Raw genomic sequence first — 1153433 nt, 5'->3', positions numbered from 1 at the left:
CAGAAGGAAAGTTGCTTTAATAGCAGGGAGACTAAACTGTTATGCTGCTGCCCTGGTGTTGACAAGTGTTGGTTTGTACTGCCAGGCTCGAGACTGTCCCAGTGCTGTGACAAGGGGTATAAAACAATGAGGCTGCTCTTGGGGCACCCAGTGAACTCCTGTTTCATTTTGCCTGTCTGACACTGCTGAATCTCTACCTTCCATCTGTCAAAGTGGGGATACTGCTCTTCTCTGAACTCTCAACCACGCAGCCAGTATGTTGCTGAGGCCACAGGTTGGGTGCCTCCTTGCCCATGAGAATCCAGAGCCCTGTGCTTCCTAAATGCCAATGCCTGCTGAGGGCTGCTGCTCTTCCTGCTATGGCAATACCCACATTGGAGCCAAGGCAACTCAAACCATACCAAAGAGCAGTAATGGAGCACCCAGAGGTGCTATTTGCAGGGAAACCTCAAATCCATCTTGTCTGACCTCCTCTGGAAGTGGCCATCTTCACTAGGAATCTGCAGGTACACCTTTCCAAGGCAGAGAAATCTGGGAATCTGAAGCCATCGCCTCAGTTTTCATACCCCACTTTTTTTTCCATCGTGAATTAAGTTCTACTTATGTCCTTCTGAGAGACATTGATAGTTTTGCAACACCAAACAGCCCAATCCAAACTCCCACTGACATCCATGGAAGCAATCTATCTTGTGTTAATGTCAGCTCCGGGCCAGGCTTCAGTCTCCAAAGGACAATCACAGCTGAAGATAAGCAAACAAGCTACACAGTTCTGTTTGGTTTTGCCTTTTAAGTATAATTTTTCATCTCTGCAACCAGAACTGTTCCTTCACAAATAAGGCCGGATCATATGGCACGCTGCATTTGATAGCATGAGCACCAAACCGTTGCATTTATTTAGCTAGCAGATTTCTTTTGCCTTTTATGAAGGAAAAAAATCAAAGCCTCCAACAAAATATCAGCATATTGAGTCTCATCATAAAGAACACTGCTTTCTGATATCCTGAACAGCTGAGGCCCCTCAAAGAAGATACTTACATAAAAAAAAGTAATAAGGATGTACAATGCATAAAGCCTCATTCTTGCTTTAGGACCAGGTGTCAATACTGAAAACATCCAGATTTGATGTCAAGCACTGGATGTTCTGTGATCCTGATCATACCTACACCACCTACACCACAAGCAGCTGGAAGAAGACAACATTTTCAGGAGGCAGATAATGCTTTCTTTGAAGCAGGAGCTCATGTAAACCATACAAGGGAAAGCTATTTGCTTGTGAGCATATTCCTAACCTCCTGGTTTTTAAATAGCTCCAGCTTTGGATGATTCCAGGCGGCTGAAGCTGCCCTTCTTGATGCCAGCCTAGTGCAAGCGAGGCAGCTGCTCAAACACAGCCACAGAGCCGAGCCCGGTGTGTACGGAGCCACCAGGGAGATGACTGAATTCGCTGGCGCTCAGCACTGGGCTCCAGGTCCTTACAAACAGAACGAGGAATGTGTTGAATTTCAACCTCCCCAAGCAACGCGGTTTTGCTGAGGTCGTTTTCAGCGTCTTTACAAAGCCAGGTTGGGAAGCAGCATCAGTCCATGTGCCAGTTGGCGTGTCAGGCAATCCCACAGCTCTCTGCTAACACCTCAAGAACAACGTGAAGGTTTAATGCTGAAGATGCATTCCCAACAGCCATGGGGAGAAAACACTGCAGAGGTACAATATACAAGGCTGTTGCTCTGCCCTATTCAGACAAGAGTCACGCTCACACCTTGCTCTCAAGCATTTGTAGCAGAGGGGCAGGAGGGGCTACGAAGCAGCAAAATGTGATGTTACATGTGTTAGTTCTATCCAGGAGGGGATAGGGAGCAGCAAGATGCGATGTTACATGTGTTAGTTCTATCCAGGAGGGGATAGGGAGCAGCAAGATGTGATGTTACATGTGTTAGTTCTATCCAGGAGGGGATAGGGAGCAGCAAGATGCGATGTTACATGTGTTAGTTCTATCCAGGAGGGGATAGGGAGCAGCAAGATGCGATGTTACACGTGCTGGTTCCAATGCTGAAACCGTGTCACTGTCTGTGGTACCCCCCTGTGGCCAGGTCTGACATAGCAATCTCCGTGCCACCTGCCACGCTTCTTCCACAGCATCTCCTCGAGTTTGTTCACCCATATCACTCATCACCCGCAATACTTCTTCACCCCCAGCGGTCTCAATGCCCCATGGCCATGCATAGCAACCTCAGCGCCACCCGCAGCACTTCTTCATCCCTCACTGTCTCTGTCACACGTTCATCCATAGCAACCCCAAAGCCACCCCCAGCAAGCTCTGTGCTGCCCCCTCGTTTCTAAGCACTCGGTGAGAACAGAGCCCCCATGGACCCAGGCCTGCCTCGGGCCCAGGGCACAGCAGCCCCTGGCTCTGCTGCTCATTGAAGGCTGCCCAGAGGAATGGAGCTGCTCTTTCCCAGCTGGGCAGCTTGGTAGCGATGGCTCCTGCCTCTTTCCACATGTTTTAACCCAGCAGGGCCCAAAAGCCCTGCACTGTCACTCCACACCGCCAGTCACCTCCATCCCTTCCATGTTCAGCACACACAGACCCTGACAGCCCTTGGCAATGCAAGTCTGGGCTGGGCAATTGAAAGGACATGGTGTGAGGACACAAGGCACACAGGGCTTTCTTCCTTACCTCTGCCCACATCTGCAGCGTGCTCAGCACACACTTGGCACTCCTGATTTTGGAGGATGCTGAAGACACAGGGGAGCCCAGGGATGCAGGAGGCTTACCCAGCGGGTTTCAGAGGCAGGTGGCTGGTGCACCAGGCCCCACGGCCATCATTTCTCTTCCCAGTCCAAGCAGAAAGGTTATTCCAGTTGCTGCTGGGGCTTGGGGGGATGGATTTTTGTATTTTAGCCTTTTTTGTCCTTTTGATATGGCAACGCGGTGCCAACAGATGGAGCTGTTCAGAGCAGAGAGCGCTCACTTTGGCAGAGCACGGCGGAAGCAGCAGGCAAGCATGGACTTCTAATTATTAAACATAATGAGAGATGAATCACGTCCAAGCAGGAGACGAGCTCTGTTTACTGTGCTAAAGTGAAAAATAACTCTGTCAACAAAGCTATAGCCCGGAATGGGGGAATCCCAGGATTTCTCCATCTCCGCATGTGAGGATGTCCTGTCCCAGGAGAGAGGAAGGGCTCATCACACCCATTCAGCAGAGGGTTGAACCCTCACAGTCCTGCCCTGGACTCACATCATCACTCACCAGAGCTTCAAATCAAAGGATGTATCATGCAGGACTTCTTCCTTCCCCCCAGGCTAATCCCAGACTTCAAAGCCAGGACACACTGGTAAATCACAGAGCTTCCCCCATCATCTCCTTGGAGTTGGATCAAAATCCTCAACCCTTTCCGCTAAAAACTGGGGCCGCAAGCACTGCGGGCAGCCTCCAGAGCTCACCAGCAGACAGGGATGTGTTACAGGCTATGAGGAGGACAGGAAAGAGTAAACAACAGGTGACCCTTCTTGGGCTTGTGCTCACGTTATGGACAGTGAGCTTGCGGGCTGCGTTGCTACACCAGGGAGCAAATGGAGAGGAAAAGGTTTCAGCAAAGTAGAAGATTACATGGGTTTTTGTTGCAAGCCCTGTTCTAAAAAGCAGCTGTATCTAACTTTATATAATGGATACAGGATTTTTGATGGCAAAATTACACCTGAACATTGTACTGTTAGAATCGTAGAATCATAGAATAGTTAGGGTTGGAAAGGACCTTATGATCATCTAGTTCCAACCCCCCTGCCATGGCCAGGGACACCTCACACTAAACCATGTCACCCAAGGCTTCATCCAACCTGGCCTTGAACACTGCCAGGGATGGAGCATTCACAACCTTCCTGGGCAACCCATTCCAGTGCCTCACCACCCTCTCAGTAAAGAATTTCTTCCTTAGATCCAATCTAAACTTCCCCTGTTTAAGTTTGAACCCGTTACCCCTTGTCCTGTCACTACAGTCCCTGATGAAGAGTCCCAGCATCCTTGTAGGGCCCCTTCAGACACTGGAAGGCTGCTCTGAGGTCTCCACGCAGCCTTCTCTTCTCCAGGCTAAACAGCCCCAACTTTCTCAGCCTGTCTTCATATGGGAGGTGCTCCAGTCCCCTGAGCATCCTCGTGGCCTCCTCTGGACTTGTTCCAACAGTTCCATGTCCTTTTTATGTTGAGGACACCAGAACTGCACACAATGCTCCCAGTGAGGTCTCCCGAGAGCAGAGTAGAGGGGCAGGATCACCTCCTTCGACCTGCTGGTCACGCTCCTCTTGATGCAGCCCAGGATACGGTTGCTTTCTGGCCTGCAAGCGCACACTGAAGCCGGCTCATGTTCATTTTCTCATCGACCAACACCCCCAAGTCCTTCTCTGCAGGGCTGCTCTCAATCTCTTCTCTGCCCAACCTGTAGCTGTGCCAGGGATTGCTCCGACCCAGGTGTAGGACCTTGCACTTGGCATGGTTAAACTTCATCAGGTTGGCATCAGCCCACCTCACAAGCGTGTCGAGGTCCCTCTGGATGGCATCCCTTCCCTCCGGCGTATCAACCGAACCACACAGCTTGGTGTCATCGGCAAACTGTTCTTAGCAAAAGGACTGCATGAGCACTAATGGAGGGGCATCTGTGATGGAGAATTTATGGGACAGCTTAACTGCATCAGTACAGGCAGCAGATACGGATCGTCTGTCACCCTCACCAGCTCCCCTGTTGCCAGCAGGGATGCGCTGGTTTCTGCAGCTCATATTCAGCGTAAGCCTAGCACTACACTGTTGTGCAGGTGATTTTTACCAGTTGTGAAAAAATCTGAGAAAGGCAAATAAACTGGAGGGAAACCAAAACAAACCAACTTTTGCATGGACCTAAAAGTACTTAAGTGTGAATCAAGCTGTTCTGTAATCACTGGAACAAACAACGCCTGGTTTCTTCCAGATTCGTGACAACTGAAACTCACAGCAACCTAGATTTTAGCCCTAACTAGGGAAAAAACCCTTTGTAATAGGCTTTCTCTTGCATGAATCCTCAAGGGACTCGTCCGTCTCTTCAGTTCAGAAACTTATTGTAGTTCTTCATTATTTGTAGCCACATACATTAATTAAACTGAGGAAACTTCACTGTTTTCCTAGTATTGTACAAGTGATGCTGTTAGGGGAAGAGAGAAGAAAGATGAACATACAACAGAGACAGCACATGCACGTTAAAACCTCATTTACAGGAGCACGCTAGCCTGGAAAAACCCTCACCTAGGATTTCCTAGGATTTGCCAGGTAATCACACTGGCCAACCTGGACCCATTATAACTAAAACATCATTAAAATGTAGTTTATGGACAATATTCTGAATTATTTAAAATGGGGGCTTCAAGGGTTTTCTCAGGCATCAAATTATTCTGCTGATCCTTGACAGCAGCTCACTGCTAGAAGGGGCAACAGCATCTGGGTGTTAGAAACAGGCTCTAGTGCTCTGTGTACTGTGCCTGCAAATCACCACTGTAACATTCAGAAAGCACCCTGGAGAAATTCTGACGTCCTCAGGGCAGGGTTTAGGCCAGGTGAGTGATACAGTTCAGTTTTGGGGGACAAAAACTCAACAAGTCTTGTGTTCTTCATTATCTCTTAGGAGGAGTAAAAAGAAGCCTTTTACCTCTGTGTGTCATTTATGAGACCACCTGACTTGTCTATGGCTTGCTCTATTTCATGGAATCATAGAATAGTTAGGGTTGGAAAGGACATTAAGATCATCTGTTTTGGTTAAATAGATGAAGAATTAGAATTTCAACTAAGTTGAAGACAAAGAACAAGGGAGTGCTGAAAACCCACCCCATTTCCTCAGACACCTGAATGCTTTTGGGTGCCACTTCCCCTTAGGGTTACTCCCTACTTACTACTCATCTACACTGAAGTGAAAACATCTTTGTTTTAAATGAGTTTATGGAGTTTAGAGATACCTGAAGTGAAAATACTTTAACAAGGAGAAAAAAAAAGCATCTTAGATTTGAAATTGAAAACAAATAAAATAGCACCAAAAGAAGAAAACAGCATTAGCTCATACCTGAACTTAAACCTCTGTCTGAGTCACAGTTTGGACAGCAGGATGATTCAGTGACCTTCTGTCCCTTGTATATTCTTTTTTAACAGTGAACTTTATCCTGGGTCTCTGTTCATCATTCACAGTTGGGAGTTTCCTTATTTTTGAGTTTTCTTCTAATTTAGGCACCTCCCTTCTGTTGAGATTCTGGAAACCTATCTGGGAATAACTAACGTTTTAATATGCAAAGAAGACACTCGAAATGATGATTTTTCTATCCATCCTTCCTTTTCCCTGGGGAATGAACTGCACCACAGCTCTCACACTCCAGCATTTTGCAAATCATGTATCATAAAGCACTTTCTGCTGTGCCATGGCATTGTCCTTTGGTTTGCTAATATCTTTTCATGGACGTTACGTGATGCATTAATACACTAAACATGGGGTTTGAAACACTCCCCCCTCCTCAGCACACACAGTATTAGTTTCAAAGGCCATCATGTCACAACATTGTTAATTACCTCAAGCCTTGGCATGCTCTTATCTCCCCAGAGGAGCTCGCTGCGTTTCAAAAGGGCTGGCCTCCAAACTTCAGAATCTGTTTCTTCATCGGATTGAGAACTGCACTTAACTAGAGCTTATTCCTGTGAAATTAGACACAAATGCAACTTTATATACACAGTGAATTATTCCTAACAACATCCATTTCGGCTTGCATTGTAGCAGTGATTTCCAGAGATAGACTGGAAGCAATAAGGGCAACACCCAACAAGATGAATAATCATAGTAAGTGCAATGAGACGGCAGTTTCATTTTATAGCTAACGTGATCTAACATCAGCCAGAAGAAGGCTATCCCACCCTCCCCATCTCTCTTCCAGCTGTGTGCTCCCGTGTTTCTTTTACATTAGCTCTAACAAACACGCAGCTGCAGAGCACAAAATATCAATTCACTGGCCCAAGAGAAAATGAACCTACCAAAACAATACCTCCTGCAACGCTTTACTTTAGTCCTGAAGAGAGTTCTTGGTGCAATTGTAATTGATATCTTTGGTGGCCGCCAGCACCCACCCAGTCACTCTCTTCCTTCCCCTCCTCAAAAGGACAGCAAGGGGAGAAGTTAAGATGAAAAAGTTAATGGTTGAGGCACTTGCCACGTGCTATCATGGGCAAACCAGACCCACGAATCACAGAATCATTAGGGTTGGAAGGGACCTCTGGAGATCATCCAGTTCAACACGCCTGCAAAGGCAAGGACACCCAGAGCAGGTTACACAGGAACACATCCAGCTGGGTTTAAAAGTCTTCAGAGGGGGAGACTCCACAACCCCCCTGGGCAGCCTGTTCCAGTGCTCTGACACCCCCAACGTAAAGTTCTTCCTCATATTGAGATAAAACTTCTTGTGTTTTAGTTTATGGCCATTGCTCTTCACTCTGTTGCTGGGCATCACTGAAAAGTCTGGCATCATCCTCCTGGCACCCCAGTTTGAGATATTTATATGCATTAATGAGATCCCCTCTCAGTCTTCTCTTCTTTAGACCAAACAGGCCCAGTTCCTGCAATCTCTCCTCATAAGAGAGATGCTCCAGACCCCTGATCATCCTCTGCTGGACCCTCTCCAGTAGCTCTTTGTCTTTCTTGTACTGAGGTGCCCAGAACTGGACACGGTGCTCCAGATGTGGCCTGAACATGGGAAAAATGAATTTAATTGCTTGCTAACTAAACATGGTTTGGATGGTAAGAGACAAAGGCAGATTAAAACAACTCAAATATGGACAATTTGATCTCCTCTGGCACACAGGCAATGGGGGAAGCAGATTTCCAGCACAGCATCAAAATGCCCAGCTGTATCAGTCGCATACAACTCATGTTCTAAGGAAACAATCCGAAAAAATACATTCAATAGGAGTTCTACCACAGGTACAAGTACATGCAGGTGTAACAATCCAGGCCAGTATCACGGTTTGTTGGCACTTAACATCAAACACAGTGGTTTTGACACAGGTATCCTCGCTGACATTTATGCTGTGGTGGTATGTGGTCTATACCATGCAAACACATGCACCCAAAGTGAAACCAGAGCTGTAAAAAATGATCACCTTTAGGAAAACTGTTTGAATTACAAAATGAATGCCAAGAGCCCTTGGCTAGCAGAGCGCTCATTGCCTGGCTGCATCAGATTATTTGCCCGGAGGAGTCTGTGGTTTGGTTCTTCCACTTGGCTTTTTGAGCCCTGCACACCCACCAAAAAATAAGCATGAGTCATCAAAACATCTCACACCACCTCATTTCCGACGTCTCCAGTGTTGACATTGAAGGACTCATAATGCTCAATCCTCCAAAAGAAATGCCTCCAAGGGTGATGTCCTGGCTCTGACAAAGCCGAGGGCTGAGCTCCAAGTGGCCTTGCTGGTGAGAGGATCTCACCTCAAACTCTTGCCTTCTTGTGGTGCTTTCTGACAAACTGCATTTTAACAACTTTGAAGGGCTTTTTGGTTCAGAAAGATGAGTTTAGTTGATCTCTTTCTGTATGTCTATGTGATCATTCACAGCAATATAATGGAGTATAATAAACGGGGCAAATCCAGCCTAAATATCTATGATGATATTGTAGCTGATATAAGCTCTAAGAGAGATAATGAGAGAAGCTATGGGGACTCCTTCTCTGTGAGTCCACCTGGATGTCTGACTTATACCTGCATACAACAGCCATGCGTGTCCAAAGGTGCAGTGTCTAGTGGGGGTTAACCATGCAAGGATGTGACACCCATATTCCTTAGCAGGCTCGTACAAACTCCAGGATGAGCACTGACACATAACTTCACAGCTCTTTTCTCTCTGGGATGATTACACTACAAGCAGGTCGAAGCCTGCCAGCTTTACCTCTTTTACACCCCACCATCACCCTTGAGGGACTGTAGAACATACAGCTCAATGTGTCTCTCAGATGCTGTTTAAGAAACAAGGAAAAGCAGCTGCTTCAAACTCCCTAAGGAAATCATGCTTGCACATTCACACCGTCTATCTGTACAACTTCAGCAATTCTTGCACCCGTTAGCCAATTTCTACACAACTAAGAGGATTACAGCCTGCCAGATGCTCACTTGTGGATGACTTTCTGGCAAAGAAAGGCCATGTACCCAGATCAGCAAGTGCCTACGTGGAGTTCGACATGAACCAAGGAACAACAAAAGGTGAAGGAGGATGGGAGGGAGGCGCTGGGAGTGAGAATCCCAGCAAGATAAGGAGCTGGAATTTACTGAGTTGCTAAATTGAGGACTGTTGGAAAACTTCGAAGGTCAGCTTCTCACACCTGTGCTTAACCAATTATATGTTAGTTGTTAAGGGCCTCAAAGCTATGTATCCAATCACAATGGGCCAAGTTAGTGCAAACTTTAAGATATAGTATATAAAGAGTTAGTTTTCTATAATAAATGGCTTTGTCTGATCACATTGATCTCCGACTGAGTCCATTCGCGACACTCACCGGCACAGAAAGCTTGAACAAAGTACAGCCTAGGGGCTACAGACAACACAAAACCAGCAGCCAAGAAGTAGGAGTCACACAGACACCACTCCTGTGTGCTGTCTCTTGTGTAACAGACATATGTGGACACTGGGAACATGAGGTTGGCTATAACTCTTGCAGTGGATGGAGGCAGAGGAGCTGGGGCAGCTGACACTTCAGTTCTGGGATAGGGAACATGCGAGGAGGAACAGGATATTACCTGGCAAGGAACTGTGAACTCAAGAGTTAGTAGAGAAGCATAGGACATAAAGAAAGTGTATCATGTTACCATGACACTGGAGAATCCTAAGGTGAGGGCATTATGCTTAAGGCACAAAGCCATAGGAAAGCAGGTCTTACTGTGCTCATGTGTTCGCTAATATATTTTACTGGGTTCATTAGGCAGACAGGAATGGGTGACAAGACAGACGTTTATTGTGTTCATATCACCATTAAGTGATGCTAATGATCCTTATGAGAATTTATTGCCCAGATTATGGGGCAGATAAATGCTGTGTCACTGTAGGATCTAAAACTATAAAAGTCAGTGTACAAGTCCTCCTTATCTCTGTGTTATCTCATAATGGAGTGAATAATCAAGCACAGGGCTATTAGAGCAGAACAACCCCCCATAAGCTTTCTGTAAAAAATCAGGAAAGGTTAAGTTGTATTAATCGATAGCGCTGTCTCTAGACCCACAATCTTTCCTTTACCATAAGCTATCGGTGATGTCAGCTTCCATATAAAATCTCAACAGAATTTCCTTCAAGCTATAGGTTCTCTGCATTTCTTGGAAGATTTAAACTCTGATACAAGGCAGTGGCACTTTCTCAACACCCCTGCAAGGCATCTACCAAAACCTCTACTGACAATCCATGCTAAAAGCCACAGAAATTCTGTTTGTCCTCACTTTGCCTTAAATCAAAATAAGTCTATCACATGAAAATGAAAAAAATGAAAAGAGGGACCTCGACACACTTGTGAGGTGGGCTGATGCCAACCTGGTGAAGTTTAACCATGCCAAGTGCAAGGTCCTACACCTGGGTCGGAGCAATCCCAGGCACAGCTACAGGTTGGGCAGAGAAGAGATTCAGAGCAGCCCTGCAGAGAAGGACTTGGGGGTGTTGGTCGATGAGAAAATGAACATGAGCCGGCTTCAGTGTGCGCTCACAGCCCAGAAAGCAACTGTATCCTGGGCTGCATCAAGAGGAGCGTGACCAGCAGGTCGAAGGAGGTGATCCTGCCCCTCTACTCTGCTCTCGGGAGACCTCACTGGGAGCATTGTGTGCAGTTCTGGTGTCCTCAACATAAAAAGGACATGGAACTGTTGGAACAAGTCCAGAGGAGGCCACGAGGATGATCAGGGGAGTGGAGCACCTCCTGTATGAAGACAGGCTGAGAAAGTTGGGGCCGTTCAGCCTGGAGAAGAGAAGGCTGCGTGGAGATCTCATAGCAGCCTTCCAGTATCTGAAGGGGGCCTACAAGGATGCTGGGGATGGACTCTTCATCAGGGACTGTAGTGACAGGACAAGGGGTAACGGGTTCAAACTTAAACAGGGGAAGTTTAGATTGGATCTAAGGAAGAAATTCTTTACTGTGAGGGTGGTGAGGCACTGGAATGGGTTGTCCAGGGAGGTTGTGAATGCTCCATCCTTGGCAGTGTTCAAGGCCAGGTTGGATGAGGCCTTGGGTGACATGGTTTAGTGTGAGGTGTCCCTGCCCATGGCAGGGGCGTTGGAACCAGATGATCTTAGGGTCCTTTCCAACCCTAACTATTCTATGATTCTATGAAAATCCTGGCCAGGCATAAGGTAACAGTTCATACTCCTTCACGCCCTGGAAGATGAGCCTTATTAGCACTGTGAAAGATAAATCAATCCTTACCCAGGTTTCCTGGAAATTCTCACGACTGTTTCCTCTTATTCTTTCTCTCCTTCAAAACAATTTTGTTTTCCCTGTACACACTTTATATTGATTCCTGTTTTCCCCTGTTAGAAAAGTTTCTTTGTATACTTTGCTTTCTAACAAGAGCATTTATTTCCTTACCTAGCCACATTATAAACTTTCCCTTCAACTCTCCATTCTCTTCTAAGCCTTCTCCTGATAATAATAGTAAGCCTTTGTCACCTGAAAACCAGATTCTTTCTTAAGTTGTATTTTAACCTGAAAGTTGCCTCTGGAATTAAGAGGATGGGATTTCAGTCACCTAGAATTACTTAAGTCCAAATACTGTAAGAGTGGCAAACCTTTTGGGGTTCAGGAGATGCTTTTAAAATAGGGCTGCATGCAGACTGCAGATGGCATTCAGTTATTCACAAACATAGCAATATGAAAACTTCCCATGCACTTCAATGCCTTTGAACAAATTAATCCAGACAGCTCTGAATGACTAGAATTCTTAGTGTATCTTGTACATTCCAAGTCACTCCCAAAACAACCAGAAATTATGGTGGAACTCCAAATTTTCATTTTTAGACTGTGTAGATATATAGTTTGATTCTGCATCATTCTGCTCAAAACTGAGCTCTACAGACTGTCCAGTTGCACCACTGCCACAAGCCACTGTGAAATGTTGCACCTGCAACCTGGTCATAAGCAATAGTTTTGCCTCCTTTTTCTAGACTCTGCTGTTAACTTACATTTTAAGTCACAAAAGCTGTTACCGTAGCCTTGCTAACACCCTCGGATTAATTACCAGCTGTGCTTCCTCTTAGGCCTCTTTCTCCTTTCACGTATCGTCCTTTACAGGTGAAGAGCTCCCATTTCCCTAAATGAGGACCCCTCTTCCTCCTGTATTTCACAGCTTTTCCAGAGGTTCATTCACAAGCAGAGGAGCATACTCTTCACATCGATAGAATCCCCAGAATGGAATTCAAGTAACTTCTCTATACTTTTTGGTGTACCAGGCCTCTCCTCCATGACTTGCTCAACTGCAGCTCTCTGAACTCACTCCTTGCAGGGCCATGCTGTTAAGACACAGAGGCAAAGATAAAGGCACAAGAGCAAAGGAAGATGAAAAAAAAACAGGCTGTATGTTAATTTGGTTTAGGCTATTACAAGCTTTTAGCAGTGAAATTTACTATGGCAGAAGACTGACTACTCTGGCACCAAACTGTCTACTACAAAATACTCTGGGACACGTAATTGTGTGTTTGAGTACAAAATCAACAGTATCCAAATTGTTTGTATTTATATGCATTTCATCTGGTTGCCCTTCCTTTATAATTTTAGCCAGCTATTGCTGTCAACTATGTAATTTCCTCTTGGACTGTATCTGCTTATGCCAGTGGCAATGGTTACTCATCACGTACAAGAGTTTACAGACCACGTCATTGCAAAGTGTGTCTGTCCTCACCATTCATTTTTCATAAGCCCCTTTCAAGTTCAAAATAGAACTAGCAGTAGAATTAGACCCATGATTAAAGTAGTGTAAGATCTTTCACTGGCTTCAGTGGGAGTCAGATGATAGGAAATTCTGCTCCTGCCAGTCTTCACAAATACTGACACAGACATTCATGTGTGCCAACAGTTTTCTTCTCACAAGTAACTTATGAGAAGCCCTGTACCTGGTTTGTGCTCTGGACCTTGCTTGTGATTCTCAAGGCAAGAGAATCCCTTTTTTTATTCACTTTTCCTCTCCCTAGGCAGAAGGAGGAAAAGTCAGACAATGAAAAGGCACACTGCTCCACTTCAAACAGTGATTCCTATGCAGCTTCCTCAAGAAGCCTGGCTTATTTGAGCAAAATAAGTTAAAAAATATAGTGGAGTATTATATAGACACAAAACCAAAGTAGAAGCAGAACATGTTACCTGCTGTTTGAGTTATGATTTTGTATCTATGTATCTATATACACACACAAACAAAATATTGAGAGAGTGTGGGGGAAAAAAATAGCTGCTGGAATCCAAATCTCCATATTAAGCAAGTAAGGAGAAGAAACAATGGATTGATTTACATTTTACAAGCCATTTTGATTCCATGAAAGAGTGAATTTATGCCAAAGTTACTATGACATTGACACTGAAAAGTACTTTCAGAATGAAAGCAGGCTAACACTGTTACCTTAGCTTTTCCCAAAACAATGCCATTTTCAAATGTGGGTATGTATAAACCAATTTTTCACTCACTACATAGCAAAGCATCCACACAATCACTTAATGCTGCATGTTAGAGCACTGTGAATGGCTGTGACAACACAGCTTCTTGGTTGCGACATATCTGAAGTGTCGTGGTACAGTTCTTCATTTCATCAGACTGAAGGATCCACTCTGGTATCTCAGCACAAAGTATTTCAAGACAGATCATAGAATTATGCCTGCAACATGGAAAGCTCCTGTTTCATATGATTTACAGAACTGCATAGAAATATCTTCAACTATAGGACTACGTTGATATCACAGTTAAAAAACCCACAAAGATGACAATATCTCAATGTATGCTGTAACATAATAGTGAAAAATGACCTCAGGCTATTACAAAAAAATTTATTAAGATTCTTTTTTTCCATGAAAGATTGGTACTACAATCAATGTAACCATTTAATCAGTCAAGTATGTGTGTTATAGGCAGGCACAACGTTACAAAACAGGCAAGTACAATGCCCGATTAAGCGAATACAGTCTGAATATCTATTCATCCACTATTTGTGAAAACAGAGTTATCAAATATCCACCAGGGAAAAAGATGAACTATTTTAGTTTCTCTTTGGCATACTTATCAGGACAATGAATTAATTGCAAGTGTCTTCCATTGCTGCCAGTGCTGTGAAGAAAAAAAGTACTGAATGGAAGATTGTATGTCAGAACTCAGTTTTAGGACTCGGGCGAACCAGCTAATGCATCAGAACTGGTGACAAACGACCATTCAGCTGCCAATGCTTCACAAGGCAGACAAGGACTATATTGTTTCATAATGCAGTTTTGTGGAAGGTATAAAAAGAATTACAGTAAATTTATGCACAGTACATACATATTACACACAGTTATATAAATACCCATGCTGTGGTTGGACTTCAGGAAGTTGATTTATCAATAAGAAAGCTAGTATCAGACCTCCCAGCATCCATTTAATACACATTGCACTTCGCATCCAGTAATATGTTCATTTCTGTACCTCTCTTAAAAATAGATTTTAAACAGAAGCGAAGAATAATATCGAATCTTTCCATAAACTTTGTTTTCTTATTTACATTGTAATATTCCATTATACATAAAGACTGCATTACGATACATTATCTTCATATAGCTTTTTGTGATACATACAGCTTGAAGCTATTAACATCTTGGTTTGGGAACAGAGATATGACCTATAAGACTATTTAACAACAATTCTAGCCTTAATTTTGCTTTAGTTTGTTTCACTGAAACCATTCTTTGACAAAAAAACCAGTCCTCCTTATTGGGGAGGAAAAAACCAACCCATGTTGAAACCACTTCTGGATTTCCTTAAACCGCTGAGAAACTTAGAAACCATAATAACTTTTGCATAATGATATAGCCACATAAAAGGCCCGTTACTTTTAAATTTAGAACATGAATGACAATTGTGACCGTATCTTTAAATTAATTTCATTTTTTTTAAGCTTTCAGTTATTTTGCAAACATTAAACAATGAAAATGCAAACATTAATCATACATAACCTTTGCACAACTGGGAAGAGTTCCTATTTCATTTGGGAAAAAATGAACATGCACACACCCCCATTCACAGAGTGAGAACATAAACTACAGCAGCACTTGCCTCAAGTTATGGTGCACATGGTTGCAATACCAGGTATAAAACAAAGAGTAGAATTTCCAACATCTGTTAAAACACAAAAAACTTATTGTACAAAAAAAGTCATTCACATTCTTTGCAATGAAGGGAGGAATCAGCTGTTCAGCTTTCTGGACTCTCCAGACGGCAAACTCCTCCTTCTATTGCCACGGACTGTCCTGCCACAGCTCCAGGAGGAAGTCTTGAAATGTGAGTCTGGAAAAGTCGAGAGAGTATTACTGAGTGAAAAGAGAGGGAAAATTACGCAGGACACAAAGCAAGCTTCAAAGTATTGACCAATTACAATACAAAGGATTGAACAATGTTCCATCACTGAAGTCTGAGGGCAAAATACAAAGCAAGTTGAAAAGCTGAAAACAACCAGGATTCTTTTTTTCTTTGCATTAATGTTTACCACATGAAGAGAAGGACCATGACAGACGCATAGAAAAGATAAACTGGATGACCCAGTGCACTGAAAGTAGAAGAAAGGAATGTCCAGCATGAAGACAGAAGAAAACGGTGGTATTCCATGGTTTGTAAGTCTGTTTCTTAAGGAGATATGAAAAAATTTAGTACTGTATAGAAAAATATACCTTACAGAAATCTTTGACACAATGATCTACTTGACAGAGATAAACTAACACTTCAAGGCATAAGGCAACTGCAATGATCAGGATGCAAAGAAGAACTTTCTCTGCATAAAATACCTACTCCTCCACCTAAAAGACCCCAGAGACTTACTCTAAAACATTTGTTGCTGACTGTCAAATAAATGGACCCAAAGAACAATTGTGTTTCTGTCAACAGGCACCTTTTCCATCAAGAAGTTTTAAAAGCAGGCCTTTCAGATGGCTGTGTAATATTCCAGCCAGAACATAAAAGCCAGAAAGTAAAAGCCAAAACGTGGGCATGTGTGTTTGTGGACACTAAAATTCAGCTTATAACTATTGCAACTCAGCGACACAAAAGAATCTGTTAAAGATCCTGTATATTCCTAGCTGCATTTATTACTGATGGGCAAAGGCATCCACTGATTAAAAGATACTCTGAATTACTTAGAAGTAATGACTTTTTTCTCCCCATGCACATGCTTTTATACTGTGAAAACTGTTTATGTTTTCATCCACACTGCTGATTTTTGAGCTACAGCAAAAGCCACTTACAGATATATCGATTGCTTTCATATAGGCCAACTGGCTAAAGCAGTGTTAAATCAGAACAACAAAAGGAGTCAGAAGTTCTACAAACTTTACCATTTCCTATTTTCAGAGCCTCGATGGAACTCCAAAATGCAACAGGGCTGATAACAGCATTTCTACAGGCTTGAGGCAGAATATGGCAATGGCAGGGACCCACCAGCTCTTGCTACGCTCCAGCCACCACTCCCAGCAAAGCAGGAGTGCTGGCCGTCATTCTCCTCATGACTTCCAAGCTTCAAGTGATTCATTAATGCTCAGAAAATTGAACGTTTAAGCAATTATTAAATTAGGAACTACGGTTTATTCCTGCTAAAATATAAAGCTCACAACATAGAATTTGCTGGCATTTAGAAATCACAGCTTCCTGTAAGCGCAGTCAGTAAGTTTCTGTACGTACATTATCCCATTTAAAAGATTTAAGTGCTGCAAAATGTATAACTTGCAATGAGGCCATGGGTTGTGAGAAAAAGTAGAGATGTAAAAGTTCGGTAAAAATAAGTTGCATCAATTGAGCAGAAAGTGATTTGAGACAGTAACCACAATTCATTGCATTGAAGAGACATTTTGTATCTTGGAGGCAGCTCCTTTTAGTTCTTGATAAGGGTATCTTGGTGTCTACTCTTAGGTGTTCTTGTTTCCAGTTACATTACAGAGTGGCATTTAATTGAAAATGTTTAAAGGTTTTCATTTGACTGCTAAAACTTTGACCTCTGGCCTTCCTGCTTGATACAGGAACATCTTCCTACTTTCAGATCAATTTTAATTATAGCTGTGATTGACCACTTCAAGAAGAAAAGTTTCTTTTCAAATCTGTTACAGTTTCCCCCAAAATGTCACCGACAATGTTTTGGAGATGTTATTTTGTAAGTTTAAAGAAAAAACAATAAAAAAAAAGGAAGAAAAACAAGTGGAAGGAAGGTATTTTTTTATTTTATGACCAACAGACCCAAGAGGTTTTTCCAGGTCTGCAAAAATTTCTAAATGAGAAGTGGGATAGGATGACAATGTAAAAGCAGCGTTGTTCAATGACACTGATTTTCTAGTGAGACGCTGCAACTAAAACAAACCAGTGGTCCACTCTAAGGCAGGTATCAGTTGTGAGATTGCTTATTTACTGTGATCAGCCAGAATTATTAGCACATGATTGTAGCAATACAAGAAAAAGCATAAAAGGCCCCAAGATGCTGCCAAGAGGCATAAGAAACTTGTTACTGAAACAAGAAATATTGTTATGATTGTCATCATCAGATTTTTTCATCACAGCTACAACAGACCTGACCTGTGTAAATTAGTTTTCTGACCCAAGTTACGAACTGACCTTCTGCATAGGCTTGACTTACTCCCAGCCCAAAGTTAAATGCCTAATAGACCCTTATGTAATTGCAGGAGCAAAATGTGAGGCTTCATTGAACCCATATGAAATTCACAGATCCTGTTATTTTAAAAACTTAGGTAACCATCATATTCTAATAAGGTTTTGAGCAATGAAAGTAAAATATGCAAGAGGGATAAGCAGATAGTTGATATCTATCAATACATTATCAAGTAGCTATGCTTAAATAGGCTGTCCAAAACACATTTCCTCTACAAAAACTCATTTCCTGTAAAAGGAAAACCATGTTTCCCATACAAAGACCCCAAACCACTATACACTGCCACCTGTAAATTTCCACTTACAGAAACACCCAACCTACATAAAACAAAACCTTTCCTAAAGCCTTTACGTGCATCCTGGTCATCTGCATACTTTACATGATGAAGCAAATAAGGATGCTGTTTTACACTGACTACTTCTCACCATTTTCACCAACGGCTGCCTTATGCAGAACAACAACAAGACAGATCTAAGATGATAGTGTTTAAAATATGCCACCTAATCAGTAAGACAAAAGGATAACATTGCCATGTCAAGACAACTTCAGATACACTCCCAAATGAACTCCTACAGCTATATCCTCCATGTTCTTAGCCCTAAGAACAATCTCCAGTAAATAAAAAGACCAAAGAACATGAATTATTTTTAAACACAACCACAGAACTTATTTGTAGAGTCTGCCACATTTTTATATCCCAACATCATACTTTACATTAAGTCCAGATTGTGGATTAGGTTTAGATTTTTAAAGTATAACAATAAAACCCAAACAAATACCAAACAACAATGGAAAACTTTGAATTGAATTTTAATTGATCAGTCTCTCAGCTTTACAAGTTGAATGAATCCACACCTGGGGGAAATTGTGCCTGAGAGCACAAAAACAGGGAAAGAGTTTTCCTGTATTAATCCTGTTCTCAGCTTCATGGAAGTTTCTCTGAGGAAACCATATGCCAAGGAAAGGTAGATTAAGAATGACAGGGCTATCTGCATCTTCAGCTCCATACACAGAAATCTCACCATCCCTGAGAATATTCTGATTTAATTTGCTTTCCTGGAGAACAGTGAGGTTCGTGAGGGCCTAATACGAGCAGATGTTCTGACAGGTAGGAAACCAGTTAATCACCACAGATCTGTGTCTGCAGCTTAAAGGAGGAACCTTATGCCCACAGTCCAAAAGGAAAAAAGTCAAGATGCAATACTTGATTTTGCTTCCCATAAAGGAAAAACAAGCTAACCAACCTCAGACACTGATTCTTGCTCCATGCACTTGTCATCCAAACACACGTTTCCTTCTTTCCCTCCTAACCAAAACCATTGAGCAACCAACTCCCTCAACCCCAGTGCTGCAGACACTGCCCACGGAAATGTTACTATCTCTCAGCCCCTTTTGATGCATACTGGAAAGTTTCCCATTTCCCCTCAAGTCCAAAACTAACAGGTCTTTCTGCCCTGGAATAAGCGTTAACTGCTATAGGGACAATACAGGGTTTCATCTTTTTGTCAGGAACATTTGATCTACCTTTTCAGTTACGTATTTTTAACATACCTTTAAAAAACCCCAGCAAAACAAATACAAGTTATGCCACGACTTACTTCATGTCTCACAGACAAAGATTCTGGAATAACCTTGAGGACAACTAATATCAAAAAGATTTCATTTTTTAAGTCTTTAAAGAGCCAGCCTCCTTCTTTTATTCACATAAAAGTATCAGTTTGTCACAACAGCTTTGTTTTTTCATTAAAACATAAATACCTTGTAAATTGAGTATAAAGTGTAAGCCAAAAGACAGACAGTGCTGCATGAGAAAACTGAAGTCAATTAAATGCTGCCAAGAGGACAAAGTACAACTATCAGATGGCAGCACGTTCAGTTCTTGGGCAAATCTAGTGAGTATTTCATGTGTTTAGCTTTCTTATTACATGCTCAGGATGTGCTTTAGAAAGAGTAATTTATAAAACAAACTTTTTCCATCCATTACACTTTTGAGATGAAATATAATGAAAGACCAAGGACATCATACAGTCAATGAAATTGCTTTTTGCAACTTCACCAAATCCATATCAAAATTTGGAGCATTCTAACTGGGTACACGCTTCCACCATGAGAACCACCTGGCCACACTATCTCATTTATTTTCTAGGTGGTAATAGCCCATTCTGGCAGCAACAGCCATCTTCTGCTGCTCTGTCTCCTGGGAAGCTGTCCTCCAACATGGTTTGAATGTACGCCTGCTACATGACAGGAGACAGTGCTCTGCACAATACTGGTAACGCTGCTATCAGAATACCCCATGTGCAACTTGTTTGGTGAAATCTTAATAAAGAACAAAAAGAAGAAAATAAAAAGGGGGGTTGGGGAGGCAGGGGTGGAAATGAGAGAGAAGATGGGAAGAGAAAAAGAGGAGCTCCAGAATGATTGTCCTTGTTGGCAAAAGACAGAAGGATACATGTACCGACAGCTTCTGTCTCTCAGGCACTGAAAATACTGATTCTATGTAAAGGTTGCTCAGGAATCTAACAGTTTTCCAAGCTCAAATTCATTTTATGGGTTAAGGTTATTACTATATACTATTACATATCTAAAAATAACAATATAAAGCATTATAAAAATACAGATTTTTTAAAAAGGTGAAAACTAAAGCATTTTCACCTCTCTAAATCATTCATACATGTATTGAGACAGCCAAAAGCCATATACCAACCAATCACCTATTCAACTCAGTGTCCCAAGCTTTTGTAGAGGTATTCTAAAACACTGCCACATGTCTTAAAATGGAATTTCTACCATTCTGAATTGCAGGTGCTGGGTGAGGTTATCTCATTGATATTTGCATGCCTTGGATACACAACCCGATTTTCTCTGCTCCATTTTAAATGTTGGCCAAAAATGAGGGGAGCTCCAGAACTACTGGCTTTATGCAAGAACTCAACTCAAAAAACTAAACTTATCTGCCCATCTCAGAGCCCATAATTTCCATGAAGGTCTACGAGCCAAATATTTTAACTGGTATCTTAGCACTGAAGTTTATTTCCAACAAATATAAATACCTTATTTTTATGAGGGAGCTGGATGCTTTACTGTATGCAGAGTTCTTTTCAAGTGAAAATTTGAATGACTCCCCAGTCTCCAGACAAGAGTCCAATTAAAGAAACAACAAAAAAAAAAGTATAACAGTGACATATATTTTTCCTGTCTCATGAAGTTAAAAGACTGTCTCTGTAGTCTGAAATGAAAGACTGAATTATTTGACTTAGTATTTCTGTTAACTAAACAGGCTCAGTAAATTTTTCCAGTAATTTTCAAATTAGAATTAGGATTCTTCCAAGATGTGTTTCTTCACCCAATAAGCACTGGATAACTGCCCTTATCCTGACAAAGGGCTTTCATAGACCTTTAACTCACAAAGTAAAACACAGAAGCCCATCATCAGAATACCAGCAATAATCACTACAATCTGTGTTTGTCACATGTATCACTTCAACCATAGAAGGAAGTAATTTTGCTACTGTTAGCAAAGCATTTTGCAGCGTTCGTAAAGGTGAATAAATCTGATTACAACACATCTCAACAGGAAAAGTGAACTGAAAATGGTCTCCCTGTCCACTGTTTCTTCATATTGGAAAATGAAATTAACCCTCAAAGATAAGTCTCTGCATCTTGCAACCACAGCATTTGGTGCAGACAGCAGTTGTTGCTGATGGATGTTTTCAAGCACAGCAATATGCAACACTCTTCACTACTGTTACCCCATATCTTACAAAGCAACCTGAATTTGGTTCATTAGAAAATGGAAAGAATGGCATATGTAGCTTTGAAGCATTAAAACCTGTCATAACATAAAGATTAGTAATTTGTAAGAACCAAGTATCTGCCAAAAGAGAGATTTAAACTGGCAACTGAATTGGATCACATTCAGTATTACAAATAGATTTTTAGAGATGTGTTGTCTAGGTCATGTAGCTGTTACAAAAAACTAAAACCTATGAAGCTGAACTACAAGGATATCTCAAAAGTACTGCAACATTTACAATAATTGCAAAAGTTAGAACATGTATACACAGATCATATAGTACATTTATACATACTAAGAATCATAGTGAGCTGAAAAACATTTCAAATACCTACACGTAACACAGGACCAAACCTGCACATTGCTGGTATTTAGATTGGGTCTTTCCCTGCAAAGAAAGCACTCTGACTTCAAACACTAGGGAAAACACAGTGAGGAAGTACCTATTTTCAAGCCAAAACATCATCCACCAACTACTCTAAATCACTAAGATAATGCAAGACATGTGGGAGATCCAGGAAAAAGAAGTTCTTTGGCACATCCTGCCTACTTAGACTTTTGCACACAAAATACTGTGGGCCTTGATTGAACAAATACTCTGCAGACCCTGTCTGAGATAAAAGGGCTCCTGCTTGATTATGCACAGATATATAACATTAAATCAAAGAAAAGCTGCCTACCCATAACCAGAACCTTCAAGAGATGCAGTTGGTATGTGAATTCACATTGCAGGCATACACTGAACTGTCACTTGAGATGGAGGAACTTCTTTTCCTTTGCAGCATCCTCCACTGAGCAAGCAGACAAGGAACAAGAAGATACGAAGACTATTTAACTAAGAGGAGTCAGTTAATTTTTAACCTACCTACTAACCTCCTTTCCTTCCCATTCTCCATTTATATCTAAAATCACATTATGGGTGAATTTCTCCCCCTCCCAAATTATATGGTGGAAGGTCTCAAATCCCTTCATGCAAACTGTTCTACCAAACGCTATATCAACCTTTAAGGCCTCAAGTATTGCACATCACCCACGGCAGTATGGACAGAGCTCCAAGAAGCAACACTGTAGTCATCAGAATACAGATGTTTTCCCAGCAGTGACAATAAAAATGCTTCAGCTCTCAGAATGTAGCGTCATCAGTTCAGGAAAATAGGAACTGATTATCTGAAAGCTGCCAGAGTATCTTTAAAGAGGTCAGAGCTCTGACTACAGGATGACCTACTTAGCCAATGCTACGATCAGCTGTTGGATCTATTACGGATCAATAAAAAAAAACATCTGGAAGGTTACTCTGAGGACTAGTGTCTCAGAAACAGGAGATAGTTTGGACAGGGAATCTAAAAGAGTGAACTGCTTATCAAAGATCTGGAATTCATACCAAGTAATTAATGAGTCAATACCAAAATACCATAAAAGAAGAAAACATACCTCCCCAGTTCATGAAGTTATTTAAACTCCCAGTCCTTCAATCTAGAAGTCTTGACCTTTGCTGATGCAGCAGTTACTGCTACAAAAGGAGCTGGGTAAGTGCAGAGGAAGTCCACAGACTAGAATTTCCTATGCATTCTCATGGTCACAGCCAGAAACTTCCACAGCAGCTTAGAATAGTTTAACAGCCTCACTAACAGCTACAAAGAGCTGAGCATCACCTTACATGACAATTGTACCATCATATACATGGCAATGCAGGAACTTGCTCCAGATCTTGGGAAGCCCGTTGATCTCCCAAAGACCAAGGCTAATCTTGAAACAGTCTGTCACGGTATTGCTTCAGGAAGACTGGGATAGGCAACTTCTAAAACAGAGAGCATCTGTTCCTTAAGCTCAACATAGCTGAGGCTCCAGTCTCCAGCCTGGGTAAGCTGCAGCAATAGGCAGTGCGGGTTAGTTCCAAGAAGTACATAAAACCATCAAAGCTGCTCAGACAACAGGTTTGTTTCTTTCCGTATGCAACATGTGACAAACATTGGCACTGAATGATTATGAAACTGCTTATGTCACGAGGGATGAAGACTACAGTTGAACCAGCAAGGTTATACCTTGATTACTTGCTTATGGCAGCGATGTAAGGGTTCAAGGACGTAAGAATCAGAGGGAAGTACATGAGCTATCCATTGTGCAGGTAGTGAAGATGACATTGCCAGTGCTATCAGTGGTGGAGGAGCTGAAACATTTCCAGCTTTGAGAGCGAGCTCAAGGCAAGTAATAAGACACACCACCAGAGATGACTTGTCAGCATTAAGGTGTGAACTTAGTTCATCTGGCAAGCTTCCGTGGTATTTTTAAAGTAATGTTCAACCAAACATTTTAAACCAACATTCAACAGGAAACGGTGACTTTTCCAGGCATCTGGCTTTCCAAAAAAAGACTGGACACCTTTCCAGAAAGTATGCTTAAAATCAAGCAATTATTAGTCACAGTGCAGAACTGTTCCACAGCTCTTGCAGGCTCAGCCATTTTATGCTGGTGAGTTAGCATTCAGGCAGTCTAGTTTGGAGGTGAGCGGCCGGCTGCAAAACTCAACCTTTCCCAGAACTGGGAGGAAATAAACCTCTGCTGCAAGGATACTTCCAAATCAGTACTTGGAGAGCTCACAGTGCTACAAGCCAGAAGCACTGGCAGGTCAGGATATACAAACCACTTCAAGTCTCCAATTCCACCTTCCTGTCCCACTGTTCTTTTTAAGGAGTTGCTGATATTTAATTGATTATGTTTCCACCTCTCAAGCATACCCGTGTCAGCAAGTAAGCTGGTATCCAGCTTGTAAGTGTCTAAGAAAGGCCTCCTGTATCTCCACAACCTTCATCTGGGGTTCAGAACCACCATTTGCTAGGTCCTATTATGAAATACATTAACCTCCAACACACGAAGAACCACACTACAATTGAAATGCAGGATCCTTTTCCTTAGTATGTACCACTTCATATAATTATGATTCTAATATTAGTCCAATTTGTAACAGTAGACATTTAACCTTCTCACTTTCTAAAAGTCTTGCTATAAAAATATGTTTTCATGTTCATCAAATTAAAGCAGCCCAAAATCACCCACTGTGACAACCCCTTGGTTTGAGAATAAAACTTGAGTCCTTGACTGATGAAAGAAATAAAAACTGAAGCTCTTTACCACCCTAGGAAAACAGGAAAGCAAGATGTTTCCTTACAAGCTGCTGCCTGATCATTTTGCTATGAACTCATAAACAAGTTATATTTTATACTTACACGGATTCTTATACCATTATTTCATGGCAAGCACTCAAAATTAACTGTACTGAAGCAGTTACACTGTTAAAGAAAAGGGATTTTCTTTTTTTTTTTACTTGCAATACATTGTGTTCTATTTCAAGCCCAGTTTTCCATCTATAACTTAGTCTTAGCTGTAGCAGAATAAAATTCCAGCTTTTATGACAGAAGACTTTTTTGATCAATAGAAGTCAGCAGCAAAAGCGTTTGCGGTTTTTCTCTGGAAAGCATTTGTGGCCACAGACTCAAAGGAGGAAGAAAGGGAGGGGGATTAACTCTTCAATGAAGGTCAAAAACATAATTTAAAAGTGAACCAAGAAGAGCAGCTGTGTCTGTCAGCGCAATCAAGATTACCAGCTGGAGAATTTACCAGCAGTACGAAAACAATGCACATCAGATGTCAAGTGTTGCAACTGCGAGTAGGAAAACATCTCTGGGCACTGTCAGGCTAGTACTCATTAGCAGACAGATTTCATATTTAGCATTTAGTTATTAATTAGATAATACAGGAAGAAACAATGACATTTGAGCCTTCAGTGTAAGTCAGAAGCAGGTGTGTACACAGGAATAATTTAACATTGTGCATTCTAGGAATCCTTTCACTGCGAACAGAAGATAATGATTTTAAAGCTAACTAGTGAGTACTAGAACATCTGCAGCTGAGCTTGCTTTAGTTCCATTCAGTCCAGTCTGTACTTTTAACTTGAGTTTGGATTCTTTTCTAATAAACCTGAAATAAATATTAAGAAAAGAAGTGAAACCACATTCTATTCCATGGATAATTAACTGGAAAGAATTCTATGTAAGCCATGAAAGTGAGTACTTGACTAGCACCTCTACCAGCACTTCCTTCACCAGCTGCTTTTTATCTTCCTCTTCCTTCTGGAGCATTCTTGTCTTTTTTTTCTACACATTTTACTCTTAGAGAATGAACTCATCCATTCCCAAGGCTTTAACCAGCATGTTACACCATCCTTGCTGTCTGAAATATCTGATGTCAATTTCCTTCTTTCGTAAGTTTTCTTATTATCTTGCTCACATCCTCCTTCAGACTTAGAGCAAATGGGATACAGGAAAAAGGAAAAAAGGAAAGAATTGAATTTTGTAGTCTGCTGATGACTAAACTTTCTCCTTCAGCACACATAAGGAGCCATTTCTGAAGAAAGTCAACAAATCCAGGCCCTCAAATCCCTTCCTTTTCCAGGCTTTAATATTCATCTTTCCATCAAAATGCTGGGTGTGTGTCTTGGGCTTATCTCCTGGTATAAACTTGCTTGCTGGCATCTTCTCAAGGCGTGCAAGCATTCCAGTAAATACCTCCACTTCCCCCATTACTTTAACCATATTGGGGAGCTGCCTTCTTATTCCCCCACTTTTATCAGTTCCTTTAAGTAGCTCTGATTGTCCACTCTCAGTCTTGAATATTTACAGCTGTACATATATAAACAGCTACAGAAACTATGATCCTGTTTCTGCTTGCAGCTTCTCCCATGTTCACCCTCATTGTCCAAACACCTCCCCAAAATGCTTTCATTGTTACACTGCAATACAAGCCTTTTTCTCCCTTCAATGCTATGTGCCTAAGAAGAGGTGGCTCATCCTCTTGGTTAATCCCTACTCTTTCATCTTGACATTAAGGACTTCTCCAGGTTTCCATTGCCAAGCCCAATTTTGACATATTATTTTTCTCATTAAAAAAAATAAAATTATTAGGCTCCAAGAGACTGTAAACATGGACATCAATATCCAAAATATTTATCACAGAGGCTATTTTAGGAACCTGCTTTAAGTTTGTTTTATATCCTCTCCATTTTTCCTTGATGGTGCAATAGCTTTATCTGAAGGAAGACACGCCCACAGAAAAATATCACAGCACCCTAAATAACCAGTATCACTGAATCAAGCTGGATAAAGTTACTCTAATACTTGTTAGCAGAGGAAATGGACATGTGTTTGTGGCACCTTTTTTTGACATAACACGTATGTTAGCATAGGTTTGTTAACTGCTGCAATTAAAAAGAGTAATTAGAAATGCCCAATCAATACACTTATCTGCTTATGCCACCATTACTTTTTCCATTCTCTTAAAGATAGAAATTTCTTATATATTTCATATTCTCATTAGCTTCTGCCCTCACTCTACTGCATTACAACCTATTCCTCACGGCTTACCTTAGCTTTGCCATCCTGTGCAGACATGTATCCTACACACATGCTCTCTGTTGTATGGCTCCACAGAAATTCCACTGTAAAGGAAGTCACAAAAAATGCATTGGTTAAATATATAAGATGTAGTTTAACAAAACTGGAATCTTGAGATACATGTATAGCTTAAAACAGCTTGGGAAAGGACAAAAAATAAACTTAAAGAACAAAACCTACATACCAGATTCATTTAATCTCAAAAGAAACATCTATCAAATAAACAAGACTTTCCTGCACCATTTGCAGTCACACACTGCAGAACAAGAATATCCAGAATAAGAATGTTTCTTCAACAATATGGAGCCTCCAAGATGAGAAATACATCAACTACGACTACATTTAAAAGATGGGACTAACACTTAAAGCAGAGGCCTGTTCCACCCATTAAGTAAAAGCAGATATAATTTGCGTTTGCTTGCCTTGAACACAGACAAGAGCACACTACAGTAGCATAAACGCAGGCAGTGCACAAGGACTCTGTAGAATAACCAGTAACAAACATTTTTCACAGAACTGAGCATAAATATATACATAACATATAACTAACTACCAGTGGGTAAATGGAGGTTTGTGATTTAGCTGCACAAGTAGGACACAGGAAAACACGTAGAACTAGTAAAAGTCTGCAAGATGAGAATTGAAGATACAGAGCAGGCAGGAAAGACATCTGGTGAAAGTAAACTAATCCTGTGGAAAAAGCAGGAGAGACGACTGATGGAAGCAGAGTAACACTGCACAATAAGCAAGGGAGATACCTGGCAAAATTAGAGCAAGACTTGGTCCCAACAGTACGCTAAATAACATCAAGACCATATGCAATCACCCACTTTCTTTGGGGAGAGGGTAAAGAGCACCAAAATTAAGAGAGGAAAGAAAGATGGAGAAGAAATGGGACCATTTTGATTTTGGCTTCCCTATCAAAGCACTCTCAGAAGTCCTCACTTTTGCTTATAGCACTAGCTACACACAATCTGGTACTCTATACTTAGAGATAATTTAGGACACAAACGTAGGATGTTTCATATATCCGACATTAGGATATATGCCCTATATATCCTAATGTATCCTAATGTATCCATTAGGATATCTATATCCTGTATTAGGATATAAATACAGGATAATTAGAATATGAAAACACAACCAAGTGTTGTGTTTGTACTGATAATCATTAAGAAAACTAACCATTGCTAACATGTATTGTTAGTGCATGTCATTCCAGCAAGGCGTTCTGAAGTTTGAAAGTGTCCCAATTTATCAACTGCTTAAGCAGCCCATCACATTGAGCTTTAACTCCCTGATATATACATAAGCATCTTTATATATGCACACACACTCCTACTCAGCTGCAACACAAAATTCAGGCAATGAGCACATTATTCACATGTTAGGCTTCCATCCAGTGGAGCTTTATAAACGCCACGCTGTATTCTTCCTGTTCCGTGTCACAGCCAGCGTTCTTTATGTCCATTAAGTACATAATTGAGAAGGGAGGAAAGACAAACAGTAGCTGATCAGAATTCAGGGTGTTTCATAGAACACTGTAAGAGGTTTAAAAAATTGCACTGGAGGTATAAATTTTTCCCCTGGGTTTCAGGAGCAGTTTTACATGACTACACAAGATGCCATGAAAAGCTATTTCCACATATTTCTTTACAAAGACATTTTCACATACTGCAAAAAGCATCATGAGATGGTTTTAAAATAAAATTTATTCATTCCTATTCCTCACATTCCTTTAATATGGTTGATGAAGGTCACAACATGCTGAGTGTGCTTATCCTTTGAACCATTTATCCTTGCATAGCAATTAACCCGGAGCAGAAGATCAAAGTTTAGACAGTCCCGGCAAGACTTGAAGATTCTGACAGATATGTAGATATCATCATAAAAGAAAAATGATCCTCATTCAGGTATGTGCTTTGCTCCCCCGTAATAGATTCATGACTGATATTGCCAAAGGTTAGTCAAAGCTTTCAGAGAGTGAAACGTATTTAGCGCAACGTAGCTGTGGTCGATGAGGCCGACCTCTCCCTAACACCCTAAAGGTTCAACTGTCAGTGAAAGCATTTATTTTTTGGAGACAACCTTATCTATTTCGAGAAGTTGGCCAAATACTCTCAAAATACTATTTCTTTGCCTTCTGTAACTCCAGGCATAGGCTTTTAACAACTTTTTCCTTCTAAATTGTACACAACGTGGCATGTTCTAGCATGAAACATGGTTATTGCTACCTATTACAAGTAGTGGAATTTCAATGAAAATCCTAAATTACATACTTATCTGAAGACATTTCACATATTTTCAACCATTTCATAAATCACTTTCCTGCAATTTGTTTCATTACTTTAAAATAACCCACAAAACATCCCTGCAACAAAGACATGAGATTTCATTATTCTACACGCCATGTTCTTCGGTATTACACAACTTATTTTGAGTCCAAACACCACAAATACTACATATGTTTAATTATATGTTAACTCAGCATGCACTATAAGGCAGGAAATTTCTGTGGTACAGAAAAAATATCTTTAGAATAAGCTGTCCTATATGAATCGCATTTCAGTGGAAAGAAAACCAAAGATCAATGGACAAAGAGTCTTTATTTATGTTGTACAATATATCAGGGTTTTCTTAATTTTTGAGGAAAAGGTACTGAAACTTCCTCAATAGGAACATGTTTTCTTACATGAATAACAAACATTAAATGAGTAGAAATAATTCTCTCACTTCCAAACATCAGAAATTGAAGCTTAAGTTGATCTTGTTTGTTCTTATTCAATCAAGCTTGTATTTCAGTTATTTAACTCTTGTTTAGGGATAGAATTGATATTGAAGGATGCTTTTCCACTAGATTAATGTCACAATTATTCCATTCTTCAATCTGAAAACTGTAAATTCAACTTGCAACATTTTCTGTATGTTTAGAAACCCATGTCCTGATTCTGGAGTCTGGATTAGACAGTCTTGGCTTTCAAATAGTTGAAAGATGACTGACAAAGTTTATTTGATAGTCTACTTCTTCATAAAGACAAGCCATTCAAGTAATAAGTCCAAAAAATGTAACATACAAAAGCTATTCCTAAAACCTTTCCCATCCAAAGCCTTCCAAAATTCTTGTGCTGTCCATCAGGATAATCTCAAACCCATCAAAACTGTAAGGATTCACCTCTCAAATCTCTGGTTCTTTGGAACAGCAAAATATGTAAATGAAACTCTTCCGGGTAACACGAGATTTTGACCAAAAGCTTAAACAACACATAAATTTCAACTGTTAGGTAGAGAAACATGAATGTTATTAACTGGATTGAGCTAAATTACTTATTAAACAACTGGAAAACGGGAATACAATCAGGCTCAAGTTGACTAACACTAAGTAGCTTATGATATTTAAAGATTCTTGTAATGCAAACCAGCAAGGTCTAATATGAACAAAGACCTGAAATATAACATACACCTCATCCTGTACAACTGTTATAACTTGACCCTAACATCCTGGAAGTCACTGAACAGCCAGCCATAAATACTGGATTATGAAGACTATATCCACCAGCTCACCTTTAGCACACACTCTGTCTGCTACTCCAAGCTGGCTGTAAGCAGACAAACACCGGTGACAAAATACTAGGATATAGTGGGACTAAAGTAGTAATAAATTAACATAAAGGTGGTGAGGTGTCATTCTAAATAATAGCCTGTAAATTAAAAAGAAATTATGCAATTTAAGAATTACCAGGTAAGACGCTATAACCATGCCTTAATACAAAAAGTTAAGGTAGGTGATCAGATTTGTCATCTCAGATCTTAAAAGACATGAAAGCTACTTTCAATCTGTAATTCATACTTGGAATTTAAGATGACAGTAGTTCATGAAACACTTGGGGAAACAATCATAAAGCAGATGATTATACAAAGGAATACCTTTAAATCTCATAGCATAACATATATTAGACAGGTCCATGTGACCCACTACATAAGCACGACAAGACACATATGCCCACATCTGAGGAGCACCACACAAAAGGAGATGGTACAAGTGTCATGCTGAAGCAATTCATATGCCCCCAGTCCCAAATCCCTGCCTTCAAAGAGGAACACGGGCCTTACTGTCTCTGGGTTGTATTTCCACCAACCTCTGCTAGTGGTCTACAGCCTTTGGTTTCCTAGATGCTTCTCTAAGATAAACCACATGATGGTTTCCTATAATACACTTGCTTTGCTGTAAGCAGCAAGCCATATGAGGATCTTATTTCTAGGACATAAACAGGGTTGAAGAGCTGCAGAGTTCAGAGCCTTTTTAACCAGTCAGCTACTGATGGAGGTGAAATAGGAGGTGAAGTAGTTTTCTGCTGATCTCAATATAAACAGCAAGTATTCCTGTTGTCTGCATATGCAAACAGGAACTGTGCCTTAATTTGAACAGATTTTTCTGGGCGTAACAAAAAGTTTCTAGCCACAAAACAACTTCCCCTCCACATTTTAAATGTATCCTCCAAATTTTCACATTTTGTCCTGCAATAAGGAGGAACAAATAACTTTTTAGATAGCATGTTTAGCATATAAACCACTGAGAAGCAGTAAATAGTCATATGCATTGCCCCAAAGTAAAAATGAAATGGTTTTCCTCTGAGGAACATACCCTGCCTTGCCACAGGCAGCCATTATTTCTCTGTCTTGGTTTTAGAAAGATCCCACACAACCCTCTGAATCACAGTTCTGCTTAGAAATAATGAGTCAGAAAGAATGCTCTTTTCCACAGTTTTAGAGAACAAACAAAGCAAATACTATTTCACTTTCTAGTTTTATTATCTCAAACAATTTCAATTGTGTGTGTTTTCTCTGTGGCTTCTGAACAATGATAAACATGCACAGACAGTTCTTATTTCATCTTTCACTCTGATTTAGCACCTAGCTCAAGTTAAAAATGAGTAAGAATTTCTTACCTAGTAAAGTTGGCTTTTCCTGTGACGATTCAGCCTCTGCTGAACACCTGCATGACCGAAGAACTATCACACCTCCGAGTACACCATCTTCATTGGCAAGAAAAGGTGAACCTAGGTAAAAATTGTTGGGGAGAATTATATGGAATAGGAATGGGGGGGTTTTGTTTTGTTTGTTTTTTAATTGACTTTCCTGTCTTTCCCCTTTAATCTTGTCACCAAGGGTTGAAAAGACTGTCAGGTCAACCAATGCTTCTACAAAAGCATCAGCTTTATTTTTTCTAGAGTTTCTAATGAGTAACTTTCTAAATAGATATCTACTGATTTATCAGTAATCACAAAAAGGAAAAGATCTACAGAGAATAAGATAAACATACTGGAAATTACATTTGTGAGAGCAAAGCCATTTGTTCGTGGATCAGTGAAGGTATAATAATGAAAAAATGGAGTGTTAAGTTGAAAAAACATCATGACTCATTTTGTTCTTGCTGTACTATAATTAATATAATAATGGTTGCATATGAAAACAATCAAGAAACTCTGGGTCACTTTTACAGTTTATTCATTTGCCCAATTTAAAGCACTTTGTACAGAGACATCACCAAACTGCTACAGACCGTCCTCCTTGCTGTTTTATGAATATTAGCAGAAAAGCCAAGAGACATCCTCCTTTTTACAGTGGCTTTTCTGTTGTTAATTTAAGACATATGGTATAAAATGTCTTCTATCAGAAGCTGGAAAAGATTTAAAGTTAGTTGAATGAAGTCTAAGTATTCTGTTTTCTGGTTTGTAATTTGAAATGAGGCTCCTATAGTTTCAAATGTGGAAACAATGGTATGATTTTTATACAACATAAAACATCTTCAGCCACAAAACTAACCAAGTTCTTACATTCCAGCCCAAGGAGACTCTAGTCACACATTTGCAATACACTGTGATTTAAAGCTGAATGTACCACTGCAACAGGCATTTCATGTACTTCTTCTTAATGATTTTTCTTTGAAATAAATTAGTATATTATGTCTAGTATTACAGACACTGTAAAAGACTGGCTGCCCAGAAGAACTTTAGAGCAGATCAGCCTCCTTCAAATCACCCACAGCTATTTGTATGATTAAAATTACTTCTTTTATGCAAATAACAACAAAACAATAAGAACCAACTTGAAGGAAAAAGAAAAGCTTTACCACGTTTTCTCTTGATGTAAGAGCAGCCATATTTAGAAGTGACACAACGTGGTCATTACAACAGAAGTCCACATTGTAGGAAAGCAATGTGTGGCATGTTCAATAAACAGTAATATCTTATTTGATCTAATAAAAACAGTATCTTTAAAGCACCACTTACTTGCTTTGTATAAGAACTACTACTAGGTACCAATTACACCTACGCTATTACACATTGACTGTGGCCAAATCCCTGTGAATGAAGAATTCAGCCAAGAATAACATAACAGATAATAAAACAGGAAAATATGCCTGGTTAAAATAGAAATGCAAGGCCTGGGAAGTTGCAAAGACCTTTACTACCCAAATCAAAATCCTTTACTCCAAGACGCTAAGTATCTCTCACACTTTCACTGCATTAACCAAGTGCTGGCTAAGCATCTGATGTGATTTCTGCAATCAAATGAATGAAAACAAGTGGGTTTCTTCAGGGGGGGACATGCATCCTTTAATCACAGAATCATAGAATAGTTAGGGTTGGAAAGGACCTTAAGATCATCCAGTTCCAACCCCCCTGCCATGGGCAGGGACACCCCACACTAAACCATGTCACCCAAGGCCTCATCCAACCTGGCCTTGAACACCACCAGGGATGGAGCACTCACAACCTCCCTGGGCAACCCATTCCAGTGCCTCACCACCCACACATCAAAGAATTTCTTCCTTAGATCCAATCTAAACTTCCCCTGTTTAGGTTTGAACCCGTTACCCCTTGTCCTGTCACTACAGTCCCTGATGAAGAGTCCATCCCCAGCATCCTTGTAGGCCCCCTTCAGATACTGGAAGGCTGCTCTGAGGTCTCCACGCAGCCTTCTCTTCTCCAGGCTGAACGGCCCCAACTTTCTCAGCCTGTCTCCATCCAGGAGGTGCTCCAGTCCCCTGATCATCCTCGTGGCCTCCTCTGCACTTGTTCCAACAGTTCCATGTCCTTTTTATGTTGAGGACACCAGAACTGCACACAATGCTCCAAGTGAGGTCTCACCAGAGCAGAGGGGCAGGATCACCTCCTTCGACCTGCTGGTCACGCTCCTCTTGATGCAGCCCAGGATACAGTTGCTTTCTGGGCTGCGAGCGCACACTGAAGCCGGCTCATGTTCATTTTCTCATCGACCAACACCCCCAAGTCCTTCTCTGCAGGGCTGCTCTGAATCTCTTCTCTGCCCAACCTGTAGCCGTGCCTGGGATTGCTCCGACCCAGGTGTAGGACCTTGCACTTGGCATGGTTAAACTTCATAAGGTTGGCATCAGCCCACCTCACAAGTGTGTCAAGATCCCTCTGGGTGCCATTCCTTCCCTCCAGCGTATCAACCGAACCACACAGCAGAAACTCAAGTACTTCAAAGACAATGTCTTCATCTGAACTTGGTCTGCAGACCTAATCTTATACTCGGCTGCATTAATTGTTCAGGCTATAAGCCATGATGTGGTGAAAAGTCACTGCAGACAGAAAATGTTTTGGTTTGTTTTTTAAAAAGCAACATTTCTCCTCTTTCAAGGCCTGTTAAAGCTTCTTTCAAGGTTCTAGTGAAAATTAACAATAATCTCTTCAATTAGAATTGTTAAAAATGTTCTACTTCAGCATAACACTGCCAGCAACCAGTTTAAAGCAGATAGCATATTTAAGGCCATACCAAAATACTAAGACTGCACAAGTGCCCATAAGAACAGCCAGCCACTACCGCTTATAGACTCAATGCCACTAAGTCTTGTTTTAGAAATGCTCACATTGAGTTAATTAATCCCATATGCAATTCCAGGCCCAGATACATGTTGGGCTTATGCGGATGGACTCTTCATTAGGGACTGTAGTGTAATGGGTTACAACTTAAACAGGGGAAGTTTAGATTGGATCTAAGAAGTTCTTTACTGTAAGGGTGGTGAGGCACTGGAATGGGTTGCCCAAGGAAGCTGTGAATGCTCCATTCCTGGCAGTGTTCAAGGCCAGGTTGGACAGAGCCTTGGGTGGCATGGTTTAGTGTGAGGTGTCCCTGCCCATGGCAGGGGGTTGGAACTGGATGATCTTGGGGTCCTTTCCAACCCTAACTATTCTATGATTCTATGAGTCTAATTACTTTTTCTTTTCATGTTTTTCTTTTTCCCACAGTCAGGAAACAGTAGATGAAAGAAAAGTGTGTAAATAAACCAATCACATACTTCTTCAGTTTCCCAGTATTTGTGTCAACTATGTGTCATCATCACTGATCAAATTTTCAGTTATCATAGAATCATAGAATCATAGTTATCTGGATAACTTGCATATGGCTAGGTTCTCTCTTGTTAAACATTAGGAGAAGACTTGGCAATATATTTCTCTCCCTGTAAAGAATCTGCAGCAAAACAGAACACTAATTCTCATGAGAATTCTTTGATTTTTTTCACCTCCAAACACATGCAGCAAATAGACACCAACACACAGACACCTGCAAACCCCTGCAATGGTTCCTGATCTTCTCCACATGCCATTTCCATGGTCACCTGTTTTGTCACTTCTTCTGAAGGCTGTGATCCACAGAGCCACCAGAAGTGAATTGTGTGACTACACCATCATCTATTCCCGTCAGTGGCTTTCACCACCAACTTCAGGTAAACCATTTCAGTGCAAAATCAGCAAGAATATAGTACATTCCTCCAGTTCTCTGCTCTGGCTGAGTTGTGGGGAATCAACCCCTTAAATAGTAGCAGTAAAAACCAGTTGTCTATTACAGTATTCTACATTACAGTAAATTCAGACTGTTTCTCTTCTCAAAAAACAGACTCTAAGCCAAATTAAATACACACTGAACAGCAAATTCCTTAAAAGAGAAAATGTATTTTATTTTCCAAATAAAGCAATTAAAACCCCATAAAGTTAGAAGATGAATTAATTTTTTTTAAACACAGGTATTTCTGGATATACAAACTTATTATTGAGGACTGCAGCTATGCTGAAGAGTGTACTTTAACACAGCAATACAGTGCAAAGGAGTATGTTAAGCATGATTCTGGATAGCTGAACACTATACATCCATCATTAGATCTGTAAAAATAATGGTACAGAAGGAGTATTATACTTTATTTCTAAACAGAATCCACTCACTGCACACAGGAATTAATGTGAGTGTTCTCAAAACGCTGAATTCAAAGGCTAGGAACACATTTCATTAATTTAGTTCTAAAAATACTTTTGCTACAGCCAAGCTATTGAGAAATAATAATGCAGTCTTCTGTAAAAATAACCATGTAGGTAACAACAGTTTTTCATACACACTATTTAATTACTATTTAAACAGGAAAAGGTGCAAGTGAAATACTGTCATGTATATTAAGGTCATAACGCTTTCTCATCAGAAGGAGAAAGTAATCTGGCTCCCACATTCTTTCTCTCTCCACTCTTGAGAACGAATGATCTTGCTGTACATTTAAAAATTCAGTTAAAATAAACCAAAATATGCTTGCTACCTCAAAATTATTTTTTTCTAGTGCAATAAAACAGGATTGCTAGGCAAATCTTTGATCCAGTACCTTGCTAATGACAAAACTACAAAAACCTGGGGCTTTAAACACCATTTTGAAGCTTCATGAAGCTCATGGTTCCTTCCCAGTTACACTGGCATAGCACAGAAGACTTTGGCATGAAGAGTCCAAAGTAAAACTTCAGCTACAGCATTAACTAATAATGTTAGCACTGGCTGGCCACACCAGAGAGAAAGGGTAGGAAAAAACAAACAGAAACCATCTTTCAATAGTTTTGGTTTAATCCTCACCTCCCCCAGTCACAAAATTAATACTTTACAAAACACATTTCCCTTCTTCAAAGCTCCTCTGTTCTGTTACAGCTATCTGGCATATAGAAAGCATTACCAAGTTTTTATTTATATATTTTGTATGTTATTAGTTTGCAGTAATGGTGTTTTAAAAATAAGCAAACAGGTCTTTGGAGCAACTCCACATTCACTAATCCGATCAGTTCTGTAAGAGCAACCATAACTGAACATGAGGACCCAGGTTCAGCCTCAGACCATGGATAGAACATGCAGATCTTTTAACTGTATAGATAGTGTTAAAGCAAGTAATAGCCTCAATATTCAGCCTTGTTCTGAGGAACTAGAGCTACAGTTGAAGACTTGTCTCTTCTATGCCCCTTGTAAATTAAACCTCCTCATGCTGAAGATTCCTTCCTCCAGAACATGTGATCTTACTCCAGAGATGTGATTGATACGAGTTGTTCATTTCTATTCTGTACTTTTTTCCCATTTGCAGCTACTGGACAGATCCATTCTAGCACAGACTCAAAACTAAGCTGTATAAGAAGTGTTTTATTTACACTAATCCAGCTGAAGGACCAGCCAGCTGTTCATCGGATGTTTTACATTCATACTCTGCCACAGTAGAGAAAGCTTCATTGTTTGCATTAGCTTTCAAAGTCTTCAGAACTTTGGTCTAAACATTTGACTGTGGCGTGGTGTAACCAATTAAGTGCTTCAGCATCTCCCAGTTTTAAAGGAGTGCTGCTAAACAGTTCTAAACCTTCTTGTACTGTGATGTGAGTGAAATTCAGACTTTTTCAGGTCCACATCACCTATACCACTGGACTTAGTCAGCTTGTGTACACACCATGTTTAAAGTGAAGCTGTTTGCCACTATGCTTTTGCTACATATCCCACTAAACTTCAAGCTAACAATTTAAATAAACATTAGAGGACTATATAAGCACTAAATGAAGCCTGCTTTTAATTTCATGCACCATTATTTGTTAAATGTTTAAGCGCACACTGTCTGAAACCAGAGATCTTTGTATTTCACGCTAAGTAAGTTAAAACATCTGGTTAGAATTTGTAAAGAAGCTGCAAGGAAAAGCACCTGCGCTGTCAAGCTTCACAGATTTTAAGAAGTTAGGTAACTAAGGGTACCACTGTCCAGTAAAATCCCAATGCTTTTGACAAGGAGAAGCACAGGCACCCAGACAAGCCCTCATGTAGCATCACCATGTTGTGTTAGTTTTTCCAGCTGGTTTTCTTGCACAGATAACAGAGGCTGCCTATTCATCTTTGTCCACCATCAAACATGAACTTGCAAAATCATAAACTTGCAGTGGATAAAACAGATTATCTGAAACTTCAGGATCACTCCCTGCTCAAATCTTTTCCTCTGTGTCACTCAGAAGACACAATAATGCTTCCATAGCATGATTCCTTTGTTACAAAACCATGAATAATACTGCAAAGTTTAGAGTGATGCAGCTCCAAAATATAAAGTATCAATAACACTGTGCAATGACAGTCACTGGCAGTCTTGTAATTGTTTTAAGTATGAGGCTTTTTCTCCCCTCAAGAAGCGTAACTTGTAATGGGGAAACTCATATCTTCTGACTCCTAATTGTCCAGACCCCTGCTCCCAGGAGGGGTATCTGACACAAAATTCCTGAAAGAGAATGTGTCAGCGCTATCCTTCTGCAGACACTGCTCATTTGTGAACTGAAGCACAACTTAAAAATACAGGAATAGACAAACATATTCCCGCTAAGGAAAGAACAAATATCAGATTCCAACGCTGTCTTTCAGCTTATTAATTTCTAATACTTTATAAGAAGCTTTAAAAGTACAATTCAAAAGATTGCCATTGTTAAAACCCAGATTTCCTGCCAGTGAGATGACACAAACATTTACTTTAAGTCTACATTCCACAAACTTGGCCACATTTGAAACGAATGATGAGTAACAAATCCCTCTGTTCTTCTGTTTGGAAGGTATTTGTCTACAAAACACCATTCTTCAACTGTGTACCAAGTCTTCAATGCTCTTCAACTAAAGATACCAAGCCAGCTGGATCTACAAATAAATCTAAATTTCATTTCTCTCACCTCCAATTCAACCACCAATTGTACATTATCCATAGTAAGCTGGCTCTGAGAAAAGATGAGCAAAGCACATCTGCCATTAGTTTACTCATCACCTGCTGTTTAAACAGCACTCACTGTTTAAGCCAGGCATTCCCTAGCTGGAAGGATTCCCAGGGCTCTGTGGAGAACTCGAAGAGTTCTGTAAACAGGAAGCACTGATCTGATGGCAACTGCCAAAATCAGCTGTTCACCCCTCCAATACAAGGAACGCTCATTTTGACTTCTGACAAAACCTTCTAGATCTGCTTTGTTAAAGCTATTTGAAAAGAATATTTTTTTGGCCTTGTTCTATTATAATTCTGGCAAAGTTTGAGAAGCCCACAAAATAGGGCTTAAAGAAAGGCTAGCAAGGAAAGAATCCATGCCATCACCAAGTAGTCTGGTAGCCCCAGTATCCTATTGCTTCACAACAGTAAGAAACCCCGCATCACGCCAAACATCTTGAGATATCAACTAGCACATCATCTATGAAAACTCACAGGAAAACCCCCCTATTTAATATAAGCCTTCTGGTTTAAGTGTATGTTTAAGTTATGTTTTCAAATGTTGCGCTACACTAGCAAGACATAACTTTGCATTCCACCTGCAGAATTGCCAGGATCTTTTAAATTACACTACTAGCTGCAAACTTGGTACTATGCCACGGGTCAACAGCAAGATGAATCTAGGTTTTGAGGTTTTCCTCAATCAGTCTTCATTCTGGATTTTATCCTTTCTCACCAAATACAGAATCCAAGCACTTCACCTGCACATGCACAAAGAGGTGGCTTTACTGATTTTTTCCCATGTCAGCACTGCCCCAAAGTACAACTGAGAAGATAACACACATAGCTGCTGTCAGGCAACACAAACTTGAAGTGGTAAGTTTGTGAAAACACAAGACAGACCTATCCCTAACTAAAACATGAAGCTTTAGAAGGGAATTATAACCTTTTTTTTCACATTTTCCTATCATGTAAAGCATTACTTGGATCCTGTTTCTCATTCTTTTCACTTTCCCTTGTTCGTTTTTGTTTTAAACTGTTTTCCCAAAGCAATGATGTCACACTGCTAGCCTGGTATCTCTGTCTGCACAGCTCCTCTCTCTCTGCAATTGGTAATTTCAGGTACGAAACAAGCTTTAGCAACATTAACTATGTTTTTAAGCCCAATACAAACACTTTCACATTTCAGTAAAGAATACAATGCATGTATCACAGACTAGCAAGTTACCATTTAAAATAAAAACAGCTGCTATGCAAACTGGTGGCAAAATACATCTGGACTAAGAGAAGAATTGTATTTCTGCTAGCAGGTACCAAAGAGGAAAAAGAAAACCCAGAAAACTCAGAGCAACTTAAAGCAGGTATGTCAACTAAAACATTCCTGCATTTTTTGGTCTTTTATCAGACAGTTTCTATGAATTACTCGGCAGTAGCTTTCTACTTTCTGTGTGTGTGTGTGTGTGTGTGTGTGTGCATGCACTGACATGAAACTGCACAAAGATACGTAAAATTTGTACTTGCTGTCAGTACTCCTAGCACAATAAATTTTGAGAGTATGGACTACAGATTTGACCTTCCTGAAGTTAGGTCACTTCCATACAGCACCTTCAGAGTAGTGTTACAAATTAGTAAAGATATTGTGAGTATCCTCCCTAAAGGCTTGCTTTGGGTAAATAAATCCCAAATTTTGTGACTCAGTGCACTGGAATCATAATCATAGAATATTAGGGTTGGAAAGGACCTTAAGATCATCCAGCTCCAACCACCTTGCCATGGGCAGGGACACCTCACACTAAACCATGTCACCCAAGGCTCTGTCCAACGGCCTTGAACATCACCAGGAATGGAGCATTCACAACTTCCCTGGGTAATCCATTCCAGTGCCTCACCACCCTCACAGTAAAGAATTTCCTCCTTATATCCAATCTAAACTTCCCCTGTTTAAGTTTTAATCCATTACCCCTTGTCCTATTGCTGCAGTCCCTAATGAAGAGTCCCTCTCCACCATCCCTATAGCCCCCCTTCAGATACTGGAAGGCTGCTCTGAGGTCTCCACGCAGCCTTCTCTTCTCCAGGCTGAACAGCCCCAACTTTCTCAGCCTGTCTCCATACGGGAGGTGCTCCACTCCCCTGATCATCCTCGTGGCCTCCTCTGCACTTGTTCCAACAGTTCCATGTCCTTTTTATGTTGAGGACACCAGAACTGCACACAATACTCCAAGTGAGGTCTCACGAGAGCAGAGCAGAGGGGCAGGATCACCTCCTTCGACCTGCTGGTCATGCTCCTCTTGATGCAGCCCAGGATACAGTTGGCTTTCTGGGCTGCGAGCGCACACTGAAGCCGGCTCATGTTCATTTTTCCATCGACCAACACCCCCAAGCCCTTCTCTGCAGGGCTGCCCTGAATCTCTTCTCTGCCCAACCTGTAGCTGTGCCTCGGATTTGTCCGATCCAGGTGTAGAACTGAATGAAGTCTACATCACTTTCTCAAGAAATTAATTTCATCATGTAAATAGCAAAACAGAATCTGTTTGTCCGAAGCATTTAATTAGAACACGCAGTGGTTTCAAGGTTTATTATATAAGGGTTAACATGACGGATAATTTGTATTAATGTTCCTAAACGACGAATTTTAAAGTATGCAATTGTACACCACAGGCAGTGATTCAGGCAGGAAATTCTTTCTTCAGACCTCTCCGGGTATTCTGTGACTCACATAACAATTGAGATATTTCCAAGGGTTTTCCTTTAGATTTCCTAAAATATTCTTCTGTAGTTTGATTTAACATTTTTCAGATGTAACACAACATGAATCTGAAGCCAACTGCAACATAAGGCTTCAACAGAAATCACTATAATAAGTACCTAAATTTTATTTCATAGGCTTAATTGCATTTTAAACCACGTTATGCAATGGTTAGGCAATTAGCATCACATACTTACCAATAAACTTGTTTTGCATAGTCTCTAGGAGAGCTTGGTGGGCATCTTCTGTTTGCAAAGCACATGAACATTCTCTGGCCAGTATGGTTCGGACAAGGTGCTCTCCACAACCTAAAGAAATATCAAGATTGGGAACAATCAACATACAGGCATCGTTATGAGGAAACACTGTAATTATTTTATGTCATCACAGCCAAATACAAATTAAAGGGGGGGGAGGGAAAGGAGAAAGGTCAGCATGACAGGTTTCTGCCATCTTTTTTTATTCTTTAAAGAGAGTGATGCTGAGCCACACAAAAATTCAACAATGTCAGCAGTTTTTCTCTCAGCTTTCCTGGAGTTTCTACTGCACAAAGTCATAAACCAAAAAAAGTTAAGTACAGGAAGAAGAAACAGAACTAGTGAGCATAAACAGAAATAGTGAGAAGAAATAGCCAGACTGTCTCTGATTTGTCATCTTTATCCAGATCCTGCAATCCTCTCTCAAAGAATCCACTTACTAATCATTCTCACAGGAATGATACTTGGAGGCAACTCTTTCCAAACCAAGAACATCTTTAGCGAAAGCCACTAACTCCTCTATGTGATGCAATCTTCTGCTTAGCCTTTCTGATTTAGCCTTTTGTCAGCAGAGGAATACATGAATTTACCTGTGGTTTTTTTTTGACAGGATGGCTGCTCATTGGACTCCTAATAAAAATTCCTGTATTTTTTTGAATGTTTGAGAAACTAAAAAGCTCCAGCAAAAAAGAAAACATTGCCCCAGTGCTTCCTGTAACTACCTGCTGAAACCTGCTGGTGACAAAGACAAGCCGGCCATTAGTGCTACTCTTAACTATCAGACCGCTTCCACATCTGCTGCTTTTCTCCCTTGCTCTTTTCCATTCCTGTACTGTGCTTTGGCACATACAGCTATGGCTGAATGGCACAGTGTGTGTTTATTGGATCAGCATTTTCTCGGACAGGGAAACACTCTGGTGACACTTTCTGCATGTATACAAAACTCATAACGCTGCCTCCCATTTGCTGACATTTTTCCTCAATGGCAGCAAAGCAGGTGAAGCAGCTACAAGAGGTCTAACCATGTGCTGATTAAGCTGAAATGTGTTACCCAGTTGAGAAAAAAGGAAAACACACAGCTAACTTACAGCTGTAATATTACAATGATTTCAAATTATCTAAATTTAGATGATTACCATTTGATCAGACTTATAAGTTCAGAGTATATCACGGCCTAAAAGTGCAATGAAACTACAATATACATAGAGAAGTCAAATATATTCAATTCCCAATTATCTATATGCATATTTCTAGCAAATTTCTCATGACAAGATGAAGCCAGCACTGCACTAGCTCCATAAAAAAACCTGTTATTATCCAGTTGGATCTATTAGCTCAGGTGCAGAACTACATAAATACATCTACGCAGCTTCCAGAGACAACTGATGGCTGGAAATGATCTAGCTGCTTTCTCGTGGCAGAGAGCTGGAGCTGGTAAGAAATCCGATCTAAGCTGCCTTGAGACAAAGACAGCACAGTCTCCATGGGTAAAACTCACTTTACTGGAAGCACTAACAAGCCCAAAACAGAGGAAACTGAGCAACTCCAGCTGAAGGCAGCCTAGATCTGGCACAAAAAGAGAACTAATAAACAAACCCAATCCAAACCGGCTCCATTGCAGCCTGCTGAGTTGCACAGCATATTGCTATGCTTCCCAATGTGCTGAGTTTAGAGCACTGACTAGTATGGGCACAATGTTGCACAAACCCATAACACATAAGCAGGTCTAGTGCTGTCTTGGAGCTATTTGCAGACTGGCTTCTTGCTCTTCCCATCACTTGGAAGCAACATAGTGCAACCATCTCTCTTGTTGGGTTACCTGTCACACAATTATACCCTTCCCCTTAAGGCAAAGTGAGCTTAGAAACACTGTTCTTCAAACATTGCTAACACAGAAGGGAAAGAAAAAAAGGACCCCCAACCTCCCCATTTCCACTGCTAATGGGCAGTGTCTTCTGATTAATACAATTCAGTTAAACTGAACTGTTTGAAGTGGGGTACTTTCGCGTTGAATCTACATACAATTAGTTCATCAGAAAGACAAAAAAAATCCTTCATATAGCAAACAGATTGAGTATAAACCAGCTATAAATTTAAAAGAAAACTTACGAGCTGAAATACTACAACAATTACATAGCAGAGGGAGGAAGTTCTTGAGAGCACAGAAGTGTTTTCATTGAGGTTAGCTCTCAATAGCTCTTGAGCTATTGAGAAAAGCATCCTAGTTAGGACAGTATCAAGAGACTCACACAATACAGTGTCCTCAACAGGAGGGTTTGTCTATTCATTACCTCATTACTTCCATGCTCAAAAGCTTTTGTCCATGATAGAATTATCTAATATTTATTCCAGACTAAGTAATGTAGGAAGAACACACAAAAACCTGCAAGCGCATTTTACCCATGGCTCTCACTGAATCATTATAAAGTTTTACAGTTTAGAACAAAACTTCATAATGCTCCAGCAAAAGCTTAGCAAGTTGACTTGTTTCTTGAAAAGAACCTGTTAATACCTTTAAATATGTTTAAATATAACGCTGTGTGGTAAGAACCATGGGACTTAGAATGTGAATCAAGCAAATGAGAGACAAAAATCAGACTGAGTCTATGCATTACCTATGCATCGAGTAATAAAACCAGATGTTAGTACTTCACAACTTCTGAGTAATTCCGAGTAAACTGGTGTCAGAAAGACAATAGCCATTTTTTAGCATGATGTATAATGTTATTTTCCTCCCAAGACAATGCCCTTATTGAAGAGTTCCCATAACATTAAGTCTAATTTAATATGGGTTAAGAACAGCTGCAGCCCACTGATGTGATCCAGGATCAACCACAACGAAAGCAGCCCTGCAATTCAACTAACACATCACACATCTCTACATCCCCACAGACAAAGTCATTTCTTTCTGTTACATTTATGTCAACCTATAAGGCAGCAATCATATAGACTGCTGCGGGCAGCGTACGTAAGAAAATCTTTCAATACATCACATGCCAGCAATCTGCAGGGACAGATAACTAAGGAAAATAATCCCCCATTTTGAAAAGAAAGATTGGTTACTGACTGCAGTTTTTGATGTAGGAACATCTATTTTGAACAAGAAAAATAGCTAAGCAGTGATTCACATATTTTAACCAGAAAAAGAATTACCCCAATTATTCCAATAGAATTGTCTATTATCTCAAGTTAGAACCAAATACTGGAGTCTGAACTGTCTTGCAGGTTTAGCAGACCTATATGTCTCTACAGTCTCAAACTGGGAAAACACTGTAGATAATACTAGGACTAGACACAAAATAAATGTTCAGAGAACTACAGCCATTGAAAACTTATTTATAACATACAATATAAAGCTGTGGGCTTAAGTTTATAGTTCCATTCACTTGTAATCTAACTGCCAGCATTAGCCAACTTCAGAAAAACTTGTATTAACATGACTCAAAACAGCAACTACAGTCAAAGCTACTTAACACATTACCATATCAGGCACATAAGCTGATCAAAATGTAAATCTAGTTCATTTGCTTAACTATCAGACAGTATAGTACATTTAACTGCATGTATTATTATACTTTGTGGTTTTTTCCACTAAATAATAACAATTTTTCACTTCTACATGAAAGTCTCAAATCCATGTGTTTTAGTAAACTTCCTGTAAACAGAGTTCAAATCAATTTATTATCTTTTCCCAGTTAAGATGATGACTTCTTTGGTAAACTGAAGCTCATAATATCTCAGAGGCAAATACTTCACAATAACAGACCAAATCTTCCATAGGACTGACTCAAATGGAGATGACTATCTGGAAAAATTTACTGGATTAAATTAATGCTTCTCACTAAAATAACTGTTTCCTATAGCAAACAAATTATTTCCTTAACAGTAATACTGTGCAAAAGCAATGTTGCCTGCTCATAAACCCTCTGCTGACAAAAATACTACTGTTGTTCATGTCTGCAGGGCTAAGTAAAATTAGATTCCCTCCTCAAGGATCTCTATGGTCAAAGTGAGCAATGTTTGTACAGGAAATGTATTGTCTATTTAGATAAACTCTGCCTGACAAATTTGGTGGCCTTCTATGATGGGGCTACAGCATTGTTGAGTAAGGGAAGAGTAATCAATGTCATCTACCTAGACTTGTGCAAAGCATTTAACACTGCCCTGCACATCACCCTTCTCTCTAAATTAGAGAGGCCTGGATTTGATGTGTACCTGGTCATATTAGTAATGAACAAAGCTTAGCAAAGTCAAGTTTTATGAGCTTATGAACCCACTGGCCATTATGCTGTAAAGTCAGGCCCAGCCTTTGCATTTCAAGTATTGTTTATCTATACACATATAATGTTTATCTATACACATATAATGTTTTTTAAGCTCTAAGGCTTTTCAAACATTTTGTTTTGCTTGGCCTGTCAGTAAATGAAACCGATGTCATTCAATGGCATACCACTGGATAGGTGCATGCTGCAGCACGATAACTATGGAGACAATCCAGATGCTGTCTCTGAACTTGTCAGCTGTTGAACTGAGAAAACAGACAAGGCAGTAACACTGAAGACAGAGCTTAAAATTACGTATTTTTCCTTCCTAAGTGATCTTTAATAGTTAAAAGCTCTATTCTGTAGGAATATGCTAGTTAGCCTATGCACAACTTTCACAACAACCATGTTACATGGGCTTCTTGTGGCTTTGTTTGGGTTTTTTAAGCTCATTAACATCTCTTATTTTCAGCTATTGGATACAATTTTACACTGCATATTATTTTGAAGAAAAGCTAAGAAATCTGACCTGCAATACTTGAATTTTAATCTACACTTCTGCACCAAACAGTAACTAATACTCCACTTAATCCAGAGGTTATACAAACCTTAACTTGCTATAGACTTTGGTCCTTAATTTGAGCTTTATGCAAGAAATTAAGGATTAAATTAATGTTTTTTCCTCAGCACAGTGACTTCTCAAGTAGATTGCTAATGCTTGAAATAACCACAACAAGAGGAGAAGGATCCCAGCACAATATAAGCTGAACATCCCATACAATACATGCTCTGCATCTTATAATGTTCACCCAATGGAACCAAGATGGCAAACGAAGAGAAGGCCTTCTGCAGCGCAAGGGCCTCCGAGCAGCGTGTCAGAATGAAATTGTTTTTCTGCTTCTTTTGATGGGAGATGCTTTCAAGTCAGGAAATTAGAAGCAGGTGTGCCAGAGGGCACACACACATCCATGCACCACACTGAAAAACACACGTTTTCAATTTTCAGACATGAAAGAGACTCCAGTTGAATGGAAGGAGAAATGAAAATCTAGCTTGCTTTCTGCAAGCCATAAGCAGAGAGCTTATGAGCTTTGACAAGCTGCCGGGGCCTGCCTTGCTATTGAAACATACTGTACCTCAACACGAAAGTGTTGGAACTTGTTTTAAAGGAGTACAAAATGGAAACTTGCATTACTCACATTCATTCGAGAATGGAAAAAATCATCCAGTTTACTGGACTGCCAAACTATGACTCTTCTCTTTTCAGAAGCTTAAGATAGAAGTTACAGGTTATCTATATTTTACTATCTATTCCTTACAGCAGAGCCTGCATCTAGTCTTGTTGTTTTAACTTTCACTTTGTTACTTTCAGTCAAATAATAGTACCTAGAAGTGCCAGTTAACAAGTCAAAAAATGACTATTTCTGCCTTATTTCCTGAGCAACTTCTGGTTATGCCTAATGGGAATACAGTGAAAACTGTATTTTAGTAAGCTCTGGTTGTCACTACCAGCATCTCTAGAAAGAGCTGACTAAAAACTTGCAAGCCAGTGATTTTAAAGAACAAAATCCAGTACATTAAAAATACCTGGTGAGATATCGATAAATTTTGTTACATATTAATATAAAAATTGAAAGTGTAATTCTGAAAAGACATAAAATGCTACAGTCCAGCAGAATGCATTGCAGTGCTAAACTAAAGTTGAGTAACTTTCAGCTTTCTGTGTTCCTATCAGCTGCTGCATCTTGCCTGAGTACTAGCTGGGGAATTTTTAACTTACTGACCTGCTGCCAGGAAGAACACCTGCAAACAAAGTCCTGTCCAATTCCTAAAGCATTGATCCTAGAGGGATCAATGGAGCACATTCTTGTTGCAGACAGAAAATCCTTAGATGATTTAACTTCCAAAGTAATGAACACCTACTAAGAATATGCAAATGGAAATCTTCCAAAAGGCAGTCGCTTCAGTAAATTTGGGTAGGTTTCAAAGATAACAAAACCCAAATTCAACATCCAGACAAACTGTGTCTAAAGTATCTTCTCTCAGAAAAGGTGGAAAACCACCTTCTATAGCTTTAAGCTTTTAATGTGGGCAAAATAAACTAAAACCACTCTGAAAAACAACTCATCCAGCTTTTCTGCAATTTTACAGATAAGGAGGGAAAAGAGCTAAAGGATTAAAATATGCCAAATGCATGAATCCTTCACTTCTAAATAGTAGGAAATGCCAGATAACTTGAACTTTTTTAAGAAAGATATATTGGTTTCAATTAGCAAGAACAAGAAGAACTTCAGATATACCTACAAGAGAGGTTAGAATGAAGAAAAAATGTAGTTCCATTAAAGAGGATGTGGATTTTACATTCTTCTTTACATTGAATATATTTTAAAAGAGTAATTTCAGCTATACTGTAAAACAAAAAGCAAACTCTTTTTTGCCTAGGCCTTCATCAGAAGCTTTATTGCTAGATCTCCTTGTAAAAATACTACACCTTTCCAAACTATGTCACTTTTGCCATATAAAACTCAGAGGAAAGGAAAGAAAATATTAGATTATGTATTAGCTAACTAAATATATGCAACTATTTTCTCCCTATCACAGAAAAATGTTTAAGACATAAAATGAGAGTTCCATTTGCCGCTATATCCATTTCACTTTATATTCTTGCATCCATTTCAAGCCATTTGGGCAAGACACAGCAAACAGGAACCAGTGTTCAGAGTTCAGGTAACAGTGCTCAGAAGAGAAGACAATGCTACACATTTGGCTGCTGCTCCAGGTTATGAACACGTTGCTCTGTGAGAGGTGGCTCTTCCGCAGGAGACTACCACTTCTAAAAAGCCCATGCAGCCTCATGCTTACAACAGATTATTACATTAAGCCCAATTAAAATTTCAAGAGGCAATAAGCACTCTGATTATTCGCATCCATCCACTTCTGCTTCAAAACAACCCTTCCAAAGGCAATTCAAACAAGCATTCTGATTATTTTGTGGACAAAACCCTCAGCTTCGAACACTGTGGTACTGTGTTTAATTGACTGCTTCTTAATGCTACCATTCCCACAAATCATCTCTGCCTGTTGCTTCCTCTCTCTTCACACAGCCTTGTGGTGGTAGTGAGTTAGTTCAGACACCACATGTTACAGCACTGAAGCCTCCAAACAGCATCTGGAAGCAAAGATGAACTCTTGACAGAAGCATTTACTTCAGAGGTAAATACTGATCTGTCTGGAGATAGACTTCTTTCTTCCTCTACCCTTTGGTTCACTGAAACAATGACATAACTCTTCTCCATATGGAGTTGCTCCATCTGTGATGCATTAAATTACCTATTATTCCCAAAATCTTACAGGACCAGACTGTTTTTGTGAGATAACACATTTTTCTACAAAGGGATTAACTGTATCATAATATCTATCTCACATAGCTTAGCTCAAACCTATACAGGATGCAAGATTTGCATGTGAAATTCCACTGAACGTTTGGAGCACGGACTGAGATAGATGCAGGCCAGACAGACAAATGGCACCTGCCAAGGATCAGCAGTCACTGGGTCCCAGCACAGCCACCACTATTCTCAATGTATGGGGATTACAAAGCCAAAGTCCCAAATCACAAGTCAATTTATCAGCAGTAAAGCTTCCTTGAAAAACACTCTACAGATCTGCACATTACTGTTGTTCTTGTTGAAAATGAGTTTTCAAGAAAGAATCTATAGTTCAGTGGCTTCCATAAGGAGAGACCAAAATGCTAGCTGGGGGCATAGCTCAACAATCAACTTAACAAGCACAAGTCATCTCCCCAAAGGTGTCATTTCCCAATTCACATTACCTGTTCCATTTTGTTAGCAAAAGCATTCATGAGGCACACGATGGACTGGAAAGAAGAACAGATACAAACAAAAAAGAGCAGTAAAAGGCAGAGGGAGGAGGAGTGGATTTCCTTACTCACTTACTGCCTTATTGATAAGGATTTCAAAAAACAAGAGAGCCCTTTTTGAGCATGGGGCTGGATTAGACGATCTCCAGAGGTTCCTTCAAGCTACGCAATTCTGTAATTCATCACAATACAAAATGTGCTATTTTCCACTTCATGGAATGATGCATCCTATGTCTATGTATGCCCAGATTTTAAAGTATTTTGATGTAATCCCTAAAACATCTTTACCAGAACAGAAGCCATTGCTTTTGACCAGAACCTTAACAGCCAGTCCTCTAGTGTCCTGGTGAATTCATCAACACAGTAAGTTGTTAAGGAAATAAGGCACATTCTGCTTATTTACACAGAAAACACAGTCTGTGCATGTATTCCTAAAACATTGCTGTTATCTGTATCTAATTTCCAGTCAGGAACAGGGGAGAAGCACAAGAGACATCACTGAAAGACTTTTTCCAGACTGAATTCTCAACTCTATGGCAGTTTGGGTCCGTAAGTCTGATGTTCCTGCTATTTTCTCAACAAAATAAAAAATGATTTGTCAAAAAATGCTTAGTAGATTTACAGCAGCTACTGGTTTTCTTTAGGATTATAAACCATAATTAAGTCCCATTTAAATTCTCCCTAGGACATCTCATCACTGTACCTTTCTTGTATCAAATATTCTTCTCAAATGGATTTTAGTGGAAGCTGGAGCCTTTGCAGCTTTGTGTTACAGCACTTCTGCATTGTGTAAATAATGTAAGACCTTCTGTCCATCTTCAGAAATGCAGTATTAAAAGGTCTGCTGGCTTCAATGGCTGACACACATACACAAAGCACATCACCCATGCATGAAGAAGAGTAAGTATGCTTTCTACTACCTACTGGTGTAAAGATGTATAAGGGAATGTAACACATAATTCTCAGTCTACACTTCTACTCAAAATATATTTTATATTTAAGGTTCTGTGTATCCAAAGAGAATTAACACTTTTCAACTTATCTCCCATAAAAAACACAGCCTGCCTCTTACCCCGGTAGTATTACTTCTGGTAGAGTTAGTAGACGAATGTTCACAATCAGCATGGATGTTCCAACTGGGGAGAAGATTCAATGTCACAGATGATATCATTTTGAATTAGATGAATATACACAAAGTCTTTGATTCCTATTATGTGCAGGAAAAACTAGGAAATGTTTTCTTAAAGTACAGCCAAAAATACACGCTATTGTTTCTCCTGCATTCGGGTTTTGTTCATAAGGTTTTCCCTCCAAATAATACCCATCTTCCTGGGCTTACATTCATATACCAACAAAAAACATCCACTAAAGAGTTTCAAGGGGTCTCACAAGTGTGGTTTTGGCCTCTTTTTTTGAAGGAGTACTTAAAGGGAAGGCTGTTCTGCTTGTTTCTGTGTGCGTGTGCAAATGTGTGCACATGTGCAGGCATGAGCTTGTAAAGACCAAACTGGCTTCTACTATGTCGAGTAAAAAATATAGTTTAGCTGTTACTTACACTTATACTAAATAAAGGCCACTGGTAATGATCATGTAATTTAACAAGATCTCACTCAGTCTCTACCATCACTCTTGCAGGGAATGGCACTTGCGTTGCGTTGTTACATGTCATAGTTAAGGTTGCTCAGGCATCTTAGCTATGCAACTGCAACATTTTCTGAATTTCTTGAGTTTTAACACTGGTTTTGAGACACCTACAGAATTTCTGTGATGTTTATCCTTCAGTTCAAATAAATTATCACAACCATATTGAAAAAAAGGAAACCAAAACCGAAATACTTCAGAGTTCATACGTTGAAATGGTTCCAAAAATTGATACAAACTCTGAATTTTAGACCAAGAGTTACAGATTAAACCTTAATTAAGTCATTCCTGAGCTCCATCGTCTCCCCCATCCTGTCTTTAGAAAGTCTTCAGCTTTTGGTTTCAGTTGTCCTACCCCGCGTGAAACTATAGCTATAAAATACGAGTTCTGCAATAGCCTCTATTTTATAAACCACAAAGTAACTTTTGAAAATCCCCGAAAAATAAAACCACAGAAATCTGGCTAAACAAGGCCAACAGACTGTTGGAGGTAAGAAAATACCGTTTAAGAAGTTGAAGTCATACGCAAACAAGTTCAGAACCAGCACCACTGGCAGATTCTATATAAAAATCACAATTACAATGATCAAGAATATTTGAGAAACAACTTGCTAAAGGCATAAGAACTAATACCAGATCCTCCCTGAACATGCAAAAGCAGGAAGCCTGCCACCATCCGCAGGGAAAACAGAAGATGTAAACGCATGTCTTCAAATGAGAAATGACCATTGGAAGAAAGCAACATGAATTTGGAAGCACTTTTAATGAAGTGATGCCTCTTCCCCCCTGCCTCCCTTTTTTTTAATGGGAAGGTATTGAAAGCTGTGTCTCAAATCAAAGCTTAAATAGAAGGATTTTAGAATTAAATTAATAAAAAGCCAAGAATAAAACCTACTGTGTAACTAACTGTGGCATTGAAACTAACACTTTTCTTTGCCCAAGAAAGCTTCTACAAAGGTAAACCACAGAATATGAAATACATGCCAAGCAAAACTTAAGTAACTGGTCTTCTAAGTACAAGAAGAAATGAGAAATCTCAAGAAAGTCATCCTGACCTATTAAAAAAAAAGATATTTCCAGCTTATAAAGCCCCAATATCACAAATTGCTACAAGCTTGGATAACAGTGGAAGCGTTTTTCCTGGTCACATATTTTAACTTCGAAACCTGCAAACACCCTCTCTCTGAACACAGGACACCAAACTATCTGGAGCTCTGTTTTGACCCAGAGTGTCCATTCTTACGTTCCTGTCAATTCTGCAATGATTTCAATGTGCAAGAGTTTGTATTCTGTATACTTGGAATTACTATTCCAAACTCTCCTCATCGCAGAGGTTCTCCCCAGCCTGTTCAATCTCTTGCTGATCATAGCCTCCAAATCCCAAAGACATGAGCAATTTCCTAAGTATGGAATCAAAATGGTTTACAAAACCTGGCCCTTAAAAATTACTGGTAGGAAACTAATGCCAATGAACATCCTTTTCCAAGACTAAATATATAGCCAGATATAACAATTCTCAAGACTTGAATTTTTAGCTATCACTAAAAAAAAGTTACAAAGTCTAAACCCACACAAATGTGAAACCTTTTATTTCCCAAAGAATCACGAAGTTAAAATTATTTGGTTTAACATATACTAATACCTAATGATTTTGAGCATAATTTCAATAAAGCTTTATGGGAATCAAAGTTAAACTTTTCATTCAAGTCTGAGGTTTTTCTAATCCTAAATGCGCTTTGATGAACCAGCAACTCTGAGAAGTCATTTAACAATAAACACTAAGTCTGCACTCACAGTACTCAATACACACAGCAACCATAAGCTAATTTTCTTCTTTTTTCCCTTGCTATAGAAAATATTCCCTGTAAAAAATGTGAAGCTAAATTTTGCCAAATTTACCACTTAAAGGCAAATTAAAGAGACATGAAATTAAAACAACAAAATGTTATATTGTGAAAACCATGAAAACCTAAACTGACTTTAAATTTCAGTTCTGTACATATTTTAAGTGCTTTTACATACAGTGTATAATGAAACATGAAATGAATGTGCATACACACACAGTGTTTATTTATATGTGACATGGTTTAGTGTGGGGTGTCCCTGCCCATGGCAGGGGGGTTGGAACTAGATGATCTCAAGGTCCTTTCCAACCCTAACTATTCTATGATTCTATGACATGCAAGTTTCATTTGTTGCTGGTTTTTTAAATGTATGTTCACACAAAACCAGTTCGGAAACCTACAAGAAGGGGGTATAATCACTATTACAGATATAGTCTAGCCTGATTTTAGGTACAGCAAGTGACAACGCTTATGTTCTCTTAGAGCTTTCCAAATTTTAGGCAGCACCTTTATTTTCTAAAGATATATGTTAACATATTATTTTCTGGCTCAGCCTTGGCAATTTCACCTTTTGAATATTTGCAGATGTTTATGCCCCCATTCCCATCTCCTGTTGTCATCCAGCCAAGTTGTAAGTTTCCTTCTTTCAACCTTTCCTATAATTTAATTTTTCCATCCCTCTACCCCTTAATTAACTTCATGGTCCACATTGTTGGACGCTCGTATTTTAAACAAAAGTCAGGCATCAATATATTTTAAAACGGCACTAAACATAAATTACATTATAAAATAAAACATTATGAGCTTCTGAAAATGGAAAAAAGAATGGTATTGATTACAGAAGAGTTCTCACTTCCTGTAAACATTTCTATCTTGCACTCTCTCCCTCTCTCACACACACACACACATACTCACTCACTTTAAAGGAAAACCAGAAACAAGAGTTTAATTAAACACCACGAGTCTGAATTTCAAATCACTGAATAAACAGATGGCCATGCTTCATAGACCGCCAGCAGTCTATTCCAATTAACTGGGATTGGTATTAATGTAATGCCATGGAAGCTAGAGGATTTGAACCAAAGTAACATACACAAATATATATGGGCAATAGTTATAAATAGTATAATGTAATTACCACTATATAAAATTGGTAGCAGCTAAAGGAGGCTTCTATTTAAGGCCATCATTAAACCCAGACATCTCCTTTAAGTGTATCAGGGTCCTTCCTGGTACTTGCATAGACTTCAAATCCAGCTGACTTTGTAAAGAATGGTTTTAAAAGATTAAATAAAGGCGCCCTCAGCTTTTCTACTAACAATCTCTAATATCGCACTTATACTCAGTATTATTATGGTCCCTAATATGGCAATATTTAAGTATATTGGCATACATAGGTAAGCAATTATTAAACTAAAATTAATATGGTGTTCCTTGAGTAGAAAGATCTCCAACATCTCTGCATTCAGTAGAACTTTCCTTTGCCTAAGTACTAAAATGGACACTTGCACTACTAACACTGAACTTAAGAGTAAGCATCTACACAAGTTTTCAACAGTGTGAGACAGACTTAAATATATGGGAAATTAGACACATATAGGACTTCAAAAACAACACAGGCTATTTCTGATGCTCTTCAGTCTCTGTCAAATTTTAGTTCTACACCCTCTTACCTTGCTCCTCCCACTATTTCTGTAACAGGACTCTAACTTTACAGTACTTGGGATATAATTTACATTACCTAAGTCTGAACTCTGCAAATTATTTTCACCTCTCCCTATACTGACCGCTGTTAACTCTGACTATTGTGTTTAACACAGTATTAGGCTTGTGACAGCACTTCTTTACAAGAGACCAGGTTCCTTAATGCATAACAAATGCAGTACATCCCTTCAGTGCAATACAAGATGAAAACTCACATGGCTGTTATTTAAGCCAAAAGACCAAAATAAGCAACCAACAGGGATCAAATCATGGATTTAAAGACAGTACTGACACATACATAGATTTATATGCAAATAAATCATACAAATGTATAATGTAGTCTGGAAATAATGTTAGCATTTTAATTCACCATTAATAGAAATACCTTAGTTGGAAATTGTAAACTAATTATTGAGAAAGATAGCAACATTTTGAAATATTTATAAAAGTAGTAAATACCTGAAGTACTCACAGCAGTGGAGTAAGGGGTATGAGCTCCTGTATTTTCAGCCCAGCAGCCACAACCATAAAGAGCTGCCTAAGGAAAGAAGGGCATCTTTCATAAGTTTAAGTATTCAAAGCTTTTTGTTTGCTCCCTCCCCTGAAAAAGAAAATTAAGCAAGCCCCCCAAAAAACCAAACCAACCTAAACCCAAAAATCCCAACAAAAAACACCAAACCAACATCAACAAAAAAAAACCCTCCAAGAAAAATCCAAGTATTAATAGAAAAGATATATAAAAAATCGCAACAGTCAATTACGATCCACCTTTCTTTCACTATTCTTCAAAACTGAGTGATTATCATAGATGTATGGTAGTCTAACCTAACTTTACAGAAAATGAGGGTACAGTATCAAAAGACAAAATAATTCCATCTCTTCCCTGATTACATAAAGTCCTTTCCACTCTGCTATTCCAAAAGAAAAGCTTAAATGCATTTCCAAACTACTTTTAGGACAGTGGCAAAAGTCAGCCAAGAATACAGCTGTACACCCATGGAGCATGACATTTCCTATGTACCTCAGAATTTTTTTACCTGAGAACTAAGAATGCCTCTACCTGATGTGTTCTTTCAATACCTCTGTCACCTCTACCAATTCACAAGATCATTTAAAAATTAATTAGGACAGCTTTCCTAAATATTGATGAAAATTATATTTAAAAACCACTCTAATTATTTAAGAGACTTTTAGTGGTATTAAGAAGGTATATTTCTTGGGTAAGCCCAAGAAATTAATACTTATGAATACCTCTGACAAAAGGTAACTAACTGCAGGACAAGTTCTTACCTATTAATGTTTTATAACACTGATGGAGGACCCTGAAAACAAAACTTGCATTCCAATGCAGTGATAATGCCTTCAGAGTTTAATGGGAAGGAAGGGAGAACATCACTTTGCTCCTTCAGCTCTTAATACCACAATTGCTTGTGACACTGAAGAGTCATAGAATCATAGAATCATAGAATAGTTAGGGTTGGAAAGGACCCTAAGATCATCTAGTTCCAACCCCCCTGCCATGGGCAGGGACACCTCACACTGAACCATGTCACCCAAGGCCTCATCCAACCTGGCCTTGAACACTGCCAAGGATGGAGCATTCACAACCTCCCTGGACAACCCATTCCAGTGCCTCACCACCCACACATCAAAGAATTTCTTCCTTAGATCCAATCTAAACTTCCCCTGTTGAAGTTTGAACCCGTTACCCCTTGTCCTGTCACTACAGTGCCTAATGAGAGTCCCTCCCCAGCATCCTTGTAGCCCCCCTTCAGATACTGGAAGGCTGCTCTGAGGTCTCCACGCAGCCTTCTCTTCTCCAGGCTGAACAGCCCCAACTTTCTCAGCCTATCTTCATACGGGAGGTGCTCCACTCCCCTGATCGTCCTCGTGGCCTCCTCTGCACTTGTTCCAACAGTTCCGTGTCCTTTTTATGTTGAGGACACCAGAACTGCACACAATGCTCCAAGTGAGGTCTCACGAGAGCAGAGTAGAGGGGCAGGATCACCTCCTTTGACCTGCTGGTCACACTCCTTTTGATGCAGCCCAGGATACGGTTGCTTTCTGGCCTGCAAGCGCACACTGAAGCCGGCTCATGTTCATTTTCTCATCGACCAACACCCCCAAGTCCTTCTCTGCAGCGCTGCTCTGAATCTCTTCTCTGCCCAACCTGTAGCTGTGCCTGGGATTGCTGCGACCCAGGTGTAGGACCTTGCACTTGGCATGGTTAAACTTCATTCCCAACTGAAAACTTATAATCACCTGACCAACTCTTCCAGGATGCTTTAGTGCTAAACCTCCACTGGAGACAGCAGCAGCAACATTTCCTTCTTGGTCCACAACAACTGCACCAACTGTATCCAATGTTCCTGAGTCATTCTCCTGCAGGACACACAAACAGAAACAACCAGTAAAAATAGTATATTAAAGTCAGCTTATACCCCTTGGGAGTATGCAAACCTACATGCACAAAACCAAGTGACAGGCCTACCAACAAAATAGATTTTTTATCATGCATATTGTGCTGCCATAAATCTTCAAAAAATGCATTCATGCCTCAGGCAGGACCTGAAGAAAACTTCTCTGAAAACAAGAAGGTAATAAAATATCTCAGAATTCAGAATTAAATTACTAGATTACCTGCATTTACTCACAAAAGTGCCAAAAATGCTTTTTCCTTAGTGGAAACTAAGGAAACTTGTCCACTAAGAAATTAGTTAGCTACCTATTCCAAAGATGTTGTATCAAAAGGCCTTTTTCAAAAGCTTCGAGATGGAATTTTCAGAGACCCTGATCTTTAAAGCTATGTAAGAAAAAAAGAATCCATAAATTCAAAAAGAATCCGAAGCAGCCGCTTACCACGGAAAAAGAAAATTCTGATATTCTAAGCAAGATGCTGTGATTTCTATATAGGGAAGAACTACCAATGTGATGAAGGTTTTGTTGTTCATCCCCTGCCCCCTTTTATCAAAGGAAACTATACCCACAACAAAAAAACTTGATTAATAGACAACTAGAGATATGAAAATCAAGCCCATCAAAGTTAGGAAATGCCAGAATTAAGGCCACCTGTTTAATCTTACTTCATATTAAATCAAACACTTGGAGCTCCCATAATGAACAGGAATACATTTGAGAAGGATGAGGCTTAGAATGATCAGTATGTTTTCCATATCATCTGACAGCAAAGAAGAAATGCTTGCAGCCTTCTTTGCAGCATCTGTAAAACTATTCGCTCAATCTGCCATCCATCTTCTACTTTGGCTCTCACATGCATAAAATATTTGCCTTCTGTAGCTATATTACTAATTTCTCTTTTTAAAAGATATTTTAATCAAAAACACCCACAAACATTTACAAGTATAAGTTGCATAGAAATTTTCTTCACTTCCTTTAAAAGAACCATTTCCTATCAGTAGTTGCTGTCAATTCGGTTGTATAGTTTGCTTGCTCTGGCTCACTTTATTTTTAGATGCTGTAATTTAGGAGGCTGGAAATCTTTACCAAGGGAAGCATTTTTTTTAACCTGGCCCACACAACCTTCTGAAGGAAACCTGTATCACCGAAGCAAAGGAATTCCGTATTTTCCTTCTCAGTAATATAAGTCGGGGGGAAACAGGGTGTGTTTGTGATCAGAAAAAGAATCGCTGTTAATGCTGTATATATTCTTACTCCACAAACTGAAAACCAGCAAGGACCAGTTCTATTCCATATCCAATGGGAAAAATATGTTGTCAGATCTTTCTAGACCTATTTTTATGTTTCCTCTCATTTCAACATTACTGACTGACACATTTAGAAGTGACACCATGAATCAATTCTGTAGTTCAGTACAAAGTCTTCTACATTTGTAAACTGAACTGACAACCCTGCAATTTCTGAATCAGTAAATAAAGAGCTCATCACAATTTTACAAAGGAAAAACTTTACTTCTCCATACAAAAAGGCATTTTGTGCCTCAGGAGTTCCAGGAAGAATGCAGCTGGCAAGACTTTCAATGTCTCACATTTCAACTCTTCAAACCATATGAAAGTTGAAAAACCCAGGATCCCATCAAGCTAGTATCAAGATAATCAGAAGAAATACGTTAAACAGTACAATTCATGAAGTCTAAAATAAGTCCAAATTCTACATGGGTACAACAAGGACTAACCAAGGTCCAGCTTGTTTGCCATTACTTTTATGCATTTGATTCATTAATTTATCATCTTATGTTTAAAAACAATTGCAAATTCCAAAGGGAACTTGATTATTACTTGGTGAACAAATCTGACTTCAGCTAGAAATTTATACTAACATATCCACTGCAAAAGCAGTTTGGGGGTTTTGACAATATAGTATTGCAACCTAAAAATATCTATGATGCATATAATATTTTACATGGAAAGAACTGAAGGTCAATGTGAAAACTGAGACCTCATAGAATCATAGAATAGTTAGGGCTGGAAAGGACCTTAGGATCATCTAGTTCCAACCCCCCTGCCATGGGTAGGGACACATCCCACTAAACCATGCCACCCAAGGCTTTGTTCAGCCTGGCCTTGAACACTGCCAGGGAGAGAGCGTCATATTACTTACTTAGCACCTTGCACAGGAAAGGAAGTTAATTTCATGAAATCATGGACCAAATATTCAAACTTGGCTAAGAACACACACACAAAGCAGGAAGATGCTCATCTGCACAAATGCAGAGCTCTATCAAGTGTTTTTTAAATCTCACCCTTACTTTCTTCTCTACATAACACAATAAATAGTCCTCATTTTACAAGCCCCTAAGGAAGGAATTAACAGTTTAGGAGAGCTCTACCCAGTGCCCACTGAAAGATAACTACACACTGGACTTCTTTCCCTTCTTGACTTGAGACTGTTCTGAAATTCCATAAAAAGTAATTACTGCTGAAGCAATTAACGTCTATGTACTGTTACCCAACTATCCAAACAAATAAACGGGATTTTGTATTTGATGACAATTAGATCAAGACTGCCGTAAAAATACAAGGTTTCACAGTATCTTCCTACTCAAAACAGGGCAATACATAAATCTTCTATTATGTCCCACACGGCCCTTTTCAGATCAAGTGGAAACAGAGAAGCACAGTAGTGGATAGTGCTGTTATAAAATATCAACTATTAATATAGTTTGGTCTTTTAAAATCTCAGCTTTAAGGTGTTCTTGATGGAGCACTTGTGTTAGTCACAGCAGCATTTAATAAGGCAAAAGGCAATCTTTTAAGTAGCATTTTATTTATTAAAGTATTTTAAAGAAATACTTCTAAATCCATCTAAGAAAAGGGAAAATGTCACTGTTCTGTGAGCACTGGGACCAATTCATAGATACCAATTTCTGGAAACATTTTCCTCTAGGAAAACTGACAGTATAATGTACTCTCATAGCAATCTAATCTTGACAGTCGATGCATGACTGGTACAATATCCATATGCTTGAAAAGGGGCAGTTAAGATCTAATGGTACAAAGCTTAATAAACAAGCCTAGCCGTTCCAGTTTAATGGTTGCTTGGTATGTAAATAGAATATTTGGTCTGACCTCTGTGTTCAGGCTGAGGGAATTATTTCACACTGAATTCCACAGATTAGTTTTGTTTTGTCTTTATTTTAACTGGAATGGATCAAGTCTTTATCTTTTTTTTCCCATATTTTAAAGTATACTTTTGAAGTCTAAACAGCATTATCGTCATGAAAGACCATTTCAGTATGGATGTGGGACAGAAAATTTATTTCTTTAAGGGAAATGAAATGCATAAAATTCAAACTCCTGTTCAAAGTGCAAGAATAAGTAAGTCTGACACAAGGACTGCAACAGCCGGCTGCTATTCTTACAACTACCTTCAAACTGCTTTAAAAAATTGATTTGAAGCAAAATTTAAGTGATTAAAATTCACCATATATAATGGGAATGATATATAATGCTATGCACAGACTGTTGCTCACTCGAAGTGTTCAAGCTGGAACTGGCTAAAAGTTCACACGATATATTCAAGATGATCAATGACAAAAAATGAAATGCACTAAATATTGAAAGAAAATAATGTTTTTCTGTTGGACAGATGTATTTTTCTTTTCTAAATATGTTCATTGTTATTGACCCAACACAGTAGCTGAAGAATATGAAATTGAATTCAAACTGTTGTACACATATTTGAGTACATATGTTAAGCTAGGCAAAAAAGGAAGCAGTTTCAATAAAACTTACAGAAAATAATGTTATTTATGGCAACAAATAACTAGCTTATAAAAAGTAACTTGTAAACACTAACCTATATAAAAGAAATTACACGCACTGGAAGTTCTTAGTGCCACTTATTCAAATCAAGGAGAGGACAACTCCTCTTACAGCTTCAGCAGAGCTATAAAAAAAAAATCTTGTAATAGCAGAAGACAAATTAAAAATAGGGCTTTTGGCCAAACTCTGCTAAGCTTTTTTCAATGACAACTACCTCTGGTAAAAGACAGGCTGACAGTAAGACAACAAACATTTACTTCTGATGTTTACTGGTGCTTGAAGTGGGAACTTCAGAATGGCACAGTTCTGGTGTCCTCACCATAACGAGGAAATGGAAGTGTTGGAACAAGTCCAGAGGAGGCCACGAGGATGATCAGGGGACTGGAGCACCTCCTGTATGAAGACAGGCTGAGAAAGTTGGGGCTGTTCAGCCTGGAGAAGAGAAGGCTGCGTGGAGACCTCAGAGCAGCCTTCCAGTATCTGAAAGCGGGCTATAGGGATGCTGGGGATGGACTCTTCATCAGGGACTGTAGTGACAGGACAAGGGATAATGGATTCAAACTTAAACAGGGGAAGTTTAGATTGGATCTGAGGAAGAAATTCTTTACTGTTAGAGTGGTGAGGCACTGGAATGGGTTGCCCAGGGAGGTTGTGAATGCTCCATCCTTGGCGTTGTTTAAGGCCAGGTTGGATGAGGCCTTGGGTGCCATGGTTTAGTGTGAGATGTCCCTGCCCATGGCAGGGGGTTTGGAACTGGATGATCTTAAGGTCCTTTCCAACCCTAACTATTCTATGATTCTATGATTCTATGAATGGTATCTGGCTGAATTAACACATCATACAGTCACCCTATGAATGTGTTTACTCAGTTCACACACAAACAAAAACGATTTCTTAACTACGTAAATCAATATCGAGGTCACTACAACTTTCTACACCTTCACAATTTGTTGAAGTCATAAACGGACTGTGTGCAGACTCATAACCCTCTACAAATCCCACATTGGGAAAAGAATTAAAAACACAGCAAAGAGAAATTCTGATTACTTGGGAAGTAAAAGTCCTTTAGTAAGTTACACTGCCAAGTACTTTCTATATAATCTTTATTAAATTTTAACAGCCTTTCATTCTTTTTGAGGTTGGTATAATTTAACTGTTACTGGAAAGTGTTTTTTAAAACAGTACGTTTCGTTTTAGCTGGTGAAATTTATCAAAAGCTAAAACTTCCAAGTACCTTCAGCCTTTTTTGGTCTGAAATATATCTCTTCACATAGGCCTTTTAGTTATGATTCCCATTCAACTTTAACATCCTTTCTACCTTGCTCTTCTCCCAACTTCTAAAATTTCATAGGTGAAAAAACAACCAGAATTCATAACAACTGTGCAGTAGAGGCAGCAGAAGCACATAAGCTAAGCTTCAGCATAGGGCTGAAGCAGGTGAGGCAAACCAGAAATGAAACAGCTGCTAATGGGGTCTGCTGGAAGGGACAGGTCTGCAGCTCCAGAGAGGCATAGCAAACTAAAAAACTGAAGTAAATACTTAACTTTGACAGGATTAACTTTTAATTATTCAAATATTTAAATGGCTTTTAAACAGTTCTTTTTAAACCTTATATGGGAGTTCAGCTTTGACAGTGGAAATTTTGGAATGATTCATCCTTGCTAAATGACCATTTCCTAATAGCTCAGAGAGAATTATTCTATTTTTGGGGGTGTTTTTGGGTTTTTTTTTTTAGAATTTGCTCTTGTAGAATTTGATTTTTCGTTTCCACTTCATTTTGAAAAACTAAACTTCATGTAAGGCTGCAACTGTCTCACACGCTGGGGATAATGTAAGCAGTCTACATTGATAGTATGGTTTGGTTTTCATTCCCCCTTCATGGATAGGAAGTTGACAAGACCAGTGCGTTGTTACTGGATTACTTACCGGTGAGTAGAGCTCTATTTGATCACCTCCTTTACCTACCACCACTGGCCTTTGGGGTTCTCCCACAAGCGCTGCACATGACTCTGGAGCCCTTGAAATTTCAAATTGCAGGTTGGTAAGCTCATGCATTGGCATATGTTTCAAGCATTGACTTGCCCCTTATTACATGAACATCAATACTGTAGAGAGATCCCTCCTCCCTCAAGTTACATTTTAATTTTAGTTTCACATGGAAGTATGTGAAGTCCTGTAAATAGGGAAAGTTCCAAAACTAATGACTAACTTCCTCCCCCCTCTGTCCTTACAGAACATAAGGTCTCGCGTCCTTGAAAAGAGAAATATTAGCACCCTGATCGGGGAAACTTCTTATCTAAGAACACAGAAGATAACTACCTCATTTATCACTGGCTTGCATTTGCAGACTACAGGCGATAAACTTTTTTGTCAATTCTCTGGGATTTATATGTTATTTATATCAACATATGCAACTACGTAAGGCAGTGGTCAGTCAGCTTACCAAAGCAAAGAGAAATGGTGAATCTGAAAACCCACAGGCCCCAACTAACGCATAGGCATTTAGTGAAAGAGGCATATTTTAATAGTCAACAGTAAACACAAATACTGTGATGGACATTTGAGAATGTTAACAAAAGCTGTAAATTCAAACTAATAGTGAGGAGAACAGAGGGAATCCTAACAGTTTTGTAGTACAAGTAATATGGGCCATGTCAATGCTAGATGCATGCACAGATGCACATGTTTACCTACCTGATATTTCAAATTTCATCAATTCCAGCTCCATAATGCAGTGTGCTCAGGGAACATTAAAAAGTGGGAAACAGTGACAGAGATCCCAAGCTGAAGAAAATGTTTCAGTAAATAATTATCTGTTCGTGTTTACATTTGTCATACTTCCAGTTCAAAATGAGCAAAAGATTTTTCATAGCACAAACAAGATACAAAGTGACAGTTTGGTTTTCAAATAGCAAGGCAGAAAGTTTTAGTTGCACTAAGTTATGATTATATCTGTCATTATACCATTAGGATGGCCAATGAGAAGTGGCTTCTAATTCTACATTAGTCTCATCATATACAACATGAAATGCATTAGCAATCTGCCATAAATTTAGGATGACACAAGAAAATTTTAAGCAGGAACTAACCTTTTCATTTGATTGTCTTCTTTTCTTTAGATGAATAAGATCTGTTTCCACCTTTTCAGCCAACTCCAACTTCCTCTTGTTCCTCTTAAAAGCTGCTAAACTAAACCCTACAAAAATAGTTCAAAAGCATTTAAATAATTACAATTTACTTAATTTAAACAAATATTGATAAGTTGACATTTTGGAAGTCTCATCCCCCACATTTTTACTGATGCAAAACACACCAATAAAAATGCCAACAACTAAGTATTTAAGTTTCAGTACAAGATGTTTACATTTTTTCCTAAGTTAAAAAGTTCTACTATTGTTCAGCAACAGTGATGGGTAAAGTATCTGCTAGAAACAACTTGCTGAACACATATGGAAGCTATGTTGGTCTAAATGTCTCTCTGTTTGGCACAGAAGCAGCACTGCACAGAAGAGAACAGAATAAGTGGCTTGTGTTAAAATTATTGTTTTTGACTGCTGACAAGTAAATAGATACCATGTGAGCTCATTCTGATATCCATAAAATTAGGCTACTATTTTATTACCTTAATTGCATATGTGTATGTTTACCCATATATTTAAAGCCACACAATAGTCTAGCAATATTTTTACGTTCCATAATCCAACACAGTCTAAAGACCACCTAGTTCTTGAAAAGACAAACATGTATTTTCCACATCTAAGTCCCACATTCAGAAAGGAAGTGCTCTCTAAAGTGAAGTATAAAAAAAATTGTTATGCTTAAGAGACCAAAATGACATGTTCCCATTTTAGAAGTTTCAGTTCACGAAACAAAAAATTGCAGATATTGACAGATTTAGTTCAAATCATTTTTGACTTAGCATTATCCACAGGTTGTTTTAACATCCCTTTTGAAAGGCAGAGAAAACGGGGCAGGGGAGAACAGAGAGAAATGTCTTTTGTCAATTGTTTAATCATGCAAAATCAAGCAATTAGGAGGGCAGAGGTATACACAGGTATGTCACAAATTCAATAGAAGTTAGAAAGCACAGGTTTCCTATCTAACCTATAAGCCTAAAAAACTGTCATTTTAAATGAAATTCTAACCATAGCTACATCACTATTTTTCAGAAGACTGGAACAGCTGCAAGAACAGTCTATGAATAAAATCAATATTGCACAGCCAACAGAACACACAGCTTGCATTTACAATTCTCACAAACTACACAGACAGTGAGCATTTTACTTATTTGAAAGTTCCACACACAGGTGTCAAAATCACCTACTGAACTCTCCTTTAAACTTGTTTTTAAGTACATAAAACTAGACCTTAAACTACCACAGTTATTCACTTATATAACCTAAAAGTAATGAGAAATCTGCCATTTCTCTCCAAAAACCTAATGAATACCAGTTTCTTTAAACTGTAAATATGTATTAATCTGCCATCACCAAGAAAGGAAGTGTCTGGCATACAGAGCTGGTTAATGCAGGTACTTTGGACAACACATTCATGTTTGAAATGAGCTCCAAAAGGCAAAATACAAACACTTGATAAGGGAGAGCAGACAAAGAATCATTTTAGTCTACTACTAACAGGGGGAAGAGGAGGAGGAACAAACAAAAACCCTCACAAGGATCAAGAATTTGTAAACACAAGTACCCCAAAATAAGCCAGCCCATTGTTTTTAACAGATCTTTTCTACCAGGAAAGCTTACAGGTTGACACGTCTTCAGTAAATACAGCAAATACCTACAAGCAAAGCCACAATATGGGTAAGAACGATGCCTGGCCTTGGCACTCATCCAAAGTAGGTATGACACAGGGATAAATATGCCTAAACCTATTATCCACCGCTGCCATTGCCTCCTGCCAATTCAGAAAAAAGGTGCACCTAGAGAAAAAAACCACAAGGGTGCAGGAGCCCATAAATGAAAACCTGAACACACCAAGTTTTAAGTTGTCCTTGTACTCCAAAGCCTAATGCTAACAGTGCCCTAAAACCGTCTGCAGTATTCGCATGCTCACCAGTTCAAATATATGCACAAAGATCACATCAAAACTAGAGAACATGGGCTAGTTCCAAGCTGCCCGGCCAGCTACAGAGTGCTGCTGTATGGCCACTCAGAACCATCACTCCAACTATATCCTAGTTGTCACTTATCCTGCCATTTTTTCCACAGCATAAGAAATTCTCCAAGCTTGAGAGATGTTTCATTCATGTAAGTGCTCAGTCTCTGGCTAAGCAATTGAACAATTGTCAGAGTTTACCTTCTGCTTTAAGATTCCGTTTGTCTTCAAAACAAGAAAAAATCTGAAGATTTACTTTGAAGGATCTAACTGTTAAGCAGTTACTTCTTATCTGCATTGTTAATTCAAAGTGGTACCAGTAAGCTTGGAAATACAGGGCACAAAAATCATTATTAACAAAGTAGGACATATTTTACAAGGCAGTAAGAAACACTATGTAAGACATTAGGCTAGTAGGTCTGGAACTAGACAATCTTAAGGTCCTTTCCAACCCTAACCATCCTATGATTCTATGATTGTCCATGTTTACAGAATGGCTGACTCTATCCTCCAAGGTAGTAATTCTGGCTGACAAAAAATTGTGCTTAGTCCCCATGTGTTAGAAACATCTTCAGTTCCTGGGTACTCTTACTGGATAATCAGACACCCAGAGCCTCAGAAGATGCTGTGACCTGTATTTTTTGCCTATCTTGGACCATGTCAGACAGGCAGATTAAGAAAGTTTTCTACTAACATACAATGATGTAGGTTTGAAAGGATCTTAAGAGGTCACGTAGTCCAACCTCCTAGGAAAAAGCAAGTCTAATTCAAAAAAGCTCCACAGGAACTTGGTCAAGTTCTGAATATCTTCAAGGATGGAGATTTCAAAACTTCTCTTGGCCTCTGTTCCAATTCAATCAAAAGCTCACAGATTCTAATTTAGATCAGTCATCTACGATCCTATCCCTGTGCATCATACATCACCATTACTTAAGTAATATACCTTAAGTATATTAGTATACTTATAATTAATATACTTATAATTAAGTATATTAAAAGTATACTTAAGTAATATACCTTAAGTAATAAATGCACAGAACAGTGTAGGTTAGGGAAGGTAGCATGTTTGCCTAGTAAAATACACAAACTGTCCCAGCTCCTCCATCATAATATCTACACAATCTAATCAGCAGCTCCTATGGTGACAAATACTGCAACGCTTGTCACATTGGAAAGTTCATAGTGCTATACTAGAGAGAGATAATAGGTGCCAGTCATGGTTCTGTACTTCCAGATGACATTCATTTTGATCAGAAACAGCTGAGTTTCTTCTTTGAGGGGGGGCCTTATTTTAGGGAAGTTCTTTTGCAGGGTTTAATATCGTGCCTCCCTTCTCAGAGTTATTTATATGAATTAGTGCACTAATTCAATCACTTTAACATTTTATTCGCTTTAGCATGAAATGTCATATCTTTCCATATTGTGAGGGGAAAAAAAGTCTATTCAGACTTCTCCGAGGGTGGAAATTCTTGAGCTGAGGCTACATTTAACTTCAGAATAGTTATTAAGATTAGCTTTCATCTGAAAGTTGAAGACTTTGTTTCAGCAAGGACTGAGGAATAACTGCCTTTCATTATTTAAGGCAAATACTTATTATCAGTGATTACCAATTTTCTTAGCAAGATGAAACAGCTAATGCCTCCAAAGTGGCCAAAGAATTGTGAAACAAAGGGCCAGTTTGTAAAATAAACCCTAGTAATTTCTCTTTTTTTCCTCTGGCATAGATTTACACCCAGCTTCAGATGATCAGTTCAAAATCACATGCATTGAATCTCAAATTTTATTTTTCCCCTAGAATAAGGGGATGAAGGCTAACAGCAAATGAAAGGCTCTCTGCCCTCAGTTTATTCCTGCCTTCGCAATGTTCTATCTATGTAAAACCACTATAAATGCCATTAAACTGGCTAGTACTCTGGTTGTTTTATCTCCTACTAATGACAAAAGAAACACAAGTGAGCTTCACACTAAACAAATGAATGATACAATTCAAGTTTTCTGAAAACATCCTGTAAGTTTGGTCCTTGACAAAGAATATATTATGCAGTTTAAAATACAATAACATTTTATAAGCTAAAAAAAAAATCTGGGATTCAAATGTGCTTGGTTAATGATGCACCAGAACAGGGAAAAATAACCCACTGAACACCTACTTTGAAAAGAAGTGCTATACAGAGAAGGAAAAAGCCTACAAAGAGTTTAAGTTCATAATTCACATTACTTCTAAACCTTAACTTTGTGGTGCAAGGAAGCTGAGAAATTTCATTTGTCCTAAATGACAATACAAAACCTACTCTCACCTTCTCCAACAAGATAGCACATTCCAAGCTTGAGAAGAGGAAAGGGACACAACACAATGCTGAAGACAGGAATGTTTTCCTAAAACAAATACAATATAGCTACATCAGCATGATGTTGCTGGGGCTAAGGAGAAAGGGAAGCAAGAGAGGTAGAGCTTATTGACTGGGAGAGAGTAAACTAAAGAAAGAGAAGGTAGATGGCATTTTAGTTTGAAAACTTCTTGGATCACAGTCCAGAGGTATTGTTGTTGGAATCTACGGAAAACTATTTTGGAAAACATCCTTTGATTTTGCTCAAGAATTTGAAAGTTTAGATGAAAATCAAGTATGTGCTCTCAGATAAAAGTCCCTGACAATCACTACCCTACACAGTAATAGCATGTGGACTCACTCATTTAAGTGAACTGTGTCTCGGAAGCCACAGAGTACAACCAGCCGCTCTGTTTGCTTTCTTTACATTTATGTACATACTATAATAAATAAAACTACTTCAGAGCTGCTGGGAGAGGAAGTAAAAAAAAAAAAAAAGAACAAAACCCCTCAGAGCTTTACAAAATGATTGTCTGTTAGTGTTTAAATGCCATGTTCAGGCCTCATCCAGATTAAAGACATATAAGAACTGACAACAGAAGCATATCGGAACTTGAGTATCATTAAAAGCTCAGGACTTCAGTCTCACATTTGCAATATCTATCACATGTCCCTGCAATGCAGCATGGAGCTGCCTCTTGAAGAATGAATAATCTCTAAGGGCCTGAAAACATCTTCCCAGTTTTCCACACTCTTCCTTCAAGCCCACAAGGTACTAACAGGAGCTACCCACAGGTACTCTGCAGTTACACACACTGCATTTTGTGCTAGATAGTGGGAGAGCTGGGCAAAACACTTGGTCACAGCAGAGTTGTAGAAGAGAAGTGTAGGGGTTTGCCGTGGAGAAGGCTCAGTGGCTGAACATAGAACAGGTAGAAGCAGCTCGTACTCAACACCATTTGTCTGCATGAGAGATTGGTATTAGCATGGTATCAGACATGGACATGGTATCAGAACCTGTGCTTGATAACATGATGTACTATCTACAAATGAAGAAGAAAAATCTTGCAGCCACATCTTGCTCAAAGTTAAGACTATTTTCAAGTTAAGACTATTTTCAAAGGTTCCAGTGTTACTGGATACTCTCATGAGAATGGACCACAAGATATGCATTACGTAATTCATTAGAACAAGATCCATCTCCTACATTCTCATGGCTGGACAAAAAATACAGCTTTTACACAGGCGTTTTATATCTCTATCACCCCTTCACAGAAAGAGATGAGAGTAGTTTTCAGCAATCAGGTCAGTGAAAGAAAAAGAAAGAGTTCAGTGATCTCCGAGTTCAGAGATGTCATCTGTGTGCCACTTGTTCGCCATAAAACTTCCACAACATTTACTCATCTCTTGTACTAATCCTGTTGGCACTTTGGCAGCCTGATCAGTCCCATAACTCCTTTTACCATTATACTACATACAAGTAAGGATTTAACAAAAAATATTGACAGTTCTATTAAATAATGATACAATGAATAATCATAGAATCATAGAATAGTTAGGGTTGGAAAGGACCTTGAGATCATCCAGTTCCAACCCCCCTGCCATGGGCAGGGACACCTCACACTAAACCATGCCACCCAAGGCCTCATCCAACCTGGCCTTGAACACCACCAAGGATGGAGCATTCACAACCTCCCTGGGCAACCCATTCCAGTGCCTCACCACCCTCACAATAAAGAATTTCTTCCTTAGATCCAATCTAAACTTCCCCTGTTTAAGTTTGAACCCGTTACCCCTTGTCCTGTCACTACAGTCCCTGACAAATAGCCCCTCCCCTGCATCCTTGTAGGCCCCCTTCAGATACTGGAAGGCTGCTCTGAGGTCTCCACGCAGCCTTCTCTTCTCCAGGCTGAACAGCCCCAACTTTCTCAGCCTGTCTCCATACGGGAGGTGCTCCAGTCCCCTGATCATCCTCGTGGCCCTCCTCTGGACTTGTTCCAACAGATGAATATGTGATATATATGATATACATGATATATATGAATATATGATATATATGAATAAATAATGATACAGTGAAAGACAACTGTATTCCCCATTCTACACAACTCTTCAGAACTTTTTCTTAGTCACCTTTCAGAGCGCTTAGAAATGATCCAGGGCAAAATTAGAATTGTCCTATTCATGGAGTCCTTGAACCTACTGAATTGTACATACAGGACAAAATGCAAGACTGAGGCACTTTTTTTAAGTATGGTAAAATTGATGCATCTCTACTTGTTAATTCTAGCCCTGTGTACTTTAAATAGGCCTGTAGCTGACAGGCTGGTTATTACACTACACTAAATTTCTTGCCCAAAGTTAATGCAAAGCATTTTTAGTGACAAGTCCGTTTCCTTAAAATTCCCATGCTTTTACAACCCACATCTATTCCCTTATGCATTTTCAGGCTAGGCTGAAAATTCAGAAGATATTTAAGTGAAAAATTACATTTTCAAATAGAAGTAACAAATACAAGTTTCTAGCACCACTATATCACAAATCAAGGACAATACTCAAACCTTTCTATTCACCATGGTGGAGCAGCAAGCTAGGAACACAAACACTAACTCCCATGTTTCTATTACAGGCATAACAAATTATTCACAACAAACCATTCTGCAACCTGTAAGCGTTCAACAATCCTTGTTTAGAATCAAGCCATAAATTGAAAATACTAAGGAAAGTCTAAGAATATATTTAAATCTTCGAAGTACAGCTTGAGCTCTGACCAATCATACAGCACCCCCTGGCAGACAGTTCTTAAGAGTCAATTGAAAGAACCAGAAAGGAGAACTTTCTGCATTTTATCTTTCTATGCCATATTAAGAGAGAATACAGCTATTGAAGAGAAGCAAATTAAAAGGGAATATACGAGCAAATTACTTAACCCACAGGAATTAAAATGATCCAGTGAAGAATTCTGTTGAGCAGTTGCTAAAATAAATGGCACAAATGAAAACAGACAGATGAAAATAAATTTAATTTTAACAAAGCTATTTTAAATGACAAATTAACACCACTTACGCTCATGTTGGGACCAAAGACTACTCGAGCTACTTTCCATGTTGCCACACTTTTAACACACAGCAACATGAATAGGGAAAACAAATGCACTTGGCATCAAAAGCATAGAAAAAGTCCCACCACTCTTTCTCAGGGAACTACTATAGAGATCTGTTCCTTCCTAACAAGAGCTCAGGGTAAACTGTTGCTGAACATACCATTTCTTACTACTTCCGGGAAGAAATTTCTTATTTCCACCAAGCAGCTTTTCCTGTTCCCTGGAAGACTTTAATTTCAAAGCATCTTCTGGGTACTTCAACCCAACCTTTTTTCCCGGCTAATTTACAGCCATCGTATTGGCTGCACTTCGCTGTTCAGATTTCAGAACTGCAAATGAACTTACAATATTATGTCCAACTCTAGGGAGCATTTACATCATGTCTGGCTTTTTTTTCTCTCCTCCTTTTTTATTGCCAGTGAAAAACATGCACTTAGGAGAGCTCATTCACTTTGCATATTATGGAATGGAGGTGGCAACTTTCACTGCTAAGACACTCTTTTATCTGAGAAATACTTCTTTGTTTCCTAAAACCAGGTATGTATTCAGATTAACCAAGCTTCCTAATGAAATCCTCCAAACCCTTGAGTTTCTCTCCAGATCTCCTCCATTCTCACCCTAAATACAAAGGAACAAAACAGGCCACTGCCCTGAGCCACTGACTGAACCTCATAGCACACTTCCAGCAATATGGAAAATGTTTTGCTTAATGCAATAATAGTTAAGTGGAGGAGAGAACTGGGAGTGGGATGAGGCTTGGTGGTTTGGAGGAGAGGCAGGCTAAATAGGAGACATACAGCGTCACCAGAAGTATGACAATCTGCATGGCACTTATCTAGAAAAGGCACTCCTTCATTAAAGAATCCAAGCAGCCATAAGGTAAAAGGGAATTTCCTTGCATACAAAAAACTAGTTAAAAAATGCAAAACCAAGTATAAGTAAATAAATGGCCTGTTACAAGAGGAATGACAAATCAAACTATATTTGCACTTTGTTCAATAAGATGCGACTTTACCACTAACGCTAAGTTATTCAAGGTAGTAAAAGGACCTGACTGAAGAAGAATTATGAGTAGTGACCTGACAATAAGCCAGCAGATTTTATTCAGCAAATCTCAAAATAATGAAAAACAGGTAGTTCTTCAAACACCTTATAGTTGTAAGGGTTTTGCAGATGCTGGAAATGAAGATGGGCTCAAGAGGAAACAACAATTTCATGGCAGGAAATGCCACTCATAACCTCCATGTATGCAGGAACTAGTCATGAGTCAGGAATTTAGTCTGGGATAGCAAATAGGGTAAGGAAAGAGAAGTATCTATTTGCTCTGTTCTTCTAGTCTTCCTGAAGCATCATTTGTGGCTACTCCTGGATTCCAGTCATCAAGCTATGTGGACTCACAGCAGCTACTTCTGTTCTTGGGCAGTATGAATTACTGAAGTACTTGTATTCACTTCCACATTGTTAAGAGCTAGAGGTACAAGCTTGCTGCATGATTTAACATTGTAAGTAAGACGCTGTCTTACACCACATTGTCTTTATCAAATCAACTATAGGCTGAATTGAAAAATTCAGATAAAAGTATTTTGGTTATTACTAGTGCAGGCACAGATATTGACAGTTGAAGATGTACCTCAAATTTACATTGTTTATTTAAAGTATACTTTTAACATTGATAAAGGGATGCATGATAGAGTAAATCAGCATTTCTAAACTGTAATTACACTCTTAATACTTTGATCACACTTTCGAAGTGTGCACAGATAACAAAGCTCTAACATAAGCCAGTATGGGCTCTAGCATTGGCATGAATTCAGCTCTAGTATAGGTAGGAATTAATAAATTCAGCTTTCTTGCAGACTATAAGCAATACAGGCAGATCACATTTCATGCTTTAAAAAACCCACTCACTACACTGGAAAGCCACCAGATTTCTACAAACGGTAGAAATCCCATTTCCTCACACACTTGGCAAACCAAAGACAAAGCAGGTGAGCCCTGACATAACATTTATGCAGTTCAACGAGCAACATGGTTTAAAACATCATTTCAGTTTGGTGCTCAGATACTTTGATAGTTCTAAGAGAATTATGGAGTGTGACCACAAAGCTGATCGTGCAACTTTCTTTGTTACAGATCATACAGAGCTCTGTCCATGCAAAACCAACCACACCATCCCACAGCCTCAGAGCGCGTATAACGTGATTCTTGCCATCTCAGGTCCAGGAAAAGGGAGACAGAATAATGTGACTTTATTTTCCATGTGCAGCACAGAGAAGCCAAAACGTATGTCTGTATGTTCTCCTGCTAATATTTATTGCAAGTACATGTCTAAGATTTGGATTAGGGGTTTTGGGGGGTCGGGTTTGGGGTTTTGTAATTATGTTACTAAACATATTTTCCTGATGTTTGCAATTACTCCAATTTTACAGAGCTATTCACCAGTCATTAATTTCTAGTTATTCTTCCCCCGATTTTCCATGCAAACTCTACTATAGCAATTGTAGCAAGCACAATCAAAAAGTCTCCCTTTGGTTTTGAAGTTCGTTACATTATTTAATGCAATAGATCACTTCAGATGAATCCGTCTGTGGCTGCTTGGAAACAACATTCTCTTTAGTTGTTTCTTAAGCACATCCAACTTTCCCTCCCCAATAACACCGGAAAAAATCTATTTTGTCTTTCTCATATGTTACCTCTAAGACAGTTCCCAGTTTCTTTTCAGCTATAGCAATCCTCTGTTGTCACACGCAGTGTTAAGGGTTAATTTTCAGCGCTGCTGACCTTGCCAGCTCATCCGTGTGTTACAAGACTAGCTTTGCTAAGGACTGCTATGGAAATCAGCTTAACATTTTCTGGAACTGAGTTTTCATGTTTTTCTTTGCTCTTTCTTGCTGTTGCAACTGGTTTTCAAAAAAGAAAAACCCCAGATATACCTCCATTAATGATTATGCTGCAAACCTGAGAGCATCTTAGGAAAAATTACAACTTTGAAGCAATATTTTCCAAGACACCTCTTAGAATCACTAATAATGCTGTCTTAACATAATCTAGTATTGTTTTCCCCTGTGTCCATTTTAGGCCTCAAAATAGCAGACACCACCATCTCATCTTTTTTGAAAGGGAAACTGAAGCACAAGACTGTAAAAGTCATACCTCCTTTCTGTAAATCCAGTTATACACAGACTATCATTTACACTAAGTTAAAGCAACATAATTAGACAACATCTGTGAAAGATTCAGTTTTAAGTAATTCCCTCAGTATGACAAAGAATATCTGATTGAATCTCAGTGTCTGCCACTGATTTTTTCAGCATACCCTTCAGTTACTCTCATCTGAAATCATTCTTCCAGCTAAACATTCACATAGACTCATAGAATGGTTTGGGTTGGAAGGGACCTTAAAGATCATTTAGTTCCAACCGCCCATGGGCAGGGACACTCTCCACTAGACCAGGTTGCTTAAAGCCTTGTCCAACCTGGTCTTGAACACTTCCAGCTTCTCCGGGCAACCTCTTCCAATACCTCTCCAACATCACAGTAAAGAACTTTATCCTTACATCTAGTCTTAATCTCTCCTCTTTCAGTTTAAAATCATTCCCTCTTGTCCACTCACTACATGCCCTTGCCAAAAGCCCTTCTCCAGATTTCTTGTAGGCCCGCTTTAGGCAGTGTAAGGCCACTAAAAGGTCTCTGTACAGGAGCCTTCTCTTCTCCAGGCCGAATCACCCCAGTTCTATCAGCCTGTCTTAACAGTCACAGCCTGCTTCATAGCATCAGTTCATTCCTAGAGCAGGTTCATCCTGTGCAATGGCTCAAACATATAATTATATAGATGTGTGTTCCAGCCCTGGTGAAAGCAGAGGGTATGTGGAGCTGAGGGAGGTTGCAACTTTAATGCCAATACTTTTTCCCATCTACATTGCAACAGCAAATGACATTTCTGCACTGATTTTGCAATAGGATTAACTCCCCAATCCTGGTTGTGGTAACCGCTCTAAAACAAACTGGTTTGTTAAATAGAAGCATGCTGAATGTACTGAGGAGACAATGACTGGTGTTTAGGAGAAGGTTTGTGAAAATATATTGGCTGGGATTGTTCTTCTCATGCAATTTCAAAGCCTGGGTAAAGTCAAATTTATGTAAATTCAAAGCCTGGGTCAGGTAAACCAAACTAGCAGTGGTCATCATTATTTTTAAGCCATAATATGTAGATTTGCTCTGACCAAGATACACTTTAGTTGGTAAAATATCATCTAGCAATTAATGTTACAACATAAGCATCCCTGTCACAACACACTGATACTAGGAACAATGAAAACTCAAGCATGCAAACAGATTTAGACAAGAAACCTTCCTTCTGGACTACTTCTCTATTTCCTACACATAAGCTGCAACTATTTCCTTAAAAACAAAACACAAAACCAAACCACACACACAAAAAAAACCCCAAAGCTTTAAATGTTTTTACTCTTTCTGTGACTTTCCCTAGGGTCACAGAAATAAAGGTTTTCTGCTTAACTGAGCCCAAAACTTGTTCTCCAAATGCTGTTTTGGACAGCAGATGGATATAGCAAAGTTTCAGTCCATATGGAACTGGAAATCAAAACTTTCTGTTCAAAATGAAATGTAGCATGAATATGTATGAAAATTGGCATCATCAAGTAAAATGTTGCCACTGTTTCAGGACATTTAAGCATGGAGTACTGGCAACTTTGAACTGCAGTGTCTGGATATTCATCTACATTCAGAACTAAACCAAATAAAATGGTTAATGGGAGCCCTGGGTTTCAATCTCTGGTTTAGGAAATACTCATATATTTTATTCTGTAATACTGAAAGTAACATTATGTAATCTTCCGTGTTCTCCTTCTTTGGGTAACGACCTGTGATTTCTTTCCTGCATAACATAACATCCGCAAGAAGCGTAGCACATGCACTTCTCACCTATAGCAAACTACAGACTAGCAGTAATTGCACTTTCCAAATGGGAAGGCACTGAAGAAGATAAGGAAGGGGAACCACATCCTCCTTTTCACAGGTAAGTGCACTAATTTTTAGTCTATCTTATAGATGGTGTATCAATAAAACGTAATCACTTCCTTAAGAAAAAAAAGGGTTTTGTGAGAGACTACTGCTAGAACACAGGATAGTCCAAGTCTTTTTTCAAATCAGGTTATCCCACCGTATTACATGAAGCAAAGCCTACCCAGGTTAAGGAAAAAAAAAAGGTAAATTAATTTGACAACCTATTTAGACCAGAGCAGTCCTAGACAAAGACTCAGAGATGGATGTAACTATAGAATATGAGAGTCAAACTGGCACCTGCTGAATTTAGATAGGTGGCTAGCTGGTGCTTTTAGGATTCAAGATGGATTACATCTGGAGACCTGCAGGCCAGTGCTGTTACAGAGTCTGCCAAAAAAAGTCCTTCATTGGATTTAATCCTAGAATCACAAGTTCGCTTGAATTAGATGTTGCTAAATTGCAGCTAAAGTAGTAGTCTGTAATTTTTTTCTATTTATTTAATAGAAAATTAGTAAACTTAAACCATCCTTACATACCATAATATCATCAGCTAGTTGAACGTTAAGAACAGTGAAGTGATGTACCCCTCAAAATAGGAGGTACCATTTAAAATTACTCTGTCCTGTTCTTCCTACTGACACCACCAGTTTACTCACTTGTAGCCATGATACCTGGAGGACATGCTGGTATCCCGTGATCAACTGCCCATCTGTAAGCTCCTTCACCAACTAAAAAGCTAGGAGACACAGAAGAGGGAGTTTAAACAAAACCATATAACAAATCCCCCTTTTCTTGCAATTACTTTTTTCTATTTGGCTTGGTCATTTTAATATTGTAAGCTGTCTACATTTCACAGAAATGTCAGCTATAATTACATTTGGCAACCTTATGTAGTTTCATTTAGAGACTATGCAGCTCTGACAGTAAGGTTAGTATTGGATAAAAACAAGTGCTATTAAATTTGAAATTAATTACCAAATAGCACCAGCTTTTAATTGCAGCTAAAAAAAGGAAAAAACAGTCTAAAGTCTTGTTCTCTGTAACAACTTAGTGAGATCCTGAAGACCAACAACATGGGATGGATGAGGCAAGAATGGTTAAGGTATTGCCAGTAAGATAGCCAATGCCACAGGAATATCGAGAAGTATTTTGAGAAGCACAACACAAGCTAAAAATAAGCCTTATTTGGAAGGCTGAAGGTCTATCTCATGGAGTTTTATTAAGCAGCTGCAAATAGGACAAGTTGCTGAATTTTTCATGTACTTGCTAAAAAACCCCGAACAATCTCAGAAGTTGTTTTTCAGGCAGTAGTGAACACTTTGCAGTAGTGAGACAGTACACACTACCATGACAATGAATGACAGCAAAAAACATAGATAGACATGTAGCTTCTATGGAGAGGAAAAAACAAAACAAACAAACAAGCCCCAGTTATCTAAGCTTCCCTGTAAGGAAATTCATCTGATTCCATGAAAACGGGACTGTAATATACAGAAATCATATACTTTCAGAAAGCTGCTGCACAACAGTACTGACAACAGCAACAGAATAAAGGACAACTACTTCCAATCTTAACTTCATATCCCACTTTTGAAATAAAAATAACACAACTGCCTAATGGACACGAGAAGTAAAGACTGTTACAGAAATACCAGACTTATGAATATGAGGCTATAGAAGACATTTCAGATACAGAGTAGTCCCTGGGGCCACCTAGTACTACAATTTCTGAGAACATTATTGATATAACAGATTTGATAGCATTAATGCTGTTGGAAGTTTTCTTGACAGTGCTATATTTGACACCTGCAGCTTTCACTACGTAGTATTTTGAAGTGGTACTTTCTATCTGACCACACAAAATCACAGAATGGTTTGGGTTGGAAGGGACCCTAAAGATCATCTATTTCCAACCCCCCTGCCACAGGCAGGGACACCTTCCACCAGAGCAGGTTGCTCAAAGCCCTGTGGTCTTGCACACTTCCAGAGAAGTATTCCAGGAATCTTCTCTATGACTTAACCAATACAAGAGGGGTGTCCAGTCTTCCCTTACAAAACTCTCCAAAAATAAAGTTTATCTAGATGAGAATTCGAACTGTTAAATATGTATTTCTTACCATCGTTTGTGCAGCTCCAGATAAATATTGTTCACGTTGCAAGACACTGTAGAATAGTTACTGGGTACTTTAGGAGAACTCAAGTGCCTCCTATTAGGTAAGCTAGTGCTCAAGAAACAACCTGTCACTTTCATTAACCTAAGAGAGAAATGCAAACCGTGGCCAAACCTAATTAAGCAGTATTCTCTACTGACTAAAAGAAGAAGGTTTGGTAAAACAATTTATATTGAGAGGAAGGGTAGGTGGAGGAAGTATCAAGCTTAAGCATTAGGAGATTTATATATGGTCACTAGAATAGCACAGATCAGTCAGAAATACTGTAGTTTACAAGGAACATCATATTTGCCTTTTTAATACTTAAAACCACAGTCACTAGTATTTATGAAGACTGCAAGAAAACCACACAAGAACATCTCAAAGTGATGAGATTTTTTCTTTGCTCACGCTTTAATTCCTAGATTCTTCTCCTTCTTATACAATGGGCACAGATAGAGTATTTTACAGCTCTGGTCCCAAAGAACAGTTAGATTACATGAAGCAGACATTTAATTGAGGCCCTGTAACACCACAGAGATCATCCACCTTTTTCAAACTTTTCAGTTCAGATTTCTGGAAAGGACAGCAGAATAAGTTAAAATATACAGTTCACCAAAAAAAATTAAATAAATCAGGATACTACCTAGACTGTATCTCCTATAAATTGAGAGAGAATTATTTGGTAAGACTGCTACAGGACATAGAACATGACCTCAGTTTTGCAGGTAACCAAATAGGTTTAATTTAAACAAGACTAAACAGTCTTTACACCATCCCAGAAAGCAAGTTCTGTGATCACACAGCCACACACAGCTGTACCAGCCACAGATGACAGGCTGGCAGGAGGGTGGGAGCCAACAGTCTGGCACTAGGGAACTGCTTTAGTTGCCATGAGAAGCATCCATGTAGCCATGTAGAAAAGCTGCAGCAGGCACGAATGAGTAGGGAATACTATAAACTGACATAAAACCAAAACTACCTTTAAACAGCTACCATTAACCTTGATATACTGGGGGAGACGAAAAATAGGGAACAAAGCCATTGGGCTACAGAAAGCATCCAAAATCTCATCAAGTTTCAGAAGCCATTAGGGTAATCCAAAAGAAAATTTTCCAAAAAAGGGGGGGGAACCCAAAACCAAAAGATGAACGAGTTTGTGCTCTGCCACTCTGATAGCTGGTTTTGCACAAACAAGATAAAAAGACCTCTTTTGCAATTATAGCAAGTTAAGAGTACTCTACAGTTGTTACAAGATCAGAATATATAGAAAATGAAAACATCCTCTCAGCAAGGAGTCAATGCTTGGACGCTTTCAGTTCCAGGCAAGCTAGGCCATATTAATGGAAAATACAACTAAAGATCTCTAAAAATGGTCCTTTTTGGCAATTTTCTCCCAGATGATTATCCTTGTTCTATTTGCTCCAAAGAGGACCATTTAATATGGGCTGTAGGGAGACAAGCCACAGCAAGCTAAACAGAAGGTGAGATTCATTAAAGATGCTCAAGGCAATCCTGCATGTAACAAACTCACTTTGTAGTGTTTACTACAAAATGCAGCAATGGCTCTGAAATCACTACTACAAAGAAGAAATTGTTTGATTAACTATAGAACAGAAATGAAAGGTGGTCTAAGTCTTCACTCTAGACACTTTATCGACTATACATTGCCCTGAAAGCTACACAAAGCACATAACCTACCTACAGTACTGTAAAACTGTGAATTAATTATAAAACCCTGTATACACAAAGCAGGGAACAAAACCCTAAGAAGGGATTCTTTCCCATATGGGTTACTACTACTACTATTAATACTGAAAAAGAGATACAGGCATGAACTTAGGTATCAGTAGTACTAAGGAGTTCTAAGAAAGGAGACATTTGTACCATCCTGCAATTCTTATGTATTTACACTTCATAGTAAACAGATGTAAGTAAGCCTTTTCCCTCAGGAAGGTCAAAGTTTCAGTATAAAAAATAGAAAATCTTCAAACATACTACTACAAAACATCTAATCCACTATTCCTGTGACCAAAGGTCAATTCCAAAGATCCATTCAGTTTGTAACTGTGCACTCAGAACAGTGCCTTCTTTTGTAAAATCATACAATGAACAGGACACATATCATCATCTATGATAATACTTAACATTTACAAGGTCAGCATTTTCTGTTCCTGCATACATAGGGAGAGAAAATCCTGACATTGAGCCAAATAAAACATGGCAGAAAGATGTAACTTGGACCTTAGAAGTTTCAACAATTGCACTCATGCATTCATGGATTCTCTACTTTCAACTTTTTAAGTTTTAGTTTGGACAGTGGGATTCTGTGTTTTAAAGAAGACAAGATGTTGATCCAGAATGACACATTCTACAGATCAATTTACAGCAAACTGCATACATCAATTAGGATGCTTGATCACTCCTTCCCAATAAGCTTACCACTTGGAACAAATTCATTTACACTCATTAGAATTTCTTCTCCATGTCTTCATTTATAGACAAGAGTCTCCAGAATGCCACTTTTACTAATCTCACAGTTACTGAATTTTTTTTTGTGGGTTCATGTGTCAAACATTCTGGCCAGGACACATTAAGTTAGTTTAAATTATGCTATAGTAACAGTGTCTACCACCAGGCTTCTTTAACAACGCAGGTTCTTAGGGTAAGCAGTATCTGGAAAACTCCCCAATACATTATTTGCCCATGAAGAACACGATGAAATTTGGCTATCTTTACAAATAAAAATCAGTTACTAAAATCCTGACACTTGGTAGGAATGCCAAAATACAGCTGCTCTCTTGTCACTTGACTATATACATTCCCAGCTTCTGCGGGTATATATTTCAGTCCCAAAACAACGTGTCATGCCAAACCCTGCCAAAAACGCAAGGCAATGGAATTGTCAATATTCATTACCTACAATGAACATTATCTATCTATTATTATCTATTATTATCTACACTATTATCTATATGATCTATCCTTCTGAACTTGGGATACCCCATATGTACAGGAGCATCTATCACAGTAAGTCTATAGCGTAACCCATCATATCCTGCTAGTACAGATTGTTTCCAGGATAACTAAATTGCTCTAATAAAATATACATTCAAAATCCAGAATGGGAAAAAGGAAATGAAAATATGTATTGGGTAACCGAAGTCCCCAACATTTGCACAGTAAACTGTATGTGTTGGCTCTGAAGACAGTTCACCTCTCGCCTCAAGAGTTCAAGCTCCCTTGTCTTTAAAAACATCTGCTAGCCAAGACTTTGCACAGTGTTTTAAAAGATTTAGTCTTGTCCTTTGAGGGTAAGAGGATATAGTTTCCTTTCCATTCAGGTTTTGTTTTTTTAAATAACAGCAGCACAAAATAGGTCATGAGGTTACAGCAAACATGCTAAGACGCCCAAGTATTCTTCCTTACAACAGTCTGAGAGAACACTGTGATGATTCAGACAAAAGTAAATCACAAGTGCATGTTCCTGTAGCTGACTTCAGTTCTAGTTCTGGAATACCAAAAAAACCGCCTCATTTCATAATCTCTTTAATGTAACCCAGCTAAGCCCCACTTTCTCCTAAGATCTGAAGAAATGAGCTACTAACAGTGACAGAAATTCAAGTTCTTATTCCTTCTGAATACTTCTCTGAAAAAAGAGTAAGTTCTCTTACTAACTACAGTTACTCTTTTCTTTCTTCATTAAAGAGTTTTAAATGCACAATCTGCTTGTTGGTGGTTTGGTTTCAGGGTGGCTTTTTTTTTGATCTATGAACTTCCTTTGCAGCATGACAGAACACTGAAACAGTGCTTTTTCTCACTGTTTAAATTGGAATACTAAACCACCCAGCTACAGACTACTTGGCTGATTTTACAGAATAACATAGGAAGGAGAGTAAAGTTTGTAAATCTAAATATACATATTTTAAACTACATAAATCATGGTTCAATACATCTGCAAATACTGTAGTCCATTAGTTAGCAATTGGTAGCAAATCTGCCACAGGGATGATAACTGAATATAGCAGTATATTAATATGAATCGCTCCAGTTCTCTACTTGTCAATTTAAGTTGCTAATGAAAATAAGATGGTTTTAAGAGCAATCAATTCTGACACATCTCTTGGATTCTTTCCAAATGATGCATAATATTCCATCTAAGAATTAAACCCATCTTAATAAAGGAATGCACTTGCTGTTGTAAATACTATGAAATCTACCTTTAAGATAACTTCCCATTTTGGCTAAGAGGAAGTTACTAAACACGGCACATTTCCATGCTATACCTACCAAATAAAGCCACAAAAACAGGCAGTAATGCAGAAACAAAGCAGTACTCTTTTATATAGTTGTTAAGAATTATGTTGCTTTTTGTAAAGGTAGATGGAAGCAAAGGCAGAATTTCATTTTAATCTTCACATACTCAGTGATTTCTCAAAATGCTACAGTAACAAATGTAAGAATTCAGTATGACATAACTGGAAATAACCACACAGACAGAAATTATCACAAAATGATGTTGCCATCTATTCACAATACTTCATTCTAACCACAGCGTCATCAAGTGCACAAGATGTTTCAAGATCAGAGAAAAAAATCTTATCTTTTTTTTAAGGGCTGGTATGTAAACCAGCACCAGCCTTCTTGGGATAGGATATAACCTTCAAACATTGCATGCAGTAGAGACAAAAGACCAAAGTAAAGTCAAGCAGAACAAAGCAATTACCAAGGTGGAATTCTGCCAGCAGAGAGTTTTCCCTTCTGCCCTTCAGACAACAATCTATTTGCAACTGAAACTGGATTCTTGATTCCTGAAAAGAAAAATTAGCAAAAAATGGGAACAGAACATTAAAATATTTTTCCACACAGCATTGTAGTGCTCATTTTGGCAATGGAAGTCAACTTCCTTTAATTTCCAGAGCTTTGCCAAGTCAGTAAGAGACACCTTATGTTATATTTCAATTTAAAATCAACTTCGTTACTTTGTCCTTCACGTATCAGTAGTGACAAGCCCTTCTTCTAATCAACACACACACACTTTCTCTTTTTTCATGAAAGAATCATATTGAAATATTAGGAGTGACCTCCTACCACAGAAATCTTAAATTCAATCTATAGTATTCTACAAGCCAAAGATGTTTTTTATGAGCATTAATTTTTCAAGATGGAAACAGCTTTCATTTGGGTCGATCTGGCCAAAATAGGGATTATAGGATTCAGGCTTAGCTTTCTCTCACTCCTTCATTTCCTCCTTCCCCATGGCTGGAAGGATACATTTTGTAACAACCAATCCCTGAAACACTTCATTTTACTATTTATTTAAGATTTATATCTACATGAGGAAGTTATTACCAAGGTTTAGAACTATTCTAGGATAAAGAACAAAGCTTGAATTCTTGTCAGAAATGCTATTAAATAGGAGAAATTAAGGCTGTTTAACATACTTGAGAAAAACCTCAACAACCCCTATTTGGGATGTATTACCTGTATTTGTTTTGTACTGAAAGCTAGAACTGGACACAGAAAAACCTCCAAAACAAGAAGACAGAGAACCACATCAGTTCCCAGACTAAGCCCCCTATTCAAATGTATCTAATCTTGTAACAGTAACACACAAAATAAAGCCAAATGTACCTGGATCATGTGAAAGGAATTACAATGAAAAAAAATCTACAGTTCAGAGAAATGTTATGTCCCAAGAAAACAGCTTGACACGTGAGCAGCTGTGCCCATTCTCACCAATACATGAGAAGCTTCAGTCTGGAGGCTGGCACCCTGCATGGCCTTCTGACACTATAAAGGAAACTTTGGCCCCGCAGGATCCTATTCTGACCAACCGAACTGAGAGATCAAAACACCAAGCAACCTTATGATTGAATTACATATCACTAAGTTCTTCACGAAGGTAGAGAACAAAAACTAATATAAAGCTAATTTTAATATGTTTTAAGATAATCCCATTTTATTATAAAGTTATCATTCTACAAATTCATCTGAGCAAACTCTTCTCCATTGTGAATACTGTCTAGTATTGTACAATTGTTCTGCATCAAAGGTTTATCAGTGAACTAATAAGACAATATTTTACACAAAGCAAATGAACACAAAACAGTGTTGCAGGGAGCGGGAATGCTTCTCCCTTTTTTAAAGGGGGCAGGTTTTATTTAAACAGGGCAGTATTTACAATGCGTCCCTCCCAAAAAGAAAAAAGTAACAAAAAATAACAAAATTGATCTTTGCACTTAAACCAGTAGTTAGCTTTATAATATGGAGTTAACATACCACTCAGTGCTCCAACTGCTCCAAAATTCAATGACTTCCCATCCATTATACTGGCATCACATTCTATCTCACCCAGAAGGTTTAGGTTAGATCCCAATCCTGCATTTGTAAAAGGAGAATCCTAAAAATAAGAACAAAACACTGTAAGGCCACATCCATAACAGATTCAATCAAAACCTTGCTGTAACTGGTAAAATGTAACTGGTAAAACTGGTAAAAAAATCACTGATCTTGGTGCAGTGCACTTTCCTATTCTAGTAGTTTAATCTTCCGCGACAAAAACAGCAGTGTGAACAGGATATCTCAAATTACTATAATGAGACCTTACACCCTCTACAAGGTGTGATGTATCTCAAGTGTAATGATGCGCTAATACAAAAATAAACAATTACTCAACAATTTAAGATCACCATTTATATGCAAGGAAAAGCCTGACAACACAAGTGAAAATCTCTTCTTCCACCCCTCAAAATACACACTTCATTTGGTCCCTAACCCACCAAGTAACATTTAAGTAGTATCTAATAACCACCGTACAGAACACAGCCTACCATTGAAACTCACTGAAACTGTGACATAGCAGTAAAACAGAACTGTACCTTTTCTTAACATTCTAAGCCTATGACTGCAGCTGGCATGCAGAAATCAAGAATCAGCACCATTAACAATTCACTTTGTAAGATCTCTGTGATCACTAGCATAAGGACAATCATTATTGTGGTCTAGAAGCTTCTTGAATAAAAACCAAAATGTATTCCATAGCAAATATGGAACAACATCTAACAGATTAGTTTTAAACTTAACTCCTCTTGTATTAGTACCTTCTTGTAGCTCTTTGCAAAATCAAAGTTCTCAAACAAAACGCTTTGCATGCTAGAATTAAAACCACTCATTTCGGTCCTTCCCATTTCATCAGAGCATCCCCACAATTTTAAATCCACAGAATGTCTAAGCAGCACCAGTTAAGGTGTCTCACTGCCAGCTCAATATAATTCCCTTTCTAGGTGAAAGAACAAAACAAATAAGAAAAGAAAGGTAACAGCCCAGACCAGGCAAACGTTAAAATTTCAGAGATGCCGCTTTCAGAGTTTTGTATCTGTTTTTATTACATAAAACAACCTATGATGTTACTTATGCAACTTTATTTCCCGATTTACTGATGCAACTACAACAACCTGATGCAACAAAGAAAAATGACTGTCTAGACCACATGTGAATATGTCAATGAAATTGGATGGTCATGCTTTTACAGTATATGTAATCAAAGCTGAATCAGGAAACAAGCTACTGGAAACAGCTCATAGTTCTGTCTTAAATGTTAAGCAAACTGGTTCTTTTTTGTACATATTACTGTGTAATGAATACAAGGAATGAAAGAGCACACAAGTGAAAGATAAATTTGATATATGTCAGTTAGCTTTTGTTAACTTTAAAATTAACATAAATTCAAAACCTGTTTTGCAAGATGTTGATTCTAATTTACAAAGATATTTGAAGTGTTCTTAGTGTTTGAGTCAAGAAAACACTATCTTCTTGGAGAATCATGAATATATAATACATGATTAATACATAATCATGAAACAGACTGTAATCTCTCCATGTTCATTTTCTACTACTCATCCTTATTTTCTGCTTTTTTCTTCTGCATCCAAGAAATAACACAAGATTTTTCCCGATTTATTGATCCTATTTTATCCCACACTGCAACAGATCTTCAGACTCACTGTGTATATTCACTCTGGTGTTCATTTTGATAGCTATGCCACACAGCAAATAAGTAAATTTGAAAAGATTTTAGGATAATAAAATATTTGCAGTTTAGCACACAGCGAATAACTTTCAGGGGTTGGGGTGGGATATGATTAAAAAAAGGCTACCAAGACGATGGCCTTGAAAAGGTGGAAGACTGCAGAGCAGCTGCTGGCTGAACCAACTTCCTTGCTCCCCGGGCTCTATAAGTATGAAGAAAAGTAATCACTGAAGTTTACAACAAAAGGAGCAGAGAAGTGAAGAAAGGAATCCGAACACGAACAGTGAAAGGTACTTGGAGGATAAAGGAAAAACAGGCATGTGTTAGGATGAACAACACTTACTCCTAGTGCTGTCCAAGTTCCTTGCCCATGGGTAATCAAGACAGCATAGACCTGCAAGCCTGGAGACAGCTTTCTAATGCTCTGTTCCAAAAACATTCACTCAGCACATTAAACTCAAAAGCATTAACAAAGAGGAAGAATTTTATGCTGTACAGATTTGTCACTGCCACAAAGCAAACACAGCTGTTACCTTAAGAGCAGATGCCATGGCCAAATAAACGGAGTGAGAAGGACCCATCAGAACAGAAGTCCTAGTAACACTGTCCAGAGCCCTTCTGCAGCCAAGACACAAAGCTCTCTATCCTCTCATAAACATAATAATCAATAGAGGGAAAGTAGATAGGGAAAAAATACAGGATAGAGTGTCACTGGTTCACTTTATTTCTAAAAATCGAGATACATTCAACGCTTTGGCATAGCACCTTCACTGCCACAACATCAAGGATGGCCCAAGGGACAACTTATTCAAATGATCTTAAGATAAAGAGAATGCCTATGGAATATTTATCAGAATACCACAGAATGTTGCATAAGTAAGAACTCTACATCAACAAATCTGTAGATGCCTCTTTGGTGGCTTAACAATTTCACTTTAGGACTCAGAAGGAATCTGACCAGTACAATCAGTCACAGCAGGAGCAACTTCTCCAGTAAAAGAAAGAAAGACCAAGCACCTGTTCAAAATTTCTGTGGAGCTTTACAACCAGACTGAAATTATGAAGATGGTCTCAGAATTGCCAAGAAGATGGTCTACTCTATCTTTACAGATGTGAAAGGTGATCTGGCAACAGCTTTAGATGGTGCAAACACACGGAAATTTCGATACCTACCTGACTGTCTCTGAGATGAGATACAAAGCCTTTGAAATCAGACAGGGGAAAACCATTATAAAACAAGGAAACAGAAGTTCACACCTTCTTCAATGAACAGGCAAAGACATGAAATACACCACACAAATACATCCCTTTTTGAAAATACGAATCTCTGTAAAGCCTGACCAAAAGATTTCAAGATTCTGATATACAAACGGAGGAATACAGCTTATGACAATGAAAGTGTATTTTGACATGAAAATTCAAAATCTCCAAGGAATGCAGAAGTATTACTAAAACAGAAGTGTGCCTGTTTTCAATGGGGGAAGAAAACAGTTAACTGAGGCAGTCCCTTCATAGACTCAGACAGAAAAATGCAGTACTGCAAGAACTATATGACTACCATGGGATGGGGAAGAACCCAATCAAAGCATGTATCCAATAAGAGGGAAGAAGGAAAACAAAGAAAAAGGTTTATTCTATCATTCTATTAGAATAAAAAAGGTATCTTCAGGAATATACTTTTATGTGTTTCTGAAGACATAAGGAACGCAAGCAGAGATCGGTCTTGATATTACTAAGGAGACTGAAAAGAAAGACAAGAAAGCAAACCAAGCATGAGCTTTGCATGTTAACAGCAAGCCCTATCACCATAGAAAAGTAAAAAAGAAGAGGGAAAAGACAAACAAATGGCTATTCAAAGCATTTTAACGAAACATAAGCTTTTAATTAAGCAAAAAATTCCAGACTACCTGGCAACTACTCCACCACTGAAGTATCTCTAACTTACAATGCAAACCTGTAGCAAAGGAGATAAAAAAGATGTGAAACAAGTTTCATTTTCCCAAGTCACCCATCTTGTAAAATCTCTCAAGCTACTGAGGGTATCATTTCTATGTTTAGAATCCTTTTTACTGCCAGATGTATTTATATATCTTCCAGCAGCAAACACAGCCATGCTAAAGTTTCTAGCCACGGTCAAAGTTGGAATGCTTGAAGAAGTTACTCAACACTATTACACTAATACTCCTGAATTACACCTAGGCAAACAGTTAACAGAGCTCTATTTTCAACATGCACTACAGAGCATTCCATCCATCTTTGATACAGTTTTGGCCATGGTTTATTTGCAACTTTAGAAAGGGTTCAAAGCCTACAGGCATTTCCTTTTACACATTCTAATTTTAAAATTTATTTTTTGAGGAAGTTTAGTGACAAGAAGTAATAATCTATGAGGATGAGTCATGTCCCTTTCAATGACACCAGCTAAAATGTTTTCAAAGAACACTTTAGTCGCAGATTACTGTTAGCCACTCTGCTGCAGAACATCATCCTATTGCTTTTAACTAGAATTAACAACTTCCAGTTCATTACCCATTAAAAGTTCATCTATGGTGACTGCCTTAATACAACAAGGCAGCTGGCATTGTGTTTTCATCTTTGAAGACAAGTCCTTGGGTCTGACATTGTATACTCAAAAATCTCAATTACTATAAATTTAAACCAAAATAAAGAAAAATAAACAGTAAGTTATTTCAGTGCAAACTTTTGCTAACAGCTACACAAACCTTGAGTAAATCCACAGGTTTTACTGCGGAGTTACCCATTGCACTGCTCCACAGGAAAAAAAACTAAAAAAGATATACACAAACAAAAAGTTAAATTGAGCAATTTCAGTAGCAAGGAGATCAAAACCCAAAGTGTGACCTCCATCTCCTCATCAATCATAGTAATTTTCCATTTAAAAAACGTTCATAAAGAACATTCCACTGAAGTCAGATTAAAGAAACAAGTGATGTACACACAGTATTAATAAAATTAGACTAAATTTAGAAGTCTGAGGTCTTCGTCATTCTTTACAACCAACTTGGGTTCCTGTCTCCACTAGCTGAACAGCAGACTTCCTAAGCGCTCAACAGTTGAAGAAGAGCTTGAAATTGTACATCATCCTCATAGCCAGCCATAAATGCAACCAGCATGTAGTTTTGTTGAAAAGTGTAAGTTCTAAGGAAGATGCATAGAGGAGGACCTTCCCCCCCCCCAAAAAAAAAAAAAAGCCCAAATCCCTTTGTATCAAGAAAAATTCAGACATCGTACGGTGGCTGATAACAAGAGTGCAAAAAGAAATGTTACTGCAATACTGTCTTTGTAAATGATGAGTCTTATGAAGCACCTTGTCCAGAAACAATTTATTAATAAAAGCTGAAAGAAGTAACATGTTCATTTGTTTCTCTGCAACGACAGGAGTTCACAAACTGAAAACATAACTGCCTTTAATCAACTTGTCAAATACAGCTGACGCTTATGAAGACCAGCAGAGTTATTTTAACAGTATTCTGGGTCAGCTGCTCTTGTTACTTCACAGAAGGAATCTACCTTTTCTCTAGTAATTATTATTTTAATCACAGAAGACGAGATTTACATACTCCAACAAAGAAAGGCCGGTCTTTCTCCATTTAGAGCCTGCACAAATAAAACAAAAAAACAGAAAGCATACCACAAGCAAACTGTCATCTTGCTCATAAAAGATCAAGAGGAAGTCTTGCGCCTCAACAAGTCTTTGAAATGATGCCTCTTGGATTAGCTGAAATACCATGTAATGGGAGTTGTGTAATTGAGTGGAACTGAGGAATAAAATTAATCTTTTGTGACACTTCCATGAAAAAATATTTGTCCTGTGCAAAGGCTACAGATTTTTGGAATAGAGCATTGAAAGTCCTACAGAACTGTAAAGGTGATTAAATATTTGAGATAAACTCACTGCAATGTGTCCTACAGCAACCAAAATATCAAGTAATTACATACAGTGCTCCACAATGGAATTTGTTATCACATGTTATACAACCTTTTGTTGTTCTGTATCTTAATCTGTATTAGTGATATGTGCAGACGTCGTTTTCATACAGATTTTCACTATAGATTTGCCAATTCAAAATACTGAAGTACTTTGAAAAAACAAAGTCAGGTTTTTTCCTGCATAAACAGAAGTGAGTGTCAGCTCATTAGAGAGACAGACATCATAACAAACTCACATTTTTACCAATTAAATGTTGTAATTGATGAGAAAAACTATTTTGTTTGCTCCGCTGACTTGCCACGTACAGTTTCTATTTTCCATAGAGCAACAGGAAAAACAGCAGAATTAAAACAGATGATGCAGCTCCAGAAACGCCTGAAGGTGGTGTTCAGAATGAGATATGAGTAGATACAAACCTTTCAACATCTTGAAATCTGAATTTGGATTTTGGAATTTCTCATACCAGATCCAAAAAAAATGCCACTGCAATCCACACCATTTTCCATTTTGAGTGTACTTTCGATTTTTCTCAATGTAACTGCATAGCTCCGTACCTTAATTTAAAAGAAGCCCAAATCCCAAACCAAAAATTCTTTATCCCAGTAACAGAGAACAACTCACAATTAAGAGGTTATATAAACCACTTAATGGATAATGAAAGCCAGTAATTACATTAATGGCAGCAGTACAACCTAAATAAATTGATATTTAATCTGAAAAAACAGGGAAAAGTGGGGGGGAAAGTAGGTTTTGTGCAACAGTACACACAAAAATACTACCCAAGACACTTCTTAAACCAGAAAGTGTAATGATGGTACACATCATCACAATAGCAGCACAACAGACAAGCAAAAAAAAAAAAAAAGGTTTCTGACTAGAGTAATTTCATTAAAAGGTTTTAATTTCATCTTAAAGCCGTAACTTCTTACACAGAAGCCACTTAAGAGAATTTACATCTACTAAACTCAAAGAAAAGTCTCTTGGGGACAACAGAAACAGATAAAATATTTACCCCAGGTGCAGCTCCAAAAAGATATGTAACTGTTAAGTTCAGCTTCTTAAAGCATGTTTTCTTCTGTGTAGCTCAGTAAAAAAAATCACAACACAAAGCAGATCTTTTTTTTTTGCCCAACTGAGGAGCGAACTGACACACAAAACAATCTTGTGAAGTAGCAGCAGCCTCAGTTAGCTTATGGAAGTGCATTATAAATAATTCCATTAGAGAGAGATTGTTTGTTTTCACCTAGCTGTATTCTGATGTTTAAGATAACACATGAAAGCATATTTGAACAGCTCAGTGGAGACCAAAACTACTGTTTAAATCCAAGAAGCTTGCCAAGTTAAGAGTATGACTGAAGTCTTGGCTCCTAGTCAGCATGTCTAACACATATTAAAGTACATACTGCCTGCCTTACACTAACCCTATCAAGTATGTTAATTTACACTTTCCCAACGTATGTGTAAGCAAATCCACTGCTAATCCTCTTAGAATACTACCATAAATTCCAAACCCAGCACAACACTTACATTGCCTTCCATCTTTCCTAATAAAGTTGGAGAGGAAGAAGCAATTACTCCTTGTAGGAGAAGAGGAATACCTGTGTCAATCATTACTGCCATGAGAGATTAGCTGACCTGGGACAATAACCAAACTGCCTCATTTAGATTTCAAAAATTCTTGTAGTTTTACTCTCTTCTACATTATTTCATAGTACCCTTTTATATTATATTATTTCATAGGACCCTTTACTAAAGTTAGATGCTATAAAAACTTCACCACTCCAAAAAGAAGTTTCCAGAAAGCTCATAAACAGCTGCCCATCTCTTTGTAATTATCAAGACTTTATCTTAACTAACAAGTACCATTTTGAAATAAAAGCAGTACTTATCCTTCTACACATATTTTATCATAAAAATCAGGAAAAAAACCCATTATATTACACTGAAGTCATATTTCTCTGTCCAGCCTGCTTCAAGTCTCTAATTCTATCAGAGATCACACAGACAGAAAGTGAAAATGGAAGGAAAAATGCCTTTGGAACTGTACTAATTTAAGCTCATAGCAAAAGTATGTTGTGGTATAAATGAGAACTTAACTCCTACTTCATTTTCACAGAGTCCTTTAATTGGATAGAGAGACTACCAGCATTACATTTCTACAATAACTTTTGTAGAATTATCCTGAAGAACTGTAAAAGTTACGAATAACACAACCCAAGAAAGCACCCTCAGAAACAGCGACCTCACTCTAATTACTACCTGAGTGTTAATAGAACTGCTAAAGATTAACTACATCTAAATTCCTTGCATCATAATTTCAAGATATGACAACATAGCTCAGTGTGAGATACTAATGCAAACAAAAACAATAAGGACTTCTAATTTCTAGTCAACATATATGACCAGTAACATGATTTTCTTTCCTGTCTAAGAAGCAGAGCCAGTACAGTCTGCCTGAGCTCGGTAATTCAGAAATAAAGTTCCCCCCAAAGCGTTCAGTAAGTCTTTAATAACTATTTATTCTTGAAGGTTAAAGACAATCTGACAAGGTATCCCTAAGATGACAACCAAATGGCACCAACTAGACAACTTCTATCCAGTTTGCATTTTTTAAAGTCTTTAAATACATTTACTCCAAAATACAGTGGAAAAACAAAAGATAAAATTCGTGTAGCACAAAACTGGAAATCTCAGTAGACTTCCCACTTGAATTAATATCTTCCTACAGAAAAATCTGGCAGCTGAAGGGACATACTTACACCTAGTCAGAAATTCATACCTCTAATTCTATAAGTGCTGCAGTCACTGCATCTGTTGCAAGAGCACCAGCCTGTAGCTTTTCAATTGCCTGTAAAAACAGAAGTATTAGTTGATGATTAGGAAATTCTAATATTATGTGACTAAGCCCTACATTTTCCTAGTCCTGTACAAAATAAAATCTTCACCAATTAGTCTGAAATGTAAGATCTTCAGATTATATACACACACAAAAATGAACTTCTGGAGCCAAATACTACTTTTTAGATCCATACTGGACAAGACTTTACAGTCAAGCTCTCTCAGGGAACGCCAGCAAACAACTACGTCTGCAACTTCAGTTGCAGGACAAAATGCAACTGTTTGTTCTTCAGACAAGTTATTTATGTTGGATACCAAGCTTAAGGAACCAAATTGAATCTCAAATTAAACTTAAATACAACAGCAAACAACCTTTTTTTCACAGATAATCAGCTGGAAAATTGATATTACCAGGACTAATGCATAATTTTAATGAAGATAGTGTTAAATTTGGATGATTTTTGAGGCTTTTCATTACAAAATTAGATAGGTATTAGGATTGAGCAACACAACTGCAAGATGAAGTGATAATTATCAGAGGCCAACTCTGAGACTCTTCTAAAAAGCCTGCCAACCTCCCTAGCTCCTTCTCCCTGGAGAAAGCAAAAGGCAACAGAAATTTTGGAGGCAGGTCTTCCAGCTTCTTGTTCAAGACACAGCAGACAGGACTTGCCAGTTCCAAAGCTAAGTTCTTAGGGGAGATACAAAACATTAATTTTGATGGAAATTCAAGTCTTGCCATTACTCCCTTTCCAGGGTTCAGATTTTTTGTTTTGTTTTTCCTGTTTCTACCCCCCCTCCTATTAAGAAGTTAAACAAATTATTGTTTAATAGTTGGAAACAAATTATAGAAATCTTTGCATTCACAGCGCAATCTGGATGCTAAAGTACATTCCAAAAAGAGTGGACATCGATAAAAGAAAAATACAGATGCCATATTTAGCTCCAGAAATCCTACAGCCTCAGGAACAGTGCAGGAAGCTGTAGGAACACTCCATGCAGGTACCAATGTTCCCTCTCCTGCTCCCCCACTGTTCCTTTGGTGTCTGCTATTTGCACCACTGATAAGAATGTTGCTGCACCTCATGGCCATGACTTGGTATCATGTTAACTGCTCCATTTTCCCTCTAGAAATGCATACACCCTGTGCAGCTAAACCCAAATATGCCCATTCATACTGAAGGGACAGTGCTAGCGAATACCTTTCTTGTATACCCACTAAAGGGCTGTGGAGGCAGTAAGACATACCTTCTGACAGGCTCTTTTGCACACATGCTTGTATTCTCTAGCTTTGGACTCGGAATGATAACCTGCACCTACAATTAATGCAAAAGGAAAAGAGATTATGCTACCTATCAAAAGCCTATAGTTCGCATAAAGATTTAAGATACATGCAGATACAGCCTTCCTGACTCCAGATTACACTGGCATTTCCTTTTTATACCAATGACTGACAATTTTATGCACTCCAACATTGATTCAAATACACTCAGTAAAATACAGGATACATAGCATATATGCAGAAGCACGCAGGTATAAAACTCAGCATCATACAATCTCTTATGAAGTTCTTTACTGTAAGGGTGGTGAGGCACTGGAATAGGTTGCCCAAGGAAGCTGTGAATGCTCCATCCCTGGCAGTGTTCAAGGCCAGGCTGGATGGAGTCTTGGGTGACATGGCTTACTGCAAGGTGTTCCTGCCGATGGCAGGGGGGTTGGAACCAGATGATCTTAAGGTCCTTTCCAATCCTATTACATTCTATGATTCTAAAAGCATTGTCCAACAGATTCCAGTTTTGCTTGTTCTTGGGGGCCTACAAGGATGCTGGAGAGGGACTCTTTACCACGGTCTGTAGTAACAGGACAAAGGGTGATGGGTTTAAACTTAAAAAGAGAAAGTTCAAGTTAGATATAAGGAGGAAGTTCTTTACTGTGAGGGTGGTGAGGCACTGGAACAGGCTGCCCAAAGAAGTGATAAATGCTCTATCCATGGCAGTGTTCAAGGCCAGGCTGGACAGAGCCTTGGGTGACATGGTCAAGGGGGTGAGAAGTCCCTGCCCATGTCAGGGGGTTGGAACTGGATGATCTTAAGATTTTGAGGTCCTTTCCAACACAAACGATTCTATGATTCTATATTTTCAAGATTAATAGTACTTAACAAAGAACCTACTAGAAAAGAATTAATGTATAAGACACACATAACACATTATTTGTGTATCACATCTGAGTAGATGATCTTCTTATTAGATGTGGAAAGAATACATAGTAATTCACTAAAATACGGACATGATAAAAAAGTCAAAAGTTGGAGGAAAGCTTTCAAAAGGGTAAAAAAATGTGAGGTTCTAGGACAAACAGTCTAAAGAGCTTTCAGGAAGACTTGACTAGACTGTCCTTACAGACAACTTAGAGAAGAAACTGCCAGCAGTGAAACAGCTATGTTTCATCTAGCCTTCTGCAGGATAAAGAAATAGACTGAAAGACCTCTCACATTTTGTAGGTCTCCCAAGCTTAGCAGATAACTCCAGAATTTGACATTTTATAACCATTTAAACTTAGGGGGTTTCTTTGTCAAAGAGAAAAACAAAATACCATTCAGATCATCCCAAAACTTACATTTTTATTAACAGTTTTCAACATCCTCCAGCCAGTGCAACTTCCAATCAAGCTCTCCACTCCCAGATTTACACCCAAAGTTAATGTCATTTCATTAACTTACTAGCAGTCCAAAATCCATATAAGATTTTGATATTTAGTTTGCATATGCACTATTCTATTCCAGCTGTTATGCTTCTGCATCTTACCTGCATGGACAAGCACAAATCCCACTCGTTTCCCTCTTTGGGTTTGCTTTGTTTCGGGCTCTTTGACCATCACTTTTACAGCTGTAACCTGAGATGATTCGGAAGGTAACACTTCTACTGAACTTAACCCCTTCTCCATGATCATACATTAGGATCACCATCTTCTACTGGAAAAGAGCACCCTTCCATTCAGAAATAAACTCTGAAGAGGAATCATCCTAAAACCAAACCACATGCATATGTTAGATACTGATTTCAAGAGACTAATTTCATATAAATAACTTCAGAAAGAACTTTTGGAAGAGAGGTTTGAAACAAGATTATGCCTCTTGAAAGAAGGGCTTGTAAATTCTGCCTCTTCCCTAGCTGACAGTATTAATGAGACTTAAAGTAACCAAAGTCCACGGCACAAGTTGAAAGCAGCCTTTTTTTATGACTTACCTTGAATCTAATAACCCTTCTAGACATTGGAGGGAATTGTTGATAAAAGGCCTGCCCGTGGCTGACGGAAGGCTGCTTTCCATGGTCTCCTTTTATTCATCAGTACAACTTATTTCTCTGTTCACCATGCTTTACTAGCTTTTAATGTGATGATGCTCCATAGCCACAATCTTTACTTCTTAAAAGTGTCATTCCCTGCTTGCCTGTAAAGTCCTAAGCAACACTTGTAACAATGCTGGCAAAGCTGAGAGAGACATTCTATCTGCTGAATGAATCCAGGAAATGAAAAAGCATGCAGTGTTAATGCATACATGGAGAAATTCTTTATAGCATTTTGAGATATTCCAATATGATGCCTATCACTCCTACTACCTCGAAAGGGTCTCCTTGTAACCTAAGAAGAACAGAGAGTGAATACAAGTGCAAAAAGAGATGTTTAATACATGGGATTTAAACCACAGATTTTGCAAACACTATACGGCTTACTCCAGTAACTAAATACCACTCCATTCAAACAACCAAAACAATGCAAATTATGTTTAGCAAGATTCAGTACTGGCACAGAACAAACTTCCTGGTTTACCACAACTATCCTTTCAATAATGAAAACTAGCACAGCTTTCTAGGAAGTTATTTCTTTCCATTCATTTTTTTCTTAGGTGCTAAACATACATAGGTATCTTCATATATTTAAAAGTTAATATTTCAAAATTAAATATGGACTTCTTATTATAATTATAACTACGTATATTGATACAAAATGAGACCACTACAATGTGCAGACTCTACAGACAGAAAAAGCACTTACAGACTACATCTAATGGTAACGGTCTCCTGTATAAACTTCAGAGCTAAAATTTAAGTCCTGATCACTGCATTTATTTCCTTTTTGCTGATAAAAATGAAGAAAGCTCCAGCAGCCAGTAGTACAGGCAATAAGCTGAAACAAAGTCAGTTTTGTACAGACTCCGCTTTGCTACATTGTATTACACCACACAGTATGTCATTACAGCAACTAGGGCATGACAAGACTTACGTAAACAGACAGAGGAACAAGTGAGGAATCTATACTCTTGCAGAAATGGAAGAAATAGTGTGGTGGTAGGGAAAGTAATAATGATGGTAGTTAAATCAGTTTTGAAAATCAAAATACAGATGCCACAAAGACTAAATAATAGCATAAGTCCAGACTGAAAACCATAATTAGGCCTTTGCACACACTTGGGTCTGAGTATATATGGTTATTTTTACCAGATCAGTCAAACCCACCTCAATAATTTTTGTAACACTTACTCCACATCAACTCAATTTTGTCAATCCCCTTCTATCTCAAACCATTCTTCAATTCCTTTCAAATTTCATTCACAAAACTGCTGGACCCAATCTATCCGTTTGTATCTTCTTCTAGAATTCAGCTGTTCTCCTTCCTGGCTGTCACAAATTCATCCCTCATGATCTCATCCCTCCATTTTACACAGTTCACTGTTCTATACCTGTGCAGCCACAGGAACACTGGAGGAATATACTCGGCTTTGATTCCTGATGAACACAGAATGGTTTGGGTTGGAAGGGGCCTTAAAGATCATCAGTTCCAACCCTCTGCCACGGGCAGGGACACCTTCCACTAGAGCAGGTTACTCCAAGCCCCGTCCAACCTGGCCTTGAACACTGCCAGGGATGGGGCAGCCACAGCTTCTCTGGGCATCCTGTGCCAGCGCCTCAGCACCCTCACAGGGAAGAATTTCTTACTACTATCTAATTAAATCCATTCTCTTTTAGTTTAAGGCATTCCCCCTTATCATATCACTACATGCCCTTGTGATACATCATAAATGATAATGTCATGAACCAAAACACAAAACAAAATGATTTCAAACTGCATTGAAAATGTAGCTCTGAGCCCTACACAGGCACTCAGAAAAAAGAAAGCAGATGTGGCACACCTAATGTAGAAAGAGTTGCTTAGGCTTTCACAGGGCACTCGCCATAAGAACCAGAGCTAATCCGCCATTCCTCCCAGATTTAAAGCTCTACCTAATGCTCACTGCACAGAGAACATCCCAACAGAGCAAACACAAACTCAGAAGAGGGATGAAGAGAGAGACGTACACACCAGTGTCTCCATCTCAATACTGGGAATGTGGCAACTTCTAAGAGCTTTTAGGTTTTACAGTAGGAAGCCCGAGAGCGGCAGAACGAAGAGCAACAGGGCGAGAGAGAAACGCTTGACCCCACGACCGAGCAGCCGTGGAACGCTTCGATAACCGGGATGGAACAACAGCAACCGCGACGGTGGCAAGGAACCGGACAACCACCAACCACAGAACCAACCGGGGAAGAAACTTTTATTTGGATAACATCCCCTGCGGAACCGATCGCGGCCGCTGCCAACCCCCGGAAACCGCCTGGGCCAAGCCGGGCCCGGCCGGCTGGCGGGAAAGAAGCAGAGGGTCGCGGCCCGATTCCCCCCCGCCCCGTGACCACCGCCAGGGCCCCGCCAGCCCCGGTGTCCCCATGGCAACCGCCAAGGGGGACACCCCCACCCCGCGCATCAGCCCCCCGGGAGGTGGGGCCGCAGCGGCGGGGGTGACATCACCCGGGAAGCCCGCGCGGCCGCCTCGCGGCGCGGCCGTTACGCCCCTCAGGCGCCCGCGGAGCCCCGGGAGCGGCGGAGAAGCGATACGCGGGAGCGGGGAGGTGGGAGAGGACGGGCCGGGGAGAGGCGGGACCGGCGCGGTAAGGCGGGGCAGGGCGGAACCAGGCGCGAAGCACTCACCCTCCGCCGCCGCCAGCCCCGCGCACACCCGGAACCGCCCGCCCGCCTGTTGCCTCGGTGAGGATGAGGCGTCCCGCCCACCGCCTCGCTCCGATTGGACGAGGCAGGCCAGGCGAACGGAAATAGCGTCACGCTGATTGGCGTTCCGATAGGCGGGTGGCGCGCCAGCTGCTGCGGGAAACACCAATCGCAGCGGGGGGGGTGGGTCTCAGCATGGCGAGGGCGCCGCCATTTACCTCGGGACGGAGGGGTCGATCTGTTCGTTCCGTTACCATTTGCGCGGCGGCCGGTGCTGGCGGGAGGGCTCGGGAGGCGCCGGTTAGAGAGCGGCCAGGCCCCGGCGGCTCCATCGGCTTCCCCGAGGGGTGGGGAAGCAGCGTCCAAGTTCTCCCCGAGGGGAAGGCGGCGCTGCGAGGGGCGAGCCGGGGCTTACCCGGGACTATGGGGAGCGAGGTGGGAAGCGGGCACGGCTCTGGGCTGCCGACCCGCTCCCGGGCGGCTGGGCCTTCGCGCCGCCTCTCTCCCTGTCCTTCCTCGCTTCCTGGCAAACGGCTCTTTCCATCGTTCCTCATGAAGACCGAGTCCCACCTCTGAGATGTGTTCTGTGTGAGGAGTTCGACAGTGGCTTCGCGTTTCATTACCTCACTCCGGCAGACATGGGTTGAGACAGCTGCCCAGAGCAAAACACTGTACACTGATTACAGATGAATCCATTTTCAGTCATGTCAGAGAATTCTCACAACGGCTGGATATTTTACATCTTTCTGCTTCAGTTGGCACTTGAGTCTGATGTAGTGTTGCAGGAATACTCGGTCCCCATTAATTCCTGCCTGCTTTGCTGTAAAGGAGATGTCACCCAGGAGCAAAGGTGGCCATCTCTAAATCCTATTTCCTTGATACCTTCTCAGATGAACATTACCATCAGCCGTGAGATCCAGCTGTGTACTGGTTCATTGCCTCAGTCCTCCCATTGTGTACAGTTCCCAAAGTGCCTGTGCACTTAAAGGCCCTGCTCCTCTTCGGTGCAGGACAATGAAACAAGACTAGATGGCTTTACTATAGAATAGAATGGTTTTGGTTGGAAGGGACCTGAAAGCTCATCCACTTCCCTCCCACCGGCAGGGACACCTTCCACTGAAGCAGGTTGCTCCAAGCCCTGTCCAACCTGGCCTTGAACACTGCCAGGGATGGAGAATTGCCTGTGTTGTAGAGTACACTACACTGACGCTAAGATAAATGTACTCATATTTAGGTAATATATTTAGATATAAATGTACCTCAAATTTGCATTTGCAAATGCCAGCCTTTTCCAGTTGAAATTGTAAAATTTGCATAAGATCAAGGCAGGGTTGTTCTTTTTGCAGGATTCACTTAAGAGGTTTCCCTTTTGCTCAGGCTCCAAAGTGAGAAGCGATAGGAAACATCTTCTTTAAAGGATATATTTCTATAAAAGATGCATAATGCATATATTAATATATATCTATTTAAAAGATCTATAAAAGATTTCAACTCCTCCCCGTTTTTCTTTCCCTCTACCCTAGCACAACATGCAGCTTTTGCAGCGGTTTCTGCCACAATGGATAGGATCATTCATTCTCTGCAGATGTGCTGTCAGGAAATCACCCACTTCAGCCAAACTACAACTACATCTTTAAAGGGAAGTTTTACACATCGAGTTTCTGCAGTACTTCCTCTGACACCTATTTCACTTGGTGGCCAAAACACATTTCAAAGCAAATAAATAAAGTAGTAGATTACTTTACACTTCTTATCATGTAAGACAACCATAATTTGGTCTTCCTTTTATAGTGAATGTGCTTTAGCCTGTGGCCACCGTGTTGCACGCAAGTTGTATTGTATATTAAACATTAACAAAAATTTGAGCACTGAATTGTTGAGAACCAAACAAGAAATCTGGAAACTAACCTTTTTACCTCCAGATTTTATTCTACCTCCACTGTGTCCTGACCTTCCTACAGTGGATCTTAGGCATTGAGGAGGCTCCTTCCTGGCCTGTCTTACAATCACAGAAACCCCTTTTATGGATTTTTCCCCAATAAATAACTGTGCTGCCATTAATTTTTGTATTATTGATGTTTCTTTTTCCAAAGACCAGCCTTAAATTTTTTTAATGATGCAAAAAATGTCAAGAACAAATGCAAGTCTCTTTTTTCAACACATGCTCTTGGCACACAAAACTACGTGGCTTACAGGGATCAGCTCTGGTCTTCCACGTTACCAGGTGCTTCCTCTTCTGTTGGATAAAACTACAAGGAAATAACATGAAGTCCTCAAACCCTTAGAAAATCTTTGGCATCCTTTCACAGAGGTCCAAATCCCAGTTGTGAGTTGCTCTGTTGCCAAATGATTTTTTTTCAAAGTCCTCATTATTCTTCACAGCTATGATAAAAGCGAACCAAGAAGATTCCACAAAGTGCTTTTTTTGCCTCGCATAGTACGCTTAAGGTAGGACAATGTAATCTGGCAGGAAAGGAAAGGTGTAACACACTTGCCTTCTGACTGCATCCTTTCTTTGACACACAGCAGTAACCACGACCAAAGCAGCTTTGATTTGACCATGTGCCTTCATCTCTTACATGCTGCATAAGGTCCTACACCCCATCTGCCCCCCATTTTCCCTTTCTCTGTTCACTTGTGTGTTAGCTAAGAAAGAGGCAGCACATGTGGCTGACTGAGCTACGCATATTTGGACTTGACCCTTCTGTCAGATCTCCTTGAAGTTGGCCAGGAGGTTCAAATTAATGAAGGTAGGCTGACAGACTGATGGATGGACAGCGCGATCACAGAGCCCTGCTTTCTTTAGGGAGGGAAGCTAAAAGCATGGGCAATGTTTGGTCCTACCCTGTTCTCCAGAACAGTATTTCAAATCCAAATGTCTGTTTTCACTTGGGTTTTTTTGATGCTTTTACTTAACTTGTCCCGTGCTGCTGGTGACAGTTTCCAAACTGTCCAAATATTTCTTGGTTTTTTCTCATTTTCTAGTCCTTGCTCTTCTCTAGATTTGTGGTGCTGCTCCAATAAAAAGGTGATCTCATTCCATATATCATTCCCTGGCATACAGGTTTGAAATGAAAGGCTTCCTTTATTCCTTTTACAAAGTTCCCAGCTGTGTTTTAATGCCTGGTTTTGGTTTTGTTCTATTTCTTGTTGATTATCTTAGATTTCTTCGTACACTTTTTCTGTTTTTAAGCAGACTCTGCTGGTTTTACTTCCTAATTTGATAAAGAGCTTATCCGCTGCTTTAATTTATTCTTAATAGAAGTGACTGTTTAAGCCCAGAGGCTTCAGTGAGGCTTCCTCTCACGTGCAGCACCATAATGAAACCATTAATTAATTAAAATATGAGATAAGAATGCAGACACACATGGCACCCCTTAATTACTACTTAGAACTTGAAGTATTGTTTTAATACCAATACCCTCCATTTCCTGAAGGAAAAGCTCAGAGAATGGATTCTTTTGGGGGTTTTTGACCAAATATTGAGGGGGGTGATCCCATTCGCTCAATAAGAAGAATTTAAATGTGTTTACAGACACACACACCCATGGATATTCAGGCAGGTACAAGCACATCCCTACAAGAAGCACTTAAATGCAACACAGCTGGAAACTGCTCCTTTGATCAGGATTTTGAGCGGCATTTTGCTAAAGAGATGTGAGCAATGCTCAGGTAGGAGCCACATGCAAGGGGTTCACATCTGCTGTTTTACTTGGTGAGCTGCTTACCACCATGCCAAGCAGAATAATCTCCCTCAGCTCAAGGAAACAAGATGAAGTCCAACCTCTCTCTACTATCTCATATCTCCCATTTCAGACTCTTGTCAAACAGGGTTAGGGTGGATGCTCTATACGTGTCCTATAGTTCCTCCACTTCCTCCACTGAGGAAATTACTTGCGAGAAATTTTGGAGCTTCTTTGAGCAAGCCTGGGCAACATGGTATGCATGTATGAAGTTTTCTCAAATCAGGCCCATGTGTCTGACAGTATACATTCAGATATCATACTGGATTGTTACAATGATGTGGACGAAGTACTAAGAAAAGGGAGAAACTGTCTGATACTTCCACTAGTTAACAACCCATCTGAGACTGGGTTTGGTCTGTAAGATGACATAACTTCATTAAGAAACCTATAGCAAAGTAATTCTGCTATGTCAAGTCAGACTAGAATTTGGAGTTGGAGATGATAAACTGGGGCCTTCAGGTGCAGTGACAGAATATTCAATTTAACAGTAGAAGACAAGAAAGGCAGGATTTTCACCACAGTTTAGACGTTCTTTCTAACAATTCTTTAGCCTTTTTTGTGGGTCATCAGGAGAGCTGCTTTGAATAAAGAGATGATGACCTTACAAAACCGCTTCATCCCTGCTTCACAAAAAGAGACATTCCAGGCAACACAGACAGCTGAACCTGGGAGGTTTCAGTGGTTTTGGGCACCTGTTAAAGGATAGAGAAAAGGCAGTAGAAGAGAAGACATCCCTCTCCTATATCTTTTGACCCAGATGAGAGGACAATTGTAACCAATCGAGTCAAGACTACTTTAGCACAAAGTGTTTATCAGTGAAGTGGCCATGAGGGGCAGGAGGGAAGTAGGCAAGCACCTGGAAATACAGCCCATTCCAGTTTAGGTTAGGAACTTTGCAACTCATTTCTGCAGTCAACAGAAAAAGCTGAATTTCATCAACAAATGCGAACAGGAATTGTTATCTGAATGACTGCATGTAAAAGGAGAATAGCACATGAAACGCATTGTAAAGGTTGGAATCAGTCCACATGGATACCACATTGTTAATCTCCATGAAAGACCGGCTGATCTTTGCAGGTAGCATAAATAAGCCCTGCAGTCTTCTCCAGGCATGTTGTTTCCTCTGCCTATTGAAGAGGCCCCTTCTTTGACTTGCAGCCAGTAAAATAATGTTTTTTCCAGATAATGAGCCACTTCACATGAGGAAAACACTCTAGCATCCTGGACCTGTCTAAACAGCATTCCATGTACTCCCGGCTGCTCAACACCCACACATGGTCACTTCCAACACTCGTTCCATGAGATCTCAGAAAACTCTTAACTCGGTGTGACTGCAGCCTTCTTTCAGCCAGCTTTCACAGTTGTAACTAGATGGGGGCCAAATCATAAGACACAGGACTTTTGAGAAATGAAACTTCAAATATGCATTTGTCAGCTGTTGCCAAAATAATCACTCGTAGTAAATCCCTGTGAGGTTTTGTCTTTATTCCTTAAAGATGGGAAGTGAGTTATATGTGTAGTGGGTACATACTGGCCTTTGTAGCAGGATAGTCATCTCCCCATCAACCGCTATGGGAAATCAGGAAGCCAGGACTCACAGAACGGTGGTTTTCAGAGTCACAGATCATTTCAATTCACACCCACACAAAGCATGGTGCAGATTTAAATTTGACAATTTAAAAGTACGTATTTTGGCAAAACAGGTCAAGTTGGTGACTAAATAAGTCCTGGATTAGGTTTTCAGCCCAGGCTTTATCATCTCATTATTTTTATGGGTTTTGACCTGCACGGTTGCTTTCTGCAGCTCTCCATGGGTAGTGGTACAAACCAAAGCTGGTTTATTGCACTCAAGGTATGATACAATTCCAGTAGGGCAGTCTTCACAACATTCTCCTCTTTGGATTCTGTGAGACTGACCCAATTGCAACAAAGAGAGTTCAGGATACTTAAGTTCACTGTGAAGCTTTAAGAATAACTGTCAGAATCATTCTCTCTTTGGGGAAGGTTGGATCTTCAGGATGTAAAATGAGAAGAAAAAAAATCCCTTATCATCTCTCAGACTAGCTCACAAGTTCTATCAGCAAACTCGTGTTTTGGAGAGGTTGCAATTGGTACAAAAATCGATGCAGGTTTATTTTAGGACAGTATTTGCACTTTCAAACTACATCTCTTTTAATATGTGAATTAAAGTTCATTATTGTTACCCTTCTTCTTATACAGAAGAACCTTTTTTTGTACCTTTTGCCTTTCCAAAAGCTTGACTTACAGCAAAGTAAGGCAGCCATCCTGTGACTAATGCATCTTTGCTTACCAAGGCAACTTGGTTTGCTGTCAAATGTAATTTGGGGCCTCTCAAGTGATGGATTTACATTACTTCGAGGTGCCACTGGTCTGCTACACCTGTTTTGATAGTAACACAAGAGTGTTGTAAGTAGCTCTAAGACATCCCCTTGTGTAGCATCCCTTTGACTCTGTAAACTTCACAAAGGGCCATACACAGTACACTACCTACTAACAGGACGTTCCTTGAAGTGGTCAGTCTGGTCTTCTGGTTTGAGAAGGTAATGATCCATCCATGAGGCAGATGGACTTACACAGAGCATAAGGGTTACAGTATCACACAGTATCACAGTATGTTAGAGATTGGAAGGGACCTCAAAAGATCATCTAGTCCAATCCCCCTGCTGGAGCAGGAACACCTAGATAAGGTTACACAGGAATGTGTCCAGGAGGGTTTTGAATGTCTCCAGAGAAGGAGACTCCACAACCCCCCTGGGCAGTCTGTTCCAGTGTTCCGTCACCCTCACTGAGAAGAAGTTTCTTCTCAAGTTTAAGTGGAACCTCTTGTGTTCCAGTTTATACCCATTACCCCTTGCCCTATCATTGTTTGCCATTGAGAAGAGCCTGGCTCCATCCTCATGACACCCCCCTTTATATATTTATATACACTAATAAGGTCCCCCCGCAGTCTCCTCTTCTCCAAACTATAGAGACCCAGCTCCCTCAGCCTTTCCTCATAAGGGAGATGCTCCACTCCCTTAATCATCTTAGTTGCCCTGCGCTGGACTCTCTCCAGCAGGTCCCTGTCCTTCTTGAACTGAGGGGCCCAGAACTGGACACAATATTCCAGATGCGGTCTCACCAGGGCAGAGTAGAGGGGAAGGAGGACCTCTCTCAACCTACTGACCACCCCCCTTCTAATACACCCCAGGATGCCATTGGCCTTCTTGGCCACAAGGGCACAGTGTTGGCTCATGGTCATCCTGCCGTCCACTAGGACCCCCAGGTCCCTCTCCCCTACACTACTCTCTAACAGGTCGTTCCCCAACCTATACTGGAACCTGGGGTTGTTCCTGCCCAGATGCAGGACTCTACACTTTCCCTTGTTATATTTCATCAAGTTTCTCCCTGCCCAACTCTCCAGCCTGTCCAGGTCTCGCTGGATGGCAGTACAGCCTTCTGGCGTGTCAGCCACTCCTCCCAGCTTGGTGTCATCAGCAAACTTGCTGACAGTACACTCAATTCCCTCATCTAAATCATTGATGAATATATTAAATAATACTGGTCCCAGTATTGACCCTTGAGGCACTCCACTAGATACAGGCCTCCAACTGGACTCCACCCCATAGACTACAACTCTCTGGCTTCTGTCCTTCAGCCAGTTCGCAGTCCACCTCACTACCTGATCATTCAGACCACACTTCCTCAGTTTAGCTATGAGGATGCTGTGGGAGACTGTATCAGTTTGTGGGGTTTATTATAATAAATTAAAACTAAAACCCTGCTACAAAACAGGTCATTGTGCAAAGTCAAGCACTTGGACACCAAAATACAGAATAATGTAATCCCCTCATGGCATTTTCATGTCAGACTACAGGTTAAAGAAAAGCATCCATTTACATAACTGCAACAAATGCCAGAGCTGATTTCAGTTGCACCATGCTTGATGTTCTCTCTGACATGGTTTTGGTTCCTAGGAACTTGTATTTATCTTCCTCATACGAAGATCTAAAATTTACTAAATGAGAAACATGCAAGAAAAATAGAAGTATAACTTGTGTTTGGTTTGGGAATTACTGACCTTCTTTCCCACCTCTGGCTGTAAGGATGCACTTCGGAACAGCTCTTGGTCACCACCAGAGGCATCGTTCATCAACCCACATCTTCTTGGGCTCTCTTCCTGCTGTTGCTGCTCAGTCGTTACTTTTGCAGAACTCTGTAAGTAAAAGGACTGACAGCTCAGGCTGGCCTGTCCTGCCCCAAAACCCTCCTAAAGCCCAAGGCATCCATTCTTGAGGCAGCTCACAAACCCACTCCCTCGACAAGTGCCCAGGCATTAACCTGAGGGGAAAAGCAGACAGGGGAACAAGGAAGCAGCTTATGTCTAGGGGCTTTTGCACTCCACAGCAATGTTTTAACTCCTAATCACCTGTAGAAGTCAAAGCCATCCAAAACCAGCCACTTTGCTATTTTAGTCCTTCGGTAACCACTTCTGTTCAGACTTACATTTTCCATGGACAAACTGCCAAGCCATTTGAGGAGTGGTTCAGCCACACACGTTGCTGACTGCAAGAGGCAGTTACAATGTCCGTCCTTGACTCATGCTGTCGGAAGTCAACGCAAACCCCATCTACCTCAGTTGTCCTTTCCCTCCTTCTTTGCCCCAGAAACACAAAGAGAGGAAGGTCTAAGTGCACTGGGCAGGATTTCAGTGCAAAGCCAAGGGATTTGTGCGGTGCCGAGGAGCACAAGGGACGCAGTCCAAGAGCATTTGCCCATGAAAACGTGGCAACCAGCCTTTGGATTGGGTGTCTCCAAGAATGGGATGGGGTGAGGTTTGCCAGCACACTCACTGGAGGCTAGAAGTGATGTTTGAAACTTGCACAGTCTGGCATGGCTGAAACACAGAGCTGGAACAGTGCTGAGTAGGGATTACTCATATGCTAGTGATGAAGAGGATATAAAGTAATAATGACCTTAGGTGACATTAATCTAGATTGCATCCAGAACCCTGACAAAAATCTTCCCATTTGTAACACCATATGTAAAGAACAGGAAAAACACACAAGACATAGATCTTCCTGTCACCTTGTCTTGCTTTACAGGAATAGAGCAACCTAATCCTGTGTGTGAAAAGGTACTTTTTAAGATTAGGAAGGTTGCAATACTGAAGTATTCTATGAAATAATGAAAATTACTGTGCTATCTGAACTACTTCTTGCTCTTACCATAGCTACAAAGCTGAGGTTGAAGCATTTAGCTCATCATGATTTAAGACAAGTACAAAATAACCTAATTACTGTAGTAGTTTTAAATATATATCAGACATAAGCTTTTTGTTTAAAACCACCCACAGTATCTTGGTTGGTTGTTTTGTTCGCTATAAAAGTATGTGACAGCACAACTTACTGTTATTTTTGGACACTACCGAAATATGAAAAGAACAAAAAGCCAACTTTTGCTATTAATTGGAAATAATACACTTAATTTTAAGAAGGAAGGAATAATACAAAACATACGTGGCTCTTCATCTCTGCTTGTCTGATCTTTCCTGGGTTTTAAATAAATCAAACCCTCTTGTGATTTCCACTTGTAATGTTAGATCTTTAAATGCCTGGCTTGCACTCTGGCTCTGATGGCTGCCAACTTGGAGCCAAACTACTTTCTACCAGACCTCCATATAAGTTGCTAGAAAAATTAGTTCTGTCTCATTTTTAACAGGCCTGGTTTGTAATGTGTTATTTTACTTCATTGCCATCACTTTTGCTGGTTCCATGACATTTAGTGAAAGGGAAAAATAATAATATTTTAAAAGTTCAGAGGTTAGAACTTCTAGATCCTATTTTCATGTTTAAAAGGACAAACTGGTCAAAAACATCCTTTGTTTTGTTTATAGAAAGGGCAATGAAACGCAAGGAATTCTAAATGAGGCACGACCCCTTCTTACCACGCTGCCAAGATACGATTCTGCTGAAAACAGTGAAAGAAATCACTTCAGATTTGGCTAGCATTGCTCTGGAATCCTGGCTATTAGATGATGGGATTTGAGCTATTAGCAATTAGTAATTAATAACTTGATTTTTAAAAAGGAAAAAATCCATTTTAAATTCATTAAAAATAGAGTCTACACCTAATAGTTTTATAAACAGACCAAATATTATCCATTGAAGATGCATGCTGGGACAGATCCTGCAGTTCTTCCCAGCCAAGATGTCACCCTGGGATTTAGCAGCTTGAGCACAACAACAAAAGAATGTCTGATTAGGTAAAATTATCACACATTAAGCATTTACATGCTACCCAATACACGTTATCACACAGCAAAAGAACTGCTTTCAACCAGTAGTTAAAGTCACTGTCAAGTCTGCCTTCATATTTTTGTGCATTTTGTCTTCCTGTGACTTTCAAATACAGGCGAGGCTTCTTAACAGGAAGAGAGAAGGAGCCAGCACATGTACACGTGAAGAAAAGACTTAGACCATCTAATTTCGTTAAGAAATCATCCCTGTTGGTGACTTTTTAATTGTAAAACCATTTTTGTAAATCAGTCCTCCAGCAAAGTTACTGTAAAGGACAGAGGAAGGGGCACAGAAGTGCTGTTGGAGAGTTTTGTACCTGTGCATCGTTCAGCCTATCCGGGCATTCCAGAGGAGCAGAGATTCACCAGTGCCACACATTGTTGTCCAGTAAAGTTATAAAAGCATGGAGCTCAGAAGAAAAGCACTGATTCAAATGAGTCTACCCAACTACTGCCAGGAAGTCAAACACGGCAGGCTGTGCCGACTGCTAGTGCACAAGCAAGGAGCGCTCCTTTGTAAAAGGACGCACATCAAATGAATAAAAACACAAGTATTTGATAGGAGTTGGCAGAGTTAGATGATCCAAGAGAATGCAGTCAGTTGCCTTTTATGTCTCACCAAGTTGGCTTTTCCATACAAATTATTAAATGAAGTTATGGGAGACTGACTGGGAAGCTGGTATTAAAAAAGAATTTGTAAGCACCCTGACACAGAATGAAACTGTGTGGTTCCTACAGCTATAAAAGGGTATTTTAACAAAGTATCTACAACAATTAGTCCTACCAAAGCTGTATTTCTGAAAACAAAAAAACTCAAACCAAACAGTTAAACACAATCATGAGCTTACCCCACTTCCCCATTGGCAAGGTGTAATATTTTAAGTGCACCATTAGTACCTCCTGTTACTGGCCACTGTCAGAGACCAAGCACCATGCGGGGTGGATCCCTTCACTTAAGTATCTCTTCTGACCTTGTGCTTTCATTCTCACTTACCCAATTTTCCACAGACTTTACACCTAAACATAAATACTTGCCCTTCCATCACCACTAAGGTTAGAGTATCTCTAAACCTCATTCTATCCAAGCTACTGTCCCTAGTGCATTTCATATGGCTACAATATATATAGGCCACACGATCTATCACATTGGGAAAGGATCGGTATTAATACATGGTATGTCTAATATTTTCTTAGGTAGCAACAATTCATTCTCCTGTTTGATGCAGGACACTTCCATTGGTGAAATAGTCTGTTTCCCAAAGCATCTTTCTTTACTCTCATTCTTTATAAATTCATGTCTCACCGAGTATCACTGTGCTGCTCTCCACTGTACATCCATGTTCAAAAGCTTCCTGCTACTTACAGTGGACAAGCTTTCCTTGTTCTCCATCACAGCTGGTCAGTTCAAGCTACAAACCGTGGTTTTGCTGGGTCCTGCCACATTGCTGGAAAGGCTAAGAAGCTGGATCAAATAGATGCACAAGACTCTAGTATCCCCTCGACTTTTTCCATTATCTGCGTGAAAATCAACCTGAAGATGTTCAAGTATCTATGAAGAACAATTACATTTAAAATGTTTGAGGTCAGCAAATATTCCTCAGGGACATCACTGCAAAGCAGTCTTGCAAAAACCATCTCCTCCTGTGTTGGTAGATTGTGTCCCTGGATTACTGGGTCCATTTGGCCATTAGATGTACAGCCTCTCGTGCCAAATCTGCTTGTGTAATCCCTTTTACTTATTTACTTCATATAAACACTACTTTTGATTATCTGTAGTATCTAACCTCTAGTTTAACAGAATCCTTGGATTAAATTAATAGAGTGTCTTAGAAATTAAACAACCTGTTTAGAATTACGAATTACCTTTCAGCTCCTTGTTTCTAAACTTTTCTTTTCCTTTGGATAAATGTTGTATTTACATTACAGCTGATACAGCAAACAGTTCAAAAAAACCCCAAACCAAACCTGAAGACAAATCAGTCCCCTCACTCTAAGGAAGAAAGCTAATTTTCTAACTACTGCATTTTCCCCACACCAGCAATACCTTCACCAATACCAACAGATACCTGATCTTCATCAGATACTGACACCAGCAGTAACGGCCAAACAACAGGGGTTTGCAAATTGTATAGTCTAGACCTGCCTTTGACTTCTTTATTTAACACTTGCAATGCTGGAAGACTGTATAAGTGTAATTGCATTAATGGGAATGCAATATCAATGGCAAAACAGTTAACTTTGACTTAATTTCATTTAGGCACAGAAGAAGAAAACACAACTAACCACAACCAAGTGTCCACAATTGCTTCAGGCCAATTTAAACCATTTATTTCCAATATATATTCATGAAATACTTCTAATTGGCAACATTTCCGTTAATTAGTTATTATCCAGGTTAATTATCCAGGAAGTCTTCAAGTATTTAAAGAAGAAACTAGTGAAGCACATACGTAATCTTTTAAAAACATATAAAAAACTGTATGCAAAATTTCTTTAATTTGTACTTATATTACTACCTTCTTTATCAACAGAGATATGTTTTACATACTTCTGTGGAATTAAAATCATTAACAGCACTTCGTCTCAGCAATAAACCTCTGCAGAAGTGTTTTTCTTATAAGTACAACCATAATTCTGACTACTTTTTGTGGCCACCTGCAGCATTTCTATTTTCTTTAGAGACAGCATGATACAAAACAAACCACCCCAAACCCATCAATTCCGTACTTACATGTTTTCAATGTGTAGGTTTTTATTAATAGTACAAACCAGTGTTTGTGATGGCAGAAGTGTGTTTACTCCTCCAGTTACTTCAAAACTCACCATTGTAATTATGTGGGTTTGAGGGAAATGTTAGGTGGGCAGGAATCAGAGCAGGCTGTACTAACAGCTAGAAGAACTGAGACTGAAGTCAAGTCTGAGTAAAATCAAAGTTCAGTTATTTCAATTTCTGCTTTTTCCTTGCCTGAAACTCTTGGGTTTTATTTTTAACAGATTTTATCAGCATTGATAGGGCAGGATCTATGGCTTTCTTGGCAACCTCTCCTTTCTTTGCCATCTTGTTCTCCTGCTCCTTGCTTGCCTCCTTAACATCTTGCTCCTTTTCTTCTCTTCGTCGAGCTTTCTCTTCCAAGATCTTTTCTACTGCTTTTGTCTTCTTGAAATTTGGATCCGAAGGATCCAGGTTAAACAGAGGAGAAGTAAACATGGCTTGGAATCTTGCATCAGCAACATTCACCTGAAGGCAGAAGAGGAGTATTTATTTTAGGTAACTTTTACTCACATTAGCAAAGCTTTTAAACACAATAAAATACAAGCTGCTTAAGCAGTCATAGCTCATGAGACTGTTCACCATTCCTGGAACTGCTCCAGTTACAAAATCCCAGCAAATGTGAAGTAGAGAGCCAAAAGGTACTACTGGTAAAACAGGCACATGAATGCTTGTGCAAATCCTGTATATGCCACTCTCAGCAGACCAAGGAAAGGTTTGCTGTTGAGAACTGACCAGGACTGCATTTGGAACAACCAGTTGCCATGCCAATGAAGAGGATAACTACTACTGCATCCAGGAAAGAGCGGCGGGTCCTAGTAGTAGGTGACTCTACTTTGAAAGGCACAGAGGCACCCATCTGTCAGCCTGACCCAATCTCAAAAGAGGTGTGGTGCCTATGAGGGGCTCAGATTGGAGATGTTTCTGAGAGGCTGCCTGGTCTAGTAAGTCCTGCTGACTCTTACATACTCCTAATGGTCCATACGGTTGCCAGTGATACTGACAGCAGTAGTAGGATGAAAGCAGCAGTGGATAACAATAAGAAGATGCGAATACATATTTTAGGCAACAAATTGTACAGGGCCTTGCATAAATAGTGTCTTGTTGTTTTGTACAGAGTTTGGGTCTGTTCCCTTCAACACTGTATCAAAGTATTTCTTGCATTTTGAAAACAGCCTGTAACTCTTTAAAGATGTAGATGTAGTTCTCCTCCTTCAGACAGAGTAAGGGAGGAGAAAGATATGAAACCACCAAATTTGTCCTGAAAATAATCAACAAAGGTTCTATCTGAGCCTCAACATCAAAGAGTACACCCTTACCTGGAAGTCATCTTCCACCAATTCTTTCTTTTTCATTAAAAGTTTCTTTTTCTTCTTGCTCAAATTCTGTTGTTCTACAATCTTTTTATAATTAAAATGTTTTCTGGCATCATCCTCATCATCCATCATAAGTAGGGCCATTTCAGCCTGGTGCAAAATAAAGTATACAAAGAAATTAAGTTTCCTATGAAAAACACAGCATCTTGTTAGTAAAGTCTGTATAAATCTCCGTACAAATAAATGAGTTGGAATAGGGTTGTCAGGGCAGTATTTTTTAATCCATAACAATATTCTTCTAACATTGAGGTGTAACAGAATCATAGAATAGTTAGGGTTGGAAAGGACCTTAAGATCATCCAGTTCCAACCCCCCTGCCATGAGCAGGGACACCTCACACTAAACCATGTCACCCAAGGCTCTGTCCAACCTGGCCTTGAACACTGCCAGGGATGGAGCATTCACAACTTCCCTGGGCAACCCATTCCAGTGCCTCACCACCCTCACAGTAAAGAATTTCTTCCTTATATCCAATCTAAACTTCCCCTGTTGAAGTTTGAACCCGTTACCCCTTGTCCTGTCACTACAGTCCCTGATGAAGAGTCCCTCCCCAGCATCCTTGTAGGCCCCCTTCAGATACTGGAAGGCTGCTCTGAGGTCTCCACGCAGCCTTCTCTTCTCCAGGCTGAACAGCCCCAACTTTCTCAGCCTGTCTCCATACGGGAGGTGCTCCAGTCCCCTGATCATCCTCGTGGCCTCCTCTGGACTTGTTCCAACAGTTCCATGTCCTTTTTATGTTCAGGACACCAGAACTGCACACAATGCTCCAAGTGAGGTCTCACGAGCGCAGAGTAGAGGAACAGGATCACCTCCTTTGACCTGCTGGTCACACTGCTTTTGATGCAGCCCAGGGTACGGTTGGCTTTCTGGGCTGTGAGCGCACACTGATGGCTCATGTAATGTTAAATAAAACTGTTGATTTCCCTTGTATGAGATATAAAATAAATGCAAATACCCACATGCAACTTTCACACATATCATTAATCTAACCTGAAAACTGTACACCATAATCAGGAATAGACACAATTTTATATTGATATTTATATAGCAAAATAAAAATCAACATACATGAATTTAATATATTTATTTAGTTAAGTTGTTCTGAGAAAGAATGAAAAGCAAACATGCACTAGCAAACAATTCAATCTTCAAGGTCAAAAGTCTAGAGGACAAGGTTTGAACACTGAAATGTTTCATACAGTGCTGATGTTAAAAGTAAGTGATCAGCAGAGGGACTATCAGCTCAACCAGTATGGCTTCTGTGCCCTTACATTTCAGTGTTACCTAACTCTTGAGTTGTGTTCAACTATAATCTTCCAGAAAAATATCCTGGCATCATCTTAAGACATCAAGGCATGGACGAGCTTCCATTCTTCTTGGGTAGCTTTTGTCCCAAAAGCTCTTGCTATTAAAATTATCCACTGTCCCATGGAATTGAGTAGTTCCACTCACAAACACATAACACATATCTGCAGAATTCAGGCAATGCAACATCTGTAATTCTCAACATTTTAATCCACGTTACCTTCTGTTTTTCAACTTCATCTTCATCCTCTGAGGCACTTGCAACCGATTCTGGCTTCTTCTTTAAACCTACGTGCAAACATAGGACATGCACACATTTACTCAATCTGATGCATGACAGCATAATTCACCTATTAATAGAACCTGTATGTGCAGCTTGTTTTCTTGTAATCAACACTTGAATGTTAGATGTGGAAAAAGGCGAAAAGTTAAGAAAAACCAGCTAAAGTAATAAAAATCTGCTAATATTTGTTCAATTTAAGAAGGCAGCAATATCCAAATGTCATAAATAAGTCAACAAAAAAGAACAGTTAGAGAAAACATGTTTACTGTATTTTTCATAGAGCAGAAGAGAGAAGCATCACAACAGAGCAGGCAAACATACGACATTACACCGCTCCCAGGGCCTTTTAGAAGAGAATCAGTTTATAGACTGATATATATATAGTCTGTATATAGACTATATAGACTATAATAGACTGATATATATATAGACTGTATATAGGCCTTTTAGAAGAGAATCAGTTTATATACTCATAAATGTAATTGAAGTGCCCTGCAGTTCTCAGTCTGTTCACTCCTTCTCCTTGAGTAGGCAATGTAGTAAATACTTCAGAATAAATAACAAATGTGCATCTCTTCTCTGTATCCAGAGCAGAATTCTGCCAGCTGAATATGAGTTCATGAGTGAAAAAAGAGGAACCAGTTTTGATACTGTCTAGGCAAGGCTAAAAGACCACCTTGTGCTGGTAGCCATGTAGCACAAAAACTCTTACAAAAAAGACCTGAACAAGATCACTGGATTGAAAATATGATTGTCTGTCGAGATTGAATATTCTTCTGATGAAGCTCTGCTAGAATTGACTTGAGCTACACAGTGTGGATTAGACATAACGAATCTTAACAGCTTAAGACATTAGTCAAACATAACTTTAATGAAAATAGACCTGTTTATAAATCCAGCAAAATCAGATTATTCTCTTTGGAATGCCTGCAGACCTCGATCAAGAAGGAGCAGGAAAAGGAGAAGGTTTTCTGACCTGAACCACATACTCTGACCCTTGAGCTTGGAATTACATTCCCAGGCAATTTATTACAGTCCACTGGGGGTACTCTTAAGGAAGATATTTGGCTCCATTTTGTGAAGAAAGATTTGTAGTTAGACCAGAAATACAAACATGCCAGAAAAACATCAAGTTATATCACTAAATATACCCTGGAACAGGAACACTTCTTGAAGAACAGTTTTCTCTCCCTTGACTATTCTGACTGTTTCTAAAAGGATTCCAAGCTGGAAATGGACTTCTAGAAGAAACAAACCACCAGCATCAAAAAATAAACTCTCCAGATGCGCAATGTCATCAGCTCAAGAACTAAACTGTTGATTTAGGAGTTCCATAAAATGTGCAGGAAAATCAGATTCAGATATGATATTATTTCCTAACCTACACAATTAATGGGTAGAAGGGAGAAATACATGTCTATGTGAGACTTCAACAACTATGAAATCTTTTGTGTCTTCCCAGAACTGGCTAAACTACACAAGAGGAAACAGGGCACAGATACACCAATTGGAGACAATGATTCTAGAAGTTAAATCAGTAAATCCCTCAGCCTTTCCACCCGTTCCCCAAAGAAGGGCCCCTCGAGTCACCTTCCCTCCTCTTTCACTGTGTGTAATCACAGAAGATAACTTATCTTCCTGCCTTCAAAGATTTCTGTTGCTGCAGATGGGGGTGAACCCGGAGCTAGTATCAAACTAAGCTCTTTTCCATGAATACAGACATAAACCAAACTTTATTACTTACTATGATACCTACAGCTGATAAACCAGCTTGGGACCTAAAAATCACTCTTAGCACTAAACATTTTGCATCATACTGAAAACACTTTGGTTTCAGGATTCATAAATGCATCATTTTTTGTCTTTTTAATACACTCCTGACCCTGTCCCACATACCTTCTGGAGGAAACTTCCCCACACGCTTTTTGCACACTTACAGATGTAAAAGGGGGCCTACAAGGATGCTGGGGAGGGACTCTTCATCAGGGACTGTAGTGACAGGACAATGGGTAACGGGTTCAAACTTAAACAGGGGAAGTTTAGATTGGATCTAAGGAAGAAATTCTTTACTGAGAGGGTGGTGAGGCACTGGAATGGGTTGCCCAGGAAGGTTGTGAATGCTCCATCCTTGGTGGTGTTCAAGGCCAGGTTGGATGAGGCCTTGGGTGACATGGTTTAGTGTGAGGTGTCCCTGCCCATGGCAAAGGGGTTGGAACTTGATGATCTTAAGGTCCTTTCCAACCCTAACTATTCTATGATTCTATGATTCTATGATTCTATGAAACTATAGTTAAGAGTCTTTCCCAAATTGATTGCAAACCCTTGTATTTTTCCTAGCACCTAATCCCCATTGCTATCTTTTAATCATATTTCTTCCACCCTACAGCAGCAGATACTTGTCTTCAATGCTATGCAGAACTGATGGGTGCCACCAGCCAGTGAGAGAAGCTTCTAGTCTCTGCTGCAATCCCCTCCTGAAGCTGCCATTCGGCTGTTTGTCAGCTCAAGAATTTAGTTTACAACATTCACTTTGCATGCCAAGAACTTTCCAGTGCTAACAGTAAAAGCTAATCATCATTTTGAGACTTCAAATACAGAGACCGACCACAGACCAAAATCTCCTCTCACAAGACCTCTTATCTCTTTTACTCAGAAGCTTCAAAGTCAGCCTCAAAAGCCTTGCAAAGACACAGTAAATGAATCAGTAATACAGCTAAGACCTTTATCTTCCAAGTACAGGTTCTACAACTATACTCAGATATTGCTGTTAACATCTTATGTCCCCGCAGTCGCGCTGTTATCTTCCAGCATTAAAAAACCATCAATTCCTACATACATCATAAATTAGATTATGAGAAGACATCAAATGGTTTGGAACCTATAGGAGTTACAATAATGTGCAAGGACATGTAGTCTTTTTTCTCAGTAAAGGATCAATAGAAGCTATGTTAATAGGCTAAAGCATTCTGAAGCTATTCAGTGATCTCCAAAAGCAGAACACTGCTCTCATGTTAATAAGCAATTCACTATTCGGCTATTAATCTTCCAACAGGATAAGCTACAAAAGTCATTCTGCCTTACATGAACCTTTTCTGAGAGAAGGGAAACAGATGCAGTAAAACTGACACTGGCCAAGCTAAATGAAAGGTTTTGAAACAATACGTGCATCAAAGTAAAACAGAAGTGACAGATGATTTTTTTCCTTAACAATATCAAACTAGAATCAAGCTTCTGAAATGCAGCATCAAGGGTCATACGTGTGCAGCATTTTACATTTTAGCCTGTGGTTCTTTTGAAAAGCCACACAGGGATTACACACATGTGCAAAGCAAGCACTAAGAATATGCTGTACCTTGCCTCTCCCAAGATGAAGCATCCATTGTGTAAGAATCACTGCTTGCTTTACAAAGTTTCCAGGAACAAGACAAACCTGATGAGTATACACTCAAGTAGACTTCCCACAATTTCCAGGTGGCCTTTTGTCTAATAGCTCTTGCTTCAACTGCTTCAGCTTGTGAACAAGTAACTTACACATGACCCGTATGCATGACAGTCAAAAAGTGAATTGAGGATGGGTTCAAATTCAGCACTAACAGCACTACTGCATCCTCACAGTTTCTGCACTGGTCCATGTGAATCTATATCCTGTCATGTGCTTGTCAGCATAATTTGAGATCATCTGACAGTCAGTATAAGGGCAAAATTTCAGTCTTTCAGGGGAATTGCGGAAGGCTTATGAAAAATTATCATCATTCCTGTTACTGTTGTACCCTAGATATGAAATTGGCAGAGTTACAGCCTTGTTCAAAGCAGATTATAACCCATTTTCCCCAACTGGAGAAGCCAGCTGCTCTTAAAAACAAACCCAGCTGTAAGACAAGAGGCTGTTCTGGGTAGACTTGGTGAAAGCCAAACAGAATTGTGCTGCGTAATCATGGTTAACATGTCAGCTGCCTTGCAGCCAACCACTCTGTTCTTCCTTTGAAACTCCTCCAGGGCTGGCCACATTCTGGTTTTCAGTAGGTTATCAGTAAACTTCCAGACAAAAGCTTCACTTTCTTATCTTTTATGTGTATTAGTAAAATCCTCAAAGACTCCACGAGCACTAAAAGTCTATTCTCTTCATTATGGACAAGAATGTTTAAGAACCTGCAGATACAACCAATCCCTGCTGAGCACCTCCATGACACAAAGAACTTCTTATATAATGCAAAAGAAATAATTTTTCTAGGGATTTCACCTACAATGTTGAAACATGAATCATTAGTCTGAGAGTACCTACATAATCTTGCTATTAAAGAGAAATAAAGTGGTAGAAGGAATGGCATCTTTACAATAGATTCTGAAATAACCTATATACAATTCACCAGGAAAGCATGGCAGAAAACATGCTTTCCTTAAATCATGGTATTTTCTATAACACATGGATAAGTATTAGACTAAGAGAAAAATGATTTCTTCTGAAAGACAACTTTATGATGCAAATCCATTCGGCATTTTTGTAATTGACCCAAACTTCAAAGGATCCTGTACAAAACTGGCTCCTCCTATAAAAAAGGGAACAGGCTTTGAAGACAATTAAGTTATTTTCCATGGAATATTTAGGGGAGCAGACGGCCACCTTGTTTTCAACAGCCACCCCCAGAAATTGTCTACATAATGATCTCTAGTGAAAGCTAAGAGAACTATGCTCCCTACCATTCCATGTATCACAATATGCATCATTTTACAAGAACAGCACCTGCAGTTTTAGGCTGATGATACCTACTCTATTTTGTTCTGAACATGCTACCTCTGCATTTACTCTAGCCTGACTTTGTTTTGAAAGCTCATTATCTAAAGGAAGGACAAATTTATTCCTGAAGTCATCTGTCTTGACCCACCTGTCTTCTCAAGTTCTTCAGCAAAATATGGGTCGTTGAGATCAACATCAGATGGAACCTCATCCTCACTCTGTTCTTTCTCAGCAGTAGCCTGTAAAAAAGCACAAACATCATTTCAATCAACATAAACTACTAAAGTTTCACTGGAATTAGATGTTCCTTCTGTTAGTAACCATGAAGATGAAAACTGAAATACTTTATGCTGAACATCATAAAACTAGAACACACTAAAAATTGTTAGTAAAGAGAAATCAACTATTTCAAATCCGTTCCACAGATTGAGAGCTTTTTATGTACCTGAAGAAGGGCTATTGGAAGGGCTCCAAGGATCTTTCTTAGCTGTACCCACTGTGATGCACTAGTTAACCATACCAACAAATGACAGGATCACAGCATTGTCACATCCTTACTTTATGTGCCGCAAAAGCTCTAAAGGGGAAAAAACTGTAGCAAGGGGCTTCATTTTGTGCTCCAGAATTCAAAAAGCCTGAGTTTGAACTGGTAGTATTGTGTTGTACACTTTGCCCTTTGACTTAATTTATCAGACTGAATAAGGATATTATGGTAGCAGAAGTTGCTCTGCTACCTAACAGGGCTACTTACTCCAGTCAGAGCACTCGAAGGTTTAAGAAGTTACTCATCAAATGCCACATAAAACTAACTGGAATCAAGTTGTTTTTAAGAGTAATCTCTGCATTATCTACAACATGGATTACATTCATAGTAATTTAAGAATTTAGATTCTCTATACCACATGGTTTCTTTTCCTAACATATGCGTAAACATTTATCTGCCTATTTCTGCACATCAGTGCCACAGGAGTCATCACACTTTCTGCATGTGGAAAGATGAAGCAGCAATGATTTTCACATTACTATAGGGCCATTTTGTTATTCATAAACAGAACTAAATCACAAATTTGCTATTGCAACTTGAAATAGTTCTTTGTCACTATTAATTCTTTGTTGTTACAGCTCTGGGAAACTGTATGACTTTAGGCCAAAAATTAGCAAAACTACAACTATCATTATCATAACAACTTTGATATACATCCAGTAGCAAAAAGACCCTTCCTAATGCATTCAGAAACATAAATCGAAAACCAACGTTACTATAACTCATTTATTTTTAAAGCACCACAAGTAGATAAACGGAACTGTGTTAAGTATGTTTACGATCAGTAATATCCTGAATATGCTTTTGCTCTGTAAATTCAATGAGAAACTCTCCATCTTTCCACATGAGTGACCACTGCACATTCTAACTTTAGAATAGTACTGGAAGCTATCCAACTTTTTGTTTATCCAAAACAAACAATAGCAGCAACTTAAGAAACCAGACCAACAACAACTCCCCCCAAGTGGCCAAAGCAATCATTACCTTTCTCTTTTTCTTAAGGATTCTTTTTTCTTTCTTCTTCTCTAGGAATTTTTCCCATGGAGTTAGGTTATTCTTTCCTTCCAACCTGTTCTTGACCATTTCTTCAGCACTTTCTTTGAGGCCTAGAACAAAACAATAGTAAATTAAAGAAACAAGATGAATCTGATTCTTTTTTCAATCAACTGCTTTCTCCTTTGCGAAAGGATAACCCACTTTTTCTTTAACAAGCCTGTGAAAACAACAAGAATATTGCTTAAAACAACATCTTTATAAACAAGAGACATGATGGGTTTTTCCAAATAAAACATTCCTTCAGTAATAAATTATACAAGAGTCAGAAGAGCCTGCTTATGTGACATCTGAGTCCCAGGGTTCTTGCTATTCCTCAGAAAGGTCTCCTCTCCAGACATTAGACTGTGCAATCTACAGATGCCGCTCTCAAGGACGAGAAGTAACACAATAAAAATAACAAGAGACATACACAGAGCCCTCGTATTTAATGTGCCTTACTATAATTAGTTAAGATTCACAAAAACACTTTGAATACAGTCCAGATATTCCCTTTACTGTGAGGGTGGTGAGGCACTGGAACAGGTTGCCCAAAGAAGTGGTAAATGCTCCACCCCTGGCAGTGTTCAAGACTAGGTTGGATGGGGCTTGGAGTGACCTGGTCTAGTGGAAGGTGTCCCTGCCCATTAGAGGGGGGTTGGAACAGGATGATCTTAAGGTCCCTTCCAACCCAAACCATTCTATGGCTCTATGATTCTACCAGAATATAGGGTCATCTCACAGCTGGCTTGAACCTCCTTAGCTAGTGCTCTCCATTCCACACAGATATTATCTGGTAACTGCTGTATCAGTATGCCTGGCTCACATGATAGAGTTGCTATAGCATCTTCATTGCTGAAACTTTTCACCTGTGATATTACTATGACAATGCTGCAGCATCTCTGATGACCCATGTATTTTTTTGTCTGTCATTGTTAAAAGAGAACAATAAGCTAGTATTTGAATGAATTTAAAGTAAAAATAAAACCACAGCTAGAAAGCAAAGGACAACATAAAGAAAAACCCCAAATAATTTCTTGCATTAAGTACTAATTTCACAACATGACATGCATGAAGTTAAGCCAGACAAGTCAGCTATCTAGTTTTTTTACAGCTACTTTGTACCAGCCTGCTTTAACAACAGAAAACTATCTGCAGTTAAAACTGACTTGCCTTGCAACACACAGAAGCAGAGTTCAGTGGCAGAAAGACAGAATCCTCTTCCCTGGCAGGAGGTTACAGCCTGAGCAGTGAGTTATTTTTCTCCTACCTGTAACTCCTTGCTTCATTCACTAGACACTGTAGTTTTGAAACGTCTGTAACAAATGAGTCAGATATCCTATAGTCCACATCCTCTTTAATGACAGCATATAGGAATCGTTCCTGCTTCCCCCTCCAAGGCTGGTATCTGCTGTCTCTTCCCCAATTCTACTTGTCCTAATGGTCTCTCTTCAGCACTCCTTTCCAGCCCAGCCCTCACGTTACCAAATCCTACCCCTCTCACCCTTCATACCAGTTTTATTGCTTGGAAATCATATTTGGACCTCTTCAGATGTCCTAGACTAGATCCCATTCTTTCTCTCAACTCCGAGGTTTCTCAGTTGGCCAGTTCCTGGTCCTCATCATTCCTTCCAGCTCTCCACAGTAATGAGGAAATGAAAACAGAGTTCATAATGGAAAAAGTGGGCAACTTTCATGGACAGTCCTACCCGTCCTCTGAAAAGCAAAACTGCAAACACCAATTCCTGCTCTTGTGTTTTTCGACACTCCAAAAATAATTCAAAGGCTGAAGAGCTGGTTACAACATGTCTGAAACACAAAGTGTGGACAAGATCTAAAGCCGTGCCTCATAGGAAGAAAAGAGCGGAGTGAAAGAGATAAAGCATCCTTCTGCTTTCCTGGAACAAAGCCAGAGTTAACAGCAAGTGACAAACTGTTACAGCCACAAAAATCAGGTATAAAAGCAGAAAACAAATGCATGATCAAGGAAGGATATTGCATAGGTTCCCTAGAACTGTGCCACTAAGAAACCCTCTGGTACAACAAGAACAAATATTTAGTTATTCCTAATTGTACACCTCTTCATTTCCAAAGTCAATGAAAGCAGTCATCAGCTTCCCAGAAACTGAACTACTATTACTTTGGGTATTATTTTGCCGTACTTTTGTGGAAAGAATTACTGGTCAGGTTAGCAACCTTGCAGATTCCCAATGAAGACGGTAAATACTGGACTAAAAAACGTATGTCACATCTCCAGAAAGAGACAGACCCAAAATCTCAAAGGAGGTTACAAGATTTCTGATTTATTTGCCTGGAAAATAGAATCATTTGATCCATCTGGCACAGAAGGACTTGGAAGAAAATACAACCCTTTCTTGTGGTATTTGGCAGTCTCATGAAAGACATTAGAGTTTCTCCACAGATTAGAATGGCTCACAAACTACTGTCCAGACCACTTCCCGAGAATCAGAGTGTATTTAAGTGGTCAAAAGGCTTTTGATTGCAGAAGGGGGAAAGCAATTGTCTACTTTAGGTAGGATTATTAACCACCCATAGAAACAGCTAATTTATATCCTTACTGACATCATTTTTTTTTTAGAATAAATGAATCACACTCATTTTATTTAATCTTCACAAATACAGGCAAAGAAAAGAGGATGGGAAAGGTCATAGTCACAGAATGGTTTGGGTTGGAAGGGGCCTTAAAGATCATCCAGTTCCAACCCCCTGCCATGGGCAGGGATGCCTCACACTAGACCAGGTTGCTCCAAGCCCTGTCCAGCCTGGCCCTGATGGGCCAGGGGTAGCCACAGCTTCTCTAGGCAACCTGTGCCAGTTTTAACCTTTAGCCTTACCTGAGCTACAGTATTAGAAGCGTGATAAATACTACTCCAAACCTAAGTATATTGCTTCTCACACTGGTGGGAGAGTAAGGGTGGGCAGGCCAAAATTTGTACTACTCTAACCACTAAGTTTTGAAAACGTTCGTAAGTTTAACAGCATTCAATTGTCACAATTATTAGAAGCTAAGAAGATATTTCTTAGGTCTGTTCTTCAGAACTCTGAATGAGCAAGTTCGTCTTGCATGTAACGTCTTACCAGAAGAAAGAAACACCTTGTTGCAGGTAGCTTAAAAGAACGACAGACAAAAATATTCTGATAATATTAGAATTTGTCAGCCTTGAAGATAAGCCATCTCAAGTCAAGACAGCTTTCCTAACATAGTATAACTGCCTGAAAAAAAACCAGCACACTTAGCAGCTAAGATATCAAGTGGGAAGAACTGCAGTGCTGAGCACTTCATGCTGCAAGAGGTCAGACTGCTTCAGAGGACATACTAAGCAATGATATAGATTAAGATATATATTCCATATCAGCACTCTTCAGGTCCGTATCATCTGTAACAACATACAGTTGGGTGTTACTATGCACTTTACAGACGTGCGATTGCCTGCTATTCTGCTTCTGATGACAACAGGTTTTAAGTTTTCCTTTAAGCCTAGCTAAATATTTACATCTCATTCTTCCCAAAGGAAGAATGTTTAAGTCCAATAAGAAGAAAAAAAAAGTATGAAAACCTGGCTGCATATCAGCAAGAAATGCAGTTGTGGTCTTCTCCCTCTTCACCTTCTAAAGGGAGTTTTGGGAGCTGCAGAAGGATGGATAGTAATAGTTGCTCAAATCAGTTATGATTAAGAAAACAGATGGATGCTTAAATATAACACTGATTTTGTGCCTAAAAGAAACAGACCAACGAGAGTTGGAACTACATCTGATTTATTTTTGCTGGCACTGTGGTTTATTTAAGACTATTATGATTCAAGAATAACTGAATCATTCACAAAGTATGCTTTCTATAACCACGCATGCCAAAACTCAAGTTCTCAAATTGATTCAAATCTCTGCCTTTCAATTGAAAAGCTTCCTAGATTTAACTGTTGTAACCCTCTGTATATTCAACATTTGGGCAGCAGATTAAGGCAAAGCTTGATAATAAAAGTATTTCAACACACAAACTAGCTGTGAAAAAATTAAGGAGCCTTAAGAGATTATAACCAAAACTATTCTTGAATTCCCAGAATGCTCCAAGTGAACATAATTAAATTGTTTTGGAATTTCAATAAGCACATTTGTTCAAGAAAAACACAACATCATAACTAATGTACTTCTCTCCCATGAGAGGGAACAGTCTCAACTGCGTCTGTATTGCCAGAGCTATAAACTACTGTTCAGCATGTGCTAACTATGCTCCACAGTAAAAAAATAATATATATATATAGAAGAAAAATAAATCTCCTTTTCAGGTGTGCAGGACTTCCTCTCCAACTGCAGCCTGAAATCAGTAATGACTAAAGTGTTGCCACACATTAGACTGGAAACCCAAGTTAAAATACTCGACTTCACTCCCAGGACTTGGACAAAAACATATTCCAGGGATTAACAGTGGTATTGACAGACCTCCTGGAGGGGAATAGTCTAACTAGCAAAGGCAAGTGAACACTTCTGTGGTTCCAGAACCCCTGTTTTTTGATAATGCCCTAACTTCTTCAGGGTAAGCTAACATACATTGCAAAATCATAGCTGCTAAACTGAGATCAAATACTACAAATTACCACTGGAAACTTCACTGGGTGCACATACGCATTCAACCCATCATTATATGAACAAACCTGACCCAGTGCACAGGCATCCAACTGACTCGTGACAAAGTCAGCCATATTTATCAGGATACGGTGTTTTGTTTGCTTCTTTCTTTTGGGTTTGTTTATTGGCTTGTTGGGGTTATTTCCCTCCTTTCTATCCTTCTCTCAACATAGATGACGATATAGCAAAAATCCTGGGAGCCCCTCAAGAAGGTGCAGTAATGAAGGGTTTGGACTAGACAGAATACAGAACAAACCCGATTCTCTAAAGTCAAGATCCATTGTGAAGAAACAGGGAGCCCATGTATTAGGAAATTGGATTCCATCTCCACTATATTTCCTAAATGTTAACAATTTACTTGTGACATGCAAAGGCACAGTTTTAAGAGATGGAGCCTTTCAGAAAACTTTTTGCTCAACCTGTGCAAGAGAGACTAAAGAGAGCTTCCTTTAGTCTCTCTTAAAACAATATTCCATCTACTCCTATAAGTATGAATGGTTTGCCCTAGATTTCTAACTATGTCACCACATTGTGTTGCTTAGCCTTTTTTATTTCACAGGACTTCATTCATACAGTTCTCGAGATTCTTTGGAAGACAGACTGTATAACAAACAAACAAACGTTTCCCAAATTAACACCAAAAAAGGGAGCTTTTCTTACTGTCCAAACAATGCCTGGTCTATATACATACACAACACATTCCCAGCAGCAAGTGTTTTTACTATGGTTTCCACCTTCAGTCTGAAAGGTGACAACAAAAAAACTATGTAAAAATCTTATGAGAGCTACCTATCTATGAAGCTCATTCGCCGGGACTGCTCAGTGGCACAACGAAGTGAGTAGCATCGAGAAAGCAAATAGTGCCACAGTGTGGACAGATGAAGTAAAACAGCTATATTAGCAAGCTTTGCCTATTGCACGATACATGTTTTCTCGAACAAGTTTTGGTAGAACTCATGCCAGAAATGACTGGAATTATATAAGCACAACTGAAAACACACAACTGGCTTTAACAGGAATATAGATCTTACCAAGAACTAGGAATAAAACTATTCCATTCAGTTCAGTGACTCAGTACAGACCAGAGTAAGATTTAAGAAGTGAGCATTTATGTTCAACAAAAGTTACCTGAGCGAACTCAGAATAATATTAGTGTATATATCATATAATTAGGTATGGCATTCCTACCTGGAAATAACCCACCACTGGTGAAGGAGCTGGATTCTAGTATATCTCTGGTCTCAGTATTTACAGTAACACATCAGGCTGTGTCCTTAGGTAGCCTGCAGTGCTACACCTACTGAGCCAACACAGCACCTTGCTGCCCCTGAAAAAGATGGTTTTCAGATCCTAGGGTGAGTTCTGCTGGGATGCTGTATGGTGAAGTTACCTGCTTTTAATTTCCAGATGAAAATCTGGATGTCACTAACCCCCAACTTCTCTTCCTGGCAGCTTTCTCTCCCAAAGAGCAGTCTCACTGGAAGCTCAGACTTCTCCCTTCTCTGTTCCCCTAGATCTTCAGCATTAGGCAAGCAAGATTTTCAAAGCGTTCTCCTCTAATTTTATGCTGTTTCCAAATCACACTGGTGTGCATTTTTAAGAGTGCAGGTATGTTTTATAGCTCTATGGCAAACACACAAATGCTTTTCAAGAAAATCTATGAAGCAATGAATGAAAAAACAAGCTCACTAAAAAAACTGTCAAAACCCAAACTACAAAGAGAAGCTTATTGAAGAACTGAGCTGAGTCATTGTTTCTTCTATTTCCCTCATTGTAATCCATTTGGACTTTAATTTATGGGGATAAAAGGTCAGTTTCTACTACTATAAATCCAACACCTTACAATATATCCCTGTTAACAGGCCAACACTGCAGATCCTCCAAGGAAGTAAAAGAAAAATATAAAGCTTACCTGGAACCCATTTAACCTCCATTCCTATATCCTTTTCTTCCTGTTTTTTCTCTTTTTCTTGGATACTTTGCAGAAGTTGTCTGTACTTGGCAATTTGCTCTTCATCATCTTTTTGGCTTTTCCTGGGTTTCTCATCTTCCACTTCACAAGCTACACCACCATCTAGAAATGGAGAGTAAAGCTATCGCAGCCAGTCTCAAGAAAGTGATCAACTGAAGTTAATCTTTAGGGAACACAACCAAGGCACCCACATGGTGCCATTCTGCTTTGAATTCCGAAAATAAAAATAAGCCATTTTGTTGTTTCTTCTTCCTAGTGTCATGTGAAATGAGAAGTAAAGCTACACTGGATGGGAACTGAAGAAATCCTTAAGCTAAGAAAGGTTCTCTTGAAACTGGATCAGGGGCTACCAATTTGTATTTATCACTGGTTTTGCTGGTTTTGACAGGAGAAATTCAAGTGACAATGTATATTGTCATACCTTCCCATTTTAGATAACACATGCATTTCTTAGTTTTAAAACAAACATTCAACATCACCTTCATAAAAACCCTTAAGAGCCTTTTCGTTCTGTAAGCAAATAAAGAACACTTGACAACAGCTGCAAGACAGGAAAGTGAGCTGAATATATTGTCAAAGGTTGTTCAGAGTTCAAATAACCTTGTCACTAGATTTCAAGTATCATGCTGCATTGCACAACACAAGGAACCGCTTTCCGATGGATATTAAGGCAGCAATGTTTTCTGCCAGTAGCTTGTTCAAAGACTTGGAACAAAATACACAAAAAGCCCAGAAAGCCAACCGTATCCTGGGCTGCATCAAAAGCAGCGTGACCAGCAGGTCGAAGGAGGTGATCCTGCCCCTCTACTCTGCTCTCATGAGACCTCACTTGGAGCATTGTGTGCAGTTCTGGTGTCCTCAACATAAAAAGGACATGGAACTGTTGGAACAAGTCCAGAGGAGGCCACAAGGATGATCAGGGGAGTGGAGCACCTCCCGTATGGAGACAGGCTGAGAAAGTTGGGGCTGTTCAGCCTGGAGAAGAGAAGGCTGCGTGGAGACCTCAGAGCAGCCTTCCAGTATCTGAAGGGGGCCTATAAGGATGCTGGGGATGGACTCTTCATCAGGGACTGTAGTGACAGGACAAGGGATAATGGGTTTAAACTTTGGGGTAGGTAATCAAAATAAGCTTATTCAAAGCATATCACAGAAGACATCTTTTTGTAAGACATTTTTCAGGGAGGCAAGGCTCTACACAAAGTTCCCTACAAGCTGGACAGTGTTCAACAAGTGCTTGAACAACCTTTAGATATATGGTTGAACTTTCAGGTTTTCCCGTGCAGAGTCCAGAGTTGGACTCAATGATCCTTACGGGTCCTTCCTACTCAGGATATTCTATGATTATACCATCAGGAACAACTAATTACAAATACACTGATAAAAGAATTTTGTCATATGGCCTATGCCGGTATTCCATGTGTTGTGCAAAGCAGAGCAGCAGAAAAGATGTTGCTCTGCAAAGATTAAAATAACCCAAACTAAAATCAGAACCAAATCTTAGGCATAAACTCCATAATGCTTAATTTGAAGCATCATTTAAAATGCCATACACTAAGTCACTGGTGCTCATGGTCAAAATAGCATTTATGGACTTGATGGACACCACAAACACTTCCTCACTTGAACAAACAGTAACAGAAAATCCAGAGGCAGTGTAAAGGATACTATGTGCCATGAACCACAGCCTACCAGGCCACTGAAATACTTGACATTACAGAAGTGCTCTATAGTGGTAACACTAACGTTCATGTTGCACATATTTTAAGTTAAAAAATTCCGTTAAAAAAAACGTTAGAATGGGCCAGCAAAACCCTGTTTATAAATAAAACATTTTAATAAGTTAAAAAAATGTGAATAAAAGTCCAGGACATTTTTTTGCTTCTTATCACACTCCTACATTCCCGTTCAAGCAGCTGACATTGATTTTTCCCATTCGTGCACAGTGCCACATAATTCTGCTGGCTGAAACACTGTCAGATGGAATCCTGCTTTGTATCATGTAACTGAAGGGATAATAAGGTCAGGAACAAGCTCAAGACATGAACATAATGAGGACATTAGAGGAACATAATTCCTCTATGAATAACTTACTTTTCAGAACCAGCAGAATCTAGACATTTCCAGGTTTGAGATTTATGAGTGTGGTAAGATTACTCAAGGTCAGTTTCTTTTCCTTCCCAGCAATGTTAGTTTACTTTTTAAGATTTCTGAAGTGTTGCTCACTTCCAGACATTTGCTTTCATCACCACCCTATTACAGATGCTATTCTTTAACTTAGTGGTAGCCTTGGACATAATAGAAGTCGGAAATACTTTCCTCTGCATCTGCTGCTCCCATTTAAATACTTTACTGAGCATTGCTTGAGAAACTAAAGCTCATGGAGCAGTTGATAAGTGTGTATTTATGTAAGATGAGAAACAAATGGACACTAACCCTGACAAGATATTGCCAAACTGAGTTTGCTGCCAGATTTCCCAACTCTATAACCAGAAAAATCTGCGATGTCCTTTGCATGCTCCAAACTCATCTCTGATTGCAGCTACCTGCTTTCCTGCAGTATAGATCAATTTTAACATCTGTTTGAAAGACCTGATTAAGGCTTAATGAAATTTTCTTTGCCTTGTAATTTTGGTTATACATATCATATACATATACATATACATACATAAATTAAGAGCAGATTGAATTTTAGAGTGAAAACAAGCAAGGTAATTCAGGAATTTACATGTTGGTGCACCATACAGAGATTTACATACCTTATGAAGTTAGATGTCATTCTGTTTACATTCTTAAGTACATGAGACAAAAGCACTTGAAAGACATCACTACTAGACTCCAAAGTTCCCTTAAATATCTTCTGCTGCTTACATCTTCCCTTGCTATTTAAGACCTATAGCTTAGGCATACCAGAAGGCCTGCAGCACAGCTCTTCTACACTATTCACATTCCCCCTAGTTACCCAAGAGCTACTGCTGGAGTGAAGAAGCTCTGTACATCCACATCTCCCTCTGGACCTCCTAGGGTCTGGAGCACATTCAACACACTGTCTAGGCTGTTCCAACAAGCACAGTCTTAGGACAGCTACTGCAGTATCTCCTTGCCCTGCGGAGACTTTAGTATATGTAGAGAGGACCACGAAGAGGACAAACAGTATATTAACCTATAAACAGATTTCTGCAGTGAGCACTGTTATCTAATTCATTAGTCATTAACCACTTCACGTTTCAAACCAGGACTTTTCCTTTGAAAAGAAAGCTCCTCCAGTTCTATTGAAAATAATTTTGTCTCAGAAATGAAGAGATTAAAGTAGAGACTGATGAATCTGACAAAGAAATTATAAGGTACCCTGAAGAAAAGAAAGAGGAGTAGGAGGGGAAAAAAAGGGGAAGAAAATGATTTTACACTCAAGAGGTGCAAGCTCCTACTCAGAAAGCAGCTATTCAGGGGCTCAAGCACTAGGATAACTCCTAACCCCCACCATTTGGCAATTTTTGGTCAGTGTTACTCAGACTTCAGTGAAAGGCAGCAGATCTTCATTCAGCACTGAATGAAGAGAATAGCTACCACATTCTCTACATAAATCATTCAAATGTACGATGAAAAGCAGCTTTTCTTTAACAGATTTATCATGTCAGCAATAGAGAAAATATGCCATAATTGATGCTACTTGAATCACTGAAATTATCATCATTAAGCTTGGTTTAATGACACATTAACTGCACTATGTAGAGATTCTGCAGTCCAAAAAATGAAAACCAGGGAGCTTTTTCAAAGCTAAGGTGAAGATATAACTAAAGTTAAATTCTAATTCTCACTAACAATTATTAACTATTAAACTTGGAGTAAGTTAACTCCAAATTCAACTAACATACTTCGACTTCGAAAAGAATGCAGTAACTTTGGGGTCACACTAGTGATTATTACTTGAAATGAATCTCAACTGTGGCTTTAGAGATACTAATTTAACAACTTGTATGTGTGTTTTCTTACCATGCATAAAGAACACCAGAAAAATGTATTTTACTCAAACACACAAAACAGGCAATAAAAAAGGACTGTCAAGTTCCACTAAATTTAAAGAACTCTACAGCTTTCATGTTAACATGTCCAACTCACAAGTATTGTCAATCTGTTCATGTTCTGCCATCGATCCTTTCATTTCCTAATTGAAAAGAGTGGGGACAAAAATCCCCAATGTGCTCACCAGAAATTTGTCTCCACCTTTAAGTCACCCACAGAGAAAGTAAGTGTATGTCATTTCCAGAGATGTTTAGCTCTGGAGGGAAGGCAGGTTATTTTCATAGCAGAACCTGACCACAGCTTTTATACAATGAGCATAATATTGTCCCTATGAAAGACAACAATATTCAAAGCCTTTTCTAAAGACAGGGAATTTACATATGTAAATAACTTGTGTTCCAAACACTGCAGCTAATGATTTTGTGGACAACATTAAAGTACCTTGCTGCTCTTCCTCCTCCTCTTCACTAGACGAAGCCAAATAAGCTTGAAAATCCATGTCAAGAAGTTCCTCCTTGTTAAAAGTCCTGCTAAGTGACGTTACTCTTTCATGATCTGTCTCATCCCATGTGATATCTACCTTAAAAATAAGAATGCCACTTGTAGAAGCTGAAACACTGAAATCAAACATTGTAACTCTCTTTTTAGGGAAAATTATTTGAAGCTTTCCATTTAAGAAGCAATGCAAACCTGTTACTGATGTTCTCTAAAACAATGAGGTATAACAACAATGTACTAAAATAAATTCAATTGCACCTTTTTGGAGTATGTTCTACGATTGAGTTTCAAGGAGTTTTAACTACATGAAAGAATGAAGAAGTCTCCTCATGCACTGAAGGGCTCTGTAACAATAGGTCACAAAACGCAACATCTCTGTGCGCCAAATCTCCTTTGTGGCAGCAGATACTGATATTGACGCAGCATCAACTCCTTTCCTTTTCCAGCAGTAACTCATTCCTGGAATCACGCATGGATTGCAGTGTGGATAACAAAAGTGTTTGTGCAACTGTACCCTCAACCAGGAGGTGAAACAAACCTGACTGAAAAATGATACAGCAGAAACTACTTATTTCTCAACCAATCGCTTCTCCAATTCGGTTCACTTCACGGCCACGTGGAAGTTTTGGCTGTCACATAAGAGAGCAGGAATGAACAGCTACAAGGAGAGGAGGCAATTGTTTCAGCCTGGCACTACCACCAAAAAAGCTCTTGTTGAGCTACACATAAATAGCAAATTGGAAGATTTAACTATGAACAAAGTAATTCCATGTGGAACTTGTAAAGGAGGTATAATGAGGTCAAAGTATAGCATTTAATTTGTAACAAAGAAGCCAAATCTCTTTTAAAATCCAAACCTTGAGCTTATTTATGGGGTTGCAACTTGAGGCTCTGTATCATGCTTACATCTTTTCATGTTTGATGTCCTTATTTTGAAATCCTGAAGATAATCAGGAATCTTTTCCCCACGACTTATTTATAAGCTGACAATAAAACTAAACAAATTAGAACAACATTACAAAAACATTGTAAAGATACCTTTGATGTTCCCATAGCAGCAGATGTGAAGTACTTTGGTTTATACATAGCTACGTTCACTTCAGAGGCTTCATCTTTTGGCTTATCATCAAATGTAACGTTATCTGGAATAAATCTTGAAGGCAAATAAAACGTGTTATTATTCAAATACAGAGAAATGTCACAGTATAAACAGTCTAAGCTTTTCATGAGTACGGTACATAAGCACAAAAGAATCTGCTAAAAGAAAAAGCTGGTAAGCCTGAAAAAGAAACATGAGAAATGGACAAATACTCCACACATGTAAGATTAACTGGCTGGCTTCTGCACAGCTATTCCACAGGCTTTCAGTGTGTAACTCCAGCACGTTGGGGAAATAAACTAAACAACATTCAGCATGGTATTAGCAGGGTCAGGGGTGGGTTTTGGGGGTGGTTTTCTTTGTTTTAAGAACCATCTTTTCAGGAAGCTCAGTCTTAAAAATTCAAAAGAAAAAAGTGAATAAAGTAGAATGTGGAAACAGAGAAAAAAAAATCAAAACATTTTAGGAAAGTCTTGTGTTACAATTAGTAGGAAAAAAAACTTGTTAAAAAGACCCAAGGCATGTGTAACAACAGAAGTAGCAGATTTTTGTACACCAGCCCTTTGTACACTACATGAGAAATTACTTGGGCTCTTTTTTGTTCTTTAAATCATTGCAAATGTAATGTGATCAATGCTACTCAACATTAAAATACAGGAAAGTACAAAATTAGAATTCTCCAATGCTTTTCCTGAACAGCCATGTCTGTTGCAAACCATTATGTTCAAAAGCATGAAAAGTTACACACTCATTTGGCAGAGATAATCTTCTCCAAAATGGTTCAAAGGAAATGAATTAAGTTCCTCTAGAAACTTATTCGAAGAAAAAAAAACATCTCTGACTTCCAAAAGTGCCCATAACACAGGCCCCAGCAAACAGAGCCAGCTCCTGTGGAAAGTTACTATAATTTAGTAACCTCTCTTCTGCTCAGACTGGAAGTCTTTTTCTGGACAAAAGGAAATACTAACAATAAAGCACAACCATAAGTTAAAATTCTTTCCTTCCCGAACATGACTTTTGAAATACTAGAGCTTCCAGCTCATTCATAGGGGTTAGCATAGTAATCCATTGCAGCTTCATGGCAACAGCAGCAATGTTCTTCCTCTGTGGTAAGCAAACCTGAAAAAGACACTTCTGGACCCTTGGGGAAAGAAAAGGAGTGTGGCGGAAACCCAAGCAAACCACAAGCAGGATGTTGTTTTGCTTTCTAAATCCTACCACTTTACTTCCTTGTACCAAAAGGTTGAAGATGAAACCAGTGTTTTACCTGACTTCTCTGAGAAGAATCTCTCTATACAGAGATCCTCTCAAAATTTCTGTGTTCCAGTAAAAATGCTCAGGAAGAACTAAAAAAAACTCCAAAAGAATCAAAGGGAAAGCTGACACCCCCCTGGATGCCCAAGTGATTTACATCTCATTTTGGTTACAGAATAAAGGCAACAGAATTTACTCTTCTGAGTATTTAATTAAAATAAATAATAGTATATAATAAATATAATAATAAACTAATAAATAAATAATAAAATAAATATAATAATAAAATAATTCTTTATTTTAAATTGGCTTTAATTCTCCCAACCCAACATGTAAAAAGGCACTGCTGGAGTTACCTCAGGTCTATAAAAGAACAGCTACTTTCAAATTCCAGGCCGTCACATTCCTCATAAATTTTATTGGCTGTTTCAGGAGAATCACATTCTACCACTGCATAGAAGTATTTCAGTCGCTTAAATTGATACTCCCGCAGTTTTTCCCTGTAAAGCCTGTAAAAGCAGGAAACACAATCAATTGAGCTGGCTTTAGTTTTTCATTTGCAAAATATTTTATTTTAACTCATTAAAAATATGCACCATTCAAACACTCTCCTAATCTTATAAGAAGATTAGATGTTAAACAGCATGAAGTTTCACCAGTATCTGTTCAGTTTTACTCAAGTAAAAAGACTAATTCACTCAGTGTTATTAAGTGTACATTTTATGTATCTGACTCTGCTTCCCACAGGTTACAGTCCCTGTGCAGGGCATAGAGTAGCATCTCCATAAGCATTTAAGGTAACATTTAATAGTTCCTATCAAGTTGTTTGCAAGTATCTTGTCTTTTAACAAGCTGATAAAAAGGGTGTTCCTACATAAGTAAAGATATTTGTTAAGAACATTAACAGAAGCTGAGTCTGTATGGACAGGACTGCAGATCCTCATGCTAGAGAGACAGTGTAGGAGTAATAAGTCATAAAGCAGTATTGGTAAGGAAAGGAATTGCAAAACTAGCTTGGGTAGCACAGGTAGTGGTGTCACACAAGATGACAGCAAGAGAGAAAGCAAAGCAGAAGAAATTGAGAAGTGGATGAATTGGTGGAAGGATGCAGGAGAGAGATTGCAGGGGTGAGGACCTGTCCCATGAATGTGAATGGTATGTGCACAGGTATCACTTAGGTATCTATGGACTTCCGTTTGTTGTATTCCAAGTGCTCTAGAGCCCACTGAGCAGTAAACCTAACACTTCAGGATGCGCCATGATGCACACAGTGAAGCTGACTTCAGAATTCACTGCAAGTTCATCATATACCTCCCTGATGCACTAGAGACATTCTTCAAGAGAGATCTGCGCTTATTTCAGAAGCATCCACATTTTCCAAATATAGGGCAGTCCAACAGGATGTATTATACAAAAAATGGCACTGGTCAGGCTGCCAAACATCTGGAAAATCTGGGAAAAAATATAAAAGCAAAACCTCTCAAGTTCCACCAGAAAAGACCTTCAAGCAGAATAAAAGGAAAAACAAAAAGATATGACTGAAGAAGCCTGGACAATGGTAGGCCTGATGAGCTCAGCCTAGTAAGCCAGAGCTGCTGCTGGTGGCATTCAAGAAATCTCAATCTGGGAATTTTCTTGCCCTAAGTTAAGATCCCTGTTGATTACGCAGATAAGAATTATGACAGTAAGCAAAGGGAGGTCACTGCATGAATGGCAGTCTGTAGAGAAGATATGCTATGTTAAGCTCTACACGCATTTGTTCCATTTATTAGTCCAATGAGCTACATAATCAAAATGTTGAATCACTTATCAACAAGCAAAAATTCTGAAGTTTGATCATAATGCATTTATCCAATGTACTGATAATGAATCAGGGCCAGTTATAAAACACTCCTTGAAAAAAGCTATAAAATTAAGGTATCCACAGGAGATGTCCACATACATACTTTTGGAAATTGAATTTGATTGGGATTTTCACTGAGAATTACACACATTGTAACTCTCAATTGAAGATAAAATTAATACCCATCATTCTCTGTGGTATTCTCTGGAAGATCAAACAGTTCCACAGGTCCTTTTTGTTCTTCCTCTTTCAATCTCTTTTTTCCAAACTCCGAAGGATAAATCTACAAATACAACAACACAGAAGTAAATTTTTAACTACAGCAGCATGATGTACACCAGCTAAGAAAAAAAATCTCACCAAGCCTTTTAGACTTAATGTTTTTAATCTAGAATCAGTAATGGGTTCAACTCCATAAACTTTAATACCCTCTTAATTTTAATTTACAGAAAAGATACTAGATTAAACAAACTGCCTGTTAGGAATGTGAATATTTTGAGACAGATGAAGAGCAAGAGCCCTAACTTCACTGTGGCCCTTTGTCAGAAAAGGGGATCTGACTAACATTTCTCAGAAAGCTAGAGGCAGACACTAAAAATGGGAAAATACAATTTAACTGATCAGAATTTGACCAATTTATTAATAACTCAAAGGTGGTGAGAAACAAGAAGTGCAATGATAAAAGGGGCTGGGCATTTAGAAATAGCCAGATTTAAGGCAGTTATGTACCACAAAGACCACTAAAAATGGAACTAGCCAAGGAAATGTAGTCTCCTCCTACCAGAGTTTGAGAATTTCACTGTTAATCTCAGAAAAACAGCACTTAAGAGACAACCTCATAAACATGAGAGGTTAACAGCTTCAGGTTCCAATTCTTGCTAAATACATGCCTGCTGCTGAAAAGCAGCACATTTATTAGATGGCAGGTTAAATTGCAACACAATTTCTAATTTATCATGTTAACATCTCATGTGGTTCTTCACAGAACTGTCTTACTTTGTTCTTAACTTGCTGTCTTTATCTTTTTTAAAACAGTAAAAGCCAGTTCTCCTTTTAGAAAGCAGGTCTTACCTTAACAGAAAATACTGTTCCTCCTTTGGGGGTGAAAGAATTAAATAGAGCCAGCAAATCCTTTGCCTTCAACCTATCCCAAACCATATTACAAACTGCCAATCTACTCGTAATCTGAACAGAGAAAAAAAAGGCATAAAATTCATAGGTTTAATTCCCGATTGCTATGGGGAATACACAGTCACAATTCCTCGGTAAAAATCAAAGTCAGCAACAAACTCCACTGAAAAAATAAAAGTAGCATTTTCCCGAAGACTTTTTTCACTTAAACAAGCGAAAACCAGAAGCAGCAATCACCAGGGCAGATAAAAAGGACATAAATAGCAAAGCATTGCAGAATGGACTGCTCCAATCTCAAATTTAGGAGTGCAGTTACATCAGCACTCAGAATTTTGTTATCATCATATGACTAGTCACAACAGCAACTAGGATTACAGCACTGTAACAGTACTAGAGCATTGTGATTTCTTGTACACTAATAGTGCTCAGTATTAAAGTCCTACTTCACTGTCTCATGATTCTTCAACTTTTTAAAGCTGAAGTTAAAAAATCAAAAATTAAAAAAATAAATAAATAAAAAAAAATCAGTACTGAACAAAAGCAGTACTATTTAAACTCCGGGATTTCCAAAAAGCTCAGTTCTGTTTGTTCTTTCACTTTCAGACAGCCATGGCTTAGAAGAGAGGGGAAACACCAGTGAAATCTGCAAGTCCCATTCTCAGCCAATTTCATCATCTCTTTCATTCTGTAACTAAAAGGCTGAAAAACCTTTACAAAAGATACTTTCATGGTTTCCTAGGTGAAAGCCTATAATGCAGCATACATTTCTGATGTCTATAACTCATAACAGCATACATTACTGAGTTTGTCATGTAGCAATTTGTCACGCAGCAATTTGTCATGCACGAAGTATTGTTACCTCATCTCCACGAAGGGCATCTTTGTCTAGCTCACGCCATGAATGCTCTATCTCTGGCTCCTTTGGAAAGAGGTCATTTAAATCCTCATCATCCTCTGAGCTCGTCTCAATGTTCCCTATCCCTCTAGCTAGATCAGGCCCACTATCGCTTTCTTCATCATCTTCTGAATCACTGTCTTCTTCCCCTGTCTCCCCATCATCTTCTGGCTCCTCTTCCTCGCCTGTTTCTCCATTATCTTCTGGCTCCTCCTCTTCCCCTGTTTCCTCATCATCTTCTGGCTTCTCTTCCTCCGATTCTGCATACTCAAAACCATCACTTGCAGAAATATCTTCCTCTAATTGTCTTTTACTAATGTCACTTTGATTGCAGGTATCTGTGTATGCAGTCACTGAGAGAGAACAAGACATCTATTTTTATGTTGGAATTACACATAATCCTTTACAAAGAGGAAAAAAAGAACCTCTTTTTTTACCACAAAGATTTACAGAACCCCTGAAATGTGTAACAATGCAATAACAAATTATATCAGGGAAGTGTTAACAACATAAATCATCAATATCAGTTCTTCAGCTTGCCTGTTCTAATCACTGTATTATCCATAGCAAGCTCTAGTGAAATATTATTCTGTTATTTTATTTAAATGTATAGAATCAACAGGCAGAAATGCGATTTCAATAACATAAGCTACATGAATGCACAAGCAATATAAAGAAAGTTTCTTTAAGTTACCTGTTCTTGTAATACCCTTTTATATTAATGGCTTGATGTTGCCATCTTTATGCCTTCGGTCTTCAAGACTTGATACGCTTAAGACCTTATACCCATAGTATAAGACCTTATATTTGCTATTCAGTTTGACAAATACAGCAGTCTATATACTACTATACATTTTGCTTTTTCAACTAACCAACAACTTCAGCTCCAGAAATCAGAAGAACACGGAAGTTCACAACCTTACTGAAGAGTCAGCACTGACAAAGAGCTGACCAACTCCGATTCTCCAGCAACACTGAATCCGAGTCAGTCAGCTATTTTATGACTGATCTTGCAAAAGTTCTTCCATGGATAAAACAAAGGCAACAACACCCAAGTAAATATGTCATTTGAACAACTAACCTGGTTCTTTGCTTTTTCCTCCTACAGAATGGTCTTTCTGGAGAGCTTTAGATGATTTAGTACCACTTGATTGTGAAGAGTTTTGCTTGTTTTGAATCGAAATTGATCTTCCTCCTGATGCATCTCCTTGCTTGTTTTCCCCTTTGTGTAAAAAGCCCTTGTTTCCATGACAGTCACCAATTTCTGTTGCAGTTTTCTTAAAGTCCTCTTTCAAGTTTAGTTTAGCTGTCTTTTTTTGTCTTTCATCTTTAAGATTATTTAGCTTTGTCTCTGCTTCACACGTTTGGTCCACCCCTTGTTTGTCTGCTTGACCATCACCAAGTAGCTTTGCAGAATCTGCTTCTCCTTGACGTTTAGGCTTTTTTTTCTTTAGTTTCTTTTTAGCACGTTCTTTGCCATCACTTTCTGAAAGATCAGAGTCAGATTCTGACAGGGCATAAAATTTCCTGAGGTTCTCTGTAGAAGTATAGTTAACAGGACGCCCTCTTTTATCCACTGTATACTTCAGCTTAAACTTCTTGTCATGAAACATCGCTCTGAATCGCTTGTCAATCTTGATTTTACGCTCTTTTTCAGGCATTTCCCAAAACCTGGGATCCCTGGTAACACAGCTGAAGCGCCCATCACTCAGTATTTCCTGCTGGGATGACATTTTTGGTGCTGTTGTAGACTTGGACATCTACAGTATGTAAACAAAATGAAACAGTTATGATTAAAAACTTGTTTAACATAGATTTAGACACACAATGAAAAAAAAAATTAACTAAGCAAACTTAGATTTCTAACCTATACCTAAAAAGCTCTTTACATAAAAAAAAAATATTGGTAACTTAAGAGACTCGCAAATAATCCTGTAACTACCACAGTCTTGGCCACAAACAAATCTTAGCTTCCTCAGACAATGGGTACACAACTAAAAAGACTACATTTGCTGCAGATAGAGCCTGAAGTGATTCCCCACCAATCCCGAACCAGACCTCATGCAGTTTCACTGTAAGCCAGACCTCTGCCTTTTACTTCCCACAGGACTTGGGTACACAGAATCACAATAGTATCAGCTAGGTTGGAAGACCCTTAACATCATCAAGTCCAACCATTAATCCAGTACTGCCAAGTCCACCGCTAAACCATATCACTCCTCATCCACATGGATTCTGAACACTTCCAGGGACGGTGACTCCACCACTGCCCTGGGCAGCCTGTTCCAATGCCTGAGCACCCTCTCGGGGAAGAAATTGTTCCTAAAAGCCAACCTAAATCTCCCCTGGTGCAGCTTGAGGCCGTTTCCTCTTGTCCTATCACTTGTTCCTCGGGAGAAGAGACTGACCCTACTTCATACAACCTCCTGTCAAGCAGTTATAGAGAGCGATAAGGTCCCCCCTGAGCCTTCTCTTCTCCAGACTAAATCCCCCAGGTCCCTCAGCCGTTCCCCATCACACTTGTGCTCCAGGCCCTTCACAAGCTCCGTTGCCCTTCTCTGGCCCCGCTCCAGCCCCTCAATGTGTCTCTTGTAGTGAAGGACCCAGAACTGAACACAGGATTCGAGGTGCAGCCTCACCAGTGCCCAGTACAGGGGGACAATCACTGCCCTGGCCCTGCTGCCACACTGGCACTAATACAGGCCAGGATGCCGTTGGCCTTCTTGGCTGCTTGGGCAAACTGCAAGCTCGTTACCAGTTAAAGCGCCGTTCAGGAACGCACAAGAGTTTCGGCGAGCTCAGGCCATTTTCACCAGCAGCTCCGGCGCACGCAGAGGCCCGGCCCGGCAGCAGCGCGGCACCACCGGGGCCTTCCCTGAGGGGCCCGCTGCCCCGCGCCAAGCCGGCTATAGCATCCTGCTCCCTCCCCAAGCCCAGCAGCGGAGAAGGCCCCACAGACACTCCCCGCAGCGCCCAGCCCGAGCCCACCGACCGTTAACGATCGCTGCCACCGCTGCCTTCTGCTCACAGCCCGGCTCCACGCTCCCACAGAGACCCACAATGCCCCGCGGCCCGCTTCCTACGGCGCTACGATGGCCGCAGCAGGACAAACGACTCCCAACCGATCAACCGGCGGTGAGGTCCCTGCGCTCGTGCGCATGCGCAGAGGAGAGAGGCGAGGCGAGGCGAGGAGCTGCGTCGGTTCCCGCGCATGTGCTGGCCGAGCGCCTGAGGTGATGGCGGCTGTGGCAGTAGGGACGCGGGCGTTGGTGGGGTCTGGTCTCCCGGGCCTCTGGGGTAGTGGCTGCCGGTGGCTCTGGGTGCTGCCAGCAGGACTCGCCGCTGCCGCTCCTCCTCCCGCCGGTGCTTCGTCGGGCTCGGGCGCGCTGAGCCCCTTCGACCGGCGGCTGAAGCGGAAGCAGAAGAACTGGGCGGCGCTGCAGGCCGAGCCCGGCAAGTGCGACTACCTGCGGGAGGAGGTACCGGGGCGGCCTCTCGGCGTGGAGCGGGAGGCGGTGGCGGGGCGCGGAGGGGGCTGCCCTAGAGCGCTGACAGGCGGGTTTCCCCCTAGGTCGGCGGGAGGATAGCGGACAGGGTGTTTGACATCCCCAGGTAAGCCGCGCCGCGGGGTGAGGCGGGCACCGCTCCGTGTCCCTCACACGCAGGCCGAGGGAAGAGGCGTTTCTTGTGAGCGCCTTTCCCTGCGCTTCCTCGCAGCGGTGACCACGGGAGGGCGCTCAATGTGTTCAATTCGGAAGGACGTTTGGAAATGGGCAGACGAAACTTAATATAGTCTAAAACTTTTAAGTAGTTTTAACTCTTGATTTTATGTTGTTAAACTTATACTTTAGAACGTTTCCGCTTGCTTTGGATGTTGGCTCTGGAAGAGGTTACATAGCTCAACATTTAACCAAGGTACTGGCTCTTCATATTGAAAAGTGTTTAAAATAAGTATGTATTTATTCCTTTGTTTACTAATAGGTCTCTTTTATAATTTAAAGCAATCCGCTGAATTTTGATGTGGTAAATCTACTCATATTTCAGATACAGTTCAAAGATGTGCCTCATGCAGGCTGTTATTCTATTTATTGTCATTGAAGACTAGACAAATGGTAGTGCAAGAGAAGCTGTCAGTTGTGTACCTTTAGTCTTGAGTATGGATACGTATGCTTTTTTATCAATCTGTTGGATGCACTTAGTTGTTAAAGAGAAGTATCATTACTGAGGTATTAAGCAGTGAACAATTTACCCTTTGTGAGCTGCACTGTAGGTAAAGGCACTTCATTGGTTGCTAATCCATGGTTTATATTGACAGAACTTAGACCTAAAAACACAGAATGTGTTTTTTGTTACTATTTCTATCTCAGCTATTAGTAAATGGGAAAAATTACTAAGTACTACGTTAGGGGGCAAAATGCTTTCTACTTTTATATAGAGTTTTTAACAAGTGTTGAAGAGATTCCTTATAACTCATTAAAAACTTGTGTAAGCATTCAGAAACATTGCTAATGTCAATTTATAAACAATTTAAATATTTTATACACTTGTTAAATTTTCTTTCAGGACACAGTTGAAAAACTTATTCAAGTTGATATTGCAGAGAATGCTTTAGTAAGTAGCTTTCTGAATGTTGATGTGCTTCAATTCCATAATACAGGAAAGCGGAAGTAGCGAGTTTCTGATGTTGTTTTTCTTGTAACCCAACATTAGAAGAATGCTGTGAAATCTGAAGTCCCTACGATCAGCGTTGTAGCTGACGAAGAATCCCTTCCTTTCAAAGAAGATACATTTGATCTTGTTGTAAGTAGCTTAAGGTAAGTGTTAATTTCTTTATAATTAATTTCCTGGTTCGAGATGTTAAATAATGTTCTTTTCAGAGTAAGTTTAAGGAAAAAACAAGAGAAAGATGAATAGTCCATTACTGCAGTAAGGAATGTACTTGCATAGTTAATAGGGACATACATTAGGAAAAAATGCTATCCCTATGGTTCTTACTGGATTTTTTGTTTGATTTCAAGACTCTCAGAATCATAGACTAGTTAGGGTTGGAAAGGACCTTAAGATCATCTAGTTCCAACCCCCCTGCCATGGGCAGGGACACCTCACACTAAACCATGCCACCCAAGGCTCTGTCCAACCTGGCCTTGAACACGACCAAGGATGGAGCATTCACAACTTCCCTGGGCAACCCATTCCAGTGCCTCACCACCCTCACAGTAAAGAATTTCTTCCTTATATCCAATCTAAACTTCCCCTGTTGAAGTTTTAACCCATCACCCCTTGTCCTGTCACTACAATCCTTAATGAAGAGTCCCTCCCCTTATAGGCCTCCTTCAGATACTAGAAGGCTGCTCTGAGGTCTCCACGCAGCCTTCTCTTCTCCAGGCTGAACAGCCCCAACTTTCTCAGCCTGTCTTCATATGGGAGGTGCTCCAGCCCCTGCTCATCCTCATGGCCCTCCTCTGGGCTTGTTCCAACAGTTCCATGTCCCTTTTATGTTGAGGACACCAGAACTGTACCCAATGCTCCAAGTGAGGTCTCATGAGAGCAGAGTAGAGGGGCAGGATCACCACCTTTGACCTGCTGGTCAGGCTCCTTTTGATGCAGCCCAGGATACACATAGCTTCTCTCTCCCCTGCATTTTGACAGTCTTACTCCAGGACTTGCATCTTCCCAGTTTCCAAAACTATTTGTATGAATTTTCAGAACTTGAACAGCTTAAGGGATTGCTTTGTTGCTTTGGATTTTGAGGCATACTGAGATAATGTAACAACTATTAAAATGCAATTATAAAATGTATGTGTCTCTTGTTTCAGTTTACACTGGGTGAATGACCTTCCCAAAGCTTTTAGAGAGGTAAGAAACTGGTTTTTAATACTAAAAGTATTTTTTTTCAGAGCATTCCATATTTCCACGTTTTCTTTAAATAAAAAGCACAGAAATAGCTCCTGTTGTACACAACTGATTTTTTTTTCCCAACATTTTTAGCAGTTTGGGGAGCATCAGTTGATATTTCTAGTTATTTAGTGTCTGAAATTAATTTGGAATAAGTAACTGTGAGGCAATATGTGTGTATAATGTTTTATAGTCTCAACAGCTGAGATCATGGTAACTAATGTAAGCTGATTTAATGCTATTGATGTTCAGCATGTGTTAGCTCTTACTAGTTGCCATATAAGAGTTGTTTAAGTCTTAACTTCTCCAGAACTGATATATGGAATTTGTATTATTTTTATGTCTCATTTATTTTGAAATACAACTTAAATAAAGGCTTTTTGATTTTTGAAATGAACAAAATACTCATTGAGAGCAGAAAATGGAAACTGTTTCTGAAAGAATCTGATTTTTTGATTATTTCAGCTCCTTCTTGCAGGTGAAAACTTGTTTCAAATCAGCTAACTTTGGAGCAAGAGCAAGGGGTATTTTAGCCAGCTTGCTCTTTCTTTTCCTTTCTTTTATGTTGGTTAGTCATTACATTGCTATTCTGTCTCCTGTTAAGAATAGGAGTACCTTACCATTATGAAAATAATAGAAATCAGAATGCCTTCAGTACTTTAAAAAAATATAAGAACTTGGAAAGAAAAGAAATATACCATTTTCTCTGGAATTTAAGTGTTCTCTGGAGTGTCAAATATATTTACCCCCACAGTAAAAATAACTGACACATTACAATGTCTCACAAATGGGAGGGAACTGGGTTTTTTGGCCAACTTTCAGCAGGAATGTTCATTTCTTACTTTGGGACCACTAGTTTTAACTGAAGGAGACTGCCTTCAAATGCTTAACTTTCTTACCTTGTAATTACTGGCTTCTTTACTAGTATAGAAAAGGTAGCTTGATTAATACTTAATTGAAAGCCGGTGTAAGAGGATTTTTGTTTTAAATCAGTAAGGTAAGCTGTTGGAAACTTTTGCTCTCTTGTTAGCCTGATCATGTAATATGGCTCTTCTGGATATCTAAACCAGGGATCATTGCCAATTCTTAAAGAAACAAGAAGGCATGAATTTAATTGGCCTTCTCAGTAGGAAGGAGGCTGGGACTTATAGACAAGAAAGCAGCTTGTCAACCTTGGTGTTTGAGTCCTGATGTTAAAAATAGACCTAACATTTATTGACCTTTATAGTAGACATAATATTAGGCATAATTAGACCATATTAGACATAATACAATGTCCTTTCCTGTGGCAGGGGGGTTAGAACTAGATGATCTTAAAAGTCACTTCCAACCCAAACCATTCTATGGTATTAAGAATTGCATTGCTCTGTTGTGCGTTCAGAAATGCGAAAATCACTACTGGAAACTAAGGCCTCTGTTTCTCCTAAGCCATTAGAAAGTATTTTTGTTGCCCTCATCTGAGAAAGTAAAAGTAAGCAGAAGCTATCTTGATCTGCCTTATTTTCAGAAGGAAACTAATTGAGGATATTGTTTCAGAGTATCCTACTGAAAATAGTTTTACCCTAAATTTCCACGGTACATTTAATGGCTCCTGACTGCAAGAGTGATTTCTGTAGAGTCAGTCTTTCCTAAGAACAAATAGTCTCTTTTCAGACAGATTATTTATCTCACAGTGTTACCAAAAGTGCCTTGTGGGATACAGTCAATGTTAAAAGTCTGTTACAATTAATATAATAACTAATTTTAAGTTAGTTAAAAAACCCCAAAACCTAAGAATGCTTTATTTACGTAGGCTTAGTAGCAAAAAACATTCTGTATTTTGTTCTTTGTGGTAGATTCACCAAGTTCTTAAGCCAGATGGAGTATTCATTGGTGCAATGTTTGGAGGAGACACTCTGTATGAGCTTCGTTGCTCTTTGCAGCTAGCAGAACTGGAAAGAGAAGGAGGATTTTCTCCTCATGTATCACCATTCACTGCTGTCTCTGATTTGGGACATCTGCTGTCGAGAGCTGGCTTTAACACACTGACTGTGGTAATTATGTATGAGAGCTGCTATTTACTTATGTCTTAGTAATGTACTGATTCCTTCTCTATGTCATGTACCTTGCTCAATAAGTCTCTGAAATAGCCTGGACTGCCTCTGTTCTCAGCTTCACTGTGATTAATGAAACCAACTGAAGTGGATCATTGGCTAGTGGCCCAGTAGTATTTGGATGATGATCTTGGAGAAATGTCAGTGAATGTTAGGCCTGCTTGAAAAGCCTTTGGACACTTTTGCTGTTTCCTCTAAAACCAAGAAGAAAATAATGGCATTTTAATTAAAAAATTGATTGCATTTGGGCTACTAAACAACTTTTAGAAACGTTAAGACTGTATTCTTCTGAGAAATACATGGTTTGAGCAGAAGTGGCAGATAGCAGCACTGAAGGGTAACATAATGCAACTGTTTTAGCTTGACATGCTCTAAAACGAAGCTTCTTAATTCTTATAGGATACTGATGAAATTCAAGTCAACTACCCAGGGTTGTTTGAGGTTATGGAAGACTTGCAAGGCAAGTATATTCTTTGTGAAAACGAAAATGTTTTCTTTACCAGTGATGCAGACACAGAAGAGTTTCACTGTATGTTTCTTAAGTCCAAATCGTAGAATAGATTCTCTAAATAAGGGTCATCTGATCCTCAGCCCCCCACCATGAGCAGGGACATCTTCAACTAGATCAGGTTGCTCAGAGCCCTGTCCAGCCTGACCTTGAATACTGCCAGGGATGGGGCATCCACAGCTTCTCTGAGCAACCTGTGCCAGTGTTTCACCACCCTCATTGTAAGAAACTTCTTCCTTAAAGAAAAATATAAAAGCTTGTTGTTACAGTGAAAGCATTACTTTTTTTTCCTGATATCCAGTGAGTCAGGAGATTATCCCTATCAGCACATTTGTGTTGGGAAGCAGAAGTCAAAAGATCTGCTACTTCACGGTCTGCTACAAATTTACTGCTTCTCTTGTATTCCCATTCTTTGAGAGCCTGTTCAGTGCGTAAGTTGCCGAAAAGCCCTGCAAGGGAGACAGAAGCATATATCCCACATACTAACTTTTCCTATGAGCCTTCCTAATTATCAGGACATTCAGGAAAGTGCTCTGAAATGAGAATAAATAGACCTTAAATTGGAGTCTGCTGGCGAACAGAAATTGAGGTGCTTAACAATTGAGTTACTTTTGTGATTGCATTTGTCATGGATTGTAAAGTAGTCATTCATATGCAGTTAGTTGTTACTTCCAGGACAGTTTCAGGCATCTTCTTACTCTGGATCAACTGCTATTTAGAGTAGTTCCTTAATGAAAATAAAACTTTCTTTCTCTTCAGAAACATTCAGATGCAGGAAGTGATTAAGGAGATTAGAATTACGGTTATTTCATTTGTTATTGAAAATCTTATGGGCTGGTAATTTTGATGCTTATCTGTTAAAAGGTGTGAAGGTGGTGTCTGAATAACACTTGTGCTTAAAATATATAAATATACTAGAATATATAAATTTATACTAGAAAACCATAGAAAACCTATGATTGAAGATTTGGGCTGAAGAAGTCATAATCTGGAATAATTCCTAACAATGCAAACTGTAAATTGCAAAGCATTGGCATTAAAATGTTTGGATTCTTACAGGTAAGAAACTAACCTAATTATTTGCAGTATGTTCTCTCTTACAGTGATATTCAGAGGATTCTATACTTATTCTGGCTTAGTATAAGTCTGTCATAGGTGCATGACACTTAACTCATGGCATATACTGTATCTTCTTTTTCTTAAAGCTAACACATATTTTTAGGTATGGGGGAGAGTAATTGCTCTTGGAATAGAAAACCTCTGCTACACAGGGACACAATGTTAGCAGCTGCTGCAATATACCAAGGTAAGTGTTTGAGAGGTAATGAAATTACTTTAAGAACATATTTTTTTTGTCTCTTTTTCTGACCTCTCTGTAGGGGGAAAAAAAAAAGGCAAAGGCAACAGCATTTTGGAGTAGAACAAAATGCCATAATTGTACAGGTATTTTTAACCTAAATTATCATGACAGGATTTGAACTATGTGGTGCACCAGTATGAGATATTTTTATTGTCCCAAATCTTTCACTGAGAGTCATTATGATGAATATGTCATACTTGGTTCTAATGTTCTGAGAACTAAGGATTTCTTAGAACTAATACTCTGTGTCCCTGTGTCCCTTTTCTTAACTCCCTCCTTTCCTGCCCTAACAGAAATGTATGGAAATAGTGATGGCTCAGTACCTGCCACGTTTCAGATCTTCTACATGATTGGCTGGAAATTCCATGAATCACAGGTAGTGTGATGCTGAACTATTCTTTATTTGAAGGTACTTTTTAAATTACTGATGCTTTAAAAGCTTTTTGTAAAATATTTTAATTTAAAATCAGCCTTATTTTTTTTTTTTCTTCTCTTTTCCTTAGGCAAAACCAGCCAAGAGAGGTTCTGCAACAGTTTCATTTGGAGATCTGTCAAAATTAGGTGGATATGTATCAAGAGAAAAAAAATGATTTTCATCAGAAATAATAGTTGTCTTGAAACTGCTATAAAACTTCTCATTGCAGATAGTCTTCGCTTGAGTTTATTTTGTAACAACATTCTGAAGTGATGATTATTTGCACACAGCAGGAGTTTTTTGGTTTTTACTGTCTATGCTACAACATCAGCTGTGTAAAATTATGTTAATTTCTTGTTTCTAGAGGAATATTTGAGCAGTATTCAAAGAATAAATGCTCTCCTGACTTTCAATTAAATTACTGTTCTCAAATGTAATGCCTGTTCCAGCATTTCAGTATCACAGACTGCGCCAGGTATGATTTGCAAGTCTTGAGTGTATTTCACCCTGCATGTTTTTAATTATTCCTAAACGATGGTAGATCATAATGAAGAGTTGTACTTATAAGACATCCTGTAAGAGAAAGTACCTGCAAATACACAAATCTAAATTATTACGGGCTTTATGGGTTGGAAATTATGGGTAAGAAGTTGCTATCAGTTACTGTTTGAAATTTGAATGTTTGAGTTGTGTATAAGGAAGTGGTTAAGTAAGCTCTGTATGACAAAAATATCTTGGGTTGCTACCCATCACCTACAGCCCTCAAATCCAGGACCTTTTCACCCCCAAAGATAGAAATGTTTCTGTGCATGAATAGTAGAGCTTAGCCATAAAGAAACTTGGATGCTGCATTCTAGCTCTAACAGAATGTACATACCATGATTTACTGGAGAGAGTAGCAAGCAGAAGAGTCATCCAGCACTCGGATGGGTAGGTATCACATTATTTGACTGGCTTGGAATTGGCATTCTCAGGAGTTGATACACTTCTTGGAGTTCCATGGCTTTTTTTTGTCCTTTTATCTCACAGCATTTGAAAAATTAAAAGTGATATTTTAAATGTGAGTTTAAAATTCCATTTACGCATTACTTTCTGCTTTTCTACTATCAGAGGCTGAAAAACATGAATATACTTTATACTTCTTGTTTTCTCCTTACCTGTGACATGGAGTTCTGACTCTCCCCATATACAACTGCATTACCAGAAACTGATACTAGTTATAAATGTGGCCCATTAACCTGAGGTGTTCGAAAAAATACCTGGGGATTTCATCTGATTGTAGTACTAATAGAGAATGTCAGAAACAAAAAGCATGGAAAATAGATTATCAGATATACTGTTTAGTCAGTTTTATTGTTGCATCTAGGTGTTGCATCAATCCTCGTGAAACCAAAGCTTCTGTAGGCTTGCTTTAAGATTATCCAGCAGGTGGAGTTTGACAGAATGATGTGGCACAGACCAGACAGAAAAGGTAGGCAGAAGCCTTCATGTTCTGTCAAGGGCTACTGAATTATGATTCAAAGACTAGTACAGATACTAAAGTTACCTCTTGCTGCTCTAACCAGTATTCAGTTTTCAAGCTACAGAAATGCTGTTTAAAAGGAAACCATTCATGCACTATTCAGCTGGTTAGAGAATCAATTTAAGGGCCCAATTTGAGGGTTTATTTTGTCTATCAGTCTTTCCATTTTAACTTGAAGTTAGAAATGGGCAGAGAAGGGACAAAACATCATAAGGAAGGTAGGAATATTCTGCCCTGGTTTTGCTTATAAGCTGATCCCATAATTATTCAAGAGGAATGAGTTCATCTTGCATTTTCCTTTGAAAAGAGTGGAAGAAGGGGGAGAGTCTGAAAGTGGTCTGATAAACTTTGCAGCCCTTTTTCTTAAGACTAAATCTAACCCAATACATGAATTGTCTTAATACAACATACTGCATTTCTCTGCAGATCTTCTCTGCCTTTAAATAAAAGTCATTTACTTCAAGGAGGAGCTCTCCAGTTTCTCACATGTAGGTTTTGATGAAGTTGCATGTCAAATTACTGTGACTTATGCATTTTTGCTATAGTAGGTTAATTTCCAGTCACCTGAGCTGGTAGTCATGACTCAGATACGTTAAGGGGATGAGGGGGTGGAATGTGCTGAGTAAATGTTAATTGTCAAAGTGCTTCTACTGTACTTGTTTGAAGGACTCTAACTAAGGGACAAAAGGATTTCCAGTTCTTTGATTCCATGTTCCACAAATGGAATACATAAACAGTAAAGTAAGTGAGAATGTGGTTTGCTAATGGGGAAATGTACCTTGTCAACAGGGAGAAATAGAAGAGTAGTTTTCCTAGCACTCAGGAGTAGGAGGGGGGAAATTTAGATGCTCCATTCACTTGGAAATGGCCGGGGATTAGAAGTGAGGAGAAATAAATACGGTGTTGAGGCAGTGTTGGTTGAAATTAGGGGACATGCAACTGGCAGGTCAGATGTTCATTTCCCTGGTTGACTACATTTTGGTAACTGCCTTACATGTGTGTCTGTTAACTGCAGGTATTTTTTTTTCCTCTAGTATTTCTTCTTGGAATTCTAGGTTACTCTGATCTCCAGTAGACTCTTTCTTTGTGTAGCACTTGAATGAATAGCTTTGGAAACAGTTTACTATGAACAGATGTTTTTGTCACATAAGACTGTTATATTTTATTTCTCTCTTTCAGATTTAAGTCTTTTTGGCTTTCTAAAATTATAATGAAGAATGTGGTTGCCAGTTGCTAGTCTAGAAATCATTTTAAACCCTGAAGTACATGTTAAAAATCAGCTTTTGCAGAGTAAGTAACTTCTAAAAAGTAGTTGCTAAGGTGACATAATGTCTCTTGTAAGCTTAGTTTTAAAAATCTTTATGCATAATATAGGATGTTTTTCTTCTGATTACAAAAGAATGGAAAAATAATTTTGGGAGATAATTATTTTGACTAATGAAAAATTAGGAGCCCATATTTAAAATAAAGTTTAAAAGAAATATGTTTACATTTAATGGACATTACTATTTTTGACCCTCCAAAAAGATCAATGAGTATGCTTCTTCAGTGTCTTTCATTGCAAGATCTGTCAATGTATATTTTTATGCAAGTCTGCTTAGGATATAGAGATAATAACAAGGCCCTACATTTTGGAACCCAAGCGTTAGATTTTGCAGACCTTATGCTTTCAAAAGGCTGAGAATATGTGAAGTTAAAATGTGGGAAAAGCTTTTTGATTACCTCTAATTTATAAAAATGTCATCAGCAGAAGTGCAGAAGTGAACCATAGCAAATGAAATTAAACTTTTTTACCCTGCCTAAACAAGAAATAGCCACTTCTTTTCAGTGTTTTCTAGAAGAGTAGCCTAAGTTTTGTCAGTTGAAAAACACACCAGTCTTTTAGTGGTGTTCAATTAGAACTTCCTGATGCAAAGATCTGTTCTAGTGGATTAAATTCATTAGAGCACAAGAAGCCACATTAAGAAAGTTAGCATGTATATTGAACCGCTTGAATTTTCACTTCTCTAATCCAAGAACTTAATATTCACTTTACAAAGACCTGATCTATTTTGGTGCTGGTTTTGGAGCTGTTTTGGGGGGGGAAGTACAGTTATTGTAGTAGTTTGATTGGGTTAGAAGTACTGAAGCAAATATGCCATGTATAGCTAGTTGATTGATTTCCTGATCTTAGGTGAGCTCAGGTGAAGGAAAAGGAAAAAGAGAAGAAAAAGAAAAACCTGAAACAGTAAAGTTTTAGCCAGAGGTTGCTTATCAGTGTGAAGTAGAAAGCATGGAAGAGAGTACATGTGCTTGTTGCAGGGGAAAGTGACTTATGGCTTAAGTCATTTTGTTGATTTGTTAATAGTTTGTAATTGAATGTTAGTCCTTGAACTATGCATACACAATCAATAGCAGCAGTGTAACAGATGGATGACTGGACTAGAGCTTTACAAAACCTTAGTAAACAGCTTGAAATATCTAAACACCCTTCTATAGCAATCTCCCACAAGTTTACGGTTAAGTGCTCCCCTCTGTTCCTTTAACAGGAGGTTTGGGTTAAAGAGCCAAACCCTGTTTACATCCATCTTCTTTGGAGGTGTGGACACTGTAAACTGTGCTGTTCCCTACACTCCAGTAACCCCCCTCCTGCTGGCATGGCAGCCCAAAAGGTGAGGTGCAAAAACACCTTTGTGTTTTTGGAGCGGCCAGTGCTGGGTGCACCCTGTACTGTGGGCCCATGGCAGTCATGTAGGCTATTCCTGGCTGCTGGGCAGGGTCCTCCACATAGCTTGCAATGCAGGAGGGCATCTTTTTGGTGGCAGACCAGATTTTTGACTGCTTCTCTCTTCTCCCTGCTGGAAATGTTACTGCCTTTTATGCTTGATTTTAAGCTGACTTCCTTGCCCCCACAGGTCTCTTGGTAGCTGCCTGGTTACTGTTTAATGTGGCTGATGGTTGTCTTCATTTTCAGCCTTACCAGATTTTGAGCAAACACCCTCTGAGCTTTGGGTATTCTGTTCACAAACATTTCTCTGTTAGCAGCTAATGTCCAGGCTTTACTTTTGTGCCAAGAGAAGGCTATGTGGATTTCCCCCAATTTCCCCCACAATTTGAAGCTGTTCCTTTGGGTACAAAGTACATTGATAAAGTAAGAGACGAAGTCCTTCTCAGAAATAATGTTTCTGTTTGAAACTTTATGTTGAAGGAGTGATGACAAATACCAGGGAATCTTACTTGTCCTCAAAGTGTTCATTATAGTCCAGAATGTATCACAAAAAAGCAGTTTTCTAATGATAATGCATGAAATAAAGAGGCCACACTTTTCCAGCACTAATGAATCCAAATTAATGCATTTTCTTCCTGCATTTTGTAGGGATTCCTTATGCTTTGTAGAAGTGCAACTTAAAGTTGGGATCTGCACATGCATTGTGTGACTTCTCATCATTGACTTGTTCTTTTAATACTGCACCCAGAGTTTGTGTGAGAACATGAAGAAAACGAGGAATAAAACTACCCTTGTGAATAAATGTGTTTACCATGAAGAATTCCATATTTCTGATCAAATTTCTGGTTTCATGGATGGCAAAACTACAAGGACAGAAACACATTGGATACACATAATACCACCTTTTTTAGCTAGTGACCAACCTGAAAAGTGGCTGGTTTAACATGTATAATTCAAATGGTTTGAAGCTCTACTCTTGAACTTCTAAGGTGAAGTACCCCGATATTAAAAAATTACTTGCTCTGTGGAAATACAGTCCAAAACAAAGAATTTACTAACGGAATCTAATGAGTAACAGGTTTAATAAGTAGTAACTTCAGTTTTTTGTTGATCCTGGAATTGCTGTATACTGTATTCTCCCTGAACAGAGCCACTGACTGGTCTATGTTATGCCCCTCCTTTAGCTCTTGATCATCTCATCTCTACAAAGTATATACTGCTTTAGCACCTAAATGGCAGGAGCATCCATTCTTACCAAAAGCTACGGGTTTCCCACTTCATTTCTACTATGTATTCTATTTTTCTGTTTGTGAAGATTTATTAAGTGCTAGAATTATCCTCCGCTTTAATTTGAATTTACTGACAATTGATAATGTGACTTCTAATGATATTCCCTAATATCAGCATTGCTTTCACTTTTGTAATTAAAAATGTAATTCCCATAAAGCACCACTTTAAATTTGATGATTTTATTCCTGACTCAACAGCAGAATGCCCAGCCAATCTGAGAGCAGTATTGCTGTTCCAGGCAATGACTGTAGCAAGATTTAGTTGGTAAATTAATGTTGAATTTCATAGATAGCCAGGTTTAAAATATAAACCTGTCATGATTTAAGCCCAGCCAGTAACTCAGAACCACACAGCCACTCGCTCACTCCTCCCCTTCCTCCCCCTGCTCCTGGAGGGATGGGGAGGAGAATTGGAAGAATTTAACTCCCACAGGTTGAGATAGGAACAGTCCAGTAACTAAGGTATAATACAAATCATTGCTGCTGCCACCAATAATAATAAGGGAAATAACAAGGGAAGAGAATACAACCGCTCACCACCTGCCAACCGATACCCAGCTTGACCCAAGCAGTTATCTAGCTGTTCTGGGTAACTGCCCCCAGTTTATATAGTGGGCATGACGTGCTGTGGTATGGAATACCCCTTTGGCTAGTTTGGGTCAAGTGTCCTGTCTCTGCCTCCTCCCGGCTTCCCCTCCTCCCTGGCAGAGCATGAGACTCACAAAGTCCTTGGTCAGACTAAGCATTACTGAGGAATAACTAAAAACATGGGTGTTATCAGCGCTGTACCCAGGCTGAAAGTCAAAAACACAGCGCTGCACCAGCTACTAAGAAGGAGAAAATGACTGCTACTGCTGAACCCAGGACAAAACCGAAGTCATAATTTAGTATCTGTGTAACGTGCATTTGGGTAGCATCCTATCTGTGCCTGATTTTCTTGCCTGTGAATTTCTTTAGTTGCCTATAGTTATTTCTGGAATTACAAAAAATAGCAGACGTAGCTACTGCCCAAGGGGTTTTGTTAGTCACACCTCCAACAAAGCATTCCTTAGGTGATTTTGCCTACAGGACTCAACTTAGAAGGTGTTCTCAGGAGGAGCTGTGGTGCTGTCACAGCACTGTTCAGTCAACAGACATAGAGCCCTTTTTTGATGCTTGGGTGATTGATCTTCAATTCCCACCTTCCACAAAACAAACTAAACTCTTGTTTTATTTAGACATGAGCTTTCCAAATAGTTGCTTAGAATTTGTGTGCGTATGGTTTTGTCTTCCGACTCAGTGAATCTTTATTGTATGGAAAGTGGAACTTTGAACACTGAATGGATTGGGTGATTGTATCTGTTCGGGATGTTTTACAGCATGGTGGCTGGTACTTTTTGGTAGCTAGGAATTAATTATCCCTTACTCAGAAGATAGCATTTAATTGATAGCTTCTCTAACTCTCTGGTTAGCTGTCTTAAAGATACGGAATTAAAAGTTAATAGTATGGTTATTTATAAGCCTCCGAGGTATGTTTGGAGTAGACTTAGTTGTTTTACTTAGGGGAAAGGATTCAGTTTTATGAACCCAGAAGCTTCATAAGTGCAGGGAAGTTTTACTGTAGAGAGTTCATATATCTTCACAAATATAAAATTACTCTGTGTCTGCACTCCTTTCTGGTATTTTCTGCTAGGCTGCTTGGCTTTGTTAGACTGGGTTTCTAGATCTCTGAACAGTCACACAGAGACTGGGCATCATTTCAGAGATCTTGAGTATGGAAGTCAGAGTCCCTTAGCTGTAAAATGATCTCAGTCGGATGTAAGAGTGCTGATTACTGCAGCATACAAATGGTCTGTACATCTACCTTTTCATATTCTGCTTTTGGATAACATGCTCCATTTAACTGTATTGTAAATATTATTTGTTTTTGAGCAGTTAACCATCTTGAAAAACACATCAACATGACCTAGTAAGTATAACACTTGAAATGAGTTTACAAATGAATCTTGGCATAAGACAAATGTATTTTAACAATGTAGTTTGTATGCCTGCTCCCTGCATATTTATTTTCAACCTCCAGTTGATTAGCTGCTTTGTCTTGTGTAGAGAAATGGCCTGTTTAATGCAGTGGGAAGTTGAGTAGCGTTTGTTAATGGATGCTTAGAACAGGCACAGTCAGACATTTTAAATTATTCTAACTAAGCAGTAATTCTAATTTATTTCTAAAGATAGAAGTCTAACAGCCCAATTACCTAGTTTCCTCACAGACTGTAATGAGTACAGTTAGCATAAATTGGTCTGTAAATTTAATGGGCAGTTTCTTGTCATGTGGACATTGAAAACACTAGCAGAAATGTGGCAAGCTATGTTAGAGCCCATATAGTAATTGCTGCCATTGGATGCTGCCTTGACAAAATGCATTACTGTAAAATATGAATTCAATCTGTTCAGTACAAGGAGATTTTAAAGTGTTGGCTCAAACAAGGATGACAATAGAGTTGAAAGTTCCTTCAAGAAAGAATCTGCCTTTTTTGCCTGAGTTAGCAGTAGGGTTTTGTCCTTTTTTGACATGGTATTATGACTATATTGTAATATATGTCAGGATATAGCTCGTATCAGGCCAGTTCTCTATGTGCAGCCTCATAAGTATAGTTGTATCAGTTTTTCTCAATGTAGTACGTACATTAATAAAGATAAAGATTATACACATACGTGATAAAGATAAGCATTTTAATATCTTACTTAGAAGACAAAGGGGTGCCAAGTCCTACAGCCGATAGATTCTCAAACCATGATTCAGACAGCTGCTGCTGCGCAGAGTTGCTAGTAGTTGTACAGTTCATTGGATGTAACCAGGTGTGGGGCGCTTGAGAATTTCTAGCTGATAGAATCCAAAAGACATTTTTGCCCTTATTTCTACAGCTGAATTGTTTGATGTGAAATTCTCTTTGTGACTGTTTTCATGCAGTACAGTAAAGAAAACTGAGAAAGACCTAGCTAAGTTGCAGTGACCTCCCCAAGACTGAAGTGGTAAAAATTATGGGCCATGAGAACACATCCTTAGTGTTTCATGAAGTTTCTTCTGCTTTGCCTGTTCCCTAGAGAGTGAATAAACAAACAAAAAACCCTGAGGCTTGAAGATTAGAACCAAGTTGTTTGAAGTATGTTTTTGTGATGGACTCTTTCACCTCTCCTACAGAAGCAGGCATTAGTGGAAAAAGAGATGAATGTGAAGGATTTCTCTGTCGGAGGCTTCTCGATCGTGGAAATGCTTTAATTACTTAAGCAGTGAATCCATTTTAAAAGTACTCCTATTACATCATTCTGTTAAGTAGAATGAATAAAATTAGAGCTGCAACTGTGGAAGTAGCAAGTTAGTTCTTGTGCAGTAGAACACCAGCTTAGTGTGGCACTGCCTTTGCTAAGGATTTATGCTCTACCACACCTTGTCCCACCTCACAGTTTTCCACAACACACTTGCCTGCCTTCCTCTTTTGCTGTATAATGCTAACTGAGCAAATGGAATTGTGTGGCTGATCCTGCCTTTGTGGCCTGGTGGGCTGCTATGTGTACTCTCTGTCTATCAGCCTGCCAAATAAAACAAGCAGTTTACTTGTTTGTAGGTCCATTAAAAGATGTATCTTTACATTTCTAGGATTTAACCCAGGGCAATGTAAAATACTTTATTAAAATGTATTAGTTGCATACATTATAGAAAGAAATATCTTTCAGTTTCATAAGTATATAATGTTGGATTTGTATATTGGTCCCAGTTTAACAATTGCATTCCTGGTTAGACTCCATTTATTTTGTGGGTCTTCTAACTTTAGCTTATTTAAGAAATAGTATGTAAAGCGGGTATTAAAGTTTTTTAAAGTGTATTTTTTTAGTCCCTGAACTGAGTGTGAACCTCTCAGCAAGAGGAGAAAAGCATGAGGCAAACCATTGCTGGTTTGCTCCATCAGACTGAGCTGTACTCTTCTAAAATAGAAGTTCTTACGCAGACAAGTGTACTCAGGTCTTTTGTTCAGAGATAGTGACTATAAAGGCAGGTCAGAGTTTTAAATACATCTCTTTAGAGTGTATTCATATCTAGTAAATCAGTGCATCTCTCTTCAGTAGTAGCTAAACAGTAAAGATCTTACAGTGGAAATTAAAATATGTATTTCTTATGTAAAATGCTTTGGGACTGACTAAATAGATGTAAGCACAAAGCACAAAGCCCAGTTTCCTCAAGAAGTTTCTAAAACTGGACACGGGTAAGTTTGGAAGCTGGCTGCAAGGTCAGGTAAGTAAAGCAACATTATAGTTTGGAAGAATATTTCTGCTGCAGTCCAGTACTTGTTTTTTTGTTTCCTCTTCTATAGTTTCTTTTTAGCTCAGGTTTTCACCATCCATTAGAAGTAGAATACTTGTGCTCTCTAGTGAATGTAAATATCTGTTGAAATAGCACTTACACAGCACAGACGTGTGCTGAATATGTTTCCCACTAGCTTTCTGTTGCGTAACAGAGAAATTGGAACTAAAGGGGTGGAAAGTAATTAAATCCTATACACAAACTTCTAAGTGGAAATAAGAATGGGATGTGAAGGAGATAACCGCTTAAGAAAGATGCTTTAGTGTTGCAATGATGAGAACAGTAAATAATCTATGCTCATACATCTTTCTTAGGTCAGAGCTTTTCTGTAGAGTCTTTCTCATGGTTTTTTCTTTGCACACAAGTTACAGCTCAAGATTTGCAGTGCAAACCCTGGCACGCTGCAGTACATGTGTACAGCAGTCAGTGTTCAGAATAGGGACCTACCATGACCCCCATCAGCCACCCATTGGAAGTCCTACATCAGTCTGATGTTAGTGATTTCCTAGCAATCATGTTTTCAGCCGTGTACTTGTGGAACAGACTTCCTGAGCATACTTCATTTAAAAAGTAATTTAAACTTCAGTACAGTGCCATTAACTGACAATATTGTTATTAATGGTACACATGAGTAGAAAATAATTGAACAGTAATGAGGACATTAATATCAGTATTGTGAGCCATATACAGTTTATATTTTACTAAAACATGTATCTTTCATCTTTTATAATGTACTTTGCAGAAATATAGAATGCGATTGTGCTTTTTTAGTGTCTAGATTTGCAGTTATTGTTGCATTAAGTTGTTTTGCAGCTTGTCCTGCTCTGTTTAATACAGCTGACTATATTACTATATAAGTTTTTTCTCAAAAGGCATAAAAAGCACAATTATTTATAAAACAAAGTATGAAAATCTCTGTTCTGCTAAACTTTACTCAGCGGTGCAGTATAAAGTTGCTACAGGAGAATGAAGCTTATGATAGAAGAGTAATGTAACTTCTGCACAGCTGTAGTAGATGAACAAGTGTCAAGATCTGCCTCTTTAACCAAGGACTCGAGAAGGAAGCTAAGGGAAGAAAGATGGCTCACAACTTGTATATTAAAGCTCACATTCAAAACTAATGACAAAGATTTAAAGGTATTATCAACTCAAGGTTAAAATACAAGTAAAAAGTCCTATTTTTCCTTAACCTTATTTAATAATTTAGGTTTCCCTATGTATTTTTTCATTTCACCTTTTCATGCCCTGCTTTCCCTTTATATACTGTAGACAACTCTTGGCTAGTTTTTCATTTTCAAGCTGTGTTTCTTGGAGGTACTCGATAATAAATCACAACGGTGTGTTTCTTTCCATTTACTGCATGAAAGAGGGCACATCATTTCCGAGTTGAATGATAAGTCAGGTTGCCACAAATGCTTTGGCGTAAGACCTTGACTTTCATTCCTTCTCGACACGTATTTATGTCAGGGAAACTCATTTATTTGAGCTCTCATGGAAAGTAAATACAAGAAGTGTCCCAGTATGACTAAGGCAAATTCACTGAAAATATAAGAAGAAAAAAGGTACAAAGGGAAGATGTGTGACTACAGAACTAGAACATGGTTAGTCATTGAAACCTTGTAGCTGGGTTGAGCTCAGGTAGTTTTATTACTTATGCAGAAATTAGTTGCACAATTGCATGTATAATCTGACAGTAGGTCACACGTGAGCCTGGCTGGAACAGGTCTGGAACTTTGATCTCCAGATTACCGAGTTAGAATCATAGGATGGTTTGGTTTGGAAAGGACCTTAAGATGATCTAGTTGCAACCCCCTGCCATGGGCAGTATGTGTTTTCCTTTGTTGCATGAAATTGTTGTGGTATTTTAAAGCTGGTGATGATTACAATATTCTACTCTGAAAAGGATTAAAAGCTATAGCTACAGTGAAGCTGGCATTTATGGCCAGTATATAAAGAATGTCATTGTTCTAAGCAGTCCCAGATAGTTACGCAGCTGGACATCCCAGTATAAGACAGCAGGCTCCTCATGAGTGTGCCTCTGCAAAGGAAGAGCAGGAGGCACAAAGAATTCAGCAGTAAGTCTTACTCATAGTTTCTCTTTGCCCTTTGTTACTCAGGCCCTGAAGTGCAAAGCTTGCGGAGTGATTTAGAAGTTTCTGCTCTCTTCCCCCCTGCAGATGGAATGAAAGCTGTCCAGGGCGGCTTATTTGTTACAGTTGTGTATTCAGTTTGAAAGCAGAAGGACTTCTAAGGGCAAAGCCTTTGTCTTGTGACTTGACTCAAGGTAGCATTTTTGCTTCCTCTTGTCACCAAAAATGAAAGTATTATAAAACTAGTAGTGTTTGCAGCTGTGCCAGGGAAGCTGTATTGCCTTCATCGGATTGCCTATGTGTAACTACTTAAAACTTTGGGGGGGGAAGAACTAAAAGTGGATGGAATCCCATCTCATTTGTCATAGTTACATTAGCTCCACAAGACTAACTGGAGTGGGGAATCAGAATTTCCTTTCATCACAGAATGGTAGGTAGACCCAGAATTCTATAAATGGTACCCAGAGCATGACTCTGAATTCACATTTTTGGGGGTTATATTTGTGTTTTAAAATGACTTTTCCATCCTTGCAAACAGGTCTTAGAGGTGGACTAATACAAAGTGTGAGGGGACAGATGGTTGAGACACACTAAAGGTGTGTCTTATTTTCCCCGTGTTCTCAGAGGAAGGCAGCTATTCTAGATCTTACTTTGTTGATGGTACAGGGGCTATTCTGAAACCATCCAATCCCCTCTTGGCTCAATTTATTTAATACTGACTCTACAGGGATTAGCTCATTCCTTAGGGAAATGCTAAGTGAGAATTGTCGAAGGAAGAGGGTAGTCCATGGAGCACCAGAGAACCAAAGAGCCGAAAGTCTGGCACAACTGACTTTCCTTATGACATGTATTTCTGTGTGTACCTATCTGTTGTAGCCTCTTCATCCTCCCCTTTTAATTTTCAATTAATTTGAATATCAATTGCTGCTTCTTTCCTTTTTTAATTTATGTATGTTCAGCTTCACCATGGTCCCATCATACTCATGGAAGGACCTAAACTGCATTCGTTGATGCGTACCAAATTGAATGTGGGTTGAGTCCTGCTGTGATGAGCTATAATCTAATCTGTTCTGCAAATATAGGAGTGATAATTGCTGATTTCAAATTTAGACAGTATTTCTGAGGAAAAAAAGTTTTAAACTATCTTTTTGTGCAGAACTTTCCAAAGTTTTCTTCCTTTTATCTGGTGATAAAATGAAGGTACATAAAGAATTACACATTCTGTGATAAGAATCCTATGATTTATAGTCAATAGAAGAGACATGAAGAAAGAAAAAACATCTTAACATAAAATCTATAGAGGTTATTCCAAACAGAAGGTTATTATTGGAAAAAGGTGTCAAAGTACTGACAGCGAACACTATGAAAAGGACTCAGAAGCAGGGTATTTGGAGTGGAGAACTCAGACAGCACCATAGGCTAAACTGAAGCCTGAGATGTCAGTTTAGGTGAGAGCTGGAGAGTTCTGAAGCTGAAAATGAAAAGCCTGAAGATGTGAAAGATAAAGGAATGATAAAACCAGATGCCAAGGGCAGGGGGTCTTTAGCAGCTGAATTCCCAAGAAACCAGAGAACACAGGGGGACAAGCAGGAAAAGGGGTAATGTCAAATGTATCGACTATGGCTTCAGGATCAGAGAGAGTGGAAAAGGGCTTCAGTGAGCAACGTGAAAGGCAAACAGATAGGATTTAGTAATAGCTTAGCTGAAGGAGAAATAGGTTTGAGTGCTCTGGTGATGGAAGAAAATAAGTTTGACAAAAGGGAGAGAGATCTAACAAACTTGAAACATTTTTTTGTTGTTGTTAGCTGGAGGTGACAAGGCACATGTCCGATTCTACTGCTAAAAATGGGAGCTGGGAGTACAGCCAGGAGAGATTTAGATCACTCAAAGGCAAAAATGACTTCTGGAAATGCTGAGAATAGGTGATGTCGTTTAGGTGAAATAGACACAGTGCACCAAAAGAGCTCTTCTCAAGGCTCTGCAGGGAAAGGAAATTTGTCTTTTATCAGTTTAGTCAATGAGATTAAGGTGGAGGAGGAGGAGTTATTACTTCTTTCTTCGTTGACATTATATAGATTGATAAGTGCAATCATCAAAAAGATTAAAAAATGTTATGAAGATAAGATTTGGACTTTGTCAGTGTCTTCCTAGTCACCTGGATAAGTCAGACTTCAGCGAAGGAAAGTGAAGCGAATGCTGTAGATTCAAAAAGTTTAGAGCTAGTTAAAGAACAGGAATTACTTTGCTATACAAAACACTGGAAAAGTTTTGGAGAGAGGTTCACAGGAACAGGTTCTGTATGAGGCTGAAAATGAGAGAAGAGTCAGTGTGATGAGGGCTGTAGGGTAACTCCACTGTATGTGAGATTCAGGGTAAGCTCAGTATTTCTCAGCATTGTGAACGAGGTTGAGTTTTGATGCCCAAAAGCTGAGGGGACAATAAATTTCCTCTCCCAGAGAGGATGAAAAGTGACTTCTGTGGCTGCTTGTACCTGCCTGAGAGAGAGCAAGTCTGCAGCCATTGTAGACAAGAAGTCAGACACAGTACCATGGCAACTGCTACGAGACCTGGCAAGTCTGTCTCTTGTTGCCTTCTTATGTTAGGTTTTTTCTATCCCATTGGTCTGAAAGGTTATTTGCTTTTCTTCCACACCTCCTGTAATTGATTGCTTTGCTAAAAATATAGTAAAAATGAGAAACTTGACACGAAAATTGTTAGACAAAGGTAAGAACACACAGAGAGATTAAATACTTGAGAAGGCATCAGGAGCAAAACTGTCTGGTTTTAATGGGCAGATGAGAAGTCATGTTTCTGTCTTCCATGTAGATATTTCACTATCTAGAAGAAGAATTTAAGCCCAGGAGTAGGAGTTGTTATTACAGATTGATTTAAAGATACAGGTGAGGAAGTACTGAAGGATTATCTGTCTGCTTCATATGTTGGCAGCTTCATATAATACAGTCCATTAGTTTTTGAAGGCTGCAGTGGAGTCCTGTTTGCTTGAGTTTTTCTTGGAGTTTTTCATGTTGATTGGTAAAGATTTTTGTGCCTAGGCCTTGACTACTTCAGGGGCTTGACATCCATCTTTATGACCTTGCCTGCTTCATAGGGGCATCATTCATAATACCAAAGCAGCCTGAATGACTTCAGTAAAGGACCCCAAAGATATTTAATCCTGATCTAAGAGCTCAAATACCAAAGAACCTACCACAGATCTTATTTGCAATGATTAGTTATTTCCTCTTTTTAAAAAGGGGAACCTTACTTTCAGCCTTAAATGTGGAGCTTCCACTGTTGACTTGATTAAGGATTGCTTCGTAAGATTATAGCCCTTCAGAGTCAAAACTTGTCAAAGAGTGGATGGAGATGGAATTATAACACACTTGGATAAAGAATCAAGTAGATGTTTATAGAACTGTTTATTCTTGAGATAGTTTTTAATTGAACTGCATACTGTATATTTAAGGAACCTATTTCCCTCAAATTTTAGGCTTGATTTCCTTCAGTTCTTTGAGATAACAAAATGACATTTCTTCTGCAAGATTCATTGAGCTAAAGACAACTTTTAGTCTTTTCTTTTACAGTTTTACTGGCTGTAAATATACACATTGTACATAATAGATAATTTGTGATGCAGAGAATATTCATGTATGATGATTACATAAATGACGAGTATGGTAGTACAACCCAAAGATGTGAAAACCTACTGTCTGCCCTTTGTTTTTAATATGCTTCAGGCTTTATAGTGTATCTTATTTTGTGAACTGATGCAAGAATAAATCCTTTGATGACAGAATAACTGCAGGTCACAGTACCAAACCAAATGTGGATTGATCTCGCCAATTTGAGAAAGAAAATATGCAGTACAGGAAGTTCTTAGAGCAGCTTTCCAGTTCAAAAACACTTTGGTAAAGCTGGACAGGAAACTATGAGTAGAACTAAGTGAGATTTTACACTTCGGCAGCACATCTGAGCAATCAGCCAGACCTTAGTGTTTTAATATGCATAAAGTATTCTGTGGTTTAATGAGATCTGGAGCTATTGGCTCTGAAGATCGTTAGTACCCTGGTGAATAGTGCTTCAGACTTAAGGCATACAGTGGGAATTTGCTTCCTCTTTCAATCTTCAACTTCTTCGATGGAATATACTGTTTCCCTAAATATAAGCAGCTGCCAAAAATCATTATATATTATAGCACCTCTTTCTTCTGTAACTCTGCTCGTTAAGTGGATTACATGGTTTCCTTGCATAATTAACTGCAGATCAAATATTATATTGGAATATTATGTTAAAAACATAAGAAATGACACCTTTTCAGCAGCTCTTCTGAAATTCTTTAGGACAGAAGAGCTGCTCTGACGCTGATGTTTTCTTCCAGAAACATCTGGTCAATATACGAACTGGATCTTTTCCTTAGAGATGTGATAGGAAAGTCAGAAATATCACAGATGAAATGTGCTCTGTTCTTTCCCACTTGAATCCCATTTAAAGAGAATTCTTTCTTTTTACCTCTTTTATCCTTTCAGTCTCTGGGTAATAATGACTTCCTTCAGAGATTTCTGTTGGATGTGGTTTATCTGGACACCAGCAAACTTAAATATCAGTAGACCTCAGGGAACAGAGGAAAAATACGTAAATCTAGGCAGGGGCTTATGTATTGATTCAGTGAGGATTTGTTTTATTTGGTAACAAAATAACATTTCTATTTATTTCACTAACTACTTAAATCCATCTATGAGAGTTACTTAAAACCAGGTCTCTTGCATGTTTCAAAGTTTGATCAAGACAAGCACTGTGGACCCAAACCTTTCTTCATATGAACTTGCAGAGTCCTAGATCTAAAGTGAACCCATTTAACATAAATCACATAACGAAGGTTCTTCAATTAAGACTAGTTAAGATTAGTTGTTCTAGAGATTTGACCCCCACCTAAGACCTGCATCACCCTCGATAGTACCTCTCTCCGTTTGCTGACCATAAGGCAATGCAGGGCAGCCACGCTCGTGATCTAGGTGCCCCTGTTAATGCCTAAAGTAGGGGGATATAAGCTAAGTGGTCTCACAACCAAAAAGCTCAGTGTAACTTGGTCTTGGTCCTGTATCTTTGGAGTTAAGTAGTAGGCAAATATACAGCATTTCTGAGTTTTGTTCAAGTATGATTTCAGTATAAACTGAGTGTATGTTAATAGTTATCTTAATCTGTACCTGAGACAGAGGATAAACTCCAGTTTAACTGGTTTCAAACTGAGTTATTATGTGATTTCTAAGAGCTGAATTCATTTCCCAGCTCTAAGGGTAGCTAGAGGTGAGAAGGCAGCTAGTTTACTACTGCATGTATAAGAAAACACTTTCCGTTATGCATGTGTGCTGGCTCTTCAGCTCTCCCCTTAACTCTTTTGTGCCTTTTTCCATCCTACATGGTGTGATGTAGTGGCAGTCAAACCATTCTGTCACCCGTCCTTGAGTCGAGCTACAGCATTTGCTCAGAATAAAGAGCAGGCATCATACTACTCTGATTTACTTGAGCAGCTGCGCTAGACCAAGCCATTATGAAGTCCTTAATTATAGCTATTTATCAAATCAGCCTTAAAATAATACATACCTTTTCCCAAATGCCATATTATTATCATGCCCTATTTTGGCTGTCTTTATGAAATAATAGGAAGTTTTCTTTAAAATGAGATGGTCTTCCCACCCACCCCCAAAAGCTGAAACAGTCTTGATAATATTGTACATTTTCACTTTGTTTTATGTGGATTGAAAAGTAGTAGTAAAATGCACAAAACTCGTGAGGTTCTTCGTCTGTAATTTCTTACAAAAAAAGAAAGAAGTGATTATTGCACATGCAGCCCCACTCAACAGAGGTTTATGATGACTAAATAGCCATAGTTTAGCGTGGGAGGTGGTAAGTGGCCAACTTTGAGGTCATATGAAAGCAGTTACATATTTCAGCTGTAAAGACTTATCTCTAAAGAACAAGGTCAGGTTAACTCTGCTAGAACCACACAAAGCAGCAACCTGATATGCTTGTTGCAGTGAATTGGTATATGGGGGAGATGCATTACTTTTTGTGAAAACATGCCTTAGTGTCCGTAAGGATTATCGCTTAAAATTCATTCCCTGCTCTGTGTAGCTGATGATAGTATTTCCAAAAGTGCTCAGCAAAGTATAAAATGCAATCAATATATATGTGTGTATGATTTATACTTATGTCTTTTTGAGAGGGCAAACCTTAGGCATAACAAAGTACTTGCATCTTTGTTACTTTGCAAAGCCTTGCAAACTATGCTGACCTAGTAATTCAGTTGTTCCATCTTCTTTTCTTGAAGTAGGAATAGAAAGAGAATCATACAATCATAGAATAGTTAGGGCTGGAAAGGACCTTAAGATCATCCAGTTCCAACCCCCCCGCCATGGGCAGGGACACCTCACACTAAACCATGGTCACCCAAGGCCTCATCCAACCTGGCCTTGAACACCACCAAGGATGGAGCATTCACAACCTCCCTGGGCAACCCATTCCAGTGCCTCACCACCCTCTCAGTAAAGAATTTCTTCCTTAGATCCAATCTAAACTTCCCCTGTTTCAGTTTGAACCCGTTACCCCTTGTCCTGTCACTACAGTCCCTGATGAAGAGTCCCTCCCCAGCATCCTTATAGGCCCCCTTCAGATACTGGAAGGCTGCTATGAGGTCTCCACGCAGCCTTCTCTTCTCCAGGCTGAACAGCCCCAACTTTCTCAGCCTGTCTTCATGCAGGAGAGGAGACTCACCTTCTGATTTTAATTGCTTTTTCTACACCACTGAAGTGGGAAGGAAAAGCAATTCCTTTCATTCTGTCTGGCAGCCTCAGTCCCCCTTTAGTTGGAGACTTAGAACCTACTTTGATTCCAGATTTGGAGTTTATCTTTTTGCCGTATTTCTAGGGTTTATGGTTATTGCAATACTAGAAATTCTTGGCATTTATATTGGAGTCTTATTATTCTGGGCAAAGTGAAACAAGTACAAGAACTATCTTGCACTCCAAGAAATCTCAAAATACAGTCTGTTGTTCTGTGAGCTTTTCAGTTCTGTGCTTGTGTTAGCAAATAGTGTGGAGCAGTAGATGTGGATCTGCAGAAACAAACAAGTGGTGTGGCACACTGAAGAATCTCACTGTATGTGTTCTGAAGGTGAAGACTCCATGAACTAAATACCCCTTAATGATTGATGTGCAGTTCCAATTTAGTTTTGCCTTAAACTAGTCTAGTTAGTGCACACCAAAAATGGTCCACGATGTGAACGAAAGCAGGTAAATGGGGATAATCAGATTTACTTTGGAAGTACATTATTGAGCAAAGTTAGCACACTCATGACTTTTTGTGTAAAACGTGCTGTTGTAATAGTGTAAACACCTTATTTGTGTCCAACAAGTTCATATCCTGAGTGCATAATGAACCCATGTATCTGAATGGAATCCAGTTGAAACCAATAGCCTAATACCTCCCAATGAATCCTAATGACTTACAAAACACCTAAACGTTCTTTGTGCAGGACAGTGAGGATCTTGAGCAAAACTCAGGAACCACTGTTAGAGTAGAGGGCTGAAACACATTCACATACACACGCAAGCCACTGATTCCTTTTGTACTGCTCCCTTTTTGCCCCACAACCCCAAAGAATTCTAACAAGATACTTGAGAGTATCCCTCAAAGCCGCTGTTAGCCAATACATTGGTTAGTGGTTAAAGGCTCAACTTTTTTAACTGGTGTATCTTCAATCTTTTTAACCTAACAGCAGTTGTTAATAAAATAAAAGACCTAAACTTGAGATGAAGTAGCAGTATAAATTAAAACAAAGACATCAAAACAGCCATCCTCGGTTAAACATAACAAAACTGCGCATAAATGTGTTGGGTAACTAGAATAAACTTGCACAAGAAAATATTTCCAATGCTCCTAATTTCTTCTTTTAGTAATTATTGGATGGTTCAGGAAAACAAGAATAGTATCTTTGTGTAAGATCACTTCTTACTAATGGCAAAATTCCTGAACAAGTCAGCACAGAGTGGGTTGTGCTGGGGGGATGGAGGAAAATACGCAGATAGATTTCTTTGTAAGGAAATAATGCCTTGCCTCTGCTATTATTGTTGTAGCATGATTCGGCATAACTGGCCTGCCTCCTGGTCCTGTGTACCCGAGTATATTGGTGACATGTGAAAAGCTACAAGATACCTCTAATAAATCATCATAAAGACTGCTTTGCTGATGGTGCAACGGGAGCTGGATCTAAAACTAAGAGAAGCAGACAGAGCCTCTACTGTTTTGCCCTCTTTGAGGCAAAAGGTAAGAATGAAAAGTTGGAAAGGGTCAGATCCAGGGTTCACACTGGAAATGACCAAGTTTACCCTTCACAGATATAAGGCCAAAAAGAAGCGAAAATAATGATCATATTTACCAAAATGTTGGGTGTTTCTATGAGCTCCGTGTTTACTACACCGCATGGAACTATTTCAAGACTGTTGGTTTGCAAAATAAGATATTTTCATTTTACCATCATTCATGTAAACTTGACATTCTACTGATGATGCGTTTATCTTCTGCAGGAACAGAATGATATAAGAAAACTGAAATTGATTATATAAACTACAACTGGTAAAATATGGTTTCAGCCATTACAAATACAGTTTCTTCCAAAGCTCACTATAGTTTAGAAACAAAGTTAAAAGTAAAAACATATGACATAAGGTACAACACAGCTACTGCTTTAAGTACAGTATAATCTTGTGGATTAGGGAAACTTCTGGGTAACACTTTAGCATCAGGGTCAGCATTACTCCTATCTCTACCTACCTGCCACTTGCAGAGCAGAGCTCATCACCAGTTCCCACAGGAAGCTTAGTCAGCTCCTAAATAAATTGCAGTAGTATGGTTTTAAATTGTATGATAAAACTTAACACCTACTCTCACTGTTAATGTAGGGTACAGTCATTTGTACAGAAAAAATTATTGGGGGAACTCGTAACTCAAATGGCTGAGCAGATTGGGCTTATAACCTCAGTGAAGCAGTACAGGTCTCATGAGCTATGGCTTTGCTGCCTGAGCTTGATTTCTATGAAATCTTAAATGTAGTTCTGTCGTGCTTTGCAAGACCAGATGAGGTATAAGTATAATCAAATGTGAAGCCATTAAAGCTGCAGAGTTCTACAGTCAGATTCATTTCTTGGCTGAAAGCACGAGTGCACAGTTGAAACTTGAGATGCAAGTCTACAGTGGCACAAAATGCATCAAACTTTATCTGGTGGAAGCTCTGGAAGTTTTTGTCTTAGGATATGCCACTACTCAAACCAGAATGATTTTTCAGGAAGAAGTATACCCATTTGATCTACTGAAGATTTCATAGGCACAGTTGGAAATTCTGATGAAGAATGGGAAGAGAGTTAGTTGACTGGTGGTGAAATCCAAGTGCCCTCTCTATGTAAGTCATCTGTTTCATTAAAAAATCAAGAAAGCAAACAAAAAACCACATCAAACCCTCAAGTTTTGGGTTGAGTCTAGAATAAAAATGTTCTTTATCTCAAAAACATTGGCATTATTTCCAGTGTGGGCTACTGAAAACTGGACATGGAACTGGAGGCAATGGCTCATAAATGCACATGGTCACAGTACTGTGAAGGTTGGGAAGCCAAAAATCAAGGCTGTGATGGAAACTGGTATGAAACGCAGAGTACCTAATTTTTCTGTGTATTCCAAGTTTTTTGGTAGCTACTATCTGGAATTAAAAACATTAAGGATGATTGTGAGACTAGAAGGATAAGAATTTACAGCAGCTCCTGCAGATACTATAGCAAAGCTCCTTCCATGTACCTAAGGAAATAGTGCTGTACCATATGTAAAACATTCCTGGAGATAAATTTAATTGATTTTCGTTTTATCTATGTAATGAATTCTTTTGTAAGGAAGAAACAGTTCTGCAGAGCCTTTAAAATGGATGAAGAGGGAAGTTGAATGCATAATTCGTGTACCATTTGCAGCCCATCATCCTGCAGGAGAGGGAAGGTTCAGAAGGAGGAAGAGCCAACAACTGTGCAGTTTAAAAGAAGGTGCTGGGATGTTAAATGAGGAAGAAACAGAACTTCTTTTCCACAGCTTCAACTCTGAAATATTGGTTAAGTATAAAGGAAAAACATGCTGAAGCACTTGAGGGGCTCTTGACCAAGGCAGTGGAAGCTTCATAGTTGAGTGACAATATCTAAGTACAACTGCAACGTGGCACGCTGTTTCTTGCAGAGCTGTAACAAACTGCCATCCTAACATTTTATTGTACAATGCAGCCTAAATTGTTGCCTAGTACAGAACTCCTTGTTGGTGATGACGTTTTGTTTCTTTTTAATCTTGTCTACTGTAAAACTACAGGAAATGTTGCAAAAGAGTTACAGGACAATAAATGGGTTTTTCAGGTTCTCTGCAGGAGACTGGAGCAGGCTGCCAGGCAGAGGTTTCACAAGAAGCCTTGCTACATGAGATGCTATGGGAGTGTGGAGCAGCTGAGGGAACAGGGAGTTGCCATTGTACAAACTCTCCAGTTCCTGGCTGAACAAGACAGATTTGTTGTAGAAACTGAAGTTCTGAGCTAATCCAATTCCTTGATATGTATGACAAAGGAGTGCCACAGAGAAGTGGGAAAAGGCATCCGGTGTCAGAGCTCTGGCAGGAAGAACCCAAGAGGAGCAGCTGCCGCAGGTGTCTGTTTGTGGGATGCATCACATGAAATGTAGGTGAGTGAAATTGTTTTACTGACAAAAAAGTTGGCACACAGAAAGCAGATTGAGAAGATCTGACTTGTAAGAACAAGGGAAGGAGGCGAATGGTGCAGGGCCAACATGTGCTTTCTCTCTACCTGGTGCCATCCAAGTTTCCATCAATTCCTCTGTAGTGGGATGCAGTCACTGGGTGGGTACCAAACTGTGCCAGGTGTGGTATCCCACTCCTTTGGAATGCAAACTTCATGGGGAAGAGCAAACAGATGCTGCCAGGGTACTCTGTGGATGCAGTTCAGCCTCAAATACTTGTTCCTTTTGTCTTAAGAAGGAAGAAAAAAAGGCAAAATGAGTGGAGAGAGAGCACTCACTTTGGAAAAGAAATTCTTTCTCTATCCAAAGTGTGTTTGATATGTGGAGTGGGCAAAGTTGATACGAATCTTGGTTTGATTAGTATGGACATGAATCATTTATAGACATTTATCTGCTTTTCCCTCGGTGCTTTTGTCCTAAACTTGTTGTTTTGCTCTGCAAAAGTGAGACAATGATCAGCTGCTTTTCTGTTATCCTCCGAGGAAAGAGTTCTGCTGGTGCTGAATTGCACTCATAACAGCAGAGAATGATCACCATGATTTCAAGGAGGCTTCAGGTCAATACCCTGCTGAGGAAGAGAAGGAGCCGGTTGTGATCAGAGAAAGATAACTCCTTCTGCCTGAAAGTTAAACAGGTGCCCTTGAGGGACCACACAGATTTCACATGTTCAATCAGCTCCAGAGATGTGGTAATCACTAAATGGGTCATTTACCTGCTAGTCTGGAGGTAGCAATAACTATTCATTACTGCAGAGCTATCAAAATGATGATTCTGGTTTCTTCTTTTCATGGGTTTCCTTCCCTTCCCTGAGAATAAGAGAGAGCAAAACAGGAAAGCCATTATATTAAATAGCTCTTAAATAAGGTGGAACAATGAGCTTGGTTATAAGTAGTGTTTATAAATGGTACTGGAGAAAAAAAGAATCCACATGGGACAGTCTACAGCTATTAACACAAATGATTTCCACTCATGGATTTGGAAAGTTTTTAGTCCAAATTAACTTAACTTCTTACATTTGGGTGAATAATATCACAAGAGATTGATAGTCACTTTTTGAGTACAGAAGTAAAAGAAGAAAAATGGGCATTCAAATCTGTGTCATCCAATGAAGGGTAGATTCATGCTGAAGAAATCTGGGAGTTCAAACTGCCTGAGGCACAGCCAAACAAGTTATTCAAAGCTGTGTGGTTGAAGAGGATAGGTTAAAGAGGCCAGACAGTTGATACCCATTAAAGAGAGGTCTGTTCCTGTGTTGATAAGACTAATGTTTGCTTTGACATTCAGCTGGGAAGCAGAAGATTTGTATTCAGTTTCAGCTACTATAAAGACAGCCCATATTCCCTGGACAGTTTTTGATTTGACTTCTTCTGTGGCTCTTATATGGGAAATTGGTGTCATAGTTCTCTTGTTCAAGGTCATGTGCTGGTAACCAACAGGAAAGATCACTGCCGAGGTGCTCTTAACTCCATGCTCCATCCACTAAGAGATAGCTCAGAGAAACAAGAATGTATGTTTTCTTTCTGCAAGCTTTGCTTATTAAATATGTTCTCACTGAAACCCATTAATCAAAAGATAGTTTGATGCATGGTTATTTGCTTGATCCAAAGTTTACTGAAGTAAAATCAGCAGAAATCTTTCACTGAGTGTTTAATGTCTTCCCCTCACTGTCTTGCTGTGATACTTTATGGTCAGTGAACCAGCTGAGGAAAAGCGTCTGAGTAAAAACCCTTGGGATGGGTACTGAGGCAACAAGGATCCAGAAACTTGTAGTTTAAAAGTAGTCATAGCCCTACAGTTAGACAGTGTAAGTACTGTTGTGGGCATGATGGTTCAAAGGTATAAGGGAATTAAGGTTGTTTAACTCAAGTTCTAAATCAACTTTAAATCCATTTATTCCTACTTTTATTACATTTGTCCCTATAGTCTGAACTGCAGAACAGAGTGCCCAAGAAGCTGAACACTGACCCAATAAGTCTTTGTATTTCATCAGGTAAAGCAGTTGAATTTTGAAGCTGTACATGCCATTGTTTGGACTTCTGGAATTCTCTGCTAAAGACATAACCTTCATTAGATAACACTGCTTGAATGTGGTTTATTTCCCCACAAAGACTGATTAGAATACCTAGAATACAGTCTGCAGGTAAAGAACAGAAGCAGGAGGAGCATGTGATACAATAAAGGCCTTGTCTAGCCACGGATGGGCAATGGGCAGTGCCAAAGGCAGCCAGAGAGGCAGGTCCTGAAATGGCAGAATTTTGTGTTGATGTGAGTGAGGAGGATTTCAGTTTTTGCCTCTCCTGGAAAAGGTAAAATTTTAGTGTAATCTCCCTTCTCTCCCACTCCTGTTCTGTGATTCACGTATCCTGACTTATTTTACTATAAATAAGAGCTACAGCATGAACTTCTCTAGTCATCATTTTGGTGTATTCAGCCTCTTTTCACATCAAATGCTTATTTAGTAAAAACCTGGAGCACAATTTCTAATGACTGGGTCAAATTCAGTATGTCCGCAGCATGTTTTAAAGGGATTTATTACCATGTACTTGCTTTATCTTTCCGCTATTATTTTCCAGAGTTATTTTTATGCCTCTAAGACAAATTAACTGATGAACCTGGATTGAAAAGTAGGATTTAGACCTAAAGTGCGGAATTCTTAAAAGGTCTTCAAATTCTGCAGCTACGGGATTTTTATGAATGGAAGTAAGGAGAAGCGCACAAGAAGTCTTCAGGTAAGACACTTGCCATAGGATGTCTACTAAGTGCAAATAAGTCTTGCAAATACTTGCAAATACCTCACTTTGTATCTATTCTACTATCCATTATGCATTGTCTTATACACTGTATTTTCTATACCGTATTATTGCATGGTTCAACAAAATACAATGAAAATTGGGAATGAGATTGTGTACTTATGCTACAACTTGTCTGGTTTGTACAGATGAGGGTCTACATGAAATAATGTTATCAGTTTAATCTCTATTGCCATACCTATAGTTCATTAACAGTAACGGTTTTGCTATGTAGGTTTTGTACTAGCTAAGTTGCTTAGCAACCTTAACTCCAAGATAATGATGTCTTGCTGCCTGTGATTAAAGGATGTTTTTTCCTGTATTCTGTATTCTGTTGATGATAGATCTACCTTACTTATTTTCTTGTTTGCAAACTCTGTTCCTCATTTTTCATTCCAAATTTAGCAAGGTATATATACATCCCCTGGATAATTTTCTGTTCAAAATTCACCACAGTCACCTACTCAAGCGAATAATAGGCACAATAGTATTATGAAAAAACCCACAGTGTACAGGAATGCAAAGAACATAAAATGGAGAAGCAGTCTGTAGAACTACCACTGATAGTGCTGAATAAATCCTTAAATCCTTTTCAGCGGAGGTGCATTCCTAATAACCGTGGCTAATGCTCCAGTTCTATGCTTTAATTCTCCTCTTAAATAAGTAAACAGAAAGCTTTGGGACTTGCCCCTATGCGATGCTATACTTTGGAACTGATCCAGAAAAGTGAAATACTATATTTTAAGTGGTAGCAAATGTCTCTTGATACCATTAGTAGCTGGATCAATTAGTTTAATAGTATTTACGGAAGTGCATTGCATCTCAACACTAACACTATTCTGAGCTAACATCTAAAGGATGGCACACATTAAAATGGATATTGGGTGACATTATCTATTTAATATAATTTCAAATGACTCCGTTAATTCCTGCAGAGCTTATCTCCATGGTTACCATGACAGGAAATTAAACAAACAGGAAAAAATTGATATTAATCCATCCTGAATAAGACTCCAGTAGAGTCTCACTGAAGTATTGGATGCCACAGTGAAGAGTGACAGCTCTTTAGCTAATAGGATAACCCGTGCCTGCTGGAAGGAAGGGTTCTGTCCCAGGATTTGGTGTCTGTGTCATAAATTACTATCCAGATTGTAGGAAGTGCTGGGTTTGGGATGGAGGCCCAGATAGGAGCTACTGTTGTAAACCATCTGCTTACAGTTGACTGGAATTAGATCAATGATACTTCATGGTGTACAGATTTGTAACTGAAGTACTAATATTGGTATGGGTGCAATATAAATGGAAATATGTACATGTGACAGCACCAGAAGTTACAGCAAAGTAAGTGTTTCAAGGCTGGGACTTGTATTGAACTCTGAGGATACTGTACTCTGAGCTACAGTGGAGGAATATGCAGTTTAAATCCAAATGAGAAACCTTGTGCTCTGATAACAGCACTGATGCTTCTTCAGTGCAAGACTCTCTATCCTAAACCCAGGAGAATGGCATCAAGTTGCAGCATATTGCATATGTCAATCCCTTCCTGTTTTCCCCAATGGGTAAACAAACAGTTCAAACAAGAGAAAAAGTAAAACTAGGCAATGCACAGCAAGCTTAGCTAAGGCTTATGGAGCTACTGGAGTCAAAATCAAAGCACCAGCTGCCAGAATGACTTGTCTTTGTGATATTTCAACTGTCTTCATCCAGAGGAGGGCACAAAGATCAGAGGGCTGGAGCACCTCTCCTATGAAGATAGGCTGAGGCAGTTGGGGTTGTTCAACCTGGAGAAGAGAAGGCTCTGGGGAGACCTTAGAGCAGCTTCCAGTGCCTAAAGGGGGCCAACAAGAAATCTGGAGAGAGGCTTTGGACAAGGGCCTGTAGGGACAGGACAAGGGGGAGTGACTTTAAACTGACAGAGGGGAGACTGAGATGAGCTCTTAGGCAGAAGTTCTTCCCTATGATGCTGGTGAGGCACTCGCACAGGGTGCCCAGAGAAGCTGTGGCTGCCCCATCCCTGGCAGTGTTCAGTGCCAGGTTGGACACAGGGGCTTGGAGCAGCCAGAACAAGTGGAAGGCTAACCCCTTAGCCAGGGGCGTTGGAACCTGATGATCTTTAAGGTCCGTGCTAGCCCAAACCATTTTATGATTCTATGAAAAGATGTAAACAACTCCTGTAATATGGCATTTACCTACTATTTTGAAGGGTTTCTAATGTATCAAGTTGCTTACAGTTCCTAAGGGTTTCTTTTTAACAATTATCATTACTTAGAAATACAGAAGTTCTGCTCTAACCAAACATTTGGGGTAGGTTTTTAGTTACTGAACTTGACTGACTTTCACTGCATTGCTGAGTATGAGAGGATGCTATGGAAAACAGGAGGGGAAGGTATGTGTAATATGCAATTACATTGATGTCTATAGTGAACTTCCTGTTACAGTGGTTTCTTTAGACTGACGGTGTAAAATCTCAGCATTTGTGCAGTGAATTCCTGCTGCATCAGTCTGGTGTTTCTTGTATATTTTTATAAAGAATCCTTTAAAATAACTTCTGTTTTACCTCAATAGAAGTTCGAAGTTGTCCCATGTAGGTTATAGTTTCTCTGCGTGAAGGATTTGTTTCAAATGTCTGCCTTCCAGATGTGTGTTTGAGATTGTGTTTGGTGCATAATTTGAACTGGAAACCCTGCCTGCTCGTCCTATTGTTGCCATGGGATTTGAAGCAAATAAAAAAGCAATCTTCACAAGAAAATTCATACAACCAAAACATAAACCTTGTAAGAGAAATGCCAGGGCATAACAGGGAGATGATAAGGTCGATTAAAATACCCTCTTGAGCGATAGGGAAATTTGCTAAGTGTAGTTCACATTTACTTTACTCTGTATCTTACATCACATAGGCATGCTTATAGAAGTAAATCCTGGGCATCTGGAAGTCCCCCTTAACTTGAAATTGGGCATCAATTAAAGCACCTTAGCTTATGCTGGACTAAATATTAGTCTGTACAAAACAATACCATGAGGAACATCCAGGAAGCTGTTAACAGACAGAGGCTGAGGATCTCATCCACTGATAGTTATGAATGAAATTAATAAAATCTGGAGCACCTGATTTCTTTTCCTAATGAGATCCCCATTGGGTGGCTCCCAGTGGTGATGCTGGCTCTGGAGTTGAAGGCACACTAAATGGTACTGAGTCGTAATGGGAAGTGAATCTAGTATGAGTCATCAGGAAACAGCAGCTGGGAATAACACAGTATTTTGAAGGAAAGCCCTATAATCCATGTAGTTAATGCATATGTAGTCACAAAGGGGTTATACTCAGCCCAAAATTCTTCTAAACTACATCTGATATTTAAGAACTGAGCAACACAGAGAGGTTGCTTTGTGATAAGTTAAAATATTTCCTGGTTTTTAAATATAACTAATGTTTTTCCACAGGGGAACATTTCAACCTTGATAGCATTTAAAGAAAAACCTGTAACTCCAACAGCTGAATATAGATTTCAGCAGTAGTGTAAGAACATCTGAAGTAAAATAGTCAAAACATCTCTCACATTTATACACTCAGTCAAAATTCAGGTTTAAAACCTTCATGAGGAATCATATTTAATATTTAGTTAAACATTGCCAATTATCTTTGGAACCACAGACTGAAACAGAACTCTACTACTTGTCACAGAAAGTGACATGGAACAGCCTATTCCAAGATGAGTGAAGCTCTGAACATAAGTAATCCCTTTAAAGAATAAAAAGGAAGTACATTAAAAGTTCAGTGGCTCTCATTAAAAAGAGCTATTCCCAACACTGATTGGGAAATGTGATCCTCTTAAAATGGTCTCAAAGAGGATACTGTCATTTTGATAATTACGTGTGACCCCAATTTATGCTAAGAGACACGTAAAAGTAAACTCCATCTTACTGCTACTCCAATATTTATAAGCTTTCCAGCTGAGTAGTGCTAATTAAAGCTTTATACACTTAAAAAGAAAATATAAAATAGTGCTTTTTAGCTTGGCTTTTACAAAATCCCTTTTTCCCCTTAAGCTGTCACACAGCAGCGCAGCTGCAGTGGCACTATGTGCTCAAAGCCATCATAAGTGAGGAGTAAATTAGGAGCTACTGTTTCCATTGCATTCAGATTTCCTATGGCTGTGGGTTTGTTGGCATTGGTAGACTGTAATTGAGAATTGAGGGGTTTGATTTAATTATTTGGTTTAAATGTTTCCCAAGGCCTTTAAGAGTAGTTGTAGAGAGTGCAGAGCACTGCTGTGAGCACCAATAGCTGTTATTGCACTGTCTGCAAGCTGACTACAATACACTTTTTTTTGGCAACAGAGATCTTTCAGGTTCTGTTTCTGCTCCCACACTCTCAGAGCAGTAGTTTCAACTTGCTGTGACTATTACTTGGCAACATCAATATTAGCATCACGTTAGGGTTAATAGAATCATAGAATCATAACATTAAAGGAGTAGATGAACTGGAAGCTAACTTTTAGAGATAAAACGATAGCTAGTTCAGGCTTACATAAAGCTTCTGGTGAGAGAGAGGACTCCTAAATCCTTTTGTATTTATTTATTAAAGCTAGAGCTGGGTTTATGCTGAAAGCTCCAGAAGCCTAAAGGAAGACACCAGGAGAAGGACCAGTAAAATACTGCCCAGATCAGTTTCTTCACCCGGATCAACCCTTGTGGAAGGGAAGGATGGCATGGGGTAACAACAGGAGACCAAGGTAGAGATGATTCTTTCTTTTGGCACCAGTGCACTGTCAACTTCAACTTCATGTGGAACTGTAAGATGGTTGTATTTGGTGTAAAGGAAATTGTACTCTGAGGATTAAGCAGAAGAGAAAAAACACATTTTCCTCTGTTCTACGTAAAGTGATCACCAGTAATTCCTCCGGTCAGAAATGTCTTGTTCTGAAGTCTGATTTCTGGGTAGAAAGTATGTGTTTTTGAAGACTTTGTTTCAATAGAGGTTTTTCCTTTAAGGAGAAAGAAGGGGAACAGAGTATATACACACGTGTGCACGTGCATCTGTGTGTGCTGCACAACCACTTTGCACCTTGGTAGTCAGTTGGGCTGTTCTGGGGAACAAATGGGGAAATGCTCTCTTAAAAAAGCAAAACACATGCCCTGAAATGGGTGGTTTCAAATGTTTGTCACTAGCTAAAATAAAACTGCTCAGTGGTGTTTGACTTGATAAGGGTTACATTAGACAACAGTCCTGCCAAAGTTTAAGTGGAAGAGTATTCTCTGTCTTGTAGGGTGCTACAGCCATGAGTACTCTCCTTGTAGAGTGCTATGCATCAGACAATAGCCCTTTATAGGAAGGTGCCTTCGCTACTACAACCTTTCAGTGCACATTTCTTATGTTCTTACTGAGCATGCTGGATGCTTGTTTTTCCATAATAAAACTGAGTGCGAGTATGCCACCACAAGTCATTTCTTGAATTGTTTATTAGATGTTTGGGCTGTGAATGGCTGCTAGAGAAGTAAAAATTGCTGCCTTGTTATGAAGAACACGCTTCTCAAACTACCTTCCCTCATCTTCAACTTCCGAGATTTTCAGCTATTTTTGTGTGTGTTTTTAAGGATTAAAAGTTAACTTTATCTTGCATATTTCTTCCTTTGGTTTTGTCATGTTAAAACCTACAACTACTTTATATCAAAAATTAGAATCCTAGAATACTGGGTTGGAAGGGACCTCGAGGATCATCCGGTCCAACTCTTCTAGGCAAAGCATGACCTGCCCAGCCAAATGTTACAAGTGTCCTTATAGTACTTTTAAGGTGTCCTTGTAGTACTTACAAACTCTATTACAGCTACATGTAATATTTTATTCAGGTATTACTGTGCGTGTTTTTTGGCTAAGCTGCATTTTAATTGAATGTCACCATTTTTTAAAAGCTTTATTTCAACACATAATGTCCTTGACATATGTAATATCTTATTTTTATGGAGCTATTTAACTTGTAATAGTAATGCATTGATATGATACAAATTAATAGCAGTATTTATAATTTAGACAATCACATTAATATAACTGCACTAAGTTACATTATCTTATTGCAATAATGTTGTAAAATGATACCTCTTATTATCACATTTACTCTTCAGTTTATACTATGTTTGACATTTCACAATGGTCAATGGACATTTGACAATGGTCATACAGATCAGACCACTGCCCAGTGTTCACAAGATCATGTGTACTTGAAGACAGTGGTGAGTGCTGTCAGGGGTGCTCTGGATCTCTTCCAGTTCCCATGTTTTAACCTTCACCTCCCACCCTTCCCTTTACTTTTTAATCTTCCCCTCCACCTCTTCTGTTTTCAGTCATTATTTGTTCCTTCCTGTGTTGCTTAGAGAGGACACTTCAGCCTTGGGAGCGGGCTTCTGTTTGTCCTGAAGAGGAGACTCAAAGGAACAGTGGCCAAATAAGAATGTTTCTGAAAGATTGAAAAACAGGGTAAGTACATGGGATACTTTCTAGCCTCTATCTACCAAGTAGCTCAGAGACTTCTTGACCTAGATATAGTGCCTGAGTATTAAGTAGCCCTCAGTGGTCTTATTTTGTATGAAGTTGTCCAGTCTCTCCTAGTGCTCCTGCAAGCTTTTGGCACTCGCCATACATTTTGGCAAGTGGTTCCTTAAATCTAGTCTGTGCTACATGAACAAAACTCTTTCATTTGTTTCCAGCATAGCTCCCAATAGCTTAATTTGATCCCCCATGGTTTTTGTTTTGGAAGAGGCGATGAATATTTGGTCTCTGTCCAACTTCCCTGTAGCACTCATGATTTTGCAGATCTTTGTCATGCCCTTTTTTAGTCCTCCCTTTTCCAGACTAGAGAACAGTATGTATTGACAAGTTTAAAGGTAAAAAAAAAAGCTTATAAAACTGTTTTAAGACTCTCAGAATACACTCCTGCATCTGAAAGACATCATTCATTCTGTAGAATGATTGGCAGTATTCTGCTTTGCTTTGTGCTTAATAGATGGTTGAGCTATCTGCTTTTATGTTTGGTGTGCCTTTATCATCACTAGCAGGGAACTGTCCCTTTACTATAGTCATCCTTACTATAACGAGGTCTGCCAGGCTGTTCTGCAGGCAAACAGAAACACTCAAAACACAGCACCAATAATAGGTAGAGATTTTCTTCTTCCCTATCTAATATCTTACTGAAACAGCTTCAGGAATAAACATTTAACAGAAACAGACTTTTCAGTGTATTTAAAAATGACTGCCAATGGAAGCAATATAATTCTATCTGCTATCTGTAGTTACTATTCAGAAAATGACATGTTCATTGCATCTTCTTGTAGACACAAAATCAGAGTCTTTGCTGACCTTGGAAAGAAACTACAATCTCAGCACACGACAGTAAGAAATGAGCAAACCGACAACATCAACTTGATATAATAAAAATTGCACTGGCAGTGCATTACTTGGAAAACTCCAGCAGTTAATTTAAATAAGAGATTCTTTTGGGGTACTTTGGTATAGATTAGATTATATTGAGGGGAAAGTACTGTGCTCATGGCTTTCCTCTTTTCTAATAGAAGCATTTGGCTTTCTTTGCTTAATTTTATCATAGAATAACAGAACGAATGAGGTTGCGTGGCACCTGTGGAGATCACATAGTCCAACACCCCTGCTCAGCCGCAGTCACCCAGAGCAGGTTGCCCAGGACCCTGTCCCATCAGGTTTTGAATATCCCCAAGGAGAGAGCCTCCACAACCTCTCCAAGCAACCTTTGTTCAAACAGCTTCACACAAGAAGAGCATTTTCTTATATTTAGCCAGAGTTTCCTATACTTTAATATGCCTCTTGTCCTGCTTGGATACCACTGAGAAGAGTGTGGCATTTTTCTTTACTGAAGGTCAGTTGTAACAGGAAAGACTGACAAGAAGGCGGCATTGAGCACCTTGGTCTGTTCTGTGTTCTTTGTCAACCGGCCGACATTTTCCCTAGACTTGTTTTGGCTGCTGATCTACTTGTAGAAGCCCCTTGTTTGCACTTGGCATCCCTCAATAGTTTCAATCCCAGATGGGCGTTGGTTTAAATGTAACGGATAATTTTAGATAGATTTAGCTAATTCCAAAGCCTCTTAGCAAATTAGTCTGGCTCTAGCAGAGGTTTCCAGACAGAGTTGTATAGATGCTACTTGTTACTTGAAAAAACAGGAATTTAAGTAAATTGCAATTCCCAAACCAACACAACTGTTGCTTTGGATCTCAGTTCCCTGAAGTGTAGATCTTACTTTCAAATTAATTTTTGCCAGCAAAGCAAATCCAACTCTTCTGGACCTGGGATAGCTGACAAAGCACTTAGAAATGGAATAACCCCTATGAAAACTGAAGTAACTGCTTACATTGTGCAAACTGTCTGCCTCTGGGTTTTGCTCTTCTCTGCGATTTGTCCTTAAACTCATGCATAATACTTCCTGAGGAGACAAAATGTCATTGCTGCTCAACTTAGCTGGAGCTTATGTTACACAGGTAGCTTCTTAGAATTAGCTTGTAATTAATAGAAACTTTGCTAACTATAAATGTTTAATTGATTTCTGACTGGCAGTAAAAAAAATCAATATAGATGGTTCAGTGCTCTAAAAGCACTAGGTCAGAAAACTCTTTTGCCTCACAAATCCCTCTGACACATACTATAGCACTGAAAGTTACTGTTGACCACAATATAGATCTAAAGTCTGTGGTTAGAATCATAGAATAGTTAGGGTTGGAAAGGACCTTAAGATCATCCAGTTCCAACCCCCCTGCCAACACCTCACACTAAACCATGTCACTCAAGGCTCTGTCCAACCTGGCCTTGAACATTGCCAAGGATGGAGCATTCACAGCTTCCTTGGGCAACCCATTCCAGTGCCTCACCACCCTCACAGTAAAGAATTTCTTCCTTATATCCAATCTAAACTTCCCCTGTTTAAGTTTGAACCCGTTACCCCTTGTCCTGTCACTACAGTCCCTGATGAAGAGTCCGTCCCCAGCATCCCTGTAGGCCCCCTTCAGATACTGGAAGGCTGCTCTGAGGTCTCCACGCAGCCTTCTCTTCTCCCGGCTGAACAGCCCCAACTTTCTCAGCCTATCTTCATACGGGAGGTGCTCCAGTCCCCTGATCATCCTCGTGGCCTCCTCTGGACTTGTTCCAACAGTTCCGTGTCCTTTTTATGTTGAGGACACCAGAACTGTACACAATGCTGCAAGTGAGGTCTCCCGAGAGCAGAGTAGAGGGGCAGGATTTTGCAGTTAAAATACATGGAACATGTAAAATTTCAAGTACTCTTTATGGTTTTTCCTTAAGGGTAACTCTTTCTTCATTTCGATGTGCTGACTGCACACTTTCCCCAACTGAATCACTTGTATCATGAAACAATGTGTGATCTGTGTTTTACAGAAAGGTTAAAACAAATAATAACCTACTCCCAAATGCCAAATCAAGTGATGGATTGGGCCCATATTCAATTAAAAGTTTTAGCAAATGCTCAAAGATTTTGCCATATGGAAATACCTCAGGGCATGAAATCAAAATTAACCCTGTGTGGGATTAACATGATGCGCTGGGAAAGCACGTCACGTTTGTAAGACAAAAATGTGCGGATGCAGAAGGCAAGTGTAACACTTCTGTTTACTGACTGATTCATTGTTCTCTTTTATAGCCGTAGTAAGGAAGATGAGACTGGGGAACACAGTTCTGCCTGATCTGCACGCAAAGAGGTATTCCCACTTGTACATCTGCTTCACTTGCAACTTGTAGCTTTTTGATGCATGCATAAAAAATTTTTGTACCATACATGTGAAGTGAGAGGCAGAAGTGACCTTTTACTATGATTTCCATGGTGACAATCCCCATTAAACTGGTCATTAATATTGAATTATCTATAGGGGACATCTGGAGTGGACATGATGTAACACGTAAAAGTAGAAGAAAGTGAAACTGTTAAAGATTGTGCTTTAGATTGTTTAGAGACATCTCTTTTAGAAAAGCTTTGCAATTCCGTTGTCTTACATTGTCAGTGTGCTTTATACAAGGCAAAGGGCATGTGGGGAAAACAAGCACTTACAGCCAAGGCTGTTAACTTGCGGAGAGGTTATGTCTTACATTCTTAATCCTTGAATTGCATTCAGTGTGCCCTGCATATGAGAAGAAAATAAATTATGCACCATTTCTTTCAAAACCATTTTTATTTTTAAGGTATTCATCTATTTATATGTATTTCTAGATATCTTGCAGCACTCACGTTAGCAATGGCTGAAATAGCATGTCAGTTCTCTACCTTTATTCTTAATATATAGCGTATAAATTAAACAATCCTGTTATGCTGCTGTGTGAGCTACTGAGCTGTATTTGCAACATTTGTTAAGACTGAAATCCCATAAATAAAACATCTAAGAACTCATCTGCTTTTGAGATGGCACAAACACATTCACATATTGTATGTGCTGAAGGAATCTGGGCTTCTTAGATTGAAGAAAAATAGGTTATAATTGGTACCAGCAAATAATGTGATCAGCAAGAAAAATGTACACTGCATGTATTGACTTCTAATAAACGCAAGTAATGGCCCACTCTCTGTTTAGCAGAAGACACTTCAATAAGTATTCAACGATTCTGCTTTATTAGCACTAGGAATTTGGTAATAACAGGTATGAGGACTCCAGTGTTACATGTGAAATCTCATACTGAATGATATTTAATATTTGTTAGATTCTGCAGCAAACAAAAAGCAAAAGGAACGATTCTGTAGGAAACATTTACATCTTCCCTTTGTTACTGTTAATAATTTTGCATCTCTGGGGTTTTTTGCCTCTTTTTTTCCCTTGAATTGCATTCATTCCAGGAGCCTGCTCTTTTCCAGACTGATGTATTTGCTTAAAATTATGCATCACAATTATTTTACCCAAACTAACATGTTTCTTGCATTTGCAAACCTAGAACCAAAGCATGTGTCTCAATAAGTAAGTAGATCTGATAGACTCTTTCCAAGTATAATATCTGCTAAATGTAATGCAAATACAATTGGGTGCGTGTTTCTCTGAGGGGGTAGGCTACTCTGAGTTTACTGCTTAGCGATGTGTTGTGAAATGTTACCATCTCTCCACCTCAGTTCTAAGCCTCAAGGTGAAGCTGTTCCCCTTCTTGTCACAGCTGGGCCACTGTCAATGTTCACAGCCCAGCCCACCGGCAGCAAACCAGGCTTCTAGCCCAGGCAGTTGTGGTTAATGTTTGCAGATCTCGAGGACTTTGCTGTTGACCACTCAGCTAAACATATGATGTGAAACACCCTCACTTCAGAGCAAGAGTTTGTTTTGGAGTAGTGTCCAGGATTTCTTTGGCAATTATGAATATTGCAAAATATGATATCAAAATATTTAAAAGATTACTTTTGTTATGAGATATTTTCTTCTTAAAAACACCATGTACCTTCTCTTCAGTATTGTCAGGAGCCTCTGACTTAAAGCTGAAGAGATCTTATTTTGAGCCAACATATGGCTGTGAATTAAAATTTCTTAGGTTGGTGATTTTTAAAGACAGAATAACTGAGGTCTGGTCTACTGTCACTGACTCGTATCAGTCCTTGCAAGCATGACAGGCGTAGCGTGAAAGCTGGCTTTTCTTAGGGATGATTGTTCCATCTTAAGCTAACGTTGCCCACATTTTGGTGACATCCTTCACTCTATACTTTGAAGAAACATTCCTGATTAAAGCTCACAGAAGTTCACTGAAATTCTCTCCAGCTATTGTAAGTGTAAGTATAAGTGCCATGGGCATCACAATCACTTAGAAGATTTTATTGTCAATGTCTGCCTGATTGTATTTCCCATTAGGCTGACCAAACTTACCCACATCTGAAAGGTCATGTCAGGTTTCATTCACTGCATGTCAGTATAGCCTCTACTGACAGCCCAGGGATAAATACAGATCTAGTGAAAGTAGCTACATGCCTTGTTTTATCATCGCTGGAATTTGTCCTATAAAAAGAAAAACCTTGCTTCAGCTTTTATTCTGCAGAAGCTGTTTCTTAAGCCAGGGAACCCAAATTCTGGTTTTCCCTATAGTTATTTTCTTATATATGAGCCAACTACTGAAATATTTGTGTGGTTTCTGAAAAGCATACTGATGTTTCCTTATTTAAGAACAAAACAGACATACCATTTCTCACCCCCAACCCCCTCCACCCACTGAAATACTGTCCGTGACTACTGATACAAATCTCATTAATGCCCCTCATTGTTTGGAGCTATTCTTGATCTACTTTTGCTTCCAGAAGGAAACTCTTATAAAGATATTTTCTATAAAGGGAAAACCCTGTAATTCTTTGAAGAGATACAATTTCAGCATCCTCATTTATCATTTGATCGGAATTTGGAGTGCAAGGTGTTACGTTCAGGTAGTTCCCTATCCCATTTTAGCCTCCTCTTGCAAGGTGTTACTTTTTCAATTGGAACTTGACATCACTTTTGAAATGGCATCTGTGACCATGGATGATACTAAACAGTTATTAAAGGCAGCAAGCACTTCTGTCTGCAGCCACTACCCTTTGGGACTAGAAACCTATTCAGACTTTCTAATCCTGCTCAGATGCAGGAACACGCCATGAGAATCCAACAAGACTCTAACATCATACCAATTTTGACAGTTCTATAAAGTTTACTTACATTAGGCAAGCCAATATATCATATATATTTATATTAGGCTATACCAAAGAAGTCAAGTTAATGCAAATGTTATAAACCTGTAGATATCACTGCTCAATCACCGCAGTATTTCACTTGAATAACATAATGTGAAACTGCAAATAGAAGCTGGTGGCAAATTAAGCAGAGAAAGAAAGGTAGAGACAGATCTTGCATGAGGCTGGATAATACACGTGAAAAAGTCTGCTGGCAGAGCTATATTGCTAAAAACATTTTGGCAAGAATTGCTGTTCTTGGTTCATCAAGCAAAGTCAGTTGTACTAACAAAAGCACTTTCATATCAGCCTTATTTTGTCTATACTGGCTGGATAGTGGTGGAGAATTAGTAAAAAACCAATACAATGAAAATTCAGCTGTGTTTCCAAAATTGGATCTTCTTCTTTGTTAGAGTAGGCTTAAATTGATTTTTTTCCTAAATAACTACAGCTATGATTTCTGTTTTCTGGGGTTTAATTTCCTCCTCTTAGTCCTGATTTGCATTCTGCAGGCATCCTTAATCTAGGTTTTAAATTATTTCTATCAAACTAAGATCAAAATATCTCCTCTTGGTATAATAATATTAATATGCTTTGTTGTTTTCAGCTTGGCAGACTTGTTCAAGAATATACATCATTTATATTCAGGTAAGACTTTATTTGCATGAAGAAATTCAAGTGCAGCAGCTTTTCTATTTTCCCTGGAACGTTTTAAACATGTAATCATTCTAGATCACCTTTACCATAGCTTGTGTAAGTCTATTAAAATCAAATTTGCTCTAGGCAATAAACCAGCCTAAAGCTGAATTACTGACTGTGACCCCTTTGGAAAGACGTAAAGAATTTATCAGGAGAAGTGTTGTGTCCCTTTGGCAATGTCACAATTAATTATTCTTGTGACATTGTATCTCCAGCATGTATATTGCCATCGAATGGCTAGGGTGAGCTAAAATGCCTTCTGGTATTTCGTATTTCACATAGGAACTGTTTTAAAGTTAAGGTCTTAGTCTTATTATAGGAACGGGAAAATTGTGAAAACTCACTGCAAAACTCTGCTAAGGGAGATGTAGTCATAGATTTCAAAGTCCGCTATTAATCCAGCATTTTACATTCTTGTAAATGTTATGGTGCATACCTTCTGGTGCTATCTTCAGCTGTATGTTTAACTAGCAAAACGGAAGCAGAGAACACTCTATAGCTAAATTGTAGCTGTTCTTATGATAATTTTAATCTCAAATTTTACCTGCTGCATCTCGATATATGGCTTAGTGTTGGGGGACTGATAGAGAGTTGTTCTGTCAGCTCTACTTGAACTAACCTCATTACTCTTGGATTCTTCCCTAAGGCTGTTTCTACCCCATTTTGTACAACTAGAGCAACATGAAGAGACTGAAGTTTTGCAGAGACTTGCCTCTATGACATGAACTGCTAATTTATCTTTGTGTGTGTGTTTAAGTAGCTGCTTTCCTTGTACAACAAACTCACTGAGTTGTTTAATTAGATTGTCAGAAGGAGCATTTTATTATTAAGGTCTGAGAAGGCATGTTTGAGGTGTTTCCTTGGTGTGTATAAATCTGTCTTGATTAAATAAGATTTTTGGTAACATTTCACGTTACTTAATTTTTAGGGTGAAGTTGAATGCGGGAAATGATGAACAAATGAGTGTCATAAAGAGAAATCTTCATGAAAAGTGATTTGCTTCCTTTGTGGAGGCAGTCTATAAACATCTTTGAAAACTTGAACAGTATTTCATACACAGAAAGCTGTTACTATTCCAGGAATTACAGAAGTCCTTCAGTATGAATACAGAATTCCTCTTTCTGTTTCCCATGCTATTTACCTATTCAGAAAAGTTAATACTGTTTTCAAGTCCAACTTAAGCAACCTCCAAGGAACTGAATTATTTAATAAGTACACACTGGTTTCAGGTGGATTGTGTATTGATAAACCTGTTTATTACTCTGCATGCAAAGTATCAGCAAAAAAAGGTTCAGTCTAACATACACAGAAGTCTCCAGCAGCAAAAGATTAGCAATAAAAAGCTTTTGGAGAGCAGCCTATGATAATATCGTTCATTGATAAGAACCTTCTTTGATATAGCATCTGATTTCAAATAAAAACATTGAAATGCAACTGGGTTTAGGCATAAAATGGGATAATATTTGCAAAATTTATTACTGAAATAATTACATCTGGAAGCAAATGTCTGATAAATATTTCTTACCTACATCACAGCTACAGCTGAACACCTTAACTCATTTAATAAGTAGTCTTCACAAATCACATCTATGGGATATTGATTTGGATACTAAAAACGAGCAGCTCCAACATTAATGACTGCTTTGCAAAATGCAGTTGTACTCAAACACTGTGGGGCAGCTTTTGCTGTATTTGGTAAATTTCCATTTCCATCCAATTCCTAGTTTAAGAACTTGGACTGATTTATCAGTCTTGGAAGTACTTTTCAGTTTCTTCTCCTATCAGCAGCAAGGTACAAGGCACTGATACTATATGCTATTATATATAATAGTAGCTAATTGCCATTTAATTTCTCCAATAATAATGATGCATTTCACCACAATAATGATATTATATCATAATATTAAGAATTTTACTGAAAACCCACAGTTTTTACCTATTGCATGAAAGAACACTTACTGTAAGAAAGAGTTTTTAAGACTCAGGACTTAAAAATCAGCTCTCATTTGTTCTACCCATTTCAGATGCTCTGTGTTCAAATGTATTTCACTGACTACTTATGTATGGTGATCAGCTACCAGAAAGGCAGCAGAAGATGAGAGACATTTGTGGCTCATCTAATTACTAGTAAGTCCATCTGTAGTAAGATGTGTGGTGCTTGGAGGGAACATGACTTCCATGAGGTAGTGGCTATTTGCTGATTTATTGCTGGGGTCCTGGGGACGAATCGTAGAATGTTTAGGCTTGGAAAGGACCTTAAGATCACCTAGTTCCAGGCAACGTATTCCAGTGACAGTCCTGTTCCCCCTGACGTACATTACACATTGGCTGGGCTTTGCTGCTGTGTGAAGTGCAGACCTGACACCTCCTGATTATTCTGGTGACAAGTCACTTGGAAACACATGGCCCTCAACATCTGTGGTGGTCAGGGTTGGACAGCCAAACTGTGAACACAGGTGGCTGCACTCTTAAGTGCATCGGCTTATTTCTTCAGCATCTTCTGCACATGCAAAGTTCTCTGTGGAAGCTGCCCTCAGGAGACTTGCTTAAATTGCCTCCACTACTCTAGTCATTTGTAACAGCTGTCTGTGTCTCCAAGGCTATCATCCGACCTCTCTCTTGTTCCTGTCTACTGTATCCCCAAGATTCATCTCCATGTCCAGATGGAATGATAGCCCTCCAAGTCAGGGCTCAACAAGAAACGCAGGTCCCTACAGCGTGCTCTGTAGAATTATTGTCATAACAATCTTCCAGCCCTGGAAGTTTCTGCATGTTGTTCCTACAATCAAATATCAATCACACTATTTGAAGTACACCCACATCCAGGAAACTTGGGATGCACACAATGACTGACTCTGGCTTCCTGTTACTGCTCAGTGATGTGAATGGTTGTCCTGCTACTGCTAAACCAGGACAATGGTGTACGCTCAACCTCATTACCATGGCACCCAGTGGACAATTAAACCAGGTTCTCAGCTCCTGCTGGCCTCCACAGCATTGCTTTGGATTGCTCCAGATACCACCACAGCCTGCCTTGAGCCCCCTTGGCTGCTTCCCAGGTAGGTGCTTAATGCTCCAGCCCTGAAGGTTCCCTAGACAGCAAATGCATGGGACTGCTTGTGTATTATAGAATCACAGAATGGTTTGGTTGGAAGGGACCTTAAAGCTCATCCAGTTCCAACCCTGCTGCCATGGGCAGGGATGCCTCACACTAGACCATGTTGCTGAAAGCTCTCTCCAACCTGGCCCTGACCACTGCCAGGGATGGAGCATTCCAAACTTTAACTGGGTGGATGCAGTCTGGGTGTTAATAAAAAATAATGGTATTTAAGACAATTTTTCACATTTATTGAGAGATAATGTCCTCATGTATAATGACTATGCACCACAGTTCATGACTGTTGAAGGGACTAGACCTTCATCTTGATAAATTATGCTTTGAAAAGCATTTACTTGTTTTGAAACACTATTTCTGTGAGGTTTTTAAAAAGAAGCTTTCTGCTGCTGAAAATAAGTTATCAGGAAGAGGGTACATTTTGTTATCAAACTGGTTTGTTTCTATTCGAACAGAATGCATTTGGGAGATGAATTTTCTTAATTTGCTAACTAATAATGTCATTTTTTTTTAAAGTGATAATTCTAACAACTTAATAACCCTGTAGGATACTTATTAAAATATAAGAGATTAAATTGTAATGAGCACACCATAGACCTCTTCTTGAAAGGGCTTCATTTACAACCTATAACAAAAGGCAGCATGTAGTACATAGCTATAATCACCTACATGAAGAAACATAAACTAAGTGGTGTTTCACTGGTTATCCAGCCATTTATTCCTTGGGTTGCTATGCATGAGCAGGCAGAAAGTCTTCATTTCCCCCCCAATGGATGATTTGGAGACTTTGCTATGTGTCAGCCTTAATTGTACTGCTTGTACGTAAGCACTGATGGATTTACTGTAAAGAGGATACCAGGACCTTTGTCAAGCTTGAGATAAACCATGGAAGTGGATATACAACGCAAATGCCTTCTGCATTACTATACAGCCAGGAGACGGCCTGTGAGGAAGACAGCATTGTAGAGCCATGGTGACAAGGCTGCCAGATCACTGGGATCCTCATTATGGTCCTACCCAGCTCACACCAGGAGTGTTTTCCTCCCACTTTTCTTTAATACTGTTAGCACAAAAGGCTTCGGATTCACTGTAGTAAATGAAATTCTGTTTCCACAGTAAATAATTCATTCTCAGTCAAAATAAGAAGAGTGTTTCCTGGTAAGTTCAGTATGAGCAGAATAGAGCTCATGAAACCAGCTGTTGACCAGCTTGAGAAGAGGGAATAAAACCAAACCTGATTTCTACAGATTAAGAAATACTTATGGGTCATGGATAGTAATAAAAAGATTTGCACTGATTAGAGCACAGTAGGAAAAGCCATTAATATACTAGCAACAAAAAATATTGTAACAAGGTAAACATATATTAAAGCTAAAAGCGGTGAGTACTATAAAAAAGGAAAGAGTTAAAACTTCTTCTAAGAATTAAGATGTAACTATCCTACTTTGCTAATATATACTATAATGTCAATGATACAGTAACATACTATTTAGTAACACAAAGCAATAAAATACAATCGATGGGGAGGACATTTTAATTACCAGCGTGGCGGCTGAGTATTAGTGTGAATCTCCCATAAAACCTGTACTCACAAATTATGAACTAATTTCTGCCAAGTGATATAACATCATTAAAGTGTTATGATACCCAGCTGATCAAAGGTAAAGCAGTTATTTATATTGCATTACAGTTCTCCTCTCACACCAAACAAGTCATTTAGAACAATTTAGTTGAGAGGGAAGTAGCAAAGTGGGTATGGGGTATATTGCATTAAGATGAAAGAAAATATAAAGAAAATGTAGATATGCTTTTGGAGTGCTAAGAAGCATTATAAGAAAAGGAGCAGGAGCATGTGTTGTATTTACAGGGGATAAAAATAGTGTACAACTAATGCAAAGGTGAGCAATAAACGACGTGAAATGTTAAGCAAAGCAAACAAAATGCAAGAGAAGACAAGAGAGTGAAGTAAAATTAGAAAGCAAAATAACCTTGCCATTGTTTCGGCCAAGTCGAAAGACACCTTCCACACTGCCCCTTTTTTCCTTTGTTGTACTCCATACAAGTAAAAAGATTTTTTTTGCCTAAACAAATAGTTATTTGCCTAAACACTGAGTAATTCAGTGTGAAGTCCAAGGCAACAGTCAAAATGAACGTAGTGCAAGAAAGGTATAGAGTAATGGTGATTCACTCCTACACTTTTATGTATTGTGGTACATCAGTCGATTGAGCTGAAACTCTTTAAGCTATTTTTTTAACTTTACAGGAAAATGTGCACCGGTATCTGCTAGAGCCTTATACTCCCATGAGACTGATGTGCCAGGCCATCTGATTCACACAGTCCAGTAAACCTGATTGTCCCTCTTCTCCACCTGGCTGGAGGCAGGGCCCCTCTAATAGTGACCATAAGATTCTCCACTTACATCTTGTAGAAAGGGATTTCAGGCTAAAGTCAAAAACACAGCACTGCACCAGCTACTAAGAAAGAGAAGAATGACTGCTACTGCTGAACTCAGGACAAAGAAGGATGGTGATAAACTTCAGCAAATCAGCAGAGGCTGGGACACGTTTCCCAGAGAGGCTGCGACACGTTTCCCAGAGAGGCTGCAGCTCTGCTATCGCTGGAGGTTTTCAGCACCCAGCTTGTAAAAGCCCTGAGCACCCTGATGTGAATTCAATGCAGCTTTGGACTGGATCTGCAGTGAGCCCTCCAGCCATGGTGAGTGTGTGATTCCTTAGTTTTGTACAAGCTATGGTTCTATATGTATCACAAGCACTATCTCACTAACGCTGACAAGCAGATGCACTTTGTAACTTGAAATGGGCCTCGGTAAAAGATTTGCCTCCAGTCTACAAAAGGTGCATAGGAATTGATGTATTTAAACTGACAGAATCAATTAGAAATGGTGACAATAAACAGCCATGAATAGATGGCATCATTTGGAGGGGAAAAAAGCCAAACCAAACAAAATAATCAAAGTAGAGATGGAAAAGCAGAGTTGAAAAAGGAATTCAGTTTTCTTGTTGCGTATGAATTAAACATACATTTATAGTGATATAATTCCACTGATTTTGATGATGTGTGATAGCTGTTAAAATGAAAACAGCAAGATGTAGGATATTTACATCCAAAATAGCCTGTTTTTTCATCAATATCAATATTTTGTACTAGCTTTGCACTATATATAATTGTGAAATTTTGACTTATCTTACCAAACCTTCCATCCTTTCCTCTCTGTGCTCATTCTTTCACCTCTCAACCATATCTCTTAGGGCTTGGGGGTTTTTTATGGTTTTTCCTTTTTTTTTTCCTGTCTGGCTACAAAGTTGTTGTAAAAGACAAAGGAGATAAAATAGCAGAATAATGAAAGTGGATGTCCCCTCTAGTGAGATCTAGCTTTCCTCAGTGGAGAATATATGACCTTCTTTCATTTTTGACACTTGAAAGCTTTCTTTAATAATGCCATTTCAGCCTAGTTTTATGCAGTCAGCACGTTAGATGCCTTTTAAAAGTACTCCCATCTTTTATTGTTTTTAGCAACCAATTAGTTCCCAGCCCAACCAGTCCCGGTTCCTCAGTTGTATTCTGAGGACACATACATAGCACACTGGAATAATCACTCGCCTTCTGCCCCTTGCAGCCTTAAGGTACAAATCAAAACATGGATGTAGATGTGTGCAGTGACAATGGAAGAACCAAACCAACAAAATGCATCTGTTTACCTCTTCTTATAGTCACCTCACATCAACTTTTCTAAGGCCAGAATGTTGTTTTTCTGGAAAGAAAAGAAGCAATTGTTTAAGGAATTTTATAATTAGGAAGTATTTCTACTACTACTGCTACTGTAGATTATCTTTGTGCTTTCCTCTGATAGATCTGATCATACTTAATTACCTTCTGTCCTTCCAAAGCCACTTGATGCTGTGACTCTTGATTATAAGAAGGTTGTACACAGCCAGCAAAGGTCAAGTTCCCAACGGTCGTATAATACATCAGCAGTGCCAGCTGAAGTCAATAGAATTACTTTCATATACTTTAAGTATGTGGTTTAAGCCCTGCTTTTTTCTTTTTACTCTGTTCTTCTATATTGAGGTTACTTCCCCTGTTTCATTCCATTTGTTCTTTGAATCTCCATTTTTTCACTGAGGACACTGAAGACTGAGGAGGAATTCCATATTTTCAGGTGGCATACTGGAAAGCGATGTCATGCTTAAGTTTTCCTCTTTATGAAGTGCTTTCTGAACTACATCTTAGTTTGCACTGATACAGAATGACTGAAACTAAAAGGTAGTTCTGTTTCCAGTAGCTGCTGGCAGAGGCCTGAAAAGGCTTGTGTGAGCGCATGACAACTATGAACATCTGACCTGTGGCAAACCCTTTGTTAGTTGCAACCAGGGTGCTGGTTAGGCATTCCAGTCCCTGCACTGCTGAGTCAGTTCCAAGGTGGGAGGGATGCTTCCCTTTCCTTCCTCTTTTCATCTCCAAGTCAGTAACAGTTCCAGGAGCAGAGGACAGTTTCAGCCTGGATCAACTGCTGGGCTTTTTTTTACCTTGTATTTTACTTTCTTTCATGTGATGCTGATCCCAGACATGAGACCAAGTTAAACATTCCTGTCTTTTTTTTTTTTCCTGCTTCACATAAAAGATTCAGGTCTGTGAGGTTCTTCTGAAAACTCTGAAGTTCCTTCTCCTTTTGGCTTTGCAAACATGGATTTCAATCATAGGATATGGCTGGTGTGAACAGTAGCATTCACCCTACTGCAGAATTCAGGTATAGCCATGGCAATAATTAAAACACATGTTGGTCTTGCATGGTAAACAAAATCACACCTGATATTTCTGATCTGTAATTCAATTTTGGGACTTCGGCAAAGGTGGAAATGTGCTCTACCCATTTAAATGACAAGACTGAACTACATTAGGATACTATTATGATGGAACAATGTTTTCCACAACAGTTGACTTAAAATAGGTCTGTCTTCAAAGGATTGACAAATTTATTTTCTAAGTTAGTGATGCTCTAACAAATCAAATAAAGACAAGTGTATATCTAAATACTAGAAAATAAGTCTTTATTGTCATACTTAATAATGTGCATATATTAGATTATTTGAACAATTATCTCAAACTATTTGGTTTATGTGCTTATTATTTTATTTCTTTACTATTAAAAATAACCATTTCTAGATACAAGTATGACCTTAGTGGTTAAACTGAAATACTATGCATCTGACTGCTCATGAAATAGTACCTCTAGTAAATCATATTAATGAACATATCAACAGTACAGAAACATTCTTTTTCTCTCTATTTGAATAGTTTAGTCACCAAATTATTTGATGGACCAAAATGTATTTCTGTGACAAAATGGATTAAACTCATAAACTGTAAGAAACGCGTGAGTAGCTTGCTTTTCATCTCTCTCCGGTCACCCAGTTGGACAAATGGGGCTCATAGATACTTGCCTCCTCTCTATCTCATTTGCCCAAGGCAGTAAACCAGAGAAACTACAGGTAACAGTTTATACATCACTTACCTCCCTCTCTGCCTGTCACAAGGTGTCATTTTATAGCAGAACCTTGACTCAGGTGTCCTAATAGCTTGAAAGTTCAGAAGGTAGGATGCAACTGTCTAATAAAAGATGCATGATGTGCATTTTATGTTTTAAATGCACAGTAATGTATCTGAGAGTGAATGTGCTAATGAAAAGTGACATTTTATCAGTGATGCTGTGGAAGCTGTAACAAAAGAACTCAGAACAGTTTTAGCATGTGATGTGAATGGACAGGAGGAGAGACTTCATAGTTAATGGGCAGGGGCTCCATTGTTCAGCAATAGAAGTGTGCATCAGCACAGGATTTAATCAAAGTCAACACGCCCATGTGTAAACACTGCAAGCTTTGGTAAGAATAATGACTGTTGAAATAAATTTTTACTAAATCATTTATAAACTCATTTTAGATTTTTATATTGCTCTGTTATTGGGATAATCAATTTTGTTTAATGGCTATGGAAATTACACATTTAAAAATGTACCTGGAGACCGGTAACGAGTGGTGTCCCTCAGGGATCAGTGTTGGGATCTGTCTTGTTCAACATCTTTGTCGGTGACATGGACAGTGGGATTGAGTGCGCCCTCAGCAAGTTTGCCGATGACACCAAGCTGTGTGGTTCGGTTGATACGCCGGAGGGAAGGGATGCCATCCAGAGGGACCTCGACACGCTTGTGAGGTGGGCTGATGCCAACCTGATGAAGTTTAACCATGCCAAGTGCAAGGTCCTACACCTGGGTCGGAGCAATCCCAGGCACAGCTACAGGTTGGGCAGAGAAGAGATTCAGAGCAGCCCTGCAGAGAAGGACTTGGGGGTGTTGGTCGATGAAAAAATGAACATGAGCCGGCTTCAGTGTGCGCTCGCAGCCCACAAAGCCAACTGTATCCTGGGCTGCATCAAGAGGAGCGTGACCAGCAGGTCGAAGGAGGTGATCCTGCCCCTCTGCTCTGCTCTCGTGAGACCTCACTTGGAGTATTGTGTGCAGTTCTGGTGTCCTCAACATAAAAAGGACATGGAACTGTTGGAACAAGTCCAGAGGAGGCCACGAGGATGATCAGGGGAGTGGAGCACCTCCTGTATGAAGATAGGCTGAGAAAGTTGGGGCTGTTCAGCCTGGAGAAGAGAAGGCTGCGTGGAGACCTCATAGCAGCCTTCCAGTATCTGAAGGGGGTCTACAAGGATGCTGGGGAGGGACTCTTCATTAGGGACTGTAGTGACAGGACAAGGGGTAACGGGGTTCAAACTTAAACAGGGGAAGTTTAGATTGGATCTAAGGAAGAAATTCTTTACTGAGAGGGTGGTGAGGCACTGGAATGGGTTGCCCAGGGAGGTTGTGAATGCTCCATCCTTGGCGGTGTTCAAGGCCAGGTTGGCTGAGGCCTTGGGTGACATGGTTTAGTGTGGGGTGTCCCTGCCCATGGCAGGGGGGTTGGAACTGGATGATCTTAAGGTCCTTTCCAACCCTAACTATTCTATGATTCTATGATATACCATTCAGATGGATGCTGGAGAGGGGCTCTTCATCTGGGGCTGTAGCAATAGGACAAGGGGTGACGGGTTTAAACTTAAACAGAAGTTCAGGTTAGATATAAGGAAGAAGTTCTTCCCTGTGAGGGTGGTGAGGCACTGGAACGGGTTGCCCAAAAGAAGTGGTGAATGGTCCATCCCTCGCAGTGCTGAAGACCAGGCTGGACAGAGCCTTGGGTAGCATGGTCTAGTGTGAGGTGTCTCTGCCCATGTCAGGGGGTTGGAACTGGATGATCTTAAGGTCCTTTTCCAACCTGAACTATTCTATGATTCTATACATGAGGAAAGAATTTTCTCTTAACATGTGAAGCTATACATAATGTGTTGCTTGTTTTCAGTGAGGTAGAAATTGAGGAAATAATCTTAATTTAAATTTGCCTTTTTTTTTTAATTAATTAAAATAATATCTTAAAAAATTTCAAAAACATTTAAGTTTTTTTGCATCTTTCATCTTTACCTTTTTTCTTTATATTCAGTGAAAAACTGAATAAACAGTGTAAATACCAATGAAATAAAGGTCTAATTCCCATTGTAAACAATGACAAGGGCTGATAACTGTCATTTTCATTTCTCTTTATGTAATTTTTTCTTTTTTCATGCCCCAGCATTTAACTTTGTAGCAGTACAAGAAGCTTTTGAAATCAATGGATAACCAAGACCGTTTCTAGTTAAAAAAAGAAAGAAGGGAGAATAAAAACTCAAATCCTTTGATAAAAACATACCTTAAAATGATTGAAAACTGAGTTTAGCTCTGGATTCTGTTTGCAGTTTGTGTACTATTGATTCAGATCTTTATAAAATAATAAAAGTATAATATCTGAAAAATGAGGTAAACATGGCTGTGCAATCATTGCTGCGCATTATTAAAACCCAACCAGCCAACCAAAAACCTCCCAAGATCAATCAAAGAAGCAAGCATACTTTTTTTTTTTAACAGCATTGACTGCAACTGGAGGAGTTTTATTATGTGCATAAATGTGCTTTCTGAAACAAAGTATAAGGAAGTAAAGATTGATTCCAGGTAACTCATGTTACATGACCTTTGAAATGAACATACCTACTTCACAGGTTAAGTGCAGTTCACAGGCATATTTTAAACTGCTTTATGGGGCAGCAGCTTCTGAAGGTTGCGTCTGTGATGAAGAAGATAGAAAATTCCTTGTTAAACACTGAGGCTTTTCTCACATAACTGCTCAGTTTTGCTGCCCTCAGTTCAAAGTCTGCAAATACAGGCCGTGCTGTGTTCATGAAGGTGGCATCAGTTTGCCACATCCAAGTGTCTTTCCCTCTTTTGCACAGAATTTTTCAGATTTCTTTAAAACTATCAAGGTCTGGAACAGCCAACTGACCTTCCCGTCCTCTCCATTGACTGGTATTTTTATCCTTCCTTTAAGACCTGCGTCTCAGACCAACCCTCTCCCTCCTCTGTTGTGGTGTGCTGTGTATACCATACACCACAGCTGACCCATGTGGAGCTGCTGCTCGTCCAGCAGCTACAACCTGCATCCTCCGGGGACCTAAAACTGCGCAAATCATCTCTGTTATAGGCTCAGCAGTGTGGGATCTGATATGACACTGCCTTTATTTGGGTCAAGATGGTTGGTGGCAACTGTAATGCTGAGTGGATGTACCTGAGTGCTGAGTACCTTAATGCTTGGGTGGATGATTGAGCAGCTTGAATTGAAGCTCCAGCTTTCCTTTGGTATGTTTATTCACATATTTAGTGTAGTATTCACACTCATATTAATTTAGATTTCTTATTATATCTCTAATAGGAACTATCTATGTAATCATTACTTTATCCGTATGTTAAACGCTCATTTTACAGCTATTAGTATCCTGCTCAGGCTATGTAGCTCTTAAATGCTATTTTATGACATTTCTCAGTTTCCCTGTCCTCCTCTTTAGAACATCACCAGTGTGTTCACTAGGCTTTGAATGTACTAAACACACCCAGATCGTTAGACAAATACCAATTTCCTATCAGTCTTATTTTCATGCTCATTGTTTCAACAGAACATTTCTAAGCCATCAGAGCATTGCTTTGGCCTACCATGTGTGCATCTCACTGCAGCCTTCTCAGGAAAAAATAATCTGCTATTTTGCAGCACGATTGGTTTTCATCCAGGTACTGAAATGCTGCTTTTTAGATCAATTTTCCTGCCATGTGTGATGCTGCCGATCATTTGTCTGGTTTAAGGCCTCCAGAATCAACAAGTGGAAGAAGCAGACTCAATACTGAAGTCGGGGACATAATTTCTTACTGCTTCAGTGGAATCAATTGTACTACCAGTAACTGAGGGGGAGAAAAAACAGAGGAAAGAACTGATGTAATAGTAATTTTCTTGCTAGAAATGGCATATTTGAACGTTTCTATTTTTAAGTTGAAAAGTTTTATTCCCATCTTTTATCTGGTCTTCCATATGGGTGCTGGTGCAAGCATCAGGCTTCACGACTTTGTTGGCTTTTTATATTATGTACATACTTTCTTAAGTCCCGAAATTATGGCTACTGTAGCTGCTTTTACAAATGTAAGCTGAAGAATGCGTGCAGATGCCCTTTACAGGAAGAGAATTTTCTGTTTCTCCCCTTCTGGTCCAATAAACATTGATTTAAAAAATGTGGAACAGATCCCACAGGACACTAGAATATTCAGTAGCTTGGTAAATATGCAGTGATCTGGGATATGGGTTCAAATATTTGCTCCACACCACAGAAGCAAGTGGAATTTAAACTAAGATCTCTCTCTTTTTTTCTTTTAAATGCCTGTTTATCTGTTGGCTTCTCTCTCACTTTTAGTATCAAGATGGGAAAACTGGGCTTGGGCTACCAAAGCACATCCATCACCTGAGCAAAGTGAAGAAATCAAGTACAGATAGAAGGTAACATACCCTTGGGAGGTGATCTAATGCAAATAATTAAGTCTGCTTTGTAAAGAAGAATCTTAGTCTGATTTTTAAGTGGTTAAAAGATAAACTCTGACTGCTCCCTCCCATCAGTGTGCGAAGAGGAAGGATTTTACTGTACCATGACCTAAGATGAATGGTAACAGTGGAGGTGCTAATGTGTTTATCAGAAACTACTAGAAAAGAAGTTGAAATTACATTGTGCCTCACCCTTCTTTGTTGCAGGTTAAGAAAAGAGCCTATCACCAAACAAAAGCCTGTTCTTGACCAGAAGGTGTATATAAGACACTCTCTTAGATGAAAGAGTACATTTTGCACTTGAACACATGTGGATACCTTTATATGCCACTTCAATCAGACAGCTACGTCCCACCATTTACTACTCTTTCTCCGCAAAGCTGTGTTGGTTCGTGAGCAATACGATGCAGATGAAGGCCATGAGGATGCCCTGTGTCACCCTCATCGTTCCAGGTCCAAATCCCTTCGCCTGGCATTTACCTCCGCATGGACATGACTGAAGCCAAGAGGATCTGCACAGCTGCAGGGGAGCTTTGTAATTATTTAGTCTACAGGAGCCTGCGTGTTTGTTTAGACAAGGAGAAAACGAACCTCAGTAAGAGAAGGGATGAGAGAGGAGGAGGTGGACTCTGCTCTCCCTCACCGTGCGGGCCCGCGACAAGGGGGGACATCTCGGCGTTGTGCCCACGGCAGAGCCCTGCTCCCGGCACCTCACCGCGCAGCTCCCGCGTGTAAACCGGCCGCAGGCGCCGTTTCCCCGTGTCCCGGGGCCGCCGGACACGTTGTGCCAGGCCCGTTCCGCAGGCCGCGGCCCCGCCGGCCCGCGACGCCGTCGCTTAGCAACGGCTCCCGCCCTCCCGGCCAATCGGCGGCGCGCTCGGTACCGGCCGGCAACCCGGAAGCAAAGGGCGCTGTGCCCGCCCGCACGGAGGAGGCGGGGCGGGGGGCGGTGGCGGCGGGCGGCACCGGTCCGGGGGGCTCCCGCCCGCCCCCGCCCCGCGGGGATACCGAGCGCGCCGCCGCGCACAGCGGCCGCTGTCTCACCCAAGCACCCACCACACCCGCCGGCCCCCCCCCCGCAACACCCTCCCTGTTACACACACGCAACCCAGCGCCGCCGTCCGCCCCGCCGCCGCGCTCAGGCTCCTCCTGTCCGGTGCGTCCGCCGGGCCCGGTGCGGCGGCGGCGGGCGGAGGAGGGGGCTGCTGAGCGGCGTCTGCCGGAGCCAACGGGCGGCGGGGAGGGGGGCGGGCGCTGCGGGGGTGTCGGGTTAGAGCGAGGCGTGACCCAGCTGACGGGCGCCGTGCGGAGCCGGGCGGCGGGCACGGAGCTGAGGCGGGAGCTAGCAGCAGCAGCGGTATCAAGCAGCGACGCGCGGCGTCGGTAGCGCTCGGCTCTGGCGCGGCGTCTTCTCCACCCCCTCGTGAGCCTGGGGAACCTGCAGCTTAAAGCCGCTGCCAGCCACACCACCATGTACCCCGGCAACAAGCGGAAAAAGCTCTGGCGGGAGGAGAAAGGTATTACCGACCTTCACAGCGCGTCCGGGGCCCGCTTTTACCTCACGTCGAGCCGTGTGGGAGGCAGAGGGGGGTCCCGTCCCCTCAGAGCCGCCGCCTCGCTGGCGGTGTCCGGCGGCGCTTCCCGCCGCCCGGCGCTGAGGTGACGGGGTGGGGGAGGGGGTGCTCCGTGCTGTTGTCCCTGGGGTCTCCCGCTTAAACCCCCCCAAAATCCCGCGTGCTCGAGGTCCCCCCCCCGCCGCCTCTGGAGGGATTTTTGGGGTATTTTCCCTCACCTCGGTTATTTCGGACTGAACTTTGCTGTGAGGAGAGGAGCGGGCTGGAAACGTGCCCCTCTTCTGAGGGCTTCCCGCCCCCAAGTCACCTTGTGGAAGTGTTTTCGGGTCAAAAAGTTAGGCACATGCCGCCGAAACGTGCTTTTCCTTCTTTTTAACCCGTATGTTCGCCGCGGAAAAGACGGTGTATTGTTACCGCGGGTGTAATGCGCTTGAGTTTAGCTTCTAGTATCGGTCTGCCGGGGTGGAACGTTTGGGGTATGGGGCTCTCAAAGCTTCCCCCTCCCCCCATTATTTATCCTTTTTTATTAAGGCCCCCCCCTCTACACACACACCCTGCATTACCTCAGTTTATCAGACCCCAATGTCAGACTCCGGAGCATGAAAACCATGGGACAAGCAGTTATGCAGATCTTGCCATTTTGATGCTTTATGTTGATCACGTGTAAAGCAATGTAAGAATTAAGGTAAATTTATACAGTGGAATTAAAATATTTACGTGGGGTAAGAGGAAAGCTTCTTGCCTGGTGGGTTTATGAAAAAAACCCTAGAATTACGCAAGGAGTAGGGGAATTAAAACCACACCATCAGGTCATAGTTTAAGCTTTCTTTTCTTCCAGCATCCCTATTACTGTATGTTCTGAGCTAAGAAGGCAGGCGACCAGTTTGAAGGATGGGTTTCATCCTCTGTTGCAGAAATCAAGTGCGTGTGTCTAAGGACAAACTGTTAAAACACAGATAAACTGATCTCTGTAGATTAGCTGCTTCTGTCACTCTTCAGTGAATAGAGTTTTGTGACATAGTTTTCTCCTTGAAAACTCTTATAAAGCGTGGCAGGGGGGTTGGAACTGGATTATCTTAAGGTCCTTTCCAAGCCTAACTATTCAATGATTCTATGTTCCGTAGTTAAGGGAAGGAAACAAATTTCTATCAGATGCTTAAATAAAGTTTGTTATCAACAGAAAAGAATAGAGTTAAATCTCAGGCACTGCTCGTGTGTGATCAACTCTGACTTTTCCCTGTGTAAGTCCCTAATGCTGTGTGTTGTGATGTCAGAAATGCTGGTTTTGTGCTGGGGCAGGCAGGGAAACGTTTCTGGTATGCTCTGATGAGTTGTTCCCATTACTCCCACTTGTCTCTTCCAGCTCTGCTGCTGTCTGTGTAAATTCATAGCCTGGCATGTGAACTTGAACTCTCAGTGAGGAGGGTCAAGTTGAGGGGTTGGAGGGTAAGCTGAAAGCCTGAGCTGCAGGCATGCTTTTGTTGTCTTAGTCAGCTGTGAGGATGGTGATCTCCATCGGTGCAGTGATGTTACGGAAAGCAAACCGAAGCTCAGGACTGCTGGTGAGGTTTTTCTACCCAGGGAGGCATGTTTATGGAGTGCTTGCCAGAACTCTGTGTCTCTTTGGCTAGTGAGAACAAACAGTGTTTGCCTGTCTTCTGCTCCAGTAACTGCTTTGCAGCACCGTGGTGGTGATGCTGGGCCTGGGTATTGAGAATGAAAAAACTTCTTTGTTCATTGTTGGCACTGCTCTTCAGATTGGCTGTTCTCTCCAAGTACCTTCTTCACTAGAGAGGAAAACTATAGAAGCTCAGCTTCTTTCTTTCCTCCCCAGATTGCACTTCTGAAATCCAATCTTTTGTTAGGTCTGCTTTTGCCTTTCCCAGGTACTCCTGAACTCCTGTAAAGTTGGCTGTGATCCCTTGTTCTGCTCTTCCCACAAGCTTGAAGTGCAATTGTTCTCAGCCTGTTACACTCTACACTCTGAAGGACTTCTTAAAGAGAAAAAGCACTGATTGCTAAATATTGAGTTCAAACCCACTGACAATACGCTTGCTTTTCTTAATTACTTTCTTGGTAATTAAGGGTTGGTCCATTTTCTCCCAGGAGGGATTTTACTTGAGGACAGCAGAAACAGAGTAGGAGCAGAACTGGAGTTGATTTCAGTCCTAGCCTGGTCTGCCCACAACCTTTCAAAGGCACTTCATAAAGGTACAGGGAGAAAACCATGCTTGCGGCTAGGGCTGCTGGAAGCATCTTCTGGGAGGTTTGTATATAATTAAGACTCAGTTTAAGTTCTTGCTGCTGCCTCTCAAGAGCAAAGTTTTATAAAGCCTTATTAAGAGAAGCTTGTGTTTTGAAGGCACAGAACTGGCTCTGTAACTTCTTGAGCAAAAGGCAGTTAAACTTCCTCTGCTTTGGTCCTTCAGACCTGACAGCTTTCTCAGGTTTGCCTTTCTATATTGCTTGTAATGTGTTGTTAAATACTTGGTGTTTTGTATGCTTGACGATCAAGTAATGGAGTTAAGTGCATGTGTGTTATGCATAATGGTGATCCTAATCACATTACATTTACTTTTGCAATTGTAAATATCCAATTAAGATACCAGGCCTGAATAATGGGAGAGAAATGGTTTTTGTCAACTGAAGAAATGGTAATACTGTCAAAAATACCAAAATAGGTTTATTGTGATGAGGGAGTATGTGCTTAAAACCTGCCTCTGGTTGTTAGATTGCTGATTGCAGCCTGCATAATTAGGAAACTTTAATTTGTAAGGGAAAAAACCCAGCCCAAAACCCAGTGAAAGCTACTTTTTTATAAGGTTTGATCTGAGAAGCAGTTTCCATGTTGAGCTCGCTCACTGCTCTTTCAACTTGAGATTAAAATATTCTTTTCATGTCCATCTAGTCCTTTATGCCAGAGGCAAATAATATGGGTCTAGCCCTCCCCTAATAACTCTTGAATCATCAAAGAGCATTTATTACTGATTAATGTGTCAAGAAAAACTATTACTATGGTAATAGTAGTACAGTGCCACTGGTAAAAATGGACTCAAACTTGATTAGTGCATGGACATCCTGATATGTTCTAAAACTTACCTTCCTTCCCCCATCCCTCCCTCCCCTTTTGGGACGGGAGAAGCTGTGGATCTTATGCTGAGCTAATATTATGTATTGAGGTGAGGAGGGAGCAGAAGATGTGGCTGCAAAAATCAGGTACAGGGTCTTGCTGAAGCACTGGGGTTGTTTGCAGTATTGGGTCATTTAGATGTGTTTGTTCTAATCTTAGAACTCAGTCCATTTATAGCCAGGTCTGAAGAAGAGTGTGGTTGGCAGTAGCCGTCATAAATGTACAGTCTTCGAGGCTTCGCTTTTCACTAAATGTCTGAAAAAAAGACGTGGTGGCTTTCTCAGGAGAAAACAGCCATCCGTCTGTGTTTGACTGCTGTAACTAAGTGTGTCATGTTAATGTTCAAATTAAAATCAGTAAAGCTTAACCTGTGCTGCTCACTTTAAACCCAGGTTCTGTTTTGCAGCACTTTAAACCCAGCAGATGCAGCTTATTGCTGGTCCTGGTCTGCTTCTTAGAAACATGTTTAGCTAGTGGATGGCAATGGTCTGCCCTAACACTTGGGGTTATGTTCAGCCAAGGTTTGTCACACTTGCATACTTGTGTTGCTTACTCTTGGGTATTTAACAGATACTCTACTATTTTCTGCAGCTACTGATTTTTGGCTCAAAATGGGTTTAAATGCCACTGGATGTTTTTAAAAAAAATGACAGCAGTTTTCTCATGCTGAGAATTACAATATGTGCAGAACAGAAAAAACCCAACCAAATGAAACCACCTTTCTTATTACCCCAGCCATCTACAAAGTGACAGAACATTTGCTCAAGCTCTGATTTCTTTTGTAATGTAGTAGCACTTTGTTAGTTTTGTACTATGCCTTTACTTGCTGGCATTGAAACATTTTTAACTTAAATGCTACCAATTTAGATCTTCCTACCTTTTTTGTTTTAAAGTTCTAGCTTGTATCTGCAAAAACTGAAGCATAAAATTTAGTACCTGAAAATGCTCTGTAAAACAACTTAATAAACTTGCTGTTCTGTTACCCTTGAACTAGTGTCTGGAAGTAGAGGTATAAGAGTGATGTGAGGAGGAAGTCTGGACAGCTGAGAGTGTAGTGAAAAGACATTTTTTTTGCTGAACTGGGATATCCAGAAATAGGTGTATGCAGTTGTTCACATGCACTGTGTTTAGCTTAGTTGTAACTCATTGAATCACCCATGCTTGATTCTCTCAAGTGGTATTTAATTGCATCAGGGATGCTGAATTGGTCGATACTTGGCTAATGTGCAAGAATGTATGAAAGCTTGCAAAACTTTTTTTCTTTCTCTTTTCCCTAAACAGAGCGCCTGCTGAAGATGACCTTGGAAGAAAGACGCAAAGAGTACTTAAGGGAATATGTTGCACTGAAAAATATTCCAACATGGATGGAAGACTTAAAAAGTAAGAGTGAAGGTGATGGTGAGTAAACCAGGAGAATCTTTTTAAATATAAACTATTCTGTTTTCTCAAGCTGAAGTTGCTTTTTGGGGGGGCAAGGCTTAGCACCTGTCTTGCTACTAACAGTGTCAGCCTAACACGAGGAAAAGAGCACTTCAGGGACAAGGGAGAAACCCCCCCCCAAAATTTCTTAAAGCCTCACTAGTATCCCCTAGTTCTTCAGGTATCCCAAGAAAGAGTCACAGCACCACCTCAATGTTACCCTTATATGTGTAAGATTAGCTATGCTGGACATGGGTCTTACTTCCCAGATAGTCCAGCAGTCAGCCATGCCTGATGAACTTTGTCTTTGAAACTTAGCAAGTGTAATAATATGGGGAATCCAGGCAAAATAGTGGTGTTCTTGTAGGTGGCTGAAAAGCAGAGGGGTAGTGTGCAGGTTGTGCTGTTTTCTGAAAATGTGGAAGTGGGAGAAGATTGGATTTGAAGCCTGTCTTACTTATGGTCCTGTCAGCTTTCTTGGGCTGAGGAACATGAGCCAAGTCTGGATTAACTACCCTTCTCTTAGCATGTGCAGCATTATCGTGGTTATGATCACCAGTAGAGTTGTCTAACTACTTCAGTGAAGGCTGACCCAAAAATGGGAATCTGATTCACTTAGGGAATTCTGGATTCTGTAGCAGTGCCTTGTTCTTAGTCTAGTTGCCTTTAATTGACGTAAGGATGTGAAAGAAGAGAGATGACTTTTGACTTTTGAGCTGGTTAACTCTTTTTTTTTTTTATTTATATTTTATTTTTTTTATTTCTGTGTCTTGATATCCCACTTGGCTGAAGCTTGTGTGTTTTGGAGGAGGATCTGACTATGAGAACTAAAGTGTTTCCTGCTTCTGCAGATACAGGAGTAGTTTTCTAACCCTTTTGATATCATTAAGGGCAAATAGTGGCCTGTGTGAACAGGTGTGTAGGGTAATCATGGGGCTGCAGGTGAATGTGGTCTTTATGGTAACACTTCAGGTGAAGTGAGGCCTGGAACTCATCAGCTGTTACTAATAAAATGGGAAAGCTGTAGCACTTCTTAGCACAATCTGGAGGAGGTGAGAGATTTGCAGATGTCATAAACAACTAATGTTATCGTCTACTCTTAAAAAGGATATTGAATGACTTTTGAAGTGTAAATGTCAGAGGTTGATGAACTTTTCAGCACTGATTAGTAGTTGTATTCTAACAGTATCCATAAATCTTTCTCCTATTAGAGTAGCTCTTTTATATCTTAGAATACTATGAAACCTGTCCATCTATTAAAAAAGGCTGCATAAAAATAAAACAGATTACCTGACTTTTCCAAGTGATATATGGAGAGATGCAGTATGTCATGTGGTTTAACTGGGAGACTCTTTAGCCATTCTAACCTAGGCTGCCTGTATTTGAACTACTCTTGGATTCTGTATAATGTGCTGAAATTTCATAGATCTTATATTACTTGGGCTGCTGAATGTGACAAGGTGTGGATTCACATTGCAATTGCTGTTACACTTCACATAAGCCAAATGTCAGTGTCTAATATGCAGGTATTGAATCATGGCACTGGTGAATTCATTTTCTCGTAGCTTCTCCTGCACTTTTTCTGTTAGTACCAGTACACTGCAAAAAAAAAAAAAAAAAATGCTGGGAGGCAAAAGTTGTGCTAAAACACTGCTACTTGAAGCTTTTGTTACACGGTACATTCCAGAGAGAAATATCTGCAATCACTTGTTATCTTTGGTGTGTTTGTTGTAGGTAAGCCATGTGGAATAGTGGACCTCTAGAAGGACAGACTGCTGAAATGCTTCTGCATTTCAACTGATCAGTACAATTAAATATGTGTATTAATGTGACTGTTACTGCATGCGTTTCACACTCTATTTCACTTAAATGTTGCCCTCACTTTGGAGGTATCAGGGCTAAGAACTGTCTGAGCTAAAACAGTGAAAAATTTGGAGTTTAAGTCTTGTTGTGGGTGAGAACTTTTACTCTGCATACTGGGACATGTGGAGGGCAACTGGTACAACCTAAATGAGACTCTGGAGAGAGCAAGTGAAGGCCCAGGTAGGAGGAAATTGGTCATGACTTAGCAGTGCCATGCACAAGTTCTGATATTTTATTCAAGTGAAAAACTACTTTTTGCAGTGACAAACTAAAGAGGTCTAAAGGGTGTGTGTGGGAAATCATCTGTATGCCTGTCAAGCCAAACCAGCAACTGATGGTTCTTTACCATTTACTTCTAACACTGTATACAGTGGCAAAAATGATGGATTGATTAGTAAAGTGTGGAGTGGCTGTTCAGGAAGACTGATGAGGAGAAATCAAGAAAGCAACCAAGAACAGCTAAAGTGAAGCGGATGCAATCAATCAGCTGCTGGAGTAAGAAGCTGTAGGAGAAGGGCTGGCAGTAGTCCCTGTAGATACTCAACTGGAGATTAAGGGTGTTCAGGACTGCACACTTTTTTGTACTGACTGTTAGGAAAACTGCATGAAAACCACAAAAGCTTGATGGTACCTATTTATAAATGCAAATTTAAATGAACATCTCCCCACATTGGGAGATTCCAGTCTGGAAAACTAACAGAAGGTTGAAGAGTCTGTGAGGAGCTGCTGGAACTGAAATGACCTAAAAAGTTCATATTGGGAAAGAACCAATCTAATTGCCATGATATCTCTGTGTGTTCTTTATTGACAAATTTGGAGAACATACCTCAGATTGCAGATGAAAGCATTTCTTCCCCATCCCTCCTCCTCTACCCTTTGATATGAGGTTGTGTTTAGAACTAAATTCTGAAGAAAACGGATAAAGCTTGGAGTAAGTTGGTGTTAAGGTAAATTTTGGCAAGGCTGGCAGTCTTTATAACAGAGGGATGTAAACAATGTAAAGGCATTGAGGAGTAAAGTCAGGGAATTCTTAATGTCAGCTGACAAGGGCTATGTCTCTTGTAACAGCAAAGTCTTCGCAAACATTTGGCAGTTGAAAGCAGCTGTGTTTAGTTCTTATCTTTGGTTTGCTCTTCTGTGACTAAACCAAAAGCCTACAATTTTTGCAGGTTTACTCATGTGGACATGACTAGCTGTAAGAAATCAGGTTGGTGTGAATTTTGCTATGGAATTTGGTCAGTATTTCTGATACTTTTTGATATGGGTAGTGTATGCAATGTGGAATGCAGGGACTAAGCCCAGAGCCCACTGCTCTGAACTGATGAAAGCCAGCTGAGGTGGGTATGTGTTTGCAGAAGGACTACATTGTCAGCACCCCAGGTTTTGTGTACAAGTTGCCAGGCTGTACAAGTGAACCTTGGAGATCAAGTATGTAATGCTGTCCCTTCTTCCATTGCTGTCATTGGCAAGTGGCCCTCTTTAATGTAGAAGGAGATGGTAGGAGGGGAAAAATTTTTGGTTTTGAAGTAGTTCTGTAAATATAATGTTTGCTTTAACTGCATGTATTAACAAAATAAGGAGTTGTGCACTGTGGAAATGAAGAATGAGCTTGTCATGAAGGGCTGGCTAGTACCTTTATACTGTAACCCATTGTTCCTCCTGCTTCTTATCCTTCAGATGCACCAAAGGCAGACACATCTCATCTGTTCAGTTATGTACTTTGAAGCAGAGTTCCTTCCTCACAATATGCTAATAATGGACTTGTATTTTGAAGCTCTGGAATTTGTATACCTCTGTTTCAATGCTGTTTATCATATACTACTTGATGCTAGGCTTTCATCCTGTAGAGCAGTGGTTGCTTATGTTTTGTTATGCTTGGTGAATAAAATGTCACCCTATAGATGAATAGAATGTTTTTTGAAATCAAATATATATATATATATATTAGCTCTTTCTTAGGTGCATACTTATTCCTTTGTTGTCTTTGCTCTTCAGTGGGGAATGTGAGACCTGACTTCAGAAAATGTTCTTGAAAGCTTTTTGAAAAATCAGGGTCTTGGGAATTCTGTTGTCACTGAGTTTTGTGTGTCACTGGTAGAAAAATGTTTTGTTGCATTAATGGGCTAATTCAGAAAATAGAATAAGTTACATAGTTTAACTCGAAGTAGCTGTCAGTCAGGCTGAGTCTCCCAGCCTCTGGGATTCATGGCCCTGGGATTCATAGCAGCAGTGCCAAGAAAACAGCAAATTCAGGTGATGGTTTGAAGATCTTTGCTAATGGTGACAACTACTTTTGATTGGATGAAGTTAAAATGGAAGGACATAGTCACTGTAAAGTTTATATTCATTTAAGATTAAATGACATAAAAGGTCTGCAGGTTTGGTTTTGTTTTTTTTTTTTTTTTTTTAAGTCTTGAAGTATGTTTAGATGTTTGGCAGCCTCTGGATTTTCTTAGAAAATTATATGGTTCAAACTGTATTCAAATTAATCTACTTTAACATTGAGGGTTTTATATATAATAGTAAGGTTTGGATTGAATGAAAGCATCTTTGAACTCTGAATCTGTAGCTTTCTTAATAGTCAAAGTGAGTTGACACAAGATTAGAGAGACAAAGCATCTAGATGAGCCACTCAAAATGCTTCATGCTGAAAAGAAATTGTATGGTAACACTGAGCTCCGTTGACCAGCATCTCTTGAGCTAGTTAACTAACCACAGGCAGTGCTGCATTCTTCAGAGCTTCAGGCCCCTGTGGCCCTGTTTGATATGAATATCTGTTCTGCGGGAACTAGGAATCAAGGTGATGATCATCAAACAGCCTTTGGAAAGTAATGCTGCTACTAAGCTGCAGTGAAATTCAGCCAGAGAAGTGAGAAATAGCATCTCTCTCCACCACTCAGTTTTCAGTGAGTTATACAGGAAAAAGAAATTACGTTCTGCTAGAACATTGATTGTCAAAAGTTGCCTGATGAGCAACAAGTTCTGTCTGTAATGGCTGTGTGAAATGAGTATGCTTCAAGACTGCCCCCCCTCACCAAACCAAGTCCATCAGCTTTCACTGTTTTTTTTCATACAGTGACTTTAACAACTGTCTTTTAGAACTGATTTCTAGTTGAGTGACAAAGATGAAAGTAAATCGAGATATGTTAGCTCAGTGTGATGCTTGCTATCTGTCAGTCAAAGAAAATGGTACTTTTGCTACTGAAACTCTTTCGTTAAGTTCACAGTACAGCAGGTTTTCTGCAGAATTCACATAGAAAACTGCATTAACTTGGGTGCCACAGTTCAGGATCTCCTGCTATTAGCTGTGGCCTTGAATGTGAATTCCAGCTTTGCGTAAACTCTTGCTGTATTTGGTTTTGTCCTTACTTCTATATTGGCATGCCACTCGGTTACTCAAGCTAAACATTTTATCATGAGGTCTCTTGAGGACTATTGTGTTTAAGGTTGGAAAGCTGTGTCATTTGAATGCATGCTGAGATCACTGCTTATTAATTGTCTGTAATAGCTGGGGAAGCTCAGCTAAGAGTCTGCCATCTGTAGCTTCTATGGACTGTGTGAAGATCATGGTAATGAAGCCTTTTGAATACTTAAGAAATGACGTGCTTTTTGTGAAAGAGGCTATAAACCTGTTTGTGCATATCTGTTATCTGTCTGTTACTCCTTTGCCACTTCAATATATGCCTAAGTGTGGTAACATCAAAAAAACATGTCTGCAGCTTATAAGTCTGTTCTAAAGGTGTCCAGGACTCTGTGCCCATGGCATAGTGTGGAGTGACTTTAAGGCTGAGGTGGTTTACATTTGGAAAATATGGAAGGCTGCCAGAGTGATGGGGAGTAACCAGAGTCCTGTGTGCTCTAATTCTCCCAGGCTCTCAGCTGCCCTTTGGGAATCTGTCCTGGACAGACACAAAGTTGTGGAGTGGTACAAATTTGACCATCTGATCTACTGACCTCCCCACTCTTCTCCTTTCCATATCATACACCTGAGCTATTCTTTTCCAAAGATACAGCCTTGTACAGTACAGAGAAGGGGGGAAAAAAGCTCCAGGTGCAAGTTTACTTGAGTGTAAACTGAGAAATAACCTGGGGGGAATGGTGGTTTGTTTTTCGAGGCAAGTATTCTTACCTAGTTAGTGATCCCCTGATACAGGGGGATAGATTGGAGTGTTTAGTATAGTGGGGAAATGCAGTATACCAAAAGAACCAATATGTATTCAGTTGACCTTATAATTCCCTGGTGAGCGGCATGCATATAACCTTTATAGGATGGATTAGCTGTCAAAGAAATGACACTTGCAGTACAGTTATCTGTAAAGTGCTTTTGGGGAAAACCAAAAAAAATATTTTCCTTTCAGCAAGTGTGAGAGATGATTATTAAAAAGCAAAAACAAAAAATCAGCCCTTTTTATATAGATTAAGTACATATAATCCAGTGTGGCTAATCTTTCCTCTAAGAAAATGAATCACTTGTCTTTGATGTAATTAAGATGATGACTTCTTTTTAAGCTGCTGTTCCATGATTGTTTTCTTTTTTTAACAAGTTAAGTTCCACACAGTGTTAAGCTTATACAGGTCCTTGATAGAGCTATTGTTTTTTGACCTTTTGCATACAGCTGAGAGAACTCTTACTTCCAGGGGCAGCCAACTCCTCGCAGGACAAGAGTTAACCCCAGGAAAGGATGCTGCTTTCAAGAGTAAATTAGTATCTTTACTGAAGTTCCACAAGCTCTCAATGTGTTTTTGAGAGTAATAGAAGATGGAAATGCAAAGCATGTCTGTGCCAGAAAGAATATTTCTAATGTGTAAGTGCTGGTGACATGAGTCTTGACCGGATTAACAAGTCCCAAGCTTCTGTTCCACATGCAGTATGAGAAACAATCCTTTTTTTGTAGCTGTTGAACATCACTGTGCACTGAAGTTTTGTACAGAGGTCCCTAAGGCAGTGCTAACCAGTGTTAGAAAGTCTAGATGATGTACTGTGCTGTCAGCTGGTAGGCTTGCTCAGAGTGTGAGGAAGGGTGGCTTTAGCAGCAGTGATGCTGTGTGTAAATCAGTATGTGCCATTCCTGAGAAAGTGCTGAGAGAAGCCCAGGGTTTCTCAAGTTCCAGCCTGGAGTTTCTCAGTGGCTGACTTGTCCCATATTCAAGACTAAAGGAAAGAAGCATAGTAACTTCCTGAGATATTTTAATATGTGCAGGGGGAAAGAATAGGTTATACAACTTGGTTTCTAGTAGTTTGTGTTTATATGCATGTCTGTCTTTTCTCCTTTGATTATTGTTTCTTTCTGTTACCTTTTATTGTGTATAAAGGATGAGCTTTTGAGCATGGCAGGCTGCAAGATCAAGTCCCAAAATTAATTTCTTGCTCTACAAAGGCAGTTTGAGAAAGTCATGTAGTTTTGCTCAGTATGGTAGCTTGGCTAAACTCCTGATATATAATTTATGATGGATTGTGGCATATGTCCTCAGAGTCTTTTGCAGACAGATGTGAGCCAATGTACCAGCCTCACTAGAAGCCATGTGTCTTCAATGAGGCTGAGGCCAAGATCAAGCTGTTATATTTACCCTTGTCATTGCTTACTAATGTAGACCTTTTGCCCTGCCAACTGCCTATGTGACTTCTGCGTATCTTCAAGTATAGGTGGAAAAAGCTGATGGTTCCCCTGCAGAAGACTGGGACCCTCTTTTGATAAGGTAGTAAGAGACTGGTGTGGCTTGTCTTAATTGACTGTAGCTTAGATATGACAGACATTTATGAAGGTGTTGAACTATTGCTTCAAGTAGGATTTGCTGCGTGTGGCTAACAATAATTAGTGATCACACAGGGTAGGCCTGTCGACTGCTGCTGTCTGGATCTGGGAGGCTTAATCAAGCCTGAAAATTCACTGCCACGTATGAATAGTGGTTTAACTCCTTTGATAAGGTGGTGGGATCACTGATGCAGTTGAAGCTCACTGAGCTCCCTGTTTGGACCATATTAACCAACTTTCATGCACAGCTGCATTTGCTTCATGCACAATTAAACAGTTGATTACACATGTGTTAAAAACCCAATCACTGGAAAGTAGATAAACTTGGTTTCCCTTTTCCAGTTCACTAGAGCTGAACTGCTCACCACTTAGAAATGTTTCCAACAAATCAACGAAGTTGTTGTACTACTAACTGTGTGAAGTGATATGTGGCTTTCTCTGTGTGAGGGCACCTAGCTGATGTGCCGTTGGAAAATCCGGTTGACATGGAATTCCTCATCCATTTAGGAAGTGCTGTGTACAGATGTGTTACGATGCACAGAAAATTCTCTTCTGTGCTGGAGAGAAGGCTCAACAACCCAGTTTAAATACCAACTTGTATTTCGCACAGCTTTGAAAACCACTGAAATTACAATTGTATGTGTGGCTTCATTTCACTAAGAAATAACTCTTACTTAAATGGGGAGGCAGGAGGAAGCTACTCAGACTTGCAGCTGTTGCACGTTGACTTGGCATGTTTGCAGAAATGTGTCAGGTGTCTCTACCAAAGTTTCCAGATGTGTTTTTTATTTTGTGGACAGGATGCTATAGAATGGACATCTTGCAAAACTAAACCTCTCAGCCTTCTGCTGCTGTAGCAAGTACATTTCTTTCTGAAAGTGGAAGTAGTTCCCTACATGCAGCTTTGCACTAATAGCATCTCTAGAGGTTCATGGTCAAATGCTGAGTTAGAAAAGACTGCTTTGTAGTTTAAGAGGATTCAGTCTGAAGACTTTGATCATTTGTAATGCCTATATGAAGAAAGTGTAGAACTGGTTGCACGTCTATGTTGCTTTAAAACATTTACCTTCCTTATCCTGCCCTTTGTTTTTTCACAGAAGCTTTTTTTGTGTGCAGATAGGGGCCTTTTTGATTGTCTCCTTCGTACTGATGGTTAGTCTAAAGGTGTTGTAGATACATGTTTCTCATTTGCTGCACAAATATGACTGGTGGCTGAAGTTCAGCCTGTATTGGATTTATTCCTGTATTGTTAATCTTTTCTGTGTGAATAAGGTACACTTTAAAAAAGACACTGCTCTCTTCACTGGCAAAGGCTCTGACCGCACCACCCAAGTCTTAGTAGGCAAACGCAGGGTCTGTGAGAATGAAGACCCTAGGCCCACTGTAGGAGAGGATCTGGTTTGAGACCATCTTAAAAACCTAAATGTACACAAGTCCATGGGACCTGACGAAATCCATCCATGGGTCCTGAAGGAGCTGGCGAATGAAATTGCTGAGCCACTGGCCATCATATTTGAAAAATCATGGCAGTCAGGTGAAGTTCCCGACGATTGGAAAAAGGGAAATATAACCCCCATTTTCAAGAAGGGGAAAATGGATGACCCAGGGAATTACAGACCAGTCAGTCTCACCTCTGTGCCTGGCAAAATCTTGGAGCAGATTCTCTTGGAAGAAATGCTAAGGCACATGAAAAACAAGGAGGTGGTTGGTGACAGCCAGCATGGCTTCACTAAGGGGAAATCCTACCTGACCAATTTGGTGGCCTTCTATGATGGGGCTACGAAACTGATCGACAGGGGCAGAGCAGTTGACATCATCTACCTGGATTTGTGCAAAGTGTTTGACACTGTCCCACATGACATCCTTGTCTCTAAATTGGAGAGACATCAATTTAATGGGTGGACCACTTGGTGGATAAAGAACTGGCTGGATGGCCGCACGCAAAGAGTTGTGGTCAATGGCTCGATGTCCGGCTGGAGACCGGTAACGAGTGGTGTCCCTCAGGGATCGGTGTTGGGACCTGTCTTGTTCAACATCTTTGTCGGTGACATGAACAGTGGGATTGAGTGCGCCCTCAGCAAGTTTGCCGATGACACCAAGCTGTGTGGTTCGGTTGATACGCCGGAGGGAAGGGATGCCATCCAGAGGGACCTTGACACGCTTGTGAGGTGGGCTGATGCCAACCTGATGAAGTTTAACCATGCCAAGTGCAAGGTCCTACACCTGGGTCAGAGCAATCCGAGGCACAGCTACAGGTTGGGCAGAGAAGGGATTCAGAGCAGCCCTGCAGAGAAGGACTTGGGGGTGTTGGTTGATGAGAAAACGAACATGAGCCGGCTTCAGTGTGCGCTCGCAGCCCACAAAGCCAACTGTATCCTGGGCTGCATCAAGAGGAGCGTGACCAGCAGGTCGAAGGAGGTGATCCTGACCCTCTGCTCTGCTCTCGTGAGACCTCACTTGGAGTATTGTGTGCAGTTCTGGTGTCCTCAACATAAAAAGGACATGGAACTGTTGGAACAAGTCCAGAGGAGGCCACGAGGATGATCAGGGGAGTGGAGCACCTCCCGTATGGAGACAGGCTGAGAAAGTTGGGGCTGTTCAGCCGGGAGAAGAGAAGGCTGCGTGGAGACCTCATAGCAGCCTTCCAGTATCTGAAGGGGGCCTACAAGGATGCTGGGGATGGACTCTTCATCAGGGACTGTAGTGACAGGACAAGGGGTAACGGGTTCAAACTTGAACAGGGGAAGTTTGGATTGGATCTAAGGAAGAAATTCTTTACTGAGAGGGTGGTGAGGCACTGGAATGGGTTGCCCATGGAAGTTGTGAATGCTCCATCCTTGGCGGTGTTCAAGGCCGGGTTGGACAGAGCCTTGGGTGACATGGTTTAGTGTGAGGTGTCCCTGCTCATGGCAGGGGGGTTGGAACTGGATGATCTTAAGGTCCTTTCCAACCCTAACTATTCTATGATTCTATACAAATGTACTGTGTGCTTCAGTGCTGCCAGTTTGTGGTAATACTTAATGAGCTTGTGTCAACTGAAAGCAAACCCCAGACTTTATGCAACTGTCACTGAGGGGCTGGACCAGTTATATTTCAAGGAAAACTTAGAGTTCCATTTTCTTTTCCTCCCCCTTTGCTCAGTTACCAGAGTTCTTATGGGGGAAGGGTTTTTAAGTGTATTGCAAATACCTAAATCCAGACAGAATAGGTGGTGCACACCAACATACACCTATATTGACTTAACAGCTTCGAGGTTAGGCATGCAGATGAAGATAAAGCTAAATCTTCCTACTAACAGCTAGTGAGCTTGTAGCTAACTGCTTGTGAGTTTGCTTTTCAAGTCCTTAAAGCAAGCAAGTATGACTCACAACACTAGTGGGTCTTAACAGAGTTCTCTTCAAATACTGAAGATGTTCCGGTACATCTTGCTGTTTGGATTAAAGCCCTAGTCTGTCTTAGGCTAGCAAATTACATGTGGTAGCTTGGGGAGTAGGGGAGGGGGAATGCTCCAAGGTAAGCACTACCTAATGTCTTCATGCAGAAAACATTATCTTCTGTACTTGCGTAAAAGCTCACCTACCTGCCCCCGGTACTAGAAAACTGAAGTTTCTACTCCCTGCTGGTAAGCAGTTGTCACTATATCTCATGCTGAGAGGTTCTTGAGTGACAATGCTGTGAAATGTTTGCTGGCAGTTTTGCAGAACTTTCATAGTTTGCTGGTAGTAACTTTTTACTTCTAAGCTCCAACAGTAAGTACTATGAAAGGCTGTAATGCTCAGCTGGAGAAGCTGTTGCTTAGCAATGGTACAGGGAATTCAGAAACCAGAGAACATGGAATAAAAGTTGTCTGACTGCTTAGTAAGCTAATGAATTTGTTTTCCTGCTATAAACTTAGTATATATATTTCTACTTGATGCTATGTGTGCTGTTTGCACCTATTAAAAATGAGTTTTCACTTCTTGGCTAATAATATAGATGCTGCTGAAGTCTGAATGCCTGGTTGGTCATGAAAAGGCTTTTCTGCATGAGTGAAGGAGTATGTGCTGCTGATAGTGGTAGTTCTGGATGGAGGCTCATATTTATCACAGGAGGTACTGGATTGATTTGAGCATACCAGGCAGTTGTATGCATCCTGTGATACTACCAAGACGCAGCTCTTGTAGTGAAGGTGATCTGCTTTGTCTTTAAAGGGATCTAGTGAAGCAGCATTATATGTAGTCTTTTAGCTTGATAGAAAAATATGAAGCCATTTCTGTGACACAATGAACAGTGGTCTAAAGGAATGCAATATGTTTTTCTCTCAGTTTTTGAACTTCTACTGTTACTTACAGATTGATTGTAGTAGAGGATGAAGCAGTATGAGCTGCATATGATGCAGTGTAGTTCTTGCCTTCGTGTGACCTAGGTTGACCATTTAACATATTTCAGTACAACTCATGCTGCTGTTCTGAAGAAGGATCTGTGTATCAAAAGGCTCGATATCCCTCAGGTTGAGATACTGATATTCAGGCTTAGGCAAGAACTTGGTAAATACACAAACAACATTTTAATTCCAATATGTTGTCACAGGGTCCTGAATCCCTCTGAAGACTCACATTAAAAAAACAACTAAGGATGACAGTGATTGAATGAGTTTCTTCAAATGCACAGAGCACAGCTCCTTCTGGGTCACAGCTAAACCAGCAGCCTGTGGACCCTAAATCATGAAGTCTCAAGCCAGCAGAAGCAAGCATGGCAGATGAATGCTGACTCTCCAAGCAAACACACAAATACCCAAGGGCCTCAGCCTACTTATGTCGTGTCTTTGCTGTCACTTGTACATGCTGCTGAAGTGAGAAGACTTTGATTTAGAAATTGACAATTGCTTGTCCCTGCAGACCAGGTTGCATCACAAATAGGAATGGAGAATGTGTTCCTTTCCTTGTCCTCATTGTTTGTTATTACTGATTTCTCAAACTTGGGTCCTCAGTTCTACACTCTGTACCAAGTCTTCCCTTGTTTTATAGAAACTTCAGAAAAAGGACAAGCTTCTCCATTCTCTCTCCTCACTCTTCTCGCAGACTTAAAGGGTGTTCTTGTGTCTCAATTTTGTTTTGTGGGGAACATACAGAGCTGTGTAGGATAGACTGAGGGAAAAGTTGGAACATAACTCTAAGAGTTTGGGTTGGAAGGGACTTTAAAGCTTATCCACTTCCAACCCACTGCCATGGACAGGCACACCTTCCACTACACCAGTTTTCTCAAAGCCCTGTCCAGCCTAGCCTTGAATGCCACCAGGGATGGGGCAATACTGTGACTGTAAATACGAGCCTATACTTGTCAATCTTGTTTATGGGCTACTGATAGCGATAGCATCATATTTAACTTGGATCAAGTGAATTAATTCTGGGCTCTTTCCAGTAGCTTTAGAGGGGTGTGTTACAGCGCTGTTGACTGGATGACAGCATGTGGTACATTGAATGTGGGCTCCAGTGGACATCAAGTGATGTACTTTTCCTCAGGTGGGGATATTTCATACCTCCTGAAACACCTTGAATGGGAGATTGCCACATCTTCCAGGTCAGGAGATCATGCTGAGTGCTACATCAGCAAATTTGTCAGTGTTACAGAAGTGGGAAGTTTAGTTGATGCACCACATGAGCCACGAAGATGACTGAAGGACTATAGCATCCCTTCTGCAAGGAGAGGCTGAGGTTTAGCCTGTAGAAAAGATGCCCCAGATGGGATCTGATCTATGTTTATAAACACATGATGGGAGCTCCATACTCTTCTCAGTGGTACATAGTGACTGAACAAGAGGCAATGGGCACAAATTAAAGCAAGAAATTCTAAGCATAAGAAAACATACTGTGAGGGTGGCTGGACACTGGAACAGTTGCTCAGAGAGCTTGTGGGGTCTCTTTGGAGATACCAGAAATCTAACTGAGATAGGGTCCTAGACAACTTGGTTTGGGTGACCCTGCTTTGAGCCAGGGAGGTTGGACTTGACCCATCGCTAGAGGTCCCACCCAACCTCATGGTGTCTGTATGCCTCAGTCTTTGTGCTTGGCTATAGTCTTTGGCTAATCCAATTATGCCATTTGGTAATTAGCTGAAGCAGTGTGTATTGGCAGAGTGTGCAGCAGCCAGGGAGAAGGTGTTTGTGTTCATCATCAAGTGCCTTTGACTTGAGCGTTGTGCTGAATTTTTGGCTAGGTAGGAAGTGATTTGTCTGCAACAGATGTTCCTTCTTGTGCTTGGGTTCTGATCTCATTTAAGTCCAAGCAGTGATAGAGCAAATCTGTACTACAAATCTGAAGTACTAGAGTGCATCTGTGAATGCTTTCCCCCTGGTGATGGAACATATGGAAGTAATGCTTATCTTGATTTAGATAAGCAATTGCCTTTCCGTACAATCATCCATGGTTAGTAGGAGTAGAAGCAGGCACGTAATGTAACAGATCTCACAATCTCTTTTCTAACATTCCGTAAGCCGATGCAGAAACAAATGGGATGGAAAGCTGTGTTGTAAGTGGAGTTTGTAATTGCTAATAGTGTGTCATTTTTAATCTGTACAAGACACTTGTAAAAACAAAGCATTAGAAAGGAGGCACTGAGGGGTAGAGCGTGCAGGGTGCGCAGCAGAATGGTTGCTGCACATCTCTCTGTAGTCAGATGCACTCTTAAAGCTCGCTCAGCTCCTTTGTGTTTTCAGCAGCTGAAGGAAAGCGGATGAATGTCCCAGTTCAGACTTTGCTGAGGATTCTCCTAGGAGTGGAAGGGCTGGCTCTTGGTTGGGGTTGATGTTGGGGCTCATATCCCTTGCTCAGTTTCTTTTCCCAGCACTGTTTCCAGATCAAGTTACAGAGTGCTGTTGGCGAAGCCTTCCTTGTGGGGGTACGTGTTTCCATCAGTAGCTGTTGTAGTTGGGTTGAGATAGAGGGCAGGCTTATAATTTGTTTTTAACTTGGAATTAATTTACTTCCTTCAGCTGTGAATCCTAAAACTGACTATGAATAATGAAAATCTCCCATTTCCAGCTTTGTTTCTTGCAATTCAGTCAGTTACTCCTGTCTTTATGAACTAGATGAAGAAAACCATGAAGTTGTCTGACTGGTTAAACAGAATTTAATTTTAATACTGTAAGCCTGTGAGCTGAGCTGCCGTAAATCCTCTTCACTTGTTTTTTCTTTGATTCTTTTTCTCTTATCTGCTCTTACTTATGAAGTGCCAACAGCCTTTTTCTTTGCCATAGATGTCGCTTTATACTATGGAGCTTCAGTAATTGGTTTTACTACTTTGTGTACTCTACTCTCTCATTATCAAGTAGTTTTAAAATGGAAAAGGTGGTTTGCTTGTTTTTACAAAAGCTCTTTCAGCTGTAGGCTTTTCTCCTCCCTTTGGTTGCAAATACTTTGATATTGTTGAATGGTTTTATGCAACTGGATGTATGAGATCTGTTTCAAAAATGAAGATACTTTAAAGTGTACTAGACTTTAAAATCCTGGCTATTTTTGCAGTGACTGGGGCTGAGTTGGTGTTACAATGATATTAGGTTGGGGCCATCCTTCCTAATCGCACCAGTCGAGCAGATTCATGCCCTTTATGGGGGCTCCCTCTAGTGAGCTGTTCTGGAAGACCTTTTTCCTCCCAGTTTTGAATAACTTAGACATGTTCTTTCCAAGCACAGTTTTTGGTCACTAAATCTAATGTGCTTTTCTGCACATGTGTAAGATGTAAAAGACCTTTTCCTTTGGTGTGAGCTGGAAGGAGTTGTAAGTAAAGCTGAGGGACAGGACTTCATACTTAATGATGTGGCTCTGTGGACTCACAAATGTTGGGAGCATGGTTAAAGGCCTGATGGGTGTGTCGTAGGAGGAAAAGCTCAAGGAAGTTGGGTTGTATAGACACAGATGGAAGATGATGGCATGGATCTGGGGGGAAAAATGGTGATGGGACATAAATTTTCAACTGCTTATGGTGAAGTTTTTGTGCTCTTAATATATTCCTGAGGCTGGGGCAGAGAGGGAAAGAGGAGGACGTAGAACACTTGATGTCTCCACTGTTGCGTCTCTTTAAAAACAAGTTACACACCAGATCTTTGAGGAATGATGTAACAGGATGAACTCTGTCATGTGTGGGTGCAAAGATGATTTAGTGACCACTGACTTTGCTTTGATAGGAGCTACAATAAACTTGTTAGCAGTACCAAAGCTAATTGTCTTTTTTGCTTTGTTTCTGTATTGGCTTTTTTGCAGTGTATTGCTACATTTTCCTGGCAGATGTTGTTTCTTGATATTCTGTCCCCACCCCTGGTCAAAATCACCCCAGAGAAGGGATGGATAAGACCTGGATTAAGGATGATTAGTAGGCAGAGGAGAAAAGTTTGAGATTTCTTTAGGTCAGAGAAATGTCAGAAAGGCTGAGAATGCACTTTGGGAAAAAATTCCAAGCCTGTAATGCTTACGAATTGCATTGATGTTGGGTGTTGTGTATCAGTTTTGACTTTGTTAGGAAATGCTGTCTGCCAGCCCCAGAGATCGAACAGATGGCGAAAGAAAAGCAGTTGTCTCTCCCACAACTATTTGTATGATGTTGGGATTACTTTTGTAATTATTGGCATATTAGTAGTCTTGTTGAGTGTCTTTATGAACAAGCCTTGGCTCTCCAGGACTTCCATCAGCATTGAGCATTCTTCTGTAACAACCAGAATGAAATAAAGTAAGTGCAAGTACAATTCCTCCATTAAATCAGACTTTTATTGAAAGAAATGAGGGTAATCTATCAAAGGTGTACAAGGCAGCACATGCTTTTATTGCTGTGTTGTATTAAAGGCAGGAGTCATCTGGGCTCTTCCTAGAACAGGTAAGGGACTTGCTGGAGAGGACATGGTAGATTGTATAGGAGTATTGTAGAGTGGTTTTGTGTGGTTTTTGTTTTCTCATGAGGCAGTGAATTTACTGAGAAGTAAAGGACAAACCTGTGATGGCTGTGGAGGACAGAAAATCATGAGGTAGTGTTGATGTAGCTGCCTATAGAAAGAGTTAGATGAACTTACAGGCCTGTAAGAAATCTAGAGAAGGACTTTTTACAAGGACATGTAGGGATAGGACAAGGCGGAATGGTTTTAAATTAAAAGAAGGGGGATTTAAATTAGATACTGGAGAGAAATTCTTCTCTGCGAGGGTGATGAGGCCCTGGCAGAGGTTGCCCGGAGAAGCTGTGGCTGCCCCATCGCTGGCAGTGTGCAAGGCCAGGTTGGATGGGGTTGGAGCAACCTGCTCTAGTGGAAGGAGTCCCTGCCTGTGGCAAGGGGGGGCTGGAACTGTGTGATCTTTAAGGTCCCTTCCAACTCAAACCACTCTATGTTGACCTTGCTGGTGAACTGACTAAGGGACATCTCTGCTTCTCCTCTGAATCTGAAAGTAGTGATAATGAGAATTAGCTTTTTCTTATTGTGCGGTATCTGTTGTCTTCATGGCTCTTCCTGGTTGATTTCTTTTATTTGTTTTTGTATCCTATTGGCACAAATACTGTAGTATCCAAACTGTAGTTTCTATTTAAAACTAACTGGTTTTACTGTGGAGAATTCGGTGTGTTTTGATTTGATGTAACTAGTGTTGCAGTAACTTGGGTGGGAAGTGGAGGGGGAGGATGATCGGATGTACTTTAAATTGGCAGAGTTCCACTATGATGCTCACTGGAGAGGGAGGGGGAAAGCAACTGTCTTACTTGCAGGCAGAATGCGGTTAGCATGAAAACAGATAATAAATCAGACTCTCTAAATTGGTCACAGAAGCTGATTTGTATTTTAATACAACTCAGCATCTAACTGCAGTGGGTATCTTCTGTTGAAAAATAGATGAACAGTATAACTTTTAGGTTAGAGTGACACAAGGTTCTTATGATAATGAGAACTTGGTACCTTTCCACAGAACTGCTCTTTGCTTTGGTTAAGACACTGAGGGCCATCTGGTGGCAATGGGATAGTTGCTTTTGGAGCCAAGTAGAAGAATTAAACCCCTGAATAGACACACTTGAATACAAAACTACCTTTATGCTAAACTCACAGTGACAACATCTGTCTTGCTGGAGGTGGCATGGGTTTTGCATGAGGCATGTGATAGCTAATCTAAAGTAGAATAGAGTGGGGCGGGTTATTTTGGAGTGGATGAGATAAATGATGATTTCTGATAGCAGTCATTGGTGCTGAAGTCAGAAGAGCAAGATCTAAAGTAAATGTTCTTATTTCTACTTATGGGTGCTTATGATGCTGACAGATCTGAGCAGATATACTAAAATAGGTGGAAATTGATTAAAGTGAAGGTTGATGTAAAAACTAAAGAGCCACGTTTGTTTGTACTGCTTATACCTTCTCACTGTACCTTCCCTTGAGGTGTTTTTTTACTTAGAAATAGATTTTACTTCTCAAGATTGGAACTATTTCCCACTTAAGCTGTCACTTTAGCAATTTAGTTTTATTTCTGGCCAATATATGAACTTGAGCCTCTTGAGTCATTTGGTTTCTGTCAGAAAGAATGAATTTAAAAACATAATCTAAAATTCAATGAAGCAATTTTTCCTTCTCTCGTTAGTTCTTTAAGTGGAGATCTCACAATGCATGACTAGGTCAAGCTTTTGGCCAGTATGTGTTTGAGGTAATCAGACTGTTACATATATTGAGTATGATGCAAATGAAGTGAATTGGTGATGTTAAAATTAAGAGTTTACTGGAATAAGGGACCTATTGTAACATTGTTCAGTCATCTTTTGAAAGCTGATTTACATTGTGTCTTCTCTCTCACACCCTTTTCTGACCTGGTCTAGTTGATCTATTTAAGGTGGCAAAGCTCCAAGTGTTAAACGTGCTGGTGTTTTCATTCAGGCTTTTCTTCTCTGCACTACCTGCTGCCAGGGCTGTTGGCAAGTGGAGTTCCTGTGTGGTGTTTGCATTTGGAATAATTCTGTGTTGGATGAATTGCTGCTTCAGTAGCAGGATTATCTTAACTAATTCCAGAGAAAAGTATTGGATCTAGCTTCAAAAAATGTGGATGTACATTCAGTTTTTTAATCTATGTTGGTAAGGAATCAGTGCTTCATAGTAGCTCATATTTGGAAACAAATACAAGGCAAGTCGCGTGGTTTTTTTTTGTGGGAAATGCTATGATCTTTGTGGGTTACCGGTGCCCTCTCGAGGCGAAACGGAAGGATGCTGCAGTCTGACAGAAACAGTATAACGGAAACTGCTGAGATCTGCTCTGGACTTGTAAATACCAGTCTCTGAACCACGTTTGTAATCTGCTTTTGATGCTTTCTTGGTTTGTAGGTGAAACTGCCAAAGAAGATCTTCAAGGGAAGAGAAGTCTGAGTGAGAAAGTTTCTCTCTACAGAGGTGACATTACACTGCTTGAGGTCGATGCCATCGTTAATGCTGGTAGGTGGTTAAATGTTTTGGATTATGTCATGAATGTCCTTTATAATGCCACATTACAAGTTTGAACTTTTCAGAGTTGCATAAAATTGGTGTGTTCTGTGGAAATTGGTTGAAAACTGTGGGTTTTAGCTTCATTTCTCTGTATTGTGTATCTGTTCATCCTGTGCACCTTTTGTGACAAGGATTGTTGGGAAACTTTAATAGCATGGAAAGGAAAAAATAGTGATCTTCTATGCATCTCTTGAGTAGCTGAGACTTCACACTTGATATTGTAGAAGGCTGAATTTGATTTCTATTGCAGTACATTCTGGTGTGTTTTTATAACTCAAGCCATTTATGGGCTAGGTAATGTGAAAAACCTTACCAATTAGGTGATAGGAAAACTGAATTTTTTTTATGTGGTTTGAATATTTGCTGTCTTTTAGGGAGATCATATTTGTCCTACAAAGTTCTGAATGTTTTGGTATCTCTTCTTGCTTAGTGGCTGTGCCTCCATGAATGCAACATAAAGAGCTATGTGTAGCATCTTGTGACAAAAAGGGGGGGGGGGAGGTGTGACTCTGCAATTAGCTTGTATTTGCATGAGGTTATAATAAGCTAATTTGTCTGGTTGGGAAGGACTATGGGGAAGGTTTACTTTTACACATATGTTCACCCAAATCTTGCGTGTACTCCCCACCCCAAAAAGAATACAGCCTGTGCGTCTTCAGGCTGGAAGTTTTTCCCTCCCTAGTATTTGACTGGCATTGTCCTTAGCTCTTAGGAGCATGGATTTGTTTTCAAGTGGTTTTGGTGTTATTAATCTATCGGAAGGAAACATACTGCAATATCTTCTCTGTCGTAGAATTAAGTGTAGGGGTTGGCCAAAATTGTTATGCTTGTGTGGAGCTACTTGACTCATTTCCGTAAAGAGTAGAGAAATGTTGACTTGTACAGTGTAGAAGTTATTAAACAGATTCTCTTGGATTGCTTGATGTTGTTCTCTCTGCATGGCTCCCTAACTTTACAGTGGAGACAAGCTAGTAGGTTTTGTGAAGTATAGGTAGAATCCTTAGTTATCTCAAAATGCATTTTGCACTCCAGCAAGTAATGAGGGTGGTATATCCATGCAAAGGTTTTTAATCTTATAGTTAACTGAGGCACAAAAGCCTTTCTAAATTACAGACAAAACAACATGGTAACATGACCCTCTCCTCACTGGGATAGTGAGGCCTCTGAAGCTTTAATCCTCTAATTTCCCTTCTCCATATTCTGTCAAGATGACATTCCCAGTAGTGCTTTCACTGACTTCCTTACTTGATTACTCTACAGTAACTCATTATTGGCATACTTCTCTCAATTTATGTTTAGATTCGTGGTTCATAGGCCTGCCCTGAAATACAGGCCAGAAGTAGTTGCAGATTAGCTCTAGAACAGGAATACTTTGATTTTTCTTGATTTAGAGGGGCTTTCTCCCATTCTCTTGAAATGTCCAGAAACATATATCCTGGACTGCCTATGACTTTTATCTACATTTGGCAAAAAGGAAGAAGTTGTTTCTACTGATGTCTTCCCTAAGTAGGCTAAAGAGAAGTTGGATCTGGGCTGAATGAGAGATTCAGATTAGATGTTGGTAGAACTACTCATTGGAAGGGCCAGTGATGCTTCAGTGCATTGGGCTGATAAATAGCAGCAGTCTTAGGTCAGGGCATTAGGTATGGGAGGCTTTTTGAGTTTCTTCTGTCCCTCTTCTGTAATCTTTTATATTTCCTAAAGGGCATAATACGTTAACTATTATGAGTTGTTAATATCCTCAGATTAAAATGCTAACCTTTAGTTACCTTTAAAAATGAAATGTTATCTGTATGTCAGTGCAGTAATTAAATTTAAAGTGTAAGCATTTGATTTGCTCATAGTTTCAGTGTTAACTTTTTATTTTGAAGTTAAACCTAGACATATTGAGGGATAGCTGGAAAGCTGAGTGAGGAGGAGGATGTTTTGGTTCAAGTTCCCTATTATGCAAAAAACTCAAGTTGGTGCACTGAAACACTGAGGTTTTTTTTTTAATCAAAGTTTAAGTGAAATTGTAGCATCTCTTGGATGGTATCTCAAAACACATTTGTGCACTCTGATGCTTTTGCAAAGAACTCCTTTGTTTTTCCTTCTGTAACTAAAATTTATCCAAGCCTTAAGGAGAGAAAGCAAAAGCTAGTTGCAGTACTAGCTTCTGTGTGTAAGTTGAATAAAATGCAGCTCATCAAACATGGAATCTGAGACAGACTTTTTGGAGGTAAATCTGTGCAAGTTCTTTTCATGCTTAAAGCCTTTTGACTAACTTGAATGTTAATGACCAACCCTAACCTGGGGCTTGCAACTGGCAGAAGGAAGGAAGAGACCCTCTTTAGGCTTCCTCTCTGAATTTAGGAATTCCATTAACTATTTCGTGTAATAAATAATTTAACATAGAGCAAGTCATATGCAAGTTAAAGCCCCAGGAAGGTATTTAGTTTGAATGTTTTCATTTACATTGACTTACGTAAACAAAAACATGCTGTAAATAAAGGGGATAGTATAGCAAATTCTGGGGCTGTGGAAGGGTTCCAGGTGGTTCAGATTGTCTCCAGATTTGGATACAAATATATTGGCAGTTATATTTTTGAATGCCTGCCTGAGGGGTAAGCGAGACATCAGTGGATTTACTTGATCACACAGGGTGTGAGACTGTGTGGTAACTTGCCTGTGGCACTGACTTTTACTGTCATGTCCTCCTTTGGGCTTCCAGATAAACAGTGTGACTCTTCAGAGTATGGCCCAATTTATTTCTGAGCTGTACTACACAAACACTTCTGCTAAATTTAGTAGCTTGCCTTATGCTCTGAATCCTGTTTCATATTAAATTTCTCATATGCAAGTGGGACAGTTAAATTGATCACTGAATTTCTTTTGTTGGGCTAACAAGGTGTTAATGATGACCTTACATAGCTAAATACCAAGGTATCACTGCTGAGCCCTGATACAAAAGGTTCCCCTTTTTCCCTGGGCTGTAATAGGCAAACTGAATGTTACTTTCCAAAAATGTCTTACAAGTACCTTATGCTAGAAGAAGACAACTATGGAAACAGTGGAAATAAAAACTTCTTTGTTCACTGTCAAAACCACCATGTCAAAACAGCCACTGTGAAATTGTGTGTGATCAGAACGCGGATCTATTTTTCTAGCTTCTGAAGAGAGTGAGAGTTAACATGAGATGCAGTCTGATGGAGCAGGTAGCTGCAAAAAGGGGGCTGATGTGCCATTTTGCTGAAATCTGTGTCAATTATCTATCCCTGTAAATCTGTTACCCTTACAGGAAGGCTTCCCTAAAACATCCTTGCTGGTGACTGCATTGCAAACAGTTATTAGTTTAACTTGATGTCTTGCCTAAGGTGTCCTGTTGGGATAACTTTCTTCCCCCCATTTTTTTTAAGGATTCAGGTAAAATTTGTATAAAAATCTCTACTTCTACTCCTGTTTTCTTTTTCTCTCTTTTGGTATTACACTCTAAGAATGTGAACAGGCTCTCCTTGAGGCATGTACTTCATAAATCGATGATAACTGGCCTTTTGAACGGATTAAATATTCCTGGATGTTACTTCATTCTGATGCCAAAAGTGCTTCAAGCACCTGGAAGCCAGATAACCTCTCCCTCTCCTAAACACCCCCCAGCCCCCCAAGCTCAGTTCCTAGGAGTTACATAGAAGTAGGCTAACAGTGGTTATTTAATTGCTCTGCTCCTTTCAACTCTTTTAACAGAAGTTGTATTCATAGTGCAGGCATTTCCTGATAGAAGGCATTTCTGTGCAGCAAATGGGCTATATGAGGAAAAATAGTTTCAGATAATACTGGACGTAATACTGGAATGCTAAAGCCACAATCTGTAATACCCATCCTACTGCTGTGCCTGCTCCCTCTACCTTAATGTTGTTGAATTGCTTTCTCCAAGGTATGATGTGGTTTAGGGAGTGAATCTTTCTGCTGGTGGTTAATGTAGCGGTAGTCCAAAGTCAGTCATGAATGTTCCAAGTTGTGACTCAAAACCAATTAATTCCCTTTGAGTTTGCTTGTCTGCTGCCTCTGCTGATTTAAATCTGGGCAGTATGACATGATGGTCTCATGGCTTGGTGGGGCTAATGTGTTAACACTGGTCCTGACTGAAGGTTTCAGGGCCTATTTGGAAAAAGCATTAGTCCATCATTCATGGAATTCATTGTGCTCGCTTTTAGGCTTCTTCAGGTATGTTTTCTTCATATAGTTGCCAATCCCAAATACAGAAATAAACAGTAAAAGTCACAGCAAGGTTTGAAAAATAAATTGTGCTATACTTACAGTATCAGCTAAGCTGCGCATAGTTAATTGCCTCTGCATTTTTAATAAATATAGGAGGGAAATATTACTTACATCATATGCAGCAGCTTTTAAACCTGAAATAGATCAAGTTGCATTTTCAGAGTGGGTGAGATGTATATCTGGTATACTTCAAGCAGCAGTTCAGCACTACTGACCTTGGGTATTCATTCACTTCTCTGTTAGTAACTTAGAACTGAGCCAGTAAGATTTAAAGCATGTACTAATGTGTTGTGAGTTTTTACTAGGAGCAAGATCGAGGGGAAGTGATTATGTGGGGGTAAAAGAAGATGATCCTTATTTTTATTTGATTGTGGGGAATAGGGTGCCTTGCAGAACACAAGAAGAAATGTTATTTCTTCTTAGCTTTGAAAAATATTGGATATCAGTTCAGAAGTATGGTACTGGTAATGGAAACCCTTAATCCATGGGAAAAAGGAAGGTGATCAGTTTTATCCAAATAGATATTTCCAGTAGTAACCTATAGTGTTGCTTCTGAATTAGCAATCAGATGATTGCTACAGTTATAGCAACTGGGTGGCTCCCCTTAAACTGCACGGGGGTGCTGGAATCATCTCTAATCCTCCCAGATTTGGGGAGAGACTGTCACTTTCTAAAGGGAATATTTTTTCTATATAAGAAAACAAGTGAAGTAAGCTCTTACTCTGATAAATAGTGAAAAGAGCTGGTGAAGAAAATAAGTCAACAACTTATGACCCTTTTTTACTAACCCCTGATGCTGGAATTCAGTGATTGAACCACCTACTGCTGCAGAATAGGTTTCCTCTGTGGGAACCTATCCACACATCTGCAGTGAGTCACCTCAGCTGGTGATGCTGGTTTGGCAGACACAGGCTGCACAGGTTTCTTGCATTCCTTGGCATGTTCCAGCTGAGCAACAGAACAGAGTGGAGGATGTCTTGGTTAGCTTCAGAGGCAAGGGTGTTTGTAGGGGGTGAATTACAGCTTAGTCTCTAACACATTTGTAAGAGTTTGTCCTGCTGTACCTACCTGTCCCAGTGCAGGAACTGTATTGAATTGGAAAATGGTTTGGTTTTAAATATGTCCTGTTTGCTTTGCTTGCTGCAGGGCTGGTTTTAAATGGAGTCTCTGCATGATTCGACTTAGAGGATGAAATACCTGTTTTCATATTAAATCTTAACTTTCCCTGATGAAATACACCTTTCTTGCCTCAGGCTTCTGACTTCACAACTGTGTTTAAGTATTTTAGTGTAACAGCAATCTCATTCTCCAGTTTTCTTAACTAGAGATAGCAACAGATGTTATTCTGGTCTCTTCTTTTCCTGGCCTTGACCTTGAAGCACAATCTGTTTAATTTCATGACACATCCCATTTCTCTGAAGTCCAAAATTACGCATCAAGGTAGAAGTACTATGTATTGAAACTGGGAACTGAATATATTATCAGTGAATTATGCTTAAACGAGTGTGTAAGTATAGATAGTGGCTGAACTATGCCTTTCCACATAAACAGCTTGTTAATGTGCAATCAGTCATTGCAGTTGCCTTGAACTTGGTGCTTAATGAACAGGTGGGGAAAAAGGATGGATTCTAATCTGGAACAGATCTGACACCAGGCAATTTCACTGATTGCTAATCCATTTCATTTGGCAACTTAATTTATCACACAAAACTTTCATCTTGTAGCTTCTGATGTAGAAATTACTTCAGAAGTGGCCTGGCTGAATGTTATTAAGGTGTTTGAGACAGTTGCTGGGCCTGAGATAGTGTATACATAGTCTTGCCCTTTTTATTTTACCGTGACCAGTAGTTCTTACACTGTAGTTTACTTGAAATTGTTATTTAATTCTTCATTCACTGTAACAATAAATACCTTAATTCAAATGTTCCTAGTATTGAAAGCGGAATCAACAAAAGGTACAATCTACCCTTAAGTTGCTTGTAAGATTTTTGTATAGGATGTTTGCATTCATTAACATTGATTTTGTGAGGTTTTGTTTGTTTTCCCAACTGAGCTAAACATAAATGGTTGCTTGTGCTGGGAGCTTTTTACTGAGTTTGATGTCCAGTAGCATGTTTTGTAACCATGTTTTAAATGTTTTATTTCATGTGTACAGATACAACTTTTCAGTTTCTCTATTAATCTCTTGCGTGGAGTCATCTGGCATCTGCCTATGTAACTTACACTGTTATAATTTCCTCTAGGAATAGAACCAATAATGCTAATGAATTGTTGCTAATTTGGTTTTCATCTTTAGTGTGAACAGACTATGGTGTTAATCAAAGGTTCCTCAAGTTAATTTACAGTTGGTACAATTACACTTGTGCATAAAGCCCCAGGCTAATTTATGTGTAGTCCTTACTTTTTCATCAACAAAGTCAAAGTCAATAGTTGAGGGAATGGGTCATTCTCAATCACAACATATGTGAGTGAGTTTATTTCTGCTTTCTTTGGAAAATATTTTAAGTGTGGCTGGTGAATATAGGCATGGTTAAACTTCCTCTGCTTTTGGTCTGATTTCAGTGTAGTTCTTAAGTGTAATAATCATTTGGATGACAACTAAAAATCTGGGTAAAGTGACAGTGATCAAGAGGATGAAAACAAAGAAGTACAGCTTCTCTGTGTTAAACAGGTGCTGTTTAATTTAGGTGGGTTACTTTAGCTGTTGTCTTGATCAAGCACCATCTTCTCTAAGGATGTGGTAAAAGCTTAAGATTGAGAAGACTAACACAGAATTATACAGCAGCAAATATAGTATGCTTTGAAAATATCCCAGGTATAATTAGTGTAACTCAGAACTTAAGAACAGAGAAAGGCTTTGCAGTGCTGCACATGCGTGTCAGGAATGAACTTTTTTTTCATAGGTATGATGTGCTTTGGAAAGGGGAATTAATTTTGGGGGAAATATTTTCATTATGCCAGTATATTGTACCAGTGTACTCACAGCTGGGTGCTTCAGCTAACAGAGATGGATTCTTGGTGGGTCTGTGTCTCAGACATGGTCCTAGGTGTTATCCTGATGAATCACATGTGGTACCTGTGAGCAGAGAGTCTCAGGTGATGGAATGAAGACCTAAACCTTGCATGCCTACAAGGAAGGCTTTGCTGATCAGACTGCCATATGGCTAGATACAGATAGGCACTTCATGTTAATGATAATCAAGTAATGGTTTCAAGCAGTGGGATGTAAGTGTTCAATGACTTACTGAGAAGCCTATTAAAAAAAAAAAAATGGCAATAGAGAAGAAAATACATTTTCCATTGGAACAGTGCACTCAAAAAGCTCCTTAAACTAACAGATTGTTGACTCGGGCACCTGACCTGCAGCAAGCTGAGGTTCAGAGCTATGCTATTTGACTTTTCATGTTACTCCATGCTGGTGCAGAATTCTGAGTAGAATGAGATGAGGGTGCAGGATACCTAAGTATCTAGTATCTAAAATAGGTTGTCCAGAGTAGCTGTGGCTGCCTCACCGCTAGCAATATTCAAGGCCAGGTTGAACAGGGCTTTGAGCAACCTGGTCTAGTGGAAGGTGTCGCTGACCATGGCAGGGAATCGGAACTAGATCATCGTAAGGTCCCTTCCAACCCAAACTATTCTGTGATTCTATAAAATACCCTGGCATGAAGTTAGATGGCCAGCTATCTCCTCTGACTGGATTCAGCATAGTCTGTTAATCTTTTGAGAATCTAACATAGAACAGGCAAGGTAGGTATTCCAGTAGTCTAATCTAACCTGATGGTCTATAGTATGTGAATTTATTTAACAATCTGGTCTTCAGTGTTGATGCTCTCGGGTCAGTGTTTTACCTACACCTGTATGTTCTTACTGCTTTGTGTGTCTATTGTTGAACCTATTTGTTGTCTCTTATTTCTGGGCTGCCTGGAGATAATAGTGGTCTGTATAAACCTTGTGTTGCTGATAGTCTTTTCATTTAAAAAAAAAAACAGAAAGGCAAACAAACCAAATATCTTAGGAGCGTTATGAATGCTGAATAAAAAAATTCAAGTAACTGACTCTGGAATAGAGAAAGAATGGGTGGGAGTAGAGGAAGCTGCTTGTATAATTTGAGAGTTGTCAGGTTTAGAAGTAGCTCATGGTAGTGTTTGTGCTTTTACTTGATCGCTTTTCTTCTCGGGTTTGTGTTTGGCCACTTGAACTTAACACATTTTATCCCTTTACAACCCCAGGGACTCTGTTGCAAGCAGGGCACTTGGAGCTATGTGGGCTCTGCTGAGGATCTGGGTACTAACAGTGTTCAGTAATTAAGAGGAAGAGTAGCAATGTGAAATGTCATGACTTTCACTGCATCATCTTCTCTTTTAGCTTTATTATATCCTTCATGGTTTGAGGGGGTGGTAACTTAAAATCATTGCTTCTGTTGGTAGAACTTTCCCTGTATTCCAGGATTGTAACGTAGACTTTGCTCACCATCAAACTACTGTGTTTATTGATCGTTAATGCCATAGTTACGCTGGACCTTTCTTGTGTGTCCTTTCTACAGAAAAATAGCAACATACAAGCAAAACCCCTGAAAAGCTGTATTTCTGAAGTCTTTAACTTCCTGCGGTTGGGAAGTGCAAGGTGGTGTGGGATGCCATAAATGCTTTCTGACAGCAGGTGGCAATAGCGTCACTGTTATCGTGAAACCACTTTTTGCTTATATGCCTTAATTTTCTTGGACATAAAAATCAGTAATGACTTAAGCAGAGGAAAGAAAATGCATGTATTCTAGGACTGCTTGTTGGATAGGCCATCGATGCAGCTTGTACCTATTAAATGTCTACTCCATTTCATTATGTATGTCTAGTGTGTGTTTGAAACAGAACAGGAGACAGACATGGTTTGGAAGAACTGTGAGCATCTGTTTTACTTCACAGAGGAAAATATTTAGGAAGGACCTTGCTATCAGCCTGTCTCATCATACATTTGACAATGCAACTGTCATCTTGAGAGCACTGATGGAGCAGTGTGGTGTAAGAAACTACTCAAGGTCGTCTTGAACAATTATGCTTCGTTTCATAATATTAAATCCACTTTTAATCAGGACTTGTGGGGGATTATCTAAAGGATTGTGGGCTTTTTAAGCCGATAGTTGCAACAGTCTGTGTTCAGTCAAGATGGGCATGTAATATGGTGTTTTTTTCAAACTTTTGCACATAAAAAAGCCTCAAACCAGTCAAGCTTTTAGTAATTGCAATGTGTTAGGACACAAAAGAGAAGACTTCTTTGAAGTCTTCTGTCTCTGCAATACCTACAAAATCTTGGCAGCGGGTGGTCAGCGGTAGGCTGAGGTTATCCATGTCGTGTTAATATTGCCTCCTCTCAGTTCTCTGTTTGGGGGTATGTTTGCTCTTTCCTATCTTTGTAACTATAAACACATTGGGGTGGACTTGGTTGTTCTGGGTTGGTACAGGTATTGGCTCAACATGATCTCAATGATTTAAGGAATACAGTCAGGTTAACATGGGAATTAATATATATATAGTATTAGAATTATATCTGTAACATCCTGTTAAATATATGTAGTTAAGTATTGACTAACTTTGCTGGGAGCAAGGAAGCTTTAGGTTTATCTCCTCTAACTTACAGACACTGAAAGCAGGATACCTACTCACCAGAGTGGTAATGAGAGTTGATGTTCAAAGATGCTGTTGTGTAGCAGCCTGGCTAACCCTGTCTGTCTCCTCTTCCTTCTCCTTTGGCAGGAGGCACTGCTTTTGCTTAATTCTCTTGGGTGTTGAGTAGAAGATGAGTGTCTTCCACCCTTTATTATGATTTCTGATTTGCCTACCCTGTTGCCATTTAGTGCAGATTTTGGGGAAGCTTTTCTGAAATGTTAGTAATTTGAAAGAGTTTCACTTACTTGTTATATAAATAATTATGGTCTGTGAAATCAGTTCAAATTTTGGTTTGACCTATGGTTGTTAAAAACTGGCTTTTCTGACAAAAGGAAAACATTTCTACTGCAAATCCAGAAGTTGCTTTCTTTATGCATTTGGATTACATCTTCCTTAACAATTGATATTAAGGATATAGTTTGGCTTTAAAAGTCTGGGCTCCAAACCCCTTTTTGTGACCTGCTGTCACAGTCATAAAAACTGGTAATGGCAGCTAACTACACATCAAAGCAGAGTGGAAGCTTGCGAAAGCAGGATTTGCTTGTTAATCCCATCACAATGGCAAGTGTTGTTTGCATCATGTACAAGTAATAGACACTTGTATGTTTATATGCCATTGTTCAGAGTGGTTTCTGAAACATGCTGTGTTGTTTGGATGTATGTGGGAATTATTTTTAATTATAGCACTGAAGATGCTGCAGAGCCCTGTGCTTTCCTCATGCCAGCAGGGTGATGAGCTGCTCCCATATGTCTCTGACTCACTTGGAGATGACAAGAGCATTCAAGGTTCATTTTAGTATCTCCTTCTTGGATTGTCACATGCACAACATGCTCATATGGCCAAGAGGGGACATGAGTGGTACTGTTCTTTCCTCCTTAGGGCTACCCTATCCCAAACACTGGCCTCCTGGCTGCAGAGAAGCTATTCAGAGCTTTGCAACTTCTGCCCTGAGATGACTTGGTTCTTGGAGGAGCTATGTTGTAATGGCCCTTGTTCTCAGATTGCTTCAGCAGTGATGCCTTGAAGCCTCAAGCTTTTATTGCCTTTTGTGTTTGAGTAGTTGAAATCTGTGGAAAAACACTGATTCAGAAAACTTTAGGCCTACTGCTGCTTCTCTCTTTTGTCACTTGCATGTCTACTCTGCAGTAAGTTTCATCTGGTGTACAACATGAATCACTTAAGTAGGTCTCTGTAGCTCTGTAGCACCTTAGTTTTATGCTTTAAAGTTAGTTTCTGTAGAGTAATAAATAGAAATAGTTAATATCAGTATGCCTGGTTGTAGGCTGTCTCAAAAAGATGGTTCTGACAGCTATATTTGATTTGTATTTAAAATGTTTTGCATTGCAAATCCATGTTAGAAATGCTTTTAAATTTAAAGTGTGAACCATATTGCTTTTTCAGGAGAAGTGTACTCTTGTGTCATGTGAAATAACTTTTTATTTAAGAAAGAGATGGTATTGCTTTCAAATCCATCACGCCAGGTTATAGAGGAATGTAAGTCTTCCCAGTGACTTGACTCACTAGATAATATCAATTGGCAACCTGTTTCCCTTACCTTGCTAAGAGTTTGTGTTGTATAGCCTATTTCAGAGAAACTCTGGAGGTTTTATCCTGTTGGTTTTAGCCCACTCTAAGCAATTACATTGAGTTGTGTGGTCCAAGTTGCTATTTGAGTAGTTCTGAATTTCTGCACATCTGAATCCTGATATTACTCCTTCTGAAACTAAGATCCAATCTTATAATGACTTCCAGAATATTGGGGGGGAAAAATGCATTTTACCTGCAGTGTTCACTAAACTATATTGAATAAAGTTACAGAGAATTTATGCACAACCTCTTATTTCAGAGATTCTGCAACAATTTTCACTTTTTGTTAAAGTAATGGCCAACCTACATTGAAACAACTGAATCTGCCCTGGGGAAAGGGTGGACTAGGACAAATACAGCAGTTTTTAGTTGTCCTTTGATTCCTTGGATGAAGGCATCTGCAAGTGCTGGAGGGCAGATGATTTTTGCCTTGTGTTACAGCAGAGCTTTGCCTACTAGCAGTTCTAACCTTGGCCATGACCCAGCTAATTACAGTTTCTTTTTATTTGGCTTGGTTTGTTTTTCCACTACTAGATGACAAACCCAGCATTTAGGGGAGTGGAGCATCTCCCTTATGAGGAAAGGCTGAGGGAGCTGGGTCTCTATAGTTTGGAGAAGAGGAGACTGAAGGGGGACCTTATTAGTGTATATAAATATATAAAGGGGGAGTGTCACGAGGTTGGAGCCAGGCTCTTCTCAGTGGCAAACAATGATAGGACAAGGGGTAATGGGTACAAACTGGAACACAAGAGGTTCCACTTAAACTTGAGAAGAAACTTCTTCTCAGTGAGGGTGACGGAACACTGGAACAGGCTGCCCAGGGGGGTTGTGGAGTCTCCTTCTCTGGAGACATTCAAAACCCACCTGGACACATTCCTGTGTAACCTTATCTAGGTGTTCCTACTCTGGCAGGGGGATTGGACTAGGTGATCTTTTGAGGTCCCTTCCAATCTCTAGCATACTGTGATACTGTGATTTCAGAGAGCTGAGTGATCAATTTTAGGGCTGCTTCAAAACAAAGAGTGATATATCTGCCTTGCATCTCCTTTTAGGCAAAATTGAACCTGCTTAAGATGTCCCAACTCGGTGTTTTGGTACGGTTTAGAGCTGAAAGGCTCCTGAGGTCAGAAGTTGACAGTTTCAGAGGCTGCAGCTCTGGTTCAGACTAGTCCCCAACACCAGTAATAGATCAGATTAAAATAAAGCTGTTCCTTAATTTCAAAGTGAATCCCCTGACAGCACACAGGTGTTCTCAGGTGGGACTATTTCTCTCTATTATATATTCAGAGACACAGTGGAAGGTTTTGGTTCCCTATACTTCTTTCTTAGTGCCCATGTCCCAGGATTGAGTTACATCTGCCTTTTCTTCCTTCATACAAGGATGCTGGGGAGGGACTCTTCATTAGGGACTGTAGTGACAGGACAAGGGGTAACGGGTTCAAACTTAAACAGGGGAAGTTTAGATTGGATCTAAGGAAGAAATTCTTTACTGAGAGGGTGGTGAGGCTGGCATCATCAGACTCAAAAAAGGATTTGAGTTAGAAAGTATAGTTTAGCAGTATTTCTGCTCCCATCCTCTAGTGCTAGCACCCAGCAGAGCAGCTAGTGTTGACTGTAGCTTCCCTTTCTACCCTCTCTGCCCTCTGGGGGAGTAGGATGTAGGAGGGGAAAGATACAGTGTTGCCCTTTCTCTTTAGGAAGTCCCCTATAAGCTCTAATCTGATGTAGCCTTATAACTGCAATTGGGTGTTTCAAATCACAACCTTCTACCTTTGATTTCAGCAGCCGTGAGCACCAGAAGTCAGGGAAGCTGTACTGATGTGTTTAAAACCACTTCTTATTTGGGCCAGTGCTAAATCATCGTGGAAAGCTGAGTTTTGGTCTTGTTTCTTGTCGGCTTCTTTTAGAGATCCGAGGCTGTTGTGCTTTGCCTGGAGGTGAGTGAGATGGATGGCTCCTCCGAGTCTTTGCTATAGACACCATGCCTTGGGAGCCTCCCCTGAGCACTGCTGGAGTCACTTCGTATTTTGTAATCCCCTGCTGACAATTAAGTCAATTTGCTGGTGCAGGCATGATGGAGCTAAGCTAGGACATGTTCCCTTTTCAGCCAACATAGGGAGTGAAAAGCTTTTTCTTCTGCTTTGATCAAATAGAAAACTGAAGCATATCATTACCTGTTCTTGCCTTGGAACGTGGATCAGATTTATTAGTGGCATTGCTACCCTTATTGCACTTCTTACTTAGGAATTCATTTTCCTTTTGTTTAAGGGAGGAGGGATCAAGGCAAGCATGCATTGAGTTTGGTGCAAAAAATGGTAAAGCATCACGTTAGGGAAGGACCAGCTGTGAGCTGGGGAGCCTGGACCTCTACCTAAGGACCTGCTTATGGGAGTGGGGGGGCAACATGGCCTTGAGCTCCGGGCCTTTAGGAAAAGGGTCAGGCACTTTGAATCTGTGCAATTTGGGCAGTCTCTTGCCCAGCATGGCCTCTAACTGGATCCTGGGATTATTCTTTATATTTCCCTGGCCAAATGCAATCTTTCTAGGTGATATTTATGCCCTTTTAGCGTAATACTTTCCATTCTCAGTGCCTGTACTGCAATATGTAATATATGTGTATATTTGCACTCTCTGTATTTTTATTATTTTTAAATTTAGCTGCACTTTTAAGTGTTTCCTCCAGACTAGCAAAGTAAATAGTCTGCACCATGGGCAGGCTGCTTGGCATTGTACAAATACTGAAGATAAATCCTATATAATTAGAGAGACTAGGGAGTTTTAAGTTATGATTCCGAATTCTGTTCCCTTGCAATATACCTCTTGTGGGTGCATGTAATGAATCTGTGAATTAGGTAAGAAAGAAAGTGTACATATAGCTGGAAGCAAAATCGGTTGCTGAACAGCCCTAGGCTTTTAACTCAACTTCTATGCCAACTGGTCCAAGTATCCCTCAGTGGGCTAATTCATAGCAAGATGGCAGTAAAGGTATTAATACAACTTCAGTGGTGTGCATATGACAGTACTGATTTTGTATTACAGTGGTTTCTTTCAATGAAATAATCCTTTAATCTTTTAAATGCTTTTTTTCTTTTCCTGTAGAATATTATAATTGAATTTCTTTCCATGTACATGTATCCATGTGTGAAGAGAGCTGATGGAAGAAGGAATGGAAAGAAAGATGTGGTTTGAAGAGATTGTTTATTTGTATATGGATCATTTTTTGTATACTGATACCTGTAGTGGCTGACTTCTGAAGTCCTCACTGGGAAAAGCTACTGTTAATAGCTGTAGGATTTCCATTCTTAAGTTATGTGAATTATTTCATCTGAAGTATCAGAAATCTCAATCTGGTACTTCCAAAGCATCTTTCTTCCCCTTTGTCTGGAAACATTTGGTTTTCAGAGTGCATGGGTGGCTCCTTTTGGTACTAACACGTTATTCTTCTGAACCTTAAGACCAGCATCATATCCAATGGCTTGCAAATTATATGAAAATACTGATTTTTGAATAAGGCAGTAGGCTCTGGATAGATTTAAGCCTTGAACCTGGAAAAAGCTGCACAAGTTCTTAAATTCTAGTGTGGGCACAGTCATATTCACTTTGGTAGAATTGTTCACACGTAATTAAAGGACACATACAAGTCTTGAAAAATGATGTGTTAAAGGGCTCTTTCTCATAGAAGCTTTCTTTTTTTCTTCCCCCCGTGATATTTAATAAAAAGGCACTAAGTTTTGTTCCCTTCAAAAGCTGCTCTCTAATCACTGTAGTTCATTATTTCAACTTCAAAGTGTAGCATGTACAGAGAGGCAATGAGGTGTATCCACATCTAGAAATTAAGCAATAATCGTGTAGTTTAGTGTTTCAACAGGCTTTGTTCATTAGTAAGTACAATGATCCATTGTAAGTACTTGCTGTAGTCATGATGTTCTTAACAGTCTGAAACTTAAACTCTCCAGAATGATTATTAGTTTTTTAAAATACATACTCCTGCCTGCAGCAGTGCTATGAGGTGTACCAAATGCACTTCTATGTGTGCCAGGTGTAGTAGTAACTGTTCTGCAGAGTCATTATGAGAAGAATATCAGAAACTGTGTTTGTGTGTAATGTGTACGTGGCTTTGGGTTTACCAGTGATTCATGCTTGTGCTAAGAGCAAGAACAATTACAGACATGGCAGAATGATTGAAAAGCTTCTTTGAAACACATTTGGAAAAATTTAAAGCAAAAGAAGGAGAAACAAAGGCATAGCAAGCACTGAGGAAAATGGAGAAAGGGGAGAAATAAAACCCAAGTGCTGAAAATTAGCTGCAGAAGGAAGGTGTCAGTGAAATACAGGTGGACGCACACAGGAGAAATTGACAGTGATTTGATGGGTCTGAATAATTGAAGCTTATCTTGCAACTCCATGGACCCAAATCTTAATGATGGAAATGGTGCTTACGATTTGATCAGTAAGGCTCTAGGATATGCTTTTAATTTAGGAGAAGATGAGAGACTATTTAGATGTGAGTGGGAGAGGGTCACCTGAGCAGGGTGCTGTGGGTTAAGGCTGTAATTATACAGCAGTGTGGAAGTTTGTCAGCCATAAAAACCATTAACACCTTACTCTGAATGAGTGGGGTCTGTCTGTGCCCTTGAACTCTTCTCCTGGGAACTGCCAGCCCAAGACTGTCCTGGGCAAGTGCACGAAAATGTACAAGTCAGCCATTCAGTGGAATGTCTTTCACCTTCCAACCTTAGTGAAGCAATTGAGTTTGTGACTGTATGTAAATGGTATTTCTTGATGATGTGTGTAAGGTAATTGTGAAAGTCTTGCATAAGGAGAGGGAGAGAAGTAGCCTGTGGCTTTAGTTATTTTCGGTATTGCAAATGGGCTGTTTCTTACAGTAACTGAACCACCTGTTAAAGCTGCTGATTGTCAGGTATGGTTTACAGTGCAAGACTACTTAGAAACTGTGCAGGAATGTGCCACGGTATGCGAAGACCTCTTAAATCTGATGTGTTTGATGGGTTCTGCTTCTGCACGCAGATATAATGCTGTTGTCTGCTGCACATAAGTTCTCAGCCAGTGAGACCAAGTGCAAAGCCACAGCTCCTAAATGATTAGCTATCAATGTTTAAATCTGAGCTAAAGTGTCAAGCTGGAGAATAACCCCAGTTGCCTTCACTTTATATTGAGAGCAAAAGGTTGGTGGTCCCAGACCAACGCTGGTCTGTCCTTTGCCTTCTAGCAAGCAAATGATGCTCTTAACAGTGTGAAAGTTACACTCCAGAATGATTATTAATTTTTTAAACTACACATTTCTGACTTGAAGCAGTGCTATGAGGTGTACCAAATGCACTTCCATGTGTCCAGGCAGAGTTCAAATCGCTGCTCTTTGGGTTTTCGGTTGGTTTTTTTGTGGTCAGCACAGCGCTGAATTTATCCAGCTTTACTTGTGGAGACATCAGGTCACTAGAGTGTGCTGCTGGCCCAGCCCTGCGTGGCCTCAGCTGTGCTTTCCCTGCTGCTGGGCGACAGGGAATATTTCATCATGTTGCTTTGCTGTCGCCTGGGCAACTTGAGTGAATACCCCTGCTATTTCCTTTGTGTTACACCCTGCTTCCCTGCCAGTGAATGACCTGGTGGCTTGTTAGCCTGATACCTGGGTGCCCCAGGAGGGCATCGTGTTGTTAAGCGTTAGAACGTCCCTACGGCCGCCTTTATTTTGCCAAATAATGAGTCCATGCGAGGTTGCCATGCTGGTGGCTTACGAAGAGTTGGTATCAGCAGCGTTTAATTAAACTGTTTATAGGTGTTGTGTAGTAATGTTTATGGGATTGGGCTTTTGAGCTTTGTCGTGATGAATGTGGGGATGAAAATGCAGACCTGCTGCAAGGGGCTGTGTATGGCAGAAAGCACATGGTGTTTCCAGTGCTTGGAAATGCATTCATTTTCTTTTATCAGCAGGTCTTAGTTGTGCCTTTTTAGAATAAACGTGGTCTATTCTCCATGTTCCTGCAAGTTATTATTTGATAGAGATGTGCAAATTGAAAGTAGTAATTTTTTTGACATTCAATGCGCTTATGCTTGGTCAGGAAAACTTTGCCCAGTTGAATTCTTCTCATATTTTTGGTGTAGGCTGAGGCAGGCTGGATGTGTAGCTTGGGGACAAATCCCAAACTGTAGAAATGTAATTAGAGGATTTTTTTATTACTTCTGCTGTCCTGTCTTATTTTAATTAATTTCACCCTCTGATGAAAATTGCACTCTGAAATACAGTGGGAAATCCATAATGTCTTCTCTTCTTTTTGGATGAAGATCAGTGTTGACAGTTCTCCTCTACAGGCGTGCTTTGAGTTTCTGCTGTGAGACTGAAAATCTCAGCTGTGTAGGGAGCAGTTTTCATAGGGATAAGGCTAAAGTTGTGAGGCTTCATACAGAAGTAAAGGACCATTGCCTTCCATCTGAAGTGGGAGAATGACCCTGTCTTGCATGTAAGTTAACGTGTATTTTGGTTGTGTTGAAACCAAAAGCCTCCTAAGAAAAAGCACTGTTATGTAGATGTTTCTGAACTTAAGCATTATGTAAAGAATGAAACAAACTGTTAAATGCTCTAGTGGAAGGCAACCTAACACAAGGGCACCTTGATATACACAACACTATTACTAGTAGTTACTAACATGAGGTTGCTGTCAAGGCAACTGCATGTGCTGTTGTGTGCTCCAGTCTTAATGTGATAACTCATTCCTCAAAAGGCAGGCCATGTTGGACAATTTAACAGAAAACTCTGGGAAATATGAGGGTGGATTAGGACACAAAGTTAAAAATACTCCGCTGAAGGGGTCTCCTTTCCTTCCTCCTATGATAACTTTGATTTTATGCATAGATAAGTTGTCCACCTATTTTCTCTCTGTTAAGCATGTGGATGAAGTGGCCAAATCAGACAGGCAGAATCTTTAAGTGGTATTAGTGTTTTATGGCAACATGATAACATTATTTAATCTGGAAATAGTTACAGCTTCTAATATGTCTGGAATGTGTGCCAGATGGTCTGTTTCTTGTCTGGAATGATTGAAGCTGAACCTGAAAAAACCCCAACAACCTTACAAACAGGTTTAGCAGCTTCACTGTTCATACAGTGCATGGAGCTGTTCTGTCTGGTGTCTTAATGGCATGAGATGAATGCAGGTTTGGCACACTGACTTTGGAAAAGTACAGATTCTCTTGTCAGGCCAGAGAGGGATGGATGCCTCTTGTTAAGTTTTCGTTTGGCTCATGTGCGAAATACATTTTTGTATTATTATTTTTGAACTATATGTTAAAGTTGTAAATTTCCTTGGAAAGTTAGCAAATGGAACATGCCTGTGAAGAGATTACAGTAATTATACTGCAATGCTCCACTAGCAACAGAGAGCAGTCTGGGAGAAAATTATTTGGAGAGATGCCAAAGCCAAGTTTGGTTCAATTTTAAGCTAAAACTAATTAAAGTTGTCAGGTCTTAGTGGTCAAAGGTTGCTTAGCTGCTACTAGAAATAAATGAATCTTTTCCTCAATCAGTAATGCTCACAGCTATGTGTTTGCAGCTGTCTTCAGAAAAAGAGCTCCAAGAACCTTCTCTGTGTACCTTCACCTTGGTGTATGTCTATTTTAGCAGGTTAAGTGATATGTTCTGGCCACAATATGGAGTTACCTGTCTCGCCAGCTCTACCTACTGGTCTTTGTCTATGCCCGCACTCTCCTTTGTTATTTGATTTTATTTATGGGGAAGAACTCTTTAAGAAACTTCATCAAAAGGCTGGTTTAAGACTTTTGGTTTCAGAGAAGCTGCTTTGGGTCATTCTGTGTATCTTAAACAGCTGTACAAGATTCAGGGGAACAAATACAGGTTCCTAGAATGTAAAGACTGATAGAATATTAGTTTTTCTAAAATACTCCTAACTTTTCATCTGCCAAATACAGTTGACCTCAAATTCTGCAGGACGAGCTGTTGGTCATGAAGATAATCTGGAGTTTGTCAGTTTTAAGTGGTGTAACCATCCTGAAACTCTCTAGATTTTATTTTATTTATTGTTATAAATGTATTCCTCAAGCAAATACTCATACCTGTAATCATTCGAAATATTCTTATGGCACTGTTAAGAATGGACATCCTGTACTCTGTGTCAGTAGTTGACTTCTCTGAGAATGTATGGATGATAACTGTATATAATAAGGATACATTATCCAGGTGTTCCTGAAGATCTGAAATGGTTTACAAGGGCGGTATTTGGGTTATTGCGGTTTGTCGCTATCCTGTGTGTTGATGTGGAGGTAGGTGTGTATACAGTCAGAAAAGTCAAGCCATCACATCGTCAGGTGTGTATACAGTCAAAGTTTGGTCTCAGTGTGTTAGAACTGTGTTCTTGCAATTTTGTATGTTGTAGTTTGAGGTGGAAAGCTTGAAAAGGGTGTTTTTCAGTCTCCAATGTACTGCATTAACTTATGCAGTTCTGGCTTTCTGTGGCAAACAAAAACATCGACCTTGGGAAGGAGTTTGTGCTTGCATGTGTCTTATAAAAGCATAGGCAGGCAGGTCATTCCTCCATTGACTTCTTACGGTTGACATGTAAAATTCAGGCACTGCTTTTTTGTTTTAATCATTAGTAGGGTTTGGGAATGGCACTGGGCCAGTATCTGGGTGAAACTTACGGTTTTGCCTGAAGAACTATGTAGAAATACATCTGTTTGCATTACTTATTAGTCCAAAGAAAAATCATTTTTAAAAACTCAGTTAAAGTTTTGCTATTAAATTTATCTGGATCAGTTTCTACATGGAGAAGGAAAAGATCTGAGAAGACATGGGATGAAGAGGCTGAGATCACCCAGAGCTACTTGCAGAAACACTGGATGTATTTCACTTGTAGATACCACTTCTAATAAATTTTTACCTCTAAAGTTTCACCTAGCTCTACTGGAGACTTGGCATGAAATTTAGATGTCAGGCTTGACTGGCTAAATTCCAACTGGGGTAATTAATAATAAGCCCTTGCAAATTCACTTGGGGGTTTTTAGTCCTTTTTCTTGATCTGAGCCTCATTGAAGTGGTGTTTCTAGGTATATCCTCTGTGTGTGTATTTTACTATGTAATATCTATTGTGCATGAATATAATGAGGAACATTGAGGAGACAAGCCTCAAAGCATGATTTGGGGTTGAATGTCAGTTGACTTTCTGTGTTTCTGGATGTCTCAACCCTGATATTTCATTAAAGGTATTGGGTTAAATTGACTTAGGGATATCATGGGTTGCAGAGAGGCACTTTTCTGCCTATTAACTATGTTGCCAAGGTATTTTTCATATATGAAAATTGTAAACATACGAGATCAAACAGGTTGTGTAAGACTTTGCTTTGACTTCATAGCGTCTATGTATAAATTATGTAATAATGTTTAAGCACAATTATGAAATAATACTGTTTCCTTTCCTGTGAATTTTTGTTGTTGTAGAGCATAGCCTTACAGCAAGTTCTTACATCTGTAACTGTTCACAACAAGCTTTCAACAGCAACTGCACAGAGGAGACTTACTTAACTGGGCTGGAATGGCAGTTGAAAGTGATGCTAATGAACCCCGCAGGATGGGGATAACTCATAGTCGTAGCAGGTGTTCACTGAGCTGGGGTTTAGCAATTTGTTGCCTCAAACTGTGAAGAAGGCAACCAGTTTGACCAGAATGTCAGTTTAGGAAAGCTCCCTGGATGACTCCAGAGTGGTCAATGTGTAATGTTAAAAACTAACAAAACCTTTTTATTAAAAAGGGAAAAATACATTTGTGCTGAGTGAATGGAGAAGAATGAGAAAATGCAGTTGCTTTACTTAATAATTTTGGTGAATAGAAGCATTAGCAATTAAAAAAGTTACAAGTATATTAGACTGATGCTGCCTTTCTGTGTTACCCTACTGAGGTACTATTACTACTGAGAGAGTTACCTGCTGCCCAGCTGTGGCAGTTCCTCGGTGTACGTTTGTGCTCCCCTTGCCTTTGCAGAGAAAGGCACCATGTGAGTGTCAGGGTGATGGAGCTAGGCTTTTCTGAGTGATGTCCAGTGATAGGACAAGGGGTAATAGGTGTAAACTGGAGCATAAGAGGTTCCATGTGAACATCAGGAAAAACTTCTTTACTGTGAGAGTGACAGAGCACTGGAACAGGTTGCCCAGGGGGGTTGTGGAGTCTCCTACATTGGAGATATTCAAGGCCCGGCTGGACAAGTTCCTGTGTGATGTACTCTAGGTTACCCTGCTCTTGCAGGGGGGTTGGACTAGATGATCTTTTGAGGTCACTTCCAACCCTCAGGATTCTGTGGTTCTGTGCTGGGTCCATGTTTATAGATCTGGGGAACTTGGGCTTTAGCACTGAGCAGCAGCCTCTAAATCCCAACTTTACTGCAAAAACGTGTTGAATTGTTTATTGCTATTGCTGTAAAATTCCTGGGCCGACTTTTTACTGAACTTCTCTGTTTTGGCCATCTTGCTCCCTTACAGGAGGGAGGGCTGGTTGTCTCTAGCCTTTCAGAATAACAGAGGTAGCTTCAGTGTTAAACTTTTCAACCTCTAAATCTTCTTATTACAAAAATGATTAGACAGATTCATAGTCAACGGGCCATAACTGAATAGTAAAAGGACTGGACATGAATTTATGCTCTAGCATCCTTAATGGAGCTGTTATGGATGCAGGAGGAATACAAGAGGAAGGGACCACAGGCAGTTGCCAGGCTGACATGTTCTCCCTGAACATCGTCTTCGTCCCCTGTTGCTTCCATCAGGGAGAAAATCCTGAGTTAGACAGACCATTAGTCTTACCTGGTAAGGTATTTCTTTCTCTTAATGGTATTACAGAGTAGATATCTCTTGCTTTTAAAAGCTAAACTGCTCTGGCTCTTCAGGATGGACCCATTTCCCCTCACTGCCCCTGTCATCAGAAATAAGTTTCAATTTGCATAAAATATGGAGGAAATGCTTCTGCATTCATTTCCAGTAGCACTGACCTCTGGAACTCTTCTTCCTATGTAAGAATAAATGTTGTAAGCCAAGTCCACCTCTAAATGATTTTCTTTCCCTCCTTTCATGTTCACAAGTTGCCTTGTAGTGATTGACAGTTCAATTACTGCAGCAACATGTACTTATTTGGGATGTCATGGGGTGGCATGTATGTGTTTTTATATACATGGACTCTAGTATTAAAGGCAACCAAGGCAGTGATGTAAGGCAGTATGATGTATTCCTAGAAACAGGAATATCCAAGTGACTGTAATTAAGTGATCTGAATGTGGTGTCTAGTGGGGATTTGCTGTTGGGTGCATTAATAAGCAATAACTATTCAAATAGAGATGTGCATCCACACGTGTTTGGGGTTTTCTTTACCACAGCATTTTAATCAAGTACAGAGTATGTAGGAGAAAGCATTATCTTGTTTTTGAGTACATAGCACATTTAAGAATCATTTATTGTGAAGTTCACAGTGGATTGCTGGATTTTTCTTTCAAATTCACTTTCAAAACTCTACCCCATGGCAGACTGCACTTGCCAGTCTGAGTTGCTAATGATATCTAGAAACCTTATGTTAATCACTAAAACCCACAAGCCCCTGAACAAGCAAACAAATCAAAAAAGTCATGGATTAGCTTGTTATGCTGTCCTGGATGACTTGTTTTTCAGTATGCTGATGGGGATTGGTTTCTACTGCCCACCCTGGCTTTTAACACAGAAATTTGGTGGGAAAAGCAACTAAATCTCTTTTTCTAAAACAGATCTTTATTGTTTGCGATGGAACAACTAAAATGGATGTATTGGCTTATGAAAGCACTAAGGCTTGTAATAGCCTTCTTGTTGGATTTGGGGTTTATTTAGGGGGGTTGAGGGCTACCAATGCCAGGTAGGAAACAAAAGTTTGAAACAGAAGCTGCATGCTGAGGGGTTTTTTTGTTTGCTTTGTTATAATTTTAGTATTAGATTATGATTATCAAGGAGACACACCTTCAAACAGTGCCAGAAGAGTAACTATAGTGGTTTAAGTGACGTCTTGTTTAGTCAGTAAATTCTTGAGCTTCAGTACTTGTATGTCAAAAGATAATTCTTGGGTGATATCATGTATATATGCATGATGGTTTTTATCACCAAGTAGCTCAGTTTAAGTATTGAGTATTTCACATCAAGAATTACTGGTAACAGTAAATATGCTCTTCATGTTTCATACCAGCACTTGAACAAATAAGTATCTACTATTTTACAGTGGAAACCCCCCCAAAGCTTCCACATTGCAGTGGTAAGAGGGGTCATGTTTGTGATTAATCTGTTTTCAGATACAGCTGCAGCTCTGCTATTACCCATTGGCTCATCAATACCATGTAAATAGGGAGAAAACCCAACAGGTCAAGGCAGAAGTGAAACTCTGCTTTTCCTGGTCAGCCTTAACTGGAGTGGCTGCTGCCCCTCTCAGAAAGAAAAGCTTTTGCTTTCATCTGTGGTCTGCAGTGGAAGGACAAAAGGGGAGACTTTCAAAAGCGATAATGAGAATCAGGAGCTGAAGTCCCATTGACTTTTAATGAAGGTTAGGGGCAGCCACTTTCGTTGTGCATCAGAAACTTCCCTCCTCTTTCTCAATTGATCAGGTTGCTGATGGTGGGTGAGATGTGCTTGTGCTACCTTCTGGACTCCTTTAGGATCAAAAGTTCTCTCATTATTTTCTTTGCTGTCTTGCCTGAGCTGAGACACAGTCCCTTTTACTTGTCTCCATGAAGAGCAGCCTGTAATCACACACACAACTCCATCCCTCTCCTCTATGTGCTGCAGAGCTAAGTCTCTCTACAGTCATGCCACTTGAAAGATAAAAGTACTGAGAACTTACTGCTTGATTACTTTGTGCTGGAGCACTGGGCTCCATGAGAAAATAGTTAAGATTTTTCTCAAGGTATCTTGTTCTGTTGTATGGGAGCAGCTCAGCCTGGTGACCTGCAAAATATGTTGCAGTGGTCTCTTTCAAGCAGTGCTGGAAATACCTTCACATGGCTGTGCTTAGAGGAAAGGTAGTTTAATAACTTTAAAATACTTACTTAGTCCCTTGATAATATGTGAAGATGCTGTCATAATTTATACATTTTTAAATAGCCAGGTTGGATGGAGCTTTGAGCAAGTGGTCTGGTGGAAGGTGTCCCTGTTGATGGCAGGGATTGGAACTAGGTGGACTTTAAGGTCCCTTCCAACCGAAACCATTCTGTGACTTTATGCTTGTACAATATTGCCAGTCATAACCTTGGAGGGAAAAAAAGCATGTTTGTTTTTTTAACATTTGGATCTCCTTTCTAGGAGGAGCTATTCCCATGCTGTTGGGAAGCTGCTCCTTTGACAAGGACTGGCTGCTGCATGCACACTTGCATAATTCACCACCAAGTGCCCAGGCAGCTTTCTGACTGTCTTCCACTGTGAAGGAGTGAGGAGGGAGGAGAAATGTTGGTTTGGGCAGAATACGAGAAACGCAGAAACTGATTATTTTAAGACTTTGAGGTATTCCTGGAAATAGCCTGAAATGAAGCCTGGTTTTAAATCCTGGTGTTTGTGCTCTCCTAATTGTCAGCTGGTTCCTCTCTCTCTGTCAACACAGAATTGTAGAATGGCTGTATATACATATATTGTGTATTGTGTGCTATGATCTCTGAGAATTTAGGACTTACCTAATTTCTAGATACTGCTGCTAAAATTCTGGACCACTCCTGTGTTTGAAGATCTTTGTGTTTTGTGTGGTTATTAGAAGTGCAGCATTTGGTTTTAAGACATGAAACTACATGAAAGTAATTTAATTATGGCTAGTCTGCAGCAAGTACCTCTATTTTCTGTGTTACTTTAGGAGCTGAGAAGGAGATTCATCTGCATGTAACCCTCACTGCTTCTGAAAAAGGTCTTTGGATGCATTATGGATGAAGCTAGAGATAAAGTGCTTTTTAAAAAGTTTATCTTGCATAGTCATATATGAATGTACAATCTATGCTACTTATAATGACTAGATTGTTGTCCACCTTTATGCTTGTGGCTTTCTTCCACAATCCAATAATCATCATCTTTATTATGCATATATGCAATGATGAATAACAGCTTTATGTAAGTCAGCCAAAACAGCATTGGAAAGTATTGGAAGCAATGAGGGTTTGTCATTTGTCTTGAGTTGGGTTTCATGGATACCTATTTCTTGCCTCAGCTGGGATTTGCTGAAGCTGCTCTTCCACGTGGGATATATGAAGAAAAATCATGTTCTTGCTAATGCATCTCCTTGCTTCCATGTGTGTTGTATTTGGATTTAATTTACCATACTATATCAGGAACCAGTATCAGAAGAAGCTAACATCCTTTATCTTATAGCATTATGAATTAATCAGCATTCTTTGTTATTGGTTGTTCTTTAATGTTAGGATATATTTTTACAACCTGAACAGTTACTACTGAAAAACTAAGCTGAGATCTCTTGATTTTGACTATTGATACTATACCCTTCAGCTGTTCTGTCTGCATCTTTGTGTTTATGTAACTTCATTTCTGGTTTCATCTCTTCATTATATAAACTTTTGTCAGTTTTAAGAACAGTTTATGAAAGCACAAATCGGAAGAAACTAGTTGTGGGTGCTTCTGGAGAAAACAGAACATAAGGACAGAAGTATGGTAATAGCTTTATCACTGATTTAAAACAACAGACAAAGAAAGGGCTTTAAGAGAGGAGGCAGGGAACAGTTTCAGCCACCTGAACAATGTTTTCTTGGCTGTAACCAGTAGTGTCCTTATGCTGAAAATGGAAACAGTGATCTTATGCGCTATCTTAGGTACCTGTGTCTTACGTAATGTTTGCCCAAAAGCGAAGCTGTTTGAGTGTTTTGATAACAGAATGTCACAGAAGGTTGTTAAGAAGCAGGTATCTTGAAAGTTTCTGGAATAATTAAAATGCATAAACCAAGAGCAAATAGCAGATAGCAAGCAAGTGGTTGAATTAAACCCATAACTCTTTAAATACATAACCTTCACAGCAAATATACTGACACGGCAGGCTGTACTATAATTCCTACCAGCAATATTTTAATGATGGCAAGAGCTAAAATGCAGTTTTAGAATCTATATTAAATAGAAAAAGTATTAGCTTAGTGAGCTTTAGGTTTGGTTTCATCCTCCTTCTCCCTATTTATATGGATTTTGTTCTTCAGGCTGGTGTTCTGCAAACTTACATGGGCTGAAGGCTGGAGAGGGAAGAGTTAGCACCTCTCACTTGTTGGTATTTAAAGAAATAAAACAAAAGTACTTTTGTCTTGAATTTCAGTAAATACTGTCAAGGTTTAAATAACATTTATTGCTTTGTGAGGGGAAGAAGAGTTATTTAGGAGGCTTTGGGGTGAGTTTAGCTTAGAAAGTGATTCTTGCATGTTTTGTGAACTTTGAACATCATCTCTATCATTTGCTTTCTGTTAACTGGTGAAATTTAGACTTGGCAGAGTGAGTCCTGAAGTGGCTTTAGAGTGAGGCTTTATTTGCTGCTTTTATGCCCACCTAGTTATAGTGCCTGTGTTCTTACATCTTTGTAAATTGTTTTTTTTTTTTCTTTTGACGTGAGAAAGCAATGAAATAACATTCACTTTTTGCTGCTATGGTGTGTTATTTTAGGGTTTATTTTGATTTTGGAGTTTGCACAGTAGTGTTACCAGCTCAAAGATGTTGTTCATATTTCTGTTCTTTGTAAGATTGGTCTGAGGATCTGCTTCTAGCAGCAGTATCTGGTGGATTAATCGACTGCTATGACAGCACAAGGGTGTAATAGCTGTTCCCTGCCTCCCCACCGATGAACATGCAGACTTAGCTGTGCTGTACATGTACCTGTGAGTAGGAGAAACAGGGTTTGTCGCTAATTCTTCAGTTTAAACTACAGAAGAAACAGTTTAATGGTATTAGTCATTACCTGTGTATGTATATTGTCATGGTAACAAGGACACCTGAGATAAGACTTGTCTAAAGTGATTTTTGAAGAGAAATGGTTTAGTGGAGTATTACCTACTTCTTATTTACTTCCATAGCTTATTTACCTATTCTGTGAGGAAGTGCATTTGCTCAGCCCACCCTCCAAGTCCCCTTTCTTTCCAGCCTTGTAAGCTCCTTTCGGTGTCCATGTCAGGCTGTGCTGTGCTCTTCATCAGTCCTGTGCCAGGCTTCCGGACAGATGCTGCACTCATTTTCATGTATGTAACTTCCAGCATGGGAGGAAAAAGGGGAAGGAGTAAAGGGTTGTACCTAACCATGTGTGAATTTGTTTGTATGTGTGCATGGGAGCATGAACTTTCTCATCTTTGCTCCTTTCAATAACTTCATTTAAAAATTAAATAAAAGAGCAGTGTAGGTTTTCCTGAAGGCCCTTTTCTGGTGTTTTTTTTTGGTTTTTTTTTTCTTTTGTGGTGGTGGTAAATTTAGCTCAGTAGAATTCCTTGGAATGATTCCTTGGTGGTGTTGAATGTCATAATTAATGGGATTTTTCTGGAAGTGAGACAGGTAGCCGGGGTTTTGGAAGCAGAAATCCTTTGTAGGGGAGAAGTTAATGGGACAGAGACAAGGAGAAATGTAGAAGCGGAAGCATCCGCTGTAGTTCTTGGCAGTTTTCTTTGTGCTAGGGCTGCTCCCTGCTTCCCTGCCAGTGCTGCTGCTCTTAAAGGAAGGAAAAATAAGGTTTAAACCTCAGCTCCTCTCGTATTTCTGCCTTTTCTTGGGGAAAGTGGGAAGCTGAGTCTGTTCGTTTATTCTGGAGAAGGACAACCTTAAACTTGTTTTCTGTCTAAACAATGCAGTTTCATCAACCCAGAGACAGTTTGGTGGAATGACAATTTTGAAGACTTTCTTTTGGTTTTTTTGAAGTTTCATATGACTTAGTAAGAAATCTAGTATTTCCAAATGAGAAAAGGGTTTGTGAATTCACATGCTCGGGTTTTTTTTTAGTCAAATCTTATCTTTTCAAATTCAGACTTCTCAGTGCTTTTGCAAGCAATCAACAGCAGAAATGCCTGAATAATTTAAAGGCATCTTTAAAGCAATACATGTTATGACAATTTCCTGTCAAAATTCCTATAGCAAGGCAAGATCGTTCTCTCGGAACCATAATGCATAAGTTCAGTAGTATATCAAGATGCTGTCTATAGCGTACATTAACAGAAAAGTAGCACCAGGTGGTGCTTTTGTTATGACACTAATAAAAGTTACATACATATTCCCTGTTCTCTCCAATGGAAACTCTTATTTTTCCTTGCCTCTCAATAGTAATGCTCCAGTAGTCAGAAGAATATCATTGCCAGGTATTTTGAATAAATTGTTTTCCTTGAGAATGAAACATTTATAAGCAGTTTCTAGAGCGTTCGATTCTGCCAGATGTACAAGTAAGAAATGTGAATATGCAGAAATCAGTGCCCTTGGATCACTATGAAGTTGACAGCAGACCAAACAAATGGCATGCATTTTTAGTCATGGAAACTCATTATTTAATTGAAGAATTAGTTAAAACTTATTTCTTATACAATGACTCTTGAACCTTAGCTTTGAATCAGGCTTTCCTTAATTCCTTTTAATTCCCTGTAACTCTTTTCCCCACCCCCCAGCCTTCTCAAGTGTTGTACATGATCTGACTGCAGACGTGTGGGATCTGAGTAATGCTGAATCTGTTCTTCTGGTGTTCTCTATGGTTTTGGCCATATGGGCCTCTTTGTCTCTTTTCTGCAATTCTCCTGAAAAGCCTTACTGCAAACAGAAACACTTGCTTTTTCCTTAATGTGTTTGTTCTAATATAAAGTTAAAAACATTTAAGATACGAAAATCCAGGCAAAGGGAGAAAAAAAGATGGTTTTTATGAAGTAGGTTGGAATGAGGTTACATTCCATTGAAAGCCTAGTAGTCCTAGGTGCCTGTCTTGGGCAACCTTGGAAATTCCCTCTTGGAGTTAGGAAAGAAATTAAATAGTTTATTTTAACTTAATGTACTTAAGGAAATGATCTGTTGGCATTTCAAATATAAATACCTTGATATAACAGCATTTTATTGAGCTTGCTTGACAGCTGTATACAGACCAGGTTTTCTCCATTTATAGTTTTCATTTTGTTCTTCTTGGTGCAGAAATGATACATGTATATATGGCCAACATCGCACTGAAATAGAAATACAAAGGAAGAAAATCCTTTAAGGATGAATTTAGGTTTGAGACTGCAGCGTAATGAAGAGGGATGGGAAGGATGGTAGAACTTGGTCTCTTTGTGATGACATGAATTTTTCTTGGAGCTGCTTTCTGCTGAACCGTTTCAGCTTGATGAAAATAAAGCTAAAGGTGCTCCTTGATTCTCCTTGAAAGCCCCTATTGGGTTCCTCGAAAGCTTTTTGTCAACTAACGTTTGGTTAGCTGATAACAGCAAAACTGTGGCCTTCAGGTGTGTGTGAGGCTCTTAATTGGATCTTGGAGCTTGGTGATCTGCATCAGTAGTAAGCCTCAGGAGGAGGTTCTCTGTGGCCTTGGCAGTGATAAATTTCCCTCTGTCAGGTTGCTTACCTCTTTGTATCTTAACTATTTCATACAAGTAACCAAACTCCTTAGAAATACTTGTGTGTTGAATTCCAAGTGTTTGGAAATCACTGCAGCAGTTTTACTCCTAAAATATGCGGTTGTCTGGGTGACAGCCTGGAATAGGCATCCCCTTGGCGAGAGGTGGAGGTTGAAGGTGTGCTGCGGGTGTAATGGAGCCAGGGTGTACATCGACTTATTTGAGGAGCCTGCCTGCAAGGAGTATCTCTGATTTGGAAACTGGAATAAATCGGAGAGCAAAAAAAGTCAACTGGATCATAGGGAAGACATTGGGGCTTTCTCCTACGCAAAACAGCTGTAGCAGCTGAGCTCAGTAACACAAAACAAGAATGCAGCATGCTGCCTGCCCCAGCTCTGAGCTGAGGCATGGCCCAACCTTGCACAGCTTCTGCCTCTGAAGCAGCCAGGAAGCTGAGGATGTCTGCAGTTTCTGCCTTGAATAGCAAGTCATTCAACACACAGGTTTATAATTTTGGAGCACTTAATAGTGATGGAGTTGAAACTACTTCATGGAATGAAATTTGCAATGAAGTGCTGCTGTTCTGAGGAAGGAAACTGGAATGCAAGACTTTGGATTCATACATCAGTTAACCTGTTAAAGAATTAAGCTCTTGCTTGATTCAACAGATGAGCTGTTCATTAGTCAGGTCTTCATGAAGCATGAAGGCATGCAAAGTTTTGTGTATTGTAAGCAGGAATAGTATCTCTTTGCAGGTAACTTGCAAGACCTTGTTGGGTTGCCAGGGTTTTTAAATGAGTCTTGAAACAGGGCAGTGTTGAAGGAATTTATGGGCTGGCTTTATAATCAACTGATAATTTAATTAATGCAGCATTTAACTACCTGTCTTCAATTTAATTTTTTTCCAGATGTTTAGTTTTAATGAAAGTCTCTTTAGAGAGTCATGAGGAAGGTAACATCTGGGCAGAGCATTTAGGGGAAGATTGCATGGAACTGAAGTGCTCCCTTAGTTGTTACTTTCCATGTCAACTCAGACAGTCCTCAGATTTGAACAGGTTATATGTGTTTTGACATACATATGTGTATATACACACACATATATAAAAGGATAAAAAATCCCAACTTTGTTCATCTTTAAAACAAAGCAAAACCCCCCACAACTGTCACGAGGCAAGTGGTAATCACAGTTTATACTGGCAAGCCTTTAGGGGACGTGGACAAAAGTGTGGTGGTTGTAATAAGTGACGTGTACAGGTCAACTTCCAAGTCAGGCAGCTTGGCCTAAACAGAGCTAAGCTTGCTCCTGCATTATGGTGAGACTTAGTCTGTAAAGCAGGAGAGCTCATCTGTAACACTGGAAATAGGATGCAAATGAAAACAGGAGCTGTTGAGTTTCCTTTTGCTGATAACTTTTATTTAATGTGCTTTTAAGGTTCCTGTGCTAGAGGGATGAGAATAGACAGCAAGTGGGGCAGCTGATGTGGTTGCGAGATGCTTGGCCTGCATCCTTATTTTTGCATTTGTTGTCTTGACTCTCTTTTCACATGGAAGATGGAAAAGCAGAGTCTTTATGTCAATACCTCAGCATGCTTTTCCTTTTATAGTACAGTACACTATAGAATTATAGGACAAGTGATCTTTGTTTTCTCTCCATACGCAAATACGTTAAAAGAAATCATCCCTTGCAATATTGATTCAGTCTCGGATGATCTAGCTGCTGTTCCTTTAGTTTGCATGGCTAAGGGGGAGTAGCAATTAGGACTTGTAAATGGTAGTGCCCTAAACCCAGTAAGTAATAGGAAATGCTGTCCTGAAGGCCTGTCCCATTTGGACAAGCAAAGCACTTTGAGATGCATTTAAAGGGTTAATTAAACAAAAAAAGCCTTTCAAAAAGCTTTACGTTGAACAGCATATTTGTCCATATGTTTTAGGTAGGCTATCTATATTTTTGTAGAAAACTGATATTAAATGGAAATTCAAGCCTTGGTGGGTTTCTTAACAAAAGACACTTGTGGTCTGGAGCTCTGAGGTCCCAGGACGGTTCCATTACTGTAATTCCACAGCGTGAGCTTTAAATGTATCTGGAGATTTTAATGGATCACATGGGAAGTAAATCTCTTTGTACCTGCCTTAAGCCATATGTTACTGATACAAGATGTTGAGCTGCCTATCTCTTTCACTCCGACGCAGCTGTGTGCTTCCATAAGGATTGGGGTTTTGAACTGTAAAGGGAAGTTTCAGATTTCATTCTTTTTCTCCATTATGGGCAATCTCAAGCTTTGTCATTTCAATTGTGTAATTTTATAGATTTTTCCAGAAAGGGATTTTTTTTTTTTTTTTGCTACCTTTCTACATCTAATGATGCTTTTAAAAACGCTTCATGACTTCTGATGTAGTCACTTCATTCTTTTGTTTCTGTATGCCTTTCCTGTTGTTGATCAAGTTTCTTTGTTCTTGCTATTTAAATAGCACGCACAAAACCTATTTGCTCCCAATTGGTATTGCTGAATATCGATGCAAAGCAATATTGAACATTAGGTTTAAATAATGGACTTGGTTTCCATACTCCTTCTTTTATTGTTTTCTAATATAACTGTAATCAGTGAATATTGTAAACAATTCATGTAACTGTGAGACAAATAAAACAGGATTGAAATTTTATGCATGATAGGACACACAAACTGTTAATGTCTAAGATGCAATTTATTTTTAATAAACTAACAATTCCCATTTGCTGCTCTACCCACTCTTCTGAATGCTGCTTGTCTTCTATTTGTTTTTCAGAAGTCATACTAGTTAGGTGCCAGTACTTTCAGGGATACCTTAAATCTCTGGTTGAACTCCCCACCCTGGAAACTGGAGACTGGTGTTCTCCCTTAATAACCAGAACTTTCTCTGCTGCAATTCCTGGAAAAAAATATTTACAGCCAGTAATTTGCAAATCTTCAATAGTGAAGGAAAGTTTATTCTATCCAGAGTGTCTTGGCAGTAGTTGTAAACTCAGTCTTTCTCTCATATACAAGTGGAATGGGAGTTAAGGCAGTTATCACTCATTTTATGCTCTTCTTTCGCTGTCAGAGGAAGAGTGTATTAAGAAATGAAAAATGGGGGTGGAGAGGAAGTACTGTGGGAAGTGCTTAGAAACACAGTCCACGCAGAGCTGCAGGTAGGAGGCAGCTCCTTTCTCAAAAGTGTATTTTAAGTAACAGAGAGAAGAAACCTGTATAGCTACATTTTGGAATGGAGGGAGAGTAGTGTGATGGCAGCAGAGAGGGATTTCTTTTTTTTAGTGCTTTTTCTCTTGGTAAGGAGAAGATAGTATTGTTGAGAAAATATAAGTGAACTGGGGGGAAAACCACCCTACAAACAGTGGTGGGGTGGTGGTGGGTATGCTGAGGTGAAATGGTGAAGGTGGAAATTAGCAGAACCAAAGGGAGCAGATAACTTGTGAAGGTTTAGAGAAGAAACGGAGATGATGAACTTTACCTGATTCTTCAGGATGGGGCTACTCCAGCCAAAGGTGTAAAAGCCCATTTTTGGTATTAATTCTTTTTCAAGGAATAATGGCTAGAAACATTAATTTCTGTAGAAATCTACATTTCTTTTAGCATTAAACAATATGAAGCTTATCCTTTTAAAAAGAAAACTGCTGCAGTTATTGCTGCTTTCAGCAAGATGCAAATTATATGCAGTATTGCCAATAAAGTTTATACAAGATGCTCTGTACTCGTTGTCGTAGGTTTAATGAGCACGGCTAATTATACTATGCCATAACTAACCAAGTAATAACAAAACTGATTTTTGTCTATTCTACAAGATGCTCTGGGCTTGTAGTTCTCAGAGTGAATATACCCATGTAATTGTGCAATGTTGCAGTTAAAAGTCATTTGGATTGTAAGTAGTGTTGCAGTGGTGTGCAACTTCTTGTCCACTTTGTTGACACTTAACAAGTCTGCACTTCTGAGGAAAAACCTTGTTGATGTAAAATAAAGAATTTTCTGCATGCAGGGAAGGAATGTTCCTCAATTTCCCGCAATTTCCATTTTCTCTTTTAAATAAATGAGCCACAAGCATGATGTTTCTGTAATAATGTTTCTCCTGTAGACACAATCGTGTGGATGAGATTTGTTTCGACTTCAACTTTTGATCCAAGTTCTCTGTCTGCTGCTTCTGTGGGCAGTGGAGCAAAAGTGCATCTCTGAAAAGCAATCCAACCTCTCCCAAAATAGGTGCCCCACAGCTGAGGTAGGGTTTTTTTTTTGGAGTTATTGATGTCTCTCCATTCCCTGTAGACAGAGATGGAAAGTGTTAAACTTAAGAAAAATATCTAATTTAGACCTTTGTCTTAGTCTTGAATATGTTGAAAGTATGTTCTTTCTCTTCTTTATCACCTTCAGTGGAAGCCTGTTTCATGCTGTTTCCATTTGTTGAACTGGGCTTTAGTGGATGTTACTGTTTACATTGAGATAAGTGGCTTCTTTTTCAGGAACATGGGCAGCCTTTGATCTGGGACACCTTAGCAAGGTGCTTCCCAGCACATTCTCAGCATATTGGAGCCAGGGAGACTTGGCTGAGCAGACACAGAAGGGTGACAGAGGAGGTCAACCAAAGATGTGGCGGTTGGTAGGCAGGAAAACTGACATGGCAAGATTTTGGAGAACTTGAGTCCATGCGGTCATGAGGTTTGTGGCTTTTTGGTTTTAATCTGGAAGTCATTGTTAGTTGATGTGCCTTGCGCTATAGCATTTGAGACAAACGTGTGCCGCTCAGTCCTGGCAATGTGCTGTTTTGGAGTAGTTTTGCTGTTAGCTCTGTGTTAGCCAACTTAGCTCTTGTGATTGTGAACATAAAAGTCTCTTTTTTTTCTGTGGTTTAATGATTTTATCTTTTCTGTTACCTTCCTTTAAGCAGCAAGTAAAAAAAGCAGTACCCTGTAAAAGAACATCTCTCTTTCCTTTTAAATAAGAGAGCTCATGGAGCAGCCAAGGCTATTTAAATTATATCCTGCAGGAAGAAAAGCCACCAAGTAAGTGGATTTAGAACCATAATTTGACTAGCAGTGGGTTCATTTTGAATGTTGACTGGTTAACATCAGTTTGAAGTGTTAGAGCAAAAATTGCTTCCTTTTTCATATTTTGTGTAAAGTGTTTTAGGTTTAGATTTTTGAACCCACTGTATTCCTTCTTGGAGGAGATAAAACTGTTGAGCCAAAGGGCAGGTTGGCTATTTCATTTGTCTTTTTAATCAGCTGAAGAAGGCTTGATTTTACCAGCAGTATAATTTGTTTGGTTTTGAGTTTTTTCCCCTCTGCTTTCTTGAAGAGTCGGCAGAATATAAATGACAGATATTCTGCAAGTAGGTATCTGGTATTTCACATCTTATAACTAATGCTGCTGTAGCCATAATGTTACAAAAATGCCTTTAACGCATCTCTTTTCCCAGGCCTGAATTCCAGATGTTAATTTACAGTCTGCCATCTGCTTGGTTTTGGTGCTTTTCTCAAGTTGCAGGTCAAAATTATGGCTTGTTTTCTGTCAAGAGAATGTCAGCATTTGCAAACCCCATCTCTTATGCTGAATGCTTGTCTGTAATTGCAGTCTGACTTGTGTTTTCGCCTTAACTTGCTAGACGAAATGAATACATAGCATGCATCTGCTAGAATTGTACGTGACCCTTTTGTGTTTGCTCTTTGGTTTCTGGTGTGCAAAACTTACAGGCTGTGCAGCTTTGTATCTTATTTTGGAGCTTGTAGAGTAAGTATGGCAATGCTGGGAAGCAGGCGATGACCTTCTCATCTTGCAGAAATGTTGAATATCCTCCTTGACTCAGCGATCAAAAGCTGAGTGTAATCTTGATTCTACGACTGTAGTAAATGTTGGGTTTATTGCTAAGTGAAAACATTTTCAGCTGTTAACTATGGAATTGTAAACTACACCTCTGTGAAAGCAAAAATAAATGTCAGCCTCTTGCTTTGAAACATGGCAGGAAGATGTGTGTAAACAAATAAACTAGTAGAGTTTTTTCCTGTTTTCCTGAACTCCTGTGTTTGAATTAATGTGGAATTAGTGACATGCAGCCTTACTTGGAAACATATTATAGTTCCAGTCCTTGTCTAACACTCCAAAATAGAAGTACACTCAATCCCCTTTCTGACCTATGTTGATAGTTGTTTCCCCCTCCTCTTCCCCCCACCCTGGTCACATGAAAAAATAGTGAAGAAAGGGGATGGATGGTTGGAGACCCAGAAACCTCTTTGCTGCCATTTTTGCCGTGAGGACACTGTAGGAGTTTGTGCCGCTCCAAAAGCGGTAAGTCCTGAGGTTAACTACAGCAGATGCGTACAAATGAGTAAAGCAGTGCATATGCATAACTAATGGAAGTAGTAACAGTTCCTTTAATTTAGCTTCTGGGCAAGTCTTTGCTGTAATTCATCGTGCTTGCATTGCAGTAATTCCTGTTGCTGAAATTCTTTAAAGCTGTAAAGCAGCAGCTGAGGATGTTCAGTGCTGGCAGGTGAGTACCTGTGTTGTCTGCTGTGTTTTGCACTTGGTAAGAGCATTGTGCTGCGCACTCTTTAAATAACTGACTTTACTTTTGGCAAGATTTGCTTTTAAATGAAGTTTATTTTTGTAATAAAACGTTGCACATCGAATTTCAAGAGTATTGGCTTATAAACTTTACAGGTAGTAAAAAATACTTTAGTTCTTCATTTAGCTTCCAGTAACTTAAATTTATGACAGGTCTTTTATGCATTTTCTTTTCTTTTTTTCCTGGCCAGAAATCTGTTCTGATACTTTTAAGTTACCAACTTTCATTTAAGAGGGAAGCTATTTGGGACACTCTTCTGAAATGAACAGTGGCCTCACTTAAACCCCACAAGTAATCAGTTCTGGTGGGCACTTTTAATGCATCTTTCTGCCGTTGAGTTAATTTATAGATACTGGTGCTGTGAATGGTTGTGTACAAATTTTTTTCTTTCCATTAAAACACTTCCTGCTTAGTGTTACCATGCAAATGAAATAATGTGGGAGACAGTTTAATGCATGTAAAGTTTTAAAAGGGGGAAAAAAGCGATAGAGCAGTAACACGTCTCTAATGTATTAGAGAACGAACGGTTGGGATGCAACGACTTCTCAAAAGGCAACAAAAAACTTGGGCATCTCTGCTTTTATAACCCAAACCCTGGGTAAGTGAATGTTCAGAACAGGAAAGCACTTACAGTAATTAATGTTTACCCTTTTTGTTTCTATATAGGAAACTAAAACTTGTCTTGATGTAGTTAAAGCACTGAGAAAATAGGACCTTGTTTTCCTTGACTTAGCTTCTATCCTTCAACTTCAGCTTGCTTGAATTTTGCTATTCTTGCTGTTACTCCTGTTATTAGGAAACTACTTAAAACTGCTGTAACCACTGGCAGCTCAAAATCAAAACTCTCAGCAGTCTGGCTTGAGGGCTATTGGATCTGCCTCCAGATTTGCTGCTGGTGTTTGTCACGGGTGGCCCATGCTCCCTCTTGCCAGGCAGCCGTGGTTTGATGCTCCAGGTCTGTATCCCTTGATGGGGATGGTTCCTGCTTATTGAAGGTTCAAGCTCTGCTTCTGGCTTCTAGTGCTCTGTGGTGCTGTCAACACCATGTGTAACCTTGATGGTCCTAGTTTTCCCCTGTTACATGTGTAACACTTGCCATCAGCTTTGCTCTGTTGCATCTCCATGCAGTGTCATCCTGCTAAAAATGCCTGTAGGTAACTAATGGTTTCATGTTAAAAACTCAGCAATGAGGCAGAGGAGTCTTAACCTGCTGTGGCTTTTTGTGTCCCATGAAACAGGTCAGGGTGATTTAAAACTTTGTATAAACTATGATTGTATATGGATAGTGACATGAAATTCAGTCTTCTTGTTGCATATAATGGTTTATCCAGATGAATAATTTAGGACTGTCAATTACAAGCATGTAATGGCCATTTCCAGAGTATTAAGAACTAAAATCCACCTGTAATTCTTACTTATGATAGCTGGGATTAAATTGTGGCTGAGGGTTATCAGGTGTGTGGAGGGGAATCTTCTGTAAGTTTTTGGTTACCTTTCTTAAATGGTATGTGCTTGCAACCTTAAATAGGATGAATAAATTCTCCATGTAACTTGCATTTTCTTTCAGTGATGCAAAAGAATGTGAGGTTTCCAGTGTGGTGTTTATTTTTCTCTCCTACCAAGTGCTCGCTGTATATTGCATTAAGTGTAAGCAACGCTTGTTTAAAGAACTGAAACCCCTCAAATCCTGGTGCTGGAAAAGATTATGCGAAGAAATGAGAAGCTTGCTGCAGGCAGTATGTTTCTCAGCCAGTTTAGCTCTATTCTGGAACATAAGTATTCAGTGCTGGGTGGCAGTGTGCTTTTATTGCTCAGGGTTTTAGAGTGGGGATGGTGATGGTGAGAATTCCAAGACAATGGAGAAGACAGGTTTCCTTGGCTCTGCTTCCACTTGCTTCAGTTGTTTAAATTTTCCCCCGTGGATCCTAATACCTTAATCCTGATGGTTTCTGCCAGTGTACGTGTGCATTGGCAGACCTGGTATTTGTAACCTTTTCCATACATTTTCTTGGCCAAATTCTTGTAATAAAATCTGATAAAGGAAGCTTGTGTAAGCTTTAATTACATTCATCCAGAAGCAGGCATTTGTTCCAAGAAATCAAAAACCATAGGAATATTTTTTCTCTGCTTCTTCTCCTGAACTTACTCTTGCTTGTTTTCAACAACTACCAAACATGGTATTACAAAGCAAACCACAGAACTTGGAGAACACCAGGAATCAGAGCTTCAGGATTATTGTGGAAGCCCTTTGCCACGTGTCTGTACCCACCACTTATTTATATGGGATCTGGTTTCAGAAGTGATACAGGAATTTGTTAGGCTCTTGTTTTTTTGTTTTGGTCCCCTTGACGGCATTTTACTTAGTCACGGTAAATTTTACAGATTGAATTCAGCTTTGTTTGGGTATTTTGTTTCCATGAGCTATAATGAAACCAAGTTCTCCTCTTGTGTGTCTTGTTATATTGCCAAGTAAGCATAGCAGTAAATGACTTCTGGAGCAGACAGCTTTTCTTTAGGTGAGCATGAGCAGAAGCTGTCATCAGGAGCTGCTGGAGCTTTTCGGTGGTGATTGGGACACTTATAAGACTTCAAAGTTTTATAATGAATTAAACCCCCCTACTTTTCTGAGAACTCTTACTAATGTCCCCACCAGAGCTGCTGCCAGCCAGGGAGTTGTGTAATAATCCTCTTTGAACTTCCTTCGGATGGAATTTGCATTAGAAACACTTGTTTGCTGCTTGTAGTGCATTGTAGTCTGTTAGTTTGTAGGAATTGGATACATGCTCCTGTCAGTGATTGAGCACAGAAGAAGAGGAACATCCCAGATACTTAATATTTAGACTTTAATTAGGGTATATGAGTGTTTTCTTTTTCTTAACAGAAATCATGAGGGATTGAAGAAACTTAAAGTACTGGTGACTGAATCATATTTGTTATGAAAATGTTTGGTATGTATATTAATAGAAATACAAAAGTAGTCATTGTTTCTGCATAAAGGCAGCTGGTACCACTTGATGCCAGAGCTTGGTGCCAAAGAGAAGTTCCAGCAAATCTTACTGAACAAAAGCAGTAGGAGAGAGAGAGGATGATTCATAGCAATCAAGAAGTTACAATAATAAGGAAAGCCACTCTCCCAAACTTGGGTGAGGACATTTTCAGGCAGGGATGTTCCTTGTCATGATGCTGATCATGGAACCCATGATGCTGATCATGGAACCCATAGGGAATCCATGTAATGCCCATGCATTGGTGCATGCAGTATTTGTCTTTGAAGGGAATAAGACTATGCAGGATTAAGAATTCCTTAGCCAAGCTGAGCTTCAGGGACACAGTTCATGTGTGGTGATGTAAAATACTATTATATGTATACAGGACTTGTTGTCTGTTAAGAAACATGTTGTTTGAGTTAAAGTTTCTTAGAGTGTTCAGAGACAAGTACAAGAAAGGCTGAAGGTAGTGGGTGTCTATGGGGTGGGCAGGGAGGGAAGGTAGTGGGTGTCTATGGGGTGGGCAGGGAGGGGACTGAGGTTGGAATTGAGTTTTGTCAAAATCCCTGAAGACTCAGCAAAGGATTCATAAGATTTGACAGAATAATCCCACATAGGGCAGGCGCCAGCAAATCCCTGAAGTGCCACATCCAGACTATGTGACAAAACATGGCAGATTCCTACTGGTCTGTAAGAATAGAGCCTGAGAGGAGGCATGTGCTGGTGGCTGGATCAGTGCAGTTCTCCTCCCTTAATAACAGTGCCCTGAAGGCACCATTCAGCTCAGTTTCAAAAGGGTTGTGATCATTAAAAGCAACAAGCTGCTTCAAAAGTGTATTGAAATTTAGGATGCTCTATTTCAAAAAAAGCAAAGAAATTACAAGGCTGGCGCTAACAAGCCAGGATGTGTTGGAACTTCTCCCTTATGATGCAGTCCTTGCTGCAGCATTTCAGATGCAGCCTAGCAGCACACGATTTCACGTAAAGCGTCAGTCAATAGAGGGATCGTTGACAATAATTTCATTATTAACTTTCTACAGTTGAAAAACACGTGAGGAAAAGCTACTTTCTGAAAGAAATTGAATTAGGAAAAACAATTTCATGTGTTGAGCAATAGGTGATGTTGCACTTGGAGTACAAGTGCTTACATACTGAATTCAGCATGAAATGATTGTATAAAACAGATGAGTCGAATGAAATGAAACTCTTGGAGGGAAAGTATGTTAAATCAGTGACACAAATGACAGCTTATGGAGTGTTTAGCTTAGAATTAATTATTCATGTATGTATGTACAGATAAAATATATAACCCAATAGTTACAATAACCAGAAATGTCATGATGGGTATGAATCTCAGTTAATTGCTATTATCGCTTTTGCAGTACAGATTTATAAATGTAAAGCGATTTAAACAGTCACTGGAATGTTCATTTCCCACATGCACAAAGTGCACCAGTACTAATTACAAAGCAAACTTGCAGCAAGTTATTCCTGTGATGTCAGGATTCTTGTTTAACATAAGACATAAATCTGTAATTGCTGTTTTCTTTGTAAGCCAAATTACTACATGGGCTTGCATCATTTAAAGAGCAGTAGCCTCTTCTACCACGTGTAACTTCAGTTTCAGTTCTAATTAGCAATAACAATAGATGTGTATCAGCCTTTATTTTTATTTGCATTTCGTTCAGAAGATACTGTTTCCTTTGATATGGATGTTAGAACTTTCTTTGACTGCATAATGAATTAGAGACAGTGCAGGTTTGGTTTAGAGTTTATTAATTAGGTAAATAAGAATCATTTGACGAGTCAGAACTGTTGCCTGTTATATCTGTAGGGTACCAAGATCACACCAGCAGCTTGGTGCAGTGCTTCCCCTCTGTGGGAGCACTCACTGATGATCTCAATTAAGTGAGGCATTTTGATAACACTTAGATAATAAGGGTTGTCAAGGCTATGTGTGCAACAATTCATCTTCACTGTGGTGTCTGTTACTGTTCTACATTAACACATTCTCTGAAGGAAATTTCTTACCTCCAAGTAATGTGTGTCGGTCATGTCTGGTAGGACATGAAAAGGACATGGAGCTGTTGGAGCAAGTCCAGAGGAGGCCACGAGGATGATCAGGGGACTGGAGCACCTCCCGTATGAAGATAGGCTGAAAAAGTTGGGGCTGTTCAGCCTGGAGAAGAGAAGGCTGCGTGGAGACCTCATAGCAGCCTTCCAGTATCTGAAGGGGGTCTACAAGGATGCTGGAGAGGGACTCTACATCAGGGACTGTAGCAATAGGACAAGGAGCAATGGGTTTAAACTTACACAGGGGAAGTTCAGGTTGGATATAAGGAAGAAGTTCTTTACTGAGAGGGTGGTGAGGCACTGGAACAGGTTGCCCAAAGTAGCTGTGAATGCTCCATGCCTGGAAGTGTTCAAGGCCAGGTTGGACGGAATCTTGAGTGACGCGTTCTAAGGTGAGATGTCCCTGATTCTATGACACTGCTCCTGCAGCACTGCTATTGCATCCTTACACAGGGAATAGTACTTGTAGGCACTGTTCAAAGATTGAATAAAAATCAGTTATCTCATGAAAAATAATGTTTAAACTCCTAAAACCCATCCTAGAAACCTGTGATGGTTTAACTCTCAGAGATTTTGTTGGAGCTGGTATTTTATTTGTCTTAGAGCATCCTTGGTAGTAGCACCTTGAGTTTATGCTCATTTGATGTATCCTGGACTCTAAACCACAAGAGAGATGTTGACTGTGTGTATTAGTTTAGTTTTCAAACATTTTAGAGTTTGTATATACAAGGTCAGCTTGTTCTATAAACATTTAAACTTGGTCAGTCAACAGTTTGCAGTGTGTAAAAGCATGGTAAAATCGGGGTATAATGGGTCATACAAAATGCTTCTTTACTGGGAGAAAGAAAATAGTAGTTGATTGACAGGGTTTTTTTAACTCTTGCTCCTGTATTTACTAAGCTTGGATTGAGCAGTAAATGGCCAAACTTGAAATGAATTGGTACTCATGATTCTTTATATGAAAACTTAGTCAAAACTTTGTGAAATCTGGATCTTGATTAGAAGAAAAATAAATTCAAGAATGATCTTGTCTAAATTGTTGGAACCTGTTTAAAGCTTTTGTTTTACTATTCACTTGAGGGGAAGAATCCTTTAAGCATGAACTATAGTCTTTTATCCAGTTTCATTGTGTTACAGAAGAGGAGGAAACCTGTGTATTTTGTGCTTTATATGGCACATACAGGGCACTAGTTTGTTGGTTTTTGGTTTTTTTTTACTGGCTGCTTTTCATCCCCTTCAATGGGCACTGACCAAGAGGAATAAAACAAATTGCTGTCGTGAGCAAAGCCCGTAGAAGTATGTCTTGGCCTTACAAATTCAGTCCTTGCATTGCTGGAAGAGTAAAAACAGTTTTCTGATTGCTAATGGTCTGAGATGTCTAGGAATTTCTCTGGAGTGGCCATGCAGATGTGCATTAAGGTAAATATGTTCTAATGGAAGGTGTCCCTGCCTTCCAGAGTCAAGGAACAAGTCCTGTGTACGTGTAATAGTATTTTACATCATCACATATGAAGGGAGGTTGGAACTGAATGATCTTAAGGTCCTTTCCAACCCTAACCATTGTAGGATTCTATGTCAGAGTGAGTGTTTAGCTCTGTCAGGTAAAGGGACCTGTAAAGGTCCCCGGATGCCACCTTTACAGCTTTCTTTCTTTCTTTTTCTTTTCTTTTTGCCTTTTTCCTCTGGCTGTTGTCTAGACAAGAGGTCTCTGCCCTGGCTGATGCTGTGTGTATATGCTGCTTTGTAAGACAGGCAAGATGTTACCTAGGTCTCCGTAATCTGCACTAACTCACTGGTTTGTTGCCAAACGTATAACTAAATACCTTTAATCTCTGCTCCTGAAGTTGCTTGACAAGCTTGAAAGTTAGTACAGGGAGGAATGAACACAGAAGTTCCTTTCTGTAGGAAAAAAAAGCAAGCACTGGCAACAGTTTTGTCTGTTCTATGATCTAATACATTCCATCAATCATCATGTAACTATTTGCTGTTGCTTATAAAATATTATAGCTCACTTGATGATGTTATTTACCACCTTGATTTTAGTTTCATGGATCACTATGCTGTTCAAATACTCTTTTTCTGCTCTCTTTGACCCTCGTTGCAACTGAACTTCTGAATGCCACAGCTTGTTTCAGTTCAGACTAATACTGATGGCTACTGCTCTTGTGGGTTGTATTTGTTCCCAAACTGAATAAAATAAAGAGGGTTCTTTCTTAGGCCTGGCTTATATCTCTTCATACAGCCATTTCTGAGACCATGATGAAAACCAGCTGTTCTGAGCTCCCGAGCTGCCTTGGCCGGTATCTTACCTTGGAGTAACTTTAGAGGATGGGGCTCCTCAAGACTGTCAGGAACTAGAGTTCTAGAAAATGCAAAAATAGTATGGATTTCATACTTCTTAAAATAAGGTCATTATTAATAGTTGTTCATCAAGAACATGTTTGCTTTTTGCACAAACGATTTCTGGAGGAAAAACTCATCACAGTTGTAGTATGCAATATGTATTATTTAAAATCAACTGAATACTTGATTGTGTGTGGTTTGCAGGAAGATGAGACTTTAAAAAGCTTAATGCTGCAAGTTCATGATCTGGCCTCCTGCTTTCCAGGCTCTTTCACTCATACATTTTGTCATTCATCAGAATTTCTCATTTCTCTCTAATGTTCTCTAATTCCGGCGGGAATAGGGGACACGGCACTAGCTGTGGCCCTGGGTCTCATTCCTGCTCATGCATAGGAATTTCCATTTCCCTCTCTGAGGGCAAAGTTTATCAGACATTTTCTGTATTCATTTAGGTAAATTTCTGATCCTTTGTACACCAGGTTGTTCTCTCTGATACCATAAAATTTTATGGAATCTTCTCAGATATTCCTGAGGCGGATCTGTGGGGGTGTTTTTAAAAAGCTCTGTCAATTTGTATATCTCAACCTTGTATCCCTCAAGTTTCCTTGGCTTTCGTAGTCATGCCAGTGCATTTCTCGAGATAGTTAAGGAATGATTTAGTTCTTTTCCCCTTCAGAGTTAACTTGTATTCTTCTGGGGGAGAAGCTAGAAGAAACAAAGCAGAGGAGAATTGACAGTATTACACAAACCACTGAATATAAAACAGCTGCAGCATGTTCATGTGTTATGGGATGTCTTAGCTTTATGAATTAACTCCTTTACTGAACTGTTGAAGCTGATTTATTACCTATGAGAAGTACTGACTGAGTAAAAATCTGAGGTCTCATATCTGTAATGCAGTAAATTAGGTGGTTATGAATAAGATAGATGGTTATGAATAAGTTTATGAATTTACCCCTTTTTATTTTCTTCCCTGAGGGAATTCAAAGGTAACAGCATGTCTAATTTCTCTGGGTAGCTTTGTCTGTCAGGAGCTGAAATACTTAATTTGTAGGCTGTGAGATGTATATAATACCTAGTTTGTAGAAATGGGCTTGTCAATTTAGCAGAAATGGATCCAAGTTCATCAGTTTTATTCCCTCCCATCTGTTAACCTGGCTTCTTTGTTTACCATGCTATGTCTAGGAAATACAAATGTAAAAAGCTGGGACGCTGGTAGAAATCTCAGTCTGAAACAAATCAAAGTAACTTAATTCTGTTGCTGCATAGCAAATGTAAAGCTTAAATCCTGGTATTCCTAATGGGCCAGTGCAAATACATATATCCAGGAGCCTCCACTGTAGCAGCAGTAGTGTGTTCTAGTGAAGATGGGTCAATTCCTCCCTCGAGTCAGGGTTTTTCTGGACATATGGTGGGACATATGGCTCTCGCAGGACTCGATGCCTGGATGTGATCTGGTCATAGGTGGTGAGCTCTAGATGTGCAAGGGGGAGGTGCAAACCACACCTCTGATGGCTTTCTCTGTCCCCACACTGTCATGGGAAAGTCTTTAATTGAATTCCTTACTTGCTCTGATTTTTGGCAAGGAAAGAGAGAAGATTGCACAAAGGGAGCCAAGACCGTCTCTGACCCCATGTTGCAGACTACCCGTGACAGCAAGCTCTGGGGTCCTGTGCCTGCTGGGCAAAACATTATTTGACCTGTTTTAAATGGACTTTTTTCCTAGTTTTAAACTCCTTTCAGTTTTGTGTTACATTTTCAGCCTCTCCACAACTGCTTTATAAACCTGGATTGTGTCTCACCTCCACCTTTTCCTTCTTGGTCTGGAGGGTCCCAGCCTTCCCAGTTCCTCCTCCTAAGGTGGCTGTGTAAGTGGATGCTTTCAGCCATGTATTTTCTGAAGTATAACTTGCTGTTTGATGTTGAGGGTGGGAAACCCCCAACAATCTCAAATTCATCTAAGTGGTTTGGTTTGACATTAAACTACGGGGTGTCTCTGATCATTTTCCCCACCCCAGCTTTGCCATACAAGCATTATGTCCCTCAGATATCAGACAGTGCATTATGAAGTGCACAGGAGAAGCCAGGAGGACCTCACAGCTGTGTTCTCACAGTCTGCCGAAGGCAGACAGCTTGTGCAAGCGTGTCTCTGATTCACAGCCAGTTGCACAACTGGGGTTTATGCAGTTAGTTTTATTTCAGTCTGAAACATGCCTCCCTTTTGGACAGGTTTACATCAATTCTTCCCACTAGGTTTTTTTCTGAGAATTGCACTTTTTTTCCCTTCTCTTGTAAAAATGACTTCGAATTTTTTTTATTCTTTGTTAAAGTTCTCTCCCTTATATCCTAATAACCCAGTGACCAATGACTGTAACTGGGTAGGCTGCATGAAGAGAGTTGGCAGGTTAGTGGGACAAGGGTCTTGGCTATTTTGAGTGAGGCTTGTGCGTCATCTAAGTCGGTACCTTCTCAACTTTTGGCAGAGCTGTGACTCTGGGCTTAGGGGTTACCATTATAGTCCATTAGTTTTTACAGTAATCATAGAATCATAGGATGGTTTAGCTTGGAAGGGGCCTTAATCTAATTCCAACCCCTTAGCTATGGGCAAGGATACCTTCCACTAGAGCAGGTTGCTCCAAGCCATGTCCAACCTGTCCTTGAACACTGCCAGGGATGGGGCAGCCACAGCTTCTCTGGGCAGCCTGTGCCGGAGTGTCACTCACGGGAGTGAAGCTGCTTTCTCCTAATACCTAATGTAAATCTCCCCTTTGTCAGGTTAAAGCCATTGTCCTGTCACTACAGGCCTTTGTAAAAAGTCCTTATCCAGCTTTTGTGTAGGGCCCCTGAACAGATTAAGAACCATACTTTGTATTTCTTGTATCCAGTCTTTTTTTCCATCTTGTGCCATCTTCTATGTGTCTCTTTACTCTCCCTTATCTTGCTGTGTACTTTTCCCTTTTTCATGGTCTTTTGCTCTGTCAGTGACTTCTTCCATTTTCCTGCCTCCAAGTTATTTTAATCAGACTTTTCATTCTCTGTTCCTTCATAATCTGGCAATTTATACTTCACAATCTAAACTTTACTAAAATACATGTCTGCTAAACCTTTTCCCATCACCTGTGCTCCTTTCACTGTTCATCAGGCTTGCACAGAGTTACATCCTCTCATGTATATCGATAGTGCTTTCGATTTTCTAGCTCCAAATAATCAGTTTCGCTCTGGTTCTCTGCTGCTCTGCTCTACTTCTCTCTAATCTTATGGAAGAGTGATGTTAGATTGGCTTTCTGTGCAAGCTTCTTCAGATTTCTTCCCAAGAGAGGTGGGGAAGAGCAGAAATGGAATCCAGCTTTTCCAGGAACTTCTGCAACTGTGGAAACACCAGCTCAGCATTGGGACTTTGTTATGAAGATGCTGCTGATTCCCCAGATGGAGAACCTTTCCCTCTACGTCATTAGGTCCCTCAGGTGAAGCCTTCTCCAAACCTGCTTGACATAGGAGAATGTGATATGCTCTTCCATGAAGACTTATTTTACGTAATAGGATATGAAGGTAGGTTCTAGATGATTTGCATAAAAGTAAAAAACTTGAGAAGAAGAAATCTGCTACTTTGTAGCATCCCTTTTTTAAGATGGGGTAGAAATTACCTGCAGATGTAGATAAATTCTGTGTGCTTATTGCCCAGTAATCAAGTTTTAAAGTTTTTTTTTTTCCCTTTTCCTGTCATTTTCCTTATGGTGTTCCATCGTAATTTTCACTCATGAAAATCAACCCTTTAGGTTTTGGGAGGCAGTGAGACTGAGGGACAGGCTGGGTTGTACTCAGCAGAAAATGTGCAACTAACATGCATTTTCTTCTTCCGGAAAACCTATTGAAGGTGTGATGATACATTTAATGTTTGATTTCCATTGGTTTTGTTGTTGTTTGAGAGTGTTTTGGTTTTGGCTAAACAGTCTGTAGGCTTGTTGGTTTTAGAAGCAGGTTTTAGGGTCCTGCTGCCAGGTGGAGCTTCCAGGTGGGCCTGCACACACTCCAGTGCATGTTGGAAGGCTTTGAAATCGGGGAGGGGGGAAGGCAGTTTTATTATAAACCAGAATAAAAGACTGATCATACAAAAGTGAAATAATGTAGGAAGGTGTAAAAGAAATTAGGAGGTTCACATACAAATCCTTCCTTGACCATTATGTCCTGGTGAGTGGATTCATTCTCCCAGTCTTGATTTCAGTTGCTTGCTGACTTTTTGGTGGCAAGACCTTACCTTGAGCTACAGTGTTCACTTGGTTTACTTGCCTAGTTTTTAATATTGACATGAGAAGGGTTATAGTGGTCTATCTATGACTGACTGCAGTGGGATGCTGAGCAGTGAGCACGCAGTAATAGATTTTCCTGGGATACTCTTTCAGCCTCTTCTGACAGGTAGCACAGACTGCTTGGGTGCAGGTGGTCTCTCTGGTATTAGTATGTGTCATTTTTCTGCTGTAAATTTATCCAGTTACTTCTTAAGCCTGCTCAGACTATACTGTAGCATAACTAGATACTCAGTGGTTTCTTTTGAGCTTGCTTCTTGCTAGTTTCATTGAATTTTGCCTGATGGTTGTATAGGAAAAGATGGGGGAAAGCAGTCCCTAGCAACCTCCTTTGTGCCAGTCTCGCCTGTAAGACCTTCACCTTTGCAGGTGGAAGATTTGTAAGTGCTGCATGCTGAAAACAGTCAATGAGCTTCATCACCTCCCTGTTTTACCTCCTCCCCAGGTCACCCATGAATGGTGAAGAACACAAGCCTTAGCTCTCACACCTGTGGGATTTCACTGATGATACTTCTTTGGCCTTGAGAACTGGCCATGTGCTCTGTACTTCTGTCTGTGGTCCATCTTTGTGACTACTTGAATACACATGTGAGGACCTTGTACATCCCACAGCCACCTCTTTGAGATCAGTTAATAAACCAGGATATATATGTGTTCTATGATTCTATGATTGTGGTATCTAGAAACAGAGTTCTTTCTTTATACCAGTTTTTGCTGATCAGCTGAGAAAAGATCAAATATTAGTAGACATATCTAATTGTGTTCCTTTTGGGGCTGCAGTTTACTTTCTTCTGATCTTTATTTGCTTAGCTCTTCAGCTCTTGAAAGGTGCTTTAAGTATGTGTTTAACATCAGCTGATCAGGAAATGCAGCCATTTTACAAGGACTGAAAATGGAGAAAACATTGAGACAGAAAGGAGGATGAAATTGTTTCTTCTCTTTTACTCAGCTTTCTACTTCAGTAGCAAATAGCAAGAACAATGTATAAGTAGGGCAGCAGCACTAGAAAGCAGTAAAACTAATTGGTGAAAATTATTATATTAATTATAAATAATTACATCAAAGTCCAATTCCAAGTGGGAAAGGCATCTGGCATCACAGCAGCAATGCAAATGGCATCAGTCTAATCAGAAGTTACAAGACTTCTCTGAGGGACTCGATCCTTGTCAAATCAGGCTGCTGTATGTATTTGCATTGGAGTATTTTATTCTTATTAAAATAATTGTGTGTTTAGCACTTTTTTCTTGGTGAAATGGCAGCCTTAGAGGCAGCTTTGCAATTACAGATCAACAGTGTCCATATTCTGAAAGAGTTCTGTTTCTTGCTTTTACTGGAGAGACAATACTGTAATGTGTCTTTTTGTCCAAAGCACTCTGAGAAGTGCTTAATTATATAATTGGTGTATTCAAAGGATAACTGTAGTGCTGAGTAAAGAATTTATTAAATGCACATTATTTTAAACTCTATCAAAAGGGGTTTCGTGAATATTGGAATCTTAAAATGCGAGGGAAAAGAAATGTCTTTCTCTGATTAAATTGCTATTTATTCCTCTTAAATTTGGGAGGGAATAACTCTGCTTTTTACATGGCAAATATATTGTCATCATAAATATAAACGCAGCCTTTCCCACTCTGAAATGGGCTTACTGACTTTGGCACTTTAAATGCATGCTTTGTATCTCCCATGCACCTGGAGAGAAAGGTTTGTGTTTTCAAGTAAAATGATATATTTTAGAAGGACAACAGATAATGTCTTGGTTTTCCTTTAAAAGAAATAACAACAGAACCTCCCATCTGTAGACGTTGGTTTCTCTCTCTGATTCACGTTTGGGAAAGGGGAGGAAAAGCCCACTGGTATCATCAATATATCAGCATATCTGATCACAATGTATCAGATGCATTGAAGCAGAATGAGAGGTCATCTGTGGTTTAGCCAGTTTCTGCCACTCTTTGCTCGTTTAAATATGTGAATGTGACAAAAAACTCTGTTGTTGACATGTGCTTTAAAAATCTTCATCTGGAGGCCTGTTCTTATTAATTTCCCTTAAATAATGGAGCCTAATTATGAGCTACATTAAAGCTTATATAAAAGAGGAAAGATCTAATGCAGATAAAATCACATTTTCTTTTCATTTTGTAGGCTTTCTGGGGGCTACTTTTGCATTGGAATAACAGGAACGACAATCAAAAAAGATTGCTCTGACTTCAAGGGTCTTTTTGAACCACAGGAGCTGGACAAATTGGTGTTGAAAGGGCCTCTCCAATTAGCATATCTTCTGCTCATGTGTCGGACAACACACTGGATAGCAATTAATTACAGATGTTCCAGCTTGCGTGGTTTTAGGTCGGCTCACAGACATGGCTCAGGCCTCTTGGTAGTTTTTTCTCCTCTAATAGTGTAATGAGAAAATAAGCACTCCAGTGAGAATGGGAGCAAGCTAGGAAAAGGGCCTGGACTTAAATGTCACTTTTGCAGCATTGGACTAAACTAGGCCTATTATGTATGGTAGGGGTTTGCTATACAGTGACTTCTTTGCAATGACCTTGTTTCTCATCTGGACAGAGGTTTGAAAAGCAAATTGGGTGGCACTGAGGGAATTGTGATGGGTAAAAAGCTGCATATTTAAGCAGTCTTTAGAAAATACTGCAGAGGGTAATTGCTGTTATTTCTCTTCATTGAGAACGTTACAATTTTGACCCTTTTTTTTTTTTTTAGTATAAAACCCTTAACTCTTGAATGAAAGAGTTGCTGAACAGATGTAGCAGTTATAATGCCCTGCCTCTTTTCAACCTCAAAAAGTAGCTTAGGATACTTAGGACAAGGGGTAATGGGTACAAACTGGAACACAAGAGGTTCCACTTAAACTTGAGAAGAAACTTCTTCTCAGTGAGGGTGACGGAACACTGGAACAGGCTGCCCAGGGGGGTTGTGGAGTCTCCTTCTCTGGAGACATTCAAAACCCGCCTGGACACATTCCTGTGTAACCTTATCTAGGTGTTCCTGCTCCGGCAGGGGGATTGGACTGGATGATCTTTTGAGGTCCCTTCCAATCTCTAGCATACTGTGATACTGTGAACTTCGGATAATGTTATCTACAGATTTAGAGAAAAATCCCCGTTTCTTTCGACGTATGGAGTTTACTGTCAGCTGTTTCAGCCTGGGTTTGTATATGAAGTAGAAAATAACATGAATGAAAGTGGTAAGAAAGTAGGCTGAATAATCAAAAAGCTTTCTATGTCTCCCTGGCGTCCTTTCAGAAACTGTTGTCCTCCCAAACCGTCTGGGAGCCCAAAATAAAGGCTATTAATCTTTATTTTATGCCCTACCTCACCCAGAGACTGTCTCAGGGGACACGCTTGACTTTTTTCTGCCGCAAGGCTATTTGCAAGGCCAGCAGTTCACTGGGTGCTGACTATAGTTTTCACTTGGCCTATAAACTATATTTTGCACCCACAGAGCTGAAATCTGTGCACCTTCTGCACCTAGATACTGCTTCCAGCTTTCAGCAGCAAAGACATTGGCTTAAAGAACCATGCAGCCATAAGATAGAAGTTGTGATTTTTCTACCTTTTAGTGCATAATACTCTCCTCTACCCTTCAAACTTGGAGGAAAGTCTCTAGTTGGTGACAGATGGCTAATTAGGTAGAAAATGTGTGCCTGAGCCATATTAATAGAAATGTTTGTGACTGAAGCACATTAGTCCTAACCTCGCTGCTTGTGATCCTGGGAGAGGTTGATAATGCTTGTTATGAAATGCTGAAGTGACAAATTAGCCATTAGGTTTTTATAGCTGACTTTTTTATTAAATGCTTGTTGTTGCAGGGTGTTTTGGCCTCAGAAATCAATGTGCTGAAGGTATAATGTTCCTGTTGCCTTTGGCCACCTGAGAATGTTATTTTTGAGGGATTGGAGGAAGGAATAGGTGATCATTGAATTACATGCAACATGGTAGAAGTGGTGCTCAGGATATTGATGTATACTTCTAATTTTGCTCAGTTTGAGGAGAAGTTGCTGCGTGTATCCTGAAGAGGCAGCTGGGTTTGTTCAGGAGACAGAGGTGGAGGACTACTTGTCTCTTTTCTTGCAGGATCAAGCTAAAGGACTGTTAGGCCATGGAATCCTGGAATCATAGAATAGTTTGGGCTGGAAAGGACCTTAAGATCATCCAGTTCCACCCCCCTGCCATGGGCAGGGACACCTCACACTAGACCATGTTGCCTAAGGCTCTGTCCAACCTGGCCTTGAACACTACCAGGGATGGAGCATTTACACCTTCTTTGGGCAGCCTGTTCCAGTGCCTCACTATCCTCATACCAGAGAACTTCTTCCTAATATCTAACCTGAACTTCCCCTGCTTTAAGGATGAGGATGTTGAGTGCTGGCTCTGTGGCTGAGCCAGGAAAAACGTGTGTCAGAGCTTTTTTTCCCTTCTGTTTCATCCCATGGGCTGGAAAGGGACGGCAGTAGATGGCTACGTAATGTTTTGCTGACCACTGAAAGCAAAACTATATGGATATTTAAAGCTGCTGTGCTCGACAGTGGTCACAAACACATGGGCTCCATGCAGTGCTGTTGGAGAACTGTGGTAACTTTAGGACTTTCTCAGTTCCTTTTAGTGTGTGAGGAGCTGGATCTGACAGTTGTGGCTACTGGAAAAAGCTTGAAGTTCCCAGGTACTAAATAACATCTCTCCTTGTAATGGAAAGGCAGGGTAAAGGGCTCAAGAGTGATTCTGGATCTCTAAAACTGTATTGGAATAAATGAAGTGCCTCTCAAGTGCAAAATGAATAGGTACATATTGATGTCACCTACTGTTAAGCTAATATGTCTGCTGCTCAAACCCCGTTTCATTTTCTTATATTTGCACCTTCTAAATAGGTCTGGCTTCAGTTCATTTTGTTGGCTAAAAAGGGAAAAAGAGGAATTGTTTATTTGGACATTAAAAATTGAATTGTCAATTCGATTATCCTCCTCCTGCACTTCAATTTCAGGCTTATCTGCATCGATGAAGAAGTGTTCCAGGAAACTCTTTTCCCTTTTTTTTAATTGGAAAAGATCTATTAGTACTTGCAAAGCCCGTATAGAAAGTTGCACAGTTGCTAATAATCTGGGATTTCCCCAGTGTATGTTTTTTGCTTGCTTAGAGTATTTGCAATTAGAAGTCTCCATCTCAATGGGATAATTAAGAAATAATTTACCACTTGGAAGGAATGGGTCTCTTTGGGCAATGTGCACTGCTATTGGTTAATTATTACTAATTTTTGGTTCTCTGATACAGTTCTTCCTGACCTGACATCTGCATAATGTAGAAGCTAATGAGAACACATAGCTGATGGGTCCTCTGCTCAATCAGAGAGTGTAAGGTGGGAAGAGATTAAAAATAAAATGGCCAAAATGGGACTTGAGCATTAGTGGAAACATTGTTATGCCCAGAATTTCTATATAGGCAGATGTATATGTAGAGGGAGAAAGACACTCATGTGATGTAGCAATCCTTCAGTTGGTTTTTGTCATACTAGCTGAAATACCGACTACAAAATCTGAGCATTACAGTGTGCTCTGAATAAACTTCATACCCACTTGCTGCAGGACTTGCTGTAAAATCAAAGCTTTCCTTGTTCTTTGCAATAAATAAAGTTTTTACTTTCAGAGTTGCAGATATTTCCATTGCATGGTATGCAATGGTTTTTGTTTCTACTAGTATATATCTGAATAACATCTCAATTTATGAACTATGACAGACTTTCCCCTTTGCTATACGTGAGAACATGAGATCCTGTTGCAGGTCCTATGGGTTGCTCTTGTTGTACTATGCTGGTTCCTGCCTGGTGTTCACACATGGTGGGGTTCTACACCTCTTCTGGCCCCAAACTGTTTATCATTGATTAAGTTTATTTTCATCAAAGTTAAAGCTGTTCATGCAGTTTGTATTTGTTCAGCCTGGAAAAGAGCAGGCTCAGGGATCACCAGTAGCCTTCCAACACCTGAAGAGGGGCCTACAGGAAATCTGGAGAGGGACTTTTTACAAGGCCATGTAGGGATAGGAGAAGGGGGAATGGCTTTAAATTGACAGAGTGTAGATTTAGATTAGATCTTAGGCAGCTCTTCCCTGTGAGGGTGCTGAGGCACTGGCGCAGGGTGCCCAGAGAAGCTGTGGCTGCCCCATCCCTGGCAGGGTTCAAGGCCAGGTTGGACAGGGCTTGGAACAACCTGCTCTAGTGAAAGGTGTCCCTGCCCGTGGCAGGGGATTGGAACTGGATGAGTTTTATGGTCCCTTCCAACCCAAACCATGCTGTGATTCTGTGATGTGGCGGTAAGCAATGGTAAAGATGGAGAAATTGTCTAGATATTTCCATCATATATCTCCTAGCAAACTCGATGTCCAGACACCATGTCAGCAAGAGCTACTGGAGAGGGAAATCAGTTCCCTGGCATAGCACAGGGTAAGAAAAGAAGTAGAGTTTTGGCTCCCGAAAAGTAAATTGCAGTTCACTGCAGTTCTGGTAGCCAAAGGGAGCATCCTGCCTGGTACGGAATGATGTGCAAATGGTGCAGCTTTGCTGAGGGAGCCCACAGGATTGCCCTGGCTCAGTGGATGGGTGTAAGGGCAGGAAAGAGGCTTGCAGAAACTTTGTTATGGTTTCTTTACAAGGAACTTATCTGCTTGAAGCTGATAGCAAAACTCTTCCTACTATTTAATTTCTGGGTTGGTCTTCTAGTTAAACTTTTGTTTCTAAGAAGAGTCTTCAATGCCTCATGGGCACATGGAGACCAATGATATAAGTGGAGTGCATGTGCAAAATGAACAGTATGTGATTATTTTAAAGCAGCTAATGGTCAGATACATGACAAGACCATTGCAGGAAATACTAATCTGATGTTCAGCTTGAGTCTTGCAGCCCTTATACAGTGGTAAAAGGTTGTTTTATTTGACTGAGACCAGGTTATTCCAATTAGCTGTGGACATGGACAGGTTTATTCAGAGACGAAAGGCCACTGAGCACATTTTAGAGGTAGTTTACCTGTGTAGCTGTGACCTTTATGGATCTAGAGGCATTATTCCATTTTTAAAGAATGCTCCATTTTGCCTTTGTTGACTGCAGAGCAATAAAATCATGTTACACTTCAAATTTTTCTTAATGAGAAAATAGCTGTATCCCAATTGAGAGGATTATTATGATAAATGGGCAAAATCTGCTCCCATCTTGAAAGCTAAACATTTTTTTCTTCTTCAGCAGCCACAGAGCTCAAAAAATATGACAACAGATGCAAACAAGCAAGTCAAAATCCCATACAATAAGATGGCAGCAGAACTTTTTAAACAAGGGGGAGTGCAGCTTATGAAACGGAGCCATCTGTCTCTGTTACAAAGCATTCCCACCCTTCAAAAGTGTAATTATGGGTCTGGTTTTTCTGTTGCTGGGTTTTTATCCACCATTTGTCCTTAAGAAAAACAGAATTGATTCAGAATAATGTAAAATAACTTGTGCTATGGTAAATTCACTTGAGTCTGGCCACAGAGCTGTAAATTCCATTGCTATTCTCCATCTCTCCAATGGCATTAGGTGCAGTGGTGGTATCTATGGTAGCAGTTTGCTGACCTTAAGGTTTATCATTATAAAAGCTCTTTCATGCGTTATCAAGGAAAGAATTTAGTATGTTGGAACAGTTATTTTTGGGACAACAGGTAAAATCTCAGTCCTATTGCTTTAAGGGATAAATTGCTTTTTGGACTTGCTAAAAGTAGTTATAACTTCTACATAAAACTGAAAGAGCAACTGAATTGTATTTTTACAGGGGGGAAATTGAGCAAATGTCAGTATTTAGCTTGGAATTCTGCATTATAATTTGTAACCTATTTTTACATAATATATTACTATTTTGATTAATACATGTAAGTTTATGTGAATCATTCAGATTGGCAGTCTCTCATTCCACTTAGCCTTAAATGACATTAAAAAGACAAAATTAAGTTATAAGACTTAGTAGGACTGAATCAGGGCATTCTTACTTGGACCATGGCTGAATTATAGCCCTCTCCTGAAGACAGAGAAGGTGGTGGTCAAGAATTTAGCACTGCTCTGTGTTAAACTATTCTATTGTTTATCTATTCACACATTTAAAAATGAGGCTTCTAAAACAAATACAGCGTATGATGATCTTAAAGGGTTTTTTTTTTCTTAGAGAGCTTGGGAGCATTCAGCATGTTATTAAACAATAAAGAAGTTGGTTTACATTTTGTATGTTCCTGTTCAATCCCCAGAATAATTTTCTCATTGGTGTTACAGAGGCACATCACTCTCCTGCTGCCAGTGTCCAGGCTGCACCCTGTCGTGGGTTTCTATTCCTAAAGTTTAATGGGTATCCCTGAGAATCCTGCTGCTTGAAACAATAATATTTATCTTCTTAAGTTCTTGCCAAGCGGTTTAGCAAGGTCAGATTTGCCATCAGTTAGCTTAGCAGCTTTTTGTCAGCTTACGGTCGTGTACTCTTTGCGCATGTGTTTGCTACTTTTGCTACTGGGCTAGAGGAGGTGATGGACGAGGGAGAATGGGAGACCCTTAAAATACCAATTAATTCTCATCTGGCTCCAACTCCAGTATCCACTGCTGACTGATGCCCAAGCATCTTTTGTTTAGTGGTAAGAAGGAAGATCTCTCTTTTCTCCCTGTACACTCAGAATCTGCTATGTAATCAGGAGTTGGCTTCAATCTGTGTTTTAAATACTTGCCCACAAGTTTGGCTCCAAAACAATTTCCAAACTGTGTTTAGTCCCAATCATTTGTGAAAGGCCTTTCCTTTGGTCTTGCCTCATGAGGTTCAGTTTTAATGTCCTTGTTATCGTACAGTGATGGACAAATACTGGTGACCTGGAGCCTTCCTTTTCCTGAACTATCGTGTTACTTTGGGTAGCATCAGCTTTTATGTTCTCTTCCAGTCTTCCTGTAGCAGATGCTTATTTTAAAAACAAATATTAATACATTAGTATGCAAGGCTCAGAGCGGCAATTTGCGAACACAGTTAATGTAATTTTCCTGTTCTGTAACACTTGTTTTCCTTGTATGCAAACTCTGGTGGAGCAACTGTGACAATCTTCTCACTCAAAGTTTGAATATTAATCTTGCACTGGCTATAGGAGCCAGTACCAATGTAGACTTTAATGAGGCTGGCACTCAAAAGCATTGATGCATAACTGGCGCTGTCTTGAGAAAAGATGAGAACTGTCTCACGTCAGCGAGGGGCAGCTGGAGTCGAGAAGAAGCTTGCCAGCTTTTATTATCTCCATGACAGTCTCCTAGTTGGTTTTGTTTGGCTTCATCGATCTTCTTTGAGAATATGCAGGCTTCTTGCAGTCTGTATTCAAGATTTTCTCATTAATTTACCATTTTGCCTTTTTTGAAGAGGCAAAACCCAAACACCCTTTGTGAATCGAGTGGAAAGCAGTCCCCTGACATCAGAGAATTGTAGATGCTACAGGGAACAGACAGCAATTGTTATGTAGCTTCTGTTTGCTGACAGAATACAAGATCTTCTGTACCTGAGACATGTCAATGAGAATGTTTGGACACGGGACCCCATCCCATGCTGGGAAAGGACTCGTTTGAGATGACAGCTATTGTGGCTTTGCACTAGTTTATCTCAATACCTTATTTCTGTGCAGCAGAGCTCATGTTCCAGTTAACTTAGCAGATAAATTGATGCTTAACAGTAAGTTTTGTCCTTTGGTGTGAATTTTCCCTTTTCTTTTTTCTTAAGGTATACAGTTAAGATTCAAAACTGTTCTTAAAAAAGCTCCAAAACAAACCCCAAACCATACACTCCTGCTAGTAAAGTGCCTCCCCACGGCAGCCCAGAGTAACAAAACCCAAACCCCCAGTACTGTTCTTCGAAGGATCTTTTGCAGTCTGGCTGGGAGGTTTTCAGTGCTTCATGCAATAGAACTATAATTTTCAGTGCAGTGTAGGCATTTTTAAAAGGGGATTAATTGGATAGATTTCAGTTCAGACACTTAAGGAATCGGGTGAGGAATTCTTCCTTTTACCCTCAGTAATTCTTGCAGTGACTGGAGCTGGTTCTCTGGAGAAAACTTGAGCAGATTTTTGTCTATTCCAGATAACCACTAAAAAATAAAATGACTGAGTCTTAGCAAAGCGTGTGTGCTCTGTAGACAAGTACAGTGAAAGCTGTTGGATGGAGATTTGGGTGGGAAAGGGATGGTATTTACATGATGTTGTCAACACATTTCCTATGGGGCATTTGGGATGAGTTGATTCTTATTCTGCTGAAGCTTTTGCGATGCTGTGATTTGTTACAGCGATGCTTGGGAGAAAACTGAAGACTTGAATTCTTGAGAGATCTCTGAAAGGATTCTCAATTTGAGTTGAATATAGTCAGGCCAAAGAATTTTCTGCACTCTCTGCAGCGGGTGTTGGTTTCCAGCTCCTTACCTAAAATACGAAATCTGCGGTCATTTCTTAGTTACATGGGGTATTTGAATGAATTCAGAGGACTGATGAGTGACAGTGGAGCAGAGCTTCTAATGTGTGCAGCATGGGGCAAATCACTTCAACTCAGGGGGAAATACTGTTTCCATTAAATCAAAGCTAAACTTCTCGTGGTTTTATTGAGTCATAGAATGGTTTAGGTTGGAAGGGACCTTAAAGATTATACAATTCCAACCCCCTGCCACCGGCAGGGACACTTTCCACTAGAGCAGGTTGCTGCAAGCCATGTCCGGTCTGGCCTTGAACACTGCCAAGGGATGGGGCAGCCACAGCTTCCCTGAGCACCCCGTGCCAGTGTCTCAGCACCCTCTGCCTGATATCTCGTCTAAATCTCATTTCTGTCAATTTAAAGCCATTCCTCCTTTAGGCAAAGAGTCCCTCTCAAGACTTTTTTGTCCAGTTCCTTTGGGCACTGGAAGCTGCTCTAAGGTCTCCTATGAGCCTTTTCTTCTCCAGGCTGAACAACCCCAACTCTCTCAGCCTGTGTTCAGTGTCTTTCAATGGCACGTGGTTTCATCCTCTGCAGTGTTGTTTGTTTTCAGGTATGGTACATAGGTTAAAAAGAATTATTTAATATTGAACATCATCACCATTATTACAATGCTACCAGCAAAGAAACAAGCAAATACAATCTATTGTGGCTGCATGTATCAAGCCTTTCCTTACGCTGATGCTTTCCTTGGTTATTGAACAATTTTGCATTTTCTCATTTACATTTCTTACATCTGTTGTTTTAATGACATTTTATTCACTGGTTACATTTTAAAACATTTGTTTTCTGACAGACTTGCCTGCGGTATTTGTGCATACAACATCGTTGAACTTGTGTGGAGCTCATTGGCAAAATTACCCCAAGAAACTACTGAAACACTTTTTTAGGGAATGCATGTATTAGATTAGATAATGATGTACATAATTGGTCTTAACAGCTATCAGACAAAAGTCCTCATTAATACATTCTAATCTCTGGGCAAACATTTACAGAATATATAAAGTTTGGTTATTCCAGCTAAGGCGCATCTAATAAATGGCTGGTGGTGAAGGGTGGAGGTTTGCTTTAGGTTAATCTTACAGTAGCTTGTACAGACTTAGAAATAAACCCCATCTTTTCCTTCCCTGCTTTCCTCCAAGCCTGCACTGCAGCATATGCAAGTCCAACTGGTCTTTCTCCTGCTGTCACATGTCTGATTCTAGGTTCTAGCTAGATTTTACAGTATGCAAAAAGTGCTTTTTCTTACTCTGGATCAGAAGATCAGGTAGGGAGGAGAGGCTTGCAGGCAGCAATCTCCAGGTTTTTAGAGTGAAAAGATGTTAATCATTATGTCATTTAATATCCCATAGTCTGATAGCTTTTATTTACTGCTAACTTTGGCCTGATTTGAACAAGCCACACAAGTGAACAATTATGTATAGGATTATTCATTATATGCAAAACAGCAGTTGTCATATTCAGAATGAAACAGCCGCATCATTGCTGGCATGCCAGGGAAGGATGCCAGCAGTTTGTATTTCGGCATGATAATACGTTGGGAATCAGTCCATTGCTAATGAAAGAAGCAGGCAGGATTCTAGTTCTATTAAAAGGCTGCTAAGGCAGCCTACTTGCACTTGATTTTTAAACTTTGCTTAAAAACTGCCTTGCTAAGAGTATTTCTTTGATCCTACTCCGTCTTTGTTCTTAATGTAATAAAAATAACACTGCCAACACAGTTGTAGTATAAGGCAGAATATAGTGTTGTTACATGTTTTGTTGTAAGTATTTTGAAGGAGTGAAATGTCTGTTTACTTCAGAGACTTGAGTATGTGACAAGGAGGAAAAATAGTGGCAGAGAAACTTCTTAGTAGGCAGAAAAGGTCTCGGCTCCAGACCCTTTTTCAGCTACGTTTTATATGGTTCGTTTAAGGCAGCTGCTTTCCTCTAATCACTGCTGCATAGAAAACCAGGAGAAGCTTCAGATGTGTCTGGATAAAAGCAGAGCTGTGAAGCCTGTAGATTGACACCCATAGCTAACAACTACTGCAGAACTACAATTTTCTCACTTTGCTTAATGGCTTCACTGGTTGCAGATGATAGAAAGAATAAATACATGTTTTAATTTGCCTCTTTGGGTGTTATGTATGTGACTTACAAGCTACACTCTCTGCTAAAGAGCTTAGTGGGGCTGACTGTTGCAAAGACACCTCTACCACATGTGGTACAACTTGCATCTGGATTCAGAGGTGAGGTTTCTGTAGAGGTATTTCCTTTTGAAGTGCCTCTTGGGATAGTATCTCCCGAAGAGGACCAAGCTGAAAACCTTGTGTGGCTGCTGTAACTCTTACCTTGGGATAAACGTTTAATGGATTCTCCCCTCCCTTGGGGTGTTTAATCAGTTTTGCCTTTAACATCAACTGGTTATAAAATATGTATGAATGCATCTTACTAGTCTTGGTGACAAACAGCAGATTAAAAGTAAACCCTACTCACGTAAGGCTTTGCTACATCTTGGTTGTAGAGGAACTAAAAGAGAAGAAAACCATGAATAAAATTAGCATTTTTTGTCCTTTTTTCTAATTTAAAGGCTAATCTGTCTGAATTGACAACTTGCTGCCTCAGTGAGAAGAGCTGAGTCTTTTTAAATCCAAGTCCTTATTCTTGGATATGTGTTTTATATAAATATTTTTCATTTTAAACTATGACTGGAACATTAAATAAGCTACCTAGAAACCAATCCTGGTGAAAATACTTGGGTTTATAAAGATACCTGATATGACCACATATTGGACTTTGAGTTCTTGGATATGTAGTGTTTAAGGATAAGAGAGCAACCTCTCTCCCTAGTAGACAAAGAGTTGTTATTTTTCATCTTTTTATGGGCCTTAATCCAAAAGTCATCAGACTCTATGGAATCCATCTTATTTTCTTGAATTGAATGAGGAACATGATTTCTGTGGTCCAGTGTTTAAAAACCCAAAACTGAACAAAAGCTTTTGCAGTAAAGTCATAATTGCATCCAGATGAGTTTCTCTAAGTGGTTGTGAAGCAGCTGGTGGAAACACCTTGATCTGACCAAATTCAGCAGGCCACTTGTTTCTGAATGTGGGAAAACCAGACACAATCTGGAAATAATTAGTCTGGAACCAACAGCCACCCTTGAGCAGTCAAATAAAATTCCAGTAAAAAGGCTAGAAAATCCTTAATATAAGGTGTATCGTCCTCAGTGTGCTTTTTTTGCATGCATCATGCTGTATGTACAATGTGTTGTACAATCACAGAATGGCTTGGGGTTGGAAGGGACCTTAAAGACCATCCAACTCCAAACCGCTGCCACGGGCTGGGACAGCTTCCACCAGAGCAGGTTGCTCCAAACCCCGTCCAACCTGGCCTTGAACACTGCCAGGAATGGGGCAGCCACAGCTTCTCTGGGCACTCTGTGCCAGCACCTCAGCACCCTCACAGGAAAGAATTTCTTCCTGATGGCTAATCTAAATCTTCCTATAATTGTTTTATTCTGTTCTTCTGCACTTAATATGCATTAGTCTCTTCTGGGCTGTCTACTGTGACAAAACTTCTTTTTATGTTAATATATGGGATACCAGGCTTGAACTTCTAAGCAAGGCTACTTTTTGGTGATCTGGACATGGGCAGCTTTTGCTCTGGGCAATATTCTGGACCCCAGCGTGGCCCTTTTGGGTGTTGCTGCTGAGGAACTAAGAAATACAAAGGAAACACTCATGAATAAAACAAGGTAAAAAGATCATTTAAACAGTGAAATAGAGAGAAACGTGTATGTAATGTTCAACAGCAGGTTTATTCCTTGTGGTGTTTCTCTCCGCAGTGGGCACGTGGTGATTCATTCCCAAGCACAGCAGTCTTGAGGCAGAGCATCATCCTGCCTCTGACAGTGTTCAGTAGCAGCTGTTTAAGGAAGACAATAAAAGATAAAAAGCTGGTAATAGCTCACCAGAATTATGTCCCTATCTTCAAAAATGGGCCATAAAAGTATCTTGCCAATTTAAGTGGAATCATTTGAGCTGTTCCGAGTAAGGGAAATATGGAGGCAGTGGTCCTCTGTCTTTCTTCCATGAGGTCAGTGCTGAATTGCTGAGCCTATTACTGCTTGACCAGAGATCCTGACAAAATAGGTTGGAGCAAAAGAGAATTGGCTACAAAATTTAAAGCTATGATGTTTTGAGAGGTAGTGCACACAAGAACGAGAGCGTTCCTGGGTGCCCTGTTTAAAATAGCGCTAGTATGTAAGACACGTCTATCTTAATGTAAAATGGGAAGAGGGAAGGAAAGAGGAATACCAGGAAACTGCACTGATGGAAAACCAGCAAGAAGGGGTGTACTCTTCAGCTTCTGAAACAGAGAAACAAAATCAACCTTTTAAAATTCTCTTCTGACTAGCTGAGCTGTAACATGGTACAGTAAATCTCCCTGTACTATGCAGTAAAATTAGTCAAAAGATGACAAAAGCAGAAACAATGCACTAATGAATGAACAAGCCTTGCAGAACTCATGTTTAAATTGGGTTGTGCCTGTTTGATTTATGCTGGTAAGTACACTTGGTTCAAGTGTTTGTGGGAGCACGGACAGTATCCTCCTGTTCAGTGTCTGCTGTTCCTTTTCTGTATTTTATTTTTTTTTTTAAGGTTTGGAAATACATGACTAAATATTGTAACAGCATTGTCAATTATAGGGTCTTGGGAATAGATAAGTCTGTTGTGCAGTCTGAGAATATAATTAGGAACAAGCAAAAAGCTGTGTTTTATTGTGAGATGGTAAATGATGGAACTGCTAGATTGTGTTAAGCTCGCTTGGCTCAGCTTAGATGCACATAAAACCCATCAGCACAAAACTTCTCACTTGAGCAGAATCAATGCATTTTAAGAGGAAGCATTCCCCCAGTGTTATGTAGATTGCAGGCCAGAGCTCGGCATGAGATGATACTTCACAAAACAAAATACATACAAATATCCTTTTTTAAGACATCATTTCTGATAGTACCGCTGATGTTGCTGTGGTTCTAATGATGGTGGCGACTGCTTTGTTCATGCATAATATGCATAAACCTGCACACCATGCAAACCCTGTTAACTGCTTTAAAATGACCCCCAAAACCAGTTATATACCTGAATATGTAATTTATACCTGTGAAAAATAAGAGGAAGCAGAAGTGCCTTATCGAGTTTTGTACCAGTTCTTTTCCTTCTGTCTAAACCTTATTTCTGCTCACTGTGTCTGCTGATAGAAATAGCCTATGGTGCTTCTGCAGTGTATTGTTTTCAGCTATAACGTGCAAATACTGTCAGTGTTTTAGTATCTCAAGACACTAGAGCCTGGCTCCTTCCAATTTAATGCAACATGACAGATATATTTGAAACCTCTGTCTGGGACAGAAGTGCATGGATGTTGGAAGCTGTTCCCTAATGCAGCTTATCAAGAAAGTAGCATAATGCAGTGAGAAAGATTAAAGAAGAAATGTATTAAACTTGAGTACTTTTTTTAAACTGTTATCAGTTTAATTGAGGAAATAAAGAGGATTGAATATAAGCAAATATAATGCCACCTGCTCCAAGATGAAGTAAGATGGAGTGAGGGCTCAGATGTGTTCTTGCTTTCAAAATCCTGTTAGCTTCCATAACTGTTCTTCAATTTATTTATGCCTTGCTCTTCAGACAGGCCAGGAAACTCTGTGGGACAGCAGCAGAGCAATTAGATCCGGGCCCTTGGTCCTAGTGATGTAGTATGTCTGTAATCCCATGGCTTGCTGCAGAAGGCACATCTGTACTGTCTGTTTAGGGCTGTATTTTAAATTGTAGGATCACAGAATGGTTTGGGTTGGAAGGGACCTTAAAGCTCATCCAGTTCCAACCCCTGCCATGAAGGGCCACCTTCCACTGGAGCAGGTTGCTCCAAACCCTGTCTGACCTGGCCTTGAACACTGCCAGGGATGGGGCAGCCACAGCTTCTCTGGACACCCTGTGCCAGTCCCTCAGCACCCTCATAAGTGACAAAATTTTTCTTAATATCTAATCTCAATCTCCCCTCTGTCAGTTTAAAGCCATTCCACCTTGTTCCGTCACCACATGCCCTTGTAAAAAGTCCCTCTCCAGATTTCTTGTCAGTCCCTTTAAGTATTGGAAGGCTGTTACAAATCTCACCAGAGCCTTCTTCAGACTGAACAAGCCCAGCTCTCAGGCTGTCTTCATAGAAGTGCTCCAGCCCACTGGAGCAAGGGCTCTGAGCAATGGAGCAAGTATCAGACTCCATTCAGTGCTAGCCACTCCGTGGAGGTATGGATCTCGTGCCCCAGCACGCTGGGACTGGTGCTGTGTTGGTGCTGTGCTGATGTGCCCTGGCACAGCCCATCCTCGTGTCGCCTGCAAGGCGGTTACCTGAGTGGGACTGGGTGGGAGGCAGTGTCTGTCTGAAGCTGCCTTCTCGAGCGATGTAGGGATGAGGTAACTTTGTAGGATTTAATGGAGTCCATGTGACTTGAGCTGCTGATACTGATACACTGATTTATGTACCGATGTATGTGTCAAGCGCCTGGTCTCCTTTGAACCCTCCACCCTGGCCTGCGTTACAGAGATGCAGCGAGGGTAACACTCGTCCCTTTGGGATCTCAGTCCACCCCCGTGCACCATATGCATAATTTTTCCATAAGGGATGCCTGTCAGGATGTATGTGAGCTGAATTTCAGGCAGTTGCATGTACTCTGATTTTTCACATGCAACTCTTAGCTCTGCAACAGATCTATCCAAAGAATGAGGTTATTTGCTGTGTTTTGAGGATGCATCGCGTGATGCTTTTTATAAAGAGGGTCCTAATAGGTAGTATCTTACTTTTCTACTGCACGATTTCACTGGGTATCTTATTTCTTACTATAAATGCTCTTATGGGAATTTTTATGAAGTCTGGCAATATTGTTTGCATAACAAGTTACAGCTAAATGGTCAGCTTTTCACAAGTGCTTATTCTTGGGTGAATCTCATCTCATTTAAATCAGTGGTAAATCCTTCATCTGTATGAAAACTAGTACAGTTAAGGCCAACACAAGCACTTTTGGAAATGATGGGCTAAGGTGTCTGCTTGCAGGACTGACAGGATAACAAGCTCAATGCTTCTGTTGCAATGCTAGAATTCGGCTATTTGCATAATATAGAGCAGTAACACTTTAATTTACAATTCATGAATAAGCCTTTCAGACAGTGGTTTCAGACATGACTGAAATTTGTGAATGCTTCTCAAGGAAATTGCTGGTTTTGAGCACATTTTGTTATTTACCAGGAAGCCAAAATTATACTCAGATGCCCAAGCCTGAAAACAGAATGTAATTTGGCGTTTGTGCACAAATGGTTCCTGAGCAAGGATGATGGGGAAGTACTGAAATGATGCAGTTGTGCGTGTAATGGGTAAACCTGGTTATTCTGTGCTCGCATTGTAAACTTCGTGGGTTTGTTAATTAGGTGGCTGTAAAAAGAAGAGGCTGCAGTTAAGAAGAGTGAATCAAGATAAACTTTCTTCTTTTTAATTAATATTTAAAGGCAGTGCTAGTATTGGAGAAGAGCTGCTTGTTTTAGAGCTGTAAGAAACTCTGCCAGGTTTAAAAAGGACTCTAGTGTGTACCCCAAGCAACAAGATACTGCTGAAGCATTTCCTGTGGTTGCTGTGCTGGTCTTCTGGTTTTAAAGTAAGATAAAGCATGAGGTGGGGCTTGGGAAGTGGTTGGTGGTGGTGTTCATGGGCTGCATGAACCTGTCTCCCAACAGCGGGATCGTGGTGCTCCTCAATGCCAGGAAAGTTGTAAAGACAAATGTAGGAGTAGTTGCAAGATGTGCTGACTGAAGAGTTGCATCAGGAGATGAAGAGCTGAAATACAGATAGAAGGTAGAGACATGTATGATGCCTGTGATAAACACGATAAAAACTTGCTGAGGAGCAGCTTGGAACGTTTTGCCTCTTTCACGTCTCATGATAATTAAATGGACCATTTTTATTCCATGTCTTTCAAATGGGGTTCTAATTAAGCAATAGCGAATGAAATATGAGATTAAGCATCAGCAAATCTCTGGTGGTCAGGAATGTACCCAGTACTAAGTCCAAAACAGTTCTGTAAAACTTGTGTTTGAAACGAAGCAAAAACAGCTCTTACAGAAACTGGAGATTCTGTGAGTGCAAGTACAGGCTGAGTTAATTTTCGTGGCATTCTGCTGAACTGAAAGAAATGTGAAATTAAATATGCATCCCTTTTAATGTGGTTGCTCTATCACCACCACCAATTTTAAGAACTGCATCTGTAACCAGATAAGAAGATGCTATCAGGCACTTTTAATTTTAATTAAGGCTTAACCTATTGGAGGAATATATATTTAAAGAATTAATTAAAATGCTGTTCACTGTATAAGAGATTTCAGTCTAGGAAATGAGTTAATTGCGGTATCATAGGGGATCTGTGCTTTGCAAGCTGTTTTGTGGTGCTAAAAAAGCATCTTCTTGTGAATGATAGGGACCTCTTGGGAGAACCAGAAGATGATGATGTCCTCCTTTTTGGTTTAGTTCGAATAAAAAGGAATTGCTGGTCTTGCTGCATCTGTGTGTGTCAGTCTTGCTTCAGTTTCTGTTTTTCTTCAGGGTGGGTAGCTGGCACAGATGCTCAAAATACTTGAGATAAGTGGGCATAATTTGATTGCATCATGGTAGTCCTGTATCCTGCAAGAAGGGGTTTTAAGGTGGTTAAAGCACCTTTAAAGACTGAAGTCTATCACCACTGTTGTTCCTGATAACCTTGCATTGCCACAAGATTATTTGCTTTGTTCTGCTGAATATACCAAGTTACGGCTGGAGTTCCTCAAGGATCAAATCATGCCTTATTTAATATTTTCATTAGCAGCCTTTACGGAAGAATTAGAAGCATGATAAATAAATTTGCCAGCTCCAAAGCTGAGAGACGTCGGCAAGGCGGGGGAGGACGGGATCATTATGTGAGAGGAGCCGCTTTCCTCTGCAGTTAATTGGGTTTGGGAGGATGTCATGTGCTTAAGGATGGAGGATATTAATTTATTCTATATGCTCAGCCTCATCATTTGGGAGCAGCAAAGAATGAAGGTGTCCTACTTGTATTTAGGAAGATGAGTTTAAACTGCCACAGGTTGAGGAAGGGTAATTAGGGTGATGGTGGAAGGATTGACCGGTCTTTTTATGAGTAGCTTGGAAGAGCTTAGCTTCAGCCTAGAAAAATAAAACCTGAGAGGAGATGGAATTACTCTCCATATATATATGGAAGGGGGGAAAGAAAGGAGAAAAGCACAGTTATTTAAGCTAAAGGATGGTTTTAAGAGGAGTCATTGGGTGTAAATTCGGAATCCACTTAGAATGGCAGGCAGGTTATTTCTCACCCTATTTGGTACTTCCCCATGGGCACAGTGCCTTGAATGTTGACTAGTCTTGGCAAACCATAAGGTCAAGCGTTGGAAGTAACTCCCTTCAGAACACATTGACTGGGGAGCTCGCTTGAAATGAGTTCTTTGGGGAGAAAAAAAGGAAAACAGAAGAAATCTTTCAGAGGAGAAGTATTCTGAAGGCAAATGTAGCACATAGGCAGCCCTGTCTTCCTTAAGGATTTACTGCTGCTCTTGGTGGTTGTGTGGACGCGCCAGACTTCTTCCAACACCTCTGAATAGGTGCCAGTCTGTCAGATTAGCTCAACTAAAATAAACCTTTCTCCCACTCCCTGCCTGCTATCGGCCCTTTGAGAGAGAATTGCCTTTTAAAATGTACTGGCATGTTGGCTGGGCTTTTATTGTGCCTTTTTAAACTAGCTTTTAAATGAGCAGAGAGGAGGTGAAAAATGTTGGCCACTTTTAATACTGTCATTTTAATAATCTCATCCTTTGAGCCGGTGTTTGTGGAGAGATGGCTTATCTTGAGCCGTTCTCTCCTTTCCTTGCCTGTTTTTCACGAGAGTGTCTCCTATTGTGTTAAGCCAATAACCCTTTTTATATAGGCCAGGGTATAGTATTAATGAGCTTTTATACCGTGGTTATAAATGTCACACACATTTCTTTGAGTAAGAGTGGGGAGGAGAAAATATTGCCTGGATTTGTTCTGTTCTTTCCAAGGGTAGATGTGTGAAACAGTTGATCTTCTGATAGGGGAAAAAATAATCTTTGATTAATCAGAGCCTTTTAGCTTTTGCCATTTCAAATGCACTCCTAAAGGCCAAGTGTTGTGGTGCTTGCCTTGAAAAGCATCTGTTTTAGGAAAGCTGATTAAAATGAAGTTGCTGTGAGATAGGGGTACCTCTAATGAGAGAATTACACAGGACAACCTGTGAGTAAAAGTCGAGAGCTTTTATTTGTCTTAAGAACCCACAGTGTATTCAGCACTGCTCAGCTGTGGTGAACCTCTGCTTGCAGAGAGCAACTTGACTTATTACTGCCACAAAAGGCAGCAGAATTAGTGCTGATAGGAATATATATCTGGCTAGCTTGATTATACCAAGAGTAGCCAGTATGTTTGACTTGGTGGAATGTTTCCAGGTCTCCATATGGATGGCAGGTATAAGAAAACATAATGCATAGCCCAGACAACAAAGTAGTGGGAAAGGTATAGACAAGTGGCTTATAGAAAGGAGGTGGTAGTGGCTCTCCGAGGATCTCCCTCCTGCCTTCTTGAGGGTCTGATTGCAGAGCACCCCAGCAGTGTCATCCTTCAGAGTTCCTCCTATTTAATTTCCTCCAGCAGCGGCCACTCCAGCACAGCCTTAGTCCTGGTAAGAGTGTGAGATGTCCCTGCCCATGGCAGGGGGTTGGAACTAGATGATCTTAAGGTCCTTTCCAACCCAAACCATTCTGTGATTCTGTGAGGTAACCCTGGTCCTGTCACTTCCGTTTTGTTTTCAGCCACAGTTACCTTGGTAAACAAAGGGTTGAACATCTGCAATTTTGCTTTATAAACGGTTCCATAAAGCTGCAAAGAAAGAAAAGGGGAAGCTGAACACATTTGCAAGTAGCTTAATAAATTAGCATTAGTGTTGTAATTTGCTCAGTCTTTACTTTTGGATTTTGGCTAGTTAGCAAAAGCTGCTTGGAAGAGTTATTAATTTTACCATAAGAATAATGATGCTGTACACGGAAAAATATCTGACCATATGTTTGTATCTTTAGTTTAAAGGACAATGACTGATGAAATTTAATTTAAAGGGGAAAAGAAATTATTACTGTACGTTATGCTTTCGAAGAAAATGGAAAATAGATGGATTTAGAAGCCCTCATTCTTATTCGTGCTATGCCTGTGCATAATACATGCTTTTAGGAGTTCAGGGTGTCATCTGAAGAGCATTCTTGAATGGAAAAGTAAATATCACAGATTTTGCAGTGTTAAACAGATGATTTGCTATGGCAGTTGGATTTCAGTGTTTTATAGCTGTTTTCATGTCTGCTTAGTACAGCTTCTACTCCTCTTGTATACTATGCTGATTCTTTCTATTGCTGCTACAGTTGAGCTAGGAATTACTGGTCTCTTTCACGCTGATTACAAGAGCTTTTTAAAATCATTAGTGAATATTACAGAAAGGCCTTAAAGGATATTTTTAAGATTTTTCTGACAGAATATTTCCAGGTTTTTAAAATCAAGTTGGAATATGGAATTTGGTCCCTATGGTGGGCAGGAGTGGTTTTTTTCCTTTTTTTAATTTCCTGCTAGTTTTATTCTAATACAAACCAGCTGCAATTATCGTCATTGCCTTTCACATATGGGGGTCTTTTCCTAGGCAGGTACAATGATTACTCCTGCAATAGTGTTCCTATAAGAACAAACTCCCCCCAGAACTTTGCAGCATTCAAGGAACCTGCATCATCAACATATAATCATGTATCAAAGGTACTAAGTAGCAAGCAGTTCTTTGACCATTGGAGAAATAGTCAAATCTGGGTTAGCTCCCGGGAGAATGAGAGTTGAGAAACAAGTCCAGAGGAGGCCACGAGGGTGATCAGGGGACTGGAGCACCTCCTGTATGAAGATAGGCTGAGAAAGTTGGGGCTGTTCAGCCTGGAGAAGAGAAGGCTGCGTGAGACCTCAGAGCAGCCTTCCAGTATCTGAAGGGGGCCTACAAGGATGCTGGGGAGGGACTCTTCATCAGGGACTGTAGTGACAGGACAAGGGGTAACGGGTTCAAACTGAAACAGGGGAAGTTTAGATTGGATCTAAGGAAGAAATTCTTTACTGTGAGGGTGGTGAGGCACTGGAATGGGTTGCCCAGGGAGGTTGTGAATGCTCCATCCCTGACGGTGTTCAAGGCCAGGTTGGATGAGGCCTTGGGTGCCATGGTTTAGTGTGGGGTGTCCCTGCCCATGGCAGGGGGGTTGGAACTGGATGATCTTAAGGCCCTTTCCAACCTTAACTATTCTATGATTCTAAGGGTCTTGGATAACTTCCTAGCACTTGTGTGTCAATCACCCTGCTCCGTGTTGTGCTTCAGTGGTTCAGGGAAGTGCTGGCACCATCTCATGTGCTGAAGTCACTCACCTGTGGGCTTACAATGCTGCTGTCCTCTTCCAAAATACAGAGGTGTTTCAGGTCAGCGTGTGGTGTCTTGGGATTGATGACGGGGCTGCTCTTCGGATGGTTGTCCTGCACCTGAACAGGTGACGCACCATGAATTTATACCATTACTCATATTAGGTCATTGGGATGCTTAATGCCCTTAGCTAACCTTGGTGCTCCTCTTAATTTTTCTGATAACAGACCCAAAAGAAATAAAAATGAAGTCTTGCAGAAGTTGGGTTTTTTATCTTCTCTGTGTGTGAAGATTGTTGGAGAAGCTGAGGACCACTCCTTGCCTTCCTGTTCTCACTGCCATTGAGCCTGTGGTCCTTTTAATGCAGCACTAACCTGCTCAGCCAAATGGTAAATGTCATGGAGATAGCTTCGTGTTTGTTTGGCCTTTTTTATGTGAGGTGAAACAAACTTCAGTTATCCCTCATCTGATCATGGAGAATATATTTGATGTTGCTTTCAGGCATACTTATTCCATATCCTCTTCCGTAGTTGTTTTCAGGACATAAGTGACACTAATTTGCACTTGCACAGTTCTTCTCTCTTGATTACAGAGCGGGCTGGGTGATGTGAAGATTAGAGATGACATTTTGAAAGACCAGACGCTTGCCAGTGTCTTTAAAATTCTCTACTTTTCCTTCCTTGTCTGATCAAGCCCCAGGGTGAGACATCAGAGGCAGCTTCCTACAGACGCAAAAGCAGTAGAAAACGTGATCCCTGGCTTGTTCATCAGATGAAGTCCATCCTAATTCTTATTTCTTACAAAGGAAGCAGTTCATGTGGCTGCCTATTGACCAGACTGAGCTCAGGTAACAGCTTCTGCTAGAGCTGCTTCTGGGTAGGAGAGAAAACTTTTCCCCCCTTCATGCCTGCGTTTGAGCAGGTTGTGAGACATCTGAGCACATGCCTTGGCGGGTCTCCAGCACCCGTTGGTGCCCAGTGTGGGTATTTCCCTGTCTTCAGCAATGCCGCTTCATCCCTGGGAAGGCTTGAGCACATCCTAGATGGGTTCTTCAGTTGATGGTGCTGGATCCGAGCATACTCAGACACAGGCTGCATCTATTTTAAGACATTTTCCTATTTATTGTCTTTAAGCACCAGTTCATGGCAACGCTGTAGAGATTTTCTGTGAATGACTCAGAGACTGCATATTTTATTCACAGATTGACTTAGAAACCTTAGAAAGAGGTCAATGACGAGGGGACCTGACCTAATATCTCGCTAGAACTAGTGAGCAAAACAGAGTAAGAAATATTTTTAACAGCCAGATTTATTTAGCTTCTTTTGCAAGTATTTTGCCACTGGAATCCTTGTGTCAGCCAATTGATGCAGAAGTTCTGCATAATCCAAACCAGCCTTTTGTTAACGCTTCACTAGTATCCTTTCAACCTGCTTGAATGCGTTTTAATTGCTTTGGAGGGATTATACTGAAGGGGGGGATAAAGTTAGTCTTTATTAGCAGGAGGAGAACAATAGGTAACTTTAATTTTTGTTGTTGTTTTGGGGTCTTTTAAATAAACCAACAGTGTTTGATGTGGCAGCCAGTGCTTTCAGTAGCGTTAGGTATTCTCTGGAGGAAAAATGAAATACCTGTCAAAAATGTGCTGATTACAGCAACTTGCCTGGAGCTAAACTCATTGTAATAAAACCTCCCAGACCAGAACGAGGTGCCGTTCACTCTCATCACCTCCTGAGTTGTTTTTGCAGTGTGTAAACCCAATGCCAGCAGCTGTCAGGTCCCAAATGCATGATAAGGCACTGGAAGAGGTGTCAGCCAGGCCCTGGCAACGGTGGCTGGAGCCTGGAGGAGTTGAAAGCGTGGAATTAGAAGTGTTTACATCCTTTGACTTTGTCCCGCATCACTGCATTGAAAGCACTTTGATAGGTGCTTTGTGAGGATTTTGCAGGGTTGGTTGTTTTCTGTTTGGCTTTGAGGGCTGTTTCTGAAGTCTCTGGAGCTACATGCTCGGTTGCTCACCCTTGAGTTTTGCAGTATTGAGTTTAAAGTGGACATTAAGACAAGCCTGTAGCTACCGTAACAGCAGGGTGCTCCTTCATGGGACACAGGATATAACCTTCAAATCAGTATCAAAGAAACGGCTTCCCTTCCCAACCTCATGCAGTTGCTTTGGGAACAAGATGCTTTTTTTTTTGTGTAAGCAGCTCTAAAGGTCCTTTTGTCAATATAGCTGGGTTTGGGAAAGTTTCTTTCTTTTTTCTCCCCATCAGTAAAACAAGGAATCTACCTGCAGAATATTATAGCATACTTTTTCCCTTAATTTGCACCCTGGTGTAATCCATCTCCTTCCTTTCCCTCTCCCATCTTCAATACCCTAAAAACTAAATTGAACCACTTCTTATGCTTTTAATAGTTAATGACCAAAATGATTCAAATGTTAAAAAATAACAATTGGTAACACAGGGAAAATGGGAAGATGCTGATGAACTTCGCTGCACAAACTTCCATTTACTTCTATGCAGAATATATATTGCAAAAACTGGGGGGAATTAACATCCTTAATCAAAATGTGCTCATGATAGTGAGCATTGGGTATGAATTCACATAGACCAAACCTCTAGGATTTATTTCACAGGTAAAACTGGCCATTGCATCAAATCATCCATGCATGGAAGCTGTGTCATTTGTTCTTTGGTGTTAGTTGGACAAAACCAGTCCTCATTACTGTTGTTTGGATGCATTTGGCTCCTCTTAATTCCTCTGCAGCCAAGGAATGCACCAGTAGGTGCAGCCCCATCACCTGTTAAGTCCCCAGGCCAGCTGGTAATGAGGAAGACCTGAGCACTTACTGACACAGATAAGCTATGATAAACCAAGCAGTTATTATTTTCAGTACAATTCAGTTTTCAGTACTAGAAATTTTAACTTTGTGGTGTTACATCTCTTCCCCCAAATTCTCTTTAGTTGACCTTGTTTATTTGGACTTCCTAAATTCAAGTATGGGCCAGAGGAAAGTAGCAGGTTGAGAGCAGCTTCTTAGGAATATATGATACTTTCTTTCCTCTCCTCCCTACCTTAACTCCATGCATTTGTAAGTTCAGGTAATAGTGGAGATCTTCAGGGTAAATATTTTGTGATCTGTCTACCTCGGATTTAATTGCAAGCTCTTTAAGGAGGGTTTAATGCTATTCCACTACATGTCAACAGCGGCAGTTAACAGCGAAGGAGGATTTTACATACAAATCTGTCATGTTTACTGAATAAACTCTCTCAATGAGGTTTATTTACAGAAAGAAGAAGGCTAGAAAGAAGAGCGTAGAGGTAGGCCCTGCTAGTGCTCAACTTTGTTGACTCTTCATTTTCTTGTGGTCAAAAGCAGCAAGATACATATCTAGGATTGCTGAGGGGTCCATCTGAGACAGCTGTGGTTGAGCTGCTGATGTCCTCCATTGCTGCCTTTTCTCATTTATCTAAGTAAATTGTATGGAGCAATTTAGCTCCCCCAGCCGTGTTCTCCTGTACTTTTCACTTCACTTGGCCGCCAAGTGCCCTATTTCAGCGAACAAAATGACTTCCAAGACCTGGGAATACCGTGGGGGTTTTGCTTAATTTTTGTTTTAGTATGTCATTTCCATATCGGAGAAATGAAAAGGTTCTTAGTGGAGGAAGTAGGTAACATGCCATTAAGGAGTTCTTAGAGTAAAATAATTGCTTTAAAGACATTAAGGCACATAAGTTCTGCATTATCAGCTAATGCCCTAAAATCATGTTTACTCACTGGGTTAGCATTTTCCCTGTATATGTTTTGCTTTCTGTTAATGAACTCGTGTTCCTTCTGAGCACTGGAGAATTCTGTCAGGCTTCAGAAATAAGGGTCTTTGTCATTTCTTGGGAAGATCATTGAAGCCAGGTAAACACACATATAGATTCTGTAGTTGTCCACATTCTTGTGTTGGTGTTCAAACTGCGTAGAAAATGAAAATAGACTTTCTAGTTTATTTCCCTCTAATAGAGGAGTGCAATGCAAATAACTTGTTTTCTGATTAATGTACCTTAAATAGAGGCTGGGCATATAAAAAAGGTGCGTAGGTTTTACACAGGTTGGGTTTTGCATGTACTTGTGGAGTAAGAGCTACAGTGTGACTTCTTAACTCCATGGCTTCGTCGGAACAGCAGAATTCCTGGGCAGAAGGGTTTACCTTTTAAGAAAAGTCTATTTAATTTACCACTGAATCCATGAAAAACACCACTCAAGTTTAAGGAAGCTAAATTAACTCTACCCATACTAAGCAGTAGCCTAAGATGCTGCGTAAGGTAAGGATGCTTTTTCTCTTACTCTGAGCTGCTAATGATTGTTCTAGTAATTTAAGGAATTACATTATAGTAGGCTCAGAGTTGGGCAAAGGCTTTGATTTAACGTGGCCTGCTCTGAGTTACCCAGCCTGAAAGATTTCTGCTTTTAGTCCATAAACACGTAAGTACAGCTGCTTGTGTGCATCTCAAAATTAAGAAGTCCCAACTTGTGACTAGGGTCTTACAGCGGTGACAACTGATCCCATTGTCCTCGTGCAGTTCTTGAAATAATAGTCAAGGCTTCAAGTTAAAATCCTGGAAAGCGTTATTGTGAGGAGAGATGGGAAAGGGAGACGGTCTGCCTCACCTACATCTGCCTTAGACATGTCTTAAGGCGAGATAGGTGTCCACTTGAAATCATCAACCAATTCACTTTTGTATCCGATGAAAAGATTTGGAATAGAATTATTTATCCTTCTTAAAAAAACCCCAGGAACCCCCCCATAAACTTAATAAAACCAATTCCCCCACCCCCAGAAGACATCCATCTTCCTATGGAAAGCCACTTGCCCAGTAGGCATCTAAGAGGGACTTGAGGCCACAGGAGGACATCAGGACTGCATTACTCAGATGTGCATTTCTGTTCTAAATATTTTAGAAATATTTTGCACAAATGAAAGAAGCTCAATTATGCAAAACGTGTGCATAATGGCACCCTTTGTAAATGATGTTCCTGCAGTTAATGATTAAAGAACATCGTGCAGTCCCTTGATTTTGACCAATTAAACCTTCCTTGGCTGTGTCTATAAATAAGGTATTCCTGAAGCGCAGTAAGAGGACAGGAGCATGTGCCAGCTCTTGGCCAGGATCCGCTCCCTGGTTTTGATTACTTAAGAGGGCTGTTCAGGACAGGGCATCAGCCTGTATGAATACTATCACCCAGCTTGAACAAGTCAGATTATTTAATTAGCCCTATTAAGATGCTTCTATTTTTATAAGTTATTTATGAGTTTTTTGCTAAGCTTAGAAGGTCCAGCTTCAGATTTCAAAAAGTGTTTTCAGGTCATGTTGTTAATCTTGAGGGGGTTTATACGGTGACTCCACAATGTTTTCATCCTATGAAAACCCAAAGGGGCTTTGAACAGCAGCTGAAGTTGGGCATACACTTCTGAGCTCCTGGCCTGCACGTTTCAGGTGTTGGATATTGACAGTGACCATGCATGATGGACATGGGCTCAGCTTTCAGAATGTGTGTTGTGCACATTTGCCTTAGACCATCAATAATCCAGAGGATGGTTATTTCTTGTGATACCCATTTTGTTGAAGTCTTTTGGTTTCCTCCAGGGAAGGAGTGTTCCTCAGCCATCACTCAGAGATGACCATAAAATGAGTATCTCTACTGTATGATGCGCTGTCATCATTTTAGTGAGATCCACATTCTTCATGTGGTTTTTATGTAGACTTTTTTAGAGGAGCAGGAAATGATTTGATAAAATAAGTATTAAAATTAAATCAAACACACATGCTTACGAAAAGAAAAAGCTTTTAAAGCAACTGTCCCCCGAATCTGATACCTGAGTCATGGTTGTATCTTCAGAGTGTTTGAAAGGGCTCTCATTTCATCACAAGGGTGGAACTCCCACTCTGTCACCCACAAAATTAAATTCATTTGCAAAGAAAAGGAAGAAATCACAAAATTTCCATGTCTGATTTCACTCAATGGGCTTTTCCTTTCTAGCTAAACCACTCTGGGCTAGTTTGGAACAAGAAACTCCAGTTACGGAGTAACATCATGCTTTATAAAGAAAGCTTCACTGCTGGCAAGGGCTGGCTTGTGGCTTGACGCTTTTGGTTTTGTTCTGGTAAAGGTGAAGAAACAGTTAAAGATCAGTACCAAGGTGATACTGAAACAAGGTATGGATTTGGAAGCAAGGTTAAGGTGTTTTGAAAGCAGAGGGTATCTGTGCAAATTATGGTTCCATTCAAAACCATCCCAAAGAAATGTGGTTTGGATAAATCCAGGCAGATGATATCTGCCAGCTCACGTTTGAAGATCTTATCCAACTTTAGCTGGAGGTGAGTATGCAAAATTGCATCCTCTTACAGAGCAGAGAAGTCTCTATACATGCGTTAGTGCATTATGTCATCAGTAAATTATTTTAATAGCAAAAAAGGCTTTATTACTTTTGCTCTTGGTTTATTGCATTTGCTGCTCTACATTCAATATGTACAGCATTGGCACAATATAGCTTGCATGCTAGCTAGTGCATTAGCAGAAATGGTAACTGTGTTCCAAGACCATAATACTTTGAATTTGGTACTGTTAAAGCCAGGAGGAAAAAATAAAAATCCCCAACAGTTCTTGTATTTCAGGCTGTTGTACAAAGCTGGTAAAATAATGGCTTATAAATGAAGCAGATTTAGTTCTGGAAGGTACCGAGATGAGGCAGAGTTCATATGGTTTCCAAAGTACCCGGGTGTTTTTGGAGGCAGCTTTCAGGTTCAAACAGAACTGTGAGCAATTCAGGAGAGCAGGATAAATTTAAGAATAAAGAGGGATGATGATGAAGAGTGTAAAAGATACTTGGCAAAGTATTTTAATACAGAGGATGCTGATTCAATTAACTCTGCACATAAATTTAGGCAACGCTGAAATGAAAGTCACTCCTTGCTCCACAATTAAATATTGAACAGTACATTGAAAATTATTTGAGATAAATTTAATGTGGATTAATGTTATTTTGGTAAACGTGTGCAGTAAACTGCTCAATGTAGTAATCCGATTTGCCTATGTCTATAACTGTCTAATAGAAGGGATTTACACATGGTGCTAGAGCGTTGCATGCTGGAACTGCAGCACTACGGTAAGTAGAAGAGTCTTGAAGAGATGGGCTTGACATGGAGCAGAATAGGAATTTGTATAAATATCCAGGGAAAAATATTACAGTTTAGTTTGAAATCAATCTTCCACTTGCCAAATTAGTCTTAATACTGTGCACGTTGCATAAAGGTTGCTGTAGAACCTAAGGAAGATCTTGTATGCTGGATGGGCCATCTTTCCCGCTGACAGCATATGTGGTAGGAGGACACCAGCTCTCCCTGCAGCCCTGGCCTGGTTCTTTGCAGAGGACAGAATCACTTGTCCAGGTTTTCACTCTGGTGGAGGTAAAGCAGGAACAGCTGGGCCAACCTGTTGAAGCTGTCCTGCATTTGTATACTGCTGCCTCACAGTACATATATTGCACATGAAAAGTACTTGTGTATAAGATTCACATGCAATTATCTCCTCCTCAAATGGCAATTTTCTTATACCCTATTTGCATGGCATCACTGAGATGTGTAGTAGATGCCAAGTACCATTACCAGGTTACCTCTGGCCAGAGGTGCTTCAGGAGAGACATGGGAGAGTACCCATTGAGTGTTACCTTACTCTTTTCACAGCACAAATTTAGTCAACTAGGAGAGAGGTTTTCACGTAAATTGCTTGAAAATGCAGGAAAACCTATTTAATTTTGAGAGCTGATGGCAAAGAACCAGTAATCTATTGCCAGTGACCCAGCTGTTATATTTATCTCTGCTATAGAGGTCCCCATGTGCTAGCTTAGATGAAAACCAGGTCTGTCTTCTCCATCCATGTTGGGTTTTCTTTTCCACTTACTACTTGGGAAGCCTTTTGCACAGGAATAAAATGAGGCTCCATGTGCTTACTCGTGGCTTTTCCCCCTTGCCTAGATTTGTACCTGATGGGAAAATAAGGCAAATTAGTCTCATTTAGTACATAATACTGAGCTGAGCTCACTGCTGTTCAGAATAACATGCCTCTTTGTTACTTTTGGGATCCTGGGTCCACTCAGTGCTCCGTGTGAAGGAGAAGACATGATTTGTGTAAGGTCAGCAGGGAGGCATGGTGCTGCTCCTCCGTTGCTTGGGAACCACAGCAGGCATTCTTGAAGGTGAGGTTGAGGAACCAGTAACCATGGCACAGGGAGTCTGGAGAGGAACTTCCCTGGGCACATCTGGAAAATGAGGATGAAAAGAGCTGTGTGTTACTGGAAGTTTTGGGTCTGTGCAGTAGGGTGGGTCCCTGGCAGGAGAATCATTTGGAGGCTGCTGAAACCATCACTCTGTTTGTCACTGTTTTTTCTTGTCATTGTCCATCTTTTACCACTTTGAAGGATACAAACAGGCCAAGCACTGCTAAAATTCTCAAAATTGAATGGCATTTGGTAAACATTCTTTCTCATTTGAGATATTGTCCAAAATACTTTTCTATTTGCTGTTTCAGTTGGGAAAAACTCATATCTCAAAGGGTCGGTAACTCCGTGCCTTCCCTCCCTGTCATCGTTCACACACTTGAAAGTTGTGAAAACCTGTTTCCCAAGTAATCAATACTAAAGAAGCCCTGCAAGTGTAATACTGTCAAGCTGAACAAAGCAAAAGGTGAAGCCCATGACCTGAAAAGTGGTAGCTTCTGAGCGGGTTTCCTTCCAGTGCGCTGCAGAGATGCAGCATTCTTTCAACCTGCTTTTCCAGCTTTATTCATCAATAAGACCAGTATTTTTCATAGTGAAGTTACATATGAAAAAATGGGTATTTTATTTTTTTTGTCCTTTTTTTAAAAGTTTTTAAAAGCTTGATACATGTAGCGTTGGATCAAGGCACACACAAGACTGGCCAAAGGGCGTACAAAGCGCTTTGGTTTTTAGTTGAAGAAACAAATGATTATGGCAACAGAGAGTGGCTTGGGGTTTAAACATGAAATAGCTCATCGTTCAGTAGGAAGGCAGAAAGAAACATGTTACCCTTACAGATTTATCCAGGAATTTCTGGAAAACTGTGACAGTAATGGGCAGTATTCCTGACTGTAATGGCAGTATACTGAACACATACCTGTATACTGTTTATTCACTGTATTCCCCAATTGTCTGCTTACCTATGTGACTAAAGTTTTTGAGACCTTGTTACATTGCCTGTCCTTTTTGTCCCCCTCTTTCCTTACAAAACTGCACTTTCAGCCCTTTCTCTGTTCAAAGCATTTTCCAAGTGTTGTCTCTGTCCTCCTGCCCTTGCCTCCCAAATGCCTGTGATCATCCATCACTGTTATCTCTGTAATAAGCAGCCCACTGGCTTTGATAACCAGAAACCTATCCGTAAGCCCTATCTACCCCCTTGGTTTGTAGAACCTAGTACATATATCTGAATTCCTTGTTAGGGCTTTGATTGGGCTTTTTTCCAGGGATCAATTCTTTTTTTGACACACGTCAAAAGCTTCAGTCTCATGGATGTCATCGATTTGCTTATTTTCTTTTAAATTGGATGTCACCATTGTTGAATGGATATATCCAGACAGCTGATATTGCCCATTACTACACACATTTTTGTTTATTGAATATTGTTGTGGTTTACAGATTGAGATAGACCCAGCATTGAAAGTTCTGTGAGTTTTTGCAACCACTTCTTGATGTTCCTGATTTGCCAGGTTCAACATTGTTTTATTGATACCAAAGTGAAAAATGGCCTGTGCTTACACTTACAAGGATCTCAGATGAATGTTCTGACTGCGCAACACGGCAAGAAAATTCACTTTCACAGTCAACAAGTCATCTTACTCAGTAGAACACAAAAGTTAAATGGTCTGTAACTTCAATATTAGCAAGGAAAATACAGTACAAATTACTAAAAAATACTAAAATATAGAATTGTGGTCAGGTATCCCCACTACATTAATCGCAGCAGTAGCCTGAAATTTGAAACTTTTAATAAAAAGTTCTTAAATATAAATTATATGGCAAATGTACAGTACATTGCTTTGTCAGTCTTTTAATCCAGTGTTTTGCAGTAGAACAGCAACTGTTATGTCAGTCTTTTCTCGTTTTCTTTAAAAAACAAAACCAAAAAAAACCCAACCAAACCCAAACCAGTCTTTCATGTCCTTCAGTATCATGAGTGCGAATGATCTGAATCTGGAATACCACTGTCTCTGTAGCTCCTGTTACTACTGCTTTCACTGTGGCTGTTCTTGTACAGATTCATGCCGTTAGGTGGGAAAATGGTGTGTATTACAAACTCCTCCTTGGACACTTGGTCATTGGTTATTGGTATCATCTGGAAAGAAGTCTCCCTGATTTCTAGGATGGAGTTATCCTTCTTGGTTCCCGCTTCAGCGTAGTCATCCTTTCTCCGGCGTCCCTTGCTGTAGGCGCAGTTCCGGGAGAACAGGGACCCGTTTCTGTGGACGTACCAGCAGACCAGGGCCAGCAGTGCGATGGCCACCAGCGCCACCGCCCCGCCGATGATGGCGGCCAAGGGCAAGCTGGAGTTTTTGTAAGGTTCTTTCTCCTGCTCCCGGTTGAGGGTCGTGGTGGGGTTGTACATCTTCAGAGGGGCCGTCTCGGTCTCGATGCATTCAGGCGTTTCATCGGAGAGATAGATGTTGCTGGTTTCCATGGGAACCATGCACACGCGGTACGGCGATTCCGGTTCGAGAGCCGTGAGCAAATAGTCATTTCTGTCGCCTGTAACGATTGTTTCAGTTATAGATCCAAAGGCAGGGCTGTGACCCATCTTGAGCCAGCTCAGTCTTAAAGCAGTCATTGGCAGTGCAACTTTCCAGGAGATGTGGATAGTCTCCGTGCTTACGGATTTCACAAATATTGTAATGATTTTGCGCACTGGGCTTGCTGTGGTTCTGTAGTTTTTGTTTAAGTTGGGAGTCTTGATGTCTGGTTGTTTGGTCACAGAAACCGGCCAGTGGCCCTGGGCCGGGTATAAGGTGTTTGGTACTGCGGTGGTGATTTGGATGGTGCTCATCATGCCATCGTCCTTACAATCAAATAGTTCCACGCTGAGGTCTTTGATAGCCATTCCACGGACTTTCTCTGGTGCCTGACACATCAGTCCACGCACATTAACTTTTAAAGGCAATGACTGTAACCAGTCGCGTACCCATTTCATTTTGCACCCGCAGTTCCAAGGGTTGTTGCGAAGGAAAAGTTGAGTTATGTTGTCCAGATCATCGAAGACACCCTGAGGTAAATTGCTAAGATTGTTGTTGGACATATCTAGTCGATACAACTGCCTTAAGTAAGAGAAAGCATTGGGTGGCACACGGTTGATGTGGTTTTCTTGAAGGTAAAGCTTTCTTAGGTTTGTTCCTGGCAAATTCACCGGTGCGGCTGTGAGCGAATTGCGGACCAGCGAGAGTTCTGTGAGATTGACTAGATTCATGAAGACTTTGTCTCCTAATCCATGATTATTTAGAAGATTCCCATCTAAAACGAGGCGTTTTAGATTTGTAAGGTCTTGAAGGGACGGCTCTGAAATCGTGGAAATACGATTATCATCCAAGCGTAGCTCTTCTATGGTTTTAGGCAAACCCCAGGGAATGGTGCTAAGGTGATTTCGAGAGAGAAAAAGAAGTCTGAGATAGATGTTGTCCCGGAAAGCTCCATCCTCAATGCTAACAGCGGAAACAGAATTATCATCCAAATGCAGTTCTTCCAGATAAGGAATTTGTGAAAGTGAATCATAAGTAATGGTCCTTATATTGTTCTCCTGCAAATGCAGTTCCTTAACGTACTTAGGGAGGTTAGTGGGGAATTCATCTAGGCTGTTGTGGTATAAATATATTCTTTCCACCCTAAGCAAGTTCTTCAGTTCTGAAGGAATCCCAGCATTATTTATTTGATTGTTCTGAAGGAAGAGGGTAGTAGCATCCTCTGGGATTCCTGTAGGAATAGACGTCAAATCGCGATCATTACAATATATGAAACCCATATCACAGCGACATACTGAAGGGCATGGTTTGGCACTAACAGAACAAGGTGCCATGTCAAGTAACAGCCCTATTTTAGTCCAAACTAGGAAGATGCTCCAGGTTACACTAATCATGGTCAGGAATGATGAGATTTGTATACAGTTCTGATCTTCAACAATCTAAAAAAACCAAACAAACAAAATTATCCAGATCATTAGCGAAGAAACTGCAGTGACAATTCAACTTCAACATTACAGAAGACATCTGAAACACACATATTAAACCAGAATTCAAGCTCTTAGACACGTTTTACTTTCCTTACATCAATAATTGTACTACTTCTTGTACTAATTCAATTACGTTAATAGGTTATTCTGCATAGCAGTTGAAAGGAACATAATCAGGTATGTCTGATCTGTGAATTGTTTTGCTTAAGCATAAAGGCTCTTTCTAAGAATCCCTTCACATTTCATGTGCAGACAGTCTTGTTCACAAATACCAGGTAAGTACAGAGCTGAAGTCATACCAGAGTTCAAGTAAATCATTCTATATCTGAAAGTTAAGCAGTAGTTCCTTAGCCAGCTAACTAGCCCAGGCACTCTTCAATTAACTATAAACCCCTCACCAAACCCACAAGTTTAGTGGTAGCTGTTCTAGAGGTCCATGAAAGTCCTAACAGCAAAGCACAACATGCAAAAGAGTAAGGGCCAGCTAAAGACTTTTTTCCAAGGTTTTCCAAAGTGCTCAACGTCATGTTGAGCATCTCTTGGATACTGCAGCCTACCTACTTGAGTTGGTTTTTGAGCTGGAATGTTAAGAAAGGTGAATGTTACAACTGGTAGGTAGCTAACAACCTGACGTGGCTGGTAGAGCTATGGCTTTCTAGTTGACTGGACAGAAGACTTCATTACATGCTTAATTTCATGTTTAAATATTAGTCATTCTCAAAAGTCTTTTACTAAGCAGTACACTAATAAGAGACTATTTGGAAGGTTTAACCACATTTTCCCATCTTATTAGTTCAAATTGTGCATGGTAGGATAATATAAATTAACTCTTGAGACTGAAATTGTACTTTGCATCGGTAGTGTGTTTGTACATTGAGCTCAGGTCATTAGCATTTTTATAGCTTTTAAGACAACATAATTCAATTACCATTGTAATTAGGGTTGTGAGAACTTCTGCAAGATGACCTATGCATTAAGCGGTGTCATGACCTTTTCTCTTGTGGGTTCATAAATTAATTGAACTTTATTCTCTGAGGCACAAAAAGGAAAATAAATTAATATTGATCCTACCGTATTTAAAGGTATGAGTAAAGTTTGTGCTTGAAGATATCCAGTAAAGGAATGTCTTTCTCACGAGTCACTCTTACGGTTTACTCCATGGAGCTGTGTTTTTCCTCAGTGGTGTTTACTCAGATGGCCCTCCTCGGTGCTGTGTGTTTCCTGGCTCCTGGCACGACACTCAATGAGCATTCCAACCAAGATTTATCATGGTACATAAGCACACCAGGCTGGGGCGTAGAAAAGCTTCAGCTTCCCTCTATTTCTGTCCTCATGTAAAGTCTGTGAATGAAGAGCCTCTTTTGTTTGGTTTAATGCCTTTAGCAGGAATTACTTTCTTTGTAACTCTTACAAACTCTTCTGTGCAGTGTAGTAGTCAGAGGTGGTAACTTCAGCGCCACATGATGGAAACTATTCATTATGCTGAGGCTTGAAGGATGGTAGCCTCTTCAGGAGGTCAGGAATGGAGCTGCTTTTTCCTGTCCAGAATTATCCAAGTATAAATGTTGTACAGTAGCTACATCCTGATACATCCATGCCTCTCAGAGAACCATTTTCCGACTCTCAGTTTAACACTTCTTCCCAATTTGTAATGCAGGAAAGAATTCCTCCTGCGCTGCGAGAACGCAAGTGACTGTACTGTAGAAATGTCAGGCAATTCAGATGGTTTTCTTCATTTAAAAAAAACCCACAAAAATATGATGTCCTTCAAAGAAAACTCCTCTTTTAAAGCTTTCCTTGAACTCTTAATTTCCTGCAAAAGGAGAAACAAAAGAAATTGGAATTAATAACAACTGGTGGACACTAATATGAGTTGTGTTGCACCCCCTATATAAATCATACCGTGCTTATCGCATCCATGACTTGCATACATCTTGTTTGCCCAAAATAGCTGTATTTCAGCAAAGTACAGAGCTCTTTAAGAAAACATTGTTGCTGTTTGGTCTCATGTTACTGCGGTTTTGCTGGAACTACATCTTCCTTTCCTTCAGCACAAAATTAAGTCATCCTGAATTGACAGGCAGTAACAAAGTATTTGTAAGTGATGTTTCCCACCTGATTACAAACGCCAGTCCTAACTCCTCGGAGGAGGCCAAAATGTTTGCTTGCTTTGTGTTCTTGGTACGCTGAGATAAATGATGATCCTCTCCTTGGTTTTAAATGTAAAGGGAGCCAATTCAGCAGTTACTGGATGAAAGGGGAAATGTTCTTCTCAAATCCTGTATTAATATTTGACATCTGCAACATGCTGAATCTGAGCTAGGGACTAGCCAGGCATCTGTGTCAACTCGTTGACAACAGAGATACATACGTGGGTTTTGTCCATTAAATGGGCTTGATCTGTTGTATTTGTCACTTTGCACAGCGGAATTGGTGCTTAGATTAGCATTTTATCCAATTTTCCTCATTTCAGGAAAAACCACTGTTTTCAGTCTTGGCTCTTCCTATTTCTCGAAGAACTCTAATTATTTGGTTATTTTTTGAATGGTGTTATTAACTTGGGCTACTTCATATCACTATTACAGCAAGTATCCAGTGACATATCGAGTTTCTGTCCCCTCAGAGCATGTAGGTATAGAAGTGGTGAAATCTGAAATGAGAGAAACCTTTAATGTTTACTTACTTCTCCCTTTCATGGCTGCATGTTGTCCAGAGAACTAAGCACAAGCCTCGGAACTGAAATGCTAGGAAGAAACAGCATGCTGAGTAATGCTTGCTTAGCTGCCTTCCTACCAGGTTAACTAGAGTAGCTTCTGGTCCTTTAGAAAATATTAGGCCTAAACAGAAACAATCTCTGTTTTAAACCTCTTGTCTTGCGATTCGAAACAATCCATCAAAAAATAATCTGTAATATTCCTATAGCAACAAGGAATATGAAATGACACAAAATTATTGACATAGATAACAATTACGCTGCGCTTTTTTTTTCCTTGGGAAAATATTGACCTTAAAAAAAACCCTCGACAAACAACCAAAACCCCCCCAAAACTCCATTTTAGTAGAAGGTGAAACTCTTTAGTGAGGGAATGGTAAAAAGCCTTTTCTCTCCTGATGCTGCTTTCATGCTCATCTGAGCTTTGTTTCTGCACCTTGTTTTTCAGCAGTATAATGAAAATAGTAACTCAAACTGAGACACCCCCCCACGGTGGCATAAATAAATATTTTATCATATGCTTTATTTAAGGCCAAAACTCAATGGGAGTGGCCACATTTTAGAATGTAAGGAAATACATGTTTTTTTGGTAACTTATGTAATGAGGGTAAATTATGCAATCGTTATAAAATGGAACAGAAAAAGCTCCACAGTCTTCCAGTGTCCAGTTTTCTTGTGCTGTATTACTGATGTGTTTGGGGATAGAAATCCAGGCTCTATTCCTGAAACTCTGAAATAAAGAGGTGCTTAACAGCTGTAGAAAAAAAGGAATCTCTTAGGAACTAATGAGAAGTTGTGACAGAGGGTATTTTCTGGACATATACTGTGACGTAGGAATATACATTTCTTAAACAGGCCTTTGAAGGTTATAATAACTTTTAATTACTTTAGGAAACCCCCCATGTTTTCCTTAGAGCTGTAAAAAACCAGTTAGTATTAAGCAAACCAGAGGTTCTAGCATGCATATATTAGATATACATACACGAGAAAGTAAGTTCATTTGTTTTACTTTCCTAGCATATAAACTGTTTCCTCTTTGCTCCAGTTGATAGTCATCCCTTCATTTATTGCCTCTATTATAACAGCAGTAATGTGTAGGATTAAAATGAAAGCACTAAAGCTCATTAAATTCTTGGAATTTTTCTAGCCCTTCTCTCCAAATTACAAGAAAACAAGAGTGAGAAAAATAAAAGCAGGTCTCTTTGGAGAAGAGACACTGTTTCAAAAATGTGGATTAAGACCCTACCCCCTACTCCTTTTTCTCAACTTAGAATAGTTTTCTTCAGGTCTTGATTGTTTGATATCTCGCACTTCCCTTTTATATCTCAAGCCATAGCTGAAAACAATGTTTTTGCATATCAAAGGCTCCAGTGATCTGTCTACAGAGAAGAAGGGAATCCTGCTGCCATGCTCCCACTTTCCCCTTCTTGAGCTGTCTCTAAATATTCCCTGACATCAAGTCATTATAGCTGATCCGGCAGCATGAAAAGAAAAGTGACCCCCACTGGTACAGACACTGTGTCCAGGTTTCTGCAACATCAGACTGGGAGGCTTCATGGCCACATGGGTTTGAAAGAAGCCATTACTTTTGAACAGAGCCAATTTTCACAAAGTATGTGCTAAAATTCTTTTTTAAAATGCAAAAATGACTTTTCTTTGGTAACAAAAGTAACGTCGGAACAACCCAACAGCAGCTTTTCTGCTTATCTTTATTCTGAGCTGAATGTTTTCATGAACTTCACTGAACTGCATGCTTCAATTACTTTTTCTGGGACACTGTAAAGCAAGTGAATTACTACAGATAGTGGTAATGCTTGAGCCTCGCGTGTGTACTTATCACTGGAGCACAGCTAAGCAGGGGGACATCTTATTTTAAAATGGTAAAAGTAATTTGCACTACACAAGAAAAATGTATCAAAGAATATTTACTCTAAGGTATGACTCCAGCTGTACTCTCTGTCCCTGCAGGCAGCAAGGAGAAGAAAAGAAATAGTTTGGGTATATTTGAAAAGTGGGGGGTTTACCCTCAAAAATGGTGCCAAAGAGCTCTTTTCTTCCCAAGCTGTGATAAAATGTGAATAAAATCAAGACCTCCTGACTCGAGGTCACACAATGCTTATTTGAATTTCTAATCTACCTCTGTGTTCGCCGGCAGGAACTCTGGTAGTTCAGGGACTTCTTTCTAGCCATCAAAGTAACAGGGGGAAGGGAAACAACTCCGGATTTTCATATTATAAATGACAAGAGTATCATTTGAAGTTAATATATGTACATGATAAACCCAATTCTGCTTCATCATCAGTGCAGTTACATTCCAGAATTATCTCTCTTATTTGTTTAGATTCTGAAATGGATCTGAAGCACAAAATGTGCTCCTTTTTAAAAATATTTGTGAAATCTACTGCATATACATCCATTTCAGCTTCCAAAGGTCATGCTGCCTCCTAAATAGCTTCACCGAGTTGGTTCGTTTTATTGAAAGCAAACAAAAAGAAGTTCCACAGTGCTAATCTACCCTTAAAACAATGCCCATACTTTGTTTTCTTTAAGGGTATTACTCAGGGTTAGTTGATAGTGACAGCAAAATGCTTTCTAAGCACCCTGTCTAGGAGCTGCAATTTCCACGATCATCATATTTCAGGAAGGTGCCCCAGTCTTTTGTTTGGTGCTGGGCGAGCAGAAGGTCCTCTAGCTGTCTTTCCAAGGGGTAAAGAATGTAAAGTGGATCCTTAAAGTGAGAGTGAGCCCTTCAGTCAGGTTTTATCTCTGTGTTTTGGTGAAATTTGGGCTTTTTGTTTTTGCTCTTTTGTTGCAGCTTTTACTTGTAGAAATTTGCTCCCCCCCATGTGTAGCAGTTGAATATAAAATACTGCTTTTGTCTTATTAGTTCCAACTCAAGTGCCTTAAAAAAATGCAAATTTTCATGTGATCTTCCCTCAAATGCAAGCGAATCTGACTTAGAAAGGGATTCTGAGTAAAAGCCTGACTCCACGCCTAAGATCAGCCAAACCAGTATTTGCTGCAGAGGATGGAAATGAGCTACGAGTTGTTCCCTTCTGAAGTTTACTTCTAAAAACCTCTCCTCGTTTTGAAGAAGCGAGGTTGAAAAGATCCAGACTATTACGTGATTCCTACTCACTCTCTTGTTTTGACTACTCTGCTTCTGCAGAGGTTGCACGTTGAAAGAGCACTTTGAGGGGGAGTGTTTTGCAATGGCTTTTTGGTTTGTGTTTTAGTGCTGTTTGAGTTTAGCCAATTATGGCTTCTAGATTTTCTTTTGAGAGCTGCTGCTGAGGTAACTCACCCCTGCTTGAAAGAATAGAGAACAAACGCTGCCATTGTTTCAAGGTAAAAATCTATACCCCCCCCCCAACAGGTTTTTGGTGGAATTATACATGATAGGGAATTCGTGGCACAAAATAATGAGGCATGTAAAAATATTACTTAAACACTTGATAAAGTCTCTGTAGTTTTCTTTCCTTCCATTTTAAAACAGTCGTTTGTGCATCTCCAGAGCACTAAATTTGCTCCTCAAAAAATAAGCTTTAAAGAAGTCAAGCTGTAAGATTGCTTGAATCCTTCCAGCTCACAAAAGGAAGAGTTTGTGATGATATATTTACTGAACACTGCTCCAGATGCCTGCCCTGAGTGATAGTTGGTGACTTATTAAAAATAAATGTAAGCAATCCCATATTAATTCTTCTGTGCATTCCTGTGCTTTGAAGTGATTAAGGAAAACACTCCAGAAATAACTAGCCATTGGCATCCATGCTTCCTGCGAGAAGCAGACAAAGATGGCCATCTACCAACCGGGGCCACTTCAAATAATTGCAGTGCAAAGTTTGCAAACTCCAGCAATTGCTTTGATTAGTCACCACCGCCTTCCACAATCTCCTTCAGCTTTGAGCTACGGGTGACAAAGGGAAAATGAGTAAAAAAGAAGGAAAAATACCCCCCAAACCAACCCAGAAACGCTGTTTTATTTTGTTCTTGTAAAAGGCATCTACTTCATTTCTGCAGATTAAAGCTTGCTCTGAGTTTACTACAGAGTTTTTTTGCCCACTGGGGGGTGGTACATGCTACAAAAACTGCTTTAAAGAGCCACAAGTCAGATGGGTTTTGCTGCTGTCCAGTTTTCTCGGCTTTAATTACAACAGAGCCTCCTGTTCAGAAAAACAGAGGCAGCCTCCAAAGGAGGGAATTAAAATCAGTTAAAAAAGAACTCTTTTTAGGGAGTTTACAGACTCTTATTTCCCAGCTGATTGTATTAACTCCAGTATTTATCTGGTCTTTCTCCAGTTACAATAAAACTGCATGAATATACAGGAAAAAGAGAATTAGCATTTTAAATCTATGCCAAGGGTTGTCACTGTTTCTGGTATATAGGAGCGCAGAAGGCAGGAAGAAAATAAATACAGCTTTTAGAAGTGATTAAATGGGGATGGAAAAATAGAGAAGCTTGATAGCAGCATGAATAGGAGGATTAGAATAACCTCAGTATATTTAAAGATAATTGGCTTTCTCTAGACCCAGGTATACCTTTTGTTTATGAAATATTTGAAAACCGATCTTAAACCAGGGCTGTATTGGATGGGTTTGGAATAAATGAAAGGAAACTTGAGGGTGGTTTTTAGGGGGGTGGCGGGGGGGGAGAGGGAAGGGCACTGAAACCTCTTCAGTATGACCTAACGTGTGGCATCTATCGACAAGGAAAACACACACTGATCTTTGTTTTATAGCAAATCATTCGTGTCTTTGCACACTTGAATTGACAAATGCATTTTTCACTCTAATTCAAAGAAATGTTCATTAAGACGCTGTATCCCCAGGCAGTAGATGGTGAGCATAATTGATGCTTCTGTCTTTTTGGGCAGTATATTTTAGGCAAGGAAATTGGGGTCAGGATAATGATTGAATTTTGTTAAAGTCTGAACATTTTCAGATTTACATCGAAAAAAGAAGATTCAGGGTTTGCATTTCCAAGTGGCAATAAGAAAATGCATCCAGCTGACATGCTCTTTTGCAGGAATACGATTTAATAGTGAAGTAATCCTGCGTTTCGGCAGGGATCTGGCGTACAAAATACTCTGCTGCACTCTTTAACCGGCAAGAATTGATCCCTTGAAGAAGGGAAGAGACTTGCCTTCAGTCCAAATTAGTAACCCATGGCTAACAGCACTCCACGAATTAATTACATGCACTCGTTGTGGCATTTGCAACACTCCTCACAACTTGGGCTGGCTGCTGCACCAGGGCTGCACCCAAACCCCTCTGCGGTCAGGGAGAGGAGAATTTAGGCTACCTCAAACAGAAGCACTGAGCCAGAAAGGCAGCTGGCTGGGCAAGAGCTCAGCTTTAATCCACCAAGGGAGAGGGGGGTGGATCTTGGAAACTAAAGAGGTGCTCAAAACCTCCAAACCAACCCCAAAATCAGAGCTGTGCCTAGTGCCGTATGCTGTGGCAGATGCCAGGCTGGGATCTGCAGGGATGCTCGGGCTTTCCCTCCACAACTAAGTTGCAGCTCCTAATGCTGTTGGAGGAAATGGGTGAAACAAAAGGCTCTGGCACATCTGGCAGCCGTGAAACGGGTTTTGGGGAGAGAAGAAGGTAGAGATGAGGTGTGCAAAGGAACAAGTGGATGAAATGTTTATTTGCAAGCCGTTTCTGAATGGTGTTTGCCGTGCTTGTAGGAGGGCAGACAATCGCTTAATAAACTGAAAACACCACCAAAGTTGATTAAAACTAGGCAAGGGCCTTTCGGATGCCGGGGGGATTATCAGCTAGCTCTTCTTCCTCCAATAAGGGGGGCGGTTTGAAGGGAATTTGGGCCTGTTGCATTCCTCCTCAACGTACGTGCAACCATTTTGTTCCCCAGCTTCTCGCCCGCAGAATTTGCGCGCCCGCGGAGACACCGCGGGGTTGGGGGGGGGGGGAGGGGACATGATACAGACGCGCCCGCCTTCCCTAAAAATGTATCTACAGAGGGGGCAAACCAGGGCAGAAACGCGGGGTATGGGCAGCAAGATCCCCCCGCCCCGCTCCATCAAGGGGCTGGGGTCCCAGCGCAGGAGGGGCGCGGGGAGCCGGCCCGCCGCTGCTGCTGCGCGGTTCCCTGCGCTCCGGCGGAACCCCCGTTTTATGCTCTTTCTCCCGAGGCTGGTGCGACGCCGGTACCGCACTGGCAGTTTCGCGAGCGCCCCGAGTATGCGGCGGGTGACGGGGATGGCAAAGGCCGGCTGTAGGCGCCGCTGTGCCCGCGGGGGTGTCCGCCGCGTTCCGCGCCCTGCCGCGCAGACAGCGGGGAGCTCCCCGTCGCAGCCCCAATTCCCGCACCCCGGGACTTGGGGAGATGGGGGAAAAGAAGAGGGAAAGGGGGGCGCCCAAACTTCCCGCCTCGTCCTCGTCGTCCTCCTCTTCTTCTATCGCCGCACTCTCCTCATACCCCAGCCCGCGCAACTCCCGCGGAGAAAGCGCTTATCCCGCACTTACCTGCGGGGCGCGGAAAGAAGCGATCCCGGCTACAGCGCGGCGGACACCGCCGTAATTCCACTCATGGCCGGGTCCCGGCGCGGGGAGCGGTGCGGTGCGGAGCTGTACGCGGAGCGCGGGGCAGCCGCGGAGCTCGGCGCGCGCCCTCAAGTCGCGGCGGCAGCGGCGAAGCCGTGGGGGGCGTGGCCATACGTCACCGGGAGGGGGGCGGGGCCGGCGGGAGGGGCGGGGCGGGGCGCGGCACGCGGCGGGCGCGGACGCTAGGGGGAGCAGCAGGCGGCGCCATGGCGCGGGCGCCCGGGGGAGGGGAGGCCGCGATTCGGCCCTGTGGAGAGTGTGTGAGAGTTACACACGGCACATGGGTTTTTAGGGTGTTTTTTGGGTTTTTCCACCAGTTTTTTTGGTAGGAAGAATATCAGCGGTGCCGCTGATGGCTGTGCGGGGGGAGGTGGTGCACCTTCGTCCCCTAAGTGCTGCAAGTTAAACCCCCCAGAGACCATTTTTGTGTGGTTGATGCTGGGATGTTAACCCAGGTTGTCGACTTCCCCTTGGTGTTTGGCCTGAGGAGCAGGAATGGTTACGAGTCGCACAAGCGCTTCCAAACTAATTATAAATAGGTGTTATTTTCTTCACTCCGTTAAATAAGTGGCCATGAGTGGTGTCGCTCTCCTGGTGTCGTCCACTGACAGCAGTGGCCTGGCCATAGCACCTCGCTTGAGGCACTGCAGGCAACAGCGGCAGCATCAGGAGCAGTTTAAGGGTTTTCTCGAGGTATTAGTGCTTAATGAGTCTGAAATCAGCGAGTGGATAAGAGCTGCCTGGTTTTCCTGCTCCACCCAGGGCAGCGCTCGCTCGGAGATAACACAGGTACCTTATCGTGCCCCAGCGAGACCAAGGTTGAGGGTGTGTGGGGCCCGGTTGCTCTGCAGTCTTCAGAGGGGTTTCATCAGAAAACAAACTTTCTACTCTTGTAACAGACACCAGAGTTTATGGTTATCATAGGGCAAGCTAGAAAACGTATTCTCTGGATGTTTTTTCATTAAACATCTCTTTATTCCCTTTATTCATAGTTTACTGAAGTAGTGTTGGATTTGATAGGTGCAGTTGATGTTTCCAATGTCATTGTCTTATGTTTTCCATCAAAGTGGGAGGTTTCAAGCCACTGCTTTCATGAGTGTCCTGTTCTTTTGTTAGTGGTGCACAGGTGATCTTGTCCATCTCCTGCAGCGCTCTGACCATGCATGTTCGCCAGCACAAAGAGCTGATGGCTGGGGGAAGGTAGGCGCCTGAAAGCTGTCTCTGCTGATCCCAGCTCTCCTGCTTTTTGTGGTTGTTCTTTCTGCTGGTGTCAGAAGATGGCAAGGCCAACTCTGTTAAAGTGAGCTTGGTTTCTTTAAGACTTAAGGAAACTGCCGAGTAGTTGCACTTTCTGTATAAAGTTTGAATACCTAAATTCCTGTTGTTTAAATCTTGGCAAAAACAAATACAGAGAACCCAGAAAGTGTCAAACCTCATCTTTTCTTGAGAGGGATTTTAGTAAATTTTTTAAATGCTGCTTGATGTATTTGGTATTCAGATGTTTGAAATGTTATATACCTGCTGTATTTATTCAACTAATTAAAGAAAAAAATCCAGATTGATTTTCCTTGACAATGAGGGAAAAGGATTTTTCTCTCTATATCGCTTCAATTCCCATTCTTCCCTGAGGAGAGTAAAAACTAATAATGAATTGACTACAAGTTAAGATACAATTGTCTGTTTTGATAGTCCTGGCAGGGTGAGCTGTGCTCTAAGCAGCTCAGTATATACAACTGTATCATGTGTACACCTTCATATGACACATTATATTCATGCCTGTATGGATGTATATGTACACATAATATATACACATAGCTATTCCTGGTGTTAGAGTGTGTCCATGTCTCATCATCTGGAACAGAGCAGTGGGCTATGGTAATGCAAAAGGTGTTTTGAGATGCTGTGAATATCCTGTACTTATTTTCTTTAAACTGAGATTCTTCTGTTATTACAGTAGCATTTCTCTTTGGTATTTCTCATGCCTGCCTTTGTTGTGTTAGTTAACAGATCCTGGCGTTACGTTGCTGTGCCATGTTGCTAAACCTTAACATGTATCTGTAGGATCCTCATGAAAGATGTATAGGGTACACGTTCAGCTATCTTTCAGTTTTATTCCAAGGTCAGCCCAGTGCTTATGGCACCAGTTAGAAATTACAGTAAATATTCCTGGAGAATTCCAAAGGGCATGTTAGAAATAATTAGATTTTATCAGGTCACAGCTGCTCTGGAGTACTGAAAAGTCTTTAATGTGCTGTTGCAAGCAGATTTTTGACTGTGTTCTTCGATGTAAACTCCATAAATATACTTCTTAAAAATACGGGTAACCTGTAAAATATTCTCCACAAAATAACTGTTGTATGTGGAGAGCTCAACCATGTTCTCCATCATCTTAAAATACAGAAATTCAAGGCCTCTTGAATTCCAGGAGAATGGAGGAACACTGCTAATACCAATGGAGTTACTTATATGTAGGGAATAAAAATATGAATATTTAATACAGATATATCAAACCCAAGGAATATAATGAGATATTTTAATTGAATTTCTAAGTTAAAATAGTCTTTAACCTGTATTTTGTTTATAGAATTAATTAATGCTGTGGATATGGAGATTAAAGTTCTTGTCAGACCTACGGGGAAATCACCTTCGGAAGACCTGGCAATCTTGTTAAACCTTGCTGGGCTCAGAGTTTAAAAGGTGGCAGATGGGAAATTCAGAGCGCTTGCACTACATAACATGTTTCAAAGGACTTCAATGTAAGTTTATAACACAGGCTTGTAAGGTGCTGTTAGGTCAATGTGATAATGATGATGGTTGTTGGTTTTTTTCTGAGCACCCTGATGGTATGATAAGAATCACAGTTCTGGGAACTCCCTCAGCCAAAGGTTGACCTGAATGACTCTTGCTATGATTTGACAAGCATTTGGATCTACTTTGCCCTGCTGTAGATCAGATTCCAGTCATAAACATTTCTGGGCAGGACATTTATGAAATGTTAAGAAACCAAACACATTGATGGGGAAGTGAAATTGAATCTGAGATCACTCATCCTCATTGCAGAGGAGAAAGCTGTCTCAAGCATTGAAATGGAACCGTTGCTTCTTCAAGCTTTCCAAGGACAGATTTCTTTTAGATAAAGCTGAGAGTAATAGTTTGATATTCAATGAAATACACTGAAATGAATGTTAGTGGTTTTTAGCTCCAAGCTTTTATCAGGTTATATTGATCTTTCAAAGCAGACTGTTCTAAGTCCGAGGTAGGCATTGGTTGATTTGTAGAGACATCTAAGAAAAGAAACCACTGTAATATATGAACTTTTGTATGATACATGTCCTATAAGGTTTTCTGATATTGACTAAGTACAGCAAATATCTGTTGCAGTTTGTATTAGAGTTTAATCTTTAAATGATCTCAACCATGTCAAAATTAGAATCCAATTTTGGATACATTCCTTTAAAAAATAAATGCCTGTCAACCCCAGCTTTCAGTATTGTGTGTGTACATAAAGTACCTTGGCAAAGTTCGTGCAGCAGCTCTGTATCAAATGCAACAAAAATGAGAATGTAATCATGCAAGACGGTCCACAATAAAGCTAAAAAGGTATGAAGAGTCGAAAACTAAATACTGGTTTAAAATTAGGTGGCCTCAGGAGTGCTCCTTTTTTTCTTTTCCCTGCCAAAGGAATGTTTGAGAGATAATAGCTGTAATTGTAATTATTCTTTTGTCTGTCTGCAAAGGCCAGGAGATTAAACCACTGCACCTGTGTTTTCTGCCATTCCTCTCCCTTCTCTCCATGCTTTCTCCCTGTTCTTCTTTCCAGCTGTCCTAAACAGGCCCAGGGAAATGCCCTGTCAAGTCGGAAACACCCCTGATGCCACTGCATCGCTATTTTACCTAAGGCAAATAAAGAGTTTTGCTTAGAAGATCATGTGCTCTTGATAGCAAAATCAAGTAACTTAATAGGGTACTCGAAATTGCAAAGCCTATGAGTAAGGTATTTATTTTTTTGATTTACAGAACATACAGAAATGGGTAAAGAAAGCTGACTGGGTAAAGTCCTTACCAAGAAAGTTTGCTCCTAACACTTACGGCCTATTGATTTTGTATTTAGAAGGCCATTTTCTCTGTTTGCTATACTGTCAAACCATCAAGTCACCACAACAAAATTTTTGGGAGAAACAAGAGCTAATTCCTTCACAGCTATGAAGAATATGGAGCCTTTGCTTGCAAATGTAACATAAGCAGTGCTGTCAGAACCCAATAGGCTTTCCCTGTGCTTGATGAGGTGTTGAGAATGTGTTAGGAGGAAAAATAGTGTCCTCCCAAAACAACCTGGAAAACTTGAACTGAGATTGTCAGTACAACTAGTTTGTGTGAGGAAGAATCCTGCAGAGGACAATGCTGTTCTTCCCTGAGGGTATTCCTTACATTTGCGAACTCAGGTTTTTATGGATGCAGCCTAGACTGAGCTGAGCAAAGCAGTAAATGCGTTTTTACGCTGCCTCTATATAAAGAGACCCACTAGCAGAAATACTTAAAAAAAAAAAGCCAAAAATAAACCTTCTGAAATGGCAGAAAAATATTTTTCTGGTGCAGTCTTCATCTTGGATTCTACTTCTTGGAGCTTTAATTGCTGCTTATGTGACAGCTGCCCAAAGCTGGCCTTCTAGAGTAGAGAGATCATAGAATCACAGAATGGTGTGGGTTGGAAAGGACCTCAAAGCTCATCCAGTTCCAACCCCTGCCACGGGCAGGGACACCTTCCACTAGAGCAGCTTGCTCCAAGCCCTGTCCAGCCTGGCCAAACACTGCCAGGGATGGGGCAGCCACAGCTTCTCTGGGCACCCTGCGCCAGCGCCTCACAGGGAACGGTTTCTTACTAAAAAGTCTAATACATTAGATATTCAAGGCAGTGGTGATCTGTGGCTTGGTAAGAAGAAGCTGGGAATGGATGACTCCTTTCTTGTTCCTGTTTTGCTTGTTGGTGTTTGAACTCTGCTGCTCCCGCTGTTGGCTATTTAAATACTAAACAGACATCCTTTTGGTGAAAATTCCCTTTTCTTGTTGCATTTCCATATACACTTTTCATTAACCTTAGTTCTTCATAGTTACATACTGAAAACTTGAAAGTCACATTCTTTCTTATAAGTGTATTTTCAGGCTACAAAAATGGTTCTTCTCTGCGTCCTTTCTGTTTTGTTTTACTCCCTGCTGGCCCCAGTTTTTGCCACCTCTTTCTTCTCGCCATTGCAATGCTCTCTCTGCCAGGCTTTCTGCATACACCCTGCCTCCTACCCACCTCCTCTCCTCCTCCTGCAATGCCCAGTAGCTGTTCTTCTGCACATCAAACCCACACAGGAGCATTTACATTCAAGATCTTTGTGCATTGATCTTCTGCCATGAGAAGCTGCTTCTGCTGAACTTTCTTCTCTCCTTCATTGGCCTTCTTCTCTGGCCTCCTTTTAAAGAGTTTCCTGTTTTCTTTCCCTCTCCTGTTGGTCCCAAATTGGGTGAGCAGCTTCACATAGGACTAACCTTGTAAAATTACAGTGGCCAAGTTCTGTGCAGATCTATAATGTTTTAGTTACCCAATGTGAATATTTGGTATTCCTTCTAAACTTAAGGCAATTGTGTGGATATAGCGCTGTGGAAGGCTTTCTCTCTAAATAATGTACACCTCCTGCTTTGCATGTAAACCAAATCAAAGCATTAGTATGCTATTTTGGCCCAGTGCATCACCCTGGTTGTTTGCGTTGCTTGTGTCTAGTCTCTGTTAACATCTTAACATCCAGCAATGAGCTGGAGTCTGTGCATTTGCTGATTTGCTTGTGTAATACCTGGTTTTGAAATTACAGAAGGCTATGTGCCAGCGTGGAATATATGAATAACTCAAAAGTGTTTATTCTCAGGAAGGCCTGAGTTTACATTGTCTGAACAGATTTGTTTAGTTGTAAGTAGGGGTGATTACGCTGCCTTTGTCTCTTCAGCAGGAGAGGCCATTTCAGAAATGGCTTTGCACAACAGCAGTCAGAAAGCTGCAAGTTGATGTGGTGGTTAAAAATGTGTTACCAGGAATTATGCAATTTCCCTGGCCATGAGGAGTGTACTTACATTTGATGAGATCCTGACTCAGAAAAAGGATATATATGCAGGAACTTTATCTCAGTTGAGAAGACAAGCCGCTCTTGTACGAGAATCAACCCCACCAGCGCCATCTGTGTGAGTCAGTGTGGAAGCTGGCTTGTCTTCAGCATCTGCTGGCTGAGCGCACTGTGGAAAGCTCCTTGAAGCTAAACAGAAAATAAGAAAAGTAGTTTTAGGGCATATGTATGTTCCTCCACATTTACTTTTCCTCGTTATGCATTATTAATGCTGATTTTACTTTTTACCACTGAAATTTGGACTAGAATGTATCTCGAATGTAAAAGAGATCTCATTTCTAAAGCGTTGGCATGCTCAGCAGAGGCATGCTGTTTCCTTCAAGCCTCAGAAGCACATTCATGTTGGAGGCTTTCCTGGATATTCCTAGAGCAATCCCTCTTCACCTGTGTCCCAGTTGCAACACCTGGAGAGAATGATTGGAATGATGAGTGGAGAGGAGCTCCCCTCTGGTGGGTGTCTGCCCAGAGCTGGCTGGTAAGCAGGGAAGTGAGGAGAGGGCCTGAGACCTGGGAATTACTTTGAACAGGTGATGGGAATGCATTATTTAGTTGGTATGCCTTGCTGCTGTTGAGGATGAAGTTCCTTGAAGTGGTAAGAGACTGAAGTTCTATGGGAAACGGGATCTGAAAGTCATTTCAAGCTTAGTATCTGGAGCGGCATTCTAGTTTTTCTTTTCTTCCTTAATCCATCTTTAATCTCCTTCCTCAAGGTTTTTGTTCTTTTCCCTTTTGTGAGTGTGCACTAATTGCTGCTGCCCATCCCAAGGCCTCGGAGGAAACGTTGGGGATCCTGGAGAGAAGCAAGCTATATAAACCCAAAAGAGACCTTCAGATCTGTGATTCAGGGAAACGAAGGCATTCTGGCTGAGCTCAGGATGGATGTGGCCCTGCACCATCTGCAGCATCTAAGACAGATGTCTTCTGTGAGAAGGTGACAACAGTGGCTTTGTTACTGAAGAACAGGGTCTGTCTTTCTCTGAGTGGTTCAGAGAAGTAGGAGATTGCAGAAGGCAGGATGGGAATTTTGAGGTATGTCAACTATGTGTTAGATGAACACTTTCATCAAGGTCTTGTATTTGAGCTCCTTGTTTTTCTTCTCACCTTGGAAAAACAAACTCCTACCTTCTACATACATAGTTGAGCATGTGTTTGTCTCCCCTAAGAGTGGTCTATGCTATAGGAGCTGTTTATGAAAGTCCTTAATGGGGAAAAAGATTTTCAAAGCTGCTTCACAGTCACTCTCCCACCTGCTCCTCCACCCTAAAACCCACAGCTCTCCACTGGAGGCTTGTGCATCAGTGCCAGAGGCTTCATCTTTGTTCCCTTTGGAAAGGAGGTCAAAGGCAGGTCTAGGTCTGCCAACCCAGCCAAGTAAGGTGAAAGGCCTGTTGTACAGTCACTACAGTATAAGTGATGCAGTGGAATAGAGAGATCAGTGATACACTCTCATAGGTGATTTGGCTTTTCATTTCTTTGCTTGGCAGCCTGGATGGGTTATAAAACTAGACTATAAATCAATTTCCAATTTTCAGGTTTTATAACAAAACTTGTAGGTGTAAAAGTTTTGCATGTTGCTACGGAAGCAAAAACCTACTTGGTGGTGTGACAGGGCTAGTTGGACCTATCATCAGAATCAAATACGGTATGTCCATGGTCCTCATTAAAGCATTAATCTGATTCCAGGTAAGCAGGCTTTCAGATACAGTAACATGTGTGACAAATATTTAATCTCTACTTCTTGATGGAAAAAGTAAGTCTTCATTTGAATGAGGGAAACAGAGCAGGTCCCCTCATTAAAACTGGGGTAGTTCTTGACCTTAGCAATAGTTCTTTATAGTCATGCCTTGCTAAAATCACCAGCAGTGCCCGAACTAGCACCTTGTTTATAGTTGCTGTTCACCTGATACATATCTCAGTATGTCTTTGGCTAGATTAAAACCCACGCAAGGTACTTGTTAGAAGAGCAGTGTAGTTTTATACAGAAAACTTCAAACCTTTTACAAATCAAATGACCATAGGATCCCCTGAGATGGAAAGTATAGTTTTTGGAAGTAACGCTCGAAACATTTGCTTTTGTAGTTTTAAAGCACTAAAACCAGAAGTTTGCCTTGCAAATGCCAGCAGATGCAACACCCAAACTCCAAGAGAAGCTCAGGAAGAGCTGTTAACAGCTGCACTGGGAAATTACCTTCATATTTAAATATGAACACATCTAAAAATAACCCCAGTGAGAAATGAAAACTCAATTTGTTGTTAGCTTGCCTAGCATTTGTCTTTATTTCTAGTTTATGTTGTTGTACGTTATTGTTCGTGGATATAACAAAGCCTATTTCATTTCTTCTTGATCATTTTTCCCAGGGGATGTAGAGAGGCTGTGATTGCAATTGTAAATTCTTTAGCGAACAAGTCATGATTGCTATGGATTGTTCAACCACAATCATTTCAGGCCTGTGCCGGGTCAGCTCTGTGCTCTGTGCACACAGTGGAGCCTAAAAGCATAAAACAGAAGGGATTCAGGTTATTGAGTTCAGTTCACTGATACTCCAGGCAAGAGCATCTAAAAATGGGTTTTAACAATACAGCTGGCTGGCTGCTACCACAGAGGGCAGCCCTATCTCCGCTTTTGCATCAGTGCTTGTGTTTGGCCAACCCTTTCATTAGCTCAGCTGCTAGAAAATCAGACTTTCTCCCAAAATAAAATAGGTTGTGGCAGTGCTGCTTTTCCATCCAGCTCATGGTAGAGCCAGACAAGTGCCACGGCAAAAAGGGAGCGGGCCATCCTCTTCTGCTGTGGTTTGGTGGTGAGGTCAGGCATGCCACGCTGAGTACCTGCAGTTGGCTTTTGTGGTCAGCTCTAACCGTGCTGCAGGTATGCCTTTCAGAAGGACAAAAAGTCAACTTTTAAGCCTCTGTAAGGGCTCAGTTTAGTATTCACCACTTTAGTGGTACCTCTCTTTGAATGCGTGCGTGGAATGGTTTCAAGTAGAATCCATCAGCTGAGAGAGCAGATGATCCAGCTCGGTATGACAGCCAGTGACAGCGCACATCACAAATTGCTGCTGGCTCAGTTTCGCTTATTTGTTTATTTACTTCACCGTTCTGTGCTGCCTGCAAAACAACTGCAAAGCCCTTCTGCCTGCTAGTTAGCTGCGGTCTTCCACCCCCCCTCACCATTCAAAACTGTCTTCAGTGCTGCATCTGTGAACTTCTGCCTTAGAGGTCTCCTAGAAACTTGTTCCTGGTAAACGTGTTAGTTTGGCATATGCAGCTGTCAGATTTCTTACGGTTTATGTCGCCTGTCATATTACTACAAAAACAGTTTTCTTCTTCGCTTTTTAATTCCCGAAATGAGAAAATATTCAGCTCTTTCTGTAACCTGTAACGCTACATCCGCTGTGTTTTTAAAAGCAATGGAGCCTATAACATGCTGGGGCTGTTACTCTGTTGTTTTCCCAATGGTCTTAAAGATTTTTATATGTTGGCAAAATGCCTCATTGAAGGGATTGTGGCATTGGCATGGAAACTGGCACTTTTGTCACATTGTGTGGCAGCTGCTCATGACTTGCAACCCTTTGCTCCCCTGCAGTGTGGTGCTTGCGTTACTTGAGAGTTCAGATAGAAACAGCCTCTTAAAATTACTGATGAAGTGTGCAGAGATTATTCTGGTAGTCACCTGAGCAGTGGGACTGCTGCTTTGTGGCTGCCAAAGGCACTGCAGTTCATTCATCCTGTGTGGCCAACTATGAGATCCACCCGCCTTCTCATCCAAAGGTGGTTTGGGTTCTTTGCCCTCCTGTAGACGAAGAGAAGTTGTTAATGTTGACCATTAGTTACTTTTGGAGTGACTGCTGAAAAAATATCACTGGGAATGATATGGAGAAGTGCAGGGAACTTGGGATGCCCCATCCCTGGAAGTGTTTAAGGCCAGGTTTGAGTAACCTATCCTAGTGGAAGGTGTCTCTGCCATGGCAGGGGGGTTGGAACTAGATAAGGTCCCTTCCAACCCAAACCATTCTGTAACTCTGTGATTCCAGGAACTGGCGGTTTGTCTTTTGCTGTGAAATCCCAATCAATAGAAGACTCTGTACTAGTAAAACCTATTCCTACGTGTTGGGCAAGAGAGCCAGGAGGTCCTGGTATGGTTTTATATTTTCATCTCAGCCAGCAAACATGTTGCTGTGTTGTGTTTGCGGCAAAAAGCAGAGGTAGATGAGAGCGAAGGCAGCCGCGGCAGCCAAACCATAAGTCATTTTGCAAGAATAATGATGAGGCATTGCTGAAACAGGCACTGACCTGTTGCTGGCCTGCGAAGGATTGTACCTTTCCTCTTTGAAGCTATCCAAGTGTAATGTTTTCACCTGAAAACTTTCTAATTCTGTTGGATATCCTTAGAATGCTGTGGGTAGATTTACATTTACATTTCATCTCGCGGCAGGAATCTTTGCCTGGATTATAGGCATCTTCTTGAAATCACAAATTAAGGTTCCTTTAATGTTTTTCTGATTTTCAGGCAGGCAGAGCTAAGGCTTTTCGGGATTGTTTCAAACGTGGGTGTTTCACGTTTTGCAAGCATTAGTTTGTTGTTTAGAAAACAGATGTTATATGATATCTCCAAATCATTGACTTCTTCTGGGTTAGGAGGGAGAACGCTGCAGACAAAGAGGACTTTTAAACCCTCTGCTCTCAATTTGTGTGTCCCATTGCCCGCCAGCTCCTTTACCTCTTTCTGGGTGGCTTAGTCATCCACATGGTTAGTGGTGTGTCTAGTTTAACGCAAGGACCTGAGGCCTGTGTTTTGGGTCTGTTATTTGAAATGGAGTTAATAGAATATGCCTTTTAAATTTTAAAAACAATTAACTTTGAAATAGTATATTACAGTGGTCTGCAGCACAGAAAACAAATTGGTTAGGAGCAGAGGAGTAAATAATCTGCTAGAATAAGGGGGGAAAAAAGCCCATTTAGAACAATAAAGGAAATATTTTATGGTTTCTAGAACTCTTTTTTCTAATCAAATGTGACTGCTTTCCTGCCTCTCTGTGCTCTGCACACACGTGCGCATTCATATTTTCCTTACATTCCAAATGTTTCTGATCAGAGCAGCTAGTTTCAGGCAAAAATGTTGTTAGGGAAATATCAGTCCTGGCAATGGCAGCTATTGAAAGATTAGAAGTGACTGAAAACAAAATCTTGTAAAAGAATTTCTAATGTAATTGTAACATAATTTGTTGCTGCTCTTGCTCGGCTATGGCATGATTAAGTACTGAATTTGAATCAGCTTTTAAAAGAAAATGCTTAGTTTCATTCCACAGCACAATTGGCAACTAAATAAAAGTTCAGCCTGGATTTTCTACCCCCCCTCCCCAGCCCTCTTTTCACAGAGAAAGAAAAATGTACATAGAGTCTTTTGTATTTTGCAGAGAGGAAGTGTAGCACAATAGAGCGTTGGAGGAAAGCAATTCCGATAATCAGTTTTCTGTACTACTTATTACAACTGGTCAGGACTGGGATTTAATTAAATTTTAGGGATAAAGGACAATAGTGTGTGCTAAGGATGGCGAGTCAGCTTAAACCTAGAATTTCCTGGCTTTTATCCATTTCTGTGCCAACTCAGTAGTACTTCAGCGTGTGACTTCAGCTGGGATTCAGTTGTATAGAAAGTAATAACTATTGAGGGTTTAGGGGTTTTTCAAGGAGTCTCTTTTGACTTCCAGAGCAGGTATTTGTTCATGAGTGGGTAATAGGAGCGTGGCACCTGGTAATGCCTCCCTTCAGTGCCAAGCTTTGGCACCCTGTGTTGCACAAGAAGCTGGCAAGTTTGCTAGTTTGTCATTATTTTACAAATTAACTTAAAATAGAGTGATTTCAAGAGGATAGTTTATTAAGAGCTGATGCTTTTTGACTCTTACATATTCTGTGTCAAGTTCAGAGAGGATGAAAGTAAGCCAGTGTGCCTTTGTGACATTTAGCATGACCTTCTGTATAATGGAGCCCAAATAACCTTTCAACAATATTTTTTTTGGTATCAGCGCTGTCACAAGCACAACTTCAAAAAGCATCCGATCTTCCAAGGTGAAATGAAGAATCTACTGCGTATCTTAAAAATGAACTGTTGCATGATTTCCCTCCAAAGCGCCCTCGCTGTTAAAGCCTGTTCTCTAGTTTGTGATTTGACTTTGGTGGCTTTGGACATTCTCTGCCAGATGAGTAATTTACCTGATAAGAGTTATCATGCATTCCGGGTTTTAATGGCTGCAGGTAAATCTCTCTTGTATACGTATAGTGATTACATTCTTCCGCTTGCTCACATGAAAGCAAAATTTCTATGTTTTTGTTTTCTTCTTACAGAGCTTTTCTTGTGCTTTTCTAGAGCCATTAACATTGTTGTTCCCAGGGTGGTACAGCTGCAGCAGTGATAGCTTCAGACTGTGCTCTACCAACAGATCATTTGAATTCTTTACTTATCAGTAAAGGATCCTCACTTTGGTGTAATTTTGGCCATGCTTTCTTGTCAGGCTGACAGTCTGTAAACTTTCTTAAACCAGTTTTGTGGAATTCTGTGTCTCAGACACTGCTGGAGTATTAAAAAAGTGGGAAGCAAAAAGGGCTGGCTTACAGGCTGCATGGAATTTTGCTTTTGTATTCTTTACGAATCACAAGAATATCTTAGAAGCTTGAAATGCTTCGTTATTAATGAACAAGCTCCACTGATTCAGCATCTACTTTATGGGGTATGATATTTATTAGATAATTGAATAAAATATGCTAATTTTGGAGAACCCCAGAACACTGTATTGATAGATATTGATATACATTTAGTTATCTGCTGTAAAAGAGGACATTGCGTCACAAACTTTCCCTTTGTACCTCTGTGGGTAACGCTCTCAGCTAAACTGGCGTGTTATGTACATTCTGTGCTGTACATAGGTATCACTGTAGTTTTTCAGCAGTGATACTGAGAAATTAAAGAAGAAGGCAACAACATGATAAGTCAATCCCCAGCAACTTAGATCTTTTGTATCTGTCATGTTTTTAACCTGTATCATAGTTACATTTGTGGTCCTACATTGTATCGGTTGGGATATCTGTACTTTGAAAAGCTTTTAGGCTTTAAAAAAAGATACGATTGTAAATTAGTTAATTTTAACGTAGGATTAATTTCATTGACTACGTTCTAAACCACTTTGAAGATGAAGGTACCTATGACTTTTGCTGACACATCCTTATAGTGAACACTGCTTCATAGTCCAGAATTGTGTAAGCATTGTTAACAAGCCTAATTTATTAAGGCTATTAATATTTCGATTGATGTTTGTGAGAGCATGTTGTTAGGGCAGGTTCCTTTACTGGATTTATTCTAAGGCATACGCTGCTTTTACACAGATGTTCACATTTGGTATATTCAGGCTGCTTATTCCCACTTACTTTCATGAATCATTTGAGAAGGGAGGATGGAAAACAGTGACAATTTGATCAAATGCACTCTCAGAAACACATTAATAAACACTTTCCTCACGCCCCCAAAAGCCTGAATTAACAATAAACCCGAGGTGAGAATATGAAATTGATACCTGCTACCCATTTTCCCCCATGTGTTTGTGCTGTTAATGCAACAGGGAAGGCTATTGAGTAATTTTGCTCTATGATGGGTTATGTATTGCTCTTACAGAGATCAATTTTCTGCTTTGGACAACGAAAAGCTGTAGTATTTTTTTTTTTTATTTGTTCTAATAGCTGAAAAATTATTTCACCGAATCTTGCTTATCATATAACAATACAGCTTTAGGGCAATTGACCTGCTGACCTTAATTCCCAGGAAACTGTCACATTTCTTCTTTATTCCTTTGTTCGGCCTAACAATGTGACCCAAAATACTATGGAGCTTTCAAGTTTCTCAGCGTTGTAAGGTCAAGCTGTGGTCGCCATAGCTACAGTTCAGCTCCGTGGGTCAGAGGGCAAATAGATTAATGATGTCAGACACATCTTTAAATGGTTCTTACACTGCTTCGCCATGCGGTAAGCAGCTGAGCATATTTGGTATGACAAAGGCCTTCTTAAGTCTTGCTAATAGGAGGATCTGTGGGGACATCTGATGGAAAAGGTCCTTTCCGCTGCGTGCCGGCATTCCATATCGAGCGGCGGTGGGCATCGGCAGCGGGCTGCTTCGCTTCACACTGTCAGAAGAATATTGCAAAGAGTGGATAAATAGCCCCTGCTCCCCTGCGCTTTTCTTTCTGGGCATCCGATTCCTTTGTTCAGGATTCAGTCCAGTGGTTAAAAGCCTCAGAGAGGATGTAAAATAGTAAGCTGGAAGAATATATTAGCATTCTTGATGAAAGACGTGCTCTCTCCTTCACAGCGGTGAGGTGAGGCACAAGCCAAGAGTAATGTAGTTTATGTGTCTGCTTTCTGTTAGTTATTCATAAAAGACCTTCTTCATACATGTAGTAGTTAGATGTATATTAAAAACATACCCACGTATATTAGAAACATGCCGAGGCTCTTCCTCTGGATAATGAGACTTTTTAAATTAAAAAAGGAAATATGGCTAGCTTGATGAATTATATGTGTTCCTTGTGGGATAGGCCTTGGTGATTTGGTCTAACGTGGTGCATTTGTTTCAGAATTCAACAGGACTGAGCATATGATCATTTTAATTTACAAGCAAAAAGCCTTTTCCTTTATAAGCTCTTATTACTCGCACACCTGCACTATTGTGCTTTTGCAGAGAATGATGCATGTTGCACAGAAATGAGAAGCTGTGGACGACGTTAAGTCATGGCTAGGGTAGTACTTAAATAACCCATAAAGAAAAGAACACCCCAAAACCAAGCAAAGTCCTTTCACATGCACTGTATCCAAGTATCTTCAGCAACTCCCTGATTGTACAACACTGTCTCTGTGAACCATGAATTTAGGATCATAGAATCATAGAATAGTTAGGGTTGGAAAGGACCTTAAGAATTTATTCGTGGATTGGAAATCCAACTAAAAGCATGTGTAAGTCACCAAAATGACTGAAAGGAATAAAAAAGTTTTATCATGAAGTATGTAAGCCAGATCAATATTTTTCATTACATATATATTCTACTCTCATCAAAATGCATTATCGATTCATCGTCGGGATAGCTGACAGCAGAAAAGTAGGAACTGTTGATATAAAACTAATTTAGCTGGAGAGTGGGGTCAGAGCCTCCCCTCGACTGCGTATGCTGATGCTGGTGGATGGAAGAGTAATTCTGGGCCTGGGAGAGCCTGGGTTACCTGGGGCTGTTTCACAGCCTTCTCTTGTGATTGGCAGGACCATGTACTATTTCCTTTTCAATCCACTGGAATTAAGTATACCAGAAGAATTTGGAAACCTGACAATCAGCAACGTAAGTGCTGATCTCTCCAGGTTTATTCTATTGTGCCATATTAGGGGAATACCAAACAAGTATGTATTTTCTTTAAAATTAGTCATTAATACATTATTTCTACCTCTGAAAGGTGTATTGTTAACTTTTTGGGTAGTTTTTCTAACAGTTTTTAGTCTTAATATTTGATGTTTAACAGATTCTGTTCCTTTCAGTTTGAAGTCCCATGAATGCGAAATTGCCTTTATTCTAATACTGGTAAAGAATAGACCACTCTAATCAGGTTTAAATATTTTCTTCTTGTTGCTGTAAGGGGAAAGAAAGGGTAGTACTTTACTTTTCCAGCCCTGTAGGCTACATTGGGTACAGCCTCTTTCTTTATAGCTCTCTCATTGACTTGCACCAGGACAGTTTCCTGTTCTTCCACAGAACAGTACCATAGTACTCGAGAAGCAAGTGCTGTCCCTCATTTCTTGTGTTCACAGTGCCCTTCTGCCCCAGCCCAAGTTGTTTCTCTCGCATCTTCCCCTGTGAAAGCATTCTGGTTTAGCACCTATTTTCTTTCATCTGAAGTTAGCTTTGATGCCTTCAATTCTTCTGTTGTATAAATTCTTGCAATCTTATTAGTGTTTTGGAGACTTTCATAACATCGAATACCAGGTTGGAAGGGACCTTAAGGATCATCTGGTCCAACATTTCTAGGCAGAGCACGACCTGGACAGATGTCCCAGTGGGAGAGGATATCTCAGTGCAATAGACCAGGGACAGCACTGCCAACATAGAAAACCAGTTTGCATCAATAGTAAATTGTTGATAATAAATTGTTGTTCTTCCCCATGAGGGTGCTGAGGTGCTGGCACAGGGTGCCCAGGGAAGCTGTGGCTGCCCCATCCCTGGCAGTGTTCAAGGCCAGGATGGATGGGGCTTGGAGCAATCTGGTCTAGTGGAAGGTGTCCCTGCCTGTGGCAGGGGGTTGGAACTGGATGACCTTAAAGTCCTTTCCAACCCAAACCATTCTGTGATTCTGTGATAGAACCTTAAATACTAAATGAGTGAGACACTGCTGGTCCTTGTACCAGTGCCATCCTGGGACAGGAAGAATTGTTTTCAGTGATGACCTTTAATGCAGAGGTATTCTCTTGCAAGATGAAGAAGAAGCAGCAGCTGCAAACTCTTGCACTTGTTGCCCTGCAGCTCTGTGAACCTTTCAGTGCTTTATCCATAGAACAGCTCAACTATGGTATTTCGTAACGTGGCAAGTACTGAGCTCACAGCTCAGTGTCCTCTGGGAGCTGTCAAATAGTGTTGCTGGAGTTTGATTCAGCTGTGAGCATTTGATGGTCAGTAATGAGGTTATTCTTAATGGCCATTATTTTGAATCAATTTTATGTGATTGACAGAATCACATAATTAGAAGAAAAAAACCCCAAACTACCCAAAATTTAAGCACTAGCCAGCTACTGTAATATGCCTGTGATGTGGGAAAATGTAAGTGCTGCATTCTTTTGTATATGGATTGATTTAGACATTGAGAATGTAACCTGAGATCCCTTGAGTTCTAGATTTCTTAACATATGTGCTGCACTGGATAGCCCATTAATATTGTTCAGAACTGTGTCTGAAATTGTATTACTGTTCCGTTATGCTGGAAAAGAAAAAAGCAAGACATGGTTTCCATGTCCCAGTGATAAAAGAGTATTAAAGGGGTTTACATCTCCTCAATTGATCTGCAGTGATTCTCTGCTGGAGGCTGACTGCTAGGGTATAATAAAAGAATTGCAAACCTGATAAATGCTGTAAGAGATGAAAATGTATTGGGGATCTCTGGCTACAACTTTGTGTGCCATATGCTTCCAAGAAAAAACTCTAAAGTCAATTTGCTAACTTAATAGTGACTTTGTTTGCTAGAATTTAATTCCTATGTTTTGACACATGTTGTAGCCACATGTTCTGAGGGATTCTTTGTCTTCATTAAATACCCATATCCTTCACTGGCTTCAGCCACCACGTGAGAAACGGCAGCGAGGCCCTTTGCAAAACCTCCACGTGAAGCAACCCCCTTTGTGCTGCTCCAGAGATCCCTTGCAATGACTGACAGCACAGTGTGCTTTTCCTTACCAGCTCTCCCCTGCTTCCAACAAAATCATGGTCTTTTCTTTTGCAGCTACTTTTATTACAGCCGCATGAAGCCCCTGTTTTTTTATGCTCTCAGTCCTTGCCCCATCAGTAGTCCCACTGTCTGAGCTCTCATTTACAGTGAAACTCAAGGCACTGTTACTGGCTCATGTCTTCCCCTATCTGAAAATAATTCTTCTTCCTTATGGTCTCTAGGACAGCCTGTGCTAGGCAGTTCAAAGGTCTGGTTTCTTTCAGGGAAAGACTTGATAGGGATGGAAATTTCCACAATCCTTTCCTGAAGTTAATAGAGGAGCTCTGATTTATGGGAGATGAAATTCTTCTAGTTTTAAGTTTTACAATTTGTGAGGTCGTTTGTGTCCAGGGTATTATTAGATTCAGTATCCATTTTCCTAATAAAAACCTTGGGTAGGAGGAGGCTTAATGCAAAGATTCAGAAAGGGAACTGTTAAAAAAAACACTGAATAATATAATTATTTTGGGGGGATAATTTGTTTTATATTAATCTTAGTGTGCGAAATGGAATTGCTCAAGCACAACTTCCAGTGAATTTTAGGCTACTTCTGAAGACCAATTTTAATGTGTTGTAATTAAGTAACTTCTGATATCTCCATGTTATCAGATACTGTGATTTTCTCTCTTTTCTTGCCACAGTGGAGAAAATTTTCCTTAATTCTTATGTAACAAACTGCTGCTGTCCTCATCTCTGCACAAAAATCAACCCGTTGAACTCAAGTTTTCATGATTTGTAAGTCTCAAAAAGTTTATTTGAGAAACTTGAAACGAAGACTTTTCAATGTGAAGCCCATTGTACTTGCCTTGGACTTTGAAAGTGGCACAAAAGTAGATGTTTCCCAGTGGTTTCCACCCAGATCAGGCTTGTATCATGTGAGGGGTGGGTACGTGGATGATTTCATACAGCGACTTTGAAGTTGTTTAGCAGTTTAAGACAAATGTGAATTAAATGATGGGGAGGAAACTTGTAGTAGCCAAATGTACTGCCATGCTGCTTTTTTATTGTGGAGTCTAAAAAAACCCTTGAGTGTCGTGTCTGATCTGATTGTCTGCCATTATAAATGGTGTCTGGCAGAGTGGATGTAATTTGTGTACAAAAATGAAACAAGCGCTTAGGGGTAGAGAGTACTGCAGCTTTTGTAATATAAACACCAGGATAATGCAGGCTGCTTGTCGAGACTCTCCTCTCTCTGTATTAAATCTCATCATTTACTGTGCACCACTGCTTAGGTAAAGTTTCATTTTAATTCCATTCCTAACTAACATCTTCAGTTTTTGTCAAGCGCCTGAGATTTCTTTTTGGTGAAGAACTCTTTTGAAGTGCCTGGGAGTGCTACTTGCAGCTGCATAAATGGTCTGGCTCTGTAATTATGATCCCATTTCTCAAAGGTATACATGAGGAGAAAGAAAAGAGGGCTTCCCCTCATCTTGCTTACATCCAAGAATGGCAAAAACAAATCAGAGACTATCAAAATAATAGTAACAGATTCAGAGGCGGTCAGGAGCTGGCAGGGAGTTGCGGTAGGTACATTTCTTTTCCGATGTTTAGAGTAGAAACTAAATAGCGTGACATACTTAGTATTGAAAACCCAGTATTTAAAAAGTCAAATTTAGAAGCAGAGTAAGGGAGAGGGGGGCATTTTTGCCTTGATAGAACTGGAGATAGGGCAATCATCTTGGAGAAGGCTTGAAAATCAAAATGCATAAACAAAGTTCAATTTAGTTGCACATGTGTATCCTTTCAGCTGTTAGACCAAATTATTCTGATTGTTCCTCATCAGATTTTAGTCCTTCTGTTCGGTGCTGTTTATATTAACTTCCATTAAGCTACATGTTTTGAGTGAAAGTTTAAAATGGGCTATGAAAATTGCTTTCATCACTTCTCAATTTGAAAATAAGCATCAACACTGGATTATTCTGTTCCTATAAGAGATTAGTTTTAATCAATAGCGTATTGATAACATACAATAACGTAACCCAGAATGACTGCATCCTTTTAAATGGAAGTTTAAAAGTTTAATATTTTGGTTTGGTCAGGGATTTTAGTAGATTTGCAGCACACAAAGCAAGAGTTGTGTTTATTGAATGCTAGAAATTAGCTATTTAGGAGTTGTTGCTTTTGCAGTTGAGATATGTTGTTGCACTCATTGTAATGCACTTACAACAGTAAATCTATAAATTGAATAGCCTGAACTTGCTGCTTCTGTGTACAAGTTAGCTTCAAGTTGGAGTACATTTTCCCTTCCTTCAAAATCATCTGTGATGAATATAGTCTAAGGATCTGAGAGTATATATATATATATGCATATATTGTAAGTGTTGTTGTTCGCTGAATAATTCATGTGAAAACTGCTCATTAAGCTTGGCTAGTAATGTACCTTTGAAAGGTATTACCATCAATATCTGACATGACTTTGATTTCCACTAATGATATGTAACCAGGAAGACTGCTTCATCTGTCACTGTGTATAAATCACTGTATTTGGGTGGTCAAGGAGACCACTGTATTTGGTAGTTTGGAAATGTAAATCCATAATCTATCACTGGAAAACTGAATTTCTAAGTGCTGCTTTATATGTTCTGTTGTAGGCCTTTGTTTATAACATATTTGATGGGTTTGGAGCTAGTAAGAGGTGAAACTGAGCAGAAAAGCATTTATTTAATGCTAAAATCCCAGCACATAATGCTCATTTGAATAAGGAGAACTAAAATGTAGTCCAACAAAAGGTGAATCAACTATAAATGAGCTATGAGCTACTAACCAGCTGTTACATTCCATTTTAGAAGCAAAACAAATTAATGCAAAGGAAAAAAACAATCCAATGAGAACAGAGAAGGAGTTTTGAAGCAAAACACAAATAAACACTGAGTGCCAGGAAGGGAGCAGGAGGCCAGCTCCAGCACAACCACAGGCAGGGATGCCGCTGTTGTTTCATGGCGGTTTGCCCTTATGCAGCGAAGGATACGTGGTGTATTTATTCTGTCCTCATTTCCCAGCTGAAGAAGCAAAGATGTTTTACCCAGCACACTTGGCATGGAGCTGAGATTAGAATAAAATTTGATCAGCTTCAGCAAGAAGGAAGCACAGGCAATTAGAAAGTGATGAAGAGCCTGTCAATACATCTGTAGAAGGCTTTGCTGGGTGGAAGAATTATTCTGTGTAGTAGGTGACATGTTTGGGTGACAAAATAGCACCAACTTTGTAAGAAACTAGTTCATTTTATGAAATGATGGCAGTTACCTTCACAACGGCATCCCAGGTTGATCCCTTTGGAGGGAAGCAAAGGGAACAGAGGGGATTAGGATTTCAAGTTTTATGAACAGCGAAGGAAGCAGCCTTAATGTTTTTATCTAGTAAAAACTCTCTTTACTTTCCAACTAAATCTAACAGCTTTTGGGAAGGAAAAACCAAGAAGCCAGAGGATAATGGAGCTACAAGCAGTAAGTGAGATCAGCTTGAAATAATTAAGCATTGCTGGAAAAAATACTTTTGGAGATTACTACAAGAGTTTTGCGCAAAGGACATGGGACAGTTGAAATAAACCCAGGCCTTTTGTATGTGTCACAGGAAATAAAGCATCCTGAAAAATAAATCACTGGTAAGTATTGTTTGACAGTCCGCAATGTATTGAAAACTGGTTAAAGAACCATGAGCAGACTCGTTCAGAGCAGTGCAGGCAGTTGCTGAATCAATTGGCCATTTGCATTAAATGGAGATTTATCAGTATATGTGTTGTTTCATTGCATCAGACTGAAATGATGGATGATAAGTTAAATTGTGTACTTTGAAAATAATACTTGGACAAAGTCAAAAAGTGCCGATGTATAAAAAAAGGAAAGAAAAAAGAAATTATTTTCTTTGTGGAAAATGTTTTGTGCATCCAGGGAAAAATAAAATGCTGTAGTAAATAAAAAGTAGGGCAGTGAGTGGTTATGGTGAGAAGGGACTTAGGTAGTAAATAGTAAAAATGATGGAAGTAACTTCAGAACTTGGCTGTTCTGTGAAGGGTTAAAGTTGTGTTTTTCCCCTTAGTAGCAACTGAAGGTCAGATAGATGCTCATTATACAAAGCAGCAGCCACTTGCCATCCTGAGGTGGGCTGCTGAAACGCATGTAGGAGTTGGCCTCCCTAATCAGCCCAAACCTCTGTAGCATCATCCTATCTCTCAAACTCGAACAACAGGAAATTCAGCCATAGCCCCAAGATCTGCTGTGCCATCATGTCTTTTCTCCCATCTCCTTGATGAGGAAGGCTATATATGAAAGGGAAATTGGTATTTGAAACCCTCTTGGGAAAAGAGCTTCAGCTTCTGAATCTTTCCAGCTCTTGAATCTTTACATCAAGTTGAAAACTGACGTTCTTGTGTCAGGAACTAAATGTAAGCTAGTATGAATTTTTCTGTAGAAGTAAGGGTGAAGGATGTCAGACACGCATAAAGAAGCATTGAACAGAAGCTAAAAGGCAAACCAACAATGCAGTATCTTAATTGGATCCTATAAAAACATTTATTCAGTATTGTAGTTACCCTTTTATTGTTGTTTTGCATTTTGTAAGACATTATAGAGAAATCGTTTAATTTCTGTTTACTCTGAAATGAGCTAATGCAGGGTACTAGGATTTCTGGTTTGTGTCTTGCATTGTTGTTTCACTCTATTAAAATCCTCTCTAAGTTCTTTAACCAGCACAGATCTGTTGATAATTGAAATCTAGGAATCAGCTCTCTAGGCAACATAAAGGACAGATAGATATTTGTTTCCCCTATGCTAAAGTAAATACTGCTGAAGTGGGTTATGTGGCAGCAGAAAAGCTGAAGTGAAAAGTATGTTTCTTAGTTTTAGATTCCCTTCTTTTGGTGTGTAGGGGTATTTTGGGTGGCATGGTTTAGTGGGAGGTGTCGCTGCCCATGGCAGGGGGGTTGGAACTACATGATCTTAAGGTTCTTTCCAACCCAAACTATTCTATGATTCTACGATTTAGCAGTGTGCAGCAGCTCAGATTGTGAGGCTCTAGGTGTAGAAGCAAAGCCTGAACAGGAGTTCCTTGGTTCTCGCACCTTTCTTTCACACAATTTGAAGTGCAATTGTCTATCCCAAAGAACTGCAAATTAATAGGCCACATTTCTTTGGTATTAATAAAAATGAACTGATTTTTAAATTGACTAATCTATGCCTTTCTCCTATTGCATTCTTGATAAAGTTAATACTGTGTTTAAGAAGCTTTTAAAAACAGAGTGACTTTTTTCATCTCTTCTAAAGCTGTGTTCAGAGCGGCCTTTTGTGAGGTCCTTGAAGTCCTTAAAGACTGGGCAGGTCGACCCCAGAGGGGAGATTTAGATGAGGCATTAGGAAGAAATTCTTTCACTGTGAGGGTGCTGAAGCGCTGGCACAGGGTGCCCAGAGAAGCTGTGGCTGCCCCATCCCTGGCAGTGTTCAAAGTCAGGGTTGGAGCAACCTGGTCTAGTGGAAGATGTCCCTGCCCGTGGCAGGGTGTTGGAACTGGATGATCTTTAAGGTCCCTTCCGACTCAAACCATTCTGTGATTCTTTGATTTGGTGAAAGCTCACGTACTGCTCCAGTTTCCAGCTTTATCTTTGTAATTGCAATCTGAGTGAGAATCAATTGCAAACAGAGCTGAGAATGCACTTTTACACATTTGGCTGACTTTTCCTCCTATTTAAACAAAACCAAATATTCCTTCTGATTTGGATGACAAGGTGCTATGTATATCATTTAAGTACTAGTTCACAACAGAAATGGCTATGGGTGACGGTGAAATGAAGCCATGTAATTTGCCTTGTTTGCATGAATTTCCAGCTTCTATCGGATCACCAGTCACTGCTGATTGATGCGTTGCAGCGCAGAATTCTAAGAAGACCCACTGCAAAGACGGGGTTGCTTGTAACAGCGAGATCCAAGCTGCTTTAGGTTGTATTCGAGGGAGGCTGGTGAAGTGTTCTGAGGAGCCTGCTTCTGGCTGTGATGAGCTGCTTAGCTGATTGAATAGGTGACTCAGCTCTTGACAGCTGTCAGTCTTGATGTTTGCTTCTTCATCAGCTTTTGATCTTCAACTCTGATTTTCATTTCAAAATTGGGTTTTTTTGCTTTGTCTCCTGTGCTCATTTAAGTTCTGGTTTCTGTGTTGCCTCTTCTTTCGGGTGGCAAGCCTTCCATTGCATTCCTGGGGTCCCCTCCCCATGCAAAGATACAAAGTAGGTTCCTGTTTTAAGATTCTAATTATAAAAATAAAATGCAGACTCTGCAGGAAAGATGATACAGTTTAAAATCTCAAAAAGATGAATAACGAAGTTCCCTTTGTCCAGAGTGAGTAATATAAGATATATAGAGGTATATATAAAAGATACATCAGCTGGGAAACGGCTGCCTGGAAATCAAGTTGAAATTGTTAGAATGAATATGTATGTATCTGTCCAACTACATTTTTAAATGAACATTGACCATCACATAAACTGACTTTTGCTGATTGTTTTTCCTAGGAAAACACCAACACCATGGGAGGGGATGGGATGTCTTTGAAAGTTTCCCAGAGATGTAGCTTGAACTAAGTTTTTTGTACACACAAATCAGAGAACCTGCTCTGCAGCTAATAAATAAAGTATTGCTTCTGTTGCATCCGGTTGTGAATTATGAATTGGAGTGCCTAAAAAGTGAGAAGCTGCAATAGTTTCCAGACTATTGACTGAAATTGGAGATGTTTAATACTTTATTTCTTTCAGACTGACACTCAAAGTATTGTAGTAGATGAATCTTGCAGTTTTTCCAAGGAATTAAAATGACATACATCATGCCGTTTGTTGAACTGGATGTCAAGTGCATGGTTTATATAGATAACACTACTTAAAATATTAAATACGTGTTAAAAGAGCAATAAATTCACTCCAGTGCTGGAACACTGAAGCCAGGAGGGCTCGAGTCCGTCTCCAAATGTGCTGTCATTTTGTGGCCTGTTGCGTGCAGCCTGTGAGCATCAGTTTCCCTGACTCAGGAACGTGCGAGTAAGCAAGGAATTCAGGTACCTAACTGAGAACTTTTATTAAGTGAGCAGCATGCTAGCCATTAAGTGTGCATATAATGATGTAATTTTTGGGGTAATACATTACTTGCTCTCCCAGATGAGATTTGAATGTTATCGAGAGGGGAAGTGAGCTTAAAGCCTTAAAGTCTGTCCCTTTATTTGTAATAATTTAAAGAGAAAACACTGCTGCACACAACAGAGGCACCCTGCATTTAATTTTGAAGTTCAGCATGATTTTCAGTATGTCTGAAATACCTGGCCTGCTTCTGATTTATAGAAGATGAAATTAGCATCACATAAAAAACCCCCCAAACAACAGTCTCGTATTTACTCAAAACTTGACTGTGTAATTTAAAAATGATGTATGTTTTTTGTTGCAAGCATGACAATATTTCAAAACTAATGGAAAACTCTGGTGCCTGTGGAATCTTTAAATGGGAAAGGAGATTTCATCTCTCCTCCTGTTCTGGTGCTTATGCACTCCTCTGTGTCACATTTGCAAATGTGTCGGATCTGGTGCTGTGTGTTGCTAGGTGGCACAGATGATGAAAGATGAATTTTCAGTGTTCCTCTAAACGGTTTTGTTTGTGGTTGATCTGTGTGCATGGGTGACTTTTTTTCTTGTTCTTCCCCTGGGGGTGGTGTGATGGTGGGCAGCAAGAGAGGTGCTAAATTCAGGTTCAGAAAGCAAATAATAAAAGATGTTCACACCTTCAAAATGGTAGCTTGGCCACGAGAGCGGTAGTTTTGCAAATCTTTCTAACATGTTTATCTGAGACTAAAGTGAGTTTCTTCTCTCTGGATGTAAATTGTCAGAACCAGGATGATGTACTACTGGGGTTGCTTGTACATAACTACAGATTATAGTTTTAGAGTACACGATGCTGGTTTCTGAAAGAACAGGCACAGGATTCGTATGGTTGAAAGGGACTTCTGGGGCCTTCCAGTCCAAGTCTGTATTCAGCGCAGGTCCAGTTAAATCAGGTTGCTCAGGCCTGTGTCCAACCCAGCTTCTGATACAGAATCATAGAATAGTTAGGGTTGGAAAGGACCTTAAGATCATCCAGTTCCAACCCCCCTGCCATGGGCAGGGACACCCCACACTAAACCATGTCACCCAAGGCCTCATCCAACCTGGCCTTGAACACCACCAAGGATGGAGCATTCACAACCTCCCTGGGCAACCCATTCCAGTGCCTCACCACCCTCTCAGTAAAGAGTTTCTTCCTTAGATCCAATCTAAACTTCCCCTGTTGAAGTTTGAACCCGTTACCCCTTGTCCTGTCACTACAGTCCCTGATGAAGAGTCCATCCCCAGCATCCTTGTAGGCCCCCTTCAGATACTGGAAGGCTGCTCTGAGGTCTCCACGCAGCCTTCTCTTCTCCAGGCTGAACGGCCCCAACTTTCTCAGCCTGTCTCCATCCAGGAGGTGCTCCAGTCCCCTGATCATCCTCGTGGCCTCCTCTGGACTTGTTCCAACAGTTCCATGTCCTTTTTATGTTGAGGACACCAGAACTGCACACAATGCTCCAAGTGAGGTCTCACGAGAGCAGAGTAGAGGGGCAGGATCACCTCCTTCGACCTGCTGGTCACGCTCCTCTTGATGCAGCCCAGGATACAGTTGGCTTTGTGGGCTGCGAGCGCACACTGAAGCCGGCTCATGTTCATTTTTTCATCAACCAACACCCCCAAGTCCTTCTCTGCAGGGCTGCTCTGAATCTCTTCTCTGCCCAACCTGTAGCTGTGCCTCGGATTGCTCCAACCCAGGTGTAGGACCTCCAAGGATGGAGATTTTACAGCCTTTCTGGGCAACCTTTTCTACTCCTTAACTGCTCAAATGATAGAAAGTTTTGCCTTATGTCTCATTGGAATTTCCAGTTAATGGAAATACAAGGTGGCAGGTGCCAGGACATCATACAGAGAGGATGGATAAACAGACACTAGAGCCTTTCTTACTGGTCCAGTTATACTCTATGTGGTGTGTGAGGTTTCTTGTCAGAGCAATGAGGTGAACAGTTTGACATTCCATGTTAGCATCTGCTCTTTTGGCTTCTTTCTTAAGGGGAGAAAACTGGTTGGACTCTAGTTAAGTTGACCAGAATGTAATGCCCTTTTTATTCCTGTAGGCATGACCATCAGGACTCAGGAATCCTGCATTAGAATATTGGGGTTTGAGTGGTAGGATCATCAATCAGTGCAGCTAATTTTGCTGCCTGTGCTACCTGTAACAGTCATCAGTTGTCGGATCAGATCATGCTGCTTCTCCACACTTGTTATTTAAGCCTAGACAGTCTCTGTGTATGTGTTTATAGCAAGACACTGGGGGTTTTTCTAGCAACAGGCACTGTGTTTTCATGAAACTGAGTTTTCACAGTTCTTGAGTTTGCTGCAGAGAATACCTCTAATCCAAGCTCGTGCTTTTGGATGAAGCATTTTAGTTCAAGGGAAGATCCATCTTACCTTCTTCTGTATGTCTAACCTTTGAACACCTAAATGTGAGCTACACATCTCTCAGCTTTCTGTACGGTTAATGGAGAGAAATAAATCACAGAAAGTGATTCAGCTTGATAAAATTAGGAACTGAAGATAACTTAGAGTCCTTGCTGTCTTAAGCCATTTATTCCTTTCCATTGTCTAGAGGAAACTTTGACAGTTAAAAGCGAGCTAGTTACATTAACTCACGGAAACCGTGCCTTAGTTGACTGAAATCCCACCTTCCTGTTATTGTACCACACTTCATATATTCTGCTTGCTTAATTATGGATGCTGCTTTTAGCAGACAGCAGTTCTGTCTGCTTAATGTCACAAATTCAGTGACAGATATGCTTTGGAAAGAGATTTAGGGGTGAGCGATGGGTTACAATTTACATGATTGACTGTATTTTGATGTGACAGTTACGTTGTCTAACTAAAAACCAGTATTTTCTGAGTTCTAAGGAGAAATATTCAGAGGAAGGACAAATGATAGCACTGTGTAAAGGTAGCTGACAGACACAAAGACTATTCAAATGTAGACAAGGCATAAAAATAAGTACTTGTATTGTACTTGGTCTGGAGAGTAATAAGGCTGGTTTTAGGCAACCTGTTTCCACTTGAGGCCAGTGCTTGAGTGTCTGTGAAGACACTAAATGACCTGCAAAGAGAAGATGGGGGGGGTGAGGTGGGGTTGTTTGGTGGTTTTTGCTTTATTTTTTGAGGCAGCTAACCTTCCCAGGTGCCGGCACTAGCTGTCAAAACCATGCTCATTTGAAACAATGGAGACCAACTGGTATTTTTGAGTTAGGAGTAAAGGCAGAAATAAAACTTAATGTAGAAGCCTGAGTCTCTTACAGGTTAGTTGGGACATCGGGTTTCATTTTATAATACTGTCAACGTTAGGGATTGATGGCATGGAAACTGTTTTGTCTAAGGAGTAAAAAGATGACATAGCCAGTTGTTCCTCAGAGGTAGAAAGAAGATGCACCTGACACTGACAGTTTATGAGATCATTCCCTGCAAACTCTGGACTCGATCTGACTATGTGTGCTTTGAGATGGGGGTAGAGTTGTGGCAACGCTTGATGGTTCGGGAGGAAAGAGATTCTGACTTGTGGTTGGGATTTGATGTTTATTTTAGAGCTCTTCAAGAGCATGATAGTGTTTGGAAGGTACTTTAATAGCAGGGGAGGCTGTCACATATACATGATAAAATGTACTTTATTATATGCTTTTGCAATTCACCAAATGGATAACCCTACGTTAAGTGTAGAATTTATAGACAGAAAAGCACTGCAAGAATATAGCTCAATATTCAGCAGTATACCATCTATGAGAGGCAGTGAAAACAGGTCTCAGTGCTTGGAATTGCATTCATTCATAGTTCATCACCAGCAATTGCGAAAGTAACTTTTACTAAAATACTCTGATTTTTTTCCATATTAGAATATAAGGCCTCCTAAAGTTTTATGTTGCTTTCATGTTTTTGGAGTTTTCTGTTCTGTCTTCAATAACTTGCAAGGAGTTGTTTTATTTTCCTCTTCCTCCTGCGTTTTTTCCTTCACCAGAGAGGAGGTGGTGCGCTCTCACTGTGTTAACCTTTCCAACATCCCTGTGTGATATTCATGCATGAATACAGCCTGTCTACAGGGTCGTTGTCCCCACGGAGCTCCAGGAAAATGTTGTGAGAACTTGGACTAAAGCTTTTGAGTCCCTTGTAAAGCTCATGCTCAGGGAGGTAGATGATGCTTTTCTATGTGGTGACAGGCTTTTTGGGGTGAGTCGAGAAGTGCTGGTCACATGAGAAGTGTTTTGACGAGAATCAACTGCAGTCAAACAAATCTCTGAGGATACAACTGTTGTGTTTCTGAATGAAGAATGATCAAATAAAAGCTTATTGTGAGGTCTTAATTCAGTCCATGTCAAAGCATCCTCTGACTTCGCTGAGGTCAGATTACATTTCAAGTATTCGAAAGCTGTCTGGAAATCCCTATCCTTTTATATATTTTTTTAAAGTAAATTGTGAATAATAAATGCATTTCTATCACCGTATCAATATAAATTAGAGATGAAAAAGATGAACAGCTTTTCCATTGTATGTTAATATTTAACTAACTCCACGGATTTTTCTATATATAATAAATGAAAGGTGTTGACTGAAAGATTCAACTTGGTATCTTTGTAGTTACTCACTGTAAATTTTCTGTACTGTATTTAATATTGGAAGACGAGTCCTGAAGTCATTTTAAGCAGCATCTGAATTTTGCCATGTCCTTTAAGTATTTGCAGTGGATGTAAGGGAGTGACCTTTCACTGCTTCAAAAACCCAAAACAACAAAGGGGAAAAAACCAGTACCTACCACAGGAGAGCAAATGCCATCTGCTGTATTTAGACCTAAGTGTTAAAAAGTCATCCAGGTAGAACAGCCTTCTTTCTCCTCTTGCTCTGCCACAGTAAATACACATGAAACCCTCTGCATGGCATAGCAGCTGGACCTTCTCAGCTACAACGATGCTGAAGTGTATTATCTTGTGGTTATTCCTTCCTGACTTTGAATGATGGGAGGAGATGTATTTATTCAAAATTGAAGTGGTGCTTTTGTTGTGTAATTTCTCTATTGGAGTTTGTCCTGTAAACTTACAGCTTGTGACAGTGTCTTAAAGATGCTTTTAATTTACCCATTTGCAGATCAGACTCTAGTTCTGACTACCCACTTGCAGAGAAGTTTATTGGCCTGATTTATTTTAGAGAAAAGAAGTTTTTAGTGCTTTTTAACAATGGGAATAGTAAAGATTGGTTTTGTTTACTGGTTGTGCAGAAAAAGGGGGAGTGTATTATGATTCTGTATGTAGCTTGGTGTTTTAGGTCGCTGTTGTAACCAGTGCTGGGTGGGGAAGGCCGTGGCAGAAGGGTGGTCCACGACTCTCCATGGGGGAAAATGGTGAGTTTCGGGGTCACCTAAGCTACCCTTTCTCTTCTGTACAGTCATTAATATTATTTGGTTGGTTTTTTGGCAGTATTTGCCTAATTTCTGGTTTAATGTTTTAATTGTAACTAACGGAAGCTTTTTCATCCTGTTGGTAAGAGGAAAATGTTCATTCTTAACAGTGTGCCCATTTATCTCTTCAACTCTCGCCCGGGGGGTGTGTGTATGTGGATATCCTTTTTCAGATATGAATTATATTTCCTGTCTGGAGATCATAAGTTTTTTTGAAAGCGAAACAAAATGATTAAACTGAAGTCAACTACATTATTTGAAGCTGCTGTATGTGTTTACCCTCATAGTGCTTAATCCTTGACTTTGCCTCAGGCTACTAACCCTGGCTGGTTATTAATTCCTTCAAAATGCCCTGAGCCAATGTTGCTGCTGTTATAACTTGTTTGGGGCTGAAATTAAGTTGACGTTTTTCTTAGCTGCAGCATCTTCTCGCTGTAATGTCACAGGATCAATTGGTTACAGCAGTGCTGCTATTTCACCATGTGCCTCGAAACATTTATTTCTCCTACAGCATCTGTTTAGACTTCTCAAGTTAACGTTTAGTCTACCAGGGACATAACCTATTTTAATGAACGGATGTCAGATCTTTTGGAAAGACTCTCGCTGTACAGATCCAAAGTGGCCTGTTATGTAGAAACCTGTGTTTGGACTACATGAAACAAAAAGAAACCCATCGGCAAGGTTGGAAACTTAGGCCATTATGCTGTAGGAAGAGGAAAACTGTGAAATTGGGGTGAAATACAATACCGTTTGAAATGTTATAAATGTCTTTCTGTATACATTTTGGGGCTGATTTCATAAACTACTTTAAAAAACCTGGCCCAGAGTGCTTTTGGCTGAGATATTCCTCTCCCGAATGTGCAGACGAGCTTTGCCCAGGCTAGAGTTTAGACTTCTCTGATTTAATAGAAACCTTTTTATAAACACCAAATAACATGCTGTAAAATTACAGATTAGCTTCAGGAGCAGCAAAACAGCTTGGCAAATGATCTCCCAGTGCTAAAGCCATTCCCTTCCTCATCAGCTGGCACAAGCAGCACGGTAGCCAGCCTAGCGCAGACAATTTGTGCTGCCGGACACCCAGCTTGACTCCGACTGACTCAGCGGTGATGGGGGGACGTGTCAGAGGAAGGATGAGTCTGAAGGATGTGACGGTGCGTGGAGGCTCTTTGCTCTTCTGTGCCCAGCACACAGCCGAGCTGACGTCCTAGGAAACTCCCGCCGCCGTGGGAAGCCTGCAGACCAGCGTGCAGCTCCGTGAAAGCCCTGCGAAGGAGAAGGAACAGAGTGTGTCTGCCAAAAAACCTTCATCTCTCTGACACGCTTGTATAAAAGTACACTGTTTTTTGGTGTTAAAAGTACTCTGTTTCCGTGGGTTCTCGAAGACCTGCTCTAGTTTTTCAGGATAAGGTAAAACATCTTTAAAAGTGGGGGAATCACTTAAACACCTTCAAACCCCCAAACATACTCCTTTTTTCCTCACCCAAAGATTTTCATTAAAAAGCATGTCTTGTCCTCAGATTTCTAGTTCAGAAATGAGTGCCTTCAAAGCTCACTGCAGAAATGAAATCCCAAATCACTTCTGCTGCCTTCCAGGAACCCGTGGCAGCAGACATCTTGGAAGAAAAATCTCTCAATTAAAATACAGCAGCAGAAGGAGCCTATCCATTACCACCAACAGTATTCAGCAAGCTACTTCTCACTTAGTCACAGAATTCCAAACTGTGTAATACTTTGAAGTGTCCTGGTATGTCCAGCCACCAGAGCATCTTCCAGCTCCTGTTACAGACTGGGCGGATAGCTCGGTTTCTAATCGTCATGCAAGGGACAGCACAGAATGTTGTTTCAACCCATCTTTCATATCAATCTATGAAGAAGACTTAAATATTTCAATAATATAATGAAAACTTCTAGTGGATACATTACATTTACTGTGTTTCGTTGACCTATTTGTGTCTTGTTCTATTTGTATCGCATCATCATAAAGCTTCCTCTGTTCTCATAGTGCCAGAAATGTTTCAAATTACCATTTAAATGGTAGAGTTAATCATTACAGATAATTAAAGCAAGCCTGTGTGAAGAATGCTGAAATTCTGCGAATCTGAAGCCAAGAAATTGTTTTATACAAGATTACTGTAATGAATATAATATGAAATAATTTCATCCGTGCTAAGCAACGTTATTAACTATAGCCCAAACTTGGTATCTCACCATTTTCCCTGTGATGACACTTGTGGGAGACAAAGCTAATATGGTCAGTGGTCTGTAATTAAGAGGCAAGTGGTCCCTTAGTGTGGGACTTCCCAAGCAACTATTTTTGAGTCAGTGAATATAATTTATACTTCTAAGTTTGTTTTCAACTTATTATTTATAATGCTGTTTAACAACGGTATAATAGCTACTGGAGTCAAAATGTGTGGTGCATAATGCTAGTGGCATGTAAAGCACTTTGGAACTTAAATGGAGACATCCAACTGCCTTTTCTGCAGGGGAAGGGAGAAGAGGGTCTCCTTTCCTAATTGCATGAATTTTCCTTACACCTGAACAAATTACTACATTACATGGGAGAGGAAGGGGCTACACTGGATCTGTAATACCTCCTGAAACTCCTGTTAGCCGAGCACACAGCGTGAAGCTGCTTCTGCCACTGCTGTTCTGCAGCAAACGTCCTCTTTTGGACGATGGTGATCCCGAAGCAAATTACATTGGGGCAGCCTGGGTCTGTGCAATACAGACTTTAAAAGCAATGGAGAAGTTAATTCAGATAAGTGTTATTTCTGATGCATTAAAAGCTGCAAATTAAATGCTGGAAATGAAAGATCTTAATCTTGAGAAAGTGGGACAGATTCCGTTTCAGTGTTGAACTTGGTTCTTCTGCCTGCACAGAGAAATCTGTGACGATTTCCAGCATTCAGTAGAACCGAGCTCGGCGTCAAGGCAGTCTGGAGTTTGACTCGAGCTCCGCCGATCTTCTTTCGGCAGAATTCCCTCTCTGCAGATCGAGCTTCGACTGCCTGCACTGTGCAGCAGCCTGCGATACAGGAGGGGATGAGCGAAGGGTTAAGACGCAGGAGTGGTTGATCAGGAGAGCTGAAATTTTCATAGCGCTTCTTGTGTTTTCGGAGCCACGTTCACAGCCCGTACACCGGGAGAAGGCAGGGAGCTACTGGCAGGGAGACAGCAAATCACAGCTTCCCAGTGTGACCCAGCTCCGCACGGCGGGGGGAGGCCGGGGCGAGGGAGGAGGCAGCAGACGGACGTTGCATGAAAGATCTGCTAGTCAGGGGCAAAAATAGTGAGTCATTTTAGTCCTGTCCCCCCCCCGATCTTGCACAGCCCCTCTCTGCTCCCTTGCTTCATTCACAGCCCCGGAGGCGCAACCGCATTGTTTCAAGAGGAATTCTGCTCTGGAAAACGTCCCCTTTCTTACTCACAGGCGCTGGCAAAGATTATTGAAAGCCTGTATCTGCTGACTCCAGTGACAATTTCTATTAAGTTTTCCATAACCAATTTCTATGGTGATGCATGAACAAAAAAGAACCCAGCTTGACTTGTAGCTCCAGAGCTATTTTTACAAAGCTGGCTGTTTAAAGACAAAAGAAAACATTTTCTTTCTAAACTGAGCATATTTGACACTGAAGGTCAATGAGAGAGAATACAACCAGGATTCTTGATGTTTATGCACACAGTTGCTTATGGAGCAAATTAAATGATTTAATGGCCTGATGTCTTCCTCTTCTCTCTTCCCTATATGAAATGCGACCCTCTTCACCCCTTTGTGTGCCTCACAGCCCATCCCTTCACCCAAAAATCATCCTTAAAGGATTTTGTGTATGAAATCCACACCTTTCCTTACCCTTGCCAGGTGCAGCAATTGGAATCCCTGAGATGAAATTCAGGGGCGTCGTGTGACCACTGCTCCCATTGTGCAGATGGACATTTCTTCCCTTGCTAATCAATATCTAACAACTAAGAGAAAGATTAAAAGGTACCATGTGCCTCAAAGCCTTTTTCCCCCTGCCTCTTATATTCGCTGAAAGAATGAAAGAAAATAATCCTGGAAACCAGTTGGTCAGGTAAATGCAGAGGGTTAGTACCTATTGATGCTCAGAGCCTCAGGTGGGCTTAGCCCTCCTCCTCCTCCTTGCAGAGGGAGGGAGGGGGAAGAAGAGGTGTGGATGCTTGTATCTGAAGGTGCTTTTCTCACGGTGCCCAAGATAAAGGGACTGACATTCTTGCAGTGCTCTAATGGGGGTGGAAGAGTAACTGGATCCTGAATTAGGTGGTTCACTAATGTGCTATTTTTTCCAGTCCAAGTAGTTCTGCCTAGTGCCTCAGGCTTCTGGAATGGTGTTTTTGTGCCACTTAAGGTCTCAGATTTGTACTTTTCAAAGCCAAGAAGATGCCAGTTGTGTAATTCCTTCATCCGCACCCTGTGTTTTGGTAGATACGAGGTTGGGTCCAAGTGATGGTTTTGATTTTTGGGGTTACTTTTTTATTGGAATCAGCCTAATAGTGATACTCTGTGGTTAATTTTATTTAGATGGAAATAATTTAAAGCAGCACATAAAGTATTGAGATCCTGGTTGCTTTTTTTTTGTCGAGTTTACAGTCTTTTTTTCCAATGTGGGCTGTGGTTTCATTACAGTAAGTTCCTGCTTTGGATGCAGAGACTTACGTCAGATTCACCAGCTGCTGCTCTCTCTACACAGGCAGCGTGCCAGTACCAAGGATTAGCTGGGTTACTGTTTGTCCCACCAGTTGTTTTTAAAACCTTTAACTGCAGAAACATCCTTGTGTGATGTCCCTGCAGCTCACTGCCTGATGCCCTCTGTTCCTTCCCCCCATCCTTTTTATTTTGCTTGTGGTTTTGGTGTTCAGTTCCTTGCTTTGGAAAATACTTTTGTAAATATACATATGTTTTGTTAGAAGCTAGCAACCTTCCATGCAAAATCTTTCATCTCTTATGATAGAGTGATGGCTTTTTGGGAATAGGTTTCCTTTGCCCATCACAATGGCTGCGGTATTTGGTTGCTGTCATTAAAATGCTTATCAGAAGGGGTGAATGACTCGCTTTCTGATAATCCAGAAGGGGAACACAGCAGCAGTGAGCAGTGCTTACCTGAACCACAGTTTGTCGATAAAATTACCTCCATCCCACCAGGGCCATGGCTTGGAGACAGCGGCTTTGTGCAAGTCCTTCTCAGTCCGTCAACTTCACTAATAAAGCCAGACTGAAATCTTAAACTGGCTCCTGATTTAAGCTCAATAGCCATCATGGTGCTGCTGCTCGGCTGTACTACAGCCAAGGCAGGCAGTGATTTGCTTTGCAAGGGCTGCCTGGAGTACAGGTGTATATCCCTGGAGGAGCCCGGGGCTGAGCACCCACGAGACAGGGAGCAGAGCTACACCCCTGTTATTGTTTGTGCACTATTTCTGTGCTCCCACGAGGGCATCTTGGGACATATCATGTGTTTGTTTCTGCTGAGATGCTTCTGCAGTCTTCGGCTCTCCCCCTTGCCCAAGCTATTCGTTGACAGTTTTGGAGCAGGAATTTCCTTTAGGGCAAACAGCGGGAAAGTTATCGGGAGACCATGAACACTTTGATGCGTTTGCTGCTGTGTTCCCTGCATAGATGACAGGTTTTAGCCCAAGTTTAAAAGAGAAATCTGAATTGTAACCGCAGCCTGAACCAGAGCAGCCAGTCTGGGCTTATAGAATCTTTGTACTTGGAGTAGAGGGGATGGTATGAGGCCAAAACATACACAGGAGCTAAGAGGAACTATGAGTCAAGTGAAGAGAGACTTTGGTGCTGTTCCTCTGCTCCAGGGCAGCTGCTTCCCTCCCCCCTATGGGATTTAACTTCATTAACTGCACTTGGTCGATCAGAGCCTGCGTTTAAAGATCTACAGAAGATTTATTCTGGAAAGGAGGAAGAACTTTCTGAGGCCTGTAGGATACATGCTGTGAGCCTCAAGAAAAGAGGTGTCCAGTGGAAGCAAGAGAGTTGCTTTGCTATGGTTTACCTCTTTCCCCCTAAATACCCTTCAGGCAGAACAGTGTGGGTTTTTACCCCCAAACCCTGTTGGTTTATCCCCAGCACTCCAGGTGGGTACAGTCCTGATGAGAAATGTGTGGAGCTGCACCATCTTCAGTTTCAATCTTTGCTCGCAGCCATACGCAGTAGTAGTGGGAAGTATGTCTACTTAGGTTCTTAGGAGTGAACAGGGAAAAGCTTTTGTTCAGATCTTCCCTGGATGCTGCAGCTATTGTCAGCACTTCAGAGTTGCAGATGAGTTGTGTTCAGTTCCGGGCCCCTCGCTACAAGAGAGACATAGAGGTGCTGGAGCAGGTCCAGAAAAGAGCAACGGAGCTGTTGCAGGGCCTGGAGCACAAGTGTGATGGGGAACGGCTGAGGCACCTGGGAGGGTTTAGTGTGGAGAAGAGAAGGCTCAGACCTTATCGCTCTCTGCATCTGCCTGACAGGAGGCTGTAGTGAGGTGGGGGTCAGTCTGTTCTCCCAGGTAACAAGAGACAGGACAAGAGGAAATGGCCTCAAGCTGCACCAGGAGAGGTTTAGATTGGATATTAGGAAAAATTTCTTCACCGAGAGGGCACAAATAAGAAATTTCACGTTCTTGTGCTCCCCTTGATGGGTTCCTCTGTAGGTGACAAGGCCAAAGATTCCAGTGTTGGGTTACTTTTTTACATTTCAGTAGTATCTCTCTTAGTGTGGTAACACATAGGTTGTCAGTACTCTGAATGACAGGATGAAAAAGTGATTGCCTTTGACACCTTGAGAGCTGAGACCTACTTAGCAAGCATCCTACTCAGAAGATATTCTTTCCTTTGTCAAGTGCCATGTTTCATTTTGTAAATGACATCCAACTTGGATGGCCCATCTCTTTCCCTTGAGATACAAAATCCTACAGTTTTCTGGAAGCATTTCATTGTCCCATATCCTGATACTAAAGACTGCATAAAGGATGCCAATTTAATTGTTGAATGGCACTAAAGCATGTGTTGTGTTGAGGGGAGAAAACACGCTTCTTGACTTTAATGATTTAATGGATTACCTTAAAAATCAACTTAAGGAAGTTCAAAAGAAGACGGTGATAAAAGCTTCTCAGCCCAAGGGGGGACATTTGACTCTAATGGTAGCCTGACCTGTGGTAGCTGGATCATGTTAGTTTATATTTAGGTGCCCGTTAACAGCATGATCTTGACAAAATGATTTTATTGTTCCCCAAGCCCTGTTTTGGTTTAAGTGTTGCCTGTGGTTGGTAATCTGCCCTTTTGATGATTCAGTGAACGGTCATAATGGTCCATCTTGGCTCTCTTATCTTTTTTCCTTGTTTTCCCACGCCATCTTCTGAGGCCATGGTAGCACACAGATGATCAGCGACAGATTAAGTGCTGCTTATGGGTAACCATATGTGGACTAGGATCTGATCCAGCAAACTATTAAGCATGGACCTTGTTTCATTGACGTCAGTCGTGACTATATGTGTTCTTAAAGGTGAACATATGCTTTGGTGCTTTAGTGATTCAGTCTGCAAGGATACTCGTAAGTGAATATCCGGACAGTCACGAAGAGGAAAAAGGTGGCTTTTCCTTAGAAGTGCTTCTTGGGTGATGTCCAGCAGAACTTTTTGGAGACACCACTTGAAGTTAATTCATCTTTTATTATAGGGAAAAAATGTGACATATTTGCATAGTTCCAGTCTGACTTGACTCACAAGTTAGGAAGAGGTGCCTGTATCTGGCTTGGACAAATACTGCTTTTTCCTTGGCTGAGGCTTGTCGAATTATTATGTCAAAAGTTCAGAGGCCCATGCGAGAGTTTCATGCTGTTTGTGGTTGGACCCATGCTTCTCTGAAGAGAAGGTTCTCTCCAAAAAGGTAGCCCTCCTCTGAAAATAATGCTCTTCATGCTACCACATTTAGAATCATAGAATCATAGAACAGTCAGGGTTGGAAAGGACCTTAAGATCATCAAGTTCCAACCCCCCTGCCATGAGCAGGGACACCCCACACTAAACCATGCCACCCAAGGCTCTGTCCAACCCGGCCTTGAACACTGCCAGGGATGGAGCATTCACATCTTCCCTGGGCAACCCATTCCAGTGCCTCACCACCCTCTCAGTAAAGAATTTCCTCCTTATATCCAATCTAAATTTCCCCTGTTTAAGTTTGAACCCGTTACCCCTTGTCCTATCACTGCAGTCCCTAATGAAAAGTCCCTCCCCAGCATCCTTATTTCATTCTTACATGCTTATAATAAAATATTTGCTATCTGCTTATGGCACGTTTGTTAAAAGGAAGCATTCTCCTGTTAAAGGTTGGTGTATCTGAACTTGTTTGTGCACTGGGTAGTTGAGGTAGGCCACCCACCTCTTCTACTTCTTCTACTGTCAAAGTGGGTGTTTCTTCTTTAGACTTGAGAAGGTTGGGGGAAAACAATCCCCTGTTCTCATTGCCTTTCTGTTGCAGTTCAGCTGTGTGCTTAGATGTAGCATGGTTCTTGCAGTAAAATACATAGTTTCATTAAACACCAGAGAAAGAAGAATGGTGCTCATTGGTACCACTTCAGTCTTTAGTTTATTGTGGCTATGGAGTTAAAACTCAAAGAGTGTTCTAAAAATATGCGTAAGTTAAATTATTTAATATAATTTTCCCTTATAAATGTCATACATATCTTATTGGTATTGCCTAAGTTGTCTGATTGTGCTTTATACTTGCAATAAAGCTATAAGTGTGAGTTGATATACAAAGGATTATTCAAAGCATAAGTATTAAAAAGAAATTCCTTCTCAATGTTTTTAAGAACCCGGGCCATACATATTTTAGACAATAATTTAGTAATATACCCCCTTCTGTAAGAGAATTTGTAAATAAATCAGGATCGGCCTGATTTCTTTTGTTTAAAAACCATATTAACACAACTGTGAGGCATTTAAACATATAAAATTGAAATGTTTGAAATGGAGATAGCTAAAATGTTGTTACATATTACAGATGTCAGTATGCAAGTGCATTAAACCAAGAGAACTGCACTTTGTCCTGCTTTCAGCTGTCATGGAGTTAATTTTCTTTCTACTAGCTGGTACTGTGCTGTGGTTGGGATTAGTTGAGAATCATGTTGATAACACACCAATGTTTTTAGTTGTTGTTAAGTAGTGTTTATGCTAAGTCAAGGACTTTTCAGCTTCTTGAGCCCTGCCGGTGAGGAGACTAGGGGGAGCAGAAGAAGTTGGGAGGGGGCAGAGCTGGGACAGCTGACCCCAACTGGCCAAAAGGGATATTCCAGACCCTATGGCATCATGCTCAGCTTATAGATTGTGAGGAAAACTGCTTGGGAACTGGCTGGGCATCGGTTAGTGAGTGTTGAGCAATTGTGTTGTGCATCACTTGTTTCCATGATGATGATGATGATTACTTTTACTGTTTTCTGTCCCATTGAATTGTCTTTATCTCAACCCACAAGTTTTCTCACTTTTACACTTCCAATTCACTCCCCTGTCCTGCTGCAGGGGATAGAGAGCGAGTGGCTTTATGGGCTTAGTTGTCAGCTGGGGTTCAAATATGACACACTTCAAAACTGAAATATATTGGTTTGAATATTATTTGAAGGTAGTGCAGAAATAGAATAGTGGATGTGTTTTGTCCTGCTTTAATCTCCTGTGTGAAATGGTTATGCTGATGACTTAACTGCGTTGAAGATTCCCCAGTTGTTCTCTTAAGACTAATACTCTTATAGGCCAGATTCCAAGAAGAGATGCATCAGCTTACATGAGGGTTCCTCTATATCTACTAAGGCTGTGATGGTTTCTCTAGAACTACTAAGACAGAAAAGTCAGGTCAGTAACCTGAAAGGGAAGTATAAATGGTATGAAGAGAGTATTCTGTAAATAATAAATGATCTTGATATTAAGCTTTTATAGTTTATATAAAACCCATAGCTTCTTGGGATATTGGTGCTTTTGTGCTTTGATAAAACAGCATTACAATAGTGAGTTAAACTTACAAAGTGGACTTTTTGAAACGACACTTGAAAAAGCCATGTAAAGAGAACCCAGGTGAAGATGCCGAGTTAGATTTGGGGTTTCTTGTCGCCATTCAAGATGGAGATGGCAATTAATGCAGACTTCTTGATCTTTCTGCGCTTAGTCAGTCGGCATAAAGCATGAAGCTCTCAATTCAAGGCTCCATACAGCGAGTGATTGCTTCCTACTATGCTGAATAGGGCCGTTTCTGAGATGCCAGTGTATCTAATCAGCAGAGAGTGGGCTGACTTCACACCAGTTATTGAAAACACATTTTCATAAGGCATCTTTGCTGATAAATATCCAACCAGAATTCTCTTATACGTTGCAGCATGCATTGCCATTGAGAAATGTTTAGAAATGCATGTATAATATCAACCGTACAAATACGGGTTTGTAATACTTCTTAGCATATTCATAATGAATTCTTGAAATGTTGAATTATTTCTGCCCTACAGTGTATCTGTGCTGAGCAAACCATGGCTAGGGGCCAAATCCATTTTATAGCTATCCAAAACAGTCTTGTGACCAATCAATCAAGTTTACACTTCTAAAATGCCCATAGTGTAAGCACCTAAGGCACTGTGCATAATCCATACTAAAGTAAATACGATATACTATCTCTGAATGGTGAAGTTAGGTGAAATTAGACATGCACCTCTGAGGCTGTAGTAGATAGAGGTATCTGGTTCTGTAGGAGGAGATGATTAGCACGTGGTACAGATGCACACAACTCGTAAGGCAGTCGTACTTCTGAGATGTGAATGGAAAATTGATTGAGTGTCTGAAGGGAATGAAAGGAGGGTGAATAAGAAGGTTTTATAAATGGGACACAATCAGGCCACTGAAACTTCTTCTGCAAATTAATGTTTAACTCTGGAGAAGGCTGTCCTCTCCTCTAGCACAGTCACAGCTCCATGAGCTTCAATTACTTCTAAAATCTACCTGGGTGTTTAGTCAAAGGTATTGACTGTAAGAATGGACAGCCCTCAGGCTTCTTATCAGACTTGAGTAAGAGCACTGTGCATTTTTAAGTGTGCAACTTGGCAGCATCTCTTATTTAGAGAAAAGGAAACAAACTCCGCGTCATGAATGAGAAGGACTAAAGGGAAAAAAGAAGGGGAGAGGTGGTGGGCTACACAGTCTGCAGTAGGTCTGGATGCTGTGGTTTATTTAAGAACCAACGAGATGAGAGACTTTACCCTGTTTGATGATCTCAAAACTCATATTGCACCCTCCCAGTGTCACCTTCACTAGCTCTTCTGCTTCCCTTCCCAGTGGGGAGGATGCTGGCCATGGGTGGTGGGACCGAAAGTCAGGCTGATCTGTGTTGTTGCAAGCATCATAGGCCAAGATCCCTGGATGTCCTCTGATGGTTACCTCTGTGATGAGCCTGAACTCCAGGATCTATTCTCCAGACAGCATCTTCACCTCCTTCTTCCGGCTCCCCATGTTCCCAGTGTAACTGTCCCCAGGCAGAAGCAGTATGTGATCCATCTGTGGAACTATCTCATGTCCATACCAGCTGCAGCAAGCAAGTAGCAGGTCTGTGTTTGAGCATTCAGAAGTTCCATTTTGCTCCCCCCCCAATTACATGCCACCCTTTAGCTTTTACAGTTCAAGTTTCTGGGTTTTTTACCAACAACACCCCAGCTTTCAGCTGTTACTAGACAACACAGAATTTATTCTAATACATGAACCCAATATTTAATATGCAGGTGGAAAAAATTACTTCCTGTTCTGCTAATCCTTGGCTGGGTAACTGACGGCCTTCTGCAACTTCATTTCTAGGCTTTTCAGCTTTTGTTGATAAAGATGCAAGAAAGACAGACGTGTACAAAAGGACTGTATATAGCGTATAATACATTTTGTAGAGCTAGAACATCTAGCTGAATGTGCCATTGATTTACCCTGGCACTAATTCCTGGTGAGTAGCTCATTTTGAAAGTAGCTACAAGTTGGCATATTTGCAGGAGGATTGAATTCTGGCACGCAGTCACTGTTATATTAAAAACATGATGTGCAGTGAGTCTAGAGAGCCTTTGGAAGTGAGATATCAATAGAAGCTGGGAGTTGCATTGTTATTCTCAGTACATACAGCGTTAAAAACCCCAACCAGAGTAAGCTGCAGACGGTACCAGGAGCGTACAGTTTGTGGCATGGATTTTTCTTGCAAAATGTGTTGGTGACGTTGCATTTATTAAAAAATAGTACTCAGAGCCACTTTAAAGTCCATATGGTATCTGTTATGATTGCCTTAATAACAATAGCGTAATTATGGGTATTATATCTTTATGGGATTGAATGCGCAATAAACATTGTTTGTGAGCAGGGAGTTTTCATACGAGATGACAGCTGTTTTAGAACTAAAATTATAGCTTATTTATTGTGTGTATACATTGGAGCTGGGCGAAAAATAGTGGAAGAATGAAATCTGCAAAAGAACTATTTCTTGCTAAGTATCATTTTGCAATAAAAAAGCTAGTCGTATACTAATGAACAGTGAGAATGGGCTGGTTGGAAACAACATATTTCCGTAAAATAAGATGTTTCAAAAGGCTGTCTGGAGCTGTGGAATCTACCAAGTATCAAGGTTTTTGCCCTTTTCTTGGAGGGAAATGAGGAAGAAGGGAAAGGGGAGCTCCTCAGAATTGGAAAACTTTGCTCAGTAGTGGGAAGTTGTGCTGGGAAAATGTTGAACTAAAAGAGATGACTAATTGTCCCCTCTGTAAAGCAGGGATGGGTATGGCCCTGGTGGGAGCGGAGGGGAGAGAAGGAAGGAGCTGCTGAAGGTTCATCATATTTTGCATGGATCTTCTAATGGAAAGTCTCTGCACTCTGGGTTGGCAGGAACAGCACTGACCTGCAAGCAGTGGCCTTGGTAGGGTTGCCCCAAGAGTGGGTTGAGTTGAAAGGATTGATCACAAGAAGGTTAACTCCATACCAGGCTTCTTTTTTCCCCTTTTCCACGTTTTTTTCTGTATCTATGCGTGTCTGAAAGAGTGGTGAGTGCCACTCAGAAATTAAGGTACCCTAAGTCTTTTGCATGCTGTAATCTTGATGTTGGAAGTGATGGCCAGGGTTTTAGGGTAGGTTGCAATCAAGATTATTGTAAGGAGTGCTTTAATTGACAGTTTTATAATGGTATTTACTTGTCTGAGAAATCTGTGTCACAGGGTGTAGGAACTTACTGAAGGTTATAGAAAATCCAGTGGTTTAGCTTGCACATCGTTATTGCAGAGACTGTCACCTTCTCACAGAGCTGAAGAAATGCGAGGTGGGAACTTGTAAAGCTCTGTTGAGGAGGTCGGGGAGAGAGGAATTCAGATGGGTGTCTTTGCTGCTGCAGATGCTTTCCAAGAAGAGGGAAAAAAAGTACCTACTACTTCATAGTAAGGCTTTTAATGCATTAAAATTCAGGCACAACTACCATACAAACACAAACCAGGGCTGTTGCAGATACACAAAGGAACTTTTGCACTGTGTGAAGGATCGTGGCACAGAGGGAATTTTCAGAATATTGGAGGTTTGTTAAAAACTGGTTGCCCAGCATAAATTAATGTAAAATTTCCAATGTGTGCTGTGAGCAAGTGTCCCATTGGTTGTGTCTCACCAAGATCTGAAACTAGGAGTGAGAGCGACAGCTCAGATTTACCCTGCGGTGATACTCTGACAACGCTGTTGGACAAATTCCCTGTAACAGAGGAGAAGGGTTGATCAGAGATAAACTCGGCTACAAAAAGCAACTTCAGCAATTCTGAAAACCCTGGATGCTGTGAGGGAAAAATAGCTGTGAACAGAAAGTGTGTATAATCCCTGTTTAGAATCATAGAATCACAGAATAGTTTGGGTTGGAAGGGGCCTTCAAAGGTCATCTAGTCTGACGTCTTTAACTAGATCAGGTTGCCCAGCACCACCACATCCAGCCCGACCCCAAATCCCTCCAGGGATGATGCTTCCACCATCTCTGTAGGAATCTGTGCCAGTGTTTCACCACCCTCACTGTAAAGAATTTTTTCCTCACATCCAGCCTGAATCTCCCCTCTTTTAGTTTAAAACCATCACCGCTCGTCCTGTTGCAGCACGCCCTGCTAAAAAGTCTCCCTATCTTTCTTATAGGTCCCTTTTAAGAACTGAAAACCACCATAAGGTCTCCTTGGAGCCTTCTCTTCTGCAGGATGAACAGCCCCAACTCCCTCAGCCTTTCCTCATGGGAGATATTCCATCTCTCTGATAATTTTTGTGGCCCTTCTCTAGACTCTCTCTAAAAGGTCCGGGTTGTGTTTTGTGCTCCAGTAGGTGATGGGCGAAGGGCCTAGACGGCTGCTTGGTTGTATATGATAAATTAAAACAAGGAGGTGTGATAGAGAAAAGGAGGATTCAGGGAGTGGGAAGGTTTTGAGTTGCTTAGAATCTTAGAATGGTCTGGGTTGGAAAGGACCTTAAAGCTTATCCAGTCCCAGCCTCCTGGCACAGGCAGGGACACCTTCCACTAGACCAGGTTGCTCAAAGCCCTGTCCAGTGTAGTCTTGAGCCAGGGAGGCATGAAGCCTTGATGCTTGGAGGTATCGTTGCTGGCATGGGCTCAGAGGCCAGGCTGAGGCTGCATTCGCCTCTTAGGTTTTATCCAGATTTAAACTCAATGTCTCACCAGCATTTCCTTTCCTTGGATGCAACTGAGTGCATTGAGGGTCTTAGTTGTGAGGAGCTGTTCTGAGGGCTGCAGCCATGCAAAGGGAAGGTGAAGGCCTGTGGAAGGTGGCATGCACAGGCAGAGGTATCTCAAAAAGCCCTTCCCTGAGCTGCTCACTCCTGTGGCTCTGTGGCTGCTTGCCACCCGATGGGATCCCATGGGATATGCATGGAGCGAGCAAATCCTCAGGAGTCTCTGTGCGCTGCCGGTGCCTTTGTGACATGAAAACAAGTGTCTGCTTTGAAATCCAGCAACGAGGAGTTCATGTGCCCTGACAGTTGACATGGGCAGCACGGAGATCTCTCTTCTTGGGCCACAAGGATGATCAGGGGACTGGAGCACCTCCCGTATCCGTGGATCTAAGGAAGAAATTCTTTACTGAGAGGGTGGTGAGGCACTGGAATGGGTTGCCCAGGGAAGCTGTGAATGCTCCATCCTTGGCGGTGTTCAAGGCCAGGTTGGATGAGGCCTTGGGTGACATGGTTTAGTGTGGGGTGTCCCTGCCCATGGCAGGGGGGTTGGAACTGGATGATCTTAAGGTCCTTTCCAACCCTAACTATTCTATGATTCTATGATTCTATGATTCTGTAGGGAAGAGGGTTTTCTAAATGGCTCTGCGGAGCGAAATACCCGGTGGTGGTTGGCTTTGAGAATACGTGATAAACCCAGAACTCTTCCTGACTTTGTGAACGAAAACCCCAACAATTGTAGTTGTTTTTTTTCCATTTCAGGATCATTTTAAACCTAGCGGTATGTCAAATCCTTTTAATGACAAACACCGGCAGATTGTATCATACCTCTTCTGTGACAGAAATCATTGTCAGCTGCGTGCAACTGTGATGGTGACTATTTATGCACAGATAGTCATGTTTAAGTAGCTTTAAATTGTGTAGATCTTGTTAATCTCTCAAAAAAAAGCATTTTAAAATGCAGTGGGGTTTAATGGTCTTGGGTTTCATTCTGCGGCTGCATAAATTTTTACTTCTTATTTTTAGCAAAGCCATGAAATGGTTGTTGGTCTCATAATGTTATGGAAATGCTTTGTGAAATAATAACCATGTTACTGAGGCGAGGCGCTGTAGTCTCGGATGTGATTTAGAGCAAAGTTTTAAAGAAACACTTTGCAAATTGCCAGAGCTCATTACCACATGCGCTGAATTTCAGATGGAAAGAAAATGCTGCAGTGGGTTAATGCCAGTGTAATGGCTCATCCTACTGGGACCAGTATCTTTACAATGCGTACATCGTAGGTATAATACAAGGTGCAATTTCAAGGCCATATTTGTTTCAATGTTGGCATCTGCATGGCAATAATTTTACTAAATTCCAGAATGTTTTACATAGGAATCCAACAAATAAGGCTACATTAGACAGGAAAAGCGATTCTTTTTACTCCAGCAGTAATATCAACAGGTTTTGCAGTGGTGTGGGAGCCTGTTTGCAATTTAAAAGACTGAAGGGCTGCTTTTCCTTTAGGAAAACATTGTGTGTTCAGAAAGCTTGGAGATCTGATGGAAGAAAAAAAAAGAAAATTGGAGCTGATGGGGAATTTTTTCTTCTAGGGGAAAAATGTCTCTTTTCGCATGAAATGTTTGGATCTGGATCCTGGTTCTGATTTTTGCTAACATAAGCTTGTATTAAAAATATATCTGTATATCTAGAACAAAATGTTACACTGAAACTAAAAAAGTTTGAAGTTTTTTTTCCCCCAAATGAGTTGCAGAAGCTTGTGACTGGCTTTTGGCTTTATTCCACTTCAGAATAGGAGAGGGTTTAGATGTGGAATATTTTTTGGCATAACAGAAAATAGAATTCCAAGTGAAATCTGGTCTTCGCAAAGCAGTCAGGTAAATGATTGTGATTCAATTTTAATTGTTTTGATTTCAGACTTTGCAAGGTGCACCTTACAGAATGTCACAGAAGCATCTGATTTGGTGCTATGATTAGGATTTGAGTTGTTACTTAAAGCCGTTTCAGATTCTAAGCAAAAACGATGTATTTTCTAAGATGATATGGAACATTTGCAGTGTTCTCCCAACACTTGGTCATCACTATTAATATTCACAAACACTTTTTCTGTTCTGATTTCCCAAGTTAGAGTTACATTGTAACTGCTGCTTTTTACATGATACATTATTACATTATAACTATTGCTAGCTATTATAACTGGACTCTTCATTAGGGACTGTAATGACAGGGCAAGGGGTAATGGATTCAAACTTAAACAGGAGAAGTTTAGATTGGATATAAGGAGGAAATTCTTTACTGAGAGGGTGGTGAGGCACTGGAATGGGTTGCCCAGGGAGGTTGTGAATGCTCCATCCCTGGCGGTGTTCAAGGCCAGGTTGGATGAGGCCTTGGGTGACATGGTTTAGTGTGAGGTGTCCCTGCCCATGGCAGGGGGGTTGGAACTTGATGATCTTAAGGTCCTTTTCAACCCTAACTATTCTATGATTCTAACTATAAGACATTATAACTATTGCTACGGCACTGTTGCTGTCTGTCTTTCTTTTGTATGAAGCTAGCGTTTGCAAGTGGACGAGCCACCTGTTGTGATGAATCTGTAGAAGAATAAATTTAGGAAACAGTTAATTTTTCAGAGTAATTTTTAATAATGGACCTTACTCAAGGAAGAATAAAATATCTTGCTGATTGCATCTGTCCAAATTTTGGAGGTGTGTAATGTCATTGATCAGGCTGATACAGGTCTCTGTAGGGTTTCCACTTCAGCTGGAGGACTTCTTTTCACTTAACTGGACATTGAATCTACTCCGAGTAACGACTCGACGGGTTTGTAATTAAATGAGTGTAATGCTGAACTCTCTTTTGCCTTCTTGGCACAGTCATCCGCATCTGAGACTCAGCTGCAAACTGTGGTGGTGAAAACGGGCTGAAATGTGCAGCGTGACACAGCAGCCCTTTATGCCAACAGGAAAGGACATGCAATAGGATCAGGCCAGACTGTATTGCGAAAGACAATATTTCATCTGTTGTAAGAGACCCTTGCACTGAGCTAGGATCATTTCCAAAGTGATTCATGATTTTTCTGTATTTGTTTATTACATCCCGAACATTATAGAGGAAGTTGATGATACATAAATTTTACTGGTTATCGGAAATCAGTTTTCAGGTGAGTATTCTGGTACCCAGACAAGACAAGATCCAAGACAAGAGCTTGTCTGTTCTTAAACTCGGGAGTATGTCATAGAGTTTTGGTAGAATATGAAGAATGGCATTGCTGTGGTATAATACACATACCAGCAGTGATTTGCACTGGAATGCTGGTAACCACAAAGAGCAGAGAATTTTCCTCTGCGAGTTTCCATTGTCAGAGTTGGTCTGACACGGATTTCGGGGCAGAAATGCCTGCTTGATATGGTGCAGGCTGAGTGTGCTTTTTGCTTTTGTGCCTCGAGATCAAGTCACCACTTCCCTTGTCCTCAAAAAACACATACTACAAGAAAAATGCAGTATAAAATGACCTGGTTTGCTTTTTTTACTTTAAGGTGAATACCAGAAGTAAAACTTCATAAATGGTTGCTCATTTAAGGGTAAGAATTATCAGTTTGGTTGAAATAGCATGCTGGTTTAAAGGCCTGGTTTTAAATCTAACCTAGAAAAGAGCTTGAAGAGAAAGCATCAGAATCTTAATGTATGTGCAGACAAACCCCTGCATATTCCCACTGAGTAGTTATGCTGCTTAAATATTCTTTGCTCTTCTGGTTCTGTATCTGCCTGTGATCTTTGGGACGATTCCTTGGAGATGAAGGAGTCAAGCCAACCAACACAAATGTGAAAGTGATGACAGCAGAGGAGAAATCCGCCTCTTTGCAATCTTCATCTTGGGTTTGTCTGAGTTTCAGCATTGTGCAAACAACCGAAGGGCTGGGGGTATGACCACTGTTGGCTTTTTGTTCCCTGAATATAATATTACTGTGAAAGTAAAAACCCACATCTTAAACTAGTGTAGTCCTTCTGCAATTCTTAGTCTCTTCTTTCTGGTTGATTAGACTGTATTAGTTTAACTCATAATAGTAATTTTAATAATTAACCTGTTTGTTTCTGTTTCTCATTAATCTGATCAGGGATTGGAATATTTTTGCTTTGGAAAAGAATGTAGGTACCATCGGTCGAAATGGATTTTTTAGTTGTGTTCATCACCTTGACCTTGCCAGGGAGCTTGTTAGCCCTGAAACACTGAGCAAAGACAGGTTATCATAGTCTTTCTTCAAAAGGCAAAGCAAAGAATCTTGTTTCCTTACAGATGAATATGCAGAATCCTTAGTACAATCTAAATAAATTGCAGATTGATAGCAGCAGCAATGCCTGAAGAATCATATAGATTAAAAGATATTTATAAAAAGTATTTTCTAATGTAATTGTCTTTATATATGCAGAATGTCTCGTGTTTAAAATTGCTGTGAATATTCCAGTGAGGCTCTTTAATATGTTAAACTTAGATGTATGTAAGAGTCTTGCCTCATATTTCTTGGCTGAAATTTGTTTCTGCAATAGGAAAATACATTCTTATTCAAATTCAATTGTTTTCGTTCTGTCATCAGTTAAAGAAGAGCTTGTAGAGACGAGTTACATACGTGTATGCCAAGATGATCAGGTCTAAATGCTGTGACTTGTAAAGTCTTTTTGTTATAAATACATTCCAGATAGTGCCATCTATTCTATTCTCATCAGAGTCAAATTATAGCAAATACTTGCTTTACCCAAGATCCTCTGTTCCCTCGAGCCCTTCAGCATTACTTCTAATATTACCTAAAAATACTAATGAATTTAAAAATACCCAAAGCAGAATTTAAGCTGATTATTTTTAGTGCCTTTTTCTTCTGTAGGGGACTTGTCTTTCTTTAAGTTGAGCATTACTGGAGGTTTTCCCATTTACATGCTTTGCATATGATACTTTCCAGGATGAGGCCCATGCCATTGGAGGTTTGTCCGTAAAGAAAAAGCAAACTCTGATGTAGCTAAAGCTGGAACGGATGTAAGAACATTTCTGATGTATTTACTATAAATAAGGCACATAGCAAAAAAAGTCTTATTTACAGGTCACTGACTAGCTCATTCTTGTGTAATTTGGGGTGGGGATATACAATTTGATGTGAATGCTCCCTGCTGAGTTTCATTTTTCGATTGGCTTTGTATTTTATCTAGTCTATGAATTACAAAATACTGTGGAAATCCCTGTTTTACAGTGCCCTCAACTCTTTTAAAGGAGTCTAAACCTGAGCACTTCAAATCAGCATTGAGTTTGCAAACTGTGGACAAAAATAAGGGATTTGCTTATTCAAGTGTGAATCATTTAAAGGACTTTTTTTTTGGTGGCTTGAGACTTTAAATAAAACTGTACAAAGCACAAAACTGTTTTTCACTGGTTTCACCCTTAGGTGAGGGTCAGAGCTGATTGTTCTATTATCATAGAATCACAGGCTGGTTTGGTTGGAAAGGACCTTAGAGCTCATCCAGTTCCAACCCCCTGCCACGGGCAGGGACACCTTCCACTAGAGCAGGTTGCTCCAAGCCCCTGTGTCCAACCTGGCCTTGAACACTGCCAAGGATGGGACAGCCACAGCTTCTCTGGGCACCCTGTGCCAGCGCCTCAGCACCCTCACAGTAACAAATTCCTTCCTAATATCTCATCTCAGTCTTCCCTCTGTCAATTTAAAGCCATTCCCCCTTGTCCTGTTACTGCATGCCCTGGTAAAAAGTTTCTTCCATAGTGTATTCATAGAATCACAGAATGCTTTAGGTTGGAAGGGACCTGAAGATCATCTCGTTCCAACCCGCCATCTGGCTTTTCTTTTTCCTGCCCCCTGTGAAAAACCCATTTGGTTCTAACTATCACAGATTATAACCTAAGGATTAGGAAAATTGCTTTGCCTGGACTGGTGACTGCTAATGTCTCAGGTGGTTGCCAATTGAAACAACATGCGGCCCAGGAAAGGTGGAGCAGAGCATGTGGAAGCCCCACCAGGGAGAGTAAGTGACGACTTAGTATCCCTGGAAGAGACTGGAGAGGTTTGTGCTACAGAAACTTTTCTGTTTGGAGATTTAGAGGCTGTGTCTGAAGATAAAATAAACGTGAAAGAGGTTATGAAGCAAACAGAAACCGGCAGTAGCGCGTTTCCAGGATGAGGTGGTGTTTCCCAAACATAACGGTGCTCGAGAAGGTGAATTACTAATGGTGTAAATGGTTGGCTACAACCGTTTTGGTGTGTAAGGTGGCAGATGTAACATCATTATCTCGAATACATCTTGGGAAAGCTGAGTGCTGCAAGCCTGCAAGCTTTTTATGTTCTGAGTAAGTTATAAAAAGAGTAATAAAAAATAAACCTTATAACACCTGCATAAATACGGCCAGTGCCAGGTTCAGAGCATGCAGGAGCCAGGCTTTCTGTACAATGGGTACTAGGCATATGAAACTTGCTGCCAAAGGGTATTGCAGATGCTTATGGTTTAAAGAGGGGCTGGAGGATTTCATGGAGAAGAAAGCCACTGAGGATTATTTGGAAACTAAAGCCAACCCAGGAATTCCCTGAGCTTGAAAGTGTATGGAGTATCAGCAGGAATAACTGTATTTGGGAATATTGTGCTTGATTATCCTGTTCTGCTTTTTCCTGGTCATCTTTTCGTGGCCTCTGTTAGAAGTATGATCTCAGGCTAGGTGGGTTTTTGCTTTGAAATAGAAGTGCGGTTCTTATGGTCTTCCAGAACACGATCTATGTATATGTATGGTTATGCACCAGCCATGTATGAAAGGGTGGATGCAAAAATAAACTAGTGAATGGCAGAAAACACAGCCTACTAGAAAAATCCCATCGCAGTACGCGGGAAGAGGTCAGTAGACCAGTCACATATCCGTCATGTCTCACTGTCCTCCTCTCTTTCTCCCTGTAGAACAATGCTGAGTTATCAACAAGAGGGCAAAGAAATGCCCCAAGCAAGATTAGGGCCGGGCCTCTGAGTTTGTGGTCATCGGGAGGGTTGAAAGGAATTACACAGTCTGTTCCTTATCCTGTGCTCTGGCTTACAGTACAAAAGACATGGGTGGGAATGTTGGGAGGGGAGTGGGAGGTCAAATAATAGTATTTGGTTTTGTTTAGTGGCTTGCATTCCTTGCTCCTGATTACCTATCGCTGGCCCCTGAGTTTGTGCATTGCTGCTCCCTGTGCCCCATGAGCAGCGTTAGCTCTTTCCTTGGGGTTGGGGTTGCTCTCTGCTCGGTTCCCAGGCTGGTGTGTGGAAAGGGGAAGAACAAGTGCTTCTCCTGAGGGCAGGACCTTTCAGATCTTGTTCTGCTGCTTCCCTACGAAGTGGCAGGCTGTCTTTTTCAGCTGAGATAAGCGGGCACAAGCTTGTCAGCAGGAGCGCTCCTTCCTGGGAGAAGCAGGACATGGAAAAGGCAATTGCAGGGGCAGGATAAAACACAATCCAGTAAGAAGTTGTATATAAAAAGCAATGTGGACTTAAAACTCTTCATGAGCGTTCATATTAGTACAGAATAAGCCTTGCTAAAAATACGAAGTATGCATACAGGATCATCCTTTTGGGAATAAATGGCACATGTAACCTCATTTTTACTCCGGTCAGTTGCCCTCTGACATGGGGGACCTGAATTCCTACAGTCCTGGTTACTCATTTCCTTTGTTGTCTTCTTGCAAGAATAGGCTAGGCTGTATTTTGGATCTTTTCATTTTTCAGTTCCTGGGGCTGTGAATCAGAGACGTGTTGTAGGGAAGTGTGGAAGCCTTTAACTTCCATTTGTCCAGCCACTGGACTATCAAAATATTCCGATTAGGAAAAACCCCATCAAACTTTCCGCATTCAAGTTTTACTTTGGCATGAATTTGCTCATTTTTAGGTTGTATTAAATGGGAATGTTTGTAGAATCCATACTTTATTGTAGAGGCACAGTACAGGGTGCTCCAGAGAAAGTGGAATCGCACATCACAGAAACGCGTGTTTAAATAATCAGGTTTGATGTGGGTCATCACCATGTTAAATTATGTGGACAAGCCTTCTGTTTCAGACCATTGCAGCCTGGAGGCATCATACAGTGGTCCAGTGGCACTTGTGGAGGATGCAAATGTCTTTTTTGCCCATGGATGCTGTGACAAGGATCTCTCTTTCTTGGTGGAGGAGCATATAATGCGGTCACACTGAGATAAGTGTGAGTCTTTTAATTCTAAGCATTAGTTTTGAGTGGAGTTTTGTTTTCCACATCAATTTTTGACAGTCTGTTAAGACCATTGGGTTGTTTAGACCTCTAGTTAGTGACAGAGGAAGCAGCAGCACTCATTCTGACACAGGCAATTAAGTGTTTCATTTTCAGGATCAGAAAGGCAGAGTTGCTTTAGAAAGAAAAATCACGGGACAAGTATGATTACCAGCAAAGCCAGATACCCTTAGAATATTTCAGATCCATATCCTTGCACAATGATTCTTATTGCAATGAGTTATTAATTTATGATTGTTTGTAGAGGCGAGCTATAAGCAGGGTTAAAATACTTTATGTTTTTAATTACAAGTGATAGCAGTGAAGCCAACAGCAAAAAATAGTGCAGTGGAAAAACAAATAATGAAAGTCTTAAAACCCAAACCCCAACCCAACCCTCTCTAGAGGCAATGCTGTTAACGATTTTCCCATTGTTACAGAGCGCAGGTTCAGTTTTAGTCCATAATAAAAGATGCTGAAATAGACTTCCTAGAATTGTGTGTGTGAACAACCATCCTCGGTGGCTGTGAAAGTGTGGGGGAATATCTGTTTATAAAAACTGCTCATTCTCTGGCAATCAGTGTTTGCTTATTTTAATTAGAGGATTCGAGATTGACAGGCATATTTTCCATATCGTATGGTGAAGTGGAGAAAAACCTTAACTCTTTATGCGCATAAGTAACACATTGTATTTCTGCCTATCTGGTTTCTGAACTTCACTTTGGATATCCTAAGATTTCCTCAACAAAGTTTCCACTGAGTGTGATGGGACTTGGTCAATAACTCATTTAGTGACTCTGAAATAGTGAGTCGCTTGAAACTGGTTGATTCTTTAGGCACCCAGCCTGGATTTCACTGTCTAGTCTTACGTGTATACATTATATTAATCAGAACAGAACACTTCTTCAGTGATATTTGAAGTATTTTAAAATAGCTGGCTTTTGACCTGTGTTATGGGCATAACTTCTGGAATACATCCATCCTTTGATCCAGTATTCCAGGTGTGGGTGCAGGGAGGAGTTACCTGCCTTGGAGCAAGAAATTTTCTCTCACCACATCAAAGGAGAAAGAAAAGGCACAAATTAAAACAGAGCTAACATCTTCAGAGGGCTGTTTCATAGGAAGGCTGCTGTGGCTGCTGGGATACAAGATACCAGTTCTTAGAAATTATATATTATCTTGAATCACCTGGTTTGTTAAGGGGACCTAAAGAAAATGGCCTTCACTCTATTTGCATCCAAATCCATCACTGAAATTATAGACCATTATTATTTTGGCCCATGAGTATTTTTTTTCCCCTGGAAAAGTGGATCTAGCCAGTTCTGCAGCTGAGCATCTCTTCCTCAGCCTGATCTAGTCAACGAGCAAGTTTTTCTATGATAGCAAGGATGAGGCACTGTGATAGTACTGAGAGATGGTCTTTCACCTTCTAATCCTGTTGGAGATAGTGGGTTTGAAATTCATAGCCTTTAAAGTCATACTCTTTGAGAGTCAAGATATCAGCCAGGAGTTCATCCAGCTAATGCTTTCTATTGTTTGTGGTTTTACTTGGGAAGCACCCTGTTTAGTTAGTGCTTTGCTTTTGCTTCCCAGTTGTTTAACCTTTGTTTCAAACGAATGAGGTTGTTTCATTGCTGATGCCAGATGCAAGAGGCATCTTTTTGTGTTTGTTAAATGGGCAATGATGAAGTGCTTTAAGTGCTCCAAAGGTTTCCCCTTTTAATTATGTAAAACAACAACAGAAAAATAGCTACAGCTGAACTTCTTAAGCTTGTTTTCTAGGGGTCTTAGCACTCAGCTGAAAATAACTGAAGCTGGTTCTTTGTTCTGTATATGTGCCTAAACATTTGGGTGCAATAGAAGGAGCTGAAGGCTGGATGGACCTTTTGCTTACATTGTTGCTCACAGCTTATTCCTCATTATAGCTCTTTTAGCTCAATATGTTGGTGTTTCAGGGGCAAGGGTGCTTGAGATTGCTGTGTTTTGCTGTGTAACATTGGTGACATCAAGAAGGAGAAAACAGGACAAAGAAGTGAGTTTGCCAGTAATGTTTCTGTTTAGTTTTGGGATGCACTGGTCACCTTTTCCACCTCCTGTTCTCCATTGGGCTGCATGCAAACTGTATTGAGGGAACAAATGGCCATTAGAGAGAAGTGCTGGGGAAGGATTAAACTGGTAAAAACAATTACTCTGGGCTGCAAAATCCTGCATGGAGCAAACATGGCAAACAGCGGGTAAAGGTGAGTTCTGTATTCTCCATCATGTGGCAGTTAATAGGTGAGAGTTGATAGCGCTGTGGAAAGCAGGACATAGCATGGGCTGTTCTGTGGCTGCCTGTCAGTGACTTTAAGGCTGTGCACATGTCATGAAATACTGGGGTTTCCCCTGTTTGTGAAAGCTGCTTCCACTCTGTCTCATTTTTCTCTCAAGTGGCATTTTGAAAGCATCATGTTTTGTAGAGGCTATCTGAGCAATTTTATTTCTGGATGGTTTGTTTAAAGGAAAAAAACCTATGTTCTACCCGCTGGAGAGAAAATAACCGATATATGTCCATCCACTCAAAAGAAAACTCCTTTGGTGGATTTGAACTGGGCCTCCTGAGGACTTCCCAGGTTGGCTGTCTCTCCCATAATCATGACCCATAAGCTCCTCTTAGCAAGCACTGCTCATGTTTTCTTTCAGAAGAGCTTCTGGTCTTTTGAAACACCCATGCTCCAGTGACATCCCCAAACCAGAGCTGCTGTGGCGTTTGGAGGCAGTCTAGAGTGCTGACAGCACCGTGCTCCTTCCTGGCGCTGAGCTGTGTGCCATTTTCTGCAGACTCTGATCCACGTTATGAAGTGCTCAGTATTTTCTTTGCCTTCACGTTTAAGAACTGTTAGGTAGAAGTGTTTTTCAAGTATGATTGCCCAGTCTCTGTGTTCCAGATGACGTATTGTGGTGTTAAGTTTCTGGTTTAAACATCGCTTATAATCTTAACCGCACACAGTTCCAGAGCCCAAGTTCACCCCTGAGGAGTTCCTGTAGAGCAGGTGGCAGGATACGGGCAGATTAATTTATGTCGTAAAGGCTCCAATATGGTTGTTAATTCAGGTTTCCACTGTTTAATTCTGTGGGTAGAAACTAGATGTTGCCATCGGTATTCCTTCAGGAAAATGCAGGATAAAACTCAGACAAATGGTCATAAGTAAAAAAAAACCCTGGGGCTTTAATCTAAATGTTAGTTTTCAGTTAACGGTAGGAGAAGGGCTCTTGTTTGAGCTACTACAGCTGAAATACAATTGCAATACAGGATTTTGTAGGTTTATTTCTTATTAATTGCATAAACAAGTAGAAGAAAGAATGGGGAGAGTAAAGTTAATTTCAGAAGAGGTAACTCTTCTGATCTTAAATCTTGCTGAACAGGAGAGGTTCAACCAGCGCTCACTGAGCACTAAATTCAGCTTGTTCTGTATTTATTTCCTGTAGGCTGATTAAATTGTCCAGCCTCAAGGGAGCGGGGCTTTTTCACATTGTGGTAATGATTGGTATTCAATACCCAATTTAGGTTGTTTGTTTAATAATTCAATATTCCTGAGGAATCTGGGTAAGGGAAACTTTTTTGCACGAACGTCTGAGGTGTAGTTGAAAACGGCTTCATATCTAATCTTAATAGTGCATATATACAACTAGATCTTACATACTTGTGTTTTCAATAGATAGTATGATTCCACAACACGTTTATTTACAGTTGCATAGTTATATTGCCAACATTTATGAGACACCAAGGGGCAAACTTTAAATGATTCATACGGTGTCCAGTAAAATGTTCTTAAGGGCTTTGTTTTTGAGAGAAAAAAAAGGATTACCATAATGCATATGAAAAGATAATGGCTATTCTTCAATCAGGATACTTCCCGGTCTCATGTGACCTTTTAGCTCCCAAGCTATCAGATGAGGATTTCTAGTTAGCAGCTGCCTTCCCTCCCAAGAGAAAGCCCTGATAAATTCATTTAAATCTGAATTTTTCTCTACTACCCAGGGGTGTTTGGAGGTATCTTTAATGAAGGACTACTCCGAAAGATAGAAAGGAGTTGGGATGTTGCAGGCAATATTTATTGGGGCAGTGAAAAAAGGGTTGTTTTCTCCAATGCGAATGTTGCTTGGATGAAGCCTGCTTTAGGCATTTACATCTAATAGCTGCTTGTTTACATATTTGCCTTCTTTCTAACTTAAGTCACTTTAATCCGGTTACTGGAAACCATATGTGGTGAAGCGGAAAGGCAAAATGTCATTTCTCAGTGGAAAGCTGATAGCAAACGGTAAGAGGGCAGCTTGACAGAGAAGCAGATGGAGCAGAGAGATGTAGAAAAGCAAACTAGATAGGCAGCATAGACCTAGGGAGGGAGCTGAGAGAGGAACTGAAGAAGAAATAAGTACCTGGTTGAGGATGTGGTTGTCCTCATGTCGTGTGGAGAGCATTGGAAAGAGAGGAGAAATGTAGGGATTGTTGAGGAGGAGACTGTAAGTGCTGAGACAGGATGGCTTTCCTCTGAAAGGACAAATGTTGTTGGCCCTGATGAACAGCATCTTGTTTTGGATCAAGATGATTTCTTTGCTCAGGAGTAGCAGTTCCCAAAGGGTTACTTTCAATTAAGTACTACAGATTGTGGTATTTGGGGCGCAACTGTCTATATTTAAACATCTGTGCAGTCATGGAAGGATGAAATGGTCATGTAAGACAATCCCTTGCAGGAGTCTGAGGCCAGATATAAGTAATGTGATAGCGCAGCTGCTAACTTTAAGTTCATACAAGCTGACTTAAACTTTGTGTTTGTGGATGAAAACCTGGTCTGAATCAGTCTCTGATGCATTTCCACTTCCTTGTGACTGCATCCGCTGAGTGCTCAAGTTCTCCTGATCTACCTGCTGTGCATTCCTGCTATGGGCTCATTTTATTTCTAACAGTGAAATTCTGCCTAAGACTGTTACTGTGGGTGAAAAGTCAGACTTTTCTACCCTGTTGTTTGACTGAATTGCACCAAAGTGAAAATGCTCCCAAACTGCAGTCACCTCTTACTCTTCAAGGTTTTGAAGATTGATATTGGCTGTACTTTATCATAGAGTCATAGAATGGTTTAAAGCTCATCCAGTTCCAACTCCCTGCCCCGGGCAGGGACACCTTCCACAAGCCCAGGTTGCTCCAAGCCCCTGTGTCCAGCCTGGCCTTGAACACTGCCAGGGATGGGGCAGCCACGGCTTCTCTGGGCACCCTGTGCCAGCGCCTCAGCATCCTCACAGGGAAGAGCTTCTGCCTTATACCTCATTCAAATCTCTCCTCTGTCAGTTTAAAGCTGTTTCCCCTTGTTTCATCTCTACATGCCCTTGTAAAAAGTCCCTCTCCAGGTTTCCTGTAGGCCCCCTTAAGGTATTGGAAGGCTCTTTCAGAGCCATATTCTCCTCCAGATAGATTTCCAGCTCTGAATATGCATGATGTGAATGCTGTAAAGCTCATAGGGCGAATGCTGTTTCTGAACCCAAAGTAGGATATTAACCAAAGCTAACTTGATCCATCACACAATGGGTGGAAAGAGGAAGATTGCTACATGGGATGGGAAGTTCAGTGGCTATACCCACTGCGTGCTCCAGCTTGCTTTCTAGAAGGACTGATGACTACACAGGGAACCAGGGAGAGCAGTACCTTATGGTAAAATGATTATTTGTGAACACCCTTTGAAATATGATAGTCCAAACACTGTCATTTACAAACTCCCAATTTGCTTTCTGCTCATGTGGCTTCAGCAGCGTTAGTTGAAGTTGGCTGGTTGAGCAAACATTTTTTGTCGTTACGTTTATTTGCTGCTACATTCTTCAAGTGTAAATCATGGAAAAGCAAAAGCATTAAGCGGTTGAATAGTAATAAAAATATCTCAACCTGATGTTCTAGAGGTGATGTATATGCAGCCATTTACACAAGGAGAATAAAATGGAAGAATGGAAAAAGGAATATCAGTTGGGAAAAATCTTGCGTGTTCCTGGCAGCTTTTAAAGCTGCTGCAAGTTTCAGTAGGTCTCTTTTCCAACAAAAGAAATGAATATTACTTCAATTCAATGAATTTAATAAGTAGGTGATACTGCACAGAGGTTTAGTTACTGCAGCTGAGTGAATGCTCAAAGTCTTTCTTGTTTAGCAAAATAAAAGCTGATAATTTAGCTTTAAATACTATTCCTTTGGGATGCAGAGGGTTTTCTTATAGTTTATAGACTTTAAGATGTCCCATGAATAAACAATATTGTGCATCCTTTCTCATGGATTTTGCTACTTCTGGTGAGCTTTTTAAATGATGTGTTAAAGTGGAAGACATAATCCTTTTTCCACTGTATTTTCTTCGCAGAATGCTTTCACATGTGAGTACAAAACCACTCATAGATGGTCATGGACCATTATTAATAGATGATGTTAATAGAGGATTCTTAATGCATTCACCAAGCCTCTTAATTAATATTAGTAAAACTTGGTTTATAACTTGGGAAATAAGGCAAGACTCAGTTCCAGCTTGTTGGCTCTTTCTGAGCCCCTGGCCAGCAGGGTCTTATGCCTCCCGTGCCTGTACTTAGGGTTTACCTGTTGAATATGATTTTGATGACAAATTCAATAAAAATTCCTAGATGGAATAATACTTTCACACCATGGCAACAGTATCAAAACATTGCTGCTCTTCCTGCACTCATTTGCTTTTCATTTTCTTCTACTGGCCAGAGAAGCAGTTTGTGACTGGGGACTCTGGGAGACTTACGAAAGCAGAGAACTTGTTTTTGTTGGGGTTGGGGTGTTTTTTTCCCTTCATTTGATCTGTAGGCTCAGTGTAGTCAAAAGACCCAGAAAGGGACTTCTGTCCCAAAAGACACAAAGTATGCATGTATTAACATTAACTACAACTCCCCCTAAACAAATAAGCAAAACCCCCAAATAGCCCAGCTGAGACAGAAAGGTAGAACTTTTTTCCCTTCTCCTCAATAGTAGCTCTACAGTTCTCTCTTGTAGCAGGTTAAATTGAGCCCACTGGGGTCATTGGGACATTTTTCCCTATAAAGGTTGTAAAAACACCTACTTTCCTCTAATGATAGACACCATTTCTAAAAGCACAAACCCTCTCGTGCTGCAGTGCCAGAAGTGTAACTGGAAGCCTGGTTTCTTAAAGCATCATTTGGGGCTAATCTGCAGTTGCTGAGTCCCACATGGGCTGTCACAGCAGATCCTCGCTGGCATCGCTCATCCCTTCCCATCTCCTATGGGGCAGCCGTGCTGGGCTGCTCCCTGTGAGGGTGCTGGATACACGGACCCATGGAAGTTAGCTGACAGCATGAGTAACTGGCTGGAGGGGCAAGGTCAAAGCATCTGATAACTGGGGCTTCTCGTACTTTCCAGCAGTAACTGCAAGAGGTATTAATTTTGTCTGTCAAAACAGACTAAAGCAGTACTTAGGAGCTGAAGATTATTCATTTAAATTATGAAAAGGCTGAAGTTACAGTGATGGATGTTTCAGAGGATGCAAGAGGGGACTAAAGTTATATTTAAATATGAATCCACTGTGGAGCTGTCATAACATCCCTTAACAGTAAGAAGTGAAATTGCTGAGCTGCGAGATTTGTTTGCTGAAACTATACTTTGGACATATCCAGCCTTCTGCTTCTAAAGGTATTTCTCAGGTTAGGCAGTTTAATCATTTTAAGGCTGGCTGTTTAGTCAGTACTGACCCTTGTGGTGGTGGTGGCATGAGAGCTTTCCATGCCCCTCTGAGTTCTGGCTGGTTTGTAGGTTGTGTGAAAGAGGCTTGAACCTCCAGATGGACATCCTCTGGCATTATTGATTTTGAAGAACAGGAAATACAGGTTAAGTGCATTTATTCATCTCAAGAGTCCTTTGGGTCCAGCAATGGTTGAATTTATCTTTATGAAAGGATGTTTCATGAGCAGGATGTAATGTATTTCAAATCTCAGCTTCAGTGAGATGGCGGTGATAGTGTATATATTAATATCCTCTCTGTTATAGAACTAACATGGGCTCTTTCATTTCTACTTCAGCTTTCTTCTTCTCTTCATTTTAAAGAACTATCTTACGTGCTTCAAACTGATACAGGTTTGTTCTTTTAAAGATTAATTTGGATATTGTAATATTGGAACATGTCATCTGATTGCATTAATAACAGTTCAGCCTGCCATATGAGACTCAGGTAGTGTGGGTCTCAGTGGAATTTGTCTTTGATTTGTTATAGGAAAGGTACCCATAATGGGAATAGGGGTATCTCTATCCCCCACTAACACATACATCTGATTTTTGTGTTGCTCCTTTTGCAGCTTTTATAATAATAGTTCTTTTTAAAAGTGTCTCATAGATACATTTCAAGAGATGCACTTAAAATTTGTAATGTGAATTGAAAATATGCATACTTTGGTGTATCTTCTGTGGGGAAAAAAGAGAGGGTTTTGGCAAATCTTTTATCACAGTCTTGCCTTTATTTGCTTCCTTGTGATTAATGTTTCTTGTTCAGTTGCTGGGTTTTTTTGTGGTTTTCTTTCCTTTGTTCCTGTCTTATTCTGTTTTATAAGTGTTGATCTTGCAGAAGAAGAATAAATTGTATCAAAAATGGGGCAGACAAAAAAGCCATCAGCTAGTAAGGAGTTACTGCTAATAGATCCATGCCTCTGGAATATTTAAATATTCTGTGATTCTAAATTATTTTCTCATTCAGTGGAGGTTTTATTAATGCTTCAAAAGTCAGAACCTTCAGGATTTTCAAGATACATCTCTTCAGCTTTCCCCATCTTCTAAGAGAAGAAAAGTCTAGGAAAAACTGGAGAAAGGACTAGTTAAAGTATTCTTCTAATTGCTGATGATAAAGGCATTGGGGCATGGCAGGGGGGTTGGAATTAGCTGATCTTTAAGGTCCCTTTCAACCCAAGCCATTCTATGGAAGTGGGTAAGGATACATGAGGGCAGCTTATCTAAGTCTAGAACTTTTCAAAGCTTTGATTGTGTCATATTGTCCTGTTAGATATTCTTGATCCCATTAACACTACAGCCTGGTAAATGTTCACAGACAGGTATTTTTGAACAAAGGCAGTGAATAAGTAACTTGCATTTACCATAAGTATGAGGATTCTTTACCCTGGGAGTTCATATCTTGATGTCCTTGATTAGATAGTCCCTTCAGGAGAGCACTGTAGACTCAGGCACAGGCATGTTTGCTCATCAAGATACTACTGTTTTCTGCAGTTCTTTACAAGCTAAGGGAATTCGTAAAGACTTCATGGCTACAGACATCTTGGCACAGAAGGAGACCTTGTGAGAAGCACGTGAGTTGCCTTGTGACAAAGTAGTCTTTCTTTAAAAGACATGACATATTTCTCTAAGAACATGCATAGGCTGCCTTTTGGTCAAGTTTATTTAGTTCACCTTCCTTATGTTTCTGTGCAGATCCAAGGATGCTGGGTGCTGCTGTGGTACTTCCCCCTCCACCCCCCGATTTCCATTATTAAAAGATGGATGAACACAGTTTGAAACTTGCCTTGGATTTCACAAGTTTCCTTTTTAGAGCAGGACGACGATTTTTGTCTGTGATGAGCCAGAATTCCTCTTTTCCGCAGTGCACATTACAAAATACAAAGCTGATTGGTGAATTCAGCAGAAATAAAGCAGTTTGTACGAATATTTTTAGCCTTTAAGTGCTGGTATCTCTGTGACTAGCACTAGTCCTTGCTTTATGGCAGTTGGTTTTCCACTTTCTGCAGTAATCACAATGTCTTTCAGCAAGAGTCACCAGCATCCTCCTACTCCTTTCTTGCACAGCTCAGATGGCTTTGCAGTATTATTAGTAGAATGTAAACTAGCAGTTTAAATGGGATTACTGGGATTAGTCATCTGGACGGAAAAGATTTAAAGTGGCCTAGACTGAGGTCCTTAAAATGATGAAGTAGACAGCAAAGCCATTGTGGTCAAAGGGGGAAAATGGTAAAAAGAAACCAAGATGCAACAAAAGAAAGGATTTGATTTACATTTTGTGTATTTTGGAAGAAATAAAGGCGTGATACTACCTTGTAGTTTTGTCTGATTAGCACAGAAGTTTCTCGTGGCAAGAGATAAGAGAAACATAGCATGAAATAATTACTTTTTAAAAAGGGAGTTTCATTACACTGGAAATAAAGAGAAAAACATGCATACTTACTCATAAAATATTTCTGTATAACTCTGTGTGTGTCTAACAGACTTGTTTAAGAGCCCTTTCTTCTCAGTATTTTTATATCTTATAAAATAGAGCATTTCAGTTAGCAGCTTATATTTTATCTTTCACTCCTTTTCTGGTTTGGGGATTAGTTCCTTTGTGTCTCAATCCTGGACTTCATTCTTAGGCTCCATTCTCCTCCTGGGGTGTTATTCTTCAGTTTGGATTCCACAGAGTGTTTTTCTATGGTTAAAATGCTTACCTCCATGTTTTCCTTTGGTTTCTCCTTCCTCTGTGTGGACTAGTTAAAACAGTTTTGTTTTAGAGAGATGACAAGAAAAGAGTGTGGCTCCTAGCCTAGTTTTCTGTCTCTGTGCATGGGCAGCTCTCCTATGCTTCAGTTACAAGCTTATTTCTGTTGGTGGGGAAGAGAGAATTAAGCCATCCTGGGTGGTGCATGTTTTGCTTTTCCATTGCTCTATGCAGGAAGCATTTGACCAAAAGACTGAGCAGGAAATAGTTTAAGACTCAGCAGAGCTACACAGGTTCTGTGTAATCAAGGCTTTGCAATACTGAAGTAATAAACTCTTCCCTCAGTTTCACAGCTTGGCAGTAGTCTGCACTGAGTTTGATTCTTGTGGCTCGTCGTTTCCACCTCCTCAGTCTGATAGCTAAGGAATAGTAGAATTTGTCTTCATTTTTGGTCATTTCCTCTCCTTCACGTGCAGTATCAAAGTGTTACCACCCTGTACTCATGTGTAGCTTTTCTCCTTTGTTCTGGTGTAAGAAGTAAGGGTGTTTTTTTTTTTCTTCGTTGTAATTTTCAGTAATTAAACTGATTAGAATTAAACTGGTGGGGAAACTGCATTTGATTACACAGGCAATACAGAGGAGGTAAAACTCATCTAACTAGGTTCCTTTCCAGCCTTTAGGCTTTTAATAGCTAAGTTAATTTCCTCGAGGAATATGGGCTGATTGAAGGAAAAACTATAATCATTAATTGCAGTAGATTTAATTTGTCTGAAGTATAAAGTGAGGACTGCCTGAGACTTGAGGGGAAGAAAAGAGCCGAGCTCTTGCACAGTCCCTTACCCACCCACAGTGTGGGTTTGGCTGTCTGTAACAAATTCTAGTTAAATTTTGGACTCTTTGTGGGTTTTACATGTGTTGGTAGGAATGATATTCTTAGATCACAACATTATTAGAGGTAAATTAACAGGACATCTCTTCCTGCAAATCAGGACTGTAAGCATAAGTTATGTATTTACTAGTGTAGGTTTCTTATTGTAATGTACCTACCTGATGCTTCAGGGACTTAGGATCTTCTCTGGCTTTCCGCTGAACCGTTTCTTTGCTAATGTGGTTGTAAGATATGAGATTGCTGTAGTTGCTTTCCAAGAGAAAACAGATTTTTCCATGTTCAATAAAGTTGGGGTTTTTTAATTGTCATTTAATTTCATTCTCCCTGATGGTTAGAGCCTGTGACTGGTGTTTTGGGGCCTCTCTCTATTAATTGCCACTAGAGAAGTAATTTTATAGCGAGCTTTAAAGTACAATTCATCTTCTCCTTTTCAGAGCAGCTATAAAAACATACTTTACCTGCTTTACAGATGTGCTTTTATATATAGCATAATATGCCTGTAATATCCTTTGACATTACTGGTCTCTGTATTAGTATAAGTAACATTTGTACGTTGCCTAATTCTGCCTTTGTTTTCAAAGTACATTTTTCAGATGTACTTAGCTGACGTGTACTCATCCTAGTAGTATTAGAATGATAAAATCAAGTGTTTGCTGTGTACAAATTAGATTATGGGATCCCTCTTTGTGTTTCCTTGGTGTGGAATAGATCACTCTGAGTTACATGCAAATCCTGGATTCTAAAGGTCTATATGGAAGCCTGGAGCTTCTTAACATTTTGGACTTTCCTGATGCAAAGTATAGGAACTCATTATAGGGACTCTTCATTAGGGACTGTAGTGATAAGACAAGGGGTAACGGGTTCAGACTTAAACAGGGGAAGTTTAGATTGGATCTAAGGAAGAAATTCTTTACTGTGAGGGTGGTGAGGCACTGGAATGGGTTGCCCAGGGAGGTTGTGAATGCTCCATCCCTGGCAGTGTTCAAGGCCGGGTTGGACAGAGCCTTGGGTGACATGGTTTAGTGTGGGGTGTCCCTGCCCATGGCAGGGGGGGGTTGGAACTGGATGATCTTAAGGTCCTTTCCAACCCTAACTGTTCTATGATTTTATGATTCTAAAGAATGAGAACTCATTAAAATACCAACTTAGTGAGAATATGTTTTCAGAAGGTTACTGTAGGTGGGCTGTACACATTGCAACATTTGGGAGAAAAAAGACTAAACATGGGCAGCACACTTTCATTACTGTGTTTTTTTGTGCTACGTGTATTTGTCTTCCTTTTTGCCTTACAGAAAGATGGGTAAACCAAAACCACAGAAGTGTTTATTTGACCAACACTTTTAAAACAGTAATAGGAAAAAAAACAGCAGCATATTTTGAAGTGGATAATCTGCTTTCCCAAATATATCTTTGGCCCAACTGTCTGTAGAAATTGTTTGCAAGACTTTGATCTTTTGCCTTGTTTGCTCTGTTGTAAGCTCTGAGTAGTGAGCCACAGTCCTTTTTATTGAAGCTTTCAGTGAGAATACCTCCAAAAGTTAGGTGCTGTGGAATACAGAAAAGCTTGTGATTGAGTTTTGGCCCAGGCAAAGGGTCAAACTATTAGTTTCTTCTATTTGTTTTACGCAGTGGTACAACTCTTGAATGAATGGGCAAACTGTTACTAGAAACAATGAAAGGAAATGTTAGCAAAAATAGCAAGTAGAAGCAGTTCTTGCGGTTTTGAGTAGTGGTTATAGCTGAAAGGATCTGTGGTGGAAGTGCTTGTGGTGGTGGTGGTGAATTAACCACAAGCATCTTTGCCACCAGAGGGTGAATTCATATCATCTGTCTTGGGTTCAGAAAATGCAGATGGTCCCATGTTGCCACCTGACAGTGCCTACCTCTCGTCTGGGCACATAGGGAAAGCAGTCTTGTACATGTGGTGTTCTGATCTCCTTCCAGAAGTTGTGTCCGCTCTAGGCACCTCAGTTACATTGTCTAATGGGAATAGCCTTGCGTGAGTCCTGCTTAATATGGGCAACATTTCCACATCTGAATTCAACCAGTGGAATTAGCAGGAAGTGAGGACTGTAAGACTTAGTGCTGATGCTCTGGTGCTTATATGATGAAGTTATAGATGAGGTGTGGCAGCTTGACAGTTTCTGGGTGGCATGGTTGGTGTGTGACAGTGCCACCAGCCTGCCCTCCTGTTGTGCTTCGGAAAAATGAAAGATTCTTGTCTTGCCCAACCTCAGTAAATTTTTCATCAAAGCCTTAATACTGCTTCTGCCAGATATTATCTGCTTGAATGCATAATCTTATAACAACAGTGCCTATTTACTGCATGTATTTTTTATAATAGCTTTAATCTCCTTCGTCATTAAGAAATGCCTGTAATCTTTGTGTTAAAGAGCTATCTTGAGAGTATAATAAACCTGACTCCTTGGTTTAGTTCTCACGCAGCCATGGGGTAGCCAAGGAGCAGATACACAGCTGATACAGAGGCAAATTAGGTTCAGGGCTCTGTTTGGTAGGCAAATAACCCAGCAGTATGGCTCCAACCTGACAATTGTTGAGCTGTATCATGAGCTGTGAGCATCTGCAGCTAGGAGAGATTAGAAACCCTCAACAAGCTGAACAAAGAACTGTCCCACACAATCTGAAATCCTGTCATTGCCAGGGATTTCATCTGGGCTCTTGGCTCTGTCACGCCTTTGAAAATATCTACAGGCCTTCATTCTGATTACTTGTGATCTCCCTTTTCTTTAAGGTTCCTGAACAGAGCTCTTTCAGTTCTCAGGGCATGTGAAAATGGGAAGCTAACAGTTAAAGTGGAGGTTTTTTTCCCTACATTTTTTTGAAATTTAGATTATGTTTCTCCATTTTAAGACATTTCATGGGCTGGATGTTCCAGGAACAGTAAAAAGGAGACGATAATCAATCTGCCTCTGACTAAACTGACTTTTATCGTAAAAGGGTCAATTTCCGATTTCTCTGATAAAGTAAGTTGATAGCTACACTTTATTCTTAATGTGTTTCATGGTTTTTACAAGTTTTTGGGGTTTGTTTTTTTTTTTTTTTTCTTTTAGTTTATAGATGGTAACTTTTTGAAACCATTGGGATAAAGTATGGATAATATATTTGACAACAGTATATTCATAGAATCATAGAATAGTTAGGGTTGGAAAGGACCTTAAGATCGTCCAGTTCCAACCCCTCTGCCATGGGCAGGGACACCTCACACTAAACCATGCCACCCAAGGCTCTGTCCAACCTGGCCTTGGACACTGCCAGGGATGGAGCATTCACAGCTTGCTTGGGCAACCCATTCCAGTGCCTCACCACCCTCTCAGTAAAGAATTTCTTCCTTATATCCAATCTAAACTTCCCCTGTTTAAGTTTTAACCCATTACCCCTTGTCCTATCACTACAGTCCCTAATGAAGTGTCCCTCTCCAGCATCCTGTCATGCATTATTCCTGGTTTGACTGAAATACCGAGGTTATTAAGTTCCACTTTCCCTTACGAAGGAATACATGACTGTTATACAAATATTTAGCCCCATAGCAACAATTTGGGCCTGTGTTTGAAAACAAAATAAAGTACAGTAAAATACATAACCAGATTCTCTGTTTCTTCTGTAATGTGGCTCACACTGACCACAGTGGGAGCTGCTTCTAATTTCAGGCTATATAAAGAAAGGATCATTAGAGAGCTTATACAACACATTCATATGCAGAGCCTGTTACATTCAACCCAGTTGGAGACATTTTAAAGTAGACCTTACTTCAGTGCTCTACTTGCAGGCTCTTCAAATCCTACATGTCTGCACTAGTTGCTTGCAGGAGCTTGTAATTCATTGTCAAAATCTTCCTTCCAGGCTGCTCTTGCAAAAACAGTGCAATAACACCTTGCCTTCCTCTAACTTTGCAGCAAAACTTGCAAGTGAAGTCTTGTCTGCCTGGCTGGAAGAAAACGTGAGGGCTTCTTTGGTAGGCCATGAGGCGTGCCTTTTATTTTCTCTTTCTCCTTTCTTTTTCCCTTTGCTTTTTTAAACTCAATGTTGTCCCTGAGCGTTAGTTACCCTAAGAAGCAGCAGTAGTGTGGACACTGGCTAACTTGAAAATGTGCCCGCTGAGGTGAGCCCTGTGGCTGTAGCCAAGCTTGACCTTGCTTAGTCTGCCTTTGGATAAATCAGAAGCACCCCAGGGTGTGCCTGCACCACTGGGTACCTCTTATTGCTGGTATCCTACACAAAAACACCCTGTGCTGCTCTTAGGGCAGGGCCCCAGGTAGCTTCTTTTCAGCACTGGCCTTTGATTTCATAATGAGTTAAGGTGTTTTTATGGTTTTGAAGCCTGAATGTTAAATGTTAATGTTTCAAGACTGAAATCTGTTCGTTTTCATCACCTTTTGATTTCTGGATTTTCAGAGCATAATCATTGCTTTATTAAAACTTTTTTTTTGCAATCAGACATTTTCCTTCTGGAAGTGAAATATTAGGCAATTATTTCTTAGTGAAGGAAACTGAAATGAAATCTTGTGATGAGCTGCACCAGAAGTGCCATACCAGTGTTTTAAAAGGAATTAAAAGGAGAAGAGATGGCTCATAGGATGATGTCCTTGTGTACAGGTAGACTTTGGGGGGTTCCGAGCAGGTTGTAATTTTGAAGACAAGAGTGAAAAGCACAAAGAACTTCATTCTAGTTTGGTCCGGTTTCCGGATAACGTCTTCTGGTACCTTTGGGATAGTGGAAAGATGCACAGATTATATATATATTTCACTAATTATTTTGAAATAATTACTACCAAAACTGCTTTGTAATTGTGCAGGTAGAACCCAGCACTACCTCTTACTCTATTTTGCGTAGGCTTTTAAATATTGATGACGACTCTACTTAAATGGATTAATTATATACTGCAGCACTTTGATTCCCTTTAATGTTACATTTGCAAACCACACAAATGGCCTGAATAATGAGATGAAGAATTGGCTGTAGTAGACCTGACTATTTTTTTTTTCCTCCTTATTCTGCCCTGAAATAAGTTCCTGTTGCTTCACAGCTCAGCTGTATTCTAAAATACCTTGATGATCTAGAAGGCAACTTTAAGTGATTGAGCAAACCACAAGTTGACACGCAAAATGGATGAAATCTTAATTCATAGCTTTTCCCTTTAGCATCTGGTAGCGTGTGGGGCAATTTATCAGCCTGTGTTTTAGAATGAAATTATGCCTGCTTTGTGCCTTTCTTTCTCATGTTTGCCAGAAAATAATGAGAGGAATGTGAGAAATGAGCATGCCTTTTGCAGCAGGGTTGATGTAAAATGTGCTGCTGGATGGTTCTGTGCTTGCCAGCCAGTTTTAGTCTTTTCTAGCTCCTTCCCTTCAAACTGCAGCTTCTGTATGAACAAGTCTGTCGTCTTCGCCCTCCCAAAGATGAGGTCAGCCTCATTAAACAGGTTCTTCTAACTGTCCCTCACAAGGTGCTGGTGAGAAACCTTTGCCTTTTACATCACTTTCTTTCCTTTGAATCGGACTGGATGTTTCTGGTTTGTTCAAACTACTAATGGATGGGTGCGGAGGGTATGAATTCCATTGGTATGAATGTGTGAACTGCTGGTTTTGTAGGAGTTCACCTGAAATGCTTTGCAGAGCTGTGTTTGGGACTGAAGGGTTCCATTCTTAAAAAGAAGTTCATTTGTTTTTTTGGGCTATTCTTTTAAGTTACACTTTTTGCTGTGGTTGTCCGACTTCTCCATCAAGAAACAGTTGTGGTGACGTGGAGTCCTCAGGCTACTGTAAAGTTTAGGCTACTTTTAAAGTTGAAGCCTAATCTTCAGTCCATATGGAAGTTTATACAGCAGCATTTAGGAAGTACTCTCGGCCGAACACCTTCTCTCACATATTAGCTTCAGTTTCTGTTAGCTTTCCCACTTTGCATTAAAGTAGTTATTGTATTTCACTGCAAGGGAAAAACCTGTCATATTGCACTTTCTACTATGAAGGTATGCCCCTGATGTACTCCCAATTTGAAATGACAGACTGATAGCTGCGTGCTTACTTCTATAGAGCATTAACAGTATGCTGCTGCTGCTGACCGCTGCCATGCCTACATTGGGTTTTGTGGGTTTGGTGGGTTTTTTTAACTCTTTATATCAAATTTCAGAGATGCTTTGCATCTGACTGATGAAGCTTAATGGGTGCCATATATAACTTTTAGAAATACCTTTCTTGCATAAATGCATGTTATATATTGAGTTGGTAATGCATTAGAAGAAGAAAAATAGCGGGAAAGTTCGGACAGTTATTGTTTCCTTATTGAATTCAGAATGTTGTGAAGACCATTTCCTTGACGGGATCAACTCCTCAGCACTTACTATTATGCAGATTTTTTTTTCCCTTCATATGCCTATGAAATACCTTTTGCAAGCTTGAAATTGGAGATAATGACACTTGATCTGCAAAGATGGGAAAACATCGTTTTAACAATTTGTTCTCTATACAGAATTTGTGAGGGTGGATTAGCACAGGTTGTATGAGCACAAAACCATTTTATTAGTTGCAAACATAGAACCTGTACTTTTAATTGCACAAAGCCCTCCATTAGGTTTGAGTTATCTTTAAAGTAGGACAAACTTGCAGCGTGCACTTGCGGTATTTGGGAAAAAAGTAAGGCATGGAAAATTTAGTCCCTCTCTTTTGTCTACCACGTCATCTGTTTTGCTAATACAGGTGTTGGAAACTTCATAAGCTGAATCATTTGGACTCATTAGGTCATGCTCCTTGACATGTAGGGTTTTTAGAAAGAGAGCTTGTAGTCTTTACTAACTATAATATAAGACTGGATAGATGTTCATATCTATTTACAGAGGTTTTTTGTGGGCAGAATTGGAGGAGATTTCTTAATACATGGAAGCTCGAGTCTTTGAGTGTGTACTGGGAATATGATGTGCTCTTAATCACCCATTAAAAGCAAGCACAGCCCAAAACTATTGGGCAATCTCAAAAGCATCTTTAGGAGCTCTCAGGAGCAGACTGGATCCAGGCCAGGTCTTTGGCCAATGCAGGAATGGGCAATAGCTCTTTCCAGGGTATAGAGTGAAGCAACTTGTTCATAGAAATCTTGTGCACTGTAGAAAACAGTTAGGTAAGTTACTGCTGCCTGTATTATGGAGCTGTTTCTGGTGTATGGTTGCATGCAGGTTATTGTCACACCCTCCAGAGTGAGTAAGTATCTGAAGGCTGTATTTACAAAAGCCACATAGGTGTCTGAAGATGCTAATAGCAGTGCTTACTGATAATGCCTGTACGTTTTAAGTCAGTCTTATTTTGTAGGCTGGGTGGTTTTCTAATTTCCAGTAGTCTCTGCTTTGCATAATTAGGCATTTACATAACTTTGCAAATCTGTGGCCCAGTCTGTTCTCCAGTGTTATTTTACCTCTCCTGATTGCCGTGGCTTTGTGTGCAAGGAAGTATTTTGAGCCAAGTTAATTATACTGGTGACTGTACTATAGCTTATTGTGTATGGCTGTGTTTTATTTACTCTACATCCTTCAAAATTGCTTCATGATCTTGAAGCTGAAAGCTTTTTACTTTAAGGCACCAAAACACATCTCGTGTTAAGAATGGTCGAACGTGCAAGGTGCAGTTGTTAGCTCTTTCTTCTTTGTTCTCTCTGCTTTCTTGAGAAAAGATCAAACACAACACACTGGCAGGTAAGAATGTCTCACAAAACACCTGAAAGAAATGTAGCTTCCCATTCCATAAATTACTGGTACTGTGCTCACCAGCTGCCTGTTATGATGTTTTATTGATGAATAAAAATGGTGTCTGAGGCAATAGAATGTCTTGCATCTTAAAACACTGCCAGTTATAAAGATGTCTCCTTGAATAAATTTCACAATTAGAAAGTATTGACAAAAATAGTCGATCTTTTTTACATCAAAATAAGCTCAAACATCTGCTGCCAAAGTCAGACAGTATCAAGTAATCTTTAAAAAGTATATTTTTATTATCCTGACAGATGCATGGCTGTATGACATAGATGTCAATTTAAGTTACTAGTGCCATTAATACTTGACAAAGACATACTCCCAGAAGAATTTACGTTTCTAAAATGTTGTCAGATGAGTATATGCTAACAAAAAGTAAGCAGAGTTATTCAGCTCTGTTGTTAACAAAGCTAAAAGCATGTTATCCCCAGAGAATCGCAAAAATTGGTGTTCACATCTTTTCTGTTTTCTAAATTCCACAAAACTGACAGCAGAAAAACTAATTCTGTGTCTGCAAATGTCTGTTTAAGCAACCCATGCATACCTCCCTTTTCATTTTCTCTCACTGTTGGCTTACAGCACAGAAAGATTTTCAGTTTCATTTGAGATGAACTTCTTCAGCATTCATTTTCTTTCCACGAAATTTCAAATAATCCTACTTCTTGGCAAGGATGCTGTTGTAAAGACAATATTGAGGGAAATGTTGAAAGACCTGTGCCAAAGTTTCTGATCTGCTTATTCAGTCAAAGAAGCGTTGGAAGGCTGTATGACTTCACTCATTAAGAAGGCCGAGATTGAAAACATTCATGTCCAGTTCTTATTTGTCAAATATGCTGGTATATTCATTATTGAAATTTGTACATGTTAGTAACCTGAGATCTCATTGTGGGAATTCTGTAATGAGAAACCGAGCTTACTTTAAATTCTTTCCTTCCAGGTCCTCTATTTTTCTGTTCTTTTTTTTTATTCCTCTGCCCCACAGAAGTGTTCTGGAAGGAATTTTGTTTCTTAGGGCAAGAGTGGAGTGTTCTGGGTAGACCAGAGCAGCGTTCATGGAGTTCGGTTAGTAGCTCTGTCCTCATGCTGCTATTCTGTGTTAAAAATTCTAGTCTGTTGAGGTGCCAAGTCATTTGAAATACTGAATTTCTGGCTGAATCTGGAGTCATAAACATCACATTAAGGGCTAAGTTGTTATACTCAGTGATTAGAGGCTGTGTTTTCTTTTAAGTGGATTTTTCCTTTTTTAAAGAGTAAGTTTTTTCTTAGAGATGAGCCTGAACTTTGTAGAAACGCATTTTACTGCTAATGGTTCTAATGCAGCTAAATCTATAACTAAAGGGCTGAAAGCCATATTAATGCTTCTAGATGTATTTCCATTTGCTGTTGTGAGGCAGACTGGAAGTGAGATCTGTCTCTCACAATGCAGAGTTCAAGACTTTTTAAAGTGGTGGCGATGCACAGCATCTCCTGGGCTGTGATTTTTCTCATCCTGAAGCCGCTGTTTAAAATATACCAGAGGATCTGGTCCCCAGATACGGTTGTGTTTTAGTTTATTGTTATTACTGTTTTTTATTGAACCCTATGTCACTGGTGCAGGCAGAAATATTTGAAATCAGATGAGCTCTCTGCCCCTTGTAGGCCATCCCTAACTGAGGTTTTTCAGATGGGGCTCTGTCTGTGTGGGTTGTATTTCAGTCTGAGAAGGAAGTACATATTCTGCTGGCTGCCTGACCACTCTCTGTCATCACTCCTCTTAGTATAAATGGGTCCATATTAAAATAATATTTCGAGGTTTTTATTGTGAGTGCATTTTTAGAATTAATGGCCAGGAATCTATTGTAGAGTGTAGTTTTTAAGGAGGAAATTTTAGAAAGGTTGACTTGAAAGAGTAACGAGGGGAATGAAATCAGCTGCAAGAAATCTTCACCTCACATTTCTTTGGAGCCACTTTTGTTCTTATTTGTTTTTTTACTGTTCTTTGCCTTGGTAACTTGGTAGCAGTTCAGTCTTCCTCTTTCCTCCCACTCCAAGCATCCTGTGACTTCAGAATGTTGTGCAGCTCTGGAATAGAGGAATAAAAGATAAGAGGTTGGTCAAGATGGATGTACTAGGTGTCTATTAATGTTGTAATGGGTGCTACCTAAGGCTGTGCATGCCCTGAGTTACGAGGGGAGTTGTGCATGTGCACATTGTAGTGGTGCAGCCTGGGGGGGGAATTTGGACTGCGTCAGGTCTGGAGATGGAAGCTCCCAGGGTCCCAGCGCTGGTCACTCATACCTACCCATAGGTGTACCTCTACAGTGGGAGCCCCTTTCGCAGTGTTTTGCGAGACACGATCATATGGAAGCACTGATGGACAAAATGCAGCTGTAGGTTAACACAGAGGGACTGAGAAGAGAGGCCGTGCTTGCTCCAGTGTAATGCGATGTGATGACAGCCATGGGGCTGTGCTGACCTGCTCTCTGAGCTCTGGCAGGGGAAAAGGTTTCATTTGGTGCTAAGTGACAAGTTACTCCTTTAATGGTAAGGCCTTCCCAAAGATGGACAGAGAGAGGTGTATTTTATTGAACCTTTCAGGTACGGTCTGAAAAATCAGAAAGTAAAACTCCTTCCTTTTTGAATGGCACATTATCTTTCAGGGAAGGATCCTTTAAATTCAGTCATGATCTTTCCTGGCATCATAGGAAAATGGCTTAATTTTCCTTCTAGTATGCGAGCATAATTCCTTTTACAAAAAAGTGCCTGTGAATTATTACTGCAATTTCAATAGCTGTAGCATTGCAGCCAAAAATGTATTTGAACTGTTTTTGCTGTTTCTATAGAGAAGTGTGTGATGCTGACTTATAGTACATGTTAGTGACAAGTTTTATAAAGTATTGGAAAGATGAACATTGTCAGGAAAAGTTAATGAGAGAAACATAATTCTCTGAGAAGCCATTGAATGAGAGTTTGCAATAGGGATGTTGGCTGGGTATCAGAAGGAACATTTTTAGCAGTGGAAACTTTGGATACTGTGACATATAACAGGTCTTAGCTGTGTCTCTCAAGTCTCCCAAACATAATAACTGAAATTCTAGAATTTGACTCATTTAAGAATTAGAACAGTAATTGTAGGTGTATTCTACAGTACCAAAAAGAATAAGCGTGAATAGCAGACTCATGGCAAATGACACTTTGTTACTTGTATTTTCCTCTGATATGAAGTACACTGATTTTTGTCTCAGATAAACTCATCTTACTGCAGGGAAGGTGATTTTGCCTGTTACAGGAAGCCTTGGAAACTGCCGTAAAAATATGTTTTTAATCTGTGTCTTTAACAGCAAATTTCAGTGAGGGCAAGAGCAGGTAAGTATAGAAAGATTGAAGTTCAGTGGCACTCTTTGTATGTCTGCACACATTCAGTATTACTATCATTATATTTTTTTCAAAGGCGATTTATATACAGCACTATTTCTTCCCTGCTAGCACTTTATAGAGGACAGCCAAGAGATGTTCATCACGTATGGATGATTATGTTGTCCTCTTTTTCAAGTTTCCGTTTTGCGCCTATGCCTGTTGCTCCAATCTTTCTGCATCTCTAAGTGTTTCTTTGAAAATGGCTAGAAATAAAGATTATTTACCCATTTTCCTCTGTCCAGTCTTCCAGAGTATTAGAACTGGTCTTGGATCAGAAAGATTCATGAGAACATCTCTCTAGGTCCTTGTCTCAATGATTTGCTTACTCAGTGATTGTAGGAACAACCAGTTCTGGGCTGGATAACTGTCTGTAATTTGCTTTGATTTGATATGGTCAGCTGTGCTGGATATAAAGCTGCGTATTTATTTCCTTAGAGAACATTGAATTTTGAATAATATCAAGCTACTTCTTGAGTCACTGTTGAGGTAATAGTATTCGTGGTACATGTTGCTTTTAAAATCAGAGATCTTGGGTATTCTACTTTGATGGAAAACCTAGCTTTACAATGAAGACAGTTTTATTGCAGTGTCAGGGAAAGCTGGATCAAATGGTTGAGCAGAAAGTGGATGTTAAGTCAAAGGTGTTTGTAGAATGTCTGAAAAAGAAATGAGGAAAACAAAGGTAACGGTCAATTTTTTGTGAAAGTCTCAAGTAAGTGATAGAAAGAAACAGCAGCAGGGAATTTACAGTCTTCTATTAGGAGGAGAGGGAAATTGTAGAAACAATTATGTATAAGGGTGGAAAGTTTGGATACTGGAAAATACCTAATTTATTTTGTGTATTTTGCCATCTACCTTTGTCCTGGAGCAGAAAATGGTTTGAGGTATTGCCTCCCCTTTACTCATCAGCAAGCAGTAAGAAGTACCTTGGCGTATTTCTGTGTGTTCATCCCATACAGTCTTGCTTCTATATTGTGTTTTATTTATGTTATGATATGACAGGGATTTGTTTCCCACACATCTACAGGGCAGGTTTAGAAGCCTAGGCTTTCCTTCTGTTTTTTGCCTAGGCAGTGAAAGGAAAATGTTTGGCATGGCTCCAATTGTGCTAGCTTAATTTGAAGGACTGTCTTGTGTCACCATGCTCTGAAAATTGCTTTCCGTAAGTGATTTATCCGTTTCTGGCATGAGTAGCTGGATGATGTGGTACAGAGACAATTAAGCATACTGAGTGAAATCCCAATTTAATTGCATGCATTCGTAAAACACCCTTTTATATCAACGTGGCCAAGGGTTCTCGTTGTCATCCTCAAAGGTCCAATGTCATAGAAAGCAAGGGGAGCTACCCAAAAGTTGCATCAAAGTCTATTTAAGTTTCTCTAAAATAAAAGACTTTTACTTCATTTGGTAATCACAAAGGAATGTGGTTTATAGAATTGTTACTTCAAAATTGGAACTTCATAAGCTAATCAACACATTAGCTTTAATAATTGTATTGCTGCCTTATTTATTAGCTTATATGTTCAAAGATATCGCAAAACAGTGCAAAGGTAAAGGCTGATTACAAATTACATAAGTGATTGGTTTTGCAATAAATGTTTTCGGATAAGTGAAAAGTCTGAAAGTTACTGAAACAATGGAAAATACCTTGTGAAGCATCTTCTGTTTTGATTCTATCTATATTTAGGAGGCTCAATGCTAACAATTCTCCTTTTGTTCTTCTTACAGCTAATTCCACCCTTCTGGGAGGTGGAGGAGGTGAGTCTTTACTTAATGTTCTATTTATTCTTAAGTAAGTGTGAAATATATGCTGAAGAAATGTAGTGTTTACTTGGTTATAAAACAATGTGTGATAAGTTCAAAAGATGGAAATGTAAAATTATAAGGTGGGAAGACTCACTGAAGTCGATAACCTTTCATATCATCAAGAGACAGGGTTTGTGACTGCTGCTGAATCTGGTTTCTCCTCTGGATTAGACTAAGTCTGACCTTGTAAGGCTGACTAAGGCTGACTGAAACATAAAGGAACTGAGCTGCTTTATATTATGTTTAAGTTTTTAGGACTTTTAATTTACTTCAAGGGAATCTTGAATCCATGTTAGATAAATGGTTTTGAAAGAAATGTTACATAATTAAAACACAGTAAAAAGTGATTTTAGTAAATTAATGAGGCATTATCTTTGTACTTAAAAAAAACCCCACCTTGGTTGCTTACCCCATTCTGTTTGCCAGAATTCAATATGAATCTTCAGTGCATGTAAGAGATGCTACCAATGTGCCTCCTAGTAAGGCAGATACACACAAGTGCGTGTAGTGTGTATTATTTCCAAATACATGGGTGCTGTTTTATATTGCTTGATTGACGCTATTTTACTGTCTGTAATGCTGTAGAACTATGGCTGTAAAACCTTTCACGAGTGTTAACAATTCAGGGAAAAAGAAGCCCATGAAGAGCTTGATCTCAGTTTTCTGTGACTTCCCCTGCCTCCCAGAGGGAAGTAAAAGAGCTCGGTTCTGGAAATTTCACAGTGCAGGAGCGATACAGGCTGCGACTAATCTTCCTTCCTGGCTGGAGTTAAAAGGACTTGATGATCAGAGCTTACATATGTAAGGGGAAAGGAAAGGGCTCTGTGAAAAGACAGAAGATCGCTGTTGCTTGTGAGGCTTGAGGACAAGTCTCAAAGCTTTTGTTTTAACACCCTAACTGAGCAGGCAGCCCTTATTTGTGCCCCATGAAAAGGTGCTTGACAACTGTGCCCGGGTATCTAAAACAAAACCATGCACGTTTCTCAGCTGTGTGTCCGGACATTAAAGTACAGGGAAGCCTTACCTGGTAATCCCATTGGATTAATCTGTTTCTTTTGATTCGAGTTAGTTGTTTGCAGTGTACCACATTTTTTCTTCTCTTTTTATAAAAGGTAATCCTTTAAAAGGTAATCCTTCACTCGCCGCTCCTGTTCCTGCGGAGCCATTTGTGTACCTCCTCTGCGGTGCTTGCTCCCAGCTGGTAACGGCAAAGGAAAATCATAAATCAATGCAAATATTCAAATTCCAGCCGGGTTCCCAGAGCACTGCTGCTGCCGAAAGGATTTGGCTATTGACTTTCCGTGCTATTTATTCAGCTGGACTGTACTTCGAAAGTTGATGTCCATTCAGCGTGGCACTAGATAACATGGCTCTCCCTCTGCGGCAGACGGGATGAGCTTGTGTTGCGGATCAGGTTGGGATTTTTCCTGTATTTTATGTGGTGAACGTTGAGGAGTTTCAATCAAGTTAATCTATTCAATCAAGTTAATCTATTGTCAATTAGAAACATCTCTTCCACTCCCAGACTTCCTGGTCTCCCCCCTCAACTCTAGGCAGGCTGAGGTGATGGCAGCACATGAGGCTGAGGGAGGATGCTGCTGCACCTTCCCTTCTGCCTCTTCCCTTCCTCCTGGTGGCCTTCTGGGCTTTTACCACCCTGCCCATGGCAGGGGTTGGAACTAGATGATCTTAAGGTCCTTTCCAACCCAAACCATTCTGTGATTCTATAGAAGTTCCCTTACAGTAAGTATGATAGAAGTAGCGTGGGTAAGCTCCTGTGGCAGGTTGGGTTTTGGCGCTGTGGGTCCCTTGAGGAACTGGCTGCAACAGGCTGCGGGCGGTCAGGGCAGCACCATGGCCTCCCACAGAGGAGGTCTCCCAGCATCCCTCCTGGTAGGAACCCCAACCCCAGGTACTTTAATCTCCAGTGGAAGGATAACGACATCCCCCCGGCTGGTGACACAGGTAAAATACCAGATTTCACTATTTTATGGCTTAGAGTTTGACTATTGATGGTTGAGGGGCTGTTTGTGCTCTGGAGCTGCCCTTGGATAGGGTTTCTAGTGCATCCTCACAGTTCACTCCCTTAGGTTTTCAGAGTGTTTTGAGGAAAAGTCCTGGGAAATTTATTGCCAAAGTACTCCCAGGTTTGGGCAGCCACCATGGGGTGTCTGTGGCTCCATCCTTGGGTGCATGCACTGGTCTTTAGGAGAAGGGAAGGGTCCAGGGAGCCTGCAGGCTGGAGCTTGTTTGGGAGAGCACAAGATGGAGGCACCCCTGCCTGCCTCAGGCAGATGAAGCCAGGAGCCCCTGCCTCTGGGAAAAGGGACTTGATACTGAACATGTGCATCTCTCTCTAGAAGGGATCGTTTCATTTCCAGTCGAATGGGTTTGGATTTTAAGTTCTGGATATATTTTTTCATGCTGGAAGTGGCGGCAGCTGTCCACGTGAAATATTGTTAGTGAATTATTAAAACTTTATTGTATACGTAAACACCAGAGCCTTCTTTTGATTGAAGATACTGAATATTTATGATAATGCATAACACCAGTGTAGTTTCTCCAGTAATGGGATTCAGATCTCTTCAGTAACGCTTGTTAATTTAATCTCTTTGTCACTGCTGGGGGTATGGATGCGCATCTTAGTTTTACAGAAAATGAAAACCAGAGATTTGCACTTGTCCAAGCTTGTGCAACAGGTTTTGTGATTTTAAGCTGCTTTTGGGCTGTTGCGTGTTTGAAATCTTTCCAGAATTGAGCTCGAATTAGTTGGAAATAGTTATTTGAACACCCTGCTCTAACAGTTGTGAATTACTCAATATGTATGTAAAAACCGTCTTCTGGAGGAGAACCGCCGAGGGACCCAAGGGGCAACGTTGTCAGTGAATGGAGTGCATTGGTTGTATGTTCAGGTGCTGATGGGTTTTGGTGGCTGCTTATCATCCCTGTGTCACCTCAGAGCCACATCAGGGCATCCGTGTACTTTGATTTCCCAGAGCTGGAGCACTGATTTGTTCTTGCATTCCCCATGTAAATGCTGTCTGTTCATTTTCATGACCATTTGGAATGAAGAGATGAAAGCACAAAAGATACCAGAAACAATTTTTCACTGAACTGTTTAATCATAAAATCGAGAAACCCACAATAGAGCCTTAGGAGAATCTTTAGTTAAATATAGATGTCGAAGGTTTCTTTCAGCTTTTCAAATAACTGAAGTTTCCAGGATTTCATTATGACTTTGGTGAGTGAGCCTTTTTTTCTTTCTCATTCTTTACTGGTTTTAATAATTGATTTTTAATTAGGAGGCGTATTTCACTTTCAGATCTGGATTTATCACACATTCAGCATCTCACTGCTTCTGTTCACTTGCTCAGAGCGTTATGACTTACTTGTGCATCATGTATTATTTGCCCCATTATGTTCAACAGTGCAAAGGTGAAAATTATTAAGAAAATTACCTGCGTTTGGAGGGAGTGAGGAAAAAACCACTTGGTATTTTGAGAAGAAGTGGCCCCTTTTAAAAATGTATCATGACGTTTTGGCTGCTGAGAAATTGAAATGCCCTATTTTTGTATGGCAATTTTTGCTTTCATTCTTTTACAGCTCTGTTAAGGAATGAATGTATGTGATTTCTTCTCCCTCTTATGGTTTTGGATAGTCTGCAGGGTTTTGGGGGTTTTATGCCCCACTGTCCCCACTTAATTATCAGTTAATTTCCTTGGGGTTCATTTTTCTTTTACTTCATTTTTCTGACTGTAATCAAGTTCTTGTTACGTGCTGATTTCTGGATTTGCTCGCTTTCTTTGACCTTAAATTGAATGTATATTTAAATAGCAAACTATGGATTTTTGGTGGTTTTTTCTCATGAAATTCTGTTGCCCTATGCTAGAGTTCGGGAAGGAGACATCATCATTTAGCGTGTCCTGTTGTGAACATAATTTTTGTCAGCTCTGTAGTTAAAAATGGTAATTTTGTCTTTAAAAACTCTGAGTTATATTCACAGTCTTTTGGAAGCATTGTTTGGACCCAGTTTAAGTTTATTGCCGCAAGAGATCTGTCTGCTTTTCTGTTTCTCTCCATCTTTCTGTCTCTTTCTTTTTTTGGCCAGTGTAACTATGTCTTTTTTAGGGCTTTAGCTGGCATGGGAAAAATTAATTCCTATATAGCCATAAGTATGTTAGCATATCTTAAAAGCAGACCAGACCTACCTCTCCGGTCTGCCAAGATACGGTTTGTGGGCATGTCATTTTAAACAGCTCTTACGGCATGGGGAGCTTGTATTCATGATCACAGCAGGGAAGTGGGTTTCTCCGTGCATTATTGGGTGGACTCCATTTTGAAAGTGAGGTTTGCTTGTCTTCTTTGTTTGCCTTTATATCTGTGTTAGATTATGATAATAGCAAAAAAAAAAAGTGTTTTCTCCTGATAGAATTACTACAGGCAGACTTCTGTCCTGGAGAGCTGGTTTATCAGGAGGGAAACAAGCTATTCAGTGGCTGGAGCCTTTTGTTCTTCTAAGCACAAAATTGCATGGTGCAGGAGACGGTCAGTATGCCACTTTGGAAGCATCTAGTGCCACATCAGCCCAGTGCGATCTCAAAGGTAAAGGCTTGGATCTGGCAGATAGGATGAATGCTTGCGTGGGGCTCTGCACCCTTCCAGAATGACAGCTGAAGGTCACAGATGTCACATTGGTACCACTGTTGGAGCATCTGGATTCGAGCACCCACTACTTGGGTCCAAATGGTGGAATTGTTCGTCTTCAAGCAGGGGTGGAGCAGATGTGTAGCACAACCATCATGGCTGCTGCTAATGCTGCACAAACAGCAGATCGCTGCTGGCAGGGTGCTGCTGCAAAGTCACTGGTGTTTGCCAACCACCGTGTCAATTTGTCAATTAATTGCAGGCTAATGAGTTCCAATAGTCAGCGATTATCCAGGCAGTAGTGGCAGGAAGGAAGAGCTGACACAAATGCCTTTACTTGACATCCCTCTCATTGGCCAGGGATAAAGATTTTATTCTCACGGCTGGGACCCAGGTACACAACTATTTCCAGCTACCTTCTGATAGTTAAACCTCTGCTAAAATAAAAAAGAAGGTTTTGCACTGTCTGAATAGTAACTTCACATCAACTTAAATAGCAAATGAATATTCATGATGCTGAGAAGTGAAAGTTTTACAAGAGAGAATTGGAGGCAGGAATGAGGCAACTTGCAAAACATCCCCTAGCAGTGTGAGAATACTTTAAATACTAGACTGGCCCTACGCTAGCCCATTCAAAATGTATAACAGGAAGAAGAGAAGCCTCTTTTATCCTGAACCAGGATGAGATGCTCTCTGTTCAGGATTTCACAAGGCTTGGGCTTGATATTTACATAATTTAAATGCAAGTGAAGCAAGGGTTTAAATCCAAAGTTCAAATTTGCGCATGACGTGCGCATAACATGAATGCATCCCTTGAGAGGAGAAAAAAGAGTTTGGAAAAGGAGCACTGACAGGATTCTTTCATCAAGAAAATAAGCATTATTATTTTGTATTTTTTTTGTGCCAGTCTGTTGGCATGTTCTTGTATCATGTCAAATGCATTTGTCAGATTGGGGAGTGCTTGCGACAAATGTCTTCATGGAACAAATGTGCTTCATCTGGGATTTCAGCGATCTTCAAAAGCATTCAGTTGCTTTGTACACTGCATCATCATATCTTAGGTATTTAGATGATAGCTATGGAGATACAAAGATTTTCCTTGCGAACAGTGATCATGAAGACAAGCTGATAATTTAAGGCAAATGGCCATTTGTCTTTGTTGCTAATTAATCCTTTTCTGCTAGAAGATTGCTATTGCAATTCTGTAGGGTTGTTCAAGTGTTTTATCTCTTTTGACTATTTGCATGCTGTTCTTTTTCATCTCTGTAAACAGAGTGGGTTTGAGAGGGCTGTATCCACAAGTTCGCCCACTGTGACAGTGCATCAGCCAATTAAAATTTCAGTATTTATGCATTTATGTATTTTTTTCTGTATAGCAGTAATACCAGTTCCATTGGTAGCCCAGTAGCTCAGGGTAGACAGTAACCTTTTCAAGGTGTTTAGATCAGCCCCAAATCTTGTTATTATTTATGAGGATTTTGTTGGATCAGATCAAAGCAAATAGATTTCTCTGTAATTTAACTGCATTTATAGAATTCAAACATCCTGTGTAAGCAAAGTGTTTCTTTACAGGTCAGTTATTCTTGAAATGTTTTTTTCTTTGTTTTTCAATCTGTGTATGTATGTTTGCTTTCTGCCTTCTGTTACTGCAGTGGATATTTCCATGTGAGCTTTCGTTTAGCTGTAATTAAAAGGAGTGAATTTTCTCATTTTGCAGTGCATCTAGAGGTATAATGATGATAGCTCTATAAATAAATAAGTACAGTTTATTTCCAAGGACCCTTAACTCAAACTACCATGCTTATATTTAAAGTGTATGCTCTACTCTATTATCTTTTTTGTTGTTGAGGCTGGTTTTGTTTAAATATGATGCATATTTTGCCCTTGGGCTATATAGGGTGCTAGCTTCCTTTCTGCAGTCATTTTATACATTCTTACAGTTCTGGGTAATAATCATAAACAGGAAGTCTGTGGATTGATTTAAAGTATTTCTTAGTTGTTGCCTAATTGTATCCTGTTAATTACACTTTCCCAGCAGTTACTTAAAAAAACATAAAATGATGTTTTGCTATTTATAAGAACTGGCACAGGTATGTGATCAGGTGTTCAGTTCACATGTGTACGTATAGTCGTTGATACACACAAATGATTTTCTCTAATGATGACTTCTTAAAAATACATGTTCAGCCTGCGTTTCTCTGAAGCGATGCTTCTGTCCCAGCCAGTGCTATAGGAACGTGACTGTGTGCTTCAGTCATGCAAATAACCTAACATTTCATGTGTCCAGGCATAATTACTCACTGCTGTCCTCAGCCTTTTAATATTGCTGCTGTGTTGACTTAATTAGGCATTAGAAAGTGATGTTTTATTTTTCAGTCATCAGTTACCAAGTGCTGAGTCCACAACACTCTGAGCTCCCACTTTAATCGAGGCGTTTTTCTTCCTCAGATAGACTGACGTGCTGACTCTCCTCATTGTGTTTCATTTGTTATCAGGTAATTACAGTGTTGTGTACCCACAACTGAAAAATTAACATACACAGCTTCTGCCTTATGTGTATATGTATGGCTTTCATATATACATACTTATTTATATATGCGTGTCGCTATGTTTGTGACTGAGTCTTGCAGTCTTTTCAGAAAGTCAGACTTAGTGTGTGTGTGTATTAATAAGTAAATAAAAACATGGCATTAATTTTGTTAGACTGGGAAAGACATTTAATTCATGGTCATTGAAAATATAAGGTGCTTGTGGTAAAATTCCAAGTCGAAAAGGCAGGCAGTTATGTGAGGAATGTATTTCCTTCCTATTTCCTTTTTGTTTCATGTTGTGGGACAGAGCTGCAAGCCAGGATGAGAGATCACAAGAAACCTTCCCTAATTCGCAGATATCATGTGATGTATAAGGCAATTCACAGTATGTTTGTTACATAAATTGGACATACGCTCTAAAAATGTAAAACACTTTTTCCACATGCAGGCAGATACCTGTGTGCCCCACATGTATGTCTTTTATGCAGAAAACACAGTTATTCTTTCATTTATCAAGGTGCTGTTCAAGCATCTTGGAATCCTTCTGTTGAGACTCTCCCCTTGTAGTTGAAGGTGAAGAGCACAGCTCCTGGGGTGCAAATAGAATCTGGAAGTGCAAAGTCAGGCACTCGAGTATCTGTACGTGCCAGTCTACAGAAGAGTTTTTAAAATAAAGCATTTGTTAGATTACTTAAAGATAAATCTGTAAATTGGGACACCTGTCAAAAGTTGTTCAGTTTCACATTAACAATCTCCACAGTGTCCCTTTTGCTGAGGTAGGAATGAAGTGAGCACTGCACTAAAGACATGTTTTGTTAGTCTCAAACAAGGGTGGTGGTGATTTTAAGCCTGGTTTTCAGATGTAAGGTCTACAGTTGTTTTTCTTGGTCCTGCAGAAGGACTGGGATTCAGTAGGAGGAAAACACAAAATGCAGTTTTAATATTTGAAATTCTAATATTAAAGGAATAGAATAAATGAAATAAAGAAGTGATGGAGGTGCTTCACTTGTAGACGTAGAGGCACTTTTGAATATCAACCCATTCACTGAAGCTTTCACACTGGTGTGCCTAAACAGATACTAAAGACCACCTCCCGTAATGGAGAGAATTTACGGTAGCTAGTTCATTTTGTTTCTGAATAAAGCAGTTACTTTTTAGTCCCTATATTTTCAATTTTGAATTGAAATTTTAAATAAAAAACATGATTAAACTATGAAGGCAAACAAAAATGCAAGTATTGAAATTACTAGTATTGTAGAAAGAGTTTACACTTTGCTTGCTGCATAGAATGAAGGATTATGAAATCAGGTCTGCAGTCACCTCTCACCTTCCATTTCAGGTTTTCTGCTCTTTTCACAGAGCTTCACTACTCCTAAATGAGTCGCTCTTTGCCGATCACATTTTCCAAAGTTCCTTTGTTCTGTGCAAAATGCTTACAGATTATAGCATCCTGCTTTTCCAAAGCTAAGAAAACCTTCAGCAGAGTAGCTGGCAGGATGGTTGAGTCTTGGAAAGGTCTGTCCTTAGTTTTGTGTGTCTATCTTCCTTCTAGGTTTGAGAAGCCTCTATCAGGCAGACAGTATAAAGTGGGATGAACTTTTGACATAATAAGAAAAATGAAATGTGGTGACTGCTAATGAAGGATTAAAACTCTTACATGGGTGGAACTGATTTTTAAGGGACATTAGTGGAAAATCTGCATGTACAAGTCTGCCTTTGTAGTTGCTTATCTTTTCTGACAGATAATACTGGATGATAACACAGCTTCCAGTTGCTAATTCTCTTTCTAATGCCATACAGCAAGCTACAAAATAGACAGCTCCTATGATTTAAGAAACAAAACAGTTCTGCAGCCTTTCTTGGGCTTTAAGTTTAATATGAATGACTTTGTGCCTTCAATTTAAACTTTATTTTTAAAATCAATTGCAGTGGGGGAACAGTAAACTGAGGTGTGAAGTAACCAGAGACATGAGCTGCTGAAGATGGCTTTGATACGAAAGAAAACACATGATGAACCTCATCTGTATAAGCATTATTATCACAGAATCCAAATGCTTCACAGACCTTTGGTGTATTTATCCTAATTGCTCTGCAAACAGAGAAGTAATGTTTTCTCCATTTTACAGTTGGGAAAATGAGACAAGGAAACCGTATGTTTTGCAAAAGGTCCAAATAGAAAAGAGCAAAAATCAGCTCTCTGAAGGCAAAGCATAACTCATGGGGGCTTCATAATGCCTGCATCAGTCTTGCAGAAAGGAATTTTGATTCCTGTTTGGAAGGAAGAGGGATTTTAATTTTAGTACCAGTTTCATGGGTCGCAACAGGATAGTGTTTGGAAATAGAGAAAGCATTCTCTACTGAGAGCAACTTCCTGACAATTAGACCTTAATTGGTTACACAGCAAATTCTCTAAAGGAATAGCAGAAGGACCACAAACTGGAAATAAGATCCTGCTAGATATCCACTTTTACACTGATGGAGATGAAATCTGTATATAGGAAAAAATCGGATGTGTTTGAGGCTGCCACCATTAATAATTCTAAATATACAGCAATTCACTGTTCTTACTTGGGGCTTTTCTATATTAAGTTAGAGAAGGGCTGGTTTAATTTGAATTTGTATAGTATTAAGAACAAAGAACTTTAAAATCTTTGATGACAGAAGGAGAGAATCTTCTGGGTTACAAAAGTATCTAATTTTATTATCAACCAAATGTAGCCTCTTCCAACAGCAGAGGAATTTCAGTGATTCCATAATTAAAAATGCTACACATAGAGGTATGTGTAAAATAGTGGTTGGGGTGTTATTTTCTTTACAAAGTCCCTTATTTGCATCTTCTTCCTCATTCTTAGGTAAATGCCTTGCAATGTGTAGTGTTTGCAATTGAAGTTTCTTCTAAAGCTAATTTATCCTTTCAAAATGCAGAGCCCCACATTTGCCATTTGGGCTGACAGCTCTGCAGTGTTGTAGTTTTGGCTACACATACAGTGGCAAAAAACAAAATATTTTTTGTCACACTTCTCCTGTTACAGTTCAGTCTGTTCCTTTTACATCATCAGCTGTTTCTCCAGGCTTCACAGAGGCATCTGTTTTAATTCTTATTGGGCAGGGCTGCAACTTGGTAAAGTCAAGTAAGCTTCCCAAATCATTCACAAATGTGGATGATTAAATCAATTATGTCTTGGCTGAGTGATCTATGAGTGTATTATACACACACTATGTTAAAAGAATGTTATTAAGGTGCAAAACCAAGTACTTAAAGTTAGGAAGTGCCAAAATGAAAGTTGCCTGCAGGCTCACAGTCTCTATGCATATATGTATTATGATATTGTCTCTTAACTGTACAATTGCATTGGTTTTCCAGCTGGAACGTCATCCCATCTTTGTTTAAAGCAAGCTCATGTTTTACTTTTTGTGTAATTAAATTCTGCAAACCAGTATTTGTTATGGTACTTTACAGTTTGGTGTATAATTTCATAAGGAAATTAAAGATTTCATGGTAATTTATTTGTCTGCCCCAAAACAATGGTGTTATCTTCAGCAAAACAAAAAGAAGAAAAAAGAAAAAGCAGAGATTAAGATTAGAATTCTAATTTTAAGGCCCAAGGGACTGATTCCTGCAAAGAAATGGAAGTCCTTATATTTCAAGAAGTAGGTCTGGTAAATCCCAAGTGATTCTGGTACTTGTGTTTCAACTTAGAATGTAATGCAACATTACAAATCACCAGACTGAAATTCACCTTGAGATTCCCACCTTCTTCTCCACTTCTTGTTCCCAGCCCCACTACCTGCATTTTACAGTTTACTGCTCCCTTAATCACATCCATTCAGAAGTCTGCTGGCCTAAATGTACGTATCAGAGAGGAATTGGTTTCAGGGAGGGTTTTTACTTAGATAGTTTCAGACTGTGGTCATAAAAAGGTTTGCTTTGACGTGACTAAGGAGCTGTCTGAGAGGGGAGTGATGGGTGTGGAAATGAGTGTGAAGGGGAAGAGATGAGTGACAACTTCCTCTGCTGCTGGGCAGGTTATGTGAGACCCTGTTGTCAAACACCTGGGGTGTGGGGTGTGAGTGTTCCTTTCTAACATCTTACCTTAACGTCCACTTGTAAAAACTGTGTCTCCCCAATCACGGTTTCTCTTTGCTGCCAGGTCACTGATTTCTTTACGGGAAGTGCTTTAGGTTTAGTACCAGGCCTCTCTATTTCTTTCCCAGATTCTCTTTGAATTTGCATGCCTGTGCCCTTTCATTGCCAGATTCACTCTTATGCCATATCCTAATCACAGCTTTAGTCACCAGTGCTCATCTTGAGTCATGTCATTCACCCCTAAATACAAGTAGCACTCCTTCCTTTCACCAGTTTGTACTGGGATGAATGGAGAAGTGTTCTGAACAGGCAGATGATTTGTTGAGCCAAATGAATTAATTAGTGAAGCAAATGAAAGAGAACTGCTAATTTCAGAGTTGGTGCAAGTGAAGAAAAAGTTTATGAAAGCTACAGTTCCAGTTGTCATCCTGGGTTATCTTTTAATCACTATTTTGATTTAAAATGCTTAGCCCAACCTCCCTGTACCATGGTGGTCGCCTCTTTCGCTGTTCCCTTGCTCTGAGGAATGAAGGCAGTATTGTTGGTGTAAAAGGATAAACCCCCTGGTGTTACTACCTCCTTTGTATCGCTTCACCCTTGATGACTGGGCAATAATTTCTCCACGGGGATTATTTGTTCAAGGGTGGGGCCTCTGTTCAATCCCGATATAACCCAGCTGCGGTGGAATTTAGCCTCTTCTCTGGGCTTACAAGCAATTAGTGCTGCAGCCAGGAGCCTGCCCTCCAAGGGAACAAAAGATTCAGTAGAAAGCTGCTCCCATGAAATGACAACAGGACAAAGAAGCGGCAGATTTATCAGACAATTATTTCGAGTCAGTTTTTACAGAACAGTAGCATGACCTCACCATGGGCTGGGATGAGACCTCTCCTATGGAGAACTTCGGATGTAGTGGAACGAGTGTCAAAAAAGAAATGAATATTCTTAATAACACCAGGTACAGATAACAGTCGTATGTGGGTTTTGAAGGAAATTTGCTCTGATGACAGGTCGGTTTTTCATCAGGAGCTGGAAAATTGCAAACATATGATTATTCAAATAAGATGATATCTGCAAATAGGATATACTAAGCAAATACTGTAAAGTTCATATGCAGTACTATTATCTTCATCTCTCTTGAGAGTTGATTCAGCAGGAGCAGGTGATTTTTTTTCAACCTAAAGAATGTGGGTGTTTAGAGGAAATTGTTTCATTATAAAGGAAAAAAAGGACCAGTGCACATCAAATATTCAATAGGATTCTCTCTTTTTCAAAATTAATTCCCGAAGTTTATGCTATAAAATTTAAACAGTTGTGGGAGAGCTCCCAGAAGACCTTTCATTATGTCTCATTGTTACAGCATATGGGAGGCCATAGAGTACCCTTCGTTGCCATAGTTCCTTATTTAATCAAGAAAAATATGTTTCATGGCTGCACAGCTGGGTAACCTTATGTATCTATACTTCTCTCAAGGAACAATCTCATCTATGCCCCATACACACTTAACGTGAGTTTCACTTCAAAAATTCATAAAACAGACTTCTTATTTTTATTCCTTGGCTCCCTGGTAAAGTTTAAGGTCAGACCACAGTTTTGCCTGGTGCTTCTCTGCAGTTGCTTAATAAAGGGAAGGCTTTTTCCTTCTGCAACACCAAAAGAGCTGGTGATTGCGATGTGACTGCAGGCTCTAGTATCGCAGCACAAGGAGGGTAGAGTCCACCTTGGTGGTGTGACAGGTTTGCTATCAAACTTATGGTCATATGTTTTTAAAAAAACAATCTGAATTCTTAATCATGTGTTTTTCTTACATTTATGTCTTTTAAAACATAATAACTTCTTATTTAGCAAGTTGTATCAGGCCTCCCCTGGAACTGATATCAAAAGCAGTTTAAATATTATCTAGCTTTAGGTGCTAGCTTTAGTTAAGTATCTGCCCTGCCAGGGGAGGCCTGGTGAGGAAGACTTGTTTAGCCTTACAGTTTCACTGGTAATGTTTGAACACCTTTGCAGGCATGAACTATCCAGGAAAGCTGCTGTAATCTCTAGGAGCTTCTTAGAGTGCATTAATGCCCTAATACTCAGGGAATATTTACTGTTTAATAATTGAGGAAAGTTGATTAAATATACAAAGCATTTAAATATCCATTTTAAGCTCACATTAGTTCCTGACAAATTAAAGTATCTTGGCATTTAGAGAATTACAGACTTCTGCAGTAGGTTTGGGCCTTACAGCAGTGTTCCCATTTCATGTGAGATAGAATATGTGGCATCACAAGGCTGTGACATCTGTCATACGTAATCATACTAAGGCTGATCTCTGGTCGTGCTCGGATTTGAAGGTTGGGGAGTAATGTTCCCCCTAACTGACCTGGTAGAAGACAATTGGGAAAGTTCTAGTTTTATTATAACTGTGGGGATCAGTTCTTTCTCTCACATGACTCTGCACACAGACATCATCACAGCTGCTGATCTTTGGCAGGTCTGGGTAAGAGTATTCCAACTATCTTAAAAAGATTCTATATATAATCAGAGGAAAGCAAGGCTGGATCAAGCGGTATCACTTCTGCTTAGGTCACTCCTGGTGATAATAATATGATGATAATATATCACTCCTGATACTTGTCGAACTCTTCCTTGTGTTCTTGTTTATGACTCTGAAACTTCAGTAGGCAATCTTTTCCAGTGCAGCGCTGTGATTACGCCATTGAAATATTTTACCCTGGAATCTTAATTTTTTTTGGTTACAGCCTGAAATTAAAGGATTCCTGTTGCTTTGGGGCAGGGGAGGGGAGGAAGCTGTCATGTCGTTCACAATGTCTCATCTGTGAGAAAAGCAGGTGCTTGTGAAGCAGCCCACAAGGCTAATGATGAAGGATCAGGACACATAAGAGATTTGTAGACTCATTAGTTTGTCGAAGGCTGCCCTACCTGGTTTTGCTTTTGTAGCACCAAGCATCTGTAAACAAAAGTACATCTTCTGAATTTCGAGAGAGGGAAAGATGACAGCAGTGCTCCTGCCTGCTCCTTTGTGAGTAAATCTCCCCTGGATGCATTTGCTCTGAAATTGCAACAGGGTGCAAATGGCTGTCTCCTCATCTGTGGGAATAAATCAGACATGAGAGTTGTAGGCTTGGCAGTTAAGCATTGCCATTTGTAGAACATTGACATACTAATGATGGTAATTTTGCATTTGTTACTACATGCCTAATCTAATTAAGTTTTTCTTAGGGTACAATTGTTGTTTTCTGTATTTAATTATGTAAGCACCAGGTGCAAATGTTAACAGTAGCTGTAGTCAGAAGGAAACCTTTTATCTTTGTGTTATGCAAGACCTTTTTTCTGTATCTTTGATTTTGCAGTTAAATAAATGCATAGAGTATTTGGTTGTTCCAAGGTGTTATATTAGTATTTCTGATTGATATGTGTAGGAAAAACTAATGAGGACTGAAAGTTTATATTACTCAGTTTAAATGCATTTACAGCTATTTATGAGTGCTATGGTTTTGGTTTCAGGTGTGCTGCAATAGTTCAGACTCCTTTTCCCAGCTAGACTGCTGATTTTGAGGGTTGGCAGACTTCCCACACTCTACGACATATCTGCCCCTGTCTATTTGAAAAGGTCTGAACTACGTAGGGGTCCTGTTGTCTGAATCTGAATTTCATGGTAAAACTACTTCTGTGACTGCCAGCCTGGCTGTGAACTTTTTGCCACCGTTTCATCAATGCTTGTTCAAACATTGAAAGAGAGTTTTCAGTTGAATTCTTTTAAAGTCAAGTATTATTTTTAAAGCTCAAGGACCTGAGCTTTGAAATGATGTTAAAGGCTGCTCTGAGGCAAGTGTCTCTCAGAAGGTTTTGAAATTGGAATGGTCATTTTTAAATAAAGTGGACAGGAATTGCAGTAAACTTTTCTATCCGTAGATTGGTACTTGTTTAATCTGTTAAGTGAAAATAAGGTAAGCTTGTATTTTCTAGTGTCTAGTCATCCATTAGTAATTTATATTTACATAAGCTTGGCATTAAGCATAACAGAAAAAGGTGATAAATGATTGATGCGTGTTTGTTCTAAAGCATAAGGTGCCCATTCAACATTCCCACTACTAATGCATGAAAGTTGTCTACAGAAGCACTTTTCAGCTTTTTCTAATCTGTGGATGACTATGCATTTTGTAGTAGAAGTGCAGCCATGAGTTTAAGCCTTAGCTTCCTTTTGTGGATTCCTTCAAAGCTGCATTTGAAGCTCTCCAAGTCAGTAGCAGTGACCTGAAATAAGCTACCTTTCATATAAGGATCCTGTGTGATCACCTTTCATTGGGCTCTGAAGTATGATTTTACAGTTGACTGTTGAACCATTTTCATTATAGAAACACAAAGCTTCGCATTTATACTGGTGCAAGATTGACAGCATCCCCTGTTTTAATTCTAGATCCAGGTAAACAAAGAAGCTGTATCTGATGGTTGTTTTGAATTCAGCTTTCCAGTGTTGTTAAGGGTAGAGATTTCTCCCATCCCTGCCATTGTTCATAGAGACCTCAGTTGTTTCAAGTTCAGTTTGTTTCTTCCCCTTCAGGCTTTTAATTCAATCTCCATTCCTTTGATGGTTTATCACCAAATTTGTTCAGAGGCTTCCATTTTTTAAGGTAGTCTTTTAATGACTACTGATTATGCATTGCATCAAAGAAAAGTGGTTGAAAAGTTTAAAACCACAAATAAAATATACATCAATGGCTTACAGTAATGAATGCTAACACTGTTTCTTCAGAAAGAGCCCTTTAGGGACACAAGACCATGGTTCAGGTGATGTGAAAAATGGTAAGTTTGACTTGTGAGAGCAGCTTGCTGGAGGTGGTGGTCAGGTTTTACTAAAGTTAAATTTTAAAAAGATTAAAAAAGCTATGTTTAGTGTGAGTTCATAGAAGTCCTCAGATTAGTACCAGGATTAATTCTTTCTGGCAGTGAGGCCTGCACACTGATGGCAATACTAACTTGTCACTTAGTTCCTGGCCATTTTTTGCTTTTGTATTAATTTTTCCATTATTCCAGTTCCAGGTGTTGTTTTTCCCCCACCTCCCAGAAGTACAAGGATTTATTTGGGAGATAATACACAGGCTGTGATATTTCAGAAGTCCCTATCTGTTTCCATGTAGGGATGCTTGGAAAAACAAGAAAATAAGATGATCTTGCAAAAAATACGCTGGCCTCATTAGGTGCAAAAGTGTCTCAAATGGCCCTTAAGCAACACTTTGGCTTCTCCAGCTTCTCAGCATGAAAACATGGCTAAGGAAGTTATATTATTTCAGGACAGTGAACAGCTTGCTTCAGATCCAGCAACTGTGTTTATTCTTTGGTTTTGGTTTTTCTCCCAAATGAAGAATGTCACTCTGCACTGTTTACATTTACATCTCAAAACAATTAAGCTAAAACAGCTTCATAAGAGTTGGTGCTGGCTTTCTCTTAGGGAAAGCTTTACATTTAGTTTCCAGAGTCATGCAGTAAATAGACTTGTTTTTGTTTTTTCAAGCTGGTACAATTGCGTATGTGTTCCTCTTTCTGAAGAGGTTTGAACGCTGTTGATTTTGGATTGTGCATATTGGCAAGGAAACTTACCCATAATTTCTGTAAAGTGCTTTAATTATCTTTATGAGAAGAACAACTAACTGATGTATTGTATCTTTGGGGATACTTTTTATTATATCTTTGGGTATCTCACTGAAACACGTTTTCCATAAAGAAGCAGAGTAGAAAACAGTAAACAAGAAAAGGTACGAAATTCAGAGACTTTACTCCTTGTATTTTTCTGTTTCCTTGTACTATATCCATCTGTATGATGAAGAAATTCTCTGTTCTGAACTGAACTTGATTTATAACATAATTGTGTTGTTCTAGAGCTTAGGCACAGAAATATTACAGTATGTAGGGAGCTTCAAACAGACCTAATGTTGTTAAGTGTTTAGGGGACCATCCTGCTCTCCTTCATTCCTTCCCCATTTCCAGGTTTCATCAGCCAGCTCCTGTACAGTCACGATACGTGTTGCTGAGTGTGCAGTCCAATATTTCTTTGCTCTCTGTTACAATAACTGGCATTTCTTTCTCAGTAGGCAAAGTTCTAAAAGTAATTTTCCTCTATGGCAAGCTATTGGGGTAAAAATTCAGAAAAGGCTGTAAAGATCTTCTCAGCTTTCTCATTCCTAGATCCTGATTCTGTTTTCTCCTTGTGGGATGCGAGGGGACGCTCGAGGTGGCTCTATGAATGAGCTGCCTTCTGTATGCTGTTACTTCCTCCCACTATTCCTTAGCAAGGGCAAAGCCTGGTTTCAGCCAAGAACACAAATTTATTTGTACTAGACGTGCTATGTGGGTCATGCACATATGGGACTGAACAGATCAGAGCTGTTATGTAGCTGCTTCTATGGCTATCTGCTGTAATGACCTGCCATCAGGGCTGTGTGAAAACCTTCTGATGCATAGGCAACATAGGACATCAGTTATGTATCCTACCCATGTTCTTCCCTATACATATGCTGCCTGGGCTTTTTGAAGCAGGAGCAGTCCTATAAGGGACGGCGTCTGTCCCTCATTCTCTGACCTGAGCAAGTTCCCTGTGAAGAGTCGCAGAGTGTTCTCGTGTCCCTCCTACTTGTCAGGGGATGGGGCAGATATGAAGTACAGCAAATGGAGGCTCAGGCTCTTGCAGATGAAGGAGACCCTGATTTTCCTTCCGATGCTTGTCCTGCCTCTTCCTGAAGGCTGTGCCTGCTGAGCTTAGAGGCAGCCTCCTCCCCAGAATTGCCAAGTGGGGAGCAGAGGCGGGGTGAGAAAGGTGCTCCCGGTTCCCAGGGCCAGTGCTATCACCTCTGTGTTCCTGTGTCCCTGCTTCCTTCCCCAGAAGCAACACTTGAGATCAGTGTCATTCCTCCTCCAGTTCTGCAGGCGGTGCAACCACAGTGAGGAGGTCTGCTGTGAGCAGGGGTGGAGAGGGCACCAGGCAGGATTTAGCCACTGTTGCATATACAGTTCAGAATAATTTTCTTCTCCTTTGATAACTCTTGATGTGTCTTACTCAGTTCCAGTCTAATCAAATTGAATGTTTTAGCACATTGTCTTGCTTCAGACATTTTACAGAAGGCAAGTGTAATCTTTCTCAAAAAGAGAAAATAATTCCCCTTTCATCTTTCTAGGGAGATCACTTTATTCATGTGTAGTGACCTGGCTCAACATTCGATAACTAATGTGTCACTGCAAGTTCCTCATTATGGTCCCAGCTTGCAGACCACCTGGAGTGCTTCATTATTCATGTGAACTTCAGGTTAAACTTTTAGGTCTGTGCAGGTGCGTTTGCACTATTCATTGCAGGCTGGTGGCACATGCCTCATGAAGGGACAAGAGTATGTGAGGCTGAATGTGTCTGGAGGCATATGGAGCACTTATTGTTTTGACATCAGCCATATGAGGAGTGTAAGGACTGAGTTTCGAGCTCTGTGTTTATAATAATCTTTCCTTGCTTTCCTTGGCAATCATTCTTTGATATATAGGAACGTAATCTCAGTGCCTGGAGAAGAGAAGTAGAGAAGTCAGAGAGGGTAGGATAAAGGGGAAGCCATACTCCAGTTAAAGCCAGTAACATGGGAAGAGCTTAGTTCTCATTCCAGACATGAATGTATCTTTGGATGCAGATGATAGTTACATGGCAACTGGACGCAGCAGAGCTCTCCAGATTGCTACTGGTTGTAGTGCAAGATGTAAGTAATCCTGCTGATGCCACTAGGATGCTCTTAAGGTGAGTTTTAGGAAGGATCTCACATCTCCTTGATGGAAGCTTAATATTGACTGTTTTTTGCAGTCGTTGCTTAAGCCACCTAAACTCCTTCTGCCATCCATGTTTGCATCCTGAAAGCAAATAAGTGACCTACTGAATTAAATCTCTGATCTTAACTTGTTTGGTTTGTAGTCTAAATAAATAAAAAGGCAAAAGGTAACAGCCTGATGCTGCATACAGATCAACAGAGCTCTGTGTGGCTGCAGGGTTATTCTGTGTTTTGCTCGAGTTTTTGTTAGTGGGTTATTTTTCTCTTTTTAAGGGGGGTTTTCTTTGAGGACTTCTCTTTGTGTGTGTGTGTTTTGTTTTAAAAGAAATATGGAAATAGCAGAAGTGGGAGGAGAGGGGAATTCGTAGGAGCAGTGGAGCTGGAAGGACAAAGGGAGATGGGCTGAAAAGGAAAGGGAAAAGAATAGTTATAAGTGTGTGAAAGGGAGTGGAAAGAGCAGGAAAACAGTGTGGGATTGAGAACGCTGGGAAACGTGGGCAGGAATGAATTGGATGGGGGAAGAAAATTCCTGAAACATGGTGCTCTTTTCTTTATTACAGTAAGATAGCCTTCACTTTATTCATTAAGGACTGATCTTGACATACTGTATCTGCTTAAAACAAGTAATAAAGCACATTAATGCTTTTTTTATGAAGAGACAGAGCACCAAAAGGTACTTCCTTGTTAGCTGAGTATTTTAAACAGAAACAGCTCTCTCAAATGCTGAAGGATTAAGGGGTTTAAAATCTTACACAATTGTATATCATTTGTGGAGCTGAAATCTTCATAGTCATTTTGCTCTTACTGAAACTGAATACATGCTGCTTGGTTTTGCTTTGCACAGGTAAGGAGCAGTACCCTGGTTTTCTAGCAGGTTTATTATAGCACCTACTTTAGTGGAGCTGAAAATCATAGAATCATACAATCATAGAATAGTTAGGGCTGGAAAGGACCTTAAGATCATCCAGTTCCAACCCCCCTGCCATGGGCAGGGACACGTCACACGAAACCATGTCACCCAGGGCCTCATCCAACCTGGCCTTGAACACCGCCAGGGATGGAGCATTCACAACCTCCCTGGGCAACCCATTCCAGTGCCTCACCACCCTCTCAGTGAAGAATTTCTTCCTTAGATCCAATCTAAACTTCCCCTGTTTAAGTTTGAACCCGTTACCCCTTGTCCTGTCACTACAGTCCCTAATGAAGAGTCCCAGCATCCTTATAGGCCCCCTTCAGATACTGGAAGGCTGCTCTGAGGTCTCCACGCAGCCTTCTCTTCACCAGGCTGAACAGACCCAGCTTTCTCAGCCTGTCTTCATACAGGAGGTGCTCCAGTCCCCTGATCATCCTCGTGGCCTCCTCTGGACTTGTTCCAACAGTTCCATGTCCTTTTTATGTTGAGGACACCAGAACTGCACACAATGCTCCAAGTGAGGTCTCACGAGAGCAGAGTAGAGGGGCAGGATCACCTCCTTCGACCTGCTGGTCACGCTCCTCTTGATGCAGCCCAGGATACGGTTGCTTTCTGGGCTGCGAGCGCACACTGAAGCCGGCTCATGTTCATTTTCTCATCGACCAACACCCCCACATCCTTCTTATAGCATATGGGAATAGTTGAATTGAAAAGAGAATATGGGAATAGCAATGGGAAAATAGCAACAGGAATGTGAATTGCCCCTGGGTAAAATCTGGTTCTAGTGATTAAGGTGGTCATGATAGTCTGCTTTGAATTGAAAAGCTGATAGAAACCCTACAGATCTGATGACGCTGTAACCACCACTGAGTAGAATTTCACAGAATAACCATTTATGAAAATTACAATTTTATTCAGAAACCTAATCCACACAGTAGCTCTGTCCAGTCACAGCTGAATGCATCGAAGCTGACAAATCAAAGTAAGGGTGGTTTAGATTAATGTTTCTGGTTCATTTGCACTAGAAGATGGAATCTCTTTCTGATATGACCCAGTTCCTGAAAAGTTTGGTTTTCCTATAAAAAACCAAACCAAACCATCCTCCTCTCCCCAGTAAATTGTATCTCTAGGCACAGATATTCTACATTTGCTGTTAATACAGTGATTTTGCCTTTTCAAGTTGTTTTCAAATATATATGGATATACCCATCCCTTAGCATTTTTAAGTGCTAAATTGCCATTTAAAAGATGAAAGACATAATTTGAAATGAAATAAATGAACCAATTAAAGTTTTCTAATATCCGTAATAATTTTTCATCTGCACCTCAAATATTTATCTGAAAATACCCAAGAATTTGTATGGTTTATTTAAAATGCGTCTGGTGAATGTCCTACATGAAAGAAATTATTTTTATTGCATTTTGCAAAAGTTCATATTTAATAGTGAAATACTTTGCTTATGTACTTAAATAACTCCAGTGTATAATACAAGTCCAAAGGTCTTCAATTTATTATAAAGATAGGAATTTAATGCCAAAGTAATGACTCTGATTATCTGTAACTTTGGGATTAGATATTAGGAAGGAATCATATCTTCCAGCTCTTCTTTATGTGATGTTACATTGCTGCCCCAGACATGCTTTATTTCATGAGCCGTCAACATAGATGAAAACTATAAAGCATTCCTGTTAAGTGTTCCTTTACATAAGGTGACTTCAGCAAACTGCCACACAGCTGTTTTGCTGGAGACATTCTGCTTTCACTTCTACCTCACCATTCCTCCTTTTGTTTTTGACTTTTTAATAGTATTTGAGTGATGAAACAGAGGAGAAAGGGTTTGTAAAAGCCCTCAAGAAAACTGACAGTTCCTCTTATGATGTAGCTCTTTCTAATTTTCATAGATTTTCCTGCAGGAGAATGGCTCCATAAGAGCACATTGGCCTTCAACCCTGGTGAGTGTAGAAGTAAGTGTGCAGTATTATGATTGAAATGTTATACCTGCTTATTCTAAAACTGACATGATAGGTGACAAATGACAGAGGCATTACTGGGTCAGATGAAGTCTTTTGTCATAATCCCTTTTCCCCGAACTTTTCGCTGGTGGAGCAAAGAGAATCCTGTTTCAAGGATTATTAACAGCACCTGCTAAAAAATTCCTTTGGGAAGGACCCGAGTGCTTTGGATTCAAACATCGACTTTGAAACATGCAGGAAAATGGCACAATCTCTGCCATTATAGATACTTTAATGACTACTTCGGTTTGGTTATAAGCCAGTCTTTCCACTGTAGAATGTGTTATTAAGGATATAAATGCTGTTTCTCCCATTGCAAAGTAAAAAATGAACTTTAAATTAATTCCTGAAATACTTGTGTTTCACAGGATTTCGATGTGCAATCTGCTGCAGTGAATTGTGCAGCAAGGTTTAACTGATCTCTGGGTTCAGGGCTTGCCCCTTAGTTTTGAGTAGCACAAATACAAAGCTCTGTCTCCATTATATAGGATTTTTTTTTACTTACCTTTCTTCTTCAGCACCATTTCATAGAATCATAGTTTCCTGTTTCTTTAAGTTTGACCTCGTGTCTGGTTCATCTGTAAGTTAGATTCTTCCCTCAAGACTGCCTGTGGAAAAATCATTTCTCCCTTTGGTAGACTACTTTTGTCCTAGTTCTGTCCTGTAACTCGCGTACAGTTGCTAGGATGGAATGCGGTGCCTGCCTGGCTGGCTGTGGGCTGTGGTGCTCATCCTCTGTAAGGGGCAGTATGCTGGAAAGGTACAAGACAAGAAGCCCGAGCACCAAGTTTGATCCCAGTTCATCTCTCATTCCCATGTTGGCTTTTGGACTTTTTCAAAAGCCAGCTGAGGGGAAGGTGTTCCTCCTTTTAATTGGCAAGCAGCATTCATGTGGTCTGTGTCCTGTTGGAACTGCCTGAAGCAGAACAGGCAGAGCAGAGAAACAGGAGCAGTCCTGGGCTCTTTTCATCTCTGTCTCTGATTGCAGATCCCCCTGGAATCAAGGGGTGAATCTGTCTCTTTGTATTTTTGAGTGAAGTGAGTGCTGATTGATTTGTCGAGTGATTACATGCTCAGATGAGGTACTGGAATGTATAGTTTGATTTGTATTCAGTACCACAGCAACGCCTATGAGTACTTTCATACAGTACAATGAAGACTGTAGTCATTGTAGGAGAATGTGTACATAGAAATCACCTTTCTGACTGTCTTTTAGAACCTTATTCAGCATCGTATCTTTTAGTTTGTTTTCCTTTGGGGGAATTTTCTGACCTTGCACTTATAAAAAAATTGGAATGCTGCAGTTTAAATGTTGGCCAGAAGGACCTGTTTCTAAATAAACAATACTGAAGTGCACTGAAGTTAATTGCCTTTTGAGGGTATAGCTGTCCTTTCCAATCTCAGATGCTGTAATATGTACCTAAGCCATGAGGAGGATCCAACTCATTCAGAAGAGCTTTGAGTAAAAACTTTGGTCGATTGGCACATTTATACTGTGGGAGATGTTACTCCTGTGAATATGAATCCTAGAAGGTGATCTTTCTACAATAAATGCTCACTCTCTCTCTCAAAATAAATCCCTCCAAGACCCAACTACCCATAGTTTGTTCTTGGCTGGCCATTTTGTGCTGCCATGCCCTGTCTGCTCCTTCACTCATTCCTTTAGATGAGGCTGCTTTCCCCTATTTTAAGCTTTGGAACCTAAAAAAAGATAGCCTTTCGCACACTACTTAGGCAGTACCTAGGTGCTGTTTACTACTGTTTACTAAGGTATATGTGTTTCTTGAAAAGTAGTTTTCTATACTTGAGGCATAACACTACAAGTGATTTTTGTTTTCTTGTGATTCAGAAGAGAATTTTCGATAGAGATTCTTAAGAAGCAGTCGTTATGATGTGCAGTTAATACATTAAGATGTGACTTCTGAGCTAATCTGGAGTCTATTTTAGAAATTAAGAAGTTGAGGGTATTTAAAACAATTCTTGCCTAGTAGCTGCATTTACTGAGCAGCAACTCTTTGCTTTGGTGAAGCATCTGGGCAGGAACAACCCCAAGTTCCAGTATAGGTTGGGAAACGACCTGTTAGAGAGTAGTGTAGGGGAGAGGGACCTGGGGGTCCTAGTGGACAGCAGGATGACCATGAGCCAACACTGTGCCCTTGTGGCCAAGAAGGCCAATGGCATCCTGGGGTGTATTAGAAGGGGGGTGGTCAGTAGGTCGAGAGAGGTCCTCCTTCCCCTCTACTCTGTCCTGGTGAGACCACATCTGGAATATTGTGTCCAGTTCTGGGCCCCTCAGTTCAAGAAGGACAGGGACCTGCTGGAGAGAGTCCAGCGCAGGGCAACTAAGATGATTAAGGGAGTGGAGCATCTCCCTTATGAGGAAAGGCTGAGGGAGCTGGGTCTCTATAGTTTGGAGAAGAGGAGACTGCGGGGGGACCTTATTAGTGTATATAAATATATAAAGGGGGAGTGTCATGAGGATGGAGCCAGGCTCTTCTCAATGGCAAACAATGATAGGACAAGGGGTAATGGGTATAAACTGGAACACAAGAGGTTCCACTTAAACTTGAAAAGAAACTTCTTCTCAGTGAGGGTGGCAGAACACTGGAACAGGTTGCCCAGGGGGGTTGTGGAGTCTCCTTCTCTGGAGACATTCAAAACCCGCCTGGACACATTCCTGTGTAACCTCATCTAGGTGTTCCTGCTCCGGCAGGGGGATTGGACTGGATGATCTTTTGAGGTCCCTTCCAATCTCTAACATACTGTGATACTGTGATACTGTGAAAGCAAGGAGTGGGAAAGAGGTTTCTTTATTGCACATTAGCCACACATGTTCAGAAGAAATGACTCTCTGATTAAGGACATTGCTTTTCCGGAAGAGAAATAATAGTTCTGTAAGTTTTATTGCCATCAAGCCACCAGTAAAACCTAGTTATTTTAGGAATACAAGAACTAATAAAACCTTGGGTTCCTTTGAAGTTGTGGCTTTGAGTTGATTGGAAGCTCAGCCAAACTTCTTTCCCTTGCAGTTTGGGCATCTGAAACCTGAGAAAAAATTGCTAATGGTTATTTGTTTGGCAAATTGGGTATTACCAGATTGAAACTTCTGGAAATGAAGCAAAGAATGCATGGTCTGAAGTTGAGGAAGTCGCAGGTTGATAAACCAAAGACAGCTCAAATATTAAATACTAAATATGAACTTGACTTTGCTCCCTGTGTTTGTAGAAACATCAGGGAAGAGGAGGACTGAATTGGTGCAAATTAAAACCACGGCTGCTAAGCTGTGCTGAATGTGAAACTTGGAATTGTCTTCAAGTCACTTGGTGGTAGTGCCTTAGGGCTCAAGTGAGCCCTTGATACTGGCTTTCTTCATATGTTAGTCTATCTCAATGTGTTTGTGTGCATGTGTGTGTATATATATATATAAGTACAGATATAAAGATCTGAATATAGCAGATTTCAGTTCAGTTTTCACGCTCTCATTCTTTTAACAGCTGTATTAGTTGCGAAGAGATGTTGCTGTATTTACAGTCATGCATGAAAGATGGGTTACCACAAAGATGTTACCCATAATCTTAAAAATATTTGAGAGCTGTTGCTTAAAAGTTTATAAAATAGCAAATTTCGGGGACTTGCAAGAAGCAAAAACCACAGTAAAAGAAAAAAACTTGAGTGTTTTGAGGTGATGGATGGTCAGTAAAATGATTGACAAGCCACTCAGCATGGGCCTGATCTTTTGAAGTCTCAGGACAATGTAGCTTTTTGGGATGGGATCTTGTTTGTGTGTTTATTCCATTTCTAGAAGCCAAGTTATGTGTTTCTCTAAGAGGTCAAAAGACCACGTCAGACTCCTCTCAGGGCAAAATCCTATTGATCCTCAGTGGGTTATCTTCTAAGTGCAGGCATGGAGCTCATTCAGAAAGCAAAATCCTATTCTGTCCTATTTGCATTTTCTAATAGTCTCTCTCAGTACCTCTTGAAGTACCCATCGTAATATAAATCACAGATTCCTGCAATGTGGTGGTGTCCATATGTCTATATACATTTTTTAGGAATTAAAGATAGTTCGTAGATGAATACCAGAAAATACTAAAGGATATGTTCTTGCTCTGATTCCTTCAAAGACACAGTGAAGGAGGATCGTGTGTCTTCCCTCTCCTGCTCCATGGATGGAGTAGGAAAGAGGGGAGAGGTTTGCATGGTCTCAGAGGAAGTGGGATTCTCATTAGAAGAAAGGCATGAATAAGATGAAAGGGAGTATGTGTGGTATTTGGATGTTACCTGGCTTGCTACTTGATCATGGAATGGAAAGAAAACCTTTTGTGAGGAAGCTGTGAGACAGTATAACCTTTCTGGGCACAAGAGCACGTGTCTGGAATGATCTCTGGAAATACATTTAAAGAAGTAATTTTTACACTTTTAAACATCACTGACATATTGAAGCAATCACTGTTCTAATTTCATTTTGTTGACAAACAAAAAGTAGGTTGTTGCAGTGAAGACACAAACCTGCAACTGCCCAAAATGTGGTACGTTTTGAGACATCTACAGGTCTCTAATGGTATTCACAAAAAATATCAGGCATGATTAAAAACAAACCAAAACCAGTCTCTGTTGATTATCTCCTCTGTGTGTAGATTTTCTCTCTGCATTGGCTCTGTGCTAAACAGATAACTTCCTTAGTATATTGCAGCAGATTTATTTGAACAAAGTTAGTATATTAAGAGAGTGGCAGACATACCTTCATTGCCAGTCGGGAACGTAAAATGGAAAGAAATACCTCTTCACTTCCAGAAATAAAGATATCCCTTGAAACACTGGTGGGAAGCATAATTTGTTCCTTCGCTCCATAGAGATATTTTGATGACCAAATCAGTTGCAGAATTCCTGTGTGTTTTGTTTTCCATTAGAGTTATTTCTTTACCTTAGTGTATAACACTGCATGATACATATGATAATCTGTGTTGGAGTAATTTATTTTAGATCTGAAAAGGTAAAGAGAGTGCTGACACTCACCCAAGTTCCGTTGGCACATGCAACTCTCTCTTCCATACATGCTGTAAATAACAAAGAGCAAGTCATTCTCCATTTCATTAATGCACCTCAGCTTTGTTATTTGAAGTTCCTGTCTCATATATGTAATAAGTGAAAAGGAAGTGAGACTTTGGAGTAGATAATGTAAACATAGAACATTTCTGTGGTTTAACTGAAATGAAATGAACACTTTGTTTTGTAAAAACCTAATTATTGCTCTTCCTTCCATGCGTTCAGACTCTGACTCTGGCTTGGCCAAACCTGTAGTGCCTTCCTTATTTCAAGCATCAGGCTTTATGAAACATGGTATTTCATACTGTTAACACAAAGGTGCTAAGCTGTCTGCTGACTTTTGCACATTGTGTTTAAAAATAAAGGGGGAGGGAAAGGGGTTTCACCTCAGTCTCTTGATGTTTGTTAATGCAGAGATAGGGACAATTTCATTCTTAGAACTTACGATTTCACAGTGAAGGTGTGTTCTCATTATGCGTGCTGCATGTAGGTAAAATAAACTCAGAATTGGGAATAAAATAAACATAACATAAAAAGTTGCTAATCAGTGCACAGGCCTCCCCAGTTGTAACCTTGTCTCTAATGCTTAGCTGCGTTGTCCTGGATTATTTTCCCATCCTTCCAACTAGGAGTTCTACCAAGTTCTTGCTTCTCTCTAGTTTCCCTCCCCTGCCCCCAAGATGTGTGATTCAGTCCTTGGATTAAATAGTCCAGACATGTTCTTCAAAGTATTGAATTTTCTTGGCTGAATCTTCTTTCTTTTTAATTTAAAATCTCATGAAGTTCTGAACTAAACTCTGGACCTTGTAACAGATCTAAGTCTTTGTTTCTTTGTATTGATGCATTTCATCCTTCTTTGCATACAGGTTCCAGATCTGCACAGAGATTTGTACCTTTGTATATCTTGTCTTTGAATATTTAATTACTGTCAGTTTTGTCCCCTATTTGTTTGTATTATCAACCAGAACTGTGATTCGAGACTGAGAATAATTTCATGTTTTTATCCCTCTTCCTTTGGGCAGGTCTGTGGGTTAAGGGTTGATAACTGAAGGACCTGTTCACCCAACCAAATACCAATCAGCCTCACTTGTATTTTCAGTTCTTATATTCTATTTTTAACAATAGAAGAAATCCTCTCTTTTATTTCAAATCTGATAAAATGGCTTAGACATAACCCATGGGTAGCATATTTGGATTAGCTCTGTCCATCCTAACAGCAGGGGGTATTTGTAATGTGGTGTTTGTGTGTCATCTTTAGATGACAGAGACCGCTTTGAAGGAATTGTCTTTGGTCTCTTGGTGGCAATTAAGGAGCTTTCTCCACTCTTGCCAAATGTATGACTGGGGCAAAGTCCATAAAATACTTCTAAGTTTAGAAATTTCATCTACTCTGGCAAAGTTTCATGTAGACTTTTTTATGTTTTAAAATATGGGATCAATGCTATGCTATATAGTTTACATCCTTGCTTAGGAATAGCAAATAGTAGTGATATGGTTTAGTGGTTGTCTTGGCAGTCCTGGGGTAAGGGTTGGACTTGATGACCTTAAAAGTATTTTCCAATCTGATTGATTCTATAATTCTATATGGAGCTTAATTGGCTTTGAAAGGTTTTCTGTAGTCTGGAATATCCCAGAACCCCTACACATCTAGCAGCTACAAAGGAGTTTGTGAAGATCAGGCCTGGGTTTTTTAAGATACAGGAGTCTGAGTGATTAAAGTGAATACCTTTCTCGTGCTGGGAAAGGATTCAGGATGCCTTTTTAGCACCACGTATTTCTCAGATTGCTTCTCATGCACAGCAGTCAGTTTTAGAGAGTCCAGAGAAATGTGTCAAAATCAAATGTGTTTAAAACCTGATCTTGGAGAAAAGGTTGACAGGCTTGGATTTGTTTTGTTTGAAAGAGAATAACGATCAATTGTTTCTATGCCTGATGGCTACATTAGGACAAATAACAACTTATAGTTGTTGCAAGGAGATTTAATAGAAGGAAATCTCAGCTAGGTAGCAGTTAAATACTGAATAGGCAGAAAGGCTTTTTAAACGTTGGCTAGATAAAGATTTGGCAGGGATGCCCTGGATATTTGAGTAGCATCAGAGGGCAGAGGATGGTGGTCTGCTTGACTTTCTGAGGTCTGTTCTTAATTTCTATGAATTCTGTCTACAAAAGTATGTCCTTATTTACATCAACATATCAAGAGTGACTTTCTTTTTTTGGGGTAGAAACCCCACAGTTTCTGAGGAATCCTTCACTTATTTCAATTTCTCTAATTGGGCATCCAAGCATAGGAAGTGTCAGATTATATAATTGAGCTTTATTGCTGCCGGATAAGGAGTGGAATCAAGAGATTGACAGAATTACATTAACCATTTAAAGTGCAATCTTCTCGGAATGCTTTGACTGGAACATCCCTGAAGCCATCCACATCTTTAGCTTGCTTTTCCGGAGAAATAGAGTGAAATTCCTAGAGGCCTACCAAATCTGTTTCCATGGAATACCAGCTAGCTCATTTTTCTGTACAAAATACATAAAGTTGAGGTAGAAAGCACGCTGAATAAACGTTTGTGAGACCGCAAGCCCATTACCTTGTTCTCTTCAGTGATACGTAGGACCAGAAAGGGATTTTGAGACTCTGTTCTTAAGCTGCCCGCTATATCTAATGGAGGTGTCTAATGTCTCAGTCATCATTCTAAGTATACATATAATGAACAGGTTTAGTTTCTATCTAAGTACATATACATTCCCTGTTGAATTGAAATGGCTTTATTTCAATGAATATTAGAAACATTTTGCATAGTCCTCTGGTAAGTATGAAGTGCTAATAGGTGCATTATAATAAAAGACATTCTGATATAGACTATAACTTTGCTAATAACTTTACTGTTATTAGTGATCATCAGTTAAGAGATGATTACTGGTATGCAAAATCCTTCTGGGAGGTTCTTTAATATAAACAGTTGCCTTTAAATAAAAAAGAAATTACTGTTGCTAGTCAGAATATGTTGCATCCGTTACGGTGTAACAATGTGGAATTTGCATTTGGAAACAGGCTCTTGTTATGGATGGAACAGCCAGAGTCAAACCCATTAAAACACTGCCCTGAAACCCCTTTTTCTTGGGTTGTATCAACAACAGGCTGATGTATTCCAAAGCTGATTAACTAGTAGCAGATTTAGGTGCATAAAAATTGATACGCCAAAAATACACTTATGTCAAAGAGACTAAGGCATGCAAATGTTTTGCTTTGTGTCTGCTGTAATATTCTTCATTCCCTCTCTTCCTTTTTACCTTTCATTTTTGTGTTCTCTTTACAGTTGTTAGGCTTAAATTTTAGTATTATCTTCAGTGTATTTACTGGAAGTTTCAGGTATCTGTTGGGAACTTCCTCAGCCTTTAAATCAAGGCATAAGGGCTCATTAACAGCTGAGCAGCGTCTTGCAGCCTTCACCCGAAGATTTGAATTACGGGAAAGTTGGTCATAAAATACTGCTAAGGAGTGTTTTAAACAATCTGAATAAATGTTGTTTTTTTCTCAGAATCAAATTTAACTCCACTCTTATCTGGAATATTGCTTCACCACCTTTCTATACTGTTACCTCTGAAAAATGGAATAGGAAAAAATTGAGTTTTCCAATTATAAAAGAGAAAGCAGAGGGTATCTTGAGGACTGGAATGTTCTGGGTCTATCACAGTAACCTGCACACTGCAAAAAAGTCCCTTTTTTTGCTGGGAATATGATTTTTAATGATGAGCAATTTCTAGGATGGCCCATCTGAAGGGATGAAAAATTATGCAGTCTTTAAATATTGATCCTTTGTGTACAAATACGCGTGCTTTTTTCTGCTGCCTTGTCAGGATGACTTGAGTGATCATGTGTAATATTAGATCATTGTGTACAAAGAAGAGACATTAGCTTCTTAGTCATCAGGAATTACAGAAACTCAGTCTGCGTGCTCAGTGTGGAGTAAGTCCCAAATAAAAATGCGGAGTTGATATACTCTGACTCTACTGTGCTGCTTCATAAATTGATTTTTGTTTAAAATGTTATAATACTGTTCTCTATAATAGTGGTTTGGTTTGGTTTATATGAACTGAACGTGTTTCCACAAGTAAAATTGCTTAGGCAGGTGTTTTTATAGCTCCTATACAAACTATTACAAACTTTGGTCCTAACTTAGAAGTGTATTTTGTAAAGTATGAAGGTAGTTCAGATGTCCATGAGCTTTGGTTCCTATTAATAACAGAGATGCATCCATTTTAAAGCTCGACTGAGGCAACTGCTTTGATTTAACCTTTGTAAGGTGCTTAAGCCTCTCAAAAATTTGAGACCCAAAGAGTTGAAAGATTCAGTGTTTCCTTATTTAAGTCCCGAGCCATGCAGATTTCACTCACGCTTTTCAGGTCTGAAAGCTTTATGCCAGAGGCGCATTTAAAAGGTAACTGTAGCAGGCTAGAGAATTTTAATTTCATATAAAATAGTATGAGAGTTTATGCCGTTATTCACTCACAGTGTCAAATGTCATTAATCTTCATGTCAGTTGTAGAGGTTTAAGAAAAGCCGAACACCCAATTACAAAGTACTTACAAGGTTCTTAATGCAAGTGGGTAACGAAGGGTGATGGTGGGTGGGTGGGTGAGTGAGTGAAAGGGATGTTTGCGCACATCCTTTCACTGGTGATGGATTATATGCAAGTACAAAATCAGTATTTAAACCAGTGATAAATCTTTTACTATTTCAAGTCTTAATGCATGAAAATATTAATAAATTGAGAGGTAAAAAAAGTCTGGATTACAGATTTTCTTTATGACTAAGCCCCCTGGATCTCCTGTATCATATAGACCCTTTAATTAAAGTTGATCTGTAAAGTACAGAATGCCTTACCCTTCCCTGAAATGGAAGACATGCACAAACCTAAAATACATTAAGAGAGGGTTAGAGATTGATGAACTCAATATCTGAGGAAAGTACTCAAACATCATCATGAGATCAAAATGAAAGGGCAAATAAAAAGAGCTTAGGTCAGCTTTTAAAATGTAATATTCTTTGGCTAAGATCCCACTCCTTCATGCTTCGATTTAATCTGTCAGGGCAAAAGGGCAAAGGTTCCCATGATTGCCGGGGAGGTACAAGATGCATGACAGAGCAATTTGCTGAGTTTCTCTGGATGAGTGTAGACAAAGCTTGCATGTCTTTGCTCTTTGTCTCTCTGACAGTAGCCTTTAACATAGTCCTTATTGTTCACTTTTTGGGTCACTGAAAGGCATTTATAAGGTATTTGTGAGGCAGAAAGCACATGCAACTGTTTTCTAATTTGTCTTAATTGCTTGTCTCACTAAATGCTTAATTCACATTTGTATGTGCTCAGCAGTTTAGAAAAAAGGTGTTTGTTCATATATGAAATCTCTGTAATTGCCAAAAGTCATTAGAGGTGTTAGTGGATGATCAGCATTAGACCACCTAAACCCTTTGATTCTCACTTCTCCTACTTTACTTTTAAAAGTGCTAGGTGATTATTTTACAATTTGTAGCACTTTACTGAAGTTGTACTCAGCCTTTTTCTCCTTGGGGGAAATATTTGGTCATTTGAGATTGTATTTCTTGGTTTCCCTGGATGATGGTATGTGTGTTAACCATTTGCTGTGCTGTTCACATCCTGTGCACTCAGATTGGCCAAGTTGCAAACCAGTATGTATCTCTCTTCAAGTCAATCTGCTTGGTAGGAAATAGAGGAAAGTATGTGAGCATAGATGCATGTCTAAAACGTATCTTATTTGGTCACAACACAGTTATGAGGATTCCGAAGCTAATCATCTTTTACAGTTCTGCACTTTATGACTAACATGCATTAACTCCTACAGAATATGAAAAACGCTGGCTTTTCAGTTTTGTAGATGGAGGCACTAATCCTGCAATTGAATATTCCCAAATAGAAGACTTCCTAACCAGATGCAGTGGTCTGTTTAAGAAATTTGTCATAGATTCAGAATCAAAGTCCATACATATCTTCTTGGTTTAGAGTTGAAAGCTTTTCTGCAGTTTACAGATTAGAGGCTTCATGTCTCTTGCTTCATTTAATTCAACTTTGTTCTGTTATTACAGAAAGAGAGAATATGTCTTGCAAGTGTAAGTTTACCATTAGCAGAACCAATGCCATGTTTTCTATATGTGTTGCTTATGATAGTAATGTTCACCAAGTCACTTGTAGTAGCAACAACTGCCTTGGATCAAGGTTAATTTTGTTAAAGAATTGCAAGGCTGCTGGTAGCCATTAAAGCAAAGAGGAAAAGACTTTATGATGGATTTGGGCAGTTACCTAAAAGCGGTCTGCTTCAATCTGTGCAGATTCATTCTAGTTGCATTTTTAAGCTAAAGAGGAACATGACTAATGAGACTACAGTAGGTCATTTTACAATCCAGGTTTGTGTCATCACATTAAATGATGACTGCTAGGTGTTTAAAGGAAATGATTAAACACATCATGACATTCTAGACCTGATTAGTGATTACTTACAGCAGAACTGATGTAGTCATGGGTGCAGTACATCAGTTTGTCAATACTTCAGACTTTGGGAAAAAGTGTCATTTGTTGATCATGCTTAAATCATCTTAGAGTCATCCTTTCTATTTTGATTTGTCTTTTTTCTTTGTTTAATTACTGCCTTTTAGTGTTTCAGTAGCTTTGTTTGGACAGAAAAAAATACATTACACAGCCCATAATGCTTTGGACTACTGACCTGAGTCTGTGTTGATGTTCAGACACAGAGGGTGACTTTAGCAAAGGTCAGCACCTGAGCAATGGGAGCTATATAGTTAATCAGTGGACCCAGCTCTGAGGCTTATCCAAAGAATTCTGACATGAATGTTTACAGGTGCCAGCCAGAGATTTGAGCAGTTGGAGCTGAGTAGTGTTTCCCTTATCAGTGAGTTTGTATTTTGAGACTTATAATTTTACCAGTTTGCCAGACATGACGGTGTCTTCGTAGCTCTGAGCATTTAAGACAAATAACAATTATTAAAGAATGTTGACTTGCAGGTTTGGGAAGTAGCAGTTACTGGACATAACTTTTGTGAGCATGTCATCTAAATGCAGCCTGCTGTTCCAGATGGGCCTTTCCCGGCAGCAGCAGCTGACCTGTGTCTGTACAGACCTGCTGCCTCCCTGCCCAAGAGGAGGGGGGAATGAAGAACCTTTTCTGTTGTGTCATTTCTCTATTTCACACTGACTGAACACAGTTCTGTTTTCAGAAATGTCTGTGCTTAGCACAGAAAGCTCCTTCAAGAAATACAGCAACTTACTTCAGAATGATGTGTTGGCAGGAATCACAGGGGCAGTGTTTCGTGTTTGGATCCTTTAAACAAATGGAAACTGAGCAAACCTCTTTTCTTTTTTTTTTTTTTTTTTTGCCTTCCAGTAGTTTGTACTGCATCTAAGGATAAAACAATACCCAGGATTTTAGCAAGCTTTATTGGTTGTTATGGCTTAACAGTTTTTCTATTAGAAAGATGAGTAGATGAGGCCCTCAGTGGCATGGTTTAGTGGTGGTCTTAGCAGTCCTGGGGTAATGATTGGACGTGATGATCTTAAAGGTCTTTTCCAACCTAGTTGATTCTATGATTCTGTTCTATGTTTAATTTTGTGATGCCTTCCTCTGCTGATGCTTATGTTGACATTTATTCTGATTAGTTTAAATGAAGGTCTTAACCCTGGCTCTGTCCTTTTACATGGAATTGCTTATGAAAGAATAGGAATGGCAATTGTATCTAACTAAGCAATGCATTTAGGTAGTTTGTATTTAATGTCCGTAAAAATGTATTTCTTTTCTAAGGTAAATGAACCATGTACTTTATGTGAGAAATCCATGTTCCTACATTCAGTTGCTCAGGGAAAAATTATCTCTTTAGATAACACTTGTGCTGTACTGAGAAGTATAAAGCTTTAAACTGTTGGTGTGTTCTGACATTGTACAAGGGCTAAGGGAGACTGTTCTTTTGCTTCTGCTTTTATCATCACCATCATAATCGAATGGTTTGGGTTGGAAGGGATGTTAAAGCTCATCCAGTTCCAACCCCCTGCCACAGGCAGGGACACCTTCCACTAGACCAGCTTGCTCTAAGCCCCATCCAACCTGGCCTTGAGCACTGACAGGGACGGGGCAGCCACAGCTTCCCTGGGGACCCTGTGCCGGGGCTTCACCACCCTCACAGGGAAAAATTTCTTCCTAATATGTAATCTAAATCATCCCTCTGTCAGGTTAAAGCCATTTCCCCTTGTCCTATCCCTACATGCCCTTGTGAAATGTCCATCTCCAGCTTTCTTGTAAGCCCTTTAAGGTACTAGAAGCTGCTGCTTTGAGGGTAGTAGTGGCTTTATCTATATCTATCTATCTATCTATCTATCTATCTATCTGTCTGCTGCTTTGAGGGTAGTAGTGGCTTTATCTATATCTATCTATCTACCTATCTATCTGCTGCTTTGAGGGTAGTAGTGGCTTTATCTATATCTATCTATCTACCTATCTATCTGCTGCTTTGAGGGTAGTAGTGGCTTTATCTATCTATATCTATCTATCTATCTACCTATCTATCTGCTGCTTTGAGGGTAGTAGTGGCTTTATCTTAGTGGCTTTATCTATCTATCTATCTGTCTGTCTGTGTCTGTCTGTCTATCTGTCTATTGTGAAGAATAAGTGATCCTGTGTCTGTTACTGATACCACCTGAGGTGTGGGCATTCAACACCTTGCAGATCTGATTCGTAGAATACCACACATGAACCTCTTCCTGCATTGTGCCATTCCCAATCTTAAGTCATTCCGCCTTTCTCTCATTTGTGACTACATGTTGGAAGACTTCTACCTGCAAAGCTAACATTAACCTCGCCTATAAATGTTTTCAGTGGATTGTAGATACGTCCCAACTTTAATTCTTACTCTTTCCTGCATTTAAAGCCTATTTTTCTGTTGTTGTTGGCAACATGGTGGGGGATTCCTCTCCTCCCATATCATGATTGTGATTAAAGAAAAAACAATCCAAGGTGTTAGTTTCCTTCATCGCTTTTGTGAGATATGCTTCAGGAAGACATTTGTTCCTATACAATGTGTTTCATTGACTGGAAAATATAATGTGTCACAGGAAAATGTAGAGTATATGTTTGTGGGGGGCACATTGCATTGGATATAAACCAACACAGTTTTAGGCGCTTGATGCTTGGCAGATGTGTTGAATTGCTTGTCATTTGAAGAAAGGCTTGAGAAGAATAATAAAGCCAAAGTAGATTGGTGTAAATACTCATTTTGATAAAAGCAGATCCCTCATATACATAGCCCACATAAATTATGTGTAAATTCTCTAGATTAAATCAGGAAAAGCCAAGGATAATTTTGTCAGTCTTATATATCTGCAAGAGTTGGCATTCAGTTACCCAGGCAAGGCTGTAAAGCATTTCTGCGGGGGTAAAACCTGGCATTGCGAGGGATCCAAATTAAACATCAAGTTAGCTAATGTAAGGAGCCCTCTGTTTGATTTAAGCATACGTTCCCATTTCTGTGCTTGTTAATATTACAGCCATTTCTGACTTGCATCGGATTTGTTTTCAGGTGAAGATGAAAAAACTCATCTGGTCTTGTTTTGAACAGTTGTTAGTATTGGGCTTGTTTTGCTTTGCAGACAGAGTGAGAAGACAGAAGAATAGGGGGGCTGAAGGAGAAGTTATGTTCTTGAGAGTAATACATGATAACTCCTTAATCTTTTTGGTTGTATCACTTTGTCTGCAGCTGTGGGTTTTGACAGTCTGGTATTGGCTTATTTTATGGTTATGAGCTGAACAGAAGCCTCCCTGTTCTCTCCGAAATAAATCCGCTGGCTCCTAAAGAAAATAAAAATCTATATACCAAAACCCAGAACAACTTAACTTTTGACAGCGAAGGATATCTGTCTGCAGTAAAACACTTACTGTTGGCTGATTTGGTTTAGTTAATCATAGAATCAGAGAATAGTTTGGTTTGGAAGGGACATTAAAAAGCTCATCTAGTTCCAACCCTGTGCCATAGGCAGGGGCACATTGATTTGTCATGCAAAAAATACTGACAGATTATGTTAACTAATCTGAAAACTCACTTTCGTTGCACATGGCATTTACTTTGTGTCTTGAAATCTGTTCTGCATAGTTTTATATTTTATATCAAGAGTTGAACTTGTAAAATGAGTGGCAATCAAGGTACCAAACCTGCTAGTAGTGTGACTCAGGTTATTCAATGAGTCAGGCTTCTCTCTGATTCTTGAGAAATGGCCTGGTGTGTCTCAGATTGATTAAAACCAATCTATCATTAAGGCTTGAGTTTAATGTTGTGCCATTTGAAAGCGTTGCTCAAAACATTGCTGGAAAGTGCAGAGAAAGGGAATGTTCTGAAAGCAAAAGAAACAAAACGTGCTCACGTAATTAGTATCCCCAAGGAGAAGTACCAATGCAATGTAAGATAATTAAAATGACTTGTGGTAAGTCCAACTTTTAACCTTGTTGGTTGTAGAGGCACCATTTTGATTTCTTGTGACGGCTGTATTCTGGGAATCTCGTTTGAGAGGTCAGACAGAGTCCCAGGAGCTTCTCAGCTCAGACAAATAAAAGCAGTGTTACAAAACAGAGAATAATGCAGGGAATAGAGAGGAGAAGGACAGAAAAAATACATTTGGAAAGGTCAGAGATATTCACACAAGTCCTGTTGGCCAGTTCTTACTGATTTGTATGTTTTCTGTTTTAAAGGTGCTTGATTTATTGTGTTGTGGAAATAAGACCGATTTTTTAATAATCTATTCCAAAGATTAATTATTAAAGCCCATTATTAAGGGCGATATATTCTTAACCTTATCTTTAATTTACGAAGGTCATAAATATATCTGAACAAGGGCAAGACCACTATCTAGAAAGCAGATGTGAGAGCCAAGAGCTTTGAATCTCTTCCAAGTGGTTATTCTGGGCTGTGGACCAGCTCTACATCTAATAGTAAGAAGTGGTTTGCTGGGATCTGTTCAGAGTAGAGCACCCACTTGATCCAGAGCTACAGAGAGGAGCTTCTCCAGCCTGCCATGGACGAGCTGCAAGTCTCTCAGCCCGTGCTCTATCCCAAGAGATTTGCTCTGATCTGTGCACAAATGGATGTGTTTTTTTAAAGTGATTATTATTATTGTTATTTTTATTTCTGCCATTGTTGCCTGTGAAATATGGCGTACCCAAATGGTGTTTGAAATACTTGTGTGACAAAACCTGGTGCCTGTCATTTTCAGCGAGTGTTTTGAACAATGATAAAGCAATTTGGAAAAATCTTTTAGCATACAAATTAATTTGCAATATTAATATTTTCTCATGTAGGAAACAAAGGCTTTGTTTGCTAGAATAAAGCATTTTATCTCCAGGTAGTCCACTAAAGCAGGAATTGTAGTGAGTGATACAAGGAAGTCACTGGGAAACTCACAGTTCCCCAGCTGTGAGTTAGAATGAAATACATTTTCATGTGTTCTTTTTATTTTAACTTGATTCCTATCTGTGAGTTTCTTCTTGCACTTTGAAACCATTTCCTTCCTGTTATCGGTAGATGCTCCCTAATTAAAAGCTTCTAAAATGTAACATAAATTAAGTATAGAGGAAGGAGGCAAGGGTAAACAAGTGTTTATAACTAGCTTGCTATCAGTCTGAGGTGTAGCTGCTTTGGATGGGTGGATGAATAAAGCTTAAAAAAACAACTAAGCTGAAGAAGCTGAGAAAAAAAATGGAGAAAGCTGGAATACTTCCTGAGACAAAAGCCTCATATGATTCAGGAACTGGAAATATGAACTGGATCCGTAACAATGTATTATTTGTCTTAAGGATATTAGGATGACTGAATCTAGATACAGCAAAATATTCTTTGGGTTTTTTCTGTCGTTTAAGTGGATAAAGTGGCAGCTTCTGACTGAACATGGTAACTAGACTTCTTTTTTTGGTTATCAAGATGAAGTCTTCACTGTGTACTGAGTTATTGCTTCTGACCTTGCTCCTCTTCTGCTCTCTAGCACAGAAAGTATGCTGAAGGAGGGGTGAAACATGATAAAGTACATCTCAGCGACAGTAATTCTGAAGCCATTGACACAAATTATTGCTGTCATACATAGCGCTGTGCCAGGCTGGAATTGCATTCGGGTGCCTTTTAAGTTTCTCCCCTCTTCTCTGCAGTTGGCCAGAATATCAGCTCAAGACCCCAGGGGCCATGTTAATTACAGCATCACTTTGCAAATTTATTGCCACTTTATTTTGGTAGTCTTAATGTCAGCAATGTATTTTAATTTCTTCACTGCAGATAGTGGTGATTCTGCCCAAACCAGTTACGTTGGAATTTCTCGTGGCCAGCTATATGATGATTTTGCATACTTATTTTTGCTGATTTCTTTTTTTCTTATCAAATATATCAAATGGTTTAGCTAGTACTCCTTGAAGAATAAATCTCTCTTCTTGGACAGTGGAAAATACAAACTTCTTCTCACTATTCAATGTATGTGCCAAAGAGAATAACCAGTAATGAGAGAAGTACCTGGCAGGGATGCAAAAAATGTGCTAATTACTTTTGATGGGAAAATTAGATTTTAATTTATTTAATGTCTTCATCTGATACATTTGAGACATTCACTATTAGTAATGACAGGGAAAATCAGGAGCAGCTGCACATTTTGAGGAACCATCTATTGGAAACCAAGCTGAGATCACTAATATTTAACTCTTCCTTATTATTCCAGTGAGCAGCATCAGCATTTCTCTCTATTTTTCAGGGCATTTTCCATTCCATTGTTTCAAAAGTTTGGGTGGGATGGGAACTTGTCAAATACTCCTAACCATGCTGTGGTGTTAATGGTACTGACATTTAGCATTAATAAAGGAATTTGCTTCATCATATCTGAAAGGACTGTGCACAAACAGTTTGGAGAAGTTAATCCCAGTGTATAGATAAGAAAACCTAAGCAAAATAATTTTGGTACTTTTTAAATGGTGAGATGTTTGGGAGCTTGCCTTGGATTCATCAGTTCTCTTAGTTCCCATCTGTTCCTCCAGCAGCTGCACATACAGGGATTTTTCTGTTTCCCTCAGCTGTGGCAGGAGAACAGAGATTGGTGAATAGAATGATGGATGAATATGAATTGTGCAGCACTTGAGCATACGTATTCGCTGACACAAGAGTAGGCTGCTGGGTGTGGATGGGGAGTCCTCAGGAAGCTGCATGGGACCAGTCAGAGCAGAGATAATGCAGGAGCTGAAGAGGGAGCAGGATGCTTTGCATGCTGCTTTGCTCTGTGTGATGTGGCTTTAGCAAAGAAGAACGTCACAGAGATGAAACAGGCTCAGAAGAGAGATTGAGTTGGCAGGAGCCTGTAAAACCAGTTGCATGTGAAGCTCTCAGACATTCCTGGTCTCCCCATTCCCACCATTTTGTATTCCAACCTATCTCATCTGCAGGTGTGTGTTGAACACACATCTGTCCTCTCTCACGCGCTCTTTTTTTTAGTCTAATATGAATATTATTACTATTTTCCTTTACTCTTTTTCTTTGTTTCCTTCTTTGCTTTTCATTCAGTTTGGCCTTCTGATTATGCCCTTTCTTACATCATCTTCGTTGTCTTACTTCCCTAATAACTTCCTTGCACAACCCGCTTCCAGCTGTAGGGAGGGAACATGCTTAGCTCACTCAGTATTTACTGACCATCATATTCCTGCTGCTTGCATGTTGTATTAGTAAATCCATGTCTGTTTGCCAGCTCTTGGAAGCCAGAACTGACTCCTGTGTATCGAACATTAAGTGAAGGGAGCTATCGTTTTAAAAAAGGTTTTCTCTATCAAGATGCATTTACATATTCATAGTTCTATATCTCACTAGTGCTTGATGAATCCAATCCTGTGCTGTGCCAAGCTGCTCCTCCAAAGGCTCAAAGCTCTGTCAGCTCTCCCAGACCTGAGGGCAGGCAGCAGGTTAGACTTGCCCACATCAGATCACTGTGACAACTGATTTCAATATGTTCAAAGTCAAATCAATATAGGAAGTTCGAAATATGTCAACCATACATTTTAAAATGGACTTTTAGTGGCTCACGTAAATCATCCCAAAGATGATTTTGGTCTCATGTCTACTTACTGAGTCCTTGAAAATATGTGTGGGTATAGCTATAGATCTGACTTGAAATTCTTTTGTCTATTCGTTTATATATTTTTACATACTTCTGAGGCATCCTAAGTTATTATTTGAAGAACTAATAATGAAAAAATATTCCTAGTATAATATTTAATAAAGCACATAGTGGCTTTAAAGTAAGCTTATTTCAGCATGTAATTTAATAATAATGCAATGTCAATATAGGATATTAATAAAGAACGTAGGGCCAGAATTGCATGACCTTGGTTTTTTAACTGTATCACTTGCATGGGTGCATTATTCATTTGCCATGGTCCAAATGAAAAAAGAATCTGGAATTGTTTTCATAGGCAAAGGAAAATATGTGTGCAGCAATAAGGAGAGTGGCCATGTCAAAATCTGGAATCATTCTTCAAATTTGCTTTGAAAATTAAGCTTTTAACACCAAGCGACTGGCTCCCTCAAATATCTTGTTTCAAGGAAAATACAGCAAGCAATAAATTGCTGTATCAAATGGCCACTGTAACTAAATCTTGTTCTTCCTTCAGTGGCCTCAGGACAATTGCTCTAAAGTCTCCTTTAAAGAAAAGGGCTATAATTACTGCTGCAATTGTTTGCTTTGCCTCAGATGTAGAAAATGTGCTTCCTCCTCCTTTGTCCTTCCTACAGCTATTTTAGCTTCATCTTTCAATGCACAACTGTTTATGTCTAAGCAGATTCCCTGGAAGATTTAAAGATGCAAGTGACTCAGATGTAAATTGACAGCTTCTTGATAAATTGAGCATCACCAAAAGGTATTATTACTATAAAATACACATCTGATGTTTTGTTCTTGAGGCACAGAAATCAAAGTTCTTACCTAACAAATCGCCTGCTGATTATACTTTCAATGATATTAAAAAGCACACTCTAATTGTTAAAATCCTTTGAAAATTGATTTTACTGCAAATTAATACTCAACATTTTGCAGGACTGACGGTCTTGGCAGGTCTAAGCAAAGCTGCTGCTGCACGGTTGCTGATATTTATAATCTGCAATAGAGAAGAGACTGTGTTATGAATGTTGAGAAAAGATCAACCCTAACACCTAACAGATGGGTTGCATCAGGAGAACATTTGCTAACAATACTTGATCCTAAAGACCTGCTGATACCTTGTGGAAAAGATTTGAGAAGCAGTTCAAAGTAGATTAAAGGAAAAGGCTTCCAATGACACTGATTTCAGAACTGTATACGTTGTTTTAATGGACTAATTAAACAGATCTCAGCCTCTGAATTAGTTGTTCCACATGCCAGTTTATTCGGTTGTGGGTTCTTCTACAGAATGATAGGTTTTGACTTCAGCATTACGATCTTAAACAGACTTCTGCTGTATATTGCTTTTTATTACATGCATATTCAGATACTTTTGAGACAAATCATTAGCTTTACATATTTAAGTGAGCTTAAACAGGAAGCATACTGGGAGAAGATCACTTCCTTTATGCTGAAACTTTCTGGCATTTCAGGGTGGTATAACTCTGTAAGAGAGGAAACCAGGATTAAAACAGTTTGAAACTGGAGATGAGAAGGAATTCGGAGACACAGAGGCAGAAGTTCATTGTTTGTAAAATATTTATTTTCCTACAGTGCATGAAAGCAGTGGATTTGGGGGGGGCATTAAATGATTCATATTCTCTTTAAAGGAAAAACTTGTTGCTGTGATATGAATGATTTTAAAAACATATTTGCTGAAATTTCCTGGTAGCACAGGGCAGCTCTAACTGGCTCAGGTACTTCTGTGGCTCCCAGGCGAAACAAATGAAAGCATGTTAGTGCCTTGGATGTATTAATCTCCTTTGCACTGGGAACTGAAGGACAAGGCCAATGGTGGTCTAAGATGAGGGGAATTAAGCTTGATTCTCTCATTAAAACCAATGTCCTACCTACTTATGCAATACCAAAGGGAAAATGGTCAAAACATTTGCAGCGGTGTTTATTTTTATCAGTAAAGAAGTCCATTGGGTTTGTGTGGGAAGGTGCTAGATGCTTCTAGGTTTGATCCTTTGCGTGCAACCATCCTCTTATAGCGTGTAAATTTATGCACTTATTTGTTCAAAATGAAATATTCATCACTGGATGTTTGCCAGGCTTATTCATTTTTCATATTTTTCAGGTAAATTGGCTTTCCAGTTCTCAAAAGTAAGACTAGAATTGTTCTTTTCCTTAAATAGCTTTAAGACTTCTGATTTTCAGAGTACAAATTTGATATTTGGCTACAGGATGAGTATTCCCTTCCCCTTCCCCACTCCCCCCCCCGGGGAGTATTTTATTTCTTGGCCAAGCTTTAAAAAATAGTTGAATTTTCAGACTTCTTAATATTTTAACAAATATATTCAGTAAGGAGTGCATCCGTGTGGAACATTGTCTGCTTCAGAGGTGAAAGAGACTTTTTAGGCAACTCTGTTTCCACGCAGTTCAGAAATGCAAGTAACAGTGCTGTTTCATTAGTATGAAAATAAGCTGTGTGCATTACTGTGCACACGGATAATTCCGTGTCAAATGTCATGACTCCTACCAGGATGTTTTTATAAATTGGTTTTCATGGCTGGTCTGGAGAAGCATCTGAGCAAAAAGTAAACTGAAAAGTAAACAAGAAGTGGCCTCATGCTGAACAGTAAGAATTACTATTTGGAGTAGTTAGAGCATCGCCCATTCTTTGTACTGAGTCAGGCAGATGTTATTTGGGAAGAGCAGCCACCCATGCAGTTTAATGTAAGGGACTGAATTAAGGCTGTACACATACGATTCAAACTGGCATTTCCTAACTCTCAAGTGGTTCTCCATACAATCCTTATCTTAAACCATAGTTTTGATGTAAAAGAAACATCTTCTATGCAGCCAGTGATATCTCTGCCAAACTGTATGCTGAGGAGATCCATATCTGAAAGTGTGTGGAATAATTTGCTGTTGTTACACATCTTTAGCTGCTCTGCCACTGCTCATAACCTCGGTCCCTTTTTCTGCTTACGCTCTATATGTGTTTGCCCTTATAAAGCATGTCTATGGATGTCCTGTTACTCTCTAAATGTTTCAAATCAAGGGTTTGTGAATGTTTTCATAGTGTGGACAACGTTTGAGCTGTACTTGAGGTTGCCAATACTGTGCATTCCACTTCTGACTGCATATACAGCCTTTCTGCTTTGTCAATACTTCAGCTGTTGCTCAGAAGGAAAATAAATATTTCAGGAGTATTTTGTGCCTCTTAATGCAGTTCAGCAGTTGAAGAGGACCCATTACTATCAGATAATAGCAAGCTTATCTAGAAACATCTTTGCTAAGCACTAGTGATACACAGATGACATGATGAGAATCTGCTATTTTTCCCACAGATACTGTAAATTTCAGGTAATGAACAAACAGTGAGTTCCCTAATTTTCTAAATTAGTTACATACATCAATGCTTAACAGGAACTTTTTCATCATCACAGAAATCTGGCTCTGGGAAAGCCACGTACTCATCATTCCCGAAGGTAAGGTGCTGTTTGAATGGCAGCCTTGGAGCCAAATGTTGCCTCATTGTTGAAAAAGCTTTGTTAAATCAAGCTGAATGCTGCCTCCCATGTAAGCCTGGAAAAATTAAAATACCACTGTCTTTGTATTCAGTAAATCGGAACTTCTGATAGCAGAACCCACAGCAGCATGAAAATGTCCCTTGCTTTTAAGAAGAGAAACTGTAACCAGAAAACTCTGTTACAGGCTCTTGTTACAGCTTCAGGCTATAGGTAATAGACTGGGATGGAGAAAAAGTTTCCCCTCCAGGTAAATGACAACTATTATTTTGAAAACACCTCAGGAAGACCAGAGATGTGGTCAGACTCATCCCTTCACTTGCTTAACCAGCTCAGTTCTTAAAACTTCATATGCACACAAACTAACCCCGGGTGATGTATTACGTATTCTTTCAGCTTTGTTTTATTTTAAGCTTGTGATGTTTTAAATGTGGTGAGATTTCTGCTTCTCGCTTACCCATTCATGACTATTGAGGGTGGTATTTTACCTTGATGTTATACATTTTATACGTTGATTTTGTACATTTGGGTCTGGAGAATAAGTCTCATGAGGAATGAGGGAGGGAATTGGGGGTATTTAGTGTGGAGAAGAGAAGGCTCAGGGGGGACCCTGTCACTCTCTACAACTACCTGAAAGGAGGTTGTAGTGAAGTGGGGTTGGTCTCTTCTCACAAGTAGTAAGTGATGGGACAAGAATGGCCTCAAGCTGCGCTAGGGGAGGTTTAGATTGGATATTAGGAAAAGTTTCTTCACAGAAAGGCCGGTCAGGCATTGGAACAGGCTGCCCAGGGCAGTGGTAGAATCCCCGTCCCTGGAAGTGTTCCAAAACCGTGTAGGTGAGGCCCTCAGTGGCATTGGTTAGGGGTGGCCTTGGCAGTGCTGGGATAATGGTTGGACTTGATGATCTCGAAGATTTAAAGGTCTTTTCCAACCTACTTGATTCTATGATTATACTTCCTGGGAGGTGCACTCTCCCCTGATATGCTGGATGCCCACTTATGTCACATTGCCATTAGAAATAAGCTTTACAATTCATTTGATGTAGGGCTCCCTTCAGTGGAAATCAAGAGCTACCAATGGTGTGAATGGAAACCTCCTCTAGGGTATCTGTGTTTCCTGGGTAATCTCCACCATGGACTGAAGCTGGGGACTGCACAGGTTTCTCCTCAGCCAGGAGTCTCTGGGAGCAGGAGCCAGTCCTGCTGCCAAAGGCAGTCTCTGACATCTGTGCTCTCTCTCCTCTTATGACGAGGAGGGTTAACGTGAAGAAACAATAATTTCCTGATAAATCTATTCATCACCTTTCTTAGAAGCAGTTACTAATGGGTTTCTCTCACTAGCCTTTTCCTTCTGCAAACAAATACTTCTTTGTACAGTTTTCAAACTGTAAATGTTAAGATTTTTTTTACCCTTTTTTTTTTTTTTTTTTTTTTTAATTTTAATCCCTTGAGTCCTCACTTTGAAGATGAAACTTGTTAGGTCATCTCTCCCGTCTGGCACATTCAGTGTTGTCCCACAAAAGCAGTGATAGCTTTTTGTCCAACTTAGTGCTCCACTTCCCCCTGGAGACCATACTTCTGACGATAGTCTAATGCATCTCAGTGGCAGCTACTTTGTGAGACGTGCCATATAAATGCCTGGATTTTTTTAATGCAGTGTGTCAGCTTATGATTCATATTTAAAATAAAGGTATTACTTTTACCTGTGTGAGTAATAACAACTTAAAAAGTAACCCCCCCCCAACAACACTCTTTAACAACCTATTGTTGTGCATCTTGTTAATCATAGAATAGAATCATAGAATAGTTAGGGTTGGAAAGGATCTTAAGATCATCCAGTTCCAACCCCCCTGCCATGGGCAGGGACACCTCACACTAAACCATGTCACCCAAGGCTCTGTCCAACCTGGCCTTGAACACTGCCAGGGATGGAGCATTCACAACCTCCCTGGGCAACCCATTCCAGTGCCTCACCACCCTCTCAGTGAAGAATTTCTTCCTTATATCCAATCTAAACTTCCCCTGTTTAAGTTTTAACCCATTACCCCTTGTCCTGTCACTACAGTCCCTAATGAAGAGTCCCTCCCTCCCCAGCATCCTTGTAGGCCCCCTTCAGATACTGGAAGGCTGCTCTGAGGTCTCCACGCAGCCTTCTCTTCTCCAGGCTGAACAGCCCCAACTTTCTCAGCCTGTCTTCATACGGGAGGTGCTCCACTCCCCTGATCATCCTCGTGGCCTCCTCTGGACTTGTTCCAACAGTTCCATGTCCTTTTTATGTTGAGGACACCAGAACTGCACACAATGCTCCAAGTGAGGTCTCACGAGAGCAGAGTAGAGGGGCAGGATCACCTCCTTCGACCTGCTGGTCACACTCCTCTTGATGCAGCCCAGGATACGGTTGCTTTCTGGGCTGCAAGCGCACACTGAAGCCGGCTCATGTTCATTTTCTCATCGACCAACACCCCCAAGTCCTTCTCTGCAGGGCTGCTCTCAATCTCTTCTCTGCCCAACCTGTAGCTGTGCCTGGGATTGCTCCGCCCCAGGTGTAAGACCTTGCACTTGGCATGATTGATGGAGTCAGGTTTTGTTCAGATTCCCATAGAGATCCTGCAATGCTTGACTCGCACTATTTGTTTACAAAGACTTTAAGCCTTTGTGTCTTTTTAATTCACATTAGGAAAAAATACCTATTAGTCACATGTTTATAAAAATCCCTCTCTTCCCTGTTTTGATTGGTAGCTGTTTTGTTTTGTCACTTTTTCAGGTTCAAAACAGCATTTCTGTTAGAAAGTTTTAAATGAAATTTTACCCCCCAACAATCTGGTTTCTGTGCCCTTAAGTGATTTACAGCATCATGTGTCAGAAGCTGTTCCAGCTTGTTCATTATGTAAGTTAATTATGAACTTTATTTCTGTCTGAACTTTTCTGGACGCAGATTTTAACCACTGGACCTTTGCTTTGTTATATCAAAGAGTCCTTTAATGTCAGCTATCTCTGCTGGCTGGTGACTGGTGGGAAGACAGTGTGCTCTCTATTTCATTATAGTTTTCTTGTCCACTGGGGAGAAAAGTTTACGAGACTGTTGCCCATTGCTTTGCTGAGCTTCAGATGCGGTGGTTTCCAGACAGTGGTCTCTTGCTTGACTTCGGCTTAGGCTGATGGATCCTCTGTCTAGTGTGGGGCCAGGAAGCCACGCTCCAAGCTCGTGGTTTGTTACATCCCAAGTAATAACAGCTGATACATAGCACTGGACAGCTGAGCCTATCCTAGAGTCATACCTCTCAGCTGCTGGTTTGTTTGGTTTGAATCAGGCATATGTCTTTATTTTATTCTTTATTTTTGTTTTTTTCTTTAAAAATATACTGGAAAACTACCTGGTATTTATGTGAATTATGGTCAGGGAAGAGGGAAGGGGCAGTGAGGCTCCTAGATATGCGTTTGTAGCACTTAATTCCGTGTTTCTATCACCATGTTGTGATCTGGCCCCTAAGGAATTAGTAAATGGCAGTGGCTTCAGAGTTAAGTGATGTTTGGGTAGTTCTTGACACGCGAATATCACGCAGTGCTGCACCCCTGAAATCTTCCAGATATAGACCTCAGAGCGGTGGCATATGATCTCATCCAAGATTTATAAACTCGTGGGAGGGTACAATCCCAAGTGATAAAACCAGACACAAGATGCCAGAAAAAACTGAGGTATAGACTGGAAGCTCCTGATACCTTATATTGTATGGGACAGATGAAACAAGACAAAACCACTTTCACAGTCTTCCAGGGGAAGGGAAGAATGACGCTTCACACTGGTTTTGTCAGATAACTCTTAGTAGAGATGAATTATAACCTAACTAAACCATACACCCTGCTGCTGCTTGGACTCTGCTTCAGTGTCCAAGACAAAAGAGATTGTTGTTATGGAAGAAAAAAGTAGTTACAGGGTCTGATTTTCTTATTCTGTCTTTTTTTTTAAGACAACAAAGGAGTCCAGCCGTGAACTGATCTGATGTCAACATCTGCAGATGCAAATAGTTTTTGCATGTGTGTTTAATCCCAGCCTTTAATCTCTTGGCATTTTAATAGCATTTGTTTAGGTTGTTACAGTATTTCTGTAAGGATTCTCCCCCTTACAAACCTCCATTGCAGTGAATGCTCAGCTTTACCACAGACCATTTTAGATTTGGGAAATCTGTGCATAGTTTGAATTTCTGTCCTAGTGAACTTGCTCATACCTTTCTGAGAAATACTCTAATTCCCGTGCTTCTGACTTCCTTTAATTTGAGTCTGTGGGTTTTTTTTTTTCCTGTAAAATTATTCTAGATACTAAGGACGTATGAAGACAGGCTGAGAAAGTTGGGGCTGTTCGGCCTGGAGAAGAGAAGGCTGCGTGGAGACCTCAGAGCAGCCTTCCAGTATCTGAAGGGGGCCTACAAGTGTGCCAGAGGGGGACTCTTCATCGGGGACGGTAGCAATAGGACAAGGGTTGATGAGCTTAAGCTTAAACAGGGGAAGTTCAGGTTAGATATAAGGAAGAAATTCTTTACTGTGAGGGTGGTGAGGCACTGGAACAGGCTGCCCAGAAAAGTGGTAAATGCTCGATCTGTGGCGGTGTTCAAGGCCAGGTTGGACAGTGCCTTGTGTAACATGGTCTAGAGTGCGGCGTCCTTTCCCTTGGCAAGAGGGTTGAAACTAGATGATCTTAAGGTCCTTTCCAACCCAAACAATTTAATGATTCTATGATTATATGACTTTTTAGTTGTACAAAGTCACTGAAGACAAAATCTTTATAGTAACTTTGAAGGCAAATCGCATTTTTCCAACCAACTTCTATAAAAAATAGTCCCACAATACAGTTTTATAACCAAAATGCTGGCAGGACTGTATTCATGGCTGCATAAATACCACTGCTGATACATAGTCACAGAAGTATTGCACTACCTGTTTGTAATTTTAGATGCAGTTATATGAATTTGTTCTGTTTGTGTCACGTAATGAACTGAAGCAATGCTGCAGGCAGTTAATGAGGTTAGCTCCAACTTATCAATATAATATGTGCAGAATTCTACTGTGTGTTTTATGGCATTTAAATATTGTTATGCTGTGCCGCTACTGACATTGTTACTCTTAACAATAAAATCAGAATAGGTACTGATTGCTGTTTATTTGAAGTGGGATTTACATAATCTTGTGTGGAGATTAATGCTTTTTACAGAGCCTTTTCTCAGCCTGAAAAATGTGATTTCTTATTAATGTCTTTACACTGTACAATGCAAAATGTATTTCCTTTCCCAGACTACTGATCCTTCACTCCCAATCCATTCTCAGTGTTACCTGGGCTATTTTTTTTTTCAGGGGCAGGACATCAAGGGGACTCATAACATGGTGTGTGTGATCCTCCTCCTTAGGTGTCCATTTCCTCTTCCACTCATAGGGTGAGGCTCCTTTTCTTTTCCAGTTTCCGAGGCTCACCAGTTCCTTGGACAACAGCATACAGGTGCAGCGTGGGTTTGTTTGGCTTGGAAAGATGCTTTCCTCCTGGCAACTTCCCATTTTCCTGTTAGCCAGAAGTTGCATCCACTGGCCACCATCTAGTATGAAGTTGCCATTCACATACGAAACACAGCCTTGTACCCGCTAGGATTTTCTAAACTGAGGGCAAATGCTGTGTGCTGGCTCTCATGTTTTGCCGAGTAATGCATTAAAAAGACATTGGCTTGCAAGAAATAAGTATTTTCAGGAATAGAATAAAAGCTTACAGAAAGAACAGTACATTTAAGGGTGGTGAGACACCCTAAATAATACTTGGATTACCCTGGGGGAAGGGAGAAGCAAAGTTGTCTCAAGACCTTCAGTTGACCAGAGCTGGGAAGGGGGGATCTGCCCAGCAGCAGAGTCTGTAAGCTCAAAAAGCCATATTGTATTTGGATGTGAACTATACTATCTCTCATCTCAAACAGAAAAAAACTTGAAGTGATTAGGCAAGACAGAACAAAAATAAAGAGGGCTTGTAGACAATCTCCTCCTTTGTCCTGGCAGGCAGCTTCCTGCTTCCAAACTCTGTTTCTGTCAACTCGTGCCCTCAGATAGCACCAGGGTGATGGGAAGAAGCTTTCAGAGCCGGCTGCTGGCACCATGCCTGCTATAGCAGCCTCTGGGCTCCCCACATCTTGCTGCGGGTCCCCCTTTCCTGTCTGCCACAGCCAGTATCCCTCTCCGCCATGCCCCTGCATAGGGGAGACACACTGTAACTGTACACCGAAAAGTAAAATAAAGGAGATTCCTTTTAAACCGAATAAAACATGAGGAAAATGCCACTTTTTGATATAAAACTGCTTTCAGATTGCAACAGTTTAACAGAATTGTTCTGCAGTAGGATTGCTTTTAAGGTTTGGATTAGATACTGAAATTTCTGTCAAAATCAGTTTCTCCTCATAACACAATTGTGGTTTCCCTTGTTCTGCATCAAATCTGCTGGTTTTGCCTACTTCTGAGGATGCATGTGGGCTGTGGTCACTGCAGAGCTTGTTTGGGCGTTAGCAATAACTGAGAGCTGCTGGAGCCTGCATTCCAGCATAGCCTGCAAAATCTACTGAAGAATAAACACCAAACTGGTTAACATAGCTCTGTGCTGCAATAGGCATTTTAAGACTAGCACAGCTATCTGTACACTGCACTGAAGCATAGGTACAGCAACACAAGTTACTGAGTAAATTAAGTGCAAATCATAGAGTCATAGAATGGTTTGGATTGGAAGGGACTTTAAAGCTTATCTAGTTCCAACCCCCTGCCGTGGGCAGAGACACCTTCCATTAGGTCCTGGCCTGGACTTGAGCACTGCCAGGGATGGGGCAGCCACAGCTTCTCTGGGCACCCTGTGCCAGCGCCTCAGCACCCTCACAGAGAAGAATTTCTTCCTACTTTCTAATCTCAATCTCCCCTCTGTCAGTTTAAATCCATTCCCCCTTTACCTATCCTTGCTTGCCCTTGTAAGAAGTCTCTCTCCAGATTCCCTGTAGGCCCCCTTTAGGTACTGGCAGACTGTTACAAGGTCTCCTCTGAGCCTTCTCTTTTCCAGGCTGAAAAAGCCCAGCATCTGTTGTACTTGATTGTCTCAGAAAACAAGCAGCCTTCACTGCACCACATCCCCATTTGCAGCTCCCTCTCATCACAAATGTCCTCCTGCAAGAGCAGCAAACCTCGTGCTGCTTCACTGCCTGCCTGCCCCACTTTCAGTAGTTTCAACCTTTGTGCTTTTGAGGAAATTCAGTAGTGTGAATTCAGGTTTTCCTGTCTACTGCCTGCTCTTCGTGTACTTGTGCTGTGCCAAGTGACTGTGTGCAACTTCAGAGTTTCTTGGTCATGTCCTTGGCTTGTGTGTGTTGTGGGGGAGGCAGACACTTCCAAAGTATCTCAAATAATTAGTTTCCTTCTGTTCTTTTACTGGTTTGCTGTATGTTGTACAAGGCTGATCCTTCCCAAAACAGGGCTTTACTTTCCTCAAGAGCTAGAAATTCATTATTTCCCTGTTAATTTCTGTCTGGCTGCTTTGTTACATCTGTAGTCAGTGGGAGTTTTGCCCCAAAACATGTAATAGACAGTGTATCTTCTGCTACCCCTTACAAATGACATCCAGATGGAACTTCCAGCACTGTGCCTTGTTGAGGGCTATTAGAAAACATCACTGTACTGGTACATTCCATAGATGCAGCTCCCCCAAAGTGCTGTTAATGTGACTGGAGGAGTTGTACAACTGAGCCGAAGGTGGAAGGGCTGTAAAAAGGGAGAGAAAGGAGTTTTGACATTTCTACTTTTTGTACATTCAGAATTTAACTATTGCCGTGTACTGGCTTCTGCTTGGCCTCACAGAGCTTTTCTCTACTATTACATTGTAAGACAGTACTATACAGCTCCTCATAATCTACCCATCACTGATCCCAAGTGTTACGATTTGTTATATGCCGTATGTTTTGACTGCTTACGGATTTTCATTATTCCTAAATTGCCTGCATTTGAAAACGAGGTGTGGAGTTGTGAAACAGAATATTCAGGCACTTATCTAGACTTTGAATCATAAACTAGATCAATGAGTTTTTTTAGAAAGCAGAAAAGAGAACATTATCTACAGAACCAATGGCACTCGTGGGCTCTTAGCGTCGTGTGGATCTTTTGCTTTTATAACTATGAAGCTAAATTCATACCCATATATTAAGTTTGTTCAGTGTTGCACGCTGTTTATAGAGCTTTTGGGTGAGAATTATCTACCCAGATGTTTGATCATGGAGAGAAAGCCAGTTTAAGCAAAATTAACACGGTGCTCATTTATTGAGTATTTAGTTCTGAGCGGTGGGCCATTACAACAGGTTTTGTTTCCCTATACAATATAGTTAGGTATTGATTAAATAGAGGGTTAACTTACATATTCAAATATAAGAAGTTGGTAAGTAATAGCAAAGAAAAACAGTAGGAAAAAAAGTATGGCAAGTAATAAATAGAAATTATATTAGGTAGCTTTTCTTGTCTCATGTTGAATATGGTTCTCCTATTTTTGCTGGTGGAGGCATTTATTGTGTCTCCAGTTTGCTTCCAAAATGTGCCTGTGTCCTACTTTTTGCTGTGAGCAAAGCTGAAGGGTGAAGCCTCAGCTCCGAAAGCCCTGGGACACTGACAAGGGTCAGCTGAGACAGGGGTGCAAAACCTTTTCAGTATTTAATCATGGTCACAACTTCAGTGAACATCACATTCAAGAGAAAAGAGCTTCGCAAATCAGTTGCAAATTGAAAATAGGACTAAAATCCAACCATTTCACTTGAATGCCTCTTATTTATGACAGCCCCTTCAATCCAAGCTTGTTGTTTTCAACAGCCACAGGACATGCAACAAGGTGTCTTTGGGGCATACGTGCCCTTCCTGTGTGTTTATTGCAAGGCCAGGCAGTGGTATCATGCTCATCTGGTGCATGCCGCTCCACCGTCCCTAGATCATCAAGGTCCCATGGCTCACTAGGTCTTGATGGCGTTTTAGATGAGGCTTAGTCAGTGACATTGTTCCCTGGTGGCAGAAGCAGAGCGAGACAGATGGCAAAAGCCATTCTTTTGTTGGAAAAGCTGAGGTGGAGACAGGAAAATGGTAGGAGAAAGTGTTAATATAAATGTGTGTGACAAGGGAACCCAGAAAAAAACCCAGAAAATGATGGCATACGGTGGGGAAAAAGCAGGAAAAATCAGTGTCCTGTTTCTTGGTTACTGTACCCCATTGATTTCAGAAGATCTCTACTGCAAATAGTTTTTCTTTACTCAGTTTTCTGAAGACAGGTGATCTAATTGTAATATTCTCACTGTCCATATTTCATTTTACCCTTGAAAGCTGGAATCTCATGCATGTAAAGATACTGTGCTCTGGGGCGTAAAGGTTGCTTTACTTTTAAAAAACTAAAGCATCAGCCTTTAGTTTTCTAGGGAGTCTAGTGCATATTTCTCAGAAATGGGAAAAGCAGTCAGAAACTGCACTCATAAATGAGATGCAGCATAAACTCACACAAATTACATTTGCACTGCTTCTTCTGTCATCATGGAAAGCTAAGTCACAGGTCATCAGGTTAGCAAGTACCTTTGTCGCTTCCCTGCCCTCAGACTGCAAACCCCTCAGACAGATGGTGCTTCATTGCTCTGCAACGTGCCATGGATGCGAAGAATCCCACAGTCAGCACAGCTCCCAGAACCTGCCTTGCTGTTCCCAGCCTCCGCCTGCTGCCTCATCCACCCCATTACAGTCTTCACTGCTGCTTTCCACTCCATCACTCCCTGGTGTGATTTCATCTGAGATTCACTTGTTCATAAAATAATCCTGGCTCAGAGCAGTTATATATATGCATATATATAAGAAAAATTCCTCAGCGATTCCCTAATATCTCCATAACAAGTCTTGTCACAGTCTGTTTAATTTGTTTGTGTGCAAGTAATTTTCTGCAGTGCTGTTGGGAAGTCGGAGCTGGGGTTCAGGATGTTCTGACAGTCAGCTGCAATACTGCATTCATTGTCTCTTCCTTGATATACTTTTGTCTATCAAGAAAGATTTGGCATTTTTGTTTCACTTTGACTCCTTCCCTGCCCCCCAGGAACGTACCTGAACAGGTTGGGAGATGGGTTAGGGCTAATCCTACATAAGTAATGTAAACCTAGAAGTTTGTGAGGAAGGAGACAGCAATTTACAGTGTAAAAATTACACATATTTTTCCCCAGTATGGACACAGATGAGCTATCTGGTTCAAATGATCTTAAAATGTTCCCATCAAAGAACAAGCCTGTCTCACTTGAGTCAGAAAAGTAAAACACCGGAAAAGCAGACAAGGATCTGGAAGCAGCGCACTGCACTTTAAAGTCTGGGGCTGTGGTTTTTGTCTACAGTGTCCATATACGTGATTAGAAAATAACTCAAGTCTTAGGAAGCCTGATTTTATTAGGTCTGGTAGGCCTTCATGAACCTTTTTACTTCTCTCCTGATCTCCTTAAATCTGGATTTGTATGGAAGTTATTTCCATCCTGTTCTTCCACCCTGTTCTTCCACTGACTGCTTTAAAACAAGTCCAGCTTTTCTAGCACATGTGGCTTTCGGCAGCTCAGCTCTGCTCCCTGAAACAGTGATTGCTTTACCAGATCACTTCTCTTGGAAAGACTTCCAAACAGTGATCTAATAAACCTGATATGTTAAAACACTTAAGCATTCAACAAGTGTTTGGCGAGACAGAAGGATGTTCTTGGAGTTAATATCCACAGAATATAGAACACGTAGCATCTTACTGTGCTTACAGTGCTATAACTCATTTTACAGTTTGCTGCCTGTAGATGTCTTGGTTTTACCTCGATCTTAATTCCTGAGGAGCAAGCACGTACAATGGGCAAGTTGACTTTCAGAAGTGGCTTTCTCCAGGTGTGTGCTCTCTGTGCTCGTTTGGCCAGTGAGAATTTGTACTAATGCATTCACTTTAACTGGACTCTAAGCTGATTGACTCTGTCATCACCAACAGGCTCCTGCAGGCCAGAGGGATGTGGGGAGGCCAGTTGGAAGGTGGAATGGCTGCTCAGCAAACCTAAGCTTAGTTCTTCCTGCTCCCTCCCTGAAATGAATCAATTGTTTCCACTGTGATTGGTAGGTAGAAAGGAGGTAAAGATCATAATAAGATATTAAGTGGTTTCATTGTGTGTGAGAGATTTTTTTTAGGAACAGATGGAGCCCTAAGGAAGATGTAGGGCCTTGGAAAGGACTGGTTTTTTATGTCTTTTTTCTTCCTGGATTGTGTATGTACATACACGTATATAAAATCTCTTCCCTGAAAAAAGGGAATTAAGTTTTCCTGTCCCTGCTCTATTGGCTCAGGAGTTGGCCTATTGCCTTAGAAAGCTCCAAATTTTCCTGTCTTTGCCCAGATCTCTTTTTGTTCCATGGAAAAGTGCTCTTGTCCCCAGCGTGTAGACAAGTGAGGTTCAGCAATGGCAGGCCCTATAGGTGGGGGATGCAGCTGATTCTCTTGCTTCTTACGTGTTGCTTTGTTCTGTGAAGGCTGCTCTGCTGCCTCTGACACCTGATAAGGATTTAAAGTTCCTTTTTGGATTGCTATAGCTCCAGGTTGCTGTAATCAGTGACTGTGTTCTCTGCCCCTGCCAACGTGGAACAATGAAAGACCATCCCTGCCCTGAAGAGCTCAGGGGAGGACAAGAGACAACAAGCAGATGCAGAAATCCGGCCTGGAAAGCCCAGCACAATGGAGAGGTGATCAGGAATTTTGGGTGGGGCAATATGCAAAGCATAGCAGCTACCAAGCCACTGTCAAGGAATTCTTCATTGAATTGAAGGGAGCTGGAAGCAGCTCCCTTGTTGGAGTAGGCTACTGTAGGTTTTTGTATGCATGTGGTCTATAACCAGGGAAGGGATCAGGATCAAACACCCTGTATTAATAAGACCACATGAATCTTGTATATAGCAATTCGTACTGTGAGAAAGGAGAGGAATATGTTTTCTCTGTGTCCGCCAAGCCCAACAGAGGAGAGGGGGCTTCTGTGAGGAGCAGTGTGCTCACACAAGGAGAACTTGCACTGTTGTAGGGGGAGTTACCTGCTCTGAACTGCAGTTAGGAGAGTTATCTTTTCTGAACGTGGGCTTTCGTTATGTGTCATACATCATAGCCACTCTTTTTGTAAGCTCATCATAGGAATTACACCAACTCTGCATAAGTAAATGCAGGCCTGGTACTGCAGACAGATTTTGGAAGCAGAATGAAACATGGTAGTCTAATAAACCATTTGATTACTCTAATTTCCTATATATAGATCTGGTCCTTAATTGTGTAAGGACCAGAAATGAATCAGATAGTTTTTAACTGGCACACAATGCCCTGTTTAAAAAGGTTTAATTTAGTCTGTAATCTATAACCTTTTTTCCAGTGTCTTAGGGATTGTGCAGGGTATTCAGTTTTCAGAAATAGATTTATTAGGATATCAGGCTGGACTGTTTTTCTCTTTCCTGGTATCCAGAAGTTTTGGAGCTTCAAAACACTTGATTTACATTGCTTAAAGATGTTACTTTCCATTCTCCAGTATTCATCAGCGTTAATATCCTGCTTTTGTAACACGTATCCAACTTAAAACATCATAACGAGATCAAGTGAGTAACAGAGGTTCAGGCTGCCTTGCTTTTTCGCAGAAGAATACACAAGATGGTGAACTAGAAGCCCAGACAAATAATTAATTATTGACTTAAAAATAGAAAGGAAGAGACAAGCTACATTAAAATAATTAAGTCCTGCCTTCAGAGAATACCATTTATCCACACATAAAAGAGGAGTGACCTGTGCTTCTTGTGAAGAAAAGATGATGACAATTAGTGTTTTTCTACACAGCTTCAGTTCTGAAACATTTTCTGCTGAATTAGAAGAAAAGGTGTAAGTGGAATGTTACAGAACACAAACCCAAAGTGGATTTAAATTAGCAATAAATTCTCATGATCAAACAGCACTTCCTAGTGTGGTAAAAATGTACTTTAATAAGTGCAGATTAAAAAATATATTTCCCTTCTCCCCCTCCACTCCTGAAGATATTAAATAACATTGACAATTATCCAGACACTTGGTAGAGAAAACAACCTGGATGATTAATCTGTTTAGTTTTCTGACTGACATTTACACAGCTAATTGTGTAGTGATGATGCTTCTCTAATAGATCTGAATATTAATGGAAGATTTGGTTAAAGCTGAAATTTGTTTGTTTAGAAATATCACTGGAGAACTGAGAATGCTTCATCAACTTCAGCTTTTCATCACAGGTTTTATGACATATCATGGAACTTAAGTGCTTTTATGACTTGTAAAAAAATTGCTTTCATATTTGACATTCTGTGCTTCAAGGAATCCTGACTGGCAGTTGATTAGCCTTTTGCTCCAGTCATTATCTTCTTTAGTGAAATTAGTTGGCTAGAAAATTGCATTGTAATTCATCAAGGGGAAAGTAATGTTTCAAAGGCTGTTGAGAGTATGATCCTTTTTATTTAGTATACAATATAAATTATTTTTCCTAGCATGCCCTTCTAAAATGTACTATTCATCATATTACAGCACTTTGTATTAAATTATTGCATTCATTTTCATTTGAGTCTTTCACTGAAACTTGGTTTTACCTGAGTTTAAATTAGCTCATGTGTAATATTGAGGGATGTGTGTACAAGAAGGAGTTTGGCCTTGAATCAGAAAAGCACTGAAACATGCCTTTAAAACCTAAGCAGATCTGTGGAAAATTCCTCTCTTATTATATTTAATGCAGCGCTCGTAGTCAGAACTTTCTCATTCGAAAGAAAATCTTTCTGCAGAAATGATGTTAATAAATAATGCACTGATGTTATGGTAAGGTGAGGAAAATGTATTTGCAGAAAGAGCATCAGTTTTGCAAAGTCTGGAGCATACCAGAAAAAAAATCAGACACTAGTTTTGATAAATGTTCCTCATTACCCAAATGGGAAGTACGGGGCCTGAAACACATTGCTAATTGATGTACATGGGGGGAGCACAGTGCAGGTCACCTCCTAGAAGCAGTGGGTAAGATATTCCCTGTCTCGGCTTAAGGGAGCTGACTTGGTTCCTCCAGGATGCTTTCCTGCTCTCACAGGGGGCTGCGAGAGGGCTGTGTGGGTACCTCTGACACAAAATAAGATGGAGAAGCAGCAAGGAGACAACAGGGACCGTGCTCTTCTGAAAGTGAGTTGCTAAGCAGTTGCCTTCCAAACACTGGAATGCCACATGCATACATTGACGAGGTCTGGTGTCTGGAGATTGTCCTGGCCTGAGTGAGGGGATGGATTGGACAACAACCATCCAGAGGTTTCTTCTCACCAGTATTTCTGATTACTGTATAGCATATTTCAGTTTGCCTCCCTTCTTGCTCTTGGGTTGTAGGATAAAACCAATTATCCATGATGTCATGGCATGCAGTTGAGATCATTTGCTCTTCCTTTTAGTAATTCTCCGTCAATCTCCAGTCATGGCTTGAGGTCCTGGTAGGCACGAAGAGATACTTTTTGACACCCTGAGTGTCAGCAGTTTAATTAACTTCAGTTTGTGATATAATTAACAAGGTCCTTTTTTTTTTTGTGGTGTTTCCCCGCTTCCATTGTGTGCATGTTTTTAGATGTTTTAAAGCAGCATCCTGATACTACAATTTCTAGATGAATCAAATATATATATATATAAAATTGGAATGCAACCACATGTGTAACATACAAAATTAGCTACTGTGAACTTACTATCCGTGTGTAGCATATAAAATTAGCTACCGTGCAGTGATTATCCAATGGAAGTTAATTCCTTGCTTGCTGGTAATCTTTTCCTACACAGAGAGGCAGAAAACATTTTATCATTGCATTTGGTGTTCCTCCTGTAAGATGAATGTCTGGAGGAAAACGCACGTCAGATGAAATAAGAACATTCTTTGAACATGATTTAATGCCTGTTAACTCACAGGACATCCACTAAGACCTTAATTAAAACGATGTTTTTGTATGTAGCTTTCTTCCAGTATTGACAGATGTGTCTGCTCAAGATCATTTAATGAATCACCTCACCATTGAAAATAATGGCTATCTCTCATAACTTAAGTGTCTCCTAGCTTCTCTGTGTTTCTTGTGTGTAAGAAAAAGACTTATTAGGCTTATTCTTACTTCATGCTTTTCCATCTTCGCTGCACCATCATCTATTGCTACTGGATGCTCCTGTTGCCCAGTGTCTGATTGATGAGTAAGAAGAATCACTTGGGCAGAAAGAAGTCAATCTAAATTGTATTTACTGTAAATAGTCTGAAAAAAGAAGAGTTTCACAAAGTTGCCTCCCTGGTTTGGAAATCAGAATCTTACGGATTTTGTGTTGCATGGTTTGCATCTTTCCTGCTGTAATTATTGTCATAATAACCAAAGTTTTTGTTTTGTTTTTGTTTTGTTTTTCCTGATATATATATAAAAAAAATAAATCCTGGATCATGAATAAAACATTCGTACATTACATACTGTACAAAATGTTCGTCGGGAGGAGTAATTAAAATTAATTAATGCTTCTGGTAAGGGAGTAATTGTCCCCTGAAGGTATTGAGCACTGGACTGGAAGATGTTTTTCAAGAGCTTCCAAAAAGGTGAACTGAACACATTTCTTTAAAAGAAAGGCTGCTTTGAAAGTCAACCCCTATTATTGCAGCTTCCCTCTCGAGCTTATTGATCGCTTTTTGTCTTCAAGAGCTCTGCAGTCTCTCCAGGAAACATTATCAGCTACAAGCTATCTCTCTTGGCGGTCATCCTCTGACCACACCATGAAGTATCACTCCTCATGCATAAAATATAGGATGGAGGAATTGGTCATGTCTGTTCCTCCCTCCCCCCAGATGTTATATTCTGATATGCTTCCCAAGAATAATGTCACAGCCTTTAATTATTTACAGAAGTCATGGAGCCATAGTAGCAGCCAGTGTAATGATGATGATAATTTGCATATCTATGGATCTTCTATCTGAGGAATGTAAAGTACTTTACAAACATTAGTTAAGCAAGTGTTATCTTTCCATCACTACTACTAAGTGGCCCTACTGGAATAATCAGGCTGCTATTAACTGAAGTTGCTCTCCTCTCCATTGGTATTTAACATGCTAAAATAATTGATGTATTTAGTACATGCTCTTGTTTCCCTATTTTCCGTGTTCTTTTTACTTTGTGCCTTTCTCTTTTAAGGCTAATTTTGGAGGAAGGAAGTTAATTTTGAAAGAATATTTATTCTCTAAATGTGAAACTGGAAAAATAAAGGAAAAATCATTTCACATGATGGCTGTTTTATAAATAGTTTGAGAATTCGTAAGACTTCAGTCTCCAAAGCCAGGCTCTCCAAGGCCCTGTCTCAACCCATGTTGCAGAGTAGATGGAGAATATGCTGCGTTCTTGAATGTTTGTGGAGTTGCCAGAGCACTTTTTGTGCAGAGGGGAAAATACAATTTAAGAAAATGATTTGGCAGTAGTGCTGGGCCAGCAAGTGTGGTTCTACAGCTTCTTGGCAATGTTGTGTAACTCTTCTGTCTAGGAAAAATATGAAAAGTTGCAGACAGCTTTTATCTAACCTGACAGGGTACAGTAAAATACGGGGCTCACAGCTCAGGAGGTGCTATCTTTCCAAATGCTGCCAAAATATATTGGTGTGCCACGATACACTGCTGCTTTATTAAACTCTCTGAATGAGAAAGTGGGATGGGATTTACACATTTCCTGTCTCATTATCCACAAGTACCTCTGTTCTCTTTCTTAGGGAGAACCATATTCTAACTCTCTGGTAGGGTATTCACTTTACGGTCTGAGACCTCATATCACTCATTTGCATCGAAGGTGTGATGGAGCAAAGCCAACAGAAAAGATTTTCTTTGGCTTTGTTGATTTTCTGTTTATGGACATTGTGTAAACTTTGGTGTTGGTAGGTCAAGAAGTCATCTGAAGGACAAGGGGTATCTTCCAGCTCCGAGGAGACAGGCTTTTCCTGCAAGCAGAAGAACAGTGCTGATTCTTTCACAGCATCTTTCTGATTTGCCCTGGCAGACAGCAAAGTACCACCATAATACCACGTTTGAAAAGACAGAAGGGCAGGGGCCATCTCCTAGATGGTAACTTCAGTTACTTGGCATCGTTGCCTGTAAGGGAAGGATCTTCAGAATCCATCCCTCCAGTTCCTGTAGCGTTTCTGAATCCTCTAAGTTGATTTAAGAGTATTTGAACATATATAACTTATATATAGCATGTTGTATGTATGTTATGTATATATAACCTATGTATGAGCATATAACTTTCTGTTAAATTCCCATTCTTTAATGTGGTCATTGCACTTGACAAAGGATACTTAATATATTCCAGAGCTAAAAAATTGAACAAGGGTAGGTTTATGCTTAAAATTTATAGTATTTCTTGAGGTTGGTAAAATCGACTAGAAACATAACAGAAGCTCTGAGGCATAAGGAAAAGAAATCAAACTTTATGTTTTCTAATCTTACACGCATTAAATTCCTTTTGCAATGATTTTAAAGCTACACTGTGTTAGGTCAGCTATGTTTCTTGCCCCTTCTGGGGAACCTCTGCATATGTTTCTGAGTATAAAAACATCTACACATCTTATTTTCTTGAGCTTTCCCTTTCTGTACTATAAAAGAATTACATTTATGCTCTTGGGAACTGTTAATGGTTTTGATTCAGTAAAGCACTCTTTCTATGAACAGATAACATTTATCATTTGCTTAATAACTGTCAATTTATGTGCTAATGTTGAGTAATCGAAAGTAAGATAGAGAAAACACATTTGGTTATTTAACAATGCCATTTGAATGTTAGTAGTTTTTATAAGAATGGCTGTATAACTGTGTATGTGAGAGACATTGGCAGCACACAGCTATTTAGAAAGAATTTGTTTGTTTGTTGGAGAAAGGATATGTTTGACAAAAGCTTAATTGTTGTTTCCCCATACCTGTGCCAAGGAAAAGTCCGTGCTGCAGTTAGCGTGGTGCTTTGTGTGTTCACCAAAGTGCCTCAGCACTCAGGAAAGGATGCTCCTAAATCCTCAGCTCTGAAGAGCCCTTTCAGGTACCCCCATTTACCCTCTGCAGTACTAGATGGATTGAATCCTGTTTGGGATCTTTGGAAAAATTGTGTCTTGTTTTGTGTGTTGTAAATCTGTTTCTGCTTCGCTTTGGAGCGGGTTTGTTCTGATGTGTAGTGAAGCGGTATCCAGACCAGTAGAGCTAAATGGAGCGTAAGAATTAGGGAAACAGTGAAGTACAACAATCGCACCTACTGCAGCAGAAATGGGAGCAGAGCCATGAATACCTAATTGACTGTAGTGATGACTGCCCCATACAGCCGTTATTTTTGTGTGTGTTTTAGCAGTGCTTCAATTTTAACTCTTTCACAAAGCTCAAGACCAAAACATGTTTAAAAAAGGTGCCATTAAAGAGTGTGCTAGACTGATGGCAACATGGGTGAAGGTTTCATGTGAGGCAAGAAGTCTTGTGTATTGCAAGAAGTTGCTCCCCTTATTGTCAACTGCATCATTGGAACAGTTTATTTTCTCCTTCATACTTAATTTAGGGATGCATTGATGACAATGAGATTAGGGACACCGACTGTTGGGCCTTCTGGCTCATCCTAGCATTAATACTCTGCAAAAAGCTTTACATATGGATGTCTACATTTCTTCTTTCCCCCTACTGCAGTCCCTCTCACTTTTGCTGATGTGTTGTTGTTGGTTTTGAAGGGGTCAGTCCTTATGTAATATAATTTTACTATTTCTGCATCAGTTTAACTTTAAGCGTATCCCTAAGCCAGTAAGTAGAAAGAGCTTTTAAGAGGAAGGAAGGGACATTTTTGGAGCTATTCTGCATTCTTTATTCCTCACAGGATTCTGAAGGTATCTGTGGCCAAGGTGGCTATCTGCAGTCCTATGGACAAGCAGCCTGTTGGCCTCCTGAATCATGGAGGCCTATTATGACATACAGATGGTGCCAAGTGTCAGACTGCCATAGTGGAATAATCAAGGAACATTGAAATGCTGCTAAAATGTGGCTCTGTACTTCCAGGGAAGAAGAATACCTCCTGGTCTGTTGGAATGAAAACTTAATTAAGCCAGGTTTCTCTGAGAACCCTTAGTAATTGTGTTCTGCTTTAAAACCTCCAGGTTTATGAATAATAGAAGGGAAAGATTGAACGCAGCTATCAAAACTTCCTTTCACTTTTTATTCTGTGCTCTCCTGGGGTACCTATTTGAAGTATCAAGAGAACATTAGTAGTTTTACAATAGTTAACTCTGCGGCATCTAAGAAAAGTGCAAATGCCGTCTCGTGGAGCTATTTTCTTGCTTTCAAGTAGTTAGGCTTGCAACAGCCTGCCTCATATTCGATAGGGAATCTGCTGAACATGAGAAAATGTTCAGACTGAATGACTTCTCGGTCAATATTCCATAAATGCTAGAGGTGGAAGTTCAAACCCTGATGTTCACTGAGTCATCTTGTCAGTCTCATCTGCGATCTTTATTGTGTTTCATAAATGTTGTGACCACAGGTGAACATGCTTCATTTACTCATTTACAGATGAGCAGATTGTTGTAGTGAAACCCAGGGCTTCTTGAAGCCCAAGACAGTTTTGTCAGGGATTTCTTGTCAGACTGGAAAGGAAATATGTGATAGCATCCATTTGTGCTTTGTTTATGTCCCATCCTATATGAGCAGTCTGCTGATGTTGAAACACTCTTATTCTGGTTTCCTTGTGCTGTCTGTTGCCTACTATTAATTACCAACATGTTATTTAATCTAATGGCTATTTGCAGATGTCCTTGACAAAGGGTTACGAGTTTCAAAACAGATTGGTTTCTGCACATTCCTGAAAACTGATGTCCAGAGAGAAGCAAAAACTTCTCTGGAGGTGGGGAAATCCAGGGAGACTCAACCATTATGTATTTTGTTGGCATCAGGTAGCTGGCCAGTGTTTCAGATTCAGTACAGCACATGTGGCTTTTACCCTGCCAGCAAATCAAAAAGGCCCTGGTTGCAGGCATGGAAGAACTGAGTGTAGAGTAAGTGAAGGGAGGCTGGAGATGTGGAACTTTCTGGAGATACCGGTTGTGTCTAGAAGGTATTGAAAATACCATGTGTCATTTTAACCTGTCTCTGTTTTCCTATTTGGTGTCCATCTCCTTTGTGAAGTATAAAATCCTCTAATTAAAGAGCTGTGTAAGGCCTTAAGGAGTTTTGATGTGATAAAACCTCTTGCTTTCAAATTATGTCTGGTCTGTAAAACATTGCTCAAAGAGATTTCTGTTCAAAATTATTGTAATATCTCTATCTGTGCTGACACACACATAAGGCATTAATGGAGAAGGAACAGTGTATTGGTACTTGACTAATCCTATTAGTTTTAAACAAAAAGATCAAGTAGGAATTGTAGTTCAGTAAAGAAAACTGCCTTTTAGAAGGCAGTGAATGTCAGTCTCACTCTCACCCTTTTACAACAGTCAGGCCATTGACAGCTGTATCCCCTGGATTTCATACAGTAATATTTATAAAGATGCTTCTGTTGGGTCTCTTATGTAGATGTTTTCACTGGGAAAATAGATTTGTTCAGGTGAACCAATACTTGAACTCCAGGCATTGTATGGCAGCGTGAACTAATGAAAATCATCTTGTGCAATAGGTCAATAGATCAGCAAGTTGGCCTTCTCATTAGAAAGGGTAGTTATAAAAATCTTGGTCTTGTTGAAAAGGAAGAGCAAAATCAAGAAAAAGTAATCTAGATGTGAGGAAAAGAAGTGAGAACCCCAGTTCTCTGCTGAAAGCTGGGCTAAAGGCAGCCCTTGTTCTGAGTCACACCATGGTATGTATTGAGAGAGTTGAGGCTTTAGCTTGTCCCTCATTAGGCTCTGTGTGCTCAGGTGTCTGCCTGCAGCGCCTGCCCAGGTTGTGCATACCTCCAGCCTCAGATAACAAATAACAGCCTGGGCTCCACAACGGAGGTCTGACGGGAGCATTCAGATCTGGGCTGTATTTGCTATCAGCTTAGACCTTTCATCCTCCTTAAATGCTTCATCTACACCTATTTTTTTTGTGGTTCTTGCTATCACCACGAATAGGTGCCCTTCCAAATGGAATAGGTGTCATCTTGGGACTGTTTTCGAGTGAGCCTTTTGTGCCAGTTATTGTTTAGCTTTCGTTCTTCCATCTTAATGATGAAAAACATTTATTTTCCATAACACATAGGTGTTGGGTGTTGTTTTACCCTGGAGCATAAACATAATTAGTAAAAATAATAACAATAGAAAGATTTTAGATGGTAGAACAGCTCCTCAACTTTTTCTGTATGTTTTTATCACTTCAGAAGGGTGGAAGGCAGACCTATTTCAGCCACACTTTTGTTTTGTAAATGGAAGTTGAGCAGGGGGTGGGTGTGCAAAACCCCCAGCATCCAATCCAGCATAAGTTGTTCTCTGATTCTGTGAAAGGATAGATGTTGAAAATAAAATACATTAATACTATTAAAGTAAATCTAAGATGCCCATTTATTGAAGTGAAAGTTGTCGTCTTTCCCTAGGACTGCGACAAGCTTGTCTTTACAGTGTGATGCTGGTAATCCTGAAACCTGTGAAATATTTATGGTGTGGGATTGTAAGTTAACCATAGGTCTTGTGGAGACTGTCTTACAAAATGGTTCACCAGCATATTCACACGTTTTGCTTGTTCAGGTTGAACTGAGATGGGTATTTCACAAGTACTTGGCTGTGTAAAATGTTCTGTATAATACTGTGGAGGCAAGCGGGTGCGGGGAGAAGTGAATTACTTTTCTTGATCACCTTCCCATCAGAAGTAACTAGAACTGTGGCGTTAGATTATTTGCCTAAGTTGTCTCGATGCTCTGAAGGAGGTTCTCCATCATTCCCTCAGTCTTGTTGCTTCCCAGCACTTCATCCTTCACATCAGCACTGCAAGCAGAATATATTAGTTATTCTAAGACAAGGCTTGCTTATGCTTGTACCTAAGGGTGGCTGTCGAATGGTTTTATTCTGCCATTGCTCAGTGGTGCCTTTTTACAACTAAAGCCTTCAGGGATGAATATCCATCCTATCATTCTGAGTTCTGTGTGGGGCTGATGCACAGTTTGAATTTGATGGGAATAGTTCCTTTAACACAGGGACTTTAGCACAGGTTGTTAGGGATCCGTAACAAAACCGCTGCCCTCTTACAATACGCAGATCTGTTTTACTCGGGTGTGAGAATGGACCTTCCCCCTTTATTTGCAGGTACTAACTCAGACACTGATAAAAAACCTGAAAAATTCAAACACATTTCAACTAAAACCAATATTTAAAGGGTGCATTTACCTTGTTATTTATAGTTGGGGCCTAAAAATATGCTTTGGAAAGAAATGCCCAGACTCTCCTCACTGCGTTGGTATCTTCAGGTATCTTGGAGCACGTGAGTTCGGTTTCTTTTCGGTAAAAGCAGACTGGAGGATGTGTCCCTAATACATTCCACTGGAAAACTGTCATTCAGTCCTAGGACCAGACAACAAGTAGCCCAAACTAAAAACAAAAACCAAACCAAACACACAAACCCACATAATCCCTTCCCCCCCAAAATGTGTGTAGCATTTATAGAACAGGTTCTCAACACCAGTTGGTTTACTCCACAGGTGTGATCTTACTGATTCTCTGTATTTGCTAATGAAGATGTACGCAAAGTGCTAAATTTTAATAGAAAATTGTAGATGGGGCTTAGTTTACCCTTTGTACAGATGGCAGCTGACAATGCCTCTCCAAGCTTCCAAACTCACCCTGGGCTCTTTGCATAATCCTGCATAACACTTCCTATTTGCAAGCCTTTGACTGCTATGAAAGTAAGTAGGCCAAGCTGTCTTTAAAAGTACACTTTCTGACAGTGGGTGGAGTAATGTTAAAATGATGTTGAAATTTATTCTGCATTTGATGGCACCAACATAAGCTATTAAGATTAATATTTTTTCTTTTTCAAATGTGGGTAAAGATCCTGTTCCATAAACGTTTCCAGGAAGGAGGGTGATCTGCAAGTGGAATCTGTGCCCAGGGCCCATCTCTGATACAGACTTTGGAGCTTTGGTGTCTTCAGCCAGTGTTACATGTCCTCTCACTTTATTCTTTAGCATATTGGAATGAGAAGTTCTTTCTAATTATATCAGGCTGCATTTTAGATCTAAACTGCATATTTTTTAAAACCCACTAAATTGAATGAATCTGGCTTAAAGGTTCCAGTGTAACTTCTGAGAACTGCTTTGTTATTTTTATTTCTCTGCAAGCTTTTTAGACTGGAACTTTCCATCTTTTTTGTATAATGCTAGAAACATACATCCCTCCCCTCCCCTTTTAATGAAAGTAGAAAGGTTGAACAATATATATCCTGTGATATTTTGTATTAGACTTCAGCCTCCAGATTTCCCTTTCCAGCTTTCATACCTCCTTCCCCTCCCCTTTTAATGAAAGCTGGAAAGGGAAATCTGAAGGCTGAAGTCTAATACAAAATATCACAGGATATATATTGTTCAATCTTTCTACTTTTTCTTTAAAAACTGTATTTTTATATATTGGACATATGCACATTTGAATATGTTTACTACAACTTTTATGGGATAGTACTGAGCTGCTTTTTCCTTTTAAAGTCATGTCTCAGGGCTCTTGTATTATTTTGTTAATATTGCTTGATCTGAGGAGAACTTGAGATGCTTTGGATGAATTGTTGTTTGGCATCTCCTCTTTACAACTCAGTTACTACATTATGTATCCATGGAACATTGCTATGGAATTGATGCTGTTTACTCATTAATTACTGTAGACTGCAGCTCACAGTGTTGGCACTGTGGCTTGTTTGTTACATGCGATGATCACTTTATAAATGTCAATGAAATCAAGACAAAACCCTCTAGTACAACTGGAAGTAACAACTCAGTATTTTCCTCATTAGTTTTGGCAGCAAAGTAGTCTTACAAAGCAGTATGCAATAAAGCACCAGCCAACTGAGTCCCACACTGTGGCTATAATTACATATTTTTGCTTGCTAATCAGTAGAATTTTTCTGTGTACACTATTATACTTTAATGGTTCTGTTGCAACAGCAAATTTACTACAATGTTCTCTTGAAGAAAATGGCACATAATGATTTTGTATTTACTACAAGAAGATATTAAACTAAATAATACATAATGATGTTGCAGAGCTCTTTAGTTCTTCTGTTCCTTATCTCTCTTTTAATAGTGTTTCAGGACAAACATAAACTTATTTGGGAGGGAATTACCAGAATTACAGAACTGGTAAATATAGCCATTTGAGTGGGATGCCTGGTTTCTTACTCGAAAATTATTGGATTGTAATTTTAAGTTGTGCTTAGTACTTTAATTTCACTTCCCACAAGTCATGCAGCAGAAGGAGGGTTGCAGCCAGCTCAGATAAGTTCATTAATTACAGGCTTACCTTTCTTGTAGGTTAAAGCAGCTTGTGTGGCACTTGATTAAACAAGCTGTTGGGTACTGCCCTGTGGAGGGCTGGAGAGCAAACGACTCAGAGAACTTCCCCAAGTAACTTCTGGATCCAGAGTCTTCCATTACCTCTAAAGGTCACTTGCTATTATCAGGCTCTGTGTCCTTCTCCTTGGTTTAAATTATTTTGATCCAAAGTGACTACACTGCAACCCCCCTCCCCAAGTACAGTGGGCAATTTTGGAAGGCTTTTTTTTTAATGTCACACTTTTTCCATGAGCTTGTTTTTATTTCTGACATTAAATAAATGAATAAGCAAACGCTCAGGAGTTTTTGCTCCTTTTTCTTCACAGTTACGCAGTTGCTTAAATTCCACTTGAATTACAAATCATTATAATCATCATGAATATATCTGACAATCTTAGGCTAATATAATGCTTTTCCATTTACCTTGGAAACAGAACTTGACTGTCAAAGACAATCTGTCCAGGAGTGGAAATGGAAGGGAGTGCCTGCTGATGGCAGCTTGCCCCTTTCCTCCGTACACAGTTAATTATGTGTGAAGGTTGTGCTGATGTCGCTAGTATTTTACACACTTGTCAGATTCTGCAATGGGTTCTGACATATTAGGGAACGGAAATAGTTTTTCTTCTGTATTTGATTTGGGGGATAAGTCTGTATCAGAATACAATACTGTTTTCATAGGGGAAATTGTGATATTTTCACATGTTGCAGGAAAACATTTGATAGTTCAGCATTGCTGAATATTGGTTGTGTCCTGCACCTTTCAAATTACCTTTTGGCAAGATTTTTTAAGTTCTCTTTCTCTTACACATGTTGCACATACAGTTTGTCATAGCCTCTGAACAACAGAAAGGACTGCTTGAGACTTTTCATGGGCAATGAGTTCTCAGGCTTGTGTTAAACCACCGTGTGGAAAAACCTTGTTCATACACCATTTTCTGGTTAATCTAGTGTTTACCTTTTTCTTCCCTTATATTTATTCCATTTGAATACATTATAATGTGTTCAATTGGATTTACCAATTGCAAGGCAATTTTTCTATAATTAATACTGTTAATTAATCTGGCTTGAAGCAACATTCCAAATGGAGACGATGTTTCTATCATTGCAGACTGAGAAGTATTTCAACTGCATTTTCTCCCTTCAGTGATTCACGATCAAAGTAAATTGGCACAAGTGAAAATGGTCCAGGAAATAAGAAAACCAGCTGCTACTCAGTAAATAATCTGTAGTGTTCCTATAGCCTGCTAAGCCTTACTGCAAGCAAAAGAATACCTCCTTGTTGATACTCGGTCTTACTCCTTTGTACATTTCAGCTGCTGCCCTAATTCAGTCCCTAGAATCCTTGTGGTTTTTTTAAGTCCCCTTTGAAGTGTGTCCAGAAATGCACATACTCTACTTTTGTAACTAACCTTTCCTCTTGTTACTTTCTTCACCTACCTAGTTGCAGGTAACTCATCACTTAAACCTGCATGAAGATTCAGTGCTGTCATAGTCAAGCTGAACCCATATGGGTTAGAAGAGATGACTAGAAAACAAACAAATAAATTGCTTATAAAATGTGTTTAGAATATAATATTTGAAGCCATAAGTAACAAAGGCTTTTATCTTGGCAGACTTTCCCTTCTTTCTGTTGCAAGATTTTTCAGGGAAGAGGAGCTATTCACCTTGCATCATGTATCTCCTTCATCTGCAGGCTCAGGGTCTTCTCCCATGTTTTCTCAAAAGCTTTAATGTATTCTTTTATTCTAGCAGTGATGTATAGTGTTTCTGGTGATTGGTGCACTCAGTAGCTGAAGAGAAACGTCCCATTCTCCTGTGTCTGGTTGAGTTATACTCAGTTAGAAGTCATATTTTGCTACAGAAGCTTTCAGGCTTTATATCCACAAAGACCTATGTGAGAATGCCTTTCTTTCCATGTTCTCTGTAAAGAGGAGGTCTTAGATCACTTTCCATTGCATTTCAGTGAGGAAAATGTGGTTAAATTTTTCCCTATTCCTTTAAAACTCTTAGGAATGACATGCCAATGGCCTGTTGGGCTGTGAGGATGCACCACAGTTACAAGGCTTCCTTTTACATAGTCGTTTTACAATTAGTACTTGGCAGCCTGCTCCATCTAAATCCTTGACCTGTGCCTGTCAACTGCTAGCTGATCATACAGAAGAAATGTGTATAATCACTGTGTGATGACTGCTTAATATCTGCATTCCAAATATGCAGATACTTATTCTGGCTTAATACAAGTCATCTGCCGTGTCAGGCCCATGCACTTGGTAGTTTTGAAATGTTTGCGAGTTATGGAGCTTGCCACTGCAAGTCTCTTGTCTTTTCATGGAGAGCCCTATAATGCTGAAACCTACAGAGAAGGAAAAGATGGTATTACAAAGAAAGCAGCTCTTGAAGAGAGAGGAAGTGCTTGTCTGTATGTGTTGTAAATGGGCAAAAAACTAAGCAGAACTGCTTCCTTAAAGACTTTGCAGTGTTTTTTTCTCTGTTATCTTCTCCTAGGTTAACGGCATGCTTTTACTCGAAATAATCTGCAGTATTTATTTCCTTGCTAATGCTGCTGTCCACATTACAGAGAGGACTGCACAGAATCGTAAGATACAAATCCAAATACTTGTGTCAGTCTGAAAAGCTCACAAAACACTCAGAAAAGCACCCAAGAAAAAGGCATGTCCAGAGTGATGCAGAAAAGACATCTTGCTCAGGTCTGGCTTTTGCCAGTACTGAAGGGTCGGAAGAAGCACTGATGGAAGCACTGGTAACTTCTTTCTCTGATCTTGCCCTCTTCTTTTAAGCGTTTCCATTGGTCATTGTCTGAGATGGGTTGCTGAGACAGATGGACAGTGGGTCTTACCAGTGAGTCTTATCCATTTCTGTGTTCTTTATTTGATTTACATTTACAGCATCTGAACATTTGTAAATCACTTTTTTTTTGTAATAAAATCTGAGTTTCATTGACCTTTCAGGCATATTTTTTATCTTCTTAGGTACTTGTTTCTTTACTATTTCTCTGAATTTAACTTAATGTTTCCAAACAGCACAGGAGGAAAATTAGACTGTAGTTCTGTGAACTAGACAGAGATTGATATGTAGTAGCTTAACTTCATCCATAGCTTAATAGCCATGGTGAGAAAAGAGAGTTTCAGTGAGATTTTAAAAGCAATAATATTGTTATTTACTGTGATTTTCTCCTGTGCTTGAGGGAGGAAGCACGAAGATGCTTGTTTAAGAACAGAAGCAAGTGAAGGAGCTGAAGGAGGCTGACATCTTGGTCCAGGCGTAGGTGGCCATTGACTTTTCTGTGTGGAACTAGAAAGAAATGTTAAGCAGAAGCTACTTTGCAGAGGGCTAGGAAAAGTTCTGGTGTCATCTCCCTAAACATTTACATCATTTAAGTTCAAGGTGTAAAACCCCAATGGGTAGGTTAAAGCTTGACTAACTGACTTTCATTTCTATCCCTAAACTGGGTAGTGCAGTGTGTAGCTAACCCTTCCCTGTTTCCTGCCGTTTCAGAGGAACACAGCTACAACTTTTTTCACATGGTCTTAATCTGTTCCACACTTTATGTTTTTAGTGGTCTTAGGAAGAGGCTCTGATGCCCGAAGTTGGACTTCAGAGTTGTTTTCTTGGTGAAGAATGAGAGTCCTGTAATAATAGCAGGCTGACATGAACAGAAATCCAGGACAAAGTAGGCACCCCAGCAGTGAAATACAGATAGGCCTTTCTGTCCTTGCAGTCTTCTGTCCTTCCAGCTGTGGTATTCAGCTGGAAATGAAGCACTGTGACTGCCCAGAAGGCTGAGGAAAGGATTTTGGAGTCAAAGACCTATTTCTTCAGGATGATACCACATTAAAAAACCACACAGCTTCTTAATAGTCAGTTTGGGAAGCTGGGGGAGCACTTGGGATGAATGTGAGCTGAGTTTAGTTTAATAGCATAGAATAGTCTGAAATTTCACCAGACTTCAGCTTATCCCTTCACTCAAGAAACAATAATAACATGTAATTTTTGTGCTTGCTGCAGTGAGGTATTTATGGCTTTGCTGTCTCATTTCCATCTGTAGAAGAAGAGTGTGGTTGTGTCAGGTGTTTCAACACTAACACAATTAAAAGGAAGTGAACAGTTCCTCCGCACATGCCTTAACGTCAGCATTTTGAACTGGGAAAAACTGGAAAAATACTATTGGAGCCTCTCCTAGTTCTTTTTCCCCAGCCAAAAGTGTGACATTCAGAGAGGTTTATCAGACCCATGTTTCCCTGAGCCCTTATGCTGCTTGAGTGGGCTGACAAAAGCGTGAATCCTATTGACATTATAACTGTCCACAACTGGAGTGGAGCAGTCGGAGACTTGAGAAGGATGATGTCCTGAGCACAAAATAAAGCAAACACTTTCTTTATAGGTTAATCATTAATGGAAGGTATTTACCAATTACCTTTGCTAACGTGACAGAGCAACTTTTACTTGGCTTTTCCTGTATTTTTAATAGGAGTTTCTGATATCCCAAGATACTTGACTAAAATAAAAGAATCTGCCAAAATGTGTAAGTTTACTATTGTTTTGTGGTTTTGTCAAAGAAAGAATGGTTGGTTGTGTGCAAGTAATGTAGAACACTTAAAATTTAACAGGTCCATGGGTAAGTGAGCTTTATTTGGAATCATTGTTGACTTCTTAATTTCCATATGTCTTTTTGCCAGCGTATAGCATGGACATTGATTATATTGGATCTTTCAGCTGCTTTTGTTAATGCTTGAATGTGAACTGCATCCAGATTAAGGGCAGCCTTCTCTTAAACAACCAGTAGGTTTTAAAATTTAATTCCCAGCACTTTTCACCATGGAAGGCAATAACTGGTGGGGTTTAATCCTAAATGTCAGCTAAGCAGTATTCTAGAATACAAGTTTCTCATGTATGACTTTACAACAAGGCTTACACGTACCATTGTTATGAGTAGTTTTATTCCTTGCAGTTTGTACTGGAATAATAGTTTTATTACATCTTATTATTACTTTTCATTAAACTCTCTCTGCAGCAGGGTTTAGTGGTTGGAGCTGGGGGGACCCAGAGTTTTAATTCTGGGTGCGGTGAGTCCCCTTGTGCAGCCGCAGGATGTTGATTCTTAAATAAAGATAGACACTATCTAGAGAATGGGAACTGACACATAAGGGGATTGGCAGCTTAAGGATCAAGACTTTCAGCTCTCAGTTTTGTCTTGATTTAATGTGGGTGTAGGCACTAAGAATTTCTGCAAATAAGAATATTTAAGGAACTATAAACTTAGATTGTCTGGGATGAAACATGAACCTAATTCAGTGAAAGAGCCATCTCCAAGTAAATGGTTCATCTGTGGTTTTTTTTTTTCCCTAAATGGAGAATTTTAAGGCTAAAGCAGATCATGCTTTTAAACTCTTGGAGATCTTGGCCAGAAAGCACTGTATAAATGCGAAGTATTTAAAATTAATTATGTTGGAGGCCTATAAACCAGTGCATTGATTAAAAATCTTCAGTTCATTAAACTTCCCAATGGCAGAGGCCATCTCTGTAATATAAACTGCTGCTGCTAGCAGCGGCGGCCGACTGGCATCTGTGTTCTAATCTTCTTGAAGATCCCACCTTTGTTGATTAGACCAGCAGCTGTTGTCTCTTGCTGGGCGCGATTTATTTCCCCTTGACATCAGTCTCAGAGGTGCAGTTGCAACTTCGGCAGCGCTTGATTCCAGTGAACTTCCTAGAGGTGCTTTACCACTTTCGTAGAATGAGGTTGCTTTTGGATGTGTGTTGGTTTTTTGGGTGGGTTTTGGGGTTTTGGTGGGGGGCTTTGGGAAGCGTTTGGGATTTTTTTTGTCATTTTGTGGTTTCGAACCGCCTCCCCTTCTGATTTCCACACATGTCCTTGAATGGGTGTTTCTGAAAGGTCCGCAAGGACTGAGGGCATGTATAGAAGTGTGCTGCAGTCTAGGCAAAACAGCTTCCTTTTCCGTGTCCCTAGAAATATATGTGATAGAATGACATTTTCCTGTTTTTATTCCCTCCTGGCATTTGCCATGTGGAAGAACAGCACCGCTTCATAGATAATTCATGCACAATTTGCTTTCTTAAATAAGTAAGTCTCCTGAATTTCCTAGTGAAAACAAGACATTAAAATCTGGAAAAGCACCAGAGAACAGGAATTACTATGAAAAAAGAATTATGTAGATTCTTGGGATAGAATATGTATCACGTGATAGAATGTTTATCATGTGATAAATCTGCATATGTTGTTTACATCGTGACTTCCATTTATCCAGACTCATGCACAAGGTCACAAAAGAAATTTGGGCCTTATTATTCCTGGGGGGAATTGTATTTTTTTGCTGTGGTGTTTGATTACCTTCCCCTCTTTTATTACCATCTGCACCGCAAGGCTAGTTTTGCTGAGGTGATTTTTTTCTCCTAAGCAGCATCCCATGATACCTTTAATTCTGTGTTTCCTGCACTTTTGCTTCATTTGCAATTTTAAGAGATTTTCTATAAGAAATAAATTTATTCTATACCGTAGATCACTAAATTAGCCAGTTTTTACTGCATAACCTTAACCCTTCTGGAGAACAAACACAGTTGCGTTACCGTAAATCACACAAGAAAGGACTTAATCTGTTCGCATCCTTTAGTGTGCAGTGAGAAAGATATCAAGTATCTCTGTATTTTTGTTAAACACACTGGTTTGAGTACGCTGTCATTTTGTCTATAAGTTTTATTTTGATATTTGATTTTGTCCATGCATTTTAAGCAATTCTTTTCAGGTGACTTCTTTCTGCAACCGATACCATTGGCTGCAGTAGCTTTGGGAAGAGTTTTTCTTCATTACTGGCTTCTGCTGAATTGTTGGGAGAACAGAACTCTGTCCCTAGTGGCTCTTAAAACTTATGGATGCATGGAATGAGATTGCTAATATTATTTTTAGTGAAAAAATGTGGAGTATTATTTTTAATAGCTTTATGCAAGCATCAACTGCCTGAACTGTAGAGCTGAATCTGAAGCTCCTTGAGCCATTCTTCAGCCCTCAAAATGTAGTTCGTGTATGTGGGTCTTCAAAACTAGGAAACATCTTCCACAAGCTTGTCCAGCCAAGCCACAGTGAGACAGTAAATACAGAAACCCTATTTGTGTGGGCTCTCCATACGTGACAGTGCACTCCAAACAGGATCACATTTCAGAGATAAGTCAGCGTGCTCAAGTCTTTGTAGTCATCTGAAAGCAAAAGTGTTGTGTGCTTTTTCAAAGCATTTGTTGCACCTTGGGGTAGGTGGTGGGGAGCGTCAGGCAGCCTGGCAGCTTCCTTGCTGGCAGAGGAATGCAGAAGAGAAGAGGGACCATCCAGTGGGTATTTGCCACCTCACTGATGGCTCCGGGCAGGACTCTATCTGTATTAATGCTATCAAAATTCCTTAGAAATAGCTTGGTTTATAAGCATGAAACTCATATCAAGAAGCACAGTATCAATAGGGGTGCTTAGCAGCCCTGACTTTAGTACCTTCAAGTGTTACCAGTACTTAGAAGTGCCAAATTATGACCGTGCAGACCAGAGATGGGATTTCTTGTCAGTTAAGATTGATAGTTTTGTCTGTGGAATTGTCCCACATCTTTCTCATAGCTGTGAAATGACAGGTCACTTGTGTGTGTAAATGACCCAAAGTATATATGTGATTTCCATAAACCTAGACAGGGAGGCAGCCTGTAGAAAAGAGGCATACTGAAAAGCAGAGTGACAGCTTCAAAGTAAAGCAACATTCTTCACTGGTTGTAGAAAACAGTGGTAATGCATGATTCCTTATCACTGCCACGTGATGCAAGCCAGATTTGACCATAAGTGCCTGGCTTTTCCAGCCTGTTACACAAAGAAATTCCAGGGAAGGAGCAGTGGGATATGGTTTAACGTTTTCCAAATATGTTTTCAAAAATGCAGATGAGCATCTCTCAAACTGATGATAGAGATGAAGTATCTGGAACCATTGCATCAAAGATTCTTCACTTTCCTATAGAAGTAATTTGGCAGCATACCACTACTATCAAGTGAATCTCTTCCTCCTTACGACACAATGACAATATATCTTTGGCCATCATTGTTCCCTCCTGAGGTTGTTGCCGTTATCTGTAATTTCCATAAAATTTCCATGCTAACAATGCTCACACTTCCATTACTAGTCAGTGCACACTTCCAGAAAGCAAAATATCTCACACAAATGTTTTGTGCATGCCCATTCCATGGCTTTTTTGTTATGAATTAATACAGCTAAGACATGTTTTAGCAGAGCCTGAAGTCTCTTATTTAGATCTGCTAATCTACTCTACCATTGCAAATATTCTTCTTTATGTTATGCAGAGTGCTCATATTTGGCAATACATTTCACTGCTTGGCTCTTTGCTTTAAGAATTATCAAACTTGTGTGATAGATTGTATATATTATTTGTTTCTAGCATGGTTTATTGAGTTGTATTAAATGGAAAATGCATACAGATGCCAGAGGTCATCTCTGCTCAAGTATTTAATAATATATGGTAGAAAAAAAGAGGTTATTCAGAAAATTGGGGGTGGCTTGGTGTTTGCTTTTTCAGGGTTTTTTTGAGTTTTCTTCTGGTGGTGGTTTCCCCCCAACTCTTTCATTCTTCTGTGTCATCAGGCACTGAAGTGTATCAAATGCTAATGTCTACATTTCCATCTATGCCTGTCTGAAGTATTCAATCATTTTCTGTTATGCCACCTTTATAAGGGAAATATGCACGTCTACTTGTTTGGTTTTGGCAAATGTCTTCCGTTTTCCTTGTCACATGTCAAAACTGGTTCTGGTTAAATTGATTTTCCTCCATTAAGAATTCAATTTTTTTTCAATTATGGTTTCATCTTTCTGGAGGCTGCTTCCATTATAAAGACTGGACATGGACCTGTGTGGAACCAGCTCCAGGAAACTAGTGATAGGCCGTCTGTATTGTAGCTGGATGTGTATTAAGAGCATGATTCCGTCGTGAGATGGTTTAGTGATGGGGAGCAGTGTTGCCCATCCCAGCTGTTCTGGCACTTGGTATGCTGACATATTAGGGATGGTAATACATTGCAGATTTAGAAGTGGCAAGCCTGGGTTTCCATTTCCCTGCCAGAGGCAGTGGTTTCTTTTTGCAGGTTCTGCTGTTTGGCTGAGCTCTGAGCTGGACTTGTGTTAAAGGGAACTGAAGAAGCGATTGATTTGTCCAGATGAGTTGGTGGAGAGGGCACCTGAACAAATCATTGTACAGACTCTGCTCAGGGAGGGTGCCTGTTTGTTAGGGACAAGAAGGATCTCAGGGGTGGAAATGATTGATCCGCTGCCAAGGGAATAATTGCATGGACTTGAGCCCTTGTCCAGGTGACAGACTTCTTCCTCTGTAAAGAATCCTGCAGAAAGTGCCAGTCCTAAGCATCAGTGCTATTTTTACGTTAATGTCTCAGGAAATATTAATGTTGGTAAAGATTGTGGTGGTGCTGGTGCTCATAAAAATATACTTGAGGTTTCAACGCACTCTGGTTTACTTATCCTGCTTGGTTTGGAAAAGCATTTAGTAATTAAGTTAAAATAATTAAATCGGACATTCTGAGCACAGGATAGATTTCAGGCATTCTTTTTTCCCCTCGAGGTTACAAAGTGTTGTTCTTGCATTAGCATCTTGGAGTGTGTTAAGCAGAGATTTTGGGGAAGTTATAAACAAAAGTTCAGCTAAGGTGGAGGAAGAAGACACAATGTCTTGGCACAGAGATTGCCTGATGTGCTTACGGCTGATGGCATCTACTTTCGTTGCAACAAGAGCATTTTAGAAAGTGTCATTAAAAGTGCAAATTCACATGATTCTGTAATTATCTTTCTGTTTAATAGAAAGTATTTCAAAAACTAGTGGCACCGTGTTCAAGGTGAGTATGGAGCATTACAGTGGACCACTTTGCCAGTTTCACTGTGGCATCTGAGTATTAACTCTGGCACAGAACACCTCAGAAAAGGCAATCGGTTTTATTTCACACTTAGTAGAAGGGGGCTTCATTCAGATAAAGATATTGTCTGCCCTTCCCCTTGAGGGAGATACTCAACACCTTGCAAAACCAGCCTTGACCTTAATGCAGCAATGCTAGTCACCATTTCCTTTGCAGGTTGTTCTGCTGACAGGCAGCATACGCAACAAAACGACCACACACTTATTGTGTAGCATGTACATTTTATTAAACAAGAACACTAAAGCGAATAAGCACACTAAAGAAAACAAGCACACTGATGTGAATTGGGTATATATATCTATATAGTAAATAAGTACAATAAAGCAAATCATATATATATTTTATATATATATATAAGTACAGAGGAAAATGAGCAATGCATCAAATCATTACAGCATAAAGAGAACAGAGACCAAGAAGAAATACATTACAAATTATCACTGAATCAACATCCAGGCCCACAGTTCAAGCTGGGAAGCCCTGTTGTAGGCGATGCTGGGAGTCTGAGGTAATTGGGAAAATTCCTGTGTGGTGCATCTACCCATAGGTGAGTCTTCAGATTCAGCTAAAAGAGGCTCCTGCTTTTATACCCTTATAAAAACAAGGTTTTATGCCAAATCTCTGATTGTTTACTTGTGGGTCCATGCAGTTTCTCATGGTCTCACTGTTGTCCACGCTGGGAGCATTGGCCGGGCGCCCTGGTGTGGCCAAGTATGAAGGTCATAGGACAGCTGCACACCTCTGTTTTCCTGCCTTTTTCCACCAAACAGTCACTATGAACATAAACTTATATACTCTACCAAATGCACTTTGACAAAAACATACTTTGTTATGTCTCGTAGTCATGAGAGGGAATCAGCTCTCAGCTAGGTTGCCATTCACTTCGCAGGTCCACAAAACAGCTTGGGGTGAGATGGTTGCCCAGTCTCCCTGCATCCCAGTACCAGGGCAGTGAATGGCTGGTAGGCAAGCAGAGTGCCCAAGCCTTGTATTACTCAAACCTTGCTACGCTAGCCCATAGAAACCTACACAGTTTATGGGCATCTGTAAAAAACACATCTATGCTTGGCTTTCCAAACCTTTTCTGGTTTAATTGCTTCAAATGTATTGTTGGATACTGCTGTAACCTTGAACTGGTTAAATCTGAAATAAAATCTGAACTAAATATTGAACTATATGAATACAGAATCTTCCTTTCTTGTGTCCAGAAGTATTTGTTTAGCCTTTCTTCGAGCTTCTTTTACCTTTTTTAAATTGATCCTGTTTCTCATAGTTGAACTTCATCATTGCTGCTGACTTAGGGCCTTACTGCAGTTAACTTGTTCATTCACACAGGATTTCCCTTATTTGTTTCCCTTTTCTGAACTTTTTGCCATAGTTACAGTAAATGATGTCTTTGATTGCATGTTGAGAGGGCAGAAATGCTGTGCCAGCAGCCATTTTTTATTCTTTGCCGCTGCTACTATTCTTTTGCTGGCTCCCAAGAGTAATAAGATCTATGCACTCTACTAATTTTCTTGCATACGTAGCTGCAATTGCAACCTTCAGTAATTATTATTTCATTAACTCCAAGGTATTGTGTGAATAATGCAGAATTAAAGAAATGGAAAAAAGGTCAAACCAAGGTCTTTTATAGATTTCAAATCCATAAGCATTGGATTGGATTTTTGTATAAGGCATTAATAGGATGGTGACATTAAGTAGTCTGCTTAATTGTAGAAGTATCAGAGGTGTGTAGTAAAAGAGAGGCTTGCATTTAGCTGGGGATCAAACTTGTTTTCATAGCTTTTCGTGAGACTTTCTTAGAGCCTTGAATAAGACCCTTTTCTAACACTGAAATCTTAATTCTGCTTTAGCTCTTCTAGGTGTTTGCAGTTAACAGAAGTTGACTAAATATCATTTCTTTGATAAGCACATGGACTAATTCTGGCAGAAAAGAAGTTTGTGTGTATCTGCATATCTGCTTATAGATGAGTAGGTCTGCGCTGGGAATGCGAGCACAAGCAGTAAAGGTTTGTGACTGTGTATTAGTGTGAAGGCAACAGAAAGACTGGCTTTTAATAAACGACAGTTTCTGGGTTTCCTTTGCAGTGGATGGCTGCATACACAGAGCTGCCGGGCCCTGCTTAGTTGCTGAATGCCGCAACCTGAGTGGCTGTGAGACTGGACAAGCAAAAATCACGTGTGGATATGACCTACCTGCAAAATGTAAGTCAAGGCTCTCTCAGCGGTTTCGTCTTGTTCTAAGCACGTGGAGCTGGTATGCAGGCTTTATTTCCCTGTAGTCCAATTCAACAAGGTATTCATTTAACAAAATTAGCAGTGGGACTTAATTAAGGATGTTCTGTAATAATGTCTTCCCCTCAAAGCAATTCAGGCTTTTCTAAATGATTATTTCACCTATGTTATCCGATGAAAACCTTCATGTCTCTAAAATATAAAGCATCTTTCACGTTTATTTTTCACAAGCCAAAACGTGTCATTTCATATGCATAATAAAAGATTGGAAATGCTTTATGAAGTATGAACAAAATATACATTACCATATTTAAGTTCCACGGAGAGAGTTTTGGGAAATGTTGCATATTTCATGTTCTTCATGCAGATTCCTTGATTATGAATACTTTGAGAGCCGAGGAGATCAAAGTGATGTATTGTGTTTTCAGCTGCTACGTAGAGGCTGATTGGCAATTACTGGGAAGGCATCTGTCACACTTTAACATTCGACAGCGTGCAGCTCAGTGCCGAAATGTTTTTGCACTTTGAAAGTGGAATTGTCATAATTCCCATCCTTTTTAAAACAGGAAGTTGGCTATTTGACCTTGTTGTGTAGATGTTGAGCTTGCCTTGGAAAAAATTAACATGCTGACAGCACAGTGCTTGGCCAATCCACTATGTACGAACGAACGGTAGGAAACCTGTGCAAGTTAGGATCTTACAGAATAGTATGTTAAGATGTGGTGATACAAATACCAGGAAAGCATTACAAACAGCAGAGAACTGGAATTCAAGCTCTCTCTCTTTTTATTTGCAGTCTGCACTAGAAATGTGGCTCATTCAGAAATATTTAGATCTGTTTTCTCAATTTGCTTTACATGTTTTTCAGGTAAAGTCAAATGCCTGCTACAGTACCAGGTGGCTTTTTAGGTTCCTGTGGCCCTTGGTGCCTTAGGTAAAGAAGAAAACTGTGTTCCCAGTCATTTGTTGGCACCTTCTATGATGATGATGAGAGCCACCAATTATTTCCTTGACAGTGCTAATTGCTATGTATGGGAAAACTTTGCTATATTTCATACAGAGCTTCACCACATATTAATGATTATTTATGAAAGGTTATTTGGACTCGAGGTCAGGGAAACTGTTGATGAAGGTTCAATGTCATAGTTATGTTGGGTTTGTATATGGCCAAAAACTTCACCAGAGTCCTGTAAAACGGGTAGCATTGATAGATAACACACTGTCATTTACTCTGCTGGGGATTTTTGATGTTTAATTCTTCCCCTTCAACAAAAAAATATCTTGTGAGGGACAGAAAAGCTGCTCATCCGCAGGTGCATAATTCATCCCATGTGTTTTAATGAGAGAAATGAAATACAAGGCATCAAAGCAACGAGCACTGAACTGTGTTCGAAAGAGAAAGGGTCATGTCTGAGGCATGGCCTCCTTTTACATTTTATAGTAGTTTAATGGGTCTTGCTTAAGTTAGGTTTGTAGAACAGGATCCTGTCTGAAGACTGTAGGGATTTTTTTTTTTGTGCTTTATGTAGGAATAATAAAACAATGAGAAAACCCATTATCACTAGCAGTTGGAAATAAAACCTGTAACCAGACATAGTGAAAAGTCAATATTCTGCTTAATCAATATGCCTAGAAATTGAAATTGCATCAAAGACATGTCTGTTTGGATTTGATCATGCATCAACATGGGGGGGAAGGACACGTTAACTGACAAACAGGCACGGGGAGGTTAGTGTACAGTTTGCATGCAGAAGTTGAGAACTGGATGCTCCTGATTTCTTAGATTTTTTCCCTAAAACATGCTTGTGTTCACCAACTTGTTTTGTTTTACTTTTCCCTTTAGAAGCTTTTGGTTGTAGGCTCATTAAATTATTTTACCTTTTAGACCATTCGTCTGAAAGTGATCAGCCAACCAAGACTTTGTTTTCCTATTTTAAAAGCTATAGAGGCACTGGATATCTTTGGTCACTCTGTGTCACTTTTGTCACAGCAGTATAATTTAACCGTGAAAACTATTTTACATCTGAGTTGTGTGATGAGAGCAGCAACATGATGGGAGGTCTGGACTTCCCCGTGCAGTTGCGCTGTGGTGCAGTTTTGTGTGTCAGCAGTTTGTTGAAGGTTATAGGTGAATGGATAACTGCCAGCTTTCACAATGAATTTGCTTTTCACTTATCTGTTTGTATGTAGGAGACCAGCTACAATAATCCATTAACAGTTTGAGTAATGCAATGATTATTTGGTTGTCTGCCCTTCTCATGATTGTAGTTGGATGAATAATGATAGTAAATGGGAAGTGTATTTCCTAGCATGATGAATTATTTTTTTTTTGTTGTTATTTAACTGAATTGCACAATGTTACAATTGCATTTCCTGCCCCTGGGATTTTCCTATCTCTAGTTCTTCATCCTGAAATGCTTTCCTTGGAAGCAGTTTGCTGAAATCAGCAAAGCTGCTCTGGGATGGAGCCACCTACATGTGTACTGTACGAAGCAGGGCTTGGGCTTAAGCTGAGGGCTCCATGTTAAAGAAGATTTAGTATTCAAAGATCATGCAGCATATTGCTTTGTTTTCTAGACTTCTTGGAGGAAGCTGGAATTAAATTTGGCACTTGAAGGGAAGCTATGCTTTGTCAGGAAGCTGGTAGTTGATAAATAAAAAACACTGGCAATCTCCTTTATGATCTATGTATTTTTATTGAATACTTTTCTGTGTTTACTTAGGTTAAATAAGAACAGGTCTGATAAACAGTTGCTTTGCAGAGTAAGATTGAAAAGTAGTTTCTGACTGAAAAATGCAAAGGTTTAGGGTCTAGGCTGGCTTTCCGTGGTTTGTTCTCGTTGCAGCAGAGTTGGAGGAGTTTGTGAAATACACAAGTAACAGTGCTTGGGGGGAGAACAGATAAAGTAGTCCATAATTTTCTTCATTGTTTTATTCTAATAGTGTGAACAGAGCAAGATTACCATGTGTATAGCCTAGAGATGGTGCTATATGAACTTTTCAAGATACATATTTTTGAATGCCAAAAAATAGTCTGTATGAAAATAGAAGGGAAATCAAACTGAGTTTTCTAATTACCAGTTAATGTAACATTCAGTACAGTTTTACAGAAGTCAGTGTAATCACCATCTGCCTTCTGTGCTTTAAAGGCCTACACAAAGCCCCCCCCAAATGCCAACTGAGTTATTTGGTGAATACATAATTTGGTTGATGTCATCTATTGTTGTTTTTCAGCATACACCTAAACAGGCACCCAAGTTTTCATTGCACTTTGGAGGGCTGGAAAAGGCAGTGCGTTTTGCTCTGAGATGTTTTCCTTTAGTGCTCTCCCAGAGCCGTCATCAATTACTTAACTTCTGTACTTCCTATTGTTGTTCCTTTTAAAGAAAGGCTCATTCTAAATATTGTACAACTGGTCTTCAAACATTGAGCAGTACTCTGATACTGTCATGCTTTAAATAACGGATAAACTGTGTCTGTTTAAATGCTGTACAAATGCTTGTTTTCTTTCGCGTTTGATTAATAGTCTCAGTTGGCTCTAGTGGCAGAAAATGGTCTGAATGTAAATTGTGTTTATGGCTGGAACCAAGGGTCCATAACAACCTCATGGCTTGTTATCTGCTTGCAGAGGTTCACTATAAAAAAAGACCCTGTCAGAACCCATTAGAAAATACACTCCCATTCTGCAAGGTATTTAACGGGCTTAAATCCAGTTGAAGATGTGGTGACAGCATCCAGCACAGGTAAGTGGTGCCCCAGCCTTGGCAGGAAAGGACCCTCAAACTAACTTTTTCTATTATTACTATTTCTAGTAATAGTTTATTTCTTGTTCTGAAAAATGTTTGAGAATAAAACCCCTAAACCTAGGAAAATAAAATCTTACAGCCTCTAATATGGGATAGAGCCAACCATGGGTAAATTAAATCTGAAAGGTGGACTTTCAGTAGCGGTACCTTGCTGGAAATGCTAGGCAGTTTCTAATGCATTGGTTTATGTTGTTAATAAATCTGTAATATATGGAATAAAGTTTTCTGCTTGTCTGGATATTTTTAGTACTTCAAGCAATATCCTTTAGGAAGTAGCATATATAACATAGTCTTCTGGTCCAGAGTCACTGTGTAGATCAGTCTGGAGTCATAATGTGAATGTGCTCTCAAAGACAGTTCCTGCTGTGAAATAAGTAGTTAGGAGGAGTGCTAGTATTAAGCACAGTAGGAGGAATCAGCCTTTAAATTTGTTTAATCAGATTAAAAAGTGGAGATTAAAAAGTAGAGATTAAAAAGCGTGCTTCCATTATAGACATAATTTTCTGTATTTAAAAGATGACTATTTGGAGGGTGTTAGTTTAAAGTGAGGCTGTAAGGGTAGTGATTTTAAATCTCTCCTTTATTTTCTTGGAGATTGCTTGCAGAGCTGTAGTTAAAAGGTTGATTATGCAGAATTGGAACTCCAAACCTCGACTCCAGTACACCAAAACTGATCAGTTGGAAAAATGGGGCATAATATTCAAGTGTATTATGTGAATTTCCAGGATTCAGCAAAGAACTTTCTTTGTTTCCTTACTTTTAAAACCTTGGTTGGTATAATAATGCATAAACTTTGTTTCAAGCAATTTAAATTTATGATATGCGAGTCTCAAACAGATACTTCCTTCTGCATGGTTCTGATGTGCAGAAGAACATTATCTTTGCATGATTGTTCAGTTTGCTACCTTCCTATTTGCTTTGGGAAGAGGCAAGTCTGCAAATTGGAAAGGAAGGCATTAGAAGTGAGCAGTATGTGAACAAGAGAGGATTGCTTACAGAAGACACGCTTGGCTACTTAGTCCCAGTTGGTCAAGGTCCCTGATCTTCTCTCACAATTGCTTTTAAGTGTTAAAAGTAAAAACTTCAAGTGAGAAGTGGAAAAGATGCATAACAAGACGGGAGTTTGATGCAGTTTCAGTTAAAAAATGCTGCTGATAAGCATAGGGTGACACAATCTTTAATATAATTGAAGCTTCATAAATGCTTTGATAGTTTTCCAGGAGGGATGTCGCTATACTCTTTGTCTTGGCTGGGTAACGTCGTGTTATTGTCGGTATTGTGCCCAAACTGCGTGACACCTACTGGAAAAAGCCAGAAAAAGCGAGGAAAAGCCAGAAAAAGCTCTAAATGGGGGTTTCCTGAAACAGCACTGAGCTGCAGCAGCTCTTTGCAATCCCTTTTTTTTTGTATTTCTGAGATCTTTAGCATTGCTTCAATATTTAAATTTCAAATGAAGCAAAGCAAGTTAATATTAATCAAAGGTCCGTGACCCCTTGTTCTTCAGTGGGACTTTTGTTGTTAAGATTTCTTTGGGAAAGGATTTTTTCTGGTTAACAAAGCCACTTACTACGTGTTTGTGTGTTTTTCTCCTGAGTTGTGTCGAGGTTTCATATGGGTTTTTTTTATAAGCTCAATTTATATATTTTATGACCGTTTTGAAAATAAACGCAGTGATGTCTTTAGTGTGTTTTAATTTGGCCTTATTGTCTCCAGTCATCTTAATGACCTGCTGTATTCACCATTAATAATAGCATACTTTGTATATGCTGTAAATGTGTTGGAAGGGAAATATTAATGATTACTTCTTTGGTCCTAAAACCTGCTTAGATTTTAGAGGGGGTTTTATTGTATATTGTAAAGCTTTATGGCTTGTCTCTCCCTTATGCACAACCCCCCCCCCATACACACAAGAAGGGGAGAAGGTAGGACTCATGGGCAATGGTGGGGAATGCATTTATCAACTTCAACTAAAGAAGTTAAAACATCTGCTGCTCTTCCAAGTCTGCTCAGGGTCTGTCATCAGTCTGGGTAGAAAAGGGACAAGTGCTGTAGCTACCAGTTGAAATGTGGGATTATGAATCAGCAGAACTCTTCCTTCATGACAGTAGATGGTCTTTGTCCTTGGATTTGAGCCTAGCTCGTGTACATTTTTTAACGGATAGATTCTTTAAAACTTAATTTGTGAATGGACCAGAGTGTCAGTGTCAGCATTTGTCAGTGCTCTCTGTAGTGTCATGCTATGGCGTGACTGCTTGTGGCATGTACTGCTGGAAACCGTCATTTCACATCAGATTGTTCAGTTAACAAATGTATGCGTTGTGGCTAACGGAAATGTTTTACTATTGATCCTCACTGCTAAATCTAAATCCTCCTCTTCTGGGCACCACTTGATACAACCTGGTCATTTAACACTGAACTCCATCCAGGTATGGAGTGGGCATGGACATAATTAAGTGGAGGACTGAACTTTTTTGCTCAGTAATTGGGCCCACCGTTGGCTTGCAGTGTGTGTGTTAATACAGTGTAATGTCAGGAGGTAGAAACTTGATGCCATGAATCTCCCTCCCTGGCCTGATTCCTGTAATTCTGTACATCTGCGGCTTCTGTAAAGGTCCAAGTCTTGGTGTTACTGAACGCAGTTACAGAATGGAGTTTACAGTGCAATGTGCCGGTGACTGCTACCCATGCTGTTTGGTACCGCTGTTCCCTGGCGTCAGCATCCAGTGAGCTGGGATTCACTCTCTGGATACCCCCTTGATGAAACAGAGAGTAAGTTGCAAGGTGTAAACACTTTCCTAGTGCTTGATTTATGTGCAAGGTGCTATTTAAAATGTCTCCTGATTCAGTGAAAAACAATTTCCACTGGAATATTCCTTTCCACACTGGCAGTGTATAGTCATTCCTCAGGCATGCTGGCACTGGCGAAGGGTGTTGTGCCCTTAAGGCTGATATATTTTATTTCCTCCATACTTGGATGTAGTTGGTCCTTTTTACTCAAATAATAATAATAAAAAATGCAAAGTCTAAAGCATAGCATGAAAATAAACAGAATTCTGGTCACTACAGTCAGCTGACAAGGAAAAGGGGTTATAATGCGTTATAATGGAGATGTTTATGCTCCTTTAACTGCAGAGGTTGCTGCTGCTCCCACTCTAATACATTCCCTCAGTAGCCGAAGCCTACGCTGCGTACTTGAAAAATTAATCTTTGATGCATGAGATTTTGTCTGCCTGAATTTTGCTTGTCTCATTTTAAATGGTGATAGAAATTGCTTACTGTAGTAAAACACAACATTAACCTCATAGTGGGTTGGCACTTTGTGATTTATGCCGGTTTAGTCTGAAAAATATGCAGCCTGTCTCCCAAACCTGGATTTAGCTTATAAAATATGTTGTCACAGGCTTGGGGCTTGAATTGGAACACTAACTGCTGATCCTCCATCTCCCTAGGGTAGGAAAAAGGTTTAAAATTGTAACCTCTTGGAGGCCATTAACTTCATATCATTTCTTTAGATTAATAATAATTATGTTATTGTAGCTGGAATGCTTCAAAAACAGTACAGCCTAATTTTCTTTCTTGCAAGCAAAGTATAGGATTCCTTTTTGCGCTGAATCTGCATATTCCTCAGCCAAAAATACAACAAATTATTTGCAAATGGAAATAATCAGATTGTAGGTAATAAATAAGGACACAGCTATTTTCATTCGACTATTCTGAAGTAAAGCAAGAGGAATACTACAGATGTGAAAGGAGCTGTTTTGAGTTGCCTTCACTCACCCACAAACCTCGCTCCTTACTTAAGGTTTAATGCTGCTAATTTCGTGTTTATTTATTCTGATTATATTTTTCACAGATGAAAGCTGGGGACTATTTCAAGTTATTTACCTGTAATCTAATTCCTTTAGACCACTCTAAGAAAGGGATAGGATGGGAAGGTTCTGTAAAATGGTTTTATGAAGATCTTTGTTTCACTGAGCAGAGGAATCTTGAGGCCGTTGCACATAAACTGTGTACACAGACCAAAACATGGTTTTTGGTGAAACATTTCTCTTCAGGGAGAAGACATCAGGTGTGAGACTGCAGGGCCTAAATAATGTTTTAATTACTATAAGGAAGAATCTAAATACTGATTAACCAGATAGTAATAGTAAAAAAAAAAAGTATTATTTTACATGCTAAAGATGCTGTTTCGCTGCTGGTGAAAAAACCGCCATCATCCAGCATGTTTTGCCTTCAAGCATAAAATTACACAGTTTTTGTTTGTTGTTGTTGTGCAGAACTGGAAATTTATTAGAAATTAGGTTTTTTATTAATTTCTTTTTAGATTTCATAGATTCTTTCATTATGATTTTTTGGTATTTGTGATTTTTCAATGATGTTTATGAAGATTCTTGAGTTATCATCAGTGCTCTTGTATAAACCCAAATGACAGAGGGGATACATTTACATTACTCCGTATCTGTAGCTATACATCCATTTATCTATATGTGTGTCTGTATTTTCTCTGTGCCTGCTAGTCATTATTATTTACACCACTGCGGGACGTGCAAATGTTCTACCACTTAATCTCTTCTGGATAGATGTCAGTGTCTTTTGGGTTAATTAGATGATAAGAAAAAATAGTTTCTAGATGAGATGATTTTTGGCCAATGCTCAGGGAAGAAACATTAATTTTTAGTGGTTGTAGCACGGGGCTCTTAGCTTGCTGGATTAGGGCTAAAGATTCCCTGTTGGGAATACAGAGGAACTTGGAAATGCATCATCTACAGAGCACAGCACTCACTCTGATCTGGGCTTTGCACCTTTCTGTGTGGCTTTGAATGTTAACAAAACAACAGATGCTAACAAAAAGATCCAGCAGTACTCTGACTGATGAGAGTTCTAGGAGCAGGTTTAGGAGGCCAGTGTACGAAAGCAAGATACAGTACTTCCAGTGTAAACTTTTTTATAGCTGTTTCTCCCCACATGCTGGTTTGTAGGTGAGTGTAATTTGTATAATATAATTTACTCAGTAAGAAGCCAGCAGAAAGTGTTAATTAAACAACTGTCACCTACTTTAAATTACATCTTCTTGCATACACTTTCTTAGCTATTTGTCATGCCACAAATCTCTCTCCTGGCTTCTTGGGAAAGTGAGTTATACTGAATTCCCTTTAACCTCAGACACAGCGGTCTGAAATCTTTTATTTCTAGTAATGTATCAGAGAGATGGACAGAGAAATGTCTGACCACTGTAATGCTTCAACGTGGCAAAAAAGAATGTGTTTCACTGCGCCCTTCTAAGTATACTTCTATTTAGCTTTCAGTAAAAACAGTTGGTAGCTTTCCAAGGCTTTTCCAGGCTTATAAATACATAAATGCGTAAATGAGCAATGCTTTGCAACGCTAAAAATAACCCCTTTGATATCTAATTATATGTGTGTCTGCCTGGATCACATTTGTGTCTTTGCAACTTTTGTACTACTTTTTGGGTATGATCTTATAACACAATGTTTGCGTGAAACCTGTGGGTCGGTTTTGAGAAAGTAAGAATACAGTAAGGATATTGTTTAATATCTTGTTGCCTGCGTTGGGCTATAAACAGTGGGTCATCAAGAGTGTAAACTGTTTCAAGCACCCCTGAAGACAAAGGAGAAAACAGTTTCTCGTTGAAGCTTTTTGTTTGAACAGCCACATGAGTCATTTTTAATCCTCCAGTAGAACTGGGGAAACTCCGCACATGTTCTGTGTGAAACAGAGAGGGGAGAAAAAATCCTTGAGGCTTTGAGAGGTGTCATGGATAGCAAAAATAACATCATATAATACACTCTGAAAGCCCACAGTTTTGAAAATCACAATTCATTCAAGTACAGGATTGCATTTGTGTCAGGTGTAATCCTGTCAGAGGTATAATCTTGTTTAAACAACTTCTTTTTCCCCCTCAAAGTGGAGCAGAAATGTTTCCAGGGAAGACTGTTCATTTAGAATTAATTTGGTGTAATACAGCCCTATTCATGAGAAGCTGAAAGGGAAGTTAACACAAAATTGACTGGGGAGCCATGAATATTGTTGGATTTCTTTCAGTTTAGAGACCTGAACATAAAGATGCAAAACAGGTCATTTTAAATCAGAATCCTGCACTTGGCAATGAACAACAACTTCAGAACATGAGTTTTGGCTTTGAACAATTGGCCACAAGTAAAGAATAAAAATGCCTCCCCAGCACCGCCAGGATCCCTCCTTATTGCATGTTTTTTGACGGACATAAAAACTCCCTCTTGTTGTGATTTATTGTTAAAGAATATTTATTACATGTCTGCTTAGGGACTGTGTAAGTGGAGACTGCGTTTGACACAAGAGTTAGTTTGGCTGAAACCAGGGCAGCCAAGACTGATATTTCCCTTCAGATTACAAAAGAAAAACAAACCAAGACCAAAAAAAAAAAACCCAACCCCATAGATAAGAACAAAAAATCTTGTCTGGGGTAAAATGTTTGCAGTGGCTAGAGTTAAAATGCTTCCAGTATTGTCCTGGCCTAACTCATGCTCCTGAGTTAAATTAGCTCTTGTATGACACATCCACCACTTTGGCCTTTCTTGCATTGGCTGCTTTTGGCAAGGGGAAAGGTCCATCCAACACTCCCAACAGCAGTGTGAAAGAAAATCCGGATTGTGTTTGATCACCTGGAATTCTGGGAATAATGAGGGTAGAAGTAAAGCAAATTTGTATGCAGGTGTCCTCGCCATGGGGAATTCAAAGGAGTTAGTGAAGAGGAAGAAGTTCCATGTTGGAGGTCTGTGGATCTTGCAGATACATGGATGTCCTAATGCAGCTACAAATCCATGAGTCCTCTGTCTTTTTGGAACTTTAGTTATGCAATTGGGAGATTGTTTTTTTTTTTCTCTAAGTTCTGCAGACACTGTAATTTGTAACACTTCAGGATCTCTGAAAACCACAGTAAGGTTTCATCTTCTTTCCCCTTGCCTTTTCCTTGTTGATTTTAGACAATGCTTTATTTAGCTTTTCTACCAGATGGTTTTATCAAAAAGAGCAGTTAGTTCGTGGGTCAGAGAATCTCTTTTGATCATACACAGAAGGTGAGACTGGAAATGAGAGAGCACTTTTTTGTCCTTTTTTTTTCCTTTAGTAACAATATTTTAAGGGCACAATGACTGTGAATAAGAAATCAGGGCAGCGCAAATGAATAAATCCCCTGTACAGCAGATACAGCACGCTCTGAAAGGCAGTCCTCTATGGTGGGACAAGCTCTCACCTCATACCCCAAGGACCTTGGGGAACCTTTTTACACATGTTGTGATGCTCTTTGCTGTGTTGTGTTTCCTGGTATATGAAGATAATGTAGCTGTAGAGCTCCTGCTGCTGTCCTTTCCCAGGCAGCTCATGGCTGTGCTCATGTCTGCAGGATGCAGACTTTTAGCTCCTGTGTAACTCAAAGTAGACAGGGAGGTCGCCGTGATAGCAAGTTTCCAAATCTCCCTTAGGGTGACTGTGTTTTAATAGGAGAGGAACATAACTTTTTTCATGTTTTGGAGTATTCTGTGCTTAAGCAGTATTATTTGAATGAGTTCTACCTGTGGATGTGACTTTTGTATCGGAATGTCTCTTACCCACTGAGAACAACTGAGGGTATCAGTGGATTTCAGGTAACCCATTGAACCAGCATCAGTTGGTAATAACTTTCTGTCACTGCTATTCAGTGTCAGATTTGAAGCAGAAACATGTAAGTGAAGGACTGTACAACCCATTATCTGATCTAGTTCCTCATAAGAATCCTATTTTATTAGATAAATGGCAATTCCCATTAGACTCAGGTGTGGTGAGTCCCTGTCTTGTGGTTTTCCAGCAGCCGGCGGTGTGAGCAGCCTGAGATTTCGATGTATCACTGTATAGTGAAAGAACTGTTTCCTAATCTACCCGGTCTTTTAGGAGGTGAATTCAGTGTCTTTATGTGAAAGCTTTGAGCAGGGCCACCTGCATCGAGCCCTGCTCTGAAACAAGTGCCTCCAAGGTGGTCACCTCTCAGGAGTGCCCTTTTTGTCCACATGTGCAGTACATATGTTTGTTCTCCTCCCATATTTCCACATTATCCAAGCAGCCAAACATATCTCCGAGCCTATGAGAGTGGAATTCACTGTGTTTCTTTCATACTGGGTGTTGCTTTTAACTATTAGCTCCAGGCTATCTGTAATGGAAACCAGGGCTAATGCTCATTTGGATTATTATGTATTTTATTGGAGAAACTGCAATGGAGATGTGCTGTTGATGTTTGGAAAGCAATGTGTTTACCTACCAGTGTTTTAAAAAATAAAAAGCACCTCTATTGGCTTACAGTAGCTGGATGTTCAACAGCGGGAGCTGTGATTTGGCTCCAAGCCCAGCATCCATTATATCTTGCACCTTTAGCCTCCAAATTGATAAAATGGCAGGCATACAATTAACAGATTTAACTACAGTGTCTCTTCTCTAAATGCAGTGCCTGAAAATGTATTATCCCTCCCCTACCCCTGTGTTTTTCTGCTTCTTCAAAGTTCCCCCCCCCTTTCTACCACTCTCTGGGGCGGTCACTTTAGTGGTGATCTCTCCATATCGCTACTGTGTCTCTTCATAGACTGGCAGAGCATCCTCCGTCAGGTTAGTGCTGTCTCTCACCCTTGCTCAGATGTCTTTTCTTCTCCATTCATTGTCCAGCTTGCTTCTGTTTGATGTGAACTCTTTTGATTATTTTATTTTAGTGTTTACCTCTATTTCTTCCATCTACCTAATGAAAGGAACACTTCCTAGTACGCAGTTGGGTCTAAATCTTGGGTTTCATTAAAGTTTAAATGACAATTTAGGGTTCATTCCTACTAAACGTAAGAGAAGCATCTGAGTGTGGGCTATAAGGAGATGGAAAACCTATCATCACAGAAGCAAACCAGTCCTCTTTTATTAGGTATCTATGTAGCGAAGCTCAGGCATTTCCAGTTAATCTGGAAATGCTATTTTCTCGTCTAAACCATTATGTTAATCCAGGTTGTATTTAATTCACGATATGAGTTCAGTAACTGAAGCTATTTTATTTTTCATCTCGGTTTTGCACTTTGTTTTATTATACTCATTAAAAAGTTGATTAACATTTCTTTTTACTGCCTGAGGTGTAATGTGTGCAGTACTCTACATACAGGGAATACCCCTTCATTTTTAACAGTCACGACTGCTGAAGCATTGCGTGTGTATCATTGATCAAACCATACACGTTTTAAAATGCATGCCTTCTGCTTCCTTCCTATCAGATGTTGAGAAACGGTTGACTGCAATTTCTCAAAGTTGCAAGAACTAGTCTAAGCTTGCCTTCTGATCAAATAAAGTCTTAAGACATAATGGTTTATAACAGGCCAGACTATGATTAAACACATGGAGTTCTAACTTGTGAATACTTGACCAAATAAATGCCATAATCAACACGAATAGATGGCATGTGATGATTTGCTGGTGTGAAAATCCTCCTTTATGAAGGCATTTGTTACTTTCATGACATGAGTTTCATCTGTGATCAGGCTTGTAATATGCATAGTATCTGTAAAATCAAGTTTTGGTTTGGTTTCTAAAGAAACAGTGGCTTTTCAGATGGTTGGGTTTGGGGTCTTCATGAAGAATTATGTGTTCTGCTGGTGGGCTGAACAGATATTTCTTTACCTTGGCTACTGTAACATCACTCATGACTGATTATCCTATTGAAAACGTCTTGAGACTATGGTAAAGATCATGCTGTTCTCCCTTTTTTAAGTGATCATTGCCTTAGAAAGCTAGAGAGACATCTTTGTCTCTTAGCTTTTAGCCTGGAACAGCACACATTTCTTCAGTCGTTAAAATGTGAGGTTTCTGTCTAACTAAGGACTGTGAGAGCCTTTCTTTTATACATTTATGTTTGCAGGTATTCATTTGAGGGTAATTCCAAGTAAAAAGCAAGTCTCTTGTGGCACAGTGGATGTCTGCAGGTGCTCTGATCTGCTGTATCACTGTCTGGGAGATTTCACCTTCATGTTTAGGGATTTTATTTGGGCTAATCAGGATTGGCAACTCTGTGCAAATGAGATTGTAAATGAAGCTTGAAAGTGGAATTTATGTTAAGGACAATATTTGGATTACAGAGCCTGTGATATATTTATCAATCATTCCATTTTCCTCTTCCAGCTGAACACTCTTCAGCATTTTCATGTTTTGTTAAATTGTAGCACAAATTAAAAATATGTAAAAGAAATTGAGGTGGATCATTAGTAAATCCTGCTGGGGTTTTTTTTCAGTCATCCTTAATGCATTCAGGATATAATTGTAATGTACAGAGAATTCAATCATAGCTAACAAGTGGAGAAAGAGACGATTAAATCGGTTTTTCCTTCTTCATTTTGAAGGAAATTTTCTTGATAATAGTTTTCTGAAGGGAAGAAGCTGAAATTATGGGTCCCATTTATGTATCTCTTCTTTTAAGAACAGCAAGAGGTGTTATTAAATGCTACTTGCCCCTGAAATCCTTGCTAAACTCAGTGAAGTTGGCTGGAAAACTAACAGCACTTTGCCCTTTGTGAGTAGCTAGCTTATCGTTATGCGTCTGAAGACTTGTGGAATTTACTAAATGCTTTAAGGAATGAACGGGATATACTTTATGTGTACAAATTTTTATTTCCTTTTCTTTTATTGACATTACCTCAGTATGCAAGGTCAGTGAACCAGGCATAGAGTCACAGAATGGTTTGGGTTGGAAGGGACCTTAAAGCTCATCTACTTCCAGCCCCTTGCCACGGGCAGGGACACCTTCCACTAGAGCAGGTTGCTCCAAGCCCCTGTGTCCAACCTGGCCTTGAACACTGCCAGGGATGGGACAGCCACAGCTTCTCTGGGCACCCTGTGCCAGCGCCTCAGCACCCTCACAGGGAAGAATTTCTTCTGATATCTCATCTACCTCTTCCTTCTGTCAATTTAAAGCCATTCCCCCTTTTCCTATCCCTACATGCCCTTGTAAAAAGCCCATCTCCAGCTTTCTTGCTGGCACGGGCTCTCTCCCTTACTGCACCATGCTGGCAGAGCTGTGCTGTTCTCATAAGCACTCCCACTTCTCTTTCTTCAAGTTTCTACTTGACTAATGAAACGTTTGCATTGCTCTTTTGCCCAGTTCCTAACAATTCCCTGAGGAGCTGTTTTCACTTTCTGTAGAGCATTTACATTTTATCTTTGTAGGAGAGGAGTTTTCGCGTCTACTCTTTTTTCCACCCTAATGGGATTGATTTCGGAGTTACCTACACAACCATTCCGACATTCCTTTCTAAGTATAAACCTTCAAAATACATGGAACAGTGACCTTTACATATCGGAAGATTAGCTAAACTGGATAACAATGAAACTTAGTGAAGCAGGAATCCTCAAATGATGTGGAATGATTTTTTGAAGCTTATGTCAGTTTTGTTAGAGCTTTAATTTTACATTCCTGTACTTTTCAGATTACTTGACAATAGTGATCAAATAGTAGGTTGGACTTTTTCTGCTTAGACAAAGGAATGGAAGTAAAAGCAGTGCCTCACTTGAGAGGAATGGTGCTTATTGTTTGAGACTTCTGAGACCATGAAATTCCTGCTTGCCCGCTGTTAAAAATGTCACTTCAGCCTGAGCAAAATGGTGGTGGAAACTTTTTGCTTGGAAAGCGTTTTCAAGATCTTAATGTAGTTTGTGGGGGTTTTTGTGACATTTAAAAGCGATTGGTTAGGTTGCAGCAGTGGTACAGCGCCCAGTTATGCAAGCAGAGATTGGTTGTCTTTCTCTGGCTTGTGCCCTTTGTGCTGCGATGGTTACTGTAGAGTTCAGTGTGCCGTCTGGGGAAATCTGTTTTGATATTGTGGATGGCACTATGATTCTCTATGTTCATATAGCATATGGTCCTGTTCTTCAAATAAGGGAAGTCTTTAGAGAAGGAATTTTACAAGTACATAAATGAGCACAGATCTTCCCGGAGGATATGATTTCTGCCACTGAAATAGTGTTCCAAATTGTTTGGGTTTTTTTTTCCCCCCTCATTTTTTCTGGCCTTACCCCAGACATGGGGGATGTGTGTAATTCCAAAATTATGGAAAGAATAACATTCCGGATTGAAATGCCTTCCGCTGGGACAAAACAAACAGAAAGGTGGAATGCTGGAATTAAGGCTGGAATAGCTGAGAAGAAAGACGCTTTATTAAGAGATGTATGATTTTGAAGGTATTAATTCCTTGCAGCTTGAGCTGTCGTGTTTAAGACTGCTTCCTACAGTAGAGCATAGGAAGTTTCCAATTCAGGTTGTCAACACAGAGTAAACAGTCAAAATAAAATTGCCCTACGTGAATCATTGTCCTGAGGATTTGAAAGAACATAGTGTTACTGAGTTGGGTTATTTTCTCAGTAGGGAAAGCAAACTTGCCTTCCCAAGACTTATCTGTCACTTCCTAAATGCCTTATTCAAAGCCATGCATATATTTTCATTTGTTTGTGATAGGCATAGAAGTGAGAAGTCCCCATTCATCCCTACTGCTCTCAACACAATATCTAATGAGGTTGACAGGTCTTGTAATTTGTTTGCTGCTTCTATTCTTTCCTTTCTTTTTCTGCAATTCACAAAAGAGCCGTATTCCAACTCCTGTCACTTTTTGTGTGTTAAATTCACTTCAAGTGAACCTACATTTAAATCTCAAATCTTCTGCTCTGAATTAGAAGGTGACTGCACTTGCATGAATAGATTTTAAGGATGAAAATAATAAGCTTTCAGTAGCTTAAAATTTTATTGCCTAAATCTGTTAATACATACTAATTCTAAGCACTCCAGTGCTGATTTAAGATCCTACCAGACGCCTGTTCAGAGAGATTGCAGAATGAGTACATGGGTACTAGGCATCTGGGAAAATCTGGCCATGAAATAGTTCTTTAAATAAAACATACATATATATATACACACATATATATGGCACTGTGGAGCCTGAAGAGTCTTGCTTAAAAGGTGCCTGGGGTTGAAAATTCAGTCCAGCAATTCGTGATTGCTACAAGCATCCAAATGCCTTCAAAAAAGGTTGCAGCTACTTAATGTGCTGCATCGCTTGATGGAAGATATTGCTGTCAGATCTCCAAGTATACATTTTCATTGCCTGGGAGTGTCCCTGTAGCCATATAAACTTTAATTAAGGGCTTAAAGCATTATGTTGGGGGGGAGGAGGGGCCAGAGGAGAAGCGGAGTTGAGAACCTTGACCAAATACAGAATTTTGTCCAAAAAGGTTCCTCTTAGGTCCATGCCATTTTCAGTGTTAAAATTCAGTGAGATGGAAAAGGAACAGGAATAATTGGGTGGTTGGTTGCTGCATGAAAATTTCAAGGAGTTTCTGGCTTGTGGCTCTATGTCAAGAGTTTTCTTACTACGTGATTGTTTCATCAAATGAGTGGAAAAGTGGTTGAAAATGCGGGTATGCTGAAGCTCACTGCAGTAAACTATCATTAAACGATCCTTGCCCTGTGTAACACTTCTCTGCCTGTGGTGGTTTTCTGAACACAAACCCTATGGGGCTCTGGACACCTCTGGAGCACGGCTAAGATTCTCAGCTTGCTTTACAGGTTCTTGGCACCTTTCAGCACTGGATGGAGGAAGAATGCACCAAACTTGTTGGAACAGAGTGGTCTATGAGTGCATGGAAAAAATTCTTCCACCCATACCATGACTGGAGATGGGGTGTGTCCCACGAAGCTTGGGATGGGAGAGATCGTTTCCCTGAGGCAATGATCGTCCTCCTGCTGCCGCCTCTGCCCAGAGTGAGCTCAGAGGCGTGCGTAGGAGGACACCATTCGTTATGTGTCAGGTCTGCTGCTCCTGTGAGTGGCTGTAGGGATCTGCCGTGGAGCTGTGATCCTTTCGTCTGCTCACACTCTGCCCTGCAGTACGCGTCCTTCTTTGCTTTGTATACTACTTGTGTACTGCCATGTGTAACTCTTGGCCTCTCAAGGAGAGGAGCGAGGTCATCTTCCAGTCTTCATTATGCCCTATTGCAGTGAAATAATCCACTATTTTAAATATAGGAAGAATTTAGGCCCATTTATGCATTCATTTTGGATTTCCTTATTTGTGATTCTTCATGGCACAAGGTTAAAAACAATAAATTGGAAGGTACCTCTTTCCCCAGGAGGTCACTGATCATGCAATAGCAAACTCCATCTTTTAATTTATACTGTTGGTAGATCAGGCTTCCAGACATTTGTCTTAATGCTCGTTTCCATGTTTAATAGCTGGTTAAAAATAATGGCCTGTTTCATCATTCCTCCAGCATTTGGAGAAAGTTAGCCCAGCTCTAAGGTTTCTGTACCAGCGTGCTCCACCTCTATGCTGCATGACTGGCTTCTAATCGAGGGGTTTGTGAAGCATGGAGCACCGTGGCGTACTAGAGATAACAAAGCATTCCACATTGTAATGTTTCCCTTTATGCTTTCACAGAGCAGAGGAACTTTTCGCCTAGTGTTTATTGAAGGAATCAGTGATTAACTTCCTTAAAATAAAATCATTTTCCTGAAGGACCTAAGTGCTTAAACCTAATACTGAAGCAGCAGGTGAAAAATAATAGGGAAGCTGGTTTTAATGCGAGAAGTGGAGAATGCGTAATTGAAACAGTGTGATGATGAAAAGGCATTATGTGAAGCTGTCAGAAGTCATTATAATACATTAATGAACAGACTTTGCACTCCTAGCTTATGCTGTTGCGTGCTAATATTTCTTCCTCTTTTGCCTTCTGTGTTCCCTAATCTTTTCTGCGGGCATTTGAAGGCATGCGGTGGTATTTCCTGTATTTTGCTGTTTCAAATGCTTTGTTAGAGGAACCTCTCACCTGCGTAATATGGATTTTCCTCTTGATAGCATTTTAATGCGTGTGCTTGGGCTTTTGTTTTGTTTTCCTAATGTTTAGAAGAAAACACAGATTGTATTTCAGCCTAGGCAGATAATGTCAGATTGTAAAGGAAGAAACTTTATTCTGTGTGTGTGACTGATACCTTCCTTGCGGCTTATCTGCCTCGTGTCGTGAGTGTTTCTGGAGAAAGCCTCCTTTTGAACATAACATATGTAAACAACCCAGTAGATCTTCGTATCTCACAGGACTTCTGGAAATGGTTCAGTGTGAAATCACCCTGCTTAAAATGCCATCAGAGGGTTTCTGCACTACCTGAGGAAATAACAGCTTAAATGATAAGAAGGGCAGGAATTGGCTCTGTGTACAAAATTCATCCATCACACTGAATTGAGCTTTTAATTTTACTGTGATGTTGGCATACTTATGATTTAATTTTGCAGGTGCCACTCTTCTCCATAACAGGTCTACATATTGTGTGGATGAAGGCCTGCTACAGCTTTTCAGTCCATTTCCAGGCTCCAGAATAGAGAAAGTACAGGACATAAGCTATGTCCAGCCTTTCCTAACTGGTCCATACTTTGCAAGGCTCAGTTGATGAGCCCTCCATCCCTAGATGTGCCAACTGATTTAAAGCACTGAGGGGGCTTCCCTCTGCTCAGGAATGTTTAGCCATCTGAGTAAACTTTTCCTCAGTTAATATTTTCTGAACAGAAGAACCGAAACTTAAACATTAAAATGGAGAATGTACCATGTGTTGAAGCAAATCTTGGAAGAGAACAAACACGGTGAAATCAGACTCCTGTTTCTCTCCCTGGTGATGGATTTGAGATGGGTGCAATTCTTTCATTCCCAAAGTATTTAGAGTAATTCTGCTTTTTTTTTTTCCAAGGCCAATCATGGAAAACTTTAGTACAGCAGGGGGAAAATCTCTCAGCAGAAGATTCTGTTTATGGAAACCGTTGTGCAATCCATGACTGTCATGGCTTTTCTTGCTTCAGCGCGCATGCCCACATACACATCCCTGCTGAAAATACCATTTACAGTTAATGCCTTAGGCACATCTCCAGTGTAGTGAACGTGTATAATTTCTAACATAATATTATGTGGTAACTGTTGGCAAACTGTTCGCTCCATGATGGAAGTCAGCTTAGATTAATTACTTTTTGATGTTAGGAAACGGCAGCTCTGAGAGGTACAAGCTGTCCTATGTGCTTCAGAGGCAAGTTACCATCACGTTCAGGCTAGTTCCTCCTGCAACTCCCCGTGCTGGATGATCCAAGAACATACGAGTGTATCAGAGGATGCTGCTTGGGGCAGGGAGTTGGTACCTGGCAGGGAACAAGGTGTGGGCTGTGAAGGGGTGGCCTTGGGGAGAGGTCACTTCCACTTGGGGGTACTGCTGGAAGGGTGGTTTTTGCAGGGGTTGCCATAATCTATTCCTGAACTTCTTTGCTAATTGTGAAATTACATTTCCTCCTCCTCACGTTTTGTGTAATCAGGTGAGAAATATTAGATACACATCGGTTCTGGTGCCACTTCAGGACTTCATAGTTTCCCAAGATCTTGGGGATAAGGTGGGACCTTCTGGCTGAGATCCTGTTCTTCACTGAGTTTATCAAAATATGTTTTACATAGGTGAATTTTTGCACAAGGGAGCAAGTGCTGGCTGTTTGTGAAGAGCCATTCTGAAACCCAGGCCTCTTGTTGAAGGAAACATATGAAGGATGCTTTCAGAAGAGTCTTTTGGCTTTGGTTGTGTCTTCACAGTAACTCTTACCTAGGTTTGCTCTATCAGTGCACAGAATTACTTGGGTGGTAAGAGAAGGGCAAAAAATTACTTAGATCATCTCTTGCTCATCTCTTTTTAACGTGACCAGAACAATTTCTGTAAGGGAGGCATTCCTGCAATTTTAATCTGGAAGCTCTTTGGTACTCTGAACCACACATATAATCTGAGCTATACCTGTAAATTATAACTGCTTTTGAATATGTAGCTATTAAAGTGAAAATCCGTTTGATTTGCTCCAGTTTCTTTTTAGTACAGGAGTGATTTCTGTGTATGTCATTTTAGATCAATTGATTTGCCTTGCTGCTGTCAAGGCTTCCCGCTCTGTTACTATTGGCAGATCTGGAACATTTTTAAGATCCGCTCAGTAAATTGAGCATTCATTGAGGGCTGTTTTCCATAGCAGCTGATGCAGCATCATATCCCTTATTTCCTGCTTTGGTGAGTAGTGGAGTCAGAAAACAGTGGGATTTTCCTGGGCAAACCTGATTCCTTTTGGTCTTGATTATTAAATGTATTGTATGTACCCAACTGAGGATATGTTCAAATAAGAAACTGATAAAAAAGGACGTTAATATTAAATCTCTGAGATGAACTTGCAGGTCTGTAGTGCACTGCCTGATGATCAGCTACCTTTCAAATGAGCTTTAAGTACAAGAACTGTTTTTTCCCTGGTCAGACTGTGCTATCCACTTGTGAAAGACGATTAAATCCTTCTTTTTTTTTCCCTCAGTAGAAAGGAAACTACTTAACACTAACACTAGAAGATTTGCACTTACATAGCAAATCTATTAGGCAGTCAGAAAGAGCTTTCTAAATCTTACTCTCTATTACTTTCAGTAGCCCTGTCAGGTATTTATAGCAAAAGCAATTATGTTTGGTGTAGGGGGGTGGTGGTGATAGGGACAGAGAGGATGGAAAGTGGTTATAAAATGCCATTTCTCACAAATGGTAGATGTCAAACAAAATACCAAATCTAAAGGTGCCATGTAAGCTCTGTTCTCAGAACCTTTATTTGGAAGACACGAGTTCTACTGACAGCGTATGACAGGAAGCTTACATTTTTCAGGGTGGGCTGAAATGTGTCTGAAAGCGATGGCAGTCAATCTCAGCTATTCACATCCCTGGTTTTCACGTTTTGATGCAGCTAGAATTAAATGAAAGAAGCACTAAAGGAGCACAAATGAAGTAATTGGAACCTAATCATGCTTAATTATTAGGCATGTGTTTAATTTTAGGCATATAAATAGGCCTGCTGAAGGGAAAAGGACATATTCTTTTCACTGCCTAATATGACTTTTAGAAATGTGTGCTCTTGAAGTAGTTGGATGTTTCTGGTATTGTTACAGAAGAATCCTTGCAGTCATGCACTTACCCTGGGTATTTCTGTTAAAAGGGCTTTGAGTCTTTGTTATGCTTGCCTGAAAATAAATAATCTGACAAAAGCATTAGTGAGATTGAAAATGTAGCCATGTTTCATTGCCTTACTTAAGGCTTATATCCAGGTATACAACTGCTTGCTCTCCCCTTTTTATTTACATATAAACTGCAGTCTGCTGTCTTTTCTTTCCGTCTTTTAGATTCATCTTGCCTTCATTAGGTAAGAATGGTTAAAATATTTTCAATTGTAATGTGTCCTCCATATCTTTCTTCTAAAACTTTCTCATGATCGTATTTTCCTGTTTGTAGTTTCTTTTCCTTTAAATCCTTGCCAGGGACAGATCCGTGTCTGGGCGGCATGAGTAGCATAGACCCTGATCCTGCAAAGCTGCCTGTAGAAAGACAGCAGCAGTGATTATTGCTGGTGCTGTCAACTACTTCAAGTAAACAGCATTGAAAATGAAGCATGCACAGGTTCCGGAGTCAGAGCTGCCAGTGGATGGACGCCTCCGTCAACTTCTACGTCTTAAAAATAAGAAACATGTTTGGCTTTTGGGTTTCTGCTGAATTGGCTTTGTCAGCTCATCCAGCCCTTCACTTGCATGGGAAGCCAGTTCAGGGCGGCTCACAGAGGGAAGAGGGTTTTACAGATGCTTGCTGGCTGCCTTTTCAGCTGGCATGCTCTGATTTGAACAAGGCAGTTCAAGAGCTAATGTCCTGAGTTCCCGCAGTTTAAGCTCAGCAACCAAGGGCCTTGTGACAGCATCTGTAACAGCATCCCTTCTGCACAGCTTACGTGTAATCATCCATCACTCTGCACAGGAAGGACTCTGCTGTGCCTGTGGAGATGCTAGGAATGTGCAAGATGCTGATAATACCAGTATGGTTTATTACTTTGACTTGCCATCTCTAGAAGCTGTTTTTCCTCATCTGTGCACTCTTCATGAATGGGCAGTTAGTCTTTTGGATAATCTGCTGGTCTCTGTGCACACGTTAAGTAGTAGAGTTTTCATCATTTAGACAAATGTAGGATCATTGACTGGTTTCGGTTGGAAAAGACCATAAAGCTCATCCGGTTCCAACCCCCTGCCACAGGCAGGGACACTTTCCACTAGAGCAGGTTGCTCCAAGCCCCGGTGTCCAACCTGGCCTTGAGCACTGCCAAGGATGGGGCAGCCACAGCTTCTTTGGTCACCCTGTGCCAGTGCCTCAGCTCCCTCATAGTGGAGGATATTTTCCTAGTATCTAAATCTCTAAACACATTGCACTGTTTTATTACTTTGTTGAAACACCATGAGTTGTGTTTGGCCATACTCTGGGTTTGTATCTTTATTATCTTTAAAAGCATAATCCAGTCTTTCACATGCCCGGTGCATTGGTCCACACACAAGTGCTGCAGAAAGAACCCGGCACTAATCCAAGGACCATGCAGGAGGACTGATATCCAGCTCAGCCACACCTCTCTGTGGTTTTGCTTTATTGCTTTATCTGCATGATACCAGTGGCATGAGATGTAACAACTTGTTTCTGCATTTCATGCATTTGTCTCTATCGTACTTTTCTCCCCACGCTGCACAAGGGAGCATATGTTCCTCACTGTTCACATTAACCAGCCCTTGATGCCACTGCTAAACGTAGCAGGTGGGGGCAACTTGTCCTTGATTTCTGATAATGATTACACAGTATTACTCATTTCTCATTTAAAGAGGACTTACTGATACATTAATATGCACATAATTTCCCTTCAGGCTCAATTTTGCCCAGACACAATCACTTTTGTGGCACTAGGTGTTCAAAGCAAACTGAGAAGTTTTTGTTCCTGTCTCACGTACTGGCACGGGTTTTACATGAATGCAGTTTTCTGCTTAGTGTCCACATCAGAGTTAGGGTACAGAATCACATCCATGTAAATACAGACCTTCACGCTGTCATAGGAAAAATCCTTAAAGAATAAAGAACTGTATTTTTCATCACAAAATGTAAGAGTTTGAAATGTCTTTCTATGTATCTGTCACTATCTGGATGGTATTGACATGGATGCTTTCTGTTTGCAGAATGTATTATTAGAGCAGAAGTGTGTTGCATTTGAGTTTAGACTTAGATCTGCTTTTTACCTCTGGAGATACATAGCATAAGTTTTCACTTCTGAAAGTTCCTCTGTGCTGACATTCTCATTTTTAACTCATTAGGAGCCCCAGAGCAGGGAGGCTGAGCTATGCTTTGCGGCTGGGAATTTATGTGTCACTGAGGTAACAGCAGAGCCTTGAAAGCTCCAGAGGACTGAGTTTCAAAGAACATGGCAAGCCAAAAGGTTGCCTAAAATCATGTGTCCGTGCACCTAACCCCATCACCCGAAGTCATTTCATATTGTTCATACTCAGATGCTTTTCAGTCTTGTTCAGTAACAGGTTTGCAGACCTTTGACATCTCTATTTAGAAATGAACTGACAGCTTTCCAGCAACAGCTGGCAGAGGGCACTTTGCACTGTTCGTTATGGAATGGATTAAGAAAAAGCACATGCTCTCATATTTCATAGGTTGCCTCTAAGTTCCAACTAATATTTACTGATTTTTTTATTCCTGCTTGACATTGATTTAGCTTATATAGAATCTCTGCTTTTTACTAAACATTTCCTTATGTGGGAAGTGTGAAACCAACAGACTTGGCATGGCAGTTTGGCATGTTAGTTACATTCATTTCCTTGGATGCTGCATCTTGATATTTCTATGCAGTTCAAAGAGACCATGCGGTTGATTGCAATTTGAATTGTTCTTACAATATAAATGTAGCAAATTGAAATCTAACTTGGAGCATCCCATTGAAATAGTATAGAAACTGTTGGTAATCTTTCTCTATAAATTTCTTTATAAATAGCTCAATTTATCATTAAAATGCCCGGTTAATCATAATAACTAAAAATAGAGGGAAAATCGGGGATTTTCTGGAGTGAGCTGGCAAAGGTGGTGCAGTTTTATAAACCAGGAAATAATTTTGCAACGTAAAAGCCCATCCACGTGCTTACACATCCCTAAATGCAAATTTTAAGGCTAATTTCCATCTCGGTATTCAGAGATTTCCCTAGACTGATGGCTGGCATTTTCCTGATAGTTTGAATCACAAGGCTATGTGTTTGTGAAGAGTCGGAAGGCTTGAATCGTCTTCAGTAATCACCTTCTAAGCAAGAAACATTCATCTGACTGCTGTGATCTTCAACCACTGCTCTCATGCTATTGAAAACTCCCCAAATATGTCAATTTACTTTCAGACTTTGATCCCTGACTCTTCTCTCGAGTTCCCCCAGGGTAACATTCCACTTCCCTGACCATCTTGTATGTAAATTGTTTTCAAATGAGTGAATTAATCAACATTGCAGAACCTTAATTGAAAATACAACTGATGATGCGTGTCAGTTCATTCAAGTTAGAAATATATTTTAATTTTCATCTTCCCCAGAGAAACCAGCATCTCTTCCTTTAACATTTCAACCCTTCAAAATTACAAAGAGAGTTTAACCTGAGAAATGCCAACATTGCCATTGTTAAATACCAACTTTTAACTTCCTTTCTGTTAAAACCCCCTAAAAGCATCTAAGAAATAGTCATCAAATAGTTTCAAGGAAGAAGTTCCTAGCAGAAGTTAAAACTACTTAATTTTGTTCTAATTTGCAGTGTGAGATACTGAACTTTAAAACGCCAGTTTTACAGATGTATTCAAGATGTACTCTTGAAAGAGTTTTCAGGTGTTACAGAGAATCTTTTCAGTAGTGATACCGTCAGGAAACCAAATGTGGCAAATTGGGAAGTCATGAAAATAAACTGTGTACTTCTGACCAAGGACTATTTGGTCTCTAGCAGTAGTTCTCAATCAGTGCTGACCTCCTCAGTTGTGTACTGCAGTTTTCCCTTTGCCAGAGGTGTGCAGTCCTTGGTGCTTCAGTGGCTTCTTCCAGTTGGAAGATACCCAACACATTCTTGGGCCTGGCTTCAAATAATGACCTAGCGAGACTGGTGAAAGCAAATGCCAAAGTTAATAAGTCATTTATTTACCCCCCTTCCTTTTAAGAGGGAAAAAAGAGTCATCTGTGTCAGCATGCATCAGTCTCTGCCACTCTGAAAGGCACTTTGATTTCTGTGCTCGGAATACCGGCCTTCGCATTGTACTCACAACAGCTGCTTTTACTGTTTATCATGTGTAAGTTGTATATGCATTATTGGTCGATCAAACACCCAGGGTAGGTATTATGCATTCCTTACATTTTTCCAGCAAGATCTTCCAGTGCAAATCAGAAGGATCCAGGTGGTAGCTATGTGAAGGGATAGCCTATCACAGACAAACACTTTAGGTCAAGTATTTGACTTTCTTTTCCTGTGCAGTTGTGCCTCTAGGTCGTTGCTATTACAATTGTTACTGTCGGCTTCAAGTAATTCCTTCCCCCACCTCTTTCAGTGCATTAAATGAATAAAGTGGTTCATGTGACTCCAGCAGCTGTACTAGGAAGGGTGTTTTTTTGAACTATTCTTATTTTTAAATTGAAGAGCTTATTAAAAAAGAAGTACTTCAGTAAGTTAAATTACTTAATGCTGCACATCCTTGGAACCCTAATCACTTCCAGATGGAGCAATTCATACTTCTAAGAGAGCACTAATTTTAAAGTGAATCGGGGTTTTGGGTATATGCATCTTAGAGCACCCTTGTACATTGCAGAGCCAAAGCCCTTAAAAAATTAAACAATCTAGCTTTGATTTTTAAACTTTATTTAAGTAGTTCCCATTAAAAATATGTTATTTCCTGCTGCTGTTCATGTGGTGCTCGTACACATTCTTTGAAGCTGCAGTAAACACAGAGGCAGGAGAATGGGAAATGCAATGTGGTGCAGTACCTTAACCTTACCTCTGGGAAAGTAACCTCTGTGCAGGGGAAAGTGAGACAGTGTTACAGGCACCATTCAAGGCATTTCCAAGTATTTGCCATCTTTGCTAGAAATCATGAATTCTCCTCACACATCTTGCTTTCAAATTCCATTTCCAATTTCTCTTTTACATTACAGTTAATGACTCTCACTAACTAACCCATTTCTGGTTTGCCTTGTGGGCCTGAGGATAGGAATATATCACTCTCCACTGCAGTATTTGGACATCCGCTATAAAATCAATGCAAAATCACAGTGTCATGACATGCGTCTTGGCCTCTTGGGGCACTTTCTTACAACAGCAACAATTCGTTAGTGATCTAAACATGCTGCAACTGCATTTTCCCCTAACAGTATTACTCAGGCTACTATTCCCTGCAAAAAGGGTTAAGTACATAGTGGTGTTTCATGCTAAAATGTTTACTGGGCTATTTTTTTTTGCTCAGAGCTGTAACTGTCACCTAAGAGAGGGGTGAGAGAGTCTCTGTCTCTGCAATTGTAAAGCAGAGACAAGCCAATACTACTTGTATAGACAATTCTAGTTGAAATTTTAGCTATTTCTAACTGAGAAAGTTTATTTATGAACATTTATTTCAGTGAGTGTGATTTCAAAAGGTAGATGCTATCATGGTTAGCCCCACTGCTCCTCGTTTCATTGCTTGGCAGAGAAAAGGAAAAATAGTGTAAATTATCTAACACATAAAATAAGTTTAGCAAATGCTAGATCACGTTCATTCTGCCATACAGATGTATATAAGCAATCTTCATGTGGAATTCTGCATAAACTGCTTGATGACTTTTTATGTTGGGGTCAGCAGAGGCCAGGCTGGGAAAGATGGGGAGATCATGGGATAGGGTTCCATGATAAGCATCATTTTTCTCTGTGCTCCAAAGAAAAAAAGGGAAGCAGCAAGGAATCAGATTTGTACTGGGAGAAATCAACTTGTCAGGACCAAGTGAATCATGCCGTATTCACTGGCACGTTGATACCGATATCACACCAAATACTTTTTATCATTTCTTAGCTTGTGACTTCTTTGATTTGCATGGTGATCTCTTGGACAACCAAAGGCAGGTTCCAAATGTAATTACAGACCCAAATCACCCCCTTTTGGTCCCTAAAGATGATGTAAAGGGCTGTTAAGAAACCTGTCTTGCACACTGTATCAGCTGAGTGCTTGAGTGACCGTGTCACTGCTTCTAATAGCAAAGGAAGAAAGCTGCAGCACAGTGTTTGTGTCTTTCAGCTCAAGTGCAGTGCTTTTTTTAACATACAACATGGTTGCTTTCCCCTGGAGAGAGATGTTTTATTTCATAATGAGTCCTGTTTAGAAAAGAAAAACGGTGCATTTTATCATGTTTTGTGCTTGTCAGAGGTGGTTTTATTTGCTTTGAAGTCACTCACTTGAATTCTGAAACAGGCCTCAGCTCTCTCTGTGTTTTCTCCCTACCCTCAGCCTCAGTAATTTATGTAAAGATTTATTGTTAAATATTGGGAGATTTTAATGATCTGTAAATTCACGTTCCACGTTTTCCTCTCACAAATCGTCATATAAAAACCAATTTGACATGTCAATGGTTCAAAATATAGTGTGTACATTGCTCAATAAATTGTAGGAAGTACCATTTTTTCGGTGCTTGTAAACTGTTTCCTACTTTGACAACCAGTTTTTAAGTTGTAGATAAGACATTTTAATGATAATGTATTAGTAAATAATTTCTGAAAGCTACTGTTTCTGTCATTGCTATGTACTTATAACATACTCCATGTGCAGTTAGTACTACTTACACATGGAGGCTTTTTCTCATTTTGAATCTGTTAACTGGAACTTAAGCAAGAAAGATTTGTGATAATTCTCTTCCTACAGTAATCAGGTGATAACAACTTAATATTCTGAAGAGTAAAGGAAAAGAGCAATGTTATGAAATATTGCCATTAAACGAATAAGCAGCACATCATGAAAGCAAGTAACCTCATGGTGTTAACATTTGTAATCTCAGGGTATTGGAAATACCCCTCATTTTTGGATTCTTGTTGAAAGCTGTTTTCTTTCAAAGGTTTATGGCAAAACAGAAGTATGTGCTCTGATAGATATTTACCAAACATGTTCATAAAAGCTGACACTGTAAAGTGATCCAAAGTGAAACCATTTTTTTTTCTGGAACAGGCCATACTCTTGGGACACAACATTTTATAGTTGACTGTGTTGGTTCAGTATAGAATTTACAGACTTGAAAATTTGCTACTACTCATTTTATGAAAGCTAGGTTACAAACGAAAGACTACGTATTCATGTGATATGCAAAGTCTAGGCCTGCCTTGCCAACTGGTCAGCTGCCAGTTATAAATTGTGCTGTAGGTATTTTCATGTAGAATATGGATAACATACTGCAATTTCTGTGTTTAATTTATTAAAGTACAGTGCAAAGCAATATGCAGTCAGCATTTGCGTCCTTTAGCTGCACAGTAGGCATATGCTTTTGTTCTGAATGTAATCAAAATTATGGTGTCTCAGATACCACTTAGTGAAATCTGTTGGCAAAGGCTACAGTTTTTATTGTGATGACTATATTTTTACATGTCTTAAAACTAAATGGCATTACTGTAGCTGCTGATTTCGGAGGCAGCAGTGTTCTTTTCCATGCAGTGCAGCACACCGGTGCTTTGTGAAACAGGTAATGTACTCAGGGTGATGGTTCTCCCCCCCCCTTTCAAGTCCATACTAATAACATAGGGAAAGAAATCAAAATCATTTCTCTAATGCTCTTCCGCCTATTTCCAGCACCTGCTCCAGGGGTAGCCATGGATCAGTTCACAAGGAGTCCCATGACTCAGATTAAAGTGCCTTGGTGTACATTGGCAGCAGTTTTCTGTGTGTTGAGAGGAACATCCCACAGGCATATACTCTCTTGGAAGATCATTATAGCACAGGATATGTGGCTTAGTATAGCTTTAAAAAAAATTCACATGCAAATCTTCCATTTGGATTCAGTACAGGTAGAAGGAGGAAAAGATTATTACGTGATGCCTTGTTCCTTCATAAATTAGCTTAAAAGTTGATGCAAAGTTATCTTTGAAGATTCAAACACCAATTAAAGCAATAGCAACATAATCAGTCATTGCAGCAGACTGTATTTTAATGACCTGAAGAGCTTAAATCTTCGTTTTCATCTTTGACCACACCTCCACATATTTTATTTCCATCTGAGATGTCAGACATTCAAAGGGTTTTCAAAAGTTGGGCGTCTGTTCTTGAGGCTAGAATAATTTCTTTACTTCAGCTATTCCATAAGAAAAGTTCAGTTTGGGGAGAAATATTTGTGCAATAAATAGTTGCGGAATAGTTATTTAAACCAGCGTTTCTTGGTAACTGTCACTGTCTGGTCTCAACTTCCTATAAAGAAGGGCTTGTTTCACTTTTCACCTTCCTTTAGAATTTGCTTAATATTCCATTAGAGAGCATGTAAGCCCTGTCTCGGGAAGTTTTACCCTGTGGTCCTGACACACAATAAAAAAAATACTTATCTTTTGCAGTCAGGGCAAATTTTAGGTTCTGAGCCAAAATCTGTGGGCTTCTCTGGACTCTGCATAGTGAATTAAAACCCCGAATGTTTTTATAGCTATAACCTTGAGCAGTTGTTTTGGGATGGATACCAATAAATATAATGGGTCCTCTGGGAAGAGACAGAGCATTTTCAGATTTATGAAGGGGAAAAAATCAATAATCTCCCTGAGGCTGTATAAGTCATGAAGAGTACCAGTAGTTTTATGCAAAGTTGACAATATCATGAAATATAAACCCTTGGTTTGGAATTTTACCAGAAATTAAAGTGGCATTAAAAAGAAAAGTAAATGTTTTGGCATATGTATTAAGAAGGTGGTTTGTATTTCTTACCATTTTGCACTGCAAATTCCTTTCAACTGGCCAATAAAAGGCAGTTCAGAAAAGATTTAAGAAGAGTCTGGTTCTGAATCCACATGTCTCCTCTGAGTTACGTCTTTCTCCCCACCCTGATTAAATGCGTCTGTCTCAGAGGAATACTTATTCTGTAAATTACAGGTCACTCACACTGTTCTTTAGCAAACTAAATGCAATGGAACTAGGAATAGGTGCTGGTTTTGTACAAGTGGTACATGCTATTCACTTAGCATTTAATTGCAAATATTCACATCTAAATGTGCAATAGTTTTGGGAAGTCGTCTGGTTGCTTCCAGGTCTCCCTGTCTGATTGTCCTCCTCTGCTCTTGCTGATTTGGTTTTTAACTTGTTGGGGCTTTTTTGTTTCAAGAAAAGAAAAAGAAAGAGAAACTGCGCTCAACTTTACATATATATATTTATATATATTTAGGGGGAGGGATAGGCTCTTCTTGAGGCAGAAGGAATAGCAGCTCTTTACACAAAGGAGATCAACTAAAAGAAGCTCAATATATGAGTGGCATGAATCGTACAGCAGCATGAATTGATCTGTATGTGCTGGAGACTGTACTTCGGTCTTTGAAGTATTACTTACATAAAGCTGACCTGGATTTGTGAATGAAGCAAAGGGGAGATAATTCTGTATTGGAAACATTCTGGTTCAGCACTATCCCTTTGAGTGCAAGTCCACTTGCAAAACACCTCATCCTGTTACTACCCCATCAATATCTTTAGAGTGATAATTTTTCACGGTAGTGTGTCCAGAGAGTATCATTGTCCATAGGTGTTTCATTACTAGCTGCTTTTAGTGGTATGTTGGTAAGGAATTTGAGATGACTCCAAATTCCTGATGGTGCTCAGTCACGTTGTGAATGTGGTGTGTTGTTTGAAGACAATGCAGACCACTGCATTGTGAAGCTTCATATTTATTTTCCGTCACTATATTATAAAATTAGATACCAGAATAAAGATCACAGAATAAAACTGTAGGGGATGTTAAATTGAGAAGTACTAGTATTGTATTTCCCTCCCAGAAAGAAGGTGTGTTCTTGCTACTGGGAAATTGAGAAGCTTAAGAGCATTTTTTTCACTCTTCATCTATAGCAAAAAACACTTGAAGGAGATACTTGCTTTACATATGGGCTGGAAAAGAATCCTGCTTACTCCTTACTAGTTATGCTAATCAAGGTATAACTAAGAAGGCCTATGTAATCTATACTGGCATCTGTGCAAGAGCTTTCTGGTCAAAGCTTTAGGCTGGGTTGCCTAACCGGCAGCCAGCTGGCTCTGCCTGCTTTGGTCGATTCATGTGGCCAACCTCCTCCTGCTGCCTCCTGCCCCCAGCAGCCTTTGAGGTGGGCAAAGATGGCTCGATATTAGATGTGTTGGCTTCCATGGTCCCGCAACAGCTGTGTTGTGCACAGAGGAGAACTGTTGTTTCTTCCCATGTGAACGGTGTGTTAAAAGGAAGGGGAACCTGGGCTCTGAATTCAGTCCTTCTCTAAGCAAGCCAGGCTTTGCAGGGCTAGTTGCTTCCACCACTAGCGGTGAAGCTCACATCCATCCCATCCTTTCCTCCTTAGCTTTGCAGAGGGAAGGAGACAGGAGTTTTGCACTATTTTTCTCAGGGTTTGGCTATGTGTATGGTCTGGAAGATGGAATTGTACCAGGCTCTGTTTTAAATATAGTACCTGCTTGTAGTTAAAGGAAATAAAAGAAATAGAGAAAAAGTTTCAGCTGTTTGGGACGTGCACACAGTTTGGATACGCACAAGTAGAAATAAATTCAAACACTCAGCTCCAAAGTAAACAGATATGACTGTGAGCGTACACAGGGAACAGATCAGTTGAGCTTTACGTAGTCATTTTTCAAGTTAAACATGCTTTAATGTTAAGCCATAAATTTCATCATATGAATATTTTTATGAGCTGCATTTCATCCATTTATTATTCCGGAGTTCCAGATAGTGACAATGGGTAAATACGGTGCCAGTTTGCCGGTACATTAAGTCACCAGGAGCCTTCTCTCTCCTACGCGCTGTTTAAGCAAGAGTAACAAATTATTGGTGTATTCAGACATATTGCCATGAGATTTTTATTTAACAGGGCGGCTGCCAAGATTTCTTGCATAGGTGGATTTCTGACTTTAGGTTCAAGGTGCAAGTTCTAGCTTTGAGGGTTGAAATGCGGCAGTGAGGGCCGCTTCTTCACAGTATCTTCACCTCTTTTGGGGCAAATTTTACTGTAACTTAGGATCCTGACTCTCAGTTTGCAAATTAAAATAACAATTTCTAACTCTGTATGACTGTGGTGCTCATGAAGCAATGAAATACGCTAAAAGTAATAGACATTAGAATAATTTGCAATAGATTTTAGACAGATTACTGTGCATCTGCCATATTATATGCACCTGTGTTATTAAAAATGTAATATCTGATTGACTAAGAACCTTTTGAGAAACCAGGTTGCGAAAGGGAGCTCTGCTGTAGTCTGCCTCAGGCAAGAAAAATAGTATCTTGGTTCCCTAAAAGTATTCAGGTGAGGACATGGAGTCTGCTGGGGAGATGTGGCCTGGTAAGGCCCAAATCTGTGCTGTCTTTCAGTGCTGAGGGATCTGAATATCCTGAATATGTACTGGTGTGAATGAAGGTCAGGTTGGACGGGATTTGGAGCAACCTGCTCTAGTGGAAGGTGTCCCTACCCGCAGCAGGGGGTTGGAACTGGATGAGCTTTAAGGTCCCTTACAACCCAAACCATTCTGTGGTTCTATTATGTATTTTCCTGCCTGCCTGAACAGGGAGAGCTAAGTTGATAATTTAGGCAATATTCATTAAGCATCTGACAGTAGGGTGGGATAAACGTGACCCATAAACATGGGCAAAAGAGAAGTTATTGTTGGAAAAGTCTTTTTAGGGGATGGCAATACTGTTGGACATGAGGTATTTAACCAAGTCTGTTTTCAGTAATCATTAATGTAGAATAAAATACATTTTCTGATCTTTTCTTTTCTGAACCCACCTTGAAAAGTGTCTTCAGTTCATCAAAGTACAAGTAAAATAGACAAAGCTAATTCGCTTCTTATCCTCTATATTGATGCTTTATATATACAATTAAATACACTGTATATTTAGAGCATAGTTTAATATTTTTTCCTACATATACCTAAGAAGTAACAATCTCTTTTGAGTTTTACTGCAGAGAAGTACATCATGGCTTAGTCCAAGAACCAGTGTAGCTCCTAAATGTGCTTTTCCGATTTCTGTCTTACTAGTATTTTCATCACTAACTTAAAATTAATCAAGAAAGACATGAAATAAAGTGCTGGAAGCAGGCATTGCCTTTGGGAGTGCTCTACCATAGCAACCCTATCTGTGGCATGTACCAAAGCACTGCAATTTGAATTTTGGTAGATGAAGGAACTAGCTACAGTATTAGCAGGCCTTAATCTGCATGTGGTAGAGCTTTGACTGTGGAGTGACCTTGTTTGCCAGGCTTAGCACCGAGCCTGATAGCTGCATGGTAGCTTTCTAATTCTTTTGTTTTCCAAGAGTAATGACATCTCTCAGCTGTGTATTGATGACAAAATTGCCATGTTTCTAGAGAAGGGATTGTGTGCTACCACATAATCTTTGTCTCCACTCAGAAAGACTTAATATTTACTTTAAAACCTCATGGTAGCAAGAAGCTGATTCTGTAAATTTGAGAATAATGCCTTGCCTCTGCCCCAAATAGCAAAACCTTCTTTTTTTTTGATTGTTATTCATTTCTTTGTGCAGCCAAATCCACTGTTGCCTTTGGTCACTGCAGTTTCTTATATCTTTTCCTAGTGCTACACTTAAAGATTTTGTCATGCCAATTGAAATAAAAAGTATATGCTGAATTGGAAATGCTTTATGGTCCTTACAGTGGATAAAATATGTTAATTTGTGTAAACGCTCTTCTGAGTGCAGATGCTTGCACCGAAAGCTCGCTTATCTTAAAAGCTGCATGTCTTTCATTCTGGCCTTCTTTTATATGCACAGTTTATTTTTTTTTAATATGTGTCTTAATATTTGAGAAGAGTTTTTACAGGAGACATTTGAAGCTAAGTGAAAAAAAGGTCTAGCTTTTTCATAAATATTCATGGTTTCATAGAAAATCTTATAACTGAATTGCTATTTTCTTTGGAGGTTTTGTGTTTTCCTCCCCTTTCCCCCTTTTTTTCCCCTTTATGCTTCATTTCATTGCTATAGATTAGCAAATCAAGAATGCTGGGTTGGCTGAGCCATTATATGCTTGACATCAAGTCTGGTATGCAAAGCGTTAGTCTGCTTGCTTTTGTTACAGAAGTTCTATGTGTCTTAATAACATGTGATAACACATAAATGAGTGAATTAAGCAGAGTTAATATGATGGGCTATGTACTTTCAAGGTATAGAGTATAGTCTAAAGTAATTGTGTCGTAGGTATTTAGCTTATAAATAGAACTATACGCAAGTTGTATTTGAGGTCAACAGTTACAGTATTACATTATATGTTAATTATATTATGAAGGAAAACTTAGAAGCTATTTTTCTTTTTTTTGTTTTTCTTTAGAAAATGCTTCTTATTGGAAAATATATATATCAAAGCTCAGCTGTTAAATTCATATTCTTAATGGTCATTTAATGTAAGCCACACAACAGCTTGGTTACCAGGCACAGGTACAAAACCAGACTAATTCGGATTCAGGAGAAGTGCTTTTGCTTTATCAGATTCAATAATTTCACTAACTGAAGACGTGTCATCTTGCTTTTCCTGTCTTTAGTAGAACTTCTTTTACTAGAAAGAATTGGGTTGAAGTGATGCCAGGTAAGCAGAAATAAATGTCTGGCACCAACAGCTGGATGATGCCATTGCAAATAGTGACCTGCTTGAAAAACATAATGTAATATGTGCAGCAAAGTACACTGATACATTTTCCTTACAACAAAATACAGGCATATATAATGTTATAATCATTAAATATTCATTTTTCAGGTTTTCAAGTCTACACCTGTGGTAAATCAGTGTACTATATAATACATAAAAGATGGACTATGTAGTGTGGTAAGAGTAATGAATATCACATTTCCTGCTACGAAACCCACAGAGCCTGGTACGAACTGATCATAAATAAATGCCCAGTCAACAGCAGTGTCATTCCCTGTAAGGAGAACGTCGGGGTAAATAAATCAAATGTTGTTTAGGACACTTTTCTCAGTAGGAAAGAAATACAGAAGTGCTTTCTGGATGTTATTCGCTGCTGATTATTCACTGCACACTTTTATTCCATCTCATTCACTGAATTTCAATGTGTTAGACATTTAAAATTCATTCAAATGCTGGGGAGAGAGGGTAAAAATGGCAAAGGACTGGGATATTCAAACCTCACCGGAGAAGTGAGTCTATAAAGCTGAAAGCTGGCAGCACACTACAATAGCAAAGACCTGTAGTCCTTTTCCTCTGGTCAATAGCTTAGTCAAAAAGACAGCTTCGCATATATTACAAAGATATCTTTTAATAATGTTTTTCCATTTTAGAGATTTACCCTCCTTTCCCTGTCTTTTTAAGCCTTTTTCGCCGTGTGCAGTTTGCATTCACATTGCATATTCCTGTTTGAGTAACATATTCATGCTGTCACTTGTACCTCTTAGACCCAGCAGTTGCTTTCTTTGAGGCAGAGGGGGAATGGCTTTTAAAATCCCAAGCTCACGTGTTACTGCTCACTGTAGGATGCACTGAATTGACAAATTATTATGCAGAAAGCTGTGTTTAGTTTTTTTTGCCATACTTTATGTTTTTAACATAATTTCTGGGAAAGCTAATTGTAGCAGAAACTATAGATGGTTTCTTGCCCTTCCAGTTCCTTAATTTGAGTATGGCCTTGGGAATGGAAAATCCAGTGTTTTGTTCATGATCACATCTAGGACTGCCATGAAATGGGAATGGGAGGTCTTCAAGAACTGCATGTATGGATAGGTGAATATACAGATATAGTGTGTGTGTTGTGAAAACAAAGTGTTTGTATGTTACATAGGTTGACCTGAAATAAAAACTGATACAAGTCATTCCTAGAAGCAAATCATTCTTAAAAAGTATTAAGCATGAGCTTCGCATCCTCTGGGCTCTTGGTGCCTGCATCAGACTGGCATAGCATTTAACAAAGAAATCAGGAGTGAATCTGAGCTTCGGATTTCGTCCTTTGTTAGCAGTGAGCCACAGTGGATCACAGGCCTATTGCAGTCAAGTCTGAAGTTTGGCACTACCAGTGTGTATTTTCTTTCTGTTTCTGTGCATCAGGATTCCTGTTTGGTGTCTAGGGGGTTAAAATTTCTGCCTATTCCCTTTTTTGTTAGCATGGTTGAAGCCAGCAGGGAGCCAAAGACATGAAGAGCTTCCGAGAGGAGTTACATATGTAAAAAGTTGCACCAATGATGGCCCTGTCATCAACTCCTCCTCTCTTTCAACAAATAGACCAAATTACATAATATATATAAAGAAATTGCCTCCTTCTACTTATTTCAAGTGCTTTTGGGTAGAAAAAGCCCACCAACATAAAAACACTTATATAAAATTGCTGTGGCTGTTTGCGCTCTGCTGTGATGTTACCAAAAGAGATGGTGTTAAGAAAGCTTCAGAAGTTGTACAGGTTGTTTTCCTGGCTGTTTAAATGGTAGTTTCCAACTTGCATGAAAGGGCCATGGCATGGCTCCTCTTCCTTATTATTTTGGTTGTGTGTAGTGTGCATACATGAAACAAAGATTCCGAAGATTATGTGACCTAGCTCACTGTGGTAGCCGCATTGACGACCTTGTATGATGCTGAAAACTGCCATCCTCTGCAAGCTACCAGTGCAAATTATAATACTAACTTAACCTCCATCTTCAGTGTGTCTGGATTCCCAGTTTCCTTTTGGTAGGAAGCATATGTTACATCACGTTAACTCGAGTTTAGAGCAGGAAAGAAGCATTCCCCTGAAGTCAGCAGGTCTTTGCCATGGAGTAGATGTAGGTTATGACCTCCCATACCCTGCTGTAATCTGTACACATGCTGCTCTGTAGCACAATGTTTGCTGAATGCCAGAGTAAAATAATAATAATAGCAACAACAGTAATAATGTCAATTTCCAGTACAAGGCTTGAGTACTATAGTTAATGTCTGTCTTTCAGCTATAATGGTGCTATGAGTTAATGTAGTATTAGATAGATGAGCAAAATGATTAGATGTAGTTTGTTTAAATAGGTGTTAATAGCTAAATGTAGATAAGCATAAGCTGAACATAGACAAACTGGTAGGAGCGGTGAAATGGCTGGAGTAGCAATATTCTGGGTGTATATAAAAGGAATATGTGGAAGCTCAAGAACAGGAGGATCCTTTCATCCTCATAGAAGATACTTAGGACCTGAATGGGAAATTAAAAAATGAAAAGGGCTGAAGTGGTAGCTATTACAAGTCCTGCAGTGGGTAAATAAAGACAAAACTGTTGAAGAGCCTATTGGGAAGGAAAAAACTACTGGAAGAAAAAGAAAGTATGAACTTCAGCTGCCAGTGGAAAGTCACTGAAAGCTGGAACCAGAAAAGATTCAACAGGAGAGAGGAACAAGTGATTTTATTCCTGCCCAGGTATTTAAGATACTGATTGCCTATCCAGGGTATGATTACTGGAAATATATCAAGTGTCAAGGAGATGAAGGGGAAAGGGCTGGAAAATGGCCTGAGAAAAGAATTAGTTCTAGTTTATTCTGCTTTAGTGTGGTGCTTGTAGAATTAATAAACAAAAAGGGAATCTTTGCTCATGAAAGAGCAAAGGCAGACATAAGTTAACACATTTAAAGGACTTGATCCAGTTAGTTTAATGTGTTTAAGAGCTTAGTGTGTATCCTAATGCCTCAGATGAAACACCCATTGATATGCACTAAAAGAAAATAGATGAAAGACTCTCAAATTTTCAAGGCAGGTATTATTTTTTTAGCCGTGAAATCTGGCTGCCAATGCATAAAGATTTCCTGTTAAGTGAAAACAGAACAAGGGCAAATGGAGATAAAATCTCTTCCATCAAACTCTATTGAATCAAAGCATATAAGGCAAGTCTTCCTTTCACATTTGTTTAGTGAATGTTAGTGTTTGAGTCTTAGAGGAGTCCTTGGTCCACGAAGTGTCGTCACCCTTTATTTATGCCAATACTATACTGTAGTTTACACGAGAGAAGTGGAGTGGAAGTAAGAATATTCATACAAGTAAATACCTCACACTGTCATGACCAGCTGCAGAAGGAAACATAGGAATGTGTTACACTTCAGCAATAAACTGCCAAGGCTTCAGAGAGCTTTAATGTCTCCCCAGAATCCTGTCATGGCCATCACACACTTTAACCTCTTTATGCCGTGACTCAAGGTTTTGTACCATAGGACATGCTGACAATGGAGCAGCTGGCATGTGCTGGCTCTTTGCTACCAGGCTTTGAATCAGAAACCTAACTGGAAGCAACGGCAGATTGAGTGGGTCTGTTTGGAGGAAGCAGTTCTGACTTCTACACCTGGTTTCCTAACATTAACAGAGGAAATGCTGTAAGCATGAAGGAATTCTGTATTTAATACCATTCTGTATGCTTGTCTGCTCTAAACAGGCTACTGAAATTCTTGAATATACTAAAGTCTTGATTTTAGATCATAAAGAATTATAAACTTTATTGACAGAATATAGATTGCAATTAATATGGAAATATTTGGATATCTTGCACGCACACTCACTCAAAATGTTGTAAACAGAGAAGGAGGAATCAGGGTATTTGTCCAAAGTAACCTAAGTTACTAAGTCACTCATTTTTTTTTAGTCAGTAGTGACTTTTTTACCCAGAGTCTCCACCCAGACGATCTTAGTATCTAGGTTAGATAGGAGGTGACACAACAGAGAATGAGAAAACATTAGGCCTGGGAAAGGGAGAGGACATTTACATAAAGTAAATGAAGCTCTTTGATTGCACTTGGTTACACAAGATAATGGGTTAGTGTGGTCATTTCTTTAGGGAAGGATTTTATATTTTGTTTATGAATAGGTTTAAAAGCAGAAGACTAATGCTAGGGCTCAAACTGTTCAAACTGAAAGGAAGGATTTGGCCTAAAACAGTTTGATAGAGGCATTTACTAAAATGATTCAAAAGGTTTTTTCTGAATTCCTTTGATCGTGTAGCTTTCAAAACATAATCAACCTGCTCTATGCTTCTAAAGTAGGGCATTATCAAAGAGCAAGTGCTGCATAACATCTTGCTTCCATATAGTCAACCAACCACATCACTTAGCCTTTCTTTACTTGGAAAGATGCAACACGAGCCAATATAGTTTGTCTCAGTTTTTCTTGTTTCTTTTTTACACCCTGAATGTGTTGCATTAATAGAAAAAGAGACACCCCGTACACACTTGGGGGACTGTCATACCGCTGCGTCTGCGATGTCATTCCAGTACTGAGAGAAATGCAATGCTGCCTGCATGGAAAAGTAATGTTCATGTTTTCAGTAGACCAAGATCTCAGTTTTAGCTGTCTTTTGCATATCCTTGTGTTTCTTTGTGTTTACAGCTCTGTTCTCTCCAAAGATTCTTTTTCTGTATGCCTCTGCACAGCCTATCATTCTATAGACCTAACCATGTCTCTGTGACACAGCCCGCTTTGTCTTGCTGTCCCCTGGGTTGCTTCCAGCATCTTTAGAAAAGATGTGTTTATGCTCCTTATCGCAGATAGCAGTGAACTTTTGCTTAAGCAGTTACGTTGACTGCTGCTTGCATGTTGTGCAGTTGGAAATCATAGCCATCTGCAGTAGTGACCTCTGTGTCTTGGGCGTTTAATTCATGCATTAAATAGAAAGCTTTTCTGTGCTCGCTTCAGTTTTGGGAACTTACCACATGAAAGGGATTCTTTGCACTCATGAAATCCCGTGGGCATTGATCCATAGTCTTTATCTGTGCACATAGTTGCTCTAAGAGAATACAAGAGTTGGAAAGCTTGTCCTTTGGTACAATCCAGCCTAGCAGGTATGTTTGTGTTCTTGGAGGATGTGTTTGTCTGATCGCCTGGGTGAGATAGTACATTTGTAGATAGAGTCTGTATCCAACATTCAAGCATGTTTGCCAAAGATAGTTAGCTGATCCTGCCTGTCTCCACAGTAAATTAATTGCTTTTCATTTCTTTTCAGCGACAAGGAATTTGAGATTTCTGAATCGGTACATTGGGCTCAACTTTGGAAATAATCCAGTCCAAGTTTTGTGATTTATGAGAGTTAGTGTGCAGACCGATAGCTCAGATATGCGTGATTTAGGAAGTGTAGAAGCTATTTTGGTTATGAAATTGGGGAACACTGTGATGGGAATGTTCTGGTAAATTTCAGGAACCACAAAGAAGCGTTTATTTATGCTGAACTACTATGTAGAAGTCAGAATTACTGTGCCATTTAACAACTAAAAACCAAGCATTAATCAAACATATCAGTCAAACCTTAGCCGTACAGTACCATACATCTGATGCTGTGTTGTTGACTCTGCTGGCAGCAGACTGTGACGGCTCTTCGTCCCTGAGGTCGAGGTGGCTCAGCATGAGAGCTCTGACGAGGAAAGCCAATGGGTGTCACCTTTCTTCCCAACCTCCACTGTGCGTCACTGGGGTTTATAACACCTTTTACACTCATCAGGACCAGTCTCACACAAAGGATGATGCCCTCTTTGCATAGGTCAGAGCTAGTCTGTTCCAGCATGTCCGGAGGGTTGTTGCCTTCTGAGACGTGATCCGTTCTGGCCTCTTCAGGTGCGTGTTACCTATTTTCAGACTGGGTCGTAGTCATCCCATTTCTTCAGGGTGTTGCATACTGTGCATGACTTATGACTGGGTATGATTATCTTAGTCTTACTACTTTTTCTTTCAACTCTGCCAAGCACAGATAGTACAAAATATTCCAGTTCCTACCCTATGACATGCCCTCTTGTGGTATTTTTGGGGTGGAGGGCAAATGAGATGTGTTCCACAAATAGGCCTTATGATGCAGTTGAATGGGGATGGCCCTGAAATTATGTGCACCTCATGTCACCTACATCAGATAACATTACAAAGGAATTTAGCTGCAGCATCAGATCCTTTCTAATTGAACTGGTATCACTTGGGACTCTATTCCTTGAAGACTACCCACACATTCTCTTTGAGATCCAATCATGAGCCTTTTTACTGAGGAGACACACGCTGAGTAGCAGAGCAAATGCTTCTGTAATCTGTTTGGCTGTCTGAAGTCATCAAAGGCATGAGCTTATAGCAAAAACCCCCAAACATTTTGCTTGTGTTAATTTTATAATTGCATGTCTTCCTAGATTAAAACGTAGCAAAGAATCTTCTTGATGGTCGTGGCAACAAAACCTCGAGTTACTCAGACTACTGAGCATGTTCAGTACAAGGAATGATGTGGGATTTTTCTGCAACGTGTACGAATCAGCTTATGCAAAAGCATTTTGGATAAAACAAATTTTAGGAAGGCTCTCTAATGAGAGGTACCCGACTTACTTGATTGGTGAGGCTTCTGTTTTGCTGCCTCCAAGGTACTGGGTGCAAGTATATGGCATGCTGGACTTACCTCTGAACATGGCTTGTGGGCAAGGAGTGGAGCTCAACAGGGTCTCACTTGAGTCTCTGAAAGAAAGGGAAACTCTGCACCACCTATCTTTGACTCAACAAAATACAACTCAAGTTTTACCTCAGCTGGGGGAAATCCTGTCATTTCTGCTTTCTAACTTCAATGAAATGAAAAAAAAGCTCTTCAAAAGCTGTCTTTTACCTTATTTGGCAGATATGGCCAAGTTTTGCCATAATGGGGATTAAATTTCCAAGCTGTAGTTTAAGTAATCACATGGTACAACTCCTTGTTTAAACATGCAGATGCTACGTATGTGTCAACATCATGGCTTGCACATATTGTAGGAAAGGAGATCTTGCCTTGTGTGGCCTTCTCCCTTCTCTGGGGCTGTAGCATGAGTAGAAATCTAGAGCATGAGTATCAGGGTTCAGAATACATTATTGCAATCTCACTGTAAAGCACAGGTAAAAGTTTTCTTCATTTCTCGCCTTTAGGATAACAGATGAGAGTATTTTTGGGGCAGTGAAAAAGCATGCCCAGTTCTGCTGCCCTGGCTTGTTAGTCACTAAAGTCTTATGAAATGTTGCAGGACTTTAGAAGAGATTTCCTATCATCCTCTGCTTAAAGAGCCCTCTATATTAAAACATAAAGCTTCGTGGCTATTATTAATGTTTCAAAGTGGAATGATTGAGTGAATCAGAGATTGCTATTTTCCCAGCAGAGTCCTTTGAGAGTTTCTGAAGGAGAGTGTCTCTTCTTTGAATGGGATGCAGTGCCATAAATTTGGATGTTCACTAATCAGCTCTGGGTCTGAACATACATTTCCTAAAACTTACCCTCTGTAATGGGGTTTACAGGATCACTGCTTCACTGAGGCTGTGATACCCTAAGACATGAAGGCAGGATGTATCATACATAAATATTTCTTTGGCTTAGTAAAGAAATCCAACATGCTCAGCGTTTGCATGCCATTGCCCCGCTCACAGCTGTTTACAAGCAGGCTGCTGTCTCAGCTCTGGGAACAAACAGGTTTGGGCATGCATGTGAATGACATGGTTCGTTCCTGCCTGTTTTGCAAGCCAGAATTGTGGAAGTATCTCCCATTCTTGGCTTGGCTGTTATGCTCTGTAGCAAGCCTTATTTTCCCAGGCAGATTGTTGAAATGTGCTAATTAGCCTCCAAAGAATATAAAATATGTGCTCCTGAGGTTGAACAGTTTCTAGTTCAAAAGCTACTTCTTGTGGCAGGCTCAGGTATAACAATCTGAAGCCATCCGAGATCATTTGCTGTGCTGTTTCCATGTGTACACCCAGAATGCGCGTCTGGTTTGCTGTTGTCTTGTCACACTAGGGTTGTCTGAGACCTAGGTGTTAAAATGAAGATTTGGGCTGAGGTACTTATTTGATACACGCTCATTTTCCTTCCATAGTAAACGAATGCTAATAGCTTCTTCCGAAGAAGAACATGAATCAACTAGAAAGCAGATGCACATACCTAGCATATTTCTCAATAATGATGTTCTTTTCAGAATGAGGTTGCTTTACTTTTCAAAGTTAGTCCGAGCCATAGCAACTGCAGTTAGAACTCTGTGTGCTGTACATACATTCATTCCATTTTGCTTCCTTGCATAGAGTTCTCTGTGGCCGTGGTCTTTGGAAGCTCACAGATTTCCTCTGTAATTTTTGTTCCAGGAAAAATATGGGTTCCTCAGATATAACTCTATTTTCCCATGCCACAGACATTATCTCCAGCTGAAATAAACACCTGCCCAATTCCCTAGTATCCTCATGATCAGAACAACCTGTCTCTCTAAACTTGATGCCTCAATAACACTTGCTTTGCTTGATTGCGTGTCAGCTGGCTTGGTGTCCCAGCTTCTTGTCTTTGCTGGGTCTCTGATATGTGGGAGAACATGAGGGAGGGGAGAAGGTGTGGCTTTCCCACCAGGATGCCTTGAGCCCTTTCAATGCACAGCTGGATAGTCTAAGTTATTCAAATCCAATTTTGAAAAGTAGGAGGTATCTTTTATTCATATTTCTACCATGCTATCTTAATCACAAAATAACTGTACTTGCTTTCCACTAGTATGCTCTTGGCTGTACACAGCCATGTAAATACTGCATAGACTTGGCTTTGTAGAGCTGGGGGCTTTGTCTTGGGGACATTTTGCTGAATTCCAGAATGGAAAACAGCTAGGTGATGTCAGTGACAACATTACCTGTCATCTGAGCTGCATTCTTCGGCATTAGTACTTCCAATGGGAAATTCCTGATTTTTTGATTAGGACGTTTTCCAGAAATGCTTTGCCCAGCTCGGTTAAAACCCCAGATGTTCAATAAACTCAAAGACATGGTGGGTGTTTGTACTTCTGTGGTTTCACAGGAAAACTTGATGACTTCACTTTTTGTTGTTCTTGTAGATCTACAGGGCTTTATTTTTACAACGTACCTGTGATTTTAGGCCCTTTTTCTGCTTTGGTAGAAAAACGAAATTCACAACTTCAGTAAATTGGCAACGTGGTTCTTATTTTACCACCTACTTGAAAGTGTGAAATCATTTTTGGCAGTAAAATAATGCTTAAGTATTTCTTACAAAGATGCATTAAACTCCATATATGAAGTATTACAAGTAGTTGGTATTAAGCAAATCAGTACCATGCACTGATATACTGTGGTCTTTAAAAAACAAGGCGTGTTATTTTTTGCCACTGACCAGGATGATTTGCCTACATTTTAATACCTCTTTGCTGAGTTGGAATGTTGTACAAATCGTCATTTGTAAATACAGTTTATACAACCCTCTGCTTAAACAGACAGAAGGCAGTAAGTGCACGATAGTTGCTTGTCCCAAAAAAGCCTGTCCATGAGAATCCAGTTCATTGGAGCATTCATACACAAGGAGGCAACAGCTCAGTCAGGCAAAACTCAAGAGGTACCAGCTTCAGTTACTTCTATCAGGAGTTTTATCTTAATCTTTCCATTTCCATCATGTCTCCTCTCCACATGATTTCCACACCATAGCTGCTTTTGATAGTATTCTTTAAACTGGGTTAGCTACAAAAGGGGTCAGATCACAACCTCATGTGAATTACACTTGCTCCTTGAAATGAATTTGAGCTGGCCTTAACCTGTTCCACCATCTGCTTCTTCACTTGCTGCGCACGGAGGGGTGCTTCTGCTAAACGCATTCAGTAGGATCTTTTGTTCAATTTCATCGAGTCCCTGATATATCATTAAATATTGATCTGAAAAAAAATCTGAAACGACAGAGGAAAATGCATTGATTTTAAGCGTTGACACAAAACACATTCTTTGCTCTGTTAACAATTTTAAGTGAATAGGAATGATTTTTTGGGAGGTCTCATTCTACCTCTCCAAATGTTCTTCAGAAATGAAGACAGAGAAAGAAGAATTCCCTTGCAGGAGCTGAGGGCTGTCTGTAGTATAAATCCCATGCATTAGTATCTCTTGAATAAAACAGAGTGAATGTCTGGTGACAAAAGTGCTCTAACCAGATGTGAACATACCACATTTCAGTTAAAAGCGTGAATAACTCTATCTATCAGAGGTCCCATAAAAACTCTGTATACATGGCAGAGTACAGTGCACCAAACAAGATGTAAATGAAAATAGAATTCTTTTCAGGGATGACTGTCTTCCTGCATTTCAGATTAAAGCAATTTATTAATATGGCATCTACAGTTAAAAGTATCTTCCAACAATCTGTAACTTTCAGAGATCTTAGTTCGTGTGATTTCGTCTCTCTATACAATGGCATTATAAAATGTCTCCAACACTTCTAGCTTTAGACTACGTGTAGCCCACAGTCAAAGTGCAGGAGTTTGAAAAAGAAGTGTGATGTTTATTAGGTCTAATTGTGCATAATTTAAAAAGGTGTTTGACATCTAAGGAGAGATAAATGTTTTCACACTTTGAATGTTCAAACACGACACTCTGTCTTCACACCAATTATGCCGCTGTCTCCTATGATGTGACCTTCTCTTTAGTTTTCAAGCTTTTCTTTTTTATTAATTTGCATCCTAGAAATTAAGTAGATACTCTGCTTAAAGAGTTTGCAAAGCATTGGATTTTTCCACATTTGTACTGTTTTACTATGTGTTAAGTAAGGTACAAGAGGTTTTGGAATTAATCCTCCTTGAACCTGAAATTCAAATTATATTCACATCTATAGAGTGATACTTGTGAAGAAAAAATTCAAATTTCAAAGTGTGTATGCAGTTGAGGTTCACTTATTATTCATTGTACAAATTATACTTATGTGCTGGATCATTAAGCATTGAGGTTTTTGTTGCAGAAAAGTTCAGAGTTTCCTTCTGTGTTACAAGGAACCAGCATTTATTTGCTTTCTTATGCAAGTAGGATCTTTCTTCATCAGATTTTCATATCTGATCCAATAATTTGTATTTTAATATCTACCTAATAATGTTTCTGGTTAGATTTGTATCTGTTCTAAATAGAATAAAGAATAAGGATGCGATTGCAACATGTTTTACATTTGCCATGAATACTTTAAGGAAGGAAGGAAGGAAGGAAGAAAATAGTGTTAAAAAAAAAACCCAAAGAAACAAAGTGGTAATGCAAAATTTGGTAGTGAAATTTAGTTGACATTTGAAGTTGTTGTATTCAGCCTTTGATGGTTGCTAGTCTTAGTTCCTCAAATAAATATTTTAATTCTTACTCATAACTGGTGACTTTCAAGAAATGCTCATGTACTCTTGCATTTGGCATAACTCTCCCAATCCCTTGGGAATAATGATTTCCTGAATGGTGTTTCCTTAATTGTGGTCTTCACCAATTGCTTTCTTTTTTGAGTGGGCAGGTGAAACTGAGCTAAGGAAGGAGAAGTGACTGAACGCTGTTGGTAGCTATGGTTGCAGCAGGGAGGAATTTTTAGGAAACAGATGGCTGCCTGCCAGCAATGGAAGAAAAGCCATTCATTTGAGAGCAGAAGGAGCACCTCCAAGCTTTGCAGCTGAGTGTAAATGAGGGGCAGAGCTCTCCTGTGCAATGGGTGGAAAAAGTCCAACAGCCAGTGAAGGAGAACCAGAAATCCAGAAAATGTGTGTTGAGTAGGTAGAGAAACCTAGATGAGGTTCTTGGTTCGTGTGTGTTAGAATAAGGCGGCAGTCTGAAGAAAAGGGAGGGGAAGACAGACAACTAAATGCAGGAACAAAGAGGTGTTCATATTATAGATGTAGTTGAAATCCAGCTTCAGCAGTAGAGTTCAGATGCAAAACTGGGAAGTGATGGAGGCAAGGAGACTCCGTGAACATTAAGGACATACCCCTCCATGTTACTGACTGAAGTATTTGATCAAAAGGCAGGTGAAGAAAACAGCTAGAAGATATCACATTTTCATTGAAGACCTGGAGATGAAATCATGTAAGAGAGAGGGTGCAGCAGTGGATGCAGAAATACCAAAAGGAAAGGCGTAGCTATAGTGCTAGTATTGATGGAATGGCAGGTTAGATAGTAGAGACTATGAAAGAATATGGAGTTCTGTTAGTGAACAAACTTCTGTTTCTGCTTTAAATACGCTCAGCAATTTTGCTTTTAAACCAAACTGAAAGTAATGAAAGATTGGAAAGGTTACAGCGCATGCAGAGAGTAGCAGAAAATAGTTAATTTTTTAGTATATAAAAAATCAATCCATTAGTTTGGATATGTAGTGGTGTGGTAGTGGCTGAGAGGACTCAGTTCAGGTCAGAAGGAGGAGTGGAAGGGGTGAGCTGAAGGCGACCAAGGAGGAAAGGAGGACATAGCAAAACTTCTTTGATGGAAAATGCCCACATTTCTTAGGGCTACCATCAGTCTTAGATTTGTCAGTCATGGCACCGAGTGTCTTCAACAAACACTAGATGGAAACCTTAACTGGTTTTGAAGAACAAAAACACAGAAGCACGAGTCTGTCGAATTGTACCATCTGATACACTAAAATAAATATCAAATTCCAACAGAGACTGAGGAACCATTTAGTGAAATATAGCCCTACTGAACAAAAAAGCAGACCCAGTTGGTGACTGCAGAGGATAACCTGCATGCCCAAACATGTGATCTCAGAAATACAGGTGGAAAAATTGCATAGTTATGAATTGGAGAAAAACTTGAAATCCTCCATTTCAGTTTGAAGACCTAATGCAGAAATGATGTTCCCTTCTTTGAAAGATAGAAATCTCTTGTTCTTCATGACAGAACTGTCAGCTTTGTAATAATAAACTGCTAACAAACAAATGGGACTTGCCATGGATTCCAGGAGCCACGAGAAATATTGTCTGTGTAGTTGTTTGCTGAAGCAGGTATGAAGTGATCCATTTCTACTGCTGGTTTCCAGATGATGTTTTAATGCTACCCTGTGACAGCTGCTTACTAAAAACTGACCAAACCAACAACAGAAAACCCCCAATCTTAGTAATGAATGAAAAAATATGGAAGTAATTTACTTAGACCACACAAGTATGAAGAACATGTTGGTTAACAGGAACACTAAATGAAGTGGCACCAGTGGGAGTTCATAAAGTAGAAAAAGGATGTTCTTATTGGGTAGCTTGTGGACTGAGACTCAATATTTAATAATGGCCTCTTCCAAACATAAAAGCTTAATGAGAAAAACTTGGGTGAAAGTCTCAAAGAGGTTGTTTTAGGAATGTGTGTGCTTTCACCCCCCATTCTCTCATTGGATGGATGGCTTTCACTTAATTTTGTATCACAGAAATGCTGTATCAGACATAAATATCTACTGTTTTCCCATTAAAGAAGTCTAGTTGCCAAGAGGCAACTAGAGGAGGAATGGGAAAGACATTAAATATCTGTTTGATATTAATTTATGCAGTGCTGAAAAGCTGCATAGAAAGTCCAGGAAGAAATTATTTAGAGTCCCATAAAAATAAGTAAGATTTGTTATTACAAGAAAATTGTTCCTATGTAATACTCATTCCACACTCCATTTGATACAATTTCAGTGCTGTTCTATCTTAGCTTCATTATTTCATGGTTAAGAGGGTTCTCAAGCTAAGCCCAGAGACAGTTGGGTGGGTCTGTACTTTTCTGCAGGATCAGTAGACTTGAACTTACCAAATTCTCAGACCATCCTGGAAAGGGACTGTTACAATTCATTTTTACTGTCTCTGGCAGTTAGAGAAGCACATAATGTCTTGCATGAGATAGCCCTGCTGTAGTAGGGAGCATGTTTTATTTAACCAGGTAGCTTCTGGTCTGGAGCAAAGCTGAATAAAGGTAAATGCTATTTAAGTTTTTAACTTGATGCACTGAGAGTGGATAGAGCCTGTCAGTGGGACAGGGCCAGCTCCCATCGCTGAACGGTTATCAACATCTCAGCTGGGAACCATCAGCAGAGTGCAGTGCATCTCTGCAATCCCTCCTGAAGGCTACTGAGGTTTATTCAGGAGTGAAGAGCATGGAGCAGGATGGCTCCACCAGAAATCTCTGCTTTGGGGAAAGATGCTGTAGCTTTTGTGAGGGACCTGACTGGGAAGGATTCTTGGGTAAGCAGATTGAAACGGAAGTCATCCCAGAATCATCCCTTTTGTTACTCAGTTTTGAATTTGGAATTTGTCTGTTTGGGGGGCTATAGTAGAAATTTTTCCATTTCTTAGTCATTTCATGTAACCTTTTCTCTGCCCTTCATTCCAGAATAGTGTGTGCGCTCTGGTTATGGCAGCAAGGGTGGGATTTTTTTCCCCCTAATGTCTCTGTTAGCCCTCTACCCACTGTCCAAAGATTATTTTGATTCTAATCTTTGTAGATTCATTTGTTTATAATGTTTTCTATATTAGGAGTTTTTACTTTCATCTCAAAACTAATTTCAACATTGAAACCGGTAGATGCTCTATTTCCCGACAGTATAGCAGGAGAGATTAAAAAGAAAACAAATCAGAATGTTGCTGAGGGACCAAGGTGCTCTTGCCTAACTAATCAGTATTCAGCCATTAATTCTGTTCATTTCCAGCAAACAAAATCTCTTTCTTCAAGGTTGCATTTAAAAGGTATTCACATATCCAGTTGGCTTATGGGCATTATCCTGACTTGGGAATTGAATTAGTCTTTATGTGGAGTTCCATTTTTCTTGTTTCCTGTTTGTATTAGCATAACTTATGGGAAGAGAGCACTGACAATGTGCTTCTTGAAGCTCTCCTTCCTTTCCGTGTGGCACAGCAGTGACCAGCAGTCCCTGAAAACAATAACAGTATTTCAGGAGGCTGATAGGTGTTCACTGTTTCATGTATTGTATAGACTTTTCCTTCTCAAACAGGTTTTCATCACTGGTGCTTGGCATCACTAACAGGTTGTTAGTGGGGAAAAAAAGAGTTCAACGTGGATGTGATAAATGAATTTGAAAGTGCATGATGTTGCCTTAGAAGGTTTAAAAGCAGCATTGCCTGCGTAGATTACACTGTGAATACTGGTATTTTACATGTTATAGTAATAAATGCAGATGCTCCATCTTTATCTCCATTACACACACTGACATCTGCCATAAGTATTATATTTACTTGCTGAAAAAAACCTTTTTGCAGCACCCTTAATGGTGCACAGCTACCTTCTGAAATGAGTCTTTTTCTGCATTAGTCACATTTATTAATGACTCCAGCAGAACTTTTTTTACATCTACCAATTCAGAAATTTGAACATGTTCACCTGCAGCATATTATAATTCAGATCACTGCAGGAAAAGCAAAGCTCAACATTTGCAGGTAGACTCTTATTTCACTGGATGTGATGGATGTGGATATAGATTCTGTGTACACTGAATAGGTTGCAGGTAAAAGCAAGTATTCTGTCTTGCTCTGAACGTGATGAATGTGAGACTTGAATGCCTGGATATTGAAAACACACAGTACTTGAATGGACAGGTATACCCTATGCACACTTCTGATCTCTGCTGCATACCTATCCACACTAGTCATTTTCTCTGGTGCCTGCTGTGTGCCAGATTGCAAGTCTAGTAAAGGGGGAATTCAAAGTGAATCCAAAACCCAGGATTTCTGGGCCACTAATTGAGACAACACGGGAAATATCAAGGAGCATCTGTTACCTAGGCTCACATATTTTAAAGTAAAATAAGCAGGGGAAGTTTCCTTTCATTACTTTGCGTACCTCTGGTGTAAGCAATCGTACAGGCTCCTTGTTGGTGTTCAGAGCTCCTTCTCCTGAAGAGACCGGTTGTTGCAAGCCGCCTGGCAGCGATGCAGGATACCTGCTCTGCTTTTCCCACTTTCCTGCTGGCCATGTTGAAGGTGAATGGACCATTATTTATTTGTCGATCATAGTCCAGGAGCTGCTTCAAGTTTCTTACAACTCGGCAGTCTGGAACTGGGCAATTCTCCTTAGAAAACACCAGTGTAATCTCTCTTGCTGTGAGAGGAGACTTGATAACATGAAGCTGTGTGATTTGGTGGACCAAACAAAGGACTCCTTTTGTTTCTGACATGGGCTTCTTTTTGTAGCATTTTCAGAGTTGCACACGCCAGGCCTTTCACACTGTCCAGCCAGAGCCTGGAGAAGCTGGGTGCTTGCAGTTTCCATTGGACACAATGAAAGCACAGCAACTCTGGGAAAAGCGTGCCAGTTTTAATTTAGGGAAGTAAATAGAGATTATGGGTCTATTTGGGAATAGAAGACTGATCCAGAATCAATATCTGTAGCCTTTAAGAAGAGGCTTTAATTAGTGTTAAGATCCAGGATGGAGCAGAAAGACTAGTACTAAAAGGATGTGTGAGCAGGGGATGGGAGGCTTCAAAGAGCTATTCAGTTTGTCAAGGATTATACTTTATATTCTTCCTCCCAGCCATCCTGAGGGCTTTCACACTGTCCCTTTGCATGCTTTTGCTGTCCAGGTGTCATGACCCTTTAAAGGTAAAAGTGGCCCAAATAGAAGACTAGCATCATCATAGAGTTGCAGAAGTAATAGAGAATTGATTCAGAAGAGAAAAGGGAGATGCAGAAGCTCAGCTGCTCCAAAAGAGAATCTCAGGTTTATTACATGGAGCAGATTGCAGTTCTCAGTAACACACCTCTGCTCGTCTTCTGACTTGAGTTTCTGCAGTCACTTTTGATAAAATACTGAAAAAATTACTTTTAAGGCCCTCAGGAGGTGATGGGGGACTGCTGGGATTTACAGTGTTCATTAATAGTGTATGAACTGTCAAATCTGAAAGGCAGCTATCCGCAAATGTCAGGAAGATCCCTCTGACACACACAGCGTCAATGCATGTAAGGTGCTTGAAATATTCATTATAATAATAATAATTATGTAAGGCTTAGTGCAGTGCAGTCCTGTGTTGTAATGTGGCAGCATTTTTCCAGTTGTTCTTGACAAAGTGCATGATCGTGCATCCCCACAGCACACAGCACTGGGTGAACGCATTTCACGACGTATCAGTTGTCTTAACAAGCCTGCTACCTTGTAATTCCTTCTGCCATTAAAGCAAAGGCCTGGCACGTGCATCTTTTTCGGCGTCCCACCACTTTTCAGATAGCTTTTTGAAAGAACCATTTGGGTTTCCAGTGTGTCCATTCATTTCAGGAACAGAATGTGCTTTATGAATAGCCCAATACTGAATTTCAATGTATACCCCAGTGAAATGGGTTGGAAACATCAGCAGGTGGTTTGCAAAAGAATACAAAAAGACTAAGCAGGGACCATGCCAGGCTAGTGCCCAGGGACAAGAAGTGCCAGGAAATATTTCTTTCTGTACTCTTCAGGTTTATGTAAGCCGGTGTTAGTAGTCCAATTTGTACTGTGCATGTGCAAAAGGACAAAGTTCTGCTGACCTTTTCCTTAATTATTAATCCCATAATTTTCCAGTGAACAGTGAAGTAACACAAGAGTGTTTTCCTATTGATTTCTTCACTGAAAGTCTGATGGTGTAGTAACTATCATACTTGTGACAGTATAAACTTCATAGCTGCAGGTTGAACTGGTCCTGCTAAGCTAACAAGAGACTTTGGGGCCTGAAAAGACTGCAGACTAAATACACATCCCTTTCCTCGATGGGCTGGAACAGGCAGGTAGGTACGTTTGACTTCACATAAACATTGGGATGAACCTAAGTGTCTATAACTCTTAGAAAAGCCCAGCAGCCCCAAAACTACACTACCTGCCTTCCTCTCACCAGCAGCTTTCTGTAAATACAGAGCAAACATATTCAGGAAAGAGAATTTCTCTTACAAATGTAGCATGGATTCATGCTGTGAGAAATGAAGGGGTTTTTTCTTATACAAAGAAGAAAGGAATATAAACAGAGAAGTATTTTTGCTTTTCAGATCGAATCAATAAGAATTGATTTTGCATACAGCATACATTTGTTGTAATAGCTTAGCCTCTGTGTAAAAGTAGCACATGCGATTGGTAATAACTATGAAGCAGAAAGATCTGGGGAACTGTATTTGGTAAAAGGAGTTCAGTAGAACTGTTTAAAGATTATACAGTTACATTTTTGTCAATCTCATTTACATTTACTTTACGTTTCCAGTGTAAAGGAGACGTTTGAATTACTTGCTTATAATTGTATTTACCTGGTGCCTCGTGGAAATAAGTCTGCTTAAGACTTCACAGAGCAAAATAAGGATCAGGAACTGTCCCTCTCTGCAGAAGGTTTAGTTGTTGAAACGGTGTTAGCACTTTATTACTTAGAGATTGTGCTTTTAAAGCAAGTAACAGAACATGTAAATACGTTGGGAAACACAATTGTGTCTTAAATGTAATATTATTAACCTGAAGCACATTCTATACCTTTAGTAACTTACGGTTGTTTTTAATTCTTTTTTTGTTTTGTTTTCAGTTTTGATTTTCAAATTGCGCTTGGAACTTTTAAAAACAGACTCATGGATCAGAAAATAGAGAAGTAGAATCTCTTAAAATCAGAATTGTCAGTAATGCTTGAGCCATAGCAGCTAAATACAGTTCCCTTTCTTATTGCTTGTGAAACTTTCCAGCTGTTTTCTGACAGCCATTCACAGCCTGTGCTTTATGCACATACACAGTTTGATAAGAAGGAAGATTACAAAACTGCAGAAGATGAATTTTTGCCTTGATTGACCTTGGGCTCTTAATTGCTGGCTGGTGAAGAAACACTCTTCTGAAGTGCAAAAGCAGTCACTGTGTTTAAAGACTTGGACAGCGCAAGTAGGAAAACAATCTCATGGATATTTCTCATTGAAAAAGTTGATCTGTAATGATAATCAAAGAGCAAGCTATTCAAGAGTTTCTTCTCCTCTTGTTCTTTTAAATACTTTCTATTCTTATTCTGCATTCCTTATGCTGTGCTTTGGCATTTGGAGATGAATGCCATTTCATATGGTGACAATAAGGCCAATTCAGTGCCCTTCTGCAGGACATTAGGCTGTATGTCCTGCAACACGTAAGCGATTAATTAAATAGCTGTGAATAGCACATTTGAGACAGAAAGGTCACTGTCAGCACTTCATGTGCTTATGCTAACCAGTTATGTTAGGAGAATAAAATGATGCATTAAGCATAATTAAACATGAATTTATGATGCTTCAAAGTAGAACCAGTTATTGCCAATTAATTGACTTGGTGGTGTTTTGTGTAAATGGTTCACTTCAGACTTGTTCATGACAGAGTGTTTCCATATTTTTGACAAGGTATTTATTTTCTTAGCAGCCTGATTCAGAGTCTTCTTGTCAGGTTGCCATCCTTTGGTGGCATAATTGTATTTATAACTACTTTATATCTGTCTATATTACCAACCTGTATTACTTTGAAAAAGAAAATATGTATTTGGAAAAACACCATGTATAAAATCCCTTTGGAAGAAGGTCTTATCTCAGTTGCTACCATTTTGTAATGAAACGATGAGCATAACAGGGAGGCAAAAAAAAAAAGAGAGAGAGATGAGTAAAAAGTGCTGTTCCTATGCAGTGATGAGGAAGCTGAGCCCTGCATATACATCTTGGCCATATTGATCACACTGTGATGTCCTTATCTCTGTTTATTATCTTGTACGGGGGAGCAGAACTGAGGCACAGCCAAAACTTTTCACCATTTATAGAATCGTAAATGATAGAATGGTTTGGGTTGGAAGGGACCTTAAAGCTCATCCAGTTCCAACCCCTGCCACGGGCAGGGACACCTTCCACTAGAGCAGGTTGCTCCAAGCCCCTGTGTCCAACCTGGCCTTGAACACTGCCAGAGATGGGGCAGCCACAGCTTCTCTGGGCACCCTGTGCCAGTATCTTACCACCCTCCTCGTATCTCATCTCAATCTAACTTCTGTCACCTTAAGTCATTCCCCCTTGTCCTGTCACTACATGCCCTTACAAAAAGTCCATCTCCAGATTTCTTATTGGCCCCTTTAAGTAGTGGAAACCTGCTCTAAGGTCTCCCTGGGGCCTTCTCTTCTCCAGGCTGAGCAAGCCCAGTTCTCTCAGCCTATCTCCACAAGAGAGGTGCTCCAGCCCTCTGAGTATCTCCATGGCCCTCTTCTAGACTTGCTCCATGTCGTGGTTTAAGCCCAGGCCGTAAATCAGAACCACGCAGTCCACTTCCCCCCCCACCTTTCTTCCCTCCGCTTCTGGAGGGACGGGGAGGAGAATCAAAAGAATGCAACTCCCACGGGTTGAGATAAGAACAGTTTAATAACTAAGGTATAACACAAATCACTACTGCTACCACTAATAGTAATAATGATAAAGGAAATAACAAGGAAGAGAATACAACCGCTCACCAACCGGTACCTCACCCCCACCCTGCCATGATCCAGCCCTTCCGGGAACTCTCCGTTCTACATCCTGGCCATGACGTGCTGTGGTATGGAATACCTCTTTGGCTAGTTTGGGTCAGGTGTCCTGTCCCTGCTTCCTCCCGGCTTCTCCTCCTCCCTGGCAGAGCATGAGACTCACAAAGACCTTGGTCAGGGTAAACATTCTGACCCACAACTGAAAACATCGGCTTTATCAGTATTATTCCCAGGTCGAAAGTCAAAACACAGCACTGCACCAGTAGAAAAAATGACTGCTACTGCTAAACCAGGACACTCCAGCAGGTCCACGTCCTTCTTGTGTTGGAGAACAGTTTTTCTGCTCTGATCTAAGTTTAGTGCACATGCCAGTAAATCTTACTCTTCTGCTCTGCTCCAGTGCTGGGGCCTCTTCTGGGACATGCTACCTGCTTACTGGCCTTAGGTCAAGAGGTTAAATAACAGCAGGTCTCCAGCAAGAAAGAAAAATCCATCTTCATGGCCCTATATGCACCAGGCTTCTTCTATATGTGCCCTTTCATGATGCCTCTGTGAAGCTGCACTTGCCAATGTAGGTTCCTCTGCACATCTTTATTGGCAGATGGGCTGCAAATCGCAACCCCTCTTGGACACGGGCTCTGTGTTGCAAACTGGATGGTTATTACTTTGGTTATTACTGATATAAATTGTATCCCACTATGCTGGGTGCTGTAAGAATGGATAATAAATGGCAGTCTTTGTCAGAAGGAGTTATGAGCCCGGATTGGGTTGTGGGTAAGTGATGAGGCAATAGGCTGCTAATGCACAAATTGTTCAGGCACATGGGAAATATTTAAGTACTATTGTCATGATGTTTTCTATACTCAATTTACTGGTATTATTATGTCATACTAGTGAGTTCATCAGCAGGCCCTCTCATATTGCTCTGTATTTGTAATAGCTAATACAATTTAGTGTGTGTGCTTTTCCTTGAAATTGTTTCATATTTATAATGTATTCTTTTGGTTTTGTTTCTCTAAAAAACAAAATAATGAAGAGAGCAGGAATCCTGACTGTTGTTTGGGAAGCTTGTTTGCCTCAGTTTTTAATATGGGCAGATGAAGATATTTATTACGTGTATTCAGCTGGCTTTTTCTCACGAGAGGCTATCACTTTAGTACTGTAGGGTAAGACTTTAATTGCATTCATCATATTTGGCAGAGGATTGGCTAGGGTAGCCTCTGAGGATTAGAAGTGTTTATCTGGGTATGAAAGAATCATTTGGTAATCTGCCAGAGCACTCTTGTTGTAAGGGGAGGTTTTCCTGTCAAGCTGAAGAACCATTCGGATAAACAGGCTTTCTGTGCAGCTGTCCTCAGCACATGAAGTCATTAGCTCAGGACACCTGTATCTCAGACCCCTTGGGTTACCTGGGCTGCATCCCATACCTGTGCTGACGTATGAAATGTTGTGCTTCAATCCTTGAGGTCACGTTAACGTTCTTTCTTATCGTATTACAAATACAGCATCAGAGGTTGTTTTGGACTTTCTTTTCAATGTTTTCCTCTTCAGCTGATAAATGAGTCTCTTGACAAGAACAGCTCATTCAGTGCATAGTAGCTGGTATAGCTTTTACTGGTTGTAAAACAGGAGCCACATATGCTGAGCTGTTCTTCATCTTCTGGAAGTTCATGGTTTACTCCAAAGGATAATTTCAATCAAACTAAATCGATAATGCATGCAGAAAGTGCCACAGAAGATGCATTCATCTTTTTTTTTGTGCAAGGAAAAGCAAAGCATTAAAACCAATCTACTGAAGCAAGGACAAAGTAAATATAATAACTAATTTGTGCATATAATCAAATAATAACTAAATTAATAATTAAGACAATGGCTATTGTGTAATAGTTCATTTGGGTTTTGTGCCTGTTTGTTCTCAGTACAAGAGAGGAGAATGTGTGCTCTAATCACGTAATGGGAGGTGATTTTGATGGCTTTAAAACTTTAAATGCCTTTTTAGCAGAGGAAGAGAGTGTTTGATATTAAACAGTGATGAACTTCACCTGGTAAATCTGAACCTGTTTTATTGAATACTGCTGATAGACAAGTTAAACCCTTATATGTAGAAACTTGCTTTTATAGGGAGGTTCTGCAGCAGTGCAAAGTCAGGCTCCTGCATTGCCAAGCAGAGGCCTTACTGGAAAAATATTATTTGGTTTATAAGTTGATGCTGTGTCTTTGATGCCCTGTATAAAATTAACTTTTATCTCTAGACAAGATCTAAAATGTTTCCAACAGTTCACTTAAAAGGGTGGGGAAGAAGAACATGTGTTAACTAAGAAGATGACACACTGCCTGAGGCAGTCTGCTTTTCGCTTGGCTCTAGGAGGAATTCGCTGTCTCCTAAAGGTCTAATTCTTTGTAAGTGGTTTGTTGTGGGTTGCTTTTTTTTCTTCTTAAACACTACATAGCCGTGGCCTTCTCAGATATTTTATGAGTGCCAGTTGCCAAAAAACAAGCAAGAATAAAAATAACCCATATTTCTGGGTGAATCATCTGCTAGCCTGCCTCGTCTTCGGATTAAGTACAGTGTTTGATCCGTGTGGCTCTGGGGAGCATTCTGATCCTGAAACAACTGGAATCCATAAGAGAAAATTGATCTGGTTTTGAAACATAGGAGGTGAGGTGTCTCACAAGTGCTTTTCATTGAGAAAATGATAAATAAAGTTTCAGTAGCACTCTGGTGGTTAAGCTATCATGTGTCCCACAGAAGGAATCCTAACAGCTGCCTGCCCCTAACAAAGGGATCCTTCTCACAGTTTGTGTAGGGCCACCTTATACCACAGGTCTCAGCCTTACAAGTGTATTTATGGGCAATGCAATGTAGTCTCCTTTATGACAATTAAAGAATAAGGAATGGCAAAAACCCCACATCATAATCTGTTTGCAAACAAGTTTTTCACTGAAAAAGTGAACTATTTTTGAGTGTAGTGTGACTTCACATGCAATATGCCACTCTCTTTAAAAGCCACTCCTAAGGACTTTAATTTCAGAGGGTGCCACTAATCAGAACCTTGATCCTCTTTTGAAAATCACCATGGGAATGTCTACAAATAATAACCATTTCTGCACAAATTAAAATATAAATGAACTTGTACATAAACACTGTCATCAACTTTAATGTTGAAAATGCTACTGAGCTTTAATGTGTTTTCTGTCCACTTAGGCAGATATTCTGCCCTTATTCTTTCTCAGGCACAATAGTGGGCCTCAGCATCTGTTTTGTCCTCCTGTGGAAACTGAACCAAAGCCCGCAAAAGTGTTGCCGAGTTGTGAAAATTTGATCTGATATTCATCTTATTTTACTGTTGTTTTAATGAGAATTATTGGGGTGAAATTCATTTCCTTTCATGCCACAGAAAAACATTTTAATTAGGAATTCTGTGTTGTTTTTCTCAACCTTGTCTTCCATGGCACCTTCTCATTCCCATGAGGTGAGTCTAAGGTTGGAACAGTGTGGGAACAGGTCCATGTGCCACATCCTGATGTCTCCAAAAGTTATGTAGGTGGATTAGATGTATGAGGTCGGCCAGCAAAGTCAATCCATGGATAGCTCATGTATGGGAAAACTAAACTCATTTAGTGATGCTGTGATAAGAGCTGGAAAAGTGTATGAAGATGATAACGTGTAAGGGAGAAAGGGAATCAGAACAGGAGTATCTATGCTTTGTCTTCCCTGTGCTTCTGAAGCCCTTAAATAAGACACTTGAGAGGTCTCTTTTCTCTCTCAGGTGGTGGAATGAGCCATCTCTACATCTCTGCTACACTTCTACTTGCAGCCCACTCTGGCTGCTTGGCACTCCCATGGCTGTGTGTTTGTCTAAGGGGTTTATGTAGCTTTGTTTTAAAATAGGGTATTTTTGATTGTATATTCAATATAGAAGACAAAATGTTTGACTTCCACAGAGCTCTTTAAAATTTGGAATGTACATGTATTTGTTTTCACTTTTTTAAATGCCAAATCCCAGGAATACCAACTTCTGTGGTTATGAAATCCCAAGTACACCCAGCACTGCATAATTCTTGTGCAAAATACACAAGGTTACACTTGCAGCCATATTCTTGTAGTCAGTTACGATCTTAGTGCCACAAGTTAGCTCTCGGGGAGGGTGGCAGCAGAAACATTGGCACACTTTAACTTGGGATTCAGCACCCAATGATGAAAAATATTACTAGCCTTGGGAAATGCCTCCTCCTTCCAGTGGTGCTCCATTATGTCATGAGGTGTTCTCACTGCATTAAATGTTTCGCACTCAGTCCATTGCAAAACAGTAATAAGAATGCATGAAATCAGTGAAAATAACTCCTATATCACCTGAAGAAGATTACTATTAAAGGTTTAGCTAGAAGTACTTGTTTATCACAACGATGTTGATTTTTACTTTGAAACCTATTCTGTAGGTATTTAACCATTTTTGGTTATAATAATCTTTTTGAGTGAAAAAAGGTTATGAGGTTATCAGAATCTTTTTGAGTGAAAAGGGTCTACCACCATTTTTTACCACTGTTTTGAAGGAGACTGTTTTCATGGGAAGCTTTGCTGATCTGCCTGTTTGTGCTTTGTGTGTACAAAACTAAAATGTTTTGGTGTATGCCATGTTTTAGGAATGATCTGTTGCATGAGGTGATTAAACCAAGGGGCCAAATTGTGAACCTCTGACTTGGTGCGTAATTGTGGTCTATGTTCATCATATACATCTGGGACATTTTCCAAATCACTGTGGAGCCCCTACTTGCTTGGGTTACCTATAGCTTAGCATCTCAGAGTGAGCTTTGTCTGTTGTATCTCTGTGAACCAAAAGGCCATTAGCTGGAAGGGTCAAAGGGTTAATGGAAGAAATAGTCTCCGCTTGCCATTATCTTGCAACGTTCTGCGGGAACCAGGGAAACGTAACACTCGCTCCCCTATTTCTGTAGGTGGTTTCTAAAAAGGTGACCTCAGTGTTCTGTGACTAAATAAAAGATTAAATGCAAATACAGAGGCCAACAGAAATGAACTTGCTCAAACTGCTAGCGGAGAGCCACACTCCATTAAATGACCACTTTGGTAGCATCAGGTCAAATTCTTCTTAGATGAGTAAAGGTCGTAGAGATTGTATTGCTTAATTGCCTAACTTTCTCTCTGTATTCACTGTGGTTACCCTTTCATGTAGTCCAGGAGAAGAGCATTTACTCTCTCTGGGACTCGGGTATATGGAAGATAGAACGTGGAGGCAGATAAAAGAGAAACTTCAGCTTAGTATTGTATCAGTGATATGATACTGACCATATCAGTGATGCACTGACCAACTAATTTCCCAGAGCATTTAAAAGTGCATTTTCCAAGATACACCCATGGTTGTTTAAATAGACAGGAGTATGTGTATCTTGCCTCTATGAAGGATTTCTGTTCAGAAAGCTCATGAAGCTGTTGTACATGCTATAAATCCTTTTATTAATTATTAATGCTTCTTATCACCTCAGTTCTGATGCTTGGTTAGTCTTTTGGAAAAGTAGAAACAAAAATAAATCATACAGGTACTCCATGGTACGTTGTATGAAAAGGTCTGATCGGTAGAGCGGAACATAACTAAGTGAGGTGATATTATGTCAGGAGTTTGGAGAGAAAGATCAGATTCACTTTTAGACATCTGCATTGCTTTTGGTATCAACTCCAGATATCCACGTAACAGTTGGGAGGTAGAATGACAGAGGTGTCAAAAGCCAAAAAGAGTAAGGGGAGAGTTCAGACTGAAGGTTTAAAGAGGTGATATGCTGATGGTTTGGGGCTTTTATTTCCTTCTTTAGTTTTACTCTTGTGAATCAGATTGGGCTTGCGACAGCCAATGTGAACTGAGTTATGAGCCACATGAGATAGATTCAGTGTGGAAAGATGAATTGATGCATGAAGTTTAAGTTTCTTGGTCCAAAGTAGCACTTTTTAATGGAATTTTTAATACTGTGCTAAACATCAAGACAGGCTTGATAGCCTCAGTTCAACTTCTAAATGGCATTTCTTATATTTGCCTCCTTATTTTAAAGCTGCTTTAGAGCTGAATTTGGAGTAAATTAACTGGTTATGACTTCAGATTAGAATGTATCTCCAGAAGCAGTACATCATAACTACATATATGCACATATGTATATGTAGAATTTATTTAGAACATATTGCCAATTCTTAAAGAAGAGTGTGTCCTTTGGATTTTCTTTGTTCAGCCTGAACCAGGTCAGTGTCATCACTATGATGTTGCGCACAAATCTATGTGCTAAGTTGAATGAAGTACAAATATCCTTTCACTGCTTCTGGTTAAAGATACTTTGTGTGCATCAATCAGTAATACGGCAGGATGAGGCTGATGGATAGGTGACAAACCAAATACCAGCATTACCTCCAAGGCATTATGTATTCTGGCCAACTGTGTAGTGGTGTCCTTCATCCCCAGACTATGTGATTTTGAATTTAGCTCGAGGTTGTTGTGAGCATCAGTTACTGCTGTCACTTGATTTCACTAATTCTGACAAGAGAACCAGGTCTGGAGAAAACGAAAAGGTAGAATTGCTCTTGTCTTTAACATTATCCTGGATGATTCTATCCTTTTCCGCTTTGGCTTCTGGTATTTTGGGTCATACAGTTAATTCAGTTTTCCATGTATTTTCTAATCTCCATTACAGTAAGATGCATTAATGAACAGGGACACCCTTTTTTTTTTTTGGTAAAAGCCCCTCTTTGGAAAATATTTGCCAAAATTCTGCTATTGGCTTTGTCACCTGTCAGTTTTTCCTTCAGTTTCTTCTTCAATCACGCTATTTCTTTCCCAGTGCATCACTTTCCTACATTTAACATTCCAGTTCTTAAAACTGCAAGTGCCTTGACCATTCAAGGCCAGGTTGGATGAGGCCTTGGGTGACATGGTTTAGTGTGAGGTGTCCCTGCCCATGACAGGGGGGTTGGAACTGGATGATCCTAAGGTCCTTTCCAACCCTAACTATTCTATGATTGTATGATTCTATTCCTTCACAATGAATATGATGATTAAAGGAACATGCCACACGTGTTAAAGTATGCTGGGCATAGAAGTCACTTTGGGGAAAAGCGTTAAGCCATTCCCAATTGTAATCAAAAGAGAAGACTAAGCTTGTAAAATCTAAACAGTTGTTGAAAACTCTGCCTTCGGTCTGACCTTCATCGTGTGGTTTCCTACTTCATTGCATTAAATCACATTTGTGATGCATTTTTTAATGGTTGCTGCAAATTTTTCCAAGAGCTTTCTTTTTTGTCCGCTGCTGTTGTTTTGTTGTTTTATGCATAACTGAATGCTTGCCTGCTGTCAGGATTTTGATTCATAAAGCTTCTTTTCACAGGAAGTTGTGTACAGCTTGCGAATAAAAACCTAACTTCTAACAACTGTTTAGTTGAGTTGTAGAAGGGAAAACAGACTTGAGGGGTTTTCTGTCATATTCATGTCCATGAGTTATTTGCTATACATGTCCAACAGGAGTTGCATAAACTAGCTAACAAAACCCTTTTCTGCCTTTTCAGGTGAATAAATACTGTTAATGAAGATAAACAATGAATTCCTTCATTGAAATGAATTTCATGTCGCTATGTCGGTGATTTCATAAGTAAAATTCACACCAAGTCATTCTTGACGCTTTGGAAGATTTGAAACATTTCTTCCCTTCCCCTGTAAAAGATCCTTTCTCACTTATTTTGCCTTCTGTGATCTTATGCCAGCAGACTTTGTCTTTTTTTAAGGTTGGAGGTTAATTGGACAAAGCATTTCTTCATTCGCCTTTCAAAGTCTTCTATCTGATTTCTCACTTTGTGCAAACTCTTTGAACTCGTGTTGGAATGTCAGCTTTCTAAAAAGGCATCATTCAGGGAACCCAATTTTTTTCGCTCTACTTCAGGGGTTGGGCAATAAATGATTTTTAGGCTTTGTCTCTGAAAACTGCACAGCTAATTCTTCCTCCTTCAATTATACCAGCCACGAGTCTCCCATAATTTGCTTTCTGTTTCATAGAGAGCTGGTGACCTTTTTGACTGACGCATAAATGAAGGAACAACACGCATGAAGTCTGTTGAAATTATTTGTGTGTGGCCACCAAAGAGGTCCTTTCTTGGGCAAATGAGAGTGAGAACTGGGGATTGTAAAAGCAAGTACTGGGACGGCTGCTGGGAATTTCTGTCAGCAAGGTAGATTGGAGCGTTGTGCTTTTGTAGCCCCATAAAGACTTACTGGGGGAGTAGTGGCTCCAGGAGGATTAGCTGTAGCATACAGCATGCACTTGAATGTTGATACCTGTCAACAGCTTGGAAAAGGAGCAAAGGATGCGGTGGAACACCCAGTTGTGGAAGTGGGAGAACACCGTATCCCTTAAAATGCTGTTGAGGTGACAGCAAGATCAGGCAGGGGTGGAGTAATTCATTTTTTTATGGTAAATGCACTGCTCTTTAAGTGCTAAAATGGAATTTTTAAGACCTTAGGAAATTCAGAATTAATCTTTACTATGTTATATATTTTTTAAAAGTTTCTCTTATGAGTAAACCCTTTCCCATAAAGATGTCAGTTGTTCCTGTCAGTTACTCCTATAGGAGAATCCTATGCTTTAAAAGTAATTTTTTATTACCTGTGCTATTTTAAGTCTCTGTTGCAGGCTAAATCACAAATGTTTTGTAGATGCTGTATTTTGTAGTTATGAAAGCATCTCCCAGGATAACTACTAATGGTGATGCACTTCTCTATCTGTGTTTCCTGACATGGATCTTTCATCTTGTGTCTGAAATGGATTTTTTTCTTATTATCTGGTACATTTTTTGCTGTACATCTTTGGCACCCAATAACCCATGGAGAAGTTCGTTTAAGACAAAAGAGTGACTCCAGCAGAAAATAAGTGGAGCCTTCTCCGGTGTAAGTTGTAATTGAGGTTATGGCATGGCATATTGCCTTTGGCAGAGTTCTATTACTGAGAAACTGAAACCAGGATTTTGAGGCTGCTGCAGTGTAAGCAGAATGAATTAATTATTAGAGACATAGGAAGAATTAGAGGAAAACAGAACAGCTTCTTGTGTGAAATATGAATGTATTGACTTTCGGAAAAAGAAAAGAGGAAAGCAAACAACTTAGTAACAAATAATCCACTTTGACGTAACTGTGCAGATCTGCAAGAGGTTTTCTGTGGGTTGGATTGGTTTGGCTCTCCGAAGGCTATCAAATGTTTCTTAAAATATTTATTTTTGCTATGTGACTCTCTGTTTGGATTTAACTGTGACTCTCTGACAAGGGGATTGTCAGATATCAAGCCACTAATGTCACTACTGCAAGTGGGTTTTAAATATATTTAAAATCAGTTGCAAGCACTCTCACCTCAAGAACAGAAAACAAGTGGAAAAGAAAGAAACAAAACGGTGTTTGTTTTAATAAATTAGAGGAAAATAGTGGCTTGATTAATAAAACGTTCTGACTTTATTATTTAAAGGACATGGAATATGCTGTCAAAGTAAATCTGTACAGGTATGTGTCTCTTAATGACTTGCTGAATCAAGTCTTTTCTTTCACAGAGGGACATAGTGCTTTAATATTGAGTCTTTTCTTGTTACCTGCTTTGAGGGAGTGTTTGTTTATGATCTCGAATGGTCTCTGCAATGAGTTTAGATCCCTCTAGAAAAAATACCCAATCTGTGTTTGGAACTTCCTGCATCTGCTGATGTAACTTTATTATCTCCAAGCTGTCTATTGGAGATGGCAAGGAGAAGGGTGAATAATAGGGACTATTTGACATGTGTGATACTTGGCTTTTTCTTGTTTCTTCTGGTCTTGCACTCAATTACTTTATTGCTTATGTTTTCTTTGTTTCTACAGTTTTATTTTTACAATTTCTCATCGAACCCCATTATTATGATCAGACACCAGCGAAGACGTTATTTGTTATATTCTGAGGGTCAAAGAATGCTGTCAGTCTCCCTACACTGACAAAAAGTGATTTTTCTTAAATCTTCTTTGAGTATCCTGACATCTCATCAATCCCACTGTTCCAGAATGTTCAGGTTTGGGAGTAGGAAGACGTGGTAGTACCCGTATCTCCTTGCTTTGTTGGTTAAAGTAATTTTTAAAGAAGAGAGGGATGTATCTGTACACTCTCATTAGAGACAGTGATAGTTTTCACCCTGTAAGAAAATCAAAGTTTGTCAGAAAATAGGGAAAAAACAAGTAGTATCTTCTAGAATCATCGAGATGTCAAATAGAACTGGCTGTGGTGGTGTGAAATCTAAGTAACTCTGTTAGTGAAATAGTTAAGATCCATGCTAGAGCAGCTATGAGCAAAGGAAAACTTCTCAAGATTCTTGCCCTGAAGTCAAGGCTTAAAAAACCGCAACACACAACTTCTATACGAGGTCAGAATATGTATTTTGTTGAAAGTCAGTTGGACTTGTGCATTTGAAAAAGATACCTTTAAAATTCCCTGTGGTGTATAATGAAATAGTGTGGATGTTGGAAATGGCTGTATTAATATGTTTAAGCTGGGTTAGACTGAAATTGTTAGAATGATTGAAGAGGCAGGGGAACAATGATCTCTCAAGTTCTTCCACCAATTTTTGCTTTAATATGCTTGATATTTTTATAACAGACTCTGGTTTTACCTTTCTTTTCATGGTGCGAACACCCTGAATTGAAAATTACGGCATAGCTCAAGGATGAGATCGATTGAAGTGCTTTTTATTACTGGCTGTTCCCAGGCAAAATGTTTTAAGCAAACTGGGTAATGGAGGTAAATTACATTATATGGGGTGCTGGCCTTAAAGTGATCTTTCTATTATGCCCTCTGATAAAGCAGAATTGCATTTGAGTTGTGTAAAATGATAAAACAAATGAATAATTGTAGTGTGTAAACAAGAAGAAAGAAGTGTTTGACTGGCTAAATAAGTAAAACAGAACTTCCATGAAGCCGAATAGGTTTTTACATTAAGATATTTGATAGAGGACACACAGTCTACTGGAAGGCTAGTAAAAGAAACCAACTTTTAATTGTAAAGCAGTCTGGAAAACTGACAGATACAAGTGAAGAGTTCACCAGAGGCCTGTGGCCTTTATATCAAGGAGCCTGTGCGACAGTTTTGGAAGTGGAGTTTAAAGGTTGAAACTCTAAGAAGATTTTAGTTTCCTGAATGTCTCTTGTTGCTTTTGAAGGCACATAATGCTTCGTATCTGCAGCATTCTGTCACGTTGGTTCTCTGTTTGATTGCATGTTTTATGAAGAATTGTATCGCTCTGATTTTCCTCTGTTTGGGTTTTCTTTCATCTTTGTTGGTGCCTGTTGTACTTGACTCTGTTCTTGCATATCAAGGGGTGATGAACAATTGCTACTTACCTTCTCCAGGCCACTCACGTTACTAGGATCCTTCATCACAACTTTTTTAAAGTAATAATTATTATAGTTGATATTTTAAAATACTTCGTGCTAATTAATGAGAGTGGGGGGGTTTTATACTTAATGCTTTCTGCTTGTTGGTTAGAGCTACGTGCTCTGTTCCTGGAGCCCTTGGAGTGGGGGTTGAAGGAAAACCTACTGGAGTTCTCTGTTACGAGAAGAGGGTGGTGTCCAGTTTTCATATAAACACAGGTAATTGCTAGATTGCTGAAGGGGTGTGTGGAGCTGCATTTGTTTTGAGTTGCCTTTTTTTACAACTCCAAGGTAAGACCTTTGATCTGCTCTTGTGGTTTATGTTGCACCCAGGAAGCACCCAGTGCTCTCTTCTCCAGGGTGAGCTTTACCTGCGCTGCTCTAGAGAGAGGTACATCACCTGCATAGCAGGCAGTCTTTTTTCTTAATGCAGTGCTGCTGCTCATGTGGTCAGATACTCATTTTTCAAAGGGAAGTACACTGTAGTTTATTTACATCTATTTTACATCATGTATGTTTTGCTTTACATCTGCTTTAATGTAATCTTCTTTACATTTGCCTTAATATATTGGCTGCAAGAGAGACAGGCATCCCACCTAATGTAATTATGACGTATCTCGTGGGGTAGTAAACCCTAACAGTTCGTTACGTGCTGTGTGGGGTAGTTCTGAGGGTTGGTGGAGACATACTGAAACCTCCCTTACTGGGTAAGCTGTCATTTCTTGTTGACATCAAATAGCTTCCACAAGAACCTGCCTTAATAAATTGCACGTTAGTCAGTGCGCATCAGTCATAGCAGAGAGGTCAGTGCCACGTGTGTGCCTCTTTCTCACTTGTCTGCTTCCTCCGTGTCCTGCCTGGCCTGTTTAGACAGTGTTGATAAAAACTTCACTGCCTTCTCTGAATCCCTCTCTGAAGAGTAAACTTCAGTCACCTGTAGGTGACTCCGTCTGGCTGGTTTTGCAAAGAGTGGAAACGGGTAAAAGATAGGATAAAGCAGTGGGGTTTATAAAATCTTCATAACAGATGATGATTGTGTGTTTGAGAAGGGTGGCAGCAAAACAGGAAAGGGGGAAAAAGCACTGAGAAAAGAGAACGCTCGTCTGTGGACCTCGAAAGTTCTCATAGTTGTCTTCCTCATCCTGTGACACTTTAAACAACAGATCTCCCCTAACAAGGATATGGTGTGTTGCTTCATAGAGAAACTTTGTTTCAAATTTTCCAGTATATTGGTTTTTTAAAAACTTAAAAATACTTTCAGGTATTTTTCTTAAACATGAACATGATTGATAAGGTGACATGGCCTCAGTTCACCCAAGCACTTAAGCTTGGGCTGAAGAGCTCTGGTGAGCAAATGGCTGATAAGGGAAATTCTCTAGGGGTCTGATTTAAAAACTTCATTTTCCCTTTTGCTGGTATCCCATTTTCCTCCAAATTGCTGTTTTCTAGCATTGATATTCCCTTGCCTTCAATATAACTTTGTAGCATTAGACAAATTGGTTTGGGCTGGCTTTGCAAGATACAATTTGGAAGAATTTAGTGCCACTAAGCTGCAGCACTTTCCTTCTCAATTTGCTTGTGCTTAACAGTCTGAAAATTGGTCACTTGGCCTCAAGGAGATAGCTATATATATACATATTTACTCTGTTAATTTGGGGACACCCATGTGTTAGAGCACAGTTGGTCTTTACCACCTAGGTAGAACACACTGTACTCAACATGGCTTTTCAGCTCTGTCTTACTTTGATTTTAGGATGTCATGCCTTAGTGACCAGATTGAGAGTATCTTCATTTCCCTTTCACAGTGAATTTATGGCCCTTGGCCAAATTAAGTTCACATAATCTCCTGATGCAGTATGTGCATGGGCGTGGAAGCATGGATGGAAGTTCTGACTTCCTTATAATGGGATAATGGAAAGTCTGTAGGGAATGGGACAATAATTTCCCCATTATGAATGAGCCTAGGAAATGAGTTTTCAGATTTCACTAATGTAAATCTTCTCTATGCCCACTCAATTTACTATCTGTTGTGCCTCTGGGTCTGTACTACGAAGTGCTTCTGCACTTGTCTAGACTGATTATGATTCATATAAATAGATGCTTTCTATATGAAATGTATTTTGGCACTGTATTGACACTGGAATATATTACTCTCTTAACCATTAACAGTTGAACGAATTTAAATAAAATGATGGTTCATTTTTACAAGATGATAAAATGAACATAATTGGGTTAATATCTTAATCTGGCAGCCTGGAATTAGATTACACATACCTGTATGCACCAAATTTGATTAGAGAAAACAAGACTTTCCATTCCACTTGCTCCTTTTGTGACCTTTGGTTATTCCATCTCGTTGCCCAGAAGGGGCCAGTTCAGACCAGCCAGTCCAAATCTGGTGGTGTCACTCATTCCTCCCCTCAATTGCTTTTTGTCCGTACTGTTTTTTTTTACTGTTGGAGAACATTTGTTTTCCCTTAATATTCCTAAACAAATTTCCTGTAGAAATTGCAGTAACACGAAGAGGGTTTTAGTAGTACTTTGGCAGGTGGCTCTCACAGTTATTTCCTGGCAGAAATAAGTAAAATTGACTGAGATTAATTTTGGGATACTAGCAGGGGTTAGTTTGGCTTCCTACTATTTGCCATGTGGACTTATTTTGATTATCAATTCTTGGTTTTCTTCTTATTTCTTTTTCCAAATCTGTTTTCTGTTGCATAGACCACCACGGTGGGGTTGGTTGCTAAAGCTTTCCCAGTCACTGAGAGGTCAGAGACTTCCATCACCATGGCTTCAGGAACAGAGCATAAACTGCCAGGACCTACTCCTGGACAGACTAAAACCCTTAGCACTGCTTTCTTGCCTGACTGGGAGCTGCAGTCACGTCACTCTCTGCTTCATATCAAATAATAGAAAATAACAAGAGTAACAGTAATAGAAAATAACAAACTTAATACAAGCACAGCTTTGTGGAGTTTTATGTGTGGACACATAAGCAATGGTCATTAAGTATTTTGTACCACTTCTCATTGCTAATCTGCACATTCCTAGTTTTTTAATCAAGGGTGGCATATAGAATCATAGAATAGTTAGGGTTGGAAAGGACCTTAAGATCATCCAGTTCCAACCCCCCTGCCATGGGCAGGGACACCTCACACTAAATCATGTCACCCAATGCCTCATCCAACCTGGCCTTGAACACCGCCAGGGATGAAGCATTCGCAGCTTCCCTGGGCAACCCATTCCAGTGCCTCACCACCCTCTCAGTAAAGAATTTCTTCCTTAGATCCAATCTAAATTTCCCCTGTTTAAGTTTGAACCCGTTACCCCTTGTCCTGTCACTACAGTCCCTGATGAACAGTCCATCCCCAGCATCCATGTAGGCCCCCTTCAGATACTGGAAGGCTGCTCTGAGGTCTCCACGCAGCCTTCTCTTCTCCAGGCTGAACAGCCCCAACTTTCTCAGCCTGTCTCCATACGGGAGGTGCTCCAGTCCCCTCCCTGATCATCCTCGTGGCCTCCTCTGGACTTGTTCCAACAGTTCCATGTCCTTTTTATGTTGAGGACACCAGAACTGCACACAATGCTGCAAGTGAGGTCTCACGAGAGCAGAGTAGAGGGGCAGGATCCCCTCCTTCGACCTGCTGCTCACGCTCCTTTTGATGCAGCCCAGGATACGGTTGGCTTTATGATTTAGAGATGATAGTTTTGTGCTGAGTATCCAGGTTCCACAATAAATACTAGACAGTTTGTTTACTAGCAGAAAAGACATGTAACCTGGCTTGCTGTGCTGTACCAGAGCCTCATCTCTGCTCTGCAGCAACTCATACTGAAGATAGTGACTGGGACAGGTCCAAGAGCGAATGTTTTTAGTGCATCCCTTGGCCTCTGTTTGCTGCTGCTAGATCAAATGGTGGCCAGCTGAGAGCGGCAGTTTGGCCCCCATGTGTCAGTCACAGAGCTGTGTTCTCATCTGTTCTTTCAGACAACATGAAGTCGGACTACTCTAATAAGATGTATTTGAGTTACATTTCTGTCTGAGGGGACAGTCATTATAAGAGCAAATTATTATCCTGTAGCTTCATCACAGTGAATTTGAATCATATGCAATCTGATAGAGAAGTAGGAAATGTGCTTTCAAAAGAATAAAGTCTTATGAAAGGAAGGATGCATAAAGAGGCATTTTAAAAGACTTCCAGACCAACTCCATAAAACCCCAGGAGTCTGGCTCCTCCCAGGGGGAAAGGAGTTTTCTCCATTGATTACAATTCCTGTTTGTTACAGAGAACTGCCTACACCGCATCCCTCTAGATCTTAGCACACATTCTCACACACTCGACTGTCCACTTCCTCATTATTCTAATAGTTTATTCTGGTATTGGCAGATCTGGTGTCGCTGTTGAGTTGCACTGCTTTGTGTTGATGTGCACCCACCACATGCTGCTTTGCAGCCACTCCTTTTCTCTCTTCAAATATTAAAACAGTGCCCTGGGACTGCCAGGTTATATTTGTGACGTGTTCATGATAAGGCGTAGTAAATGAATCCTAATTAATTTATTGCCCCTTCAGGTTGAAACACTTATATATGACTAATTTAAATGCTGACAGCAGTTTAAAAGCTTAAATGCCAGTTGCTGTTCCAAGAGAAAAGTTGTTTTAAATTAATCACTTAAAATTCAGATTTAATGTAGTCAAGTTTAGCAATTCAGTAGGCTATTTAAATAGAGCATCAAATTAATAGATCCGGAAGCCTCTAATGTTTGAATGAACAAATTAAGGCATCAATGCTCATTATTGAGGCTTTTAAGGATAAAATGATGCCAAAGCTATAGGTTGGCAAGAATTATTTTTTCTAGGACACGTTGATCAGCCTCTTGTTTAATGGTCAGGAGGTGCAGGAGCTTTTCCTCTACATGAGGAATTATGCTGTATTTTATGTGGTGCGTGCTTGGATGTGTTGCAGTGGCACATGTATCGTTTGGGTGCCATGCAAAGTTGATCCGTGTGCCCTGGCACGCACACAAAAAAATTTGTATGAGAAGTTCAGTTTATGTTCTGGCATGGGTGAATTGTTTCCCCCTGTTCCACGTAATTTTCTGCCTTTAAGTGTGTTAGTAGCAATTTTATTCAGTAGAATTAGTGGCAGTAAAATGCTGTGGCATCGTTCCCTTCTGGTTTTACTTTTTAATTTGCTTTTTCTTGCTGTCTGTTGCTGTGCAGACTTTGTGCATGAGTATCTTCTGTCATAAACCAGGTTTGCAATGATCCTTGAAAGTTCATTCCAATTCCTAGTGAATATTTTTATTGTGCTCTTATATATTACCAATACTATAATATTAACATCTGTCATTGTAGCACCCACAAGAGAAGCAGATGAAATTAATCTCCAAATTTCAGACATCTCTAAATTCCTTATGCTGTAGAGGTTTGTATTGCTGATAAAGCTGTAGTGCTTTTCTTTGTAGACAGATATTGAATCTTGGACACCAGCCTTTAAAAAATGTTTGTTATCATGAATGTTGACCAATGTATGATTGCAGCTAAAACAATGAACCAAACGTTAGCTTGTCTAAGAAGACATGGACTGCAAGTGTGTGCAGAAAATACTGTAATGATGGATTCATTGCATGTTTGCACGTCATTGGCTTCTAGGCATGTTTTGTTCAGACAGAAACTTGCACAGAACTTAAAATGATTCACATTTAGGCAGTGAATATAATTTAGGGGCATAGAAAGAATCTTTTATGTAGAAGGACTCAAAAGATTGTTTTCCCTGTAAAGGAAGGCATAGAATCTTTGAATAGTTGTTACATACAACATGGATGTGAGAATTTGCTTTGTAGTGCATGAGGAAAAAGGTGGGAGAAGTTTAATGAAATGAGACAAGCCACAGAAAGCAAAAGCTGATATAAAAAATACATAACGTTTGATTAGTTACAGCTCTGGGATATTAGGCCAAGCCTTCAAAAGAAGTAAGAGCAAAAGGTGGAAGGGGAGGTGCTGGGAGTAGACCTTTGTAGAGTCAATAGTGACACACAGAGGGAAAGACTTCTCAAGTTACTCAATCAAATGAATGAAACCAGATTTCCTCTGAGTATGTGTCCTTTGTCACCTGAATATCCCCAATGGATTAGCAGCAACTCCTTTCTTTCTCCTCTCCTGGACTGCGCAGGAGACCCTTACCTCTCCCGGGTCAGCAGGCTTTGGCTGGGGTTAGGCATGGCTGGGTTGATGAGCGTGTATAAGTGTGATGTGATTGATTGACTGGGTGCTGCCAAACAGGAGGTATCGCTGCAGGCTACAGCCTGTCTTTCCCTCAGTGGATGCATGAGTTTGGGTCTTTCTTTAGGTGTGTCAGCTGGCTTTCATGATACTATGGGAATGTAATTGTCTCAGACTTTCATGCCCTTTCATTTTAGTTCTGATGAAGTTGGCTAAAAGGTTCAAAAGTCACGTTTTGGTGGTGGAAGAAGGGAAACTGTCATGACCAGAGCAGTCATATAAGCCTTCTTGCTGTGTGAAACTAGACCTAAATGAGAAAACCTGGGATTTGGAAGTCATTTAAATGACCCTGCTTCAGGGCAAAAGATGAACTCGGATTACATTCACAATGTGGAGAAAACGTTTATCTTTAAGCATAATGTTATCCCTTAACTGTGTCCATCTGGATTTCTTGTGTCTTCCTTAGAAACATCTGGTATTGGCCATAGCTGGTGAAATGATACGGAAGAAGTTGAATCACTTAGATGATCTTGTCTGGCAATTCCTAGACTGCTAAGTCATTCATGTACCACTTTGTCTTAGTTATCCTGATTAATAAAGCTTACAAATATTCTTCTTCTAAGTAGATTTGTTGTATGTGTTGGTAATTTATTGTCTGTGTGGTCAAGACATTTTTATTCCTTCTGAAAGGTCTTCAAAGGTAAATTTTAAACCTAAATGCTCTTGTATTTGAAAGCAGGAATCTCCTGTGGAGGGATGAGAAAGGGCTGGTTTGTTACCTTCCTTCTTAAACGCGCCTGCAGAGCGAATTGGAACAGTAGGTATGTTTTGTGTTGATCCAGCTCTCTACCCTTATAAAAAAGGCGGGGAGAAGAGGGGAGGGCTGAAAAGATGCTGACAGGCCAGCATAGTTTTTGTGGTGTGTGATATGTGCCAAATTTCGAGTGATCCAACAAAGCCATCTGCTTTCACATTTATCAAAGGTCAGTACTTATGAATTCGAGCAGCACAGCTGAATTGATTCACTGACATGAAGGTAATTATGAGATCGGGTCAGCGTAAGGATGAAGGTACAGCAGTGAAAAATTCTCTGTTTTGATGTCAATTCTTCATACTGCCTAGACCAGACTAAACTGCAGTGTTGTTAAATCTTGTGTTTTCTTCAGGCTGTACGGACTTAGGTGTCCACAAAACCATCAAACTTCTGAGAGAAAATCATTGACCTGTAAGGAACATCCATACAATATCCTTATTTTTTAACAAAACTTATAGAAATTAAGACTGAAAAATGAGAAAGTGGAAACATTGTTTTGAAAAGAGAAGGATTTGGTAGATGCCTTTCTGTCCCAAAAATCAATATAGCAGCTCTTGATTTAGTTCTTAATTTTAATGCTTCCAAGCATATAGATGGTATAATTACATTTGTCTGTTCAAATTCATTGATACGGTTAATTTTTAGGACCTTCATGAAACAGTATTTTTTCACTTAAATTTTCATTAGCTCCTCATATAAAAGCAGTGGAAGCAGTTTTTGCTCCTCTGGTTTGCGCAGTTTTTGCTCCTCTGGTTTGCACAGTTTTTGCACATTTGTCTCTAGTTAGTCTACAATTTGAAGCCCTAGAATCTTCTTATGCACAATTTAAAGTATGAGGTTATATGGTTTAGAAGCATCACAGCTGTAAGACAATCTCCTCTTATGAAGAGAGCAGTTGTAGCTTCAAAGTGAAACGTGTTTTAAGACTGAAGGGAAGTACTAATATCCAGATCTGACATACTATCCTTGTGTGAGAGGATGAATCAGGAGTTCCTTGGTATTACTTTGTTATTATTCCCTGATATTATTCCATGATACTACTCCAGTGTTATCATTCCCATCTTACAGATGGAGAATGGAAGCAAGTTTGACCTACTGAACATAACGTAAAGGTGAAAGACAGCACTACATGACTTTTCTTGATCTATTCCATTGCCAAGCAAGACTAGCTTCTTATTTCCTCAGAGAATCTCCTGTGCCAGTTTGCCCATGAAACCTCTGTTAAGTGCTTTGTAGAAGTAGTTTTCTTCATAACACAGGGATTTTCTGGGAGTCTTCAAAGAGTAAGGCCCAAAATTCATTAATTTGCTCTTGAGCTTGAGTAAGTGTGACATGTCCCACTTCTTCTGCAGGAGGGAGAGATTTGCTGACACACTAATCTCTACTGTAATTCTTAAAGCCAGAAAGGAAAGAGTATTTTTCTATGTTATCCTTCATCATCATCCTTTCAAGAGAAGGCTTATATGGGCCTGAAATTCACGAAGAGCTGTTTCTTCATCCCAGCTTGAACTCTCATAAGGAGAACAATCTTTGCTAAGTCATCAGCATCCAAATTTTTCCCTTTGAACAAGAAAGCATTCAGAGGTATTGATTACTTTTCTTCCTTTCTTTTCCTTCTGATTTGCTCTAGGAAGACCGAAGTTAAATCTGTAGCACAGGCTATGTTTCCTCAGCAGATTCAGATGCTTGCTTTGGAAACAGATCTCGTCCTGCAGCGTTGTCAAACCCAAGAAGATTTTGAAAGACAAGCACTTAGCAGCTCACCCATTTTTGTCCTTCACACTGTAAAAGTCTACCCATCCCTCTGATGAGAGGTTTCCTTTCGGCACAGAATTTGCCAGCTGACAGTCCTGATTTGGCATACTTTAATTGCTCTTTTAGAAAACCATTTTACAGCTTGGAAGACATGTCTGTGTGAAACTCCATCAGTCAGAACCCGAGTGGAAGTTTTGCTATTGACTTCAGTGAGGTCAGGATTGCATCCATTATTTTTTTAACACTGCTAAGTGGAAAGACAGAAACTCTTCCTGTCAGTAACCATTAGTTGTGGGAGCGTGCTGGAATTATTACTAGAACTCTAATGGCCCAATAAATCAAAGTGGTTCAACTTATGAGGGCAGCCTAAGATACTGACACAGTATCTGACAAACCAGGCTGTCGTGATGCCTTTCACTGGTTTTCAGCATGTATTTCTTCTTTTCCCTGGCTACTGGAGAGAAGGAGAAGGGCAGAAAGAGGGGAGAAACAAGTCAAACCTACACTGCAAAGTTAGAATTCTATCATGATAGTTTTTTGCAGATTTAAAGGGTAACCATTAATCCACAGTTGAATACATTGCTGTAAAAAACAGCTATTGAGTGGTTTTGCTTCTTAGCTTTTCCCTTTTCTCCATAAAATTTCTGCTTGATTGGCTAGGATTCAGTGAAACCTGTCATTAGGGCACCATGGTTCATTAGAGCTTAAAGAGGCATCACTGAAAATTGAATTGACTGTGCTGCGATTCTCCAGTTGCTGTGATTAGTGATCGTCTGACACTGTGCTATGTCCTTGGCATGCCTAAGTCTTTCTAAACTCCATACAATTTGTTAAGGAGTTAATTTGTTTAATAGTTAAACCCTCATTTGCAGGATTGGCAGAGAAATTCTTTATACAATGAGGAAGAATATCAGCAATGATCCTTCATTCCAAAATATTTTCCAGCAATGACTCTGATAATCTGTACAAAACACTGATTTTCACACTTGGGTTTTCTTCATTACTTTTTGATTTGAGAGATGGGACTGACAATTCCTTCGACTTGCTGCTGCCATTAGCCAGATTGATAGTCAGAGAGGAACAAATGCCATCATGGAAAATCAATCTTGAAAACTTTTCACCCCATCCCCCAATAAATGGAATAATGAAGCGTGATTACAGGGGGTTTTAATCAAAATTAGAGTCACGTTTGCCAGAGCACCAATGTGATTCTGCTTATGTAATTCATTGACAGTAAAATTGTCCGGATTTGAGTCATGAAGTAAAATACATGGAAAAGGATGGGATCTAATTTAAGAAACTTAATGACTGGATTGGTGCAAACTGCAACAACAGAAATGTTTTCATATGTGCAGGCACAGAGAATCCTATTTGCCTCCCTGAGAGGACAACTGTACCTATAAACATTCGCTGGTGAAACAAGGAAGGGAGACCATGACATGTGAAATGATGGTACAGATAATTGAGTAAGTGATGATGATGTGACTCTATGTGACCTCGGAACTGGTTCCTTTTTGCCCTCAGCTGAAAATCTGACATTTTACAAAGCTATTGCTCCTCGAAATGGCAGTGTCAGGTATCTTTTTAAACAGGCAGAAAATGCTCTTTCAAGGAATGAGGCCTTTCCTGCCTTGCTTTGGAGGTGCCGAGAACTTAAGTGGAAGAGAAACACAGTGGGTGGCTCTTCCTAGGAGCAGGGAAGAATCTCCTTGGTCTGTTTGTGTGGCTGAATGTGCCAGCCAGGGCTTGACTGAGATGCTACCACAATGCAGGTAGTGAAGGGAATCGTGCCACACCATGTCTGGCAGGGCTAAGGCATCAATAAATAGCTCAATATTACATTTCACACTTCTTTACTAGTCGCTAGACCTTGTCCTGCCCTTTCTAGGAACTCTTTGCTGTAATAACTTATTAGGCAGTAACCAGCTTCTCTGCCTTGATATTAAAAGATGTATTCATTAATTTCTTTTATTTTCTTTTTTGAAATGCATATGATAGGCTGTTATTTGCCAATAAATTTGAGGGTGATACATAGCTGTAGTTGAAGTGGGGAATGAGGTTTTGAGGTAGATGAAGTGGTTCGAGGAGAGCTCGCAAGCCTCTGTTGTGAACATTAGTATTGCTGAAATTTGTTATTATCAAGCCTCAGAAAGAATATTGGAGCGTTATTGCTGGTATCACATAAACTTGGGTTTATCTCAAACAATAGAGAGCAAGAAGCAATGATAATCTCCATTTTAATCTGTGTACTCTCTGAAATGAAACATCATGCAAAATTACTGGAGTTTGTCTCTGAGGAGCTAGAGCACACTGATACAATGACATATATTTAATCAGGAAGAATATACTTAATAAGAAGGAATTATGTGACAAAAAATGTGACATGGGAACTGCTTAGAGATACCAAGACACAAAATTTACACTTTCTATTCCATTTGTATGAAATGAGCATTTAAAGGTCAGGAAGAAAGGCTAGCATTTGCATTTAAATGGAGATATTTTAGGTTGAACTGGTGACTGCTGACCTCTGTCCTGACTCAAGTGATTTTTGTTGTGTTTTCAGGACTCAGAATGAGGACTCAAAAAGAAAAAAAAAAGAAGGTGAAAATACTATAAATCAGTAAACCCATAAAACTAGCTCTCAGGCTCTACTTTGCCACTCCCTGTTTGCACATACTTGGTCATCATCAACCCATTCTGTGCTTTGTGTAGTGTTAAATAGATGTTTGACACCAGCAGCATAGCCACTGCAGTCTTCTGAAGGTAAACGCTTTCCAGATTTAGGAACCTGGCTAAGAAAACACAGAGGGTGACTGAAATCCACACATTTAAGCTCTGTTCTCTCAGAGCACACGCATTTCTCAGTTTGTGCATGAGACACCTGAGTTTATGCTGTTTGCTAGCCTATGGTTCAGCACAACAGTACCTGAGAGAGCTGTGATGTTTTTATTGTGGATTGGTGGAACCCAAACTGATGTTCCAACTTGGGAACAGCACAAAAGTCTCTCATGGATGCAGGTTTGATTTGAAGCTTATTTTTCTTTCTGCCTACTCAATGCTAGTTGGGGGGATCTTGGTAAACTGTAGCTGGGTGCCTCCAGACTCAGCTATGTGTTTACCTCTGGAGTAAGTGATGCTTATATTGCACTGTGTGGCTGGAAGCTGGGGCTTGCTTCAAAGTCACAGAATGGTTTGGTTTGGAAGGTACCTTAAAGCTCATCCAGTTCCAACCCCCTGCCATGGGCAGGGACACCTTCCACTACAGCAGGTTGCTTGAAGTCCCATCCAACCTGGCCTTGAACACTTCAGGGATTGGGCAACCTGTGCCAGCACCTCAGCATCCTCACAGGGAAGAATTTCTTCCTAATATCTAGTAAAAATCTATCTTCTTTCAGTTCAAACCCATTTCCTCTTGTCCTACTACATTCTCTTGTAAAAAGTCCCTCTCCAGATTTCTCATAGGCTCCATTTAGGCACTGGAAGCTGCTCTAAGTTCTCCCCAGAGCCTTCTCTTCTCCAGACTGAACAAGCCCAGCTCTCTCAGCCTCCTTCATAGCAGAGGTGCTCCAGCCCTCCAGGCCTCCTCCAGACCCATTCTAGCAGGTCCACATCCTTATGCTGGGGACCCCAGACCTTCAAGCAGTACTCCCACATTAATTTACGTTGAGTGGCAATACTAATGCAGGAGACTCTTCTTCCCATTCTCCTCGTGGTCTGTGATAGGTGTAGGCTACACAAAAGATGATGCTACAGCACTTTTAATCCAAAAGTCACAACCATAAGATTTGTATTTGCTGTTGTTATAATGCTGACACCCACTCTGCTGGTGGCACTTCAGGTAAGACTTGAAGAAACTGGTTTGTGTACAAAGTTCCTGAGGGAATTTGTACTTTGTGTCACACCGCCTACAAGTGTGTGTGGAGAAAAATAGCATATTGCCTTCTGAGAACTGCCTTTAAGATGTCACCTGCATCATCTTCTGAGCTGTCAAGACTGGCAGGAAAATTTTCACTTATTTGTTAAAGAACTTTCTCACTACAGGGGTCTGCTGCATTGGAAATAACACACAATAGATGGGAGAGATGCATCTAAAACATACAACCTGAAAGACACTTAGAAAATGCTAATATTTGAAGAGAAGCCTGCTATACTTAAAACTTTGATAATTAACTGTGTATTTGGCATGCGATATAATATGCTGTAGATAATTTCTGTAATTAGATAGCATTTATATTGCCTGTATATTTACTCTCTTTAAATACAGGCTATATATTTCAAGTTTGCTAAGGAGGGAGTTTGAGTAGTTTTAGGTATTTCACTGTTGACTTCTTTCTGAAATTTTCTAGCCTTAAACACACCCATTTGTGGCCTGTTTTTATCATTCTGAAACATGAACTATTCCTATGAGCTATTGGGAGTTACCTGGCCAGACTGGAGGGAAAAAAGTCCCACAGCAGGAGAAGTTTTTATTACCCCTTGGTCATGATAGTGTCATAAGAGTTGCTGGTAATAAAATGTTCAGCTAGAAACATGAGTTTTTAATTGATCCTGCCCTTTCAGTAAATCACGTCCAGTCTTACAGATTCCCGTTCGCACACACTTGAGCAGGGTGAAGGGTCAGCTCTCTCTGCAACTGCTCACCTCTTGAAAAAGGAAGAAATCCTTCTTTGCTCCGTCCCCAGTTAGGGGCAAGCCAACATACTGGATTTCTAGTTTCATCTGTGCTGCCTCATGAGTGACTTCCAAAGCTGCCAGGGTGACTTCTGGTTTTTCTCACAGTACTGCATTGTGGTGTATCGTGGTCTGGTGGTAAGGAGGTGTCAATACATCTGTTCACTCAGGAACACACTTTCTCTCTTTGAACATGACTCTTTGAGTCTTGCTGCTCTGGAAGAAGTGTTTCCCACCTCATGTTGTTCCTAAATTATGAGTTGTATTTATTAGTTATAATTAGTATTGATTATCCCTCTTCATTTTCCTAAGACAGTTTTGTAACAAAATCCCCATCTCACCATGAGGGACTTTCTCTTTCCTCACACATGCTGAGAGATGCTGGTGCTCATGGCTGAGCAGTCAAATAACAAAATTCACCACTTCCTGCAGTTGTTTTCCCTAGTGACAAAATGCTGCCTAAAGAGATGCTGGTTGGGTGCTGGTATAATCTATTTTTGCTTTTACAGGAACGGTTTGAAAACAAGTGAGTTTACTTTGCGTGTATGGACCATTGCATCCGTATGTAAATTAAGTAATTATTTATACCTCCCATAAGAAGACAGGCTGAGAAAGTTGGGGCTGTTCAGCCTGGAGAAGGGAAGGCTGCGTGGAGACCTCAGAGCAGCCTTCCAGTATCTGCAGGAGGGCTATAGGGATGCTTCATCAGGGACTGTAGTGACAGGACAAGGGGTAACGGGTTCAGACTTAAACAGGGGAAGTTTAGATTGGGTATAAGGAAGAAATTCTTTACTGAGAGGGTGGTGAGGCACTGGAATGGGTTGCCCAGGGAGGTTGTGAATGCTCCATCCCTGGCGGTGTTCAAGGCCAGGTTGGATGAGGCCTTGGGTGACATGGTTTAGTGTGAGGTTTCCCTGCCCATGGCAGGGGGGCTGGAACTGCATGATCTTAAGGTCCTTTCCAACCCTAACTATTCTATGATTCTATGATTTTCAGCTGTAAAGAGGATCAATCTGCAGAAGAAACTTAGAATATATTGATAAATATATTGAAGCTCTTCCACCTTTATTTCATCAAACAATTATTACCTGTTCACGTGGCTTCGGGGGTAGTATAAAAAAGGTACAGTTTTAGTAGTCATTGTGCTGGCAACTGGAGCCAGCATAAGTATTCTTATATGGACAAGAATGACATCTGAATGAGGATTTAAATTAGTTCCACTTTTCAAGTTTTGGGCATCAGACTCTTACTTTTGACGTTGTGCTTAACCATTGTGAGGTTTTCTTTCTGGATGTTCTGGGTATTAGACAGCGTGTCTGTACACCAGCATCTTTACCTCGGTTGTGTGACAGGAGGTTACGCTGTTATTATTAAACAATATGTTCTTGTGGAACTAAAATCTCTGGAAGTACACATTTCACCATCGGGAAGTAACAAGGTATTCTGTCTTAGCTGAGGAGGATGAGACTATTTAAAAAGCAAGGTTATTAGTATAGATGCTTCTAAATTCAGGGCTCATTAATCAATTTTACAATCAGAACAGCAAAAATAAGAAATGTGTCATCTGGGGCTGTGATTATTTCCATCAACGGCAGTAGTTTAAAATGTGACTTGTATAACTAAGGCAATAGGTAAGAAGTACAAGAAAAATACACTAAAACCCGTTGATAACATAACAGTTTGAGTTGGAGGCTATATACCAAGTGGGAAACAGCCAGGAAAACTTAATGGCTCTTGCTTTTTTGCAAAGCAAAGGGTGAACTTTTGAGACACGGACTTAGGCTCTTCGTCTAAAACTACCTTGTTTGAGATACACTAGTTTCATATTTTGTGACATTCAAATGAGACCCAGTTACTTCTTCACAGTGATGGCCAAATTCGTGAGTCAGAGGAATCCTTCTATTAATTTCAACCAAATCCATTTTTACCAGCCAAGCTAGCATTTTCACAGTTCTACTGGGGATATCAGCATGGGGAAGAAAGCAAATGGAGTAATTGAAGTGAGAAGATGTCAGGAAAATTAAATGGGAAAAGAGAAAAAGTGATTTAAACAAAAGAATGGAGAGCCATCTGTGAATTACCTGTGTTTTCTCTGGTCTACTTTTATTTATGTGGAAACCAAATTGCTGAAGGAATAAGAAACTCCTATTTTAACCTAAGGAGAGGAGAACTAGCAGGATACATTTGCAGTGCTGTGTACCTGGTCTTGCTAGCTTCATTTTGATTTCCCTAGTGCTAACAGCTCAGAAAATAGCAATAAAGATGGACTGTCGGCTACAGCATCTTATTAAACACTCTGCTGTTTAAACATGGATTGAGCAGATCTAATTGATACGTCCAGGCACGAAGAGTTTATGCTTGGCATTCCTGGATTCCATAATGGCCTATAGATTTTCAAAGGCCATCAAGGAGATGGGTAGAACCTGGGGTTTCTGACAGCCGCTATAGTAGAAAAGAGGCCAAGAATCTTCTATTTTAGTGAAAACAACCAAAAGAAAGAGAGTACTGTAGGAAAAAAAAGATTTATTTTCTTGTTATTGTATGGAAACAGCAAGGATAGAGGAGGAGAATCTCAGTCTTAGCATGAGAAGCAGATTTCTGTCCATCAGCCACAGCCACCTGAGACCTGCCTAAGTCCTGAGATTGCATTTTCTGAATTCTAGTTCTCTATCACATACCACATAAAGACATAACTTTATGTATATTTAAACAAGTATCTGAAACAAATGGAGATTCTGCTTTTTTATCTAGCTTTAAGTGGTATTTTAGAAAGTATGAAGTTCAAATTGCACCATCAAATTGTGCTACTATCCCCTGGGATGACTGGTCCAATGTCAGTGAAGTCACTGACCTTAAATTTTGCGTGTGTGATTCTGTTGAGGTTTTGCAGTTTCTCTAAATGCTTCTTAAAGTCAATCATATTTTTTATTGTCCATTGCTTAAGTATTTGTCAGCGTTGGGAATATTTCGGTGCAGCGTTATCTGTGGTTGGATAAACATGTATGATATTTAGAGTCAGCTCCCCAAGCAGCACAAACATGGCAGGCTGTGTGCTTGCCTATGTCATGATGAGCAATTTCATAACTTACTTTTTAGTGACACTTGAAAACCATAAATACAGCAAAATATGAAGCTGTCACCATACATGATAGTGGCAGCCTACTGAGAAGATAAATCATGACGCAGTTAAGGGTGTTTTTTGACCAGTAAATGTTTGTAAATTAAATGACGCAACAGCAATAGGGACATGCATGATATAAACTCCATTGGATATGTGGCAAAGACTCAGTTCTGCAGCTACCTGAAGGGTGTATGACATGCAGTCACTTTTGCAGTCATGAGCACTGCCCAGGTCTCATTTGCTCAGATACATTTATCTTTTTATTACCTTTGTATGGGCAGGATTTTCATGGAAAAGTCGTCACGCGCTGTGAAAATAAACCCCTGCAGAAACGAGCCCTCTACCCCTTTGCTGATCTGCAGAAGTTCTAGCTGGGTATTCACCTCCATAGCCTTGTATTTCCAGTTCCTTTTAAAATGCGCTTTTCAAACATTCTGACAAGGCTCACGGATAAAAAGATAGATGTGCAGAGATGTATAGTGATGGTTCAAGGTGACAATTTCCCACTATATCATATCTTCATTGTGTGATGTCAAGAACCATTTGTTAAAATTTTCTTGCTGTGAATGGATGTGGGCCCTGTGAAGTTTGAAGTCTCCTTTTTACTCCGTGTTCAGCTTTCTAAAAAATCTACTTAAGAATATGAGGATTCTAACTTGGTCTGACAGATCAGTGGCAACTTAAAGTTGCCCTTTCTGTCTTTTTTATGTTCCTTTTCTGCCAATGAAAATCCTGCTGCATGGAGATTGTCAGTCATCAAATAGCAGTAGGATTGGTTTCCTTATGAGTTTTGGCTGTCAGCAGTGTGTATGGCTATAGCACAGAATGGTTTCAAATCCCTCAGTACTCACACATTACTTGATAGAAAAACAGGTCCTGATACCTTCCTCATTAATTTTTATTAATGTTTTTCCAAATGCTTACTAGATCTTCATAGATTTGCTTCTAGATTTGCTTGCAACACAAGATCCTGATGTGTTCATGTGGGCTGTATGGTATTTTCCTATGTATGGCATACGTTCTGATTTAGGAGCTGGTAAGCTGGAATGAGGATATAAGCATATAGCTAGCAATTAATGTTTAATGTCATCAAAAATATCCTATAACCTTTTTTGCATGGACTTGCAAGAAGAATGGCACGTGCTAAAGAGTAGATTTAATTAGATGTCAGATTTGATGAACTAATTTGTTTAGAGATGTATCTGGCAAGAAGTTGCATAGCACACTATAAGTTCCTGTTTGTATCTGACTATTTTAGTAGGGCTGCCTTCCTCTGCTCTCCTTTGCTGATCTGATTTCTGTCTGTGATCAGTCTCATCCCTGTGACAGGCATGAGTCTGTAACTTCTGTTGTCTTCACCTTTCCACTGATTCCTAGGAACCAGATTTCCATGGAAGAGACTTGCCCTGGACATCTGCCACTTGCTAATTGATATAGTTTAAGCAGCAACATCCTGATCTGCCTGGATAGACACTGAGAGTGGTGGTGGTGCTGCTGGTGGTGCTGGTAGGGAAAGGAATGTGAATATGCAACAGAGATTCATTCGCTATCTTGACAAGCCCATCAAGCACAATGAAATTGTATCTTACTGTGAGCCTGTGGCTACAAAAGGGAGTTGCACTTGAAAAACAAATACATATGTGTGCCATATACCTTGTCAGTGAGGACAGATGATGCCCTGCCTTAAGAAGACCTCTTTCAAAACCAGCTAACTTAAATAGGACCTGAGGACACAAACCATAAACCCGAAAAGGTCCGTGACCTCTTTCATCCTGCTTGACCAGTAAGTGCTGCCCTATCTCTGAGGCTTGCACTAATTATACTTTCTCATTTCATCTTTATATTGTGTTAAATGGCTTTTAAATTAAAAATAAATAGGTAAAATAATTCCTTAGAAGTGGTATCCCAGGAACAGAATTCTTCAGGGTAGTTTGCTAAAATTAGACTTGTTTTCATCAATTTTGCGGAGGACCTGGAGAATAGATGTCAGTTCTGTGATCTCACTTACGTATGTTAAAGCTAAAGGAATAGTTAAAAGGTTACAGCTAAAATTGACCTTAAACCTGTTTGATGTTCAAATCTTTCATGTGTTGACAGGTCCTCTATGGAGAAGGTCGCTGCTTCAGCAGCAGTAGTTTTCCACTTTATAACACTCACCCACCTCATGAAGATAGTGCATTCAAAGAGGAAATTATGGGGCTGTTGGCTTTTGCTTCTGAATAAGTCAAACTGGATCCACTAAACAGTCCATTGTTCCATTTCCCAACAAATACATACTTTAAAGCTGGAATAGGTGTTCAGACTGTTTATTAAAATGGGAGTTTTGTCCAGTATGTTTTTGTATTATTTTTTTTTCTCAGTACTTACACAAGGAGTACTTCTATCCATAGTTGGTTTGTTACTTCTCTCAGGCCTAAATTTTATGGTTCTTTGTTCAACCCAATATCCCCAGTAATATGTACTCTCAGGTAAACCCAAATAGCTTACCTTTTCCTTTCCATTGATAGCCATTGATGGAAGTGGTGAAGCCCCACGAGTACTTAATCATTCCTTAGCTAAGGAACGGATTGAATGTTTTCAGGAATTATTAGGCTCACTGTTCTGCACAGGTCTTGTGCTACCCCAACGCGTGCCAGAAACGCCCAGCATTTCAAAAAGCATTGACCTGAGCGATGTAACTCATTCCTGTCCCTCCTGTTCATTCCCTTACTCCACCACCAGTGGCACAAAGCGTGCAGGCCATGACTCTGTTTCTGCTGGGTCTTTTCCTGCTTTTCCTCAGCGTTCATGAGCTGCTGTGTATCTAATTAAGTGCGAGGTTATGAGTGTCTTCACTTTATCATTGAAAACCTGTGCCAAACCCACTGTTTTTATCTTCAAAATCTCATTTTGTATCTCAGTCTTGCCAGCCTGAAGTCTTAGGGTTTTTTTCTGTCTGAACTCCTGCAGTTTGTCTACATCGTTCACAGGAGTCAGCGTGGTGCAGAGGTTAGGTAATAAATCTGGGTTCCTGGCTCTGGCTCAGACTTCTTGTGTGATCTTGATAAATCATTTACCCTTATTGCCTCAATTATGAAGTGAAAAGAGGTAATATTTACTTACCTCAGAGACACTGTAAAGTTAAATGTTTGAAAGCTCCTCCACCCAGGTCCCTGGCTAGTTATGGATCTTTATTCTGCTTCCACATTGAACTTTGTCTTTGGTGTCTCTTCTTTTTTTCCATATGTTCCCTTTTCTCCCTCAGTGGCCACTACTCATCTTCTACCACACTTATTTTCTCCATAGTGGAGAGTAAAACTCTCTGGGTCATGATCAGTTGCTCTGGGGGCATCCTGAAGCTCTGCTCTTGGAAAGGCTGCGGAACACTTTGTTACGCAGCAATTTTTTGGTGGGATTTTTCCACTCCAAGTTTTGCGAAATTGTAGCTTTATAAAGTGCTTCCGCTTTGTTAGCACCACCTCAGTGTTTCCAGTTAAGTTTTCATATGAAGGTTCAAAGACATGGTTCCCTTTCATATATTCTGCTTGTGCTTTTTTCTTTTACTTAACCTTTTTATACTGGTGGAAGAAGCATCACTAGGCAGTTACTTGTGTTCTCACGTAGGGAACAGTAAATTGGTCACTACCTTCCTACACACACCCCTGTACCTTAAACAAAGTAAAGCCTCCAGATTTGGAGGCAGAGCAGAGATGTGCCTGAACTACTTCAAAACGTGCCTGTTTGTGCAGTTGTATCATCAGGGAACACAGATTTTATGTTCCTCTGTGAGTGCCTGTCACAGGGATTATGTAAAAGACAAATGAATAAACAGTTGTGTGAAATGAATACATTTGAAATTTGAGTACTGTTGTTCTTGCTGTTTGCACGTTTATTTTGCATAGGAGATGGTTAAAATAACAAATCCATAAGATTTGTTGCTTGGTTTTGTTCATTTTACTTGGGACATGAAGTGCAGTCTTTCAAGGGTATTTAGCGGTAAATCTGAGGCTCTGCACCTTGTATTTAGTTTTGTAACGATAGAATAAAATACTCCAAATATTGGTGAGTTTTAAAAAGATTGATCTATGCTGCATTTTACATCAGGGATATGCCTATTTAAACTGTACTAATGATACCTGGAGGCAGGTTAATCAGAACTGTAGCTGAGAGCTTTGTTCTTGGTCATTCAGTAAACAGGGCGCACAGTCAGGCAGTTACTGTGAAATAGGCTGGTTTTGATTTTTTCCCCATCTTTCCCCACTACAAGACAACTTCAGACTTCGTTTTTTGTTGTCTGCACTCCAGAATGTCCCTGATAGAACTTGGAGAAATGTTTACTTCAAGTCCAGAGCCTCTTAGGAGTTGCAGGCCTAGCCAACAGACTCCATGAGGGATCACTGGAAAGATGACTGAAGCTCTTCTCCCAAGCTTGAGACATTTTCTGCAATCCTTCAGCTTCCAGAGCATGAGGAGAAGCCTCTTCTTAACCCAGATTCTCTCCATCTGCCTGCTTCACTGTCTTTGGGATTCAGATTGACATACTTTGCAATATCAAAGGGTTTTGGATCTCCTGGAACAGATTTAGTCCTACAGAGTACAGAATCGTAGCAGGTGCTTTTCTTCTTGGCAACAGGTCTGTTCAGAGATGGTTCATTTAATGATCCTATCTCTGGCTGGAGTTCCTGTTCTTCTGCAACTCTCCCACACTGAGGAAGTCTGATAGTTCAGCGTTTGGAAGCTAAATCAATAGCATACATTCATGAGGATAGAGATCCACAAGCATTGGTGGGAGCAGTTCTTGTTCCCATGCCAGTAACTCCTGTGCCTTAAACACTGAGTGAGAGACACGTGCTTGAGCTCAAATGTATGTGGGAGTTCAGTGCTCATAGTTACTCCCTCTTCTGTAGAGTTAACTATAAGGTATCAATTAGAATCATGATTACGCTGTTTAAACAGCACCTGCTTTTTTCTACTTTGAATTGGCACTTTAAAAGCCAGCGATCAAGTTATTGCTCTATTACTGTAGATCTGGTGAATATACTAACTAATGACTTTGGAATTTGATGTGATGTGAATGTTCTATTAATGCAGAGGAAAAATTAGGCTATCATCCCTGTCAAGCAAGAAACAAAGGAATGATAAATGGGGTGAACAGTTAGCCTAGCTCCGTGCAGTTTCATGCAAGTTTGAGGTACCACCCTGACATTATCATTTGAAGAGTTATTTTTAGAACAACCGAAGAATAAAGTGAGGCAGCACTTGCCATGTGTTAGATCCCTGAATGACAATATAATGGGACTTTCCTAGGCACATGGGACGGGAAAGTCTTGCTGTTTCAACTTCAGCATCCATCACCAGTGGTTACTGTAGTGCAGTGTTGTGAATGAAAGTTAATGCCATGGCTTTCAGTAAACTTGAGCTTTGCCTTCTTTTTGTTTGTCATTTAAAAGGCAGTAAAGCACCCTGCAATGAAATTGCATCTGGCAAGTGATGGGAAGTTGTTCTGTAGCACCTGCAGCGTTTATGCTAAGGACTGGTTTAAGGTCTTCTCTCATTCAGTAAGAGTTTAATACAGTGAATACTGCAACCATTTGTTCAAGGTAGATTCCTTTAAAAGGTGTCTTTATTGACTTTTTTTTCCCCAGTGTTCTCTTTCTCTAATTTCTGTGGAGTTTAATTATTAGCCCCAGGTATCCTGGTTGCAATCCAGACTATAAGAAATGGAGGTTTAAATTGGGACTTGTCTTTTGAAGTGCTGTAGAATAGTTTTAATATTGGTGCTCTAATGTATGTTTTCTGTTTACACTGTTGGGTAAATGAGACAAAAATGATAGCTTCTGTTTGAATTTATGAAAGCATATGAAAGTGTATGAAGGCAGAGTCCCAGAGCAAATGTCTGTGTGATTAAAGGAGTATTGAAGCATTATTAAAAAGCTGCAATTTCAAATACTTTATGCTTTGTTTCTCATACAGTCACTCTACAGTGAAGACCAGTTACTTAACACAGTCATGGTGCTTGCACTCTGCTGAAGTCTAAGAAACTTTTCCTTGGTCCCTGTTGGCTTTGGATCAAGCCCTTGGTTTAAAGTATTGATTAAAAGGGAACTCGATATGAATGGGAAGCCAAGAGAATTAATACAGTGAATGGAGTGAATTAGCAAAAAAACCCCCAAACCTAAAAAAAGGCAGCTCTTCATAGATTACATCCACAAATGTAATTTGTTCCTTGGATTTGATGAATCTGGTTCCAGGTGCTTATTCAAAAGCCATCTAAGTAGTGGCTTTGCCTGTACCCAGATGGCTTTTTTCTTCCTCTTTATTCTTTTTCTAGTAACTCTGTTTAATAGATGTTGTTTTCCTACTATTTGGAGCACCTACTGTGGAGCACCTCCCATATGAAGACAGGCTGAGAAAGTTGGGGCTGTTCAGCCTGGAGAAGAGAAGGCTGCGTGGAGACCTCACAGCAGCCTTCCAGTATCTGAAGGGGGCCTACAAGGATGCTGGGGAGGGACTCTTCATTAGGGACTGTAGTGACAGGACAAAGGGTAACGGGTTCAAACTTAAACAGGGGAAGTTTAGATTGGATATAAGGAAGAAATTCTTTACTGAGAGGGTGGTGAGGCACTGGAATGGGTTGCCCAGGGAGGTTGTGAATGCTTCATCCCTGGCGGTGTTCAAGGCCAGGTTGGATGAGGCCTTGGGTGGCATGGTTTAGTGTGGGGTGTCCCTGCCCATGGCAGGGGGGTTGGAACTGGATGATCTTAAGGTCCTTTCCAACCCTGACTATTCTATGATTCTATGATTCTATTTATTAGATTGCTGTGCAATTGAAAACATATGACCAGGCGAGACTTAATTAGGGGCTGCTACAGCTGTCGAACCTTAGAAGACAAAATACTGTAGGAATGAGGATGATCAGGCACCCCAATAAAAGTTGAAGTGCCCACTGGAAGAACCAGTGCTCTCACTTAAAATATGGTAGCCCAAGAGGGAAAATCAGAATGGTTCAAGGTGTCTGCTGTATTCCTGTCTTTCCTAAATCACGTACCTCAGTAATACAGGTGCATGGTTTGAAAAGGAAGGGGGAAACCACAATTGAATAGCTTCTCAAACAGCTCCCTGAGGTCTGCCCTATCTAAACACTGTGAATGGAAATTGCTGAATAAAATGAATGCAGCCTGCTTGACAAATCGTATGCTGATCTACCTGGGGTTTCATATTCTTAGGAGGGTTGTGTGGCAGAGGAAAGAACTCAAAAGTAATATGAATCCGGAAAAGATATCACAGAACTTTGTTGTGTAAGCATGCTGTGTTTCAGGTCATGTTGATTGGACAGACCAGTGTTTGTGGTTTAGAAACTAAATTTCAATTGAGTAAATAATGTTTTAGATATCTCTTGAGGTGTTTTGACATTTCAGCCATCCAGATCAGCAAAATAAAGGGAAATTTGAAGGACATCTGAAATTGCAGTCCAGGTAGAAAGAAGAGTAATGAGCATATTATTCACCACAGCATGCTGGCTGGGGAGATGGGTAGTTTTATATCTGCAGCCAGAAATGCAGAGGAGAAGGATGCATTTTAGGGACATACTCCCGATGATGGTTAGCTCTCCCTCTCTTACACAACATGGCCTATTTTCTGTCTACCTTTTTCCTTTGGCAGACCTACTGTGTCAGGAAAATCTATAACCCTCTTGACCGAGAAGCAGACTGCTGCTGAATCTATCACTTTATTAGATTGCAAGTGAGAGCCTTTCCTAACGCACCATGGCCAAATGATCCTTGGCCTGGTCTTCAGGCAGGGAGAAAATGTTGAAGTCTCTCAGTGTGCAAAGAAAGCATTTGTAACAGCAGAAGGCCGTGTTATTTTGGCTTTTCATTAGCTCAGCTGTTCCACTGGTGAAATTAAAATGGTGGGGAATTTGAGTTTAAGGACAAACAGAGGAGAAGAGGGATGAGTTATGTACCTTATGTACCCTGTGGTTTAGTCATTCTCAAATCACTGTCCATGTCTTCAGAAAGCATTCTGTAGGCTTAAAGCTCAGCCCTGCTCATGTGAAGGGCCAGCGTGAGATGTTATTTTACTAAGTCCTACTATCCCATGGAAGCATCCGCATTTTGGCTTAGTGAAGATGTAATCACAGTCTCCCAAACAGATAAGATAGAATCAAACACACATTTATTTTCCCATCACTGAGTTTAACCTTATTTCCAAGGAAAGAAGGAAAATATGTAACTAACAATAGACACATGGAAATAAAAGCCCAGTGTCACTGGGTTCATCTCTGCTGCTAAATAGAGATGAAGCAACATTGAGCATTCGCCCAGCTCTTCTTTGCATTGTTCCAACTTGCTCTCCCAAGCATGAAGTCTGGGGCTGGCTGGGGAGCTAACATGCTTCAGGAACTGCTCTGAAAACATGGTATGTGCAAGACTACAGCAGGTTGGGCTCCTTCTGTGTGCCATGACAATTCCTGCTGTGTCTCCAGAAGACTTGCATTTCAGTTAGTCTAACAATTCCTGAGAGAGCCTGTTCTCATCCTCTGATGTGTCTGTAAAAGGGGGCTTGTTTTTCCCGTTTTGATACCCAACATTTGGTGGCTTCCATTTCCGGCAAGACTTGTGGCAACCTTTGGTCCACAGGTTCTGCTTTCTAAACAAGTGTGAGCACGCACACACACACACACAAAAGAAAGATTAACGGGTATTTTTCTATTCAGAAGCTGAGATAAGCTCACTTTTCCTTTCCAAGTAATTGTATTTTAAGAAGCAGTAGTATGTGTTTGCTGCGTTTTAGCTATTTTGTCATTCCCTCTGATCAGTTAAGTTTCAGAGCCATAGCCAGAGAAGATATATTATATTGATGGGCAAGTATGTTTTACAGGTTTTCTTCCTATCGGAGTTAGCTCTCACTGGTGATTCTGAGGTTACATTATATAGGTGTGTTTTTAGGCAGAGCTGGTAACAAATTATCCAAGATAAAGTTTTTTCTTCAGAGCTCACCAGTTCCTCAAAAGAGAAATGTTTTCAAGAAATCAATTTCATATGCAGCTGATGGGGCTAAATAAGTAACTGAGCTCCACCCATTTGTTGCCTGCTTTTCAAGCTTAGTAACTCCCTCATTTTCTGCCTGTTTATAATCAGTGAGTCAGGTGTGCTTCCCTAAGACTATGCAGTTAACTTTCAGTGCTCTGTGAGAAGGGAAAAATGTATATTCATAATACTATGAATAAATACTTTATAGGTAAACCACCTTAAAGCACTTCATTTTTCTCAACGTATCAAATCTCTACAACAGCAAAAGAAGCATTTCATCCAGGAAGGTGCGTGAGAAGTTTTGCTCCATGATCACAAGGATATAGTTCTGATTTTTTATCGCTCTTATTCTACTTTTACTGGAGAATAGAAGTGTCTCTGTGCATCCCTCACAATGTTGTTGAGTAGAAGACCAATGAGAATATGTCTAATAAATGATAAAATAAGTTTCATTCCTGTATTCAAAAGGGAGCTTAATGAGTTTTTCACACAGTAAACAGTAGTGAGTTTATGAACAGTCCTACCATGTTTGTGGTGAAGGCTATGTAAATTACATTGATGCATATTTATTCATCTACTTCTTGTGGGAATATATTTAGGGACCTGTAAGCATATATCAGAATTTGTTTCAGGGAAGGGAACTTAGGAGGAAGGCTTATTATCCCAAGAGTGGAATTAAGGTGAAATTAACAAGTAATTGAAGTTATCTTTGATCATGATTTTTCATTCCCGTTTTTTCCCTGCTCTAAGGAAGTGAATATTTTTGATGTTCAGCAGAGCAGCACAATGCTGCACAGAGCAGCATAATGCTGCATTTTCATAATAATGTTTGTAATGCAAATGAGGGACACTTCAAAAGCAGGTTGATTAGCATTTCTTAATAAAATGACAGTCGCCTCCTTTTTCTTCATTAATTCTATCAGCAGATTACATGGCGAGATTTTAACAGTGGTAAATGTGAAGAGTGTGGTGGCTTCTTGTGATACAATTATTTGGTGGCTCTAAATGGTTTCAGATAGTCTGTTTAAAACAGCTCCTCCAGCACTAAAGCATTACAGTGAATTAATGAGCAGCTTGTCACCTCTGGGACCTTTCCTTTAAATTCCAGTCTGGCTTAAAGTGAACTCCTACCATTGCAGGCCAGCAGCTGGTAAAAGGTTAGAAAATGAATGAGCTCCAGGGACATTGCTGAACTTCCACAGGAGCATATATTTACTTAAGTGCTGTTTCTCAGAGATCAAACCTGGGGAAATAGGGAGCTGCTGTGCTGTTCCTCCCACAGACTCTGGCATCAGCCAGACGGAGTATTCCCCTATTGCACGGTGCTCAGCAATGTGCTTTGCTCTCCTCTCCTCCCCTTCCCTACCTTCTGCAAGGGGGGCACAGCAGCTGGAGCAAACCAACTGCATTCTTCTGATGTGTCATTTAGGCTTCTTCCTAATTATTTTTTGGCATCTCCTTTTTAATTGCCAAAGCTTCCTCCCATTCGCTCTTGTCCTTTATTTCGTTTTTAAAGTAAAGTAATTTATTCTTTTCCTCATCTCCCAAATTTTGCTTGCCCTCAGTGTGTGCTTTTTATTCTCCTTTTTTTCCTGTTGGTTTCCCAACAGGAGACCGAACAAGCTATCTTGCACTCCACACCGGGTGCATCTTTCCTCCCCTGCTAGACATCTGTGAGGAGCTTTATGATACCCTTTTTTGTTCCCATTAGAGAGACTTCAGAGAGTGATATCCTTGTGGTGCTGCTTTGATTTTAGAGGAGAAACAGGAGGGACTTTGTATGAGCATCACTTTGTATGAGCAGTTCAGAGCATCACTAAGAGCACTTGGTGAGCATAAGTCTCTGCCCAGTTTTGATTCCAGTTGAGCATTGCTTTGATGGTTAAATTCCTTTTCCTAACTGCATAAGGCAACAGCAGACTGAGTTTTCAGGGGCAACCTTTAAATAATATGTGCAACTTACAATGATTGTTCAGATTGCACAACTGAACTTGGAAATTTCAAAGCCTTGAAGTAACAGAATCATAGATTCATAGGATAGTTTGGACTGGAAGGGACCTTTAAAGGTCAATTTGTGCAATGCCCCTGCAATGAGCAGGGAGAACTTCAGCTAGAGCTGGTTGCTCAGAGCCCCGTCCAGCCTTGAAAGAGCTGGAACTCCTCACAGTTCCTGGAGAAGCACTGAATTAGGGCTACTTTATTGTAATTTTTGTGTCTTAATGCTGTCTTGCTAGTGGTTTCCGGCACTTTGCTGGACCATTGTGATCAGACTGTGTAAGTACCTAACATAACTCAGTATCTTGTTTCTTTTAAGGTTCTACACAGGAATGTTTTTTCCCCTCTAAATTTGAATGTAGAAATAATATATAACACTTCCTCTTATTAAGATGATCCTGGAGTCTCATCTTTGTTAGTAAATCATCTTGACAATCTTCTTCCTTTCATGTGTGTTGATTTTGATGAGGTATTTCGTCAAAAGCCTGTTATTAGCCATTTCTTAGGCCTTCTGTCTCAGACAACCACTTGTCATTTCATCGGGTTGTGGATTACCACTCAGCAATCAAGCCAAGGCTTGCTGCATGCCGGGCAGCTCCGTCCTCTGATTTCCCTCAGAACACTGCCGGGAAGTGGTGTGGAATTCTCCTTTCTCAGTACCAGAGTCACTTATATTTGGGATAAAACAATGCTTTTTTAAATTGATGACTGCTTAAGCTCTTTGCCATTGATACCGAGTTGGATCTTAACCATTTTAAACGTAAAAGTAGCTCCAAGCTGCATAGCTTTACAACCCAGCAGTTTGGTTTAATTCGCACATATCAGGTTACATGGATGGCTTTTGCTGCCCTCTTTTTTACCTTGATTTTACGAACAAGTTAATATTATTTTTAAAAGCTTGTTGCTAAATGAATTTGTGAAGGAAATCATTTTGGTTTTTTTTTGAAGGAATTTTGGTTTTGAATGAGAACCACAGAAAAGTCTGGGTTGGAAGAGGCTTCTGGAGATCATCTGGTCTGACATTCCATTGCAGGCCTTATATTTCAGGCCCTAGGTTCCAGGCCTTAGATTAGGTTTTCAAGCTGAGCCTTCATTATTTCCAGCAAGGAGATTCCACCACTTCTCCAAGCAATCTGTTCCAACACTCAGTTGCCCTCACAGTGAAGGATTTTTTCTTATATCCAGCTGTACTTCCCCTGTAGCAACTTTTGCCCATTACCTCTTGTTATGTCAAAATACATTGTGATGAGGAGAGTACCTCTGCTTTCTCTAGAGCTATTATTCTCTAGTTATTACAGGGTTTTAACTAGATCTTCTGAGCCTTTCCTCTGAAGCCCATTTCCTTCAACTTTTCTTCATGTGAGTTGTTCTCTAATCATCCTGGTCCCTTCACTGCCCAGTTTTCAGTGTATCTCCTGAAATGTGGGGGGACCAAAACAGGACACCATAACAAGCGCTGAATAGAGTGCTGGAATTGCATCCCTTGACCCACTGCAGTCCAGGACATGGTTTGTCTTTATTACCTCAAAGGTGCTGTGCCGACTCACGTTCACCTTCCTGTCTGCCAGGACCTCCAAGTGTTTTATAGGAGAGTTGTTTTATGGACTTATATATATCCAGTTTGTACAGCTGGTCCCTAACTCAGCTCTCCTGTACAACTGGAGGCATCTCTGGCCTTTTAATTCGAGGTATATTGGTCATTTCTATTGCAGCCAGAGGGGTTGGGAGGGAAATACTTTTAACTGTGTCTTCTGGAGGGAGGAGAGGATGCATAGATGCACACACCTCATTCACCTCAGTGCTCTGATACCAGTGGAAGGGAACTGGTGTTTTAATTTTCATTTCTTTATGACCGTAGGATCAATCAGAATGATATTATAAGAGTATGAACTGGTTTTGCATTCCTTAAAAATGCTCACCTGGCCTCAGTGGCCATTGGAAGTGCTGTTTGCAGAGCACTGAACTTGCCAGGCTCTCATTCTGTCTGCCTTTTTCCTCTCTTTTTTGCAAGCTGACCTGATGCTTTGCCTGTTCTCCAAGCCAGGCATCCAGAACCCAGCTCTACATATGAAGGGCTGTGTTAGCATGACCTTGTCTTCCTCAGCAGGGCCCAAGTGCTCAACTTCAGCACTGGTGGGGTTTCCAGGCCCACCTGGACCAGAGCACCAAGCAGTCTCCATTCTGTTGGGAAAGACCTGCTGTATTCTCAAAGGGCTTTACCTAGCAAGGTAAATGAGAGGAGGAAGCGAGAGGGTGCACTCTGCAGCCTCCCTAACTACCCGGTGTTATGTTGGTTCATCCTCTGCCACTGCCTCCAGCAGCTTTATGACAAAGGGTTTCTTGGGTCACAGACATCAGACTCAGCCTTTCTGATGCTCTTCAACAATTATGTTACAGATGAGTACTGCCAAAATTTAGATTACTTACTGGGTTGACAGCTGAAAGGATTTGTTCAGTGGAAACAGGGTTGTGCAGCTTTCCATGGTAAGGGGAAGCATCTGAAAGAGCTATGGGAGGATAAGCTAGCTCCGAGTATGGGGTTGGGAAGAGGACTGCCCAGCCACAACAAGCACTCCATCGGCTGACCAAAGGCAATCAGGGATGTAGCTTCTGCTCTTACCTGTCCATTGGCTCAAAACCAAATGGCTGGATGTGTTGTTATGTGTCAGGACTGGTTTCCAACCAGGGGGAGAAGGTTGGTTTGTTGGTTTTTTTTCAGATAAATAATCCCAGTTGTTATTGATTGTGAAGTGCTTTTATACTTGAACTACTTTCAGAGTCTGTGGCTCTATTGATGCCCTTTACTACTTGACAACAATTGTGCAGGACTCTTGATAGATGGGTGATACAGGGCCAACCTCTCCGTTAAGCCTGTGGGCTCTTTACATGATTGGATTAGGTCAGTTCCTAATGGGATCTTTTTCCATATCACAAGCCAGACTCAATGCAATGTAATCAGAGAAAAGCAGCTAGCATGCTAGCATGGCTGGTTGTAATAAAGTGAAAAATCAACTTTGCTTTTTCTTAGGTTCTTGCAATAATTTATTTTAACAATTAAATATTAATTCACTCAGGAACCTGCTATAAAGAGATGATAGTGTTGCTGAGAGTCAAAGGTAGGAAGTTTTCCAAGCTCCCCTTAAAGCCAGCGGAGAACCAAGAGATAAGCAGCATAGAGTCTGATAAACTGAGAGGCACCCGATGTATTTCAAATCTGAATTCTTATTAGACATTCGGAACTTGACTTTGAATGGCTTTTTATTTGTATGGAAGGGAAACAAGAAAGGAAAACATGTAAATATGGCAAGTTTAAATTTAGATTTGAGAGGACAGCATCTTAGCCAGTTTATTAACATTCACCTTTCAGCAGTGATTTGGTTGTATGACTTTAAATAAATCTTCCATGAATATAGAAAAACAGAGCCCATTTCTCTGGTAACGAAGTAAGCCCAGTGCCCTTTGTCAGTACCTGAGCAGAAAAGGGTATTTTTTTGCAATCGTTTTCAGTTTCCAATTACTTTTCCTTCTCTTTTCCCCCCATTCTTAAGTTAATACACATCAAAATTGTGCTCACACTGTTTGGGGAACGTGAAATTCCAGAAAGTGAAATGTTCAGAAACAGGACTAATTTGATTTACATTCCCTGTCTTCATGGGAACATTCGTTTGCTTCCAGCTATAGAGGCTGAGGAAAGTCAAACAGTTCCCATATATTCCCAGTGTCTCATGCTACAACAGAGGTTGGCCCAAGACCCAAGGGACTGTGTCCTTTGCAGGCTCCTGAATTCTAGCCCAGTTTGAGACAGATGGGAAAGAGAAGACAGGTGCCCTATTCTGATTATGACACCAAAAGGATATGAAATGCCTGCTTTACCCTGACCATGCCCTTACCAGAGCCAGACAGGGATGTGCTAAATGAAGGCCGTGGCTAGACCAAAGGGGAAAGCAAGCATGGAAGTATGGTCGTGAGTTTGATCCTTATGCTACAGGAATGCTGGAATATATTGAATATGGAGGTGATGGATAGTTAATTAATACTAAGAATAGATTTTGGAAAGCAAAACAAACCCCTCCAATTAGTTTCCTCCATGATTCATTTAGATTAAATTTTCAATGGGACTTGCCTGGGCTAATGACAACACTGGAAGATCAGTTTGCTACTGGTGAGTAGGAAATTGTATCTGGAAGGGCATGGTAGGAAGTGGGATCCATTTCATCAATTTCTTAGGAAATTAAGTTTTCAATTACAATAAAATGAATTTATCTTCCTAAAGATAGGCCTGTAGGGGCTTACATTTGGGAGATTATCAGCAAACATCCACAAACAGATGGCTCCCATGTTTCTTTACTTACAACCTACCCAAGGAGAGGAAAAAAACCCAAACAATAAATCAGTACTGATGGGGTCTTGCTGGGGAGCTGTAGTATTGACAAGAATCAGGGAGAAGGGGAGGGTGTACATAGGGGGGGTTCCTGCTGCTCACAGCTATTGGAGTTATTCATGGAGAGAAAGACCTACAGTCGGCAATGGGAGAGAACACTCAGCTAAAGGTGAGGTGATAAAACCACACAGAAAATCAGAAACTTGTTATTCTGAGTAACAACACCACACAGCTAAAGTCAGCAAGTTCAAGTTTAACTGGTTTGTCTCGATGACATCTCTGTCTTTCATGAAAGCTGGGTTTTTTCAGATTGGAAAAGTTAGAGGCTTTTTTTTGTCTTTTTCTTCTTAAAAGAAACCACGATCCCCCGTCCCTTCCATCCCACCAACTCCCCTCTAATTTCTCTAAAATCAGAAGTTCCCTGAAACAGTGTTGTCAATCTAGGATATTGATACTGGCTTGGTTTTACCTGCACTGAGGTGATGGAGGAGAATATTGAGACAGGGAAAAATATCTCAGTGTTTGGTATCGGCTATTTTGAAAAGTTACTATTCTGGGAGAGTATTTGAGAAGCTGAATAAATACTTGTGGGCATGTATAGGTGGTAAGTGTTGTGGTTTGATTTGGAGGAAGTGGCTTAGTCCCCTGTTGATTTGGGAGCCCTCAGCAGAGCTTGGGAAAGGTGGGAAGTTCCCCAGTTCAGGAGGGTGCTGTTCTTCCCCACATGTTCCTGTCACATTTCTTTCCGTGTTCCCCTTAAAACACTCATTCTGCATGTTCAAAATCTCCAAGATGTCCAGTTCTATTGAAAATTATCCTTTCTAAAGCAAGGTTCACTCGTTTCCCACAGACACAGAGCATGATTTATGTTTGGGGAGGCTGGGGTTTTAGAAGTGAAGAGTTTATATTTGCTCTCAGTTGGTGCTAGGTAGACATTTGGGAGTGCTCAAACCCTCCCCCTCTCCTCATCCCATGCTTTCACTTCCACAAAGCTAGAACTGCTGCAGATACCCCAGACAAAGGGAAACTGTATTTTTAAAGCGAGAAAGAGTTAAAAATAAAAGCTAAGATCAAGTAGCATTCAGGGCTGCAATTCAGAGGGAACAGCTGGAGGTGGCGGGCAGAAAGTGGAGGAATTAAAATAATCCTACATTTGCATTCACAAAACTACCCCATCCTGAGATGCGTGCAACCAGAGCAGAAAATAAAGATTGAAGGCAAGGCAGAGTGGAGGCAAGCACTGACCAAGAATGTCAGTTTGGTGAGGGAACTAAAAAGGGAAGACTATTGAAAGGAAACAGGTTGAAGGATAAAAGCTGGCACTGGAGAGCACTCTAATGCACTGAGGTATTGATCCAAAAAATGCCCTATAAGCCTTGCAAAGAAAGATGTGATGCTTTGGTTTCCCTGGAGCATACAGGTATGATAATTTAAAAAGAATTCAGATCAGAGGAAAAAAGAAGTATCTTAAATCTAGTAAAAAGATGAAGCTTCTGTCATTTTCTTTCACCATACATCAGTCCTAATTTGGGAATCACTAGGAGCTGGGACTACAGGTCTTGCTTGCTGCTGTCATCTCCATTCTGGGAATTGTTGTGCAAATGAATTTAGGAAATGCCCCAAACTGGCCCATAATCTTGTCTATATGAAAGCCTTGTAGAGGGAAAGACAGATAGAGAAATTTCTCTCTATAAAAACAATAGAAAAGTATTCCTTGAGTCTAATCTCAATCCCAAATAGTTGCTGAATATTGATACTGACTTAATGGGAGCAGAATGGAGCCATTTGCAGTGAATAATGTATTAAGTAGCTGGAATGTGAAGTGTTTACTAAAATAACACTAATTATACAAAGCAAGCTAATGGCAATGGAGTTGTTGTGAAGCCTGTAGAACGTGAGACACTGGTTTGCTGCAGTGTGAATGCTGCAGGTAGGAGATTTGGGGTTCTTTTTTTTTACACAGTATCTGATATTTTTTAATTGCTTTTATATAGGAATATGGGAACACCAAGTAAAGCATTTTTTTCCCTGGTTCTAATGTCTCTCCACACCATATTTAAATTGGGGCTGTTCAGCCTGGAGAAGAGGAGCTGCGTGGAGACCTCAGAGCAGCCTTCCAGTATCTGAAGGGGGCCTACAAGGATGCTGGAGAAGGCCTCTTCCTCAGGGACTGTACTGATAGGACAAGGGGTAACAGGTTCAAACTTAAACAGGGGAAGTTTAGATTGGATATAAGGAAGAAATTCTTTACTGAGAGGGTGGTGAGGCACTGGAATGGGTTTCCCAGGGAAGTTGTGAATGCTCCATCCTTGGCGGTGTTCAAGGCCAGGTTGGACAGTCTTGGGTGACATGGTTTAGTGTGGGGTGTCCCTGCCCATGGCAGGGGGGTTGGAACTGGATGATCTTAAGGTCCTTTCCAACCCTAACTATTCTATGATTCTATGATTCTGTGTTTAATCCCTCTCCCCTTGCTACATTCAACATGCAGAGAGCTGAGGTTTCCTTTCAATAGATTTCAGAGTTTTTAAATACTAAGCTAAGATTGCATTTTATTTTATTTCTTTAAATAAGCTTGCACCCACCACAACATAACGTGATAAAAAGGGGAAAAAAAAGAGAATGGTTCTTCAGCATCTTCTGTCTGGAGGTAATAGCTACCAGTATATTTGATTAGGTCATTAAACAAATTTGCTGTTTATTATCAGGACTGCATCCATATCATTCAAATACAGCTAGAAGCCTGTTAAAGAACTTTGTGTTCTCAACTGCAAAACTAAACTGATTCTGTGCCCACTGGCAAAGGCTGAAGTTTCCATTGACAAATGTGTACAATATGTAGAGACTTGGATTTTGTATTTTTTTTACAGCCAAAAATTCATGCTTTAATGTTGTAAGAAAATATATTAGAATACTGTCAGAATGCCCTTTTAATAATTCTTTTCATGACTCAACGTGTTTTCAAATATTTAATGTCTTTTGCCTTTTAGTGTGAAAGTTAATCTGTTATCTGTTATTAATATCTCTTCAGATATATAAATGCTCTTTTTTGCAGATGCACACATGTGCAATGGAACAGAAAGTTATTTAACTCTAAAACTTGGAATCCAACCCCAAGCCATAGATGCCAAATCCAAATGAATTTTATTTTCAATTTAGAATAAAGGCAGCAAACCACCGACACACCAGCTTTAGAACGGTTGTAACGAAAAATGCTTTTACACTTTTAATTATTCCCCATTCCTCATTTTGTTAAACTAGTTAGTGAAAAACCAAAGCTTGTCCAGATGTTGCAAGTAGGATGTCCTGTGAGAAGCAAGGTGGGTTTTCTTCAACCAACGTGCTTTGTTTTGTGTATAATCTATGCAGAAGACATATAAAGTAAGCTAATGGAATAACTAAATAGATTGGAATGTCACATAAAGTAGGGCATACAGCTCCCTTTTCAATGACTGTGAGGGATGGTGGCAAGGGGTAGGTGAAGTGGTTGCTTGTGCTCAGTATGATCCATAACCTCAAGCTTCAGAAAGCATCCTTAATCATGACAGCTATTGAGATATAGAGGGTCCTGTGGCTGGCAGGGCAAAAAAACCCTGAGTGTTATCAAAATCTCTGTTGGTTCCTGAACCCCTTTGGTGTTCTGTAACTAGCTCAAAGCCTGGATCCATCTGGCACCTACAGGATCTGCCTGGCAGTGCCAGCAGTGGCAGGATTGTCTTGCTTCTGTGTGTGGGTGAATTCAGGGGCCTCCCCTCTGCCCATCTGTTGATTCCCCAAACTGATTGCCTACCATTTCCCACTGCTCTTCCACATATGGTTGGAGCTGACTAATGGCTTCCAAATGTGTTAGAAGACAATTGTCATGGAAAAGGATGGAGAGGCAGGTAGATGCGAAGAAATTGCCTGGGTGTCATTTATTCTAGGGAGCCATGGAAACAGAGCCTATATGTGCATTATAAGAATTTAGCAAAGCTCTGGATCTCATCTGGGGATGGGTCCCTTGCGAGCACTTCCCTTTCCAACAGTATGAGTTGAAACCTTTGTCTCATGACTCCTCATTTTGAACACAACTGCTGTAGACTCAAGTCTTGGCAGTGTATCAGCATGTCCCATGTGTGGTAGGAAATGCATTCTGAACTGGTTTGCTGTCTACTGAGTGTCGGTTATTGAAAGCTGGGACTTCCAGTGAACTTTGGGTCAGATGAATAAACTGTTCTGGTTACAAGGAAGCATCTTGTTGTTGAAGAATTGACTTCTGAGTAGTAATAATTGTATAAATTAGCATTAATTAAGAAAAAAAACATAGTATCAAGAGATTTTGCAAGACTGTTTAGCCAGTGTTGTATGCAAGAAGAATGAAACAAAAGGCCTCAGAGTTTAGGCTGGAAGAGTTTAGCTTAGGAAGAAGCAAGGTCAGCTGTTAGAATAACTGCTACCAGCAGCAGTGGAAGGTGTTTCAGCAACTTGACTTTCTGAACATAAAAGGTGTGTGCTCATGAAAGGGTCAAGATCTGTATCTGTGGGAAAGTTGACTTGCACATTGCTCCTGTATTACAGGTGATAATTAGTCAGTGCATTCAGAAGTTCTGAAACAGAACCAAGGTGAACTCAGCTCATTTGGTTTAAAGCATATCCAAGAAGTGGTACATACTCAGAAGCCAACCGAGCATAACTGTCCTTGACAGCAAAGACTAATGACTCACCACCCTTCAGTGCTGGTGTCCAAAGTGTGCTCCTCTCTCCCTGCTTGGGGCAGCTACCAGAGGCTGCAACAGGTAGATGCACTCCACTGGGTTATTTCATTTCTTTTTATTGCTATTAGAAGGAATGTTTAAAACCAAAATCTGCCGTTATGTGAAACGCTACATATTTTTAGTGGACTTGAGTCTCTTGGTGGCCATTTATATTTTAGGAACTGACATGTTCGGTTTTAAGCCTGAAAATGGAGAGCAACTGTTTAAGACCAGAGCTGTTGACCTTATATTTCACGAGTAATAAGATTTTATTTACTGTACTGAAAAGAGGGTTTCTTTCTGTCTTTTTTTTTACTACTTTGCCATTTCTGGTACATATATGTCAGTGCACACAGTGTTCTTGTGCATCGTGCAAATGGCCAACCAAAACATCTGAACACACAAGTGCTGTTTTCAGTTAAGGCCTTGAGTTTTCAAGCAGAAATATGCACCAGTGTCATGGAATATATATCTTTTATTTTGGCTTAATGCAGGTTCTTCTGGATGCAGATAGATTGTGGCATCAGTATTACCCTTAGAAAAGAATGGGATCCATTTTAGCCAAACAGTGGTTAAACTTGTGTTTTTCTGTTGTGTTAGTTTTTGTATCTATGGCCGTGATTCCTGCCTGCAGTTTTGCTGTACTACCAAGTAGTAGTGCTTTCACACTGTGTTTTAGGCTTTAGGAATCAGAGCTGTTTGACTATCGGAATTCTTCCACCAAGGGGAAAAAAAAATGCCATATTAATCATAATCTCAAATGATTTGTGGTTTAGGTGGGCCCCAAAAGATGTTGAAAACCTTGTGTTATTTTGGACAGGACCTGATTGTCTCTGGAGTTGTACTGACTTCCCCCCTCCCCTGCCTTTGGACTACATTATGTTTCCTTGCCAAAGTTAACAGCTCTCAGAGACACTGAATTGTGCTTGCAGATGTGAAGCTGCTGGGAAGGACTGGGTTTTTCATTTGGTTTGTTGGAGTTCTGTGTTTTGCTTTCTGAGAAAGTGCAGAGAATGAGGAAAAACATTCAATTAAGTGATGAAGTATTTTGCCATGAAGATAGCTGATAAATCAATGAAAATGAAACCTTTCACTCATCCAGAATGCCCACAGACAATTGTAAGGAATGACTTTTCTTACCAGGGTGCTTCAGTTGTGTACTGGAGAGTCTGTATACTGCATAGGGATTTGGTTAGGGCTTTGGTTATGTCTTACAGGAGGCTACAGGATATGCGGAATCCACTATCTTCCTGTTGCCTCTGACACATAAATTTTCCAGAACAAACTAAAGGGAATGTATTTACTTCAGCATCCATGGTAGATCAAATAACTCTTATGACTGTGGTTGATCAAATAACTCTTGCAACTACGTACTGTAGTCCTGTCTGAAAGAGAGGATTTCAGAAGACTGGAAAAGCCTCATTGGCAGAAGTATGGAAGATGCTTTGGGTGAGGTATCAGGAGGCTGAGGCATTAGGTGGAAAGAAGCAAATGGGTCTCCTTTTCCCCAGCCAGTTGTCCTCCTTGAGTGTACCAGCAAAATCATGGAACAGGGAGAGAAACGTATCCCAAGAATTAAGATGAGTTAACAAAGAAAGGAAGAAAACAAAGGATTTGGTTTGGTCAAAAAAGCCATTTAATTTTTGTTGGTGATGGAAGATACCTTCAGCCCAGGAAGATACCTACAGGAATACTTATTTTGTGTGTATCTGTCTTTCCTGCTGCTTGCATAGAAAGTATATACAGAATAATTGATTGCAGCTTTCTGAACTGATCATCCACATAACCCTGTCAAGAACACGACAGTAACTGAGAGCAGAGGGAAAATATAGTTTTGTCTTGATCTTTCCATGACCTGGCTGGTCATGGAGATAAAAATATAAACTGTGATTTTAAGATTTACTTATTTGGCATCCCTTTAAACAGAGAACAGATGTTCCTATGGCATTACAAAACTCTGAATTCCTAAAATATACCTGTCTGCAGTTCTTTTTTAAATCGGAAAACTCTTATCCTGTGGAGCAAAGTGACTGAAACTTTAAGTTTGAAGGAAAAGGAAAGGGAATTGGCTTAAAGGGCACTTCTTTTGGACTCTCACTGAAAGCCCATTAAGAGAGTGGCTAATTTATACGTCAGTTAAAACACATGCCAGTAGGTTAGGTATCACCATCTTCTAGAATCGTCAGACTCTTTCTTTAACTTGCAAAGTGGCAGCTGGATTTTCACTCCACTCTATTATTTCCTGAATGGATTAGTAATTACTTGCCAAAACAATATTGCTGTTAGATTACGAACTAATAGTAGGTTCTCTGATGCATGGAGTTTTAGCACAGAGGCAGGAGGTCTGTGTTCTCTTATGAAATATTGTGATAGCTTGCATTCCCCCGTTGGCACATCAGTCTGTGCTCCCTCTCTTGACGGTGATCTGGAAGTGACACTTTTCAAAATAACTTGACAAAGATACTTTCAAATCCATCACTTCCTTATGAGAATTTCATTATTCCTGATTTCCTTAAAGAAAACTTGAGTCTCTTTGCAGATTCTCGTGCACGTTTTTATCTCCTGCTTTTGGAGCTGGAGCACACTGATACTGAAAGCTAACAGTGTAAGAAAACTCTAGAGATTGTCGCTTACAAATATAGGCTTGGGTATTACAAATATGCAGGGTTTTATATCAAAAAGAAACATTAAAATCTCACCAAAATGCTGTTTTTTGCATTGCAGCTGTCAAATAATCATTTAACAATATAAATTAGATATCTCTATTTTAATGAATAGCATATTCATGAATGCTAATAGTAACAGGCTAGATTATGATTTTGTAAGAGTTGCAATAGTAACTTCAGAAAATGGTGGTTTAAGGGAATAGGTTTTCATTGTATAATAATGTTGTTTGCATGGCTGGTTTTGCTTCCTCTGGAAGGTCCAGGAGAGAGCATTTTGAACTGTTAAGGGAGAATTTCAATAAAAGTACAGATATGCTTAACATGGCTTAAGTGTAGTGCGTTTAATCAGATTCTTTCCAAGATTTTAGGTTAACTGTGTGTAACAGATCTCCACTTGAAAGTAGTGAGACCTGGATAGGTCTCCTAGGATAGAAGACCATTTCCATGAGGTAGTTCTCTTGAAGCATACTATTTATTTTAATACTGTTCTCTGCTTCAGTGACAGTATCTATGGCTAAAAGAATATTTATTTTGGAACTTCATCCAACTGTAAGGATGTCATATTATGGGGAGCCTCCCCTAGTCTTTGCTGCCCTCCTTGTATGGTGAACTGAAGAGCAGCTTTGGGTTCCAGAGCATGAGCTGCCAGTCATAGCTTCCTCAAGCATCTTTACCATCTGAAGAGTTTTGTTGTCTGGTATTTATTTGGTGACTGATTGGTCAGATTTAGTGAATTATTTGCTAAATTCTATTCTAATGTCTAGGAAAAGAATGTTATTTTGATGACTTTCTAAGTGAGCGCCTCCATACCTGGTGCATACACGCACAAACACCATGTATATTCACGTTACATTCTATATGGAGAGATCTGTACATCAAAGTAGTGATGGCCCTAAGATATTATTTTTTCTATAATATAGACAGTTTTAATTTATAAAGACAAACATTTGCAAATTGAAACTAAAAAGAGGTGATTTTAGAAAGCAGTAATGTCACAGTAGTACAATCTCCAAATACTATGGAATACTGTCAATACTGCATTACATATATTCCCCTCCAAGGGTAATAGCATTACCTATAGGCATTTGCCTAAAACTCATGATAGTTAATGTCTAGTGTAGCTAAATATTGTTCCAAAGGCCTGTTTTAAGATTTCCAGTACTGGAGGACTCGCTGAAAGCAGCTGTGTGGCATGCCCCAAACAGATTCAGGCATCTCTACTGAGTGTAAGGAAAGACCTGAATACCGGGATTACAGATCCTGCAAATCCCGTGCTCAGTTTTACAGAAGGATCTGGCAGTTTATGTATTCAGTTAATCTATTTTCACTTCAGTGTAATGACTTGCAGCTGTAGCCCACTTCATAGGCAGATCAGAAGCTACACTGTAATATCTGTCCTCCCCATTCCATTTATCTTGGAAGGCTAATTGTTTAGCTTACGGCATGTTTTATTCTCCCAGGCTACACTTAAAAATAAACAGAACCCAGGCATCCCAAGCCCTGCTCCCTGCGATAACTTCACAGTGTCCATGGCACTCACTATCGGTGCTGGATGAGCAGGCACAGGAGCACGGGCAGCACAGATTTATCTCGCTGGCCCTGCCTGGGTGGTCTGGTAGGTGGTCAGTCCACATGTCCCATGAGGACCTTCCCACAGATCCTTTTGAGATGCTTTCTACAGCCCACGCTTGGAAACCCTTTGGCTCACGCCAGTTGGGGATGCGGGGGTGGGCTGTCCAGCTGAGGCAGATGTTCTGACTTGGCGTTATCCAAAACAAAGAGGATAATGCAGCCTCCAAAACCACAGTGCCTCTTCAGGTCTTCAGGCTTTTGTTTATTTGTAAAACAACCCTCTCAAGCTGTGTTACTTCATTTAACAAAGAGCAGTTTTCCTTACTGCTGTCTAGTATTTGCATGCATCAAGGGCCAAGTCTGTCTGGAAGTCTGGCTGTACATTCCAGCTAAAACAGTATCAGAGCTTGGCTGCTGGTGTGCAGCACCTACAGTAGCTGAGCTGTCATTTGTGAACCGTGTTCTTCAAAGCTTCATAAAACTGCAGATGCTCAGGTGTTCTGCTGTGCTATGAGAAAGTTTGTTGGGGAGCTCAATGAACTCCTCAGTGTTCAAGTCATCAAATGACTTGGAAATGAGAAGATTCTTCTTTTCCAAGAGGAAAAATGTTCAAGTCTTTCAAAATACAAAGTGACTGGAGCTCACAGCATCTGAGGTCCTGTTGACTTCCAGTGATATGTTGGCATCTGTATCACTTTGGAAGATGGCAACCTGATCTAGAAAAGGATGGCCCTGGTCTTTGCAGGGGGTTGGACTAGATGGCCTTTAAAGGTCCCTTCCAACCCATACTATTCAATGATTCAATGATTCTATGACAAGCTTATTGAAGCTCTCATGAAAATTTCAAATCAAATCTTCAGCATTCCTGCACTGATCTATTGGGGGTGGAGAACAGTACAGAAAAGCAAGAACTTGGCTATTTTCTGCCAAGAAGCAGAGTTCCACTTCCATTGAGCTAGAATGCACCTGAAGGCTATGTAAACTTCCTACAACAAAACACCGTGCCTGATGGGCAGGGCTCACCTGTTATTTATTTGGGTGGAGGTTTTCATCAGATCAGTCATTCAGCATTTGCTTATGCTAACAGGAGACCTGCCTGGTAACAACCGTGAAAATACATGTATGTGACCCAGAGTATGGAATCTATATGCAACCCTGGGATGTGAGTTATATAGGGGTTAACAAATGCAAGTGCTTGTAGATAGACACATCGTCATGTTCATGTTTTCTGCTTTGCTGTGCAGATTTTGGACTTCATTAGCTTCCGTCCACAGGCAATTACATGTACAGCCCAGAACTACTTAAGAGTGCTCTGTTCTTTCTCCTATCACTTTGGATTCAGATCAGCTTGCTTGGAGTTCAGCATTTAAGGCAAGCTTCTGTAGTTAAACCTTTCCCCATGGCATTTTACCACATGGTGTCATGCTGCAGCGCTGCTTACTTGATCACCTTACTTCACTGGATGGCAAGTGCTTCCTTAGGAGTTGTTATGAATTTGTTATAACACAACACAACCTAATGAGGTCTTTTCTCCAGTCAAGACAGGTTTGCCTTGCTGGTTGATGAGATTAGGTAGGTAAAGCCTCAGTATAAACTGGACTAGGGAATCTTCTGCGCACACACTTTAAAATACAATTGCATTGTCACTAAATGACATACCTGCAAGACTCGGTTAAGACGCATTCAGTAGCTCTGCTGTGAAATACTGCAAAAGACTTTTCATTTTAAAAGTTCAGACAATTACTTTAACATGTAAACAGTAATTGTTTGGAGAGATACCACAGCAGTGTAATATTGGTGTCAGTCTTGTTTTATTGTGGTAAACTTAAATTTAGCACTGTGTTGTAAAGGCAGAAGCATGCTTTTAATTTGAACTATAAAAGTAAGTTGAAACATTGCCTTCCAGGTATTGGAACCGAATCCTCGTCTTTGATTTTACTAAGAGAAAAGTTAGTGGTGGGAATTGTTTTAGAACATGTGATTCAAATTCATTCTTTGGCAAGAACCTTGATTCAGGTTTTAATCTAGAGTTTGGCACTGCTAACAAAGGTGAAGTGTAATTATTTACCGAACAGCATTGAAATGGCACCTAAATTAAGCACTAAGCACATGGTGAATTATTTGTATGAAGATAACCTGTGCTTTCAGTATTATGCAGTAGGAAAATGCGGTGGCTCCTGCTGAGGACCACAGGAATTTTCAGCTTTCATTTCCCCACTGGGTCTCCTTCACCTCCCTTGTGAAAGTCTTTGCATCGTATTTACTGTATCTTGATAGGAATGAAATGCAGATTTGTAGGAGACTAGAATGTTTGGCAAATGGGCAGCTAAATCTTCGGAATGTTTTAACATCTTATTAACTATGTTCTCAAGAAATGGAATTTTACATATTTTTTTTTCTTCTTTCCTTTTTGTTGACTTTTTATTGTCTCTCTTTTGCCATTTTTAACTTTTCCTGCTGTCTGTTTTAAATTTGCTTCCTTGATTGCAGAAGCTTTGTAACTGTAAAACGTTGAGCAGTGAATCCGCTTTTGCACTGTTTTCACCCCATTCTGCGGTTGTGTATTTATACTCCAGTGTGCAACTTCATCTATTTCCACACTCCAACATGCAACAGAAGTGGTTCTACAAGTGAAAAGGCCTTGGGAAGGCACTGACTACCACTTCAGTGAGTCCCCTCCAGCAACCCTTTCACAAGTAAAGCCGAAACAACCTACTGCCGAGAGGAATGGGCTTGGCAAATCCATTTCTCTCTCTGCAGCCTGCAAAGAGCTGGCAGGGTTGAGCTACAGAGAAACCTAAGTGTGACCTGACAGCCAGAGTATTTATCACTGGAGACAGAGTTTGGCACCACTTTATGGCCTTTAAAAAAGAAAACAAAAAACCTCTTCACAAAACCCCATCCCAAGCCCTCACCTCCCTCTGCCTGAGAGCTGCTGGCGTGTCCACTAGAAAAATAGCTAAAGTATTTGGTGCTAAACTTCATTTTAGATGAAAGGTTGAAGGAGCTTTACAAGAAATGTGCAGAAATTAATGTTAGCAACAGCTGTTTAAGCTTCACCTAAATGAGGCATTCTTTAGCCAGATGATACAACTGGCTGTTAGGCTGAAATATTGATCTAGAATTATGAATTCCTAATCCCTTCCTCAGGCTCCCACTGCTGGATACCATATGTGGAAAATAACATGTTGAACCAGAACTGCCTCCTTTCCATCCCTTGATTTTCATTTCTTTCTGTTCTGTACTCCATCTCCTCCTCAAAAATATGATTTATTGAATCATGAACATCATCAGGATGTAAGCACACCCTAGTTTTGAGACAATTGTATTTACAAAATTAATGGTTCTTTAGGAATTTGACCTCAACCTTTTTCTCTTCCCCATACATTTCAACAAACAGGCATCTTTACTACTTCTGTAATAGTAATGCTTTTGAAGATCAATTAAAAAACTGCAACACAGGCTGATTTAAGAAGTAGCAGAAGCATTAGAAATCAGGTATTCTGAAGAGTTTGCCAAGATGAAGCTTCTCCCAAACCTGTGGACAAGTTGTTCATTGTATGTATTCGATTCCAATCTAACTTGCAGACTGTAACAAAATTATATTAATCATTCTGAATTATTGCTAAGTATTGATAGTGAAACTCTATCAACACTGGCACAGGTTTCCCAGAAAAGCTGTGCCTGCCCCATCCCTGGCAATGTTCAAGGCCAGGTTGGACAGGGCTTGGAGCAGCTTGGTCTAGTGGAAGGTGTCCCTGCCGATGGTAGGGGGTTAAAACTAGATGATCTTTAATGTCTTTTCCACCTCAAACCATTCTATCATTCCAAGATTCTATTAGGAATACTTGTATTTAATAATAAATATATTACATTGCTATAAATTAGCATTTATTACCCAGAAGTTTTTCCCCCAAACCATGTGATATACAGCCTGCAAAGCATAATTATAGGTATGGACTCCTTCTTGTGATGCTGTTCTAGGGATTGGTTAGTAAGAAATCGGGTGCATCTCCAGTTCAAGGACACCTTTGCACTCATCTACGTGTACATACACAGGAAAAGTAGGGTTCGAGAGCTCTTTGTATGTGTATAGCCCATTCAGTAGCACACAGCCTAGACTAGAGAAGGACATGATATATTTATTTAACACACAGATTTACAGTGCTAGCAACTTTCTGTCCTTGTGTTGCTTCCCAGTTCTTCCAGGAAAAAAACCCAACATAACAAACAGGTGAGAGAAATACTCATCTGAGTTTCACCCTGCAGTATGGATTGCCTTAAAAGGATTGTATAAATTTATGGCCTCTATCATCTGAAGTTCTGCTCTTTCATAGCATTACAATAGCTTGGCTGCTGAGTTGTGCGTTACTCTGCTCTACTTGAGCTGTTTGGAATATTACTTTGAGAATTGGAAGGGCTCCGGGGTGCTAAAACTGATTATGAGATTTTTCTTTGCTTGACAAGATGAGGAGGTCCATGTGATGTATAAGGCAGTTATGTGGATTGATGGCAGACAGGTTTCAATCACAGAATCATGTTGTGTTTTGCTCATCTTTGAGGTGGGATGCCGGCAAAATTGAGTTTCAAGAGGATAATTACAGTCCAATCAAATCCTCAGGTTAACTTTCATGAATCTTTTATTAATTATTCTTAAAGAAATCCCTTCTAGTCCTCTCTCAGTGTTTCCTGAAAATCAGGAAAAAGGTAATAAACTGAGCAAAACGTCCGCGTGTCCAAAAGTCTTCATTTTGAGTTTCAGAAGTTGGATAATGCTCAGGATCCCCATCTTCTACCTGTTAGTGAATATTTCTCTTCAGCATGCGTTTGACAACGGTTTTGTGTGTTAATATCTCTGTCAGGTAGGAGTCTCAGTAGGCTGGTTAAATGATCCCAGCTTGTAATTGCCCACCCGAGATAACCTTGTGTAGTCAAGTACCTGACCCTCTTAGAAATCAGCAGTTAACTCTACGAATGGGGACTGTTTTGAGTGGTAAAATAATCCCTTTAGCTAAGCAGGATAAGCCCTGAGACCAGGCAGAGCCCTTTTAAGAAGCTGTAGTTACACATTCCCCAACAATAACACACCATTCACAATTCCTGTATCGTTATACAGTTATTGGTCTCTGGCCACAGAGGTTGGGTAAGGGCTATGGCTTTTCTTAATCTACTTTCTTGAGAACCATTTGCTGCAGTTCCTGGTTTTCATTTGTATGCTGGAAAGTCTCTGTTCAGGCTCCTGTTGCTTGAATTGTCCCTCTTGCCAACTGCTTTGCACTTCCAAGTTGAGTCAACTCAAACCACTTCACTGGGGATCAGGTTGGGTTCCTGCTCAGTCCTAGCACAGCAGATTGGTTCTTCCCAGACCCCCCCAGAAGACCTTCTGGTGTGACAGGAATACTTCCATAATGCCCAAAGACATTCGCCGTGGTTTTGGAAAGACTGACATCTTCCACTGAAGTCCCTGGTAGCTGACTTCCTATCCCTTTTCTCTGGGACTGGTGTTTATCCCGGCCCCTTCTCTGGTGTCTCACATTAGTACAGATTATTTCATGAGGGGGAGTTCTGTGTGAAGGTTCTTCTCACCTCTGCAAGGTTGCCCTTGAGTCTTTAGGTTTTGATACTGTAATACACAGTTCTGTCATTTAAAACATTCCATTATATTTTTTTTGGTCATAATCATTCTTTTGCACAATACTGAGCTTTTTCTACTGCTTTTACTTCTCTTATTTCTACTTCTTGAATTATACCATAGCTGATTTGAGCAAGCTGAGCTTTACCTCTGAAATGTGGCTGGTGTGATTCAGTAGTGCCCCAGTCATACGGATTGATAGGGTTTATTATTTTGAAGTTCACTTTTCATGTGGAAACCAAACTTCCAGGGTGCCTTTGAAGAAAATCTACTAAATTCCTGGAACAAAGTTTTGTTGCTCAGAATGCCATTTTTGTTCCTTTTACTCACACAGAAGCACTGTTCATGTACAGGAGGTGTCACTGGGTCTCTGAACACTTGCCACCTAACTCGAGAAGAAAGCCACCCAGACTAAGACAAAAAAGCTGCTCTTGCTCAATTACACATGCTCTCTGATGGGGTTCCCGGCAGCCCAAGGCAGCCCTGCTCTCATCTGACACCTTTCTTCCTGGGTGTGTGGCTGTGCCGTATTGGTGGTCCAGATCTGATGCCCATGGGAGCTGTTTCACAGTGCTACATCAGCAGAGAAGTGTTAGATTTCCCAGTATTCTGTCCCAAACTAGTGGGCAGGGAGCCTGGCATAATATCTACAACAGACAGAGAAACGTTTGGTATCTGTGTGCAACGATGGGAACAGAAACAATAGACCAGTGGAAAATACCGCGGCTTTTTAACTAACCCAAGATGGTTGACATTAACCCTGGGACAAAATAGAATTGAAGTGTAGCGGTCAAGATCCAGTTCAAGCAATTTTGATATTTTTCTTCCAAATTCATTGTTTGGCACTGTGCAATTCTTTAATACAAAGCAGTTGTTTTCATTTTTAATGTTAGTTACAGGGAAATTTATGATGTATTTGTACTTCTCTGCAAATATTCAAGTGCTCCTCTGGAAGAAGGTAAGCAATAAATAATGTTGCTTCATACACAGTGTGGACATTAAATCATTTAATAGTGTAATAAGAAAGCCTTGAACTAAAATCCTTGTGGACTTTCTGAAGGTATTTTTATTAGATTTTCCAGTATTATGTTCTTTAATGCAAAACTTTCCCTCCTCCTTGTATACATTGAGACTTACCTTAAAATTAAAATATGGCAAAATATTTACTGTAACTACAAAACAGAGATAGACAGAAGAGAGAAAATATATCTATATCGCATCATTATGCTATAATCTGAAATATTTACATGCCTTTTAAGAATACTGGCAAGTCTGAGTGGCAGACAATACATAGTGGTGCTTGCTAGCTCCAACCTGCAAATACCAAAATCAAGAAACAGGGTGGTTTTTGTTTCAGTTTCCAGTGATTACTCTGTATGACTTCAAAGTCAGAGTTTCTCAGAAAACAGGATCTTGAGTTTATTTCTCAGTGCTACTCAGTGTTACATTAAAATAAAACCCCTTTAATACTACAGTTTTGTCCTTAAGTAGGCTTAAAATAGACATGTAAGCTTTAAAGTCTAAACCGCTGCAGGTACATATTCAGCGGGATGAGACTGACAGATCTGAAGGAGTGACTTCATTAGCTGGTGTCATCAGCCCCTTTTATGATCCTCAGGACTATCATCCTAGCAGCCCCATTTAAGCTTAGTAATGATTCACTGCATTGGAAAGTCCAGCTCTAAGACTTTTTCTTTTAGGGGCATACTTACGCTCTGAAAAGTGAATGTAGGGGATATAATCATAGGTGTGAAATTGCTGCATTTCATTTGTCTCAATAACTCAGGTTAAATAAATCTGAGTCATTTAAAAATAAAAATATATGTCTGTAGCTGGCTGTTCTTCCAAGAGTTACAAAGCCAGGCTTCAGGATTTCTAACTAGCTAACAGTCACCTCCCTATCTAGCTTCAGCCTAATTACTGGAGGCACATGGATGAGATCTAAAGATAGGAGGAGCTATCTTCAACCAGTCACCCTTAAGGATAGAATAGCGCTTGTGAATGTTGAAAAGCTGAGGCTCAAATTACTGTTTCTGCTTTGATTAAATGTCCTGGGTTCAGCAGTAGCAGTCATTTTTCTGAAGGGGAGAGGTCCTCTGTCCATTACAGACAACCTGGTCTCAGAAGAGGCGGGGGTAACATTCCTTTTCTGAAGGCTCATGGCTGGCATTGGGTTGTTCCTGCATCACTGTATAAAAATACTTTGTCAGAAATGATCAAAATTAGATCACGTTCTTGGTCTGTAGGGTTGACATGTCAGAAGATGTGAAATTCCCAGTGAAATAACTCGTATATCATGCAGTGAGATACACCTGCACACATTCTTGTGTACAGCGTGGACACCCACAGATTTGCTTTCATTGCCTGCCTTCCTCCAGTGGAGATTCTGTGAAATCCCACTCACAGTGGGGCAGATATTATCACTGGATTGTACTTTATTCCTTCTGCTTGTGCATTTGCCATCTGTATTTTTGAACTTCCTATGTATATCTGCGTGTGGTGTTAGAAATTTGGGAATAAATTTGCAACTAATCTTGAAGAAACTACTGCAGTGCAACACTTTCCTTCAGAAAGGCTTTTTCGTCACGTATTTGCTTGCATGAAAAAGTGGAAATCAGCTGAAATACTTGCAGAACATATTCTAGTGAGAATTTACCAAGCACTTACTGTTGATTGTAAGCTGTGGTTAACAAAACCGTAGTGCCTTACACAGCTGAGCAGCTACATGAGCCGTACACATTCACTCTGCCAAGACATTTCACCAAGAATAATTCTTTGTTGTTGTTGTTATTCTATTATTTCTGTGTCTTTTAGCCCCCTCTTTGTCCTGAAAATGTACAGTATGGTATGTTTCAATTCCTTTGCTCCCTGGAAATGTTAAAGCCATTTGCTGTTCTAACTGATCCCTGCTTGGAGTGCTTCATTACTGACGCAATCTCGAGGTGAGCATTGTGAAGTGAAGTATTATTCTTAATCTCACTGCGAAGCAGTGGGAAGTCAAACTGCAGGCAGGCAATGTCAGAATCGCCTCTTCTAAAGGAATTTGGGTTTTTTTCTAGTGTGATGGTGAAGTGCATTTAAGGCTGTGTTTGCTGATCTTGAAGCTCGGGATGTAACAACTGAAATGACAGTGGAATATGACCTTGCAAAGAACGAGAGGCAAAAAATCTATGTGAGCTTTGGGAATAATGGAAATGAGTCTCAGTCCAAATGAATGAGACCTTTAAAGGTTGCCTTTCCCTTCAAAAAGGTTTTTGATACAATATGAAGCTTCTAACAAACCCTTAAGAAAGGACAATTATGGTACTATCCATAGGGCTCAGAATTCAAGGTGTTCAAACTGGCTGCAGTTTGACAGCCATTGAAACCATTTCCCATTTAATCTATTTAGCAAGAACGAAAGAGTGTTTTCTTGCTCTTAGTATGTATTTAGTCATTAATTTGGCTTTATACTGTTTTCACTGCTGAGATTTGAGCATATTGTGGAAAATTAATTATCTTAGCGCATACCGTACTTATGAAGTATTGATTTGCCTTCTCCAACTACAGAAAATTGTACCTTTTTTCCCTCCTAAATTGAATTTATTTCTTCAGAGGAGTTAGACTGGAAAATGCTGTATGAAAAGCCAGTATTTCGCAAAGCGAGGTGTATTGAAGAGATTTTTTGAAACTAATTTGAAATATTTTGGACAATTCCTTTCCCAACCACTTCTTGCAATGTATCGGTCCCCAAAGAAATGACACTATGCATCTTCAGCCCTTGTGGAATGAGGAGTGATTCTGTGTGGATTTGAAAGACGAAGATATACGCTGAGGGCCTGGTCTAACGGTTTCCCTTGGGTAGCTTAGGCCCTACAAGAGGATGTCCTTCATGACTAAGGTAGCAACAAGGTTTCTGTGAATAACCACATTTTTTATACTTAGTTACTGCTGCAGCTGCTTTTGCTCTCTATGCAGTCATCTTAGGCCTCATTTTCACCACGTTCAAAGCTTCGTTCTCCGGCCCTGCCTTCATTTAACTGAACTGACTGTATTTTTCTCTCATCCTAGAGTTGCTGGGTTTGGAAAAGGGAAAGAGACATGGGGGTGGGAAGGAGGTTGGTCGATTTTGTATGTGGCAGGTGTTTGGTGTAGGATTTGGTTTTGTTTTTCCTTTTTTGCTTCTTTCATAATCCCTATTTTCTTGGAACCAAAGCCTGTCGTTTTAGGAACTGTGCAAGAAGGCACACGTTCACTTTAATTCTTCTGTTGTATTTTTGTTTTCTATGCCAAATGCCTCTAGACACCTCTCATGACTGGCACCAGCCGCACACTGGTGCTCTTCCTGCACGTCCTTTTGTAGTTACTCTGCTGCCGTGCGTAACGAACCCTCCCTCTCTCCCCATCTCCACGCTGTGCTTTTCCTTTCTCCTTTTCTACCCGATTTCACTTGTGATTTCTGTAGCTGACATATGAATGCTCAGAATTTCAAAACAGCCCACAGGTGCAATTAGCCATTTGTCAAGGTGTGCATGAACCAACCGGCCTCCTCGCTGCAGTTGAGTCCTTCGGTCGGTCTGCTGACACACCACAAAATTATCCTCTTAGCTCAATGAATGAGTAAAGTCCCACAGCAACAGAAGCTCGTCTGGTTAATGCATAAAAACCTCATTGTGTGTGTTTGCATTTTGTTTTTTTTTTTCCTTCTCCCCTCCCAATGCAGAGTTGTTTTTCCCTTTCATCTTAGTGTTTCTAAAGGCAATAAAAGCTTCGTTCACCAGCAGTTATAAATTTCTGGTGTGCCACACCCCCGATTCAGTGCTATTGTGCTGAGACTTGTATGGCTGGAACCCCACGAGGCATTTTCAAGTATCTTCTCCATCCAACTCAAGCAGTTCTCATCACTGCAGAAATGTCTTTCTTTAGCTTATAAGGCAGAAGAATGAGCTCCCTTCAGAGCTTAATATACCTCTGCTTCACAGAGAAGCTGAAAGGGTGCCTAGGTAGTGTAATGAGAGCACAGACAATCCAAGTTAGAAGTAAAATACATTTTCTCTGTGATGTGCTCAACCTTTTCTGCCCTGGGGCTTAAAAACTGAATTCTACTCTTTAATTTAGCGTTCTCTGCTTGTACCCTGAAATGCTGCTAATGATTGGAGAGAGTGGAGAGGGTAGCAAAAATGATGTGTCAGATGCGTCTGAAACCATAAAGATTCTACAGGCAAGACAGTTGTACTCACGTCAATGGATTTTGAAAATACAATTTTCTGTCTGCTGGAGGCCAGGGAAGAGAACACGTGGAGTTCATTTGTGCTGCAGTATTTTTACAAACTCCTTATTAAATCACACTTGAAGGAAAGCTACGTTTCAACAATAGCTAGTGTGCTACTACCCTCATTGCTCCAGAATGGCAAAGTAGAATAATCTTCAAATTTAAAAATAGCCTAAAAAAATCTAGATCACTTCAAAACAGAGACATAATTTGTTGGGGTGTCTATTTTTTTCCTCCTTTTTCCTTTTTTTTTTTTCCTTCTCCTCTTTTGTTTTTCCTTTTTTTTTTTTTTTTTTTTTTTTTTCTGTAGAAGCAGTGCTCCTGGGAAAAGGCTGGGATCTGTGATTCACCAGCTCAGTTATTCTCACAATTGTGTCATGTGTCAGTTCTTCTGATCCCTCTCCCCCCTCCTCCCTTATTTTCTTTCCATGAGCTTCTCCTGGCCAAGCTTGCCCTGAGTCACGAGTGCAAGGGCATGTGTTTCAAGGAGATCAATAATCAGTTTCCAGAAACATGGCAATTTCTCATGATTTGTGATTCAGAGAGGTGGCTGTTTGCACCAACTGAAAATACTGAATTGGGGCATCTATTATTTAATCTTTGATTCTTATGCTGTAAGGAAGTTCATTTATTCAGTATGAAAATTATGACACTTGAACATCTGTTTCTGAATGATGTCTTCAGCTCTGTTGTGAAACTTAAGCCTGCTTTGGAGTTGGAAGCTAATGCATGTTAGTGATGGCATACGGTCCAATTTTAAGCTGTTCATGTGTATTTAAAATAAGATTGATTTGCAGTAGTTTCTTTCCCAGGGATGTACAACTTAAACTAATTCTTAATGATCCAATCACATTAAAAAGTGGTTCATAAAGTCCTCAAACCCACAAAACTCAGAAATCTTTCAAAGCCAGTTTACATGACAGCGGTACTGTCATGGCTAAAAAAGCAAGCCTCCGTGACAAGAGACTGCTTGGTTGGCTTGGTTGTAATTGGCATTGCCTTTACTTAGCTCACTAAATGAGGGACAAATACGTTGCAGCAATATATCCTTTTGGTGGAATTCAGCTGCAGATGCACTAGGGCAAATACGTTGTTTCTCTGGGAATAGGTGTGTGTCTTATCAGAGAGCTGCAACTATAAGTAAACCTCCAAAGTAATGGTGTGCCATGTGTGTGTGTGGCATGTGCTGACTGCCCTAATGGTACCTGGGTCCTCACTAGTCCCTGGCTGGATTCTAGCAGGACAGGCTCAGCTCAGGAAGCACAGTCCTGAGCTTTGTTCTCATGAAAAGAGTGATTTTTTTATATAATTTAAAAAATATTTTTAAAAGAAACATACACTTGAAAGGTACTCTCATCTCTTTGTGGGACTTACATTCTGCTGGTCATCATCTCTGCAACTACTTGAATGGAGAATGGAGAGAGGAGGTGGGTAGTCTCTCCTTCCAAGTAACAAGTGGTAGGACAAGAGGAAGTGGTCTCAAGCTGTGCCAAGGGAAGGTTAGATTGGGTTTTAGGAAAAAATTCTTCCCCAAGAGAGTGCTCAGGCATTGGAACAGGCTGCCCAGGGCAGTGGTGGAATCACCGTCCCTGGAAGTGTTCACAGACCGTGTAGATGAGGCCCTCAGTGATATGGGTTAGGGGTGGCCTTGGCAGTGCTGAGGTAATGGGTGGACTTGATGATCTTAAAGGTCTTTTCCAGCCTGGTTGATTCTATGATACCATGTATTCCCAATATTCTTCCATGCAGGCTGTTAAGTTTTTTCAGATGCAGCAAAGCCTCTGTGGTTTTTTTGGAGTGGGAAGACAAAAGGAAGAGCATGAAAAGCCCATTTACCAGGGAAGAGATGATCTCAGCCTTTCTCCTCTGCTGACTGGTGGGTGATTACTATTGCAGGTTCTGGTTTTGAAGGGGATGTTGCAAAGGTACAAAGGATGCTCAGCACAACAGCCTATGCTTTGCCTGGTTACTCCTCAAGTGCTGAATGTTGACCTGCAGCTGGGGGTGAATCTGTGCTGTGACCAGCATTTTACAGACTCACACTGTGATGTAAAAGGGGCCAAATGTCATATTAGATCATGTTGTTGATGCAAAGTGAGGAGTGTATCGGTGCTATCCGATTAGCAGCATTGTAAATTGAATCTGTTAAGTCTAAACAAAATTTGCTTTGGTCCCCAATTTGGAGCATACCTTTATTATTTTTAATGGATTGAAGCTGACAGCAGATTTGTGTAAGAAGATTTTACAGAATCCTAATGAGAATCCGAGTCCTTTGTCAGTGCGTGCCAAAACCCTAAATCATTCACAGAATTTAGGATGGCGTTAATGGCATCTGAGATTATTTACAGAATGTTTTTAAATCGCTAAATATTTCTCCATCGTGTACTGGAGGCGTTCATGGGCTTATGCATGGTCTTGCCGTTAGAGGTTGTGAATATACCCAAGCCCATTACCCTTTGCTGTACAGATGTGCTGGGTACACTGTCACCACAGTATTAATTATTCAGCACCAAAGCAGAATGGCAGAGTTCAAAACTTGTGTGTAGGTGCTGTCACCAGCTTTGATTCAGGAGAATTTCAATCAGTTCAACTTTGTTGTCAATTACGGAGCTTTTAATCACGTTGAGCAGTAAAACCAACCCCAACACTGCACCCTGCCGTAGCCTGGCTGTGAGGGAAGCACCGACTGGTCCCCTCACCCCCACGTCCCCGCGGCGGGTGCAGGCTCCTCGCCGGGCAGCCTCTCTCCGGTGCAGCCCCGTCTCTTCGGCCGGTGGCTCCCCGGGGCCCATCGCTGCCGCAGCGGCGGCGGGTCGGGCTCCGCAGCCCCGGCAGCCCTTCAGTCCCGCTGGGGCGGCCGCGCCGTTTCCCTTCAGGCCGTTTCCCCTCAGAGCGTTTCCCGCCGCTGCCGTAGCCGTTACGTTACGTCCGATGCGCAGCGGCGGCCAAGCCCCGCCCTGCGCGGCTGTGCCCGTGTGTCTGTGGGGATCGGGCGGGAACCGGGTCTGCTCCTCAGTGCTTCCCCTCGCCGGGCACGGCCAGGCACCCCGGGACACCGCGGGGGAGCGGCTCTGGAAGCCCTTAATGCAGCAAATACTGCTTTAATTGTGGAACGAGTGTGGCGTGTGTCAGCATCTTGGCTGTGGTGAGCGTGTGTGCTGCGGAGAAATGGCAGAAGGACGGATGGAGCAAACCAGATGAGAGGTTTTTTAAACCCAAAAAAGCAAAAGCAGAAACCCTCGAAGTCCTCGCCAGGTTGCCTCCTCCCGCATGCCTGCTGTCCGCGATGTTAGGCTGCCGGTGGTGGGTAAGTGTCCTCAATGGACACCCAAGCTGGATCTTGTCTAAGCAGCAGCACGTCAGGCATTTCTCTCAGTGAAAGGCAGCAGCAGCCAGGTGTAGCTGAGGTATTTGTGTGGTGGCCTTTTCTGCGCTTCTACTAGCAGTCACGGATGTGTGATAACCTGCCCCAGCTTGACTAGCTCCTGCTGTAGTCTGTGGGGTAACTGCAATACCTGTGTGTACACATAAGCAAGTGTAAACTTCTGCAGTGGGTAGAAATACTACACAGAGTATTTAATCCTTATTACATGTATAGTCTCTTTTTCCATATCTTCCTGAAGGCCTTTTGAGCATATGAGCGCTGCAGAAATAATATATTAAGAAAAAATCAGAATTCACCTGCTGCCTCAGTAGTAGGCTTCAGTTTCTGGGGTTCGTAGACATGTATAAAATTGATCTTATCAGTGTCTCATGATCTGGTGACTATTTAGCAATAACAGTCACCCACACAGTGTGCCAGGGCACCATGCTGTTGGGTAATGAGAACTCCTGGATTTCTGTGAAGGCCCCAATTAATCATCATAGTGCCAATTAAAAAGGCCATTAGAAATACTGTCTGCAGCCATCAATCCTGCATAGGTATGCTTTCTGGGAGAGGTGTCTGTGTAATGCACTCAGATTTGCACACATACGCATGCTACTTTTTTTCAGGTCAATATAACATGCCAGAGCAATTGGACAAAATACGTTGGCAGTGGGAATAAATTTATATTCTGTCTTACATCATGTTATAGTTAGCTTCCAAATTTATTCCAATCTGTTAAATCAGGTTTTCTAAGTGCAGCACAGTTACACTCAAGCTCTCATTGGAGTTGCACTGCAGCATTAACAGGGTGCGATTTTAAGGCCAACATTCATTAAATCTTCTCAGAACAGAGACTTTGTTGTCCCATAGTTCCTGATGGGGAACTCTCTGCCAGTTTGGATCTTCAAGTACTCAAGTAACACAATCGTGGGTGGAGCGAGTGGTATTTTTACTTTACATTGTTTATTACTTTTAATTTTTAGTACTCTTTGTCAGCTGCTTTTAAGTTCTTCGTATTTCATTTGTTTGAATAGAGACATTGTTATACCCCTTGTGTGCCCTGGCAAGGTTGGTTTTGTTTGTTGTTTTCTTTCCCCTGAAAAGCCCATTTGAATAAAGTTGAAGTGTTTATGAGACCAAGAGTAAAGCAGAATGTTGTTTTGTCCTTATTAAAACAAAACAAAACTAGAAGGTTTATTTAGGAAGCAGAGCTCCTGCTGGGAGCGAGGGTTTGAAAGTTCTTAAGGGCTTGTTTTGTTTTTTCTTATCAAAGATCTGCCTAAGTTGCTCAAAGGTAGAATAAGGCACTGAATACCCCTGTTGTCTCATGCTCAGCAAAGGTGTGAATGTTGTAGAGCTGTGTTCTGCAAGAGGAGTGGAGCTGGGTGGGATGGATCTGTAATAAGTGCAGCACCTTTATCAAGAATCTGGAATTGAACTCAGGATTTTTCTCTGCTTTAGCAAATATTGTATGAAACACAGTAGAAGATATGTATGTTATCGTCCTGTTATCATGGGAGATAATCTGCTACCTCTTTTACCTTCGATTGCTTTACCTCTTTTACCTTCGATTGCTTAAGAACCAGACTTTTGATAAGTGGATCATTGGAACTGATGATATGCCTGTTGGCATCAACATCCTGCTCTGTAATGGGATATCAGTTTGGCTTTCAAGTTTACTTGAAAACAACAACAAAAAAACAACCCTAAACAACGAGTTTACGTGAAAAAATAGTAATCCAAACAAATCATTGTCAGTCTTTTACCCCAGCCTCCAAATCCGTGAAATTCATTATAAAGACTATGCATTAAAAGGCCAGTGAATTACAATCACTTGAACACTTTTGCTTAAGTCTCCTTTGTATATCATCATCATTTGATCATGATTGATCATAATTTGATGATGATTGATCATCATCAGTCATCATCATTCAGTTTTTAATGATGTGATCATACAGCCCAAAAGAATTTTTGATTGCAGAAGATGATAAAGCTCTAGGAATCAAGCCTCCAGCCACTCCTGGAGCAAAGAGACTGAGGCCTGGGCAACTACATTTCCTACAGCTGCCACTGAAATCAGGGAAGAGTGAACCTCATGAAAAGCTGGGAAGTGAATACTGGGTAGACCTGCCAGCTTTTCACATGGGCATCCAAGAACCTTGGAGTCAATTAACCACCATCTTGCTGTGCCCCTGTACCTCAGCTTTTAGCCAGGAGAGGATCAGTTGCCTTATGTCAGATGGGAGCAGGAGAGTTTGCAAACAGTAAATAGCCATGCTTTATTTTAAGCAGGCACATGTTAGCATGCATGGAAGCCAGGATGATGCTCAGAATTTTGCATTCAGAGCAAGATCCAGAGGGTGTTACGAGACAGCCAGAAATAACAATAAAGGCAGTTATTAACTAGCTTCCTTTCATTCAGTGGGAACCCATGTTTGTCATTTATATTGGGACAGAGGGAAGATGCGGCTTGTGAACAAATGTTGGGAATTCAAAAGGGTGAAATTTTAAATGAGAGTCTTTGTAATAAAAAAGGAACATAAGGCTTGTATCTGTTAAAAGCAAATTCAAAATTGAAGCCTCTTTCCTGCCCTTCAACTTAAAATCTTATGATTATCTTAAATCCCAAAATGTAGCTTCATTGTTCATTTCCTTTTTACCAGAATGTAAAATAACAGGAGCTCAAGGTCTTAGTGTATTAAAAAAATAGAAGTAATCCTTTTTCATTATAACTTCTGGTAGTGTTAATTAAAGGTATTAGGAGAACCGTAATGTGTGACACATTTTTAAACTCTTGTACAGTGTGCTAGGAATATCTAGGAAGGGGATTACGAACACAGCTTGTTCACACACAGTGAAGGAGACTGGATTTTATTCTTGACTTTTTATCACCTGCAACTTGATCACATTTTGTTTTCTTACCTGGCTAAGAGAGAGAATGTGTGTGTGTGTGTGTGTTCTTTGCAATTCAGTCTATTTAACAAATTGAGACTGTTTTTAGCAAAGTTCAGGGTTATTTATTCATACTGAACAAACCACAATAAAGATAGCTACTCAGAATTTTGACAAACAGTTAAAAGACCAAGAAAATTATCTGGTTTTGTGAGTGGCTTTCATTTCTTCCTGGTTTTGCCCACCACCTTTCCCCACCTCACTCCCAAGTGTGCCCTCATAGCATATTTCAGGCTGTATTTGGATGTGGTACCTTCAATAAAGATTTTGAAGACTCACATTGATGGGCCATGCTGTTCTGTTGAGATTATACGGTGTTACCTGCCTGGCTTCCTTGGCTCACACTGTGCTGCTTCACTGGCGAGGTGCTACCCTTCTGCAATGAAATTAAGAGGGCAGTCTGACAGAATTCTTTGCAAGCTTCCTTTGATCTTGTGATGGACGTTTTATACCAGTATTTTTCCTGTTGTATTTTTCTCACAGTTTGCATTATGTCACTAACCTTAGTGTGTAAAACCAGGTCTAAGGTCCATTATGGCAGTGACAATGAGCAATACAGTGTGATGTGTGAAAACCGCACTGTTCAGAGTGAAATAGTTTGACTGGCTTTTAATCTCCATCCTTTTAGAGGATGGAGGAAGGAGCTGGGGAGTTTCCCCCCCGGAATTGTAATGTTTGTTTGTATAGATTTTTTTAAAATGAAAAGTGTAAAGTTTTAGGGAGCTGTTTTCAAAGTAGAATGGTGTTCCACCCACTCCTCAGCTTCCATGCAAGACAGGAGTAACAGCTGCCAGTGCAGCTGACCTGGGTTTGAATGGAATGATCTTGTTGATTGACGTTTGAACAAAATGCTAATTTGTTTACGTGCCATGTGGTCCCAGTGGACTTGCTTAGATCACCAGATGCCTTGAAAAGTCGAAGTCTTTGACTGTTACAAGGAATTTGTGCATTTTTTTCTGTTTATCCTTTACTATTATCTTCCTGCGACAGATCTGATTCACTTGTAAGGTCTCTTTAAGTAGGTCTTTTTACTTTTATATCCAGTTAAACAACAACAAAGTTCACCAGGTGTCTAAATTCAGCTCAAGTTACTGGATATAAGCACATGAACCCAATTTATTAGGTGAAGCAAGGTTTCTGTTCAGAGAGACAAGTGTGTCTCTGAATTAACAGCATATGCTGGCTTCACTGCTTGGACAAGAGGAAGAGTTGTGTGGGTTTGCTGCTTTTGTGTTCTCATTTAACAGTTAGTATATCACGTCAGTTAATTTTTATTTTTTTTGTTTAATTTTGGGAATTATTTAGCTGACAGCTGACTGGCCATTCTGAAAGCCAGTGGGAAAATGGGTTCAGATGGCCAAATCCGTTCAGATGGCCCTTCTTTCTCTTTTTCTAAATCCCCGGGATCTTGCCTAATTACAAGGTGTAGAGAGTGAATGTGGCCTAATTCTTTTTACCTGAACAAATAAGATCCATTTAGGAATCTGGGTGTTCCTTACATGTTTTCCCCACATGAATGGATGTGAAGTTTAGTTAGCAATAATACAATAAATCTGAATTTGTATTGCTATGAACATATGAAAGGGAGCATAAAATAAATTCATACTTCTTCCCATCTGTGCTTGGTACAAGCATTGATAAAATGAAAATTAGGTCCAAGTGATTCATCAAACGCAAAATTTTGTCATTTCTTATTACACATAGAATCATTTAGGGTGGGAAAGACCTTTGAGATCATTGAGTCAAACCGTAAAAGCAATTGAAATATGGAAGGGAATAGTGACAAATAGGAGGCTTCTGCATGGACACTGAGAACAGAAAAGCCAGGAGGTTCATGGAGGTCTTGGTTCAAGCAGTTCTACTGATGTCCAGGATAGAACTGTGAGGCTGGGTCTAACCTGCCTGTGCAGGGAGGCACTTGGTTTATTCAGGCTCACTTCGACAAGTGTCCCTGGGCAGCTTGGCCTGGAGGTGCGTCCCTGCGTTTCCAGGAGAAGGACTCCCACTGCAGAAAACAGCACTGTATTCATCCTGCAAGTATTTATAGAGTCTACGTGAAGAAATTTCTGCCCATTAATGCACATTATTAATGAATGCCTCCAGTTCATTTAGGATTTTTGTATATAGGAAACATTTTTTATAGACTCGTGTGTGTGAACTTTTCTAATGTCTGCAGCAGTATTTATGTATGTGCAGATGTCCCACAGAGGTTTTGCAATACCAGCACTTTGGCAGAAAGCCCAAGGTGAAACTCCATAGAGTATACTTTGGGTGTCTCAGCTGCTTGTAACATTAAATAATTATATAGAACATAATGTAAATAATAGAATTACTTGAAGACTTGCTACAGATAAGTAGATTTTATAGCTTGTATTTTTTGAGGTGATAGAAGATGCTAAATCTGAAAGGATTTAAAGTGGTGCAAGATGTGAGCTGACATGTCACTGTGTTGTTCTGCTGCACCATGTGCTTGATCCAAGAACAGAATATAAAAACAGCTTTTCAAAGTACCTTCACTTACATGGTTTCACTGTAGTAATGGATGTGCCTGTGGGTATATACAGGGTCAAACTCTTTCTCAGACATCTGGGAAGACAAAACTACCTTTGAGTTTTGATTACAGGGGTACTGTAATCACTCTGTTATTAGCAGTTTGGCACCCATCAAGAGCTGCTTTTGCAGCACTTGTGGTCATTGAGTGAACTGAAACTCTTTTCTTGATGGAAGATGTCAGAGAAGCCTGGAGAGTCCTGTGGGAACTGTTTTAAAATCCCAGTAACTGGAGAAACACTCCTTAGGTGTCAAGTGTCCATACACTGAGTTCAAATGTGCTTTTCCTTTCCTTGTCAAAGGGATGAAAATGGAGCTGTTTCCCTGAGAAATCAGAAGAAAGCGGCTGCATGGTGTGAGAAGAGAGGTCAGTGAGAGTACCACAGGAAGCAGGAGAGCACGGTGGTGTCTGTCACCTTCCTCCCCTCCCCAGCTGCACATTAGATGTGGACTACCATTGATAGAGGGGCAGGCAGCGTTTAAAGAAACCTATGTAAATGGGGAGAGCCAGTAGATCTCACTGAGTTTATTCCCATTATTCCTGCTGCAGAACCAAGGGAATCTTCTGATAATTCACTGCTGGCAAAAACATTATATTCAGCTTTTACTGCCTCTTGTGCTTGCTTTTGATATGTTGGGTTAAACTGAACAAGCTTAAAATTGAAGTAGAGACAGAAGAGGGCAGGAGAAAAGGAATGACAAGTCCTAGAGAGCAAGTTACACAATGCTAGCCCTTAAAGCCTAGGGAAAAGCTGTTTAAAATTGCTGAGTATGAAGCAAACATCTCCTGGGGCAGCTTTCCAGCATGACAGCAGTAAACACGTGACCAGTAATTCAACCCGACAGCAGAGGTGTTCAGGAATACAAATACCACGAATGCTCTGTTCTGCTTATGTGCCTGAAATGCGATACATGAGCCTGGGCTTTCCTGGCAGCGTGCTCTCTCCCATCCTCTCATTTGATGAGCATCTTCCCTATGAAAGCACAGCCTTTCTGATCCCATTTGAGAGGAGAGGCTCAGTCCCTGCGGTTCTTTCTGCAACCTGTGCACTCCGTGAACCACGCTGTGCATGGAGGATTTGCTAAGAGATGCATTGCGAGCTAACGTGTCACAGGCAGACTGGTTAGGGATGAAACCCCTTTGACAGAAAGGATTAGCTGCACCCAAGACATAAAAACAAGAAGTCATATTTTTAAAGGAGATTGTGGTGCACAATTTTGATTATTTATTGGGCAAGAAGATAGTCAGGGCTTTGTGTTGTTAGAGATTCTGTACCCTAGGAAACTGGCAGCGAATTCAGCCTGGTGCTGCCAAACTGTACTTCAGAATCTGAGGTTTCATATGAAAAAAGGGAAAAAAAGCAAAACAAACAGAAAGCCCTCTATACCCTGCAGCTGCAGAGAAAATGTTCAGAAACTCACTGTGACCAGAGTTGTGTTCTTGTCTTGAGTCAGCAATCAGCTTGGAGCAATACCTTTGAGAAGCGTGAACTGTGCTGGTCATTTCAATGCATGTGAGCGATGAAGTCTGACATGTTTACACAGCAGCTAGCTCATTTCTGTGCTGCTTTCAGCAAAAACCTCAATGCTGTTTGAGAACGGATTTTCTTGGGACACAAGGAGAGAGCCAGAAGAAAGGTTTATTATTTTTCATGTAAATTAGACTTAATGTTAAATATCCCTTTCTCTTTTTTCCCTGTACCCCATCTCCCCCCAAAAAAGCCAAAAAAGAAGAAAAAAAACAAGGAACTTTGCGAATTGTGGAGGGACACAGAAACAAGGGATATTTTCTTTGCCCACCGGATAAAGCTTTAGTCATATCCGGACTCTTGAAAAAATCAAAACAAAACCCCCTTCTTCCTCCTAACTCCTACATTCTCCTTAGCGCCATATGCCCCAATTTACAATTATCCAGCTTTTAATACATTGCACTTCTGCTCCAACAGCTATACAATGTACAACAGTTGCGCACAGTCAGAAGGCGAATCTGTGAAGCACAAAGAGTAAAGTATTTGATGACAATTTAAAACAAATGTAGTGAAGATGGAAGTAAATAACATAGCTAAAACTGGATACGGATGGTATTTTTTCATTTCTGTATGTCTGTCTAGACCTCCTGTCTCAAATCTACCTACCCAGTACTGTGAATTTCCCTTTTGGCGTCAGCTCCACTGAATTTGCATTTAGCAGACTGCAAAATACAGGGGATCTTGTAGCTAATGCTTATGAGGATCCTGAGGAACCTATTAATCAGTGAAAGAACTGCATGGGTATACGGCTCACATCATGTTTGAGCATTGGAGCTCAACATTAGCAAAGCCCTGTAATTGCTAATAATTAGTACTGGGTAAGCCTCACAAGGTTTACTTAAGAATCCCTTCATGTCAGATTCATATCCAAAGTGTATCTGAAGTATCTGAACCATTTAAGGACCTGGGAGGTAATACTTTGTCATTGTGTAAGGCAGAATACCTGTGTATGAAAGGACAAGGGGATTGTGAAATAATTACTCGCTCTGCATTTAATTTAAGTCAATGAAAATGCCAGAATGATTGAAGTGTTTATGCTGAAGATCAAGGAGTTAGATTGGAATAGGGTAATCAAAACCAGGGACATCTTTCTTAAGTTTTTTAATATTTTTTAGGGAAGAGATAATGGAGGACTGTGAGAGAATAGCAAGGGGAGTGCAGGAAGGGAAAATCAGGATCAGAGGTCACACCTGTGTGAAGCGATGGTTTGAAAATGACAAGTAAAAACAGAAATATGCTTCACTTGAGGGTGATGAATGGATTCTTTGACCTGAGGAGGAAGAGTAGAGGAGCTTACACTGTGGAGATGCTAATTTGATAGTGGCAGTTACAGGTGAAAAAGTTTGCTGTGAAAAATATAGAGGGAAAAAATGACTGCTCTTAATTTTGTATGGATTCTTGTAGTCCTGGGCCTCAATTGCCAGGGTAGCTGTGCTGTTCTGTGCCATGGCAGTGACACTTTGAGTTTGCCCTTTTTCCACAATTTCAATGTGGTTCTGCCATCCCTGTTTTCTCCATCACTTCCCAGTGTGCCTTTTACTTTGTCTGTGCTTCGCTTCTTCAGCAAAGAATACTGGAGTATTCCACACCACCCGCCTGCCTCTTTCCTCTGGCAACACAGAACTCTTCAGCTGGCCTCATAAAATTGTTAAACTGATGAGCAAGGCTAACAGAATCAATATTGCTGTACCTGGGACTCTACATACAGTTTCCATGATGTGGGAGGTGGGATCAGTTGTATCATGCTTCCCATCCCTTGTATCCCAAGGACAGGGAACATTTGCCAATGGCCTATAACTTCACATCTCTGCAAGCAAAAAAAAAGTCTTGTCAGCTTTATATACGCTGAGACAAAAAAGCATGTTAAGGGCTGCTGCCTGCTTCTGTTCAAACATGAAGCATGGATTTGAGGTTAACAGAAGTCTGTTTGCTTAAAAGAGGTTCTGATCGAGATGAATTATGAAAATGGCAATACATACCACATTTTAAATTATAATAAACTGACTACTAACGTTGAAGGTAGAGCTCCAGGCTAATGTTAGCAACAGCCTGAACCACCTACTTTATGTACCTTCTTCCTCCATAGCACTCAGCATGAGGAGCCGAAGCAGCCCTGGATGCCAAAATGGTGTTCTTAAAGGCCCAAATAGCCAAAAGTGTTTCAGAACACCATGTTCGTGGGTTTATTCCTCTGTGTGTGGGTTTTGGTCATAACTGGCCATGCAAATCCCTTATGGTGCGTGACATCAATCCATTTCTCAACTAAAAATAGTTAGCACACCGCTGTTCAGTACCGTGCAATTAAACATATGCTTGGGCACGGTGATGCCAAGTGTTATTTTGTTTTGCAATACCCTGTATGGAAAATGGGGAAAAAATAAATAGTGAAATGCCATGTTTAGCATAGTTCTCTTCTTTTGCAGTTCTTTTTAAAAATGTACCGAAGATTTCTTCTAAAGAGTTGAGTTTAAAATAGATAATCTTCCATACGTCGGGTCAGGGTTTAATTGCTTGCCCACCCGGTTGGGAGTTATCTGCTACTTGCCAAGTTCTGATCTGTACATTGTCTAACACCAGTTTTAGAGATTATCAGCTCAAATGACCCATTTGAGGAACAGTTACAGCCATAGGTCTCTCCCCCTTTCCCTTTGCTGGACTTGAAGTCTGATTAGTGTTTAGACATTGCTTTGAGATAACGATAATGTGCCTTTTAATTAGCATCAATATTTCTAATCTTTCGGGAAATCATAATGTGCTTCTTTTTTACACCGTGACTGTTGACAGATGGCCACTTATTAAACATCATTAAATTCTGCTATCAGTCATTTTTTTGTGCTTTTTAAAATATGCTTGTCATTTAAAATGAAATGATATATAGGATGAAAGATTTTCGCAACGGGTTGTGTAGACTTTGTTGCAGTGCTGCAACATTATTTGTTGGAGGCCCTGTTTTTGAGACATAAGTATAATCTCCCATGCCTTGTTAACTTGTCATTTCAGTGTATATGTGTATGTTAAAAGTGGCTCTTGTATGGAAATAGCCCGAATGCTTCTGAGACAAAGCCACTATTTAAACATTTAGAAAACGGAACTTTTGAGAAGCCTGTGTTTATATGCAGAAAGCATTTCATGCATTTACACAGGAATTCATACTATTAGGTGTTGTTGTGAATGCCCTGGAAAAGTGAAGATGAATTCCTGTACATTATCTGCAGCAGTGCTTTATTTGACTTGATGCATTCTTGGCTAGACCCCCTAATTTGTTTTTTGTGAAACTTTGTTTAATCGGTACAATTACAATGTGCATTGTGTCCTTGCTCATCTTAATGGCAGTATTAATTTGCAGGAAGGGACAAAAATGATCTTGCGGAGTTATCAAGCGGTGTTTAGGCTTTTTGAATGCTAATTAATTCAGAACTCAAATGCTGTACCTGCTGTTTAAAAGGCTGGCAGCTTGTATTCATCACCTGAGTGACAGCTGTTCCCAGCCTTTTTTACTCTTAGTGGGCAAGATTAACTCCTTCCATGCTAATGACTGCCCTATTGAAGATCGGCATGTTCAAAATCTAAATCAGCAAATTATTGTCTTTAACAGATTTGCTGATTTTGATAGCATATTATAGAAAGGTTCAGTGACAGTATATTGTGAAGAGAAATTGCTAAACATTTCTCCAATACACTGTTAGTTTTTCTGGGCAGCAAAAAAGAGTCTGTCTGACATTTGTTGCCAGAAGCAGATCCTCCATGTAAGGTTGAAGAGAAAGAATTGCTGAGTCAGATTTGAACACTTACAGTGAGTGTGGGATCTGGAGAATTTTTCTCTTGGAGTCAAATCTCCTTTTTAATACTTACTGGATTGGTTGTCTTTGCCTGAAAGGCATGCAGGTAATTTAATCTGAGAAAGAGTATCATCTGGTATACTGCAGATGCTCATATGCAGATCTGAGAGGACAACACAATTTGCCTGAATGATTGAGGAAGTGAGGTACTGATAGTGCATCGCATTCCTCCTTTTTTCACAGAGCAACTAGTAGTTAAAATATATCTCTTAATTCCAACCCTTCATTCCCTCCTGCCTCCAGTCAAAACATTTAAATTATACTACATTTTCTTTTTGGGGGAAACATGAGACAAATCAACAGTTGTCTTGTGTCAAAGGGTATTGCCGAACTCCTGATACCAAACAAAATTCCACAAAAGCTTCCAGTTAGTATTTTAGGGTAAATTCAAGGGGTTTTCCTTTTTCCTACTTTAAAGACCAATAAAGTCTGGTATGTGCTTTGCTATCCAAGTATTTCAGCAATAAGGATGTACAGTAGACATGTCATAAGAATTATAAAGTCTTCATTCGCATTTTGAAGGCCCTGTATCTTCAGGGGAGCTCAGGGTGGACTTGGCTAAAGCCTCTGGGCTTTGATTCTGCTCACATTGGGTTTTATGCATTCTGCTTCAGTAAATCTCATTAAGCGCGTGTTTAACGTCCAGTATTAACTGAAAGTTCTGTTGACTTCAGTAGCAAATTAAGCACATGCTGAAATGTTGTTCAGAGCCTTAGGGAAAGGTGATTAAATTGAAGAACAAAGCTGTGCTATTAAAATATTTTAACTCATTAAAATCCAGTAGATTTACTGATAGTAATTCACTGAATACTCTCTATTAAAAGTAAAACAATTGCCTTATAGTTGGCTGGCTCTCTTGCGCAGCTTGGAACACCAACATCACTATATTAACTGGGTATTTCTGCTGTGACAATACATTTCCTTTTACTTTTGACCCACTGTTCTATTCTTATAAATAATTAGTGATTCTAATGAATGATTGAGAATATAATGGGAAATAAAAGGCTTTCCAAGCTTGTTTACAAAGTTCTTAAAAATGAAAATAATTTTAGAGAAATTGTTGTCTTGTTCCAAGTTATTCAAATATCTTTTGTTATTACTCATTAACTTCAAAAGATATTTCTAGTTTCCATGCAAAGGGATGATTTTTTTTATTAAGCCTTAGCAGTATTATCTTTATGTTCTTTGTGTGTGGATATTTGTGGAATTTGATACAGAGTAATTAAAACTCATGCTTTGGCAAGACTGAGATGTAGTCTTTGAATTAGCATGTAGGATGCTCTAATGAGTCGAGCAAGCATTAAGAAAATGCACTGCACTGTGTAGTTCTGTACTTAGTGTGCTGTTTATTAAAAACTCCCTCAACTTTTAGACTTCTGTGAAATACTTTCTGTAGGGGAGATGTGCTGCTCTCTAGCCCATGGGGAGAAGGTTCTAAAATAACCCCATAATGATTCAGAAAACAGAAGGTTTCTTAAATGCTTGGGGAAGGGGTAGGGGGGCAACAGGAGGTTAGAGGGGAGGTTGTTTAGTGTTTTATTCTTTTTATTTGGTTAACCAAAGAGGAAATAACCAGACCAAGACTGGAATATTTTGGGAGAATGGACATGGCATTGTTACCTTTCCCAAATTCCTGTTCTAGAACAGTTACTGTGTGTGCAAAATCATGAGCTCATTGAAATCTTGGAGTGAGTTATTTGGGGTCTGCAGCTTCTTGAAACAAATCAGAGTGACAAAGCTACAGAATTGTTGTTGCTGCTGCAGTGTTAAAGCCTGACAATGTTTCAGTCTCAGTGCGTGCACCGAGTCAGACCAAGAAACCATTGAGTCTGCTGATTCCTGTTTGCTCTTGACCTTTTGGCAAAGATCAAGTGTAGCATATGTTTTTATCAGTTTAATATCTGTTATGTCCTCAATTTGAGGATTTTATATTAAATGAGTTTGGGGACTGGGAAATGTACTTGGAGCTTACTCCATCCTCTCCATGCATGAACCTGGCTATTGCTGTGTTTCTAGACTGGTGTGAAAAGAAAAAGGAGAAAAAGGCAGCAAGTCCCCTAATGACTATAAATGAATATGAAGGGGAGGAACAGAGCAAGCATATCTTATCCTTCTCTAAAGTACTCGCTTGATCTCCACCTATTTTCAGCTCAGGAGTTTTATTGAGGTTCAGCAAAACCCCTTTACAAATAAAATAAAATAACACTTCTGATTGCATTTTAATCTGTCTTCTCAATCCATATCAATATGCATTTTCTAATGTCTGGTATTATAACATCAGGTTATCACCTTCAGGACTGGGCATTACTTTGTACTTACCAGTTAAGGTGAGCCTACACTCAACTCTCATCCTTGTTGAAGAGCAAGTTATTGAATCACTATTGGTGTTTATTTTCACTGACCACTCATATAGGTGCTGGTTTTCTGGAAAATGAGATAAAATAGCAGTTGGAAATAACTGCAAAAACCAAAAGAGAAGAAACACCTCATCATGGTGAAATGGTGCACGTGGGATTTGATTTAGTTTGATTAAAGGCCATTGGAAAGAATTAATGCAATCAAGTTCTTCGAGAACACACTGCAGTCATCAATGTTTAAAAATATATTCAGAAATACACCCAAAACTATGGAGATTTGGTCTTCACTTGAGTGGTTTTGATTAATTAAATACCAGCTTATGCCATTCTATAAACTGAAGGTCCAGAACTGTTCATACCTGTCACAGGGGGTGGCTAACAAAAGCTGTTTTTATTTGGCCTATGACATAGTTACCACTGAGGTCTGTGTAGTGCAGCAGGTGATGACATAAACATCTTTTGAAGAAGAATGAAGCCACTGAAGGCCAAGTTGATATGTCAGGGTGAAGACTGGAAGTTGTATTAGAAGCAAAATGCGTACAGTTCAGATAGGGGTGATCAAAATCATTTCTAGATGACGTAAGGATTTGACGCTTCAAGGATTTCAAACTACGTATGTGAGGTAATACAGAAATGAGAAACTGTGTCATTGTAAATTAGTGTCTTTGAGTTAAGTCTCATTACCAAACCTTCAGGTTTTTAATTACTTGACCTGCCATGGTTAATAAAAAGCTAGTTAGTTTGGTGTGGTGGGTTTTGGTGGTAGCTCAGTGCTCTACCAAAGTAATTGCAATAAAATAAAATAAGAGTTTAAAAAAACCCACCCCATTTCCTGTTTCTTGCATCTTGAATTGTTTGATGGTTTCTTAGTCATTATTTATGGCATCAGTATTTAAATTAGGAGATGTTAAATAAAACTGATGTTGGCAGAGGGGGGATTATGTGTTTGCTGATTGTAAATATTTTAATGTTGCTGTCTAATGGAAAATGCAATGTTTTCATTCTTTAATTTTTTTGTTTAGTGCCAAAACCTAGTGTTTACGAGATAGAAATCCACTGCAGCAAAATGCCATCTTATTACTATGCGTGCTACGATGTTTACAGGTTATTGTCAATATACAGTGTCTACTGGCAAGGAAGCTTTTGTTTGTCATGGGAACAAAATGATTGCTCCTCATTTTTCTTGACTGCTGAGTTCTTTAAGCGAAAAGCATTTTCATCCTGGACTAAATATTGATTCTCTCTTTTCTCTCTCTGAGAAAATTAATTTAGTGTGAGTTATATTCGCCCAGGTGAGGTGAGGGCAACTCCAGACCCCGCAGGCTACTTAAACCTGTGATACAGGCCAGCATTCAGAATTGTCTTCATTATCCCCAGGTCAGCATATACATGCTAGATCTTTTGAAGAGTGTCTCCCAGGGCAGTGCAAGGGAGAATTTGTGGACCACTTGTCTATAGCAATAGGACTGCAGGCTCTCGTTTCCTTAGCCAAAAAGTAGTAGAATCTGTCTGCCTTCAGTCATGTCCACTTCAATCCACTTCTGTACCCTAAAACCAGGTACAAAGGTCTGCCTTCCAGAGACAGCCTTTAGAGAAATGTGAAGATCTGCATTTTGCTGTGCTGATTTTTAGCGCACAGAAGTCCTTTCCACAGTGCACTGGGGGGAAAGTAGACAGGTTTTCGATAGCCGAGTCTTCCCTTTGTAAATGGGTTGAAAGAATGGAAGAGAGAATGCCGAGTATTGAGATTATGCATGGTACTATGTCTACAAAACTGAGCATCCATTGCTATTGCCATGTTTCAGCTGACAGGGGACCTGCTTATCCTTGGAGAGGGGCTCAGTGGCATATTCTTGGTATGCAAATTGAAAGAATAAGCAAGAGCAGTGGGAAGAGTTGGACAGATTTCTGTAAAGAATTGTGTGCTTCCACTTCCTTCCTTTTTCAGCTCTCCTAGGAAGATGTTGTGAGAAACATCTGAACCCTTACAGGTGTCAGTGTGTGCCTGTTGCTATCATAGTGTTTGATATTGATCTGTGTCTGTGTGGATCTATATTAGATTCAAAGCATAAGCCCATGTTACTGCAGAAATTACGGCATGCAAGTGCAAAATTTCTGCTGTCCCAACTTCTAAATTAGCTTTCATTACTCAGTTAAAAATCAGGCCAGATTGCTGGGTTCCCCTTAGAGAGGGATACCTGTGGAGTCTTGATTTCACCATTATAAAAGCAACAATTACAATTCCAAGAAATTAGTTTAATAGAATTTATTGCAACATGCTAAGCTTTGGTGTTTATAAAGTCAGTGTGTCCGACATGCTGAATCACTGGATATTAATGTGAAACTATTTTTTGATGTCTGTGTGCTGTACGCTGGTCTTTGTATTACAGCATTGGCCATTTCCTTAGTAAAATGATTTGAAGAGATGAAGAAAAATGGTAAGGATTGTACATCTGTAGCACAAAGTTAACCGCGCATCTCCAGCACAATGTTGTCATGCTTTTGTTCCAGAGTCAGTACTATTGAATTTATGTTATGTTCCCTTTTCATTTCATTTTTTATTTTCAATCATATTATTTTTCTAAATGTTCACCACAATAAAAATCAAACAAAAATGAGCTAACAGAAATATAACTCACTCACTTCTTCTATGCCTCAGACAGAGCATAATCCTGCCAATGGCTTTCTGAAAACAATTAGGATTGTTTGAGAAGGTTTTAAGCTGAAATGGGGGCTTTCATATGGCCTCTATTATCTCTCCTCAAGGGAACGTATTTTGTTAAAGTGACGATTTATGGAATTCATTACTAACGTCAAACTTTGTTCTGCTGTGTGAAGTAGCATAATTAAAACACCAAAATAGCAGCACACAAGCGGTAGAATGTTGTTGAACTTGTAGGTATTTCCACATAGGTGATTAAAAATTTGATGGAACAGTGATATGAGTGGTTGAGGCATGTCCATGTGAGACGGAAGAAAAACAAGCCTCAAGCAACTTAGCTATTTTCCTCAGAAGGATTTTATTCTGAGGAAGATGCAGTATATAAGTGCAGTAGCAGCTGGGTATTTTTAGAATTAATTTTAATTCCTATATAGTAAGTCTCTGCATGATGAGAGAATAGATACAAATCAGATAAGGTATCAGTTTGTCCCATTTGACTGAAGTGGTCTTCCAGGATAAAACGACAATTTCTTTCCTTCTAAAAGTGGTATTCAATTGGGAGTAATTTAATTAAGGCTGAGCTGATAAGTATCTGCAGTTCTGCAGTCATGACATGGTAAGACACCAGGTATCTATGTGCAAAACTCTTTCATACATCAAAAAAATAAAGTTCCTGTGTCTATTGTTTCTAGAGCTGTTACATGATACTTTAGATAAATAAATGACTTAATTCCATGTTCAAAATACCCAAAGTTGTATAATATTTTATTATTGCCTTAGGTTGCATTAGGGTAATAGCTCTTCCCTCACTGGAGAGCCTTTTCTCATGAGAAAGGAAGGTGCCCTCTGTGCAATCTGTGCTACCTGCTTTACTACTTTATCTGTATTATGATGAACAAATAAAGATGAACATAATGTAAATCAAGCATCCTAAACTGACTCTTACTTCGAGGTTCCCTCAGTGATCTTCATTGATGGAGAGGACATATTTGGGGATGTTATCCGTGGCAGCATGGTACGAATTGCTTAGTTACTCTGTACCTGCTGTAAAGCTGTGTAGTTTCCCTGTTCTTCGTTGAGAGGAGGTCAGAAATTCATGCAGCAGAAATGTGAAGACTGTCAGTGTTTGAAACAGTTGGTTAAGACAACAGAAAACTGCACACGAGCTTTCAATTGAGTTGTAGATTATTGACTTCAGTGTTCACATGTGTTTAAACTCAAGTGCTTTCTATGCTTATTCCAGTCGCTTTGTGTCATTTTCTGTTGAATTATTTTTCTGCTGAATTATTTTTATGCCTTAAAATTAAGCTACTTGTAAAATGTTTTCCTACAACAATATGGAATGTAGAAGTATGTGTTTTACAGAAATGTTATTTTCTCTGAATTCTCTGTAATACTGTCTTAATGAGTTAGATGGAAAATCAAGTGCAGAATCTTTAAAAAATACTTTTGAATGCCATCTTCAAGTGCATATTATGAGGAATGAATATAGATGGAGCTTAATCATAAACTTTTTCCCTTCCTGACAGTACTGACATTTCTCATTTCTAAACAAACAGATAAATCATAGCTAAGGAGTTGTTTTGATCATTTTTGGTGTTAATGCAAAATCTAGACCCATACATTTTGCACCTATAGTTCTGAATTAACTGTAAAACACTCAAAGCCCCAAAGCTGTTGTTTTGCAAAGATTAGTAAACTACTCTAAAAGTTGCTCCATTCAGTGGCCTTCAGCCTGGGATAGCAAACCACTGGTGAGCCATGGGTGATGGCATGCAGAGGGAGTCTGCAGGGCAGTCCATCATCTGTTGGACCTTTGTGGGCACGTGGCGCTGGAACCTAAATGCTTAGTAACACTCTTTTCATGTGAAGCTTTAACTATGGTTCCTGCTGTGAGAAGGAAATGTGGGTATGTGAAAGAGGGAAAGAGGATTGAACAGGGGGATGCTAAATACAGACAATAAAAAGGGAAACCTTGACCAGATTCAAGTTGGGCATACTTAACCATGGCCAGATTTAGTATCCCTATATTTTTGTTTGAAGAGCAAGGTGAAGGAGTATGGTTTCAGAGTGTAGAGGTTTGCACCTGTGACACATTGGATACTGGTACAAGATTTTAGTTCTGAAGTTGTCTTCCAATAGTCAGCTTAGGGACGCATGATATGAAGTATTTCTCTGGGGAGCAGTGTTAAACTTTGCATGTAATTCACCTAAGGTAGCAAATAGAGTCTTTGAACCTTCCTGGTGCTGTGATTTTAAAAATACTTTGCTCTATGTAGAATCTTTTTTTTTTTTTTTTGAACAAAAGTGGATATCTAACCCAAAGGCCACATACAAGCCTTCAGATTTAACCTTTTCATTTTGCTTGACACTGAAGAAGAAGGTAAGGGGGGGAATGTTATCTGAGCATTTACACAGAGGATGGAGAGTGGTGGTGGTGAAGGAGATAATGACTTCAGCTCTGATTTTCTTCCTCCTGCTGCAACAAGGCATCTGTATTCTCTGCTGGGTGCAACCAGCCTGCAGGAAGCTTTCATCCCTGCAAACAAGAAGTCAATCAGCAGATCACTGGGAAATTGGAGAGCCATGAGAGCTGGACTTGTGATGACCTGTTCTAAAAAAAATAGTGTGGATGGATGGTGAAAGAGGCATAATGGGAAGAACGTGAGGCAGGGCTTAGGTGTACTTCCATCTGCAGTATTGCAAAGACAATGCTGCTATGGCATCAGGTGCCGTGAGCTGCCAGCCAGCCGTAGCAACAGATCTCTGTCTTCCATTTCACATACAAAGGGAAGAGCTCAGTCAAAAATCAACTTGCAGCTGGCTGGCACTTCAGGGGGATCACTGACAGCAGTGAAAGAAGGAAGACTGAATGTTTCTGGGCTGGGATTAGCTGAAGTCTTCTCTTATTATATAATGGCTTATTATACCATAGTATTCAGGCAAATGTGCATAGTGTAACAGTATGTCAATTATTTTGTCTAGTAATCAGACTCTTCATTTTGTGCTGCAAAAACAAATGCCTTTTTCAATTGCTTTAATATGCTACATTCTTTAAATTAGATGGTCTAGAGGCAGTATATAAACAGCACTCTCCAATATTATTCTACAAAATGAATAGCACGTGTGATGCCTACGCTCATCTACAAGAGAAACTGCAGAGTGACATAGGTTCTTGTTATTTGCTTCCATATGAACAGCTCTGAGTAAGCTTCTATTCTCAAGATATACACATTTGCTGCATTCCGGCTCAGGGAAGGCTGTGTGTCTATTTGACATGCTCTCAGTGGAGAATTGCTTATCCATGCCTGATCCTGACTGGTTTCACCTTCCAAAAGAAACTAGCATAGGTCAAAAGTTGGCAAGATGGATTGAAAAGTGTTTCCAGCTGATGGAAATGCTTTTGCTAACCAAGTGGGGGAACTTGAAATCTAATCTGTTCTCAATGGAAAAACAGCAAATAGTCCATGTTTCAACACGAATAAGCTATTCCAGTATCTAAAGTGCTGACATACGTGAGTTTTTCAAAGAACAGAGACCCTGAATCAACTATTTTTGCATGAAAGGTACAGATACAAAGTGTCTTCTCTAATGGACTTCCCATGCCAAATGAGCTGCTTTGTTTTCTAGTTCACTGCAGAGCTAACAGCTACACCTGGATGCGAATGTCTCCAGACGCTGTGTCCTCCTCCAGTTCTTATGTTCAGTGATTCTGGCATTCTTTCCCTTTCTCAGATCTTAATATTTTCCCTTCTGTAGTTGATTCTTTCTGTCCCTTATTTGAATATTCGTCAGTTCCATTTTTCCTTTTTTCTCATATAAATTTCTTCTTCCTGTTTACTTTTTTGACTCTTGCCTGTTTGCCATGTTTAGGCTCTTCCATATGCCATTTCTTCACAAGTAGTTCCCATATTGTCCAACACTTTGAGGGAAACACACATTCTCAGTTGTTACCTGTTCCTCTACAGGAGGAGTGCATGCTGTGAGCTTAGGATAAGAAGAGCATGTCTTGTTGGGCAAAGATTATTTTATTCCTCCTTTGATTTTCCTAGCTGCTTTTTTTGCCCTCCATTCCTTCCATCTGTCTCTGACTTTAAGCAGAGTGTAAGGCAAAGGAAGGGCCAAGTATCTGTTAGGTTTCCTGTAGAAATACAGAATGGTGATGAGGATGTGAGTCAGAGCCTGAGTAACACTGGGAACAGCAGAATAAAAGAACATTACATATATTTCTTTATTATAATGTTTCTTTCTTTATTCCATTGTTTGTCCTTTTTTTCCTCTTTGTACCTCTGCTACCTCACATATGCAACTGATTGATGTATTCTAGATCTTTAATCAAGCATGGTTACCTTCTCATTTGCCTGGAACAGGGAGCTCCTTACCTACAGGATTTGTACCAGGAGCGCTAAGCTGCCTTTCATGGCTTTGCAGGGTGAATGAAACTTGTTATGCTCATACCCAGCCCCATCACACTGCCCATTGCATATCACTGATCTCTTGGTCAAACTGGTGTGTGCAAATTTCTAGTGTAAATTCAGAACTAAACAAGGCAGGGAGAACTTAGAGCTCTTTTGGTAAAATCTCTTAAAGCAGTTTCAGAAATTCATTTCTCTTGACAAGGACAATCAGCAAAGACAGATTTTATACTGCAGGAACAGTCTTGGGCTTGTCTGTCAGTCTTGACTGTCTTGGGCAAAGTCTCCCACTACCGACTGACTACTGAGATTAAGTAGAAATTCTAACAAACCCTGTTACAATTGGTCAAGCACTGCCTCTCTAGTTGTACTTACTTGCAAGCCTCAGAAGATGTTTATTTTAACACAGCCATTTTATGGTACTGGGAATATCTTCCTACACTGCATTGCTGCTACTATAGATAATGGATGACCACTTGGTTAATGTTTGATGGCAGTTACAATACACATCTCCCAAAGTTAAGTGTCCTTATGTCTTTATACAAGAACTGACCTTCAGGGACGGTAAACATATTGTTTGGCAACAAGTTAATTACAGACTTTATCTTCCAAAAACATTCATGTCATGAGTGGGATAATTAAGATGTCCTTGCAAGCGAAAAAAGTTCTTGAGTTATAGTAATGTTCCAGAGTAGGTGTAGGAAACTGAGGTCACAACAGTATTACAAGAGCTGTGTACTCATGTTATTTTGACTAAATGGTTCTCCTCCTCAGGCTATAAAAATGAAAGATGGACTTAAGTGATACGTATGGCAATATATTCTGTATGTCTGTGAAAAAACAAAGGGATTTGGGTTGTGCAGGGGGATGATGGGCAAGCAAAGCTGATTGTGTTTGATTTACTAGGAGATTGATTGCTAGGGTTTGTTTTGGTTGTCTCCCCTTTCCTCCTTTTAAGGCCTGTATCTTTTGTCAAATGGTTAGGATCATGTTGGCCCTTTCTAATTTTATAATGTGAACTTTATGGTGATAAATAGCTAATTATTTGCAATTGAATTAGGCTATGAACTTAGATATGACGGAAACAGATGTACCAGTGATTACCTTCAATGCGTTGCTCAGGGGATCTAAGTTTAACATAGTATAAATACCTTCCAGAAATGTTATTTCTGAAATGGAGCAGTGCAGCGATTACAGAATATGATAGAAATGCTGATGGGTTCTGTGGTACTTGAATATCCTCCAGATGGATGCATCTCAGCTATGACATGTGTTTTGCTTTGTTTCTTTCCTGGAAGAATTCAGGAAGGGAGGAGAGGAGTTTCCACTGGTAGAGATCTGAAGTTCCATTCTGGAGTGTTGAATCTCTAAGCTGGAAGCATGTCATTTGGGTGAAGTTATGAAGTATTTTTTCCACAGTGTACACTCAAAAGAGGACACTGAGCAGTTTCCAAAGATGGAGCCCTTGGAAAGGCACTCTGCAGTGCTATTTTGTGGGTGCCTCTTAAATGAGAGTCTTTTTGGCTGACTGAACTATAAATTAGGACAAAGCAGCAGGTTAAATACCCCAGCATGCTTTTGTTTTAACATGAACCTAAGGATGAATGCTCACATGATGTAGTCGAAAGATTTGAGTTGTAATATCTGAAAGAAGCATGGACTCTCCACATGTTCTCTGTCTCAAAACTTGATTTAGGAGATCAATAGGTTGTCTAATCTGATAATTCTGAGCTACTGTTTTCAGTTTAGATTTTCTATTGGGAAACTTACGTTCCAGCAGAAATAAGTCATTCCTTTTTCAGTTGACAGTACAAGCTTGAACAATAAAATAACTTTAGAATGAGTTTTATTTTCTTCAGTAGAAGAAAACTTGTTTAGAATTAACACAACATCCCCAAATATAGGCACAATACATAGTCTAAATGCAGCAGGAGTATGAAAGATTGAAACACGCCCTTTGAGACCTCTTTCCATGTATCCATTTGTCATTAGAATGAGAATATTTAAGCATCCCAACATTAGAGAATAAATTACAGAATAAATAGAGAAATGGGGTTTAAGCGCAGAGACTTAGATTGATGGAACTGTGTCATTCATGTCTAATGCAGCGCTATTAACGCACTCATATCTAACTGATACAGTAGTACAGAGTGTATCCAGGCTGTGATTATACAAAGTTCAAGGCAATGAAATAATACCTTTATAATGGTTAATTTTGAGGCTGTCTCAGTGTCTCTCTTGAAAGTTAAATCCCTGTATCTTTGCTCTTGTGAAAATGGTGTCCACAGATATTTTGCTATGGTGTGCTCAGGAAAAGTCAGATTATTTCTTCCAGATTCCTTCAGTATTAGATGGCACTGAAATGTGATTTCTACTGTGCAAATCAATTGAGGGGTTCCACAGTTTGAAATTCATCTCCATCCCTAACCTGAAAGCTAGTTCATATTTGTTGTACCTTCTGCACTACATGAAAGTTGAGTAAATCAGTTGATCTCTCAGGCAGGATGTGGTATATCTTAAAACCAAGTTATCAATGCACATCCCATACACCTTGTAATGATTTTTTGTTTGCATGTGAACGAGATAGTTTTGGTGATGAAGCTTTCCAGTTGTGCACATTTTAACTTTCTAAATATGAGATTACCTCTGATTTTGTTTTTTGGAAAGTTCATGGCGTATTTTCTAGTTGTCTCTGTTGTTTATCAGGTTTCCTTGTGTATTCTGCTCAATCCAATATGGCTCTGTTGAATTTATTTGAGGTGATTTTTCTGCATAACTGTGTGCAAATAAGTGTTCTGATAATCCCTTTCTCTTTGAATGAACCAGTTTAATACTTGCTTCTGTCACTGTTACATAGAGATGAGAGACTTGACCTATTTTAAAAAATGAGCTGCTTAACTTTGTTAGCTACAGACACATGGAATTGTAGAGTTTTTAGAGTTCATTTTTTAATGAGTTGCCATTGGGATTTTTTGGGCACACGTGGATGGTCTTTTCCTTTGGTTTATCTTTTGCAATGGAAGTTGGTGGAATTCTTTTCTTCTCCTAACCTGCTAATGCTCCCTAACCTGGTTAGTGCTCTTCAGTCTTTGACCTGCTGCATAGGCTTCAACTTTGTGCATGAAATCTGCTTGCATTCTGGGTAGATTATTCCTCTTCATGTGCATTCAAGCAACAGGCATGGAAGTTGATTCATAGACGACTACAATTATTTCTAATGTGACATTTACCCCAGAACTGTATTGTTAGCCCTGGAAAGAAAGAAAAAAAAGAAATACTTTGTTAATGCTGTTCTGTGTTCAGTGGCTTTGATGGTTCTTGCTGCAGATGTTTCAGATTACTGTCAAAACTTCATTATCAGTGATAATATACTAATGCACTCAGTTGACATAGGGGTTGACTGAATGACTATTGCAATGTATAATTAGGTTGGTGTAATACGATACATTCCCACTGATCCTACCCAGCCTTTAAATGAAATCTGTTTGAGACTGAATTCCCTTGCTGCATTGTTACCATTCCCAGAGTGACTGCTACCATTTTTGTTAGGATCCTTGCAGGGAGGTGTGCATATGTGAGTGAAACTCCGTGTTACACAGCTGCAAATATATTTGCATTCAAATTTTCTTTTAATAGTGGTATCACTGGAAATAATAATAGTAATGCCATTCTAGAGTTGGCAGAACATGTATTTCTCCTCAGACTAATAAATTAGATCAAAATATATTATGTTTATATAATATATAATCCATACACTGTATATTACACTTATTTGAAAGTATTAAGCCATTTGAGTGCTATTGCACTTTATAACCTGTATACACAAACAAATTTTTTGCAGAGGTGTTTGTCTGCAAAGTGAAAACCTGCAATTTTTGTGGAATGCTCCCAATAGCTGTCAGCTGCTTCCTCAGAGTTTGATAATTGAAAGGTTTGTTATTTTTTTTTAGGAAAGGAAGATGGTTTCGATTATCCAAAGCTAGAAGAATGTTTCACTACCCCTCTGCTATCAGTGGACTTGTTTACATTGGGATTTAGACTAAATTGAGATTGCGCATATCCAGATGTTATCTGCCCGGGTGACTTTTTCATTTACTTTGGCAAAGGATTTGATGGTATATTGCTACCATCTCTTTGTCAGTTTTCATATTATATATTGCAGGCTGCATTTAGACTTTTATGAACTTTTTTTCTCTAAATTGTTAACTCTTAAACTTTAGATCTTGGTTTCTAAGGATATATCCTTATTTTACAGTAGGCTCATCTGAATAAAGAATATAGGATATGGAAAGTGCTATCCATTGCATGGCTGGACACACAACTGAGTAAATTCTGATTTATTTTTAAGGTTTTATAGTTCATTTCTTTTGGTGGTAGACACATCGGGAATGTCACTGCTGTAAGTCTAGACTGCAGCCTTACATTTTGCCTCATGTGGAAAGCATGGGGTTATTACAGGAACCATACTGAAACCAAGAGGTGGGATTTTGATCCTTACTTGTATGTTTTCTCATTGCTTAGCATTCAAAAAGCCAAAGTCCCAGAAAAACAAGCCCCAAATCAAAATTAAACTTTACTTATTTTTGATTTTTATCTCTGCTTTGCTGTGCTAAAGCACAGAGATGTGTCTGTGATGCAACTGCTCTGTAATGTCCTTCAACAAGATAGGAAGGGCAAAGCTCTCCACCAAGAACTGTTTTCTTCCCAGCAACCAGTGACCTGTCATGCCGATGGCTCACCAGAAGAGGAAAGGCTCCTTGTACAAGTAGCTTACAGCAGGATAACATTCCACTGAGTATCAGTGGGGAATTGTAGAAAACATTAGCCAGGACTACTCAGAAGTAGAACTCCAGTACTGAAAAACAGGAACAGTTGAACAAGAGTATCATTTAATTCATTACTGTCCTGTTATTTTTCAGCACTGATGGGGTTGGAAGTGGGTGGGGAGGGAGAAGTATCTTAGCCCAGAAACCTGCTACTTACGATGTGCTAGGCTGAGAAGCTGCTTGGATAAAGAATTCCATTTTTTATATCTTTTGAGTGCTAAAGATGTATAGTGGGTGAGTGCTCAAAGCTCAGCAGAAATCAGAGCGAGCTGCAGCCAAGAGAAACAGAGGTTTGCATGTGTAAGATCCTAATCTATGTCCTGGCAAACCTTTCTGTTAAGTTGTTTTACCTCTTTCAACCTCCAGACCTTCTGGTTGCAAATTAAAGAGGGTTCGTGCTGGTCCTCACGTGACTCACAGATGCATACATCCTACATGAGATCTGAAAGGAGCTCCACTTATTAATGTTTATACAGTCTGGGTAGATCTAATCCTATTTGCAGGCCTTTAAAATGCCAACTTTTTATTTCAAGCCTGGTTTACTTTAACTGCAGTATTTAACCTCAGAAATGTGTTTGTGGGATTTTGCCTCAATGGCACTTTAAAAAGTGAGAGGTTCTCTATCAGTAAAAGTAATGAAAATTTACATGCTCTTTTGCGTGTGTGGTTTAAGCAAATCGATGCTGTAACCATACAAAGAGGGTTTTGAATCAAACAGATCACTGTTTATTCTGGTAGTGCCTGAAGACCAACTTTGCTTGGTAATGTAGGAACAAATGGGGACAGGTTTGTAATCTCCTGTACTAGCCAAGGTGAGTGATACCAGTAGAATTTTGCGGTAAAATTCATGAACAGTTAATGTCAGCAAGTATCAGCCTGGTTCCAGTTGGAGTATGGGAGAGAGAAGAGAAAGGAAGAAGAAAAACTGATTTTGAAGATGCAAACTAATTGAAAGGAAATGTGGCACTGAAAAGAGAGAAATTATTAGAGTGAAACTGTTTATTTATTTATTGTATTATTTATTCTATGTATTTTTATATATATATTATATCCAGTGAAGGGTAGAGGCAGGAAGGGAAGGTAATGATGGTCTGCTAAGCGAAAGAGCAGTTAGCACAGGAAAATACATCAAAGCTTTAGATGTATGAATCACTAGAAGTACCTCTTGTTGGCAGCTTTTGCAGCTGCTTTCACTAGTTGGAAAGTGGCTTGTTTTCTCTCTGAGAATTTTCCCCCAGGCCAAATGATGGAGAGAGATTGGGCATCTGCAGTTAATAAATTATTACCAACAATTAGATATTTTTAAATGTGTGCCTGCATCTATGTGCCCATACTCAGGGCTGTGCAAGAGATGAACGCAAAACTGGTTCCTGTCCAAAGACTTCAGAGCCTACTTGACAGGTACAGACAAAACAGGTTGAGTGTTCCACTGGTGGTGGTGGGAGCTCTTAGTGTTACCTCTTTCTCTTTCTTTTATATGGATTTTATAAAAGAGCAGTGGTTTGCTCAGTATTGTGAGTGAATCACATTTTCAATAGACAGTTGACTCACTATGTAATGATCTGATACTGCTACAAGATTTGTGAGATTTAAGAGAATTTTTTTTAAAAGCTGGATCTGAAAAACATAACAGGAAAATAAGTCTTACATGGATCTTGCAGCGTCTGCTGGATGGGGAGCCTGCAGTGTTAGCTTTTGTACAAAGCATCTTTCCAGTACCTAAAGGGGACTAGAAGAAAGCTGGAGAAAGGCCTTTTAGAAGTGACAGGACAAGGGAGAATGGCTTTAGACTGAAAGGGGGGAGATTTATATTAGATATTAGGAGGAAATTCTTCCCTGTGAGGGTGGTGAGACACTGGCACAGGGTGCCCAGAGAAGCTGTGGCTGCCCCATCCCTGGCAGTGTTCAAGGCAAGGTTGGACAGGGGTTGGAGCAACCTGCTCTAGTGGAAGGTGTCCCTGCCCATGACAGGGGGTTGGAATTGGATGAGCCTTGAGGTCTCTTCCAACCGAAGCCATTCTATTAATCTGTGATTTTATGAAATTGGAATAAAATCCCTTTTAGGCACAAGAGAAATAGTAGAGTATCAAGAAACTCTGAAAGAATCAATCGTCCTACTTTTTTCCATTGGCCTCCATGAAGACACATTTGTTTTGCACAGAAATTCTCTTTTTTAGGGAATGGTGTTTAAAATGTTGGACTTTTTGTTTTATAGGACAATTTTAAACAGAGTAGGGCTGCTGGTTGTGGGCCAATGAACATGAGGATATATGTTAGAAGCCTGTATCTTCCCATTCCCTTAGGTGTTTACACTGGGACTGATGAGGTGCTTGGCATTTAATTGCACTGCTGTGTTGGGCCTAGTCAGAAGGAAAGGGCAAGAGCAGGGGAAGATCTACCAGTGCTGCTTTTTGGGTCAGCCAGGCATTTTTCAGGAGCATCCAGGAAATCAGTCTTCTCTTTGCTCCTTGCCTTGTGTGTAATTAATTTGGGCTAAATGACTGCTGTTTAGCTGAATTCTGTGTTAGCCACTCGTTCAGAGAGCAAGGCCAAGCTGTCAGCCTCTGATCTGTTTACTGTTACCGGATGTCTTCTCAATTGCTGTAATAATTTACATAGAACAAAAGAAAATGTAGGCTCTGCATAAAACCTGAGATTCCTGTGTCCTCTTCCCCTGCAGAGCTGGGAGTCTTGAGAAGAAAGGGAATTGAGACAGGAGCGGAGCAAAGAAACCAGGATTTTTAGTAGAATCAATGTAGTTCAGCAGTATTTGAGAGATGGAGCTCTTTGGAGGACAGAGGGATAGCATTACATAGAAGGAAAACCGTGTGCCAGAGGACATCAGGAGGTTTCAGCTAAATCCCAAAAGTCATTCAGGAGTGCAGAAATGGGATGGAGGAATGTTTTTTCTATTTTTTCTAGATTCTTTAATCTCTTGGCGTATCTAAAGTAGAGGCTCATAGGACCTCTTTACAAAGCTGTGTGTTACGTATGTCATCTAGGCCTAGTCACTGGAGACAGAGAGGCTCTGTAACACAGGGTGCTCAGAAGGAAGGAGCTGTGAGAAATGGGTAGATTTAAGCTATCAGGTTGTTAATTTTTCATTCGAGGTGCTGTGAAGGGCCAGGGAAGCTGGGGATTATCTCTCTCAGTAACACTTGCCAGAAGAAAGAGACTGAGCTGGTACTAACTTACACCAAAGGCAACTTGAGAGTACCTGGGTGCATACCATGTCTAGTTATAACATAAGAACTGTGACTGACACTATTTCCCTGACAACTTGACAGGTTGAAATAACAGTGGGAGACTTATGAAAAGAGTGGAAAGAAATATTGTACAAAGAACTGCATGGCTGATTGCATCAGTGCCTTTATGTCAGTAAGTCTTCACCATGAGACATGCACGAAGGCTGTGGAGCATGGATGCGCATATGGTGGCATATACATGTTGTGTGAGGTGTCATTAAAAATAACAGCTGTTTCTTCAAAGAGTTCTAGGAATTACATTTAAATAAAAGGATCAGGATCCATCTCTACCTGAAGCACACCCAGATTTTCAAACTCTAGTATGCAACTTACTCTGTTTCATTTTGTTTCATTCCTGTTAATAGGCAGATAGGATTAGTTGGAAGCAAGTAGAGACACACTGGTTTTATTTAAGAAGGAAAATTATACAATATCAATAAGCAAAATTCAAAGCGAATTTAAGCCTCAGAATCTCAGTTATTAATTACTTTGCCTCTTGAGTCTTCAAATTGTAGGGCACAAAAGCAAAAAGAAACAAAACTCTGTTACCAAAACTTCAGTTTATCAATCCGAACAGAATGTGCAGAGGTCGAGGGAGTGCCACAAAACAGCAGCCTGCAACTGCTTGCAGGTCAGTGAAGTCTATGGAGATCTACTGTAGTTCACCAAGTCCTGCCCCATTGACTTGAGTGCTTCCCAATCCGATTTCACAAAACAAGTTCTCTGGTCCCAGGTGGGCCTCAGTGTGGTTTTACAGAGCTGTCTGCATGGAGATCTCCAAGCCTTTGACTAGGTGCTGCAAAAAAAAACCCATTCTCTCTTCTCTCATATTACTTTAATTTATTTTTCTTATCAAAATGCTGTTAATCCACTTCCTCTAGACTAGATTAATAATTGTTCAACCATTTAATAATTGCACTTACCTGTATTTAATATTATTTCCCAGAGTAAATTTGAACTCTAACATTGTACTGCCAATGTGACAAGGACAAAATAACTTCTGTGAGTTTACTGGCTGACACTTGCCCTTATTTCTAAAACAAGCAGAATTTCTCTACCCTTTAGTCCTAACGTTAAGTTTCACTTTTAGCTTTTGTAGAAACTCCAAAATCAGTGCATGCATTGTGAATGCTTTAGAACCAGGAGGTGTTCATATTTTTCTCTTAAGTTCAGATCCCTTTTCACCTCTTCCTGAAAGTATTTCCTCAGTTCAAATTTGCTATGCTTGTCTCAAGCGTGTGAATGTTGCCTTGGATCATTTGCAATGAACAGCTGCAAGGAGATCTCAGAAAGAGAGAATATGCTAAGTAAATTAGTAGTTTTAACTGCACAGCAGTCAGCAGCCTTTCATCTGCGATATTGTGTGCTTGTCTATGAATTTGGGAGTAAGTTTCCACAGCTCCAGAAAGTCCTGATTTTGATGTATGGAATTCCAATGAGCATGAACTTCTGACAGCAGCTTTTCCCCAGTATTTAACCTTCACAATGTCAGTCAAGGCAAGCTCAGATTCCAGCACCACACCACCCCCCCCTCCATGATACACTTAAAATATATTTTCCTGCACAATTAGCGGTCTCTGTAAAGAAACTCACTGCCTGAAGGTAGGCTTTACTGATGAACTTACGCACATCCAGAAGACCTTACTATGAAAGCAGCATCCCTTGAACTTTTTAACATCAAGAGGGTAGGTGTTTCAGAAGCCATATTTTATCCATACAGCTGTTCTCCTGACTGTCATGGTGCTTTAAAATCAATCTTTGATGTTGGAGAGTTTTGGGGTAAAGTGACAGTCATAAATCTTCATATTGGTAAAGTTCCTGAAATGCAGTCACTACATGCACTTTATTATGTATTCTGTACTTCAGCTGTTACCTGCTGGTGGAAATGCAGGGGTTTGGAAGAGGGAGTGGGGGATTTGGGAGGGTTTTTTATGTTTTGGAAGTTAAAAGACATTTAATACGTCAATGTCATTATAGTATATGCCATCATTTCATGGTAATTTATATAAGGTAGTAAAATATATTTGCTCCCAACTCCTTCTCTGTTGTGAAGTAGTATGAAAGGTTAGGATGGCTTTGTGAAACAGGTTTGGGGAAAAAGGGTTCTGTCAGAAACTGGGTTTAAAATGTATAGAAAGCAGAGACTAAGTTCTGTGCAAAATTTCATCAATCCTTCTTTAAAACACCGAGAGCAGAGAAGTTCTGAATCCTTTGACAGATGCTGAAAAAAGTCTGAATTGAGTCCCACGTTGCATGCTGGATGTCAGCACAGAGAGAAACAAGTCCCTGATGAATAAGGTGCTGGTAGTAAATATTCTATGAAATATATTAATTTGTGGCAACTTTCAGAAACTTCTGAAATGCACAGAGATTTTGGGAATACATTGCATTTGCAAAGCCAACCTAAGAAATGCCACTTTCTTCTGCTAAAAAAAGATGGATAAATCTTCTTGTTTAAGTACATGCTGAGCTATAATTTATCAAATTAAACTGTCATTTTACGTAGGAACAGCAGCATGCTTGCACCACTATATTATCTGTAACCATCAGGAAAACAAGCTGATTTTCATTGTCAGAAGCACTATTTTCATTGTGTTGGTAACTAAAGGATACAATAATTTCAATTGTTTCACCAGAGACATACATTGTTCTAAATACACTTTGTACTTACTGAAAAGTTTTGCCTTGAATAGAGAGATGTGTTTAGGAAACTTCTATCAGAGTAGCGGACGGGAGGATTCTGCATTAGCACTTCTGGGATTTATGCTGTGTTTTGCACTACAACTGTTAAAAATTACTCACACGAGCACCTGCATCTGCGGAAGAAGAATTATCCTGGGCCAATAATAGTTCCAAAATCTGTCATTTTTTTTCCTGCTAGGAACCAGGATTTGAATGCAGCATTCCAGCTGCTAATGGATATTCAGGGCCCTTCCGGATGGAGTCCTGATTAGTAGATGACAGATTAACAGAAGAGCTGTGTTTTATGGTTAGGGAGGTTAAACAAAACTCACGTTGCCTTTTGGATGAAGAGGAAGCGGGATCATTCAGAGACTTCGCAGGAAGTCATGGGAGGGAAATGCCATAGTGATTGATGAAGGTGGTCCATTATCAGATACTTTGTGAAAACTTTTATTTCCCCTAAGTAAATCACATAGCTTGTACAGGGCACAAGGAGAGAATTAATTTTGTTGCATTTTGCTGGAAATATGTCAAATGGTATTCAAGCCAAAATTGAGGAAAGGAAATTGCACAATGTATTTAAGCCAATCGTGCAGTTGATGTTCCCTTTGAATTTAGCAGCTCTGATTGTTTGGTAAATAATGTTTTGTTGAAAACGAACTTTTTATGTCAAGGTCTTCTGGATTTGTATATACAGGCACATGAAATAGAGCCACATAAGTTGTTTTCTGTAAAGTAAATATGTAAATAAGTTGAATGGATTATGAGCAGCCTTGAGGAGAAGGACTTGGGTGTGTTGATTGACAAGAAGCTCAACATGACCTGCAGTGTGTGCTTGAAGCCCAGAAAGCCGACCGTATCATGCATCAAAAGGACTGTGACTAGCAGGTTGAGAGAGGTGATTCTGACTCTCTGCTCTTGTGAGACCCCACCTGCAGTACGGCATTCAGCTCTGGGGCACCCAACACAAGAGGGATGTGAACATTCTTGAGCGAGTCCAGAGAAAGCCATGAAGATACTCCGAGGGCTGGAGTACCTCTGCGCTGGAGATTGGCTGAAGAGAGCTGGGCTTGTTCAGTCTGGAGAACAACAGGCTTTGCAGGGACCTTAGCTTCCAGTGCCTAAGAAAGCAAGCTGGGGGGGTCTCTTCAACAAAGGGCATGTAGTGACAGGACAAGGGGGAATGACTTTAAACTGAAAAAGAGGAGATTTAGATTAGGTATTAGGAAAAAATTCTTCCCTGTGAGGGTGGTGAGGCCCTGGCACAGGGTGCTCAGAGAAGCTGTGGCTGCCCCATCCCTGGCAGTGTTCAAGGCCAGGTTGGACGGGGTTTGGAGCAACCTGCTCTAGTGGAAGGTGTCCCTGCCCATGACAGGGTGTTAGAACTGGATGGTCTCATAGATCTCTTCCAACTCAAACCATTCTGATTCTATGATGCTATGATCCCGTGATTTTCATCTTAGAGTGTTGCATTTGTCTCTTATTCTTACCAAAATAGTATTGAAGTATTATATAAGGAAAACACTTTGTCATTTGGTATTAGCTTCTGAAGCAGTGTCTATTCCCTAGGCAAGGAAACCCAAGCTTGGGGAATAATACTTTTGTATGTGCTGTGTATTGTGAAAGTGTTCTTTTGGATAGGAAAGCTGCAAACGTGTTCAGGCTCAAAAACCTCATTTGACAAGTCCTTTTGAACAAGAATGGTACATGCAGTCATCCATGGGCTTCACAGGCTGCACAGTCCTCCAGGAGCGCAGCAGCCTGGCATGTGGAAAGGGATATATTATCCCTGATCGATGCAGGTAGGACTTGCTTTGTTGAATGGCTCTGGAGATCCAGATAGAGGTTTTCAGCTTGAATAGATGTGGGCTGGAATCTACAAGGAGCATAAGCTAATATCCGTGAAAGACTGCAAAACAAATTAATTCCTTCTAGTTGCAGAAATGCTAATGAATGTTTCTGAGCTGCCATATTTTGCACAAGCTTGAACCCTCGTATTACTTCTATCTGTTCTTATATATGCCAGGAGAATCAATATGGCACATGTCTGAATCACTACTGAAGGGACCCCTTGTCTGTGAGTAAAGGATTGAGTTTTAAGCCATATGCAGGCTGGAAGATAGCTTTCTATAGGCAATTATACTAATTGATCATCTTAATTAAGTCATGATTTAAGCATAATTTTGTGCTTTCCATCACACTGGAAGGAAGGATGGGAAGGTACTAGCTGCAAAGGGAAGACATTCCCCAGGAAGTCCTTTAAAAATATACACATCAGATTTGTGCAGGGTTTTTTTTTGCCAAGTGTTCCTTTGTGCAAGAAACTGATGCTTGTGGCAGTCTTGAATAATCAGGATTTACACATCTTTTAGACTCTGGAATAGCTTGTAATCTGTGAGACAAGAGAAAGAGCAGGCTTAGCTCCTATTATCTGACACTGTGTTTCTGTGACATACATGTCTTGTGGTAGATAGCTTGAATATCCTAATGTAGTTAGCCTCTGTATAAACTGAAGTGTGCTACAACTGGAATACTCTAAATGAAATGTTGGTTAGTGAATAAGGATCTGAAGTAAGCCAGAATCCACGTGTTAAAGTGCGACATTGCTCCCTTAAAGCATGCCACCCAACCAAAAGGTGCAAAAATTCAGGTGATGCTCAGCACTTGCCCATTGTGGCTTTACACACAGGTTCCCTGCGTGGCTTCCTGACTCACGTAACCCAAATCATGCTATGCAATCTGAAGTGTTGTAAAGCTCCTTTGAAATTTCAGTCTAATAAGAGCAAATAAAATGAAAGAATGTGATGATCAAAGACTTCAGAGGCTAATACAGAAATTTTCCTTGCATATATAAGTACTTGAAGATAATCTTGGAATAGATTGCAGAAATCTACATAGAAAATCTGTGGTGGTTAAAGAATTAAGTATATCTCATATTTCCTTGTAAGAGAGGCTGGAAGGATGGAGGAAGGCAGGCCATTCTCTCCAGTCCCAGTACAAAGTACTTGTATTTTGATTACTTCCTTAAATAGGAAGGTTTAACATTTTACTCCAAAATGTTTATGAAAGAGACTCTACTGAGTCATTAACAGCCTGTTAACTGACTTGGGTTTTAATAGCTGTGCTTCTGCCTCAGAAAGAAATGTGTGTTAGGAAACTCCAGACTGGAAGATCTGATTTGCCTTCCTGCTTTTAACTGGATGTAAAGGCATTTCCTAACCTCAGTCAGATGCAGCAAGAGTTTCTTAGGGAGAACGTAGACAGCATTAGTCAGGCTGGGGAATTTCACTGCATTCCACATCTAGGTAAAAATGACTGGGTTTCAGCAAACTGGAGATGCATTTATACGGGATTTTTTTGCAGCACAGCTTAGTTGTATTTTTCTTTATATGGTTTTTTTTTCCCAAATCTCTAATACAATTTATCCTATTTCTTACATTTGATTTTTCTTGCCGTAATTCACTTTTTCATTTTTCTCCTATCTTTCCTAGGTCCATTTTTTCACTTCTTTGAAAAGTTCATCTCTTGGTGCTATTCTTTTGCTCACTCTGTTGTCTGTTGCTTTTTGTCCAAGTATTTTTGTGGTTTATTTGCTCAGCGTTGTCCAGGGCTTTTGCTCTGCCAGCTTTAAACTACATGGTCGAAAGGATTCCTGTGTGGATCAATCAGTTAATCCAGTCTCCACATATTCAGTCATAGTCTGTTGTCTTTCAAAGGCCTATACTTATCTGTAGTAACATCTAAATGGCATTATAATGCATTCATTTTTAAAGCATCATTAAAGACACTTAAGCAACTACCTGTATTCTTGTTTTCTGGATGGAGAAGCACAAGTAGAGGGGGAGACAGTTCATGACACAGGATTTTTAGGTGGTAATTCCCTGTAAGAAATTTTTCCCACTAAGATTCCCCCCTGCATCTTTTGTGCCTTTAAAAATCTTGCTTGAAACAATATTCCTAGAGCAGGCAAACTAGTGTAAATAGTGCAGTGAGGAAGTACCATGCGCTTGCTCAGAAAGCTGTTCTGGGGTTCCTTGTCATGGGTGAGCAGCATTGCTGGTGGTCTCCTCTGATGGGTTGTTGGGAGAGGAGAGTTATGAAGATGTAGGAACTTCCCTGCTATCAGGCATGGTGCAAACAGGCACAGAATTGGTCATCCCTCACTAGAGTGGTAAAGGCCTTTGTAATATCAGAGTTACAATAAGTAGTCTGAAGAGACTGACACAGGTTTATGTGGCATAACCAAGGTTTTCACATGTCATTAACTTATATATATCCTTGAAAGGAGAGATGTGAAGGTCTGCAACAGACATCCCCAAATCAGAGTTGGCCAGGAGACTCCCCCATCCCTTCCTGCTCACAAGGAATCCCTAGAAGGTTGGCTGTGTTTCCTTATATTCAGTTTCAAGATCCACACTCAGGCTGCCTTGCACAGGTGCAGATGCTTGGAGTAATTCAGTGTTTTCCTTCACATGGAGTGAAGACCTGGAAGGAGGGAATTGCAAAGCAACATTTTTTCAGTGCATTCTTTGGGTCCATTCTGTTCTAGCAGTACAAAGTGCAGTAAATGAATTTGAAAGAGATCTCCATTACTGGGTGATTGCTGAATCCTGTCTACTGCATTTGACCCTCTTTGGATCTTTTTAAATTGAAGTGACTTTGGCTTTTTAACTTTTAATAGTTTCTCCCAATTAAGATGACCAGGGCTTGAACTTAAATGTCTTCTGTCAGTCTATGACAGTTAATAGTCCTCTGAGTACACTCCTGACTAGACTTCCACAAGAGCTTTTGGAGGGGGATGAAGAAAGTTTTTTAACTGAACATTTTTAGTTCTTTTAACTTCCTTAGGCAGCACAGTGGTTTCTTAAAGTTTCCCCTGCGCCCATATTCCCCTCCAGTGCTGGTTTCAAACTGCACTCACTCCAACAGCAACACTCTCTTTTCGGCTCCCACAGCTTCTTTGTAATTCTTACGGTTGCTGTTTGGTAGAAAGAGATACCTGGGGAAGGGCTGTAAACAGATTCCATAGTGCTCTCTTTATCCTGTTTCTTCACATCTTCAGAAAAGAAGCTTCCAAGTTGAGTGATTTTTTTAGTAGCGAATTCCATTTTCTGTTAGATTCAAACTGGGTTCTTCATCTTTCAAATTCTCCATTATAAAAGATTCTGATAATTTTCTCCAGCCATTGTGCTAGGTTAGTAAGCGACTTTCACAAATAGTAATGAGGTAATAAAAGCTCCTATATAGAAAATGTTGTTTAAAATAAAAATACAGGGGTTTATGAATGACTACTTCTAGCAGAAAGTAGCCGATTTGTTTCTGGTGCGTGGAGTTTTCAGTGTAACTTGATTGTAGAATGATCATGTGCACCTGAAGAAGATCCAAAGGTTAGTGCTTCATATTGCCAGCTGGTGGTATTGCTCATTGGATGTACTACTCGGGGTAGAGCAAAATCCTTAGTAGATTGAAAATAAAATCTTATGTAGATGACAACTTTGTGACTGACAAAAGATGATCTCGTTGTTCGTGTGAAACATCATCATGCTGGCTTGTGATTTGAATTCTGTTATGTTCAGAAATGCAAAAACTCCGCAGATTTTGCAAATGAGGGACTGTTTAGGTTTATTTGCATGTGACATATTTGTTTCCTGTGTTGTGACAGCTAGCCCTACACATTTGCTTGTAAATAATCTGAAAAAATCAGATCCATATGACTTCTTTCAGACAACTCCTCTCAAATCTGCTGAACAATAAGCATAAGGCAGGTTCAGATGGTTCGAATATAAGTTCACTTCTGAATAATCATGTATCTAATTGCTTTGCTAAATTGAGCAATGGCTTCCAGTCAGCAGTAGCATGTCAGCGTGTCTCTGCTTAACTTCATCTTGAGATGGCTTTTCAGTAGGGATATTTTGTTGACTGTGGGCCCCCCATACCCGAAGGAGGTGATTGATCCCGAAGAAGGAGGTGGGATGGAGAACTGGTCTTCAGGAAAGATCTGGGGAGTGGTTTTCAACATTACTGTTGCAGAATGCAGTATCTGCGCTGGACACCGTGGCTTTGTACTCTGTGGGCTGTGTTCTGCAGGTCCACAGGTACAGTCTGGCTCATGTGCAAACCAGCACCCTGGATAAAAGTTCTTCTTTGTGTGGTTTTCACTTTGACTGCTTTAGAGGAAGGTTGTTTAACCACTATCATGTAAAGAGGTTTGATTTCTTCATTGCATGAGTGTTCACTTAGCTCAAGCTCTGCCATTCTTATGGGGGAAGAACAGTTGTGAAGAATTTTAATACTTCGATAGTGGAAGTCCCACTTTTTAAGGTGAGACTTCTATGAGCTCCCAGGAAATTTTGGACAGTGTCATGAAGGTGTCCCTGCGCATGACAGGGTAGTGGGAACTAGATGGTCTTAAGGTCCTTTCCAACCCAAACCGTTCTAGGATTCTGTGAGTTACAAGAAACAAGCTAAGTATGAGGGAGGACAAGCTAAGTATGAGGGAGGACTTGGCACCATCTGTTACGTTCTGCAGTAAGGCCAGTAAGAAGAGCTAAAGGGTGGAAATGGGGTTTTTTTTGTGCAATGAAGGGATAGTAAGAGCTACTGCCATTTTGTGGGCAGGTCTTTCCACACCCTGGAAAGGGTTGTGGGGAGAAAGGACCCAGGTGTGCAGCTTCACAGGAGATTGATTAGCTGAGGAGAGGGTGATGATCAGCAGCTCATACTGTGCAGCTGTGGAAAAAAGACAAGAGCAGGCTGCAGCCTTTGAGAGCAACAGAATGGTGCTGGGGAAGATGAGTTTCTGGAATGCTATTTGTGATTCTGTTCATCTGCCTTCAGGAGAGATCTCTCTGGAATAGGTAAAGGGCTGTTGAAGGAAAGGTTGTGTTGCTTGCTTGGAGAAATGGGAGCAGTTCCTCCCTACAGGATACGCATACATCAGGTTGGGAGGTGGAAGAGAAATGTTGATGGCAGCATGAGCTGGCCTTGTTTTTCTGAACCTGGAAAAGTCTCCACAGGTTAGGTTCTGCTGTTGACTTGGGGTGCTGGGGAGGGAATGAAGATGGAACTTGAAAAGTTCATGAGAGAGTTTATGTGATTTTGCACTGGAACTAGTAGGGATTTGGACACTTCTCTATGTTCCCAGGTACTAACTGGATATTAGTACTATCCACTACTGCTACCGGTTACTGTGCTGTTCAGGGGAAACTACTTTTCAAGAAAGTCATGTGAGAAGCCTTTTGTACCTACTGCAAAAAAACTTCCTCAGCTGTGTTCTTCTGCTGTTACTTTTGCTGAGGGAACTTGAAGTTTGAATTGGTTTGGACCCTGTAGTAGGATGGCTTGAGTTCAGGCAGCAAAAGATAAGGTGAAAAATAAATACTGAATATAACAAATGGCGATGCATTTATTTTTGGTAAGCACTGGTTTTTGCTGTCTGATAGAGTGGTGGAAGTAAATTGCATATAATCTAGTTCTGTGTTGTTATGCAGATTCATCTGCTTTTTCATACTCTACTTAAGAGTTCTCCACAAATCGTGGAATGTAACAAGTGTTGATTTAGAAAACCCTGAAAAACAGCAACACAAACCACTCCAACAGAGTTAAGTGTGTTGTTATGCCCTTAATTCTGTATTTTTCTTTCTGCATGCAATCATTTCTCTTATTTGGCAATCATTATGGGGTGTAATGGAAGTGAGCTGAAACACTCTAAGCACAGTTGTCTCTATAAAGAGATTTTTAGACAGAAATAGATTGTGGCAGGGGATTATTATCTGAAATACATCAGCATATACAGATAAAATATCTCCTGGATTTAGTGGCACTACAAAAATATTCATAATTAAATGTGTGATGCATGGATTAATTCTTTTGTGGGAGCCATTTCATATAATTAATTTCCAATAGTTGCATTACTGTGTAGTATCATGTCGCACGAGAAGATAAATACTCTGAATGGTAGTTGGAAAATGTAAATGGCTAAATCTTCAGCTCTTTAAAGAGGAGATCCATGCAGAAGCGGCTTCTTACAGGGAGAATAATGCAGATAAAATGCCTCATGCTCTTTGAAGAAGCAGTGTGGGGCTTCTTCCAGCAGGTCTTTATTAGGAGGGCCAAAGAACTCGTTCTTTGGGTCAAGGCATGCTTTTATTTATGGCTTTGGAGCTTACTGGGTCCAAGCCACAAAAGAATTTGGCTCTTTATTATTTTCACCTCACTTTGAAATCACAGTAGATGAGAATTCTTTGAAGTACGTTTACTTACGTAAGCTGCTGAATATAATATTTTTTCATTAAAACATAAGTCTCTTGGCTTACAGCATATTCAAGCTCCTCATACGTTCTGTAATAGCTAATAGAAGGCCTGATTAAAAATGCAGAGGGCTTGTCAGGCTGCGAGAGGTGATTTACACAGCTTTGGGGTAGCTTTCTATATAGAAAACCCAAGACCTGCCTTTCATGGTGTTTTTTAAATCTTCCATTTCTCCCCACCCACATTTCCATTCTCTTGTATAGAGCTAGTAATAACAGCGAATATATTGTGAATGTCAGTTAAAAGCCAAGTCTCTGCCTATTATGACTAATGAAAATATATTGAATTTAATATACTTGGTTGGAGATATTAGTTTCTGACAGTAAATGATTGCTCACTCTAATTATGGTCATTATCATGCAAGTTGAGTGCATTCTTTAAGTCTGAGGTATTGGTGGTATTTGGAACTCTAAGATCTTTATTTTTCTCTTTCAGTTGAAATAAGATGTTAAGCTAAGAGAACAGAGTCCACCACAGCTCAGTGGGTTGGCAAGGAGGCTCTGATGCACTTGGAATTACTTGGCTTGCCTAGGAAGGTGGAGGAAAAATGGCATATTGACTTGTTGGGGCTTTTCTTTTTCCTCATCTTCTTCTTTTTGCTTCTTATTTTCACCATCTTCGTTTTATAAGTATAGGGAGGATCTCAGGACTAAGGGAGTGTCAGTGCAAGCGAGTCAGTCAGTCGGGATCACAAAGGTCCTCTTCAGGCGTGTGGGAGGAGATGAAGGATAAATAGAGGGGAGCTAAGAAAATACAGCTTTCATGAGCTGTTAGTATCTAAATCGAAACACTTCAGCTTACGTTGTTCCTGCAATGGAGAGAGGAGCTCCCATGACAAAATTGCCTTTTTTTCTTATGATAACAGCCGGGAAAAGTCAGGGTAGTCCACGTTTGCGAAAGAAAAGGAAAAAAAAAGTTGTCTTTAGTTGCTTTTTTGTGACGTTTATGCTAACAAAAATGTGAGATTGGTTCCTTTGGCTGTTGCTTGGCACATAGGGAAGAGCTGTGCCAGTGCCACCGCTGCTCTGTTGGCTGCAGTGCGGTGGCTGAACTACCGCCTTGTCCTGCTGAAAGGCATTTTCCAGGCTTAGCTTCTTAAGCCTCCCATGGGAAGGAGAAGGAAGCATTTCAGATGCTTCTAGACTGATTAAGTGAATGCTTATTAAAGTTGGACACACTGCAGCATGAAATAAGTGTGTTTGCTGTGCCTGGTGACACTCAGGGTGCAGTGGCTCTTCATGTGTGTGCATGTCTCCAGTGCTTCTTTGAGCCTGTGCTGTCCCGTGTCACACAACCAAAGGCTGCTTGGAAATCTGCTGCTCTGGAAAGCTCTTTCCTATAGTGAAGCAAGCCATAAAAAAAACCATCCCCAAACATTACAAGCCTATTTGTTTTAAGTTTGGAGAGAACTAAAGCTTATATATCCAGTGGTGCAAAATCTGGACAGTGTTCTCTCTCTTTCCTTCTGCACAGCAGCATGTCTGTTGGGTTATTCCATCTTTAATTATTCCAGATTACTTTTTATAGTGGCTTTCCAATATACATGATCCATGATCCAAGTATGCACTCTTTCATTATGCTGCTCATTTCTTTCAGACAAGTTTGTGTCTCATGTTAGCGGTGTTATTGCTTTGCCATCACACGATACCTTAGGAATGCTATTCTTGGGAAAATTTCTATATAAATCTAAATTTCTCAATCACCGAGTTTGAAGCATGTATTTTTGGAACACCAGAGGTATTGCCCATAGAATGCTGCTGCTGTTTGATGCTCTGCTTTTTACAGTAAGTTATTTATTTCAAAAGCGGATAGTGAATTCCCAGAGGGTGTATGGGAAACTGTTATCCTGAGCCTGAATGTACACTGGTTTCCTGTTTAGGAAGCCACCTGGCTTAAAAAAACTTAAGGACAAAACATTTTGCATCATGTGAGCACTCAGGTTTGTGCATCGCCAGTCTAATTACAAGCAGAATTACTGTCTTGAAAAGCAGCATTGGCTAAAAATACAGCTAAATATTCTGAAGCTTATGATAAGCTAAGTAGTGTTTAATCTATAAAGAAGATCTGACTTGATAGTATCCTGTATTAATAATTCTTTGGCCTGATATGAAGTCCATTGGAAGCTGGGGAGCATTTCTAACACCCCACTCCCCTTCCTCTTGATTTCACAGGGCTGTGGAATATTCCCACAGTCACAGTTGGGTTATAATGGGAATGTGTTTGAAATATTTAATTTGCTATGTCCTGCAGTGTATTTAAAAGTCTAAATATTTGTGAAGACAAGCAGTGGTAGAGACTTGATATATATGCTCCCTGATCGTTTTCCCGTGAGGATGTGTCAGAAGAGAAAATTAAGTGCTTTAGTCAGAATATTTTCACTTTCTTTTTGAGTTTGAAATTCTACTTCCAGTATAGTAATAGATGAAATGGTTATCTCTGTGCGTAAACTGAGAAAGTGTTCCTCCTGTGATAGTATGTTTAGTTTTCAGCTTCACATGTGGCTGTCTTCCTAAAAATACCACAATAGGAAGGAGGACTCAGACCCTTTTAAAGCTTAGACTTTTTATTTATCCTAAAATAATGGAAACAAGAAGTGTGTGTATTGTGAAATAGAGCTGTTTTCTACAAAGCAGTAGGAGAGTAGAAGGGCAAGAGCACAGCTTTAGCTCAATACAGCTTTTTGTTGTTGCTCTTTTTGTTGTCCTCTTACCTAAGCAGGAGTAATGCTTTCCCCTGGCATCACCTGTAATTTCTGGCATATTAACAAAAGAAGAATATGTGGGATTGTATCGTAAATCCTTGGGATGTATCGCAGTTACCAAAACCCGTGTTGCAAGTTGTCGCATACTTAAGACTAATACCTGAATATGAATCTTTCTAAATTGCATCTTTTGACTATTATTTCATCTGATGTTTTTCCTCCTTTTTTAATCTGTTTATGATAGCTGTAATTCACACACAGTAATGTACAACTCATAAACTGTCAAACTAATTACATTCTACATTCTTCTCAAAATTTAAAAGGATGGAAATATTGAACAAGCACAGAGAATATTTTCAGGATACTATCATGCCTTTGTTGAGACTCCCCATTTTCACAGACTACCCGTCTGACTAATGGAATAGATCGCTATTAGAATGTGAAAACAAACTCTCATTATTTCAGTGCGTTTTGCTTATAGATGATAAAATGCTGAATTCTGCAGTAAAATGTATTGGATTCGGTGTTCTTGCTTGGGAAGATCTGTTTCTGTCAGCTGCATCCGACTGTTCAATGTAACTGTAATTATGGGATGGTAAATGAGATGCATTCTGGAGATGAAGTCATAAGAATGTTTTTCCTTGCCCCTTCCCCTAACACCATGGAAGTTGAGAAGAATTTCAGTTCTGAAGTGCAATGGGTGCGTTGTGTAAGCCTGCGTTAGGCACTCGGACCTTAAATAAAGGTGGAATGCAAGATGGAACCGCAGGCCATGCAGTTTAGGTATGCGTCATTGGCTGTGATTTTTCAGTTTTATTGACCTGAAGGAGCGGTTGCCTTGATTAGACACAAGTCATGAGAGCTGAATGATTCTGGCAAATTAAAAATGTAAAAGCGACGTCTGCACAGGTTAAAAAAAAATGCAAGAGTGGAGCCACTGATAAATTAAGGTAACTGCATGTAAATGCCCAGCGTGCGCTCATTTAGCATGTTGCTTGGACAAGCTGTTAGATGACTAATGGGTTGCTTTGCATTAGTCAGCAGGTAGAGATGTGAGGAACTGAAAACATCTAGAAGCAGTTAATTCATTTGTTCATCCAGGCTGAGCAGCTCTTAAAACCTCTGCAAGGCTTAGCTGCCTCTCCTGTTTGCATAATGCGAATAAAATGTAGTATCTACATGAATTAGTATTTTGGTAAGAGGCCAAAAGGAGGGATGCGTTTGGTTCTTAATAAGAAAATAATTATTGGATAATTTCCTTTGACAACATCAGCATTTTGCAGTAGCTTTTGTACTAGTTAATGATAATCTCTTTGAGAAGAATGACCTTTCCTCTTTTGGTGGGGAAAGTTGCATGGAGGGGGAGAGAAATTACTAGATGCCATGTTTGTAATGTCAGTAGCACCGAGTGCCGCTCAGAATGTGCATATTCCTTTCTGTTTATTTTCCATGCTTTTTAGGAATTGTGTTGGTTGTTTACGTGAGTAGTTAATGGAGCAGCTTTTTCATTCTTAATGGGAATGGCCCCTCCTGATGTGTAAAAGGTCATCTTCTCATCAGTAAAAGTGCATGATTCGAAGAAAATTAGTACATTTGCTGTATCCAACTTAAAATTCGTATAATTTAAATATATTAAATCCTACCATTTTCCAACTACTACTGTTCCTTACAGAATGGAAACTGCGCTGCCTGAAAGGAGGTAGGGAGCTGGTGATACAAAATTTTTAGTTACCTTTTTCCCTATAGGTAATCACAGTGCTGTCTAAACAGTATTTGAGGTTAGATGACTTCTCTTTTTTTCCCCGCCCACCCATTATTAGTGAACAAATCATTTAGCAAATGACCATCTAAATCCTGTGGCTCTAAAAAAAAAAAAATAAGGAAAACTGGTAGCTAGGAAAGTCTATATAAATGCAGGGGAATTAAGTGCTGGATAGGATCAATAATCGTTTGGCCATCACAGGACTGACATTTCTGAGTTGACAAGAAGATGAAAAGCAAAGCATTTAGACCATCTGTATGTCTTTAAAGTGATTTGGGATCCAAGAAGACATCTAATTTCACTAAAGAAGCTAAACGTTCCCAAGAAGATAGTAGTAATGCAGGGAGCTAAAAGGTGATCTTGTTGTATTTTTCTGAAGGATAATGGGAAACAGCTCATCTGAGATTGTCTGTTCTTAGGGAAAATAGGAACTATTTACTGAAACTGGAAGGCTCAAGTGCGCCATTCTCTGTGCTGAAAATATTTTAATTTTCTTTAATGAATTTTCCCTTCTGCTTCTCCCCTCTGCACTCATGCGCTTTGGCTTGGAATGGATCCCAGGGCAACGTTGCTTTTTGTACAGTTAGCCTTATTGCACCTACATATTTCTCCCGCATGCTATGAAGATTAAAATGACATTTGCTGTTTGAAAGAATAACAGGGAAATGATGCTCTAAATAAAGAACAATTGCCTGTGCTGAGTAAGGGTAAATATCACTACTGAAAGTACTGCAGTGCTTTCTTCAGGTCACAGTGAGCTCCAAGATGGAATGTATTTTTTCAGGTGTACCAAAAATAAGTTTGTGCTTGCCTGATGTCATTATTGTGCAGTGATTGCAGTAAGGTGCTTGGACTCTCCCTGTTTGTTTTCACATTGTAGATAGCTGATAACTTGGAGTTCACAGGTTTGTGAGGGGTGGAGTTTGCTTTGACTCTATTTCTGCTTGTGACATGGGCATGAGCAGAAAAGTCTCTGGTTTTTTAGCAGGAGATAACTTGCAGGATTATGCATTGATCGTGCCTCTCAAATCATCTAGCACCCAGATGGTCTTGTTCTACAAGACCCATGTAGTACCTTTTCCAGCATTATCCAGCAGACAAGAATGATGTCATTGTGTCCTGTTGCATTAAGAGTTCATCTCTTCCAGTAGAGCAACATAGAAGCTACCAGTGGCTCCTCACCACTGCTCAGTCCAGCTTAAAGGAGTGATGTGTCATCTGTCTAGAAATTGAAGATCCCACCATTCTCTGGTTTCTTTTGATTGTTTCTAGTTTTGGTTGTACATCATTGGAAACTGTTGGCTTCAGGCAGTGTGTATGTGCAGCCTTTGTGAGGTGTGTATATGTCAACTTAGAGCTACAGGTGTATTGAATTGTGTAAAGTAGAAATCCTAACCTAGTAATGCTTGCATCAGTTCAGGATGCTTGTAAATGTCATGTAGGGAGGAAACACTTCGTGGTTGATGAAGAAATAAGCATGTAATTTATTGCTATTGTCTGTGCTGGAACCTGGAGATGAATGAGGAAAATGCTCTTGGGAGGTCAGCTCTCAAAGGTGGTGAGTGCCATTAACTTTTCCTGTTACTCCTGAAAATAATCGTTTTCTGGAATAAATGCAATAGTACCTTGTTTAACCCACTGTTTCCATGAAGCATGTGGCTGGGAAGCTTGTTGGGATGATACTCTGACTTGTTGTCAATGCTGAATTGGAGTTGCGTGCTTGGGGTTTGCTTTTCTAAAGACATCCTTTATGTCACCAGCAAAAAGATCATGGTCTTCAACTGGATTATGGTTGTCCCTTGGAAAGGAAAACCAATATTAGTCAATTTTTCATTGCAAAGTAGTAATGAAAATGTTGATATGAAGATGAACTAATCTGAAATGGCATAAGGACATGCTTTTGATGGTGGTGTTTTTGAATCTGAAGTGCCCCTTAGATATTGTAGAAGTTGAGTATCGAAATATCAGTGTAGGGTGACATAACCAGTAAAGAAAAAACCTTGGCTGCATAGCAGTCTCAAAGAGCTCAGCCTTTCTAAAGATGCCATTTTAAGACACTTCAATTTGATACACTTTTGTCAGTTTTGACCCAACATTCTAAATAATGGACCTGCTGTACTGGCAGCTTGTGAAGGGCTTGCTTCTGTGTTGCTGGTTTTTGCCTAGGCGAGATCATCTTGTGTCTGTTGTAGCTGATACTTAAGACAGTTTACTTTGTAGTTTAAGAAGAAAGAGCAGCCATGACATCATATGATCCTTTAAAACACTTGTAGTTGTGTCCTCATTTTCAAAGGTATAAATACATTGAGAGGAGAGAACTGCATCTGAGCGAGCTTAATGGGATTGATAGAACTTCTCTAGCCTTAATCAGTCCCTGGAGCAACTTAAATCTGTATCTAATGGGCATTCTGGAAACATGCATGTCTACCTCTACTGTAAGGAAATCAGAGCTTGCCATTGTTTTGCTTTTGTAATTGGTGTGATGTTCAACTTGAGTAAATTTCATTCACATTAACCTTGAAGTAAGGAGCTTAGGGTTGTTGATTATTGTTTTTTCGAGTCGCAAGTGTTTTGTTTCTCTACTCTTTGTGCTTTTTATCATATGTCCTGGGTTCAGCAGTAGCAGTCAGTTTTTCTCCTTCTTAGTAGCTGGTGCAGCACTGTGTTTTTGACTTTTGGCCTGGGAAGAGCTGATAACAGCTGATGTTTAGACTGACCAAGGACTTTGTGAGTCTCATGCTCTGCCAGGGAGGAGGAGGGGCCGGGAGGAAGCAGGGACAGGACGCCTGACCCAAACTAGCCAAAGAGGTATTCCATACCACAGCGCGTCATGCCCGGGGATGTAACTGGGAGCTACCCGGAAGGGCACGTCCTCCTTTCGATCGGGCTCTTTTCCGGCGAGCGGTATCATATTTTCTTCCCTTGTTATTTCTCTTATCATTATTATTATTGGTGTTAGCAGTAGTGATTTGTGTTATACCCGAGTTACTGGACTGTTCTTATCTCAACCCGTGGGAGTTACATTCTTTCGATTCTCCTCCCCATCCCTCTGGGGAGTGGGGGGGGGGGGAAGTAGACTGCGTGGTTCTAATTTACAGCTGGGGCTTAAACCACGACAGTTCTTTTTGGCGCCCAACGTGGGGCAAACTGAACAATGTGCATGTGCCATGACAGGGAGATTCAACCAGCACAAGTTAGTGTCCTCTGGATGGAGGATGCTGAACTCTTCATCCATGCTCAGCTCTAAGCCAAGGGGCATGTTTTGGGGTGGAGGAAACAACATAGCAGGCATTGCTGCTATGTGAAAGAAAACATCTTTTAGAAGCAGTTGGGATAGGAAACAAGGGATAAAAATACCAAAAAAGTACAATGGCACTTCATATTTGTCGTCTAACCCCAGACAAGACCCAAACCCGACTCTGCTTAACTCTTGAGATCAGACGTAATGGTTGTGGACAAAACACACTCTGTATGCGTGCCAACATAGTGACCCCCATCACAATCAGCAAACAGGTCTCAACAATATTAAAAGGCCACTCAAAAATTTCAAAACTCTCAAATGATGCTGTAAACGGTCTGGGAGGGGCACTGGGAAGGTAAAAGAATGTCTCCTTCATAGGTTGACCACCCAGGAAGGAGAAAAAAGATGTATAGTTGCTAAGCATTTGTATTATATACCTCCCAAAGTATAAAGGTGGTGACCACACTGGGAACACAAGCCAGATCAGTTTCATGATCAATCCTTCTATTGTATTACAAGTCATTGCCACAAAATACAACGAGACAACAACCTTAGCCCAAGCCCCACACTTGAAAAACACCAACACAGCAAATGAAAATGAAAAGGAGTTAATAAAATTTGTAAGGTCTTTTATATTCTTTGGTTATAAGGAAGACTTTTATTTCAGTTGCTTGCATAAGGAAAGAAAATTAAAACCAGGTGATACCAGCTCTATTGCTTCCAACTGCACTTTTAAACGGCTGCTAACAAGGCTGCTGGGTTTATAGGCTTATTGACAGACAACAAATGAATTTCATCCCTTTTCTTCTCTTCATTGCTTCTTTCTTCTTTTTCCTCTTAGTTGCACTTTTCTGGGCAGGCCTAATAATTGAAGTGTACAGCATATGAATGTTACTGCCTGGCGGTGTGGCAGCATGATAAAGTCTGCACGTAGCTGCTGACTTACCTGCATATGAATTTGAGTCCATTGTTTTACAGTTTCCCTGCAAAAAGATCTTAAGGCAATAATTGAGGAAAGGTAGATTACATTTTACTGTCGTACAGAATCCTGCTTCAGGAGTAAAATACTGAAACTTCAGTTAAGGCTCTGAAAAATATGGTAAATGTTTAAAACAGTGACAAAAAGTTACATAACATTAGAATATAACAAATTGCTATCCAATGAGCTTCATAAATTTTCTTACCTCTCACTCAAAATCCGATTCTCTTCTGAGCTTTTCTTGCTTTTCATGTAGTCTTCTTGTGAACTAGTGCAGATATATGGGTTTTGGAAGATAAGAATATCACTTGTGTGGCAGAAAGTAGTTTGACTGACTTGACCTGATGCCATGGATGTTTGTTGTCTTATTTAAGAGAATTCTGGTTGGTTCTTCACTGGACTGTTTTCCACTTTCCCTTCTCAGTATTCATTTTCTATATCTTCATGTTGGTCTTCCCTTTAGCAGATGATCTTGTTTTCTCCATTGAAACAAGGCAACGTTTTGCTATTGTTTAGATATTTTCAAGGACTTTGTTGCCCCACTTAACGTATATATGTATATATATACATAAAGATGAGCTATACATACAGATGAGCTGTGTCCAGGTAGCTATTTCTACGTAGTAAAAAAAAGAAGGCAGCGGCGTGGGTCACCATGCAGCTGACTGTGCTGCACCAAGACCCGTGCTATGGAACGTGTTGCCATTACTGAACAGTTTCCCTGAATGATTGTATGTGTATTGCCTTAGTTCTGTATTTTTAGGCTCTTTCATAATGGAGATGGTGGTAAGCCAAGGAAGAAAACAAATAGCTAAAAAGGCAGAGAATGTGCAGAGTTTTTATGTCATTTGTTAAACAAGGTCTCATTCTGTTGCAGACATTCCTGGCCATTTGAGCAGACACTCATCTAGAATTCTTTGTGTCTTGTATGCGTTCCCTTCATATCTATCACTGAACCAAAGTTTTCCTTCACTGCCTCTCTGATTCAAGTGAGGAAGCTCTTGCACTGGTCCTGTTGCAAAATATGCATGTACAAATGTTGGTTGTCACAGTCATCATTTGTACAACAGGAATGATCACATCGGATTGGCATATTACCATGTAATATAGGATATCCTGTGCTCTGGCTTTTGTGTACTGAGAAAAGTATGTGGAAGTAAAATATCATGTATTTAATTGGCAATAGATGTGTAATGATTTTTTTTCTTGAGTTTCTCTTGGTTTTGTCAGTTTTGATGGACGATCTACCAAATAGGTGATCATATTTAAAGAGAAGCATTAAGTGGGAAGTGTTCTTTGCCATGAGCTAAAATATTGCAAATAACATTTCCTTTGAAGATTTCGTTCTGAAACACTCAGATTTTTAGTAAATGAACTTATTTCATGGATGAGCAAGTCTTGTAAAATGTACATTTGCTTAATTTTTAATGCTGTATGATGACTTATTAACAAGTCGCTTTCCTTAATGGGTCAAGTCAAATGCTTTTACCGATTCACACATCTTATGAAACTTTCAGTGATAGTATCATGAGTGGAATTTGCGTATTACTTCATAAAACGTTACAGGAATTTAATGATGTTTACAGTAACCTGAAAGAGGCAGATTTTTTTTCTGGCAGTTTCAAGCCAAACCGAAGAGCATTTGTGCATACAATCACAGCATTAAGTTATTAAAGCTAGGATGAAATTTAAATAAAATGATTGAAATTGTACTGAAATATGTTTAATTTTGAAGGTTGAAAATTGCAAATAAGTCTCCTAAGTAGCTGTGGAGTTTTTTCAGTCTTAGTCACATTTATTCCCTGTTCAGCCACATTATTTGCTTGTTAAATGCACAGGAGAATGTTTTTCTGTAACTTATATACACTTTTAATAGCTTATGCATACAGAGATACTACAGAAAATCAGCATTGCCAACAAACACATTTTAGATCAACTGCTGGTTCGTATAGATGTAGAGGTCAGGCAGTTGTTTGATTTATGCTGTAGAATGTCCCCTGTAGCAAATCTGTGAACTGTTTTAAGTCCCCTGATCCAGTGTGTGAATTGTACAAGAGCCTCCCTCCCCTCCCCCCCCCCCCCCTTCCGGGTGTGTGGTTGCAAAGACAAGTGGAATTATTTACATTGTGTAAGGTACATAATAATGTATACATATGCACAAATTATATGTAATGCACATAATAACATGTACATTAATATTTTTGTGTATTTCACATGATATACAAAACCTATTAATGCTTTGTGTAATGCCAGGTTTGAACAAGAATCCTTTTTGGTCATCTCGCTGGTATTCCTCCTGAGTAACTCTCTGATTATGGAAAATAAGCAGCTGTTTGACCTTCAGAAAAAATACCTGTGGGTGAGCCTGATGCTGCTCCTAAGCTGAGGATACAGTTGAGGTGGCTGATTTGTTTCCATGCTGTGGGTTGCAGCAACATTAAGCAGTTCCCACATGAATTTGCAATGGAAAGCAAAAGATAAGTTGGATGAATGTAGCCACAACTCTGTATTGAAACAAGAATAAAAACAAACCACCAAAATGTTTCCTACAAAAGGCCATTCTTTCATCTTGGGACTCTCTCCTCTCTCAGCTCATAGATAGCCTTGCTTATTGCATTGTAGTTCTTTTTAGTTGTGCCTGTGAACATCCCAGTGACATTTCTGCATGGCTAATCAACCTTCCTTTTGACTATCAGTCCACAGAGTAGGAACGTGGCTGTGTCTATTCAGAAACTGCATTTCAAGAAGAAAACTTCCAAGTTCCCAGAATATTAAACCCCAATTCTGTAGTTATTGCTTTAAGCAATGTTTGTTTGAAAAGTATAAATTAAAAAAGTCTAATTGAGATTTAATGCTCATAAACCACTTTGGGGGTGTAGGATGCTGCTTCCAGTAGTAGTCAGTGAATCTATTGGGGATTTCTTTTTTTTTTTGCATAGGAATACAGCTTTGCGTCTTTATTATTCTGAATAAGCAGTTGCAGCCATAGAGGAGATGTGCTGGCCTGTGTGGTAGCTGAGTGCTGATGAGCACACACTTGTGCATACCGAAGGCGCTTGGCTTCACCCAGGCGCCTCGCTGCCCAACTGGGGACGTGCGTTATCAGCACCACTCTGTCTTGCTGCTTAATTATCTTTGCGTGCAAAGCTGGAAGGAGAACACAGGAAAGAAAAATGTCTTTGCACAGCAATAATCAATAAGACCAGCAGTATTTTAGGCCTCTGGTGATCACAATTTAGTTGTTTTGAAAACAATCACAAGAAAGACTAATGATGTAGAACTTGTCGTTTGCTGATTGTTCCTGACAACTCAAAAGAAATTGTGTTAGGAATGGGATTAATTAAATATTCTGTTTATCTTGATTGCATTAGTGAAGGTTTGAAATATTAAGTGTAAATTATACAAAGCCATTTGAAATCGATGGCAAGCTTTACTTTCCTTCCAATTACTTCTCTTGAAGAGCTTGGTGGTCTCTATGCACCCTGCCAGGGCCAGCTCCATTGTAAACTAATAGTAGCTGAAGCAGCTCTGCAGCACATGCTTCTTGGGCAGAACTGTAGTGTTTGGTTAAAGAGATCAAGTCCTAAGTTTTAAAAATTATCTTTTTTTTTTTTTGATGAAAGTGGGTGAGGCTACAAGTGCCAGCTTTATTCTTTCATGCTTATGTCAAAGGTTGGAGGGAAAATACAATGCCTTTTTCTATTAGGTTTCTGCTAAACAGATTGTTTGAACTGTTAGGAAGTACTCAGTTTTAAGTGAACCAACTTGTGCAGTCTCCTTTTTTGGGAGTTCAAACGCATATATATTCCTACTAGGATAACTTCTCTTTGTTGGCTTTCTAAGGTGAGTGAGCCTGGTAAGTGCCTGATGGGTTTTAGTCATCTTGTATGGTAGTGACAAGTTATAAGGTTTACTTTTTGGAATAAAATGTCTGGATTGAGGGAATTAGCTATTGGTTAGCAGACGTCTTGTCCGGCAAGTCATATGCTGTGTTCAGATTGTTTTATGTGAAGGACTACACGTAAATAAGTGAAAACTTAAACATCCAATGCTGCTTCCTTTGCAACCCCAAATAATGTGTGAGGACAGACTTGGGAACAAAATACCATTTCCTTTGGGAATTTGTTGTAAATATAAAATAAGATTTACTAAGAGGTAAATTTGGCTGAGCTGCTGAACCTCAGAGCAGCTGCTATGAGGACAAAAGCAACAGGAGTGTGAAGTGTGTAAATGTCCAGCTAACTCTCAGCTGGTTACTGTGGCATGAAGTCATCCTGACTGCCTGTAGTCAGGGAGCAAGTGTGTTAAGGCTTCTAAAGTGACCAGTATTTTTGGAATTGCTTTGCTGACTGCAGTGTCATGGGTATGTTGAAGAGGCAAAAAACAGTGCACAAGTGAGCATATAACTAGGAATTGCATGCCTAAATTTGGGAAGGGGAGTAACAGTCTGTTTCGGTCCTTCCAAGGTTCCTCATTCAAAGCTACGCTGCCCATTCCAAAGAAGACATGAGAGTGTGAGGAAGTATGGAAATCGTGACTTGAGAGGAAAACAATGTAGGCATTGTTTCCTTTTTTTACAGAAACGTATGATAGGAACAGGGCTTTCATTTTAAAAGGTTTCTGTTTAAAACTATAGTAATAATTCACTTTCTGTCTTGTGGGGGGAGCTCAAAAAGCAATTGGATTAATTTGAAGTGAAGATGGTTTCTGTGGATGTCAGAAAACCTTTGCAGTCATAAGCTTAAAATAATTTTTAATGGAATTTCCATTATAGAAGAGAATTGCTATATACTTATCTATCTATCTGAAGCAGCTTTGTAGATATGCAAATGTGTTTCTATAGAAGTTGCATGGAAATGTATTTCTCTAGAAGGTCTGGAACTACAGAATCTCTTCCAGCTCCATACTTCTCTGATCTTCCAATTTTTTCTTGCTTTGACCACGATAGCTACTTGTACTGTGCATTAGTAGTTATGACTTGTGGTAGGTGGCTGAAATTAATTTTAAGCTGCAGGTACTGCAGTCTGCAGTTTGTCATCTATTGTAATTTTTGCTGTATCCTAATAAAGAACCCGTTAAATGGACTGCTTGACATGACAAAATAATAGTGAAGCAAACCAATCTTCTCCCAAGAAATTTACTTCTGAACTAACTTTCTGGTCTTCCCAGGGACTGAGATGACCTGATTAAATAGTGAAACTTTAAAAATAGTTCTTAATAATAGCAAGAAGAAATTGTCAGTGTCCCAGCTGCTGTGTAAGCAAGCATTGCTATATGCATTTATGATGTGCACTTACCTTGACTCCCATGCACTGTGTTCTAGTCAAGCACCCTTTTCCTGCTTTCTCCTCTAAAGCTATTATCTTTCAGTTACACAGATCTTCTGCTGTCTTGTAAATCTGAGATAGAGACAGAAGGTGAGTAACATACCTCGAAATGTTTCTTGTGCCTAAAATATTAAGAAGGCCCTGATATTTCACTGAGAACCTTGGCAATCGTTAATATACTTAGAAATAAATATGTCTTGGTTGGATCATCCTAGGCTGAGCTGTGCTTAGTTATGCTGCGCATGGAATTGGGCCTTGGGTGTTTTCTGCAGATTTTCCAAGTGCTGCCATCAGGACAGAGAGGGGTTTGAGGTCTATATTACTGAAGTCTGTATTACAATGGTCATTTGCAGGCAAACTTGAACAAGCTCTGCCTATACTCTGAGCTGGTTAGAAGCTCCCCGACAGCGCTTGTTTGCTGCCAGGGCCTGATCTAACATCCTTTTCTTCTTTCTCTGGGAAGTCAGCAAGGAGAGCAATCATCACTCAGCATGAAGAGTGAGCTTGTATACAAAAAAGCTTTTTACTTGAGTTGTTCTTCCCAATTGGAAAGAACATTTTTAGAATGTCAATCCTACAGGCTGCAGGTTTAAGACACTGTTAAATGAGTTTTTTTTTTCTTTAACCGAAGTTCTTATTCATTGGCTGAAACATGAAAACATAGTAAATGGGGGGGGGGGGGGGAAATAGGATTTTTAAGCTGTAATTTTTTACTTTTGAGATGTTAAAATTCATGGGATGTGGTAACTTGGAGGTTGAAGTGGTGCATGGGGCTGTGCATGGAAATTGAAATCTTAGGCTGCATCCTACTGCTCTCCTAGGCTAGTACTTGTGGTGCTTGAAAAATGAGGGGAAGAACACTGTTTTCATAGGCTGTGTTTACTGAGCTCTCTGAAAAAGAGGCTGCTTTTGTCTGGTTTTCAGACAGTGGTTTGAAATTTTCATTAAAATTGGGCAGTATCCACTTCAGCAGGACTTCCCAGGCTGTGGCTCAAGCCCTTGGGCTCAGAGTGTGCATAGCACATCACCCCTTGCAAACCAGTCAGAAGCAGATCAACCCTGTACTTGCTACAGAGCTACTCATCCTACACAATGATGCTTTTGTGGCTCCTAAGGAGTTTTACAGGACTAGCAGTCAGTTTTCACACAGTTTGTAAATCATACATTTGGGTTGGTTTTACTCTTCAATTATATAGATTAGAGAGAAACAACAGTTTTTCTTACTAAAAATGTTAATATCCTGACTGAGCTTTGCTCTTCACTGAAAGGCTCAATTTAAACACAGTGCATGTAAACTGTTGTATTGAGGCTTTCTCTGCAATTGTACATAGAATTGAAGGCAAGTTTGTGATCTGTGGCATGCAGGGAGCTCAGGGATATGGAATGGTCTGTGCTCATCTAGGGCAAGAGGCCCTAGGTCAGGAAGCCTCAGTCTCTAACAGAAATGTTTTCCATTTTCTGTTAACTAGTACTGTTCTAGATAGGAGACAGTGTTCCCTTTTACCAGGGAAGACTAGGAACACATTATTGCAGAATACTTTAACGAACAAAAAAGAGCAGAGATCTTCATAATTGTTTTCCAGTGATCTGCCTTTAGTGTTTTGAGATTCCTTTGGAGAAAAGGGAAGTTAGCTTTTTGTGAGAGAGCATAAGCTATTGAGCAATACTTAAAGATTTAAAATGTTCCGGTTTTAAAGCTCTTTAAGAGCTTATAAGTAAGATTTCTAGAAATTGCGTGCTGTGGTGCATGAGAACTTCTAACACAGTATCAAATTCAGTTATTAAAGTTGTGAAATAAGGAGAGTCACTGTCAATTCAGTGGAAATACAGACAGGCCTTGTGGCTTATCCTGGAACTTTGTGACGGTTTTGAACTCTAAATGTTTTTTAAACTGCTGGTGGTGTCTTCTGTTTCTAGACTGTGGCTTCAGGAGGGTGGTAATGCATATGGTGACTATCTCTGTAGTAAGGAAGATAAACACAGAGTGGAAGAAAGGGCTTTAATGTGTAAGCAAAGTGGTGGTTTACAGTTACTATCTATATTGATTGGTATGTGTGGGAGAGGGAGAGTAAAATTTTAACTTTCCAAATAAGAAGGAAGATGAAAGGCAGGGATGGAATTTCACTGAGGAAAAACAACAGGGAGGGAGCCTGCTGTGCTGGAAAACCAAGCGAGGAAATCTTGGGTAAAAATATTGGGAAGCAATTGAAGTCTTGTACCTGTGTTAATGCTCGAGAGCGCCGGTGTCAGTGCTTTGTCTTGATTTTTTCTGATACCTGATCTAAGAGTGAGTTCCCTCACTGGCATGTTTATCTCACCCGATCCGCAGACCCTGAGGACCAAAAGGAGAAACATGACCGTTGTATACCACAGAGATCCCTCCTTGTGTGGGATTTATTCCCACAGACATAGGAAGCCAGGGAAAGCAGCAGGACAGCGTCTGAGCAAGGCTGGTCCATTTTCAGCTATTTCATGCTGCAGTGCTGCTTCTGTGCCTTGGGACATGGTTCCTGAGTCTATTTGACTTATAGGAAAACCAGCTGCATTGTTAGGAGTCATGTAATTTAACAGTGACTTTTCCATATCCTGTTGTACACTTTGGGTTAGAGTTTTAGTGGAAGTCTTAGTTGGGAATTGTACAGGGGACTTGGTGAAACAGGAGATGTTCCGAGCACCTCACTTCCAACTTGAATATAAAATATTTTCCAAGCAATGTACTGTTGGCTTTGCATACAAATATTTGCCTTTGCAAATATCTTTAAACTTGAATTATTGGGCAGGTAGGTTTTGGGTTTACTGTTGTGGTTCAGTTAAGGTCAGCCTGCTACCAATATGGAAAAAGATGCATTTACATGAGCCTCAAGTGTTTGCTTCTGTGCTTTGACAGCCAGTGTGTGCAGTATCATTTATCGAAACAATTAATTTATGGCCTGTCGGTTTGGGAAGGCTCCTAATGAATATTGAAATATTTTAGGAAAATTCTTTTCAGCTAAAACCACTTAATCAGTCACATCTTACGATTCTCTTCCTTAGTATTTTGTTTTTCCTGGTGCATGGGAGGGGAAAAAATATCACCCCACCTTTATTCCTTGAAGTGTTCTGCTTCTAAGCCATGCTTTTTGGAGTATGAAGGTAGTCTAGAAACTAACTAGTTTCCTGGAAAGTTTGCACTGATTTTAATTTAGCAATGTGACTTAATCAGGTAAACGTTATTTGCTTAGAAAAAAGAGGAGACTCTTGAATCTCAGTGTGCATTTTAAAATCCAGTAATAAGTAATATGGCTGAAAAATGCACATTGGAATTAGCTTTGACACTCTTATTTGCTTTATGTCTGCCTTTATCTTACAATGCATTATTCACTGGTAATATACAGACTACTTTATTAAGTCTTAATCAAATGCATTTTATCATAAATGTCAGTTCAATACTTTGCTATTGTATTTTGGTTTAAAATACTGAGCTTTTTGTAGGGGAATGATAAATGTAGAGCTGTTTGGTCAGGAAGGGACAGTTTTATATTGGCATTTTGTAAAATTATCTATAAACTGTAATTCTACATTCTGTTCTAAAATGCCTGTGGATTCACTCTGTTTGATGATATGAAATTGCAAAATTGAGGGAGTGAAGTGGCTGATGCATGTTTATCGCATTTAGATGTGTTGGAAAGCATGTTTGGGAGTGTATCTGGATGTGAATTAAGCCTTTTTGATCACTGCAGATGGTTTACATGCAGCTCCTACTAGTTCTAATGCATGTGGCATTTAGGGTGTATCTGATGTATAATTTCTGCATGTGAAAATGGGGACCTGGTAATTGTATATGTTACTGGACGCAACTGTAATTGCCTTGCTAGAGATGTACATGGCTTGCATATGTGAGTCTGCTATTTGGACTTGTTAGCTAGATATTTGGATTTGCATATATTATACTCAAAATCGTTTTGTTTGCCTTGACTTGACTGGATAACATACAGCAGCAATTAGTAGCTGATTTGAATTAGACTGGTGGCACTCTTTCCTGCTTTCCTATCACAACTTAGCTGTGCTTTAAAAACTTACTTGGCCGCTTAGCCTTGTGCAGAGCTTTAAGGAGACTGTAGCGTTGCAGGCAGGTTACACTTAAAGATACTAACTTTCAATTTTTGCCATCTCAGCTGATGATTTGCAGTATCTTCCTTACAAAATACAAACAGGTTAAACGGTTGCTAAACAGTCTCCCATATGGGAAGCAAGAATTAAGTGGTTTCCGTGTCACTAATCAATTTGTTTTGTTACTCCCATAAATTTACATTTCTCTGCAGCAACAAAGACTTGTCTAACTACAAAGTGTGCTTAAAAGCAACTGCTATTTTTCATTAAGAGGGACCAAAAGGCAGAGCAATTCATTTACTTAGGCTAATACAAACCCCTCTTTTTTCTCTGTAAATCCTTCATTAAACTTCACTAATGCTGATGGGAATTAAGCACATGTATGGTGAAGAACAGATCTCAGAGGCTGCAACAAACTCTTTCACAAACCAAATATATGATGTTCACTGGTGATACTTTTTTCTCCCTAGGCTGACTGAACCGTGTGGTAGAAATACACATCATGATGAACAAAGCAGTATTTATAGTGGCATTAGGAAGTTTATAAGCTCAGAATCAGTGCAGCAGTTGCAGTGTTACAAATCCTGGCTCTTTCATCTCAATTTTATGGCCCTGAAGATGTGGCATCTAGAAAAAATTAGGACATCCATTCTTGGAGAAGGGTTGGGAAGTGTTTAGGTATTATTTCTTACTTCATTTGCCTATAGAGCAGAAGCTAAGGTAGAGAAGTGACATGCCCTAGGGCATGATGCAGTTGTGTCTCAGAACTGTGAAATACAGTCATGTATCTGCGTGCTCCTCTTGTGTCTCAGTCAGGTTGTGCTTTGCTGCTGGTGTATGTGGATTTAATGACCTCAAAAAAAGTAAAGAAGCTTATATAATAGTACTGCTATCCCAATTGTATTCTGTACTGCCATTCTCAAATACTTAAGTCTGTTTAAATGAATTGATGCCTATGTACAGAAGTGTCTTTTAAATTGTAGTAAAAGGCAATTTGAATGTGGCTCGCCGTTTTTTTACATAAAGGCTATGGGATTCTGTATTTCCGTGCATGCTTGAATGAATGAAATTAAGCTTATCTAAAAGAAATACAAGACCCTTGCTTTGAGCTATGAGTAGCAGATGGAACAGTGTCAGATTTGACATACTGGACTTTTTCAACCTTATACACAATATTCACTCAGTTGATGAGTTGGTAATGTAAATTTAACAGGTTAAGACAATATACACTGTAAGAAACTTGGATGGCTGTAGCTTGAGCGTAATTAGAAGCTACTCCTGTGCTGAAAGCACTGAAAATATGCTGAAGTTTGCTTTCAAAATTCTAAAGGGTATTTTTGATTGCAGAATGCAAGGAGATATTAAAATGTGTGACTTTCATGGGGTTTTTTATTTAAAAATACTAAAATACACACCAAAATTTATTCTGATTCAGGTTGTATTGACTCGAACTCGATCCTTTCTGGGAAAATACACATGGTTGAAGAGGAGGCTTTCCTCAATTCCTACTTAAGCTGCTGGGGCTTAGTTAGTAGGTATAAAATTTTGCCTGCCTGGCAGTGCTATGGTTTGAGTTGTATGGAAATTCAACTTATTCCTTCTATTCCTACATATCCCTACATATTTCCACAATCTACAGATTGTGGAAACAAGCCCAAATCCCCAGGCCTCAGTCTGGCTGGGAAGCTGATGGATTTGTGGCCCCAGCACCAGGGATGTACTTGGAGGCGATCAGTCTTTCTCTGTTGAACACTGTGGTGCTGAGTTTGAATATTGGGGTATGCTTGTTCTGATTTCTATTTCTGATTTTGCTTTTGTACCAAAGCTATACAGAAGCTTCTTCATAAAACATGTATATAGTTGTGATACCTCAGCAATCCATTCGTAAGACCGCTGTCTTTGGTGGAGTTGTGTTCATACTTGAGCCTTCTATGAAAAGTGTTTTCTATGAAATCACAAAGTCATTAAAGGGAATGGGGAAATAGATGAACATAATAAACCATAGAATTATATGGAAAAGCTGATATGGCTTTTTTAGTTATATATATTGCTTTTTTTTCTTTCTTGGCAGTTGTCAGATCCCTTTGTATTAAAAAACTTGACAGATGCAATAATGTTTTCCTTGCTTCACCTACTTCATTTTTATAGCTTCCAAAAACTCAGTTTCACTGCTCTTTATAAGCTGGCACCACAACACAGTGTTTAAAGTCTCTTAATAGAAGAACATACGAAAGCTACGGCAACCTTTTGTCTGTTCGTGCATTCCTACTAACAAGTAATGTACTTTAGCCTGCTCACTGCTTTTAGTGTTATGCCGGTGGGATTTACAGAGGTTTTTCTTTAGCTTTTCTTCCTTGACTTGTAGAAAAAGATGCTTTCGGATCCGACTATTTTTGGATGTGAAGGTGCCCCTGGCATTGCCACTTTATTTCTTTTCTATATTGAAGTAAAAAGTAGTGTAAAGCTGGAGAAGTGATTGACTGAAAATTTGCTAACATGTTGGGCTTCTGATTGTGTTCAGGCAACAGATACTTGTAGCTTGAGAAAGAGAAAACAGTTTGTAGTTGCATGTGTGATTTATATAGACATTAAGTCTATGGGATTGGTTTTAAAAGCCCCACGTTATTATGTGTTTCTCTTCTTTATTCTGGATTCAGTTTGAAGAAATGAGAACACTGCTTGACCTGTCTTGCAGAGAAATTAATGGTTCTCTTTTGAAAAATGATCCAATTCCCCGAAGTAAATATTACGTGTCAGATCTATGCCACAGTTGCACTGGAGGGCTGGGAAGAGAGAGCAAGTTTATCTGTCACCTCTGAAGGAGTGATTTCCAACAATTTCACCCATTATTCCAGTGTTTTCTGTACCCTTATCTCCCCTTCCTCCCCACTGCCTATTTTCCTGCTTTCCACAGTATTGTTCTGCGGGAATAGTTGTGTGAATTGCACATGTACACACGGATATTTCTCAACCCCATATTTCAGGTATTATCTATATAAACACAGGCATGAGAGACTGTAATTACCAGGACCGTGGCATTTCAAATAAACCCTGTAGAAAATGCCCTTCCTGGGAAGGTCAGTGGCCTTTCAGAGCAAAGAATCCTGATCTTCGAAGTGTGTTGTGTGCTAGGGGTCTATTTCAGGTCTTCAAAACATGAGCCTTTAGATCCTGAAAACAATCTTTTATGAACTCTGACAATACTGCCCTTTTACAAAGTGTTTTAAAAGGTACGGAAAAGTCTAGGAGTAATTTGCAAGTGAAGTACATTTTCCCTTTGGGATGTCGTAATTATTTTGGAGACCTAATTTGTCATGTATTCCCTGCTGAGTCCTTGAAATATTAGTTTGCTTTCTTGAGGTTCCTCTGCTGTGTAAGGGCATATTTGGATATTTGATCCTCTGGCTATAGCTGTTATCGATATGACAAATAGGTCAATTTGTGTCTAATCATGCTGATAATGTCATATTCACATCCTTGTGACATACAAATAGATACATACGTGGTGGAAGAAAATAAGTCTCTTCAAAAAAACAGCCTGTTTATATGAAGTTTTTCAGTCATTATACTTTGAAATGTAACATTTATCTTGGCATTCAGTTTCATTCTGTACTCTTGAAGGCCCCTCTCTCATTTATTACTGTTAGCATACCAGAACAAATGTCTTTCAGATGTGAAAAATCAATCATCTCAAAAATGTCTCCAGTAGTTATTTGGGTGGATTAATGCAAGGTGTTGGGAGAGTAAGGTTGAAATGAAATGTCATAATTGAGCAGCACAAGTCAGCAGAGAAATAATAGTCAATTGATCATGGCTCCAGCTTGAGGAGCTTTTCAAGAAACAAAACAGGAAAGAAAAACAAACCACTTCTCACTAAAAAAACATGAGGAAGAAACTTGGATAATGATAAACAAAGCATTAGATGCTGGAATGAGCACACTCTGTGAGTGAAGTCATTGAATGCAGCCTGCAGTTCTTTACTTTTGAGATTCTTGGTTGTTGGCCCTGAATCTGTTTCCATAGTCCTATGGAAAAGAGGAAGTGTAGGCCAGTAACAGACTTCGTCTCTCATCTCTGACGCTTGAGTGTCAAGTCCAAAATGTCTCATCAAGTCTGCATAGCCTTGGCACCTGCAAGGAAAAGGTGAGTAGTAACGGTCTTGTCAAATGGGAGTTGCAGACAAATAATATTTGCTAACAGTTTAAATCAGTTGCCTACAAATACTGAGAGTTTTAGCTGATTGGAGATAGGCTAAATTCTGCTATGTAGCTGAGGGGAGATTCTCCAGATAGCAAACAATTTGTAACAAGTCTTTTTTCCCCCCTTGTAAAATGCTAAAGAATAACTTACAAGACATTGCCCACAGTTACAGTATTCTCTGCACAGCTGAAGTTATGGAAAACACCTTGCTAACTCCTGCCATGTTCTGACTGTTGTCTTCAGTGACTGAAGCTTCCGTGACAGGGAGGAGAGGGAGGTCATTAATCTATTATTAATAGAATAATGTATTATTTATATAGCATATTTTGAAAGCAGAGGAACATTTTATTATACAAATGCATAACCTCTTCCCCCTGTATTCTGATGCTCTAAATTTAGCAGGTAGATGATTTTTCCCTTTGCAGCATGCAAATAAACTTGGAGAACTGAGGGATGTGTATCTGTCTTAGGGCTTCTGGTGTGTTATCAGTGAAGGAATGTCCACGTTTTCTAGTATGTAAGGATCAAACACTGAAGCTGATTTGGGGAGAAGAAATATTTAAGGATTAAATGGGTTTCCTGTGGGGAGGTTAAGTGCTAGCAATGCTTGGAAACCTTTAGATTTTAGGCCCAGAAAAAAACATGATGGTCTTGTACGTAAAGCTCCACTGCAATGCATCCATTGTAGTGAATCTTAGAGACCCATGAGGAGGATGTTTTGGGTTTTGTTTGGTGTGAGGTATTTTATAATTTATAATAACCCATGACATGGGTTGGTTTAATTTGCATTGTAATGAGCCATTCCTTTTCCAGAAAGCGTCAGTGAGGGTGAAGTGCCTGTATGCAAACTACCCACGGGTCATATTCTCTGAAATCCAAGTGCTTTTGTGGAAATAGGGAAACTAATTATTAAATGCCAGTTGTCATTGCTGCGAACTCAAAGACTGCAAGAGAAATAAGATTCTAATATAAACCACAAAGCAGGACATGACAGGTGCTTCAAAGTTAACCCTGAGTTGAAAGAAAATGAGGGAAAGAAGGCATAGCTTGATAGTATTTTGACATTAAATTAATTCATGGAATTAGGTTGTGCTCTGTGATGTTTTTAGTGCAGATGCAAAAGAGGGTATTGAAAAGGAAGACGAATGATGCAAGGTGGGGGAAAAGAGAAATGTTGATTTGGGGACTTGCTATTACATGCCTTTTTTCAACCTAAGTTTCACATACCTCGAAAGAGCTCTTCTGGGGATGGATGTTTTGGTCAGAATTTGCTGTTTGCCCATGCCAAGTAAGACAGTGTTTTGTTAGTGATTAGATTGCCAATATTGTGCTATATTAATTTGAATGGGGAAAAACTTTGGAGATTAGCAATATATGTGCTATTTAAGGTCAAGGATATAAATTGAGCTCTTTACAGTTCCCAGTCTACTTCCTCATTTTACCAACATATTTGGGGGGAAAACTCTGGTCCTGTTGAGTTGAATGACAAATTTGGTGTCAACTCTGAGGTCAGAATTCCATCCTCATTTTTCTATATTCATGTTTCTCCTTGTATCCCTCTAGAGCCATATAAAACTGGGCTGCTGAATACAGTGTCTCTTACAACAAAACCGTTACAAAAGATGTTATTATGCAGGCTTTCCTTGATGATAAATGATTACATTAACTGAGAAAGATGTGCAAGTTTGCTAAATGGTGATTTTCTCCTTCCTTGCCCTCAATTCACTTGAATGTGGATTGGTCCTTTTAACTGTGATAGCCGTGTTCTGACTTTGAGATCTGCATTCATTTGAGAACCTCCTCAAAAAGAAAGCACCATGTGATTGGTGTTTAAATTCCGTGTATTAATTTGGGTTCAGCTTTGTCCTGCCAGCATGCCAAACCACAACAGGCCTCTGCAGCCATACACTTGAAAATATCTCCTTCAAGGTGAGCTGTAGCTTCTGTTTATGAAAAGCATTTATAAATTAGCAAAGATGAAACAATAAAATTCAGAACCACTAGCAAATTAGATAGTTTTGTTTCGATGGTAAGTAATTCAGCATGGATCATTAAAATTAATTAGATCTGTGTGCTTATTTTGAAGCTGCAAGGATTCAAAGCAGATGGGATTTTGAAGGAAGGGATAATCACCCTTTCTGTATCTTTCAAGGGTTTTAAAAATAACTAAGGAACTTTAATAACACCCAGTCCAGTAAGATTCCTTCAGCTGGGGTGCTAATACTGCAGTGATGCATTTCCCTTCTCCACAGCATCCATTTAGATACTTCACTGTGTTTTATAACTTGCAGTTAAAAGACAAAAGTTTGGAAAATACTTATCTTCCAATTAATGAACATGGCATTTTTGATGCTTTATCAGGAGACTCCAGTTAGAGAGTGCTCACTTAAGGAAGAAACCATGGCACGTGAGCTGGAGCAATGATTTAAGTGGTATAATAAGTGACTAAATGTGAAAATACTAACATGCGCTGTGTTGTGTCTGGGCTGGATTTGGTGCACAATTTTACTTTCAGTATGCCATTGCCAAGCCTGCCTCAAGAAGTTGAAGTTGTAAGGTTGGATGAAGGCCAATATGCAGATTGCACAGGTGTTTAGTAAGTGAAGAAGTACAATAAAGAGCATAGTTTAGAATACCCACTTAATGGTTTGACGTTTAAGCACTCATATTGCTTCCATTTTGGAATGACCAGTCTGTAATTTTCAGGTGCTTTTTGTCCTGGTAAATACTCTGGTCAAGGGCACTAAGACTTTCTCCTTAATACAGTAGCAAAGCTTGGTATCTGTTAGGAGTCTTTGAGTTAGTGTAGGTGTCTATGGGAGTATGAGGATCCAGACCAAGAGCATGTGTTCATCCCTCAGGTGAAGACTGGGAAGCAGAGTGATCATACTGGAGTGCCTTCAGTGGGGTGGATGTCTGAGGAAGCCTCTGGTTTGAACCTGATTCAGTTTGGACTCCATCCACCAATTGTCCCATTTGGTGGTGTTTTAGTTTATTTCAGGGATATTCTTATGCCTCCATGATTTTGAATTTGAAATATTGAGTCAATAGAAACCATTCCTGTCATTTTCAATATATGCCTCAGCAGCACAGTCTCTGTCTTTATAGTCTCTGGCCTTTCTAAACAAATAGCCTATAGTCAAGTGGGTTTTAGATGAGCCAAACTCCTTGCTAGAAACCCTGCTATTTGAATTGCATGTACGGTTTTCCCTGTCCTGCTTAGTCTTACCTCAGTGACTGTAAAGGAAGCCTTTGCTGTAGGGAGCTGAAGATGTGAGTGAGTCCTTGTGTAGTGACAGCACACTTCCCAGAGGATCAGAGATCACAAACTAGAACTTTAAAGGTAAATCAATGTCTCTTTTATAACCTATTAATTGATACCATGTAAGTTTAAAGGGAACATTCAGTGAGTCAGCTAGCCAAATGTTAGTGGGGAGCCCTGGGAAGAACAGTGTGTTAAAATAAAACAGGCTTGACAAACGAAGCAGCAGGCTAGCCCAGACTAGTTCCTTTTCAGTGTGCTTGTCTTTGACATATGAATTATCTTTTTTCTTTATTTTTGGGGGGAGAGAAGAAAATCTCAATTCTTCTGGTTTATGTAATATATGCACTTAGAACTCCTTTAGTATGTTGGGAAATAAGCCTGCCAAAACAGATCAACTTTAATGTAGCTTTTTCTAAAAGTAGAAGTAAGGTAATTCACTCCAACTGTAGGCTTTTTCACTTGCAATGCTCAAACTCAGCTATTGTTCCAGCTCTGGAAGTTTACAGGAACTTGGCCCTATTTAGGGTTGGCATTTACCAATTCTGGAAAGTTTTTAAGATTGGGGAAAAGGGATTTGAATTCCATGTGTTTTTTGAGAATCTAATATGCAAATATACTATTTGCCATAGTATAGCATCTTTTGGGTGGATACTAGACAGATACTGCATTTCCTTACTGTTTTATGGGTCTACGTGACATAAGGATGAAAAGGTATTGGTGATGACACCCCAACTTCTGTTTCTGTGAGAAGAATTGAAAGATGTAATACATTGGATTAAACAAACCTTGAGTCGAGGGTTAGGAATGGCCTGTTCTCTATTGATCTTTGTGAATGTGTATCATCATGTGTAGACCTGTTCAGTATTTTCCTTAATGACCTGGGTGATGGAATGGAGTGTATGCTTATTAAATCTGTAAGTGTTTCAGTCCGAACTGTGAGCACACTGAAAGGCAGGAATGGAATTCAAAGTCATCTTTAACTAGCGAAACAAACACAAGAAGTTGGATGACATTCAGTGTGGATGGATGTTGTGCTACCATCTTTTAGTAGCAGAAATTGGTCACCCAAATAGCAGATAGGTAGGGATCTTGATTCTAGCAGATCACAAGTTGATGAGGAGTCAAGGAGATCCTATTGTCACACAAACCCCCATGTGATTTGAAGGTATAAATGGGGTAATAGCTTGCCAAAGGTGCCAAGTAGTTCTCCCAAACTCTCAGCTTAGCATACTGTGGTGGTTTGGAAAGAGAATAGCCAGTTGAAGAAAACTGAAGGTGTAGAAAATGTGGCTCCACTAGGTATGAACAGGAGGAGATGGTTAGCCTGAAATAAAATCCGTAAAGGAGATGTCAGAGTTGTTTTAAATGCGTAGTATTACAGAGAATGGAATAATCTGATTTGCCTTTGTGCAGAACAAGATGATCATCACCAACATGGCAAAAGGTAGACATTTTAAAGCCTAGAAAAGCTGCCTATTCATAAAAACAGCAAACCGGTGAAATAATGCAACATGGGAAGGTAGCGGAGATTCCATCTTTGGGAATCTTTAAGGACAGTTAAAAAACCTCATTGTGTTTAGTTGATATTTCAAAGCTGGGAAATAACTTCCCCAAATCCCTGACAGCCCTGCTCTTCGACTGGGGACTGTGTTCTGCCTCCATTTTGTGTGTATGAGATTTATGCACTGGCAAATGTCTGGGAGTGTGAGAAAGTGACTGGGTGTAGATTTACTGACATATTGTGTATTTAGTCACTTCATAGGTTAGAATCATAGAATTGTGTAGGTTGGGAAAGACCTTTAAGATCTTCAAGTCCACCCTTTAAATATAGGGAAAAAGTGGTTGTATCTCTTGTAAGTGATAACTGTTTCTCTCACAACTAACAGAGGTCTTCTGTAGCTTCGTAGGAGAGCTTTCTGCTGCAGTGGATTACAACTCGCTGTATGTGTGTCATCCTGCGGAACTACAAATTGTCACATACCCATGCAGATGAAGTTATGAAAAGGTCTTTGGAAATATTTCTTCATTAACAGCAAGAGTGTGTAGTAAGAGACAAGACTTGTGAAGTGCTGACAGAGAATAAAGTTGATAGACTTGCCCATAGGTGAGCTCCTGATGTGTTCCCTGTAGTCAGTCAGCTATTCTAAAGACAGCTTGAAATGGATTGTGGTTTTTTTTATTTCATTGAAGAATATGATATGAAGTTCATTACAAATACAGCAAGTAAGAAGGTCAGACACCTCGCTGCTTCACTGAAGAGTCTGATTAATCAACTGTTGCTTTATAGTGAGAGAAACAATGTAATTAGAAAAATGGATTAACTGTAAGCAAGCTTATATCACACAGTTTAAGAAATGGATAGAAGGAAATCCTCACAGGCAAATTAAAACAAGAATAAATCTGGTTCTGTGAGCAGGTTATTTTTCCTTTAGAGATCAAGTCTTATGTACACAAAGTGTATTGGTTAGCTATGTAAGCGTGCTACTGGAGCCTGGACCTTTTAGTCCTCTGGACTGCTGCAGTATGGACGTTCCTGTGTTGGCAAGAAGGAGAGTAAGCTGTGTCAGGCTAATGCATCTTTACAGTGTAACCACATCTATTATCCTGGAGATAAAGTAAAAACTTGGGAGAAAGAGGGGGGATGAGTGTGGGGGGGAAATCAAAACGAACAACAAAATATCTTGTTTCCCAAACCCAAAACCCAGCAGCAAGCAGTGCAGTGCTATCTCCTATCCAGAACAGTTTTGTGCCCATAAGCACTGTGTAGCTTCAGAGGAGAGTTAATGCAGGAATAAAGTGGCTCAGGAGCAGCTTTATGTCTGTTCTCTTGGGCCCAGGGAATGTGTGGTTTGAGGTTTCAGTTTCTTTCTGACTCCAAGCTGCTATAAATGTAGAAGAGAATGTAATATACGAATAGTGTGTGAATACAACTTATAAATGAGCCCTTTTCTTACCTGTTCTCTTCCTCACTATAAACCACTACATCCCCCTCTCCAGCAGAGAAAATAAGTGGCTCTTTCCTCTGCCTTCTCCGTACTTTTTCCTCTTGCCCTGTTTAGCATGAAGCCTGCTGGGTTTAGGATGGCAGATGGGTGTCTCTTACTGAATGAGAGAAAAGCTTTCATTTATTCACCTCTTCTGAACAGGAACATGTGGACATAAACGCTGCCCTACCTGACTGAGAACCAACATTGTGTTTTTCTTCCTCCTCAACCCCGAGGTGATCTGGCATGTTATGTGCCGAGGCCCTCCCTGATGCACAGTGCCATTATGCACTGAGCAGCCCAGCTGTGGCAAATTTAAAGAGTCACAGGTGCAGCAGTTAAAGCAGTCAGCAGGAACTGAAGCACTAATTTTGCTCTGAAAGACCTGAAGGAATAGCTCGCAAGCCATTTAAGCTAAAAGCTGTAGGAGGCTCAATTGGCTGTCTCTCCAGCTCAGGACTTGACTTGTGTTTTGGTAGTGCTCAGTGTTTTTGGAAGTCTAACCCAACTTTGTTTGTGTTGTCGATAAATGTTTAATTTTATCCATTTTGCATTTGATATGCATCATCTCTTCTCAAGCCTAACCTACTTACTCAGCCGGTGACAACGTCCAAACCTTTCAGTGTGTTGCTGTCTCTGTTATCGGGTAGCTGTGGGCTGGAAAGTCATTCTGGTTACTAACGTGTGACTGAGCTCTCTTTGTGTCTCGCAGACTTTCTTTCTTTGTTTCTGCCAGTTATTTGTTCCAAACTATCTTCCAGCAGGAGCCTTGTTTTATGTGCTGATGGCGGGACATCTTCCTCACAGCCTGCTTCCTCATATGCTTCACTTATCTCGCCGCTTTCCCAGACTCTCTTGCCCTTTTCATTCTTTGCCTTGCATGGACCTTCTCATCTTCCCCCTCTCACCCTTTTCTATTGTTCCTTTCTCTCTTTTGGGATTTTGTTTTTTTGTGTTTTGTTGCATCTCCCTTGGCTGTTCCCTCCTCCCCAGTGGCTCCATGTGTTTGTGATTGTTTGCCAAGTGTTAGGACATCTAGTGAAGTTGGCCAGTGTGTGTTTTTGCAGCTGCTGTGTGAATCCAGAAGGGACATTTTGGGTTCAGAAGCTGCTGTTTGCTTGCCACTCTATATGCATGAGTTACTATCTCGTGCATAGGCCCCCTGCAGGAGCCAAGGGAGAATGGGAAAGGGATTTTGAAGTGGTCAGCTCTTTATCCATAGTTGAGGGATTATGCCCACAGTGGGTGGGTTAGATATACAACTTTCCAGCTCTACAACTTTTATCTCCTTTGTATCTAACAGTGCTAAATTCCAGTAGGATTTCAAACAGTGAATACACTTTTGTACTGGATTTTAAGTCAGTTATAGTTTAGATTAAGGCACTTGCTGTAGGGAGGGAAAGTATGCAAGGATCTTAAAGGTCACAGAGTTGGAGGTGATCAGAACAGACCATGCTCACAGCTGTGTGCAAGCACCAGGGGAAGGGATTTGTATGGGCTGAGGCAGGGCAATGGAATTCTGTGATTCCAGGCTTCTGTTTCCTTGTAGCTGTAGTGGATGGCGGATTAATGGTGAGAGCTCAGAATTTACTTGTTATGGTGTTTTTCTGCAGTTCACTGCCCTGGCATGTCTAAGCTTTGGGAAGTATTGCATGTTGTTAAGGTGACTGGTTTCTGAGAACTTCTAACAGCAGGAGAAGCCATCCAGTGTGATGGATCCAGTATAAGAGGTGGGGGGGGGGAGTGAAATTCAATGAATGGTTTTCAGCCTGGAGCCAACTGATGTTCTGTTACACCTACGAGCTGGTATTAAAATCACACAATTGGAAATCCTCAAATGCAGTAGCCTTGGATTGCTCTTAAATTGGCTAGGTTTTTGTACTGGTCTGTCCTTCAGCTGAATAGTCCTTGTTTTGCAAGGGCTTGGTGGGAAACTATTGTGGTTGCTACTTAGGAAGGAGGTCTGGGTGGTTTCTGAGTCAGTGGATCTGAGCCTATGAAGGTGGTGGCAGTAGCTGGTTGATGTCTGCAAGCCAATAACCATGTTTGTAGGTACCACTGGGCTGGCACAGGGTTCTCTGTAAGACAGAATCAATAAACAGCTGCCCCAAAGGGAGCTTGGGGGAAAGGGTTCAGATTCCCTTTAGCCTTATTCTACCCAGCCCTAATGTGAATTGTTCTCCCATTTTCATTCCAAATTAAGGCATTGAAGTGTCACAATTGTCTGCTATCTGGAACATGGCACGTAATTTCTTTCTAGCTGAAATACAATGTGAACAGAAAACCCAGTGCCTTTCTTGGTGTGAGGGTTTCTCAAGCATGGAAGGCTTCTAAAATACCTTGCTTTAAAAGTTTGTGAATCCATTTTCTATGAAATTACATTTGTTATCCTACTGTTTTCTCTACTTGCAGACATTATTTGAAATGAAATCTTGCTGTAAGTCTCCGGAGCTGTAGATATTTAATTCCTGTTTTCAAGACATCCCTCTAAAATCAAAATTCAGTGTGATTTGTGATTGCTTAACTGTGCTATGTGCCTTTATTCAGTCATGGTTCCTATCATGGTTTTTCAGCCAAGAATTCTGTTTATGGTAATAGGGATAAAGTAATTGTTCTTCCTAAGGGATTATAGTAGTTTGGAGTTGATAGCTTCTGCTTCCTCCTTCCTTTTTCATGTTCTTATTTTCTTTAGCAATTTAAGGTGGATAGGATGGAACAGCTCCATTGAGTCAGGTTTTTCCTGCAATTACTTCTTTTTTTTTTTTTTTTTTTTTTTTAAATAGGAATGTTTTTGGTTTCTCATTTTCATAAAATTGTGATTCATTGTAAAACTGACTCCTGCTGTATAAAAAGGCACTTTAGCTTAAATATGTTCACCTTCTCTTATGCTGACCCATTACAGGCATGCTTTAACACCTATCGCATTGTTTTGTAGTCTCTCTTTTTTTCCTCGTTTCCTTACTCTCTCCTGTTTCTTGATCATTATTGAAACAGAATTGCTGGGGAAAGCACGGAAATGTCATGTCTGTGCAGTGTACACCAAGCCTGGTGCACGTCAAGAAAGGTTGACGCTCTGACATTCTGGTGAAGTAAATTGCTCAACAGATCTGCACAATTATTGCTGCTGTGTTGAAGGGGGAAGAGGGGAATGTTGGGCTGCTGACCTTGTGACTGCAAGGTTAAATCCCCCTCTGTGCTGACTCAGACATAGGATGGTGGCAGCTGATTAGCCAGTCATGTGTGCCAGTCCACCTGTAGTGTTACAGCTAGCAAATTAAATCACACTGGGTAGAAATGACAAGGGCTTTGAATTTTACGCCAGCGAACATCAGCTTTAATGGAAACTCATGTGAAAGAAGCCAGGGCTGGGGTTTGCTGTGCCTGTTTGGATTGTGAGGTTTTTTTCTCACTAATAGAGTCTTCAAAAAAAGCCTCAACCCCACCAAACTTATCCATATCCAAGAATTCAGTCTGGTTTTCCTTTACAAAACAAAGTTTGATCAGAAGGTTTTCTAGATAACAGGGAAAATACCAATTTTGAATATGGAGTGCTGGTTTCAGTGTATTTCTGCTCACACGCGAACATACAAAAGATAAGGGGAGAAATCAGTGGCAAACCATTCCTGTTAGTTGATCTTTAGCAGGCATTGGGATATGTTAACTGTGCTTTTGCTGTGAGTGAGGCGATATTTCCAGTTAGATTTTTAACTGTCACTGATTTACCAAGCACGTTATGTTAGTATGTCCCACACAAGGAACAGGGGGAATAGAGGAAAAAAGAATGCGTCTTTTTTTGGTCCAAGTGAAGGCCGAATTTTTCTGTTATGCCCTTGTAACGTGACTTTTCTAATACACTGATTTTTATTTTTTTTTTCCCAGTGCCATTGCTTTTCATGATTAGGTTTGGGTTTCTTTAGAAGTTTATACTGTAATCTAATTGGCTTCGTGAAAAATCCTGCTGTATCATTTTAGTGATGCAGAGAGCACACATAATGCCTGGGAAAAGAATGTTTTCAAATCGTATCTTTGAATTTTACTGCTTTTCAGGTAACAGCGTCAGTCCCGATTAGATTTGGTCAAGGCTACTGTGTTGAGGCTGTGATGCATAATGGGATGCATGAGATAAATCCATTTTCTTACTGTAGGGCACAGCTGCTAACTCTGCCCCTTTTAAGACTTATATTCATAATATATCATTAAAAAGAAAATCACACTTTGCATTCATCTTACCTACTAGGCCATTTGAATTTCTCCAAATGTAAGTGAATTTGTAAGCCTCTAAAGGTGACTAAAATTGCAGTGGCTGTAGCAGGAAGGCCTTGCATTTCAGTCAGCTAAGTCTATTGATCTTGAAATGAAAGTTCAGTGGAAAAGCTGATGGAAAAAGTAGCGGAGCACAAAAAGACGAGCTGCACAACTGATTCAGATGAAGTGGCTGGCTGTGAAGATTCATGTGAAAGAAATGCTAATGCAAACAGTGCAGAAGAAACCATAATGGAAAAAAATACTGCCAGTATTGTGACTTCTCAAGTTATACATAAGTCACTTTTTCTTACGGAAAAAGGGTTAGTGGCTAATCAAATAAACTGTCCTGTGATGCCTGGGAAAGCAGGAATGGAATACCTCAGTTTTCTCTGCAAAACCCGCTCTTGAGTATATAATGACCGGCAAGTCCAAAACTTCCAAAGTACTTTTAAGAGAAAACTCTGAACGTGAACATGCCACTTGATCATAATGTGTATTGAAAGGCAAATGCAATCAAAGTCCATTACAGTGTATCACTGGGTACAGTAAAATGATGTCAACTCCAAAGGAATTTGGAAAATAGCTGATAGGCAGCTGTGGAGAGGATGCAAATTTCTGTTACTCGTTATGCACCCGTGAACATGTGGCTTACAGAATGTTATGAATTTGACTATGGGAAGGATGCCCTTTAGAAGTATAATTGGCTTGCCTGGAGTGAGATACAGGAAAAACTGATGTGGCATCTAACAACTTCAGGCAAGTCAGTTCTATTGACAAGTGAATCACATGTGCTTTTCTCAGAGATGTACTTCTGACTTTATAGTCTCACTGTATATGGAAAGGGGTGGAGTAGTCTTCCTAGGAACTTGAGTAGTCAATCAGGAACAATCAGAGGATAATTCTGAGAACAGTGACTGAAGGAGATCAGGGAAGATATCCGTCATGTAAAAGATGATGCATGGGACATCTTATGGCAGCCTTTCAGAGAAAAGGTGGCAAAGTACAAGGAACAGCCAGAGGAGCATTTTTTGTCAGCATAAGAATTCAAGAAAACGATGTATTAATTTTCTCTCAAATCTATCGTACAACATAGCTGGTCTCCCACAAGACTACTGTATTTTCTGACTTCAATATCACAGGTAACAAAATGTGGAGATAGAGATAGGGAAGATGATACCCAGAGTTCTCAACAACAGAAAAAGCTTAACCCAAAATAAAGATACCGATGTATCTGTACCCAGTTGCTAAAGGCTAGCATCACACAGACTTGTAAAAGTGCATAAATACACACTGCATGAAAAAGGATGTGATATAAATCTGTTCTTCTGTGAACTGTTAAGAGAATTTGGATCTTACTTTCAAGTCACATCCAGCCAGGACAGTCAGAGATGCCTACTGTAGCTGTGATTTGGATTTAGACTGCTTCACAGGTTTTAGGTGGCTTTATGACTCAAGTTTGAATTTTAAGGTGAGAACTTAATTGCAGTTGGATAGGAAATAAAGTTCTGAACTGTTTCAGTTCTCTGGTTTTCTGACCACCGCAAGAACCCGGCATCCCACATTCTTCCAAGTGCGGATCTGCTTCTGTTTTTAATAAGTGCTTCTTGATCCTGTGTGTATTCACAATGAACTTCTTTTACACTGTACATAAACTACACAGCCCCAGATAGAGGGGAGATGTGTTGGGATTTATTTTTAAATATGCTCTTTCTGTTTTCATATAAACAGCCTGGGATGATCAAAATGAAAGGCAAAGCATAACCCAGATCAAGGGTCAGCATCTGTGTAAACTTGAATGCCAAGCACATGTAGGGCTGCATTGTATCCTCCATAGGGAGATGTGTTATTTATCATGTGGTTTTACAGTATTAAAAGGAAAAAGAAAATACCACCAAACAAACAAAAACCCCAAACCAAAAAGCGTTAACCCTGATTCTCTTGCTATAACTGGTATATTTACATGTGCATAATGAACAGTTCAGAGTTGACATCAGATTAAATGTAGTCAGAAGTCCTGAAAGAGCCATCTACATACCAAAGACTGAATCACACAACTAGCTCCTGGCTCAACACAACCAAATCAAGAGCAATAACATGTCCCCTGTCGTGTTATAGCTCTGTAGTCTGTATTTAACCTGTGCTATTCTGTAATTTCGCTTTTCTGGAGGAATTTAACAGCTGAACATTTAACCTGTGTTTCAGCCTCTGTGTTGTGTATTTATGTAGTCAAGCCAACAGCTTTAAGCAGAGAAAATACATAAAATGTGTTAGGGAAACATTTTGAATAAATTCCTCTCTAATTGGAGAAGATTGTAGCATGAAAGCACGACAACAGGAAAGTTCAGTGCTTTAATATCTAAAATTAGCTATCACTGTAAGTGCTAATTGAGTAGAAATGTGTTTTCAAAAAGCTGCTAGAAAGTGTATATTCATATGATGACTCCTCCTCTTAAGCAGCTCTGCTTTTATCCTTGAAGGGGATTGCATCATCACAGATCAAAGTCATCGGGCATATGTTGCTTTACAAATAATGTATCTATTTTCTTTTTCTCCTAAAAGATATGCCAAATAGAGTTATTAAGCTTTTCAAGACAATTTGAATAAGATGAAACTTGTCGGTGGTGTTGAGCTGCCAAAAACAGATGATATAATGTCAACATTAGAAGAACAAACTATTCCCCAAACAGTCTGTTGGGCTTTTATGCCAGTCACACTGCACCGTATTTCATTCTTGAATATGGGCTGTAATTCTATGATAACTCCCCCAGCTAGTGATAAAAATACTTCAGGTGGATCTCAAGCATTTCAGCAACTCAGGTTATGGAGGATTAAAGGGTCTGTGTTGCATCAGTGTGGCTCAGCCAGCAGCATCATCACTGTCAAATGCCTTATTTGCTGCTTCTGTGAGGGCACATGGACTACTGGGTACTGTCAGGGCTCAGATAAGTGTCTGTTTAACGTCCAGGCCTATGAAGTATGGGTGGAGACAGATCATAATAAGATTAAATTCCAGTGAGCTTGTCTTTTGTGTCTCTTGCTATGTATGTACAAGTGGAAGAAAATCAAAAGCCATCATCCTTCAGGGATTTATCTCCCCCCTGCTTTCCTCTCCTTGCCTTCCATTCAGCTGCAGTGTTCAGAAGATAAATAAGTACCCAGATTATATGTTATTTACATAGATCAACATAACAGAAAATAAAGCCTTTGCTGCTGCTGCTGCATTTGTGAGACTATGCAGTCACATTAAGATGTCTTCCCTTGTTTAAAATACAAGACTAGAAGTGAAAAGATGAACTGCTGTCTCGAGCCGAACTGCGCTAACGTGGTGAATGTGATGGTTGTCCAGGCAAATCTCACTTAAATTCTTTGCAGCTATTATGAAGAAGCATAGGGAATTTATAAACTTTACTGAAGTAAAACAGCTTGAGTTTATGATGGTACAAATTGGCAGTTGATGGTGATGAGAAATATAGCTGGACAGATGAGAAGAAAATGACTAGAGGGATGAGGGGAATGTATGGTGAAGTGTGTGGTTTTTTTAGAGACAAACTGGTTTCATTTCCCAGCAGCAATCAGTTCAGAGGAGCAAAGTATTTCAATTACTTTATTACAGATAATTTCTGCAACTGGCTTTAGAACCAAAATCTGATTGGTTTAGTCAAACTCCCTGGAAGCTTAAACATGAAATCTGGTACTCAACCAAATTTCCCAACCTCTTTCCTGTTTGTTATTGTAGGATTTCTGAGGAGATTTGGCTTAGTCACTTGTCTGTTTTGCAAAGCGGAAGGTGGTGTGAAACATCAGCTTTTCAAAAGAATCTCTAAACAAGATCAGATAGACTTCCAGGGAAAAAAAGAAGGGAAAAATGATAGCATGGGCTTAATAGCCTGAAGGCTGTAATGCTTGTTTGACATTTGGTGTCTGGATTTTCAGGACAGAAGGCAGAATGAGTTCAGAGAGTGCAGACCTGGCACTTGGAAATCTGATTTCTGTGCTGTTAGGGTTATCTGATTCTTCTTTAGGATTACAACTTTAATCATAATTAGAAGTTTCTGATATCCGAGAATTTTGAGATGTTCCCCAAACATGGAAGCTAGGAAGGGATTTTTGACGTGTGTGCAGTCCAAGGCACATTCACGGCAGCTCCCCTGCTGTTCTTTGCTGTTTGTGCAAGTCTGCGCTCTCTCATGCCAGATAATTAGTTCCTATTTTGCAATAATATCAGAAAGCACTGGGTTACTTTTATAGGTTTGAAATTTCCCTCTGAGTCAGTTGGCAGCTTTATGAAGGATCCAATCCTGAAGCTGTAACTGAAGGCCAAAATACGAGAGATGAATTGAGATGAGAGTAAAGTCTAGAACTGTGGCCTGAAGTAATTTGTTTTCAAGAAAATCTTATGCATAGCTCAGGTTTAGTTACTTCCTGAAATGGTGCAACGTGTTGCAAACAATGATAGAACTCGTGTTTTTGCATAGTTTGCAGTTTGACACATTTGGACACTGATAGTTTCAAAGAGTAAAACATCCCACAAAGCCAGTTGAAAGCAATTACTCAGATTGTAGCTGCAGAGGAATTGCTTGTGCTTGTGTTGTAATGCGCGGGCACATCCACATTTTCATTCCAGGAAAATGTTTGTGAATACTTCATCTCTCACAGTGGAAATGCTTTCTGGCTCTCCCAGCACACGTAGATGTGATTGTATATGGCCATAGATACCACAGTAAGGATTGCATTTCTGTGCATAGGGGGATGGATAACAAGTTTTTCCATATCTGTTCTTATTTTCTTCCTTTCATCCTGAATGTTGATAGGAAGATTCTTGACCCCTTCAGTTAGAAAAAAGAAGGAAAAGTCTGAATCTACAGCTTGTGTTTGGGAAAAGCCATAGGACTGAAGGAAAAAAGCAGTTGAAAATTTCTTTAATGCCGGGGATCTGAACTCCTGATAAAACCCATGGAGAGTGTATCCCTCTGCCTTGCTCTGTCCTCTTGCACACAACCTCGCTAACTGAGGAATAACATTCCTGTGATGAGTCTTCTGGCATGATTGCATTGGAAAACCAAACTAGTTACTGTATGAGAAGTGTAAAAATAGAGAAGGGAATCACCAGCCCTGTTTTCTCGCAAGAGTGGATAAGCTAGTTCAGGATGGTCTATGAAGTGCATGTAATGCTGTGTTTACTTGTTATGCAAAATAGATGTAAATTTATGTAAATATACACACAGAATCTCTTTGACCTTCAGGTTGTTGGCACGATGCCAGTGTGGCCCTGGGTACTACAGCACTTTCGATCTCTATATCCTGGCAATTTCCTGGGATTATATTATCATTTGATTTTCTTTAATGCGAGTTGCAGCCACTTAAGTCTGATCGGTTTCCCTTCCACCTCCAGCTTTGCTTGCGCACAAGTAAACAAACATATTTATCACCCCTGGGATCAGTAAGTGCTTACAAAGTTGCTGCTGCTCGCATTTTGGGTTTGGTTTCGTGACAGATGTGTTGTAAATGAACTGGCAGCGTTGTACTTGTGCCACAGCTCAGCGGGGAAGGTAAAGATGTGAGCCCAGCAGCAGCACTGTGCTAAGAGCATCCCGATGCCTGGCCTGGCTAAGCCTGTGTGTGGTCCCTGTCCTTGGGATAGCCTGGCAAAGGTTTTCCCACTGATCAGGGAAGCCCCTGCAGCTCATGGAAACCAGCCGGATTGGTGGCACTGTGAGACTGACATTTCAGATGGCTTTGTTTGGTTTTAGCTCCAGTAACTCTGTGTTTACAGGAGAGTAGAAATGAGCATCTTTAACAAACTCTAACTACTGTGGAGTTTTTGTTTGCTTTTTTAGAAGCTGGCTTCATTTTTGCAAGGAACATGCCTGTGTTGTTACCACGTGGAGATCTTGTAATTACATTTCTGAAAGCGTGCTTAGATGTCTGTCTTAAGCGTTTTCCTTTGGGAATCCATACTAATACATTACCTTCATTAAAATAACCAACCCAGCACACTCTGTCATCACAGTGCAGGACACTATCGTTCATATTTGAGTTCTTGGGTATTCCAGTTCCTGGTCTCAGCTATGCCTTTCAATATTTTATTATTAATGATTACTGTTTTCTGTTCCTGGCAGATTTTTCCAGTGGAAGTTCTCTGTTAAAACTTTTAGGTTTGGGATCTTTGAAGCAATGCTTACAGATGTAATTAATCAGTGAAGATTAACAGGATGTGCCTTTGTGCAGAAGGAACACTGACTGTGTGGCCCCTGAATTTCTTGCAAGGCGGTATTTGTTTTGCTCTACAGATTGTATTAAAATGTAAAAGTAGTTTCCACATTAATGTGTGATGCTTGATTTATAGAACAAAATGTTATTGTCTAATTTGCCCATGGAAACTGTTTCTATTATAGGCTCTGACTCATGTAATCAAATATAGAAAATAAATAAAAAGAGGACAAATAAAACATCTCTTCTCCCTGTGCTCCAGCCTGGAATTTTAATTCCTTTTAAATTAGCAAGTCCACTTGTATCTTTTGATTTTTGTAGCTTCCTTTGACAGTAACATTATAGGGCTAACAACATTTTCTGAGCGCTGACTATTAGTTTTGTGTATTGAATCATTCCTCTTGCATTTTCATTTCCCTGTTGTTACGAGTGAACTTGCTGTTCCTCAGCTATTACAGGCCTTCGAAATCTAACCAAGCCTGTTCTCACATATGTCAGTACGTTGTTATTCAGGAACACATACGCACGGTGGGTCTGTGAAGCAGAAAGATCACGCTGCCTTCACACATGCATTAAAACAATGTACTCAGTGTTTTCTGGGTGATTTGATACTTAGCAAAACTTCCACGAAGTAGCTGTGAGAACAAAAAGTAAAAAAACCTATTGCATCTCATCATCATGTTTTGCACCTGAGAATATTTCACAGATGCCTTCATTTCACATTGGTCCTTGGCTTCTGACCTCTACCTGTCTGCAGCATGAAGGCCTATCCTCTAGTTGAGCAGATCTGCTCAAACCTGAAAGAAGTGTAAAACATGAACCTGATGATGATGATGTGGATGTGCCTCTTCCAAAAGGGTTGTCTTGGCTGTAGTCCTTCCCATGTCATGGAGGATCTAGAGTAGGAATAATATAGAATATTATCTAGAATTTCCCAGAATCATATGTCAACCTACAGGTTGGCTTCTGCTAAGCCTTATCCAGCCTGTGGTTGGTATTAACAGGGTTGAGATGTCTCTCAGAAAAATTCTTGTGCGTACTCTTGTACTTGGCTCATGTTGGTTTTGTGTTTAGTAGTTGCAGGTTTTCTTCTTAGCCTTGAAGGTCACTTTCTAAGGAAGCAGCAGCTTCCTTGTTTACTGAATGGAAAAATCTTTTGATAGAAATGGGGTATGGAAAATGAGAAACCATTCCAGAAAAAAAAAAAAAAGAGTGAAAAGTGTAAATTGAATCGTTTTGAGCTAAAGATTTGGAGGTTGTTTGAAAAGGCAGATGACGGGATCTGTTAGCTTTCGAGTCTCCTCTTGGGCTCGTTATATTTTCCTAAATGTTTTCCAAGTAATAATCCATGATGAAATTGAAAACAGGGTTTCTGTTAGGCTTTTAGAGCTCCAGTGCTAACAATGACATCATGGTAGCATTACATTTTGGAGACCAACAACACACAGAAGCACGTAACAAAGACTATTCTCACACAAAGAGAACCCACTTTCATTGGTTTCAAAGGCTGTTTGATGTGTTTTACTGCCCTGGACTTTGATTGCAGAGTCCTGTAGCATTCTGTTGGCATTAAGTCCTCTCTATTGCTAAAATATCCTTTGTAATGAAGAATTTCAGTGATTTTTAGTAAATAATTTCGGTTTCCAGTCTTGCTGGTTTAAAATAAAATATTCAATTTTCTTATTATGTTTAAAAGGTTGATTTTAGAACAATTCTTACAGAAAAAGAGGATTACCTTTATGTGGGTTTTTGTTGTCTCCTTGTAAGTGAAAAGGTTTACAGAGGTAAGTACATAATAGGACAAGTGCTATCTTTATCTGTTAATAATGGTCTAGCTTTGGAACAATGTTGAGCTGAACCAATGATTATGATGGGAAAGGATTGACTAGTTGAAAAAAGATTCACTTGTGTTGCTTATCAAAGCTGTCGTTGGATCTCAGTTATAAAACTATTACAAGGCTGTTGCACTGATCTTGAACTGTAAAGCATCGCGTCACACATTTGTAGTAGTATTCGTGTAGCTCTGTGGTCATTGATGCCAATGTATCAGCTACTTGGTTGTGTTCTCAAAACAACACAAAACGCTCGTTGCTCCAAACTGCTGATGGATGGGGAATTTTTGCCTTTTGTGTAGCACTTTATTTCATTGAGGCTTCCAGGCAAGTCTAACTTCAGTCATCTTAGTGCATGATCTTAAATGTGAGGCTTTCCAAGAACTTGTTTCCACTAACAATTTTCCCTCTTTCTTCCAGATACGGCTTTACCGTTGCTTCTATTCCTAGTGGGATAGCATGTGCAGTGCTTGCCTCTGGACTTTATTATGAAGGAATACATAAGTTGGCAGTGTTTTCTCTTTCTTTTTCCTATTGATTTGCTTTCATGTCACCCTCTCTTTCACTAGTTTGTTTTCTTTTAGACTTCCATCAGGGGAATTGCAGAAGAGGAGAAGGGAAAGGATTAATGGTGAAGGCTGTGCATTGCTCTTATTTGAACATTGTTGGGACCAAAAGTTACAGGGGAAAAAGAAAAATCAAGTAATAAAAAAAGTTATTTCTCAGAATAGTGTCCTTGTGATAACAGCCTTTTTGTGGAGTCCTCAGGTTTTAATGACCTCAGTCAGCAGATGCATACAGGGGTCAGTGTGTTTGCCCACTCTTGCTTGACAGGTGATTTTTGATAAAGGCCTGCCTTGATTTCTAGCTATGGGGTTTACTTTTTCACCTGTGCAAGTATGATAATTTTAGAGGTTACAGAGATCATCCATTTGTGTTCACCTGTGCTGGGCTGCAGTGTTTGGGCAGGAATCTGAGGGATTTTTTTATTCTTGGAGGACAGTAGGTAGGATAGTACAGAACAAGCTCTGGTAAGAGGGGAAAGCTGGGGGATAAAATGAGGTGATAAACCCTGGTATTTTTTCCAAAGCTGAATAAGTCATCTTTGAAGCGAGTGTAACTTGTTTAGTTTCTGCTATTCTTTGTTATTGATGTATCACAGAATGGGTTGGGTTAGAAAGGACCTCAAAGCTCATTCAGTTTCTACCATGGGCAGGTACCTTTCCACTAGACCAGGTTGCTCCAAGCCCGTCCAACCTGGCCTTGAACACTGCTGGGGATGGTGCAGCCACAGCTTTTCTGGCAAACTGTGTCTCATCACCCTCACAGTAAACAATTTCTTCCTAATTTCTAGTCTAAGTCTCTTCTCTGTCAGTCGAAAGCCATTCTTTCTTGTTCTGTCACTACAGGTCCTTGTCTAAAGTCCCTCTCCAGACCCAACTGTCTCAGCCTGTCTTCATAGGAGAAGTTCTCTAGCCCTTGGATAATCTTTGTGGCTCTTTTCTGGACTTGCTTATATAGATTTCTCTTACCCCCTGTTAATGTGAGTGATGTGCTATAAAGAAGAAAAAATGTCAACATTTGTTATAACACGCCTCTGTTACACACCCAAGTTAGCCACAGTCTGCTTCGGTTTATTAAAGAATAAAAGGAGGTATTTCTTGTGTATTGCTGACAAGCTGCTAATTTGTCTCTCAGATGTACACATCAGACAGCCTTGCGAATAGCAATACTAACCTTCTGGATTTGTTCAGTTGTGGTACGGAAATGTATGTTCTGTAATTGTTCACTTCAGGATCACAGAAACAGAAACGCAATCTCATCAATATGCACTCGAGGCTTAAGAGCTCCATGCTGTTACATCTGTGTAATTTAGGAAGTTTAAAATAGGCTTTGCAGATGTTGGGAGTAATGGAGTATGTTGTTTACTTTTTCTTCATTTCCATCATATGTCATACTCTGTACATGAATAGTCAATCATACTGTGGGGGTTTCCTGTGCTTCCAGTGTGTCTTATTTATAAATATTTAACTTTTGTTAAATTTGGCTTAGGTAATATTTCTAAAGGGACTCCTTTGTGAGCATGAAATGCAGATGAATTTGTTTTATAGGTACCAAATCCATGGGTTATTGATGGTTTTACCAGTATGGATATCTTTCAGTAGTACCATAATGTTTCTAAAAAAAGGCAGTGGCTGTTCTGTTGGTTTGTATTGGTTTGTGCTTTGTTTTGGGGGGGTTTTTTAGGTTGTTTAGTTGTGGTTTTTTTCCAGCTAGATATTGAAACAGCCAGAAGTCAGTACCATTGCAACTTGGCTCATGTTGCTGTGATTAATTTAATGTTCAATGTGCTGCAATTTACAGCTATAGTGATACTAACAAAGTAAGAAACCTTAACTGTATGCTGGTAAATTATTGCTTTTCTTAAAAAGATCCTCTCAGTAGCAGATTGATGTGGATTCTCCCATAGGCATTCAATGTGACATCAGTTTTGCTGGGCAGAGTCTTTTGTAATGCTTTGAATTTCACTTCAACACGGACCTCAACGTGCAAATTAATTATAATTCATTACACTAAGAGAAGGTAGTGTATGTTATGCCTGTTACATATGTAATTGGTGCCGCTTTCATTACGGCTTTTACGGCTACAATTACGCATTCTTCTGTTACATGAGTTCCTATTGCGGTAGTTTTCCGCCTCTGTGTTTTACATGCCTATATGCTCTACTAAAGAATAAAAATGAGATCAGATTCAGTCACAGACTTGATCTTCAGACTCACAGTCATCTTGGTCCACCAGCTGTTTTTTGAACAGGCAAATTGTCCCTGTAACTGAGGGAAGAAAGCTGGAAGGATACTGTTAAGGCTTTCAAAATAGTTTCTTGCATTACTTTAGGAAAGAGAAAAATATATAGCATTTGCTGTAGGTATGATCAAATTTTCTAGCAACTGCAGTTTGGGGAAGAATTGTTTGTATCTTAGCCAGCTGGAACCGCATTTGACTGTAACTTAACCATTCATCCTGGGGTTTTGGTGTCCATGTGTTCATAACCACAAATCTTGTTAAATTAGATCCAGCACTTGCAGTTATGTGTGCGGTATTTTATCTGTAAAAGATAAGCTATTATGCATCTACATATTTTAGTGTACAGTCAGACTTTAGCATATAAATGGTCATCCTTGATGCCAAACTTTACTTATCAGTTGCAGCTTTAAACTCATTCTAAACCGTAATTTTTGATTACACAATAACATAGGCATTCAGTATGCAAAAAAAAATGTTTGGGTTCAGCTTCCCTCCATATGCAGTGCTTTATTCACACAGCCTGAAACTAAAACTGGGGGGCTTTTGAATGTCTAAGCAATGTGATGCTAGCACTTAATACTTAAAATAGGCACAGAATGTGGGTAATTGCTTTATTGCCATCAACATACGTCTGTCCGTAATAGTTTTGGCTTGTGCCCTAGGTGAGTTTAGGAGGTGGCAACCATGACTTTCAATATTCTCATCCCTGTACCCCTTTTTCTTGCCTTATTTTTTTTCTTCTTAGTTGCAAAAAATTGAGCTTTTGAAAAACTTTACTCTTAAGCTCATACTTGTGCCCCACTGTCTCCCACGTTTTTTGATTGCAGTGTGGCTTGGTGAGGGAGGGGAAGCAGTATATAAGATTTTTATCTTCAGTGTGGAAAACAGCCCTAGAGAAATTAGTGAGTGACTGTGACAGTCTTTTTCTTTATGAAACCCAAAGGAAAACCAGCCATGATACTTTTCCAGTCAGGGACCTAAAAGTGGGGACTTACTACTTTGAGGTCAATTGTATGAGGAAATCCTGATTTGAAAGGGGGAGCCCAATTCCTTGGGCTTGCGAGGAGAGGGAAGGTAATCTGGGTGGTATGGAAAAATGAAAAAGAACTACTATAAAACCTTTAGAAATAGTTACTCCTGAGGTTTACTTTCAATAGTACTGTCTTACAGTGTTCTATTCTGCCATTCCTAGACTTCCCAATGGAACTCAAGGAGATGGTCTCAGCTTTTAACAACTGATCCTTCCCTTTCCCTCAGATAATTAATTATTCATGTTATTCAGCAGGAGGGTGTTTGGGTTTTTGCTTGGGCTTTGTTCTGGGTGCGTGAGGGCTCTGTAATGCATTGCTCTGTCAAGAACCTTTGGTTGTGGAGCTGGTTCCCTGAGTGGTCCTTCTGGATGTGCTTGAAAAGCCAACTTTCTCCAAGGCTGGCAAGAGTTGGTTTGGGAAGGCAAGGGTTTTTTGGGAGGTGTGGGATAGGAATAGGGGAATTGATAGCATCAACTTAAAGCTAATGGTCAAATTGTGCTCCAGCTGTGCAGTTTCTGATGTGGTTGTAACCTGAAAGGATGAAATGTATGGGATTGAAGCTCATGAAAATGTTTGTAAAAAGCAGTGTTTCAGGGAGATGAGAGAAGAGGGGCAGAAGGCTTTGGGCTACCAGTGCCTGTATCTGCTATAGTATGTCAGGTTGCTTGGGGGGCTGCTGTGGAAGTATCCTCTACCACGGGAGACGGAATGGAATGTCACCCCTCATATTTGTAATTACAAAGTGCAATAGTGACATCCACAGACAGGAGGCATGGCAACAGTGGATTTGTGATAACTACTTTGTTGCCTTGCTGTGATTCAACTCTGGCCCAGAAATAGGGAACAACAGAACAATATCAAAGACATCTTCAGCTTTCTCCTCTTTCAAGATGGATGCCAAAGTAGATGTGTAGGGATGCTACTTTATTTCCTAATTATATATTAAAAAGGTTTAAATGGGGGATAGTAATTTCTGCTTTTAGCCTGAAAGATGCTTCTGAAGATCAAGTATAAAACAGTTTATTAGTAGCTAAGGAAACAGTGCAAAAGCTCAGCTATGCTTAAAATGTAATAAATGCTGCATTGGTGCTAATCACTTTGTGATATGTGGCATGATTCCTTTAATCACCTATGAGAACTTTCAGGAGTTGTTAACATTTTCTTTCATTTGTACAGCAATGTCATTCTGTGTTTTTTTTAAGGAACGAATAACCCTCTGTTGGCTTATGCAAATAAATCATCTCTTAATGCACTTGAAACAGAATGATTCCCAAAGGAAGATGAGTGGCAAATCAAACTGGCTGCAAATGAAAGTAACCTCTCAGACCAGAGTTACAAATGTTTTATTCAGATGAACAAAGCGTCTTTATTTTAGCACTTTAATCCATTTTCCTTTCACTTTTTTCCAAATAGTACTGTCATCCTAAAATGACAGGGATTGATCATTAAATTACCGCTGCCTAATTTGCCTCATCATTCCTCTAAGACAGTGCTTGATTGAAAGTTCAAGTCATTTGATGGGTATTGCTAATACGGAATTGTTCAAGTTTTGGGCAATGGATAACAATTTTTGACAAAAATGCAGAGTGTTTTGCTGTTTGGGTGATTACGAGCAAAAGAATCAAATGTGTTGTTTCTAATTAAAGGGTTGCATACTTAGTGCATCCCAATGTGGTACGTTTTCCCAAGTTGCCTCTGTAGTTACTTATTTCACATTCTGAATGTTACCTTTAACATGGATGGCTTTTGCAGTATTTTCCAAGTCACTGAAGTTTTACTCCTCTATTAGTCCGCCGTGAATTACCAAGGGGTTAATGTTCTGTAGCTATTCATATAGCATTGTCTTATTTGTATGCTATAAGAATGCCATTGTTATGGTTAGAAAAAAGGACACCTTTTTGGTGGTAGAGCTCCAGATAAACCAGTGTGTTTCTGTGAAACAGCCCTTGGCCAGCTGTCATGGGTTGTGTATGTAACCTGCAGCATGTATGGAAGAAGCTTTCTTAGAATGGAAATACGCAGCAGGTAAATTTTATGCTGCTTTTGCCAGTTTGCAAGGCTCGAATGCGAGACGATTGGCTGCTTTTGACTGTATGCATGAGCTTTTTTCCCCCTCCCTTCCCTGAGCCTTGCTTTGCTGAGTGTATTTGATCGCTGTCTCTCTGCCAGCACTGCGTGCGCTTCCATGTTCAGGAGGATTTTTGATGATCCAGCTCTCGGCTGCCAGAAGCGTCGTCAATGAACTGATGCTCCCAAGGTCATCCATAATGTGTGTGGGTGTATTTCCTCGCTGTAGACTGTGTTCACAGCCATCCCAGGAAATGGAACTGGCTTTGATTTTTGGCTTTGGCCGTAGCTTCAGACAAATCTGCCTCTTCACTTTAAGCTGGAGAAAGAGAAAGCTGACATATACAGGGGGAAAAAAGGAGTAGAAACAATGTGCATTATAAGGCCAATGGCTTTAATTAAAATCCTGGGGCAAAGTGTACTGAATACACAGTGACAGTTTGTGCTGGAGTTCAGTAAAAGCACATTTAAGCACTCTTTTAAGCAGTTTGGGTTTTAGGCAAGGGATAGCTGATGCTGGTAATACAAAAGATTCATTTGTATCTGTAGATTGCAGTCAGAACTGGTCTCATTATGCTCTTGATTTTGCTGGTTTTACACTATTTCCATGCCAAGCAAAAGAAACACTAAATGTAATGAGGAGGGTTTAAAAAAATGTTTGAAAGCGCCTGAAATTCCTGTAAATTAAATTCAGTTCTCTGTAAGGCATAAGATTAAGATTCCCATATATATATACACACACACATATATATGCACCTGTGTATGTGTGAATGTGATGTATGTGTATTTATTGAGGACCTGTATTTTTCCTATGGATGCTCATACAGATGGTCTTTCTTTATTTTTCTTTTTCTCGTAAAAGACAAGGTAGTTTTGTATTTGGACATATTGAGGGCAAGCTTTGTGCTTAGTTTTGCATGAATGGAAGCAGATACCAAAATCGTTGTAGTCATCTGGTCTGACTTTTTATGCCTCTTCTGTGCAACGTAGGAAGTGTTTGGGCTGGATTTCCCTGATGTATAAAATCATGTGGTGCAGGCACCACTGTTGACATTAGCTGCTTCATAAAAGAGAGCTTATATTTGTCTGTGTGCTCACAGTGGGTTGCATGTAACAGACAAGGAACAGCCTCATTGGTGAGGCACCCAGACACTGCAAGTCATGTTTATCGTGGTGTTATCTTGGCTACAACCCATTTGAGGGTCCAGATAAAGCCTAATGTATCATATACTCTCATATGAAGCTTTTCTCCAGAAAGTAAAATTTACTGACAGTCCCCAGTGTGAGCCTGTAAGTAGCTGGGGAGATGTAACCGTGCAGCTGCAGGCTGTTCTTATTGATTTCTTTCTTTACATTCAGGACCTCTGACTGTGCTATCACCCAGTCAGCAGCACAGAAGGGCGATGACCTTGTTCTTGCTGAAGTCAATGGGAGTTTTGCTGTTGACTTCAACAAGAGCACAAGTCCAAGGTGAGAGAACTGGCTGCAGGTCTTTAATAGCAAAAGCCTAGCACTTCTTATTTCTTTCGGGTAATATTTAGCTGTTTAGGTTTCTCTCTCTGACATCTATACATGAGAGTTCTTCCCTGCGGGAGTTCATCGCAAGACTAAAGCTGAAGTTACATGCTTTTGCACAACATTGCTCAGCTGCTCTTGTAAGGAATTTATTAATTTGCATTATTATTTTAGGTGTTACAAATGAAAGATGCAGAGAAATGGTGAAATTTATTGGAAGCTTTTTTCCCCAACAGCATTGTGTTAGTTGTGGTTTTAAAGATACCGAGCGCTGATGGTTACTTCGTTTCTGATGGGACCATCTCTATGGTAGGTGAGTTAAGTACTGGAGGTAAGACTACCGTGCCTGTGCACTGGAGAATACAGTGCATCAAGAACAGAAATAGTTTTCTGAAGGAGGGTTTTTTTGGGTTGTGAGACCAGGCTTGCTGCCAGTAATTTGTTCCTGTGTTATGTGCTATGGAAACTTCTTAAACTTTTAACATCAGGATTCTCTTGTATGACCTTTCATGAATCTGTTTAGCAGCAAGAACCATTGAGAGATGATCTGTTGGGAGCTGGTTAGTGTGTATTTCTCTAGCTATACTGGGTCTAAAGTGTTCATTAAGGGTCTAAATATGCCACCTGAGACTTGATAGAATTGTGACCAGGATAATTACAGTGAGATCATGATTCATCCTAGGTCCTTATCCTGCTGCTAGAGTATGGGACCGTGTACGACTAATTCAGGGAGTAAGGTCCAAGCTTGCAAATATTGTTCATATGACAGGATTATTTTTTTAGATTAAATTCATGCTTTCTGAGCTTATAGCAATCACAAGAAAGGTTTAGTTAGCAGTCTCCTCTGTATCTTGCTTCATTTGGTTGCTTGGCACACCTCTTCTGTTGCCTTCACATCCAACTACAGCAGCTACAACCATCTTCTGTGATCATATATGCTGTTGTGTAGTGTGGATGCTGGAGCTTCTACAGTCTTTGATAACTCTGCTTTTGGAGAAAGGAAAACTAAGGGAGAGCCAGCTCTGTTGCCCCATGCTGTCTGTTCATTGGGATTGTATTTTCAAGAAACCTTGTCGGAACGACTAGAACTTGATTTTTAAATGAGACAAAAATAAAAGGGGAGGTGGAGGGGCTAGGACTGTGCTATATGTAAGTACATGATGTCGATCTTATTCAAAGTAGTTTGCTTTAATCATGTTTGTTTGTGGCTCAGAAGGACTAGAAAGCATCCACAAGTGTCACGTGCTGTTGTTGCTGTGACCTGATCCGTAGGACTTGATGCTGTGTAAAGCACTGAAATGGGTTTTCTTTCCTTACTCTTGCTGATATTTTGAAGGTGAATAGCATTATAGTGTTTAATTTATTGAAAAATAAGCCAGTGTATGCTAAGTGACTTGCCCAAGACTAGTACAGTAAGTGGATTGTCTTGTGTTCTTTATGTGCATATATATGTGAAAAGTACTTCTTAAGCTGCCCAAAAAGAAATGCGGGGGGGGGGGGGTCTTATGAATTTGCTTATCCTTAATAATCTTTGCCTTTTGAGTGCTAATTTATCCAGTTTCAGTAATCCAAGAGAAAAGAATGACTAGAGTGACTTTTTATAACATGTTGTTCCTGTGCTTGGTGCTTGAAAGAAGTGGAAAGCATCCTCTGAAAAACCCTGGCTGTTCAGAAATCCAGTTCAGTTTCAGTAGCTGTATCTGATCCACAGCTTTCCAGTTCTGCTTTGTTATTGACAATCCTACGCATCCGTGAAAGGGTAAGTAAATGAATTGTTATTAAGGAGTGTTGAAAGAAGTGATTGTCATTGAAGAGTTAGAAAAATGTTAATGTCAGGATTGACAAGGAGGTAATTATACTTCAGTAGCTTCGTATTCAATTGATGTTTGCTGGCAGGAAATCTGGTGAGTATTATGCAGGCCTATAGCTTGCCTCTTCCTTATTCACATTTTCTGCCTGTGTCTCCTCTCTCTCTTGTGGTCTTGTGTGCCCCTTTCATGTATGCACACTTGTATGCAGAGTCTCTTGTGGGGGGAGAGTGGGTTTAAAAAGCTGCAGCCCTCTTTCTCGTTTCACTGGATGCAAAAGATTGTTTCAGATTAGAACTGATTTTAGTTCATTGGAAGTCATTATCAATTATGAAAACAACATGGGCCCTATTCTAACATTTCATATGCTTTCTTTGACTTTGATTATCTGTGGTTTAAATGGCAAGGGCACAAGAGGCTTTCTCAGTTTAAAGTATGCAATGTTGGTGTCCTCCCTTCTCAACTTCCTGAGTGTTTATTAAGGCACTTGTCAGAAAACAGGAAGTGTTGGGCTTATTTCACACAAGGCAGTAAAAACAGCAAGAAGAATGACTAGGGCTTGAATTGGATGGTTTGGGGTTGGCTTATTGGTTAAAGATTTCCAAGGTTGCAGTTTGCTGAGACTGGGAAGTTGCCTATTCCATCTGGTGTAAAGCTGTAGCTCTGACACCCCCAAAATCTTCCCAGGATGTTTCCCTGTGTGTTCAGGAATTCATGCCACTTAATTGCTTAGTAAGAGCATTCTGTGTAAATAAAAAGGTTTTCCTCAGAGACATCCACTTATTCCTCTTCTGGACCTTTTGAGGTCTTCATTTGAAGTAGCTTGCAGCTGCAAGATATCTGTGGGCCAGCACTAGTGTCCAAGGAATTGAGAGAATTCCTCTGTGATTAAGGGCCATTTCAGGTAAGGGACACGTCTCTTTTTGCTGCTTTTCAAAAGGCAGCATCTTGGGCAGAAAAGACCCAAAATGTCTGAAAAGCTTGAAAGCTGCAGATAAATTTGACAGTGACACCTTCCGTGTGCGGCTGCTGCTGCTCTGATAAGTAGAGGGAAGAGTTGGTTCTACCATGGTCCTTCAGTCAGCCTGGCACTCGAGTGCTTCTTGCCTACAATAGGAGCTTGTTTCACCCTCAATGCATAGAGTTCCTCTCTTTAGTACTACAAGATCTTCTCTTTTCCTCGGAGTGCCAAAAACTGGCAACAGAGTCCATTTTGGGTATTTATTTGGGTACCATGGAGGTTTGTCCTATTCAGTGTTCATGTCGTGTGACAGAGAGTGGTTCTTGCTGTATTGGGGCAGGGCTAGCTGACACAGAAAACTGTCCTTTGCCTTTAGGAACTGGGGTATGAAAAATAAAGGTTGGACCATGCTGAGCATGGTGCATGTTGATGGTGCCAGCAGCTCTCTGTAACCAGCCCTAACAAAACAATCAGGTGGCAATTTACAGGCATAAATAGCTGCAGTGCTAATTTTTAGAGGTGCTCAGCACCATCTGCTCTCGCAGGACTCACCTTACAGAAGAGGTTAAGTGGCTGTTTAATCATGGTCTGTAAGTACCCACTGAGGGATAAGATGTCTGGAGCAAAGGACTCTTTAAGCTAGCAGACAAAAACGCACGATCCAGCGGCTGTGAGTTGAAGTCAGCAGAGATCAAACAGGAAATGCAAGACATATTTTTAAGTGAGGGTAATTAGTCCTTGGAACAACTCACTCATGGACACGGTGAAACTGCCCATCACTGCAGGCGTTTAAATCACATCTTACGCTCTACTGCAATCACAAGTAGTTGGGCTCGACAGAGAGGCTTGGCAAGGAGAAACACTGTGACCTGCATCATGCGGGAGGTCGCACAAGACAGTAAGGTAACCCTTCCAGCTGTAAAGCAATACACCTGGAGTCTGGGGTGCTCCACAAAACCCAAGAATTTCTTACAGCGCCTCTCAACTTTCACAATGGGCTTTCATCCTCCAGTGAGCTACAAAAGTCTCTTTGTGTGCAGAAGATGTATAAGCCCTGCAGATGGACAGTTACATTACTGAGCTGGGAAATAAAAATTCAACTCCCTGCTCTGTGTCAGCCAGGGCAAGATTTTTCATCACAAGCTGCAAAATTAGACAATGTATAGAATTGAGTCCAGCCCTCCCATCTTCTCAGCTACTGACCTGTCGACTTAAATGCTTTAGGTCTACCCCTGAAAGCTAGTTTGAAAAGCTGTGTCTCTCTGAAATGGTTCAGCTCCAATGAAATGTGGTATTTTCATTAAAATTTCCAATTATATCATGCGCTCAGGACCTGTGAAAATCAGCTTTGAGCGAACAGGAAATGAAACAATTGGATCATGATTTGGGCTGGAAGAAGTTTTTGCTATTTCAGTAAGAGATAATGCAGTTCTGCAAGTGAAGGATTAACCATGACAATCATTCGGGGGGTGGGGGATGTTTTGTTGGGGATTCAAAAGAGAGAGGCCAGCTGGGGCAGGCAGTGAAAGGTCTTTCAGTTGCAGGGTGTGCTGTGAATAAAGATGTGGAGGATCACGGGAGAGAGCAGGGGAGGAGGGAGGGCAAGTGTTGCACACTTTGCCCAAGTGAGCTCACCAGGTGGGATCGCTTGGACATGGCTTATGAGGCTCTGCCACAGATACGGGCTCGGGTCAGCATGTGCAGCTTTTGTTTCCATTGAGGAAACAGAGCCAGAGGACATGAAAAGAAAGATCAAGATAGTACCCTCTTGCTCCAGTATATGGGATGCTTTATAGTAATATGTTACTGCTGGACCATCCATATAAGTGCTTAGATTTGTGTTTGTTCTTCTGTAGGGTGTTTGTAGTGGATGTTGCCAAGGCTTTGGTTTTAGTTCAGGTGTTTTTTCAATTGCTTTCTTAATGCTGAGAACTTCTGCAATCCAAACTCCCTGAACCTCTAGCAGGAAGGATACTTTCTGCCTGCAGCATGAGAAATTGTTAGCTCTCTGTTTTCCTATGTTGATAGTGTTTACCCTACAGCCATGGTGAACCACCGTGTTTGTCCTCTATATCCAAAATCCTTATATGCGTGACCAGCACTTCAGTTGGATCCAGTGGGTGGGTCAGCATTGGCTAGTCATACATACATGACACTCCATTTCTTCCCCCTGTGTTCCACAAAAAGTGGTCTGAGGATGAGAGGAGAAGTTAAAATTCAACCTCAAGATAGGTTGAGGAGAAAAAGAAAAGCTTGTCTTGGGCTCCTCAGCACTTTGGGGTCTGTCGGTCGCTGCTAATTGCTGCCTACGGAGGGCTTAGTTCCACAGGCAAAGCGTTTTCCTTATCAATGTTGCCACAGGGCACAGGGGCTTGCTTTAAAGCTTTACAGAAAAGGGAGGGTTTTTAGAGATGGAAGCTTTTCCCCCAAATCAACTGTCACTTGTATCTTGTATTCTTAATTCTAATAAGTTAATACTGTGTATGCCTGGAAACAAATGCTTTTTCATTAATACTGAGAAAATCTGGAGGCTATTTGATTTATATGCTTGCTTGATGAAATTACAATCTATCGGTGGTCAAAAGGATGTTACATGGTAATTTACATGACACTCGGGGCAAATTGGAGAGGAGTTTTAGTTGGCATGCATGGTAAAATGTGCAGCGGTTACAATATTTTTGGTTCCTTAATTTGTCTCTGAAGTATTACATGAGGTTTGATTTTTGCACAGGCAATTTAGAACTCAAATAGTTAGGTTTAGCCTTTTGAATTGTTTGGTATGCGTCTTTTCCTGCATATTTTAGTTATGCCTCAAACCATTTATAAACTTTACAAAACAATTTGGAAACTGTGTGTGCAAGGAAAGACCTAACCCTCAATAATGGGATCAGTTTGGACTGCAGTTCTTGCATATGAGATTTGTCCTGTGATAGAGAGGAGTTCACTCATCACAGGAAAACTCTTGTGGTCTTGATGTACAGCCTGAGCCAAATTTGGGCAAATCTTGCCCTTTTTCTTTTGAGAGCAGCCATATTACTTTTAGCAGCACACTGCTTTGCCTCCTGGTTGAACACAGTCTGACCTTATTAATAAAGATGTGACAAGTATAACAAGATCAAAAATGATATCTTCAAAGCTTGCACTTGAAGCCTCCAAAGAGGTCTGCAGTCTTTTCCTTTCTATCGCACTTCCACAGACAATTATTAGAATAACTTGTTGAAATCAAGAGTGCCTAGGGGAAAGGGCATACGTGGCTTCACATTGAAGAAGAATATACGCAAACTCGATTGCGGTCAGGTAACCACAAGTAATTTGGGCTAGCATCTGGCATTTTATATGTATGGGCTTCATCTGCAGCTATTATCATTAGGGAATTGGGGTGGAGAAGGGAGGGAGAGAGGGCTCAACTCGATTGGCTTCTGTATTTTGGCTAAGAAGATTTCAACTTTGTGGCAGACATCTGCTTTATTTCACAGAAACAGAAAGCAGATGGGGAAAAGGATATAAGCCAGACAACAGTAAGGTGCAAGGTTAACTGGGATAGTTATGTCTATTCTTGAGATACCTGTGTGTTTCTTTGAATAAGATATTATATGATTTAAAAAAGATTTAATGAGATTTATATTCATTACCAATAATGCAGTTGTAATTGCTCTAATATTGCCTGTGTACCATATTTACAGGAAAAGATTTATTTTTGATGACGTACATTGGAAAAGAAGAAGCTGGATCAGCAGTAATAGGATAAATGGGTCTGTTTTGAGCTATATGAAATATTATAACACTGCCAGTAGCATCATTTCAGTGGGTGTTTCCAATTTAAAGCTGACTGGGTGAGAGTTGCTTCTGCCAACAGATGCTCAAGCAGACTTAACCCATCCCTTGTGAGCCTCATAGCTGGACTTGTTTGCTCAAGTGCCATGCGCCTACCACCAGCACTACCAAAGCAGCTCTTCGGTCTCCCAAAGCCAAAAGTCTTGGTGAACTTTAGGGGCTGCTGGCGAAAGCTTTGCTGGGCTGGTTTCAGCAAGGATTATCTCTGCTCTGGGAGAAAGAAAGAAAGAAAGATATTTCTAACACTTTGTGTTGCAAGACCCAAGCAGGCTGCTGTTCAGTTGACTCTGTGAGTTAAATGAGAAGAAAGCAGCTGCGGGCATGTTCTCTTTGGTTGTCAGACCAAATACAGTATGGGATTGACTCAAAGTAATAAGCAGCCAGTGTGGTGATAACTCAGGTTGGGATAATTTGCACTTTAATTTGAGGAAGATCCCTCAAATCTTAGCTGTAAAGGCCTGGGTATTCTTGCAGCTTTGGACATAGTTTGAAGGAGTTCAGAATATCAGGAAACAAACAAATAACTGGTGTTAAGTAGTATCTGTAAACAACTGCTTCTTTTGCTGAATAGGTGATGTGTAAAGCAGCATACTTGTCTATGTGTTGTGTTGGGGCAGCCCTGGTGTAGCTGTTCTCTGTAATTCAGGATGTCTCCTGCAGCCAAGCCCAAATCTGGCATTTCTGGGGCTCAGCCTCGCAGGCATGTTCAGACTGTGCCCAAAGTCCCATGCAAAACACAGCAGCTGCCCGTGGCTATGTGAGAATCCCAGGGAAGGAGGAGCAATTCTGCTGTTGCTGGATGTAGCATCCCTGGATTCTGCGTGGTCCCAGTTTGACTGATAGCTCCAAGGCAGGCTGAGCCCTCTCCATTATGAAGCTTTTATGTTATTTATCCCATCAAAACCACAGACACAGTTTTGCATCAAAGGGGGAAACCTAGATGAGACTCAGCTGCCTCCGGCTAGGTGTGATGCCGTCACCTCCCTGCAAAGCCCGGTGCAGGTTTTACCTGTAATGTTTAAATCCTTTCCGTGCCCTGGGCAGTTGAAGTCACTGCTCAGAAATCTTAGCAGCCTGATGTTTTATCACTGTTTCTGCAGACCTTGAATGGGGAACATTTAGTGTGAACTTAAGTTGTTTGCTCAGTCATACACTGCAAGGCTTTGCAAAGGAAGCTTTGCTTATCTTCATAGTAAATACGTGTGTTGAAGACTGAAGGCATGTGTTGAGGCAAGCTCCCAGGCACATACACTTATGTGTGTATATCCTTTTTTTTATGTTCTGATATCATCATGATATAGTTTTGGATGAGACTTGTGGTGGTCTGGATTAAGTATTTCTTCTAATGCGCTAAGCATATTCATAAATGTAGTTGCTGAAGTATGGTTTAAAATTATATCTAAGTATGCGTTTAATAGACTGTTTTAATGACAGTTTTCCAAATGTATGTGCTTGGCTATTCCTTTTCAAGAAAGATGAGGAATTAAGAAGTAAAAATCTTGATATTGGAACTGCGGTTGGTTTTATTTCCCCCTGATTTCAGTTGACAATTTGTAATGAAATGCAAACTTCCAATCCCCATGTTCAGTGTGAAATTAAATATGAATGTGGCATAAAAGCATTCAATTCAGATGCTGTTTAAGCTCGTCTTGTCTTCACTAGCAATAGAATCAGCAGGTTTCCATTGCTTTGCAGTGCTTTATACCCATTTTTCTAAAACAGGTGTAGGTTCTTGGTGTTCGTAATTTGAAAATATTATTAAGTGCATTTGCCACTACCAGAAGTTTCTGGCGGCAACAGAAATCTGAAACATTTCAAGGTGAAATGCTTTGGAAAAGCAACTGAACATTGTAAACTTAACAGTGGTTGAATGTGGGATGTGCTTTGACAGGGTAAGAAACCTGTGTGTGTTTCTGTAGTCAAAGACATGCTTAGTGGTGGGTGCCAATTTCATTTATATTGCAACAGCTAAATTATAAACCTAGCGCACAATTCACATTAATTATGTCTCAGTTCAAACCCTGGTTCAGGTACAAATTGTCAGGATGACAGTAACAAATAGAGTGTATGCCTTCTGTGCTAAATCTGTGTTGGACCCTGGCTGCGCTGGGAACCTGGATATTAATTCTTGAATCACACCTTTGCAGTGAGAAATCTGTATGTGTGGCTCTTTTAAACCCAAGAGTAACCTGCTCAATGAAAAGTAAACTTGAGATCCTGCTAGAAAATCCAACAAGTCCAGGGAGGGAGAAGGGGACAAAATGTCAAGAAGTAGAATGACTGGGATGGGGTGGTTTCAGATGAAAATTGTTTTCTCTACTTATTCCATGCACTACATTATGAGGCCTGGCAAGCCAAAACATGATCTTCCAGTAGAAAAAAGGGCCACAGTTATTGAATGTGAGTGAAAAGACCATCATCAAATTAATCTAATTCTGCACAACACAGAGTTCAATCCCTTTCAGGAGAATTCTGAAAACTGGCTGGATTTCAAGTTATGTTTTAATGCAACTTTTTGGCTGCCTGCCTCCTTGCAAAGTCAGGGGTCACTGCTCAATAATTGAGTATAAATACAGTCAGTGCAGTAGGCCTTCATTTCAGTCATGCAGAACCAATTTTAAGCTTGATGGTATCACTCTTGCATACTTTTAATTGAAACCGTTGTGAGAAACAGTGACGTAAATCTCATTATTATTCCATTTTTCCTGTGAGCTTATGGTGCTGTCTGACTTGGTTTGGTATTGCTGTGATCACCAGCACTAATATTCAAACAGATGTATCCCCAAGTTTGGGAATTGGGATAAGAATTGCCTTTTGATGATTAAAACCAGAGTACCCGTGTATTCATTAGCCTCAATGCTCATATGCTTCTGCTAATGCCAGTTGTTATAAAGATTTAATAGGTTTAACATGGGCTGTGGCACAACCCCAGCATTTACTGAATCTAAATATTCATCCTGGCAAATAGACCTAATGTTTGCTCCCTAGTGATTGCTTCCCTTTGCTCCCCAACAAATAGAACCAAACTTCTAGTACATGCTGAGCATTTCTCTTAAACCAGTATTTTTAAATACTTTAAAGAGCTTTCCTTTTGAAAAGGCATGGTTTTTACCTTCTTAAAATTCAGTCCTGGTTAGCAAGTCATCTCTAGAAGATTAATTATATCTTTTATAAAGAGATCCTTTCAATTGGTCACTTACTGTTGTTAGTGGTTCAGGTACACTTAGATGCTGAAAAAGATGCTGTCAGCGTAGTTGATTTGTAAGTCTCAGGACCTGCAGTAACTTATACCATATCCATAAAGTTTGCTGGGCCACGTGTCTGGAAAACTCCTCCTTCTAGCCTTAGCCGGTACCTGACTCCCAGGGGGAGGGTAAAAGTCCTAAATAGTGAATTTAGAAAATTAATGCAGTCGTAGAGAGAGGAAAATGTCTTTTTTGGCGAGGGTCAGGTTTTGAAATTCATCCCTCGCTTTCTCTCGGCTTTGTGATTGAAATGGTTGTATGCAGTTTATCTCGGTGACCTCTTCCAGCCCCCTCAATCTTAAAGGTATCTTGGGAAGATTTTCAAACGCAGCTCTGTGATAGCATTGCTATGCAGGGAAATGGGATTTTTTCCTCTCCTGTATTTGAAGACTGGTGCCGAAGCACGAGGGGACAAAAGGACACACGCTCTTTGACGAGTGGTCCTGTTTTGAGGAAGCATTTTCTGGTCTGGCTGTTTTCAGACAGCCCCTGTGGGGCTCGGGGGATAGGTTTGTTCAGTGTCCTGTCCAAGTAAGGAGCCCAGAGTGGTGAAGACTGTGTTCTTTGCCTCTTTTTAATTGGAATCTGACCAGATGGGTTAATTTTTCTCTGTGTATTTATATGTATGAAAAGTTGTCTGCTCCTTAACTGATTTATGGTTCTTTTATGGACTATTGTGATCTGAGCTCATTAATTTGGGAGATAAGGTGATGGAAATTAATAGCAATCGTTAGCTCAAGTGACGGCAGCTGTAAGGCTTTAGTATAAAAACTTTTCACTACTTTTTGTTCCCCATGCATATCCAAGTTTGTTTTGTGATTTTCATCTATGAAAAACCTGGAATTTCAGAGCTGATGCAAGAACATAACTGGTTTTATGTTCAACTTTGGATCTCCTCCCTTTTTAATATAATCTCACGTTGCTCTGGGCAGATCTGGTTATTCTCTTTACTTTTTAATATTTATGTGGTACTTCACATACACCTTCTATTGCTTCCTCTTTACTCTGTAAATATAATTTAAGGTAGTAAAATCCACCTGTAGCTCTTCACCATCCTATTCATTTTAAATGGGTGACAGCCCCTGTTGGAAAAGTAAATCTCCAGGTTTCTTTGTATGTGCTGAGCGTATTGTTAAATATTTGAATGTTCTCAATATTTAATCACTTCGGTTTTTCAAAGTCTCACAAAAACACTGGCAATCCTTTTGTTTGTTTATAAGTAGTAGGCTCAGGTAGGGTGATTATATGTTGTGTCAGTAACAGCACTAAAGGAATGTTTGGGAAGACTCTGAAATGTAAATTTGGTGAACAGCCTACTAGGAGGGAACAAAGATGGGGATTATAGGGAAAGAATTCGCAAGCAAAGACAGATTAGAGGGACTTTGTTTTTCTCATTAGTTTCTGTTCCTTCAGGAGATCAGCTACAAATCATTTGAAGAACTGAAAGTCCACTTGCAGGCTCTGTGCTCTTGAAACTGTGTTGGGATTTTCCTCCCCCCCATATCCCTCTGTCCAATACCAGTCTAATTGGAAAGAAAAAATATACCCACTGTGTGCATGCTGATGGGGAGTATAGATCTGCACACTTTATATAGCACTCAACTTTTTAGTTGAGTCTTCCAATATTGTTATTGTTCCTCTATGGGGAAAACATGGCCCAAAACTGTGCTCTGGCTTCTGTGGGCTCAGACACTCTCTGGGGAAGCATATTTCTCTGAAAGTCATGTAGTAAATGTCTGGGCAAATATGCATTGGTGTGAAATTCATGGATGGACTTGGTTTCTTACTAGGAAAAGCACTGGCAGGATGTGAATAGCCTATGAGGGTTGGGGTCTCTTGCTGTCCCTTCTGTTTCTGACTCCTGGGTACCCACAGGGGGGTACACATTTACCTTCTGTGCTCTCTGTGGGTATGTAAGCTCATATTGGACTAAGCTTTAGTTGTAAAATCATCACTTCTTCCCCCACTGAAGCCCTTGGCAAAGATCCACAGCATTTCTAGGCAGTACTAGGTCTATTTTCTAGGAAGCGTTGTAAGTGGCTTAGTTGGTGGTCTGATGAGGAATTTTGCTTCTAGTCTCAAGGAGCTGCAGAAATTGTCTCTTCTTGGCATTGAAAACCCCACCAGGCCTGAAATCTCCTTTCCAGCTGAGTGTGGTGATCAGGCAAAGCCCCATGTTGATTACTGAGGAACACCCAATTACAGCATACATTTCCTAATTCTGTCAAAAGTAATTTACCCAATGGCTTGGCCACCAGTGTAATTTCAGCTTGAGATTCACATTAGGTAATCTGAGCAGACAGGTAGAACAAATTAAAGAGCTAACATGGTGGCATGGGGTAGGTTGGTGGAGTGGAGCTTGCTGCTCCCTCATTTCCCTTCCAACTGTGAATGCCAGTGTGAGTTTCTCTGGACCTTTCAAGCCTTGTAGTCTGCTTTGCCCTTTCCTTGCTTTCATCAGGTGCCACCTGGCAAGTAGTTGTTGGGAATACTCAAAACCTAATCTGCAGGGAGCCAGGAGCTCCCACTTCATTTCATTTTTCTGAGTGCATGACTCCTTGCCTACTGACGTCTGCTGGTGTGTGACTTCCCCTGCTCTGCCCCTCAGTTTCTGAGTCTGCACTACAGTCTTCATCCCCACAGGAATTTCAGATTCCTCCTGATGAGCTTTCTGTAGGGTTTGTCAGAATGAAAAAGTTCTTTTTGAGATCTTACGTTGATAATTTCATGTGGATCGTGTTCTTCAACAATCCCTGTTCCGATCTTTTTCTTTTTTTGTGCCCTTATTTTAATTCCATATGCAGTTTGCATTGAGGAAGAAGGTCTGCTCTGTGCAATACACTTGCAAAACCTTTCATGTCTTATTCTACTTGGACATATGCAAGATACTCAAGTTTTGCTCACTGCAAAGCACTTTAAGTTAGCTTTGAAATTTGTGAGACATAATTAGCTTTTTGGTTTCTGTGTTATCAAATTAGTGCAGCTGAATTTACTATAAATGCAAATGAAGTTTCTGTTGTAAGATATGTAGCAATTGGACTTAGTATTTCAATTCTCCGCTTTGCGTTTGGGTATGTAACATAAGAGATAATGAATACATGATAGAATTGGCTGGTTTAGTATAACCAAAGGTGATACAAACGCCAACTGAAGTATTTGTTAGTGGGAAACCAAGTATTTCAATCTCTCCTTGAATCAAGAACAGAGAACAGCAGGATTTATATCTGAAGGGGCTATAGTTGAGCCCACAGTGGTCATCAGACTTGAGGTTTTTTGCATGATACATTGTCTATAAATTACCTTACTACTTTGTTTGCACAAAACAAATTGAGATTGGTAAATATACTGTTCATCTTGTTAGAGAAAACCCACTTAATAAAAAGGAAAGACTTCACACAGGTTGACAGATCTGTATTGATACAGAGTGAGTTTAACATTCTAGCCCCACATGCTTAACTTCTGATGGTTTAAACAAAAGCTACTTTTTTTTCCAGCTTCCATCAAGATTGGCTCTTTTGGCTCCTGTGCTTGAAATAAAATCCTTCTTTATTCAAAATATATAAGGTTGGCTCACCAAACACAAACAAACAAAAGCCATGAAAAAAAGCTGGTGAGAAAGAGGAGAATAAACATAGAATCATAGAGTAGTTAGGGTTGGAAAGGACCTTAAGAACACCTAGTTCAAACCCCTCTGCCATGGGCAGGGACACCTCACACTAAACCATGCCACCCAAGGCTCTGTCCAACCTGGCCTTGAACACCACCAGGGATGGAGAATTCACAACCTCCTTGGGCAACCCATTCCAGTGCCTCACCACCCTCACAGTAAAGAATTTCTTCCTTATATCCAATCTAAACTTCCCCTAAGTTTTAACCCATTGCCCCTTGTCTTATCATGACTGTCCCTAATGAGTAGTCCCTCCCCTGCATCCTTATAGGCCCCCTTCAGATACTGGAAGGCTGCTCTGAGGTCTCCACGCAGCCTTCTCTTCTCCAGGCTGAACAGACCCAACTTTCTCAGCCTGTCTTCATACGGGAGGTGCTCCAGTCCCCTGATCATCCTCGTGGCCTCCTCTGGACTTGTTCCAACAGTTCCATGTCCTTTTTATGTTGAGGACACCAGAACTGCACACAATGCTCCAAGTGAGGTCTCACGAGAGCAGGGAAGAGGGGCAGGATCACCTCCTTCGACCTGCTGGTCACACTCCTCTTGATGCAGCCCAGGATACGGTTGCTTTCTGGGCTGCGAGCGCACACTGAAGCCGGCTCATGTTCATTTTCTCATCGACCAACACCCCCAAGTCCTTCTCTGCAGGGCTGCTCTGAATCTCTTCTCTGCCCAACCTGTAGCTGTGCCTGGGATTGCTCCGACCCAGGTGTAGGACCTTGCACTTGGCATGGTTAAACTTCATCAGGTTGGCATCAGCCCACCTCACAAGCGTGTCGAGGTCCCTCTGGATGGCATCCCTTCCCTCCAGCGTATCAACCGAACCACACAGCTTGGTGTCATCGGCAAACTTGCTGAGGGCGCACTCAATCCCACTGTCCATGTCACCGACAAAGATGTTGAACAAGACCGGTCCCAACACCGATCCCTGAGGGACACCACTCATTGTCGTTCTCCAGCTGGACATTGAGCCATTGAGCACAACTCTTTGCATGCAGCTGACTGACTGGTCTGTAGCTCCCTGGGTCATCCATTTTTCCCTTCTTGAAAATGGGGGTTATATTTCCCTATATTGGGAACTTCACCTGACTGCCATGATTTTTCAAATATGATGGCCAGTGGCTTAGCAACTTCATTCGCCAGCTCCTTCAGGATCCGCGGGTGGATTTCATCAGGTCCCATGGACTTGTGTACATTCAGGTTCTTAAGATGGTCTCGAACTAGATTCTCTCCTACAGTCATTAGGTATTCAAAAACATTAACAGTAGTTTGCCTTAAGCACTGTAATTGTCATGCACATTTTCTTCTGTTGAAAAGCTTTTGTTGTATTGACTTTATATGTGCAGATTATACTTTTTGCTGATAATACACAAGAATTCAGGATATCTGCAAGGAGACACTTTTCCAGGCAACAGTCTAATGCAGCGCTTCAATATTCCCTTTAAAAATAAAACCTGAAAATCAAGGTATTGCAGACCATGAAAACATAGCTATTTAAATTGAACCTGAATGTGGTTCGATGCACTTTCTTTTGACCGTTAAATCCTGTTTTGGGGTCTAGATGGTTGATAACGTGATGTTTACTGGCCTGCTGTCATGTGGTTTGCAAGAGAGAAGCCTAGGATGGGGTCAGGCCTTAGATCCAGAGCTCATAAATACAGCAGTGTTATTTGTTTTTTAATGATGTTTGGACTTACTGGAATTTCCACTAAATCTACACCACTGCCAGAATGCTGTCGAGATAGAACTTGCAAAGGCAGTAGCTTTTACGCTATGTCTGAGTTGGAGTGCATGTCTTCGGCTTTAGTGACCCTTGACATTTTTCTGTCTATGAGCACATTGTTACAGCTGTATTTGTAAACTCCTCGTGGGATTTCAGTTTGCCCTGTGCTTCAGGACAGAGAGTAACTGGCCAACTTTTCAAACAGGCTTTTGCCAGTTTGAAGTATGGAACAATCCTCTTCTCTACATCTTGGAATCTTTCAGAGTAAACCAGTAAAACCAGATTATAATCAAAGATCATGATCATCCTGTAGCTCCAGTCGCAGGGCTCTGGGGATCTTAGCATCTGCTGTCTAACTCTTCCCAATAACTTTGGCATTGAGGAGGGCTCTGTACTGAGCAGAAGCATCGTGCAGGACATGAATAATCTGTAATTGTGAGCCATCCAGATAGCCTTGCATCTAACTCATGGCAGTGCTGTCAGGGACTTGCTATAGTCATTTCTTGTTCCACTCATTCACAAAATACATTCTTAGGTTCAGTCCATCTGTGCTGGAAGTGTCCATAGAGCTTCCTCCAGTGTGGACAGAACAACAAGCTCTGCATTTGTACCAAGGCAGCTGCTCCTCTAAATTTGCCTTTCAGTGCTTTGAGTTTTGAAATGAAAATACAAAAATCTGCTCCCGACAACAGCCGGGTTTATCCTCTGGTCACAGCTTGAAAAGTTCTGGAGTCTGTGGATGTGGCGGGATGGGATGTGGGGGTTTTTCTAAGTGGTTCTGCTGCAACTGGTGCTGCTGGTGCACAGTGGTTCACTTGTTAATACAAGATAAAACCAGTCAGTAACTACCACTGTAAAATCTTGCATTGAAGGACTGTCTTGTTTGGCTTATTTTTGTGGCAGGAAATGTCTTTTTCCCAAACATTAGTCAGGTTCTTCCAAAGGGATGGCCAAATGATGGGGAAACAATAATGGTATCTTCATCATCACGATAGCATAAATACCTGTTTGTGCTGAAAGTCAGCAGATGTTTGGTTCTTCCCCAATACGAGATGTTTTTGAAAATGTGTAACTGAGTTTGGAGAGGGACAAATCCAGCTCGATTTCCAAGTGGCACATGTTCACAACATGTGAACACGTGAACTCAAGCAGAGAGCCCTCAAAGCCAATGACATCTGGCAAAAGTGCTGCCAGAAGGACAAGGAGCGATTGGTACAGAAACTGAGCTGAGGCTCCAGTGCTTCAAGTGATCCCAGCTGGGACATGGGCATGATAATAAAGCAAAATGTTTTCTGTCACTGGTCCTTCGTTCTGTGATGCGGCAAAAGGCCTCAGTCCTTTTTGCAGCCACTGAAGTTCACAACTGCAAATCTTCCCTAAAAATAAGGGAAAGAAACTCTTCTCTTTTGTTTGTGGGCTCTCGGCATTTTATACGATAGTAGCTTCAACTGCTTTGTGTTTACCATACTGGCAGCCTTTCATGTGTTACATGGTCAGTCCCTGATGTCTGAACCTTATAATTAAGCATCTGTCAGCCCCGTAACCATGTCATCATCTCTAGAATGTCATTCTTTTCCATGTGCTTATAATGTTTATCTTTAAGCTTTATTTTTCTAACTGTATAGTTCTGTTTCTCATGATGGAATCGCCATGCAATTATTTATAATAACAGTATTCTACGGTGTTGTTTTGAAGCACACATGAATGCACAAGAGTGTTTAAAAAGTTTTTATAAATACCCTTGGTATATGTAGTGTGATAAATCCGATAGTGGATGTCTCATAGATCTCAGTTCGTTCGACTGAAAATCGAGAGTGGTTCTTGGTGAGTGGTGGGAATGCTCAGATACTAGGTACTGCCTGAGAAGAGGAAAAGTAGCATTCATGTCTGGGTTGAGTAATGGCAGCGTATCTTCTACCAGGACAACTGGTCCACTGTTGTTGATCATGTCAAGCTGCTCTAGTCCATGCTTAGTGTAAAAATTTTTGATGTAAGGCTTATTGTCTATTCAAGAACACAATGGTTCAAAGGTGGGTATTGAATCACTGGGTGGGTGTGAATGATTTATTTTGCTACTGTAGAATGTCTCAAAAGCTGGTACCAAACCACTTCTTTCCAGAAACTTGTTTTTATTGATACATACTCCACAAAGGTGTGGGGTGTGGTTTATTCTGTTCTAAAATTGTATGAGACCAAAGTCAAAATGAAAATTTGACATCAAGTTTAAAATCCAGTTCAATACTTGATTTTATACCATTGGATTTTATAAAATCCAATACTGGATTTTATAATCGGATATTATATTTTTGCTATCTGTCAATGTCATTGACAGATATTCAGACTTGGACTTGATTGACTCTAGAGGAATTTAAATGAAAAGCCATGATTATGTGCTCACTGGATGTATGTGTATGTGGATGAAATCTGTGGCACTGGCTGGTTTCCATGTTGCTTATAGTGTCTAACTTTATTTTTTCTTATATATATGCAAAAGGAAAAAGTAAAAGCTTTTTCCCTTGGATTATTCTGATATACAGATGCTGTTTAAACTAATTGGATTTATTTTTTGAATAATAGACCTATGCAAAGAAACAATGTTTTAAAATGCATAGCCTTGCTTGCTTCAAAGCATGAAACAAAAACAGTATCATGCCTGATTCCTTGATACACTGCCCTGCTTTTAGCTTAGCATAGTTAGCTTTATTTTCTTTACAACAGCCTTTTGGGCTAATGTGGGTGAATTGTGGCAGAGCATCGGGCCCAGATCTGAATGCAGTGGCAGCTGCCATCGAGCTGTTGGTGCCTGGGGTCACTGCTGAGTGCTGGTGACCCGGGCTGTGCCATGCAGCGAGGAGGTTGTCTCTTCTTGCGCCAGCCAGGGAATTATTCTGTGGAGGTATTAACTTGGCGAAGAGAATTGACCTCCTGCTCTTTAGCAGGAATATCAAGTCACTGGATAATAGTGTTGTGTGCTCCCACTAACAAGGAGGCTGATTTAAAGACTTATCAGTTGATGTTCCCACGTGGACCTACGTCAAGGAGCCTTCGTTGAGAAAGCTACTGAGCTAAAATGGAAATAATAGGCGCTAGGGGGAATAGCAGCTCTATAAAAATATTCATGGTGGTTTGTGCTTAAATAACACACTGCAGCATCTTTCGACAGATGCATATTGTGGGTAATAAAGTAAACACATTAGGTTAACTGTTGTAGATAGAGGTTATATGCCAATGCAGCAAACCCTTCTGTCCTTCGTGTAACTCATTTACATGGCAGCGCCTCATGGATGCAGTCTTACTGTATTATTTCAAATCACACTACTCAGCCCTCAGGAGCAGAGATTGGTTGTTGCAGTTAAAAGGGAAGGAAAGGAAATTCTGTGCCCGTGTGGTCCCTCTCGCAGGCCACCAGATGATTGCAGCAGAGCTGTAATGATGGGAGCAGGGTGGTTTGATGGATGAATCCTTCAGAGCTGGCCAGTGTGGCAGCTGCTGTATTTGTCAGACTTGTGTGGCTGTAATAGCATCCCATCTTGGGGAGTGCATGTGGATCTTGGTTTATAATTGATGCCTTCAAAGGCTGTGTTGTTTGCTCAGCTGGTATTACTGAGTGCACTGGGACAGGACCCCGTGGGGGCAAACCTCCACTGCGATCAGCTTCGAAGGATCAGGTCCACAGATGAATTGAGAGTTGTTTAGTTCCTCTTACAGTCACTTCGGACTTGTTCAGAATAGGCCTATTCTGATGGTCACGTGCTTTTTCAGCATGATGCTTAGTGTCTGAGTTATTTATTCAAAGTATGTAATAGCTGTGCTAATGTTCAGTTTTAGTTTTTCTACTTGCCCTAAATCTCCCACTCCCCTTGTTCTCTCACTTTCATATAGCTTTGCTATAGTTGCATACCTTATAACCATTTAGTAATAGGCATGTAGTAGATATTATCAGGTTTTTCCTAACAGAGTATGTTATTTCTCACTCCTTATTGGTAGGGATAGCAAGGATAGACACTAAAGAATTGTTTGTTGATGGTACTCAGTCCTCTGTGTGCGTGTTTGCAGAGGCATAGGTAGTCTGGATTTGAAAGGGTGATCAAACCCCAGACAAGAGCAACTGCTTTAATTTCTCACTCTCCTTTATTCATCTTCCTTAAGATAGTCATACTAAATCCCATTCCTCTGCTAATCTGCTTACACACACTATATTAGATTGTGTAATGACTCCATAACTTTTACAAGAACTAACAGGTCATCAGACACTTGTAATCAAAGTGCTGTTTCTTTCCATTTGGCTACACAGTGCAGTCACACAGCACAGGTATCACAGAGCTTTTAGCAGGCTAATGGAGGAGAAAAGGGAACAGCAGGAAAACGTGCTGAAAATGCACCAAGTGCAGCAGAATTGCACCTCAGTCCAGTGTTGTGAGGGATAAATTACTGCACCTTTCAGCTGATAATCTGGAACCCCGTTACCACTGAGCTGTACACTGAATTATTGGTGACGTACAGGCTGGATTATTCTATCTACTTTTTGTACTGTATATCTAAAAGTTGACACTTAATTATGTTATTCCACAGTAGATCAAGTTTTACAACAGCAACAAAAGAGATTAAAATGGTTTTCTATTGGGGACATTTGGAGGATAAACAGTGCTGTGTTACAGGAGAGAACGGCAGTCAGCTGTGTTGCCATCTGGGAGAGAAGCATTGAAGTGCTATTAATATTTAAGCCTTTTAGATTTTTTTAGAGTTGGTAGCATTCCTAAAAACTTGATTATAGCTGTAGTAAATTTTGGTGTCAAAGGATGCTGCAAATAGTATTACAGCAACAATTAACATGGGCAGAGCTATAATCTCATTCCCCTTTAAGGTATCTTCTTCAAACGCTAGTGCAGCGAGAGTAATGGATCAGATTAGGCTGGGGTGTATGGCAATAAATCTACTGGGTTGCATAACCATTCTCCATCTGACACAGAAAGAGGACAGTGCAGACTCTCTCTTCCCCATCTCAGAGCTTATCCATATTTATTTCAGCTAATCTTTTGATTCAATGTGGTAATCACTTAATTATCCTAATTGGCTGATTTTATTATTATACTCGCTGCTAATGTGCTAATTGTTTTATTTCTGGGAAAGTTGTAAAAAATGCTACTCAATATTGATTTATTTATCTCCTGTTCCATTTATTTTTATTAAAATATGGCCTGATTTAATTCTGTATTTCAGAAAATCATTATCATACGTAAGAAGAGTACGGGCAGTGTGAAAAAGGTAGGGGCACCATTATACAGAAAAGACAGGAATACAAGGCAGAAAATTTGGGTTTAAATTAATTTGTTGTGCGGTCAGAATACGTCTGGCTGCATTTCATTCATCTGGTTTCCTTGCGATAAAACACACAAATAAAAAGCTGATCAGTACAAACTCTCCAGGGTTTTCGTGTCCTGGTTTCTGGTCAACAAGGCCCGATTGCCTCTGTACTTGCTTGAAAGCATCATCCTTTTGAAAAGGCTCATGTAGCTGTGCCTAATTGCTGAGAGTGGCTTTCTGCGGAGCCCTGAGCCATGCAGGGAATTAGATCCCAGGAGCAAAGATGCTCTCCTTTGGGGGAAAGCAGATGAGGAACAGCTTCTCATCAAGATGATACCAGGTGAAGATACGGAAACTTCTAAGTCCCATCTGGGAACAGCTCCCTCCATTACAGGCAGAAAATTCACACAGTAGCAAACTGATGGAACAGTATTGTCTGTTTGCTACACTCATTGTTGCAGTGGCTGTGTTAGTTACTCCATAGGCTACTGCTGACCCTTCCAGGGGGCCAAAAGCAAGAAAATACTAATAATATGCTGAAGTTGTATTTTGCCTACTAGCTTATTCCCACTAAAAGCACAGGAATAAGGTGCTCATGCATTCAGCATGAGCTCAATTTTAGGTCTATACCATTTCTCACCATTTGCATTCATTGTGCCAAAACTGGGAGGAAGACCCCTGGTTTTGAGTCTCCTTGGTTGTAGCTAATTCTGGACACGATCCAGACGTTCACCTTACAGCATTTGCAGAAGGTGCTCATGGATCTGATGTCTCTGTAGATGGGTTCCTCTCGGTTCAGAGCTATTAGTAATTATCGATACAGTTAATGGTGTGTTCTCTGCTCTTTTTGATATGGTGGAGATAAAAAGCGTGTTCTGACCTCCATAGTTACTCTATGTTTACTTGCAACAGAACCTAGACTCTACACAGGCTTAATTTATAACTAACAAAATATTTGGCTTTTGAACTTACCTTTTAGTCATGGCAATAAGGAAGGAATTTGAATTCGCTGAAACCACAGAAACCATTAAAGAATCAAAGCATTTGGAAGGGTCAGCTATACAAAGACTAACCCGTTTTTTATATATATATATGTAAACTGGTCTATCTATATATAGATAGACTGGTCTATATATATAGATATATATATATAATATATATATATACACACACATATGTGTGTGTGTACATATATATCTATAGAGAGAGAGAGAGGGAGACCTGAATATCCACATAGCACTGAATGCTGTTCTTTCATTTGGTAACTTCTTGAAGAAAAAAAAATCTGCTTTAACAGGAAGTTGTATTTAGCAATTTTATTGCTTATTGGTTAAATAAGTGTTTCAAGTGTGCTACCTGTTGCTTTATCATATAGCACAGCTGGTGCATCCCATTCACATGACCTTAGAGGTGCCTCCTTGACTTCCTTGCAGTCAGTAGACTTTCCATGTCACCTCCGATCAATCTCAATCCTAAGACTTTTTGTGCTCTTCTTAAGGGGTGTTGGGTTCATTCTCTGAAGGAGACACCCCTTCTCTCTCCTTTTCAACGTTAAAATGTAGTGTTCTGTTTTCCTAGAAATCAAGTTTTTTAGATGAGAAGGTTTCAGGATAAAATAAATTGCATTCTTTGTCTTCAGAAGTGTGTCAAGCACACTTCTATCCATTGGGGTTTTCTTTATCACTGTGCCTTTTAATGAAATACATCATTTCTAAATTGTAAGATGAAATGGTTTTGGGCAGGGGTACAAAAAAGTTCATTCCTGAGGCTATCAAGTCTCCTTGTCAGCCTTTCTGTGGCTTTCAGCAAGACTGGAAGCCTGTGAAAAAGAGGTACTGTTAGTTCAGAGACTTTCAGATGAGGCTGCGTGCTAATAAGCCTTTCCTGAGTTTTACAGAACCTTCTGCCTCTTGCACCCTTTTCTGTATTACAGCCTAGTGAATCTTTGTTTCTATAGAACAGTCCCCCAAATTTATTTCCACCCAGGGGTGTATACTTTATGTGCCTTATCTATTCCTAATATGAAGTTTCAACAGTATGCACAGCTTATATCCACAGTAGTCATCTATCACTTGAAAGAAGGCTTTAATTAACAGAACCCTAATTTTAATGAGGTACTGAGCCATGATCTTGTAAATTCTGCAGCGCAGAGAATTGCTTAGTTCAGGTTCACTTGTAACAATCCTCAAGAGCGCGGTGCTTTTTATGACTGTTTAACAGATTTTGATGTTAATCTGGGAGCCCTTTTTGGAGTAACTGTTCTTTACCTTGTAAGCATATTTTGAATTAACTGTGTGATGTTTTTCAAGTGATGATACTGTTGCTTGCCTTCTGAACAAAAATTCCTGGTATGTCTGAACTGTTCACCCTGGGACGCCAAGGGGATTCACTGCTCTCAGATCCTTTCTAAAAGCATCTTTGCTGCCATACCTAGGCCAGTTAAATTCCATTATTTTCACAGAAAAAGCTTATGTTTAACAACTGCAGCAAAGCTGGCTTTTTGTGAACAAAGTTATGCCACTTCCCCAATCTCTTTGTCTTGCAACTACAGGAATGAGCTCTGGGTAGGAAGAAGGGGCAGGTTTCAGCAGCGTGTTTAATACCCTGGCTGAGATGTGCTGGTTTCAACATGCTGCACTTGACATTAGACCAGAAGGTGGGAAGTGAGGCAGGGAGGGTTTGGTGCCAGCTTTCTGTATCCCTGTGTCTGAGCCAGCCAGTCGCCAGTGCTTGTCTGATCACAAGTGACAGCAGCACGTTGAGCTGCTGTAACCTGTGACGAGCTCTCCCTGATCCCAGGGGGCAATTCCAGCAGTGCTGGAGATGCTGGGGACAAAGATGTATCCATAAAGGCACTTTGCCTGTAAATTCTGTGAGCGGTGAAGATGGTGGCTCTGCAGCAGTAAGTGTTCCCTCCATGGGAGGGATGGCCCTAGGGCAGCAGTCTGCTGCTTTCCCTGCTGTCTCCCAAAGCTCTCGCTACACAGAGCACATAGGTGAATTCAAGAGTGAATCCCTGTGTGACTTATTTTCTTTTTCTAAAGTATCATCGCTTACAAGAAGCCATTCAAGTTGTTGTGAATGTTGTTTTAATGGGGCTATTAGAAAGACAGGGCTTCCTTGCAGAACCGGGAACCAGAAATGTTGAAATAGGTCGCTAACAGTGGCAAAGATCATCATTCTGACAGGCTTTAAGCGCTAAATATCCAACTGCTTATCCATAGCAAAATGGGACATTCAGAAGGCTTAGAGCATGGGGCACATCTTTTCAGATCATGCAGTAATCCAAACTGTTTATTATTTGATTGTAAATGATCCCAATGCCCCAGTATTTATTGCTTTTTATTTTGAACCTCTTATTGTATTTTTTCAAAATGAAGTCCTGTGTAACAAACTGATGCAGTATTTGACTTACCATTCATTTCCTTGAGCAGATAGCTTTATATTCACCTCTGTACTGCCAGTATTCACGCTTGAAGTATGGATTTTTGTTTGTGTTTCTTAAAAGGCACTTTTCATAGCATTGGAGTTCAGTGTAATTGTTCGACTTCCTCATCAACCTCTATTTCATATTATCAAGGAGCTCCACTTTCAGAATTTAACTGGTGCTTTTCTCCCAAGTATTAGTAAATTGTTTTGTACGAAGATCAGGAAACAATGAGAAGTAATTTTGCTTGAAACTAAGTAATCTTCCTATTCAAGGACTGTTACAAGAAAACTTGAATCAGCATTCAAGTTACTACTCAGACTCTGTTTGTTTTAACTGATGATGCATTTTCATTGCCTTGTTGTCCTACTTGTGTTGTGAAGAGAATGTAGAATTAGACCTTTGGATGTCTGTGGTTTGTACCACAAATAAATGTAATTCTACCTGACTTGTTCATCGCTAGTAATTGAAAACAGCAGCAACGGTTTCTATTTTACTCTCGAGCTCCAACTGTTTAGTTTGTGGGCTTGTTTTTCTGTTGTTCTGGTTTTCTGTTTATTTCCAGAATTCATCAGAAGTGAACGTGCACTTACTCTGGCAATCTCATTTCAAGGGATGTTATTAGGGACTTCTTTTTGTAAGCATCAGGGTGTTCTTCCTGGACCTGAATCACTGTTGAAAACATCAAACTACTCAACTAGTTTTTACAATCTGTTGTCCTGTAAAGTAATAAATGGCCCAAATTTTCTCCACACTAATTAAAATTCCATTTCTCAAGAATTCCTTAATCGAGAGCAAGTCATTATGTGCTTTGTTGATTCTTAAGTGCAAAGATAATTGCAATGGGCAGCATGAAAGTGGTTTGATTATTGCCTGTCGACTCTTGTGAATTCTAATAGGTCTAATTGCATAGCATCAATTCATCATCTCGGCATCACTTTTTATTATTAGCTCTCTGAATTGTAATGTGCTCATAAAGAAGTGTAGTAGTATATCAGGGTTGACGTGGTACCTGGCCTATTGTAATTTTCCCTCCTCACTTACTGTTACTATCACAATTAGAAGTTTATTATATGGTCCCCCTTTCCAGAAACTAGTTTAAAAAAATCTGTCGCTGCAAAGAAAAGGAAACTATCTTCCTCTGAATTTGCATTTGTAATTTCTCTGCTAAATGATAGGACTATTTTTTACTTTTCCAAATCCTTCCCATAAATCCTGACCGTAATGTGTTGGCTGCGAAACATCTATCAAAAGCTCTATGACAGGGTTCTTTGTTAGTGCTGAACATTATTTATGTGACGAGGAGTCTATAATGAAGTGAAGTTCCCGGCAAAAAACTTTGTTGGTTGAGAAGCAGGAGAAAAGGAGCACTCACATAATGAGAGTTTTATTCTGTGGGAAATCAGGAAGGGGGATGGAATTTGTTGGGTATCCTTTTCTTTGGCTTGGCTTTTTTCTCCCCTTAAGCAAAGATGCTTACAAAGATACTTGAAAAAGTTATCTTGAAAGTAGCTGAAGGCAGCAACAGAGGAAACAACAATCTTGTAAGTAAAGGTTACAAGCTTCTAGGTTAGTAATTTTTAATAGATTTTACTGCAAATATGCAGAAAAAAAACTAGCTTCAAAAGATCAAGTATCTACTAAGTCAAAGTATTACACATTTAAATTGTAAGTCAGTAACCCTGTCAGCACTAGCATGGGCTAAATTACTTACTTCTGAAAAGCTTCCACTTGAGTTGTCTGAAGAATGGAAAGATGCTTTTGTGCTTATGCAAAAGCTTTGCCTTGCTCTAAAACTTTGTGAGTGTAGTAAAATCATCATCCCCAATTCATCATCCTTCACCTCTTCCATCAGCTGCCACGACTCTGTTAGTATCTACAGCCTTCTCAAAGCACCAGGAGCCATTGCTGCAAAGTGATCCCAGCTCAGGTGTGTTTAAGCACTTTACCATGAAAATGGCTTTAGTAAAGCAAGTGGATTTAGCTTTATCTAGTGCATTATTTTCAGATATGGGACTGCACTGAAAACATCCATGTGCATTTGCTCAGGATGCTTTCCCATGATTAGTATCAAGCATTTGGCTTGCCTTAAAAAAAAAACTTGCAGTGGTTTCATGAGAACATAGAATCATAGAATAGTTAGGGTTGAAAAGGACCTTAAGATCATCTAGTTCCAACCCCCCTGTGGAAGCCCATGTCCATGTTTTGTTTTCTTTACTGCTGTCTTGCCAAACATGTTCTTGCTTGGCTGTGTTGCTCAGTGGGCAAGGTCAGCCAAACTGTTGGCTGCTTCATGTGCTCTGATTTCTGTTTTTTTGTGAGCAAAGAGAGCTGACATTAGTCTTGAACCAGTTACTGTGAAAATATCAGTTTGTCTTTCCGACAACCCGCACAAGGGGAGATGGTGCTGTGAAGTACAACTTTACATACAGACTTCTAAACATTCCACTGAATCCTCAGGCTGGCGTGAAAAGCAGGTAACGTAAGTTTGCAGACATTTCATCTCTTCCCGGAGAAATGATGCATTGAGCTTGTGGGCACTACAGGTGGCAAAATAACCATTTTGCTTCAATAACAAGTGCAATAAAATGTACAAATATTTTTCTGTATATGGTTTTCCAGAAATTGAGCAGAGTCCCTCAGCAAAAGGTAGGCTCACATTTGGAAATGGCGTGTTGTTCTGCCACTTGTTGCCATTGCAAGCATCGCCGTTGCCACATTAGGGGTTTTTTTTCAAAGGCATTACTGTGTTTACAAATTATTTCCATCATTTTCAAATTATTTCTACCATCTGTGGCTGCCAACACAAGAGGGGCATGGATCTGCTCAAGCAAGTCCAGAGGAGCCCACGAAGATGATCAGAAGGCTGGAGCACCTCTCTTACGGAGACAGGCTGGGAAATGAGCTTGTTCAGCCAGGTTGGATGGGGCTTTGAGCAGCCTGGTCTAGTGGAAGGCCTGTGGCAGGGAGGTTGAAACAAGATGATCTTTAGGGTCCCTTCCACCCATAACCATTCTGTGATTTCTAGCCCCATTCTTACTAGGTCCCAGTTCCTAAACCATGATAGCCTATTTAAGAGACCTGAGTTTGAAACTCCTCACTTACAATCAGCATGAAATGCTTGTCACAGGCTAGCAGGATGCTGCGATGTCACTTAGAGCATAATTTGACTGTGTTTCTTTTACAGCAAAGCTAAGCTCAAGACTGTCCTTCAGCAGCTCTTTTAGGTCATTACATGACTTTCCAGGAGGTTGTTTCAGTAATTTTCTTGATTGAGCTGAATGAGGTGTGACACCAGTGTTTTTCCAAGGGCTCTTCCTAGTGACACTGAGGTGGAGAACGTGAGCAGTGCAGTAAGCCTCTGCAGGTCACTAACAGTGCACTTTGCAATACATCTGTTTTTATCTTGACAAATAAAAAAAGAAAAATAATTTTCCTGCTTCTTATTCTGGTACATTTGCTCCAAATTGCTGCAAATTCAACTGTTTACAACTTCCACTGATGCAAAAACACTCTCAAGATGTTTGTCAAAGCTTGTTTTTCACTTGAATCTACGCGGGCGTTACATATTGTACAAACTATCATAGCACAATTTCTGTTATATATCCTTGTTGGATGCATTTCATGTCTCTACTTAGCTTTTTGTATCTGCCAGCACTTTGAGACTCTTAGTTTCTTTCCACATGCGGTGGTGTGTACCGGTGTCATTGGTGAGGTAAGCTGCAATGTAAGCACATGGCTTCGTACCACAGTGGGCCAGTAGCCTGGCTGAGCTGGTCGTGGCCTGTGGGATGCCTTAAAATGCTGCCGATTTGGATGTTGTGACCTGAATGCAATCCAGACAGTAAATGGAGTAAAGATTGGTAGTATTTTCTTAATGCTTTGTTTACACTTGCATTCCTCTTCTCTGGTGTATGTATCTCTGAGCTGGAAGGGAGCAAAGATCATCAGATTTCAATGTGATATTTCTGTGGTATCTGTGAAAGCTCAGTTCTGCAGAGGTTTCTGAAAGAAAACTGATAAAAGCAGGGCCAGCATGAAGGAGAGGGCACCACACTTGGACAGAGCCAGATCAGCCAGAACAATGGTTTCTTTTTCCCCTCGCCTGCCCCAATGTGCATCCTGCTGCCAGTCTGTGGAGATACCGAAGTGCAAACTGTAAGCCTGAGCTCAAATTTAAGGAGTCCAAAGGCTGAGCAACACATAGCTGGGAAGTCATGGACTGTTGCATGTTTGCATTGGGTCAGGCTCTGGTTGGCTCTGTGTGCAGGACAGACTGCTGTTACGGCAACTATACCTTGATTGTGCCTTGCACACCTGGGCAAAGGATCTGTTCTTGGTCTTGATTCAAGCCTTACATTCACTTAGTTCTGCCAAATAGTTGTTGGTTTTATTAATAACATAAATTAGCATGTATACTCATTTTGTTTGTAGTATTTGGAGAAGTGGTTTATTAATAAAGCATGCAGGTAGCATGGTTAAGGCACTGCAATTCTTCTCTAAAGCTATTGCTTTTACTTTGGTCTGCATCTGTGGTGTAGTATAGTCTGTGTAGATCCATGTCTTTCCATTTTTCCTCCCCTCATTAGGTTCAGGCTTGCTCACGTCCCCATCGTCTGCTGGGTTTGCTTTTAAGATGTGTTGCAGAGCAGTGAATTCCAAGCGCTAATGTTTGTCTCATTGCCAGCTGATGAAACTGTCTGTCAAACTGGAGAACATTTCCAGGGAAGAGACTGGGAGGAAACAGTCAAAGGAATTTATCACGTGTGGGGATTGGTGCATGGACGGGAAGCTGCTAGGAGGGACAGGAACCAGCTGACTCTGGGGAGATGCTTGGGCGGCAGATATAAGGAATTGTAACTGCGCAGTGAATCTGTTGATGACCCGCATTCCGTGAATGCTCTATGTCTCAGCCCTAGTTCGGAGGGAACTAGTGCTTCCGTCCCTCACCGCACGAGTAGCGAGAAACTACAATCACGGATGCTCAGCATGTTCTGCATTGCCACAAGTTGGTATCTGGAATATGTTGATATCAGGAGGGCACTTCAGCGTGGTTTCAGCCACCTAGAATTGAAATAAAATTGATGATGAAAAGCAAGATTTCTCTTCAAGGCAGGAAGTCTCATGTTATGGTTCAAAGACCTGTCCAGTTATTTTCCTTATCACAGTTACACAAAACAACTGAAGTGGCACTACCAACTTGAAATCTAGTTGGCTTTTAAAAGTGAGCTGAACTTACCTTTGGGTTCCTGTTTCCTTCGACTGTGTTTGAGTGACTCTGGGTGGGAGGTGGGGATAGTAAGCTTAGTTTTTCCCTCTTTTCATTGTTTTGTGGTGGGCTTATAGGCATAGCAGGGAAAACTCATCTTTGAAAGAACTGACTATAGACAAAAGTCTGTGAAGTGCAACCTGCTGAAAGTTCAGGAGAGGGATACCCTTAAGGTGAAGTAAATTGGAGAGACTGTATTGTCCTTCTTAAAATACAAATAGAAAAACTGTCTTTTTCCCTTAAAAGATGAAGTGATGAAGGTGTGTCTCTTCATCCTGGAGAAGGTATGCTGTTATTTCCTTTGCCGTGCTTGGATTCTTGTTATTTTTATGCCAGGGTCTCACTGGTTTCAGAGGGACTGCTCCCAGCCTTGAAAGCAGTTTGCAAGTTCAGAGCGAATTTCCTCATCAGTTTATTGCTGATGAGGAAAATACAGCATCCCCTGTTAAAAATGCAGTCCTGTAGCACAGTTAGAATAGAATCATAGAATAGTTAGGGTTGGAAAAGGACCTTAAGATCATCCAGTTCCAACCCCCCTGCCATGGGCAGGGACACCCCACACTAAACCATGTCACCCAAGGCCTCATCCGACCTGGCCTTGAACACCGCCAAGGATGGAGCATTCACAACCTCCCTGGGCAACCCATTCCAGTGCCTCACCACCCTCTCAGTAAAGAATTTATTCCTTATATCCAATCTAAACTTCCCCTGTTTAAGTTTGAACCCGTTACCCTTTGTCCTGTCACTACAGTCCCTGATGAAGAGTCCCTCCCCAGCTTCCTTGTGGGCCCCCTTCAGATACTGGAAGGCTGCTATGAGTTCACACATCTCCTCAGCTCTGTCTTTTTAAACTGGGAATCTGTATTGTAAAAAGTATTTAATGGTCTCAGTTTTGTCATTTCTTTCTTCTTCCTCTGCATCCAATCTGCTGTGAGAGGTGATAAATGGTACCAACAGGCCATGCAAGGCTCTCCTGTCTTTATTCCAAGAGCAGTGTGTTCAAACTTTGAAGTTCATCAGGCTGATTTAGCTACCACTGTTTTGTTGGTTGTTCGTCCAGGAGATCTGTTGGGAGCCTGTAATTTTATCATCTTTTTTCTCTTTCTTCTTAAAGAGGACATGCAAAATTCTCAGTGTATTTTCTACTGTGAAGGTTGCATTAGAGAAGTGCCACATGAACAAGCAGTCTTAGAGGTTTTGGAGGTGGACGAAGTTGGCTTATTCTTAAGAAAATACATAGAAAAAGTAAATGATAAAATGAGTGGTAACCTTTTGTAATGTGCAGCCATCAAGGAAGAGATGCGACACAGTGAAACTGGGAATATAATACATTTTTACTTGAAACTTTAAGTCGTACTTTATTGCCTCCTTACAAAGCCCATCAAACTTCCTATTAAGGAAGCAATTCTGTCAGTCTGATTTTTAAAAACCTTTTTACCTGAAGTGATCTGATAAAACAATTTGTATCCCTTCACTAGGCAGATAAAACCAGCACTGGCAGTTTCCTCTTGATTCACCTCCAGTTACTCTGCTGCTAATGTATGATTAAGGGTTGTTTAGTTTGGTCTTCTGGAAATGTTTTGCTATAATCACTGGTCCTTTCAAATGAAGATTACTGTTTCGTATACTTCTATGCTGATATTCATAAATCCCATGTGAAGGACAAATAATATGAGTGATTCAAATAATTTCATGAAGTGAAAGAAAGCCTTGAAGTACTGGCACAGTGAGCTCTGACACTTGCAGCCAATATGGGGAGCTGCTTGTATTCAAGACTCAGCTCAAGATTTCTCATGGCTGTGGCACACATTACATGTTGGGTTGTATGGGTGTTCAGTTAGTCATTTTACTGTAGCTGTCTTGGGAAGCCTGCCTTTGTTTCAGCATGCCTGCAGTGATTGCAACCGAATAATACAAGGTGGTATAAGAAATGGTTTTAATATTAGCAAAAGATAATTTGCACAGGAAAAAATCCTTAAAATAGGAAATAACAGGCTTTTGCTATAGCTTGTTGTTAAATTATTGTCCTGGTTTCTCTAGGGCACTCTAGCACTGTTGGGCACTCACAGGAGACTGGAAGAATTTCAGTTCTGAGTGTTAATCTTTTCTGGATGAAATTAGTTTGGTGCCATGTTTTGTAGTGAGGCTGGATGGGGGTTTATGGTTGGGAGGGATTTTTTGTTGTGTTTCCCAATAGCCCCTCAAGACCTTAAAGGGCATATTTATGCTTTAATTGTGCAGTACACCAGCAGAGGTAACCAGCTTCGGGGGAACTGGGTTGGACACTGAAACGAGCCCAAGTGTGGCCAGGGGTTTGTGCTTTAATGAGCTGAGATTGTTAGCTTATTCCTGACTTGTGTCCCTGTAATTCAGCTCCAAAACTGAAAGTGAAGTTAACTTAAGCATATTTTTATGACTTGATTTGTGTTGCTTGTTTTGAGAGTGATATTCGCACATTTCCCTTTGGAATCAAGAATCGTGTGGTTAAATATACCTTTTAAATTCGTGTAGCTAGTATTCCATCCTTCACTGTGCTATGTGTTTTGGTTTGAAATGTTTGTGGAATAGCAGATTGAAACTCTTTCTTACTTAGTGTCTTAAGAATAGGCACTCTCAATTTAAGGACAAACAAGCTTATTTTTGAGTGTGAAAAGGCTTCAGACTGAATTATTAGTTGAATTAAAACCAAACTCACTCCCAAACATCATTTGGTCTCAATAAAGAGAGGAGTAAAGAGATAATCTTCATGGTTCATGCTTTCCTGCATGTAGCAAACGTAAACCAAAAGACAGATTAAGGCATCTTTGTCTATAGCTTTGTGCACTTGCAACGAATAATAGTCAGAGGGAGGTGGAGAGCACTACTTGGGTTAAGGGGGTCACTTGGTATATGCTTCCCCAGCCACTCAACGAGGATGGTGCTTGGCCAAGCTCCTCTGCTGCTGCAGCAAAATGAGGTTTGCTGCAGTGTGATGAGGACAAAGTCTGCTTGGGGCAACATAATTTCATTTCATCTGTTCTGTTTTCCTAGGTATATTAAGGAATTTAGCTGGGTACATGATTTGTAGGGGGAACAGGCTAACATTTAGCATTTCTGCTGCAAATTCTTTAGGCCAGATTTAAAAAAGAAAATAGAAATAGCAAGTCATGGATGTCATAATTTCATGTTAAGTCACTTCGTGTTCATTTCATGTTCATTTGTATCACATCACATTATGAATATCCCAAATGGAGCCATTGCCTTTTAGCTTTACATGTAGGCAATTATTTCCATTGAAGTTTTGGGGCTGTCTGTCTAGTCGCTGCTTTGACATCTGTCATCGTAGTACTAAATTGCTTTGTAAAACCTATTACTTTGGGATATAGTATAGTGTCTCTTAATTGCACCACTTGCTTCTCCTGCCTGAACAGAGCCTACTTCTGTTTCTGACGTTAATGGCAAGGCCCTGATGGCAGAGCGATGCTCCGAGTGCACTGATGGGAGGGGAACTGCTCTGGGATTACACGGGCATACTTGGGCCTTGTATTTTATGACAAGCGCGAGTGCCAAAAAGGCTTGGGGTTTGACTTGTGTGACTGTTCTCTGGCTGGCTGTTGAGGCAATGGTATAGCTACTGCAAACAAGCTCTCTGTGTTTTTGAGCTTCCCACGGATGCTGAGCGATCGCTTTGCTAAATGCTGGCTATTGAGCGCAAACTCCCCTAAGGATCTCTCAGGCTTGGCAAATCCTTCCCCTCTCCCTCTGGGAATATTGTTTTCTGACTGTCTCTGCTGTCTCATACTTAAAATATACAGCCAACCCACAAAGGGGGATGCTGGTTAATCGTTTACAATAAACATATTCTTTACCTTTTCTTGGGCAGACAATGCCATTTAGGTGAAAAATGGCCTAAGTATTTTACACAGATGACTTTTAGACATCATAGCTTTTTGTGGCTAATAAACATTTTGTTGGTTCACTCAAAACAGGTAATTAATCACTGAAAGCAGCTATAAAAGGTACAAACTTCAGATTGAGCAGTGCTTGTTGCTCCCAGCCTGAAAAACTGAGTCTCTTTGACTGCTGATACATGCAATATATATCTATATAAAGCAAATAAATACTTCTTAACTGAGGAGCTGTGTCATATGTAGTCATATGTAGCATTGTGTGATCTATAGAAGGTGTTGTCTGGCATTTAAAATACTCATCTCCGCTAATCCAGTTTTAGAGACACATATTGGTAAATAAATTAGGTTGTGGTCCTGAGGTGTTCATTTAAGCTGAACTTAATTTAACAGTTGTTTGTTACACACTGAAAATGCCCATTTTATGTGCAAGTGTATGTAACAAGAAAAGAGAATTAACAAGTTGAGCTAATTTGTATACTTAGAGTTATGCTACATGCATTCCTTAAGAACAGGGATATTCAGTACATACGAATGTCCAGAGGTAAATCCATTTCCTATCAATTGAATCTCAGCTACCCCTTTTAAGTACCAATGTGGTGGATGCCTTTATTGTATAAGTCAACTGATAAGGTTTACAAATGGAGCCGTAAATGCTCCTGAGTTTTTGTCAGGTTTTTATTCAGTGGCACAGGCAGTGCGGTAGCTTCCTTCTTAAAATTCATCTGGTTGCTGCTGTGATTGACAGGGTACAGCTTCATTATGCAGTCAGCTAGATGGGCCGATTATGGCTATGAATGTGTGAATGGGATGAATAAGAGAAGTGTGTAATTGATTCTAGCCGTGGTCGGCTGGTTCATTAACGGTGTGAATGTGCCATACTCACGTCTGGAAGGGAAGGAATGAGAGAAACTTATTTGTACTTTTTCAGTAGTTGGGGGAAGCTTGTTATGCCAATATTTTTGCCATCTGGTGTCACTTTCATGAAGAACAAGGGAAGAGTAAATTGCATCAGTCCTCCAGGTTGGTTTTTGAGGCACAGTCAGTTCTCTTCATCCTTTGCAGCTGGAAGTTGTGTTTGGTCTTTGCCCACGCTGCTCTGCTCTTTCTCCTTAGCAGTGTAGAATAAAACTATGAGACCAACAGCAAGTTAAGATGTGTGGGCTGACTTCTTTAATAAAAAAGCCCAGAGAAAACAAGCCTCATCGGCCTTTTTGCACATGGAGTTTGTATGCTGCAGCAGATGCGGTTTCATTTTTTACTGACCAGCACAGGAGTTTGAGGGAAGAGTCACTGTGCTTCCAGACTGTTGATTCAACTTAATATCTCCTTCCCTTATAAATATCCCTTTAAAACTATAAACAGCTTCATTAGCATTAAAACCAGCTTGATCCATTGCTGTGGCCTGAATGCCAGGTGAGAATATACCTTTCCGTGTGGCTCCCTCTACCTTGGTACTGTTAAAATGTAAGCACACATGTCTGCTCTATGTATACAGAGAAAGTGATTTATGAACACATGGATAGCAGCTTTTTAATGAAGTTTCCTATCAATGAGCTTGGCTGGAAGACTGACCATACTAAATCTAAAGCTTCAAAGCAGTGCTGGCAGCTTCATTTGACATGAAAATAGTACAAATGGTAAGTGTGGCATTCTCTGAGAGTCTGACTGCTGCCAGTTTTATTCTCTTAACCTGGTTTTGAAGAACAAAAAAACATATTGAGGGGCATTTGAGGGAAATGCTCATATCATCTGCTCCTGTTTGACCCCATTAAGAAATGTTCAGTCAACAAAGGGGTGCAGGATCTCTAAGAAGGAAAAGAACGTGTTTGGTAGTAGGGATTGCTACCAGGCTTTTCCAGCCAAAGTTTATCTGCATTTCCCTTAGTTTAAAAATCTTTGCATGATGAGATGGCTTCTGTTTCATGGTGTTGTGCCTCTGCATACGCAGTGTATCTTCAGCTTGTCATCACGCTCATCCCTGTGTCTGGTGCTCCTGCCTGCATTGCCCTCTGCAGTTGGTTTGCCTTCTTCTGCAGTGAAACTCATCCCTGCACATGTCCCATGATCATAGAATCATAGAACAGTTTGGGTTGGAAGGAACCTCCAAAGCTTCTCTAGTTCAACCTCCCTGCTGTGGGGCATCTTCAGCTACATCAGGTTGCTTAGAGCCCTATCTAACCTGGCCTTGAATTCCAGGGATGGGGCATCCACCACCTCTCTATACCAGTGTTTCACCATCCTCAGCATAAAAAATGTCTTCTTTATACCTGATCTAGATCTCCCCTCTCTCTGTTTCTGATAGTCTTTACTGTCGTTGAAGTCTGACCGGGAAGTCGTGTTGGCTTTAGAAAGGCTGTGCACTTCTCTAGAATGGATGCTTGCTCTGGCCACACATTGACTGGTGGGGAAGGAGATGAGTGGGGCTTGCACATCTATGTGTGTCCTTGTCAACAGTGCTGGAGGCTTGCTGCTGTAGTGGGTTACAGTGGATTATTGCCCCTTCATTTTCTTATAGACAGAAGCCTGTAGACCTCCCCCCACTCCAGCACACACTCCATCCTCCAGCTCCATAGTGAACAAATGTCTCCATCTCTGTGCAGCTGGGTGAGGGGGGAATGTGTGAGCAGAAAGAAAACTCCATTGTGACAGACAAGCTGGGAGATTGACGTGGGCTTCGTAGATATATTAAAAATAAATGGCTCTGCTTCAGTCTGTGAAGTCTGATCCTCATATATTAACAGCATGGGCTGGGAGGTGGGGGGAGAGTTCTTTTGGTTTGGGGTTTGTTTGCTTTATGCCTGTATAATCTCAAAGGGCTTTGCCTACTAGCAAACCTTAGCGTATTGCGGAATAGCTTGGGTAGAATAAAGTATAGTTTAGGCAATGTGGGGATACAGTGATTTTATTGACAAAGTAAACAGTAAATTATTGCTTTCCTGTTCATCCACTGACCATGAAACATGGGCATATTGTTAATGCTGCTCTGGTAGTTGAATCTTGCTCTATCATGTGTTTCAGAATAATAATGTCTAAGAAAAGCAATTTTTGGCAGTGATACACTGTAAACAATTACATTAGTTTTTATAAACCAGTTCATAACCACCTTCAGTGTTCTGTCTAAAGAGCCACCTCTGGACTTGTGAAAATTAAAACATAAAAGCTGATAACTGCATTAAAGGTTACCTATTTCCATCAAGTGTCTGGTGCAGTGATGGAGGGTTGCTAATGAGGCACCATGAAAATGCTAAATCGGGAGGTTCTGAAAAAAGATGACAAGAAAAACACTTCCCATGTACTGAGCTGAGAATTTTGAAAATCAGTGTTTAATAATGGAACACTAAAGGAGTGGAGTTCAGCATTTAATGAGTGACATACATCTAGAAATTATACCAAGGGGAGTTTTATACAGAAAGACCCAAGCAATAACGTGATACTTGGGCTGTTCCACATAACTCCTTCTTGTTGTTAAGTAATCAATTAATAATTTAAGCCATTAAGGTTCAGCCTTTAAGCAGCAGCCCTTTGAAATGCAAGTTAACTCCGCCTTAGCAGAAAGAGGAAAACCTTTTATGATTCTTTGTTATTTGTCTTTTATCCTCTCTTTTTAAGTTTTTATAGTCATTTCTTTATTTGCTTGTGGGCTGGTGAGTGTTACTAGTTTGAAATGCATCACGATACCTCTGATCTTAGTGTCTGTAAATGTAGAATGACCTCAGTTGAGATCAGATTCACAAGTATATTCCTTCCCCCGGTTCAGTAATTGCCGCTTGCCTCTTGCAAAAAAAAAAGAACAAGAAGGAATAAGAAAGGCAAGAGAAGCTTTTTCTTTCTCTAAAGTTGCCAGCAGCCGAGTGCCAATATTTCCAAATAGAAATCTGGGAAGTTGCAATCTGAAGGAAACTGCTGTAGTCATAGTCTGAATATATAGTCTTTGCTAATGGAAGTGCTCACACTCCTGCAAACAGAAGCTGATTTTAAACTAGCTATGCTGTTTCTTTTTTTGTTCTATGTCTTAGGTCTCAGTTTATTATAGTGGCTAAAACGCATGGGGGAAAACACAAGTTTCTCCTGAACTCCCGGAATGAAGCCATTGTGGTTGTTTCAGTCACCTGCTGTCATCCTGCTCATCAGCGGATACTCACCACCTACTTGATGGTCCAGTTGCCTGAAATGCTGTAGGGAGGGTTTGCTGGAGTCGCTGTCTGGCAGCTGTGACATTCAACAGAAATCATCCAATCTGCCCATCTTGTTCCCACAACTGGAGAAAATTACTGTGATCAAGAGGGAAAGGAGAGTAGTTAACCTTGGGTTTACTCCTCAGTAGGGAGGTTTCCTGTAGCGGTTGGGGAGTTTAGCTCTCAGGGGTTTCAGTTTCCAATCACAGCCGATTCCTTTGTGTTTCCGGGCACTGGGATTTGCCTACATGCTTTTTTTGCTGAATTATCAGTGCTTTCTGGCTAAGGTAAAGAAAAACTTTGGATAGGTTCAAACCATTCTGCCTCAGCACGTAAGCCACCTTGTAAGTAGTAGAGAATGCTCCATCCCTGGTGGCGTTCAAGGCCAGGATGGACGAAGCCTTGTGTAGCATGGTTTAGTGTGAGGTGTCCCTCCCCATGGCAGGGGGGTTGGAACTAGGTGATCTTAAGGTCCTTTCCAACCCTATTCTATGATTCTATGATTGGGATTTGACAGGTTAAAAAAAGGCAGCACACGTTTTAATGTTAATCGTGCATCTTCACGCTTTCCTATAGGTTGGAGGAAAATAATGAAAGGCAGCTTGCACAAAGTATAAAGGTGTGAATTCTATAGGATATGTGAGTAAATGAAAGTATTTCAGCATGTAACAGCAGCAAATGTTGCTTGGAAACCTGTCCCACATGGGACAGAAACACAACCTAACCAATGGGACCAGCAGTACCGCAGTTGGATGCATTGGCCTAATCCCTGTTTGTGGCAATGCTGCAAAAAAAAGTAGTGCTGCTGTTTATTATTGCTGCTGTACATTGTAGGGGATGACAAAGAAGGGGAAAAATTATGTACCTATCACAGTAGGCATCACTCATTCTGTCGTGTTCACATGTGCTATAGAATAATGATGTTTGGAAAGTAAATGTGCTTCCTACTAGTCAAGGGTGGGGGGAGAGAATGGATAAAAGAGACACCTTTTAGTTTGCAATTTTCAGGGTTTTTTACTCCTGGCTTTTTACTTCATTTTCCTTATAGCACTTTAGAGACTTTGATTGATTGCAGCTTCTGATTTTGATGAGTCCAGAGGCTTCATACCTAAGCTGTTCCTTAAGTGTACTTTCTCTCTTTGTTCATTATAAGTTTCTTCAAACGGAATATTTTGGTTTATTGCATGGTGTCTCCATCTGGTCTGCTGTGAGAGGGAAGCACGTTCGTTGAATAACGCATTCATAACTCACAGCTTTTCTTACAATGGTTGCTTCGGAAAGACTTAGTTTTAGACGAAAAACCCTGACGTGTATCACCATCAGTGTGCTGAGATTTTGTGTTGTGACCTTTCCCAGCAAGTGACCTTCAAGGGGTGAGAACTGTTTCGAAGTTGTACAATATTTACACTTGTACAGCCCTGAAGATTTAGGGTATTTATGAAAACATTTCCTCTGTCATGCGTGTGGATTGCAGTACACCCATAACAAGCGTGTAGCGCATCTTTCTCACTTTCCTTTAGTCCCAATACTTAATAATAGAGCCTTGACTATTTTTAACTTTTAATCGTCACAGTTGTAGCTTATTCTGTGATTTCTAGTCATAAGCACTTTTCTTGCAATAGTATTCCTACCTTTGTGACGAGGTACAGTACCAAAACGGACTGACTTGTGATGTAGCAGCTCTGGAGAGACATGACATAAGCCAAAAAACCCACTGTAGGATGTCTAACTTGTTTTGTCATCTTTATTTCTTGCAGATGTGATCCATACTGTTGGGCCGATCGCAAGAGGCTATCTCACTGACGATCATAAAGAGAACTTGGCAAGTTGCTATAAATCCTCTCTGAAACTGGCGAAAGAAAACAACATCAGATCAATTGTAAGTACTGTATGAGAGCACATTGTTTTTTCTAGTTTGGATCTTTGTTTCCTCACTGCGGAGTAAGTATAATGGTAGGATTCCAGGAGGATTTCTTGCTTTATGTGATGTGCAAAAACCCCAGAAATCAAATATTGTTTAGCCAAAATAGTTGCTAGAGGAAAGGGATATCTTAAGAGTTAGGGAAAGTTGGCTTGGTAGCAGGAGCATGACAACTGCTTCACTAATACAACAGAAAGGGAGTAACGAGAAACTAGCTGGTCCCCTGGCTTGTTCTTCTACAGTCTTAGTGATTAAAAAAGACCTGAGAAGCCACTGACCAGGATGATAACTGCATGCAGTGTTGCCTCCTAATAGCTGAGAAGTGATTAATTTGTTACGCATTGTCTGTTAACGTTTCTTCCTAAAAATAAAGGTATTGGTCAAGTGGCCCTGCTTATAGCACCACCTGACCAAATCAATCAGAATAGCTTGTTACATGATATTCTATTGAATTATGAAGGTTCTTTGGTTGCTTGAAATGCAAGTTATGTTTTTGTACCTCAAAAGGAGAGATTTTTAAAGTCCAGAGAGAAAAGTAGCTGTTCCCTCTCCAGCTCTGCAGCTTTTATTCTGCAGCTCAAATCGTTGCAGTCAAAGTCTTTAGATATCCGTAGTTCCTTATATGCTTGACAAAGAAAGAAGTTATCACCTGAGCCTGACTTCATACCTTTTGGGTCATTTCAGCTGGTTTTGTGATAGTATGTATGTTTGGCATTTTGGAACACAGGGATTTAATCTAAAACATGTTAGGTGGACCAGTGGTATTAAATCAGGGTGAAATATTCAGTAGGGGAAAGCTATTAATATTGAAAAACTGCAAATGAAAAATGAAGCTTTTGAAGAGGAGGAGCAGGATAGTTGTAGGGCTTTGAGTCTGAGTTAGATGTGTCCTGTAGAGTCAAACCTGATGAATACTGCTCATTTCTTTCTTGTTGGTGTAAACTGTGCTCATTACGCAATCTTCTGCTAAGGAAATCTCTGAACTTCTCAGAATGGTTCCAGTGAGCCCTTTCTTTGCCCTTATCCAGCCATGAAAGAGAGCTGGTACCCAATGATTTTTGGTTTGGGGTGATTTGTTGGCTGTTTTTTTTTTCCCTTTAAAGCTAGGCATGCAAGTTAGAGCTGAAAGCAACCTCAGGGTGCGGGACATGTTTTGAATGGGATTTAAACACAAACGTTTCTGTCCTGTTATGATTCTCATTGAAGCCAGTAAGTTATCTGTGCTGTTCCTCCTACATTCATCCTCATTCCTGGCTTTAGGCTCTGTTAAATGCTTCTTCAAGGGCATTCAAGTTAGTGAGAAGGTTCTTAATGGGAGGATGGAGGGAGGGGGGAAGGAAAAAATAGATAAAATAATTAAATGTGAAATAGATAAAATATGAATAGGTAAAATATGAAAAATAGTGAAATAACAAACGAAAATCTTTAATGGGCATTGGTCACTGCTGACAATTCTTGCATCTGTAGGGATTCTGTAATTTTGGGATGTTCTAGGTGGTAGGTTGGTATTTAACATGGCATAATAAACAGTGGTCATGCTCATGGGTCTAATGAAAGCTACCCTGATATTTTAGTTAGAAAAGATGACCACGGAATAAATCATCCATGGATTATTTCCTTGCTGGTTAAGAGCTGTTGACTGTGCACCTGTTTGAGATAAAAAATACTCAACACCCTGACTTCTAGGACACAGCTGCACAAACTGAGCAGGAGCCAAGGGCCATTCATTCATACCCGCATTAAAAAGCTTAGCAAGCAATATGGATTTTAAAGTCCACATGACAGATCATGGATTGTTCTGAAAAGCCCTAAGTCCAGCAATTTCAGTGATGCTTTGGGAAGTGAAGGCTACTTGAGTGTCTACCTTAATGAACAAATCAAGCCTGGAGCAAAGTAAAATGTGTAATTCATTCAATTAAGGAGCAGTAGATTACTGTGAGTCTGAAGGCAGGAATGCAAAGTGTAAGTGGGTCTCACAGGATCCAGTACAGTAGACATAGAAGAAAAGAAAATTAGTAAACTTTTGTACAGACTTCTGAGGGTTCTGATACCCCATAGAGGTAATTGAGGTACTGAACTCAAATAGGCAACGTCCAAGTGTGGGCTGGATTACGACACCAGATTTATTTGCACTAGGGAGAAGACAAACAGAAACTGGGGGATGGAGGAAGGTTACCTGTGTAAAATAGGGAAGTGAAAATCAGCTGTGCTGATTGACAGCGTATTCTGATTGCCCCTATAACAAGAAGATGAAGTAAGTATGGAAAAGAGGAAAATTAGGAATTGAAAACAGATACCGAGGAAAGGCAGGAAAAGCAGTATATTTTTACCTAAAAATAAATAGATATTGGTGATAGAAATTTGTAATATACTATAAGAATTAACTAAACCCAAAAGCATTGGAGCACTAGTAGTTGTAGCAAGTGAGAAGAAAGCAGGAAGACAGTAAAGAATTGTAACAACATGAATGTGTTACTTATCTTCGGAACAGAAAGGGCAGCAAGTGTAGAAATTAATGCAAAAAGAGGAAAAACCCACAGTTCAAATTGTTTTGAACGTGAATTGTGTCATAGGAATTAGAATTGCTGGAGGCATTATGAATGAAGAGTAATGATAAATGGCAATGTATCAAGTTGGGCACAAGTGTGCAGGGTGACTCAGGGTGCACCACTAAACGCAGTTTAATTTAACATCTTAATGATTTTTGAAGAGTACATAAATAGCTCATTAATTACATTTACAAATGATACTACATTAGGCAGCATTGCAAACACTAGAAAAGGACAGAGACGTATGATGACAATTGATTACAGACACTGCGACTATAACCTCATCCAGCATCCACTTACAGCACCAGAAGGGAGGTTTTGCCTCTACTGCAGTAGAAGAGAGGTCAGAACCAGAGCTGACAGCTACAGTGTAATTCGGCATGGGAGAAGATGAAGTAGCATATGGTGGAGAAAAATAACCCAGTTTGCAAATAGGCAAAGGGAGAAGCGTGCTGGAAAGCTAGCATAATGAGGAAATAATCTCTAATAATAAGCCTCAAATTAGATCTACTTACAGCAGTCACTGTTTTGTTTCAGTGTTACATATTGTTGAGCTTCCCATGGAGAAATGATAGATGCCATGGACATTGTAGCTTCTGCTCAAAAAGGACTGGGAGAACAGGAATAAGATTTGGACTAGATCAAAATTCACACGTATGTGTGTATAGATGGTTTATGTACTGAGGAAAGGGAGAAATGATCTTGAAATACTGTGAATTGTGAGATGCAGCTTTATGGGGGGGGGGGGAAGATATCATTATGCATATGACAACATGATAATTAAATGGTGTAGATGGTAGTGATTTGGGTTGTGTTTGTGTCCAAGGTGTCCAGGTGTAGATGAGAGCAACTCTGTGCTAACTGTTGCAGAAGCACTGACATCTTATCTGAAAATGTTATAAACTCAGTATATAAAAAATAGACATGATGGGTAAAGCCAGAATTGAAATGAGGGACTATAGTAAAATGCCAGTCAGTGTGATTGCCAAGGCTCATAATTCACCAGCAGCCCAGCCATAGGTGGGGATTGGTTGGACCAGATGATCTTTGAGGTCCCTTCCAACCTGGTATTCCGTAATTCTCATAACCATTAAGGCAGAAGTAAGAGCCTCAGAACAGATTTGATTATCTGCAGAATTGTTCAGTGAAATCAAACAGTCCTTGACATTTGTCTCTTGTGCTCAGATTCTTGATTCTCAAATCTGTCATGTTCAATGTAATCCTTCAAATTCTGTATCAGCTATTTTCATACAGGAGTTTGTGTGTCTCAGGTCATCTGCTCCATCTACCTTTTGGGTTACCAAAGTAAAGTTTGTGTTTGTCCTTGTTATCTGGCATCCCTGAAAACACCCGTTGCTTTTTCCTTCACACTTGTTTATGTAGCTGTGCCCACTGTAGGACACTTGAGCATTTCTCTGGCTGTTTGTGATGTCGTTGGTGCTGGGTGAACCTTTGTGTTGGATGAGTCTTGTTTATACAATCCTCTGCCTGGTTAAGAGGATACTTGGGATGTTTCTGTTTATCTCCACTGAAGTCCATACAGGTAAGTGGGAGGAAAAATATGTAAGGTAATACAGGGAGCTTATTCTAGGAATAAATAGTTAGCATTTAAGCAAATTAAGTTTCATAAATGTTCATAATTTCCTAATAATGTAAAAAATTGTATTTTAATACTGGTCTCTAACACACTAGTAGTGATTGCTGTCCTGCGTCAATTAAACCTCATCTGCCTGAAACACAGGGAATGCGTTACAGGCACTGATCTTCACTGAAAGAAGAAATGATAAAAATAGGTCAGTAGTTGTTTTGCTGGGTTTTCTGTGTTGGTTTTCTAAATAAGGGTCTTGCTAATTAATTGTTAGGTTTCCAGGCAGACTGGGGGAGCTGCAATCACTGTTTTCAGGGATAAATTGGTCCCCTGTTATATGTTGTTTGAAAGTATTTACTCTGTGTGCCCTGACTTTTTCGAAGGACCTCTTGTCCTGCTTTTCTTTTCGCACACTGCTCTGAAGCCATCTGATGCCCTGCAGCTTTTCTGAACATCAAGCATTTCCCTGCCGTGTACTTCATTCAGACTTGCTCCTGGTTAAAAAAAACCCCAAAACTTAATTAACTGATGTCAATCAGAGCCAGGATTGCAGCTAAACAGACACTTTGTGAACTACACAGAAAATAGAAGAGGATGCTGTACATGGTTGTGGGTAGGATCCAAGTCTAGTGCATTTGCAGAGAAGGGAAGTCGGTGCTGATCCCTTGCACAGAAGGCTTTTAACCACAAGAAAGGTACCTGCCACTTACCCGTTTACAGCACTTACGGAACCAAATTGTCTTTTTAATTGGTATTTTTCACCTTTAAAAGGAAGTTGTACTTCTGATATGCTGCACTGTTTCTTTGAGCTTTGTTTGAGTGAAGACATACTTAGCCTCTGTGATGCCTGAATCTTCGGTTGTAACTCTGAGACTTGAATTTTTGATATCAATTACAAACCCAGAGTGTCCTCAGCTCCTCCTGTCCTAAATTACAAAAGTCACAGAAGGGGAATTTTACTTGAATTATAGAAAGGCATTTAGGATGATGTACTAGAAAGTATGGGTCTAACAGATTGATTTTACAGTCTTGCCTTTACCTGCCTTGTTCTCTCATCATGCAAAGTTGTGTTTTAGGGAAAAGTAAAGCATTTTTTCTCATTTTTTATTTTTAAGGAAAGATCTCTTGCTGAGAATGTTGCCATAGCAACGAATTAGAAGTCTGAAATTCCTAAAGCTTAACTTTATTCTATCATCTGGTTTGCTGGTATAGATTCATATCCATCAATCGGAAGAGTTAACTTTGGAAGGAAATCTCTGCAGCGTCATAAATCTACTCAATTTGTTTCTTTGAAACACTTGTTTAACTTGTAAGCAATGACATGACTCATCTTACATTCTCAAACTCTGTTTTCTCTCCAGCTCAGACTTCTTCCTGGTTTTACTTACTTTCATCTTCTCTTAAAGATTTCCCAGATAATACCTCTGATAATTAATCTACTACATCAAGTTTTTAAGTCTACTTAATTACCATGTAGGCTTTTTACATCTGCATCAGATGAGGAGGTTGTGGTCTTTCGATTTGGTTACAGAAACTGCTATAGCTGACTGTGCTTTCGTTAACCCAAGGGGAACCTGCTGCTTTGTGTTGCATGTGCCCCCAGCTCTTTCTTGCGAAATGATCTTGGCAGATTGATTCACAATCCTGTTTCTTCAATGAGGATTTTGTTAAATGAGATGTATTCAGCAAGATCAAGTGTAAATCGTTGCACCTAAACAGAGATGCTCATTCAACCAAGAAAGGTTGAGGAATAATTGTAGCCCTGGGCAAAGATTCCTCGGAGCATAAGCTGGAGTTTGTAGTGGATCATACACTGAAAATGAATTAGAAATATCACCCTGTTGTGGGGAAAGCCAAGACAAGAGCAGCTGTAGAGTGACAATTAAACAGGAAAGATCCATGAAGTTACCTGTTGCCCCACTTAAGCAGAGCAAACTGGACTACTGTATGGGGAACTGGAAGACAGGGTTTCAACTGGGGATGATTAAGGAGTTAGGAACAGCACTGAGAGTAGAGTGTAAGAAAAAGTTGTTCAAGTCCAGAGAATAGAAGTCTAAAGTTGAGGAGAAAAAAAGGTATCCTGAGTGCATAAAAGGCTATTGAAAAGTATTGTTGTTTGCTTGGGACAGAACAAGAAGTAAGTTTGAATTTGTAGGAATGGAGTTTTAGGCTAGAGACTGAGGAATTTCCTAGTTAGAAGGGTGATAAAGTGCTGGGAGAACTGTTCAGGGAGATTATGGCTCCACCAGTATCTGTACATGGGTCACCATCAGAATTTGTTGAAACCCAGGCTCTTAATGCATGAAGTGCTGCCACAAGGTTGAGCTCCAGCAGCAAGGCTGTTGCAGCCTTGGGACAATCGGCAGGTAGCTTGGTCACTGCGGGAGCTGGCTGTACAATGCAGAGACACTCTAGTTTACCTTGTAAGCAGAATTCCTTTAAAAACATGGTTTTAATGCTGTTGTGGTGTTGTTTTGATCACAGTTGCACAAGGTTTTCTGTTTCTTCTGCCTCGCCAGAATGCCACTGGGGATGGTTTTCCTGATGAGATAAATACCTTTGATTGCTGTTTTTCCTACCGTCTGGCTACCCTTCCTTCTTGCTGCTGAGGGTTCTGTGCAGACACAGAGAAGATAACTAGCTTAGGGTGCACATATAACATGTGCAATAACATTGAGACTTTTGTACACTTCTGTGGGTTTTAAGAATCCATTTAATTTTTGTTCCTGCCGCTTAAGTTATATCTTCAGTATGTGTTTCCTGAGACAAAGTGGATTTGTTTTATTTGATGCTTGAAATATATTAGTGTTTGTTTCAGACAGGGACAGGAACTGAGCAAGTGCTTGCATTTCTACCAACCGACAGATCTCAGGATGCTGGGGATTAGATACTGCACCAAGTGGCATTAAGAAAGGACAAAAGCCACTATAGCCCCTCCACTTGCCTGACCACAAATAACTATCTAGATAGTATGAAGCAATAACAGTGGTGCTTTAATAAACAGATTGCATTACTAGGCAGTCAGTTCTCCTTTTTCTTGGTCTGTGATGTTACTGTTGTAGCTGCTCTGCAACACAGTGATTTTGTGATGGGAAGAGCGAGAGAAGTTAGTTGTTTTTGTTGGGTTTAATGAAACAGTGACGATACACTTGGAAAAAGAATGTGAACTGGTGGAATAAAAAAGAAATGTCTTGCTCAGGAATAAATTCTGCAGGTTTGTGTATATGATGGGTGTAATGTGGGATGATTTGCCAATCACCCTGTGGGAATCCTGTCCTTAAAGGGATGAAACTTTCTAGAAACACTGCCTGTTGGCTCGATAATTGGGGAACTGTCTCATTAGGGAAGGACAAAGTACAAATCTGTCTGACAGTGGACCACAATACTGGTTATATGAGACAGCTCATAAAAGCTAGGGATTGCTGGAAAGTCTACAGCATAAAGTGCAGGGGGAGAGATTGTTTGATGTTTTTGTACAGAGGAAATTGTACTGGGGGAAAAAAAATCTTCATTTTGATTGAAAAGAAAAAAAGAAATAAAAATAGACTGGAGGAATTCTTATTTGTATGCAGATCTCAGCTGTCTGGAGTCAAGTGTGCGAGATGCTTGTCATTATTTGAGTAGCAGGTTCTTGTAATGGAAATTCACAGTGGAAGTTCATGGCATATACAATTCCCTAACAAAGCCCATAGAGCTGACAGGCTGTGGCCATCAGGCTCTGTGCAAAGTCATTGCTGTCCTCCGGCTTTACTTCCTTTCATTGACTTATTCCCTACCATCTTGCTTGCAGTTTGTAGACTTTTTAGGAGGGCTTGTATTGGCTCTGTAAGGACTGTCTGTGTGCTCGGAAAGTGCAATCCCTGTAAACATTCATGGGAATCACAACAGCCGTAATGAAAATATTAGTTACAAAAGGGTGAGGTGTGTGTTTTTCTGACGTGGATTGCATCAGAGCGACTCTCTCCATCACCAGAAGCAGAGTCAAATTGTGCTGAAATTAGAAGCTGCTTATTCACAGGTTTTCAAGCTGGAGGTACCCTCCGTGACGCCTAGAAGTGTATGAAGGGCTGTCTGGCAGAGAGTGGCTTGTCACTACCGAATTTTTTTGATGGTGAAGAAAGGAACCCGTGATACTGCATTTTAGCACTGTGTGGTGCTCGCAAGGTCCCTGTCACTTGACATTTTTCATCTGATAATTTTGAGACACTTCTGTCCCATTTGGTTTTTCTAAACATTGCCTTAGTTCAGTATGGAATTTGTATCTGTTTTTCTTCTACTTCAAATGAGCCCATTTTTTAAACAGCAAATTATGTTGAACAACATTTGTAATATTTACTTAGCTAAAGCAGAGAAATCGAAAATTAAGAGCATAAATTCTGTGTATCAGACGGGCATCGTAATACTTAACTAGGTTAAAAAATGAAGTATTTCATTACAACATAATATCAGTTTAGGATCAGAGTAAATATATTGGAAAGTAGTTCTGGAAATAAACTGAAGGGGCATGCTTTCATGAGCCTTGTTTGCCAGCTTGTTAAATACACTTTTACTGAATTGCTAGTAGTCGCTTGGAGCCACATACATTGCACAGGGATGAATATATTATATCATAGCCACATATAAAGAAACCACAATGATCAGTAGTCGGCTACAAACTTTATACCCTTACCTGAGAGGTTTTTAAGTATTATTCCAGTATGATGAGGTCACGTTATCTTTTAAGGCCTGTACAGTGTAAAACCCCTGTAATTCAAATCATGGAATCATAGAAATAATGTAATTGAAGTGATATAACTGGTAGTTCAGTACTGTATCCTGATGGAATATTCATTTCTTTCATCTGAAAAACTGTTCTCACTAAATATAAGCCACATACAGTCCATGTCCAAGTAAACAGTTTAGCAGCCTTATTTTTGCAAAGCTGACTTGGTTATCAGCTCCCGGTGATGTCTGACAATTAGGAATTCTGTTAAATTGGGATAATTACAGGTAAGGGAGTTTTCCTTATTATGCTTTTCCTAAAAGAGGACTCTCAGAGTTATAAGCCAAGAGCACACATTTCTGTAGACTGCAGTTAGCTTGAGCATTTACTTTGCTATTTGTTCTATTCACATTGGAATATAGAATATGTTACACTGCAAATCTACTCTTTTTATGAGGAAACAAATCAGCATATTGTTGGGTTTTGTGAGTTGTCAGACCTCTGTGAACTTCCCTTGACATATACTGGCTGGATTAAATCTTTATGAATTAAATCTCGACCTGTGTCTGTTCCACACAACCAAGCACTTTTCCAGAAGAGGAGCAGACATGAGACAACAGTGTCTGGTCATACCAAATGACATAGTTTGGACAGAAAAATTGGATGATTATCTTAGCTGCGAAAACTTAGCGTTGGGGCAGAATCAGCCAAGGCGTCCTTCTCTAAGCATGTACAGTTCTTTTCCCTTGTGCAAAAACCAAGAGGAAACCCAGAAGTGTGTCAGAGCCTGTAATGAAAGGTGCTAGAGCACAAGCTCAGCAACCTTTTATATTTACTACCTGTTGCCATTCCTTGCTGTGGAATTTGCCTTTCCCTGAGTCAAGCATAGACATTCAGGCTTTGTGCAGGAAGCTTTGCTGGTATAGCAGTGCTGCAGTTCATGCTCCTAGTTTGTAAGCAGATGATGCTGTTTCAGTGTGATCTGTTTGTGCTGTTTGTTTCTGCCTGTCCTGAATTCATCTTGGGCTACCCTTGTGAATGTGCTTCTTTGTGTTTTGGCATGTTGGAACCAAATTGTGCCCCACCTCATCGCATCCCTGAAGCTGAACTTCCAAGTGTTTGCGTGATCTAGAATCCTTTGTACCTGCCTGCTTCCTGCAGAAGGGGGAAATGCTGGCATTAATGATTCTTGATGTTAATCTTAAATCTTCTATTCAGTTCTTATTTATATCCTTTCTAAGGCCTGTTATGAGTGTCTTTTTCAACTGGGTGATTGCAGATCAGAATTTTGCTTTTTAAAGCAGAACACATAATGGTATAAAGAATTTGCAGAGCAGGCCTGTGGAGAAGGACTTGGGGGTGTTGGTCAATGAGAAACTCAACAGGAGCCAGCAATGTGCACTCGCAGCCCAGAAAGCCAACTGTATCCTGTGCTTACATCAAAAGGAGCATGACCAGCAGGTCGAAGGAGGTGATCCTGCCCCTCTACTCTGCTCTTGTGAGACCTCACTTGGAGCATTGTGTGCAGTTCTGGTGTCCTCAACATAAAAAGGACATGGAACTGTTGGAACAAGTCCAGAGGAGGGCCACGAGGATGATCAGGGGAGTGGAGCACCTCCCGTATGAAGAGAGGCTGAGAAAGTTGGGGCTGTTCAGCCTGGAGAAGAGAAGGCTGCGTGGAGACCTCAGAGCAGCCTTCCAGTATCTGAAGGGGGCCTACAAGGATGCAGGGGAGGGACTCTTCATTAGGGTCTGTAGTGACAGGACAAGGGGTAACGGGTTCAAACTTAAACAGGGGAAGTTTAGATTGGATATAAGGAGGAAATTCTTTACTGAGAGGGTGGTGAGGCACTGGAATGGGTTGCCCAGGGAGGTTGTGAATGCTCCATCCCTGGCAGTGTTCAAGGCCAGGTTGGACAGAGCCTTGGGTGACCATGGTTTAGTGTGAGATGTCCCTGCCCATGGCAGGGGGGTTGGAACTGGATGATCTTAAGGTCCTTTCCAACCCTAACTATTCTATGATTCTATGAATTTCTTCATACGTGCTGCATGCAGGCATTCCTGTTTGATGTCCATAGAACATCTATTTATGCATTTCCCTAATCTCTCTCCATCTCCCTTTTGTTCTGTATCCTCATGTGTGTTTGTTATTTCACTCCTTTTGAATCATCTGCGAAATTACTAGGGGTCTTTGACTGTCAGAGGTGAATTACATTAAAGCAAGTTGTATCCAGCCATAACTAAACCAGCAGATGAGTAAAGGTTCTCGTTTGGTTAACTCACAAGTCTTTTCTCCATTGCCCTGACACAGAGATGAGGAGTGTGACATATAAACTGATGTAGTATTAATATCTACATGTCTGTAATTCACGTAATGTAGCTCCCTGTTTGAAAGCAAGCAAGCCTATAGCACATATCCGGGTATATTCAAAATAAAATATAAAAATGTGCTAAAAGATGGTAATAATAAAATAAATAGAAGTTTAATGAGACCACCAACCATTTGGTGGTTCAGGAAACATATTGCTAAAACACTGTGAGGTGGCAATGTTGGCACTGGTTCATTTAAAGAAGCTGTCGCCTGAGAGAATGTATATCCATCATATTTCATTTCAGGACTTCACCTCCAGAAGCTAATGACATTAATGACAGCTAATTCTGCTTAGGCCTGATGATGGTAGTGACTACAGCTTGTAATCAGGCATTAGGAACAACCCACTTGATAAATTTAAGGATGCTGAGCCAAATCACCTACTGCACTGTTGACTTTAATTAAAATTGCTAATGATGGATGTTTTTAAAAGCAGGAACTGTTGGTGTTCCTCATCATCATCTATTGTGCATCATTTCAGTGGTGCATCTGTTTCCTTCATTTATAGCTGGGGGGGGGCATTTTGCCATTGTAATGTATTTGGCCTAAGTTGGATTTGTTTTTCAGAAGGCCTAATCTAGTATCATAAACACCATCTGAAGGATTTCTGCAGGTACAAGTGACATTCAATATAACCTATCTCATTCTAGCCTGAATACTCATGAATCTTGACCAAAACCAGCTCTGTCATCACTGTACCAGCTGTAGTCTCTGAACTGGGTAGCTTGGATGCGTTACTACAATTTATCATCATACCTTTCCTTTGCAGTGCAGATGTGCTTTAAATAAATGAAACCATTTTTCTTTATTATCTCCTTGTTAAGAAAACTGGCCCTTGCATTTTCCCAAGTGTAGGGCTTCTCTGAATAAATATGCAAAGTATCATTTCACAGAACGACATTCTGCTGAACCCCTTTGTACGTAGTCCTGCCAGAGGAGGGAGAGCTGAGATGGTTTATAAAAGATGCGTGCATCTTACAAGTCTTTATGAGGTAGTCTGGGGAGACTAATGGAATGCTATCTAAGTGTCAGGGAGATTTTGGTTAAATGACAGGCTCCAGAAAAGGCTTTGGAGAATAAAATACAAAGTTAAATTCTCAATAGTACCTAAATAACAGCCTGAACTTAATAAAAGCATTTCCAGCCAAATAAAATGTTAGATAGTTTGGGCTGAATCATGAAAGATTGTTAAAGATAACAATTCCATTGTAATTCTGACTTGTGAATAGTACCTTTTTCAGTGGCTAAATCTGAAAGGGAGAATAGCAAATAGGCAGGAATACTCAGGCATGAATGCAACATAAGTATAGGTCAGGAAGAAAAATCCTACCCAAGGCAAACTTGCAAATTGTATGAATGCTTGTGGAGAGGGCTAATTAGAAGCAGATGCTTAGTTCTTTGGAATTACAGTGGGAGTGGTGACAGGCATTGGAACAGCTGAAGTCAAAGACTTTCTAAAAACACTTAATGCATCTGCCATATAACCATCTGATGTATTGTTATGTGGGTGATGCTTATATATCATATAGATACATATAGAATCATAGAATGGTTTGAGTTGTAAGGAACCCCAAAGCTCGTCCAGTTCCAACTCCTCTGCCGTGGGTAGGGACACCTTCCACTAGACCAGGTTGCTCCAAGCCCTGTCCAGCCTGGCCTTGAGACACTGCCAGGGATGGGGCAACCACAGCTTCTCTGGACAAGTTGTGCCAGCACCTCAGCACCCTCACAGCAAACAGCTTCTTACTAATAGTTAATCTAAATCCATTCTCTGTCAGTTTAAACCCATCCCCCCTTGTCCTGTCACTACATGCCCTTGTAAAAAGTCCCACTTCAGCTTTCTTGTAGGTCCCTTTTAGGTGGAAGGCTGCTATAAGGTCTCCGTAGAGCCTTCTCTTCCCCAGGCTGAACAAGCCCTGTCTTCACAGGGGAGGTGCTCCAGGCCTCCCTCTGATCATCTTTGTGGCCTCCTCAGAGCTCACTCCAACAGGTTCAAGTCATCCTCATGTTGGGTGTGCCAGAGCTGGATGCAGTGCTCCAAGTGGGTGTCTTACGAGAGCAGAGTAGAGGGGCAGGTTCACCTCCTTCGACCTGCTGCTCACACTCCTATTGATGCAGCCCAGGACCATCCAGCAAGCTCCTTATCCACCAAGTGGTCCATCTGTTAAACCTATGCCTCTCCAGGTTAGAGACAAGGATGTTGTGTGGGACAGGATCATGTTTTGCACAAGTCCCTGTAGATGATGTCAGTTGCTATTCTTAGAAAGAGTTACTGGGTGCTTCTTGTTTGTGCATGCATTTTTCAGCTTAGTGTGTGCTGAAAATGTGACAGTGCAGAGGTCAGCAGTGAAGTTGTCTCTGAGGTGTTTGCATGTCTCATCTTAGTATCCTCTACTCTCCCAAAGAGGTTGAATTCCATTAGAGAAATGGCAGCTGATGAAGATTAAGTGTCTCTCCAAAAATTAGTAAGCAAGAGTTGTGCTGTTAATAGTTCTTGGATCTTTCCATCAGTAGGAAGAACTGGTTTATATTGACAAAATGCACTAGCTGCTATGAAAGCATGTACAGACCTTTGCCTTGAAAAGGTCTTTGGAAGCCTTCTGTGTTTCTAGACTGTAAGTGGTTTTGTTCTTTTTCTTTCTTTGAATGGCTTAGGAAATCTTCTTTTATAAATCCTGTAGACATAAGGGAAAGTGCTATCCTGAAAGATTTAGTATTAGTAATGAGCTAAGTTCATGTCAAATCATAGCTCACTTAAAATAAGAATGGGATTTTTATCTATACAATTTCAGAAGGCATGAAATCTGTAAGTAAAGGGTATGTGTCCATGGGGCCCCTTTCCTATTTTCCCAAGGTTTTTCTAGTGTTCCTAGTGTGTTTATTAAGCTCTTCCAGAATATGTTGTTCTCACATTTTATACTCAAGATTAAATAAATCAAACCCCTTTAGAGCAGCAGGCTCTCTTAATGGTGAGTAGCAGGCTTGCAGCTACACCACTATCCTCTTCTAAGGTATTACCAGGAGAATTAAAACCTTTCAAGGGCTCTTGAACACACCATCATTGAGCAGTTGCTGGGTACACATTAGGAAATATTTGTTTTTACGAAAACAAAAACTGTGCAATTGTTTGACTGTCAGATAGACTGATTGTAAATGATCGTAAATGGGCTTTTTCCCAGCCATTGTGGATAAAGAATTTGGGCTCAGCCGAAGCTATTGGAGTCAAGCTCCCGTGGTGTGTAACTGAACTACATCTCATGAACTCTCAGCACCTAAACAGACTTCAGTTGGCATAGCAAGTGCAATCAATAAGTAATAATCAAATTTCAGAGTGGAGAAGGGCAGGCTCTGTAAATGTTCTGGTACATCGCACATCACTGTGTTGATGTCAGAAAACGGCACCAGTGGAAACTATGATAGAGGGGCAATATTCTGCAGAAGAGTGCCAGAAATTTACATAATTTGCTATAAATTTTCATTTCTAATGTGACATGAATCGTCACATACTTGGGTTTCAGTGCAGAAGTCCTCAGCTGTTGCTGCAAGCCATTTAAATGTGCTTATTGAAGGTCATGGTCCCTAGCTTTCAATCAGTTCAATGTAACAAAAATGATTAAAGGCTTACAAAAAGTAATAATTTAAGAGTCAAAAATACTGGAATACTTTGACAGCTAATAGGCAACTTTTGCCGTAAGGAGTAGTGATGGACAAAGCCCCAGCAGTGGAAGAGCTGCAAATAATTGGAGATGTACCGAGGGCTAACCACAGGAGTAAGCCTGCCTCATTCAGCATGCAGGGAAATGGTTGATGTGGGTAAGTTTCAGATTCCTAAACCGTAGCAGGTAATTCAGTGTGCACAGAAAACCAAGGCTGATCTTACGTTTGCTTTATTTTGTTTCCTTTGTTTTTAACCTGTTTTCCTAGCAAAGTAACATGAAGGCTTGTTTGTTTAGTTGACAGGTTAACGTGCGAGAGCTTCATGGTGGAAGCTTTGCTTCCTCTTTTGATTGACTTGGGGTTAAAAACCTTGGCATACTATTAACTTGGACATATTCCTGTAGTCATGTCCAGTATGGAATAAGACACTCCTAAAGGGATAGGAAATTCGGTAGAGAGGTGTTCTGATGATGGGATCACTGACAGAAACAGAGTGAAAAATAATGCCATTTAAAAGAGATAAAAAATTAAATTATCAGATTAGATAGATTATCTGGTTGCAGAAAGTAGTTTAAGTCACAATACCTTGGAACTGGACGGAGGCAGAATAGATAGCAAGTGTTATTTTATTATTATTGTTTTAATAAATCCTAGGTCAAAGTAAAACAAAAACCTGGATGTTTTGGGAGAAGCCTTGGGAAGTGACCTGAAGATAGCAGCCTTTGTGTAAAAGGCCAGGATGAGAGGCTGGTGAGGAAAGAAGAAAAAGGGAAAAGACAATAAGGTTTTACCAAGTAAATGGACTACTTGGAGGTTTAGGTTTCTCTGTGGAAAAATAGACAGGCAGGTGTGGACAGAGGCAGGCTGGAGGAGAGGATGGTTCCATACAAAGCAGTGACACGAGTGCCTCGGTGAGCCTATAGAGGCCACATACATGAATGTTAACATGGCAGGTGAAGTTTACTCCTCTTTGCATGACACAGCTGTCATGAAACAGGTATCTCTGAATCCTAATTTCTCACTTTCCACCTGTTATTTAACTGGTGTAGGCTGGAGGAGTGTGGAAGCACACAGGGATGCATGTAAAAATAGTAGGGACTGTCAATTGAAATCATCACCTGACTCATTAGTGCAGCCCTCACAGCAGCGGGAGGAAAACTGTAACTTCTCCCTGGTACATTCGGAGTCAGTAATTAGTCGCTGACACTGTCAGTGTTGCACTAATGTTTTTATAGTAGCTGTGGATGAGCTGTTCTCAGGTGACTTGTCGCTGCATTGTAGAAACTTGGTCTTTTGTCCACACTGAGCTTTGAAATGAAGCGAGTAGGAGAAAATCCTAGGCTTTTCTCCTGCAGGTGGATAGGAAAAGCCTGAGCTAACAGGATGGCATATTCTGAGCATCACCTGCTGCACATGCTGCTGAGTGGTGGGGCTCTTTGAGTAAGAGCGCTGCTCCTACAGTCTTAGCACAACATCACGATGCTGTGCATCGCCATCCTCTCCAGTGCTCTCAGTGTGCAGGCTGCCACACCAAGCTGGTTTCTTAGCCTGCTCTTGAGGCTGCTGGGGTGCTAGATGCTGTTTCACAGGGAAGAAAATGTTTTCTCCTTCCTTGTTCCCTACTTCCTCTTACAGTTGACACAGGAGGTTAAAGGCTAGATTACAAATACATTACAAGTATGTTATTGTAAGATGCTTTAATGCATCTTGCACATTTTTCCCAACAGATGCACACTTCCACATCGTTGTTGTTTTTGTCATTGTGTAGAAAACACTTAAAAAAGGATCGTTTTGAAAGGTCTATTTACAATGTTACCAGTTTGTAAAACAAGCACAGTAGCTTAACCTTAAGTATCTTTAATTAAGGGTGTTTTGTTTTGTTTTTTATATTGTTAGCCAGATAAACGGAGCAAATGGGGAAAGGCTAATTGACTTACCTTGCTCAATTTATCAGAATGCTTTTGATAACATTTGACATCATTTTCTTACACGGAATGGAGAAGGGAGAGTGGTGGAACGTTTTGTTCTTCCTGGTGTATTATTTTTGGGAAGTGTCTAGGGTGCATTTAGATAAACTACAGTGCTAAGTCTGAGCAAGAAAGACCTAAATATCCAGTGAATTACTCCTATTTGCATTGAGAAATTAACTGTAATTAGCATTCAAGTTTTAATGATATTGTATTTGTGAAGCTGATAAGGCCTTTGGGAGTGTGATTGCAAGAAACTTCTATTGTACTATATGCAAATCTAGCCACTTAGCTTTAATTAGGTTGAAACCTGGAGCAATTATCAGCAGTTGCTTTAGTATTAATGAGCTTGACAGGGCTGTCCATCATGGTGTTTTATATGATTGAGAATTAGAATATTGAATCCCAGTTGGTTCACTGTTCAAAGATCTTGCAGCCTTTGTCAAGCAAAACCATTTCATTTGGTATGCCATACATTGTGTTAGTTCCAGTCATTGGAAAGACTGAAGTCCTTATAAATTTGTATAGCTGCTATTTTCTGCATGATGGTTCCAGAATATGAGAGAATTTCCTTTAAGGCATTCATTGCCAATAAATTTTTAAATAAGAAATGGTTCTAAGAGCAGTTAGATGGTTGCCATGTAAAATTTAGTTGCTTGACAGCCAAATAATACAGTTTATGATAAGCATTGACTGCTGAGTTTCCTCAGAAGATTACCTAATGTCTTCTCTTATGTGATGGTGTTGGGTGCTTCTCTTCACATTCTGGTTTTAGTAGAGAACAAAAAGAGAGATGTAAGGGCAAGAGAGGAAAATCATACGATACCTAGCGCCTTAAATGTGTTACATTTCAATCTCAATGAAAGCCCCAGCCATTAGTGACTGCTGTTGCTGTTCTTTTATGTCTGGGTATTGTTGTGGCTTTTTCCCACAAGCCTTTAAACAATTAGAATAGATAGATACTGAAAGTATATATAAAAAAATTACCTGAAATAGATGCTGTGTATTTGTAATATTTTTATTGGAGTTCGATAGACAGCAAAATACAATGGTGAACTTTCTTGTGCTCTCTTGGCTGAGGCTGAAATGAAACTGTCAATGGTGTTTTTAGCATCTCTCAGTATTCCTTAGGATGTGAAAACTTCATTGCACTTAATGACAATGCAGTGCCATCTAAACTACCAGCCACTACATCATGAAATGCTGTTTTAGTCGCATATGTATTAAAATACTAAAGGTTGTGGGGTTTTTCAACAAAGATAAGAGACTGGGAGCATTTACAGAACTTTATTTTATGAGGTGCTGTTGAACAGCACCAACTTAGAAAGTGCAAGAGAGGGGCAAGCTCTGGGAATGGCTTACAGTGGGGGAGGAAGCATTTTCTGGGGGGTCCTGCCCTGCCATCAGGACATGCATTTAGTTCCTTCTGGGGATGGGGGCTGCTGCCCTTGCTGCAGGGTGGGTTTTTCCTTCTGCTGTGGGTTCAGGTTGCCTCCTGTCCCCTTGCTACTCCAGACCAGCTGCCAGTCACAAGACAAAGCCTGGTTATGTGCGTAACGTTGAAAGGATCGTGTTGAGAAAGAAAGCGTTGTTTTTTGGGTGGAAGGTCAACTATAGAAAGTTTTAAAAGGGTAAATAACAATACATGTTCTAGATCAGTATCTCTGACAGCTAAATACTGTGGGGAAAATAACACACTGAATCTCAGTTGTTTGTAATTCAAAGTAAGCCAGCTAGAGCTAGATTGGGCGGAATTATGAATCAGATACAGACGTGCTAGTATCAATTTATTCCTTCAGGAAAAATGAGCTTCTAAACCACAGGCTTTTTGGTGAAGCTGTGATTTTTATTTTCTAGTTGAGCAGAGTTTAGGCTAAGCAACTAATACTATGTCATGAAGGCATTGGTTTGTTATGCAGCTGTTGCGTAGAAAATGTACTATATAGTGATATTCTTGGCGGTTTCATCTTTGGGAAAAGGCTAGTTAAGGATCATCAAATAAGTAATCCAGTTGGCTGATTAGAAGCCATAAATTACTAACGGGATCTCAAATCGTCACCTGTCCCATTCTGCCTGTGGGTCACTGCTCAGACTGTCCATAGCAGGGCCAACTTTGCCATAGTGATAGAATCATAGAATAGTTAGGGTTGGAAAGGACCTTAAGATCATCCAGTTCCCACCCCCCTGCCATGAGCAGGGACACCCCACACTAAACCATGTCACCCAAGGCTCTGTCCAACCTGGCCTTGAACACTGCCAGGGATGGAGCATTCACAACCTCCCTGGGCAACCCATTCCAGTGCCTCACCTCCCTCACAGTAAAGAATTTCTTCCTTATATCCAATCTAAACTTCCCCTGTTTAAGCTTTAACCCATTCCCCCTTGTCCTATCACTAATATGTCATAGTAATCTATTATTCACACAGTGTCTGGTAATTCAAGCAGCAGACCACACAGGCTACTAAAGGGTAAAAGACAGCACATAAGTTACTCACCTTAATGAGGCTTGTTTGAGCTGTGCTTTACCAGTTTATTATTAAACAGTGAAAATGGGATCTGTTTTGCCCCTCAACCCTCTGGCATGAGAGGAAATTCAAAAATTGCTGCATATATCATTTCCTTATTGATACTTTCCCTGCTATTAACTTTATAATGATGCCAAATGCATTTTTCAGTGCCTAAATTGCATACAGCATTCATTCTTCAAAGGTTTGTTTTTTCTCATCTTTTTCAGCAAGGAGCCTGTGATTTAGTCTGTCCCTAATTCGCTCTGAAGGTTGCATGTGGTTACAAGAAAAGGACAAACTGTTGTTGCTTTTAAATGCTGCTGAGTTTTTAAAGTATTTTTTTTGCATGCAGACCACCTACTATTATTATAGATAATTTTTTTTGTATAGCAAAACTTATGATAATAAAGATCTAACTTTTGTTATCTGTATTTATGGTTCCTATTAGTTATTATATTCATAAAGATAAAAGACCCATAAATTACCAGTAAATGTTTAAGCTGTAAGTTACTCATCCAGTCAGACAATGTTTCTGTTGCTGTTTAGGGCTCTTGTTTATGTACTATTTCTCTTTTATATTTATAGCCATTCATCAGCAACGGCTTTGTTAAAATGTGGCAAATAGGTGACACATTTAAGCATTTCTTAAAGCCTTCCAGCAGCAGGATTTTTTTGTAGGCTTGTTTCATTTTCGTGTTTCACCCACTTTATTTGCACTTTTGAAATCCCGGTGACAGGAACCTGGAGGAGGGAGGTTTGGTTATTTTGTATTCTGTTTATTTTGTTTTATTTGGAAGTTGGAAGTGAGCTTAGCGTTAATGTTTCTCTTAGGAAAGATTCTTGCTTGCTCTCTGATCAGATGTGAACCATATCAAAGAATCATCACTCTGAACATAATGAAGTTTGAAAGTAGGGATTGTATTTGATAGGGTGCCATAGGCACTTTAGAAGATACAGTGTTATTTGTTCTAGATATAACTCTTTGGGTTTGCTTAGAGCAAACCTCTTTGCACTCACCTAAGTGGTAGCTCTGATAAGTTCCCCGGTAAACAACCCAAGGTCATTGCAATTCGTTCCCACAAGTCGCTTCTCGCGGCAGAGCAATCACTTCAAGGCACACATTTGTTACTTAGCAAAGAGCAAAAGCGAGATGGGACCGTGTGGCTGCTACAGAGCAGCTTTGATCTTCTCTTTCCTAACAACAGTGCACAATGGTAATTACAGTTCCTTTTAAAACATGTTAGAGAGGTAGGATAATAAGTGAAAAGGGAATTTTCAGTCATTTTCAGTGTCGATGAATGCATTATTAACTCCCAGTGATTTTGCAGATGCTATTTCTGCCAGATGAGCCTGAATGAGTGGTGCTTGCCAGATCAGCTATTTAAGGAACTCTGTTTTCTGCACTCAGCAAGGGATGGTTCCAGTCAAGTCAAGTTGTAAATGCGAATCTGGGAGACGGGGTGTCTGTTCGGGCTGCCAGGATGTTATAGTCCCCCAGCTCTGATTCTTTTCTCCAGAGCAAGACCAAAAGCCCTGCTAGAAAATTCCCATTTTGATTAATGCAGCCTTGGCTGGCTGGCTTTTGTCTGCTTCATGGAAGGACAGTCAGCTATGCAGATGTGTCTGGGAGAGACTGAAACTGAGGAAGGCTGCTGAGAGACAGCCCCTTCCAAGACAGAATGGAACACCGTGCATGGATATCGGAGCACCAACACACATAAAAGGTGCCGCATGTTTTGTCTTTGTGTGACTGACTGGGGTACCTTCTGGTCTCCTTTACAGTGATTTACATCTCCTTTACATGATTTACAGTGTGTGAAATCTGAATAAAGAGCTTCAATAAAGAGCATCAAAATATTGAAATATGGAACCACAGAATCACAGAATGGTTTGGATTGGAAGGGACATTGCACAATGCTCTAGTTCCAGCCCCTCTGCCACAGGCAGGGACACCTTCCACTAGACCAGGTTCCTCCAAGCCCCATCCAACCTGGCCTTGAACACTGTCAGGGATGGAGCAGCCAAAGCTTCTCTTGGGCACTCTGTGCCAGCGCCTCAGCACCCTCACAGGAAAGAATTTGTTTCCTAATGTCTAATCTAAATCCAGCCTCTTCTAGTTTAAAGCAATTCTCCCTTTATCCTGTCACTACAGGCCCTTGTAAAAAAAACCCCTCCAGATTTCTTGTAGGGCCCCCTTTAGGCACTGAAAGCTGCTCTAAGGTCTCCCTGTAGTCTTCTCTCCTCCAGGCTGAGCAAGCACAGCTCTCTCAGCCTGTCTCCATAGCGGAGGTGCTCCAGCCCTCAGAGCATCGTTGTGGCCTCTGGACTTGCTCCAACAGGACAATATACCGATCAGTAGGCAACTGGTTAAGAGAAAACCACAAGAAAGAAAAAAATTAGGCCTTTACAGATTTAAAAAAAGGTGAGTTTTAAAAATTGTCCTAGCCCTACATTGGGTTGTTGGTTTCCTTCTTTTTTTTTTGGGGGGGGGGAGGCCTTGTTTTTTTTGTTTTTTAAAATAGTTTGATTTTGACTTTTTTTTTGGACCAATTCCATGTTTAGTAAAGGCTGTAATGCGATTCCTGAGCTCATATATGGTATCACAGCTAAGCGATCAGTTTTGAGAATCCGTGGGCAGTATTGTGTACTGAAAAATGTGTACATTTCAGAATGACTTCAGCACAAAGCTAATCAAGCTTAGTCACGCTCTTTGAATGAGTACCTTCTGCCTAGCAATTTCTCTTGGTTTCTTATAGGCAACAAGAAATGCAGTTTTGTGGGTTCAGGAAAGATTATCTAAACTAATGGCTTTTTGGAGCTCTGCTGATAATGAATGTGAGAGGGATTCTCTTGATCTTTCTTTATTTTTCTCTTTTCCTGGATGATAGTGCAGGACTAAACCTGCTTTCCTCTATTTCATTCAGTCTTGAATGGTTGTAGCTGCTGATATGCTTTAGTTGTTATTCTCCATGTGCCTGTCTGGATGTGGTGAAGGAAGAAAATGACAGTGAATCAAAACGTTCATGGGATGCTGCAGAGTCTTTGTTCTTATTACATGAGAAATTTGTTGTATCTCAGATTTATAATTTGAAATTTGTGTGCTGTAAAATTGGAAGCAAAAGAAAGAATTTCTTGAGCAAACCAGTAACAGCACCTGTAGCAACATGGTGACTGCAAGGTGTTTCCCATGTTACCTTAAAATGCTGGTTCTTAGGTAACAAAACCTCAGTTCCCAAGAGATTTTTTTACTTATGTCAGTTGTGTACATGAATGTTTCAAAGGGAAATTCCTCTGTTCCAGAGCATTTTGTTGTCTATTTTGATAGAAAATATATATCAGACAGGTAAATGTAAGGAAAATACATTTAATGCTACCATGAAGTCAAGTAATTGCTCTAATATTTTTTCTAAGTCAAAATAATACTGCAGATACTATAAAGATAGTTGTTTTCTGATGTAGATGTTTTCTATGTCATTGTGTTAAAAAGTAGATGTTTTCTGAAAGGGATGCTTTGATCAGATTTTTCTTGTGAAGGTAGAGCTCCTTTTTAGGATTCACTTGCAGAATTCTTTCTAATGAAAGGCACCAATCAAATACTTTTCTCAGGACTTAGAGTTGGTTTTCCTGCTCCTTTCCTGAGCACTATGGAATTTAAATAGAAATTAAATCCTTCCTCCTCCATTTAAAGCATTTTCCTGGGTATCTTTTACTTACATTTATCGTCTCACTCATAGTGTTAATATTTCATTTCTTTTTTTGCCCCTCGGTGTATCTGAGGTCCACAGAAGTGATCCAAGGGTTTTACGGTAGAGTGGCTTCAGGCAAAAAAAAAATCCCCAACAACCTAATCTTAAAGCTGCTGCAATAAAAGCTCAGCATATTTGATGTGTAATTAACTTCTTGTTTGAGTTGGTGGCCAAAACAGTTACAAGGAAGCATACATCGCTTGAACCTAATGTCAGGGTTGGAGCCATTGAGCTGGTAGGAACAAACTGCTGGCATTTTTACACTGTGGATTGAGTTGGTTTACTACAGTATGTTTTTTGTATGGTGTTGGTTGGTTGTGGTTTTGGTTTGTTTTTTATGCAGCTCATGAGCTATTCCTCCAGAGTGGCCATAGTGCTGGTGCTCAGAAACAGTGATGTTCTCTGGATCTTGACATTTAGGTGTGACATTCTGCAATCCATCCTCGGATCAGGAGACTGGCACTAAAATATTATATGTTTTCCTTTAGATGTTCTTAGGTAACATTATTGTGTAGTAAGGGATGGATGAATTTTCTCGGGTGGATGACGTTGTCTGTTCCCTCTAGGTCGTTACTATTAAGTAAAAAGAATGTCAACATGGATGTAGAAGCCCATTTCATTAATGGGATTTTGCTGTTGACTATTTCAGTATTTGATTTCAGTCCATATTTAACTAAAAGTCCTTTTAAAAATATCTGCACCTGTTATCTTCATATATTCCTAATTTCAGTCACAATTAAGCACACAGTTTGATAGGGTGTTGAGGCACCTTGAAACGTGACACACTGTATTTTGCTTTCTTTAGACCTGCAATGGCAATATACAATAATAAACCTTTCCTAATTGGTATCAGTTTTTGTTGAGCCATCTGGCTCATCCTGTAAATAAAATGTGTAACAATTGGGAAAGCATTTATACCTAGCTAGTGTCGATGCTATTAAATTAAAAATCTTGTACATTCAGTGATGTATTGATTCACAGTCCTCATTATCTAATTGCACAGTTTTATAGCAAGAGCACCAGAAAGGTGCTAAAGAGTCACACCAGAGACCTACCTAACTCTTGGTGTCTGCTCTCAAAGAGTGGCCAAGAGCAAATACTTGGGAGAAAAGTATAAGCGAAGGCAAAGTGTGCAGTGATATGAACACTTCTGATCTTCGTTTGACTTTCTCAATCTCTGCTGAGCACTGAGCTGATGTTTTTGCAGCGTTAGGTATAACTCCAAGCTCTTGTGTCTGAGTTGTAATAGCTAAATTACAGTTTTCATTGTGTAAGTAAAGTCAGGAATGTTTTTTCAATGCATGTTAATTTGCATTTGTCAACATGGCATTTCATCTGCCATTTCATCACCTAAGCAGCCAATTATTGTGGCATCTCTCTGCAGCTGTTTGCAGTAGGATTTGTTTTTCAGCTGTCTTGAATAGCTTTGCCCAGGCACAGGTCCCTGCTGAAGAGAAGAGCTGTTGGTGGGTGCTTTTTGGTGACTGCTGGTGGTCTGTGCTGAGCCGTGGAGAAATCGATGAGGAGGTGGTGGTGGCATGACTGTCCCAAGACATTAGTTTTAAGGGTTGTAACTCTTCACAATCTTTCATTAAGGGTTGAATCGCATCTAGTGCTGTTAGAAATGCTCTCGAGCTTTGATCAAGCCTGCTGCCGTTTCTTGGCTAAAGTTCTTATCGTGGTTGTTCATCAGGGCTTTCGTATGGTGTTAGAGGGGGCTCACTGGTCTTTCAAAGTCCTCGTCGTTTGACATGTCTGTCTGAATTGGCTACCGGCTTAGTCTCATTTCACTTTTATGGGGAAAGGTATTTAGGGTCAGAAACAGTACACCCTTGCAGATGTAGGGTTTTGTATAAGTTAAACTTTCTGCTACGAGTTGTTCCTTTTGACAGGTCGTAGTCCAAACCTGCCAAATCTTATAATTTAACCTTTTTTTCCATAAAGGTACTCTGACTTGCGCTACTGTTGGCTCTCAATGATCCACAGGACTTTTCTGCTCTGATTAGTGTCTGTGCTGTCATTGTTGTCCATGCTTCCTTCAGAAATGATCCCTTTTCATAGAATCATAGAATAGTTAGGGTTGGAAAGGACCTTAAGATCATCAAGTTACAACCCCCCTGCCATGGGCAGGGACACCCCACACTAAACCATGCCACCCAAGGCTCTGTCCAACCTGGCCTTGAGCACCGCCAAGGATGGAGCACTCACAACCTCCCTGGGCGACCCACTTTTTACTGGATTGCAAGCAAGAAAATGTTTCTTGGCACAGCTGCCTTCCATGGCACTGGCTATAAAGGCACCTTTGGTGTGAATTTTGGTACTAGGAAACTAAACTAAGCTGCTGTCCACTTTCTTAGATAGATGCCAGTGGGAGACACTGGGATGCCTGCCTCCCAGCGGGTAGCGCAAGTCAATAGATGAATGCTGGTGTGAAGATAATAAAGGAGTTCTGCTTAACATTTACTTCTTTGTCTTTCATTAGTGTCTCAAGAACATTACTGTCAAAAGGTTATTTGTCTCCTGACAAGAACTGCCACACGTTTGTGCTGTATTGTTGGGAAAAAAATGGAACTACACACCATCTGCAGCATCATTAGTTTGGGTTGGGATTTTGTGGGGTGGGGGGAGAAGTGTTGGGTTTGGGTGCTTGGTAGATTTTGTTGTTGGCTTTGTTTTGTTTTAATTAATTTTAAATATGAGCCATTAGGTGGTCTAGATGTTTTGTGCAAATCTGCATGGATATGGCTTTGTTTTGATCAGTGTGTGCCTGGGGAGAAGCAGCCCTTTTTTTACCTCCTTTAAGAAATTTCCTTTAGTCTGCTGAGGTTTGTTTGTATATATAATTATTTCATTATGTGCTTTTGAAATAAACTTTCTTCTAAAGGAGCATTTTACAGGGGAGAGTAGGAAAGCACGTGAATGGTGACAGGAATAAAATCCGAATGAATAAGAAGGGATGTGACTGAGAAATGGATCTGTGTCTAGTTGATGATGTCTTGCTCTTAAACAACTAACTTTAAATAAAAAACCAAAGCCCTGTCCTTCGTCTTCCCAGGCAAAATGATGCTTCAAAACACTGTCAAGGTGTTGCATGAGATTTTTTATGTTTATAAGTTGATAAAGAAATAGGTTTAACAGAGGATTTATTTGGAAGAAAATACTTAATGAGTGCTTCAGTCATTTAAATGACTACTGTGGGACAGCTTATTTTCTCAATAATTATGACACTTATTTTTTTGACAATTTATCTTCTGCAGAGAACACAATTTAAATGTCAGTTTTAAATAATAGTTTTAATAAGTTTCCTGGGTTTATTCCTGTTCCTGGGAACTTGTAATGAAGTTTTTTTTCAATCATTAGCAGTTCCATTTCTTGATAATTAAATAGAATTTTTTCTAACCTTACCACTTGTATTTTGTCCCCGAATGTTGAGAGAATTAGGAGGTTGGTGTAATGCTTCCTAGTCAAGGACAGTGTTTTAAATCTGTCTGTATCTTAGGAATCTTGCAAAACTGGTGATAGGGCAGCTTTCTAAGATGCCATAAATCCTTGCTCACTGTCGGAAAGTGATAGACAGAAGGTTTTGAAGTAGAAACAGGTTGTAACAAAGCAGTTGGCAGGAATATTGGATTTTGGAAGATTCATTAAAATCTCAAAATCTGATCTCACAGGCAGGGAAAAGCTGTTCTTTATTTCTGAATGATTTTTGAAGGACTACAGAAAGATGCAGCAGTTAACTGCCTTATTAATCACACTTTGCTGCTGCTTTACCCATTGGAACTAGGATAGTCAGAGGTGACTTGCTGGTTTTGCATTACAGGCTCCCATTTCACAGGACTTGGGCGTTAACAGTTAACATTTTGGTCCAGCTGAAAGCTGTGGAAGTTTTAATTGCATCATGATTCCATTGATGGATAGATTTGCAATGCTGTGTTGAAAGATTTGAGAGGGGTTAGGTTTATGCAAAGTATTATTATTATTGCTATTATTGTTATTATTATTTCAACTATTTTGAATTCTAATTCAGTTTTCGGAAGGCAAAAAATGGTGATTGAAAATGTCATGCTAGTCCGTTGAGGTCTTTTACTGAAAAATACGGGTAATGAAGATGGTTGTCAAGCACAGTAAGAAAGACATAATGAAAATGCTACACGGTGCTCTCTTATGAATAAGTATCACAGAAAAATAATCTCCTATACTAATAACAAAAAAGCCCATATGGATGTGCTTTGTCTTGTTCAAATGTGAAAGAGAAGCAGTCGACTGAACCCTTTTCTGTTTGGGAATGTCATACAGTTTATTGTTCCTTGCCCTTTTGAGAAAAACATTGTAAATGCATGTTGTCTTTTAGTTAGAATGAAAAGATACAAGCTTTTTTGAAACCAGTAGCAAGAAGGCTCTGAAGTAATGTAAATTTGTTTCTGAACTGTCCTGTGGCAGTGAGTTTCACAGTTCAGTCTTGTTATTGATAAGTGTTTGTGACAATATGGAATAAAAGGAAAATCAAGTCATAATTTGCTTTTTCTGTGTGTTTATCACCCTCTCTGTACTTCAGTCTTCTTCCTTGTTATGTATCTTCCTTCCGACATATGAGTACACTGAATATTTAAATCCATTTAAAACAAGCCAGCTGGGAGACCAAGCGCAGTACAGCAGTGCCGTATGGGCACTGGCATAGGCTGGTTTCCTCTGCTTCATTGCGCGTAACCCTAAGATGCAGCCTGAGGTAAATGATTCCTGTTTTTCAGTTGCTTTTGATGAGGGCTTTTCTAGGCAGTCTTTGAACCCTCTCTAATTCTACAGAATACTTCTGGTGGTGCTTGGTGTGTTCATAACCTCTCAGATCATCTGTGCTGATGCCTGCCTACTGCATGCCCAGTGTTCCCACTATCTTGTGCTTTCCTTATGGCGGTGATCCTAGTTAATATTTTTGCAATATCAAAATACGTAGGAACTGTTATGAAATATTTGTTGTCTTTAACTCTGGGTCAACTTGGTTTTATTAATGTCAGTCCATGAACTTTAGTCGAATGCTTAATGTGGTCTAATATCCTTAGTTTATTCCTTTGCTTTCTCACCCTTCAGGCTAAACATGCTTTCTTTCATATTCTACTCTGTCCAAAGAATTGTTTGGAAAAGCTGATACTCTTCTATGCTTTGAGGTCAGTGTGCACTCACACATGTACAAAAATCTGCAGGGTAGAACTGCAAACAAAGAGAAGATTTCGAGACATTTTGAAATATAGAGGAAGCCTTTGCCACAATTCACTGTATTTCTAGAATGGGAGCTCCTGATGAGCGACAGGTGAAGCTGTGGTGAGGCACTGGAACGGGTTGCCCAAGGTGGTTGTGAATGCTCCATCCTTGGGGATGTTCAAGGCCAGGTTGGACAGAGCCTTGGGTGACATGGTTTAGTGTGAGGTGTCCCTGCCCATGGCAGGAGGGTTGGAACTGGATGATCTTAAGGTCCTTTCCAACCCTAACTATTCCATGATTCTAAGTGAGGATAGAATTGCCAAAGCAAAACTCTGTCAAGAATACCATCGCTCTTGGTTTGTAGCAAATGTTGTTGAGCTCCTTTGTCCTTTAAAAATCATAGCACACATTAATTTTCTGTGTACACATATATTTAAATGTACTTAAAATGTAATGGTCGTGTTTTGTACTGGAGGAAAAGGTACAGTAGTAGTAATCAAGTCGATGATCTAACAACATCCTCCTTTTGCATGTAAGCATTACAATGTATTAACTGTTAACTCAGAAAATACCATGGTTTAGAGTTATAATACTACAGTTATAATACTAAGCTAAATTACCAATATTTTGCATGGAGAGGCGGAGAATTTGTCTCAGAGTTGTTCCAATCATCTAACTACTTGGAAGCTAGGAAAATGAGGTTATTTAAAATGCTGGAAGGCATATCCCATGACCAAACATATTTTATGGATTTTTTTCTATTCACAACCTTTAAAAAACATAAAGGAACAGTGTAAAATGTTAATACAGGGGTTTGAAGGATTATTTGTTTCAAGTTGCAGTGCTCTGCACGAATAGATAGTTTGGAAGAATTACACTTTTAATTATGATTTGTGGCCACTTAACAATATGAGAAACGCCAAGAGTTGCATTGGCATGGTGTTATTGATGATACACGTTAGGTGGAATAGATCTTTCTCTTCATTAGTTATACCAGCACTGCACAGCTTGAGATGACAGAGTAGGACAGAATGACTGGTTGCTCTAACATGGGAAGACTTCTGAAGAAGCTATGGTGGTTCATAGGAATTGCAGAGGCAATTCTTTCTGGGAGTGGGCCAACCCACAGAAGCTGATGCATATGTTAGCATCTTTTCTTCTTTCTTTCGACAACCTTTTCTAGGCCTATTTTAGAGTGGTTTTGTCTCCTCTGAAGAGCTGATAACTGTTGCTAGATTTACCGTATAGACTAGGTATCTTGAAGCTGGGAGCCAGGAGGAAAACTCATGTTATGTTTAGTTGTGGTTATTCACAAAGTGCAAATATCCCAGGCAGTCTGCAGGGAGAAAACATCGAGAGCTGGGAAAAAAAGCCTTCTTTATAAATACTGCATGATTTAGGTCATGGTTTTTGTTGTGATGTCAGACATAAATGGGGCAAGAATAGTGGGAGTCTGAGGCTGAGGTACCTGCATGTCATGTCATGCCCCAAACCCTTGCACAAAATCTTGCTTGAAGCAAATTAAGTGCTTAAAGGGTTACAGCGCTCTTGGGAAATGGATGATGATTTAGACTCTTGGGGAAGAAGCTCCCTCTAACATTTTGTTTTTATTCGTTGATTAATAAATTCATAGTGGATTATCGTAGGCAAAACTGGTAACTGTTCCACAGTGGCACATTTGGACCAGAGCAAAGTCATGTCACTGTCCTGTGCCTGCTTTTCAACACAGCTGATGCATCTGGACATACAATGGATAAATGCTTACTAGGCAGGTATGTTCATTTCTCCTCTGTGTCTTGGAGGGGATGAAGAAGAACAAGAGAGGAAGCTCCTTTCTAGGTAATGCATATAAATACAGTCATAGTAAGCAAAAGAAAGTGATTTGAGATATAAAATTACACATTACCACTAATCTAGAAAATACGAATGTCTGCACTGTGGAAGTTCCTCCTCTTAAAAGGTAAAAAACACCCATGTTCCTGGAGACATTATGTTTCCTACATTAAGTTGGAAACCGCATCACTTCCAGTCAGTGACTTCTTGCCTTGTGTATAAGGAGTGGAGAAAGTGAGGCTGGAGGTACAAGGTAGCAAAAAACCTTCTTGGGCTATCCTATTACACCTTCCTGTGCAGTTTACCAGTCTTTCCTTGAGACAAATCACTTGATTTAATTTGTCACTGTTGTTCTTAAGAGTTTTGTATATCCTTCATGAATAGTTTCCAAAAGCTTCCTGAAATCCAGACACTGTTCACTGGAAAATGTAATCACTTCTCCCAGAAAAATGCTGGTTTTCAACTCCCGGCTGTTTCAGCACTGGAGAAGTTGAACAAAGGGATTTTTTTTGTAATTATATTTTTATGAAAAATGTGTTTTGACTGTTCAGGCAAAAATGGTTGAAACAATTTCTTCAAAGTGCCTAGAAAAACTCAGCTTAGGACACAGCCCCATAGGTGGAAATTTCACCATATTGAAACCAAAATAGTCTAAAATAGAAATGCCGCGAGTTTTAGACAATCTTAAAGCTGTTGCTGTGCACACTCCTCCATCTATTACGAGAAGTCTGAGAGAATTTGGTGTGATATTAATCTGTAAAGATGCATTTAGCAAGAGCGTGGGTCTGTGAAGGGATTGTATTAAGCTAAATAACATGCTGAATCAGGGACTAAAACGTTAAGTAAAACTAACTCTTTTAACTTCAATGTGTTAAAAGAGGCAGTAGATGTTGTAGGGTAAACTTTTAAACTCTAATTTTAAATGCTTTTTACCCTTTTTCCTTTCTGTCAGTTGCAGCCTCCTATGAAACTGCCATTATCTCTTTGATGTAATATTACTGTGGCCCCTGCAGATTCTTCTGCTTCAAATTGTCCACATTTTTACAGTCATTTGTGCAGCTGATAGTTTCTTGCTGCCACCAATATATTTATGTCTCTTGTAATAAGTGAGTTTAACAGTATGAAGGGATCCTCCGTCTCAAGAGCTGAAACTTCATTGGTGCACGTAGATTTTAAACCCCAAATATCTTTAAGCATTTGAAAAATGAAGTATTCCTTTTTTTATTTAAGTCTGTAGGCGAGGTCCCCACTTCTCAGGTGTTTGTTTAACAACAGGAACCTACAACACACATCCTTACCTTTAGAGATGCACCCATTTCTGTGAGTAATTCAGCCCCAATATACACATGATTGGAAAAGGACTGCCCAAGGCGTAGGTTGTAGTGTTAACCTATGGACATATATGAAGTAGGTTGACTCAGAACTATTTTCTTGGGTGATCTGCAGTTACAGACAGGTAATTGGTTTGCAGTATTTCTCTGTGCACTGCAAGAAGCTTTTCTTTAGGTAAAAAAGTGAGGCTGATGTTCTTACTTGTAGAAGTAAGAATTGCAGGCTTCAGCTCTGCTGCCTGCTGGATTATGGTGTCAGGAGGTTTATGAAATGTATCACACTACTTCAGTGTAAAATCACTACCTCGCTGTAGATGTTAGGGTAAAATCCATGTGAAATGAACGAGAGCTTGTTTAGTCAACCTGCGTGTTATTTGTGTTTGTAGACTTGTTCTCAACAAAGGCACGTTTCCAGAATCTCAACAGAAGATACCAGCATCAAAAATGTATTACAGCTCTTCAGAGCAGCATTACCTGGCTGATACTTCACTAAACCAGCCTCAGCAGAACTTGCTGATGTCTTGGGGTTGACATTTACAGCAGTCTTCCAGCCCATACTGGTCAACATTTTTTTGTCATCCTATAACTTCTTCCTATAACTTCATCCTATAACTTCTCATTTCTCTTGCCTTAACTGCATCAGGCATGATGTCCTTCCATCCCCAGGGCTAACACTGGTCTGTCTGGTTGCCTCAGAGAGGTAGTTTTGGTATTGAGGTACTGAACAGGGGGAAAAAGCCTTTGCCTGATGATTTGGGAGATCAAGTTGAGGATATGGAAGAGCCTCATGGATGGCGTAATCTCCTGAGCTGTGAAAAATGCATGCTTCCCTGGTGCTGCAGCTGGTCTCTAAACCTCGGGTGGTTTTGTCAGCCTCTTCCTCAGCTTCTCCGGATGTCCCTATTTTACTTATTGCAGAAAACCAAATATTTGTTTGGATGAGTATTTGATATGGATAGAGAGAGACTGATCAAAGGACTAGGAGTTTTTTCATCGTGTGGGAGACCCAGGTTCCATGTAACAGTCTGTCCAGTCTGCTCTAAGGAAACAAATATTGAGTCATCTCTATAAGCTGGAGCAGCTAGCTTCAGGGGACCAGGTGAGAGACCCCAACTCCTCAGTCAGGCTAGGAAGGCGCTCTTGAAGTATGTGGAAAAAGGAATTTAACTGCTTTCATCACCTTGTACCATATGTACTCTTCTATCACACTGAAGGAGCATTTACCAAGAGAATATGCAAGAAATAGCTATTGCTTCTCACCAGGTTTCAGAAGACCTTTCCTTCACTTTGTTTGATTTCTGTATCTAAAGCTTCTAGTCACCGTAGCAGAAAACTTTATCCTATATGTGACTGAAGAGGAAGAAACACATATGAGTTGGAAAGAGATGTGAAATAAGGCACCTCTGAAATCTGTCTGCTTCAATAAACCACCTTGTTGATCTGCTGTGTGTTGTCATTACAGCTACAGCTGGAAAAAAGGCTATTTTTTGGCAAACTTGGTTATAATTTTATCACTCCATGACAGCTTCTCTTTCTTTAGTCTGCTGAGTTCAATACAGTGTCAATCAAGTACGCACAAGGTTTTTTGTTAGAAGCTGAGTTGCTTTTTAATCTGGTCTCAATTGAAGATTATTGCATATTAATGACACCCGAAGTTAGTTTTAAGATGCTAAAATGGAATATTCCCTGTCTTTGGTACTTGTTCGGAGTTTTCTTTTGGGGTGACAAACAAGCTTTGTTAAGAAGAAAGAGTGTGTTTCATGTAGTGAATCGAATCAGTCTCTAAGGAATGATGATAATGAAGATATTTAATATATATATATAATATAATAAATGATATATAATGAAGATAATTACTGAAAATTATGTGATGCTTGATTTTTTTTAATAATTGGGGAGGAGCTGGTGTTTTATCTCGACTGCAGTAAACGGCTTTGGTGACATTTAAGAATACCTTTTCTTCAGGGAAAGAATAAATCCAATTTTAGTTGATTCTTTCATTTGCTTTTGGTTCCAAGCAAACATTTTCAGATTATTGTCAAACAATTAAGGTAGGATTCTGTTTTGGTTATCACAGAATATTAATTCCCTGAGATATTATTGTACACAAGTGAAGATTAGATAGGTTTGGGTAAAGGGCAGATGTCTTAGTGATATCTGACTGCTTTTTTGTTTTATGTTACACCTTAGAACCTTTGTTCTGATCTTTTCAAATCACATGGAGAAAATATTGAATCTAGGTTAGAGACAGGCAAATAGTTATGACCTTCATTTGAGGCATTAAACCTTTGTTTTGGAACAAAGATTTTGTTAGGCTGAAGCATTATAGTTTGAATTTAGAGTGACAGTAGCATTGAGAATAAACTAAAGCAAGTACATTAATTCCCTCTACTTTAGACATAACTCACCTAATAGACACCCAAGATGGTGATTCACAAACTTTTTGGAGGAAATGGCTCCTTTCAGGGTCTTGGTGTTCATTGGCAAATGTTTTGGAGTTGAGAAGTGGCAGTGTTACTGGTTAATGTGATTTGGCCTAGCAGCTGCAAGCTACTGGCTGTGCCTTGCTGACCATCAGCTGGGAACCACTGACCCAACACATGAGAAGCTTTGGAGACAGGGAGGTCTTGCATGGTGCCCTTTAAAAATAAGATGTAGCTGATAACGTGTATATTCAAGGGCTTCTCTCTGCCAGTGCCTTTGTCTCTTCATAGCCTCAATTTCACTGTGTGTTTTTTGACCCATTTTTTCATCTGTGAAAGTCCTTACCATAACTTGGAGATGGAATTAGTGATTATGCGGTTTTTGCAATGTATTTTATGCCGAAGATATAATGATTCCCATTCCAGTAGCTAAGAAATGTATAACGATTGTATGCCTGCAGTTAGCCCTTGTCAAATGCTATGTAACTTTATTTTTACTCTCACTTGATTGTGCTTGGGCTGGCTGTTTCACTTGATGTTATTCTGCTTGCACAGTCAACTTTGCTGATGTTGCTGCACCTATTTCTAAGGCCAAGCATCTTTTTCTATGTCTTCACTTACTGTATATCTTAGCTCCAACCTTAACACCATGAATCAGATGCGTAATTGCATCTCATTACTTAAATCATGGATCTCTGTTAACTACAAAGGCTTTTTTTGGCATGACAAGACCTTTTATTATTAGCCTTTATCTAATAAGACAAATTTTGACCAAATAACCTGAAAAAGAGGTGAGCTAAAATTTGCGTAAGGAGTACCCGTAAATTTAGCTGTATTAATTCCGTGGGTGGACGTGGATTCTATTATAAGCAGAACATTGGAGAAGTAAAATTGGTTCCAAATCTTTCTCATACATTTTGAGAATTTCTCTGCCAAGGTTGCTATAACTTTTATTCTGTTCCTTTTCACTCAGTATGAGCCACAAATTAGCATTTCTCTCTTCCTTTAGTCTTTTCAGGCTGAAAGGATATGTATGTATCTGTACACCATTATGTGTGATACATGAATGTTAATATAACATGAAAGAGAATATGCTTGACAGATCGATTTTTATTTTTTTTAAACCACTATTTTACTAATGTGCCATTCTGACAAATGAGAGGTAACTACTGAAGTATTAAACCACTGTTACATAAAAAAGAATATCCTAGTCCTTTTAACAGTGCTACATAAGGTAAGGGAATCATAGAATCGGGTTGGAAAGGACCTTAAGATCATCTAGTTCCAACCCCCCTGACATGGGCAGGGACGCTTCATTCTAGACTATGTTGTCCAAGGCTCTGTCCGGCCTGGCCTTGGACACCGCCAGGGATGGAGCATTTACCACTTCTTTGGGCAACCTGTTCCAGTGCCTCACCACCCTCACAGTAAAGAACTTCTTCCTTATATCTAACCTGAACTTCCATGTTTAAGTTTGACCTGTTACCTCTTGTCATATCACTGCAATCCCTGATGATGTTCATTGCAGATTTGGAGAAAGCTTCTTACCTATTCCAGGTAAGGACCTTCTCCCTGCTTCAGACAAAGAGTGCACATTGGCAGTGTTCAGAAGCAAACAGAAATGGAATAAAACATTAGTAAGAAGCTTAGCAAGTTTGGTTGAGATGGGTTTTCTTCTGTGAAGCATTCAGGACATAAAATTTAATCTTTTCTGGCTTTGTGTGTATCATTTACCTATGTAACATAACGTGAGCAAATTCATTGTATGTGGCCAAAATATACAAGCAATGGCAATATTGCTTTATGTAGAAAGACAGAGCTTGGCACTGGCCGGTCAAAAAGTGATATTTATGCTCGTTCAGCTCAGTTAAGATTTTTATATTTCTTCCATATGGATTTGAAGCCATTTCATTGCTACATACAATAGGATGGGCTGGGTTGGAAAAAGATGTACCTTTGTGTTTCAAAACTATTTTGGAAATAGCTGGTGAAGACACACACACACTTCCCCTGTGCGGTTGTAGCAGTTCCAGCACCATATTGTTTGCCATTAGCTGTGCCTGTAATAGTGACAACAAATTGCATTTACACTTCATGTTTGGCATGTATCTATCCCCGAAGACTTTAGCCATGTTTGATGCAAGCACAGTTAGATAACTTGTATGTAGCTGGTTTGGTCAAACTGGTGTAGACACTACAAATGTAGAGAAAGAAGCGTTAAAAATACAAATAAAAGTAGTTGGAATGGGGAAAACCATGCGTGAACATTACTGTATGTTGCATGTTTTATTCTACTGGTAGTGGATGTTAAATTAGCTTAGATCAGTATTAGAAAATAATTCTAGTGAAGGGTCTGGTTGCAGGTTTTCGAGTATGTTAAATTCACTGAAGTCCATTGCAATTCTACCCTGACTTGATAACAGATGGATACAGTAGTGCTCTGAAGTTACTGAAGATCCTTCTCGATGTTTTTGGTCAATGGGGAATACGGTGTTTTTCAGCAATTCCCTTCTGGCTTTGAAAGTAACATCTCTTAGATGCTGCAGCTGGACATCCACTTCTGTAGTGTTTCTTGCAGGGCTGGGGTCTTCTATATGCTCCATTGTATGCTCTTTGGAGATCTAAAGATGCGTACCCTTTCCTTATCTTAACCTTAGGCCATGGAGTAAGAAAGATGGGAAGACGGCAGGGTGCATAACGGAGATAAATGGATTTGCTGAAATCTCAAAATGAATTTCAGCAAATCAGAGTTTTAATCTGTTGGAGTGTGAAGGAAATCTATACTTCATTTTTGGCTTAGTTGGTGGTTTGAGTTTTTTATTATCTAAATGGGTGCTAGTTTCTTCCATTCGTGTAGTCAGACTCGCCTACATGTACAGGGTGAAGCTGTGGTAAGTGAGCTGCCCCACAGAGACATAAGTATGAATGGGCTTGCATAAGCACCTTGTCACAATGATAAACATGTGATTTGTGTCTTAATGTATATTACCGTGCTAAATGAGCTTGAAGATCACAACTATGATCTCCGGATAAACTACCTTAAATACTTCTGCAGAATTGGTGGGTTTCTGTGTTCATTAGAGGCTTATGCTATGAGCCCTTCCTAAAGTGGAATTATTTCTCCACTTTACAACAAATTTTCTACAAGCCATTATTGAGGTCAGTGGCTTGGCAGCTTGAAAAAGTACTTGCAGAGCAATTTGAACTGTCCTAGCTGTCTAAGGGACAAATAAATTAGCTATTTTAAAAATATTTAGGTAATTGTCACTAATGAAAAATGAGACGGAATTGAGTGACCAAACGCCACATTGAGGAACAGACTCTGTTGATGAGACAGACACAAAAAAATAAGCATACTGATTAGAATACTTGCATTCTCCTTGTTTCCCCAATACATTATAACCATAAGATTCCTGGTATCATCCAGAAGCAGTTTTGGCATTTTTAGTCGAAGCATATACTGCTGTCCACTTGTGCACTTGGATATGTCCAAGAGTTGAGCGAGTATTCAGGATAAAATTGCTTCCTCTGTGAGGCAGTAGAAAATTGAAGTGATTTTTCATATTAGCACATATATATGCTCCACTGATGATAATATAGGGGGTGGGGATTACATAAAAGCCTGATTCCTTCGTGCTGTCTCGTCTTTCTTTTTCTAAAATAAGACTGTTTGAGTTTTACTTTCTAAAGTGGGGGTGAAAAAGAATCACCTCAGTAAAGCATAGCAGAACTGTGCTGACCTAGCACAGTAGCGTGGTTCATTAACAGAGGCTCAAAGTACTCCCAGTTTGATATCGGTTCACAGTAATATATTGGAATCTGTAAAAGCAGATAAGATTTACTATTTAATAATATGACCTTATCCTTTCCACTGGCATATGAATGATGTTTGACAAAGCCTTATTCAGTGTTGACTTCTTTTCTCTATGCATAAAAAGCAGACTGAAGTTTTAACTGTGTGGAGTAGCTTCTTGACATAAAGAATTGTTTTGAGGTGGGGGGGGAAGATGTTTCTGTGATCATGGGATTTTTCCTGATGAAATCTGCCTGCGTTCTGAATTACAGTTAGTTATTAATGAGTCACATTTGGACTAAAATTAATGTGGTCATTCGTATATAACTCTATAATTCATGAATATGTTTCACAGAATAAGAACAGCTGAGGTTGGACTGGTCCTCTGGAGATCATTTTGTCCAGCCTCCCTACTCAAAGCGTGGCTGTCTGGATCCGATAGCAAAGGACTATGTCCAGTTGGGGTTTGAATATCTTGAAAGATGGAGATCCCCTAGCCTTGCTGGGCAAACCTCTCCTGGTATTTGATCACCCTCACAGTAAGTGGTGGTGTAGTAGGTAACCAGGGAATTTTTATGCCAAGTTTGCCTTTTTTGGAAGTGCCGCGTTAGAATGAGATGACAATGTATATTTTATTCAAATTTAGGAAAAAAACTTTGTAAATAACTCTTCAGAGCTGTGTAACATCTCCACTGTGGTCATTTACTCCAAGCTACCTCCAGCTGAAACCTGTGAAAAGCCAACTGTCGGCTTAGTTGGATGTTTGGGTGAGATCAGAAGTCTCGAGCCTGTGGAGTTAACTGAGTCACTGTAGTCTTTTGGGAGCATGAATGAGGGTTCCTACTTCAACAAGGTGTCATTTAATTTAGCACGTGGAGGGTTTTTTTCCTCTCAACTGATGAGGCTGATTCATTTTGTTTGTCAAAATTGCATTGAAAGAAGAAATCCTCAAACCAGTTCATGGTTTCGTGTGAGGTGTCCCTGCCCATGGCAGGGGGGTTGAAACTAGATGATCTTAAGGTCCCTTCCGACCCTAACTACTCTATGATTCTATCATTCTAAGTTTCATTTCAGATGAGCAACCCTGTGTCTTGCTTTTCAAGTCTATGTCAGTGCTTACAGATACTGTTTGGGACAGAATGATAAACCACAAGTTTAGTCATAGAATGAGTTAACTGATTTCTGTTGCAAAGAACAGGGCTCCATTCTACCAAGAATCATTTCTGTTTATTAGAATGAATCCTTGAGGTCGTTCGCAGCATATCAAATCAACGATCTTAATTAGGGCAAGTTCCAGGTCTTAAAGAAATTGATTGTGGTAGTTTAGGAAATGGGAAAAGATCTGAAGTGTGTGCTGTTCTTAGCATTGTCGGTGCTGAGGTTTTTTTTTTGATTGAATTAGAAGAGTAGTTTTAATGGCTTTTCTTTTGTGAGCAAAAGAGACAATTTTGTTATAAGTTGGTTAAAGTCTTACATTTATTTTTTTTAAAGAAGTCTGAGTCTGTTGAAGACAGCCAGAGAAGTGCAGATGAGTAAAATCACTCCTGCATCCCTTATTTGCATCAGTTCAGGGCTTTCTGGTTACTGTGGAGCAATAAATCCACAAATACTTGGATTTTTATGTATGGATAGGTTTATATTACATATAGACAGAAGGATATGTGATGTAGAATTCTAGTGAGACTTGTGCAATACACAGGAATAACCTAATTTAGGTTTCTGCTTTACATTTACAATTATAGTGTATTACAGTGTTGTCAGTTTACTCCCATTTTATTTAGCCTAATTTTGATCCTCAGAGAAGGGATCAAGCTACCAAAGCGCTAGGCAGTGCTGCCAGGTTTTCCAGAAACTCGGTTAGTTTTCAGTCTTTCACTGTAAGAAACTGCATCTTCTTTTAAGCAGAAGAGAAAATTAATTCAGTAATGTCAGCCTGAGCCCAAGTTGGCATTTGTTGACATGGCAGGAACCACCACCTAGTCTGACACTTTTTGCTTGCCTGATTTGAGAGCAGTTTAGAACTGAAATCACGGGTGTACTTTAGATCAAGATTTATATGTACAAGCAAGGCTCTACAAAGAGTTCACCCGTTGCTGCTGGCACTCTGCCTAGGGCTGTGTAGGAGTTGCCCTTACAGATCAGAGTGGGAGTCCATCTAATTCAAAGTCTGCTCTCTGACAGCTGCTTCAGAAGAGCACGGAAAAAAGCCTGTGGCACATGGTAAAGGGATATCCTGCATGTTGCCTGCTGTTCATCCCTTATTAGCAGGGGCTAGCATCAATTCTCAACCAAGAAGACGTAGCATCTCTTTTAGAATGCTTATAATGACAGATATCTTGCATTCAAATTTATTATTCAGTGTATTTGTATACTGTTTACCTGTTATTTTCAATTTCATTCTTAGTTCTGTGATTAATTCTGTATTAGATAAAAACAACCAAACAAGCACTGATTCCTTTTGCATTTTCAACTATTTCTCAGGGACTGGAAATTCCTAGTACATATTTCTTACGTAATTTATTCTTTTATCATCTTGTGGCTTGCATGCTGTCATTTTTCTCCCTGCCTCCTGTGCTGTCCAGCAGTATAACGATCAGAGAAGGGTCATACCAGATGGGAGCAGTGAAAACGATTCCTGCTCTGGCATGCAACTTAGGTCATGTATGCAAGTCAAAAACAACAGCAGGAGTCACTTGTAGGCAGATCTCTAAGGCAAGAAGATGCTTGTGCTTGATTCAGTTCAATTAAACGAGACCATTCTGCCTATTCCCTGCATCCTTTTTTGAGGGTGCTGGTTTTGAGATGCAAACCATACAAACTCCTCCTGCATAGGACCACTTCCCATAAACAGGCATGGGGCAGCGGTGTCATGTGTGTATTGTGGTATCTGTCTTATTAGTAGTATTACAGATGATTACTATTGGCAATAGAAAATAAAGAAAAAGTTGAGGAGTGTAGATTGTTACTGTTATGAAAGTACAGTCTGTCAGCTGCTGTAATTATTTTGTACTATAAAGCACCTATATTGTCTGGTTGTACTGTTATTTTCTTATAGCTCAGTTTGACTCATGGTACGTATAGAGCCCTGTGGGAACGCTGCTATATATTAGTATGAATGTAAATCTCTTTTCTTTTTGAACTCGACACCCTGCTTACCCCAACTTGCCACTATTAAATTCTGCAATATCCTTTGCATGTATTTTTCAGGAGTCAAGCCTGTGGTGGCCAGCTCTGTTTTGTCCTCATTAAAGGCGTTGAAACAATGAAAGAGCTTATCCTTGAGCTCTGCTGCTCTGGGTGCATCTCCGGCACATGGTTGTGTAATGTTTCACCAGGCCTTTCTCCTCTATTAAAAAGCTGAAGAGGAAATGACAGTTTACTGAACAGTTTGAGGGGTTTTTAGTTTGTGTTTTGTTTTTAGGACCGTTTGTCTGCCCAGTCTGTGTCTGGGTGACCATGCACTAAAGGTAAGAAGGTAACCTGGGAAACTCAAAAGCTTTTCCTCTCCAACTGTTTAAAAATAGATGGAGGAAAAGTCTTTCATATCTGAGGCAAAAAAGGACAGACTTAACAGACACATTTCCAGCTTCCTAATCGGCAGTAACAGCATGTTGCTGCTAAACCAGCTTGGATCTCTGTTATTTATGGCTTACATGTTATTTTAAAGGACCTTCATAGTAATAGTCCTATTTCATTCCTATCTTTTTTATAACCACTTTTCCTCCACCACTTCACTCTCAGCTCCAGCATTTCAATTGCATGGCACACCAAGAACTGCTGTTAGTTGCTGGTTGATGGTGGAATACATTTATGCTCAATAGCAAAAGTACACTGTGTTTAGATCTCAGGTGATATAGTTTGTTTCTCACATTGGTTTTGAATATGTCAGTTTTAAGAATAAACAGAGAGAGAGCCAAATGTGGCACGAGGAGGGTGTAGCATCTCCACCAAATCTATCACTGGCTTAGCTAAGTGACAGAGGCAACACTGAAGTAATCAGTGTAACTGTCTGCTGTGCCTGCCGAGAACCTGTAGGTTATATTAATGCACCAAGAATGCTTTCCACAGCTTCCTATGTACTTACTGCAATGACTTGAGTCAAATGCAGGTGCTGGAGGAGAACATCAAGGAGTAAGAAAACCAGGTTGGCAGTTCAGTGTGAAGCTGCCACTTAGAAAGGGATCAAATGATATTGGTGGACTCTTTGTTTATGGACCCCTTTAAAAATATTAGAGAGATTAATGTTTTTCTGTCTTGACTCTCTTCTTCAGCATGAACTCCAAGGCCTTCTCATGCTGATCATTAGGCGCTTCCTTACCATTTTGAGGAATTTTGGGGTTTTTTTTCTTATATTACTTTCTCTCTAAACCTTTACAATTGATTCTGTTTGGCTAAAAAAAATAATTCTGAAAGTACCCTTTTCCAGTCCTGATGTTGCCTTTCCTAATGAAAATGATTGAGGAAGTACTTTTCATTTTCTATTTCTGGGCACCTTCCCCAAAGATTTATTACAGCCGAGGTTTAGTTTTGGCCGTAGTACAGAAACAGCTTTCTTCAGTGTTTTATGATCTCCCTCACCTTTCTGGTTATGACAGTTCCCTGTTTCCTCCCCCTTCTACTTGCCCTTTGGAAATGTAGACTGTTACTTTCTCCAATATCATTGCCTCAGCAATTTCTGGTAGGTTTGCTTGTTTTCATCTGCCATGCCACTGCTAGCCAAGCAATCATAGTATTTTCCCTTGCACTAGCAAGCGTCCTTCTACTCCATAACTCTTGGCAAGAAGAAACTCATCCCATATGACTGTTCCTGGACCTGTAAACTTCCTTTCCACAGCTCTTTGCCAGAGGGGCCCAACCTGACATCTGTGTAGGGGTGCTGCACTTTACGTGCTTGGCACCAACAGCCCCCAACCTAAGCCTGCCAGCTCATGAGGAGTCCATGCCTAGGCTCTGGAGAGCCATGCAACATGTGCACAGTGATGGGCTCTCCAGGTTCAGCCTGCTCCTCAATAAGAGCTGTGACAACTCCTGTGGGATCTGAGGTTGCTCCACCTCTCCCTGCTCCTAGAGAGCTTTGAAGTTGATTTGGGTACAGGAAGAATTAAATGCTTAGAAGGAGATTGGGAATAAACTTGCAAGAAGATGTTAATGTGACGTGCTGTTGCTGTCACCTCAGTGACTGGCAAGTGCCTTCCAGGCTCTCAAGGGTGTCCTGCTGCTTTACTGGCTGTGCCTGCATCCTGGCACATCCCCACTGCCAAACCATGGGCTGAAGGACTCGCAGAGTCACGTCGCTTGTGAGGGGCCTCCAGCTGTCATCTAATCAAACTGTCTGCTCAGAGCAGGTCTGGGTAAAGTGGAGGATATAATTTAAGAAGCAAGAGTTATACAAGCAGTTGATTAATATCACGCCCTTTGCACGGCACAGATTAAATGTGACAGTTAATGGGAACAAATGATGGGACTGGGGGAAGAGATTTTGGCCTGAGTAACACTTCCTTTGCACTGATCACTCATTCCACGGGACACTGTCAGAGAAGAGAAACAAGATGGTGGGGATGGGAGATCCAAATCACAGACCAGTTTGGGTTGGAAGGGACCTTAAAGCTCACCCAGTTCCAACCTCCTGCCATGAGCAGGGACACCTTCCCCTAGAGCAGGTTGCTCCAAGCCCCATCCAACCTGGCCTTGAACACTGCCAGGGATGGGGCAGCCACAGCTTCTCTGGGCATCCTGTGCCAGTGCCTCAGCATCCTCATAGAGAAGAATTCCTTCCTAATATCTAAGCTAAATCTCCTTTAGTTCAGCTTCAAGCTATTCCCCATTGTCTTGTCACTAGATGCCCTCGTAAAAAGCCTTTCTCCAGATTTCTTGTAGGCCACCTTAAAATCAGGAGATTGTTAGGAGAACTCACTAAACTGAAAAATTAAAACCAAACCCTTTTATTGTGTATTATATACTGTGTGCTAAGGAAATGGATGGGACAATACAAATGAAGTAAAAACCAAAGCAATGTCACAGTTAACTCTTGAAGTCTGTGAGATTTTGCTTTTGGTGCTTGTGGGATTCACTTATCAGCTTGTATTTCATCAGAATGTTATTGTAATGTGTGTTAATCTTGACCACTTCACAAAGCCATTAGAACTGGAGGGGACCTCTGGAGATCATCTCGTCCAACCCCTATGCCAAGGGAGGGCCACCTAGAGTACGTTACACAGGAACATGTCCAGTACATCACTGCAAACTGCAGCATAGACAACAGCCAGGGAAGGGCCATGCACAGTGATGTTTGCAAAGCATCAACTTCCTTTCATTTACTGCTTGAATTTGCAGGATTTCATAAAAATAAAGAAAAAAGATAAATCTCTGTCTGTACATCATAGTCTAATCCATGTCAGAATGTCAGGGGCATATCATAACTGGGGATTGGTTTTGCTGCATTCCCAGGCATCTGCAGAGTGCACACAATACGATGTCAATGCTTTTGTAAACAAAGCTTTGGGATTGAAACCAACCATACCACGCTTTCTAAATAAACCCAGGGAGCTGTGGAAGAAAATTATGTTTGAATCCTTCAATTCATCATGATGTAATCGAGAACCTGTTTGGGTCTGAGCTTCTTGTTTGTTACAGACATACACAGGTAGTGTGTAAGATGTAAACACTGCAAATTCAGTATAAACACAGGCCAGACCTTGTCAAAACTACTGAAAGACAGTGATATGATATTTGGAGATGAGGAAGTTCAGCCCACAAAATAACAGCTGCAAAGTTCTTTATCTTTAATGTCTCCAGTTGTGTTGCAGTGGAATTGAAATCTTTGCGCAAGGAAACAATTCCAATTAACTGTGCTCGTTGTTCTGCGAGGAGTAACTGATGTGAATGAAATACCTGAAAAATACTAATAATCTCCTTCACATCTCGTGGAAGGCAAAGAAACGCTGCTTCTGCAGTGGCAAGGCACCGGTAAGTACAAGATAAGTTACCAAGGAAATATTCTCCAGCAGGGCTTGGGATCCCTTTTCCTGCCGAGCTGTGGGCGAGAGAAGCGATTTAACAGCCAGTTCTTCCATCTGTATTACAGCAGGCTGGCAGCCAGGGGTAGAGCTTGATCAACAGCCTCAGGGGGATGTGGCTTACCAGCCAATGAGTAATCTGTTTGGCCGTTTTGTGTTTTGTAGATTGATTTTTCTCGTTTATTTATTTATTTTTTTAAAACTTGAACTTGCCAATGGAGCTGCCCAACTGCCAGCAGTGCAAGTCTGTGCCAAAGAGTTTGTGCTGGCAGCCAAACTGGACACGGAAAGTCCAATCCAAAAAGAACCAGAGCTGCAGGCAGGAGGAGAGGAGCGCCGAAGACATTTTGAAACGGTTTCATTTGACAGGAAAAGGATTATTTTTTCCAAGGGAGTACTGTTCTGCTTGATTCCTGCCTCCTAGAAATGCGCAGTAGTTTCCTACACCACGTATGGCCAGCAGCAGGCCTCAAAGCAGTGATTTAAGTAAGCTGAGCCGAAGGAGGCCTTGATGGAAGTCCTCCAAGGAGAAATCTGTTTTCTTGTAGCGCAGAGTGGGTTGGATGGCTTGGTAGGCAGCTCTCCTTCTTCTGGAGCCTGTCTGTCCCCCAGCCGTATGGGCAGGAGGTTTCCACAATATGCCGCGCTTGGGTTTGCTGAGATCATGCAGCTTAGAGTTGTATTAATTAATGAGAGAGCAGATTGAATTCTAAATGAATTGAGCATTTTTTCCTGGGCAGATGAGCTAAAAACCTGGGGTAATAAGAGCATGGATGTAGAGAGATAAGTATGAAACAACGTGTAAGATAGCAGCTGTAGCATCATCCAGCCAGCAAGTTCTGCAGAAGCTGGATTCTTCTGAAAATGAAGACATACCAGGAGGCCAAAGACTGGAAAGCTTTTGCATCAGTGGTGAAGGGAGCTCAGTCCTGTGTTACCTTTAAATGCCAGGAATTTTCTTCTGCTCGTGGCACGAGTCCAAAATGTTTAGAAAAGGTGTCTTCTAGCAAATCCTAGACAGGCAATGCCTTGTAATAAGCAACACTACTGATGTCTTGTGTTCATCAAAGCAGTAGCTCAAGGGACATTTCACACCTATAAGGAAGAGCATGATGGCAACCAAGACACGTGAAATACCCAGGCAGAATCGTGAATTTGAATCGAGGTCTGCTAAACTGAATGGTGCTTGGGTGGAATGTCTCCCTTGGCCAGGCTCTTGTGCCCATGTGGTTTGGTACTAGTAGTCTGCAGGCTATTAACTGTGTTTCAAGCATCTCTTCCTGTTTACTTTGGACTGAGCCAAAGGCCTTCTGCAGCTAGCAACACCTAGTCTTTGGTACATGAAGTTTTCTAAATAAATATCTAAGGCTCACAATGTAGCAAACCTTCTTTGGCTCATGAACAAAGTTTTTCATGCCAGCTTGTCCCTAGTTTGGCAGCGTATACAATCTTGTGCAGTTGGGCTTAGCAAAACATTGTGTTCAGACTCAGCAAAGTGTTTAAGTATGCACTTAACTTCACCGTGGTTTAGCAAATCACGTAAGATCCTTAGTGCTTTGTTCAGCGGTGGACTGTAGTGCAGGAATTAGTTGTTTGTACAATCAGAGCTCATGTTGTTTCTTACCAAAAGAAGAAAAATACCAACAGAAACTTCTTTTAATTCACAGCTATTCAGTTGCTACAGTAAATACAGTCCATTTCAGAAAACTTCTTACAAAAATAGTTGATAAAACCCATATTTTAAATATGGAGAGCAAATAAGGTATATTCTAAAAGGTCATTTACTTCTGCAAGAACAGTTTGGGTTGCAGTGATTACATGATCTTTTCCTCATTGCATTGCTGGCTAACATAGTTATTTGTTGTACCAAAGGACAACTTGTCTGAAAGAAGATGTATTATTATATGTTGATTTTGGCAAGCAAACTTGGTTTTAATGATTTCCTTTGTTCACATGAATTTGTGGAGTGCACTTTACCAGCATTTCCAGTTGCAATCTGTATTGGGTAGTTTGCTTTCAGTGTGTTTCATTTGTACACCAGCATTGCCTACAAATAGTGTATCTTATGCCTTACTATTCATTATAATATTGTTTTAAGATTTGGCATTTTCATTACTTTTGTATGTTGGGGTAGGTTTTTTTTCCTTTCCATTTGGCGTAATTATACACTCATGATTATTACCTGCAATAGGCAGCTAAGCATTTCTTTGCTTGAATGTTAATCTTTCTTAATTCTTCACCCACTAAGTGTGAAGTTAATAGTAATCCTAGCTGGTTTCTGTGAGGCTGCATGCTGAAAACCATTTCACATTAACAGAGTATTTGAAACTGTAGCTAATGTATTGGTCAGAGATGGTAAGCTTTCTAAAGGCTTCTTGCAGCGATTTTATAGAGAAGTCCTGTGGCAATTATCTTAAAGAATAGACAATGTATGTAGTGAGCTATTCAGACTGAAAATTCAATGCTTTACATGCCGCTTGGGGTACTGATTCCATCACTCTGCCACTTCTGGACATTGGAAGGACTATTCGTGGCTGAAGTCTTACTCAAACAGAATAAAAGGCACCGTAATTTTGTTTTGTCCTGTTATGAATGGTTCTTATGATTCAATGCATGGGTCATGCAGGCATCCTGTGGACATACTTTGTTTTTCATGGGGTTTTTGCAACTAGACTATTTTTTAAAGTTCGTTAAATATAAAAGTTTTGAACTCAGAGTATTTGAAAATCCTTGCATTTAAACTGTCACCCACTTGCTTTTAAGGGATATGCTTGCTGCTGCATTACTAAGAGTGAATTGGGCTTTCTGTATAACATCTGTGTTCCCTCCGTGTTTCTCTTCTAGCTCTCTGCGTAAGCCAGTTATCTGAAATTTTGCATGGCTTTGAGTTTTTCCCCTTGGGGAAGCTGGGAAAATGAGAGAAAGAGGGACAATCTGTCCCTCTTAAAGTTAGTGGCAAAGCTCTCATAATAGTGCAGTATCATTCCAACCTCTGTGCAGACACTTTTAGAAGATAGGGCAAATTGGTTGACATAGAGATTGCAAATTGTTTCGATAGATTTTATAGACTAAATCCTCATTCATTGCATGAGCCTGAATTGCTGGAGGCAGCAGCGTGTAAAAAATTCAGTGTTGTCCTCAACTTTTCTTCAGGAACAAACCCTAAATCAAGAAAACTTGTGGAATGCAATTGAAGATAGTTCAGCTGTCCAGTTGTGGCTTCTTACACCAGACCTCCGCCACTCTAATGACTAGAATACCTGGAAGGCACAGGTTGGTGGGTGGGGAAAGGAGTCTGAGAGGTGGTGGTAGGGAAATGCAGGGAGAACCAGAATAAAACAAACTTGGATGGTTCCCTTCCAAAGACAGGTTTTGTTTTGGTTTTTAAATCAAGTTTGGGGTTTCTCTAAGCTCAGTTCATTAGAAGTTTTTAAAGCAAGATGCAGTGTCTTTCCAGAGCTGTCTTCTGTTAAGCTACAGTTACTGAGTACATGATAAATATTACTCAACAAAGAACTATGGATGTGTTGTAGTATGGTCAGAATACATTATTATAGTGGTTATTTCTGTGTTTGTACTGCTGTAAACTGTATAAAAGGCATTTACCTTGAGGACATGGGAAAAGGAAGGAATTCAAATGTGTGGTTATTTTAGCAACTATGGGTTTCCCTATGAAACTTCATAGTGTAGTTTATGCTGTGGATGCTATATGGATCAGTGCCCAAAGTATCCCAGTGCTTCCTTTTGGCATCCCATGTGCATACAGAACCAAGGAGTGATGGAGCAGGCTCCTGGGAGCTCTGCACAGAGGATCTCTGAGGATTGCTGAGGTGCCTGGTCCTGTTTTGTCAGGGGAGCGTATGGAATCATTGCAGCAGTCATGGCACTAATCCAGCTCTTCAGCGTGGCAGCATGTTTTGCTTAAACTTCATAATTATCATAATGATGTCAGGCACGTGAAGACATTCTCAGTGAGCAGTAAAGAAAATAAAACTAGTCCTTGGGTGTTGTCAGGAGGAAGGAGAATCAGTGTTATGTGTGCAGGAGGAGAGATAAGGAGCCACAGGGTATCAGGTGAGGAGGTGAAGGCTTTCCATTCTCTCTGCAGCCTTTCTCCATAGTCTGAATCAAAAAAGGAGACAGTAGCAGTAGGAACTGGCATTGGTAAGAGCACAGACTCCAGAGTACTACCTTTTGAGTAAGGACCAAATGATTGTATATCTGACAACTTCTGCCCCATAGAAATAAATCAGTATTTTCGATCAACCCACAATAGCCTCGTTAATTGTAGAATCACAGAATGGTTTGCATTGGAAGGAGCCTTAAAGCTCATTCAGTTCCAACCCCCTTTCCGCTAGAGCAGGTTGCTCTAAGCACCAGCCAGCCTGGCCTTGAACACTGCCAGGGATGGGGCAGCCACAGCTTCTCTGGGCATCCTGTGCCATCGCCTCAGCATCCTCATAGAGAAGAATTTCTTCCTAATGTCTAACCTAAATCTCACCTTTTTCAGTTTAAAGCCATTCCCCTTTGTCCTGTCACTAAAATCCCTTGTAAGAATCCCCTTAAACTTTCTCCTAGCCACAAAAAGTCAGCACCTAACAAAGCCAGAGCTCTCCTACCTCTAGAAGCATATTGAACACGACTTTGTCATGACCATCACAAATTTAGTTCTAATCCCATTAACTTTCTCCACAGTCTGGATTGATGGCTGGGTGACAAGCAGTCACAGTCATTAGGCTGACCCTGAATAGATAAATGTAATCTTACAGCTCAATGGGGATTTTACACGATATTTACAGTATTTTAAGGCAGTTATCAGGGAGAAATATATGCTTGAAAGAGAAAGGTATTCAGAGACAAATATTGGAAAAGGTAAAAAACAATCATGTTCCTTAAATAGATGCTGTTTAATTTTCTTTAACTAGTTGTTTTTATCAAATTCAGTGTGGATTTTTATGGAACGGGGAGACAGGAACATGAAGTTTAAGACCCTAAAGAATTTCCTTCCATTTTTCACTGTTGGTTTCGGCTTCTGTTTTGTGTCAACTTTTCATTCTTGCAGACATCCTTTCGAAAAGCTAATTTTACTCTTAGGGGTAGCAAAAACAGCGACTGGGGTTGTATCTGCTGGCAGATCTTGCAATAATAAGGGCATTTTCTGGTGCAGAACATTACTGGTGCAGTGAGATACCCAAGAAGCCACAGCCAGCCACATATTCCTCTGTACACTCGGAGCTATTATCTAGCAAGAGCTTCTTAGATTGTGCTCCAGTTCTTGCTTTCTGCAGTTATAAAGTATGCTCACTGAATATCCACAATGGATATTCCAGGATTCCTTATTAATGAATATGTTGTCTCCAAAGATGAATTAGGGTGGCAGTCTGCAAAGATCCCAGTAGAATACTGGAAGTTAAAGTCAATGCAGAAGGAACAGATACTTGTGGTATGCGTACTCTTGTCTTGCTTGAAAACTTGCCAGCCTGAGTAAACTGTACATTTTAATGATTTATACTACATGTACCTTGTATTTAACGTTCCTGTTTTATTATCACCCTAAACATTGCTGATATTTAAAGAAAGCCTAATAGCTGGTTGTATCCTTGTTTGAGAAGATCTTTGTTGTAAAATTATGTATCTTGCAGATCTCTAGTGTTCTCGAACAAGTACATAAGGTGACAAAATGTGCTATATTAAAAGTATGGGTTTATACACAGATATATAATAGAAAACACCAATTACATATCATTGTTAATATACATAATTGTTATATACTGATTTCTGTGATTTCATTAATAATGGGCAGTGGTGTAGTGGTAAATTAAGGCAGAAAAAGATTTACCATAACTGTTTTCTTGCTAACATGATATGTAACATTTCTATAAAATAAAAAAGATATATTATTAGTAATGATACATAATCAGAAACCATAATATAAAAATTATTAAAGTTAAATATATTTTTATTATGTACGTCTAGTAACACTTCAGAATAAGAGAACTTTATTTTTGCAAGATGAAGGTTAGAAATGACAAATGTTTGATGCTTCTGCCAGGTTAATTCGAAAGCACCTAGTTACAGGTGAGGCGTTGTGATCACTAGCAATCTGATTACTTAGTCTTTTTGTTATTGTTGTCCTTCTCCATGTTATGCTTGTGCTTGTCAAACACGCTTCTCACTTTTACTTGAAAACTTTTTTAATCCTCTTCCATTTTAAAGACAATCCTTTATTTTCTGCTTCTTACTTTCAGCTACTTGCTGGAAGAGCATAGAGAATATGGAGTTAGATTCTTCACTACACAGAGTGCATTGTATCTCCCCCTTTTAAGGGATTTCAGCTGACTTTATTGAAATAACGGAGACAGCCAAGGTCTTCTGCAGGGACACACAACCCCCCTCTCCCCTCAAGTACAAAAAGCTCCCTTTTTCCCTGAAACAAAGATGGAATATTTTGGAAAAGGAACTTGAAAGCCTTAGTCATCATCTCTTAGCTATTAGAGATATAGGGAATTGTTTGATGTGTTTTCAACAGGCAGAGATTGAGGATGGCAAGCCTGATGTGCTAGCAGATAAGCTGAAAATGCACTAAGAATACAGAACCAAACAGGTTTGTTATTTCCAGATAAAGTCTCAGACATGATGTTTTCCTCAAAGGGAAAGAGTAGTCTTCAGCAATCTGTTACAGCTAAAGACATGTGGGAATCTTGACAGCCAATATCACAATCGCTCAAAATGCTACCCTGGTAATTATAAATTCCTTCCAAAAGATGCCCAGTCTCACTATGGATCTCTTTTGTGAGGTTCCCCTTTCAAACAGTTCGGGCAAATCCCAGGCTCTAAACTGCAAATGTATACATTTTTAAGCCTTTCCTGGGCTCCTGTCCTAGTAGTTATTTTGGTAGCTTTTTAGCTGCCTATTTTCTAGCTTTGCAGTTAACTCTGAGCTGCGGCAAACAAACCACAATAACAACTCTCTTGCTTGTGAGGCATGACCATCCTGCACCCTTTGCAGACAAAAGGGATGCTCACGTCACTTCCCCATTTTGTATAATGAGGTTTTTCTGTCAGCGTATTCACCACCAGACCCCCTCTGGCTGGTACAGCTGCAATCTGTGCGGGCTGGCACGCCAGGGCTTTGTCATAAGATCTCTGGTGTGCGGGTCTTGCTTCCAGGAAAATGACGTGCAGGGTCTTTTTCTACCCCCTGTAATTAAATCAGCGCCTGATGATGATTGCATTATTGGCCTGAATGAAGCAAATCCATCTTCTGGCAGGTTGGTAAGGTAGCAGGAATAATTTCTGTTGTCCTACGTATAAACCAGGAAAAAGAAGTCATGAATTTTCATTGCTGGTATGTTGGCAAACTAAATCAAAGCAAGCTTTGGTATAGCCATTTCCTTGCTAACATCCAAATGGCAATGACACAGTTGGTAGAAGAAAGGTAACTCATGTAACCATCTTCAGAGAAGGGACAACTTCGATTAAACTACTTAAAAATAGCTCCAAGAAGTAACCTACAAAAATAGGTTAATTAAATAGTGAATGGGCATTGGGAGAACAGACAGGGACTAATGTGATCATTAAGTTGACTCTATGCTAAATTTATTCAGTAGCAGAATTCAATTTTTCCCCAAGGTTAAAAAATGATAATTTAGGAGTGCAGGGAATTGTTGGTCAGCTGATGTGAATCCCTGTCCTCTTCCTCTCCCCAGCACAAAGACTTCTGGGATGGTAACTGCGTGTGCATATATAGATTTTTTTAATAATAGTGCATAGCACAATTATAATTGTAGGGATTTCTGATCACTATCATATTTTTACATGGTTATATCTGTTTTTAAGGGAAATTATGTCATACAGCAGTCATTATAGAGATGGGTCTGGTGAGACCTGCGGTGTCTAACTCAAAACAATGGGGAAATGTTTTAGGAGGAACGTCAAGGTTTTGGAGCTCTTCCCGTTTTTCTCTATTCATTGTTGGGTTTTTTTGAGGTATTCTGCTTTTAATGGTTGGAGCTGGAGGATGTTGATGGATATGAAGCCTGAAAACTTCAGCTGCTGATCTGAGATCAGCAATTTTCATTCCTGTCGTTATATTTGAACCCATGAATAGCAGATTGGATGAGGGATGGTACTGTCAAGTCAAGCTTGGACAGCCCAACCTGGCTGAGCTCAAAGAAAAGAGGAGAACAGCAGGAGATAAACAATCATGTTGCCAATATTTCCTCAGCTTGTTTTTATTGGGATCTTCTGGTTTTCATTGTGATCCAGTCAGCAACACATCAGCTTCAGCTTTCCCATATCAACTATCTGTGGGACACCTACCCTGCAACAGAAATGCTTGCCATGATGCAGTTGTATGTTGTTCCTGCATTAAACTCATCTATTGTAAGACAGCCCTCTTACTGGTTTTCACTTGGACACAACTCCTGTGAGAAAGAGTAGAAAGAAGAACTGGAGCTTAGTGACTCTGGAGCACTGATGATGCTCAGGATCCAGCAGAGCCTGGGAGAGTTGCTCAATACCTCCAGGGGTAGAGGGGGAAAGCTTTATAGCATGGGACTTCATAACCAGAGAGGCAGAAGAGATGATGTAGGTGAGCTTAATCCTGCAGAGATTATGTTCCCCTGAAACCTTGTTTTTCTTTTACTGAATATTGTTAAAAAGGGAGAAGTAATGTTTGCAAATGCAGGTGGTGACTGTACTCCTGGTAGACTTAGAGGTACTTAGTGAGGAGAGCTGGAAAAAAACCCTTGTGAATGTGACCAAAAGTCGAGATAGGTAAATGGGACTTTCTGGCCATAGGGTTTACTAGTATGGCATTGGGGTTGTGTGGATGTCGTGGGTTTAACCCCAGCCAGCAGCTAAGCATCACGCAGCCGCTCACTTGCTGCTCCCCGGTGGAACTGAGGAGAGAATCAGGAGAGTAAAAGTGAGAAAACTCTTGGGTTAAGATAAAGACAGTTCAATAGGTAAAGCAAAAGCTGTGTGCACAAGCAAAGCAAACCAAGGAATTCATTCATGACTTCCCATGGGCAGGCAGGTGTTCAGACATCTCCAGGACAGCAGGGCTCCATCACACACAATGGTACCTTGGGGAAGGCAAATTCCATCACTGCTAGTTTTCTCCCCTTTCCCCTCCTTCTCCCAGTTTTATTTGCTGAGCATGACATCTTATAGTCTGGAGCATCCCTTGAGTCAGTTGGGGTCAGCTGTTGCACCCATGTACCCTCCCAGCTCCTTGTGCACCTCCAGACTCCTCGCTGGTGGGGTGAGAAGCAGAAAAGGCCTTGGCTGTGTGTACGCCCTGCTCAGCAGTAATGGAAACATCCCTGTGTTATCAATGCTGCTTTCAGCACAGATGTAAAACCTAGCTCTATACTAGCTACTATGAAGAATATTAACTCCATCCCAGCCACAACCACTGGACAGCTTCTAACAGTCATCTCTCTGGCAGCTCCATTGCTGTGTCACCTTTTAGTCCTTGGCCTATGCCTCTGTGCCTCTGGCTGTTTCTGTAGGACAGGAGCCCCCATCTGCTATGGGGTAAGAGCCAATCACCAGCTCAACCTTCCAGCTTTGGCTGGCTCTCTGCAGGCATGGGCACTGCTGAGCTGAGATGCTGCCTGTGGCTGTTTTGTTTCTGCTTTGTTAGGGAAACCGGATTTTAAAGTATGGTGCTTTTTGTAAGCTAACGAGATTATGTTAATGGTGTACCTGGTTCATGTTGCTGATTTACCGCATCATGAAAATGACTCTACAGAGCCCCAGCCTTGGGCTGGTCTGTGAGGGCAGGCTGCTGAGACCAAGGGCTCTCTGAAAAAGCTGCTTCAGAATACCAACTCAGAAAACTCTTTCACAGGTAGAGCACACGAAGCTATTTCTGCATGCCGTGAAGTTTGATTAGCGGAGTACAGCCAGCGTGGGTAACTTCCAGAAGGATTTTAGAGAGCTCTTCCAGAAGGAAACACTGAAGGAGAAAATCTACAAGCATCTGTTTGATAAAAACATAATCCAGCTGTGGTATTAGATCCCGGTAGGATGAGTTCTGGGGGGTTTGTTTCCATCCAAAGGTTGATATACAGTAAGATGTCATTGCTTCAAGGATGCAAATAGAAATGGAATATTTAATAGCGAGCAGGGTAGTAAAAGCAGTTTAATTTTGCACTTGGGAGTGTACCCAAATGCAAATTGATTCTAAAGGTTCTTCCCTCTCTATTCTGCTGACGGGTGAGAAGATTCTTGCCTTTTTTATCTACATATCTGAATGCTTTCTTCAGTGATCTGTAACCAGACATTGTCTGACCAAAAGTGTTTCTCATAGTGAGGGCCGCTTGTCTTACACTGTGTTAATTTAAGAAGGCAGATAATGTGACTGCCATTAATTGAGCGGCTGATGGACATCAAGTTTAACTACTAAAGTACAAGGAAGTTACAGAGCTTTGCAGACACTGTGAAAGAAGTGTCTGATAACGTAATTTGCTGCTTGAAATCATCAGAAATACAAGGTTCATGCTACTTAAGCTGCTGCTTGACAAGCAACAGGAACTGGAATTTGGTACTTCATACCAGTAGAGAAGCAAATCCTTTAGGAGATAATGTGGGTGAAGCTCATGTGTGTATGGAACTGAAATTCTTGTTAAATTGTTAGAGAAAAACTGTTGCTTTTAGAAGCACAGCAGTGACTTGTTTCTTGTTGGGGTGGTGGGGGGGGTTTGTTCCTCAGCTATTTGTGTCTCATGAATTCACTTTTAATCTGAAAATCCCATTTTTTTGGGAATAGATTTAAAGTAAACATCTCAAAATTGAGAAGAAAAAATTTATTTGAATAACATAATATGGGAAAGCTGGCTGTTGTTAGGAGGCAGCTGTATAATGTATGCTGAGTGAGCAGAGCGGAGAGCCTGAGCAGCATTGCTGCAGTTTGAAGACTACCTGCAGCCTGAGCATCTCAGACTGTATGATGAGCCAGGTAGTGTTGGGTCAGTGCTCAGACTGTGAGTCTGAAAACAAACCCTGGAGCTTGGCAAGAAATATTGGTTCCTCTGCCTTGCCACTGTCAAAACACAAGGAGAGGTTCCATCACTGCTGGGAGCAGAGGAGCTGGCTGGACCAGCAGTCAAGCAGTGCAGTGATGTGATGCTCTGTGCAGGGTTGCCTTCTGGGTCAGCCAAACCGAGGGACAAGTGTGTGCTTTTCCCAAGCGTTGTCTTTCTGATACAGTTCTTAAAAGGCTGGATGTGAGGGGAGCTCATCAGGGATCAAAAGAAATGCACAGATTTCTCTCCAGCTCATTCGAGATCTGATTTGAGATGAGTCAGGCAGCGACGTGCCTAACTCTGGTACTGATTTTTTTTCCTCACGTGTGAATACCCCACAGTAGGAAATCAAGCTGCTTCTATTTCCAGTGTGGTTTGATGATACAGTAAATCTATTTGGGAGCTCTCGCTGCTGCGGTAAGGCTGCCACAGCCATGTGCTGAACAACACTGTTCTGGCATAAAATCATTACACTGGCTCAATTTCTAAAACCTTGTCATATTAGGTGTTACCTCTCTGCACCTCACTAATTTTATGCTGGATTAGAGACTGTCTGCTATGGTATAGCCAGCTCAAAGCCAACGTAAACTTTGTATTTGGTGTTCTGGCTCCTTCCGCTGGAATGCAGTCATGAGTCCATCTGAATCCTGGTCAAGTTTATGCTGCTGATGGATCCATTCACAAAGCCTTTCTAGTCAGTGTGGTGTGGCTGTACGCATGGTTTGGAGACCTAGGAAGGCCCAGGAAGCCGATGTACACCCTTCAGAAGGTGCTTATCCTCATGAGTTGTGATGTCCTTTCTATGAACTGAAGGAGGTAGAGCTCAACAGAAAGAAACGCACTAATCATTGAATTGTAAAATATGTATCCAAGGGAGAGTAAATGAATGGAAAAGCTGTATAACAATCTTTATGTGCAGAGTATTATTATATCAGTGCCCAGGAACTAAATGGCCTAATTGGTAGCTCAGAGAGCTTATCCTTCTAACAACGTACATGAGAGATGGCTGAATAAAAATGGTTTTGTGTGCTGAAGGAAATGCTTTGCAAACTTCAAATATGTTTGTGTTTGGAAACAGTCTCAGTGATGCTTGTTTCCCCTTCTATCTTTAATGGTGTGGCATGCTTTTATAGCAAAGCCTGTTTGTATGTAAATAGTTCCTCGATGGAGAAATCAGCTTAGTCAAGAATATGCAGCAGCTTTCCTGGGGGTTGCAGGTTTTACAGGGCCAATAACATCTCCTATAATGATATGCTTCAGATTGGTTCATTTGAGTGGCATATTTGTAATAGTTCAGTCCATGGAAATGTTGACATTTCCCCCACGTCCTTTCAATGAGGGACTCCTTGAGACAGTAGCTCACTGGGAAAATTGCTCCTAGATTAGGATAGGTTCAGCTAAGCCTATTGCTGCAGTTTTGGTAGTGCCCAGATCATGCTTTTATTAAAACATGAAAGGTAATGACCTATTCAAGGGCTAAGTCTTGGGTCAGGTTCAGATTTGTATATATCTGAGTTGAGACAAGGTAAGTGATGACTCTTGTGTGCACCTCTGAGGCACCTCTGCTGGCAGCGCTTCAGGTGATGGCTTTTGTGTGCTCATTTTCTCTTGGGTTTCCAAGTGCCCAACCAGATGGGTGTTTTTATTATCCCATTATGCTTTAATGAAATTATTAGCTCGCTGTCCTTAAATTTTGGTTGAATATAGAGCAATGCTTACATGAAGCTGATTTTCACATAGTACACATAATCTGTGGTCAACTTTATTTCCTCCCTCAGTTATCTGTTGGGAAAGAAGTGAACATATTGGTGAGATTGCAAATCTGATTTTCTGTGGCTTAACTACCTCTGTGTTTTCAATATCTGTGAAATGAATGTAGTATTGACAAAAAGGCAGCTCAAATTAAATGTTTCAATGGTGTCAGAAACTGAACACACCACATAAGCCCAGCCGTTGACAGTCCTGTGTGTGACAGGATCGACTTCACCTCCGCAACAGGAGCAGTTACAGAGAAGAATGTGGTGCACTCTTATTATTTGAGCAGACGGCTGTTTCTACTACGTAAAAGCCAATATTGCAAGACTTGAACACTTAAGGCGTCAACACAGCAGCCTTGATGTCAAGAGAGGGGTGTCCCTGGTCGTTTCGTTGCTGATCCTGCAGCCTTTTCCGTTTTGGCAAAGGTCTGGGTCACTCTCTGAGTGCTGTATTGCCTTCCAGTGCTAGACTCTGAGCACAGTCTGTGTAAAATATACTGCCAATAGCAGGTCTCTATCACACACAGATACTTTTATTTCCTGGCTTGTGCACTCAGAGATTGTCAGGGCTTGTTCTGAGTCAAAGAGCTCCCTTGAGCAGTTTATGTTGTTTCCCATAATAATTCATAACCTGGACATGTGATTTAGACCATTATATATGTATTTATTGGTATAGTGTAGCATCTAGGTTGTGGTGAAAAGTATCATCTGTCAGCTCTTTTGTGGAGTAAAATTTATTCAGTAAAGTTTATTTATAAGTAAAAAAACTTATACTAGTTTCTTTTTGTATCTTAGTAATTAGAAACAAAGGAGGTAAATGTTGTCTTTTTTCTGGCATGAAAGGCAAAAGGATGGAGCTTCCTGCCCTTTATGAAGGGAGGTAAGTTATTTTGCAATAGGAAAGCATTGAGGTTGCACTGTAACTTGAATTATTCATTGTTAGTAAAGTGTCTCCCATTGGTAAAGTAGATTTGGAAAGTAGAGATGATAGTGAGAAAAAAAAACCCTAGTTTTTTATACAACCATCTACTAAATCTGTACTAATGTACATCATCTGTCTCGAAACTAGTCGTCTTTTCCTTATAATTATACGGCTTTCAGGGAATTTCCGAAGAAGCTTTGAGTTGAGGATGGACCCATTCCCCTCTTGTGCTCTTATTTCTCCACACAGCTTCATGTAGTGAGGTAGGAGGGATGTGCTGGTCTTTTAGGAAAGAGGTTCACTAGTTGTTTGTTCTTGGAGTTCTTGCATTAAAATAAAATGCTGATAGATTAATGGTTTATGGTGTCTGCAATGTCAAAGGTCTTTGATCTGACACGTGTTCTTAGAGTAAGACTTGGATCCTCATCGGCCTTCCCCTTATTATGGAAAATCATCCACAATTTTCCTTAATTTGCCATAATATTACGATTCCCAGACAAGCCTTTTCTGCAAATGAGAATCCATTACAGGTGTGCTATGACTGACCCCTTGATGTCCTGAATGATGGCACAGCCACATCCCGGAAACTCTGAGGGCTTGGAATGTCATCAAGGAGTATTGCAGCTCGAGGGGTGGACACAGGAGAAGTGACTACAATCTGCCAGATCACTTATGTTTTTTCTCTGAATCATGCTACGGAGTTGTCCCCTTTCTGTTCTGTACCATAGTGCTGTACTTGGTCTAGTAGAGTAAATGTACTATGGCTATGCTTGGTCTAGTACAGTTAAACATATTAGTGTTCATGTTAATTATAGTCGAAGTGGCAGCCAAAATCCAGAATTACATTAAAGTGGGTTTAGCTTAACCTGTATATTTTAATGTTCTGCTTTTTAGTCCATAAAGAATTTATGGGTTGTCTTTACTGACCCAGCAGTTGAAGAGACTGAATCAGTCACAGCTGATGGGTTTTTATTGCTGGTGTGTTTAAGAGAGCTGCTGACCAGAAGCCCACTGAAGAGGTAGTGTTAGCTGTCATGCCTTGAAGTAGGCTCAACATAACACCAGGTTATGTTTTGTCAAGGTTTTTAGACACTGATGGGAAAGGAAAAGGTTTTAAGGAATAATTTGAAGAAGGGAAGTGAGACAGCTTCATACCTCACTTGTGGTAATCAGCTGAATTACTCCAAATCTACTCCATGTACAGCTTAAAACACAGTATTTTGATACAGCATTAATCAGTGCGCCACTGTTTTTCTGAGTGGTGCTTACTGTCATAACAGGTATAAATTACAATCTCTTCTTCGTAAGAAGAAAAGCCAAAGACCTTTACCAGTGCTCTCCATCCTGGCATGGGATCGAGCAAGCTGGAGACAGGGTTGCTGTCACTGTGGTCTGAATGCCAGGCAAGGCAGTGGCTGATGATGTTGCTTGCGGTGTACTGACTAACAAAGGTCAGGGACCACTGCTCAATAACATGTAGTGTTCAAGCTATTTCTCTTGTCTATTATTAGAACAGGTCAAAACTGAACTGAAACGTTATGTGGATTGGCCTCCCACATGCACTTGGTATTGCTGGTTTTGCCCAGCTCTGCTTCTCAGTCCTGGGCAGTGTGTGCTGGCCTTCGCTGAGCTAAGGATGGAAGTCCTGACTGTCTTGTCCAGCAGCCCCAGAGATAGTCTCTCCTGCCTGATTTCTAACACCAACTAGGCTAGGAAGGCTTGTGCTGCAGTGACAACCTCCCTTTCGTTGTCAGGTATTGTTGAGGAAATAAGCAGTGTTGTTTATTAACAGTAGACAAAATCACAAGATGGAGTTGATAGCCTTTAGAAGTTAGAGATTAAAAATCAGTTAGCAGATGATAGATTAATACAAAGGATAAAAAAAAAGTCATCCTCTTGATAAAAGAGGTTAACAGTACTATTAGGGGGAGCGGTGTCAGGACCAGTTTTGCTCCATTTAGCAGCATTTGCAGCAGTGCAGTAAAGAGGGCTGTAATTTGCTGATGACTCAGAATGACTGACATTATATATAACTTCAAAGACTTTAGATAAGAATTGCAGAATCCACAATGGAATTGGGTAAATGACTGAAACATGGATGGGTTCCTAATTAGTTGTAACTCCTTGGGGAAAGTTCTTCTGAAAGTGATTTTGAATGACTTCTTGAAAACAGTGCTGGCTGGAAAGGCAAATAAAATGCTCAGCTCATGGGATGTGGCTAGGGATGATTTTTGGGTTTGGGTGGGGGCATATAAGGCAGATGCTGCAATCAGGTAGAACACTGAGTTACTGAAAAGAAGATATTGCAGATGTAGTAAAGATCTGACAAATACTTTAAATATTATGACAATCGGTATATTCAATATGTTCACGAAAGTTGGATATAAAACATGCCTCTTCCTCATACTTATTTTGTCATAAAGCAAAAAGGCACTAACAGTGTAAGATAATGCAGTGTCTTACTTATGTAGAGCCTTTTTAGGCTGTTTCTGGTTCTGACGTATGCTGACTCTGTGACATCTTGGTTAGAGGACAAGGAGGCATTCTCTGAGTAGGAGGATTCTCATGTCACTGCAAAGTGAGGGCAAGCACTAGCTTGTGTCCAACCAACATGTGCTGTTCTCCTTGACTGTCGGTGGTGTTCCGATGCCTCTGTGAGCTGCGTATGCCTGACCCAGCCGTTGGCTCTGTGCATGTCTACTGTTTGCTGCTTTGATGGCTCTCCTCCTACTTGGCAATTATTGTTATTTTCACAGATTTTAGACTACAAAAAAACCCCTCCTCTTGTCCATAATTTTCTCAACAATTATGCAGGAAGTTTGTTGAAGACTGGATGAAAGGCTGGGTCAGACCGTCTCATTTGGTGCCCTGCGTTTGCTTTGGCAGAGAGCTGGTGCTTAGTGAGGAGTGTAAGGCCAGAGCATGCATTTAATGAGAGTGGTCAGGCACTTTCTTAGCCCTGGCTTTTCATTGCTCAAGGACTTTATGATCCACAGATTTTATCTTCACACTTTAAATCCCTCATTGGCTTTTTCTTAGGTGAATCTGTAATATTGATTTTTCAGCTCCCATAAACTTTTCTCTTTTGTGTGGCATCCACTCCGCTTGATATGAAGAAGCGTCTCCTTTTGTTTGTTTTGAACTTGCAACACGCCGGTTTCATTTGATATCCCCTGGTTTTTTTGTCCACCTGCAAGTTTGATTTGAAGGAGCCTTCGTTCTTATTGTTGTAACGTAATGTACTATCACTGTGTGCCACACTATAACAACACAGTTTTATTGTGTTGGTTATTTCGTTGTAGGGTTTTACTCATGTGTAGAGGGGACAAAGCATATGCTTTGGCTGAAGAGGGATTTCGATCAATTCATTTTTAACTTCAGCTGTTTTGTTTTTTTTAATACAGAATTAGAGTCTTGATAATCTGTTAAGTTTAATGTAGTGTTACTTAGTGCTATATTGCAAATGATTTACCATTTTAATTCGAGTCCCAAATGAGCTTATTATCCTAATATATTTCTTCTCTCACAACTGGGTAAGTTTTGACTATAATAGTAATTTTGGAATATTACTTTATTTTGGAACTGATGGTTAATAATGTCAGCTTTTAGGGAAATAAACACTTTGTGGATGTGTCTCCATCTGCTGGAAAAATACTCCCAAGGACCTATGTGTTTTGCCCATATATAACCTCCTCTTTGCTAGCTAATGTGGCTGTTACTTAGAAAACATGGGTGGTAGGTCTGTCAGATGTGGGTGGTGGATGAACAAGTCCCAGGTGGGGAGAGCAGGGTTTGAAGGGAGAGAGGCAGAAGGGGACAGAGACTCTTTCCAAAGTAAAATGTACAGAAGGTCAGAGAAAGTGTGGCAATGCCTCTGCGAACAACAATAAAATTCCTTAAACTAGTTAAAGGAACACTTAAAGGACTGGCAAGACAGATGGTGCATAAGTTAAAACTGTACAGGAGCAACTTACCTTCTGTGGCAGTTTCAGCAAGACAGTTATTTCCGTGGTTGTTACTCTATCATTCAATCACAACATGCAATTACTATAGCAAACCTTCTGTCACATTGCACACGTTTTCACACTTGTCAGAGGAAAAGTCATAGATTAAACAATATGGTTTAAAGTACTGTTTAGTTATGAATTTCATAACTGTGTTTTAATGCAAGACAGAGGCGTTCTCTTGAAGCAGACCTCAAAAGAACAAGAACCAGGGGAATATTCTCAGGAAGAAAACCAAGTATCGTTGGCCATACAGATCCCATTAGCACAAATGGCAATTTCTCTGTGTTAATGCCTTTGCATCGGTCTGAAAATACAAGTGATCAGAGCCCCTTTTGGAGTTGCTGCATGTGCAGAACTCTCACTGAAATCAATGGGATCTTGGAGGAAAGACGGAAGAGCTAGGGCTTTAATACTAATATTTCCCTTTTTCTTTTATGCAGTCTTTACCATAGCATGTGGTACAAAACCTTTCAGTAATTTCTTGATTCTCTTCAAAGTATTTGAAAACAAGGAATGGTAAAATCAGTTTCTTAAACCTTTGCCATCCACAGATGCAAGTTCATTTCATTCATTTGCCTCTCTGCTTTGGGATTTTGTGTGTGGTTTTCTGTTGGGGGTCTTTTCCCCCTCTGTGTGTGCTGTATTTGTTCTCCAGAGCTGGTATCTATTTGGCATACATAGCTGTTTAGATGTATATATGCTGCTTTTGTCTCTCACACTAAATGGTCTGCATGAATGATAAAGTATTAGTAATGCAAGTGGCTGTTCCTCATAACGTTTCTTGAATAATAATGCGGTTCTGGTTTAGACCTTTTCATGTCTGTCTTTGCTTCAGGAAAAAAAATTCAAAGCAACAGCACCAGGATCTCAATATGCTTTTTTTTATAGAAATGAAAAGGGCATCTGGGGGCAACTCAGCCAGAAAAGACGGGGAAATCAAAGCGATAGCTGTATTTTTCTGTTCTGTTTTGATTGCTCTGTGAAGTTTTCTTCATTTGGGAAATATGTAGTTAAAGAAAAGACAGAAATCTTTATGCCTTTTCTTCAGTTTTGCTACTTCTACTATTTTAAACGTATATGTACCAGTTATTTCCGTACAAACCATTTCAAAATAGGAAGACTTTGACAAGGCATTGTTACTTGAATCCAATGCAAAAATCTGTCCAGATGATTATGTTAAATAGGAAGTGATAGAAAATGAAAGTCGCACTTCCATTTGAGACTGTTAACCTTGTGCTTTTGCAGTAGCACCTATCAAGAGAAAGGAGAGATGTCTGTGAGAGAATGAAAGCTGGAAGAACTTGGGAAGAATATACTTATTTCCTCAGGGGATTTTGTTGCTTTTTTTTGGTTTTGTTTTTAATTTTACTTACGTGTGTGATGGCCTTTCTTGCATTAGCACTGAAGCTTTATTGAGCCATCTCCTGACACATTTACTGATGCCAAGCGAAGCATTATGCAGATTCCTTTAATTTGATAGAAATACTGTTGGGGTTACTCAGAATGAGGAAACGTGTCAGAACCTGCAAACCTGGACTGACCTTTCTTCAGAGACTGCTCATTTTCCAAGTGCCTTGTTGAACACATTGCCACTGATTTTTTCCCCCCAAACCTTCTTTCAGATAGTGTGGTGTTTTCCATGTTCTGAACCAAACCTACAGGATCAGAAATGAGGTATCCAGACTTGTTGACCCATTTTTTGGCAGTACTGGTGCAGCTTAACTTGTCATTTAACAGCAGTTTGAAAGAGGAAAAACAATAGAAATAGGATTTGGATTGCAGCTGAAGTTGAGGCAGGCATTGCTGCTTGCAATGTCCCTGAATGAAGCCACAGATGGAGATGAGGCTCCTGTAGCTGCTGCTGTCCTTGCACAGATGCAAGCAAGAGCAAGGCAGGCCCTTAGGAAAAATTGTCAAGTGGATCTGAAAGCAGATGTGCCACAGCTGTAAGGGAAGTGATAATGGAAGCAGTGAATTCAGAACAGGGCGGATGGCAGCAATCTGTCATCGGGGGGCGAAAGGGTGGAAAGGAAAAAACTAGAGTGGGGTGACAGCAGAGAATAAATAGGGAGGGGAAAAACGCTGCATTGAGGGGACTCAGGATAGCCATAGAAATATCTGTGGAGACTGTGCCTGGGAACAGTAGAAAATAAGTTAGAAAACACAAATAACCTCCTTGGTCTTTAAGTCTCAAGTCGTCTTTATTGTGATTTATGTTACCAGACCTCCTCAACAGAATTACAGTCATGTAATCCACAACTGCTGTTATTTATTCTGGATAAAGAAGGCAATTTTCACTGTGATCTCCCTTGACATTTCCCAAGGTCTACTCTTGTCTCATACCTTTCATCATCATGTACTTCTTCAAGGCGGCTCTCTTACCTCTCTCAAAAAGAAATATGCATTTCAGTCACTCACCCTGGACCAGAGTGACACTGACATTAAAGGTTAGGGGAGATCAATTGCATAGCCCTGCTCCTCTTCACCTGGGAGCATCTTTGATGTGTTGACAAGGTTGGAATCCAAGTAAGACATTAACCCACTGTATCACAGTGGCTAAGGTGGCAGGAAGGAAATAAAACAGCATCTTTCTCAACAAGGTATCCTCCCTTTTTTCATTTTACAATCTGTGTCAATGGCAGTTGGAACTATTAGACCTGCATTAAAATTACAGATTACTTATATAAATGGGAGCTATAAATATCACAAATAGTAAAACTAAAATTGCACCAAGGTTCAGGAGACAGTATGTCTAAAACCTACAAAATTAAGGGCATTTAGAGGAAAGCCTCAGTATCCATCTGCCCTTAATTTACCTCATTATTCTTGGTTGTCAGAGAATGATTTCAGTACTACATTAATGTCACTTAATGGCTTTTTCTTGCAAGGTTGGCTCAGATCTGAATCAGACCACAGTAAAGGTGCGGTAGTATTTCCTTGGGTATGTTGGTTTAGATGGAACAGTAAGGACAGGCTAACCTAGTGTTAGGGATGAAGCAGTTATTGTCACAGCAGTCACTAAATACTTTTGCTGCTGAATACCTCCTTTCAGATGCTTTTATGTTAATACAGTCATGTGGGTTCTTATTCCTTTTTCTTTTCTTTTGAAAATATTATAAATATAAAGCTCATATTGATCTGCAGATGTGGCACAATATTGGTTTGGATCAGGGCCCTACGTTCTAAATTTGAGCTCTTTTAAGAATGAATTAGTAAGTGTAATGACCTGTGCGCTAGAAATGCTGATGCTGCATTAGGTATGTCCTCTCTTACCCGCCTGTGTGGGCTTGAGCCAGGCTTGCAACGTCTGTGTATTCTGACCACAATATATGTCTCAGCATTTGCTTCCGTTAGGGTGGAAATTGCCCTGGACTACCAGGAGCCTGTGCTGGGGCCAGCAGATCTGATTTTCACAGCTGTGCTCCTGGAAATGAGAGCAGTGCACAAGACTGAGGCTGTTGTGTAGTTCTTAATTAGCCCTTTTGAGAAGCAGAGCGTATTTGCTGGCCAGGAGATGCCTGCTCAGCACTAACGTGTGAGTATTTCTGTCTGAGGCAGGACTGTGCCAGACAGACCTTTTCCTGGGCTGTTTTGAGCTCTCCTTTGCCATCACACCCGTGAGGCTGACTGCCATCCAGGATAATCTCATGAAGCCAGAGAAGTCTGGCCCATCATTTTTCATTAGCAGCAATTTTATATTGAATCAATGGAAAGAATATTCCTGTGGTTAGGACTCAAGAGAAAGAGAGCTCCTGAATATGCTTTCTGGCAAACACGTATGATTTCCTGTGCTCAGGGAGAGATTTGTTTCACCTAAATTTAGCTTAGGTGTATAGCTTCACTCTGTAGTCAGCGGTTCCTCATGAGAGCCATTCATTTGACCTGAAACAGCTGATTTACCCTCTTTATTAACTGTAGAGAGAACCTTAGATCAGAAGTCCAGCCTCAAAATGGCTTAACTGAGATGAAGCAAGATCCTAGCTTTTCTCTTAGGCATACACATGGAAGATGAGGTCAGTGGATCCTGCAGGATCTTGTGAGTAGAAATATGCTGGAGGGGGTGAGATGCCCAAGAACTGCTTTGAAGGTGGCCTCTCAAGCTAAACAAATGGAATCCCTTAATACAACAGGGTTTTATTGAAGTGAGTATGGTTAAACAGTATTATTAGTCTTCTGAAAATAGTCAATATCCATTTAAAAAGGAATAAGGGCTGGATCTGTAGTGTTCTTGTGAAGGAAGTTGCATATGCAAGCTTTTGTTCACAAAATGGACTCTGATAGCTCAGGGACTCCAGAAGCAAATCTAGCAACTGCTCCATGCTCTGCAGTGCTGAGAGGCTGATGCAGTATGGGGTGTGTAAGTGGATGTCCCTTTCTCTTGAAAACAGCAAGGGGATTTCTGAGTTCTTGACAAAACTCGTAAGTGTTCTCTACTGGGGCTAAAAGCACATCGCAGATGTGATTCGGGATCACTTTGTCATTCATTTCAAGCCTGTTTTGGCATGGGTTGGTATAGAAAGGGAAAAAAATGAAATCTGTTCTAAGTTCTCATTTGATGTTTTATTCTTTCCTCTTCATCATCTGTGCTTTTGCTGCTTTAATTGGTGTTTCAAGTGCAATGGCTTCTGAACATCCTGGGCAGATGCTGTCTTATAATGCCAATTGTTATGTTTCTATCTATATTTTTTTGCTGGGTGAGAGGTGGACTGAAAACTGGCTGAGCTGCTGGGATTAAAGAGATGTGGCACAAGATCCAGCTGGAGGCCACTCACTAGCAGTGCACCCCAGGGGCTGATAGTGGGGCCAATACTATTAAAGATCCTCCTCAGTGCCTTAGATGATGGGGCAGAAAAGCACCTCCGCAAGGTTTCAGATAGTACAAAGCTTGGGGGAGTGGTCGATATACCAGATGGTTGTGCTGCCTTTCAGAGACTTACACAGACATACGGGAGCAACTCTAGTGAAGGTCCGTAATGATGATTAAGGGCCTGGACTGTATTTCACAGAGGGAAGTGTTGTGAGACAGTTCAACCTGGAGAAGGGCAGGCTCAGCAGCAAGACCTTATCGATGGGTATAAACTCCTGATGGACGGAAGTGAAGATGAGCAATCTCTTCTCAGTGGTGCCCATTGAATGGACAAACTGAAATACAGGAAATCCCATTCAAACATTAGAAACCACTTATGGTTGGTGAAACAGCAGAACAGGTTTACCACAGAAGTTGTAAAGTCTCCATCCTTGGACGATACTCCAACTTGACTGGCTGTTGTCCTGGGTGTCCAGCTTTACTTGGCCCTAGAGGTGTAACCTCCAACCCAGCTATTCTGTGCTGGTTTAAAAGGTCCAATTTCACTTCTGAGGATTTCTACATACAAATGATCTATGATTTCTAAAAATGCTTCCAAGCTGTTAGCCCGTCGTTCCCCGCATTAGCTTTTCATTCTAACTACATACATGCAAATAGTTTAGAAAGAAAACAAACCCAAAACTCATCCAACTACTCAGTTTGTACTTGGGGAAATGAAATAAACCATTTGATAACTTTCAGTGCAGGTCTTTATCCAGGCGATCGATTGAGCTATTGCCTTTAATTACTGAACGATAGTAAACTTGAACGTTTTAAGGTAATTAATTCGGTGACATTCCTCAAGTAGTGAATCTTAAGTTAATTCCATACTACGATGCTGCGCTGTCTTGCATAGTTCATTGTAGCAGCTGGATTCAGTGTCTTCCAAATCTATTTTAAATCCATGTGAAGTTACAATACATGGCTGCTAAAAATCATTTATGCATGTTGGGAGTGATTCCTCAATGTTTTTTTGTGTTTTGGTTGAAATTTTTAATTATTTCAGTAAAAACGAAGCTAAATTTTCACTCCTTGCGTGAGATGAGAGACATGATTTGTCAATGAGAATGTTGCCACTTTTGTGCGAAACAGGTCATGAAAGGACGGGGCTCCCCATAGCCCCGTGATCTGTTTAGTTTGGTAACAGGAAATATTAAATATGTTCTTTTGGCCCTTTTAACCTCCCAGGTGGCCTCTTTCAGTGACTGCCCTTTTGTGTAAATAAACAGACTTGAAGAAGTGCGGTCTTTGTAGTAAATATTTACCTGGAGCAGTCTGCGAGTGTGACCAGCAGGGGAAACCTGTGGGCATCCTCTGAAAAACGGCCACGTATTTGGCTTGGATTCTGTGTTTTCTGAGTTACGATGAGTTATGCACTTGTTGCGAGTAATTTTTACTCAGTAGGAGTCCTTCAAGCTTTCAGTAGCTTTGCAACAGTCTTCTCTCAGTTATCATTTGCCACCCAGCTGTTAGGGTTTCATTTGAAATGTAAATACCGCTGGGTATCATTTTCTAAAGCTGTTGGCCTTAAATTGTGCGATGTGAACTTACAGTCTGGTAAGTGAAGGTGCATTGAGAAGTCGTGAACCACCATCCGGAAGGGATGTTTCACATTGGGTCTGAATCTGAACTTCAGCTGTAGTTGCTTGACCAGCATTTTGTCAGCCATCAGCATCCTCAGAGAACCTTCATCATAGCGGGATGTAAGCTTCTTGGAATTTAAATAGCTGGGTGCTTATGTTCATACTACAGTATTCCCCTCATCCTTTTTTGGCACCTGCATGTGCCCGGTGTTTCTAACAGTGCTGAGCAGCTGGATGTTGTATCTCATAGCGTATCTGGATGTTGTGTGAATGAGGAAGCTCATATGAATGCCTAAAGGTTTGTGTGTGATCTGCTGTGATCGAGCGACTCATTTTTGAGGCAATAATTACTTCTGTATTCTTTAAAGATGGATTAATAAACATGCTAGTGTGGTCCATAACGAAAACTGAGCTTAAACATTCCTATTTTCAATTCTTCCCTTTAATTATTTTCTCTTCATTTTCAGTGTAGGGAATTGCATTAGAATTCTCTGTTAATAAATTTTATTTGAATGACAGTTACTTGCAAAATTTATTGCTTATTGAATTACAGCTCAGAATGATGACAAATACAGAATTTATGACAGGAGATTTACAGGGAAATAAGTTTTCCTTTATTTTTGTTCCAAGTAGTAGTATAAGGCTTTTTAGAAGGCAACAGGATAGTATCATAGTCAGTGGTTTATGAAATGGTTTGGTTTATATGTTTGATCTAGTAAAAGTAGCAAAATCTGGCTCTGAAATGTTTGATATGAAATGTTTGAAATGTTCCTGGTATCTTAAGTATGTATGCATGTACCCTGTGGATATTTTGTACAGCTTGAGAGGTACAGTAGGCCCTGAAGTTTATAGGTTTATTGCGCTTTTTGGAGATAGGTGATTCTATAGCACGTTATTTTGAAAGGCATCCAAGGCACCCTAGTGCTTTAGGAGCATTGGCTGATCAACAGGAATATCAAGGGTAGCTGATGCTGAAGTTACTTGATGAACGCTGAAAAACTGTAACTGAGGTCAGACTGTTTAGGCTCACAGAAATGAAGTTAGGGCAGGCTGACAGTCATGGCAAGGGAGAGGGAACAGCAGTTTGCTGGTTCTCCTAGGGTACAAACTCACACTGCTTGATGCTAGAGTTAAGGATGATTAGTTAGTGCACTTGCATGCCTCTTGCTGTCCCCGAGCTATAGAGATCATATTCCTGTTGAAGTCTGGGTGTAGATGGTGCTATCTGTGTTTGTGTACCATAAGTCCGAGTCTGCACAATGGAGATGAGCTAATCTGAAGCGGGTATGGGACCCCTGGTGTCAATACCGTAATGAAACCCTTGGGGAGTGGTACTATTGTGCACATATGATGTTACTACCTTTGTGTGTGCCAGCTGCCCAAGTGTATGCTGTGGATGAGCTTGAAGGGTTCCAGTTTTGAATCCTTCTGCTTGTTTTTGCCTGGTTGAGGTCCTGTATATTCCCTGCAGTTGCAGCAAGCTCGGCTACGTGCTCCAAGTGATAACATACACCACTCTATTCCCCACCATGCATCTTTACCCCCCACTAGATTCAACTCATAAAATCTTGTAATGAAAATAAATTATTACTCAAACAATTGTTATCATTTAAATTGGCTTACTTCGTGGTTTAGCTGATACTTAGCTTTCATAGCACTGTGTTGCAATCTCTGTAACAGCACTTTGCAATGCCATGATGTACGTGCCACAGCTTTTTGGTGCTGAATGCTAAAAAGATATTCATAGCATGCTGTCTAAACATGTTTATTTCTGGCAGAAAGCATAGCTTTAGGCAGTAAATACTTTTGGCTTTTGAAGGTGGACATGGCAAGTCATAGAGGTAGTAAAGTGCCAACGAAACAGGAACATAGTTAATCTGTGATGTTCTACAAAGTTATTACAAATATATATTTATGTTACAGTGAACTTTTTGAACACACACGTGGGAACTTGGGGTGTGAAAAATTCCTTATTATGCTTTAACTCTGTGCAGCAAAACCCATTCCAGCATAGGCAGCTTTACCTTGTAACGCTCTGCTTTACCTCTGCAGCATCCCTCTGGCATTCACCCTCGTGAATCACAGCAGAGCACTGTTGTCAGGGCTGCTCTTTAAACAAGCAATTTTCTCTCTGCCCACTCACCTGCCACTTCAGTTCATGAGGCTATCACTGACTGTAAGACAAACAATCTAGCAGGGGTGCTCACTGTACTACTTTTCAGACAAGGATGCTCCCAGCACAGAGGAACTCATCTCACTTTAATATTTTTATATAAATCAAGGTGAAAAACAAAAACTCAACTCAAATTTCAAAAATAATAAACTTGAGGCACTGTAAGAGCAGAGTTTGGTTGAGTTTTAGGTCAGGTCCTTGGAGCAGCTGGAATGGGGCTTTCTCCTGTTGAAGCAAGGATTCAAGTTTCTGCTTATCTGACATGGAGAGTGGTTTGGCGCTTAGGTTTTTGGAGCTTCGGGTCTTTCTTTGATTTGGGTGTTAATGCTTTTGCAATTTCTTAATGCTGCTAAGTTACTGTAGAGGTAGTCTTTTGTTGTGGAAGGCAAGTTAATTATTTTTGGCCTATGGTGTAGTGCTCAAAGCCATGTCCCAGCTTGAAGGGCAACTTCCCACTTGCTGGCAAATAAGAGGGAGAAGGTTAATAGAGAGGTTATGAACAGGTAGCTCCTTGCAGTCCTAAGGGGATATAAAGCAAGCAGCTCAGGAGCACGTGAGGCTTCACAGGCTCTGGAGGAAGGTGATAGGGGAGAGGAAGTAACCCATCTTGAGCTGGTACAGGGGGGCATCATCTTCATTGAGCACAGGTTGACTGCTGCCTCAGATTATGGAAAAGAAAGAGGAGATGAAGAGGCCACTTCTGGAGCTCACAAAGGAGCAAGCTGCTTGGTGAAGAAATCTTTTCCCAGGGTCAGTTATCTGCTCATCCTCTAGCAAAATGCCTGTATCACAAGTCCCAGAGCACTGCTGACACACAGACAGTGAGATACTGGGAACAGTAGTCTTATCCTCAAGTTTGTTCAGATGCAAGGCGTTCTGCAGTACTGGCACAGGCTCTAGCTAGCAAGGAGCATGACCTGAGCAAAAAAGGTCAAAGTATAAAGTATATGGAGTGTATAAAGTGTGTGTGTGTATATAGATAAAGTATATCCAAAGGAATATGTGTTACCTTGAACTTGCCAGAGAAGCTTGTGGTGGTGTCTGTGCGCAGCACACTTAACTACCATCAACCCAGAGATATTAAGAACTTCCGACTTTGTTGAAGAATCAGATAAAAATTGTTTCCTCTTGCAATTTTAGTGAAAACTAAGACTTTTTAAACAGTTCCAAGTGCTTTGTGAAGATTCAGCAATGCCAGTTTCACAAGGGAAAGGCTCTCAAGCATGTGTGCTAGTCTGCTTCATGAGATGAGGCAGTGAAACCAGAGAAAGCTCAATCTGTGTTTAATTTTATTATTATCTGCTGTGTTATGTGCTGGAAGGCAAGTGCTTACCTTGTATGTGGCTGGGTTGTGGCAGAAATGACACTGGGATGCTGGTGCAGAATGCCAAGCACTTAATTTGAAGACAGTCTTTGCTCTTTGGAAGCAATTATTAGGACTGCAGTAGGAGGCAGCTGGTCATGTAGGTGTAGCAATTGTATTCATCTAATGTATAACAGTTAATACATTGCAGCTCAGTGTGAACTAGAACCCCTTGTTGTAGACAAGCCCTTAAGTATTTAAATACCCAGGTTCCTCCTATTGAAATGTCTTAAGAGTCCAACTTGGCTTCCACATGGTGACTATTGTAAGTTTTCCTCATGAAACTGCATTACATTTCATCCTAATTAACACTGCTGCTGTAGCCTTAATAAAGAAACATTCAATTAAAAAGTACCAGAGTCTGAGTACCCACATCCTCTCCTACAGGAATTAAATCAATCTCAGCCTTAGAGTGTTCACGCAGCTGATTTAATTTGGCCTCTTTCTCTAAATGATGGCAGCAGTGTAGTAGTAGTAAGCTCTCACTCTTACTACTTGTGTTTTACTCCAGAGTTACATCCATTTTGAGTGCTGTCAGCCCTCAAAGTAAAGCAAACATGCTATTTCAGTAGCAAAGAAATTAAAGGTTAGTCAATAAACAGCAGTTACCAGCAACAAATTAAGATGAGAAACATTTTATTGTGGAAATGGGAATGAATATTTCCTGCTGTGAACCTGAATTTTTTATTGAAATCAAATACGTAATTAAGATTTTATTATGCACAGCAAAGGTTAGAAACCTTAACGTCTTTTGTCCATAAGCCAAATATTGTAGTATGTTGATATCCATGCTGTGAGTTCCCCATTACGGCTCTGCCAGTAATTTCAGCCTGGCATCTAGACTAAATTGTCTCCCTAGGAGCCAAGAGAAACACAGTTGATATGTGATCTCAGGCACGGGCCTTTCTTGAATGGATAAAAGCACTGTCACATCTTACGAAATTACATCTGCTGGTTATATGCTGTGATCATCTCTGAATGAGGGAGAGGGCAGAGCTCATCTAAGTTATGGCACAGACCGGTATTCCAAGGGAACTTGATGGGATTTTATGCGCTCTTGTAGCTCCATTCATGTCTCAGCTGCATGACAGAAACTGAAAGCAAGGTAATGATTATGACGTGTCCGCACAGTAATTTTCGAGTAGGTGTTAAGAAACACACACAACACACAAATTACTGGCTAAAGCTTGCTAAACACCCTCAGAGCAGCGTGTTCTGTGAATGGAGATGAACAAATGCAATAGGTGTCTGTCGTGCAGTGCTGAAAATGAGTCGTCTCATCTCTTCTGCAAGCAGGGCTGAAAAGGAAGCCTAGTCCCCTGGAGCCCACAGGCTTCCCTTAGGGCTCCCAGCTCCAGGGGCCCAAATAAACACAGTTGCAGTGTGAGATCTAAACAGCATATTCCGAGCCCATCCATTAGTCCAGTGACTGGTCTTGTAAATCCCTTTAAGATCACCATCCAGGTTTAAGTAGCTGCATCTTGCTTGGGCACCCTATCAGCCTGATGACCTTTGCTTTGCATAGGTGATAAACCTGTGGCGACATGGGGGCAGATGGTGCATGGTTCTTCTTCACTGCCCCGGGGCTGCAGAGCCATCTCAGCCCATGGTCCCCCACAGTCGGTGCTTTGCCCTGTATGTGGGCATGTGAAGTTGGTGGTGGCAGTGCTACTTCCTGCATGCACCATATGTGGGGTTGCCCAAAGAGCTGTGTGATTGATGGGGTTTTAGATATGCTGTAGGACTGTTTGCCCGTGCCCAGAGTTGTGGGGCCAGTGAGAGAAGGAACCTTGAATACTCCATTACTCATTCCATGTGGCCAATAATAGTATCTAAATCATGTGCTGTTACTCAAGTTCTGGCAAAGAATGGCTCCAAACAAGTGTTGTGTTTTCCATTATCTCTTAACGTGAAGCTTCAGCCGTGGTGAATTTTATAATCTGTTTCTAAACCGGACAAAGTCATCCTTTATGCCTCTCTTGTTGCTGGAGCATCTGTTGCCACCTCAGTCTGAGCTCTGTAACCCTGTGGATTTTTTTTCCCCTCTACTCCATTCCTCATTTCCTTAAAGAGCTGATTCGTTGTGATTTATTGGGTACAAACTACAAAGCTAAGTATTTTTCAGGATGTAAGTTGTAGTGGTTGTGAGAAGGAATGAGACTGTAATTCTCCCCCACTTTATTTTAGTTAAGTGTTTTCAGAGGGGAGGGGAGGATGTATTCTTTCCATTAGACCTCTCCTTTCTTAATCACCCTTCCCTAATTAATTCCCTGGTTAAATATAAAGCAAGCATTAGCTTTGAATAATGTTTTCCTGTGTGATTAAGTAAAGAAGAATTCCTTTCTTTTGTATGGTGACTCATCGCCGGGGTATCTGGAGGGAGCCTCAGGGTGGATATTTGAGACTTTGGTCCCAGGTGCTCCTGTACCTTTGAGCTGTGTTTGCTGTCAGTCTAGAGGTGGGAGGCAAAGGTGCTATCACGTGTCAATGGCACACAAAGAAAATTGTCTCTCTTGTGAAACCACGGCTTTGGTTTCTCCTGGTGGAAAACTCTCTCGGGCTCACAGAAATGCAAATCCACAGCTAGGAGAAACATGAACGGGCATTCTTACTTTCACAGTTGTCTAGAACCATCTCTTGTGGCGTGATGCATTTTCTGTGGCGCCCAAGCTGACCCAAAAATGTACCTTGCCTTTCACCCGATGTCTTCTAGTTCATGTCCCTGAACCAGTTTACAAGCCTTTGACTTGTTCCAGTGCAGCTGTATTGAGTCACACCACAAACCACATGTCTGAAAGAAATGTGAGGTTAAAAATTGAAAGGCTCTCAAACAAAAAAGGAGGGTATAGTGAATGAGGGCATGGCAAAGAGCTAGGGGAGGGCAGGGTTTAAGCTGACCAAGCTTATTTTACTACTGAAGAAACATTGTCTAGCTCTATCCAGAGAATATGACCTTTTATTTTTCCTACTGTACCAGCTTATGGTGTTAATTTTTAGCTCATGGCATTAATTTTTAGCTCAAAAGGCGGTTTTAATAACGATTCTAAGTTCAAATGTTGCTCATAGCTCAAGATGAGAAAAAGAATGTGCCTTTGTTAACATGGCAGCAAGAAATACATATGGAATATGTTTCATATAATGACATGAAAATGCCTATGAATTGACTGCTCTAACAGGGAAGGCTACAACATCTAATCTCTGAGTGTTGGAAAACAGGCATTTAAAAATACCCTTGGTTTTGATAAAAAGTTCAGCAAAGAGAAATCCTACTGATTTTTTTCCCCCTTTCGTTTGTTTTACAGGCATTTCCCTGTATTTCAACAGGAATTTATGGTAAGTAAGACCTTAGATGTTGCTTATTGCTTACTCATTTTTTCTATTATTACAATTTTAAACAGTCGTATTTCATATCAGATGTCATTTTGGAATGTAAATCTATTTATATTGTGTTAAATAACAGAGACCCAACACCTTTGACTGTGACTAGATACCAGGGTGCTGATAAGTGAGGTACTGTTGTGCAGCCCTTAGCACAACCCCTTAGCCTGTGAGCCAAAACCCACAGCTGTGATTACACTTCTGCAGCTCCAGTAACTCTTAAGCTCACTACTGTGGCTTCAGCAGGGAAAGATAAGTGTCCCGATGGCCAAGATTGGGTAAAAAGTATGTTTTCCTCAAGCAAATTTGCTAGAATAGCGTGAAATTGTCTTAGCTCCCTTGAGTTGTGATTCCACATTTTTAGTTTATTAATTTACATGCAAATGAATGCTGCCTGAAGAACTGGAGGGGGAAAGGGTTATTACAAAAGTTGTCACTTGCTTTGTTGTAATCTGAAGGCAATCCATCACGAAAAGTCAGCTGCTTTTTGGATGACATTGTGGAAGAAGTGGGCATGATATTTGAAGGAGGAGGAAGACAAGCTGTGCCATATTTAGAGAAACATGGAGAAATTTGGAAGGATGTGCAAGTTACCAGGGGACAAAAATATTGTTTCGTTTAAAAATAACAGAGGCTGATTTTTTTTCCCTTTCATTTCGGTTCAGTCGGTGCATAGCTTGGACTACTTGTACGACTGAAAGGTTTTAGAGAAACATAAGCAGCAATAGAGTCAAAAAATGCAGTCATCGTGTAACTCCATAGTTTGACATAGCTGCCACTGTGTGAAAATAACACAGTAATTTTTAGTTAAAGTAATTTTAGTTTTGTCTAATCATGCACTGCAGATGTGGGGGGAAGTGACAGGAATATTTAGGGTTGTTTCTTCTTTTTCAAGGACTTCTAAATTGAAATTGACTGCTGATTGTAAATCCGAATTAGGCTTCAGAAGGTAGAACCTAAATACTTTTGGGTCCTTTTCTGCTTGGGTTGCATTTCCAGTAGTGCAGAAGAACACGCAGATGCCATTGCCACAAACACTGGAACTCACTGAACGTGAATGTGGTTTCCAGTGAAAGGAAACCTTTTCCTCTGTGTTGGTCCTTAGTTCAGGTCCCCTTCTTGAACTTTGAGGAGAGCTCTGCGTTTTAGTTCTGGACTCTTCGGCTTCAATCTTGATCTTTAATATAGATGCATTTTTGTTATTAGTTTACAAAACCGGGCAAGATATGGCATAAATATATGGAAATTACTAGTAAATGGAATTTACAAATAATAGGAGTTCATTTAGTGGTGGTCTTGGCAGTCCTGGGGTAATGGCTGGACTCGATGAGATTCTATGGTTTTCTTTTATAATTGGCCTAGTTAATAGAAAACGTCTTGTCAGGTGAGGAATATGATGCCCTGAAGTCAATAAAGGAAGTTGGAAAGGATCTCTGGTAGGAATCTCTAGTTTTCTTTTCCTGAGGTAACGGCTGCTTTTCTTGACGTTAGCATTGATTTTAACTGGAAAGCTGTGGCGCTACTGAAACATTATGTAGTGTGGCAGATGCTTTTCAGTAATTGTTTGCCGTTTTCACCTTTGGAAATGAATTCAGACACATTTCTGCTAAAATCCGCTGCTGCTTTGTGTTGGTTTGTTTGTTTGTTTGGAGAATGCAATCTCTAATTGATTTTCCTGTTTACATATTAATAAACGTTGTATTCCTCAATGAAATAAATGCCTTCTTTCCAGGCTCTCAGACATTCTGCCTGAAAGCAGTAATTAAACAGGCAATCCTGCGTCAGGCTTCAGGTGTCGGTATTTTCAGGAATGTTTGATAGCAGTTGCAGTGCTAAAATTATGCAGTGTGATGTGTTTGAGGTGTAAAGTACACCCAAAAGCCGCAAAGCTATGCTTTCATCTGCCTGGTTTTGTTTGGGTTTTTTTTCCTCCATATATGCACATTCCTTTAGATCAAGTCAGCGTCTAGACAAGCAAGTGGATCAACTTCATTCCTGCTGGCCTTGCTGGTTAGCATTGCTTCATGTATCTTGCAGTTAACACTGGACTATCCCAATAAAATGTTATTGAAGGAACACACCGCCTTGATTTCTCACCTCAGATCCATACAAACAAATGCTGTCCCTTCAGGAGCCCTTGGCTGAGAATTGGGTTTCACCTCCAAATGGAAGTGGACAAATTTGCAAGAGATGAACTGAGTGTATCCAATTTAGGAATCTGAATTGTGTTCTGCTTCAAATTCTTGTAAAGGCTTCGATTGTTTGCCTTTTCTGTTATTATCAGGAGAGAGTAGTCATGCTTCTCTGGAAAGCAATCCTTTCCTGTTTGCATCACTGCAGAGCACTCCTTTTCTCCCATAAAAAGAAAAGCGGGAAGAAACAGGCAAGCAAGCCTCTTTCCAAGGTTTTGGCTGAGGGCAGATGGCTTTTCATGAGAAGGGTGTTGGATAGAGGGAAGGTCTGCCTTTCCTCCCCAAACACTTTCCTGACACTCCATCTCCACCCATAACACTGGGGATGTTCCAGCTTGAATGAGTTAAAGCCCCGAGAAGGCTGTTTGCCGTGAAGGCACCGTGCCAGGAGACAGAACTTTGATTTTAATGTGCTCCTATTTAAATTGCGCTGGCACCGAATTCACTCATGAGGGATCTTTGGTTTTGGAGTCTGATAGCTTCAAATGAGGGATTAAATCCTTAAAAAATGAAGGGGAAAGCAACCAATGCTGAATGTTTGTAAGGGCTGCAAAACAAGTAAGAGCTTAAAGGCCCTCAGGGGTGTAGGGGAGGAGGCGCTATCTTTTCCTAAGAGATCCCCATCACCTCTAAAATGCTTATAAACTGATAATCAAAGAAAGAAAAGGTTATGAAGAGTCATATCCCCATGGATTCCTGGGTTACTGTCTTCTGTTGCAATAAATGGTTTCCTTCATATCAAAAGCATGAAGATTCCTAAACGAAACTGCTCAGGAGGAGCACAGAGGCCTTGCAGCGCTCACTGGGGAGGTACTGGACTATTGAGCAACAGATCCTCAGTACAGGTTCAATAACACTCGAGCAAGGCAGTCTTAACCTTATCACAGCTTCTCTGAGGCCAGATACATTTTTAAGGATTTTCTTCTTGTTTGTCTCATTTTTTGCCTTTTTCAAAGCAATTTTACTATCTGTTTAAAAAAAAAATAAATTAAAAAGTAATAAAAATAAATCTACTGACAAATATGTAATCCTGAGGGTAAAAACTGTTATTTTAGGCTGTAGTGTGTCAGATTTTCACCTTATACACAGTGAATCACCATTTACACATCCACTTTCCCCATAATTATCATCTCGTTATGTCTGAAGTACTGCCAGAAGGAGGGAGGAAAAAAAAAGCAGCAACTTCCCTCAGTAGGTTTTATGGCAGAACACCTCATTATAACGCCTTTAAGAAGCTATCCTCAGATTCTGGTGTTTGCAGCCTGCAAAGTGAACAAGGATGTCTGATATCTAGTGCTCCAGACCTTACGAGCTGCAAAATTAAAGCAAGGCTCTGCAGATGGATATGAGAAGACGGGAATTTTCATGTTTGTCACAATACTCTGTTGAGAGGTAATTATGGGGTTGACTGCATATGGAAGGAGTTGAAGACGTTAGGGTCTATGCACACCTATTTGTTACTTTCTTGCTGGTATTTTAAAGTAATACAGTATTTGGCTTCTGCTCCTTGATACTTCTGTTGGCAACATAAGCAAGTATTTAAATGTTATTTTAAACTTAAGGGAGGGGAAAAAGAGAAAAGGAAAGAGGGAGGGAAAGATGAAACTAAGAGAAGTCTCCAGTTGGTGTTTCTCTTTGTCTCAATGTAAGTATAGCTGTATATTTTGCCTTAGCTTGACTTTCACTAAAATGATAGCATCTGTCCTTTCTGAGAAGAAAGGCAATGGCAGCTCTTAGGTTTTGTTATGAATGTATGTTTGTATTTCTTTTAAAAACACGGAGAAAGGGAAAGAAAAAAGACTTGAAGCCTTGAAAGTGCCGAATGTCTGCGGTGATTTAGGCAGTGGAAATGCAGAGGTTCACCACATTTTAAACAGGTTTATTACATTGGAGTAAGACTTGTTTCTTTTAGAATCAGGCCGCTTATGCTTACTTGTAACTTTTGGCCTGGTCGTGGCAAAGCATTGCAAGGTTAAATTTATCATGTGTTTCTAAAGGAGAGTCTGAAAAGCAAGCGTAGAAAGCGAGGAGAAAAAAAGCAGCGCACAGTGTGTATAGGAAATAGAATCAGATAATACGCTCTCAAGGCAGGATGCAGGGAGTTATCACAGATCCTCTGCTCTGCTTTGTCTTTTTCTGAGGAGAGAGGTCCCTTGTTCTAGTGCCAGCTCGTGTCACAGCTGCCCTGACCTCCAGTGTGTCCTCCTCGGTATCCAAAGAACGATTCATCCTGCCAGTCCTCAGAGGGCTGCGAGCGTATCCATCAGCTCTTCTCCCTGTGAGGTGATCCCGGATAGATTAGAACAAGGGATTAACCGACAGGTGCGCTACTGAAGACTTATAAAAGCCCTCTGAAAATCTGAGTCAGAAGGCTAAACCAAATGTTTTCTAAGGCAGAATAAATTCCTGACACAGGGCTAAAGGTTGAGGCAATCTATTTCCATCTTTCCCATCTGTTTTGTCTCATTTTCTATTGGCATTTCGTTCCTAAGATTATATGTTTCTTTAATGAGCAATTCTAATAAGGGTTGCACTGCATCTTTCCAAGGAAGGAGTTAGCTGCAAATTTTTTAGAGCAACTATACACAAATGTATAGTAAGCAACCGTGAAGCAGTCTTGTGTTTATCTCCTGCCTGGTGCTTGGAGTCCCTGTAACCATCACTATGGCCTGATGCCGTACGTGATCATCAGCATTTGAATACCGTGATGTCAGTTATGGTGACCTAGGAAAATGGATGTTATGTGAATTCTCTGTGATGGGGGGGAGAGCGAAAATCCTTTAGGTCATGTAAAGAAAATTCTCATTAAGAAGATTCTCTTAACTAAGACAATTTTATGATCTGATCAGCAGCTCTTTACCGCTCGACTCAGACTGCACCGTTTTCTTTGACACTACTGTGTGGTTTTAACAGTAATTTTTTGTAAGTCTGGGAAGTTAATTGCATTTTATTATTTACTCCACGATTTGTATAATGTAATATTTTAGCAAAGAGGAAGCTGCATAACTCATTTTTTGCTGCTGCTTTTGGGACTGATCACCAGTTAACTGAGATTATTATTAAAATTAATAATTGTAACAGCTCTGAAATGACTATTATAATATTCAAGTAATCCTAGAAATCTAATTACTACTTGTATAAAAATTTGTTGCATGCATTATTTAACAGTGTTCTTATTTCAGACAGTGCCGTGTCCATGATATTAATTGATCTCTTCCCATACTTTAAAGACTAAAAAAATTATTACTGGAAAGTGTAAATCAAAGAGCTCTCAACAGTCTAAAATTAACATTCATATGATGTGTTTAGTAAGAAGAAGCTCAAACTTGATTCCAGACAAGAGACTTAATAAGCTCTCCTTTTCAGTGGAAACCAGCATTTTATGGATCCTGTAGTTAGACTATCTAGAATTTTATCTATTTTGAAGTTCTTGCTGACTCTTCCAACTTACAGCATTTTCCCTGAATATTAGAGGACAAATCCTGTCCTTCATTAAAATAGCATTTAGTGACTATCCTTAGAAATTTCTCTTTGAAAGCTTAGACTTTTGGGCACTTAATACTGAGTTGCTTCATGGCCTTACTTTTTGTCTTCTCCCTTTTCTTTTTGGTAAGAGATAGAGAGCCTGTTCTCTTCTAGAGAAGAGAAGGCTCAGGGAAGACCTTAGAACAGCCTTTCAATACCTAAAGGGGCCCTACAAGAAAGCCGGAGAAGAACGTTTTACAAGGGCATGTAGTGATAGGACAAGGAGGAATGGCTTTAAACTGAAAGAAGGGAGATTGAAATCAGATATTAGGTAAAAATTCCTTACTGTGAGGAGGATGAAACATTGGCACAAGGTGCCCAGAGGAGCTGTGGCTGCCCCATCCCTGGCAGTGTTCAAGGCCAGGTTGGATTGGGTTTGGAGCAACCTGGTCTAGTGAAAGATGTCCCTGCCCATGGCAGTGTGTTGGAACTGGGTGATCTTTAAGGTCCCTTCCAACCCAAGCCATATTCTATGATTCTACCTAGTTACTGTTTTTAAAATCAGCAGAAGTATAATGAACTTACGCTTTACAGACTTTACAAAGCCTTGGCTCCTGTGTTAAGCTCACTGCTTTGATTTTAGATTTGCTTATATCAACTGCCCCTTCAATCTTGCAACTTCTGTCCGCACTCTTTAACCTCACTGTCTTGGCTCTACTCTGCAGGAAACAATTGCTCATGTGCTGTCTTGCTCTTATTTCATAGTGGCTTTCATCTTGAAGCTGCCAGCATGGCTCATGTCTAGTTGTTTTTGCAATGAGCTACATAGGTACCTGCAGACTTTATCTGAAGAAAAGCCATAAGATCTCCAAAGGCATCAAACCCACACTGCCCTTAAGGCACATTTCCCCTTTTTCCTGTCACTTTTTTGTGTTTTTTTTCACAGGCAAACCATTCTGCACAGCATAAAAGAGCTTGAATAAATCTCTGGTATTCAGAAAGCATATTGCTGATATCACAAACAGAGCTTCAGCTGGTCAGATATAATGTTTGGTTTGGTACTTGTGGTTTTCCATTCAAAGAATTACAAGTATCTCAATTACCATGATGAAAGTTAAAACTCTTCATTGTTACAGAGCAACAGCATCACTTAATTATCTTCCCTAAATTTTCCTGGGTGATGTCAACAAGATAATCTTCTGTTTGGTCTGTGGCTTCACAATCAGGAAAGGTTGAAGCTCTTTAAGTTAATTTGTTAAGAAGTGAATTTAAGTAAGAGAATAAAGGTATATGGACCTTGTCCTGGAGACATTAAATTAGCCTGAGACATGAAGTATAAAATACTTCTTGATAAAAGACCCAGTTATGCCTATCAGAATTTTTTCTTTGATGATGTCTTGCCCTTTTACCCCAAAAAGAGTATGTCTGTAAAACTCAACTTGGAGCCCAGTCTGTTAGTGAATTCCACTATTTCCATTGGCTTTAATGACTATGGAACATAGCAGGGCATTGTGGAAGAAGTAGAAGGATGCCCAAGCTCAAAATCATGCGGTTTCACCTCATTTAGTTTTAAAGGTATAATAAAGAATGAACTGGCCTAAGATAACTTAAAAATTACTGTCTCAGAGAGTTAAGAGGCTACTAATCTAATCATTTGGATACCTATTTAAATCACTAAGTCAACCAGTTAAGCTTGTATATTGCTGTTCATGATTACTTCTCTACAGTTCATCTTGGGAGGTCAGCATTTGGAAGGCAAGACAGGCATGCTCTGTTAGGTTTCTCTGAAGCCCTGGGTAACTTCCTCCATGTTTGAAATTGTTCCTGTTTTAAACAGAAGGGTGGAACAAATGACCTCCATAGGTGCTGTAGCCTTCCAGCCTGGGTTTTTCTGTGATGCCAAGAATCGTAATGTTTTCTTCATTGACAAGCAAGATTCTTACCAGGGAATCACACCTTTACCTTGGCGAGATCTCATCAGGTGCTAGAGTAAAGCAGGTTTTCTTTTCAGAAGGAGAACATGGTGGTGTTCTGTGCGTCTTTTAACCATATTCATGATTAACTGTAGTGTGACAATTTAGTAACTGTAAGAACATCTTTTTCATACTTTCCCCTTTTCTACAGAAAGCGTTGTATATGAACTGTGTTACCCCTGAGTTTTAAACACATTGTAAAAAGACAGCTAGTTTAATGCTTTCAGTCAAATTTCATGATGCAACTAAGCTTCCTTGAAAGGCTGAACTGAATGAAAAATTAATCTAGTTAAAGAAGAATAGGTATCATCTTGACAGCTGTAAGACTGCTGGGTTTGAAATCCTGCACTAGAGGTGATGGGTGTCATATTAGCAGTGATTTCATTTACCCATGCACTGTGGCATGACTAGTCTTGTATGTAATCTTAGTTACACAGCACACATTCTCAATACTTCAGCTGCTAGAAAACAATGCTTAGGGTAAGCTGTTTAATTCTAGATCATCACCCACGATCATTGTAATACCATGCAGTTGTTTTATCTGACATTTACAAATGAAAACTGTTAGATGTTTTCAGTTAATATTGAATCCCACTCACAGTATAGAACTTACTTGTTGAGAATAGAATAGTTATGCTAGTCTGTGCTCCTGTATCCTCAAATAGCTTTTAAAAGCCATGAGGCACTGAAGTTGAACAGGAATAATGGTCAACAAGTTTACTGTGAGAGTGGTGAGGCCCTGGAACAGGTTGCCCAAGGAAGTTGTGAATGCTGCATCCCCGGCAGCGTCCAGGCTGGACAGAGCCTTGGGCAACACGGTCTAGTGTGAGGCTTCCCTGCCCATGGCAGGAGGGTTCAGAACTTGATCTTAAGGTGCTTTCCAACGCAAACCATTCAGTGATTCTGTGAATAATATTTGTGGTGTGACGTGTATCAAGTAGTTTTACAACAAAGGTATTCACTGTATCTTTTTGAACTTCTGTGACTGCATTAGACAGTAAATGCCTGAGGTAAACAGCTCCTCTTTCTCATTCTTTCCTTATTTCTAGTGCACAGGGATAGGTCTGGCTGCAGAATATTGTGGAGCTGCCCGTTATTTGTTCCATTTTTTGTTCTCTATAGCAGACATTGTCTTTTTAGTGTGTATTTATATGATACCTGTCATAATGGGCTTCGTCAGCGCTGGAGACCCTAAACACAAATATTGACAGTCACCATATAAGCAAATTTATATTGCCGTGATCATCTCTTATTTTTATGTTTGATGTCTGAAGGTTCTTCAAGAAGTGTGGAAGAAGTGTGTGCGAAAATATTGGTGCTTTGAGGTGGCCTCTGGAAGGTAAAAATATATTGCTGTTAGGGTGAATGCTTTCTCTTCATCCTGATACGAAAGAAAAGATCAACAGAACAAACCTGCTGTTATGTGTCTCATCAAAGTACCTGAAAGACAGTTTAAAGGTGTCTCTGCCTCCAAGGGTCGTTCGCTGTGGTGTCCCTTTTTTTCTGCGTCTTTGTTAGGTAGGCATGCTGCCATATATCATTGGAAAGGGCAACTGCTGCGGAGGCAGGAGAAGAATAGCAAAGTCAGATGATTCAGTGTAATGAATGACTAATCCTCTTTCTAAGCCAGCATCCTGTTTATAAAGACATAGTCTGCAGTGCTGCACACCACAGATCTCGGTGGTGCATGTGTTAATGGAAGGCCACCTTGGGCAAGGAAGAGAGCTGTGCCTTTTTGTCTTCAGAGCACACTGAAAGCCACTGTGTTCCTCTGACTATTGGAAACACATTCACCTTTCTTCTGTCTGAAGATGTGATACCCAATACAATAGTATAAAATTAACTGAATTTCAACAATGGAAGAAAGCATCTATTACAGTGGTCTGAATTTTCTTGAGGGAAAAGGGATTATTTCTTTAAAACCCGAATTTCTAAGGCAATAGAAAGTTGGATTTGTACACATGCTTTGAATTCATGCAACGAGTAATTTGCTGGTGTATAAAATGAATTGCACGCATGCATTGCCAGGAATGAGGTATTATTTCTCAAACTCCATATTAATAATTATTAACAAAAAAAAAAGATCAGGCTGTTGTGGAATTGTTTCCTGTTTCCTTAATCTATCAGAATCCGATTATTCAGTTTAAGATAGCTGTCTGTATCAATGCAATATTAAACAGCTTGTGAGAACACATGAGGTTTACTGCAGAGGAAACGCAGCAAGAGTCAAAACTTACCTTTCCGTGAGTACTGCTCAGGGAAAAGTTTGAATGCTTTTAAGAGCTTCTGTATAGAGGAGAGCCATTGCTAGTTTTGTTTTCTTAGCAGTAACAGTATACATATTAAATTCCCCTTCAGGCTTACCTAAGGTAAGGTATTCAGAAACAAATGTGCACCTTGTTGAAGAGTGTTAAGTCAGAAGTTCAGCATGTCTTAACAAGGTGACTACAGAAATAAATGTGGATGGCCTCTTTGTGTACCTGCCAACCTGCCAACCGTTTACTGAAGAGCTGGGGAGGGAGGGGTGGTAGGAAGTCACCTTCTGCTTTAAAACACACTTTGAGTCAGCTCTCTGCTCAATAGAGCCACATTCAGTTTATTTCTGAGCTGTCACTGCTGCAGAATAGCGCCTGTTTGAGGGGTATTCTGCGAGAAGACTAACTGTAATTGGCAATCCATTTCTTCATTTCCATTCTACGGCCAGCCTTGACGAATTAATCACAATCAAATACAGGCTGCGGGAAGGGGGCGACCTATGTAGCACAGAAGAAAAATGAGGCCTCATGCCAGCATGACAGACTAATCTTTCAATTCACCCCATTAGACTGAACAAGGGGACTTGTTGGTGTGCCTGTCGCCAGCATGGCCCATAAACACACTGTTCACTCTCAGTGCTAGGGTTTGGCAGGTGCAATAAAGGTTATTGAGTGCCACCCGGGACCTCGTCGATCACTGCTGTGGGATGGGGATCACCTGGATTAGTCCTGAGGAGGAAGACTCACTAGGCTGTGGCTTACAAGGTGCCTGGAGTGAGCTCGACCTAAGCGATGTTGTGATTTTGTGTCTGATCCCATAGGAACTGAGATGGCTCCTTGGTTTGGGTGGTTCTGTTATGGCTGCTGTACAAGAAGCCTCTCACCACAACGATTATTGCTCACAGGTCTGAGCAATGATAGTCTCTGAAGTCAAGCCAGGGAATAGGACCTAGGTTGGTTCCAGATGGAAAGGAAAGAACAGTAGCCTGAAGAACTAGATTTGTTTTGTCAGCTATGGAAAAAAGCTTGAGATCTTCTGGTAGATGTTTTAGTTAGCTTTCTTCTTTTGTACTTGTTGGAATGGTGCAGCACATGTGTGGCTTCTACGGTTATATTTGGAATATGAGACCCTGTTTTAACTAACCTACTCATAATAATATTCTTTGTACTATCTACTGCTAGGATTTTAGGTTTTCGAATGCTAACTAAAATGGAAACAGAGCTAAATTCATGCTGGTGTAAGTTGATATACGTTGGTTTCGGAGAAGCTATAGTGGTTTACAGTAGCTGTGAAATATTCCATTGCATTTAGAGGAATAGATGCTGCTTTTTATAATAGACCCTATTCACTCTGACTCTAATTTCGTTGACTTCAGCAGAAGAGAAATCTGGTTCAATGTATCATACCTTTCTTATAACTTTCATTTTGGACAAAGAAGACTTTGTTATCTTTTTCTTGAAAGAGTATCTAGCCCCCTGGAAAGAACATTACTTTAGAGTCTGATTTGTAAGCGATTTGTGTGTGTCTCTCTTTTTATTCCTTTCAATATATTAGTTATATGCGAAAGAGTGGAGCGCTTGCTTTCCTGTATATTACTAGATGATAAACCGTATCTATCATTTTCCAATTTCGTTTTGGACAATGCAGCATATCACTTCTTTTTTTCCCCTTTCCCTTCTCTCTGTGATGTTTGAAAGAACGCTTTAACAGAAATAATGTGCAATACTATTTATAGGCTAATAATTTACTGTATGTGATGCTGTGGCAGTGGAAGACTTTCTGTCCCCTTCTGTTTTCATTTCTTTCTGGAATAAGAGCATTAAACCTTTGCTTTTCGGAGAGTTGGAAGTATCCCATATGGAAAATGTCATCTTTCATCGCACGTTGTGACTTGTTCTGTCAAAAGAAACCAAATTCTGGTTTGCTTAGTCAAATTGAATAGCACTTACAGGTCACTTGTTGAGGAAAATACTGTTCAATGTGAATAATATTATGCTGATCCTGACTGGGGAGGGTCTGCTTCAGACATCCCTGAGCTGAATAAGAGCTGGTATAAATGTCAGCACATTGTTCCAGCTGGCAGGCGAGTAGCATGTTTTCTGTATCCATTTTCCTGTTTCTCAGTTCTTGTGATCAAAAGCGCATTTCTAAAATGGAGAAGCTGACGGTGTGAAATGTTTGGCATTTAGATGAGGAAAATGCAGAATAGGAAGATCTAGAACCTAATCTTAAACCAGTTGCATCCTTAGGATAAGAGTAAGTCAACTGTTCCAGCAGTGACCAGTGCAGTTTAAGCTTTGTGTAGTTTAAGCTTTATGTAACAGTTCATTATCTAGTGTTGGGAAAAATGAGTATCAGTTTTATGCAGAATGCATATTGACGTAAATTGCCCGGTGTAGGCTGCGAGCTGTAGACAGTACAATCATAATAGCTTTTCAACTGATGCAGTTTTATGGCTTCAGAACATTAATCATTTTCTTATGCCTTTAATTGCCGTAAGGTAGTTATATCTGTGTCCGTAATAGGTGCTAAACATTATGCCACTGGTAGGTTTTTAACCATTCTTTTTGTCGTAACTAGTAAACACAACATAGCAGACCATTATGAGTCCAGAACATATTTTTTAGCCAAGTGCCATTAGGAACATTACTGCTGTAAGACAACAACATTTTGAGCTATGTTTGCTACCTTATTGTAGTCTTACGGGATTTTTTTCCCTGGCTTTAGGAGTGAGAGAAGAGAACAATTCAATCACCAGGCATTGCTTAATGAAGAGATGATTTTTGTCTCTTCTAGAAAAATAAAGCCTAGTTCCCACAGTGAACAGAAGGGAAAAGCTGCTGTGTTTTCCACAGTGCTAAATCCAATAGTGAAGAAAGCAGTAAAAGAAAATTGTGGAGGTGTGGAGGTAAGAGAAAATTAAGACACTGAGAATGATAAAATGTGGAGCCCTGATGATCAGTACTCTAGGAATCTTCTATTTTATTTTGCCATTGACTGCATAAGTTATAATTTACTAGTTTTCAGTAAAGCAATAGTTTACTGATGTATATGGTAAGCTCTTCACAAAGGAAGATGTGAGGTTCAAAGCTCCCTTTCAGTCAAAGCTGTCAGCCATGATACAGGTAATGTGGATACACATTGGGAATGCTTCTCTTTCATTCCTAATGAGGATTTCATGTTGTGGAATCTTATACCAGTCGTGCTATTGTGTGACCTGATTAATGAGTTGTCACCATTTTATTGACTATAGGCAATTGGAGGCAGTGGTTGCATTTACCATGCTTGTTAACCACAAAGTGGAGAATGTACAACTGGCAAACTTGACTTTACATGAATCTCTAGCTGTTTAATTTACATGCATACACAAGGTTTTACCAACTCCCCATGTATATTTTCAATTGATGTTTTTCAAAATCATGCAGAAGTGATGTGGAAATACTTAACTACTACTGAATTTCTTTAATAACTCCGGGATATTGAGAATTGTCTCACTAAGGGCAGACAGAGATGTTCTAGTTCATGCATTTGATGGTAAAGAATTAAATTCCAGCTCCTTTCCTAGCTTGTTTCATGTTTTCAGGATTACTATTCCTAGTAGTTGACCTTCTTCTGAGTTTCCCATGTTGATTACTTGGCATTTATGCTGACCTTAACTAAGCTGAACAGTTTCTGAAAAGGAATAGATAGAAATGTTTCTCTATCAGCACTTATGCCAGTTAAACATAGACTTTTAGTTCATAAAGATGTATTATGTTTAAGTTACATGTGATTTGAAGAAATTATCTATTTGGAAAAACAATTACATTGGATAATGACTTATGTTTACTTAATAGACCAATTGTTACAAAGTATTGAAGTTTCACGGTATCAAAGCTCCTGGCTCGGAAGAGGTCACCTTGATATTTGCACTGAATATATTTCAGCCTTGGCTTCCCATTTTATCATTCGCGGTGTCTTAAGTTTTCTCTTACCTCCACAATTTTTTTTAATCTACTTATTTTTGTCATTTGTTTTTATGACTCTTACTGTCAACATATTTCACTGGTTTTCTACTTACTAAACAAAATGGTTCTGCCTGAATTTCATGTGCAGTCTTAATTTGTAACTTCTAATGTATGATCCCTGCTATTTAGCTTACTCTCTATTTATTGCTTATTTTTGTGACTGCCTACTAAATACATTAATGTCTGTGGATCTCTAAATTATAAGGCTCTTTTCTTCCCCTAAAATGTCAGAACCGATGATGAAGCTCTCTTCCTCTTCCTTCACAACGAATCTAAATATCCTTAGTAAACACTAGGAGGTAATCATGTGCTTCAGTCCAATCCTGAATTATCTGTCTATAATTTGCAGCCTTTAAGACAGTATCATCACGTTAATACATGTTGGATACAGCTGCTTACAAGATACTTTGCTTAAAAAATAAACCCAACCAGCAAACAAGCAAGAAAAGCACCAAACCACAACCAAAACACCCAGACAATCCAATCTAAGCACTGTTTGGCTGCACCAGTTTCACCTGCTGATGCAGTGTTCACCCCACAGATTCCTTCAGCTGCCCCATGCTAGCATTCACAGCCTCTCCGGGTCTGTCAGGCTACCTGTGTGCTGATCCATTTCAATCGCAAGCAGGATGGATGATAAAAAAGCCTCCTAGATTGAAGCTGTTGAAACCAGCCCATCCCACTTGATTTGGACCAAAGCAAGGAGTGTTCACACAAACATTTCAGCCAGCAGGTCTGAGCGTGGCGTGACTCCAGGAGGAACAGAGATGAGCTGCTTGTGGCAGTAGCATCTACATGTGTTAAAACTGGATTTAGAAGGTGATGTTTTTTACACTCTGACCTTGGTTTGTTAGAATTAGCGTGGGGGCTTTTTCATTTGGTTATTGAGTTTTTGAAAGTATCTCAGTTCTTTTTGAATCATCAGTTATTTTCAGTGTGTACCTGCTGGTGGTGGTATCCTACTCTGACGTACACCGAACATGAGAGATATATGTGGAATCTGATTGGAACTGATGGGAAACAAGATCCATATTAAAATTTCAGCACAAGAAACGTCCCAGAAGCTCACACATTCATTGTTTCCTCCTTTGGCTTAGTACTATTTATTGCACACTATCTCTCTCTTCAAATAATGTTCTAAGCAGTTTTTAATCTGTTTGCAAAAGCTAGTCTGACTGCTGTCTTAGTGGGATTTTTTCCTCCTTCCTGCTCTTTCAGTCTGTATTGAGATTTCTCCCAATTTCTTGCTTGAGAGAGGGTTTATTAATTCAAGTTCATTTCCCTTCTTCTGGTGTTTGCGTGAACTCAGATACCTTGCAGCAATTAGTCTTTCTCTTGGTTCATATTCATTTGTGTCATATAGGCTTAATTGTAAGCTCCTATTTTTTAAGGAATGCAAATCCTTCTTCTTTGACCCTTTTGAATTTTAGAGATCCTTCTTTCATTCGGATGTCCAGCACTTTTTTTTCTTCTCTATTCCTAGAATACTTTTAAATACCAAGTGCTGGACACACGGTGGTTTTAACATGGTTTGATCGGCAACTATTACAGTGTTAGCATAGTTTATTTAGTCTTAACTATCTTAGATAGTGGCTGCACCTTTGTTTGCTTTTCAAAATGATTTTTAGCAATGTTCAGACTTGCATAACCCTACACACTTTGTTCTTTTCCTGTCTCCAGGTGGTTACTGCAAGTTCAGTAGCGTTTATTTGCATAAGCAAGCTGGATGAGATTATTTTGCAAAGCTCATATATAAATAAGTATACTTCAATTAGGTATCGGTATTGATCTCATTGGGTTTGACTCATCAGTACTGTGAGTTTTCTTGCTTTGTTGTGGAGGTCCTTTTTTTAGCAATTGATTTATAAAAATGAACCTTTATTTCTGCTAGAGCAAGAGTCTGTTAGTTTTGTAAATCTAACTAGAAAAATCCAACTGGAATGGCTTCCCTACCCCCAAAAATGCTACTTTGATTGGTTTTGAGCAAACTCTTACACTGGTTTCACCAGCATAAGAACTCTCATGCCTTAATTCTCCATTCCCTGCCTTTTTTATAGATTTTCTTCCGCGCATTGTTGTGCCTTCATTTTGCAGGCTTTCAAAATGCTTTGGTGAAAGAAAAATAGAGTAGTTAGACTATTTTATGCCAGCTAAATCTGTGGTAGTGTGGTGGCTTGACCTTGGCTGCCAGACGCCTGCGCAGGCGCTCTCTTACTCCTCCTCCTTGACAGGACTGGGACAGGGGTTGGAAATAAGGTGAAAAAGGTGGACCTGGCTGCAGCCACCATGGAGCTGCCCCAGTCTCTCCTCACAGGGGTCCCATGGAGGCCAGGAAATACTATAAAGTCGTATTTTAATTTAGACATACTCTTTGCTGTCTTGTCCATGGTCACTGCAGTGGATGGAGGAGGGTGTGTGAAGTGCCTTTTTCACTCTAAAGGCTTAGAGCTGGCAGAAGCTCTTTTACTCCTCCAGGTAAGTCCTGCAAGGAGAGTTGAGCTAAAATCTCTCTGAATCTGCTGTAATTGCTATGGCCAGTCTGTATGTTGTCTCATGGAATGATAATTTTCCCTCCTTGATGAAGTTTTGGAGGTTTTTTGCTGGTTTCTGTCCCCAAAGATGTGTGGAAGACTGTGCTATGGTGAGTGGTGAATGCATATCAGTAACTCACTGAAATAATCCTGACCCCACTCGGTGTTGCAGAGGTATTTTTCACAATCTGGAGATGTGCAGCTGTCATGATAATGCAAGCTGTTTTCAATGGATGTATAGAGTGGACTCTGATGAAATTAATGGAAATCACATTAGCTAAAGCTGCTCCTTGAGCGTGACTCTAACACATTCAGTTTTGATTATGTAAAAAGCTTTTGAAACTGACCCCTCTTCTTTTTTTACATTTATCCTAATGAAAGATCTTTTATTTTCTCTAGTTTGCTTCATTAAGTAATAATCAATGAGTTTTCTATCTCCAATAAGCTTAAATGTTTTTCTGTATGCTTGCCTCTAACCTACCTGGGATGTCGTGTTTCTCAGAGGATTAGCTGTGTTTGCCTGTGGTGTGGAGCGTGGAGATTTGCCTCGGAAGCGTCATTTTCCCCAGGCATAACATGGGTCACCTCATGCTCAGCGTACACACAAGATAGATTTAATAAAGCTCTGGAGTAAACTCCTTTTGCTGCTACATGGCTACATCTACACGGAAATTGAGCTGGGAGGTCGATTTTCACTAAAGGACTGAGCTTGCATGTGCCTGGTTTTTTCAATGGAGGTCTTTAAATCTCAGTTGTCTGACAGGTGGTAAGAGATTTACATTGAAATTGTCCAGAGCAGCTTCTTATTTGTACTGGGTTGTTGGATAAAAGAAATTTCATAGCCTTCCGTATCCTTCACTGCTTGATTTAACCAACCATACCATAGGCTCCTTCTTTGCAAATATGGGCATCGCTTCTGACTACAGGACTTGTCATTTGCATTGGCATTTTTCTCCTTATATCAATTTGGATATTGTTCAAAAGGACATGGAAAATGTGTGCTGGGGGTTTCCCCCCACCTTGAAAAATGGCGTCCTACAAGGTGAAGGCATTTGACTTTAAAGCTGGATTTACCAATGTTGGTTTAACCAGAAACGCCGATGTTTGATAAACCTTTCTAAACATTAGGAATTTCCTTGCTAAAGCAGAACACATTTGCTTGTATGATTAAAAGAAAAGAAAATAAAAAATCACAGTGACAACTTGTCAGAATACATGCTGGAAATGTTACTTAAAACAAGTGTTAATAAGACCTAAAGTTCATATCAAGCCTAAATTGGATTGGAATTTGTGGGACTGGAAGTGCCATTAACTAGTTATTTAATTTCCTTTTTTGATTGAAGTATGCAAGACTCAGTAAATGCATAATTGTGAGTGAAATGCAAATTAGAGATATTAGCAGAAAACATATTTTTTTAGAAATACTTGTTTGACAGTTAATGCTGTGAACTTTTGGCACACTGAAGAACCTGATGAGATCTGGGATATTTTCTCGATCAGCTGCTGTTGTTGGGCTTAAAAGGCAACTGATGCTAGAGGCTGTTTGTCAGTCAACAGAAGTGCCGCAATAAGGGAGTACTGTTGCGGGTATATATAATTAGCATGTGACTGAATTAGTCCTTATAAACAAAAAGAAGTGGAAGAGTCAAGGTTATCCTAAAGCTTGTTATTTTTGTATTTTACCCATTAGTCGCTTGTTCTGTACTCTTTAGCATATGGGGACTTGCTAAGAGCATCAGAAGTATGAGGTACCCTGTTGTAACCAGTAAGGCTTGCTGAAATTTTAGCGTTTTATAATGCAAGTTTTCATTATCCTTTCTTTAAACCAGTTTTCCCATTAATCCAATCCCTCAAAACCTTTCTAATTCTTCTTTTGTGTATATTGCTGTGTTCTCAGGCAACAGAACAAGCAAAAAGAGTTTTAAGTGCAACATGGGGAGGTAGTTTCAATGGCTTCTGGTGGCTTTGGTGCAATTTTTGCTCACAGAGTTGCTTCTATACAGTCTGAAATGAAGTATCTAGGGTAAATTGGCTGGTTGCTATTACATACAGGAGTATAAGGTACACTGTGACCTTTGCTGGACAAAAAGGAGGATCTGTACTTTCAGATGGAGCTCACCACTTGCTGGTCAAATGACTTCTACAGAAATGAAGCAGCACCTAGACAAGGAGGAAAAAAATGCTTCCTCTTAAAAAATTAATGCATAAAATGTTGAGACAGTGCAGTGGTGTGTCAAGTCAAACATCCCACTCAAGCGCTTGTTTTACCAGCATTCATGTAGCTGGTGTTGATGCAGTATGAAGCACACTACTGTACAGTGAAGAACAGAAGCCGTTTAGCATCAAATATAAAACGCTTTCCCCCCCCCCCTTCATCGAAAATGCATTGAATCCCAGATTATCTGGAAATATTTCAGTTTTGAGCTGTTGTCGTTTTCCTGAATATGATGGCTGCTGGTCTGTATGATCCTCGACTGTGGTTGTATCACTGCCTGGGGCAAGAATGGAAAAAAATCCACAGTGTGAATAATAGAGACAAACCAGGGATCAATAATGCATTTGTTTTCAAGAGTGAATTAAGTAGATTAAATATGCTTCATGTAGTATCTTGCTTTTTCACCCAGCCCACCCTATGACTTTTGTCTATGTATGTCTTTTGGGGAAAAAGATAAAAGAACATTTTTATTTCCTTATTTTTTTCCTTATTCTCCCCGCAAGGAGTAAGTATGTGTTGTTTCAGCTGATTTTCTTTATGTGCTCTTAGGAAATCTTTGATTTCCCTTAGAGAGGCGATAAGAACTGTGCTTCTGTAGAAATAATGTCAGATTGTTTTGTTTGTTCTTGTACGTGTATGGCCTTCACCAAGTACTCTGTTGGTTTTAGATAATCCAGCTAGGTCTTTGGGTTGCATCTGTCAGAGCAATTGAATGTGGTGGAAGTGATTTAAAGGATAGAGCTGGGCTGGCAGCGCTGTTTTCTTTATGTGACTTTGTATTTTTGTGCGTTGCCTTACGTATGTTTTATTCCTCTGCAGTTTCTCAGACTTTTTATGCTGACAACTCCCTTCATTTTGCTGTGGTAGCTTGTCTTCCCTCACGTCCCTTACATATGTGTGTATCCCCAAGTCCTTGTAACTCCTGTCACAATGTGCTGCCTCTTCTAGTTGAAATATTGAGAGCTCCAGCGAAGCCACCACCCTGATATTGTCTCTGCCGAATTCAGCCCTCCTCCACCAAACCGCACATGCTGTCTTGCAGCAAGAGGTCCTGTGCTTCCTCCCTCTCCTCCTCTTTCCCCGCCACAGCCTTCTGCACTCCAGTGCACTTTCCCAGCTCACAGTCTCTGTACAAAGATTCCATCAGCAAGAACTAAGAGCTGCTTATAGCAATTTCTCCCCCTTCTTTCCCTGCCCAGCATGTAGTGGCAGATGTATTAGTAGACATCGGGGACTCGGCAAGGAGAGGCACGTCAAGAATGTCTCAACTTCAGGCGAGCCTTCAATTAGAGTCTGCAATCAATTGCAAAATGCATTTCCATAGGGAACTGAGCTGTGCAAGGTCTGGGATCGTTACTTCATTCCTATTGCTGAGCAGCAGATACCTGGATGCTTAGGCTTCCTTCAGAGCTCAGAGGCACTGTGTGTCACGGAGGGCCTGGGATGGTGTCAGTAAAGGTTAAGCATCACTGCTCTGGACCATATTTTTTGTAGAAGAACTACCAGTTTCAAGTGGAATTCAGAGCGGGAGTGGGGGTATTTGCTTTTGTCTCTTGCAGCATTAGCAGGGCACTTCAGGAAGGCAGGATTGACTCCCTACGTGTTGCTTCAGTTGAGAACAACAGGGCATTTTTATTTAAATCAGAAGGTAGAATAAGTGTTTAACCTTGTTGGAATTGTAACTATGACGAAGCCAATATCCCATCGCTGTTCAATTCAGTGTGTGATGGGAGATTTCACAGTTGACTAGTGCTTTACACTTAGTTTCAAATTACTTTTGCTGTATTATGTTGCCACCCTACAAAAACAACTTGCTATATACAGATAAGTAGAAGATTAAACACTCCGCATTAAGGAGCTCATGTACACTTTGCAACCTCTTTCAACGTTTCTCTGTACACCACTTGTTTCAGGAATAGCAATTCTGGATACGGTGTAGAGTGTGATTTAAGAATAATGATGTACTTGAGCTCACGAGCAGCTGCATACATGTGTCTAAGCGGGTGTGTAATTTATGCAAACACTGCATATACACTCTCATAAGTAGGTTAATTGTGAAACTACCTGGGTAAGTGTATCCTTCAGTTGCATTTACGTTGTATATACTTTCTCTTACCATATGAGAATGCTGATTGCCGGAGTAGCGAGATCTTTTCCCTTTCAATGTTGTGGTGGCACCTTTCTGCTGTTTCCCTGATTATGCTCAGCTTGAAGCCTTAACGTTGCACATGGGCATTAGAAACTCCCTGACAGACAGAAAAGCTCCATCACATAGAGCAGTAAACAGCACAGCTATGAAGCTGTTTGCTTCACAGAGAGTCTCTGAGTATTGCTTGCTATATCTTTTTACAAGACTGTTAGAGAACCCATTTATCCATGATGTGGTCCCCCTGCAAGCATACTCCCTATAAATGCTGGAGAAAGAATGAAACCAAAATCCTGACTTCTATTAAAAATCTACTGACTGCTGCAGAAAAGTGGAATTCTTGCAAATACTCAGCTCTCCTGCAGAACCACAGTAAAATGCCTCCTGCAGCAAGGTCCTCACGGGGAAGCTCCATTCCTCCTCAGCAGTCCAAGTGTAAATGCATTTTCAGTAAAACTTATTTTTTCCTCCCAATGCTAACAGATACAAACAGCTTGGTAAACTTGAAGTCTAGTTTATCTTCAGTGGAATCCTTGGACTTGCTAGTGCAAACCTCAACCTGCTCACCTGACCTAAATAATTACAATATGTCTATATTTAGCTGACTTAAAACAATCGTATGGTGGGTATTTTTCTGATGACATCAATGTAGTACAGTGTGAAGCGTGGTATGATACAGCAATGGCATGGGTTTTCTTGGATCTAAGCCACCTTCTTGTAACTGACCTCTTTGACTGCAGCTCTAAGATGGGTCCAGATTTGCAGCTCGCACAAAAGAAGTGGCTGAGTTGTAGCTGGTGAAGGTGGGTTGCTGTGCTGATCAGACAGGAGATAGCTGTCAGTCAGCACAGATATGAGTGCACACTGGGCACCTTTTCTGACAAGCCAAGACAGAGCCAAAGGGCCGCAGTGTATTTTGGCCTGCAACTTGCCTTGATTTCACTGTCTTGCGTGAGGTTTAGGATGTGCCTTGATACCAGTGTGGACTCTGGTTGTCTTAACCAGGGATCGCTGCATTACCCAACGCACTTCTGTGGGTGAAGAAGGGCTGTCATTACAGTACTCCACCTACTTTGTGTCACTGTATCGTAGCAGAGACATTCTGTTTCTTGCAGTAGTTGCTAGATGCCTATTTTGGCCTTCTTTATTAACCATTTTCCAGCAGCTGCCTCACTTTATCATGTCAGAGTTGAATGCAATTGGCAATCATTCTTCAGGAACTGTATGTATTTTTCTGTTGCTGCTGAATTTTTTCACTCAAGGAAAATGAAAAGGCATGAAAGGAATTGAAAGTCATACAATGATTTCTTCAGAAGAATGTTTTGTTTATGTATTTTGAAGATTTCTCTTTTTCCTTTGACATTTTATATGCATGCTAATTAATTACTGTAGCACAGGCTATGAAGGATACAGTGAATCTGTGCAGCTTTGTTTCTTAACTGGGGTGACATAAATGTTACTGGCTTTTCACAATACTTAATTTCACAGTCTTTCTGAGAGTTACTTTTTGAGTGGACAGCAAATAAGGTTTTCTCTGGCTGAATGAGTTCAATAAGGCAAGGTAGGTTATTTAGCGGAAGATTCATGGTCTTCTCTTTAGTCTTCGATGCAGCTGATAAAAATGAGGACATTTCTTTTCCAGCTTGCAAGTGTCCACAAAAACGATCAGGCCAGCAACTTGTCAGCTTTGCTTATCCAGTCACCACATGACCATGCTTATTAAAAAACAGGGAAAAAAGAGAAAAAGCTCAACAATAGCAACAAGCTAAGCTTGTTGGTAGGGTACTCCTATCTGCGATTCCAAGCAGGCCAGATTTACCATGGTAATGGGAATCAACCTAGCATGAGTGAATTGATTTTGACTACTAAAATATACCTTTGACAAGATGATTATATGGGATCAGTTGCAAGATTATACTGCTAGTTTCACAGCTGAAGGACAAGTGAATGTATTGAGTTAACCCTACCCCAGGCATGCTGGGCTGTGCATCTCATTTGTTTCCTTTTATTGTCATAAAGTGATGAGGCTGAAGTGTTGTGATTAGTGTGTTGTCAATAGCTCGCGTTAACCCACATGACCACAATGAAGCCCAGTTACTCACATGCTTGTTGTGATTCAGAAAGCATTTGTAGCACCAATAATAATATTGTGTCTCAGAATATATATGGAATAAGTGCTTAGTGTGTCTTTTTTTTTTTAAGCAACCTGGGAAACATCTTTGTTTTTCATGCCATCTGGTGCTGACAATTCCCACGTAACAAATGCCTGATGCATGGTGGAAATACCTTGTCACACTGACTGCAGAGAGGGCCTTTGATACACTTCCACAATTAAAAATGTGACTGTTGTGCTACTCTTTGAAGGGCATCCTTTACATATTATTAAACATCATTGACAAATATATAGACTAAATGAATGGAAGTTATTATATTTTGACGGTCATTTTGATTAAATAGTGAGACTTGGGTTTGATTTTAGAACACGGGCACAGTCTGCAAACTGTTGCATTTTGATATATGCACAAACATGCCAGTGTAGATATTTTCCTGAGAAAGTATGAGGAACACATAATGAGTATTTGTGTTGATGTGCATTTGGTTCTTTCCATGACTTGCTTAAAAATGAAACCATTAAAACTAATAAGAATGAGAATATTAAGATTGTGATGAGCCTTTTAGAAGCCATAGAAAGGGGAGCATATTTTATACGAATAAAAATCTTTTGAGCACTTGAGCTGCGCTAACAAAAAAGATACAGACCCTTTTTTGTCAGGATGAGTTGATTTACAGAAAACATTAGGCATCTCAGTTAAACTGACAGATTATAACATTTACCCCTGCAGCTACTGAAGTGATTTTCTGGATTGACGTTTGCTTCTTAGTATTATAACTTAACCAATAGAACCTGTTCTGGTCGTCTTCAGCTATATGGTATTAAAGGTTGATTATTTAGTACTTATGTTTTGTTAATGGGCTTTTCCATGTGGAGGTGGCATTACCCTACTGCAAGTTAGACTTTCTTAATGAGATGCAGCATTGGATTGAGCACAGTGGGAGAGACAGATAAAGCTACCAGCATCTCCATACAATTTTGGGGTCCCTTAACTAGATTTCTGTTAATTTTATCTGCCCAAATCCTTGACGTGGTGTTATTCATCGTACAACTTGTAGTAGACATTTGTCGGATACTGCACTGCCAGATTAGGGATGCAGTAACAGACACAATAGTGTGAATGTTTCTCTGCTAGATCCCCCAACACAAAAGGCTGAGTGTTTATACTACAGTCTAACAACAGGGAATTCATTGCATATTTTCCATATATTAATGAAATAAGGGGACTTAACATTCTGTAAGTGGAACTTTAATGTGTATCTCTACAGTTATTTTCTCAGTTCTTCTCCACACTCTCCTCCCCTAAAACAGCACATTTTTTTTTCATATCAAATATTCCAAAATAATTCTGCCGGAGCTTATCATGGCTTCTTTGGAAAATTATGGCCACAATGACTGTGGGAACTTGCACAGTGTACTCCTTGTTTCAGCAGCCATTTCTTAGGTCAGTGTAACAAACAGTTTCCAGGAATAAGGTGGTAAGGTCCTGGAAAGAGGAGCAGAAGCTCCTAAGTTTGAAGACCTTTTAAAGCTTTCATAGGCTGCCACCGTGGGTAATATCTGTGCAAGGACGTATCAAAAGGAGTAGGTTTCACGTGAGGTGTATTTTATGTGGTAGGAGTAGGATGGGGTTTTTGTAGTGGGGAGCGTGAAGGTGTCTTGTTAGAGGGAGTAAATGTATTAGTTAGCCCTTTATTAGCAACACACAAGGAGAAGGAGAGGAGGTTTCTAGTTTGGCAAGTGCTGGTGCCCAAGTCAGTGTTAAAGCTAGCAGTCCCTTTTCCAAACGTGTACAAAGGCAGCTGTCCTGTTTACAGTGACATTTTAGCTGTGAAGCAACTGGGCAAGGACAGGAGAGCTTTCACTAACAGTTTCCAAGCAAATTACAAAGATCTTAAAGTAACAAGATCTCATGTGTTTCTGGAGACACAGAAGCAATATGGGCTTTACCCATATGCCCAGAGGCATGTGGAGACGGTCAGCACTGACGTGCTTTCCAGAGTCAGTAGTGTTGAATGAGCAGAGCAAAGCTCAGCTCTGGCCGTACATGCACATGGGTTCTCTCCTTCACCCACCATGCCTCTCAAACCATGCAGAACTTTCCAAACACCCTTGTTCATACTGACTTACCAGGCTTGCACCCACTGTGACAACAGCTATCATGAATAAATCTGTACTTTAAAGGAGAGCCCCTGAACCGAGAGGAGCACAAGAGGTGATGGCTGCTTGCTTCTAGGATTTGCTGTACTTGAAGGGTTGGGACTAGGTCCTGGTAATAGATGGTGAGATGTGATTAGTGGGCACTGCTTTAGGAAGCCCAGGCCAAGTTAGAGACCTTTGGTGGGGGGATAGGTACGTGCTTTTCCTCACACCTATCCATGACATACAGCCTGCCTTCTTCTCCAGCCGGATAAACCCAGTGAAGTCTTACGGAGGCACTGCTTGCCTGTACCTTACAGCTAATGCTTCTTTGCCTTTTCGTGCCCTTGTCCTTTTCAGTATTCTGGAGGAGCACTCACTGCAGTAACATGGGCCAGTGTCACTCATTACTTTACCTGTTTTATCTTTTGTGAAATTGAGCCTTTAGCCAGAATTGCCTGAGCTGCTGCTCCAGCAGTCGGTTAACTGTGAGGGTCCTCGAGCTCATTTCTCTCAAGTAATTTGATTCCCACGTGCTCACTGAGATTGCTTTCTTGCTGAAAGGAAAAGTGGGGAAGGGGGCTGGGTGCATGTGTGGGAGCAGACCAGGAATATTATGGCAAACAAATGCAGCTTAGAGATACAAGCAATGCAAAGATGTGTTTAAAAAGATCCCATCTCGCTTTGTCTCCCTTTAACCCAGTCCTGTAAAACAACATGTTTTTCTGTTTGAGAATCAGAGACACAGGGTCTTTTGTGCTGGAGCAGGGTATGGATCAGGAGGCTAAATTCCATCCTGCTCCTGCGTAAAGCAAATAAGGTAATTGTTTCATTAAAATGACCAGAAATGTGTGTAAAATACTTATTAATACTTTTTGTAACTGGTCATAAAAGGCTTCTGTAGGTTTCAAGATATTTTCTGAAATCATACACAGACTTCAAGGCTTTTTACTTTGGCCGCTAAACTATTGCTTTTATATTGTGGTTACTTGGGAGTAATTGAACACCAGTTTCCTAGATGAGCTTCTATTTAAGATAGGTTCGTATGGCAGCAGCTTCCTAAATAATGTACAATTTGCAGAGAGATTCTATAAAATTGTCAGTGCTTTATCACAGTTTTGGATGAATACCCTGCTGCAGGGGAGTGAAAAATAAGCCTGAAAAGTTAATCTTGCTGAAGGGAGAATTGGTCTGTAAATAAACCATTCAGTGTATAACCAATGGTGTATCAGTTGTCTCAAGTACGCATTTGGCCCTCTGCATGGTGTTCGTTGAGTGTCCAGGCAGATCTACCATGCTCAGGCTACAGACTTTCAATGTTAAAAGGCCTAGTTTGCTAGAGAGGATATTACTAATATGAGCAGACGTTGTGCTTAGAGGTCTGTTATTTTATATGATGAAAATGAGGCTGTTGGAAGTCCTTGCTTTGGGTTTCATTAGTGTTCATTACTTCGTGTCATAAGAAATATGCCTTGATGATAGCGGCAGCGTTATTAAATGTCACAGGAATATATTTTCCTAGCATTAGTGGAAGTATCCACAGTAACACTTGTAGGATCTTAGATCGTTTTCCATCTTGGATCCTGAGAAAAAAGAAAAGATATTTAAAAAAAATAAAAAAAATATGCTTTATTGAGAAGTGGGTGCAAAGGAAGCACACGTTGAATGTCAGTATTACCCAAACATTGATTATTTTACTTGCTATTCTTGCTGGATAGTTGTCACCCATCACTTTAAAACAGTACACATGCTGCTGGACAAAATCCTTGTGAAATCTAGTTACAGGGGGTAATAATACTTTGGGGATGTGATTCAGTGTGGAGGGATTCTCTTCTTCCCCCCCTTCCTCCTAATCTATTAGTTCACAAGTTCTGAAAAAGGATAAAAGAAGAGTTTGGAGGACAACAGGATGAGTTTGGAGGATTTCCTGGGGTAATGGTTGATCCTAAAGGTCTCTTCCAACCTAGTTGATTCTATGATTCTATAATGCGTCAGGTCAGAAAGCTGAACAAATCAACTAATATGCGATGTCTGCATTTCAGTTTATGGTGCAGGGGTGATGTACGATGTAAAACAGGCTGGATGTATGCCAGCTTTATGCCAAATTTCATGACTGTTTCTGTCTTGCCCCTTTGCTTGCTTGTACGCTGTGCCTGCAGCTCCACCTCTTCAAAGACTTTTCTATTAATCTAACCTACTGAGAGCTATTCATACAGCTTATGGGGTTTTATTTTTCAGCCCTCACAAAAATGATTTGCTACCCTCAAGTTAGGAATTTAAAGGAAAATTAAATTAAGGCTGCCTAAGTAGTGAAAGCATCTTTAGATTTGATAGATAGAGACCATCAAAGCAAAAAGTCTGCATCCCTGGACAGATATCTGACATTGTTTATTGCTAGTATATCATGCAACATCAGGCCTTAAATTCATACGCTTATGCTTCATGAATGCCTTAATTTCCAAAGTTGTTTGTTATATTTTAGGCCACAAATGCCTGTGGCATTGGGGTCATAGTGTTGTATAGTTCTGCTGACAGATGGATTGAAGAAAGCAAGCTTTAAGAAAGCATTTATACCTTAAGAAATGCCCGAATTGCTATTCTATGAATCTATGAAGTGTAAGCCTAGTATGTATTATTGTGATATGTGTTGTATTGTTGCCTGCTTAGGATGACACATGTAGCTCTCTATTGTCTGTACTCCTCTTGAGTATTGGAGCTTTCCTAGACTAGAGTTTGAAATAATAAATAAATTAAAATGCAATAAAATAATCACTGGCTCTATTTTCAATTTGTTTAGCTGGGTAAAAAAAGTAATTGATGTTACCTTTATACAAATCTGTGAAGAAGGGAGTTGTTCAACTGTATTCCCAAAATAGTCCGGATAGGTGGGGGAATGAGGCAACAGTTTTGTTTTCCTGTATGTGTAGAAAAATGTGTGCCTTTTATTTATCTCTTATTTCTTCTGTCTTTAGGTTTTCCAAATGAGCCTGCTGCTGTCATTGCCCTTAACACTATTAAGGAATGGTTAAGCAAGAATCACAATGAGGTATGTAAAACATAAATTTCCCAAATTTCTCTTTGAGATTATTGATTTTGACTCTGAAACTGTGGAAAAAGTAAACATAGGCTTGAGCCTTCAAAGTCTTTTATTATTTAGTCTTAAAACCAATGAAACCAGGTCAGGACAATATAGCCGGTGAAGACTGTTACGTTTAAAAGCTACACGGGAGTTGAAGGGAAATACCTTTGTTTGAAACCACACTGTGCGTTTCCTGTGCATTGTGATCTTTCCTGGCCAAGTAAAAGACTATTCTCTTCCTAAACTGCTTCTGAGCGTCAGAGTTTTTGTGTAATGATGAGGAGATTCGTGTAAAGGAAATGTATATACCAGTTGTCAGTAGAAACGAGCACCAAAGGTCAGTGGTGTGCCAGGGGTCACTTTACAGTAAAGACCTGTATGATCGTGTTTTCTGTTGTTGTTAATTTCTGGTTTGCTCACAGTTAAGTGTTAGTTTTCCCTGGAACACTCACTAAATATGGGATACAACTGTGAATTTTTAACAGGACTGGTCTTCTTCCAGTGACAACATGATGGTGATTATTTTTACAACGCAAAAACACATGCTTTCAACAGAATGATCTCCATATCGCCCTTTTCTACTCCTCTCTTTCTCAGGTTTGAGTTCCTAGCAGGCTGATAGTTCCTAGTGTTGATTTGGAGAAATGCAACAGAGAAGTGACAGAACCAATAAAATAATCATGATGTCTTAAACTGAAGATGTGCCTGTCTCCTCCTGGTGACAGCCAGCACATTTCAGACAGCTGGAGTTGTTCAGTGTTTTTGCCTGAAAATATGTAACAAAGCATCCAGTGGAGAAGCACTGGATCCAGGGGCATAATTAGTAGGATTTTTCCTCTAGGAGCATATTCAGGGGGTCTTTTTCTCCTGAGAATCTGATGTGTGAGGGTATGAATTCAGCAGTTTTATGTGGTTTGTTTTGGTTTTTACCAGCTGAGCTGAAAGGAAATACTGTGTTGAGATTTGAATGCTGAATTCCAAAAGGTATACTAAGGAGTATATATACATGTTTGGACACTGGTTCTTTGTAGTTGTAGTCTATTAGTATGTAATTTTAATGCTTAAGTGTAAGGCTAGAACGTCTATGTTTGTGCTGGTTTGCCATCTTGTAATTTCTCTGTGTTGCATTTTTACTCCGTAATTTTAACAAATAGGCTAAAAATCTCTTTTGGCTCCAGAAATAAAGCTTTTCTGCCTCAAAAGCTGAGCATGTATTGTATATACATCCCTTGACTACTTTTCTCTTAGTGATATTACAAGAAACCTGACTTCATTTGGCAGATTGCCTGTCTGTCACCTTTCCCTCCTTCTTTTAGTTAGTGTGTCACTTCCACATTTTTCTGGTTCACTCCATGGAGTTCAAGGGAGTTTCTCCCCTTCTCCTTAGAAAGCTCCATGTCTGTTTTGGAAGAATACTTATGGTTCATGGCAGGTAGTGATAAAAGTGACAGTATTTGTGATATATGTTCATTACCTGTGTTTGCAAAATGCCACTGTACTTACGGTCCATGCAGATTAGTGTGAACTATGAGCACTGACTATGCATGGTTCTTCCTTTCTCACTCTGTAACAAATTCCCTTCTAATTCTTGGCCTTCTTGGCTCCCTAGCTCTAAACCTCCTGTCTTGCTCCCCACAAACTCCAGTTTAATCTGAAATCTTTTTAAATAAGTAGCTGTAGTTTACAATGCTTGGACAGTGAACGGAGCCCAGGCTGTCTTGACTACAAAACAATAGGTAAAAGCTATCTTACTGAGCTTACATCACAGCTTGGTTTTGAATTTTGGACTAGTATAGCTAATAGTTGTTATATTAAATGTTTCCTGACACCCTGAGTGCCAAACTCGCCAGGTTGGTCTCACGCTGTTTGATGCACTACAAGATGTATGTGTGATGTGTTTGATGCAATTATTATGTGTCAGTGAATATGACAATTCAGAGCTAATCCCCAAGAGCTTTTGTCGTTTTAAGAGGGAGTACTAGATGTCAGGCAAGATACATTTTGAGAGTCCAGTTACCAATAGCTTTGTAGTTTCCTTGCACAAAGCTTCCTCTCTTCATTCGTCCATATACTGGCTTAAATTTTAGTCTATGGCATGCTTGCATGTATTACATGTCATAAATAGGTCAGCAGCAAAATAAAAATAGTATTGAATTGTACTGAAGGTAGCAGTAACTTGTGCAGTGAGAGAGATCTTGGAGAAGCATACAGTTGGGTTGCTGTTGTTTAATGCGTATAGCATGGTGAGCCTAGTCCACCTGATTTAAATGACCTGGTGTAGCCCTGGGCCAGGTGTTAATCTGATCCATTTTATATTGTGTATATTTACTCCTTTGGATTAGATTTTTTGGGCTTTGGGTAGTAATATTATACATCTCATAGCAGCCTTCCAGTATCTAAAGGGGGCCTACAAGGATGCTGGGGAGGGACTATTCATTAGGGACTGTAGTGACAGGACAAGGGGTAACGGGTTCAAACTTAAACAGGGGAAGTTTAGATTGGATCTAAGGAAGAAATTCTTTACTGTTATGGTGGTGAGGCACTGGAATGGGTTGCCCAGGGAAGTTGTGAATGCTCCATCCCTGGCGGTGTTCAAGGCCAGGTTGGATGAGGCCTTGGTTGACATGGTTTAGTGTGAGGTGTCCCTGCCCATGGCAGGGGGGCTGGAACTGGATGATCTTAAGGTCCTTTCCAACCCTGACTATTCTATGATTCTATGATCACCCAAACTTTTCCCAAAAGTAACTAGTCATACAGCAACAGAAATGAAAGAGACTTTGCAAGTCTCAACAGCACAGTCTCCTGTTACTGCAACCATATGATATAATCCTCTCTATAAACTTCTGTCATAAAAATAGAGCAACTCCCACTGCACTCACTGGATATTTAAATTCACATGGTCCAGTCCAGGAGCAAAACCTCTCAACGATTTGCCACGAGGCCAGCACTTCAGAGAGCTGCCCGTGTTTCACTCCTGTTACTGCTAACCAGAACCACTCCCCTGGCACTGGCTGCGCTGTCAGCATGAGTCAGTGTGTTGTGCTAACAGCCTCTCCTGAACAAGAGAGACCTCTTGCACTTGGCTCTGCCAGAATTAAATGAATCGGTCTGCTTCTTCCCTTCATTCCTCCTTGGGCAATCTGCCTTGCCTTTGAGAAGGTTCTGCTCCTTTAGTCCCAAAGATGTTTGGCGGGTGGTTATCCCCTGGGTAATGTTAGGTGCTGGTTGTTCTAAGTTGGATCTCAAACTCTTTGAGTGTAGAATGTGAATTGATTGAATGAATTCAAGAAGGTTTGGTGCAGGATGGAGACTATAGTGATAACCTGCTCACTAGGAAATTTGCCTACATAACAGTACACCTGGCAATAGCAGATAGGTGGATAAGATGGAGACCTGGCAAATTTCTAAGTCTCTTTTTGTGCTCTATAGCAGCAGTGTCTTATCTCCCTTCCTGCATCCCAGGAAACTGTGACAAATTTGGGAAAGATAAGGCAATATTGTTGTTTTCTCCTCTCTACCTTCCTGTAGTACTCCTCTCCTTTGATGCTATAATGGAGATTTTATCCACACTGATATTAATTAAAAATACAAATAAATCAGTGGTTATATTCCTTAGCCTGGGGGCCTGAAAATATAACCTAAATGACTCCATTCTTGCAGCTGCGTTGGAATCCTGCAAAGTTCTCTGTCATAGGATTTGCAAGAAAAGTGATTTGCATTTAATAAAAGGTTTTCTTATCCAAGTCCATGGTTGTGCTTGACCCCTCAGGTGTTTGCATAAAAACTTATTAGCATGCTTAACTCTGATGTCGCTCAGATGAATATCTCATTACCATGCAAATGGAGTTAGCTCCTTTCTAAGGTTAATTGTTACAAAGCAAGAGAGAGATCTACTGTAATTTAGCAAACAGGGAACACCAGCTAGGCAGGGCAGCAGCCATCGTAGTCTTAGCAGCCTAAAACTTAACTACATGAAGTCCACTAGGGAAAACAGTATTGTGAGTAGTGGTTTGCACTTAGTTGTATGTAACACACAGCACTGTTCTGGTCTTGCAGTGCAACTCTTAGTCAAACTAATTTTTGGCCATGTTTTACACCAGGGTCTACTGACTTGCAGCCAGAGGGCAAATCTAGTTTAGAAGCTGGTAAATGGTGTTATACTGTGAGTGTAGAAAACCCTTGGAGCAAACCGACAGGAATGGCCACAGTCAGCAGTACCGGTTAATTTACTGCAGACCACCTAGGCTATCTCTTTAGCAAACTGCGTTTTCACATTTCACAAAGTGCTCCAGAAATCTAATGCAATTCTTCAGAGCACAAAGTAGAATTGGATCCCATCCTTTAGAAAATGATACACTGGGATTCATTTAAAAATGCTCAATGAGCTCTTTGAATGTTCTGAGTGTTTCTTTCTGGGATAATTTGGCCAAGTTTGAGATACTGCCACCTAATTTCCCATAATGGTATTACAAAAGAGTGGTGAAACCTTTTAAATTCTGGATCCCACTACATTTTGGGGGGTGGCAGGACAGGGTTATGTTTGGGGTGTTTGTGGCAGGTATCTTTGAACACTTGCGATGTTAGAAATTGTTATTTACTTTCAGTACTACACTGTGCTTCTCAAAAGGGTGAACAATAAAAAAGCTCACTGTATGCCGTACCTCATGTGTCACTGACATGAAAAACCTCAGGACTGTTTCACTGCTCAAGAAAAGACTTTAATTTAACAGCACATTTAGTTCAAAGTATTGTTCTTTCTCTTGCACAGTATCTCAAAACATTTATTACGCACCCCAGCAGAACAACAAACAGCAGAGTGTGATTGCAATTTATGTTTCATCCAAATAACTGATGCAGATTAAAAGCACATAAATGGAAAATAAATCAACATATTCCTGATTCCTTTTCATTAGAATCACTACTGAAGAGACACTTTTTCTTATTTTGCCTGAAGCGTGTAAGATTTAGGTCCCTGTGTTTTAGCAAGTGGTTATGTGTCATCCCACTGACAGAGAAGTTCTGTATGTTGCCAGCAAAAGAGGATGAGCAGAATGCTGGTGCAGTTGAAATCAGTGGAAATCTATTTTGGATGGGGAGAGGAGAAGACTTTTATCCTGCTGATAGAAGCTGTGTGAACAATTGAGTTTCAAAGGATGCGGAGGGTATGTAGGAATTTGAGGAAGGGACAGTCTGTGATGAGGAGCTTCAGGGATTATGCTGTTTTCCTTGTTCTCACAGAGCTTGTCACCGTGATGGTATGGTAAGCACATGCTTCCTCCTGGTCAGGAAGGCCACAGTAGGGCAGTGAGGGAGCAGCCTCCTCAAGTGTACGATGCAGCTTGAGAGGTCCAGCAGGACTTACAGCAGCTGTGCTGTGTGTTGGCCACCCAGGCCTAAACCTGTTTTGATGCATCTCAGCTCAAAGAGTTATTGTTGCTGAAATAAATAGAACACTGGTGTTAAGTGCCTCAGAGAGGGCAGGACCTCCCCATGGGCTGGCAGATATGACACAGAACCCACAGGGAGGTATTGGGCTCCAGAGGGATATCTGTGCACCAGGCAGGATATCTCAGGCACCTAAAATTGTACTAGTTACTGGTGCCTACTTTGGAGAGACGTAGATGTCCCGCTGGCCAGCCACTGCCTAGGAGGACAGAGCAAATGGAGTTGCCACTCTTCTCTGTTGCACAAGGCAGGGCAGTGCAGGTGTGCCTCAGTGAGACCTCATAGCAGCCTTCCAGTATCTGAAGGGGGCCTACAAGGATGCTGGGGAGGGACTCTTCATCAGGGACTGTAGTGACAGGACAAGGGGTAACGGGTTCAAACTTGAACAGGGGAAGTTTAGATTGGATCTAAGGAAGAAATTCTTTACTGAGAGGGTGGTGAGGCACTGGAATGGGTTGCCCAGGGAAGTTGTGAATGCTCCATCCTTGGCGGTGTTCAAGACCAGGTTGGATGAGGCCTTGGTTGACATGGTTTAGTGTGGGGTGTCCCTGCCCATGGCAGGGGGGTTGGAACTGGATGATCTTAAGGTCCTTTCCAACCCTAACTGTTCTATGATTCTATGATTTTGGGATAAACCAGCATGATCACAAATTTGTCTTATGTGCAGCTCTCTGCAGATAAGCGTGGCATCCATTTGGGTACCACATTAGTCTGGCAGTGCCTACGCTGTGCAGTGTTAGGTAGGCATGTACCTAGCAGGTGTAAGGCAGTCGGTTAGGAATGTGTCTCATGTGTCTCCCTTCAAAATCAGGTCAGGCAGCTAACAAAAGGTTGTTTTTGCCTCCTGAGCCCATGAAAACATCAGGACAACCCAATTTCACTGTTTCTGCAGACTGCTTGCCTGAAGGATCATTTTATTATTTATTTTCTTTTAATTTCTCTTTCCCCCTCCCTTCAGTGGTCCCTGCAACCTAATTTTGGCTCTTCATTCTTCAGAGACAATTAAGCAAAGTGGCATCTTGAGATGAGGTCTTGCCTTTATCTCTCCAGAAGGACACAGATGGAGACGCAGAGTTGGAAAACATTGTCTGATGCAGTTTCCTTTAATGTAACCTCAGTTGTATTCCCTTAGGCAGAGCAACTGAGTTTCTGCATTTATTCTAAAAAGGAGTGGAGAAGCAAGCTGACAATATTTAATTAATGAAAGCAAATATTTTATTGGTTATTTTTAATAACTAATGCAAGCAACTGCCCCTAAGATAATATCACTTTCGGTTTTGCTTTGGTGGTTTTCATGCTTGCGGTTTTAGAGCTGAAAACAAAACTATAGGTAATTTTGAAAATATATGTATGTATTTATGCCTAAGGTGAGATCTTTTATGACAAGCTTGGGCCTGCAGTGACGTGTATTTATTTTAGAGTGTATTTATTACTCAGAAATAAAGCTCTGATAATGCAGGTTTTGATTGAAGCCACTGACAGATCCTCAAGGACAGTAAGGGTGCCGATGAAAATTCAGGCGGCTATTTCGGTAGCTCTTCTCTGCCAGTATCATTTGATTAACATAATCTCCTCCCCTCCCCCAGCACTGTTCTCTTGGGTAGCTTAAAAAATGATCTCCTTTCTATTTCTACATTCTAATTAGGTGGTAATCATATGCTGCTCTGATTGAAATGAAAATCAGCCATCATGCCACTGTCATCTAGCTGAAGTCGAGGAAAAAATGCTTTTCAACTTGTCCAAAATTAAAATGATTTACTTGCTCTGTGTAGCTGCTCCCTCACTGGGCTCAAAGAGATTCAATGCTGTCCCCAAAGCCCAAACCTAACTATCATCCCAACAGACGAGTCATTTTCTGAAATGATAAGTAAGCTGCCAAGGCGGCGATGCTTTCTTATATGTTCTTCAGGCTGCTATTTAGGTAGAAAGCTGATAAAGCAAAGCAGACAAAGCCCGTATTCATTACACATGATACTTTATTTATTAAGCTTAAAAAGCTTTGTTATTTTGATAGAGCTATGGAGGGAAAAGCAGGAAGGCATCGCTCTTGGAAAGAAATGTTAGAGCTTGGGATTGCTGCGAGCGTCTCACATGGCCGGAGTCTGAGTTACTTGCACCCCAAATAAAAATGGGTGGCTAAGGGAGGAATTGAAAACACTGCTTCCTGTTGTACTTTCCCCCTAAAATTTGCTGGGAATAAAAGGAGTCCATTTTTGCGTGCATAGCATAGGTGTTTTCAATGAAAACATCTTTGTAAGAGTTTATATACCCATAGTGTACTGCATAAATAATGTTTCCTGTTAACTCCGTTACAGCTAATGAGTGTCGCTAATACAAGTCAGGTCTCTGCATGGGTTCTTTTGTGTTTACAGTAGTTAACTATCTAATAATTGAAATTTGTCAAAGCGTTTATTCTTTTTATCCTTACAATTTAATGGCAGTTCAGTAACAGGAACCTGAATCACTCAAATTCTGCAGGCGTGTAGCTAAATTAACAAAGTTTTTGCTAGTGCAGGGTTGAGATTTTGTCTTATTTCTTTGATTTTTTCCATCTGATTTCTGTATGGTAGGAGGGGGCTGGGGGCTGTAGTGAGCTCTGTGAAAAGACCTTAAAAATAAATAGGAGCAATGTTGTATTTTTTCCTTGCTGTTACTTCTTGCATGACAAAAAGGATCATGATAATGTCCCTTTGTTTGAGTAATGGCTTTCAGCCAGAAATCCCAATATTTGCAACTGGCTCTTCAATCAGCCCAATGCAGAAGAGGTTCAGCTTTCATTTTAGGAAGAATCAGTTATTGATGTTACCCTTCTGGAGACTCTTGAGTTCGCTTATGCTCCTAACTCCATGGGTGTGTAGAAATAGAGAAATAAATGAGGAGTAGCAATCTGTGTAGTTCTAGTGAGGTACATGGATAAAATACTTTGTGTAACAGAAATTGCTGTTACAGGCTTTGGTTTTCTTCTGAGCTCTTTAGATTAATAAATCTGATTTATGTTTTGCTGCACTTTCATGTCCAACTGAACTGTATCTGTGGGTTGCAGCTGGATCTTAGCAGGAATTGAGCTGAGATGGGGTAAGAGGAAGGAGAGGCAGAGCTTAGGCCTCTTGCTGTGTGGAGGTTTACAAGAAGGTTCCTGCCGTGAAGATGGAGTTTTGGGAGACTCGCTGTGGAAGCTGTCTGGTGAGCGTGTGTATGGCCAGGGAGCCGCCAGCAGCAGATAAACCAGGTGCCCAGCTGCAGTCTGTCTCTGATGCCAGTCAGTATCCAGACCTCATCAGGGTGCTGGCAGGAACCTAGACACTGTCCTTTTGGCTCAGCTTGAGGCAGGAAGCCCAGCGCCCAGCCTGCTGCTCCACAGCCACAGCCTGCAGAGGATGGTATTGATTTGGGGGTTTCCTTCGGCCACAGGGTTTTCAGTTCTATGAAACTCACTCTCAGGTGACGTGTCCATCAGTCTTAGACAAGAAATGTCAGTCCGTGTGACCTGGGCATCTCCACATGCCCTGAAGGTGCTCGAGCTGGGCAGCCCACCATGTGCTGGAGGCATGTGCGGCTGGGGTGGATGGCTACCAGCTGACGGCTGCGCTGCCTGCCCAGCCACAGCGTACAATGCAGTGTTAAGTGAAGCCACTCTGCTGGCGTGGGCAGCGGCCCTTCCACACGAGCCAAGAGCACATGCTTTGTTTTGCTGGCACTTTCCTGGCATCCTGCAGAGCGTACGATGTCTGCTTTTTGGTGTTCTGTTTCCAATAAACTCACGTAGCTGTCTTGCTGCTGGAAAGCTGCCACTTCCGTTTGATTTAAATTCAGTTGGGTTGCCTATGATTTTCCTCAAAGCAGAATGTCCAGCATGGCATATGAAGGTGGAATAATAGTAAAATATCAAACTACATTAGGTGGGTCTCATACTGGACCAATCATAGGATCACCCTACAAGGGGCGACACTGGTACCAGCTAGCTAACTATAAAAGGGAATATTTTGTGAAGCTTCATTCTGTCTTTCCACCTGAGAGTTTATCTGGCCAACTCCTGCCATCATCTCTGAGCATGTTAGCCGTCAACAGTAGGTCACAATCAAATCTATACCAAAGGAAGCCCACATGGATTCTTAAAGCCAGAGTGCGTTCCCTGTGAGGAACAAAATGAGTTTATTGCTGCTAGACTACAGCATCTTGACATATAGTTTGAGATGTATGATTCTGACATTTAATAGGTTAGATGATATTGGCCACATACTTCATAGGTTCTGTATCGTACTGTATTCCTGGGGAGGTGAAAAATGGGTCTGTCTATTATGTATGAAATGACAGAACAGATGAGAAGAGCACTGAGGATGTGGTGAGCATCATCAATGAGAACCTGTGGAAACATGGGAATGACTGGCAGGCTTCCAAGATAAAATACCTCCTAATTAATACAGAGCAACTTGTTTAAATTCAAATGTGAGCACAGTTTAAGGGTGCGTATCACCTGCCTGCTTAGATTTCAGGGCAGATTCTGGACTTCAAGATGTGATTCTTCAATTTACTTGGGATTAATGGAAAACGTAGCATAAATTAGCTGAGCTATAGAATTCTTTACTTCAGTAGGAATAAACGATGCTTCCTGAGAAGAGTTTTTGGACAAAGGCTACAGAAAGACTTGCTCAGGTTCTCATCTGGCTGCTACTCTCATCTCACATAAGATAAGAGTGAAGGTTAATTTTGACTAGCATAAGGTGTTTATAGCTACTAAATCTAAACTGGATTAATTTATTGAAGTCGTATTTTTTGGGTTTTACATTAAAAAAATAAATGTTTGTACTTCGGGACTAGTAAAATTACTGGAAAACCATCAGTGGTTAGGAAAAATACTGGCTGAGAGTTAAAGCAGAATTAACCAGGTTTAAATCAGTATAATTTTACAGCTGAAATGGAAGTCACTATGGCACAAGGCACAGATTTGACTTGCAGTTATGCCGTGTAAATAATTATATTGGCATTGCCCGTGTCTCTCTGGTTTTCACCTGTCTTCATCCTGATTCAGGAGTGCATTTTGACATTACCAGAACTGAATTTGGGATGCTTTTCTGAACTAGGAATATTGAACTTTTCTGAGCCAGTATATTTGTCTTGTCTTTGTCATTAGACTAAAAATACCACATGCTAATACAATGCTGTTCCCCTTAGTGCTGAAGTCTGAAATAAACTCCTAAGAACCAGCTTCTTCATGTTCAGCCCCGTGATCACTGCACAGTAAATCCAGGGGATAGGTGTCTTCCTGATTTCTCCCCCTTGCAAGAAACTAGGGCCTTTCATGAGCCCATCTCTGAATGTCCTGGATTTGATGAGGTGCAAGGAAGGGATTTTTCAGGCTCTGCATTCTTTTCTGGCTCTTCCATCTAGCTTTTCCAAACAGTTACAAGGGACTGTGTATTTAAGCCTCAGCTGGGGGAGAGGGTTTTATACATGGCTTTCAGCCTTTTCTGCTGGAAGTTTCACCTTTCATTTACTGTCCCTTTGGGTTTTGTAAGCCAAAAGGTTATAAAGCCTTAATCTTCTATTTGTATATTCCTAGTCTTCTCCTTTAGTGGAGATGTTAATGTATAGCTATTGTTTTATTGCTAAAATACAGTATATTTGATTAACTTCACTAATTCTTTTTACTTTCACCTTGTTTTGTGAGAGTGCATGTAAATACCTTTCCCATGTGTGGAAAAAGTCTTTGAACTTGCACTGCTGCTTACTGTTCTGAGGTGAATGCACAAACCTTGCCCTAATACAAAAGCAACTTATCACGTAGCACTTTGAGTCCCCTGAATTTAATCTTGATACCCATCAAATGGTAACTTCTTCACTGTGGACATTTAACAAACATCTTCTTTTGGGACTGCACAGTGATAGTATATGATCTGCGTCACAATAACCTCATGATGGTGGAATGTTTCAAAAGGCACAGTAGTATATGCTTTAGCCCTACTGACTTTCCCTGTGACTCTGCTGCCTCACTGCTGTGTTCTCTGTTAAAATCTCTCCCTACAGACACCATATTAAGTTCATTAATATTTACGAAGCAAATATATGTCCCTTTAGACAGTTGAGGCCCAACTGCCCTTTATTTTTGTTGGGTTATATGAACATGAACACAGCTTCGTATAGCTTAAGTGCAATATCTAATTAATATGAATACTTATATTTGCAGAATACCCTAAGCATTTTTTTTTCCAGTGTGACTTTTATGGGGCATATTATATGAGAATTATAACTACAGGTTGCTTATGTGCGTATGCTCCTCAGGATGGGGCCCCAGTCTTAAGGGGAATTTGGAAAGTGCCTGGCATGCTGTTGGCACCGAAGCTCCTATTAGCAGCGTGGAGTTGTAGATATAAGAAACTGCAATATCACAGATGATCAAAGACAGTTGTAATTCAAAGCTCTGAGTGTAAATCCAGAGGGTAAGCTTCTGTAGGCGAATGCTAGTCCTCAAAGCTCTCCTAAATTTTAACAGAGAGAGAATTTTTGCATCGCAGTTGCTAATGAGGAAGGGCAGGCGTTAGTATCCTTAATGGTGGCAGCACTAGTGTTTGTTACAGGAGGGAGATGGGAAAGTGTTGAAAGTTCAAGCACTTACAGAATATATGGTTGCATATTTACTAGCGCTTGTGGTGGTGTGAGCAATGTGCTTCAGATTCTACAAGGCTTACTTTGAGAGAGAGATGTATTTGAGGGACAATCGCATCACATGCAATTTATAGCCATGGTATGACAAAAGTAAATCTAGCTGCTCTGGTGCCTCCAAATAGCAGAAGCTGAGAGGGAAATAAGTAACCATAAGATTTTGCAGAGGCTATTAGGAGAATAAAGAATTCTTTACAGGCAGATAATAACAAGTATAAATATTGCTTCAGTGCCAGGTTTCTCAGTGAACTGGGATTTGCACATAGTAGTCAGTAACCTGCCTTTATGGGCAATTTATGGTCACCTTCTATGCTTTGTATGTGGGGAAAAAGCAATCCTGCTGAGGTCCAATGAGCTAAGGCCTGCCAAAGAAGGCTGATGTTGAGCCGTGGATAGCTGTGAAGAGTGTGGGTGGGGTATTATCCCTTCGGTCAGGACTGGGAGTAAGCAGGAGCAAGGTATGCTGACACTGTATTTTACCTAGAGTATGGCAGGAGCTTTAGGAGTGAAGTGCTAAGAAGCTATTTGATTTGGCTTCTTAGTTCCACATAGCCTAGTTGAAATGGAAAGCTGCAATAGACCTTGAAAGTGCTGCGTTAGCTACCAGGTTTTCTGAAGCTTGCGGGTGGAAGAAGTTGATTTTGGATGTCCTACATATCCAGAGCAGGTGCCTAGAGTAAAAATGAACTCCCGAGCCAGGGATTTGGCAGGTTCCAATACATGTTGCTCTCCCCTTGTTTGTACCTTCTTTCCCTTTGCAATTTTTTTCCTTTCAGTTATCCCTGTTCTACCTCCTGTGTGAGCAGTGAATTTGTCTCTATATTCTGCTCTGTTGCCTGGGCATTTAACTAAGTGCTGTCGATCAGGAGAGAGGAAACAAAGACTGTACCTCTGCTCTGGGTCTATTTTGTGTGTTGCAGCTGTTGTTTTTAGGTAGGGATTTCAAGTCCAACTGCTCCTTATTGACCCTGTGGGAAGTGGCAGGTTGAATCACTTATTTGAAATGCACATTCTCTGTTGGCAGGGTTCTTGAGAGCCTTATAATGGCACAAATGATGTTACTTGCTAGTGCGAAAGAAAGTTACAATTGGGTATAGCAATTAATATGCAATTAGGAAGGCATTCTTTTTTCTTTCCAAGTATTTTCTTTCCCAGTTATTTTTAGATTTGAATTGACTAAACAGTAGAAGAATTCCTTTTGGAAAGGAGGAGGGGACTAGCATTTTTTTCTGCATTAGCTTTGATTTTTCCTCCTGCAGGGACATGGAGAAGCACAGACAGCTGTTATTTAAACCAAAATTGAACATGAAATGCTATCAAGCCATTTACTATCTCTGAACTCTAACGCAACAGTCCTATGTTTTAATGATGTATTGTTTATTGTGCACTGCATTACTGCTCAAACTTACATTTGTTTAGAGCAGTAAGGAGATTTGAATGTAATTAGAGTGTATCTCTCTAGAAACAGTCTATATGTGCCATCTAAGGTATTTTGGTAATTCACTGGTTTTGCTGGCCAAGGCAGTGATGCTGCCCAGCAGGATGCACAGAGGAAGGGGTTGAAGGGTGCTGGGCTCTGGATGTGTTGAGATGTCAGCATTATCAGAAATGACAACATCTGTGAGTGAAAGAACAGAGCAATCACAGACTCCCTTCAGCCTTTGGCACCACTGCTGAGGCTGCCAACAGGGGTGTCAGTTTGTGCCAGCTCCTGGAGCATGTTTTGTGCTAGTGACGCGTGTCGCTTTGGAGCTGGATCGAGACAATCGATGCATTTCACACCGGCCGCCAGGCAGCCCCGCTCCCAGCTGCTATATTCTTTCAGACACGTGTCACCTGGGCTGTGTTTGACCTAATGATGGACGAGCAAAAAAGGCTTTGTATTTTATAACAGTCTCCAGAGCTCACATCCCAGTTTTTTACTAGATTAATTAGCACCGTGTAATTCCATACAGAGTCAGGTAGAGCTGGTACCTTTTTTTTTTTCCAGATTATTTTCTTCTACATGCTCTAGCAAGTGGTTTTGAAGAAAAGTTCAGTGGTATCTGTGAATGGAAAGCCATTGAGGGTATATCATTTATAAAGCTGTATCAAATCTTAGAAAACCAGGTTGGAAGGGACCTCAAGGATCATCTGGCCCAACCAATCCTCAGCCACGGCTGGGCTGTTGGTGAATTATGAGCCTTGGCAATCACACTGACTGGCATTTTATTATAGTCCCTCATCTCAATTCTGTCTTTACCTGCCATGTCTTTTCTCTTTATACATAAATATATATAGTGAGATTATAACATTTTCAGATGAGATTTCAGTGCTCCCCCAAGACTTAACACAGAGTTGCTCTCATCCACGCCTTAGATGTGAAAATATATGACAAGTATGGGGTCTTGTTGGCTGGTTGGCCTCTGTGGACTGTTGCTAAAAGAGGTCAAATTGGATCTGTGAACTTAAAACCATAGCTATACTAATCAAGGTGGTAGGAAAATGTTAGGAAATGCAATCTAATTATTCACAAAACTGGGTCATAATCCTTTTTCAGTTAGTCTTTCCAGCATGTTGCCACACCACAGTGCTTCCCATTAATAATGAAGACATTTTGGAGAAATAGTATTAGCAGCTGGTTGACTGTAGTTAATTGACATATTATTGTATTCCAGCACATTCTGTCAGGAACTGCTGTGAATGGCTTACAGGCTTCTAGGGAGAAATAAAGCAGAGATAACCAAAGAAGAGTTATTTTAACTTAACGGTTCTCAGGCTGTGTATACCCTGATTCTAGGAAGCACTTTACTAAAATATGTAGAGAATTTTGGATTTTAAAATAACGATGTAATGGACTTTGTACATTTTGCCTATGGGAATAGCATATAAGCTCATGTAGGAGTAGGGCAATGCACTGAGCCTTTAGAGTGTTTTCAGATCTGAGGGACTAAACGACATAAATCCATTCACTTATGGATTTAATCCAGGCTGCTTTGTCAAAAATTGGAGTAATGAATTGACAAGGAGTTTAAGAAATGAACCATGTATGTAACTGAGGCATGCTAATTACTGTCTCCCCCCCTTCCCAAAGTTAGCAGAGCTTAAACTGAATGCATCTTTGTTTTCAGGATGAGGACTAAAGAAGAGAGGCAGAGTGAAGCCGGGGAAGTTACTTAGCAAGCCTTTCACCTCCAGGTCACCGATTCAAATCCAGACCATTCTGTTCATGCCTGAGAGCTTTTCAGCCCTTGTGCTAGCCTGGCCGGCATAGAATGGGATGGAGAATGTGACTTTGGTCCCTATCACAACTGACATGACTCTGGTTGAACTGATGAACATTATGTATTTAAAGAGTCTTATTCTGCAGTCACGGCACCCAGCTGGAGATTTTGCTTTTTTCTCCAGAGTAGCTGGGATTAAGCACAAAATAGCAAACGGCAGCCTCTAGTGCTGATAGTTTCCAATGTTCATGGACGTATAAAGGAATTTGTTCTTAGCTGTGCTTATTGAGGGAAATGGAAAGTGAGTACTTCAAAGGAACTGAGCTATTTGATCATGGAACATTTTATTGTACAGTTAATTACGTAAAATAGGCTGAACTGAGATAGAGCTCTTAGTGACTTTTTGCTGTGTGTATAATTAGATACACAGAGCTGTTTCCTCAGCCAGTGTCAGTCTGCTTAGCTCTATTTAAGTCAATTTGCATCAGCTAGGAAGCTGGACCCTGGTCTTTTTGGAACCATTGACTGTTTATTATATCAGAGCCACACAAAGCCAAGTTCTGTACCCTGAGGGAATTTAGGCCAAGATGTATAAAGTAAGAAAAATGATACTGTGCTCATTTTCAAAGTAATGATGGGCTAGTCTCAACCTTCAGCACTTTTATTTGAAGCCTGTTAGAATTTACAGCAATTGGATATGAAAGTAAAGAACTACCATGGTGTTTGGGGATGTACTTGCAATTTGGAAGGAAACTTGTACTGTGGGATTTTGGTCTTTGTAGGCTGCAATCAGAAGGCAAAAAATAGCAAGCATGGAAAAGTTTGTTAGGGGCAGAAAAAAAGGGCTGACCTCTAGAAAAACCTTTAGCACTGAGTAACAGAGGAACAAGAGTTAGTAACGAACAACCAAGGTACAGTAACAGCACTCTGAATGCTCTTTTCTGTTCTTTCACAAGTGATTTACATTTGAAAAATACAGAAGCTTCCCATATGCAAGCTTCCAGATTCTGATTTGAAAAGGTAATGTACAAAAGTTGTTATTTTTAGTGTCATCAGAATTGAAGTTTGAGGCTGGTGATACTGTGATGTTTCCTACAGCTGAAAACATAGGGAACCCAAAAGAGTAGCAGGCTTCTGTATAAATGAAATGATTTTGAGCAGTTATTTCTTCAAATTGTGCTCAAGCTGTTCATGGATATTCTTAGCACTGTAGACCTTTGAATGCCCAGTTTCTTGCACTCTGTTTTTATGTTCTTTGCTTGCTTTTATGCCAGAAACACGGTTAATGGGAGCATTACAAATATTTATAAGGCACCAATGTCTAAGTCACGGGGAGTAAAAGTCCTGTTTTGCTTAACTGAAACAAATATGTCTGTCCTGTCTTGGAAAGACCTTAATTCAGCTGCGATGCTTGACTTTGTCATTGGTGTACAGGAGGTATTGTTCTGTGGAGAATGTGCTGTTTTTCTCAACAATCTGTGCTGTTGAGTTGCTGCTTCTCTGGCCAGGACAAGAACTGCAGGCTCTGGTCATTGCTTGGGGTTTAGCACTGTGTTGTGAGGTTAACGCATCCACAAACGTGGCTGTGCTCATTCTGTTCCTCTCAGAATAAGAACAACTATCCTTCCTTATGGCATTGTCAATTCTTTTGGTAGTTCTTAAATGCTGATGCTTTTTAATAATCTCAGAATAGTCACATGGTAGTGTTCGCATGCATTGGGTAGGAATGGTTCATGCAGCCTTTGAAACAGCTTAATTTCACTTTCATATGTATGTACAGGAATTCTGTAATACCCTGTATTCCTCTGTGGTGTCAAAGCAGTTTAGTTTAAAAGTGTACAACACACCTAGTAATTAATGAAGTTACAGTCATTTACCTCAGAACTAATTCTGCTTTGAAAAGATGGTTTGCCTCACATTAATTATTTCTGTATTGTCCGTATTTGCTTCACAGGCATTTCACTGCTCTTCATCCTAACTTATTAAATCCTTTTCGGTCATGCATGAATCTGGACAGCTGGATGCCACTAATGGGGCAGCTACTGCTACCCAGTGGTCTATAATCAACATTCTGTTGCCACACATTAGCGTCACACTGTATGCCTAAAAGGACTAGAAAGTTGATTTGTGAAGCAACAGCTGATTAGGGATGATTAACTAAAAGACTAGGGGTGGTGAATATTGTGTAACACCACTTCCATTCTTTCAGAATCCAGCGAAGAATGGCGTATCTGATGTATCAGTGTGAACAAAAACAGATGAGCCATTATCTAAATGTTTTTATCAGTAATCGTTTCTCAAAGGGTGTTTAGAACCAAACACATTTAACAGCATTTAAAGGAAAACAGAGGTGGAAATAGTCATAAAACCCTGACAAAGAAAATATGCTTGTTTATTTTAAACAAAAAATCATATCTGTTTGTTTCTCTGCAGTGTCAAGACAATACAAGATGACATGATAAATATATAAAAATGCTATATTACTAAATGTACCTTAAGTGCCTTGCTAAATATAAGACTCCCACACATGGCTGATTTGTATTCCGTAAAGAGAGACGGTTCATTTTGAACGCAGAATGAGATATGCTGGAAAATCTGAAGTTGCAACAGGCAAGCTTGAATGACCACTGAAAAATATATTCAGTGGTTTCTATGTAACCTGATTATACCTTCATAATAGCTTCATTCCTTCAAGCTGCTCCATATGCATCATCTGCACTGCTATTGGGGACAGCTTCCAGTTTGGATGGCAATGCTTTTCTTCATTAAAAAACCCCAACAACAAAACAGACCAACCACAAAACACTGCTGCGCCCCCCCCCCCCCCCCCCCCCCCCAATAAAGACAAAACAAAACAAAACCACACCAAAAGCATGTGTGAATCCAACTCTTCCTCTTGCATGTCGTTCCTCATACTTCGTGCTGGGGACCACAGTGTATTTCTATGTTGATTTGCTCTTTACGTGCTGCAGATGGCCAAGAGAGTAAACTTACTTCTCTTGCTGAGACGTGGTTTGGAATGGAAAGCACTGCTCATCTTTGCAGCTTGTATTCAGCTGTTATCAGTGCTAGAAGAATCATTCAGTTGGGAAATGCCCTTTGCTGTAGGACTTTGACAGTATTCCCCGTATTTCGGATTCTTGGCCACCCAGGCTAAGATTGGATGTAAGCAGGAGTTTGGAGAGGAGACAATAGAATCATAGAATAGTCAGGGTTGGAAAGGATCTTAAGATCATCTAGTTCCAACCCCCCTGCCATGGGCAGGGACACCCCACACTAAACCATGTCACCTAAGGCCTCATCCAACCTGGCCTTGAACACCACCAAGGATGGAGCATTCACAACCTCCCTGGGACACCCATTCCAGTGCCTCACCACCCTCTCAGTAAAGAATTTCTTCCTTAGATCCAATCTAAACTTCCCCTGTTGAAGTTTGAACCCGTTACCCCTTGTCCTGTCACTGCAGTCCCTGATGAAGAGTCCATCCCCAGCATCCTTGTAGGCCCCCTTCAGATACTGGAAGGCTGCTCTGAGGTCTCCACGCAGCCTTCTCTTCTCCAGGCTGAACAGCCCCAACTTTCTCAGCCTCTCTTCATACGGGAGGTGCTCCACTCCCCTGATCATCCTCGTGGCCCTCCTCCAATATGGCATTTCCTTGTTTCAGTGATGCTGTGAGTCCAGATATGGACTCTGTTTACCAGGAATTACTTTAGGGTTTAATTTTTTGGCAACAGGAAAAGGATATGATATAGCTGTCTCTGGAAATGACCCATCTGGGAAGGGTTTAAAACCAAACAACAGGTTATTTTACTACAAATATCAAAATATTATACAAATATTATACATTACCCTCTTCCTTCTTACTTCCACTGGCCACTAATTAGAAGGCAAAAAAATTTGCTTTAAAAATTGGGAAGAAAGGGAAATATTCGTTGCTGCGCTCAGTAGTAAACCACAAAGAGCTGTGAATTACAGAGCTGCTGGTGCACTTCTAAGGTGCCTATAGGCAGAGAAACCTAATGCAATCAAAGGGTACATAAATAGCCCACTAATGTACAAACTGCTTCAGTTCATCACTTTAGTGGACATTATTAAGATAATTATTTCTCCTTCATGACTTGCTATTCTGTTGTGCTGTTATATAAATCAATCCAATCTAACTAATATGTTTTGAGGGACAATTTTCATCTCTTCATACCAAAAGGGTTTATTGCAGAAGGCAGTCTTATTAAAGACGTGTCCCTTCAGAGATCTGGTGACAATAAACGCTCGGCTGTTCATTTACTGCCAGGTCACGTTTTGGTTAAAAACAAAAGCAATGCAGGAAGTGGCATGTAAAAAAAATTGGTTGCCTCCTTGGTGCTTTGGCTGATTCTGTTTCTTGTCATTTGGCTTCGAATATCATCAAGCTGGGCTTAAAACAGTGTCTTCGGAATGTTTTGTTCAACCTTTGAAAGCTCAGGAGGTGCCACTGTGACATATATGAAATGCAGGTCAAGATCCAGGTGGAAATTTGTTCTTGACCTAGGTCTTTTGTTTACATCTTATCTCTTTGCTGATCATTTGTTTGGTTAGTAGAACAGCTGAATGTAAAAACAGAAGCTGAGCTCATAGTTCTGTTTCAGCAATAGCATGCTCTCTTCCTGCTCTGTTTCTAGAGCAGCTTGGAAACACTTCCGTATGTTGAGAGCTGTGAATTGCCAGCCCAGGGCCATGTGCTACGGCGGTAGCTGCATGGTGGACAAAGGCAGGGTTTATAGTGGTGTACGGAAGTGATCTGCAGGAACCTAGATATTCACTCTGGAAGGCAGTATAGAGGAACCTGTGTTCTTCTATATTAGAGATGCATCTTTTGTTTCTTATGGAAAGAACAGCATACAATCTCAGTTAGAGTCTTTGTAAAATGCGGTTCTTGATGTTCGACTTACTTATATGCGACACTGCCACTGTCTTGTGTGGGACATGAGCAGTGCTAGCTCATTAGTCTGCAAGTACCAGTTCTAGATACATTTTTTTATTAGAGAAATGATAGTGGCAAACAGAAAAGATTATAATACAATTCTGTGAGTACAATATTGAAAGGTAATTATCTCTATGACTTTTTTTTTCCCCAGTGAACTCGTGTGTTTTCTGAGGTCGGTGATACTCTGCTGTTATTTAGAATACAGTAGGTATAGATTAGCTATGTTGTAGTTTTACTTTCAATTAAAATACATCCATAGAGAAGCCATAGGCTTGTTCACAGTGGAGCACTGACGATTACATTTGGTTAAGCCTTTTGGGGAAGGAATCAGAGGCCTACAGTGGGATGGGTTTGGATGAACACAGATACGTATTTTTTTGTTGTTGTTGTACTAAGCCTCTGGGAGATGGGTTTGAGATTTTGAGGTCTGATTATTGCCAAAACACCTACAATTTTTGCATCTTAAATGGAAAAAAATGAATGTCCATTTGCTATGTGCACAGTATGGCAGGAACTTTAATACTGAAGAGAAGGCAGCCCGAGAAAGCTAGATCAAAAGTATTCAGGTTTTTAATAGCAATTTGCATCTTCAGAATGAGAGCAGAAGAACATGAGGTATTGTTTATTATTGCAATTGTAAGCACAATAAAAATGACAATAGGCAACAAGTTGAAGGCAGGTCTGCCAAAGTGCTCCATGTGGCAGCTCTTCATATTTGTCAGCAGTTTTGCTTCCAGAAGCATTTTGCTTTGGTGAACAAATTCAGCAAATGAATGCTAACATGTTTGCATATGGCATAACAGTAGTGACTGGCAGTTGTTGATAAAGATGCAGCACCCTCTGGTTTTGTTCTTCTTCATCCGCATGGAGGTGAACTGGGAATGTGCAGGCTCTTTATCTCTTCCACATGGGTTGTCTTTGCTGTGCAGTGGCGACACTGCAAGACTGGGCACTTGCTTCTCATTTTGTGAAACAATGAAAAGAGTCAATTATTTCCAGTGCTTCAGAGACGGGTCTTCTGTAGGAATACTTAAAAGAAAAGAAAATTACTACATATTAAAGGGTTCAATGACTTCTCTTCTTTTTGTATACCTCCCTCCTCTCCCATTTCCCCCCATACAAATAAAGAAACAAAGCAGCAGCTTTCCGACATTCATCATGAACATTAATTATACTACTATCTTCAGCTTCCAGGACTAGGAGATTATGAGGAATGTATTAACCATTTTGGCTTTTTGAAAGCTGTTCATTATTAATATGGTTAAGTAGGAGTGCTGGGTCAGAGTACAAGTGAGGAGAAGTGCACATCAAGAGTATTCACTTGATTTTGGAATAAATATTTTATTTCATAAAGCACTCTTTAATTACTTATGGGTAAATATATCAGGGGAGTGTAAAGTGTAGTCTCTATCTCAAAGCTTCTCTCCCTGGTCTAAGCAAGGCAAAATCTTTTCAATCTTGAATTAAAAGTTATTTTTGGGAGCAAACTGTGATTCGTGTAGTGCAAAAGTTATGAGTTAGCCTATTGATTCTGTATAATTCTAATTACTTTTTTGATGTAGAACAAGATCCATTCAGCATTTTGCAGCAGCAACAGTTGCATAATAAAAGCTTCAGCAAATGTGTTAGTTGTAAGAGACCTAAACACAATCTTCCTTCTGAAAAAATCCTAAATTAAGTCCTCCCGTACTGTCATTATTATGGAAGGGTGCTACAACAAACTGATAATTACTTGACAAGGCAGATTTGTAATTTAATTCACATACTGATTCTTTCAGGAGCGGCACAGAAAATGTTTCTAGCAGATGCCAATTTTAAGTCATACCTAGAAATCAAGTCTTGCTGTGAGAAAGCCTGATGTTGGATATGTCTTTTTGAGTAACATCAAAGATCTCTAGAGATATGTTGACAGGGAAGCTATTTCAATCTAGATGTACCCAATCTACTTGTTGTAATAGAAAAGTAGAGTTTCCAAACAGTGGAAGAATTCGACTTTAAACTGAAACTGTAAAATAAAATATATGAAAGAATAGTTTGAAGAAATGCATGGAGACAATACATAAATGAGGAAAGTTTCTCACCACTGAAATATGATTACAATATCAGTGCAGCTTCCTGGCTCCTGCCAGTGAAGCCTGGAAGCTTTATCATACATGAAGACCCGGCCCTATGTTTCGTCTAATATATAGCTAGAGGCTGTTATACCCTATTAGAGTACAGTATCGTCTGTATCTCTCCAGTTTGCCATTGTAGAACTGTAAACTACTAAGTTTCAGGAGAGAACTGGACCATGTTGGCATGTTGGGTTGTGCCTTGGAAATCAAATTTCCTTTAATGGCTGGGTGGGGATTTGATTTTTTTTTCCATTCTTTTTCAGTTTAACCATCTCAGCTTGGCTGCAGATAACTTTGTATTTAACATCTCAAGTTTCTTTTTATCATCTTGTAAAATTCTTCCTTTGGTTTGTAACAAGAGACATATTTAGGTGTTCAGGGCCATTTTTGAATGAGGTTTGTGAATTTCATCTGATTAATTTTACCTTTCTTAATTCCTAATCAAAAGGTCAGAGTTTAAAAGCAACAGAGCTTCTATTTTAAGCTAATAAAAAAAATGCAGTTTAATACAGCTTGGCACATATTCTCTTATGGTGATGGCAGTGAACATTGCTTAAGAACATGGGTTTGAGAGAGAGCACCTTGCATCTGGACGCTACACTGACAAACTTGCCAACTTTATTTGTACTGTAGCTATTAATGCTGTATTGTAGGAAGTCTTCCATGCTTCCAGACAAGGCATGCCAGACCTTTTGCATTACTAGGCTAATGGTAAGGAGGATGTTGTCTGCAAATATTTTCTCCCCCTTGATGCTTACATCCCTGCAGCGTAACAAAAGGTCATAAGTGGACAATAGGGTGGAGTCACGAGTGAATTATTCTTTTAGCTACAAGTGTGTCACACTCTTTTTATAAGTTCTTGATTAGGAACAAGTCCCTTGAGACCTAGAGGAAACTGCTGAAGTTTGGGGCTACTTTTCTATCCCTTTTTTCTGCATTGGTTTAGGCGGATACAGCTTGTAAGCCTATCTGAAAAATACAGATAAAACTTACAACTGGATTGTTTGGGGTGGAGGATGTTATGGTTTCAGTTCCTTGTTTAAAAATAGTTTCTTTTTTCTATACTGAAAGTCTCCATGGATCTGAGTGTGTTGTGTATGTGTTTTGCTAACTCTGAAATTTGTCTATTCTTAGAATACATGTGTATAAGCACGATGCTGTAAAGGCAGAGGATGGTTTTAATAGATATCATTTGATTGAAACAAATGGCTGTTTTGGTGTTATTTTTTCCCACTAGTTGAAGGTCTTCCCCAAAACACTCTTTCAGTTGCCTTTTTATTAGCATTGGTGAGATGTACACAGATCTCCCTTTCCTGCAACTAAAGCTTTTTGCACAGGTAGAACAGAGGAAGGGGTGATTCCCCACGTCTAAGAAAGATGCAGCTGACATTTTGTGTCGGTTCTCACTTCAATTACTCTATTGTGATAGGTTCCATTTTCAGCTGTCTCCCAGAGCATTCCCTGTTGCTGGGGAGGATGCTACTGAATTGCACTGTGTGGGAGAGAATCATTCTTTTCCCCAAACAGGAACTGCAAGACTGGGGCCAGTGCAGAAGTTTTCTTGAATTGAGCTACATCAGATGGGCATGCAAGCTGTTGGAGGGTAATCAAATCAAAGTGTCCCTGCAGTGCTGCCTTTCACCTCTGTTTAGAAGCGATGTGTTAGGTTATCTTGCCATGGGATAATTTACTTTAAAATACTGTCCGTTTTCTTCCCTTGCCAAATTTTCTTTTTAGGCATTTATCATCCCCGTGTTGAGGCTAACATGAACTCTAGAAGAATCTCAGTCAGAGAGGTCTCTTAAATAGAGATTCAGGTAGCATCTAGCATCAACGTTACGCTCAATATGCTTACAAAAAATCCCTACTAGGTTTTACTCTATGTTCATTCTCCTATCAGTTTGAGATGCTTTTACAGCACTGTCATCATCCTCCAGGGTGCAAGGGATAGGGAGTAACATCTATAAAAATACAGTGATTCAGTGACCCAATAAAGCGGACTGAAATTTGGATTTATTACCAGAGATTTTGAAACTTTGCCATTAGCCCCTAAGCTCAAGATGAATGTGGTGCATTCAGGCAAATATTTTACATATGCTGATGTTACTCAGATTTTTAAGGCTTATTTCAAGCGTATCTCATACACCTAGGAGCCAAAGTCTCATTAACTTTCAGAGAGAAATCTCAAAAGCTTTGCATGGGAGCTAGTGTCCTGAATGACTAAGTAACCTTTAGAAATGTAACCGGAGCTCCTATGCAGTGAAGTACTTCTGACAGTTTTATTTCGGTTGGACTTGGATACCTCACATGGAAATACAAACACTCCTGAGCTGCCAAGACCGTGCCTCAGAGTAATCGTCACCGTATGTCCACTGTCACTTCTAGTCTAAGTTTGCTTCCACCGATATCATCCTGTGATGGTGCTACTACATCATAGGCTGGTTTGTGGGCACCATGCCTAGGAGAAAATCAGTGTACCTTAAAGCAAAATGATAGTGCTATTACTTTAGAAGGTCACTGAACATCTTTCTTGGATCTGGCATTTATATCTTAAATGAGGAACCCTTCAAAATGACATTTCAGGTGGTGAAAACTAAACCAGTGTGAGGCCTGGTACATACCCATACAGAGCCGAACCAGTGCCAAAGCATTTCAGTGCTTTTCTGTGGCATCAGTGATTTTAAGATAGTATGAAATTATCAGAGCCAGAAATTCAGGCTTTCCACTAAAGGCAAGTTCGAACCCATAATTTTGTGGTGCTCTAAAAGCAAATGTTCCCAAATCTTTCAACTTTAGTAAGTGCTTTTCCTAAAACGGTTGTAACTTGTAGAGCGGGTTTTGTGGTGACAGGTACACATTGCCTCCTTGGGCCCGTTTAGCCATCACAGCAGTGGTTGGTGTGCGTCGCTGGTAACCGTCAGGTCCCTCGGCATGCATGAGTGCTTTTTGGGGTGGTATTATTTCACCATTTTGGACTGCACCTATTAGCAGGTAAGGCTGGACTTACAGATGTGACTGGATCATAGATGGCCTTAGAGGAATTCCTGGTGTAAATCTGTTATGTCAGGTTTGTTTCCAGGTTACCCGCAGCCCATTTCCACTACTGGAACAATCAACATTGTTTATATGAAGCAAGCCATTCAAATAGGTTTTATTTTAAAAGTACAGACCCTATTTTATCTTTTTGTGCACAATAATGCAATGTGACTGCAGATTTAACTCACCCAAATGGATTGTTTATATGACATGGAGCAGGACAGCTCCCTGAGCTGTATCTAAACCCCTTATTATTTAACCAGTATCTCTTCAGCAGAATACATGCAAAATATTTGACAGCTGATATATGTTTTAACCAACTACAGTGCATTGCCATTGCACAGTTTCACCAAATTCAATGAAGCTGTAGATAGAAGTAGAAATTCCCCCACACACATGTTCTCACAGTGAAACAGTTACTTAATTTGTCCTTTGTTTCCAAGCAGGATTTTAATCAATGAATTTATTATTATGGGAGCTTGAGCTTAAGGAGAAATCCAATCAAATTATGTTCTCTTCATTGAGAAAGCATTTGTCATTTGGCTATGCAACTATCCAGGATGCTGGAAAATTACGACTTTTGGCAAAGGTACAAGAAGCACATTGAAAGTTGAAAGAATTGCATGGTCTGCTCGCAGTCCAGTTAATACCTATGAGCCTGTAAATCAGTGGTACAAGGTAAATATTAAGCTGCAAATCAGCTATATGAGACCCCTGTTGATCATCTAATGTAATCTTGATAAACTGTTCAGCTGTCTGTTGAAAGCAGACCTCTCTCCTAGACTGTCATCCAAGCTCCTCTTCTTCCTGAGTTGTAAGAAGAAAGAAAATAGCAAGGTATTTTTTCCTAAAGTTTGGTTGCTCTGAGAATTGACCCCTCAGGATTGCTGGGCACACACACAACAGCTTGGGGAATAAATCTCTTGCTTTTATGACTCCATAGAGCACTTGTCACTTTTTCTCAGCAGGATCAAGCCCTTCAGGCAGGCAAAAGCAGCCTTGTACATCTGTTTAACTCTTCCTTCTCTATTTTTTCGTTTCAATCCATCACTCTGCAATGGTTCTGTAAGCTTAGGTGGAGCCATCTGCTGATGAATATGTTTCACAGGAGAGAAAATGCATGCATAGATGTGAGGCATCCCTTTCCATGAGAGGAGATGATCTTAAAGGTCCTTTCCAACCCCAGCCATTCCATAATTCTGTGTATAAACATAAAGATGTTGTATTTTTCCTCATATTTGATAATAAATGTTGATTGGCCTTCTTTGGGGAGTTAGCAACAGAAGAAACTCTTTACTGAGAGGGTGGTGAGGCACTGGAATGGGTTGCCCAGGGAGGTTGTGAATGCTCCATCCTTGGCAGTGTTCAAGGCCAGGTTGGACAGAGCCTTGGGTGGCATGGTTTAGTGTGGGGTGTCCCTCATGGCAGGGGGTTTGGAACTAGATGATCTTAAGGTCCTTTCCAACCCTAACTATTCTATGATTCTATGATTCTGTGAAATGATGAAAATTCACGATTTGGGAGTCTAAGTCCTATTGACTGCGCTGAAGTAAAGAAAAAACTGTTTGCAAGTCTTTGTAAATGTGCTTGTAACTTTGAGATGTGTGTTTGTCAAATATTTGGATTATGTCCTTGTATATTATCTGTGCTTTCAAACTGATGAAAGCTTCTATGCATTTGGCATAGACAGAAGGATTTGATTGATTTGTGATGTCACTGTCGTGAAGATTCACGCTGAGTAACTGAATCTGTAGCGTTTAGCAGCAGTTCAGAAATGTTAATGTACAAAGTAAAATTCAAAGTTAAATACATTTTTTTAATGAATGCTTTGTTGAAGGAATGTCCTTGAGAGCTAAATAAATCACAGCATTTCTTAGAGCTCTGTAAGTGTAATATCTGCCCTCGCAATTTCTGTGTCAAAGCATGACCATCTCCAGTGTTTTGCTGTTAACAGCCTGTCAAAGACCCTTCCTTTTTCTTTCTGGTGGTTCATACCAAAGCCCTGTTATTGCAGGACCTAAATACTTGATATAGACTTCCCATTTCTCATGAATTTATTAGTATTTGCTATGGCCTCTGTCTTGGAATATATAATCCAATGACATCCATAGCAGATACTGAAATGATCATCTGTAAAATGCAATTAAATAGATTTTTGTGTTACATTTTATCCTCTATAAATTTCTCTCTCCCTTCTGTTTTTGAGTACTGTTTATCAGAAGGTGTTCTATTTTATTCTGTTTGTCCTCTTCAATAAATGACTTCCTGACATTGAATTTTGCTTTGTGATAGGATGGCTGCATTCCTGTCTTCACCTAAGGTTGTTTCTCTCATTCTGTTATTCTTTTATCTGGATATTTCCAGAGTAGCTCTTACATTTTGGTATTGAGCTCCTTTTCCTTTGCTACCCTTAAGCCATTAGAGATTTTGAACTGAGTTTAAGCAATGGCATAATAAATAAATTAATGAAAATCCACAGCATTAAATTGGCTTTTAAGCCAGTTGGAAGTTGTGGGGTCTTGAACCAACCCTGGATCTGTTGGGTTTGTGTGGTTTTTTGTTTCTTTTTCTGTATAGATGCTGCTTTTAAGGCAGGGTACAGAAGGCTCTGACTAGATAATGTTCACTTCCTTCCTCCCAGGCAGGCTTCCAGCCAAATGTTTCTTGCCACTAAGAAGACTCAACTACACATTGTGTTGCAGAGACAGAGGAGCTACAAATGTTCCTACTTGTGTCTTTCCCCAGACTGCAAAATGAGTCAGATTCTTGGATGGAAGAACCCAGAAATTCTTAGCTTAAGCCAGAAGAAAAAACTCCTAAAACGTCCCCATTCTTTTTGGGATAAATGCAAAATATATTCCCCTAACATTTCAGGTCAGCGCCCCGCCAGCCCCATTCCCTGCAGAGTCAGCTGGCAGAGCTGCACCATAAGGCACTAGTGCCATGCTGCCTTTTCCTGCCCACCCCTTGTTGCTGGAGGGAATCAGCAACATTTTTAGCCTCCCTCCTACCCATTGCAAGCAAGAAAATGGAAGTGTCAATGGAAACATCATCTTGGCCCTAGAAAGGAAATAACAAGAGATTTGTCATCAGGAGTCTTATTAGGGTACATCTATTTACACTAACATCTCCAAGTAATACCAGGCACTTCTCTCTGCACCATCATAATGTGCAAGCTCTCCTTCATGCTCTCATGGCTATTCATTTGCTGAATCCTAGCTCAGTGGTAAGCAACTGTTTTGGTTCAGTATCTCTGCATAGTGTTGTCTGCTTACCTGGTTTTATGAAGCCGATCTTCCCTTTTCAGGTGGGGTTGGCCACCACAGGTATGCGGTGATGCACAACCATGACCAGCCCCTGCACCATTGTTTATGGTGCCTTTTGTTGAGTTTGATATCATATTTTTCTCCCTCTATCTGTTTCTTTGCCCAAATATCAGCCTTTCCTGAATTAACCTGTCTGAAAACAGAAGCGGTTTTAGGTGCTTGGTGTGAGGAAATGATGCTTACACTCACCATCTCCTGACACGCTGTCCTGTTGTGATGGCTGTCAATGCAGTGATTCCTGGACATTGTGCCAGAAGCATCTGGCTCTTCGCCACTCCCCTTGGGCACTATATTTGCAGCTTTGAACTTGCCTTTGTACATATCACACAGTTATCGTGTCACTATCTTCCATTAGCCTTCTCAACTGCTGTGCGCTTGGTTGCTGGTTTCCAAAGGCAATCGTTGCATTTGCACTAAATGATACTCTCTGTGTCGTGAGTTTGAGAGTCGATCTTTCAGGGGGAATCCTCTCTTTTTGTCTAGCACAGTGCACAGCACAGGAGTTCAGGTCTCATGTTCTTGTGCAAGGTAAATAGATCTGTTCAGAACCGCAGGAACACTGTCAGAACTTCTGCAATGCTTTTACATGGTGTAACTTCCTGATGAAAACAGTACTCTTTCTTCTGCACTGCCCCTGGTAAATCCTGAAGTGATTGACTGCTGTATAGTATGTGCAAAGGATCTCAAACGACTCCATTAGATATCCCTATCTAACCTTAGTAATACACACATCAATGTTAATTGTGGCACCAAAGGCTTTCTGTTATGAAATGCTTGCTTAGTTGGTATAGGCATATCGATGGGAAATATCTAACTATTTTACTGAATTCTAATTCTGGGGTTATTGCCTTGGCACGTGCTGATGGGCAGGTACTTCTAAGCAATCACAAGATGAAGTAATGTAGTTCAGAGTGCTTTGTTTTCTCTATATGAGGATGGGTTTGAAAAATTGGTTTCATTTTTTTATGAAACTTTGATGTGGCTTATTCAGCAAGAGAGTAAATGTCTGGTAGCTGTTGAATCGTTTTGTTCATCTAAGATGAATTATGCATGAATTTACACCTAATGTAAGAGCAGCACCAGTTGTGATGAGATCAATATCCATCGTGGATAAAATTCAGCTCCATGCCAGCATCCAGTTGAAGGCCTATGCATCACTTAATCCTGATTTAAAGCCTTAAACAAGGCTGAAGTGGTTCACAGGTTTTATGCCATCCCTCTGCACAGGAATGAATTTTACCCTGTATGCACACACAAGATACATGCCAAATGACCTTGATGCCTCTGGAAGAATACTTTGCAGTTGCTGCTTCTGATAATTTTGCTTTTTGCTAACATGATTTTATTAGGAATTCTTTTTTATTATATGAATTTATTAGGAATTTGATCACCTCAAAGCCTCAGGTCCAGGCAGCATATAAGAATCTTAGCTTTCTTTGAAAAGGAAAAGCTTTTCCTCCTCCAGTGGCTCTAGAGGAAACTGAAGACCCAGTGTAAAAGGCTAACAAACCCAGAGACAAAGAAAACCCCAGACTTGCGAAAACATGTAGAAATGGTCACAGTGACTAAACCCAAATGTCAGGCTGGTCCCGTTCTGTTTCTTAGAGCGACCAATGCTAGGTGCTTTGAAGAGGAGGGGGGATAAAAGGGATGAAATATTAAGCAATACAAAGTGTTCTTTCTTGCCAGATTCTAGCAGTCATTATTTTCGGTACTTTCTCAGATTTATGTTTGTTGGACTAGCATCACAAGATAATTAACTTTTAGGAAAAGTACTCTATGTGCCACGTTAGATTTAAGATCGTCCTTGAGTCTTTTGTCACGGTTCAGTCCTGCCTGCAAAAATCAGAGATTGATATGTGTTTGGATTGTGTTGGCAGCATGAAATTTATTTGTTGCTGATCGGTGCCACTAATGAAGCTTCTTTGATGTAAACAGAATATTAAGTATTTATTTGTGTATGTGCCAGAGCAATCACAGAGTTTTGATGTAGGCAAGCTAGATGTGAGCTTAGAAAAGCACTGGGAAATAAACACTTCACACGTAGCATAACTGAAGGTCTCCTGCTATCCCTTGCTCTAATTGTGGGGGATTTTACTCAGTGAATACCGAGTAGTGGCAAGAGCATCTGACTATGAATGTTTGTTTATTTTCCTGAGCAGCCCTTCATATTAATAGATCCTCCAACCTCAACAGAATCTGTGCATGAGATTCTGCACTTACTTGAGTAAATAGCTGTTTGTTCCTGTTTATTCAATATGTTATTTTTTGTTGTTTAATGTAGTTAATGAAATGCTGAAATGCCTCCCTGAAGCTGCTCACACTTTGCTTCCAAGAACTGGACTTACTTCTTGCCTTTCAAGTTTCATCTTTGAAGTTTTGCTTAAGAAGCACTGATGGCAAGAGGAGAGAGCAAGTGCTGATACAGTTCAAGTAAAAACCAAATGCTAATCCCATCAGCCAGCTAGAGAGGGAAATGGTTATATATGGAGCTCTTCTGCATGGGAAGTAGATGCTCTTACATACTTTACTAATTCCTTAGACAGTGTAAAACCTTCAACTCTAAGTCTTACTCCTCTGACACGCCTGCCTTTGATGTCCAACAGGATGCTAACCCGTTACTAGCTGTGAAGGCAAAGTGAGATACAGTCGCAAAACTAAACAGAAATCTCTTCCCCTTGTTGCTGCTTATTTATTTTGTACTTGTTATGGTACCCAGGTCTGTTGCTTGGTTGATAATAGCAGAGAAACCTTTTCCCCCTGATAATAAAATGATGAATGTCTTAAACATGAAGTAATAAAAAACTTCTCCTGTATTTATTTCTCAGCCTTCAGAGTGTTTAGGAGCGGTTCACTGGGAATATTTGCCATTCATAATTTGTGGAGTGCTAATTAGACCTATAAGTCACATGGTGATGTTGATGTTGCACGGTTGAATGAACAGCCATCTCAGCATGAATCAGGAAGTCAGTAGGGCAACGTACTGTAGATAATTTTCTTCTGAATGCTTTTGTAAGTAAGATCAAAATGTGCTGTTGGTGAGTAGCAGTGTGAGTAAACTCATGTGCCTTAGAATTTTGTGGGTAATGAGCACAAAATAGACGTTCAGAAGTGTATCGTGGAATGAATATTTGCAGACAGTATTTTTCACTGCTGCTTATTTCCTACTTCGGCCATAAAAAGATTGGGTTGGGTTGCTGTGTGTACCATTTCCAACTGTAGAAAGATAAGTAAAATTATATAGTTCAGATTTACGGTTCAGGTTTTCTGCTTGTGTCATTTCAGCTATTCAGAACACAAATTCATTGTGTGATCCTATTAACAAGTCCGTGGTTTATCAATACAATTTAATCTAAAAGCCATTGCACTGAAGTAACCCACTGGATGGTGGTATGAAGATGGTATCATAACCAGGGAGATTTGCTCTTAGTCAGCTAAAAATAAATCAGTGTGAGCATGGAAAGTCCCGTGCGGTGCTGCTGAGAACTGATGACATTTCAGGTTTATGGCCTCTGCTTATCTTGTTCAACAGGAATTCTGCACCTGAAGCAATTCTGAAAATTAATTTGAGTGTGCAAGTGTGATATTTAAAGCTCTGCAGAGTGTTCCTATGGAGAACAAGTATCTGTTTCTGACTAAATGGAGTTTTCTTGGCATTCCTTGCCCTGATCTTTATTTCTCAGGAGCTGTAAATGAAGCGCTCGCTTTCGTCACTCTTCGAGACGTGCTGCAGAACTACGTCTTGTTCAGTGAAGCATAGTGACTTGGAGGAGGAGAATTAAACAAGGGCTGTGTCTTCTTTCAGGCATGTCATGAAAACAGCCATTCTGGGAACATCATAAAGCTTTACCTATCTGTCCATTTCAGACTGTGTGGGGAGCTTTCAGTTCTGCCATCTCAGTGAATGGTGCTGTAATGATATGAAACATGCTAACAAGATAAATTTCTTGGATGCGAAATATTTGATGCAAGTAGTGGGTCTATGTCACTTTTTTTCATATGGAAGCATTCAGATTTATGGTTCTCCTGACTTAGACTATGAATTCTTGCTTGTTTTTTCTGAAGTCCTTGTTTATATTGAGGTGATTTACTTACAACAAAAATGAGCTTACTGTGTGAGTTGTGTCAAGTAAATAGCAGATTTTGATATACTGCCCTCTTATAGTTTCCCTATTAAATGTGGTGTGTTATTTATGGTTATATGCTTCCTCCTCAGTGATCTTGAGTAGTAAAGTGTGTAGCACAGTGTAATAGCTATTTTTAACTTCTGAAGACCTGGTTTAAAGTTAATGCTCTCTTTTCTTAATGTAATTAATTTGATAAATAGTATGTATACAGATCCACAGACACTTTCTAAGCTATTGGAATATATATTGTGCACTCTAAAAAGTTGTTCGTGAGGGATGGATTGTTTTCCTTCAGTTTGGCTTTGGGAGAGGATGGGGCAGTGTGGGGAAAGCGCTTTGCTCCAGTGAGCACTCATGAAGCTGCGCATGCACCAAGAATAACTTTTGGGAACTCAGTGTTTTCAGTGGCCTTGCTCCACAATTATCCCTCCTCAGCAAAGTACTAAAGCAAGTGCAGAACTTCTAGCATGTGCCTGGGTGCTTTGCTAACCCCTCTGAACATGGGATGGAGCACATTGCACAATGTAATTTCAGGCTTGCTTCATTCCTTTAATTGCTGGATGCAGTAAAAGCTAAAACCAAATGCAGTAGCTTTGTATGGAGAATCGAAATGCAGCTGCCTGTCCAGCCTTTCATCTGATTTGATATTCTGGAGTGGCATGAAACAGTATTTATTGTTATAAAACATAATATCCATATATGTAATATAAATATTTATTCTACATGAGAAGTAGAATACTGAACCAAAACCGATATCCCTCATCTCCGCTCAGCTGTTTCTCTTTCGGGCAGCAAGGGAGGTTTAAATCTTTCTGTTCCTTGATTTGCTATCATATTACCTTCAGAGCATATTTAACATACAATTTATTTTTATATATGCTGTTTGCCATGCAGAACTTCGTAAGCTACTTTACAGTCAGAGATAAACCAGAAAAAGAATTCTCTAGTTACAGTGAGTTGCAGGCAGCCAAAGAAGGAAAGAACAGTGCATTAAGATGCAGTAAAAAAATGAAAGTTGAAATTTCAAAGTAGTAAAAATGCTAATCAGGATGCTGGAGTGATTCATTGTAGCCTCTTTTCAGAGACATGCACTGTACTACGCTGCTTTCAGTGCTGATATTTGCAAGTATCAGCATATGCTATATAGTGTATGTTCCTGGCTTCTGAATGCTGGAGTGTGGACGTGAATGAGACAGAAAAAGAACAACTTTTCTGGGAAATTGGATTAGATCTAGGGCAAGAAAAAAGAGCACAGAAGTGAATGAAAAAATGAAGTGCTATATTTATAATGATCACAAATACCTTGTTCACATTTAAGAAATCCGCAGGTTTTTTCCATTACAGTTTACAGGTCAGAGTTGATATTTGTGATGATCTAAAGGCTTTGGCAAGCTATTTATTTGTTGAAAGCACTTGCCCAAATCTATTAGAAGAAAGTTTCCTCTGATGTTGTGACCAAAAAAATAATGTTTAGTCCATCTAAATCAACTCAAGCACCCCAGGTTCAGCTTGCTTCTGCAGGCATGGCTTTGCTCAAAAAGACAGCGACAAACACTATGCTTAGCGTAGCAGAGCTGAGCACAGTGCGAAGAGGCATGTGGGCTCCTTTACATAAGAGGTAGCATGCTTGCTCCGCTTTTGATTGCCAGTATTCTGCCAGCTAGAGAATTCTGCCAGAGAATGGTCCCCAAACTACTAGATGCTATTACCTGTTGTTTTCTTTTCCTTCAGATAGGCAAATGTTAGAGATGTGATTCGCATAGAGTAAGTATAATCTTTCAATTTAATCCTTGAAGTAAAAAGTAACATCAGGGGAACAGACAAACATGCAGTCTCACTTTCAAAGTATGCCAGTGTTCTATGTATCTTGAATGTCTTCGTTTTGGGATCCAGCTAGAGCTCAAAGCAAAAGGGACAAACGATGTAGGAAGAGCTATTCTTGTGAGATTGTCCGCCCTGTTCACTGCAGAAAATGGTAGAGATGACATCTGGGCATTTCCTTTGAAGAAGTTTGGAATGTTTCAGTGCTTATGCGTCGTGTCCGGCAGGATGCACTAAACTGCATTCAAACACAGCCTTTCCCTTCAGTGGTGTTATTTCAGTGTGTGCTGCTTTTTCAAGCACTAATGCTGTCTAAAATAAATCTTAGTACACTTGATAATGTTCAGGAAGTTTTAATTTCAGAGTGCTCGGCTGTAAATAGCAGCATATTTTAGAACCTCAACCCAAATAACAGCACAGAGTATATCGTTTTACTAATCAGACGTGGTTTTCTGAAGATGCACATTTTAAAATGGAAAATTAAAAGTTGCCTGCAGAATTAAAATGCCGACTTCTTAAAATGAACTTTCCACTGTGGGTTATCATCAGCTGCATGCTTCCACAAGTAGAGCAGGCTTTTATCATGTTTCATTAGTGTATTCTAGATGAAGTTGAATAAAAGCGACATATCTTCCACCAGTAGACCAAAGCTAAATGCTGTCATCACCATGATCACTTTCTTTCTGAAATCAGCACTTTTTGCACCTCTTCATCAGTGACAGGGTTTTGCCTTTAGCCTTTGGATAGAAATCAAACAAAATCATTTGGCACTGGAATTAAGATGGTGAAAACGCACAGAATGCTCCAGTGGCATCTTCGCAAAACTCTTTAGCCTTTGTTGTTTGCAGTGAATTATTTAGCAGTAGTTATCGTTAAACTGGCACATACAGTGGCTTTGAGATGCTTTTTCCTTTGTAACAATATAATCCTAGGGGGATGTTGAGGGGATTAAAAGAAATACCAAGACAAATCATCATTGTGGTAAGATATATTGCAGAATTTAATCCTGACATATCTGTGTTAAAACAAGTACCTATTTAATGCCCTGAGAACATATTATTATGTGTTATTTTAGTATGATCACCATTTAGATAATTGGGCCATGTAGCTGGAAGCCCCTGTTCTAAAGAGGCAACAGTCTAATCTAAAGTGCAAGTGTGACAAATGAAAGGATCAGAAAGGGAAAACAGATTAGTGCAAACTAAAATTGCACTGTTACACTGGCTATTTGTTGCATGATTGTTTGCAAAAAGCTTATTTTTCAATCAGTTATCCCCAGCTGCTACTTAGCCATAACTGGTTAGCTGCTTGGGGCTTTTTCCAGCTTCAAAGTATATCTTGAGAACAGATCTGAAGTGGGAGAAAGAAAGAGTGCAGCTTGTGTCAGTTTATAGGCAGGTTTTTGGGCAGCAGTGCTTTGGAAAGAGATCTGTGCTGGACCATGGCATCACTGTTTGCTGTGTGCTGGCACAGGAGATTGGAATATGGATGCAATCATCCTTTTGTATGTCTTTGGCATGTGAAACTGTGACAACAAAGTGGGAAAAGTACTTTGGATTTCCTGTGGTATGGACGTGATTGTGCCTGGGAAGAGCTACTTATTGATCGAGCCCACAATAATAAACCCTCTTCAGGAATGTGTTTCATTTGCCTACTCTGTTCTGTTCCACTAGAATACGTTTCCTATCACTGTAGCTACATGTGGCAATATTGCCTTATTTAGGAGGAGCAACTTCCTGACTTTCTGCCTTTGCTGCCTCATTTTTTTTCCTTCTCACTCTGTCCTCTCTGCCATCGCCATGCTTTACACTCCTACTCAGATAGCAGTAGCTCAGAGCCCTCCTACATCTCAAACAGCTTTTTCTTGCCATAATGGCTTGGTGTTTCCTGTTCCCTATTTCTGCCTTCCTTCCCCAGCAATGGCTGATCGCACCTTTCACTATAAAAGCGGTTCTCATCCCGGCTTAGTTCACACATTCAGAAGCTATCTTAAACTGTCAATTTTAGCTGCCCAAGTCGGTAGCTCTCCTCCTGGTATAGATTAGTTTCACATTCTCAGCTTAGTATAGATTAATTTCATATTTCTGACCCAGCAAGGCGCTGCCTGTCCTTGGCTGCTGTCACACTCTGTTCTCCTCTCTCCTGGGAATAAAACAGGTGACCACAAACAGGCAAAGCAAGGCAGCGTTAGAGATGCTGCTGTTTTTCCTCTGAGCAGTGCAGTCTGACAGTTGCCCGGTGCCATTGCCTGTCTCTGAGAGGTGCAGGCTTTGATTTAGTTCAGTGTCTCTTGTTCTGACCCTTCCTTCAAATAACCTGGCAGAAGGCTCCCCATTTCTGCTGGTGCTTGTCTCAGAGGTCTGGAGGCAATTACACTTCTGCTTGCTTTATTTTTTCATCCCAGAGACTGATTTTTTTTCCTTCCAGGTTAATCCTACAGATGCTTCTCAGTTGGTCTGTTTCTCAGACTAAGTCTTAAAAGCCTTGTGCCGTCTCTAGTCATACCAAGTAATTCCTCTTCTGTGAGGAACCCCACCAATTGCTGCATCACTTTAACAGTAACACGTTCTCAATGTGCACACGTGTAGCATCACTGCACTCACTAATATTGACTGCATTAAAGGAGCACAGATGTGGTTCAAATAAAGACATTCAGTCAGGAGGTAGGAGAAGAGGGTGCCTCACAGGAATTATTATATGGAAATGAAAAGTATCATAATGAAGCTGGAAGCCAAGCTCTAAAGTCCTTACATAAATGCCCTGAAGTCATGGGAGCCAACATGATCTCCTTTCCAAAAAAATCAGAAAGACCTGATAATATGAAATTATTTCTCTGATAGCCAGGGTTGCTGATAAATCTTTCAAATCAGGGATGACCATCAAAAGGGTGATCTGGCCCGCTACAAACTTGTACATCTGTTCTGAATAATATGATCAACTTGGCAAAGACATTGTTTCAGATATGACCTAATACCTTTCTTTGATAACAGGCTTGACTTCTGATTTGAAGGGAAAATGTTAGATCTCACCTGCTTTTGGTAAAGCACATTGTGCAATAGTATGTAGGAAAGCGTCATTAGCTGAAGAAGGTGAAGATCTGTAGGAAGTTGTATGATGACTGGCCAAGGTTGTGGAGGTGATGAGATACCTACAATAAAAAGTGGGTTAGAGAAAGGTCAAACTTTGGCCATGGTTTTGATTTTCTTTGTTGGTTCCACTGTTGGCTTCAGTGTGAGAGTTGAATGAAACCAGTGGAATTGATTGAAAGTCGTGGGGCTTTTGCTGTCCATACAATAGCAAATAACACTGAAGACTGAGTAACAGAAACATGATTTAATTTTCAGGGCAGTTATAAGGTAATACACGTTGTGGATAATAAAAACTTCTGCTGTATCATGGAGTTTCATCAGCTGGAAATGTCAGAGGAAAAAGACTTGGGATTTTTAAACCATATAATGACTGGGAATGAGCCATGTGATGAAGCCAAGGCAAATGCAATCTTAGTAGGTATGGTGTGAAATATTCTAGTAAAAATGGGGACAGAGTCATGATGTGCAAGACACTAGACAAACCTGGTCTTGAAACCAGCATACTGTTGTGATCACTTGTGTTTAAGAAGGATGAACGGACTGGAACCAGGAAACAATAAGGAGAGCTTACTTAGAGGGGGGAGCTGCCATGTATATCCTAGGTTGAATGTGGCAATAGCAGAAATTTATGTACTCTTCTACTCATGTGCTCTGGTTTGATCATTGCTAGAACAAAGGACACCATTTTTTCCTCTTTTGTTTTGTTTCTATGTTATTTCTTGTTATTAAAAGGGAGATTTGAATAACCTCATTTAAATCATCCAAAACTTGTCTTTGGGCTAGATCCCCCTAAACCTCCTTGCGCGTACACTTATTCCAGACGGTTTACACATTCCCAGTCTAGTAACGATGGCAAATGACACTGAGGGAGTATTTGCTGTATCAGTTGTTCTGCCAGTTGCTATCACTTTAAACTGTGGCAATAAAGATATTCAGTAAGTATATTACAATACAGCCCCAAACCAGCAACAGTTTCAAATAAAGCATTAAGAAATGTTAGCACATTTTAGTTGCTATCCTTCTAGGTTGTTACAACATAACTTTGACAGGCATCTGACAGAAAGTGCCTGCAGGTCATCTTTTGTTACAGGCTGCAGAATGTGTAAAAAAAAAAATTAGAAATGATGAAAAGGATGTAGCTTATCCTGAACTAGGAGATATGAAGAAGTCTGCTGCCTTTTCCCCAGTACAGTTTCACCTTCTGCATATTGGCTTTCTTCTACTCCTGCAGGGGCTGATGGCACATATAGAATCATAGAGTGGTTTGGGTTGGAAAGGACCTTAAGATCATCCAGTGCCATGAACAGGGATGCCTCAACCTAAACCATGTAAACACCAAGTGTATAATTCTGTAGTATCCCACAGAATAAAGATCTAAACCACCAGATGCTGTTGAGGATGTTGTACCATTGTCATAGGTGGTAAAAGGCTGGTAGGTGGTACCACAATCCTTGGTTAGCAGAGCTATGGAAACAAGGAGTAGATTGCTTTGTCATCTGTAATGCAATCCTTATTTACACATAGTATTTTTGCAGTTCTTTTTAGAAATGATTCAATGTTTTCCCATTGTCAGCAGCTCCACTTAACCTGACGGTTAACCTGTAACCTCTTTAATAAAGGTTTCTGAGCAGAAGGCTTAACAAATGCAAATTCCCTTTCAGAACTCCCGAGGGAGGTTGTCTATAGGTGAAAACTTGAAACAATGATAAAAGATGCTTCTGAGGACAACTTGAAAATCTTCTAAACACTGTAGTGACTGTATGTGGGCTCCTATAATCAACTCTTTCAGAAGGAAAATGGAGATGTTCTCATTAAAACATTTCTATTATGTAGGCTAAGAGCTTGGGTGGTGTTCTAGAGGGATTTTATTTGCTTGTTTTGTTTTGGCAGAATTGAATAATTTCACCAGAAGCCAGTGTTGTAAGTGAATCATCTCGCATGATAATGCTGAAAAAGGCTTTTGTGTGAATCTGAACAGAACTGGCTCAAGGATCTGAAAAATGGCATCCAGACCTTAATAAAAAATAAATGCTATTGCTCAGACATGGCAAAATGTCAAGGACATAACGTGCACTTAAGCAGCATTAACGAGGCTGAACTTTGCTCACACGCAGGGTTTGTGATAAAGTCAAAATTTGAAAGTCACTGTGTTTAAACCATTCCATTTAAAATAATAGGTTTTTAAAAAGTTGGAAAAGGACTGAGTTTCTTCAGGCTGGGGGTAAAGAATACAGTGCTTTTCACCTTACAGACATGTGCCCCCCGCTGTTCCTTGGTTCTTATGGACCCATCCCAGATGAAATACTTCATAGAATCAAGAAAAGAGCCACAGAGGACCATAGTTATTCCTAAAATCCTCACGGGTCTTACAGTTTCTTTTCTGAGCTACATTGTCCTGTCCTTTCCCCCTTCACTGTCAGGACTGGCATCAGGAAAACAAGCAGAGGCTGGCAGGGGTGTGGGAGGGTCTTAAGGCTGCTCCTGCCAGGACCAGCACCAACAGTTGTGTTCTTGCATTCCCAGGGAGCAGCAAAGCAAAATGATTAGAGCAATCACCTTTTTGGTGGTGCTACTTATTTAACAGAGGAAAAGGGAAAAGAGACATAACATCACGACAAGATGATATCACATCTGCTGTTATTCTTTCTTTCTGTGTCATTGTCTTATGACTACTTTTTTTTTTTTTAACTAGAGTTTCCCATAGAGGCTTTTTCCATAGTGGCCAGAAATCATTATCATTTGACAACTGCTCCCCTCTGTGAGATGAGCTGCCAGTGCCAGGTATCCATTTCACAGCACAGAAAGTGTTCTTGTCATTGGCAGTAATCGGTGTGCTCGTCGGCAGTGTTGCAGGAGATGTGAAGGATTGAATGGTCAGGGGGAATGGTCACCCCTTGAGGTGTCTGTGGTGAGGCATGCTGGCAGAGCATTAAGCTCCATGTCATAAAAGTGGATGAATAGTATTTCCTTTCCAGGCTTTTGTAATTCATTTTAGCTATTTTAGTTTTTCAGAGTGCATAGAAAATGAAAACCTTGAGTTAACATTGATAAGTGTTCACTGGGGTCCATTTGCATCCTGAAAGCATGTCTCTAACTTTCAGTGTTAGGGGGATTCTCTTTCCCCTCCCTTCTCTATTCTCAATGAGTGAAATTACTTGTGCTTCTGTATAGACGTCCCTCTGTACCCATTAAGGTCAGGTCTTCTAGATCTGTGGTGGCTGTTCTGGGTATTTGCTGTGTTGTGAAAGGCATTGGAGTTTATTCTTATGCCTCTCCAAATCTCCAACAGACCAAGTGACGGTGGTAGCTTGTTGTCTAGATCTGTGATTTAGATTGTGCATTGCATCAATATGCAGCAGCAAAATTAACATACAATGTCCTAGCATGTATAATTAAGGGAGGGCTGATTTCACGATCTGTAGTTGACGTAGCCCATGATGTCCCATTTTATGACCTGCTTTCCTTTGCTTAAAAGTTTGCCAAGCAATTCAGTAGCTACAGTTTTTTTCTCTCCAAGATGCACAGATGGCATGTGCTTTGGACAAATCACAGCTAAGTAGAAAAAAAGATGCTGTTGTTTCAAGGAGCTTCATAAGGATGTTGTGTCACACCATATGTAGCAGAATTGAGAAGATGAAAAAAAAATGATAGATACTTGTAAAAGAGAAAAGGGATCATATGGTGGCCAAGAAAGCTGCCTTGAGAGCTAGTGCCTGTCTGAGCCTGTGAGTGAGTCATCCCGCATGACTGGAACAGAACTTCCACGTGTCCAAGGAGAAATATTAAGATCTGTTTTTCAATAGCTAAGTGACTGGAGTCAACATGAGTGACAAAGCTCAGTTACCTCAAATAGGACGCTCAGAAATACTGAACATTTCTTTAACTCATCCTCGTTGTCCCCAGTTCCCTGTCTGTAAGTTGTATTGCAATATTCCTTGTTCACCTGCTGGTGTAAATCCATGAGTGTCTGTGAAGTGTGGAGAAACACCATGCTTGGACACTAGGGAAAAGTTAAGAATATTTTTAACAGCATGCAGTCAGCAAGATGGGGATGTGGGGAAAGAGTACTTACCCCTTTAGTTTCCTCTCTTGTTCACAGGTACAGAGTATTAAACTTGTGCTTGTTTTGTGAACATTTGTATTCTATATACTGGATAAAGAATGAACAATGTGAAAAAATACAGTATATGATCATGTACTTCTATGATTCAACTTATATATAGCTCTTTCCATGGTTTTAGCCAACTTTGTGTGTTTTTAAGTTAGTAAATGGAGCAAATGGGAAAATTTACATTTCCAGGGTGTAGCATGCAGAAGACTCAATGTTGAGAACAAGTTACCAAAGGTTTGTGTAGGTACGTTCTTGCAGGCAAGGGGTGGATTAGCTTACTTCACTGTGTAGTGTGGTCTGCCAAGTGTATGTTATGGTCTTGCCAAATGACAGGACAAACATAAGTGCTGTGTGGCTGCATTAAAACTTCCAGGCTATTGAAATGATTTGCTTCGTTCACTCATTCACCTTGAGGACAGCCCATATGACATGCAGGAATTTGTTAACAGCATAGCAAAGCTTGTGCTTACACGAGGACAATAGAAAGGGATTTGTGCATTTAATACCTATTGTCACTTTTCCTGATCTGACTTCTGAATGGCTCCAATTATCTTTTGCCTATTCAACTGCAGAAATGTTTTCCTGGATACTGAATGAGCACTGAGTCGTATTTCCCAGGCTCTAGGGAAAGGACTGATCTGATATGAGGAAAGTAGAAAGAAGCAAGAATCGTGCTTTGTGCACCTTACTTTCCATCAGCTCAGCATTGCCCATACTGGGCAGTGTTAAACAACCATACCCACAGGTATCTGCACTGGAACTTCTTGTATTCAGTCCCTGAAAACACTTGGAGAAGTGTCTGAAAGATGTGATGAATTTCAGGGTGTTTACTTCAAAAGTGTGTTTTGTTCGGAAGAGGTAAGCAGATGACTCCTGAGTCAGCTGGGATGTGTTTTAGTGCTGTTGCCAAAATTTGAGAAAGGGGATACAAGGTAGGATGTGGAAGGACATATTTCTGACCATGTGGGCATAACACAAGCACAGTTCTAAATATAAGAATAAAGACAATGCAGTAAGGTTTTTAAATCGCTACAAGCCCTTTATGATCCCAGAGAAATTAATTAGCAACATATATGTCCAGAGTCAAATCAGGAGTTATATATGTTTAGGTACCTGTTAGATGTTTATCTATATACGCACGTATCCTGTAGTGATACAGGAGCACTGCAGTAGGAAGGGAAGCAGGGAGAGGTTTCCTTCCTTTGTGAAAGCAAGGAGAGTTGCTCAGTAACCACTCTGTAGTGGCATTGTGCTTATGGAGACATTTGCATCTCTAAGGGAGGAAAGCAATGATTATTTTAGTAGGAAAAAGTAGTAAGACCGTCTTCTGGATAGGGGGAGATTAGAGTGCGTTTGGGAAGGAAAGATCAGATCTGTCTGGACACCTGAGACACTTCAAAGGAGAGATTAGCTATAAAAGCTTGCGTGTTCAGGAAGATGGAGCCACGTGAGGGTGAGCCCTGACAGGTGCTTCCAGGGGTTTTCTTTTATTGGAAGCTCTCCATGGGGAAACTCTCCCTTACAGGGAAATATTCTGACAAAACTCAGATGTAGGTGCTCTCTGGCAGACACAACCACAGGCATAAACTATGCACAGAGAATGAAACTGCAGTGAGCATAGAGATGTGTAGAGGAGACAGGATAATTAAAGCTTTCCTCTCGTTTCTTCACCTCTTTCATAAAAGTTGTGGAACTGTGCTGCTTATTTGGGATATTCCACATGAAATGCTTTTATTTTTGTGCATCTTAAGTTGGCTTTAAGCTGTAGCACCATTTTAGCCATGTGCGCCAGATGGGAAAGCTTGGCACCGTGAGGGTCAGGAGAGGAAGGAGTGTTGTGCAGTGAGCCTGGCATGTGTTTGCAAAAGGTCAGGGTGCCCATGTGAAACCAGAGTCTTCAGGGAGCATGCTGCATGTGCTGCTGGTCTAAACGTTATTTTGTTCATCTTTTTCCTGTATTTTAGGAGCAGAGTGTGGCCAAACCACTGAGCTGGGGGATATTCTGTGATTTATCTGGATTTGGTTCCAGCAAGTGTGACTTAAAGATGATTAAATGGACTGAGCTTTTGGCCTGATTCTATTATAGTTTCATTATAGAAGTTTGAATTGAATGTAGTAAAAGGCAAGGTCTGCTTTTAGCTAGGAGCCTTGTTATATGAAGAGAGCCATAACCTACGATTCACAGTTTGTTAGAAAGGGATGGTAGGAGCTTCAAGTAAAAAATATGTACATGGGTAGAATCCTATCATGCTGCTTTCTGTTTGAATTCCTCCAGCTTAGAAAGGCTGAGACAAGCTGCTGATTGTTTTCCAGTCTGCCTTGTCAAACCCCACTTTGCGTGTGTGCAGTGTCATTCTGCTATAAGCTTGTAGGATTTGCAAGCCTGCCTTGCTTTCTCACATTTGCCAAAAACAACTGCCCTTTCCTAGTTTTGTCACTATTAGTCGGAATTTACACTTTTGCTGCTTTGATTTCAGTATTATCTTGTGAAGCTGTAAGAATTAATGTAATAAAAGTATGTTTTCTTCTTTACTTAAAGGGCATTTTTAGTTTTATTGGAAAAGCTGTTTGTGCTAATTGCCTGTCAACCCCTTATATTTCATTTTTAGTTCTTTGGATAGCCTCCTAAAATGCTGCTATTTTTTTTCTCTAGGGCAAATAGTATCATTGAACCCAGCACTCAAATTAAAGTGAAATAGTGGATCTGTAAGATGGTAAATATTGCTTTACATATGTTGTAAAGCATATATAAAGCAGGAGAATGTAGGTGTATGCTATGGACTGTCTTGATATAAGACAGTAATGTACCATATCCGAAAAGGATGAGCAATGTTATCAGGTGCTGTGGATATGGTAAACCTATGGTGGGACTTGCTAATATCTGTTGTCCTCTGTGCACCAGCCATCCCTAGGTTTGTAACAGATATGTATGAGGTAACATCCTAAACATCTCTTCTGCTAAAACTGTCTTTTATGGCAGTAAAAGTGATAGGGATGTGGGCTTCCACCATGCAGTGTGATACGAAGTTGTAGGAGGAGACAATAGCACTGGGTTTTTTGTTACAGCAATAGGAATGCTTGCCAAAACCACTTACATAAATCAAGACATGCATAGCTATAAATCCTAAGCATTTAGGCCAAATTAGTAGGGTTTTGATCAACTCCTGTTGTTTCTTTATAACATTAATCTTTTATCAACCTGTGCAGCCAAACATTTTGAGTCTTCTAGCTTTTCTCTATAGTTTGCTTTTACAAAGGACAGTCAGCATTCATTGTTACATAGATCCACACTGCTAGATGGGGAAGGGAAGTCAGCTTTTCTTTATTCATTTATCTATTTATTCTTATTGGAGGATATTGGGGAAGTTTGGGGAAATATAAAAGGTCAGGTTTTCCTGAAGAATGTGATGAGGTCTGACAAATATTCACTTGCACTGTTGGGATGTTACCCTAAAGGTAAGCTGATTGGAAGAAAAAAATAACATACATTTTTAAGGCACATTTGATAATGTACAAAGGAACTCAAAATGGTCATCCAGGAGAAGCCAATGAGTAATCACACTTGTACTAAGGCTCCTTAGTTAAGCTGCTTGGAACTTGGCTGGCCTCAGGCAATTGTTAAGGGAGAAGAGGGAAAGTCAACGTACATTTTCATAACCCTGAAAGGAGTCAGAAAGTTTTAGGTGTTTCATCCAATCTTATGGCTAATGCTACTGATTTTTGCACTGTATAATCCTAGTTACTGTTCCCCAAGGCAGCAAAGACAAACAGTGCGGAAAGCCTGTGAAGTAGCAAAGGCTGAAGCAATGAAAGACCCTCATTTTCCTGCTTTTTTTAAGGAAATCTCAGAAATTAACTCTTAAGTCAGTTTTCCTTTATAAAGAGTTAATCAGAGGGAGCTTATTTTTTAAGTCTTATGTGGTTTTGGAAGATTATTTTCCCTAACCTCTGGCAGGTTTTGGGTTCAGAGCAGAGATTTTCAAGTGGATTTCACAGCAGCGTATTGTCGTATGCCTTAAGTCATGGAAAGAGTGAAAGATGATTTTAAACATATGATACTAAAAACCCACAGGAGAGGGGGTTTCTTTTAAACTTATTTGCATTGTTTCTGCTTGGAAGCATCTGGAGCTTAAGGAGTTGTGAACGACCCTAAGTCTACATGGTTTTTTGCCTTCTGCATTTTGCCTAATGTTGCATAAATGATGCAGTTAGTAGAATGAAACTTCTTGTGAGGGACAGAACAAGCTCTCCATAATGTCATGCTTAAAATCTGGAATGAGATTATTTTTATTGTGGGCAAATGCAGTGAAAGGTCATGGAAGAATGTAGTTGTTCATGATACAGCGGTTAGCCAACCTTCCAGCTTTCCATCTCCTCACTGAACCAGGCTTGTTTTCTTCATTAAGTTCATATAGTAAGCTATTTTAAACTTCCTCTAGCCTAGCATGTAATTAAACTGCATGCTCATAAAATGAAATGTTGGTTGAATCGGGGCTTTGCTAATATGAGATGCTGATGCTTTTTAATTTTTGTTATTATTACTTCTCTTTAACTTGCCTGTAACTATTTCCCTGCTCGCAGGTGAAGGCAGAATTGCCTGTTGGTTTTCTGGACTAGGAAATGTCTCTTGAAACACCACAGTTCAGATTGTTTTTGTTCTTATGTCCCTTTAGTAATTGTAGGAATATAATTATCTCTTCTGAGGAAGAACCTGGTGAAATAATTGCATTGTAATTGGGAAGTTGATTCCTATTCTTTATAGTCTGCTAATCCAGCTGAGAGGCAGCTCACATTGCACTGAAGGCTTTAGGTTTTCTTTCTTTCCAGCTTGGCTTTTTTCTTAACTGCTCACCGTTGATTGCTTTAAATGTTTCTCCTTCACTAAGATTGCACTTTGTTTTCCATGTGTTCTTTTACTGCTTCCTAGTATTTGCTCATATTCCTAAGTAATTCTGAGAACCCAAATGCCTTGCAGAGCATGTTGCTGTCTATATGAGTGTTGCATTCAGGTAGAAGACTTTCCATGAGGTGCATCACATTTCCATCAGGTTCCATCAGAAAACTGGATGTAACCAGTGTCAGCCACTGGTGGTCATCTTTGGTTGGCTTTGGCACATTTAAAGAGGCTGAGTTTTTCAGAAGGATGGTTGAGACTGTTGTCAGGTTTCCTTTCTAGACTGAAATGACTGAGCACTGCCTGTATGACGAGTACATCAGTGGAGTTGTTCAGATTTTACTCCTGTGACTGCAGTCAGAATCTAATCTCACTTTTTCTGCTCTGCTGTCATGATCAGAGTAGAGAAATGCTGGGTTTGATAGTCATAGGCCAGAGCTCGTCTGTCTACACTGGAAAGACATTTTTCACTCCGTCAAAAATTTTGCAGGTTTGCAAGCAGGGATAACTGTTATTGCAGGGAACGTGGAGGTTTTTGCAACTGCTGAATTCTCCAGCACAGACCTCGGGCTGAGTGTCTGTTCCTTATCATCTGCTCAAAGTATGCCAAATATTAGGAACAAGGTAGCAGCTGAAATTAGAAACAATCTTTGTCAGGAATTTTTTCTTCTGTGAGAAATAGAAGTATTGGAAATGCTCCCTCTCCCACATCTATGTTCCCTACAAAATTTAGACTTAACACTGTCCTGAGTTTTCATTTCTTTATGTTTTATTATTAGTAAATGTCTATTCAGAGTGGTGAGATGATTTTCCTTTGTGAGTTCATCAACTTGTATTGTTGCATTGCTGTCTTGATGACTGCTGGAGCTAACGTTTTGGGCCCAGGGGGATGTGAACCAGTGAGTAATCCCAGCTCACTATTTGAATTATGTATATAGCTATTGGCTGCCATCTCCCATTGAACAGTGTACTTCCGGATAATGATTCTTCTGATTATAGACTTTTTTGATATATAAAAATGTACTTCTCTGACTAGATCATAATTAAGCCAGGAAGCAAGTGTGTTTAGTTCCTTATGCTACTCAGATATATCATGATTTACTATTTGCACTCATAAACTTGGCTAAGGCCTTCAAATTGAAAGCTATTCAAGGGTACTACATTTATGACAACCTGTTAATCTCTTGGCATCCTCTGTGCCTCTCAGTAGTGCCATTGATGCCTTCCATTATGTTCTTGCCATGTGGTTGCCTGTATCTGTTGTGTCTTCTGCTGGAGTTCAGTTTCTTGAGCACGGGTGAGCTGAGTGACTACCTGTTCCTAGTTAACCTAACACAACTGAACACCAGCTTTCTTGAAAGTGCAGTGCTTAATTAGTGACCTTAGGATCTGGAATATGTAAAAGGCAACCAGCTCTGTCAGCAACAGAATCTTATTCTGCATTATGAAAGATGTACTTACAGTTCAGGCTGTCCCTTAGGTATTGGTTTGGCGAAAGTTGCAGTGAATTCTTGAATGTGATGTATCTGCCTGTTAATAGAAATGTCCTAGCAACACAGCAAGGCAAGTCCTGAATGTGGAGTGGGACAGGAGTGGCTGGTTTGAACTCGTGACATTCATGTGTACGTGCAGGTACCCCTCTCTGCATTGATGCTGTTTAGGCACCAATTAGGTTGAGTTTTGTGGCAGTGAGAGCTATGAAGCAGGAGTACTCTTAGGGCCCTTTGCCCTCCAGTTCTGTAACTGAGATCTTCAATTCATTACTTCCACTGCCTCTGCACCTTACATCCTGAGTAAACAAGGGTCATGATTGCAATTCCATCCTGTCAGACCACTGGAGGTGCACATAGGTTTGCAGCCTAAGCTTTAATGTGACAGTGACTGAACACCTGCATAGCAGTAACGAAATCTTAAGTGCAGCTGAATTTTGGATCTAATGACAAATGTCTCGGCCTCGATTTGCAGCACTCAGACTACTTTCCATCTTCCTGCCTGCAGTGTGCCATCTCCCATCCTGCCTATAAAAATGGAAGCGCGTTTCTGCTATTCTTCAGCTAAACTTATTTTACCTTTGATCATCATGTAAATTTCTGGCCAATTCAGGCAGAGCTTTTCAAACCACAATCCACTGAGCAGGGGTTTTCAGTTGCTCTTCATCACAATGCATTGCAATCTAGTTCTTTGTTGCTGGTGTTCAACTTGCAGGCCACGCTCCCTGTAATAGTTACTTGTTCCCTTATAATTATTCACAGCCCTATTTTGGCTCTTTGTGAGGGAACTTGTCCGAGTATACAGTATACCATGTCTATTGCAGATGATACTGCAGTTGCTATGTCTGCTGCTTCTGTAGTTTAAAATCAGTGAGGAGCCATATGAGCACCTTGAAGAGCTTCAGTTTTGACCTTGCAAGGTCATAAGCAACAGTGTGAATACCAGTGCCGTATCTTGTGAGGTCTTTTGGCCATATCCAAGGTTGCTACCTCTGTGTTTGTCTTCATGATTTGTGTGGATTAGATCTAGGAAATATAAGAGGATTGGGGATTATTTTGCTAGGACTTTAAGCCACGTATCAAGGTATGCTTTTTTTAACACTTTCTTCTTTCTCATTCCTGTACTTACAGAGCAGCAGCCCAAAATAAAATCAGATTCTATCTTCCAGTAAAATGCTCAAGTATTAATGTCAGGTATCATCCTTCCTTGCTCCTTGTTTGTTATTGTATTGCCTGTTTCCCAAAGAGGAAGCATGGTCAAGGCAGGCTGTTCTCCATGCCTGTTCATGTTGCCGCAGGGGCAAAATACCTGCCCTTGTTGTGTTGCAGCCATGTGCTAGTACCCTGAGTTGGGGTAGTGTTAACGTTATCCTCTGCCAGGACACAAGCACTCCAGGTGGGATTAGGGGTTGTGAGCCACAATGTGTATCCAGTTCCTCTCTCTGAGTGCAAAGATTGTGCTTTTTAAATCCAAGTGAGATATATATATATGTAGATCAGGTTTTGTTTTGTGTTGCAGGCAACAATATGTATAATTTGAGCTTTTATGAAAAGCCAAGCACTACAGTGACTGCAGCAATAACTTAACTCGCTGCGCTGGGATTTAATTGGTACCTGCTAATAAGTTAGTTGGATTTAGAAGAATAAAATTAGAATGGGATTTCACTTTCACAGTGTATGGCTGAGCAGTCACGGACTATTGAGTTGCAAATCTAGTTATAATACATAGAATGGTACGTAGATCTCAGAAGATCTTGTTTGACTAGTACAGGCTTTGGCATTGCTAACAGGCTTGGTCGTCCTTTGGTCTTGTTAGCCATATGGTCTCAAACCCCTTTTCCCTCTCTGATCCTTTACTCATTATTCCTATAGAGGAAGTCTTTTAATCTGATTTCTCAAGTTTTTAAATACTTCCATGTGGCAATTTGTACGAAAACTCTTCAGGCTGCTTTTGTTAACATGTACAGCCCACCTAATGGTGTTTCTCTATATAAAGTCCTATGATGATGCTTCTGATCTGTCCTCTTCCCACATTGGAGAACTTGCTACACTGTTGTTTTTCAACACAAAGTGTCTCTTTTGCTACTGTTTATTTTAAGATGTTGTTTAGTTCAGGGCTTTTTAGCTAAAGGTCCCTTTTTTTCTCAGCTCATGGAATAGGGTTGGTTTGCATCTAAGCTGTGGACTTTGGCAAGCCCTGACTGTCATTTCATTGCTGATTTTTTTTCAGCCTCTTAAAGCTTTTTCTTCCCTGAAATATACTGAAGATTGATTTATATAAGTTTGGAATTCGTCCCATGTAATCTGGTTTATAATCACTGTTGCAGGAGTGCTATTCCTATAGAGGAGTATTTTTATACTGAGATGAGTATCGCAACCTCTTTCAACTATAAGTTAACAAGCACGCTTGATTTTTTATAGTATCATAGAATCATAGAATAATTAGGGTTGGAAAAGACCTTAGATCATCTGGTTCCAACCCTCCTGCCATGGACAGGGACACCTCCCACTAAACCATGTCACCCAAAATGGTTTATGGTTATCTCTATACTTTGTTGATAACTATGATTGGTTTGACTTCGTGTAGTTACGTATACAAATCCTGATAAGTGAGGCTTGGGTTAGTGGGTTCCCAACAAGAAATTCTGAATTAAACTGTTATATTAGCCTGTTATTTTCAAAATCTCTGATATGTTGAATTATTTTGTTTCTGATCAGGTTTTGGCCGAGTTAGTTTACCTCCCAAACTCTTTTTACCTCTCTACCATCTCAGTGGTTCAATAAAATAATTTGACTGCTGCTGTAGTGAGAGAAACAGCTGTTTATTACTTCCCAAAATGGAGAAAATACAAGCAATTGTCAGGCAATTTTGAAAGAATTGGAATTGTTTTTGGCTAAGGCTCTAGTGCACATTTAAAACCTGTGTTCTTAGAAAACTGAATGTGCATTACATGGGCTTAGCATCTGACATTTTCATTCTGGGTGCGTTAGGCCCTTTGAAATCTTCCAAAGTAACTTCTAAGGTCTGTGTGCAAGCTTTATTGAATGTAAGCTTTGAATTGCTCCACTCCACATCGCTGGGCTTGTCTCCCATTCTCAAGTGCAAGCAATACGTGTTTCTCTGAGTTTGCAAATCAGCGTGGAGAACTTACCTTTTTGATTTAGATGTTGTTTTGATTTACTAGATGTTGAATTTAATGTCAGCGCTATCAGCTCCAGTGGTGTTTTATCTGCTGATTACTCTTATAATGTAAAGTGCCTGGTGATGCATTGCATAGAAGATGCTATGAAAATAGTTTATGGTGTGATAGTAAGGAGAAATGTGGGGAGCGCAGATTCACTTTATTAGATGAGCAGGAGTCCCCAAGCAGTCGTTTGTCAACAGTAGTTAAAGATTAGTTTATCTTCAATCATTGAACCTTTAATAAACATGGTTTTAGCTGAAATAAAATGGTTATATTGAAAATAAAGTGAAGGGAATTTATATGTTTGTTGTTGGTTTTATCTATTGAGATTAAAAATCTGAAGGTGTATCTAATTTGCACACTAAATATCTTTTCCAATAGTGGTGCTGAGGAAAATAAAAACCCCAGTCTCAGTGTTCTATGAACAAAGTCCAAAGTGACAAAAGGAGCTGAAGTTAAAAGTGCTTAATACTGTCTGTATATGGGTATTACGTTTAACAGTAACTAAGAGCAATTATTCTATATAGAGAGATCCTGTTAACTGCAATCATAATTGTTAAAGCTATTTTTCAAAGGCAGTCTCTATCATATTATACCCTGCCTGGTACTGGTCAGTTTATTGTCAAGTCTTATTTGACTGTGGCCTTGGGCAAGAAGAATCTTGACAAAATCAGCATCAAAGAGCAACGTTGGCACTTGGCTCATCACGGATATCACCAGTGAATTCCTGACAGCCCTGATAGGTGTCATTGGTGGTATCATCTCAGTTTTATAAATGGGGAGCATAAGGCTTTGTTTAAAGGTGTCTTTAACAGCATCTGAACTGACATGGTGCTTGCTGTTTTGGTTTGGGGTAGGAGGTTTTTTGACAGACTTCAATGTATTACCAGAATTCCTGAATCGTGGAATAAAGGTTTTTCTTAAGCCTTTTAAATATCAGCAGTAATTTTACAAATGGCTATTGGCGTGACCACACTGCAGCAGCTTGAGTTGAAGCTAGAGCTATGTGCAGGGGAGACACGTTTTTCATATGTGGGTTAGCTTCTGCTGAATGTAATTGATGTCTTAGGTTAGGTTAGCTTCAGTGTGGGGTTTGTGTGCGTTTTTGTCACTGAACGTTAATGGCACATAATTGTTAGCTGCAGATAAAAGGTTTGTCCTGGGATGGTTTTGTCTGCTTGTGTTTTAGGGACAGTTTTGCTCATCTGCTATTGCTGAAGTCAATGCAATTAAAGGGAATTGGCTTTCAGCAAGAGAAATGTGTGCATTAACTGTGTTTTTCAAAATAGAGAGATGTGCTTTGTGTGTAATTAGATAACCAGCACTTGTGGCTGTGACATCTGATCTTTATATCAGAGATGTAATGTGAGACTGCAAAATAATTAGCGTTTGAAAAGTAAAGATTAGTGTGGAGAACAGCAACCCCTGTCTTTCCTCATATGTGTATTGAACTCTGGGTGTAACTGGAAATGGAATTGTGGCAAGCTGGAGAGTGGTCTGATATTACAAACTAGCCCCAACATTCAACTGTGAATCATATTTTAGGATTGGTTTCAGTAAAACAGTTCCCAAAGCCAAGTTTCCATTGTTTGAACAGTAAAATGCAAAGTGGTGCACAGGCTGTCACGCCATCAGCATAGATGGAAGGGTCTCACTGGTGTCTAAAGCAAGATGCTAAGGATGGATCCATCTACTCTTTCACAGGGAACAAAGTGCCATAAGTTGCTAACTGCAGTGGACGTTAGGCATGAGCATCCTTTGAAAACCTCTTACTAGTGTTCACTTCCCTACCTTTCCTACTCGGTTGCTGTGCCTCCAACTGACAAGTGGTTTTCCATCAGCTGAGATAGAAAGCTTCTTTCCTTGGATCTATTGTAGCTGTTATTAGTAATTTCCCTTCGGAAGCAGTTCTGTTTCTAATGAGTTTAATGGAAAGGCATTAAACCAACATTTTTTCCTTTGCAGTTCTGGATATCTAAGGAGGGTGGGAAATAGAGTGCAGGAAACAGTGCTGCAGTGCTTTCATTGAAGAACCATTTAAAGATAACTTCTGCTGAGGGCTTTTAATGGCATGGCAAGTGTTTCATAGGCCCCATTTATATAGTAGATGTCTAATTAATGAAAAATAAAAACATGCCTGTTAGTAATGCAAAGGAAAAGCCTTCCTCCAAGTACCAAAGCTACAGGAGAATAGTTAAAAATGGTAACAGTTTTGAGGAGAATAATGTGAAAAATAGGAACAATTCAAAAAAAGCCACTCTATCATACAAGTAGGCTCTGGTGAGGGTAAAGAAAGAAAAAAATATGATTCCTCTTGCTGTATATCTTCCATTCTGTAAAACACAGAAATCATGTAAGCATCTGTCAGCATTCACGTCAAAACATGCAAGTTTAGAAGGTTTAGTTATTTTTCCTTCAAATTCCAAGAATTTTAGCACAACATGAACAGTTTTTCCTGTTTCCGAAGGGAGGGTGAGGAATAGATGTTAGTAACGAAACTGGACAACCATGTTGTGAGTGCTCAAATTGATCAGTTATCGCTTTCTTAAAATCACAGTCTCTACCAGAAATTCAGCGCAAGCCCTGGCATTGTGATAATAATTGAATATCAGAGTTAATGAAATATTCAGAAGGTTCCCTTCCTCGTTTTCTGTCTTGCCTGTCTGTTAGTGAGATCAGCAGTTAATGAATCTTGAGGTAGCACAATTGTTCTGTTACCCTCTCAATATATATGGACTTGCAGCAGAAAGGAAATTTTTAAGCCTACAATTTAATATCTTCTCATTGTCTAAGAGCTGTCTCTTGCTAAAAAATATTATTTTTATGTATTGAAAGGCTTAGAAATGAAATATGCTAATAAAAGAATATCTGATTCATTATCCAGAGAATAATTTAATGTGGGGGGGATTAGAAAATGGGTGATTCATATTATAACGTGGTTTTCAGTTGAATCCCTGACAAATTTTTCTATTCTATTTTTGCAGTGAAAAATAGATTGTGATTGCTATTAACTGGGTGCTAGCAAGGGAAAAGAGGAGGAAGTTTTGTCATGGTCTTGGCCAGATCAGCAAGCCAGGCTGTGGGATTTCTAAGGGTAGATTAATGTAGTTGCTTAGTATTAAATTTACAGTAGTACCTGCACTCCATATCAAAATCTTCAGGAACTGCATGGGCACCCTTTATAGCATATATTCTGTTCTGGAGGAAGAAATAAGGTGAGAAAAGAGCACTTCTTTTTGTCTTGCTACATGCGTGACAGTTTAGCTGCTCTGGTGAGCATAGGGAGGGATTTGGGAGTGCAGTAGGATTTCCTGCATACCAGTGCCAGGGCATGTAGGTCTGTTTGTCTTTCCTGTGGGGCAGGGTACAAGGGCAGCACCAAGGAACTTGGGTTCCTCATGGGATTAGTCTGGTGTTCCTCATCACCCTATCCATGAGACAAAGGGAAGCAATTGGCCTTTCTGTTTCCTTTTTTCTTTCTAATATTGAGGTCCAGGTTGTTTTTGCACATTATCATCATTGCACACAGTGAAACTGTACCACCTCATTCTCTCACATTTGGTCTCTCAAGACAGATTGATAACATGGGCTTGTTTTAACCTTCACGGTGTTAAAAAGAGAATCTCTGATACTTATGGCTGTTGTTAAATGCATGTCCTGATGACACTTTTGTTCTGTCATTCACAAGATTGATTTGCGCCCTGATTTCTGTAGCAGCACGACTCCTGAAGCTACTCTAGAGAAGTCACCAAGCTAAGTTGCATGAGTTGTGCCATCATCTTCATGAGTGAGAAAAGTGTTTCTTTTCAGGAAGTGTTTACTGTTTCTCCTTTGATAGAAAGCACTTTTCACGTGCCGTTCCCCTCATAACACTTTCTCTGTCATGTCAGGAGTCAAGTGGAAGAACGAAAGTGCCAGTTGCTCTCAGTGTAGCACAGAAGAAAACCTTCCCCCATTTCTCCAGTCAGGTTTACTGAAATAGTTGTGCCTCTTCAGCTGTCTATTATTTCTGTGCAGTTATCTCTGTGCTAGTACGGACCATTGAGCACTGTCCACTGCTGCCAGCCTGGGAAGGCAGCACAGGGGAATGTGAACACACTTCACATCTTGGTGAAGGCAAAGGATTACATTTATGGTCAAGAAATCTGGGTACCAAGGGGAACAGTGGGGCAGGTTGACTTGCATGTGCTGAAGCCTTCTTGTACCTACCAGGGTTCCCTAGGTCATATGCATGACTAACTCTGTGGAAGCTGAAGTGACTAAAACTACACTTGGGCAACAGATGTAAGCATAGAAATATGTGTATCTTTTCAGGATCACAAAGCTAATGTGGTGCTGTGAGAATTTTAGGTACAGTAGTGGAATTTTGACTTCAATATCCTTGTATTCATGTTCTTTGCAATAAAAGCTTGTATGAAGGTACTAATCTTGTTCAGCGGAGATACATGACAAGATTAGAAATCTTTCTGAACATTTCTGCAAATCTAAAATAGTTCAAACTTTCAGAGAACACGTAATATGTTAATAGAAAATTTATGATAAGCATTTTGCCTCTTTCTTCTTGGGAAAATTTCTGGAGTTGTTTTGACATAGGTGTCTAAAGCTGTGCACCTATAGACACAGCCAGCATTTCCCACTGAATATTAAAAGACTGTTAGAAATCCCAATGAGAGGCACTAAGATTTTTCAGAAGCTCTTACTGAAGTGTGCTTGGTAAAATGCTTGTAAGACAGCTACTGCAGCATTTGTGTTATGAATGGCTCCATCTCTAGGGTGAGCAGTGGGAATCACTTGTCTCTGTTCAGTGACAACATCTAGTAGTGCCTCGGGGTATGTACAGTTCTCAGACCTGTGTAAATCCCATCAGTCTTTAAGCAATGCACATGCAAAATGAAGCTTGGATAATTCTTCCCTTGTAGATCTCAAACCAGTGAAGACTCATGAAATGGCGCATGCCTCTCAGTATTTCCAAGCTTGTCTTTAATGACTCTGATTTATCTAAATATTTTCAGTATGCCCGCAGGTTTACGGTAACAGGATCTGCATTTACAGCTAAAACAAGAAACCTGAAATTGCCATGACCCGCAGTAACTTAGTTTTAAGCAACAACCACTTGGTATAAGCAAATGCTTTAAGGTGCAGTAAAAGAATGTGGATAAGAAACCCCACTGAAATAAGTGTTTTGCCATAGTTTTCTAGTCCAGCTGTGTGAACAAATAATATATCTTCCACTTGGCAAAGCTGGCAATTGAAAAACATACTTGAGAATGGGGATTTATAGCAAGATGACAACTTAATGACTTTTTATGGTTTCAGGAGGTTTTCCCCTATTCCTGATTATTAGCACAAGTACTATAGTAAACAGAAATTGCTTGCCTAATAATTGCGAACACATATTGTATAAACTTCTTCAATAACTTTCTTACGTTCTAAGCCCAGCATCATTTAACACCAAACATCTAAATCTTAAAATAAACTGTCAAGACTGGTTGTTTCTCACAGCTAGTACAAAAATGAGCAATGTAAGTAGAAAGACATTCTTTAAGTAACACATTCAGTTGGACAACTGAAATGCATAGTGCTGCTTGCCCAGAATATTTTAAACACAGGTTTTAAATGAATTAAAGTAATGGATAAAAGATGAGAAATGGTGAGAAAGGCTGTATGCTGTAGGAATTTGTAGAAGCAGACTTTTAATGCTTCAAAATGTTAAGTTTAACCTTTACGTTTCAGGTTCTCTTGCATGTTTGATATACGTTTGAGAAAGTAAAGATCAAGCAAAAATATTGATAGCATTCTATACAAGACTGTTGCGATCTTGTCATAACCACGGATTCAGGTATTGGTGTGTGTTGATGTCACCTATGGATATGGGGCATTTGGCAATTTCCAAAAAGTCTGAGACATCATCCTATTGACTGTAGCAGTTTTCTGCCACTTCCCTTGTGTATGATCAACAATATTTAGCGTAGCATGTTTCAAATCATCCAACTGAAATAAGCTTTGCTCTTGTTTGTGTGGATTGTGATAACATAAACCAGACTGCAGCCAAATGTTATGAGACCATTGGTTTCGATGCTGGGGTGAAGGCCTATGCAAGTACCACATATGAGATTAAATGTCAGGCTAGATTGTATATTACATGTCCATAACTTGACATAAACCTTGTCCACTGCGAGGCTTGGAAGGGACATGCTCCACACTAGATAGAAGCCGAATTCTCTGGTCCTTTTAGGGGCCTTGAGGAAAGAGTTAGACAGTTCTTCAGAGGGATCTGTAGGTCTCAGACTGGATGAGAGCCCAGCAGCTGTTGTGGCAGGCTGGTCTCTGGCCCTTGTTCAGGAGCCACCAGCCTGCTGCTGCTGTCTTTCACCTTGGACGTTGGACTCTTGGCTGTGACTGCCATGAGCCCTCTTCCCTTAGTTTCCCCCTTCCTCTTGAGCTGTGTGTGTGCCCAAGAAGCTTGCTTTTCCTGTGTGGTTATCTGTTGTCATCATAAGAAAGATATGAGATACCTACCTTGCTTTGGGGAAAGTTTTGGAAAAGATCTTCATGGGCCCTACCGCTACAGTCCTGGACAGCCAATTCCAATCTCCAGTTTTCCAACAACAGTGTCAAGAACAGATGAAAGACTGATGATCGCTATGCTGGTCTCCACATGACTTTTAAGCTCTTCTTTCCACCTGGTCAATTCTTTTCTGGGATGCTGAGTATCAGATGGAGAATAAAAGTTCATCCTGTGACAGTCCAAAATCTGTGTTTCCTTCCTGACCAGTCAAATGTCCCAGTTAATAAAACCATCACAGCCCACAGCACACAGGCACTGAAATGTGTCCCTGACTTAAAGTCTATCCACAGTTCTTTTTGCCTCAATCCAGCGATACCGGAATCAGGACCGCTTCTTTTTACACCTCATCAATTCAAAATTTAAATTCATAGTGAAAATCAGAATGAAAATGAAAGAAAATACAGTTATTTTATAGGTTTCCAGCGATAGTGGAAAGTGTAGTTAAGAGATGCTCTGATCAAAAGCCAAATTTAAAAGTGAATGCAAGTAAGAGGCAATGAAAATTGAGGACAGTTCTCCTGTTTATCCCAGGTAGCTACAGCAATTACTGCGGCACCTTTAATACTGGCAGAGAAGGCCCGTACCGGTGTCAGCTAAATAAAAGAAGCCACAACAATGATAACTACTGATGCAGTGCACTCATGGAAAAATTACAATTTGAAAGGTATAGCAAAAACTTTGAAGACTCAAGGTTTTATATAATAGTAAAAGTTATTGCTTATTCTTCAGAAAGTCCCCTCCGAAGGAGATACAGTATCTTCAGCCTGTGACTTTGAAAGGCATGCTGTGTGTCAGTTTTAAGCCCAGCTGACTAAAAATTATCCTAAATATCTCTTTCTTCCATGTGCTTCTGTGCATTTAGTTCAGTGGTCCTCAGCCTGAGAGTTTAGAATAGAAATTACATGTGGACCTGTCTCCATATTGAAGGATTGGCTGCGTGGAGACCTCATAGCAGCCTTCCAGTATCTGAAGGGGGCCTACAAGGATGCTGGGGAGGGACTCTTCATCAGGGACTGTAGTGACAGGACAAGGGGTAACGGGTTCAAACTGAAACAGGGGAAGTTTAGATTGGATCTAAGGAAGAAACTCTTTACTGAGAGGGTGGTGAGGCACTGGAATGGGTTGCCCAGGGAGGTTGTGAATGCTCCATCCTTGGCGGTGTTCAAGGCCAGGTTGGATGAGGCCTTGGGTGGCATGGTTTAGTGTGGGGTGTCCCTGCCCATGGCAGGGGGGTTGGAACTGGATGATCTTAAGGTCCTTTCCAACCCTAACTATTCTATGATTACCTGACAGTGAGCCTGAGACTGACTATGCAGTCACTTGGATTAAATTGAGTATCTGATGGAGTTCAGAATCATTACTGCTGATGTGAATGGAAATGGTCAATCAGTTTCTGAAGAAATCAGGAAAAGACAGAAATTGCTGGCTGGGTAAATAACGATTGGAACTGGAAATTTAGACCACAATTCTATACCTATAAATATTAGATCTATGCATTACTGCATCAATAGAAGTACAGATTTTGTCTGACCTGATGCAGACATATGATCACATTATCTTAAGCATGTGATATGGCACTTATGATAACTTATTAGGAATGAGGGTGAAAACACAGAAAGTTCCTAATACAGCTTGATGCCTTGTGTGGGACTGTTAATCCATCAAGACAATTTTTGACTAGTGTTGTCTTCTGGAGTAAATCTGTTTCAGTCAGTCTCGCATTACGGAATTGGGGACTTTATTAAGTTAATGCTGGGTATTCAAAAGTGGGACTTTATTGTTTATCCCACAGATAATAATACAGACTACCCAAACTCATTGCCAGGTGGGCTTTGTTGCAGCGCTGTCTGTCCTGAGACAAGATGGAATTGTGCTGTGGGACTGAAAAGCATTAAAAGAAGGAAATGAGGGCTCCTAGTGCTATAGAAATGGAGGTACCAAGAGTTTTCTAAGGATGCTGGGGAGGGCCTCTTCATCAGAGACTATAGTGACAGGACAAGGGGTTATGGATTTAAACTGAAAGAGCGGAAGTTCAGATTAGATATAAGGAGGAAGTTCTTTACTGAGAGGGTGGTGAGGCACTGGAATGGGTTGCCCAGAGAGGTTGTGAATGCTTCATCCCTGGCAGTGTTCAAGGCCAGGTTGGATGAGGCCTTGGGTGACATGGTTTAGTGTGGGGTTTCCCTGCCCATGGCAGGGGGACTGGAACTGGATGATCTTAAGGTCCTTTCCAACCCAAACCATTCTGTGATTCATGATTAAGAGTGGAAAAGGCTTAGACAAACAGATGGGTAGCATTACTACTGTGGAGAACATTAGTGGGAATGACAAAATTGTCCATTTCTGCTGCAAATTCAAAGCCAAACAAATAGAACTGCTTGTTGCTTCTTTTCTTTTTTTTTAATCAATTGCTATACCTTGAGGTTTTTTGGCTTTATCAGTATTTGGTCTTGCCCTAATTTTTCTGTAGATTGCAAAATCCCTCAGAAAACATACTTATTTCAGTTTTTAATCCCTCATTATGGGCATGATTTTGGTTTGTATCTTGAGATCTGAATCAGATTACCCCAGTTGAATGTCAGCATTTGGTCAGTGGCAGAAGTGCTTTAAGTCTTTTTTCCACTGGTCTGACAAAGACAGGAGCAAAGAAGTTCCCGAAAAGCTAAGGAAATCCACTTAATATGCTATGAAAGTGAATTTGCTAAAGGCAAATCACTGATAATCCTACAGGGAGGAATCAGGAGAGAACACCAGGTGCATAAAAAGAAGGACTAATGGTGCCTGATGCAAGTGTAAGTAAATTTTGCAAGCTAATGTGAGTAATCTGCAGATTTGTAAGTGCTACATTGATGTCCATAGCTTAGAGGAATCTTTATACCTTCTAAAATATGGAATTGGCTCCTAGGTTGTAGAGAAAGGAAATAAAATTTGTTGCCCCTGTTAATGTTGTTATTAAATATCCTTGGCTTTTTGCCTATCTCTTCTTAAACCACACTAAATGGAGCTTAGAGTTATCTAGTCATAGCTGAATACTCTTTCTGTAATGCGCGCATTTAATGCTCAGATTTTGCTTCTTGGCGAGCTGTATGTCATGTTCGTTCGTCTCTGTGTGACAGCATGAAAGTAATATGAATATTTATCAGCTTGATCGAAAGTGTAGTAGAAATCAGCATCATTATATTAATTTTAAAACAATCAGTACTTGGTCTCATAATTTTATGTAAAGTCGAATTCTTGTATCTTTTAAAATGCTTACCTTAATATGTTCATCCTTATTGGAACTGGCTGTTGTTCTGCGTCATGCTTTGGCCAAGGTATCTTCCAAGGGTCCTCCAAGCTAACAACCAGTTATTCTTTTACATTGCTTTATTAACAACCTTTATAGCTTAATTTTCACTGGTAAATCTCAAACCATGAGGACATCATATGTGCATATGTGTGTATCTCGTTATAACCAGCTTTATGCATACAGGGCTAAACCAACAGGCAGAGCAGTTTAAGATGCCCACTTAGATGTGAAAGAGGAGAGGCGGATTTTGGCAGTATGAGTCTAAACACCCTGGTCAGCCGTTCCTTTGGTCATTGAGGGTCAGGCAGAGCAGTGAGGGACCACGGATGGGAGGGCATAACCCACCTGGGATCATGTATTTCAGTGTATCTGTCATCTCTAAGTTCACATGAAGAGCTGCTGCTTCTAAATGAACACAACTGTATCCTGGTTGCATCAAAAGGAGCGTGACCAGCAGGTCGAAGGAGGTGATCCTGCCCCTCTACTCTGCTCTTGTGAGACCTCACTTGGAGCATTGTGTGCAGTTCTGGTGTCCTCAACATAAAAAGGACATGGAACTGTTGGAACAAGTCCACAGGAGGCCACGAGGATGATCAGGGGACTGGAGCACCTCCCGTATGAAGATAGGCTGAGAAAGTTGGGGCTGTTCAGCCTGGAGAAGAGAAGGCTGCGTGGAGACCTCAGAGCAGCCTTCCAGTATCTGAAGGGGGCCTACAAGGATGCTGGGGAGGGACTATTCATCAGGGACTGTAGTGACAGGACAAGGGGTAACGGGTTCAAACTTAAACAGGGGAAATTTAGATTGGATATAAGGAAGAAATTCTTCACTGAGAGGGTGGTGAGGCACTGGAATGGGTTGCCCAGGGACGTTGTGAATGCTCCATCCTTGGCGGTGTTCAAGGCCAGGTTGGATGAGGCCTTGGGTGACATGATTTAGTGTGGGGTGTCCCTGCCCATGGCAGGGGGATTGGAACTGGATGATCTTAAGGTCCTTTCCAACCCTAACTATTCTATGATTCTGTGATTCTAAGTGAACAAAACGTAAGCACACAAATATTCAGAAGGCAATTGCAGACACAGTGTGTTGCAGAGCCCACCACAAACATTTGCTGACACGACTTACAAGTTGTCCAGGGTGGCATGTGTTGAGTAGGATGGAGAAAACCTGTTCATTTCTAAAAATAGCCCTACCTGGGTTTTTTTTCTTTTCTATTGTTTTTTAACAGAGAGGAGCATGGTTCTGTTCTGAACAAGGCACAAGTCATTTAGTTCTTTATCTAGTAACTGTTCTGGGTGGTTTTCATGGTTTATGCTAATGTGCAGTCTTTCTGTACTGTCTGAGATAGCATCACCTTCAGATCATGCGTTCCACTGATTGCTTCAGTTCCTGCCTTCTCATAAGTGGGGAAGAAAGAAGGACTGTTTGAAAGCAACCCAGACATTTTTCACAATATGGAAATGATTGCAAGTGGCTAATGTAAGCGGCAATCTGATATGTGCTGCCAATATGAAAGAACCAAAGTAAGATTCAGAATAAGATGCACAGCTTAGACCTTATCTTACTATGATTATTGGTTTATGGGTTTATTTAGAATTTAGCTTGTGTGTTTGTTTAAGATGGAGTTTCATATTGCTGTGTGAGGCTATACACCAGGTTTCCATTATGCTATGCTGTTTATACTCAGGGCCTCACAAAACTTTTTGTGGCCTTTAACCTAGATGACAGTGCTGGGGATTCATTACATGGCTGCCTAAGCACTTTCTTTTTATATCAAAATGATTTATATGTTCTGCACTTTTCCCATTTCCTCTTTGGAGAATGTCAGAAAAGGAAGACCAGTGCAACAGTTGCTGTGATTGATACTATGCTTTTGAAGACAGATGGGAATTATTTAATGCTAGGGGACTTTCCAATTAGCTCTCTCCTACCCGTGTTTAGAATTATCACTGAATTTCATATGCTGAGTTAGCTCAGCATCTCCTGTCACAGGCACACTTAGCAGCACCAGCTAAGAAGCTAATATCAAATACTCCTCAGGTGATTATCATATCACCTAAGCTGGAATGGTTTTGCGGGTATTTACTGAGGAGTGACCCTTCATATTTAAGATGTTTTACATCAATATAGGGCTACTGCCCTGAAGGAAATTTCTCCTAAGTCAAGTCATTAGAAGTGACCTTTTTCTAGCTGGTTTTCTATTACTGAGGAAGGGGAGCAACACTAAATGTGATTGATAGACTATCCTCATTGTTCTACCCCAAATCTTAGCAAATAAAGTTGAGGTTTCACTAACTGGTAAGAGGTCAGAGACTCTCCAGTCACTGGGCTTCTGAAATGTGGCACTCCAGCACCTGAAACACAGAGTATGGAAAATCCCAAGGTGTTTCAGGCATTTATCCCCAGAAAGAGTGGCTCGTGAAATCGCCATTGTAGGAAATGTGTTGGGTGATGAGTCTGATGCTAGAAAGCAATTGCTCTGCTTTTGAAAGAGACTACTGTATGTGAGCACTGAAAATCTGTAACTGTACACTGTAATCTGGTTTTAAGCTACACAGAAGCCTACACAGGCAATAGTGAATAGTAAACAGAACACAACAGTTTCTCCCTAGTGATAACCCAATAGTTTGCAAGTTTCCTTCTCTCCAGCTCTACCTGATGGTGACATTGTCACTTGACTAGAGCACGGGATCTTAACAACCTGGCAACTCATAACTGTGGAGACACGTAGAGCTTTGAAAGAACCTGAGTACTAGAGTGACAGGGTGGCTTTACATGCTTTACTGGGAGGTGGTTTGCTACCGTGCTGGTCTTGAGGCACTCCTCTCTGTTAAAAAGCTTGGCGTTGTCAGTATTGCCTCCCGTTCAGGTTTACAGGGGCTGAGATGATAGTTGGAATAAAACATTTTCCTATAAACATTTTCCTTTTCTGTAGAAACGTGTTTATCAGCAATGGTTTTGTTCGCACTTAACATACATTGCTGTAAATATCCAGAGGAATGTGACACTCTCCTGCACTTATCCAAGAAATGAAACTGCTGTTCATTGTAGGAACAATGTAACTCTATGTAAGAGGTATTTGTAATATTTGTGATAAATAATAGTGATTACTTCATTTTGCTGCTGCATAGGCATTCTGAAAAGGGACATTTGCCTTTCACGTGAACACAGAAATATGAACAGCACTGATAAATTCTCTCTTTATTTGCCCTAGGCAATATGTCATTTACATGGAGGCTGTGAGAATTAATTACATTTTCTTACTTTCTACTAATCAAAGTAAAAAGACTGACAGGTAATGTGCAAAGGAATTTACCGGCCTTGTTTTCTACATTAGATTCGCTGCTATCTTCCACTTTATTAGAGCACTCTCAAGCAACAAATAATATTAAATCATTAACTTCTCATTAGTTGAGCAGATTGCTGTGAAAAATCTCACATTTCTTCAAGGGAAAGGGAGAATTAGGAGCGTCTGTGTCTAGAAATCGCAGTGCACCAAATTCCTCAAAAAAGACTGCTGCTGCAGTTGTAATGAGTGAGCTTATCAAGTGTCACCTACACTTTTGTAGGGATTCAAGATTAATTATTTTTTACCCAATCTTTCTTTTCCCCCTTGCAAATATTCGTTTTTCTTTTGTTCAGCTAATTGGGTAACAAGTACCTGCCCATTGTTATCTCCATGTTAACTTGAATGTTGCGCCATAATTGAACACTTCCTTTAGCCTTATCACATGAAGAACTTAAGTGAATTGAAAATCTCTTCTACCTTCATAATCCATTACTTATCTCTCATTGCTTAGGAGGTAAAATGCACACATTGAACTCAACTCACCTAGAAAATTTATAAAATACTAGTACACTGAAAATTGCCAATCCATTTTGATTCATATATACATATTATGTATGATACATATTATGTAGGCATATTCATTTTGCATTCAACTCATTCTACTGTCCAGCCATTTTCATTGCCACTCCATCTATGCTGTTGCTATGAATCTGATTCACAAGCTTTTTGCAGCAGGGACTGCAGGTGCACTCCAGCTCTGTTGACTCAAATGGGAATCATGCCATCGGCTCCTGAAGGTCAGGATTTACTTTGTAACCTTTGCTATTTTTGTTGTCTTGACAAATAGCATCCTGTGTTGTAGGACCCCTGATTGCCAGTGTAATCTCAGCTACAGTACGTAGAAACATATGCACCCCTGGTGTACGTGTAAGGTCATAACTCCTATCTGTCATGCTGATATGAGGACACCTGTCCCATGATAGTAAACAGTCTCTGATGGATTGTGTATCTGGGTATGGCAGCGATTGCTAAAATGCTTTTTTCTTATGCTGCTTATCATAAACAGACTTAGCGTGTTGAGGGCTCCTGACATTCACCCTGCATTCAGGGTGGCTTATACCTGGATTTTATATTCACACATTACCTTTACAATAATCAAAAAAAAATAGGGAAAAAAACACAAAAGGAGAAAATGTGATTTTGTTCTTTCATTTGTGTTAGTTTCTCTCTGCAGCCTGAGAGAGGTTTCGTTTCTTGTGCTGTGTTGTGACTGAGCCCCTGGTTAGGCAGCTGCTTAACAGTTATCCTTAAAACCATATCTAATGCTGTCAGGTTTTCAGAGCACCTCTGACTCTTCCGCAGCACTGCTCTGTAGTTACTCCTGCAAATCCTTCCTGTTCCTTCAGCTCCCAGTGCTCAAGGCCAGTGCCTCAGTTAAAGCAGTCTGAGCACTCTGTGAAGTACAGTTTTTAAACCCACGCAGCTAGATTATTTTTCTCTCACTTTATTTATCAGAACTCTCCACATCCTGCTTTGGGTTAGTGGAGAAAATCAGTTGTTAAGGTTTTGTTTTTTTTCCTATCATCTGTTTGTCTCCAACCACTTAGTCAGGATCTGGCTACTGAATTGCCCTCCAGAGCTTTAATTGAATCTGATAAGGTAGGTTCATGGTGTGGCATGCCTCTCCTCCCTTAGCTGCAGGGGAGAAAGAAGGTAGAGCCAAGCCATGCTCTTCATGCTGCTGAGCTTCATGAGGCTTTCTGAGGGGTCGCAGGCAATTACAGATGTGATGCCAGGTATCAGATTCTGACTTAAAGAGAATCAGAGACTTGATTTTAGTAGCTAAAGGTTTCTAAAGCACCCTGGGAGTTTAAGGTCCTTTCCAACTCTAACTATTCTATGATTCTACGATTGTAGGTAAACTGTTATGGTTGGTGTGTTGTGGGTTGTTACATTATGGCTGTTTAAATTAGTTATAACTGTCACAGGCTGTGAACAAACAGAGCAGCTATGGCACACTTGAATTGCTTTCTCGGATCAGGGTCTTGCTTGTGGGACGATGTGACCACTGCTCTTGTTTTTAATCCAAAAGACATTAGGTCTGGATATACAGACTGTGTTTCAGTGGTGGAAATGTGGTCCTTTTCCTTACGTTTTAACAAATCCTTTTTCTGGCATGTCTTTTTATTATAACAATCAAGCATTATAAACCTGTTCCCATCCAATGCTGTTCAGCATCTCTGTGCACCATCTCTTCTGTTTGCAAGTTTGCACTTGCCTAATGTCACTCAAAACGCAAGCAGACCCATGTGGCCCCAGCACTCATACACATCCCAGATCTACGCGTTCCTGGTGGTGCTTGTCTCTGAAACGGTCATGATTGGATGCCAATACGTATCCTAGGAGATGCTCTCGGCCTCCCAAAGCCTTGCAGTTTACATTATTAATGGCTGGGTTGTGGTTTGGGATGTTCATACCAACAGAGATCATGCAGGTCCCAATTATTTTTGCACTCGTCTCACCAATTCCCATTTACCACTCTAAGTCAGATATTTCCTAAAGAGAAACAAAAGCACAGGAGCAGTTTTTTCTGTTCCTTGATAGATATTTGAAGGGGGGGAAAGATTTAATGAAGCTTTGTATCGGCAAGCACTAAATTGAAATAAATTAGTTAGAACCAGTGCTTTAGACAGGGATATTTTCAATGCCCCATCACTTTATATCAGGCAGCCTGTGATTTGAAATCATACCATCCTATATTTTGCTTAGGTCTAACTTCGTATAAATGAACTATTGTCAAATTGAGGAGAAATGATTCTTTTTTTTCTTTTTCCCTTTCTTTTTTCTTCCTTCCCCCTCTTCCCCTCCTCCTGTGTTTTAAGGGGATGGATTTTGTCACTTCTTGTCTTTTAAAGGTCCGTTTCTTTTAGTGAGTCTGACTGCTGCTGCCTTTGTTTTGTGTATTATGGCATCCTGCAGGAAATGTATAATTGATCGTTAAAATAACAGTGAACAAGAAATTGTTCAGAGTCAATTTATTCACACTGAAATAGTTCCTGTGTCTACCCTTTCTTTCACAGGGTCTCCTCCTGGAAGGTCAGTCCTGTCATGGCAGTGTTTTCTGTATTCACAGAAAGCATTTTTACTTGCTTTGTGAAAACACTGTGCCTGCTCTAAAGCTACTGGGACTGCTTCATGGTTTTATTATCAGCTGCAAGTTTCTCTTTGGCTGCTCCAAACCATAGAAATTGAAATGAGTACTCCTGTTAATGTGACAAGCTGTGATAATACAAGATAAAAATGCCTTGCTTTATGCTGTCCAGCACAGCCAGTATCTGTTTCTGCATTTCCTTCTAAAAATGCCCCATTCGATTATAGCCAGGCATTTATAACTGACAGCTTATAGAACATTCATTTGTTTGCTGATTTGTATGTTTAGACTAGTAAGGAACCACAGTCCATCAGTTTAAGCTGTACCATGTCACAAACAGGGACTTAGTCCCTTGTTGGAAGTGCGTGGGCAGCTGGGGTATTAATGCAGATCACTCTTCCCATGCTGTTTGCCATCGTGTAAATAGGATAAGAATGTACCAAATGTGTCTAAATAAAGTCCCCCCCAGCCTGGCACGGATGGATGCATGGATGGATGGATGGATGGATGGGTCGGTGGGCGGGTGGGTGGGTGGATGGATGGATGGATGGATGGATGGATGGATGGATGGATGGAGCAGGTCATTGCCACATCAGTTCTTGTGCAGGGAGAGGGACAATATGCGTTGCAGGTGCTATTTGCAGAGTCGAGGGTGTGCTTGGCTCCCACAAGGTCCCTGCTGCACACTCCAGCATTCAGGAGCAAGGAAATGTGCTGGAGCTCAAAGGCCAAATACTGCTGCTGGGGAGGACAGAGATCCCTGACTTGGTTCTGGCTGCTGTCACAGCTCAGCAGGCTCCCATGGTGCTCATCAGTGGTGTTGGGAGCCCCACTCCTGCACAGCAGTGTGTGCCAGTTAGAACAAAACCAGAGGGGATTCTAAGACCGAAGAGTTCTGCCTGCAGCACATTTCCAGTGCTGTCTTCACCTCTGAAGAACACGGATGAAAGTGGCATCACACAGACCTTGTTAAAAAGGAAAAAAAACAACAAAACAAGCATTCAGGATCTGACATATCTGTAGCTCAGTGTTGCAAAGCATTTTAGCATCTCTTGTGTGAAGTGTTGGCTGCTCTCAATTCTCACTTACTTTAATGGACATTCAAGGCACTTAGCACCTTGCAGGGGGCATGCAGCACTGCTTAGCACTGGTCTCTTCCTAGGTCTTCACTTAGGAAATAACCAGCTCTGCAAAGCAGAATAAAAGTTTATTTTGATAACCTGCTGTGATGTATGGGTCCAATTGCTGAAGTCTTCAGACTCAGATGGTTCTGGAATTTTTTTCCTTTTTTTGGATAGTAGAACCATAATCTAAACCAAGGAATTCTCCTTTATGTTACATTCCCTCTAGGCAAGAAAAAAAGGAAATATAGGAAGGAAAAGAATTAATGGAGACTATAACTCATACTGGGTTTGTTTGTTCATATACATTCCATTACTCTGCCATGCTTACTCATTTTCTCTCATCATTCTTTCCGCACTCCCAGCTCTCCCTTCTCTTATCATACTTCTACATCAGCATCACTTTTTGGATTTCATAGGATCCACTCCTAATTTAATCTAATACCAACAATGTGGATGTTAGAGATGTAATTCGCACCATCAAGTTGAACTGGGGCCAGGCACTTCTCTACGAGCTGCACCTGCTTTCTCTAGGCTGTATTTAGTGGAATTTTTCCTTTAATGTTTAATTCATATTCCTTCTGGGAAAATATTTAGCAAGCTAACAGTTGAAGGTAGGGGTAGGGGAACTCACTACAGCTCAAAGTTCTCTAAAGCAGATAAAACATTTTCCAAACGTTTTGGATATCACAAAATGAGTTTTGAATTATGTGACTTTCTCCCTCTGCTCTTTCCCATTATTAAATCCATGTTCCTTTTAATTTCATTTCCATTAAAAGCATATCTTTTTCTGCCCTGGGGAGGGAACAGAAAAAGACCCAAAACACCAGAAAGAGCCCACCAAGAAAACCCCCATGGACAAATAAGCTTTATAGCTTACCTTTCTGTTTTGGAGCAATGCTCAATCACTGGCCCTTCCCTCTAATAGAAGGCAAAGAAATTTTGTTTGTTAAGTTTTATGTGCCTTTTACAGTGTACAGCATAAAAGGTTCTTAACTGCATGCTCAGAGATGCAGCAATGAACATACGAAGAGTTAAAAAAAGAGCATTATTTGTGGTTTTGAGGATTGCCTGATGAGCACATGTTGGTACCTGAAGTTAATGTAATTTACTCAAGACAACTCTCCTTTTTTCTGTGGTTCTACATTAAAAACCAGCTCATGCTTTTTGTCAGCAATATTGGAGCAGCTTCCTCCCTATTTTTGACACCGATCAGTAAAGCCAGTTAGATGTCCTGTGGTCCGTGGGATTAGGAACAAGCCATCTATACTTAGAATGTTTTTCTCTCGCTACCCAGGTTTTCATCCTTCCATTTTTCAAGAGCGGTTAATCCCTAGCAACAACCATACACTTTTTATTGGGCATGAAACAAGATTCTGTGACCGTGTGTGAAGAGCTCCGTCCTGAGAGACAGCAGGCGATAACAGGAGAAGTTTCATGGTCAATGCATGGGGCAGTGACTCCAGCTGGCTCAGGTCCTTCCCGGCGCTCTCCCAGATTTGTTGGGGTTTCTAAATCAGATAATCACTGCAAAATGGGAAATAACACAGACTTTACATGAACCAGAGGTGGTCAAAAACCTTTCATATTACAACAATATTGTGTCGATTACCCATTTGAAATCTGGGATGCATAACGTTTCAAGTCTTTTCTTTTTCCTAGAAACCTCTGAGGCATTTTTGATAGCCTTTTCTTGTGTCTTTCATGAGAATGAATGGGAAGTTCTCTGCATCATGTGTAATGCAATGAGTCAATGCTGTGGACTGCTACATATTGTAAAATTACAGACTGGTTTGGGTTGGAAGGGACCTTAAAGCTCATCCGTTTCCACCCCCCTGCCACAGGCTGGGACACCTTCCACTAGAGCAGCTTGCTCCAAGCCCCGTCCAGCCTGGCCTTGAGCACTGCCAGGGATGGGGCAGCCACAGCTTCTCTGGGCACCCTGTGCCAGCGTCTCATCACTCTCACAGGGAAGAACTTCCTAATGTCTAATCTAAATCTTCCCTCTGTCAGTTTAAAGCCATTCTTCTTGTCCTGTCACCACATGCCCTTGTAAGAAGTTTGTCTCCAGATTTCTTCTTGGCCCCTTGAAGTACCTGAGGGCAAAGCTCTTTGCTTGTCCCTTAGCAGTACCAGGAAGCAAGCAGACTGCTGTTGGTAGATGTAAGAAAATACACGAGCTATGCATACTTGTCATTGGATAGCATGAAGATGCTTGGTACAAGTACTGAAAAATCCTGGAATGTCTGGGGTTTATAGCAGAGGAAAAGATGTTTTTGGAAATGGACTTTGCAATTTATTATCAAAATTACACTCCTATATGGCTGTAACTTTTGCAAGGTCTTGTGTCAAAAATGATAAATGCTCAAATTGCTGGTAGCAATCTCTGTCTGTTATTGTATTCCTGCTCAGCTAAACATCCACTCGGAGCATGTACTTCCTGGTGCGAAACATAGGAATTCAAAGGGTGAACTTAAAACTTCAGGACAATTTTGTGTTCTCTGGTGTAGAAGGGAACAGCTTGTGGTACCTTTAAAGAGCTCATTGCCAAGAAGGAAAAAAGCAAAACAAAACAAAAAGCCAGGAACAGATTGCTCAGCCTGTGGCTGGACTGGTACAAGCAATCTGTGCGAGATTTCTCCAGAGGAAAAATCTTGCGACTTGTGCTGCTGAGAAACACGGCACAGAGTGGGGAGCTGAAAACTGTCGAAGAAGCAGAACCTGTGCTGGGCTTAAGACAAAAACAGATCCCAGAGAGTTCTGCGGTGCCTGTAGTCCTTCTGTTCAGCCTGCATCTCTCTGTGCAGTATTTTTCTGTTAGAAATGAATATTCTGCTGGGTTAGAAGTGGCGTCTGCAGAACTTTAGCAACTGGGCCCGTTACGGGAAAAAAAATGGTCACTTTTTGATTTAATCTTTGAGCTGCTTGGACTTTTTTATCCGTATGTCCCACTTCCTCAATATTTAAGCTATAAAATAATTGCTGAGCTATTAAAAGCATGTGTCAGAGATTATATCTTGGAGTCCGAAACCAGAGAATGAGCAGCAGCCTTATGGCTTTATTGAAAAGTCACCTATTCATGAAAACTCTGGGGTCCCCTTGGTTCATTTTGCTGCAAATAGTTGATTCCAAATGGAAATGTGATGCAAAACTTTGATACCTTCCTGTTTTCTTGCATTGTATTTCCATACCCGTAATGCTTCCTGTAGCTCTGTTTGCTTGATGCCATACTTAGAAGTGAGGTATTTTCTCTCCTGAAGAAGGCACACAGCTGGAATTAAACATAGTGACCTGTGTAAATTGTGTCTTTGCTTGATATGCTTTTGACTGCCTGGAATTTGTCACAAAATGGGGGAAAAAAGTGGCAACTAATGATAAAGGGCTAATGCCTCTGTTTGGCAGAGCAGCACTCTCTATTCTTGGTGCCTGGGCTGGTGGTGACCAGCTGCTGTTGAAGCTGTGAGTTGTGAGAATCTACCAAAGACAATCAACTCTGGGCTCTCCAGGGGTAGCCTGGATGAAGCAGAACCTGAATAAACCTGTAAATTGAACACAGTCAGTACGTCCCCCTCTAGAATCCTGCCAGCTGATTTCTGCAGGCGTGAGGGCTGAGCGAGCAGAAAGGCAGGACAGTGGCTGAATGCCGGAGGCATGGGCTCTGTATCGCAAACACTACAATGCTGAACCGTGGCTGCCAGCATGGGAGGAAGATGGGGGCTTGTTTCATCCTTGGCCTGGAAAACCCACTTGCTGATTACCAAGTGCTGAAGGTTAGAGCTTTTTGCTGTTGGTTTCATCCTCACCTCCTGTTTGATGTTTGCCCAAAGCTGATTTTTGTTGGAGCTCTTCCACAGGACGACAGTAGAAGAGACATTCTCCCCAAATTACTGGCTGGGTCACCTCTTTGCAAGCAGCATATGGGCACAGCGTGTTTCTGTTCAATAACATGCCATAACATATGTATATATAAAACATATGCTAGGTAGGATTTTATGTTCTAGACACATCCTGGAACATGGCTTTTTTGTTGGTTTTCTTTTAGTGTATGTGTGTGTGGTTGTGTCTTCCCCTCCTGTTTTGTCCTCTGAGCTCGACAAGATCCTCGGATTCTTTGGAGAATGAATCAAACACCACCCACTTCTCATGTTCATGCCATTGAAAGCATATTCCTGATATTGCCATTCAAGTTTTCTGACATGCCAAGCTATGTACACGGCTTGTGAGCATGCGCAAAGTGTATCGCTTGTTGAAAGCCTTGTTCTCAAGTGCTTTGAGACTGTCTGGATTGTTGTTGTTCACCCTGTTCTCAGGCTGTTTGAAGAAAATATCACTTATTTCTAATTGAAATGCCGGCAGATTAAATAGTGTGAGCTTCTGAAAGACTTCCATAGGGATCTGTGCCATTTGCAGTAGATGTTGTCGAAGGAAGTCAATGAGCAATGACAGCTATGTCATCTCATATCTAATTGCCTTAAATACATCGCTCTCCCCTCACTTTCTTTGTGCATCTTTGACTGAAGCATATAATTCTTAAGGCATTAAAGGAGTTTCATTCAGGAAACCATTTCTCGTAAGAATAAAGTACAACAATTCTGTAGAGTTGGAAAACTGCACCAGTGCTGTCACCTCAGTTATCGTTTGAGGGAGACACAACAAGGGTTTTCAGATGTTGTGGGGGATTTTTGGTCAGAAACTTGTTTAAAGCACATAAATGAGGGTGAGCTCTCTCCTACCCATGCATGAAGTTTACAGTTCTTCAGTCCTTGCCTCAGCTCCTCGACAGTCACATTTCCCGAAATGTCTCTTTCTCCATCACTGGTCACTGCAGCCTAAATTGCTGCCCCCCATCCTGCAATGAGGGGCCACGGCTACTTCTCTCTAGGGCCTCAAATCCATGCTGTGCCTAAGGCTGGAAGGTTTTTAAGATGTACACTTTTTTTTCCTCTCTTTTTTTTAGCTAGCCACTCAACTGAAACTCTGGTCCAGAGTTCATCTCACATTTTGTTTCCAGCTATCTTTATTTTTCCTCTGGCTCTCCCAGATTCAGTTGTGGTCTCTTTTCTGTTTAGGATGCTGCTGTAAAGGTCATATCTTTATCTTTTGCTTTGGCTGCCTTACTCCTTTTTTTGCACTGCCTTTTTCTAGCACAACAGATGGACACGGTCACTTCTGTGGCCTTTTCCCTTATGATTCTGCACTGAGAAGCCAGCTCCTCAGCTGGACCAGCCTCTCTGTTATATTCTGAGACCTTCTACACGTCCTGCAAATTATTCCCCTTGTTCTCCCTGAAAACATTTGTTAGAATTTGTTGAACCCTGGAAAGTCCTTCCTTAAAATATCCTTTGGCATAATGCAAAATAGTTGACATCTCTCTGCATCCATCTGTTGTCTCTTATCTTATAATGAGGCTGTAAAATTCACACAATATTTCTTCAGTGAGCCTTGCCAGTGCCAGTGACCTCTGAAGTGCTGCAGCAGCTATTGTTGTCAGGGCCAGACAGGCTGTTGATAACTGAAGGAGTTTCTGCCTGGGCATTATTATCACCATCTTTGCCATTAGCATCCGCTTTGTATAACCTATTTTTAAATGACACTAGGGGGATGTTCCCAGATGGTGAGAAGACTGTATCTCCTTATGCTTCTCTATGTACACTATGCATAACATCGCTGGCAATCCAGAAAATACACCTCTTAGATAACCAGCTGTTCTTCATTCTAAGAACAACAGGCTGAGATTTGCTGCTGGAAGCATAAAATCTCATCATTATCTATATGATATCTATATGCACAGTCTAGTCTACTTTCTGCAGTTCAGTGTAAGTCCTTGGAAGGCAGAGAACAAAAAATGTGTGTTCCTGGTGCATATTCATCACTGAGGAAACAAAACAAAGCCATTTTTATTAACTATTCGTTAGCAGCTATTGTGCCCTTTTTATAATAAGCAGGTATTTCTCATTTGCAGGTGACACCAAAATCAAGGTGTTTACATTCTCTCAGATTCAGAAATCCTATGGCATGTGAACTGCCAGTCTTTCTCTGAAGTGTGGTGACACTGCATCCATTTGTGTGGTGTGATCAAAGCCCTTTCCTTTTCTAGCAAGAGTCACAGCTGCATCTTTTCATTAATTCCCAATAAGAGCACATATTTGAGGGAGTTTTGCATAAACAGTACAATTCCTCTGAGACACCCTGGGAACATCAGATTTACTCAGGAATTGTGGGAAAAGAGGACTGAACATGCACTGGTTTGTCCAATTCATGTCCCTGGGTAGTGCACTGCACACAGATGGTGGTCCTGGACCTGTTTTGCTGCAGCAAAGAAACCGTCATCAATCTAAAGTGAACTGAAATGATAATTATTTGTTAAGACCTGCAGCCAATTTTGTTGTTATTACAAGAAAAGAAATCAAGTCTTAAACTAGAGTCAGAAATAGATGGCATGTGGTTATCTTATTCATGGTTATGCTTTATTAACTCAGGGTACATTTGCCAGAAGCACAGTACAGTGACACTAGATCAGGGCCAAAGCAACATTATTTACACAGATAAAGGCATTCCTAATACCTTTCCCCCTCCCTTTCCTCTAGTCGTAGATCCTTCATGTTTATCTGTATGCAAAATTTTTCCATCTCCTTGCTCTCCAATTTTTGTTTCCTCTTCCATCATCTCTAATGCTGAAGTGCAGCCCATTGCTTGCAGGCTGGAAAGCTCCTGAAGAGCATTTCTGGATTTCTAGTCTATGGGAGTTGGCCTCATTCAGTTGTGAACTGCACAGGCAGGGAGCACGTTACTAGCTGGGAAACCAACATGTACGTTACCAGGATAACAGTAAGAAGCTGCCTTCTTTTGACTAGACTGAAGAATCTAGACTGAGCTCCAGTTCCTTTGAAAACAGGGTATCTTTATCCGCTAGTTTTAGCAGCATTCACTAAATTGTCAGGATGGCTCCAGCTATAGTTACTTTTGTGCTCTGCTGTTTCTCATTATTATTAGATCTACGTAGCTGTTGGGTGTGTATTATTTTCTAAGACTGAGCAGACTAATATCATCAGCCATAATTCTGTGGGTTTCTCCTGAAGCCATTACCATAATTAAGATAATGATGTTTTAAATGAATGTTTATTTCATAATACTTTGTATGGCAAAATATAATTAGACGTTTGGCTGCATATGTATATGGTTGAAAAGGATTTAGTATTTTCAAAGAGGCAGCAAGTAAATCTGAGTAAAGCAGTAGTTTAACTCTTAAGGTGACTCTGAAACTTCAAGCTCATTTGCCATGAGCACACCATAAAATTTGCTAATTTGGAGAGAAAAGACTCATTTAATTTGCTTCCACTTGAGGAATGGTTTTTCCAGGGTGGCATCTCTAACTTTACATTTACAAGATTCCCAGAAGTCTTGTGTTAACTGTGCTGAGCTAATCTTGTAAATGTTTATCTGCCTTACCTTTGAAGCTAAATAAAGAACATCTCTTATCACACTCTGCACTGCAATGTAGGCTTTTCCCTGTAGGAGCTTGTTGATGTTGCCCACATACTCTTAAAGACTGAGATCCTGAGCGTGGAAGCAGATTGCAAGTGAATGAATTCAGGTGAATGTCTTGTGGCTCTAATCCCTCCTTTTCTATTTGAAATTGGAAGCTTCGAAAGCCTTGATATCTTATGGTGAAAACTGCGTGGAAAAGAAGCTTTCATGTTTCATGCTGACATTTTAGGCTTCACATGAGGCCACTTGTTATTTCTTTTAGACAGGGCTTCTCTATTTTCTGGATGTTAGCAAGGCTAAGACACAACCTGACAAGATGAAGTGCACCTTTTCTGTATCTCACTTGGCATGTTAAAAAGAAAAAGACAAAAAGAAAGTGCACAAGAAGAGGATGACCTGTCTACCAAGTAACAATGCTATAAGTAATATGAGGGGCAGAGAGCATGAGAAAAGAAAAAAGATTGATTTAAGCTGAAGTATATCAGCTTTATTTTTCCAAACTAATTGGGTGCTGATTTAATTATCTAAGTTGATGTTTGTTGCACCCAATAGCAATGATTCGAGTTCAATATTAGGTAAAATGCTTATTATATTTTTGAGGAAACCCTGTCTTTGTTTTCATGCTCCCAGGAACTCCAATTTTAACTCCTGTTTTCAGAGCCAAGGCGTGAAGAAGGCATTGCTTTTTCAACTATTCTAGCACACACTGCATTCCCTCATTCATTTCATTTTTCCAGATACCTCCCTTCTGAATACTCCTATCAGCATGAAAAATGATTTCTCCATTTTCTGTCAATCAGAGTACTTATCTGCAAATATTTGTCCTTCCCCTTTCAGCGCAGTGTTGAACACTGTGGACCCACATCCGTTTCTGTGAAATGACTCTGAAAGGCAGGTTTTGAATCAGCATTAGTCTTTCTCAGAGTTTCTAGTTAAAAATCTTCATCTCTCATAATGAGTACATCATTCATCTGTCTTTGCAACTTTCTTTTCACTTCCTAGTCTAGTTTACTTAGGCTTTCCTGTCTAATTTACCTAGGTGAGACACTACTTATTTTCCTATTACAAATCCCACTATAAAATTTCAAATTTAACCCATTGGCCTGATAGTTTTTGGGATACGTTACTGTCATTTTAGTGTGTCTTTCATTTAATGTTGAGCAATTTGTAGTGGATACCATTTGGGCTGGCTTTTAAAGATACTGTTCTCTTCCCCTTCTTTAAGTGCTTGCTCTACACCACATGAATATTTGTTAGTAAGTGACTGTAACGAAGCACAACTCATGGTTAGCATTCCTAATGTGGCTCCCAAATTGTCTTCTCACTGTCAGCATATATATCGAGCATCCTGGCTGTGTGATACCTGCTCTTTGTCCTGCCTGGGTAGGAAGCATGTGGGAGCAGTCCTGCCAATTTAGCGCCAGGATCAAGCTGTCAAAGGAACAGGTCACATCGCAGACCCCATCAGCTCAAATGTGCTGAGGATTTGGCTCATTCTCCATTTCAACCAGTGAGTCACTGAAGTTTTGACCATGTTTGATACAAGCCATCAGTCTCACTGGTGGGGCTTAGCTGTGCTCTACCAAGAGTCTGCCAAAGCCCCAGGCGGGAGATTGAATGAGTGGCTCTGCACAGAATGGATTTGGGAAAGGTTGTAACATACCTTCTTTATTCCTTCAGAGTTCCTTCTAAGGCTCAAACACATACAGATTTCTTTGACAGAGCTAATGGTAGAGAAGTATAAGAGCTTATCTCTTTGTATTTAGCCAGTGTAACAGGGTGAAGTTGATACTTTCTTCCTCTGAATTTTAGTCTCCTAATTACTGTAACAACTGCCCCTTACTAACAGAACTAGTAAGATAATGAAGCTCTACTTTCTACCATAACTTAAAGCTGTAAAACAAAATATGTAATGCTCGGAATAGTGAGGACAGGGATCTTTTTATTTTCTTACTATAGAAACAGTAATTACTTTCTGTGAAAACCAGCCTAAAATATTAAGATGAGGGAATAAAAGCGCAACTGGTGAAAGTCATGCTTGTACTTTGCTTTCTTCAAAAGCACAGGTTTTTAAAATGATCCTCTTGTGGGAAGATGTGGATAGACCGTTCAGAAGCAAAGGGAGGAAAGGATCATTTGCCATAGGGTACATGGCTGGGATACACAGGCAGCTTGGAGAGGAACCCATATTTCTGACACTTGATTCATTGAGGTCAATTATTCTCATAAATTGCCATCTCAATTCAGGTTGAAATGTATTCTCTAACCACAAGTCTGTTGGTGTTCAATTTTAATGAGGAAAGCATCAGCAGAAGTATTTAATAGTGTGTCCTAACACTTTTGCCATTACCTACTGTTTAGATTCCAATAAAAGAAATGATATAGAGCATCTCCACCTGGGTGTATTAGTAGTTAATTTGGAAGAATCTGCAACAGTTAAGAGTGGGGTGAGGAATGTGTCAGGTCTAAGATCCTCACCAAGCATCTTTTGTGTGAAATGGTCCCATTTCTAACTGGGGCAAATGTCTGAAAGAATGACTGTGTGCACACAGTATATAGAGACACAGGAGCTAGCAATGAGGTCTGGCAAAGTCTGGTACATTTTCAAAGCAAGTTGGTCATCCTTGGGGTAATGTGTTCTCAACTTGGTTTGCTCTTCAGTATCTCCGTGGTTTTAATTTGTTCTCAGTTCAAAGCCTGCTCTTAAACGGAAATCTTATTCCCGTTGAATTTTATAGAGAATTCTGTGTTTAGCTGGACTTCAAAGCATTTTGCCACATTTGGCAAAATATAGGGAAGTTAAAATTTAAAGGAAACTAGGCCATCTATATGATTTATCTAGAAAATGGACGTACGTGCCTCCCTCTGAAGACAGTTATGTAATTAAATTAACTAATTCATTTGGGTTAATAAAAGGTGCCATTATCGTTTAAAAAATTAGACCTATGAAGATACTTTAAAAAGATATTTCCAGCTTTGCATTTTGCTGTATTTGATGTTTTCCTTTGACTGGAGTCAAAAATGAAGTTCTATGGAAAAAAATAAAAGAGGAAAGAAATGGATTGTACTATTCAGTGGCAGAGAGGCATATCCAATATTGATCTTTTACATGTGTGGGAGAGAGGTGGTTCTGCAGTGGCCAGGCAGAAAGGGAAGGATGAGAGCACTGCTGACTTTACCAAATGAAACAAGTGTCCTTGGCTCTGGTGGTGGAAGGACAAGAGTCTGTGAGAGGAAGGGGAATGACTCCGCTTCTAGCGAGTGTATTTGCATGTGGCTTTATCTCAGTTACGTATTTGTCAAAAATAAACCTAACCAAAGGGAGTAAAGAAACTGCAATCACAGTTTCTTGCAATCCAAAGAAGCAGGAAGGCTGGAGAAGTATCAAAAAATAATAAATCAGAAGGTCTCTAACATCAAAAAAATCTCTAAGTGTTTTAACAGAATCGAGAACATTTGCTAGTCTGTGGTCTGATACTTCAAATCAGAAAGCGTCAGAAATTGTATGTATTTGTTAAGCGTTTGTCTTCAAAGTTACTGAAATGTGACATTGATTTTTACTGACTCCTTTGCATCTGATGAGGAAAGTGCAGGTTACCTGAACTGGCTATATGTGTATTGAAGCTTCCTCTATAAAATATATTGTCTTTGTAGTGTGAGAGACAGTTTCAGCTGTCTTACGCTACTTGTTATATATATATGCAGATATTTAAAGTGTCATGCCCGAGGATATATGTTTACTGGGAGATTTCTCTCAGAATCATTCTTGACTGTGGTAATGGGCAGGTTTAGAGGAAAAATTACTTTGAAATATAAGGCATGTTTAAGATTGAAATGGCTTCTTTTGTGGAAAGAGCTGTCTAGGAACTCCAGTGCTGGTGGTGGTTTTGAAACTACGTAGAATTCAGTGGACCCTAATAGCAGCAAATTATTTTTCAGTATGTGTCTTTTAGAGTTCTGTTACTCTCGTTTTCCTCCACTTTCCTGCTTTGATTTACGGGCTTTGTGTGTGAGATTCAGTACATTTGGGCAGATGCAAGCAGCTGGAAGTAATAGAGTTAGAGCACTTTGAAAGGCTGAATTTTCACAAGTGGTTTGGGGTTTAGATGCTGGGAGTCATTATCTCGTACTTCAGAATAACATTTAGAGAACTTGCTCTCATGGCAGAGATTTGAAAGAGGTTATTCATGGGTTCTATTTCACTTCTGAAAAGTTGAATAAAATTACATTGCATTAGATTTTTAAAAGAAGAAATCTGATTGAGCTATGCAGACACATTTTACAATAATATATATTCTAATGGCACAAATCGCTACTTTTATTCCATGTATTCAGAAAAACATAAGCTCCCAGAAGCTTTGGAGAGAACCTTTTTTCCTGCCAACTATATATAGTATAGCGAGTATTTCTTTTAAACTCATGCCAACATCCCATGTAAACATGATAAAGTTAGCTATGGCAGTTTTATGGGAGAGCGAGAATTTGTGGGCTTATATTGTGCATTTTTTTGTTGCTGTGTTTCTTCCAGGGCTATCCTTTTCTGTTCCTGGAGGTTGGTTTCATTACTTGTCATACAAATAAGTTTCCCTTGTTTTATCCCTCTTCTCTGTGATTCCGTGTCCTCCACTTACTTTATGTTTGCTTTCAGCAGGGTTTTTCAATACTGCCAAAATTTTGAGGAGCACCTATTTGTAAGGTACACAGTGCATTACATCCTCATATTGTGTTCTCCCCTTCTTTATGGCATGTCAGACGGAGTGCTTTTTTCCTCACTAACAACATCGAGAATGGAAACGCCATAATGCAGAATAACAGGCCCAGGTTGTTTCAGTGGATGGATGTTTGTTGTAACTGCCATTCCAACGACAGTGCACCAGTTCTCACAACAAACTGCTCCGTAGACATGGGCAATGCGTAGCACATCTGGTGTTATCCTTTCCCCAACTGTTTGGCTGTTACCTCTGTGAGTGAAATACTGAGTAACTTTTCCCACATCTGCTCATGATAGAAGTTGTGGGAGAGTAGTGCCACACCAATTATACATGCTCTTTGGGTGCTCTTGTATGCTGTCACTTTCAAACAGAAAACATAAATGTATGTGACCTATAAAGGTACATGAGGACGTGTACTGCATCTCTGCCTTCTGCAGAGCACAGAGAGTGCATTCATCCGTCAAGCTTTTGCTTCTGTACATCTTTAAAGGGCTTAATACTAAATTTTTATGATAAAAAATTGGAATAAGAGACCATTAAAATAGCTTCAGTCTCTCCTCTCCCTGAATGTACCAGAAATGACAGATTTGGCCTGCTTTAGAGTGGGCATGTCTCAGTATAAATGAATATCAGGTTTTTAAGAATATGATCATCCAAAGGAACATCTGCAGGGAGCTGGAAGCTAGCGGGTCTTCTGTGCTGGATTTACAGAACAAACAATAAAATACCATGGGAGACAAAACTGAGAAGACTCTGGGATAAGGCTGTAGGGGATACAGCCAAGTCTGGGATTCTTCAAAGGAAAAGGTGAAATATCATATGCTCCATCTTCTTCTAGTAAAAATATGAGTGTTTTTAGTGGTGCTGTAGCTGTGTAGGTGTTCATATTTGTAGTTGTAGTGGCAGCGTGTGCCCAGGACCATTTTTTCCCTCACTGGCATAAAAAGGTAAGATATCCAGGCAGGCTTTGTTATCTGCCTCTGTTGTGATCTGTTTTGAACTGGTGTTTTAGGATTTTTAAAGTGCACTAGGCTTTCAATGGGTCTGAAAAAGTGGTTTTACAAAGACTATAACCTTCATGCTGCCTTTGTTTAAGGAGAAAACATAGTTACTCACACTGTTATTTGAACATCATCTGTGTGAACTCACACATCTACTGCATGGATGTGATTTTAAACCCATTTTTAACAGAAGTTGCATTTAAAAGATATCACTTCCATGTGGTTTCAAAATGATATCAGGATAAACCTTTTACTTCTCTATGTAGATTCAGTACTCTCTAGGGTAGCTCCTAGCAAAATTTGGTGATGATTTCTATAGTTGATATATTCTACCTAGGGAAATAAAAAAAAAGTGAAGTAAAAGTTGGAATCAGCAGCTGAAATGGTCTCATTTCCTGCCAGACAATTTGCCTTTGGTTTGTATTGAAGTTGATGTCAGTCTGGAAGAAAATAATGCTCTGGTTTTACATTGCAGTTCTTTAAAAATAATTACCCTTATCTTCTGTTCTGTTCAACTCTACTACTCCCAGTTTAAAAGAAATTGAGGTCAAAAGGCCCATAAATAACCATCTGGTCAGTAACAATACAGAGGAGTGATAGTATTGGTATTTCCTACAAAATTTCAGGTGCCAGCTGTCACTTGACGTTTGCCTACTCTACTCACACAAACAAGTTTATCAGGAATGGTTTGATTTCCAGAACATTTTTATGTTTCCATTTCGACTATGAAAGGTGAAATACATTCCCCATTCAGAAGGGGAAAAACTATATATACGTATATAGAAATCTTTTTTCCACTTAATGCTTTTGTTCCAGAAGATATTTGTTAGATTTGTTTTCTGCATCCCCAGTCTAAGAACATTTACAAGTCACAAAAGGTCTGGCTGACAGTGAAATATTCTGTGCCAGATGTCGTTTCTCTTTGGTGCTTCATATTACCGCGTTGAAAGAAAAATAAGCCCAAGTTGCTAAAGTAACAGATGTTTCTACCCATACCCATGGTCCATTTACCAGTGTTACATAAGGCATTTTTTCTGTTTGAGGGACCAGTCAATCTGAATTTTCCGTGATTCCAAATTCTTAGCATCAGAAAGCAAATGTTCATAGCAGAGTTTTTTACTTACAGACTGTGAAATTCTTTCCTGAATGAATGACTCATTTCACTGCTGAGCTTACAAGTGCTGTGTAGATGACATTATTTGGATTGATGCAATGCTGCCTAGCAGATTGTTTCCCACTTGTGGGGAAGTACATGGGAACAGGTTCATTCTGGGTCCTGGGGAGGCAGCGAAATGCTATGTAATGCAAAGATTCGAGTGCAAATTGCAGCGTGCAGTGTACCCAGGAAAGATGTGGTCAAGGTTTGATGCCCTCAAGATGTGACTATAGACGAGGAACATTTCCATGGATGAGTCATCACCACTTTGACAGTCGGCACATTCAGCTAAAGTCACCTCGAGGTCTCGGTGTAGAGTGGTTTTATGCAGAGAGTTGTTGGCCTTTTTCTCTCCGATAATAAAATGGCATTCAGGGGAGGTACTGCTATTTGCATGCTCAGTTCATCCATCTTAAGTGAGCAGCCATTATTGGCTAGTGATAAAGGCAGTTAATTGCATCCCAAATAGACCTTTGTCTTGCTCCACAGTGTAATGTGATGGAATTGTGAGTTTATTTGCAAAGGCTTCAGCGCAGGATGATACCAAAATGGGTGAAGTCAAAGTTCAAAATTCTTCATTGTTTATATCAGTCTTATTTTTATATATAAAAAAGAGCATATATTCAGATACAAATATATATTTATATAAAGCCTTTTTTTTAACATAAAAGGTCCTATCATAGGGCACTGTGAAACAGCAGCTGTCAGTTTGTGCTGTACCCTGCTCTGAGCGAGGTATTGACAGCAACCTGGTCAATACAGGTTAAGAGGCCAAAGTTGCCCCAAAGGGTAGGAATCACACCATTCACTGCAGCACTGTTGGGTGCAGAAGCTGTGTGCTCTAGGCCAGGCTAGGCTGTGGGCCATGTAAATAGAAGGCATAAATTCTGCTGCTTGCTTTAATCTGTTTCCAAAAAAAATGAGATCGATCATGAACAAGGACAGATCATCAATTAGGTTGTAAGAACAAGTGATTCTTGAGAAGGGCATTGGTATATTTTACAAATAGAAAGTGCTACCCACATATCTATCCTATTTTATAAGCACCTAAATCAGAATTCAGAAGTATTCCAATAAAGTGTTTCTAAAATCTAGGTTCTTGACCAAATCACTTCTACCCAAATGTAGATGATGTTGCTCAATACAAGGATATCTTAAAACTCTGTAGGTGGGGGGCAAACAAGCTGCCTGAACTTCAAATGCTATTAGCTCCAATAATCAATCCCAGCAGACATTGACATATGCAGTTGGATAGGCTCATTAGAAGTTAAGCTCAGTAACTGCCAATTAGGATGTGCTCATTTAAAGGTTGGACTTGGTGATCTTAAAGGCCTTTTCAAACCTAGTTGATTCTGTGATTTGCATAGGCATCTTGATTGTGTAGCATTTTTAGAGAGTGCAGTAGGAAGCAACCAGAAAATCTTACTGCATTGTCGGAGGGATTCAGCTGATCTGAAGTCAAAGTGTCTTTGGTGTATGTAAATGTCACTACATTCATAAAAATGTTTGCAACTTCTTCATATCATAGTTTTACTACATTTAACTGTGAGGCAGGATATCATTTTTTTGCTGAGAATTGGATATTTAGGAAGATTTCAATCTTCCAACCTACTAGAGGGAATGTGCTTGAGATGTCATGAAATAGAACTTTTATGGATATTGCTTACGGAGAGGAGAACAGTGCGGCATGCAATTCCCTCGAAATATGCGTCATCTAGAGTTCAAGTTTCTCCAAGTTACCTAAATCCCTAAATCCTGTGGCTTTGAAAATAACTGGTAATATAGCTTACAGGGTTGAGAGGCAGCAAAATGGCTCAATTTCAAGAAAACATATATTTCTGCAATGAGTGTCAGTATATTCCCTTTCTTTAAGGACACGGGCACATTAACCGTTAGAAGACACCGTGTTGTTCAGTGATAAACAAGCAGAAAATCATTGTGGTGTCGTCCCGCTTCATTACCTGAGCACAAAGCTACAGGAGAAAAATACATGGTGCTTCTATACAATTATTAGACTTCTATTCTTCGTTTCTGGCATTTTGACTGGAATTGTGTCACTTAAAAACTACTGAATATAGGACTGCATATCAAGAGGTAAAACATTAGAAGTCTATGCTTCTTAATACTATTGTAAGTATTAGAAATTTTGATGTGACTGCAAATTTGGTATTGCTTATTCTAGCTTCCCAACAGTGTATTTTCTGTCACTACTTGTATCCTTTTGTTTAATCAAATGTAAAATTACGAGTTTTCATATTGGGCTGTGTCATGTTGTTTAAGTTGGTTCCTTTTCTGCTTTTTCTACATTATCTATGGATCTCAGCACAGCATTCGGGTGGGAGCAATGCATTGTTCCTGTGTCACAGAACACCTCAGGCTGGTGAGAACACGGTCAGAAGTTAAGAAAATGGTTAAGTTTCTGGAGAGCGTTACTTTTACTGTAGGAAAGAACTGTTCATTGACGTTTCCCATGTTATGTGAAAACTTACAAAGAGACATTCCAGATTTTCTTAATTAAAACTTCAGTGGGAATTTGTACATTTACTGTATCAGGTCATTCAGAAAGTATTTTTTTGTTTTATTAATCACAGCCAAAGGTTAACTTCAGCTTTAAATACTAACATTTTGGTTTAGACAGTGTGTTTAGTCTTAGATATGCAAGGGAAATACTAAAGCTTTAGACTCGACCACTTTATCTTGAGTGCAGGCAGGTAATTAGAGAAAATGGTGATATTGTTGGATGGCCAATTTTCTGAAGTGAGCAGTCTGCTGGAGACTTGAGCACATGCATTTTTCTGCTCTTCTGTGTTTCCCTTCTGCACAGGTTTGACAGAGGTCAGTGGTGAAGTAGGTGGAAAATGTGATAACCCTCTTTGCTGTGAAATGTGGTGGCGTTGTTAGAAGGTTTGGGCAGAGGATTTCAGGATCTGGGGCCATTGGTTTGGCCTTTCTGAGCAGTGACATTTTAAAAGTATTTAGGAAAAGAAGGGAAAAAAGCAAGGCAAAGACAGCCAGCAGAGTTTGGTTTAGTTTTCACTGAATTTGTCATCGGTTAAACTTTTCAATTTGAGGCATTACTCTAAAAGGACTTTGGGGGTTTTTGTACAGTTTTTAATCTCTGAACAGTTACATAAAGCTTCTTTTTGAGCACTGGCTTTCTTGCTCCCTTTGCTTGCATTGTCAGCTCAGCCTGGCTACACTGGCAGCCTTTGAGAACATCCGTGCATGTTTATGGACTCTGAAGTTTGAAAACATCAGATCACTGGGTTGCGGTGAGGTTCTGGCCAAGTAAATGCACCATTGTTCATTCCAAATGCTAGGCAGAGCGATAACATCCCATTTCCATCGTGATTCAAATAAAAGAGCCATTGAAAGCTGTTTTCTTATTTTTCCTTTTTTTTTTTTTTTTTTTAAAGTCCCTATTAAACTGTAAGAAGTGTGCAGGAGCGGATTCCACATCTCCTTGTGAACTGTCAAAACTCATGTCGAAATGAACTGCTAGAACACACTTCGGAGCCAGGAAGTCATTTTTCCCTTCTAGAGGCCAAAAATGTACTTGATATAGGGGGAAATGAGGAAGGAGCCTGAGGGAGCGTCACTGTTCAGTGAGCCTTCAGTGCCTGCGGTATTTTAGCAGGGCCTGTTGTGCTAGAACAAGGGGTGATGGTTTTAAACTGAAAGAGGGGAGAGTTAGGCTGGATGTGAGGAAAAAATTCTTTACAATGAGAGTGGTGAAACACTGGCACAGGTTGCCCAGAGAGGTGGTGGATGAGCCATCCCTGAAGAGATTCAAGGTCAGGCTGGATGTGGTGCTGGGCAGCCTGATCTAGTTGAAGATGTCCCTGCTCATTGCAGGGGGATTGGACTAGATGATCTTCAAAGGTCCTTCCAATCCAAACTATTCTACGACTGTACGGAATGGGGAGGGAATGAATTTCGCCAGGAATGTTCCCAATTCCTGCAGGCACTCACTAATCTGGGGCTCTGACTGGAGGAGCTGAAAGAAACTGGCCTGCCAGGACTAGGGCTTGGGAGCATGCTTTTCTGCATGGCAGGGGCCTCTTTTTGCTGTGCTGTGTGATGGTGGAGGTCCATGCCACATACAGGGGCTCTATGGCCACTGGTGAGAGTAACCCGCCATACACGAAGGTTTTTGCTGGTGTATGGCAATAATGTCATAAAAATTCTCCATGCATTAATATTGAGGGTATGTCTTTAGATTAAGAAAAAAGGACAACTACCAATTTGAAAACTAAGTGCACAAAAAGACTTTTGAGAGAAGGAAGACGTCGTTTGAACACTACCAAGCTGACGGCTGTTCATCCTTCTGTGAAAGGTATGGGAGGCTTTGCTGAGGCATAAAAGCAGGTAGGGAGCACCTCTCTCGAAGAAGATACCTAGTGTGACACCAAGGAGTTGAGAAGATGGATGCCCTCAAGCATGAATTCTGGGCACTGCCCTTTGCTGCCTTATTAAAATCTTTGTTAATAGTGTCTCACAGCTGGCAGGGAAAGGCTAAGTGGGGATTGTTCTTAAGGAGGTGGAGAAAGTCTTGGTTTGTGTGGATACAAATAGGAAGCATTGTACAGCAGCTGCAGAAGAACATCCCCTGCGGCCACCAGCCCATCTGCTGCCTTCAAACCCAACCCTCCTGGGCTGCCCACAAGAGCCTTGCGGTGCTCTAATCTCTTAGGACAAGATTGTCCCTGGTTCAAATCTGATCCCTCACAGGGTAAGGGTAAACCTTCACTAAATTCATTGATGTAATCTTTTTTTCGACCAATGTTTTTCATTATTTCAGGTTTCTTCTATTTTATTTCTGTCGAGAAGTCAGCTGTGGTATGCCAAGGCTTGCCTGGGTTTAGCCATAGTTTTTCTGGTAAATCACAGATGTGTTTCTTGAGATGCTGCTTTTTAAGGTTGGGAAAGTTTCACTTTTAAGTGCTAATTTTAAAATTCAGTATTGGTTGTATTCCTAGTTAATTGCTTAGAGTTCTTTAAAAAACACCCACACCAAAACCTCGTGTTTGTGAAACTATATAGATACCGAATACACTCCTTTTTAAGGGGAATAAAATGAACAGAGGACTTGAATTAAAAAAGCAGTGTTTCCAGGCAATTAAATACTAACTTCAGACTTGGTAGCAAAGCAAAACCAGTTAATGAGTGTACTGTGTACATGCCAACATTGTAAATGTTAGCCTTAATAAGGTGCAAGGCAATTGTAACTCAGCAACTGTAATATCTAAAAGGGAACGAGTTCCTGGCACATAATAACTTACAAAAACCTGTCCTTCTGTTTCCTGGGGTATACATCAGTGTCACTTCAGTGACAGTTAAAGGGCAGGGTAACAAAGTGAAAAATGACAGCTTGGTCCTCAAAGTGAAAAAGTGTTTGGCATGTGTGGCCAAGAAACAGCGTGATGGAACGTTGCAAAAGCCCGACCTCAGCAAAATGAATGGCAGAACTGGCATTGACCTTACCAAGTACCAGGACGTCATTTGTGAGCCACTATCTGCTTTGATTCTGTTAAGGAGTAAAATTGGTTGAACTGCTTCTCTTGTTTCATACGTCTGTTACCTGCTCACAGGGCTCTACAAGTACTATCTATAGCAGCATGTGAATCAAATAGAGTTCTGAAGGTTAAAGTATCATCGCTTCTCTTGTCCTGAATTTACCAAGGTGGTGAACAAGGGGCATTTTTCTTCTGATGCAGGAATCTGTATAATCAATTACCTGTGCTACTTTTTCTACTTTTGCATTCTGTTTATCATATGGGAGAGCGATATTTTGCCGTCTTCCTCTTCACAATGGGCTTAGGCCTTCACAGTGAACAGCAGTCCATTTCTAACACTTCTGCTGCTTTTAGTTTTTCAAGCTGGACACTGGTCAGCTCTATCTAAAGGTTTTCCATCTTTGGGAAAATGGTTTTGCACTCTTCACAGCAGTTATCAGTTATATCAGTTCTGATGTTTCGCTCTGCTAGGCATAAAATATGACCTGAAATACTGCTCTCTCCTGGTTCACTGTAAACAGTGTATTTTAGAGCTGTCGAGCTCATGTATTATGCTCCCATCCATGCTCTTTTATTTATCTTTGTGACAAACCTTTAAAGTTCTAGCTAATAAATCAGGAATGCAGCAACTAGTTTTGAAAAGTACAAATCCTGGCGATTTTGTTGGTTCCATAATTTACCCAATCTTTATATTAATGCCAACCAAATTTCCTAACTCTGGGTGTTTTCTAAGTCAGCCGGTGCATCCCAAATGTAAATCTGTCTTAGAAGCAATTGGATAAAATAACCTAAATGCCAAAGCTCCACTTAGAGTTTCTGTAATTGAACTGTTAATTTGTCCATAGCGTTTAGAGTGGCCAAGAGGAAAACTACAATAGCTTTACCATCCCCAAAGTGACTTTAAGCTGAAAGAGATTTAGATTAGACATTAGGAAGAAATTCTTCCCTGTGAGGGTGTTGAGGCACTGGGACAGTTTGCCCAGAGAAGCTGTGGCTGCCCCATCCCTGGCAGTGTTCAAGGCCAGATTAGACACAGGGCTTGGAGCAACCTGCTCTAGTGGAAGGTGTCTCTGCCTAGAGCAGGAGGTTGGAGCTGGATGAGCTTTAAGGTCCCTTCCTACCCAAACCATTCCGTGATTCGATGTTAAGTGAGTTTTTAAGATATAAGTTTAAAACATCAAAGGCCTCACAAATGATTTAAACAGAGTTAGGAGAAATGATTGCTGAACAGGTGCTTTAATAGCTGACTGTAAAGCCTGTAATTTAAAATACACCTTCTGTTATCTGCTACATTGACCCTCAGGGCACATTGCAAAGGCTCGTTTCTTTTCAGGGCCACCAGTGGTAAGTAGATGTCTGGAAGAGAAGGACGTGAGTGTTTTGGCTGTCCCTGTACATGGTGGGTGCTCTCTCAGAAACACTTCAGCACTGCTTAGCTTTATACATACTCTTAGTCACAGGGCCTGGATTTGAGCACATTCTCTAGTGTTTCTTAAAAGAGCATGTGAATTGCCGTTGCAGTTTATATGCCTGCTTTTATATGGTTATAATGCCTATATGTAGGTGCTGGAATAACGTCAATTAAAGAGCTAACCCTTCATTTCCTGACACATCACTTTGTGGTTAACTTGAGGAAAACTATCATTTTCTAGGACTTTAAAGCTGTTGAAAGAAAGATCAGCCATGGAATAAGTGTGAAGATTCAGAAATGCTCAGTAAAATGTAGGCTTTTCTCTTTTTTTTAAGCAATATGCAAAGAAACTATTGTAGCCAAGTCAGTTTGTGCTCTGTGGTGGCAATATTTTCAGTGACTGGGCTCTGCTGTCTGTAGGTTAAGAATCTGATGTCTGTAAAAATACAGAGATCTATTACGTTTGAATGAAAATTAACCCAGGGCTTAACTTTCTGTCCATCTTCCATTGACATGACCTGGAAAAGACCCACTGTGTCCGTTGGCTTTGTAAGGGAAGAGTCAGTCTGTGGTGTTCTTGATTGAGCAGATACAAAATCAGCTGGAGGTGTCAAACCCTGAAGAGCACATATTGTGTGTAGGTGAAGATCGGTGACAGACAAGGTTGGGTGGCTGTAACCATTGCAAGCCAGAAAGATGGCAAGAAGATGACTCACTAAAAGGGCACATACTTTCTCTTTTGTTTCTGCATTGGTTTCCATGGTGGCAAGGGCTCCCACTGTCAGTGCTATTGCCTATTGCCGTTTTTCCAGGGAGGGCAAAGTGGCCCAAAGTTAGGTAGCTTTGAGCTTAGGGAGACCTACAGATAGATATGTATGTGAACTGTCCTGGCATGGGCTGCTTAATCTTGCAGATGAGGTGGTAAAAGAGCTGCCCAAGATGCACATCTCTTAGGGCCAGAGTTACCTGCTGAAATTCTGGGCTCCTCCAACAGCCTCCACTTCTGCCAACCTATAAATGCACCTGGGTATGGGAAAAATGGTGAAAAGCAAGTCAGCAACACTGACAAGTTTTGCATCATTAACCACCCAAAACTGGGGGAGGAGAGCTGAAACTAAGACAATTGCCAGATGCCCTCGGGATTGGAATCTCACTTGAAAGATGCTGATTTATCACTTACTAATTTTCCAACTTTTTCCTGATGTTTCTTGCTTTCCCACCTGCCAGCAGAATTCTCTGTGTTTTAAACCCTGCAATTCAGTAAAGCAACCCTACAATTCAGTAAAGTACTGTTATACTACCTATAAAGATTGCTCAAGGGAAGTTACCAACTTTTCCCACATTTCTGGGTGGGGGCTTGGGTGGTGGCATTTAACCTTCAAGGAGGAATCCGTGGATAATTGAAAATGGCTTTTTTTGCTACTGACTGCACCTGGAACAATCAGAGATAATGGTAATTAATGGTTGTTGTACACTTGTGCACAGTAAATCATGATCGTACCATGCTTTTTGCCTGCATTTTTATTCACAAGCAAACAACGCAGTATTGTTTTCAGTGAGGTTCCAAAAACCACAGGAACAGGGATTGTCATCCAGGCCAAACAATAGTCCAGCATATCTCACTTTCATCCCTGCATAACCTGAAAGTAAAGGTTGTTTCTCTTTTAAAGCATGGAGACATCAGTGCAAACAAATCAGTCCCATGGCAAATTTTGGCTAATATTCAGTGTTTCTCAGTGCTGCTTTTCTGCAGCTGGTGTAGCCAGGACCTGGTTTTATCTTAGTGGCAATGCCAAGATTTTTGTCATGATGAAATATGAAAATGGATGATTGGACGGGGATCTGCAACTAATATTACTGAGTCAACAGTTTCATCCTGGGAACTCATTGCAGCCATCATTCTGCCTTTGCATTTTAACACCGCAACAAGAGTTTTGGTCTTAAGTAGCATTAATGGCCGTGAGGCACTCGGAGGTCACTCACAAACTGCCTTTCTGTGTTGCAGCTTTTGAAAACCGAATTGCTTTGGGGCATTTTTTGAGACTTGTAATCCTAATTCCTCCTGCTGCAGTTGAGTCGAATATATTGTCTTGACGTTCAGTCAAGATGAATTGCAGAAAGAGGGATGTTAGCGACTTGGGAGTGTTTAAGTATCAAAGTTTTAATGGATTTTCTTCATTTTACAGATTTAATCACCATGTAGGAGGCATGTCATTGATTTTTAAGTGTATTTCATTATTGACTCCAATTGGGAGTTCATTTTAAAAATCAATGGCATGATGTGGTCATGTGTCTTTCTACTGTTGGCTGCAATTTGTGCTGGGCTGTGGCTTGGTCATTGCATTGTATTAATTCTATGAGGTGGTCATGGATACCGTGTATATGGAAAACACTTTGCTGCCTAAAGTTAAGTCATAATTTTTGAGTAGCTGAAAGAGAGGAAAAGTGTAGCTAGAGGTGAATTTACTGAAGTGCCTGTTGATAGACATGGCAGATTGAGAGAAGTGGAGGGCTTTGCCACTGCTGCCATTTAGCTGACAGGAGGGTGTTTGTGAAATGGGTGCAGAGTTCATCCTTTACCCTCGGCAATCTGCGGTCAACTTCAGTGCACAAAAGGTCAGTCGGACCTGACTGCAATTTTAGGATCGCAGCCAAAGCCCTTTTGATCTCATTTCACCATCACTTATCATTCTCTCTGGAACTCTATTATTTGTATTTTTCCCTGGTTTCCCCATACATGAGTGTCTGCCACCATTTCTGACACCTGCAGAGATTTGAGGGATGGAGTTAAAAAACCCAAACCACTGAGTTTACGTACTCAAATGCTTTCCATTCTGGTTAGTAAATTGTGAGAACAAAGCAGAATGTATATTTTGTGTATCCATAGCTTTGAAATATAGAAAATAGATATTTATTGCACTGAAGTGTTGAGAAAACTTTGTTAAAATCATTGGGTAGGGGACAGTTTGGTACGAAGTAGCCAAGTGAAGGAGTTAGATGATGGACGATTAGAAGCAAATTGAGACATTTATCCTTAAGGCAGGAAGAAAGGATGGATGGATGTAGGAAATGGTGTGGAGGATTAACTGCAGTTTGAAGAAAAGGGGGAGAGGGAAAATAACTGTCAAGTTTGCAGCGATGATTTGTATCACAAAACTAACGTTTTCAACCAGTGTTTCCCAGCCTGAGGTTTCCAGGACAAAATGATTGGAAATGACACCTTTCTATGTGGGAAGTGTCCCTGCCCATGGCACAGGGGTTGGAACTAGATGATCTTTAGGTCCTTTCCAACCCTAACTATTCTATGATTCTATGGGTGAATACAGAAGAGTGCAAAATAACCAGAAAATCATCTAGAATTGATACACTGATTTTTAATGTATATATATATTTATATGTATATATAGGCATGTAAATATTCTCATTTTTGTAGGGGGGAGATTCAGAAACAGTGACATTTGATAAAATCTCATTCTTCATAATTCGTACAGACTGATTACACTAATATCAGAGAGTTGTTGTGTGTTTTGGGATTTCGACATTTTAGGAACAAAAAGTGTGTTATTTTATCAGCTTGGCATTCCCACAGTTATAGCCTGGTTTCAGGAGCAACCATATTAGAGATTATCTATTATTAGACCATATATAAGATTTAGTTGTATCACATACGGTAATAACACTTTGGGATTCATAAACGTATATTGACTGTATCTTCTGTATTCATATGGGACAAGATTGAAGAACATACAAATATATAGTGTTGCTAGTAGTAACACAGCAAAAGGAGTTGTCTAACCCTGGCCACCTGTCCGTAAGATGTCTGCTTTACCTGTAACAGATTTGTACAAAGCTGCAAGTGCCTGTCTGACATTTCCCGTTTGCAGTCCAAGGACTGACGCCTCATTTATTCCTCCTGGGACTTCCTTGTCCATGACAGTTCTGAGTTACTGTAAACAATATGCTGAAGAACTCAGTGCTCATCATATTTCGCTGTCAGAAACCTTTCCTCTGTGTGTTCCTGTTCGTGTTCCAGTGGTGTGTAGTGGACGGGTTACCGGCACTTGGATCTAATAAGGTTTTCAGAAGAGATCATTATTTTATAATAAACACATCTAAAATGAATTTTGCAAATTCCATCACTGCCAACTGTTCTAAATCTTGGAGCTAATTCACATTATTCATCTTATTTAAAGCCATAAATCAGAGCTTTCTTGTTATCATCCTGATGTCCTATTACTAACTTACTGTATCTTTCCTTCTAAAAGTGGCCAGTGGAGACAAGCATTTGTTCTTTATGGAGTGTAATAGTAAAAATTGTCATTAATGAACAGTTTATCCCCAATATTTTGAGTGAAAACTTGTATAATATTTAGAAACCAATGGCTTTGCTTGCCTTGAAAACTAGTATCAAATATATTTGAACACCATAGATAAATATTAGTTGGAATGCCAAGAAGAAATGAATGGTTATCCCCATGATTTTTCAGGCAGGAGTGATGCTGCAGCATGGATACTTAATCTCTTTTTAGCGTTTATCATAAAGTGCAGAGCTTCTTGGAGAGTAATTTTGTATTGTAATTGTTGACAACAGACTTAAGTTGTTTTAGTGCATACATAACTTGGGAATGAATTGTTCAAATGGTTTTGGGGGAGGATGCTACCCAGGATTTAAGAATTAGTAATATCTGGAATCCCTATTTACAACTTTTGTTACAAGACCTAAATATTATGGGCACCTTTAGATAAGGTATGTACAGCACAGAAAAGACAGCATGAAATAAGTAAGTCATCAGTCACTGGAAATATGAATTTGAATAGTCCCCTGTGAGGGACTTTTATTTGCCTGAAAGCTGTTTTATTCTAATGGACTTTTCTGCTTGAGGGTATAGAGAGGATAGGATTGGGAATGTGAATCTGTGGATTGCTAGCAGCTCTCTGCTGCCCCATGGTGTGGACCTGCTGGCCTAGGTGCTTTCTTTAGCAGGTGGGGAGGCTTTTGGGGTAGTTGAGCACAAGGACCTGCCCTGAGCTCTCTAGTGGATGCCTCCTGTGCAAGGGAATATCCCATCTGGGTACAGGTTGCTGAAAGAGACTTTAAGTGCCTGAAGCCATCTATAGTGAATACTCAGCTCCTGAGATCCTATTACATGTATAGATTCAGGTACTCCCAGTGTTTGACCTGTTCTCAAACATGTTAAGCTACACCTGTGGAAGATCCTCACTGTGTAGACAGAAAATAGCCATACTTGAGGTTGGTGTGAAATAGCATGTTATAAGCTACTGTCCTAACTCCTTTTCTGCTTGCTTTCCTGGAGAGAGCCCTCCTAATTTAAAACACCTAGAAACCAGACAATGACATACTATATACTTCCTACTGCAATGATACTGTGCGTGTGTTGTACTGGTATTTAAAAATAACTTTATAACTAATTATTTTAGCAATATTTTTGTTAGGTGTGCAAATGGAGTAAATTATTGGCAGCCTTTTCCATTTGTGTAGTGTAATACAGCCTGATGAAAGCCCCTTTCTCAGGTGCAGCAACGTTGGAAAGAGGCTTGCCAAGAGCTACGTCCAAAGAATTAGCAGGTTTCCTAGTGGGTAAAGATGTATATATATATACTTGGGAATTCAGGTGGCTCTCAGGAACCATTACCTTGCCTGGTTACCCAAGCTTTTGATTTTGAACACGGGCCAGAGTATAATTAGCTGAAAGTAACGTGAGGATGGTATTAGAAATGAGGAAAGTAGCTAAAGTGAGTGAAGGGAGGCTGCTTCTCCCCAGTGGGAAGTTTGGGGGTAGCGTTAGGCACGTGCATCTCCGAAGGCTATGAAAATGTGGAGCAATTGCTCCACTTGTGTACGTAGCAGGTCTTTCTATTTTGCACATGTAACCTCTTCAGGGCTTTCTGGCTCCAAAGGAGCCATTACTTCTGATCTTAACGCTAGCACCAGAATTGTATCTGCACTTTCTTTGGGCCAGAAGTCTTGTGTCTTTCCACATCTGCTGCAATTTGGCCTTGCTTTAGTCTACTTTGTTTTCCAAATGGATTACATATGGGGTACCTACATAATGTAGTCTTGATGAACCAGATCCTTCTCCCTGTATATTCGGCCTGTGCCCCTGAAGCATGACATTTTCCTTCTGCAGACCTGACACTCATTCTATATAGCTCTGTCCCTGATGACCAGAATACCAGAAAGGAGCATTTCACTTCAAATTGTTTATAGACACAAAGCTAAAGAGCTGGAGTGGCTTCCTAACCCTTTCTCTGGAAAGCAATCTGTAGGATGGCATGATGATTTTGAAAATCTCAGTCATCTCTGTGGGTATCAGTAATACAAACCCCACATTTAATAAGTTTTTCAGGAGCCAATTTATTACATTATCATTGTTCCTGGTGGTAGCTTACTGTAATGGACTGAGCATATAAAACACCCCTGGGAACTCCTGTGATTAAATTGAATTTCTGATAATGATTTGCACTGTGAACTTAAGAGAATCATTTAAAGCCCACCTGTGAACCTTTACTTCCATACTGGAGCAGCTATTCCACAGAATTAGTACCGAAGCAATGTGATGACTCTGGTGAGTGAACGCTTACAGCCTGGACCTTGATCTGTCTCTGCTTGCTTCTATAAAAAGAAATGGGATACTTACCTGTCTCACAAATTATTGTGAGGATCAGCTCTTTGATGTTAAAGATCTGGTAAAACACTATTTTTCATGGAGGAAGAACAAGGGAAGAGGCTAATTACAATCGCTCTTCATTTCCAAAGAGGAAGAAAGCGTGTATCTTCTCTGTCATTCCTGGGATTGTGGTTTGTTACTTTTGTGGTTTATTCCTTGGCCACTTTATCTATGGCAGCTTATATTTAGAATTAAGCGTGCATGTTTTCAAATTCACCAACCAAATACATGAAAATACAAAGGCAGTGGGACGAAGCACACATTTATTTTGGCCTGATGCCATGCTAATTGTGAGAAACAGGGAATGACACACTGAAGACAGGTAGCGGTGTGAGGGCAGAATCCACTCTGTACCTGGAAGGAACAGCTGCAGGCAATGAAGTCTGCTTTGCACTCTTTCTCCTTTGTTCCTGGCATAACTTATGCATCTGATACTGAAAATGTGATCCAGAACGTTTTACAGACAAGCCCTAGAGGCTGCATGTATGCTAAAATAGCACTTTATGTTTTGTTTACATCCCTTGCAGAAGATCGGTATGATATAAATTACTGGCTGAGAGATCCTATTTCTTTTCTTGCTTCAGGCACATCCTCGTTTTAGCTTCCTAGTTCTGGAATCTTAAAGAAGCCTTAGAAAGCTTTGAGCAGAAATAACCATTGCTTCGTCTTGCTGCCTTTTACCCGAGCACGCACAGTTAACAGCTTTCACCTGTAGAAGATGGGCTAAGAGCTCTACACAGGTTTTGCTGGATGAAGTTGTGGCTCAGGCTGAAAGAAATCAAGCATCCAGGCCAGGCTGGATGGGGCTTGGAGCAACCTGGTCTGGTGGAAAGTGTCGCTGCCCATGGCAGAGGGTTGGAACGAGATGATCTTTGAGGCCCCTTCAACCCCAAACCATTCTGTGACCTAGTCTGAAGGGGCAGGAAAAATGGCAGCTTTAGGATTTGTTGCTTCACTCTAACGGAGTCCCATTAAAGCACCTTCATGTGTTGTATGGTTGTATCCCACTGCGGTTTTGTCAGAGGAAATGGTGGGTAGGTGTGCAAACACTTTTACACAGTTACTGAAGGCTTATGCGCGCCATAATGCAATGAAATCTAGTTCAGCTAGAAAAGTGAAGAACTGGGATTCTTCCTGACTCCGACCTGTTCTTAAAACCAGATTCAAGCTCATCTAAATAACAAAGTTGTTACTGAGTAATGTGCATATTGAAGTAGCTGGCAATTCAGAAATGCCTTGCTTCCTACTTGTCCTCTGGGATTTCTCTCATCATCTGTGAATTCTTAGGAGGATGGTCAGTATTCCCCTGGACTCTCTGGAATGATTTCATCAGGCTCCACTGACAAATCTTTTAGCTACGTATGTTTAAATGTACTCTTTCTCCATTTTTTCATGCCTTGTCTTTGTCACTGAAATTATGTCAAGGCTTTGATCACAATGGAGCGTTTTTGAGAAGAGTGAAGCAAAAAGGCATCGAATGCTTCCATCATCTCCAAGTAAAGGACCTTTCCTTTCCTTCATTTTTATTGTTTCTAATGTATTTACAGGCTCTTTTCTTACTACATCTTTCCTTGCAGCATTTTATATTCTCACACCAGAATGTTATAAGATTGCTATCAGGCTTATAACCCATTAGTTCAGTAACTGTAACCACACAGTAACTTGTTTATTTATGCATGATAGTCAGGCAAATCTGAACTAGGAAGTAGAAGATGCTCTCTACCTCTCTGTTATTTGTTGGCTTGGTATTTTTTCTGGCCTGCAAGTATGCTAGAAAACAAATGCACAAAAAAAAAAGAAGGGAAATATGTTTCTAAACTCGCCATTTAGGCAGTGTTACTCTGTGGAAGACTGCTTGGATCGAGCTGTGTGTGTTTTGAGGGTGGTCATCAGCTGTACCCTGATGACCTAGAGCGTAACTGTGTTTCTCTCTGTGGAGTTTCAGGTATTTATATCTCTGGGCCACCATTTCCATCCTTGCTTTGTTCATCAGCTCTTCAGTCTGCTGATTTGCTACTTGTACAGGAAAATCATCTCTGTTTTATTTAGGAAAGGGATTTTGGCTTTGTTTTTCTCCCATCTCCTCTTCGTTTTTCTCTGTGGAAGGAGAAGCATTTAGCCTGCTGTCAGAAAGTGACATTAGAAAAGTCCTTAGAAAGTAGTAAGCGAAGTGCATATGGCAAGAACTATGTATATTGTGGACATTCCAGAATGTCTGTTCTGCTGAAATCCAGACCGTCAGGCTGTGTGGGTGGCCGGAGATGAAAGGATGATCCGATAGCAGAGAGAGGATAAAAGATAAGTGTCAATGACAGTTGGGGTTTTGACAATATTTAAAGTGGAAACCATGTGTTCCTAAGTGTCGAGTGTAGGAGCGGGCAGATCCAAACAGGGGTGAACAGGTGAAGCTGCACCAGCTTTCAAGGCACTCTTCTGAAAATCTGGCAAGATCTTGGAGTTCTGTACTTGAAATCCACTGAGCTTTGCTTTCATTATTTGGGAAAAATCCCAGCAGAATCTTACATTGGAACTGTCTTGGTCTCAGGAACCAACTTACACACTGGACAAAATCAGTGATACTAAAATGTAGCCTATGCCTGAATAAAAGGCTATAATTATGTTTTATAAACTGTTAAGTAATGCTGGTGTCAGTTCTGCTTTTAATTTGAAAAGAGAAAGAAGCACTTTGAATGTGTAATTAACTTCTTCAAATTGCCTGTGAAACTATGACCAATCATAATTAATTTTCTTCTGCAAATTGCATCCGTGGACTTCAGTGCATTGAATAACACCATAGACATTATACAATTAGAAATAAAGTTTTCAAAATTACTATTTTCAGTGAAGAAGGTTACAAAAGGAATTCTGTAAAGCTTTTAATTTGGGGTGTGTAGAAACATAAGAGGCAAAGTTTTACTCCCTGACTACGTTATGTGTGTTTTGCACATAACGTTTTAGTAATGCACACAGGTTTTAGTAATACTGATATTCTTTTTTCAAAGTTTCTAACTTTTTTAGCCCTAGCAGATGTGTACATCAAATGTTTATAGGGAAAAATATTTTCACCAAAAAGGAGATCTTGTGAAGTAGTAAGGATTTTTATTATGTCTCTTTATGCACAAAGCATTTGTTTTCAAAACACAGTAGGCATATAAACATTAAAGTAGTAATGCTGTCTATTCACAATATGATGTGTCTATCACTTCTCTCTGTCAGAATTTCTCCCCAAGTGATACTTGCAATTGCAGAGTTCCTAATAGTTTACCCAGCTTTATACTTCTGATGGCATCCTGGAGCAGTGATTTAATGTTCTGTCGGGACTAATTTCAATGTTTGGATTCTTGAATGCTGGAACATTACTCTTGGTTTATTTGCACTGCAGTTGTTTCACCTTCTCTTATTATTTCTTCCTTCCATCCCTGGGATAATAGAGTATAATTCTCCTAAAAATTAGAATAGGAAAAAAAAAATACTGCTGCCTTGTCAGAGATGCACAGATTATAAGGCTGGAGAAGAAGATTCTGATGAACCCATAGGCCTTCTGGAAGAGACCAGGTATAGAAATACTCCGACTTTAATGTCTTGATTTCGAACTGAAATACATCTTAGAAAATCCATCACTGTTCGGTAAGGTCACTAAAGTTCTAGTTACATTGCTGTTAACATTTGCACCTTACTTCTCACTGCCCATTTTCTTTAATCTGCAAGGTTAAAGACTGTAATGTTGTATTAGGAGCTAATGCTTGGTTGATTATAGAACAAGAGACAAAGAGTAATTCAGATTGGAAAGTTGCTCTGGAGACATGCTGTTCCCTGCCCAAAGTTCTTCTCTCAGCTGTGCCCAGTTCAGTTTTTAATCTCTCCAAGGATCAAGATCTCACATTATAGACAATTTATCCAAACCACATCACAAGAATTTGGCTACAGGCTATTATAGTGAGGGACAGTGATGAAAGCTTTGCTGAAATGCAGATCACCAGTATGTGCTAGTCTTCTTTTGTTCTTCAAGTCATGGAAAGCAACCAGGTTTGTCAGGCAAGACTTGCCCTTGGTGCACCCGTGGTGGTTTCTCCAGTCCCCTGCTTGTCCTTCATGTGCTTGGAGATGGACCTGGGAGGATTTGCTCCACAATTTCCCCAGGAACTGAGGTGAGGCTGACTGGCCTGTCGTTTCTTGCATCCTTCTGCTCTCCTTTCTTGGATGTGTGCACAATTGGTATGTGTTTTTGAAGATGATGTTGCAGTAGTACTGGGTGGCTGCCCAGCACCCTTAATCATTGTGATCAGTGACTTGCTGTGTCCTTTTCACTTGCTGCTTTCTAGGATAAAGTCCTTACTCCTTAAATATGGTCTTTATTCTTTGTTTCTGGATTTATGATCACTAGCAGTAGGGTAGAGGTTTTGTCCTCTTTGGCCTTTGCTTGGAAAATATCCGATTCAATTTTAAACCTGTCAGCTTATTTTTCATGTATTTAATAGATTGCATTAAATTTGTAGTGTTCTTATTTCTTAAGCAAAATATGACACAACAGTGAATTTCATACCTCAGGGAAGTTTATCATCTGAGCACCTTTAACTCTATTAACCCCATAGTGTGTTAATATCCTCAACATATACCTTGAGTTAAACTGACAAGCCCATAAACACTTTTGATTGATGTAGTCCTTCTTTCGTTACTTGTTTAAGAAAGCTGTGGTGCTTGTTCCATAATTTTGCCCAGGACTGATTTGAGGTGGCAGGTCTCTGCCTACTTCCCTCACTAAATGCTCTTTTTGCTATATTAGCATGTTTACTTTCTTCCAAACCTCTTGAATTTCCTCAGTGTTCAAAGAGTTATTCAAAATTGATGTTGATGGTAAAAATTGCTTCAAAATACTTTTTGAAGGCATTGGCCTGCAGCTTATGCTGCCCTGCTGTTTTAAAAGGGTCTAACTTTAGAAGCTTCTCTTTAACATCACCTTCGGTTACCTTTAGAAGGAAAGATAAATGTTAGCATCATTAAATGGTATGATTTTGTCTTCTGCCTTATTTTGCAGACACAAGAGAGAGAAATCTGTTGAATGCTTGTACCCTTTTACATCAGTATTGACAACTAATCGTTTCCAATTGCTGATCAACAAGCAAAAGAGCTGTGGCTCGTTCTGTTCCTAACACAGTTTAAAGAAAAAACCCTTTTATTACTCTCATCTCCAATATTGTCAATTTCTTCTATCTCCTACTTGAAGTACATCATCACCTCTGTTAAGTGCCTTATTGATACATCATATAACAAAAGTAATAGAGTTTATTTATATGCATGTCTCCAGACATATTTACGTTGCAGGTTGCTGCAGGGCTTGCACATACTCATAGACTGAATCTTTGTTTTTCCCTTTGTGTTTTTAATGGCCGCTCCTGTTTTTTTTCCCTTTTAAGGCATTCTGAGTATGTGTGCCTGTTTATTCATGGAGGGCTGTTCTCTCTCCCTTGTTCCAGTTTTTTCCCTGTATATATATTCTTGATTGTGAGTTACGAGGCAGTTGGTGACGTGTATTTAAACAGGTTTTAATTATCTGACGTATTTCTTACGCAGACTCCTTGGTTTTGTTTCTTGGTCCATAAACACTTTTGGGCTTGGTGAACTCACTCTCCTTAAGAAGCCTCCAACTATTACAGATTATTTTCTTTGTACAATAACAATAATCATGTCTTGATCTTTTCCATCAGGGCGCTCACGACTTCTAAACGTTGTCAGTCGGTTTTAATTGTTCAAGTTGACCTCTAATGCTGAATTTCTCTTTGTATAGACTTTCCGAATTTTCACCTGCAGTTTCTGGAAATTCTGAGGGAATTGTCTCTATAATTTGTGGCTGTATTGAAAAAATTTTCACAAATCCACTGTGTAATATTACCTGTGAAATTACCTTCATTTAACTCTCACCATAATGCATTCTCTGATTTCCTGAGCAGCGTTTATGCCATTTCCTCAGCCAAGGGAGCCTGTAAGTATTTTTCAGGGAAGCAAGAAATTTGAAAGATAGAATTATTTTCTTCCTTTTTCCTTTGTACTCTAAATCAAAAGGTAGAGGAGCACATGCTTTTGATTAGCTAATAAGCAAAAAAAAACCCACAAGCTCCAGGCTTCATCTTCTGATATGCTAATTCTTGAAATAAAAAAGAGCAGTGAAACTCTCTGTAAATGGAAAGTGCTGAACATCTGACAATAATACACTTGCCAGAACGCCGAGAACCATTTCTTATCTCAGCAAATCCTTCCAGCCTTGACTGTCATATTAGCCAGTTTTATTCTTCTTTGCTTGTCTTTGATCATCTGCTGCATATTCCCATGGGAGAAAGTTATGCCCATTTGCCCGTGAGCTACTTGCAATGTTTAATGAGTATCTGCACGTTCTATCAAGGTTTTAAAAGCACTTCTGCTCAGATAAATTGAGCAATCCTTTCATTGGGTTTATATGCACAGACTTCCTGTTCCTCTCAAGACAATAAGGCATTAGAGTGTTTATTTTGTGGCTGGACTTGCACGTTGCTGGGTTTTTTAAAGGGTATTTTTTGCAAATGTTTTCATTTCACCTGGCTCTGAAGATTTAGTTTTTACCAGTTTCTGCATTACAGTGTAATGCGCTCTGCTGAGTCTTCCAAGAGACAGGGAAAGATTACATTTGTAAACACGAGTGTGTACCATGTTAAAATAAAAGAAAGCTTATTGATTGTGACATCTGATAAGTTATATATCAAGTGTTTCCCACAAGAAGACTAATAGGATTTTTGGTACTGTCTGCCTTAAAAAGTTATGTTTTCTTGATCAGTTCTTACAGGCAGGTATAGAAATTGCTTAGAAATTGCTATTTTAATCCAAATCCTTCATTTATTGTACTTTAAATCCAGATAAATTGTCCTCATTTTTATCCTGCCTGGTTTACCGTGTTCATGGTATGAACAGTATATAGGCATGAAATGGACCTAAACAACTGCAGCATAGGCATGTACTGGGTCAATGTTGCATCTGTTGCATTTTATGTTGGATATTAATTTATTTCCATTTCTAATCTTATTTTTAGGCTGTCTGTGTTTAATTTTAAGTTAATTTTAAAGCTTATTTTTAGGCTGTCTGTGTTTAATTTTAAGTTAATTTTAAAGCTGTCCATTGGTGACAGCATCAGTGATTCCTCAACAATTGTTTTGTTATCATGGTAGATTAAAATTTTAAGGAGGAGGAAATGTACTCAGTATCAAATGAATCCTTAACATTAGAAGGACCTCAGCTTAATGCATGTATATTCATGATAATTAAGGAGAAAAGGGAGAAATATGGCTGAGGCTATCTGGGGGAGAAATGTTTCTCAAGGCTGTAAAAGTGCCATGTGATTGAGCACTACAGACCCTGTAAGCCAGCTGGTTCCTGGGAGAAGCAAGCTTGCATTCAGGTATTGAAATGCAGTTGTGGTACAAACACTGTTTGGAAATCAGGCCAGCCAGAAATGGGAGCATCTTGAAAGAAGATTAACTATTTCTTTTCTTCCTCTTGTCAGGGAAATTTAATTTCATGCATAGAGTGAAACAACTTTTTGTGATTATAGAATGACATGGAAACAATAATCTTCAAAAGATAGATTTTGTTCTTCTTTTGAAGACTTTTGGAACAAGAATGTGGACCATTTTAAGTTGTTATTTAAAATTAAAACATTGAAGGGTCTATGCAGTGTTGGCATGCTGGTGGAAATAGAGGCCTTCCCTTTGCTATGCCAGCCTCAAGTGCATTGGAATCTCATTTATGTGTCAATTCTGTGTGTGCAGAGTGCAAAGAGCTTCTCTTAACACCTATAGTGAGGAATAAAGAGTAAAAAATTCTGCTTTCAAGTAAGCTGGAGTTAGTATTTCCTTTCTGCATCTTGCAGCCTGTGAACCAACAAACGAGACTGCTTCTTTGGAAATAATTGTGTAAGGCAAATGGGAAGCTGTGCAGTGACTTCAGTTATTAGAGGGCATGGGCCAGAACTTGCTCATGAACGTTTTCATTGCTCTGGTGGACTTGGCAGCTTGTCTTACATGTCTGCCAGAGAGGGATGTTCTCTAGATACGGCAGATGCCGTCTTGGGGTTTCATAGCTTACTGTGATTAACGGAGCAAAGCTCCAGAACCAAAGTGCATGTGGTGGATGATTTCCCAGCATGCAAGGACTGACAGCTCGCCTCCGGTCTTCTGCTTCCTCTTCAGGGAAAGATGAAGTAGTTGTGCAGTAAGCAAGGGGGGGATGAAGTATATTTCTAGGAAGCGAGTGACTATATTTTCTGGATTCTGGGAGATAAGAAGTTTGCAAGGGTGTAACTCAGGGCTTAATACAGATCCTGTTAGCTTCAGAATACCAAAGCAATATTGCTCTCTATCAGCTGGCCTCTGTGCAGGCAAGGAGCATGCTGATGATGATAGCTAAGAAAGAATTATTTAACTCCAGTAATAGATGCCTTAGTTTTGAATTGAAGACTTCTTTGCTCTGAGAGTTGGAGCGAGCTCTGTTTGTCTGCAGGAAGAATCTGAGAAAGGGAGGAAAATTTGGACAGCAACACTGGAGCGAGGGGCAGGAGCAGGACTGGCAGATGTGTGTCATTGCGCAGATGTGAGAGACTAAATGATGAGAACAAAGGAACAATAACAACTTCCAAATACACAGACTAGCTGGGATTTGAAGGGGGAATGGAACAATGAAGGCAAAGAATATAGCAAATCAAGGGGAGGAATCTCTAGAAAGAAGGGAAAAGTGATAAATAATGGAATAATTTAGCATGTAATATAGATAAAGAATAGGAGAAAATATGGAGTGATTAGTATTAACTAATAGTGTTAGAGAGTCTTTAGTGACAAAATTATGCATTGTTTTTCCTCACTTAGACAAAGTGTTAGCTAAAAGCTGTTTCATCACAGTAGATGGACATGTTTCATCAACTGCACAAAACTGAGAATCAGTAAGCAGAAATATGACATAGTCAATTGAACAGTACGATTCTTGCGGCAGAACCACATAGTACGTACGGGAGAGGGGAATGGGTTACAAATGAAGCTGTGTTGCAAAAACCTCTTAGTTGATGGTATGTAGTTTTATTACTGAAAACTTCACAGGTTAATGTTCTTTATCCGTCAAAGACAAACTCAAATGCAGCAGTTGCCTAATATTGGATCAGGGTAGTGAAATTCTTTTCAAGAAGCTCTGCTTTCGTATCTTGAATACTGAGTGGGAGAGGGCTGCCCAGCCTGCTAGTTCCAGGTAAGACATCAGCCTGCATGAGCAGAAGCAATCAGGTCCTAAATATTTGGGAGGAAATATTAGACAATTGTTATCCAGAAGGATGAAGTACATTAGCTTCAGATAAGAAGGTTTTGTTGCAGAAGTTGTGTTCCTTGATGTTGAGAAAATAAAGAGGGGACAGCCTTTCTGGCCAGTGCATGTCTTATCTGGGCATTCAGTTAGAAACCACATGACAGCTTATTTACAGTTTAATTTCATTGCAGTGGCTTTTCTTATATCCTAAAATACAGAACAGAGAAAATGGCCAAGTCCAGTAAAAAACTATTTCTTTAGGACATTGTAGAATGTCATTAATCATTTCTAAATTAACTGTGAACAGCAGATGCAGTGCTATCCTACTGTAAGATAGGCCAACCAAGTAGGTTACCCCTCTTTTCCACCAAGCACATAGCTAGAAGACCCCAGTGTTTCCACAGGGAAGTATTCACTTACCACTAGCTGCTTTAGCCCACAACCACATATGACAAAGATTCCACATCGTACTGGTGGTCAGCTTGTTACTGCTCCAGCCCTAAACATCTTATATCCAACATCATCTAATGGTTTAGCAATTCAACTGAAGATTGTAAATCTGCCTGGTAGGAAAGGAGAGCATGTGCACAGACCAATACAGACAAAATTCATTGACACTCTGTCAAAGACTGCAATGTTTAACCATGTGGAAGTCTGACAACCGGAACTCCACTGGGCTGTGATTCAAGGGATCTCCAGTGCTGTGAGTCTACAGATGTATTTCTGCATCACTCATTTCAATGCTGGTCTCCTTGTTCTTCTGTCAGATCTTACTAACTTGTGTAGGTTTGGGAATTTACTGTTATCCAGCTCTTTGCCTGTTGGAACCTGCACAGAGCATAGTAAGTACAGGTGGTGTTAGCCACAGAAAAATTAGTAGAACGAAACTCTTCCACTCACACCCAAAACTTTATTACTGCTGATGATAGAGAAAGGAAAAAGAGTTATTTTGGTTATTGGAGGATGGAGCTTGTAATTCAGAAAATCCAGTTGTCAAATCCTTAATAATAAATTTTAAATCCTGGTTTCAGTGTATATTCATTGGCTGTCCTTCAATCCTGTGATATAGTGTAGCCCCTTTCTCATGAAAAACATCATTTACAAAATGCATCCCGGGTTGTATGGGAACTGTTGTATGTTACAGCTGGAAATGTTTTTCTCTTCAAACCATTCAGTTACTGTATGTGACAGCTCCTCCAGTTTTATACCACAGTAGATCAGATGCACCGAATCACTTCCAAGATAAAAGTAGTTTGAATGTGACTATGATCTTTAAAAAGGCACATTCCAGATGTCCGTTAACTCCTTGACTGCCATCAAAAGAATGATGTAAATACTGATGCAGCCCAGCATTTATTAATGAAATAGCAATTGTCTTCAGCTACTAGCATAGGAAGGGTTAACAAAATCTGTTCTTTCCACATGTGCTTGAAGTTCCATCCATTAACTTGGCACAACTTAAGCTGTATAAAATAACGGCATGCTGCTCAACAAGCTTTATTTATAACTGTCTCGCTTAATATTGCTCTTTAGTTGTAATTAGTAAAAATAGAAACTTATGGGGTGCTAGTCACTCTCACTCAAATTGATTTAAAGAAAGATAAATAATTTTTGGACATCTATAAACAGACCTTCTAATAAGATACCCTTAGCACAGACTTTTACCGATGACGTTTCTGGCTGTTGCATCAACAATTCTGTAATTCATAATTAAAAAAAGAATTAAAATTCTCTTTGATTTCTAAATAAATGCAATGGCATACATAAATCCTGAAGTGAGTGAGTTTGGGTAACAAAATTTCCTGCCTTGTAGTGCTCCCTTCTAAAGATGAACATCAGTCTCACATCCTTGCTAGCAAGAGAGGAAGGGTTGACTTCAGTTGTCCTTAATTGGGCTCCTGTGTGTGGGATGGTTGTGTGCAGTAATTCAAGGTGGGATTTCGCAGAGCATTAGCTGCTCTGCTTTTAACTCTTGTGAGAACACACTCAGTGCTTTGTAAGGTAGCTTGGGGGACTTCAGTTTTTCCCCCATCAGCCTGGCGATGCAGATAGGTTTAGTTCTTGATGATCCTTGATACCTGCTGCATTTTGGGCCAACCCTGTGGTACCACTGGCGAATATGATGGGATCTGTATGAAGGATGATACACAAGGAAGATACAAGAACAGTAACAACTGGAGGGATCTCATGGGACTAGGCTTCCATTTGTTCCTTTGCATGGAGTAATTCCCAGGGCTGTCCCAGGAGAGCAGTCAGGCAGGCAGCAGGCAGCCAGCCCAGGGATGCTGCTGCGAGCACGGCCATTGCACCAGTGCCTTCCTAATGACTTCTCAGTAACAGCTGTAACCTTCAGAAAACTTTCCCTCTATGGGAGCTTCTTTCCAGAAACAAAACACCAGGGAAAAGGTATCTAAAAAGAAAACAGTTGAACAAAAACCTTCCTCTCCTGAGCTGGGAAGAGAGAAAGGAGCTTAGTACTGTTGCAGATACACAGGGTTACTAGTTAACTGTGCTGTGTTGACATAATGAAACCACCCTGAGCAGATGCCATAACAACTTCATAGTGTCTAGTTAGCTAATGGTGAAATCTTTGTAAGGTGAGTAAAATTAAACTGAAGGGAGGACATAGAACTCTATAGACCAGCGTTTAGGTGTTCATTATCAATTTGTGACAGGCTTTGTGCCCATGGACATGTTTCTATCATACCTTGGTGGATGAACCATGTGTTAGTACTGTTAATGGCTGTCTAGCCAGTACATAATACATTGATAATTCTTCTTTTTTACAACTGCCATGTTCCCATAAAACTACTAAAAGAATCCCTGGGAATGGTTTTGAGGATCTAAGACAAACATGTTAAGGAAATGGTCAAAGGCCTTATCTCATTATACAGCCAGAATAACTATTCTAACAGCTAATAAAAGCAGTTGTAATTTCTTCCTCATGGAAGCCTGTCTGGATATCTTTCTTTTACTTCTAAATGGTAAAATAAGCTGAGAACAGCAAAAGATTTAATTGGGTCACTAATTAAATGTCAGGCATGGGCTGCCTGTTAAAATGGAAGGTTAACTGGCAGTAAGAGCGTTTATGACAGACGGGATCCAATGTCTAGATACAGTCAAAATAATAAGATCAACTTTTATGGAATATGTTACGCTCTGCCCATAAAATGCATTGTAGATTTCTTACCAGTGTTTATTAGTTTATGGTATTGCCAAACACAGAGAAACATAGGTTCTTTCTCGGTAATTGTGCCTTTTAAAATCAGCATATTAGAAGCTGTAGTAATTACTATGCTGAGATTGCAGCTATCTCAGGAGATTATTTTTGTTCATATTCTGTAAAGGAGATAGCTTTTGTGTTTTAAAGAGACGTTAAAATATAATATTAAAGCCCAAAACTTTTTACATTGGAAGCAGAAGCGAGCTTATTTGTGCGGTGGTACTTAGGAATTTGTGGTTCATGTGATTGAAGAACCTGACACTCTTTAATATATTACAGAGCTCTTTTTTGGCATTGACTAATCCCCATTTTATAGATGGGGAATAGAGTACAAAGAGATCAAGGTATGTTGACACTCCCAGTGGGAGTTCAGGGTAGATAAAAGCTTTAGAGGAGCTATTTAGCCCTGGAAGTGTAGGGAGGCTCTGCTTAGATTCCCTTACCCTGGTTTTCATCAAGGTAAATGAACCTTCATGCTGATGGGGCTAGGACAGCTCGCTCGTGCACGTTTCTGGAAGAAATTTGGAAATCTCACATTCTCTCATATAGAAGAAATACAGATCTTTTTCTTTCAAGAATGAAACTGTACAGAACATTTAACTTAGAGCAGTGCTGATAGAATTATTGGCAATTATAAACCATGCTTTTTTATATCGCTTTATGTGTACATGTGTGTACCTGAAACTGAGTTTCCTAAAAAAGAGAAGACAGTGAGAGTGAATGGCAGGTGAATTTGTAAGACTTTAAAATAACATTTGTAAGAATCTTTAAGCCACAGGGTGCTGGAGAAGAATTTATAAACCTCCACATAATAGAAGTGTGTTGCAGCACAATATTGGGATGTTACTTCCCTGAATATATTTTTTAAACCACAGCAAAACCATCTCATGAGTGTTATCTTGTGCTGAGTGCTTCATTACCATCATAATGATGGGCAACAAATCCTTGAAGCCCTTGTATTAGCTGGGTAGTGTATTAGTATTAATTGGGTGAGACAGATCAAGTAATGCCAGAAAACATTCAAAGACGACATTCTTGTAGCCTCAAGGAAAGTTTATTGTAGGCTGAAAGCTTTTTGCCTCTATTATGTCAGACCTGTGGCTAGTTCGTCAGTTCATCTATTGTTGATATAAAATGGAGATCAGATGGTCTGTTTTGCAGAGGCGGGTGACCTGCTTTGATCAGGATCCCCAGAGTTTACAGTCAGGCCTGTGTTTCCACTTAAACAGAAAGTCAGCTGTCCCGAGGAGTTTCCCACTTGTTTATCACTTTTGGGGCTGCTTGTCTACCTTTTCCCTCTCCTGTCAAAAACTCAGGTTGGTGATTGAGAATAAAGCCTGAATGTTTTATATCAAACCAACTTTTTCCAGCTTTCCACTTCTTTTGAAAACTCCTTTTGAGCAGCAGAAAGAAAATTGTATGTTTCTATTGGCAAAGTAGACAGTCATCTTCTTCAGTCAAGAGGCAAAGTTGTTTCTCTACTTCTTCTGCGCTGTGAAATCAACAAAGGGAAGAACTCACCAAACCTTGCAAAGCAGAAGCCAGGTTCAGGACAGCTTCATTCTTCTCTGTTTTTCCATACTGAGAAATAGATGGGGTTAGTAGCACAGTGTTAGCTCACTAAAACTGAACTACTAGGATTGCCACCATAAAGTAAAGCATACATTTAAGTGCTTTCCTGGGTCAGGGGCTACCCCTTCATCATGTTCAAATTGGATCTCAAAACCTGTGCAACTGCCAAGAAGTTGTTCCAGTGTGTGCTCTAAATGTGCCAAATTCTTCAACCTTTTAGCTGCAAAAGCAGAGAGGAAGGATGGCTCTTTATATGAAAAAGTTATTAACACTTGTATTCATAGAATCATAGAAACACAGAGTGGTTTGGGTTGGAAGGCACCTTAAAGACCTTCTAGTTCTACCCCTACGGCCATGGGCAGGGACAACTTCCACTAGAGCAGGTTGCTCCAAGCACCGTCCAACCTGGCCTTGAACACTGCCAGGGGTGGGCAGCCAAAGCGTCTCTGGGCACCCTGTGCCAGCACCTCAGCACCCTCATAGTGAAGAAATTTTTCCCTAATATCTAATATTAATTAATATCTAATATTAACTGTGCAGTCATTGCATTGCACTGGTTAGTTGGAAAAGATCAGCTGCCCTGCACCGAATTTGTTTACGTGCACCCTTCTACAAAATGAGTAACTTTAGCTCACTTCTGTGTCTTTGTTACAAAAAGAATTAGTGGGAAATGGAGCAAGCCCTAATCAGGGTGATGGTGACGTTTTCTCAAATGACAAATTCTGATTTTCATGTCCACCAAAAGAACCTCAAAGGCCTTCTGAACTTTGGAGTGATAGAAGTAGTAATCCTGCTCAGGTTCCCATAATGGTCTGAGCATCTAAGAGGAATGGGAAAAGAAAAAGGACTATGCAGAAACATTTAACTAGCCAGTACAGATGGTGGTACCAAATTAAGTTGGCTGTAGGGCTCCGAGGCCATATTAATCTCTCTGTAGCTCTGACTAATAAAGCAATTTAGGCTGAAGATTTAGTGAAAACCTGCAAAGTCTGACAGTTTTAACATTGCAGATCACTCGGTGTCAGAGCTTTATTCCTGCTGCGTGGTGCTCTACTTCACAAGCAGTCACTCAGAAATCTATCTGAGATTTATTAAACCTATCCGAGGGCCAATGAAAATATGAAGGAAGGGTGCATCTTAAAATTTAACACATTTGGAAACTGTATTTTTTATGTTGAAGTCTGACTTTTTAATCTTTAGATTTTCTCTGTAGGTAAATCTCTCTGAAAGTTCATCCTGAAGTTGAACAAAGCTGTTGTGAGTAACAGCTTTTGCTAAGAGAGAATTATGGTGTTATACTCAGAGGCTGCCCTAGAGCAGGTCAGTGTGTTTTGGAAGATTCCTTATGCCACCTATGTGGCCAGTCTTTTCCACCTTTGTTTCAGTGCTCACAGAAATGCAGACTGAGGTTCCTGCTGTAGTGGTGGGATGCTTTGGTTTAGTGGTGTGGAGTTTGCCTTTCAGCTTGGAACACTGTGGTGCATGGTGGCACCAAATGGCAGAACTCCTGTGAGGAAGTTTTCAAAGGTGGGGGTTTGCAGGAAGAGTCTTTTGGAGGTTTTTTGCTCATGAATCTTAAGCAAGTCACCTGTAAAAGGAATTGCTTTGTATTAGAGCAGGCAAAATTCAATGAAGATTTTACTAAAACCCTCATGCAAGCGTTACATAGACAAAAAAGCTGTTTGTTTGTTTTATTTGAAAACAAGCAGTCAGATTTTATTGAGTTCTAGTTCTTCACAACAGCTAAGTAACAACTCTTTCAAAACCTGGTCAAATTCTGATCCTTTTAAAGCTGCCTGCTGTTGATTTGATTTTCTACAGAATTCTGGGGGTGACTTCAAAATTGCACCCAAAATAAACGTATTTCAGAACTTCTAATAAAAGTCTTATTCATTGGTGATGAAGTTGCTGGTATAGAAAAGGTATAGGTTGATTTTCAGTCCATTCAGGACTGAGTGGCTATCAGATATTAAGAAGTTGGGGGGGGGGTTGCATGATTAAAAGGAGGTTATGGTCTCTGAATGCCATGGGTATATAGCACAGTCCCGATCTTTCATCTGTGTATAAAAGGTAGAAAATAGAAAGCTCAGTGTGAGTATTGTAGGCTAATAATGAAGAATTTATCTGGAGCGTGATCTCTGTTTGGAATACAGATAAAAGATCGAGTAGTGTGCGTATAATGCACACATCATTGAATTGGTTAGTGAAACAAAGTTTGCATTAAAAATCCTTTGGATCTGTGAAACCAAGTCTATATTAAAATTGGAAAGCCACCATATGAAATGCAAGTGAATGCAGGTATTCTTCCAGCATCGGAACTACAGCATTTTCACTGTGTTAAAATCCTTAGTTTATTTAAATTACTCTGCTGTGATGTTACATATGTAGTAAATGGCTTAATTAGAGCCTGTTCAATTAGCACCTGTATATTTGAGTGTTGAGCAGGTCAGTGCCCTAAAAATGATCAAGAAATCAGATGAAGAAGAAGAGAGGAATTTGTCATCTCTTTATTAGAGAAACAGCAGAGATCTGAGTTCAGAAGGGAATGTAGAATGAACTTTCCTCCTGATTAGTGAAGTCCAGCTGTTATTGCTTGACAGTGGGGACAGATATTATAAGGGGTAAATATTAGAATTTAGAAAGGTGCTTTCTGCCTGCAAGAAAGCAAGACAAATGAGAATTACGGCATACCACATCTTTAATTGCATTTACCATGACATCTAACAGATGCTTGGAGAAAATGGGATCAATAGTTTTGTGTCCCAAGGGAAGGTCAGCTCACACCAGATGTACCAGTTTTCTTCCCCCTTTTTATATCATAAAAAATGTGCTGTGAATTGATTTAAATCTTACTTGAATCTCCCTAGAGAAGTATGTATGTAATAGTATTTCAGCTTTATGGACAATATAGGTACCATTCATTTACCCAAACTCATTCCTCCATGCTAATGAGGTAATCTTATTCTGAAAGAACAAGCTATTAGGAGTAAAGTTTGTATACAGAAGCATAACACCTCTTAATGGGGTATGCACTGCCTTTTGATAGTAGTCACTGGGGAGATCATAATAGGAAAGAATCTGGTTTTGCAATTGTGCACCTTTTATATGATTTACTTTATCAAAAATGCAAAGCTTAAGCTTGGATACAGGCATGGAAACAAGAATGAAAATTGCTTTTATAGGAGAATATAAAGTGTGGTGCGATGTGTTGTGCAAAATGTCATTACTGTAGCGGTGGAAAGAAAAATGTAAACTTTAGGAAGAGGCTCAAAGCTGATGGATGGTGTGTTATCAAAGATGGATTTTGACACCTGCCTATCTTTTGATCTTGAATAAAGCATCTACTCAATTCTGAGTTTTTTTAATCCGTACTTTATAGGCATATTCCCCACCAGAGAGCTGAAGCTCTGTCTTAAAAATGGCAATGGTTTAAGAAAAGAGATAATTAATCATTGTGTTCACCTTCAAATTTCACACTGGTGAAAACAGGGCAAGTTACTATCTCTCTGCTTAGATGAAAGTTAAATCTGCTGGATGCCATCAAACATTTAATTTGATGAAAGAATGACTTTACAGATGGGTCTGTCATTTTTGGATGCCACCTGGGAATTAAGTGTTATGTAAAGGTCAACTGTATGTGTAGAAATCTGTAGCCTCTCAGTGCCTGGAAAAGGATTTCCTGGAGAAACTGTTTATTAACTCTGTGGTGCGGTGTGCAGCCTCATACTTTTGATCACACAGAGCAAGTGGCTATCAAAGAGAGGGCATTGCAAGGTCATTAAATTCCTTTTCATGCTAGGTAATCATACTCTCTGTGGATAACTGGTTGCCCTGTACTCCCTGTCTCACAGCAGGGTAAATTACAGAATCCCTACAGGTGCACTTATTGATTTTAGTGTGTCGCATCTGCAGGTCAGTTATTCGCTTCCAGCAAATACAGGGTGTGTAGTTGGCTGTTACTGGGCATATGACCCCTTTCATCTGCCATCACCAAAATGTAAAGATGAGAAGACCCTCATTTTAATTCCCTTCTGAAAAAGTGGCTGTATCTCATGCATTCGTTCTTGTTTTCATTTATGTCAATTAAGAGACATAATCCATTAATTACGGAAGATTCTGTTCAGAAATGTCTGTCCCTTCATGACCAACAGCCTTTTGATTATTTATTATTTCATTTACCTGAACTGTGAAGGTGATAAGAATTCAGGTACCATTGATGAAATAGTAGCAAATAATGTTATCTGAGACTTTTGATGTGAGCAAATAGAACTAAGTTATTGAGTCAGTCTAAGAGGTGGGGATGCTGAGATTCATCTTTGATCCAGTGGGTTTTGCCTTAGGTATGAGTAGAAAAATCGATTACTATAATTGATATTTCTAGTTTAATTACTTACCTAAATCTGAACTTAAAAAATGTTCACAGCAGTAATGGGAATCTGATACTTTCTCATGAGTTTTCAGTGTCTCTCCAGTCCCTCACAAAATAAGTGGTTACAGTCTTTATGCTGGGTGAATATCTTTCTTACAAGAAAAAGTTCAAGACAATTCCTTTAAAACACCCCCGTTTTGGCTTCTACAACCCTCACACAAAGGACATAGGCACTATAACTGGCATGTGAGAAATCAGCCACAAAAAGGACAAAGCAAAGCTGAAGAAGTTAGGAAGGGGAGGTTGAAAGTGGCCAACTCGAGCCACTGTGTACACTCAGTGAATAAGCAGTCTCCAGCTCCACGTTTTATTGTAGGTAGTGTCCTTGGAAGATACAGCCTAAATCCATTTTGTCCTTCAGTTTCCATGACAAAAATGCATATAAGACAAAAATGCATATTGTCTTATATGCCTTTTTGTCCTGGAAATTGAAGACACAACATGATAACAAGATAAGCAATCTTTGCAAAGTTAATATTGTGAGGGTTTAATAGTTTTACAAAGTCAGTTCTCAGGTTTGAGTCTGCAGAAGAAATTTGCTTGATTAAATTATAGGTGCTCAACATCTCTGACAGCCAGGGCCTTTCCCCATAAGAAGTGAGGAGACCATCTGGGAATACTACATCATCTAGGGCTTTCCAAAGGGGGCATACTGGCATGGTTTTCAGACTCCTAATGGCTTTGTTGTTGCTCTTTCCAGCAGACCTAGGGAGCAAGTTGTAAAGATGTTCACTGTATGTAATGAATAGTCATTAGCTGATGTTGCCATAAACACATCAGAGGGCGTTCTTTGAATCAATGCTTCTTACTGCAAAAACCCACCAGGTCTCCCTCCTCCTCAATTTAGCATGCAGAATGCGCTGGGAAGGAAAATCAGTTCCAATAATCTACTTATCCAGCCAGAAGTATATATAGCCCTAAAGAACTCTGAAAATGAATGTCTTCTGTTATAAACGAATCTTTTCCAAATATGTTTTTAGTTTTTTGGGGGGTATTTTTGTTTCGTTTTGTTTTGTGGTTGGGTGGGGGGTTTTATTAGTAAGAGAGAGATGTGAAACATTTGAAATCACTTTTGATTAGATACATTTCTTTCCTACTGAAACAAAGATCAACTGGGTTGTATTATTTGAAAGTGGTTTTGTTCAGTTTAATGACAGTTTTCCCACACTTTTCAGCTGTAGAGGATCAGGACTCTTCAGTGTAATGGATTTTTCTGAGAAAGGAATGAAGCACTGCTAATCTGACCCGGCTGCTTGGAGTTCCTGGATTAAACTCGTAATCTGACAGAAACCAATTAACCTGGTTTTGCTGTGGGCTCATAAAATATGAATTATGCTGAAGTATTCTGAATAATTGAATACTAGATGCGGCTTCTAGCACTATAAAATACAGGCAAATTATTTGCATTGGGAAGGGAAAAAAAGCCTCAGGACTGCAGGCAGCATTCTGGGCCTTTGCTGTCCTGCTTGGTTTTTGGATTGCTAACGGTACAAACATTGATTAATGAGTTCAGTAAAGATGGTGACAAAGCTGCCGCTGCCTCATGTTTGTTTTCCCTTTTCATGACACATTGAGCAAGATATGGAATCTTGTCCAAAAGATTGTAAGTGATAAAACATTACAGTCAGGAGAGAAATGTACTATAAATGGCATCTTTTAGTTGTGATTTCTGCCTTCCATCAGCAAGAAATGATTGAATCTATTAAATGAGAGGAGGCTGCTGAGCCAGTTAGGGTATTATTGAAATGGATTTTGACATAGACTGCTGCCTAAACAATCAAAGATTTCAGCAGGAATAGGGCACAGTGTGTAGATCCTGTCTATATAGCATTTTAAGCACCTTAAGGCTTTATGGTTTTTTCTCCTGCTTCTCGCTGTAAGCATTTTACTGCGTGTTTGTGGTGGCTGGAATTGGTACGGCTTGACTTTGTTCCTATCTTGGAAAACAAAATATCATATAACACCCCAGAATACTGGAATAAGAACAGAAGTTGGTACTGTAGCCAAGTTAAGCTTTGTGCAACAGAAATGAAAGTGTGTGAGTGAAAGAAAAGGGGAACCAGCAGTAAAGGAGCTGTTGAGAGGAGAAAGTATCTCACGCTGTAGTTAGAGTAGCTGTGGTACTTTATACTTGAAAAGAAAAGGGACTGTCAGTTGCTGATTAAGGAAACAGTGCTGCAATCCTTTAATCACAGTCATCTACTTCACCTTGCGTATGGTTTCCTTGCTTGTAACAGGGCTACTCACACAGTAGGGTAGTATTTATTTTGAGTAGCTGCTTCAAAGCACTGCCCTAAAAATGGCAGGCGAGTTGTGAGGGGTTTGTACACAGAGAAATCACTGATAGCCCTTTAGAAGAATCCCAAAGGACAGAAACAGTTCGGTACACTGAATGCCACCTAGGTCATGCAGATGATGTTAGCTTTCTCTCTCCTGACTGCACTCACACCAGCCAGACGGGATCTAAAGGGATTTATGACAAATCCCATCTTACCACAGTTGCCTCTGCTGAGATCCCTGGGTTAAACTTACTCTTACACCAAGGCTCATCGTCTGGCTCCTGTTTCCCTGCCCCTTGCTTGGCTCCTGCTTTTTACTGTTGTTGCCATTTCTAATGTGTAACTTCAGGAATGAGCTGAATCAATCAGTTGAAGCAATCTCATGCCAGTGCCACAGGCTGCAAAATAGTCGGCACAAGGAGTGGTCCGAGGGGGAAGTTGGCTGCTGTGGATGCACAGCAAATAGCGCTGCTATCTGCCTTCCATATTGCTGCTTGATCCCGTGGCTGATCTGCAAAGCTGGGTTAGTTTCTGATAGGCAAAGCGAATTAGGAATGCTTTCAGTGTTTGTGGACTTTCTGTGTGTTTGGTACAGTGCAACAAAGGTAAATGACAGAGTTGTTTTACATTTCTGTGGGCAGTGATAGCATTTCAAAAAGAATGCAGCTGGAAATATAACATGGGAAAATCCTGGTGTAAAAACATAACTTAGGTGGATTCGTGTAGCATTGTCTTAATTGCTGTCAGAGCCATGATGTATGAAGTCTCAAAAATATCTGGAAACATGGAGCCTTTATCAACAGGAAAACTATTTAAAAATGCATATAGAAAATAGAGCTTTTTATTAATCTCTGGTGATTTTTCCAGGAGGATTAAGATCTCCCTCACATCAGCAAGCGAGCAGCCCGTGAGGTGTATCGTTAGCCAGCTATTGCTTCTGCAGAATCTTTTTGGGGCAAATCTGGTTTTATCGTGGTCTAATTGCATTCTGCTGATTGGTGGCTCATGCGGGGACGGTTTCTTTATTACGTTTGTGTCAGTTCTATGCTCTTTTAGCAGCCCAGGAATGGAAATTTACTCTGGAGAGCTTCGGTTTCCCTTTGTCCCAGCTTAGCTCTCGGTGGGGGGTTGTTAGAGTGGCGTTGCTGGGTCAGGCTGCATGTCTGTAAGAAGAGACGAGAGGCCTTTGAAGGATTATGGGTAGGTGATCTGAATGAGGCTTATACAGGAAAGATTTCATGGAGAAGTGTCTTTGCAGACAAGCAGAATTGTAAAAATATATTCATTTCAGTGCAACTGCTGTTTCAAAATCCCAAAGCAAAGAGAATCCTGAAATTGGGGAACTGGAAATGCGCTTCTTGCCCACTTTTTCTGATGTCTCCATTACTCACATGGGAGCCTCGGTGCAGCTGACAGCACCAGGAGAAGGCCACGACTTAGGAATGTTTGTAACCAGTACCCCAGTCCTGCCATTTCTCTTACAAGCCCCTGCTAAGGAAAGCACAAGGTGACACATCACCACCTCCCACTGTGGCAGACTCGTATCGATCCCCCTGGTGACTCCATCCATCATTTATATCCCATGAACAACAGCAAAAGCTTTTTCCCAGGCCACTTGAAGCTGATATTACATTTCATGAGCGCAGGACCTGACAGCGTGTATTACAATCCGGCGTTGTCTTCTTTGATAATAATTAGCTATCTAATTGCGTGTCCAAGGCTAGTTGATGCATTTGCATTTGTAAGTAATTAGGATTTATTTGAAAGCATGCTGGTTTAATGTTTTGTCTCCACTTTCTACAAATGAAATTACAGATAAATTTAATTTGAAGTAATAAAGTAAAAACAAAACCCAAAATAAAACAAACACCAATCAAAAGCAAAACACAGAAAACCCCAAACATAAACGGTGATGAATATATCGATCAATCCCAACTCACGTGGCACTGGTTTCTGTGAGCTTTCGTCATGGAAGAGTTTGCCTTGAATTCTGTTCAGCTTGCCTGAGTAAGATCTACTCCCTCGAGTAACAGCTGAAAGCACATTGTGGACCCATGCAACCAAATTTGTAATGAATTTGCAGAACTAAGTACCAATTACAAGTATGTACCTGCCTAATAATTTGTTATACCCAAATTATGTCCCACAGTATCTGCCTTCTTGTCTAAATGCCAACAATCTCATTTGTCTTTCTCCTAGCCTGTATGCTCAACAAAGATTAGACAGAATAACAAATGACATCATTATCCTTCTAAATGAATATAAGAGAGAGAAAATAAAATTAAGAGTGAGGCAGGAAATTGTTAACATGTTTATAGAATTATTGTTATTGCATTAGTGAAAATAGGTTTTCATCTACTTCTGGCTTTCCTTTCAATTGCAGCAGTCATTTCAAGTAAAGCAGGATAGAGATATTACTGGCTTTTCAAGTTGTTTCTATGCAGTTGCAGTTGCTCATTCATGAGCAAGAGGCTGAAGGTAAGTGTATTGTTGTAAAGGAAGGATATTTTCAAAGTTCTCTTGTGATCATTTCAGATGATCTGGTTAAAGATCCATCTGTAGAAGTTAGGGAGAAAATCTGTATTACTTGGTTTTGTTTCTGTTCCTCTTCTGTTCCTTTTCTCAGGGAAAAAAAAAGGCAACACCTCGGGGGAAAAGGCTTTGTGTCAGAAAAGTTACTGATGCTCTTCATAACAAGTTTCCTTCAGATGCCTTGTTTGCTCCATGGCCCTTCCATTTTCATGATGTGCCCAAAAAAAAAATGGAATGCCCTGAAGTGCCAGGTTGCTGTAGTCTCATTTGAGAGTCTAAAGTGCAAAGAATGAGAGCAGGAGATGATTGAGCAGCTCCTCCCCTGAGGTGCTGGAGTACTGGATGCTCCATGGCTAGTTTGGGTTGATGCTTCCCACCTTATATAGTCTTTTAATAGTCCTTTTCACTAAAAGTGGAGCATATCTACAAAGTGGTCACTTTCGGAGAAGCATTGAATTGGCAGAAAACTACTTTTCATGTTTGAGGATGAGTCCAGCCTGAAATGCAGATACTCCCTGACTTGCCTTCATTAGCAAAAGGCTAAGGATACTGAGGTGACAGTGGAAGGTCTCACTTGGTTAAACTAGTTTCTGTGAGGCCATGGTACTCATGTACCCATTGTGGCTGTCAGTAGGGGAGTGATTTTGCCATGAGTCTGGAAAACCCCTCTGCATCCCTAACAAGATGCCGTAACTATCCTGCTACTGTTTCTCCTCTGCTTCCACCAGGTACTTAGTTTGTGGTGTAAAACACTCCCATTTATTTTTATGTGACACTGTACATGTGCTTAGCCCTTATGGGATGCTTAAAATGTATGTTTTGAAAAGAGTGCCTTTTGTACTGTGGGCAACATCAGCTGAGAAGTCGACTGTTTATGAAATAATATTGCCCACTGGCGGTGAAGGAAGAGGCAGATAGAGTAAGTGTTTTATGTCATTGTGACAGCTTTCAAAGCAGCTCATTCCGACAATTTAGTCCAGGAGGAAAAAGCATTAGTGTGTGCCTGAAGGAATTTTATCCTACAAAACCTACGTGTAAGTTCATATTAGAAAAGATTACATACATTGAACAAAAAGGCTGAAGATCTTGAGGGGCTTCAATTTCAATCCCAAGCCTCAGAGAACAGGCACAACGCATATGTTATTGCACATGCCACACTGTAATGATGGCATGCGGAAGGCCGCCACTAAAGAACATAAAACCAGCACTCAACATTTGAAAGAAGTAAGCTTTATTATGGTTGCAAAGCAGTCAAAAATTAAGAAATGCCAATGTTAAGAGCGTTTCTCCAGCATGAATCCAGCTGCCTTGTGTTGCTCATGTTCCGGGTTACCATGGCATCTGCATATGGAGAAAGGAGCTGAAGGAAGGTTGTAAGGGCCGTTTATTTCATGCATTTCTTAACTTTTTAGTGATGACAGCCTTTCTGGTGTTCTTTTGTGTAGGTCTTTAAATGCAGCTGCCTAGGGTTTTAAAAGAAGAAGCTGTGATGAGGCATGCACTTGTCAGTCATCAGAGCCCTCTGTACTTTGCTGAGAGGAGCTGGTGGCAGAAGTCACTGTTAGCCTGATGTGACACAGCTCTAGAGAGGCGCTGTAGAGCCTCTCAGAAGTTATTGGTTTGTAGAGAAGCATGGTGAGATGCCACGATCACTTCTCCATGCATCCTCCAGGAAAAACTGCCTGGACCCCTAACCTGGACTGTTTTGCTGTTTCCTAATTACTCCTGCCTCGTTGGTTTTCCTGGTGCCTAGTCAAGTCAAGTCTTTGCTTGTGGGGCTCCCAGCTCTCTTCATGTTGTACCCCGACTCAGTCCTAGTCTTGCTTTCCAGTCTCATGTTTGTAGCTGCTTTCTTCCCCTGGTTTTAATGTGATACCAGTCCATCTCACCTCTTTGTTTTCTCCTCTCCCAGCTTACATTTCCCCGTGGCAGGTTTACCCATTAACATAGAGCAAGGTCAGCTCCTTCCTCAGAACTTCCATGCTGACAGACCCTACACACCCCCCCCCGCTTTCACAGACTCATTTTCTACATGCCATTTTGGTTTCTCATCAGCATTTTTTCTTTTAATGCTGTTAAAAATGAGAAGCAAGTAGTTATTGTAGAATGAGTTATGTGTCAGCGACTCTGCCACTGGATAAATCTTCTTCTGTAATTGGCATTTAGAAGTGACATTCTTGGCAGTGGTTTGATAAAACCACTGAGCAAAGAAGTGTGAAGCCAGGTAAGGTTTTGATGGTTCAGTGGATTCCCACTGCAGTCCATCCTGTTTGATCAGGACTTACAAATATCAGAGCAGTTAATGGAGGTTATCAGCTATGTCCAAATGTAAAACAGTAGAGTAAATATGAGGATGTCATAGAATAGTTAGGGTGGGAAAGGACCTTGAGATCATCTAGCTCCAAATCTACTGCTATGGTCAGGGACACCTGACTGTCATGTGGAATATGAATAATTTGCTTAGAACCAAGTGATCGTTCTGCTGTGTGTTGGATTAATTGGTAACATCTTTGTGGATCCAAGCTTGAATTTCAGCAAATGGAGAGAAGTGAAAAAAAGGTGATTTTAAAAAAATTAGTATTTGATGCATTTATATTGATGCATCTGGCCCGTGACTGCTGAGTCTAACAGCTGCTCCTTTTAGTATTGCTGATTTTTCAATCATAAAATAATGGCCTGTTCCAAGCAGAGGATTTGTGGAAAATACTGGAACAGATGAGCAATATTAGCAAGTTGCTAACTAAATATAATAGAGGAGGTATGCATTTCGATGTATTCAATTTTGTGGGATTATAGAGTTGGCATGGCATTAAAATGGCTCCTTATTATTAAGCTATCAGCCACAGAAAATGATTACATGTCATATTATCATTTATTTGATTTCTCATTTGGCCTCAGACAAACTCTATTACCCAAATATTCATCTAACTATAAAAATTGGACCGTCACTGTGAGCCTGCAGCTCACTGGGACTGAAGGAATCCTAGGTGTTCACTGGCAATATCAAAGGTCTGCATAGTTTGCAGTTGCTAAGTAGGCAGAAAGAGTAAGGGATTCTCTTCAGAAACCTTGACATTTTCAAGCTCCTTTGAACAGTATGCATAGGGTAATAATGATATTTTAATTAGAAAAAAATCACAGCTCCATCCCATTGCTTGAAGGGACTGCTTAAGAAGAAAAGAAGCAAGATTTCATTTTCTGTAATCATTACTTTTAACAACTGGCTGGAACAAAGAATTTCTTTCATTGGTCTTTGTGGCTCTGCACTGTGGCTAGGGAGGCCATCACCCCACAAATCCCCTTTATTGGGAACCTGCCATAACCACCAACTCCAGGACTGAAAATACATAGATTTGGTGTGCTTTTGGGAGCACAAATTATGCTTTTCTTCTTTTGCATCTGAAATAAATGACATGGTGTAATTAAAAAAAGAACATGTTCTTTACCAGTATAAAAACTGAGAGTGTGCCATGTAGATATTTGTTATGACTTGCAGGACCATCACAAGGTGTATTTATGATTGAGATATATATCTATATATATATTTAGAGGGGGGGGTTTGATACATGGGAAATGCATACCTTAAATAAATGCACTGAAATTCTGGAAAAATGGATGGTTCCTCTTTCTTTTGGTGTTTTTTTTTTCTGCTCTTTTTTCTTTTGTAAGAAGTTTAACATGCACTGATATGCTCCATGTTTCCAGGCATGTTCATTTTGGGTCTTATTTTTAAAAAGTGTTAGAATATTTTCTCTTCAGCCAAAGCAAGGAGCTGTGCTGTAGTCTCCAGCAGTGACAGTGGCTGAGATTTGGTTTCGAAGCTGGGAAATGGGCTGCCATAACCAGCTCCCATCTTAGATGCAGATGGCAGAACAGGGCTGTGCTCAGGAAAGCCTTAGCTTAGGTAGCAGTCTGACACTGCCAAATTAATGGGAAGGCTGAGCCAGGTTCCTGCCACTTGCTCTGATGCCAAGCTCCAGCCCATTGAGCTACAGCTGAGGAGGTGGGCCTGTCGGCCACATGTCAGGAGGGCTCCTGACAGAGCAGTTAAGCAGGACCAGGATTTGGGAACTGGCTGAGCTAAATAACTAGAGAATCAAAGCTCAGTGGTTTGGGTTTGCATTGCTCATTTACAAGGCAATAACATGGTTATTCCCAGGTCCAGAATAAATGTTATCTAAAGAGCTAATGAGATGCAGTTGTTGTCTTTGTCCGTTGCTTCCATTAAGTTTTACATAGTACTTCCGTGACTGAGTAAACTGATCTCAAGTTGGCTAAACGATGATTCCAGGAGTCTCAATAATCCTGCAAGGGGAAAAACCTATCAGTTCTGTCCTATACATGCATATAAAGGTATGGCAGTCTTTGCTATCACCTCTGTGCTACCATGGATGCTTGTCCATGACTACATCTGTTATTTTGGTTATAACATTCAACAAGATGCTCTTGCTCTTCTAAGTACTGACCATTCTGTTGAGAATAAGGATGTATGTGCAGAGAGGGCTGCTTTATCTGGAGAAGACAGAGGAGATTCCAAACTAGGGAAAGCATGGCCTAAAATGACAGCTTACAAGTAGCATGATATGACACAAATACCAGACATCCAGAAAATATGGTTTTTGCTTTGAAAATCATGCAACTGATGGCAGTTTGGCACTCTTGTTTGCTGTTTGGATGAATATGATGTAAAGGGTACATTTCAGATATCTGTTGTTAATTTAGCATCCATGGATAATTCATAACTCACAAATCTCATGCACTATTTATATCTTTTTGAAGGCTGGTACAATCCCATTTCCCAGTTGTAACACAATCAGGGCACCAGTTCAGAAGCTGCTGCCATATCCTCTTAATTAATGTGCAAGTTAAAATCTGGACACGAATAATGGATTAGATGAACGCAGTTGCAGTCAAAGGAGATGTCAGCATCTATCCAGCAATGAAACTCCCTCCAAAGGCAGGAAGAAGTTCAACTTCAGCCTCATTTCAAATGTTCTCCTGGATTTTTTAATTCAATCTCATGAAGCAATATGTGGGCAAAGAACACACCAGCATTTGCAGAGCAACTGTAGCTGTACCCTTAGCACATAGCACACTCTGCATTATTTCATAGCTGTTTCAAAGCAAAGCATTTTATCTTTTTTTTCCTGTGCTGCTTTAGCGTAATAGCAATGCTCCCCATATAGGTCAGGAAACCATGATTTTGCTGGTCTCTTTACCCTCGCATCAAAAGTGTATAAGTGTTAGCTTATTTGAGTCCCAGTGGGGCTTGCTTTCTGATTTTTTACTTTTATTATTTGGGTGCAGAGAGGGTGAATGAAAGGTCTTGTTAAATATAAATAGGAGCATACAAAGAAAAACTGTATGTGTTCTAAAAAAGATGGAGTACTGCTCTGTGTGATAACTATGTTAAGCATCAGTCGATAACGCAGCGCTTGCCGCAGTAGATGTCTCTGATCTTTTTGCTTCTTTTTCCCCCACTTTCCCTCTGTGATTACACTTTACTCCCTTTCTGGTCTCTTCCACACCTCAGCCTTTCCTGACCTGTGTGATATTGAAAGTACACTGAGCATGTGAAATGCCCTCATCTCAAGGATCAGACACCCTAATGCAGAGCATTTGCTTCAGGTTGAGTGACAGCAGATCTCCCTCTCAGACTGTTCTAGGGAATCGCTTCCCTGCTGTCACAACACACATTTTAAGTAGTAGCCCCACAGAGTGAAAATAGGAATGTCCAGGATAGTGAGGATAGTAGTAGAGACAGGAGAGCAGCTCTGCCCACTCCGTCTGCAGCCACTTAATCTCACCTAAAGCTTTTCAGTGGCAGCATCTAAAAGAATCTGGTGTATGCTTGCATAAACCAGGGGCCTTGGAATTAACTCTGTCATCATTCTAGCCTCAGTCAATAGGGTTAGAAGGAATTGTGGTTGGGTCCCCAAAGGGTGCATGGGGTGAAGGCTTTGGTCTTTTGGCAGCAGTAGTCTAGTACATCCATTTCCTCTAGCTAAGGCTTGAGCAGGAATGTTTGCATGAGGAAGAATACTGTGATATTTTGTGAAATGTCAAGTGATTGTTTTGTAAACTTCTGAGCAAAAATTGAATATCAGTGGCACAGCTGAACTTAGAAAAAGAAGGAGGTCATGGAATCTTTCCCATAAGGGAGAGAAAAGCCTAAATAACTCTGTGGGCCCAGATCCCCAATTCACTGTAGGAGAACATTGCAAAGGTTTCCTGCGAGCAGCACAGCACTGAGCAGAAAGCTTGAAGTCACGCCTGCATCCATCTGTGCTCAGTGCTCAGGTCTGGGTAATGATGTTCAATAAATGAAATTGTTCTCTATATATGATAATATGCAAATCAAGATGATGTTACTATATACTGCAATGCAATTGGGAAATTTGGGGTTGCTGGTTAACTCCATATGTGGGCCACAGATACCCATTAAAAACTATGAGGAGGGCCACGAGGATGATCAGGGGACTGGAGCACCTCCCGTATGAAGAGAGGCTGAGAAAGTTGGAGCTGTTCAGCCTGGAGAAGAGAAGGCTGCATGGAGACCTCAGAGCAGCCTTCCAGTATCTGAAGGGGGCCTACACGGATGCTGGGGATGGACTCTTCATCAGGGACTGTAGTGACAGGACAAGGGGTAACGGGTTCAAACTTAAACAGGGGAAGTTTAGATTGGATCTAAGGAAGAAATTCTTTACTGTGAGGGTGGTGAGGCACTGGAATGGGTTGCCCAGGGAGGTTGTGAATGCTCCATCCTTGGTGGTGTTCAAGGCCAGGTTGGATGAGGCCTTGGGTAGCATGGTTTAGTGTGGGGTGTCCCTGCCCATTGGCAGTGGGGTTGGAACTGGATGATCTTAAGGTCCTTTCCAACCCTGACTATTCTATGATTCTATAACTCTAAATGAGAGTAGATTTGACTATAGTACACTTGTGTCAGATTAATTTTTTTTTAAGTAATTTCAGGAATCCTGCCTATGTCATAATTTCAGATGGGATTTTTTTCCCCCTTGTAGAAAAAAGAAAGGTTTTCCCTGAGGCAGGTAAAGCCAAAATATTTGTTGTTCTAAAATAAGAATCAGAAAATGTTCGTATCTCAGCAAATATGACCAAGCCATTAAAGTTACTCCTTGGATAGAGAATTTGGCCTAAAGAAACAGAGCTTGTCCTTCAGATAGAATCCAGATACCTCAGCTTTTGGTTTGCCAGGTCGTAGTTTATGTCTCCGCCAGCTGCAAAGCAGCAGTTTGACACTCCTGGCTCCTGCCCACTTTTCTCCTCACTGCAGCCCTGGGGAGACAGAGAATGGCAATGATGGAGATAAAAATTTGCCTTTCTGATGCCAAATATGTTTTACTGTTCGGCTGCATTGGGGTGAATGTTCCTTATTCCTCAGAAATAAGGAAGCAGTCAGAGAGGGTGGGAGAGAGTCATAGAAGGGTTTGGGTTGGAAAGGACCTTAAGAACATCTAGTTCCACCCCCTGCCATGGGCAGGGATGCCTCACACTCTAGACCATGTTGCCCAAGGCTCTGTCCAGCCTGGCCTCAAACACTGCCAGGAATGGGGCAGCCACAGCTTCATTGGGCAGCCTGTGCCAGGGCCTCACCACCCTCACTGTAAAGAGCTTCTTCCTAATATCTAATCTAAATCTACTGTCTTCCGTCTTAAAGTCAATCCCCCTTTTTCTGTCATTACAGGCTCTTGTAAAAACTCCCTCTCCAGATTTCTTGTAGGCTCCCTTTTGGTACTGAAAGGCTGCTGCAAGGTCTCCCTGGAGCCTTCTTTTCTCCAGGCTGAATAACCCCAACTCCCTCAGCCTGTCTCCACAGCAGAGTTGCCCCAGTCCTCTGATCACCTTCGTGGCATCCTCTGGACTCACTCAACAGCTCCACATCCCTCTCATGTTGCGGACCCCAGAGCTAATGCAGTCCTGCGGGTAGAGATCTCACGAGAGTAGAGTAGAGGGGCAGAGTCACCTTCCTTGACCTGCTGGTCATATTACATATGTCTCCGTGTAGGTATATACTGTAAATACGGGATCGGATGCAGGGGGTCGGCTACACTGAAATGATTTGCAATTGATTTCAGTTTGTTTGTGCCCTATGAGAACAGCATGCTCTTTTCCTCACAGCTGCTGCTTGCTGTGGTTTTGTATTGACTCACCTCTCATACCTTGAAACACGCTGCCGATTAAAACAAATGAGCAAATAAAACACTCTGTAAAATATAATGCAGAAGACTTGTCGCTCGGTATAATGACTTTCTGACCAGCGCAGACTGTTTGAGGGCTAGTGCTTGACGTGCCCATCTTTGTCTGTTAGTGTAACTTTTAATTTAGTGGATTTAAATTGTATTGTTAAATGGCAGGAATGTGTGTTATTGGAGTAATTACTGTAAAGCCATTTAATTATCGATTTCCCCAACATAGCCGGTTTGACATTTTATCAGATATAATGAAGGAAAAGATGCCCGTTAACGGGAGGGATATGGAACAAACAAGCATTTTCAATAGTAACTTAATTCATTTTAATAGGTATGCAGTAATTACCTGGGATGTAAGACTGTTTCCTTCACCGTGACGTTAATGATTCAGATGAAGTGACACGGGGGTAATGTATAGGTATATTATGACTGTGTTTAAGACACCAGGGTTGGCTTTATGAAAGTCTGAAGGACACAAACGTTGGTTTTAAAGATGAATAAAACTGACAGATTTACTCACCTTTTTTCTTTGCTACTAACCAGAGTTTGGTAATAACGTTCATGTTAGGTAATAACAGATTAAAACTTAAACAGGGGAAGTTTAGATTGGATCTAAGGAAGAAATTCTTTACTGTGAGGGTGGTGAGGCACTGGAATGGGTTGCCCAGGGAAGTTGTGAATGCTCCATCCCTGGCAGTGCTCAAGGCCAGGTTGAACAGAGCCTTGGGTGACATTGTTTGGTGTGAGGTGTCCCTGCCCATGGCTGGGAGGTTGGAACTGGATGATCTTAAGGCCCTTTCCAACCCTGACTATTCTATGATTCTGTGATTCTATGTATTTCCTTCTCCCCCCCCCCCCCCTTCTCATATCTTTTAATGATTTCTCCATCTCCATTTTAATTAAGTATGTGAAAAGGAATTTGCTCCTAGTTGGAGAGCGTGGGTGCAGCTGGTCTGACACAGCTCTATCCAAAGGGCTGTCAGCTCTTCCCTTCCTCCTGCTTTTCATCTCAGTGAGGGAGACCCCATGCCCTAAAGCACATCCCCTGTGATTTGCTTGGAAAGCTGAAGGCTTGAGGCAGCCCTGCTGGGGTTTGAATGCATGATTCCAGGGATCCCCAGACATTTTAAACGTGCTTTGTGGGCTGGCAAGCTGTCTCTTTCCAAACAAGCACCTGTATTGTAGTCAGTAATTCAGCCACAGATCTCCTGGATGAGATGAAAAATAACTGCCTTTCTCCTGGGAGAACAGCAGTGCATCAAACTCAGGAGCAGAGACAGAATGAAGGCTTGCCTGTGCCAGTGAGTCCTGTATCTCCATGTGTGAACATCCTGGGACTATTAACTGAGGCCACCATTAAGGAGAGCTTTAATTGCTGCAGATGCTGCTTTTTTCCTCATTCTTTACTATACTTTTGTTACTTCATTTCTTGATGTGCAGTTCAACCAGAGCTGATTTCACTAACACAGCCCATAGGCTCATAGGGCCCATGAAGGCAGTAGCCGCAGCACATCTCTGGTCAGCTCCAGTCTCTGGGGCAGGGAAGGAGTTGAGCTGCCACCACCGCATGCACTCCACTGCAGCCCCAGCATCCCCACACCCCTGGGCACAGGGGCTCATCATACCAGCACCAGCATGTTCCCAAATTCACTTCATCCACGTTTTAAAGCAGCAGCAGGAGTGTGTTGTTACGGAGAGGTGTTGTACTTGCTTTGAAGCAGGTTTTAGTTGCTTCATAGGCCATAGATACAAGCACAGAAGGATACTCCAAGGGCTAAGGTTTATCTAGGATTTGAGAACTTTTAAACCGTTAGGATGTGTTCATGTCCAGGGTGAGTAAAGATGCCTGTAGCTACTGTGACTTACTCTATAGCTGATGGTATCTTATAAAAGGCAAGCCCAGGTGCCTGCAAAAAGAAAAGAAAGCAGAGAGCGGTAACAAGGAGACATCACTTCTGATAACTGTTGATCACAGCCTGCTTCTAAAATACAGGTTCCTTTAAGCAACTGTTGCTATGGGGCTTTCTGCTTACTGAACAGCACCAACATCATGTACATTTTATCACAGCAACACCAGGCTTTGAAAGAGTCTGGATTTTGTATTGGGAAGCTGTGGGCAATCTGTCTCATTTACCCAAACCAGATAAGCTCTTGGAGCTGACAAAACATTACTGAATTGATATCATGCCATAGAGCAACAAGTCTTTAAATGGTTTTCTTGACAGAAACACCTGAAGTTTCAGTAAGTCTGTCCCTTGATTGAATTTTACAGCTATGAGGAGAAAACAGACTGCACAGAGTCAAAGGGGAGAAATAAGACAACTGGTGCTTAGGTGGTATTTCTGACCTGTTGCCTTCTGTGTGCCAGGTCGGTGTCTGAGCACACAGCTCCCCGTGGGGACAGGCAGTCGGTTGCAGCCTCCTTCAAATACACACACGTAATTTCTGCTGCTGGTCAAAACTGTGTAAGTTAACGTTAGGAAATGTGTAACGAGCTAAGGGAGGATTGCTGGCTTCTGCAGTTCATGTGGAAGTGAAATGGAAGATTTGCTGGCATCTGCAAAGGTTTAAGCCCTGACTGGGGGAGGCTGATAGTGAAAGCTGCTATTACTGTATGATGCGTGGTAGAAAGAAATAAAAGGCCAGATTGTAGCTAGGCAAGTTTTTGTTTATTCCTTCAAAGCCAGGTACCCAGATTGGATGTATTACCAAGGGAAAGAGCAGGCTGCGTGCAGCTGCCGTGCTGCTTCCAGCTGGGTTTGTAGCCAGCACTCTGCAGGGAATACCCTGCAGAAGGTCTCTGCTTTGGACGGAGATCTCACCTTCCGAAGCAAAGGGAAAACCCATTTGGCCAGCAGAGCTTCTTGTGACAGACGTTCTCCATGCCTGGCAGCTGAGAAAGCATAGTTTTTCCTCGTGCCTGTCTTGTGATGGATCAGTTCCCTGATGCCATTCGCTGTGCTCAGCGTCTGGGCTCACTGCGGAGGGTGGTGCAGGGCAGGGCTGGGGAGAGATTTGTGAAACAGTGCCACCAAATGTGAAAAACGGTGTTTCAGCAGGGCTGGGGTTTGGGAGCAAGCTCAAATGTGGCCCTGAGAGCTTCGGGGGTGCAGCTTCGTCTTCATGTTTCGCAGTTTTCGTGTGTTTGGGCTCTTGGTCTTTTTGTTTCCCAGACGTGTGGGATGTGTCATTAAATCCCTTCCTTTTCCTCAGCAAAACTCCTTAAAGGAAAAGATGCTTTGCTTCATTTAATGATGTTAATAGCGCTTTACTGTACTTTGTGTTAAGCTTGTCTTGCAAAGCAACCTGGTCGAAGTGCTAAACTTACATAGTCTGGCTGTGCAAACATCCATCCCTGCACAGGCTAGACCTAGGTATGTGATCAAAACAGTGAATAGCTCAGCAATAACTCCAGGAAGACAAAGTCAAAGTGTTGGCAGACTCCTGAAAGACTGAGGCTGTCTTGCAGCTAACAAAGAGTAGAAACAAGGAGAAGAGGGGACTTGGTGCCATTAGGCAGGTGCTGCAAGTAAGGCGCCTGTTGTGACAGTGTCCTGGCTTCTCAATAGAAAACTGACAAACAGAATCTCACATGCCCACAGAAAAAGCTTTATTCACATCCCCCTCATTCCAGTTGTGAATATTTCAAAATAATCACATATAATTACATTGGAAATTTCCTATATGACAGGATGATGTAATTCTGGGTGCAGTCATGCCACTACTAGAATTGTGACTATAGTCTCTAAGTTTAATTAGATGAGGATTTGCTTTCCAACCTATAAATTATGATTTAGTGAAAATTGGAGAAAGTTAATGTAAATATTAATCTGTAAGCAGCAAATCCTTTGCTGCTACAAATCTGCCTAAAGGTGAGAAAAAGTGCTAAATAAGATATTACAGTCCAGGGGATTCACGCTCAGCATGGGGCTGTTGGTCAACCTACAGGACTATAGATAGCACTTACAAAATCTCCTCTTATTTCTGTGTAACCTAGACTGAAAAATATACGATTACAAAAATAAAAAGATGTATCTTTGTGAAGAACAGAAATGTTTTGAGTAAGCTCAATGTTTGGTGTAAGATTAATTTTTATAGATAAAAGAAACTAAATTTTAGCTTTGCAAAGAACTGGGCAGGTAGAGTGATCATTTTCGTACCTGTTTTGTATGTATTTGGGAAATATTAGGAAAAGCCAAGAGTCCTACTTTGTGAATCCAAGTCTGCAGTATGAAAATAATTGAAAAACTATGAGTCTAACAGTAAATCTGTTATTTCTTGCCATCTGTGTGAATGCCAGTTTCTGAAAAATGATAACCTTTACTTGAGTAGGAAAGCTGCCTCAGCATCAGGTCTCACTTTCACAGTAGTACTCCAGATAGTAAACTTCCCTGGAAATTCCACATTTTTAGGAGGAAGATGTAAACATATTGCAGAAGTTTCTTCTATTGTGAAACTTTCTAGTAATATGAGAGCTAATCTTTGCGTGTGAAAGGAACAACTCTTGCTGGATTCGTTGTTTCCTAAAATGGAAGCAGATTTGGTAGTTCTGTGGACTTGAGCACAGCATCCTGAACTTCAGCTGTAGTTCCTGTAAATTATTAACAAGAAATCCATGCGAGAAAATATATAGAAACCATCTTCCTCAGATTGCTTTCAGTTGTTCCTTACTGCTTCCTTGTCATGTCTGTGTGTCAGTGATTCAACAGGCGCAAAGGGCCAGAGTCTCACAGCTTGGCTCCCTCAGCTGAAGACAGGTTTTTAAAAGGATTCCTATTTAGGCAAGCAACGGAAAATAAGATTTTAATGTTGGAATACATGCGTATAGATCACATTACTGCCATTATTTCTATAGGCAAGCTTCTTGATTAGTTTTTAATTAGGGTAGAGACTGCATCTTCTTACAGGTTAATGCCTTGATGGCATAATGGATATATATGGAGAAGGAGGAAAAGATACATATGTACTCTTAAAGTATTTGGGTTTCTGGTCCTATTTTTTTATGTGCTAAGTTTTGGTGTGTGCTGAGTTTGATGTGTGCCAAGTTTTTGGCCTCTGATGTGCATAAATTGTCAACAGGAAACACTTGAGCTTTGAAGCTTTAGGCTGGGGCTACTGCAATTGTGCAATCTATTCTTATAACAAAATCTCATCAACTTGCTCAGTCTTAAAGATCTCAGACTTCTTCCTTCCTTCCTTCCTCAGCAGGCAAGGAAATGTGTTTGAAATGATAAATAGTATTCTTTGAGGAGGTTTTATTCCTCAGATGAGATTTGTAGTGTTCTTTGAGCCCTACAATTTTTGAAATTGCTCCCACAATTTATTCATTAGAAGTTCTGCCGGGGATTTTTTGAACTTTTGGTCACCAGACTGCACCAGTTTGCTATTAAATAATTTAAATGTTCTTTAAACAGAAAACAAAGGCAGTTGAATGGCTGGGATAGAAAATCTTGTGAAGAGGCAGCACAAGGCACTTAAGAAACTCTATAACAATAATCACTTTAATGAGCAATCAAATATGCATTCTTAAAGTCTGAAGCAGTTAAAAACAATCTGCCATTTGGAGGTGACATATCTCCTTTCTGTTTTGACACTCGTCTGCATTAGTGTACACTTGTTAAACTTGTGTCTCTAAATCCCACTTTGTCAGATGTTCTGGAAGCTACTTACACTTTCAGGCAGGGCTCAAGTTGCACCACTCTCAAACCACTTAACACATTTCAAGTGCCAAAGTGCTAACAAAGTCTTCCCTCCATCACAGAAAGTGCTCCTATTATAGCTCCTCAAAAGTCCTTTTAGGCATGCAATGGACAATTAATAAACTTGAATGCTTAATAGTAATGAAATAATGCTGCTAAAAGCAAGGTAGGGCTGAAAAGGAGTCTTTCATTAGAATTCACTTAAAACGCTTAGAATCCACTTGTGCTCACAGAATTCACCCCAGGCTACCCTGGCCACAGAAGATGTTTTCAAACGTACTTTATGATCTTAAACTTATTTTTTCCTCTCTTTTTACATTTTTGTCTGAGTTTTCCATCCTTCTGTAGGTTTACTGTGGAGGGAGGCTATTTGTATTTCTTATCTTCATGGAGTAAAAGGGGGTATACCACTCTCCGAAGGGTTGAATTTGTTTTAAGGGAAGAATGACCGATCTTCAGCTGCAGCAGTCTGCCTTTCTTCTGTAATGCTGAAGTGATGGTTTCCAGCTAACACATGCACACCCAAACTTTTCAGTCACTCCAGCACTGAGCATTAACAGCTCTCCATATAATGGCAGCTGAGAGTGTTTATCTATTGCAAGATCAAGCTGTTTGGACTGAATTCTGCAAACAGTAAATTCTGTGATTAAGCATTAGCTTACAGTCCACTGGCTTTAAAGACCCTCAGTGCTTAGCTCAGGAGTATGCTAAAGTGCTCTCCTGAACAGGAGCCAGATTTTGTACCCAAACCCCCTTGTTCCTCTTGCCCCTGGGTCGTATATAGAAATGTTCTCTGAACGACAGCATTTGGCTAATTTAATTGTATTGCTGCACGTGTTGGTTGAACATACGTAGCGGTCAAAAGGCTACGTACACCTGAAAGGTGCCATCTCCTTCCCTCCAAGAGAAACAGTGCTGCCTTCAAAATGTACAGTAACCTGATATCGATTTGAATCATGAGACTTTCATGGTACTTTTAATAGTTAGTTAACTTTCTTAGAAGCTTGCCAAGGCCAGTGGTGATTAGGAGAGATGCATGTGACACCTACTGAAAAATTGCTTAAAACCTTTGATTAACACCTGAATTCAGAGACCTTAAGATGTGCCTGCTAAAAATGTGATTATCTTTCCTTCTAATTTGTCTATAGATGGAGTGTGGTTATGTACTTGCTTTTGCATTAGGGATGTATCATATTTGCACCATGGCTAGAATCCCTGTCAGTGAAAACACCAGTTCAGACACAGTTTGAAGAGACAAGATATACAGTCTTTTCTGTTATTCATAAATGCAGCACATATGGGACCTAAACAGAAACTCCACTTAAGAAATTACAGATTTATATGGATGACCTGATTCATCGATCGTTTGGAATGTCTAAATATATTTACCCCAGAGGGGCTAACTCAAGAGTCAATGTTTTGTCTTATTTTATTTCATGTCATTATGTTTATTATGTGCTGTGCATCTCCTTTGGAACATAAATTGCTGTCAGTAAATTAAGAACTCTCATTGGGGCACCCTAATGTATGAATCCAGGCTTTCACCAGTACAACCAGATTATTTTCATTGATGTTAAAAACTGATATAAAACAGAAATGAAGGCATGGTGAATCTGATTAAGAATTTCTTTATGGAAATCTGTGCTTATGCTACAAAAACTCCCATATGTCTGTAAAAATTGTCATAGAAACAGCTTGGAAAATATATTTTGTCAGGAATGCTTCTCATAATTGTTATTTCTTCCATATATTTTTTCCTTAATTGTGACTGCCATGTAAGCAACACTGTGTATATTCTTAAGGTCTGTCGTGGTTTAATCCCAACCGGTAACTCAGAACCATGCAGCCGCTCACTCAACTCTCCCCCCTGCCTTCTTCCTCCCCCCCGCCCCCTGCTCCCGGAGGGATGGGGGGAGAATCAAACGAATGTAAACCCCACGGGTTGAGATAAGAACAGCCCAGTAACTAAGGTATAACACAAATCACTACTGCTACCACCAGTAATGATAATGACAAGGGAAATAACAAGGGAAGAGAATACAACTGCTCACCACCCACCGACCGATACCCAGCCCGACCTCGGCAGTGATCTAGCCCTTCCGGATAACTGCCCCCAGTTTATATAGTGGGCATGACATGCTGTGGTATGGAATAGCTGTTTGGCTAGTTTGGGTCAGGTGTCCTGTCTCTGCTTCCTCCCGGCTTCCCCTCCTCCCGGCTTCCCCTCCTCCCTGGCAGAGCATGAGACTCAGAAAGTCCTTGGTCAGACTAAACATTACTAAGGAACAACTAAAACATGGGTGTTATCAGCGCTGTTCCCAGGCTGAAAGTCAAAACCACAGCACTGCACCAGCTACTATGACTGAGAAGAATGACTGCTGCTGCTGAACCCAGGACAGGTCTCACTGTAAACCATAATTAGTGGGGAAATTCTGAATTTAAGCTAATTCTCACGCTTAGCCTAAGAGAGAGTTCCCTTTTATTTCCATTGGATAGACACTAAGACATTTTAGGTATTCACCACACCAAATGAGAAAAGAAGTGAGTGTTGATGGTGCTTTTAGCCTCTCTTTTGTACAGAGAGAAGGTAGAAACTTCAGCCTGATCCTGACCCAACTTTCATTCAGTTCAGCTCAAACTCAGAACCATGAGGTTGAATTAGGAGTAGAATTTGGTGCTCCCCTTTAAGCAAAGAACAAAGAAGCTGATGGGTTTGACTCTGGGAGCAACAGAGCTCCTTTTTTATCCTCAACTTTCAAAAGACACCCTCTCCATCCTCTCCCAAAAGACCCACTTCATCTTGCTTGTGAAAGTTGGAAGCTCTTCTGGTCAGGTATTGTTTATTAGGTCACACATGTTGACCTGTGAGACCATCCTTCTCTGAACAGGCCATGAGATGAAACTGCTAGGGATGAGATGTAACCAGCTCTGGGCAGGAGGCAGCCTTCCAGAGCCCGTACATCCCCAGTCTCATAGAATCATAGAACGGGTTGGAAGGGACCTTAAAGATCATGTAGTTCCATGGGCCTTCAACTAGACCAAGTTGCTCCAAGCCCCATCCAGCCTTGAGGACTTAAACACTGCTAGGGATGGGGCAGCCACAGCTTCTCTGGGAATCTCATATTGCTTCTGTTTCCTGCTTCATTTTCAGTAGGGATGAGCATGGGGGTTTCATTCCCATGTCTCTTCCTGCATTGAATTACTATTAGATTTAGAGATATCAGTGTTCTTGCCTTATAATACAACACTGAATAGAAGTTACGTTTTCAGTTGGTAGTCAAGGAAATGGATTTACTGTTTTTAAAATATAGTTAACTCCATTGCTGTTCAGTGCAGTGACCCAGCAGTGGTGGGAACACGGCAGAGGGAGGTAGGACTGTTGTTTGAAGGTTAAGTGCCAGCCTTCACTGTCTTCTCTGATGTTCTTACAGACTTTTGTACAGAATGGAAGCTGTCTGCTGGGAGCAAATAGAGCAAATGCTGTGTGAATTTAATTCATTCTGAAAAGCATATATAGTAAAACACATTTGTTTACTTCATGCTGTGGAATGGGGCCTTTAAGTCTGTTTCTAATTTATTCCAAGTTAGAAATACGAGGTAAACGCAGAAATCATGCATTAATAAAATCTCTGTGTTCCCAGCTGGCATGAGAAATAACAGTTGTGGTTCACTGAAAATGACTTTGGGCCAACACTTTTGATGTGATTTTAGGTTTTATTTTCAGCCATGCAAGAACTCTCCTGCGATGCTTTCTTTTTAGTGTTTTATGAGTAGTTAGTGTTTGTGTGTGTCACTGAAGAATGGGTAAAGAGTAAAACACAAATTTTCTGTTTTGTTGGGTTTCTTTTGTCAGAAAAGGGCATTAAAAAGCCAGGTCTGTCCAATGATTATCACCAGCGGGAGAGGGGGTAAAAAAAAAATAGAGCTCCACAGTGTTCATATTTGTATTTTTAACAGAAACTATTATGCTTGTCAGTTTGTACCACATTTTGCAAATGAACTTGTTTGTATTGTGGAATATAGAAAAGGTGCATGATTAGTATGCAAATTGACCTCTGAAATATGAAAATGTACAAGACCAGAGTCTCATTTTCAACAAATTGTCATATTTCCACTGGAAATACAGAACATTAACTAGGAAAAGAGATAGTTCTATGCTAAAGAGAGCATATTATCTAGTAATTAAAATGTGCAATAGTTTTCTACTTCAACTTGATATAGAGTCTGGCTTTTTTATGTATGGTATATTTGTTAGAAAGTCTGTTTTGCTTAATTTCATTGCTCCTTAAATAAATGGTGATGCTATTTTCTTCTGTATTGTTAGAACATTAACATAGACACCTAGTGCTCTTCAAAGGCACAAGATGAAGTCCATTGTTCAACCAGGCGTGACTTTTTTCCTTCCTGAAAGAGGAAGCTCCCCTGAATCAGCATCTCTATTGCCATCCTTATAACTGCTGAGCCAGTATGGGTAACGATAAGGTAGTCCTTCCTAAAGTAATTCTCAAACATGCTGTAATACTCAGCTCTAAAGCCAGAGCCATTCTGGAGTCAAGGGTTGTTTGGTCCCCCAGCATTTCATTCTGCTGCCACAGCTGTTACTGCCTCAGGTAGTTATTTGTCTTACTGTCTGTCAAGTTAACCATCGTTATTGGAAAATACTGTCTGGCTTGAGCTGTGTGATCTGTAGTATCTTCTTAAATATCTGTCTACAATCCTTTTGCACTATTTAACTTGAAAACACAATCTGAGTATCAAAATTTGATTCCTTATGAAATTTCAGTGGGTTGTGCTTTAGCTGTTCTTCAACATCTGATTGAAGAATTCCCCCCTAACAGAGCGCAGGAGTTAGAAACAGCTCAGGACTTGTCTACCTTTGCTGTCAGTGAGGTCAGTGATGAAACACCCGTTTTTTTTCAAGCCCTTCCAGAATGCCAAATATCTGAGCCAATACTGTTAATGAATGCCAGTAATTTCCACCCAGAATAGTTATTCCTTGTGCTATTTTATTACTGGATGCACTAAGGGAGACTTTTTTCCCAGCAAAGGAAATTCCAATACATTGAAGTTCAAGTCTTTGGGGAAAATGATTTGCTGGCTAAAACAACCTTCTCGTATTCAATGACTATGCACTGCATTTAATCCTCATTCAGCAACATAACATGGCATTTTTTTCTTGCTTGCTCTTATATTGAACGGCACTTGTCTGCCTAACAACATATTAAAAGTATGGCTTGAATTCTGCAAACATGTCTCATTGTTCAATAAGGCTGGAACTTTTCTCATGTATTGATTGCAGTTCCCTCCAGCTTTACTCCACACTTCTCACACAACCTTGGCAAGCGGCTTTATCTTTCTACATCATAAATTTCCCATATGAAGAATGAATAGAATAATTCTTACCCCACATGGGATCCTTGTGGCTCAGTTCATTAATGTGCGTAAAGCACTAAATAGAAAGAGGCACTACCGAAGTTCACTGTCTCACTATTGATAGAGCTGTGAGTCTATAGGCATTCAGTTATCACAGAGCAGAGGATGATAGGATTCACATCAAAGCCACAGTGCAAATTTGTATAAATGCCATCTACATCTAGAGTGAGAACCAATTTGTACGTTACCTTCCCCCAAGGAATATTTACTCAGCTGCAGAATATTGTATTGTTTCAGGAACATCAAAATTGATGGGAGTTTCAGACACTCTACTGGCAGGAACATAATTAACTCACTCTTGATCAACTATTTCAGATGCAGGAATCAAAATATTTACATCTGCAGTCCCAGCTGAAGACAATGCACTGAGAAATATCAGAGGGGTCAGTTCTTGGACTAGTGTTAAATTGCACAGATTTGTTGCTTTTGGTGGAGCCATGCTGATTAACTGCAGATGAGGATCTGGCCTGCAGTGTTTCAGCTGGAGGCTAGAAGAGAGTTGTGCTTTTGAAAAACAAGGGCTCTATATCATTGAGCTAAGAGTTTAAAGTCAGAAAGGTTGTACTTTTCACTGGCACTGGGTTTTGCAGAATGTGCTGTCCTGGAGAAGGAATTCTGGTTGTGGAAGACTGTGTCTGTCAGTTTGTCCTCTAGGTCCATTAGGCTTAGAATATATCCAGCAGAGTATGATGTTAATTACTTTGTTTATTAATCTTCAGTGTATATTGTGGGTTTTAATGCTTTACTTGCTTGCTTTTCGTTTAACAACATGCAATGAATTACTGAGTGCATTGTGTTTATCTTGCAAGATACACTTAATTTAATGCTAAACTATGCCAGAAGCAGATTTGATTGACAGGGAAAAACTGCAAAATCCAACCAGGGCATCTCTGACGGGGATCCCTGATGTCTCAGCCTCCTTGACAGTGAGCTTGGCAAAACAAAGCAGAAAGAGGACAAAATCCTGGATATAGGTCAGGAATTTCTGACACTTAAATACTTCTAAAAAATTGCTCCAAATGACTGTATTTTTTTCCAAACAACACTTGTTCAAAATGTTGGTGAGGGAGCAGTCACCATGGATGCTTTGGGAAGCAGCTCTGCGAGTGCTCAACATAGATGAAACTTTCTGTCACTGTTAAAGCTGACTCATGGCTTCATAGCTTACTTGCTCACTTAGCATTCAGCATGAAAGTGTCAACTCCAAACTTTTAGACCTTCTGGACCCCTTTTGTCAGAACGTAGGAGCTTCAGAAATATGAATAGCACATTGTGATGGTTTCATTGTGTTGGACTGCCATCTCTCATCTCCCTGATTCAGTCTTTGGCTGTTCTTCCTTATTCAGGTTATTGATTTGTTTGTGCAACCGTGATATTTTATAGTATTACCTCACGCCATTAAAGGACTTTATATCTCTCTGAATATTAAGTGACTTTCTCCAAACTCAATCGCATTACGAGAGGCTGTTACGAGAGTTTTCAGATGGAGAGATGGACCCTTAAGGACTGTTTTCCTCAAGAATGATTTAGTGGCAGAAAGCAGGGCTCTCCTGGCTGCGAGCTGTGAAACAAATGCTTCATTGCCTGTCATCATCTCAGATGGTCCCCATTCAGCGTTTTAATTCTTTTTCTTTCACTTTTGCATTTCATTATGTATTTGCTGACTGCAAGGGGTGCTGAGAAAACACCTCAGCATTTTCTATTTTCTCTTATTTTATGATGTTGTAACATTCATCGCGCCTCTTCCAGTCGCAGTCTTTTCAGGTGACACCTCCTTATTGCTCCCTTCCTTTCTAAGGAAGAAAAGACTAGGGACTTTCTAACAGCTACAGAAATGTCCCCTAGACAAAGGTGTTAATAGTGCCTTTGGTTCCTTTTTTTCTTGTAAAGTACACTCAGGAATGTGGACCCGCTAGTAAAATAAACAACCCCTGTGTACTTCGCCTTAGGATGTGATAACATCAAAGGGTAATTTATGGTTCTGTTTGCCAGGTGTCAGTTTGTTCACAGGGCTAATTGAAGTTGTATGGGGATATATATTTGTTCAGCAGTGGAGGGATCAATGAATTGATTTATTGTAAACTGCTGTCAACAGTTTTAGGCAGAGTTTATGTGTAGTGGTGCATGAGTGAGCACTGCAGATCCACATGGGCCTGTTAGGCTGCTAATTCTTTCAGTGTTTTAAAAGAGATTCTGCTTTTGATGTGACCTTTTCATATTTCTTGCCTATCAGGGTTCAGATATGGCATAGAAATGGTAAAATGCAGAATGAGGTGGCTGACGGTGTCATGGTATCGTTTTTGTCGGCCCTGCAGGCCTGGAGAAGAGACTTCACCTGCAAAAGAAGTGTGGCTCTGTTGGACCTTGGAGTGCCTCAGTTTTCACTTCTGTTGTGGCAGTGGGCATGGGAATGGGCAAATAGAGAGATTTGCTTGTTTTTAAGCCTCACATTCTTCCCCTATGGCCACAGTGCTGTTCAGCACCGACACAAAGAGTGGTGCAGCACAGGTGCCCTACACCTCTGTGGGCAGTGGGCATTGTTGCAGGGGGTTGCTGCCCCTTCTGCCCAGGTCTGCTGTGTAGGGAACACAGGGTTGGGTATGATGTCCCAGAAAGAAGGACATAGGACTGAGCTCCTTGTGTCTACCACATGCCACAGAGTTGTTTGTTGGCATCTCAGCAGAGGCAGTGGGAAGCAGGGGCTGTGTCCAGGACTGCTGCCGTTCACGGCCATGGCTAGACTATGGCATTGCTTATATGATCCCAAGACTTGGCCATTCATAGCTGAGTCTCCCTTTGAACTTGCTCTAGTGCCTCAGTTTATATTTAACACTTCTCCATACACAGGCTGGCTGTGAGTATACTTGCAGTGAGAGGGGTATGCATGTGTGAACATGACAGGCTTTCCCCTGTTTTAATAATATGGCCATAAATTATGTATTTCTTCTAATCAGTGCATCATTTAATACAACTTTTCACTATTTAATGTGTATTAATCTGTTGTTTTAATGCATTTTGAATCAGCATAACTTCTGCAGTTGGTCTCTGGTGGCTATTCTGTGCATACACAATTATCACATTTCCCAGAATGAAATAATTATTGAAATATATTTCTCTTACTGCCTGCCTTTCCTTCCAGCTCTTTTTCAGCTGCACTAACAGTAGGATTTGTTACTAGATCAAAACATATTGACCTTCTTGTCATTGTGGTTTTGCATCTCCCTCCCTGATTACACCTAGGCACTACAGCTGGATATCCATATTCATGTTGCTCTACCACAGAAAAAATAGTCCATCTGCATAGATTTAGCAGTACGTTCCCACCTGAAAAAGAGAGCTTTACCCCATCCATCAAACTGGGAATATACTTTCCAAGCCAAGAGAGCATCAGTGGCACACTCTGCTGTGGTGGTGTTCTGGGTATGTCATTTTAACATCTTGGGATGAATGCAGTGTAAAAAGCAAACTCAGAGAACAGAATGTGGGAGAATTAAAGAAAACAACCTGTAATTCCAAGGCAAAACTTAAACAGGGGAAGTTTAGATTGGATATAAGGAAGAAATTCTTTACTGTGAGGGTGGTGAGGCACTGGAATGGGTTGCCCAGGGAGGTTGTGAATGCTCCATCCCTGGCGGTGTTCAAGGCCAGGTTGGACAGAGCCTTGGGTGGCATGGTTTAGTGTGAGGTGTCCCTGCCCATGGCAGGGGGGCTGGAACTGGATGATCTTAAGGTCCTTTCCAACCCTGACTATTCTATGATTCTATGGTTCTATATATATATATGGCCACATAATGAGCAGAAAGAGGGGTTTGAAATGTTACATTATGCCAACAGAATTTAATTAATGCTGCAAGGAATGGATCACCCTGATAAGTTGTTCAGAGTGCAAAATAAATAATGTCATGTCCATAATTAAAAATAATGTTCAAAGTCAACTGACCTGCATTTCTGATGCGTTTCTTACCCTTGCACTAAATGTGAAATATTCTGCCTCTTTGCAAGGTGAGAGAAGCTGGACAAGTAAAAGCCAGGCTACCCTAGGGAAATTTCCCACCAACTTATGGAAAGGGGGAGCGTGTTTGCTGTGTTCTGGAACTGGCCAGATGAGCGCAGACTGGAGTCTGGGAGTCTACTGGAGAAAAGACTGATGCTTCCCATGTTTCTCCTGCCATAGTGGGGTGAAGCCATGGAGGAATGAGAATCACTGCTCTGCTGACAGTAAAAATTTGGTGGAGACTAGGGACAGAAAAGTCACTTCTGCTCCCTCAAAAAATGCCCTGTGGAGCTCACAGTGCAAAGCCTGGTTGCCTCTGCTGATTTCCATCTAAAGCTTCAAGTATATTGGGAAAGTTTTCAAATGTCCTCGTGTGATTTAGTGCATAAACTCCACTGAAAGCAAGTGGAGCCGAAGGGCTAAGGTTGCTTGATCACTTTTGAAAATGTTACCCTGTAACATTATCCTCAAAGATCAAAACACCAAATTGGATACACTAGCTTAAATGAAATTACCACTGCGTGCCAATCTTTTATCAGTTACTTTGCTCCAGGGCATCATCTGTTGTGGTCAGAAGAAATCTTTGTTATTTTCCCACGCTGTAAATTGTACAGTAAGGGTCAGAATCTGGTCTAGGGCTCTCCACTATCTTGGTTTCAGCCAAGTTGCTTAGTATGTGAATTAATCTTGCTAGCAGCAAAATTTAATCATCTAACTTGTTTCGAAGCATCTGGCACTGACGAGGATATTGGACCCTTGGTCTCTTTTAATGTAGCAGTTCCAGTGTTTCAGAACTGAAGTGAAGTTAACATCCTTTGGATGTGAGCCTGTGGTCAATGGCCACCTATTAGCAAGATTGCTTTAGTTCAAAAGTTGATTGGAGCTAAACTCAGGGAATTTAAGAATTCAGAGCTTGGGATTTCACAATCATGAACTCGTAGACATGTGCCTAATTACAGAGCCACATTGAGGTGTGTCTTGGGAGAATTCCTGCTGCACAGAGCTCTGCAAATATGATCTGAAACAAGCAAAAAGCTTTAATTCTGAATTTATTAGCTTATGACACCTCACCTTTCATCTTGCATTTACTAACATTGCCCTTTGTCTTCTGTCTCTGCTCCAAACCTGCAGGCTATAAAAAAGAGAAATAATATTCCTCCCTGTTTTCCTCAGTGGCCCAGCAGAGCAGAGGAGGTGGGAGTGGAAAGCCCTGTGGCTACTCGGCCAGATCACAAAATGCAGTGTGAAGCCCCTTGGGGTCCTGTGTGTTTGGAGGGAAGGGATGATAACCCAGGATGGCTTTCTCTATTTGCTGTTGAAAAAGGTCTTTAGCATACATAAATAATATTCCTCCTTACCATCTTGGTTGTTCTTTCTTTTTGTTCTTTCAACAGCTGTGTTTTCTTTCTCATCTCTCTCAATCTGTATTTATTTTTCTCTTGGCTTTCTCATTCTTTTAAAATGAGTGGCAAACATTTCATTTTGATGCACCTTCGTCTCCGTTCTCTTGTGGCTGGTACTTTTGGGGAAGGGAATCATAGAATCATAGAATGGTTTGTATTGGAAGGGACCTTAAATCAGTTCCAACCCCCTGCCATGGGCAGGGACACTCCACACTAAACCATGCCACCCAAGACCTCATCCAACCTGGCCTTGGACACCGCCAGGGATGGAGCATTCACAACCTCCCTGGGCAACCCATTCCAGGGCCTCACCACCCTCTCAGTAAAGAATTTCTTCCTTACATCCGATCTAAACTTCCCCTGTTTAAGTTTTAACCCTTTACCCCTTGTCCTGTCACTACAGTCCCTGATGAATAATCCATCATAGATGCCCTTACAGAAGGCACAGGCCTGATGGGAACTGCACTCTCTCCCCAGCCACCAGCTCTGTAGACAGGCCCTATAAATCCCTGTCCTCCAGCAAAAGCTGCCGCTGTGGAGTATCTATGGCAAGGAAGTGGCATATGGCAAGGTCTGTATTTCCCTGATGTGTCCAGCCGTGGCTGGACAGGCTGAGCATGGGGAGAAGTTGTTGCTGTCTTTGCAACACTTCCAGAAATTTCAGCTTAACTACAGGGGACCCTTTTTACTAATTACACTTGCTCTGGGAGGAGTTGGGTTTTTTTATCTGGTGCATTGGCCAGAACCATTGCACAGCTATTTCTCAGGTGTGGATGCATGCTCTTACCTTATTAATGTGTTTACACCAAGTTAATTAAGCGCAGCTTACTTCAGTGCTTCCCTGCGAAATGAGCAAACCAGATTTTCACCTTTTCTGCATGAATTTTACACCTGAAAGGGAAGTGCTGAATCAGAACCTACTGCAGTAAGAAGAGTTTTATAGCAGCAAGGCAGAAATGTCCCATATAAATATAGTTAACAACTGCCTCATATATCTGTAGAACTTAAGAAGGGTTCGGCTGATGTTTTATTTAGTAATGACATGATGAAAACCTCATAGAACATTAATAACACTGAACACTTGGGCCCTGTAAAATGTCTGAGACCACTTATCTTGAAGAGTGGACTTTCCAAACCGGTTTTGAGAGCAACAAACTCTTTTTTTACAAAGTTAAAGGGAATACTCCAGATAAGAACAGTAGGACATAGCATAGCTGCTATTGTATACACCGATGGTCTTTCCTACAAGCGGTGTTGAGCATTAAGAAGCTGGGTGCAGAGTGGGTGTCTATGCAGGGGCCTTTGCCTTAGAATCATAGAATAGTTCGGGTTGGAAAGGACCTTAAGATCATCCAGTTCCAACCCCCTGCCATGGGCAGGGACACCTCACACTAAACCATGCCACCCAAGGCTTTGTCCAACCTGGCCTTGAACACCGCCAGGGATGGAGCATCCTTCATCATCCCTCCATAGCAAGTGAAGAGGTTTGTTGGTTCACGCCTGACGCCTGACCCGCGGTGTCTGCACCTTTGTTTTTTGATACGTGTGAGGCTGCCTTCAGAATAAGCTGTACAGACCTTCTGTGGGGTTTTATTTGGAATATTATAATGTAGTCAAATGTTGCCTTTAATAAACATGTGGCCTGGAGCACAAGTCTGATGAGAAACAGCTGAGGGAACTGGGGTTGTTTAGTCTGGAGAAGAGAAAGGTCAGGGGGGACGTTGTTGATCTCTACAACTGCCTCACAGGAGGATGGAGAGAGGAGGTGTCTGGTCTCTTCTCCCTCATAACAAGCGATAGAACGAAGGGTAATGGCATCAAGTCGCACCAGGGGAGGTTTAGATTGGATATTAAAAACAATTTCTTCACTGAAAGAGTAGTCATGCATGGGATCAGGCTGCTCAGGGCAGTGGTGGAATCACCATCCCTGGAAATATTCACAAACCCTGTAGACAAGGCCCTTAGTGACATGGTTTAGTGGTGGTCTTGTCTGTGCTGGGGTAACAGTTGGACTTGATGATCTTAAAGTTCTTTTCCAACCTAGTGGATTCTATGATTCTATGAATATGCATTAGATATACTTGTGGTTTCCAATTCATTAGGTAGGAAATATCAGTTCAGTATTTTAAAAGCAGTTATCCCTTTCTCTTAATGCGTCTGTCTTTATATCCTCAAAAAGAAAAAGAGTCGGATTAACTACCTTGCTTCCTGCATGGTGCCGGGGAAGTCTTTCAGTGGCATTGTTTGGTATTTAATTAAAGTAAACAGAGAGAGGAGAGATTCTCCCTAAGGAAAGAAGTTGACTAATTGAGGCTTCTCTACATTAATTCAGAGCATTAAAGCATTAATGCTTTTATAAAACTGTCGTTTTGACCTGCATAGGTTTGGGTAAAATTAGAAGCTGCTGTCAATGATTCTGATTTGTACATATAGAGGAAAATTGCTGGTGTTTCCATAATGCTCCATTTTAAATGGCTTATGATGCTGATTAAAAACTGTACTTGAATTAAAGTTATGGGGTTAAAGTACTATGCTGTGAGTTAAAGTGTTTCACTTATAAATGGCTAGTGCTGGGAGTAATAAGTTACTGCGCTCTGGTGAGGAGCTGTAAGTTGTTACCTTGCATTAACTTGATCACCTTTCTTTGCTTCTAACCTAAATTTTGAAGTGTAAAATCATGGCCTTGGCAAAAAGCATTTTGTTTTATGACTGAAAGGATCTTGGTAGTAAATCACATCTTGCTGGTTGGCCTCCTCCCACCTGCAGAGGATCTTTCAGCAGGACACAGCTACGCTCTCTGAGGTCTCCAGGTTCTCAGAGGACATCTTTCTGCTCCACTTCAGCCTTCTGCCAGCTTTTTAGATGCTGGCTGTGAACCCTGAGCTACCCTCTGCTCCTGCTAACCAAGGTCAGAGGGCACTCAGTGCTCTTCAGGGCTGGCATTTGGGATTCCTCTTAGCAACTCTTCTGACCTTGGCAGGACTTGTGATGCAAAGCCATGCTAGGGCTATTCTGCCAGACTGGCTAGATGGATATTGAAAAGGGTCTTTATCCATTCTTTATTTATATCTGTATTTTTAACAGTCTCTCACGTGTAGGCTCAAAACGCTTTTCCTTGGTCCGTTTTGGGTAGGATTTTTGTTGCACTGTGGCTTTAAGAACGTCCATTAGTTTTGATTCCCCTGTTTGTAAATGCATGTTTCTTTTTTTCCCAGACTAATTCATACACATTGAAGTCTTTCCATGTACTAAAGATTTCCTCACATGTGAATAGTGTTTCCCTTATGAGAAATTACTGTAAAATTTAAGAGGTAATGATAATATTTCTGTGGAGGTGTTTTTGGGTGTTTTTGAAATGAAGCACAAACTGTTATGCCTATGGGATAGAAATCATAAGATGGTTCCAAACTATATAAAAAGCTTGTCACTCTCTGGTAAATTCTTCAGTTTTTCAGACTATTTTCCTGTTCAACTCAATTAGTTTCAGCTAAAGGCATCCAGAGGCATTTTCCTTATAGGAACTGATGACACTATTTATCCGGTAATTCCTATTATTAAGTTGTAATTATACATAATGATTAATTTTCCATGCAGAAAGCTTAACTATTTTTCCTAAAATGCATCTGATTATTTTTATAATACAGCACTTCTGGAAAAGCCCAATGCAAGTGAGTAATAATAAGATATATGGTTCTGTGGACATTTACTAGATCTGTGCACTCACTATCCTGGAAAACAACCAGCTTTAATGGTGAATATGGCACTTTCTGAATGATGTTTCTTGTAAGAGGATCCTGCATTTCATAGTATCAGTCAGTTAGACTCTTCCTGCTCTTGGTGTATCAGTGTTCCTCATCAGTGCAGTGTCTGAGAATCGTCCTATTGGGTTTTGAATGTGTTTTCAGTTTTGAAACTGAAGAAAATATAATATAAATATATATATATATAATTATTTTTTCAGTAGGAGCTAGCAAAGTGATTCCCACTTTCTTTTAATTCGGAATGATCAACAAATGCAAATGCCCCATTCCTGACAGTGCTCAAGGCCAGGTTGGACGGGGCTTGGAACAACCTGGTCTAGTGGAAGGTGTCCCTGCCCGAAGCAGGGATTGGAACCAGATGAGCTTTAGGGTCCCTTCCAACCCAAACTATTCTATGATTCCATGATTGTTGCTGGGTTTTGTTTCAGAGTTATCCCATTTACAGTAATTGCAATCCTGGATATTTTAGATGGCTTTTGTCTTTTATTTTTTTTTTAATTTAAAAAAATTGATGATAAATGACCTTTAGATCCTTTGGCACTAATGTATTCCAATTCTAATGAGCTGTTAAAGGAATAATAAGTGCAGTAAACTGTGTTTGTCACCACTAACAAGGATAGAGAGAGCTGACTTTTGAGAGAAGGTGAACTAATTGACTTAAAAATAGTAGAATGGTCCCTGTGGGTGGCAGGCTACAGGCAGTCGGGGTTTTTTTCTTTCTTTCTTAAATCAGAACTTTGAATATGTTTGTACTGCTGCATGTGCGTAATCTGCCCTTTGCATTAATTATTGGTTCTATAGCAGCTTTAGAAGAGGGCGCTGAAAGTAATGGCAGTCTTCCAGTTAGCGCCTTTGAGATATTGCTTGATTTTAAGATTAAAGAAACTCTACACCAGTGGACTTACTAATAACTGTTAGCCAAATATTGCTGTTTCTGAGTAGAAGACGAACGGATTACACCTTTGGTCCCTATGACTTTAATGGAGCTATGCCAATTGCAGATCAATTTAAGACCTGTCGCATCCTTTTAGTTTTGCTTTGTTCCTTTGCAATGTGGAAGCAATGTTAATTTGCATCATTTATGCTCTATTAAGTTGAAATGCCATATACATTCTCATACTGGTGTGTTTGTAGCAGAGGACAAAAAGCCAAGCAATCTGACTTTTAATCTTACCTGCTTCCCTGCTTAGATTTGTGTGGCTCAGTTGTCCAACGTGTGTGTTTGTTTAGCTATAAATAAGATACGTGTCCATTCAGGCTGATGTGATGACTGTAAATGCATTTTGACATCTTCAAACAGAAGCTGCCAGTGTAGTTTCAAGTATTATCAGTTTCCAGTTCAGGGACCCATTCCCAAAATGAAAATCTGTACTGCAAATTCCAGGCTTGTGCCAAGCAATTATATCGAAGGATTATGCAAGCCACACCAGTTAAGCAGTAACATATAGTGAATTTGTGAGCTTCTGCTGGGTGGAGTCAGACCTGGGCATGAGTTAGCCTGCTTTCTGAGCCTGGAGTAAGTTACCAGACTAGAAGTAGCTTACGTGTTGTGCTGCCCAAGCGTTGTATTTGGAATAGTGTATTTTACAGATTAGCTAGAATAAATATCAATAAATACCATTACAGAATATGCTGATTTGCTACATTAAATACTGAATTTCTGAATACCTGTCCATGAGAGTCATAAACTCTCCAGAAACCCTGGGTTGCAGTTGGTAGCTTACAGCTGGTATTGGTTGCTGATTTCTTCCTGCAGCAGTGAAGAAATGTAGACAACAAAGCAAGGGTAAGAGCAGAAGAGGATGCTGATTGCGTATAGCAGTCAGGATTTTAGTCTGGAATTATCCTGAATCACAAATATCAGACATGAGTTTTAGTTGGAGGCTGTTTTTACTGTTAACGCAGCAGATGATATAAAAGCTAGGCAGGCTCTTTTGGCCTGCGTGTTTAGAAGTGTGAAATCATAACACTCATTTCTGAAGCCAGACTTATGAAGTTCCCTAAAATGCTGAATTTGGCCTGCGTGGTTCCAATCAGAGCAGTTCGAGCAGTTCCCTTTCCTTTGCCTTAGGTCAAGCCAGGGTGATGTGGGATACATTTTAGAGGCGGTATGCAGGAGGAACATATACCAGCCTGCTTGTCTGTTAACCAAATTTAAGCACATACCTCCCAAGTACCTCTTTGAAATATTACTCTCAATTTAGCTCTTTGCTGCAGGTGTCAAGCAACAAATTTCAGATCCCGCTTGTGCTGACATTTGCTCTTGGGGAGAAGGAAATTAGATTTCTACTAGTCTGAAACCAGAAACAAATGTTAGAACTGAGAGCAGTTTGAGCTGTAAGTTGTAAGGCTGCAAAAATAATGAAGTTGGTAGCTGAAGCTGCTTTTTGCCCTTCTATGCAGGAAAGCTGAAGTGATTCCTACTTTATTCTCAGGTTTTCTTTGATTTCTTCTTTTCTAATGTGTAAGATAAAAGGAAGGACTTTGCTGATTGTAATCCCTCACTTCAGAACCGCCTGGTCTTTCCACGTTCACATCCGGCTGACAGGGAAGTAGATTCTTCTTCCTTTCCATGCAGCTCGGCACAGAGGCTAAAGAGAAGCTTTTCCCAGGTTTGCATGGCCAAAGTGCATTACAAGTTGAGTTCATTTTGGTGCCTGAAGAGAAGCAAAGAAACCACAGTTAGGCAGAAAAGGTGCCCCATGAACTGAGGAAATAGGGGCAATGCAAGTCACATCAGTGAGTCCTGACCTGAGGAGAAGGCTGTTTCAGGGACACACATGCCTCACAAACATATCCCTATAGAGAAAGAGAGGGGTTCAAAGCATGCTAGGACTCCCACTCTCATGGCAGTTTCCTCTTCACCTGCACTGGGAACAGCTCAGTTTATCTAAGCAAAGGAAGCCACAAACATGCCAAGCTTCTAGCTGCGGCAAGCAAGAGCATCTCACAGGTGTCCTCTGCATATGCTGGAGCTGCACTGTGTACATTAGAAGGATTGGGACCATACTTTCCACTTTAAAGAACAGCTCTTTGCTGTGTTTATTGATGTTCCTAGTTTAAGTACTGAGCCATCTGCCAGGTATGGCATAAAGATTTTGACAACAATATGTTATGAATTACAAGTTCTCATCATTGATCATGTCCAAACTGATGCTATAAGTTTCTAAAAACAGAGGAATGGGGAGGAATAGGTCCTGCTTGCATTTTATGGGAAAGAAAAAAGAAAGGAACAAAACTAGAGAAAATGTTAGAAACCCCTGTCTCATCTGCACACAGGTCTTTTAAAGCAGTGTTAAGTTTCACAATTACTGTTTCTGAGGATAATTGTTCCATCCAGCCTACACTTGTCAGGTTGGAAGTAGTCTGCAATTCATTGAATGTTAAAGTTTCATCCCAAGGAGCAGGTTTTTGTCTGTTATTTGACCTACAGGGGTACATATGTTGGAAATCTTGTTAGCTTATAGGTAAAAATACTTCTCATCGCCTCATCCTAGGGGCTGATTTTCATAAATTCACATTTCTGCCAGGAGATTTAAATACTCCGTTTGTCTTCTCCCACTGCAATTCATTATAGTAAATTTTCAGTAAAATACACAGCATAATATATGTTTTGTTTCTTCAGTAGTTACTGTAATTAGTCCCCAGCCACAGGCTTAGAGCAGACGATTAGAAAGCATAAGTAACGAATCTGTAAATATTCTTTAACTGTTGGGAGAAGGCTTTTCTTTGTTTTCCAACAGACATTTCTGTGGTACCAAATGATGACAGAATTTGCTGGGCTTAGCCAGCAAACAAATTTGACATGTCTCTTCAGAGATGCTACCCTAGATACTGCTTCTGCTGTTTCTGTTTGCAAATCCTGCAGCAGTAGCATTTCTTGAGACTGTCAAAAATCAGTGCTTTGACTCTTGAACTTAAATGTATCTTTAGAAGTAACTGATCTCTAATGGAGCTTTCCTCTTTTTGGTCAACAAAAGGTAGAACTTTAAAAAGCCAAAACCCCAAAAGACACAAACCCCACCAGCATCCTTTAACCAGTTTGGATTTGGTATTATGGCTCCTTATTGGCATTGGAGGCTGATGTCTACATCCTCACGCAGTGCCTGGCTTAGCCTTTATGGTCCATATGATGACCAGGATTTCCTGGAATATATGGGACAAACTGGGAAATGCGGTACCAATAAGTAGAGAGATTTTTTTCTCTGCCTAATTTGTTTTAATGGACTGAAATCTGTTGTGGAGTCTGGTTCATGACTGCCATCAAGATCTCCAGCAGCTTAGGAAAAATAATTAAATGCATGGAGGAAAGCAGCTTGTTAGTACCAGAGCTTCTGAAGGCAGATCAGATCAGTGCTTTGAAATAATTCAGGCTCTTTTGAATATCTCAGATTGATGCATTCATTATCAGGTAAAATTGTAATAGTCCTCAGAGGTGATGCAGTAGGAGGGGACAGGGGAATTTCTGTATTGCTCTTTGAAAACTTCCCCAGTTTCCCATAGCCCCTGAAGGTGCTGAGCTGTGCTTAGCAACACCAAAGGTGTCTTTGGGCCCCCTCGCTTCTGCCCTGTGCACATCCCCTCTGTGCATCACAGCTTTTTAAACATATGCTGATGCTCCTTCTGTGCTCCAGAGAGACCTCAGACCGGATTGTACGTTTGGACTTGTGTGTTTCAACAGGATGGTTCCCTCTGCAATGAAATTGTCCTTTGTGGCATCAAGACTTTTTCCCTTGTTACATTCTAAAAGAACAATGTATAAAATATTTTTCCCTCTTCCTCCAGCCTTGTGGTGACTTTTACTGGGACTGTCATCTATAAATAAGGAATTGTCTTTAATGTAATACCTAACCTTCAGAAGGAAAGTTCTCTGTCCTCTCACAAATGGATACTAAAGTAGTTTTGGCCTTGCAGCCCAGTGCATGCATATTATCACCGCTGCAAAAGATATATACATGCACAAAAAAACCACGTTGGGTCATTTTTAATATATTTTCAGTACCTTATGGTTATGGATGGCTTCATGTCAAACATCACAGACTTGTTTATAAGTAAAATATTGTGAGCAATATAAGAAACTGCAGAAGGGTGATACGGGATGCTTTTTAACAGAGACACTGATGTGATGACTAAATGAGATGATGAGCCCAATAGCTCATCACTATGCTACCAGCCAATATCACAGTGGAGGTGCAAACAGGCAGGAGGTATATGTGCATCCAGAGCTGCAAAAGCACCCTGACCCGTAGGCTGAGCAGCCACTGGCATCAAAATAACTCTTCAAGTTACTTCACAGCTCTAACACTACTGTAAAGAGCGTACTGGTCTCCAGTCAGTTAAACCCTGAGGTTTAATCCTCTTCTGTGGGCTCTCTGTGTGTTCCTCCAGACTAGTTTACTCTTGTCCCTTTTACCTGATGTTCTTTTTTCCAACATCGCCACTGTGGGGCATCGCCACTTGGCTTTTCTGTTAGCAACGTGGAGCCACATCTGCCCGTGGTCGATCATGCCAGGCACTAATGAGGCTTAGCTAGCAGGACATCTGAAACGGGACATTAAGGTCATCTTAAAACCCTCCCACTGTGCCTCGCTGAGAAGAACGGTGGCAGAAAATATTGCTTAGGTGCCTTTCTGGTATAAGGGAACAAAAGCACTGAAAAGGCTGCTGACCAGCATCAGGAGATTAATGAGTCCTTGCTGGAGAACTTGGATATAAATCTGTTTATAGGGCAAGTGAGGCAGAACTAGCCAGCTGCACATGGAAACAGACTGGGACAGAGGCACAGAAATATCCCACTCGTAGGAAGACCACAGATGGAAGATGACTGTTAAGCCTTTTGAGGTAAATTGAGATATTAGCAGTACTTCTGATGATAAAACTAGCCAACGCACTGTGACCTTCTTGCTTCAAAAGGAGAAGGGAGGATGAGACAGTGGTAGGATCACATCTTGGGTGAGTGGGGAGTTAACAAGGCTTCAGTGGATAGAGCTTAGAAGTTGGAAGTTAGAAAGGATTAAATGTAGTTAAACTCTAAAGGATTTAGGAACATTGCTGCTTCTTTCAAGGAGACTTGTGGGCTAAAAATAAGAAGGGATAGGTGAAAAGTAAAGTTGAATGAGGAAGAAATTGTGCATGCACCAGCCCACTGCACATGTGACTGTGCTGTGCTGAACATACCATGTGTTTTGGGGCCCCACCAAGGCGAGAAAGGTGTTAATCTAGACATATGTGGATCGTATGGACTGTGCGTAGAAAGGAACAGAACGTTGCTTCTTATAATTAGTGCTACTTAATATGTAAATTTATTCGCAGAGCCAAAAATATTGTGAATATATTTTAGGTTGATACTTTAAAAATAGGCTGAATGCAGTAAGGAAAATGTAATGTCAGTGTACTGATGTATGCGTACTCATTACAGCAACGTGTATTTTCATCAGAGCCTCTGGGACAACTCAGTACCTCAAATAGATACACAGACCTTCAGCATGGCGTTTCATCTGTGGTTTTACTTCTTTCCCCTCAGCTACTTAAAACCCATTAAGAATCATGCTCATTAGAGTGTCACTTGACAACAACACATCACGTGGTTGGCTTCTAACAATGGTATTTTAGTGAAAACTGAAGTATATATTTAATTTAAATGAATACTGCGAAGTTGTTAAGATTATTTTATGAATACTTCTCAGCAAAGCGACACAGCTGGGAGGAGGAAATCTGACACATAAGTGTTAGTGTCTGAAAATTATACAGAATTATGTAGCCCATTAACTTGTTAACCAGGTGCTCCTTGCACTTAGCCTTATTTTCTAAACTCAGGCTATGGCTAATATTTACTTGCAGGTAATGAGGTAATGTTGTTAGATGTAGAGGACACCTAATTCTTTCTTGGACTTCTTCCATTTTCAGGCTTTGGCAGTCTAACAGCTTGTCAGAGAGAGACATCAAGGAATGTGATTGTTGTTGGAGATGGCTAAAAATGTTACAGCGTTTTTGTGCTGAAGATAGGGGGATTTGTCTCATTTAAAATTTGTGGAAGGTATCTTATTTTCTTGGTTAAAAGCAGAAGTCTTTAGAAGGTGCAGCCTCCCTTCCCTCCCATCCCTTTGATGCCTCTGGTTTGGTGGCAGAGATTTTGGGGCTGAGGGATTTTCACTTGGGATTTATAGGGAAATGTATAAACCTTCCTGAAAAAAGAAAACACCCAGCAACTCTGTCTGCCCTCTTGTACGTTCTCCTTCATGACCGTAACTAAGCACCCAGGGAAAGTTTTATATTTGTCAGTACAAATCTGGCCTGGACTCACTTCACTTTTTTTGGTGTTTGTAAAATACAACTTATTCTTACTTGTTCCCCTTTTCCAATCCGTAATTGTGCTCTTTTTAGTCAAAGCTGAAAGAAGTCTCAGCACAACATCATAACTGTTCTTTTCATCAGTCCAGCCCTTCTTCTGGCACACTGTGCTGCCTTTCCAAAAATACAGCTCGATTCTGCTCCCCTTATGTGCATCGAATAGGCCTTTCCTTTGTGTGCAGCCTGAGCCCTGTAAACATGGACACTGCAGGAGTCCCTTTAATAAATTAGCTGTTAGCACATTCAAAACTTTTAAACGATGGGGTGTTTTTCTGCAGTGAGGGAGGAATTTTCATCAGATCAGAAGTTGTTCTCGTCATGCTGTGAGTTACAGCTCAGGCAACTGCCACCAGGGTTATTAGCAGCAGCGCCATAGCATGCCAGGGGAACCTGGAGATCAGTGTTTAACCCTTACACTGCCCTTGTTTCCCTAATTGGTCAGCCAAAAGGCTGCAGGAGAAATCCACACATAAGCACTGTGCTGAGAATCAAAGTGTGTTCTCTAATAACAGAGGTCTGCATTCAGAAATAGTTATTTTAGTGCAACGAAGTTGCGCTATTTAGTGTGCAACTGGTACTGAAAGCCAGACCCAGAGTTCAGCTTGGATCCCCCATATCTGGTTTTATATGCTTCCCTATATTGTAGGCTTCACAAAGCAGCTGTAAACAATGTGCCTGTTGCATTCAATATGATGTAGTTGTTGGAAATAGATTCCTGCAGGATTAGAGGTGCAATCACAGTGCCTGACTCTTGAGACTCCTCTGAATAACAAGTCCTCATATTGATTTCCCTTTATGGTGAGAAGTGAGGCGATCAGGGGAGATGGATCTAGATAAGCACGTTTCTACTTAGAGGAGAACTGGTTTGGGTCTGCTGAAAATCCCATTGCTGTGGAAGAGAAAATCCCCTGTTGCTTTCCAATCTATTAATCTGTTTGTGATTAGTTTATTAAAAATTCCTCTGCTGTTCTCGGAACACTGTCATTTATAGGGTTAACCACACAATTATCTCCTGATATTTGCTAGCTATTTTTGTTCCCTCTTATTTATATAAGCAATTTGCCATCAAAGACTAAGTGATGCTTTTAGATAATGGCTTTAACAGGAGAGCCACCACTGAAACTGCTGTTTTAATACCAGCCTGAGATGACCGTTCCCAGTTGGACTGTACGAAAAGCAGTGTCATACTATGGTAAACCTCACCAGTTTCAGAGGAAATCATACGAATTCCAAGCAGACAGGAGTTTAGCAGCAGAAGTCAGGCACAAACCACAACTATTTCTTTGTAGAAGATCCAGCTGTGGGTTAGGTATAACATGCCTAGGAGTGGTTGCCTCTGTAAATGGAAAACAGAAGGGGGAAAGGCTGGGTGCCTGCCTAACCTCTCTTCATGCTAATGAGAAAATCCTTGGCCTGTGTTCAGTCAGTGCTGGTGTTTTTCTTGGAAGGCGCGTTGGGCATCTTGCATGGTATATAATGCACAGTGTCTGCCCAAATGTGGTTTATGAAGTGTTCTGTGTATATCTGTTCTTAGAGATTTGGGATTGTCTATTGGGTTTATATAGTATGTGCCTTTAAAAACAGCTCTCCCCCCAAAAAACCCACCAGAAAGCAGACCCAAACAGCCTCCCAGCACATCAGCATTGGTAATTCAATACTGCCACGCCATTCCTTTGCTGTTAAATAGACAAAGGAAGTAGAAAGGACCCCACAGCTTGAAAGCTAATGCTATTTTGGTCCCTAACAAAAGCTCTGCTTTGGAACTGAAAAGATATTTGTTAAACTACTTAAGGAGTTGGTTTTCACCTGCTGAAGGCAAAGTTGACATTAAAAAGAGGGGAAAAAAATAATGATGTTGAAACACGTGTGGCGAGACGTTTTTGTTCTGTCAGGAAATTAAAACAATAGTTTGTGGATGCTGATGCAGATTCAGAGCTGAAGAAGAGTGCGGCCCAAGGGGCAAATCCTCCACCCTGCAAATCAGGGATGATCTTCCAGTTTAATGGGAGGTTCTGCCCTTTCCTGTTTGCAGGCTTATGGTGGGAGAATCTGGGTTTTTGTGCTATCTTTTATTATTGATTTCACAAAATTAGAAGTCCCTTTCTAATAGAGAGGAGGCTTAAAAGCAATCAATAGTGTTTATCTTACGAGACAGTAGTTCAGACTGCAGTGGAAGGTGGTGTAATTCACCCTTTCCCTTGTTACTGATTGTCTCATTTAGTGTAGTGCTGCACAACAGCTCCAGGTTTTAATGTTGTAAATCCCTTAATTATGCACTCACCAAATGTGTTAAAAATAATTTGAAAGTGTTTGTTGGGCATTTCTGACTGTATCTGCCTCCTCTTGCACTCCTGTTCTGCTTGCAAATCACTACAACTTAACTATGTGATTTGTATTGGAAAGATTGTTTTTTTGGTTCATTTCACTTTATAATCTTTCAGCAGAGCTGTGACATCCACTTAGATATCTTTACTGCAATTGTTTCTTGATGAGATTAGATTGCCCACTGCAGCTATATCGCAATAACAGTAAGATAAAATTCAGGCCGCTTCCTTTTGATGAGCTGCTGTAACCTGGCTTCAGAGGAGGGGAAAAAAATGAAAGAAAGAGAAAAGAAAAAGAATAGCACATAAAAAATGATAAAATAAAAAGAAATGAAATCAAAATTGCTCTGAATTAGGACAGATTGAACCGTTTAAATTAACACAATGTGAATAAAATGGTTCTGAATGTTATGGCGGAGTAAGAAAACATAAAACCTTCTAAACCCAGTGATTTGTATACTTGTCTCATTTCAACAGAGAGCACGTTTCAGTTCCTCTGATTGAAAATATTTTTAATAGCTACTTTCTGTTGCCAGAACATGTTTAGTAGCAGGCTCTCAAACCTGTCTGTGGCTATAGTGTTTACTGAAAATGAGTGTTTTCTTTTCAAGTTGTACTGATATTCACCAAAGGAATCCTGTGTGCAGCACTTCCCCACTCACCACCTGGAATCATGGACTCTCAAATCAAGCAACACGCACTCACAGGAGTTTGCAACAGGCAATGTTATTCAAGTCATTAACTTTCCAGGCAAACTTAATAGGTCAGGTTGGAACCTTGTACAGAAAGTCCCACAAAAGGCTTCCAAGGCAAAAGGCGGGATCCTCTCAAGGTTATTTTGGGGGTTTCTTGCCAGTTTCTTCTTAGTGAAGGAAGAGTTAGGATAGTGATAGCTTTTTGAGTGTGAGACAGCCGATTGCTGCGACGTTGCTCACTCTGTGCCTGGCAGCAGTGCTGCAGTAGGTCTTCCACGTCATTGGTGTTATTCCTGAGTGCCACGTTACAGGCTCCAGTGGAAGAGCTCTGCAGGGAAGTGAAGCCTAGAAATACAGATGCAAGTGAAAGTACATCCTGGGGCAAATGGTAAGGAAAAGTGCAGCAGGAAAGAAGTTAATTCCCAGAGCTGTTCTTTCTGCTGCTTCAGATCCTCAGAGCCCCTTCTTGGATGTTTCAGGGGAAAATGACCCACTCTGCAAACAAACGCCACCTCCCTTTTCAGCACAGTAAAGAGAAAACATCCATGCAGAGACGCTTGTATACTGATCGTGGCAGGAGGGATGTGACCCATCATTCTCTTCCACAGAGGCAGAAGTCTACAAGGGCCATCCCAGAAAGCCTGACCCATGTCCCCTCGTATTCAAAGGAGCTCGACTGAGTTCGGTCAGAACAGGTCAGAGCCAAGGCAACCTTGCACATTGTATCAGGGAGTTTCCACTTTGGTGGTTTGCTCGTGTTCCTGCACTTCTGAAGAATGGATAATGCAGTCTATATTGTTGCCAACTCTTGTGATATTTGATGTTTTTCTTAAAGCGTGAGCTTTGAAGGCATACAAGACACTGATGTATTTTTTTAAGCTATTCCATGTATGTGCTTTTAATGTTTTAGTCTTTGTAGTTGGAAAACTGAGGTGAAAACATGATTTGAGTTCCTAAAAGCTCAGAAATTACAAGGCAGAAGAGATGCCCACAGTTATTAATCTGTGAAATGCTGTGAGTTTTAAGCTGTAAGGATGTAAATATGGTGTTTACAGCAACAGTATGTTTTCAGTTCTGCAAACAGAATGAGGCACAGAGGAACCGAAAGCTGCGTTAGTCCCACAGAAGCTCCATCATCTATCACTCCAATGAATTGCTTATTAGTAGGCAGAGTTGCCTTCGAAGGAGGAAGATGCCACCTTCATTCTGTACAGTAATCAGAAGATAATTAAAGTCTTCCTCCCCCAAGAAGGCAGCATCTTGCAATGGATCAAGGGATGCTCAAACCACCATACAACGTGCCTTGGAAACTGTAGGAATGTCATATTTGAAATGTTATAGGGCTCCTATTACATGTATTATAAATCCACACTGTGGAGGGTTGTAATTTAACTGTATACAGTCATTGTGCTCTGCAACTTGGCATAAAAATCACAGCCCTGGAGCAGATATTTTTATAACAGAAAAATACGTGAGAAAATTGATTTGGCTTTGGAGAGATTTAGACGTGTTCAAGTTACCGCTCAGGCACATTAGATTTACAGAAGTGAAATTTGTTGGTGAGTTACCAGATACAAGGACGTGGAGCTTTGGGTGGGTGTTACAGCATCCACAGCAAGTAATAATTTGGTTTTAAAAATAATGAATAATGCAGACACAGGAACATGCGGTGTGGATTTTAGCACGGGGCTGCTGAACGTCAGAAGCTAAATCAGTTGGTGTCATCTCTGAGATCAGCTCTGCAGATGCTCTGTGAGTACTTGCAGGCAAAGTCAGTAGTAATGAACCTGAATAGAGCTGCTCATCTCTGTAGGTGTTGCAGTCAGGTCCTAGCTGTGTAATGGGGAAAAGTGCCACAAATTACCCCAGCTACGAGATCAAGGACTGCCCGTCAGAGGTTGCAGGGAACTGGGAATCAGTAGGAGTTAATGAAAAGAGGTGCCTGGTAGACTCACATCTATTATGTCAGTTGGTTGAGCTGAAATGGTTTATTTACAGTATTTGCATGATATGTGCTTTCATCCTTTCTTTAGTCTCCCCTCCACCCACAGCAGATTAAGAGGCAGTGGAGATTATTACCTAAGCCTGTAGCTTATTATTATTGAATAATGTCTATATCTGGAATCCTGACTGTACAGATTTTTAACACCAATAATTACTGAACCTGGAGAGCAACTGCATGACAGTGATGTGCCAGGTGAGAGACTTTGCTGTTGTAAATTGCTGTAGCCCCCCGGCAGCTACACTGACTTAGAGCAGGGCCAGCCCCCTCCATTCACAGCAGCCAGCTCTCCTCTGCCCTCCCTGATTTCCCCTTTTTCTGCCTAGCTAAAATGAGATAAAGATGTTGCTCTGTGAGCCAGGAAAACCGAGAGCTCACCACGGAGCCAGGCAGAAGACGAGCAGGTGCTGAGCACTGTTTCCAGCAGTTGGGCTCCCTCTCGACAGGCTCGGTGCACCCCTCGCCTTGAGTGTGGGGCCCCTCTGGAGTCCAGCATGGTGGCTGTGCCAAATGGAGTACTAGTCCGAGCCAGTATATGATCTCGCTGTGTTTACCTTATGGATAAGATACGCAGTGTGGCTGCCCCAGGAGCGGTTTGTACACTTACACTGTAAACACTGAAATATTTCATCTGTTCAAAGTCAGGCGGTTCAAATATCCCTCCTTTCTTGTCTTTCTTTTTAAAAATCTCTACATTAGCTTCTCTATTTCAAGCGGAGAAAATAGGTCCAAGCTTTATAGATCTATGTTAACCACATCAGATATTTCCCACTCTTGTTTTTCTTTCTCAGTTAGTTCAAGAGTAAAAAACGATGCTGAATACATACATTTATCAGCCATCAAGGGCATAGCAGGGTAGTGAATTGGAGATGGGTGGGGTGTACTACAGACAAGGTTCTTCAAATCTGAATGTCCGGACAGACTTGTAGAGCAGAAATTCTTGGTTAGGTTAAAGCCACACAGACTAATTTATGTTATGGATAGACATGTGTTTAAACAAATACAAGGTATGCATAAAATATCTTCTGATTTGAGAGTTGTAACAATGATGGAGCATATCACCACCAGGTCAGCCAGAAAGCCAAAACCTCTGGAAACATGGGCTGACCTGACTGCAGGTGGTGCTGAGGCCAGCTGTAAGTCATCACTGTTCTTGTTAATCAGAACAGGAGAATAGTGAAGTTTTGTTGGTTTCTGGTTATTTTCAACTTGGATTTCCCCCATGAACGTGATCACAGAGAAGCAATTTTGTGCAAGGATGGGATAGCCAAGCATTGTTTGTTCAAGGCTGATTCAACAGATGTGCTTGTAGGTACGAAACGTGACCTTATGAAAGCTCCCTGTGCTCTAGCTTGGGAAGGAGAGCTCATGATTGTGTCATCTCTTCAGTCACAAAGGGTAAGAGGGGAAAAAAAAGCCCAGACAGTGGGTGATCAGAGGGGAAGAAATCACAGCGTGGAGACAGGTAATGATGATACCGTCTAGTTCTCATGTAGTGCTTTTCACCGGGAGATCACAAAATAATTTGAGAGCTACAGCTCTCACAAAGGTGAAAGGGAATCCCAATCCTGTGTTATATCCATTAAGCTTGTTGCATCTTGTACAGATCAAAGAGAAGGAGTTAAGTCACAGCTAACACTGCTGAGCTGCTATTCTCAAATGTTTTGGGCAAATGAGAATACAATGAAATGTTTGCTGTCTCACTATGCAACGTTAATTACAAAGCTGCGAAGGCACCTTATACCTGGTGTATACTGTGAAGAACTCAGTAATGAATGTGCTGCAGAAAATTTCCAGCTGAAACCCGAACAGGACCGTTTACAGATGCTTTACTGAACAGAAGTGCCAAATCTTAGGTTAGGCTTTGGCTGTGGACCAAAAATACTTTCCACAAGAGGTGATTATTATGTATGATTCATACAGCGAGTCCACACGAGTAAAAATAATGCTGCTTAGCTCTCAGTGTTCAAAGTGCTTTTTACGTTTTCAAAGTGCTGTGCACACATTTGTTAATTAATGGCATAAAGTAAGTTACATTTCTGTGCATTTAGCATTGACATTTTGACAATAAATGATTTTGGAGATTTTATATGCACCAGTGCATTTGAGCAGCTCATACGAATTGTACTAATGTTCTCAATTGTATTTGAGCAACATCTTAGTAATTTAGATGCTTTTTATCTTACGATGAGCAGATAGGTGGAGCGAAGGTTATCTGGAGATAACGTACCATAAATAAAGTAACTTCTTGTCCTTTCTAATAAAACATAAATCTGCACTTAGTCACCTCTGTGGCTCGTGTGCTGTGATCTGCGGCAGAAATAAACACACTGGTAGAAGTCAGAAACCACTAAGAGCCATCATTAGCATTCCAGCTGCGGAAACAGAGCTCTGTCTAGAAGATGGATTTTGTGGAATCAGTGTACCCAAGGTTAGACATCGGGACTCAGTAAAGCACTGGAACATCTGCTGGCTATTTTCAGAGAACTGTCAGCCTATTACCATCTATTAAAATTAATTTAGAAGTGATCCCTCAGAGATGAATTGCTTTTTTCCCTTCCCAATCCTTGTGAAAAATGCTGGCATACAGTTGACATTTATATCCCAGCGGATTTTTTCTAAACATCCTATATTAAAGTTGCAGTATCCTCTGGGGAAGACATTTGTCAATTGTATCAGGCTGGCTTAATGACCTTTCACATGAGGACATTCTGGCTGGATCACAGGCTGGGCTCACATGCCAAATCTATAATCACGTCTGCTTTCAAGCATAGATCTTCCTTTACTGATCCCAGACTCTCACAGGTGCTAATGTTCCAAAAGCAGGCTCTGAAGTGCAGCCACCTCCTGAGCTGACCCAGCCACCAGCTCAGGTTCTTGAGTTCTTGGGGAATAAGTGTTTTACTTCAAATCTTCTTCTCTCGCTGCTCATCGTTCCTCCTGAGCTCCCTTCTGAGTAGCAAGAAATGCACAGAGGTTACATTTAGATCATACAGACTCCTGACTTGGTTTGCTTCAGGATGCTGGGAGTCAACCACTGTGAAATCCTGTGAAAATAACTCATCACTCTACAGTCATTTCTTATTTAACATAAACCCACATTATTTTGTCATGCCTCACGAAGTCTCTCAGGCATGAATGGGGTGTAATTGTGATTGTAAGAAGTGACTTTCTGCAAAAAGAAAAAAAGGCTTATGTGTCAGAAGGAGATAAATAGACCTTCTCTTTAAATTACCTATACTTTACCTGGCGTCTAGCTGATGCACAGTAAGGAAATGATCCTGAGTTGATTTCCTTTCTGGAAGAGACACTGGAGTGAGCATCCTGGGAATGGAAGTGTTTTTTGTAGCAGTACTGGAAATTTAATAGCTTCCTCTTCTGCCCGGTTCTGACTTTTTTTCGGGTGGCAAATAGATTATCTCTAGCGTTAGAGTGAGAGACATACACTATTTGAGAAAGTCAGCCTTTGTCCTTTAAAAATGATCTCTAATAGCTTGCATCAATGAGTTTAATTTGATCTCTAAATGACAGATAAGTTAATCCTAAAACATTTTCTTCAAGGGGAGAGATAAGGTGATATTTACATAAATGAGATTCAGTCCAGGTTTTAGTAAGAGCAATGGTTTCAGAGCTGTTTCAAGTTATGTGGTGTAGCCTGTATTCTTCGGAAAGCAGGTTTTTTTGTTATTTTCTTTTTTATAGAAGGGCTCTTTTTATCTACATCAAACTTTCTGAATGAGAGTTTTGCAAACACTCCTGTTCATATTGTTCCTTTATAACCTGGGTAGCAGCTATGTTACCCCTTCACTTTGCTTCCGCTACAGAAGTTTTAATGCCCTAATGGGGAGTAATTGCTAACTTTCCACATCGGTGTTTTCTCTACTGATGTTCTGACACAAATGTAGCATATATGGGAAAAAGAACTTGCAAAACAGTGCAGATGATGGGGCTTTGAGTAGCCTGGTCTAGTGAAGGGTGTCCCTGCCCATGGCAGGGAGGTTGAAACTCTATGATCTTTAAGGTCTTTTCCAACCCAAACCATTCTATGATTCTATGATTGCAGTAGCAGTGCTGCTAATACAGATTAAAGTGAGCACTCTTCATCCCTAGATGTGAAGGGACATCTATTTAGTTTTTGGAAACCTAGCTGTCATCAGACAAACTTGGTGTCCAGAGTTCTGCTGTTGACTTCCCAACAGGGTGGGAAATGCTTAACTGTGCTCATCCAACCCTGCTTTGATGTCAATGGCTTTGTGATAAAGAGTAACCAACGCGAACATTAATGTAGGATGAAGGTGAGAATGGTTAAAGAATTGATAACAAACAAAGGAGATACCCAGTGCAGGCTTTCTTCAGGGACTTCTCTCAATTGCATTAGGTTTGAGAGACTTCTACATCAAATCTGATATTGTGCAAAGCTTTCTAGGGTGAAGTCTTCCTGGTCCTAGGTGTGTGTATCATTGTGTATGTGGGTTCATCTGGCCTCTTTTGATGGAAACATTTAAGTAAGTTAAATTTTAAACCAACTTTGTAAGATCGAGCCAGAATTTCTTCCTCTGTCAGTAATTTAGAAAGTAGCATGAGTAGCCCGAGTGACAGCAGTCAACAGTTGTAGAGTACCCAAGCCCCAAGGCGAGGTAGAACCTTTGCTCGACCTCACTGAGAAAATCGGTGCTGAGTTTATCATGACTGCATCTTTACCCTGCCTGTAACAGTGCATTTAAAAAATTATTTAAGCCATCATCTGCTGCTTCTGGGAACTGTTTCTCCAGCTCTTTATCTGAGCTCAAATGTTTGTTATACATCCTCAGGAGCCTGCTCAAACATTCCCGTCCCAGCCAGGAGACACCAGCGTGCTCCTAATCCTGTGGCAGGAGGGGATGCACACCCCTGCTACCGGAAAGAGCTTGGGAGGCAGATCTATTGAGGACTAACAGCTGGTTCCCACTGCTTAGGGATTTGATGGCTTCTCATAATGCCTAGAAGTCACTGTGATCCCCTTGACAGCACAGCAGCAGGGACCTTTGCTTTCCAGGACATGAATCCTCATTGCTCTTCCTGCTGGTTCCCAGCCTCAGGCAGCTCTGCCTCCTCCTGGCACTGTCTTTAGCATCCAAACCTAAAGTACTTGTACCTGTCTGAAGGGCAGGAGGTACCATCACTTGGTGTTTCTGTGTGGTTTCAAAGCCTGGGGCTGTTTTATATTCAGCATCTTGCAACAGCCACAATGGTGATGGCAAGCAGGAGATTACATTTCTGGTTTCAAGCATAGAGTGGCGGACTCTGAGCAAGTAGTGTTGATTCTGCTGCTGGCCCTGGGAAGGAGTGGAAATTGTATTGGTTGATATTACTCAGTACTACAACAAAACTGGTAAAAGCATCAAGAATACAAGAATCTCCCTCAGTGACACCTCAGCCTCAAGGGATCCAGCAAAGACTTTTAGTCTTAGTGGAACATGGCATCTTCTGGGAATTATTCCGCTGCAGGTTTGGCACCCAAATAGACTTTGGATGCTCATAATCATTGGTAACTTTTGGGGTATTTAAGTCAAAATTGTACTAAAAAGATACTGAAAAATTTATGTTGTAAGATAAAATGTAGTGAAAAAACTCACCCTGTGGGATTACAATGCTCTGCTTGATTGTGTGCCTCAATACCATCTTATTCAGTGGAGATCCACAATGAGGATGTAATGATAACTTTAAGTAAGCTGATGATTTATCTCCTCAGAAAACGCATGGATGTTGTAAAACTGCCTATCAGATATTTTCAGAGTACTATCCTTCACAAGCCCTTATTTAACGCAGTTATATTTGCATGCATACCCTCTCTTCACATTTGCCATTTGTCACTGAGATAGCAAATTACATTCATCAGAATCCATTCATTCCCCCGGTTTCGCTGAATACAGGATTATCTTGGCTGTGTCAGCTGCCCTATGACTGGTAACTGTGAAAAATGGAGGTCGCCTTCAGATATTCCAAACATGTATCTTCAAACGACAGTAGGTATTAAGCTGGAAAAGATTAATGGGCTTTATGTCATCGTGTTTGTGTGGCATAAAAGTGAATTGTGCAGATTGATGGATATCTTGGTAAAAACAAATGCATTTTTAAACTACTGTCTTGCCCCTTTCTTGACAAGTTTTAGTGACCATCAAAAGAAATATACTGAGATGTTGCCTTAAATCCTAGGCTGATTTTACAGGGCTTTTCACCTTTAGGAAACCGAAAAGATTTTAGTTATTGAGCAAAAAAACCCAAACCTGTGGACTGATAGCAGCCTTCCAGTACGTAACGGGTGTACAAGGAATCTGGAGAGAGACTTTTTACAAGGTCTTGTAGTTACAGGACAAGGGGGAATGGCTTTAAACTGAAAGAGGGAAGTTTTAGATTAGATTTTAGGAAGAATTTCTTCCCTGTGAAGCTGCTGAGGTGCTGGCACAGGGTGCCCATAGAAGCTGTGGCTGCCCCATCCCTGGCAGTGTTCAAGGCAAGGTTGGATGGGGCTTGGAGCAACCTGCTCTAGTGGAAGGTGTCCCTGCCCGTGGCAGTGGGATTGGAACTGGATGGGCTTTAAGGTCTTTTCCAACCCAAACCATTCTATGATTCTATGTTTCTATGATTTACTACTGGTTATCTTATAGTCTGTGTTTATATTATCAATACAGGACTATCATGTCTTATTTGTCACATAATCATGCAGTATATAAGTAACTGGTGCACATACAATCTTGTTGCTGACCATTTGAAAATTCTTCCAAAAACGTTGTCATAATTCCCTGTTTTAAATCCAGACTGCTTCTTTAGGACTGCCACTCAGCTTGTCTGGCAAGTGCTTTCTTCACACAAAAGAAGACCTCAGCACAGAGAATTACCAGGTCCAAAAAGGAAATCTCTACCTGTCCTTGAATAATACATTGTATTAAAGAAGTATTGATGGCACAGAGTGATTTCTCATGCAGAAATAAATAACATTCAAAAAAACGCAATGTATTAGGGGAAAAGAGTTACCATTTTTGATTCTCACGATACATGGGTACATTGGAAGGATATGCCAGAGGAAAACTGGTGGTGTGCAGTGAAGCTTGTGACCATTGATGGGTTTTTTTTTTTCTCTGTAGCATCTTTGCTTGAATGAGAACAGGAGAAAAGAAAAATCCCAGGGTCCTGGTTTAGTTCTGCTGCTCTTGTTCTCTGTGACCTTGGCATGTCAAATCTCCACCTGGAGGCAGACATCTATCAGGACTATCACAAAACTCTAATGCTTACCTGTGTTGGAGATCTGTGGGTAAAAAGGCTTCTTCACTGCAAGGTATTATGGGTTTCAGTGCGTTTCAGTAATACAGAGATAGGCTTGTGCCACAGTGATAACTGCAGCGGCGTGTCTGGTACCTGTGTGATACAAGGAGAAATTTGCCCTCATCTGTTGAATACGAGCAGAGCTGTGGGGACAGGCACAATAGAGAGGGAGAGACATTCTGACCATGTTTTAAAGTGATCTTGAGTTCCATTGCAAAGTGCATTGCTACTGCCTTTTGGTTTAGAGGCAGGGATTGCTGCAAAGCCTTAGGTACCGTTCCTTTGAGATGTTGTTTGTATTAATATTTTAAACTTGTAATAAATTTCTAGTCTTTGTTTTGGGGTTTTTTGTTTGTGGGTTTGTTTTGGGGTTTTATTTCCTTTCTTTTTAATTAAATTGCCTTTGGACTTTTAATTATCTCTCACTCCAAGCAAAGTATGCTTTCCATCATGAAGTAGGATATTTAAAGCACTAATAATAACTCTCTGGTTTTTAACTTCAGTAAGGCCACCATAGAAAACATTCCACTCTAGTTGTGATAAGCATAAGTCATTTTGTAATCCATGTGTTTTGTATTATTTTTTCTTTCAATGACTACCTAAGTAATATAATGGTTTAAATAAGAGTTGCTTCTTCACAGCTAGTACCCAACAGGTATTTGCTCTTGATGTGGGATCACAACGCTCCATTAACACCATTACTTGCAGGAGATTGAGAGTAATATGGATTTTTAGTTAGGTTTTTACACAGAATTCAAAGAATCTCAAAACTCAGATCCATGAAAATCAAAGAGCTTTGTCCTAAGAGAGCACATCTTTTCCTCCCCCAGGACTGAAGGGTGATCTAAAGATTGCCTGTTTGCCTGTAGCTGGGCTCATTTGGGAGGCTGCAAGTTCAGGTAAACGAGAAGGGGGCATGTTTGGCTCAGGTCTGCAGTGGATTTGAAGCTGGGCCAGGTGATCTTAAAGCTGGGTGAATTGCTTTGTGAACATCATCGCACAGTTCGTTGATTGTCAAATTCAGCGTATCACCAGTCTGACACCTCTGCCCCACTTAAATCTTGTTATGAGGATGGAAGCGGCGCCGAAGCTTTGTATTTGTCATAAATACTTGACTGAAGTTCTTTTTGAGACTAATTCTGCAATTATAGACCATGATGTCATGCTGAAAGGAGCAGACAGTCAGCTAAGCGCTGTGCTTTAATGGTTTCTGTGAAATTAGTAATAATACCAGGAGGCTGAATTTTAATTTACAGTGCTATGAAATGAGTAGGTTTTATAGTGCCTGAAGCACTCACCTTTGGAAGGAGTGTGCAAAAACTTCTGGCCTTAACCATGGCTCATTTCCAAGTGGAATGCAGTCCTCTCTCCTCTTTTTGGTCAGGCAGACTGCTATCTGGACAGCTGGCCAGATGTGCATGGTGCTCAGGAAAGGCAGCACCTCTGGCAAAGCAGATCCCAGCTACTGCAAGGGATATGGCAGATGCCTGTGTTATTTTACAAAGCTGGTTTCTCCATCTGTTAGTTGGTTGCAGTAGGATTACCAGAGGATCAGATTGGGCAGAGGGTAGGCTGAAGGGGAGACAGTCAGCATCGTGAGCATCATTTACCAGTACTTTAAGGGGGCAAAAACAGATGTTGGTCTCTTTGAAGTGTACCTCTGTATATAGTCAATTCAAAACATCAGCTCTGTCCTGGGCAGGAAGGAACTCTGTTAGAAAACCAGAAAAGAAAGAGGTGGAAAACGGAGTCCATGAAGATAAGCAAGAGAGAGACAGTGTACAGAAATCTGTTTCTGTATGTTCAGAACAGCAAACTGAGCCCTTGCCACAACTAGAAGAACCAGGGACCAGCTAGGACACTCGTAGCCGGATCCTGTGGTGCATTAAAAATCTCTTCCTCCTTATTCTTTGCTTCCCGCAACTGAGATTTTGATTCCATGAGACAATACCTCGGAAATCTGACTTATGTGGTTTGTTCCCACTGGTCTCTACAAGAGAAGTCTTGTCAGGCATAGAAAGTCAACAGGGCTACCTGAGCAGAGGGAAAACGTGGGATTGTGGCACTGTTGAAGGTTCAGGGCACTTACAGGCACTGTAGTCAAAAGAGTCTTAATGGATACAGGCGGCTCTGCACTATGACTCTTAAGGGTATGTTTGAGAAAATATCTGAAGATTTAGGTTAATGAAATTTGGATATCAGAAGAACCTTAATTCTTAAGGAGGCAAATGTTATATCTGGTGTTACAGAGCATAGGCGCCGACTCAACCACGCTGAACTCAATAAAAAGCCTCTGTTTGGCTTCACTGAACTTTGAATTAAGTCCACAGAATGTTTGATAAACTAAAAATGTTACAGCAAGCTTCTGGTGTTCACCATCACCTTACAACAATAGGTCCCGGAGGGATCAGGCAAAGGCATTTCATAAAAGGGATTTGCTGTGCAGGCAGAGAGCAGAAAGCCGCTTCAGTCTCTTTGTTGTTTGTTACCATTAATTTGATTTGGGATTAGGAAACGTTTGTTACAAGTTAGCATTGTTTTTCTATTGTGTATTTTCTAATAAGATTTAAATTATGATGAAACTTGTTGTCGCATATGATAAAAAGCAGTCACTGCCTGCTGGGTGAACGTCTTGGTACTGGGGATATGCCTGAAATACTCGGTAGCACTGAAATGCTGTTATTTTGTTAGGACTCAAGGTGGCAATGACATGGAAACATTCATTAGATAAAATAGTCTAGAATGCCTTTTGATCAGTTTTCTGTTTAAATCTGTGCTTGATATATACAGCTTGGTGCCTGGGTATATACACAGCTATACGTGTGACAGCATTTGGCATGTCCTGTGGATTGTGCTTGGCAATACCTCTTTGTAGCGATGCGTAAGTGCACAACTGAGTATTACTGTCCCCCAGACTGATAGGGAAATGAAGTCAGAGGAATGGGGAAACCTGCCAGAGGCCACAGCAATACAGCTGAGATAAAAACTGAGACACTTTTGATCCTGAAATGTATATGGGTACAGCTGTATAGTATGAACTCCTGTATGTGGCTGCAGTCACAGATACGTGCATATGCACGCTGCTGTAGAGGGAAGGGTCCTTCAGGGTACTTGGTGTGTGCTTTTAGTTTGCTAGGAAGGCTGGGCCTTTATTTCTTCTCAAAGAATCCATAAATAAAGAGTGTAAAGTTGCCAGAAAGTGTCAGCAGACTCTTACTTTATTGTGGCCTTGGATGTGGGGAGGCTTGCAATCATTTCTTCAAGCAGAACATGTCCATCTTACTCCGTTTGCCTTCTGTGAGCAGAGTTGCCTCTGGCTGGTGGTGTCTGTGTGTAGGTGCATCTCGGCTGTGCAGAGGGTGCAGCTCCCTGCCCTGCTGAGTGCTTTGTGGGACTCTCAGCAGCTTTTCATCATGCCCATGCTGCGGTGACAGCGCAGTCCCAGTGTGCCTGCTTGCCCCAGCCTCCCATGGAGCTCTTCCAGGCTATTAGCGAGCTGAGTGAACTAAGCCAAGGTGCATTAACCCACCAATAATCTTAAAACTTGCTATATGCAAAGTGCTCTCAAACTCATTGGGGAAAAAACAGCCAAACAAACAAAACCCCACTGCATAAAAACCAGGAAGGAGGTATTTTTGCTAGCTTCTTTGTATTAAGATCAATGCTGCTGCTATGAAGACCGACAGTGCTCTTATACCCAGTGGAAGGGTTTTCAGTTCACTAGATTTGGTTGTATCCCTGTAAAATCCTGCTGTTAATGACTGACTCTGGGTCCATTCCACTACAAACCAGCTTGAGCCCTGTGAGCCATGCAGAGCCTCGGAAATCTATGGATCCCTGGCAGGTGCTAACAAAACCACTGGGAAGGAATCCCCCCTCCAAAGTAAATGGAGCCTGGCAAGGAGAGCAGGGCCCAATAAAAAAATTAGATTTTTATATATATATATATATACACATATAAATATATTGAAAACCATCACTGTACTTGCATCCTTGAGCTGTGAAGCTGCCTACTAAGTGAACAGCTCATGCGATTCAGCTCCCTTCTTCCTGTGTTGTGGCGCTCTTAATTTGGGGGTTCTTTGATCCACCTATTCATAGCTTTGAAGTGAGTAGAATTTAATCAGGCTCTGACAGGGGATGGTTGATCCTAATACCGGCATCCAGAAAGGAGCTGTCAATCAAGGATGAGCTTTAATACCTTCAACTTGCAGTTCCTTTAAACTTCTGCTGCAGTTGAGTGGTGCTTGGTCAGCTGTGGAGGAGCCAGGCACCTACAAAAGGCACTGGAGGCTCCCTGGGCATGCTTGGAGGGGTCCCAGGGGGGCTATTGCCTGCCCTCTGCAAAGGGACGGCATGAAACATCTAATCAAGTTGGCATTGCCTAAGCACATGAGAGGAGAGATTTCCTCTTTGAATAAGAAGCTTTCATAAGTGCACATCCCAAAAGGCCTACTGAGCTTCTGTGAGCCGGCAGGCAAGGCAGGTTTCTAGTCACTTGGATTAAACCTTTCCTTATTGTAGCTGGAATGGGAACAGTGAGGACAAGGGTTACTTCCCATACCTGATTTCAAGTTATTTTAGGTGGTGATGTTAGATAAAATAGTCAATGACTGGCAGGATGATAGAATATGGTTTAATTTCAGATTTACTATCTGCCAACACATGCCATTCAATCAGATAAACACAGGATTTCAGCTGTCATCACAATATCTTATGCATACTTAAAAATAGAGCACTTTTTCTCACACCAAGAAGAAACTGAACAGGTTTATATATAGGATGTGTACACTCAGGAGACTAGAAATTTTGAAATAGTCTGCCATTTCTAGAGAGATTCCCTATCTTTAAATTAAGGAATTATATTAGAAGTAGCAGAAATTCTCAGAATTGCAGAAGTTTTATCGTTATCAACTGCACAGAATAAATAAGAGGAACACCTTGAGAAGCGGAACTGGATAAAATGAGGGAAATGCCTGTAGTAATTACAGAAGAGAATATGAAACTATCTAGAGAAGAAGAGGACTCAGAACTTCTCTGCATGGCAGTATCGTTCCTCCTCTGGTTTATGAGTTTTCATCCTTGCTCTTATGTCTCTCCTGGTTCATGTATTGAGCCTATCACAGTAATGATTGAATATCTGCTCTGCTAGGGAGGCGGAGATAGAAGATGACAATCTAGCATCACCCCAGCACTACCCTAAACCCATTTGCACAAGAAACGTAATTCAAGCATTCGCTGTCTAAAACTTACCTCCTGAAAACACACTTTTCTTAGGTGGAAACTCTCATATAGGTACCATGTGGCACCTCTTGTCATTAGTGCTTTACATTATATATTTGAGAGTACACAGATGAGTGTGGCTTTTTGGCTTGAGCACTCAACCAGTATTGGAGTTCTTTATTGTATATATCCCTTAGGGAGAGTAGCTGGTGAATACTTTTAAGGCCTAGACTGGTTTTTTACAAGGGATGCCCAGAACAGTCTGTTTCTGTGGACATCAGAGGAGCAGAAAGCAACAGGCAGTTTTCTCTGCTCACAAATCTTCCCCAGCAAGCAGCATCTGCCCAAGCTCTGCCCTGCTGCTTTCTCTCCTGCTCGCAAGCCACTTTCTTCCTTAACACCCAAATCACCTGTACCTTCAGTCTATTATTTCCTACCTGCAGTTTGCTCTTTCAGGTTTTGCAGACAGCTTTGATTCACAGATGTCCTTGGTACCAAGTATTAGCATTTTCCAGCATAAGCAGTTATTGCCTGCTCTTGTTCCCTTCTGAATTCTACCAGACTGCTCCAAAAAGAGCTCTAAAATGACGTCCTCATCTGCTCAGCATAATGATATCTTTGAAGCCAAGACTTGTACTTTGCTTCGAAGAGCCACTCTAGCAAAAGGACAGCATTTTCTTCTGAAGATAAGGGAAAGAAGGCATTCTTTTGGAGAGCGTTCCTCCTGCTGGGCTCCCTGCAGGGGGAGGCTGCTGCCTTTCCTAGCATGTGCAAAGGCGCTCTTGAGGAGCTCTGCTACGACAGATCGGCTTATTGCCCGTGAAGACAGGGCAGCATAATGCGAGCCAAGATGCTGAATTCCCTATTCCTTGGGCTTCATCCCTCTCCAGTTAAGCTTTCATACACTTCAGAGAAAAACTTGATTATTGGGTTGCAGGTCCCTCAGCTCAGCTGTGGGAAGGTCTTTTTGACTTCCACAGCTCCCTCCCAGAACTGGGTTTTGGCTGCAGAGGCAATTTATGCCGGGCTGTGCAAACAGATGAAACAAAGGAATAGCAAGGCTGGGGTGAAGTCCAGTGTAGGTGTTTTTCAGTCTTAAAGGCTTCGTAATCCTGTTTGGTTTTTACTCTGTTTGGCTTCTTTTTGGTCTCCTTTAGAAAAGCTTTTCACACACAGTGATGTCCCAAGCAATTTACTTGAAGTCATTGGTGGGTGGCGCATGCATTATGGGCTGTGGTTTCATTGATATGCTCAGCCTCACTAAGTAGATGGCATATTAAATGTTTTATTTACCCTGTGTGCTACCTGTCATCTAATCAGCTTTTGTTTTTGCTGCTTTCTGCTCATATTATAGCAAGAGTAAGTGGTTTCATGTAAATTAAAACCGCATGAAACCTTTTAAAGCCATTTTAAAATACTAAATGGTTTTGCAATAGGTTTGTCGGACAAGGGTTGGGAAAAGAGCTCTTTGCTTACCCATTTACTCTTTTCTATGCTTATTAGAAGCCCCCCATGTGACTCTTTCATCAAACATTGCATCCCAGTACTCATCTAGGATGCCAAAAGTCATTTATACTGTGCTGAAGAGTGGTTTGCATAAACAGGAGGCAGTTAACAAAGGATACAGTTGTGAGCCGTGATTGCAAATGTTGTTTATAAATTGCAGCACAGGCACACAATAAAGTCAAAACACACGTCCCTGTGATGTTGTCTTGCTTGCCTGAAGCATTAAAGCATGTTAGCTTAGAAGTTTCTTTGCTTTTATTGTTTTCTTCCAATGTCTGTGATTGGGATCATTTCACTGTGAATAATGTTGTTTCTTACAGGTGGATCGGATCATCTTCTGCGTCTTTTTGGAGGTTGACTACAAGATTTTCAAGAAGAAAATGGGCGAGTTTTTCCCCCTAGGTAGGTAAAGTAACCGAGTGCCATCCGACTGGGCAAAATGATGCATCAAAAAGGAAACAGTTGGCATCCTTTCTTCTTTCCCTGCCTCAGCCTAATATTAAAATGTGAACTTTTTAAAGATCAGCTGCACATAGAGGCTCTGATCCCGGACAAATGCAGACATTTAAAATTTGTGAACCGGTAAAACTGCTTGTGATAATCCTTTTGCAAAGTCAAGGCCTGCTTCTGTATGCTCAGTGCAGCTAGTTTCTTCATTCTCTGCTGTATCTGTGTTTCCTCCTGAAACCTGGTGTGTGGTGCTGGCTCTCTTGACTCTGAGAAGAAAATGATTTGCACTAATGTATACAGCTCCTAGTGTATATTGCTTTTCCATGCACTTTGTACATGCTTTGCTCTTTCATTAACGATGCTGGTAGGATTTCTCTGGGTCTGAAAAGATACCACAGGGGTTAGAGCCCAACTGTGTCTGAATGAGAACTTTAAACTTGAGCTGTCCCTGTGCAAGAATGAATGGGAGAAAGATGGCTCTCGCTGGAGCACTTGGGAAATGTTAGCCATTCATCTTACGTTTCACACGGGAGGTTACTTCCTAGAATTTAAGAAAACCTGGTGGATAGTAGATATGTTAATCCCTCTTCATCCCCCTCCACATATGCCTGTGATTTATTTTTTATCGTGTATCATTAGGAATCTGTGTTCAGAGGGTTTTATCAACCCTAACCTTCTCCCTTTTTATTTTGTTTCCTATGACATCAGTCCTACTATATGTGACAAGATCCAGATTTTAGTATTTTGTTTTATCACCCATTTCAGAAGTGGCAGTCACTTAAATACTCTCTGCCCTGTCTGTCTGTCTGGTGGAATGGGCCTTTGAGTAATAGGAAGCAGAGCTTTGGTGTGGTGTGAGTGTCTATTAATTCTACAGGACCGTGTTGTTGCAGTAGCCACAGTGGTTTTTTCCTTTCTCTTTGGCTGGCAGTATGGAAATTGTGATGTTTCTGTCTCATCTCACTAGAACAAAGCTTTTTGTAGATGACTTTGTAATCTCCAGTTTGCGGTGATTGGCAGCTGAAACTTAAAGACCTATTGAATTATTCAGGTAGCATAGAATGGTGTCTAACTGCTTAATATTTTCGTCTGGAGCACATTGAACATGCATTTCAAAGACTGCATTCATGTCTAATCCATTCATTGTGTGATATAATTTTTTTTGGCAGTGTACCCCAACACATAGGATAAAGTGGCAGTGCCCTGTCTACATTCCTGCCCTTCAGATTAGACAAGAGTAAACTACAGTGTCAATTTGTCAACAGATTAGAGTATTAATACTCACCTTCATCGTTAAGGTCTTTGAAATCATGGATTAAAGGCTGGTATTGTTGTTATAAATGTAAAACCCACTTGGGTTTGAAAGCCTGGGAGACAAGAAGATGCTTTGGAGCTGAGGCATGACAATACCAAAGGGGAAAAGAGAGGAAGATGAGAGATTTATTTGTTTTGGAGGGTTTTAAAAACCTGACATTGTTGAACATGTGTGGTTGTGTGTCATGTTATATAAAGACGTATAATTGCATTACACCACATTATGTAGATGTTCAATTGTAACACAGTTTTAAAAGTATGTTTATCCTCATGCATTGAAATGTTTGCAATTTTTTTGCTTGAACTAAAACTGGGAATTTGATGTGTGGCCACAAAGAGGGGGTCATGGTAGGGACCCTCTAAGGTGCAGCAAATGCAGTGGTTGGGAGGGATGTGACTGTGCAGAAGGGTTGGTCCAATGCTTACCCAAACAGCTGTCCAGAGAAGGATGTTTTAGTGCTCAGCAACCACAGTCTGGTACAGACTGGTAAAAGATCTTAGGGCTCTTTTCCAGAGGCTCCCCACTGTAATCTTCTCTTAACTAATGCTTCTGAATGACAGTTTTGATATGCCTTGATGCTGTTTTCCAAAAGGACCTGAGCATCTACTGACTGGTGAACCAGAGCTTTAAAAGGAAACAGTTTAGCATCTAAAACTCAAGAGAAGGCTTTCCTGTGGTTAGGTCAGTAGTCAGTGATTCAGAAGATCTGATTTCAATGTCTTGTATCACCACAGACATTTGGTATGTCCTTTTAGGAGTCATTTAGATCTTCAGCAAGGAGAAGCAGGGAAGATGCATGCTACCCAGATGGCTTTCCGTAAGCATCCCTGGAGAAATGATCAGTATTTGGGTGTATCTCCTGGAGGACTGCCCTAACAATCAATATACACTCTGAGGCTTTCTTCGCCATCTTGAATTGATGCTTTTCTGCAGGGTAGCACCACTACAACAGATGTCAGCAGAAGTGAGCTCCATCCTCAATCACCTACAGCCTGCTGGTGAGAACATCAGCTGAAGGTCTGGATGGTGATCACCAGATGACCATCATGTCTGCTCTTTTTTTCTGGTCTCTTGTGTATAACCATCTGCATTTAACCTAGTGGACTGGATGAGTTATCAGCAGACTCTTCTTAGGTAGGGATATTCCATCTCTCTGCAAGACTGGTTTCTTGCACAGAGGACCTCATCAGCATACCTCTGTGTCAAGGAATTAGCAACTGTCTCTATGTTTGACAGTTAATTCCTGATATTTAGACTATGGAAGGAATTGCCAAAACTCTGGTGTTTTTGTTTTGGTGTTAAGTGAATCTATTAATGTAGTGAAATAAAAGTCTTTAAGGATAGACTTGCCCTAAATTTAAATTAATAGGACACTATCTGAACACTCACAGGAGAGAATAACACTGAGATATTGCTTTAAGCTTAGAGAAAAAAACATCAAGACGTTCTTAAAGCATGTCTCACATTCAGAAACGTTATGAAATGTATCTACTTTAATAGATGTGGACAAAAAAGCTTAGAAAGAATATATTCGTGGAGTTATATACATAAATAGTTATTACTTTAAACCTGGTGCATTAATAAATCCAAAAAGATATCCAAGTGCTTGAGCTAGTCAAATGATAATGAAATGAAGCGAGAGTTACACCTCAGTGCATTAGAGTAAGTGGAATATAGATATGGGGAAATTGTTCCATTAGTTGAACATATCATTAGGCCTATTTTGCAAGTGGAATGCCAAAGAAATTAGTCGAGTAATAGTACTGATATTAAGACAACTGCCAAGAGCCTTGTCATTTGCAAACTTTAAATATATAGGGGGAAGAGGCAGACTTCTAAGTAATTTCATGTCCTAGGAGTGTAGCAAAGCTGCTCAGAAATGCTGAGACAGTTGTCACAGCCTCAGCATTTCTGATTTAATCTCAGTAATCAGTAGCCTGTACAGAACCTGAGCCAAAGCCAGCATGCTCCAAGGGGAGCACCACTTGATCTATTACTCAGGTTTAGGATCTCATCCTAGTGGTTGTCCAGGAAAGCACTGGGTTAGAAAGTAAAGAGTCCTGATCCATACAGAATTTTCTGTTGAGCTTTTGGGGGTTTGCTGAGGAGGGTTTTTATGTCCTGGTAGAAAAAGAGCAACGGTGGAAGACTATTTTGGTTGAATAACCAGCCTCCAGTGCTTAAGATGGATCACTGTTCCAATATATTAGGTGCAACAAACAGTGGCTCTTTTTAATCATTCTTTTTCTTTTTACCAGTTAAGTCCTGTCTCTTGGTGGAAGGAAGTAGCCCAGCCGTTCCCTTCAGCTGCGCTGGCAAATTCTCTCTGCTTAATCCGAGAGAATGGCTTGCTACATATCTTTCAGGCAAATAAAATATCCTTGCCTGCAGTTCTGGCTCAGCTGGATTCATTGCTACTGGTATTATGAGTGAGCTTTCCGGGAAAGGAGCTGATACTTGTACCATTTTTTCTCTTGGAAGTTGTTGTTTCTATATGGAGCCTAGGTACTAGACATTACTTTTATTGCTAAATATATAAATTCATAAGCCTGACCAGGAAATGGTATTAAAAACAGTCCCCTTGAAAAGTTAGATTTACCAACAGTTGCCTTAGTGATCCATACTTTTACAATGTTATCATAGGAGTAAAATTAAGAGTATTTGTAAACAGTTGCCAGCTGGAAGCAAGGATGCCTTTTTTCCGCTCCTGTATAGTGCGTATACCTAGCTACTTCATGTGTCAGACAGATGATCTTCTAAGGACCTTTGACAAATGCTTATTTTTGATGGTGGCTGTTGTATATTATGAAAGGTTAAATTGTAATGCTTAAAGTATTTCTAAATCTATCACTGTAATCAGTGGATTGGAGAAGGGAATAATTTTTGTGGGGAAAATGTTCTTTACACAAAACTAATGTTATAAAGTGTATGTGAAGCTGCAGCGTTCAAGGTTATATTACATCCTTACTACTTTAAACAGAACAACAAAATTACTTCACTAAAGCATTGCTAAAATTGTTAGGGAGAGGACAGGTTTGCACTTTTATTAGACCAGTTGATAGATGGAAGATGCAGGCTTTTAGACTCCGTGTCCTTTCAGAGCTAATGAAAGGATGCTGAGCCCAAAAGCTTGTTCTTTCTTTTTTTTTTTTTTTTTTTGAGCCATATCAGTTGGTGTTAGGAAAAAGAGAGAGAAATTGCTTCATCTTGAAAAAAAACTTTCTGCTCTATTCCAGGTTATGACATTTAATGCGTTTTCTGCTTTTATCCTGGTTGATGAGAACACTGTCCCCTCTTCCCAAAGCATATGGCTAAGAGCTACTATTAATTGCCCTGTTACTTCAGGAGGATGCGCAGCATCCTAGTTGTGCATAAATGTGCAAATATATTACAATTGCAGAGGAAATTCATTGTTAAGAGATCTCCCAGGCTTGGAATCAAATTGGAAACTGTCTAAATGGCTGAATGAAGGGCTTTGTATTAAAAAGGCAGATCCCTGCACTAATACGTGAGCAAACTCTTAAGCAGAGATTGTAATTTCTGTACTGGTATTGAGAAGCATCACCCTCACTGCTTAATATGGCAGACTTCACTGGAGCTGAAGCGGTCTTCAGTGTGAGCAAAGGAATCATAAGTTAGCCCTTAGTAAGTAATCCTGCATCAAATGGGTAATTTGTTTGATAAATTTAGCCTCTCTATTTGCATTTGCAATGTTCATGAGCCGATTCGTTTCCTTAATTCATCACCTGAATGTGTTCCACAAAATATTTTTCTTGGGCTTTATTTTACTATATGGAGAGGTGCCAAGCGCTTTACTGGAAGCACCTGATATCCTTTATGTGAGATTTCACCTGGGCAGTGATGTGCCTTGTAAGTCACGAGGGCTCTGGTTTTTCTGACTGGTTTAGGCAGGCATGCAAAGGCCACTGGAAATAGACATTAGGGAGTAGGGTTTGGGGAAGTTTGAAATCCCTTTGGCTTTCTCCTTCTGATCAACAAGGGCTTCTGCAAGACCCCTTGCTGAAGGACTTAATTCAGAACAGTTGGGCAGAAGCACAGCCTTGCTGTTTCCCATGGTGGTTCCTTGCTGCTCAGTAGCTGAGGCTTCAAAGGGAGCATTACCTGTATGAGCGAGCTGGAGGAGCCTGTGCACCAGAATAGGATGCTGGCTTTGCTCTTGTTCTCTCTCACCTGATAAAGTACACTTCAACATAAATAAGATGCTGTAAAAATTGTTCTCAATCCAGAAGTTTAATATAGCCATAATGCTTAAAGTTTCTGTGCATTTTAAATGTGTCTGAAACTTACCTCCTAAAACCTCCAGTTAATTAAAAGTTAACGGTGTCCATAGAACCTGTGAAACAAAATTTTGCTATGGCTTTTTGTCTTTGTTTGCCATGGCATTGATGCGCCAGTCCTACCACTCATGGCAACTGTCTGTCTTAGCTGCTTTTGCCAGTATCTCAATGTAGTGCTGGAGGATGACACAGTCTCCCACAGCATCCTCATAGCTAAACTGAGGAAGTGTGGTCTGGATGATCAGGTAGTGAGGTGGACTGCGAACTGGCTGAAGGACAGAAGCCAGAGAATTGTAGTCTATGGGGCGGAGTCCAGTTGGAGGCCTGTATCTAATGGAGTGCCTCAAGGGTCAGTATTGGGACCAGTATTATTTAATATATTCATCAATGATTTAGATGAGGGAATTGAGTGTACTGTCAGCAAGTTTGCTGATGACACTAAGCTGGGAGGAGTGGCTGACACGCCAGAAGGCTGTGCTGCCATCCAGCGAGACCTGGACAGGCTGGAGAGTTGGGCAGGGAGAAACTTGATGAAATATAACAAGGGAAAGTGTAGAGTCCTGCATCTGGGCAGGAACAACCCCAGGTTCCAATATAGGTTGGGGAACGACCTGTTAGAGAGTAGTGTAGGGGAGAGGGACCTGGGGGTCCTAGTGGATGGCAGGATGACCATGAGCCAACACTGTGCCCTTGTGGCCAAGAAGGCCAATGGCATCCTGGGGTGTATTAGAAGGGGGGTGGTCAGTAGGTCGAGAGAGGTCCTCCTTCCCCTCTACTCTGCCCTGGTGAGACCGCATCTGGAATATTGTGTCCAGTTCTGGGCCCCTCAGTTCAAGAAGGACAGGGACGTGCTGGAGAGAGTCCAGCGCAGGGCAACTAAGATGATTAAGGGAGTGGAGCATCTCCCTTATGAGGAAAGGCTGAGGGAGCTGGGTCTCTATAGTTTGGAGAAGAGGAGAATGAGGGGTGACCTTATTAGTGTATATAAATACATAAAGGGGGAGTGTCACGAGGATGGAGCCAGGCTCTTCTCAGTGACAAACAATGATAGGGCAAGGGGTAATGGGTACAAACTGGAACACAAGAGGTTCCACTTAAACTTGAGAAGAAACTTCTTCTCAGTGAGGGTGACAGAACACTGGAACAGGCTGCCCAGGGAGGTTGTGGAGTCTCCTTCTCTGGAGACATTCAAAACCCGCCTGGACACATTCCTGTGTAACCTCATCTAGGTGTTCCTGCTCTGGCAGGGGGATTGGACTAGATGATCTTTTGAGGTCCCTTCCAATCTCTAGCATACTGTGATACTGTGATGCACAAGCAGCATTTCAGGAGTGATGCTTGAGAGACAGCGTATGTAATCAATGGCTCAGATACTGTTTTCAGCATCTTAAGAGATATGCATGAGGGGGTTCCATGGCGTTGGGTTTCCAGTACCTAATAAAAAGTTAATGGGCATTTTCTTCCTTCAGTTTCAATCCTAACTAAACTTCCTGGTACTATCCCTTTGAATTATTTCCTGGCTAACAGCTGACAGAGCATTGCTCTAGACTTTGGCTGTGTGTTGAAAGTATCAATTCCCTCAAAATCTGGGCTTGGATCCTCTGGTTGTACACAGTTTGACAGAGGCTCATGACATTGCTTGCTCTGTGGTCTGGAGAATTGTTTGCCTCCTCGTTCCTGATAGCAGCAATGGCACTGCTTGGAGCAGGGTATGGATAGACCATAACTGTGTCAAGAGCAACACTCAAGAGCTTTGCTAAGTGGAGCTTCCTCCTCTTTGCTCCAGTAGCATCTTGTAGACATTTTCTTTGTCTCCTATGGTCAAACTGACAATGGAGCTTGCAGTCAACCCAGAAGTCAAGGGAAATGGCAGCTTCTATGCATTTGTCAATTCCAAATCCCTGAGCTCTCCAGCTCCTGGGATGATGCCTGGATAAGGGCTGTATTGAAACAGTGAAGTGGGAGGCAATGAGGATGTCCTTGAAAGCACAGGGGTTATACAGATGCAAGATCGAGGCTGCTGCATACATTTATAGTGTGGGAGAGCACAGGGAAGATGATGAGTGCGGTAATTAGAAGGGTGACTATGGAGCAATTATTTACCCTCTCTTGTAACACAAGAAGCACAAGGTATGCCAGGAAAGGATGAAGTGGAATGAAAACAAGCAAAAGGAACTAGTTGTGGTTTTCACCCAGCACATAGTTAGGGTATAAGAATCATAGAATAGTTAGGGTTGGAAAGGACCTTAAGATCATCCAGTTCCAACCCCCCTGCCATGGGCAGGGACACCTCACACTAAACCATGCCACCCAAGGCCTCATCCAACCTGGACTTGAACACTGCCAAGGATGGAGCATTCACAACCTCCCTGGGCAACCCATTCCAGTGCCTCACCACCCTCTCAGTGAAGAATTTCTTCCTTATATCCAATCTAAACTTCCCCTGTTTCAGTTTGAACCCATTACCCCTTGTCTTGTCACTACAGTCCATGATGAAGAGTCCCTCCCCAGCATCCTTGTAGGCCCCCTTCAGATACTGGAAGGCTGCTCTGAGGTCTCCACGCAGCCTTCTCTTCTCCAGGCTGAACGGCCCCAACTTTCTCAGCCTGTCTCCATACGGGAGGTGCTCCAATCCCCTGATCATCCTCGTGGCCTCCTCTGGACTTGTTCCAACAGTTCCATGTCCTTTTTATGTTGAGGACACCAGAACTGCACACAATGCTCCAAGTGAGGTCTCACGAGAGCAGAGTAGAGGGGCAGGATCACCTCCTTCGACCTGCTGGTCACGCTCCTTTTGATGCAGCCCAGGATACGGTTGCTTTCTGGGCTGCGAGCGCACACTGAAGCCGGCTCATGTTCATTTTCTCATCGACCACACCCCCAAGTCCTTCTCTGCAGGGCTGCTCTCAATCTCTTCTCTGCCCAACCTGTAGCTGTGCCTGGGATTGCTCCGACCCAGGTGTAGGACCTTGCACTTGGCATGGTTAAACTTCATAAGGTTGGCATCAGCCCACCTCACAAGCGTGTCGAGGTCTCTCTGGATGGCATCCCTTCCTCTGGCGTATCAACCGAAGAATGCTCACTTTGAGGTGATGCAAAGACTATAGGTCTTAAATATAGTTAAAAAGAGGATTAGCTCAACCACCAGAGGACTGATCCAACAGTGGCTGTTAATCAGCATGGTCCATATGTAGCCTTAGGCTTTGGGAGAGGCTGCAGGAAGGAGGGAGGGAAGTGTATTGCTGTTCTGTACTCAGGCCTTCACACATGGATGCCTGGCTCCAGCAGGTGAACAAGCAGAAGCTTTCTCTGTATAGCATCAAATGTGAATAAATCAGGGATCTTTTCTTCCTGCTGTGTTGTATATTTGGGCATCCCATGTAAAACATTCCAAATGCACTTTTTATCATGCCCAGAATTATCCTGTCCTCTCTGGCCGCTGATACCGAATTGCTTCTAATTGCAAGTGCTTTTAATTGCAAAGTGCTTCTCATTGCAAAGGATGCAGTTAAGTTTGTGTTTGTCTCATTTGTCTCAACCTCTGCCTTAGGTTACTGATGGGATTTTGTTAGGAGTTTGAATTTAGAAAAGTGTCACCACATGCAAAACATACCATTTTGTGTGTGACTGCATTAGCATACATGGGGGTGAGAAATCCACTTTAGCACTTGTTGTAAACAAAGCCCAGTTGTTTCCAGTATTTTTGGGGCACAGAGGAAATAAGGAAGTTTTGCAATAGGTTCTGTTTTAAAAAGTGATGTCTGTTTTCCCAAGCAGCGCCTCATTCCTTTTGTGTAAGGTAGAAGCATCTGGGAAATAGAAATCCAAATCTGATCCTAGCTGTGAACACCATTTCCTGCACTGGAATAATGTTGTCCAATTCCCTAGCAGTGGGAATGGCAGCTGCCAGGTAGCCTTCTTATGCAGCTGAGGCTCGTACACGTATATGTATTTTACAGCAGATCAAGTGATACAGCACATAAAAGAAGCCATCTATGTGGTGACAGGAAAAACCAGTGCCTAACTTCTTAGGAGATTGGTACTAAGGATTTCTGTTTGATATGGCTTCAAAAGCTACAAACACATTGTACATTCAGTGAGACTCTGGTGGTGTGGGACTGGTGTAACTAAGCAACACAGGAAGAAAAACTGCACCGATGCTGCAGCAAGGCCAGGATGTACAGAGTGTATCAGAGGAAGTTTCTTTATAATCAGACTAAAAAAATTTCATTAAACTTGCTTAGTGTCAGATGGAGGTTTATGTAGTGCCTATTGCTGCGTATGCAGGATTGCATGATTAAAGGATACAAATGTTCACAACCGAAAGAAGTCCTATTTTTCATTCCAAAGCAGAAAAGGTTCTTTTGTTTTACCGTGTTCTTTTTTACTTCTACTTCTTACGAGCACTGAGGACAAGGGAAAGCTTTATGGAAAGTATAATTTTTAACAACTCGATGTGAAAAGAATCAGGCCTGGGTTTAGTTGATCTCATCTGGCAGAGATTTCCAAATCTGCTTTTCCTCAAAGTAAACATTGCCTTTTTCTGTGTTATTGGTCAGTGTGTTGTATTCTCCCGGTGGAGAGCTGAGTTGGAAGGATCGAAACAACCAAAAGAGCTTGTGAGTTTCTAGGTTATTGCAAACCTCATATGTACGTTTGGGCTTCATCAAACCCTAGGGTGTTCTCCTGTGCTTTACTATGCTGAAAACATCAACTCTTCTAGGTTGAGATGGACATAGAGCCTCTGTACTATTGTGGAGCTCCTGTTGGGTAGCTGCAGTGGTTGTAAGCAATCAAAAAGAAGTGATTTTTCGATAACTAAGGATTGAAAATACACGAGACATGGCTATAAAGCTCCTTCAGGATATTATGATGATCATGAAGACCCATGGGTGAAACTCTGGGACAGGATTTTGGACAGACAAGTGTGGTGGAGAGAAATGTGGAGGGTGAGAACCCACTAGGTCTTTTCAGTTGCTGGAAACCTGATAATGTCACAATTTAGACAGCCTGCGTGAGGCAGGTACCCCGGCCCACACTGCTGCCTACTCCAAGACTGGAGACAAGATATTTTTTGTTTGAGCAAGCAGAGGTGACCCCAAAATCCATTTTCCAAAATGTGTCAAGGCTGTTGTGCTGCACATCCTCTGCTGTTCTATGGAAACTGCACAGGCAGATCATGCAATACCTGCTCAGCAAGTGCTTCACGGCAGGAACTTTTTCAGCTGGATCCCTGGTTTTGTATAGTAAATAAGCTCAACAGGATGGCTGAAGCTGTCAGTACTGAAGCTTTTATGGGGGCTTTTGTGTTTGTCTTGTTTTGAAGCATCAGTAGTACAGTCACCACCTTGTCACTTCAGCCTCCTGTAAGAGCTCTACCCGTCTCATTGCTCTGTTGCCAGTGTGTGTGCATGCAGCCTGATGAGGGGAGACTGGTCTGTTCCCAGTGTCCTCCCAGCTCCTCCCTGGGTATGTTCAGTACATGGAGCCGCACTTGCAAGGGGAGCAGGCTGAGGCATATGTGTGTTGGCTGGAAATGAGGGAATGTCAGGAAATTTTGATCAACCCGGGGAAGGGAAGGCTCCAGGGAGACCTTACAGCAGCTTCCAGTACCTAAAGGGTGCCTACAAGAAATCTGGAGAGGGACTTTCTGCCAAGGCATGTAGGGATAGGACAAGGGGGAATGGCTTTAAACTGACAGAGATTAGATTAGAGATTAGGAAAAAATTCTTCTCTGTGAGGGTGCTGAGGCGCTGGCACAGGGTGCCCAGAGAAGCTGTGGTTGCCCCATCCCTGGAAGTGTCAAGGCCAGGTTAGACAGGGCTTGGGGCAACCTGGTCTAACGGAAGGTGTCCCTGCCTGTGGCAGCAGAGATGGAACTGGATGGGCTTTAGGAGTCCCTTCTAACCCAAACCATTCTGTGATTGTATGAAATCAAGCAACGGCAGAAAGTGCTGAGAAAAGGAACAAAACCTGAAGGATGAGACAAGGCAGCTGAAGAAAGGTTAGAGGAAGGCAGGGAGGAGCTAGCAGTGGTGTTGAGGGAGCTCTGGCAGCCTGGGATGCAAGCCCTGAATGCAGATGAAACAGCAGCCTCCTGCAGCGTGGAGCTGGCTCTCAAGTAAGAGCTCTTCAATGCATGCACAGTTAAAAATAAAAGGTGTTTGTACAGCATTGGCTCTGCGTGCTAACATGAAGTAGAATGCAAATAGAAGCATGAGCAACAAGGAGGCAGCAGTTTAATGGCTTTGGGGATTAGCAGCAGTATTTAGAGCCTTTCACCTCTCTGTTCCTAACATAAATCTTAAACACAGATTGATGGTCTTAGCCATCTGGCTTGTGTTTGCTTATATGTAATGACTAGTGAGACAGAGAAAGAACCTAACCAGCAAGGCAAAGGGAAAAATAAAAAGTATATGACAGAAGAAGGCATCCTCTTCCCCAGTGTCAGTAAGAGCAGCTATGGTGCAATTACTCTGTTTCACAGAGCTCGGCAGGTTAACAAGGGAGAGGGGAATGAAGGAGTAACAGGCATCGCTTGCTACATGACTCTACCAGGGAGCCTATGACTTGTACAAATGTGCATATTCTGAGCAGCTTGCTCCCAAATGCAAAGCTCTGTGCTCTTCCGAGATACGGTTACCCCAGACAGCACGAGTTAGAGAGTGAGTTTCAATCATAGGTTGACTCTCAGCTATAAATTATTTTATACTTGACTGGAAGCTGCTCTCCCATACATTGCCAATCCAATACCTTAATTTTATATACTCCAGCCCAACTTAAAAGCCAGAAAATTTTGCACTCTCAACCATATCCCACATTTTGGATTAGATGGCTTCCTTGTATCCTGAGCCTTCTAAATACTGATGTGTGTTTTCCCGGGGGTGGACTGGCTCTTGCAGGGAATCACTGTCAGTTTTCCTCTGACTCAGGGCTGCAAGATCTGCAATTCCTTTTCCAGCAAGGCCATCTTGGTGGAGCTTCCCAAAATGCAGGGCTTTAATGGGGAAGCTACGTGAGAGGTCGCTGTTCTGCATCTGTAGCCAAAAGGGTAATGAAAGTGGGTACATGCATACACACACAATAACATGTTTTCCTAGTCAATTACTTTTCAGCAGCCCTTGAGTAAAGGTGAGAGTTACAGAGGAACCTCAGCTCTGGTCTGTCAGGTGGGGGAGTTTGGCCAAGAAATATTGATGATATGTTTTTAAGGAAGTGTTTACTGGTATCAAAGATTCACTCTTGGGTTCTTTTGTGGTTTTACTCAGATTCACTGTCTGTGATGTGTATTTCAAACCAAAGCAAACCTCCAAGAGGCTTCCTCTAGATGGGGTAAGAAAAATGCATAGGGGACATAAAAATAACACCCCAAAACCTAGGTATTACAAATCTAATTTATAGCCATCTTGGCACTGATTTTGCTTCATATTAGGGATATAAAGGTTCAATAAAAAATACTTCTACTTGCTTTTACTTCTTCACAACCGGGAATGAAGAAACTGCCTGTAATATCATTCTTTTGGGGGAAAAGTGAATGAATTTTGGATATTGATTTCTAAAACGCTGGGGTTTTTTATCTCAAGTAATTGGTTTTGGCATAAAGCTCTGTCAACTAAACATGGTGTTTATCACTTCAGACAGCCACACCAAGGTCAATGAAAGAGACTGCTTTATATTCAACAGGGCAGCACTTCCACTAGATGCATTCATAGTGTGAGAGTAGGAATTGTAGACATGAAGTGACTGGGGAGTCGTGTGCCAAAGTGCAGCTCAGATTCAGATCCAAATTGGGGTCCACAAAGGAACCACAATGACCCAGAGATCATGTCACAAAGCAGTTGGGAGCCCAGCTCCCATTTTCAGAAATGACGTAAGGACTTTACTGCCTTTTAGTGAGACTTCGGCTCCTGTTCCCAGAAAAAACAGCCTTTAACTCACAATTAGTTCCCAAAAACAGTCTTTGCCTCTTCATAATTATATTGCATAATGACTTCACTACTTTTTAATAACATCAGATTTCTTGTCTGTGTCCATTATCACCAGCTTAGAAGCTATTCTGTTGCTTTGGGAATTTCAGATTCCAAGTCACTTACAGAACTATAATTAAGAACTTCCGCAGAAGACCAGGTGATATATGTATGTTAAGATATTATGTTCTGCTGATTTAGTGTAAAGTCTTAGATTAATTTGAAATTTTATCATGCTGGTTTCATTATAAGTGCTTCCATGGAAAGAACATGTTATTGGAAACTGAATAATTAATAATCTCTATGTTAACCAAATGTTTTCTGAGTGGTTTGTTAAAAAATGTCAGGACTCCAGTTGAAAATCCTGGCTCTGTTGAAGTCAGTGGCGGAATTCCCATTGGCTTTAACAAGATTTTTCATTTTCTTGTCTCAAAAATTACCTGTCAAAGCTCCTCAAAGTTTCTGTGTAAAAATTCATATTTGTACAGTAGGGGTCCATGTGCCTTTCTGATCTCCAAAACAACTGTTTGCAAAACAAGGAGAAAGGAAGTAAAATCTGCAGTGATAGTTTTCAGTCCTGGTCCTTTGGGCTGGACTGAGGTGTACTCAAGAGAGGTGTTACTGGCTGCTATATAGTGGGTTCTGAAAGTCCTGCCCTCCAGATCATGTCTGAATGAGGTGGAAGAGGAGAAGAATGCATACAGATCCATCTACTGTAGGTTCACAAGCATCCATGAAAATTCTCAGCCTCATGATTTTAATGCTTGTATCAAACATAAGGCCTCTATTATTAACCAGTTGTTCTGTTCTCATGCTTCTTAAAATAAAGTATCAGCCTCCAGATCTTGAGGAAAGCAGAACTTAATCCTCATAGTGTGTGTCACAGCATTTGGATCTCAGTGGAGATCCAAAATAAAGATCTGACCCTGCATATTTAGGACCTAAATACTGCTGCTAGTTTCTATTAGTATTGATCATAATATTGCAAAACTCATTTGGGTTCCAATGGCTAAATAATATGCACATACGCAAGTTTGAAAGATGTTAAGTTTTCAATGGAAACTGTAGGCTTGCTACAGAATTTGCATGTGCCCAAAACCGTTTAAAAGGGTACAAATGGAGTCTATATGAGTTAAGAACACAGTTGACATAAAGTTCCGCGGTCATTGAGCTCTCCGTTAGATGATTAAGGCTCTGGAACATTGAATTATTTAGATGTTAACTAAGGCTACTAATTTTTATTTTCTGTCATCAAAAATACTTGCAGTAAGGAATTCCTTTGTTACCAAAGTGAAACCTTTTGCATAAAGAAGGAATCTCCTTTCTTCATATATCATCTTACTAATGACAAGTGTTTGCTTCTTGGCTAGCCCGAGTTTGGTCTTAAACTGTCCTGTCTGGCAAATTTATAGTAATTTCTTCGTGTTATATGATTTCTGGATAACTAGTTCTCTTCTTAACATAGTCAGCTGTTCTCAGGTAACAAAGCAAACTGAAACTTAACAAGCAAAAACTCTGATAGAAAAAAGAATGCAGTTTCATTTTATAGAAGTCATAATTTGCAGAAATCTGTAAATTATACTGGATTTTTTTTCCCTGTCTTTATTCCCTGCATTTCCTGTATGTGGTCGTAACAGTCCAGTATCAATGCCTTCTTTTCCCATCCACCTCCAGATCTTACTGTAAAATGTTAAATCGGAGGAGGCAAACTAAGATATGGGCAATTTGAAACATGGAATATTTAATTTTAGGTAATCCTTGGTATTCTTAATAATCAGTTTCTGTCAATATTTTTTTTGACAGATGATGCTAATGAAGATGGGACTAAGCTGAATGAAGAGACAGGTGAGTAAACAATATTTTATGCTAAAATATATCACTTCTTCAGAGCATCAACTGAGCTGAAAGAATTCTTGATACTAATTGCCTTGGTTGTGATAAGCGGTGCCAGTCATTTATTGCCAATGCTACAACAGTCATCTCTGTTTCTTAACAGAGAGTAGACCATCCTTGATAGTAAAAAGTACACAATAAGAATGGCTGAGGGTGCCTTTTTGGTGTCTTCATCTGTAATGAGCCTCTGATTGATACTCCTATGGTTTTTATTAATAACTAGCTTGAACATGAATGGGAAATAATTAAAATTCTACAGTCTCTTTGTGTGTAAAAAGGTGTGAATACAGCAATTCGTGAGTCATCTCCAGTTCTGATCAGTGGCCATGGTTGGTTTGTAATGAAAACGGTAGCAAAACTCTCCCACAGCCTCTTAAATGCATTGAACTCAGTTGGACAATATTTCAGAGGCCTTTTTTCCCAACCCAAGTTTGTTGTTTAAAACAAATGTCAATGTTTAGGGTTTGGTAGTGTAAATAGGCTTGAAGTGGAAACAATAGATAGGTAGAAAGGAAAGAAAGGCCTGAGGAACAAGAAGAGGAAAGGACAGAGGATTAGACATTTCCCACGAGGAGAAAAGCTTCCAGTCAGAAGACTTCTGCTATTTCTTTGTAGAGAGCATCGCCTACTTCATCTTCTTGATCAGGCTTTTTGTAACAGCCTTCTATCACAGCACCCTGTGTTTCTTTCCCTGATGAACTTCACCTAAAGGTTCTCAGCGGATATCTCCTTTTCCATAACAGACTTTTGTGCAGTGAAGGACCTCCTCTTCTATGCAACGTAGCTCCCCCTACTCTTCTCTGCCTTTCCTTCCTGAGCAGCAGGTACCCATCTGTGACAGTGCACCAGGTATGCGCACTGTCCCCAGGTCTCTGTGACCCGAATCCCATCAGAGCCCAGTGACTGTGCAGGAACTTACAGTTCTTCTCTTTGTGAAAAGATAGGAGATGATTGGAAAGGAGAGCCACACAGAGAGATACACCAGCCAGAAAACAGAGGTAAAAGTTTCCAAAGCAATATGTTGGATGCTTAAATCGTCAAGATTGTCCTAAAGACAAATGGATTATGATGATTTATGCAACCAGTTAATTAGCTTAGAAATTAGAAATACTTGAAGAATGGTGTATATGCATAGATGTGAAAACATCGATATTCATAGATACGTGTTACACTGATGGATTAGCACATTCTTGTATGGCTGTTCTGGCCTGCTGATTTTATTACATATAATTACTTTTTCGTGTGAAGATTTCAGGATAAGAACTTTCAGAAATTTTAATACAATTAGTGTGATTGATTTAGTTGTACATAGATACATAAAAGTAGAAAAATAAAGACCGTCATTAAACAACAAATATTTGCCAAAGATTATTCTACAGTTGAATTTTGCAGTATTCATCTAATGTTTCCAGTGTCGCTTTTTACCATTATCATGGCATGTATACTTTTATAAGACCAATTAGTTTGCATTTTTTGACTTGTTGCTTTTATGGAGATTATGCAAATTGCATTGATTTTTTGAAAAGCATTTTATATTAGAATTAAAAGGAAGTACATTTCCACTTAATGGCTGGTCTCTTTTTTTCTTGCCTTGTATCCGTCACAGCTTCATTAATTTAGGTGAAGCTACATAGCTGCTCTGGGAAATTATCACTGAATTAAGTCATCAGGAATATATTTCCTTATCTGTTTCTTTGTGCTTATGAGATAGAGGAGAGCATAGCTTCCCTCATAGATTTGCCTGTAAGGCTCTGTGAGCTTCAACAACATGTACTTGGTTATTTCTTTATCACTTGGAGATATTTTGGGAATCAGTTCATTGATTGTCAGCAGTCAATACCTATAGCTAAAAAGAAGTATCTTTTGTATATTGCTCCAGTAGTGGGGCAGATGTACAAAAGTTATGTCCTTTTGACCTATTTGTGCATGAATGTTCTAATAATAGTAGAATGCATGAGCAGGAATAATAATTACATAGTTTCTGCATTGAGGGGAGTTTTCATTTTTATACTCAGATTTGTATCAGTTTGAAGGATATCTGCTTTTCACTGTTCTAAGGGAAATACAGAGTAGCAACTTCTAGTCACCACTTGCGGTATTAATTGAATAATCATTCTTCATTCTGCTTGACTTCATGGGTCATGACTCCAACAGATGGAGTCAGCAGTTGGCACCAATATTGATGACCCTGGTTTTTCGAGCTGTCCATATTCAGTCTCCTTTGGGGTTATTTCTCCAATTCCTGTACTTAAGAAGACAAAAAAAAAAGTCGAAAGGAAATGTTGGGCTCCTGGAGAGCACATATTGCAGACACGTGTAGGACCTTAGGCAGAGATCCAGGTATTCTAAATTTCACCTAAGTTCCTGTACCTCCAACTTCTACTGGTTGGGTGTTTCTGAGGGCCAATATCAAAACAAGAGAAAATACAGAGAGAATAAGGACAAAAATGAGCTGTACACTCTGTAGCTGTGCCAATTTTCATTTGAAGAATGTAGTAGAATGAGATGGAGGTTACAGAATCGATCCTAATTTAAAGATGGTGGCAAGAATTAGGGGGGGAAAAAAACACAGATCCTGATCTGGTAACAGCTGAAGTCAGTGGGAATCTGTCTGCTGACTTCAGTGCACACCAGATCAGGCCTTGGGAAAAGCTAGAGAATTAGCTGGCAGTAAGGAATAACAGATGACCAAATGTGTGCATTATTGAGTAATGGATACATTATGAAAGTAATCTGTCTTGTGTTTCTACCACCTTGAAGTGCAAATATCTCATTACATGCAGAAAGACCTTATATGATTTCTCTTCAAAATAAACAAGGGAATACCTTAATTACATCTGCCAGATAATGTCCATTAATATCTACATTAATACTATAAAATCAACAAGCATAAATGATCATTTTAGCCAGTTAATCACATAACGACATACATATATTGAATGTACTAGAATAAGAAAAACATTTAAAAAATAAAAATAACCTAGTTTTATTAAATATACATTCCCAAGACCACTCTTTCAATGGTGTTTGACTCACGGGATTTTAACCCATTGGTTTGTTATTCTGGATGGTGTATCTTTAGCAGCTGCTGACTTAACGGCACCATTTAATTTAAAGTGCTTTGATGTTATCATATGTCACACAGTTTGCTGTTAGAACAGCTTGAGTCAAAAGGGCAGATATAGTAATAGCGGGTATGGACCTGTGCAGTTCCACATCTCAGCTTGCCTTTGTGAATGATTTCCTACACAAGCAAAGAGAAGAACCAGGTGACCTAATAGTCTTGTCTACCTTTAACTTCAGTGATTTAATACTGCAGAGTCATGATGCTTAATGTTTCAAGCTCCATTAAGGGAAGATTATTCTAGACTTTAACTTCTGGGGGACTTTGCTTTTATATCCATGGATTCACATATTCATGCACAGAATTGTGCAATATAATAATACCACCATAATTGCATGTGCAATTGCAGTGATTGCATGTGGAAATTATAGAAGCATGTGCTATTAGGAGAAGCACAGTCCAGATTCCTACAGCCTAGAATGGCAGGACAAAGGATCGTGTTCACACTAACAAGAGAATCATAGAATCAAGAAATGGTTTGGGTTGGAAGGGACCTTAAAGATCATCTAGTTCCACCGCCCTGCCATGGGCAGCGACAGCTTCCAGTAGACCAGGCTGCTCAAAGCCCCGTCCAACCTGGCCTTGAACAATTCCGGGAAACCCTATTATGTATGCTGTATAAATACAGTATTCCTTTATGTGTTTCACTGTGTGCACACTCTTATACTTGGATATAGGTTTTGGAGGAAGACTTCCTTTTTTACCTGAGGTGAAAATAGCAATCACTTGTAACCAGGGAGATCTGGAAGTTGTGAGAGATTTTGGGAATAACTTACTTGGAGACAGACTGTGAGATTTAAGTGGCTTGTTGGCCCTCTGAAGCAGCCTATAAAGAAGAATCATTTCTCCCAGTGTTAGAGCTCAGAAACCTTTTTGCACAGATGATCACAATTCGAAAAGCTTTCAATATGATCAGTTCATACACTTGTCTGGGTGTGCTGGTTTTAAACAGAAATTTCTGTAATACTTGGCTAACTGTTCTGAAAAACATACATACTGGTGAAGAGCAGAAAGGGTTAAGAGTTGTATTTTGACCGTAATACAAAGACATTATTTTAAAGCCTGTGCAAATCCTTTTCTGTGTCTGGAATAAGGGAAATCTGCTAAAAAGCAGTGAAATTGTGATTGAAATCTTGTTCTCCTGGGACACTGCTTCTGCAGCCTTTTGTGAGCATTTTAAGGTTCTTTATAGAGTGCAAAAAGATAATTTCTTTTGAGATAGTAACAGTTCTGACTTCTCTGAATGTAAGCTTCTTCCCCTCCATCTTTCTGCTGTCAATTAAGTTGTTGGTTATATTATCTAATGTATTCAGATACTCCTGAAAGACCTGGCTGGACATTTGCACTTAAACTTGATTGACATTTGACTTGTGGGACTAGTGGAAGCCTCACAGATTGGTTAGATGATAAAATTCCTCACTAGAGGGGTGAGTGTTGATTGAAACACTCCTATTGATTCAGTCCCCTGATGTGTATCGTTGTCAACCAAAAAAGGGAGCGTGGCAGGTAGTTCAGAGTGGTATTAGGACCAAAGAAGCTGTACGTCAATATGGTCCATTATAAATATTCAAGTTGTTTTTTAAAAGAATGGGAGAATGTTGGCAGGAATCAATCTTTAAAAGCCTGGTTATTTTTGGGACCTCTCTTTTGTGCTGAAGTTCTTGCTGAACTCTATCACCATTGCTCCTGAGTAACCCTTTTAAAGGTTTGACAAAGTGTGTCTTTATTCGGCAGGTTTTGCCTTGATTTTTTCCCCACAGTATTTCTTGTGGTTACTCCTACATCCTCACTACTCCAAAAAGAAATTCAAGTTAGCACTTGAAAACTCTTGTTTTCCTCAAAATATTGTATTTGAATTTCAAATTCAGATGAGCAAATGTGGTGACATGACACACGATGTGTCCTATGTTAGCTGCTGTCAGGAAAGGTCTACCTCCTGATCCTGAGCCAAACCTCAAAGCATGTACTGCTTTGCAGTAACTAGCTTTATTTAGTGATTGCTAAGGGCCCTCCATGCTCTGAGCTATATGGAATTCTATAATGAAACACAAATTCCATTCTAGAAGGAATTTTCACGAACAATACTGTTTGGCTTTTTTGGTTAATGCTAATTCCTTAAAATTAAGCAAGTGAGATGGAATTTAATTACTTGCATACCGATCTCCGTTTTGGAATTTATGCTGGCGTTTTGAGCTGTTGCTTCTTGCAAATTCCTGCCAGCTTCCCAGTCTGTGGCTCTTCTTTTTTATGGATGTAAGTACAATAGAATAGCCAGTTTCCAAGGAGGGCAGGCAGAGAACGTTTCTGAGTTTCTTGGGTTCCATGTAAAGCCAACGATTCACTCACTTTTTGTCTCTTGAGCAATCACAATATTCCCCTTGACTCTGCAAGTTCCCTTTCCACATCCTTATTTACTTCTTTCATACCTCCTGCTTGGAAACTTGCAGCATTTTGGTTCTACATACATGTATTAGTGAAAGGATAGAAGATACAAGGGTAGTATCTACAGCTCTTAACAGAGCTCTCCTTTATGAGAACTGGGCACCTGATTGCTGAGAGCTGTTTAAAACTTCAGCGACATACAGAGCAGATGATTGTGCAGGGTATGTATGACAGCAGAACAGGCAGTGGTTTCTGGAATAGTGGAGCAATTTTTTATACACATGTAGGTAGCTTTTTTCCCAGGTGCTAATTAGCTAATCAGTTTGAGGTAATACCGTGATTCTTACTTTCTCACATCACAGCAGGTAGGGGTAAATCAAGCACGGTCATATGTCTACCGAAACTGCCTGGTTACAAGTGGTCAAGGTTTCTTCCCAGCATGCACAGAAGTATGTTTTCATTAGGCTTCTCCTTCACCCAGGCCCTCACTTGGCCACAAGGAATTGGGGTCTTGATGGGAAGTCCAATGACAGAAAGTAATTTTCTCGTCATGGTTGAATAGATTCAGTAGGTGCAATGAACTGAGTTTTAATTGTCTGCCAGTCTCTGCTTTCGTGGTTAAGGAACAGTGTTTGAAGAATGTTTTAATTAGTGAACCTGCTTTCATTAAATCTCTTAATTTACAAATACCTTTTATGATTAATTTCCAGCTTGGCCTCCCTTTTGTACGAACGGCCTTTCTGAGCTGCCAGCTTGCACTTCTATCATAGCAAACAAACAGTAATTTCATACTGTATGTGAAGATAACAGGGTATTTTGAAAATGTAGTAGAAAAAGTTCATGGTTCTAAAACTTTAACCAACTGATGCCAAACGCTGAGCTTTGGTCTCCACAAATAGGGGAGATCTTAAATTTAACTGGCCTCAGTTATGATTTTTACTTAGAAGGTTTTCCTTTTCCTCCGTTTTTTCCTTGTTTTCTGGCTAAAAGGTTGGAATGGAATTTTTCAACCTGAACATTTCTATCTCGTAAAGCTTTAATTTCCTAAACTCTACTTCACTACCAAACTTGCTTCCCTACCTTTCATTTCATTACTGATTTTAGTCAATATTAATTTGTTACTGTGTTATAACACTGAATGGAGAATTGAGCTGAGAGAGGAAGATAATTTCATTCACATTTTTCTCCATAGTTCCATAATGCAGTATAATATGTGTCATGTTAAAAACTACAAATTAAAACATTATTAATTTTCTTTTTAATTGTGAAGAGATTAAGAGCTTGTGAAGAAGTACATTATTTTAGTATGGGGTTTATTCACTGCTGCCATGTGAAAGTTAGGGAAAGTCCAGTCCCAGCTGAAAGACACCTATTATGACTTTTATACCAGATGATGCAGTAATGTATTTTAATAATAGAAAGATAGGCACTGGGTATTGAATGGAGTGCTGAGATAATATGGACTCACAGCTGTGATATCGCACATGATAATATTTGATACAGTAAAACCATTTCACAGTAATATATGCAATTATTTTTTCTGTTTGTTTAAAGGATTGGAACAAAAAGGCCAGCCTCCATCTCCCACAAACAGCAAAGCGGAGCAGCCTGAGGACCTGCAAGATGATGCTAAAGGTAGGTGGTCTGATGCCGTTTCAGAGCTATTAATCAGTTTTGCATGTTAGAGTAAAAGTTTACTCTGAATTCTTGGGAAAGAACTGGAAAACTTTCATTTAAGAGTGTTTGCACACACTTGGAAAGTACCTTTTGGCCTAGATCATGGATTGTGATTCTTCTGGAGTGTATTGCGCCTCAAGGTAGATTCAGGATTAAAAATGCTATTTTTGTGTGGTGGGCTACTGATTATTGCTGATATGTAATGAGAAACTGTTGCTGGTTTATGTTTAACCTGTTCTGACTTTATGTAATTAACAATACAAAATGTAATGCATGTTGTGCAGGGCTTGGGTCATAATCTGGTTGGTGAAGTTGGTCAGGTAAATCGGCTATCTGCTGCAAAACATGGAGCAATAAAATACTTGCTTTCCTTTACTACAAGACTTTTTTTGCTGAATCCTTTTACATTCAAGTTACGGTGTTCATGGCTCTAGACATTATGCATGTATTACATCTATCCATGGTCAGAAGTCACAGGTGCTTAACATAATGCCTATAGTGCTGTTCCTGTAAGAGTGCTTTCCTGCACTTGAGTCTTCACAGGGCAGCTTGTCAATGTGTGTGGAGGTAAATGTGGTCTATGTTGTTATAAGATTGGATCAAAGTATCTTCTCTTAATCTGTATCTCATTGGGAGGGTTGTTAAAGGATGTTAACATCAAAGACTTAATTTTACAGTGCAGAGTTCATGTTGCTCTCATATGCGTGGAAAGAGCAAAATGCCCCAATGCTGGAGAATTCCCCTTATGTGAAACAGTTAAAAGGATGAACCTCAATCTTTAATTCATTACTGTTCCTTATCATAGATTCTCTTTGACCTAATGTTCCTCGAATGACACTTCTCATTCTGCACCTCAACCAGTGGCTCCACAATCTTCATCATTTTGACCTAGCGCTTTGCATTCAGCTCCTAAAATAATTCTGGCTGGGGTATAGTGTGAGTCATAAAGAGCAGAAAAATGTTAACATTTATCACTTTAAGTAACTGCTAGTAACATCTTGTCACTAACATTGTGACTGGTTGTTAATGGCAAGTACTTAAAGCAATAGCTGTCATCACCTGGAAGGTGTTGGTGGACCCAAGAAATCTCATCCTAACTGGTCGTCTTTCTTTTCATAGTACACTAAACCCAACTGAAATTAAAATGCCAATTTTATGTTTGGATTAGAGAATTCAGTGATGACAAACCACATGTCAATTTGTATGCAGGCTAAACAGCGTGTGGGATTGTGGTGTCGTTTTCCATATTCCTAAATAGGGGAAACAGTAATAGTTTTTATGAGATCTCTTTATATGGAGTATGGCTAGAAGCTGTCATTGTATCAGTGTCCTTAAAAAAAACGGGAGGAGGGAAAGTGTTGCAAAGCTGTAAGATTTTTCTTCCAGTGGAAAAATAACTTCTAGTCCACTATTTCTGTGGCTTACTAGACATGGTTTCCTAGTTTACTCTGCCTGACAATGTTTCCTGGTGACCTACAGTTCACCTTGTGGAGCACAAACAAATGCACTGGAAGGGTGAAGTAAATAGTATGGCAATAGAATGATTGCATTACCCTCGAGCTGTAAAACGCCTGAACTCCTTGAATTTGATGCCATACAGTAGATTTTGCTGATGTAGAATTGAGGCTTGTAACACATAATCACTGCTGCAGAATTTAATCTAGCCGGCGACGGAGTCCTCTTCTCCTTAGGCAGGAATCAGGCTGGTAATGTGTAGAATTGAAAGTCTAAATTTAGACTTGAGGGTTGTTGTGGTGGGGAATAAAAAGGTAATTAAAGTGTTTGCTGAGTGGAGCTAGGGAGGAAACGTGGATCAGGTTTCTGTGGCATTACCTGTGCCCCTCTTCTGACGAGGAGTCAAGCAGTTAGGCTCCAGACACTGAATTCCTATAAAGCTGCTGAGTGGTTGAAGTCTAATGTAACACACCTGTGAGCCATTTCCATTTCAGTAAATGGGATTTGCACGCATTTGTCTGAGAACAGGATTTAGTCTCTACTTTCTAATTATTAGTTGTTGGGTTTGACTAATTAAAAGGACTTTTAATGGGGAGCCTTGAAGATTATGAAAGCTCTGAGTATGACATGAACCAAAACTACACATCTGAGTAATTTTGTTTAGGGAGGAGTTTGCTTTCACTTCCAAAATGATGCCTTTTCCTTTTATTAATCTTTGTAAAAGACCATCTGAGTAGCTAATGCATATAAACAGTCTCCAATAAAACACGATAAAGCCAAACTCTGCCTGAGGTCAACTTTATTGGGTTTTCCTTATGGTAAAACTGAAGTGCTTTGTGTTCACTGTATTTTAACTTTGGGATAATTCATGTGCTTTATGTACCCCAAGATTAAAAAACCCCAAACATCGACAACAAAAAAGCAAACAAAAGACCCCAACCCATAGCTTTTAGCAATGAAAGTCCAAAGATACTTAACACTTAACATAAAACGTTATTTTCCTCTTGGTAACATGACCAGATATTAAATATTTAACAAATGCACACTGAGGCACAAGGAAGAACCAGGTATTTTTTCCTCTGCTTAGTTGTCAGTGTGCTTTTAGACTGAAGATGGGAATACAACTTGCAATTTTCACAGCCTCATGCCTGCCCTTGTGGCAGTCTGTAAAAAGCTATTCCACTGAGTTCAGTAATATTTCTGCTGTAATATTTCTCTCCAGCACGCCAAGCTGGCTCATTGGCTAGAGGTAATGGAGCAATATCTTTTCAGTGCATGTAAAAATCTCCACAGAAGATCAAGGAAAGTAGGCTTCTTCATTATTACCCTCTCTGCAATCAAGGAAAGTCAAATAAGTGGCTGTGTGTAAGGAGCTTGTTTTGCAGTAAGCTAAAATAAACACTTGACATGCTAATGAAAGCAATTTTATACTGAACCTCTGAAGTATTAATGGTGTCTGTTATTATGCTATTAGATACATTGTTCTCTGCCATCAGACCATTGATAGAGAAAAGCAAGTGTGAACTGCATAGCAGATTCTCCTGTCAGTGGCTGTATTTGGTAGTTTTTCACTGTAGTGCAGGTTATTGTCTGGGGAAATGGATAGACTGGATACATGGAGAAACATTCTTTTCTCCCAGGTTCCCTGCAGTATTTCAGGTTTGACATGTGTAAACATGCAGTGTAATTTTCCTCTCTTCACCCCCTTTCCCAGGGCCTGGGAGAGTAAAATCAGCCAGTGATAATTTTGCCTTTCCCCTCGGTCAGGTGCACTCAGCGATTGAGTGATTGTAAAGTCTCAGGTGAGAAAAATGTGTTTGGCACTAAACAAAACTTAGCACGTCTTACTTCAGTAGCTCCATAACACAATCCTAAAGTAATTGCATAGACAAAATGGCAGTGCTTTCAACAGCATCGCAGCCACGAGTTAGCACAAATGCCATAGGGCACCTGTTCTCATCCTACTGATTGTCACCAAGCAAAAACAAGCAATTGTTACAGAAGTCTAATAAAACACAAATTCGAAATGTTCCTTGTTTCTCTTAGCTACATCCCCAAATGTCCTCCTGTATGTACTGAACAGCGAGCGTGTGCAATAGATTTTCCTCATACTGGGAGAAGCAAAACTGTTTGCCCTTTCCTTCCTCACAGGATTTCTTAGATATAAATGAAGCCTGCCCAAGGGCTGCCCCATCCGTTCCCACCATGGTCTGCAGGTGCTCAATATTGTAGCAAAGACAACTAATACATCTAATAACAGCAGCACAAATGCCTGATCTTTCTCCTCCTCCAGGAGAAAAATAATCAATCCATGAAACAAAAACCATTCTGTTCCTCTTGAGGTTAGGATCCTCCTTGCCCTGCCTTGAGGGATGTGAAGACAGAACTGGAGCTCTGCAAGTTGTCTTGCTCTAGCTTTTCTCATAAGCTTCTCCCAGAATGAATGACCAGATTCTTCCTGATAGACTGATAGGTTGTTGATGTCACACGATCACCCTAGCTGAGCTCAGTGTATATGCGAGGAGCTGGTCTGTTGGAATTGCTTGTATGGGATGAACTTTGTCTGCTTTCTGTTCACTTGGTGGGAAGAACAGTTTGATGGATAAGCCAAGCCAGGAAGGTCAAAATGAACACAAATCACCTTTAAGATAGTTGGTAGAGTTGGTTCCTTTGCCTGATGGGGTCATCACACTGTTGACCCCTTGACTTTCAAGGGCAACATCAAATGTCTGAAATGTTGTTTGGTAGTGTCAGGAGTCTGAGGGCCCTGCCTCACTCAGTGGATGCTCTGTCCATGAGAGATGTCAGTCTAGTAATTGGAGTTCACAGGAGAAAAGAAGCAAAATGGAGTTGCATCTTGTCTCAACAATGCGTTGGTTCAGGAGGTCACGGCAATGGGGTAGGATTCTCACCAAGGAGACACCCTGGCCTGTCTCATCCCTTCTCCCAAAAAGTGCATCATTTTGGGACTAGAAAACAAAACTCATTCTAGAGCTTAGTCTTAATTGTGAGACTAACATAAAGCTTCCCCTGCCTGGTTCTCCTTTATGTACTATGAATTTTGCAGCTTTGCTGCTCAGTCCCTAGCTTCACAGAGAGGATATAGTGTGTGCGCCCACAAAAATCAACACTACTTGGCTTGTGCTGCAAGCTCAAGGTGGGCTTAATCCTCCCTCGGGCTGGGGAATGCCTACAACAGCTGCTGTGTGTTGCCATTACACAGCGATGCTCAGAGCATCTTTTCTAAGGGCCTTCTAATACTCTGCATTCCCGATTGTCTCTCTCTTTAAGGTATGGATTAATATTAACTAGATTTGACTTCTGATTAGTTTCAAAAAGTTCTTTGGCTTATATACCAAGCAGTTCTTTTATCAGTTGAGAAATTGTAGCTACGTTTCTTCTTTGCATCGCACAGGGAAGCAATATTCTTCAGTAAATTTCTGCTCCACTCATAATCTACTGAAAACGAACATCTAGACACATAATTATACTTCAAACACACACACTCTCTTATTCGGCCTTAAAAGTGCTAGTTCTTATTAAGATAGCTTAGAAGTTACTGTATTCTTTTTGCCACCAAACCAAATCCTTATAAAATTCTTTAAATTAAGATAAAGTACTACAGAAGAAATTCCTGGGAAGCATGTGTATCAAACATGTCTGTGAAATGTTCCACCTTAACGCACATCGGTTATATTTAAAGTGGTGCTAATAACCCCTATCCACTCTGGTTGATAGCTTCTTTTTTCAGTTCTGTTTTGAAGTCCACCATCTGTCTTGACTGATTACAGCTCTCAGAATATCGGGTGATCACCTTCCACTTAGCCAAGGGGAAAACAGGATGTTATCTGTATTTTTGTTTGTGTTCAGTCTCCGAGCAAGCCCTTCTTAGAAGATTCTTTTCATTGCTGAAGTGGCTTCTACTGTTCGTTAAATCGCCATGCAGAGGCTACACAAGGCAACTTTGAAAGTGCAGCTCATGTTGGCCTCTGCTGGTAACACACAGTTCTATGGCATTGACCATTTACCTGTTAGGGTTTCGTTTAGCAGCAGTACGTATGTTTGTGTAAACTGTACCAGGCAAACAGTTGCAGTTCCTGTTTTCACACTAGATGTTTCAGAGAAGATTTTCTTTCTCCTGGGATGAGCTGAGGTGTGAGATACTAAGTTACTAAAGTGACTAATGCGGTGTTGTCAGAAGAGAATTATACACAGTGACAAACCAGCGTACCTGCAGGGGACTCATCTGTCAAGGAATTCATTTCTCATTTCTAACCATGACGTGAATAGCGGTAAACCATCGTGATTGCTCAGGACCACTGCGGAAGATGGGGCTAGTTGCTTGCTTCTGAAATATTGATGCAAATAGTGCATGTTTTGCATCCTGCTGGTTTTATCAAGTATGATCTCCTGTGTGGCTTCTCTGTGCGTTTCTTCACTTTGCTACATTGCCCCACCAAATGATTTCATGACCTCTATGCAGAAAAATTGAAATAGGTCCCATGTTTAATTTTAACTGTGGCTTGGAAAAGCAGTTGTGCCTCAGTCCTTAGTGGTGTGCAGTTCCCTAGTCTCTAGGGCACATGAATGCATTGTAAATTGATGTAGCAACAATAAAATCTGTGATCATACTGTGCGCCTTCACTCGAGTATGCGGTCCCTTTCTTTCTCTGTGTCTTAGGTAAACCTGCCTGTAGGGTTGGGCATCAGGGCTCCTCTGCTCTGCTCTGAGCTCTGCTTTTTGACATGCACCAACTCACATGTGCGGATTCTGTCAACTTCTGCATACTATGATAACAGTGATAACACTTGTGCAGTACAGTGTGTTTATCTTCTGCATCCAAATACCAGTTGTGTCTTTGTCCTCTGTGCTGGCTGCATATGACGTCTAGGGTGTGATGTCCATATTCTGGTTATGTTGGGCAGCTCAAGTTCCGGGAGATGTCTGCTTTCATTTGTTTTGAACAGTCACAGTTGCAGGTTGTCAGAAATAGTGATGATCGACCTCTTTGGCTATGAAATTTTAGATGTCTTTTGCCAGGCACCTGTATTGCAAAATCTGAGTCATGCTGCGTGTCAGAAAGAAGAATTACACCCAGTGAAAAAACAACCTAGCACAACATTCCCATCAATGTTATGCATGAAGTGGGTTGGGACAAATCTGAGCGCAAGGGTCTTCCAAACACCTAATTTGATGCTGTAGCTGTTGTCCCCTGGTTCTTCCCCACCCAGGAGAGGTATAATGTAGCAGAGTTACTTGCCTTGCCATCCACAGAGGAGTGAGGCAAGGGGAACACGCCAAGTGACTTCAGTGGGCTTTAGATTAGGCTCCTATATTTCTCAGGACGTTACATAGGTGAAATACAATAGTGTTATTTTTAACCTCTGAGATAATCCCCACGAGCTACAGTTTGCTCATTCTTTTCCCACACTCCTTGACAATGCTGCCTGAAAATGAAAACCTGTTATTTATTGCGCTGACAACTTGGCTAGGCTGGGTGCAGAGGCAGCACTGTGTTCAGGTCTGCATCTGCAGTGAGATAAATCCTTGGAGCAGCACAGAGGGAAGAAGTCTCATAACTCCATTAAACAATTGCAGCCGATAACTCTTTACTAACCCTCTTAAAATTTACCCCGAAGGGGTTATATACAAGTAGTGATTAAAACTGACCTAAATCATAATTTAATTAAAAGAAATTAAAATGCAAACTGAAAATGCTCAGTAACCTCAGGCCACCACCCTAATGATTCATTTTAATGCTTTTGTAGTTCTGCAGTAATGGTCTTTGTGTGTATGTGCTTTTTGGTTTATGTGTGATATCATTTTGCCACTGGAATAGTCTGAAAATGGCTTCAGGCTGTATGATCTTGAGTGTATATCTGGATATAGTGTGCCTTCTTCTCACAGTTTAGGAGTTTCACTGTAGTCAGCATATCTACTTATGTGCAGAATGTAACAGCTGTAAGATCAAGGCCTATATTTTTAATTTTCTCATTAATTAGTTTCCCTGGTATCATAGAAGGACCTTCATATCATTAGTATGATTACCATGGCAATATTTTTGTGCTGTAAAAAAGATAATTCAGAGCTGGCATCCTTTATCTGCCAGATCTTGGTTTGTATCGGTATTTGCATAGAAGCGTGGCTCAGCTTGAAGAGACATTCACAGGGCAGACCGCAGGATTGATGCTCAGTCACTGACCACCTGGAGAGCCAGAGGATGCACCCAGACTCACATGGCAAGAGCAGGGTTGCAACAGGGTCAAACCTGGTGCTCGGGGGTGTGGCACATACATAGGCAGGTGAGAGTGGCAAACCAGATGTGAGCTTGAGGTGTTGGCTCTCTGTCTCTTTTATTTCTACTCCAGAAAGAAGGAGGTTGTTTGAAGGAACCTTACTCTGACTGTTGTCACGCTATCGATGATATAAGTACAACTTTCTCAGTAGTGAAGACAATTTTACTATTAATAACATCTATGCTGGAGGGGTAGAAGTAGACTGGTTTGTACTGGTAATGCAGAAGTTCTTCCTTTAACTAAAACTACCTTATCTGCAATTCTGTTTTCTTCCGGCAAATGTCTTTTTGCACCAGTGTTTGAGATGCTGACTTTAATCTCAGCTTCCAGTATGTCACTGCTTATGGAGAAAGGTATTGCTGAGGGAGGAGTAGGTGTATGAGCGAACCTGGCACTTACTCAGCTCTGGAATGGGAAGAGCCAAGAGGCCAGCAGGCTATTAATATTTTTGATTTGCCATGGTTGTCGCAGGAACAGGAAGAGGTGTAAAAAGCCTTGTGTCTCCAGGCTTTCGCAGGGAAAATGGGAAGAATACTAAAGCCTGCTCTGGTGCTACTGCTGAGAGTCTGTCCTCTGGACTTTCATAGGGATCTTGTCCTCTCCCTTTTGACTGCAGGCTTATTATTTATCATTTTATCTGCTTTGTTTGGGGCTGCTACTGCAGCTGGTGTATCCCTGTGCATGCTAAATACCTCTCCTTAACATAAAGTGGGCAGGCACTCACAGAGTATCCGGTTTCCTAGTTTAGTTAGAAGTGCCGCTTGCTCTGCCAGCTTGCTGAGTGTGCTGATTGATCCCTGCTTAGCCTGTATGTATCATTTGGGGGGCGAATTTTCTTCCTAATCTCAAAGAAAAAGGCCAAGAGGACAGAGCAAGCACCTATAAGGCAGAAGTTAACTTGGCAAGGGAAAGAAAGATACATGGCCAGAAGTAGGTATTTTAGTGTCCGATGTGCTTATTTTGTTCGTATGGTGCTACTGTAATTCCCAAACTCCTGTTTTTTCAACTTGCTGCCATGCCAGGGAAAAGAAACAGATGTTCCCATTCCTCTTTTGATGTGGCTCAAAATCATTTACATTTGCTGGCCTAAAATGACACGACATACCGTTCGCCACTTTTTCTGTCTCCTTTGGAGTGAATGACAGATTGCTGTTCAATTACTAGTATAATAGAAGCGCAGATACTGTGAGGATGGCTTTCACCTAAAGGAAATGCAATGGCCAATTGCTGCGGTACTGGAAAGAGAAAGATGGCAAATACTGTAGAAGCCATCCACTGGAAAAGACTTTTTTATTATAAATAATGTCATGGGAAAGACTCGAGGGAAATGCGCTGGGTCTGGCTTTTCTGCCTGGAGAAAGAGAGAGCTGGGGTGAATAAAAATATGGTGAAAAATTGGCTTGCTACCTCTGTAAAATATGTTTCCAGCTCTTTGCCGTGAGCATGTGCTGCTTAAAGCCTTTCCATTTGCTCTGCACCCAGCTCCAATGGAGAGCAATAATTACAGCCAGACTCTTCATCAGTAAAAGACACTCAGTGAGAGGCTCATTAGAAGGGTTTTGAAAAAAGGAGAAAACTGTTTGTCAGAGGCTTTGGGATTAGTCACGTCTCCACCCTATAGTTTGCTTTCTTATCGGTGTATTCATACTCTGCTTCCTCCCTTTCTCCTGAGATGAAGAGATTCTCCAGGCCGAGCAGAGCTTAACCCTTCCTTCTGCTGGCCATTCACTGGAGGATCACCCGTCCACTCTCAATGTTTTAGCATTTCCTTTTCTCCAGTTCTGTTGGAGTGCCTTGAGAGGCACACCGCGTACTTTCAATATGCTGATCAAGATTAATTTTCATGTCACAATCCAGTCAGTCTGCTGGACTGGGTCAGAGTACAAGAGGTGAAGCTTCTGCTTAAAGTCTTTTACATTTCTCTTTCTAAAGGAATGAAATGAAGTGTTAGATGGAAAACATGTTGAGAATCCAATGTATTGCTGTAATTATCCTTCTATTTTGTCAGTTTTAAACAGTGACTCTCCAGTGAAATAATAGACTTTGGGTTGACGAAGCGTGCTGGTGAATATGTACTTTATCTGATAATTGATGAATCAGATGATCATTTTTCTTTGCATAAGTAACTTTAACAAGAGATGTCATCCCTTAACAATAAACATAAATGAACCTTTGAAATACCTGGTTTTAGCCAAATAACTTGTGGTTATAGTCATCCTCATTGTAATGGATGTAGAAACAAGGATCATCTGGAAATGTAGTTTTATGTTGTGAATGCAGTAAGGCGATTGCTGAAATGATTTTCAGTGATACATCGGTAGTTACCATTTATCTCTGACCTGCTTTTTCTGAATGTAAAATCTGTGCAGAGCGGAACATGTTGCACTTGGCCATAATTAAATCCTTTCAGCTTTGGCACCGCTTGTTGCGCAGTAGTGCAGTATTCTCTTTGGATCTGACCTAATGGTGAAGATTTTTCAAGTGTCACTGTGCTGTTGTGTTGTGGGATTGCTTCGAACGTACTGTTCCTTCCTGGGCTAGGTGACTTTATCCCTTTGAAACACACATCCTGGTGATGCAAAGGCTATTTTTCCTTACTTATTAATGGCCTGCTGCAAAGCTTGCGAAGTCTCAAGCCTGTGTTTTAAAAGAAGAGGGGAGGGGGAGAGAAAAGTTTATCTTCTAGCACAGCTAACTTTGTTTTGTGTGCAGTCCTCCTGTCATGTGTGGACAGGCAGAATGCTGAGTTTGAACATAACGCTTTTGGGTTTCAAGCAGGGAAAGGGAAAACGCAGCTGGTTTTATCAAGGCGTTTTGGTCATCCATGTAATGCAATTTTTTACAGGTTAGGGCTCACTAATGTGAGAAGAAATCACTATAGCGAGGCATTAAGGCTGGTTAAAATCGGTACAAAGAGTTACCAACAGGCAGGAGGCCCGAGTCCCCGCTGTCAGCCGCCCCCTGCCCACCTCTCACCTCTCAGGTGGGGTGTCAAGCTCCTGTTCTATCTCCTCTCCTCCTGAGAGCAGCTCTGTGCAGGGTCAGCCTGGAAATACTTCTCCGCTAGTCCCATCTGCTGGATGCCAGGATGTATTGCCTGCTGGAAAGGGAGAGCATCATACCTCAGCCTCTAAGTAGGAGCTGAATGCGGCGTGCCACCAGACATATATTTGCTTCTGAAAAACACACGCTTTCTCAGTTTTTCTTCCATCCCCACAATTGCATTTGGGCTACTGCTGTTCTCTTCAACAGACTCCGTGTTTTAAGTAAAAGCAAAGTGGTGACACAAGGAACTTTAACCATGTTGCTTTAGAGCAGCTGTAATCAGAAAAACCCAGGAGCCAGCAAAGATCACAGAAAAAATATGTGTATCATTACCAAGCCATTTACAGGCCTGGGAATGAATTTCCTTTCTCCCTGTATATATTCTCAGCAGTCAGTTTTTCAAATGCCTCATTAAGGCTGGTACTCAGCTGTTCTCACCATCTACCTTGCCATGCTGGAGAAGAGGGAGTGTAGCCACTGCATCTGATCCAGCATGCTGCACTGCAGCCTCTAATATGATTATGAAGCTAAAAGAGCCTTCTCCATCATTGAAAATACAGGCTTCCCAATACGTTTCCAATCAGGCCAAGCAAAGGTTAAGAGAGCTTGATCTCGTGTCCATAGATGGTTCCCTGGGGTGTTAGTTTTTCGGTGGCAATTCACTGTTCGGTACCCACCTTCCAAAAAGGAGCTGGAGGGAAAAAGATGGGTAATGAATGTGAATGCAAAGTAGTGGATAAAATTGGGAATGACTGTGAAGGGGGAGAATACATTCAATGCTAGCAGTCTTACTTTGGTTTATTTTGCTCTGCTCTTTGCAGTCATTTGTGATAGATTTTTATACGTTATGCTAAGTGGCATTGTGCCTTTTGCTTGAAAATTAAACTCAGATGATTCTTTCCCTCTGATTCTTACCTTCCATTGGCATTAAAGTAGGTTCTATGAGTCAGTCACTTCAAGGATCTGGTGGAAGTGTTTCTGGAGGAAAAGAATCCTAGAAAATAATCTATATAAAATGCATAGACTAAGATCAAGCAACAATTGCATCTATTGCCGACAGTGCTTAGGGAAACATACCTTTATGTGGCATACAGATATTTCCAGTGTTCTTACTGAAATAAAATCTTTAATCTAACCCCCCCTCCTCAGCTTGAGATGTGAAGATGTGACTGGTTTAAATGTGACTGGTTATGTTTGCAGGTTTTTTCACTTTACCTTTATGTCTCTCCTCTTTTATCATGGCACCTTGCTATAAATTAGCAGTTTATGCTGAATTGGTTACAATTAATATTGCTGCTGCTGTGGCCAATAAAAAGATATCATAAATATTTTTTATGTATTTTCCTCTGTAGGTGGTAACAGCACAGAGGAGAAGCAAAACACCGAAGCAATGGAGGCCCAGAGTGGAAAAGCAGGTTTGTGCCGAGTTCCTTAAAGGACTTTCTTACTTTTTATCCACCTTGGTGAACAATAACCTTAGTCAATGCTATTGAAGGAGAATGTTTGTACATTTTCACCAGATTAGCTCAGGTCTTGAGCAAGTCTCCCATTAGAGACCAAACTCCATTCATTATGAATGAATGTATTGCAGTGCAGGAATGCAGACTTCCCTCTTCAGTTTACCAACTCTACATTCTCCCTTTAAGGTGGACTTACCTCTAGCTAATCCTCTAACTAGAAAGAAATCATTTTCCCTCTGTTTACAACAGAGTAGCCCTCTGCAGAGAATAGAAATGAGGGAAAAGGAAATTTGGAGGAGGAGGAAGCAGGCTCCGGGTGAAAACTACGCTTTTGGAGATTTTACAGGGTATTTTCAAGTTTTAATAAATTGTCTACACAAATCTCAGGGGTTATGAAGATTTAAATCTATACAGAAAGATATTTCATATACAGCGAAGGAATGTCAGAGTTCACGAGCAGTGGGTTTTGCAGGTGGCATGCATATAAATGGTAGTCAGTTCAGTATTTTAAAATACAGAGTCACTCTGTGTTCACAATAGGTTTTCTATTCTTTATTTTTTTTGTTTATGGTTGTGTTTTTCATCCTACTCAACTCTTTTCAATGCAAAAGACAACTGGAATGAATCAGTTATCAAAAGAGCTGGTGCAACATGTCTAAATCCCCTTATTTCGTAAGGATTTCTTTTAGTGTAGTATTACATGTAATACAATGCTTTTCTTGTTTGTTTGGGGGTCTTCTCATTGTAGTGCAGGATGTTGCCTATACATACTTAGTCCAGAGAGTATCAAACTGTTTCCGTCAGAACTTTTATTACATTGGGTTTTTTAATCAGAATTGAAGATTGGTTTTGGTCTCTGGAAGATTGAGCTGCAGAAGGCCAGACAGTAAATGCAGCAGAAAAAAACTTAGAAGGCCTATATTCTTGACTTGTCTGGTTTGCTTACTGCATTGCGGCTGTTTCCAGAGGAGGAATTCCTTTGATGAGGGTCCTATTTGCCTATACATGAGGCATTGTGTTTGTGGAAGTGCAGCATTTCTCCCTGCACTCCACAGGTCAGTCTTCTGCAACTAGGTGTTAACAGATGATGCTGTCCACAAGTGCTTGAAGTCCTTCATGTCCTCTTTATCACCTCTTCTTTATGTCCTCACGTGAAGCGGGCAGTGGGAGGTGAAGCCATAGGCACATAGTAATACAGAACAAAAATGATTCCCATGGGCCTCAGCAAACTTTGCACCTAAGCCCTTTATCCTTCCCAAGATAAGCATGCAGTAGTATTTTCTAAGTGCTGGAGGACAACCACGTTTCCTTTCATATTCACTTTTATGCTAGTTATATTTAAACAGGCAGAGAGGACCAGGGAAAAGGGAGGAATGAGCTGCTTTGTCTGAATCTAGGCTCTTTTGAATCTCTGACTAGGCAGGGACATATCTTTGCCCAAGCAATACTGAGCTTTTAACCATACCAAGTACTCTTGCCTGCTAGCTCACCTGAGAGCTAGTACTGCCAGGAGCTCCTAGCTCCAAGTGCAGAGGTTCCTTTTAACCCAGTTTTACTAGTGATGCCAAATACAGCCCATTGTGCTTATCAGCTACATTCAGTTGGAAGGGATATGTATTTCCCTGGTATTTTGATCTGCAAAGTAGTTTGACTGAATGAGATATATTTCATTTTCCCCAAGAGAATCAAGGAATATATACCTCTCTGAATTACTGCTTTGCTACTGGAGGTGTCTTAAATGCATTGTTTTTCCCCAAACCATCATTATGACTTGTTATGTTACAAGCTGTCAGAGCTGGTTTATCAGAGCCATGATGTACATTCTTTTGCTGTCTCATACTGGTAGTCATGTTTTGTTACCCTCATGAAGAGTGTCAAAGAAAAGATCCAGACATTTTAGATTCCAGATCCAGAAAATGTCATACATTAGGAACGTGTTTTAGGTACATGCCTCAAGATAGCATTGTGCCTACGCATAGTCCATGCATCACCTCCTTGGCCACAGGGACACAGTGTTAACAGGGAAAAATTATGTGGCTTAAAGTTTATCCCTACTGGTTCACACAGTGACAAGAACAGGGAGCTGTACAATTACCTCGAGTTAGTTGCATTCAGCTAATGAGTTGCTGCTGCTATCTTCTCTCTGCATTGTGCAGACAAAACGTCATCAGGAACTTTTAGATTGCTGCTTCTGCACCCTTTCTTGGCAGTAGGAAGTGACCTGATTTTCTAAGATACGCAGTTTTATGCCTAAAGCATTTCTAATCACTATGAATGATCACTGTAAGGAGCAATCCCATCAAATGTTAAACTTCTTATTTGTATTTTCTGAACCAAAAAACATAACCTTTATCCAAGTGTGACAAATGACAAATCGTATTCTTCTATATTATGAGAAAATGTAGGAATAAAAATACACTGTATTCTTACCCATTCCATTACATAAACATTTATATATTCCTATTATGCAGTAGGAAAAAGCCAGTTATAGTGTATGAAGACTGAATTTTTTCAGCTATTACTGTGTGGTTTTTTTAAAGAGGGCCTCCAGTCTATCATCAGTGAACTTCACAGTTAGCACATGGAAAACCAAAATGGTAGGTGGTTCAGAGCTCTCGTTTCAAGCTAGTTAAAAACGCTCCTCTGTATGAGGACAAAAATTCTGTCAGAATCATCAGAGGCAAGGCTTTTGAAAAGAATTAAAACAAAGGCTTATAAAGGGTTTAGAACTATAAAAATTGGCAAGGAAAAGCAATGGGGGAAGTTAAACAATTCTATTAAATTCAGGTCCTAGTTTTATCTATTAACTATGATAGTTTTACCTGCAGGTTCTACCATTACAAAACTCCAATCTGCAGATTTTCAGGGACTTCCTAAATTTCAGGCCTGATTGGTGAAAGCTTCTATTTTCAGGAAAGCATTTGCATGTAATCATTTTGATTCCAGTGGGATTCAGGGACATGATTAAAGTTAAGAATGGCTTAATTGGGGTTTTTTTCTCAAAATAGATGGATTAAATGAAAAAAGGAATCTCAAAGCAAATAGCAACACCAGGCTACTTATGAAACTGATAGCTGTTCCTCTCTCTCTATTATGAGAAATTGAAATATAGACTTGATCTGGCAGTGTTGTAATGTAAGTTTACCCCTGGCTTAGAGAAGACAATCAGACCAGTAATGGCCAGTGAATGCAATGTGAATGGATGGAAGCCCAGCAAATCAAATTCAGGTTTAGTATCTTGCCTCAATAAGGCATAATACTTTTTTTCAGTAAAGTGGTTCATCAGTTTGCTATCTAATGAATAACTTCTCTTTCATTTCCTTTGGTTCTTATAGAGGAGACGAAACCTTCAGCTGTAGCCAGCCTATCAGCATCAGAAGAAATAGAGCTGTGCGAGGATAAAGGTACAGATTGCAAATTGCATTTCAAAATATCCAGTCCCAAGAGGACATTTCATAAAGCTTTACTTTTTCCTCTGTCTGGAAATTGCCAGAATCACAGTTTAAAAATACAGAAATAGGTAAATGCTAGGGTTTTCATTTACGAAAGCCTTTCTAATGAAGTCCTTGGCACCAGCTGTTGTGCTGGTAAGAGAGATGCTGTGAATTCCTAAATCCCCTTGTTATAGAGGTAATACTAAAATATCATACATGACATATCAAGAAATGAGCCCAAAACTTGGGCTCGCTGGGGCAGAAAGTAGCTCCCTATTCAGTGCTCTCCTGATGGGGGAAAAAAAACCACAACAGCTATAAACACATCAAGAAGAGACGGGAGGAGATGAAGTCATAATTGAGAGGGAGAAAGTAATGTTTATCTTGTGCAGACTGTGCTGGGCACTCAGATAATTTAGTTTGTGATAAATATTTAAAAGTGTCATGAGGCCAAATGACAGGGAGTTTAGAAAACAAGAGAGATGATCTAATTTAAATGTTTCAAGCTGAGTTTTTTCCTGTGGAGCTGGTGGTTTACAGATAGGATCCAGTGCACAGATGTACTGGTTTTGATACTCCTGTGATAATCACACTATTAATTGCTTGCGCCAGTTTACAGGTTTTGGCATTTTTGTGGAGATACGTCAGGAAAAAGCCTGGGTGATTTATAAATTGTCCGCTACTGGTAATTCAAAACAGGAGTTACGCTGTCTAAAATAAAGACACTCCATCAGTACAGCCTTCAAGAAAGACTAATAGAAATTTTTAATGCTTTTTACTGAGATAACATAATTATTAGCATCCATTAACTTATTTATTTTAAAAGATTTAACGTTTAATTCAGCGTCACTGCTTGACTCTCTTCTCATTTTTCTAGATAAGTGTGACAGGGTGTGAGATCTTGCCCTTTTGTTCCAAAGACACATGCTAGAGAACCCACATACTTACCTGATTATGAGTTCAAAGCCTTGTGCAGGTTGATTTAAGTGCTCTCTTAACTGATTGATTTATCCTGCAGAGGAAAAAAGCCCACAAACCCTTGCAAAAGCACTGGCTTTTGCTTTTGATATCTTCACAGATTAAAGTCGTGGCAAGGCTAGTGGAATGCAGAAGTAGGGATAGTTTCAGCCCCAGCACAGTTTGTGATTTCCTGCCATTCATTTCTCTTTTTTCACTGACATTTGGCCTCTTTATGTATTCTGTATCTGTAAGTTCCCCCATCAGGTGTGTTTTTCCTTTTTTATAATGTGAGCATTAGTATTTTATCATTTTTTGCTGTCTGCAGTCTTACTGGAGATCCCACCATTTTGGTATTGCTTTGAGTGCTTGTTCCTGACTATGAAGCCAGTGTCTTTTGATAAGCTTTTCAGTGCCCGTTTCAATATGCAGTACTCTGTTTTTTTGGCCTATTGTATTAGTTGTCTCTTCTCAGGGAAATAGCCATCTTGGTGCTCTAGGTCTCGCTTTTCCTACCATACGCTATGAGTACAGTGTTTTCACCTCTGGAGAAGTTGACAGAAGTAATAGCATCCTGAGAAAACCAAAGCGTATTTTCTCTTTGATGTCCTACCTCTGTTCAAAATTAAGACATAAAACATCTGGTAGGGAGAAAGGAGCGAGACTTACTCTCCTCCATATATTTTGTTTGTAAAGTTGTACAAGTAGAAAGAAGGAATGTTGAGGAAAAGACATGTTTGGGGATTCACTTCCTAGTTTTGTAAATGTAACCAAGAATTCTGAGTGATGAGGTTGCTGCATCCACCAGGCCATGGTTTTAATCTTGATTTCCATTAGTAGATCTTCAACTTTTGAGATTTTAGATTCCGAGTTGCTTTAAAAGGAACACGGGTGTTACAAAAAACTTGCTCCCGCTTGGGAAATGGCACTTTTACAAAATCCTGGCATTTCTGAAAACACCTGCTGCTCCCAAAATATATTTCAGCCTTCAAATTGTTTGCCCACTGAGTTAACACAGCTAAAACCTGCCAGGTTCTGGAACACACTCATTTCTGTAGTTCATCTTCAACTAAATGAATGGGATGTAAAGCATTTAAAGAAATTATGCTTTTTCCAGTCCTTTCGTCTAATTGTCCTGAAAGGAGATTTGTGGCAAAAAAGTCTAGGCTTCATATTCCCAAAATGTATAGTTTAAACCACTTGGATCAGGAGGTTTCCAAGCCTACTGTGGAAGTCCAGCAGTCTTCCAAATGTCAGTTCTGGTGAGTGAGCCAAAACAAGTATTTTGACTCCAATAAGGGTTGACTAGTAGGTGTTCTGCTTATTTTTTCTCATATTTCCTAGATTAGAATATAGCAATGACATTGAAACAGTTACTTGTTGCTCCAAAATGTGGTGATTTTCAAAACAGACCACAGGCATCTCTGCTACCATGAAGTTCTAGTATTTTTGTATTACCTAAGTCGTGTTGATTGGGTTTTTGTAAAGGAAAAGGGCAAAGATGAGAACATGAAAGGGGATGTGTGTGATAAGTGCATGGAACAGTGCAGGAATCATGTTTTGAGGGGATCTGTTTAGAATGAAAACCTACTGTGAGATTACAACTCCCATATGAATGTGAAAGTGGACCTTTTCTGTTATTCACAAGAGAAGAGACACTGTTCATATAAAAAAGTCCTTATGGACTCGGTGTGCAAGTAGCCTTTGAGCAGACTGTATTTTTTAGTGCTCTGTCCTCAGGAAAAAAAAAAAGGGAAGCAGAGCAGTCATAATGAAGAATACCAAGATGTTTGCTGTTATGCTGTGGAGGTATCCTGTTATTCCAGTCTGTGCCAAGTTTCTCTTTCCACTGTCTGGAAATACTACAAAGATATGTTCCAATTTTACCCTTGAAAACTTGCATGCATAACTATTAGCTCTTAGGGGGAGAGCTGACATCTCCAGGCAGCACCTTCGCAGCGCTTCATTACTGTGCATATGGAAGTAGATCCTTTCTACACAGCGTATTTCAAGTTAGAGATGCTTCTCTTTATGAAGTGTAAGGGCAGAGCAAAGTGATTAAAGTCATTAAAGTTTATGCAGCAGGTAAAACACGTATCAGACAGCCTGCACTCAGTCTAGTACGCCTGTCCATACAAGATTGTGCCGGGACTACAAACCCACTTTAAGTGGACCATATTGTATATCAGTGTGGATTGGTTTGAACCTGTGGTTATTTTTAATTCTTAAAGAACAAGTTTGTGTGTGTGAGAGAGAATATTCTGCATCTTCACCTCAGTTACCTGTCCTACCAATTACTGTTTAACCCGATTTAATGGTAGGGCTTTCAGATGGAAAAATGAAGAAGGGAACTGAATTTACTACGGGTGAAGAATGAGCTCCCCCTTATGCAATCATAGGCAAAGTCTCTCTGCACAATGCGCTGCTTTTAATTCATTAGCACTTAATAAGAACTGAATTTTCATTTGAAGGTCAACTAAATTAAATCATATGCTAATTAATTTTAAAAATAAAGTAGCGATTAATTATTTCCAGGTGTTCACCAAAGTCTGGGCTCCTATGGGAGTCCCATTTAAAGCAAGTCACTATTCCTCTACACTCTCTGAAATAGAATCAGATGCAGTCAGCTGGAGGGCTTCTGTTGTCCGAAACAGAATTAGGTATATGCCTTGGCTAGGGTTAGCCCTAAAAACTCAGTCTGTGCAACCGAGAAGCCTGGAAGTATCCTGCCTGTAAAACTTCATGGATATGACCTTCCCATCTATCCATGGAAAAATCTTGATGTCCTAAAATGATGGAGAAGGGATAAACTGGAAGATAGAGCATTTCAAATGCAGGGGAGCCGTGCAAATCGACATAAATTAGACATTGATAAGTGGGTGAAAAAGATTGACTGAAAGGCCAATATGTTCAAAAAGAGGTGTTTAAAATCAGCTCTTAAGTATATATTAAGACATCTAAATGAATGACCTGATTTTCAGAAGTGCTGAGCGCTCAGCAGCTACCAATGAAATGTTTTCACTTCACCCTTGGGCTATGATTAGACCTGGAAAATTTCAGCCTGAAAAATTTCAATTATAGGTAACTGAAAAAGAACCTTTTTAATGGAAGAGTTTCAACACCCCCAACCCTAGCTGTAGCTCAGTGTGCCAGCTACAGTGATAGCATTTTTCACTCCCTTGGTGAGAAGGATTTATATGGAAGCAAATTGGCTAACACGGACTAAATGATGTGATTTGGTTCTTTTTTTAAACCAGGTACATAACTATCACCTTCCAACCAAGTGCCTGTTCTAACACCCTCCATAATGGTCCCGACGAGCTGGACATAATGCACGTTATTTACTTTTCCTTTTAAACTGACCTATCTGTAGCCCGTAAACTACTCAAGAGGTATTTTTCTGCTCTGCCCTTCGCCAGTACAGGCAGCTGCAACAGCTAACACTAATCTCCTGAGCTGGTTTATTTAGATACTACTTGTTTTTAAACATTAGCTGACCTGGAGCCATCCAGCTGCGCTCCCGTCTGTCCGATGCAAGTGTCTGCTCCTTCCATCTCCCTGTTTCAACCGTTACCTTCAGCTGTGCAGCATCTTCTCCTGGGAAGGGTCTGACTAAAGCAGACGGGTTTGCTTCAGCTTTTTCCTATCCCAAAGCCCTGTACAACAGGTCCTGCCTCTTATGGCAGCAGCAGGATGCCCACAGATATTTTACCAGCTGTGTCTGAAATTCCTCCTGTGGACAGAAGGTGAGGTTAGAGGAGATGCTCTTCTGTCAGCTCAAAGCACAGGTAGGTGAGAGCATTACTTGGTGGACCCCACCTGTGGAGATGAACTGGTCTATTACCTGAACACTTGCAAAAATATCTCTACAGGTTGTTGCACCTAAAAAGGTCTGATCTACCAAGGAGGCATACGAACTTCAGCTCCAATAAATCTAATCTGTCATAAAGGCAGATTAAAATGAAATCTTGGTGGATATAAAAATAACATTTTAAAGTCAAAGCTCAAGAATATCTCCCTAACTTCTCATGAATCACCATTTTATAGGACTTCATTTTAACACATTTTCCTCAGTTTATGAGGCAAAAGAATACCCTAATCATGTGGCAGCCTCCGTGCACACCATTACCTGTAATTTTAGACGCCTGCTTGATTTCTTTCACTCTGGAAATATTCCAGTCATTTTTCACAGTATCATGCTTAAAAAATAAAATGCACTGAACCTGTTTCTTTCATAATGACCAGCTTTTTCCCTCTTTAATCTTCTTACAGCTCCCTAAAACATGGTGATTTATCTATGCTGTGTGCAGGACCCAGGTGTGTTGCACATTAGAAACGACTCAGTAAATAAGCCATACAGAGAGAGCTGGGGAAGTGAATTTTGAAAGATCATTAAAACCACTTAACATTCAGATCTTACCATTTCTCCTCTTCCTTAGCATTTGCAAAATTTCGTTTGAGCAGCATTGCTTTATGCAGTCAAGAAAAAATATGAATGACATGGAAAAGCATGGGGGTTTATGCAGTGTTTAGACAAAATAGTGTCTGATTATTGGCAGGAAGGATAGGATTGATAGCTTATTGCAAGCTACATGGTTTTCTTGGAGCTGAATTCAGCACACAGTTGATATGTTGGAACTGTGAATATACTTGGGGATGTTCTGATCAGCTTAAAGTCCAAGTATCTTCTTCATGGGTTATTAAACATTGGGGCTAATTTCCAGGTGGGTTTAACCGTGCAGCACCACAAGACATTTGTTTCAATGCAATAGAGGGGTGCAGAGCCAAGCACTCCCGCTACTGTCACTGCAGCCACCAGGTAAAAGCATATGTGGAGGACCTAAGGGATGCTCAAACTTCACTGAGCACTTCAGTGCTTTATGTACAGTAGGTAAAAGTGGCCTGTCGTTGGTTCATTTGTGTCATTAAATGTCATGTTTGGTTCATTCATATGTGATCAATGATGACATTAGGAACTGTGCTCCAGTGTAGTATCAGAAACACTGACTATTTTCAGTTCTGCCTGGAGGAATGTTAACCCTTACAATCCCCATCTATGGTTACCCAAGGTAAATAGTGCCCAGCATTGTGTTACCAAAAAAATAAGCATACTGTGCTGCAAAATAATATCTTGACTTGCATTCTGCATTATGACTTAAAGATAAGTAGCTGTGTTAAGAGAAGACTAACACTGCTTCGTGCCGTTTAAAAAATCAGAGTTAGTTCTCTAGTCAATTAGATGTGAATGAAGGCCCTAGAAATGACCAAAGATTTTGTAGACCCTGGACTTGTTTGGCACTATGGTAGTGGCTTCTGCCCAGTTCCATATAGCTCTAAAGGGCTAAGTGAGCACAGAGAACCAGCTGAGCCTGAGGAATACAACCTCCCTGGTGAAAACTTGCATGCTGTAAGTAGCGTATCATCAGCATTTGTGAGATTCCCAGAGCTCCTTGCCAACTGAAATGGAGGTGACACTCTTGCTTTGTATCCAATTTGGGAACAGCTTTTATTGACTGATGCATTTGGTCTTACACTTTTGCTTGTCTCAGATTTTCTTCATAAATCTGGGTTTATTCCTTTGCTTCAATTTATTCCTGTTAATCCTAAAAGTAAATCTGTCTTTGGACCTTTTGGCTTGAATATTTATCTAATATTTGCATTTGAAAAGAAGAAATCTTTGACATGGTCTTGACCTTAAAGATTTTGAAATTCAGACTCTGCTTAGTAATGCAGAGTCTGATTTCCGCTGCTGGAATAAGAGCAGTGGACTCTTACACCCAGAGAGTAACTTCTGTCGATGTTCTGCTCTTTTCAGAAACAAGCTTTAGAAAAAATAACTTGTGCAAAATTATCATTATATATTGTCTGGGATAACTTGGAATTCTGTGCAATGAAATTGTTTTCTTGAGCCCTGAAACAACTAGAAAACTCTTTAATGATAGAGATGAATGTTTAACACGAAATTACAATCCCATGAGAATAAACTGTGCAGAGCCAGCTATGGGAATGTGTGAAGACGTGCCAGATAGCATAGGTGGACTCTAGCTGTGGTGCCTAACAATGGTGCTCAGCGCAGCTGTGGAGTCAGGCTGCCAGCTGTGCCCAGGGGTGGGAATAACAGTTCCCCACACGATGTGATGACTGTAGTTTGCCATAAGCTACGCGATGCTCCATGACAAACAGCAGCATGACAGGGCACATATATCAGCCAGGCACCATGCTCCTTCAACTCCATTTGTTATTATTGACCAAAAGTGTGTAATTGTTCCTCTGATGCTGAGGATTGATTTTTGCATGAAATTGGAGTCATTCCTCATTCTGGAAGAAAACGTGACACCTGTGAACTGAGATTAAAGGCACAGGTCCAGGAGTATGAAGTACTGTTCAATAAGTGTACAGTAGATAGCTCTAAGGGTCTGATGGGACAGAGCACATGCATCTCTTCCACCCACAGCAGGTAATACCACACTTTGTCATCACTTTTGGCTATTTGAAGGGCTGTGTACAGTACTTAAGGTCTGCACAGTACTTAAGGCAGAGGGTTTCTGATTCCAGCTTTGTCTGTACAGTTCCTTTTACGAACATGCAACTCAATCATACAGGAAAAGATTATATTAATTTAGAGTATGGGGCTACAGGTAATACAAAACTTGATTTGTTTGGTGTCCTGAAAGCTTTGTCAAAAACTTCAGCAAAGCCAGAATTTCACTCAGTGGTTTAAAGCTTACTTGAAAAATTCCCTACGGATTTTTAGTGCTATTCCCATTTATACCCGGAGGTCCTTCAACTCACTTTTTGATTAAACTTGGAATTTGATGAAATTCTAATTTATTTTTGCTCTGATTTGGGCAGATAGGGTAATCCCTTGTAACTCATAGCACAATGTGGCATCCTAGTGTGAAAGGCCAGCGCAGTGGTCCAGCTGATAGCAGTGAGTAACATTTTAAGTTCACAGTAGGGCGAAAGAAAGTGCAGGAAGGGCAAATTTTAGCAAATTGTATATCAGTGAGCTATTCTGCTTTCAAACTTGGATTTATAACTTATTGTCATGCCACGAAAGAGGTAAGAAGCTGTGCAGGTAATTAAATATTTGCCTTGGGGGATTATTTGCAGTTAATTAAAGCCACACACTTTGAGTGCATACCTCTTCTACAGATTATTAAATTTGGATCAGATGTTAACAACCCAGCTTTCTCACTTACCCATCAGAGATTATTCTTGGCAAGTTTCAGGAACCGAGTTTTATAGGGGCATCCTTTGGAATATTATAAGATTTGCTCTGCTGTATTGTAGAAAGGAACCTTCCAGAAGTAGAGCCGTAACAAGACTGTCATAGCATAATTTATTACCATGCACTGTAGATCTTTTGGCACTGTTGCTCAAGTTTTCCATCCAGCAGCATTTCACAAAGCGTTTCACTCTGGAATGCGAATTCTGGTTATCTGTTACTGTTGTTATGGAATTGAATAAGTGTACTTACCCCTGTAGTCTGCAGGTATGTCCAGTTAGATCAGAGGTGTTTCTTAATGAGGCTCAGAGAGCTCTTTACCCATGGAAGCTGTGTCTTACACAGATGAGCAGAGCTGAAACGGGTGGCTGCGTTGCTGTGATTTCCTGGCTGCGATGGAATGATGCAGTTCTCCATCCCCACGCAGAAGCTAAGGAGTGGCTATTGTGAGAAAGTGTTGTTAGACACAACAAATAATGCTCTGTGTTTATGAAGACTGCAGAGAGCATAGTGATTGGACTTATGTGCCACTGGTTCAAAATATAGCTTGGGCAGTTCATTACGGTGGTCTGCTCCCAAAGGAACAGCAGTCTTGGCCACAATAATGACCTTGGGAGTTCTGTCATCAAGTGAAATGAGGCTAGGATTTGCACTAGGATTTATAGGATTTAATACTTGTCAAGCTTGTGGAAATCCAACCATGAAAAGTGTTGTTCTAAATAAATAAGAAATCACTTTATTTATCAAGTTGATGGTTCGTGCTGTTTCTCTCATAGCGTTGTGTCACTCCATTCATTAGAAATAGAATTCTACGTAGCGCTGCCGATTATTCTTACACATCCTTTTTTGCCAGCTCCTTGTTTAAGGTTTGTACTGCAGGCAAAAAACTGCTCAATAAGTGTACAGGCTCTGAAATCAATTTGAATAATTGAAACCCACGAGTATACTTTTGTAGTATATAAGACTGTGGTTAAACAGGTAGAAAATCTGTCAGTGTCTCTAGCATATGAAGCCAACACCTAAGGGCTACCCATGTCTGAAGTAGCTACCTGACTTTTCCAGCATGAAAACTGCTGCAGGATTTGTTTGTTTGTTCGCTGTTTCCTCAGACTCCCTCAAAGACTCCAAAGGCACACAGGAGAATGACCCAGCATATCCCATGGGATGCGATCAAGATCAAGCCAAAGGTAAAGTTTTGTATCAAAATTCTTAAAGGTAGAGATAATGAACCAGTTGGGAGCCTTAGTTCTTCCAGTTTCAGCATCCAGGGTGTTTCAGCCTGACCTCTACCGCATTAAAAAAATGCTAGTTGGATGCTAGAGGTTGTGTGCCAACTAGTTGTGGTGCAGTAATCTCATGTTACTGGAAAAGATGCTCGCCTCCAAATATGTGGGTTTAACCATATTGCTCCAGGGTTCATAGCATTGTTATTGTTGTCCTTCTTTTTGTTGTTCTAAAAGCCTGTGGGTGATTCTGTTCCTTTTAAACTGACTGCCAAGCGCAAGCGCTTTGCAGCAGCTCCTATGAGAAACACAGTGTCAAGGCTGACAGAAGAAGAAGAAAACAAGTGATGCAAGGGTCAGTTTTGACCAGGCATTTCATACTTAATGCTTGGAATTTCTTAAGTGATATTTTCATGTATAAACTAAGTTCAACATTGTTCATTAAATAGAAGAAAAGTGGTATTTGGCTGAGAAGTACCATGCTGTATATTAGGTTTGGGTCCTGTTTTAAGGAACTTGCCTCTGCCTGCATGCAGCCATCATGCTGATGTCATTTTCAATTTGTCGTGTTAACAGGACAACAGGATGATTTAGCAGAGGAGGAGATGAAAACTGGGACAGATTCCCAAAGCTGCATGGAAATAGAAGGTATTGCATATGCCTTGAAACCAAAGAGCAAGATTAACAGGCAGAAACAGTAGCTATTAATTGTGTATTATCAGTAGTGTTTGAGTTATCTTTCTGTCTCCATACCTACTAAGTTAAATCTGTGGAGCCAGATCTTCTTATGGTAACACTAAATTCCACCCTGAGCAAGGGAGTATCTATGGATTCTCAGTGATAAAAGTTGACATTTTAATGACTGTGACTGTTAGGGAAAGAAGTTAACATTGCATTTCTGATTCCTGATGACAAGCACTTCAGCCTTGTATGTACAGAGCACTGACTGCTCTGTCCCCAGTCCAGCAAAACACTTAAGTACATGTGTGTCTGAGCTTGCAACAAGTCCTGGTAAAGGCCTGTGCTTGAAGTAGGGATACAGGTATTTTGTGCTAAGTCCCAGAAAGCTGAGCATGCTGGAGGATGAAGGCCTTACTTTCAACTACAGCCCTTGGGATTTCCTGAGACAACTGTTGCATCTATACTCTTGGGGAAAAGGATCCTTTTCCTCTGTCAGTGCTTTACTGGTAAGCTCTCTAGTCTATGTTAATCCTTTATGTCCTTACTGTTCATCTTCTTTTACTAAACTTATTCAGAGCCGTTGTCGAACCAAGAAGAAACAACAGAAGTCGAGATGCCTTTGATTTGTGGTGCAGAGGAAAAAGAAGAAGGAGGAAAAGAAGAAGGAGGAGGTGAGGGTACTTATAGATGAGGTGGAGACAGAGACTGCATCTGGGCTCATATTTTCCTTTTCTATTGTGAGGAAACATGGAAAGAGACATAAAAGCATGGGGTTTGGGTTTTTTTTCCTGAGAAAAATCCTTTTTTGCCTATCCTTGAGTGTTGTTTTGATATATTTGGCTTGGATTTACATAGAAAAATAAGTGCAAAAAAGTGCCCACTCAGGTTCTAAAGTGGCTTTAAAATAAATACTCTCCTCGTTGTTGGTTTTCTGCATTAAATTGCATAAAGCTGATTAAACAACCAATTTATGTCCATTTAAGTACCCTCTTGATCATGTACACAAGGAGCTTTGAGAGTATTTACAATAAATGGGTATGATAATTATTTGCAAGGTCATTAATAGAAGTTTAACTAGTAATTAATTAAAACTAGTAGTTCTAATAAAGAAACCAATCTTTGAGCAGGAACACATAGTCTTGCTGAAGCAGTAATAATTTTCTGGAAGTTAAGTATTCAAATCCTTAATGCTTCTGCAAAGAAATCTAGAAGTTTCATTTTAAGTGAACCCTACGTTCAGGTCACAGATTGTAAAAGGCACCTGGTTGCATGAAGAGTAGCATGTTATGTAAGTAATTCTCTATTTGTAAAGTAACTGCAAGTTAATAATTATATGGTCATTTGTAGAGCACAGGGATGTATTTTGCTGTTCCAAATTAAAACACAGACCTGATTTTTATTGAAAGTTCAGGTCAATACTAACTGTGTCATACTAATTATGAACTCCTTTTCCAGCCACATTGACACCAACTTAATTGCAAATCTGTGTTAGCAATATTGACAGGTTTTTTCACTGCAAACCCAGGTTAATAGAACCTCTTTGTTCAGATACAGGTAAACAACATTTCCTCTCCTTTTCTTTGTTAGTTGCCTATCAAAGTTGAGACTAATCACCTCTTTTTGTAATCAGTCGTGTTAATGGTATCGGTTTTGTGCGTTAATACTGCTGGTGAAAATAGAATTGATACAATCCTTACTTCAAATCCAGGTAAATGATACTGTGCTACCTCGGTTGCGAATCCAGCTTACGTAATGCAAACTCACTCTGATTGCAAATACCAACGTTGTTATGTTAATTTCCTCCTAATAGAAATTATTTACATTTTATTTTATGCCTCGTCAAAAGCAAGTTGGACAGAATGTACTCTCATTATTTGTACATTTCCTTTTCTTTAATACTTTAGTGTCCCCTACAGCTAGTGACTGTCATTTAGTTCTCAGTGGAGAGATTATATTTCACCATCTGCTCTGCCTACTATTAAAATATGCAACATTAAGGAAAAGAAGGTAATGTCAGAAAAGGGTTGGTTTTGGCACTTTTCCTGCCCCTGATTTAAAAGGTTCAAGTGCTAACTAAAAGGTTCTTCCCAAACATTTTAGAACGTGTTCCTACTGCTTCTATGCTGGATTCATCTGATCCAAAGCTTGTTGAAGTTCACAGAAGAGCTCTCATTGATTTAAGTGAGTTCCCAGTCAGTTCCGTGATAAGAGATGATGTGTTGAGTCTACATGCAGGTTACTTAGGTAACTGCATAGATACTCTGTTTAGCTTCTTCCAAACATACTGTCTTTGTGTCAGGGGAAATAAATGGGTGCTTTTTCAGGGTTTTGAGAAAGGAAGGAAATAAAGGCCTTGCCTTGCTTTGTTCCATTCTTACAGGTATAAGAATACGTCGAGCATCCTCAGCACCCATCTCGCTAGATGTTTGTAATTCTGGTGGGCACACAGAACTGTGCCACATGAGTTTGTGTGTGCCACAAAGCAAGGTGGATCTTGACAAAGAGAAGTAAAGAAAGAATATCAGCTGCAGTTCAGGCTGATAAAACAAGATATATTCCTCAAGGAGAGACTCCTATTAATGGAAAGAGATTACCAGGCATAAGCTAGAGATATGTAACATTATTTTATGTAACCTGTTACCTCATAAACTAATTCAGTTAAATAGTTTTCCAGCAGAGTCCACGGTATATTTGACGTATGATAAAATGGCATATTTTTGTCTGAGAACACATGAGGAAAAAGCTAACATGGGACTGCTAGTCCCATTAAATAGAAATACATGGATCTTAAGTGGTTTTAACCTGTACTAGATCTATATGCATAGCCAAATATGACAGCTACTAAACTGCAGACTACCTGGTCTTTCTGTTCTACCTTTTTTGTGTTACCAAGCTCAGCCTGAAGCAAAGGGTAGCACATTGCTGCTTCTGTCCTCTCTTTCTCTTGCCTTGAACCATCAGGGAGTCATCTGTGACCTGTGCTGTCCCCAGCACTGGAGCTGTGGAAGCTACTAAATGACCAAAAAAGATCAAAGTCCCTTTTCCAACCTAAAGCTAGATTTACTGATGGTAGTTTTGAAGTGTGTTAGGAATTTTTTCAGTGATCTCCTTTTCCATGGAAAAAAATGGCTGTTTCTTGCTGGTTTTGAGATGTGTCTCAGATTTTGCAAACTTCTGACAAACCACAGGTAAACTTCTGATCTAACTGTGCAGGTTTTACTGCCAGCTCATCTATGTGTTTGGGGGGATTTTAGAGCGTCCTTTCTGTATAGCTCATTTGGCTTCACAGCTCTAGGGTAACTCCGTAGTGCATTATTACCAAGGAGTCATGGATCCTAGTGCTTTCGAGGTTCTGGGACACCAGGAGCCCAGAGGAATGAAGACTCAAAGACTTGGCAGTCTCACTCCTGTTTCCCACTGCCAGCAGCAAGAAACAAGCCAGATTACCCTGAAGAATTTAACAATGTAAGGCACTGTGTGTGTTTCATAAAAACCTGCCTTTGCTTTTTCTAGAATCAGTAATAAAATACAGCATGTGCCAATTTATTCCCTTTTTTTCCCTCCTGTAACTTGAGGTTATGTATTACTAGGGAGCAATTGAAGAAAAAAGACAAACTAAGATGCCTTTTTCATATTTTTCTAGCTGCCATAATGCACGCATTCTGGTTCACGAAAGAATAATGAAAATCCATGTTTCTTGTAAGATTAGGGAATATTCTCAAATCCCTTTATTAAAAAGCAGAGTAAGTGGTGATCACTGACCTAATTGCTGACTAGGTAAGTATACATGGTTTTAATAGACCCTTCAGCACCCCCTTTATATGTATGCTTGGAAGTAGTCCTGTCGTGTTGTAATGACCATACATTCAGCATTTAATTGTAGTTTTAATCATCCCTGGTTTTCCACAACAGAATTTGCAGCACATGGAAATACAACTCATGTTTGTTTGTGTGAATATGTAGCCAGTTCCTCCTCTGAGCCTGCTCTCCCTTCTATCTTATTTCCCACTTCCTTCCATCTGCCTTCATCAAGACATCAGCTATGATGATTTGCCTCACTGAGCATCTCTGGAAGCTTCTTACCTCTTTGAAGGCTAGTATTTCTGCCAGAGCGCTGCAGAAATAGCCAGTAATTCTCTGTTGGATCTCGTTTGTGTTCACGGTAAAATGTTTTCTGTTATTGTGCTGTTTGGAACATGACTCAAGCTTGACCTGTCTTGTTTCTTCCCCCAAGAAACAAATCTAGAGTGTTTGGGTGGCATCCTCCCCGGGCAAAGGACACATTTTTTTCCATTGGACAAGTTTAGAAATGCAGAAGCAGGCTGTTGCTGAAGCCCAATCAAGGAGCACAATGCCACAATTAATGCCTATAAAAAGGATATTGAAATCTCCTGGGATTTCACTTAAGAGCAGGACACAGCCCTTACAATTAGTGTTACTGTGCAGTTGCATCTTAACCTATTTAAATGCCATATTGAGGGAGCTGTATGAACCATCTTTTTCTCTCTGTGAACCATGCAATATTCAGGCAGGCTTGGGAATGGGCTGGAGGAGGTGACACAGTTTAAATCATTTGCAGTATACATGATTTACTTTGCTGGTCTTCTGGTCAGTGCCTCTTTACTGTAAATTTGAATTCCACATAATTTCTGTTCAAGCTAAGCCAAGTTTTCTTCATCTTTGTTACATAAATAGCTGTAACTAGTAGCCATCATTTCATCCATTCTTCACTTCAGCAGCTGGATTTTCAAGTCATTTACCCACCTGTACTTTAGCGACAGAGAGAATTTTATGGCATAATCTTGGAGGGAATTAAATATTCCAAAACCTGCAGGAAAAGAGCTCTCAATTTTTTATAGTTTCAGTCTCAGGCATTTATAGGATTTTACATGCATTGGTACAGTCATAAATAATGTCAAAATAATGTCTTGGGTTTAAGTGACATTGTGGCTGTAGAGAAACGAAGTACTTCTTGAGAAAGATCTTTTCGGACAAATCTGACATCTTTATTCTTGAGTCAGGGTAATTGTAACTACCTATTATTTCTTAATCAAACTTCTTTCAGCTTCAAGTGGAGATGGATGAGACATCTTGGGGGAAAAAAAAAGATATATAAAAGGTCTTCCTTGCGTATCTTTAAAAGGATATTTTCCTTATTGGAAAGAAAAGAATACAAAGATATTTTGGAGTGTTGTGGCTTCTGAAGATCTAGTATGAAGGCTCCAAATTCTTTTATTCAATTGCCCAAGGAAGAAAGGATTAAATATCCCAGATTAGATACAGTTTGTTTGGTCTTTGATGACAACCTATACTGAATGGATCGGATGCCATTTTGGAGGGCTGTTACAGGATAGTCTGGCCCTAAATATGACATATGTCTTTAAAATCTGCTTCTGATGGGTAGTGATATTTAGAAAAGAAAAAAGCTCACCTTTGGACCTTGTGCAGAAATGCTGGAAGTGATTTAGAGCTGCAAAATTGCAAATGAGTATTTCAACTTGTGTGTCTAAAGCTATAATCTATGCAGAGAGGTGGACTGTTGCAAAGCAATTAGCTGGAAGTAGTTGGAGGTACACAGTTATCACTGGAAAGCCAAACAAGTGCCTTTATCCAGGGAATAACTTCAGGTTTTAAGAAGCCTCACTTTACATGCCTTTATTTTCTTGAGAACTTCACAAAACTAGTCAACTTTGCAGTTGTAATATCAGCCAGATGAGGAGCTTTTGCAACCAGATTCTGCTTGTCAGCCTGCTGCAGTTAATCTGGGGTGGCCCAAGGGCTGTTTGGTCTGTATTTCTTAGTGCAAAGAACTTTGGTCTTCTGAAGGCATTACAGCTGTGCCAGAAAAGTATATCCAGGTAGTTCCTGTGCCTTGTGGAAGTAGCAAAGGGCATTATTGTAGGTAAGGAAAAGAAACTGTGAAACCTAAAGATTACTTTTGGAAGAGGAGATGGCTTTTTCTTCTAAGTTTGCAAATGGCATGTTGAATTTCATGAATGCACTTAAATGTCCTGCATGGGTAAGGAACTGTGGTAGCTCTGTTAAAAGCTGAAGGCAAGTGAGGCTGACCTGCCTTTGAGTGGCTCTGTGTGAGCATGTTTTGTGCTCCACTTGGACACTCCTTGTCTCTAAATTGGAGAGACATCAATTTGATGGGTGGACCACTCAGTGGATAAAGAACTGGCTGGATGGCCGCACGCAAAGAGTTGTGGTCAATGGCTCCATGTCCGGCTGGACACCGGTAACGAGTGGTGTCCCTCAGGGATCGGTGTTGGGACCGGTCTTGTTCAACATCTTTGTCGGTGACATGGACAGTGGGATTGAGTGCGCCCTCAGCAAGTTTGCTGATGACACCAAGCTGTGTGGTTTGGTTGATATGCTGGAGGGAAGGGATGCCATCCAGAGGGACCTCGACACGCTTGTGAGGTGGGCTGATGCCAACCTGATGAAGTTTAACCATGCCAAGTGCAAGGTCCTACACCTGGGTCGGAGGAATCCCAGGCACAGCTACAGGTTGGGCAGAGAAGAGATTCAGAGCAGCCCTGCAGAGAAGGACTTGGTGGTGTTGGTCGATGAGAAAATGAACATGAGCCGGCTTCAGTGTGCGCTCGCAGCCCAGAAAGCAACCGTATCCTGGGCTGCATCAAGAGGAATGTGACCAGCAGGTCGAAGGAGGTGATCCTGCCCCTCTACTCTGCTCTCGTGAGACCTCACTTGGAGCATTGTGTGCAGTTCTGGTGTCCTCAACATAAAAAGGACATGGAACTGTTGGAACAAGTCCAGAGGAGGCCACGAGGATGATCAGGGGACTGGAGCACCTCCTGTATGAAGAGAGGCTGAGAAAGTTGGGGCCGTTCAGCCTGGAGAAGAGAAGGCTGCGTGGAGACCTCAGAGCAGCCTTCCAGTATCTGAAGGGGGCCTACAAGGGTGCTGGGGAGGGACTCTTCATCATGGACTGTAGTGACAGGACAAGGGGTAATGGGTTCAAACTGAAACAGGGGAAGTTTAGATTGGATCTAAGGAAGAAATTCTTTACTGAGAGGGTGGTGAGGCACTGGAATGGGTTGCCCAGGGAGGTTGTGAATCATAGAATAGTTAGGGTTGGAAAGGACCTTAAGATCATCTAGTTCCAACCCCCCTGCCATGGGCAGGGACACCTCACACTAAACCATGCCACCCAAGGCATCATCCAACCTGGCCTTGAACACCGCCAAGGATGGAGCACTCACAACCTCATGCTCCATTCATGCTCCAACCCTAACTATTCTATGATTCTATGGTGCAGCTTGAAGAAGAGGAGTGGGCTTTTCTGTCCCAGTGTCTGTGGTTATAGTAGCGGTGGCTTTGTCAGTACTGAACTAGGAGGTCTCCAGGCTCTTACATCAGCAAAGAGTAGATGCTATCAGCAGTTGCTTCACTGATGGCAAAGGATCAGCAAGGCCGTAGAAGTGATGGTGTCACTCATTTTCTAAGCACAGGTTGGTATAGAAGTCATACCACATCAGGCAGCACACTCTGCCCAACATAATGTTCCTCCCTGGCTCTGAGAGAAGTGACAAATGGGATGCAGAGGCCCTGCAGGTCTTCCCTAGGGTTACTGCCTGGGTGATGGTGTGCAGCGCTGTGCATTGGCAGGATGGGGTGGTTATTATACTGTCAGTGGACAGCCCCAGATACTGATTTCAGCCTCCTGTGACAGGGAAAAAGTCTCATTTCTCCCTGCCACAGGAGGAATCTGTTTCTTTTCATTATTCTCCATATATCAGATTGTAGCCTGAATATAGGTAAAGAATAGGTAGGGCAAGATCAATTTTAAGTTTTAATTATTTTTCATCTCTTTCAATGGCAAATGATACATTTTGGTGTGTGCTCTTCTAATAAAAAGTAGAAAACATAAGGAATTTTTCAGCTTAAACATTTTGCCTGCTGTCACAGCCACTTTATGTTATCAGGCATGATGGTAAGGGTACAAGACAAAGCCAAAAGAAAAGAAAACAAGAAACGAGAGAAGGGAATACTTTACGAATGATAGTGTTTAAGGTTTATTTGGTGTATTTGATTGCTTTCTTCATTTCATTTTCAGTAAGCAGAACAGAAATACTATTATGAATTGGCAATTTTTATTTCATTTTAAAATATCATCTCTTTGTTCTTGCTGCAAGTGTTGACAATGCAGCCTTTGTTTGGTTTAATTAACCCATGTTACAGCACTGAAACACACTCACCATTAAATCAAGTAAAGTAATTTTTAGAACTCTTTTCCATATCCAGAAAATAAAAAGGAATAAAAGAAATAAATCCTCTGAGAAGCTGGAGGAGAAATTAGATATTTTTAATGGAATATTTTGAAGTGCTGGTTTCATTTTTATTTTCCATGGCAGGAATGCCAAAAAAATATAAAGTCATGAAATCCCACTGAAAAGCAGACGCTATGAAGTCATTTTAAGTCCTCATATGTTTGTAATAGTATTACATGATGTTACATGTTTTGTACTTGGGAGCTACAAGGTTTAAAGAGCTTTAAGGCACTGATGATGCCCTTTTAGCATATGAAAACTGGAAAGATAATGGAATCCATATTCATGTGATGGTGTCCAAGTCTACTAGGCTTTGGGTTTAGGTCAGACCTCCAAAGCAGTGTTGCCTTATGCAAATGAAACACGTATCTCTTTCAAAGCATCTCAAATAGCACCCAAGGAACAAGTGAAAGGAATATGGGAGAGGCAGTGACATCTTAGACACGTTTTCCAGTAACATATTGAAAAAGTAGGGCTCACTGGCCAAGGACTGCACTGTTACAGATGGCATCATAGTTAACAGTGTATCTGGAAATTAGATTTAGCACCTCCAGAGAAATGGCACCATTTTAAAATACACTATACAGCTACAGAGGCGTCTGAGAACAGTGGGCTTAACTCCTGGTTGTGACAGTAAGAACTTCAGTCTTAAATTAGAACAGGTCCAGCACACCAATGGAGTGCAGGGAGCTACACAAGGAAAGAATTTGATCCCTTGTGGCCAGACTTTATGTTCTTGTGCTCTGTCTGCTACAAAAGGAGGCTTCATTTTGTTGTGCATTGATTGATTTTGGAATCCTACCTCTTTTAATAAAGTCTTTTTTATGATGGAATATGCACAGATCCAGCTAAGCTGGCTCTGGGAACTGAAAATGCTGTACTCCCCCTTGCTTGCATGATGTATGGATGTACCATGCTGCCCAGGTTGTTGCACTGGTTTATAGCTATTTCATAAACACAAATGGCCACACACTTAGGGCAGCCGAGAAAGAAACTGCACTTAGCCAGTGATTTTTGTGAAATTGAGTGGATTGTGGACGTAACTAAGTGTGGGGAAAAGCACAAGCAGCGGGAGTGGGGAGGGGATGATTTGTGAGAGCTGGCATTTATAGAATCATCGAATGGTTTGGGTCGGAAGAGACCTTAAACATCATCTAATTCCAACCCCCTTCCACTAGACCAGGTTGCTCCAAGCCCTGTCCAACCTGGCCTTGAATACTGCCAGGGGTCGGGTAGCCACAGCGTCCCTGGGCAACCTGTGCCAGCGCCTCAGCACCCTCACAGTGAAGACTTTTTTTCACATGTCTAATCTAAATCTCCCCTTATTTCAAGTGCAGAACAAGAACGAATTCTAAGAAAGCAGCATATGTCCCAGGATCCTAGGAACGACGTTGTCACTTTGCTGTAGTTGTGCCAAATGGAGTGGATGAGTAGTTAACCTTGTTCTCTTATGAGAAGGGCAGCATTTACTCCCTCTGCATACTATCAGGGGGGTCAGGAGGCACGATTTGAGATTCAGCTCTGTTCTGTTTTCTCTTCTGCACATCCCCCAGAGCTGGCTCTGCCAGGGAGGTACACCATGGCTTCATAGGTGCCCTTGCTCCCGGCAGTTGGAGAAGGTCAGTGCTGTACAAGGAGGGACTATTACACAGTCAGGGGGAAGATGTGTCTGCAACTGATAAAGCAGAGGTTGCCTCGACAGGTCATGACCTGAAGTGAGATTAAATCTGCTTCTCACTACTGCAGACTAGAGCAGGAAAAAATCCCACCCAGTCTCGTCGTTTGAAGCATTACACTTTCCTCATACCTCTGTGTTTTCTCCTTCTTTTTTCTGCCTGTTTCTCGTAATTTTTTGGCAGCATGTTTTCTGTCCCCTCACCTTTTCCTAATGCAGTTGACAGGTGAGTATTCTCTCGAGCAGATCTTGCCATCTGGAACAGTTTTCCTCTGCTTGGTTGGCTTTCGTCGCTTTTTGCCTCCAGATGAGCATGTGAGGTCACCACCAGTATACCTGGCCCGTAGCATTAGCCCAACAGCCCAAGCTGACCCTGTCTCTAGTCACTGTGCATGATCTGCCAAGGAGGAAGCTAGCATTTAATCTCGCCCGCTACATCTCCTTTAGTGCACCTGTATTTTTATCATGCAATAGTGGTATCTCAGCATAGTGGTGCAGGACTGCAGCTCCTTGGGACTTCCTGTTGTTTAACAAAAGGGTTCAGCATCTGCTTTTTGGGGTCTTGCATGAGCTCTGGAGGTCCTTTCCTGGAGCATTCCTGTGTGCTGTGAATGTGTTCATAGATGCAGTTGAACCAGTCCAGCAAAGCAGGTGCTCTGAATGATGCACTTTGAGTTGCGGCAATAGGCAGTCTGTGAGCAACTGAAATGTTGGGACGCATAAGCCTTCTGTCTCACTGCTCCGCTTTGCAGATGTGGAGCCTCATTTGTTTGTTCTCCAGTCACTAGTGTGAAGGGCATAGCTCTGCCAATAAGCATAGCTACTGCGGAGGCCAAAAAATGCCTTTATTCCATTTACAGCATCCTGTCAAAAACCACTCAACACCTACATTACTTGACAGCCCTTGAAAGACAGCATGTTTACACATTCAGCATTTCCTCTGTGGAGGAAATAAGCAGTCACTTACAGGCTATACCATTCTTACCTGGATAGAAAATCAGTTAAACTGTGTTCTGGATTCTGAGAAGAAAAAGTCAATAATCTTTTCACCATTGCCCCCTGGTTACAGCTAACACTGGTATATAGCTGGGGGGGTCAGGGTGGCAAATTCACTGCCTCAGTGCCTGGAAGAAACTGAGATTCCCAATTTGTGGCCAAATGCTATCATGGCTGCAAGATGTTTCATCAGTTAAAACACATTTGCTGGATGTGTTTGTATGATCTGTCAGCCTGAAATGTAGCACAAAAGTGTCAAATGAGCGCAAATGGAGATACCTCAGGTGCTTCAAAATAAGATGTCACTGTGCTGAAAAATCAGTACCTAGCTCCAGCAGCTCAATTCAAGGAAATTAAATTGCCTGATTCTTCCAGCTATCCAGGCAACAGGGAAGATTAACAGAAAAGCTTGTAGATTGAACAGGGAGGCAGTTGGCAGCGTTGTATCTTAGCATCTCCCCCTCTCTGGGGTGCTGAGCATGGTGCCTCCATCAGCCCAGGACCCAGGTGGTCTGGAGAAGATGGAAAGCTGAGCAGGACTTGCTGTTTCAAGTGTATAGTAGCTAAACTGCCTTTTGGTTTGGTCTTATCTGAGTGTGAAAGGACTCTGCAGGTTGCATGTTCTTGTCAATGGTGTTCCAACGTGCATGGAAGGGATAGAAGGGGATGCTTTGAGGGGATCTCTAGGACATGAGGATTGGGGTTTGAGATCTTCCAGCATGGAGACAGGCTCAAATTCAGATTTATTTCCAGCATGCTCTGATCAGCAGGGCATGAGGCAGTGGCAAGCACTGGTACAGTTCCTTTCCCTCGCTTGGATTCGGATGCTCATGGCTCAGAGTTTTGCATGGCTCCTGCAATCATGTCTCTGTTCAGTCCTGGCCCTGCCTCTTGTCATCTCACGCTGTACATTCATAGTGGTTTGGTGTGGTTCCTACCACCACATCCAGTCCTTCCTTTGGATATTGGGAGTTCCTCTCTGGTGGTCACATTGGTCTACAAAGCTGGATCTCTGAAAGAGACCAGACTTGTGCCCTCACTTTCTGGGGCCTTCTCCTTGGGACAGCAGACATTTTACAGTTCCTCTTACATTAGTGTAGCTGATGACACCCACAGTGGTCTTGGAGTGGCAATACTGGGATCCTCTGTGGTTTGTTTTATCTCTCTGTCTTTCAAAGTGGTAACTGTCCAGTGTGTAGTAAGTACAGCTATTGTGGGCACTTTATACAGTTGTCTTTTTTCTTAATGCTGTCCCATCATAAATCTGCTTGCACATATAAACGTGAGTCTTGAACTGCATGGTCCACACCAAATGACTTAGTAACTACACAGGGGTACTGCAGCCCCCCATAACATCAAGGACCAGCTGGAACACAGCTGCTTTCCAGGTAAGCATCCAAAAGTTTAGATGCTTTGTTAGCTTGATCTTGAATTTCCTGGCCCTGCAACAAGTTTGCTTGAAGAAAGAAATAAAGAAGTCCTTAAACAGTATTTCTAATATTGCCTCCTTCCAGCATTACGTAGGACATGGAGGGGAGTACATTTTCTGGATGCAGTTCTTCTCGCAGATCCAGCTGGCTCTTGAAGTGTGTGAGCATGAAAAGCAAATGATAAGAAATACATATATATCCGGTACCTATCTAAAGGAACCCGAGCTAGCTTAGAAACTGATATATACAGAGATCACAGAATCTGCTTGTGAAACTGTTCCCTCTGGCATTAAATGCAGCCAATGTTTAACACTACTGAATTAAAAGTGTGATAGTTTAAGACACGGGAACTCTTTCCAGATGAACCTTCCAGGGGAGCCCAGTGGAGAGATATTCATGTTGAGATTTGGCCAAAGAATGGAGTTAATGCCATTTGTTCTTATCACATCTGCTTCAGGATATTTAATGACCACAGATAGTCAAGGCGTAGGTTTTATATCTGATCCTGGAGACAGCAGGGCAGTGCACTGCGTTAGATTGTCGGTGCTGCTTCCTTCTTTTAATGAGGCCTCCCATCCAAGGATGGATATAGCCTGTTCTTGCTCAGCTTGTGAATCTGACTGGATCACAGCACACAGCCAAAATAGTTGGAGAAGAGTCTGCGTGTGGGAGGGAAGGAAATCAGCTGCATGTATTCACATCCCAAAGCGAGAGTTAGCGTAGCGCTGCTTTTTGGCAAGGGTTTGCTCACAGCTTCTGGTGTGGAAACCAGCTTGCTCTTTGCTAGCCTGCACCTGTAGTCAGCCGTGGCTGTATCCAGCTTATTTGAGAGGAGAAGGCAGGGGAGGGCTCTTCATTTGAATCACACTGGCACTTCTGCCGCTCGTGGCTGACAAAGCCATTTAGAGCAAAGATAGCTTAGATTTTGCTCCGGTGTTCAAAGTTTGCTCTCTGAATGCTGTGATTTTCTCTAGCCAGTCTTAGAGATGAGAAAACACAGATGAGCCTTAACCAGGCCTGAAGAGGCTGGAGCACATCAGCTGCTTGCCATATTGATGAAACACCTGGGGCATTCATTTTGGAACCTAAATGCAGGCTGTTCACCTGTATTGCCAAGTACAACAGAAGCTTCCTTCTGGCTGGTGGGGTTGTATTAATTTAAAGCGAGCACCATCTGCAGGGCTTGGAGAACAGCAGTCGGAGCAGACAGGTAGAGAGGTCACTGGGAAAAGGCTTGTTCTGATCTGGGGGCCCCCCTGACCCCATCTATTAGCTATCATTTCTAATTAGCGGATGTATCTTGGGAAAAGCTGCTCCGATTCACTTTCTTGCAGATGCTTTTCTTGCTAAGAGCTGTTGTTTTTGCTGAGCCTCCTAAGCTTGTTTTGCAGGCTTTCGCTGGCATTTGGAGCAGTAATGGTCTCAGTGACCCAGTAATTAAAGGAGTCCTGTACCTCCTGGCTGTGAAGAGCTGCCCCTTTGTCCTTCCTCTTTCTTCTCTTTGCAGCACCACTACCAGATGGTCGGAAAGTTTTCACCCTTTCAAAAGCTTTGTGTTTTTTCCATCTCATCAAGCATGTCTCAGCCATGCTTAATTAGCTTAAGGCTTTTCAGCCCTCCCCAGTTCACCCCCCAGGAGATCAGTTAAGGACCTGAACAATTCCAATAAAGAGCTTGGAAAGCAAATCCTTAGAGGCTAGGCATAACAGCAGGAGAATGCAATGTTCTTTAGCCTTGGGGACCAGTCCTTTGTTCCTTCTTCTGTTCATTCCTTCCGTCTGTCTGTCTGTCCTCCCATCCCTCCTTGCACTCATCTTTCCTTCCCCATTTGTACCTTTTGGGATAGTCAGGGATGCCCCTTGTTCCTTGGCAGTGTTGGCAGTGTCTGATGGCTGATGGTATTCAGAGCCCCTTGAACGGTGCCTGAGTGCTGTTGCATTTAACCTGTTCTAATCTGTTTAGGTCCCCTTGAATGACAAATGGCAAACATGATTAGCTAACCTAGTGCTATGAGACTGTTGGGTTGGGGTATTTTGGTTTAGGTTTGGGGGGGTTGTTTGCTTAATTCCCAGACTGGTTGGAATCTAGCTTGTGAGCTTTATTTACAGATCAGAGCAGTTGAGATGAAAGCTTGGTTAATTAACAGAAGAAAAGAATTTGCATCTTGCTTTGTGTTTGACATTGAACAGCATTTGTTTCTGCATTGTCACATACACACTTTTATCATTAATCTCCGAGCTTTAGCAGTACGACTGCGAATGAGGTTAAGAAAACCCAAAACACAACTCTTTCCCTTCTTTCCTAAAGCATGGGAGAGAGCTGTTGAAGCATGTGAAGCACAGATTTTGTGTGGGATGTCAGATACCTCAGAGGTACCTGTGGACTTTTGCCACAGAATTGAATTCAGTGGCTTGTGTTTGGCATTCACAGGCAAATGAGAGCACCCAGCCATCAGGTGTTTGCATCAGAGAGTTAAATACCTGCTAATTTAGGCACCTGGGAGATAAACACTTAGATACAGTTAAAATGGCTGGCTCTAAGTACATGGAAGTGTCCAGGGATGATGGAAAAACGTGTGTGGGGGGGGTTTCCTCACAAACACAGAGGATGTGACCTCAATTCCTGCAGTTTTCTCCCTAACACTCCCCTTCATGGTGTGTGTAAAGTCAATGCTGCTGGGTGTGCGCTGCCCAGAGGAGAGCAGTGCTTTATACAAGGCTAGATTGAAATGCTCTTCTTACGCTATTCCAATTCTTGGTATTTTTCAGGCCATTGAGGGGAATAAAATACAAAGAGCGTGTCTAAATGAATGCACAATGTAGTTTTGTGTCACCGGGAAGGCCTGTAACATTACTACCTCTATGTCAGTAACTCAAACAAAGAGGAGAGCAGCTCCCTGGTGTATTGACGTTGCTATTTACAGACCATGTGGTAAACTTTGAAGTGCTAACTGGCTTTTTTTAAGAGAGATGCTGTATTTTTCTTTTCTATTTGTTTTCCACAAAAAGGAATGTATTTTTATGATGGCTGGTGCTTAGTGGAGCTCCTCTGTGTAAAGATAACAAATGAGTTATGCGACCTGACATTCTCCCTGGGAATGTGCTCAGAAGGAAGCAAGCCAGTGGCATTTCAAAGTCTGCTTTTAAAGTAGCTGGTTATATACTTTGTTTATCAAAATTGCTGGGAAATGCCATTTTTCTGGTATTTTGCACTTTCTCTTAATTGACTGGGAGGTGGAAGAGTCTTTGGGCAAAGAGATCCCAGGACCCAAAGGACATGTGTGCAGAAAGAAACACACCAATTGAAGCTGCTCTGTGCTTTGCCGTATCCCAGTGCTGTCTGATAGCTTGAAGTACTCAGGCCTGCTGCAGGCTTTGGAAATGAAGAAGTGAGCTCTAACCTTTCGAGAGCAACTGCAGCAGGTACAAATTGCTGGGCACATTTCACAATTACTGTCTCACTTGTCCTTTTGCTGCCTTGCTGCTGGGAGATGCTGAGCAGGCATCACCCCAAACAGCCAGGACTCCCCAGTGGCTCACTGAGCAGCCCTGCAGCTGGTGATGTGTATCCCCGCATGGGGAATACATCAGAGTTGGGAGGAGATATCCATAGCAGGAGGCTGGTCCAGCCTAGGACACCAGAAGCTGCCTCCCAGCAGCCCCCACTGCCTTCGTGACAAGGTTTGTGGAGGTTCTGTGTTTCTGCAGAACACTTTGTCCTTGATCCAGCACTATCTATTACCAGGGATTTTGTTCTGGCAAGAAGGCAACTCTTTTTCCACATTCCACTGGTTTCTAGTTTCTGGAGACTTCACAGTTTTGTTGCTAGGAACCATCACACACTTAAACTGATTGGCCCGCTAGCAGCCCTTGAAAGACTGTTTGAAATAAAACCAGCTAAGGATTGAAAACCACCTTTCCTGAGGCCTGATATTCAAATCGCTTTGCGCTGCCCTCAGGAGGGATGGCATTTGGATATAAGCTCCGCTCTAGCAGCAAAGAGCCGGCTGCGCATGACCACGATGGCAGCACTCCAAGGACTGAACTTTCATGATGAATGTCACAAAATGCTGCTACATGGGCTCACTCTGGGAAAGTAATTCTGTGTACAGTATGTGATCTATGTCACCTGGAGTCCTTATCATTTCTTTCAGTTATTTGCAGAGCTCGTTCGTGTTTGAGCTCCAGAAGGAGCTGCATTAATTCAGGGTTGGTAAACCTGAGGACAGGCAGAAATAAAATGAAGCTGAACTTTCAAGCTTGCTATAGCAAACGTGCCATGAGAGTGAAGAGTTGGTAAACAGAACTCCAAGAGCTCTAATTTGGGTCTATTTTCATTATGCTTTCTATTGTGCTGTAATAGGTACACTATTAAGTTGTCTCGTGGGTTATGAATTACTCTGTATAAAGGAAATGAAATTCAAGTGAAGAATTTTGCTGACAGGGAACATGCAGAAGCATAACCAGGATCTTTGTAACCATTACTATTGTTACTATCATCATTAATCATTACTGCCATATAGCCACACAGTTCCTAAACTTGAAGAGATAAAACGGTGCAAGGTGCTGTACGTGGTTGTCTCTACCCAAGGAGGACACGGCCTATATTTCATGGCTTTGAGTGCTTATCAGCCCACTTGGAGCATCCGTTTTATGGATTTCCAACGCAGCTGTACTGCTCTTGTATACATATATCCAGCAGGCTTCCTCCAGCTCCAACTGGTTAAAGAATAGCTTGCTTAGCTCTGCCAGAAATAATTCTTGTGTGAATGACCAATACACACACTCATAGGAGCTTCCTGCCAGCTAGTCAGAAATACTTCTCTCTTCTTCCTCCCTCCATGGATTTTTTTTGCAAATTGAAAAAATACTCATTTCCTTAATTTTTATTTTTATTTTTTTAAACAGAAATCTGATCGCTTCAGTTCATAATTTTGGCAAGAGCCAGCAACGTTTCTCCGGAAATCTTGCGCTTCTCAGGCTACGTTTGCATGACTCCCTGAAAACATGGCATTCCCCGTAAAGCTATCTGGGTTTTTTTAAGGATAAAGGAAAAAGTAACTTGATTCAGGATAAGGTTTTGTTGGAAATATTTTGATCAACACCACATGTGCCTTTGCAATCAGCTCCCTGTGCAGCCGGACCACCCGCTGCCTACAGGACACAGGAGCTGCAGTGGCTTTGGCACAATGTCAGGGCTGCTGCCGACTGCCCGGCCAGTTTCTTAGCCTGAACCAGACACTTTCACAAGCTTTGATGTCAGGAGGCAAAGCATCCAAAACTTGTGTGAGGTGCTGCACATCATGACATGGCATGGAGAGTGATCATTTCCTCCTCCTTCCCCATGTTTGAGATACATTTGAGGCTTAAGTGAGGTTTTGTTCTATTCAGCTGTTGCATTTTTGTGTGAATATATTCCTTGCATAAACCAAAACCTGTGGCTATCATGCATAAGCGCAGGTTAGCCTCTGCCATGCAAATTCCTTGTCGACTTGTAGTGCGGAGTACAAAGGCAAAGTTAGCTTTGCCCAATACTCCCAAATTACAGCAGGTTTTACCAGGCTGAGGTTCAGTGGTACTCTATGCTTAGGACCCTCATAACATTTTCAATCAGTGCTCAGCTCGGCATTGTCACAGATACGCAGTGTGAACTGAAAAATAACATTAAGACACAAGGCTTATTTCTCCCCGTTAAAACCTATTCAGGGAATCAAAAGGATATAGATATGTTTAAAGAAATTCAGTAAAGCTGGTTTTTAAGATTGTGAAATTTGCTATTGACGGGGCTGAACAAAACCATGGTTTAAGGCCAGTGACTTAATTCTAGGTGACACCACTCCTAATCCTTTATAGCCGAATCCTTCAGTTTTATCTGTGACTCTGGGAAAACGTCTGTCAAGGCTGAAGTCACTTGCATCAGGGGATTAGGACTTTGCATTCTTTTGAAAGCTTCAGTAGTTCTCATGAAAGTAACAGGCACCGAGGCATTTCTGGAGTCTGTGGGCAGTGGCAATCCTTACACCAGCATACAAATCCTTGCAGACTTGGACCGTGAGAAATAGTGCACATCTGTAGCCTCTAATTCTGCCCCTTGTATTAGGTGCTGGCAAAAGCTTTGTGTTGTCCTCCAGCTGTGGGTACTCAAGAGAAGAAGAGGGGAGATGTTGCTGTTGGTTGACCCAAGGGTAGAAGCACTTTATCAATATCAATTTATTTTTCTTTTCTTTTTTTTAAGCCCAGAATAGTTGAAAGCTCTATAATGAAAAGGCTTTGGGCATCTGCAAGTCCATGAGCTAAGAAGCTCTTCATTATGAATAAATCATAAAACGTGGTCCAAATCCAGCAATCTGAAGGAGTTTAGCTTGAGGAAATGCTTTTAATGTGTGCCCGTCATCTTCCTTTAGCAGGACAAAAGTCTTCTGCTATCAGCCGCTAATACAATTATTCTCTTGTGGCTTGATTGGTAGAGGTCTTGACTTTGGCTCTAAGATCCTGAGTGTAAGCCTTTTAAGTTTTCTGGCACCCCATAGCAGGGGGATGGCGTTACAGGAAGAGCTAAGTACTGCGGTGTGCCAGCCTGGGTTTCAGTGCTTTTGTATGGCATGTGGCATTTCTGAGTATCCTACAGCACTGGCTGCGGTATTCTTGCTGACCTTCAGGACACCTCATTGTAAGGAACCCATGTTAGCCGTCAGTTACTAAGAGGATTTGGGGAGATGTTATAGAATTGCTCAATGGCTTCAAGGAAAATTACAGTTATCTTGTTAGGCTCAAGAGTCTGCCAGTTTTCATGATAGACACCGGGTTTATTAACAGTTCTATAAATTCTGTTGTGGGAAAAAGAAGGCAAAAGCCATATTGTTAGTTAGAATGTCACAGAGCTTTCTAAGCATGGGTTAGAGAGGTTGTGTCATCCTTAGTGCAGGGAGAATTGAATATTTAAGTCCATTTTAAGATCTGAAATAGGTAGCCTGGTTTTCAGAAATACTGAGCACATTCCAAACACTTTATGAAGCAAGACCCTTCAAAGCCAGCTGGAGCTGCTGGGTGCTTGGAGCTTTGGAATATCAGGATCTAAACTCAGTTTTAAAGAGCTTTTAGTATTAGTCACCTGGTTTTGAAAATACTGACCTATGTCTGCTGGCATCTAGAACAATCTCTGTCTTAAAAGAGTGTTTGATGGAGAGAGGGGATACGATCTCCAGTGCTAAAGGGAAAAATGCTGGTCTTTTTGAAAGCATGGTCTCTGATCAGAAACATATTGAGGCAAAATTGAAAGTTTCCTCCCCCTCTTTTTGTCTTAAAGACTTTTGTTCAGACTCTGTGTTATGTGGTTTGTGTTTTTGGCCTCTACTTCCTATTTGGTGCCTTGAGGTATAACGAGACTTTGAGGAATCTTCCATAATTCGGAGCGGAGGCAAGATGGTTAAGGGAAAGAATATGCCTAAGCTTTTCAGATGAGTTGCTCCAATTTTCACCCAATGTAACAGTAACGTTCCAGTTGTAGGGCAGCCTTGGTCTAACTTGCTATTTGAATTTACATTCTTTTGATACAAATAAGTCTCTGATATATGTGAACCTCGAGTAAATTTCTGGCCCCTTGTTCTCCTGCTTAGAAAGTTGTCAGAGTGACCAGCTCAATAGCTGTTGAGCAAGTCCATAACATGTCACCAAATCCTCCTAAGTGGCGGCTGACATGGGTTCCTTACAATGAGGTGCCCTGAAGGTCAGCCAGAATGCAGCATCCAGTGCTGTGGGATGCTCAGAAATGCCACATGCCGTGTATAAGACAGTGGCAATGAGCTTGTCTAAGTGGAAGTGTTATAAAGAATAAAGCAGTACTTGCCCTCTTCACCTGGACTGAGCTGCACATGTGGTTAATCGGTGGACTTGGGTATCAGCATTGGTACATGTCAGAGCTGATGAAGCTGACTGTGGATTTCTCCAGAGTGATTTACTGTGGCTCTAATGCACATTGCTGGCTTTTAACTTGCCCATAACTAGTGAGTCCTTGTATAGGGTACCTAGCAAGAAAAGCTGTTTCTCTTAAGCATCCTGTAGTAGAAAGCAGTTCTTGGCAGTGTGCGCTACCTATTTTTTTAGGTATCTCACAAAACCCCAAAGTGACCTTCCTCTTGCAGTTTTCATGCTGTGCTCAAGGTCTTTTCTCGGGCTTTTTCCCACACTACAAACTGGAACCATCTCCATAGGGAGAGGCTAAGTCAGGGGCAGTGCAGGGAGCGAGGCTCACTAAAATCAAGGAAAAGAGGAGGAGAGAAGGAAACAGATACAACACCAAAAAAAAAAGATAAAATAGCCCCCCTGAATGTTAGGTTACTGGAGAAAGAGATGTTCAGCTTAAAGCAGATAAGCCAGATCCCTGTTTTACAAAGCTGAGGTCAATTGGGAAGTACTCTGGAGCTTTTTAGAGGGGAGAGGATTATGGTTGTAAGTATTCTTTGCATTCTGTTATCTAAATGTAAATTCCTGCCTCTGATGTAACATCCTGGTTAGACCCTAGAATTTATGAACCAAACAAAGGCTGAAATTTGACAAAGTTGAGAAGCAAAATCTGCAGCTCTGTCTTTGTGTAATTCTTACTGCGAGCTGATATAAATGGGAGACAAATCAAAGGCAACAATAGCACCGTACATTTTATCTCACACCCTGTGATGCATATTAGCATTGTTTCCCATTGTGAGCCAGAAAGAACATTTACAATTTTAGAAAACACTGCATAATGGCTCTCTGCAAGGAAAAGAAGCGAGCGCATGACTGCCAGTACTGACACTTGCTTCCTCCTGGCCTGCAGAATTGCTTCTCTGGAAGCTCTGCTGTGGGCAGCATTTGTGTACCCCACACTGTGAATTCTGGATTTGGTCTTAAAATTTTCACCAAGAAACAGAGCAAATAAACCTCACTGCTTTGGTGATCTAAATCCAGTCTTCAGCCTTGCCAGGAAATACTGGCCAAGCCGATCGTCGTGTGGTGATACACTCCTGTGGTGCAGATGATAACACCCAGGCTGGTGGGTTACTATTTAATAAAAGCAACCCACAGGAGACATCCCTTCCATTGTGTTTTCAGTGTTGTGGAAATTCTCTTGGCTCTGTGGGAAGAGTGTCGGGAGGACAGGTGGATATTTCAGGTGTTAAACACCAGCTACACTGTCACTGTCTGGCTCTGCACCTCACTTGCTCCCCAAAATGTCAGTGCCACTGAAATGGGTAGGAAAGCATGATTGCCACCATGGGGCTGAAATGCCCACGGTAGTAGCTACATTGTTCTTTTAGGCTTGTGTCAGATTGGGAGTAGGTGGCATGCAACTCCCTCTGTGATTTGGAGATTTTAGTCTTGTCATGTCTCATTTCTATATGCTCTGTGTTCAAAGGAGAATGTGGTTATTGCCTGCTGGCATAGGGCAGCACTCCTTGCTCTCATGTAGTTCTCTTATTTCCTGGAGAAACATCTTGCTCCGTGTCATCATGGTAAAATTTTGCTCTTACATTCATCCAGCTATCAGTAGAAATTAAAAATGGCATCCACACTTAGGAGGTAATTTAGCACTTGCAATATGTTTTCTTTCCCTCCCATTCCTTTGAGTCTGGCTGGTGTTGGCTCGCACACTGCTGTAGAGGAGGATGCCAGGCTTTCACTGGAGAAATGAGGGCAACAGTCAGCATTAATGACATCCTCTGACAGCAAAAGCTGCATGGATCTCCAGAAGCAAGATTTCAGCAATGGCTTCTCTCCACAGGGTGCATGGCGCTTCCCAAGCAGGATGGGGAGCATCGCCTTGGGTAACGCATCCAGCAGCGCCATCTATCACTTGGTTCTTCCCTTCTTTGCAGAGGGAAAACAACTTCCAGCCATTTACTCATGAAAAATTGCTTACTGCCCTTCAACGTGAATATATACACACAAGTGTGTGTTATTTAAACATCTGTTCTATTTTGATGAGTCACCATCCAGGTCTGAAACAACAGCCCTGAGAACTGGAGCAGGTGAGCAGGAGCTCAGTAGCAAAATTAGTCCTTTATTACAGATTCGTGTTTATCACCATATAGTGAAAGCTGACTGTAAAATTCTGGCTCTGAAGGAGTCAGAGCAGAGCTCAGTTAAAAAAAGTGAAAGGGTACGTTAATTGTTTCTGGGAAAAGGTCATTATTGAACATAGGTCTCAGTAGGGGAAAAAGGTATGGTAAGTATCATCTCTAAGGTCTTTGTTACTGAGTGCTGCCAGTTACCTCTTCATTTTCAAGCAAGTGAGTTTCATATTATGTTCAGCTTGGTTTTAGGAAGTTAGCAGGCTTCTAAAAGTAAAAACAGGGTGCTTGGTCTGGAGGTGACAAGCCTTTGGAAAGGCAAGTACTCTTTCCAAAGAGCACGAGTGATCTGTATGCCCTACTTCTGGTTATCCAAGTTTTCATTGAGGTTTGGGGGGTTTTGCGAGTTTGGGGGGTTTTTAATTAATTTTTATTTTTCATGCTGCCTGTTTTATCTTTGTATCACAAAATGTCTGAAACTTGCAGTGTGCCTGCAAGGTTACCTCTATTAGCTTAACTTTGTTAAACTTCATGTGTCCCTCCTTGTTTTATTTTAAGCTGCAAAATTTAGGTTGGGGACTCTGGATAAATAATGGGGAAGAGTCTTCCTCTCGCACTGTGTATTGTTAATGCCTTTCAGGTAGACCCATATGCCCTCCTTACTTACCCTTCTGCTGCTGTTCCCCGCTACTTTGAAGCTCGTTCTTCATACACTTGGCAATAGCATCCTTGAAAAGGAATTGAACTGAATATTTTCCAAGGCTACTCTTTGACTCAGCAGTAATGTCCTTCAGAAGCGGTGACCCCAGAAATAAATGGTTGCAGCCATAAGGGTGAGCAGCCCCTCCTGAGCATTATCGGAAACTCAGGCAAAGCCTCCTTTTGGCCCGTGCGGATGGCATGCTTTTTCCTCTCCACTGTATCTGGGGAGTAAGGACTTCATAAAGAGGAGGTTGCTTGTCTGAAAGGAACTTTTCTAACTTCTAGTTCTTGGGTAGTTTGCTATTTGTGTCCTCTCAGCTTCTTACCTTCTCCCTCCCCATCCGTTCCTTGTAACTTCTATTATAAATCTTGTTTCTGTTCAGTCCCAGCTCCCACCTACTTCTCTTAGTCTGGAATGAGGAGTGGCCCAGTCTCTCCTGTTTGGAATGGCTCTTTTGGAGGGATACAGAAAGTTTCTTCCCCTTTTCTGAAACAAATAGTGTGACATTCTGACAAATTGTGACATTCTTTGCTTTCGCAGGCTATTGCTTTGCTGTGCTTGCCTCCAGATCATTTGAAAAGCTCAGAAAATGCAGTGAATGCAAGATTGAAATGGAGCAGGGGCACAAGATGTGCTGATGAAAAATCCAGTGGCAGCACAAGCTGTTAAGCTGTTCATGTTGAGGGGAAAGCAAGGCCTGTTAAACCATTGAACTCCTGGATCAGTTCTTCAAAGTTAAGGACCAAGTCCTCACCCCAGATTAGTGGGGAAAAGAGGAATTAAAGTTGCTCTGTGAGGACAGCTGGAGAGAGGCTGAGGTACAGGAGCATTTTAAGTGTGCAGAGAAAATAATGAGAGAAGAGTGGAGGTGCAGGTACCATTGTGGCAGCGGGTGGTCAATCACCAGGCTTGCTCCCATGGCCATGCCATTAGAAAACCATTTCTGAATGCCCAGCATCGTTCCCCCTTGTGAAAGCTGAGCCTTAGACCTAGAGATTTCCTGTGGCTTACGCCAGAGGGTCCCCAGTGCTGTAATTCCTCACACCTATAGAGATTTCCAGGATCAGGATGCTACTGATCAGGAGCTGAACCAAATCACGAGTTTCATAAATGGTTGAAGGTGGCAGGAAAAAAGAATGTGAACAAAAGGTAAATGATCATGCCATTTCTATTCATTCAGAAGTCCATCACGTCTCATAATACCACCAACCATGCTATCTGCCTTATTCATAGGAAGGGAAATGGAGCACAAGGCCTTTGGCAGCCACACAGGACAGGTGATCTACAAGTTTGAATACAACCAGGCAACATTTTAGCTGTGTTAACAGCCAGTGACTGAGGAATGCAATGAAAGCTTCTGGGTGCTCCATTTCAGATATTCTGTACTGCAGGCTGCTTCTGTGATGAGAGGTTTCACAGAAAGAGCATCAGGAAAACAGCAACGTGGCCTCTTACACAGGCTTTTTTGAGAATTAAAGAAAAATCGGAAAGGGCTTTCCTTAAAACGATATGCCCTTGTATTCATCAAGAGCCTGCTGAGTGCTGGTTTATCCTGTTGTTACAGAGAGACAAAAGCCACAAAGAGCTCCTGATGGGCATTAGCAATTTTAGAGTTGCCCAATTTGTATGGATCTTATGGACCATATTGCTGAGAGACAATTCTCACTGCCCTCAAATTCCCACCTTTAGGGAAAAGGAGGCATAATGAGATTTACTAACAGTATGTTTAATAAAGGGCTGGTAGGGGATAGGGGTAAGCGGATCTCAGACACTTCTAAATCGCATTTAAAAAATTGCGGTTCAGCTTGAGCTGGAAAAAACAGTGGCTGGAAGCGGTGCGATGCCTTTAGGTACAGTTGCGTGCACAAACACAGAGAGCGGAGATGATGCACGCTACACTGGAGGGACGGGGAGCTTCATTGCACTGGGTTACTCCGGGAGACAAAGCCAAAATGCCAAAAGAGAGGGTAAACATTCCATTTAACGGTGAAGGGGCTGCAACGTGAATCCTGACAGTGCATATGGCATTAAGGAATGATGCTCAGCACCTTCAAAACCTAAGCAAAGCCAGTGTCCCAGCCAGCAAACCCTCCTCCAAAATCTGCATCTTTGAGTATTATTTTCATCTCTATGGTGCCTAATTGGTGTGGAGGGGTGTTGATCGATGTACAATATTCCTGATTTAACGGATGGAGATGGTTGTTGTTGAGGTAGCCTCGCTGAATAGTGAGAGGCACCTTTGTGGCAGTGTCATTCCTGTGCTGTGCATTGCAGAAGGGATAGCAAAGCGGGAAAACTGCTCACCGACTTGAACATAACAAAGTGCAGACAGGCAGCGATTGCTGTTTGTGTTAGAGCCCTGAGAGCAGCAGGTTGGGTGGGTTTGCATATAGAGGCGTGCAAGAACACAGCAACTTTCATGTGGTAGAATCCGGTCTGCTTAAAAGGGTCAGTCATTCCAGGTGGGGGGGTCAAACAGGAGTCAAACTGAGCCCTTGTATCACAGATAGCTTCAGTTTCCAAGTGAAGCGTTGTTTGTAATGCTACTAAAATACGGTGGCAAACAAAGTACATGAAGGCTTGACAGTCACATTAGCAAAGAGCTGCAGTGAAAGGAGTAAGGGGAAAAAAAAAGCTCTGGCTATTTGCAGAGCAAGAAAAATGGAACTGGTTTTGGCAGATAAGACAATGCAGCTGTGTGTCAGAACAGCTTTGTCTGTTTTGTTGCTGCAGATGAAAAATGGTGCCTTCAAGTTTTAACCAGAGAAATTTAGATTTTAACGAGCCTCCATCTCTCAGAGTCTCCCAATTAGGGAAGCATATTTACAGCTAAACTCAAAATAATAAATTTCATTCAGTGGGTATGAATCAGGGAAATCTGGATCGTTCAGAATAGCTGCAATGTGGTTCTCATATTGCATAATGACAGAGGTGATTTTTTTTCCAAGTCTATAACATGAGTGGAAGCAACTGCTCTACAAATAATTTACAACTGATAAATTTCCCCTGGTTGCAAATAGTCCATGGGCAGGGTAGTATTTTATTGGAATTCCTGTGGCAACACCCAGAATTGCTGGGCAGACATGTTACAGGAATAATGATCTTGCCATTTTGCCTGTAAAAATAGTAGTTGTCTGGACTGTTGTATTATTGATGAACCTTTTCTTCTTTAAATATTCAGAAAGATCTCAGGGCCAGGATTTCCCACTCAGTTGAAAGCCTTCTAAAATGGGGGAATTTTTAAGATTTAAGTTGTCTTGGTGTTGCCTGATTGCACTGACGGAACTCAAGAATGCATGAAATCTGTTGTTCTGTTAGTCTTAAAGCTAGTCTATGACCTTACAACAAGCTGGGAACTGATAGCAGCAATCCAGATTCATGATTCAGAGGTCACTTGACAATCCCTTACCCATGCCTCATGTAAGGACTTTGCCAAGGCTGATCTCAAAGGCCAGTCTCTGCCAAGGGAGCCTGATCTCTAAGGCTCCCTCAATAGTCAGCAAAGGGAAAGAAACTCCCTCCACTTCCCTACCTCTCAGCTCCTGCTGAGTGGGGCAGCTCAGAGCAGGAACCCACTTCAGGCACCTTCCAGGAATGATTCATCAGTTCTAGGGAGACTACATTGGGATTTTGCTTTGAATTACCAGGGAGAGGAGCCTGCCTCCCTCTCCTGATTACAAAGGTGCTTTTCAGTACGCAGCAAAACCTTGCTGATGATCAGGTAAAAAATGAGTTTTATAGATTGCTCTGTGTTGCAGCTTCTAAGCCTGCATAGTTGCCTGCTTTTATCACTTGAAATAGATGTAAACCTTGTGCAAAGGGAGAAGGAGGAGGAGGGTTACTTATTGAGATTTTTCAGGGGTGTAAAGAATAGATGTCTGACCTCTACTCAGGCACTTTTTAAATTGATTCTAATATACCAACAACCACCACATCTTCATGTTAATCTTGTGATTCATACGTGAATCCGGAACCACATTTCTCCAGAGAAAGAGCAGCATATTAGCTGTAACCACGTGGAACTATTGACAGATTGTGACTATAAAGGAGAAAAAAAAGATGAAATAAAGATGAAATAACAGCACAAAGATTTCTATCTTCCTGCTATATACCTGTCTTATGCATTTCAAAGTGCTGGGAGCCATCCTTGCCTGCACTGGAAGCCTGTTGTCACTTAGTGCAGGGCTGGTTGTGTAACCAGCCTGCAAAGGGTTCAGGTAACGAGCTCTGTCAGGAGCACAATTGGAAATGGTAATTGAAATTGAAAGTGGTATCTCCCAGACTCCCTCCCCTTCCCTAACTCTCAGCTCCTGCTCGGAGACCTGAAATACTTTGCTTGTTTGTGCTCTAACCTGAAGCAATCAAAACAAGGGAGTGAGGGGAGGCCTCTAGAATAAATTGGTTGTCAACGTGGTTCTGGTATTGATCGAGTTCTGCTGTTTATGTGAAATGGGCTCATTTGTGTGTGGCACTCGGGTTTACAGCACTGTGGAGAAGCAGCTTTTTGGATAATACCCTTTCCACATGCATGGCAGTATAGTGAGTGCTCCTGTCCCCCTCCCACAATAACAGCAAGGGAAGAAATGAAGATTTATATTAACCAAGTTTGAAAGTCTTCCCAAAATTGGATGATATAATGTGCAGGCCTGCTCCCAAGGTTTGCAGTGGTGCTTGGCTTTGTTAAGGTTTAAAATATCTTCTGCCCTTTTTGTCCCTGAACGTTGTTTCTCACTATCACTTCCTTGCTGACAGCATCCAACAATCAATGTACACTACAAAAATAAACCCTGATACAGCCATAATTCCCTCCTAGAAGAATGGGGAATCATCTATTCACACTTGGAAGAAGGTGGAAAAGCAGAACAGGCATTAGTGCTCTCTGACAATGTTTATGGGCCTAAACCTCTTGGAAAGTAATTTTGCACATTCGCTGCTGCTGTTACTCTTTCCTGCCTCTGTCTAGGGCTGCTCACCTCGAGAGGGAACCTTTAGCTTGCGATATTGAGGGCCCTCAACACCTTCTGCTTTCATCTCTGCAAGGGCAGCCCTAATTAGCCCATGTGCACACGTGTACCCATGCACACGTATGCACAGAATGTCTTCTCTTTAATGAGTCTCTGTCTCCACCTAGCACCGTGCCAGTAATCCGTCACACCTGTCAGCTGCATGAAAGAGCTCTGAAACTGGAAGCGAGAAACCTTTGGCAGCATGGTGAAGCCAGGCGTGCTGGCTAGTTAATGGGAGATCTTGGGATAGGGCCTGGGAACTTCACGCAGGAATCTTCAGGAGCTGACAACAAGAGAGTAACTAGGTATCGTTAGCTGTTAGAGAGACTGGGAGCCAAGACATAATCTGCTTTATTTGGTTAATAGGCAGTGGTTTAGAGGAGGCAAAGTCATATTCAGAGGCATCAGCTGCCAGTTGGAGTGCCTTCGTATTTAGCAGGGATCCCAAATCACTGCGTCAGACATCTGAGTGTCTTGGTGGGCTGTGTCTACTCCAGACTGCACTTGTGGTGGGACTCTTGATTTTCCAAACTTTTACTGTTCACAGAGCTGCTTCCCCCAGCAAATCAGTACAACTTCATTGTATCTTCCTTGATTAGACAATGCTTTCATACTCACCCAATTTCGTATTGCTAGAAGTCAGGCAGAGACTTTGAGCATACCTTTTTGTACTTGATAAGTTCCTGTCATGTGCACACGCTTCTGCGATGGAGTGACCTGGGTTTAGCCTTTGCCTGACCCAAAAAGAGCTATGGACAAGCGCTGGGAAAGCTTGGGCCTGTTGGTCCATATGAAACCTCAAGAGAAAACCGTGCTCACTCTCCTGAATTCCCAGGAGAAGCATCAGGGATTTGACGCACCCACAAAGGGGCTATCTCAGGCATTCACTGACAGGCGGGGTTCACAGTCACAGATGTTTACAGGAATTTTGATTGTTTGTTTGGGGAGATGATTTTAAATCTACGAGGAAGAGGTGGAGCTGAGGATAAGGTAATCCGCTGAGGGATTTCTGCAGGAGAAGTAAGATCTATCAAAATGATGGGTGACATCTCCGTCACTGTAAAGTCGTCCATTGCACTTGCCCCTACGCTTGCCAAGGTGGCTAATTGAGCTTTCTTGGTTGGTTTCTTTGTGTGTTGTGTCCTTATTGTAGCATTTGAATTCTTGGTAGGTGCACTGGAAGTTGCCTGTGAGAATAACATTGCCGACAAAGCAAGCACAGAGGAAACTAGAATCTCCATGACAGTGTATTGGCTTGCAGATGCAATTAGAAGGGAGACTGTTTGAAAACCTCAATGGTAGATATATGTTTATGAACAAAATAAGTGCACTTAAGAAACAACTCCAGCCTTCCACAGAAAGGGGAGGGTGTTTGTGGGACAGTGACCATTTCGTCTGTATTGCTGAACAGCTAAATTATTTCAGCTTAAGAGTAAACCATTTTTGCAATGTCTCAGTCCTTGCTACACTTTGCTGCCTCATAATAACCACCCAAATGTCTAGATTGCTTAGCAACCAGTAGCCTGACACCTTGTAGTTCAACCACAGGATAGGTGCAGCAGGCTTTATAGCGGCCACAAAAGTAGGGTAGTAGTGTGGTGGAAATTCACTAAAAATTGCCTTCTCAGCACTCTAAATAGCAGAATATTAGGAGAAATGTGCACAAAACAGCAAAACCACAGGGTTTTTTTTTCCATTTCGGATATTGTTAGGAGATTGAATCTAAGCTTCCGGACAAGCCTGTGGCAGAAGAGATAAAAATGTTGAGTTACTGAGATAAAATATATTTTCCTAAATTCAAATTCTGGTTTGTGTCTGACTACCTGGAATGTCTGAACTCTCACTGTATCTATTTTTATTCTGCTAGCTAGAGAAAGTGTGATTAGGTCCCCATCATATATTGCATTTTATGAGCATAAGGGATTCTTCAAAAATCATGAGAAAAGAATGGCAGGGAGGCAGAAGCACACACCATGATGTGGTTTTAACAATCCCAGTTAGAAAAGAGTGTAGATTGCTGCAAATATTGCAGCAGTTATTTTCAAACCATATTTCTCCCCCTATATCCTTTTCTCTACCCTTTTCTCTAATGACTGCTGCTATAGAGCAGTGGAATCCATAAAGGTAAGAGCATCCCAGAAGAAAAAGAAAGAAACAGGCATATGCAGTCTGAGAATTATACGTTAATCAGTACTGTAAGTATTGATTTTTCTCTTTTCTCCTTTGTTTTTTTCTTACAGGGATGCAAGAGAAAGAGGAAACATCTGCAGAGCCTATGAAAGTTGACCTCGCATGTGAAGCGGCAGACATTTCCAATAAGGATGGTATGCTGTTCTAAAACTGTAATTGTCCTGAAGCGGATACATAGCGCGCCTTTCTGGGGTTTGTTTGTACACTTCTCCCCTAAAATGAGAGTTACATTTATAATCTCTTCAGCTGAGTCTTCTTGAAGTTTACACAGTCTACTGTCTTGGAAGTCTGTTGGAAGTACCTTTCAGTGCCGTAGCCCTGATTTTCTAGTTGACTGTTTTTATGTGTTCCATTGCTATCTTCAGTCTGCCTGCCTTTTAACTAAGAAATACTTTAGGCCCATTGTAATTCTGGTCTGGATATCAAATTGGCCAAGATGTGTGTGGTTTCACACAGGAATCATAAGATACTGCTAAAGATTTCTGTGCTAGTGCCTGGCTCCATTGTGGGCAGCTGTTGGGTGTATAACCGCTCTGACCTTGTATGTTGGCCTCCTTCTAGCTCAGAGCTGATTTCCATTCCTCCTCCTCCTTCAGAGTCCATGCATAGCTCAGTCTGGTAGCAAATGGAAGTTCTCTCCCTAGGACATTTACTATTGATAAAGCTGTCACAATTTGGTTGATCCAGCAGCAGTTCCAGTCAGGTTTATGGACATTATCAATGCAGACCTCCTGATGTGGAAATGAAATTGTTTTGACATTGACCTTGGTGACCCTGCTGTCTGGCAAAGCCCTGGCACAGGCTGAGTAACAGGATGTTGCTTGAGCTCTGCAGTGCATAGCATATTCATAAACAAAAATAATTGTCCTTCTAGGGTCTTCCTGTATGTAAAGAAATAACAGATGGGATCCACATTCTGGGGCTGAAGTTTTGGTGAAACAGACCCTTTATCACTCCTCTAGGTCAGGTCTTAGAGCTTAACAGAGCTACGTATGGAGCTTTCCTGGGTTTTGCACGAAGCATCCTCTTTACTGCTCCAAATGGCAGTGGGTTTGGAATTGGGGTTCCAGTCCTTCTTTGATTACTGTAGACTTTATAGCGAAGGCTGATTTTTAACTCCTCCTTTACCCTCATCAACATTGACATAATAGAAATTCAAGGCATACTTTCTTTCTTCATCTCAAAGACAAAACAGTTATATTCTTTTTGCTGTTAGTTCCACAAGGAACCTAATGCTGATTCCTTTCTCGTGCTGCAGCGTTTGAATCAGTGGCTGACTTCGATACTGGCCTATAGGGAAGTTTTTGCAAGCACAAGGAAAGCAAGCACGTATAATTGATTTCCTTTGCAAAAACATAGTAGAGATAATGCTGTTACTAGTAAGCATACAGAATAGAGCCGAACCAGCCTTCTCTCCTCATCCTCTGAACACACACACACCCACACACACACACCCACACACACACAGCCACCAAAAAGTCATAGTCCCATTAAAATACTTCAGTTTTGAAGCCTTGGAAGGGTCTGGGCTGCTTAGTGAAGACAAGTCCAAATTTACTAAAAGAGCATCTAAAGAGATTTCCCACTGGAAAGAAAAGTGATCGTATATCCATTGTAACATGTGCCATAGCACAGCACAGCTAGATCAGCCAACAGCTTCTGAAATGATGATCTTGATAGGTTTCTTTGTTTCCAGACTTGCTTATCCTATAAGGTCTTCTCTACATGTAACACATCTTTTAACTTCCTTTTCTGTGAACTTTCCAAGTTATATGAAAGGACAGGAAAAGGGTGTTTGCTATGGGTGCAGAAAAGTGCTCTGCTGTATAGGGAAGTCTTCATTTTACTGCAGCTGAAATTGCTTTTGGGCTTATATTACAGGGTGATTTTTCTTGTGGACATATATTATCTATTGAAAAAAAAAACCAGAACAGAGACAGGATCAAACTCCCCGTGCTCTGTTTTATCTGAAGGGTTAAATTTTGCTGAAAAAAAGCCCTAACGTTTTTGAATGTACTGAGTCCTAACTGAGATTTAAAGAAAAAAAAAAAAAAAAAAAAAAAGGAAGAAAAAGATTCTCTTTGACAGTAATTTTTATGTAAATTGCCTATTTTTTCTCTGGTCCCCTTCTTTCCGCCCCAGGAGAACTCATCGCTTCACAGCTGAAAGCACAAGCATATATCACCAGGTACCTCTTGGCAGCCTGGCTCTTGTGTTTTAATTTCATGTACCATGTCACAGCGAAAAGCACTTTAGAAATGCAGAGGGTTTAGGCAGCCTGGGTGGATCTCAGTATTGGTTCATCTAGTGGGCAGGGCTGTAGTACTGATACATTTCAGAAATTACTATTATTTGAAAGCTGTGTGTGATTCTCCATTGGGAAAGCTGTCAGAGGATGGGCCCATAAGCATGAATAGAGGCAAGTATACAAAGATACAGGTTGCTACTTGCAATCTCCATTGGCCACCAGAGTGAAAACCCCTAGGTATTAAACTTCTTGTACCCAGGACAGATTAGCTGATTAGTGTTTTTTAATGAAGACAAACCCCACCTTTGGTGATTGGCTTTCTAGATGTTTTTTCCCTGCCAGCAGTCCTTTTTATTCTTCCCTTTTTTTTCTTCATGCCAGCAAAGCTTTAAAGATTACTAAGGCAGATGTTACTTTCCAGCTGGTATTAGGCGGATCAAACTCTTCACTCCTTTCATAATGGGGTTACTCATTCTCTTTTATTATTTCAAGCTTGTGGAAAGCTGCATCCTGACTTGCTGACACAATAGGAGGAAAGAAAAAGATGAAGGCAGTGTCAAACCTGAAATTTCCCATTGCTTTTTCTTATAAGCTTGTGCAAGCTGATGAATGCACCATCAGCAACCTGACCTTCATGTGATTCACCAAAGCTATATAAAAGTAGGATCTCAACAGCTAACACCCTTATGCTTGTTATGGTGTTGATGTAAAATCCAAGAAACAAGTAACTACCAAGTAAACAGGCGCACGTGTTTCATCACCACACAGCAGGTTGAATTCAAGATAGATGGTTTTCTTTCTAGGCAGTCTGGAGTTCCAGCTGAATGTGCTATAGCCAAGCTGCATGGCTGCAAGGGGGAAACCTTGTTTAGCAAGTGGCTGAATAAATAGGTTATGTTTGCAAGTAAGAGTCTGACCATGCTCCTATTTCAATCAAGACAGTAACATTTTGGTGTCATCTGCCGGCCAGGTCTACAGCATAATATCCTGGGGTGAGGAAATGCGCTTGCGCTCTCGTAGATGACTAAACTTGGTTTTGCAGTCTCCTCTTTGCCTGTCTTCTCTCCTTAGATGGCACGCTGTGGCTTCTGGCTAGCTGACCTTTAAGCACGTAGCTTTCTTGCAGGGGAGAGGAGGGATGACTTGCTGCCGACGCACATCCACCGGCTCAGCAGCGATCGCAGCACGTTGATGGATGAGAACTATTTGCTGGGTTATTTCTTCTCCTCTGCAGGGAACCTGCTTCCTTTTGGGGGGAAGTCCTTCCCTGTGCATAATTTAAGAACTGCTAAGCTTATACATTGAGAGAGGAGGTACAGATAGGTCCTCCCCAGCAGGTCAAAATTAAAGGGAAAACAGAGTGCAGAAGATTGTCTGGTTCCATTGCATAGGAATGTCCATTTCTGTCATAAAAAGCCTCATGAGAATCTGCAGAAGGGGCAGGAGGTAAAGCAGAATTTAAGAGATACACAGCCTCCTTGAACTTCAGGTGCTTCACTGAGCTGCTGGCTGTTGTAGTATATTATGGTAGGGGCAAAAATACCACTAACGTAAGGCAGCAGTTTAACACCTCTAAAAGCAGTGTTTAGTGGGGAGAAGGCCACTCTTGGCTTGTGATGCGATCGGATATAGCGTGCTCAGGGCTAACAGCATCATTCTGACACTAACTCGTGCTAGGAGGCCACAAGGGCTGTGAGTCACATCCCTGCCGTACGCGGTGGCAGCTCTTCCATCTGCTCTTGTGGTAGGTGCTTCACTGCTGTGTTATTTTACAGCTAAATATAGAGGATTGTGGAGGTGGCCTTGCAGTGACATCTGTTGTTGGGGGTTCACCCAATGGTCTGCAGAAGCTTATCTTTCAGTTAGAGCTTCCTGTCCCTACCAGCATTAGTGCAAAGAGCTGAGCATAGTCACAAACACATAGGATAAAGGCTAATAGTGGAACCTGCTGGTCCTTTAGCAATCGTGAGCCACCTCCCTAGTGCGGTGTGCACACTTTTAGTAATGGTGATGCCTGGCTGCCATTTCCACTGTAAAATAGCGGGACTCAGTTGCTCTTGCACCACTGGGGCTCCCATGTGCTTTCACATTATCCTTGATGCATGTCCCTCCATGTGACGTGCTATCAGCATGGTGGGGTCAACTGCTCGTAGCCATAAATAAGGAAGGAGAAGGAGGTGTATTCATCTGGGATGCTGACAGAGCCTAACCACAGGTTTCAAACCAAGCTTCATTTTGCAGGAGCGCTCTGTAAAACATGAGTGAAGCTTTATGGTATTTTCAGAAAACCCAACCAGTGAAGCTGGCCAGCATCAAGAGGCTGGGAGAGGCTGCTCTTGTCAGTGTGCAGCAGCCTTCACTTAATGATTTTTTATTAAGCATCCTGTCTTTGCTATGCAAATGCGGGTGAAGAACACAACATTGCTAAACGCGATGTGCATCAGAGCACCATAATCAGGAGCAGATACTTTTCTTATTATTCATTGCATACATCCAGGAAGCCATTACGGTATCTGTTCTGCATATGGATAATGAATAATTTACAAATAATCCATCAAAACCCCAACAGGTGTATTGACATGATATTGATTCAGAAGGAGATCATACTGCCTGCCTGGAAGTACCATAGTTATTGACTTTTTGGCTTTTCTTCCCTCCATCTTCCCTTACTGTTCCAAATCTCCCATTGAGGTTTGAGATTTTTCCCTGTCTCCCACATCAAATGACTTGTAATCTGCAGTTGATGCCACAACATAAAGAAAGGGAAAAAAAAAAGTCTTAATATAAATGGCTTCGTACAAATTCATTGCAGAACAAATACTAAATATTAATCTTAAAAATCCATGTGCTGAAGTAACTCTTTTATATTTAGCCTAGATGGAACCAATTACACCTCTCATAGTTTAGATGGTATTTTTGGCAAAGGTCATGCTGAAATGGGCTTAAGCTCTCTATTTAAATTTTTTATTTTTAGCAATTTTAAATAAAATGTAAAAAGGAAAAGAAGATTGGTTTTGTAAATGGATAGTACACGAGTGAAACTGGTATGTGTAGGGGAATGGTGATGTTGCCCCTGAATCCTCTCCTAGGCTACAGCAATTTGCAGTTCAAGGATGCCTGGAGGCAGAGGCAGCATCTCTGTGACTGGAGATTGATCCGTGTTCAGCCTGCAGCTCGGCCCTGAGTCCTGCTGGGGATTTTGGCTGAAGCCTGTGGATGTTCCAGTCAGAGGATTGAGACCACTCAGCCCAGAGGTCTAAATGACCCTCTGGAGGTACCTGTATCTTTGCCTGTGGCCTACAGAGGCAGAGGAGGGTCTTTGAGCTCTTGAGTTGGACACCTCGGTTGGGTGCCAAATTCAAACTGGGTGATGTAGACTCAAGGGAAAATCTAGGTCCAGAGGCTGGTGTTTCTGGCAATGCTGGAGCCTAGGCCCGTGGCAGCAATGCTCATCAGGCTTTCCATGGAACCACATGTTAGGAGGACTGCCCCAAAAGACCTTTTGTGGATTTATGGCATAGAATTTTTAATGCAATAAATGTCCCCTTTGGGTTAGAAGCGGTTATTACTCAATGTGATAAACTTAAGTATCATGAATACAATTTGATGACTATCTCATTTTGTTTTCAGCTGAAATGAATAGTCAAGTTGAAAGTATAAATGATCCTAAGGAAACAGAGAGGGAAGCTTAAGTAACAGGTAAGACCTTTATGGCTATTACACACACCCACACCATTTTCCATTCAGTTTCTGTTTGAAAACTTGCTTTAAAAATGACTGTAGTTTTTTAGATAGAATTTACCAAAAGAAAAAGAGGAAGACAGAATTCAAAGGGAAAAAAAAATTGTCTAATACAGCCCATATTACACCAAAAAATGAAAGCACCCAGTAGACTTGATTTGTCAAGTAAATATTATAGTAGCAGTCTGCAACTGTAATAGATTTAGACAGTACACAGTCTTAGATCATGAGAAGGCAAGACAGCACCAAGAAAAGGAACAGAAGAGTAACTGAATGAACAAATTTTGGCATTGCTTAGGAAAATGACAGGCAATTTATAGTGGTTGGAACCAAGCTCAGTTCTGTACGATCTGTATTCTGGGAATAACAGTTCACGTCACAAGGGGTTTATTGCCTTTGGCTCTCCAGTGCCTTAACGTCACATGTAGCAATAGCACTGAAAAACAAGGCAAAGTCAGCAAGCTGCCTTCTGGAGCTCTTCTGCCTTTTGGAGCTTTTTATGGCTTTATATGCTAAATGGTAGCGCTATGGCAGAAGCATGCAATGGTGATTATTGCAGCAGAGTTTGTCATAGACATAAACAGCCGCACCCTTAGATAAAAAAAGATAACTTGGTAGGGAGACAGAAGTCTGAGGCTCATCCCCAATTACAACAAGAAACAGTTGTAATTTCTCTTTCAAAAGTAGTTTTTAAGCATTAATGCACAGCGCTTCCTTTGGTGTAGTGTTGTCTTGAGATGCCAATATCACATACAGCAAAATGTGTTATTTATTCTTATAATGGAATTTCATATAGCTCAAGACCAAATCTAGCAGCTTTGCAGTGGCAGCAGCTGTATCACAGAGATTTAAAATACAAGGTCTTATTACTGAGCCTAGCCCTTTGTCCTTGTCAGCACATAGGCGATGCGTTGCTGTACTGCTAGCATGAGAAATAGGCCTGATGGGGTCCCTGGTAAAAAGTACTGAAGGAAAACTAGAAAGAGCCCTCACCATTAAAATACAGCTTCCACAAATCTTCCTTTTTCCCTAGCTTCTAGTTGGATGTTCTGTTCAATAAAAAAAGGAAGAGGAATTAATGGAATCTCTGTTAAAAATACATGGAAAGGTTAATACCCTTCTGCAATTTAAAAGAATTATCTGATGATTTTTACTGCTTTCACTCGCCCTGTAGGTCTGTTTCATGCTGCATTTTCCCATGGAAATGAATATATGTGAATGCTTTGAGCTGGAGTACTTTTTGCTTTACGAAGGCAGAGTTCACAAGAGTAATATCACAATTAGCAATCAATTAATAAATCTCTTCAAATGCACTTGAAGACCTGGCTCTGCTGGTACCTTTGTAAAGCGAAGAGGCTCGAGCTGGGGCACACCATCTCTTCCTCAGCATTTTAATGGCATGTGCAGGATTAGAAGCAGGCATCAAATCCTTCGCAGCTCTCTATCGAAGTCCTCCTGACACTGATGCCTCTGTTTTAATTGCGAGGAACAGGTCCCCGGGGAGGATTGATCAGCCTATTAAATTTCAAAGGGTCTCATTAGGGTCTTTCAGAGCCAAGGAGGTCCCTTTGCTGACTGTTTAGTATTTTAATGTGTTGGGTTTAACACATGTGATCTAGCACCAAAGCACTCAAAAGAGCTAGGGGTCTCTGATATCAGGCTTGATAGCATGGTGCAAGAATTCCTTATGATCACAATTTGCTATAGAAATAACAGTGGCTGTTACATATAAACAGTGTGACACATATACATGCTGCGTGTGACAGAAAAAGAAACCATAGGTACCTACTAGAAAGATGAGGCCTGGGTTGTGTGCAGGCATTTGAAATTGTGGCTTTTGTTTCCTTTTTTTTTTCCTATCTTTTCTCTCCCCTACTGTGCCAAAGGAAGGATGCAGGAGAGGAGAGACCCGAGGAAACCCGATGGGCAGGCGCTGACATCCTACGGCATCATTCTTGGCAGAAAAGAGCACGCAGAGATGCTCCACGGGTTGGGAGGGAGGGAGCTTTGGGGAAATGACTCTTTGCTTTAATTTCTCTTTGTTCTTCATTGCATTTCGTTCTGTAGGCCTGTTAGAAAGAAACATGAGTTCCGAGTTCTAACAATGTTTTGCAATTATCCCTGCAATTACAACAGTTTCTTCTGAACTGTGGTCCCTGTCTTATATTGGGTCTCTTTTCCTCCTGCATCATATCATGAGTAGCCTGTTTCCAGGCCCACCCCTTTTCTAGCATCTTTATCTTGTTTCCCAGTTGCAGTGCTGTCTGCCGGCAGCCTCTAGGAGCCAGCTTTCTCCTTCCCCTGCTTCCTTTTTTTTTTAACTCTTCCCTAGGATATAAATGGAAATCTTCTTTGAGAACATGAGCTGCCACAAAGGATTATAATCTGCACACACTGATAAACAACCGCCCTCCTTGTGCTAGGGATTTGAAACACTAGATGCTCCAGAATCTCAGAGATATTGATACAGACAGCCCTGCATGTTGCCCACCTCCAGGCTTGTCGATGGGCAGCTCCTGCCGGCACCAAACAGCAGGTCACCATGTCCAAACCCTTGCTGCTAGAAGAGGCACTGGCTGGATTCCCTTGAGTCTGTGCTAGAAGCAGAGTTTGCACATTAACTCAATCATCCCAATGCCTTGGGATTGCCTGAGGCTCTGTCCTTTCCCTTTCCCTCTGGTATGAGAAAGCTAAACTATGACCAGCCTGCACTGTGCCATCTCCTTCTGTGGGTCCTACACATGAATAACTCACTGGGCCTCGAGCAAATCATTCCTGCTCTTTCCCATAAAATCAGTGCTGAAAGAATGAGCTGTAGGTACGGGTAGGCAACAGATACCTCCTCAATCCTGCAAGTGACAGAGGATAACAGGCACTCTGCATTCAAGGCATCTTTAAATACAGCTCCCGGCTTTAACAACTTCACACCGTATCTTGTGTGAGCCCTCATTATATCTTCTACTGCATATGCATGATCTCTTCCCTTTTTTTAATTTTTACAAAAAAGCAATTAGCAGCTATTTTGTCTCTCCATATGTCAATTGTTCTGCCAGCAAATGCTGCGCTGAGATTTTTAGAAAAGGAACAAAAGGGTTTCACGTACATTTCCCAGCCGTGCTGTAACCAAAACCGATAGACAGTACACTCTGTGGAAGAGCACACAACCCGTGTCCAGGTCGTTTTAAAATATGGCTGATAATTGGATCATTATGTAAGGAATTTAATTGATTATGCTCTTTTTTTCCCCAAATATGCATGAATTTCAAAATAGTTGTTTACTATCTGCCCCAAACAAAAAAGGCGAGGAGGGAAGTGAAAACCAAGGTAATATGTAGCTCTGTCCTCCTGTGATGTGGGTTTATCCCAGCTAGATTTGGTGATAAATCATCTTCTGGTGTAACAGCAAGTCAAATGTGGCCATAATGCACCTAGCACTGGCTGCAGCAGTTGGTGGCTCCCATCAGCAGCAGGTTAGTCAGAAAGGGTGTCACGACAAGCAAGGGAAGCAAGAAAAGCCCCGTATTTCACTTAGAGAGTACAGCCCCTAAAAAGGCAGCCTCCTGCTTCCTTACGTGTAGTTCCACCACGTTTGCTTGTGGTGGGATCAGAAGAGTATTTCTATGTGCCTGATCCTGTGGCATTTTAACCCAGGTGGCACTTGTGCTACAGAAGATCTTGAGGAGCTTCATCATCATGTATTTGTCCTGGAGATGACTGAATGTGTAACTCTGAATTGGATCGACTGTGGAAGGAGTAAATGAGCTGGTGTAAAATTCTATAAATTGGGTTTATGATATTGCTAAGTTTACCTAAATTCACTAAATACCACTCCTCTGGCGCTTGTCCTCCTCCGTGGGAGACCTTACAGGTAGTACATCTACATGGGTGCATCCCATATGTTCCTGTATATTTTCCACAATGGCTAACTTTGATTGAAACAGCCTGTCCTAATGAGTGGGGCAGGAGTGGATAAATACCTCGGGAGAAAGGGGAGTAAATGCACTGGGCATCTGTCCTCTCAATTCCCATTTTGTGCTGTGAAAAGACCAGGACTGCAGGGCTCCCTCTGTGTAGGTAAGTGAGGGAATTAAGCCTGCAGGGTGGGGAATGAACTGGGCAAGCCCAACTTTGAGCTGTGTGAAATGTTGAGGAGATCCAAGGGGGATAGATCATCAGGTGCATCACATCAGACACTAATCCCTGACAGTAATTTCACTACACTTTTCAGTTCATCTTGGTCCTCAAACAGCAGTGAGTCTTTAAAACCATGAACCCAAGGATGGAGCAGCGAAGTATGAAGGCCAGGTAGGAAGTGTAAAGCAAGCAAACACAGGAGTTGATGAAGTCCTTACAGGACAATTTGCAGCTGTGTTTCTAAGTCTTTTTCTTCAGGTGTGTTTTGGTTTGAGTTGTGGGGGTTTTCACTAGTCATAAAGTGAGTGTAGTTTGGCACCGTGAGTTCTTCAGCTGAGTTAGTAGTTGAGCCTGGAGCTGTGCCCCTTGATGCAGTCTCCACCATTCTTGCTGGAGCCCAGATGCAGGGAGATGATTTTGTGGAAGAGCAAGATTCACATCAAATCGCCCCACAGGGACTTACGCCAAGGATTTTGGTTTAAAACCAAAATGCTTTTGCAGTAGGTGGCGTAAAGGAGCTAGCAGCCCTTCGGTGCTGATGTTTGCATACAGAGTATCAGGCTCTGCTTGATGGTTGTTTCTCCTATGTCTGGAAGCACTCATCCCTACCATTAGCACAATATTCCTCAGGCTGTGACTGCTGCAATGACGAATGGGTTTCCTTCCACACAGACATCCAACGGGGATGTTTGAGAGAGTCTGTAATAACAGGTCACACGTTTGCTGCAACTAATTGTCAATCTTTCTCTAAAGCACTGAGAAAGCCTCTCTGTGAATTAACACTGTTCTGCTTTAGGCACTTGAATAAAAATATAATTAAAACAACAACAACAACACTTTTCTCTATATGCAGTGGATGCCGGCTTTGCTTTTGGAATTACAAACTAAACAGAGTATGCAGATCTATTTTCTTGGGGAATAAGGGTTTTTTTCATATGGTTCATCCAGGATTTGCCTTACCCTGACATTTGTGATATAAAGGAACATTTTAAGAAAATAATAATTAAAAGAAAGTAATTTTATTGATCCAAAAATATGTTTTTACTTCAGTGCAAAGAAGTGTAGACTGTTGCTTGCAAAATGCCTTCTAATAGATGGTCTAGCACCTCTGTCAATTAACACATGCCTCTTCTGTTACTCTCCCACTCACATGCTCAGTTTGCCTCCAAGTCTTATTTTTCCTTTGTCTGTGCCACATATTGGAGAACTTAAAGAACCGATGCCTTCATACTATGATGTTTGTTAAAGTGAGACATTAATAAAGCTTGTCCTGAAGCCAAGGCGATGCCACTCCTGTGTTTATTCCCTCCTCACTATGCTGATTGTGTAGGGGTTGTTTTGGTTGTCACCGAGGCACATTTGAGCTTGGACATGGGATCACCAGTGTAACCAACTGGGTCCTCACTTCGTATTGTTCACTTGATGGTGGAATCTGAACTGATTCTTCAGAGGGATTTTTGGACAGCAAAGGGTGAGAACAGGGACTTTGCACCTCGGAAGACAAAAAAGGAGTTGGTCCCATCGCTGCACCAAAGATGTTGCAAAGCCCACCCCAGCAGCTGTACCAGTACTAAATCCCAGACATCTATCATCTGGCAAAGAATACTCCCAAATATGCAATCCACAGGTATCATAGAGAACATGCAGTGTACACAGGATGTTATCTGCTCTTTGTGCTGTCATTTATTTCAAGACCGAATCAATAGAAGATATTGCAAAGGTCAGGAAGGTGGCTTTTTTCTTCCCATGGCACCAGTGTAGATGAAAACAGACACAGACCCTGCCTCACTCTTCTTATCCAAGGCCAAGGATTTAATCATTGATAACCAAAGTTAGGGGGTTGGCTCTGTGTGTTCAAAGCCCTGCAACAGATGGATTCCCTCTCTGAAATTTGACCTTTCCTTCTCTGAAACCTTTTGACAGCCACATGGAAAAGGAGAAGGTACAGGAGACGCGTGGCAGTGAGGAATGCCTGCCTTTTTGCTTGATGCAGGACCCAACTGTCATGTACAGTCTTAGTAGCATGAGCTAACCTGAGAGAGAGAAATGCCAGCAGTAGCTGTAACACAGCATTTTGCTGGATTCAGTTCAAGAACTCTGTTTTCTCTGTATCTCAAGAACTGCACAGCCTAGAAGGAGGCGACCGCTTTCCCCATCCTGAAGCCTATTTCTGCTGCAAAAGGGAATGTTTTTGTCTGTGTCAAATGTATATGTTTAAAAGGAGAAAAAGAAATTCATTTCTCGTCTAGGAACAAGTACTATCTGTCCTACCCTGTTTGAATAGCACAGGGTCAAGAGAAAAACCTTTGTTGTTTTGGAAGATGAAGAAGGTCACACACATGTTTGAGGCTGCTCAGCCTTGCAGCAATGGGTGTTTGTCCAGATGTTGTGGATTAGGCAATGAGCAGGTGAGTCTGCTAGGATGAGATGAGCAATAAACTATCCTTGGTTATACTCTGGCTGCCGCTGGCCAGATTGGCACTTCCCCTTCCACATCTTGTTTGGGAAGGTGGTAGATTGTGGCTGGGGAAGTCTTGTGCTGAGCTGATAACATCAGAGGTCACTCGAAGCCTGGAGGCCCGGTTACCACGTTTCCTGTTCAGCCTTCTTAGAGAGATTCTCCGAGAGGAATCGGGTTGCCTTGCAGGATTTCCTTGTGAACCTGCCACTCCTCAGGGGGCTCTGTGTATGCCTTAAATTGGCTTTCATTCTTCACACACGCCCCCCGGCCTCCCTCTGCTTTTGCACAGAAGCTTCCAAAGGGGTCTTTATGACCTCGATCTATCTCTTAAGGTGAAAATTGTGTTTTGGGATTTTAATTAGGTTTTGAATTGGTCTCTTTTTATTTTTTTTTTTTTTTTTTCTGAAATAAAAGTGTCAGGAGACATTTAAATACCCTAATTTCTCCTTCCATTAGAATTATTGGCAACCCTTTAAAGTAAGTGGCAAATCACTGTTAATTCCTTCGGAATTCACTGATAAAACATTTATCGTAATGAATTCCTGTAGAAAAAAAAAGAAGGGGAGTGGGAAAAAAGATTCCTGATGAAAACGCAGCCGGTGGAGGATGTCCTTGGGGAGGCTGCTCCATCTGGTGGCAGCTCAGGCAGCCTGTCGCTTGGGGGGCACTCCTGCTTTTATGAGTCAGGTGAGGTTTCCCTCTGGTTCAAACCTATTGAGCATCACCCTCTCCTCGGTAGAAGGGCATACATGTGTGCACGTGGTGGATATTGGCATGCAGGATTTGTGTTTGCCAGTGAGAATTTTCACATTCCCATGGCAAAGATGCTCATTGCCCAAAGCCAGCTCTGAACCCAGCTCACCGAGCATGCAGGAGGTCTGCAACCCAGTGGTTGCATTGGTGCTCTAAGCTGAAATAAGCTTTGTCTCAAGGAGTTCAGCAAGCTTTTGGAGGGAGCAGTGCTAGGACTCCTGTGATGCCAGGTAAGCGTGCTCACGAGAGCACGGGGATGTTGCAAGATTGCAGGGAAAGTGGCACCTGGTCAACCTAAATTGCGTTATAGTACAGGTTGTATAGTGCAGTCTATCTCAATGTGCCTGGACACATCTCACCTAGAAATGGTATCACTGAGAAAACACTATTGCGATCAGGTTTGGTTTCCAACAGAAAGGAATGATGGTGTTCAGCAGCAAACTGTTGACATAACCCCCTCCACCCCATAGAAATGGTGTTCAGTCAATGCGAGTGCTCAAGGAAAAGGGCAAGGAGGTCAAGCCCTGCGAGAACAACCTTGCTGTCCCAAAGTAGCACAGTGCAGGCGAGAACAGAACGAGCTTGTAGTAATATCATTCAGGAGAAGCCTGGGAAGCAGCACCGCCACCACTGCTGGGTTTTGCTCAGCCCAAGGAGCCGAGTGGGTCTATGTTGCATACTTCCAACTCCTACTCGTTTCACACCAGCTACTGAGCACCTGCTCACTAGAAGCATCCTTCTGGAAGGGAAACATAAGCCTAAACTTGATTTTTAGTTTTATTTTTTCCTTTTTATCCCCCATTCTCTACCAAGCCAGGAAATCAGTTTTGGAATAGAAGAGTGAGTAGCAAACAATGGAGCACAGACAGATCAGATCATAAGACAGTTGAAATGAGCAACAAACAGGTGAACCCACAAACACAAAGGCATCCTGAATTTGAAAGTCCCTTCTCTGCCCTGCAAGTCACATCACCACCACACCGGAGGGGTAAAAAAGGGGTTATATTTGCACAGGAAAGGGAAATTGGAGAGGCATATAGTGTGTACACAAAAGACGATTCATCTAACATAGATAGTTTAGTTCATACTCTAATACAGAATATTAGATGTAGAATATACAGTATGCAGTGTATGTAGTATAAATGCAGGGAACAAGATGGAAAAGAAAGGAATGGCAGGGGATTACAAGGAAAGGCAGGAAATGGTGGAGAATGGTGGGGAATGCTTGTGAATTGCCTGGATATACGCTACATAATACATGATGTGATATATATGCTGTATCTACTATCTGTCAGAAATGTACAGTTAATATATTTTAGATGGTATAGTTTAAATAATTATATACTTTACATACTTTATCTAATTCAGTTACATAACCTGTGTACTCTGTAGAAAACTTGGTTTAGATCAAATTTGATTCTATACACCCTGTAAACAATAAAGGTAAAGGCTGTAGCATAGAGTAAATATATAGTATCCTGTATGTAAATACTATGTAACCTATACCCTACAGGTACTGTCTAGTATGGAGTTAATATATACCAGCAATCTACTACAAATGCTATGTTCTAGACCACATATTATAGATAACTTAGATACCATGTACTGTTTAATAGTCAGTGTATGATATATTCTACAATATAATAGTGGCATTTTATGTAGCATGTATGTAACTGGTGCTATATCTGTACAGAACAGTCTATGTTATGCAGTATATTATCTCTAGTATTCTGAGATGTGTACTATTCCTATATATTTTACTGGTTTCATTCAATATAGTAATTATATCATCATACTATGTATGATATATATATACTACATATATGTAGTCTGTGGTAAATACATACAGCATTACGTACAGCATGTACTGGATGCATAAACATGTAGTAGGTACGTCTATGGAAACTGAGAGCTGAGAGCGTACAGAAGATACAGGCTAGCCATAATTCTTGATGTATGTATATAGACACTCCATGCGTACACTCTGTGCCATATACATACATACACAAGGTGTATGTATACAGGATTCCGTGTGTGTACCTACTATGGAGATACATATATGTGTATGGATGTGTATATATATATATATGTACTCGTATGCATATGTGTACCTGTCCCAAGAGGTGAGCAGCTGTCTGTGCATCCCCATATCTGGCTCACATTGAGGGGTGGAAGAGAGACCCTCGGGCTTGGTAATGAGGGGGGAGTAATGGTGGGGAAGGGAAGGGAACAGAGAGGAGTGCAGGGAATCACAGGGAATGGTGCGGAATTGTACAGAATGGCAGGGAATGATGGAGAATGGTGCAGAATTCCAGGGAATGGCAGAGGATGGTTGGGATTGGCAGGAAATTTCAGGGCATGGATGAGATCAGAAGAGAATAGCAGGGAATGGCAAACAACAGTGGGGAATTGAGAATGGTGAGAAATTGCAGGGAACGAGATGAAAAAGAACGGAATGGCAGGGGATTACAAGGAAAGGCAGGAAATGGTGAAGAATGGTGGGGAATGATTGTGAATTGCCTGGAATTGTGGGGAATGCCAGGAAATAGCTCAGAACAGTGGGAAGTAGGAGGGATTGGCAGGGAATAGGACAGAATTCACAGAGAATGGCAGGAGATAGTGGTGGGGAGAGTATGATTCCCCATACTCCCTCCTCCCTCTTCTCTTCATCCTCCCTAAGTACTCTGATTTTACAGTCTTCAAAATCTAAACATTAAGCCCAGATTTCATTGTATGATTTCACAGTTCATTACTACACTTATGGGTATCATGAACAGCAGCTTAGGACTGAATTACATCCATAGCAGTAGGTTTCTTATGGCAGAGGTCGTAACCACAATGGGTGGATCTTGCTCTTTCTCCTCTGTGCCCAGCACTCCTGCCCCAGAGACCATACCCCATTGTTAGAGCCGTCTCCTCTGATCATGCAGAGACAGCCGAGGCGGGGCTTTAGAAACAGTTTGCTTAGACATCGTGTTTATTGTCCCATCTCAAGGGCTCTTTGGGAGATGAGCTGCTTGAACCCTGAACCAGGACTTGAACAATAAAGATTTTCACGTTGTTACAACTACTCATCAGTAGCCCTCAAGACATAGCACACAGCACTAACACGCTGGGAATCAATTGTACACCTTTGCAGAGTCACCAGTGTTACAGATCCAGCCTCCTGCTGAACACGCTCAACTGCTGATACAGGTCTCCAGTCCAAGGTTCCTCAGTTCTCCAGTACTGCTGGAAACTGGAATGAAGACATTTCCTTCTGAAAGGGTATAATCTGATGGTATTTATTAGCAGTTTCCAATAAATAGAACGTTCTGAGAAGCATCACATGCTTTAGTTTCACCGTATCATATATTATGTGGTATATATCCAGGCAACTCACAAGCATTACCCACCATTCTCCACCATTTCCTGCCTTTCCTTGTAATCCCCTGCCATTCCTTTCTTTTCCATCTCATTCCCTGCATTTATACTACATACACTGCATACTGTATCTTTTGCATCTAATATTCTGTATTAGAGTATGAACTAAATTATCTATGTTAGATGAATAGTTCTATGATTCTATGTAACCCATGGTTTTATAGAACCAGCAATAAGTTCCTACTCTGCCCTGGAGGCCCGAGGAACTTGTTCATGCTCCTCTGTCAGGAGGTGAGAGCCCTGAACCCCACTGGGACCTGCTGAGCAGCCCTTATCCATGGCCCAAGTGCCACCTCTCTCTGCCCACTCTCTCCTAGGGTGGAAAAACCCCACTCCAAAACCAAAGCAAAACACTCCAACTATTTGGCACAAGAGCATTTTCCTTTTTATGTGTGGGCTCGTGGGTTGCAGGCCTGGTTTGCTGGATGAACCAGTGCTTCTGATGAAACCTCAACATCCCTTTCCATCAACCCACAGACATAATATATTGGGAAGCAGACAGCACTGTACAGAGTAGTTACAAGATAGTGACAGAAAGAGAAAGGATCTTACAAATGGAGAGCTCTGGGCTGTACAGCAATTCCACAGTCTAAGGAAGAAAGGGAGAAATAAACTGCCTTGCAATCAGGTCAGTTCTTTGCACAAAATGGAGGGGAAAGCAGGCTCTGCTGCTGCATTTCAGCATCCTCTTCACAAAGCAGAAAACAGCATCAACAATCTGCCTCTGAATTGATGTGTCTCCAACGCAGACCCAACAGGAACAGGGGGAGCAACCTCTTGCTGTGGCTGAAGGCTGCCCCATTTCATTCCTGCAGTTCTGTGCCTGCTGCAGTAATATAGAAGTGGCACAGTCAGTGCTGGTGAGCACTTACTTATCCTGCATGAGACACCGTGCACCGGGGCAAGGTGACAGGAGCCAGAGGGTATTGAGGCCAAGAGGCTTTTGGAAGCAGCCTCTCAGCTGAGAGCAGGAAGGCAAAGGACTTTTGCCCAAGCAGCTCAGTTGGCATATTCCCCATAATCAAACGGGAAGGACTGACCAGAGGCCATGCCACCTCACACATCCTCATACCACCACGTGGCTTTTCCGACCAATGCATGCATGCTGTCAGACAGCTACATTGACTGGCCACCATAGTGAAATCCTTGCAATTAGCATCCAGCCCAATAAATGCCCAAGCACACATTGGAGAGCAAGTGTGCATGCACATGAGTCTATGGAACCGCTCTTGAGAAGCCATTCAGTGCTCTTGGTCGTTGCTGTCTAGACATCAAGACTTGCCCAATCGTGACTTAGTCTGGCCACTCCACTGCCACATGCAGAAATACGCTGCACAGAATGGCAGCCCTCCTACCAGGCAAGTTATAAGCAAGACTGTTGCTGCCTACCTAAAAGAAACTTACTCCTCAGCCTCACATCAGCTCAGAGAACAAACATCCCTGTGGATCCTGGTGCTTCACCATGGCCACAGAGCAGGGGAGTTGCAGTGACAAATCCTTCCTTCCCTGCCTCACAAGACCTGATTCAAGCTGCAAAACTCACCAGAACATCTCAGGGTGCTGCACTCCACTGCTGCCAAGTGTCTCACCACAGTCCTCAGAGCCCCGGCCATCCCTGCAAGCACTTTGCTCTGGACAGCAGATGAACTCCAGTCCCCAGCCAATGGTCTTTGCACCATAGAATCATAGAATAGTTAGGGTTGGAAAGGACCTTAAGATCATCCAGTTCCAAACCCCCTGCTGTGGGCAGGGACACCTCACACTAAACCATGCCAACCAAGGCCTCATCCAACCTGGCCTTGAACACCGCCAAGGATGGAGCATTCACAACTTCCCTGGGCAACCCATTCCAGTGCCTCACCACCCTCTCAGTAAAGAATTTCTTCCTTAGATCCAATCTAAACTTCCCCTGTTTAAGTTTGAACCCGTTACCCCTTGTCCTGTCACTACAGTCCCTGATGAAGAGTCCATCCCCAGCATCCTTGTAGGCCCCCTTCAGATACTGGAAGGCTGCTCTGAGGTCTCCACGCAGCCTTCTCTTCTCCAGGCTGAACAGCCCCAACTTTCTCAGCCTGTCTTCATACAGGAGGTGCTCCAGTCCCCTGATCATCCTTGTGGCCTCCTCTGGACTTGTTCCAACAGTTCCATGTCCTTTTTATGTTGAGGACACCAGAATCTGAATAGTGGGTATTCATTTGAGCTAAAGCTATAGGCATTGTGGGTTTGTTGCTTCACATCTGTGGGTATGAGATCCATGTCTGCCTCAGTGTGGTTGGTTTGTGCCATCATCTAAAGACAGAAAACAAAGCTTAAAAACCTGGATAACAAGAAGCATTTTTTGTTTGTTTCCAGTCAAATGTAAAAGACAAAAAGACCAAACTTTTACTGACAAATGTAAGAGATAAACGTAAAGTTTAATTTAAAAACAAACTAATAAAAAAGGCTGTAATCCCCTCTGGTTTTACCCTGTCACACAGAGCAAGCATGACAAAACCTGTGATAAGGAGAACATTGTCTGGCAAAGCTGCACACTTGTTTCTTCCCCTGCTGCAAAGGGGAGGCCCTGGAGCGCCCTTTTTTTCCCCTGGGCTGTGTTTGTTAATACACAGTTGGACACGGGGACAACAAAAATTATATAGGCTGGTGGGTGCCACAGCAGCCCTTGAGCTCAAGGCAGCCAGCCACCAACCCCATCCCAGAGCCAAGCGCTCCGAAACAGCAGCCCTTGCCCAAAATTCAGGCCAAAGGCCCATCAGGAGCCTGGCACATCTGAGCAGGAGGCAGATGTGAATGGCTGTGTGCCTGGGAAGAAGGGATGGTGGAAACGTGACAGCGGCAGAGACATCAACCCATCCATGGAGCTCGCATGGCAGCCCAGCAGCGTGACCCAAGGAAAAGCAGAGTGCTTTTCATTACCTGTTAGCTGCAAAGAGATTTGGAGCTGTGAGCAATAGAGATGCCTCCTGCTGTTTTAGCCTCGCTGCGGATGGAGAAAATAGGACTGAGATGAACCGCTGCTTCCTTCCCTACAAAGGAAGAGCCCAGCTCGCCAGCAATTCCTGCTGCCAGTGGAGACACTCTGCAAGACCCTCCCTGCACTGGCTGACCTCTGGTGCCAAGCAAGAGCGATGCCATAACTGCAATTATTCCTTCTAAAGCTCCAGCTTGCACTGTTGAACCCCCTGGAAAGGGAGGCTTAGGGATGGGTTATGTTGCCAGTGCCTGAACCAAGGGTGACTCCAGCCTGCCTGAAACAGGGGGGGCATCCTGTGCCCTTCCCACACAGCTGCTGTTTTATCACCATTAACCCCAAAGCTACAGCTAAAATTCAGGAGCTCTGTGTGTTTCACCAAGTTGTATTTGGCTGTATCACTCCTATCCAAACGTGCTTAGCAGACTGAGCAGGTACTTCAGTTCTAGCCCCATTGACTTACAAAAGTGTCTAAAAAGACAGTAGAATTGCAGAAGTTCTCAGCATCTCCCAAGAAGTGTTAGGAAGGGCCTGAAGGCAGCAAATGCCAGTTTTGGTCTAGAATTGCTACAGAACAGACCCCTCTAGTCAAGCTCTCTATTCCCAAAGACCTGTTGGGTGAGGTGGTGTCCCAAAACCATCTGTATAACCTTAGTTATGCTGGGCTCCTGTGATCCTGTCTTCCTCATCTTGAACCCGAACCTCAGGGGACAGCCAGCATGATGCGAACAAAGAGCTTGTCTTGCAGCCACTCATATGACACAATACTATCTGCAGTCAGCTCAAACATAAACCTGTTGTTCTCAGTGAAGCCCCAGCACCTTACACCAAAATAAGACCCAGCTCCATATTTACCTGATGCTGCCTTTACATCCTTTCTCTAAAGCAGCTTGTTTCAAGGGAGTGAAATACCCATTAAAGAGAGGTATGAGGAGCACCTTCTGGTCCAAAAAAAGTACCATAAAAAAAGATGGTTGAAGCACTGTGATAATTATCAAACGAACCACCCAAAGACAGCCTTGTTATGGGCAGGCTAAGCACAAGCAGGAAGCATCCTTGACAGCTGTGAAAAGGCACACATTCATGCAAGACTGGAAGGCAAAGAGATGCAGGGATTTGCAGCCCCATTATTAAACAAAGAGGGATAGAGCTGGGCAAGCTGCATACACAGCCCCTTCCCACAGGACAGGCTGGATGAGCACCACTGCAACCAAGACTGAAAGCAGCACCAGGGCCGAAGACACTCCTTAACCTCCACATAAGAGGTGAGCAGCAAACAGCAGCCCCAGACCTGGCTGAAATGGACCTGATGCACACAGTAACCCAGGGCCCTCTAAGGGCAGAGGCTGAGTTGCTGTCACAGAAAGTGACTTATTTCACTTGGAAGAGACACATAGCAATGTGCTTATGGATGTAAAACAGTGATTTAACAAAGTTTGTTAATAAATGCAACAGTGATTTAACAGAGCAGTTAACCTGGAGCTGGCAGAGGAGGATGCATCATCACAGCTCCCATTTTAAACACAGATCCCACACCACATCCTGGCCTAACTCAGTGAGATAGAGATCCAGATCCTCCCCTAAGCCTCATACCAAGGGGACCACACTCAACCCCAGTTATACTCCTACTGCAATGGAGCATGCTCTAATCTAACCTCACAGGCCTTTTAAGGATGCTGAAGGTACAATTTAGCACCACGCTGGTGCTAAATCTCCCCCAGCTGTGGCCATTTGGCCTCGCCCTGCCTTGCCACATACTGCCTTGTTCGAGGCAACCACTTGCACATGTGGGGCATGTGCTTTCCCAGTTCAAACACAGGGGTTGGTTGGTTTGTTTTCTCCAGGAGACAGCTCTTCCCTTTATGGATTACCCAACAGCAGCTGCAAGTGCATCCTTGGGGCTGAGAGACCCCATGCTCCTCCACAAATATCACGCTGCGCCAGGAAGGATTGAAACCCTGCAGGAAACCTTCCTCTAGACTGTAATAAAAGGGACCTGCAGGAGGATGGGGATGAAAGATTTGGCCTGTAGCTGCACAAGGGACAACTAGAAACAAAACAAGCACAAGCTGGCATGGCTTTAACATGCACACAAAGAAGTCCCACCTTGCTACCCCCAAGGGCACCCTGTGCCTTGTCCCTGCTGCCTGGCAGGGTAATTACAGAGAGGCGATGGAGCCACCATCATCAAAGGTACAAGGGAGGAGGAAGAGGCAGGACCAACAGATGTGGATTACAGTCTCAGTGGCTGCTGTATGGGGCCAAGGGCAGACAAGGGTGTGCAGAGCTGGGAGCTTGCTTCATAATTATATGCCAGATCTCATTGATCCATAATGGCCTGTGCTGGCATCTCATCTCTCGTAAGAAAAACCCCACAAAGAAAAAAACAAACAACCTTTTCCCTGGCAAGTCTTGGTAGGAATGTATCCAAAATAAATACTCAAAAAGCACATTTTCTTCCATAAAATTGCCTCTGAGGCCATGCAAAGCCAAGTGCATTTGTGGAATAGGAAGGGGAAAAAGATACTGCAATAATTACAGCTTTCTTTGAGTGGCTCCGCTTAAGAGGAGATTAAAATAAAGGCATATTGAAAAAAATCCTCTTGACTCTAACCTCTGTTAGAGCCCATCTGCCACCTACTTAACCCACCCTGCCATGTGCAGGGGAGCTGTGGTGGCAGTGCCACTGTAGGGGATTACTCTATCAGGGTGACAGGATGGCCTTCTCTTCCCCAAGATGGATCTGATGCCCTCACAGCATTCCTGGCTGCTCCTCCTGCTCCTGCTGCCCTCCCCCCGCCCTGGTCTGACACTGAATGCATTAAAATATCTCTTTAGAGTTAAAAATGGTGTTTATCCAAAAGGAACAGTTTCAGTAGGAGACTTCTGTTACCTTCTGCAGAGGAATCCCAGATGCTTTGTTTCAGGCACACAGAAGGAACTCTTTACAGGTGTTTGTTTCTTAGTTTGCTTGATTTGTGCTTTCACTTGACTCAGGCCACTCACTACATCAGACCCCATCCACAGGCAGCCTCAAGTGATCTGGAATCACACTGTAGGGCCAATGTCCTGCGCATAACCCCCAACCCAGGAGCATCTACCTGGCTTGCTTCGGGTCCCTCTGGTTCGTATCAGCTTCCACCTGCAGCTAAACCTCCTCTGGTCCCACTCTGGGACATGGGCTGCAGTAGCCCAGCACACCAGAGAATACGGGCATCCACCAAACCAATCTTCTGAATCAGATTGTGCTGCCAAAGAGGCTGATGGGACAGAAGAGCATGTGAAGGACTTATTTAGGTTCTTTAGGAAATGAGCCCAAAATTACAGACCAGATGTAGCAAGAACCTCCTTATTCACACGGATCACAAAACCGGAGTCACTCTCACCTCTCCTATCAGGGCACTAAAAAAGTTGCATCACTTATGAAAGCCTTTACACATTTCTCGTGCATGTGTACGTCCAAGTGTTTCATCCATCCAACCTTGAAGGGTGAGGCTGTGCAAGAAGAGTCGCAGGCAGCTTTTCGTGTCCCTACATACCAGGGACATGCACCAACTCTCAGCAGCAATGCAAGAGCTGGTGGTTTATTTATTGCCTGGATCTTGACACACTTTGAACTTATTTACTCACGATTTTCAGTTGACCTTTTCATTTTTTTCCAGGAGTGTGGAGGGACCCAGAGGGGATTAAGAAAGGATGTTCCATAGAGGAAACACATCTTGAGCCAGCTCACTATCTGCCACCCTTTATGGTACCACAAAATCTCTGTTCTCCACAGAGCTAGGTGGCTTCGCAAGACATCCAATCGACTCCATTGCACCAGACACATCCCTACGCTTATCCCAGTTTTCCCAAATCCCAAATTTATTTATCCCAATTTATCAACAGACAGGGAGCATGTGCTCCTTTTTTTTGCTGAGCATAAGGGTGTGTGGGGTAGGTGACCCTGTGACAAAACATGTCTGCCTGAAAAAGAAGCTGAAAATTCCCATTCCAAACACTGACAGGGGAATTCAGTGGGACGAAGCTATGAACAGGGTCATTTTTTACCCTGGTCCACTCCTCGTGCCTTCCCACAGCTTTTCCTCCAGGACAGGGAAGGGAAAAAATCGGGTGGTTGATTTTATTCACATCAAACTTCATTAATGAAAGCAGCTGATAGGAAGTGGAGCTGAATTGTTTTAATCTGAATGGTAATTTATCAAACAACTGGTGCCTTGGCATGCTTGGAAGGAGCCACACATTCCCCCATTTCCTACCTCCAGCCCTTCATGGCGGCACGTTCCCCACCCGTAAGCCCAAATCTTCTCAGCTCCCATCCCATCCCTGGTACCCAGGCTCACCCTCTCACCCTCTGTTTAACTGTCTTTGACTTTATTTACATAAATCAGCTTAGCAGATGCAGTCTTCATTAATTCCATGAACTGATGAGGAATGTTCCAACCAGACACAGAGCATGTGGAAGATACAGGCAGGTTACAGGTACTCCACTGGAGCGTCTGTGTCATCACATGCCCGTTGCATCCACAAAAGGCTCCTGGGAAGTTAAATTAGCATCAAAGTGACATTGCACAGGAGACACCAAGGCACAGTCGGACTCCGTTTCCACCCGGTGTGGGATCACATCTGCAGAGGGAAAAAGTAATGTTCTGGAGCACACTTCTGAGGAGGTTTGCAGGCTGATAGATACCAAGATTAAGATCTGGTGGACAGATACCAGGATTCCTGCAGCATGGTCCAGGAGGAAGAACGGCTGCTCACCCAACACCAGCAGAGAACCATCTCCCAAGTCATCACAGGGGTGACAACAGCTGAAGACCAATGGCAAGAACAAATAGGGGGGCTGGGAAAGAAATATTTTAATGTTAATAAATACAGCCAAGCTATAGAGAACATTCATTTGAAACAGTTAGTGGGGATCTGGGAAAACCTTTGGCTATTTGTACTGGAGTCAGGGAATATGCCCCAGATAGCACACTGTTGATGCGATAGCATGGTGGTTCTTAACGCTGCTGAGCTGAGGAGCTGTGCAAGCAGCAGATTTCAGCGCTGCATCCTTCCTTCCTTATGTAGGATGCCCTTTTTCTGTGCTGGATGATTTATCTCCTTGCCCCGGGGTAAGAAAAACCTATTTGTGCTCTGTGATTTCTGGAAGGGAAAGGAAACATTTTCAAACTGTGGAAATCCAGAGAAGCTGCAGGCACTTCCTGAGTCTGCAGAGCCTGTGCTTCAGTGCACTATGCCAGTGCTTACGTGTGCAATTAATTTACATAATACAATCTTCATAACAAAGCCTGGTGAGTGCTCAGATGTGCTTTGCCCACACAAAACTGGAGAATCTGTGGCTAAACATCCAGTGCTAAGCGGTGCAGGCATTAAACCAACTCCAGCAGGAGCAAGCACTGGCTCGGACCCAGCACTGAGCTCAGGCCTGGGCTTTCCTTGCATCACCTTGGGCAAAAGCAGGGATGCCAGCACCCAGGAAGCTCCTCTGGAGGCGGGAACCAGCAGGCATCTGTGTCAGGGCAGTGATAGATGGGGAACCTGATTCCTCACTTAGAGATGGGGCAGCAGCGCCAAGGTCACCCAGACCCCTCTGCCTCAGGGACCACTGTGCTTCAGGGCACTGGGGGCATCTCTCATGCTGTCCAGATGTATGTGGAAATGAAGCTTCTGGACTTATTCCCCCAACATAAATAATCCTCAGAGCACAAGGATGAGGAAAGGGAACGTTCATAAATGCTGTCAAATAGACCAAGTAGAAATAAACAAGCAAATGGGCATCTTACCTTTATTCTATCTCTTTTTTCAGTTGGTTTTTGTTTTGTTTTTTCACTTAAAAAAGGTGATTTCACTGCGGGTCAAATACATGCTTGTTTCTTTGACAAATGCACTGTCTTCTTCTGCAGCCGTTCACAAGGACACATTAGGCAGAGGTCTGCTTGGTGATTATGTCACTAACAGACCATAGCATGGAGAACGTGGTCCAGGAGCTGAATCCACTCTCTCCTCCTGCCTAAAGGCCTCTGCTACATCCTCCCTTCCACATTTCTGTTGCTCTCTCTCTCATCTGCTTTCATACATCTATGGGCAAACCAGAACCACCCTCTGGGCACGTTTGCCCTTGCAGCGAGCTGAACAGCTACATTGGGTACCCGTCCTGACATGAAATGCTCAATGAAATAACCAAGTCATCTCTAATTAAGTGCAAGATTACTGTATTCATCTAAAGGGGCCACATCGATCAGAGCTAACGCTGCACCAGTCGACCACTCCAATTTAAACTTCCTGCCTCTCCGGGAATCGATACATGCAAATAAAACCACCAGAGAATTTAGATGATTTGATTCTTAACAAAACCGCTGTGATCGGAAAGACCTCGAGGAGAAAGCCAGGCACAGGCCCACCAGCCACACTTCAGAGGGGTGTTCTCCTGGGTGTCACCAGAGGGATGCTTCTGGTGACGGCAGCTTAGGTTTTATGGTCTGGGGAAGGCAAGTGAGGGGAGGATGCAAAGCTGGATTTCGCTTGACTTTGTGTGATTTCCACCAGCCTCAGGAGGAGCTGTGCCTTGGGAGCGGTGCAATCTGCTCATGATGGTCTCCTGAGGGACAGCCAGAGAGGTCTGGTCCTGCTGGTGAGCAATGCCTGACAACCCTTGCCCTCAAAAAGACCTATGCCCTCTCCTACCCGTTGCCTTGCGGGCAGCATGTGGTGTGGGAAATATGACATGCTGGTGGATAATACAGGCAGAGGACAGAGGTTATAGAGGGGAAGAGAGAGAGAGGAGAAAGGATGAAAAGAGGAAGAATTGTATAAAAATACCTCTTAGAAAAGGCTGTTTTGAAGTCCAAAACAGCCAGGAAAAAAGCTTTTATAGCTTCACAGGGTTTTCAAGCCATTACAACAAAAGAAACATTCGGAAGTCGCCACCGTCTCATCATCGCCCATCTCCACTGCTCATCACTTTCAGGCTCGGTGCTGGTAACCTGTGGGTGAAGGAATCCCATTTTGAAATGAGGGATGGTCTAATTTAATCTCTTTCTTCTTGGAGAATGATGGCAGCCCCTTTCTGATGGCAAGCCTCTCTCTTTGCTTACCTCAAAGATTGGTCTTGTCTCTGAGAGACCACTGCATTTTGGGACAACATCCTCACAATTAGACAGCCCCCAATTAGATCCCCCACCACCCTGATACACATTTAAATACCAACAGGAGCCACTTGAAATCTCCAACGTGCTGCAATTGGAGGTTTCAAATTCTGACATGTCAACAATTAAACCCAGACCAAAACAGGTAAAAACTTTTTGTCCTTTTATTTCCCACTTTTCCTTTTCTGAGTCTTCTCACAGAAGCATGGGTGCAATTTAGGGAAGACTGGAAGCTTCAGTTGAGAAACCAAAAGCAGAAGTAGTCAGCAGGCAGCTCAGGCTGCTTGCTTAGGCATTTCATGATGGCTGCTGCTGAATGCCTCCAGACAGGCTCCTGCTACAGCTTAGCCGTGGATTATTGCCCTTTTTATATTCTCTTTGGGGGAAATATGCCTTTGTGGGGGTTTGGTGACACTGGGGGAGACTCTGAGAGCACTCACAGCCTGACGAGAGCACTCACAGATGGCTGAACAGACTCAGCTGCCGAGAGGGAGTAAGGCTGTATTTAGTTTATATATATATATATGCACCTAGATATAGAAAAGGCTCCTTCAACCAGCAACCAAAGGTCCTGTTTTGAACTGCTTCTCCAGGCAGCAGACTGGCAACTAATTGCCAGGCATCAAGCTTAAATAGCCTTTGACAGGAAAAAACCTTGTGGCTAGGTGTGCTAACAGCCTAAGCAATAGGCTATCTCAGCATGCTCGGGTTGCTGCTGGAGACATTTGATGCAGATTAACCTCGTCTGAGGTGTTATTAAAGACTAGAGGAGTGGACAAAGGCAAGGGTTATGGAGCTCATTTATCTTTGCATGCCTCTTTGGATCCATTCATCAGTTGCTCTCTTGCAGACAGTGTTTCTGCAAATGCTCCCTACACCTGAGCACAGCAAAGCCTTATCTATGAGCCAGACCTCATTCTTTCCCCATGTGAAATCTAGCATCTCAGTTTCTATATCTATCAGAGAGATAGGCCTGCCCCTTTTTCTGCCAGATGCATCTTTAGAAAAGGACAACACTTAGGAAGAACCCATTATTGCTGATGTGTTGTTTGGAGGGTCAGAGACATTGCTTTGTCCTGATTCTGGATCAGATTGTCCTGATCTGGATTTTATTGGGTTTAGACACCTGAATCAGAGAATTGTAGAACCATGGAATGGTTGGGTTGGAAAGGACCTTACAGATCATCTAGTTGCAATGGGCAGGGACACCTTCCGCTAAAGCAGGTTGCTCAATGCCCCATCCAACCTGGCCTTGAACACTGCCGGGGATGTTAAAGTTCTGGTTTGGGGCATCTAAGACTTCCTCAAACCTGTGAGAGCAGGGTCCTTTGCTCCTCCTTTGTACCCATGTACTTCAGTCCTATGTGATTAATTCATTAGCACATCTCCCTGCAGGGACAGCAGATGGCCTTAGCAAGCAGAAACCCCCTTCAGGCACCTCTGGCGTGTGCTGGAGAGCTGGCTAATTGGAGAGGCTGCGAGAACCCCACAAGACGTGTTCATCAATCACACTGCTGTAGGGCATCGCTTGGCATTTTATAGTGACATTAAAACACCGCGGTACAAATGAAGCCCTAAGAAAGGGTTAGCCTGGATTTTGAGATGTTGTCTCTGTAACGCTGTGCATGGTGACAGCCGGTGGAGTGCTGGAGGCTCTGCAGACGCTTGCAAAGTTGCTGCTGAAAGCCAGCTCGCAGCGCCTCTTGCTGACCACTGGTGATGGAGCGCTGGAGCACGATGACCGTGCTCTGTGCACTCTGCTCGTTTACGACCCTGTGAGAGAAAAGAAAAGTGTTTTGGCTGCAGATTAAGCTTTTATGACAAGCTTTGCCCAAAGACAAATTCTGTTCAATCTTAGCCCGCAAAAACACTAAAGCATATTCACTAAAGCAAACAGCATAAGCAAATATAGAAATGAGGATTCATATGCATAAAACAAAGCAAAGACCAAACAGGGCAGCATTTCCCTTCTAAAGAAATTACAGCATTGACACGAGCATTTAGTGATTTGAAATACTAAACAACTGAGTCACCTCTAATTAGGTGGAAAGCTGCAATATTCATCCAAACGTGCTGCATCAATTATGGCCTGCTCTGAAACCAATCAATCGTTCCATTTTAAGTACCGAGCCGTGAACGAAGCAGCAAGCACAGGCAATGCTTCCTGACAGCTATTGGTAACTTCACACCCTATTTCAAACCCCTTTCAGACACCCAGTGACCAAAAAGCTATTGATCCTGTCTTTCCAGCCCTCCATCACCACATGCTCCTTCCAGTTTCAACATCCCTCTTCCTGCCCTCCTCATTCCCCTTATTTGGGTGGATTTGCAATGAACCCAACACTGAATCAGCCTCAAATGTGGTGAGAAAACTCAAGTATGACTGCTGTGCTGTCTGTGGATGCTTGAATGGCACTCAAATGCCTTTTTTCAATACTGGAAGAAAAGCTACAGCTGTAAGCAGCTCTCAAAAGGGAATTTATTTGGTTTTTAATCTGCTTTGTGCAGTGCACACCTCCTCACCAACAGCACTCAAGCAGAGGTGATGCAGAGCTTCCCTGGAGGACACTCAGCTTATGGGATAGGCCTGTGATGAAGGGCTGACCTTTCTGAATTTGGCTAATTTGAGCAGGTTGGGGATTTTCCTGGGGCAAAGAAAGGGCTATCTATCTCATTTGCTGTTGGTGGTCTAGTTCTTACTTGTTTTGCCTGTGACAAGCAAGTGGCTTTCAGGAAAACGAAGGAGAGTCTTAAATAGTCAATAAAAGTGAGTCTCCATTTCAACCTGTTGGGCTTTATTTCCTGGAGAGCTGTGATCTCAGACTCATGGGGAAAAGACAGGCTGATAAGCCAAATCTATCCTGTCTAATAGATTTCCCCCTTCCCAAATCTCTGTTCTTTAAAAAATATATATTAGGCTTTAGGAAAAGGCACACATATGGCCTTTCCCTTCTATCTGAAGTTTAAGTAAGAAGGTAGACCACAGCATTTCTTGGACACAGGCTAGAGAAGGTCCCACTGCACATGACGAGCAAGCCCATTTTATGGCTGGGTGCTACATATGGGCACGGTCCTATTCCCACCCAAGTCTGCAGTCTGCTAGCAGGAACAGCATCTTTCAGATTTCAGGATAGCTTTTGTCACCCACGCTGGTAGAGTGGACAAAAAGGTGTTTCCTTTGTGCTTCAAACTGTTCCAGATCTACAGGTATCAGACAGTGGAAAAACAAACATAAAAAACCAAATGCTGTCATATCCATCTTTACCACTTTAGGCCAGTTGCCCTAATTTGGTGGGGAGGTGAATTAACTCCTTAGTCTGAAAATGTGGGAGTGGTAATAACAAAAATGTCACCTTCTGCCATCAAGAAATAATTTACCATTTGGAACTTTTCTCTAGCACTTTTCCCAAGAATCCTTAATCTTATTAATTACAAGTGCATGTTACACTGCCCCAGCATTACACAAGCCTCGAAGTCTGGGAAAAAAAGCGACACATTATGATTTAACTTAATGAATACAGTTCTCTCAAAAAATTATGTTCTCAGTTGCAGACTTCAGTGAGAAACTCGCAGCAATTGTTTAGGAGTGCCAGACAATAAAGCAAAACACTGTAATTAACCACGTAGAGAAGCAGTAAATGTTTCACTCAGAATGAGTAAGGCACGTTGTCTCCCATTCACGAAAAGCTGGGAACTGAAGAGAGGAATTACTTTTCATTTTTTGTAAGAGTCATGTTTGCTGTCAGAGATGAAATATAAAAAAATCAATATTAATGAGAAGCAGAGAGTGGAAATGCTATAAATCTGATTGTGCTGTCTGCACCATCTTCCTGAAATGCTGTTACCTCCTTTGAAAAACGACAATGAAGGAGAAGGAAAAAAATAACAACCAAAGAAAAAAGACAGGGGAGAGAAGAAGAGCTCCCAGCGTAAGGACTCTGCTCACAGATGGGCTGGTCTCTTTGCTGCTAGCTTGGACGAGAGCGGCGCGGCTCCGTTTGCCAGGCTATGAACTTCTCAAACACTTACGCCATATGTGTACTGCTGATTGAGTGCCCTCTTCCAACAAAATGAATTACAGAGGCTCCCCCTGGTGCAAATTGGACGCGTTCTTAGGTTTCTTTAACTTTCAAGCCTTGTGTTTTCAGCCAAAGCTGGTCCTCAAATACTTGGCGTGTGAGCTTGTAGCAGAACAAAGAAGCAAGAAGTCCAAATGGTGAAATGGTAGCTCCCCAAAGAGGCTCCTCTCTAAAGAGCCCTTCTGCTTGCTTAGCCAGTGTCTGCAGGGGCAAAGCCGAGAAGTGGGGAGTGAAGAGACCAGAGGCCCTTGATGCTAACCAAGCCTGAGTTCCAAGTGATGCCCATTCAAGAAACCTACTGGAAACAGAAAATGGGTAAATTTGCTTAGTCTGGAAGAAAGCTTTTGCATGTATTGCCTATGGAGACCAGATGCAGTGGAAAGTATCCTGCAAGACAGACCTAATTCAGAGCATCTTAAAAGCAACTGACAGATGTATCTGGACTTCATCCATTCTAGATAAAGTCCCTGAGAAAACTTCTTTAAAATGTCACTTAGTTCCAGACAAGTTCTTAGAAAACCCTTCTAGATGTTTCATTTGGAAAATGAGAAGCTATTGGTATGCTGAAATGAGACAACCTGAAAAGATTTAATGAACCTCCTGATGGAAAAGTCAATCTTCAAATAAAAATATGAAATAGCAAAAAAAAGATGGGATCACTTTTAAAATGCTCTGTTTTTCATGGCCTTTACAAAGACATTCCAATTTCATTGCTAATCCTTCCATTAACTGCCTGATTTTGGACAAGCTATAATAACTTGCTATACAAGAAAACATGTTGAATTATTAATATAGCAAAAACCTTGAGGAGCCTTTCCTAATGGAGATTTTGAGTTGTCAGGTTCCTCTGAACCCCAAAGACACCACCGTATACGTTATTATAAACATGTCAATCCTCAGACGCGTCTCCTCTGGTTCTACAGGAAGCTATTGAAGCATTACAAGAACTATTTAGTGATCCAGCTTGGATCAATTCTAGCAATTGAATCTTGTCTCTACTGCCGTCTTCTGTGCAAAGTACATCAGATCTAACAGCGTAGTCCCTTTGGACAGTTTGAATTGATACAGGCCCTTTGGAGACAATAAGCATACAAACCAATATACACCAACCAATGATAGATTTGTGAATCTGGAGGAAACTGGAGTCAAGAGGTCTGAGAATAAACAATTTGGTCAAGCAAGTACCTGCTTGAGGCACGTGCCACCCAAAGTCAGAGGAGAAACCCTGGCTCTGTTGACACTGACTGCAAAGCAACTCCTGACATTAGTGAGGCCAGACATCCTGCAGGAGATCCCTGGATTTTTGGAGTCTAAGGAATGAATAACCACTCTATTAGCCATTTCCCAGGACCCTCTTGTATCTGACAGCTGCCAATTTGCCTGGGGCTCATTTGCCACTAACTTTCTCTGCTCAGCTCTTCAACAGCCCCAATGGCACCCTGCCTGGGTTCCTGTTTCTTGTGTGCTGTAGGAGCTCAGATCTTCTTTTACCTTTATTTATCCTTGTCTTTGTTCCATCCCCTGCTTCAGTAATCCTTATCAAACATTTACGCTTCTATATTTCCCCACTGCAGCCCATTTCATCGTTTCCACTCTGCTATGATGTTTTATATCTCTAGCTGCCTTCCTTCTATTTTCTTAATTGCTACAAAAAAATAGTCAATTACTTACTTCACTCACACAGATATACCTTTTTATTCCCACTGTGTTCCTTTCTGACCCACATGACCTGTGCAGTGCTTAAGGATGCAGACATGGCTCCTAAGGCACCCTTCCTTTCCTTCATGCTTTTGCTGCTCAGAGTACCTCATCTACACATCTGCCTCTCTTTATTTTCCACCTGTGTATATTGAGCTCTAGATCATAACAGTATGGACTTTTCTTCACTCTAGCTGATATTATTGATTGCTGTATAACCCACCTGGTAAATCATACAGAAGGCATTTGGGAGGGTTGGGCCCCATTTGAATTGATTATTGAGAGCTCAATGACCAAACAAGATAATTCATAAAATGATAATTGTAGCCCAAATGCCATCCCTTGCTCAGACTGTTGCTGTGCATCAACACATCAACACGAAGCCAGCTCCCGCAGATCTACTTCTGGATGAGGTGTCACCTTGTCGATAAAATAAATAAGGTGAATCTTGGAAGCAAGTCATCATAAACTGTGTCATGGTTGTACATGGATGAAAGTTTTCCAGTGACTTGGTAATATCTCAAATCAGGTCCTAGCTCTTTTCTTTTTTCACTACTTTCCCACATCCTTTCGAGTGGCTAATTTACTCTGAAGTGCTAGAGCAATGCTTAGTGGTACATAATAGCCAATACCTTCAGAAGGCAAATGGTGTGCATCCACTAGCATGACAGCTTTCTGAAGGGAAGAGATTTTAATGAACATAAAATATACCCATTTCCATCAGGCTTATAAAGAGAATTCAGATGTTTTGAAAACACAGGACTTTCCAGGAAATGAATTAGGAGCTTTTTTTATCTTGGAAAGTGCTTTACCCCCCTTTCATGTGGAAAAACGCAGAGAAGAAACTGCAATGGGCCACAACACAGTGCTTCCAGCAGGCAGCACCATGAAATGAAATTCCTACAGAAAGACAAAGGAAGGAAGTTCCGAAGGACTGCAATAAGCCCACTTTCCTGCAGACGTAATGAACAAAAGATGACAGAAAATCTCCCACTTTTATCTATTGTTGTGATTACTGCAGGTTGGGAGGTAAGAGCCTCAGCCAAAGGGAAATTTCCAGAGGTAGAAGTTGGGAAAATTGAGTTGCTTCATGTTCCCAACAGGAAGATCAAGGATTGGTGGGTGCAGAATTGCATTTTTCTTCTCTTTTCCTTGGTTTCAACTTTCATATCATGTTTATAAAGTCAGCTTTAACAGTGTCACATTTAAGCAAGCATGCTAACACAAGCCAGAGAGACAACAGAAGTGCTGTAGAAACATACAGAGGCAAGAGGTCCCGTGAGGATGCAATGCTTGATCAATACCCCAGCAAGTTAGCAGTTATTAAGATAAATGATTATCATGAGATTGGTCTGAAAGTTTGTGATACCTGTAGAAATTTAAAGGCCTGCTTAATTATGGTGGCAAGATATTACTGTTTCAGAAAGATTCTTCTAACAGAAGGAACATGAGAAGGAGGATATATAGGGAAAAATCAATAGATACCTGTGACCTAAAGCTAGGCTTTCAAATTAGTTTTAAAGAGGGTTTTTTGAGGCATTTGAATCCTCAGCTTCTGTTGAATTGCAGCTTTTAAAGCATTAATATAGTGATAGCCTGGTTCTACAAGGAACTACAAGCACAAGGCAAAGCTAAGATGTATTTGATAGGAAATGAATACCTCTGAAAAGCGTGAAGAGGTATTGGGGTTTTTTACTATTTCTGTGTGAGGAAGTAGGTTTTGGCTAAAAGAGAATGGGTGGGGTGTGCAAATTCATGAAGCCCAATAGCCTTTACTATCCTTGTGATGCTTTGTGTTGTCATTACAATGCCATTGACAATTAATTATTTTAAGTCCCAAAACTATTTGAATTGAAAAAAAAAAGTCATAATTTTGTGTCTGATGAGACACAGGTCAGATTCATCTAGTCTGTTAATCCCTTTTTATTCCAGAGATAAAGTACACAGCTATTGAACTGCATTGCCACATGCAGTTCTCCCTTTGTTTTGATGAAGAGTATTTGTCTGTAACATACTTAAAGCGGGACCTTGCTTCTGAGCGGCCTCTCGGTGCTAACACAAGTACTGACAGTACAGATTCTTGTGCTGACTGGATATCAACCACTACCTGCGACTTGGCTTGGTCTAAACAAATCCCCAGCATGGTAAACCATTGCATTTTGATGTACTGTTAAAGAAAGGGTATCACAGCTTCCACTGCGCAACAGAAATACCCCACTTCTTTGTAACATGGAATGTGATGTAGCCTGAAGATTTAAGGTCAGACTGGAAGCCATTGGGTTGACCGAGTTTGCATTGGTTTCTTTTTTAGAGATGGGTTTTCAACACAAACCGCTTCTCCTTTGTTTTGGTGGCTTGGTACCTCCTGACAAAGGAAACCCCTTCAGATAACTCCTTTCTTGTGGCTCAAGCACAAGTGGCTTCTTAACATTTAAGTAGTTTGGGGTACATTGTTTGGAGCAGGGTTTTGCTCCTCAGTCTTGCCTTTAACAGCTTTGTAAAGGTGGGCACGGGAGGACATCTCTAGAATCAGCTTTAAAGCACTCACAGTGGCATCTCCTGCATGCTCTGGGACGTCTCAGGATGTCTTTTCCAGGATGTCCTATAGACCCTATCCATCAAAAGAGATCTCTCCATAGAGAGGAGACAGAGAAGAGAGCCTGATAAAACTTTTGGAAATAAGTACTGTCCCATGTTTTCAGCTGAACAAGAATAGTTTGAAACAGTATCAGATGTGGTTGTCATAAATGTTAGAGAGGGCAATTAAGGGAAGGGAGAACATCACAAAGGGATCCCCCTCAGGTAACCAAGCAGTGTACAGGCTGCATCTCGCAGAATGAAGAGTGTTTAATGAAAATGGTTTTGTGGTATACAGAGCAGGCATTCGCACTGTAGTACTGCCACAAAACCCCTGACATTTAAGTAAGGTTGCAGGAAGGAACAGCAGGTTTCTCACGGTGCATGAGCTGCTATTCAAGGTCAGTGATAAATAACTCCTGTGTTTAAGATATCAAAGCATATGCAGGACTAGAGATAAAATGAAGTTCTGTCCAGAAAGTGGATCTCAAGCCCTTGTGGGTATTACAAACCGATGATAACAACAAGGACTATATTCATGTGTCTTCCTGGGGAAAGGAATTGGAGAGAAAAGCAAAAAGCCCCAGGATATCTCTCTGTACTGGCAGAGTCTCCATTTTATATCTTCTGCCATCAAGAGGATGTTCTTCCTCTCAGCTGAAGACCACCAGGACTCACCATAGAAACATTGTTCCTACCTGATTAATCTGTCCACAGGATCAATTACTCAGCTACCAGATGTATGAGAGACAGACAGGAGGTTCTTCAGGACTTCAGATGAGAGGTAGACTATCCACAACTGAAGGGAGGACTGTCAGGATGAGCATTGACCTGAAGATGGTGTAAGAACAGGAGACATTAGCACATGAAAACAAGTGGTGAAAGTTAAAATAACTTTGAAAACAAATGTTTTAGAAAGATTGGGAAGATCAAGTAGAGAAGACAGAGTGAAAAATGCAACTGTCAGGGAGATAATGAGGCATAAATGGCTGTCAGAGGATAGGAAGCTCCAATGGGTGGATCAGATGCTCATGACAGAAAAGTGAAAACAGCCAAAACAACTGATGAAGGGGGAGCTTAGGTCTTCAAAGAGTGCCAGGCTATTCACTGTAGGACTGAGATGCTTTGAAGCAAAGGATACAGTCAGGAAGGTATTCAGAAGGGGGAAGGAGCAAGTGGGAAGGAGACGGAGATGAAGTCAAGGGCCAAAGACAAATGACACATGGCACAGGCAGAGACCAAAGGGAGCCTGGGTTTTGTGTGCAGGAGCGGGAAGTGCCACCAAAGCAAAGGGCACAGCCTTGTCTTGTCAATGTCGGATACCAGACCAAAGGGAATGTGAGCTTCAGAGCAGTGATAAAACAGATCATCCGACTGGCAGCAAAGTTTAATGGATCAGTGTCCAGCCAGAAAGGGGGAACGGGTGACACCAGAAGTCTTTAATTTAGCATCCACTTGCCCCTTCTGTTCCCCTACTTTCCCAAGTGGCCATGGCAGGCGTACCAGGAGGCCTGGCATCACTACAGGCTTTATGGCTGGTGTAATAAAAAGCTGCTGGAGTTCTCAGGAAGCTGTCCCGCCATCATCCTGTAACAAGACATTTTTACAAGTGCTGATTTTCTGTCCGCTAATTTTACCCAGGCTTAATTAAAAGCAACTAGAGAGAGCAAGAGAGACAGAGGGAGGAGGAGAGGGGGGAAAAATAAAGTTATTGGACTCCCCATTCCAGGGACCCAAGCACAATCTGGCAACAAAGTGAGGCTCTGGAGAGGTTTTTCCTGGGTTTTTTTTTTCCCTTTTTTTAATGATATGTGCTAAGTTTATAATTATAGAGCTCCAGCTCCCTGGCACTGTCATTTCCAGCTTGTCTCATTACAGCTCTCGCAGTACATGGCCGTTGATACTAATTCCATAATGACAGTGGAGCACTGAAGTAAAATTTAACAGTTCCTCAGTTAATCATTAAAATTAGCCTATCTCAGTGGATGCTGGATCTTCTAATATTTCGGTGCAAAGCAATTTCAGGTAATAAATGAGATGGCAAAAGAGGGTTTTTAATGTGTTATCACCCCATGGAGGGCAATAAGATCCTGGCTCAGAAATGTTGGAGGGGGCTGCATGAGCTGATTCCTTTCTGTAGTGGTTCACCAGGCAGTATCTATTTGGACACGGCCATGAGGGATGGAAAGGTCAAAGATGGTTAAGCAAATCAAAGCTAGCCAGAGCATATGGCAAGCAAACAACTGTGCCACGTTTTTCTAATGTACTTTCAGTAATGATGTTGGGGAAAGGGATAAGAAAAGGCAGGCACAATGCTGGTCATGTTGATCTGCACTGTGATTAACCCCACCAGGTACAGATTCTTGGGTCTTTTCTCTGGTTTCAGTCAGAATTTTTTGTGTTATCATTGTTTGCTATTTTTTATTGTATTATTCCCGAATTAGACAGTCTTGCTTATGAGATGAAATGCAGTGGCGTGACCTAGAGAGTGAAGCCGCCTCAGAACCTGGAGGGGAACATTTGAAACGGTTCAGGAAAGGGACAGCTGTCTTGTCAGGTTAATGAGGAATTCTTGTCAAGGAAGGCTTTTCACTAGGAGAGAGAAAAGAAAAAAGTCATTGAAAAGACAATATCGGCAACAATAAAAGATGAAAATTTTGTTCTCCTTTCCGCATGGGTGACTGGTGGGAAATAATTATTAGAGATACTTTAGACATAATCACCATCGTCTCTTCTCAAACGTTGTTTCTTGAAAGCTGCAGACAGGTTCCCTTAAATAATGGCCTCAAAATCTTTGTTGCTTTCTAGAAGAAGACCACCGAGCTAAATAACTGCCAGTCTAATAAGAAGTTCTTTAACTTTTGGTCTAGTTGCTCCTTGTAGAGCTACCAACTTTAATACTGTTGTCTTGAGTGCTGTGGCCACACAAATCTGTCCAATGCTCCATGAGGGGGTGATTTTACATTGGAAAATCTTGAGTTAGTTCACCCTGTGGGGCTGGGGCTAATCTCTGCATCCTAACTGTGGGTGCTGCTTGTGCTAGTGATAGGCAGTGTTTCAAGGCAGCCGCTATAAATAAGTGTAAGTTGGTGGAGGCCAGCACCACCGAACCCATTTTGATCTTTGAAGATGATTTCAGGCTGAGAAAGTTGGGGCTGTTCAGCCTGGAGAAGAGAAGGCTGCGTGGAGACCTCAGAGCAGCCTTCCAGTATCTGAAGGGGGGCTACAAGGATGGTGGGGATGGACTATTCATTAGGGACTGTAATGATAGGACCAGGGTAAATGGGTTAAAACTTCAACAGGGGAAGTTTAGATTGGATCTAAGGAAGAAATTCTTTACTGAGAGGGTGGTGAGACGCTGGAATGGGTTGCCCAGGGAAGTTGTGAATGCTCCATCCCTGGCGGTGTTCAAGGCCAGGTTGGACAGAGCCTTGGGTGGCATGGTTTAGTGTGAGGTGTCCCTGCCCACAGCAGGGGGGTTGGAACTGGATGATTTTAAGGTCCTTTCCAACCCTAACTATTCTATGATTCTATAATTCTATGATTTGTGGGACAATCGTGGTCCTGCTGCTACCCTGTGCATCCTTTTCTTCCTCCTCTTCCTCCCTCTTTGCCTCTTGCCGGTAACAGCGCAGTACTGCCAGCCAAGCCAGGGATTTTTTCTAACAACTGCTGTGAGTCCGTGACCAAAAACAAAGATCAAATATTTTGAGCAGACAGATGCTGGTACATGTTGACAGAGGTTTTGAGTGACTGATAATACCGCATGCTGTGCTTATGTTTATTCAGCAATGAAGCTGCAGGGAAAAGACAACAGCAGAACAAAAGCTGCATCTTCTGGAGTCGGTATTCTTGCCTCTCTTTTTCAGTGTTTGCACATACTGTTTTGTCTTCAAGAAAATCATATCTGCTCTTCATAACAAAAGCAACTGCAAGAGCTCAAGTAACTTTCCCTCTTTGCCCTTCTGTCCTCCAGGAGACATTCAGGCCCTTTCTTCATCTCAACAGAGTGCTGAACCGGAGGCATCTCCTTTTCTTAAAAGATAAAGAAAGAAAAATAACATTTTAATGCCTGTGAGTGTCTATGAGAGGTCAAGGCCAAACACAGATCTTGTTCAGCTGCGCGGCATTGCTCAGTGTCAAAGCCTAGTTGCCACCTGAGATTCCATGTACCTATTTATTCCATATCACTAACAGGGCAGAAAAAGCAAGTGGTGAATGGCATCACTGCAGTTTTAAGCAGGCTGCAGGCGGGGAGCGGCTGTACCTGATCCATGGCACAGCTTCACCAGGGACCCATCTTCTGTGGCTTCTGTACCGCCTGTGCACAGCCTGCTTTGCTGCCTAGATTGCAGTAATAAACGCTAATCCCCAGCACAGCCCAGCTTTGTTTCCCATCGGCTTGTCCACTTCTGCTCTGTGTTTTATCCAAGGTCACAGCTCCAGGCAAGCGAGTCTTTGCAACACTTCCATAGCTATTTGCAAGAGATCGTTTATTACTGGAAATAAATCTTGTCAGGGTGTTAATTGACCTCCATTCTAGTGTTTATTATCTTATCCTTCTTAGCAGTTTACAGAAAGGAGGTGTTTGATGTAATAGATATTGCTTGCTTTGCTTTCGAGTTTCTGGAGGCAAACCCAGCATTATCTTTAAGCCTTCCCTATAGCATCTGCTCATAACAAATCCGAGCAACTTGCAGACTGAAGCCAACCTCCCGGGCAAGGCAGAGGGTTACTCTCTCCCTTCCAGGTGGCTGCTGCAGTCTGGCAGCCATCGATAGACACAAGGCCATGAAATGAAGCTTTGTGGAGGAGCTGCAGGACTGCCTGCGAGTGGGACTGGCTGCTTGGTGGTTGGGTTTGCTGCTGCAGATATCAAGGGAGATTTCCTCGTGCTGCTCCCCCTTCTCCCCTGCCCCCTGCTGCTCTTTCCCTCTGAGTGCCAGACACCCAAATTGATGCTACATCACCAGCAATGATGGCAAAAGGATAATGAATCAATGTATTTAATGAGCAGGGAACAAGATCAGAGATGATAGTGTAGCTGTGAGGCCTTCTTTAGGCAGCAAGAAGAAAACAAAAATATATTGAATAAGGTTAGTTAACTTTGTCCTCCTAAATGAACATTATAAGGACAAATATTCTGTTCACATGTACCCTTTCAGCAGTATGTTTAATTTGTTAAGCCCAAGTGGATTCATAAAGTGAGCCCCTTTATCTTCATTAAAACTGATGAGAATGAATTACAAGATGTGGCATTATTATTCTGGCATGATTCACTCCTTGTGCGAGCCTCCAAAGCATTAAAGAGTGCAAACGGGCACGTCCATGTTAGGCTTTGCCACTGCTGCCTTTGCAAACCTGAGCCGTTCTCTCCATCACCTCAGGATACATGAAAACAATGCAGTCCAGCAGCAGAGGCAAAAAAAGAAAGACAGGAAGCTCTCTCTTTTAAGGAGGAATCAGAGGAATCAGTTCTTTGTTTTCAAAGAGAGACTGCCACAAACACAGCAAGCAGATGCCAAAACAGCTCTTCAGCCTTTGCAAAAGAATTGTTTCATGTCCCTCATTATATGACAAAATTGGTACTTAATTTTTGAAACTTCTCTTTCTAGGCTTACAAGGGTTTTAATTAACATTAGCTGTGTCACTTCCTGCTCTAGGATTGTCTGTAGTTCGTACCTTTCTTTTGGTCTCTCTCCATGGCACTGACATTGCTTCAGAGTTCTTCAAGGCTTTCAGAGAAAGATCATTATTTGAGCCATCAGCCTAAATTAAGCCAAAAAAAAAGAGAAATGTAAGAGTAAGCAAAGCATGCAGACAGACTGCTCCAGCTACCAGTGCCTACGGGCTCAGCAAAGGATCCTTGAGTCATAACCATGAGCCTTTCTTTATATGGCAGAAGAAAGAGTAAAGGACTTATAGGAAATGGTAATTCCTGTCAACAATGATGCTACGTATCATGGCTTCAGGAAAAGGCATATAGGGACTGTTCAAGAATTTGCATTATGCGAACACGAGCAAAATGCTATAGCTGAAGGAGGAGACAGCTCTAGCAAACCCTTGCTTTCCTGATTAAACCGTTTGGTGAAACCCTATATGAATGCTGAAGCCCTTAAACAGGAAGAGTCCACCAAACAGCACTATGAGTGGTTTCAGGTAGGCATCAGGAGCTCACTGCGGGCAGCGAAGCCTTCCCTTGCCAAGTATGCAACCACAGCAGTACATTATTTTTGCCTTCCAGTGCACTGCTATGGCCAGGTCACCTGAAGCAGCTTGAAAGTGTTTGGTCTGATATCTCATCAGGACAACAGCCTTACCCCTATTAGTCCAGTGTCACAGCTGGCTTTCTCAAGATGAGCTTGAGTTCATGAACAGATGTCCCAGAAATAGTCAGTACTAAATGCAATGCAGATTAGATCTGCTATATTATAGTTTCATTACATCAAATCCATATTCTCATATGGGCTCAAGCAGAATGATTATCTTTTAAGAAAGACTTCTTCTCTTGGCCAAAAATACATCTTATCCCCAAACTCTCAACCAGATCACAATCATGACACCTCGAATCAAACTATGAACCCCTAATCAATACCTCTATGTGCTTTCTAGCTAAGAGTTCACTCTGATTATACACTCATTCATTCACCAATCATCTCCTTTTGTTAGACTTGTTGCTTTGAGACCCTCTGGGTGAAGACTGGGGGAGTTGAGGCCTTTGTTGAGTTTTGAACATGATCCATACATACCAATTTCCCAGAAGCAGTGCTCACCCACCACCACTGCTACTGCAATTCAACAAGATATTGCCATCCCTCCTACCCTGGATTTAGGTCTAGGGAGGGTTAATTCCTCTGGCATCAGGGAAACCATAATCCAGCTTGCTTCACAGATTAAATTCAAGACCTGCACTGCAGTAGGAGCAGCACTGACCATAGAGCCCTCACCTGATGTATTTTCAGCCCATCTTGGCTCCTTCAGCTGCTCACAGACATAGCACGAAACAAAGCCACAGCGGGCTTTGGGCAGAAGTCCGAGGACAATGCTGCTGTAAGGGAAATGCAGTAGTGGAGAGCCTGGAGACGTGTCCATACCCAACGCTTCCCCGAGAGACATGCAGACATTACTGCATTACAGCTGCTCCTGCGGGCAGGTAACTGTCAGTGAGCAGAAATGAATCCAGTGCCTCTGAGGCTCTGCTTCATTTTGCTGCTGAGAGGGCAGGCGTCCCCACCAGATCCCAGCAATCAGATCTTGACTAGCTCCTCCACACGTTTCTTTTCCCTTCTCCCTGAGTTCTGTTAAACTCCAGACAGTCGTTGCTTAGCCACGTGTGTCTCACTGGTGCAGGCTCTGACATCTGTTTAATGTGCTGTTGAGGAAGGACGGAAGCGAAACAATCCCAGCATATTGGTTATTAGTTTTTGAGGAGCTAAAGGCTCTTTCTGGCATTCCGATGACAGAAGGAGACAGCTCTGTTCTTCTTCAGTGGGACTTATAAATATGGATAGGAGGAAAACTTCAGAAACAAGAGGTGGGGAGAAGCAAACACTCTGGCTCTGGCCTCAGGGCAGACACTTGCTCACTTTGTTGGGTGTATTAAATCTGTAAATAGATGTACATAACCAGGGCAAGGCTTTTCCTTCATGTGTTTGCTTTTTAAAACGACGGGTAGACAAACCAAATTATTGTTTGGGTGTTTGTTCGGCCACCTCATGACTCCTTAGAAGGAGATATGCACATTAAAATCTCTTCTTTCTGTGGGAAAACTTGGCTGTAGCTTCCCCACCAGCACCTCTGGGCAAAGCTGGGTGCAGCCTTCAGGCACCAAGTAACAGATGAAGGTTAAACAATGCCAAGTCCATCCACAGAGGGATACCGAGTGGCTGACGGGGCAACAGGAAGCACAGAAACCTCCCATCCCCTGAGGCAAAAGAGCAGGCAGGCACGCAGATTAACTTCCAGAAATTAATAGTTAGCTCACTGAAAGACCTAAAGGCAGCATTTAGTACATGCAGGGAGAAGCTCATGCTGGGGAGCTTTAATTAAACCAAGCAGCTTGCAGAATAACGTTGCTAAAAACTGGATGAAAAGTGCACTGTGCCAACGAGTTATTACCATAAACCCTCACCTGACATCCCACCAGGGATGCCCTCCTTTCCCCTCTTTGCAGAAGGCCCAGCTCCTAATCCCCCCAAAGAGCTGATTTAGGATGCGAAAGATTCCATGCCAGCTGATGGATGAGAAGAGGGTTGCCAGAAGGGATCCCTGTTCGGGGCTGGGAGCGGGAGCGCAGCACAGCCAGGCAGCCGGCTTTCCTCTCATTACTCCATCAGTGCTGGCTGATGGCCAGGGCTTTCGGCACTGTCTTGCCCCTGGCTGGGAGCAAAGAGCCAGAATCATTCCATCTTGGATTTCTGGACCGTCTCCTCTCAGACAGCACAGATCAGCTCTCTCCAGACTGTATAATTCTGTCCCAGGGCTTTTCTGGGCAACGTTGTGGCATTTGCTTGGCATCAGCGTTTGTGATGCCCTTGCTTTGCCAGCTTGCTGGAGATGGGTGCTCTTGCTCTGGTCCAATCTGGAGCCCCAGTCTGAAAACTTTAAGGTCTGGCTCTGCTATTATTTCATTATGTTTTATGGTCACTGCTGAAAAGGAGATTTTCATTTGGAAGCTGCCTCCCTTTCTTATATAAACAGGGGGAGAAAACCCCACAGTTCTTACAAATAGAACCTCATGGTGTAGAATAAACACATGCATTCACATGCAATTCCTCTTTAGTACACGATATCTATAATTTAGCAGTGAACTTGATGCTTTACACTACAGCTCCTGAGTGAGCCTCTGGATTACGATTCCTCATACATGGGAATGGACACATGAATATTTGACACAAGCCTATAAACTGATGGATGGATCAATACAAGTGAATATTTTACCTTCACCACAGCCACAAAGTATCATCCATCCCAGCTCATGGTGCCCTGACTGCTTGGGAGGGGGGATCCAAGATACTGGCAGAGATAGATGGAGTGAGGGTTTATGGAGTGTTCAAAACTCATTTCAGGGTTTTCGCTGGTATTGATGGTCACAGGGGAAGGAGTTCAGACACAGCTGGTTCAGAATCAGCATGCAAATAGTGCTGCTTTCCGCTCCTCTGTCCAGCAGCAGGGTTGACAAGTCGACCTTTTCAGGGTTGAATTGCTCCATGGCACCGGTGAGCAGATGGCAAAACTCTGGCAGCTGTGTTCCTGGCCCATGAAAGCACTCATGCAACAGATGCCAAGCATCAAAACTATCTCCTCCATCAGACGCCGGGTCTGAAGGCAGAGAGCATAGAGGATACAGATCATGCCTCTGAAACCCCTTGGTGTTGGGTGCTGTGATGTGTGGTGTGACATTTCTTCCACCGGCACGTGGACCTGTGACATGACAGACTCACAGAATCCCAGAATGGTTTGGGTTGGAAAAGACCTTAATACCATCCAGTTCCAGCCCCCTGCCATGGGCAGGGACAGCTTCGACTAGACCAGGTTGTCCAACCTGGCCTTGAACACTGCTGGGGATGGAACATTCATAGCCTCTTTTGGCAGCCTGTTCCAGTGCCTCACCACTCTCACAGTAAAGAATTTCTTCCTTATATCTAGCCTAAATGTCTCCTGTTTAAGTTTGAACCTATTACCCCTTGTTCTATCACTACAGTCCCTGATGAAGAGTCCCTCTCCTACTGTGGGTCTCTGATGTGATTGATAGAATGATAGAATAGTTTGGGTTGGAAAGGACCTTCTAAGCTCATCTAGTCCAACCCCCGTGCAATGAGCAGGGACATCTTGAACTAGATCAGGTTACGCAGAACCACATCCAGCCTGGCCTTGAATATCTCCAGGGATGGCGCACCCACCTCCTCTCTGGACAACCTGTGCCAGTGTTTCACCATCCTCCCTCATTGTACAGAATTTTTATTTCACATCCAGCTTAAATCTCCCCTCTTTTAGTTTAAAACCATCACCCCTCGTGCTATCGTAACAGGCCCTGCGGAAAAGTCTTTCCCCATCTTTCTTGTAGGCCCCTGTGAAGAATTGAAGGGACACAGTAAATTCTCCCTGGAGTCCCTCCCCAGCTCTCTCAGCGTTTCCTCATAGGAGATATATTCCATCACACGCACGACGTACATTAGAGATTGCTTTGGTTGCGATGGGGCACGTCAGACACAAAGGGACCATGCCAGGTGCCTGCTTCTCTGCCGCTTGCTTCCACATGGTCTGTGCACCACATGTTGTCAATCCATGGGAAATTTTAAATAATCAATGTTGGAGAGAGGGATAATTACCAGCTTTTAGCTTTCTCACTGACATCAATGCTATCAGAGAAGCCTAAATGCATGCTCTCTTTTCTGAGGAATTACCACCCTGTAAAGCCATACCTTTGGCTGGTATTGATCCACCCGTGGCGGATTATGCACAGCTGTTGACTGATAAGACTGAAAATAAGAAACAGCCCCCTCAAAGTGCTGGTGCCATACAAAGCCCTTATTGAATAGCAATCTAAACGTTCAGGCTGCTCTTCTCAGATAACCTAATCTTTTCCTGCGTTAACACCTCCACACTGAAAGGAATCAATTATGTCTATCAGTCCATATAGATTGGGTGCTGCGTTTTTGGAAGCTTAGTCTTGTTCCTTCATTATTCGGTGATCAATAAACCCTTTCAGTCGGTGCTTTTTATGGTTACGTAATGAAAACCATCATATAAGTCTGGTTTCAGCTGATCCTCCGTGGTGTTCGCTTTTTGAGGGTTGGATTTATTTTTTTGTTGTTTTGTTTTATGACTATGAATTAATTACATGAAGCAGCCATGAAACAGAAATCCAATCTGTCCTTTCACAAGCTGGGCTTATAAAGGGGAATAAAAAAAAGAAAACTAGCAATAACAAAACAGAAGTCAGCCATAAATATTTTATGTTTTCATTTTCCCTGAATTAACTGTTACTCTTCCCTTATTAATAAGCTACGGAAGAATTATCATAGCAACAGTGGCAGCTCATGGAAGAAACTACAAGTGAAATGTATCCCTGCTCGTGCAGAGGTGGCTTCAGCAGTGCCCAGTGCAGGTGGGACCAGAGCAATGGTCCAGCTTCTAAGGATGCTCCATGAAAGTCTGTGCACACTGGCAGCTCGAGAAGAAAGGTACAGCAAGCTCATTACACATGTGTTTGGGGCAGTAGATGCTGCTTCTTGTTCTCCTGGGGGTTCTTACCTTGCTCCCCTTCTCTTCAGAGAGATCTGTCTCTTTCACTGTTTTTTAGTCTATGATTCCATACCCCAGCACTCAGCAGCAAAGAAAAGGTGAAGACAGTGAATTTAAGTGGGAATCTTCAATAACACATATTCCACTTTAAAAAATCATTGGAAAGTAAGTTTCCAGATTCCCCTGATAATTTGCCATATTTCCCCAAGGTCAGCACGAAGCAAGTTGTTTTTTTACCTATAAAACCAAAATATCCTGCAACATGTTATGGGTTTATCTGGTTTTCAGAAGGATGTTATCAGTTTATGAAGGAGCTTTAAGCAATAGAAAATTGTGCCTGGAGTTTGGAGTGGAAAATTCAGCATTCAAATTTCATTTGAAAGCCAATTACTGGGTGGTTTATGGCATGGTTTTGGTCACAAATATTTGCTGCAGAAAAACAGTCTAACCAGTTCTGTGCGGGTTGCTTTTACATTGTGTCCACCAGAGCACTGCCAATCCTAAACCCACGAGTCAGACATTCAGAAGACTATCTATATCTATATACTATATACTATATCTATATCTATATACTATATCTATAAGAACCATCATAAGACTAGCTAAAAAAAAGAGGTTTTTTGGGACTAGGGCTGCCACATGGTTTCTGACTTTCAGCAATGTTTCAAAGCTTTTCTACGCCAACATGAAGGGTACAAACCTGAAAGATGCAGGAGATGTGGGCACTCATACTTTGGTGGCCAGTCATTGATTATGTTGATTTTGTGGGGTCAGCTAACCACTGTTTTCTGGGGTTTGAAGACATTTCTGTGCCACCCTTCTTCCTCTTTGAGCTCATCACCTCTGTTAGGAGAAGAGGCGTAAAACCTGGGATGTTTTCCAGACTGTTTTTTCCCATAGGTGAGATGCCCAGTGATGGCAACATCAAATCCATGCCCTCTGCCTTCAGCAAGGCCACCGGCAGCACTGAGGCTGCTCTTTGAAGGCTTGCTCAAGACAAGCCAGCTCAGGTGCTGTGAAGAGGAGCCATTTATTTTTCCAAAGCTTTTCTCAGTTCCAGATAAGCCAAGGGAATACCTGCACACCTGCAGAAAGCAGTTTGTGGGAAGCATCCTGTCAGGCACACCACTTAGCTGGGTGATCTGTATCCCTGGTCTCCATCACTCAGTATTCATTTATGGGCCAGATTCAGTGGAGGTGGAATACCCACAACCCCTGTTTCACCTGGTTTGGCTGCTTTAGCTTTACATTTGGTGACATGTAGAAGACGCACTTTGTAATCTGTTGTCTCTTGTAGAACAACTGCTCTGAGGCGTTTCAGCCCAATGCCAGGTCTAGCTGCCTGCATCCCTGAGGGTCTTTTACCATCAAACCCAGCACCACGCTCTGCCCCAGCACTGCCTGCTCAGCACCACATTTTCACACACACGTTGCCATCTTGCTAAGTGCTTGTTTGCTCCCTGCTTATTCATAAAGATTTATAGACCATCCTGCCTCCCTTCAGAGGCTGAAAAATAGAGGACCCCATTCAGCTTTCCAAGTGTATCTTAAAGTGCTTTCAGGCTTCATGTTCTGAAACAAGCCTGTGAACAACTGGATGTACCAAGCTGTTGTTGCCAGCAACATACCCACTCATAAGATGACGGTGACTGCATGCAGATGAACATTAAGGTGCAGAACAGCCACGTGAAAGGATGAATATCAAACGAACACATGCAGCCATAATAATTACATTGCACTAAAGAAAATGTCAGGAAGACTCAATGAAGTGTTAACGAAAATGGGTTTCCAGGCTTTACTGCACTAAAGCAGACAAAAGATTGAAAATGTGGCCCAGGAGTCATCAAAGCCATAATAATTTTGTAATTCTCTCACAGACCCTGAGAGAATGGGTCTGGAAAGGACTCTGCATCCCAGAAGTTTTCAATGGGTGGTGGCACAATGCCCTACATTCCTCCAAATGGGAAACCTGAGGCACTCGTGCGCCAAGTTAGTAACTGATATTGATATTATTATGTACACTATTTGGAAACACCACAATGGAGCTTGAATTGAGAGACTAGGAAAAGGTTGTGTGAACCATGCTCTTCCATAACACCATCCACAGCAGGTCGTGCACAGGCTGTGCTTGCAGTAACAAGCCTGTTGCAAGTCATGTTTTCCAGGGAGGGTTAAACCACTACATGATGCTCTTGGGGCATCTAGCTTCATAATGTGCCATAATGAATGGATAAGATAGTGTAGGATACGATACAATATAATATTTCCAATTGAAAATGACCTACAATGATCATCCAGTCCAACTGCCTTACCACTTCAGGACTGAATACAAGCTATAGGATGTTATTGTCCACATGTCTCTTAAACAGTGATAGGCCTGGGCATTGACCACCTCCCTAGGGACCCCGTTCCAGTGTTTGACCAACCTCTCAGTAAAGAAATGCTTCCTAATCTCCAGCCTAAACCTCTCCACTTTATGCCTACAGATCTACAGCCCTCAGGATTCCCCTTTGGTAATGAAAGGAGTACTCACGTATGCTCAGAAGTGTCTTCAACCTCTTGCAGATGCCAGTATGCAAAAGAGAAGCTTGATGAGGAAAAGAGAACCTGGATCAGGTGATAAAGATGTGTTTGAAACATGGCAACAACCCTGAATTCCAAATACAAATGGACGCGAGGAGCCCGCAGACAGAGTTATGTGCCGCACACTGTGGGGCCATGGCGTGAAATTGGTATTGTGGGGCCACAGGGTAAAATCTAAAGTACTGTTGCAAGCTTGGGTTGTTTTCCTGGTTTTCTCCTATACAGTTTCTGTTTTCTTCTGTTTTCCAGTTCTACAATTGGATGCCCAATGCTTTACTTAAAGCAAATAAATGTAATGAACCTACTATAAAAGGGCTGCTTGCAGAGGGATCTGAGACACCCTCTCACCTCTGGGAGCATCTGCTCCCAACCTAGACTGGGACATCCCTGGAGCACTTGGCCAACAGGGATTTGCAGCAGAGCCTGATTTCTTTACGTTTAATAATGGTTTACGTATCTTCTAGCCAGCTACAGCACCATGTGGAAGGGCCAGTGGTGAGAAACACTACGTCAGAGGAGAAAAATCTCCTCAGGTGTAGAGAAGCAGGACCTTGGGTAATCGACAGAAAGAAATAAGGACCTCAAAGAGACAGTCTGTCATTTTTAGGTTAAATACTTAAATTAGGATCTCCCTCTACACACCCTCAAAGGACCAAGATGTGTCTCCAACAAATACTTCAAATACCAAGTCAGATGCCTCAGATCCAGTTCATAGTATTCTCCAAGTCCAGCACGTTTATCAATCTCCTCTTTTCTAATGCTCATGATGTAATTACGGCTAAATAATGAAATACATAGATATGTGCTAGGCTAAACATATACATCTAAACCAGAAATATTATATAAAATATAATAAAATACAAACATTATATTATGTAATCACGGTATTATGTAGGCAATAACAACATCCTGGACACAAAACAAAGCGACACAGTGGCTTCTCTGCAGTTAGAATTATAGAATCATAGAATAGTTAGGGTTGGAAAGGACCTTAAGATCATCCAGTTCCAACCCGCCTGCCATGGGCAGGGACACCTCACACTAAACCATGTCACCCAAGGCTCTGTCCAACCTGGCCTTGAACACCGCCAGGGATGGAGCATTCACAACTTTCCTGGGCAACCCATTCCAGTGCCTCACCACCCTAACAGTAAAGAATTTCTTCCTTATATCCAATCAAAACTTCCCCTGTTTCAGTTTGAACCCATTTACCCTTGTCCTATCATTACAGTCCCTAATGAATAGTCCATCCTCAGCATCCCTATAGCCCTCCCTCAAATACTGGAAGGCTGCTCTGAGGTCTCCACGCAGCCTTCTCTTCTCCAGGCTGAACAGCCCCAACTTTCTCAGCCTGTCTCCATACAGGAGGTGCTCCAGTCCCCTGATCATCCTCGTGGCCTCCTCTGGACTTGTTCCAACAGTTCCATGTCCTTTTTATGTTGAGGACACCAGAACTGCACACAATACTCCAAGTGAGGTCTCACGAGAGCAGAGCAGAGGGGCAGGATCACCTCCTTCGACCTGCTGGTCACACTGCTTTTGATGCAGCCCAGGATACAGTTGGCTTTCTGGGCTGCGAGCGCACACTGAAGCTGGCTCATGTTCATTTTTTCATCGACCAACACCCCCAAGTCCTTCTCTGCAGGGCTGCTCTGAATCTCTTCTCTGCCCAATCTGTAGCTGTGCCTGGGATTGCTGTGACCCAGGTGTAGGACCTTGCACTTGGCATGGTTAAACTTCATAAGGTTGGCATCAGCCCACCTCACAAGTGTGTCGAGGTCCCTCTGGATGGCATCCCTTCCCTCCGGCATATCAACCGAACCACACAGCTTGGTGTCATCGGCAAACTTGCTGAGGGCGCACTCAATCCCACTGTCCATGTCACCGACAAAGATGTTGAACAAGACCGGTCCCAACACCGGTTGGTTGTCCCTGAGGGACACCACTCATTATTGGTCTCCAACTGGACTTTGAGCCATTGACCACAACTCTTTGCATGCATGACATACAGAATCCTACACTGCTTCACTGAACTGCCCTTCAATCCAGAGTGATCTGGTGCTTTTTGCCCCATACTGGGTTACTAGTTTGCTTGTAACAGCTGATTAACTGTGGCATAAAATACCTACAAACCATTAGCCTTCATAAAGTGCTTGTAAATGCGCTCCAGTAATTTGTAGTCACTCCGTTGGAGAAAACCCTACCATGTCTACTAGGAGCATTTCTGGCTCATATTTGAAGTTCATAAATATTTGAGTGCTGAAGTGTTCTCTTCCCAAACTCAATTGCTCCAATGTGCATAGTAAGTGAACTCCAAAACACTGGAAGCATTTATTTTTACTTTAGGCAAAGAAACAATGTCCAGCTGTGTACACCTAACTCAACCTCTTAAAGACAAAGTCCTTCTTCCCCAGGCTTTGATCACAGGAAGTGTATCCTCCCAGGGGTTGCTGTCAAGGAATGCTAACTTATAAACCCTTGCGTCTGCAATTCACTCTGAGGCTGGGCATGCATACAGTCAGGAAAATGAAGTAATTAATATGAACTTAATGTGTGCGATTGTGTTTGCAAAGTAGCTTGCAGGTAGGAAATTCATTATAAAAAATAAAATGGAGGAACTGGTTATGCCGCTGCAACATTTGTTCAGAAAGCTTCAATCACAAACAAGTCTGATCCCATTATAGCCTGAAGTATTTCTCAGTGCACAAGGAAACTCAAGCACTGGCAGAGTGATGGTTATAGCTCTTGCTGCCATTGGTGTACACTTGTCAAAGAGGAAGGGCTAAATCAAATTATTAAACAAGTCAACAAGCTGAAAATTTACCTTTTCCTCAAATGCTTCTGGCAATGGCTAAATGAACTACTAAATCAAACACATCATAGCAAATTACCAAAGTATGTTACAGCAGAAATGAAGTTTAATGGCACGCAGCAATTGCCAGGATTTTTAATCAATTCTTTGCAGCCTGGGTCCTTAAATGTGTAACAATGGAGGCACAATATAAAGAAGATTAGCTGTGAAAACAACAGGAAATTCCCCAGTGAAGCTAGCAACATGGAAAGGATTTTTCCCCCCTTCAGGACTGTCTCTGCAATGCTACTCCATTTTCACACTGATTTCAATTTGAGTTACAGTACTGCTTAAATTAAGCCACCAAAACAAAACATAGCTGCAAACGAACATGTTCGCACACATCCCCCTACATCTTTAAAGGTATGAAATGAAAGACAAGGAAATTACTAGGAGATAATCAAATTACGGGCTCTCCTTTCACACCAATAAGCACTCCTCTTTGGAAGAAAAACAACATATTGTGAGGTTCCTAAAATTGCTACAGCTGTTTGCAAATTTTATGTGCTTTTTTATGTCTCTATAGAATATGCAATTTCTTTTAGATGCAGTGTGTTTTCTCTGAAAAATACTGACTTTCCTGAACCACTGGGGTTCTCCATTAAAACAAAAGGGATTTCTGATGCCCATTTGGCTCATCTGAAACCATCAAACACCAACGTAGACTTTAGGGGAGCAGGTAAAGCACACCACCAGCCAACAGGACAGTTTGTAAAAGCTGTGTTCAGCGCACTTCAGGTCCTTGGTCTTATTTTATGCTGCTACGGAGCAGAGGACATTAACGATGTCTCCAGCAATTAACGTGGTTACATTGGAGAGAGCAAAAGGAGGAACTAAACAAGCTGAAGAGAAAGAAGGGAAGTACAAGGCTGGGGGCAGAGGTATTTGTGACCAATTGGGCAAAGGAGAGAAATTGTAAGACACGTATTTGCAAGGATGGAAACACAGAGGTGACTGCTGGGACCACTGCCGAATGCCTAAAGACAAAAGCATCCCTCATAGTGAGACAGGGCTCCAAGCACTGCCTCTCCTGAGCTTTATGATCTGCCTGAAAAGCCAGAATTATTATATTGTCCATGCGATCAAAAGCTGCTATCCCAATGTGAATAACAAAAACATGGGCTAAGATTCAGCGGTTAGCTTATATAATGTAGCTCCATTAAGGTCATGATAACATCAACATTTGTCAGTAACATTTGGCACTTGCCTGTTCGTCCTGGGATTCGTTTTTGGCAGATCTATGTTTGTTCCCGCACACACGTGGCTCTGTGTAATGACAGAGGTGAGCCAACGACCTGCCTTGTGTCCACGGAGCAGAGGGTAGGGTGTCCAGGCGGGCTGATGCTTTGTTTAAGTTCACTCCCCAGCCCCAGAGGCAGTGTTGACTCCCCTGCAGATGAGCTTCGCCCATGTGGTGCTGGACACTGAAGTTTTGCATCTCAGCCACCATGCTGGGCCCTGGAGTGTCCCCAGTCTGCCGAGCACCCTCCTTATGAGGACTGTGTTTGCTCATTCTCATGCATGCACCAGCTGGGGTATGAATATTACATTGGGTTCACTGAAGAGTGATTAGATACAGACAGCAACTCTAAGTGTTCTTCTAAAGAGGGGAAATGAGGTCGCCTGACTTCACCCGCTGATGCTTGCAGGGATGCTACCTGGCGCTGGGCTGTACTACAAGGCACGGGAAGAAACCAGCAAGGAGCTACGTGATGGGGCTGCCACAGCATGTCCAGAAACACCAGACAAGGAGAGGAGCAAGAGATCTGAGACCTGCACCTGGCACAGCACCCTGTGGTAGGAGACAAGCCCCAGTGCTGCTGGTGCAGTGCAGGATGCAATGGGGCCATGGAGGGGTCAGAGCTGCTGGGCAGAGGCTACAAACCATGGCACGCACACTTGCAGTAATTCACTTCACATTGCCTTTCTTCATGATGGGACCATGAAACAGCAGGAGTGTTTCTCACAGGGATCCTTAATAACTCATTATTTGTTGTATTACCTCAGTATCGCGAAGCCCTGAGCAGCAGGACTCTGTTATGTGACACTGTCCTGAATACAAAACAAAGTATTATCCCAGCTGCAAGGAGCTTACAGCCTGCGGGGGAGATGCTGCCCAAATACTTTAACACGCTGGAGCAAGGATGAGTTTTGCTATCAGCCATGTTCCTCCTAAAGCACGAACCAATGCTTTAATCAGCAAATGCTCAACTGAAATGCAAAGAGAGTTGCATTAAATTAATTAAGCTCAAGCATCCTTCAAGACATCCAGACAGAAAGCTCTATGCAGTGCAGGCACCAGGTCTACCTGGCTGATGTGATGAACAGTACAAACTAAAAACATCATACTTTCTCACTTTCTTCTGGAGACATCAATCAAGGGATGTGGCCCTGATGATCCAGCAGATCAGCCCAGCTGAGCCCCACAGTAGCCCTGGGGCTCCTAGCCACCAGCAGGTAGCAAGTCTGGGACTGAAGAAGACCAACGTCTCCATCTTGGAGCTCTATTGTCCTGAGGAAAAAGGAACAAACCGAGATGCAGCCCAGGACAGTGATGGTCTGGCTGTAGGTCAAGAGGCAGCTTGCCCTGTGCTGGACCCACTGGGGCTGGCTACACACGTGAGGATGTGTTGGAGCCACCAAAGGACACGTTTGGACATGAAGGCCTCCAGCCACAGAGACATTTATGTAAAACTGAGTCAACAGCACTGGGTTGCTGTGCTGAGGTGCATTTATCTCACCTTGGCTGTGGGGAGGAGCACTTGGATGATATTTGTTTCATCCCTTGACTCTTCACCACACACTGCAACCCCACTGGCATGTGAATTCCCAGCCAAGGCACTGAAGAAATAGGAAACATCAGGGAAAAGCAGAAACATCAAAATATACATCTTGGTGAAGCCCATCTGATGATACTTCTTCACTTCCCAACTAATCTGCACCCCTGGAATGGCAGCTTCATCTCACCCATCTTTCACTTGCTCATTTTGTCTCCTGCTTTGCTTTTCCCCCACACTCTCCCTCCATTTAACCTGTTCACACTGTTTTAAAGCTAGTATCAGAGAACAGAGTTTAAATTAATATTTAAGAAGAAAAAAAAAAGGCAGTTTTAAAACAATCAATTGTTCTAAGTGAAAAAATTCCTTTTCTTCATCCCAAACTACTTGCCAACTGCATTATGAACGTGAATGTTTTCTGTGTTCCTGAAAATATTCCAGCTTCTCCACCAAAAATCCACCTGAGGATAAAAAAACCCAAACCAAACAACAAACAAAACACCACCAACAAAAAACCACCACAAAACTGTTTGAATTGCTTATTTTAACATCTCTTTTACGTTTGTAGCATTACTGATCACAGTGTGCCCGGCACATGGGAGCAGTGCTACACCAGCCAGGGGCACCTGGGGACATCCAAGCCATGCACAGACAAAACCTAAAGGGCTGGGCTGGTCCTGAGCAGCTAAAACCCCAAAAGAAGAACTGCAAACTGCCCAAATCTCCCTAGATACAGTTATCTTCTCTTTGCCTGCCTCCTCCCAACATATCCGCACATTCCTCAGGCCCTGTGGTGGGCTTTGACGAGAGCTCGGGGCACACTTCAGCACATGAATGTTCCTTCTTCCTCGTGGAGCTGAAACCTTTTCTGTGTATTCATTTCCCCCACTGCTAATAGCTTCTTTTTATTTAAGCAAATCCTCAGTTATGCATTCTAATGACGAGCCGTGATTCACGAGCAACAGATGCCGGCGCTGGCACGCACAGAGTGGCATTACTCGCTGCATAGTTTCAGATGCCAAAATAACAACATTTATTAGCCATCTCTACTGAGGCCTCAGGAGCTTAGAGGTAGGTTTTATTGCTGGCACACTGAAGGAGAAACAACAACAACAACAACAGAAGCAGTGAAGGTATCATTAATAAAACATTTACAAAATGTATGTCAAAGCTTAACTTCCCCTCGATGCACAGAATAATAGAGGAGGGTTGTTTGGGTGGGCTGCTTGGGGGGTTTTTTCATGTTGATTTGTTGGGATTTAAAGACTTATTATGAGACTGCAGATAGCTTTAATTCACTAAGAAATGCTTTGGTGCTTTTTGTTTATTTATTTTCAGGCAATTCTAAAGGTATAATAAAAGGTTTTAATCTTATTCCGGAGGTGTAATTAAAAAAAATCTCTGCTTCTCAGGTCAATATGGGCTGCTGAACAACATTGATTTTTGGAATATTACTGATGCACATAGTGATTTCTTTTTCTAAGATAACTTCCATCCCTTCAAGAACTGTGTCAGATATAATTTGACTGGTAAATACCTCGTCTAAATTAAACTCATGCAGTAATTACAGGTGCCTCATCACAAGTTATTGGAAAATGATTTTAAATGTTGAAGCAAATCTGAGGACAACGTAACAGATTTTCTTCTCCTTCACATTTTGAACTATTTCCCCATGAGGTCCTTGAAGTGGAAACTTGGTGCTACTGAACATCACAGGACTTTGAACATGGATTTGCACAGTACAAGGATTTTAGCTCTGTTTTGTAAGTTAGGATCTTTTACCAAGCTGGGGCTGATAATACGCTGTCTGTCTCATGTAGCATCACTGCAGTTAATGCTTAGCGAGCACTTCAGAAACTTTAGTTGAAAGGTTTGGGGTGCTTTAATTAATCACCATCACATTGCCCGCAGAGAATACCAAGCTTGGAGGGGGGACCACTGCTATGGATTAGCTGTCTGGTAAATCTGTCCCATTGATTTCAGTTTTCCTTAGCAGGCAAAAACTCCAAAGACTTGGGATTAGTGTTCTGCAGGGGTGGGTGTGAGGACAAGCTTGCAGCCGGTGTGGAGGGCTCACTCAAAAGGAGCACTGGGGTATCATTCAAACACCTTTAGTTTCATCCTATTCTGATATAGGTGGGGATAGAAGGTCTGACTTGACTAAGCCCTGCTTTGCAATCAGAACAAGCAATTATCCAATGGTAAAACAACTCTGCCTACCTATTGCATCTCTGCCTTAGCCCTTTCATTTTACGGCTCATTTAAACAATTCCATAGGAAACACATTTGTGGCCATACCTTTGAGAGGAAGGAGAGATGAAAGCATCATTCCCACCAAGGTGAGGGATTCCCAGCAGTACAGCAGCCCTCATGCAATGAGGATACCTTGTTAGCAGCTTTCATTAAAGAACAAAACACAGTTTTGTCTCCCTTCAGTGATGCTGTGCCGATGGATACAGATCTGGAACGTCTTTATTTACTCATGGTAAATAACACATATGGATGCAATGATCCTACAATAAACATCTGCCCCAAAGCCTTCAAGAATGCTGCCTGAGAGATGAGGCCCAGCTGCTATACATGAGCATCACCCCCCTGTTTTAAGGGGACAAGTCTGCTTTCAGCTCTCTTCGCATGACCAAGGATTACCAAGGATGCTCCATTAGCTTAAGAAGTAGACACAAAGGGATTCATTCCAGTGCAGCAAATTCATAACCATAACCTTCACTTTACAAAGGTGTTAACAAGCATTGAATCAGGTTAAGAAACTACCCTTGTAGCTTTATACAGCAAATGAGGTGCCAATTATTGCTCCAGTTTTCCAGCCGAACACAGCTGCTTTTCTGGTTTCAGTGAGGCTGGCTTTCCTTTTTACACTGTTTTTTTTTCAGCACACAAGTAACAACAGCTCCAAAGACAACTCCCAGCACACTTGCAAACATTTTTGACCTGCAGACATCTCCTGGTTACCGTGTCCAGTGCAAGGAATAGCTCTTCACCTGAAAAGGCTTGCAGGGGAAAAGGGAGCTCAGGCACAGATGTGCACATGGGTCCTCTCTTTGTGCTCCATGGTGATGTCTCAGGATGGGGACGCCTGGAGTTCCTGGAGATGGGAACTCGAGTGGGGCTTTCCCAAAGGAGTATCCAACAGTGGGGTTACTCTTGGGCTCATGGGCATCTGCTTACACTCTCATCCCTTGAAACATTCTTTCAAGGGTGCTGAGGCACTGGCACAGGGTGCCAGAGAAGCTGTGGCTGCCCCATCCCTGGCAGTGTTCAAGGCCAGGCTGGACACAGAGGCTTGGAGCAACCTGGTCTAGTGGAAGGTGCCCTTGCCCATGGCAGGGGGTTGGAACTGGATGATCTTTCAGGTCCCTTCCAACCCAAACCAGTCTGTGACTCTATGATTCTACGTTTGCTTAGGAAACCCCCATGCCCAAGGGGCTGCCTGTCCTCCCCATGCACCCAAAAGCTGCAGAGCACCCAGGGTCTCACCTGCAGCCGTCAAGGGCCCCCCGTGACAGACCCACCTGCACATGAGCACCAGGGGAGCGCTCACATGGGATGTGTTTGCAGAAGCTGCTATTCCTGAAGAGACCAGTAACAGCCTTTAGAGCCAAGAGCAAAATCAAATCATCACTCCAGACACACAGGAAATGAGGCTGCGGCATCGCCTCCGGGCCAGTGAATCTCCTTGGACATGCAGCTGTGTACCATCGCTCTCCTACATGCAGCCTCGAAGCAAGGCCTGGGGCAGAGTCTGAGTGTGGCATTTCACAGCCAAAAATCATCCCCCCTCTACAGCCATACGCTGGCAAATATTAGAGAAGCATCAGAGATGTTGCTTTGCTGCAAATGGAAACCCCTAATAGCTGCGCACTCTTTGAGGTTCATGAGGGCAGATGAAGTTCACCAGAAACAACACCACAAAAGGTAGTCCACATTGGGTAACTCCTGCCATTCCCACAATAAATCTGGAATAATTCATATTCCACTCATACATGCATAAAGATGTAAAATGTAGCTTGTTATCTGGCATTTCAGCCTGCTGTACAAGCACCTGTCTATTTGGATTGGAGAATCGTCACAAAATGCAAGGCAGCAAACTAGGAGAAAACCCACCAATATCTGGTTTTAGCTCATGAAGGGGAAAAAATATTGTCACTGTTTGTACAATGCTTCTTTCTGCTCATAAAATGTAAATCTTTTTAACCACCCTGAATACGAAGTCTCAACCAGAAGGATGCACATAGGAGTGGTGAGTGTGTTCACACACGTTTGGTCCTGGTGTGCATCCCAGGGATAAAAGGTTATTCCCTCTCACATAGCAAACTGGATTAGTCCTTGTTAATGGAAGAGGGATGAATTAACTTTTGATTGGCTTCAAGATTTGAGGCACAATTTAGGATGTGACTGTGAGAAGTAGCACTGCATTAGACCCTGAGATACCTGCAACTCCCTTGCACTGCTGCGTATTCTCAAGCTCCCATTTTCCCCAAAGTGCTCAGGTGTCATAAAATTCTAATCACTCCAGCTAAGAGGTATATGGATAACTGAGGAGGACTTTGGGAGCAAAGCCAAGCTCTGTGTTATGTGATATGGGCACAATCAGGGTGACCTGAACATGCCCCCTTTTCCCAGGGGGAAAATAGGACCAGCACACGAGTCTGACACAGTGAGGGAAAGCAGTACTCCTGTAGGGCAAGCCTAGTCCTAGGTTTATCTAGTAATTACACACGTCTTCTATTCTACCTGTTCAGCCTTTCATTCACACTGAGAAAAGAGGTTTCTGTCAAACAGTCTGCAACACTTTTTTATTCCCTCTTTTTGATAAATGAGTTCAAAGAAAACTTAATCTTTTAAAAGACGGTTAATTCCCTAATTAAGCATTTGTCTCCCTCTCTCTTCAGTAACACCGAAAACATACCAAGACAAATTACCCATATGCAGATGCCTGGCACTGGCATCTTTTCTTCCTAAATCCCCTGGACAAACTCAGTTAACTGCAGCACGAAGTATGAGAGAGAACACCTGAGCCTCCTCCTGACTTGCAGCAGGGAGCAGAGCTGTCTGTTCTCTTTGCAAAGATTTCCATCTGCTCTCTTTGATCACAGAGAGAAGACAGAGAGGGAAATGCATAGTGCAGATGAACTGTAACTTACATCCTTACATGAGGCTCCACTTTCAAATTGGGGTGAAAGGAGAGAAAAGAATAGGACCACACATCAGAAATACAGTCTGGAGCGGTGAGCAGATGCCCCGGCGGCACAAAGGGATGCGGGCCTGCCCAGGTGCTGGGTGGTTTTGTCCTGGAGAAGGGAAGAGCTTGAGTGGTTCAAGTTTCCCTTGCCTCAGTTTTGCTTTACAGTGGGCAGGGGTTGCTTTTGCCTCATGCACCAGATTGGGATAATAAATGAGGCTGAATCCATGCGTAAGGCATCAGCGGTTTTGCAGGTCACAGGCTACCTAAGAAACCCCACCCTTGTGAAATTTTGCTGCATAATTGAGTGAGACATTTCATAGAACCGTAAACAAGATGTTTGGTTTTGAGACTTCAGGAAACACCATGGAAAACATTCACCAGGACTGGGAGCCTGATACCTCCATGCAAAGGCTCCTGTCCAGTGCCTCCTGGCTGGCCATTCCCAAGCCATCACTCACTTCCATTGAGTGATGGCTTGGGAGAAGGGAGATGCTGCTGTCCTGTCACTACCAGGGTTTGGGGGGTTTCTCTGGTGAGGCACTCAGCCCCTGGAAGCTCTTTCTGACCCCTTCACCCTCAAGTGGTCTCTAATACCCCTCACAGTGGCCTGGGAAGGCCACTCTGGGCACTGATGGTATATCCCAGTGCTCCAGCCCTGCTCACCATGTCAGGGCAATGTGCTTGCCTTGCCATCACGAAGCTGAGCGCTGTGCATGGGGTCCTGGATTGCCAAGGAACACACTCATCAGCCTGCAAAGCCTTCCCAGCAACACTTTAATATCCCGAGCCATGCTTTTATTTAGCACCATGAATTAATCCCCTCCCAAACCCCTTTCCCCACTGCAGAAGCCAAAGTTCAGCCTAAGGGCCATAAGATACAGCTACACAACAGAGGAAACACCACAAAGGAGTATGTTTGAGCAACAGGATAGTCAGTGAATACTCTCTAATTATGTCGACAAAGGAGACAAAAAGCTGACAGTTGGCTGCATCTCCACTGTGCTAACTGGCTGCGATTAATGAGATGGCAGCACTAAAGCTAGAAGGAACCCAAGCCAGAAAGGAACCTCACTGATTAATTAAAAATTAAGAGAGACCCATAAGAAAATCTCCCCACCATTCCTATTCTGCTTGGAAAAGCTTTAAAGGGGAGGGTCAGGATAAGTCTGAAAGGAAAACAACACCAAAATTCAAAGTGATGCTGCAAAACTGGTCGGAGCACTCACAAGTTGTCCGTCAGCTTCAGACACATCATAAAACCCAGCGGCAGGTGGCCAGTGATGGCCTGAAAATGAATAGCACATCTGTGCTGTTAACATCGCGGGAGACAACTTGCATAGATTTATGCTCCACTAATGTAAGTAAGGTGTGCAAAGCGGTGAGGATAGATAATACCTTTGATGAGCCAAGAGCTGGAGCAGGGTGGGACCAGTCCCGAGAGTAGGAAGGATCCATAAGGGAGAAGCAGCACACACGCAGCATCACTTCCTGGCTTCAGCAAAACCTTTGTCCTGTGAGACGAAAACCTTTGGCCAGGAGCTAGGATACAGAGGGAGATGAGCAGCCTTTGCTCAACTCTGATCCTTATCGGGTCCTTTACTGAATCAAACCTAAAAAGAACCATAAACCAGAGAGGAATGTAACACAAATGGGATTGAACTGCCACACAAATTGTTTCCAAGAAAATATTAGGGTCTGATCCAAAGCTCAGGAGTCAGTGGTCATCTTTTCACTGTTTCTAATGGCCTTTGGATCTGATCACTGTATAACTTATCTTGTTCATTCCTTGCCAACACAGAAAGCTATAAAAAAGCCAAGAGAAATCCATTACTTTTAAACAACAATAGGGCAATAATGCTCACTGACTTCACAGCTGTTGTGGAGACTAGCAGTATTTTCAGTGCATAAAAAGACATAAACCCTGTTTTAACCACGAAGTACCATTAGCAAAAGTACTCAGACATCAAAAATAATTTGCATTCGTATAACTCTAACCTGCTTCAACTCAAACATCAAGATCCCAAACTCCTTAGTACGTCAGATTCAGACAGGAGACACATACATGTATGTGTGTGAATACATATGTATAAAAATATACAAATTACAAAATAAAATAATCCTAACAAACTAGCCAAAGCTGTTTTGTATAAAGATGATGGTTTGATTTCCTCCTCAATTTGCACCATTACAAATGCAGTTACTCATCACTCACACATTGAATGAGTTCTGATTGCATACTTAGTAAGTCTTATTCTGTGTCCTGGGATACCTGTGTCACACAAATGTAGGTATGTGTGTTTGTGAGGGCAGGAAAGCATCCAGATGGGAGCAGAACTAAACAAAGGCAAATGTAACCCCCATTTTCAAGAAGGGGAAAATGGATGACCCGGGGAATTACAGACCAGTCAGTCTCACCTCTGTGCCTGGCAAAATCTTGGAGCAGATTCTCCTGGAAGGCATGCTAAGGCACATGAAAAACAAGGAGGTGGTTGGTGACAGCCAGCATGGCTTCACTAAGGGGAAACCCTGCCTGACCAATTTGGTGGCCTTTTGTGATGGGGCTGCGAAACTGATGGACAGGGGCAGAGCAGTTGATGTCATCTACCTGGACTTGTGCAAAGCATTGGAGTATTGTGTGCCGTTCTGGCGTCCTCAACATAAAAAGGACATGGAACTGTTGGAACAAGTCCAGAGGAGGCCACGAGGATGATCAGGGGACTGGAGCACCTCCTGTATGGAGACAGGCTGAGAAAGTTGGGGTTGTTCAGCCTGGAGAAGAGAAGGCTGCGTGGAGACCTCAGAGCAGCCTTCCAGTATCTGAAGGGGGCCTACAAGGATGCTGGGGAGGGACTCTTCATTAGGGACTGTAGTGATAGGACAAGAGGTAACGGGTTCAAACTGAAACAGGGGAAGTTTAGATTGGATATAAGGAAGAAATTCTTTACTGTGAGGGTGGTGAGGCACTGGAATGGGTTGCCCAGGGAAGTTGTGAATGCTCCATCCCTGGCGGTGTTCAAGGCCAGGTTGGATGAGGCCTTGGGTGGCATGGTTTAGTGTGGGGTGTCCCTGCCCATGGCAGGGGGGTTGGAACTGGACGATCTTAAGGTCCTTTCCAACCCTAACTATTCTATGATCTTTCTATGATCTCCTACCTCTTTTGCCTCTTTGGCACCACCTCACAGCTCTGTGCTCTGTCTTGTATTACGCTTCGAAAGATGGAGAGGAGCAGTTTGGGGTGCAGTGGGAATAGAATTAGGGTTACCACCCATCACTGGGTCACTTCAGCTCATGCAGTTGTTGCCACACACAAGGAGGCTCTACAAGGGCAATATACACTGTATGTGTTGGCTGATGTACGCCTCAAATAGGAAGAACTAAGGGGTCACTCAGGTAAGCACCAATGCGCCCATCATTCTCAGTCAGATGCCCTGCAAACCTTTGGCAGTGGAACATCTCCAAGCTGGTGTGGCAGCATATCTGGCACTTACTGACTCGCTTGACCTGCAGCCTGCAGTGCAAGCGCACCGGTTACCATGAAAATGATGGACCAAGCATACTCGGGCTGGAAAACAAACCAAATTCTGACATTAATGTTAATTTTTTTATAAGTAACTCAAAATTCATCCCCTGTATGGTTCAACTGTGCAGTCCACTTCCCACTTCAGCTTACCCCACCTTTTTCATTAACAGAATCAGTATAAAGATTTACACAATCTTTAGAAGACTTTCTGCCATAAACTTCATTTGCCTTCTCTGTCACTCATGGGAAATCAGGGACTGAAATAATCAATGAAGTTCACAGGAGCTCTTGAATCAAAAACAAAAGTCTTGTGAGAGCAGAGTTTCTGTGTCAGGATGCACTCAGGTGTTAATTCAGGCAAATACAGTATTTTCTTCAACTGTGCGCATTCACACATTTGGTGATAATAACCTCCATGTTAGATTGCTTTGACCCATCACCACTGCTCAGGATTCGGAGAACAATAGATTCCAGCCCTGGCTTTCTGCCACATCAAATAAAATGAAAAAGCAATTTATACAGCCTCTTGGAGGAAAATGACAGTGCTCAAAGGAAAGGTGCTCAAGATATAATTTAATTTCAGTGTGATGAGCTGCACACATCTCTCCTGGGTAAGTCAGTCAATGAAGTTTCCAACTCATCCATTAGATAGGTTAGACTATTTAAAACTCCTTTTTGTTAAACTCTTACAGAGCAGGCCAAGAGATAAGGTCAAAGATATCAATAAAGATAGTTAAAACAATGTGACACCTAAAAAAATGGAGGTACCATCAGCCTGGGACACATCCAGAGGGAATCTGTACCAGAGATCAACCAAGATTTCCATATAGCTGAGAAACGCCATTGAGGCAAGGGAGCTGAATGAGGGCTCCTTCACCACTCCCAGGATCTGCTCCCCCTTTGCTGACTCTACTGGACACCACTTCATGCTTCTGTAGCCTCCACCACCTCAGTGCAGCCCTGTCTCATGAATCTGTGGGACTAGAAGCAGATTTGCACAGCCTGCATGAGGGGAACAGGCCTGAGTTGTGTAAGAAAGTACCTGATGCCAACATGAAGCAGTGACTGTGTATTTTGTATACATGATGCAAAGATATTGCTGTCAGCTTTTACATACTAGAGCACTTCTGGTCAGCACATGGATAGCTGAGAACTCTTTCAACAGACGAAAGGACACAAAATGCATGGGGCAAACAACAACCACCATTAAAGTAGAACCATAGAAGGATTAGAAAGGACCTTAAGATCATCCAGTTCCAACCTCCTACCATGGGCAAAAACATCTTCCACTAGACCAGGTTGCTCAAGGCCCTGTCCATCCTGGCCTTGAACATTGCCAGGGATGGAGCATTCACAACTTCCCTGGGCAACCCATTCCAGTGCCTCACCACCCTCTCAGTAAAGAACTTCTTCCTTATATCCAACCTAAATCTCTCCTGTTTAAGTTTAAATTCCTTGTCCTTTCACTACAGTCCCTGATGAAGAGTCCCTCTCTGGCAACCCTGTAGGCCTCCTTCAGATATTGAAGACACCAGCTATATGTACAGCTATATATACAGGTAACATCTTTTTCTTCAGGGTTAGAACACTAGAATACAAATAAAACATATTTTGCTTGTATTTAGGTCTCCACCACCATTCCTGCTTCATTCTGCTGGACCCTCCAACATGAATGCTGCCTTTCCTCAGTGTGACGTTCAATAAATACCTGAATCCTTACAGGAACCAACGTCTTAACGGGGGGGGAGAAAACAAAAACATCCCAGCAAAGCCCACTTGTGGTTACTGCTGGCAGAGGAGGCCCATGTAAAATGTTTGCCCAGCTAATAAATCTTTCCTTGCACCAAAATGCCTCAAGAGTTTTGCTGCAGAAGAGAAAAAGCCATTTGACCCTGCTGAGATCCTCCATAGCAGCAGGAGACAGTAAAACATGAGGTGCTACCTTGTTCTTCACCTCTCTCTGTCTCCTCCTTCCAAGGGGACTCTGCAGCTTCCCTGTACCTTGGGATGTCGAGCCAAAGATAAGGTCTGCCTTGGAATGATGAATAATTAACAGTAAGTGCTTAGCACAAACGTTTTCATGCAGTTCTTACACTGGGCATTAATCTGTCAGATCCCCTGTCTCTAATTGCCACATTGGCCGGGGTTTTCGCTCTTGTACAAATGCAAGGCTGACTTCACTCTGTTGTGCTTTTACAATTGGAATCAAAAGAAACTCAAGCTGCTCAGTGCAAATGAACTTAGCAAGAGATAAGGACGCAGCAAGGTTAGCTGCTGCCAGGTTATGTGTGAAGGAGAGAAAGAAGAAGGCTTTCTGGGGAAAGAGAGTGATGTTAGCCAAAGAGGTTAAGGAAAAAGAGTAACGGGAGGAGCAGACAAAATGAAAAAGCACTTGCTAAAGTGGGGGAAAAGTGGTAACATCACCAAGGTATCAGAAGTGCTGAGGAAACAACCTCCCTTACCTAAAAATGTCATTTTGGGAAAGATACTTGGAAGCAGAAAACCAGGACACGTATATAAAGCCTCTGCCACAAAAGCATACATGGGAAATCTGGGCATGTGCTACCCAGTGATAAACATCCTTCAGCATGCAGCAAATTAACTGAGGAGCCCACTGTGCCCAGAGGCCTAATTAACCAACCTCTGAACGAGCCACTGAGGGTAGAAAGCAGAGCAGAGCAGCCTAAACATGGCAGCAACTGACAGAGCATCTTGCTATGAGAGTGGGGTCACCAAACACCACGGTTCATTGCTGGGCTGGCACTGCAGGCTCTTCACCATGGGTTGGAAGGCAGCAGGATTGGAAGGTGAGAGGAGGAAGGTGCTTGGGTGGTTCCTACCAGGATGTTGCACTGTCAGAACCCTGAGCTACTTGCATCTGATTTTGAAAGTGAGCAAGCGATAAGGCTTTGGATGCTCTGCAAGATCAGAGCCCGAGCTAGAGATCGCAGATTAACGTCGCTTTGGGATGAGACAGGTCAAGAGGCAGAGATCTGAAATCACTTTCCCACAGCTCTGCCAGCAAAACTGGGCTTTTTTCCTCATCCCACTCGGCCTCCAGAAACTTCCAGATCTTCCACTTGTATATTTAAGACAGCCTTTCTTCTGTCAGCCCCTTGCAAGGACCAAAGGTCCAGCAGTTCCTTCGGCTGGTCTGTGCCACAACAGG

At 40.6% G+C, this 1153433-nt stretch overlaps 5 protein-coding genes across 20 annotated transcripts; 2 read left to right on the top strand and 3 right to left on the bottom strand.

The window, feature by feature from the left end:
• Positions 1–14123: 14123 nt before the first annotated feature.
• On the bottom strand, positions 14124–100316 carry TASP1 (taspase 1). The gene is made up of 14 exons (XM_080616121.1): positions 100301–100316; positions 97084–97301; positions 95528–95595; positions 94221–94289; positions 85740–85860; positions 84184–84268; positions 77964–78043; positions 64833–64939; positions 57763–57882; positions 55960–56038; positions 42110–42220; positions 32082–32192; positions 27106–27179; positions 14124–15533 (listed from the first exon to the last, which is right to left on the bottom strand). The coding sequence occupies exons 2-14, from the start codon at positions 97226–97228 to the stop codon at positions 15441–15443; spliced, it is 1263 nt and encodes a 420-aa protein (XP_080472247.1). The 5' UTR covers positions 97229–97301; positions 100301–100316; the 3' UTR covers positions 14124–15440.
• A 12795-nt stretch (positions 100317–113111) lies between these two features.
• Positions 113112–142898, bottom strand: ESF1 (ESF1 nucleolar pre-rRNA processing protein homolog). Of its 3 annotated transcripts, none has more exons than XM_080614607.1 (14): positions 142756–142898; positions 140845–141523; positions 139728–140116; positions 138809–138922; positions 137920–138020; positions 136251–136403; positions 134580–134694; positions 133485–133623; positions 128964–129125; positions 122360–122481; positions 120980–121070; positions 116034–116101; positions 114452–114598; positions 113112–113600 (listed from the first exon to the last, which is right to left on the bottom strand). In XM_080614607.1, exons 2-14 carry the CDS (start codon positions 141521–141523, stop codon positions 113301–113303), a joined length of 2580 nt encoding a protein of 859 aa, XP_080470733.1. In that variant the 5' UTR covers positions 142756–142898; the 3' UTR covers positions 113112–113300. The 3 variants fall into 3 exon arrangements, with proteins under 3 accessions (XP_080470733.1, XP_080470734.1, XP_080470735.1); XM_080614608.1 differs by lacking the exon at positions 142756–142898 and adding an exon at positions 142546–142683; XM_080614609.1 differs by lacking the exon at positions 138809–138922.
• On the top strand, positions 142824–155083 carry NDUFAF5 (NADH:ubiquinone oxidoreductase complex assembly factor 5; the record flags this gene model as incomplete). Of its 14 annotated transcripts, none has more annotated exons than XR_013956513.1 (12): positions 142856–143242; positions 143335–143375; positions 143615–143678; positions 144327–144374; positions 144474–144577; positions 145580–145619; positions 147494–147691; positions 148151–148211; positions 149482–149565; positions 149913–149995; positions 150123–151505; positions 152736–155083. XR_013956513.1 is itself a non-coding variant. In XM_080614610.1 (11 exons), the coding sequence occupies 11 exons, from the start codon at positions 142856–142858 to the stop codon at positions 150207–150209; spliced, it is 1197 nt and encodes a 398-aa protein (XP_080470736.1). In that variant the 3' UTR covers positions 150210–155083. The 14 variants fall into 14 exon arrangements, 6 of the variants coding, with proteins under 6 accessions (XP_080470737.1, XP_080470736.1, XP_080470741.1 ...); XR_013956514.1 differs by having other exon boundaries at positions 151983–155083; XR_013956515.1 differs by having other exon boundaries at positions 150123–152846; positions 154912–155083.
• A 48486-nt stretch (positions 155084–203569) lies between these two features.
• Positions 203570–1092787, top strand: MACROD2 (mono-ADP ribosylhydrolase 2; the record flags this gene model as incomplete). The annotated part of the gene is made up of 19 exons (XM_080615786.1): positions 203570–203615; positions 208084–208200; positions 227143–227250; positions 397574–397603; positions 479028–479144; positions 728494–728615; positions 804326–804356; positions 832411–832484; positions 1007940–1008021; positions 1023453–1023494; positions 1030603–1030683; positions 1042875–1042937; positions 1046139–1046210; positions 1046318–1046386; positions 1055711–1055788; positions 1056401–1056472; positions 1057081–1057176; positions 1086898–1086981; positions 1092726–1092787. The coding sequence occupies 19 exons, from the start codon at positions 203570–203572 to the stop codon at positions 1092785–1092787; spliced, it is 1446 nt and encodes a 481-aa protein (XP_080471912.1).
• On the bottom strand, positions 308892–310841 carry FLRT3 (fibronectin leucine rich transmembrane protein 3; the record flags this gene model as incomplete). The annotated part of the gene is made up of 1 exon (XM_080615835.1): positions 308892–310841. One exon carries the CDS (start codon positions 310839–310841, stop codon positions 308892–308894), a length of 1950 nt encoding a protein of 649 aa, XP_080471961.1.
• Positions 1092788–1153433: the final 60646 nt, after the last annotated feature.

The sequence above is a fragment of the Psittacula echo genome (assembly GCF_963264785.1).
Source record: "Psittacula echo genome assembly, chromosome: 4".
Classification (NCBI taxonomy): domain Eukaryota; kingdom Metazoa; phylum Chordata; class Aves; order Psittaciformes; family Psittacidae; genus Psittacula; species Psittacula echo.
This window is presented reverse-complemented; position numbering and strand designations above follow the sequence as displayed.

Excerpts from the sequence above, each read along its gene's own strand:
- TASP1 (XM_080616121.1), bottom strand. The coding sequence starts at position 97,228 with ATGATCATGGAGAAGGGGTTAAGTTCAGTAGAAGTGTTACCTTCCGAA. Across the intron at positions 94,290-95,527 it reads GCAAAAGAGCCTGTCAGAAG|GCAATTGAAAAGCTACAGGC; the intron begins GTATGTCTTACT and ends CTGTTTTTACAG. Across the intron at positions 64,940-77,963 it reads TCCAGGTATCATGGCTACAA|GGTTTAGTTTAGCAGCTTTT; the intron begins GTGAGTAAACTG and ends CTATTTTTGTAG.
- ESF1 (XM_080614607.1), bottom strand. The coding sequence starts at position 141,523 with ATGTCCAAGTCTACAACAGCACCAAAAATGTCATCCCAGCAGGAAATA. Across the intron at positions 134,695-136,250 it reads TGTTCTTTTATAGACCTGAG|ATTTATTCCAGATAACGTTA; the intron begins GTAACTCCAGCA and ends TTTGCCTTCAAG. Across the intron at positions 113,601-114,451 it reads TGGTGGAAGATGACTTCCAG|GTGAATGTTGCTGATGCAAG; the intron begins GTAAGGGTGTAC and ends TTCTGCCTTCAG.